General features: G+C 43.4%; 8 protein-coding genes, 5 long non-coding RNA genes and 2 pseudogenes across 35 annotated transcripts in view; 10 read left to right on the top strand and 5 right to left on the bottom strand.

The window, feature by feature from the left end:
* Positions 1-71829: 71829 nt before the first annotated feature.
* On the bottom strand, positions 71830-82902 carry LOC116580278. The gene is made up of 3 exons (XR_004281580.1): positions 82482-82902; positions 72222-72308; positions 71830-72056 (listed from the first exon to the last, which is right to left on the bottom strand). It is a non-coding gene; the product is annotated as an uncharacterized LOC116580278 (long non-coding RNA).
* Positions 82903-141275: 58373 nt separating this feature from the next.
* On the bottom strand, positions 141276-143559 carry LOC116578856 (translation initiation factor IF-2-like). The gene is made up of 3 exons (XM_032323444.1): positions 143494-143559; positions 142551-142905; positions 141276-142089 (listed from the first exon to the last, which is right to left on the bottom strand). Exons 1-3 carry the CDS (start codon positions 143557-143559, stop codon positions 141605-141607), a joined length of 906 nt encoding a protein of 301 aa, XP_032179335.1. The 3' UTR covers positions 141276-141604.
* LOC116579725 (collagen alpha chain CG42342-like) lies at positions 142600-145627 on the top strand. Its single transcript, XM_032325395.1, has 2 exons — positions 142600-143936; positions 145008-145627. The coding sequence occupies exons 1-2, from the start codon at positions 143923-143925 to the stop codon at positions 145510-145512; spliced, it is 519 nt and encodes a 172-aa protein (XP_032181286.1). The 5' UTR covers positions 142600-143922; the 3' UTR covers positions 145513-145627.
* On the top strand, positions 145626-148956 carry IRX3 (iroquois homeobox 3). Its single transcript, XM_032325394.1, has 4 exons — positions 145626-146482; positions 146660-147779; positions 147964-148030; positions 148523-148956. The coding sequence occupies exons 1-4, from the start codon at positions 146216-146218 to the stop codon at positions 148575-148577; spliced, it is 1509 nt and encodes a 502-aa protein (XP_032181285.1). The 5' UTR covers positions 145626-146215; the 3' UTR covers positions 148578-148956.
* Positions 148957-228463: 79507 nt separating this feature from the next.
* Positions 228464-228552, top strand: LOC116580387 (annotated as a pseudogene).
* Positions 228553-281306: 52754 nt separating this feature from the next.
* Positions 281307-659276, bottom strand: FTO (FTO alpha-ketoglutarate dependent dioxygenase). 3 transcript variants are annotated; one of them, XM_032324553.1, is made up of 9 exons: positions 659082-659276; positions 552042-552119; positions 530883-531510; positions 517308-517451; positions 493492-493571; positions 487958-488101; positions 481913-482032; positions 439895-440019; positions 281307-283169 (listed from the first exon to the last, which is right to left on the bottom strand). In XM_032324553.1, the coding sequence occupies exons 1-9, from the start codon at positions 659259-659261 to the stop codon at positions 283016-283018; spliced, it is 1653 nt and encodes a 550-aa protein (XP_032180444.1). In that variant the 5' UTR covers positions 659262-659276; the 3' UTR covers positions 281307-283015. The 3 variants fall into 3 exon arrangements, with proteins under 3 accessions (XP_032180444.1, XP_032180443.1, XP_032180445.1); XM_032324552.1 differs by lacking the exon at positions 281307-283169 and adding an exon at positions 354608-356295; XM_032324554.1 differs by lacking the exon at positions 281307-283169 and adding an exon at positions 367771-369309.
* LOC116579329 lies at positions 592338-597595 on the top strand. The gene is made up of 3 exons (XR_004281228.1): positions 592338-592784; positions 593219-593383; positions 597247-597595. It is a non-coding gene; the product is annotated as an uncharacterized LOC116579329 (long non-coding RNA).
* Positions 659277-659400: 124 nt separating the features above from the next.
* RPGRIP1L (RPGRIP1 like) lies at positions 659401-786379 on the top strand. The gene is made up of 32 exons (XM_032324551.1): positions 659401-659489; positions 661314-661423; positions 662492-662583; positions 664181-664325; positions 667809-668107; positions 671159-671261; positions 672755-672898; positions 683333-683438; positions 685677-685823; positions 687263-687336; positions 693126-693265; positions 698431-698537; positions 698836-698886; positions 699569-699748; positions 700288-700405; positions 704756-705208; positions 708367-708518; positions 711371-711749; positions 714984-715174; positions 715309-715392; positions 719723-719824; positions 720475-720628; positions 721635-721708; positions 737303-737486; positions 744532-744616; positions 750529-750662; positions 752865-752993; positions 757238-757282; positions 762110-762220; positions 781382-781446; positions 784084-784234; positions 784993-786379. The coding sequence occupies exons 1-29, from the start codon at positions 659403-659405 to the stop codon at positions 762151-762153; spliced, it is 4113 nt and encodes a 1370-aa protein (XP_032180442.1). The 5' UTR covers positions 659401-659402; the 3' UTR covers positions 762154-762220; positions 781382-781446; positions 784084-784234; positions 784993-786379.
* A 41252-nt stretch (positions 786380-827631) lies between these two features.
* On the top strand, positions 827632-838499 carry AKTIP (AKT interacting protein). Of its 5 annotated transcripts, none has more exons than XM_032323274.1 (10): positions 827632-827786; positions 831450-831561; positions 833108-833313; positions 835247-835311; positions 835396-835496; positions 835962-836050; positions 836127-836225; positions 836318-836425; positions 837478-837538; positions 837697-838499. In XM_032323274.1, exons 2-10 carry the CDS (start codon positions 831520-831522, stop codon positions 837805-837807), a joined length of 882 nt encoding a protein of 293 aa, XP_032179165.1. In that variant the 5' UTR covers positions 827632-827786; positions 831450-831519; the 3' UTR covers positions 837808-838499. The 5 variants fall into 5 exon arrangements, with proteins under 5 accessions (XP_032179165.1, XP_032179166.1, XP_032179163.1 ...); XM_032323275.1 differs by lacking the exon at positions 827632-827786 and adding an exon at positions 828709-828815; XM_032323272.1 differs by lacking the exon at positions 827632-827786 and adding an exon at positions 828871-829010.
* A 60-nt stretch (positions 838500-838559) lies between these two features.
* On the bottom strand, positions 838560-892779 carry RBL2 (RB transcriptional corepressor like 2). Of its 3 annotated transcripts, none has more exons than XM_032323268.1 (22): positions 892406-892779; positions 889313-889443; positions 886898-887098; positions 882823-882887; positions 878556-878684; positions 874836-874996; positions 874680-874744; positions 873885-874071; positions 869354-869520; positions 865092-865198; positions 864068-864171; positions 861518-861655; positions 860219-860383; positions 859584-859695; positions 855959-856228; positions 855492-855772; positions 855224-855400; positions 850980-851051; positions 849990-850095; positions 849214-849419; positions 848437-848601; positions 838560-840033 (listed from the first exon to the last, which is right to left on the bottom strand). In XM_032323268.1, the coding sequence occupies exons 1-22, from the start codon at positions 892643-892645 to the stop codon at positions 839863-839865; spliced, it is 3420 nt and encodes a 1139-aa protein (XP_032179159.1). In that variant the 5' UTR covers positions 892646-892779; the 3' UTR covers positions 838560-839862. The 3 variants fall into 3 exon arrangements, with proteins under 3 accessions (XP_032179159.1, XP_032179160.1, XP_032179162.1); XM_032323269.1 differs by lacking the exon at positions 892406-892779 and adding an exon at positions 891452-891567; XM_032323271.1 differs by lacking the exons at positions 882823-882887; positions 886898-887098; positions 889313-889443; positions 892406-892779 and adding an exon at positions 879837-880039.
* LOC116578787 lies at positions 876232-877167 on the top strand (annotated as a pseudogene).
* LOC116578788 lies at positions 891617-892365 on the top strand. 2 transcript variants are annotated; one of them, XR_004281053.1, is made up of 2 exons: positions 891617-891710; positions 891844-892365. It is a non-coding gene; the product is annotated as an uncharacterized LOC116578788 (long non-coding RNA). The 2 variants fall into 2 exon arrangements; XR_004281052.1 differs by having other exon boundaries at positions 891638-891724.
* A 25823-nt stretch (positions 892780-918602) lies between the features above and the next one.
* On the bottom strand, positions 918603-1141350 carry CHD9 (chromodomain helicase DNA binding protein 9). 14 transcript variants are annotated; one of them, XM_032325863.1, is made up of 40 exons: positions 1086921-1086976; positions 1071474-1071540; positions 1063862-1065484; positions 1018771-1019102; positions 1007233-1007344; positions 1003316-1003462; positions 1002347-1002415; positions 1002208-1002263; positions 1001213-1001330; positions 998017-998103; positions 997672-997809; positions 994238-994359; positions 990631-990874; positions 986589-986765; positions 985193-985336; positions 984819-985074; positions 983101-983311; positions 980866-981061; positions 978215-978382; positions 977331-977510; positions 970524-970634; positions 965931-966127; positions 965131-965330; positions 961022-961181; positions 960493-960582; positions 954251-954354; positions 953638-953755; positions 952785-952842; positions 949647-949689; positions 948244-948463; positions 945054-945256; positions 941378-942286; positions 940202-940365; positions 939225-939497; positions 938312-938480; positions 931742-931881; positions 931216-931437; positions 927304-927432; positions 924707-924811; positions 918603-921487 (listed from the first exon to the last, which is right to left on the bottom strand). In XM_032325863.1, exons 3-40 carry the CDS (start codon positions 1065317-1065319, stop codon positions 920609-920611), a joined length of 8709 nt encoding a protein of 2902 aa, XP_032181754.1. In that variant the 5' UTR covers positions 1065320-1065484; positions 1071474-1071540; positions 1086921-1086976; the 3' UTR covers positions 918603-920608. The 14 variants fall into 14 exon arrangements, with proteins under 14 accessions (XP_032181754.1, XP_032181755.1, XP_032181756.1 ...); XM_032325864.1 differs by lacking the exons at positions 1071474-1071540; positions 1086921-1086976 and adding an exon at positions 1141278-1141350; XM_032325865.1 differs by lacking the exons at positions 1071474-1071540; positions 1086921-1086976 and adding an exon at positions 1087579-1087670.
* Positions 1088349-1108249, top strand: LOC116579914. Its single transcript, XR_004281455.1, has 4 exons — positions 1088349-1088461; positions 1101017-1101257; positions 1102180-1102309; positions 1106136-1108249. It is a non-coding gene; the product is annotated as an uncharacterized LOC116579914 (long non-coding RNA).
* Positions 1141351-1149657: 8307 nt separating the features above from the next.
* LOC116579887 overlaps positions 1149658-1153433 on the top strand; it is a 3941-nt gene continuing 165 nt past the window's right edge. Inside the window, exons 1-3 of the long non-coding RNA XR_004281444.1 lie at positions 1149658-1150593; positions 1151655-1151735; positions 1152066-1153433. The exon at positions 1152066-1153433 is cut by the window's right edge and continues 165 nt beyond it. This is a non-coding gene — a long non-coding RNA (uncharacterized LOC116579887). The remainder of the gene's footprint in view (positions 1150594-1151654; positions 1151736-1152065) is intronic.

Genomic DNA, 1153433 nt, shown 5'->3' with positions numbered 1-1153433 from the left:
TCCCAGCCAAGACAGGGAAGAAAATAAGAATATGAAAATCAATGAGCCCTACTCAATCCAAATTCTGCCAGATCTAAGAAGGCAGAGGGAATGGATTCTGGTGGCCTGGGCTGCTTCAGTCTCCAACCCAGTCAGCTGAACTGAAACAGCTCAGGGCATGGGATGACTGGGCCCACCTACTGGTCTGCATCCAAACCAGCATGACAGCTCCACGTACATCCACACATACCTCCATTTCTCTCTGCCCATGCTTATTAATGTTCTCACGAGCCAGCCTTTGACTGATGGAGATAGTGCTCTCTGAGCCCCATGAGGGTGCAAATGTTCTGCATAGGGCATCACTTTCCAAGCAGGATCCTTGGTTGTCATACGCAGTAGGACACCACAGTGGTCGAGAACATGGAATCTGGAACCAGGAAGTCTTAGGCCCGAATCCCTGCCCTGGTACCTGTATGGGAGGAGACTTCCCTGAAGGAAGTCAGCTTTGCTCACTGGCTGTGTTCTCATCTGTACAATGGGAACATGGCCACCTAACCACTGGGAGACAAAAAGGACATCATTTTGTTAAACACTAAGCAGAGCGCCTGGTGTGTATTAAGTGCTAATTAATTATATACACAGTCGCATATATAGGTTTACCTGCAGACACATTCACCCCTTCTACTCGTTCATTAATTCCCCCAAACGTGTATTGAGCATGTGCAATGTGTCAGGCTTTATGTCAGATGCTCTGTGACAAGGGAGATCACAGAGGATGGAGAGATGCTTGATAAAAAGAATCCTTGCTAGAAGCGCAATTGTATGTTTGTTCATTCATTTGAATTACACACACGCACACACAGTAGATATTTAGGATAGAGCCAACCATTCCCATTTTACAGGTGGGAAGACAGATCTAGTGAGGATAGGAGACTTAGCCAAATGGCCAAGCTGAAGAGAGCCAGCAAAAGACAATCAGTGACAAGCTTTTCCTCATCCTCTCCTTGAGTTAGATTTTCCAGAAAACACGATCCCAAGTCTAGTTCACATAGAAGAGAGTAACACAAAACCGCGTGCACACGCCCCCCGTGGGCCCGGGACATACCCCATCCCGTGGTGAGTGTGTGCTTAGTAGGAAACCATATCCCACGCTCGGTGGGAGCCAGGCTCTGCTGTCTTTATGATAAGAAGGAGGTCAGGAAAGAGAAGAGACCGGGAACTTGACGCTTATTAAAAGCACTTGCTTGCAAGCTGTGTTGGAGCCCACATGGTGCCCAAGCCCGGGAACCCGGCCCCAGCAGGGGTCAGTGCCCCGTCCTGACAGGCGTGAGCTGGGGAGTCTGGGCTGAAGATGGATGGAGGCGCCAGACACGCCCGTGACAGCGGTAATCCACACGCCCCAGGAAGGCAGGCTGGTATTTTGGCCACTTCCCCACGATTTTATGGGCCCGAAGGTGGGGGGAGGGAAGTTTCATCATTTTGGACATAAATAACTCCATGAACAGTATGGCGATCAGATACTTCCAAATTAGCCATTCCGCGCAGCGCAAAGCCTTCGGCTGGGCTGGATTTACTTCTCAGTTGTGGAACAGCCTAAAGTCAGCCAAGCCTCCAAGGGGTGTTAAAACGGGCCTGGCGCTTCTATCATAGCTTTCTGGAGAAGTCTCTGCCCTGCTCAGATTGGCCCGTTTCATGTTTTCTCCTGGCTGATCCATTTCCCATCACACCCCTCACACCCCGACCCTGAGCTGATGACCCGGCCTCATTCTTGATGGGGGAAACGGAAGCCATCCGTTTTCTCGGTTTCCACCACCCGACCCACAAACTTGACCCCCACTCTCCTCCACGCGTCCAGATATAGCGGGAGTCAGGCCCCTCTTCCCGCCAGAGGCCACCTTCTACTTGCGTTCTGCATCCTCTCCCCTTCCTAGAGTTTGCCCGTCCAGCTACACACACTCACACACGTCGACAATCTCCTGAATCGTTCTCAGCTGAATCCCAGGGGCTCCATACCTCTCATTTCAAAAAACCAAACCAAATCTCTTCCCTCGATCCTTCCCCTTGACCCAGCTCCATCCTGGTTTTCTAATTCCCATCTTGGCCAAACATCCTGCTTGTGTTGCCTCCAAGCCCCGTCCGTCTTTTGTTTCTTCAACCAGGTCCTTGACAGCATCTTGACAGCATCACCACTCAACAGTAATTGATCTCGAGCTTGCCAAAGACTCCATGTTGTCAAATGCAAACAGTAGGTTTCTTCTTCCCTTCTTTTCTTCCTTGACTTCTCAGTCCGTCCTGAGACACTAGCTTCTCTTGGCAGCTTCTGCTTCCCGCTGTTCTGCTCTCCGTGGCTGCTCTTCCTCATCTTTTCTTGGCCTCCTTCTGCACCCAACCTCTAGGTATAGGCGTGCCCCTCCGGGGCTCAGTCCTCTGCCTTCTCTCTGTTTTATTCATTCCTCTTCAGGAGATCACGCTCATTTCCAGGTATTTAAACACGATCTATGTACCACTGACTTTCAAAGGTCAGCGACTTTCTAACCCCAGTGCAGAAGGTTTCCTGAGCTCTGACTTATATATCTGGATGCCTTCTTGACATCTCCACCTGGACATCTTATAGGCACCTCATCTTGACATTTCCATGACTAGGTAGTTTACAAAACAAGAAACACAACAGGCTTTTTAGACGTGTCAAAGATGTTCAAAGTCATTGAGATTTAATAAAATGTAAATGAGGGGCATCCGGGTGGCTCAGTGGGTTAGGCCTCTGCCTTCAGCTCAGGTCATGATCTCAGGGTCCTGGAATCGAGCCCCGCATCGGGCTCTCTGTTCAGCAGGGAGCCTGCTTCCCTCTCTCTCTCTGCTTGCCTCTCTGCCTCCTTGTGATCTCTGTCAAATAAATAAATAAAATCTTTTTTTAAAATGCCAATTGATATATTCCATATATACATTTTGTATAGTATATTCGGTAAGTGTATTTATTTCCATTCATATTTATCCAATGGGTTAGAGTCCCAACATCTGCAAATGGGTTTTGAAAGTACTCAGGAAACCGTCTAACACCAGCAATAAGAGACTGTCTCCATTAGTGAAAGAAATTCACCATAGAATACTGCACAGCTGTCACAGAACGAAAGAAAACTTCATGAGTGAATGCAGAAAAATCTACAAGTTATGATGTAAAATGAAAACAATTAAGAGGCTGAATGTTGGGTACAATATGCTATTTTTGGTATCTTTAAAGATTTCTTTATTTATTTGAGAGAGAGAGAGAGAGCCGGCATGTGAGTGTGGGCAGTGGCCTGAAGAGGGAGAAGCAGGCTCCCCACTGAGTGTGGAGCCTGACGTGGGGCTCGATCCCATGACCCTGAGATCATGATGTGAGCTGAAACCAAGAGTTCGATGCCCAACCGACTAAGCTGACCAGGCGCCCCTATCGTTGATACTTTTTAAAAAGTGATAAAAAGGTGATAGAGATGGATATACTCACACATTCATTCTTACATAAACACAAAATCTTACTAGAAGGAGACACTCGTGAAACTGGTGATGCGAATTGCCTTTGGGAAAATGAAAGGAGGAGACTAGTGTCGAAGGGATGGGGATACATGCCGTGTTTTGGGGATACATGCCGTGTTTTGGGGATACATGCCGTGTTTTGGGGATACATGCCGTGTTTTTGTACTGTTCGCACTCTTTTTCTTTTTCTTCTTTTCTCTCTCTCTCTCTTTTTTTTTTCCCCAGTGTTCGGTTATTTTATTTCCAATATTAAAATACAGTTACTTTTCCTATCTTGACCCCTTCTGTTCTCTGCTGAAGTGCCACCTGTTCAGCAAGGCCTTCCTGGACCACCCTGTCCATGTGAGTCCCCCCTATTTTGTCTCTCGCCCACCAGAGCAGCTCCACATTTAACTACTTTAAATCCTGGGGTTCCAAGGAAGATTTAATTCAAAAAAGACCCCCCCTGCTTACCTTACCAGAAAAGGCTTCACCAGGGCACCCCATTTGAATAATGCCCTGGTCACTGTCATTCCTTAATCCTTGTCCTGCTTCTTTTTAAATGCAATTATCACCACCTGGCATATCATGTATTTTTTTATTTGCTTATAATTGGCTTTTCCGCATTAGAATGTCAGGTCCGGAAGAGCAGGAATCCTCCCGGTTTTGTTCACAGCTGTATCCCTTGTGGCTAGAACAATGCTTGGCCTCGCAGATATTTGATAAATATTTGTTTAATGAATGGTTCTGCTGCTAAGGGGAAACAAATAAATAAAAAGATGTTTAAAGGCCACCGACTGGCGGGGGTGGGGGGGATATCAAAAACCACAAGCTTAGTACTGGGTCTACAATCCAGTCAGGCCAAACCCATGCCCCCGTCCAGTTTGTGCTGATGTTGGTTTGCTAAGCAAATGGCCTGGGGCAGCACTGCCCAGCACCCAGTGGTGGGGAGAAAGCGAGGCAGACAGCAGGAAAAGCCCAGAAAGTGTGGCCCCATGGAAGAAACAACCCCAAAGAACACACTGGTAAGAGAGTCTTTAGCAAACCCCGAGAGGAAGCAACATCCTATCTAGGACCCCCACTTTCAAGGAGGGTCGAAACTAGAGGGAGAAGAGGAACAAGGAAAATCAAAACAAATCCTTGGGCCTTTGTATCAGCCCTGATGGCACTGAGTTGCAGCTTCCGAAGGACAACGAACAAGGTGTCAGAGCCGACACTGCCAAGGGAAGGCGTGAATGAATCATGACCTTACTTAAACCCTCAGTGACCTGGCTCAAGGCAGGAAAGCCATGAGTCAGCAGGCCACTCACTGGCAATTAGTTAGTGAGTAAGGGATGGGGTCCGGGCAGCAGCTGCCAGAAGAGGAGCCTGGGGAGTGTTCTGGGAGGAGGGAGAGCCCAGACCCTGCAGCTCTCTGCAGGGGGTGGGTTTGGGGTGACATGATGGCCTGGCCAAGGATTCTCACTGACTGCGGAAAGAACGGTGCTCTTGGCTCCAAGCTTTAGCACCTGCCGTGGATCCTGCCGGGGCCTCCCCATACCTCAGGAAACCTCATGTTCTCTAAATTGTACTTTTATGCCCAGCAAGCCCTCAGGCTACCTGGTTAAAAGTTTACATTAAAAAATCCTTCCTAATTGGTGTGTTTGAACGGTGCCCTCTGCAGAGTCATCAAGGCAGGCCGCGTTCATTAGCAGCCCTGCCGGTAAAATCCAGGCGGTGAAATGTCAATCACCCCCGGGGCTTCCGGGAAAAATCCCTCTCCGGGCTTCCTCAAGCCCCACGAACATCAGCACGAGTACATCCGGGGCTCCCGAACTTGCCGAGGCGTCTTCTAAGCCCTTCTAAGTCTCCACCTCCACGCGGCGGCCCTTTAGGGCCAGATTAGTCCTTGTTGTGGAGAAAAGGGGATGTCATGGGATGTTCAGAGACATCCCTGGCCTCTGCCCCACCAGACACGTGTAACGCCCCCGACTTGGTGACACCAATAATATGCCCAGGCATTGCCAAATGTCCCCTGGCGGTGGTGCTCGGGTAAGGTGGGGCACAAAGTCGCCCCAGGTCAGAAACCACTTTCTAAGCTTGTATCCACTTGGACAGTCAGAATTGGGAAGGGAAATTCACCAGTTCAGAAACAAACAAACCATTTCTCAAGGGTCCCTTCTCTGGGAGGGGCTTTGCTCGCATTGGATATGGTCAAAAATCAGGGGTGTGCTTGGCCCCAAGTATCTCTCTGGAAAGAACCAGGGACCAAACCCTCTGTTCCTGCTCCATGACATGGTTTCAAGGGCTAGGTTTTCCATCAGGAGGCAAGGCCAGGGTGAGATCAGGCTGTTTCATGAGAAGAGAAGGGGTGGGTGAGTCCTTGAGAAACTTCCCAAGGAAGGCCTGAGAAATACTTGTTTTTAGGTCCTCATGTAAATAGATGTCACTGGCCTTGAAAAGAGCACAATGGGTGTACAGCGGTGAATCATCTAAGTTAATTACAGAGATCACTGTGGGGCCGTGCAAAGCCCAGCAGAGCTTAGCTTACAACACAAGCTAGCAGAACAGCCACCGATGATGATGTTCACGTTAATAATTGGCACTGATAGAGCCACACGGCGCTCCCTGCTTCGGGCCTATGCCAGGAAAAATAAAGACGCAGTCAAGAATAACACAGTAACATTGATCACACCTTCCCGAGAAAGGCAGCCACCATTTTCCCTCACTGTGGTCTTGAAGACGGACAGGTGGGCCCCGTGCCCTGGAGCTGAGACCAGCAGACAGAGCTGGGGAGGGGGATGAGGGGAGGGGGAAGTCCACACCCAGGAGGAAGGCGGGTGTCAGGCTGAGATGACAGACAGAGGCTCAGGCATGGGTCCTTCCATTGCATGGAGGGTTCACGTGATGACAAAATGGCCCCAAGAACTAGGTTCTGATGGAAGGCCAGGTCCCGTAGACATGGAAACAGTACCACGTAGAGGCCATGGGTCAGCAGGGCTCTCCCTGCTTTTTGAGGGAGCCCTCAAAGTCTGCCAGTGTACAATGGGGCAGGAGAACTAGGGAACACCCCACACTCTTCACCAAGGTTGCTTGGGAGTAATGTCAAGCAGAGAGGCCTAGGAGGTGACTGGTGTGTCCCCGGTGGAGAGCTAAGAACGGGCAAGTCATTTAGGGGCACAGTTCCCAAAGCACGGCATAGATATCCCAGGTGGTACCAAGTCAGTTCGGGGTAGCTTGGGGACACGGCTTTCCCTGGCACTGAATCACACAGAGAGAAATGGCTCCCTCTGCTCGTCTTTTAGTCCTTCTGATCAGGGCAGGGCAAAGTCTTGGCTTGGTGCTAGGACCTTTCACATGGCTTCAACCTGGGGTATCTCTCTCTCTCCATCTCCCTCTTTCTTTTCTTTTTTTTTTTTTTATTTTAAATAAAGAAGGCTTTATTTTTATTTTTTAAAAACAATTTTATTTATTTATTTGAGAGAGAGAGAGACAGAGATAGCAAGAGAGAACATGAGCTGGAGGGAGAGGGAAGAGAGGGTGGAGCTTGCTCCGCTGAGCAAGGAGCCTGATGCGGGGCTCGATCCCAGGACCCTTGGGATCGTGAGCTGAACTGAAGGCAGACACTTAACTAACTGAGAGGCCCAGGAGCCCTTATCTCACTCTCCTTTTGGTAAAGGAAGAACAGATCTTGGGCTCAAGCCTTGGGCAAGCAAGGATATCTGGCCAGAATTCAATGATGCTGGCTTTTATTTTCCCTTATAAAGTCAAGTTTATCAAGGCAAAATTTACCTGCAGTAAAATTCTCCTTCCTTGGTGTACAGTTCTGTGAGTTTTGACAAACACATACAGCTGTATAACCACCAACGCAATCAAGAGATAGAAGAGTTCCATAACCTAAAAAGCTACCCCATGCCCCTTGAGGTCAAGCCTCCAAACTCCATCCCTAGCCTCTGATCTGAAATTAATGATCTGGTTTCTGTTCCTATAGTTTTGGCATCTCTGGAAAGTCACAGAAATGGAATTATACAGTACGTAGCCTTTGGGGGGTTGCTTTTGCTGTTTTTACCTTTAGTGTGGATTTATAAGGTGCATACTGGCTTTCCATTTAAGGCAGTTTTATAAAGTGTTCTTTTTCAACAAATCAACTTTTTTTTTTGAGATTTTATTTATTGATTCGAGAGAGAGAGAGAGATTGAGCATAAGCAGAAGGAAGGGCAATGGGAGAGGGAGAAGCAGACTCCCCGCTGAGCAGGGAGCCAGACGCAGGACTCCATCCCAGGACCTCGGGATCATGACCTGAGCTGAAGGCAGGTGCTTAACCCACTGAGCCACCCAGATGCCCCTAAATCAACTTTTTATAAGAGATACTTGGTTTACAAACAAATATGAAGTAAGTAATTCTGTACATGTTGTGCAGTTAGGGCACTAATCAGGAAGACTGGCCCGGAAAGGTCTAAGATGTTATCCTTGCACGTTACCTTAGGTTGCTGGACTCAGAGCGAAGATGCATGGCCTGGATCAGAGCAGAAGAAACAACGGTTTCTTTCATTCCCAATCACACAGGGCCCATGCTAGATGGTTACCTGTGCATGTAGGGTGTTGCACTGCAGGGGAGAAACCCCAAGATTTGGGAACTGGAATCTTTTCTCATGAACAGTAAGCATGTCTGTCCCCTGTTCTGGGGCCAGACACTATCTCCCTCTTCCAAAGCTATTTGCTGTACAAACATCCTGGCAAAGAGAACCAAGGCCCTCTCAGCACATGGAGAAATGCAGGATATCCCCAATGATCTCCCAATAGAAGGATTGGCTCAAGGGACTGGAAAAGAAAACCTAGGAAGTCACAGGCTAGGGGTTCCAGAAGGAACGGAATGGCCTGGCAGACTGGACCACTGAAAGACCTCCGGTTAGCTGAGACACAATTCTAAACCCTTTCTTCCCACTGTATACTTTCCAAAGCAACCTTCCCATTAGGAGATGATCTTCATGAGTCCTCATCTGGGGGTGGGGGGTGCTTTGCCCATGTGACCACTCCATACTCTCAGACAGCTCTATTTCTGATTGTCCTTGACATTCAGCTTTATACATCAGACTCTGTGCTGGTTAATGTGAGTCTGTTTTACCCTCATCCATAAACCTGAGCTCCTAATCCTGAAAGGCTGAGAAGTTCTCCAAATTTAACATAGTAAGTCGAATAATAACAAGAAGAGCCCAGCACTTATTATCTGATCTAAGCTCTTTATGTTCATAATCGAATTTAATCCTCTGACCAGACACATACTTGCTAGGTACATCTGTGAGTCCCATTTTATGAATGAGGAAAATAAAGCACGAAGAGAGAAAATAACTTGGTATGTGCATATATATGGATGGTAGAGCTGGAATCTGAACTTGGTCTGGCTGAGGCCGATGTCAATCATGTAACCACCACTCATCACGGCCTCACCAGGGAAGTCCTGCTTCATGAAGCTCAGGTGGAGGCCAGCCAGTCCTTCCCCTTTGAATATAAGCCTAGGGAGTCTTTAAAACTGGATATGAAGTTCTCTCCTGTTCCTGAAGCCCTTTTCTCTTATCCACACTCATTAAAAACCTTCCAGAAAGTTCCCATGAAGCTTAAGGTCCTGTTTCAGTTATTATTGTTACTTAATGCGTTACCCCAAGACCCAGCAGCTTAAAACAGCCATTTTCTTCTGCTCACAACTTGGGGGGCCCAGGACTGGGAAGGGGCTCAATTAGAGTATTCTCACTTGGGGTCTTTCATGAATTTGCAATCAATTCTGAGTTGGCATTGGGAACACCTAGGGACTGGAGTGTGCGGGACATTCAAAGGGCTCACCCATGTGGCTGATAGCTCAACTTGGCTGTCAGTCCCACCCATCTGGCGTCTACACACACCTATCCAACATGGCGGTCTCAGGAGAGCTAAACTTTATATGTGACTGGCTTTCTGCAGGGCAGAAGTCCCAAGAACCAACAGGATGCTGCGAGGTCTTCTCTGACCTAGCCTCAAGGTCACATGGTCATATTCCATCAGAGGACAGGTGTGACTAGATTCAAAGGAACTCATCTGGGTCCATGCTTTGAAACGGGCATGAGTCCCAACCAGATTTCCTCTTCCTGGTCCAAATCAGTAACACGGGCCTTCTTTTGAACTTTTAGACAAGAGAGCCCAAGGTGACACAGAATTGGGGGATATCCTAGGAGGTTGTTGAGGATGAGAAGTACAATCCGTCTCTAATAATTGTGAGATGAAAGACAAGGCGGGATGAAGGAGAACGTGACCTTGGACTTCATGAAGGAGTGACCCACTTTGGCATTCAGCAACGTCTGCTACGCCAAAATGAGTTTCCAGCGTAGACAGTGGAAGGTGGCAGGAGGGAGCGCAGAGTCATCCATTGTTCATTAACATGTCCGTATTCTCCAGTGATGAGCCAATAGTCAGGGCCCTCCAGAGGGCTATGTGTGCTCACATTACACCCTCCCCCTTGCTGCAGAGATCCAAACATAAACCACACAGCTCTCCTACTCTTCTTACTTTTGGGGAGGCTCCAGCTTCAACAGGAAGGTTTCAAGCCTGCCCCCTCAAGCACCAGATTCTTCGCCCCAGAGCCACCATGAAGTGGTCGTGTTCATGGCTCAAGAATGGAAAGCAGCCAATGAGATTGCCACTTAGGGCCACTGTCGTCTTCGAGATACTGTTTTTCTGGTAATCTACACCTCCAAGAAGGCTTCTGTTCTCCCGGGATTTCTCTTGGGACACCTATTACTAGCTTTATTAAGTAGGGAACCAAATTCTTGACCAACAAAAGAACGCCGCTTATGTGTGGAGTTTCTGGCATATAAACCAGGTGATTATCTATCCCCTGTGACACGTGACATACCTGGGATCTACAGAGAGAGCAAACACACGCCCTTCTGCACACAGTGGGTGCGCCCTCCGCACCCGCTGTGCGCCAGCCCACAGCCCACAGCACACGGCTGAGCCTGGGCGTTGAGACCAGAAGGTTCTCATGGAGTTCCGCTCCGTGCTAGCTGCATGGCCTTCCTGAACCACGTCCTGGCTCGATGTCTTCGTGTGGAGGATGGAAGTCTCCCCTTCCAGAGAGTCACTGTGGACATTACATAAAGTAGCACACGGAAAGTGCCTGGTGTATGGTAAGCACTCCATTTAATGATGCTTTCTGCATTTAAAATGGTCGTCTCCAAAATGGAACATCAACCATTAAATCAACTATCCTTTAATTGAGACTGTTAAGGAACATGACGCAACCCCAACATTATGGTTTCCAAGATTTATTTATTTATTTATTTAGCAACTATTAAGTCTGCCGATGGCCTCTTAAAACTGTCACTTGGAGGCAGCACTTTGAGTGTTCAGTTAGGGTCCCATATGCCCTGTGGGGCATTCCCAAGTCTTGGTCACCCCCACAGGAAAGCCACAGGTTCACATACGCAAATTCTTCAGTGTGAGCTGAGCCAAAATAATTTCATTTTAAAACTTCTGGCATTTTGTAAAAGTCATATTTGTCATTCATACTGTTTATATAGTATACATCCCTGGACACATTTTCATCTGTACTCATGGCTTACCACCTGGGGTTACTGAAAAGGCTTTGCAACGGTCATTGCCAATGCAGACAATGTTTGCCTTTGTGCTGGCTTTCAGAACCTAACTCACACTTTAGATGGAATCCACTGTCTCATTTTATCTTTCCAGCAGCCCTAGTGTGTGGCCATCACTGTCAAGGTTTACACTAGAGACTGTTCAGTCTCAGGGAGATCAACTCTCTGGTCCAACCTAGCACATACGACGGAAGTAGGATTTCAGGTTCTCCCTCCTCAGAGCATGCACTGCTCCCTGCCTCTCAGTGGCGCCTTACTGCTCTCTGGCCCCCTTTCAGCTCATGTGCATCAAGACTTTGGAAGCACCTAATAGTCCTGGTTACAGGTATTGACTCCTTTGTAAAAATAGAAAATCAAGACTGGTGAAAGTTAAGCAACTTATCCACAGTCAGAGCTGCCCCCTGAACATCTTGATATTCTTTTTCCTGAGGCATCCAGGGCTGTGACTAGCCCACCTCTTAGGGCCACGTGTTTCGGTCTCCTCTGCTGTCTAGCCCCTTCATGTGCTGATCCCTCCATGTGGCGACACAGAGAGCTGCTGATACAAATGTCCCCCGACACTAGGCAGGGACAGAAATGCACCGAGTGGACTGGGGGTGAGGCATTAGGGAACTGTGGAAATGGGCCAACCTAGAGAAGGGGCAGCTGCTAACAGAACCTTCAACCCAGGGAGGGCAGGCAGTGTTCCAACATGACAGATCGTCTTTTTATGAGAATCCCGATAGCCACCAATTTGTGGTTTATGTTCTTATTTCCTGGGATTGTTGACTTCTAGCTCCCCATCTTTATCCTTGGTGTGCTGAGGACCTACACAGGAACATCCCACCAAATTCCTTCAACGTCACAGTAGTCTTCCAAATGAATAACTCTCCCCCATGCCCCTACTTCTGCCACCATCCTCCTAGGAGGACCCATGGATTCAAACCCTACACCCCACTGTGCAAACTACATTGGAATTGTCTGGGGGTTGTCTTAGAAACAGAGATGGTCATACCCCATTTCCGATCTACAGAAAAAGACTTTTTAAGCCATCCATGATCTATCGTTTACCATCCCACAGGCCAGACTCACATCACCCCTCGGAGGTTGTATTTAAAATACCCCATTCCTTAAGTCAACCGCCACTGGCCCTTTGTTGTCCAATCCAGCCCTCACATCACCATGGCTGAAACACAGCCTTACATGCTCTATGCCAGCTCTAAAACCATCAGTGGCTCCCCATGGCCCATAGGAAAACATATAAAACCTCTAGCCTAGTTCTCAACCCACAACTTCCTCCCAAACTTTTCTTTTGCCTGCTATGCATATTCCTAACCCCTCTAAGAACCTTGGATTGTCCACACCTCCCCTTTGGGGACCACCTAATGCTGCCCTGAATTGATAGGCACACTACTGGGATGAGCCCTGCCTTCTCTTGGTACGAGCCACTCCCTCACACATCACGCAGTCTACCGAGCATCCCTGTTGAGCTTAGCAACCCACCGCTGCAGTACAAGCTCCTTGAAGTGGAAAGCTACGTGTTCACAGGAACATAGTACCCTCCCAGACCCGAGAGCTCTAGGTACAGAGTCAAATGTTATCTAACAATGACATGTAGAGAGGGGAGGGGAAATGGTTTGCCACAGAGAGAAAAAAGCCTGGGCAAAGAAGAGAAAGTAGGATGGGTCAGAGGCAAATCCTAGGACTGAGTGCAGAAACGCTGGCCAGAGAAGGGCAAGGAAAGGTAGCTGAGGTCATACTGGGGGTCATACTGTGGGATACCCTCTCTGTAGTGAGGGCTAGGTTTGAACTGGGACTTTAGGTTGAAAGAAACTTAAAACTCAACTCAGGCTCGCTTAGGTAAAAGAGAATGTATGTGTTTATGTAAATAGGAAGTCTTCAGGTATGGCTAGATCCAGAAGCTTAAGGACGCCAACAGCCCTCGCTCAACCTTCCCCTTCTTAGCCCTGTTCTCCTCTGTCCCAGCCATCTCAAGCAGGATTTTCCCTCAGGGTGTCAAGCTGATCCCAGGCACCAAGCTGCCATTCTCCTCTCCAGTAACCTTCCTGAAAAGAATGCACCTCCTTCCTAGTTTTCCTACAGAAGGTTCTGGGATTGAATCTCCTAGGATAACCACTGACTCATGTGTCCATCCCTAAAGAGTTACGGTGGCCAAAGAATTAAACAATCTGATTTGCCAGGCTTGGTTCACAGGGCTACCCTTTAACTGATGACTGGAACTCCTGAACCAATCATTATAGGCAGCAGTCTTGAACATTCTGATCGGCTACTCCTGGGTCATGTGCCCAGACCTGGAAGTAGGAAGTATGGGGGCAGCCTCTTTAACCCATATGGATGGTACGTGTGTATGTGTGCATGCACACACACACACGAGGGGGAAGGGAAGCAGATCTCTCCAGAATGAAACCCATAAACCCTTCCACAATGAGCACCACGGAAAAAAAGATTCTGCAGCAGGCACTAAGGTGCAGGAGACAGCATTTCTGGAAGTCTCCTTGGTCAGCCAGTCCAGCGCTTATGGGTTCTCTAAAGAGAGGAAGCCCCATCTACCCCACCTGGAGCAGACCAAGCTGCTGCCAGGTTCAGCCCACTTCCCGGGCCCAAGCCAAGTGTCCTCCATGCTCCTCTGACCCCTGTGGGAGGTCTGCTCAAGCCACTCCATCCGAGGCCCAGACACCCTTGGAATAACGTCTGCCCAGGATCCAAGAGCACCCACATGCCCACTCCAGCCCAGGGTCCTGCCCGGGCGGCTGACCACAGAGCTCCCACTGACCCCCGCCCCCCTCTTCCCTGCGGCCCCACGGCCTCTCGAGCACAGCCTAATCTCTGGAACAGGTGGGAGGCCTGGACCCGGCTCTCAGCTTTCACGGGCAGGAGCACAGCAAGGGGAAACTCATTACATGGGTTTAACAGGGTTTAAAAGGCGTTAAAGAGTCCTGTGGGCCAAATTAAGGGGCCTCGACTTACAAGCTGAGTTATGAAGAGATCTAAGGCATGTTTAGGCTGAGAGTAGGAGCCCAAAACTCGGTCTCGCACAGTTGCAGTGAGAAGAATGCACACTCCGGGGAGTTACCAAACAGAGAGGAAGTAACAGGTGCTGGAGGCCGGGAGGCTGGCCCGGGGTCTGGGGGACCGGGAAGGCCGAGGGGCGGGGCTTTCCCTGGCTTCACCGTGTATGGTGGGAAAAGCCATATCCCAGCCACTATCCCTCCAAAGGCCGCTAGTGAAATGAATTAAGATACCATTAAGGTCTGTTTTCAGGCTGGGATACTACACAAGTGTCAAAAAGAATGTGATGTGTCTGTAAGAACGGTCGCAAAAGGGTTTCCAAAGAATATTCTTGGATTAAGAAATAAAAATTAATCAAATGTAGAGCAATGTGTCTCCTAGTCTCTCAACTGTAGATAGATACCACTTAGGCTGAACCACGCCACACTTCTGTTTTTGTAAATCAAAACGTTTATGCATACGTGTCATGCGTATTCACATATAATTTTCATGCTGGTATATATGGAGAATGTCCTTGTTTATACAAGGCACTGATTAACTGTGGTTTCCTCTGCAGATGCCCCATGGGGCCAGTGCTCCTGAGTGGGAGAAAGGATTACTTTTCAGTGCACCAACTTTTATATTGATAGGATCTTTTTTTTTTTTTTTTTTTAAGATTTTCTTTATGTATTTGAGAGAGAGCAAGAGAGCACACAAGCCAGGGGAGGCTCAGGCAGAGGGAGAAGGAGAAGCAGACTCCCCACTGACTAGGAAGCCTGATGTGGGGATCCATCCCAGGACCCCGTGACGCTAAACAGACTGAGCCACCCAGATGTTTCATAGACAGCTAGGAGATGTTAAGTCCTATGCCTACTTTAGATTTGGGGGAAAAAATGTTTTCGGAAATATACTGAGCACTTCCACTGTGAAAAGTGTTTATAAGCACATTGTTACCCTAATCAGTCCTCACAACAGTCCTACAAGGTAAGGGCCAACAACAGTCCCATGTTACAGATAAGAGAACCAAGGAGGAAAGGGTTAGAGACTTTCCAAAATGCCTGAGTGGGAGGCTTCGTTATGTGTGACAGGCTCCAAAGGCCAAGTCTTTGACCCTGGCGAATGCCGCCTTTTCTTCCACGTGGGTGATTAACTCAGACCAGAATCTTCTGGGTTCTGCCTCAATTCCCCTCCTCAAAGAGCCTCTGCAAGCCTAAGGTAGAGCAAAGGATTCCTCTCTCTTCTCAGTGGTCATGTTGTCTTGGGAAAGAGGGCTCGATCAAGGGCCAAGACCTTTTTCTGATGGAGGCTTATCCAAGGACAGAGCATCAGGGGCCTACCCAGAGGGCCGAGGGGGTGTTGGCTTCCAGTCCCCAGAGATGGCAAAGGCTCCAGGTGACCATTCTACTTAAGGGCCATTTTCCAAACATGTCTACAGACCACTGCCACCTGCCCCTTCCATGTGGACCATTGAAAAAAAGTGCTGTGGACCCCAGAGGTGGGCTACGCTGAGCCCACCAGCTCCCAGTATAAGTAGAGGAAGCAGGAAACTGTGTGCACAGTCCATGTGTCTCACAAATATGATCCTATTTCAACCTCACAATGGACCTACGCATGGATACTATACAATCCCAGTTCATACATATGAGAACAGGCACAGAGAAGCTTAGTGACTTGCTCGTGGAAGCAGAGCCACATTTCAACCCTGGTGAGGCCCCCATTCTCTCCCACCACATGGTCCTCTCTGCCAAGGCCATTCCTTTGATCCAGGGCCAACATCCACGTTTAGGGGAAATGCAAATTGAAATTACAATGGGATACCCCCTCCCACCTGTCAGAATGACGAAAATCGACAACACAAGAAATAATAGGTGTTGGCGAAGATGCGGAGAAAGGGGAACCCTCCCACAGTGTTGGAGGGGATGCAAACTGGTGTAGCCACTCTGGAAAATGGTTTGGACCTTCCCCGAAAAGTTAAAAATAGAACTTCCCTAGGATCCACACTAATCGCATTACTGGGCATTTACCCAAAAAATTACAAGAACACTGTTTCAAAAAGGGACGCATGTACCCCTATACTTAACAGTAGCATTATTTATAAGAGCTAAATCATGGAAGCCGCCCAAGCGCCCCTTGTAGATGAATGGAGAAAGAAGGTGCGGTATATACAATGGAATATTACTCAGCCCTAAACAAGAATGAGATCTTGTCATTTGCAACAGCATGGCTGGAGCTAGAGAGTATAATACTAAGCGAAATAAGTCAGAGAAAGACAAGTACCATCTGCTTTTGCTCATGTGGGGCATTTAAGAAACAAAACAAAGGAGTGAGGGAGGAAAAAAGGCAAGCCAAGAAACAGATTCATAACCCTAGAGAACAAACTGGTAGTTATCAGATGGGAGGTGGGGCAGGGGATGACAGACGAGACGGGGATTCAGGCGTATACGTGTTATCACGAGCCCCGGGTGATGTATGGAAAAGTCGAATCACTATGTCATACACCCGAATCGAATATAACACTGTCTGTGAACACCCTGGAATTAAAATAAAATAATTTTTTTTAAAAGATACAGTTTCAGGAATCCGTCTTCAGCAATCATCTGTAAAATGGGAACATGACGGTGGAGAAGGCAGACCCAGGAGTCAAACCCTGATCTTCCATGACCCTTTCCAATACCCCAAGCTCCTCTCAAGGAAGGGAGGGAGGGTGGACAAAGAGCCTTGGGTGCTTGCCTGCCTGTGTCTCCTGTTGGGTTTCAAGGAAGTAGGAGAACATTGCCAAAGGTTTGACACTGAAAGGCAGGTCCTGGGGATTCGATATATTCTCTGCTCTTAACACAAGGATCCATATCCTTTGCTACTGGAACCCACAGAAGGGCAGGAGCAGCTGCCCGAAGCTCTGGAGAAAACGATAATGTCCTTGAACTTCCATTTGCTCTTCTCAAGCCCCTTGGATGGAGCAGGTGTCCGTGTCCCAGCCTGTTGGACGGTTTCTTTTTAGAAAGAGAGTCTGTGGGGTCACCTCGGAGGCCAAATACACATGTACTCAGGGTACCAGTAAAGCAAGGCACCATCCACATCCTACCTCCTAAATATAAAGGCTTTGCTATTTGAATGTTTGTTTTCTTCTTCTAATGAAAGTTGCAATCATGTAGAAAGACAGAAGTTTGTTGGGCATGTTCAATACTAATTTTACATATGGCAGGAGACACTAAATCTTGTGGCCTCAGTGTCAGTCAGGGAAATACCAGGTGCTGTAACAAACCTCCTAAACGCATGAAGTTTCAAACACAATAGAAAAAATTTTTTTCGCCGGTAAAGTCTGAAATGTGTGCTCCCAGTCAAGTGTGTGACCATGCTCCAAGTGGCGATTCAGGGCCCCAGGTTTTTGAATGGTGCATGTTCTGCTATATTCAACATCAGCCCCCAATGTTACCATGCTCACTGACATCAAGCTGCGGAAGGAAAAGCATGGAGGGCTGCATGTATGAGGTGTTCATGGGTTGGGCTGAAAGTGGTACCCACCTGTTCAGGTTCCATTGGCTAGAAATTAATCACATGACACACCTCATTGCGAGTGTGGAATGGGAAATAAAGTCCAGGGAAGGGACATTGGCTTGCTAAGCAGCTGGCTCATTTCTGGAACAACCTCCAAAGGTCTTAATCTGAGCCTGATTGAGGAGCTGGTTTATCCCCACCTCTAGGCACATGGAGGAAGAGGCCATGTCTCCACCCCCCTGCACAGCATCCAAAAAAGGCACCTCTTCAATAAAAAAGGAACAATAAATATGACTTTACATGTAATACACAGACCTAAGAAAAGAACACACTGTCAAAATATAAACTTATTTTAGATGAAGGGATTTTTCATTTCAAAATCTTTTCCTTCATAAATATCTGTGTGGACATTCACCTAGCCTCCAGGAATATAATGTTAAACTCTCATGGAGCTCACGGCTTCATGAGGGAGACAGACATTAGTCAAATAATTGCACAGACGTATCATCACCTGTCTTGGTTTGGGTTCCCCCAGGAGCAGCCCTAGAGACAAGCGTTCAAGAGGCAGTGATGTCAGGATGGTGAACCTGGGAAACACCAGGAGGGGAGTGAGGATGTACATCAAGAGGGAAGGAAACCACTAAGCATGCATCTTCCAACCGGTGCCTCAGTGGCGCCTGGAGCTCATTTCCACCACCAGGGAACTCTGGGCAACTGGAAACACGGACCTCCGAGTGTTCCCACCAGAGGCGCAAGGGAACTGGGGCATTAATACAACGACTGTCAGCCCTCTTGGGGCTGCTGATTTCCTAGCACTTCTGGCCTACGGCACCAATGAACAGAGAAGATGCCCGTGGCCAGAGAAAGCCAGGCCCAACTGACCACCAGCTGATACTGACATGACATGGACTGAGGTCTCTGGGCTGGGCTTCTGCCACATGCATGGCCCAGGTGCCAGGAATGAGAAACACAGGGGAGATGAAAAATAAGAATGAGATGATCAAGGATAGCCTGATCAGGGGTGGCGGGCTCTGGAGCCAGACGTCATGGCTTGACATCCTGGCTCTTGAACATGGCAACGGTGCGACCTCGGACAAGTCAACAGCTCTGTCTGCCTCAGTTTCCTTATCTGGAAAGGGGGCAAACAACAGCACCTGCTTGACGGGGAGGCTGGGAAGTTGAAATGGGACAATTCTTGAGAGGGGCTTAGACTAGCCCCTGATCCCTCCCCTGCACCCACACTCCCCAGAACCAGCTCGCCCTGGCATTTGAGCTCTCCCGTCTGCCTCCCCCAAGCAGGTGGCTCCTTCTCGAGGTCCTCCGTCACACCACCACGAATCAGGTGGCACTCTCTGCCTGCTCTGGAAACCAAACTTCCCATGACCCGGGGACTGGCAGAATCCCCAGCCTGGCCGCCCTCTGTGCTCGATTGATCCCGCCGGACACACGATAGACCATTTGTGCGTGCTGGCGTTACTTCTCTGCTTGCTGGATTCCAGTTTCAGGCCAGTTCTAAGCACCCGGCCACAGGGAGAACAATACCCCCTCTGTTCCCCCCCAGCCATTCATGTCGACTTTTGTTTCAGCCTAAAATAACACCGTGCTGGAGGGTATTTTCTTAACACCACCAAGCCCTGTTGAAAATGTGGCGGGTCGCGGCTGCTTGGGCCCACTGATAACGATGTCATGATGTGTAGGTGAGCTCTGGCTCCTCCAGGGCCCGGGTGACCCTGGGATTAGGGCCGTTCTTATCTCCCAAGACATCTAGCTGTGTCTGGGATTCCATTTCCCCACGGAGGCCCTGGGGGCCGGAGTTATGTTCTGTGCTTACGAGCAAAGTGGACAATTCCTGGTCAGGGCTGGAGTGGATTACGGCTGATCACTCGGCCTAAACCAGGGACATCTGAGAATGTTGAAAAAGGGAAAGAGATTCCTCCAACCTAAATAAGCATGGACTTCAAGCAAAAGCTTGGGAGCTAAACATTGTCAAAAGCCTGCCTGGGTGAATGCGGGTCCCGTGAAGAGTGGGCTCCCAGAGTTGAAAACCTCTTCAGAATCCCTGGCCAACTGGTTGGGAATGACTCTCGGCCCCGCAGCTTCATAAATCACATGCGGGCAGCTTTATGCCAAAAGGTGCTATTAAAAAAAAAAAAAAAAATTAAAAATTGACTTGTCCAAAGGGCCTTAAAAAAAAAAGTCCCAAACCCACCACTTTCTTTATTAAAGTTCACAGAAAATAAATATCAAATTTCTTTCAGCCTGAATTTTCTCTCCAACTATAATCACAGAAACTAGAGATGGGGGGGGGGAAGAGGTTGGGGGGAACCCTACTGGGTCACTTTTTCCATAATTTGTGCAGTAAAATTTGTTGCTGCAATCTTGGCAAATTCACCTTCCCATCGGCTCTCGAGAAATCAAACAGAACCCCACGACTTGATTGTTGAGAGCAATCCCAATTCCAGAAATTTCTGAAAGCGCAATGCAGAACCACAGCAAGAAATTTTTAAAAAAGAAAAAAAAAACTTCCCTTTAATTACGGACGAGCCTTCTATTTCGTTCAGCCCAGTCATGAAATGGAATTGAACTTCCTTTCTGATTCATTCTTGAAAACCTCAATGTGGATTTTATCAGAAACAGATCTGACGCCCTCGTGGTGCTCCCTGGGTCAGACCCCATTCTGGACCTGCGTCTTCATTAAGGCTCATCTGTTTGGTTTGCTTAGGGAGAAATCATAACAGATCGGGTTCGATGGCTTTGCTGTTCGTGAAAAAATGTACTGACCTTTCCTTTGCCTTATTAGGATAAGTAGAGGCGACAAGAGTCACAGAGCAGAGTATTTTCCTAAGAGGGCTCCAAACTACCCGTGGAAACTCACAGCCCTGAGAGTGGCTGGGGCCCCCCACCCCCCCACCCCAACCCCCACTCCTCATTTTCTGGATTGTAGAGGCCTGACCACCGAGGCGTATGGGAGAATGGCCAGCCACTACCAAAGTGTGCTCCTTGCCTTTGGAAGGATACTCAGGTGACTGCAGATGTCCCTGAAACCTGAAACAATTTAAGTCCCTTCCCCCACCCCGTGGACCTTGGCATTGATGCCTCCTTTTCTCACTAACCTTAACTAAGCCACTTAAAAAGAAAGTGGAGGGGGGCATGGGGGAAATCTTTATAAATGGCCATCAAAACCTGACCACAAATGGTTCCAATTTGCCGCAGTGATTAAATCTATGTGAGTTTAAGGGTTTTCATTCAGGTCATTTGCTACTTTGGAATTTCGCTGCATGCCTTGCTAAGAAAACGAACTTATGAGTCACCAGCGAGCTTGAAGAAGGAGCGAGGTTTACTAAACAAACTCCAAGCGGAGCTTAAGTGGATATAGAAAATAAAGACTCCGAATTCTAAATATGGATCTGAAATGAGTGTACAAGGGATTAGAGTCGCCTTTGTGCCTGGTGGGGCAGCCCTGAAGCCGGCAGCCCGGGATCAAAGTAACAGCCACCGGTTTGTCAACATGCTAAGCTGGGTGTTTACACGGAAGTGTCAGCACGCACTTTCCGCCACAAAGAGGCTCATACATTCGAAGATTAATTACTTCCAAAACAGAGATTGTGGGTAAATACTGGCTTCTCCACAGCCTAGCCTCCTCGGGGGTATTTGCTCAGTCCCAAGATGAGATGCCCGGCTGACGGCACAGAGTTGGGGGCCAGCTTTGAGACGCTGACCGAGGCCCATCTTGATGCTACTACTTCTTTCTCAACACTGTGTGGTTTCACGGTATCTCACCTTCCCTGGAACACAGATGCTGGACCTCAGGTGGTCCAAAGCCCCACTGTGTGATACCTCTCCTTTCTCCATCACTGCCCCCAGCTCCTTGTCCCCCATGCTGACTCTGTCTCTTTCACTTCCATTGCAGCATCAATTTCCTGAGTCACTCCCTTCTCCCCCTTCCTCCCTCTGCCACCGGCAGGTCATTAGTTGGGCTCCCTTAAGTCAGATAGGAAATTGAGGGGCTGCAAAGTCCTTGTGGGACTATCCCAACCAAGCCATCAATTTCATGCTCAGTGTCCTCTGTAAAATGAGGACCAGAAACATACCTGCCCCAGCTACAAACACGGCTCAGTTAGAAGATTTAAAGGAAAAAAAGGCCATCATAATAGAAAGCGATCTACACCAGCATTCAAGTACCCCTCTTACCAGAGGTGCAAGGATGGCCTTGCGGGAGGGAGTGTCCCTCATTTTTGCAGTGATCTATTTTGAAGAGTGTTTTGAAGAGTGTTCGAACATGTGTGATGGCACCAGTTCATATGAGTTCACTGAGTAGGTAAATGTAACACTAGGCACATAAGAAAGAACAGGAGTTGGTTTTAAAATTACCTAGGTTATTAGATCGGGGTGGGGAGGAGGCGGACAAGAAGGTGGTAAAGATCATAATAAGGGTCTGCAGATATCTGAATCTAAAAACTTCACTCTGGAGGTGAGAAGAGTCTCTATTTCTCAAAGCTCCCAGGTTCAGAGCACCAACTTGCTGCCAAATTCCATCAGGAGGTGGTTTCCTGTTCATTAGTTCATTTTTAAAAAGGGAAACTGATTCAGCCAGGAGTGGGAGGAGGGTTGGCATGGGATTCTGTGGTGTGGCGGATACCCTGGGCCCAAGGGAGCTGCTCCCAGCACTGTGGGAGCTCCTGGCCCCAAGGAGAACTTGCATGGGAAGTATTGTCCAAAGACGGGTGGAGCAGGTGCAGGAGGAATCTTTTCCAAAACCCTCACGAGGACCCCCACCGCTCTGCTCTTGCGGTCAGGGATGCCAGTGTGGATGCTGGCTCTAAAGCCTCCCTGGGGAAGCCCAGAGTCTAGAACGAAAACCTGCAGGGAGAAAAGATTGAGGAAAGAAAAAGTATGTTCTTCTCAGTCCCCCTCTGGGCTCTCAAACAAAATTCTGTCCCTCACTCATTCGTCTGTTCATTCATTCACGATGCAACAAATACGGACTGAGGACCCACTAGGTGCTAGGCATTGTTCCAGGTCCACAGGATTGTAGAAGAAACAAACTGGCGAGGTCCCTGCCTTCAGAAAGCCCATAGGGGTCAGGGTGACACAATAACCCAGCAGACACATATTAACCAAGTAATGGGAGATTACAGGTCGACCAGGAAGGACAGAGGAAGGCGTGCAGGAGAGAGGACCCGGAGCGGCCGTCAGAAGAGGCCCTTCGGAGCAGTGACAGGGCAAGTCTCCCAGGCAGAGGGAGCAAGAAAGGCAAAGGCCTTGGAGGTGGGAAGTGTCAGGCTCCAAGTATGGCTGGAGAGCAGTGAGGGATGGAATCTCGGAGGGAGAGGGCGAGGGTATCTCCCGCGCATGAGAAGTCACTGGAGGGCTCCAGCTGGGGAAGCGTGAGCTGGTGGCAGTGACACTCAGCCCCAGCCATGGTGCCCTCCTTGCTTTCTCCCAAATGCCCCAAACATGTTCCTGCCTCTAAGGCTTTGCGCTCACTTTCCTCCTCTAGGAAAGCTCTGGTCCCAAAGAACCCCGTGGCTTATCCACCCTTCCTTCGGTTCTGGCCTCCCGCATCTCTCCGTATCCAAGAGGCCATCCCTGACCGCACAATCTATAAAAGTACATCCTGTCCCCAGAGCTTCCTGTCCCCATCCTACTGTATTTGTCTCCATAGCACTTAGCTCTCACACAGCTTACATACGTTGACGCTTGTCTCCTCCAGTCAAATGTAAACACGCCTGGTACATAATAAGTACTCGATAAATATTTGTGGAATGCCCCGCGCCGCTGAGCACACTCGCTGGTCCATTAACCCCTGGGAATCATGTTTGTCTCAGTGTCAAACAGGCTTCGCGGTACCCACTGTCAAGACTGGTTCGTGTCCGCCTCTTGGTTTCCTTATTCATAGTTCACGTCTTGCCTCATTTTTGAAGAAATGTTTCTTGAGCATCTGCTATGTGCCAGGCACTGTGCTGAAACCGAATGAGCTGATGTAGCCAAGTAACTCGTGTCCTTGACGATTTCCTGACACCGAAGAGATAATGGGGTAAAAGAAGCACACGAGCACCTGCCGTGTGCTGCGAATATCCCGGACAGGTGCTCCACGGGAAGAGCTCAGCCAACAGTATCCCGTGTGTATCAAAGTGGGCTTTGGTTTCAGGGCTGGGTGGGATCATCATTCTCCAACACCGTGCTATGATCTGTCCTCTCCCCTCCACTGGCACCTGCCCTGCTCCCACATCCATTTGCCTTCTCTGCCCTGCCCTGTGCCCCCATGAGGCTGACCTAGGAACTCAGGGCTCCATGCCCTCTGGCTCCCACCCGCCAGTGAGAGGCCCCAATGAAAGACTGGGGAGAAAAAAGGACAGGATATCGATTCCCTCCTCTCTACTTGCTTTGGACCGTGATTGCCGACCCCCGTTCCTCTAAGGTTATAGCTTCTGGTGGGCAGCACCATTCCTGGGGCCTTGGTCTAGCAGAGCTGTGATGTCTGCTTTCCTCCCCTGCTCTTAGGGGCCTCACTTCAGTCATAGCATCCTGGTACCCTGCCAGGCTCTGGGGCGCTTGTCATTCCCTGATCATGCCCTTCATGTCTCTGAGATCACATCCTTTTTTAGAGACCCTTAAGCCATCTAAATTGGAATCAATTTCCTGCTGGGACTCTGACCAGGAAAGCAACCCCATCAGTTCACAGTGGAGAAAATGATCGTTGTCTTCATCCGTATAGACTGCTAGAACAAAACTACTATGCCTGGGGGGCTTATGAGCAGCAAAAACTCCTTCCTCACAGACCTAGAGACAGAAAGGCTGGTGCCAGCATGGTTGGGTCACAGTCTTCTCATAGTATCCCCATGGGGCAGAGGGGCTAGGGAGCTCTCTGGACACTAATTGGAAGAACGCCAATCCCATGCACAAGAGCTCCGCCCTCGTGCTTAGAGCGCCTCCCAAAGGCCCCAGCTCCTAATGCCCTCACATCCGGGATTAAGATTTCCACGAATGAATTTGGGGGTGGGGGGGATGTGACATTTGGAACACAGCAGTCATGTATATATACATTTTTTAACTCTGTGGGTATGGCTAGAAAGAGACATATGTATATTACCTGTTGTTTTGGATCTCTGCCCCACCCCACCCTCCTAGTATTTGGAATTACCACACTGGCTGAACTTTTGACATAAACCCTAAAGAGTTCCTCCCCAGGCCCATGGCCCTCCATATAGCTGCTGCAGAACGGCATGAAAGACACCCCATGCCCCGCGCCCTACAGAACTTTCTGGAGGCATCTATAGCTCCCAGAGCCCATTACCCCTTGTCCTCCACCCACAGCAACAGCTGTACCTGCACCTTGGAAACTGGTCAGTTTTCTTCCAGCATCTAGATTGCAACGTGTCCTTAGGCCTGGGGAGGAGGCTCCTCTGGGGAGGATAAAAAGTAGGCTTGCAAAACGAACTCTCAGCCCCTGGGGGCAGGAGTGGGGGGTGGGGGGATGCCAGGTCCACTCCTTCTTCATCCGTTCATTCATTCGGCATCCATCACAGCTCAGAATGGGCTGGACGCCATGCCAGGCTGGGGACCCAACGGTGAACGGGCCAGACAAGGACAGAGGCTCCGAGAAGCTCCATCAGGAGAAGCAGGGTGGGTGAGCGCAGACAACCTGGTTTGCTGAGCCCACGTTTCCTGGCAGGAGGGAGGACTGCTTGCAGAGGAACTGCCAGGCTCCCTGCACTTCAGCATGGGCAGGAGACCCAAGAGAACTTCTGCAGAAGAAGCAGGAAGGCCTCTGGAGTAGCCTCTGAGACTATCGTCAACCAGCCAGGAGATCCTTGTCACCTGGTTGCCTGCTAATTGTAGGGCATCTGTTACTCTGGGGCCGAGGGAAGCACCGAGCCACACCACTCCCCACCGAGGAGACCGATATTAGCATGGTTGATTACCGCAGCCGGGGCAAGGGGCTAACGAGAAACAACGTGTTGCAAACAGCGCAAATGGGTCGTCTGGCCTTCCCGGTGTCCTTACTGGGGAGCCGGTTCAAGGTTGCCCCACACCTCCCCCTCTCCTTATCTCCCCTTTCCATCATGTCCACGATTGCAAAACAGAGGAGGTGTTATCACTCTCATCTGCCCGTGGCATCTGATCATAGATAGAACTGAACAAATCAGTTTGCTGACTGCAGCGCAGTGCCTAGAAGCTCACTTCTGGGTACAGTGTGCTTAGTGGCAGGGCGTCACCGGGAAGACTCACCCGGGGAAGCGATCGGGAGAGCAGATAAGAGGGTTGGTTCCTATAGTCTCAGGCTGTTCAGAAACTCCCCGGATGGTCACGGGTTTAGAGAAGATCCCCACCCTCCCACCTCCACTGGGGCAATGCAAAGAAAATGTGAGGGGCTTGGTAGGAGCTCGCCTTAACCCGAAAGCCCCGAAGGCTTAAGGATGTCGCCAAGTGCCTGGCCTGCGGGCTGCGGTGTGAGGCCGAGGCCGGGCCAGAGGTCCAAAGGACAGCTCCTGCTAGGTCTTCCCGGCCCCCGTCATTTATTTCCTGGAGCAGGTGAAATTTACAAGGCCACCCTGCCGATAAAGACACACACACAGTGGGGTGGGTTTCGCAAAGCTGCTGGCTTTTGGAGCCAAGGGACGGAAAGAAAGGAGGAAAAATGATATTGACTCAGCAACTGGAGGTTAAAAGTAAATACTGTCAGTGTAAATAATTAGGCTTTTAAAAAGAGCATTTCACACGGTTCCGTGGGCCCCCATGGGAGCCTGGAAGGGGAAAAGAGAATGAGCAAAATGGCTGAGGGCACCTTTCTCTTTTGCAATTCATCTCTAGGGACTGCTAAGAGACACTAAGGAGAGTGGGAAGAGTGGCTGCGGTGACAGGGCGGGGGGGGGGGGTGGCCAAGAACTCCCTGACTTATCTGTAAATTTGGTGAACCCTGTGCACGGGGACGTTGGTCTGACTTCTGCAGGAGTTGATGACCTCCTTCCCAAAGTGTAGAAAGCCTCGTCTCTAGGAGGTGAGGAAGTGAACTACCCAGAGCCAGGGGAGAGAGGCATTTCAATCTACAAGGGCTGGGATGTTGCCTGTTTCGGTGGCCATCACCAAATTCCATGGACCACAGCTGGCCCCGAGGAGGCAGTCTGCAAAGGCTGGGGAGAGGCAAAGCCATAGTGGCCCGCCTGTCCCACGGCCCTACCCACCATCCTTGGGCGGCGTCTGGGGATCAGGCCATCTCCACCCTTGAACTCATTCCATCCTCCCAGTAACAGAGCCGACTAGGAGCTGCTCCCCCATTTTACAGGTGAGGAAACTCGGCCCCTAACAAGGTAGAACCCCTCGCCCCGTCCACCCGCCTGGGGAGGAACAGCCTCAGGATTTGGACCAGAGCCATCTGTTCAAAAGGTTACCAGGCATGCCCAGCTGAGGGAGAGGGGAGTCCTGGGTGCCCTATCACAGGGGCCCCGGGAGTCCTTTGGGAACATGGTGCTTAGCCTGTCAGACAAGCAGGTGGCCACAGGCCAAGGCCTAGAGAAACAGCTCATTCTTTCCCCACTTGACCTGAGGCCTCCAGGAGAAGACAGAACCATTTCTCAAACTCCTTCCACCATGGGCTAAAGACACCTGGGACACAGCTAAGGGGATCAGAGCCTGCCCTGGGGCTGCCCCGAAGATGACCCAAGGTGAGAGTGATAGGACAAGTGATGCCATCACTTCCCGTGAAAACCACACAACAGGCCATAAATCCTGATGCCTGGGGCTGGGGGCCACACAGCTCTGAAGCCTGACCTTGAACTTCCTCCTTGCCGACTTCACCGGGAACCCCTCAGGCCAGGTGCTTGATTTAGAACCAGACCACAGGACAGTGACCGTGAAGAATTGGGGGATCGGGCCAACTAAACACGTGGGCGTGGAGAATTCTCTGTGGCGGTTGGGCCCCAGAAGGTCGGCCCTTTGTGTGCTCCCTCCCTCCCGCCAACCCAAAGCACTCACACTGAATCCCAGCGGTGGCTTCGGAGGAGGAGCCAAAACACATCTGGAGTGGAGGGGAGGGTCAGCGTGGCCAAAGTCTGTCAGAGGACGGTGGTCCTGCTGGTCTCCTTGTCCTGGGGAAGGAGGTCATCCCAGCCCCTGCATTGACGGGGGGCCATGCACCATCCCTCCCTGGTAGTGCCATGCCTAAGTGGGGGCCCGGAAAGGCAGGCTTGCAGAGAGAACAAGGTGGCACACAGGTGAACAGTTTGTACTTGATGTGTGTGTATATTTGTGATTTATTCATGTGACTCAGGGGGAAAAAACATCCAGCCTAGCCCATGTTTGACAGACAGCCTGTTTCAGACCCTAGAGCCAGGCAGCCTGGGTTTGAAACAGAGTCACCTTAGGCATGGGACTTTACCTCTCTGTGCCTCCTTTCCTTATTTTTTTTTAAGATTTTATTTATTCATTCATCAGAGATTGAGAGAGAAAGAGCAAGCACAAGCAAGGGGAGCATCAGGCAGAGGGAGAAGCAGGCTCCCCGCTGAGCAAGGAGCCCCATGTGGGACTTGATCCCAGGACCCTGGGATCATGACCTGAGCTGAATGCAGGCCCTTAACTGACTGAGCCACTCGGGCATCCCTCCTTTCCTCATTAAAAAAAAAAAAAAAAAAAAAAAAAAAGATTTATTTTAGAGAGCAAGAGAGAGAACACGAGCAGGAGAGGCAGAGGGAGACAGAGAATCTCAGGCAGACCCCCCCTCAGAGCAGGGAGCCGACTCGGGGTTGAACTCTGGACCTTGAGATTATGTCTTGAGCTGAAACTGAGAATTGAACCCTTAACCGACTGAACCCCCCAGGCACCCCTCCTCATATGTTAAAAGTGGGAGGAAGGGAGTGCGGGGGAATGTTCCACAGTGGAACTGACCTCAAGGAGTGGATATTGACTAGGTTAATCTATTTAAAATGCTTACGACAGCATCGGCCTATCGAAAGTGTTCTCTTACTGAGTGATACTAGTCAGTACGAGATCAGATTCCTGCCTATAAGAATGCTAAGTACACCTATGCTAGGAAAGAGGTTTCAATGTATATGTATAGGTATGCATGTGAGACACGCACGCGTGTGTGTGTGTGTACACATGTGCACACGTGTAATCTGTAAAGACCAACGCAGGGCGTGGGGGGTATGGGAAGGTGGTATGTGAAGACTGCAGTTTGGGGAACACCGAGCTTCTGGCCCATTCTGCCAGACTGCCTTCCTGCCAGCTCCCAGCAGAGCTGGCCTGTTGTGCACACGGTCCCGGCAAGCTCCTCCCAGGCCCACATGTCCTCAAAGGGCCTTTCCCAAATGCAGTCAGCTCTCCAGGTGGCCTCCCTGGTGCAGGGGTGGGGGAAGAAGATGCCCATTGTTCCCTGACAAGCTCTGCCAGCTTATCTCTGCTCTACTTTGGCCCAACTTCTCTCCCCTGCCTCCTACCAGCAACCTAGAGGCAGCTCGTTGGCCTATGTGACCTGACTCATCTGATGGGAGATGGCAAGAGACTGATGGAAGCGCCAGTCCTTCCCACTCTCTGCCCACACCCCTAGCCCTGAGAAAGCCATCTGAAGCACCCCGATTCTGTGGGATACTAGGCCAAGGGCTTAACACAGCCTTGCAGACCGTCATGGAACGTCAGCAACCCCACACACCTGCCAGCCAGCCCTGCCCCTGTGGGCCCAGGCTCGGCTCCTCCAACGTCTTGTCACAACCCAGGAGAGGTGGCCCCAGACATGTCACTGTGCTTCCTTCACAGAAATTGAGGGAAGCCTAGGGACTGCCTCCGGGGTCCCATCTGAAATGAACTTCGGAAGGACTCTGCTTTGCATGTTGGTACCGAATGTCCTTGGAGGAGAACCAAGATTAACTTGCCTTATCTTGAAGTTTACCTGACAATCACAGTTGGGTCACAACAAAGCTTCATGGCTGGCAGAGAAATCCAAACCATTCATAAGCACCTGAGCTCCACACCAGCTCCTTCTGAGGCAAGGGCCGCAGACTGACCTCCCAGGCCTGAAGCAGGTGGGTGGGCTCAGGACAGTCAGGGTCTGTGCAATGCCACCAGCGTGCCCTGGGCTTCCTTCCCCACATCCGCACTGAGGACCACCACCCCCCCACACACACACTAGGTTCCCTTGAGGAATGAGAGGAGCTGGGAGAGGGTTAGGGAAACCCTGGGGGTGTCCCGAGTCCTTTGGAGGAGCTAAAAGGCTAATTAGAAGGAACAAAACCAGACCAAGGCCAAGTCAGGATGGTAAGAACTCAGGAATACACTAACAGATCAAAGAAACAAAAGAGAGGGCCCTCGATGGGATGCGTTGACATCGGGAACACAGAGGAGGGTAAGGGTGTCTATCGTTTGATTGTGAAAAATCCTGTCTCCTCCATAACCAAGCTGGGGTGATTTGGTTCACCATTTGTTGGAAGTATGGAAATCAAGTCGGGACCTCCACCAGATGCACACGAAATAAATTCCAGATGGATTCAAAACCAAACGGGTTTAAAGAGGATACGAACATGTGTGCAAAGTGCAATCATTCAGTCACAAAAGGACAAATCGTGTAGGATTCCACTTGCACGAGAGGTGCCCGGCCAGAGACCGAGAGGACGATGGTGGCTGCCGGGGGCCCAGAGGAGGGAACGGAGAGTTTTGGTTTCCCGGGGACAGAGTTTCAGTTTTGGAAGACGAGAAGGTTCTGGAGATGAACGGTGGTGAGGGTCACACAACTGTGTAAACTCACTGAAGGCCTCTGACGTGTGTGCTTACAAATGGTTAAGATGGTCAATGTCCCGGGTATACCTGGTCGAGAATCCGACCCTTGGTTTCAGCTCAGGTGGCGATCTCAGGGTTGTGAGATCGAGCCCCACGTCGGGCCGCACGCTCAGCCCTCTGTCTGCCTGCCATGCTCTCTCTCCCTCTCCCTCTGCCCCTACCCACTCCCCTCTCTAAAATAAATAAATAAATCTTTAAAAAAAAGAAAGATGGTAAATGTCCTGCTGGGTGCTCTTCACCACAAGTAAGACAAATAATTTTTTAGAAGGCTTATTTTTAAAAATTACATGAGCACAGAGGACAATATGAGATAGTAGTTTTCATAATCGTAGGGTAGGGAAGACCTTTCTGATGTCTCAAGCGGGATGAAATCTCGCATCCATAAGAGAAAAGGTTGACAGAGTTAAGGTGACGATTTCATGAAGTTGACAAAGGTGGTGGGACGCCTGTGTCACTCAGTCGGTGAAGCGTCTGACTCTTGATTTCGGCGCGGGTCATGATCTCAGGATCCTGGGATGGAGCCCCACATCTGGCTCCCAACTCAGCAAGGAGGTGGTTTCTCCCTCTCCCTCTGCTCCTCCTCCCTGCCCCCAGTCAATTAAATAAATAAATAATTTTTTAAAAGATTTTATTTATTCATTTGACAGACAGAGATCACAAGTAGGCAGAGAGGCAGGCAGAGTGAGAGATGGGGAAGTAGGATCTCCCCCCTGAGCAGAGAGCCCGACTCGGGGCTCGATCCCAGGACCCCGGGACCACGACCTAAGCCGAAGGCAGAGGTTTTAACCCACTGAGCCGCCCAGGTTCCCCAAATAAATAAATTCTTTAAAAAAAAAAAAAAATTGCCAAAATTGGTTAAGGAATGTTTTTAGAGACAGTGGGATGAAAAGTTTCTATCTTCAGCCACCTTCACACATTTGGCCTTTCCATACCATTCTTGTTTTATTATTTGTCTATTTTCCCTTTAAACTCTTCTTTTAATCAACTTAAGTGAGATATACTTTCCATAGAATAAAACGACACCCTCCTTAATGTCCATTTCCATGACTTTGACAAACTTGCATAGCCATGTAAACACCTTGACAATCAAAACATAATCTTTTCCATTATCCTCCAAAACCACCTTAGGGTGCCTTCCCGTCCACCTTCTCCCCTATCCTGGGACTCGGGCAGCCCATTTACCATTGTTGCATTTTGCCTTTTCTTAGAAAGCCATGTCAGTGGGATCACAGAGCTCCCAGTCTCCTGTTTCGGATTTCTCTCACTTAACTCCACGCCTTTGAAGCTTATCCATGTCATTGGAAGCCTTGCTATTTTGTTCTTTCGTTACTGCGTATTATGTATGGAGAGCCACAATTTCTTTATCTATTCATCTGGTGATAGACATTTGGGTTGTTTCCAATTGGGGCTATTATAAGTAATACGTGCTATGAACGTTCGCCTGTAAATTTTACATGGACAGAAGTTTTCACTTCTCTCAGCTGCATACCTAGGACTGGAATTGATGGGTCGTTAGGATATATGTGTATTGTAAACGAATTTTTAACTTAAATTCATGTTGAAAAAAAAACCCAATAACTTGATATCGCTACTAGAATTCAAAGGCAATATCGCTTGCCACAAATCAAAATTTACCATAATAATAAAAAGCTCCAGCTTTCAAAATATATAGTCGTAGGGGGTTTTGCTTGTGAATGAGTGAGGATGAAACATTATAAAAAGCAATGTTCTTACATGCCTGAGAGATACTGTTGCCTGCCAAAGGCTTTGAGCATTAGGTTAGTCCCAGAGAATTCTCTCTGCTAAAGGGGGAGATTAGCAGGTGCTGAAAGGTGTTAAAGATGGGGGCCAGGTTGTCTTTGAGGGAGGGAATGAATCTGGGATTCAGTGTTACTTCATGTCCGGCAGGCATGCCACCCAGATAGCACAGGGACCTCGCTTTTGGTCACCTCTTATTTTTGTTCGCCTCCATGGTCAAGGAGAGAGCGCTTCCGGCTATATATTCTACTTATTGAACAAAAAATTACAAAGCCCTTATTATGGGCCGGAACTGTTCTAAGCACTTTACAGCAGTTAGCTCATTATAATAATAGATAGAGGTGAAACTCTTTCTATGATAGATGGGGATTGCGCAAAGTACATTTGGTGATTCCTGATGAAAATAATAAGTTGTTTTTGTTTGGGTTTGGGGTTTTTTTGGTGAAAGCTTTTTTTAAAAAATTTTTTTAAAAGATTTTATTTATTTATTTGACACAGAGAGAGAGAGAGAGCGAGAGATCACAAGTAGGCAGAGAGGCAGGCAGAGAGAGAGGAGGAAGCAGGCTCCCTGCTGAGCAGAGAGCCCGATGTGGGTGGGACTCAATCCCAGGACCCTGAGATCATGACCTGAGCCGAAGGCAGAGACTTTAACCCACTGAACCACGCAGGCGCCCCGAAAATAAGGTTTTTGATGTAGCGAAGGGACGTTCGAAATAATGGCACACCAGATAGCAGAGCCCCTCCTCAAATCAGAAGCCATGGGTCAGACATGAAATTGGTCACAATGCTGTTGACCTTGCGAATGCTGGCCACCATGACACAGCTATAAGCCTAGCATCATTGCCCACAGGCATGGCTCTGGAATCAGATCTAGATAACCAGATGTGCAATCGTAGGCAAGTAACTTGGTCCCTTAGTGCCTCAGTTTCCTTGCCTGTGAAATGGGAATACAAATAGCACCAGCTCTTGAGCTCTATAGGTTAATTGGAGGGCCTGCATGAGATAACAAATGAAAAGCATTTAGCATGGTCCCTGGCAACCAACCCTCAATGAATGTCAGGTGTTGTTGTTGTTATAACAATAATCTAAAATGCTGGTACGGGGGTGCTCTGTAGATAAAGGAGGTTATGAGTCAGCACATCAACAATCGCCTATTGTCAAATAGCTACCATGTGCCTGGCACTGTCTTGGGCTCTGGATCCCTAGTGATGGTAAAAGAAAAACAGGCCTGGTTCTTCCCCTCATGAAGCTTTTACCCAGTGGGAGACAGAAAAAAAGCATGAAAACAATAAAGCAGTAAGATAATCTGCGGTTCTGATGAGAACCATGAAGATTATATGGTAGAATAATTTGATATGAAGAAACTGGGTGTTCTTTGGGTTGATGAGCAAGGAACTCTCTAACTATCTATCAAGTTAAGAAAGACTTATATGACAATGATGAGGCAGAAGAGGACTTGAAAAGATGGGAGCAGGAAACAGAATGACAGTGAGCTTTCCAAGATGCAACATTAGCATGTGCAAAGGCCCTGGGGTTACTGGGCTTAAGGGCAAAATTGGCCCGAGGTAAGAGTTAGGTGAAGACCTGATTATCTAGAACCTAGAAAGCCATTCAGGAAATTCCATATTCATTCAGGTTGGAACAGAAATATTTTCCTTGAAGTATTTTAAGCCAGGGAAAGTTGTGACATGTTTGGACTTAAGATTCAGTTGATCACTCTGCTGTGCATAGGATGAACCACGGGGGCAAGAGCAGAAGCAGGAAGTCCAATCTGGAGGCTGTTGCCGGAATTCAGGGGAGATATCGGTGGATTCGATTTGGCTCGTCACTCGTAGCAGTGGGTGAGAAGTGGTCCCGTGCAGAATGCAATTTGTAGTTGAAGACAACAGATGTGTTGATACATTTGATAAAGGGCACAAGAGGAAGAGAGGAGTCAAGAAGGTCCTCGGTTTTCGACCCCCGCAACTGATCAACAGCATCGCCGCTTCCTATGATGGATATAAAGATGGGAGGAGAGCAAGTGCATTTGGAACACTTGAAGTTGGAGTTATCTATTTGACAATTGTAGATAAAGGGAGACTGGTGTCTAGAGCCCAGAGGAAAGACCCAGGCTAGAAACCAAATTTTCAGATAAAAATATTCTGAAGCTATGGGATCAGATGACATCACGCAAAGGGAAAGAATAGTTAGAGAAGCAGAGTCAAGCTCTTCAACACTTAGTGGCCCGGTGGGGAAAAAGGCTTGGGAAATGCTGCACACTACATTCCCCTGGTGGGGATTCCCAATGCACAGAGGCCCCTTAAATGCTCTGACAAGTCCTACATTTAGCCACGACGTCTGACTACGTTCCTTTGACTTAGGATTCTCCCAAGGGATTTGATCATGGAAACCTTTTTCCACACAAAACGATTAACATGCATGGAGGAGCGCCAAGCAGATTTAGAACTCCAGGCGGGTCTTCAAGGATGAGTGGAAATCAGAATGGTTTATGTCTAGGAGAGCATCAAGTACAAGGGTTGGCAAACTTCTTCCGGAAAGGGCCAGATCGTGCAGATTTTAGGCTTTGGGGGCCATATGGTCTCTGTTGCAACCATTCAGCTTTGCCACACTTGCAGACAATATGTAATATGTAAATGAGTGGGCATGGCTGTGTTCCAGGGAAACTGTATTTCCAAAGCCAGGCAGCAGGCCAGATGTGGCCCAAGGGCCACGGTTTGTTGACGTCATCGCCTGATCGAAGATAAGGAGATCAAAAATAGGCAAAAGGCAGAGAAAGGTGTGATCCATAGAAGAGAAAAGGGCGGGTGGGGGCAGAGGCGGGGGAGGTAAGTAGGGAAATGGGCAGCAGGTGTCTGGGGGACATTAAGGAGCTGCTCTGACTGGAGATGGGCACTTCCCTCTGCACCTGGGGAGGGAGGTGGGGCGGGGGAGGTAGGTCCTGGTATCCTGTTCTGCGGACCGGGAAGCAGAGGCTCAGAGGTTAGGTGACCTACCGCACTGGGACCCCAGCCCGTGTCACCTGACTCGTAATCCGGCCACAGGGACTCTCCCACCAAGATAACCTGCCCGGGGGACTGAGAAGACAGTGTGGCCAGACTCCACCCCACCCCCTCGGCGGAGGGAACTTCATCTCCAGGCCGCCTTCGCTGCCCTGTATCCCTCGCCCAGACTCAGCAGGCACTGGGTTTAAATGGCTGTCCTCGCTGGGCTGCCAGCCTCCAGCCTTCCTCCCCCTGCTCCACCAGAGGGGAGATGAAAGGGGAAAGGGCCTCACCAAGCAGAGAGGAGCTGTACCTTAACAAATACCAGTACCTCCCGTGCCCATGATAGCAAAAAGAGATCCAAGAAAACCCTGATATTTATTTATCTGGTGTTTTCTTTCAGATCTAGCAATGTGACAATAACACGTGTCACTGTCAGCCCCGGCCCTGCTGGAAACACCTTGAAAACTATGCGCAGGTTCAGAAAATAAACAGCAGTCGCTCTGATTCCGGTGATAAAATACCAGTGTAAGGAGAGCCTCCTGGGACCCATAATCTGGAATTGTCAGGGGATAAGAATTGTCTGTCTTTTTGATAAAAGATGTCAGCTACCCTTCTGGGTTTTAAACAGAAAGAAACACTTCTGATTAGGACACTGCGTGTATATCCTGAAGTCGGTTGAAAGAACCCGTGTGTGCAATGAATGGGCTTCGCTTGCCCATCAATGTCCTTAAAATTTCCTTATCAGAAGAAAACTCAGCCAAATCAGAGTTACAGAAAGTTCACAACTCTGGAGCGCCTTGTTTTTCTCTGAGCACTTGCTTGGTGAAGGCTGAAGTTTCCTGATTACCATTCTGTTCAAAAAGCCTTCAAAGACTGTTCCAGAATTAGCAGGGTTTTTTTTGTTTTTTTTTGTTTTTTTTTTTAAGGCTCAGGACTAATTAGCCTCATGAAAGATTGTTTTGTTGTTTGTGGTCTGTGGTTGTTGTATGGCTTATTTTGCCTTGAAAAATGCTACAATTGCTTTTTTCTTCCTCCACTGAAATTCAACAGGGGAAAAAAAATAGCCCAATTAGGAATCATCAGTGGACTGCCTCACACAAAATAAAGCCCCGAATAAATAAATATTTATTGAATGAGTGAATGAGCAAATGAATATTAAACAGACTCACATCCTGGGACAGGCGAAGGATCCAAACTAGGAACTCAAAGAGCCACCAGTACTTGTTGATCAAGGCAAGCTAGGAAGCTAGCCGGTCTTATTAATACCAGTGAAACTCAAGTTGACGTTCAGAACCCTGTGAAAGGTCATGCATTCATTCAACAAATCTTCAAGGGCTATCCATTCTGTTGCGGGCTTTCTGCTGGACGCTGGGGGTACAGCAGGCAGTAGGGTGCACAGTCCCTGACCGTCCAGGGTTCGTATACTAAAGAGAGGAAGACACACAGAACACAAGCACAGAAACTAAGACTTTTAGGTTTAACTGAGGGCCATGACCAAGGTTAACAAGAGGTTCACCTGCTCTAGTTAGGGGGTACGGGAGGCCACTTTGAGGAGGTGTCTTTTGGTCTGAAGTATGAGAACGCACCAAGTATATGAAATGGTGGGGGTTTGTGGAATATGAAGGTAAGGTTTCTCAGAATTCATTAGCTTCCTGAGGCTGTCAGAGCAAATTACCACCAACTCAGCAGCTCAACGTGACCGAAATTTATTCTCTCACGTTTTTGTTTGTTTGTTTTTTAAGATATTATTTATTTATTTGAGTGAGAGTGAAAGCGCGAGAGAGATCACAGTGGGGGAGGAAGAAGCAGATTCCTCGCTGAGCAGGGAGCCCGATGTGGGGCTCCATCCCAGGACCCTGGGATCATGACCTGAGCCAAAAGCAGACGCTTAATGACTGAGCCACCTAGGCACCCCTATTCTTTCAAGTTTTGGAGGCCAGAAGTCTAAAATTGAGCAGAGGGCGCCTGGGTGGCTCAGTGGGTTAAGCCGCTGCCTTCGGCTCAGGTCATGATCTCGGGGTCCTGGGATCGAGTCCCGCATCGGGCTCTATGCTCAGCAGGGAGTCTGCTTCCCTCTCTCTCTCTGCCTGCCTCTCCGTCTACTTGTGATTTCTCTCTGTCAAATAAATAAATAAAATCTTTAAAAAAATAAAATAAAATAAAATAAAATAAAATAAAATAAAATAAAATTGAGCAGAGATTAAGGTGTCCACAGACCTCACTCCCTGTGCAGAGGCTCTGGGGGGGAGAAGCTGTCTCTGTTTCTCCAGCTCTGGAGGCCACCAGCATTCTTGCCTCGAGGCCATATCCCTCCCTCTAGCCTCCACCTCTGTCTCCACGTTGACTTCTGTGTGTTGCTCCCCTCTGAACCCTCACCAGAAGCAACTCGAATGTCCATAACTCTGCCAACTGTCTAATTAAGACAAGGCAGGTTTTCTTTCTCTCTGTGCCTGAAAGTTCTTCCAGCTTTTTACCCATTATTTAATTCTAAAGCCACTTTCTCATTCTGAGGTCTTTGTGATAGGAGGACTCCACTCCCTGGTTGTCAGCTAAAAATCTCTTGAGTTAATCAAGGTGTTTGTAGCACAATCTGGCCAGTTCAGCGGCATGTCGTGATGGAACATTCTAGAGGCCCTGTGATATATCCCTCTAGCCCCAATTTCTTATTTATATAAACCATTTTGTTTGAGACTCTTGGTTTCAGCTCAGGTCATGATTTCAGGATTGTGGGATCAAGCCCGGGATCCGGCTCTGCGCTCAGCAAGGAGTCTGTTTAAGACTCTCTCTCCCTCTGCCCCTACCCTCTGCTCACTTTCTCTCTTTCTCTAAAATAAATACATAAATCTTAAGAAAAAAATCTTTAAAAATCTTAAAAATATTTAAAAATTAAATTAAATTAAAATTAATTAAATTTAAATAAAATAAAATCATTGAATTAAAATTAATTAAATGTTAGATTAAATTTAATTTAAGAATTTTTTAAATCTTAAAAAAGAAAAAGGATATTTCAGACCTTACGGGGCTCAGGGATCCCTTTGAGGAGCCCCGGGGGGTCCCTGAGGCCCAGAGGCAGGCAGCAAGGCGGGCTGTGAACACAACAGACTCTGCGGACCAGCCTCACCCAGGTTCAAGTTCCAGCACTGCCATTCGCTACAGCTTCCCTGCACTCTCCCATGGACTTTCTCTTTGTGCCCATTTGGAAAATGGGAATAATACTAGCCTGTTTGTCAGCAAGCCGTTGCGATCATTGACTTAAGAGTAGGAAACCTGTGTCCCAATACAACGCAAGTCCCCGATAAATGTTTGTTTTTGTCTGTTGCGATCTGACACAGCTCAGCGCTGGGAGGCATCTCCTGTGGTGGCTGAAAGCGTAGGCGATGTAGATTGATCTACAGGGTTTTTCAACCCCAACCCCATGCCCTCTGGCTTTTGTGCTGGTCATCTTGCTCGTAAAAACCAAGAACCCGGAGAACACTGCGTGATGGGAGTCAGCTCGCCATCTGGGTTCTGGTCGAGGGGAGTCGCTGGTGCTGGAGTCAGTGTGGCTAGGAGATTTGGACAGAACAGCAGCCCGGCTTGGCCCCTGTCTCCAGGATGTGTCGTTTTGTATGGAGTGGGGGGGATGGTGTCCTCTCATCTCCTGTACTCACATCGAATTCTAGCCAGAGCATATACCAGCTGCCTGCCCCGGACTGGTCCAGCGGCCATCGATCTTGATGAGAAGCAATTTCATAAATTCAAATGGGGCACGTTTCCTATGCCATTTATTTAGCTTAACAAGTTAATCAGAGTGCACGAGCCCAATTTGTCACTGTGCTGTTTTCTTTCGCTTGCCGCTCTAATTGTATAAATATGCCCAGAGGTTTGATGAAACTTCTAACACATCAAACAACAAATGGCCCACTTACAGAGTGCACTGTGGCTATTTCAAGGCAGGGCATCCCCCTCCTGAAGCTGGCCGTTCCTGCCCATCACACAGCCTGGCACCGTGAGGCTCCTTTGGATTCAGCCTGGGATCCCAGAGCCCAGGGCGCGCGCGGCAGGCAGGGAGGGGCAAGGCGTGGGGATGCTACAGGAGGCGGCGCTCCTGTCCCAAATCTGATCTTCTCTCTCCCATCCTCTCTCTCTCCTTGGGATTATGCAGAAGGGCCAACGGCCTGCCTCAGGGGCTAGAAAGGGCCATCCCGCCAGGGTCCAGGCATCTTCTGTCAGCTTGTCATCTGAACCACTTTCAGCGCCTGATTTATTAAGAGGCGGGTGGAGAGGCTGTTCTCCCAGTCCCTGGAAACTGATAATAAATCTGAGACGGGTACCACAGGTGGCGGAGCTCTTGGGGCTCGATGGCCAAGGAAAGGGAGCGGGCGGGGCAGGGGGGAGTAAAGCCCAACGAATGCGTCCGCATTTAACTCTGGAATTGTGACTTTGCAAGATTGCCTTTTAATTCCTGCCTTTTGGATTTCAGCCTTCTGTCTCCTCTGTCGCGTTCGTGTTTCGACCTATAAATTTAAGTTTAATAAAGGAGGTGTCTAGCAAGGAGATAAAACGTTCTGCAAGACAGAACGCTCCTATCCCCCCCCCCCGCCCCCCCCATCTTTCACACATTTTTGTCTCAAGCCACAGATGTTTCCTCTGCCTTATCGGTGTGCTAAAAAGAAATCCAATATGCTGGGCTTTCAAATTTTCCGCCACAGAGACAAAGACAACGGGAGGGGGAGAGAGGCTGGGCTTTGCCCGGAGCCTGGGTAGGCTAGGAGGGAAATTCAAAGGGTGGGCGCCCTTGGAGAGTAAAGGCAGCAGATCGCGGCTACCCCAGCTTCACCCCCAGCCCCAGCTGAACCACATTTGAGTAAGACGCGCCCCACCCACCTGTTGGGCATGGCCGCCCAGGCCACCTGGATGTCACATTCCTAATGACCTTCCAGGGGCTCCAGTTACGGGCCAGCCTGGGACGGTGCACATGGCCCAGTGGAGAGGCGCCCAGACCCTCTGTCCCACCACCTCACTCCCTGGGGATTCCCATCTCCCTGGAAGCCCCCAAGGACTTACCGGGCATCACCATGGTTAGCGTCATGAAACCCTGTGTCTGTACAAGACTGGGATTTCAGGTCGCAGTTACTTGGAGCTTTGATAGGCATGTGTCTTATGATGCATACAGCATGAGATCATGGAGAAGATACAGGGGCATTTGCTTCTCTCCACACCCCGAGATTTCGGAGACTTTAAAAATTAATACTCAGTTGGCAGGGAGCTTGGTCTCTCTTTAATTTCTTACCATCTCCAGGGTTATAACTGATTGTCCTTGGAGGTGAACACAAGATGTGCGTTTGGCCCCCATATCCCCTTTTCTGTGTCTGTTCCCCTCACTCCTCTCTCCTTTTCCAAGCTCCCCATCTTCCTCCCAACACCCAACCGGAGAGTGGTAGGAATGAGTAATGGGATTCCAAACCTGGTCCAAGGTGGATTTTAGACCTGTGGATCCTCGCCAGGAGTTCCGTGTAGCAAGTCCCCCCTCTCATCCTGTTCAATAGTCTAGAAACCATCCACAGAACCTCTTCTATATGCCAGAGCTTAGCCCAGAGCCCTGAGGAAGGAGCAGCGTGGGCCCCTGTAAAGGAGTGTCTCATTGACGACTGGGCTGAGTGTGGGGTAAAGAAGCCTTTTTTTCCCTCCTTTAGAAATACCACCACCCCAAGATACTCTCCTCTCCAGTCCTGAGGAAGAGCGTGAGCCGCATTTCCCACATTCACTTGCATAGGTCAAGAGCTAGAAACACCAGGAATGAGTCCTCAAAAGGTAGGTCTCCATTTTGGTAGATCCTACTCCCTTTCAATGAAACAATCCATTCATTTATTCATTCATTCATTCATTCAGGGAGTCAGACCCTCAGTCAACAGCCCTACGACCCAAAGACGTCCAAGTCAGCCAGGTCCACCCTGGGGGCAGAGCTGGGCACATCAAACAGATCTTTTAGAAGGAGCAATATTTTTGTGAGGTCATCATTTTTATCATGCCAAACTTATTGTTTAATTCTTAAATTTTTATTATGGAGAATTTGGACAAATACAAAGGGTGACAGAATATAACTCTCCACATAGCCTTCACCCAACCCCATCAATATATTTATTGTTAATTATAGAAAGAGTCGAAACGAATATATTCATTTATAAAAATGGTTTTCAAAACCTTGATATAAAACTTGAGATCTCCTCCCCCAATCCTATATCCCTGGTCAGAGGTGACTATTGTCATTAACGTGCTGGTTCTGTCTCTTGACCTTTTTCTATAGATACCTCTAGAAGTACGGTATTGCTTCGACTTTCTTCTGTAAGTCTGTTTGTTTTTGTTTTGTAAGTGTTGCCTTTATATAGTTCACTTTGCAACTGTTTGGATCTTTCTGTTCCCCGTTTTGTTTTGTTTTCACCGACAGCAAGTCTTAGAGAGTTTTCCAAGTCTGTACACAGTTCTACCCTTTGGTCATCACTGAGAGTTCATGCTGATCAGAGGAGACTGGAACATGAATTAAATCCTGGGGAGGTGACAGCTGCCTCCATACATCATTTAAGCATTGCCCTGGGATGGACATTTAGGTTGTTTCCAGCTGCTGCCTAAACAACGCTGCAATGGACATCTTTGTGCAAAGTATTCTGAGTTCTTGTGCAATCACTTTCCTAAGGTCGATAGAGAGCTAGAGGTAGAATTGCTAGGTCAAGGGGCATGCCTAGGCAGTTTTAATGTTAGCTAATCCTGCCAAGTTTTCTCAACGAAATTATACTGCCACTAGAACTAAAAAACAGTCTTTCCCCCACATTACGCAATACTGAAATGTTACGCTTGAAAATTTTTTTCAGTCTGATAGGCGAACAGATATATATGATTTAAATTTTAATTTGCATTTCATTGATAACTGGTAGATCTGTGTTAACTGCTCTTTCTTTGGGTTGTTTTTAATCTCCTTACATTACTTAATGAAAATAAGGGTATTTGAGGCAAAGACTCATGGCCTGTGGTGGCCACCACCAGGATTTATTTCATGTCTCCTGTCCCCTCTGGTTACTAGAAATCCTCAGTAATGCTGAGTGGTCCCACTGGTTGAACATTGTGAGCTCTGTGGTTAGGGGTTCTAATAGAAACACCGGACATGGGTCCTGACATCCAGGATTGGAGGAGATTCCAGAAAAAACAAGAGACTTCTTTGACATCTTTAACCAGGGGAGGCATTTTGGAGGAGAAGCTAGATAGGCTGTGTCAAGGGTCAGAGATGCTGGAGGGAGAGCAAGCCGAGAGGCCCAGTCCTGACATCTCTCCACAGCTTCTAGGTCCCATCATGAATGATCAAAGTCATGGACAGCCTACCCCATTAGGGCCCGGCCCAACTGGGACCTAGTCATCCCCTGAGAACTGGCATCAGCCCCAGGAGAGGGCACAGCTGCAGAAGAAGCTAATGTTACAGGTAATTTTGGCAATTAAGGCTCATGTTCAATTAAATGGATTTATATCATGTTACTTGGGAGGCCTAGCAATTCTAGGGTAGGTCCCAAGTGGAATTAAGCACGGAGAACTCCAAGTTCTTAGCCTAACCGCTCCCCAGTCTTCCTGTCCAAGAATACCTCTCCAGCTCCCTGTCCAAAAGCTTACAGCAGGAGAGGCGCCTGCCAGAGGCACTCCCTGTCCTACTTCCCCTGATTTTCACACAGACCCTGGCAACACATTTACCGTGTGACAACACTTTGCATCTTTACAACCACCCTGTGGGGACCCTCCCCATTTTTCAGATGGGGAAACTGAGTCTGGGAGAACCGAAGTTTCTTCTTTAAGGACAGTCGTAAGATGACTCAAACTCAGAGATTATGACCGGAATCTAGAGGTGTCTCTTCCTCAGAGCAGGATTTAAAGTTTTTGTCTTGTTTTATTTTGGTTTTTGCTTTATCTGTAGGTCAGCTGTCCCGTGACTGACTTCATATTTTTCTCGAAGTCAACTCCCCTGTGAAAACTTATCTACCTTCCACTAGGAGGAATACTCAGGAAATAATGGTTTTGGTGGATGAACTCCATGTCCTTGCTTATATGCCCATGAAACTATGGAATAAACAAAAAAAGCTCATTTTATATGATACCCAAAGTCTCCTGGGGATGGCCAAGACTCCACATTCATGCCTCCCTTGGAAACACTGCCTCAGAGCATACTGCTTCTTTGGGGGATTGTAACCCCTCCACCCAGAAGCCAGCCCTCTGGTTGGGGACAGGGGTACAAGGGTGTATAAACTCTGGTGTCGGGCAGACCAAATCCTATCCCCACTACTTATTATCTTTCTGAACTTACCTAAACCTCTTAGTCTCTCTGAGTCTCAGTTTCTGTGTCTGTAAAATGGAGCTGATTGTAGTACCCTCCTTTGGGGCTGCTGGGATCCTTCAGTTAAACAATGCGGGGGATGCCTGTGACACTTGGCGGCTCTCATTATGTTCTGAAGGAAAGGAAGGAAGGCATTAGCCTGGTTCCTTCCTGTAAGAGATCAGGATAGGGGTGCCTGGGTGGCTCAGTCAGTTAAGTGTCTGCCTTCGGCTCAGGTCATGATCCCAGGGTCCTGGGACCGAGACCCATATCGGAATCCTAGCTCAGTGAGAAGCCTGCTTCTCCCTCTCCTGCTCCCCTCTGCTTGTGCTCTCTTTGTTAAATAAATAAATAAAATATTAAAAAAGAGAGAGATCGAACGGGTAGTGTTCAAGTGCATGATGGTCTGCAAGGGCCAATGTCTGCACCTCTGGGCAGAAGGCAGAGTCTTCCAAGCTTCTGCTTGGAACTCAGGCCTCCATTTGGCTATACTTTGAGCCTAATCCAGACAGGAAAAATAAGGACCCAAGAGCAGCAGGTGGCCCCCTGCCCCCATCTGGACAGGACAGGCAAGGCTGGGACATGGGAGTCGGAGCAGCAGACACTTGGGGTCGCTGCCCTCTGCACTGACCTTACTAAACAATTCATGGCACATCTCTCTGCTTTGATGGTGGGTTCCACCTGGGGTTCCCAGGAAGCTGGAACCCCCACTTATGCTGAGGACTGGGAGTGTGGACAGAACCACCGGGCGACATTGTCTGTGGGCTTTGGGCATTTTTAGTCTTATGCGCCCCTTCCTTCATTTGAAAAAAAAAAAAAAAAGTTACAATTAAACAGTTTACAACCATGTTGGTATAAAAACAAATCGAATCTGGGCTGGTTTTGTTATATATTTATTGCTATCACATTTGTCTTCTTCTTCTTCTGATTTTAAAAGAAATTCACAAAAAAAAAAAACAAAAAAAAAAAATAAAAAAAATAAAAGAAATTCACATGAAGACCTTCTCGTGCATCCCAGAAGTATTGTGGGCCTAGCCACTGTGCTACCTGGAGGACAGGATGTCTCCGGGTGTCAGGGGTCCCCGGATGTAGACGTATCGCCTAGCGCTGAGCCCGAAAGGTAAATGCCCATGGAGGAGTAGCTCTCAGATTGACATTCAGGACTGCAGGTTAAGCCTGAGCTTTCCAAACAGTCTGCAAGGGGCTGTCCTCACCTACACAGTGCAACCAGAGTGTGACCGGACAGTGTGACCGGAGGTGAGAACAAACGGCGCAGGCTAGGTTCTGGGGTTCGGACACCAGATTCCAGCGCCTCCCCAAATGTCAAAAGTGGAAAGAGAAACCCAACCAAGGAGAGGAACTTGATGGGTGCTCCAGGCCTAGGAAAAAATGTCCGCCGCCCGCAAGGTCAGTGTGACCCCCAACAGACTCCCACCCGACATGTTCCCGTTGCCCACCCCCCACACCGTATCCCAGATATGAATTCATGAAAGCAGGACCAGCCCTCAGCCTGGCCAGCTGTGTAGAATACTTTCCTGATTGTTGGAGGCACGGCTCTTGGTTGAGAATGGCAAAGCAACCCAAGTGGCTTCCCCAAAGTAGGGGCAGGAGGTTGTCACAAGGCTTTGGGATATCTCAGGGAAGCTAAGGGCAGGAGAGCACTGCTCCTTTTGGGGACACTGAAACCAGAAGCTAGAGAACCATCGAGGGGAGGACTCTCCCCTTTTGCCTCTGTGTCTGCACACTACATGCTTTTTCCTCTGTCACCAGGTCCACTGGCAAAATACGGCAGTCCCTTGCCCCCAGGGGACTGTGAGTTCCCATTCAGGACACCCTCAGACGTGGCAGTACTGTCCATTCGTCTTGCGTTCCTGATCCCCAGGGAAGAGGAGCTGATTGGCTCAGCTTGGATCAGGGGTCCTTCCAGAAAGGTACTCCTGGATGCTTGTGTCCTGGGGAATCAAAAGCAATTTCTGTAGAGAGTTGGGAGGACCTGGGAGGCCAGCTGGGAAGCCCCCTTAGCTTGGGCCATCCAGCTAAACCACAGACCACCAGAAGCAGAAGGAACGAAAGTCGAGTTGGGTAGCCAAAATGTATCCGGTCTGCTGGATGAGGCCGCCATAGGAGGGTGGCCGGCCGAGCCCATCCGGGCCCAGCTGTCCTCACTGACACTGCTTACAAGCCTTCAACCAGAGTGTGATATTTACCCAACAGCCCCCACTGGGGTCTTGGTCACAAACACACCACCCAGACCAGGCCGCACACAGCACTAGGGCCAACGGGGGACTCCCATGTGTGTGGCCGCAACCCTCGTTCCAAGCGCAGGATGGTTGCCTGACCGTCACCCCTTCGCCATGGGCTCCCCGACGTGAGGCTCAGCGAGAGGAAAGCAGATCGGAGCCGGGTGGGCCTCGGAGGCCGGCGGGAGATGGCGACCCCCCCGTCCAACAGTTCATCTCTGGGCAGTGGCTGAGCCTTCAAGCCAAGAAGGTTAGAGCCAACATACCAGCATCCCAGACGCCGGGCAGATGACACGGCTCTTTCTGCCATCTCTCCCGGGGAGCCTGCCAAGTCCCCAGGCCCAGCCAGCGCTGACATTTAAAGCAAAGTGTGTGTCAACCATATTCAACAATATCCCGAGCTGTGGGTTATTAAGTGCAGGGCGAACTGACCACAGCAATTAAACTGAGATTAGGGAGTGATAAAGTCAGGCTCCCGGGCCGCCGTGGGAAAAGCCACGTCGGAAACTCGGTGGCGGGGCCTTCAAAGAAAATTCGCCCAATTCCCCGCCACCACCACCCCCCATTAGGTCCAGCTCCTCACCTTGACTTGACTTTTCTACCTGTGGCCATCTGACGTGCTCCGGAAGACAGCACTCACGCCCGGCATCCGGGGTGACGGGGGCCAGGTAGGGCCGGGGGAACCTGTCCTCCCAGCGGAGTCTGCGCTGTCTGGAGGCCCTCTGCCTCCTCCCAGCGCCTCCTCAGTCCGGATGAGGCACGACGTGGGGTCCCCCTGGAACTCCAGAGGCAGGGAGAAGGGACCGGCCAGGAAAGTCCCAGGGAAGGCCACCCTTTTATGCCATGAACGGGGCAGAATGTAAAGGGGAGGGGAAGACATCCTGGCGCTGGACACACCGCACACCTTGAAGCAAACACGAGCTGCCCTTTGAGTCCCCAGTGTCAGCCTTCTCTGGCCAACGGGGTCGTGGTCTCACTAACAGCCCATTGGCCTGTTCTCTAGGCCCCTGGCTGGCCCCGGGGCCTTTAGATGCTACCCGATGTGTGGGTCGGGGAAGGAGGGTCCAGAGGAAGCTCTTCTTCAGGGTCCGGGGCTGAGCCCTGAGCCCTCGGAGAGCTGCCTCTTCCTCTCAGGGAGTCCCTCTGGGCAGACAGAGAGACAGGTGTGGTTCCAGAGTCTCGTCGCGGGAGCCTCAGTGGGGCAAGGCTCTGTGGTTGAGAGCAAAGGATCCCGAGTCAGCCAGATGGCCCCTCAAGTTCTGGTGCTGCCTCTGGGCTCACGACATGACCTTGAGCAAGTAAGCTGCCGCCTGTTCTCTAATGTAAAAAAGGCCCAATTAGGGGATCTCCGGGTAAATACGTGTATACATATATGTGGATGTATGTATAACCTATTCTGGGTTGGGGTTCCCAACATATTCTGGGTTGGGGAAAAATTAAACACTTGGAATGCCTTCTATCTACATCAGTGGTGGTCATTGTTTATTAGATTTTTCTAGGAGAAATCGTCGCTGAGTTCTGGCATTACCCCTGATGATCACTGTGAGTTTATACCCTGGGTCATCCTAGCAAATCTTGCCAAGGGGGTACCTTCCAAGGCCAGTGACCTGCTTTGCCAACATATCTATGCTTTGCACTTCCTGTTCTGCTCCCCAGGAGGGCTTGAGGGGGCTGCCGAGTCAGCAGGGGGTCTGTGGATCTCAGACTCTTGAAGAACTCAGCTCTAAGAACATAGCTGAGAGGACGCCCTGGTGGAGGCGTCGAGGGCAGGGAAAGCGAAAAGCCAGAGTACTTCGCCCCGTCCTGTGCCATCTCTCTCTCTGCCTTAGGTGGTTCTCAGAAGGTGCACGTCCATGAGGCACAGGTTCCTTCCAGACAGGAAGCTACAGGCTGTAGCCTCCGCGGGGTGACTCTGGTCCCTGTGTTTGGGAAACAGAGCCTCTGCCCTTTATCGCTGTGGTGTGGAGAGACTGGGCCAGTGGCTGCTTCCAGCTGCTCCGAGTCTCCAGGTTCACCCACAGCACCCCCGACCCCCTGCTCAGAACCTTGACTCTTCTCTAGCTGTAATCTGCTTTCACTCCCCTTTGTTGAAAACACTTGAGTTTTAGGCAGAATTTAAAAAACAAAACAGAGGGGGGCGCCTGGGTGGCTCAGTGGGTTAAACCCTCTGCCTTTGGCTTGGGTCATGATCCCAGGGTCCTGGGATCAAGTCCTGGCTCAGGTCATGATCCCAGGGTCCTGGGATGGAGTCCGGAGTTGAGCTCTCTGCTCAGCAGGGAGCCTGCTTCCCCCTCTCTCTCTGCCTGCCTCTCTGCCTACTTGTGATCTCTATGTGTCAAATAAATAAAATCTTTAAAAAAAGAAAAGAAAAAACAAAACAGAGGCACCTAGGAGAAGGGAGGGAAAAATAAAATATTAAGAAACCAGAGAGGGAGGCAAACCATAAAACTCTTGTAACCATAGAAAACAAAATGAGGGTTGCTGGGATTGGGGGGGTGGGGTCACTGGGTGAAGGAGAGCATGGGATGTGATGAGCATTGGGTGTTACCTACAACCTAGGAATCACCAAACTCTACCTAGGAAACTAATAATATGCTGTATGTTAATTAGTTGAATTTAAATAATAAAAAAAGGAAACAGTTGAGTCTGGCCAGATCCTAATGCCTCCACACCCCTCTCCTACTTGTCTCTGTTGCACTCAGAGAGGGCAAGGTCCTGGAGAATTTCTCAGGATTTGACTTTTAATGGATAATGTGCTGAAGCCTACACTCCCATGGTAAGCTGGGATGCGGGGTGGGGGCTGGGGGTGGGGGGAGGGGTTTGGTTAACCACTGCATTCCCACAGCCCAGAAAAGGGTAGCATAGCAGACATACCCATGAGTGGATGAACTAGTGATGGGAAGGAAGGGGCCGCTGGCGGGCAGCCCCTGTTTGGGGGAGAGGGCTCCATGATCATGGTTGAGTTCACTACGGAAACAGTTACAGTTCTGCCCCAGCTGGTTGTTTATTACTAGAAATAATGATGATGGTGTTCAGAGAGTTAAAGAAGTGGATTCCATCCCAGCTTCCAGAAAGACCAAAATTGGACCAAGTCAGATATAGCCTGGTTATTAATGGAGAGCACTCTGTAACCTCAGTCCTAACTGAGCATGCGGCCCTACCCGCGTTTTCTTCCTTGCTTTGCTCCTTAAGTGGGGGGCGGGCAGTCAGGGGGGCTGGAGACCATCTTGTTTTATTTAACGTATCCTTATAAATTGCCCAAAGTCCTTTCCGGTTGGAGACAGATCTGAACAAATGAATACAGAAATAATGTAACCCAGAAATAGTGTGGGTTGGGGAAATGGTTGAACCCGGTGCCCTGGGCCCCGTTGCAAATGAGCCCCTGAGGTTAAGATGCCACTGGCCAAGCGTTTTGAGCATTTTTGGGTTCTGAGTGGTCAGGAAGGATGAGGAATCTCTGCCCAAAACTGAGTAGGTTCAAGACTGTAAAAGCTTTGGGCCAACCATAAAGACATATACATTTGGTGTTCCTGGGAAGCAGGGAAAGGGGGTCCTCAGGCCATCATCTGGCTTCTCAGCAGCCCTGCCCCCCCCCACAACCACACTAAAGCTGATTTAGAAGGACTCCAGGCTCAGCCTCTACCCTGAATCACAATTGATCTGCCCTGGAACTACCCAATTACCCAACTTCCACTGCTCTCACACTGGAAATCTAACACCTGCAAGTCAACTAACTGACTTGTAGTGTGACCGGTCCCATGCGGGCTCGATGGGTTTGCATGTGAATATGAATGTTGCCTTCAAATCCAAGCCCTTTGGGAAGGATGCTAGATACTGTCTGTGGAGCTGTAATCTGGGAGATTTCTAGAAGGGGGGGGGGGTCTTCCCACTGATAATCTATTGATTTACCCTCCAAATCACCCTTCCTGGTTACAGTTCAGCCCCAGCAGGACCTTTTGAACAAGCTACATCCTCTTCCTGAGCCCTGGTTTTCCGTCTGTTACTTGAGTGGATTGAACAAAGTGTCCTCGTAGAGCCTTTTAATTCAAAAGTTGATTCTTTGAATCCACATTTCTTAGCTAGACATTTAAATCTTCCCATGATGCGACTCTAAACTCCACTTTGTTATCCATGACTTCCCGTACAGAAACCAGACCGACCGTATTAACCATGTTATTAATAATCATATGAAATCAACGGGGTTTTGGTGTTTCTTGAGTACTTACTGTGGGCCAGGCATTACTTCAAGCACTTTTTCTATTTGATCCTCAGACAATATCCCTAAGATATTCCCATTTTACAGATGAGAAACAAGGGCTTAGGGTCATGTGTCTGCCCAGCAAGTAAAAGCTGGGGCTAAGGGTCAGGCCAGGCAGCCTTCACCCTAAGACATGACTTATTTCCTAGACAAGATGCAGGCACCCCTCTCTCTGCACAGATGTGAAAATGAGGCTCAGAGAGGTTAAGTTACTTGGTCAAGGTCATGCAAGCAGTAAGTGACCTCTGAAGCATTTCCCTTGGGCTCCACCCTATTCCCACCGGATCCCAAGACCTTCGGGCTACCCTCTGGTTTCTCAGCAGCCCCTCCTCCATCACCCTGGAACTGCCCGAGTCCCTTGGTCCCTCCCTCCCTTTTTCCCTCTCTGCCTCCACTTCTGCACCCCCCACACTACCCCCCTCCCCACTTCTAACTGCCTGAACTGCCTCCCCATCCCTTGGCTGGAAAAGCAGCAGAAAACCTGGATCAGAGGGGGACAGAGGGTCTGGGAGACTCAGCAAAGGCCAATCTTTTCCATGAAAATAAAGATCCAGAAAGCCAAAGTCTTTTAATCTGACCCAGAAAATAAACTTCCTTTCTTCTGGGCTGGGGTGGTAGATGCCAAGAACCACCTCAGGCCTTTAAAAAACAAAACCAAAGCAAACACTCCTAAGCCTTAAACCCCTCTATGATTCCGTTTATAATAAAAACATTGACTTCCCCTCTCCCCTGGTGGGGCGAATTGCTGCGGTTAAAGAATCTGTTTTCCTAGTCAGCTAATTACCCCCTTAAAGGATGGCTGATGATCTAACTTCCCGCCCTCAGCTTGGCCTCAGAGCTCCCCAGCTTGGCTCCAGAGGGCTCCATGGATGAGAACCAGGCCCGAGGGGAGTGGGAAAGGACAGGACAGAAGCCCTCAGGACCCCCACCCCCCAGAGCATGGAACGAGTGCCCTGGAAGCAGAAAGGCAGGTTTCCCAACCTGCCTCTGCCACCTCCTGTCTGCACAAGCCATGCTACTGCCTTCCTGAGGCTCAGTCTTCTCATCTGTAGAATGGGGATGGCAAAGGTGCCGTGAGAAGTAGAAAAGCCAGGGTCTGGTGCAGAGCAAGTGCTCAGTAAACACTAGCTTCTTCTCTTTCTCCATTCCTACTTTTCCTTCCCTTCCTGGGCTACCCAACACGGAGGAGCCTAGCTAAGCAGTTGCTTCTCAACATGCTTTTGCTCAACCATAACAATCATAATAACTATAATAAACATTTAATGAATACCACCAGCCAGAAAGTGTATTAAGTGGTTTAGAGCTGTTAACTTTTTTAATTCCAGGGATGATCTTATGAGACACATACAACTATTGGGCCTATTTTACAGAAGAAACAATTGAGGCTCAGAAAGGCTAATTTACCCACCTAGTAAGTGCTGCTATAAATTAAAAGTCAGCCCTTTGATTCAAACGCCCATCAGTCCCATACCGGGACCTCCATAGAAGTCAGAAGACTTGAACTCCTCTTCCCTCCCTGGGAGACAGATGAGAGGAGCCAAGGCCCTGGGCTGACTATGGATATCAGACCCGAGGCAGACGCTCTGTTCTCTTCCTATGTGTAGGTTGGGGTGGAGAGAGGTGGCGCCGGGGCCCAGCTCAGATATCATTTGACCCTAGCCTACAGGGGAGGTCCTCAGTTCTCCACGATGCCTGTTCAGAAGAGAAAAGAGGGGACAGTGGAAAATACCCAACCAGTATTCCTTAGGATGGGAGCTAGGAAGGAAATGTGGCAAGAGGCAGTGCCACAGAAGAAGATGGTGGTCAGGGAGCCTCCCTCGGGGAAGGTCTCTCTGAGGAGGTAACACTGCAGGTGACTCCTCTAGGCAGAACGAGAATTAACTGGGGGAAATGAGGGGCCTGGGATTCCAGAAGAGGGAATGGCACAGGCAAAGCCACCAGCTCCCAAGAACTCCATGTTTGTGCCTCCACTGGGCTTCCCCAACCCCATCAGCCTCTCTGTACAGATTTCCAGTCTCAAACATATTCTTCTTCTTTTTTGTTTTTCCTTGACCATCTCCCTTCTAGAGCCCTTTGAATGTAAGCCAGGCCCGGCACTCTCCAGACCTGGGCAAAGCTCTGTTCTTGTGGCTTCTCATTTGCCTCTCCCTCTGGTTTCCTGGATTCCTTATCTTCTTCTCATGTGGTTTACACCCTTGTTATAGACTGAACTTGGTGTCCCCACCAAACTCATAACTGGAAGCCCTAAAACCCTATGTGACTAGATGGGGGAGAGGGTCCGTGAGAAACTGACAGAGGATAAATGAGTTCATAAGGGTGGAATGCTAATCTGATAGGGCAGGTGCCCTCATAAGAAGAGAAAGAGACAGCAAACCTCTCCCTCTTTCTCTCTCCACCCCCCCCCACCCCGGCCCCTGCCTTTTCTCTGTGTGGTGCGAGGACACAGTGAGACAGTGGCCATCTGCACACCAGGAAGAGGAATCTTACCTGAATCCCTGGATCTGGGACTTCCAGCTTCCGGAACTGTGAGGGGGGAAAAATGTCTATGGTCTTTTGGTATTGGTCTATGGTATTTTGTATAGCAACCCAAAAACCCTCCTTTTGATAAATTAAATCTTTCAGTAGCCATAAAAGCTGGGAGTTTCAAGGTGGGGGTGTTGTTTCGTTTTGTTTTGTTTTTGCTTTGCATCTCTGAAAACGTTTTGGACAAAGAATTTGCTGGGTATAGAATTTTAGGAAGAGAAGACTCCTTTCCCGGGATTTGAGGGTAATCCTTCATTGTCTTCTAACTTCCACTGCTGCTGTGGAAAAGTCTTGGGATCTTCTTACCCCCAGTTCATGAAGTGTGATTTTTTTTTTCCCCTCCCTAAAACCTTTTAAGATCCCCTCTTTATCTTTGTTCTTCTGAATGGCCCCCACAACAGAACTTAGCGTCAATCATTTCTCATTCATGGCCCTGGAAAGCCAATGGGTCGCTGAATCGGAACACTTCTAGGCAGTTTTCTTGCATTTGTTTTTCCTTTGAAAATCTCTTTGTCTCTACTCACTGTGTAAATCCTTCCTGGGCTTCCTGACCATAGAATAGAGATACATGAATTTGGCCTTTTTTTAATAAATCTTTTCTCCTAATAGCTATCTTTTGTTTTGTTTTCCCTAATTTGATCTTCTGAAAGATTTTCTCAAGATTATCTTCCATCTCTTCTATTACACGTTTGTATTTTTGCCATGATAATTTTCAGTTTCCAAGAACTTCTTGTTCTACATCTGTTGATTTTCATAGATATAATATATTCTCTTATCACTCTGGAGAGGTTGGAGTTGTTTGTTTTTTAATATTCTTCTTTTTCCTGCATTGTCTTTCTTTTTTCTTTTTTTGAGCGGGATCTGGGTTTTTTCACACTGAGGACTCTTCCCAAAGGTCTAAAAACCCTTAGTTGTCTGCTTATATTTAATAGGAAGGCTCTAGAAAGCAAGTGGGAATCTGTGAGTGTTTTGATGACTGGTCAAAGGCCATATTTTGCTTTTGGAAACCCCCAAATATCAATATTTATAGTGCTTTTTCCTTGAGGGCCATTCATAATCTCCAGAAGAGGATCACTTATTCTCCTGGGGGATGGCAGTAAGGGAAAGGGAGGGAGAGTCAGAAGACAAGAAACTGGAATTCAAGGAGCAGAAGACAGGATAAACCACTCAACATTCCAAATGGGGTGTGTTACTGGGATTCTCGGCAAAGACACTGGGAACAAGAAGGGGGAAATGGCTTAGGTGAGTTGATCTATGTTATTGGCATCTTGGTTAAAACTCAATCTTGTCTGAAAACTCTGACACTTTAACTTGAGCATCCTGTGTGATGACTTCTATCTCAGATGGCATCTACAAGACTGTTTGATTTCTGTCCTATTTTCCCCTTGAAACTTATTAATAAGTAATATATACTCTAATATATTAACATGATAATTAATGTAATTAATATTATAAATAATATTATGTAATTAATATAATACATTATACATGATATACAATAAATAAATATAATATATAATAAATAAATATAACTCAGTGTCAGTTTTTCCTTTATATGTCCCTCTTTATAAAGGGATAGGCTTGGTATTTAAACTTCATAGTTTATTGCTTTCTGTTTTAGTGTTAAAGCCTTTCTATCACACAAATAGGAGGCATTTGTTGTAGATTATCTAGACCAGGAATCAGCAAACTCTGTAAAGAGCCAGCTAGCAAATATTCTAGGTTTTCTGGGCTGGGTTTTGTTATTCCTACTCAACCCTGATATTGTATCACAAAAGTGACCACAGACAATACATAAATAAATAGACCTGGCTATGTTCCCATAAAGCTTCCTTCTAAAAACAGACGGTGATCCTGACTTGGCTTGCAAGCCATGGTTAGCTGACCTCCCTCCACACCTGCAGACTACAGACTAACAAAATCAAGAGAACAAAATTACCAGGATTCTTACCATTAAAAGATAACTGATGTGAGAATTTTGATGTGTATCTTCCCAATTATATATAGATACATATTTCATTTTCAAAACAGGACTAACCTGTTTTGTTATAACCTTTTTTTCTCATATAATATTTCAAGAATATTTATGCCACAGAAGAGTCTTCAATAACATTACTTTTAATAGCTGGGAAGTGGATGCCTGGGTGGCTCAGTCGGTTAAGCATCTGCCTTTGGCCCAGGTCATGATCTCAGGGTCCTGGGATGGAGCCCTGCACCAGGCTTCTTGCTCGGTGGGAAGCCTGCTTCTCCCTCTCACTCTCTCTGCTTGTTCTCCCTCTCTCTCTGACAAATAAATAAAATCTTAAAGGAAAAAAAAAAATAGCTGAGAAGTAGTCCATTACAGAGACCTATTACAATTTATGTAGCTATTTCCCCATTGCAAGATTTTGTTTTCTTTTGCATCTTTCCTACAAAGTGTCAGGGCTACTATTTAGGAGCTGGGTGTTAGTCCAGGGACACAAATGCTGTGTAGGAGCCATCGGATCTGATGAGTTTGCGTCCTTGCCATGCCAGTCATTAAATATTTTCTTAATATCTAGCCTATAGACAATATGGGAGTAAAGAACATCAGAACGAAGTTTTTTTTAAAGATTTTATTTATTCATTGGAGAGTGTGTGTGTTTGAGAGAGAGAATGAGCAGGGACAGTGGCCGAGGGAGAAAAAGAAACAGACTCCCCATTGAGCAGGGAGCCCAATGCAGGGCTCCATCCCAGGACCCTGACATCATGACCTAAGCCGAAGGCAGACGCTTGACTGGCTGAGCCACCCAGGTACCTCCAGAACTGTGTCTTAGCACAATTTAATAATTACGTTAGGATAAATTCCTAGAGAAGGGCTAGCTGCTTACTGAGTACTCACATTTTTGACATTTTTTACCAACATCGTGAAATCAACTGCCAGAAAGGCTATGCCAATTTTTAATTCTACCAGCAGAATAGTAGAGTATCTTTTTTTTTTTCTACAAAGGATCTTTTTAGTAAGTAAATTTCACATGTTATCATAAAGTCTTAAACTCATATGTAATGTCCAGGATGAAAATAATCCATTCTCCCTCTTGAAAACACTGCCTAAACTCTCTTAACACAATCCAGGCATACAACTTTTAACTTCGTCTTTCCCCGACAGCTGCTCCCCGGACACCCATTGCAAGAGGTATGCTTAGAAAAGGGGATCCTGTGCTCACAGAAATTCAGGAGATGCTAAGGACTGTCATTCTGTTCTTGGAGAGTCACAGAGCTCACTAGCCCATTCAAAGCACTGAGCAGAACTGTATTCCCTTTAGAACCATCCTCAACCTAGAGTTTCCCAAACAAAACGCTCTCCTCAAGTAATAGTGATACGGACTCAGATGACTAGTTCTTCAGAACAAGTTTGGGGAATCCAGTCTTGTGTGTGGGCAAAAAACAGAATCTTATCATTGTATAATATTATGATGTTCCCACCCAAAAATCCTGCTGCTACAGAGGGTGGTCAACACCACATAGCACAGTAAGGAATGAAGATTATTGGAAAGTTCTAGAAAAATGTTTATGTGAGCATGACATAAAATAATAATAATAATAAAAGACTTCTAATTTTGGAAAGAGGGATGATGAGAGGGACATAAATGAGCTGGGAGGGTGCTTGCTAGTTCCTTAAATATGAAGTAGGCAGCCCATAGAGCATGAGGGACATGATTGTACCTTCACAAGGGATAACAAAGTTGAGGAACTCATTACCCCATCAAGTTCAAAGAACATTTAGGCAAATGAGTGGATGTCAGATTCATGATGGATTATTTGAGGAAAGCTAAGGATTCAGGGAAAGACAGTATCTCTGACCTTTTGGAAGCTGACATCTTAGGAGGAAATTAACTGTGCTCTTTCTTGGAGTCTGCCAGTCATCACTGAGTCCTTTTCTCAAAGGTCCCTAAAGAGAGAGTTCCTTGCATCCCTGAATACCGCATCAACACTATTCCATCATTAATTGTCAGGACCCATCAATACGCTCCATCTCCTTTCTGGCCAAGAGCTGAAAAAGACCATTTTGGACATCTTTACTTCTTTTATTCATCAATATAAAGGGAGGAAAGAAGAGTTAAAATGCAGGGAGGGCCCTGCAAACTCACTCTTCCTATTGATTGTCAGTACTCTTTCCAGGGTAAATTTGGATTTGGGGATTTCTAGCAAACTGGGTTTAGCATGCACACATAAATAAGGAATAGCTCCCCTCTCCATGATTCCTGAGTCCTGTAAGTTCTAGAAAGATATGTTCATTCAAGCTTATATGTCCTCTCTCCAGGGGCCTCTTTCATAACAGGACAACTCTCAAGATCGCTAGCACCCAAAGCCTGAAGTTTCCAGGCACTGCGGCCACACAATAGATAATTCAGGAGACTCCCCTGTAGGTCAGCATTTCAAGGTCCTCTAGTGAACTTGTTAACTTTCTCAACCTTGGCAAAGAAGACAGAACATCAAGGACGGGCCATCATTCTATTAGGCCGAAGACATCATCTTACATCCTATCTAATCCATTTCGTTTTGTATATGCAGTACCTATGCAAATGAACCCCTGATAAGAAGGAATTTGCCCAAAGCTATGATTATTGAGAAGTATGGCTTGGGTTATATAACCCTGGTCTCCTTCTTTTGCAGAGAGCTCTATCCATTTCCTTCGGTTCTTCTTTACACGGAACACTTTTTTGCCGACCCTATAGGGAGCAGTTGATGGGTCAGAAGGGCCTAGAAAGATTCCTTTATGAAGATAAAACTCCTGAATTTCTAGGCCTTAGAAACAATAAAAATCCCATTTTGGGTTTTGAAGCCTTTGTCTTAGGTATGTTAAGAGTTAAACCTTTGGCTGGATGTGAAGTGTTCCAGAACACTCTTCCCAACTGGCTAGCCAGACCCTTCCAAATGCCCTCCTTAATTATGCAGAAAGCATCTTCCTTACTAGGTTGCCAAATTATATTGCAGGAATTAGAGCAAAGCTGGGACTTGTTTTCCTCTCTCCTCTTGACTGTACATCCTTAGTTTGGTTTTAAATTTCTCCATTCTCCATGGCTATTGGCAACACAGGATTAGTAATGCTAAAAAATTTATCTTTACAACCTATTGTCTTAGGTAAGATTGTATCAACAGCTCCAGATGGACCAATCTCTAAGAATAATTTCACTTCCCCTTATCATTGACAGGAATCACATTTACATATTCTACTGGTGGGCGAGATAATGCAGAGATGATTAATGTCCCCCGATGTACAGATACCTGTAGACTGTTTGATCAATGTCTCCCCAAGAAAGTGTCTTTCATTCTGGATGCTCAAAGTCCAAAAACGTGCTGTGATTAATGTAACTAAATGTTTGGGGTCGGCAGAAGCTGCAGGCTCTGTTCCCTGCGTCCCCATCACACTAAAGAGAGGTCACAGGAGACTGGATTAGTCATGTGGAGAAAAAGTCTGTGGGGCGCATGTGTGCGTGGGATTTCAAATATCCCCTGAAAGAAAGAAGCAGCATCTTCCCTAGCATCGCTCCTCGAGGGACTCCGAGGTCTGGTTCTGTGTGTTGTATTAAAGTTAGGATACGTTCTGATTTATTTCACACATTTGTTAACCAGAAATATCTGGCTTCTCCAAGTGATCCCTTAGAGAGGCATTAGAACCAGCTAGAATCATGGAACAAAAGGCATGGAGAGGAGGTAGATATTGTGCATTGTTTTCTTAATCCTTTAGATTTACTTAATCATTTCCTCGGAGATGCCTTTAAAGATTCGTCCAAGTCCACGTGCCAGTGCCCGGAGTCAGGGTGGCAGAGAGTTGAAGCAGGGAGTCTGGGGGCAGCCTCAATTGCATTAGATCCCAGCTCTTCCTAAAGGTGGGGCACTTTGGGGCATGCTCCAAAATGCTCTCTTGCCTCAGTTTACTTATCTGTAACCTAGGGATAATAACTGTTAAGTGCTCTTAAGATCATTGGCAAGCTTCAATTAGAAAACATTTTGAAGTGCTTGGTTCAATGCTTGGCACTTAGCAAGAATTCAGTAACATCTAGCTATTGTTGTTGTCATTATTAATTCTAAAAAAAGCTGTTGAAATGTCTCATACTCATGTACGTCTCATGCACACTTCTTGCAAACAATGAGGCTTTCTTCAGGTACTGCCTGGCTAGGCTCCCCTTGCAAGGAGATCTATTTTCCATTGGAAAATATTTTTAAGAAAATTATATTCAATTGAAGGACATTTACATAATAATATGCATATCTAAAACCTGAGTAAGCCAGGCTGCCCCTAGCTGTGGGAGCTGAAGAGGCCATATTTAGGAATACAAATTACTCCTGGAAAAGGTTTCTGTGCCCTGGACTGCTCCCAAGGAACACACGTGGGTCATGATTAAATGGCAAAACTGGAAGATGTTAGAGGAATTAGGAAAGAAAATCCAGAACCACATAAGGTGGTGAAATCCAGAAAATGGGGAGTATGGGGAAGTTGAGCTACAGGGGAGAGTGGTGGGAATTTCTCAAGGTGAATGTAGGTGCTGGGAAATACATGAGGACCTTTCATTCATTCACACATTCATTAATTCAACAAACATCTATTAAATGCCAGGTACAGTTCTGGGGTTTGGGATGATGTAGTCAACTGCTCAAACCAAGCTCCTGTCCTTGCCAGGTTGGCTGCCCAGCAGAGAGAACAGACAAGACAAGCGGACAAGAAATAAGGTCATGTCAGCCAAACATTGGGCTGTAAGGAAAATGGAGCCCATTTTGTTTCTCCCTCTCAACACAACAAAGATGTGCTACACAGAGAAGCAGCGCCTGTGAAACTTGGGGGAAAACCATGCCCTCCCTGGAGCCTTCTTCTTTTGGGAATGGGAGAATCATAAATCCAAGTCCCCGATGTGAATCCTTGGAAAGATGGCTGCCAGCGGTGACACAATCTAGCCCAGGTTGAACACCACCCAGTGTGTCCACTGCTGAGTCCCATCCCGAGCCACACCCACAATCCACCATGACTCATCCTTAGACACAGTCTGCCTTGGTCAGAGTGGACGCTATTGGGCCTCTACACAAGATGAGACGATGAAAGTCTAAGAAGATGCCATCTTTCCTTGCTCACGGACACAACCAGAAGATGCATTTACCAAACTACACAAGAAAGAGGGAGACCACTGAACGATGATGTGCGTCCTATACAAGCTTGTCCCTACTGGAGCCACTTTTGAACCCTTCCATGGACACCTTTACCCACCGAGCTCCCTGGAGCCCTCGGGGGCCCACAAGGCCAGACACCATGGCCTGTCCCCTTCCTCAATGTCACGCAAACACCGTTCCACGATCATCCACCTCCAAGGCAGCCCTGGATGGGCTCAGAGTTAGACCAACAATGCTGAAATCCTGACTCCACCCCACGCCAGCTAAGTGACCTTAATCTTGCTAAACCTTAGTGTCATTACATGGAAAATGGGGGAAATTCAACTAACAGGGTGAGCGTTTAGTGAGTTAAAACTTTCACAGCCTTGCAGATTGTTAGCTCTCAAAATTTTTTGTTTATCCGTTAACAGGAAGGAAGCAAGGGGAGGGGAGGGGAGGGTGGAGGGGTGAAAGGGAGAAAGGGAGAAGGAAGGAGAAAAAGCAAGCTAGCTACGAGAGTGTTTCACTGGGACGAAAATGCTTATTGCCTGTTAAATAATGCAGAGTGTTTGCCCTTTCTCACTGTGAAGGTTTAGAAGAAGGTTTATGTGATTTTGCATTTTTCTCCAGCTGGGAGAGAGAGAGCCAGGAGAGAGGACAGCAGCAGGGGGATGGGTGTCTAGCTAAATAAATAAATAAATAAATAGAAATACACATTCAATAAATGGGAAAATTATTTAAATAAGCAATCCTGAGGAAAAAAATATGGAAGCCAATTTTATTCATAAAACAACTGATTTACAGCATTCTAGCTGAGAGCAGCTTTTAACGCAAGCCTCTGAGATCCGATTTATTATTCAGCAAAATATTCAAGATTAATAAAGGTATCTTTAATACTAATATAGCAGCAAGAGCTAATATATGTAAAATAATTATTATGAAAAGTATTATCAATATTTGGGGGAATAATGTACATGCATAATGAATGAATTTTGCCCCTGGGTTTAGGCTTACATCTTGGCCTGATTTTGCATGGAGAAATTCTGCATTATAATGAAAGGCAAAATGATCACACATTATAACTGTGAGTTTTTTATCACTGCTTAGAAGCATCCTAAAACTGTCACCTAAACAGGAAAAAATATATATATATTCCATATAAGCATGCAGATGGTGAGATTTATCATTCTTTGAGTGGTGGAAAACACCCAAAACCCAATTGCTTTCAAAATGACTACAATCAGCCCTGAAGAAGTCAATAAGAATTTTTTCAACAGCCAAATATCACAAAAATCTACCAAATTTTAGGCAAGGGAAGTGTTTGCTTGAGTTTATTATTTTATTTTTAGAAACCCTCAAGTATCACTCGAATGGCATTTACAAACCAAATCAGATAAAGAATTATTTTTATTCTCATGAGCCACTGAGGACCTTATAAAATTTAACAGAAGCTATTTCCCCACCTCTACCCTCGCACTACACTTCTGGAATAAAAAACCGAATTCTCTTCAACCAACACCTGGTCGTGCCTCCTTACACCAAACCCTGTTGGGGTGTGGGGGGTGGCCAAGGGGAAAGAAATAAAGAAAAATCAGGAAGCATCCCTTTCCTTCTAGAGTGTAGACTCATAAAATAGAATCAAACAGACATCTCCACCCTGAGCTCTCTAGTCTCGTCCCTTATTTCGCAGTCAAGGAAACTGAGGCCCAGCAAGCGTGAACACATGCAAAGCTACATTTCCTTACTTCCAAAGCAGAAGCAGAAAAGCTTGAACCACCCCTCCCCCACCCCATCCGCCAAGTTCACCAGCTCCCCCCCACCCCAGGAAGCTTCAGTGTCTGCTGATTTCAGACCGAAGTTACCCTTCACCACACTCAGCGGGGACCCCAAGTTTAACAAGAAAGCAACTCACCATCACTCAGTACCTATTGTACATGAAGAATGATGTTGGCTCCACTCAGAGCTGCTATTTTCTCTACTGAAATTCCTGCGGTGAAGGCTTCTTACCTTAAAGGATCCCTCACACGGGGCAGGCACGTTCAGCATCACCTAAAGAAAACAAAAGTTTCCAAGCCTTTGCTAGCTCTGGAATTTATGTGTAAGAACTCATGTTTGAGAGGTTTTATTTTTTTTTTATGTTAAATGACTACACTATAAATCTCACGAAGAGCATAAATCAGACCTGACTCCAGCCCCATGAGGGAGACTGGGACCGATTTATGGCAAGGCGCGAGAGAGGAACAGTGTGTTTTATTTGTTTTACCACCTGGCATGGACACGGAGAGGGGCCTTGGGGGAGCTGGCCTGTGAGGCCCAGGGAACAATCCACAAGGCTACGATAAATCCACCTACGTTTAGCAACCCACCTTGGGTTGAGAACTTGAAGTAACAGCAAAGATAGGCTCTCTTGTGGAAGATTCTTAGTCCCAAGCAGGGACGGTGTTGGGTTGGAAGTCCAGTGTGACAACGGTCATGTCTTGCCGGGCTTCAAACACTGCCACTTATTATTATTAACAGAGAGAGTCCTTTATGGACTTTGTTAATGGGAAATTCAAGATCAATGCTTCAATAACGAAACATTTTAAAGGACATGTTATGAATCCTGAAAATATGATAATTTGCCTCAAAGAGTCCTGAATCATTAAAGTCCTCTCAGTGAACCCCATTTCTGGTATAATGTCATTTATTAAACAAATATTTAATGAACATGTACTATGTGGTGGGTACATCCTCTAGTGGAGTTTACTTTCTCATGGGGGAGATGGAAAATATGAGAGTGGTCGGTCAAATGAGAATAATTGTGGTAGAAAAAAATAAAGTCGGTGATGGAGTGACTTATTAGACAGGATGATCTGGGAATGTCTCCTCAATAAATGGCCATTTAATTAGAGGCCTAAAGGAAGTCAGGGAAAGAACCACACAGATAGTAGAGGCAAGGATAGAAGCCCAGAGACCGGTTAGCATACTATTGCACCAGTCTAACCAGAGGTCATTGCGGTCTGCGACAAATTCCCTTTAGCCATTAAATGCATCTTAAGAAAGACAAAATCACAGTTAATCTTAGAGTCTGAGAGCTCTGGATAATTCAAGGGGGGGAAAAAGAACAGTTTCTGAAAACCAAGTTTTAAGTCCAGAGGACCTAAGCAAGGAGACACAGCAAGGAGACTGTAGTTCCATCTTTTGTCAGACCCCACTAGGATCAAGATGCATCCAAGGATGGTAGCATCCCTTCTGATGATTTCCCTACAACCAATTTCTTGTGCAGTTGTTTCAGCTTCTCCAGAAAGTCCGCTCTACACCTGTTGACCAGCGCGTCTAGGAAACTGTACTAGAGACCTCATCGGACTTAATGAAAGCTCAACTTGACTTCATAGAAAGGAGGGAGAGAAAGCACACCAAGAAGAGAGAGGCGGGGGCCCCTCGGCCATATCCTCTCCCAGCAAATTGGTTTCCAGTCATGTGAGTGGATTGAGAAGAACACTTACGAGTGATTACTAACGCAGGAAGGGTGTGGGGGGTGCGCTGAAAAGACAGTGAAGAATGGGGCCAAATGGGAGGGAATGGACAAATTAATGATTAAGGAAGATTTTTTTTCTTCTAGGAGTCGTGTCCAGCCTGGCCTCCCAGATTTGAGCAATCTTTCACTGTCAAGAGAGGCTGGGAGATTGATTCAATTAAGATTAGCAGAGTCGGAAAAATGGCACCTGGGTTCGTTTTGGTCCGTGATGTCTTCTCTCTCTCCTCTCTTGGTGGTGGTGGCCTGCACACATGCAGAGCTGAGCTCTGTCGGGCGCCAGGGAAGGCGAGGCAGGCTTCAGGAAGTGGGGTTCGTGGACTAGATGCCGGGCTGCAGATCTGGCATTTTCCAGTTCTTTCCTTCTGAGGTCCCCTCCACGTGTCCTCCTCGGGGTGGATTTTCTTATAATTAGCCACTTGTTCTAAAGGAACACGAAGGAGGTGGGGGAAACTTGGCAACATGTGGGGGTAGGGGGTCATGGCCGGGTACGGTTCTGCGAAGCAAATGAATGTAATTGGAGGTCTCATTAATTCTGAGACGGTGCCCGGGTGCCCTTGCTGGTGCTTCCAAAGGGCGGGAGAAATTTCCCAGAGACGAGAGCGTGTTTGCAACAAAGAGGGGCTGGCAGCGCCCACATCTGCTCGTGAGGCACCTCACAGGGCTTGAGGTCCAGGGGTGAGGAGATGGGGGGGCAGGGAGGACATCACTCTCACCGCCTCCCACGGCCACCCCGGGAAACCCCACCGCACGGGCACTCTTGATTTCTGCTGCGTGGATCTGTGCATGCAAGTGCAGTCAGCAAATGCTTCAGACGACTGTGCCTTGCCATTTCCTGCCACCGCCTCGAAATTCGTATTCAGACCCTGTTGCTGGATAAGTTTAATGAAAGTGGTACTTTCCACGAGGTCCCTGGTGGCATTAGTTCACATTACAAAATCATTATACATAATTCGACACTATTGTGCACCGTTAGCTTAGAAAAAGAGCTTGTTTTACAGCTCTGGGGACAGAGGTCCCTCCAGATAAGGTTGGGCTTAAGAGAGAAGAGAGAAGTGCCTCCCTCTGGTTAGTAATGAGGACTTTGATGTTCGATGCAGTACTCCCTTTATGCCTATCAAGACGGGTATTTAGTCCACGGGAAAAATAAATAAACAAATAACCAAGTTGCTCTCTTAAAAGGCAGCTGTGGGCCAGGCGCTGAGCTCCACGGTTCTTAAAAGCAAATATTTGATCGTCATTTTGAAAGCCTCTCCCGATGCCACAGACCCTTACTTGATTTTTGTTGTTGTCATCGTTGTCATTGTTCTGAAAGGTCCTGCTGCTGGTGACTTGGCACAACTTGTCACACACTACCGTGTTCCACGAGCCACTCGAGGCTGGTTGTCCTTCTGGGCTGTGCAGGTGTACCCCATCAGTCATTAGAGACAAAAGTCCTTCCAGCCCAGCAGGTAAATGGCCCAAGTTCCTGAGTCCCTATGTCCTCTGTCTGGATACCCTAACCCTTCCCCTAGGCCCCCCAGATGTCCTCATGACCAGCAGCTAAAGGGTTTCTGTCTGTCACCCCAGGGGCACATGTAGGCTGAAAGGGGTTGATTTATGTCCCTCCCCAAACTCCTATGTTGATGTCCTCATTTCTAATGCCACTACATTTGGGATGGGGCCATGCAGGGAGGTAATTAAGGTTAGATGAGATCCTAAGGGTGGGGCTCTAATCCCATAGGGCTGGTGTCCTTATAAGAAGAGGAAGAGGGGTGCCTGGTTGGGTCAGTCAGTTAAGCACCTGCCTTTGGCTCAGGTCATGATCTCAGGGTCTTGGGATCAAGCCCTGCATGTTCAGTGGGGAACTGAACTGCTTCTCCCTCTCCCTCTGCCCTTCCCCTCTGCAGTCTCTCAAATAAATAAATAAAATCTTGAAGAAGAAGAAGGGGAAGAGGAGGAGGGAGGAGGAGGAAGTAGAGATACATGAGAATGCTCTCATGGACACACACAGAGGAATGGCCAAGTGGAGGACACAGTGAGAAGCAAGGAAAGAGGTCTCACCAGAAATCAGTCCTGCCAGCACCTTGATCTTGGACTCCCAGGCTCCAGAACAGGGTGAGAAGACACGATTCTATGGAAACCACTGCACCTGTGGTATGTCGTCATGATAGCCCAAGCTGACTGATACACAGTGTCCTCATGCATTGGTTCCCATGCCTCATACCCTTTGATAAATCATTTTATTTTTACCCACTAGCCTCCTTTCCCATCAAAAGAAATCACCCGCCTCCCTCTAGCTAATTTCCAAAGGCACCTGGTTCAGAATCAGAATTCACTCACACCCATCCACCACTGTGGCCTTGTGGTGCGAGTGGCCATCTTGAGCCCACTCTCTTCCTTGAACGGTTGGCCAATCGGTCGGTCCCCCAGGGCCCCTGGAGCCTGCCCACTCGGGATATCTAGACACCTGATAGAATCTGACAATGCAGGCAGGCCCTGAAGCGGGGAGCTTCAGCCTTCCACCCGGTGTGTGTGCTCTTCCTTCTGCCTAAAACCGTTCTGCCAAGCCCTTCCCCCAGGGTCAGCTCATATACGGCTTCCCAGGGAGGGACCTGCTGCACAAGCCTGCTGGGCTGTCCTTCTGGTGGTCTTGAACCTGTCTGATGACGGATCCCCAATCGTCCCCCCTCACAAGCTCTCCCCACTGACCTCCTTCCTCCTCCCACCTCTTCCTTGTCCCCCACAACCTTTCCAGCCTTAGCTCCATGTTAGTGGAAATGACGTTCCCCATTATTCGTGGCTGAATTTCCAGTGCCCACAATGCCTGCCATGTAGTACCTGCCAAGGAAACACGTGTTGGATGCATGAAGGAATATTTGAAATGAGCGCTAGGGCTAGGGGAGGCCTTAGTCCTCCCTTCGCAGGCGAACAAGCCAGGGCTCAGCCAAGGGAAGGGTATGGCCTGAGGTCACAGGGCGAGAGGGTGGCCAAGCCTGGCTAGAATCTGTAGGAACACACAGCCAACCTCAGTCCATTTGCAGATGATCTGAGTAGAGAGTCCCTGGTCCCTTTTCCCAAAGACATCATTGGGATCACGCACCCGTAAGCAAACTCCCGTACCTCATCCCACTACCGTCTATTCTTGAGAAGACGACTTGAGATTGATGAGATTTTAAATGGTGTCGCTTTCTGGGCATTCACAACTTGGACTGGAGTGCAGGAAATCCTGTTTGTCCCCCGGAGGGAGACAAATGTGCTCTGGAAAATTCCCGGAGGGAAGGAGGGCATCATGGGGAATCTCCAGCCCACTGGCAAGTCTGGCCTACCTCAGACCAGAGAAAGGGGGTGCAGGGTGATCCCTTCACATTCTAGAAGTTTCCCCGGACATGTCATTGTTGGGGAATGGGCATTTCAGTTGGAGATCAAGAGAGGAAGAAGCAGCCAGAATGGTAGTAGGGACTTCAGGTCATCAGAGAATGACTTCATCCCCAAATGTCTCTCCCCTCCTCTCCTGGGAGGACCCACGCCTCCAACAAGGGAGAGGAAAGGCTGCTTTCAGGAGCTCCAAGTAAATCTTCCACTCCCCAACCAAGAGCAAGGGAAGGAAGGAGAGTCTCGGAGATTCTGAGGGGGGAAGCTACATTCCAAGAGCGATAGACAGACAAAGAATCTAAATAACTCAAAGCAAAGGGACAGACAGTGAGACAGCCTCTCAGTAGCTTCAAACATGCAAATAAAGAAGGAAAAATTTATTCCCCAAGAGAACCGTGAAAAGGGAAAGACCTAAAAATACACATTATTTCTCTCTGTTTCTCTCTCTCTCTCTTCCCCTCTTTCACTTTCCCTTTCTTCTCTTGTCTCTTTCTTCTTTCTGAGGTCAGCCGGCAGAGTTCATAGGGACCCCAGGTAAGTGGTTCACCTGCTTGCAGGAATGGTCTTAGTCACACAGTAATGATAATACTAATGATGCCTGGTCTTTACGGACAGTTTACAACACACACTCCCGTTCCGGGTGCCTTGCATTGATTATTTCCTCCTTGAATCCTCCCCACCCTGGGCCCTGGGTGCTGGGGTGAGAAGCATCTGTCTAGAGTCTCTAACCAGTCCTATATGGGGCTGGGATCTACCAGGATGTCCTTCCTCCTGTGCCCATGGCTCCTCTTCCTAGCCCTGACTGGATCTTCAGACTACAGCCTTGGGAATCCCTAGTCATCTCAATGTGGGTTCACCCTCCACCCTGTTCACACCAACTTTTGAGCTTAAGGGACAGTCCTCCATCCTCAAACTTGGTTGCTTCCTCATCATGAGGCCTGAGAGCCCCATTTTGCCACCTATTGCCAACTGGGTTACCTCAAATGAGCTTCAAGCTGTCCACATGCTTGGTGATCCAGGGGATCCCACACTTGTCTTCTAAGCTCCCCTAGAGGCAGAGGAGAGGAAGCCAGCAGCCCCAACAGAAGTTGGGGGGTAGAAGTGGGGAGAGTGGACACAGTCCAAATGCCTGGGTACAAGCTCCAAACTTCTATAAAACCTCCTTTTTAACCTAAAAAGTCCATGGCAGGGGGAGGGGGTTGCCTTCTACTGCAGAATACATCTATTTCTGGGGGGGGGGGGGGGGGGGAAATACTCATGTTTTTAATTACTTGCCTTGGAATAAAACAGATGATCTCAAAAGATGGCCCACATGTATCTCCCAGCTTTATCCCCAGGTGGAGAAGGGCTGAGTTTGAGAAGCTCAGAGCTAGTCCGGGTCTCACCTCACTCCAGCCATGTTTCAGCGGAGGCCCAGAGAGGTGACACGATTTGCCCAAGGCTGCATAGCAGGGCAGAGTATGGGCCCCATATCTGTAGTGGCCTAACCCAGAGTTTCCGCACCCCCTCTGACACAGCGGTTGAGGGCAGAGGCAGAGGGAGCTGGCAAGGCCAGGGGAGAGTCCTCTTGGGGCTCTGGAGCTGCACACCAATGGGGTAGCCATCCAGCCGGAAGTGATAACCCCATCCACTTGGCACCCTTCTTTGCACTTCCATTTCCAGATCATTAATTCTTATAAAACGGGAATGGTCATAGTATCAACTCCACGGTTTTGACAGAAGAACTCAGTGAGATGCCACCCACGCCTGGCCCATAATAGGGGCCTTAAAAAATGTTACTCTGAAGGCTGCCATCATCTTGAGAAGAAGGACTCTCCTTCTTTTTTCCTGGTTCCTTTCCAAGACCCCCCATGCTGGGGAACCTTCCCAAGGAAGCCTTCATAGCTTTCATGGTGTTAACCTGCCTCTAGAGGTTGGTGTGGGGCTTAGCTAAGTGAACACATGTAGATGCCTAGCACAGACCCTGGTATAAGAGACTGGTAAGTACGAGCTGCCTCTTTTGGGACCCCCGGGTGGCTCAGTTGGTTAAGCATCCGCCTTTGGCTCAGGTCATGATCCCACGGTCCTGGGATTGAGTCCCACGTCCAATAAATAAATAAAATCTTAAAAAAAAAGAAGAAGAAGAAGAGAGCTGCCTATTTCATTATAGAGAGCCTTTGCCTATGCATCAATGTATACTGACTATTTTCTATGGTATAGGCTTCCGAGGCACAGCTTTATAATTGGACGTGCTCACCCATTACAGTACAAACGCACGTGTCTAGCCACCACCTGTGAGCATACAGGCATCCCTCTTTACCCGATGATCCTTTAATTCGATAAACATTTAGATGTTTATGAGTAACTTCTACCACCTTCTAGAAAATCCCTCCGGGCTTCTTTGCACAAAGTGTTATTTGGATCACAGCTCCAGAGGCATCTCCTGTGAGAACGAAGGAATGGGCATTCTGGGAAGGTGACGTCAGGAGATCAGTGTTTTCTGGTGTCACAGGGGAGAAACTTCTTAATCCATCCAGCGATGACTCTTCCCCTCCCAGATCAGCTCGAACCCCTTGTCCTTGGAGGCACTCCACTGGCAGGCTCCCAGAGCCCTCTGGCTCCATTCAAAATCCCCTTTTCAGAGCTTTGGCAGGTTTATGGCCTTTAATGACCCCCTATTGTACCCTGATTGCCAATCAGGACACACGTAATGACTGAGCGGCATCACTTAGCCCTTATTCCGATGACAATGGCCAGAGTGGCCAGCTCGCTGTTTAGACATGAGCGGGGTCACAGGGAAAGTTTTCGGGCTGGTGATTTAAGGAGGCGGGACCAGCCAGCACCCTGGACTCCTCCGTTGCTGGGACTTGGACAAAAGAATGAACTCTGAACTTTTCCTTTGACGGATGGAGGTCATTAAAACCGTGGTGGGGGCCCCTTCAAAGGCAGGTGTAGACCAGGCTGTCCCTCAAAGCGCCTAATAAAGAGAGAACAGGCAATTGTGTGGGACTCGGAGAAGGGGAACTTCTGAGAGATTCACTCAAGTGCTTCAAAGAAATCAATGAGCCACTCTGGCCGATTGACAGGGGCCAGAAGCAACGCGACATTCCCTCTACCACCCATTGAATGGGTGGCTGCCTCAATTGTTCCCAAACAGGGACCACGACAATAAATGCTCCGGGTCCTTTCATGGGTACCCCGGGCTCCTGGGTCTTACACTAGCAAGAGAATCCACAGAAAGGGACACCACTGACACCCACTTTAAATTCCATCCATTTTAATAACATGCCTAGAGATCTCCAAGCAGCTTAAAATATTAAAGGTTTCTTTTAAACATCTGGAAGATAACATCTAATTACTTGAGAGCGCTCCAGGTTATTCATATGTAATCGGAGCTAATCCCACCAACCCAAACAAACAGCAAACAAAAGCACTTCTCCTCCAAGTATCATCTTCTCCGAGCACAGAGAGCCCCTCCAACGCAGCTTCTAGACAACACCAGCCCCCCTAACCCCCCTACCCACCCCCCAAGCCTTGTTCCCAGCACGGCACAACCAGCTGGGACCACATGCTGCCCCCTGGAAGGGCAAATCCAGAAATGCTGACCTCCTGGCAGTCGGCAGGACAAGTCAGCTAAATAGATTGACTGCAAATAACTTGAGTCATCCAAGTTCAAGCATGAAGGGAAATGAAAGCTCAGGAAATTTCACCTCCCTCCTCAGGGTGCTTTTTTTTTTTTTTTTTTTAAAAAAAGGTGTTTTTGCTTTTCACATCAGGGTCAGGAATTTTGATCCCAAAGGTCTGAGCGGAAATACAAATGGGTTTGAGCAAACTGGAAGCTGGGGTCTTGGGGGAGCGCTGTGCCAAATGTATCCTTGGGATCATTTCCCCAGCACATTACACACACACACACACACACACACACACACATGCTCTCAGGATACCAAATTCGGCACCCCTCTCCTGGCGGGGCGATGCTTATTAAGGGTAACGCGATCGGATGAGAAGGGGACGCACGGGGCAGCCGCAAAGCCCAGAGGAAGCAGCTGTGGAGACAAATAATGTAGGTCCCGCCTCCCTAAAATGCACCCACAAGGCAGAGCCACATCCTTTCTGCATTGTCCAAGGACAAATCATCGTGGGTTCTCGAGCTGTTGGCGGTGTCAGCAAGACTGGAGGGAAAACCCTGACTCGTGGGTCCCTGGCAGGGGCCCCGGAAGCACCTAGCTGATGGAGGTCCTCTCTGAACCCTCCTCCCCTCCCTCCCCAACAATGAAATGGACACAGAGGAGCAGGGTTAGCCTCACTGAGTCATAGAAAGAAAAAGACAAAAGAGGTCATGAGGAATCATAAGGACTTTTCCTCTCTCTGGATCCCCAAGAGACAGGGTCTGACGCATGCCAGCGGGTCAAGCAATGCACCGCTTTTCGGCACCCACAGGCAACATCCTGAGTGTTGGGGTTGAGGGTGAACAGCACGGACACAGAGCCCGTATTCATTGCAAGATGGAAATTAAGCAGATAATTTCTCAAATAATGAACTTATGGGACAGATGAGAGATGCTGTGAAGGAGAAACACCCATGGGACGGATGAGGGTACGAGTAGGGGCCCTTCAGGTGATAGGGGCTAGTGGACATGCATTGCTTTACGGCAGAGCCAAGTTAAGGAAGAAGGAAGGTAGGGGCGGAGGATGGGGAGGAGGAGGGAGAAGGCGGGGAGGAGGAACAGTAGGAGGGGGTGAGGAGGGGGAAGAGAAGGCCTAGAGAAGCAAATAGGGCTGTTTGGCTGGTTCGTTCCTCACAGAGGTTGGGGTGGAAATTTCTGGAACTCTCTGGAAGGTGGGGATCTATCTAATTCCTGGGCCTGTTAAATCTGCCCTGAGGCAAAAGACCCGCCACAGGCTTCTGGCTCGAGTTCATTCCATCCGGCCCTCTGTGGACTGCGGAGCAAAGGACGGCCATCACCCTACTCAGCTCAGGGGTAACCTCTCATTCTTTCTTCTAACCCTCTGCTGTTAAACAAACGTATCTGCTCAAAGGTGAACAGAAAGTGTACTAACTTGACTGCTGACCGTCCCCATGTTCTCACCCTTTACTACGGGGTAAACACAGGGCCACAAACTGCAACCTGATTCCACCCTCGAGAAACACAACCTGGTGTCCTATTAGCATGCCTATTTTACAGATGGGCAAACTGAGGCTCAAAGAAGCCCCGTGCCCGCAGTCACACAGCATATAAAAACGCATCTGGAACTTATGCCCCTGTAGCCAGCCTCCAGAATCCATCCCCTTACCCTTCCTCCCAGCAGCTGTCCGGCCCAAGATGCAGAAACACGGCTTACCGGGAGACACCGCAAACTCGGGGCCTGCCTCTGAGCCCCACGGGGCCGGCAGCTTCCAGGTCAGAGGACGGAGGCCCACCCTGGGCACCCCCCCACACACACCCTGCTGCTCGGGGTAGTGCTGCCTCTTTTTTTTTTTTTTTTTTTTTACAGGAAACATCTCAGTTAAATATGCAAGCGTGTTTAATTGCAGGGGCTCAGGCAACTTGTTTATCTTCCTTAAACACTGCCAGGGTGGCTCTCGTTTGTTATCTGGAGTGTGAAATGGAGGCTGACAACAATTAATACGTCCTCCAAGGCAGCTCGGCGGCTCTCTGACGGGAAGCTGTGTACTTCCGAGCAGGCCTGCGAGGAGGTGGCGGGCCCAGCCGTCACTCAGGATCCGGGGGTTGGGGGGTGGGGGGGGCGAGTGACAGCGGCAGCTGACGGCCCCTCCCGCCGCCTCCTGAGAGGCCCCCGTGATAAAGCGGCCCGCTTTGTGGTGTAATCAACTTGCTATACATGCATTACCTCCTAATGAGCGCCGTGTTTAAACAAGTGTATAGAACACATCTGTCCGGGCCTTGAGACTCGAGGCTGTGTGACCAATTTCAGCATCTGAAAGTTAAATTAATGGTAAAGGGTTTAATTGTGAGTAAACAATACCGCATTAAGGAGCAGTAAACACAGCAGTGGGGACCCACCGGCCGACTCTGGCATCACAGATGCGTCCGCCTCGGTGTGACTGCTAATAGTCTCCCCCACCCGAACTCTCTGACAGTGTCCTGAAGCCCATTTGTCATCTAAATGGTCCGTCCCCTTCTCGAACATCATTCTGGCCCACGGTCCGTTCCCGGAGCCTGTGGGGTCTGTGTTCGCTGGAAGGTGGGCAGACGAACCCCGAGGCTGGTGGGGAGGGCCTGGAGAAGTTCCATCTTCTCCACCGAAGCACAGCCCGGAGGGGACAGACACCCCCCAACTCCGATACCCAGTCGACCCAGCGTCTGTCCGGAGCAGCGGGTCCGCCTTGGACTCTGGGCTTCAATGACAATGCTTCCAAACCTGTTTTTTTAAAACACCCTAGGGTGTCTCCCAGGAACAAAGGATGCCTCAAAAGCAAATTAAGTTCCCTTTAATTAAAGATCATAACATACGCCACAGAACATTCCGTCACGGTAGGGGGAAGGAAGAGACTGTCACATGAAATGAATAGGGCTCCACAACTCTACAAAATTAAGAATTACACCGCGAGGACTCCACACCTTCCCCATGCGTTCTCGGCGATTGGCAACACCACCTTGGAAACTGAACTTGGCCATCAAGATACGAGACGGAAGAAGAGCGCGGCGGGCGTCTCCCCCACCTGAATGTGCACAGAGTGAAGCCCTTGGCCTTGGGAAGAAGAAGAATACAGGTCAGGCGCTCTCTGCCTTTCTCTTGCTCACCTCTGTCAGGCTGGAGACGGTTCAGGGGCCAGGTCCTGGAAAGGTTCTGAGGCTCATGCTCATAAGAGGGCAGGGCGGTGCTCTCCAGGGGTGGGGGGTGGGGGCTCATGGTGTCTCTCTCTGCACCTTAAACCCTCCCCACCTGGGAAGGCTTGCAGCTGGTAACTGAGGCTCTGAGAACTTTCCTCTCGTTTGCCCTCCCTGTATCCTGAGCAGAGGAGTGTGCCCTGCAGCTCAGTCCCCATTGGCAGAACGCTGAATTGGGGGGCTGCTGGGGGGGGGACCTCAGCTCTGAATAGAGGAGCCCTGCCCCTGCTCTCAAGGTATGTGTGTTCCTCAAGGACTTCATAGAAAAGGGGGCTGGTGGCGGCCAAGATTGAACATTGAAGGCTCCAGGTTTCTGTTTCTCTCCCTTCAAATGGACAGGTGTGTGCTTTCCAAGACAATAGTCTCCCAGCGTCACATCCAGACTCCCAAGTCAGGAACAAATCCAGGCTCTGCCACTTACACCTCTTTGAGTCTCAAAGTCCCTCATCTGTGAAATGGGTTAATAACTGGGCTGTTGAGGGGATTGGCTCCAAGGGTCTTCAAGTCCATTAGTAAGGTGTTGTGAACAGCGTGTGGCCCAGAGAAAGTGCTCAGGAAATACTGGGCGCTATTCTGACCGGTGAGATGGTGGCCCCTTTGCACACTAATCAAGCTGACAGGTAGGAAGAGTTCAAGGAGACCCAGGGCCACTATCATGTCTGGCCCACCTGGATCACCAGGCTGCTGGGCTCGCCAGCCCATGGGTGTGCGCTGAGCCTTCTTCTCTGCCTGATGGGTCTACTTGTCTCCCCAGCCAAGTGCACACACTCCACACCCACTGGGCGCCAGCTGTGTGACGTGAAGATCAACACAGCTCTGTCCCCATCTTGGCCAGGCACACCTTCCACACTTTTCCGAAAGGCCAGGGCACCGTCCCCACAAGTAGTGTAAGTAAATCCTTGCCTCGTAAAACCAGCTCCTGGTCAAAAGTAGCCCTCGAGCTGCCAGTCAAGTTTGCTGAGCTGCACTTCTTAGAAAGTCTTCCCAACACATTGGCTCATTTTGTTTGTTCTAAATACAGATAACCTCACATCTCTACTTCTGAAACCTCTCGCCCATGATTCTTTTTTTTTTTTAACACTAAATGGTTTTCTATGTTTGTGTTGGGCAAATCTGTGTGCCCCTCAGAGACCCCAGGATTTCTAACTAGGCACTGGAAGGGGCCTTTAGGGAACTTGCCTGAAATGGCTTCAGGACCAACACTTGGCTGGGGGTGAGGTAGAGAGGCTGGACCCCTCCCTCCTTCCTCCACAGGCTACCCTTTCGGTGCCAACCTACAAAAGTCTGGCTCCTTCAAAGGATGCCCAGGAAATTATTACCTCACTTTGCCACGGAGATTGGGTAATGAAGTTTCATGCCCACTAAGGCGGTGTTGCCTTGTCTCTGCTGTTGTCCCTTGGTTTAAAATTATTCCTGGTCTGGCAAGTGTCTCCTCCTATTCCATGTTTGACCACCAAGCCCATGACACACAGAGATGAAGAGTGACCTGGTTGAGATATCTCATTTGTGACAAAGGAGTCCTTCCGTGTTTCCAGGAATAGCCAGAACCAGAGCCCATCGCCCACCTAGGCCATCCACCAATGCCACTATTTGCTGGTCCTACCCTGGTCTCCAGAAGAAGGTGGACTGAGTCCAAGCTGGATTCTCAGTGATAACTTGTAGGCACTCAACAGATGCTTCTAGTCTCTCAGAAATGGAAAGAAATTCAGAAACCCTCTCTTTCACTAATTTTTGCCAAACTTTTGCCTCTGCTCTGAAATTCTAACTTCCCATGAAATCTTTTGCAGAGCCGCTATCAAGACAAAAGGAACAGAGCCCTAAATGTCCTGACCTCAATGTCCCCCCTAATACCCCTTCACTCACAACCCAGCTCACATCAGCTGTGGTCTCTCATCAGAGAACAGGCTAAAAAAATCATTGCACCTTATCTAATTTGTTTTCTGGCTGGTAAGACATGGCCCAGAGAAGTACATTGACTGGTAGAAAGTAACACAGCAATTAGCAGACAGACATCTTAAAACAAACCTGCAGTTGCCCTGGGATAAAATACAGACACATCCCAACACCATCGTCCCCACGTACTCTGTGATCCCATCAAATAATGGGTCCCCCACCGCCAAGGTCTTGTCCAATGGACACTCTGTATATTTAAATTTTTTTTTTTTTTTTGAAAGAGAGAATCAGAGCCCTGGTGGGGGCAGTGCGGGGGACTAGGCAGAAGGAGAGGGAGAGAGAGAACGTCAAACAGACTGCACTGAGCACAGAGCCTGATGCGGGACTGGATCTCTGGACCCTGAGAGCATGACCTGAGCCGAAAGCAAGAGTCAGATGCTTAACCGACTGAGCCACCCAGATACCCACTGACATCCTGTATATTTTAAAGGGGAATGAACCAATTTTCTGCCCCCATCTCCTTTAAAAACAAACAAACAAACAAACAAAACGAAATCAAAAACCATAGGCTGGAAATCCAGCCACCCACATAGGAAGGGAAAAGGTAACCCACTGAGGCAACAGATTCTCTTTTCCTCCCTCCTCTGTGACTTTAGTTTGCCTTGAAAGCCCATTTTCACCACTTATTGATTTTAGTTTTCTCCTGGTTTATGAATGACAGCTTGAATTAAGACAACGCAGGGTGAGAAGCCACCAAGCAGTGCTCGTGATATCCTGTGCTTCCTGACGGAATGCGTCACAGCCGTGGGGCCTCCTGCCCACCCCCTTCTCTGGAGGAGCAGCAGGCAGACAGACACCCCTCTACCCCACCCCGGCCTGGCCATCTGGCACGGGAGTGAGAACGCAGTTCTGAGATGAGGCGAGAGCCGAGAATCACCTCCCAGCTGCCCGTCCCGCAACCTCTTTCTGGACAGAGATGTCCTGTTCACCGAAGTGGCTGTATGTCTGTCCATCAGCAGTTCCAGAAGAGACAAAAGATTCAGCCCTGCCTCTCCCTGCACCGGGTAGCAAACCTGAGCCTGATCGTGCCTGGTGCTTCCAGACTCGCACTTGCAGAGAGCAAACCCACCAAGGCAGCTTTAATTTGCTGAGTTTTCCTCCCCTCGAGGCTTCTCACCTTGGACAACCTTTTGACAGAAACGCCAGTTAGCGCCCCCTCAGAAATCACATTGGTGATGTAGCCTATGCCTTAATCTGTACTGTTAACTCAAACAAAACAGTGTAACACAAACCGTTTAGCCCAGGAATTCTGCTTTTCCCAATCCATGAAGAACATCACTGGGTAAGTAGATCGGTTTATATAAGGACCTCTAGTGCAGCCCTGTTTATAAACTGACCAAAGTGGAAACACGGGAAATATCTAACAAGAGCAGATTGGGTAATATGCTTTGAAAAATCGATTCGATTAAATCCTAGGCAGTCATTTAAACTAAGGAGGATGGACCGTATTTACATGGAAAGATGTTTATAATATAATTGTTAAGTAAATAAGAAAATTAACAAATTAACCACTTAAATATATATAGTCCCATTCTTGGAGGAAAAAAACAACAACAACAACACAACTTCCTGGAGATGTTCCTATTGTTATTTGCATGGCAGGGAAGGAGAAATGAGGCCAGCCAAAATGTTAAGATTTGAGGAGGTTTCAATTCCCTTCTGAGCGATTTCAGGATGGATTCATTTATAATCAGGGAAAAAATGATAAAGCTATTTTCGTGGGGAGTAGGTAGGGCGGCGTGGGCCAAAGAGATGGCCAGGAATAGTGCTCCAAGCTGTCTAATGTCACCCGAAGAGAGTTCCTGTCATGTCATATTTGGAGCAACACAACCAATGCAGGGCGTGTCCTATTCTCTGGTATCTTCCAGTAGCCAGTGGGAGGCCCTGCACAAGTTAGACTAATTTAGAAAGCCTATTCCCATAGTCACTTTGGACAGCAGGAGGTTGATGAGAGTTTTTTCTTTGGACCAAATAGGCAGAGAAGACAGAGGCCCAGAGAGAGAGTCTGACCCAACACCATGGTATATCAAGAGCGGTGTCCATCTCTATGGCCTCACCATCTTCCTAAAGCCAGAGATCCAATCCTGAGTGACGGTCGGACTGAGAGAAGACCTCCCCAACTAGGAAGCTCCCAAGAAGATATTTTTAACCCATTTTGGGGTCAGGGATAAATTTGGTAATCTCATGGAAGCTATAAACCTCTCTAAGAAAATACACGTAAACACAATTGTGCTCACAGTGCAGAGAGCTTATGGGTCATCATGGACCTTCTGTGAGTGACCCAGGGAGTCCGGGGAAGGCTCTGCTCAGGGGTGACTGGTCTCCATTTTAGGTCTCCATTTTAGTCTCCAATTCTGACAATAAGTGCTTGCCTGCACACTTTCCACATCTTCACGTCCAGCACCAAGTTCCAGACTCCCACAGGACAGGACCTGTCCTGTCTCTGGGCCTCCCTGGAGCAGGCCATGTAAGGGCCAACAGGGAGGGGGAGATGATGGAGAGGCAGTGAGCAGCAGTGGAGGTGGCCAACCCCCACCCCCGAAACACCTTCTGTTCTAATAGGAAGGCCGCCATCTTGTCACTCCACAGCTGCCTGACGGGACTTCCTCGGGAGCAAGAGCATCTTACAGGGTTTTGCAAGGATGTTAAAGAGGGCAATTAAAAGGAAGCACAAGTCAGACCTCACACACGATCCTTCCAGATCGGAGGCCCTGCCTTTCTGATCCTCTCAGCTGGTACAGAATTGAGGCCAGCAACAAAAGGTGTTAATAGCCTGATGAGGAACCCATGCTGATAGATGACCCATTATGGTGATCGCTCTTGTGCGAATGGCAAATAGGTTTGATCAATTAGATTTTAATGTAAAGTGGGGCCTGGGGGAGAAAACCAGCAACCAGGAGAGGGAAGACCCTTTGTTACTAATGTGTCTGGAAAAAGCACTTAATTGAGGTCATAATAATATTAGCAGTTCTCATCATCAATAATTCAGCCTTATTTATTACTACCCGATAAAGTCCTGTCAGGTGGGGAATGTAGGGGGCTTTTGTTAGAGACGGGATGCATGGGGGTAGTGCCTTTCTCTCTCTCTCTCTCTCTCTCCCTCTCTCTCACCCGCTGCAGCTGCTGGGACTCAGAACATCCAGGCTTCTCTCGTTCTCAAAATACTTTTTAGCCACACTCTCCCTATAGGTCGAAATGGGAGACAGAAGACAAATTCACCACCGGCACAATGTACCCATCTGCGTCCTCCCTGATTCAAAACAAAACAACAAAAAAAATTTTTTTTTAATTTTTCTTCAAAAAGGTAACTAATTCTGCTTCAGAAACCTGTCAGGAGAAAAACAATTTCTAGTCCCGCATGATTTAGTACCCTAAAGAATAACATAAATTCTGCCTTTTCACATACTTTCAGTCACCTGTGGTTTGTTATCTTTTAAAGCAAAAGAGAGAGCGCGCGTGCATGTGCTAAACGCATGTATAATTGTACAATTAAAGATGCTAGCTCCAGTGTTAAAATTTAAAATGTATTAGTCTCATAAAACCGCCTCATTAGTCTCCGTGTCTTAAAGGACATACTTGTCCATAATGAGGCGAACGCAGGAAATGGTGCAGGGGTGAGGACAAGGGGAAGGAGGAGACATTTGAGCCGGCTGCCATTTCATTTTTCAGAAAGGGGGAGGAAAAACACTTAATAAAGATAATTGGGCTGGTAGTGCCTGTTCCCATCTGGAATCTTAACACAGACAGACCCCAGGGCAGACGATCGGTCATTAACCAGGAAAATAACCTATTTGGAAGGGATCCGTTTGTTTTATAAATGATGCCCCACTTTAGAACAGCTTAACCGCGCTCATAATAAAAGTTCCTCGAAACCCCAGCCAGGGGATGTTGCACACGTATCGATCCGGCTTCTGCTGGTAATGGCTGGATGTGGCTTCCGCTCCGCTCGCGGGAGAGAGCTTTTGAAGTTTGGCTTCTTCTTTTTTTCTATTTTTTTTTTTTTTAAGTCTAAATAGAATTTAAACTGCCCTTCGGTGATCAGTGGCTATTAGCGGCGTGAGTTAGGAAACAGGGAGTCGTGGGGTCAGGAGAGTTGGCCCAGGTGGAGGATGGAGTGGGAGAGGCGAGACCCCCCCCCCACCACCAGCGCCAGGGAGAAGAGAGGTCAGCTCGGAGCTCAGCTGCCTTACAGGGTGGAGGGGAAACGGATTGCCGCAACGGGGCAGAGAGAGTCAAGGCCTTAGAAGAACTCACCCCGCCCCCCCCCCCCCAGCCTGGTCCCTGTGCTCCCCCGATACACAGACACACATGCACACCCATGCATGTGTGTGTGTGTGTGTGTGCGCACACACACACACAGAGCCATGCACACATGCACAAACACACACACACACACACACAGGGCAGAAGCAGTCGAAAAAGTCATTCATCAAAGCTGAACTAGGATTGTACAGATCAAGGCAGTGAGGAGAAGCCCCCGCGCCTGCTCCGACTGCCCCAATGGTAAAGACAATGGGGAGCGATTATTATAATTAGAAATAAGGTTTCAGTGGCAAAGCTCCTCTGATGCACCATTTCCAGGGAAGGTTGCGTAGCTGCTTAGGAGGGTGTGTGAAAGCGGGGTCTTCCGAGACAAAGGGAAACGGGGAGGAGGGGACCGAACCTACGTGCAACCTGCCTTTTAAGGGAAAGGAGGAATCCGAGCTCTGAAGGGGCCAAGTCTCCACAGGGTTCCCCACTGGGGGCAATTCTGCGCGCTCCCACCCCCCCTGCCCCCCACCAAGGGACATTTGGCTTCCCCTTCAGTTTCACCGGAGAACGTGTTCCAGAAAAACCTCCTCCTTCAAAGTTGCTCAAGAACCATTTCCAAGCATCACTTCCTTAAGGCACTGGTCTCTGCCTGGCAGCTGAAGGGAAAGAGGATGAAGGACGCGGGTGTCCCTGACGGCTCCCCTGGGCCACATCTCCATGGCACCTCCTACAAAGGGGTCGGATACGTGTTCTGCCTCCTAGGGTAATCAGGAGGAAACGGGGGAAACGTTTAGTTCAGGACGAGGCATGGATTAGGCACTCAGAAAGGAATCTGAGGAGACAGAAATAGAAAAAGAGGTGAGGAGACCAAACACAGAGACGGAGATGGAGACAGAAGTGGTTGGGCCGGTGGGAGATGGATTCCAGCAGGGGCGGGCACCACGCTAGCAAAGATGGCTGCCACCCCCAACGCCCATGGGTGTCCATCACCCATCAAGGGATGGCTGCCATTTTCTAAGCATGAAGAATAAAGCTCATGCACAGAGCTCTTTAGAATTATCATCCCCATCACCTACAAAGCTAAACTGTGTGTCTGAGCAAAGCCCCCCTCCACCTTTCCCCTCCCTTCTCTACCTTGATTCTGGAGAGAAGGGGGAGGGTGGGGCACGGCCTTACCGAATTTCTCCCTGCATGCTCCACTGTTTCCTCCTGACAGCGTTTGACTATGCTTTATTATTTCCAGCAAAGCCCTTATCATTTTCAATGTGAATTTCAAATCACACTGATCCAGCCCTTCTTAGCTAAAGTCAGCTTTATCAACCACAAGAGATGTGGGATTTGAGAGAGATCTAAGTAAATTCACATTGTTTGGATAAACTCATTCAGGGAGCTCAACAAATCAAAGCCGAAATGGATATGTATTCCAAAGAGACTCAGACAGCCGGGGGGGAAAAAAAAGGAAAAAAAGTTACCATTAACATTTTTATTTCTTAAAAAGAAAAAAAAGAAAAAACAACACACATCGCAGCCCCTCTTTAATGAGTGTGTTCACAACCTCTTTTTGAACCATTACCAGGGCTCCTTAGGACAGCAGGTAAAGCGACAGGAGCCGTGTGGTTGATGACAGCAGAAGCGAGATGCTGGAGAAAACCACATTGCCCACCCCCCCACTGCCGCCTCCCAACTTTGGTCAGCGAGACCGCTATCAAATATGGTAATGGGTGAATTTATGCATTATCCCATAATTTAAGGAACTGTGTGTATCATGTATATTTAAAACTATTTCTCTATAGTTTTAATTATCTCAGTCTGCAGGGGCAGAAAGAAAAAAAAAGCAGGCAGCTCCCTTGCCTGAGACCGAAATGAAAGCATTTGCCTGCTGACAGCTAAGATGTCTGTCCTAGCTGGTTGAGATTTCCTATGAAATTTGCATTGGAAAGGCAGCTTTAAGTATACTTAAAATAAAAAGGGGGCATTTGCATCTAATTTGCTACACTTGCAGTATTAGAGTTTTATCTGAATAAAGACACGTCAACTGGATTTATATAGTCAAGCAGATAGCTGGGAAAGTCAACACCGAAAACATCGGCTAAATTCAACCAAGTTGGAGAGCAGCTAATAGTATTTACAAGTTTGGGGTTTGTGTTGCTGTTTGGTTGTTGATTTTTTCCCCCATTCTACGGATGACTTTAAACCTGTAGCAAATTATCTTCTTTTTATACACATCGGGTAATGATAAGGTTTTAATGAAAGGCATCATTAGAGATAGACTCCTGCTCTCTCCCCCAACACCACCGCAACGTGTGCTTATACAATGGAGTGCTTATAAAATGTGATGTCATGGTGAATCCTGGCGGTTGGGGACTCAGGCAGTTTTGAATCCTGACTTGGACACTTACTGGCCACGTGACCTTGGGCAAACACCTGCTTAGTCTTAGTTTCTTCATCTGTAAAATGGGGATCCTGAGAGTTGTCATTCATCCCGGGTCACCAGGGCTATGCAGTCTTGGGAGCTGCATTAAGATGCCCCAGCAAGGGCACCTTCTGCTGGAAATCCAGCCCCTATCTGCTTGGTGAGCCGGGGATGTCTGTACCCACCCAGGAGGGAGCAGCCTTTTCTAATCCACACACCGGTGCTACATGGCCAGCAGCTCCACCGACCTTGCAGGGAGGTGATGAGCTTTAAAATGAAATGAAAGAGGGCACCTGGTTGGCCCTGTCCATGGGGCCTCCAACTCCTGGTTTCGGCTCAGGTCGTGATATCGGGATCCTGGGATCGAGTCAGCTTCTCTGCCTCTCTCCCTCTCCCTCTGGCCCTCCTTCTGTTTACTTGCATGCTCTCTTTCTCTCTCTCTCTCTCTCTCTCTCTCAAATAAATAAATAAATCTTTTTAAAAGATTAAATGGCATATAGGCTAAGCACTTGAGTAGCATCAAGCACATAGGAAATGTCCAAAGAATGCCAGCTTGATGACAATGGTGATAGTGAGGCTCAACAATGAAATGGAATCCAGCTGATACACTGGAGGGAGAGTTTTGGCATAGTCTTCACTCACCTTGAAGATGCCGCTGTACAGACCTGTCCCATGGAGATCGGGCTCTGGTGTGATCTGTCCCAGGTGATTCTCTCCGGCTCTGCAGACCAACCTCGTGATGCCGGCAGGGGTGGCCCTGATGCCTTTTTGATTTGGAATGCATTTCCCCTCAACACCCTTTCCCCAGCTGGCTGGGGTGGGTGGCGGGGGAGGGCAGTAAATCCCAGGCTTTTGGCACAGCCTCAGGCAGCTGGGACCAGATTCCTGCATGCTGGGAGGCCCCCTCGGTGGCCACCTTTCCTTCTCTCTCAGCATCGAAGGAAACACCCTCTCAGGGAGGGAGCACTGTACCCCCTGCATTGGCCTTCCCGCCTCACCATTCCCTGAGAAGCCCACCCAGCCTCGAAAACTTCCCAGCGACATCTCCAAGGAACTGGACCCCTAGGGCTTTCCACCAGGAAGCAAGGTGCTTAGGCCAGTCTCGTGGGATCTCCACCCCTGAGGCTCCCTCCTCCACCCCTTCCCTTGCCTCAGAGCAATCCTGGCTTCCAACCAAGGCTTTCTACTCACTCCCCCGGGGGTACTGGGGCAAGTCTCATTCCCACTCTGAACCTCGGTTTCTTCATCTGTAACATGGGAGTAGAAAGGCTACCTGATTCTCAAGTCTCTTGTGGTACCCAGTAGCTGGGGGCAAATCACAGAGAAAGGGACGAGGCCATCATATGCCGACCCCCACTGGGCAGAACAGGGTCCCGCTGCCCAGCCACAGACCAATGGCCAAAAGTCCTGATGCAGCCTACAGAGCCGGGAGCCCCTCTATCCATTTCAGGGACAGGTCAGAGAGCCACTGGCCAATGCAGATGTCTGAATGGATGGGAAGCAGGAGACCACCCACCTACGTATGACTGCCAAAGCCTGCATCTGGGCGCACTGGCACACGGGCTGCAGGTTTTAATGTTTTAGCAGGAAAAACAATATTAAAAGTGTTTCCAGTGTCAATGAGCAAGCTCCCCGGGGCCAAGGAGGCAGTGTCCCCCAGCTGGTGGCTTCCTCATGGCCTTCATTTCCACAGTCTTACACTCAGGAGAGTGTCATCCCCAAGCAACAGAATGACATTTCCGAACAGATCTCCGAGGCGGTGTGTGAGGGGGAGTGAACCCCCCAGGGCAAGGATAAGCATACCTGTTTATCTGGAAAGGGAGCTCAGGAAGCACTGTGAGGGGGTGGGGAGGAGAGACGGGAAGGGAGGAAAGTCTGTCCGAGCGAGCGGCTTCGGGAGCAGGACCCCAGTGGGTAACTGGGGGCTCGAGCGTGCTGGGCAGCTCCTGAGAGGCTGCAGAAAGACACCACAAAATGGGGGTACTTACCCAGCAACTCCCATGCCTCACGGGTTGAGGGCATTCCCTGGGGCTTGACTTCTCAGGACTGTTCCCCCTGGGGCCATGAGGACACTCAGGCAGAGACACTCAGCCATTGGCGAGCATGAGAAGTGACCACGAACGACCTCTCAGATGTCTGCCGCACGCACTCCACCTGGCATTCTGCGGAAACAACCAGGATTACCCCATTTTGCAGATGGAGAACCTGCATCAGGTTCAGGCTCAGGTTCACAGGCATGCATGCAGAGAAGTGAGAGAGCTAGAACTCGAGCCCCATCATGGCCAAGTCCAGAGCCTCCGCCCTGCCTGACCTCCCCCATCCCCACCCAGGGGGTACAGGTCCAGCCCCTGTGAGCTGGAGACAGTGCAATGAAAAATAATGTAAGATACAAGGGAACATGAATGGGAGTCAAAAAGCAGAAAAAAAAATCAAAATCAAAATAACTTCTGCTCATTCCTGCAAAACAAGCGCTTGGCACAGAGAGAATGCCCAACAGGGGTTAGTGTCTATGTTTCTAACTTTGCTGACAAATACACAAATAATCTCCCTTTGGAGAAACAAAGGCAGAAGCTCAGAGGACTTGGAGACTGGCACGCTCCTTCCCAGCAACCAGAACAGCTACAGAAGAGATGAAGAGATGCCCAGATATTGGTACAACCCCATCCACCCAGCACTGGATCCCCCCAAGGGAGTGCAGAGCCAAGACCAGGAGAAGCTGGAGGGGGCTGCTCCCTGGGGCCCACAGGCTAGATTGGGCAGTTGGGTGGGGAGAGATAAGAAAAGGGACAGAGGACACTCGGAGGAGGAGGGGACCCTCCATGGGAATATTCCCTGGGTGACTCTAGAAGCCTACTTATGAGCTACCCTCAAAAAGCCTCCCTTTGTAATAGCTTAATGGCCTGGAATGTTCCATCAGCCAAGTTTTCTTCCCCTGGCATGTTTTCCCAAGTCTGAACTGGCCCATTTATAATATCTGAAGATGCCTGATTCAGCAAATGGCACTTTTCTGGGTGGCCATCGCCACTTCGCAGAGAAGCTGACGAGCCTGTCTGATTCTGTGTCCAGCCTGGATGCGGAGCCAAAGCGCTAGAGTCTCCGGGGCACTGTAAACATCACCCTCGGCAACCGAGACGTTCCTCTCGTGTGCTTGCTCCAGAGGCCCAAGGACCCAGCATGAACCCGAAGACATCCGGGATGCTGACTTCAGCAAGTCCACCCCATTACGGACATGGGCACTAGAGCCCCACAGACCTGGGCTTGAATCCTGCCTCTGCCATGTGCTGGCTGGGCAGCACCAGCTGTGTTGCTGACCCTCTCTGCGTCTCTAATTCCTCATCTGTAAATTGAGGGTATTTGGTTACTAGGGAGTGTTTCTAGGACTAAGTGAGAGGCTGCATATTAAGAGCTCATTTGCCTGGTCCAGTATAATGACAGAATAGATGTTTTAGGAAAAAATTTCCTGCTACATAACACACATTCACACACAAAAAAAAAAAAAAAAGCTGCATAAAATATTTTGTAAGAAGGCACTTTTGGGTCTAATGCATAAATGAGATGGCAAGAAAAGCAAATGAAATCCTTGGAAACCAGAAACAACCAGAATGTTCCAAAGCAGACAGAAAGTAAGCATGGACTAGTGTTGGCCCAAGGAACAACTGCTAACACCTGGTAGATGTAAGCTTTCACTAGAAAGGGGTTCTGGTGTGTGGAGCAGCAAAGACAAGGCTTGGGGCCCGAGCAAGGTAGCTGTTTAGACTGGTGACCCCTGAAAGGTGGCCTACTCAGTAAGTGAATTAGGACAAAAAATATCACCCCATATCACAATAAAGCTGTTACCGAAAACAACTCACCATCCCACAGAGGAGAGACCGTGGAGGTTTTCTTACCAGTCTCCTCCAAGAACTTAGTCATGAGCCTAACTTGGGTGTCAAGTAGGAATCCATTCACCAAAGTTATATATATGGTGCAAAAAGCCCTCTGCCAACTTTTTTTTTTTTTTTTTTTAAGTGGTCCCATGTTGGTCATTAATCAGGAAGACTGGCAGAAGCAAATGCAAGTTTTCCCTAGAGTACTGCCCCACATACTCGGCCTCAAACCATTCCTATAGACAAAGAGCCAAGACAACATGACTTCATAAGAAAAACTCACAAAATCACAAGGAAACAAACCACCATGAGGAGAAGGCCTGCAAATCTGTACATACATGAACAAAGAGAAACAGAACATAAAACCAACCATGTCTAGGACATTTTTAGAACTAAATGAGATTTTAGAAGTAAATTATACACACAACACCATTGATGGATCTTAAAAACATATGACTGAGTAAAAGAAGTCAGATGCAAATGGGTTCATATTGAGTTGTTCCATTTAGGGAAAGTTGAAAACAGGTCAAAAAGTGGTTTCTGTGGAGAAGAAGGTGGGTGAGATAGGAAGGGAGTTAGGAGCTTCGCAGGTGCTGGTCAGCCTCTGATTACTCACATGGTATGGTTGTGTATTATAGTCACTCCGTGAAAATTTATCACTCCATAAATCTATGATTTCTGCACTTCTCTCTATATAATTTATATTTCTATTTAAGCAAGGAAATGGGTAACTTAAATAAATTAGACACAACATAAAGGGAAATTAGTGAACTGGACAACAGGTCTGAAGAAATTACTCAGACTATAGCAAAGTGAGAACAGAGGTGGAAAAATTAGAAGAGAAGAGTTAAAAACCTGGGAGAGAAGAGGGAAGGGTCTAGTATACATCTAATCTGAGTTTCAGGAAGAGGGGATAAGATACCACAGGGGACATAATATTCAATTAGGAACAGTTGAGAATTTTCTGTATTTAATAGCAGTCACCCATCTTCTCATCTTGGTCTTTTGGGGCTGTTGTAACAAAACATCATAGACTGAGTGCCTTATAAACCAACATGCATGGCTCACAGTTCTGGAGGCTGGAAGTCCAAGGTCAAATTGCTGGCAGATTCTGTGTCTGGTAAGAGCTCATTTCCTGGTTCATAAACCATTGCCTTCTCACTGAGGCCTCACATGGTGGAAGTACTGAGGTGGGGCCTCTTTTGTATGAGTACTAATTCTGTCTGTGAGGGCTCCACTCTCTTGATCTGATTACCTTCTAAAAACCCCACCTCTTATACCATCGCATTGGGCATTAGGTTTCAACATGCAAGTTCTGTGGAAATGAAAACAGTTATTCACCTGTTTAACACCTCATATTCAGGAATCCCAAGCCAAAAAAGTAAATAAGCATCCATGTCTAAACATATCTTAGGGAAAGAACATCAAAGACAAAGAGAAGTTCAAGAGCATCTTGAAATAAAAGGAATGTTACCTACAAAGGACCAGCAACTAAAATAATAACTGACTTACCAGTAACAATATAGTTACAGCACAGAGCAAGCATTTAATAAATGGAAGCTATCATTGTTAGTGCTGGTAAAAACGACAATAGTGGAAAAGTATTCAAATCTCAGCTCTGCCATGGTCTTACTTGTGTAATCTGGAGGAAGTCATCTAACTTTTTAAGAACCTTGGTTTCCTTGTCTTAAAAATAGGGTTTTGGGATGGGGTGGCTCAGTCAGTTGAGCGGGTGACTCTTGATCTCAGCTCAGGTCTTGAGCTCAGGGTCATGAGTTCAAGTCCCACATTGGGCTCCATACTGGGTATGGAATTTACCTAACTCAACAATAACAACAACAATAGGGCTTTGGCAAAGCTGAAATGAGGTAATACAAGTCAAATATTTGGCACGTAGTCAATGTGAAAATTATGTTGGTTACAAGATCAACACCCTGTTGTCCAAAGTAGGAGAGTCAAGTTCATCTCAAATTATTCCCAGAGGCTACTACCCCAGGATTCTCACTTGAAAAGTCCATTTCTTCTCTAACAATAGAAAATTTACCTGAAGAATGGCAGCTAAGGGCAGACCTATGCAGAATCTTCAAGAAAGAAAAGGTAATGGAGACCCATTCCTCACACCAGTCCCAGCCTACTTCCATTTCTGGAGACAACCCTCCCTACACACCCACACCCTCAATTTGTCCATCAGATGAAGGAACATGAACCTAATAATTGTCCTTACAAGTGTATTCTGCTTGTCACTCCAAAGTGACAACATGTAATCACAGTGAGATGTCACAGAGACTTTGCAAAGTTAGCAGAGCAGGACGAGAATCAGAGACTCAGAAGGATGAATGGTTTGCCCTGGCAAATAGCACACATACATGGCGGGCAAAGCTTGAATCCAGCTTGACTCTGGCTCACCCCACTGTCTCCCATCTGGGGTCTGGCCACGGACTTCAAAGCTCTCCCCCACATCTTGAAATAAATGGCTCTCTCTCATCATTCATGTCTCAGCTCCCAAGTCCCCTTCTCAAAGGGATCTTCCCAATTCATTCTCTACTGCTGCCCTCTTCGCACTTCCAAGATGGGACTCTCCATCATTCCTAGTTACCTACTATATTGGTTGTCCACTTTGTTGACTGCCTTTATTCACCAGAGCATTGCCCAGTGCCTACCAGAGGACATGGCATGTGGGAGCCAGCCCATAAACGTTTGTGAAGTGAATAAATTTAAGTCAACTCTTAAAATTGAGTGAGCTCATTTATGCTGTTACCTCTAATTGGGTAAACAACTATGCCATCACTGAACAGGGGTAAAAATACTTATATACATACATACCTACATATTTTTCCTTGTAACCCTTGGCCACCCATGCAGAGAAGCACTCACAGGACAGAAAGCCCCGGATGAATAAAAAAGAGAACAGTTCTTGAATATGCCATGTGTCTCTCCTACGTGTTGCCCTTTCTCACTCTAAGCCATTCCTGGAAAAGAAGAACCTAGACCATGAGGAATTAGAATTAATCCATCCCTAGGAGTCATCTCTCACCTCCACGTCCTCATTCATTACATTAAGACAATGAACAGGGGTGCGTTCCCACCTGGTGATCGCCTTTTAGAAAGCTTCCTCCTGCTTATCTACCTTTGTTTCCTGGCTGCAGGACTTTGCTGAGTCCCATCGTCTCTGGATGGTACACAGGAGGGTAGAGAAGGGAGGCGACTGAGGAAGGAGGTGGAAATACATTGAAACAAAAAAAAAAGAGAGAGAGAGAGCGGGAAAGAATGAAACAGTGTAAGGTTGGTCACACATTTGTCATTAAGGCAAAGCCGAATCCCAGTGTTTGTGTGAGGTAGAATTATCTCATTCTTTTAGCCTGTGAGTCTCTGTGATCCACCAGTCAAGTATGTGATTGGATTTCGGCTCAACAAAACCTTAAATTACACACCTATTGTGCTTGAGCTAAGCCTAGTTTCACAGTGGTGGAGAAGGCTTCTCCCAGCTTCCTTGGCAGTGTTCGATCCCGCGCCTGCTCTAGGTGGCTGGCTGATGAATGAGTAATAGGATTAGAGTCTCATCTCCAGCCACATGGTAATTGTCATGTTGGGTGCAGGGACAAAGGCGGTGTGATGGATAGGGCCCGCAGAGTGCAGGTGGGCCTGTTCCCACATATGGGCCCACTGACATCATATGGACAGGCCGAGGACTTCAGGGAAGACCGGGCCATGTCCTGGGAAGAGGCCGGCTAGCTTTTACCAAAGGTGTCCTAGGGTCGGTAACCGTGTTGGGCACCTTTAGTAAAAGCCAGCCGGCCTGAACATATCTATGTTACTGAATGTGCAGAACTGCTTCCTGAGGTGTGGGAGGGGCCATCTTTGTGGTTTTTTCCTGCCTAACATCTATTCCCCACTTCTGGATACAGGACCCTCGTTTTCATGGGAAACCAAGCCATCCCCACTTTCAGAGGAAGCTTCTGGTGGAACTAACTCTACCTCCAGCTCCTGGGGAGGTCATGAGACCAAGCTCATCAGAGACACTGGCATCCATTGTAGAACTGTGGTCAGGACTCCCCGGCAACAGGCATGTTTGTTCCATGGGGGCAGCAAAAAGGCAGAACCTGAATCTGGGGGGGGGGGGCAGAGGGAAAAGCAGCCACCAGGGGACATAAAGGAAGGCAGTGGAATTTGGGAAGATGGGGCCATGGCTTCTCTTTCTACCAACACCTCTACCTCTAAGACTAGGGTCAAGTCCACCCATTGAATTTCTCAGCAAATAAAAGCTAGTGAACACCCCCTTGGGCTCAAGAAAACTTGACCTGGATTCTCCATCCAAGTGAAGTCTCTCATACATTTTACAAATGAGGAATCAAAGGTCACAGCCGTCGGGCCAGCAACTCAAAGGTCACACAGCTCCTAAGTGGCAGAGCTGGGATCTGACACCCAGCCCTTTTGTGCCAAGCCCTGCTGGCTTTCCCACATACTGCCCATCTCTGCCAGAGAGCTGTGGAGGGCCCAAAGACTCTGATGCCATGAGGGAAGCCAAAACTAGGAGCCTGGGAGACCCAGGGCACATTATGAGGTGAAGAAGACCAGGACCCGGTTTCCCTTCCTGTCTGGCCATGGCCCACATTCTTTCTCCCTCTGGGCTAGAGTCCACAGAGGTTTCCAGTGATGAAATTAACAAAAGCTTTGGAGACAGACAGACCTAAGTTCAAATTCTGACTCACCAGTTTCTTCCAGTTAAGTGACTTTGCACAAGTCTCTTCTCCTCTCCAACATAATTCATCAGGCCTTTCTGGAACTGCTGACCCCGGGGTTGTTTTAAGCCACAATCCGCAGCCTGCTGCTTCTGCAACACAAGCTTTGGCCCCTCCCACCCACTCCTCACCAGCCTCTTTGCTCTGTTTACAGGAAAGAGCACAGCTGATCCTGCTGTCCCCATCTATGACATAGAAATAAGAATACCTCCCCCTTATGGTGACTCTGAGGATTAATCAGGTAAAATGTAAGTGTCTGTTATGCTTTCTGGCTGCAAAGAACAGAAAAACCCATTTACTGTGATTTAAATAAAAGGAGGTATAATTTTCTTGCATCACAAGACATCAGGAGTAGATAGTTACCTGATTAGCTCAGTAGCTCTATAATCCACTAGGCTTTCTTTTGCCTTATGGTCACAAGGTGGCTGCAGCAGCCCAATGGCAGAACTCTCAGGACAGAAGTCTTCCATTCCCACATCTTATTACAGTGAACACCCAGCACACTTCCCCTTAGGCCTCATTGGCCAGCACTGGATCACATTATCCTTTGTTGCCTGGCCCACTTTCCTTTATACCTCATTGGCCTGCACTGGATCACATGATCCTTTGTTGCCCGGCCCACTTCCCCTTACACTTCCCTGGTCAGACTGGGTACCCCTAGCTGCAAGGGATGCTGGGAAGACAAACCTGTGGGAAAAGAGAATGAGGTGCTTCCTGAGTGGCTTTGCCAATCTTTCTTTATCCTCCGGTCCTCTAGTAACAGGAACAAGGAGGAAAGTGACCTCCAAGGAGACAGTCCCTAGGAGTCACCAGATTATATAAAGTGCTCTGGGCAGATTCTGGCGTATATAAAATATTCCGTAACTAGAAGTATTATTATTATTGTTATTATTGTCACACTCAATGTTCTGCTGATCTCCCAGAAAAGGGCCTCCTCGCCACCCTCACCCGTCCTCAGTGCCAAGCTTCAAGAAGCACAGCGCCTCTGGGCTTCCAGCTCTGCCTGCCCTCCCGCACCTGTCAGGCCACCAGGAACAGACAGCTAGCTCATGCTGGAAGGAGGCTCATCTGTTTCGTAGCTGCTCTGTTCCTCGCCACAGAAAGCAACAGTCACAGCAACCTCTGCAGAGAGAGACCCGAAGCTGACCGATCCCACGGAAAGCAGATTTGGGAAGTCAGCCTCCACAGGAGAAGGGCTCAGGGGGTGCAACAGCCTTTCTGGGAAGGTTGTCCTCAGGGTTGTTCACAGCCGGCTGCTTCTCAGTGTGAGCCCCGGCCCCTCCCACCCATTCCTCACCAGCTTCTTTGTCTTGTTTACCAGAAAGGCTACAACTCATCATCGCCCATCTATGAAAAGCCTGAGGGTATGACACCAAGTCAGTTTCTTCCTGGAACATACAGAATAGTGGCTCAGCTCCCAGTCCCTCCACGCTCCCTGGGTCCGCAGGGATCGGCACTTTCAGTCATCAGTTCTGTAATTCACTCAATTTCATTCATTCAGGCAATCCTATATTCAACAGAAAGTTCGGAGTGCCTTCTGTGGCTCAGTGCTGGGGTTACAAGCCACTAAGTAAACCGTCACATGCTGCTTTCAATCAGCTTGCCTAACCCCTGTCTGGGGAATGGCCCCCAGACCTCCTAAGGATGTACCAGGGACACTCCCAACACACCCATTCTTCCTCCCGCAGCTCAGGCTCCTGCAGGGCTCCCTAATCACAAGCCATCGCCTTGTCCATATCCGCAGACTTCCACTTCACCTCCACTAGGATAACTGTACTAAAAAAGACAGACAATAACAAGTGCTGACAAAAGCAGGGGGACGTTGGAACCCCCATGCGTTGCTGGTGGGAATGGAAGATGATGCAGTCACTTTGGAAGTCATCTGGAAATTACTCAAAGATTAAACACAGAGTCATCCTGTGACCCAGAAATTTCACTCCTAGGTATATACTCAGGAGAACTGAAAACATGTCTCCCAAATACGTTTACACAAATGTTATTGGCAACATTATTCATAAGGGCTGGAAAGTGGAAACCCTCCAGCTGTCCGTCAGCTGAATAATATCATTCAACCATAGAAAGGCGTAGAACACTGATTCATGCTTAAACACAGACAAACCTTGAAAACACTGTGCTAGGTGAAGGAAGCCAGACATAAAAGGTCACATATTGTAGGATTCTAGTTATGTGAAAGATTCAGAGTAGACAAATCCACTGAGACAGAAAGTAGATTAGTGGCAGACGTGGGCTGAGACGGGGAGGAACTAGAAAGCGACAGCTAAGGGGCTGGGGGGTTCTTTGCGGGATGATGAAAATTCTTTGGGGGATTATGGAATTCGTGGTGATATTTGAACCACCTTCTAAAAATGTGCAAAAGAGTAAATGTTATGACGATATGTGAGTTTTATCTAAGCAAACAAACAAACACACCTCCCTCCCTGACCGGCCTAAGAAAATGATGACTGAGCTGGAGAAGCGGTGGCTGACCCATTGGCTTCCTGTCATCACTGGCATCGGCCCAGACTAGAAGTTTCCTTCAGAGGATGGGCCCTGCATGCTAAAGCTCTCCCAGCCTTCTACAGATCCTGCTGCCAAGGGCTTGCTGCCAGCAAACAGTGCCCCTCCTTCTGCTCTACTCTACCCTGAGTTCACTACCTGACAAGGCCACCGTGGTGAACACTGGGCACGTCCTTGGGAAGGACATCGGAGCGAAGCCCTCAGCAGTGTCCTGTCACCCACCAGCCTTGCCTGACTGTGTGATTCCAGGAAGAAGAAGAGCGCAAAGCAGCCACCAATGCCATGGGAGGTGACTTTTGTCACAACCCTTGCCCCCATCAGAGCCAGCACACCTGCTTGGAAGAGTCACCTAGGGGGTTTGGGATCCATTCCTTTTCTTTTTGCAATTATTCTAGCAAATCATGCTGTAGTTAAAGAAGCAACCAGGGGGAATGTTCTTTCAAACACAAAAACTGGGACAGAAATGCCAGAAAGCCCTCAGCCTGGTCAACTCTTTGGGAAGCCAGTTAAGAAGCCCGTCCTCCTTGGAAGACCCTAATGCCTTCCTGTTAGGTGCATCAGCTTTACCTTTTATTCCCCAGCTGTCTTGAGAGCTGGGCGGGGCCGGGAGCCCAATTCCCAATTCCCAAGGTTAAGGGATCTGCGTTTCCCAACCAACCCAGCCCATTCTCCTCTCAAAGACTCCACAGCCCCTCACCGCTCAGCTTGCAGGGTTATGTGAGTTCTCCTATCCTCTGAAGGCTACAAAGATCTGGTATTGTAGGGAGGGCTGGGATCGAGAGGACAATTCTAATAACTACCCACTCTCCTTGAGTACAACAGAACTGTAGAGTCTAATGAGGCTGAGGCCCAACATGGGTGGGTGCTATCTTGGCATGGGTTGTTTCTGGTCACCACAGTGACCAAGATGGACCAACAGGGATCCATGGAGGCCACAAGCCCAAAGCTGCTGTTCCCCAATGGGGGGGTCAGCCAAATGGGAGAATGCAGGCATGTGGGCAAAAGAGCCCCAGCCCCAAGAAAGGAAGGGCTGCTTCCCTTGACCAGACCGTTCTTTCCAGGCCACCACTGAGCATCCATAAGAGAAATGTTACTCTGGCCAGCACCTACTGACATCTCCAGCACCCAGGCACAGGGTCTGGCCAGAGGAGGGGTATCCCTGAGCCCTCGTGGAGTCTGTTAGTTTCTGCAATATGCCAGCCTTGGAAATGAGTCTCTAGCCATCACCAAGCCTCAGTTCTAAGGCAGGCACTTTTTTTTACACCTGATTTACCCATCTCCCAGGGCAGGTGTGAGGATGGAGAAAGATCACAAATGAGAAACGGGTTAATATTCCCTGATGCCATGAAAATCTAAAGGAGACATGTCAAGTGAGAAAAACACGTTGGTCAAAAAAAGCTTTTCAAAGATGGAGAAAACCCTTCATGTTAATTCAGTCCCTTCTGGGAGGGAATGTGCCCCTTCAATGTACAGTATTTTCTGGGTGTTCCAGAACAAGATAGAGTCTACAGAAATGCAGACATTCAGCTGCATTATTACAATTTGAAGACTTATTCTTCCCTTGAACATGTATCCACAGTCTGCTGCATATTGGGCTCGGAAGTAGGTGCTGGGTTACAGACATGAGGCACACACAATCCCTCACCCCCTTCAGCAGGACAGATGGACATTAAAAAAAAAAAAAAACGTTACACAGTGGTGGAGGCTTGGGAATGACGTTCAGGGTTTATCAAGGGCACAGCTCTGAGCTCAGAGACACGAGCGTGGAAAAGCTTCAGACAGAAGCACGAGCCTATTGTCAAGAGACTGAATTCGGGGGCCACACAAACCTAGGTTTTAATAACATCTTATATGACTGGGTGATCTGGGGCCAATGACTTAAACTTCCCCAGCCTGGGTTTCCCCATCTGTAATCTAGAAAAGACGACAGAGACTACTTCTCAGAGCTACTGGAAGAATTCAATAAGTAATGCATGGAAACAGTTTATGATGGTGCCTGATCCACAGTCAGTGCTCAGTGAGTGGGGCCTGGGGCATGATGCTGCGCTGATTTTTTGAAAAAAGGATTAAATATTCACCATGGAGCTTGCAGGGTTGGGGAACGGGTGTGTAAGGGAAGGGTATGTGCTCAAGAAAGACCCAGAAGCCTAGTGTCATTAGAGAATTGTGAATTGGGGACGGGGCTGTCCCTTCTGCAGCCCACCTCATCACCCTTGACCAACCCTGTCCCTTTGTTCAGCCCGTACCCACAGAAACTGACAAGATGTCGCCCGTCATACTGACCTCCACCTAAGGAAGGTTCTCCCAGGCCATGGGTGTTGGTGGCCCGGCTTGATGGTAAGCCCCTTATGAGCAGGGACTCTCCCCTTGACTCCATTGGCCTTGCTTGCTCAGAAAACTGGGCCACACATCTCCTCAAACAACTGCATTGAAGTCCAAACCGGTTCTGCCCCAGCTAATTGGCTGTGTGTCCCAATCAAGTCTCCACCCCACAGCCTCTCCGGGCTGCTTGGAGAGCAGGTAGCCTGGAAAATATGTCATGTTGTCGAGCAAGTGATGTCCGAAGAATGTGACCAGATCGGTAAGGGGAGCCTTCAGGGACGGCAAGAGGCAGGGCTCCCGACACGCCGAGAAAATTCTCCTTCCTCGCAACATTCATGGAATGAGAGACTGTTTCATTGGTGAATAACTTCCCTGAAGAAATTCTTCTGGGGCATTTCACCATCCCCAGCTGGTGTTTCTTGGCAACTGAAGCAAGATAATAACCATGTTGAAATGGCACCCACGGCCTTGTAGGAACAGGGCACAACTTGCTACGTCCACAGGCCCACACAGCCTCTGTTGCCGCCTCACCCGTGTCTTCCCCGGGCAGCCCCGGGGCAACTCTGGGGTCAGCTCCTCAGGCTTTACATCAGAGAAAGGGGTTGTGGAACAGGGGGACTCTGGGCCAGCGCCAAGACAAACACCATCGGCTGCCCCCCAGCTCCCCCAGACAGCACCCCCCACCCCCTCTTCCAGAAACCCCTCCCGCTTTCACTTCCACCCAGGTGTACTTGGATGCATTTGAAAAATCTGCTTAATAAATTACCACCTCTACATGACCTGACAATAGCCACAGATAATCCAGGGCTATTAGAAGGCTTGTTTACAACTCCTATAATTCTAGGTTGTGCAAAGCCCAGCAGGTTGGGAAAGGTGTCAACCTTCCCTGGGTTAATAGCACAACCTGTGTTCACAAATTATATGTAATTGATCCAAAGATGTTACAGACATTTGAAAAACAAAAGCCATGTCTCCTCCCAACTTCCCTTCTGGGAATTTACCCTCAAGGAAATGACTGTGAGTGTGGGCAAAATAATAATAAATAAATAAATAAATAAATAAATAAATAAATAAAATAATGTGCACAAAACTGTTGTTTAGAAAGAACATACAGTGCACAACAATGGAGGATTAAACAAACCTTGGAACATCACACAATGAGACTCTAAGTAGCCATTTAAAATAACATTGCAGAAGACAGCATCTCGACATGGGGAAATTGTTAATTACCTATTGTTAAATGAGGGAGCAAAAGCAGGTTACAAAGCAGGAGCTGCGGCTAATTCCATGAAAATATCTTACGTAAATATATTTCTTTGAGTAGTGTTTGGGAGGTGGGTGTGCTCCCCAGGCAGCCAGACAGGTTTGGAGGTGGGAAGCTTCCAAGCTATGTGACCTTGGGCGAATTATGCATTACCTCTCTCTCTATGCTTTGGCCTCTCCATCTGTAAAATGCAGAAAATACCTTCTTCATTGGGCTGTTGGGAAGGGCAATAAAATTATCCACGTAAAGTGTTTAGCACCATGTCTGATACAAGATAAATGTTTAATAAAGGGTGATTCTTGCTGTCATGTTTGCAATGTGAAAATGGTTAACGCCAGGAGGTAGAATCACAGGTATTTGGGGTTGCTTGTCCTTTGTCCGTTTCCTAGAAGGTACTACTATTACGGCGACCAAAAAGAATTTTAAGCTACTAAAGGTGGGGTAGAAGTTGTTGCCTTTTTTTTTTTTTTTTTTTTGGGTTAAGATTTTATTTATTTATTTGACAGGCAGAGAACACAAGTAGGCAGAGAGGCAGGCAGAGAGAGGAGGAAGAGGGAGGAGGAAGCAGGCTCCCTGGCGAGCAGAGACCCTGATGCGGGGCTCGATCCCAGGACCCTGGGATCATGACCTGAGCCAAAAACAGGCACTGAGCGACCCAGGCACCCCAGGAGTTGTTGCTTTTTTTTTTTTTTTTTTAAAGATTTTTATTTATTTGTCAGAGACGGAGAGAGAGTGAGCGAGGACAGGCAGACAGAGAGGCAGACAGAGGCAGAGGGAGAAGCAGGCTCCTGCCGAGCAAGGAGCCCAATGTGGGACTCGATCCCAGGACCCTGGGATCATGACCTGAGCCAAAGGCAGCTGCTTAACCAACTGAGCCACCCAGGCGTCCCAGGAGTTGTGGCTTTTAAAGAGGGAAACTGGGACTAATGAGAAGTGACCTGTGTCCGTGACCTCAGCAAGTGGGATTGAGGGTCTCCCTGGAACAGAGCAGGGAGCAGCAGGCTCCTGTGGACCCGCATCTGAAGCAGGGGTCTAGAGGAAGCAAGGGACAGAGGGTCCCAAACACTTGCAAGCAAGGGACACTGTGCCTGGTGCCTGTTCCCCTTCCCATCTCGCCTCCCCCAGGGATTTAGGTGACTGAGGGGCTTGAGCCTGGATGGAGGGGAGAGAGGCAGGGGAGGGGATGGAGAGAGTTATGGATAAAATAGGAGGAGGGGTGCTGAAATGGACCCCCCGTGGTCACACCCAGGCAGGTCCTGATAAAACGGGTGTGTGGGCGGCTCAGAGCTCATGTAGGTCAGTGTGTTTTGAAAAGTCCAGATTTGCCTCATCTTGGGGACCCAGAAGGTAAAAACAGTCTCAAGCCTGTGGAGGTCTGGGCGGCTTACTGAGAGTACACCAACCCTCGTGCATAGGCCACCATCTCCCAACTCACCTCGCCTAGAGGCCAGGCAGGTGGCCAGGTCATAGCCCAGGTCTTCCAGGTCATGGAAGGTGTTGCAGCAAGGGCTCGAGATGGGGGAGGGCTGGTGGCCACAAAATCCAAAGTCAGTCTCCCCCCAGAGCAGAGCGGAGCCCAGTGATAGCACCAGAGGTTGCTCCTTTACACAATAGAGAAGCAGCCCACAGACCAAAAGCCAGGATCAGACCAAGCCCCAGGTCGATGGTGGTGGGGCTGGGCTTAGTTCTCAGGCAGAGAAACCCAGGACACAGGAAAAGCCCTGAGTAGGGTGCAGCCACCTCCCTGGTGCTCCGGAGAAGGCCTAGACCCAGAGGTCCCCAATGGCCTCAGATTTCCCAGTTCTGCTAGGATGAAGGAAGAGTGGAGTTGGGAAGACACACCCCTGCCTTCTAGAATCCCTGTGGGGAGAACTTGTAGACCCTACCCAAGGACAGGCAGCACTGTGGCTGAGCAGCAGGAATGCGGACCACTCAGACCCCCAAACCATCTTCCTTTATGCCACTTGGGAAAAAAAGAATCCAAAGATAGCACTCCATACCCACCAGGATGGCTACAATCCAGAAGTGGGAAATAACACAGGTCGGGTGAGAAGTTAGAAGGCTCAGAGACTGCTGGCGGGAACATGAAATAGTACTACCCCGAAACAGTTCAGTCGCCCTCCCGACAAGTTACCGTATGACCCAGAAGTTCCGCTCTCAGGTGGATATCCCAAAGAATTGAAAACAGGACCTCAAAAAAGTGCACGCACACACATGTTCACAACAGCGTTATTCACAACAGCCCAATGGCTAAAACAACCCAAGTGTCCGCCAGCGGACCAATAGATTTTCTGGAATGCGGCATATTCCATAAAATGGAGTGCTGCTCCGCCGTGAAAAGGAATGACATATTGATACATACCACAGCACCGATGAATCTCAAAAAAGGATGCTAAGTGGAAGAAGCCAGATAGAAAAGGTCACGCCGGGTGTGAGTCTACTTACGTGAAACATCCAGAATCAGCCAATCCGCAGAGACAGAAAGGGAATCAGTAGTTTCCAGGGACTGGAGTAGGGCGGCAGCCAAGGGCTGATTGCTTAATGGATATGGGGTTTCCTTCTGGGGTGATGCAAATGTTTGTGTTTGGAGCTACCTAGAGGATAAGGCACTGGATTTTGCAGAATTTTAAGTATAAACCGGCTCATTTTTTTATGTAAATGTCACCTCCATAAAAATCAGTGAAATGTAGCCATGAAGTTTCTTCCTGCTGGGCCATGTGTTCCACCCCCCGTGATCTCATTTCATCCTCAGAACAGGCCCACGCAGAGATTTATTATCCCATTGGACTGATAAGAAAACTGAGGCCAAGAAAGGTGATATAATTTGCCCAAGGCCTCCTAGCTCATGCTCTGTCCAGCTGTCTCAGATGGTATTTCAAAACTGTCCAGAAATTCCCCAGAGTTGAGCAAGGTAGCTCAGCAGGGTATGGGGAACAGGCATCGTGTCGAGGGGACAGACCACCTTGATGGTGGTCTTGTGCAGCTCCTCGGTGCCAGGATTCTGAGAACAACGGCAGGAAACTGCAGAGAAGAGGGAGGCCTAAGGTTGAGCCTGGGCCTATGGGAGAGCTGTGTGGGTGTGGGGCTAGGGCAGAGGCTGGGGTGGAGGCTGGGGAGGCCGAGGCCCTGTCCACAAGAATCCAAACATCTGGGGTGACCAGATGTCCTTGATCCTTCAAACCAACACCGACCACCCTCTCCAGTCATGGTCATGGAAACCTGACTCAGAACAGAGGCCTCCTAAGGAAGGAAAAGGAGTCCTGGCTTTCAGGTCAGAGCCACGGAGTTCTCTGAGTCTAGGAGAGGTGTATCTTCTCCTTCCTTGCCTCCTCCTCATATTTTCATTTCATAGCAAAGATTCATTGAGCACTTACTGTGTATCACGCCCAAACACTTGAATATGGGTCTCTCCAACAACACTTTGATATAGGATAGGAGTCGTAGTGGTTGGCTTGACACCATCAAAACCCACCTCCCACCCCTCTGAGCATCTTCTCCCCCAACCCTCCACCTCTACTCCGCCCCTACCAATCTCCCTGTTCCCCTGCCCTGGTTGTGTTGAATCTAAAGCAGTCTTGGCCATCCCAACTCCCTCGCTCTCTACTGCGTCATGAATAAGCACAAGACCTGATTTCAGCCGACGAGACATGGAGGGTCTTCCAAGATACGTTTCCTTGCTCCAGGAAGAGATGATCCGGCCCCCCTCCCCTGGACATTGTCCCATCTGGGTGGGTTGCTGGAAGCTGCTTCCACCATGCCCCCCTGGCTTCAGAATGAAATTACCATGAGCTGGGAACGCAGAGACAGAAGGACATCACCGAGCCACCGACGGTGCCAGGCTGAGCCCTGTCGCCATGTGAGAGAGTAAATTTCCGGATAGTGTAGCCGAGGTTTGCTTTTACTTGCAGCCAAAAGGATCCTAACTGACAGACGGATAATGGCCATGAGAAATCTTGGGCATAAAAGAGTTAAGTAATGGGTCTAAGATCCCGCAGCTGGTGGGACCGGAATCTGAGCCCAGAGCTTCTGGCCCCAAAGCTCTACCCTTCCCCATTGTAAGACGCTGCCTCCCCCCCTTTGGACCCTTGCCGCTGCAAAGAAAGCGGCTGGCACAGGTGGGGATAAAAATATCTACTGCAGGGGGAGGGATAAAAATACAGGGGTAAAAATACCCCGCAGGAGACACAAAGGGCCCAGCACAGGGCCTAGAGCAGAGGGCGGACTCCACGGACATGAAATCCACACTCTGAGCGTTTTTCAGCCCTGAGTTGGTGTCCGCTTATTCCCCATGGCTCAAAGGTCAGACTGCCTCGCTTCTGCCAACTTCTGTCCCTCCAAGAAGAGCACAGGTTTCCAAAGTCCAGCCCCTGCCGTCCTATTCCAGGTAGCCTCCCAAGAAGTACCCTGAGTAGCCCCAACTCACCCCCCTCACACACCAGCCAGCTCATCTTCTCTCCCACACACGCTTCAGCAATTTTGAAATAATCTATTGCTGCTATCGACACAACAGCCAGAGGGATCTTACAAAAATCAGATCAAGATCACATCCTCTGGGGCTCCTGGGTGGCTCAGTGGGTTAAAGCCTCTGTCTTCAGCTCAGGTCATGACCTCAGGGTCCTGGGATCGAGCCCCACATGGGGCTGCTCAGCGGGGAACCTGCTTCCTCCTCTCTCTCTGCCTGCCTCTCTTCCTACTTGTGATCTCTGTCTGTCAAATAAATAAATAAATAAATTCTTAAAAAAAAAAAAATCACATCCTCTGTTTGCCTAAAACCCTCACTTGTTTCCACTGCACTTGGGATAAAATCCAAACTCACAACTGTGACCCAGCGGGCTCCACAGGGCTGGATCTTGCCTTATTGTCCAGTTTCCCCTTGTACTCTGCTCCCACTCCCCTACCCCAGGGGAGCCTCCCTGGCCTGTTAGTTCCTCCAACCTGGAAAGCTCCTTCCTAGCCCAGGGCCTTTGTCCTCACAGTTCCTTGAGCAAGAACAGCACTCTTACCCCCAAGGTCTTGGCATAGTCAGTTTATCTCAACACTCGGCGCTCTGGAGAGGCCCTCCTGCTCTCCATCCTGGGCCCATTCTGTCTCTGTCTCTATGGGCTCACACAATCTTATTTCTCAACCGTTCACACATGTTTCTCTGACATAGTGTCTTGTTTGTATAACTTTGTTTCATTATTTTTCCATCATCCCCCTAGAACATACACTCTGAAAAATGGACACAGGTCCATTTGATTCATTCCCAAATCCCCAGCACCCAGAACAGTGCCTGGGACACAGCAGGTGCTCAATCGAACACCCACAGAGGGAACACAACTCTGTCTCCCCCAGAAGCATTGCTGTTTTCACTGCTTCTATGAGAAACGACGCTCTTTGCATAGAGTGGTTATTACACATGCTCTTATCTTGACTTTCCAAGAACCTTCTAGCGGTTAGAATGTGCTTTCCTCAGACTCACTGTGAAAAGCACAGCCTTTCAGTTCTCTCCTCAGCCCTGCCAGTTTGTCACGATGTGACCACGAGCAAGTCACTTAACTTCTCTCCATGTGCCTCAGTTGCCCTAACTGTTGCGAAAGGTCACGCTCGCTTTCAGGCTGTTCTTGTGAAGCAATGCACTGTCGTTCAGCAATGGTCGGTGTCTGGTACGCAGAGAGCACTGGGCATAAAGGGGCCACCTTTGTTCATGACTTAGATGAGGGTGTAAGAGAAAGAAAGGGGGAGGGAGAGGGAGAAAGGAGGATAGGAGGGGAAGGAAGGAGGGAGGAGTGGGGAGGAGCGGGAGAGGTAGAAGGAAGGGGCAGGTGGGGGGTAGGAAATGCTGCACGTGAATTTTATTGACAGGTTCTGTGTCAGCCTGCGTATGGGTCACTTGGAGCAGCATCTCACGATGGTCCCGCCCTGGGGAAGGAGGATACGGGAGGTCTGGGTAGACACCGTGCAAGGAACCTTTCTCAACTCCAGGGGGTTCCCTGATAGGATCACACAGTGCCATTGCCCAGAATGCAGCCCTTCCCCCATACTCAGACTGGGGGAGTGAGCTTTGGGGCACCAAGGGGCCACGGAGGAAATTCACCCCAAGTCCTCAGAGTTCTTAGCTGTGGCAGCTGCTGCTAGAGAAAAGTTTCATGCCAGGATGAGTTGGGTCTTAATAGCTGCTAATTGGTCATAAGGCAAATGGGGGAAGATATTAACGAGCAATCCATTTGGCTCCAAGTGAATGGACTATAACCCAGAAGGATTTTATTGGTCTGGGTCTGCTTTTTAAGAATTGTCATTTCAGGAGTGGCTTGGTCCTAAAATGGTGCACTGTGACCAAGGCTGTGTGACCAGGAGGGAGAGAGCGGAGGATGACAGGATTCTGGCATCGGCACGACACGCCTCCGCCATCTTCCTGTTCTCCCGGTGAGCTGGGGGTCACTCCAAGACCTCAGAGGACCCCACCCACCCATAGCATCTCACTCCCTTCTTCTTCCCGACCACACTGACCCTTCTGAAAGGAATCAGTCCTGCTCTAACGGAGGAATCCACCTGCATTTCTAGGCAGGGCCTACCCAGAATGGTGAAAGAATGGGTTCTCTAACTGAGGATGATCACACCTACCATGCCTGGATTACGAATTCTCTTTCCTTCTTCTTCTTTTTAATGGTTCTGAGGACACTATGTGCTAATTGAAAATTCAACAGAAATATATAGAGTAGAAAATGAAATATACTCTCTTCCACGATCTTGTTTCTCAGAAGTAACCACCATTAACACTTTGATCTAGAGCCTTCCAGATAGATGAATGAATAAATCTTACCTTTGATATTAAGAGTTTCAGAGATTAATGTAATGAGTATCCAAGAGTTCACCATCCATCTTAAGAAATAAAACATTACAGAGAAAATTGAAAGTCCCTGTCTCTTCTCCTTGTCTCATTTCCTCTTTCTCCAAAGGTAACCTTTGTCCAGAAATGATCTTTTCTATGCCCCTCTTCTACTTCTACCCTGTGTGCTTAGGTCCATAAATAATATGTGATGTCATTTTATTTCACGTTACTCTTTTTTTTTTTTTTTTTTTTTTTTTTATTAAAAGATTTTATTTATTTATTTGACAGAGAGAGAAATCACAAGTAGGCGGAGAGTCAGGCAGAGAGAGAGAGAGAAGCAGGCTCCCGCTGAGCAAAGAGCCCGATGCGGGGCTCGATCCCAGGACACTGAGATCATGACCTGAGCCGAAGGCAGCGGCTTAATCCACTGAGCCACCCAGGCGCCCCTCACGTTACTCTTAATAGAAATAGAATCATGGTTGGTACATGTAGCCTTCTGCAGCTGGCAGCTTCCCCTCTAAATTGCTTTCAGATTCTCCATATAGCTACATTGTCACATTATTCCATTCATTTTAACCTTGTATCCTATATCATTGTGTCATGATAACCCAATTTATTTACCCATTCTTCTGTTGAAAAATATTGGGTTGTTTCCAATTTTTCCCTTTATAAACGCTGCAGTCCACATTTTTATACCCATCACCTTGTGTACATGTGAATATGTTTCTCCAGCATATAGAGCTAAAGATGGGATATCTGTGGCGTGATATACGAGTATCTTTCCCTTTGTTGAATGTTACCAAATTGCTCACCAAAATGTGCAAATTATGGTACTAATTTGTATTCCCACCATCAAATATAACTTAGTGGAACCACTTTGGAGAGCGATTTGGCAATATTCATCAGTGAACAAAAGTCCCTATTGCCCCATATCCTCACCAACAAGGCATCGTTAACATTCCAATTTTTACCCATCTGTGGGGTGTCAACTGATATCTCATGGATGTTTCAATTGCATCTCCATGATTGCTAATGAGATTGATTATCTTTCATACGTTTACTGACCTTCCAGTAGTCTCTTCAGTGAATTGAATGTTCATACTCTTTTCCCAGTTTCAGTAGATAGAAAGATGCTGACATTAGGTAGATAGATAGATAGATAGATAGATAGATAGATAGATATAGATGGGGGGTGTTAAAACAATTTTCCAAATTAGCACACCACAAAACACTTCCTAATATATAAGAAACATTTATAGTCCCTATTCTATATAATATTCTACAACGTGCTTGTTATACTCTAAGTATAACTTGTACACCTTACCAGGCTAGTACTTTTTTGTGTATTCTACCCTTGCATAATGTGGATATAGCACAATTTATTAATCATTCCTCTATAGAGGGACATTTAGAATATTTTCTTTTCTCCATTATAAACAGTGACTATTTTCGCAGCAACATATTTGGGTATAATCACAGCTGTTCCTAAAGAAGATGGTCAATTCTCATGAATTGTAAGTAGTAATCTATAACAGAGAGGAAATTAGACTTCAGTAAAAAGTACAATGCAATAAATTCAGCATTAAATCTCTTCCAGACTTAATTCCTCCACTATAAGAAAATTTTTAAACCAAAAGGTAATCTGCAAATAACCACTTTGGAATTCTGTTTGGCAAGATCTGGTAACCCTAAACATGCACCTGCCTATGACTCAGCAGTTCTACTCCTGGATACATCGCCAACAAAAATAAGGGTGTATATATCCATGAAATAACATGTACCAGAAGTTCACAGTAGCTTTATTCATAAGTAACTTAAAATTGGGCACGAATCTGAGTGTACACCAGTGGATCTGTACAGTAACATGGACAGATCTGAGAATGTGGTGTTGAACTGAAGATATCAGACGTTAAAGAAGATACCCTCTATCATCCCATTTATATGAAGCTCCAGATCGGGCAAAACTAATCTATGATATTAGAAGTCAAGATAATAGTTGCCTCTAAGAGGGGAACATATGGATGGCGAAGGGGCTCAACGAAGCCTTTAGACTGTTGAAAATGTTCTCTGTCCTCATTTGGGTCGTGGGTTTGTTTGTAAAAATTCACTGAGCTTTACCTTTAAGGGATGTATACTTTGTATTAATTATACTACAGTAACATTTTTTTTTTAAAGAAACAACCTTGTTATTTTAACTTATTTTTTGTAGCCTGCCTAAGTGAAAGAAAGGAAACCAATTTTATTAGGAACGTAAGTGCTAAATGGTACACTAAGTCTTTTTATACATATTTAGGTCTCAGTTTTAATTTTTAATTATGATTTTTAATTAAAAGCTTGATAAGTGTCCCAAGATACAAGCATGACTATCCCTTTGTTTACAGATGAGGAAACTGAATGAAAAATCGATGTAATGTGTCCAAGGTCACGCACGGAGCCACTGGAGCTCTATTAATGACCATGTGAATTATAACTGTAATAGTTGGTATTTGGTCAGCACGCCATGTGCATGGCCTCATTCTACGTGCTTTGCATGTGCTATCTCACAGGTATTATCTCGTGTTATCCACATTAGGACCTTATGTACCAGGCATCATCATTAAGCCCCATTGTGGCATAGTCACATCACGTCCCCACTGGGACACAGCCAATACATGGAAGCTCCAGGATCTTCTCCTTTCTGTAGGACACCAGTCCCAGGTCTGAGTTCTCCATCTCCAAGGCCTCATACTAGATAACCCTGGGGATGATCGCCCCGCTGCAATGCTGGAAGCTGTTTGCTTGGCTCCCGCGTCTGCTGGTGGAAGCCCGTGTTTACTTGTTGACTTGTTTCTCACACCTGCTCCTCTGTTTAGAAAGTCGGAAAACAGATCCATTAAGCATGGAAGCCCAAACATTCCAAGATAAATTAGCAGGCATGTCTCCCCAAGGGGAGGGAGGGGGAAAGGGAGACGGAAGATTCGCCCCTTCAGACCCCAGGGACCCCAGTGCAGATAATAAACTAGCAACAAAAGGCTTGTGGCTACGTGTTTTTTGTAGAATTGGATCTCACCTCAGGACCACAATTTAATGGGAAATACAGCTTGAAGGAGGTCAGTGTCGAGGGTTTGTGAAGAAATGGTGATCTAACTCAACAGGCCCTACTGGTCACCCCAAGATCAGGAAGGGTAGGAAAGGAGGGAGGGCACCTGGCCCACCCCCAGTCTAGTGTCCAGCAGAGACCTAGGCAGTGCCGACAAGCGAGCCCATTACACAGGCACTCTCCTGGGTGTCCCTATTCCTCTAGCCACAGGGCTTTCATTTTGGACCACAGTCAGCCTGCTGTGAGCTGATAAATCATTTCCAGAGAGGGAGGAAGAAATCCCCATCAACGTACATCCCCAGCCTTCAGCCCATCATGCTGCGTCCCTTTCCCCATCTCAATGGAGTAGATAGCTTCCCGTAGGGCCCTTGCCTAGAAGCCATCAGGCTGGGAGAAGGACATAGGGCCCCAGGGCAGCCTCAGGGACCCCAGACTCACAGACAATAACAATATTGATAAGCTCTGCCACCACCTACTGAGAGCCCACTGTGTACCAGAACCTTTCGCCTCTAATCCCTTGATGATTCTACAAGGGTTATATATTAGCCCATTTTGTGGAGAGGAAAACCGAGGCTTAAAGGAGAGTAAGCCGCCATTTGCCCCAGATGCTGGCCCGGCTCCAGATTCCCTTACCACCTCTGCAGAGGAAGAAGGAAGAAAAGAAAGAGCAGGTAAGGGAAGCAAGGACATTGGCATAATGCTTCGTATGTAGTAAGCGCTCATTGAGTTCTGGCTTTTTCCCACCATGAGAGTTAACATGGTGATATAGGCCAGTTAGAATTCACACTGCTCCTGATCCCTTCCTATGAAGCGGGGCCTGTGGTGGTCTGGGTCTCTCCTAGCTGCACCAGGGATGTTTCCAGAAGAAACAGTTGCTCCCCAGGGACACAGGCTTGCTCTGCCTTCCCTGAGAACGGCACAGTGAGGGAGAGGTCAGAGCCCCATAGAGGTCACTGCCAAAATTCTGTGGGGCTGGAATGCTTGGGTTTGGGTCCAGGTTGAGGCTAAGAATGCTGGAACATGGAGGAAGTGAGGTCTGTAGAGGGGTGAGCTCCATGTGAGAAGGGGAGAAGTTTCCCATTACTGGGGAGGGATTAACACTCCTGGAAGGCTGCTGGGTGTCAGGGGTGGGCCCTGGGGACCCAGGTGCTGCTGATTTAAGAAAAAGCAGACTCACTGTTGGCCCCCATTTAGGCTCACCCATTCAAGGCGCCTTCTGTAGTACACATGGAGGGGGGGGGGCTATTTGGTGATTGTTCTCGAAGAGTCCAGCACAACTTCAGCGTCCCTCCTGAACAAGAACAGGCCTCAAATGGTGGCAGCAGGCGTCCTAGAAAAAAGGCTTTGCTCCAGTCCCCAGAGGCCAGTACCTGGAGAAAACAATACCAGATTGTTCCCTGGAGGTGAAAACAGTCTGTTCAATTCCTACAGTGTGAAGAAGGAAGGCCCTTGGGGGACATTATCAACCTGGAAAGTACTTTTAGAATGCAAAAAGAAAGCCAGGCTTCCCTGAACAGAGCTGTTAGGGAAGCTGAATTCTGAATGCAGAATTGTTCCTATCCACCTTTCCAAGTGATTCCAGCCAGCAAAGTCATTTACAGACACACTATCACACCTGCCCTGTCACCAGGGTTAACTCTCAGTTCTGGGTAGCTGGAGTCTGGACCCTGATTGAATGAGCAGTGCCACCTTGAATGACCTCTGGTCTCCCTACTCCCCGGCTTCCTCATCTTCTCCCACAACCTATGCTCTCTGCTTCACCCGCTCAGTGACTCAGCTGCCTGAGCCGACATTCCGGAAGTTATGAAAATTTCACTGCCCGTGCTTGACGGATGACCCTAACTGCACTGATTTCTCACTTTCCCTGTAACCATGCCCTTGGTCCATCCCTTAAACCTGCAGCCCTGGGACTTGCTTTGGCTGACAAGATACGGCAAAGTGATGGTGATCCGTTCTTTTAGTGTTCCTACTTGCTCCTGTGCCCCTCTGTGCATGCACGGGCTAGCCTGGAGACTGCACTCAGGGAACAGCGCTGAGTTCTCCCAACGCCTCAGACTTGCAGGAGACGCCAGCCCATCACAGTCACCTGCTGGTTCGCAGCTAACCACTGGGCCGTGGGTGAGCCATGCTGACGAGCTCAGAGCAGCGGAAGCAGCCAACCCAAAGGCTCATGAGCACAAATGAAGGTTCTTGGCATGTGTCGCTGGGGTGCTGGTTATTGTTATGCAGCGTCGTTGTGATCATAGCTAACTGATACACTCCCATGTCCCCTGTTGCTCAGCAAATAAAAGCACAGTTGTTAAGAAGATGACCTTGGAACCAGTCCTTTCGGTTTTGTATCCCACTTCCAACCCCTCTCTAGGTATGTGAGGTTGGGCAAGTTACTTAACCTCTTGGTCCCTCCGTTTGCTCATCTAAAACCACACTGGACCATAGAAGAACCCCCCATCCTGGAGCTGTAATGATGAAACGCTTCAAGAGTGTTCCGGGACTAGAACAGCACTTGGCACGTAGAGAATGCCGGGTTAGTATCTGCTACGAATACTGTCCGGCCCACTAAGTGTATTATCAATCCCCTGTCTCTAACCTCTACTGCTGTCACCTTAATCCAGGACATTTTCTAGATGGTTTTCCAGCTCCATCTTCCACTATTAATCCACTCTCTATAATGAAGCCAAAGGAATCTTTCCAAAAAGTGCAGAACTGATAGTGTCACACTTTGATTAAAACCTTTCAGCGGTGCCCCTTTGTCCGTGGGACAGCTTAAACTCCCCAAATGATTCCATGAACCCGCCTCTGTCTAATTCTCTGGCCTCATCTCCCCACACTTGTCATCAGTAATAGTAAGAGTGATCAGACTTGTATGGAGACCATACTCAGTGCTGAGCCCCGTGCAGACCACATTGCTGACATTCTGTCCTCGAATCCTAGGACAGGTTGTATAACCACCTTGCAGGAGAGATACAGTAACCCCTATTTTACAGATTAGGAAACCGAGGTTTCATTCGCCCAGTGTTACCCAGCTAGCGGTACAGGAAGGATGTCAAGCCCATTCTGCTTGCCTGCGCCTATGTACCAGGCTGCTGGGCAGGGTTGGGGGACACCCCCAAGAGTGTGAGAAACTCTTGAGGCAAACCTTTAGCCCCAGGCCCAGGCCCTACTTAGGCCTCACTCCAGAAGGCATGTGAGGGTAAGCAAACATCCCGCTCATGGTCATGGGTTTTCATTCCAGAAAGTGCAAGGACGTTGGCAGATAGTAGGGAATCCCAGGGAGAAATGGCGGCGTCGCCGGAATGGCAATGTGCTCCTGACCCCAATCCCCCAGCCAAGTGCCAAGCCGGCCCGTGACGTATTTTCCCAGGCGCCTCGGTTCGTAATTGGCGTTCAGCACCAGAGGGAACGTAATTAACTGACACAATGCTTATAGAGAGCTCATTGCATGCCAAGAGACTATCTTAAGCATATGACACGGAGTGACAATGTCATACTGACAGTGAGCCTGGGACAGGTGTCCTGTCACTGTCCCTACTCTCCAGACCAGAAACTGACCATCAGCTAGAGTAGAACATTTGTGCTGGCCAGATTCAAGCCCACGAAGCCTGCTTCTAGAATCTGTGCTCTTAATCACCTCACCACCGAAGAGAATTCCAGACAAGTTTCTCAGAGAGGGCTCCTTGGAAAGACATCTAGAGGGGATTCCAAGCAGCAAAAAAGGCCCTGGACTTGGAGACAAGCCCCACAGAAAGGACAGGAAGGCCGGGAGTCTTCAGTGGAACAGGAGACTCTACTGCTGCCCCTGAGATCTGGTTCTCTTCTGCTTCTGGACACAGGAAGGATGGTGAGTCCTTGTCTCTGGGACTGGTCGTCACGGCCAGTGAGATGTGAGTGGGTTCAACTCTTCCCCACATCTTCCCCTTTGTGCAGAGAGGCCAGTGGCCAAGAGGCTCACCCTCCCCGGGCCTGAGTCCCCGAAAGACAAATCACAGGGAGTAGGGCTTCCACTCCTCCCCGGCCCAGGCTTCCGCACCCCACCATGCTGGACTGGAAGCGTGAGTGTGTCATCAACTTTTGCCTGACGTGACATTGGGGCTATTCATTTCTGCACTAGATCCTTACTTCCCCTGACTGGTGTAAGGGGGCCAGTCACGTAAGGCAGGAGGTGATCTCAGGTCTCTAACAGTCTGGCAATCTTTAGAGGTTACCCGTGGCAGGGAGTGTGGAAAAGGGAGAGAGTTCTCAGAAATGGCAGAGTCCCGTTACTTAGATTTCAGTGGGAATAGCATGTACTTTCTGCAGACGAGCAGACAGACCTTCCCCCATCTGACTGGAACATAATCCAAATGTTAAAATTAGAGACAAAAGTGAGCTGCAGAGGAAAACATCAAAACAGGATCCTTCGTTAGACCAGGTTGAAGTAGAAATGCCCCCACCACTGCTGTGGTAACTCATGGGGGAGGGGGTATACCAGTGGTGGGAGGTTCTAGTCAGACTAGTGCAGACCTCTACCTCCTGCTCCAAACCCCACCCCCCACATCCCCAGTCTATGGCAGGCAAAACCACCATCTGACCACAATCTGGTCCCCTTTGCCTGCCAAATCTGCCCCACCGATACACTTCAAGTGATGTCTTTCAACACTTAACAAATACTCAGAGATCTAATATCAGACAGCTTGGAGATAGCTTTTTTGTTTTTTAATATTTTTGTTTTTTAAGATTTTATTTATTTATTTGACAGACAGAGATCACAAGCAGACAGAGAGGCAGGCAGAGGGAGAGGAGGAAGCAGGGTCCCTTCTGAGCAGAGAGCCCGATGCGGGGCTCCATCCCAGGACCCTGAGATCACGACCTGAGCCGAAGGCAGCGGCTTAACCCACTGAGCCACCCAGGCGCCCCAAGGAGATAACTTTTTTAAAAAATAGATTTTATTTATTTATTTGAGAGAAAGAGAGAGAGCACAAGTGGGAGGAGGGGCAGAGGGAGAGGGAGAAAGTAGCAAGGATTCCGATGTGGGGCATGATCCCAGGACTCCGGGATCATAACCTGAACCAAAGGCAGATGCTTAATGGACTGAGCCATCCAGGCAGCCCTGGAAATAAATTTTCTGATGCTTCTTTCAAACTTCTTAGTAGGAACGGCAGTCATAAGTCTTTGCTCCCCACAACCTGAAGTCTCAAGGTTCCCTGTTCATTCTACCGTCAGCCAGGTTAGACACCCCCCACCCCACGCATGGTTTTCCACCACAGTCAGGGGCCCTGACAGCTCACACCAAACAGAGAGGCCACATGGCAGAACCTCTCATACATGACAAGTAAGACCTGGAGGACTGTGGAAGGTAAGGGGGGACGGGTGGCTGCATTCTGGTTGGATTAAGTTTGATATGAAATACTGACCAGTGCTGGACCCCTTGCTAATTTGGTCCCCATCAGCTGAATATCCTGCTTCTGAAGACTGCAAATGGACCTGCTTCTGAAGACTGCAAATCCCAGAGCAGGACCGAGGCAGAGATTCTGTAAAGAGTGTCATCTGTGGAACGCCAATGCCCAGACAGAGACATAGGATGTCTCACCATTTGCTCCCTTCTCTATTCCACACCCTTCTCTGGTTCTGGGGTCGGGAACAGGAATCTGGGTCTTTCTCCTCATTCGCTTTTTGACCAGATAAGTAGCTCAGCTCTACCTGGGATGGAAAGAAAGGAGGCTTGTGTCATCTGAAGACAATAGTGCCACTGCCCCCCCGCCCCCAAGGGCATAGGACTCCCATATCACAGGCACCGAGCTGCCTGCTTTTCCTTTTGGTGCCAGAGAAAGTCTAAGCATCAAGAAACCACAGGCAGTGTGATTGGCCTGTGGGTTCCCAACAGTGTTCTGCACACAGTAGACTCAGAACATTCAAGAATCCATATACATCACTGGTCACAGTGCAGCTCTGTGCCTGTCCCTTGGATGGTGTGGAGGGAGCAGCCCCAGGCATCCCCTTGGCCCTCATATGGGAATCTTTGATTAACATCAGGCTCCCCCACTTGCCTTGATTTAACCACTATTACCTTAGCTCGCAAGCTCGGCCTGGACAAGAAAATGGAGGCTCCGTGCATTCCATCCTGAGCGTAAAATGACCCTGGAAGAGAGGCTGCAGGGAGAGGCAGGACGGGAACCAAAAGTAACTGATGGTAGAGACCCAGGCTCTTTGTGGGATGGCGGGGGGGTGGGGTGGGGTGGGGGTGTCCTGCCCCCAGCTGCCCTGCTTTTCAGAGGCAAAGCTGTGTACAAGGATAACGCCATTCCTAAATCTTCATTTATTCGATATTTATTGAGCACTTGCTATATTCCCAGTGCTGTGTTGAGTCCCCACCTTGGCCCGCTGGGGTGGCTGGAGTTGATCTAAGAACCACACTGGGAGATACGTACATCATTAAACACTAAAGGGAGTACCATGAAAAAGCAAAGAATGTGCTGTAATTAAACATGAAAAATGAGACGGGGCTTCAGGTTGGGGAGGCGAGGGTATCAAGGGAGGGTGACAAGTGTTACCATCCAGGTAACTCAGCCTGGAAGATCTTGGAGGCCTTCTTGGAGGAGGCAACATGTCAGCTGAGTCTTAAAACGCATTTTGGAATCTGTCGAGAGGAAGAAGGAGCCATTCCAGACAGAGTACAAAGCATTTAGAAGCAACAACATTTTCGTTCTAATCTGTCGTTCCCAACCTGTCACACATTAGAATTGCCTGGGAAGCTTTAAAACACTGGGATATCCCAGCTTTACCCCATTAGGGATCCTGATTCTGGCCTGGAGGTGAGCCCCGGATGACTCTAAAATGCAGCCAGGTTTGAAAACTCCTCCTCCAGTTAGTCCTTAGTCACAATCAGAACCTTGGAGGACATTGCCCATTTGTCACCCAAGAAGCCGGTCATTTTGCTCCCAGGATGCTTGGGATCTGCCCCCAGAGCCCGGAGCAGCCATGGGGTGACCTCAGGACAAAGTAACTGTCCCGAAGGTCTTGGGCTGGGCAAGACAGAAGTCTACTCCACCATCTCTCAGTCCCGGCGAAGAATTCCCAGCCCACGCAGTAGACAGGGAAGCTATCCAGGCAAGGAATCAGGGGAAGCAGGAGGGAGGCAGGAGGGGGTACAGAGGAGCCCTCGTTAACACTGTGTCGCTGGGCCCCAGGGCTGACCTCCAGGCTTCAGACACCTGAGTCCGGTTCCAGCTTCATGCTCTTGCCCTTCCCATGAACTTCCCTTACCTATGGCTTCTCCTGGCTTAGTAAACAAATCTGTGAATTTCAAAAGGAAGCTTTATACCAAGGGGTATATTTGGAAATGGGACGCTGGTGTTCCTGGTCCTCAATAAAAACCAACCTTAAGAGTCAAACTGGCTTTTTAAAATAACACTATCAGAGTCTGTTTAGATCCAACTTGCCTCCCAAAACCTCTGTGCCTGAAGCCTGCTCGGCCGGTGGTTTTCCTTTGGCTTTGCCTTTTACTGTGGCAAAATATGTAAGATATGACCACTTTGACCATTTTTTTTTAGGTGCACAGCTCAGTGGCATTATGAACCCTCATTTTGTACAACTAGGACCATCAGGCATCTCTAGACCTTCTTTCGTTTTCCCAGACTGAAACCCCATACCCACTAAACAACTTCCCTTTCCTCCCCTTCCCCCAGCCCCTGGCACGTTCTGTTCTGTCTCTGTGACCCTTCTTCATTTTAAAGGGAAATTAACAAGTGCCCGAAGGATGTTAAGGACATATTGGCACCAACCTAGATTCTCTTCTTGACTTAGGTGCCATTGAGAGAGGGTTGAAAAGGCAACACTGTTCATTCTACCCAACTGCACATCACAATGGTAGCCAGCACACGACCACCCCTGCCCGCACTGCCTAAGCCATCTCTCGGTTTCTCTTCTAGATCCATGGTCTTCCGGCAAGCTCACAATAAAACCTGAATCGGACACTCGAAAAGAGAGCAGAGTGGAGGGGACTGTCACCCGGATTGTCTTTAATAATCCAACGAGATTGGGGGCGCCTGGGTGGCTCAGTGGGTTAAAGCCTCTGCCTTCAGCTCAGGTCATGATCCCAGGGTCCTGGGATGGAGCCCCGCATCGGGCTCTCTGCTCAGCAGGGAGACTGCTTCCCCTTCTCTCTCTGCCTGCCTCTCTGCCTACTTGTGATCTCTCTCTCTCTCTCTGTCTGTCAAATAAGTAAATAAAATCTTTAAACAAAAAAAAAAATAATAATAATCCAACGAGATTAAGAAAAAGAATCCCTATTTCCCCAAAGAGGAAACTATAGCTCATCGAGACAGTACCTTACCCAAAGCGACACAATTAGCCCACATCAGGGTCTTTGGATCCAACTCTATGCCTCTGCCCTTCTCATCCCCCATCCCGATCTCCATGGGTAAGCTGTAGGCGTAGCCAAGCCAGAGAATGTGAAGGACAGGGACCATCAGCGTCGAGGCTCCTTCCCCTGAGCTCTGAGCTCCTGTGAGCACGGTCCACACTCAGTCAGCGGACTCCTAACAAGTTAATCAAAATCAATCAGAACAGCGCATGCCTGGGTGACACTCTTCCTGGTGCTTACGGAGGGCTGTCACTCTCTGGCTGTGGGGCCACCAAGCTGGGCCTCTAATGAATGCAGGTCTGCACACCCCAGGGGAGCCCACCCTGCTCCTCCCCCGGCTTTGCTGGGCAAATGGCTGTGCATACTCCCTCTGCATTTGGGCATTCCTGCCCCTGCAGGATTCTGATGCAAATGAATTTGACACAGCGACAAAGCGACTCCCTCCCAGCTGAGCTCCCCTGTTTGCGGATGGTTTTCCAGCCTCCTCCCTGGACTCCTTAGCTCCATCTTTTGTGTTTGTTTAAATAACAGCCAGGTAGAGACCTGGGTTAAATATCTTCCAAGATGCCAAGATTGGAAACATCTCCCCACACTCCTCCCCACCCTCGACAGCAGTGTGTGTGTTCGCAGATCTTTGGCTGGTCTCCGCTTATTTGCGAAGCTGGGATGGATCTATATGAATAAACCTTGCCCATTAGTAGGAGTCTCGTGCATTTCCAGGCAGAGCGATGCAGCGAGGTACCGGCCTGACCCGTCAGCTCCCTTCATTCGCTTTATTACGGACACCCTCCTCGCATGAGATGGGTTATAGACACTGGCCTCGGGTACATCACGAACACAAACCCCTCAAAGAGCTTGAGAACTTTCTTTAAAAAATATATATATATATAAAATATATATACTTATATAATTGTATATATTATTATTATAACTTATTTAAAATAATTTATAATTATTAATGAAAATTATAAATTTATTTTAATATAAACTATAAATTTATTCATATAAATCATTTAATTATTATATAATAATATAATATCATATATATTATAGGCATCCTAAAAAATATATATATATATATATTTTATCCATCCTTTTTTGGGGAGGAGGGAGAATTTTCTTACTATCATGAAACTGAGTTTTTAAAAATAAGTCTAAGATCTATGTTTCCCCCAAATGAGCCCACCACCGGGTATCGTTGAGAGCGAACTGTTCTCTTCCAAGTGCTCAGGAAATGATGGAGAGGATGGATGTGACCTTCAGGGGGAAGAACCAGAAGTCAGGCTCGAGTCTGAAAGACCTAAGGTGTCTGGCACAGAGGCAACAGGAGGCTATCTGTCCCCCACCCCCAAGCCAGCTAAGGATTGAGGAGAACCTCCTTCACCCCCTAGGGGCATCAGTGCCCACAGAACTATGGCCTGGAGGGCACCTGGGTGGCTCCGTTGTTAAGTGACTGCCTTCTGCTCAGGTCATGACCCCAGGATCCTGAGACGGATGGAGTCCGGGGTCGGGCTCTCTGCTCAGCAGGGAGCCTGCTTCCTTCTGTCTCTCTGTCTGCCACTCTGCCTACTTGTGATCTCTGTCTGTCAAATAAAATCTTAAAAAAAAAAAATCTTTAAAAAAAAAGAAAACAGCAACAAAACAAGGTCATCGCCAGCCTGGACAGTGACAAGAATCATAGGATCATATGGTGAGTGGAGGTGAGCAGGGGTTCTCGTGGGAAGCTGGCCTCCTGCCCACCACCAGCGGCCCCGGCTGCCACTGGCCCGATGACCTCGGGCAAGCCACTTACCCCTCCATCCACATATGCCCTTCTTTCATTAGCTGTAAACACGGGGATCATGATACCTACTTTACAAAGTTGTTGACAAGGCCCTTCCTCGGACGGAGAGGCCCCTTGGAAAACCAGCCCGCCAGTACTCCGCTGGCCCCCCTGGGTTCATGAGGCCTCCTCCATCTAGCATCTGCCAACTTCCTGGGCTTCATCCCTGGACACTCGCTCACACCCCTCCGAAACCCAGCGACACTGGATTTCCTTCCACGGCTGGGACATGGCACGCGCTCTCTCTCCTCTGTGTCTTCGATGGTTTCCCGGTGCCTGGAACACATACATGTTCCCTGCCCCCGCCTGGCTGCTCCCTGCTCCCCTTTGTGCTCAGCTTAAAAGTCGCTCCCTCTTGGAAGCTTTCCTTGACTCTGCTCGTGTATACACACACACACACACACACACACACACACGTGTGCACACACACATGCACACACACACAACCTTTTCAAGGTGCTCTGCTCTGTAGCCCCATTTCCTTTTCCACAGCCTCCTTCCCCACCAGCTGGCGAGTTCAGAGCCAAGATCAGCTCCTTCAGGCTCACCTTTGTACCTCCGGCTTCCAGCACAGGCTGGACGCACAGTCGACACTTCATGAATACGGACTGATTAAGGACACACATGCTCACGTGAAGCAGCAAGTGTGGACCTGAGCACAGCCAGGCACGCAATAAATTCACACCCGCGAGGAGACGGCTAGCGCAGCGCCAGACGCCCCTCCTGTGCCATCATCCCCCCGGGGCACCGGCATCCCAGCTGTGCCACTGTTGATCTGTGTGACCTGGGCATGTCCCTTAACCTCTCTGAGGCTTCCCCGAGCATACATGCCACCGAGCCTTGTTGTGCGAGCTTGCTAAGTTGATAAAAAGAAAGGACCAGCCCGTGGATAAGTGTTCACTGGGATTATGTTGACCATCATCAAAACCATTATTCTGCCAGAGCCATCCAGGTGGGGGCGGGAGCAGACCAGCACCCTTCCAACACACACACCCCCAGGGACCCTGGCGCAGGTGTTCTCCGTCCCCCTGACTCGGCTGCCCACCCCCCTTTTCCCCGACAGAAATGCCACCCACCGGAGGCTTGCCCTCCGCCCACCCTCCAGCCTTCCTGCCCGTCCAGCAGCGGTCACAGACGCACACGTCTGATTGATAAAGTCCCTCTCTGGTCATTTACGATCTGGCCGCTGAAGAGGCAGCTCCTGCCAGCTCGAAAAGCAATTAATCTGCAAACAAGCTGGGCAACAGCAGGCCTGGGCCTTGCAGTCTCGGCCGAGGCCGCTCCGGAGAGCCGATAAGGCTGCAGTCGGCTATTTATTGTACATTTTAATTAAGTGCTTGTTAACGACAAGTTATTTTAACAGTCATAAAATTACTGTTGTAATGCATTTTGTTGGAGGGAGAATGGAGAGGCCGCAGGACTTTATGAAAGCAACCACAGATTGCCTTCACTTTAAATCAAAGAATAAATTCTGAAGAGGAGGGACGGTCCTGCGGTCCAGGCCGAGACGCTAATGGTTATTTAATGCGCTCATCAGTGTTTGTAAGTCCCGAGCATACGGCGCGGACGCAACAGCCTCCAAACCCTCTTTAACACTTATTTGAGATGACAGGAAAAATGAAACCGTTTGTGCTTTCAATGGAAAAGCAATCATTGGTACATTATATTTGCTTTGCCCTATCATGCTAATGCATGGTAAAAATGTCACCAAATGTATTTAAGGGCCTGATGGACTGTTACCGTTGGATCCCTAGTACTGGACTGATTAATAAAAATCTTCAATTTGTATGTAAATGCAGCGAGGCCTCATATCATCCGCATACCTGCACCCCGAGAAAATAATAAAGTGAAGTTTAATGCGGGAATTATCAGCATTTATGGTGCTCTTGGAGCAGTGGCGGCCCTTGGAAGCGGGTGTGGGGGCAGGCGCTGGCGACAGATGAAGAGGCCCGAGGGCTGGCCACACCCCGGTACCTGGCTTTCATCTGAGCGGGAAGCCGCATGGTGTGGCTCTGGAGTGCCCAGGGATGAAGCCCAGGAAGCCGGCAGATGCTAAATGGAGGAGGGCCTCCTGTTGAGGGCAGCTGTCAAGGTCACGTTCCCTAGAGGGGTCTCCTCTAGGGCTGACACCCCCATCCTGGGACACGCGCCTGTGTCTCTCCCGGCTCTGATCTAGGGGAACCCCACCGAGTGGTCAGACCACCTGCTAGGCCAGGCCATGTGTCGGGACAGGGAGAGGCACTGCGTGCTTGTAGGGACTGGACACCTTGGTATAAAGGGCTGCGGTGACAAGCACAGCCACCAGCGGCATCGCTGTGAGCCTGGGCTCAGAGTGACATACTTGGTGCGGTCTCTTAATCCTCCTAATGTCTGTGCTGGGGACTGGCTCCCTGTTCACCAGACCCACTTGCTTTTCCTCCTGGACATGCAGCTGAACTACATTTCCCAGGCTCCCCTGCAATTATGGGTAGTCACATGCTTTTGTTCGGATTGGCTGAGAAGTGAACACCGAAGATGGGATTAGACCTGGAAGGGTTTTATGGGTGGGAAAGGGAGGAGCCGAAAAGGCTAGGAGACCCCTCGGGCCACATGAGGGTAGGGCCTCCGTGGGAATAAAGTGGGGAGTTGAAAAAGTCTCAGACTGTGGCATCCTTCCCAGGAGGTTGCTACCAGGCCAATGGAACGTCTTTGTGCTAGAGTTGCCCATTGGAAGAGGCCTGGTCTTGTCAGAGAGGGCCTGGCTGAGGACTTCCACCAGGCTTGTCATCAGCTGGGAGCCGCCCAGGAGAAGCACCACCTGTCTCCACATGAAGGTGATGGCAAACCCAGGACAGCATTTGGGACTCCCAGTCACTTCTGCTCCCCATAGTGGGATGCCCGAGGATGGGAACCCAGGAGCTGTGTGCCAAAGAACCACAGAGGGAAGAAACTTGACCCCCGCTCGAAGAAGAGCCCCTCACCCCTCAGAAACACCTATTTAGGACATCACTGGAGTGGGAAATAAACTCCTATTGTATTAAGGCTTGAGATTGGGAAATTTCCTCTTACAGCAATTACTGGTTAAGTATTAACCATGCTAAGATCACAGCTGTGGAGAGCAAGTATCCTGGCCCTCGTTTTTCAGGTTGAAAAAAACAAAACAAAACAAAACAAAAAAACGGTCCAGAAAGGTGACTCTCAAAGTTATACACTCCAGGTGTGGCACACCGGGGATTCACGTCTGACTGTCTCCCTCCTGGTTGGCCAGAGACACACAGACCAGGATCCCAGAAGTATTTCTAGCACCCCTGCGCCTGGCAGACATACAAGCCTCCATTCCTCACTCTCTGGGGTCCCCCTGAAAAAGAAAAGAGGGTGAGCTTCTAATGGAGCTTTGGAAGGGTTGGAGTCTGGGCGGTTTATAGTAAGGGAGAGGGTGGCAAGTGGATATTTGGGGTGACCAACCCTGTCTCCCCAGTTTGCGCCTCTGCCTGGCTCCAGGAAGCCCTAACAGCACAGCAGCCTTCCTGCCAGTGATGGCAAACCTCATGAGCGCAAGTCGGTATAAGGATCTTGGAGCATAATTTGGCAATACCTATTGGTATCTTAAATGTCAGTTCTCCTGCAGCTCGCAATTCCATTTCTTTTCTTTTCTTTTCTTTTTTTTTTTTTTAAGATTTTTATTTATTTATTTGAGAGAGAGAGAAAGCACATGCAGGGGGAGTGGTAGAAGGAGAAGCAGTCTTTCTGCCAAGCAGGGACTCCCCACCCACACAAAGGATTCGATCCCAGGACCCCGAGATCATGGCCTGAGCCGAAGGCAGATGCTTAACTGACTGAGCCACCCAGGCGCCCCTACCAATTCCATTATTAAGAACTTATCCCATAAGAATGTCAACATCAGGGTGCAAAGACTGTTTGTAAACAGACTAACTGCCCATTGTTTATGTAGCAAAATACTAGTTATACTAGTTATAACCCAGTAGTTCAACCAGTAAGGTCTCAGTTCTATAAAGTATCATACATTCTTCTACTGATACATGCATGGAACTGCTCCTAAAAGGAATGGGGTAGATCTAGAGGGACTACTCTGGGAATATATACACTTAATGGGAGAACGTTATAGAACATTATTAAAATAGGATTCCGTTTCTTTATATAATAAAAATTACCTTTGTCAACAAAATGAAAAGGGGTATGCGGACATGTTCACCACAGTGGTAAGAGTAATGACAACGAGGCAGGGGTCTGATTTCCAAAAGAATCATCTTTTCCTAGGCTGTGTACTTACGTGGTGTCGGACCTGTTGGCCGTGAGCAGGAATTACCTCTGTAATCAGAATGGAATTTACGAACTACGCTTGAAGTACCCTGGATAGATGCTACGACCCCAGGACGCCCAGTGGAGTGAGAATTAAGACAGTGAGGAAAGCTCAAGAAAGATGGACAATGGCTGGATGGTTGCAGTGAACATCTGGGGCTCCGTCGCCCCCAGAACCTTCTGAGGGAGTATGCACAGCACATCCCAGAGCCGTCCCCCCCAGGGAGTGAGGAAGCTGGGCTCTTTCTCCCCACCTCTCACCTCTCCCTGCTTGCTGCCTCTCCTGATGCTGTTTACAGCCTCCTAGCCTGCCCACCCCCCCCCCACAAGCTTAAGCACGTTCCTTCTGTCTGACAGAAAGAGGCAGGCGCTCGAGGTAGGAAGCCCCTGTCCACAGAACCATCCTCGGAGGCTTCAGGTGACCTCTGGGGTAGACAGCGGGGACATAGGTGGATACCAGCAGCCCCCATTCCACTGCTCCCCACAAGAGCCGAGCCAACGCAAGGGACCCAAGAACATGCAGGGAGTCCAATTAAATATATTTATTAAATATCTAATAATAACAAGATTATTCATATGTAGACATTTCAATTAGCCTGGGAACGCCTCACCTCCCAAATAAGAAAGGTTTGCAGGTTTGTTGTTGTTGTTGTTGTTACTCTTTTCCTCAATTCTCAGTAATATCCAGGGCTCCAACATAAGGACAATAATAAGATAAGGGGGAAAAAATCGAAGATCATGTTTGAGTAACAATGATTCTGTGCCAGGCAACTTACAGTCGTGGTCTAATCGGATCCTCAGAGCACACCTGTGAGGGGCACACCATCAGCAGCGGCCGTGGGCTTGGCTGGGGTCTGGCCTATTGGGCGTACCCAACGGGGAGATGGAGCTTGTGTCTAGGGCACGGGCAGAGTGGGAGCATCCACAACTAGACAGCAGGACTGAGGCATTCAACAGCGGCGGCTGCAGAAATCATAGGAACTGGTGTTTGAACCCTTGTTGAATTCCCGTATGCTCCGAGTACCAGCCGCACGTTGAATGACATTCTTGTGAGTTCCTCTGTGCTTTGGGTGTCTAGAGGTCTGTATGGGACCTGCCTTGGCCTCCCTCTTCCTCCAGCCACGTCTGTGGACATCGGTGCCGCATGGCCGTGGGTCACCTCCTTGCAGTTCTAAGCCCCTTGCAAGGTCGAGACTCTGCCATATTCTTCTTGCTTCCTGTCCTGAAGCTCCTCTGACACTGGGGGGGCTTCTCAGACCCGGAGGGACCCACTCAGCATTCATCAGGCAGGTGCACCCCGACAACACTAGAGGCCATCCTGGACCAACAGGGGTGGAAAACGATGGGAATAAACTTCTCCTTTTGTTGCCGGGGTGGATAGCCCCGATAACTCCTTTCATGGTACATCCCAGCACTGTGTTTCCCACGCTCCTTGTTTGACCTTCACCCCGCCCCCGGCACCCCCACTCCCTCCTGGGCTCCTGCTCCCTGGGATTCTCCCATAGAAACTACCTGAGCATCAGCCTTTGCCTTAGGGTCTGCTCCTGGGGGAGTCCAGGCTAAGACAAGGTTTTAATCAGAAATAATCAGAGTTCCCAAAGGACCAGAGGTTGAAACGGGGTTTTTAAGTAGAAGACAGAAAATTGCTTGGCAGAGAGAAATGAGACAGAGGACACTGGAAAGACAGGGAGAAAAATTAAGCCAAAGGAGAAAGAGAGGGAGGGAAGAAAATAAAACCTCGATTTGCTGGTTAGTCCACAGCTTACCTCTCTTTCTAAGTTCCAAATTGCCTTCATTTTTTCAAAATTCCAATCCAGGCGATTCCAGAGGAAGCAATTTCTACCAGTGCGTGCTCCCCTCACCTCCTGACCCAGGAGAAGATCTCGAAACTTTAGCTCAAAGAATCCCAGCAGACATTAGCAAATCAACTGGAAAAAGAAAAAAAAGAGAAAATCTATCCACAAGTCACTGCCAGGTGTGTTCCAACTGACACCAAGGGTCCACTCACCATCGGGACCCTAATGAGAATGTGGCAGGACCCTGGGGGGGGGGGGCTTATGACAAAGGAGTAGATAGATAGTCAGGTCTCACCAGAATCCACGTTCATTCACACAGACCATCGGGGCAGCCACACAAACACACAAGACTTCTCCTCCCAAAGACCCCCAGACAATAATAAAATAAGACTTTCCCCCCAGATCTTGAAATTAACCCATTCTAAAGACCCCCTGACAGAGCGGGCCTCTGGCCGGCTGCCTCCCATGGCTGGCCCCCCTCCCTGTAGAAAGTCCAAGGCTCACCGCTGTCCTTCATCAGCCGTGTCACCACAACACGAGGTCAGGGCATAATCAAGAAATGGAGTCACTGGTAGGGTACGCACGGTCCCCAGGTGTGCCACAAAGGTACCCAAAGCAAACAGAGTCCTGTCGCCTCTTTTCTAGGGTGGGGTGTGGGGAGGAGCAACTTTCTTTTCTTTCTTTTTTTTTTTTATTGTGGTAAAATACACACACTGTAAACATTACCGTAAACTGTCATAACCATTTAACAGTACAGCTCAGCAGCTTTCGGCCGTTCACAACTGTCACCACCATCCATCCTTTTTTATCTTGGAAAAATGAAACTGTCCCCCCTTTTTTCTTTTTCTTTTTTGAGACAGAGAGTGTGGGAGAGTCAGCACAAGCAGGAGAGAGGGAGAGAGAATATTAAGCAGGCTCCATGCCCAGCGTAGAGTCCAAGTCAGGGCTTGAACTCATGACCCTGAGATCATGACCTGAGCCCAAATCAGGAGCTGGAAGCTCAGCCTAACCGATAAAGCCACCCAGGCTTCCCAAAACTCTGTCCCCGTGAAACGCTAAGTCCCTACTCCTCCTCCCCCCATTCCAGCAATCTCTATTCTACTTTCTGTCCCTAGGAATTTGACCTCCTCTAAGTGGGGTCATACACTAGTTGTCTCTTTGGGATGGGCTCATTTCACTCAGCACAATGTCCTCAAGGTTCACCCATGTTGCGCAGCTGTCCATCTTTCTAAGGTTGAATAAGATGCCATTGTATGCATATCCCACATCTAGCTTCTCCACTGATTTGTCTATGGACAGGGGCATTCCGCTCACCTTGAGCTATCGTGAATGTGTTTTGAATATGAGAGCACGAATATCTCTTCGAGACTCTGCTTCCAGTATCTTGGGGCATAGAGGGAGGGAACATTCTTTTAACCACAACTGGCCCCAAGGCAAGCCTAAAGGAAGGAGGCAGGACAGTTGTCATGAACCTGGCGTTCGCTGTCAGAATGGACTCCGAATCCTGATTCGACATTTACCCTCTACCCATGACAAAGTAACATTTGTCAAGAAAATAGTCCTCTGAGCTCTTCTGTATATAGGATTAGCTATAATTCTCATAGCAATTCTGTAAGGTAGGTTTCATTATTAAACTTTGTTCCTAGAGCAAGAAGGTGCAGAGAAGTTAAACAGTTTCTCTGGTTTCAAATAAGTGGTAGAACCAAGATCGCAACCAGATAGTCTGGTTCCCGAGCCCAATAATGATAATGATAACGAGAAGAAGGAGGAGGAAGAGGGAGGAGAAAAGGAGGGGAAGGAGGAAGTTTTAAGGGAAACTGAGTCCTCTCTCCTGGAGCGGAAGAGGGACAACACTTTTTTGGGTGTTGATGAAAGAAAAAATCTCAAGATGGAGATGGCGACGATTTAGCCAACATTCTTCTGTGCGAACTCCGTGTTGGGCACAGAGATAGCATCGAAATGAACTAACTCATTTGATCCTAAACGCTTTCTGGGGTGAGTATATTATTCCCTTGTTTTGCTCATCAAGAAAGTGAACGTCGGAATGGTTTCATAATGTGTACAAAGTCACGCGGTGAACCAGAAGAGGAGCGAGGATCCAAGCCCAGATCCTTGTGCTCACCAAGTCTTCCCTTGTCTGTTCATTCACTCACTGATGTCTGCCTGAATCCCCCTATGCAGACTGAGGAAGAACTTGGAACCAAGAGCTCATGTGTTCTCCTACCCTTCTGGCATGTTCTCTGGCCCGAGCAGAAATTCCAGGGACATCTGGCAAGAGGCAATAAAGTGTGACATGTGGAAAGGAGGAAGAGGAAATGCCGTGTAGGCTGAAGATGTGGAACAGATTTGGGGGAAGCTTTTGGAGAATGAGCACCTTCGAGGCAGCTGCAGGATCCGTGAGGTCGAGAGCAGAGAAAAGGGAATTTTAGGAAGCGTCGCGCTGGGTGACAAAGTGAATCCGTATGGAAGAATTTTAAGAGTCACAAGTACAGGTAAATACAGATGAAGAACTTTTTAAAATTAGGTGTTATGGTTTGTTTGGCTGTTTTCAGACTCTGTTCCTCTAAAATACAGCAAGGAAGACTGGGCCACCTAGGGCCTCAGCTTATATTTGGGTTAAATCAGGTAAATAACAATATTTTTTGGACACTTGGTCGGTGCCAGGCACTGGGTTTAGGGCAAAACTGAGACAGAGGTGTCCCTCCACTCAGAGCTCTCTCTTCACAGACCAAACCCATCAGAGGTGATGGCTTACATCAGGGAATAGGGCTGGTGAGAGATTCCGGGGGGCCGAGATTAATACAGCTTCTGTTTCTCCTTTAACGATGAAGGGAATATCCAAGGGAGTCCAAGCCCACCTTTGGTGTGGGTGCCTGACCTGGCCTCTCCTCCATTCTGGTGGCTGGGCCCTCTCGGACTCCTTACAATCCCACTCTCCATGTTCCCACGCTGCTTCTGCTGTCCTGCTCCAATCCTAGCAGCAAATGTAGCATCAGCCCCTTCTCCCTCATTCAGGTGCTCCGGATGGAACTTCCTAACACCAACCCTGGCATCATGGCTCACGCAAGACCTTGGAGCTCCCGAGTTGCTCCCAAAGAAGACTGGTGTTTCTCCCCAAGCCTTGCCCGGTCCCCCCAGAATGACTCCTGGTAGCCTCTAAATTCCAATCCCTCTGTTCCTCTCTTTCCTCTACCCAGCATCCTTCAGTCTTTCAGAAACAACCTTTTCATTTTCTAAGCACGTATTGGCTTTCTCTCCATTCAAAAGGTTTACATATTCATTGTAAAAAAAAAAAAAATTGGAAAATGAGAAAAGGTCAAAGAAAATTAACATCATTCAATCCCTCTGCCTAGGGATTATACCCATCATTAGCTACCATGGTGGGGGGAGGGGGTAGGAAATTCAACCGTCCTATTTTACAGACGAGGAAACTGAGGCACAGGGAGGCTAAGTGACTTCTCGCATGTCGCCCAGGTAGGAAGGGACAGAGCAAGGATCTAGGTCTGTCCAGCCCCAAAACCCTTGCTCTGAATCTCTCCACTCCCCCCATCCTCTGGCCACTGGGGGCCGCGTGCCTTCTCTGGCCCGGATGGATCAGGTGCCGCTAGTCTGGGAGGGCTGTTTAACCGGACAACAATTAGACATATGCCCTCTGCCCGAGGTAACAAACACCCACTTGGGGTGGCCAGTCATCAGAGAGCTATGAGATGGCCTCCCTCATCCTTATGCCAAGAAAGAAACTCCAATGCCTGATAGTTCAGCACATTCAGCTTCTACCTGCTTGAGCCCCCTTGGGAGGCAGAAAACAACCATAGGGAGGAAACACTGGAAATACGGAGGCAGGTTACTGTCTGAGCTGCTCACTGAGGTTCTGTTCTTACCCTTTCACATCATGAGCAAATGGCTTTGAAGGCGTCAGGAGCACATCCTTCCGCAGAAGCACTCCGATGGCTGGTGGGCTCTGAATATTGCCAGAGAACCCCCCAACATGCCTTTCATGCTTCTCCCAGGAGCAGCCCCCCTCCTGGAGTGATCCTCACCTTCCTCCAGCAATTTACACCCACAAACTCATTCACAAGAAACTTGAGGGGACAGAACATATGTGCGTGCGCGAACACACACACGCACACACACACACACACACAACCCACATCTATACCTCTATGTTACTACTGTGATGACTTGCTTAACTTCTGTTTTCTCCACTCAACTGTGAGCTCCATGGGGGTCCAAAGGGTACCTGAACTACCCATTGCCTAGGCTCAGCCTCTAGCACTGACGACCCAGAGTAATGTGGGAGTGAACACGCAATCAACATGCCTTCTCTCCATGTGCTTTCTTCCTTTCTTCCAACTCTCCCATCCTTTGGTCCGGGCTCACTACATCCAACCTCCCACATAACCACCGGACAACATGGGTCTCAAAACCTACAGACCCGGGGCTCCTGGGTGGCTCAGTGGGTTAAGCCTCTGCCTTTGGCTCAGGTGATGATCTCAAGGTCCTGGGATCGAGCCCTGCATCGGGCTCTCTACCCAGCAGGGAGTCTGCTCCCCCCGCACCGCCTGCCTCTCTGCCTACTTGTGATCTCTGTCTGTCAAATAAATAAATAAAATCTTAAAAAAAAAAAAAAAGAAAAAAAAACCACCTACGGACCACAGAACATCTAGCCTGATTCCTGCCGTTGGGAAACTTACTATCTGCTTGGAAAGGTAGAACTAAAAAAGATATCTAATATTGTTAACCATCTAACACTTAGTAGATATATTTTGGGGGCCTCTTGGTTACAACTAACAAAAACCCAACTCAAACTGACTTAAGCAAATAAGGCGACTGTATGGATTTCAAGCCTGGCTGGATCTAGGACTTCCAGCAGAATATAGTCAATGTCATCAGGCTCGTTCTGTCCCTCTCCTTCCCCAGTCTCTCCAGCACGACTCAGTTCTGCCTTTCTCCGTGTTCCTTTCATCATCTAATTGAATCTTCCCTTTGGAGTGGCAAGGCGACCATCCTCATCGCTCTATCCATATCCTACAAGTTTGGCTTCCCCTAAAAGAAGCAGCCTCTTTTTCTCAAAAGTCCCAGGGTAGAGTAAAAACAGTGCAGGGTGAAAAGCAGCAGCAACAGAATTGAGTATCATAGACCTAACTTGAGTCTTACGCTCCATCTTGAATGCATCACTGTGTCTCGTGGCAATAAATATACTTATTGCAAAGTCTAGGGTCACACACTTATCCCTGAAGCCAGTAGGATCAGAGCCAGCCCCCCCCCCAAAGACTTGAGATTGAGAGAGATGTTATTTCTCAAGAAAGTGGGGGTGAGAAGTGGAGAGGGGTCTCGAGGCTGTGTATATCCCCTAGACCAGGGATCAGCCACGCCACCTTTATACACAGCCCTCATCTTTATTCCTCTAGGTGTTATGGACTTTGGCATTTACAACCATATTGAAAAAGTGAGGGAGAAAAAAGTGGAGATGTGGGTGTTATTATTGTAATGTTATTTCACTTCCTGGGTGAAAATCTAGACCCCCGACAGGGAGTGATTGGCCCAAGGTTGCAGGACAAGTTGCTTTCAACTTGGGAAGGGTGGGTCTGGGCCTGGTGCTGTAGATCCAAGCTCCTAAAGGCAGTATCTTAATTTGAGTTCCCAAAAGCAGATGCTGAGCAAAGGCTTTGGGTACAGGGACTCTATTAGAGGGGTGATCCCAGGAAGCTCTCGGAGGCAGGGAAGGAAGAACTAGGGAATGAGTCAAAAGACGGGTTCCCACTGGGACTCCGTCCTGTGAGGCCCTCAGAAGAACTGAGTGGAACCGGCCTCAGAATCACCCCGTGAAGGGATGAGAAACCCGGATGATTTGTTCTCACCCTCTTGTCTCTCATCAGTTAGCTAATTATAATCCTAAATATAAATATGAACGGGAATATAAAAATCCCGGCTAACAGAATTACATTGCTGGAGATTCCGTGTGTGTGTGAAACGCATTCATTCGTTGGTGGCCAATGTTGAAAAGAACCACAGTCTTTTGGAAGCTTATTTTGATGTTTCTTAACTCTAAAATGATTGAGGAGCTCGTAATAACAGAAGTGGGGTTCCTCCCAGACGCCGAGGGGCCCTGTCCACTATTGTCCTGGGCCCTACTGGTGTGACCAGGACAGTGGATTTTCTGGGATGCTGGGAACATTCTGGTGAACTAGCCCAGTTGGGATTTTGCCTGAGTCTCAAAGGCTTTAACAGTGGCTCACTGGGCCACAGCCGGACTCAGTGCCGTGGCTGGATCATCGAAACAAAACACAAATGACCGAGGGTCATACCCCGACTACCTGACCCAGGTCACCAGCCCATCCAACTTCCCAAAGCTACCCCAGCAGGCCCTCTGCCCATGGGTTAAACTTCCCTCCCAGGGACCTTGAAGTCCAAGGGCCCAGCGCTTGCTTGGACACCCTTTCTTTCCAAAGGGCTCTTCCTTTCTTCCTACCTCCTTGCATAATGGGGAAAGCCCCGTGATCATTAATCACCAGAGCCTCCAGGGAATTGCAGGATCACTAAGCCATGAAAAGCCCATATGAAAAGCAAATGCTCCATTTGGATCCTGATTGCTCTACCGAAGCTTCGGGGCCAGGTTCCAAGCTTCTCAGATGTGGAGCAGGAAGGGTGAAGGGGAAGAAGCGAGCAGAAACGGAGGACATCCTCGAGGTTTGGCAGTGCAGGGTGTTTTACACAACAGGGACCTCAACAACCCCACAGGACCAATCACGTGATTCACAGAGCCCAGAGCACAATGAAAATGTGGGCCCCATGTTGGAAAATTATTAAGACTTTATTGAGAGAAAGAGAGATTGTGAGCGCTCTCAAGCAGGGGGAGGGGCAGAGCAAGATGGAGAAACAGATGCCCCACTGAGCAGGGAGCCTGAGGCGGGACTCGATCTCAGGACCCTGAGATCATGACCTGAATAAAGGCAGATGCTTAATGACTGAGCCACCCAGGCATCCCCTGTCCTGTTTTATTCTCTTCAGTTTTTTTTTTTTTTTTTTTTTTAAATCAGGCTCTGAAATGACTTGTTTAAAGTTGTTCACATAAGTCCATGTTTCTGTCTTAGTCCTCCAGGAGAACATAAGCTCAACAGGGCAGAAATCCAGCCAGCTTTGTACGCCACCGCGATCCTGGTACCCAGCACGTGGCGGGTCACACGGGAGCACACAATCAGTGCGTGGTGAGGAGTGAGCCTGCCGGATCGCATGTGGTGCATTCAAAAGGCCACAGGGGCTCAGTGCCAGGCTCATGCCCTCCCTGGATATAGCCTCCGCGTCTGTCCCACGGCCATTCCCCGACTTCTTTGCTTTTCCCCTCCCAGCGACATCGTGAAACTTACATGGTTTGCCCTTTCAGCCCACTTTACAGGAAGAGGATATCCTGCAGAAATTAAAGAAAGGTGGGATGTTTAACAAAACCCCATAAATAAGCCCCTGGCAGGCCTTGGTGACTCCTCCTGCCACTAGGTCCAAATGTCATGTTTTATTTCCAGTCGATGGTCAGAAAGGGAAATCGCTTACGGAATGCCCAACCCCCAGCTGCATTCCCCAACGCCACTGCACAGTGTCCTGAAAATGATTCGGCCAACCAGCAATATCTACCAAAGCCAAACATATGCACATCCCATGTCCCACCCATAGGGATGCACCCAGCAAAAATGAAGCTATATGTCCATCAAAAGGCATGTACCAGAATGTTCCTAGCAGTGCTGTTCATGAAAATGACATCAGCAGTAAAGCAGATAAACTGTAAGTGAAACACCATTCCATAATGAGAACAAACCTTCTTTAAACCCAAGACACAATGTAACATTGAGCCAAAGATTCCAGAAACAGGGTACACCCTGCATGATTCTGTTTGCATCAAACATAAAACTAGGCGAAACTAGCCTCTGCAGTTGGGAGTCTGGCTAGGGGGCACCCTTGGAGGTGTTGGGGTGACTAGGAGACCCAGGGGTTCGTAAGGGGCGGTCACCTTCTGTTTCTGGGTCTGGGTGCTGGTTACCTGGGTGTTTTCACTTTGTGAAAGTCAATGCACTCCACACTTAGGTTACTTGCATTTCATGGATGTAGATTACTCTTAGATAAGAAAAGTTTTTATTGAAACAGGGGGAAACTCTGGGATGCCCCTAGGGGACTCATTCGGTTGAGCATCCGACTCTCAGTTTCCATTTGGGTCATGAGCTCAGGGTCGCGAGATCAAACCCCGGAGCTGGGTTCCATGCTCAGCGAGAGTGTGCTTGACTCTGACTGTCCCCCACTCACATGCATGTGCACTCTCTCTTGCAAATAAATAAATGTTTAAAAAAAAAAAAAAGGAAAGAAAGAAAGAGAAAGGGAAATCCCTAAATGGCCAACAAAGCAGGAGTTTTATATATTAGCTGTTCACAGTGGTTAAGAGTTGGGGCTCACTCTGGGGCTGGAGGCTTGAGTGTGAATCATGATTGTGTGTTTACCACCTGTGCTATCTCAGGCAAGTTATTTGACCTCTCTATGCCTCACTTCTCTTCCTCTGTAAAATGGGAGAAACAGCGGTCCCGAGCTCATCATATTGTTTTGAGGTTTAAATGGGGTGGGGTCGGATTTGTGAAGGCCATAGGCAGTGTTCCATGTGCATTACCGTTTACGGTTGGGAGTATGATGGCAGGGGTCATAGAGTATCCACACATCATAATACAGGGGAAAGATAGCTTTAAAAATATGTTGCATGCATAATTATGCACTTAAGTGCTTCCTTATGCTTTCTGAGCACTTTGCATGGATGAAGTCATTCATTTGTCCTCACAGCATTTTACAGATGGGTAAACTGAGGCACAGAGTGGCCCAAGTCCCTTTCCCAAGATTCCCTAGAAAGGAAGAGGTCGAGCTACGATGTGAGCCCATACTTTGTCCCAGCAAGCCAGGGGACCCCGGAACCTGGATTATACTCCACGCTTCTGTCTCGACCACACGTGGAAGACCCATTTAAGATGGAAACAATGGGTTGCCACTGGTGCCCAAGGAGCCAATAAACAATCCTCCCAGCCAGCTTACTGAGGACAAGGACGCAGAAGCTCTCAGAATTGTGTGTGGGTAAGAAGCAGGTGAGTCTGTGGATCTGGGAAGAAGAAAGGAATAGTTACCCAATTAAGAGTTCACGTTCAGGAGTAAACCCCCAAATGCAGATGGCACAGGATGGTAGGAACGCCTCACGAGCCTGGGTTGATTTTTTTTTTCTCCTTCCTTCTTCCTCAAAGCTGTGAGGAGCTGGAGAGAAGGAGGGAGCTGAGAGCCCACACATTTCCCAGCATGCCAGCCTGTGCCCTGCCGAGCAACCTGACTTGTCTCCTGCTTCGAAACAGCTGGAAAAATGTCAAACTGTCATCAGTGATTAAAGTGGGATTTTCCAAAGGTTTCAAAAATATTTCAGAATTCCAGACCTTCTTCCTCTCGCCGAAGATAAATCCAAGCAGCATTCCCTTAACAGATGCATCATGGAACCTGTTTTCCCAGCTGGTTCTCTTCTCCGGGTTCCCATGGTGGCGGAGGGAAGGCTTAGCCTTTTCTGTACAGTTTCAAGTAGGTCTTCTTGGCTGCTTCAACCAACCATGATGCGCGAGAGCACATGCACGGGCTCCAAGCTCCCCCAGAATACATGCAACTCTGAAATGTAATGATGGTGGACCCATCCACCTCCCTTGCACACCTTCAAGGCACCTGAGGAACGGACCTGTGCCTTATCCTCCTCTGTGTGCAAGAGAGATTATACCATGTTCAGGGCTCAGTGCCTGTTCGAAAGTTACTTAAGAACGTCAAGACTGCAGGGGTGTCCACGGTGGCTCAGTCGATTAGGCATCCAACTCTTGGTTTGGGTTCAGGTTGTGATCTCAAGGTCATGAGATCGAGCCCCGAGTCAGGCACCATGCTGAGCATGGAGTCTGGTTGTTCCGCTCCCCCTGCTCCAACTTTCTCTCTCTCTCCCTCACTCTTTCTCTCACGTAAATAAACAAATAAAATCTTTTTTAAAAATTTCAAGATTTCAACAGCAGAGCTTAGAGTACCTCTAAGCACAGGGCACCACACAGAGGTCACGTGCCTGTGAGACCAGTGCTATCCACACAGGAGCCTAGTCTGTTTGCAAAAAACAGTTACTGGATGTCCGTCCGTCTTGCCATTGTCATGATGCCCTCTGAGCTTACTCCTTTGGCCCTGGGGATTTAATCATTTCTTTTTTAAACATTTGCTGAGTGCTCACTAGGTACAAGGCATCGTTCTCAGCACTTCCCACGTGTTAGCTTATCCCCATGAAAATGCCATGAGGTCGGAAGTCTTCCCATGGAGGAAGAAGAGAGGCACAGAGAACCGAGTCACTAGCCCCAGGTCAGACGTGGGGCCAGAAGTCCACCCAGAGGTTCCTGCTTTAGGCCCTCCTGCCAAGTTAGAATTTGATTGTTAGAATTTGATTGTCCTCTGAAAGCAAAGACCCACATCTTACTCCCCTTGGCCTCCCCTCCCTGGTCCATCCTGGAAAGGGGCAAACATTCAATGGATGCCTGCAGATTTCATCACGGACAGCACTGCTGGTCATCTCTTCCAGCCCAGGCCTGAGGTCTGGCCCTGGAGAGGAGCAATAATTTGCTTTCCTCTTCCATGCTCCAAGACCAAGGTGGAGGAAAGGCTGGTGGGAATAGGTCCGGGGTTTGTCCTAGAGTAACATGGGAACTGGCCAATCAGAGTGGCCCCCAGGAGCTGGGGTGGTCCTTGCTGTGCCATGCCTTAAGTTCTTCCGTCACTGGGTCATTGGACCAGGGAGAAGACTGGAGAGCTGGGGCAGCAGGAGAGTTCTAGCAACTTAAGAGTAAGGCAATAGAAATGTTGCCATATTTTGACCACCAACAAACCATGCATATACCGACCAGCTGGATACCTGCCTGCTTTCTGCTCACTTCCCCCATGACAACAGCCTTCCATGGTGGTTCAGAGAGTGCACTGCTAAGTCTAATCTCTAAAAGCCAATTTAAATCCACAAACAGGGGTGCCTGGGTGGCTCAGTGGATTAAGCCGCTGCCTTCGGCTCAGGTCATGATCTCAGTGTCCTGGGATCGAGCCCCGCATCGGGCTCTTTGCTCAGCAGGAGCCTGCTTCTCTCTCTCTCTCTGCCTGACTCTCCGCCTACTTGTGATCTCTCTCTCTCTGTCAAATAAATAAATAAAATCTTAAAAAAAAAAATAATAAATCCACAAACATTTGGCACAACTACAGGGTGCCAGAGACAGAGGGAGTGTCTGAAGGGACAGTAGACAAAGGACTGAAAATAGCATTCTGGAGTATGATTGACACTGGGCCTGGCACACAGTAGATGCTCAGTTAATACCTCATAAAATGAGCTACACTGAAATCAGAAGCCCTACCCCCAAGACATCCAAACCTGTTTAGAACCCACTGCTCTATATCTGCAAGGCTTTGTAGTAGTTACCTGTGTCTCCTATGTCTAAGTAACAATTATCCTAAAACACAGCAGTTTAAAACAGGGATCAGCAAACTTTTCCTTAAAGGGCCAGAGAGTAGATACCTTAGACTCGTGGGCCATATGACCTCCATTGCCACTAGTGAACAGCTCCTGCTGATGGAGCAGGAAAGTAGCCAGAGACAATATGTACACTAATGGTCATTTCTCTGTTCCAATAAAACTTTATTTACAAAAACAGTTGGCTGGCCCACAGGCTCTGGTCTGCCCACTCCCAGCTTCAAACAACAAACATTTATTATTTCAGTTGTTGTGAGTCAGGAATCCAGGTGCAGCTTAGCTCATGCTGGTGGCCCAGCGGTTCTCGTGAGGTTGCAGATGAGTGATCAGCCAGGACCAGAAAATCTGCTTCCGTGCTCACCCACAAGGCTGCTGTTAGACCTCAGTTCCTTGCCATATGGGCCTCCCACAACGTGGGAGCTATTTCTGTGTGAGAGAGAGTCACAAAGTGCCCGAGACAGAAGCCACAGTCCTTTTATAACCTGCTGTAATCTCAGAAGTGGCATCTCATCACTTATGCTGTATTTTATTTGGTAAAAGTAAACCAGTAAGTGTAGCCCACACTCAAAGGGAGGTGTCTCCATGGGGACAGGAGCTGGGGATCGCTGGGGGTCAAGTTGGAGGCTGGAGGCTACAATCATTCAAGTTGTCATTCATACAGTAAATGTGCTTTGCCTGTCTACACCTGCTGTACACTGTGCTCGGGGCAAGCACTGGGAATACAGTGGAGACAAGACACACACAGGCCCCCACTCTTCCCAGCACTGCCAGTGTATATTTTTCTTAGAACTGACCCTGTTATAATAAAAGAGAAAGAGAAACGTAACAAGAAAAGAAAAAGCAAAAATAACAACAACGACAATAATAATAATTGAGAAAGATCACTGTATAATAAAAAAGATTTCCAAGAACTCATAAATCTAACTCAACTAACAGTCCCTATAATAGAGCTCAAAAACCCAAATGGCTGCTGGAGCCTGACAGACCTCATGAAAACATGAAGACTCCCCCATTTGGAGAGCAAATGTGCCCAACAGAGAACCTGGGTCCCATCTCAAGGGACCTACTACCCCATTCAAGCCCAACCTATTAGGATCTGCTGGAAATTGGGCCCTGTGCTGTCACAGGTGATTTTTTGAGAAAGTCGTGGCATTGGGATTTTATGGTGCATCTCCTAGCTTGTTAAATATGAGCAATGGTGAGAGACGGTGTCTCCCTTTGTCTATTCTCCATCTCAGCTAGGTTTCTCTCGGTGTCAGGTCCTAAGGCAAAACCATCCATGCAGTGAGTTTATAGGGCAAGTGAGTCCAGAAAGCAAGAACAGGGAGTGAAGGGGGAAGAAGGAAAGCCACCCAAAGACGTCCTCTGGGGTTGACCGTTGCTACCAGAGCTAGATGCTTCTAGAACCTTCTGAGGCACCTACGCTGTGCCTCTTAGAGCTGCCTCCTCCAGAACGGAAGAGGAAACATTTAGCAGCCCACTCCCTCCCCCTTGGTCAAGAGAGGCCCCGTAGGTATTCATTCCTCTGTGCTCCTGGGGGCACATGTGTGGGTGCCCGCCAGTTGCTGCTAGCATCCCAGGCCAATACATCAGAGAAGCAAGAGGTACGTTGTGGAGGCTGCCATGTGAACCTGCTCGTGCTTGTCCAAGCAGTGGCCACTATAGGGTATGGCTGAACATGTCTGAAGTGGACACAAGACCCTGTACCATAAAGTGTTCTGCCCTACAGGGGGTGTGTGCAGCCTCTTGGGGTTGAAGTCAAGCTTGGCCACGTGATTGCTCCGGCCAATGAAATGTGAGCAGAAGTAGCACCGCTCTGTTCCAAGCATTTGCTTCCAGAACCAGTATGTGATTCCTTGCACTCTCTTATCTCCAATATGGCGTGCGGTAACACCCCAGATGGGAACTGCTCTGTCACCCTGGTCCTGGAGTAAAGACTGAAGACATCACAGTCAGGGCCATAGCCAAGAGCAAGGAGCCTGGATGGTTATCCACCAGTAAAGTTTGGGGATTGTTTGTTGGCTACTGCAGCAGAGCCCTGCCTAACCTGACTGATGCAACAACCAAGGCTAAAAGGAATTTGAAAAAAATGCAAGAGGATCAAAGCATGCAGGCTTTCTGCCCAGGACATCATGTTGCAACTTCTGTCTTAGGAGAAAAAAACTAGAGCTTCGTAAGTGAACTGATGGGTTCCTCGAAGTCCACTTTGCAAGCTGTGGGTTCAGGGAATGGAGGTCCCTGCTGTATACCAGGACACCATCAGCTGATAAGAAGGCTTATGGAGTTGGCCTTGCTCCAAGTTCTTCATGCTAACAAGCACACAGAGATGATGAGATGGACATGCCAAGCAGAAATGATGGGAAGAGTTTGGGCCTAAGGGAGTACGTGGGGTTGGAAAGTAGAAAGGAGGCATCAAGCTGAAGGGCTGAATTTTATGGTCTCTCCCTCCACTGAGGAGAGAAAGGGGCAGAGACTCCCATATTCACTTGCTGTAAGTTTGGCAGGGCTTCGCAGATCAGAGTCTTGGGTTCTACAACATTATCAAATAAATGTCAGCCTGCAGACTGAGTATGAAACAACTGAACACAGACAGGGAGCTCTTTCCTTGCCACAGGGCCTTTGCACATGCTGTTCCTTCTATTGAGAACACCATGCAATGGAAATATAATATGAGCCACACAGGCAATCTTAAATTTTCTAGTACCCACTTTTAGAAAAGATAAGCAGGTGAAACTAATTCTAATCCCATCTTTACTTAACAATATATCAAAAATCTCATTTCAACATGCCATCAATGCTGAAAACTGAAGGAGACATTTTACATCCTTTCTTTTCATACTAAATCCTTGAAACCTGGTGGACGTTTTACACTTTCTGTATATCTGAGGTTGGACCAGCTGCATTTCAAGTGTTCTTTAGTCACATGCGGCTAGTAGCTACTGTATTGGACAAAGCATCTTGAAAATACACTCCCCCCACCCCGGTTTTTCTCAAATAGTTTCATCTCAGCTAAAACACTACCTCCTCAAAGATCTGCGATTGTGCTGTCTATAGGATAAGCTCTCCTATCCCTATCACATCACTGTCTATGTTCATTTCCCTGTTTAACAGGCGAGATGGCTTTAAACAACAGAAATTTCTTCCCCCGTGGTTCTGAAGCCTGGATGTCTGAAATGTGACTGGGCTATGCATACTCTCACTGAAGGTTCTCGAGGATAATTCTTTCTTGCCTCTTTCTAGCATTCGGTGACTATTGGCAATCTTCGGCATCCCCTGGCCTGTAGATGCGTGGCTCCAATCTTTGACTTGGTCTTCACGTGGCTTCTCTCTCTGTCTCTTTGTCTGTGTCTTTTCTCCTCTTCTTATAAGATCACTAGTCTTACTGGACTAAGAACCCACTCCACTCCACTCCTCTAGGAGATAAAAATCCAGCATACAGTTGCATTTTAACGAATTATATTTGCAATGGTCTTATTTCCAAATAAAGTCACATTCTGAGGTTCTGGGAACAACATGAACTTGGAGAAGACACTAGACGACAGGGTACAGCTTGTATTATTGTGTTGCTTTATAATACTTGATGCTCTCCTAATTTTTCCTGCTTGCTTTCCTGTGTAGCCGTCAATGCCCACTAAAATGGAAGCTTCATGCGAACAGCTAGCTCATCAATCTGTTGCGTGCACTTAGCATCATTTCTAGACCACAGGAAACACTCAATAAACATTTGCTGCAAAGAGAAATGGAGAGACGGAAAAAAGGAGAGAAGAAATGGACTTTCTGGTTTGATTTTTTGTAAGAGGGGAGGGGCACAGGGAGAGGGAGAGAATCTTCAAGGAGACTCTGTGCCCAGCATGGAGCCCCATGCAGGACTGGATCTCACCATCCCTGAGATCAGGACCTGAGCTGAAATCAAGGGCCAGGTGCTTAATTGCCCGAGCCACCCTGATTTGATATTTTTAAGACAGTGCATGGGAATCTAGAAAGGGCTGTTGCAAAGGGGGTCTCCTGCAAATGGTTGTTTGGGGACAAGCCTTTCTGTTCTCTTCCCAGAAGACTTAGAACAGACCCGGCTCCTGCTCTTAGACAACCTCTCAGAGCTATTCATTGCCATGTCTCCTAGGAACCTGCCCTCAACCTCCCCACACTGTGGAAAATCAGCTGCCCCGCTAACCAGGAGAGTGGGAAAGAGCAAAGGAGAAAAGGAACCCTTGAGACTCCTGCCCAGGTCATGTCTCATGCCACTTTTTTTCTCTTTGGAGGAGCAGTGTCTGCCTGCCAAAGAGTGTCCAGTTGTCACAACTGAGGATGAAGACCATGCCAGCAACCCACGGCCTAGAGGTCATTGCCAGGAGTGGGCTAGGTGGGGATGGGAGCACACCGGAGCGTGTCCAAGTAGACGGACGGGCAGCAGTCATGAACTCTTAGTGACTGTGCTCACAAAGGAGAAGCTTGTGTTTCTCAGCCCTCCAGTTTTTCAAACAGAGATCTAGATATTTTTAATAAAATTACCTAATTAGCAAGTGTTGGCAAGCAATTCAAGTTTTGAAAAACTCAATGGAGGCCAACCTCACCGCTCCCTCCCCTTCCCCCCAAAAATGCCTTTGGCCAGAGGTCACCCTTGATTCCCAACTTCTGGGGAATGCAGGCCCTCCTGTCTTTAGGAGTTGGAAATTTCCAAACAATGTGGACCCGAGCAAGATGGAACTCTGGTCTATAGACTCATACACAGAAAATTTGCCCAAAAGAGGGAAGGAACAGGTTCAAATACCTAGGCAAACCAGAACACCTTCTCCCCTTTGCCAAGCAGAGATAATGCATCCTTGATCCAGGTCCCTTCCAAATATTTGCATGAAGTATAAGGATTAAGGTCAAGGGAAAGCCCAATAGCCTGGCTGCCCTTTTTCTTCCCTGCCCTTTTCCAGAGACTACTCTTTGTATATCTCCCATCCAAACTCCCAGCACCACCCCCTCAAGTCCCCAGAAGAACCTGATCTTCCTCCCAGAGGGATCATAGTCAAAAAATATCAGATGCGTGTCCAGTCTGGTCTTGCCAAGCTCTCTGAGCCTCAGTTTCCCCAACACTAAGATAAGGGCTATGTCATACCGCAGCTTTGTGCAAATTGGAGAAAGGCACTTTTCTTCTAGTGCTGCCCTAAACCAAGGCACCAACTCATTGAGTGCAAGACTGGACTTCAGGACCCTCTTAGCCCCTCAGCTGGGTGTTTTGGTTCAGTGAACAGCCTGCACAACCATACATGGCCACCATGGATAGTCTCTCCTTTATAGATCTTATATGTGATACTGTTTAACACACATTATTTGTGATAATGCTTTACACAATTATTTGGTAACTAATAATAACTCGACTTTTTTATCCTAATTTTTTAAATATACTTTTCAACAAAGAGTATGTGTCTACGTTAGTAAACCCTAAACCAGTGCAGCTTTTAGAGTCCTCATTATGATTTCAGGTATCTTGGAGACAGAGAGTTAACATTGTTGAATAATAAGAAGCATTGCCTTTTCAAATCTCTCATTTCTTCTGGAAAAGATGCAGTGTTTAATACTTCCAACCCCTGCTAATGATTACACACACACAGGTCCTCGAGAAGCCATTCCCAAGCTAGCAACATGGTTCAAATGTTTTAGATTGCTTGGTTTTAGTTGTTTTTTATCTTTTCCCATTTCCCTTTATGGTGAGTTAGAGCTATTTTCAATGTACAGTAGCAGTATCAGGTTTTCTTTCCAAAAACATGTATGTAAGTATTTAAAATGAGTCAACCTAAGGAAAAATGTTAAACAAATAATAGAGGTGGTAGTGGAGGGTTTGAAGTTTGGGAAACCCGACACCACCCAATTCCAGACAAGACCAGATCTTGATGTTTTCTCAGCTTTCCCGGGTTTGAAGTTGGGAGGAGAATGGGGGATTAGTGCAAATGTCTAACACCCAGAGGTCCCCAACTCCCGCTGCGCCTGGAGCTGGGGATCTCTGCCCTTCTGGGTTTCCAGCAGTGGCTTCCCTCCGAGCTCAATTCTTCAAGAGTTTGACCCCTGGAAGCTGCAGGCTTTCATAACCTTTCCCTTCTCTGAGTGGCATGCCTGGGTCTTGTCTCTTGAGCTCCCGGGACCTTCTCAGGGAGTGACATGCCCCTCTAGAATGACTGGGTCCTCCAGGTCGGCCCCAGGGAGGCTGCGCCCAGGCTGAGTCTCCTGCGGACAACCCAGGGGCCTGAGCGCAACCTGCCCCAGCCCTAAGCGAGGGCCGCTGCGCCCTCCCAGATGAAGGAGTGAGCGGAGCCTTACACAATGCGGCTGTGTTTGATCCCGCGACGTGTCACTCAGAATTCGCAAACAATTTATGGCCATTAGACGTCGTTGTCAGGCACTAATTTCCTGGTGGCGCTCCATCACAGGCCTCGAAATATCAGGGGAGGGGGCTCAGAGGCCCATGGGCTGGGGGCGCCAGGGAACCGTAGTGAGCCAGGCGGGGGTTCCCATAACGAGGCTTTAATGAGGGGAGCGCGGCCGGCCTTTGTGGAGAAGCCCAAGGAGGCGGCGGCCTAGCCTCGCGCTCCGAGAGGTCACTTCCTCCCCGGGGCCCGAGCACCCGCCATCCCGTTGAGGTCCAGCTGTGGCCACAAGGCCCGGTGCCCATTGCGGGCTCTCTGGGGCCCTCGCCACACTTGCCGGCTCGGAATTGAGGCCGGAAACGCAGTCTTTTCCATGCAACAATGCAAACGCGCTCATTACCATCTCCTCAATATGCATGAAGAAATTGCGCGAGGCTGTCCGAGCCCCATCACCCGGCTCTGGCCTCAGCATCCAATAAGGCGACATATTCATCTCCCAAGATGGATGAGGAGGGGGCACCGCGGGGAAGGCAGATCAACGGGGTGGGGGTGGGGGTGGGGGGGGGGGTGGGGGTGGGGGTGGGGGTGGGGGTGGGGGTGGGGTGGGGGTGGGGGGGCGAGGGGACACGTCCTGGAGAGAAAGAGAAGAGAAAAAATACACGCAGAGGAGAACCTGAGAGACAGATCAAGAAACCGGAGAAGCACATAGACTGGGATGAAAGAGAGAAGGAAAGACAGAAGGAGAATTGGGGGGTGAAGGAGAGGGTCCGTCGCCGAGGTAGAGAGATAAAAAGAGGCAAAATCAGGGCAGAGGGAAGGAGCCACTGCAGAATGGTCCAGAGGAACAAATAAAACAACGAACGAGGGGAGCGGAGGAAAGAGAAGGAAAATGAATGACTTAGAAATCGAATACCTAGAAAGTGGGAGAGACAGACAGACGGAGAGTGAAAAACAAAGGAGAGGGAGGCAGTGAAACTGCTCAAGTCAGGTGGAAAAAGGATGATCGTGGAGAGGTAAAGAAAAATCAGATCACTTGCGCTGAGGGCCAGGTTTTCGATCCCCGCCATCCTGGGCGCGGCGAGTCGTGGGCCCCTCGGAGCCCCGGGGGCGCGGGCCAGGCGGACTGGGGACGCGCGAGGGCGCAGCGGGGAGCCAGGGGCAGTCGGCCGGCCTCGCGCCCCTCCTGGGGCCACCGGGCCGGCTCCAGGGCGCCCGGGACTGACTCCCGGCCCACTGCACGCGTCGCGGCCCGCAGCTGCGGCAGCCGGCCAGGCGGCCTCTCCCCCGCCGAGAGCAAAGTTGGCAAAGTTTCTCCCAAAGTTTCCCCGACGCTTCTCGGGACCCAGGGACCGATCTCAAGGCCCTGGCGACCGGTGGGGAGCCGCAACCCCTTTCCCGGGCGCCTCTGCAGGCCGCCTGCCCGTGCCTCCTGGGATCTCCGGGGTCCGAATTCCGGCTTGATGCAAATCCCTCCCCGTGCGGACGCCAGGCCACGCACTCCGGCGTCCGCAGGGCTGCTAATAGCGGAGAGAGAGAATGCGGAAGAGGGAGAGAGAGAGGGAGAGAGAGAGAAGAAAAAAATATTCTCAGCTCAATTTAAGTCTCATGGAAAGGGCTTACAACTGTAATTAAATCATTAAATTCTTGTCTACGCTTCACAGAGCGGAGAGAAATTAACTTCCCACCAACCTCATTTTCTATTTGAACATGAAATAATGATTTTCTGCCCGTCTAATTACAAAGCCAACATCTGATCAAGCCAGCATCCAGAGGGGATTATCGCATGCACGAGTATTAGACCTCATTACCAGCTTGAGTGCAAAATTATTACATCTTGTAATTGGATGGTGAGATTTATATACAGATCGGCCCGGTTTCTGTAAGATTGTAATTACAAGCTTCGTTGGTTAGCTACTTATCAGAACTTTGCAGGAAAACAAAACAAATGACTGAGGAAAACGAGCATTTCATTAACCTGTAACCCGAGCGCGGGGGGGAGGGAGCGGTGGGAGCGAGCGCCGCAGCGTCTGCAGGAAGCGGAGGGATCGGCGGCCGCACTGCAGCCCGGGGACTTCGGTTCTGGGAGGGAAGGACAGAAGACCGGCCTCGGCGGGGAGACCTAGGGCTGCAGCGGCGCCCCCCGACGGGGACGCTAGCGCACCGTGAGCCTGGGCGAGGAGAGGGCAGAAAGGGGGCCTGGTGGCTAGCGGCTCGCGTGCAGTGCTTGGCGCTGCCCCTGAACCTGGCGGGCCGCCGGCTCTGGGCAGACGTCGGGCCGAGCGGCACCAGGTGCGAGTCCAGCGAGCGCTGCTGTGTGCACCAAACGTGTGCTATGGTCACCCTCTCCGTACACTGCCACACTCGGGGCCGCGTAGAGAGAGCGTCTACAGCAAGCCTCCGAAGCGTTGTGTGTGCGCTGGGGACGTTGGAAGAAGGAGAAAAGACGGAGAAGCTTTTGTGTGCGGCGCGTTTTTGCGCGCATGACTTTTCCAAATCAACTTCCCGTGCACCTGCTTCTCCTCCCTGTGTGAGTGTCAAACTTTGACGTCCTTCCTTGGATTAGAAATCTCTGGAAATGGTTCGGCTGTCCTCGAACTCGAGAGTGCAGTCCGGGGCCGGGTTCTACTGGCCCGGTCGAGTTGCGGAGCTAGTGCCACGTCGGGGCTCGGCCGCCTAGGACGCTGAGTCCCGAAGTAAAGCGCGGACCTCCCGGGCCAGGGGTGATCTCTGCGGGACGCTAGGGTAGCGGAAAGGCCGCTTCTGCGCGGGACCTGGGACGCCGGGAGGGACCTGATTAATCGAGGTTCTTGGGTACGCGAATGGGTTTGGGGGTTCTCCTTTTGGGTCATGGGAGCCCTCGGACCTGCGTGGTTGGTTCACAGAGAACCACCTCGCCCCTTCCTTGGCCTCTCTCCCACCTCCCGCAGCTCGACGCAGCCAGGTCGATAGCTGGTTAATGCGGAGGAAGCATCTCCCCGGCTCATGGTTTTGTCTTTTCCTTCAGGAAGAGCTGAGTCTTAAAAAGTGAGCGTTTCATCCGGGCATTTACAGCGCACCCCACAGTCTCCCCACCTCGGGATCTGGCTCTTGGCTCTCTCCGTTCCGGTGCCCCCATTTGGTGCAAACTCTGGGGTACAGGGCCGTCGAGGCTCGAGGTCGAACACCTAGGAAGCACTCTGGGAAATACCCTCAATTTTGTAACCCCTGGATTTTCCGTGAGAAGGGGACCCCATGATTCCCGAAACCACTTGGCTGAGAGGTTTAACTGGAAACGAAATCAGGCGCCGGGGAAACATTTCAAAGCCACAGCTTCCCCTGATATCATCTCCTCTGGGGAGACTCCAGCTATGGCCAACGCCAGGTATCAGGCAGAGAAGCAGGTGGGGAAGGGATATGGGTAAGACCTCGCCCGAATGTGAGAAGGCCGCACGTCAGTTTCCCCAATCGAACACCAAACTGGTGGCCCCCAAACTTTCTCTTGTCTCCACCCCGCACACACACACACACACACACCGCAATTTTTCTCTGGAGCCGCTGCCCTGTGCGAAGACCGGTGAAAGGAGACGGGGAGTGAGGGGTGGGGTCAGAACTGGCAGTTCATTCCTGAACTGGACCTGCCCAGAGCTGCTTAGACTGGAGAGACACGCGGCCCGAGGCTCTCCGATCCCTCCGCTCTGGTGGAATTCGGATTCAATTCCTCTATCAATCAGCGCGCGGCGGCCAGTTTCCGCCTCACAGCCGGGGCTGGCCACTCCATGACCGAGTTACCGCCCCCCGTGCTGTCCCTGGGGCGCTACCGCTGCAGGCCTGGCCTGTGTGTCGGTCGCCGCCGCGGCCTAAAGCTTTTAGCCCGGAGTCGCTGCGATTCCGGGAATTTCAATCCCGCGGTCGGCTGCACGCCCTCATCCGTGAGGGTGGGCGTTGGGATCCTGGGATTTCAGGTTTGATTGAGGAAATATCCCACAGATAACCAAAAGTCTTGCCTGCCATCCCCACCCGAGACGGTGATAGGATCTCTACAGAAAGAAAACAGTTTGGCACGGTGACCAGGGAGCAGAGGAAGGGGTAGGGAAACGAAGGGTGTCTCCGGACTAAAAATTCCAATATACAAACTTCTCGAAGCGCTCTCGCAAAGTTCCTGGAGCTTCCTCCACCTGGCTCTCTGCTCCTCCCCCCACGCCTACCCACTTAGGACGCCGCTAGGCTCCACATCCCAGCGTAGGGTCTCCAGGGGGTCCACACTGCAGCCCCTGCCGAGGCAGAGCCCGCCATTTCTAATAAGAGGTTCGCACCCGGACACAGGCGCCGTTAAAGTAGCTGATTTCAGGGTTTGGTGCTCTGGGTAGGGGGCTGCTCGCTCCCCTGGGGAATGAGATGGCCTTTGAAGGCTCCACTAGAACGCACCCCCTCGTCCCTCGTACCACTCCTCTAGCTTCTTCCCTACTCCGCTGAGAGTGGCCTGGCATCTAGAGGTGCAAGCCGAAAAGGGGGCCCGGGCCGAGGAAAGCCCCAGCGCCTACGCTGGACCGAGATCCGGTCCCGACCCAGGCCCGGCGCTGGGGCGGGGAGAGAGGTACCGAGGGCCGGGCAGCGGGGAGGGGCGAGTTGACCCAGTACTAACCCGCGTCCCAGCGCCTCCCGCTGCCCCTCCCGGCGCAGGCCGGAGGGGGCGGGCAGGGACTCCGAGCGCCCGGGCTCGCGTCCCCGCCCCGCCCCGCCCAGCGCGCAGTATCCTCCGGGGTGGGCGGCCTCGCCTAGAAGGCGCCCCGGCGATTGGCGACTCGGGAAGGAGACGCGAGGAAAAGTCGAATAAGAGGGCGAGACGTCAGACCCGAGATTTGGGGAAGGGCAGGGGAGGAGGTGAGGGCGGGGACGGACACACAGACACAGCCTCAGACACCGATCCACGGATCCACACCCCCCTCACGGCACCTTAAGTGTCCCCAACTTTAGGCCGCCTGAGCCCAGGGCGCCGCCGAGGCCAGGGGTGGGGGTGGGGGTGGTGGGGGAGTTATGGGAGTAGGCAGAGAGATAAAAAGAGGGGAGAAGAAAGAGTGAACGGAGCAGAAAGGGGAGAAGAGAGAAGGAATAGAGAGAACGGAAAAGCAGGAGAGGGAAGAGAGTTTCCGAGAGTCCAGGAGAGTGAAAGAGCCCGAAGGAGCGGAAGCGATCCTAGGGGCAAGAGGAGCGCAGAGAGGGAGGGAAGAGGAAGGGCGAGGAGGGGGAGTGAAAACTAGAGGAGGGCGAAGGAAGCGAGGCGCGACACTGCTCGGGGAGAGGAGGGCAGTGAGGAGCGAGGCGCGGGCAGAGGCTGCTCCGGCTGGCAAGAGGAGGGAGCGCGGCGCAGAGAGGAGGGGCTTGCGGGCCCGTAGAAATGTCAATCAGAGCCCGGAGCCCCGGGAATCTCCGCCAATCTGTTCGGACCTGACCTGGCTCCTCGCCGCCGCCACCGCCGCCGCCGCCGCCGCCGCCGCCGCCGCGGAGCAGATCAATAGGCGAACGCGGAGCGCAGCTCAGCGCGGGAGGCAGCGCGGCCCCAGCCCGGCCCAGCCCCCGATGCGCGCCGGAGCCCGCGGGCGGCGCTGAGCAGGGCGGCCCCGGGGGCCGGGCCCCCTCTCCGTCCGTGCCCCGCGGGCCATCATGTCCTTCCCCCAGCTCGGATACCAGTATATCCGCCCGCTCTACCCACCCGAGCGCCCGGGGGCCGCCAGCGGCGGCGGCAACGCTGGGGCCCGGGGCGGCCCAGGAGCCGGAGCCTCGGAGCTGGCCGCCTCGGGGTCCCTGTCCAACGTGCTCTCCTCTGTGTACGGGGCGCCCTATGCCGCGGCGGCAGCGGCTGCCGCAGCCGCCCAAGGCTACGGTGCCTTTCTGCCCTACGCCGCCGAGCTGCCCATCTTCCCGCAGCTGGTAAGCACCCAGGGAGCCGGGGTGGGGTGGGGGAGGGCTGGAGAGCTGGGGCGCGGGAAGAGGTGAGCGCGCGGGAGTAGATGAGCGCGGCCCAGGCCGGGAGGGTGGAGGCGGCGACGGCTAGGGCTCACCCGCGCTCCCTCCGCGCGTGTCCCTTCCCTCTCCATGTGCGTACAGGGCGCGCAGTACGAGCTGAAAGACAGCCCGGGGGTGCAGCATCCGGCCGCGGCCGCCGCGTTTCCGCACCCGCACCCGGCCTTCTACCCGTATGGCCAGTACCAGTTCGGGGACCCGTCCCGTCCCAAGAACGCCACCCGGGAAAGCACTAGCACGCTCAAGGCCTGGCTCAACGAGCACCGCAAGAACCCCTACCCCACCAAGGGCGAGAAGATCATGCTGGCCATCATCACCAAGATGACCCTCACCCAGGTGTCCACCTGGTTCGCCAACGCGCGCCGGCGCCTCAAGAAAGAGAACAAGATGACTTGGGCGCCCCGCAGCCGCACCGACGAGGAGGGCAACGCCTACGGGAGCGAGCGCGAGGAGGAAGACGAGGAGGAGGACGAAGAAGACAGCAAACGCGAGCTGGAGCTGGAGGAGGAGGAGCTCGTGGGGGAGGAGGAGGACACGGGGGGCGAGGGCCTGGCGGACGACGACGAGGACGAGGAGATCGATTTGGAGAACTTAGACGGCGCGGCCACGGGGCCTGAGCTCGCCTTGGCTGGGACGGCGCACAGGGACGGCGACCTCGGCCTGAGACCCATTTCAGACTCCAAGAATAGCGACTCGGACGACAGCTCGGAGGGCCTGGAGGAGCGTCCACTGCCGATGTTGAGTCTGGCCCCAGCGCCACCGCCGGTGGCCGCGGTTCCGCCTTCTCCGCCTTCTCCGCCTGCGGGCCTGGACCCCTGCGCTCCGGCGCCAGCGCCCGCCTCAGCCCTGCAGAAGCCCAAGATCTGGTCCCTGGCCGAGACGGCCACAAGCCCGGACAACCCGCGCCCCTCGCCTCCGGGCGCCGGGGGTTCTCCCCCTGGAGCCGCCGTCGCGCCCCCAGCCCTGCAGCTCTCTCCAGCCGCCGCGGCCGCCGCGGCCCACAGACTCGTCTCGGCGCCTCTGAGCAAGTTCCCCGCTTGGACCAACCGGCCGTTCCCAGGCCCGCCGCCGGGGCCCCGCCCGCACCCGCTCTCCCTGCTCGGCTCGGCCCCTCCACACCTGCTGGGACTTCCCGGAGCCGCGGGCCACCCGGCCGCCGCCGCCGCCGCCTTCGCTCGACCGGCAGAGCCCGAGGGCGGAACAGGTGACTACTGAGCGCTGGGTGCGGAGGGAGGGGGGTGGGTTCTGGGGGTCGCCAGGGGGCAGACGGAGATGGGCAGGACCCCGGGGACGCAGGACGCTTACCACCCCGCGCCTGCCTCGAGCGGCCCTGAGTGCTGGAATGGAGCGCTCTAAAGGCCTTCCTTTTTCTTCCCCGCTTCCCTTAGATCGCTGTAGTGCCTTGGAAGTGGAGAAAAAGTTACTCAAGACAGCTTTCCAGCCCGTGCCCAGGCGGTAAGAGACCCCGCGGTAGGGGCAATGGTGGGACAGGCAAGTGGGGGAGGAACGAACGCTGAGGCCCACTCGGCTTTCGGCCCCGGGGGAGCGCCGCCGGGACGCGCTTTAACAAGTGTACGAACCCCGCAGCCCTCCGTGCCCCACCCCCCCGGGCCCACAGCCGGCTTGGCCATCCCAGTCCTGGCACCCGGGCGCGGCCCAGGGTATGGCGCCGTGGGCGCCGGAGCCCGGCTGGGCCAGCAGGCCCCTGGAGCGGGCGGCGGCTCTGGGACGCCCCTTCAGGGGTCTTCCAGCCGAGACCTCGGGTCTGATGCCTTCCTGCCCTTCTGATAGTTAAACCGGAAGCCCAACATCTACAGCTGGAACGCAGCTGACACTGAGACACCTCCCAGACCTCCCTGTGGCCTCAGCCCCCGGGTTGGGTCTCCTGGTCCTAGGCAGCACCGGTGCCTCGCTACTCTTACTACTACCATTGCTTCTCTCTTCCAGGCCCCAGAACCACCTGGATGCCGCGCTGGTCCTCTCGGCTCTCTCCTCGTCTTAGTACTTATTTTTAAAAAATTTTAAATCGTTGTAATAATTGTAAAAAAAAATTGCTCTGTATAGTTATGACTTGTAAGCATGTCCGTGTATGAATACCTTAAAAAAAACCTAAACAAAAAAAGAAAAAAAAAAAGAAATAAAGCAAGTCCCCCTGAGTCCTCCCCAAGTGGCTTCTGTACCCCACATTAGCTGAGTTTGTGAGGGTTTTTTTTTTTTTTTTTTTTTGGTTTGGTTGATTTTGGGGGGTGGAGTTTCCGTGAGAATAAGCGTGTCTGACTTTTTTTGTATATACAGCAAAATGTACATATGTGTGAACCAAATTGTACAAGAAAGTATCTATTTTTGGCTAAATAAATGAGCTGTTGCCACTTTGACTATAAGCCGCCTGTCTGACCCCCCCCCCCCAACGATGGATCTATTTGGTTTCTGTTTTATTTTATCCACTCCCCACACCCCCCATGTTTGAAGGGTCGCTGGGATCAGCGGAAAGGGAGAATAAGACCATTTTTTCTGAAGAGAGCAGTGACGGAGGAGACAGAGAAGTGGTGGGCCTGGGCTCGTCCTTGGAGGTGAGGCAGATACAGACGTCCGGGGGCGCCCATGGGAAAGGGCAGAGAAGACAGCGGGGAAACTGACACGATGCCCTCCAAGGAGCCTGGGTGATTGGACCCACCCAGCAGGGCCACGGTAGAGCCTACTCTGATAACAAAGCAGAAAGACTCAGAGAAGGGTCTGGAAGCTGAAGGACTAGGGTGGGAAGTTCTCATCACTCCAGCAACCCCATTCTTAGATAGGCACAACTGAGGTTTGCTCAGTCCAAACTCCTTCCAACCTCATTGCGCCCCTAGACTCTTCCTTCTAGATTCAAGGGTGTGGGGTGGCGGTGAGTAGGGCGAGGGTATGGAGGAGCCGGCAGCCTAGGGATGCCCATCGTCTCTTCTGGGTGACTGTGCCCAGCCCGAATGGAGAGTTGGGGACCCAGGTCCTGGTAGTATCTGTGCGTCTTGGCACCCCAGCGGTTTTTTCCCAAGTGCCCTGGAAGGACAGCTTTCTGGGGTCCCGTGGAGGGGAACAGGGGTGTTCCTGGCTGTACCTATGGATCCTGGATTGAGACTCCCCACCCGTCAGGGGGTGGGCTGGCTGGGGGAGGGAAGCAGGAAATTTGGGGCTGGAGCTCCCTCTACAGGACGAAAGCGCCACTAGGCACCTACCTCAGGCGGCCTCTCCAGCCAGGGCAGGCCAGGCCTCGGGCCCCTTCCTCGCTCCGTCATCGACCCCTTGTCTTCTCTTTCAGTCCGCCAGCCTGGCCCAACTCTGACTTGAACAAGTTGTAGGGAGCACGGGAAGAGTGCCGCCGAAGTGGAGGGACCTTGTTTATACCTCAGTCCCCAGGTTTAGTTGGTAAACTTACAGGGTGGCTGGATATCAGGTGTTTGTCCCCACCCCACCCCCTGGTGGGGGGGCCTGTGGCAGTCCCGCGGGTCCCCTGGGAGGTTTGGAAAGAACTTGCGGACCCAAAGCCATAGAACAAGGCACAGCATGTTCAATTTAGTGTACACTTCTAGGGCCGGCCAGAACAGGGTAGGCCCTGGAAGGCCCCATCCATGACTCAGGCAGCTCCCCGCATGGCCCCCAGGGAACCCCACAGAACCTGGGTAAACAGGGTGTGGTGACTCCTAGGGGCAAGGGGGAAAGAGGGTCTGTTGGTGGCCAGTATGAGTTGGTGGCCTTTCCCAGAGCGCTGGTGAAACAGGTTGGTCTCTGAGCAAAGACCTTCCAAGGGAGGCTGCGACTCCCCTCTTGCCCGCCCGCCCCCCCAAGAGGTGGGAGGTGTCTCTCAGGCTCCCTCCCCTTCCAGCTCTTTCAGTGGGGTTCAGACTCCTTCCCAGGTCCCAGAAGCGGGCTGTGGTCCAGCTCAGGCACTGGGCGGCCTGCCACATGGAACGGGCTTCAACTCTCTGGGTCTTAAATGTCAGAGGCCAGGGTTTCAGGGCCAGGCAGAGGCCTCTGCTGTTGGCCTGAATATCTTCAGGTGGGCGGTCAGCTAGCGCCTTTAGCCTTCATTGTGGCGCAGACCCAGCTCTCTAGTCTCCAGCCTGTGAAACTCTGGGCAGATAACTTCTCTGTGCTCTATTTCCTCATCTGTGAAATGGGAATCATGGTGCCTACCTCGCAGGAGAGGCCGATGAGAGAAAGCAGGTCTGCTGCTGACATGCCCAGGGAAGGTAAATAGCCCTAATCTTAGTAATACACTAATCCAGACTCCCAGACCCCTCTCTTCGCCCACCCACTCCCCTAGACCATGACAATGAGGTGTGTGGCTTCCAAGCACCTCAGGACCCAGGTCAACCCAGGGAGAAAGGTAAGTCCCCAGACCAGGGCGATCGGGCGAGGGGGCACAGCAGCAGGCAGACAGCCTTTCCACGTGGAAGGACCACCAACCACCAAGGGAGGACGGAAGACATCTGTTCACAGGGAGGTGGGTGTGGAGAGGCCAAGCCAAGCTCAGGGAAAGGTCTGACCCGCCCCCTGTCCTTGGTGACTCTCTAGTGTAAACGCTGCAGCCGGCTCACCTCTTCAGACCAGCTCATTCCAGGGATAATGGTCCCCAGATGAGACCAGTTTTGCCCCTACTGGAAGGGTGGGGTGTGGGGGGTGCCAGAGGAAACCTGGGGGACCTGGGAGTAGCTTCTGTGTCCCACAGAACACATGGGCCCTTCACATGGCCCTATAATGACCCCCATAAGAGAATGCGATCAAAACGAAAAAGATCCCACGGGCTTTCTAGCCAAAATAGGGCCGAGGAAGCAGCTTTCCTCCCCCATTTCACCAGGAACAAGTTCTCTGTCCTCCTCCTCGAGCCACCCCCGCCCCTCCCTCCTTTCAGGGATCCCAGGAAGGGCCCCTGACCACACTTTATTGTGCGGATCTAAAATTTTTAAAAGAAAAAGGAAGCTGGAGGGGTAGGGTTCACAGAGAGAGAGAGAGAGAGAGAATGAGAGAGACTGAAGGAAGCCAGAGAAGAACAAGGAGTAAGAGAGAGAGAATATCTGGGAATCCTATCCTGGGTCCTGATTAAGCTTCAATTAGAAATAAAATATGTCAATCACTCCGCCTGGAAGGGGTTCCTGCTGTCGGGGCTGGTTATGCAAAGCACGCCAAGGTGTGTGGGGATAATCAATTAGGTCAGAGGAAGGAGTGTATGTCACTGCTTCCCTCATTAGCTGCATGGAGCTGGAGGGTGGGGGGGCATCACCGGGCCAGAGAGCCGGAGGAGAATAAAATTATCTCCCTAAGTGATGGCCCACCTCTGGGATTGGGAGAGTCACCATTTCCAATTGAATTTATTTTCATGGGAATACAGGGAGGAGGAAGCAGGGTCCGGTCAGAGGGCAACATGGGAAGGCTAGTGCGGCAGAGGCTTCCCCCGGAGAGGAGAAGAAAGGGTGCTCCGTCCACCTACCTGTCCCAGGTGAGGAGAGAGGACACCTGCTGAGCAGGTGGTCTCCAGGCCCTCTGGAGGGACTACCCACTGTCTCAGGCCTGAGCTTTGGAAGGTAAGCAATAGGGATTGAATGCTTGGGTAAGAATTAGATGTCACACATCTTCACTGATTTGTTGGGACTTTCCATCAGGAAGTCTGGCTGTAGGCCTTATTATTCGTGTCTTTCTAGAACGTTCTCTGTATCCTGTAACTCCTGGCTGCTTGTACCCTCTGCCTCTACCAAATGAAAAAGGGCAATCGAGGGTATAGACAGATTGCATCTGTGGCTAGAGCTACCTCCAACTTGAGTAGAGGCAAGTGTCATCCCGACTCGAGGCTCCGCGTTCACCAGCTGCGTGATGGTAAGGACTGGATTAGATGAATTTGTTCCAAGCCAAGGTTGTCTCATATTGGACATTAGTGGAGGGGTGCCCGTAACCTCTCCGGATGTTGCCTCCTGATCCTGATCAGCCTTGTCATCGGATCCAGCCAACCAACATGACCCCATTGAAAATGTCTCCCGGTGATTGTATCAGGGTCAACCTGGCTTACGTGGACCTCCTGCTTCCCTCCCAACAGAGGCTCCAGCCCCTCTAAAGATCATCCCGATTGTTTGCGTGGAAAACCCCACAAGGCGTCTTTTCCCGAGAGTGGGAGGGGTGAGTAGCCAGGGCAAGCTTTGGAAGAGGTCCTGAGGTAGAGCGGTGGGTCCCTGCTGGGGGAGCCCCCACTCCCAGGACACACGACAGTATCTGAGGACACTTTCCACTGCCATGACTGGGATGCTGCGGCATGTCATGGTTGGAAACCAGAGATGTGGCTGACACCAGGGATGCTGTCCCACAGACACAGGCCAGCCCTGTCGGCAGAGAATCATGGGGTCCAAATTGTACGTCATGCCTCCGTTGAGAAATCAAGAAGGGGAGGGAGGGGGGAGGTGGCTGAGGCGATTAGAGCAGCATGTTTTATCCCAGAAACACACAGCTTGCGGTGGGAAACCTTAAAGAAGGATGCTAAGTGCGGGGGGTTGGGGGCTTTTGCTCTTTAAGACTTATGACCCTGGAAGGGGGCCAAAGGGGTGAGAGGACATGAGCAGGAAACTTGGCCAGCCTGGAAACCGGTATAATAGGTTTCAGCTCCCTGAACCGCTGGACGTGGGATCATCTCAGGAGGGAGAGACAGAGTCATCTCCAAAGAGGATGTGTGTCTGGAAATTTGGGGCCTTTCTCCCTGGATATTTATATCAGGAGCAGGTTACGGGAATGTTCTCACAGATGAAAGCCTGACTCCTGTGGTTTGGTTCCTAATTGCCACCTCTGAACCGCTGCCAGCCCTTCCTGCGCATAAATGTGCCCATTCATTTACCTGCTTATTTTACCCCAGAGCAGGTGTGTGTGAGTGTGCGCGGTTGTGTGGGTGCTGTGGTGTGTGTGTGAGAGTGTCCGTGGGTGCGTGTGGGTGTGTGAGTGTGCACAGGGGTGTGGGGGAGCATGTAGGTGTGTGGGTATGAATGTGTGTGTGCATGTGCGTGGGTGTGTGTGAGAAAGCGTGCACGTGTGCGTGTGGGTGAGTGTGTGGATGCATGTGGGAATGCGTGTGTATGTGCGGATGTGTAAGCGTGGGGGGGTGCGGGTGTGCATGTGGGGTGTGTGTGTGTGTGTGAGTGTGTGTGCGGGCGTGGGTGTGAATGTGTGGGTGCGCATGGGGGTGCGTGGGTCTGTGTGTCCCGTGTCAGGAAGCAGGAAGGAGACAAAGGCCGGGTAAGGTCTTACTCGGGCCCGGCCGTCTAGGGCGAGCAGGCTGTGATTTCATGGTTTTTGTGCAGGCGGCGAGCCCCACATTCTCCCACTGCTCTAGGCCGCTAACAAGTGGGCCCGCAGCCCTCCGGGGCCTTTGGAGTGCACTCATCTGAGAGATTGTGCTTTTCTCAGCCGCTCAGATTTATTTTGCTAAAGTTACAGGGCAATTATGGAAATGCGCCCTTTGAAGCTGGGCTGATTTCTCTTTATTTTCTTCTCCCTGACAAAGCAGAGCTTCCCTGCCTCTTGTGGGCCTTTTTTTTTTTTTTTTTTTTTTTAAACCCTGCTCTCTTTCTCTCTTTCCTCTCTCTTCTTTTTCCTGGTAATTATTAGATAGCGGGAGTTTCCAGGGGTAATTTGAAAAAAATCTTTGGAACACTGATAAAAATGTGTGTAGATTAAAATGACGTTACTATTATTTTAACATTATGGGTTTTGGTTTGTGTTTTTTTTTTTTTTTTTTTTCAAATGGGATTTTGATGGCCAGGAGGGGAGAAATGAATTAATGATAACAAGAGTCAGGCACCTCATGCCCAGATTGTGGGCCTAGAACATTCTTGCCAGCCTAGGGCCCAGTGTTGGGAGGCCCAAGTCTGCCTGGCAGGCCACCTGGCCTCCTGGGGCTCCCCCTGGGCTCCCAGAATGCTTAGCTCCACAAACTCAACAGGATGAATGCCCTGCTCCCCTTTCCTCACATGTCGGGACCAAGAGGCCCAGACTCAACAGAGCTGTGTTTTCTGGGCTTTGTACATTATTTCTCACTGTTGCACGGAATCTGGAAGCTCTGTGTGAACCAACCCAACTTATTTCCCTCTTTCCAGCCTGTTTTGCTTGACTTGACACTGGGGTGTTGAGGAAAAGTGTCTGTAGCCAGATGGTGTCAGCCTCAGTGCTGGTGAGGCCTTCGATGGGGAAAGTGGCCTGCTTAGTGGGGGGGAGGGGGGTTCCCTCAGTTTCTATTTTTTAGAGTAGCTTTGAAGTTTTCTTTGTCCATATTTTTCTTTGTTCCTTCCTTCCTCCTTTCTTGTCTTCGGAGGGGAATGGCTCATTATCTATATACAAACACTAACAGAAAGTCTCCTTGCCCTCAGGAGCTTGGTGTTGGCCTCAGTGGCTGGAGTGGAGGCCATGTCATGTCCTAGTTCCTTTACTCTATTTCATAAAATAAAATGAAGTGGAGTTAAGTGCATATTATTTAATAGGTCTAACTGTTAACCATGCTAACCCCTTCCCGTGAATTTTAGTTCCCTATCACAACCTCCATCTTGGGGAGGGGAGGGACCCGATGAAGAAATTAAGGCTTAAAGACAACGCCAGTTTAAGAGACTCTTCTGGTACCAGGCAGAACATTCCATAGGCTATGCTGCTGTCTGGATTAAAAGGGTAATATGCATTTGTTTGTACAAAGAGCTGGTGTAGTTGCCTCAGGGAAAGGACCCAAGCAGCTGGGGGGGTCAAGGACAGGAGGGATATTTTCTCAGTCTCTCTCCATTTGCTCCTTTTGAACCACTGGAATGTGTTAGCTCTTCAGAAAGGTTTTTTTGTTTGTAAATAACTAAAATGCAAGAGAGGGAGAGAGGGAGAGGCCAGACAGATGGACAGGCAGAAAGCAACTTCTCTGGATCTCACAGCATTCATTGATTCACTGACACCCACAGATATCCTCCCTCACCTGTAGGGGCGGGGCCGTGTGCCTTGGCTTCAAATGTCTTGGTTCCAATCCCAGCTCCAATGCTCCCTGTGTGACCTTGAGCTATGTGACTGACTGCGCCTCTCTGGGCTTTGCTCCCTCATAAAACAGAAAGAACCATTATCACTTTCCCTTCCTCATACACCATTGAGAGGATGAAAGGAATTCATTCACACTTAGAACAGTGCGCCAAGACTAAGGATTTGCCTCATGCATAATGATTACCTGATAAATCACAAATATTATTTGTATTAATGATGACAACAAGCACCCTAGACGATGGGTATGATTGCCCCATTTTATAGGTAGGTAAACCCAAACTCAGCCACTTGCTCAATGAGACCAATAGGCATGGAGTCAGCATTCAGACCCAGTCTGCCACTTGCTCAAGCAACAGGATTTGGGGTGGAGTGCTCATCGGCTGTGACACGGCTTTGCTCTTGCTCCACCTGCTTCCCCGATCCAATCGGGCCTGACCTTGTCTTGGGAGGGACCAAGAGCCTACACAGCCCCAGTCCACAGCCTCCTCCCGCAGCCCTGCCATTTCCACCACAAAGTCAGCCAAGTTCAACGGCATGTAAGTGGCTGTGTCACAGGCACCAACTTGAACTGTTGCCTTTAAATTAAATTTTCAAAGTAAGTCCAGGACAGGTTGAAGATCTCTGTCCACTCGTTTGGTTCCTTATCCCTTTCCGTCCTGGCGGAAAGGGGCTCTCGGTACAGTTACACACCGGTGTCTTGCTGGAAGCGGCCATCCGTATTAGTGAAATAAAGGCAAGTCCTTCTTCCAGAGCTCGTTTTCACCATGTGCTCCCTGCAGCAGCAGCAATCTGGGAGCTTGTTAGAAATGCAGATGCTCAGGCCCCTCCCAGCTCCACTGACGCAGAATCTGCATCTTCCTAGCATTCTCCGGGGGAATATGTGTGCATATTCAAGTGTGAGAAGCGCTGGTCCTTATGCTCTCCAGTAAGACCTCTGGCCCTTCCAGAATGGAAACAGCAACAGTCTCTGGGACCTGGACCTCCATGGGATAAGCAGGATGGAGGATGCCGGGGGGTGGGGGTGGGGTGAGGGTGGAGCAAAGGGGAGGAAAGGAAGGTATGAGAGAGGTCAAGGGAGAAGGTGTCAGGCATCAGCCTGAGGCTGAATTTAGTAGGACGTAAGACCTATTGTGCTCCTTCATCCGCCCTGAAGCATGTTCAAGGTTGGCTGTAACACTGGGCTCATTGTGGCCACAGCCTCTGCCCACAAGCCCTTCCAGATATTTCATGGAATGGGGATGTATGTAATTTAAAAATGTGGGACTTTATTAACAGTAGCTGATTTCTCACAGCATGACTCATAGCCGATCCCCACTAAACTCGGGGGCATCTCACGGAGAGAGGGGCGAATCAACAGGACAGCTCTGTATTCGTTGTCTATTGTTACATAACAAATCGTCCCAAAACATAGAGGTGTGAGACAACAAGCAGTCATGCTCTCCCACGTTCCAAGCTTCAGGATTTCAAGAGCAGCTTAGCTGGGTAGTTCTGGCTTGAGGTTTCTCATGGGGTTACCGTCAAGATGTCAGGGCTGGCTGGAGTTGTCTGGAAGCTTGGCTGGGTCTGAGCATCCAATTCCAAGACGGTTTACTCACACGGCTGCGGCCGGCAGTGCTCAGGTCCTTGCCACGAGACTCTATCCACAAAGCTGCTTGAGTGTCCACAACATGGCAGCTGTCTGCCCCCAGAGCAAGCGACCCCAGAGGGAGCGAGACAGACGGCACAGTCCTTTTTGACCTAGCTTGAGAAGTCACACTGCATCATTTTCTGCAATATCCTGTGGAAGTTACATCAGTCAGCCCTCTTCAGCATGAGAGGGAGCTACTAAAAGGCATGAATACCCAGGTGCAGCGATCATGGGCACCATCTTAGAGCCTGGCTACTACAGTCACCGATGTATCTGTGTGACTTAATTTAGCACCTGCTTTCCTTTCTGCGAAAAGATGTTTCTGAGATCCTGCGTGCCTGAGTGCCTGGGTGTCAAAGGCAAAAGCCCAGTGCAATAATCTTCTAAAAACGTTTTTATTGGTTCTTGTAACTGGGGAAGCCAAGATCAGAAGAAATAATGATAATAGCTAGTACTTACTGATCAGATGCCATGAGCTAAGAACCTGCCATAACTCACTTAGTCTTCATAAAGACCAAGGACTGGAAAGCATCAAGTTCTCTCTCTCTCTTTCTTTCTTTCTTTCTCTTTCTTTCTTTCTTCCTTTTTTTAATTTTGGGGCTTCAGTGTTGACCTTCTCAGACTTCCCCAGGTGGCAGGTGCACAGTGACTCTGCCCATGGCCTTAAAGCTGGTGATCCAAAGGGAAAGAAATGGTTTCTATTGGTTAGTTTCAATTACAAAATCCCAAGGAAGAACTCTGATTGGCCGAACTTGGTCATGTGGTCGCTTCTGGGCCAATCACAATGGCCATGGGTGTGGCAGGAAGAGGAAGTTACTTGAAGAAAGTAAGGGTGTTACCATCATAGAAAGGGCGGGTGGGAAGGGTGCTGGAGGGGAGAAGGAAGATCTGTGAAGAGGTTTGGGATACAGGTAAGAAGGGGAAACAGCCAGTTCACCAAAGGCCAGGCTTGCAGGCTGGCGACTGCACAAACACCAAAATCAAAGACAGACCATGTCAGTCCTTCCCAGCCCAGCAGCTTCCATCTGCCCACGTCCTGGGGCTCCTCCACCTGAGTATCATCCCTAGGAGAAGAGCTGAATGACAGTACACCCAAAGAACCCGAGGTCGGACCCAAAGTGGAGCGCCAGAATGCGCCTTCTCTTGGGATCATTTTCAAAATCTTATTTAGGAGCTTGTATCTTACTCCATGAGAGTCTGCTGTTTGTCTGACTATAAAAGTAGTTTTTCTTCAAAAGACCCCCCATGGGTCCTATGGCTTTGCTACCTCCTGGGACGTCTCTGGGTACCCTGGAGGTCTGATGATGTGACCCAAGAAACTTGGGGACATGGGATCAACAAGAGCTGGATCCCCAAGTCTTGGGTGTGTGACAAAAGACAGAAGAATAGGGGGTTGGGCTGGGGGAGCTCCTGGGGATCCGTGATTGGCTTCAGGTCAGTAGAACTTTAAGGCATGGCATCCCCCCTTCTCTTCATCGTCCCTTTCCCTCGCTTCCCGTCTTACCCTTGAACCTGAGATGAAGGGTGCATCTTGAGCCTAGGGATTCTCTTGGGGCTGGGTGCATCCCAGGGCCTCCTATTACCACTTACTCTGTAAATAGTCCCTGAGTGCCTTGCTGCTTTGGAATTCCGTGATTAAATTAGGCTTTTCCTAGCTTCCTTTCGGATCATTAGGCAAGCATAAAATTTGCAAGTAGTTTATGAAATAAAAATGATTAAAAACTCCACCATAAATATCATTTTGTAAAAATATTTTTAATAATTATCAGATATAGGTTTAAATACAATTATAAAGTATAATCCTTATATTGGAATATATGTGCTACGGAAGCAAGCAGTAAGCATCATCATTATAAAAGCGTTACTGGGGCACTAGAGTTACCCTTCGTTCAGCTTTGCCCTGTGACAGGGACTTGGCCTCGTGCTTTTCTAGGCAAAGTCAGCTGGAGAATATGGTTTGAAGGCAAGAGTCATTTCCATTTATAGTTGTCCTATGTCTTATTCCCACCATTCCTAAGCGCCCCCAAATAGACACCAGCCCGTCCCGAGCATCCAAATATTAAGCTGCCATTGGGACTGTTTTTGAGATCAGTCAGTAAGGTCGGGGCTGGGGGGAAGTCCCTGTCACCTGCTGTCACTGGTTTTCCAAGATGCTTCTTTATTGTCCACATAATAGGCCAGGAGGTCTCCACACCAGGGTCTGTCCTCCCGACAAGGCTCCTGACCTTTTGGGTCCTGGAATACAGCAAAAGAACAGGATGGCACAGCCCTGCTGGAAACAAGACTTGGGAAAGGGCCATAGGCTCGGTTGCTTGCTCCACAGCACACAGAAGGGCCATTGCCAAAAAATATAATTATCCAGAAATGTGGGACAGAGACGCTGCAGGAGAGAGGGGCTGAGCAGAAGGGCAGTAGAAGACTGGGACTGGAGGGCGGGCAGAGGCAATGCTGAACCGATGGGTGGGCAGCGTCCTTCTCCATCAGCAGCGAGCTGGGACCGGGGAGTAGGAGACATTAGGGTAGACTCATCTGTCAACTAGGAGCTTCTAAGGAAGCTGTCTCAACTCTTCGAACCTTTCAAGAAAGAAGCCCCTTCCATCCTACAAAATCATGGATGGTCAAAATCACTCTGCGAAAGGAGAATCAGGCAGTCCCTCCCAAAGGAACCTACCCAGGGGAATCTCCCTCGTCCTCAGATGGGACACTGGTCATGGGAGCCAAAGATGGGCTACCAGGCTGCCCATGGAGAAACCACAGTAGAATATGTTTATCTTCTGCCTCTGGGATCTGTGGCTCATCGACTTCCAAGCAGTCGCTGAGACTATTCCGAATGTTCTGGTGTGACAGTTCCAGAACGTTGGTGTTCCTCTTTGCTCCAGCATCACCCCTTTGAGGTACAATACAGGAGTATTAAGGGCAGGTTATAGGGCATCTCTGAACAGATACAAGGATCTCCAACCCTGAGAACGTGTTCTAACACACACAGCACATAGGTGTGACATTCAAAATATTTAACAGCTGGGATGTCCCTGGCATCAGAGCTGGCAAGGTCCTGATGCCGCCTGCTCTATGCCAGGCCAACTGACCTCTGGACAGGTCAGTTTATGAGTCATGGGAATGTCTGGGAGGTCCCTGGGGAGAGCTAGAATGAAAGAGGGGACACTTGGGGATCTCAGGGCAGCCCTCTTTACCAACTGCCATGGAATAATTTCTATATTTTCAAAACAGAAATAACTGGATATTTACTTACAAAAGAATACTGTTGGATCCCTTTCTTATTTCATACACAAAAATTAACTCAAAATGTACCAGGGACTTAATTATAAAGCTAAAACTATACAATTCTTAGAAGATAATATAAACATAAATCTTCATGACTTGGGGTATGGTGAAGTCTTCTTAGATATGACTCCAAAAACACAAGCAACAGACAAAAATAATTTTTTTTAAAAATTTGAGTCCCTCTAAAGGTAAGGCTTTGTGACTATAAGGACACCATCAAGAGAGTAAATAGAGAACCCATAGCATAGGGGGATAATATTTGCAAATTATATATCTGATAAGGGAATTGTATCTAGAATATATATATTTTTAGAAACTATTACAACTCAATAATGAAAGAAAAAGAATCCAATTTAAAAATGGGCAAAGGATCTGAAGAGACATTTCTCCAACGGTGATACTCAAGTGGCTGATGAGCCCGTGAAAAGACGCTCAACACAACTGGTCGTCCGAGAGCTGCAAACCAAGTCCACGACAAGATATCACTTCACACCTGTGAGGACAGCTGTCATCAAAGAGTCAAAGAACAGCAAGTGTTGGGGTAACAGGATGTGCAGATACTGTAGCCTTCATACAGTGTTGGTGGGAAGGGTGCAACCCCTTTGAAAAACAGACAGTTGTTCAAAAAATTAAACATTGCTTTTATCTGACCTAGAATTCCATTACTAGATAGATACTCGTGAGGAAAGCACACATCCACACAGCAGCTCCTACATGAATCTTCACAAGCAGCATTATCAGCCTAAAAGGGGAAACGATCCAAATGTCCATCACCTGACGCCATACGTCGGAATACTACTTAGCCACGAAAAGGACGGAAGTATTGCTATGTGCTGCGTTGCGGATGCACCTTGAAAATGTGCTAAGGGATAGAAGGCCGGCGTAAGAAGATTACACACTGTAGGATCCCCCTTATGCAAAATATTCAGAATAGGTAAACCGATAGAAAGAAATTGGTTTCCTAGGATTGTTTCTGTTGGGAAGAGATACAGGGTGACTGCTAAAGGGGACAGGGTTCCTTTTTTGGAGCAATGAGAGTGTTCTAAAATTGACTGGGGTGTTGATTGCACAGCTCTGTGTCCACTGAACACTGTACATTTTGTTTTATTTTTTAAGTTTGTTTGTTTATTTATTTATTTATTTACTTGTTTTATTTATATGTCAGAGAAACAGAAAGGAGGAGTGGCAGAGGGAAAGGGAGAAGCAGGCTCCCAGCTGGGCAGGGATCCCGATGTGGGGCCTGATTCCAGGACCCTGGGATCATGGCCTGAGCCAAAGGCAGATGCTTAACTGGCTGAGCCACCCAGGGCAACCAACACTGTACATTTTAAATAGATGAATGACAATTCATGTGAAGTATAGCTCAAGAAAGTCATTGGGTACGCTGCACTGGCCAATGCATAAACATGCTACTTAAGGACACTTCCCAAAATGTTCAGACACCACATGTACACACACACACACACACACAGCAAACACAGGAGAAGAGATAAAACTAGTTTGACACAATAGCTGTGAATATTTTCCTCTAAGGCAGAGAGTGAATTTTTGTTGCAAAGTTTTGGCGTAAGCGATCCCGCTGAAAGTACATAAAATTTTACCCACCCCCTAAAAGAATAAAAAATTTTTGTCACCTCAAATAATTATGTTCTGGAACTTTCTTACATGGCAAGCCCCCCTGAGCTGTCCCCATAGCCTTAGCAGAGTAACAGGATTCCATAGGACAGTATTTGCAGGGAGACCTGCATGGGGCTTGTAAAAGCTTCGTGCAGTTTCCCCCTCAAAAAGCAGATGACTTGCGCTCCACACTAGCAAACCACTGCCCCCTCACACTAACCAAAGAGAGCTGATGGGCGAAGACGCTTCCCAGAACATTACAGTGCAACAACACAACTCTGCATGCAGGGAAGATGGAGGCTTCAGGGACTCACAGTGGGGCCGGGGCAGGGAGACCCCAGTCACACGCCACGTGGGAGAGTTAGGGAAGGCTGGTCGCCAGGTGGATGAAACCTATGTCTTCAGCAGGAGGGTCCCCGAAGCTATCAGATACGCTCACAGGGTTAACTACCATTCCAGGCAAGATGGGTCCGGGTTGGGGAAGACAATGTGGCCTTCTCAATGACTCATCCTTTGTATTGATGCCCGAAATGACGCCCATACGCTCTGCTGTGATGACAGCTAGTATCTAACATTTCTTGAGCCCTCCAATAAGCATCTCCGTGCTTATCTTGTTCTATCCTCAAAGCCACTCGCTAAGGTCAAAGCTATCCTCGTGCCCCCTCAGCAGGCGGAGAACCGAGGTATAATGGGGTCAGAGTGAAGTTCGGAACCCACTTCTCTGCCTAGCACTGTTGCCAAAGTCCTCATCACTTACGCTTCAAAGGCAAGTGCACTGACACATACTTACAAACGAGTAATTAGGGAAGGATGGTAGAGGAGGGAAGAAGCTCGTTCTTTTCTTTCCCTGGCCTTTGTGAATTGCTGTTGAATTCAGCGGGCATGATTGAATATGCTGTTGAAACTCCCGAGAAGCAACATTGTGGAGTGTAAGAAGGGTGCGAGGAGAAATCGTCCCCTCCAAGATACAGGGAGAGAATAAATGGGTTGAGGGATATACTACACTGACGAAGTCTTCTTGCACGGGTCTGAGGAACACTGGGTTAAGTGAGGAAGATGGGAGAACAAAGATGCCCTGTCCTTGACCACATCTTGACCTTGACCTTGACCTTCTCATCTAGGCTCCAGCAGGTATCTTTTTTCCTTCCCTTTTCCTTCTCCCGGCAACCCCATCAGAGACCCATCCCGCAGATGAATGCAAAAGGTTTAGGAAACCTATTTGCCCTGCATTGACCTTAACCCGAGTTCCTCCATCGATCCACACTAAATGGTAAGAAGGCTACGGGGCAAGAACACCAGCTGGGGCCAGACGGACTGGGTTCCAGACTCACAATCAACCCTAACAAGCCGTCCACTTTGGTTTCTTTCTTTTAATGTTTTTATTTTGACATACTTCTAAATTTACAAAAAAATTGCAAGGACTGTACCAAGAATTCCCATAAACCCTTCACCCAGATGCCGCAAATGTAAACACTTTACCACAGTTCTCTCCTTCTCATCAACAGATGGATAGATCTAGACATGCAATATTTAAGTATTTATCTTATCCTTATATAGATATGAGTATATCCACATTTATATTTATCTCTATTTATGCAAGTAATATCTATGTAAATATAAATATCTACATATAAAAATATTTGTGTATACAGTATATATATACACAAGCATCTATCTACCAAATACACATGTATATATAAATATGTTCTGGTATATATGTAATTTACATTGTGTGTATATATAAATTGATACTCCCAATTCCAACCCAGCAGGGCAGAGCTCATCAGATCCTTCCACTCCCCATACATGTGACTCCCTTCTCTGCCAGCAAGAAACCTGGCGCGCACAATGTACGCACAATGTATTTCCTTATTTGCTCAATCTCAGGATACACAATATTTCCAGAATTGCTAATCTGTACAAGGGCAAAAAAGGAGGCAATTCTCAATGGCTGAAGACTCACACTGAGCTCTTTTGTCTTTCATCCGCGCGCCGTGTTCCCAAATCACTGGACTCTGCTCTCCCCAACCTTCCTTTCCAATGCCATTGACTGTTTCATTTGAGATATAGTTCAGTTCATTTGTTTTACTCGTATCTCATATTAAGATTTTTCCGCCAACCTTGATGATTTCCCTCCTTTTTTTTTTTTTTTGAGTGCATAAAATGATTGTTATGGTTCTCAAAGTCAGAACGGAACCAAAAATGTATCAGAGAGGCTTTCCTTCCTCCCATTCTTTCTTTTTTCAACTTCATTCCCACCTACTTCCTGGAATTAACCAGTCTCATTAGTTTCTGTTTTATTCTTCTCACAGTTGTTTTGGGGGCTTTGTACAAATATTTTCTTTTTCCCCTCCTCTGCTACACAAAAGGTAAGCATCCTGCTTCAGCTGCAAGTCCTGGAAATCAGCCCCACGTAAGTCTCTAGATCTCCCCCTCATTCTTTTTTATGGCTGCATAGAACTCCACTGGGAGCCCAGGACAATTATTCAGCCAATCTCATAGCATTTTGATTGGTTCCAATACTTTGCAATTATAAACCATGCAGCAATGAATAACTTTCTGGGTACCTATTTTCACATTACTGGAATGCCATCCACTTTTAAGTGTTAGGTATTAGTAAGGATTGGCTACAACTGCATGTAATAGAAAACCCCAGTAACAGAAATATACACTGGGTTATTCCTATATGCATGACATAAATCCAGAGGGAAGCAGTCCAAGGTTGGCACAGTAGCTCCGTGGTCATCAGGGACCCAGGCTCCCTCCATCATCATATTCTGGCGTGTTGTCACCTCATCCCCATGGTCACCTCATGACCTAAAAGGGATTTGATGCTCCTGCCATCACATCTGTGTCCTAAGAAGAAGGAAGTAAGGGTAAAAAAAAAAAAAAAAATGATCCTCAGGGATCATTCTTTAAAGACGACATTCTGGAAGAATCCCTCCACAACTTCTACTTGCATCTCACTGGCCAGCATTCAGTCACGTATATACAAGGGACATTGAGGAAAATAGTCCTATAGCTGGTCACAGTCCTGGCCTCAGGGATGAGGGCTCTTTTGGTGAGGAAGCAGGAGAGAATGGGTATTGGCCAGGCAACTAGCAATCTCTAGCCCATGTTACTACAATTAACTTTCCAGCCCTTCCATTCTGCTCTACAACCTGCACAACTTTTGTTAACAAAAGCGAACAGAAAAAGTCACCTCTCTCCCTACAGTACTTTGAGACAATTTTAGGAGCCTTTTGATAGCACTGAGCCAGTGCAAGGCCCTTCCCCTTTGGGGACCAGAAGCACCCTGGGGAAAGCAAGCCATTGGGGACCACCTGTTATCTAAGCCACTGGGAGGGTCAGATGTTTTCACGAGAAGAGGAAATACAATGATCCTTCAGCAAGCCTCGGAGATAAGTCCAGAAGCCCAGATGCTACTGTCTTTCACCAGAGGGGAAAGGAACAATGTCCTCAGTGTTACCCGGAGAACCAAATGTATCAAGAGACATTCAAAAAGTCCCCCGGTTTATCCCAAGGGGGTGGGAACTGTCACAGGAAGCAGCATGAGGTGTAAAAGCTGAATAATGTCAGAGGTGCCAGAAGAGACAGTGTTTCTGGGTGGGTTTGAGAGCAGGGGCGAGAAGGGAGGAGCTTCGGCTGGGAGGAGCCAGGGACACAGATCTGTCAGACTCAGAGGCAGAGACCAGGAAAGGCCGGACTTTCACGGTGGCAATGCAAAAAGCACCAGGGTTGGGAACTGAGTTCGGAAACTGTCTTGATGTGTGACAACCGTAAAGACACTTCTCCACTCTGGGACCTCAGCTGGGTCACCCACAAACTGCTCTCTAGTTTGGAGCGCATGGGAAGAATTCAGTGATGGCTTAAAGACCCAGCAAGGAGCTCGTTGTCCTTAAGAGCTACTAGACTACCACGTAGCATGCAGGCTGTCCGTCGGTCCTCCCCCCGGGTGTCCATATGTGGTCACCAGACCCTAATCCCCCAGATTGCGGGGCAGGAGTGCACACCTCTTCCCAAGGGAGGTCAGAGCCCCTCGTCTCCCTGAGACACAGTGAAAGGACTCCCTACTTTTCTCACAGTTGAGTCTCCTCACCACCCGCTATATAAGGCCAGAGCAAGATGGCCTCAGGGGCCAACAGAGGCCAGTCCACCTCAAGATGTGGGATATTTTAGGTTTCCCGTTTCCTGCTTCAACATGCTGGTTCTAAAGGAATTTTGTCCCCAAAGCACTGTTCATTAAGAAATCACTTTCCTCATACTCAGGACTCCAGGGATGTCAACCTGTAATTTAGTATTGTCCCAGGGTCTGCTGGATGCGCAGCCCTGGACATGTCCCAGCCTCTGGAAAGGCCCCTCCCTACGCCCTGAGGGCTTCTTGAGAACCCAACAAGAGCCCTGCTCTCAAGGGTTAAGTTTCAGAAAGCACTCACGCCCTTAAAAGAAACGTGTGTGGAAAAGAAACCACATTTATTCTTACTCATTAGACTCCTGAATAAGCAAAAAATGAAAACTACCAGGTATCGAGCACCCATAGGCCCCAGACCCGGTAAATGGCAGAGCTGGGATCCAAACCTTGGGTTCCATCAGCCCAACCTTGACTCTGAAAAAGCAAGGCCTTTTGGCAAAGGGCCTTTCGGAGGCTCCAAAGCGGGTCTTAGAAGCAAGGGTACAGGACAAGTATCCTGACAGTGGTGTGGGTGTCCCCAGGAGACATCATTCTCCCCAGCAGGGGCGACCACTGCTTGAAACCCAGACTCCTCCTCCCTTGGCTCCTCGGCCACAGTCAAACCCAAGTTTATTTTCGTTCCCTCCGTCCGCATGTTAAAGGGAAGCAGAGCACGGGCTCCACATTCCATTCTAAATAAGGGATCGGAGGGCTGTTCAATCTAATTAAGATGATTTGACTGTTTTGAAAGCAGTAGTTCACAAACACACACATCTGCACGTGCACACACACACCCTCTAGGCAGACCCAGCAGATCGTCCCCCAGCTACGTGCTCTGACGCCAACCTGGGGTCATAGTGGCTTTTGTTCACCCGCTGCTCCTCTGCGGGGTCGGGGGACAGTCACCTGGGCACTTCTCCTTCCTACTGACTGCCTTTTTGGGCTTTCACTGTTTCCCTAGCCCCTTCCATGCTCCAGACAGGAAGGCAATTGTAACTTGTGAGAAACCAGGGTTCGGTCTGTAAAGATGGGATCAGTCGGGGGTCAGGGTGGGTAGAGGAGACCCCTAATAATGGCAGTGATAAGCTGTAACTCCCCACTCTGGTCGGAATCCTTACGGTGTCCTCCATGGCCATTGGCCAATCGAGGAAGGAGGTCCTCCCAGCACATGGTCTGTGGACCAACATTGTTGGAATCACCCGGGAGCTTGCTAGACATGCAAACTAACACATGCAGCAAAGTTGGTAAAACTCTGTTCTAAGAGGATAACCTGGAGGCCTCTGCCGCCCACCAACTCAGGTCTAGATACCTTAGCATTCAGGGCCGAGCACCTGGCCAGATAAATAAACAGCTGTGCAGGAAGGTAAATTGGAGACATATTACATTTCACGTTCCTCTCCAGAGTAGACAAAACCTATCAACACAGAAGAGGCACTGATAAGTCCCGCATAAAGAAACATTTATTTATTTTTGTTTGTTTGTTTAACTGAATGCCTCCTAAATTTAACCACAAAATATTCTTTTCATAGAACAGGCAAAGGTGAAATATATTTGAGGAAATAGAATCCTTACTTGTAAGGGCAAGCACAATTCCTTGTATTATCTCTAGGAAAAAGCAGCTATGGTATCCTTGTGACCATGTATCTTAACCACCAGTTGTAAGACCTCTGGATGTCCAAATCAGGAACCTATTTCAGAGGTGACAGGAATGCTTACATCACTTACTTTTAACTAGGGCCACACCCAAATCTCTCCAGAATTCCACCTGGATTTCCAGGCTTCCTCAAATTCAACATGTCCAACCCAACTGCATTCCAGAACACTTCTCTGTCCCAGCTGTAATCTTCTCCCAGGCTCCAGAACCCTCCCCCACCTCCTTGTTATTCCTCACTCCTCCTCCACCCCCATTGCCTTGGCCCTTGTGTCTAACCAAAGGCCAAGTTCACTTTATTTTCTGTTGTGTTTGTCATCTCTTCCCATCCTGCTCCTTTTCCTTATGACGAAGCAGGCCTCTTGTCCCTTAAGCACCTCGCTGTCCCGATTCCTCCATAATTTATCCTGCCCACTGTGATAAGGGGCATTTCTCAATGCACAGATGTGTTTCTGTCCTTCACCCGCTCAAACAATGTCATCACCGACACCCCGGTTGCGGATGACGTCTCTGAAGCGCTTGCTTTGTCCTGACCCTCTGCCCATTTTGAGGATGGGGGTGTTGAGGCACAGAGAGAATAAGTCACTTGCCTAAAGCCTCCCAAGCAGTAAGTGGCCGTGAGAGGATTTGAGGCGTGGGTGCTTTGACACCAAAAGTTTAGTGTCTCCCCCTTGCGTGGGTGCCACATCCTTTCCCAGTCCCTGGTGTGACGGCCACCTTGGCCTTCCACCAGCCCTGTTTGTACCTCCTGTCCCATCCAGGCCAACCCCCACCCCCCAACTGTGGTGGAGTATTGGCACCACTATTTATCACTACCCATCACTATCCCCAGGAAACCTTTGCTCAATCACATTTCCTCTGCTCCCAGCCAACGAAGGAAATTTTCTAACACACATCAAAAGGAAGTAAGATTTCATTTCAGCAAGTTATTTGCTGAGCACCTCCAACCTCTGGACCCTGATGAGAAAAACTTAGAGCCTGGAAAGACAGGCTGTTCTCTTTGTTAAAATCCATAATATCCTGGGAGGTAGTTAAACCATGATCACTCACTTTTTCCGGTGAGGCTGACTCAGAGAGGCAGAGACACTTTGCCAAGGTCACACAGCAAGTAAATGATGGAGGACAAAGTCCATCCTGAGTCAATTTTTTCACTGGATTTTTTTCAATGTGTTCTTTAAAAAAAAAAAAAAAATTATTTATTTATTTGAAAGAGAGAGAGAGTGAGTAAGAGAGAAAGCACAAAAGGGGGGTGGGCAGAGGAGAAGGAGGAAAAGACCAACTGAGCAGGGAGCGGGGCTCTGGCTTGATCCCAGGTCCCTGGGGTCATGACCCGAGCTGAAGGCAGACACCTAACCAATGGAGACACCCAGAGGTCCCTAATGTGTTATTTTTAATCACAAGAGGAATATAAATGTATAAAAAACTCAAACAATACTAAGCGGTCCACTTGGGCGGGGTAGGCGGGCTTCCCCCGTTGTGCATGGGGGCAGGGCGGCTTCTCTTGGGGCTGCAGTGGACACCAAGCCACTGTTGTGCAGGCAGCTGCCCACATCTGGGACTGGAGCAGCCCATGGCCTTTCCTCACTGGAGAAACAGCAGGAGAAGCCGGCGAGGCCCTTCAGGCAGCTCACATCTCTAATTATATTTTGGCGCAAAAACACTCAGCTCTAAAGCATGACCCAGAAGTTTCTCATGAGTCCTGGGGCATGGGCTGAGTCCCAAGGGGGCCCCTGCGACTGGGGGCAGGGGCTGGATTCTGGGTTCTGAGGGAGGGCAGGGTGAGAAGGCAGGGGTGAGGACAGGGCGTGTGACGATAGGAAACGGCCCCTTTCCTCCCTTACCCTCCACGGGAAAACACCCTCATTTCTGCTGTCCTCAAAAGCGTGAGGACTTCGGAGGAGGGAGACTGGAATGCCCAGGTTTTAGGAAAGCGGGCTTTTTCTCAATTATTTGTGTCCAGACTGCCCTTTCTGTGGATCATCTGTGGAAAATTGTTAATCCCTTAATGGGCTCCAGAGCCACCCAGCCGGCTCTGCTGCTAACCCCCATTGGGCACTCCGGGCGGCCTCCCGGAGCGCTTGTCTGGCCTCGCCTTCGAGATGGGGAGACTCAGCTGGGAGAAGCATGTCAGGGCCATGGTTGAAGCACCTGGATTCACAGCTCAGCCTCACTCGAATCTCTTCACCCCCCCCCCCAGGCCTTCCCTCTGACCACTTGAGTCCCTCACAGCCCTCCCCAGGCTGGCCTCCAGCAAGAGGCTCCAGAGGAGGCCTGCCTCGCCCACCACCATGACCTCACTGCCCCGCAGCTAGGAGGTGCTGGGTCACTAGAAGTCACTAGAAGAAATGAGTTTTACCAATGGGGACTCCGCCAAGTCCCCCCGGCCAGCACTTCGCACCTCGGTCACCTGTGACCTCAGGCCTCTTACAGGCATGTGCGGCCAACTAAGTTTTTCCAGTAACTCCCCAACAACCGTTTCTTCTTTATTGTAGAAAACACACAGAACATAAAACTGACCTTTTTCCCCAGTCTAAAGTACACAATTCGGTGACTGGAATATTCACAGTGTTAATACAGTTATCGCCACAACCTAGGTTCTGGGACATTTTCATCACTGTCCCCCCATCCCCTCCCCCAAAAATCCTTACAGTCGTGAAGCCCTCTCCCCCTAATCCCAGGCAACTACGAATCCACTTTCTGTCCGTATGGAGTTGACTAGGCTGGACATTTCCTATAAAGGGAATCCTACATGATGTGGCTTTTAGCATTGGGCTTCTCCTTTCAAGGGTCGCCTTTGTCATACTGTGTGTCAGCCCTTTGCTCCTTTTTATGGCCAAATAATATTCCACGGCATGGATATACCACAAGGCACTCATCTCATCCGTCCACTGGGGGACGCTCGAGTTGTTTCTACCTTGTAGCTATGGTGAATGCTGCCGTGGGCTTTCGCATACAAGTTTTTGTTTGAATATTTATTTCCAGCTCTTTCGCGTAGATACCCGGGAGTGGAATTGCAGGGCCATATGGAAATTCTGTGCATAATTTACTGGGGGAACTGCCAAACTCGATTGCCACTTTTTCCCAAAATGCGTGCATGTTTATCATAAGACATTCAGAAAACGTCGGCAAAGTAAAAGTTAAAATCACCCAGAGTCCTGGCAGTTGTCAACTTCTCTGAATGTTTCCCACCGGGATTCTTTAGACTGGTTTAGATATGGGGCCCCTGGGTGGCTCATTCGGTTAAGTGCCTGCCTTCGGCTCAGGTCATGATCCCAGGGTCCTCGGATTGAGCCCCGTGTCGGGCCCCCTGCTCCGAGGGAAGCCTGCTTCTCCCTCTCCCCCTGCACCTCCCTCTCCCCCTACACCCTTCCCATGCACACGTGCCTTCCCTCACTCTCTCAAATAAATAAATAAAATCTTTAAAAATATACATATTAGTACATCGTCCATTGACAAGTTTTCACAAAGGTCGATACGCCACCTAATGCCACTTCCTTGGTGACAAGCCTTTTTAAAAGTGCGACGTGACCCTCCGCTCCTCTTTCCTTCCTTGGTTCCGCTCCCTAGCCCCTGTCTTCCTTTTCCTTATCTCCGTAGCGCTTACCGTACACCCTGTGAATGTTGTGGTTGCCGACTGTTTTGCTCATTGTCCTGAACACAGTAGGGATGCAGTACCTATCTGTCAGAGAAACTCATCGTCGTGAATAAAGGAAAACGCGGTGGCCAGTTTAAGAGTGAAGCGGTAATTTAAATGCATTGGCCAAAGCGTGCCAGACATGGTCATGTGTCGCTCCCTGTTGGTGACCAGTCACCCTGGAAACCTCTCTTCCTGCTATAGGTCCATCCTCCTTCTTAGGAAGAATAAGGACGACAGGCCTTCCCCCTCCCTGGGGACTGGATGCCGTCCCTGGGTCCCAAGGACCAAGTCCTTGCTCACCCTTGAACATTCTGAGCTCCCTTTTGCCAGGAGGCCCTGCTCCTTTCCACCCCACACTCCTGGAGAGGCCTGGAAAAGATGGTCCTGAAAAACCCCCTCACAGCCCAGAGCCCATTTGGTCCTAATTTCAGGACGGGTTTCTTCCGAACTCCAACCAAAGTCAAGGGTCCCCCAGGGACATCATGTCTCTGCCTCCACCTTCCTGTCCAGGTCAGAGCTGTTCTGCTGGCCACCTTGTCACAAGCCCGCTGTGCTGCTGCTATTAGTTACAGATGATGGCAATTAGAGGCCGAATCTCCCTGGCTCCTGGTAGAATATTGAGACAGGGCTACGGCTATTTTAAGATTTTAAGCAGATTTATACTTAGTGCTTCAAAGACGGCCAGCCAGCAAGGAAAATATGGTAACTGTTGCTTTAAATTATAGCTATCATTACTTCAAAAGGAGATTCAATCAGAAACCACTGAAGACTAAAACTATTTACATCTCTGACACTTAAAAGCAAGCGAGCCATTTTAGCCTGTCAGCCTTGGACATGTTGGCTACAAAGAGAGAGGTACCTCACTGGCCCGTAAAGGAAAACATTTTCAAGGGAGCAGGAATTGAGAAGGGATCCTGGGTTCCCCCCACTTGCCTCCATCTCTCTCCCACGCTCTGGGAGGAATTCAGGGTCTGGGGCATGCAGCTCTGTAGCCAGCAGTCTCCAAACCTCTGGAAAACCTGGCTTTCCCCGAGGCAGGGGGACTGCCCTTTTCTGTCTGGCCTCTGGCCTTCGGTCCCTGCCCTGGGGAAATCCTGTCTCATCCCATTAATACAAGTCCCAGGACAGGACGGTCCCCAGCTTCTTCCGGGCTGAGCTGCGAGGACAGGACGGGAGGGCTGGGTTTTGTATCAGTCAGAATCAGAGCCGCAGACAGAGCTCAGAAGCACGGGCATTGGAGAGAAACTTCTCTGGGGTGAGACTCTGGGTTATTTCCATTTACTTGGACAAGCCACTTAACCTCTCTGAGACTCAGCTCCCTCCTCTGGAAAACTGGGGTGTCCTACAGGATTTCTGAGACGCTCAAAGGAGAAGGGGTACATGGAGCATCTTCTTAGTGAGGATAGCGCTGGATTGATAGCAAAGAACCCCTATCCTTCCGGCGTCGCGACACAGCGAGATTTCTCTCTCACTCGTACGGCGACTCCAGGCAGGTGCTTCTAGTCTAGAGGCAGTTTTTCTCCCTGCGATGACCTGGGGATTCAGGATCCCTCCACCCTGTGGCTCGACCCTCCCCTAGGATTTCAGAGCCGTCCGCTTCTGGTCTTAGGAAGGGTGAAGAAGCACTGTGCCCGGTGCAGAAAATGGGTCTTAGAAGATAGGCTAAAGATAGCTGTTGCCTTGCATTTTTGTGTCATTCCCTCTGAGAAGCCCCCCTTTCCCTCCCAGTCCCAACCAGAGGTCCTCCTACACGCTTCCCTAACACTTGCCTTTCTCCGGATCAGCCACATCCATTGGAAGGTAATTTCACAGGCAGAGCCTCTGTGCTCACCGTCAGATTCTGGAGGCCCTCAGCATCTTGTACCCAAGAGGGGTACAAGAATTGGCTGGAAGAATTTATGAGTAAAATCCCGAATCTTGCCGCATTCCTGCGCACGGCAGATGCAGATTAGCGAATGGCACTTAGCAGGTGATTAGTAAATGTTCCTAGCTGGGAAGTTTAGACAAAGGCTATATGGGCATTCCCTCTACTAGAGGCATTCCCTACACTCTGGCCCATGGGCCAGATCAACCCACCACCTGTTTTTTGAAAATAAAATTTTATTGGAACATGGATTCTCCTCCACTCAAACCCCTAGACATGAGGAGGGCTTGAAAATTTAGTCCCTGGGTGGGCTGCTGTCTCCCAGGGGGGCTTCCATGCAGGAAGCGCTCAAGTGTTGGGCGGACCAGTGGCTGTCACCTGCCACAAACACTTAGGATACTGTTTTTCATTAACATTAATAGTATTTTACTTACTGGTGTTTAATGCAAACTTGCAGTTGCACAAATGAGATCCAGGGAGACGTGGGACTTGCACAAGGTTACAGCTGGAAAGAGGCAGAACGGGGATTAGAACAAAAGTCTCCTGGCCTCTGCCCCACTCTGGGAGCTAGGAGAAAGAATAAGAAGTTTCTACTGTGGGGTTTTTTGCTTTAGACAGGCAGGGACCCTGGAAGTTTCACTCCCTAGATGACCTTTGGCCATTTTACAGGATGGAGGAAGGTTAGCTTTACTTTTTCCCTGGGCTCTGGAACCTCCAGTCCAGCAGCACCTGCCCCCCACCACCTCCATGCTCCAGATCCTTCTTTGAGCAAGAGAGAGCCATGGCAGGTAGCATGGCTGGGCTGAGGCAGGTGTTCTCCAGGTGAGACAGAGTGCCCATCCCTGATGAGAACGTGTTAGAAAAAGGCACATTCTCCCTGCCCTGACCCAGGGCTCACTCTGCCTCCATCCTGTTCTGGTGTCAACCTAGCCCCTCCCTTGCCGGCCAGGCCTCCGGTGGCCTAGGTGGGCACACGCAGGCTGCCGGACCTGAAGGACAGCGAGGGCGGGGCCCATGGAGGCACAGGAGTGAGTGAGATGCCCTGTTACCTGGGCAACTTGCCTCCCTCTCTGGGCTGCTGCTTCCCTTTGTCAAGCATGGCGACAGTGTCACCCGTCCTAGTCCCTTTGTGGGGGGGGGCACAGGGTAGATGGGAAGGACAATGTCTTGTCTGGTGGATTTTTATTGATTTTCCAACCTCCCAGAATCCCTTCCATCTTCTGTTAATAACACAATGGGTTTTCCTTTGTGTGCATTACGTGCCCCTCCCCACCATGGCACGTAGTGCTGGTGGGACGGTCTATCGGGAGGCCCCGCCCTCCCCTGCCCAGCCGTTGTCCCTATGGCCCCAGCTCGCCCAACCAGACTCTGCCCTGAGACCGTGGATCTTGACAGGGCGTCCCAGCTGGGAGGAAAAAGGGGAGAGCTGGAGCAGTGGGGGCAGCCTGCCCCACCGCCTCCACACCCGAATCCTACAGCACCTGCAACTCCTCCTTGCCTTATCTCCTCACCTAGACTTTCAGCTCCTCCAGAGCAAAAATAATATCTTAGGCTTCTGGATGTTTCTCTCTTCCAGCAGCTTTCGGGGCAAGAAGACGTGTTGCCTTGAGCAAGGGCCTCCAGCTCCCCCGGCTTCTCTCTTCATCTCTAACTGATCCATGGAGCTGTTTTGAGGATCAAATGGGAAAACATAAATAAATGATAATAATGCATTAAAAGGGTCTAACGCTGTTTTCAGAATTATTATTGACACGAAGGCCTGAAGGCAAACACACGAACATCCATTTTAGTTTAAAATGGATTCTGTGCTTTTTCAAAGGATGGTTGTATCCAGGAAGGTTTTAGTAAGAACCCAAAACTCAGAGAACCATGGCCCCTGACAAATTCTCAGCACCTTCCTCGTGCCGGGGACCTTCCTGGGGGCTTCCAAATAAGCTTTCTGGAAGCCAGAAGATTCAAGCAACAAATGAGTCCCTTTCAGTTCCAGATTTTTTCAAGAAAGAGGAGTGTGGCAGAGAGACCCTACTTTCTAATTGGGTGGGTGGGTGACCTAGTTTTCTGATGGGACTCCTTCGTTCTCATGGGGACACACCCTCAGGCTATGAGGTGGGCCTTTAAACTCAAGGAAGCCTCACCTTCTGGCTGTTTTCTGACGGAGGAGCATCACTGTGGCATCCTCGGATGTCCGTGATAAGCAACCGTTGATCCCCAGAAGGAGTCAAGCCAAGGATGAGACCCAGGTTGACCAATGTACTGATTCTTACCCACACAGCTCAGAGCCCTCAGGGACAAAGGTGGACACGGCGCCATGGCAGGCAGGGAAGATGGTTTCCCAAACAACAGGGCTGAGGGCAGAACCTGATAGTGCTGGGCATCGAGTGCCCTGTTCCCTCAAAGCTGCACCCCACTCTCCTTTCTCTGTTCTGTGGCCCAGAAGGTTGATTTAAATAGTCAGGATCAAAAAGGTCCCATATCCTCCCTGCTCATTTCTCCCTCGAACCTCCAGCTTACAGGAGACTTGGGGCAACAGGGAGCCCAGCAAGGGACTAGAGGGAGGGAGGCACAGAAGAAAGGAGAAGGAGTTGTGGCATTTATTCTCCAGCTCTACTCCCTCTGGGGCACCTGAGACAAGCTGGGGGCCTCAGCAGGTGGCTCTAGAAGGCCCTTTCCATACAATTCTCTCATCTGGATTCTGATAACGGCTCCCTCTCCTTGTCCCTCTGGGGGGAAAGGTGCCACAGCTCTGCTGTCATGCCTTGCATTTCTTTGTATCCTGCCCCCACCTCTTTGCACAAAGTGCCTTTTGAAGGCCTCCTCAAAGGATCCTGACTGTGGGTTGCTGCGGGACTGACCTGGTAGCCAACACGGCCAGCCCTCGCCAGACCCCGTTTTCCATCGGCCTCCATGACTGGCACAGCCCTCACAACCTCATCAGAGAGATGGCTGTGACATGGCCCCCCCTCATGAAGAGCTCAGGGAGACCCGAGGAATCTCTCCCTTGCCAGACAGGCAGGAACCCCAGGCATTGAAGGAAAACCCAGTCTACAAGTGGCTGACCAAGGATCTTTCTAGGCAACATGCTGGGAGTCGTTCTGCCACAGTGAATCCTGGAGTGGGGCGGGCTGAGAAGGGCTGAAGAAGACAGCGAGCCCTTACCTCATCTTCTTACTACCCCAGGGAATTCCGTTTCCAAGCGATCATAAAACACCCTCCTAATTTAGAAGGAAATGGCGACAAAAGGTGTTGCGCCACTGTGAGCACTTTGCACAAGACAGTCCTCGTGATAAGTCGTGGAGGATTTTAAAAGGTTGCTGACATTTTCCGTTATGTATCTTTTCATTAGAGGTAACTATCACTTTAAGCAAATTGTTTCAGGGCCCGGAATGTAGCAATAAGTGATCTAATTAGTGTAGGTTGTAATTTAGGAAGGTTCATTATGTCACAGACATTATGACTCCTGGGTATTACTAAAGGACTCATTTGTAGCCCTTGAAATGATTTTCTCATGAACACACATAATGTCACCCATTGAACTAGCTTGGAGCCTTCAGATGACTGACCGGACGGATCTGAAAGTCCAGCCTTTGGAGGAACTAGGTTCCAAAAGAAGGGACTAAACAAGGGAAGAGATAGTAAAAGGAAAACCCAGTTTTGACAAGAGCGGCATGGAACCCTTCAACGCTGCCAGCCAATGTCAAATACATCCTTTCGGACAAATGAGACCTTCGCTGAGAACAAAGAAGCCTCTTCCATCTAAATATTTTAGCTCTCATGGAGCCAGAAAGTCTGACAAATGGTTGGCTTTGAGTTTTTGTCATTTTCTTTTGTATTCTCAGTCTCCCCCTCCAAAAAAAAAAAAAAAAAGAAAGCACACTTGCGCTATCCACATTCACAAAAATAAAACATGTTGTCCACTGAGCCACCAACCTAGAACTGTGTTCGTGGGGCGAGGTGGAGTCTAGCCGGCCGCTGTCTTTCTACCTTTTCCAGCTTTCCTCCTGGACACCCAGGTAGACTACATTTCCCAGTCTCCCTTGCAGTTAGGTCGGCCATGTGAGTGAGTTCTGGCCAATGGGAAGTGGGCAGAATTGATGCCCAGTTGAGGGCATCAAACCTTAGCACTTTGCTTCACACTTTCTCTTGCCTCTGCTTGCTGCCAGAATGTAAATAACAGGAGAGAAGGATTCAGCAGGTGCAGTGGATGAGAGAACCACCAGAAGGAAAGAAGCTGGACTCTGAATGACTTGGGGGAGAGAGTGCCCTCCTACCCACAGTCAGCAGGACAAGTCATAGATGAAACTCATGCATGCTGCTGGGGGGGGGGGTCCCCATTAAATCCGTATTCCTTTGGCCCCTCCAGCTAAGATCTTGAGCAGGTCTTCATGTTATAAAAGCAAAGACATTCTTTTCTTGGCTTCTAAATATGTTTTAAAGAGTTCCAGAAATGTAACAACTTCCAAAGCTTTCAACTTATCAACATTCGCAGGAACAAAGCCGGGGGAGCAGAGTAAAACACAGCCAGACCTGCTTCGTGGAAACAATAGTTCTTTACGTGGCACCAGGAAGTTGAGTTGCTTGGCTTCTCATTGGATGGGAACCAATGGCTGCAGCTAGAGAGACTCACTCTTCTGATGGTCCAGGCCTGGGTCCCATGACAGGTAAAAACTAGAACGATCAATTACACACACATCCAGATGAGAAAACCAGGGAGAAACTTCCAGGGGCTTCACCAAGATCCATCAGTAGGAAGGACAATAGAAGGAACCCTGCTCTCCTATTTCTGCTTTCTCCCCATCAACCATGTGGCAGCACAGGACAGGGTGTCCACAGGGCGGCTATTTTTGGTGGGATGACCCTCAAACGGTCAGCAACTGTGGCTAATTATAACCACAGAGAAACCACGTTCCCTAATGCATGGACCATAAACCCATCAGTTGTCTGGAGGCCACAGAGGGATTTATAAAAGGCCATTCATCTCATTAATAATTGGTCTGCTGCCAACTTAAGTGGTTTGGTGCTGTTAACTGTAAGTATATGTAAGGAACCTACTCCCATTAGCTGTCTTCCCTTTTGAAAATATGGCCCAGTGAGAGGTTGAGTTCCACACTCTGGATCACCTGGCCTTCCCTGGCCTCTTAAGAGTTTACCTCTTCGGCTAAGTTTATTTCCAACACTGGGCTCCAAAGAACCAAGCCCATCCTCCATGGAGTAGAAGTTGAGGGAAAAAGTCCTGTCAACAGTGGGCTTGTCCTTTAGTACTTTTTTGGGTTCCAGGCCTGTCTGTGTCAATGTTCCCCAGCCCACAGCATGTGGAGCTGTGTGTAGAACACAACAGTGTGACCTACACAGATGATGAGGCTGTTTTCTGCCTTTGTGCTTCTTAAGGTGCAAACATTTCTAACTGACATCATTGGGGGAGGCATGTGTTTCTTGGTTTGTTCAATGGTTTTTTTTTTTTAATATTTTACTTATTTATTTAACAGAGAGAGAGAGCAAGAGAGGGAATACAAGCAGGGGGAGTGGGAGAGGGAGAAGTAGGCTTCCCACTGAGCAGGGAGCCTGATGTGGGACTCGATCCCAGGAACCCAGGATCATGATCTAAGCTGAAGGCAGATTCTTAACAACTGAGCCACCCAGGTGCCCTGGTTTGTTCAATGTTTTAAGGGTCTCCAAGGCAGCATGGTACTATGGAACAAGTCCCACCACCCCCACTCCCCCAACTCCTATGTTGAAGTCCCAACTCTCAATGTGATAATATTTGGAGAAGGGGTCTTGGGGGAGGTCATCAGGTCACCCAGGGTGGAATTCTCATGATGGGATTGGTGGCCTTATGAGGAGAGACACATTGAGAAAGAGCTATCCTTCTCTGCTCTACAAGAAGACCATCTTGAGCCAGGAATGGAATCAGCTGGCCTCTCAATGAGGAACTTGCCAGCCTCTAAGAAGCCGTAAGAAACTTCTCTTGCTCAAGTGCCCCAGTCTATGGCATTTTGTCACTGCAGCCCGAGCTGACCGAGACCCTGGGTTAGGCCCCTTTTTTTCTGCAAGTTGCCTCCTGAGTGCCCTGCAGTTTGGACCAAAACAAATCCTTCTTTCCTTAAGGAACAATGGCAGTAATTGGCTCTTGGTTGATACTTCCAAAATAGACTCAAGAATGTTCTCCTGAGCCAGCTACAAATCAAAATTCCTCCAGCTGATCATGATTTAACAAATATGAGTTATTGAAATGTTTCATTGGGTCCAAAACTTGCATCAGCTGCTTCATCTGATAGATTTGAAACCAAATAGAATTTTGTTTTTTAGAATCCTCTTAGGACTTTCCCAGACTTTCTCTGCTTTTGCCAGGCTGTGATCTAATCCTAGAAACCTCTTCAGGACTGTTTGGGCCTAGTTAGAGTTATTTAAGGCAGGTCGGTTACATACTTTGCGAGGGGCACTCAGCGCCCATCCCTAATCAGATGCCTGGGCCCTAGGTGCTTTTATTTAAACATGGCCACCCTCCGTGACCTCTCGCTTGTTTAAATCTGCCCCATAAACATTTGGAAGTTTCGGGAAAGCCTTTGCGGAGGCAGAAGAGAGCGGGTTTGCGGGAGAACCGACTAGAACAAATCCCCTCTCTGAATGTGAACCAGCTTTATGAAGACGTTAAGCACATTGGACATTTTCCCTCCAACATCCAGCTGTTTCTTCTAACTGCTTCCAGAAAACCCAGACAGAACCAGAAATGCTCCAAGGGGGAAAGAGCCCAGTATCACAGAAGAAAAACAAAAATCACCCCCTCCTCCAGTCCCCGCTGGGGGGGCCTCTTGGCTTCTGGAGACTTCTCGGCACCACGAGCCGCCCCATCACACCTGCATGGGTGCGCTGTCAGCGGGGGGGCTCCCAGCCTCCTCCCGCAGCTGCTGGCCCGCCACCCCATTCCGTCCGCTCCTGCCTGTCTGCCGTCAGCCCCAGATGTAAAACAGATTACTGGTTCCGTGTTGTGTAAGACAGAAAACAAAAACATGGGCCTCCGCAGCATTCCCTGCAGCGAAGCCACACCCGTTAAAGGGAACCCATGGGAGAGTGTCACCCGAAGCCTCGGTGCCCCGCAGCTTGCTTTAGACGACGACGGCTCTGCAGGGCTGGAAACATCTGGAGTGTGGAGGACAGGCTCATCTCTCCTTGAGCTGGGAAAACATGCACAGCCTGAGCCGGCGGCCAGGAACTGAAAGGAAGGCCCTAGACTTCCCAGCTCACCCGAGCCTCTCAAGGTTAACATTCCAAAGGCAAGGACCATGTGTAAACAGCGTGTTCTATCATGAGACTTCACTTTGCTGAATAAGTCACTTGAGATGCTTTTTAAGCAAATTTGAGCCTGCAAACAGAGGGTAGTACCCTCAAAGCAATGATCCTGTTCATTGGTGCCATTATGCACTTGGACAAGTGCCTTCAAGCCCGTTCTCGTCCATGATCCTTTTGATGATGCTGCCCATGGAGACAGGACGGTGACTGGCATTCCCATTTTATGGATGAGAAAACTGACGTATATGTTTAAGTTGCCATGGGAAAGACCTTCAGGAAAATCTCCTGCCTTGGGCCTAAGATTCTAGCAATATCTCGATGCTCTTGGGGTCAAGCCAAGCCACCAAAATCATTCTTGTCTGCTCTGCCATTGAATAGCTCTAGGATCCTAGCTAAATGCCTTCCTGTCACAGAATTCCATGACAGAGATAATTAATCATACTTGGATAGATAAAATATAGGTAAAATATAGAATTATACAAAACTCTTGGAATAGTACCTGGCACGTCGTAAGTATGTAATGAATGTTAGCAACAATGGGGATGGCGATGACGATTTCGAAATATATGCTTAGAGCGCAGTTTCTAGAAAAACTCAGGATAAACTTGTCATCAGAATTCCAGATAGGGGCACCTGGGTGGCTCAGTGGGTTAAAGCCTCTGCCTTTGGCTCAGGTCATGATCTCAGGGTCTTGGGATCCAGTCCATATCGGGCTCTCTGCTCTGCAGGGAAACTGCTTCCCTTCCTCTCTCTGCCTGCCTCTCTGCCTACTTGTGATCTCTGTCAAATAAATTAATAAAATCTTAAAAAAAAAAATAGTTCCAGATAAAAGAGTTTATAATTGGATGATCCTATGGGATTTTCATTTTTCCCAATATCAAATATCAAATATTTGAAGAGGTCAGACCCAGACCTTCTCACCTTCATTTTGGCACAGGGTTCCGGTGTGGCCACAGGACGGAGTTCTGGCAGCTAGAATATGAGCAGAAGTGAGAAAACCACTCCCAGGCCTCACGTAAGTAAAGTTAATCTCTCTCTTTCCTCAGGTACCAGCCCAATGAAAAGGGCCCCATAGACTACAGGAGGGTTGAGTTTCAAGATGGAAGGAACATGGGTCCCTGAGTCACTACATGGAGGACAGCCGTCCATCAAGAAGAACATCTATTTTGGATCATGAATAAGAACCCAGCTCATGTTGGTATGCCTGTGTGGCACAGTTGGTTGGGTGTCCAATTCATGGTTTTGACTCAGGTTGTGATCTCAGTGTTGTGGGATCAAGACCTGCATTGGGCTCCATGCCCAGCATAGAGTCTGAGATTCTCTCTCTCCTTCTACCTCTCCCACTCATTCTCTCTCTCATTCTTTCTCTCTCTCTCTCTCACAAATAAATAAATAAGCAACTCATATTAACCACTGAAATTTGGAAGTCAGTCTGCTCCTAACTAGTGTAGCTCCCAATTGTGGCAAAGTCTAAAACAGTAACTTAGCCAAGTTCACAGAGCTAGTTAGGGATTTAAGCTTCAACTTGAAGTCCAAGGATATCACTATTAAAAGCCCATTAAAATATGTCATCCGGGGGCGCCTGGGTGGCTCAGTGGTTTGGGCTGCTGCCTTCGGCTCGGGTCATGATCTCAGGGTCCTGGGATCGAGCCCCGCATCGGGCTCTCTGCTCCGCAGGGAGCCTGCTTCCCTCTCTCTCTCTCTCTCTCTCTCTCTCTCTGCCTGCCTCTCTGCCTACTTGTGATCTCTGTCTGTCAAATAAATAAATAAAATCTTTAAAAAAAAAATATGTCATCCGTTAGTGCCTGACACATAACAGGGTCTCCAAAGTTGATAGATGAGTGGATGGACGGATGGGGGGTACAGGTTAGTGGATGGGTGGGTGGATGGATTGGGGGGGTAGGTGGATGGATGGATGGATGAACAGAGAGACAGTTGGTTGGCTGGACATGTTGGTAGGCAATAACCCTATGGGCATGTATCCGTTAAATTATCTTCAGCTCACAGGGGAAGGACCAGAACATGTCGGTTTTTCTTTGGGGTGGATTGGAGCTTCATGATCAGCTCAGAGCTCTCAGAGACACTGGCAGTCCTATTCAGGGTTATAAGGGCTGACCAAGGGCAGGCAGATGCACATTGGAACGAGTGTGGAAATTAACCATTCAGACTCCCAGGGGTCCCAATTGAGCCTTCCGCACAGTGGACCACACTGCCGTGCCCGAGAATACTGAGCAGACACAAGTCCCGAGGACTGAGGCAGGACTTCTGTCCTTCTGCAGTGAGCTAGAGGAGGGCTGGCCAAACGTGAATATGGTGTTTATCAAGAAATAGAGGGCATATCAGCCAGCTGGGCCAGCCCCACCTCACTTGCCACCTGCTTATCTCTGCCCCCCCCACCCCCCGAGTACCAGTGCTCTGTGTTGAGGTGCAGAATGCTTACACCTCCGCTCTGCCCAGGACCCTCTCTCCCTGCAGGGTTGCGGGGGCTGAGCTCCCTGTCCTCAGCTCTCTGCGGGGACGGCTGCGCTCCCCTCCTCCCGGGGACGTGCCAGCCTCTCTGCCTCTGGCAAGCAGGCCCTTTCAGCCTCTCTTTATGTCCTTATCAGTGCTCCGCGGCAGGCCCAGGTGCCAGGCCTCATTCACTCAATTACCGTCTTCACGGGACACAATGCTCGCTGCTGAAAGCCTACACTGGGAGCAGAGAGAGACACTTTCATGGCAAGGATTCAGAGCTAAATCCTCTTTTGATACTGTCAGAAACTCCCTGCCAAGCTGACACTGTACGTTAGAGGCAAAAGAGCTCACCAGCGCAGAAAGCCAAAATTAAATTAAACAGGATATTAATACCTAGTAGTTAAGGAAATGATATTTCCTTTTTTTGATTCCTCTCTCTCTCTCAACGCTGAAGCCAAAAATGCATCCCAGCTTGGCCGAGCCAGCCAGGCCTCCGGGTTTTCGAAAGCACAAGAAAAGCACCAACCACGAATGACTCATCTCAAAGCCAGTCTTCCCTGGGGTCCCTTGCCCACCTGCCCCTCCCCCAGCTGGCCCCCCAAAATCCTCCCAGGTCCCCTCCATTCGAATGAACGGCATCCATTGCCTCCCTCTGAAGCAGAAGGAAATGGAAAATCGGTGAAAGGGGTTGGGTTACGGGTGGGAAATTTTTTCTCCCCGTAGCCTACATTAAAAAAATAATAATAATAACAGCCACATTACTTTTTAGAATAAAAACTGTGTCTCTATTTTAAAAAGAGAACTTGCTTTGCCCTCTCTTCGAGTTCATGGTCCTGTGCTATTTCTCTCTCCCGTGCTTGGCGACAGATCATCACCGATAATAACAGCTCAATTGTCATTGAATCTGTATTGAACGGTGTCCATTTGGCACCTTGTGCGTCCCAGGCCCTGTGCCGAGCACCCGTGTGAATTGGTTCATTGAATGCGCATGACATTGGCGTTAGGTAAGTAACAGTTACCATCCCTACTTTAAAGGTAATGTGCACACCCATGTTCACAGTAGTGTTATTTACAGCTGCCAAAAGATGGAAACAACCCAAATGTCCATCGAGGGACGAACGGATCAACCAACTATAGTAAAGACACACAATGGGAAAGGAGCCATCCTTAAAAAAGGAAGGAAATCCTGACACTTGCTACAGCATGGAGGAACCTTGAAGACATGATGCTGAGTGAAAGAAGCCAGACACAAAAAGATAAATACTGTCTGATTTCACTTATGTGAGTAGTCAAGTTCACAGTGATGGAAGATATAGAATGGTGCTTGCCAGGGGCTAGGGGAGAAGGAGTAGGAAGGTTGTGTTTCATGGGTGCAGAGTTTTAATTTGGGATGATGGAAAGTTCGAGAAGGGGACGGTGGCAATGGCCACACAAGTGGGATATACTTGATGCCATTGAACTGTACACTTAGTAATGGTTCACGGGAGGGGTACCTGGGTGGCTCAGTCATTTAGTTAAGCATCTGCCTTCAGCTCAGGTCATGGTCCCAGAGTCCTGGGATCGAACCCTGCATTGGGCTCCCTGCTTAGTAGGAGGTCTGCTTCTCCCTTTCCCTCTGTTGCTCCCCCTGCTTGTGCTCTCTCTCTATCTCAAATAAATAAATACATTTTTTTAAAATGGTTCTACTGAGGGTATGTGCTATGGTGAGTGCTGTGAAGTGTGTAAACCTGGTGATTCACAGACCTGTACCCCTGGGGATAAAAATATATTGTATGTTTATAAAAAATAAAAAATTTTAAAAAATTAATAAAAAAATAACATGCATGCAAAAAAAAGTGGTTCTAATGCTAAACTTAGTGTTAATGTATATCTTTTTTTAAATTTTATTTTATTTTTTCAGTGTTCCAAGATTCATTGTATGTACCACACCCGGTGCTCCAGGCAACACGTGCCCTCCTTAATACCCACCGCCAGGCTCCTCTCTAAAACCCTCAGGGGAGATGCAAAAGAATTTCAATGTTTAAAAGCAATGAGGGAGGGGAACTGATAGATCGGACCTCACAAAATATGTAGGCTCTCACTAGATCTCATAAATACATCTAAACACAATATAAGGATTAAGTGGAAAACAGCCATATCTTACCACAATAGAAAGATTAATTAGGAAACAAATAAGAAAATGAACACTCAGAAAGGTGAAATGACTTGTCTAAGGGCAACCCTATAAGTGGCAGAAGCTGACTCAGTCAGGCCACAGCCATGGGCTCACCCTCCTAGGAATCACACTCCCCTGGGATAAAGCACAGGGACTGTCATGATGTGTCCCTCTTAGGCTCCAGACCTCCCCACAGACCCCTGTCACGGCTTCCAATGCAATCCAAGCTAGAATACTATTCAGCCACCAATAGGAATGAACTACAGACACAAGCTACAACATAGACAGATCCCGAAAACATGCTCAGTGAAAGAAGCCAGACAGAAGGGACCACCTCTAACATGGTCCCACCTATGTGGAATCATCCAGAAAAAGGCAAAGCTAGAAAGACAGATGACCTGGGGGAAGGACAAATGATTAAGGAGGAGAAATGATTAATGTGCATAAGGGAACCACACTGGGTGTTGAAAATGCTCGAAAATGGATTTAGAGATGATTGTACAACTTAGCAAATGTAATTTAAAAAGCGTTGAGTTGCATACTCAAAAAGTGTGAACTATGGGATACCCAAAATATGTCTCAATAAAGTTTTTTTTTTTAACATAATCCATGTTGTTGTGTAGCCTACAAGACCCCTACACATGCTTCTCTGGTCATTTTCTTTTACTTCTCTCCTACTTGCTCACTCAAGTCCCACTGGCCTCTCCCTGTCCCTTGAACCACAAGTGCACTTGTGCCTCAGGACCTTTGTACTTACTGTTTGCTGTCCCTGGACTAACACTGCCTCAGACATGGACGTGGCTTTCTCACTCCATCCAGATCTCTGCTTACATGTCACCAAATCAGAAGGACCTTCCCTGATCTCCTGGGCTCTTTCCCACCTGGAAAACTCTAGGCTGCCCCTTGACTTACTACCTGTACAGGAGACTGAGGACCCAGCAAAGCAGTTTCTTGCCCCTGGGTCAGCCTCATGGATCACACCCAGGTGGAGACAGACTTTAGAGAAGACCTGAGTCCAGCACTTTTCAGAATCGCTTATCCACAATGTCTTGCCAATGACGGGCTCTGAGGGTGGACAGATCCCAGAAATGCTGAATACATAAGGGCTCTGAGAAGTCCTATGCTGTGCTGGGTTTGACGGCTTATAACTTTTCCTAAGTGAATTTGACCCCAGAACCTTTCCTCCCTCTTCCTTGACCTTGCTGAGCTAAAAAACATGCAAGACTCTTAGGGTCCCAGAGCAAACCTCCAGAAATGCTGTTTCCAGGCAAACCTTCATTTCACAGGTGAGAAATCCGTGTCTCAGAATGGGAAGAGGACCCGCCCAGGGTTGGGGACGACAAACCAGGCTTCCCCAGCCTTCCATCCCATCCTTTCCTTATACCCTTTGTTTTTTGAGCTTCACAGATATGAGACATTGGCTGGATGCAGAAAAGAAGAAACGTACCCTGCTTCCCAGAGTTCACCTCAGAGGATGGTAGAAATAGGGAAAGAGAAACGTGTGATTCTCCCTGGAACACTGTGTGACCTTCCTGGTTCCACCAGCATTTATTGAGCACTTACTGTATGCGAGGCACTGTGTCCACAACTTCATGGCTTCACACATAACAACTCTCCTACACTGACCCAGTGAAGAAGTCACTTTTACAGATGAGGAAACTGAGACTTGGCGAGGTTCACTGACCTGTCCAGGACCACACAGCTAGAAAGTCTGAGAGCCTGGATTCACACTCCAGCGGTCTGACCTCAGAGCCCACTTTCTCAGCCTCTTCTAGTAGCCTCCACTAACTGCCTCCTGGGACCAGCTGCCTCTCCCCCGTCCCCACTGGAGCCTCCCTGCGTCTGCCAAGGTTAAGAGCTTTGCAAATCGCCCGGAAGGTAAATTCTTCCAGGGTCTGCTAAGGAACAGAGCAGGGAAAGGACAACTCCTCCACCTGACATCCTGTTCTGTGTTCCAGACAAGAGGGGGTGTAGGGATGAGTCCAGTGACCTGGGCAAGAAAGAGTCCAGGCTTGTCCTGGGGATCTCTGCTCACATGTGGCGGGTGTCACCGTTAAACCGTAGAGGGTAGAAGAAGTGGGGGAAAGAACACTGCTCTCGGGCCTCCACATCTGCGAGTGCCCTTCTCCCTGCTTGTTTTCTCTCTTCGAGGAAAATGAGCTTCTCTGACAACCCTCTGGCACGGAACCCTGCGGAACGGAGACCGGCAGAAAGATTGATCCCCCCATAAATCAGTACAGTTCAGTCTAACAAGCAATTATGTGATTGCAACAAGCGCTGTCAGAGGGGGCAGACCGCGGCCCAACGTGGGGCCGCGGCGTCACGTGATCTGCCCTCGCTGGTGCTGGACTTTTTCTTTTCTCTATTCCAAACAAAAAGAAATTCTCCAAATTCAGGAAAAATAAAATAAAAGAAAGCCCCAACTGGAAGTAACCGTTGGAAAAGGAGGCACAGCGATGACTAGGGGCTCAAGAGGAAATGAGGGGAGGCTGCCCTCCCCGGCCCCCCGACCCCACTGCCGCTTTCCCACTGCACCCCTGTCTGACTCACTGCCTTCCTCTCCAACCCCTGCTCTGTTGGGTCCCCTCTTTTCTAAAGCTTTGCTATTTTGTTCATCATGGATTTTTTGCATTAATTTTTTATTTTTTTTAATCTCCTTAAAATATGATTTATCTTGATCAGTAGGTTTTTTGGCTCCGATGTAAATTGTGCCTCAGCTATTCCACATTTGACTCGGCCCTGACCAAATGAACACATTGGGCGGGAGATGACCAGTGTGCTGGGCGGCTGTGCCAAGGGCTCTGAGTAAGTGCACGTGACCGGGACAGGAGGAAACAGGAGGAGAGGCGGATCTGGTCAGCTTCAGCTGGATCTTCTTTCCTCCCTAAACCCCATGAGTCTAGACAACCCCCAGGAAAATGAGCCCCTGTAAGGACTAATTCTCCCTTGGGCAGCAGAGCGGCAGGTGAGACTAAATACTAGAACAACTAACACTTAGGAGGCTCTTGCCATGTGCTTTGCATGTTTCTAGGTTCTATACGTGTTCCTGTTCGTTCATTTCACCACCACTGGTGGGTCTGTACTATTAAGAGGAACCATATGAAATTGCCACTGATTGACTGTTTCTGAACCCCCCTCTTGGCAATTTCATGTGTTGACTGTTTCTGAACGCCCCTCTTGGCAATTTCATGTGGTGTCGCCTCATGGCATTATCCCCGTGCCACTGATGAGCAAACTGAGGCACAGAGGGGGAAGCTAACTTGCTCATAGTCCCAAAGTGGTGGAGCCAGGATTCCCACCTGGGCAGTCTGGTATGAGGCCCAGCTTGGGATCACTCTCCTCTCCTGCTCCCCCTGCAGACCCTTGGACTGTCGTACTAGAAGCCGCCCCTGGTCATGACTGGTGGCTTCATTTTGTAAGGGAGGGGTGGTACATGGTCTGATGGATCAAAGAAGAGCCGCCCAGGAGCGGGGCAAGAAAAGGGGTGCCCTGATGTCTCCTCCAGACAGCCCAAAGGATTTCTGGCCTCGGCTGGCTTCTTGGCTGCGGGAATGCATATGGAGAAGCTTCAGGCCCCCAGAGCTGGGAGGTGAAGGAGAAAATGGACACACTGTCATCTCATTATTTGTGGGGGCTGGCTCAGGGCAGGGGACCACCTTTGCTCCTATAGGACAGTGGTCCTCTGCAAAGGCAGTCCTAGCATTTATGGATCAAGTATTCCAAAACGGCATTCCTGACTTGAAACTTCCACGGAGTCCAAATTCACCAGCCACTTTCCTACCATCCCAGAGGTTTCTAGATGGCGGGCAACTCCGGGCCAAGCCAAGGCCTGGCACCCAAACCACAGCTTTGGGGCCCCTGGGGACCCACAGAGCCCAGATCCAAAGAGGCACTGGGACAAGTCCACGGGTTACTTTCAAATGCTAACCCAAGCATGGAGTGGTGGCCCCAGAGGCCCAAGGCCAGAGTTCAAGCCTTGGTGCAAAGTCCTGAGGGCTGGGCGTGTTTTTTGGTTCTTATTACTTCCAACCCTACCAGCCTCATAGTGACCATCAGTAATCAGTCCTGAACTCATCCCCCGAGGGGACGAGAGACCTCAGCAGCTGCCTTCCCATCTGGGAGCAAGCTGGTGAGCGCCCACTGTTCAAACATTCCTTCCCTCCTCCCCAAGAGACATCTGGGCCCTAGGATTCCTATCCGACGCCCATGCCCCGTAGACTCCCACGTACGCTCACCGTAGCTACCATTTCTGATTTCATAGTTCACACCAGACCTCTGCACGTAGCCCCAGCGGCCGAGTCCAAGTGCAGCAAAACGGCAGATCTGCGATTGCTTGTCTCTCTTCATTGTCTCCCCAATTTTGGCAGCCAGACGATAGAAGCAGGATGCAGGGAGTTCATATCTCAAGCTCTTTTCCCTAGTAGCACCAGCTCCCCGCATCTCTGTCTTTTGTGTGAGTTTAATAAAATAAATTTTGAATATCAATAAAGTACGTCCTATTTTTCTTGGCGTGTCCCGGCCCTGCTCTATCCTTCTATTGCAAAAGTCATGCTACAGACAGATCACTTTTCCACAGATCATTGATGTGGTGCCGAGAGGGCTGCAGATGATTTGCTAAAATGCTCCAAAGGTATTCAAATTTCTTTAAAGAAGAAATTCAATTTATGTGCATTTATATTACAATGTCTGTCAGGAAGAAAGGTTATAATCACCAGCATATTTTAGATTTACATTTTCTTCTGTACATGAGGTAATGGTATTAGAGGGAAACTTTGAAGCTCAGGGTTGAATTGAACGCATGGTCCTATTTTCATTGCTGCTAAAAGCAGGTTTTTGAAGTTCTTGAGGAAAGCATATGTTAGCATATGTTAGGGAAATATCAAGAACAGGAGGCTGGGTGGCTGAGAGTTTAAAACATTTGTCTTTCCTTCTGGCCCCTCCATGTGGGGCACAGATAGGCTATTTCTCTACGCCTCAACCCCTCCGGGAGCCATTTGGGGTGTCAGCGCCTGACACAGCCTGACACAAAGTCCGGGCTAAATGAATGTGTCCCAAGGCCACTGCCCTTCCACGCCCTGGGAAGGCCCAGAGCTCTAACTCAAGGCCCCAGCGAGGACAGGAAGGGGTGAACCCCTGACTCACCCAGGAAGTAATCCTTCGTCCTGGATATTTTTAAATTACTTCCAGGGCTTTCTTCTGGGAAAACACATCAATCATAGGTGCCTAGGAAACGTCTGTCTTCAATTCTTTCACTGACGGATGGACCAGCACAAGCAAGATGGCGGCTGATCCTACATCCCGGAAACCAAAGGCTGGTATCTGGGGTTCCTGTCCGAGGTCCAGAGCTGGTAACAGGCACAACCAGGATTCCAATGCAGGAACTTGGTTCTGTGGGACACCGTGTTAATCCAGCTGCCTGGGGCCATTCAGATGGAGACTACGTTTAGATTTCTTAAGATACACTCCCCATGCAAGGATCTGTGGGAAGCCAAGTGGACAGATGTCCCTCAGTGATCCTGACCATGTCCTCAACATCGCCCGCTTCTGCTCCAAAGCAGAGTCTTGGACGCTTAGCTTTGCTTCTTCCAAATTGTGTATTTAAAAAATGGGGCCAGGGAAGAATGATGTTCTCTCAACTTCTCGTCCTTGGTTAAAACTACCTATTTTGTTGAATGGGTATTTCTAACTGAATGTCACTGCCTCTTTTATTGTGTTTCCTCCTAATGTGAGAACAATAACCATTATTATTTCATTCTATATTCAATTATGGAATTATGGAGGGGGAAAGAAAATTAAAATCAATCTTAACTCCATCTCCCAGAAGCAACCATTGTAAACATCTTGGTGAATATCCTCCCATATATTTTATGCACACACATATATTACAGGTAGTTCATGTCTTATATAAATACATTTTCCATAAAAGTGAGATCCTACTAAATTGTTCTATTGAGATACTGGCTCACAACAGATTATGAGCATCTTTTTATACCACTGACTAGTCTTCTACGATGTACTACCAGTATTCTACTCTGCATAATTTTAACAGTTGCATAGGATTCCCCTGTATGTTGTACCTTAAAGTATTTAACCAATCCCTTTTTGTTGGACATCTAGGTTATTTCCAGTTTTTTATTAATATAATTGATACCATGAGGACTTCCATGCAGCTAAGTCTCAGCTCAGAGTCATAATTATTTACCTAGGGCAAATCCATAAAAGTGGAATGTGGTGGTTGGGGGGCACAGGATATGTATATTTTTAGTTGCTTTGTTCAAGATTGTCACATTGTCTCTGGAAAGGTCATTCCACTTACCTTCTCCATCAGCAGTGTGTGAGTCCATGTGTCATTGACCTTGACTCAAACTTAATTGGTTAAGAAACTTAATTGCTAAATTATTGTTCAGCCTGGAGAAAGGTAAATGGTGGATATCCTGGGAGTTTGGCCTTCTCTGGGCACCTCCAGGTGCCCCCAAAGAGGAAAAATTGCCTTTAGTTAATGAAGAATTTGGGGAGGGTTCACCAGGAAGAGAGCCCACAGCTTGTAGATAGGTGTTCATGCGACACCCAAGAGCCTTTAGGGTGATGGGAGACCTAAGGTTCTTATTTTACTTTCTGACTCTCCAGCAATCACTAAAACTTGGTACGATGGAAATTCCTGGCTACGATGTTGACAATGAAATGGAAGGCCATGTTCTATGTTTGTTTTTTGTTTGTTTGTTTTTTGGTTTTTTTTAAAGATTTTATTTATTTATTTGACAGAGAGATCACAAGTAGAAAGAGAGGCAGGCAGAGAGAGGGAGGAAGCAGGCTCCCCGCTGAGCAGAGAGCCCGATTTGGGACTCGATCCCAGGACCCTGAGATCATGACCTGAGCCGAAGGCAGCGGCTTAACCCACTGAGCCACCCAGGTGCCCCTGTTCTATGTTTTAAAAGAAAAAAAAAGTCAGATGGGAGCTGGATGGAGTAATACAGTATGTGTCCTCTCCAAAGCTAAGAACAGAGAAATGGAGAAGAGATTTTTGGAACTAAAAGAAAAGACGCATGGACTGGCTTAAAGGGACAACGTTCTTTCTCCTGGTTCTGTGGGTTGGCCGGGCAGGTCTTCCTCAGGTTCGGCCTGGACTCAGTCACGCAACACCAGTCAGCTAGAAGGTCCCTGGGGCTGAAAGGTCCCAGCTGACCTCAGTCGCCCTGGCTGCCGGCTGGGCCCCTCAGGCCTCTCCAACGGCCCCTCACCCTCTGGAAGACTGGACCGTCTTCCTTGCTTGGTGGTCTTGGGGTGGTGTTTCAAGAGAGCCAAGGTGAAAACTGTAAGGCGCCTTGAGGCCTAAGGCTCCAAACCCACCCAGCCTCACTTTCTCAAAAATTTATTTTTATTGTGATAAAATTCATGCAATGCAAAGGTTATTACTTTAATCATTTTTAAGTCTGTAATTCAGTGACATCAAATACATTCGTGTTGTTGTGCCAACATCACCACATCCATCTCCAGAACTTTCCATCTTCCCAAACAGAAAGTACACCCCAGAAACATGAACTCCCCATTCCCTGTTTCCCCCCTAGCTCCCACAGCCACCACACTAACCCCCACCACCAAGAATTAGACTACTCTTGGGATCTCATAGAAGTGGAATCAGACAGTGGCTGTCCTTTGAGGACTGGCTTATTTCATTTCGTATAGGGCCTTGAAGATTCATCCATGTTGTGGCAAGGGTGAGAATTTCTTTCCTTTTCAAGGCCGAATAATATCCCATTGTATGGATACAACACATTTTGTTCATCCATGGGTTGTTTCCACCTTTGTGCTAAGCAAGCCCTAAACCAGCCCAGAAATAGACCCCCAGCAACTGCCGGGAGGGGCAGCAACATCATTGAGAGGCCCATGGGGGCAGGGAGATCTGGTTCATCTGGGCCATTCCTCAATCCCCATCTCCTACAGAAGACAACGATGGCATCGCCATCTGGAAAGATCTTGCCAGAAGCACAGCAAAATGTAAGAGGTCACGAGCACCAATTACAGAATGCTGATGCAAAGAAGAGCTTGCACACACAGGAAGGGGAAAGCAGGCGTGTTCGGGGCACATAGCTTTTGAGCAAGAGAACTACCAGTACCTTGCAGAGCAGAGACGTCCTGAGCTTAGGGCTCACTCACGAGTTTAATCTGTGCAACGATTGTCAGGGTCCGTGCAGCAGCTAAGATGGAATTCGTAGGGAAAGAGGCAGGGATGGGGGGCAGAGGCCATGGGTCCTAGCCTCCCAGACCCCCAACCAAGACGCCGCTGTGCTACCTACCAGAAGTTCATTCCATACCTTCTCCGTGCTTACACGTTCTCAATGGTAGCATAAAAATCACCACCTCTATCTATCTAAGTCATTTTAAAAAAAAAGAAAAGAAAAAAAGACAAAGGCTACTACGGGCTGCTTCCTCCTCTTTCCCTGGGTGATGTCTTCCAAGTAGCCTCGTGCTCTTCCCGGGCGCCCAACTCTGCGTTCCTTCCCCTCTGGGGTCTGACAGTGGCCTTGTCTGAGCTTCAGCCACATTCTCTCTGAAGTACAGCCAGGTGCCCCCCAAAGACTAAAGAGCTAAGTTCACTGGGATGCTTCACAAGCTGTGGCGATTTCAAAGTGGGCTGCGCGTTCTAAATTCATGTTAAACAGTAACAGCAGCCTCAGCCCAGCCACCTGGCAGCCGCTGCTTCTTTACTGCTCACTCTCTCTTCTTGTTCCCCTGCGAGGGCAGGAGGCCCACAGAGGACAGTCCGTGAAGGCCGCTGCCTTGTCACCACCCCTCAGTGATAAGATAGGAGGATACATAGTCTCTCGGAGCCTTGGTCTCTTCATCTGCCAAATGGGGTGATGCAGAGCCAGGCTTAGGGTGAGGCCAATTCACACTTAAAATCTTGATCGTTTGGTCACCACGGATTTTGCTTTTTTGCACTCACTTTTTCGAAATCACATTAAAATCGTTTCTGGATTCCTAAGTTCTTTGGCACCCACGTCAATCCTTATCTGCAGCGAGGGTCTCCCTCGCCTCACCCTGGTCTCAGCTCAGATACCAGTGCTGGCCTCACAGGCACGTTGAGGTGAGGGGACACATAGGAATTCGGGACGGGCTCCTAGGCAGCCCCTGACACGGTGAGCTGTGGTTATAATCACGGTGATTCTTTCCTCCTGCCCCACGCCCAGACCAGGAGACTATGGCGGTCACACAGCCTTCCCAGGACCATGCAGCGGTTAAACACAGGTCTTTGTGACTGCAGAGAAATCCTTCCCATGGGCTCTCCCCTGTGTCACGGAGGACATGGAGTCATGACGAGAGGACGTGGACTGAGAGGGCGGGAAAGAACGCATCCTTTTTCCAGCCTAGAGAGTGTATTTCATTTCGGGTTGCTGTTCCCAGAAATGGGTTCTGTCTGGAAAGAAACCAGGGTGTCCCTCCCTCTGGTCCCCTGAACCCAGGTCTGGCATGACCATCCACCGTGCCCTCCCATCGTGCCAGGTTCAGGTCACTGCAGATGTCATCCTCTGTCTCCTGCACCAGGCTGGGATCGGGGAGCTCCTCCCATGGAGGCATCTTGCTCATTGCTCCGTCCCTGCAGCTCAGCGCAGAGCCTGGCACACAGCAGACCCTGCGAGAGCGCTAGCAGGAGGGGGACACTCGAGCGCAGGCACGAGACAACAAAGACAGCCTGCACGCAAGCCCAGCAGTCTGTCTCAGTACCAGGCGTCTCTCCTGCAAACCAGGGGCAGTCACCATGCCTGCATCATGGTCTCTGTAGGGATGAAACAAGTAAGGTGCCCAACCCAACATCTGGCACATAGAAAACGCACGGTGCCTAGTAACTTGATTTTTTTTTTCCTCTTCCATCCTAGAACCACGGAGAAACAGCTCAGGGCTTCTCAAAAAGCAGTACTCTTGACATTTTGGCCCGGATTGTCCTTTGTCATGGGGGTGCCTAGTGCATTATGGGGTATTCAGGGTCCCTGGCCTCTACCCACTGGATGCCAAGAGCAGGTCCCCAAGTGTGACAACCAAAACCAAATAAAAACAAAAAACCAAAAATCCTCTCCAGACCTTATCATGTGCCCCATGAGGGGTAGAACTGCCCCCGGGTTGAGATTACTGATGTGGCCCCTTGACACAGATTTTTATTTTTTTAAGATTTCATTTGTTTATTTTGAGAGACAGAGAGAGAGAGCTCCCGCACGTGCAGAGGGAGGGAAAGAGGGAGAAAGAGAATCCTAAGCGGACTCCATGCTGAGCGGAACCCGATGCGGGGCTTGATCTCACGACCCCAAGATCATGACCTGAGCCAAAATCAAGAGTCAGACACTTAACTGACTGAGCCACCCAGGCACCCTGACACAGGTTTTATAAAATAGAAACATGGATGGTTCTTGTGATGTTTTTATTTTCTTAGTATTCTGCAACATAAATGAGTTCAAGTTAGGTGGATAAATATTAAAATAAAAAGAAAAATGAGAGTGACAATTGTGATCGCAGATGGTAACTGAGGGCCTGCGGGGGTTCTGGAGTGTGTGGCTGTTTCCCAGGCATCACCTCTAGTCCCATCGGCAGCCCTGCAGGGCAGCTGTTATCAGTACACATTCCAGAAGAGGAAACTGGGGTTGCAAAAGCACCAGATGACTTGCCCAGGGCCTCACATCCATGAGTGGCAGGTCTGGAAATGCCAAGCAGGTGGGCTCAGCTCCAAAAACTACGTCTTTCCGCAACTCTGTTTTTGTGTCTTTCCAGAATCTTTCCAGCTGCATTCCAATTTCTACTCGAATAATCTCCGTCAGGCTGTGTATCTCTCCACCTCTCAGCAGCCCCCCTTCCCCCACCAAATGTCCAGGAATGAAAATATCTGAGAAAATAAGCTGAATTTCTAAAAACTTACGTCCAAATGTCTGGAAGGCTCTTGCATGGGTGATCAAATTAAGAGAAAGTATGCTTAAACACAAAGTGCCCCTGCCAAATTGAATTCTTGTTCCCCGCGTTGTTTTGGACGAAGAACAGGACCCTCTGAGTATGGTTAGAGCCAAGATGACTCTGCCCCCAACTGCCCAAGAGCAACACACAGGCTCTCTGGGGACCCAGGCCACAGGACCCTTCTTCTGCTTTGCCTTGCTGAAGCTCCCTTGGGAAAATATCTCCACTAGTGCCAGCCAGAGCTATCTGGCCCTTCCTTCTGCAGGTTCCAGAACGCAGCAGCCGAGACGAAGAGAGACTGAGGGGCACCAAGAGTCTTATCCCTGCTACGTAGAGTATGGTCTCTGGAACAGCAGCAGCAGCAACTGGGAGCTTGCTAGAAATGCTGATTCCCAGGCCACGCCCCAGCCCTGCTGACTCAGAAACTTGACAGGTGGGGCCTAGAAATCTGTGTGGTCACCAGTCCTCCAGGAGGCTCTGATGCCACCGGCCTTCAGCCCTTTCCTTCGATGGGCTTCCCTGGAAGGAAAGAGCACCTCTCTGATTTGGGCCAACATAAAGAATGTGGGATCTGAGAAGGGAAAGGAGCTCTCTGGAGATCTCCCCAGAGCTGCTGGGGAGATCTAAGTCACAACTCAATGACGTCACTTCCGTCTGAGGCTTCTGGTTGATCTCAAGCTAAGGTATGAAATTCCCTGGTGCATGCGCTCTAACCTGGGCCTGCTACGTCCCGGCCCTGGCCTGGACCCTCGCCGGGCACTGAGAGCTCCAACAATATCAACAGTCACTTCCCACGCTCGGCCCTTGCCGCTCTTGGTCCCCAGACCCAGCCTGCCTTTCCTTCCGTCTGGGCTTCTTCGTCTACAGGTGTGTCTCGTAGATAATTGCACCTGAGAAGTCAACCCCAGAAGTCCGTGGCAGTGGGGACCCCAACCCCCCCACCCAACTCAGGCACAAAAGATGTCCATCTGCCTTCAACTCTTCCTGACCTCGATGTCAAAGATATACGTTTTGACACCAAGCTGTTCAGTGATGGCCCCCAGGAACTCTTCAGAAAACAGCTGGCACCGTGTGATACACTCAGCTGAGTGAAGTTTGAAGGTCTGATGCCTTGTACTGGAAGAAAAATTATTATCCTGCATCTCACCATTCCAAACCCTTCTGGCCCATCAATGGGGCAAACCTCTTTTTACATTCCAGACTCCTTTGTTATTTCTGGGCTGACTTCCCTGATTGCCACTTATGTTGTGCCTCAGAGTAGCACTGACCTGGATGTTAAGAAGCCACAACGCATTTTCTAGAAGGAAAAATCAGGGTTTTTCCTTCAGCCCTTCCTCCTGAACAAAAATATTTGGTAATCATCACCTCTCTCACTATACTATTTAGCCAGCATCTGGATCACGGAGCACTCCTTTCTCACGGACCATTCTTTACAGTGGTTCTCCACAATCGAACACGTCCTAGAGATCTTTTTCCAACTTTCCAAAACACAGTGGACACGTGGTTTTCAAGGTCTACTCACAGTAGCCCAGAGTAGCAAGCGTTGAGATCCTGGGGAACACCCAAGGTTAGAAGTGCCTATCACGCACAGCAGACACTCAGCAATGGGGAAGATTCTTGAGAAATGCCTTATGGTGCGGAAGAAGGAGGGGCGGTCACAGGGAGGACAATATCAAGAGAAGGCCAAGAGCAGAGCCAAAACAGTTAAGTGGTAAGGGGGAGGCTGGGTTCTGTGCCAGCTTATGGAGAAGTGACACATGTTTCTGCTTTAAGTGATCAGTTTTTACTTTTAACATCGAAGATTAAAATTAAGTGCATTACCATAGATCAGTTTACAGGGATTTGGTACATCTGTTTTGGAAATGTAAAACAAAACTGAGTAACATCATTATGTGTATTACCAGAATTGGAGAAATGTATCTGTGACAGCACAGGCTGCCTCCCCCTAGCTCCCCATTTTCGCATTTCTCACATTTGGTGGGGAAGAAGACATCGGTCCAGGGGTGGAAGAAGAGCCCATGCTCCAAAAAATGCAATGAGTCAAGGAGACTCTGTCTGGATCCTCCGGGGGCTGGGTATCAGAGACCAGCCAGCACCCTCCCGGGAAGAGACCCTTTCCCCCCCCGCCCCACGCCTAGCCTGACCCCCTTCGGCAGCCTGTTGGCCCAGAGCCTCACACCGGGCTCTGGGGTCCAGCCAGAAGGAAGAAGACTGGAGAGTTCGACTCTCGCTGCAGTGACGAGCGCATGGTTTCTGGTTTGCTATTTACACTGCTCTCTGGGAGAGAAAACAAGTCTTCCAACCGAACTACTCCAATTTCTACTATTTATCCAAGATTACACATATAATCCCATAATAAAACACCGTTCCTGCCCAGAAAGCAGAGTGATTGCCTACAGATGTGCCCAAACCAAAACATCTGCACATCCAAAATGGCCACCGGCGGGATATTCTACCTCCACTGGATGGATGACCCAAAGGCCTAACTGGCTTCTGGAGCTTTCCAAGTGGAACTCCCACCACGGGAAGGAAAGAGCGAGCCGGTACTGGGCGTGGAGACCCCCAGCCCCCGGATGGGCCGTCTGAGGCGTGCGTGACTCCGAGGAACACCTTGTGGGCGGAGGAAGTTTGGCCCCAACGGCGCGCCGTCGCCGACCCCGGAAAACAGAATGCTTTCCTAATGGCGCCTGGCGCAGCGTCAGGAAAATACCTCATCTGAATTTTTATTCAACTGACAAATGATGTGCGTCCCTGCCTTGATCTGGCTGCTTATATTAAATATCCGCGTGCAGCAAAGATTTCTTAATTTGCTCGTTTCTCTTGGTACCATGGTGGGGGGCTCAGACTGAAAACGGATCAGTAGGCAGGAGGGAGGTCTACCTGCTTCTAGAAACCCCTGGCGATGGCCGGGCCCTCTTGGATCGTTATCACCTAATCATCTCAGCTCCACCTTGATTTGTCTCTCAGTATACTGTTTAAAAATGTAGCCCAATCACCGAGCTCAACAAGCAGTCTGTTTATTATTACTTTTGATAGAAAGGTTCATAACGTCCTGTAATGCGCACACATTTTTTATTCCGTTTGGCTACCAGACACTAAAACCATTTGGGACATTTATTAAAATGCACTCAGCCGCTCTTTAGGATGAGGTTAATGTGGGATTTATGCCTCTGTGGTGCACGGTGCGCAAAGCAGTAATAATGCTTGTTTAGTACTTGGTTCACGTACAAAATGATCGGCTATAAAAATTGAAGGAATACAAAGATAGCTTTAAAAAAAATAAGCACAGAATGAACAGTGATTTCTTCAAGTAGGGGGTTTAGATAAGACATCAGACAAGGAGGAGAAATTTATTTTAATGGAAAATCTTATTCTATGGTTGCATGAGACAGGCTGGGGGGCAGGGGCAGGGGGCTCCCAGAAGTCTGGTCTGATAGACCCAGGCTGTCACTTGGCAGGGGACTTCTGGGCCACCTCGTGTGGATGGGAGACACTTCCTGCATAGCCACACTTCCTCCTCATGTTTCCCAGATTCCTTTTAACCCCAAAGGCCTATGGCCTTCAGATAGACCCAAGCCTTTGAGAGGGCGGGTCAGACGTCAGGGCTCAGGCCCCTCTGGTGTCCAAACCAGATGGACCCAGCAAGATGGGATAGGAGTTCCAAGCAACTTCCTAACAGTTGGCCAGGTGTCCAAGCAGCAGGCAGAGCACGCATGTTTCCTACACATGTTGGTGAGATGCTTGCTTCCAAGGGCAGAAGTGATCCAGAAAACCCTGGAAACAGCCCAGCACCAGCCCCAGGAAAAACCTGTCCCTTCAGGGAGCCGCTTTCCAGACAGGGCAGCTGACGGCCAGTGTCCTCCATCCCTTTGGGAAATGGTGGGGGGCCTTCGGGGACCTATGAACGGGGCGGGGGGCGGGTGTCTTCTCTCCAGCTGTATCTCAGCTCACCAACCTGAGGCAGGGGGACACACAGCGGGGAGGACCAACCCCATTCTCCAGCCTGTGCAGCTGGGTTCTGGGGGGATTAGACTGGAGGCTTTGCCCTCTGCTTCCATCCTGAGGGAGGGCATGCAGGTTAAAAGCAAAGTCAACAGGGCCAACTGAGCGGCCAGCACCCACCCTCTAAAATAGCAGAAGCTCCCTCTCTGTTTCCCCCTTCTGCTTTCACCCCTGCATTCCATTGTTCCCCAGAGATCATCTGAAAATAAAAATCAGACCATGTCACCCTGTCACCTGTTGTAGTCCCCCCCAAAACCCCGGCTTTCCCACCACACTCAGGAGAACATCAAAATCCTCCCTGGGGTCCATGAGGCGAAGTGGTTCCTGCCTCTTTCTGCCATTTCTCTCCCTCCACTCTCTGCCTAGTCCCTTCTGTGGCAGCCACCCCACCCTCCTTTCTGTGCCTCTCCCTCTCCACACTCCAAACTTCGGGCCATTGCACATGCTGCCTCCCCTGCCCAGAATGCTGTTGCGCCAGAAATAGGCATGGCTGCCTCTTCATCATACAGATTTCAGTTTAAACCATCCCCATAAGGACCTTATCTTGCCCCCTCCCCATGGAAAAGGGACCCCTATCTTGTTCACAACATCCTTTTTTTTTTTTTTTTTAAGATTTTATTTATTTCAGAGAGAGTGTGTGCTCAAGCATGAGTTGGGGGAGGGCCGGGGTAGGGGGACAAGCAAACTCCCTGCTGAGCAGGGAGCCTGATGCAAGGCTCCATTCCATTCCCTGAGATCAGGACCTGAGCCGAAGGCAGACACTTAACCAACTGAGCCACCCAGCTGTCCCAGTCAGCACCCTATTTTAATTATCAGCAAAGCATTTAATGCCACTTTGCTCCCCTTGTTTACTTATTGCTGTTTATGCAGCCTTTCTCCGCTAGGATATAAGTTCTTTGAGATCAGGGACATCACCTGCCTTATTCACCCCTGGGTGGCTGCTCCTTGAGTTGGGACCAGGCACAAAGTCAGGCTTAATAACTGAAGAGTGGTTGGATGGATGAAGGGCAGCCGGTCCCACGCAGCAGGCAGTGTAAGTACTCCCCAAACTCGAGCTCATGTTCAGTCCTATAGCAACCCTGTGCTCAGGCTAATAATATATCCATTTTACAGATGAAAAAGCAAACTCAGAGAGGTGAAGCACTCACCCAAGGTCACACAGCCTAGCAAAAGGTGACGGGGAGGACTCATGCCTGGGGCTGTTTCTGATCCCTAAGCTGGCATTCTTGACCACCAAGCTACACATCCCCCATCTCCAGATGACCCACAAGGAGGATACCGTGTGTCCCCAGATAACCTGAATAAAAGCCATGTCAGGCCGTTTTATAAGCGCTTCTGGGCCACTGGAACCACTTCCTTGCTTTCCCCACCCTGAGACTAGTCTGGATTCCCGGCCTTAGCAGGGCCATGTATAAATTTAGCTTATGTTCAGTCCAACAAGACTAATGCAAGAAAGCACGTTCCCTTCCCTGCCCCTCCTCTCTGTGTACCCCAAACCAGCTTTCTAGACCTACCCAGGGCCCCCTCTCTGTGCCTTCCACCCTCATGCACACACCCTGAGACTCTTGCCCCAACTTCTTGGGGGTCCCACCGTCCCCTCCCTGAAGTCAATGACTCTTAAAAAAAAAAAAAAAAATTCACACAGCACAAACCACAGCAGGTCCTGAGAAAGCGCTAGAAAGACAACAAGCTTGACTGTCCATCAAAAAATTTTTAATGGGTCCTCTGGCTTCCGACAGCTTTCACTACGTGCCTGGGGCTCGTTTGAGGAATTATTCTCGGGTCCCATTTGCTCTCCTGGCACCGCCTCTCCAGCACGTGTATTAGACATGTCCCAGGGCGGGGTGTTTTGCTTAGTTACACTGGATGACGAATGTTTCCACAGCTGCAAACAAGACGCTTTTGCTAAGAAGTTGGGGCTGTCAGAGAGGCATGAGGACCTTATTATCGGTGTTTGAGTGAATAAAGAGAAGGAAGGCAGCAGGGAGCCCCCTAGAAAGGAAGGCACCAGGGCAAATGACAAATCTAAGGAAAGACAAATCGGGTCAGCCTCTGCGGTGTCCTAACGGGCAAGGTGTTTACTGGGAAACGTACCGAGTCATCAAATGAAAATTGGCAGAGACACACCATGTACCCCAGTCCGCGTGCCAGCCTGAGAACCAGCATGTACTGAGGGCTTTGCTACATGCCAAGCACGGAGAGTACTTCTGCTTTTCGCGACAACGCAGTTAAAGATGAGGACACTGAGTCACAGGAAGACAAAGTAATTTGCCAGGGCCAGGAATGGAAAACAGAGAGCCAAGTGACGCCCGTCAGCCTCTTAGCTGCCCTGCTAAATGAGTCTACCCTCCCCTCTTCACATTTAGGTTAAGAAAAGTGTTTCTCAACTCAACTGTGCAGAATCACTTGGGGCGCTCTTCTCAAAAAAACATCAAGGCCCAGACCCCAGCTTGGACCCATTAATTAGAACCAATGGCGGTGCCTCCCCCTGCCCACACACACATTAGTATTTTTTTTTAAGATTCTATTTATTTATTTGACAGAGAGAGAGAGAGAGGGAGATCACAAGTAGGCAGAGAGGCAGGCAGGGTGGGGGCGTACACACGAGTACTTTTGGAAAGCTTTCAAAAAGGCAGTTTTGAATGTGCAGCCGGACTTGACATTCACGGTGCTCAACTAGAGCAGTGTTTCTCAAAGTGGGGTTCCCTGGACCAGTAGCAGCAGCACCGGAGCACTCGTTAGGAATGCAAACCCCAGAGCCCTACCCGAGACCCGCTGAATCAGAAACTCTGGCAGGGGTCAGAGGCCAGCAACTGATATTTTAATGAGTACTCCAGGTAATTCTGAAACATGCTAAAGCTCAGGACATGGTGTGCTAATATCTCTTTGAGATTCTGATTTCCATTTTTTTTTTTTTTATCTCTTCCCAGATGTGGGATTACTGGATCCTATGGTAATTCTGCTTTTGAAGGGGAACCACTATCTTGTTTTCCACAGTGGCCGCACCATTTTGCAGTGCTACCAACAGTGCTCACATGTTTCAATTTCTCTAAGTCCTCACCAATGCTGGTCTTTTGGTTTTTGTTTTTTTGTTTTTTGGCAAAGCCATCCTGATCTTTTGTGTATCCCATTTCCTTGATAATGCATGACAACATTTTTTTTATATAATGTTGGCCACTTGTATACTCCCATGTTCACTGAAGCACTGTTCACAACAGGTAAGATGTAGAAATAACTTAAAAGCCTGTAGACAGATGAATGGATAAAGAAAATGTGGCATAAACACATAAAGGAATACTATACAGCCTTAGAAAAGAAGGACAATCCGCGAGGTACAACATGGATAGACATTTGAGGACATCAGGTCAAAACAGAAAGATGAGTGCTACATGATCCCACTTAAATGAAGTATTTAAAATAGACCAAATCAGGGGCACCTGGTGGCTCAGTTGGCTAAGTGTCTGACCCTTGATTTTAGCTCCGGTCATGATCTCAGGGTATGAGATCGAGACCCTCATCAGACTCCCTGCTCCAAAGAGTGTCTGCTTAAGATTTCTCTCTCTCTCTATCAAACGCGTGCACGTGTGTGAGTGCTCTGCCCCTTCCACCACTAAAAAATATATAAATAAAATAAAATTGCCAAAATCATAAAATCAAAGACTAGAATGATGGTGACCAGGCACTAGAGAGAGGAAGAAATGAGGAATTATTAATCAACATGACTGAAGTTTCAGTTAAGTAAAATGAACACACTGTAGTGAACAGCATTGTACCGATAGCCAGCAATGACACATTGCACATTTAAACACTGTTGAGAAAATAGGGCTCATGTTATGTTCTCATCACAATAATATTTTTTAAAAGATTTATTTATTTTAGAGAGAGAGAGAGCATGAGTGTGGGGAAGGGCAGGAGGAGAGGGAGAGAGAGAATCTCAAGCAGACTCCATGTTCAGCATGGAGCCCAATGTGGGGCTTGATCTCACGACCCTGAGATGATGACCTGAGCCAAAATCATGACTCAGATGCTTAACGGACTAAGCCACCTGGGTGTCCCCATAATTATAACATATTTTTTAAACCCACTATTCTTTCTAGAATATAAACCCCAAAAGACAAGTTTTGTTCACCCCTATATTTCTCGCACTTAGTGCCAAAATACTTACAGCATGAACCGATGGTTGGACTCACAGACGGCTTATAATATGTGGATGCTGTTTCCCTCACATTAAGAAAATCTGCACTGGTAAGGACTTAGATCCTACTCTGCAAAGCTAGTTAAGGATTCATTTAACTGGATTCATTTAACTATCTATATTGGTGAGATGAAAATCTTCACGGTCCAAAAGAGTTTAGCTAGTGTGGTTTTTTTTTTTTTGCAAGAGACGCTACAGAGAGAATGAAATTAACACCAACCACGGTTGGTAATTGCTGGCCTGGCCCTGCTGTGATTAGTCCTGGTTAAGCAGGCAGGTAGCTAATCTGCAAGGCCGCTTTATTTTCTGCCATCACACCCTGGCTCCCCCAAGAGCTGCTCATTATCAACAGAGATGGGCAAATTTTCCTAGCAGTTGAAAGAGTCAATCCTGCATTCTTCTGCCCAGCCCAACGCTCAGAAAGAGCTGTGGCTTCATCAGAGAGAATTAACCAGCCTTCCTGCTCTCTTCATTAAAGGATGGAAATGCTTTGTGTCTTGCTGCAGCAGCCTGCTTCCTCCAGAATTCCCTTCCCACTGCCCGACCGCAGTTTTACCGTGTGTGAAAAATGGCTGGGAATCACAACAGTACTGCAAGGGAGCAATGATTAAATTTGTCCCCACAATTAATGTGTCTGTGATTGGCAGAGGGGAGGGGAGGGAGGGCTGGAGAAGGGGCTGTTATAGAGCAATCAACAATCAATGGCGGGAAGGTGACCTGACACCACAATCCTCTGCAATTGTAATCAATATCACTCTGGCTCCGGGAGCCTCTCTCAATCTACCCTGCTTCATCTCGATAGAGTTTATTTTTGTATAAATACCTTAAATAAATAGCACGAGGACAACACCCAGGGACACTTGAAATTACATCCATATCGTGCAAAGGCAAAAGCGGGTTCCACTGGGGAGCCTCTGTCTCGCACAACCAAACAAGCTTCTCCTTTAAAAAACCTCGTAATTGGTTATTTACACACACCACAACTTCGAATAGAGGCTGCAGCTCCATTATCATAAGCATTTCCAACAGACAGAACCCAACCACAGTGAATACGCAAGCTCTTCTAATTTCTGACACGACTAACTGGTGGGAGCTGGTGAGAAGCAGTGATTTATCTGTTTGGGATTTGAATGGGATACTGCCTGTCTCCAAGCCAGGGTTGTTTTTCTGGGAACATGTGTTGTCTTGAAACCCTGGCTGACACTCTTTAAGAATCCTAAGGATTCTAGGGGCCAAGATTTTTGTTTTCCTTACTGGTTGCTCCCCACACCCACCCATCATCACCACCCCCATCCCTTCCTCTGGTAAGGGGAAGCGAGGAGATTTTGCTGAGATTTTGTGGTGGAAAACAATGCGGCCCCATGCATACGGGTCAGCTCTGCAGGTTGGCAAGAAGCAACGTCAATTACATGCAGATCAATTTAATCACAAACACCAGAGCAGATTGAAAACAAAGGCACTCCTGGAGCCTGCGCTGGGCCCGGGGATGCTAGGGAGGCAGTTACCCCTGAGACCCTCTTAGAAATTCTCCTATTGATGAGAGCCTCCTAGTGGGGAAAGATCTTGGAAATCCCAGTGGCTAAAACCGCTCGAGTACATCCTGAATATGCCCACTTCTCTCCTTGCCCACCGCTGTCCCCGAGCCTCCGAGCCTCAAGCCGGGGCTGCTGAGAGTCCTTTGAGAGCCCCCAGTCTCCACTCTGCCACCCTGAGCCATGCGCCACAGGACAACCTAAGCCGCCCTAGAAAAATGATACATCAAGTCCTGATACACCTGTGTTTCCCACCTGCCCGCGTCTTCCCCTTGTATTTGAAATGACAAGGCTCTGGGGTAGTGGCCCCAGCGTCCCTCTCCAAATCCTCACAGATGTCTCTCCTGCTCAATCACTCTGCTCCAGAGTCTGTGCCCTTCTTTCTCTTCCTTGAACGTGCCAAGTTTATTCCTACCCCAGGGCCTTTGCTATGGCTGTGGCCTCCACCTGGAATGCTCTTTTGTGCCTCCCCTGTATCTTCACATGGCAGGACATAATATAATATGTAATATATGATATGATATAATACACTGGGTATATATTTATATATATAAAGATCTTAGGTCTCCTCAGCTCAAATGTCTTCCCTGACTTCCCACCTAATGTCACCTCCCAGGGGCCTTTGTCCAAACTCACAATAGCCATTCTCTAGCATATCCCACAGTATATTTTCTTCATGGCAAGATCTCATTTGTGTAGCCCCCGTGTCCTTTTCCCACCAGAATGTTGTCTCCGCGGAAGCAGAGGCTCGTTTCTCCTGCTCGATGTTCTATCCACAGCCTCGCAAGCAACGCTTGGCACACAGTAGGTGCTCAGGAAATATTCGGGGGGGGGGGAAGAATGAGTGAATGAGCTCTAAAAAGGAAGCTCAGTGACTAGAGACCCCTCTGCCCTAAGTGCTGGTTCCAATGGACTGCCGGTTTCTCCTGCAAAATTATGAGCTCCTCCCCCAGGAAACTCCCTGACCAGAGATGCTGGCCATGTTGAGGACCCGACTGCCAGCCCTTTCCTTCTGCTGTTTCTGGGCCCTGCTTTCTTCTAGCTCCTTCTGCTGGCTCAACCCCTATGCTCTTTGGAGGCCCCACTGTAGACCCAGAAGGCCTCCCTAGCACTTCTACCACCAAGGCATCCTGTCCATTTAGGAAGGCTCAGCCCACAAGCTTCTGAAGCCCTATACAGAGTAGTCCACGGGCCCGTACACTGTCCTCATCCCATTCTGGCTACTTCTGTCCCCTCTGATCCATTTGCACCAGCCTGGGAGCCCCCCAGCATCCCTCAGGGTCTCTGGAGGGAACTATCCGACAGAGTCAGCATCTCTGGTCCTCAGTTACACAACCACCAAAAACGGCCACCAGGGAGAAGAGCCATTTCCCCAGCTTTATTTATTCCAGATTTGATGTCTAGATTGCACAACAGCCCAGAGCACAGACTCTGGGCCAGAGAGCAAGCAGAATTCCAGTCATGGTCCCATCACTTACTAGTCTGTGTGACCTGGGGCAAACAGCGTGAGCCTCCCCAAAGCAGAGATGATCATACTTAAATGATGTTATCGTCGATGATGTCATTAAAATGCCTGACCTAGTATATTGCCAGTAAAAAGGAAAACACGCATGCATGTGTGTGCACATACACACACTAGAAGTCTGTGACTCTCTTCTGTTAGCACTGGTTTCTCATTTCTGGTGTCCCATCTAAATGAACTTGTTCCCCATTTCTCTACACCTACGCATTCATAATTTTTTTTTTTTAGCATTATAGTTTTTTTCTTGGAAATTGACTTTTTTTTTTAAAAAAAAAAAAAGGTCTTTTTTTAGAGCAGATTTGGGTTCACAGCAACTTGGAGAGGAAAGACAGGAGATTTCCCACATGCCCCCTGCACCCACGTAGGCACAGCCTCCCCTACGGTCATCATCCTCCCCCAGGGTGGGACATGTGTCACTACTGATGAACCCACGATGACACAGCATTATCACCAGAGCCCATAGCTGACATTAGGGCTCATTCATGGTGTTGGTTATTTTATGGGTTTGGATAAGTGCATGAGACATGTATCCATCATTCTAGACCCTTCCCACAGTTTGAAAAATCCTCTGTGTTCTGCCAACTCATCCTTCCGCCCTAGCCCCTGAGAACCACTGATCTTTTTACGGTCTCCATAGTTCTGTCCTTTCCAGAATGCCATGCAGCTGGAATTACACAGTATGGAGTCTTTTCAGATTGGCTCCTTTCATGGAGCAATATGTGTTTTTGATTTCTCTGTGTCTTTTAAGGATTGCTCATTTCATTTTGGGGCTGAATAGTATTCCATTGTGTGGACGGACCACAGTTTACTTATCCGTTTGCCTCCTGAAGTATATCTTGGCTGCCCTGAAGCTGTGAGCTTTCCATGTCAACCAACAACCTTGTGATCCAACGGTACAGTACTTTGTGTCTTTGGGGTTTTAATTTTTATTATGCCTTCTATCAAAGCTACCTCTGCATGAGAGGAAATTGAGACTTCATATTGTTTTTAGGCATTGTAATATTTCTTCAAATAAATGTCTCCTGTAAACCACAAAGATAAGTTATTTATAAAGGTGCTATAAACATCCATGTGCAGATTTTTTGGGTGAATATAGATTTTCAACTCATTTGGGAAAAACACCAAGGAAAGTGATTGTTGGATCTGATGTTAGCAAAACAGCGATTTTTAAAAAGATTTTATTTATTTTAGAAAGAGAGAGAGAGAGCGCGCGTTCACGTGAGCAGGGAAGGAGCAGAGGGAGAGGGAGAGCGAGAATCTCAAGTTGAGAGCAGAGCCTGATGTGGGGCTCGATCCCAGGACCCTGAGATGGTGACCTGAGCCAAAACCAAGAGTCGGTTGCTTAACCAACTGAGCCACCTGGTGTCCCAGCATAATAGCATTTTAATCTTTGAATTGGTCTTTGTGGTCTCAACCACTCAACCATTTATTCAATAATGACCTCCTGAGGGTCTGTCTCTCTCTGGGGGCTCCGTGCTAGCTACTAGGGATAGGAATGGGTATGCAACAGATTTGCTTTCTGCCCTTGGGGAGCATATAGGCCAGAGGAGGAAACCAATAGAAGACAAGGAAACGGGTCAACATGTTATTGATGATGGGATGTGCATCATGAAGGGATTGTGTGGGGTACAGAGACAAAGCAAAGTGAGGATATAGATTTGGAGGGGGGAGGGATGTACTGAGCCAGAGCTATCAGGAAGATCCCTGTGAGGGAGTGACATCCAAGTCAGGACAAGAAGGGAGTGAAGGAAGGAGTCTCAGCCATGAGAAGGGCCCAGGGACAGTGATCCTGATGGAGGGAACTGGTGTGAGAAGACCCCGAGGGCAAAAGAGCGGGGGCACCCGAGGAACCAAGAGGAGCTCCCCATGGGGTGGGGAACGGGACTCAGGGTCATAAGAGCGCCTCTGGAGAGCCCCCACGACCCAGCGGGCTGGAAGGAGAAGGAAGCAATTACATATTCCCCAGCCCCACCTTCCCGAGCACCACCTTGGAAATCCCGGCGTGCACAGCCCTCCTCACTGTACACGGCTGACACTTCCCGGCCCAGGAGACGACGTGTGGCTGATGGCACCAATCACAGAGGGAGCCCAAGTAGCCTCAGCGAGCTCAGGAAAGAGGGGCCAACTCCGTGGCCACTGCGTACTGAAGAGGAGGCCTCAAAAATAAAAACGAAAGACTCAAAGCCAGACCAGGGGCCCTTCCATGCAAGAGGTATGCTCCACAGCCCGCATGCATCGCGTGATGCCCGGCCTCCAGTGGGGCCGTACAACCTCAAAGGCGCCCCCTGTGCCAGTGCTCTGAGCCCCTGGCTTGTCCACAGCTGGAATGTCACCCAGGAACTCTGCGCTGGGCCATTTCCCTTCTCTGCCACCCACAGATTCTGGACCCCCACCCCACCCCCCCCGGTGCCCAGAGTGAACACCCAACTCTGGCTGGTTTCTTCTCTTCTCCGGGCGGTCCATCCCCCACCTCTCCTGGGAGGCTACCCTGGCGGAATCTGAGGACACTATCTGTCCCTGTACCTGGGAACTCTCCCTACTAAAGAAAAGGGAAGTACAAGTTTAATCCCTAGCAGGGCACTTCCTCTAAAGACCTTGAGGGCAGTGCAAGACTATGGTAATGAGGGCTTGCCTTCTGAGTTGCAGAGGAATTTGCACCTCTCAAGTAAGCACACCATCATCATTGTGCCCCAAAGACCACTTCCGCTTTCCCTATATTTCACCATTAGGGATGCATTCCTTTGTGTTGACCAGAGGCAGTTTTAAGATACAGATTAGTGGGGAGATTGGGGAGGTCCATAAGTCATGCATTCACCCATGTAAAGGGGAGGAGGCCATGGATCAGTAGTTTTCGACCCTGGTATATATTAGAATTATCTGGGCCACACTCCTGAATAATTGAAACTAAGTCTCCAGAGACAGGGCCAAGGCATCTGTAGTTAGCAAGAGCTGCCCAGGTCCTTCTGATGCTGTGTGAGTACCGGGAACTCCTTCCCTAGGCAACTCGTCGCGAAATGTACTGGAGGATGCCCCACTGATGGCCTGTGCTTTGCAGATTACCCAAAGGAGAAGCCAGCCACTGGTCAGACTGGGGGCCGCCCTGGTTCCTCCTGGCTGAGCTCTCTTTCTGCTGGCAGTGGCCATTGGCCAGGTGTGAGATGGATCTCCAAGCCTACTGGGACCTTCTCAATATTCTGGGCATACAGAGCTGAAGCAAAGGACTCTGGGTTACATGGGGGAAAGGGAAGAACTACCTGGTAAGTGAGCGTGGACGTGCAGCCAGAACCCTGAGCGGCAAGCCCCTTGGGTGGGGCTGGGAGTGGGTGCGGTGGAGAGCAGGACATTCTAACCCAGGAATCAGGAGCAAGCACCCGGTGCGTTTCTGTGTAACACACACTGTGGTCCCACTGCCTCCGCAGGCCCGCCTTGAGGGATCCAGGGGAAATGAAAATTAATGGGGTGGGGAAGGTAATCAGCGGTGAGTCCCACTTTTGTTAATAACCACCCTCCATCACGGGTAGAATGAGACAGAGCGTCCAGTTGAGCCGGGGTCACCTTGGGAAAGGAGGATAGGAGTCTGGGAGGGGTCCCTCTCTCTCTCCGGCCTGGGGCCTCCCCAGGTCAGGGCAGAGGGTCTCAGAAATGGACTGTCCCTTTGGAGCCTCTGGGCCATGAGTGCTTTGAATATTGGCTCTGTGGACTCTGCTTTTGTCCCCGATGTCACTAACCCCACCACTTCTATCCCCTGCTGCCTCATCGCCACCGACAGAATCACCCTAAAAATGGAGACACTTTGGGGTCAAAGCTCCCACAAGCAGATAGGGCTGACAGCAGCCTCTGAGCCCCCTAAAACTGCCCAATGATAACTTCCCCTGCCAGCTACCCTGCCCCGCCAGATACCCAAAAATCACAGGTCCCTCTCCCAAGTTGGCTCTTTTTTTCTAAAGCCATTTTCATTTCCAATTTGCTTACTCAGCCTCCCCACCCAGTACTGTGTTGCTTGGCGATGGGTGAAAACGGGAGCTTCCCCCAGCTGGGCTTTGATGTGTGCTGCTGGGAGCTGGGGCGGCCGCAGGGCCGCCTGCTGCCCCAGTGGCCAAGCCTGCCATGGGAGCCCTCCAATGTGGCTGAGCTCGTTCACTGTGGGCATGGGCCCCGATGGCCTACCCCGCCCAGGAGGTCACAGGTCAGCAGGGGAACGGAGGGATTTCAGTCTTTTCCCATATGCCGTATGCTGGGCACCAGAACAAGCCACATTCTGCCCACCAAGCCTGTCAAGTCGGTACAGCTGAGCGCTTAAAGCTTGGCTGTCTGGTTTCAGATCCCTGCCCCACCAATTAACTGGCTGTGTGACCTTGGGCAAGTGACTGATCTCTCTAGGCCTTGAATGCTTGCAACGGATCTGTAAAACACCAATAGTGGTTACATCGTAGAGATGTCCCAAAATTCCAATAAGGTCCTATACATAAAGAGTATTTGAAACAAGGGCAAGGGTGGCTGGAGAGCCTGGGGTGGGGGTGTCCCTGGGTGACCAGCATTAAGGAGGGCGCCTGATGGAATGAGCACTGGGTGTTACACGCAACTGATGAATCACTGAACTCTACCGCAGAAACTAATTAACCGAATTTAAATAAAATTAATTAGTTTGTTAATTGAATTTAAATTTAATTAATTGAATTTAAATAAATAAAAATTTTAAAAGAAAAAAAGACAGAGGTTCTAAGGCTAAATAAATAAACATTAAAAAAAAAAAAAACAGAGTATTAGTCTAGTCCGGCTCCCACGATAATTCAAACACAGACCCCTTGTAACCCGGAGGCTAGAAGTCCAAAATCAAGGTGCTGGCTGATTTGGTTCCCGGGGAAGCCTTTCTTCGTGGCTTGCAGACAACCACCTCTCCGTGTGTACTTCCCTGCTGTGCTCATAGGCAAAAAGAGCTTCAGCATCTCTTCCACTTCTTCTAAGAGACCAGCACCATTGAATTTGGGGCCCTGCTTTGTGACCTCATCAAATTTGTGTCACCTTGTCACAGGCCCTATCTGGAAACATGGTCATACTAGGGGTTAGAGTTTCAGCTTCTACGTTGGGGGTAGGGGCGCACAATTCAGTCCATAGCAACGGACATGTAACATGGTCTTTAAGTGTTGCCTGTTGTTACTATGATCACCACACTCATTTCACAGGGGAATACTGAGTGAGGCTCAGAGAAGGTATAACATTTGCCCATGGAAGTGGCAGAGCAAGGTCTGAACCCTAGACTGGTCTGAAATCAAAGCCTATGGCTGTAACCAGATGCTAAATGCTTGACTCTTCCCACCAGATCTCAGGGGCTCTCAACCCCCCCGCACGAAACACCCCCAGCGTGCTCTTTGACCAGTGGTCACTGCCATGGACTCTAGGGAAAGTGTCACACCTCTTGGCCAGGAAGCCGAAATTGTCATGTTGTGCCACCAGCTGAGTGCCTAGCCCTGGGGACCTCTTGCTCAGGGAGCTGGAGAAGGTCTCCCCCTTTTTTGTGCCCCCCCAATCCTACATCTCCATCCGGGTTCCTTTCCAGGCCCTGTATTAACTGCTTTCAAGGTTTGGTCAGGCGGGAAAGGGAAAAGAACAGACACAGCCACTGGTCCCAGTCACTGGGGCTCTTTCTAACCCCTCCAGAGCCAAATGAGGTTGATTGAATGAGGTTCTTGCTCTAATTGTATCTGAAAGAACCAGGAGCCTCCTTTGCCCCATAGCTGCGCTTTGGGGGTGAGGCATGGAGCAAACAGCTCCCTGCTCAGCACCCATCCCATTCTTCTGGAAAACACATCTGGTCTTGCTTTCAGGAGCCCTCTATCACAGATTCTGTCCATGGGGCTAACTCTAATCAGTCATGTGACTCCAGGCTGACCAGTCTGAGCATCCCATCTTTCTAGACACTATATAGTTGGTTCAGGGATGGGCACATGTCCCAATGTAGGCAAACCAGAGGGAAAAGAGTCAATTCCAGGATTATCCTTAGCATAATCAGGGAAGAGACATTCTTTTCACTGAACTTATTTCTGAGGGTACAGAGGTCAGCCACCATCCTGCTGCCATGAGAATGAAGCCAAAGAAAGGGGAGCAGAGCTGAGAGAGAATGAGAGAGACAGAGTCCTGACATTGTTTAATCTCCTGGATACAGCTGTGCCTGAAGCTAGATTTCAAGATATAATGGTTACCTAAGTCAAAATATTTCCTTCCTTGCTAGATTGACTTGGGTTTCATGACTTGTTTAAAAAAAAAAAAATCCTTTAAAACAGTGGGAAGGGGGATGCCTGGGTGGTTCAGTCAGTTAAGTGTCTGACTCCTGAGTTCAGCTCAGGTCATGATCTCAGGGATGTGAGACTGAGCCCCATGTTGGGGTCCACACTAGACATGAGGCCTGCTGAAGATACTCTCTTTCCCTCTCCCTCTGCTCCTTGCACCACTTTCTTGCTCTCAAAAATAAATAAACAAACAAACAAATAAAGCAAGCAAGCAAGCAGGCACACAGAGGGAAGAAACAGAAATCAGAAATTCTAAAGAGGTTAGAGGTGTTGAAGAGCCAGCTTGTCCCACATGCTGGAGACGAGAGTCATACCTTCTCCTTCTCTGTCATGGGGAGCCTTAGCATTAGCCAGAGCTGTATTCCAGAAATGGCAGAGTGCTCCCGAAAGACATGGGGAGAAATACCACTGGCTGGGCCTGGCCAGAAGATACAAACGGGATTTTCAGCATCTCAGTGTGGAGGCACTGGGCACTTCGTGGCGCAGAAATCCATGCACTTGAGAAGAACATGGCATTGACTGGGGGCGAGGCAGGTCTGCCTGATCTCATGGCTGTGCGCCCACCAAAGCCTGCTGGTCAGGAACGTTTGTGTCCCAGCGGCTAATGAGTCAGAGGTCAGCAGGCAATCAGAATGGAGACAGGCCCCTCTCAGCCCCTAAGCTTCACTCTGGGCTAGGGGCAAGACTAGAGCAGATGACCCAGGGCAGTCCTGGACCCTGCGAGGATCTGGAGCCTTCACCCACCCAAGGGAAGAGGGTTTAAGGCTGAGCCCCTGTGGAGACTAGGAGGGGGAAGGGGTTCCCCCCCAACCCAAACACACTCATCACATCCCCCCAAGGGTTTGTCCGGGAGGAGAATCAGATGAGTCTCCGTGGCCATGACAGCCCCTGTCCCCCTGCCCCAAATCAGGGATAGCTCCTGCAAGGAGGGCCTGGTGGCTAAATTCGTCGCATCTTGAGAAATCCCTACTGGGACAGAAGAGAGGGCGGGAGTGCAAGCAAAGGCAGGAGGACAGCTGAGACGGATTTGAGCACCAGAGTTTGAATAATGGATTGGGCCTCAGAGAATGAGGAGATTCATTAAGAGGGCAAAGCCAAGGACCCCTCTTAGAAGAGTGTCCCCAGGGTCAGGGAAGTCAGGCTGACGTTGCTCATACAGTGTTTCCTGACCCCTGTGCATGCTGGATCGGCCGGGCTCTGCAGGGTGGAGGAGACCGGGGTTAGGGGCCTGTCCTCCCTCCTTCATGGATAACTAGAAGATGTTTGCCTTTGGCTCCTCTTGGCTCCTTTAATACCCGACAGAGACAGCCTGGACCCATCAAGGTTCTTGGGTGACAAACAACACAGACCAACCCTGGCTGGTGTCAGCATAGAGAACTGTCTGGAAGGGTATGGGGTAGCTCTCAGAATCAAAAAAGACAAAGTACTAGGCTCAAAAGGGCAAGGGACAGGGACCTTGGTGGGGCAGGAGCCGGTACAAATTCTCCTCAGATCGGAATCCAGCTCCAGCCATTTTTCATCAAGAGAGAGCCAATGTGAATGGCTAAGCTCTGGCCACGTGCCCACCCATTGGCCAGGAGGGAGGGTGGGCGGGGCCGTGTCAAACAACAGGAGAATCTCATTGGCTGCACTTGAGTCACTGCCGCACCCATTGGCCAAGCACCTTGATGGACAGTTCTGCCGAGAGCACGCTCAAGCAGTGGGGGAGAGGTCAGTCCCCGGAAGTAAAACTAGAGGTCTAACAGGAAATGGAGAGAGGCGGGAGGAGGAATAGATGTGAGAGACGACAAAGAAAACGCCAAATAGCCATTGCAAAGGTCAGCAATGCTCAAGCTCGGGAAGGGTTGTTTCCCTGAGACTTCCAATTTCCTCCGAATCTACTGAAGCTTTATTAGGTGGTTAGAGAGCGTCCCTCCAGTTGCCGAGCCAGTAAGGAAGAGGGTCAGTAGGAACAGCCATTGCTGGAGCTACACTCATGGTGTCCTCTACCTTGGACCAAGCAGTGGGCTAAGTGTTTTCCATCCGTGATTGCTTCTTCCTCATCACGGCCATGCAAGGCGATGGGCTTCGTAGATGAGGAAACTGAGGCTCACCCAAGCCACTTGCCCACACACATGGCTCCCAGAGCCAGACTCAGCAGAGAGCTGTCAGCACCTAAGCCCATGCGAGTGACCACGATGCCCAACAGAATCCCAGGGGCAGAGTGGTGGGGGGGGAAATCGGGGGAAAAAATGATAAGGAGGAAGAAGAAAGGCAAGAGGAGATGGTGTGTGGGACAATGCAAGGAACCACCGGGCTGAAGAAGGAAACGGGATCTTGGCACCCCCCACGGCAGGCTGGTCTCACAGTTAGGGAGGGAACCTCAAACACTCAGCATCACTGGGGGCCATCACGTCACCGATGGCGGTCTCTGATGAGCTCGAGAAAGAAGAGGGTGGCCAATTCACAGCTGTGTATGTCCCAGATAGCATCATGGAATTTTCTGACTGCCTTGACTCTTCTACCCTCCACCAGGTACCTTAAATCACAAGAGCCCAAAGCAGGGAACACAATGGATTTCCCGCATACTGAACACCTACAAAAAGGCCAGGTGCTTTTCCTGCATCATCCCTAAGTCTCAGGATAACCTTGCAAGAAGGACATGCTGTCTCCATTTTACAGTTAAGAAGGCTGAGGCTTTGGAAAAATGAGCTGTGATTCTGGCTGGGAGGCACATGGGTAGAGAAGCAAAGGCAGCTGCCAGGCAACCCCCTTTTCCCTCCTGCCCTGGCCCCCCAGGGACCAGTGGCACTGGGTAGCCCTGCTTTGTCTGTCGGGCACAGGATCCATGCCATCTGGAAACCTGCCCTCACGAAGTTGTGGCCTCACTTAACCGAAGTTTGTCAAAGGGCACCCTGAGAGAAGAAACAGACTTATCTCACCAGAGCCCTGCTAAAATCCCAATAAGCCCGTTGCGCGCTCGAGATTGAAGTGCGATTTTGGCATCTCTCCTCTGGTGTGGAAAGAGCTTACACTGAGTCATATTTCAAAAAGGCGCAACTGACACAGTATAATCTCTGGTCTTAACTGCCCCTGACCTTGAGAGAGCAGCAATAACGCGCAGGGGCTGGGAGGCTGGGAGGCAGGCCAGCTGCCAGGAGAATCTCATCAGGGGCCCAGGGCCATGTCCCTGCTGTGGAGGTGTGGGGGGCGGTTTCTCCTGCCGTGCCCAGACCATGACAAAGCTCCCAGCCACCAGGGGCAGCCGCACCTTCCTGGGGGCCCCAGCGCCGCCCCTGCCCCAGCATCTCACTGATTCAAGCCCCCTTGGCCCCCACCATCTCCTCTTAGCTTCCTCCGTGTCGGCCCCCTCCCCACCCCTTTCCCTTCTCCAGTGACAATAATGAAGCTGAAAATGTCGCCAGAAAAGGCATCGATCTGTTTATCTATCACTCGCTAATCAAAAGTTTCCTGCCTCCTGTTAAAATACCAATGATTTCCTTTGCGGAATCAAACAGGTCTGTTCTCAGAGACAGAGCGCGTCAGTGGAGACAGTTTAATTACCGCCTGTGATGCCTCTTCCCTGAATACCAATCTTGCCTGAGTTACATGACGAACACACATTAGGGGAAGAATTAAATCAAAAAGCAGGAGCGGACTAATTGTGGGGCATCACACGTGGAATTGGGCTTCCAGATTAGGCACCCCTAGCCTTGCCCCAGGGGCCCGGGCCATCTAAAGCACCTAACCCTAGGGAATTCTAGCATTGTGCAGGGGACCTGCTGTTTACACCCCGAGTCCCCTGGACACATAATAAGCACGAGACTTGGGATTGGGGGCTTGAGAGCCAAAGGCGGGTGCTACGTTCCAGGCCCAGTTCTGGTCACTTACTTTCTAGGAGCCTCAGTTTTCCTGAATGGAAAATGGGAACAGTAAATAGCCACATCAAAGGCTGCTGTGAAGATTAAATCAAACCCAACGAGCCAAGCCTTGATCCTAGGTCAATTAATGAGAGTGGTTATTAGCAGTTAATTATACCATTAATTAGAACATGACATGTAACAGTAAGCAGATGTTTTTAGTATTTGGATAAAATGTTATCACATTTGGATAAAATATACGACTACAATTTTCTATTAAGTAGGAGCATGTTTCACATTTCTGGTCAGCTCCCTGTTTTTCTGCACTCCTACTTTTCTATTGTCATATGTTACTTTCACAATTAAAAAATTATTTTAAAAACAGCTACACACGGGGCACCTGGGTGGCTCAGTGGGTTAAGCCGCTGCCTTTGGCTCAGGTCATGATCTCAGGGTCCTGGGATCGAGTCCCGCATCGGGCTCTCTGCTCAGCAGGGAGCTTGCTTCCTCCTCTCTCTCTCTGCCTGCCTCTCTGCCTACTTTGTAATCTCTCTCTGTCAAATAAATAAATCAAAAATCTTTAAAAAAAAAAACAGCTACACACTTGCACGTTTTTATCATGTTAGAATGTTATTATAAAATGTAATACAGAGTCTGTCTCCTCTATCTCCGTTATCCTTCTTGAGTTATAACAGGCACAGGGAATGGCTCACGGTAGCACAAATAAACTCTGTTCCTTTCCTGTCTTCTGATGAGAAGAAGAAACACGCTCACTTTCACAGTGCTCAAACCTCCCTCACCCCTCTCTCTGTCACCTGGGCTAGCCTCACGGGGCCTTTTGCCCCCATGTGGTCCTGCCACAAGGTGAGCATGTGCACGCCACCAAAGGGCCCGCTTCCTGGGCATGCCCAGAGCGCTGGCAAGAACCCCTCGCTCCTGCCCCTAAATTCATTTCAACAGGAACAAATGACCACAGCGGGACACCATTTATGGAACAGATTATGCATAAAAATAGCTTTTGGATTTTACATTCTCAAAGAAAAAAAAATGATAACATTATTTATAAAAATAAAAATAACTCCCCTCTTCTGTCTGGAAAAATGCCATTTCTCTTCAAACACGGAGGCGTGTGCACACACGTGCACCTGCACGAACACACACACACACACACACACGCACACACACGGCTCTCTTCCTGTGCTGGTAATCTCCCACCTTCTCGTGTGGATGGAAACTGGGTTTCCCCTGCCGTTCATCACACCCCCACTGGTGCTGCACTGGACTCCCTGGTCAGGGGACCAGCGGCAAGCTACATCCCCAGATCGCTGACTCTAACCTTTCCTTGTCAGTGACCTCAGGAAGCATCCAAGTGTTTGGAAACAAAGCCCTCCAAGCCCAGGGGCGTTGTGGGAGGGACAGGTCCAGCCCAAGGTAGGGGGAGGGGTTGCTTTCTGTGCTGACTCCACCAAGAGTCTTATCCCTGGGCAGCTTTCCGTCCTTCCATCCTGTCCAGTGTTGGGAGTGATGCTAGGAGGAGAAAAGGAAGGGGGATCTTCTGGCTCTCCCAGCTCTCCCTGGCACTTGCTGCCAGCACCCTGAGACACAGGGGGTTTCTTCTGGGGATGCTCTTCCCATCAGAATTCAACGAGTGGGAAACTGAGGCTCAGCTGGCTCATCCCCTCCCTCCACTGAGCCCCCAAGAGATCCCAAAGTCTCCACGTGCAAGAGTATGGAAGGCCTTTTTCTGGGGACTCTATTAGAAGAGACTAAATTGTGCCACACAATTCAGCAGATATGTCCCGGGGGGCTGGCCCACACTGGTGCATACAGACGAGACTCTGTCTACACGGGCATTGGTGACCAGGGCAGCTGTCCTACCCCAGGGAGCACACAGCCCCCGCGGGGGCAACGCAGCAGGCAATCACGCGAAGTCCCAGCGGAGCAGGCCGGGGGGTGTCTGGACAGAGAGGGTGTTTTTTAGGAATCACGTGAGGCTTGTGGGGAGAGGTGGGCCTTGCCAGGGGAAAGGGCCTGCAAGGGCTGACGGTAGGCAGGTCACGTGGCCCAGGGCCTGAGGGGGCCATGAGGAAGAGCTACTCCCACAGTCAACAGTGGGGAGCCGTCCGGCAGCTGGGAACCCAGAAGTGATGTGATCACAGTCGCACTTCACTGTGGCCATACGTGGTATTTAAGAAATGCCTCCAGGAAGATGACGGTTTGGTCCTGCGAGTGGGAGAGGCTGGCATTCCCGCCCTCGGCCAGCAGTGCACTCACAGCGTGGCTGGAGGCTGTGTGCGGGCTTACTCTGGGCCTCCCCGTCTGGCCTCCATCCCCGCCTCCCTCTCTGTGCGTCCTCCCTCCCTCCATCCCCCGCATTTTCTGCTCTCCTGCCCCCCTCAACACTCTCCACTTCTGCCCCTCCTCTTTTCTCAGCCCCTCTGGACCCCTCCCCCTGCCACCTTCTGAGCAACCCCCTCCAACCACCACCAACACAGAGAGCGGGATGTCATTTATTTTTGTGAGTTGTTTTTTTTTTTTTTCACTGTTGGCACACACACAATTCCCACCCAGCTCATAATGTAAATATGACCTTTCTGATATTCATTATCAATTAAAGGAACAAATCCCCTTCTCTGAGCCGCACAGGAGACCTTTCCAGGCGAAGAGCACAAAAGGGCCTCTCGGGCGAGCTGCCAGCTCGTCCATCTCCCGTGGCTGGGGGCTGCGGGGTGGGTGGGTGGGGAGGGGCAGGCAGGACAGACAAACAGAAACAACCCTGGGCTAGGAGCCCCTGGAAGTCATTGCTGCAGATGCCTAGGGCCCCACAATAGTTCCAGAAACCCCAAGGCAAGGGGGCTCCCCCTAGCTTTCTTCTCCTTTTTCCCCTGGTGGGTCCCTCTGCACACAGGCCAGGCTTCCCACCAACCCCTGAGCTGTGGCCACAGGGCTCCAGCTTCTCAGAATCTCTTCCCTCCACCACGCGGGCCTAAGGAGCCACTTTCAGCCAAAGATGGATCTGAGCCCACGGGAAGAGCAGCTTCGGGGCCCAAACCTTGGCACCTTGCAAAAAAAAAAAAAAAGAAAAAAAAAAAAATTCACACTACATATATATACACATATACATATATATTTCATATATATATTACATATATATTATATATATTACATTTATATTATATATTACATATATATTATATATATTACATTCCATACATATATTACAGAAGGTCATCTTGCATGGAAATCTACTTCTGTCACCTGGCGCACATTGCCTGAGCTCCCCACCCCCCGCTCTTTCCTTTTGTTATCCATCCCTCCTCCTCCTCTCCTGTTCTCCCCCCTCCTTGTCACTCTGTTCTGGAAACACCCTCACAGCTCCCCACGCCCAACACCGATTGCCTCAGGAGCCCAACGAAAGCCTCAGAAGGAGCTCAGAGGCAGTGCAGAGGCGAGGGATAGGCTCTTTTCGCCTCCTATGTCCCAGAGAGGACTCCCTGCTCCCTGCTCTGGGGTCCGTGCCCATCTCACCTGCAGGTCTGCAGGAGGGAGTGGGTCCCTTGGGCAGATGTAAGAGACCCAAGCCAGGAGCAGGATGGCCTGCCTAGGGTGGTTTCAGGAAGGTGGCCTCAGAGAAACAGCCGTTCCGCATGCCTCAGCCCTTTCCCATGGTTGCACGCCCAGCGCCTCATGCCAGATTCCCTGTGAGCCCCAGGCCCACACACCGCCCAGAAAGAAAACCCCAACCCACCCGCGACCCACCGGTCCCATGTTGCCTGTCACAGCCCGGGCTTAATTGCTGGTTAAGGAGGAGCTGCAATCCCCTGACGTGCCCGTGTGGCTGGCTGGGCTAACCACACCCGTCTGGGGCGCCTGGGGACCATGCTGTGTGCATTAGAGGCTCCCTGTTGTGCAAACGGCATTGGGCACGGTGGTTGCCCAAGTCTGGTTCCCATTCCTAGAGCAACGTGCCCACCAGCAGCCCGAATCAGACAGGGAGGTGGAGAGCAGTCTGCGGGGGGTTGAAGCCACATTTGGAAAGCCACAGTGACACAGATGGGTGGGGGGAGGGAGAGGAAAAGAGAAAATGCAGCACCCCCAAAAGTTAGGCAGTGGCCCCAGTGTCGGAAATGTTGTGACCTGCAGCCCGTTTTGTCTCCCACATTGGCCCCTGACCAGTGGATTCTCCAAGTTCCATCCAATGGAGAAGAGCCAACAGCCCATGACCTTGAGCCCAAATTTCTTCCTGTACCTTCTGAGGTCACAGGGTGCTCATCCCACATCCCTTTTGGGGTGATAGGAAAGCCGGGCCACCCAGGCCTGCGCTAACTGCCCATCAGTTGCCCACCTCCAGCCCCCTGAAGGCCAACTTGCCTGACCCTTCCTCAGCATCCTCGGCCGGCCTTCCAGCCAGTGAGGGGGAGGTGCCCTCTGGTGACACCACCAGGCAGTTAGGGGCACTGCAGAGAGAAAGCCAGGAACCAGAGGAGAAGGTGTGCTCAAAACACACACAGCACCTAAAGGACACATACCTGTGTGCATATGTGTATACACAGGCGTGCCCATGTGCACACACAACACACACACAACAGCAAGAGCGTGTGACCAACACACTCGCCAAAGTAGCATGGATCCCTCTGGCCACATCCCCCTTTAAGCCTTTGTTTACTTAAAATGTGACCCAGTCTGGGGAGCTGGCAATAGGAAAGGGACTCCAGAAAGCTGCTCCTACATCATTCTGCCTCAGGCCATGATTGTTCTTCTCTAACTAAGGTATCTACCTGCTCACCCTCCCTTTACAATTCCTGGGTCTCCTGCCATAGGGATATGTCCCAGACTTAGAAAACCAAGAACTGGAGCATCCAATGCACCTACCCGCTATCAGGAAGTTAACCCAGGGGCACAGCAGGCATTTTACAGGTTATCTCCATTGCACCATTACTTACAGCAGCAAAATAACTGGGAACAACCTTATCGCCCATCACCAGGGTGTGGCTGAGTGCAAGGTAATGTATCCAAGACATGACAACTCAGCATAGACTAAGGCAATAGGACAGAGACTTGGCCCTTACCACCACCTCCCTCCACGGAGCTCCTAGGCCACTGCTAACACCTTCATGTGGTCCCTGGTGTTTCCCCTCACCTAGAGGGCACAGCCACTCCATGGGGGTATGGGGAAGCAAGCAGCCGAGTAGGAGCAACTGTGGGAAGGTCTCCTGGGTGAAGAAGAATACGGTATTGGCATCAGCATGTAAGAATTATTCTGCCAGCTTCCTCTCTGCCTTGCTGGAATGAAACATTCCTTAAGCTAGAAGTTCAGCTACCATTACATGCTTCCCTGCTGAAGGGAACATTATTGCCTAGACAGGGGCCAGAGAAGAAGTCACTTTGGCAATTACATTTGCTATTTACTGTATATATATGATTAACCTTGAGCCAATTTTTAAACCCCTAATGTCGTGGCTTAAATACACAAGAAACATGTATTATCTCGTGCTGTTTCTCTAGGTCAGGGATCTGAGAGCAAGGATTGAGAGCGGACTGGTGCAGGGGTTCCTCATCTGCTTGCAGTCAGGATGCCAGCAGGGAATTGTGGTCATCAGAAGGCTTGACTGGGCTTAGAAGGTCCATTTCCGAGTTGGCGCATGGATGGCACTGCAGACGGGAGGCCAGTTCCTTCCCCACCAAGCTGCTTGAGCTTCCTCACAAGATGGCAGCCACTATCTCCACAGCAGGTGACCCCAGTGAAAGTCACAGTGTTTTGAATGCTCTGACCTTGGAGGTGGCTCACTATCATTTCCATGGTATCCTGTTGGTGATGTGACTCGTTTCTATTCTGTATGCAAGGGAACCACTCAAGGGCGTTATTGCCAGAAGGCAGAGGTCACTGGAGGCCATCTTGGAGGTTGACTAGCATGATAATTAATATTCATATTCGACGACCCTGAGCACCACCATCCCTGACCTGTCCCACCCCACCACTGGCCTCCGGTCCCCTCATCTGCCCCATGAAGATTCCCATTTGCTACCATCTCTCAAATTCCTTTAAAAAAAGAGAGATAGATTGTAAATTGATTTGTTCAATTATTGAAACAGTGCCCATACTATCGCTCTGTATTGAAGGTCCTGATACCCTCTCCTAGCTCACGTCTACCACTTCCCTTTCACCACCCTACATTCCTGCTAACTCCTAGGACCTAAAGATCCCAAAATGTGGATGGTCACACCCGCTCCCTGCAGGCTGGGTGACCTCTGACAGGTTTCTTAACCTCTCTAGGCTTCTCTTTTCTCATCTGTTAAGTGGGGTTACTAAAAGTACCTGCCTCTCTGAGGATAAAATGAAATAACACAGGTTAAGTACTTAGAACAGGACCCGACATGCAGAAAGTGCTATTGATATTCTCATTACTGTTACCCTGTTAACCCTGTATTTTCCTCCAGGAATCCCCTCTCCAATTCCCCTTATTAGCCTCCCACTGCTCTTTTCCATAAAGCTCCCCCAGAGCTCTTCATCATCCCATCCAGAAATGAGTCCCCACCTCCCTGCATCTCTGGAGCCCATTCCCACCTTCCACAGCCTGATGACACTCAGCTTTGTGACACACTGGTAGTACCCAAGTCTTCACCACTCCCCCGTCCTGCCCCACTCCCCATGACCACACACGGCTAAAATACAGCTCCCTGAGACTCTCCCAAGCCTCCAGCACAAAGTGGGGGTGAGGGTGATTTACCCCCCACCAGATGATCAGTAAGTGGGTGTTGAAGAAGTCAATACAGAAGAGAATGAGCAGAGACAAGGGGGGTACACCTGCATCTTTGCAAGGTAAAACTTTTAGCCTGCTTCCCTTTTTCCAGAGCCTGCTCCCCAGGTACAAAAAACAAATAAATATTTTTTTTATTCATGGTAAAATAGACATAACCTAAAATTTACCATTTTAACCTCTTTTGAGTGCACAATTCAACAGCACCAAGTGTATTCACATCATACAACCATCACCACACTCCTTCTCCATAAACCTTTCATCTTGCCAAGCAGAAACTCTGTCCCTGTCAGATAATAAATCCCCACTCCCTGCCCTCCCACCCAGTGACACCCATTCTACTTTCTTTCTTATGAAGTTGACTTAGAATTCTGAGTGCCTCATATAAGTGGAATGGTATAATATTTGTCCTTGGTATCTAGTTTATTTTACTTGGCATACTGCTTTCAAGGTTGTAGCACATATCCGAACTCCCTGCCTTTTTCAGGGCTGAATACTATTCCTCTGCATGTATGTATCACATTGCATTGGTCCACTCATTCATTGATGGATATTTGAGTTGCTTCTGTCTTTTGGCTCTTGTGAATAATGCTGTTAGAACACGGAATATATGAAGATCTGTTCTAGTCCCTGCTTTCAATTATTTGGGAGGTACAACCAGGATGGAATTACTGGATCATATGGTAACTCTATGTTTAATTTTTTTGAGGCATGCCACACTCTTTTCCACAGCAGCTGCATCATTTTCTATTCCCACCAGCAATGCACAAGAGCTCCACTCTCTCCACATCCTTGCTGGCACTGGGGGTTTTCTGTTTCATCTCTTGCCATTATTGGCCAAGGAAATACTTACCGGTGCCTGGAACATTGTAGTCACTCCACAAATCCTGGTAACTTCCATTATGTAAAGCTCTTGCTCACATGACAGCCACTGGAAGGGAAGCACACTGAAGGCCGGTCATAGGCACAAGAGGCAAAGACTCTACTTTGTGCCCAAAGGCAGATTCCAAAGTGCTAACCAGCACCAGCTCCAACATCTGTCCCTTCACCTCTTTGCTAGGTAACTCACATACCACACACCTGTCTCTATTTGTGCCCTTGGTCTCTTCTCTCCTCCGTAGGTCCCTTGAGGAGAAGTAAGGGACCACACCAAATGTAGAGATGGGAGTGATCTCGGGATCAAGGGTTCCCTGACTAGACCTCTCCACGAAAAGTTGCCGCATCAGCTTGGGGATCAACTTTCTACAAGGATGCAAATGTTCTCTCCCAAGACCAGTTTATGAAGCACAGTTTCAGTGGTGGGCAAGACCAGGTCATGGTCGCTCTGCTTGCCTTGGTGTGCTCAACTGTGTCAGAGAGCCACGAAAGCTCTCTCCCTTTGCATTCTTCTGTCCAGTTGAGCTGACCCTACAGAGCACACTCACTGTCTCCTGGAGGCTTCCAAACAAGGAGCCAAGCGGTGCCGTGGTGATGTAAGCCTAGGTTCTCAACTCAGTTCCGTCCCTTGCAAGCTGTGCCAACGGATGAACCCCTTCACCTTCTCTGAGTCTATGTGAAGGGGGGAAGGGCGAGGACATTCCATGTCCCACCTGCCCGTCCCACCTTTGGCCACCACAAGGATAAACATCTGGCCTGAAGTGTTATCACAGCTATAGCTTCATTTGGAGAGAAAATTCTCATGGACACATTGAGATTTTCTTCATAGAATTTTTCCCTGCCAAGATCCCAAGACCTGTTTATAGAAGGTGCTACACAAGGCAGAGTCCTCCTTTTATTATTACTTATTTATTTATTAGAGAGAGAGAATGAATGTAAGAAAGCAAGTGAGTACAAGCTGGGGGTGTGGGCAGAGGTAGAAACAGAGTCTCTGCTGACCAGGACCCTGGGATCATGACCGGGGCTGAAGGCAGGCGCTTAAGCGACTGAGCCACTCAGGCACCCCAGGTTCCTCCTTTTTTATGGATGGCATGAAACCACTTTCTTCATCTGGTGCACCTGAAAGCATTGCTTTCCAGCCAAATTCAGCTCCAACCAGCAGTGACGTTCCCTACCGCAGCCTCCGTGGGGTGTCTTCAGATGTACCAAAATGATTGGGACTCAGATGTTTCTAGTCATTGTCAACAGTGGGATCAAAATACTCAGCAGAGTTGGGACCCCGAGGACGTAAGTCAGACAGAGGAGGACCTGCTCCACTTGAGAGGGGAATTTGAGGGGTCACCGTAGGAGAGGGTGGTGATGGAGCGAGGGGAGAAATGTGTAGCTAGAAATGGCAATGTGGTTTTGGTTCCACTTCTTTTTTAAAGTAATCTCTACACCCAACATAAGGCTTGAACTCACAACTTCGAGATCAAGAGTCATACACTCCACCAACAGAGTCAGCCAAGCGCCCCTTTAAAGCACTTCTTTAACGGGTATTTCTTATGTATGGCAAATGATACTGCTTTTCCATTTGTGGAATTCGTATAGTTTCTTTTGAAATAATCTATTTAAATAAAAGAGTGATCCTTTGGATGGAAAGTACTAAGTAAATAATTATTTAGCATAATATATAATAATATATATTATATATATAATAATATAAAATAATAGGGGCGTCTGGGTGGCTCAGTGGGTTGGGGCATTGCCTTCGGCTTGGGTCGTGATCCCAGGGTCCTGGGATAGAGCCCCACGTCGGGTTCTCTGCTCAGCGGGGAGCCTGCTTCCCCCTCTCCCTGCCTCCTTCTCTGCCTGCTTGTGATCTCTGTCAAATAAATAAATAAAATCTTTAAAAAAATACAAAATAATAATTATATAGTATTCAAAAGTGTCGAGGTGGCCATCAAGACAGGGATATTTGCAGAAGGATCAAACAGGTCAGGTAGGATTACAAAAACCATCTTTACTACAACACATTTGTTTCCATCAAGTAAATGGTACCAGCAACTGTGTAGAGTGGTTCAAGACACATTGGGGCTATGCTGTTGCTGTGGGCTGCCAATCTCCTTCCTAGGATTCCTGTGCAGCTGGGACTACATTTCCCAGAACCCCCTTCCCAGTTCAGGGGTTAGAACCTGTAAGAAGCCCGGATGTGGGATCTGCAAAGTAGAAGAGAAGTCATCTTACTCTAGAGGCCATCTGTAGCCAAGAGCCTAAGATGATGCAAGGTTTACAGCAGCTTTCCAGAGAACTTCAAGAATGACTCAACTTTGGCACTGTAGCCCAAAGGGGTGAAGAGGAGATTCCTAGACTTGCTTAAGAATTGTGGGACCTTCCCAGCAAACTTGAATAATCACTCCTGTATATGCTAAAATGATGTGATAGGAGTTCTGGAAATCAGTCAAAGATCTACAGCAACCAAGCAAAGGCCCAACCAAGAAAAAGTCACACTCCACTGGTGGGAAATAGGGTTTGGTTTTATTTTACTGCCCCTCCTTTTCCCCCCCATGGCACAGTTTGGGGGAAGAAGGACTGCAAGTCCCAGTTCTCTTCCTGAAATCAGAGAGAGCAGGATGGAACTAATTCGTGATGTTCTAACCTGGCGGGGGGTGGGGGGGTGCTGCCTGAGGGACCAGCCTCTGTGGCATCTGACCTGGAGCTCAAACAGGAAGCAGTGGATGTGATTCAAGAACATTCAAGGGAACTACACCCCTGCAGAATCCTGAGGCAAGTGATTACTGATTGGGGAGCATAAGAAAGCAGGGAAGGCCCAAGAAGAAACAGAGGTTAGACTCGGGAAAATGAAGACATTTAAAAGTGGTCACAGGTAGGGCACAATATACAGGCCCAGGAAAGACTTATGTCCAGAAAAGACCTGAGAAGACCTCAAACTTTCATAAGAGGCTGATCCCAAGGCTCAGAACTTGCCTTGCTAATTGGTGAAGGTCTTGCCCGCCAGTCTGCAAAGACAGGGAGAGGTGGCTGATTTTTTAAATACCCAATTTTAAACAACAGATCACAAGGCATACAAAGAAAAAGGAAAACGTGGCCCACACAAATGAACAAAATAAATCTCCAGACACAGTCCCTGAAAACACACAGGCATCATACTTACTTGGCAAAATCTTTAAAAGAACTGTCTTAACATCCTTTTGTAGTTCATAAGCATGGTGACTGAGTGTGCACGCCTTGTCTGCCTTGAACCTTATGACCTTGGCACATCACCCATCTGATATAAAAAAAACAACAACAAACAAACAACCAAAAAAAAAAAAAAAACCTATCTTAAATGGACTCTAACAGCTAAAAGAAAACACAAAGAACTAAAAGAAATCAGGAAAATAACATGTGAACAAAATAAGCACTTGAACAAAGAGATTGAAACTATTTTAAAAGAACCAAGAGGGGGGATGCCAGGTGGTTCAGTTGGGTAAGCATCTGCCTTCAGCTAAGATTATGATCCCAGGGTCCTGGGATTGAGCCCCAAATCTGGCCTCTTGTTCAGCGGGGAGCCTGCTTCTCCCACTGCCTGCCACTCCCATTCTTGTGTGCGTGCTCTCTCTCGCTCTCTGATAAATAAATAAATAAATAGATAGATAAATAAATAAAATCTTAAAAAAAAAAAAAAAGAAAAGAACCAAAAGGAAACTCTGAGGTTGAAAAATATAATAACTGACTCAGAACATTCACAAGAGTAGTTCAGAGCAGATACGAATAAGCAGAGCAAACAATAGCAAACTTGAAGAGGAGTCATTTGAAATTATGAGTCTGGGGAGCAAAAAGAATGAAGAAAACAAGATTCAAAGGGACTTATGAGGTACCATTAAACAAGATAAGGTATGCATCAAGGTGGTCTCAGAAGAAGAGGGTAAGAAAGGAGCAGAGAGATTTGAAGAAATAATGGCCCAAAAGTCCTAAATTTTAGAAAACATATGGATCTACCTAACCACAAATCTCAACAAACTTCAAGGTTATTCAAGGAAAAACATGCATGTCCTTTTGTCCAAAAATCTGACTTTTGAGGAGTTTTTCTGTAAGGAAATACAGTCATCTTGAACCTGGGTGGACAGTTAGCTACAAGTATTTGTCACAGCCATTCTGTAGTTGTGAATAGTTGGACCAACCTATACATTCAACGATAGAAGTTTGGGTAAATAAAGCATATCTGTAAGATGAGACATTGTGCTGCCATTACAAAATGCTGACAATGTCCAGAACTGAACATAAAGAGAAAAGAAGGACTTATAAGATGCCATGTGTTATCTTATTTTTGTTACTCAAGTGTGTATATCTATTTGTGAGAGAGAATTTGGAAAGATGGCCATGAAAGAATGAAGAATGCATGAGATTAAGGATGTGCTTTTGTTTTCTTCTTTCTGCTTCTATTAAAAAAAAAATTTAAAAACTGAGAATAGCTAGTACCAAAAAGACAAGAAATAACAAGCATTGGCAGGAATGTGAAGGAAAGGGAACCCTTGTACACCATTGGTGGGAATGTAAATTGGTGCAGCCATAGTGGAAAACAGTACGGAGATTGCTCCAAAAATTAAAAACAGAACTACCATATGATGCAGTAATTCCACTGCTATATATTAACCCAAAGGAAAACACTAATTCAAAAAGACATGTGCATGCCTGTGTTATTGTAGCATTATTTACAATAGCCAAGGCATGGAAGCCACCGAAGTGTCCACCAGTAGATGAATGGATAAAGAAGGTGTGGTTTATGTGTACAAAGGAATATTACTCAGCCATCAAAAAGAATGAGAGCTTGTCATTTGTGATAACATGAATGGACCTAGAGGGTGTTATGCTAAGTGAAATAAGTCAGACAGAGAAAAACTAATACCACACAATTTCCCTTATATGTACAATCTGAAAACTGAAACAAATGAACAAACAGAAAAACGCAAATAGGCTTGTCAATACAGAGAACAAACTGGTGGCTTCTGGAGGGGAGGTAGAAGGAAGGAGGTGAAACAAGGGGATTCAGAGGTACCAGCTCCCAGTTATAAAATAAATAAGGCAGGGATGCTTGGGTGTCTCCGTTGGTTAAGCATCTGCCTTCAGCTCAGGTCATGATTCTGGGGTCCGGGGATCGAGCCCCACATTCGGCTCAGTGGGGAGCCTGCCTCTCCCTCTCCTTCTGCCTGACACTCCCTCTGATTGTGCTCTCTCTCTCGCTCTCTCTCTCTGACAAATAAATAAATAAATCTTTAAAAAATAACTAAAATAGTCATGGAGTTGAAAAGTACAACATAGAGAATCTAGCCAATAATACTGTAATACGGTGACAGACAGTGACTACGCTTATCACAGTGAACTTTAAAATATATATATATTGGATTTATAATAAGAGAGAAAATGGCTTGTTGAGGTTTTTTTTTGTTTGTTTTTGTTTTTGTCTTTGTTTTTTTTAAGATTCTATTGATTTGACAAAGATCCAAGTGGGCAGTGAGGCAGGCAGAGAGAGAGGAGGAAGTAGGCTCCCCGCTGAGCAGACAGCCCGATGTGGGACTCGATCCCAGAACCCTGGGATCATGACCTGAGCCTGAGCCGAAGGCAGAGGCTTTAACCCACTGAGCCACCCAGGCGCCCCTTGTTGTTTTTTTTTAATATTTTATTTTTATGACAGACAGAGATCACAAGTGCCTGTTTTAAAATTAGTCACATACCTAGGAAGTGCCAGAAGTGGGATTTGAACTGTTACTTCCCGGTAGGCCACGCCGCCTTTTGTCCCAGCACCAAATGCCCCGGCTATTAAGATTCCCTTCACTTGGAAGGGTCTCTTTCCCAGGGGATGCCCCCACCCCCACCCCCACCCCCACGATGCCCCACTGAGGGCTCCCTTCATAATTGTACGCACTCTAACAGGCCTAGAGAGGATTTATTGGCTATGAAGACCTGAAGTTTCATCATTCAGTGGGCTTTCTAGTCTCAGCTGCTAAGAGAAAACTTAGCTTTTTTTTTTTTTTTTGCTTCTGGATGCTGAACCTCCAAACACCATTTCACCTGCAAACAAGAAAGCCACTCACCTGGAAAGCCACATGGGCTCCATGCCCTCTTCAGACCTTCTTCACTAATCATGAGTGCAAGAGCCAAGAATCGGGATGACCAAGCAGTGAAAGCTAGATGTTCTCATTTTTTAGTTTATCAAGGTGTCTTTGCAAATTTCCTCTTTAATTTGCATCATTTTCCCCTAGCATAGCCTTCCCTCCCCCGGGGGGCTTTGGATATCAAACATAAACAGGAAATACGAGTTGGTCCCCTCACCTTTGCCAAAGCCTAAATGAAATCAAATAAAAAAAAGTAATAAAATAAAATGAATGATGGTCATTACCTTGCCATGGCCATTTCAGAGTAACAAGGTCTGACAAGTATTAATTCACCATGCAGCCATATACATGCCCAGATTCTATGATGCTACACTCACTTCCCAGGACTGCGGACTGAGATGTTTTCATCCAAAAGAATCTTTAGAATTCAAGTACATGAACTCTGAACTGTACGGTGTCTGCAGGAATAAAATTCCACCAGGAAAGGGATTCAGACAGAAGTCAACTGATGGATGGCTCCACTCGGAAATCTGCAGCTTTTAAAAATAAAATCAATCTCATCACAAATTCAGGAGTACTTTGCCACCAAGAGTATCAGGCAGAACTCATGGAAAACTCATGCCCTCATAAAAGATGCTAAAGCCCTGAAATCACTGACTCAGGGGGATAGCAAAGAAGTCTATTTTACAGGTGGGGACAGATGTTTTTCTAGCACGAGCTTTCAAGGTTCAAGAGAGCCCTGATGCCTACGGCAGTAGTGTTCCTGGTTAGAAAACTCAGCTTGGGTTCAACAGGCCAGGAAGGACCATCTTCCCTGGACCTGGGGTTTCCTAGGAAAGAGCTCATCTTCGGCTACTAAGGCAAAAACCACAGAGGTGTATAGTCAAGTTCCCGAAAAGAAGGAAGAATCAAGAAATGAAGGGAGCCCGGGTTTCCAGGAAGAGATTGAGGAATATAGCTGACTCTCTCTAGGACTAGTTAGGAGGTACAGGATGGAAGGAGCCAGAATCAAAACCCCAAGAGTGTAAGTTCCACTGACAAGAACGACTTTTTTATTCCTAGCAAACTAAGTCCTCACGCTGAAACTTCTAAAAGGGAAAATGTAGACATCAAAGCCATATCAAAGGAAAGCAAGGAAAAAAAAAAAAAGAAAAGAAAGAAATGGCGGGAAGGTTCATCAGACACCTAGGAGCCACCAGCCTTTCCTTTTCAGAGGTTATTAAAATGTTTGAGATACATATATATTATATTATTAGATACATAATACAATATATATATTCATATTTCAAAATATGAGAAAACCATAAAATTAAAATTAATAGAAGTTTCATTAAAATGCCTGAAAAACTTAATATTATAGCAACTTCATTAATGGCTAAGTTTAGTAGTCATAAAAATTCCATTATATTGCAAAGCAGTTTGAAGGGTAGATATTTCTCCCCTTGCACGAATTCCTAGGTGTACACGATGGCCAAGAATGCTCGACCATCATCAACAAAACGAGGTACTCAGAGCCAAGTCATTCCAAGGGCAAAACGACGTTTAAAGGTCTTTCTCACGGTCCTAGTGAATAGCGGAGGTGTAATGCGTGTGGTGGGAGGCGGGACGGGGGTCTCAGCGGGTAAGGGGGCCTCCCCCCATGTCAAAGCAGCCCCTGCACGTGGGCCACCGCAGATCCAGGGAGCCAGCAGCCAGGGGGAACGGGGTGGGGGGGGCTCGGCATCATCCCCCTCAGCGCCCCCCACCCGCCAGTCCCCACCCCGGCCTGATGGCCCAAGCCCTACCCAGCTCCCTGGCTAAGCTCCCACCTCACTCTTAAGCTTCTATCCTAACAACAGCCCCAGGGCCAGACCCCTAATTGTCAGCTTCTTCTAAGTGCTCTCCAGTCCTCCTTCCCCTCCCCAACACAAGCCCAGGGGGTCAGTCAGGTTCAAAAGGTGAAATAAATGAATCTTTACACATTATAAGGACCCAAGCAACATTCTCTGTGGCATTAGTGCCTGAAATGGCAGCTAGTAAAAGCAGGTGTGCCGGGCGCCCTGTCAGCTAATGACACTGATAAGCTTTGCCATGCCCGGTTCTGCTTCATTTCAAACAGACTGTTGGAAAAAAAAAAAAAAAAAGAGGGGAAAGCCAGAGCAGAAATAATTACGGGAGCTTCCAGTGAGAGCTCAGAGAGCCTGCAGGCAGAGACCAACGGGCCTGATTTCATCCTCTCCCTTTTATTTCTAGAACCTTAAACGTTCTGCTATTATAAAAGTCATCATGTCAGCCTTCTCCCCAGCCTCTCCGCTGCCCATTTTCAAATTGTATCAATTGGTAAAGCTTTGGGGCCGAAGGATTTTCATCTTGATTTATGGTGTCTGTGCTTTAAAGACGAAGCCAGCCCCACCGACCTGATTCCAGCACGGAGCCGCCCGTCCTGGGAACGTGTTTATCATCGGATCCTCCCTGGAAGCCCCGGGAAACGGGGAAGGCTTGGCCGGTCTCTTCTTTTCCTCCAGTCTTCCTTCTCCCTCCCTCCTTCTCTCTCTCTTCTTCCCTTCCCTCCTCCCTGCCTTCCATACTATTATTACTAAAGCAAACGGCAGGACAACGGCTCCGTCATCCATCTCCAGCTCGAGTGGGTGAAGGGGAGTCTTGGATCCTGAGCAGGGATTTGGGGCTGGGGCAGCCGGCTTCCGGCTTTCGGTTCTTGGGGAGACTGGTGACCTGGCTGGAACTGGTCACCAGTTCCAGTGACGCTGGCTTTGGAACTGGGGACCTGAGAAGAAAGGCAGAGCGGGGACCCCACAGAGGGGCTCTTTTAAACTACCACTTTCTAAACAAAGAAGCAACAGGGTTGGAGAACAAGGGCTGTGCTGGCCGTTTTAACCAGAGGATTGCATAAACAGTTTAAAAAACAAAAAAGTAAATAAAGAAGTGCATGCCTAAATGCCCGTTTCTGCAAGTCCTCCTGCATGGGGGGAGCACTCCCAGATGGTTTTTCTAAATTGGTGAGGTGGGAGCCCCAGAGAGTGGGTTATTTAAATGTTCAGCTGGATCGTGGGAGGGCTGCCCAAGCAACATCCACACTCCTCTCCTACATGCACCAGCCACCGGGGACTCTGGAATAAATGACCTGCTGGCTTTGTCATGCAAGAAGAGGGGCCCAGTCCCCCCCCCTCCCGTCACCTGCCACCCCCATGGGGGTAGCCAGCAAAAAACCAGAAGGGAGACAGGAGGCAGAGAAGGGGTCCCATGGGCACAGAAGTGGAGATGGAGCCCCCTCGGACTCCCCCCTAGGCTCTGTGGAGTGGCTTTGCAGCTGGGTGGGCTCAGGGCAGCGTGGGAAAGGCCTGAGGAAGACCCTGGTAGGAATCCCAGGGTCCGGTTCAGGGGCGGGATGGCACAGACGCAGCCTAACACGTAGATAAATTAATCAAGACACCTGTGCTGAATTTATCACCGGGGCTCCCAGGATGAACATGGCAAAGACGTATGAGGCCCTATCTCCAAATTTCCCCAGGAATGATGATGAAGGTTCCCCATGGTCTTTTTCCCTGATTCTCTCCAATTAATCTAAGTGTGCAGCTTATAGGCCTGATGACTTCCAGCTTTGCTTTTCAGGGTCTCATCAAAAATATAGATAGATAGATAGAGATGATATCGATCGATCTATCTATCTATCTATCTCACATCTTCCTGAGCAAGCCCCTTGCAAAGGCACCAACAGGACAGGTAAAACCACGTCCCCGGTCAAACTGGCGAGAAATAAATCTGTGTTGAGAGAGAGAAGGAGAAACAGAGAGAGAGAGAGAGAGACCGAGAGAGAGGAAAAATGGTAATTGTACCACAGACGCTGACAGACTTGACAGAAAGTGTCTTCATTGAGAAATTGCGATCTGAAGTTCTCCCTTGTTCCTTCAGAAACAGGAGGAGAGAGGCATGGGGGAACCTGACAGGAAGTGAGGATTCGAGACTTCAAATACAAACATTATGAAAAACAAGCAACATCTGCAAACAGTAAGTACTTATTTATATTTTATGGAGTGTGTGCTTGGGATTCTGACAGGTTTTTAAACAGAGACCATATTAGGCCCATTCAGAGCGGAGAATGTCCCTTTTAAAAATGCATGACCCCCGCCGCTCGGGCAGGTCGGGCCGGGCTCGGGCTGGCCTCAGGTGAGCCTTGACCCCTCCCGACCTGGTCTAACCAAACACACGTGCGGGTTGGCCATGGGACCGTTTAGGGCTCCCCTCTCAAGGTCAGCGCAGGCGGGCGCTGGAGGGTTAGTATTCAGCAGGCTTCTCCCTCAGCTGACGGAGCCGCTTTGAACTTTTCCCTTTTGAACAAATAGGACGGGAAAGAATTGCAAAGAAACAAGCGCTGAGAATCATAGAAGGGCGCTCGCCGCAAATAAATAAATAAATGGCCAGCCGTGTCCCCGGAAAATGAAAGGCACCACTCCCGGATTGCCAGTGTCTCCACGCATTTGGGGCAGATGAGAAACTTTAAAATAAAAACAATAGAATAAACCGGCCCTCTTTTTCTTCCCCCGCTCCGAAGGATGAACCCTTTATTTTTGACAACAAATAAGAGGCAGTTGGCAGGTATGGTGTGCTGTGCGCCATGAAATATTTAGCAAGGCAGTAAGGACTCCCCGGACAGCTTAAGAAAACCACGATTATATTCAGCGCGAAAGCCATGAACAAACAGAGGGAGGGAAGACAAAGAAAGATAAAGGAAGGCCTTTCATCAGGACTTCCTGTCCAATAATGCAGCCAGGCTTGATCCATATGTTTTGAGAAAAATCAAAGTGTCACAACAATCCAAAATGTCAATAGCTCCGGTAAGGAATATTGTCTAACACTTTCTATTACACTGTTCAAGAATTTGCCTCCCAGCACAATTTGGAAGAAAACACTCTTTTATTTCGAAAACGCTCAAAGAAAAGAAAGGCGAGGGGTGGGGGAGAAGGAAGCAGAGCAAGGCGCATTTCACCGCCGTGTGTAATACAATAACGCTCTGGGCTCCCGAACCGGCCTGAAAGCCGATCCTCTGATGAAAGTGAGTTCTGCACACCTCTCCTGTGTTCCGTCCTTTCTTTGCGCCCACTCTTGCAAAGGCACTTCCTGGATGGTTGGATGTCACCGAGCCGAGCCGTCTCCACGCCGCGGGAAACTGGAGAAGGTGGGCTTTCAGCTGCCTTCATATTTGGATAATCCTGCATAACAATTTCAAGGCTGCGTCTGGAAAGTTCCACGGGCCCCTCTCTGCGCTCGGCGCCTGGCCCCGCTGGGGGACCCGTGTCAGGGAGGGGTGAGAGGTAAACAAACAAACAAACAAACAAAACCCACCAGACCCTGGTGTGTAAACAAATAATTTATGGCTGCCTCTGCAAAATGGAGACAAAATGCATGCACCTTGCCCTCGGCGGGGGCAGCCCTGCTGGATCCAGTTTGACAGAACTTGGGGCCGGGCACCTCCTGGAGTTGCCTCCTCAACATCCTGGACGTTCTAGAAGGAAAAAAAATCAAGCACAAGTGGCCGCTGTTGGTGCCTCGTGGCGTCTTAACTAGAATGAGACAGGCCTCCGACAATCAATATTAGTGACAAATTAATCTCTGCGTATGAAGTGTTGTTAGCTTGGAGGCTGTCCCGGTGCCCGACATAATTGTCTCAATGAAGTTGAGGCCTTCATGCCCATTTGTGGGTAGTTTTCCTGGGCAGCTGCCTGTGGTTTAGCACTCTGGTTGGCCAGAGGGCTTCGATCACATCAGAGGAAATCATAGGGCGTCCCTGTCCTTGTTCCTTTCATTCCCTCTCTGCTAGGCCTTTGCTTCCAAACAAACCCTTGCCAAGAGTTGAGAAGCCACCCTTCACTTGTCTCAAGGGAGGGAGAAGTCCAGGCGGGGGTGCAGGCGGCGGTAGTCGACGTTTCTGCCCAAACTCAGAATTTACTAGAAACTCTTTGTAAGCACGAGGCGAACCAGACACTCCATGTCAGGGGTTCCAAATTCTCCTTTATTTATTTATGTTTTCTTTACAAAATGGAGAGGGCACACAATGCCTCTGTGACCCCAAGATTTCTAAACGTGTCTGTGCTGGTGGTGGTGTGGGGGGTGGGGCGGGGAGGGCAGGATGTTCATATCCAGAGCTAAAATTCACCCAGTCTGCATTGGTGTTAAATATTGGGATATTTTATACCAGTTGCTGAACAGCCATTCCCTGCCAGTCCCCCTGGTGCTTGTTGTCCTGGCTTTTGCCCAGAACTCTCCTCACTTCCTTTAATTCGGCACCTAAAGGGTTAATATCTGGTACCACAAGAGGACCCACAGGACATCCCTGCCTGGTGCCCATGAGCAAGGGCCACTGCCCACCACCATGGGGTATTTTGCTATAACCCTACCTTAGTTCCACCACATTCATTGCCAAGCCTGAGGTCATGCAGCCTTGCCCTTGGTGGAGTTCTTGGAGAACGCCTTCGGGAGAGCAAGGCTTTCCTGAGCGCTCCCCTCCTTGGGACCCAGTTTCCGACTGACTTCAGTCTCCCACATGAGACATGGAGGGACCCTAGGGAACAGCACAGCAAACAGGCGAGACTCAAACGCCTCTTGCCCCAGTCACAAAGAGTAAACAGAAGCAGAAATCAACACTCACCAGGGTATAATTGTCATTAGTATGTAAATTTTAAAAGCTCAGTCAAAAATATCAATACCTCCCACTTAATTTATTACTATATAAAGATGGATGGTCGTGGAGCGTAGCATCGATTTTTAGAGCCCTTAAAAAAAAAGAAAAGGCGGGGAAGAAAATCGTCAAAGACAACTTAACACAAAATGCTGTGTCTCAAAATTAATCACCGTGTCTTTTTAAACACGCACACACACTTACAAAAACACTGTACCAACAGCCCATGCGGGTCCATCTTCTTTGATTGGCTTTTGTGAAAATGAAGAAATGAAAGAGGCCATTTCTGCAAAGAGCCCTCTCAGAATGGATTAGATGTAAAGACGGGTTAGCATTTTTACTGTATCGACAGCCGACCATTAGGCGAGCGCACTCCAGCCCCTCCACTGAGAGGAAATCGAACAGAGCAGTCCCCTGGCCGGGCTGGGCAGGACAGCCTATCAGCTCCCGGGCCCTGGCCCACGGGGCTGTCACTGCCCCTCCGCTCTCTCTCCCCGCCTGCTGTCATTATGCCATCACCTCCCTATTTACTAAAGTGTTCTAGGAATGGTCATGACCACTAAATAAATAAGTAAATTCATCATCAGGTTTAAAACTGTGTCGGAGAGCCTGTAACCCTGGGGATTGTGTTTGTGTCTGCAATGACGCAGAAATCAGAGCGTGATTGTCCCCTGTGCCGTGAAAGGATGGGACACTTCTCTGCTTCTGACGTTTTGAGATGCTTGCCTGTGTGCAGAGGGAGAAGAGGGGTGGAGACAAATGATGGAGAGGGACGGGGGGTGTGGAAAAAGGGAAGGAAAACAATGAAGATGTCGAGGCGGGAGCATTTTGAAAGTGTGTCGCACGCCGCTCATTTTGTTTTGTTTTTCAGGCACTGTGGCTCTGGATCGTGGAACGTTTCCCTGATTACAGCATCTAAAGCTTTCTTGTAGCCCGGAGAGGGGTTGTGTCTCTACATCTCCCGGTGAGCCAAGATTTCCAAAAGAACAGGCATGCCCACATTTTAGTGAGATAATAAGATAAAGATATTATTCGTCTCTGTTGCACGAATTCTAGGACTCTGTCTCTCATGTTCCTCAGCAAACCCCATGAACTACAGATTATTATCTTGGGCTTTATTACGGCAGCTGGGAAAACTTACTTATTTTTTATAGAGTTGTTCTACTCATAATCAGGCTACGAGCCAAGAACAGTACCCTCACAATCCTCAGACTCGAAATACCCATCTTTTTCGAGAAACATTTTGTCGAGCGAACCCCAGTCCCCAATATGGGCTGTTTATCAGGGTCCGGGCTACCCAGCTGGTAGTTCTAATTTACCGGATGCTTCAAAGGTATTCAGCAGGAATACGGGTCTCCTCCGCACTTTGCTTATGAAGTGGAACTGTGGTTTGAAAGGAACATCAAGTTGCTAGCTGTCTTCTTGCTGTAATTGGATTTAATTCATTATCTTTCATTTCAATAAAATCACAGGAAAACACAGGGATGTAAATGTGTAGGCTAATTGCTTATGGAAATTCCAGTGCTGTCCTTGGTATAAATTTACCTCTCGCATGAGGAAGATACAGTTGTGTCATTATCATGGAATTTTACAACAATATGTAATTATAGAGAGAAGCAGGTGTAATTAGCAAGTCTTTGCACAAAGCAGGTAGCACTCTTGGTTAAATATTTACAGCTGCGCCGACAGCCAGTAATAAGGAAAGTTTTCTCAGCCCCACGTTACAGAGCATCTAACAAATATTATGAAAAGTGGTCATTATCAGGGCGGCAGGCACTGCTTTGCCTTCTCGCTTGCCAGAAATGCTTCTGGATGGTTTACTGGATGGGAATCCGGGCTAGGTCGGCTGCTCAGTTTCAACGGTGATGAAGACGAGTCACTAACGTCTCCTCCCTTGTTGCTCTAGAGAGGAGCAATTAAAGCTGCATATCTAGAGATGCCATCAGCCAGGAGTCCCGCACAGAGAGAGGACACCTTGCTCTCCTTCTGTCCTTTCTTTCCTCCTTCCCTTTTCCGTCCAAAGCAAACCCACGGCAGACGGCAACGATGCCGGGAGTCTGCAGACGTGCACGCACCAGACGGCTGGCCAGGGGTCCGCCTGACCTGCCACGATGGCACAAGATAAAACCAACGCCACCCACCCTACGAGAACACCCTCTGTGGCTGTTTATTACCAAGTGATATGAACTTTGACCCGACCCAAACAAAATTTAATATTTTCTCCCAAATATTTAAAAAAAAAATTCATTCTGGGGCTCGAGAGGAGTCAGGGTGTCTGTGAGCCATAATTTGACATCTGAATTATTCTGAGGCTAATACAGAAAGCTATTCACAAGCTTATTTGGAGACATGTCAATCAAGATACCGCTTGTGCAGAGAAGATGGGCCCGGGCTTAGGACCGCAGATAGCTTTCAGGGAACCACAAAATAAAAGGCAGCCAAGCTCTGATGACTATGTTACGTCTTCATTCTTGACGATGACATGGTTGTGTGCGTGTGTGTGTGTGTGTGTGTGTGTGTTCTTGGTAGAGAGTATAAATGGAGGAGAGCGGTGTCCCTGGGATGTGACTTTTTCCACACCTGTAAAAACATTTAAACGTTTATTAAAATTGATAGCCATAAACAACAAACATGGTGTTGAAACTCGCCTCTGTTAATTTCAACACGCTGATTAAGATTTTAAGCAACGCTTCTAAATTAGACTGTCAGGCTGCTGTCTTCGACGCAGGGTTGAGGTTCTGATCTCACGCAGACTTGTTTGAGCAAGCAGCCGTCCTGAGTGGACTGTGAGCCGGGCTAGCCACCTTCAGTGTTCTTTCATTCATTTTCCTAGAGATGGGGGTGATTCAATTAGCCCTGATTGTCCATGAGATGTGGCCCAAAATAAAACGGCTGGGCTCTGATATCCTCCTCCCGAGCTATTTCCCAGCTGACAAGGAACAATGTTAATTACCCATTGTTAGGATCTGAAAGACACCAGAATTTTAATTATGTAAATTTGAAGCCATTTGGTTCATAAGAGCAAAAAAAAAAAAAAAAAAAAAAAAGCAGAGGGTGTTTTTCTTAGTGGGACCTGTAATCCCTGTTTGGAATCACTGCAAACTTAGCGACAGTGTGTGTGACGTGTCACAGAATAGTCAACGCCATCCATGCCTGAGCAACCCGGGGATGGCTTCTTTCTCAAGAGAGGAAGAACAGGACATTGTCTTTGACATTCTGTTTCTCCTGGCATCATTCTTGGGAGGCTCTGACAGCCAGTTTGCGTGGCCATGTCTGCTGACATAGAACCTGTCTCCAATGGCTTTGCAAAGCACAAAAAGTGCTTCCCATCTCAATTACCTACGAGGCCCAGACCATAGCCCAAAGGATGATACCAAACCCCTTCAATAGGTCCCTCCAGGTAAGATGGAAACATTTTTTGCTAACCACCGAGACTCCAGATAGAAAAATTCTACAAGCTGGAAAAAAAGAACCCTAGTCTCTTTGGAGCCACGGAGAATTCAGGAACCTTCCCATTTCTCAGGAGAGCACTCTATTCCAGAATTATGCACCCATGGCTGTTGTCTTCATCTGCTCATCATACCCTGCATCATTGGGAATCTATCAAATGTCCAGGAGATAAATTGTACCCAAGGAGAGCGTGTTGGGTGTTTATGGTAGTGGATGGAGTTGGACCTATCCCAGGCTGAGACATTCCAGTCCTCTGGGATTATACGATGGTATATCTCAGAGCCTTGGGAAAACTAATGGGGTAGAGAGAGATCATGTAACTCATCTAGAAAAGAATATAAAATTTTATTATTGTATTAAAATGAACAGTGATAAATTATGGACTAGAATTTTAAATTTATTGATTTTCAAAGATGAAACAGGAGATATTTGAACACGTGAAAGAAAATGTTTCCCTGGAGTCGATTGCCTGACTCATGTCCCCATCATACCTTGAACCCCGAGAGGCCGAGCGAAGGGTGGTCCAAATCTCTCCTCCTTTTCTCGGTAATATCAAGGAGAGAGTTTGAAAGGTCTGGTTAGCCTTGGTCCTCAAAGAGATTCTAATCTGGTGCCTTTTTTCAGGCTTCCTGGTCTGGTTAAAAAATGAGCCTAGGAGTGTCCCAGGACTCTCTGCCCACGAAAAAATCTTTCATAGAAAGGACCAGAATGAGTTGGGAAAGCAGGGAAAGGAAGGGATAGTAGGAGGAAATGTGCTTCACAAAAAAAGTGATTTTTCACAGCAAGAGCCTGGACTTCAACTCTCTGGACTTCATCTGCAAGGAAAGGAAGCAGCCCGAGAACTCTCCCCCAAACCCATCCCGCTTTCCGTAGGGCTTGGGCACTGCCTAAAAATCCCAAGAACAGCTCATCAGCAAACCGGCCACAAGATGATAAATGAGAGGAAGTAAAGTAACCTCCCCTAATCGAGCACTCACCATGTGCCAATTTATGGTCTCCTCCGCCGATTGCTGTCACACACCCATTTTCCAGAGGAAGAAACCAAAGCTAGGGGGTGGGGGTCACAGAGCCTCTGGCCTAAATGGACACACCCAGCAAGTAGTGGAGCCTGCAATCTCCTTCAGCCACACAACCTGCCCGGGGTGCATCTGTATTCCGGGCGCTGGAAATGTGGGGTGCCCAGAGATCGGGCTTGGAGAAGAAGAATCAAAACAGAAATCATCTCAACTAGAAAGATACAATGGCACCTGTTCCCAGCGACTCGCTTCACAGCCTCCTCACTGGGCCCCCTGTTTCCTGCCTGCTGTCTTTTCCTTTCTCGTCTGCTTTTCTCCCGCCTCGCAGATTCCTCCTTCAAGCCCCTTCCCAGGGCCCACAAGGTCCTTCCAGACCTGGATCCTGATGGGTACTAGCCTGAAGTCTTTGCACATGCTGTTCCTTCTGCCCGGGTCTACCCTTCCATGCCCTCTCTGTCCAGCTCTCTCTAACTTCTTTTTAAGTTCTTCTCCAGAAAGTCATCCTGAATCTCATGGGATGATATAGCGAGCCCCACTGTAATTAGAAGTCATTCGTGCCTTCATCCTTAATGCTTACTGCGTTAGCTCCTGGGGAAATCAGAGACGCCGTGTATCCTCAAGGAGCCTTCAGACCTGCTCTCTCCTCAGAGTCCGGCTTCCTGACAAGGACCACATCTCTCATCTCTGAAGCCCCATCCCCAGCACAGGGCATGGTGGACAATGCATGCCCTCTACGGCTGCTCTAGCTAACAAAATACCGCATACCCCACTGTCACGGGTCTCACACTCAAGCCTTCACCATCAGGAGTGCTCTCGTTCGAACCTCAGACTGGGGGAGTGGGCCTCACCTTCTCCTTGCCTGACTCTCCCCGGGGGGATGGGCTGGCTCAGCCACGGAGTTACCAGTTAGGCCGGGCATTTGCTCAGGAATTACTGGGCCCCTTCCAGAAGAGGATTACCTTGTGTCCAAACTCATCGGGCGTGGGAACAGCCTTCCAAATATTTGCTGAGAGTTTCTGACCTTTACCTTCTGTCCCACAGCCCCCCAGGGCTGGGAGGTGAGCGGTTGCCACTGCAGGGTGACTGACGGCTCGGAGCGCCTCCCCTCTCCCTTCTCCCCACCAGTTTCCCCGGGGAGCCTCCAGCATTCAGCCCCGGCCTGGCTGGAAGGGCAGTCCCTGTGCTTAGTCACTCTTCATATTACACAGGGAATGCACGATGCTCCCCATGTTGACTCTGCTAAGACCATTAATGCCCTTGGTGGCATCACTTTAATTTGTGCTCTTGAAGGCACACTGCCGTCCTTGGAGCCTGGAAGGATATTGCTCATATTAAAGATGAAGACGGAGGGGAGCGGAGGTGGGGGGGGGGGGCAGCTCTGATCTACAGGAGAGGATGGGAGGATGTTGAACTGCGCTTCTGGAAATTCAAATCCCGCCACCCCTGCCCCCAGATGAGCCACTGTGCTTGTCCAAAAGACACGGCGGGAGGTTCTCGGCCATGTTGGGGGTTCCCCCTGCAGGCGAAGCCCAGGGGACCAGGCAACAAGGTCACCGTTGACCGAGAGGCAGGAACAGAAGAAGAACAGGCTGGCCGAGTCTCAAGCAGCTGCAAATGAAGGGACAGCAGGAGGAGGAGAGAGGCTGCCTTGGTGAGGAGGGACTTTCACAAAGACGGAGCCACGGTGTGCTGGGAACGGTGTGACCACAAACGAGAGGATGCCCCGTTAAATTTGGATTTCAGAGAAATAACCTTGTTTCTTTAACAACTTTATCGCAACGTCTTTGATATAGAAAAATTGTATATATTTAAGATGCACAACTTGATGTTTTCCTATACGTATGTACTGAGAAAAGATCATCAAAACCAAGCCTTTAGGAGCACCTGGGTGGCTCAGTGGGTTGAGCCTCGGCCTTTGGCTCAGGTCATGATCTCAGGGTCCTGGGATCCAGCCCCGCATCGGGCTCTTTGCTCGGCGGGGAGTCTGCTTCCCCGCCCCCTGCCTGCCTTTCTGTGTGCTTGTGATCTCTCTCTCTGTCAAATAAATAAATAAAGTCTTAAAAAAAAAGAAAAAGAAAAAAATCAAGCCTCCACAATGTTACCATTTGTGTGCCTGTGTGTGTGTGTGTGTGTTGAGATTTAAATCAAAATCCACCCTTTTAGTAAATTGCAAGTATGCAAAATAGTATCTGACCCTCACTCCCATGATGGACATCAGACCCTTAGAACTCATTCTTGTGTATTTGGAACCCTGTGCCCTTTGGCCAAAAGAAAATGTGGTATATATTTATAATGGAATATTACTTGGCCTTTAAAAAGGAAAAAAATCCTGCCCTTTGCACCAACACGGATGAACATGGAAGACATTCGGCTAGAGGGAAATAAGACTATGCAGAAAGACAAATACTGCACCATCTCACATATATGTGGAATTTAAAATAGCAAGACTCATAGAGTTGTGGTTGCCAGGAATGGGGGGGGGAGGGAATGCGAAGGGAAAATGAGGAGGTATTAATCCAAGGACACATACCTTTTTTTTTTATTATGGTAACATACAGGAAACAAAAAATTTACGCTTTTATCCATGTTTGAGTACATAGATGATCCAGGGGCATTACCTTGTAGTTTCAGAACTTTATTCTTTTGCCAAATGGTAACCCATGAAACACTCACTCCCGGTGGCCCCAGCCCCTGATTCAGCCATTCTGGGCCTTCTGTATGAAGGGAATCATACAGGAGCGCCTCGGTGGCTTAGTAGGTTAAGCCTCTGCCTTTGGCTCAGGTCACAGTCTCAGGGTTCTGGGATCGAGACCCACATGGGGCTCTCTGCTCAGCGGGGAGCCTGCTCCCCCCTCTCTCTCTGCCTGCCTTTCTGCCTACTTGTGATCTCTCTCTGTCAAATAAATAAATAAAATCTTAAAAAAAAAAAAAGGAGAATCATGCGGTCTTTTGAGTCTGGCTTCTTATTAACCGGCATGATATTTTCGAATCTCCTCCAGGCTGTAGCAGGAGCCAGACCTTCATTCATTGTACAGATCGACCACGTTCTCCTTATCCATCATTCACCGATGGACGCGTGAATTGTTTCCACCTTGCGGCTCCCGTGAATGGAGCTGCGAGGAGCGTCTGCGGCGAGTTTTTGATGGAGCACCTGCTTCTGACAGTTCGGCGTATGTGCCTCCGAATGGAATCGCTGCATCTGACAGGAGCGGCATGTGTAGTGTGTTGGGGACCTGCCAGGAGTTACTACAGGGAGCTTGTTGCTCAACATCCCCACCAGCCACGTCTCAGGGCACCAACGCCACTGTGGGGTACAGCTGGGGGAACAGGGGGCTAAGGGGACAAATACAGGGGCACCTGGGTGGCTCCGTCGGTTAAGCGTCTGCCTTCAACTTAGGCGGAAGGCTGTCAACCATGACTTTAGTTTGGGACACGTTCATCTTTTCAGAGTGCTCTCTCTCTCTGTTCCAAACACCGTTTCCCAAGGCTTGCCTCCATGATTGTATTCAATCCTCGCCTAACCTGCCAATGGAAGCTCAGAGAGGGTTTGTAACTCACCAAGGTCACACAGCTGGAGAAGTGGAGTGGCCAGGATTTGAGAAAGGGTGTCTTGGACACGAGGGCCGTGAGGTCACGCTGTTCTCTCAGCAACCTTGCTGTGCAGGAAACTCTGATTTGTCTCCACCCCAGATGGGTGTTCTGGGCGATTCTTACTGTCTATCCTAAGACAATATTTTTGTTTTTCTTGTTGATACACTCCTGAATTATCTCAAGATTTATCAAAACACAAAAGTGTTTTATTTTTATAATTAAAAAAATAAGGATGAACCATTAAAAAAAAAAAAAAAAAAGTCCCGCTGAAAAGGTGAAGAAGAAGGAAAGGCCCAGAGGCCAAGAGGCTTCTGTCAAAGGGAAGACCCCAAAGTAGGTGTCATGGGAACAGAGGATGTAACATCCAAAACCACGTGTCTGGGGTGAATCCCAAGAACCCCAGCTTCCCAGGACTACAGGAGAGGCTCCCCCTGAGGCAGGGAAGAGGCTATGTGGGGGCAAATACAAGCAGGCATTACCCACATAAGAGCGTGCTGGGCAGTTTTGCCACATTCCTCCCCAAAACCATGTGTCTCTGCTACACGGTAAAGGGAGAGACTGTAAATGGAGCCATGGTTCTGAGGAGAACTCCAGAAAGGCACCTGAAGTACAAGATGCCTTCCCCACTCAGCAGGCAGGTGGGGCCTCTGCTGACGGATGGGGCCCAGACTCTGGCAGTGACCCCAGAGCACTGTGAGGAAGTGAGGAAGGCTTTCACAGACCTCCCCCATCTCAGGAGCCCCCACATTCGCTGGCTTGTGCAGCTGACATTTCCTCAGGCTGGCCTAAAGTGCTGGCTGACTCAGCTTCGCCTCCCCTCCCCTCACTCTCGACCCCAAGCTGGCTTCCCTGAGCCCTCCTATGGAGAGACAGACGCTGCCTCACCCAGAAAAGAGTATGCCGAGGGCAAAGCAACAGGTCTCACACAGGAGAGCACACCAAACTCAGTTCTCTGAGGAGAGCCGTGGTGCATGAGGAAAGATTAGTCCAAAGGAGGATACTTCACAGATTTCCTCTGTAAAGTCAGGCTCAGAGGAGCCACCTCGCCCTTGACAAACACTCCGGGTTATTGGAGATCACGTGGCATTGGGGCCTGAGAGTAGGGGATCCTTTACTTCAAACAAGTTCAAGGAACAAGGATGTCATCGTACCCCCAAGCCTAGCATTTGAAACAGCAAACATTGGTTATCCCAGGCCGGGAATCCTGGCTCGGCCTAGCTAGGTCCTCTGGTTGGGCGTCGCTCACGTGGAGGAGGCCGCACTCAGGTGTTGGCTGAGACTGTGGTCCCATCTCAGGGCTCAAGGGGAGGGGCCACCTCCAGGATCTTGGGTCCTCATGAGCTGTGGGTCCTGGCCACATAGTTCTTTACAAAGGCAGCTCACAACAAGGAAGCTGGTTTCCCTCAGAGCGAGGCAAGCTTTCTTAGACATTTTTGTGGTGATGTCTGGTGGGCTATTGGACATATGGGTCTGGAGTCTAGGAGACAGGTTTGGGCAGAAGATACCCGTTGGTGAGTCACCAGCATGTAGATGGTATTGAAAGCCATGGGAAAGAGTTGGTTCACTCGGGGAGAAAAGGGGGCTAGAGATTTTTGTGCGTTGTCATGGCCTCTGCGATGGGATTCTCCCTGAGCCCTGGCAGGGCAGGTGGCAGATGGCCCTGAGCTGTTAACCCTCCTGAGGAATGGCTTCTGTTGAAGACAGGTGCCTTGCCCAAGGCCCCACAGCCTCACCAGAATGGCTAGTATCTGAGGGGATATAAGAGCCCAGCACCGTCATACTGAAGCAGAACTAGTCTGAGAGGCCATCCCAGCCTCATGGCTCTGGGGCAGAGGAACGGGGGGCAGGCGGTGGATGAGGCCTTCATTGACCCTGTGCCACAGCCCAGCCTCTCCCGCTGCCCAGTGCTGCCCTGCCCTGGCCTGCCTTCCTTTCTCCCCTTACCCTGCCCTGTCCTCCCATCCCCTCCTTCCCCCGCCCTGCCCTTCCACAGATAGTAAACCCGGGTGCCCCGCCTGTCTCAGGCCTGCTGTCAGAGAATGCCACCTCCTCCTGAGGGCAGGCCTCTCTCCCTCCACACCTCCCACCACATGTGACCTCCCTGTTCCCTCTCAGCTCAACCATTGCTTCCTCAGGAAGGTCCCGTGGAACTGTCTCTCCCTGTCACCAGCAGTCAGGGTCTTGCCATGCTTGGCTTCCATAGCACCCTGGTGTCCCCTCTACTGGACATACCTGCGTTTATGATTACACATGGGTGACTATGTTTATTTAGCTCTTGTCCAAGTCATCTATTAGCCCACAGGCCCCACAGAGTCAGGAACAGTGTTTCTTGGTCACCCGCACATGCTCAGTGTCACCATGGGCCTAGCACCTGGGAGGTCATTGGGATACACGTGTTTAATGAACCAGGTCCCTGGTAGTGACAAGGGTCAGGGCTCCAATCTGGGTGACATGTCTGGCCTGAGGAAGGCCCAACCTACCCTACTCCACTGAAGCCAAATTCCTTCTCCTGTGATGACCTTCCTTCAAGGGTGGGATTTTTTTGTTCTCACTGAAGAGCAGTGGGCTCTTGTACCAATACACCTCCCCAGCCCCCCACAAAGGAGGGAAGGAATCACCCTTTTCCTCAGGCCAGGAAGCGTGTCTCTCCCCAGGTGCATCAACCCCGTCTGGTCACCACATCCCTACAAGGCCTTGCCCTGGCTTGGCCGCAGTGCGGAGCCTTGTTTTTCTTCCTTTGTACACAGGTTGTGGGGAGCGCTGGCAAGCTGGAGGCCCCACCAGGGCTGAGGGTTCAGCTCCTCTCATAATGGGAGGTCAAACGAAATGAAAACCCACCTCCCTTGCCCCATCATCTGAATCCCTACATTGGCTATGACATGGCTAAGGGGAAAATATTGGATTTATTTTTATGAGTTAGTCATCACCCTAAGGCCCTTAAGAGGAACCGGGCGAAGTGAATCCATTCAGAAGGTCGGGAGGTCATAGCTAACTTGTAAAAATAAATCCAATATTTTTTACTCTGTCTTATTAGATTTATATGATGCAGACATCCAAGGGAGGTTTGTTTAAAAAAAAAAAAAAATGGCCATTTCCCAGCGCTGTGTCGAGTATTTCTTCTTCGCTTCTACCAAACACCCATTCCATCTCTAGGCTCTCTGCTGATCATCTGGCTGGGTGGCAATTACTTGATTTTTTTTTTTTTTTTTTGAAATAGAGATGGTTTTGAAAGGAAGACTCGAGAGTCTCGGTCTCCCCTCCATCATTTCATCCCCACAGAAACCAGCACCGGTATTTCTGAGCCTGAAGTAGCCAAGCACGAAAGTTGGAAAGAACCAAATCTATCTGCTGGGTTGGCCACGGGCAGGTCCAAATATTCACTGTCTGAAAACATGAGGCACTAAATAATGCGGGATCAAGTGGACCCTTTGCCCTCGCTCAGGAAACAGACGGCATCACCCACATGCTCTCTCTCGCCTCACGGCCTGGTTCTCCCTCAGTGGGTGTCTCTCAAGTGACCATAGGGAGCATGGGCCGCTCAGAGGTCTGTGGGGACAGATATGAGCGTCCATCCCCACTCCTGGATATTTGCTCAAGCGCCTTCCCCATCTTCTCTCTCCTTCCTCACTCTCTGGACATTGACATTCTCTGCAACAGTTTGGCAAGTTCAAGATCAAGGTGTGGGCCAGCATGGTTTCTTCAGAGGCCTCTCCCCTTGGCTTCCAGATGGCTGCCTTCTTGCTTGCTGGGTCCTCACCTGGTCTTTTTCCACACGTGTGCACCTGTCTGGTCTCTGAATGCTTGTCCTCTTCAGAAGAATGCCAGTCAGATCGGATTCAATCTAAAGACCTCATTTTAATTCAATTTCCCTTTCAAAGATCCTACCTCCAAAGGCAGTGATGTTCTGAGGTACAGTGAAGAGTTAGGGCCTCAACATACGAATTTGGGGAGATAAAAATTCAGCCCCTCGTGCCCTCCCAGGCTAGACACCGAGCTCTCTACTGATGAGGAGGGTCTGTCTTCAAACAGCATTGGAACTCGGGGCAGAAGGGGCCCTGCAGAAACTAGAGGCGTCTTTCCTCTACAGGAAGGAGAACAATGATGTGGGAATGATCTTTTCTTGATGAGACTGTCTGGTGACCCTCCTTCCTGTTCTCTCAGGGCCGTATTTCCTGTTGTATTTGTGCACAGGCCCGTGGACACAAGCTTCTCCTAGACTACCCCTCTCTAACTCCAGATCCACTTTGCACAGAAGAAGTCACGGGATTAAGTGTCCAATCTGCCAATTCTGAATGGTGGGAACACCTAGAGAGCCCTAGGTGTGTTGTATCTCTGCCTCTTTCTCGAAGCTGAAGTTTCAAATTATCTTGTGTTTTTGGGAGAAAAGCCATCAGTTTCTGCTCCGAATTTCCGAGGCCACTTTTCAGCTTGTGATGAACACCCAAAACGAGCCAGATTGATCCTGCTGGGCTCCTCTGGAGAGAACGTGACCAGTAATGTCACTGCACGACTGTCTGGCCCGCCTGCCCTAGCTCTGGTCCCCCCAGCCCCCTAATCCTTGTGAAGGATTCAACGGAGAGACCTGGGTGCACTGTTGAGGCCAAGAGGCCCACAGGAAGGTGAGGCCTGGCCTTCCACACTCCCCATCAGCCAGGACCTGAAACTCTGAGCCCCGTCCACTCGCAGGGATGTTCTCTACACAAGCCAACTAATGTGCTTTCTGAATGCTACGATTTTAAGGGCAGTGAAAGAGCCTCCTGCGCCTTGAAATGCCACCATGAAAGCCAGTCCTTTGCTGTAAGGAAATATTTTTCAAGATGCATTCCATGAAACGCCGAGTTCACAAAAATCAGTACCTGGGAGAGGGTAGGAAGAGTTCTTTAGGGAAAGTTCAGGACACCCCAGATCCTGGCCCAAGGTCTGCCCCATAGCAAATATAATAAATCTACGTAGGATGATTGTTAAATGGTCAAATAAGCTTGGGAGAAGCACCAGGCAAAAGCCCAGATGAATGGAGTCCTCCCTTCGGGCCTTTTTGAAGCTTTGGTCAAGCTTAGGAGATGCCAAGAGGGAACTTCTCAGCCAACATTTATTTGTGTTTAATAATTCCCAAGTGCAGGGGCACATGAGTGGCTTAGTCAGCTGAGCACCCGACTCTTGATTTCGGCTCAGGTCATGGTCCTGAGGGTGTGAGATTGGGTCCCACGTCGGGCTCCACACTCAGCTGGGAGTCTGCTTGAGATTCTCTCCCTCCTTCTGCCCCCCCCCCCCATGTGTGGGTGCTCTACATTAATTAATTAACTAGAATAAAAATTTCTCTAAAAGATTAATAATAACATCTAAGAACAGTTAACCATCTGAGTGAGCTACTCTTGTCCTATGGCAAAGGAGCTTCCCGGGCTAAGGACACCAATGGGAGTGTGAAACAGATAAAAATGGCCTTTGGGGTGACTGGTGAAGCCGTTGTGTAGACAGGAAACCTGAAGGTCCTCAAAGCCCATTCGAGGGAAAGCCCCATCGAAGGCGCTGTCTCCAGAAGGGACCCGATTCAAGGTTAACATCAGGGCTGGGCGAGAACAGTAGAGTGTTTTGGAGGAAACCAGTTTGCTCAGGTTTGCCACTGGCTCCCCAGCAAGGAGCACATGTCTAGAGCAGGTAGGCCTGCATGGGGACGGGGGAGTGAGCAGGGAAAGCAGAAGGACGAGGAAGGAGAAGAGCCAGGAGAGCTGAGGACTGGGGCCTGGCAGAGCCATCAAAAGAGGTGGGGGTACGGAGCTGGGACCCCAAAGAACGCCAAAGATGAACGTCATCCAGCTCAGTTACACCCCAGCTCAGTTACACTCCAGCCTGACCATGCTCCCTGATGCCATCGAGCAAAACACCACCTCCTCATCTAGAAGCTAAGGTCATTCTTCTCATTCTAGAAAAGACACAGAGACATAGAGACCCAGAGACAGAGAGACCAAACAGTTCCCAACTCTCAGACCTTCAATTTAGCGCTCTGTCCCCCCCACCGCCCCCACCACCACCTTTGATGAGTTGCTGTTATGATGTGCACAAAAAAGAATGCAATTTAAAACTCAGGAAGCTCGGTTTTCAATAATTCCCTGCTAGGCTTCCATCTGCGAAAAGTAAATAACACCACCACTACAAACCCTGGGAGCAAAACCGCCAATAACAGCGCCATGCTTATAAACTTTCCCAATTTTCTGCAAATCTCCACCGCTTCTCTCCTGACTTGGGTCTGTATCAGATTTTTTTTTCTTTATTGAACATCTGCCTTGGGAGCCACTGTCACAAAAAGTAATAAACACATCAATCCAAAAGAAAAGGAGAGGATGGTGCAGTCCGAACTAGTTAGCCAATCAAATTGGCTGCTGGCGGCAGGCACGGGCGGGGCGGGAGCTAAGAGACCCTCTTCCTGGAGGATTTTCCTGGGGATGCTACCCACCCTCGAGGCCAGAGGCACGCTCGACCTGTGCACACCTTCCCGATATGTTAATTGCAGTTTCTGCCGCTAATTGCAGATTTCAACCTTTGTTGAGATTTCAAGCCCAGGGATTAATTTGTGAGTCTCCTGTTCAGCCAAAATTTGACAACTCTTGCTTCGCCTGTGCCTCTGCCCAAATATTAAGGGAACAAGGGAACGATGTGGCTTGGAATAAAGAATTCCTTAAGAAAATAACTCCAAATAACAAGTGATTGCCTCTCCCATCACTACCGGTAGATTCTGCAAGCATGTCCTGGAGACAATTGTGGTGTTTGCGGTCCCCAGAGCCCCCCTCCCTGATCCCCACCCCCGCCCAAAGAACAACAACAAAAAATTATGCCTGAAAGGGAAACAAAAGCAATTTATGTTTTCCAGTTACCGTCCCAGAAATAGCCAATGATTACTTGCATACCGAACAGGCGAAATCAAATCTTTCGCCGCTGCTTAAAAAAAAAAAAAAAAATCCTATTACAAATTACATTTAACTCAGGTGTGTATAGTTTGCCAGTTCTTATCCAATTGTAAATTAGACCAGGGTTGCCTGTTGGGAGCGAAAAGTGGCTTTTGAAACATGTCTTATTGACTGGGTATAAATTACCTGCAGCAGATTTGTGAAGCAAATTTGAAGCAGGAGATGCCTCCAGGCAACACTGTATTGATTGTAGATTGATATTCAGCTGATTTTAAGGTGAAAAATAAATATTGTTTTAGCAGCAATTTAATTAACAAATCATTGCACAAAAGGTAAGAATATTGCGTTGTCTAATACAGGGATTTGGGCTTTTTTTTTTTTTCAATTATGTGATAAATGCTTCGTTTCCCATGTAGATAAATTGTGTAGTTATCACTCTCTGTCTCTGTGAATCCACATAAAGCAAAATCATGATCCTGGACACCTTGCTCATTTTTCTCTAGACTCTAGAAGTGAGGGTTTGTTTTTTGTTTTTTTTTTTCTCCTGCTCCTAAACAAAATGAACACTCCTCTCTTCAGCACTGGGAAAAACTTAGTGGTGCTGTTTTTAGCAGAGCCCTTTGGGGACAGCCGGAACCTGGGTGGGGCGGGGTGGGCGTTCAGGAAAGCCGCCCCATTCTCCCAGGCTGCCAAGCCAGCTCTGTTCTCAAGCTGTCATGCGATCTTGGGCACATCCCTCTCCTTCTCCCAGCCCCATTTCCTTGGTGGGTTAGATCTTCCCTAAAGTAATGGTGATAAACAGCTATCTCTTGGAGGCAGAAAGCCTGTCTTGTAGACTGCCCATTCCCGTGGTGTAATTTCTTCCCCTCCAGCTGATTGGAAGCAACTATGAAGTACATGCATGGTGGGAAGAGATGCTGCTCCCCTCCCCCACCCAGCTCCAGGATTATAATGATGAATAGCAACATGATTTCTCATGAAAACCATGTCCAGACTATCCAGCACTTTTCCCTTCATTCTTTAGGGGGGGGAAAAGCAAGAGAATGACAAAATCATCGAATGCAGAGATAAGGTCTCTAAGCATTCCCAGAAATCCTCCAGTGAACCAATTTTTTAAAAAAATATCTTTTCTCCTTTGGTACAAAAAAGGACTCCGTGTGCATCGGAAAGAATGCAGGGAGGCGCCTGGGTGGCTTAGTTGGTTAAGCGTCTGCATTTCGCTTGGGTCACGGTCCCAGGGTCCTGGGATCAAGTCTTGTATTGGACTCCTTGCTCAGCCAGGATTCCGTATCTCCCTCTACCCTTCCCCCCTGCCCCCTGCTCGGGATCTCTCTCTCTCTCTCTCTCTCTCTCAAATAAATAAATAAAATCTTTTTAAAAAGAAGAAAAAAAAGAAAAGAAAAGAATGCAGGGAAATTCAGGAAAGCCAAAGGAATAAAAATGTGTAGATGTCTGTAATTATGTCACCCAGGAATTAATATATTGGGGGTATTACTGGTTCAGTAATTCCTCTCTGCTCTCTCTCTCTTTCTCCCTTACACACACACACACACACACACACACAAACACACACACACTACTTTTACAAACATAAGATCAAACAAGCTTGTGTGAATCTTTGCTTGTTAACCAGTGAAAATGTTACCATGTCATCAAATATTCCTGTATTATTTTAAGGCCTGCATCTCCAAGCTTTAATCAATCAGTCCTTTATTTCTGACTTCTAGGCTGTTCCCAGTTGTCTGTTGATGTGGGACAACCATCATGGACTGCATCTTTGTCCACAGCCATAATTACGGCTAATGAATCAATTGCAAGATCAGGAGCTCTGCTGTATCTACTAATATTTTTGTTTTTGTTTTTGTTTTTAAAGATCAGACGTCACTGAGTCATTACCATCTCTGGATACGATCAGAGAAACCCACAGTCTAGGGACAGGTCCAACGTTCACTGAGTGATGTTATATGGTTTCTTTTGTTTGTATTTTTTATTTTGTTGCTTCTGTTTTATTTTTGTAATGAAGAGCCAGTTACGGGTTGGCTGGTGTTATCTTGTCCGTGAAATACCACTGTTCTTCATAAGGGTAAACCCCGAACCCAGAAGAAGGGGCCCAGGAGGCCTGTTCCCCATCCCTCTGCCCATTTTAGAGCAGCCCAGCTGTGACGGAAGGGGAGGAAGCCCTCGAGTGGAGGGGAGATGGCGGGAAGTATGGGCAGGGACGGCTTCACGCGTAGGAAGAAATAGACTGCTTTAGGACATTTCTGATTTGCCTTTTCAACAATATTCAAGAGGACATTGAAGCCAGAAATGAGAGCAAACAGGATGGGAGAGAAACAATCTGAGATAAGGGGAGAGTGAATGGAGAGAAAACACAATTGATTAATTAAAAACCATCATCTGAACAGCAGGTTGGATGCTGCAGAAAATCAATTTAATGAGGTAAGAGACAAATTCAAGACATCTTCCATTATACACAGGGGGGCGTTTGATAGATACCGATTTACGGTGACAGAGAAAAATGACCAAAGACGCTTTTGAAAAACTTAAAGGTTGCCACTAACAGAACAAAAAGGGAGTACGTCCTTCTAGATTATTTGTTTAATAAGAGGAAGAAAGTAAATGTAATCTGTAATAAAAAAAAAAAAAGAAGAAGAAGAAGAGACGGAGTGGAAATCAAGCCAAAAAAATAATAATAATAAAACCAACATGGCTATCGTGCTTTATAATCAGATGATCTATTATATATAAAACCATATAAATGAGTTAACACTATAAATTTAGAGATTTTCAGATAGAGTAAAAAAAAGTTGTTATTTTGTGAGATTATCCTAAAAGAGAAGGACTCAAAAGCATTAGATAAGGATATAAAAAATTTGAATAATAAGGCTGATTTAAGAGATACATATCAATTATGTTCCCTACCAAGGAGACCAAATTCTTTTCAGTTTTCCAGAGATTCTTTGCAAAATTATCTTTAGCTTCCAAGGATGACCCTAATGAATTCAAAAAGAATGGTATTGCCCCTGACAGGAGAATCAAGCCCAACCATTCTCTTCCCTTCATTTCCCAAATCCCATAGAAATGTTTGAAGAAATCTAACACCACAAAACAAACTGTAGCTATCCCAGAAAACTGACAGGAATGCAACTAAGGGACCCAAAGTTTCTAGTACTTCTAAAAGCTGCAGAAAGAGGAGTGAAAAATCATCCAATAAGTGACAGAGAGCCTGCATTTTGTGGCAGTCCTGAGGGAACCCTGAGAGCCCCTGAGAAGAATCTGGACACTCCAGGAGCCCAAGAGAGTCCCTCCTATCAGAAGGGCTGGTCTCCAGGGGTGCCTGGGTGGCTCAGTCGTTTAAGCGTTTGCCTTCAGTTCACGTCATGATCCCAAGGTCCTGGGATCGAGCCCCCAACGGGCTCCCTGCTCAGTGGGGAGTCTGCTTCTCTCCCTCTACCCTTCCCCCTGCTCATGCTCTCTTTGTCTCTCTCAGATAAATAAATAAAATCTAGAAGAAGAAGAAGAAGAAGAAGAAAGGCAGGACTCAGGTTGAGGATGGTCCAGGGACAGTCAACCAGGTGCTCAAGCAGAGTCCGTAGGTGTTCTGAGGCCAATGCCACCATGACCAATGACAGGAACCATTACCTGGAAGCTGACAGATGTGCCCTTCCCAGTCTGTGGGGCTCCCTATGGCCCCTGGGCTCTGGCCCCTTGCCCTCAAAGCAAATTTAAAGTATGGGGTGGTAAAGACCCACAGAAAGGTCGTCATCATGAGATACTACTCTCTTCCAAAGCACAAATTTGTCATAATGTCCCTATGAAAAATAAAGCATCTCCATTCTCTGATTCTAAAACGCTGAGCTGAATGAGAAAAAAATGTTTGAGGTGGAGGATGGGAGCGGGAGCTGAGCCATAGCTACACATGGAAGGCGAGGCCCAGCTACTTTTCTCATTCCCCACAGCCTTTTGTTTGTTTTTTCCAGGGAAAATAAAATATCTAGGCATACTTTTTGAGTTGTGCTCCAAATTCGAATTGAAGAAAAATAATCCGTTCTGATGTTTTTCCATGTGCTTTGAGACCTACAACATTTCTTCAGCTCCTCAGATGAACCCTTGTAATTAGGTAGCCCCGGTGTCATCATGCCCATTTGACAGATGATGGATGAGAACACTGAGGCCCAGAGATCACAGGTTTGCCCAGAGTCACAGAGGGGTGGAGCTGACTCCCGTCTTGGGAGCTTCTGACTCTAAGCCCCGTGGTCTTGTTCCTTTACCAACAACCATAAAACCTTGACCTGACTGACAAATAAATGAGAGCCTTGGCCACACTCATGGGAGCCGAGATGGTCCTAAGAGAGCAAACAGAAGGAACGGGAGCAGCTATTACACAGGGACTTTCCTGCCCAGAGCTCACCCCGCTCTTTAACTCATCCTTCTCGCTCATGAGATGGGAAAGTGGTCGGAGCTTCCCCAGGCCCTGTCTTGTCACTTCGCAGTGAGCCCACCTGCTTCTCCGCTGATGGGCAACGAGGCAGGCACAGCAGGGCAGCGGGTCCCTCGGGCAGGGGCAACCCGAGTGGCATCCCAGTAGAGGCACCAGGAGCCAGGCAAGCAGGGGCCCCGGAGAGGCGCTGATGCAGATGAGGTCCCTGTGCCTCTCCCGGGTGGCTTGCCTGCGGCTGAGGACAAGGCTCCCTGAACTATGGAACTGGTTGGCTTTTTAGCTGGAGGCTTGGCACAAAGATTTATGTGCCTAGTGTGACCACACTCACCATCCATCACGATTAGTTACAATAAAATCTCTCTTCGTGTTTTTAAAAGCCCTTCGAGTTACATTCCATTATGCAGTTAACATGTCGCAGATGGTCGGGCCATAGCTCAACCAGAGAACCATTTTTTGATCTCTGAAAAGGAGGGCAGGGAACCAGTGCTTGACCTCCCCCAGAGCCTCCCCACCCCACCCCCCGCCCTGGGGACCCTGAGCCAGGGGTAGAGGAGAGAGAACAAAGAAGGGGGGCCCTAGCTCAGGCCCGAGAACTCGGTGGCCAGACTGAAGCAAGTGGCCGAACAGAGCCAAAGGGTTTGGGTTCCTGCCTTTCTCTCGAGGGAAGTTTAACCCAGATACCCACCCACACTGGTCCCTAGAACATCCCCTCTGCGACCCTCTCGAGGCTGGCCTGCGTCCCCTTCCTTCATGTCACGTTGGCTCAAAGCCTCTGTTGGAAATGCAGATGTTGAGAGGTGAAGGGGACGATGATTGATGGTGTCCCCCCAAAACTTGCTGCCCTCACCTAGGTCTTGCAGCAAATAGCGCGTGCTCTCAGATTGTCACACACACCCCCACCCCGCACCACGGGAGGATTCTGCTGTCCTGCTCAACTGCCTGAACCCTGCCATGGGTCCCGTGGTGGGGGCTCCAGGAGCCCTGCCCTTGACATTAGGCTGGGTCATGTGGCTTGCCTTAGCCAGTGGCATGGGAGAGGGTGTGAAGCAGGCAGAAGCTTGAAGAACCATCATGTTCCTGCCAACTCCCTTCCTCATTTGCAATCCATCTGGAAGAGAGGCTGCTCCTTTGGGACGGAAGCTTCCGTAAGCAGATTCCACCAGCAACCAAGAGGGACCTGCAGCCGACAGAGGACCTCACTCTCTCCTAGCAGCTGCTGAGATTCTGGGGCTGTGAGGGTACCTCGGCATAGCTCAGGACAATCGGGAGGACTTCGGCCCCACACTCAGGGGCTACCCCTGAGCTCCTTGTTGCCCTCAGCCTTCACCCAGTCAGGCCAGCTCTGCCCTCACACCGTCTCAAATCCACCCTTTTCTCTCCATGTCGGCGGCCCCCGCTCCATCCACCTGCTCCTGATCCCCCCCTCCCCCGGCTGCTCTTCCCATCGCGCAGTGGAAATCAGTGAGGCCACCCCCGCGTTTAAACCACCTTCCCACACTTCTCGTAGGTTTTTACACCAGAAGTTAAACTCCTTGCCCGCCTGATGCTTGACGCTCAGTGTGACCAAGCTCTTCCCAGCTTTCCACACAGCAGCTCACCCCTCCCTCGGCCTTGCCTGCGCGCATCTCCTGGGTGTCTCTTCTCTTCCTCTCTCTGCCTGGGCCATTCTCCCCACACCCGGCTACCTCTCCAGGACTCAGTGCCCACGGAGCCTCCTCAAAGAGGTCTTCCCCGTCCCACGCGCCCCTTCCCAGCTCAGTTCCAGTGCATTTATCATTGCTTTGTTTGTTGGCTTATCTGCTTTCTGTCTGCATCTACATCTCACAGCAGAATATAATCTCCATGAGAGAAGGGACCATCTTCTCCTCCTCTGATGCATCCCCAAGGCCTGGCACAAGGGTGCTGGAGAGAATTTGTTGACGAAGTAACTACTAACACACACTGAATGCTTGCAGGGACTAACATTTCGAAACCTCGCATGTATCCACTCTCAGAAACCTACGAGGCAGGGGCGCTTACCGTCTTCGTTTTATCAGTAGAGACTGACTCCGAAGCACAGGGCTGTTGTCTCACTTGGCCAAGGTCACACAGCTACCGAGTGGCAGGCCTGGGATGTGAGCCCAGGTAACAGGCCTCTAGAACCTGGGCACTCAACTATGTTCTCTCAACCAGGTCCATGGCTTCGTGGGACTTTGCCAAGTAACACCCAACCAGAAATGACACCGTCAGTTGGCATATGGACACTCTGTCTAAAGGCAACCACACTTCTTCCTTCCTGTCTCAGGGCTCTCGTGATATTATGGGAGGAATGTCAACTTTGAAGGCAGACAGGCCTGGGGTCACCCCTCAGTGGTCATTCACCATGGATTAACCAGTGCCAGTCCCAGGGCCAAGGACTTAGCGTGTGTTATGTCATCGGACAGGTATGGACACTGAGGCTTAGGAGGGGTGAGTACATTACCTGTGCTTGCAAGCTAAGAGAATATTCCAGCTCAGACAGTGTGACCGTAGGACTGTGGTCAGGATACTTAATCCCCCTGCATCTTGACTGAGTCAAATCCACCGTGATACAAATGGGTAACACAAACTCAGAAACCCCTAGCACCGAGCGGCACCTAGTAGGCAGTCAGACGGCAGCGACAAATGGCGAGGAGACACCCCCACCGTTGGGCACCATTGCTCATTAGAAGTAACTGCCTGGGCTCAACTATCAAGCAGTCGGGGATTTCAGAGACTCCCGAGAAAAGTATTGATCCACTAACGACCCGCCTAAATCACTAGAAAGCCATCTGCAAACAAAACGCCCTTGAGAAATCATCAGCTGTCACCAGCTCCTTAACCTTCATGGCCAGTGGGGTCAGACGGTGAACTTCATTCCCTAATGCTCTGGTGCCGCCCACCCCCCCGCAACCCCCTCGCCTTTCCTGAGCCTCCGAGTTGGCTGGCTAACAGCTTCGGGGACAAAACACTAACCTTTCCAGATCCTCCCGCTTCCCAACAAAAAAGGAATCCAGCCCAGTGCCGACCCCGGAGAGCTCCAAATCAGATTCGTTTTCTCTACATCCTAATAAATGAGAAGAAGGCAGGGGCTTCCATCTTCTGCTTATCAACTGCATGATCCATCGTGGGGATGTGGCCATGAGGCTGGGAGCATGACAGATCCCTCTCCTTAGGGGGCAGATTCATCACACCTTCCATTTCCATTCTAAGTGCCTTCTTGGCCAACCCCGCCCGGCCTCCCCGTTCCGACGATCTACTTGGCGGCGCTAGGGCTGGCCCAGCCACAAGGCAAGGCACCGAAAGGTTTCATTTGAAACACACCAGGGGTCTTAGTTCATTTATATCTACTACAGGTCCGGAACTCTGACTGTGCCCAGGCTGCTGGCTGAAAACTGACAGGGAACTGACATGGGGCAAGTGGGAGAGAATGAAGGTGGAGAGGAAGGAAAGCAACGGTCTGACGTCAGACGCCACACATCAGGCTCAGGGATCTTTGTCAAATGAGGAGAGAAAACTGACCTCCCCTCCCACCCCCACCCCGAGTAGACCATAGGCATTTCCCCAGTTCCACACTGCCGTGACTGTCCAGGCTCCCGCTGGTCTCTCCTGCTCTGGGACAGAGTAGGTTCCCAAGTAGCTCTATGAGCGAATTCCATCAGAGCCCAGACTCATCTAAAGCCCTTCAGAGGGCAAAAACCATAACTGGTCATTCAAAGAGGTGTGGTTAGGGTTCAGACCATCTGCCTTGCAGAGAGCAGGACATGGAGGTGCCTCCAAGCCATCCACAGCAGCATAGTCAGGGCACCCACCTGGCTCAGTGAGTAGAGCACGTGACTCTTGATCTTGGGTTTGTGAGATCAAACCCCACAATGGGGATAGTGTTTACTTTAAAAAAAAAAATAAAAAAAGCAAAAAGCCAAATGAGTAGTGGAGTGTACCACAGAACAGGAGGGCTCTCTGCCATGCAAAGTCTGCTTCATCGTGGGGAATATGGTCACTTGGTCAAACCTTAAGTCAAGAGGCCAGTGGAGGATTTGAAATATTGCAGAGGAGAGCTTAATCTCTGTCTCTATCTTTTAAGGAGTTTTAAGGCAAATGTGAACTACTTGCTCCTCTCAAATGAGGTATAAGAGATTTATAATTGGATATCACCCTGGCCCACAATTTAGTCCTCAAGCATCTTCCCACCCTACCCCTAGGAAATAATTTCCTAGCTGCACCCACAGTGTTACCCCTCCCCCTTCTCCCTCAAGAAGACTTTGAGTACCCCTGGGGATAAAAATACATTATATGTTTATTTTTTTAAAAAATTTTTTTAATTAAAAAAAATAAAAGAAGACTTTGAGAGCCCTGGTCAGCTCAAACGGGAAAGACCACTTTTTAACAGGTGCAGTTACCATGTGAATATTGCTCAGTGGACAAGAAATTAAAAAGGGCTCTTAAAACCTTTGGACAGACAAGACACCAAAACTACAGGCAACAACTTTTGTGCTTCAAAATACACCATCAAGAATGTAAAATGGCAACTCGAAGAATGGGAAACTGTTTGAGAGTCAATATCTGATGATGGACTAGTATCCAGAATATATAAAGAGCTCTTACAACTCAACAGTAAAGAAGAGAAATAATTCGAGTAAAAGATGAGCAAAGGATTTCAACAAATATTTTTCAAAGACAGTCTACAAATTGTGAATAGATACAGGAAATCATGCTCAACCCCATCAGTCATTAGGGAGAAGCAAATCCAAACCACCAGAAGATACGCTTCACATCCATTAGGACGGCTGTCATCAAAAAGATGGAAAGTGTAAGTGTTGGAGGAAGACACTGCTTGTTAGCTGCTGATGGGAATGCAAGATGGTGCAGTTGCTTTGGGAAACAGTTTGGCAGATCCTCACAAAGTGAAACATACAGTGACCATATGACACAGCAATTCCACCTCTAGGTGGAGAGAACCCAGGAGAACGTGAAGCACATCCGCATAAAAACTTGCACACAGATGTTCGTGGCATCGTTATTCCTAAGAGCCAAACAGTGGCAACAACCCAAATACCCATGAATTAATGAATAGACGAAATGTCGTCTAGCCATTCAATGGAATAGGATTCAGCCTTTAGCAGGAACAGAGCGTGTTACACACTGTGACATGGATGGACCTTGGAAGCAGTTTGCTAAGTGAAAGACACCAGGCGCAGATGTCACAGATTGTAGGGTTTGTCCCCAGTAGGTGAATCCATAGAGACAGAAAATAGACTAGTGGTGGCCAGGGGCTGGGGAGAGGGAAGATTGGGAGCAGCTTCTAATGGGTATGGGGTTTCTTTCTGGAGTGATGAAAACGTTTTACAGCTAGAGAGTGGTTGTGGTTGCATAACTGAGAATATACTAAAAATCACTGACTCTATGTTTTAAAAGGGTGAATTTTGTGGTATGTAAATTATATCTCAATTTAGAGAAATGAACTCTTTTGGCAGTGATTACAGGGATCAAAGGAAGACTTCACCTTGAGAAGGGTGCACCCACTAACTTCAGCAAATCAGAGAAGGCAAAGGGAGTCACCATCAGTCTGAGCAGGCATGGCACTGACCCAGCCGGTGAGGAAGAGGCTGGTGAATTCAGCTGGAGGGAAGGCAGCTAGGATGCTGCCCGCCTCTGGATCAAGTTTCAGCCATAAGTGAGTCAGGCCTGTGTCTTGAAAGGTGAAGAAATCTGCTCCACTTCCAACTCACATGAGCTCCAGTGAGCTCAAGGAAGATGAACTAATGCTTCAGTGTCCTTTAAAGGCTCGGGCACTGAGGGTTCCCTGAGAGCATCAGTTTGCTCCATGACTCACGCTAAGTTCTGGAAGTCAGGAATCCTGGGTGATGGCCCCAGTTTTGACTTGACTCGCTGTCATATAACACAAGTCCTATAACTGCTTTGGATCTCAGCTTCCTTCCTCAAAAGTAAAGAAATTAGAACAACTGGTTTCCAAGATCCATCTAGCACCAGAGTCTCCAGTATTCTCTAACAAAATGCCCAGAGCAAGTGACAATTTTCCTGTTGGAATCAGGCTTTGATCATGAATCATATCATGTTATTTCCATCATATTCTTCTTTCCTCCTCCAACTGGGCTGGAGGTTTGTCTAGCCAGATTCTTGACTCCCCACAGGACCTATAAGGTGGTAGGTGTTTAATGAATCTTTATGGGATGATGGCTTGTAAAATGTTCTTTGAGATCCAAGTTAATGATCTGGTCTATGTCTCTGTGTGGTTATGGACAGACAGGCCACATGGTAGGTTGAGAACTAGGAAGTATTTTTGGTCTGAGACCTGGCCCCAATATTTTTGAATCCTTGGTAGCCCCAGAGGTGGGCACCAGAGTTGTTCTTTGGGAACGTTTATCACACAGAGATTAGGTAAGACCCTTCTTGCTGTGCTGGGGGAATGGGGTCACCCGGCAATACCTGCTTTAGACAAAGTGTTAAGATGTCAGCATCTTCGTGTCAAAGGCCAGCATTGTGGAGCACACAATGGAGCCTCCGCAGGAAATTATGAGATTAACTGATTTTCAAAACCTACTTCTCTTAAAAGGGGTGAGGCAGAAGGCCTTGGGACCAGATGTGGGGAAAGAAGGAAACTTAGGATGGAGCTTCTTGCCTGCTAAGGAGCCCAGTGGCCACTCTGGTTATCACTCTGGAGCACTTCCAGAACCTAAAGGATGTCACATTTGAAGATGGAGTCCGAAGGCCTGGCTGCCCAGACACCCCCCAGCCTGGGTCTCCATGATGGAGCCTTACCATGCCCATGTATGTTCCAGAGATTCCACCCAGACCCATCTCTTGGCAGAGCCTTAAGAACATCCCAGAATGTGAGGGCTCCATTTCAGTCCTATGAAAGGTTTAGTTTCAACAAGGAAGCTGAGTTTTCTAAGTTACACTGTGTTCTTGGGGAAACTTCTGGATAAAGTCATATAATCATGCTGTCACCTAAAGACCACGTCCAAGAGAAGCTAATTCCAAACACAGTAAACAAAAGAGAAGTATGGTGACTGGATGTGGCCACGATTCAGGATGTGGCTTGTGGGCCTGGGGCATCCTTTCCGGGAGGCACCCTCGTCCTGTGTGATTTGATTTCAGGGGTGTCCCACCCCCAAAACATTCTCCTCCCCCAAATTTTGAACTGGTGCCATCAGCAACCTATTTCTCTGGGTGAAACCCTCTCTTTGTTTAAACAGGAAATGCTCCTGGGAGGTCTCACTCTCTTGCTAGCGGAAATGCATGTGTTGGTGCAGGCGGAGGAAGGGTAGAAGAGCTGTAAGTAGGGGCATTTACAAAGGGGCCTGAGATACAGGAAGAATCTGTAGAAAAGACTGAATTCATCCATGTCATACTTTTGCTAAGGGCTGCTTTCCTACCTAGAACCAAATGGAATGCATTTCTCTGATCTATAGGGACAATGCCAACCATGGTTTCACTCCCACTAGGCAAAGAATGGGTCAAGAAGAAATTTGGACCACAAGGAGACACTACTTCATGCCCATTCAAATCAGATGCAGACTCATCATGCAGACTCAGATTCTGTCTCATGAGGGGAAAGGGCACCCCTTGTGCATCGTTGGTGAGAAAGTAAAATGGCGCAGCTGCTTCGGAAAACAGTATGGCGGTTCCACAAAAAAAGTTAAAAATAAAAATGTCATATGACATACCCAGCTATTCCACTTTGGGGGGTATGCCCAAAGGAATTGGAGGTAGGAGCTTGAACAGAAACGTGTATACCCATGTTCCCCACAGCAGGAGTCATATGGCCCAAAAGGCAAAAATAACACAAATGTCTGCTGATGCACAAAGGGATAAACAAAATGTGGTGTACACATACGATGGGATATTATTCAGCTTAAAAAGAAGGAAATCCTGACCCCTACTACAACATGGATGGACCTTTAAAGAGATGATGCTAAGTGAGATAAGCCAGACATAAAAGGACAACTACTGGATGGTTCCACTCACATGAGATGCTGGAAGAGTTGAATGCATAGAGAGTGAAAGAATAGGGGTTATAAGGAAGGGGTGGGGGGATAGGAACTCATAGCTTGATGGATAGAAAATTTCAGTAGGAGAAGACAGAAAGTTCTGGAACTGGATGGCAGTGCTGGTTGGCCAACAAATTGAATGTTTTGAATGTCACTGAACTGCACACTTAAAATGGTTAAAATGGTAAAACTGACATTATCTATGTTTTATTATACACCACATATACACACACACATCTTTTAAAGGAAAGAAGAAGTTCAGTAGCTGAAAAATAGACCTCCCTTCTCTTTCATCTAGAAATACAGTTATAACCGGGGTTTGGATCAGAGCGGAAGGTATGTCAGTTAGGATAGGATAGGTTATTGCTAGGTAACAAGCATGCCCCCAAATTTCTCACCCAAACTATGCAGTCATCCTGGGTTGTTAGGGAGTCCTGCCCCTTCTGCTTATCCTGGCACAGCAGCACATGCCAGAAGGGAAAGGATGTCCAAAGGGTCTTGCACAACTAAGTGAAGGTTTTGGCTTGAACATTACACATGACACTTCCACTCAAAGGTATTGTGCCAGAACTCATCGCACAATTCTATCTAAGGCTGGGAAGTCCTATGACCATGTTCTTTGCACATGGAGAGTCTGAAGTCTTAAACAAATGCTACTAATGATTTCTTTAAAAGTATGTACACTAGGAGTGCCTGGATGGCTCAGTTGGTTAAGCATCTGCCTTCAGCTCGGGTCATGATCTCATGATCCTGGGATCCAGTCCCATGTCAGGCTCCCTGCTCAGTGAGGAGCCTGCTTCTCCCTTTCCCTCTGCTCTTCCCCCTGACTTGTTCTCTCTCTAATAAATAAATAAGTAAAATCTTTATTTAAATCTTTAATTTATCTTTAATTTAAAAATTATAAATAAATAAATATAAGTATATAGATGAGTCCAGGAGAAATAATCCCCCCCACCATTGCCCTTGAAATTGAGAATGTCCTTCTGATATGCAAGTGTTCACCCAGCCACATCATTTGTCTGGTCTCTTGTCCACTCCACAAACCTCTTCTGAGAGTCTGCTCTATGGGCAGGACCTTCTTCGTGGGCCTGGTCATTTCTTGCCATCACAGGTGGTTTCTGGTTCCACCAAGGAAAGGCTCAGTCTCCAAGTCATCAAGGCCTAATTCTTCTGGGCCTTTGGTGGTCGATCCTTTCCCCTCGGCCACCTGGGCAAGGTCATCTTTAGGGCTCTAGTCACTTCTTGCCACCTAAGATACTCTCCAGCTACTCCCTACGATGACTGAGGCAGCCAGGTTCTGAGGGTCCCCTGGTTATCCAGGGAGGATGGAAGCTCTCCCTGCCAGCCCTGGAGTGTTTGCCTCACTGGGAAAAGTATGAGAATCTCCTCTAGCATCCTTCTGTTTGGACTCTTGGGCAAACACTGAGCTGGGCCAATACATTTCTAGTTCCCCAGGACAGTGGCAGCATCTGGGATCATGTCTTGCATCTGCCTGGTACACTGAGGCCAGCAGGTCCCAGCATCCCGTTCATCCTCATCTTCCCATCTCTTCTCTCACCTCTTGCTTTTCCTTCTCTCAGCTCATTCTCCTGTATCTTCTGGGGGGGTCTTCTTTCCACTGCCAATGAGTCCCCCCCAACCTTCATTCATTTATCTCATAAGTGCTTACTGACCCTCTCCTTTGTGCCAGGCACTGTGTTAGGTGCCAGAGACAAAGTAGTGAACACAACAGACAGACGTCGTCGCCTCTGGGGAATGACTGCCGTGATCCACAAAGGAAGATGGCGGCCTGCCATGAGGAGGAGTACCCAGATCATGGACATATTCGACAAACTCCACCATTCTTCTGGGTGCTGCTCCACCTTCCCTTAATCAAAACCTTCTCCCTCAGGAATCACTGCCTGCTAACGTCCCATTCTATTACTGCGGCTCTCAGCAAATGGCTGCCTACTCCTTCACAGAGAAAATGGAGGCCTAAAGAGGCAAACACTCCCAGCTCCTGCTGGGTCACCTTCCCGCCACTCGTGTGGATCCTCCAGTCTCCACTCAAGATGAACCTCTGCTGTGGACCCAAGTTCCCTCCCTTTCAGAAACAAGACTTTTTCTGGCATCTCTGAGTTTTCCTGAATTCTTCAGTCTCATCCTTTACGCCGTAGTCTCCCTCTATCTCTTTAAACAGGCTAGGGATGATTCTCCTTTAAAAATTAGACTTTAGGGGTGCCTGGGTGGCTCAGTGGGTTAAGCCGCTCCTTCAACTCAGGTCATGATCTCAGGGTCCTGGGATCAAGCCCTGCATCCGGCTCTCTGCTCAGCAGGGAGCCTGCTTCCTCCTCTCTCTCTCTGCCTGCCTCTCTGCCTACTTGTGATCTCTCTCTGTCAAATAAATAAATAAAATCTTTAAAAAAAAATTAGACTTTAGGGCGCCTGGGCAGGGGACTCAGTTGGTTAGGTGACTGCCTTCAGCTCAGGTCATGATCCTGGAGCCCTGGGATCGAGCCTCACATCGGGCTCCCTGCTCAGCGGGGAGCCTGCTTCTCCCTCTCTCTGCTCCTGCCCTCTCCCTCTCTGTCTCTCTCTCTCTCCAATGAATAAATAAAACCTTTAAAAATAAATAAATAAAAATTGGAATTTAGAATATTAAAAAGAGGAGCTTCCAAATCAGTTTGGGAAGCACGGTCTGTCGATCGCCTGGTGACAAGGCAGGTGGACACACCGTGGGGGGAGGAGGGAGAGTCCGACACTTCTCTGGCCGTCTGCGACAATAAAGGAAAGTCAAGATGCCTGAAAGGGCCATTTGGGAAGCTAGGTGACCAAAAAAATAAATCCAAATGAGCTCTCTGATGCCTCATAAAACAAGTGTTTAACTATTTTACAGGATCCCGCTTCCCCCAGACAGGAGCTCGATATGCCCGGAGTCTTCCGCGTGTTCCCACCCTCCACCCCCCCGCAGGAAGCGGTTGATCCGTCTTCTGTCTTTCCCACAGCCTGAATCCACCTCCTTGTGGATTTCATTTCAGATGATAGAGGGGCTGGCACCCCCCCATCTCCCCTTCACTGCACGGACTTCTCCCTCCACCCCCTTAGCAGCGGGGAGCCCTCCTAAAAGAACAACAGATTTATAATAGGAGCAAAACAACGGAGTCAGGACTGAACGGTTCCTGGAAATAAGTAGGTCAATGCACGATCAATTTCCCAAATTTCACATTATGTCTGAAAAATGCACCTTTAATCCAGGAATCTGCTTCGGCCCCGTGGCGTAAGGCATGGAAAGTTTAAGTCCCTGCCAGGCTGCTTTGTCAGGTAGCCTGAAGTTTACCCTGGAGGTGAAGCAATAAAATGGAAACAAAAAATAATGTAATGGTTTTGCAGTTAAGTTTAACCTCGCACCCGTTCCTTCCCTGGCTTTCACCTTCCTAGAGCTTGCTGAGCTCATAAAGCTACAAGATGCATTTCAAAGCTATGAATTTGCTAAATAGAACTTCATTTCCTCTTCTTATTAGAGGTAATTAAATTTATTAGACGCCAGTAAAAGCCTTGTAAACAGAAAATATGAATGCTTATAAAAGTCTGCCCTCTTTTCAGCCTTGATAATTAAGATGTAACCAGAAAGCAGCTAATAACAGCTCATAATTTATGAGGTGCCGTTCAACCCCAAATCCGAGACATATTGCGGAGGTATTAAACACCAAGATGAAAATAATACCCCACTGAAACACATTATTTATTAAATACATAACCACTCAGAGAAATAAACACATCACACACAGAACTTGATCTTTCTGATGGAAACAGGATATATATACCGTCCCCTGCCTTGGATATATTACCCATCAAGCCAAATTCTTAAATCAAAGTCACAACTTGCTTAAATGCAAACTGCCCATGGCAGCCCCAAATTTCCTCTAGACATTCACCTTGATGTCAGTTTTCAAAGCCCGAGTCACCGGGAGGGTTTCGCATTATTGTTATTTTTAACATTCGTGTGGGGCGGGGGTGGGGGAGAAACCCTCACCCGCACCCCCCACCAAGCATGAGAGAAAGAGAAACCAAGTGAAGACAAGGAAAAGATTCTAAAGAGAATAGCAGGAATCATAAATAAATGAAAACATTTCCCTCCCTCTGGCACAGATGCACTTAGAACCAACAGCAGACGTGATGCCCCCAACCCGACATCAACTGACCCCAAATGGAATCCTTTTATCACAGGTTAAGAACGTACATTATTATTTTTATCAATAGTCTACCTGAAACCTGTACTTGAGAATAAATGACAGGTGGGAATTTTAAACACCATATTTTGTCAGTTCAAAGATACCTTTGATGATAAGGTGCAATATTATTTTATGTATCATTAAGAAAAATGAAAACCTTGCAGCTTCACCAACTATGACATGTCATCCCTTCATCCTGATGTCAGAGACATTAAATAGAAGGTGGTCAAGAAAGGCTTCACTTGAAAGTGACAGGTGACGGAAAAACCTAAGAAGGTGAGGGAGCTATGTGGATATCTGGGGGAAGAGAGTGCTGCCAAAGCAAAGAGCCAGTGCAAAGGCCCTGTGGTGGATGAGGTCTTGGTGCAGGGAAGCCAGAGTGAATGGTGCAGAGAGACATGGCAGGGGTGGAGAGTGGGGGTCAACAGGGTCATAGGAGATGAGATCAGAGCAGCGAGAATAAATGCAAAAGTTTCCTCCAGTTTTCCATGAAGTCGAACACAAATTTTAAAATATTCTTTAAAATATTTGGGGGGGTGTTATCTATCAGTTTTATTCTGAAACCCTACCAGGGTAGCTTCTAGTATAGCTTAAGAATCAATGTGCCTTAGCATCCCTGCCATCTCCTCCAAGATCCCCCTTCCTGTGTAGATGTCATCCTTGAAAGCTGTTCACTCGTCCAGTTCATTCAGAGCCGACATGTTCATGGGACCGTCTCCAAGCTAAGAAGGTCACAGACTGCTTTCAAACTGGGGGATTCATGAGATAGCACTTTTGTTTTTCATCAGAGATCAGAAATTGCTCTTTAACGCAATAGTGGTGATGAAGAAATGGCCCCTGCACCCAAATTACCACCCGGCAACAAAGAGCAAAGTTTCTCATTGGAAAAGCTAGGTTTCTCTTTTTTGAGCAATTGAAGGGACTCTTGCCCTATACTCAGAGCTTTGTGTCCTTTTTCTCTTGTCTCTTTTTTAATCCTCAAACAATGCTATGTTGTAGGTGCTCTTAGGAGCCCCAATTAGAAGAAGGGAAATGGGGGCAGAGAGAGGTTAAGCAACTTGCACATGGTTATGCTGGGGTGTGTGTGTGTGTGTGTGTGTGTGTGTGCGCGCGCGCGCGCGCACAAGTGTGTGCACATGCACGCGCAGAGGGGACATCAGCTGGGACCGGAATCTGGGTCACATTTCCCCCCAGGCTCAGGTCTCTAACCACTCTGCTAGAGTGAGCGCACTGCTCTCAGGTTGCGGTGGCTGGGGGGAACTCTGCCTCCTGTCTTTACTAGACCTGGTGTCTTTCATGTCTGGTGGAACCAAGAACCTGGGAGGAACTGAAAATGGTGCTACGTTCAGGCTGGGAGAGACAGAGGGTACATGCTCCCCAGCTCTGGAGCCGGACTGCCTGGGTTCGAATCCCATCCCTGGCGTCTCCTAGCTGGGTCACCTTGGGCTAGTTATTTGCCTGTCTCTGCCTAAGTGTCGTCACCTGGAAAATGGAGTGTACCACGTGGGGTTGGCGTGCAAACGTCATGAGTCAGTGTAGCTGGACACAACGTTGTGCCCGGTATGGATGGTTACCCATTCCAGCCACAGGATTTCCAGGACACTTAGGAGCACAGCCTCGGCCCGTGTATCCCACAGCCCATTTCAGACGACCAAAGGTCAAAGTCCTTGACAATGAATGGGCGAGATGGGTCTCCTTCTGGCAGGATTCATAAGGATATGGCAGCAATGCCCAGAGGAAGTTGGTTCCCGCTGTCCTGAGCTACAAGCATGAGCAAGCTTGGTGCTTCGGGTGTGCAGTCCCGTCTAACAAGGGATCCACACATGAAATCATGTACAATTACCCCTAAGAGTCCCCTATACGGGCGCCATGTTGGAAACTGGCACATTATCTTTTTTTTTTGTCTTTTTATTATTATTATTATTATTATTATTATTTTAAGTAAGCTCTAGGCCCATGGTGGGGAATCAAACTCACAACCCCGAGGACCAAAGTTGCATCCTCTACCAGTGGAGCAAGTCAGGTGCCCCTGTTTAACTTTGTTTACCTTTTTTATTTTGGAATAATTATAGACTCATGGGGGAGTTGCAAAAAAAAAAACAAAAACAAAAACACATGGAGTCCCAGCCAGTTTCCCCAGATTGTAACATCCTATATAGCTGATACACGACATGATACACGACATCAAAACCAAGAAAAGCACAGAGCTGTAATCCGGACAGGTGATTCTAATTTCACAGTGTGTGTATGTGCTGATGTCGTCTGTGGAGCTCCCTGTGACCGCCACGAGCAAGACACGGAGCTGTTCCAGCACCACGAGCCTCCCTGTGCTGCTCCCCAGAAGCCCTTCCTTCTCATCCCTCACCTCTAGCGACCACCAATCCATTCTCCGGCTCTATACTTTTGTTAGCTTGCGAATGTTATGTAATAAATGGAGTCATTTATTTATACACATTTCCAGCACGGAACAGATTGGATTATTTATTTATTTATTTACTTACTTAATTTTTTGCTGCAGCCTACATCCCCTGAGCTCCATCCAAGTTGTCTGTACTGATAGTCGGTTGCTTTTTTATTGCTTAGTAGTATTCCACGGCATGGATGCACTGCCATTCATTCACTCCCTGAAGGTTGTTTACATTTGGGGTCTGTTTTCTGAATGATGGCACCTATGATCATGTGCATATAGGTTTTGTGTGAATATACATTTCCCTTCTGGGGGACAAATGGTCAAGAGTGCCATCACCAGGTCACATGCTAATGGCATACTTAGTTTTATAAGAAACTGCCTGGCTATTTTTCAGAGCAGCTGTCGCTTTTCTTACGTTCCCACCAGCAATGAAAAAGTGATCCAGGTTCTCCACACTCTTGCCAGCAGGAGGTGTTACCACCTCTTTTAAAATGGCAGCCATAGGGGAGTCTGGGTGGCTCATTTGGTTAAACATCTGACTCTTGATTTCAGCTCAGGTCATGATCTCAGGGTTGTGAGATCGAGACCCACATCAGGCTCAGCGCTCAGCAGGGAGTCTGCTTGAGATTCTGTTTGCCTTCTGTCCCTCTCCCTGCTCATGCCTGCAGCCTCTCCCTCTCTCTCAAATAGATAATAAATAAATAAATAAAATCTTAAGAAGAAAATAAAATGGCAGCCATTGTCATAGAGGTGTACGGGTACCTCTTGTGGTCTTATTTGCATTTCGCTAATGGCAAATGCTATTGGCCAACTTGTCACGGGCTTCTTCTCCACCAGCATGTCCTCTCTTTGTGGTTTTACAGTGAGGCAGCAGGTGTAGCAGCTGGCTTGTGATTTCAGCCACGTGGTAACTTCCAGAATGAGGGAACAGAGAGACTGGTCTCTTCTCCTTCCACCGCGGGCTGTGTACCCACGGAGGGTAATTTGGGGATGGAATCATCAAGCCATTTTGCTCTTACGTTTGTGTGTGTTTGCCAAGCACACATCCTTGGGTTAAATGTCTATGATTTATCTGAAGCGACTTGCTAGCCTCACGACCCCAGGCCAGTAGGATCTGAAATTGTCAGCTAGAGCCCATGGCTCCAAGTCCATGTCCACTGAGGTCTTCCAGCCTTCCTTCAACCTCCAAGGGCCAAGGCGTTTTGAGGTTTGTGATTTTACTCTCTAACGCTGTGCTGGGCCTGGATCCCTGCAGAGGGCCCTCTGCTTGGAGGAGGCCTTGCCTTCCTCCTTCCTTGGGCTCCTGTGGACCCCTGCTGCTGCGTCCAACCATCAGCTCCCATGCCTTGGCCATTCTCCCAGTGCCTCCTTGATCAAATGCCTCTTTGGGATATGAACGTTGCTGGCCAAATTCTCCCTGGTCCTACCCATGCTCAGTTTTGTTCTCTGGCCTGCCGATGAGGTCCCCTGGGCTCATGGCCAGCCTACCTAAGACATGGCACCAGAGCCACGGAGAGATTCAGGACGTTGCACCACATCAGGTGTGGCGGGAACAAAGGTGAGAGGCAAGTTTGGGGAGGTGAGGCTGGAGGGAGAGGTGAGGGGTAGGTTGCAAGCTGTGGCCAGAAGGTTCTAGTAGTGATGCTACCCCAGGGTGAGTGATGGCCAGATTCATTTCACTCTAACAGCCGGCCGACGAGTGTTCACGGAGTCCTTCCTACATGTCAGATAAAAAGATCGCTGTTGTCATTGGTAGCCAATAAATGTGAACTGATCCAGGGGTAGGAGTGTTATTCTGAGTTTGATGGAATGCACTAAAATGGAAGATTTGATGCTGCGAGCTCTGCCCTCTCGTATTTGATCGTCCACTACAGAAGCTAAATCGGCCAAATAAAAATCATAGTCCTAAACTCTCTGGTGATGGAACAAGCAAAAATGACCCACATGGAGTGACTTACAAGTGAGTCAGGAATCCAGGAGGCAAGAGAAGGAAGGACCCAGGGCACTCTCAACAACTCTGGACAGCAGAGGCTCTGCACGGAGGCTTTCCGGAGGCAGAAGGACCGGAACATCCAGGGATGGAGAATACATCAATGGCCACTCAGCAACTCGGTCTCAACTCTCACATTGGAACGTAAATGAGCAATTTGGAATTCCTTCACGGAAACACTAAGAGCCAGAGGCTCCTGGGTAGGAAGTCAACCGCAGGAGAAGAACAGCCGGATTCTCCTGACCCTTTAGAGTGACACATTAGTCAGCCCCGTACGTTGGAGAGCAGAGACCAGCCCCCTCCTGCCCCCCAGCCTGGAAGTAGAAAAAGATCATAGACCAGATCACCACATCTCCTAATGAGGCATAAGAATAATTCCCAGCCCCTTGTAGGAGCAGAGGGCTTGGGAGCACTCAGACAAGATCCTTTGCCTGTCTGGTCAGCAGTTCTACTTGGATGATCAGGCCGTGGTCATTCCTCGGCAGGCCTGTGCTCTGTGGAGACGAGATGCCCGAACCTGAAAGCCGAGGGGCCACTGTCCACGCCCTCGGGATGGCCTCCCCCTGCCTGCATCCCACAGGTGTCTTTAATTCAGGAAGAGCCTTGATTTTGGCCCCTGATTCTGTTTTGCCCCTTGAGAGAGCTGTCCTCGAATGCTTCTTTTCCCACACAACTTCACTTTATAAAAACAAGGGATGGGCCAGATTTGCCCGTAAGGCTGCAGTTTGCTGACTTCTGCTCTAGATTTTACTATTGTGACTTTGGCTTGACCTGTGTGTTTGGGGTGACCCATCTTGGCCTCTTTGATTTTAATATCCTGCACCATGAATTCCAGGGGTCTGTTTGGGGAGTTAAAAATCACCAAACTTTTGTGGACCTTTGGGGGTCCCAGGGAAAAAGGAATAATGGCAAACACACTATTTTCTAGACTTAACAACGTTTCTTCCTTTCTGGGCTAGAATTGGAGGGGTAGGCTGCTCTTGTTTCTGTGAGCCTTCTGGAACTTTCTTCTTCTTCAGTGTATTTGGGTTTATTTGGGAGGTGGGTCCAAGAATGTTCATTTTTTTTCCCCCAAATCTTGGTACACACCAGGAACTTGAAATCCAGTTTCTAGAACTCACCTTAAATAATTTAATTTCTCCCATCCGGGCTTCAAGTGGTCCATCTGTAAAATGGGTGCGATGTGTAAACACTTCTCTTTTGGGAGACAGGCCTTTGCGATTGGGGTAAGTATGGCTTCTTTATTGGCCAAACTCCTTAGTCTCAGGCTCTGTATTAAAATGAGCAAGGAGCTGAGATAGGAAATGGGGGTTAAGAACAGGGCAAGGACCTTGTGCCCCGACCTAGCACAGAGTCTGGTATTTGGGAAGGGGTCAGGTGTTCGAAAGATCCGGTTTGGCTAAGGCAGACAAAACAGGTCAACACAAGTGTTGGCAATATGGCAGCCGGAGGCAGGCCTGGGGCCTCGGCGCTCGCTTTCCCACCTGCCCCTTCCACCTTGAGCTCGACAAGCTGTGTCCCCGGGAGGAGGCCCCTGACACGGCCACACTTCAGCTGCTCGGCGTGGGCAGAGTTCTGCTGGGCCCAAGGCTGTCAAATGCACTTCAGTGTTGGCCTCAGCTGGGGCTTCATGCTTTCAGAAAAATTTCCCCCACTGCCTTTCACTCGAGGTCCTTGGCAGGGATTGCCTCTCCCATTCTGCACGCACAACTCACTTAACGGGCACAAAGAAATGGGAGAAAGCTCGGGGAAAAAAAAAATAAAATAAAAAATAAAAATAACAACCGGCCCCAGTCTAAACCTTGGGAAATCTAACAGCGTCTGCATCTCTTTAAAAACTATACACAGACATTTCTGGTCGAAGTGAAACCATGCTTCTCACAGAGGGCTGGAGACAGCCAACGAAGCCTTAGTCATACACAGTTAGTTTCAAACTTATGTTCCTGCTCACAGGGAGAAATCAATGTACAGTATATTAAAAACAATCACTGTGGCCCTTCAATGATCCAATAGTTTAGCTTTGAATGCATTCAAGCTAATGGGGGCTCTAATGGCTTCTGACAGATCATTCCATTGATCAAGAGGCATGTATGAAATACGCTGCCTACTAAACTCTGTTTTGATTTCGAGAAAAGAAAACCAAACGTCCATGGTAAACAGCGCTTGATTGTTTAAATGTTCACGGAGGGGCCGCTCTGCCTGACCCTGGTCGGGAGCCACGGAGGGGAGGACAATGGGAATCTTATTCACCTGGCCTGCTTTTTCCGCTGGCTCTAATCAAGGCGTAATCAACTGGAAATCTCTGTCTGAAGTGTTGGGGGGCAGGGGGCAGGAGGGTGACCAGAGGTCCACTTTTCCACGTTGGATGAGGTCCGAGGGATAGCTTGAGCTGCTCTGAGAAACTGAGTCAGCCCTTTGGGGGCTCTGGGGTTGCGAGGTTAACTGTGCGTGCTCTGAAGTGAAGAACGGGATCCCCTACTGGGAAGGATGAGCCGGGTTTTCAATGGGGGAATGGCCGTTTTACAAAGAAGCTAAAGAAAGCATGCTCCCTCCATCTGGGTGCCCCAGGGCTGAACGTACCTATCTGCAAGGATGGGCATTTTTGCAGGGTGCATGGGGTCTGAAAACAGATTTTTCTTTTTCTTTTTCTTTTTTTTTAAAAGATTATTTATTTATTTATTTATTTGACAGAGAGAAATCACAAGAATCACAAGTAGACAGAGAGCCAGGCAGAGAGAGAGAGAGGGAAGCAGGCTCCCTGCTGAGCAGAGACCCCCCAATGTGGGACTCGATCCCAGGACCCTGAGATCATGACCTGAGCCAAAGGCAGCGGCTTAACCCACTGAGCCACCCAGGTGCCCCCAGATTTTTCTTTTTTAAGTAGACTCCATGCTGGGCGTGGAGCCCAACTCAGGGCTTGAACTCACGACCCTGAGATCAAGACCTGAGCTGAGGTCAAGAGCCAGATGCTTAACTGCTGAACTGACAGAGCCACCCAGGCACCCTGGGGTCTGAAACAATTTCAAAAAGTGGCCTTGACACTGTTCTTCAAGACTATTGTCATGTGGAAGCCGTTCACATTCCCTCGCGTCCTTGTGGGGGGGTCTCCACTATGACCCGTGGGCCGCTGCTGCATTACGCTGGCCTGGCCAGAGGAGAGCTGATGAAAATGTACGCCCGTCCTTCCGTTGCCCACCCAAAGCCAACCAATCTCACAAACTAATCATCATCTTGCTTCCTTGCACATGCACCGGGCTTCAGCATTCCCAAGTCCCTCCAAGGCCGTCTCCATGGGGGTGAGCCACGCAGTACGGAGAAGCTTCTCCCGTGGGGTTTGATTCTCCTTGATGACCCTCTCCTTGTCCCAGAGGCTGGGAAGGGCAAGCAGGATGCCCTTGAAAACGGGCACCTCTAAAGGGCATGCTGATGCCTGGTGTGTCCTTCATCTTTAACACCGAGCAAGGCTGCGGAGGGGCTGAGTGAGATTGGTCATTAACTAAGCGGGTCTGAATGGCTCTGAGTGCACGTGGTCTAACCATCACCAGACTTCTCCTAAACTTCCTGCAGCGCGGCCTTGACCTTCCTGTCCCCACGTGTGTGGAGCAGGGTTGGCTTCAGCCAGTGCTCCCCATCGATCGGCAGGAAGCTACCGCACTTACCAGATTAAAAGCAACAGGAACCCCCGGTGCTGGAAGCCGCTTCATTTGTATTTGGTGCCATGTTTAGTCAGTGGCTTTTGTAAAATTGATGAATTTTGTCTAAAGGCAAGTGCAGACAGGCAAACAGATCTGTATCTGCTGTTATCCATTTAGCCTGACACACATGTGTGGAGGAACTATTTTACCTCGATTCTTTCAGGACTGATGAAAAGTAAATGCAAGCAGAGTCATGAACTGCATCATTGGAAAAGAATCACTGAGTCTCAGGCTGGAAGTTAATTAATGCTTCCCTCCCCTTGAAATAGACTGACCCTGGTGCTCAGACATTCAGAGTCAATAAACAATTGTTGTACACAGATCATCCATTAGAAGGTGATGGCAAGAATTTTTTAAGCAAATATCAAATTGCAGCGGGTGACCTAATCCCGCTGGAGTAATGGCAGGACTGGAAAATCATTTTTCATAGGATCTCATTTATAAAAAGTTCCATGCCATCTGCCTAGGGAAAATCAGAAGTCAGAGAGGCAAATGGAGAAAATACAGGCGGTCACATGTCATTCTGGCAGGAAGGACGAGACACGATGTGAATCACGTAACGTGCGTGATCTTGGTGACAGCGCGATCCCGTGAGCTAGGCGTCACTATCATGCCTGTTACATACACGAAGACCAGGGCACAGAGAGGTCAAGGGATTTGCCCAAGTCCCAAAGGTACCATGGTTATCAGAGGAACCTGTGATAATAAACATTATAGCTCATGCCTCACTGCAGATCTATTATTCCAGGCACTTAATATGCATAGTATTTTTTTTTTAAGATTTTATTCATTGATCTGGGATAGAGGGAGATGGAGAAACAGACTCCCCACTGAGCAGAGAGCCCGATGTGGGGCTCGATCCCAGGACCCTGGGATCGTGACCTGAGCCGAAGGCAGATGCTTCACCAACTGAGCCACCCAGGCGCCCATATGCACAGTATCAAGTCTGCACAACCACCTCAGGTGGTACATACATTACTAGGATCCCCATTTTGAAGACAAGAAAACAAAGGTTTGAAAGGATGGTAGCCTTAGGGTCACACACAGACCAAGATTCAAAGTGGGGAAGCCGGCAGCCAGGAGCATCGATTGCCCTCCAGGAATCAGAAGGAAAGCTGATCGATGCTAACAGGATAAACAGAATAAGGGTGCAGAGCACACAAGTTTTCAACCTGTGTGAACGGGCCAGGGGCAGAGAATGAAGGGCTGCGGGCGTCTTTGCTGGGGAGACAAGGCAGGGCGCAGGGGACAGGCTCTCTCCTTCCTGGTAAGAGACAGCCAGGGAATCAGACCCTGCACACACTTTCCCAGAGGCCCCAGCTGGCCCAGGAGTGTATCGGGGTCTCTCCAGTGAGCACCAGGGATCCTGGTGTATCCTTCTCCTGACAGCCGGGAAGCCGGCCTCCGGGTCCCAGCAGCCGCAGGTGTCCCTGTCCTGCAGGAAGTCATTACCTGCGCCTCTCCAGCCCCTCCCCTTCACCACCCCAGCCTCGACATCGCAGCGGCCCGCCTTCTGCGCAGCCGCTCCCGACAGCACTCCTGGGCCTTTCCTCCCCCTTTATGGTTGTCAAATTGATTTCACCACCGTGGTACCTATGGCTCTCAATGAGACTTAATTAAAAATACCATTTAATCACAAAGTAACAAAGGCAAACCGGATAAATGGCATTCCCACATCAGCACCTCCTGGCCTGCTCTCTCCTCTCCTGCTCAATCTGTTTGGAGGAGAATTGCCTTTTCAAATAAGAATCCCCCTGTCTTCCACACACTTGCCTCTGACAGAGCTCCAGAATAAACAGTATTTAGCATGGCATGGATCCAAATGTATGCAATTTGCCCAGTGGTAAAATCAGCCTTAACTAGAACAGGGGGAAAAAAAAAACCCACAAAAAACAAAAACCAGTTGCATTTGAAAATACCCTGCCCCTGAAACACGCAAAAACCCTTCTCCTGAAGGTTGGGTGTCCATTAAACAGGGCCTATGGACTCTCATTCCCAGCTTCCCTCAATTCAGCTGGTGATGGATTTAGAAGCTGATTACTAAAATTGTGTCACAAGCGATGCCATGACCCTGCTCTTTTCTGTCTAGGCAGCTCCCCGGGCAGGGAGGCTGCGGCCACAGGAGCTGCTTGGGTGAGGCAGTAGGGCGGGGTGCCCCCTCACGCACCCGGAGGGGCCCCCAGCACATCCTCCCCATCCCAAGATCTTGGCCAGGGCGTGAAAGTCCCAGTGAGAACACTGTGCCTTTGGATGGACCATCTGCTCTTTGAGCAACTCCCGAGAATCCAGAGAAGACGGCACCACCACCCCACGCAGAACCCATGGATGTTTCTCAGAGGTCTGGAACCAGACCTACGCCCTGCCCACCCTGCCCCCTCGGATGTGTCCCTCGCACTCCCAGTTTCGCTGCTTCCACTATGGCCGCTGGAATTGAGGGGGCGCCTGTCTGCTGCACTTTCCTGTCTCAGGACCTTCCTGCCCGCTGTTCCCTCTCCTGGAAAGCTCTTCCCCATCACCTCTGCTTTCCCTGACCTGATCTGAGTCAGTCCCCAGCGACACTCACCCAGTGGGCTCCCTTCTGGCACTTACAACTGTCTGAAACCATCTTGTTATTGAGTTGCTGGTCTGCTGTCTGTCCCAAGCCCACTGAGTGGGGCCAGGTGGTCAAACAAGGTTTGTGCGAGGGCAGAAGGGAGGGGGAGTCAGGAGCATCTTGGTGCACAGGGAGCTCCCCAGATCGCTGGGACCAGGGGGCCAGGAAGCCGGGCAGGAAGCAGGGGCGGGGTCTACTGACTCGGGGTGGTCCCCGGACCAGGCTGCCCACTCCCTCAACCCCACACATGGCCCGTGTTCCCAGGGAAGTCCTCCCCTAGCTCTCAGGGGCAATAGGCCTTCCTGTGGCTCTTCAGAAACTGAGTTGACGGCCACTGGCCCCCTGCAACCCCCTTCACGATGGTTTCCCGCAGAGCACACATCATCCCCACACACGCCGCTGAAAGGCGTCATTTCTTCAGCGGAAATGAGATCTCACCTTTCGGATTCACTAGGTAGTGGTTTCTCCCACCGTGGTGGTGCACCACCTGGGCCCATCTGGAGGTCTTCGAGAACCATTTCCAACGAGCCCCCGCTGAGCCAAGGGAGCAGGCCCACCCACCAGCGTGTGAGCAGAGACAAGCAGGACCCTCTTTCAATTTCTAGTCTTAGCCTTTTAATAATTTTATTGTGTATGAATGTTTTATGATGTACAAGACACATTACTACAAGTAGGCCACAAACAGAGCTCAAGAGTAACACACACACATCGGGGAAAGCACTAAACATGATTATCTATTCTAACGTAGGGGTGCAAGCAAGCAGGTGCGGGGTGCTGTCCGCCGGGGGTCGGGTGCTGATAAATGACAAGAGGGAGCACCAGGGGCCATGGAGGTCTCCCGACCCACCCGAGCGCGAGGAGACGCTACCTAGCTCGTCACCATGCCAGGACGGAGGCCGAGGGCTGCCAGATGTTCTGAATTCTAGGGAGAACACACACGTTCTCTAGGGAGAACACACACGGGCACCAAATACAACAGCAGAGGCGATGCCGCCACACGCTCCTTAGGTCCCGGAGCTCATGTCATCTCTACAACAGCCCAGTGGGCCGCACTTCTCTCTCTCTTCCCGATGAGGCCTAAGGACATCGGGGAATTTATCTGTGGTCTGAGAGAACCGAGTCTCCAGACCATGAAACCCTGGCTGCTCTGCGTAAGGTGGCGCTTCGGCGGTTAGCTCCATGGACGTGAACGCCACCTTGAACCCGGAGAGTCTCAGGGCAGGAGAGAGTCTCTCAGGAAGCACAAGAGCTCTTCAGCTCCCAAACTATGGTAAACCACTACAAGAGAAGGTCCCAGATTGGGGCGAGGGGCGAACTACTCCCATGATTTCTGGGGTCACCACAGGGCAGGAGCTAAGCTAGAAAGGGAGGGATGAGATCATGGCATCACGAGACAAAATTGTCATGAGGACAGAGGAAGGAGGGGACAACATCTACACCAGGTCAGCTTACAGAAACAGAAAAATACTAATATTTACTTGGTATCTAACTACTTGTCAGGAGTTGTTCTACACCTGTAGCTAGGTTAGTCCCTTTACTCTTCACCTTGTGAGTTGGTGTGTTTAGTATCCCCATCATATGGAACAGGAGACTGAGGCAAAGTGACACGCCAAAAGTCACAGAGCCAGTGCGCTCTAAAGCCAGAGCCCAGGTTTTAACCTCTATAATACATCGCCTCTCTAATGCACAGATGTCATCAGGATGGGGCACTGGGGCTCCTCGGGCCTCGAGCCCACCTGTCATTACATATGGATGGGAGAATTCCAGAAAAATGCACATGCGGGCTAAATCCATGAAGCAACGCCAACAGGGCTACGTCTCTTTCATTAGCTCAGGGATCCTTCCCAATGACAGATGTCAAGTGTATTTTAATTTCCAACACCTCCTCATTCCCAGGGGACATAGTACAGAACTCATAACTCAGGCTTTTACAGAAGAGACAGTGGCTTCTCTTCAGTGACACGCTTCTTTTCATTCCTTTCGTGTATGGGGATGGTGGCTACAGACAAGTGGAGAAGAGAATTTCCTGCTCTCAAACTTTTTATAGAAGTGTTATCCAACAGGACTTTCCACGATGAGGAAAATGTTCTGCATCTGTTTTGCCCAATATACTAGTCACCAGACACGTGTGGCTATTAAGCAGCTGAGGAACGGAATTTTTATTATGATGGAAAATGGATTTAAGAAGCCACACCCAGCTAGGGGCTACCATATTGGACAGCACAGCCTCTAGAGGGCGTGGTAAGAAATGGGGGTGGCAGTATCTAGGTTCTGTCTTCCTTCGAATGACTTTGCAGCCTTCTACTCTGGAGTTTCTGAAAAGGCTGGGGAAGGTGGAAAGTGGGTTGGGCTCAGCCAAAGACTGGGCTCACCCCTGCCGCCTGGGCCCTTGGGAGCTGAAATGGCTCCCGTGAAAAATCCAAGTGGGGAATAGTATTCGGGGGGTAGGTTCTTGTTTCGTACCAAATCAGATTATATCACTGTGCCATTTTTAAACATTTTAACATTCATGGGCTTCATTCCCTACTCCTTCTAAAGGGACCCAGGTTCTAAAATCTAAAATCAACACTACCCATACTGCCCTTGCCCAAGCCCATGGCAAGGCTGGAGGAAGGAAGCCAAAAATATCTTTTCCTCCTCCACCTAAGACTTGTGCTCCTTCTAGGGTTTTCCTTCCAGAAGCAGACCTCTGAGTTCTGAAACGATGTCTGTGAGATCGAATGGCAGAGGCATCGAAGGGTCATCCTTTTCCCAGTACGGCCGACATTCTGGCTTCTGATCCACAGGTAAGGTTCGGGCAATCTGGGACTGGCACCTGGAAGAGTAGGAAGAGGCAATTAACCCATGCGAAGAAATTCTGGAAAGACTCCAATTCACGGGCATTTTGGAACGACACCGCCAAGCACTGCAAAGACAGTGCTTCGCGGCAGTGGTAAGGATGAAATGAAAGAAGGTGCTCACCAGGCACAAAGCAGGTGTTTAGAAGACAGAAGAGCTGTTCCTCATAGCGTTGGAACTTCTTTTTCTTTTTTCGATTCCCAGCTTTGTATTATCTCTAGTGGCTTCCCAGAAGCCAATCACCAGGGAAATTCAGTTACTCTGCCTTTAAAACGGTGAATTATTTTTTCATTATCTCAACTGTTATTTAAAGTGTGTGATTAAGCCATTATCAGATTTAAATGTTTGTGGGATTTCGATGTATTACTAGATTACTGGGAAAGATTAAATTGAATTTACTGCATTAAAACGTCCAAGAATAGATTAAACAATATTACGGGCCGGGATTGACTTTGGAGATTCTAGAGATTTACAAGTGTCCCAGCTTGCTGTGCTCAGAAAAAGGCACTCCAAGGAGAGACGGATTTATAAGGATATATGCAAATAGAGGTTAATAATCATTTCCACTGATGAATAGGTGGGGAAAACTTCCACAAAATTAAATTAAAAGGCTAGCAAGAGTTACTCCCTAAGGAAAACACTTAAATCACAGTTTTTATTAAATGGATTATTCATCAATAGTAGAGAAATTAATTATCATATGCAACTAAATTATAGCCTTGTAGGAAAAAAGTTGGGGACGGCATCATCCCCAGCTTGGCTGGCATCGACCTCTCAGAGAGACCAGCTTATTTAAAATTGGTCAGGGAAAGCTCAGTGGCTTTAGCTTTATTTGTCTGAAAAAATGAGGATCAGAGAGAATGAAACACAAATGGCGATAAGAAATGAAGAGTTTCCCTACTCCCTTGGAGGGCGCGGCGGTGGAAGCCTGTGTACCCGGAAGAAATGGTAGGAGTACACCAGAAAGAGATGCACGGGTTCTTCCCCACGCCCAGCCTCTCCGCATTGTTCTCGAAATCATTTAAAAAGTGGCCATCGCCACGATCCATCTCCTGTGGAGGACGAACTCCGAAGACATCAACGGACAGACTATCCCGGTCCTATGTCGGAGCCTGATGGTAGCGGAAGGTTCCTAATGAAAAGACATCTTCTTCTCTGGGGAATTATTAATGGTGAGGGGATCCCCACGGGAAAACATACTTCAACTTTATACCTATTTTCTCGTGTGGTTAATTGCTCTACCGGCATCCTCTGCACTCAATCCGTCGTACATTACACATAACATTCCAATATATCTTCAGCTCTCCGCGTCAGACCCTGATAATAGCGTCTGTTAACATGCACTAAGTACTATTATGTACCACATCACTTCATAAATAATAAGATTAGCTGACCTCAGGGCCCCAAGAAGAGTAATGTGTTTAAATGTTCTCATTATTTATTTAAAACAAGAATTAAAGCAACAGAAGCTGCTTTTGACAATCCTCTTAGCATAAATATTAAACTGTTTGCACTGATAAGCCCCACACAGAGCTGAAGAACGGAGGGTGTGTTCTGCAGACGACCTGGTGATAGGTGTTGGGGACGGTGCCTCTTGCTGCCCTGGTGTTGAGGCTGCGTCTCTGTGGTTCTAGAGACAGTCTCTAAATCACAGGAAGGGGAGGGAGGGAAATTAACATTCAGGGGGAGCTGCGACTAATTACAAAGGAACTCGGCAAAGCTTTTCAAATTGTGCTCTCTCTCTGCTTCGAAATCACAGGGTAATGCTCAATTTACTAGGTAGGGAAAGTTATTCCAAATTGAGCAGCTCAACCTCTCAGCAGATAAATTATCTGCGCACACATTATCCCGGCTGGCAGATTAAAGGCCTATGATAAGTGTCGATCCACCTAGAATATCATCAGGTTTGTAAAAAGTCAATAGAGATGCTTTCTCACCTGTCAGATGGGTTTGCCCCATCGCTTTGAGAAAGTATTAAAAATAGGAAAGCCTGCCAGAGAGGTTTGCTTATGCCCTGTTGTATACGCCTTCCCCCCCAACCCCGAGCTTTTCCTCTGGGTCCAGCTGCTCTGTGATTTCCTGCCCCCCAAAGAAAGGCCAGGCTGGTGTGGGAATGACTTCTTTCCATGCAGGACCTGAGAGGCTAAGGGCTGGCTACCGTCACTGGCTTCCGTCTGGGCTGGAGGGAGAACCCTCTGTGGGGGTCTCTTCCTGCTCTGAATTCACAGCTTTCAAGGTCACTTTCAAACTTCTTTTAATGCCCCATGCTCCTTGCCGATTTCCGAAAGGTAGTGACGGGGCCCCAGCTGAGGACTCATTATTTCAGGTGATGCCTTACCTACGGGGGCAGATGGCCACCCCCTGCTTCAAATCCTAGTGTTTGGTTCCATATCACGCCAGACTGCAGAACCGAAAGAGAAGGGATTGAGGATGGCTTGAAGGCGTAGCCCCTTTTCAGTTTCTTTCTTTCCTTTTTTTTTTTTTTTTTAAAAGATTTTATTTATTTATTTGAGAGAAACAGCCAGAGAAAGCACAAGCATGGGAGGGGCGGAGGGAGAGGCAGAAACAGGCTACCCGCTGAGTGGAGAGGGAGCCTGACATGGGTATCGATCCTGGGACCCTGGGATCATTACCTAAGTCAAAGTCAGAGCCTTAACCGACTGAGACACCCAGGGTCCCGCCCCTTTTCAGTTTCAATTCCTCTTGCTCAAATCACTCTTTCTGCCTCCTTTTGGCTCATCTCCTAGGATGCGGCAGGAGGGAGGTTGAAGCATCGTGGAGAACTTGGCACCTGCTGCTGTGTGGGGGAAAGGACATCCCAGGCTGGTTTCTCACCCTTGCTGAGCGGAGCCTCAACTCCCTGTCCGGTGGGAGTGAGGATGATGATGAGGAGGAGGATGTTGGGTATTCACGGGGTGTTGGGAAGGATAAATGAATACATACATGCAGGGTGCTTAGAACAGCGCCTGGCACAGAGTAAGCACTCAACAGATATTAAATATTATCATCGCCACCGTTATTTCTACCACGAGGACTAGTGACGGACAGGTGATAATGCCAAGACCAGAGCTGCCTGTCATCCCTGTAGAGATAAGGAAACCGCTCTTTCTGGCTCGAATCACACTGAGCCTGAGTCTGAGTCCCACACCACATGATAGGCCTGGACGCTGAGGCTTAGGTAGTCAAGCTCCTACAGCCTCCCAGAGACAGACTCAAATGCTCCGACCCAGAAAGTCTCAACCGTTGCTCCCGAAGACCTAGAATTAGTAAAAGGTGCTATCGTCAGACTTTCGAACAGGTGGCTCTTCCAGACTGATGTGACATTTACAGGGAAGAAAGTAGGACTGATTCTTAGCACATAGACTCTAGAGTTCCTTGCAAAATAAAGGGGCCCTAAGTTCTCTTAAGTCATGTTTTAGGAACGCTGACCGCGGCACACATTTGCAGGCTGTGTCTATCCCTACTGTCCCCACCAAGAGGGCTGTTATTTTCTTGTAGGGAAATCCATCCCCTCTCTGTGCCTGGCCACGTGGTTTGGGTGGGATTGGCTCTCCTGCTATAGCCAGCTTAGCCTAATGAGTACATCCACTCTCCCAGCCACAGGAAGAGGTTTTGAGGGAGGCATATGACCCGATCTGGGGCAAGAGGGAGGGTGAAACCAGAGGACTGATGTGGGAGCCGTGGGAAAAGCCTTTCTTATCTCCTGTGAGTTATCAGGATGCACTGTCTGGGAGAGCCACAGTCATTTTTGCTTGGTGCAGCAAGGGGCTGGGTCCTAGGCAATATTGTTTGTAGCTGGATCAATCCTCACCTGAAGTCAGGCATGCTTAGAATTTTTTAGTTCCTTGGGGCACCTGGGTGGTTCAGTGGGTTAAAGCCTCTGCCTTCAGCTCAGATCATGATCTCAGGGTCCTGGGATCGAGCCCCGCATCGGGCTCTTTGCTCAGCAGGGAGCCTGCTTCCCCCTCTCTCTCTGCCTGCCTGTGATCTCTGACTGTTAAATAAATATATATATTTTTAAAAATCTGTAAAAAAAAAAAAAGAATTTTTTAGTTCCATAGCCATGATTGAGTTAGGTTTTCCTGTCACTTGCAACCAAAGAGGCCTGGCTGACATGCTGGCCATGCTCCCCACCTGTCAGTTACTTCCCCCCTTTTTACTACAACATCCGTTGCCACGGGCTTGCCTGCCAAGGATATGTGGATTGTCCTGCCTCCAAACTGAGATGCCGCTGCTGACACAGTATAATGTGTGCAGGGATCATCTGGGTATGAAAGCAGGAAAATACTGGCTTTTGGTTTTGGTTCCAATTGTATTTCTATTTGGGACAAATTCTTATCCAGAAAACAAGGGTGTGCTGGTGTTTTCCAAATAGGTCTCTGAATGCAAACAAGCCAGTTTCAATGACCACAGCTGGATGACTTTTCCCAAGAAAGTTACAAAAAAAAATTCTCCTAAACTCAGTATTCCCTAGGACAGCAGATCATTCCGGACCCACCTAACAGTAAGAAAGTTCTCTTTTTACCTTTCAATCTTGTCCTCTGTATTCCCATCCTAAAGCAAATCCTATTTTCCATGCTTCTTTGGCTAGCAAATAAACTTGGATCTACCCAGAAAGCACTGCCCCTTTCACGAAGCATTACAGAGGGAGAAAAGGAAAATAATATACATGTCATCTCTCTCCCTCCCAAATTCACATTATTCCAAGATTCCAAGGACTGTATGAACAAAACTCTGTATCCCCAAAACTCTGGCTACGTAGGAATGGTTCTCCCTAAATGACCTGGTGTCCTAATGGGAAGCAACTGACAGGTGTCCCATTGGCTGGCCCCGTAGCGGGCTGCCCACAGGTCCCTCTTCTCTCCCCACAGGTGTGACTCACATGGTGCCTCTGTGCCCAGGATTTCCCTAAGGGCCACACGTGCATCTGGGCGATCAGGATGGCGGCCACATTAGTGAACACTGGTCGCCATGCTAAAATTAACCACTTTAGCTAAAGTGTGTGTTAATTATGGGTATGCAAGCAGTCAATAAAAGGTTAATGCAAAAGTCAAAGGATAAATTTCTTCCCTTATTGCACCACTTCACAGACTAAATGACTAGCATTATACTTCGTGTTTTTAATCAATAGGTTTTACAGTAATGTGCTGGCCATTGATTTTAAGAAAACATATACGGTCTTCCTCCTTGTCCTTAAATTTTGCAACAAATAAAGGAGGACAGGTAACATTTCCATAACTCCTGGTGACGTGATAAAGATTTCAAGCGAGAGGATGCCTACTAAGAGAATCATCAAGATAAGTAAGCTTAATAAACAAAAAAAAAAACAACAAAATACCGAGAACTTCATGGGGACATATTACCAGGCACACCCTGTTGAGGAGACAAGGAAAAAACTCCTGAGAGGGAGTTCTTTAATGGGAAACAGGAGAGCAAAGAGTAACTCCTGCTTAAAACAATTATATTTTGTAGCTGTTTAAACAAAAGATGCTGAATATACAGCACTGCCTTAACTTGATTTTTCACAATCTGAGAGAGACGGACAAGGTGGGTATTTGATCCCCATTTCGAGTGAGGGCTGCCTTACCCATGGTTGATCAGGGCGGGTGTAGGGGAGCAAGGGCTGGGCCCGGCCTGGGCATCCAGCTGGCTTCCCTTTCTAGCACATTCCATCAATCTCATGTGCTTCTTTTTGGACTAAAACGGGCCCCGTTCCCCGACTATTTAGCTGTTCTTGACACATTTAGATATCCAGGAGATTCCAAACCATTTTAGGGAGAAGGAAGAGCAGAACTTTTTTTTTTTTCCTTCAAGTTCTAGAAGAACTGTTATCACAGCAAATGACTGACAAAGCTTCCTTTGCGCTCTGACGACTTGGCATTTCTTACGGCATAAGCATCTACGGTCTGGAGAAATGAAAGACACATGTTCATCTTTTAGGGGCATAAACTGTCTCTAATTATATTCCCGGGGTGACCTTGAGAAAAATTGCTCAACCTCTTCCTTTCCTCCGCTGTTACATGAAGCCAATGGTTCTCTGCTTCACCGGGTTATGCGAAGATAAAACCAAATATGTCCATAAAAGCCCTTTAAAATAGGTAAAATACCGCACAAATGTATAATTATGTCTCAATACCCCTTTCCCCTCTGTACAGACACAGGTCCTGTTTTTAAACCCTGCTGATTATGCAATGCTGGCCACAGGCTCTCGTAACGCTTAGAAGTAAAAATGAAAGAGCTCGTGCTTCTAAAGACTGGAGTGATTTAAACTCACAACTTCACCAGAAAATACCCAGTGAACTATAAAAAAGTGCACTTCTCTTCAAGTCAGAGTCTTCTCCAGAATTGTAATTTGCAATGAGGAGCTGACGGTCACTCCAGCTGGTGAGCAGGAGTCTGTCTTAGGCTATCAGCCCCAGCAGAACGCATTCCCTCTAACCATACAAGCCAGCATGGAAGGCCTCGGAGGCCTTGCTCACGCAGCCCACACTGCTATGGCCTCACGTTAAATCCACATTTAGCTGCAAAACCCAGTTGGTGGGATCAGCATGGAAACAGCGAGAAATAATGAGATAATGGGGGCAACCAGCGCTGCTATGAGTTTTTAGGCCTTGGAGGGAGCAGGAGACCAACAGAGGGGACGGAGTTTCTCTGTTCTTCCCATTCTCTCTGGGACCATGAGAGTCACAGCATCTTTTCCCACAGGGGGATTCTCGTGTTCAAACCCATGTATTTTTCATATACCATCCCATCTAAATCCCTGATGGGTACTTTATGTACAAATTTGGGGATTTGCACACGTCATTCAGACTCTCCTTGAGGTCTACCTTGAACGTGACATTTTAGATGGGACCTTGAGTGAGTGGTCACTCCTCACTGGGCTGTTTCTCATGGTCTCACTACGCTTTGCTCCAAATAATCTGTCTTCGTCAGTGGTAAGAAGAGTACGTGGTCCAGTTTCTAACAACCTCCACTTGACATGCCAAGTCCTTTCAAGAGAAGTGAGCTAACCCATTTATAATTCGTCTTCTCCGACCTTCCATTGTGGCCATCACAGCACCATGGGCCCCTCTGAAAACAAACAGCAGCCCTGTTGTATCTACCATAACACTCTACCTTGACAAAGCTGGCTTTAGAAAATTGGTTTCTTAAACTGCTAGAACTCAGTTTACCCACTGCAGAACTACTAAGCAAACCCAATGGCTAAATGAGTTTCAACAAAGGACGTGTTCACTTTCTCTCTGAAAGGCTTTTAACCTCTTGCCTCTGTACCACATGTTAATGTTTCCAGATCAGTAAAGTCAACACACATCAGAGTGAGGAAAAGCCAAACTTTGGCCCACGGGTCAGCTTTTTTTTTCTTTCCTTTTTTTTTTTCAGGTCAATGTACGTTTTTAGTCGGTAGTATTTTCCTTTTCTTTTCTTTTCTTTTTTTTTTTTTTTTTCAAGATTTATTTATTTGACAGAGAGATCACAAGTAGGCAGAGAGAAAGGAAAAAGCAGGCTCCCTGCTGAGCAGAGAGCCTGATGCGGGGCTTGATCCCAGGACCCTGAGATCATGACCTGAGCTGAAGGCAGAGGCTTAACCCACTGAGCCACCCAGGCGCCCCATCGGTAGTATTTTTCAACCATGACCACTTGACAGAGAAGGCTTGGCTTAACTTCTAGTTGTGTAAGAATCTATCTGGAGTTTACACTTCAGGAAAGATGTGAAGAGCCTAAGAGCATAGTCTGCTGAGGTGTGTTAAGAATCAAGTATCTCCAACAGACTTGTGAATGCCAGGCCATCAAGCCACATGGCCATCTAGCCATTTTTCCAGAAATCGTTGTGCCATTCAGCATGGATAAGCCTGCTGTCCAAGTCTTAGTCAGTAAGTCAGCATATTCATGGAACACCAAGCGGGGGTCCATACCGTCTACACACTGGGAAGAGAAGGAAACAGCACAGGACACAGCCCAGCTCCTGGAAATGACTTCTGTTCTCCACCTTCATTTGGAACTCAAAAAGGCATTTTCCATATAAACCGTGGTTTTTGTGATTCCCAATTCTTCTACTACCTCTGATTTCTCTGTAAGAGCACAGTAATATACTATATAGCCCAATAACCACGATTATCAGGGGTTGGGGTTTTATTCTGTTGATTCGGTTATATTTGAAAAACAAACCACACAAAACATTTAGAGTTCTAACTTGGGATTCCATGGAGAAATTTCCTTTGATAAGGGTTTCCCATCTTTCTGGCTCATCGAACCAAGGCTTCTTTCCACTCTAATCACTGCTAAGAGCTCCTCTGGCCAATGGCAAAGCCTCACCAAAGAGGAGAAGACTCAGGGGTAAGGATAAAGGTGCCCAGTTAGTACCTGCAGGAGGTTAGGAGATGAAGAGACATGGGACACAAGAGCCTCTTGCTGGTATAAAAATCAGAGATACATTCTGGTGATGGAACGGCTCAAGGCCATCGTCACGCTTTCTTTCAGGCCTGGGAGTGCCATGTCCTTTCCCCTTCTAGTGCGAATATCTGCTGTCTCCTCCAATCCATGCGGTGACACTGTGTAAGCCTCACACCTCCTTACCCTCTCCGAAACCGCTTGTCTAAAAACTTCAGATCGTGTTTGCTGTTGTTGGAGAGAACGATAGAAGAAATTCTATCTTGTGCCAATGCTCCTCCAGTGTCATTTCTTCTCAGATCGGAGGGATAGTAGCAATGCTAACAAAAACATTACAAAGAGCCAGTAACAAATACCAAGTACCATGTACTTTATACAGCTATTTAAATTAACACTGGTCCTCCAAATGGAAACTGAGGCCCCGAAGATTAACTAATTCATCCAAGATTTCATAGCCAAACAAAGGACAGAGTCAAGATTTGGCAAAATTGCCTGACTACACACTTTAAGATCTTTGCACTTTTCCAAAATACCAACATCAAAAGGATCACTCTGGGCCCTTGTTAAAAATACACTTTTCCAAAGCTGCCTAGACCCAGGTCAGACCCTTCAGAGAGGAGGGTCTGTCAGGTCAGTATGAATTTTCACGAGTGACTCTTCGGATCAGGCCAGTTTGCGAGAACACTGCACCACATTAATATGCCACAAAAGACCACAAAGATGCTGAAGTGGGGCACGGAGGGGCGACACGTGGGCCCATAAAGAACTCACGTTATATCCATATCCATTTCAGAGGACGCCAGACTCAGAGCTGGCTCTTGCAGACACGAGATCTGGCCCCCTAAGCAAGCAACAGGTGACTTCCTGGAGTCGGGCACATAGGACAGGTCTCTTGGAGTCCTTCCCTTCCTCCAGGGACTCTGCCAGGCCTGGGGAACCACTTAATATGTGAGACTGCCTGGCCCACTGCTGGGGTATAAACCCAGGGGGTGGAGGGTTGAGAACAATTTCATCCCCAGGTCCATTTGTCGGCTTGTCAGTGCCGTAATGACAGTGATGAATGGGCTACCTTGACAGCTCAACATTTAGGAGCTGCTGACCTGTGACCTCTGGTCACATGATAGGGTCACCTGAAACCTGCATGACTTCTACCTGGTCAAGGGTAACAATATAAGGGTCAACTATGCTGGACGATTATATGTATCCAGTCTGAGGCCGCTTGGTCAGGAGCTTTAAGAGAGGCCGGGTTGGGTTCCCCGGCTCACAAAGCTATGGAACCATCGCAGAAATACGCCTGACAAAAGATATACAATTTCAAAGCAGTCTAGAGTAACTTTCCTTGCGAGGGAATAGAATGAACTCATTATTTTTAAAGGGCAACAATGAAAACAAACACTTTGGAGAAAAATATATTCTGCCAGTGACTCCGCCATTGGGAGGGAAGCTTGGAGGCACAGGCCCTAATGAGTGGTATTAATGCTCTCCCTGCAGCTGGGCAGAAGGTTCAATTCGATGCCGGTACTGGAACGAAATCTCCATCGGCCAGTCTTGAGCCCTCCTTTTGGCCCGAGAATATGGCTTCTCTGCCTGTCCGGTCAGCACAGGACCCCACAAAAGGACCATGATGAATGAAACAGAACCCTTCCCAATTTAAGGACATCCCCATTGCTTGAAACTTGTTTGCATGGGGCAGTCTCCAACTTCACGAAGATTCCAGAATGACTTATGAGCAGAAATGCAAGGCCACTGTCATTCTTAGAGGCACTGTCACATTAAAAAAATTATATATTTCTTCTTACAGAAGTGAAGCTTTTGCTTTTTGGCTATCTGGTTAAATTCCATTTATTCCTGATCAGATAGTAACAGTCACGTAGGTCAAGAATACAGTGTCATAAACGGAATCCAAAGGGTCAATGTCATTGATTTGCAGGATCTAGAAACTTCATAACCCATGCAAGAAGCAGGCACTGCAGAAAAATCTGATTTACATCAGAAGCCTGGTTCCTACAAAGGATTTCCCACCCCCGCCCCCCCACAAAGTCAAAGACCGACAGACAGACAGCCCCTGGAGCATAATCCACTTGTACTCCTGAGAGATGAGCAAAAGCAAAGGACAATGGCTTACAGAATAAAAGGCCAGCTGTTCTGACTTTGGAATGCTCATTTGAGTTGTAAGCTGTGAAATAAATTTGAGTTGATGGTTCCCCCATCTGCTCACCTGTCAGTCTAGCTCCACTGTACTGCTGTTTTTAGAAATACTTCCGTGTAACCCGCTTAATTGGTTCTGGGATGCCGAGAAACATCTCCCAAGTTTATTTTCACCTTATTCCAAACATGAGGCTACTGGGCCTTTGTTTCTCCTCTCTTCTTTAAAGAGCATTCACTCACGGGTCAAGAGCACGCACAGTAGAAAACTCAGTGTAGCCCAACACCGGCAGCATGGGGCGGTGGAATTCAGACCTAGAAAACGGGGGGCCGAAATGAAATGCCAATCTGTCAAGGACATACCAGCCTGCTGATGAGCTTATGCTCCCCACTGGTTTAAAAGCTGAGGCAGAGTCAAAATTCTTGCAATGGCGCGCAAGGCCCCTTGTGATCTCTACCCTTTCTGCACCGGGTTCCCTGACCCTCCCTCCTTCTGCTTGTTCCCTTGCTCCCTTTGCACCGCTCTGTACCGGCTCATCTGCTCTTCCCTGAAGAGGCAAAGAACATTCTCAGGGCATTAGTATCTGCTGTTTCTTCTACCTTGAAAATTCTTCCCCCTAAGGGCTCCATGCGGCTTGCTCCCCCACTGCTCAAACAGAATCCAATCAGTGCGGCCTATCTTGAGTGACCTTCCCAAGACAGCAACATCCCCCTTTTCCTCCAACCCCTAGCCCAGCACTCCCCATCTTCTTTCCCTGCACTGTTTTTCTACACAACACCTGATACCATTTGGGCTATGTCTGTGCGCGCGTGTGCACGCGCGTGTGTGTAAAATGAGCTCCCCGGAGACGGGGATTTCTGCCTGGTTTCCTCACTGCTGTCTCCTACAAGCCTCGCGCAGAGCTGGGCACATCCCAGCCACATTTAATACAGCGGAGTGCACAGAAATGATTGAGAACTTACATCTGAACCCTACTTCTTAAAAACAGAACTGATTTCCCTGCTACACAACCAATGGTTTAGTAATGATAGTAAAAGTACGAGACACCATCAAAGAAGGAATAGTAATACCATACCACAACTAGCCACTGAGAAGGAGGATTAGGGATGGCAGAAAGAATGTTGGGGGGGGTCAAGGGTCAAGCTCCAGCCCTGCCACTCCCTTACCCTGTGAAGTGGGGCAATGCTGTGGCTTTCTGGTCACCAGGGCTCAGGTCTGTAAAATGAAGGGTTGAATCAGACCATCCTTTAAGGTTTCTCCCATCTCTAGAAAACTGGGATTTTACCAATATGCAGTTAACTTCCATATACCTTATCTCTTGTGACCTTCACTATGGTTGGGAGGAGGGGTGTTACCTGGTTTGGGACAAGGAAGCAGAGGTCATTGCTAGCCCAGCATTTTTCTGTTTAGCTGCATTTCCTTCAGTGGTGGAACTGCAAAGTATTCCCAGTCCTGTTACTCTGATTCATAAACTATTTTTGCAAGCAAGTCCTAAGCCCCTCAGAGGTAACACCCACGTATATCGCAGGTTCCACGGGGAAGAACCCAAGGATTCTCCAAGCCGCCACCTCATTCCAAGGTTGGAGGTAAGAAACTGCTCCACTTGTCCACGGACGTTCCATGGCAGAAACAGAAGTCTGTAGAAGGGCAAGACGTCTGCACAACTGTGGCAACAAGAGCGCTATGCTAACAAAGCCCTTGGATTCCAAAGCTGTCGGAGATATCCCGGTCTTAAATCCCAAGCAGATTCCCCTTTTATACCTCTAGGAACTGCAGGACCCTCTTCCTGCAGCTAATATTTAGAAATTAAAAATAATTTTACTGGGCACCTGGGTGGCTCAGTGGGTTAAAGCCTCTGCCGTAGGCTCGGGTCATGATCCCAGGGTCCTGGGATGGAGCATATCCGGCTTTCTGCTCAGCAGGGAGCTTGCTTACTCCTCTCTCTCTCTGCCTGCTTCTCTGCCTCCTTGTGATCTCTGTCAAATAAATAAACTAAAAAAAAAAATTTACCTACATGAATATCTATGTTACTGGGTTCAGGGGTCAAGACAGATGACAACTCGGTGTAGCTTACAGAGCCTGCTGGCGGGTAAAGCCCAGATTTGGGCAGAAAGTGTATTACTGCTGCTCTGTTTTCATTCATTCATCCATCCATCCATCCATCCATCCATCCATCCATCCATCCATTTATTCATTCAACAGATATTTATGAGGTACAGGATCTAGAAATACCATAGTGAACTAGGACAAAATCCCAAGTTTTGCAGAGGTTATGGTATCAGTTATAAACTTAGCATGGAGCTGCCAGCAAGAGGGCCTGGAAACAACAGTGGCTACAGATGACGGAAGTTTAGTTTTCTTTCACATTAAACGAGTCCGAGGAGGTCACGGGACAGCTGTCCAGAGACACCTAGGACCCAGGCCGTCCCATCTACTTTTTGGCTCTGCTGTTCTTAGCTGATACCGGCCATCCTCGAGCTCACCTCATGGACCTGGCTTACTCCAGCCACAGCAGCTGGAGCCCCAGGGAGCCCCAGGGAGTAGGGGAGAGGAGGGAGGGGTTAAATGCGCGCTTATCTCCTCTTTTTGGGGAGGTCAGGCAACCGCCTGCAGCCTCTATTTCACTGATGAGAACTCAGTCTCTGGGCTGCCAGAGAGGCTGGTGATTGTAGGTTTTTAAGGAGATGGGCTAACAATCTTTTCTCTGTCGAAACCAAGATTCTACACTAAGGAAGGGGGAGAGAATGAGGGCAGGAAGACAGCTAGTCTCCGCCACAGAATGGAAGCAAATAGATACGAAGATGGTTTCTGCTGGAGAGCAATGCTTTGGAGAGATGCGGGAAGGGTGCTGGCCACAGGGGCTGTGGGAGCCATCTGTCTGGGGTAAGAGTACTTTAGGGGACCCATTAGGCAAGTTCTAAGGGACAGTGAGGAGGCCACTGTGGCTGAAGGAGGGTGACGAAGGGAAGGAGGAGATGGGATCCGAGGAGTCCAGGGAGGCCACGGTAAAGACCGATCTTACTCTAAGTAAGATGGGAAAGTAGTTTGGCAGGTCACTGATAGCATCTGTGGCCCAGTACTCGGCAGAGAGCTTCTAGACTCCTTTAAAACTGGGTCTTCTCATGAGAGTAAGCTTCTCTGCTTGACCCATCCACAGTGTTGGGTTGATTGCAAAATATCCTCCTTAAGACTCCTTCCTGGCTAATAGGCCACTCCCCACAGCGGGGGCTGCGAGGGAGGAGGGCTCTGAACCTGATCGGCCCAATGCCTTTGATGCTTTGTTCCTGCTTTGCCATGGAATAGAAAAGAAGAAATAACCCTAACCCTCCCTGGATTCCTGAGGTCACCTGATGTGTATCTTCAGAAATCAACTCACATCCAATTTATGTTGCTCTTTTTCTTCTTGGAGCTGTGGATTCGGGCCGAGGAACCAGGGTAATCCTATATGCTGAGAGCCACGGAAGACCGAACAGGCCTCTGAGTCAGCGCTAGATATGCTTCTAAAGTGACTTGGTTTGAAAAAAGTTTTTAAAAAATTGCACTCAGTAGGAGGCAGGCCACACCCCGAAGTTCCCCAACCAGAGCTTCGGCCATGCTGGGGGTCTGGAAGGAAGGCCGAGTTGCCGAGAGACTGCTTCCGGGTGACAGAGCGACCTCCGAACCCAGTGGTGAAGGGGGTGGGCTTATTCATTAGTCATCACAACCACAACTCTCCCCACTGGGCATCTCTGAGGACGGAGCAAGCCGAGGGATGAGTCGCTCTCTATCCATTACTGATGGTCTCAGCATCCCACCACCTGAAGGGGCCATGGCCCAGGCTCACACTCTCCAGGGCTCTGAGAGCTGGGGCTGCAGCTCCTTCCTCCACTGTCTGGGGTGAGCTCATTCTCCCAGCCCCGGTGTCTGCTTGTGGGCTGACCTTGGGAAGGGCGCTCAGGCAGCATTTTCTCATCTGTCAAGCTGAGATAGCCCCAGAACCCCAGAATCCCATCTGGGAAATATTCAAGCAGGGACCAGGACTGGCCATCTCATCTCACAGCCCCCTGGCTCTGGGAAGAAGGCTTTTACCAGGGGCGGGGAGGGGCGGGGAGAGATGAGCAAGGTCACGTCCTTGCCACCTGCCAGCTAGGAATGGGGGTGAGGCGAAAGACGAGAGCTCGGCTCAGCTCTGTGCAGGAAATGACACCCTTAGGCCCTCACTGCGGATCCCGGGCGCTTTCTTATTTGCCAAAATTCAGAAGGTCATCAGGAATCAAAGGACGACATCTGCTTGTGCGGAATGTCATTATAGAGGAGTGTGGGAACAAGAGGCCTGTTACAAGTCACCTCTCCAGCTCCTGCAAACAGGCCGATTAATGGAGAAGTACAGCTCTTCACTGAGCGTTACAGGAGTGGGGTCAGCTGGGACCGGGCCAGGGCTCGGCGGTGAGTGGGGACAGCACAGCGAGGACTTGATGAGCTGCCGTAACCTCCTGCCCCGTGCCCGGCCTGCCAGGGAGCCCAGCTTCTCAGCAGACTGCTAAGTTAGAATTTCCACTTTTTTGGAAGAACAGTTCTATAGCCACGACCCCCTGGGAGGGAGCCCGGAATACCTTTCCAGGGGCCCATTATGCTTTCTCTACGGCGCCTGTGGATAGGTCAGCTCAAGTGAGTCCACGGGCCCTGGGAAGCCTATTGTTCCAGATTTAAATTGCACTTTCTAGTTGGAGATTGACTCATGAAGGTTCCAGTGCCCAAAGGTGGCCACCAGTAAGTTAAGAGGCCAGGGCTGTGTGTAGGGGAGAGCGTGGGCGGGTGGCCAGCCCAGGGGGTGTGAACGGAACAGCACTGGGACACTCTGGCTCCCAACCGATGCCAGAAGTGCCCCAGGAATCTGTTTCTCGCAAGCGTGTGGGGACAAAGGAGGGGAAGGCATGTCGCGGCGCAACTTATTTCTAAGGAGGAGAATATTTTAAGTCATAGCTCAAATCACGCTGCTTCGTGGTGCGACGGAGAAGCACATGAGCTCTGCGTTCTTTGAGAGGAGAGGGAGAGGTGGGGGTCTCCAAAGCCCATTTTTACCTTTTGACTGTTTCACCCAGGCTTGACCACGTGACCAGCCCACTGGGAGAGATCCGTGCGGGAGGCCAGCAAATGCAGACGAGAAGCAATTTAATTGGTTCCAAGTTAATGTCCTTTTCCAGTCGGTCTTGTGTAAGCACCTGGGAGTTACGGCCAACTAACTTAAAATGATTTATAAAGTTCTTTCCCAGGAGAAAGGTCTCTGGACAGGCAGCGAGTGAGTTCCTGAGTTATTTCTCCATGGTGGGTACAGCCAGAAGATGAGGGAACAGGTTCAACAGTAAAGAACCTGAAGCTCTCTCCAAAAAGGGAGGGAGGCTCTTCCTTTCCCAGCAAGGTCATTTTTGACCACCACGGCTAGCCCTCATGGACGTCAAGTTTGACAGACCTCTGCCTTTAGGAACTCATCATTAACTCATACCTTCTCAGTTTCAAGGCGAGGTGAACAGACTCGCTCAAGACACTGGTGACAGAGTCCTAAAACTACAATCCAGGTCCCAGGAGGCTTCGTTCACCGAAGGCTTACTGGCTTTTGCTTTTTTAATGTTCTAACAGTTAAGTGCAAACCTTTTTTGAAGCATCTCCTTTGTGCCAGATCGAGTTCTCAGTGTCTTTCCATGTAACGCTGATAACCCTACGAGGTTGGTACAATTATTATCCCCACCTTACAGATGGGAACACGGAGGCACCGGGTGGTTTTGTAACTTGCCCAAGGTCAGAGACTGTGAGTGATGTGGCTGAGATATGAACCCAGGCACTCTGGCCCCAGAGCCATGTTCTCAAGTCACTACCCTATGATGTTAATGAAACAATATACATTCCCAGTCTGACATCTAATGATACGAGGCCAAGGGATGCATTTTATAATGTAAAAGCAAGACTCTCCCATCTAGGGGCCTGGCTGGCTCAGGAAGAAGAACATGCAACTCTTGATCTCGAGGTCATAAGTTCAAGCCCATGCTGGGTGTAGAGATTACTTAAAAAAAAAAAAAAAGAAGAGTCTCCTACCCTTGGACCTGTTTCTAATGGTGGCTCCCTTCTATATCTCTAATTAAGATGCACACACTGCTATTTCTTGACTTATCAACTCTAGATATTATCTATTGGCTTCCTGTAACGGTACATGGAGACCTGCCTTGCCCTCACTCTGTGCATGTGTGCGTGGGGTTGGTGGGAACTTGTCTCCAGCCATGGCCCCAGTGGACCGGGCCTTCAGTAGTCACTCCCACGCTGGGTCAGCTGGCCTGTCACCTGCTTTACACACACTGCAGCACAGGGGGTGTTCTAACACTTCTTCAGAAAAGTCTGAGAGCTTCCACCTTTGTGCTTTTGGGCGTCACAAAAGTCTAGCTTAGACACGAGAAGGCTGAATCTTGGCTGCAAAGACCCCATTGGAGAGAGAGATTGAGGCCCTGCTACCCAGACTCCCGTTGAGGCCAGAAGAAGAACCTTCCACCGCTGAGCCCCAGGCAACACACAGAAAGCCAGTCATCTGTGATGAGAAATAATGACGATGGCTGTTTAGTTCTGGGGTGATTTGTTATGCAACGAATAACCAAAAATAGTGTTTTCTATATTTTTAGGTCCTTAACTGGGTACCTCTGTAACTATAGATACTATGCTTACATTCTATATCTGGTTCCGTTAACTTTCCTTATTGTGCTAAAATATATATAAATATATTTACTGTAAAACGGCCATCTCAACTGTTTTTAAGTATACAATTCAGTGGTATTAATCGCACTGTGTAAACATTACCACTGTCTATTTCTGAACTTTTCCATCGCCTCAAACAGAGGATCCATACCCACTGAGCAATTATTTCACACTCCCCACTTCTCTGGCAGCTAGTGACCTCTTACCTACTTTCTGTCTCCATGAATGTGCCTCTTCTAGATAGTTCTATAAGTGGGATCATCACCCAACATGTGTCCTTTTGTTTCTGGTCTAGTTCACCTGGTGTACTATTTTCAAGGTTCATCCATGTTGTAGTGTGTATTAGAATTTGATTTCTTTTTATGGCTGAATAATTCACTGTACACATAGAGTACTATCTATCTATCTATCTATCTATCTATCATCTATCTATCTATCTATCTATCTACCCATCTATCTATCTATCTGTCTGTTGATGGACCCCTGTGTTGTTTCCACCTTTTGGGTATTGTGAATAATGCTACAAAGGGCACTGGTATACACGTATCTGTTTTGAGCTCCTGCTTTCTTTTAGGTGTATATACCTAGGAGTGGAATTGCTGGGCCATATGGTAATTCTACATTTTATTTTTTCAGAACTGCCAGAGTGTTTTCCAACGGTACTGTGTGATTTTACATTTCCACCAGCAGTATAGGAGGGTACCAACTTCTCCATATCCTTCTCAACACTACTTTTTTAAAAGTACAGCCCTCCTAGTAGGTGTGAAGTAGTCTTTCAATGTGGTTTGGATTTATTTTCCCTGATAACTAATGATGCTAAGCATCTTCTCATGTACCTATCTGCCAGTTGTATATCTTCTTTGGATAAATATCTAATCAAGTCTTTGCCTGTATTTAAATTAGTCTGCCTATTTGTTGTTGAGTTTTAGGAGCTCTTTATATATCCTAGACATTAAACCTTTATCAGATACATGATTTGCAATATTTTGTTCTTATTCAGCAGGTTGTCTTTACTTTATTGATACTGTTCTTTGATGTACAAATGTTTCTAATTTTGGAGAATCCAACTTATTTGTTTTCTTAGGTTTTTATTAATTTTCGGCAGAATTACTCAACTTCCCCTTTTATAACATAAGGGTAAGAGTGTCTAACATAGGATGAAAGACTGAGCCACTTAACAGCATGAAATAAAGCTGAAGGAGTATGAGATACCCCATGTTTCACGTACTCTGGAGGGATAATTTCCATATACGTGGCATTCTCAAGTCAGTTGCTGGTTTTCACCAAAGCCAATGTCTCCTTGACAACACTGTTAACCCAACTTTGAGTTATTCCCTAACTCCAACAGTGCCTAGTGGGAACTACTTAAAAACTGGTCCAGAATCCTTAATTTACACTTACTCAGAGTGAAAGTTCTCATTCTGTACTTCTACAAATGCATCTGACTGTATAGATGCCTTATGTCTTCCACCAACCTGGAGGGAACTGGTGGGCATCTTACCAACTACCAGTTTCAGTACAGAGGAATGGCAGTATCTGAGATCCCTAGTAAAACTTTTCATGACACCCCTCAGACCTTCTGGCAAATGATCTGATCTGTTAAAAGAATTTCCTGATACCTTCTGTGGCATTTGTAAGAGACTAAAGAATGGTTATTAAGACAACACATGCAGGGGCGCTTGGGTGGCTCAGTCTATTAAGTGTCTACCTTTAGCTCAGGTCATGATCTCAGGGTCCTGGGATCGCACCCCACGTCAGGCTCCCTGCTCAGAGGGGAGCCTGCTTCTCTCTTTCTGTCTGCACACCTCCCACCCATGTTCTCTCTCTCTCTCTCAAATGGATAAAATCTTAAAAAAAAAAAAAAAAAAGACCATGTATGTATGCATATCCTACTCGGCAAACCACCCTTTACATAATCAGTGACACCTCTTTATGACATGATAATTTGCCAATAAAGCAGATGAAGAACACAATACCAGGCAGGAGAATCCTATCATAGTAAGAGCTTTCCTCCCATATGCAGGGCAGCTCAGGGGACACAGTCTGACCTCCTGTACCTCTGAAACTGGGTAACAGAAACCCTACCATAATGATGCTTTCCTTGTACAACAAGCTTCACTTGGGCCCTTCTGACAGCCGATTATCACTTTTCTCCCCCATCAAAAACATTTAATTCACCGCGGTTTGGAATGTCTATTTATTTGTGGGGTACTTAGGACTCCTAATACCTCATAACTGTTTTGGTCCTTACCATCAGAAAGGAAATGTGGCCTGGTAGAGAAAATTAAAAAGTGTTTTGAGCTCTCAGGTCAATATCAGCCTTCTCAAAACTGTATTTGCAAAAGCCAGCATGCTGTTGAAATAACTGCACGAACTCTATCGGTTCCAAAGAGATAATGATGTTTTGCAGAATTGCTTATAAAATTAAAACTGGAAACAACCTAAATGTCCACCATTGAGGGAATGATACTAAACCATGGTATATCCATACTATGGACCTCTCTGCAACAATTAAGTAGAACAGAACTGATTTATATTATATGTTCTCACATGGAAAGGCCTCCAAACATAAGATGTACTGAGTAACACAACCAAGTTAGGTATTGACTTGTACCAGTATAATAGCCATTTATGGAAATGAAAAAAGAAAACAGGCATTGGTCCCCAGCACATCTATCTATCTGTAAGTGCACAGGAAATTACCTAGAAGCGCAGGAAGGTCAGAGATTGGGACTAGGGGATCCAAAAGCACTTTATGAAGTTTTCATTTTTGAATGGGGTGACTGTGTTTGTGTAGCACCTGTGTCATTCAACACAGATAAAGATGCTAATGCATGGCGAAGAACACAAAATACTTCAGAGCTGGGGATGGGGATGTGAACCTGTCATTAAAGCATACAGTATGTGCCTTCCGTTCTAATTTCCTTTCTACCAGTCAGAATTCTGGGAACCCAGTGAGAAGGAAATTCTTGGCTTGGTCAATATGGGGCTTTGAAGTCTAACAGGTAAAACGGTTGCTTTGCATCTTTCCTTTTTTTGAGCGAGAGAGAGCGTGAGCCCGTGAAGGGGGAGGGGGTGGAGGTGGGCGGGGGACAGTGAGGGATGGGTAGAGGGAGAGAGAGCATCTAAAGTAGGGGACACGGGGCTCCACCTCACAACCCTGAGATCAAAACCGGAGTGGAAATCAAGAGTCAGATGCTTGACCAACGGAGCCTCCCGGCTGGCCCAGTTCCTTTGCATCTTAAGGGAGAATTTGCCTACAACCCTCTGAGCTGCTTTAGTAAAGGCAGGGGCATCTGAGGACTGGCGCCAACAAAGGGAGTCCTTCTGGCTTTCTCTCTTCCCTTCCCCAAACTTCTGCCCTCCCACTGAAACGGAAGCCTAGCGAGGGGGAGAGTAAAAAGAAAGGGCCCATGACTATGCTCACTTTAAACACCTAAGCTTTATGAAACTTCTTTCAACTACATGCCTCTTAAGGAAAAACTGTCAAAGCAACAAAGATGCAAAGTGGAAAAAGATGTTTTTCCTACCAAAAGGGCTCTGAGGAATGGCTTCAGAGAGTCATGTTTGTTTTCTGAGTAACTGTACCAACTGACTTTCTTGTCCGCCATGACAGCCCCTGGCCTGTTTCTTGGACCCCTGCGGGTTCACTTGCTCAGAGTCCAACCATGGCAGCGGAGGTCGACAGCAAGCCCTGAAGACAGAGGAAGGCCTGGGGGCTCTCAGTCTCAGCTCAGCTTAGAGCCATTGGCCCCTTCCTGCCCCCCACCCAACACCCCCCAAAACAGACCTGAGAGCCACTCTTAGGAAGGCAAGAGAGGGCAAGGGCATTTTATTCTCTGACTGATTTCATTTTTCCCTTCTGGGGAAGGGCAGCGCGCTCGAACATCTTTGAGATGGGAAGGGTCTTGGGAACACAAGCTCCCCCCTCCCCCTTTCAGTTCATGACCCCCTCCCCTAAGGCTTTGCTTTTAGGCACCTTCGTTGCTAAAGGCATTTAACTTTAATTCCATTTGACTTCAATTGTGTCCAAATTACTGTAAAAAGGAAGAAGACAACAAGCTGTAAATATGAAGAGAGACAGAAAATCATTGAGAATCCTGCCTTTATGAATATTTGATGAAGAAAGGTTAGATCCATAGCTGGTAAATTATAAGAAATTATGTCCATCATGTGACTCTGTCAGCAAAGGTTAATACAAATGGGTTGGGACTTAGTTGGGATGACAACGCAGATTAAAAAAGATTTGTCCTGTCCTCACTGCAATTAGTTTTTCTCCTATTATTAGTGTAATAGAGTTGATCATTAGGATTATGGCAACAGAACAAATGTTCAGCGAAATCATTTTGTGTTACAGACTCGCATTGCATTTTTACAATAAATTTTTCATCTCTGCTAATCTTGCCCTTAATTGTGTGGTTGCTGTGGGCAGGATCCAATTATTAACTCTTTTGATCCTATGATGCCCTTGCCATCAAGCATGCTGATTACATGCAGACCGAACGAGGGATCCTCTGTTTTTCTGCAGCTGGAGACACGGATCTTGTGGTTCGTTTAGTGCATGCAGAAAAATGGTTAGCTTTGCTCAAATAACAGCTCCAGTCACGCGTGAAATTGTTTATAATTGTGTTATAGGATTTTGCCCAGGTTAAAGGGCTTCTTGGGGCTTCCATTATGAACCTCATTTCTCAGGTATTTATGATTCATTTTCCACTCTTAAAAACTCTGAATTAGGCTTAACATTCTCTGCTTAGAGGCCATACTGTTGTTGCTGTTATTATTATTATTTTGCAAAGGGGATTAAGGGAGTCATCCCACATTCTCTGTACCAAGGCGGGGAGTGTAATTGATGTCAAGCCCAGTAAGTCCGGATGTAGAACAAATGGCTAGAGGCATGATTTCTCCAAGTGGCAGTCAGGATTTCCCAGGGTACCTTCGTGCCCCTTTGACAAAGCTGAAGAGCTTGAAGACGGAAGCCAGACGGAGGGTAGGATGAATGACCGGCCACTAAAGGGAGACATACCAGACGGCATTTAAGTCTCTAGCCATCCCAGACCAGGCTCTAAATAATTAGAAACAAACTTGGACAATGTGGTGCCAGCTTTCTTGGCTTTGCTAGGCTCCTTCTAGAAAACTCCACCGCCTTCACCCGAGGTCAACCTTTCTTTGGATGCTTTGAATTTCGTATCTTTCATGGAGCTGCTATGTGTTTTTCAAATGAGGGACAGGGCTGATGGAATGTGTGAAGATCCGCAGAGGACAGAGAGAAAGGCAGCTAGAACTTGGGCCGTGGAGGGCATGCCATGGAGGGCATGCCATGGAGGGGAAGACGCAGAGGACGGAGCATGCCCACAACAGAAAAAGGAAATGAAGAAATAAACATCTAAACGCATCAATGCGGTATCTGCTAATAAATCAAGAGACCCTAGAGGGCCCGTGCAGGAGATAAAAATTTTCTTCTCCCCACCCCCCCAAATCTAAAGTAAGGCTAGACAATATGGAGAACGAGGGAAAAACTGTCTTGGGAAGGGTTAAACGTGACAGCCAAAAGAATAATTGGAATTGTCATGCCTGGAGCAATTTCAGCGTGGAAGGAGTGTCTAAGGAAGGTCCGCTGAGAGCCCCCTGAACTGAAGCAAACACGCTCCCCACACTTACAGCCATCCCGAAGTAGGAAATTTAACACATCAGGGAGCCTGCTGGATTATCAGATCAACTAATCAATAGCATTGACAATATTTCTGCCTAAAAGCATGGGGGAGCAGTACAGCAAGGCACCAGAGAGGACCAGATCTCTGCCAATACATTACTTGGGACCTTTGACTCTTGCCATGGGCCCAGGAGGGATGTGACTTTTCTTCCCAAGACCTGGGATTTTCTGCCTAAGTAACTTTGACCTGCTTGGGTTGAGTCAATTGCATCCTTCATTAGGAACTGGTACAGGTGACGTATGCAAATGGCACAGGCCCAGTCTCCTAGGCATCTGAAGCGGCATGTCGGGTCACGCCATTCCCCGCTTCCGGCGGCCCTCCCCGTCAGACTGCGTAAATCTCAGCCGTGTGTGCAACGGCGCCAGACTCAGTGGGATACAAATAGCTTCTCCGTGTATCTGGATGGCTCTGGAGACTGGAGCTACCTGAAGGGTTGTGTCCCCTCTGTGTGACCCGTACCTGGCGACTCTGAAAAGACATTTGGGCCCCTCTCAATTCACTGAATTTAATGCTCCAGAAAGCAGCGAGATGTCATCAGTGAAGGTGATGCTAATTCAGAGAGACAAAGAGAACGCACTCTTCGTGTCCCCAAGTCTATGAAAGAGCATTTGGGGGCAATGCAGAACCTGCCGATCGAACCCACGCCACACATGCCCTGTGCAGCCTGGCCTTCTCCCCAAATGGCTCCTTTTGGTGTAGCAATCTGGAGGCCAGGCTCCAAACACCAGAATTAAGCCTCAATATGGAAACATCTGTAGCTGGCAGAGACAAGAACAAGGCTGTCAAAGGAAGGGGGCTCACATTAGCTCGGTACCTGGTATGGACCAGGTAATTTATTCAATTTTCTTACCTCTACATAATATCCCAAGTTTACTGATAAGAAAACTGGGGGTTTAGAAAGAGAGGTTATATAACTTGCCCAGAGAAAGACTGGGATTCAAATTCAGGTCTGCCAGGCTCCAAACCACTATCCCAAACTTTGTAGCACCCATTGCTGCCTTGTTCCCAGCAGAGGAACGAAAGACAGCTTACCCAATGTAGTAAAGGCAAACAGTCAAAATGTCAACACCACCAAACCTCCGAAATGCCAGAGAAGATGGCTGGACGGTGGCGTGCTTTGGAAGGAACACTAGCGTTGGTATTAGATCTCTTCTCAGATACGATATATAATGGGGAGTGCAAACAGGAGAGTTAAAGAGGTAAAATGCAGAACTTACGTGGACACGGATGCCTCACAGTCCACATCTGTACCAGGCACTGGGCTCTCCAACCATGACAAAGCCAAGGTTTTCTAGAACTGGCATATTATTGTAGTCCGTCTGGCTGTGCTATAACTATTTCAAGGACTATTAAATTAAACCCTGGAGACAGTTTCCCTTAAGATAAAGGGCATGCTTTTTATTGTGCCATCAAAGGAGACCAGAAAACCTGAATCTTTCAGCTTTAAAGACAACATAATGAGATCAGAGATTTTGCTTGCAAAGAAATTAACTTTCGGTTAATTAATGAAAGTAACCTTAAACAGCGGGCGTGTTGCCAACAACCAGGACACTATAATAAAAAGGGGGGGTGTGGAGATAATGGGCTGCTTTCAAGGGGCCAGGCTCAGCAGCCCAGAAAAGAAATTTGATGAGGATGCTGCTTGTAAATTTGATCTCAAATTCTTAAGATGGACAAATAATAGTCTTATCTGTAATAAAGTCTCCTACAAATGCTTTCTTTTCGCCCATAATTTTCTGTTCAATTTAGATAGAAGATTTAATTAGATGTTGGTGAAACACCAGTTATTTAATAAAGCCTTTAATAAAAATCTAATCTATGGTACATAGAAACCACTGTAATATAATCACAATTAAAAAAATACATTCAGAGTATTTATTTCTTACAATTAAGAAAAATATATATATATGTGACGTGTTCTGTTTTTCACTCAAGGGCTAAGAAGGCAGACCCAATAAAAAACGAACCAACCAACCCCAAAATGCAACCCTTTCTCCTTTCTCATAAAGTTTGTATTTACAGGTTTTCTTTTTGTCCATTGTAACCAAAAGCACTCCTCAAACCTGAATGAGGGCAAGAAGAATGATCCCTCTCACCTCATAAAGATTTTTAAAGTACAATTTGCTTATCATGAGAAACTGACTTCTAAGGATTCCTAAAATTGTATGAGAATCAAGATGATCCCCTACCTCTGTTAAATCCAATCATAATTTTTCTGTTCCAGAATCTCAGCAAACTCTGGAGTGATGATAAGGCTCTCTCTCCTGCCTAAGTCCAAGAGTATAATAAATTAAGAAAGCGTGAGGGACCCATAGCCCATCTGAAGGTGATTTAAAGACATTCTGAGCATATATTCTGAATCTCTAATGCCTTGACTAAAAGCAGAATTCTAGACTGGATGTCCTCAGCTCCAGGTTTCACTCAATATGGCAAATCTTAGAGGTCACGTTTCCTACGCACAGAACTTGGGGGATTGGTGGGAATGCTGGTTTCCCAACAGGCAGAATTGCTGCTAAGTTCCCAGTGAGGCACAAGAATTAAGAACCGAGCTGTGGAGAGAACTGAGATGTGAGAGAATTTGGAACAGAGACCCAAACTGCATGATGCATCGGGCGGTCTGCTTTTTTTACAGGTTTACTGAAAGGAGGTGAGCAGCATGGAGGAGGAACACCACCCTTGGCTCAGTGGTTCAGACCCTAGTACCTATTGGCCATGTCCCTTTCCTCAATAATCCAGAGTTCTAATGCTCTTCCATGACTCCTGAGGTAGAAGATTCTGACTGAAGTAATTTCTGAGATAAACAAAGGGATGGGGTGGGGTTTAGCGGAGGCAGAAGAGCTAACATCCCTGGTCTGCAGGGAAGCGGTCTGTTTCTCTGTGGTGCCTCTACCCACCCTGCACCAAAACTGAAATGTCTATTGAATGAACTCTGTGTCCTTGGCCAGGGCCATGTGGCATCTCTGCTCACATCTGACTTGAGAAGGACACTGTTTAATGCATCTGGATGTTGTGATCATCCAGATTTAATCATCAGGATGGGGTTCCAGTGGCTTCCACTGTATATAAATTTAAATAATGGCCCCTCCTCTCAGAAGGAAGGAAATCCACAGAGTTTGCCCATCTGTTCCGAGAGGCTGTTCATTCTGAGTTTCTGATTAGATGCCTTCTACTATCCTATGCATGCCACAATCTCCAAACAATGCCATGGTGTTTGGGGGACATTTAAGGATTGATATCGCTTGTTATTTTCGGTTCCAATTGAATTCCTCTTTGGTCATGGACGCAAGGGCTTGGCATGGACTGAAAATGCTTGCTGAGATCTACTGTCCCGGTAACCAGTGGGAGACTATCGGTCACTGGAGAATGTGTCCCGATTGGGTTTCATTTCTGTATCTGCCACGCCAACACTTGCATGGCCGGCTTCGCCACTCACATAAGTCCAACCCCAGATTGGGCTGGAGGATAAGAGAAACTGGGGACCTGCCACAGTGTTCCTGGAAAATGGAACAAGGACATAGTAAGAAAACTATCTGAAACAGCATCTAATTCGCCCCCTGCTTCGAGTAGTTGGGGGGAAGTGGGGGTGGGGTCACACACAAGCCCTCGTTGTGTCTCTTCCCAATGTATACTAACTTGTCGGTCACCTCCTCCTCTCCCCTCTACAAGCTGGCTTCACCTGCTCAGGAGCCTCGCCATTCCCAGAGACAAGAGACACATTCTTCTGTTATACACACACACACACACACACACTGATGTGCTTCTAGGTCCAAAAAACCAAAAGCGGAAAGAGAAAATCCCAATCCCTTTTTTGGTAGAAAGCACAGAGGCAGTCTCGGAAGCTTTTTAAAATATTAACCTTATAATGAGGAGACATGAGGTTTTTGCTCCACTTGCAGGTTTCACACAACATCCTGCCTCAACAGGATCTTCTGGAGCCCGGGGCGCCTCCGAGCACGAGCTGTTCTTCCAGCGGGATGTTGACTTTTGTGGTCTATTAAGCAAGCAACGCATGAGGCAAAGTATACTCTTCCAGGAGAACGCAGGCACAAGTGCTTTAGGCCAAACTGTACATAAGTCAGTCCCTCTCCCCCTGGGTTTGCTCAAGAGAATGCTCCCAAACAGGACCAGGATGATGGCAAATGTCGGTGTTAAAACAGCAATGAGCCAGCGTATCCCCTAAACCACCTAAGCAGTCTATTTGCTGGTCTGTGTCGCTGGAGCAGTCACCAAGGCTCTTAGGCCACGGTTAGGCCCTGCAGACTGATAGTCAAGGCAAGCCAGCTCTGGCTTCTTGGTGTGGCTAACAAGCCCTCGCCGCCGGCAGCTGAGCCTCAGAAGCTGAGATCCTGAGCTTTGAAACCTCACAGAGGCTTGGGGCTGGCATCCTGACTGTGTGATTGACGTTGGGAAATGTACAAAACCATGCTAAGTTTCCTTATCTCTACGTGGGGCTACACATATCTATTTCAGAGATGCCAGGAGGCCCCCGTGGGATCCCAGATGTACGTGGCGTGGCACAAACCCCGACACAGAAACTAGCTCTATCAATGGCAGCCTCTCTTATGAGCGTAATATCTTCCCCGGCACTTGGCGACTACGAGCTGTGACTGTTTTGTGCCAGTCATTCCATCACTGTCTTCAACAGTCAGGGACGCTTCCACTATGCTTATGAGCATGATGATGAGCTCTCGATAGTGCCTCAAAGCACAAACACCATGCAACGGCTGGGAGTGACAACCAGCTCCAACAGCGTAAGGTGCTGGCCCAGAAGACTCAGAATGGCGGCTGAGGCCACCCTTGGCTCACATTTATTTTGGCCCAAATGGTACGGCTCCTGCAACCTCTTTAAAATGTGAATTTAAAATTTTAAAATTTTAAAGTTATTTAATGGAAAAGAAAGACAAGGCAAGGAAGGCAAGGCCAAGATGATTTTGGTCAAAAATGCACAGTTCTGTCCTGGCTTGAAAAATGGGAAGACCTGCCTATCTGGCCCAATATTGCCCCACAAGGATCACTGGCCAGAAGGGAGTAATGACTGCACTCTTCAGACAGGATGCCCATGCCCCAGTCTGAAATGCATCGCACCTCCCCGTGCTTGGCCTGCTCCGTCCTCTGTATTACCAGGTCCTGCTCTGGTCCAAGGAGCTATAGGAGAGACTTCCGTCATGGTCAGCCGTCTGCTGGTGGGCCATCTGGCTCCTTCTACAATTCTGCCATTTTGCTTTCTGAAGTTTTAGTTCAGAAGGGCCTTGAAGTTGCTTTTGTACTGTCTCATGAGTCACCCCCCTCCACAGCAGTTACTTGGGGGACATCTACATGCTCCCCACAGGCTGTCCATCAACAACTAGTCTGTCCGTCATTTGTTGGCGCTCCTGACTCTCAGCACACTCACTTACATATTTCCTTCTGTGGGGTCAGCCCTGGCTTCACTTTGAGGCCAGTGCAGACCCAGAGAACGTGGGGAGATGTCAGATCATAGACCTTGGAATCAAGTTTCATTCTTGGTTTGGCCCATTTTGTGCCCAGATTTCCTTCTAATAGTGGATTGTGTTAGCAACACTGAATTCACTGGTGCACAATCCCCCGTCTCCAGGGACATCCTCAGCATACCTGACAGCAGAAGAACATCATTTATTACGCCCCTCTCCTCTATATAACAAAGTTATTCTTAGTAATGATCATATACAATACTCGGTAATAATTATGGTCTTGATTTATTCTTTAGTTTCAAAGGAATGATTAACAATGAAAGAATAAATTTTAACTGAAAAATATTACTCAAATTCAAAGAGTCTGTGCAGAGAATTAAATTTTCATTGACCAAGGCAACATGGTTACCAGAGTCGTCTGTGAACTGGTTCACTGTTTTAAAGAAAAACACAAACGTCAGTGGTCACGTGGTATGACAGAGTTGAAGGATCTCCAACTGTGGTTTCTTTGTCTTAATCACTGCCCAAGATCGTTCATTTTCAATCTACTGTTGGGATGCAGAAATATGTGGCATCATAGTGACTGAAGAGAAACTACACATGAGGCGAGTGCAAACAATTCCAAATGGCTATGAACTTAGTCTGAAATGGACAGGCATAGCCAAGTCTTGTCCATCAGTGGCTGACGCTCTAAATAAGAGTCCTCTGAGTTAATGTCTCCATAGAATACTGTGTTTACTAAAATGTATGTTACTACAATGTGCTAATTTGGGGCACTTGGGGGGCTCAGTTGGTTAAGCGCCTGACTCTTAGGTTTTGTGATGGGCTCGGGGCTCAATGGGAAGTCTGCTTGAGATTCTTTCTCTCCCTCTCCCCCACCCCCCTACTCACACACTCTCTCTAAAATAAATAAATCACTTTTTTAAAATGTGCTAATTTAAAGCCTACATATATATATATATATATATATATATATATATATATATAGGCTACATATATATGTAGCCAACATACACATGTGCGCACGCGCGCGCGCACACACACACACAGTATATATTAGAAAACTTCATGAGTAATTCAGAAATTGTGTAGAAATGAGATCAACAAAAGAGTTTTGTAGAGAGAAAACCTCCATCACCGGTGTTGTTTAGAACTGACAGAAAATGGTGATAATGAAAAGCAGACTGGCTCTTGTCAGTTTTATTATTGTTTTTAGATCTTCTACAGACAATGCAGCCTTGATTGCCTGCATGGAGGGGGGAGACGGAGTGCTGGGTGGACCAATCCCACTGCCCACCCTTGGTATATCACTGCCCATCTCTTAATTTGATTTCTGCTTTTTATTGTTAAGACATTTTGGTCTGGTTTCCTGACCCCTCTTGGCCCAGAACTTTGGTCTGAGTCTTTGATCTCCTCCTCCCAAATCCAAGAGTCTGGACTCTCGATCCAACCGACTGCCTTTCTGGCTTCCAGACCTTGCTTGCCTCTTCCTGTGGACTTCGCTCGCCACACCACACCCCTGACCTACCTGTGCCCTTGCTATCTGCTTGTTTTAGATACCATCCTCTCTGCCTTTGATGATTTCTCTGAACATGAACACTGGCCTGCCTGACTGAAGGGGACTCCGTAAGCTTTTTTCCTGGCTAGCTGGCCTCCTGGCATAAAGTCCACATTGTTCTATGGTTGCCTAAATTTCAAAGTGGCAATCCTAGGACAAGCATCATCTTGATGTTAGCGGCTTGGTGGGCAAGGTGGCTAGGGATGCATTCTTGGTTGTACGTGGTGCTAGAGGAAAACTGCTCAAGAGAACGGACCATTTACCGATGGCAGTCAAGCTGACCAACATCAAGACAGCTCTGTAGGTGTTGGGCTTAGTCTGGGGTTTGATGCTTTATCTGACTCCATGCTGTGTCTACCGGGCCGCCAACTGCAGCTTCAGCTTGTGTGATGTCCATTTCTCAGGACAGTATGTTACCTGACAGCAGAACTTATGGCCCTTAGTTCTGAGATGATCAATGAAATCACCGGCCACGCGAGGGCCTTCCCCACTACAGTCCAATACAGAATGCTTATCTTATTCAGGCACAACATCAGCTTTTAATATCCTACTGAATCTGCAAATCAATCCCTGATTTTTAAGATTTCTTTGAGATCAGTCTTAGGCAGTCTGGAGTCCCTTTATAATAACGATGATGATGCTCTTATCAGTTAATCACATATGCCAATAACCACAGACGCCAATAACCACACGGGCCGATTACCTGAAATTGTTTTCCTCTGCTTTGGCTTAAAATTTTGACTGACTGTTATAAGAAACAAGGACTTTTCAAGAAGGGTAGTGGTTGTGACTCATCATTCTGGAAAATCAAGACAGAGTTTCAATATTTAATTCTAAATCCTAAGCATCCATTACTAATACAGATGCCTTTGCTTATTTGCAGCAAGGAATAATAACTGTAGCCTTTCATCCTGTTTCAAATGAAATAATACCAAGGAGGCATTTTAAGGTATAGCTCTGATAGGCTAAATAATGATTATACCCTATTTATTTAGCCCTTAAAAATCTGACAAGGTATCAGCATCTAACCAGGCAGTCTACTTAACTCCATATGATAATTTATATGTACATAATCTATACACTGCCTATATGATATATGTATACACATGTGTATACATGGACAAACAAACAGATATGTATCTATAAAATACACAGGACATGGACAATTTCAAGGTTTGTGTCATAGGCTATCAACAGTTACATCAGTGTGTTTGAAAAGGGTATTCAAATGATGTTCTAATAGTCTAATATTCTTTTCCATACATGTTTGCTTTGTGCAAATGTTCCTCATTGCTGTGATTGTATGTTTCTAGGATGCTGCTTTGAAAAATCTGGGCCACTTACAAAGATTTTATAAAGTGACTGCTTTCTTCTCAGGAAGAGGAGGAAGGCGGGTTAATCATCTATTGACTCCACAGCCTTATTACTGGCATAAAGCCCTGGCTTTGCTAAATTTCCGCTTTTTAGTTACCTAACAAACATGCAGCAGCAGGAGGTGCAGATAGAGATCGAAAGATTAAGCTTTGTCACTCAAATGATAATTAAAAAGAGTATTTTAAACACACTGTAAATATACACAAGCCATCATAAAATCATCAAAACCCTGCCAGAGCTCACCACCTCCAGAGTATATAGATTACCAGGGAGAGGGATATTGATGTTAAGTCCTGCTTGTCTTGGAAGATTGTCATTAACTGTCCCAAGCCTGCACTCAGCCAGCCACCTGAGCTGGGAGAAGACGGGGGAACCTGGCTTCACACATTCTCGTGGCAGATTAGTGGGATTTGGAATGAGCAGTTTAATATGCATTTAATTTGTGATCCCTTTCTATTCAACTCCAAGATTCTTTAAAATATATTACTCCAAGCACTTCAATAAAAACAACAGAAATCGAGATTCTGTTGTCCTGCTTTAAAAAAAAATTTGTTTCACAGACAGGAAAGATTTAGTAAAGCAGATTAATTTCTCCTAAAAATTTCATTTATAACGTGTCATAAAAAGACACATGAGCCCATGTATAGTAGAAGCATGCAGCAACATCACCTTTCATAAAAAGAAAAGCTTGTCATCACAATCTTATTAGGATGTCATGCATTGTTAAACTGGTAAAATATTTCTGTATATTCCAATTAGTGCAACCATTTACTGGCACAGACATTATAGAGAAAACTAAAAAAGTCCTTTCCACTGGGAACTAATCCTTTGTTTGACAATTCAGAGAACGTTATTTACGGATTTTAATTGCTCAGTTGATCTGTGGCTGGATCTCAATAATCAACACAATAAAATTGTTGGTTTCTTTTCTTTCCTTTCCTTTTTTTTTTTTTTTTGACAACTGTAATAAAATGCTGGTAATGTCCTGGGATAGTTAACTCAAGCTGGATTGACGCTGTCAGATTCTTTTTCATATGTCTTTTTTTATCAGTGCAAAAGTAGCTATTTCTTAAAAAGTAAAAAGTGCATTAATGACATTGCCATTAGCAACAGATATTCCAAATATTGCTTAACGTCCACTTGAAAAATTCAACCTGACTACAACAACCTAATCTGATTATCTATTCAAAGGGCCTATAGTTCTTAATCAAAAAGAAAAAAATTATTCAAATCACTCAGAAGAAGCCAAACATTACAATAAAAATGGGCAAGGTCACGGATAAATATTTCACAAGAGAAGAAACAGAAACAGCTATTTAAATATGAGAAAAAGCCTCTACCTCATTAGTAATCAAAACGATGTAAATGAAGTCAAGGAGACACTAGGAAAACTCCTAATCCATGAAACTGACGCAGTTCGCGCGCGTGTGTGCACATGTACATGCACACGGTTTCCAGTGCCGGGAAAGGTGCAGGAAAACATGCATGCTCACAGGCTGCTGGGGGAGACTATATAATTGGTTCAACCTTTTGGAAGAACATTTTGGTAATATGTGTTAGGAGCCTTAAAAAAATGTGTGCATCCTTTGACCCAGCAATCCAATTTCTAGGAATTTCTCTTAAGGTGATAAATATTCACACAAAATGTTCAGACAAGCATATTCATCCCAGCATCTCATATGATAAGGGAGAAAGAGGAAAACAACCCAAACGTCCAACGGTAGGAGAAAAATTAAATAAAGACGGCATATTTATACAAGTTTCTATTAACAATCATGTTCCCAGGGAATGTTTAAGGAGATGAAAAACTGCCTGTGATGGAGTAAGTGAAAAGAGACTGGCTATAAAATACTATGGCCCGAATTTTGCTTTAAAAAATATATAAAATACATACGTACATACAAATGCACTGAAAAAAGGTTGGAAGACAGCACACTAAAACATTCTTAGTGGTTATCTCAAGCCAGTGGGACCATAGGAGGCTTTTCTTTTCTGTCTTATACTTGCCTGGATTTTCAAAAAATGATTTTAATTAGCACAGGTAAAATATCTTAATTTAAGACATGCTCATCAAAAAAGCAAACTCAGAAGTAGAGCCTTTAAAAATTCTGAGATCTGGGCACCTGGGTGGCTCAGTTGGTTAAGCAACTGCCTTCGGCTCAGGTAATGATCCTTGGGTCCCAGGATCTAGTACCACATCGGGCTCCCTGCTCAGCAGGGAGTCTGCTTCTCCTTCTGACCTCTCCCCTCTCATGCTCTCTCCTCTATCTCTCAAATAAATAGATAAAATCTAAAAAAAAAAAAAAAAGAAAAAAAAAAGAAAGAAAGAAAAAATGCTGATGTTACTTTCTAAAGAATTTAGCTTATGAAAAGCCCATATACATCTAAGTAACTTTCTTCTTTTTTTTGGAGAAGAGTCTGGAGTATCTACACAATGACAAATTTTTACAGAAATGTGGAAATGGGATATTAGAAAAGTTTACCAGGGTAGAACTGGCAGTTGGGATGGTCAAGTCCCCGGCTTGAGCAAAGAGTTCACTCATACAACGTTAACCCAAAACATGACACTGGGTGCCAAGTGAAACTGAGCATTTGGTTTGGCACAAAAAACTGCTATTGGGGTGCCTGGGTGGCTCAGTGGGTTAAAGCCTCTGCCTTAGGCTCAGGTCATAATTCCAGGGTCCTGGAATGGAGCCCCACATCTGCTCAGCAGGGAGCCTGCTTCCCTTCCTCTCTCTGCCTGCCTCTCTGTCTACTTGTGATCTCTGTCTGTCAAATAAACAAATAAAATCTTAAAAACAAAAACAAAAACAACTGCTATTAATAACAGCCAATAGGAGAAACACCAATCGGCCACGAATTTGCACTCAATTTTTATTTTAAAAATTCTATAAAGGTGGAAATTCTTATTTGAAGTACTATTAAAAAAAAAAAAAAAAAAAGGGTTCTCCTGGCAGCCACCTGCTTTCTCATTCCCACCTTCTCAACCCCCCACCACACCCCGGGGCGGGGCGCTTTCTGCTTCCTTTCTCAGGGACAAAGCAGACATTGGCATGAGCTCAGGGACCACAAGCATTACTGAAAAGCCAGGCCAAGCTGGACCATGAAGAGGAAGACCATTGTGACCTTGCTGAAGTGAGATGCTTCGAAGTCTTAGGACCGCTCCCTCCGAAGGTAAAAACTAATTCACCCGCTTTACTAAGGAGAGCAGAGCCAAGAGCCGTCCTTTACTCTCTTAACTTAATCTGTCTCCTGTCCAGCAGGTCTGTTTCTACATTGTTTCTTCTCCACTGGATTCCATGTGGGTAAAGAGGCATCCTGACTCTTGAGAAAGCCGTTTGTTCTGGTCTGTTTCCAGGATGGAGGCATGGCGGATGCAGCAGGACATGTATGAGAGGGACAAAAAGGAATTGCTGGCAGCTCAGCAATCACTGATGTACTGAGTAAGCCCTACTATGTGCTGAGTGCTTTCTGTTCTTTTTTGGGGGTGTGTGATCTCATGTGATTTTACATGTCCCACAATACCAAAGTCCACCTGTCCTCAAACCTCAGCCAGGATCATTCTTTGTAACTGTCAATATTAAGGAATATTTCAAAACACAAAGTTTAAAAGAACATAGTTCAGCCACAGGTTCCTTAATTTTTAAGACCAGGGGATGATTTAGATCCAAGGCCAACGGCAGAAGGTACAAAAGCGGCCAGCTCTTCCTTCTGAAGCAGGCAGAGGGGAGCTCCTCTAAAACAGGAAGCCCGTTGTGGCACCTGTAGCCAGTCTGGGGAGCTGGCTGATTAACTTAAGGGCAGAAGCAAAGAGAGAGCCCGGGCCAAGGAAGATGAACAGCCTGTCTCGGAACCAAGCCTGGCATCTCGATTTCTGAGTTTGCTTTTGTTTCAAAGATCGAGATTGCCAAATTCAGATGCAGAGCAGAATCCTCTGTCCCCATCCCCCACGCAAGCCTGCCAGGGCCCCCCACCCCATCCCCGCACTCGGCTCGCTAAGCGGCAGCAGTATAAATAACTGGAAGGAATGCTTTATGCTTCGCCACCCCTCCAGCAGGAGACAACCGGCTTTCTCGGTGGTGTTCAGCGAGCCCCACCGAGCCACCGCCGCCACCTCATTAGAACGCAAGGCACTCCTGCCAGCCCTGGGCGCTGGACGCTAGCTGCCTGTGGTCTGCATCTATAGTCATGACAGACGGCCGAGACTGTTGCCTTCCGCTGAAGACCAAGTACATGATCCACTGCAGTTAATCAATAGGATAATGGAACGAATCAATAGGAAAGATTTTTAGAAGGTCTTAATTAAAGAAACACTTGCAGATACAAATGATGTCTTCAATGTATTGATGGTGCCAAGGTGAAGGGTTAAACACAAACAAAACCATCAACTTTATTTTGCCAGCATGCCTTCCACAAGAGAACAACCTAGCAGCCTCCTGGCCCCAGGGTCGGCCCATTAATCAGTCCCTTGTCAATTCCATGGCCACACTGTATGGGAAAATTAGGCTATGATCAAAAATTTTTAATTACTAAACAGCAGCTCGAACAACAATGAAAAATAGATGTGCGCCCCCTGTCTGGCCTTCCTTGGCCCCTAAAGTGGGAGCAGCATTCCCCATAAAAACCAGTTCCTGCAGACAAACTCCCTGCCTGACGCGGTGCGCAGAAATTAGAATAATTAAAGAAAGCCTAAATTGATGGATCCCATTTAGGCAGGGGAATTCTCCAGTGAGCCTTCTGCTCAAACATGTTACATCAATATTTTTGATTCCCTCGATGGTCCTGCGCTAGGTACTGGTTTAAAGAGACATCAATCTGTGATGTCAGCATTTATCTAATGAACCTTCAAAAATCAATGTCCAGGATGGCCTGTTACATGCAGGCACCCAATTTGTCCACTCTCCCAGCCTTACTGGCTAAACCCGGAGCCCTAACAACAGCGGACGGGGGCTGGAGTGGTAGGTGGCATGGTCAGACCAGAAGGGGCTATTAGAGAGTCAGTTTCAATCTGGCGGGGGTGGGGGGACTCACGCCATGCGCTAACAGAGGGAGGAAGTCAAGATCCCCTTCAGAACTTTCCAGAGCCTCCAGGCTCCAGATGTGCCCTTCCTAAAACGATCTGAGTCTTCCCATCACCCCCTCACCCCCACCCCGACGTACCTTTGCCTCCCGTAGTTCCCACTGCCTTCACTGTTGCTTGACAGGATTCTGGTCCCCTTCCTGACAGCTTGGGTAATTTCCTGCTTTTTGGGTTACTCGACCGGGATTCCCATTTCGCTGCACTCAACGGGAGGCCCGTGCCTCTTTCTCTCCTCATTCGTGTTTATGCTCAACTCACCCTCGCCCTTCTGGTGAGAGGACTCCTTGACACTGATATCTTGACACCCTAACAGGCAGAGGAGAGGGCCCAAGTTTGTTTCCCTCCTTCTGGCCTCTTTAAAATAAATTGGCCTGGACCGGCTGCCACGAGGCTGAGTTATTTCCAGTGCATAACGCCAGGACTAGGTCTGCCTTCTCATCTCGGCTTTTATGCACAGCCGTTCTCTCTCTTGACCGCCAGAGTCGGGCCTGAGCGCGGTGTGGAGCTTGGACAGTTGTAAGATGTGTTGTGTGGGCTGAATTAGTTGTTGTACAATTCCTGTCTATCTCAGTGAATACAGCTTTCAGCGGCCCCTCGCGCCAAGTTTGAGTCCAATTAAACTACAATGAAAGGTACCATGATTTCATTTGCTTGGATTGTCACATTTCAGAAGTTCAGTAGCCTGCAAAATGTTCGCTGTCTCTCATTAAGCCAGTCCCAGCAGCTGTGTAAAGGCTCTAATTTAGCTGCTTTTCATGCTCTGCTTTCAGCCCTGAAGATGGCTGCCTGCAGGGAAGGATCCGACGCCACCCGAGGTATCGGGAAGGGTTTCCGACCACACAAATGGAAAACACTCGAGAGGAGCACAACTGGCCCTGCAACAAAAATAAGGTAATATTTCCAAAGGCTCCTGTTACGTTTTCTAGTGTTGCTCTGGAAGAATCCTTGCTGGAGAAATGGGGGGTGGGGGGGGGCATCTATGCACGTCTGTGCACATGTCTGTGTTTGGGGAGGGGGGTATGTTCTACACCAAAGAACTATCCACACGGTGATCTTACTGTTCAGACCCTTAATTAAAGACCCGCAACTCCTTTTCCTGACTGTTTACATTTATTTCTCTAAAAATCCTCCCAAAAATATTCAGCCAAAATTTTGTTTAGATAACACTTATAAATGAATTGCCTCTAATCGAAGAGTGCTATACGAAATCAGGTTTGTCCTGGAAATCTGACATGTATTAGACACTGGATAGATCTTAATTGAGTCCCAGTTGGACTTATAGAGGGGGAAAAAAAAATCACCATTCTGTGGACTGCGACTATTCTAATTCCCATTATGGCTCTGCTTTGATGAGGGAATTGCCATACAGATGCCAGCAATGCAAATTACCATTGACTGACTGCTTACTAGACTCTAGGCAGTACGTCATGAGCTTATATATACTGTGGCATTGAAGCCTCTCGATAACCCATTTTCCAGATGAGCAGAGTGAGGTACAGAGAACGTTAAGCCACTTACTCGACATCATGGCTGGTGAAAGAAAAGGACCAAGAACCAAACCCAGGCCTGTCTGACTCCAAAGCCCTCCTTCCTCACTGGTTTGAGTTTCTGCCACAGTGACGAAGCCTAGCACAACCCCTACCGGCTTCACCACATAAGAACTCACAGGTGCACTGTGACAGGAGCGACGTCTGTCCTGCTTCTCCCAGAGTCAAGATTAGCACGGCGGTGAGGCCATCTCCACCTCGGCTAATGCATTCACTCTGGTGGTCGGGGAGCTTCTGGAGAGTTCCGATCCTTCTACTGACTCCTCCATTTTCAAAAATAACACTTCTGAGTGGGTTGGGTCTTTTTTTTTTTTTTCTAACTACAAAAGAAAATTTAGAAAATGTAGAAATGTCCTTAGAAGACAAAAATCAATAACCTGCAGACTCATCACCCAGATATAATCACTCTTGGTGCAGATTCTCTATTGCCTTTTTGGGTTTTTTTTTTGCCTATAAAACTTAGGATTCCAGTATTATTTGCTCTGTGCTCAGTGTTTTTCTCAATGAGTATGCAAATCTAACCAGACTATGTGTCATGTCCTTCCTATGGATAAACGTGATTATAATCACCAGATTAGGCTGGCTGCTCCCTGAACATTAAACCTCGGGTTCTTTTTAAATGTGCTGCCATCTCAACGGACTCCACGGAGGCAAAGCACGGAACTTTTTTTTTTTTTTTTTTTCAGGCCCAGGTGGTGAGAACGGCCCCAGCTGGCTGAGAACTGCAGGTCAAAAAGGCCTAGGGTCTGGCTGAATGTGCCAAACTCTGAATCCCAGAAGCTTAAAATGTAATCAGAGTTCCTCCTACCAGCTCAGGGAACCACGGGTCTCCTAGTATTCCTTAAGGGGAAAAAAAAAAAAAATGTACAGAAAAAGCCCAACATAAAACTGAAGAGATCGGTTTAATGATGTATGCGTAAAAAATAATCAAGATCAAAACACGCTTTCATTTTCCTGGGTAATTTTTTTTTTTTTTTTTAAACCTAGATGGTTGATATTCTTGCTTGGAAGATGGAAATGATACTTCAGCCTGCAGCAGTGAAGGGTTTACAGAACTGGGGCTGCTGCTCTTCGCCTGGCCCCGGGAAGGGTGTGATGAACACAATCTGAAATCAATATCAGGGAACAGTTACTGCATCTCAATATTATTTGCCGAGATGGGCCACTGGAAGAGGAGTGGGGGAAGAGAGATGTATGTCAATAGCTTTCATGAAGCACTCCACAGCCATGCACAAAGGGAGGTCAAATAACTATCAGCCGACCAATCCCCATTGTAAGTAGTAAAAATGATAAAATCAATATTATTAAATAAAAAGTTAGCACTGCTATTGAACTCTCTCACGATCTTGGCAGCGCCAGGCTGAAAATGAAGGAGGCTATTTTCCAATCTCTTTAGGGGCAAATGTTTAGGATCATAAACATTTGCAAAATGTAGGGGTAGACAGATCTTTCTCACACATAAACGGAACCATGGGGGCCTGGGAACAATAGGGACAGGTAACTGTCACCTTCACTAGGGAACAATGATCCTTCCCGCCCAGGTGAACAGATATTCTGAGGGCTGCTAAAGGCTACATCATTTAGAGCTGGACTTGGCTCCTCTGTCCTTCAGGGTGACAGAGGTCGGGCTGGCTTGGGGCTTTCCAGGAAAAGAGAAAGATCCTCTTTGCTGTCCTTTCAAATCTTGAGATTTGGAAATGCACCAGGAAAAAAAAAAAAAAAAAATCATGGGAGAGAAAAGGGAAAAAAAAAAAAAAAAAAGAAGGAAGAAAACAAGGGCATTTCAATAGCAGAGAATTGACCTATTCTTGTCAGCCCAGAGGGCTGTGAGGAAGCTTCTCCAAGCCAAGAATGTGTTCTTTGCTGCTGGCGTTGGGTGGTTAATTGTGCAAGCCGAAGGTAGCATATAGCAGGTATTGAAAAAGATAAATTTAGACTAAAGATAGTCCAGCCAAAAATTCCTATGAAAGCAGCAAGCTCCAGTTATATCTGGAGGAGGAAGGGGGGAGAAAAAGAAAGAAGGATGTGTAAGGCTGAGTGACAGCCCACGGGCAAGGCTGCGTCTGCTGCTCTGACCTGCATTTAAACACGGAGCTGCTTAGCCTTTTGAACACCTAAAGTTGGCTCCCTTGTTTGCATTTCATAGAAACTACTATAGAAAGTAAACAGGAACCTTTGGTGAATTATTTAGCATACAAATAAACCAGCAAAGAAGGCTAAGTAGGCCTATATGAACTGACTGGATAGAAATATTCATCTGTAAATAACCCTCCAATCTGGTGCTTTCACGTACAAATACTACATGGAACATTAGACACAACTAGCTTCTAGGGATATTTAGGCTCACTAGAGAGCAATTTTTATGTCTACTGGCATCTGTGGGTAGTGATATGGACTGACTGTTAATATAACCAACATAAAATTTATGTGAACACTCACTAAAATCGCAACCCACTGTCAGACAGCTGGTGGCTGATGCGGAGCACATGCGGATTTTATATGCGCTGCGTAAACTAACCTTTGCAATAAAGATTTAGCAGGTTTATTAGTTTAGGAAATCGCTATAATTAAGGATAATTCATAATGGCCGCTTATCCACTCTCCTGCAATAGCTGGCTTAATTTAGGCTCCATTTCTTGGAGCCATAAATAAGTGAGCTGCTATCTTCTGCACAGATGTGGCATTCAACCTGTTCATGTTGGCTGGTTTTTGCTTGTGTTTTAATCAAAAGCATTAGTAGATAAGACTATAAAAAGCAGAGGGTTTGAAATAAATTAGCAAGAAATGCAGAGGCAAAGTTGTTTCTTTCTTTCTTTTTTTTTTTAACTACTCAAAAAAAAAAAAAAAAAGAAGAAGAAGAAGGAAGAAAGTAACCTCTTCCTCTAAAGGTAAAACAATTAAAAATAAATAATCCTTTCAAATGTATTAAAGGAACTTTCATTTACAAACCCAAGGAGAGAGAAAGTGACAGAGCAATAACATTAATGAAGGCAGAAGAAATATGAGTGTGACCTCTCTACAGTATCTCCATTTAACTGTGCATGTAATTAAAGACTGACCTTTGCAAATGCGGCCCGGTCTGATGGGTGGCAGCTTCCCTGCCATCCGAGCACACACTTCAGGGATGGGAGGTTTCCACGGCGCAGGCTCCTGCCTTCAGCGTCTGCTCTCTGTCCCTACTGACAGGGACACCTTGCCTGTTGGTCCCTAGCAACGCCTGACACTCTTGTGCCATACATCTGCTCCATCCTTGGGTCACAGCCCGTGCACTCTGCAATCACTCTGGGCATGAGTCAGCAGAAAGGCGAGCAGTGCCCAGATGTGGGTCTAGACCGTCAGCAACTCCGCGGGGCCAGCTGGGTGGGTGAGCATGCCCTAGTCGTGGGGCCCTTGGCTACGTCCTCCCTGGCCCAGTCCTGAAGAGCCAGGTGAGGGAGGCCTTCCCTTCTGGAGCTTTCCCCGGGGGCACAAGCTTGGCTGTCGTAGAAATTTGGAATCCTCTAAAGGGTGAGGCTCTACGGAGACTTAAAAGCAGCTTTGTTCTTGAGATTTTTCTGGACTGCAGAGTTAATCCTTGTGTAATGGAAGCAGTGTGGGTCTAAGAGGCGAAGGGTCTGCGGTTCGTTTCCCGACTGTGTCACTCATTATCTGCTGTGTCCCCAAGAGGACCGTTCAGCCTCCCTAAATGTCAGCCTCCCCACTTACAAAGTAGGACATCATCGCCTGTCCCACCTAGTTAGCACACAGGGACTGCTGTGAGGAGTCCAGGAAACAATACCCAGTGTTCCCCGGGACCCCAACAGTGCCATGCGAGTGGCAGCGCAGCCACTTGGCAGTGAGGTCTCTCCGCCTCTGAGGTGCCCCACTGTGAAACCAGGCCGCTGCTGTCTGCCATATTCTCTTCGCCACATTAAGAGGGTCAAGAGAAAGACATGTGCAAAAGTGGTTGATCAGCAATAAAGGGCATGGCTGGGTAAGTCCTTTGAGCCGGGTCGCCTCCTGATCATTTCTGAAGGCACTTACTGCTGGCCCACGGGTTCCCAACACACGAAAGGTCCTCAGGACCTCTCGGACCAGGGGCAGATGGTGGGCAGGACTTCAAGGAGGCGGACATGATGCCACGTGATGATGGGCCAGATGTGAAATAGGCTGGACACATCCATCTTTTAAAACTGTATCTTATTTCCAAAACAAGTTTTTCCCTCCTGGGAAAGTATGAAAGAAAAGAAAGTAAGAAAGAGAAGTGGCTCAGTTTTCTTTGAAGAGTTCAACCCAGGGAGCAAAGGGAGAGCCAATAACCAGGTAAGTCAAACCCTACAGGAGAAATTTCTCTCCCAAAACGCTCTCGTGGAGATGGTGGGTTTCGAGCTAGAACTGAGGGAGGGTATTAGCCTCACGGGACACTTTTTTAAATTGACAAATGCTAGTATTCAGGGTCTTGACCAGAGTTGGCCTACACACTGAAGAGCAGCAAAAGCAGCCAAGGACAAGAGAAGAGAGTAACTGTGACAAGTGTTAGCACAAAGCTCTTGCTGGATGGCGCGCCCTCCCCACCCCCACCTCATGGCCATCCCATAAGACAGGTGGACGGGAGCTGGACAACTTTGGGATAGTCTGTGCAAATAAAAGTGAGGAGATGTGCTGCCGGGGCAATTGCATTTCATCGCAAAGGCCCTGGGAAGGCAGGTGACCTTAGCTCCCAAGTTACTAACAACAGCCATAGAGCTCCTGTCAGCCTACCCAGTGCCGGCTCTCTGGCATGGTTACCGGCCCTCCCGTGATGGCGAGTGGCTCACTCTCTTTCTTATTCACGTGCAAGCCTATGTAATCAGGTGTGTGCTTGGGAGATTTATATCCCAGGATGAAAGTGATCTTGGCAAAATAAAAATCTAATGCCCGGGGTTGTAAAATCATGCTGGATCCCAGAATGAGGCAGCAAGTGGGGTCAGGCAATGGGTTGGCCCTTCCCTGTTCCAGCATTCAGGCTGAAAGTATTAGCCCAAAATGAGGAACATATTTATCAGGAAAATCTTTTATTCTTTTGAAATAGAGTTTCCTTTAGGAGTCAAAGTTCACAGGAACATTTACCATTCTGGTGCACAAATTGACATATTTAATAAGGCTTCTGGAAATTCAGAATTTAAATCAAGCTTAGAATGATAGGGTCAAAACATGTCACACTAAGAACCTAGGGTCAAAACAAAAAATGTCTTCATTACAGTGAGTTGCCCTAAAACAGTCCTAGCCTCCAAAAAAATATAAGCTAAAACAAAGTATCTTAAAGCCAACAAGCAGGTCCCAGGATTTTCTAAAGAAATGCAAAGTAGCAAGGGCCCACCTAGACAGGAGAGTAAACACTTAAGTACACAGCCCTCAAACAGAAGTAGTAATAGTAATGGTAGTTGTAACAGTTGGAGCTACACAAAACCATTCTGGAGGAAACAGAGCTTTGGAGACACAGTACCCTACTGTTAAGTTCCCAGAAGTCAAGTTAGCAGGCTAAGTACATTGAGCTAGATCAAGTACATTTCCACCATGACCAAGGCAGGTGGCCAAAGATGACAGCACAGGAATAGGGCAAGAGAACTCATGGGGGGCGGGGGGAGATGAAGCTGGGTACTGTAAGTCCTTTTTTTTTTTTTTTTAATTATTACACTAAAAACAGACAGAACAAGGACTTGATAGATGATTCTCCGTACCTCTCATGCAGCCAGCTTACGAATGCTAACAATCCTGGTCACTGTTATAGAAAACAGATGCTTGGATACTGGTTTGGTTCCATTCCTACCTCCTGCTAAAATGCACGTAGGACACAGGACCCATCCTGTCTGAAACCTTTGGGTCCTCAACACAGGTATGCTCATCCCTGGGGCCAAAATATTCTTGGTTAAAGAAAGAAAAGAGTCTCTTTTTAATGGCTGTGGTACATCTCAGGGTTTCTGTCCCAACCCCTGACAGTGACCTGGGGAGCTTTCACTCCTACCATTTATGCTTATTTTCACCTCAAATCTATTCCATTAATTTCCCAGGAATCTCACAGGGCACAGCCAGGCATTCAGGACTTCGAGAATAATGAAAACAAAGCGTTTTCTGCTTTGTATCAACAGTGGGATTCGCAACTGTGGGACGCAGCGCCGTCTGGATCGCAAGCCCAAGTGGGAGACAGCAGATCCAGCACGCGGCTCGTTTTTTTCCAACGATGTCCCTCAGAGTTTCTTTCATTGAAGAAAAGCAGATTCGCAACCAGAAATAACAAACCTTTCCAACATAAAAGATAAATACGCGGCCCCCTGCTTCCGCTTGCCCTTTGCCTGATGCCTCTGACACCAGCAGCTTAACAGTAATATTTTGCTAACTATCAAAACTTGGATTCATTTCATTTGCAGATGGGGACCCCTATTGGTATGAAAAAAATCCCAGGGAAAATGGAAACGAAGTACAGCCTTCTTAACCAAATATGCCTGAACCTACCAATAAAAAGATGCAACACCCACAATTGCAGTTCACCAAGAAAAACAGAGTTGAAATCCTTTCCTCCCACCTGCACCAGCACCAACCCCCCCAAACCCCCCCAACCCCCACCCCAGTAAAGCCTGATCACAACCCACCCCCAAGCCAGGCCCTGAAGTTCACCCCCTCGCACTCCCTGCAGGGGCACGCACGTGCACACGCACGCTCTCCTCCAGCTGCCTGTGTCGCCGGGGCTGCAGTCCATCTCTTTGCTGACAGATCTCCGTGTTGGGCAGGATTTCCAATCCTTCATGACTATCTATTTGTCACTGCAGGTGAGTGGTGGCACTCAGCCTGATCCCCAGCCACTTTCACAGTTACTTATCTGTCTTTATGGATTCATCCTGTGTGTCAAGCCAGCGCATAACAGCATTACTGTCAGGGTGACAAAACTGTCCCCAGAGTGCCACAAATGATTCTCTCTCCTTCTGGCTGCTAGCAGGGGAAACAGCGACACGGCCTCGCCTCCCTCGTCCTTCTCCGGCTCCAGCCTGGTTCAGCACCTCCTTCTGCATGGAGGGCTTGGCTCATGGGGGGTGTGGGGAAGAGGAGCCTGCAGGGGCTCGAAAAATGATAAAAGACAAAGCAGGCAGGGTGAGCCCGAACCGTAATGTTTCCCGCAAGGTGCCCAAGCTCTTGTCGCCTCCTGCTCCCAGGTGAGGCACCCGAGTGTTTAACACCTACCATTGAGGAAGCCAGAGAGTGGGTCCTCCCTCCTCTTCAACTCCTAAGGGCTGTCACCGCGCACCCCACCCCCCCACCACCAACCAAAGCACACATTGGGTCCCCAGGGAAGGGACCCAGAGGCTGCTAAGTGCCAGGCCTGGAAATTCAACCTGCAATGGGGGAGCTTTTCACACTGTCGTTTTTCAAGCAGAAATATTCACTGGAACTAATAATCAATGACGATCGCCAAGAGTACACTGGGTGCGCCAAATGATTTGTAATCATGGTCACGAGCTGACGGCTTCAAAAACCAACAGCTCATTTATTTCTCTTCTGTTTTTAAACGGAGCCCCCGGTTCCATTTTCCTCCACAGGCTTCCTTCCAAATGTAATTCTGACAGCAACGTGGTGCCCGTGGCCATGTCGCCGGGGAGGAGGGTTTCTGCGTTTCCTTGACCGGAATCCCACAGGAGCAGGGCCGAAGTAACGCATCAGAAGAAACAGTGTTTTTCTGGCCACCTGAAACTCGCTCAAGGATCCCACACGACGACATGCTAGTCCTCAACCAGGTCCACAATCATTTCACAGGCCTGCCCGGAGCGACCTTCTAATGCCACTCCACGGTTTCACAGATCCCTCCAAAGTCAAGGTCGGCGGCGCACAGCCCTGCTCACGAGGGCGGCCACCCCGACTTTGGGGGGCTTCAGTAAGTGTTAGAAAAACAGATCGTCAACAAGACACTCTACTCACCGGGGTGGGGTCGGGGATGAAGTCTGGTTGGAAGGCTTTGCTTTCCCTTTGAAAGGTCAACCGAAATACAAGTGCATGTGCATGGGTGTGCGTGCACACACACACGTGCACACACACACACACACACAGGCCCGCGCTCGCGTGCACACAAACGCTTCAGTTCAGGCGTGCCTCCGACTTCGCTTTGTTCTTACCCTGATGAGCGCTTGCCGTCTGAGTTTTTTTAAATAGGTTCAATCTGATTTCTGACACTGGAAAAACAAACCTAAAAGCAATTTAGAAAACACCTGCCCGTGAAGTCAGATGGCAAAATATCTAAAGCTTCTCTCGAAATCTGTGACCTCAGAGGCTGACATGGTTTGATGGGAAATTTAATGTAATAGGCTGCGAAAGCCAAGAGGCCTGTTGTCAGCAATGAAGTCTGAAAGTTAGCAGAATTAATAACACTGTACAATGGAAGAGCCCTCAAGGGACAAGGCTGCCGAACCAGGGCAGTGGGGAAAAATGACTTTTGAAGTCATTTCACTATGACATTCTGTCATCACTGCTAAACGGAAATAAAAAATCATCCGAATCGCCACATGTTTCTTTGTGTGTCCTTCCCTTATCTAATATAAAGTAATAACACCCCACCCAGGCTGGGAACGGACCCTCGAGGGATTCCGAGAGCTCCATTTTGAATCGCTAAATACAATAAGAATAAATGCAAGTGGGAGTCTCTTTAGCAGAGAGTGATGCCTGGTCTGTTGCCCATCGAAAGCCAATAAATCTCAATGCTTCAACAAGAGATGAAAATGGTTATCTCATCATTGCAGTGCCAGGGCGAAATTTTCTCGGAGCCAGAGTATTTTTATGGATGATTTATGTCCGTGAAGGATAGTTATTTAGCAAAATGGCAGATAATGATGAATAGAAAGTACATATGAATAGCAGCAAGGGAGTGGTGGTTTGCTGCCACAACAGACCAAACAAAATCCCTCCATAAAGTACATGCCACAGATAATTGCCACGACACTGAGGCTAGCGTCCCTCCACTGGCTGGGAGGGAAATACAAATGAGCCCATCTGATTTAGTAAGTGATTGCTCTTTGTTGTTCTAGAATACACGCCCCAGGGGTCTGCTAATTTTTCCTGAAAGCATTCCCCGTGTCTACAGACTCGTAGTTCCCAGCACGGGCTCTGAGCTGCCTGGGTGGGTTCGAATCCCAACCCAGCTGCTTAGTTGTTAGGCCCTGGGTAAGTTCCTTCCCCGTCCTAAGCCTCAGTTTCCCCATCTGTACCATGAAGATGGCAGTATGGGCCTCTCAGGTGAGGACTGAGCGAGGGGCGCTGGTAGAAAGATCGAACACGTTTCTCTGCTAGGGGTGAACCCTACATAAGTACTCGCTGCTCGTACTCGCCGTCACTGTTAGTCAGGGACCGCCACCCAGGGAACTACTCATTATGCTCTGAATATTCTCCATGCTTCTTCATTCACGGACTCTTTCGGGAGAGCCCAGCGTTAAGATTTGAAAAAGAGAGAGCGGTCTAAGTGGAGACTTTGCAGCCTGCTTGCGTGGAGGTCAGCATTCACCCAGCGCATTTTTTTCATTATTCCCACCATCACTACCTTAATTCTCAAGGCACACGGAACAGTCACATTATCAAGCTGGAAGAGAAGTGAGGAACAAAAGAAATTATTCATGGAGTTACCATGCAAAGAGGTCTATTTTAAAAATAAACAGAACTGAATTTTTGGAGCCTCTGAATAAAAGATAAGTTGACTGCACACAGAATGTCAAAACCGAGTGGAAGGAAAGTATTTCTGCTCCCCCCATACCCCCCTCCCCCGCCACCGAACACTTTTTTCTGTACTGAAGCTCTACACAAAGAAAAAAAAAACTAATTATAGTTTTAAATGTCCAAAACGCCATGTCCACCAAAAGCCCGATGCTCATTAGTACTAGTAATTAACTTTACAACTGTCAACACAAACAGCACACAGGCTGACAGATAGAGAGTAGCTCCGAGGGTGCTAATAAATCCGGAAATAACAACTTGACACACAGATGCACAAAAGGATGCAGGTGATAAAGAAATGTTGACATCAAATCTAATTATCTTCGAAACGGCCAACTACAGCACGAGCCGCAGTCACGCACGGTTATTGCCGGTGACGAGCCCCACCGGAACAGCGCTTACCCGCCGCCTCCAACCCCGCGTTTACAGCCCTTGTCAGGGCTGCTGAGGACAATAACAAACAGGAAATTATAAGTGCCATGACCCCTCCAAGTCAAAAATCCGGTGATGAATATGGGCTCAGCAAGGCATGGCAGATTACCCCCTCACGACTTCTAAAGCTGGGATGATGTATGACATTTTTATCAGGCACTTTCTCAGGAATGTCACCAAGAGGGAAAATAAAGGCCCAGCGTCGAGGCGCCTAGGTGAATTATGCGACTGTAATTGCCGATCATAACCTGATATGAGTTGAAATTGCTCTGTTTTCATATTGAGATAGCATAAAATTGTCGGGAAATGCAATGGCTCCTTAATGTGGGCTAGATGAGTCTAATATTCTGATCATTTTTCACTCGGCTGCAAGGTAAATCGAGCTTCCTTAACACAGCCACTGTGGCCCAGGGCAATCGAGGGGCCCAATTTTACACTTGAATTGAGCAAATATGTGTAAACTACGATTTTTCATATTTTCTGCATGCATAAGAAGATGAAACATCTTTATCATCTGTATTGTCTGGCTGAGCTTATACAAAATATTAGTTTATCTGTCCTACTTTGGTTCATTCCATAAGCGAGACACATAGATCTGAAGGACAGGCAATATCCCCCATATATAAGACAAGGCCATCTTTTATGCAGTCTCATTTCACAAGTTCTCCTATTTAAAACCACCACCACCACCACAAAAATCGACGCAGTGGCAGCATACAAAGGGAGAATTTTTTTTTTTTTCCCCAATGGGAAGACGAGGGGAAGGAAGGCACTAAACGCGACCAACTGTTCCGTCCTTCTCCTGTTGGTGCACCAGAGGTGGGGAGAAGCCGAAGGATTTCCAGTGTGTCTGCTGGATTGTCTCCCTTTTCCCACTTAAATCAGTTATACCGGCAAGCGGATGGGATCAGCATTTTATTGCTTTCCCACTGCGGCCTGCGGCTGACAAAAAAAGAATCTGTCGGTTTTCTTCCTCCTCGGAGTTGGCTCTAAACCTGGGAGCATCTTGACAGTAATGACTGAGGCTCTCCGGTGCCTGGTCCTGTTCCTTCTTGGTCCTGAGCCCCATTCCCCTAAAGGGCAGAGGACCCAGGCTCCCGGGGAGCTGCTTCTTTGTTACAGAGTGAATTTCCCCTTCTGTGACTTCTGCTTCTCCTCGCCCGGGCCCAGGCAGCCACAGGAGGCCATCCGTGTACACGGCAAGCTCTGCGTAGCCTACAGGATGAGGTCCTGGGAATGGGTCTCTTAATGAATCAGCCATTACACAAGGGCCATTAGAGCAGGGTCCCCCGAAGATGTGTTCCTCCCGCTGTGATTTGTCACTGACCATCAGTGTATTAGCGCTTTATTGGCTGCTGTCTTTATCTTCTCAGCATCCCTGGAAGGATTCCATTGCTAGGCCTAAGCCGTGACTCTTCTTCTTGCTGCGTTCAGCCTCAAGCCATGGTGAAACGTGCATTAACGTGGCCAGCAAATGTACAGGGCATTAACACAATCTCGTGGGGCTTCTCTTCTTTTAGAGATCATCAAACAGTTTGTTTTTAATCAACAGACCCCTCATTAACAGGGTGGTGAGTGACAGAGAGGCCAGGGAGAAATAAGGTGCAGTGACAGACTAGGACCAGCCGTTCCAACAGGGCCAAATTCAGCGTAGGATGCCCCGAGCCCCGGGGCGGAGAACTTAGGATAACCTGCCTTCTTTTTCTCGAATGGCATACCAGTTCCATCAGGAACCAATGCTATACGAAGCAGTGCCCAAGTTTGTTGGAACTGTTTCGTTTCAACATCAATGAAGGTAAGGTATAGTCAGGAAGAAGTGTTTGTTGTGGGGTATGTGTGCTGGGATGCCGGCGGGCTACACAGGAGACGACGCTGTCCATTTTATGGTTCTGCCTGTTCCGACTCCCTCCGCTGTACGCCCACCGTGCTGGTGCCTCAGGACGGGAAGTTCCTCCGAGGCCTTATTTGCCTTGGCATCCCCTGCATCTAGCACGATCCCTGGAAGGGCTGGCATTCAGCAAACACCTCCAGTAACCAGCCATTGTCTCCATTATTTACTGCTGTGTAATAAATTACCCCCTGAATTAAGGACTTACAATAACGAGCATTATTATCTCGTAGTTTCTGGGGGTCAGGAATTTAGGAGTTGGGTGGCTTGGGGCTCTCATGAGGACACAATGAACCTATCAGCTGGTACTGTGGTCATCGGAGGCTTGATTTGGGCTGGAAGATACACTTCCAAGGTCACGGGTGTGGCTGTTGGCTGGAGGCTTCGGTGGCTGACATGGCAGTGGGCTTCCCCCAGAGCGAGTGGTCCAGAAAGAAAGAGATTGCAAGTAGCCAAATTGCCTTTTATGAACTAATTGTCGCCCTTATTCTCTCCATCAGAAGCAAGTCACCAAGTCTAGCCCCTACTGAAAAGGGAGGGGATTCCGAAAGGCCCTGACTATCGGGATGAGGGGCCATCCCGGTGGCTGGTGACCGCTACTAGAGGCTAAGGTAACAAATTCAACCAACACTGGCTGAGTTCCCTCTGGGTAGCTGACCCCGCCCTGGGTGCCAGGGATACGAGGGTCAGTGCAAAGCAAGGTACAAGGCCCCTGTACTCCCAGACTTTACAATCCCACATGGAAGCTGGACTCAACAACCAGTGCATGAGAATGGGGGACAGTGGCGGGGTGGGGTGGGGACGACCCAGAAGCACAAAGTTTTTGGAGCTTAAGGTACTTAAATGGGAATCACAGGCCGTTAGACAGAATGCGTTAGGCATGCGTGAGCCATCATTTTTGCCTTTTCCCCAAATAAGTATACATTGTCCTGAAAATACAGTGCTCTACTGTTGACGGTGAGCCCTTTAGAGGTACTAGGCACGAATTAGAGGTGGTCACCAGCTTCCTTTCCCCAACGAGGAACTTCAGGCCAGGAGGGCAAAGACCTTCTTGCTTGCCACCACTGATCTTCAGAGAGAAAACGACTCAGGGGGAGACAGAAAATCTGCTTTCTGAGCCCTGGAGATACCCTTCCAGTCACACTTCCAGATAATAGGAGATTGAATTCTGCCCACAGGTGACCTAAACCAAACGAAACCAAAACACAACCTTCCTGTGTAGTTTACTGGCTATTCTGTATTCTCTGAATTTTTTTGTTTTTAAAGCAATACAAGATAGGAGTATAAGCTTTTTCTGTTTCTGTTTTTCTCGTTTTGTTCTTTTTTTTTTTTTTAATCCTGAGAATCGACCCCTTTCTTCCTAGGGGATCTTTATCGAATTGCAACACACTCGATATTATTAAGAATTCTGATCAGAGGTAAACATGCAAAACACTCAGCCAAGGGGATCAGGACTCTTTGCTGGTGCTTACGTTATCTGTTTTTAATTCCTATATATCCTTTCTTTATCTCAGTGTTTCAACACTAATTGCAAAACAGCCCTCACTAACAGTAATGAGTCCCTGGACCTTTGCAGACCTCCAGACAGAGCTCGGCGTGTAGATAAGGCCTCCCCTTAACAAGGCTCAGTATCTGGATCAAGGTCTTTTACTGCTTTTCCACTTTCTTTTGCTCATCTGGCCTTCCAGAGGCTAACCCAGCTCACTAAATCACGGAGTTCAGGGTGATAACTTAGTCAGCTGAGAGTCTAAACTCGGCTTAATCTACTGAAATGGATATGCTTGCTCCTTCAAGATACTTCCTTACTTCAAATGGAGCAAGACGGAGTGTCTGTAGACAAGAGCGCCAAGTCCGCAGGCTCCGCAAGCAGGGCTTCATCCAAATCGGGCCCCGCCTCCCCCGCCGCCCACCCCAGTGAATCCTAGTTCGCTGGTGTGAACCGATGAACGCTAAGTTAAGCTCGTTCTATATCATTTCAAGAATCTGAATGTTCATGCTGCATCTGGGGTAGCGTTCTCTGAGTTCTGCATGGGACTCTCCGTCCAGGGTCAAAGAAAGAGAATGAGCTCTTCCATCAGCGGGGCTCGTGCAATGGCCACTTCTCCCGATTTTACTTAGCAAGAGAGAAGCTACATTCTGTCTTCTCTTTCCTTTATCCTCCGCTTCCCATCCAGCCACATCTGTGATCACAAATACCTTTGACGGTTTTTGCGCTGCCGACTCACCTCCCCATTGAAATGGTACCTAGTTCATCTTTCTGTCTTGTCTCTTCCTGTAGTCCCTTTCCAGAGACTTAATTCAGAGACTGTTGCTAAGCAACGATACATCAGAGCAGCCACTCACCAACCACTAATTGTCCTCAGCACTTTAGCCTTACAAATCTGGACAGCCTGCAACAATGGCAAGGAGTTGCTGTGGCCAAAAACCCACCCAGGGGTTTCTTAGCTTGGCGAGGACAGAGGCCTTGATGAGCAAGGTGCTACCATCACGGCAGTACAAAGACCTTCTGGCTCCACGCCTGCCGAATCGCACAGTTATAAGCTCATTGGCTTGGCTCACAGCTCTCTGGTCCCGCCCGGGAAATAAACCGGAGGGACGGCTGCAAATTTCTGAACACACGCACTGATGAAAATGTACACACCGGCCTTTCGCATGCATTTACCTTCCTTCCCACTGGCCACACCGTTTCTTTAGTTTCTAGTGGAATTGAGGATCTATTAGTAATCAAATTTCGGCCTCGATTTTACGGTGAGTGTAATGGAGTTAATTTCTCTAATGCTAGCAGTTCATGGAAAAGGTCTCTGGTGGCAGCGCGGGCCTGGGATCCGCAGCAGCTGTCAGAGATGCCGCTAAGGAATTCCTTATTAGCTAAGATGCAACCAGGCAGAAAACTCATTACACAGTGCTAAATATACTTAATCACATCTATTAGAGAAAAATGAACTTGATAATTACAACAAATAACTAAACTGCAGAAAGTGTTCAAGGGGAAAAAAAAAAAAAAAGCCCAACCCACACCAGGATCTAAGTACACAGGGAATGTGAGCTGCACCAGAGTTAAGGCGAACCAGGACTGTGTGGAGCTTTGTGGGGGAGGACAGCCCAGTCTCAAGGTAGGTGGAGCTGATTTAAGTTGCCTCCGAAAAATGACAGATTTACATTTCAAAAATGTCCTTGTTTATTTAGTATATGTAAAATTTTAATTAGTCAGGAATCCTCGAGAGTAAATGCTTTGTTTGTAGATTGGTTTTCTGGTGCGGTGTGGGGGGGTGGCTGGGGGGCGCTGTAAGGGAGCCCACAGTGAACACTCAGTTTGACAAACAGAGATCTAGAATAGCTCCGTTAACACACACAGCTTCCCTGGAGCCTCACGAATGCTGAGAGTCAAATTTGTCTTTTTCTCTATCCCAGAACTGAAGTCCCTGAGTTGGTGAGGGGCTTACCATCACTGTCTCAGGGATGTACACAAGAAGCCCCACAGTGAATGTCGCCTATCCAGTCTTCCGGTGGCTGACCTCGCTCAGGAGAAGTCACCACTGACAGAGTCGGTTCGGGGCAGTTCCATTTCTGGTAGTGAGGCCGCAGCACCAAGTTAACTCTGAGCTGAGACCCAGCAGGAGGTGATCTTGGGAAATCAGAAGGGGCAACCTGATCACAGTTAGCTGTGACGAGAGCTATCAGACTTCTGGGAGAGAGAAAGAGAGGGTAGAGAGAGATAAGAAACGTCAGAAGGAAGGCTGAAAGACAGGAGATGCCATCATGTCGTAGAGTTAAGGGGAGCCCCAAGAAGGTGTGACAAGCAAGGGCCAAAGCAGGCCAAGCCTGGAGGGGTTCTGAGTCGCTGGCAACTTGCTCTCGGCAGAGAAGAAAGATGGGCATCGTTTTTAAGCACAAAAGCATCAGGATGGTTTCATCTCCCTCAAGACTGCTGAAGAAAAATATGCTGCCGTTACCTGTGACCATTGATGATGGCAGCAAGAGGCACCCACCCCCGGCTCCAAACACTGGCCAAAGCCAAAGTCCAGGCTGTACATCCACACAAATGATTGAGAAACGCTTTCCTTCTATTTTTCATATTTTAAAGGGGATGAAAACAGAAGTAGTAAATGTAACTCAAGTTTCCTGGTCAAAGAGGTCACTTTCCTGTGTGTCTTGGTGGAATGGTCTTTGGCACAGGTGATGGACGTTCTTGTTTTCTCACCAGCTCAAGCTGTAACCTTGTCCTAGTTTCCCAGGCAGGAAACCTTCCCAGACTAAGCCCAGAAGCTTCTAGTGCAGTCCCCTCTAGCCCTGGCAGTACCCTACTCCCCAAACTACCATCGAACAAAGGAGCCCCTTTGCTGGGAATACTGGGACAGGGCCCTTGCTTCTCCCCATGGGATGTGAACCCAGAAGCAACTTGAGAGTTGCTGACAGCCATCCTGTAACCCAGAGAGGAGAGTCTGATGCGGGGACTGACACGAAGGAGGCAGAAGCAAGATACAGAGCAAAAGGGATACAGGTCACAGTCACCTCATTTGAACCCAAGATCGAACTGTACTAACGCCAGATATTCTCATCCTTTTCCAACACATGAGCCAATAAATCATCTTCCCCACTACTTCCCCCCACCTTCCAGCCAGGCTCTTTCCCCCACCTTCGCTGAAAGAACCCTAATAATGGAGCATCAAGCATCCCCTATCGACCACACTGTTAAGCCAAGGGACTGCTAGTGGTGTTTAGCGCTGGCACCCTTCAGTCCGGACGTCCTGGGAATGGGCATTTCAGAACCCAGGTCACGGCACAGCGGCTCACGGGGCACTGGCTCTGAGAGCTGCTGGGTCCAGAGATCAGAGGACGCGGGCATATCAGCCCAAACCAGCCATCCAGCTGCACTGTGTTTCATCACATATCAATTTTTACTGAAAAGAAAACCATACAAATTTAATCAGCTCTTCATATGGAAATATTTAACTTTTTTCCCCCGGAGTTGTTTGATATTATTGTTTTAAGAGTGGGGATTAAAAAAAAAAAAAGCCAAGATGTGTGATAGTGGTGGACACAGAAAAGCATCCATTTCTGGCAAGAATGCAAGTCTCATTTCCAGTAGACTCAAGTCTTAAATGCACTGGCGTCTCCGTCAATTGCCTGGCTCAATGAAGAACATATTACATGCCCATAACCATGAAGCAGAAGACAAGAATGATTCATCCCGCACGGCCCTCGCCCGCCGTCAAGGCAGAACGCTATTATCGGTGAGAATAATATGATCTCAGAAAAGCTCCTGTGGTCCACAGGTTTCGGGAGTGTTCTGTTTTGGCATCCAAATCTCCGAGGCTTCCATTTTGCTCCTCTGCCCTTCAAAGATGTTATCAAACAGCCGTGTTCCAGAGCTTTTAATCTCTGCAAACCTGTAACATGCAACTCTCTTACATATACACCTATTAAAGAACTATGTTCTCTCTCAGTAGTCATAAAGTATAAAACACCTCTTAAAAGAGACTTCCTTTGTTTCTCAGCCAAGGGCACATGAGACGAAAGAGGCTGCCTTTTAAATATAATTTTAAAACACTGTGTTAAATAAAATGAAGTATTGATATACAAAATGATTTAAAAATGAGGGCTGCTTTTGAGATCATGGGCGTTTTTAAGTGCAAAAGTGATGTAAGCTGTCGGCCCAAGCCAAGAATTTTCCGTCTCAGAAATGGGTCATCAGAAACTTGGAGTGGGGAGGGGGCATGAGGTGGTGAGGAAAACATAGTGCCCTGTCACCAAAATGCACTGGGAAGGCACGTGAAGCATGAAGACTACTCATGGCTGGTGCCATTCGTGAGGAGGGTAGGTCCAAGGCAAAGCCTGGCCCAACCCCCTCCAGGACAAGTGTCTCAACTGTCCAACCGCAGTCTCAAATTCTTACAGACTTCCAACCTGAGTTACTAGTAAAGCAATCGTGTGTGTTGGCTGTGCCGCCATTAGACACAGTCTGTAACCAGATGAATGTTCTTGGCGCTACTTAGCTTTATGGTGGGGCAACGCGTCTATTTACTCAATGCCGCGGGATCTGCCAGGTGGCCGGGGTTGATCGGGCAGGCTCCCGAAGACCTCTCCCGGCCTTCACCATGTTAGCAACGCTTCCCTTTCCCCTTGAAGGGGGAGACATGCTGGAAACTGTGAGCGATTCAGAAAATGTTCAGCCTGTTCCCGAGAGGAGGGCTTTCTGGAACCCAAAGCACAGACAACTTTATGTTGACGTTATGGATAATGCTTTTTTGGAGAGGAAAAAGAAATCCCATTTCTATTATGCAATCAGGAAATTGAAGATGTCTATCTCCAGATAACCAACGGGTTGCGGTACGATTTCAGTTGGAAACTTGCAGAGAGAATGTTTTCCTACTGTCGGTGCTGGTGTTTCTGTCACTTCACATTGACTTTTTTTTTGCTCTCTGGAGCAAATAAATCAGAAAGTTAATAGTTCTGTTGATTTGTTGGAGCTTTTTTTTTTTCCTTCCCCCTTCTAAAAAAAATAAAGAAAAGAAAAGAATAGCTTTAAAGGGGGGAAAAACTGATCCCAGCGTGTTAACAACTCCATCGCGGTTTCAGGCTGTGGTCATGCCAACTGTCTAGTAAAAAGCGAAATTCCACTGTAGCAGAAGTAATAAAATCTTCTTTTAAAGCACAAATACCATGCGGGGAGGAAACGTAAACCCTTGCTTTGGGACCAGGAAGGTGGGGGTGGTGCGAAGTAAAATATGGACTGGAACACAGGGGATTTGCGGTGACCACACCGCTCTGGATAAGCTTTCACCAAAGGCAGCTGTTTCCATGACCCAGGACCTTCTCTTTCTCTTCATCCATCACGTAGAGAATTTTGGAAAGACATAGGCTATTATCTGAGGCTCTCTTCATTGTTATTCATAAGGCAAACGATTTATCGCCCACTGTTTTTCTCTAAGATGGACCCTCTGAAGACTGCCATCAGCAAAGGAACATGCTCCTTGAGTGTGGAGTGGGGTGTGGCTACCCCGGGGAGGAAGGCAGGTAGACGTGGAGAGCAAACTTCTGTTGGTCTTCATCTTCACCAATACACTGTGATCCGTCCCCAACCGGAGAGCTGAGCTTCTAACATCGGAGTCCTCTATCTGAATTTCTAGGTCTCATAATTGACAAATAATTGACTTTCCTTAAAATCAGGGTCAGAGCTCCCCAAATTACCACCCTTGGTGATGAACACACTGGGCCAACTGTTCCCCAGGCAGCCGGGAGGAATCCTGTCTGCCCCACCAGCCCCCACTCGGTGGCTCCAACAAAAGGCAGCAGTTGAATGTGGAGAAAAAGTCAAGTGAAAAGAGCGAGGATCCTGTGACATGAGGCATTCACCAGCCAGATTGTTTTCACACAATCACTCAATATCTCTGATGATGGCCAGACTTGGAAGGGGGATCCGTTTGCCAGGTATCGCTTCGATGCGGAGAGCCAGCAAGCTGGAGGCAGAAGGCAAAGCCAAATTCCTGTTTCCTATTTCAGGCTGTCCGTTAAAACACCCACATCCTTGATGCACAGCAGAACCCTGGGAAAAAGCGCGGGCAGAAGGGGGGGGGGGAGCAGGGCCCCATCTCCAGGCTATCTGGCAGCCTCTAGGGCCTCAGTGGCCCTCCCTCTTCCCTCTTCCTCAGATTCTGCCTGAGGGGAAGGAGGGGTGGCTCCTGGGGAGGTAAAATGCAGTAGCAGCAGCCACCCCCTCCCCCTTAACACTTTAATGAATTAAACGAAAAGACACAAAGAATTGTATTTCACTCCGTCTGGCTTTACCTCCTGTCCTCCCACCACCACAGGGGCTGTACAGAAACACTACAATCCACACCCCCCCCCCACACACACACACTTTGGATTTAATTGTATTCCTAATTGAAAATGAAAATTAATTTGCTTTTGATCAATTCCAGGTGGTAGATCCGCTTGAAATGGGAGCAGCGCCTTTTTTATTTCCTTTCCCTTTCTCTCTGAGTGACCGCACGCACGTGCCCATAAACACCAGCAGGCGTGACGGGTGTCAACAGGCCCCAGTGTCCCTCTTCCCCTTGCTGATTGGCACCGTTCAATTTTTTTTAATACAAGATTGACCGAAGTGACGATGCCGGTGGAAACAGGCCGCTGACAGACTGGCGGGGATCTGCGCATCCTGAAGGTTCTGGGGCTACAGATGTCGAACAATGGGGGCTCACATCGCGAAGGACGCGGGGATCGCCAATTTCCCGGCATCTGGTTTCTTTATCTAAGTACCTTTCTTACGGTTTGGATCTTAATTTTTTACAGTTGACAGCAGTGTTATTTGAGCCAGTCAGTGGCATCTGGCTGCTGGAGGGGGAAAAAAAAAAAAAAGAAAGAAAAAAAAGAAAAGAAAGAAAGAAAGAAAGAGGGGGGAAATCTCCATGCACTTTAATTAATTGTGGAGAAATTACATGGTTCTCCAACCGTGTAGTTTGTCATCAGTGCACATTACAGATTTATATTAGATGTTTCTCCACAGTGTCAGGAATAATTAAAAGGGGGTAGGAAATGATGCCAACCAGCAATGCTTTACATCAGTGCTGAAAGTTTTATATTTATTACAGCCAAACAATTTTAGAAGAAGATGTCAACTCCGAGGCTTGACTGTGCACAGAATATATATCAGTCCGGGGGGCAAAGCCAGGGCTGCCGGAGTAATGAGAGAGGGCTGATGTTTAATCTACCAGGCCGGCTGGAATTGGGGTGGCGTGCCAGTTATCCACGATGCAGCATACCCTTTTCTCAGAAACATAGTCACCCAAAACAATAAGTAACATATGCCTTTTTCTTTTTCCTGAAATGATCTTCCTCCAGGGTGTTCTTTCTGAGCCTAATAAGAACACAGGTGCCAAGTGTATGCAAGCTACTGGTTTTGCCCCCATTAATTTGTGTCCCACTTCTATGGCTTGGGCAACATGGGTGGAATCATTTAGTCAAGAAGTTTCCAAAGGACTTCTGCTTTCAGTGAGCCCACGATGACCGCAGCCCTGCCAGGCCCCCTTCATGGAGACTGCCGGGCCCAGATGGCAGCCATCCTGTGCCCACATCAGCTGAGAAACTCCACTCTTAGTCATCCCTGGTACCGCTGAGCAAACCTGGAACTTACTCCTTTATCTCTGCCGAGGTCAGAGCCAAGAACTACATTTAGAAACCAAAGGTCACCAAGAACGCAGATAAACGTCAAAGGGAACGGTCATCCAGGGGACATCCATCTTCTGATGCCCTTTCTTGCAAGAAACCAGATTTCCCTTTGTATCACCAGCACGTCGGGCAGCACATTTCAGGGGGATTAGGAGACGCCCTCCACCTTCATCGTGCGTCCTGCAGGAGAGTCAGTGCAAGCAATAATCCCCTAATATGCCATGCCTGTCACTTTCCATTTATTGGTTTCAGGCCCTGGATATTTTCATAATTTCCGTTTAGCTGGTGTGGCCCCAGAAGTGGAGACATCCTGGGAGTCACAGTCTCAGGACAGCCTTACCTTTGACCCCGTGGACTCACAGGGGAGACCAGGGCGCCAAAAAGTGAATTCTCTCCTGAGGGTCTTTGGTCTACACAGCGGGAATCCTTCACCCTTCGGCCTTCACAAGAGACAGAAAAAGGTAACGGAAGCTTTTCATAGCAACACAGGTCTCGGGGAATTGCTGGGCAGGGTGCGGTTCCCAATAAGGGGAGAATTCGCTTCAAGTTTAGCAGGATTTTTCTACAATAAAGTAATAAGACCCTCGATTATGTTAAAAACACCTTAATGAGGAAAATATCCTTAAATTATGGTGCTTTAAATTTTTTAAAATGCTTTTGTAAATAGTGCTTCATTTTACTAATATTTGTGTAACTCAATGTAGAGGTATATTAAGGGGAGTAATCACAGCACTTTCTTTCTTTGGAACTAAATAAAACACCCACCTCAGGCACATTCTCCCTTTGTGGATGGCTCAGAACAGTGTTCAGCTTTCTAAAGTATTCTCCGTTGTTCAAATACAATCTAGACATCTTCCTAGGGCCTTCCTTCTGCCTGTTCCTAGTCCTCTACTCCCCCCTGGAATGCTGCTCCCACGTACTTCCTATTCCTCTATGGGGTCAAGCCCCTTCCCACCTCAGGGACTTTGCACTTGCTGTTCCCACTGTCAGAGCACTGACTCTGTGTCTTCACAGGACTGTCTCCCTCTTGAATTTCGGATCTCAGCTTCAGTGTCACTTCTCGGAGATACCTTCTTTCAAATCTCTAACCACTACTCAGGCTTCTACCTCATCATTCACTTCCTGAAACGATCTTCTTTTGACTTCATTTAGCAGGGGTCCCCCGCACTGGAACATTAAGCTCCAAGAGAACTTGGAAATACTACAAATTTAGGGTAGATTTCTCTGTGTTCCTAAAAACATCTACAATTGGTTTCAAATAATCGATGTGTCACATTTTTCTTTAATTCAGTAGAAAATCTTTAATCTGGTTAGCGTAACTGAGATTTTTACCACACAAATGACTTTTCTTGGTCCCGTTCGAATTTCAAAGCCATTGACGGGACCTCTCCTTTGGAGCGAGTCTAAAGAAATTAACCACATTTGACTGGTGTTGACTCACAGCTGTTATTATTGGAAAGAAAAGAATATTAATAAAAGGTCAAGCCACCGCATCTCATGTCCCTCACGGGATTATTTTAAAGTCAATTATTTCACTGTTAGTATTAAAGCAGTTCACTCGCTAGGTGTGAACTCTGCGTTGAACTGAGGTTTCCCCAAGTTCCACCAAATCCCCGTTTTATGCAGCTGCAGAGAGGACAGTCATTGTACAACCGTGGCCAAGGTAGGCATCGTGGGCTCCCATCACTCCGGCACTGACCAGCCAGCGCCCATGGCTATCCTGCACACCGGGGACCAGCCTGGGGCCAGAAGAAAGGAAGTTTAAATGAGAACAGGCAGACTGGAATTCAGTACGGCAAACAAAGTCCTCCAGGCAGTGAGAGGCCTACTAGGTGACTAAAGACATGACAGGAATGTCTGCAGAGCTTACAACTGGGATAAACCGTGGCTAATCCTGTAGAGGGCAAAAAGAACCGCTACCTGCCTACCCATCTTCATCCCCGGGTTTCTGGCCCCATCTCAGCCTAGTTTTCTTGCCTCTCCCCTACCCCTGTCGACTGAGAAGCAGAGTCCTGCGTTTGGGGAAGCAAAGGCACCTCAGAGATTGCTCCTGACAACTTGTCCTCTTTTCAACAAACTCACTAACCGTTGTCTTCTTGAAGCCCCAGCAGAAGAAGCAGTGCGACCAGAAGGGCCCCCTTCTTCCGGTAGGCTCCCCGGCTTTCACAGCCCTGCTGGCTAACTCCTGTCCCTGACTGCTGAGAGGGCAGATTAGAAACCCGACAGCATTGAAGAGACTGCATTTTCTCCTCTGGTTCTGCGGTCTGAGGTAGATAGTGAAATTTGGGGCTGGAGAAGCGGGGGGCTGGTTCCTCGGAGAGACGCAGTCCAGGTTGAGCGCCATCTTGGTGCTTCTGGTATGGCCGTGGAGAGAACTTTGCTGAGAGTCGTCTACTTTGTTTTAACCAAGTTGTGCCTCTACAGACCTGAACTGTTCTAGGTTTCCGCCACCCGTTCTGAAGCCCATGGGCGTCAAGTTACATGATGTGACTTTCTTCCCAACTCCTAGATCCTGCTTCTGTTTGTGCTTGAGGACATCTTATCTTCTGACTGTCTCTGTGGGTCATTTCTCTGAGGCCAAGCCTCTGCTCAGCCCCTACTGGAATGCGGCTGTAGCCATAGCTACGAGGATTTCATTCTCAGTGTGTTCACTGCTGGAATAAAAGTTCCAGGTGTGTCCCAAATATATGTGCCTTACCTTGGCGAGAGTTCACTTCCATGAGCAAAAACATGGGGCATACATGTTCAAGTAGCTCTAAGATGAGAAGTAGAGCCAGACGTAGTCTTATCAAATGTGCTCCCTAAAACTCTAAAACTAATTTGATGGCAGTATTAAGGAATATTTAAAGTTATACGTAACCCCACCGGTCTAACAAACCCAGTTAACATCCACATGCCGACCTAATTTTTACCTATTTTTGTATCTCAGGGCTACCTAACCACAATTTTGCTGTTCTCATGTGATGGTACGTCAGAAGCACTTCCCCACATATTTCTAGGTTGTCTTCATAAACATCACCTGCATTTTTCTAGAGCAGAGGAATCTATACAACCGAAAACCAGCTATTTAAGTGAGGGATTATAAATATACATTCCTTGTTATTCCAAAAACTTCTACACAATTGCAGAAAAAAATAACATCGGAAAGCTCGGATACGGCAAAAGCAAGGTGACGGAGCAATGCATTAGAAGCTCTGACCTAAAAGCACGAGCACGGGACACGGTTAACTCGCTTTCGAACCTCTGGAAAATTCATCACTTTCCCTTTGCATGAGCTTCCTTAATGGGACACAGAGGGTAGAGCTGGGCGAACTTTAAAATCCTTTCCTGCTCTAAAATTTTATGTTCGTTCCGTAAAGCAGCTTTATTGTGAGGAATACGAAGAATCACAGGTACTTTGCCTTACTCCCTGAAGGAGTAGTACGGTAGAAAAATCCAGGCTTGTGTCCCTGGCTCCCCCTTTCTGGGAACTGGCCTCTCCAACACGCATGGCTTCATTGGCAACTTCCTGGCAGCCATGTTTGTTCGTCGGGGCCCCACCCCCTAGCCAGAGGTGATGGCCCCAGAAGCGGGAGCCATTTTTCAGCCGTGCGGACCAAAGATACAGCAGTTGGTGTGCTGCAAGAGGAAAGCAAGCAGACGTGCAGGGGGATGCAGAAATCAAAGACAGGCGACCTCCCAATCTATTCCTCAGATCAAGGTTAAGATATCCTGTATCCATAACAGAGTCCTACCAAAACAATCATGTCCCTTATTTCGCTGACAGAATATCTCACGTAACAAAGAGGCCCCATAGTTAACAGCCTTCATCAAGTGTCCTCTGCATTACTACACATCTAGAACTCTTGGTAATTTTAAAAGAAAGAAACAAAGCAGGAGTATTAGCTCTATGTATAGAACAGGAACTGGGGCAATGAGCTCGTAAAAACCCAAACCAAAGAGAAATCCCCACACTCTGGCGCAAAGACGCTGTTAACTATTTCTGATCCTACAGCTGCACTTTGCTGTAGAGTGTGGGAAACCATGAGAAGGAGCTAGAGATCCCCAAACTTCAGTGTTTTCAGAAATGAGCTCAATTCTGAATGAATTTGGATTTCTGGGCCAAAAAAAAGGAGGGGCTCAAGGTTTTGAATTTTGAGCCCCTGATCTCAATTAATTGCGTTCTCAATGCTATGGCCTTGTAGTCCCAAGCTGCAAGAAATGTGGACTGGTCTTTCGGTGTTTCTCTCTCAATCCGGACCTAATCAATGCCCTCTTATGCATGCAGATGTTAACAGAGATAGGCAACACAGAGGCTAGGAACTGAGTCCAGCCAAAATGTTTAAAACATTAAAGAACTACATATTAGATTAGGACTAATCTGGTAAATTCGGAATACTGAGGGGCAATAGGAACTTTAAAATAGGAGAGATGACTGAAAACATGAGCCTTTCCTTGTGCTTGCCTTAATCCACTCACCTATCTGAAGGTCTAATCTACCAGGTTTTTAACTATATACCAGAGATATTTCCTTCACTCCTTGGGGGGAAAGAGTCAAGAAGGAATTGGTTCCATATGAAACAATGTGATTTTGCTTATATTTCTAAATTAAGGCTTTTGCAGTCCCTGGATGTGATAATTGTGTTTGTTCATTACACCATCTTTACCACCACTGCCAAGAAAAACCCAACCTCAAAATCAAAAAATTAGAAAGGGAAAGAAATGTATTCAACATAGAGTTAGCACCCAGGAATCCATGTACAACTTGCAGGAAGGAAGTGGTGGGAACATTTAAAAATTCCTGTTAGCTCCAATCATTTTAACTGAAAAAGCATAAACCTAAAGAATGTCCTTGGGTTTGCGTGCCTCAAAACTTTCCCAAGGTTTCCCATCAGTGGTAGTGAGCTGCTTTGTCAAAGAGCTCAAAGAGGTCTTGCCAAAAAAAAAAAGGCCTTGCAACACACTGGGATACTACAATTAAGTGTCCTCCAGTGGGCCTCAGCAGGACAGGCCATAATGGCTCCAACAGAAGCCCTTAAAACCTACCATGTCAATGAGCTCCCCCAAGCACGGGAATTTAGAGCTATGGATTAGACCTCTTAACCCTTCTCCTCCCCTCAAAATATCTTAAAGACCTTTTTCTCCCAGGGGAAGAGTCATTCTAGCCAGTTTCCAGTTAAGAGGACTTTGTAAAGTCGCATTTAGACATAGTTACAGGACGTCTCATGAAGATTCTACATTCAGCTGAGACCTCCCCTCATGTTGCCGTAAGCCCGACTGAAGGGCCAGAGCCACAGTGACCCCGCCGAAATGAGGCAGCAGCCTTGGCGGGGTCTCATTTCATCTCTGGAAGTGAATGGCTACGTGGTCTTGGAAAGGACATGTGGGTTTTTTTATGCTTTAATTTTTATACTAGTGTGGCTCCTTACCTTCCAAGTTTGTCTAAGGAATACCTTGGAATAAAAGTTGAGGTTTTCACCAAAGAGTGTGTCTTGTTTTAGAGCAAAAAAAAAAAGAAAAGAAATTGACAAAATCAGATCCTGTTCCGTTAATAAGGCACTTCCCACTGAAGAGCGGTCACTTTGAGACGTGTGTACGCTCTTACAAACTACGAGGAAGGAACGTGCAGTCAGCTCTGCGTCTTCTCAACTCAGTGGTCACAGTAATAGAAAAAAGGATACTGAAGTCGATGATCCCAAGCTAGATACACTCAGCATGGTGACCATATACTACAAGCTTGGAAGGGATTTACTGATTTTGTGTTTCTGGTGCCTCGAGGTGTTTCATTCCCAAATCACACTCTGCTGATGCGGGCTGAGACCCTAACACACACAGCATAGATACTGGCTGATTATTAAAAATTCGTTCAAGCTCATTCAGGAGCAAACGGGAACCGGGACTATGAGATGATAAAGGATAGCACCAGAAGAATTAAAGAAACTTTCCTGGCTTGGAGGCCTTTCCAAGGTCCCACGACTACTAGAACAACTCTTTTTGCCTGCTCCTATGTTCACACCACCCTTACTGGTTTCAAAAGCTCAGTACATCTCCCACCTGGGGTGGAGGTTCCAGGGCACAAAGCTGTCCACAACCTTGGGGAGAAGTTTTTGGATAAGGCTGTTACAGAACTGGAAAGGATTATTTCCTAATAAAAGCTTCCTCCTTCCACTGTATTCAGACAAACAGGGTATGCTGAGATGGCAACGTAAAGTACCTTTTTTTGGCAAAAAATTTCTATCACTTTTTTTTTTTAATAGTAAGGGAATTCTTTTCATTCTAGAATCATAAAAAGCTCTTAAACTTGGGTTTTAAGATGGAAAAGCAACTAGATCTTTTTTTTTTTTTAGGAAAGTACTGTTGAGAGCAGCTTTATTTCCTTGTTAGGCAAACATCTGCTTTCCCAGAGAGAGGGAAGTCCATGTTTATCGTAAAACCTATTTAAAAAGGTGAATAAATGCAAGCTTTCACATACAGTCCATTTAGTAATAGGGGAAATGATTAGTGTCTTTAATTTTTTATTTTCAGATTCATAACTGGTTTAGAAATTTGGCAAGCACAGCTATGCCCTCACAAAGGGGCGGTGGGTCCTGGCTGCACCCCTTTAATCCCTTCCTGGCTCAGAAGTGATGCCGAGGTAGTGATGTGTGCGAGGCGATACCATATTGCACAAATCCCAAGTCACACGTTCCAAGAGCTGTGAGGACTTAAAAGGAGATTCACCTGGGGGTGCTTGGGTGGTACAGTCGGTTGAGCATCCCACTTTTGGTTTTGGCTCAGGTCACGGTCTCAGGCTTTTGAGATTGAGCCCCACTATGGGCTCCACGCTCAGTGTGGAGTCTGCCTGGGTTTCTCTCTACCTTTGCACCACCCCCGCTCCAAATAAAAAATTAATCTTTAAAGGCAATTCGTCTATTAAAAAGTCACATCGCTTGGGGCTCACAGGACTTAGTCATGTCCGACCACACGGGACTTTCCCAATTCTCTGGAATGGAATGAAAGTGCGTAGTTTATAAAGACAGTTTTATGGCTAGGACAGCTGCATGCGCTCAGCTCAACCTCTGCCCATATCTAGATTTCGAGATCTGGGCAATGGGCTTGGCTTCAGTTTCCCTCATACTTCAGACTTGAAGGTGTTTGCCCTGAGATTTCCCAGTTCCAAGGCCTCGACTTCATTTCTCCGTGAGACATAATGTGGCCATTTCTTCAAAGATTACCTAGGCTTAGTCACATCACTGAAGAAAAGCACGAGTTCTCCAAAGACAATAGCATCTCTGTGAGCAGGTGGAAAAAAGTCAGTCCACCCATGACAGGCCACTGGCACTTTGTCAGTTTCTGAAAACCAAGGTGATTTAAAAAATCTTTTAACCGAAACAGAATGAAGGGGGAATCTGGCTGTCAACTACTGAGGGCACAAACAAGCCCTTAACTACAAGCCCCGTAAGAAGAAAGTCAAGGTGATTACTAACCCACAATACAAGAGCAGAATCCCTAAAATATTTGGAAATCTTTTCACTTTCAATAGCTGGCTTTGTGCTTCAGCTGTGATTATACTGGAGGCCACTGAGTTGACACAAAGAGCTAATAATCTTTCCCAAGGTAACTCTGTAATTTTCACAGCTAGGAGGATGTCAAGGCTGTGTTTCTTTCCTTGCATTTCCGGTCTTGCCCATTGCAACTTACGGGGCTATATCCGTAGCACTCTGCCCTGTGCTCCCGGAAGTGGGGGAGAACACAATCCCCTCTTAGCAAATGTCCATTTACTTTGAGATCATGTACCACCCTTGACTCCTTCCTCTTCCTCATCCCCCTGACCCACTGGTTATGAAGTTCTCACATTAGAGGTCCTTCGAAATTCCTATTTGTCTTCTGTTATCACTGCGCTGCCAGAACCCAGGCCCACAATACCTCCCTTTAGGAACCAGGCTTGTCTCTAAATAGGACCCTTTAAATAAGAACCACCCAAATCCATGCCCATCCTTGCCTCCAACTAATCTTCCCTAAAATATCTCTGGCATGATGTCACTTCTCCATTTTGGAAACCACTGAAGGCCTCCCAGAACTCGGGCATCTCTTAGTACTTCCCGCACATTTGGTCTAATATTCTTGAAGATTCTGTCTCCGCCAGACACACGGGGAACCTGGTTTTATACTCTCATTCTGCCCCTCATAATAAAGTCTACCTACTTGAAAGGTTCTTTTCCCATACAACGGTCTATACCCTGCCCCACCTGAAATGTATCTTTTCCCTGAAATCTTACCTGTGTAGGTTGAAATGAACCTACCATTTGAATTTGGAACTGACTCATGAAATGACCACCTACCCTAGGTCTCTGATGAGCTCTGGCATTTTCTCAGAAGTCTTTGAGATTCATGGGAACTTTTCAATTTTATGCCTTTATTTCAATTTTAATCTAACATAATTTTTTTACCAATTACCTAGACCAGGTATTTTCTTTGGCGCTGCCATTTCAAAATTGAAAAGCATTTTTACAGACTAATACTTCAGTTCAGAATTCACAACTGGGGTCTATGAGACCCTACTGTCAGAAGGGTCGAAGAATGTTTGTCTTCTCCAAGAAATCTGTAAATGCATCTGACAATCGTGTATAGTCATGTGACCTTCCTTCCCTAGCAATGTCTCAAACTATTATTTCCAGCTTTACTTTTTAGGTTTTTTAATGTTTTATCTTCCCAGACAGACAGTAAGTTCTCCGGGGACAGGAATCCTGCCTGAGACTACTATGGGTTCCTGAGGCACCAGACATAATCTTGCAAAGAGCAAGGGATTGGTCAAAATTGGTCGCTCTGGTTTTGACTATACGGGCTTGATCTGATCCACACCGGATGGCGAGATGGGGGGGGCGCGGGAGCGAAGACAGAGTTTCACTATATATCAAACTGAAAATCACAGGAAGGCAGCCCCGAAATTGTTGCAATGTCCCTTATCCTCACTAGGGTGGCACCACTCAAAGGCCTTTCCCACATGGTCATGGAGCTCCGAAACAACGCTTTTCATACAGCAAAGGTTTTTATTATTCTTTTTTTTCCAGTTAGACAATAAAAACTGAGCCTGTTTATTACTGCCAGTACTAAAATTGAAATACTTCTTTCTCATAACTGGTAAAGAGGTACTAGAGTAAAAAAGGGCTTGAATCCGATCTAAATGTTTCTGGCAATTCCTTGATTTGTGTTAATATCATGCTAATGTAGGTAGAATTTTAGAAGAATTCTAGAACATTCCTCTCCACTATGAACGGAATAGTCCTGTGTGTTGTCCTAGACTTCATTAGTAGCAGAATGAAGGCAGAGGGAGATGTCAAGGAGGCAGGCTTAGAAGGAGCAGAGAACCTCAGAATGGGATTTCCCCACTTGAGAACAGGGAGAGGACCAGAAAATCATTTGGCCTCTATCCACACCCAGCGCTTGTTTGATGACCTCAAGTCTCTCCTCGTGTAAGCATGCAGAGTTGATTTATATGAATTTGCAAAGTTTACTTTAATGCACTCGTTAAGAACTCGGGCAGCAGTTGACAGCAGAAGCCAGCACAAAGGAAGCCATGGATTAATTTGCTAGAAGAAAGAAACTTCTTTAACTGGTGCCCTTCCTCTTGCTGTTCCTTAAGAGACAGGAACGGATGGGAGCAACCGAGGAGGGCTATGGCCCAAGCCTGTGCCGGATGGGAGCTCATCCTATATGGTTGGTTCAGTGAACGTCATTCCTCTCTTCATCCAAAGAGAGATCTTTGGAGCTTCGTGGAAAGCCAAAAAGTCATGGCTGGGAAATCCTATGGATTTTACAAGCTGGGGACAGATAAATACGTAAGCAAATACAGACACATTTTGCTATGTAAAAGTTCATCCCAGAGAATGTGCTGGAATTATGGAGGAGAGTCTGAGGGGAGTTACAGGGGCAGATGAAGAAGACTCTGCAAAATACCTTGCCCTTATGCCTCATGTGTCAACACCAACAAAAAAAGAGAAGGGACAGGGAAGGAAGATCTAGAAGGACTAAGACTAAAGCTACGGCAAAGGCAAAAGCTTCTCCTCAGCCGTCAACCATTCTTTGTTCAGGTGCTACTGCATGTTCAGCATGAAAGTTAATTAATACACAGCCCACTGCTGCCTGGACCGCCTTACATAATTACACCTAGAGTCTAATTAGGTGACTCTCTGATGTCCCCTGTCTGAATCACCCAAGCTACAAATCTCTCGAAGTGTGGCTAGCATTTAGTAAGGACTGTGACATGCCTGTCAAATGGGGAAAGTTGTCACTTCCAACACGGCAGACACATTAACAGCCTAAGCGAGTTTCCCCATACGCTTTGCTCACAGAGGCTAAAATTTGAGAGAAGTAGCATCTTCCTGGATTCTTCTGGATTTTCTTGTGGCGTGGTCCACAGAGTCCACAACAGCATGCTGGGGAGAGTTCTATTTTGTGGATGATAGTATCAGACACTTGCCCACTGAGGTCTTTGTGGTGTCACATACTTAGTTTTAATAGGGTGAAATATTCTTAATATTGACTTGCTGTGAGTTGATGGAATTATAGGAAATCTAGATATTTTTCCCTCTTGGAATTTTCCAAGCTTCCTATAATGAGAACCTATCTTTGTGTTAATATAAACCTAGGGGAGAAGAAGGAACAGATGGGTTAAAGCATCCTCCATAAAATAATCCCATTCTTCAGTTTCTCACAGTAACTCATGAGCGACGACCATGCCATCTACGCAGTGTAACTTGGTATTTCGGAATTTTATCCCAGAACTTGAAACATTATGTACAATAAGATATTAATCTACAACTAGAGCTTCCATTTATATAATCAAATTGAATAAATGAGCAAACTATGCTGCAAATTGCCCCCAGGAACATGCAACTCTGTCAAATAGAGTTTAGAGGTGGGCAACACAGAGCTGTAATCAATAACGTTGAATAATCTGCTAAGTTTCTTTTTTCTCTCTGACCACTATTTGCAAGGGACGCAATGAATCACCCTTGAGGTTCATCACTTGGCTTGGCACACCTTTGTTTACAGGTGAAAATGACAAAGGGAACACCGAGTCCCCAGTCTGTTGATCACCTGGGCGGGAGGGTCACAAGAGAACTCCACCCAGTGTCTTCTGAAAACCGGTGGGAGAGAGGACTGGCGGTGGGGGGTGGGGGTGGGGGGAAAGAGTGAGAAACAGGTCTTAATTGGTTGCGAGGCCTGGGTCCACAGCTACCATCAGCGATGCTACCCAACCGGTGGGCCCAGCCAAAGGGATAAGAAACAGGTCTACCATTGCCAAGTTCACACTCTGCCTGCAGCGACTGTCAAATAATGACAGATTAGACAAATCTGATTGCTCTATCAAAACATTCATCTCAAATCTTGATTAGTAAGCCTATTGAATTATGATTAATTCACAAGGGTGCTGCTGACAGATAAGATACTATATCTGACAATGTGTACTAGTTGCTTTGCCTGAAGCCAAAAAAAAAGGAGGGCGGAAAACAAAGCAAAACACCAACTCCTGAAGTTGCTTGTAAAATAAACAGTATCAAGTACAACACACTGAGAAGGATAATGAGACGGCATGCACTTTCTAATTTGATAAAGGGCTCATTTGTGCAAACCCAGCCTTGATACAAAAGACAAGAGGGATTTAGGGAAATACACCGGGGACAATATACTGCGAACAAGTGAACCCTGGGGCACTCTGTCGCGTTTTCCACGAAGAGTGTGGAAGAGAAGGCAGCTCAGGACTGCTTCCGGAGGCGTCACCCTTAATTTGGGCGACATCCCAGCCTCGGGAGCCAGAGGCAGAGCAGAACGCGCCTGTCTTTCTCAACGTTACCATCCGATCCGTCTCCTTGTCTCTGGGATGAAGACGTCCGGGCATAGGAAGGGTCAGTGGCAGACCTAAACTCTCGGGGATTGGCAGAAGGTGGATTGTTCTGGTCATCCGTTAGGGGCTGAAGTGAGGAGGAGGAGAGAAGGGAGTGGCATGTTTGTGTTTTGTTTCTTACAAAACAGAGTAAAAAAGGAGAGTTTTTAAAGTTTTTTTTTTTAATTTTTTTGACAGAGATCACAAGTAGGCAGAGAGAAGAGAGAGAGGAGGAGAAAGCAAGCTCCCTGCTGAGCAGAGAGCCCGATGTGGGGCTCGATCCCAGGACCCTGGGATTATGACCCGAGCTGAAGGCAGAGGCTTTAACCCACTGAGCCACCCAGGCGCCCCTAAAGTACTTTTCTTGAAAAAAATTTCAAGACCCAATAAATATATTAAATATATATATATATTTTCCTTTTTCTTTTACCTTTGAAGCCAAGAAACGTTCAATCTGAGACACATTACAGTTTAGTACTTCATGACTACATGACTCAGGACAAACTAAAACAGCATCACTCATTCCCTTATCAGGCCGGCTTATCGGCCCTGAACGCAAACATATCAATCAGTCCCCGTGTATTCTCAGCTTGGTCGATCCCCCAAATTCAGCTGTGGTTGTTGCTGGGGCATGGGGGTGCACAGTGAGAGGATGCTAAGTACTCAAAATCTCATGCAATTTCAGATAGTATCATTATCTTTTGCCGACCTTATGATTTTACCGAAAGCCTAATGTCCTATAATCATGTTTCTCTTTAGCTAGTATTAACCTTTCGGTGACTTCTCTCTTCCCTCTCTCTGTCTCTCTCTCTCTCTCTCTCATAACTATCCTCTGTTAATCAATTGTGCACTGCAGATGGGGTCAAGGAAACCTACTTCCTTCTTTGATAGCCTCCAATGTTTCTACTCTTGGGGATAAAAGTGCTTTAAATGGAGTTATATTCTAGGAAAATCAATATATGATTACTGCAAAGATTTGTATTGATTGTCCTGTTGCATTGCAAAAAGGCTAAAGAAAAATGGCACGGCACATTTCCCTTCAATTCCTGTTCCGCAGAGTTTGTGGTGAATGTTTTGGGCAAGAAGAAAATGTTGGAACTTTATTTAATGACCTAAAGTTTCCATCATTCAATCCGCTCACTTCTCTCCCTACCCTAGGAAATGCTTCATTTTCGCTCTCCTGGCTGCTTATTGGTCATGCGGGGACTGGCAGGACAGTTCATGGACCTGAAGACCGTCCACTTCAGCAAAGGGGGCTGCGCTGGAAACTCCTGGCTTCCTTCCTGATATCCGCTCTCCTCTTCTCCCTCCCTTATGGAACCCTGATTTTGCTGGGAGTAGCAAGGTACCCGACTGAAAAATATTCCTGTTGCCTTTATCAATGGGGGTGACCAAGTGACTGTATTGTAGCTAATGGAATCTAGGCAGAGACTGTTGGGTAGGGCTTCTGGGGAAGTTCCTTACCAGGGGGACAGAGGTGACTCAAGGACCAGGCACATCTGCCTTCCCTTCCTTTCCTCCTTCTTACCAGTCACGTACATGACCTGTTAGGAGCTGCCGTGGTTCCCTTGTGATCATGAAGGATGTCTGAAGAGAGAAGCCATGCCAAGAGGAGGACAGAGCAGAAAGACTCAGGGAGCCGTGAACACTGGTGATGGGGGGGATCCGTAATGGCCCTACTCTTTGTGGATTTCTTTCCCATGGAAGAAAAAGAAATCCCTCTGAGGTCAAAGCCACTGCTTTTCAGGTCTATGATATCTGCAGCCAACTGTGAGACATTCCTCTTACAAAATGCCTTCTTATGTGGGCCCTCTGTGTCATCCTAATTAAAAAGTAGTTACTGCCAAGGCTAATGTCCTAGGCAATGGTCCCTGAGTGGTCCAAATACTTCCTGGTGCCTGTGAGCCATTTAGTTGTTTTTCTAATCATTACTGCAGAGGAATTACTATAGCAATCCAGTCTTTTAAGAAATTCACTGTACCTTTGTTAACTTCAGCGCCCCCACGTGCTTTTCCCCTTCTTCCAGGATGAGGATTCCAATCTTGTTTGGGGCAATGTCTTCCACCAGGACTGTGCAGTCTTAGTGGGACTGTCATGAAGGTGCTATGGTGACTCCTAGATGAGAAGAGGGGCCCTCTTCAGTGGAGTAGGGCTCACTCGTTCCCATTCCAGCACGCTGTGAGTGTCTTGTGTTTTCCCCCTGTTTGGATCCTTGGAGCTGCACTGCTCCCTCTCCTGCTGAGTTACTCTTCTCTGTGGCTATTGTGAACAACACTGTATCCCTCCCAGAGGAGAACCTCCTGCTCTCCTGCCTTTCCCCAACACCCCTAAGCATTGTTTTCTGTTGCTCGCAACCGAAGAGTTCTAACACAGAGCTTATCATCAGAAGGAAACATAAGGGATCCACATTCCTTTTGTTTAAAAGGTTTCAAGGAAGTAATCTCTAGCCTCTACCTTGGGTAGTTACTGCCCAGCTGGGGGCAGTCTGACCAGGGGCTCCATGGTCACCCGGGGCACGCCGCTCCAACTCCCTGCTTTGGACGGTGCCGTTCTCAACTCTGCCTGATGGACCAGATGCATCTCATCAAAACCATCTCATGAAATAATACCATTAGTTACAGTGTTTCTTTGAAAATGTATAAACTTGAAGTCAATTTTCCAGAATGAAGGAATCCAGGAAACGAGTTCTTTGTCTTCCTTAAAGACCAACAAATAGGGACGCCTGGGTGGCTCAGTTGGTTAAGCAGCTGCCTTCAGCTCAGGTCATGATCCCAGCGTCCTGGGATCGAGTCCCACATCGGGCTCCTTGCTCCGCAGGGAGCCTGCTTCTCCCTCTGACTCTGCCTTCCACTCTGTCTGCCTGTGCTTGCTCTCGCTCGCTCTCTCTCTGACAAATAAATAAATAAAATCTTTAAAAAAAAAAAAAAAAGACCAACAAATAGCTGCCATTATTTCTTGCAGAGGCCCGTTCCTGTAAGTGGGGGGGCGAGGGGCTTGGATTCTCACGGAGCACAAGAATCACAGGATCAGTACCCCAGAAGCCTAAGGCTTCAAGGCTATTTAGATTGTTCTGGGATTAGAGACATTAATAATTCTTTTTTAATTTTTATTTATTTATTAGAGAGAGAGGGAGAGGAGGAGGGAGGAGCACAGGGGGAGAGGAAGGGTGGGGAAAAGCATATGAAGCCATCTGGGTACAGAGTCCAACCTGGGGCTTGATCCATGACTATGAGATCATGACCTGAGCTGAAACCAAGCCAGACACGTAACTGCCTGAGCCAGCCTCTACTCTACAGCTAGAATGCTCATTTTTGCCAAGTTCTTCCTAATGGCTCATTGTGCCCAAGCAATGTAAAGTTCTCACTCGGTGAGGGTAGAAGTTGCTTGTGGAGCCTACAGACTGCTCAGCTTCCGTGGATGACTACCACATTTCCTTTAAAGACTGCATCTTAAGGGGCGCCTGGGTGGCTCAGTGGGTTAAAGCCTCTGCCTTCGGCTCAGGTCATGATCCCAGGGTCCTGGGATCGAGCCCCACATCGGGCTCTCTGCTCAGCAGGGACCCTGCTTCCCTTCCTCTCTCTCTCTCTCACTCTGCCTGCCCTTCTGCCTACTTGTGATCTCTGTCTCTCTGTCAAATAAATAAATAAAATCTTAAAAAAAAAAAAAGACTGCATCTTAAGTAGAAAGTGATATTAAATTTGGAGAAAAATGAACCTGGGGTAAGAATAATAATAGCTAATCTTTACGGAGTGCTTCCTATGTGATAGGCAGTCTTCCCCAGATTATACATATATGAAGAAATATAATACTCATAACGATCCATGAGCTAACCCCCATTACTAGCCCCTTTCTTCAGCTGGGGAGTAACGAGGTTCCGGTGAGGCAGAGGGGTTAAGGAACTTGCCCAATATCGTTTAGTTTAGAAATGGAAGAGCCAGGATAAATCTCAATGTTACCATGATAAAATTATATATTCCTCCAACCCTGCTGTGGGCAATTATCAACTACTATAAACTAGTCCAGGAACCCGTTTTAGTAATGTGGGGCAAGAGCCATGCAATGTTTACATGTCTTGCTTAACAGTTATGCTTCTAATAATGTTTTCCAAAGAAACGCTCTAAACGAAAAAGAAAAAAAAATCTAAAGACATTTTTATTGCAGTAATATTTGTAATGGTGAAACTGAGTGGAAGTAACTCAACTTTTTAATAATGGGGAATGATTAGAAAAAAAACGGCATACAAACTTAATGAATTATTGTCATTAAAATGCATAGTTATTAAATTATGAAGCAACATGGGAAACACTTTGGTATTAAATTTAAAAGCAGGATATAAAATTATACGTATACGCCCTCAACAATTAAACCTAAATCCAGCAACGGATTCCTATAGCCCGTGGCTGGAAATTGACTTTCAAAATGAAAATAATCTGCGTTAGGAGAGTGGGGCTCCAGCGAGGAAGAGGAATGGCCTGAAGTTTTCACTGTCCCTGGATGCTTCTGGATCTTGACGGGGAAAGCCTATCATCTTCCCTTCACTGTAGATTAACCAGAAAGCTACGAAGGAGGGGAAGCTTAGCAACGCGAGGCTCTTTATCCAGTCAAGGTAAATGAAGTTCGGCTGGTCAGGAGGGTAAATAAGATTAGTTATGGGCTCCAGGTCACCCACTCATGGAGGTCAGCGAGTGTGAGATTATTATCCTTGGTAGAAGAGCAGCAAAATAGCATTAAGGAATAAATTAATGAAAAAGGTAGAAGATTATTTGAACTAAAGCCCTAATCAGTTTAGAGATTTCACTCAACTGCTCTGCTGGCCATCAGTCAGGCTCACAAAACAAATATGCTTGTTCTCTTAAGTAATTCCAGGAGATCTCCCTTTCTTGCTTCAAAGACATCCAATTTAAGGAAAGTCATGAATAAAGTTACTCCAGTTTGCTGTTACACCGCGTACAAAACCTACTGAAGCATTAAGGGGCATGCTACCAAAATAGTAAAGCAGACTGCTTATACCAGATGCGTAATTGCTAGTCCTGTCTGGCCTCTGATTCCAAATGGAAGATCATTCCATATCCACTCAGAAACACTGACTTCACCAACAGGCAAACTGCATATTTTATTAAATAAACACAAAGTAGGAGATAATGACATACATTTGTTTTCATTACAAGGAGTAATGCAATATTTCTCCAAGGCTTACTGCATTAGCATTTCTTGCCACGTTTCAAATGCCTTTGAACTTTCTGAAAAGCTACATCTGTTAGCTCCCGTGTATACAGCAGAAAGTTACCAAGTGAATTAAGTTTTAATATAAATTGCTTTGTTCGCTATTAAGATTGATGTCGGACACACTGTACTGTAAGTTGCAAACTGCAATTACAATTCGTTGCAATTATCTTCGGTTGTTAATAGCACAAGATAGCATGTCACTTTCTACCAAGTGTATAATTTATCATTTGTGGGTTGTTGTTTTTTTTTCCGTGAACTCTTGTGGTATTCCAAACGTATAATCTTGTTGTATTTATTTCCCAGCGGCCCAACAAAATGCACAGCAAGTGCTGACTAGAACAAACTAAAAAGCACTATTATTGACAAGCCGTCACTTGAGCGGTAATGAACATTCTGCCTCCACTTTCACCTCAACAAACCGGCAGCTTTAATTTATGATAAAGCAAAGGAGAGGCAACCTCCAGGTTTATTATACCCTCAGTGCTGTTTCAAATAAAGTAATTAGAAGGTCAAGAGACAGGTCTGCAAAGCCAAATATAAATGCAACCCTTCTGTACCGACATTTAAAAAAAAAAAAAAAAAGGCTCATGTGTTCAAAGAGCATTTTATCCATCTTTCTTCTCCAAAGCGGGGCAAGTCAATTTTTTTTTTTTAAATACTACCGTAACCAATCATAAACAGTGGCAGCTCCGCTCCTTCTCTCTCTAATTTGCTCCATATGGGCGATGAACAGCACACCTCAGCGATGCTGTCCTTAGAATATGACTAGCTAGTCCAAAAAAACAAAAGACAACAACAACAACAAAACTGCTCTGAACTGTAAACTCAGGACAGGTGATTAGGAATTTTATTATTATTGTTATTTTTTAAAATCAAGAACGAGTGAACATGTGAAGCGGTGAAAAGGTTTTGGAGAAGTCCTTAGCAATGTTACGGTAGTCCACAAATAAGTTTTAAAATTCTTACATTTTACTTAAAAAAAAAAAGTCCTTAAAAAAGACACCTGAGGGAAAGGAGCTGACTTGAAGAAAAATTACCCTTTCAATATACTTTGTTTTCAGTGATGAAAAAAACAATTATTCTAAGGAACTGTCTGTAGCATCATGTACTTCATGTTCAAGGTTTCTAGTTTTGCTTACACTGTAGTCTGTGTTTATGTTCCTCTCTCTACTCTGTGTCTCTCACAGAACAACAACACCACGCTACAACCCCTCCTAAAGGCCGTGAAACCCCATGGACCTTGACTTTCTACATGGTCCGCCCTCTGAGGAGTGAGTTAGACAATTTTAAGGATAACATGAACTCTTCTAAGCCAGTGCTTTCAAACATTTGGATCCAAGGATTACTTGAGTGGGAATTATGTCCCAGGAATCCAGTCCGTTTGGCCCCATTAGCCTACTGTTTCAAGCCCTTCTCCAGGCCCTTACATAAAAGGCAGGGGTGGGGAGGTTGGAAGGTAAGAAAGGGAGGGAAGAAGAGCCAGAGAAGGAGGAAGAGAAGGTGAGGGAAAGGAGACAAACTCAGAACTCAACTACCTTCTGCACAGGTAACGAAGGTACACATCATGGGTGCTATGTTTGAAAACCAGTTTTAAAGATTTTTTTTTTAAATTATTTATTTGACAGACAGAGATCACAAGTAGGCAGAGAGGCAGGCAGAGAGAGTAAAGCAGGCTCCCCGCCGAGCAGAGAGCCCGACGCCAGGCTCGATCCCAGGACCCTAGTATTATGACCTGAGCTGAAGGCAGAGGTCCCAACCCACTGATCCACCCAGGTGCCCCCTCCCCTTTTAAAAAGATTTTATTTACTCATCAGAGAGAGAGAAAGAGCAAAAGCAGGCACAGTGGCGGGCAGAGGCAGAGAGAGAAGCAGGCTCCCTGCCGAGCAAGGAGCCCGATATGGGACTCGATCCCAGGATCCTAGGATCACAACCTGAGCCGAAGGCAGTGGCCTAAATGACTGAGCAACCCAGGTGTCCCTGGGTGCCCCCTTTTTTTTTAAGATTAAAAAAAAATTTTTTTTTAATTATTTGAAAAACAGTTTTAAAAAGATGAACCTTCCAGAATGACAGGAGTGATTCTTGCTGTCATAACAGTAGCTACTGGAGGCTACTGTGTTCACCTTCATCCACCTCTTCTGGGATCTGTGACATACAGGGTCCAAAAGCCTTTCTGAAATGGCATTCTGATGTCTAATTTTTGCTTCGAGTAATCCTTTATCACTGTCTTTTCAAGTAGTCGGTATAATTACACTTGATTACATAAGTGGTAGAAATGTATGTAATCTCATAATTAGAACATGTAATTGTCTTGTAAAAAACCTCACAAACCGTAAAACAAAAAGTATACAGGTACAGTAGGTGGGGTGTTTTGTTGCATTTTGTGTCTTCACCCAGAATTACGACTAAAGCGATGATTTCATCATGGCCTTCTCAGAAATGGGGGTATTTTGGACTTTCATCTACTTGGCTAAAGGAATGGGCAGGTTTGATCCAAGATCACCTTGATGTCTCGGGTGCCAAAAAAATATTTGCAAGTCAGGCATTAATAAAACGACAGGATCTGTACCTTATGATTCAACTATGTACATGAAATGCAAAAGAGTGCTGAATTTCTCAAGTATGCAGTAGCTCGGCTGGTTTCTTCAACCCGGGGCGTGTTTTCTACATCGCTGCTCTTTTTTTTTTTTTTTTTTTAAAACTAAAATGTAATGCTGATAATTTGTACAATTAGGGGGAGAATGCGTGGTGAAATAAAGTAGATTATTTAAAAAAAAAAGATTTTTATTTATCTTATAGACAGATCACAAGTAGGCAGAGAGGCAGGCAGAGAGAGAGAGAGAGAGAGAGAGAGAGAGAGGAGGAAGCAGGCTCCTCACTGAGCAGAGAGCCCGATTCCGGGCTTGATCCCAGGACCCTGGGATCATGACCTGAGCCGAAGACAGAGGTTTTAACCCACTGAGCCACCCAGGTGCCCCGTAGACTATTTTCAAAGCACTCTTTGAGGCAGTAATTCTAGCCCCTTCTCCAATGAGATAAAACAAGAAGTATTTGACTGATATGAATTCCTCAATCCTCACCCTTCCTTTCCCTGGTCTTTCATTGGAGGTGCTCATGAGCAGTGAAATGTTCAAAATGCTGGGCTATGTCGTGGAATAACATGCATGGAGCCTAGTAATTCAGTGAGAATTTTCTGTAAGCCTTCGGTCTCAGCAGAAACCCTGCGACGGCTGGCTAGTTGGCCAGTCCTGACCAAACAGGAATTCTCTAGCAGAAAGCCAGCTCTACTTCTTTCCCATATGAGACCTATACACCAAAGGTTTCTAAAAATGGAAGAGATCCTGGTTTTTATCTTTGGGGCATAGCACCGAGGCAGGTTTTTAGGAAAATGTAAGGGATGTAAGCACAGTCACAGTACATGAGGGCCTTAGGCAGAGGCCAAAGCCGAGGACTTGCATGTATCTTGCAAACATCCATGAAATGCATATGCTATTACTACAGAATTCTAAATGGTTCTAAGAGTGAACCAGAGACTAAAGAAAAAACTCAGGGTGTCTTGGTAGACATCTACGGGTTACTTCCCCAACAACCACTCATGTCTTCAACTCAGAGAAAATAGATGCCTCTGCCAGCTCATGAGTAAATCTTGGGTAATAAAGCCAAATATGGTGATTCCATTTCCCTTGGTAGATTTTGGTCTAGCACTGCACTCCTGACCCAGATATGGGCAATGAGACTGACTGGAAAGAAGGTGAACGGGGAATTTCTAGGGAGGATTTCCTCACTCTTGAGAGGGAGGCAATGGAAGAATTGATCTCTTTCCATCTTTGTTGTTTCAACATCTGGATGTGATGCCTGGAGCAGCTGCAGCGATTTGAAACACGAAGGAAGCCAGCATGAGGGTAAAGGTTATGATGGTGAGCTTAAAAAAGAGGAATCCAGGTCTTGAGTGACATCACTGGGCTTATGATCATATCACACCTACAGCTGTCCTACCTCTGACCTTTCTGTAACATGAGAGAATAATTGCCCGGTTTAAGCCAGTCTGAGTCAGAGCACAATTTGATACTGTACCCATTTGTCCATTATGGAGGGGTAAGATTAATATTTTTAGCTAAATTATGGAAGGGTACCATTTATATTTTTAGCTCAGATACAAGAATGCCCACACATCTGAATTTAAATCTCATTCACTAAAATTAAGCTGGTATCCATATATTAATGGTGGGTTTTTTTTTTTTAAATTGGTCTAATTCTTTGGGGACACAGTATGTCAATTTCTATCAAGAGTTATAAAGAAACTAATCAATTTTGATCTAGTATTTCACTTTTTACCTCCGGGCAATAATCCAAAACATGGAGAAGTAGATACCTTATATTTAATGGAGTACTAGTCACATGTGAAAAATGATTACTGAAATTGTGGGTAAAGTGAAAAAATTTTGACAAGTTAAAAAAAAAAAAAAAAGAAAGAATACCATAGAGTTGACTCTTTGGGGGGAAAGGGAGGGAGAAAGAATCTTAAGTGGGCCCAGCCCAGAGTCTGATCCCACAACCCAGAGATCCTCACCTGAGCCCAAATCCAGATGTTAAACCGACTGAGCCACCCAGGCACCCCATTATAAAGCTGACTCTGGAAAAACATGGGTTTGAACTGTGAAGGTCCACGTCTGTGTGGTTTATTTTTTGGTAAATGCAACACTGTTCTCTAAGTCTGTTCCTTATGATTTCTTAGTGTTTTGTTTTTGTTTTTTTTCCTAGAGCTTACTTTATGGTTAGAATACAGTATTTAATAAATGTAACAAACAGAATATGTGTTCATTGACTGTTTATGGTATTGGTAATACTGGCAGACTCCATTCAATGGGAGTCTACGTTAAGTTTTTGGAGAGTCCAACATTCTACAGGGATTTGTGACTGTGCCGAGGATCAGCACTCCTGACCCCTGCATTGCTCAAGGATCGTATGTAATAATAACACAAAAACAACAACAACGACAGCAACCACAAAACTCAACGTATGTGTATGTTTAAGAGTTTGGAATAAAATATACCAAAAAACAGTTACAGAGATTGGCATCATGGTTGGGGGGTGAGGGGTGAGTTCTTTCCTTCCTAGTCTGACTCTTCCAAACTTTCTAAATCGAAAAAATATAGATATATTCGCAATTTCCACACTACATTATTCAGCTGCTTAGTACAATTTATGGGCAATGCCGGTTGAAAATGTCTAGAGACGGAGAGTGGGATAGCCTGGGGAAAAGACGTGAGGCAGATGTGGAAAGCTCATTAGTACCAGGATTTCTTCACAATGAGTTGGATTTTCTTTTAACTTCTGACTCTCTTCTTTCTTTAGTTTGGTCTCTCTTTCTTCTCTAGCTCTCTTTCTCTGTCTCTCTCTCTCTTCCTTTCTCCCCCGCCCCACTCCTCTTTTTTTTCTTTCTTTCTCTCTTTTCAAGCAGATGATTATTCCATGATTTGGGTAAGGTGAATGAGAACAGTAACTAGTATGGGATGGTAGATAACGCACCATCCCTGAAAGCAGCCCACTGGGGAAAATTCCTATTTCCAAATAAAAAAAAAAAAAAAGAAGAAGAAGCCAACTGCTTTGATTTGAGTGCTCTGCTTCAGAATAAATTTGCCTGGAAGCACAGAAGGGTACATGGTGGGGGCTGGGAGGTAATAGTGCATTCTTTTACATAAAAGCAGGGACACGATGCTCCTTCTGATCTAAGCCAACAATGGCACTATTGACAGAGTCCCAAAGACGCTCACGGTGTTCCACGTAATTAAGAGGGATTGTTGGCATCAGAGGAACCAGAAATATTCCATAGATGAACTGCTTCCTTCATTGCTAATGACTGCCCAATTTCTTTAGACTAATTGGTGCAATCTACATTTTTGCAGCAAAGATGAAGTATCAACTTGATTTGGTGTCGATAAAAAATTGATGGATGCTTCTGACTGCTACTTCCCAACAATACACGGATTATTACTACTATAATTATCATAAATGACAAAACATGGGCAAGTGGTGATTACAGTCTAATTCTATCCCGAGGTTTTAATGGCATAAACCACTCAGGCTTTACACTCGTGATTTACTGCATCATCAAAATCCCTGGAAGGATTACCCTGGGGTGAATGCCATCATTATCTTACCAATAATACACTGGTTTGGCCCAACACGGAACAAATCATCAAGACTGAGTTCTTAGAAATGCCCCGTTCAATATGTAAGTCTCTGGTTTGTGAAGGATGCAGGCACCTGCCAGCTCCTTCATTTCTGGGTGTTAGAGTCGTATTCCGCTCTGACTCAGATGGAGGCTGGGGGGTCCCTGGGTCACACGACAGTCTACCAAACTATACGCCAGCTTGGTTATGGCCAACCAAATACCACCAGAATGCTACCAAGCAGGTGGAGAGAGGAGAGGGTATAAATATCAAAGGATCCCCAACACATGGTTGGGCGCAAACGCTAGAGCCCCACAGTCCCCTTCTCTGGGGGAAGGGGACAGAGCGAGAGTCTGCTGTTATTCTGGGGGGATGCTATTAGCACCGAACAGCATACACAATGAAACACACTCAACAGGCCCCTGTGGAGGCAGCTCCAGTCCCATGAAGACCCCAGACCCCAACTGCAAACTAACAGGCCCCCAAAGTCCAAGTGAGTCACCGGGAGTAAAGCAGTGAAAGGGACAGGTGGCGGGGGGAGATACCGCTCTCATCAAGAGCGCTACCCACGGCTGCCAAGCGACTTTTGCCTGGTGGAAGGGAATCAGTACCGCCCGATCTCCTGTCTCGTCTGGTTTTCCCAGAGAAGTCGGACATCTTTGCGTGTAATGTGAAATAACTCGGTTTTCCAATGTTGGCAGATGACTGCAGTTCTTAGCGTGATGGTTAAGAGAGTGGCTTCTGGGACCAGACTGCCTGGAGTTGGATGGCAGTCCCGCTACCTTCTGGGACACACGACTTCATCGGAATGTCAGTTTTCCTCATCCGTAAAACGGGGATGCCAACCACCACTGATGCCGTGGAGTTGTTTTGAGGATGAAATAACAGAGTAAGTGTGCATACAATAATTCTGACACGTAAGAAGGGCTCAGCAGTGGCTACTGTTATCTGAGGCAGGATCTGGCCTGCTGGCTTTCGGTCTGTGACCTCTGCTGTAGGAAGAGATGATGTATGAGGCCAGAAAAATGGCCAAGAGCAACTGCTCAAAGGCTGACCGTGTGAGTTAGAATTCTGTTTCCCCTACTTGCTGGAGGCCGGATGACCTTGTAAGCCATTTTGGGAAGCCTCAGCTTTCTCGTCTAACAGATAGGGATAATAAAACACCTGCTGCATCGAGAGTCGTGAGGGTGAAATTTAAAAACCGACACATGGCACGAGGCACAGCGTTTGGCAGAAGGTAAACCTTCAACAAATACTAATAGTCGTTATTCACGTTATTTTTTAAGCTCAATTTCCCCAAAGTCTTAGAATTTTTAAATCGTTTTTTTTAAAGCTAGTCCAGATTTCCTGCTCCTGTCCCGTCCCTTTCCCTATCAGCATTTTTGCTATAGGCATAGCTTTATTATTCTATTATGAGTTATGAACCATGAGGAATTTTCCCTTTTGGAAATTCATCTATGTGGCTTTTTAAGGTGGTGCTTCAACTATTACAGTTGTTACCAAGGGCAAAGAACTCTTGCAGCAGACAACTCTGTGTGTAAACAGTATAGGCAACATATGTTCTTAGGAGTGAAAGCTGCTACTGTACTTTGCACGAAACATAATTGCTTTTATAATATGTAAGTATCTGCTAAGATTTGGCTTAAGGGAATCTGCACCTGAAGTGTCCAGTACATTTAAAAGTGCCTAAAGGGTCTGGGTGGTTCCATTGTCAAGCATCTGCCTTCAGCTCAGGCCACGATCCCAGGGTCCTGGGATTTAGTCCCACATCGGGCTCCCTGCTTCTCGGGGAGCCTGATTCTCCCTCTTCCTCTGCCCGCCGCTCCCCCTTCCTGTGCTCTCTCTGTGTCAAACAAATGCATAAAATCTTTAAAAAAAAAAAAAAGTACCTGAGAAGTCACATATGTTTCAATGCACAGCCTTTAGGCAAGCTAGGTTTGTGAGAATGGCTGAGAAGGGCATTTGCAACAAAGCTGAGCCCCAACGCAGACTGCCTGGTACAGTCCACCAAAATTCTCTCACACACCAGACTAAAGGAGGTTCACGGTTTGCATCCTGGTGCAGCTCGCTTTGGAAAGCTCCTGGCAATTTCCTCTCAAAAACAGACGGGCACCATTTCAACAGAATCACTGCAGCCTCCCGAAAACGGAAATGTGTATGTATCACGAGCAAAGAGAAATGCATTTCTTCACGAGCAAAGAGAAATGCATTTCCCTTAAAAAAAAAAAACTTGTAAGCTAGGTCCAGATTATCCCAGGGGTGTCAACAGGCACACTCTGTTGAAGGTGGACACGTTCAAGTCACCAGAGGTCCTCTGCCACTTCCTTGCGACTTTCAAACACCCTTTTTAGTGCATGGAGAATCTTGTATGTCACAGCTATTTGGGCAAATAAATTAACGGATATGATCTGGTATCCTGAGAACCAGCAGACTGCCAGGTATAGGCTCCCGCTTCCAAGCATTAAGTTTTACTCTCTGACTCACCAGGTAAATCTCTGAGCCTCTCCAAAGCTCAGATCACTGAAAAGTAAATTGATGACTATGGAAAGGCTACGCTTTGTGAATCAAAGTCATCGGGAAGTTTCCAAAAGGAACTTCTCTTCTAGGGAAGAATCTCTGTAGCTTCTTGTTGTTTTATTCTCTAGTCATGGTGGGCGTTTCAACCACTGGATATAAACTGACTTCATTTTCTGGGAGATCACTTAAATATTAAAGAGTTCTGCTCCTAAGGCCATCCTCCCTGACTTCAGCGTCCTCTCCTTGCGAACGTGGACACCATCGGATGTGCAAGAGTCGGAGTGGGTGAGATGAAAGCATGGCTCCCTCTTCTAACGTAGCCTCACCTTCCTCTACTCCGCTCCCCACCCCCAAAAGACTCACGGTTGAAAAATGCCCAAATCCAATAAGAGATATCGCTTACTGTCGGGGATGCACATACCAGAGGAAGTGCTGGGGATAAAGGAAATCTGTGAATCAGAGAAAGATGTTGGTATGCAAGACTGAAGGTACACCAGCTGGCCCACTGCTTCAGCTGGCTTCCAGGGGCCAGGAAGAAATTAGTCTCACAGTTCAGTTGAAAGAACACCTGGCCATTCACCCAGAGGCACAAATTCACTGCTGAACAGGGTTATCTTTGTTTTCATGCCAAACACACCTAGGAGTTAAGTTATGTCAAATCCTGTGACTCTCACTGTCCTACAGTGCTCACCTTCATAAAAATCAGGAGGTGGGTGTGGGGGCCCAGGGACAGGTCGTAAAAATACTCGTATCCACGGGAGCGATCTTAAAGGCTAGGATGGTCTTCCTCTCGCTATTGTAACTGGGTTGAAGCGTGTCCTATTGATTTCCCACATACATTTTCCTGAAGATTTACAAATGTCAAGAGCTGTGAGGAAAGGAATTGTATTAAAGCCAAAGCATTAGCGCTCTGCCCACAACCAAGAAGACACAAGAGAGCTCCCGAGGCTTACAAGGATGGTTCATCTGCCCCATGCTCCCCGCTTGTTCGGGGAGCTGCCTGCACCAGCAGCCTACAATCAGCGCAGCCTTCTCCTCGGTATGCAGGTCTGTGAGTGTGGGAAACGTCATTTTACCGCCGAACCCTCAAATCTGAGGCTAATTCCTCTTCCTCTAAAGAAGAGTCAGGCTGAGCCTTGCCGTGAGGTGCTGAGCAGTGTGGCTGGGTGTGGCGAGTCCTGGAGGAAGTGACATGATGGCAGCTGAGATGACCAACCTGGATGCGAAGCAGAAAGGCCAGATGGGCCACCCACATGGGAGGCAGGGGGCGGCAGGGGAGCTGGGGCGGGGGAGGCTGATCATAGAGGAGTCAACAGTTTGGGGGCTTGGGGGCGGCAAAAGTACTGGCCACAGGACTCAGTGGGAGACCCGGGCAGACCCAATCTGGAATGCAGCCTGGGAACGGGGCCCCTGGATGACACCGTCTTAGCCCCAGGATCAGACACTGATCTTTGCAATAACCCAAACCTGCTGATTCTATTGCACACCTGTTCGTCTTCATTCCCTTTTCTTGACCTGCTCAGGGGCATCCTCCAATTTTTTCTTCTTGCTCTTATCTCTCAGGCTTGCCAAGCCTTCCGATACTTTTTTTTTTTTTTTTTAAAGGGAGGTATAATTGACACCTTTTAGGAATACAGTCTCATAGATGAAAAAGAATTTTAGATTCGGAACTCATTTTAAACTAGCAGAGAACTTACAGGAATAGTACCGAAAAAACCACCCATCTATTCTTTATCCGAATTCATCAACTGTTAACATCTCCTGGAGTATTTTTGCTGCGGGCAGTCACTGGTCAGTTCGTGTACATGTGCCCCACGCCCACAGCAGAGTGACCCTGTGCTTGGGGCCACACAGACAGCACAAGCAACAGTCTCTTCCCTCGAAGATTTCTCATTCAGTTGTTAGGCACCAACAAGACGGCCACCGCCGCAATCCATTTGCTAGATTCCTTGAACGTAAAGACTGAGCTCCTGGAGATACCTTTACCCATATATACTGAGGCAGAGAAGAAACTGAAAGAAACTATTGTTCCTAATAGGAACTGTAATTTGGCAATCCAGCATTTCCGTGAATGGGCCAAACAATGATCATTAACTTGGCATATTAAGGTGCAGGGAGTGAGGAAAGGAGGGGATGGTAGGCCTTGGTTCCACACATTTGGGAAACATTTATTCAGACAAGGTTTATCAAGTAGCTTTGTAAACGGCCGTTTTTCCTTGGAGCCTTTAATGGGCTTCGCTGACGGGCTTTGCGAATCTCCATGAAAGGGAGGGGATGTATAATATTCCCTATTTCCCAAATGACACTGAATTAGCTCATAGGATTCATGTGCCATTGAATGCCCTTGGAAGTGTGAAGGAAGTTCACTCTCTCAAAGACAAAATGAGAAAAAAGGTGTGAAGCAACAGGCAAACAATGGAAAAATATCAGAGCCCAAGTCCGTAAGTAACGTAGTGATAGTGAATGAAAGAGGATGATTAATCAGAGAAAAAGCAGGAAACTAAGAGGAACAGAACCCCAGTAGAGTATTTCTTCAATATTGTTGGCAGATTTATTAGTGTTATACTGCATCGCACTATTATTATTCAAAAACCCAAGTCCACTTTCAAGCACTCATTGGATAGGATCTAAACCTAACAGAGGTAACGGAAGGATCTGGAAACCAACACGGAATCTCGATTAGGGGCTAGCTGTTGCTTTCTCTTCAAAATTCTTTTATAGTGTGTGAGTTCCTTGGACGGTCTTGTCTTGGTCTCTCCTGTATCTTCGGCACCAGCGCAGGGTCTGACATGTAGTAAGAACTCCATGAATATTTCCAGAATCGAAACAAATCTCTGACTTACAGTAAGATAAGAAATTCATCAGAGGGGCTTCCTTAAGTTACATTCACATGTTTCATTCTTAGACTGCAGATGTCATGAGTTGGTGGCCCACAGCCTGCAAACAGGGTTTTATTTGGCTTGTAGAGGACTTTAAGATAAATCAACAAGATTTAACAGTTGGGAGATTTTCAGCAAAATCCAGATTTCCAGTGTTTTCTGAAATATACCAGAAGCCATGGCAGCAGCCGTGGACCAGTGTTCTCGTAAGGCCACAGCCAGGGCGGAGTGGTGGGCACAGCTGGGGAGCAGAGCCACTGTCCTGACCACTCACATCTCCACACCAATGGTCTCTGCTGCCAGTGATCAGTGACTGGTGCTCCTGGGTCCTGGAGGCATCTGAGCTTCTGACTTCTGAGCTATGGTAACGATCACCAACATCTGTAACGCCTACGACAGGCCAGGTACCATGCTGAACATTACAGCCATTAATTCATAACAACCCTATGTTATGGGTTCTTTCTCTTTTTCTTCTATCTCCAGAAAACCAGAACAATCTCCTTCGCCATCCTCCTGAGCCCCTCTTTGGTAGATGAAACGATAAGAAATTGGCAGTTTTTTATAGTGTCAAAGATACTCGAGTATTGGTTCAACTTAATGAAGACATTTCTACCCCGGGCTTCAAAACACAGAGGAGTGACCTTCTCATAGCCCTTGTGACCTACTTCTCTTGGTCACGGATCTTACATATGGCTCAAATGACATCTGCGTGATCGTGAGGTGGGTGTTCTTGTACCTCCACTTAAGGGACAAAGATCCAAGCACAGGAGGGCTACAAAACTTGTCCCACAATCATACCTAGTAAGTGGCAGAGTGGGTTTTGAACTCGGACCAGCTGGCTCCAGAGTCGTGCCCTTCACCTCAGGGCTCTGCTGCTTCTGTCACCTGGACATACTTTGTTGTTCCCAACTGTTTTCTCATTTGTCATGTGTGTTTATCTTGTGTATCTCCACCCAAAGGACACTGGCCTCAACAACGCAAAAGGCATCCTATTTTCTTTGTGTTTTACTCCAGCAGATTTTTTTTTTCTCTCTCAAATGCCTTTTGATGTCACCTAATCAGGACGATGTGCACAAGGAAAGAAAGTAAAGACATTTCACAGCTCCCCTGACCTCCATCAGGAAACTAGCCGAAGTCTGGCCCCCGCAAGAGCAAACCCATTATTGACTAAAGCTGCCGCAAACTGGCAGCCCGTGCTGCTGAGAAAGGAGGTCTGCCTTCACACGTCTCACAGGGACAAACACCACAAGCTGGCGTTCCACACACTCTAGGCTGATGACTGGAAGGCACACATATTAAGTTTCTTCCGTCTCCCATTTGGTTCAATGTGGGTTTACCCCAACAGCTGGCCTAGAGCCTATCCTTTTACTTAAATTAGTTCTAGTGCTCCGCAGTTTTGATTTCCTGACAAAGCACTCTCTTTATCTACTAGCAGCATAAGAGTTTTGTCTAGGCAGAAACTGTGGTTGGTACAACTGGGCCAGGGAGGGCACTTAGCATTTCCATGTGGGGCACTGACTAGAGAAAGGTATTTTAATTCCCAATTAGTCCATATCAGCAAAGGAAATGTATTTTCCATTATTTCTTTACTCTGGATTCTGATTCACAAAATATCTTAAGGAAAACGCATTCTACGTTACTGAGTCTTTGATTTCCCAGGGAAACTAATAAATAATCAACAAAAATATGATTAAAGGCTGCTTGAACTACCATCCAAAAAGGGACTCTAGCCAGCAAGGAATCTTTCTGATCCAAATCTTTTTATTCCTAGAAACAGAATTCTTACTTAGCCTTTCAAAAGCCCGATGAAGGCTTCAGCTAAGTTTTGACATAAGATTTTCATATTCAAAATATCTGTTGAAATAAGGGGAGAAGGGATATGGATCTTGAAACTGCATTAGTCTGAAATCGAGCTTAGTAAGCTAGAAAGGGAAATTACTTCTCTATAATTGGAATTCTCTCCTAAAAAATCCCTTTGAAATCACGTTCAGCTACTTTCCCATTATGTGTCCCAGAGAAGCTAACTTTAACCCTTTCTGGAATTACCCACCATAAAAATTATTTGATATTTATAAATTGCTCTGGGAAGAGATTCCTATGCAGGGGTCGGTGTCATCAAAGAACTTAATAATGAACGAGGAGCTCCCAAGAGTCATAGACATAGTTGAGAAAATGTTTTCTAGGCTATCTCCTCCCACTTGTACGCTGATGCTTGTTTTTATATGTCACATTTATCTTGGCCCCACAGTCTTAAGGCAGATGCCAGCAAACTCCCCAATTTGAGTTCCTTTGCCTTTGAAACGACAACTAAGTTCTGCTCCAACACAGTCCTTTAAGCTCTCTGAAGGCAACGATTGGGTTTGATCCTCCTTTGCACCTTCAACCCTAATAACAGATAGTACTTGCTTGATAAACACGTCATGAATCATGAGTGAATGAATGCGAGCTAGGTAAGCAGGGCACATGACTTGACTTCTTCTTCTTCTTCTTCTTTTTTTTTTTTAAAGATTTTATTTACTTATTTGACAGACAGAGATCACAGGTAGGCAGAGAGGCAGGCAGAGAGAGAGGAGGAAGCAGGCTCCCCACTGAGCAGAGAGCCCGATGTGGGGCTCAATCCCAGGACCCTGGGATCATGACCTGAGCCGAAGGCAGAGGCTTTAACCCACTGAGCCACCCAGGTGCCCCTATCACCTTTATTCTTTAAATCTCATTTTATTTTTTCAAAGTCCCAAGATTCAGTGTTTATGCGCCACACCCCGTGCTCCATGCTTAATTATCATTTCTAAACATTACGACACGATAACGATTATAACTTTGAAATCAGAAGTAACATCAGTTTTGGTACGTGTTTTGTGTTTCAATAAAAAATATGAAGTGTTATGCAAATAGAAGGTAGTCGGTAAGTCATGTAGGATGGACCTTATTTTATCCTATCAAGAATTAAAGTACAGAGGCTACTGTTCTGTTTCAGAGTAATATAGCTTAATGTTCTCAGAGAAATTATATTCTTTCTTAGGAGGTAATAACATTAACCACGGCACCCACTAAAGAGATGTCAGAATATAAAATGACTTCAGATAATTTTTTTACAGCAAGTCTATCAAACACAGGACAGAGATGTATGTGTGTGCATGCGCATGTGTAGAGAGAGAGAAGAAGACGCAGAGACCTCTTTTTAAAAATTTAAACTATTTCTATCATATTTCCCAGGATCGTAACTCCATAGAGAATTCTGCACGGACACGTAAGGCCAGGGAAGGAAATGTTACATGGAGACGCAACACCAAGAAAATCAACATAAAGCTCATTTCTCTACTGTACGCTTAAGGGTAATTGAATATAAGTGGGCGAAAATAGATGGCAAGTGATATTAATGAATTAACTTATTTTTGTTGATGCCCAGTAACAGATGTTGGCTAGACCCCATCTTCCCACACATCCATGTCTAGGATCATACGATCCTATTTGGAGCCCCAAATAGGGCTCCAAATAGGAGGCATCAGTGGTTGGCCAGAAGCCCTTCAGGTTGGCCAGTCCCAAGCCAGTCTCAGAGCCTCCCTCCAGACCTGATAAAAGGCAGGAAAGGGCGCTGTTGTCTCTTTCGTTCTCCATAGCATTCCGTAAGGAGTTGCCACTGGAAAGCCTGGACCAATATATACCATAGTACTTCTTGTTTTCCCCAGGACCCAGCACCAGGCTGCGTGTAAATGGCAGGACAGCTGGCTCGCCACATTGAGAGCCACCCAAGGGAGAGCGCACCAAAGTGAGCCCACCTGCTTCCCATGGAAAGTCAACCCAAGCCTGTGTTTCTTTACTCTGCCAGCAAACCAGGTGCTGTGTGGGTAACCTTCAAACACTCCAAACATCTTAAAGAATAACTTAAAGGGGAATGACTCTATAACGTAAAATAAGCATGAGAAAAAAGTGTCCGGTTCCCAGAATGAAACTCTTCTAAAATTTAATCTGACATCCTGATGTCGGAGTTATCTGAATTTACAAATGACAGTCAAGATACACTGTGTGCCTAAGAGACACATGACGTATGTGTATTGAGAACACGAAGTAAGGAATAATCACATTTCCTGTCTTCGAAGAGCTTCCAATATGATGTTATAGACCAAAAAAGAAAAAAATTAAGTCGACATAAATACAATGTAAAATTACAGAAGTGTTAAGAAGAGGAAGAGTATTTCGGAGACTGAATGGATGGAAGTGGGTAGATTGAATTATGAACAGTATTTTGCAAACCCTCAATTAGATCACAATTTCAAGGTCCATTAGTTTTTTTCCCATGCCTCTGGGTCCCCTCTGGCATTTTAGCCTTCCCTCTATCAGGATGTAACAGAGAAAGGCAGTAAAGGTGCCCAGGTAACCGGCTTTGATCAATTCATACTGCAAGGGGCCACGGTAACTAAAGGGGGCTATCCACTCTCAGCTGACAGCAAGGCGCGCTCTAAGGTTCATTCATTCATCCCTCATGTATTCATTGAGTGCACATATGTCAGGCACTGAGCTAGGCCCTGGAGATCTATCTGTCCCTGCTCTCAGGAGAGAGGGTTTCATTTAGTGTGAGATACACTGGCTAAATCATCAAACAAATCAGAATTTCTCAGATACAGCTGGGTGCTTTGAAGAGAACAGGACAGGATGATGCAACCACCTGGAGAGGTAATTTTACCGCAGAAGGGGTCAGGGAGACCTCTCCAAGGTGACATCTGAATGACAAAAATTCGGAGATCAGAAGGGCAGAGCACATCAGGCCAAGGGAGGAGCAAATGCAAAGGCCTGGAGACAAAAATACGGTTTATGAGTGGGAACAGAACAGAGCAGAACAGTACAGAGGCCACTGTGGTAAGACTCGGTGTGGGGGGGTGGGGGCAGTGCACAGAGGGGCAGGCAGGAACCAGGTGCTGGTAAGGAGACTGAGTTTGTTCTAGATGTGACAGAGAAGCAAGGAAATGACATGAGCTCCTGTAAGCTATTGTTTTTTAATTTAAAAAACTTTTGGCAACAGCTTTATTGAAATATAATTTGAATGTCATAGGATTTATCCATGTAAAGAGTACACTGGCATGACTTCTACTATGTTCCTTTCCGCCCACTCTGGCCTGATGACTGTGAAGGCACTTTCCATCTTGATTGATCTGCTTGTTCGGAACATTCTGCATAAAGGGAATTGTAATATGTGGTGCTTTGTGACTGGCTTCTTTACTTACCATGTTCTCAAGATCCACCCATACTGTAGCACATATCAATACCTCGGTTTTTTTTTTTTAATTGCCCAATTATATTCTATTGTATAGATATACCACATTTTGATCATTCATTCAACTTGATGGATATCTGGGTTGGCTCCATTTTCGGCTTTTAGGAATAATGCTGCTGTGAACGTCTGTGTGTCAGTGTTACACAGATACATGCTCTCATTTCTCCCGGAGAACTAGGAGTGGCACTGCTGAATCGTGGAGTAATCCTATGTTTAACCTTCTAGACTGTTTTCCAAAGAGCCTACAGCATTTTCTATCCCTGCCAACAATGTATGAAGGCTCTAATTTTTCCCTATCAACAGCAGCACTTGGTATATTTGTCTTTATGACTGATATGTTTTTGAAAGATCCAAAAAACATTTAAGGATCACTGCTTTTAAAAATAATTTTAAAAGTCACCGCTTATTAAGAGTTTTGAAGATCCGCAACGCTTCTGGAATTCTATAGGGTAATGTGATATGCAGGAGGGGCAGAGGTCTCCTTCCATGAAACTGCCACCAACTGGAAAATAAGGACGGAGAGGCTAAATGTGGAACATAGACGCTTGCTTAGAATCTGTTCAAAATGCATCTAGCTTCCTAACCAGATGAAGGGACTACTGCACTCCTGTCAGTACCTTCTAGTTTTATCCCACCTGTTTGTTTGTAGGTGGCAAAAGGCAAGCATTCAAGTAGAAATTTGTTGACTCCCCCCCCCCCCCCCGGAAGTGTCTGGAACACAATGTTACCAATCACGTGGCCCAAAGGAAGCCCCTTCTGAGGCCAAAGCCTCCTGGGGTTGGAGTGCGGAGCGTGAGCTGGTGGCTTCCATGCTTCTTGAGAGCACAGCCCCGTGATCATACGGTGAAGGGCTCGTTCCCAGGGGTGCTGGGAAGGACTGAGTCCTGGGCAAGTCGAGCAGTGGTCTTAAAAGCCAGAAAGCACCCAAGGTGGATTGACATGCTCTCCAAATTCACCATCAACATTGCACAGGCCCAGCAGAAGCAGAGAATGAGCAGGAGATCTAATGGACTGCCTACCTGAGTCCTGGCTTATGCTTAGGGAGCAAGGGGAGAAAAACCTGAAGTATCAGAGTAAGCAAAAACTATAAAGAGTCAAAAATTACACTCAAAAATCCCTTGAGTTGAACACAAATATTTACCTGCCACTTGTAGTTCAATAGACCACTTTTCAGTAAGCACAACAAGCTAGGTCCTCCTCCATCTCGGGGACAGAAATACTTTTGAAGTGAAGCACCAAATGATCAGTTAGGCAGCAACATAATTGCCTTCTGTTTAGGGGCCGTTTGGTGAAAACAAAGAACAAAACCACAAAACACCATACCTTCGAGGTATAGACTCATACTCAGAAGAGGAAGGAATTCACCCTCAGAGCAGTGGGCATGGATTCCTGCCTCTGTCCCACATTTACTCCAGGGCAAATACTTAAGGAATGGAAGCACACGGAGAGAACTATCTACATTGGGTTGCTATTTCTCTGTCATTAAACATAAGCTAGTTAAAGATATGTATGATGTAATTCACTGAAATCAGTTTCAGAAATCCAAAGTTCGGACAAAAGTCATCTTTGTCATAGATCATAAAGGCAGAGACTCAGTTGCCAAAGGGATGTGAGATCACAAGTTTCAGTAATGAAATTCCAGAGACTAGAAAACACCTTGCCGTGAGGGGCCAACCCGAAAAGTGGAAGGCTATGTAGGTCTTATCTAGCCTACACCCCTTGTTTGAGCTCCAAAGCTACTCCGGGACTTATCTAAGGTCACAAGACAGAAGTGGCAGAGCCTGGGCCCCGGGGTACAGACTGCCTGACCTCTATTTTACAAATTCTGATGAATCAAAGAAATAGTTCAAAGGTAAAAGTATACCTAGTGGTTCCAACCTCACTATTCATCACACATTACACCAATTAAAATGCAATATAGGGGTGATTATTGCTGGGCTTTAATCATATTGTGTTGTCTACAACATGCTGATGGACATGTGTTTTGGAAAATCAAATAAAACCACAGAGCTGGTTGTTACTGGCTCTGGGTTGTTTTTTTTTTTTTTTTTTTTTTTTTTTTTTAAATTTACATAGTCTCAGCTTGCCTTTAGGGAGTTTGTAGACGAAAGCAAACCTGTCCCCTGGAGACACTGTGGAAAGAGTTCTTAAAGCAGAGTTATTCTCTTTGTTGTTGTAGTCACTTATAATCAGAGAAATCAGAACGTTAGCATGATTCCATAGAATTACACGGCAACTACCGTAGGACCAGAATCCCCCTTAGCAGTCCTAGGAATCACCAGTAGCTGAGAATAATACCCACAGTTCAAGATCTGACTTGGGCCCAAAAAGCTAGGAGGATTCCCCCCCTTATAAATATATTTGTTCTCCATCCTCTACCCCAAGCCTCCTCCTTTTCTTTGAAATTTGAGTAGGACTCCTCTGCTCGGTGACCTGTTGGAATATACTTGCTTGTTTGCTTTCTCCTGTGTTTTTCTTAATGCAATAACTTGAAATGTCAACATGAGGTGACAAGTAAATCCTCAGTCAAAATAAGTTTGCAACCAGACAGGAGGAAGAAAAGAATAAGCATGCAGAGAGCTGGCCATGGAGGCTGCTGAATGGCCACCAAATCCACGGCCAAAGCACTAATAGAGGCCAGCATTTATTATCACCACACAGGATCACGCCCGTCCTCTTACTCGGCAGGCTGTATTCTCGATCTTTTCCTCTGGGGCTCTCCATTGGCTCTGGCTCTGTAGCTACTGCAACAAGCAGGTACAGAAAGATCGAGGCGCACGGTCTGGATACAGACTCTGGCTGCGTTACTCAAAGCTGGAGGTACTTCAGGAAGAAAATGTGCCAATACAGATGGGGGGTGGGGAATGCGTGTTGTTTTTTAAATTTCCCACTGAGGCAGACACTTAGCGAGTTAATGATACTGTCTGTGATGCAGACGGGAGAGAATCCAGAGATTCCCATCCTATCTCGTAACAGAGTTTGGGAGAATCCATTTTTGGCCTCGCCCACATGAAAGGGAAGATGAAGGTCAGTGCAGCTGTAAATCAGAGAGAGGGGACAATACCGACCGACCAGCCAACAACTGGCTGCTTGCATGGGGTCTCTGGCACCAGCTCGAGGACCCTCACAGCAAAAATGCGCCACATGGTGAACATGCTACCATTTTAAGCAGTTTCTTTAATTCCATCATAGATTCTCCCCCTCTCTTGCTGGCTTCGGGTGTGTTGGCCCTGTGGCAGCTTGCCTCCACAGGACCGAAGCTGAGAGGGATGAGTTACAAACCCAAATCCCAGTGTTTGCTAAGGGGATTTATGCATTAGGTTCTCTGAAACTTTACCCAGAAAGTCTTCCTCATTCCTCTGCTGGGTTTCCGGAAGAGAGAAATCCCCTCTGCTGATCTCCCTTTGACTCAGTGCTGGATACGGGCACATATAAATCCTGCTAATGACTTCTGCCTATGGCTGACAGGTTCTGGTCTTCGGTGAAAGCTGAGTTCTCAGAAACTGCTTCTTGTTTATTTCTGAAGACGATTTATGGCAGGACTTCTTCAGTAAGCATCGGCATTCCCCGTGACGGCTGGCTGTCAGCACCCTTCATTTACTGGGCTGTTCCAAATGGGGGGATCTAATTCATGCTGTCGGATCTGGGACCCTAAACATTCTAACATTCAGAATTTTGAAATCGTCTTGCATGAAACCTAAGGGCCCTGTGTTGGGAGTTTCCTTTTTTGGAGGTGGGAAGACATCACCTTCTTAACACATTTCATTCTTGAGATACAGAATTCTTGGTTTTCCTTTGGGAAATTCCACCGCTTGGAGGTGGGGGTGGGGGTGGCGGGTGAGGATGCTTGGGGACTGACCGATTTCAGATAATCAGAATATGCCTTATCTCCCTATGGTTATGGGGCTTGCTTCGGGAATGGACACATAATTCATTCAGACTAAGAAGGCATGGTAAGAATCTGGGGCTTCTGAGAAAGAGAAGTATTTCTTCTTTGATGCGATTCGTGATGTGACAGTAGCTATGAGGTCTGGACCTGCAACCATCCTGAATCCAGAAGAGGGTAAAGCTGCCAACCCTCCCCCCAAAGCCTCAGTTCTGCAGAAGGTTATATTAAAAAAAGAGTATACCATCAAGGATATTTTGGGAAATGCTCTAGGCAGTGGCCTCCTTTTGGACAGTAACAATTAATATGAGAGTGTTAAAGGCTCTGGAAGTTCTTACAGAGATGAAAACTATTCAATTTTACTTAACCCGGTGTTTCCAAACTTACCTGACCATGGAAAGCACCCCCTCTTTAATTCTGCTTATAGTCACTTAATATCTCAAGGATCTAGACTTCTGCAGAACATGCGTTGGGAAATGATAGTTCTATGAAATGTCTCCAACTCTCGCGTCTCATTTATTCACTACAGAGAATTATAAAACTTTTTAAATACCAAAAATATACAGCATAACATAACACACTTGTAGCTATCACCAGCTCTGCCAAATCTTCATGAAAAAGAAAAACATCTAAATTGAATCTGCCGAAAGATTTGATTTCCAAGTGTTCTATTTCTCTCATGCCTCTTTATCTTAACACACATTGCCTTTGTCTTGAATATCCCATCCCCGCTTTCTGCACCGTTCTTTGCCTAGCTATATCCTCCTCCTATTCAAGACTCAGCTCAGCCATTACCTCCTCAATAAAACCTTTCCCGTTCCCTCCTGTTCCCCAGCCCATCAGGCTTCTGAATTCCCAGAGTTCCCTGAATGTACCTCTATCCAAAGATAGCAATTATCACATTCTTAGTTAATTGCTTATTTGGTGGTCTCCTTTAGTAGATGAAAAGTTCCTTAAGGACAAGAAACAGTCTTTTCTTTCTGTGTCCTTAATATCCTGGGCAGTGCAGGGACTATCAGAGAGATACTAATTCAATGTTTCGTGACTGATGAACACTGCAGGGTTTTCCCAGGCGGAGGGGGGTGGGGCGGAGCGGTCTTCCCCTCCAGGGACATCAGTGTACAAGTCAGCCACCAGATTTCTTGACTGCGGGGTTGTCCTGACTTCTGTACATTTGACCTGGTCACTATCTTCCTCTTAGGATGCTGTCTCCGCTTTGATTTTTCCATCTCAAAGCAAGTGAATCAGCTAGAATGTCCTCCGCTTTGAGTAGCAGGACACTAACTCTCAAAAGCTTAAGCCATCAGGATACTTATCTAAAAAGTCTGGGGGTGAAAGGCTTTGAGGTCAGTCATCGTGGATCCAAGCTTTCCTTCCATTTGTTCTATGAGCGTCAGTGTACTAGTTTCTCGATCTTCCAACGTGTCACCTCGTTGGCTGCAGGCCAGCTGCCACGGCTCCGGAATCCTGTCTGCCCACTGTGTGCCAAGGCCAGAAGCTTGCACAAGGCTCTGCCTTTTTACCAGGGAGAAAATCTCTCTTCAGAGCCCTTGGCCCACTTTTCCACGTAGCTCCCAGGTCAGAACTTGTGCCATGTGGCCCCCCAGCTTGCTGGGCAGGCGGGGAAAGTTGAGCATCTGGTGCAGAGGAACAGAAAACACCATGACTGGCTTCACCTGACTGGGATTTACCAGTCAGGTGAAGTCAGGTTGGCAGAGGGGCCAACCTCCCTGAGATCAAGGGGCCTCTATCCACCAGCTGAACAAAACTAGGCTTCTCTTAGTGGGGATGAAATAGGCAGGGGACAGCTGAGGGACGAGCTGCCGGGTGAGTGACACATTGTGCCTGCCACAGTAACCCCAGTACGGTTGTCAGGGTACCGGGCTGTGCAACCAGAAGCTTTGCATTTCGAGGCTACCACTTCTCCCTCACCAGCCACAGGCCAGCGGCCAGCTCCCCATGACCTCTGCGTGCAGTGTTCATTCGCTCTAACGGGCGGTGTCCTTGTTGTATCATGTGAGCTGACTAATGACGTTTAAAACAGGAGAGAGGCTTCCATTCATCCAACTTCTTAAGTTAGGCATCTCGTGACATTTCTTAAGGCAGGAAAACATGTGTTCAGGCATTCACCCGACAGTTCCTCTGCATCTGCCCTGGGGCAGTTTTGGGTCACAGAGATAGTCAAGACAACCTCTGCCCTCAAGAGGCTCACTGTCTGGTGAACAAGACAAACATTTACACGAAGAGCTAAGCTGAACATGACAAGGGCCATAATTAAGATCTGTAGACAGTGCCACAGACCAGAGAGGAGGTCAGTGTGCCGGGGGTCGGGGGGACGGATGTGAACGGGGCCTCTGCAGACAGCCGCGGGAGCTGCGTTCGGCCCATCCTGCAGAGGAGGACGGGGGAGACCTGGCCACTGACGCCCAAAGCCCTCTCGAGGGAGGAAACATTCACTGGGAGGCAAAGGAAGGCGGCCAGGAGGACGAGGTAAAGAAGGAGTCCGTGGCGAGGGGGAAGAAAAGAAGAAAAAGTGCAGTCGATGGAAAGTTCGGGATACGGTGAATGCTCTGGAGCAGACCTGCCATTGAGGGAAAGGGGTTGGGGTGGGGGAGCGTCCCAGAGAGGAGGCCAAGAGGCAAGTAAGGCATTTTACAAACCTGCACCTTATCCTTGAGTCGGCAGTAGAAAGTCAAGGAAAGTTTCAAAACATTAAAAATAACTCATTCCTTCAAAGGTTAGGGAGGCCAATCCCATTTGCAAATTAAATAACTCCTAAATTGTAGGAGTCCTAGAGCACTCCCGACTCTGTTTAATAAACAAAGAAGTGATTATAATGTTCGAGAAAGAGCTGTCAAGTGCGCTTCTAAGTTTTTTAGGGGCTCGCATGAAATGAATACCTGTGTTTTGTCCTTCCATAAAACCGAACAGGTTAGGGATACATCCCATAAATCCTACAATTATTTCAAGCACAAAGCGTAACTTTACTACATTATCGCTTTTAAATAACACATCACCAGGTTCTGGTTCCCAAAACCACTTTGGGGAAAAATGCTTTCCGAAGTGACATCACCCCCCTTTCCATATAAAATGAGAAAATAAAGGATCATATTCAGAAATAGCAGACTCTAGGAGGACTGGTACACCTTAAGAGCCCACTATGGAGCCCCCTACCGCCCTGAGAGAAACAAAGAAATAAATTAAAAATATAAAAACCCCCAAATACACAGAGTTGAGCTTAAAAGAGGTGGGCTGGTTTTCCCCAAATCCATTAATAAAATAAATCACCGTATTTCATATTCACAGTCATCTCTGAAAGTTCTCCTCTTAATTGCTCTGTGGCATCATGTTTTATTTTAGTAAAGTTCAGATTTTATTGCCGGGGACTAATGGGCATGGAGCCCCTGAAGAACTTGTTTTAAAACACTGACCAGTCAACCATAAAAGGGATATTAAAACAGCTACACGGGCTAAATAAGAATTAAAAAGTATAGCCACTTATTTTTAAATTAGAATCCTCTTTCGCATTTAGGAATATAATAAAATGTGTCATAAACTTTCTACTTTCATTCCAAAGTACTGCTGTAAGGATCAGCCGTAATGCAGATACAAACCTTCTACGGTTAAGCAGGACTCATTAAAATCAAGAGCTGTTTTTAAGCATTATTAGAGGCGTTTTAAAATTATAAGTTATTACGATGCTGTAAAAACCTTCCAAGGAGAGACACAGAAAAGGAGAAACGGGGGAGGATCTAATGAAGAAGACTGTTAACAAACTCGTGCCATCGGGAGGTCAAAATTCACAAGGCAAGGAGGGTCAAGTCCTAGGACACAGCTGGGGAGAACTCGCAGCTGTAAGATGTGTTCAGATGAGATCTTCCTGCATCACTGTTGCATCATGCGGTGTCATCCCATCCAGTCTTGGAAGCTTTTCCAGAACCATGTAGCCATCTCTTGTTTTACTGATACACCAGCTTCTTTACCAAGGTTCGGTATCAATGATTAGGGAGTAGCCCCGTTTCGTTAAGTGGGAACCTGGCCAGAAGAAAATCAATCTCCCATCCCTGCCTCGAATTCAACCTGACTAGGGCACTCAATCAGAGATCCGCAATATTCTGATAACGGTTACAGTCCTTTCCTTCTTCTGGTGGCCCAGAAGGGGGCAGGGATCGTTGACCCAGGAGGGGACGTCCACTCCGATGAGCCGCACGGGGCCCGGTCACACGCGGAACGTGGAAATGGCTTTTCAGGCTTCCTTCTGAAATAGGGCACGAGGCGTGGGGAGAAAGTGGATGGCTTTTCCCAGCAGAAGCACTCTCTGGCCAAATAGGACAGACACAGGATGTCCAACCGAAAGGAACAATCTTTTAGTAAACACGATCTCTGAAAGGACTGGAAAATAGAGACCTCAGCAGAGATCCCGTTGGTGCCAGAAAGGGGGCAGGGGACCAGGCAGGCGGAGCAGCAGGATGGCAAAGGGGCCCAGAAGCCACTTCATTTCTAATTCGGCGGCACCTTCCTTTCCTCTCAACAGTTTTAAATAAAGGCATCTTGAACTGGTTTAGATTAGCCCCCACCAGGCACATTTGTAAAGATAAAAAGAACATGGTTGTTTTCCTTCCTCCGAGAGAGGGGGCTGGGAAGAGAGCAGGAATGTTCAGCCAGGCCTTCGTGGAGGAGAGAAAACAAGAGTCAAGTATGTTCTTATGCCCGCGCCGCTTTGAAACTTCGAACTCTCAAACGTCTTGTCTTCCTGGGTCACAGAGACAGAGAGGAGAGGAGCCAGACCAGGGTAGTGTGTGTGTGTGTGTGTGTGTGTGGGGGGGGGGGGGGTTTAGGGGGGAAAGGGGCAGAGAGAAGTGTGTTTTTCTTCCTCACCCTGCAGTTCGTGGCAGCAACTAGCTTGTGTAAACATTCGGTAGCCCATCTGAACCCTATCTTAGAACAAAACAATTTCAGTTTTAAAGTGTTTGAATTACTTTAGCTAAATCTGAGGATTTGCCTATTGAATCTGGAGCTGTTCCCTTTCAACTCTGAATGAAGGAAGAATTATGAGGCTGGAATTATTCAATGAGAGCTATCTGTCCTGGCACTCAATCAAAGGGATTAGGATTTGGAGAGAAAAGCCTACAGGTGATCCTCCAGGAAGCATACCAAGCAGTTATCAAAAACATACAAGTTCAAAGCAGCTCAATTTTCATATGTTAAATGTACTTGGATGCAGCCCCAGGCTCCTTTCTAGGTAAAAAATTGTGTTAAAGCTGTTTGTACTTGCATACTTAGCAGACAAGGGAATAAAAAAAGCCTGTGGAACAGCGATGCCGGGTCCACCTCACCCGCATGTAACACGATAAATCAATCTTGTTCTCTCGGCGAAACACGATCTGATAGGGGTCCGGGCTTCCCGGACCCATCCCTGACTCCTAACATCACGGCAGATACTAGTTTACCTCCTCAATGCAAAAGAGCTGTCACAACACAAACGTTGTGAGGTCAGGCACCTGGCAGCTTCACAAGGAACAGTGTGTTATTCACGAGGCTTGGGTGCTGTTTTCTCAAAACACCATGATCTGGGCTTAATGGTGTATTACCTACTTAATAGCTTAACTTGGGTGCACTGAGGAGGAGGATAAAAGGACTCACACTGAGATGTGGGTTCGTTTGAGGAGGCCTTCCTGTTACTAGTGGGGCATCGAGACAGACACTTTACGTGGCCGTGGAAATTCTGCAGGGCGCACACAGAAGGTTACAAATCCCTCTGGTGTGCCCAAACGGGCTCTGAGAAAATGAATGTGTAATATATAGAAATAAAGTAAAGGGAGAATGCGGAAATCTATGTTCGGTCTTCAGAAACGTGTGTAAGATGTGTCATAGCCTCCCGGACACATAATCCACGCTCGGCAGGTGGCCATAAAGGTAGGGGCAGAAACAGTGTCTGCTTCGGTTTCGTCCACCTTCTGCGGAAGGAAGGTCAACGTCACACCGCTCCAAGACTCGGCCTGTGGCTCCCTGGCAGGGAGGGAGGCAAAGGGCCTAGAACTTTGCAGGACAGAGCACGGCACCAAGAGGCGAGCACGGGGATCTCCGGCTCCAGAAATTCTGAAGGGGAGCCGACCTACCCAAATGGCAGTAGCCTCATCCATAAAATGAGTATAAAAGCCTACTCACCCGAAGAGGCTGCTGCTATTTACTCACTGTAGGCCAGGAGGCACTGTGCTAAGCATTCTACAGACATTAACTTTCCTCCAATTGCATTATGGAATAAATATTAACAGTTTCCATCTTAGAGATAAAGAAACAGAATGAACTCAGCACCTTGCTCAAAGTCACCGTACCAGTAAGTGGCAGAGCACAGATTCAGACCCAGGACTTGGAACATAGGGTCCATGTTCTTTACCTTCGACCCGATTCTGCCTCCCTATAACCCGAGTCTCTTGCATTTGAGCTGCCTTCTATAATTAACATTATTACCAGCCTATTGGGCTGGGGCGCCCGGGACCCTCCTCAAATCCTTCCTCTCCCTCCCTACTGCTAATCGATTGCCCAGTCCCATTGCCTTATCTCCGCAATATCATTCTCCCTCCTGGGTGCTGCTCTTTCTGCCGGGGCCCAGGTGAGGTCCTGCCACCTTTGGGCTTAAACACTTGCACAGGCCAGCCTGCCTTTTCTTTTCTCCAAGTCTTTGCCCACTCTCTTCCTGAAGCTTGAAATACTGCCTGCCTCATTTGCTTAGCACAGTCCTACATGTTCTTCCATGCCCAGGCCAGAAGCTTCCGTCGACCTTGGTTACTCTCTCGCCGGTGCTCCCAGACCACATGGGCTGAGTCCTCCGTATGCACTTTATCCTCCTCGGCATTTCCTTTAGCTGGACTCCCTGACCCACATCCCTCTATAAGAACCACGCTACGTAAGTACCGCATGTACTGTGTCGTATTTGTTTGTTTTTGTGGCATCTAGGTCTTCCAGATAGGTTTTTCCAAACCGGGGAAAACAGAGGGTGGGGAGGAAGACTATCTGAAGATTCATTCCAGGTCACAGATGCTTGATTCATATGATGCAAGCAATAAAAACAAAGATATAACAACAGCAAGGAGAAAAACCCTAGTATTACATGAGGCATAAGAAAGCATTGTGGATAAAAAAAAAAAAAAAAAATCTAGGCATGTGTGCCAGACTGCCAAGGTTAAAACCCTCCTTCTACCGCATGCTAGCTATATAACCTTGGGAAAGATTCTTAACTTCTCCGGCTCCAATTTCTTTCCCTAAAGGACTAAAGAATGCACGGAGCCTTTAGACTAGCACTAGGCACATGGTAAGTGGTCAGTAAATGGTAGATAGGACAGGACATGGGAGACAGTATTTCCTCTCCTTGCCATCTAAAATACTAACCTCTTAAAACAGGCACGAAAGGGAAGTAAGCATTACAGTCTGTGCTTTCTCTTTCAGAATCAGAAATGAAAAAACTCTAAGAAGCTGGATATTGCAAAGTCTGCTAGACTTTTTTTCCCCCTTCCCTATAACTCAGCTTAAGGCCCCAACATAAAAGAGCAACACCATGAACCTGGCTCCTCCTGGCTTCTTATTGTCTTGGCACTGAACGATCAATTTGAAAGTACATTAAGTTATTTAACAGGTCACCAAGTAGCAGAAAGCTAAAAGTTGAACCGTATTTACAAGGAAGAATTATATGAAAATATTTTTATTGATACCATAAAAACCACCATTAAAAATGACTGCACTGAAATGCTGAACGTGTATGGAACAAATGGCCAACTCTTAAAAATACTACCTGGTTCCAGACAGTCCAAATTTTGTGTCTCATTAGCAAATAAGATAAGTGACTTTGTCTGAAATGATGTTTTATAAATCCTATTAATGGGCTGTAAGGGAGGCAGCGGTTCCCCAAACAGAAGAACTCATTTTTGAGTTCAATCCCCATCGTACACACAAAAATGCAGGGGGAACGGAGGGAAGGAGCTGTTTTTAGACCCACGGACTGCTAAAAGTCTCTAACAATTCCGTTTTATACTTTTCAAAATACCTGTACCCTCATTCTCTTTTCTGCTCCTCGCGACAAGCCCGAGAGGCAGGCTGGGCAAATATGAACACCCCTGGGGGTTTTTAACTGTACCAAGAAATGTAAATTGGTTTCATCGGAGTCAGTTTAAAGCAGGGCTAAGTCAGGCTCCTGTTGGCTCCATGGCCTCTTCCATGGCGCGTGGTGTTTTAAGAGCCGGTGTGCGTGGTGTAGAGATGGATATGTCTGTGCACACCCACAGAGTACTGTCCTGTTAAACTCTGTATCCAGACACATGATAAGGCACTTGTTTGTTGTTCTGCTTTTCGAAAAACAGAAGTGATATACTTTCACCACCGCAAAAATAATAGCACAGCGCTTTGTATATACTAGTCTTTTTTTTTTTTTTTTTTTAAAGAGTAGGACGTCCTCCAGTGATTGGTACAATCTTGTTTTTGCCTTTTCTTGCCAAAAAAGAAAATATGGCTTTAATAGAAGTTTACATCTGCGTGGCATTACATGCATGTAAAACAGATGTAACCTAATTACATTTTCATTTAAATTGCTAAATAGCTACCTAAGTAAAAAGCTAAAATAACATACAAACAACAGTTACTGTAATAACAAGTGTACTTAGAATTGAATGAAAAGGATCAAAGCTGCAGCATATAGAATTTGAGTTGGTCTTTCGAAAAGAGAGCAACGTCACAACGCTTCCCCCCACCCCCCCAACCCCGGCCATGCCCCAGTCATTCAGAAGTCTCTCCCACGCGGCCTAGAGATGCGGCTCGGCTCAGTCTAGACACATGGAAGGAAATCCATAGCGTTTACATAAAGACTTTGGGTTTCGTGAAGATTAGACACACTCTACTAGAGATTATATAGCAAAACCCTAAATTGGAAATGAGAATTCTGGGGCAATACAATCAGCTTGATTACAGTTTTAAGCAGATCTGTCTCGGCTGAAATCAGGAATCAGCCCCCAACCCTGAGATCAGAGCACCCTTTTTGGGATTGTCGCAGAAGACAACATCACACGTCAGTCATGGCATACTCGTGACCCGCCCCTTCCTGCCAGGAGAAGGCTCGTTGGAAGGATCCAGAGCATCTGGGATGATGGGGAACTTTGCAGAAGGGAACACTGGTTGGTCTTCACAAAGGAGCAGAGGCAACACCACACCAGGTGGTAAGTGACAGTGATTGCTATCTCAAGTAGGCTGAGAAGCAAACTATACGTTTAGAGCGTTCGAGCAGTGTAAAATTATTTCAAAATTAGAACAGTCCATCACTAAAAGCAAAGGATCTAGCCTTGGAATGCCTGCTGAAAATCCTCTCCCATTCGCTTTCTTTTCTAAACTAGACTGGCCAGTTTTTCTGCATTTTGCAAAGGAGTGCAGAAAAATAAAAGCCTTGGATCCAGGGCACCTGGGTGGCTCAGTGGGTTGAGCCTCTGCCTTTGGCTCAGGTTATGATCTCAGGGTCCTGGGATCAAGCCCCACATCGGGCTCTCTGTTAAGTGGGGAGTCTGCTTCTCCCTCTCCCTACCTCTCTACTTACTTGTGGTCTCTCTCTCTCTAATAATTTAAAAAAATGTTAATTATTCAAAAAAATAAAGAATAAAAACTTGGATCCAGCCAGCCCTATTTGATCACAGGTCTGAAATGTTTCAGAGGAATTAAACAACAACAAAATGAAATGGAACATCTCTCCTAAAATTAAGGGTTTCAAGCCAAGGACATCCTTATCAGAGACATGGACAAACTTGAAAAATGAGCTTTAAATGATACCCCAACACACCTACTCTGAGAGTTAGCTTTGGGCTCCCCTTTTCATTCAACTGAGCAAATGTCCTCTCTCTAGAGGTCAGAAAGAATGGAAAGTCAAAGGATTGGAGGTGAGGCACTAAAAGATGTGAAAACAGAAAAATCACCCAGGGGCCAGCACAAGGTGTCAAAGTTGGCACTTCCTCCTCAATGCTGTCTCAACACGGTGTCTTAATAGTATTTTAATGGGCACCCCCTGCCTCTCACTTACTACCCTACAAACAGCCTATACTTGAATCTCAAACAAAGACCAAAAAGGGCTCCCACGCATAGGGTGGGGAAAACTTGCTTTTTTGTATCTAGGCATCCTACACCAAAACTCTGGTGATTCCCTGCCTGGATCTGGTAACAAGGAGGTTTTGGGAAGAGAACGGGAAGCCTAACTTGGAGAATCTTTTCATCCCACAGCTGCTCCCCAAGCCGGACACTTTGGCTTCCTCTCTTCAGAAGGTTTGCTGTCTGCTTTCTGTAAAGGGTGTTTGTAAAGTTTCACAATGTGTTGAGAACAAGTTTGCGAAAGACAAGTGAAGGCTTGTTGTGATTTTGTAAGCAATTATTTCATTTGTGTTTAATAAATCGGTCATAAATGTCATAGACGAATGGCTGCCCTTTCTCCTCCCGCCCCATACACCCCCTGAAACAAAGAGGCAACCCTGTACCTCTCTTGCCAGGGGCCAAGAATTAATGGCAGGTCTTACACTAAACTTCACCTATTTGGAAGGACACCAATGGCCGCTGAGGACACACTGTGATTTCTCTGCTCAACACCACACCTCTCTGCCCCCAAAACAAACAGATTTCCATCATCCCACTCTCCACCCAAGAAAGTCAGATGCCAGGAGAAAAGGTAACAGACGGCCCAAAAGAAACAAAATTAAAATAATCATATGACAGTATCACTGACTTATTCACGGTCTTTTCTTATCTGATCATTGCTAAACCAGTAGTTACTCAAAAGCACACATTAAGTGATGATTTATCTGTTTGACTGTGGTACAAACATTGTCTTCTGCTGATGCTTAGTAGCTCTGGGAAAGGAAATGTGAATAAAGCTCTAACTCGGAATGAACTTTAAAAAATAACCGCATTCCAAAGGCTGAGGCCAGAGGCAGTGGAGGAGGAGAGAAGTAATTACTTTGAGAATGGGTTAAAAGTCAGCCAGAAAGGAAAGCTAAGGGCGGCTCTGTCCTATAAACTTTTCTGGAACTCTACTCCCTTAAGTCAGCCTTGACAAAGGATTTATGTCACTAAGAAGAAAAAAAGAAAAAAAAAAAAACAGAAAAAGAGGTAAATGTGACAAGCTGCTCTCATTTTCAGAGTAAGTGCCTTCTTCACAATGGTGTTTGAAGCCGCAAAACAGTAACTACCCAGCTATAAACACCTCCCCTGGAGAAAGAGAAGGGGCTACCCCAAACCACCTAGATCTTCCTTTCTTCAATCTGTGGAAAATGAAATCGCATACATGGCTTGTAGGCCAAATGCAGTGCTCACCTATATTTTTCAACTTTAGGAATATTAGTTGTCCAAGTTTTTATGTAAGTATGTTTCTTTTAAAAAAACAGCAAATAAACAAGCAGCAAAAACAAACAAACAAAAAACAAAAAACAAAAACAAAACAGGACTCCTGGCTTCTTTTGTGGGAAAAAAGACATCTGGTGAGTCCACCACAATGGTTCTACTGGCTAGAATGGAGGACTGGCTGTGTCATCTTTAGGCTAAGGGGTGCTTTCTGGTTCTACATTGTCCCCTCAAGTCCCCGTCACGTCATACCTAGTCCGCGTCACTCACTGACATTACCTGAGGGCCCCTATATGGATTTGAGCTGATCATTTCTGGTGTTTGGTGTAACTACTAATTAAATGCCCAGCAAATAATCCTTTTCCCTATTTGAAGGCAGAGAAAAAAGGATCTCAGAAGCCCCCTAGTCCTGCTGAACAATTCCAACGGTGACCAAAATTTCGCTGCACTGAGTTGGTGTTGGAATTTCAGAATGATGTATGCCACACATCCTTGGGCTTGCCCAAAGTCATCCTGGTCCCAGTCCACTCAGACTGGCTGGCCATGAGGTCAGCCGCTCCTCCAGGTACCTGAATCCCTAGGGGGTCTGTCACATGTTCTGTGGGCAACCCAGGAAAATGAACCACACTGTTGTCCTCAGAAGGAAAAAAAAAACACATTCTATTTTTATTTACTCTTCTTATTACTCCCAAATTAAGTCTGTTCAAAGTTGACCTATCAGACACACATTTTCAGCCTGACTTTTTTACAGTTACGATACAGAAAAACCATCCTTCTTCATGATATTTTTTTATAATGAGGACCACACCAAAAAAAAAAAAAAAAAAAAAAAAAATGCAGAGAGCAATCTGTGGATCTTTGGAAACAGAAATGAATGTACATATTTTGCGCTAGCTAGCAGTAATTACTTTACCATGTGAGGCTCAGGGTAGGTAGTAATGTGCAATACCTTTAAACTTGGAGCCATCCCAAAAAACAAACAGCAAAAAACCTGACCTCTGACCCTGTTTTGAAGCATCACCACCCGCTCGGGTAGTGTTTGCATGCTGAAATATTTATTTCCTTCATAAAAAAATCTATCTGAATATCCAATCTCTCGGCAGAAAAGAGTCTTATTTCCATGTTAGCAGAAGCCCTTAAGTAATTTGGGGCTATGATCTGAACACTACAAGCTTTACCCGCTTAAAACTTTGCCGGCTTCAAGATGCATATTTTTCTCACCAGCTCCTCATTTGCAAAACATATTAGAGATTCAGGTGAAAGGTGACGAAGTTTCCAGAGCTGGAAAGCCCAGTTAGAAAACTCTATGTTTCTTGGGCATAGCTTCCAACAGGGCTGTATTTCTGGGCATTCTGTCACTTGAAGACAGGGTTTGTGCCGGTGGGGAGGGACAAGTTCAAACAGGCAGCTATCGGAATGGTAACTTTCTGGATGCGGTGTAGGAGAGACTGAAGTTGCTCAGGCAAGCTATTTCATCGAAACACCTCTGACTGTGGCATTACAGCGCAAGGATATCACCCCGAGAAGTTTTCCTTCATCTGCTCACTGATTATGGTATTTAAATAAAAGGCCTAATGAAAGTCACTTAGACTTTAATTTCTGCCATGAAAAGGACACTCTAAATCTCACCTAAGATGCTTGACTGTGTCATATCTGCAAGTTCGGGCAGATGAGAGGAAAGAGGTACAGCTGTGGTGTCCGTGCCCTCCACCCCGGGCGCACCCCTCAACCTTCACCAACAGCAAGAGTGACAGGAACACTCGTTCCTCCTCCATGATGCTTTCTCATGAGACAGTGTGCTGGGTTGAGCCTTTGGTTGTTTCTTCTCTGAAGCCCAGGGTCAAGACACTAAAATTAAACTCAGAAAGGCTCTTAAAAGCAGAAGGCCTTGGGGTTTTCTGTCGTGTCTACCTACATTACTTAGCAGGGACACAGCTGGGCTTTTCTGGGGCAATGATTTGGGGAACACAAAGGAGTATGGGCCTTTACTTCAGATACCACTAGAACTTTACCTCCAAAAAAAAAAAAAAAAAAAGTGGTTTTTTTTTTTTTTTTTAAATTGAAGTACAGCGGACACAACTCTACCTCCAAATTTAATAACAGCTTGTGAGGCCTGAAATGCTTTTTAGAACCCATGTTATCTGTGAGGAAAACTGGCCACACTCTGTTTAGACTTGTGTCCAACGCCAATCTGTGGGAATTTAGAATTCTGTAATTCTGCAGCGTATCAGAAAGTGGTTTCTGCATCTAATCCTGGGCCAGTTATGGTTACTTTAGGGGGGCAAAAACCCCAACTGTGTTGCAACAAGAAAGAAAATGGTTGTATACTGAGCTATTTAAGTACAGTCATTTCTCTACTGAAGAACTTTCCATTTAAACTTCTGATAAAAACAGAGTACAAGAGCAAAAGTGCGTCCCCCCTCAACAGACTACACTGTTGGTAGGTGCTCAGTGCAACTTTGGGTTTGCCAACAAGAGATTTAACACGCAGCTTTGAGGATCCTAACCTGCTTGGAAGGAGAGGCGCTTTTTAGGTCATGCAAGTTGCTGATCAGGGCCTCCGCAAGCCTTTCCAGCATCTTTGGGCAAATGGGAAAAAGGCGCCCCCTGTAGGCAAGCAAAGTCTCCCAGCTTGGAGAAGGGAGTGTGGGCTGGGCTTCAGCCCCTCTCCTTCATGCCAGCCCCCTCAGGCAGGAGCCCGGATGCAGGGCGTAACCCGTGTGAGGAGTACAGAATGTGACCAATGCATAAGCAGGCCTCTCTGTTCAGCCACTCTAGTTTCCAGGTAGCAGAAGTCTTGTTAAGTAACCTCACCAGCACACAGAGGTCAGGGACTAATTTCACAACCGTTTGATAAAATGACCTCGATAACAACAGGTTAGAAGGATGAGAAATAAATCAAGGGATTCTAGTCAGAAATAATTAGGAATCACAACAGAAAAGGGCAAAGTCGTGGGGTTTCACTTCATGATTAAACCAGTTCTTCTAGACGTAAGGGTGGGCCTGGTTCATTGTCTTCATATTCTGACCCGAGAAGGGCGCGCACAGAGCTGAGGACAGCAGGTCTGGTTCTTTCACAGGCAGGAAGAACCATGAGTGGCCTTCTGCTAGTGAGCGTCAGAAGCCTGGAAGCCAGGTTTTCAAGTATGGAGACAAGTACTGAGCCAGCACACTTTCTTATCAGGTTCGCTGTGGGAACAAATGGCTCCAAGGAGAGTGCAAACTGAAGGTCAATGGGAAGGGGGCAAGCACCAAAAAATGCTCCAGAAATTACCAAAAGAGCTGGCTAGGAGGCTAGTACTTCTCAACCTGCGACGGAACCTAGGAAAGCAGAGTTAGTGACAGCAAAGTCACATCAGATGTACAGACTTCTTAACCTCCATATTGGGATTTTTGTCCCCAACATTAGTTATAATTGTAAATTAGGCACCAACACCTTGAGGATGAGTTAAGAGCTTTATATCTATTAGCAACATGGATGCCTCCAAAGAAGGCAGGGAAATAGGCAGAAGACCCAGGAAATTCACACATGTACACACAGCCAGGAAACATGAAAAATGTCCAGCCATAGTAGTGACAAATGAGATGTAAATTTTTAACCACCGGGGAGCTGGGAGCCCAATGTGGGGCTCAATCCCAGGATCCTGGAACCATGACACAAGCTGAAGGCAGATGCTTAACTGAATGAGCCACCCAGGCACCCCAAGAGTTTTTTTCTGATGGTAATATTCCACACTCCCAAACATGAGAAGGGAGAGACATTCTCAAAAGCTGTTGATGAAAATGTAAATTGGAACATCTTTCTGAAAATCAGATTAGTAATGTTTTATACAAATATTCACTGCACACACATTTATTGAGTACTATGATTTGTTACAAATTTTAAAATGTATACTTTCTTTCACCTCGTAATTCCATAGAAATGTATTCAATAAAGGCTCAAAGATTAGGTATCTATTATAACATATAAAAGTGAAAAAAGAGGGGTGCCTGATATCAGTCAGTTAAGCATCTGACCCTTGATTCCAGCTCAGGTCATGATCTCGGGGTCTTGAGATCAAGCCCCAAGTGGGGCTCCATGCTGGGCCTGGAGCCCACTTAAGAGTCTCCCTCGCCTGCTGCCCCTTCCTTACTATAAAAAAAAGTGAAAAAAGAGATCTGGTTAAATATATTATTGTATATTTTGAGGTAATTTTTTTTAAAGGTTTTATTTATTTATTTGACAGAGAAAGATCACAGCAGGCAGAGAGAGAGCAGGACCCTGGGATCACAACCCGAGCCAAAGGCAGAGGCTTAACCCACTGAGCCACCCAGACGCCCCGAGGTAAATTATTCTTGAATGAAATGCAATTAATGAGAAAATGATCACAAAATAATAATCTGTGAAAAACCTGAAATCTTTGTAGTCATGCACCAGATGTTAACAACTCGGGGTGGTGGGGTTGCAGGTAATTTTTATCTTTTTCTTGTACAATTATATCATTTTTTAATTTTCTACCATGAGCATTTATTAATTTTAAAAGCAGGAGTAAGTATTAAACAACAAAAACAGAATTAGCTGAAGAGCAGATGGGTTTAGAATCTCAAAAGCGCATAACTGAACAAGGAAACAGAAAAATGGTGGCATCACAATTCCAAAAGTGCCTTTCGGCAGAGATTTACAAATCCTGAAAATATATAAATTTGGAGATCTGAAACAGTGTGGAAGGAGCGTGTGTAAAATGAATCAGAAAAGGTTCAAAGCGGAAGATCCACAGAGATCACCCAGCTTAATCACTTTACTGGATAGTTCTGGAAATGAGGATGAAGTATTGCAATGACCCAGGACTCCTCCTGGCTTCGGCGCTATGCCTATCCCGGGACACCAGGGACAGCAAGGGGTTTCATCTACATTCCAAGCATCCATCGACTGGTGGTAGGTGTTCAACAGGCTGGGCTGAAAAGACTCTAGGGAGTTGAGGAGGAAAAAAGATGCATTAAGATTAGTGACATCTGCCAGAAGCAGGAGAAGGGGGGGTACTGGCAGGCGTGCCACGCACTTTACATTCTTAAAAAAAAAAAAAATTTAAAAAAAGACATAATATTGTTTTCTCCAGGCCAGGTGTTTGTCACTATAAAATACTGAGTGTCTATTTCTAGGGCAACATTTGGCACAAATTAGGACTAAAGAAACCTACAGCTTCAATGGGCAAAAAATGAAGCGGGGAATTTATACTTGCCAAATGAAAAGGGGGCAATTACAGATTTTAGAAAGGTACGGCATCATGCTTCACTGAAATAGTCATACTGTCTCCCCACGAAGAAGCTTGGGAGCAAGAGCACAAAAGTTGAAAGAGCAAACTCATTGCCTTTTCTCTGGAAAGACCGAAACAGAAATAAAGTTCAATGCTGTGAGGGACACCACATACAAGTCTTGATGCTGAAATAGCCAAAAGCCAATCAAGCCTTGGAGAAACTTCAAAAGGGTCAACTTCACAGAAAAGGTAAGGATGGGACGAAATCTCCTGAGACCTGCTAACCGTGGTCTCTACAGGGAAGAGACCTCGGTCAGGAACTCTCACCTGTGAAAACAGATGTAAAAGCAGCAAATAAAATACCAGTGGATCAAGTCTGTCTGCGTATTACATCACAATCAAGTAAGGGCTGCTCCAGAACCGCAAGGACGGTCCAACAGTATGGAATCTCATTATACAATATACCACACTGACAAGTTAGAGGGGAAAGGAGCCAAACTGTCCCCTTAGTAGGCAACCTCCCCGTTCAAAAATGAGGATCTGATTGAATGCAATACACATTAATGAGAATAAAAATTTCTTCCCTAGATGAAAAGTATTTACCAAAATCTCAGCAAATCTCAAACTGACTTGTGAAACATCAGAACTGTCTTCAGTAACAACTGAAAAAATGTAAAGATGCCTACTAACGCTACTACTATGCAACACTGTGTTGAAAATCTCAGTTAAGACCAGAAGGAAGATAAAAAAAAAAAAGGAAGATAAATACAAAACTGTCTGTATTGGAATGAAAAGGGCAACATTGTCATTGTTTTATGTTCTATCATTCCTTCCCTAGAAATTCCAAGGAAATCAACTGAAAAACTACTAGAACTATGAAAAGAGTTTAATAAGGTAGTGAAATAAATATAAAAACTCAGCCGCTTGGGGCGCCTGTGTGGCTCAGTCGTTAAGCTCCTGCCTTTGGCTCAGATCATGATCCCAGGGTCCTGGGATCAAGCCCCACATCTCAGGAAGCATGCTTCTCCCTCTAACACTCCTCCTGCTTGTGTTCCCTCTCTAATCTTAAAAAAAACAAAAACAAAAACAAAAAAACCTCAGCAGCTTTCCTACATATATATAATTCCATTACAATAGCAACAAACCCTCTAAAATCCCTAGAAATAAATGTAAAAGGATGTGAAGAAGATTTTTTAAAACTCTGCCTAAAGACACAAAAGATGACATAAGCAAATAAAGAGATACATCACTTCAATGGATGAGAAAACAAGTTTCTTAAAGTTCTCTAACATAAAAATCTATAAATTCAATTCACTTATCATAAACATGCCAACAGGATTTCTTAAATGGTATCTGACTGCCTGATTCTAAAATTCATTTGGAAGAAAAAGGCATGAGAACAGCAACAAAATTATAGAAAAAGAACGAAGGAGAGCAAGCCCTATATTTCAAAATATAAAATTTTGCTAATTAGTGAAAACATAAATCAAAGAGCAGAATTCATATACAGAACATATAAAGACCTGCAAATCAAAAAGAGAAAGATAAACAACAGTAAAAGGCTGTGAACAGACAATACGAGAAGAAAAAGTAAAATGTTCAATAATAATGTGAAAAGATGCTCACCAGTAATCAGGACAATATAAATTAGAACCATGAGACAAATTTTTTTCTTTCATAGTGGCAAAAATAAAATAAAATAATCAAGAGTGATAAATTGATATCAGTTCTTCATACACAGTCGATGGGACTGTAAATTGGCGTAGCTCTTCTGGAGAGCTACTTACAGTTACTAAAATCCTAAATGTGCCCACATTTAACCTATTCATACCATTTCTGGGGATCTAGGCTAAGGAAATAGTCTGTACATACACCAAGAGGCATGAAAAAGGACATTCACTACAATACGGTTTGTGATAGCCAAAAAAAAAAAAAAACAACAACAAACCACCTCATCAAGAGGTAGGTACTTAAATGAAGTGGGAGAATATGACATTTGCATTATGAAACACTGTAGGACAGTCAGAAGGAATTAATCAGATTCCTACGTACAAACATGAGTAGCTTTCTACGTCAGTTTATGGTAAATAAACACGAGTTGAACTGTAGGGATCAGACCATTTTATAAAAAACAAAAAGAGAAATAAAGAGGGAAAGAAGTAATGGATGAGAAAGGGAGGAAAGGGAAATAAGACACTGCATAAGAAAGAAAAAGAGAAAGAAAAGAGCAAAATAATACCATATATTTTTATGGGTAATAGATAAATGTGTGGAAATACGTAAGAGACAGATCTAGCAGGATACACGCCAAGCTGCTGACGTTATTTTTTCGCAAGCAGAGCCACGCATTTGTTGGGACACTCGAAGGAGGTCTGCTTTTCTGGAAAGGCAATATGCAGTAATGGTTACGTGCAGACTCTGGACGGAGGCTGCTGGTTCTAACTGTTATTTAAATCAGTCTGCGCCTCAGCTTTTTCATCTGTGAGGTGGGGTAATAATAGTGCCTATTCATAGGATTACTGTTATCCATGAATAAATTAATATCCATCAAGCCCATGTCTGGCTTACAGTAAACTACAGCACAACAGAAGTATTTGCTGTTAGGAAGAGCCATACAAACTTGCTGATATGTGACTGTTCTGATCTCTAAAAACAGTAATTTCATATGGCTTAACTTAATGTTATATATACTGTTTCGATTTTTTAAAATATACATTACATGCCTTTTTTTTTTTTTAAAGGACTGTGGGGAAGAAACGGTGGGGGTAAGATTAGTAGAGAGGGGCTGAAAGCAGTCACTGTGTACAGAGATATTAAATAATCTCAGTATCTGCATCCAGAAAGAGCTTGTCTTTCGCAAGGAAAGCCCAGTATTTAGAATAACGTTGCCAAGTAAAACTTGAGACATGCTTTCAATATCTATTTTGTGCATATTTCCATATGAACCCACTGGACCAAAGCTTTATACAAATGACTATATTCTGTGTAACAGTAATAATGTTATTAAACCTGGAATTTCTAAGAAATACTAAACACGCACTAACATATACTTTAGCATGAAATAATCAATAAAACTTCTTTGCCAAAGTATTACCTACTGCTTTACCCTAAATCAACAGCATGTTTTATATGTGTTACAATTACTAACACCCATATAATGTTTAGGGCACAGGTGTAATACACGCACCCACCTCCACACACACACAGTTACAATATTTAAAACCAAATGAAGCACATCTCTGTATTTAAAAAGGGTTAGACTGGCCTTAGTTTTAGTTTTTGAATGCTAATATCCATCTTTAAAGGTCCTTTCTATTAAAAAAAAAATAGGAGGGAAACATCTTCAGCTGAAGTGGATTTAGAAACAGACAAATTTGTACAAATACAAAAACAAACCTCTAGTATTAAAGACACAAACAACTCCAGGAGCGTCGGGATTCCTAGGCAACGGAGCTATAAATAGTCTGACATTATTACACCATCTTCTCTGCATATCTCGTAATAGAGACTGCTACGGGTGATTGAAGAAAATAAACGACTCTGACATTTCTGGATGTAACATGAGGAGATTATTTCATCATAAAGGATTGGTACAGAATATACTAACCAACAACTCAATATCAAAACTCTCCTTTGCAACTCTAAAACAGTGCAGAATGACATTTAAGATAATCCATTTATCACCACCCAATACAGGCTGCTTGTTCACAAAATGTCAGTGACAAGGCTGGAGCATTCCATCCCCAGGCAGTGAGTGCGTGTGACAAGGAATCTTTAATATAGCATCAGCTTCATTTCCTTATATGCTACTGCCATACCTTGGACTTCGGCTCCCGGAGTTTTTTGCAATTTATATGAGCGGCTGTACAAATGAACCGCCTTCTCTTTTTGTCACACACCACGGAGAGACATCCCCCTCCGAGGATAACGACAAGTCTGCAGGTTCATTTTCAGGACCGCGATTTACTCCTGGTGAATTGTTGATGTTTTTATCAGCCATCCTTGAAAAGCTTAGTAATTCTAAAAATGTAAATAGTTCTGTAAAATAGAAGGTAATAGGGACGTGTGTTTATATGCCATTTATTTATATTTTATATTTCCGAGTGGTTTTGTACATGGTACGTCATGCGCTTCACCAAATCCCTGTAAGGTTAGTCATGAACGATCGACTTTTTATAGGTGAAAAAAGGGAGAGGTAAGGCCTGTTGTTGTCGTTCAAGGCCTCATCGCAAGCCGGAATGATTTCATGCTGGCGCTGAAATGATCCTCAGGGGAGAACTGAGAAGCCCCCAGTAGAGAGATTACAATCTGGTGTTCTGTTTGACCAAAGAGGGCCCACAAATTTACATATCTTGAAATTCTACAAAAAAAAAAAAATTTCCGAATTTCTGGCTTTTCTCGAAACTGTAACCACACTGGGCCCACATCCTGCAGAGAATTGTCTAGACTCATCAGTTAAATAAAGTAAGTGCTCCCCCATTCACTACCCAGTGCATTTTACTCCTCAAACACTTGTTTTGCATACGGTGAAACTCACAGAGCTTCAGTGTAAGTTCAATGAATTCTGAAAAACGTATATATGCCTACACCCAATCACACCCAATCTAGAGACACATCCCCACCGCCGTCCTCAAAGTTCTCTCATGCTCCTTTCCAATTCCTACCCCTCTTCCCTTCTCTTTCCTTCTTACTCATCTTTGAGGCCTGCTTTTGAATTTGAAATGCCTCTTCAGGTTATAGACAGGGAAGCTGAACCCTAGGGAGAGGCAGAGCCAGAAGTATAAAGCAAGGGTTCCAAACTTCTGGTCTCTAAGACCAGCCTTAAAACTGAGTCTTTGCAGACCTGTTACTCAAGGGCTAACCTAAAAGAAAATGCCAGAACAGCATCATCCTCATCATCACAGGCATTCAAGAGACACCAGGAGGGGTGAACAATTAAGTCTGTTCTTTCCGTCTAAGGGAATCAGATCTGGAAGTAGCAATGGAGTAGCAAACTGGAAGAAGTTTAGACAGAGACTTTGTTGGGAGTGTGACTGTGACCTAGATTTGATCAAATTTACTCCCCGCAGTGGAGGTGGGACTGCTCCATCCCAACCAGAGGGAGAGCATCTGGGGTCAGCCTCCTGCTGCGCCGCCTTGCCACTATTAAACTCCGAAATGGCAGGAGCCCAGCGGCAAAAAATAACCTCTGCTCTCTGTGCCAGGCCACCTGCTTCTCGTCTAGGGCTGATGATCTTTGTTTAGGAGGCTAAGTGCCATATGGGATCCTGGATCCTTATTTGAAAAAAAAAAAGATATGTATGAAATTAAGCCTGAATGCATTTCTGTGTGGAACTGCCTCCATGCCTTACTTTTTCTATTAACCACCTTGGTTAATTAAGTTCCCACCCAACAGTAAGGTATGAGGAGAAAATGAAATAAGGTCTACTCCCGCATTTATATTTATGAGATCACAAGATCCTCCGGAGCCAAAGCAAGCAGGTTCCTGTGGCCTTAAAGTGGCCGGTGCACACTGGTATCTCAGCTACCCCGCGACGGGAATCACCCTGCACGTTCTGTGCACACCAAGGAGTAAAACTCCTACTTTCTGAGAGTTTGCACCTCCTTCCCAGGGGAAAAACAAAAACAAAACAAAACACCACACACACACACACAAAAAACCCAAAACAAAAAAACAGTACAGCTCAGAGGGTCAGAGGCACCCAGAAGGCAGAGCTGATTTCCCAAGCAGGAGGCACACTCCAACCACCGCCCCACCCCCCGCCCCAACCCAGGGACCATGGGCTTTTTTTCCCCACCAAGATCGGAGTCTGTGGCCCATGAGGAAATGTGAGAGCTGGAAGTAACCAATGAAAATACTCTAGTGCAGCACCTACGTTTTTATGAGCAGAGAAGCAGAGGGCCAGATAGGCCAGCGCTCGTTAATAACTACAATTTATGACATGTCCTGGATTCTGATACTCAGTGCAACTCAAGGTGCCTATGACACCGTTTTTAGTTCCATGCCAGCCCCCGGAAGTAAAGCGAAGAAGCTCTGTTTTGCCGCTGCAGAGGCGGAGAGCAACAAAAAACTAGCTTTAGTTCAGAAGACTGAAGTATTCTCCGTCTTACTTGAGTTGCGGCTTCCTCCGCACTCTGGGTTTCACTGCCTGTCTGGGAAAAGCATTCCAAAGATTCAATAATGTATCAAGAACGCTAAGAAGTGTTCCAGCTCTCATTAAGTTCTTGTTGCATTATCGTTAAACAAAGGGCAGGACCAGTAACAGAACCCCTGTGTCTGTATTAGTGGCTCATGCCCTTTCCATTAGACCATGCTACAAGGAACACCGATTATAGATCATCTGCACTGCGGTGAGAACACGCACCAGGCAGAGAAGAAGGAGACACCGGGCAGGGAAGGGGGGCTGGAGGCAGCAGACAAAAACCACCTAAGACACGGAGATTAGCTGTTATAAAGAAATGGCATCAGGTAATCATCATCCAAATTGGTGACTGCATTTCACAGAACAGTGCGGATGGGGTTTTATTAGCAGGCTCTGCCAAAAACATATTGGCAGATACAGCCCTGAGCTTGTGGTTCACCAGACACACAAGAGCCCTTCTTCAGGAAGGGGATCCTGCGTGGGCCCTGGCCCGGCTCCAAGTTAATGCACAGTTAAAAGTAGCAGCTGCAGCAATGCTGAGACAGGGGGTCCCCTGGAGGAGGGCCTTGCCAAGGAGGCTCTTCCCGAATTACTTATCAATTGTTAACAGAGGGAACTTGAAAAAAAAAAAATAGACACATTAAAAAGCAAACAAAACCTTGACAAAATTTGGCCTCAGTGAATACAGATGTTCTATGAATACATACAATTAGTCAACAGATTTATGGGAAAATCTCAAATATATGTGAATTCAAAAAAAGTGATTGAAATCCCATTTTCACCCACCATTTGGCGGCAGGGGGGAGGGGGTTCTGCATGAGACAATAATGCTGGCAAGGTTATGCTGAAAGCTTGTATACTCATATTTTGCTGATTGTAGCATAAACTGGTACAACACTCTTGGAAAGCTATCTGGCAATATATACTGAAAGCCATAAAAACACACTTAGCTTCTGACTTAGCCATCCTTCAGATTCCGAGGAAATAATCCAAAATAAGGAAAAAGTGGCATGAGTGAATTACTTACCAAGTTGTCAAGTCAAAAGCCACTTAAATGTCCAACAATTAGGGGAATGATATGTCCAACAATTAGGGGAATGTGATATATTTCCTTGGTGGACTATGTTGGGGCCATTATAAATTCTATAAGGAAACTGCCTAAAATGGGAAGTAAAAAACACAGGCTCCTAGGGTTACAACTGTTTTTAAAGCACGCATATAAAATGCAGTAGACAAAGACTCAAAAGACAAGTACCCCAAATATTAACCATTGTTTGAGGCTGTCTCCTTCTATTTTTTTCACAAAAATCTCCATATTGGCAGCTCATTATTCAGGATATCCCCCGCTTTGATACTGTCCCTGTACTGTGTGTGTTCATGTGTGCCAACGAGCAGCCCACAAAGCACACCTTTACTAGCGATGAGCCTTCCCTGGCCTGTGCTGCTTGAAAACAGCTAAGTACCTGCCAGCACCGAAAATGCCAGAAGTTTCACATCCCCAGCTTCTACCGGAGAATCCCAGGACCTCTCCCAGCCCTGCAAAGCAGTGACTGGCTGCAGGTGAAAAGCGACGTCCCTTACAGACAGTTGGAGGTGCTGGCCTGGGTATCGCAGCCGCCACCACAGCCGCAGGCTTTCCACCCGAGCCCACTCTGCTCTCTCCTGCCGCCTGCTCGGGGCCTCGTCTGCATGGTTACGACAGGGGTAAAAATGGATGATGGAGAGTTACACCTAATGTGATTCCTCTTTGAAAGGTGAATCGCTGCATATTAAACTTGACCTTTGGTCTGGACTCTTCTATCATCAGCATATCACGGGCCAATTCACTACTCTCCTCACTCTGGCACAGCTGGTTCCGGGCCTTTTCCCCCAACAAAAGGATAGTTCAGTCCCCCTCGCCTCCTCTGCCCGGGAAGCGGCCCTCTGTCAACAGTCTCTGCTGGTGCGATCTTTCCTCGAAGCAAGGTCCTGACAAGGCCCTGGCCGCCCTCCTAATTCAGAGCCACGTTACCCTGGCTGCTTTTCCATATCACACATCTAAGCCATTTTCTGGGCTTCTTGAGACAGAGATCCAGGAGGTTAAGGGTAGTGGTTTCTCTCCCCTGTATGTCTTCTCTGATCTGACAGAACTCTGGCTCGGTTTGCAGTGGGCAGATGTTTGCGTTATTATTTTCCCTGGGGCCAAGGGCACAGGGAAGAGAGACTCTGTAGCTGCAAAGTGGAGAGGTGGCACTGGAGGACGGGAGGGCCATCGTGTCTGCCCCAGAAAGACCCAGTGGATGAGACTGGGAACTTGCTATCTGTAAATCTGCACCAAAAAGTTACAAGTTGCTGTCAACCCCGTACGTTCCGTTCACTCCCATACACCTCTAAAAGGCGACGATCTCGGGAGATGGGTGAACTAGAAAGCCAGCAAAACACCGAACCACTTTCCTACTCCACTCATCTGATCTCTAGTGAAGGGTGAATGAATGACACTGGACCGCAGACCCTCAGCGAACACCAGAACTCCAGGCTGAGTGTCCTTAACTGTTTCCGAAAGCCGGCAAAACTGTTCTTCAGGCAAGAGAGAAGATTTATTTCACATAAAGGACAAATGCTGTCCTTTAATTAACAACATCTATCTCTGGGACAAGCACATCAGGTATACAATACAGAAGATTCTTTTAATATAAAGGACAGATGGCAACTCCACTCCTGGGACTCTCAAGGCTGCCCCAGAAAAACACACAATTTTAAAAGGCTTTGAGAATCCTCTAAGGAGAGCCCGTCAAGAGACAAGAATGCTTCGCTGCCCCATTTACAAAGTAAACCAGAAAGTGTCTCCGAACCATTGAGAAACACTTGAAGAAGAGCTGGGGGAAGCCGAGGGAGGGAAGTCATAATGCGTGCCTGGCGGTCACGTTGTGTCGCGGAAGTTTCCTTTCCCCGCAGCCCAAATGGCACTGGATGAAAAGGAGTTTTAATGTGAAGTCTTGACTAACACATGGGGCTCCTCGATCACATAACAACGGGCAAAACAAAACTCTCAAACATCCTCTTTATGCTAATACCGGAAAAAAATGTCCAACCAGGGTATTTCCACCCAGCTGGGCACCAGGTTTGCTTGGTGAGGGGAAGATGGGACGAAGGCCCCAGCTTGAGCAGAATGTCGCTCCTTTTATGGTTCTCATTAATCTGACTCAACACACACGTGTGTTGGTACAAGATTCCTACAGCATGTGTTATACCAGCCTAACTGGGTGCTAACATTATAAACCACACATCAACACTTCTTGCCCGAGTGTTAATGTCTATTAATGTCCTGCTGGGGGAAAAGGCTCCTAGAGCCAACGCAGAGCCACAATCAAGACTGCCTGCCTCAAGTTCTAGTCTTGGTGTGCTGCTTCTAAGTAGCCTATTTAATTAAGAGAATTTCTAAGTGGGGGGAGTGGGGGGGGTTGGGAGGGTATCGCGGTGTCATACTTGGTTTCTCGATCTCACATTGCAGAGATGATCTTCACACAAGAAGCTCAAACAGCCACATAAACCTGGAGGAATTTAGGGCTGAGGACTCAGCCATGTGGAATTTGGCTACTGATACCCCAGATACCAAATTAGGCAGTTCCCACTGGTGTGCTGTGAGGTTTTGTAACACAGTGATAGGCGGATGGAAAGGGCTTGCCAGTGTCATAGTGAGTTCGCTTGTCTGCGCATTTTCTAGATGGCCTATGAAGTGGGGATCATTTTCCTGCAACGGTAGGCATTAAGTCACCAAGAGCACATATAACGTGCTGGGGTACGCGATATACAGGTCACTAACACAACCTAATAAAGTACCTGCTGTGGGTTTCTTTTGCACGAAACAAGAAGAATGCTTACTACCATGTGAATGGACACACATACACAAGCATGCCTTGTAAAACAACGAGAGGACCGTTTTATACATTTTGTGGCATTCCCTCCAGCTTTGCTAGGCATCATGGAGAGTGTGTATCTAAGCCACACAACTCCATCCCTGCAAATAAAAAAAAAAAATTAAAAAAAAGAAGACGAAGAAGAAACAGAAGTCGTACACACACAAGCACAACCGTCAAAACTGGATTTGCCCTTCTCTAAATTAATCCAATTATTCAAATGTCAGTTATATCTGTCACAGCCTGGCTCCTTGGGCCGAACCAAACTGTTAAAAATTAAAACTGTTTTACTTCGTTTAGTCTTTCTGCCTTTTTAGTGTAAAATCCACAGTCTCGACAAAAAGTTGTGGGATTTGACACCCAGCGCAACACAACCCTATTGCTGTCGTCCATGCATAATTCACTTTGGAAATAGGCGCTTGCTTTAAAATATCACTAAAATATACATGTAACATATGCTAATTTCACTGCGTTGGCTTGTAAGCTCTAGCCACTAGGTTGTATGTAAACTTCGCCAAGTGCATACACTGTACATAAAGGGATTATAAATGAAAGGAAATATCTCTGTCCCTAGCTCTCTGTCTCCAGCCTTGGCCAAACTGACAGCCCCAAACCCCAGCACCATCTAACATGCCCTTCCCGTGGAGAAGACAGCCTGTTCTCAGAGTCTTAATTACATCCCAGCTGACCGCCCAGCATTGCCAAAATCAGGCAACAAACGCTGGCCCTTCACTCACAATATGGTCTGCTAAACAGACTCCTGGTCACACAGAAAGAAACTTTCACAACGTGGAGAAATAAAGGGACAAGCAGGAGATCAAGGGAGAGCATAAACAGCAACCTAGGGGATGGAAGAGAGAGAAACAATTCATCCCCACCACGCAAAAAAAGAAAAAACAAAGTGGGGGGAGGGTGTGGGGGAGAAAAACCTTCTCTTCCCAGAATCCTCAGGCACCACCGAGCAGCAGAATTTTAACAAAGCTATCCTTATTACAATAAAATCAAAGCCCCACTCATCCAGCCGAGTACTGCTGCTCAAGATGGACTGCTGATACTAAGATTCAGTAGATTAATGACTACTAAGCCAGACTCACCCCACCCCACACGGATCAGGCCATTATAATTACAGAAGAACAGCGTGCAACATTCTACCATTGCAAATGGTATCATATGTTTTCCTGCCTGGCTTTTTGGGAAGGATTTCACTCATTTGACATGAGTAGAAGGTATCAGAGCCCTACATCCATACCCACCTGTCCCTCATAGCTGCATACATAAAATTAAGCTTCTTTCTGTTCGTGACCACATCACATGTAAACATCAGCAAGCAAAGACGGTTACCAAACTTAGAGGCTACTCTTGGCTTGTACCCATTCTAAATACAGGCTTATGGCATATCGACATTTACTTTAGGGAGCTTCTGGAAGGCGACCGTTCTCCAGAGCAACGGAAACCAAGATCAACAAAAGATCTTGAAGGAGTGCTACCAGAGAAAGATCTGCCCTATGTACGAAAATGTAAACTGGGAAAACAAACAGTAGCTTCAAATATGAGCTCCATATCAAAGGTGGCAAAGGCCGGGGCTGGGAATCTAACGCGTTGATTTCAGTCCTGACATTGTGTTTCTAGGGGTAACATTTATTCACCACAATGGGAACGGCGCCCACTGGCATTCTGTCATCTAGCAACCCCGGCTGATTTGCAATTAAGCTGCCGCTCACATGGGCAGCTCCACGCGTTATGCTCTGAAATGAACAGGGCTATGGATTTGGTGATTTTGATGACGGCCAGATAGCTAGTTAAACAGTAAAAATAACTCAGACGCGATCCGCATAATTTACAAAGCACTTACACATATATCGCCGTTAAGTTTTATAATTACTCTCTAATGTAAGGTTGGTATCATTCTGATCTTACGCAAAAGGAAACCGAAAGGTCAGAGAAGCTTGGTGGCTCACTGAAGAGAGCAGGGCTTTGGACTAGAGGAGTCCAACTTTTCCCACGGCCCTTGCCGTTGCTCTAGAAAACACAGAGGTGAGACATAAGGAAGGTAGCTCGAGATTTCACATGGAGAGTGCTGATCGGAGAACACAAGTATACCTTACTTTACAGTAAGACAAGGGGTCAGCCGGCGCACCATCGAGCACATGGCAAACAAAGGTGACGTGTTACGGGTGCCATTCAGATGACACGATTCCTCCTCTCCAACATGGCTGCCCGCGGGTGAGGTCGGTGAGTTTTAAGGAGAAAAACTAGGGCACCGTTAAATACTACAACTGTTATCACTAGTACCACTCCTTCTCTTTAAGAGAAGCTGAGGCCCTAATCCCTAGAATACCGTGGCACAGGATGGGATGACTGATCAAAGGGGGGTCATTACACAGAAGTGGCCTAACAACAAGGAAACTACGACAGTTGCCGCCATCGATAATTCTGAGACTCAAACTGCTCTTTGGCTTTTCGTTTGTTGGTTGGTAGTTTTAACCTGTTATGAAATCCTCAGTGAAGAAAAAAAAAAGTTCCATTATCATATAATCTGAGTTCAGCATGACTTAGCTAGAAATCATAATCTAATACCTCGTATGGAGCCCTAAAATTAAGTCTTTATACTCCTTCATTCTCTGAACTGATATGAAGCTGTAAGACAAGATAACAAAGGATGCAGGATACCTGAGCAGTGCTGAGTAGTAGCTGTTTCAGTGATTCATTATTTTCTGTGGAACTTAAATAATGAAGATTTGGAATCCTTTTTCCATTATAGAAACAGACTACATTCAAATTGCATCTAGAGAATTGATACCAAACATCCTTTGGGGATAAATTCACTGCAATTTGAAGTCTGGGAAGGCAACCAAGACGTATAATGGAAAGAACATGGACACATTTAACATGTGCTTAAAGAAGAGATTAAAAAAAAAAACAAACCCAACTTTAAAATCTAAGCCAATGAAAAGGGTTTCAAATTATGCTGAGAAGACATCTTTCTTACCAGCAATCTGCATAAACAACTAATAAATAAAAAGAAAACATTTGTTGTGTTCTGGTTCCCTTCAACATAATTCTTCCTCAAGGTGTGGACCGGGGGTTGCCAAACTTTGGCACATGAGCCAAATCCTGCCACCTGCTTTAGTAAATAAAGTTTTAATGGAACATGGCCACACTTAATCATTTACATATCGTCTATGGTGGCTTTCTCGCTGTAAGAGCAGAGCAGTTGTGACAGAGACTGTGGCTCACAGGGCCTAAAATATTGTCTGGCCCTTTTCAGAAAGAGCTTGCCAGCCCCTGGTCTTGATGAAGACCTACAATGTCCCATGTACCAGGGAACTCAACCAATTCCAAGTATTTCACCCTTATGAAAACTGGTTTAAAGTTTAAATTGTTAAGAAATATACTTTGTTTTATAAACTGGCAGGGTTTAGTTTCAACAGCAGTGATCAAAAGCCTAGCAGTGAGTTGGCAGGATTATCAGGAACAACCGAGGAATTTTAGCAATCCGCTTGAAGTTCCTTGCTAAAAGTTCTACTTCCAAGTTAAGAGCCAGTGATCTCACAGAGACGCAAATCCAAAACGGGTAGCGTGGCTCTGGAAGCAACAGTCCCAGGTTCAAGTCCCACCTCTAAAATGACTTACCAAAATAGTCAGTGGCAGCCATGACTTTAACTGCGGGAGGCCCAGTCTCTTCCCTGGGAAGGTGAGGATATATCCCACCTCCATGAATTACGGAGGAGGAGATGGAAGGTTACAGTGGACAGGGGCACATAATACAAGGTCTGAGGCTCCAAATGGGAGCATACAAAAGGCATTATTTCTGGATTTGCAGGCTAAACTTTTAAGAGTTCTTCCATTTTATGCATTACCTTCACCTCGTCCAAATATCTGTCATCCTAAGAAACTTTTTACTATACTGACCTGGCTCTCGGTGTATGAATTCTGAGTGCCACCGAGAAGGGTCTTTGTTTTCCTCTGATATTGCCTTTTGAGAACCCAAATCTCAGTCATCCTCTCTGCTGCCCCCATCCCAGGGACCTTCCAAATTTAGACTCTTCTTTTATATCTCCTCTTATCATAACCGGCTGCCAAACGAGCTATCACACAGGCTCACTTGCTGAGGTCACCACCATGTTCGCCATGCGATACACAGAGAATGAGGCAACCTATCTAAGACCCAACAGCAACTCAAAATATATAAAACATTAAGTCCAAGAAAGGTCTGGAGAGAAGCACTTACTGCCCATGCTGGAGAGATACAGAGGCAGAAACATGGAGCACGAGTTCTAGATCTGAAATGCACACGTGCAGTGATTATGTAACAAGTTCTACCTGTGGCCCTGTGGTATCATTAGGACCTTCAAATACCCATGACAAGAATGAATGTGCATTTGAAGTGCCTTTGGGAGCAAGTCAGTGTAGACCTGTGAATATATACTGCTTAAAGATACCTAAAACTGTCATGCATTGTGTTATTTTAAAAAATGCAACACAGGGGTGCCTGGGTGGCTAAGTCGGTTAAGCATCAACCTTCAGCTCAGGTCATGACCTCAGGGTCCTGGGACTGAGTTCCGAGTAGTGTTCCCTGCTCAACGGAGAGTCTGCTTGTCCCTTTCCTTCTGACCCTCCTCTTGGGTCATGCTCTCTCTCTTGCTCCAATAAATAAATAAAATCTTTTTTTAAAAAATGCAACACAGATTAGTCTTGGTTTAGTTCTGAAGGAAAGGCCAGTTTTTTCTACTGGATTTGGGTATAAGAAAATAAATCTCTCAGGACTTAAAACATATTCTATACTTGATACTCTATACATATTCTGTGCATTTCATATATAAATTAAAGACTACTACTTCTTTCATTTTCTCAGTGGGTAGAGAAAACACATACTTCTCATTTTGAACTTTGGCATAAATTAAAGTAATTCAATTTCAGTTTTCAAATTCAATTTTCAAAGTAGCTTAAACAAAGCTTAAGAATATTGAAAATAATGTGGACCACCATACATGCAGTATGTTTGAGATCTCACAAACTCTATAGGCTTCACCTTGCAATGTAAATCGTCTACCATAGTCTGATACTAGTTCTTGGCATTCAAAGGACAGATGTCCACGTTGGCAAAGAAAATACCTGAGTTGGACTTTCAGATGATTCTTTATAGGCTTCCAGGTATCCTCATATCAGGGGACCGTGAACCGGTCTGTAGACTCTCCAGGTATGGGTGTCAGTCGAATGATGAAGCAAGCACAGCACACAGTCCTACCTCCATCTTCCTTTACTTGGAGGATCGAGCTTCTCACCTTTGCTTCTAATCAAAACAAGGAGTAGCACCTGTCAACTGTTTCCTAATGGGGACAGGGACGAAGCCTCTGGATCCTAAAGATGTGAGTATGCCCCTGAAACTGAAAGAGCTCTGCTATGTCTGCCAGCTCTGGTCTTCAGACAGAAGTGAAAGTAACAAGATCATGGGGCAACTTCCCCCTAGAGCATGAACTTGAAGTCAAGCATAGTGCTTCCACCACTAGCAAGATCTGACTTTTCATTCTGGATCTCACCGAGAGTCCTCGCCATCAGCGCTGACCGTGAGCTAAATAAACAAGAGAATGCCATAAAAGACATGGTTTCCTGTGCTCTATCTCCTGCAAGAAAGAAGTCCCTGAGAGCGTGCCCAACCAATAGCCCATGGTTCATGTGTTATCATGGAAAGTCTACAGGTGATTTCCCTAAACTCTGGGATGAGACCAGGTCAAAGTTAACAGAAATGCGGACTCAGTGAACAGTAACAGGCAGCGAGAACCAGTAATAGCACCGAGAGGCTCCAAACCTATGACTCCCTTCTTCAGTGGGCTCTCACAGAAACGGGACAACTTGAGGTGTTTGAGAACTATCACATGGAGCAGTGGATTCCCAAGGGGCTCTGTGCAAAGTCCTCTTTCATACAGCCCGTTTCCCTAAGCCTATACAATGTAAGAGACTCAATGATTCTACCAAGGAGGTATCACAGATCAACCAGACTAATCACTGTCAGCACTGGTCATCATCATGGAATTCCCCAGGGCCAGTCCCAACATATGCTGCCTGAATTAGCACCAAAAGTAGATTTCAAAGCAGACTTCAGGTAAAGCTGATAAATGCCTGACCAGACCTAAAACTGGAATGTCTCTGATAATAATGAAATACAAGCCTGTGCATCTGGCTAGCAAAATCCGTCTTCCCGGCCTCGAACAGAAGTCGGAATCTGCCTTGGAAGAAGGCACAATAGAACTCCCGTGAATTAGCTCCAAGAATTTAATACCTGTTGTAATTTTCTCCAATTTAGTCTATGAAATAATAACACAGACAGCAATTACCATAAAGAAAAACTTTCAGGTGCAACAGCCTTAGTTCAACAGCTGGGATCAAGTGTCAGCCCAGAATAACAAATTTCATTCATTTTATCTCCAGCTCTGGAGACATGCTGCTACTAGCTTTTAATAGTCAGGAATGTCTGTTGGCTAAATGACTCTGCAGAGCTAGTCAAGTGAGGGCGGCCCGCGACAGTTTAATTGGGCTGCTTGCTAGAACTCTATCTGGGGGCTATAAGCAGTGGACTATAAACAAGCAGAGAGCCGCACTGAGCAGAGCAGCCTGCAGGAGGAAAGAAAAAAAGGAGAGCTTTGGATGGCAGGATCTCTCCCTGACACTGGCGTCAGGTTGACTACAGGTGAACGGGGAGCCTTGTGGCTCCTGCTTGCAAAAGAAAGGCGGGGGCGGGGACGGGGGTGGGGGCAAGAGAGCAATCAATGATCTTGTATTGATTTCTGGACACTGTGTCCTAGATCCACTCTAAGATAGAATGACGGGTTTTGGTTTTGTGCTTGCAAGAGACAAAAATGACTAGCACCAGCCTGACTGGTTTCTGATCACATTTCCTTTAGAAACACGCCACCCATAGATTCCAACCCCCCCCCCCCCGCCCCCAGACAGGGAAATCCAAACAAGTTTATCACTGCAGAAGGAGGGTTAGGGGCTGGTTAATCAGCCATTTGTCTTCACTGTTCTGGATCTGGGAGTCAAGGGGTCGAAAGCGAGCACAATTGGGCCCTTTGGTTTTATCTCAGGTAACCCCCCGTCTCTGGTAATTGAACCCATTCCTCGCGGTCAGAGTTCCTGTCACTCATATTCAATGTCTGTCATTACCGAGAAATGCTTCATGTCATATTACACTGACAGAACCACTACAGCAAGGCTAGCAAGACTCCCCCAGCACCAGAGGTAAGACAATGGGAGCCTCTTTCAGACCAGTGATGTTTAACATTTTATGTGCTGACACTGTGTCTGTAAGCACAATATAATGAAAGTCTGGTAAATGGGAGATAAAAATTCATACTCTCCCTCCTTCGGGGGCTGCCAGGCAATATCAGAAATAAAACAAGTTGGCAGCTCTGACGATACCATCGCCCTGGTGCCACGGAAGGCATTTTCTGAGGCCGGGATGTGGATTTACACACGGACACGCTCACCCACGAGCACGCATGTCCCTCATTTGTTTCTGACGTGGCCTGGGGACAAAACTCACTTGTCCCTTGGAAGGGCATGAGTCACGGTCACAGGGTCGCTAGCCTCAGAAATCAAACTCTCCTCTGAACGGACTCTGACGCTCTCAAACTAGGCAATGAGAGACAAGAAGGCCTGGTAGCGCCTTTAACGAAGAACGACGCCATCTTGAAGAGTCTGGAAGTCTCACGGTGAGTTCTGGGCAAGAGGATGCCCCTGACAGGTGCTCAAAGGCACAAAGCCCACAATGGGCACCATGGAGTCCTCACTCCCAAGGCCTTCGACCTACTTTTCCGGCTGCGCCACCCCTCATTTCTTCCCACACAGCTTACCTGGACGTCTCCATGCTCTTCACCCAGTCACCCTTGGCCTTTCATGCCCCCGGCCCTCGCATGTTTCCCTTCCCTTCGGCAGCTTTCCCTCAGCTCCTTCCTCCTTCAGAGCCAGCCCATACGCTGCCAGCTCTGTGGACATGGCTCCAAAGCCCCCGAGCGGTCTGCCGCTCTCCTGGCTGTTGAGAGTGTAGGCTCTGGAATGACGCTGGGGGTAGACGAAATCCTCACTCTGGCCAGTTTGTGAACTGCGCCTCCGTTTCCTCAGCCTTAAAATGGGGTGAACAGTAGTGTCTACCTCACAGGGCTGTTGTAAAGATGAAATGGGATAACCCGTGGTTCAGTTACAACAGTTCCCTGGTTATAAAACAAGAGTAAGCACTTCATAAATGTCTGCTATGACGACAATAATAAAATAATGACTATTACGGCCATTGGTATTCTCCTAGCAGTCTGTTTCTATTAATAATATGACATCTCATTTTTTGCTTTCGGGTGACTGTTTCCCACTGCTCGCTTCTGCTGGTCAGGGGGGAATCAGAAGCCCCCAGAGCGAGCATCTGTCAGGACTGTCCGGCCCCGCTCGAGAAAGACCTGCAATCTGGGTTTCACACACCCACAAGGTGATCCTAACCTGGGTCTCGAGGACAGGGTGCGGGGCGGAAGGCTCGGCCTTGGGGACCTGACTTCCTGGAGTCCCAGCTCCTCTGCCTCCTGGCCCCTCTGTCCTTGCGAAAGTTCCTTAACATCTTTTTGCTTTGGTTTTCTGTTGCAATTAGGGGTAATTAACAAAAAAACCCTGTAATAGTCGAGTTAGTTTACATTAAGCATCGAAAAAGTACGTGGCGCGGAGCAGCTCTCACTAAGGACTAGCGAGTTCTGTAATCATTCAGGATTAACTGAGTAAATAATACATGAAAAGCACCTCAGTGCTTATTAAAAGTTCAATTAGGAGTTATTATTCACAGTAGGACTCATCTGATTTTAAGCCTCCTGAGAGCAGAGGCCCTGCCTTACTGATCTCCGTCATCCTTGAGAGTCTGCTGGAGGCTGCGCAGGAAGCAGCCCTCTGAAGAAAGGCCTGCCACCTGGACCTCCGCGGTGACTCCAGAGGCCTCCGAGACAGGCTGGGCATTTATTTGGGGTTAGTGCTTTGTCGGCCGGAAGGTTTCCTGAGGCCACCAGCCTGTGGGCCACCTGTCTTTTGCTCGGATCCCTCCTCCCCAGTTCCAAGGCTATAGGCGCTAAAGGTCACACCCCTGAAGCCTGATAACTTCGGATTTAAAAATCATCTTGACTTGATATTTTAGAGGGAATATGGCAGCCTTAGTGAGTCTAATCTCTCTCTCTCTTTTAACACACTGGGGGTGGGACACCTTTTAACCTATCTGACAAAACTTTAAACAAACCTCTGCCTCCACACAGATCTCGGCCTGAAGCAGAAGCAGAATGGGAAGAGCTCGGCCCCGAGCTTTCCATGCTGGAGGGGACCAACCCCACAAAGACTCAGAACCTCCGGGTGCTCCTTTGGCATCAGCCACCAAGCATTCACAAACTCCTTCTCTGCCCTTCCCTGGAGAAAACCAAAATGAGCTGAGGGAAAAGAAACAGCCATCCTGCCAGTAGCTGGCCTTCTTTGACTGGTCTGCTTCGCTGAAATCTTCCAGCGGCTGTGGATACACTAGACCAAGAATATTCAGAAGTTGGTCTTGCAAAGGAATGAACCTGCTTGGGAGAAGCTCCCATTTCAGACGAGTGCCAGGACAATGCTCACAAGTCGACGTTAGCTATATGAGGAAAAAGCGGGCTACCACAGTGGTACAGCTCGCCCCACAGTCAGACTCTCAATGTTATGCCTAGGAAGATCTACTATTATCCAACAGAAGATCGGAGTCCCTCAAACACAGAATCATAAGCTAGCCACCACTGGCAGTGAGCAGGACATAGTCTCTAACTGTCAAAACAGGCATTCCTAACGATCCTGACAGCAAAGAGAACATAGTGTGTGTTTTTTAACTGCATTTAAAGCTAACGAACAAATGAACAAATACCATGACCTTGATGACTGCTTCTCCTGCGGTTCCTTGTAACAAGAGGTTACCAGTGATCTGACTTGTCTTCCCCTACTTCTAATTGTAGGAATTTGGGGGGCCAAGAGAATGGATGGAGTAAGCCATTTTTTGATCGGTCCATGGCAGCAACCGTAGGCAAACCCAGGTGATAGGGAGAGAAGCTGAAATTACAGTGGCATAAAAATAATTTAGGTTTCTCTCCAGGGCATTATCACTATCAAATTGGACATAACAATATGTCAGATACAATCCCTGCACTTGGGCACAGACCCATTCCCATTCCTGCTCCAGAGCAGACCATGGAAAGGGTCTGAGACACCAACTAGATCCCCCATACTCTCTACTGGTAACCGTTTTCTGAGCCCTACAGTGAACCAGGAGTTGAGGCAGGATAGTTTCAGATCTCAAAGCACCACATTCTCAAGAATAAAAATGAATTATCTTCACCAAACCAAGGGGGGAAAGTGTGCTGCAAAGAAATTTCTAATGCCGAAACACTGCATTGCCAAATGTTCCTGTCAAGTTGTGGTTTAATTACCTTGGCCCCCATGCCTCTTATAATCACCTGTCATTAGCAACAACGCGTGCATCTGTTTACACGTCTGTCAGAAATGCCAGGCCGGCTGAAGCCAGGGGAGAAGAAAACTTTTAGTGGGAGATGGCCTCAGTTGAAAAGAAGGCGCCAGAAAGTTGACCTGTCTCCCCCCAGAACCGTGCCCCAAAAGATACCCTAAGGATAGGACCTCTGAGGCAAGTATCTGAATGGCACAGAAGCAACTTTTCAACAGGGTCGGTTAGAGATCCCATAACCAAAGAGGACAATGCTGGATGTTTCATGGCTCTGGTCTGCCTCCTTTAGTGGCATTTCCACTCGCCTCCTGGAAGTAACACCAGTGATGGTGTGTTCTACCTCCACTATCTTTGGGTCTTTCTGCCCTGGTGTCCTCCTCAACCCTGCAAGGTCATACCCGGCCCCTACTTCCTCTGTTAATTCTCCTCTTCTTCCCCAGGGATTAGGTCTGCTTTCCTTGCCACTTAGGTGCCACTGCCTCCTCTCACTGAGCCGATTTTTTCCCAAAGACCAGCTTCGCAACAGACCACAGGCTCCCTAGAGCCCTCTTGTTGCTCCAGATCTCTAAAAACAAACACAGATCCTATTGTTTCGACATTTTGTTACATCCACGGGCAGGGGTGGGGGCAGGGACCTATATCATAGTGCTATTTATCCAATAGAAGATGGGATTCGTTTCTGTTAGTGGCTCATGCCTGCTAGGGTTTGTTCCTCTTCTAACATACTAAGCTGGTTCGAGTTAAAGTTTTCTCAATAGCTGTCTTCATTTAGTTTTCTCTGCCTTCAGTTTCATCATCCACAGAATGGACAGAATAGCATCTCACCTTTGGAGGATTACTGTTAGGAACAAAGGTGAAAAAAATACACAGAAAGCATCAACACACCGTAGGTGCTCAATCTCAGTACCCCCTGACTCCATTTTGAGTCCCTCTTTCCCCAAAAACCTTCCCAACTGCTAAAGGAGCTCACGCTTTGCTGAGGGCTGACACCACGTACTTTGTGGCACAAGAGCGTCTTTTTTTCTGACATAATTACGATTGGAAGGCCTACCACAGCACTGGCACACGAGGAAACCTTTAAAATTTTGTAAATGGAATCTGGGTTCCTTTTTATTCTGAGTCAGCAGACCCCATCACGGAATGAAATGTGTCCCCCCACCCTGGGGTCTCACCCCTCTGGCCTCTCCAACCCCTCTCACCTCCTTCTCCCTCAGACACCATGTTCTGGGCTGGCTGGCTGCTTCCATCTCCCCAGCTCTGCCCTGTGAGGCTCCCTCGGCGGTCCCTAAGAAGCTCTGTGCCCCTCCCCAACTGCTCCCCTGTTTCCTTTTCTCCACAGTCCTCCTCGTCTGACATCGTCTTCTTTGTTTGCTCACCTATGTTCAATCTCTCTTCCACTCGACCCTATGTTCCACCAGCGCAGGAGGCCGGCAGTGTCTTTTGTTCCTCCTTGTGGCTCCCGTGCCAGGTACATAGTAAGTGCTCACTAAATATCTTCTGAGTGAATGAACGGCACGTTGCCTTCTTCTTAACCCCCCTACCCATCTGCATGCCACTGGGGAGTAAGACACAAATTAAGGATCCTCAAGACTAATGCCTTAAGACTCGTCTCACTAAGGCTCCAAGAGGTGCTGTGCCGTGGCCAAGTGCCAACAGAAACGCAAGAAACATTCTTACTAACCCTGCCAGAGAAGGTGATGACCAGGGGAAATCAGGCTTGTGCCCCCAAACAAGGCCCACCTAGGACTCGGGAATGAATCGGGTCTTTACAAAATTATCTCTTTTCTATCCTTCCTTGTGCTTCGCACCCTCACTCCTGCCCAATCAGGTTCCCTCAACACCTTGAACGCGAGCCTCCATCTTGTTCTTGGCCCATGAACACTGCGAGCCTTTCATTAACCAACAGCCCCACTGGGCTGCTTCTAGCTCAGCTCCACTGTGAAGGCTCTGGGGAGGCCAAGTTGCACCTGCTACCCCAGCTAGAAGGGTGGTGCTTCTTTCCTCTACTTTCTGAAACTTAGAGAACTGCAGCCTTTCCTCTAACCGGGAGCCACACCAGAGCCCGTCCTGAATGCTGCCCCCTCAGGAGTTCCACGCTTCCTTTTTGGAGCACAGCCTACCTCCCTCTGACCGCCTCTTCTCTTCCACTGACTGGTATATTCAATGATAGTCACCTCACAGAGCACATTTTGGGGCTGGCCAAGGGGCATCATCTCACCTTCAATGACAAGGGAACGTCATTGTGTTCCAGGAAAATCTTCAAAACCTCATCCGCGCTCTGGGGTAGGTTTTGGGGTGGCGGGGGGAGGACCACGTTTCTTTCGAATCAAAGACCCATGTGCAGGTCACCAGGTTGGTGATACATACTTTAAAAGAAGATGACTTCTTTAGCCCCACAGAAAAATCAGAGAACACGGCACTGCTCCTGGGGGTGATTCCAATGAGTGTAGTTGCTAACTCCTCTTTCTTAAGATGTGGTCAAGCAGGCCTATTCTCCCCCAAGAAAAATCTCGTCTCTTTTGTATTTCGAAATGGGTGGGAGAGAAAACTGCAAGCCTTCTCCATGTATGTCAGCGATCCGTGCACACGTCTCCCTGGGCAGGAATGAGAGCCAGCCCCTGGGCACCTCACTCCATGCCGGACCCCAGCCTCCAATCTCAAGTTTAAAGCTAGGGACGAAGAAAACAAAACTGCACTTACTTTCCAGACGTGCGCTGGGGGCAGCTACTCGGGGGTATTTTCCTAGTTCAAGATGGTAAAAGAAATCAGCCATAGCGGGCACCACCACACATTGTTTCAGAAAAATGTGCTGTGGAGAACTGACACAGTACCTATAATTTTAAAAGATTTGCTCATTTAAACCAACCGGCAGTATTTTCTGCCCCATAATGGAGAAATTCACAGGATGCTGGACCCCCTCATGGCTTCTGTGGCTATAAAAGCCCCTTCATGCTGGATTTTTTATATTTGGTAAATTAATAGTTTACTGTTCCAAGATTCCTATGTGTTTATATTATTGCTTTTCTAACATAAAAGTTTGCAGTTGTTATGGAAACATATGGTAACATTTGCTGCTAAATTTTAAATGCATTTTCTACCCCTGTTACACACCTGAAATGAAGCCAAAAACTCTCTTTGCTTTACATTAGGGTGAAATTCAAACTGGTCTGGGTGACTATAAATGGTTACTGTTTGTCTTGGCTCCTACCTGTATCAGATTTAGACTGAGGAATCTTAGGGAAGAAATTACACGGGATAAAATGGATATTTCAAAATTACAAGGCCTGCAATTCCAGTGGCTCCAAATATCAGCTTTCTGTTTCATCTCAGCCTGCCAGAGAGAAAACGGTGGGGTGGAGAAGTCAAAGACTGACGACGTTTACTCTCTAGAGCCAAATGCTTCTTGTTTTGATTATACTGGTGGAGAAGGCTGCAGATCCTGAGCGGTTAAGTCTTGTTCGCAAATTAAATGGTTGTAGATTACGATGGGGCGAGACACGAGTTTCAGCCACAGCTTCAACTGGAAATGACAAAAGTATAAATTCCTTCCACCCATTTCGTTCTGCAATTTTCTTCCTTGAGCACCTCACAATTCACTAGTACTTGTTTGTGTGGCCCTTTGGCCCACAGGGAGGCTAGCTGGGAAACATGCACTGGGCAGGTGTCCTAAATGGCCCAGTTGTGCATTTCTCCATACCTTAACCCAAGTCAATCAAGTCTCCTTGTGCAACGTGACTCGTCAGAAACACCACTGATGAAAACGGGGCAATCTGGCTTAGGAAAACATCAGATGAGAAAAACAGATGCAAATTCTTGCCCGCTTGAGCATTTTTCTGGGACTTTCAATCCAGATAAAGCAAGGGTCATGGAAGAGCTTCAGATGTGTACCTCTGGTCTTGCTCTGGGCCCTGGGAGACCTAACTCCCACCTACATCTGAGTCCTGTAGGCTATGTTCTTTTATTCATTTCGGTGCATTCGTTCAGAGTTGAGATTAATTTTCATAGGTTAACCCCCTGGCTTTTCTTTCTGGGCATATAACCCTGCTATTTGCTGAGGAGTTTCACTTTACATTTCAGACAAGATTAGGTAATGTTTCTATATATTTGAAGCGAACAGGGAAAAGAATTAGGATGCTTTTCTAAGTACAGAAAGAGAGAAGTTGCCAAAGACTTTATGCTCCAGAGGCCCTTAGACGGTAAGAAATAAATGTGAATTCTCCCCGTGCAGTACTTATTTGGAGGGCTCTCTGGCAGAAACTGAAAGAGTAAGGTGATACTCCCCCTGCCTTTGTGCCTTTTTTCATCAATTTGAATAAAGAATTTCAAGTTCTAAGGCATCTGTTCTAGTGTACACCCAGGATGCTGTCTAAGGAAGCCAGGAACTCAGAATATAGTCGTGACACAGCCTCAGCAGCCCCTCGGGTGAGCCCTCACAACACCTGGAGGGTTACTGCATTGTTTTATTGTACAGGAGTAAATATATAATATCTACAAGTAATAGAAACACCAATACTATATTATTTATATAATATAAGTAACAGATACACAGTTATGTGCGGTGCTGTGGGTTTTTTTTTTTTTAAGATTTTATTTATTTATTTGATAGGCAGAGATCTCAAGTAGACAGAGAGAGAGAGAGAGAGAGAGAGAGAGGAGGAAGCAGGTTCCCCGCTGAGCAGAGAGCCCGATGCGGGGTTCGATCCCAGGACCCCAAGATCATGACCTGAGCCGAAGGCAGAGGCTTTAACCCACTGAGCCACCCAGGCGCCCTGTGTGTTTTCACATTTCTCCGCCTTTCTTCTTTAGAGGACAGACAGAAGGCAGTATTTCTCAATCCATCAAGATGCAGGAAAATGCCATGATTAAAAAGAGGACACCAGACCCCCACTGCCTGGGCTCGAGTCCTGATTTGGTCACTTACAACCTATGGTATTTTTGGCAAATTCCCTAGCCTTTCTGGGTCTAGGGCACCTTAACTGTTCAGTGGAAATAAAAGTAGCACTTCCTTCACTGGGTTGGCCTGAGAGAAAAGGACATATGGGTAAAAGACTCAGAAGAGTACCTGGTATAGAACAAAGAGTCACTGAAGTTAGCTATTTCATTAATTATGCTGACGGTCATCACCACCTTCTTTATCATCAACAGCATCGTTATGACCAAGAACCATGTTTCTTGACCCCTGTGGTGCGTGAGGCCAGTGTTTCCTAAGCTTTGATGATATGATTCCTTGTCATGATTTTTAGCAATATCCATGAACCACCACCCTCTGTTGTATTCCTAGTGTTTTTCTTTACATTAACTTAAAAATATTTTTTTAGGCCCAAAACTTCAAGACTGACTTTACTCTTGTCCTCACCGGTATCATTTGAGAACCATGGATCCAAACGTAAATTATGCTTGTCTAATCTAAAACAAACCATATTACTCTTAAAATTAAAAAGTGTTCATGGAGGTAGGATGAAAACACTGCGTGCGCCCCCTGGGCGTGTATCTGATACTTTAGGGGTATCTGCGCTGGGCCCTGGCCCATCTCAGGAGGGCCAACCTACGCAGGAACCAGGAGGCATTTTGGATTTGCCAGAAACCCGCCACCCACAACTATCAGCCTGGGCAACATGCAGCCTTGTCAAGGGACTGAGAGAGGATGACTGTCACTCGGCTGATTTCACTTAGCACTTACTCGGGTCCGAGTCCTGTCTCAGTGCTCAAGGACTGAAAATGATTCCCTTTCATCAGCCCAAGTTCCTAAGTAACGTGAGCATCGTGCTGGTAGGTGGACTGCAGACAGGGTGAGGCCCTTGTGAGAAAGAAAAAATGCCACTCTATCCAGAGGTCTCGCCCAATCTCTGCAGACCAGATTAAATGTATTCTGACCCTGGCGCTAACCCGTTTTCATGTGATACATTTGGTCCAAGAAAAGATTAATTACTTATGAAAAACAAGCTAACATCTCCCCGGCAAATATATGATTGCCAGAGAGAACGGGACATAGGTTTGCGCCTGCATCATTAGCTCCGCTATAATAAATGAGACGCTCTATGTGATGTATAATATGGTAAAGAAAACACAGCTGTTTGCTTCTGTAGGCGAGAGCATAGGTACAGTGCACCTGAGTCTGCAAACACTTAATAACCCTTCAACAACAAAGCTGCATCACTCAGAACGGCGATGGCTGAAAACCATTATCCATGGGTAATTAACTATGTCAGGCCACTGAGGTCCTAACATGAGGTCCTCATAATTCCCCACTAAGGGAAAGACAGTAAGACATTATTATATTACTAATATTTAATAAGAAGACTGTTCTATTTGTGTGTTATTAATGTAAGCTGTAAGTTACAGCAGCATTTGAATTATTATTAGTTCTTTGGAGGACTCGATCACTTGAAGGGCAAAGTTGCCCTCTGAGCTTAAGAACCGTAAAGAAATACTTCCATTTGGGATTAAATTTTTTTTTAATGTTATTTGCAATTTGTTCTGTTTATTTTCCCTCTGATCATGTGAACATGTCCACGGTGCATATGTATCAGCGGAAAAGCTATCGCTAAAACGACCAATATTAAGGAAGCTCAAAGCCACACACTTAAGAAACATCTCTCGTGAACTCATTTGATCTTTACAAGAAGCCCAGCATTTTGCTTTCTCCAAGTATCCCGGTCATTTTGAGACTCTCCCCTGTAACACAAGGTATTTAAATTTCTCAGTAACAAGGCTTTTTGACACTTGAAGACAAAAGCCCCTCTCCACTTATTAAGATGACTTCCAACTGTGTGGGGCTGTTCTTTACCTCATAATTAAAATTGCACCTGAACAGGACCATCTGTGAACGTGGATTAAGATTTTACAAAATGTGAATATCCTTTCATTTCTTTTCTGCCAAATGCCTCCAAACCTCACGCATTATTTTGTGTGACATACCTACAACCACAAGAAATAGGGCACACTTAACTAAACTTTTACTACACACACACACACACACACACACAAGCAAGAAGGAAAATGAAAGGAGGGTGGACATTTTGCTCTTCACGGCAACCTTCCATGCCTCAATTAAATCAATAAATTAACGCGCGGCTCTGTAATTTGCTCTAAGAATGAATGAACTGTCAGTCTTCGCTTGCTGTTCCTAGGTTTCTGTCAATTGACGGCAACCCAGAGACACGGTGTGCCACTTAATTTCCCGCTTCCTTTTTCAAATACACACGTTTTGGAAAAGACATTATTTATACAAAAGCCTGCCAAGACATTGGGTTAGGAAGGATTTGGATATACAGACTATTTCACGAGCTGGTCTTATTCAACCAAAATAAAGTCTCTTTGGGAGTTTTTTGCACAAACTGCAAATCCATAAATGCGGAGATTATAAACATTGATACAGACATTTCTTCCAGAGGGTTTTCTGACCTGATGTTAACTTTACATTAGAAATTCATGTTTCTTTAGAAATGTTGGCTTATTTTAGTGAAATGGTTCCTTTGGTGCAGTTGGGGCTGTGATGTCAACCTGGCTGCATTCTAACAGCCCTTATGAAATATTTACGATGAAATTCAGCTGCGCATGCGTAACAGTGGACTTTAGTGGCGGCCAGGGCTTAGGCTTACTCTTTGCTCTTTATTAAAGGAAAGAAATTGTTTTTATATTTTCCCCTTCTCCAGAAGATCAAACCCACATGTACGGAACAATGTCCCAGACCACACCTCCATGTGGGCCCCAGTCTGGATCAGCGAGCCTAAGAGATTATTCTGACCACATGACATCTCTGAGCTGCAAAAGAACAGCTGGGTTCCCCCACGGTGGAGCTCGGGAGAAGGCACAAACTCGAGGGTGCCACAGGAGAAATGGTGATCACCAGCAGCGGAGTCCCTACGCTTTCCCCCCAAGGATCAAAGTTGGCCTCAGATTCACAATTGCCAACATCATTACAGATACCCCTTCTGTGGTGACGATGAACACCACACACACCTCATTCACTTCTAGAAACTCTCATATGTTTTCTCTGTGAAAGGAAAGACAAGAGACTGCCAAGTCAGAGGCAAAATAAATAAATAAATAAACACACATACAAATATTTCCTCCAAGCAAGAACCCATGCAGAGTACAAGCATGTCACAAGACCACAGTAGGCAGTACCCAGAAGGCATTCTGGTCTCCTGGTCGGGGTCATTGTCTCTATTCTTGAGAAGTGTGAGAAAACTTTGGGCAAAGAGTTTTCGTTCAGAGCAGGCAGGACTTCCATTCTGTATCAGAATCCGATCCACACCACCCAGTCTCCGGACAGGTACTCATTAATTCGCCTGAATGTTAAGGTACAAACGAGAGAATTTCTGCTAACATGGGTACCTGGGTGGCTCAGTCGGCTGAGCAGCTGCCTCTTGGCTTTGGCTCACATGGTGACCTTGGGGTGGGGATATGGAGCCCCACCACAGGCTCTGTGCTCAGCATGGTGCTTAGCGTGGAGCCTACTTGAGGTTCTCTCCCTCTTCTATCCCTCCCCTGGTTCACACACAGGCATGCATTCTCTCTCAAAAAATATATGAAACATATTTTTATATATATTAAAAAATATATGAAAAATATATGAAATATATGAAAAATATCTTTAAAAATATATGAAAAAAAAGAAATTCCGCTAAATAATTAGATGACTAATTAGATGACCATTTAAATAATTAGATGACTTCATGAGTACATAAACAGTCTCCATTTTCTACTTCTCTTGAAAACCTAGAGGACCTAGGAACACAGATCCAGCCCACCTCACCCCCCCCAACCTTAGCTTCATTCATCTGGGGTAACTGCCAGTCCCTGGGGACCTTTGAGTTTGCAACCTCTTGCTTGACTTCACTAGAAAACTCACAATATCCAGGTATCATGCTGCTATCAGGAAGAGCGCAGGAGGACACTTCCTTGGGAGAGCCCAGGGCCACCTGGGACACAATCTCAGCATGGCACGTGGCCTCTGAATACCCTCCGCAGGAGTCTCATTCTCTTGGTTACACAAGCCCAGGCCTGATGGTCTCGTGAGCCTTTGGGTGGAGAACACGCTCTGAAATACCCGGGGAGAAAGCAGCAGCTCCAGGGCAAGGCAGAGCTCTGGCGTGCCCTCCCTGAGGCTCTGCTGCTACCAGAACGGAGATGTCCGCCTGCAGCCTGACTTCTTAACACTCCCTCTCCGATCTCCCTGCCGCAGCCTGTTCGAGGAGCTGCTCGAAGATTCTCAGAGGCCACTCAAAGCTCTCGCTCCAAGTGAGCCTACCACACGGAATTTCAAACGAACAACCCACAGCAGAAAGATCATTTACAGTCACTCTGCAAACAAGCTAAATGAAAGACCTGTGTTCAGTCATTAAAAATAATAATGCCAGTGCCCCGAGGGCGGCCATGGAAAGCTCAGACTTCGTGTGAGGAAAACAGGAAAAAGAGTGTGTTTATTATCCCAATAAGATAACCTGCTAATTTATTTAGTAGGCAATTTTAGACTACACGTGTTCACAGCGAAATCTCACTTTATCAGATTATGCGAACAATAACCACCACCCCTAACAGGCTCGTCGAAGCCCCGGGCCCTTCCAGGAATGGGCATGGGGGTGCAGGCCGGGGGGGGGGGGTGCGGGGGGTGGGCTGCTGGGAGGTTGTGCAGACGCCCGCCCCTCTGGCCTGCCGTCCCCGGGACCAAGGCCGGAGTTCATAGTTATAGAGTTATCTCTCTCCCACTTTGCAGATGATGCCTAACATCATGACAACAGAGAAGAGGAAAGGTCTCCAGACCTGCCTCCCTACAACAAGTTTCTGTAAAGTAATGAATACAGACAGCTTGGGGACCATCCACCTGCGCGGCCTGCCTCTTCCTGCCTACGAAGTGAAACCACCAGGGATTGGCAGAAGGTACTCGCCTGACAGGGCCGGGACAGCCTTCCTCCTCGGTGACAGCCTGGGCCTACCCTCTTCAACTTGACCCGCCATAATTCCTTCACGAGGCGGCGGCCGGGCAGCTGACAGTAGCAGCTGCAGCGCCTAAGCGAGATGGATGGAATTTTCCTAACTAGTTCCCCAAGTTACCTTTTACCTTCACGATAATTTATGAGCTGCTCTGGAGCCTTGAAGAGACAATATGCTTGCCATAAAATTAACTGTAACAGTCTTGTAGGTTATAATTAACACTGGGAGGGTAGCAGAGACTGGATGAAACACATGGCGTAATTGATGGTGAAACTGGAAATGAAGCAAGCTAACAAAATCGTTACGGCGCTCGCGGCCTTAGCAGCACCTCGGCTTTCCGAGGGTTAACTACGATCGCCTTCCAGGGCCCTGTCTTCCAGTAGGGAAGGGGCCAGAGCTGGCCAGGGGGAGGTGGGTGGGTGGAGGTTTTGCTGGCGAGGCCACAGGGCACCTGGACGGATATGGAGGCTGTCTGCAGTCTGGAAAGAGAGGCAGGCCAAACCGAGAGCCGGGCTGAGCGTCGGGCAGCGAGCTTCCTGGCGTTCACAGCGAGCCCTACAAGCATGCCTCATAGACATGACTTCATTTTCTTGGTAAACAGCATCTTTTTTCCCCCTTTCTTCAGCAAAGAAAAAAAGATACGGATAAAAAGAAGAGACTCAGAACTTCCAAAATGCCCTTCAAAAGGCTGACGGTATTTATTTAGAATACAACAGAACTCGAGCATTTCAACTTGACGTGGGCATGTCTTAGTGAAAAATGAAGATAAGTCCACTAAACCTAACGGTTTATTGAACTAAAAAGTACCCTGTCCAGAGGACAGTATGGAGAGAAAGCTAATCAGAAAAGTGTCAATCACTCCTACCCTGGACAGAAACGCTAAACTATTCCTTTCGTGCACAGATATGGAAAAGCCTGATCGATACCCTGAAAGCAGTGCCAGTTCTAAACACACGGGAGTCACTCCGATAATTTCAATAAGTAATGTGAAGGTGATTGACCCATTTTTGGTTTTTGATTTGTTTGTTTTGTTTTCTGTCCTGAGACAAGAGGCTGGGACTCATTCTGATGTGTGATACAACAGTGTCCCCTACAGGCCGGCAGAACTGCTCCCCACCCACTCTCCCCCATCACTGCCTCTGCTCAATGCAGAGTCCAACTTCTATCTGTAACCCGGGATATACGTTACAGCATAAATTGGTAAAATGCACTGGGGACATCGAAAGAGGGAGGAAGATGGTGACTCTCCGTGCGCAGTACGTGGCTTTCTAGACATGAACACACTGTACAGAAGGGGACGGACCCATCACAGACTAGATACAACCTCCTCGTTCACCTTCAGGGGACCCCCTCAGATCAGCCTTGACTAACCAACCGGGACTCAAAATTTCTCCACTTAAAAGATTTACAGATTCTGGGAGGCTACACTTTGACGTTCTCATCGACGGCCCTACTCCCACTTTCTAAAAGATTGTACAACATAAAAGAGGGACATAGCTGAAAAGGTAATAACAATCCTTGAAGAGACTTCTGGCTGGGAGCTTCATAAAGCATGGGCTGGAAATTACTTCTTCAGAGAGAGCAGGGCACCCACCACTTAAAAAGTGCCCATGGGTACATACATGACCTTCTCCACATGGGGTAGGATCCTGCCTGGGCTCTGAGTCCTATGTTGTAAAGCCTTGTTGCTGTTCCTGCAGTGGCTTTCCAGCCTGGGTCTGAGCTGGGCAGGGCTGGCTTCAATTCTACTCCCAACATTAGCTGTGTTGCCTCAGGCAAGTTACTCTGTGTCTCTCTGCTTCTGTTTTCTCACCTCCTGAACCACTTAAACCCTGCCACCTGAAGTCCCCAGTGCATGGGAGCTGCTATTCTTACCCCAGGGAGCACAACTGCAGACCTCAAGGAGGGAAAAGGGTGAAGCCATCAGGAGGTAAAACCTACTCCCCCTCCAGCTGCTCCCTGGGCTCTGACTCAAAGAGCCACACCTTGTCCAGCGGGAAGGTGCCTTCCAGGTCACCGGGATCGAGCTGCTTCTCTTTGAGATGAAGTTGCTGAGACCCTGAGTGTCTGTGACAGGCCCTGAGCTAACAGCCAGCTGGAGACAGGATTCAAGCTGGAGTTCAGGCCTCTCTGTCTGTCAATTCCATGTAACGGTGCTTAGCGCAGGGCCTAAGCGCAAGGCAAAATCTGTCATCCCCACACCAATTCAGTGAGGCGGAGCCCCTACCATGGGGCTGGGGTTTCACACGGAGGCATGCTCTCCAAGGAAGAATATGGCCGGGTTTATTCTCGACCTTTCTATTTTTATCTAAAGCGGGGTGGGCAATTTTTTCTGAGCTCCTAGGTACTTGCTCTAGGGTGTTTTACATGGGATTTCTTCATCAGCCCTATGAAATACTATTTAGCCCCTGCGCAAGTTACAAATGAGAAAACTGAGCTCAAGAGGGGTTAAGTAACTTGCCTGTAATTACCTAGAGTTATAGACACGTATTATGCAATACAGTAGGATAAATGCTGTTCCAGAGTTTATGCTGCGATTCTGTGCAAAGAAAGTAGGAAGAGAGGGAAGAACGCAGGCAATTTCTGCAGAATCTGTGCTCCCAGCCCCCATGCCATGTTAAAGAAATCTGCTCCGGAAGAAAGCACCCCCCCCCCCACTATTTATCATTAAGAAAGAAAGCAACCCTTCTCCCCCCACCCCACCCCGCATTTCCCTCTGGAAAGAAACAGCCCAGATTTTATCCTGTGACCCATAATCGCATATAGATTTCTCCGCCCATTTCTCACCCCTTCCGGGGACAAATCCCTCCCGTCCCACTGGCAGCCAGCACAATTTCACAAAGGAGCAGGCTCCCCCACAATAGCCAGGCAAATAATGACAGTCACACAAGAACACTCCAGGAGAGCAGGCCACTTTCTTTCCTTTCTTCCCACTTTCTTTGCACCGAGTCCCGACTGAAACGCTTTCACGGCGTTAATTATACGCTATTGCATAATACATTTTCCTCAGTCAAGTGTTACTCATCTCTATAACCTCCAGGCCTGTGATAGTGTCTGCTACCAGCTAGGCACTCGATAAATATTTGCTGAGTCAATGCATGACTGACAGCTCACTCCCCGTAACCATAACCACCACTTACGAACCGCCGGCGCGCATTCACACGCGCAATTCCCCACCACCTCACAGGTAGGCCCAGCCTTTCTCTTCAGAGACATTTGTGTGGGACGCCTGGGTGGCTCAGTAGGTTAAGCGTCTGCCTTTGGCTCAGGTCATGATCCCAGCGACCTGGGATCGAGTCCCACATTGGGCTCCTTGCTCAGCAGGAAGCCTGCTTCTCCCTCTGCCTCTGCCTGGCATTCTGTCTGCCTGTGCTCTCTCTCTCTCTCTCTCTGACAAATAAATAAATAAAATCTTAAAAAAAGAGAGAGAGATTTGTGAGTATGACCTGGCCTGAATTTGAGCCTTCCCAAAGCGAAGACCTCCAAGGGGACACCTTTTCTGAAAAGTCGCTGGGAGCCAGAATGCAGACTATCTAGGGAGAATTGAATGCTCTGCCCCTGCCCCGCCGCCCCAGCATGGCATTCCTTAGACACTGGTATTCCGCAAATAGCTCAGTCATTCCTATGACTCACCAGAACGGGCACAGCAAGTTTTACAACAATTGATCATTTTATGATGCCAATCGGGAAAGAATATGTTACATCTGGGCGCCTGGGTGGCTCAGTGGGTTAAAGCCTCTGCCTTCAGCTCAGGTCATGATCTCAGGATCCTAGAATCGAGCCCTGCATCGGGCTCTCTGCTCAGTGGGGAGCCTGCTCCCCGCTCTCTTCTCTCTGCCTGCCTCTCTGCCTACTTGTGATTTCTCTCTCTGTGTGTCAAATAAATGAATAAATAAAATCTTTAAAAAAAAAAAAAGAAAGAAAGCAAGAAAATGTTACATCTTTCCACTGCAGGATCCTATTTGGGTCCTACTGAGTGTTGCTGAAGAGGCGGGGCAGGGCAACGTCCGTACGTTTTTCACTTTCCAGAGTTGCGCTTAGGAGCCAAGTTCTTGGCTGTCCTCCCACTAGAACATAAGCTCCATGAGAGAAGCCCTTTCATCCATGTGGCTCCCGGCTATGTTGCCAGCACCCGGAACAGTGCTTGACAAACAGCAAGCCCTTGGGAAGTATTTGTGGAATAAATGAATGGATTCATCAATGTTTTCTCAAAAAGTTGAAGCAGCGCTGCTGGTGAGAAATAACCCGCCACCGATCACCATCAGAATCTGCCGGGAGCGGAGCTCACGCTGAAGGCTATGCGCTGATTTTACAAAAAGATGCGCAGAAGTCAATTGGCTTTTGTCTCCCATAAAACTGTTCAAATAATGACAGTAACAATGGTAATAACATTAACAACACTGGCCTCCTTAAGATAAGTTGCTGTAGCTTGGGGGAAAAAAAAAAAGGTAACCCTATCTCTAGACTCATTTAATCCTCGTTCTAAATTTATACAATGTTTCAATTCCTACACATTTATGAGGAGGTTTTATGGAGTTACTGGGTTTTATGGAGTAATCTGGTTCAGATACACAAAGGACATTCTTCTGCTAAGGGCAGCAGAAAGCGGAGACGGCAATTATTAAAGGAGATCGGACAGATGCGTTAGAAAGGGGAGGCAGGGATGGCAAGCAGGCTGGTGGCTTCCTGTCCCTCCCTGGAAGCTCCTTCACTTACCCCTCCCCCAGGCCCGCCAACAAACTCAGCGGGCTGCAGCGGACAGCTACAGCTACCTGACCTGGAGAAAGCCGCAGCTTCTGCCTCCCAACTCACTCGGCCTGAAGGAGCAGCAGCCCCTCTCTCTAACGAGTGACAGCAGTTGACATGGGCAGATGACTCCGTCACATGCTGTCTCAGAAGCCCCTAACATCAGCCTCGTCATCCCCTAGCCCGTCCTTGAGGCCAGTGGTTCCATTTCTTGTGACCACCGTTCCTGGGGGTGGCAAACAAATCCGGGCCCACGTGCCAGGTCACCAAGGCTCGATCACTGCACTGATACCATTAAAGGCACACGAGGATATTAGCAGGTAACCAGGAGAAAGCAGCAGCCTGGAGCAGGTAAAATTAAACTGGAAGCCACGTTTAAAAAATGTATTTATTTATGTATTTATTTCAGAGAGACAGCAAGAGGGTGCGGGGAGGAGCAGAGGGAGCGGGAGAGAGAGACTCAAGCAGACTCCACGCTGAGTGAAGAGCCCGATGCGGGGCTTGATCTCATGACCTATGAGATCATGACCTGAGCTGAAACCGAGAGTAGGATGTTTAACCAACTGAGCCACCCAGGTGCCCCTGAAGTCATATTTACACTCGGCATTGCCCCTCCTGGGTTAAAGGCATCCTCTTATACATAGAAATGGCTCTAGGGAGGCCTTTCCCATGTCCCACCCCCCCAGTTCTAGTTCCTTTCCAGGAATGGCAAGGGACCAGGAATCAGAGCCTCAGGGGTGAGACCCTGTCTTTTGGTCCTGGTCCTGGCTCAGTTCCGTGGTGTCCACTTCTGGGCTCTTCCTCAAGCACCCAAGTCAGCCTGTGCACACAGCGTCCCTCCTCGCTCATGCTGCAAACAGGGCTCAGGGTGCAGTCTTGAGACTGGGACACCGAAGAACTACAGACCAGAGATCTCTCCTCACATCTAATCTCAGGGTTTCCACCTCTGGCAAGAGGAGATGAATATGTATCCAAAAAAGCAAAGGCTGGCACCTCCAATGGTCATTCCTCTTCAAAATGAAAAAGGACCTCAAAGTACTTATGAACAGAGGAATGGGCTGCGAGGAAAGCTACTCTGTTCAGCCAGACACTGAATTACTCTTGAGTTCCAGGCACTGTTCTAGATGCAGGGGGCTGTGGTCAACAGACACCAGGGTTCCTGCCCACCCAGGGTGTGGCTCTAACAGAGGTATGATCTGGGCTGTGAGTTTTGCAGTCGGTGAACAGGCAAATCCCCTGCATTCACCAAGTTTACATTCCAGGAGAAGCGACAAAATGTCAGCACGGAATCAAGTACATATCCAATACATGTCAGGTGATTCCTGTTTGTAAGCTCCTACCGAATTGTAAGCTTCCCTGGAGCAGACTCCAGGGCTAAGTCACCTTCCAGGTTCCTGCAGAAGAATGAAAATCTACAGGCTAGCCACCGTGCTCCCATTAACCCGCCCTGATCTCCCCGGTGTTCCACGACGCGTTATTTCAAAACTGACACTATACCACGCTCATCTTAATATTTCCCAGAGCATTTAGCACACTTATTTGTATAGAACAAGCACTCCATAAACAATCGTTCATTGCTAAGCTGGACTGGATCGACTTGTTAGTTTTATATATCATTCGGGCCTGCTGGGAGGCAAAAGGAGAGGCCACAAATCCACAGAGAAAACCTTAGTGGATCCGCTGAAGTAACTTCCACAAACGGCTTTCCTTGCTGCATCCAGATCACAGCTCTGAAGCTGACTGGCTTTAGAAAAGGTTTTAACAGCTAGATTTTGGAGCCCTGACAAAGATGGATCTGTCCTAGAGGTAAATGAGACGGCAAAGGTTATGGTGACTATGGTCAGTGATAAGACGGTCAATGAGAAGATGGTTCTCTCGTCCAGAAAAGGGCTAACTTGGCAGGTTTTTGAGCTGACAAAGCCCAACGTGGGGAAGACAGGTATACAAAGCCATCTAGATCTGGCGAGTTCGTTTTAACTGGATCAAGTAGTTCTGAAAGCTTTTCTAAGAAACGGCCATAAACATTTTTTAAACTGTCCTCGGCACCATTTAAAGGCTCCTTGGGCCCAAACAAAGCTGTCTGCCACGGGACCATCGAAAATCCTATTTGAGCCTAGAAGCAGAGGAGCTGTAAGTAGACAGAGTTTCCATTTAATCAGGGACATTCCTATCCAGTGGGCAATGCTGAGAGATGCTGTAACGGGGGAGACGTAGGAGAAGGGAACAAGGAATGGGGAGGGGGGGTCTCCGAAAACAAATAAGAAAGGCCACCTGCAAATAAATAAAGGGCTGGGCCTACCCAGGGGAGATGGGAAATGCGCCCAGCTGTACTTCATTTGGAGCTCCCTTCCCTCAATGTGCTACATACCCCTAACAGGCTCGTGAGCTCCTTCCCACTTAAAGGGGTAAGTGCTTACGTCGGCTATGTTTTTAAATCCCCTAATAAGAATGTAATGGCCTTGGACTGCCTGGGTGGCTCAGTTGGCTAAGCAACTGCCTTTGCCTCAGGTCATGATCCCAGAGTCCCAGAATCGAGTCCCGCATCGAGTCCCGCATCGGGCTCCCAGCTCCATGGGGAGTCTGCTTCTCCCTCTGACCTTCTCTCCTCTCATTCTCTCTCAAATTAAAAAAAAAAAAAAAAAAAAAAGAACCTAATGGTCTTATATAGGCACATAAAAGACGTTCAAGACATCATGTGTCATCAGGGAAATGCAAATCAAAACCACAGTAACAAGCCTAGGATATCTATAATCAAAAATACAAAGGAAAGTAAGTGTCGGTGAGGTTGTGGTGAATCTGCAAGCCTTGTGTGCGACTGCTAGAGCATAAAAGAAGGCAGGGGATGTGGAAAAGAGTCCACCAAGTCCTCAAGTGACCATATGACTCAGCAATTCCACTCCCGGGTTTACACTCAGGAGACCAGAAGACTCAAAAACTTGTACACAAATGCACACAACAGTGTGATTCAGAACAGCTGAACAGGGCAAACAACCCAAATGTCCAATGGCTGGTGAATGGATAAACAGAACGTGGTCTTGTCATGCCGCGGACTATTACTTGGCAATAAAAAGGAATGGAATACTTATATAGGCTACAACACAGGTCAACCCTGAAAGCATTGTGTTAAATGAATGAGGCTTGACACAAAAAAGTCACAGAGTGTAGGATTCCATTTACATGGAATGTTCAGGCAAAGCCATAGAGACAGAAAGTAGCTTAGTGCTTGCAAGGGACTGTGGGGAGAAGGGGGGATCGAGAGTGGCTGTTAACAGGTCTGGGGTTTCATTCTGGGGTAATGGAAATGTTCCGGAATTGGATAACGGTGATGGCTGCATCATCTTGTGAATATACTAAAAAATCATCCTCATCACCATCGCTTAATTATAATACTTTAAAATTATTTATTTTATGGTACATGAATTTTTGTATTTAATGAATTATATCTTGATGGGGGGGAAACCCTAATGGCCTGGATTTCATCTTTTTTTTTTTTTTTTGTATTTGCTTCTTACTTAGAAAAACTTTAAAAGAGCTGTTTCCAAGTTAAAAAGCCCCGTTAGTTCTACAAGTGTTCCTCGACTCCCCGTGTTAGCCCCGCTAGCTCTCGGCTCACTCCAACTCCCCAAGGGCAGTCAAGTCAAAACCTAGGATGAAACATACACGGACTTTGGATAATGTTTAGAAGATTTTTGTTTCTATTTTAAATATAACTACCGTCTGGGCGACACCTGCATATGTAGACAGACAGTGTAGTTCAATGTAAGAGGATTTTCGGTGGTACAACAATTCCGGTCTGCAGAGATGTCTACAGTGATCTACTTCCCCTGAGAGGCTTGGAGCCACTTGCCGCTCAGCTATGGTTAATGATGGTTCCCCGACCTTCCTTTCCACTGCCTTCCATAGCCCCTTTCTGGGAACTGGCTGGAATCCCACCCCCAGAAGCCTTCTTCAACTGGCTGCCGGACACACTTTCTCATGCCCAGCCTCTCACGTGGTGTTCTGTGTATGGCATGTATATGAAACATACAAAAATGCTAATGAAATCAACCCACTCCTGTTTCAGAGCACAGAGTCACAGGCTGGACCCGCTGTCTCAGAGGGAGAGTACAGAGAGCTTTGTGAAGCCCGACGTCACTGGTCAGAAGCCAGGATGCTGTGTTCACGGGGAGCAGGGAGAGAGCTTTAAGTAGATTACTCTTATCCATTAACAGTAAGCAAACACGCAGCAGCTTATGACCCGCCCACTGGCGGCAATAATTAACATCGCTATGAAGGTTCTTTTTAAAAGGGATAAAGAAAGGAACAAACCTATCTACTCAATTAACATTATGTGCTTTTGTCTTCCTCGTGCAGACAAGAAATGGCGAAGTTGTGGTAAGAACAAAACAGCGTCTGGGAGTGACATGGATATTCAGCATCCAAACGCGTGATGTTGGGTGGCCAGGGGATGCGGTGGATCACAGTTTTTTTGTGGGGCATTTTCTCGAACACTTGATTTACCTACATTGGCTCAACCGAGCGAGCCAGCTGAAAAATAAAATATCTGATTCTCATTCCGATACGTTCAAGGCAAAGGAAGCCCATTCCTTTCCTTCGGCTGACGACGGATAATTATTCCACAGCAGACATGCCCTCAAACTTCTCCGCAATCAAGGAAAAGGCACTAGGGATTTGCGGAAAATAAACCAAGGCGCCGATGTTTGCTGTGTTTTATTTAGGAAAACAACTCGGGCACGGACACGGAGCTGTACCTTTTCTTCAGTGCACTTTTCAAATGATAATTTCTTCCACTGTCACCATTAAATCTTAATCCATTCCAGCTCCTTGCATGGGTCATTGAGTCTATATGTACTGCTGTTATTTTAAAATGTTTCCCCTTGGTAGGGAGAGAGGGGGAGACAAGACGTTGAGAGCCAGATGGGCCTTCTTCACAGTTCATTTATCAGACCTAATATGCGGGACTCCGCCCTCTTCTCTCTCCCTATTGCGGTTAAACCTCCATATAATTTGGTAATCATTTTCATTATCAGAGAGTGACCCTCGCGCCGCCTAGCCCGGGACGCCCAGTCCCAGCAGCTGCTCTTTCTCTGCCTTTTCCTACAGTAGACCCTAAGAACCTCAGGGTTTATTAGCTGCAGACTGACCTTTGGGCTGCGGAGGTCAAGAAGGGGTCAGAGCAGAGGGCTTGCCCAGTTCTTTAAAAGCTATAACAAGCTGTCCATCAGGCAGAGTGGACTGTATAAACAAAGCCAAATCTTCAGAAATTCTGTACCACTTCTGTTAACACTTACCCTGCATTCACACAGCTTCTCCTGATGTACTTTGGATCATTCAGCTCAGGGGGAAGTGAATAGACAGCCCTAATAAGCCTATTTGGAGAGGCTTGTTTATGGGATTACCGAGCTAGGGGAAGGAAACCCACAGCATTCAGATGTGCCTCTGGAATCGCGGGGTTGTGTGACACTGTGACAAACTTGGTTACCCCGAGTCATGCAGAAGTGACACTTTCCTCAAAAAGCTAAATTACAGGGAACATATGCTTTCAGTTTAAGAGAATTCAGGGAGTCCCAAACAATGGCAAGGCTCCTGGACTGAGAGACAGAAAGACAAATATTTTAAAACCCAGTTACAAGTTCTGCTTTAAAATATTCTCCCTAACATCATTACTACAGAGGAACCGGCCGGAGAGGGGGGAAGGGGGTGTTGGGCGGGGGGGGGGGGGGACCTTTATGACGACGGCCTTCTATGAAAGTCATTGCCAGCCGCGGAGTCTCCGCTGACCTACATTACTTCAAGTTGTACTATTCATAACGCATTCTCCAACGTGCAATCGAAGGTAATTAGAGTCATCTGTATTTAACTTTCGGAGGAAAAAATTTCTATTATCTAATCTAACTGATCCCCTGATAGCTTTGATGAAAGTAAAATACTATAACCTATTGCTCGGCCTTTGGCGAGCGCTAATTATTTTCTGTCAAAGCACATTTTTCCTCGTGTAATTCCAAAGTCCACAATGGGCCGGTCGCGAAAACGCAGGCGGCTCGGCGAGTGTGGCGGTGGATGTTTTATAACTTTCACCACTGCCCTCCTGATGGCCACTCGGGCCAGTGCCCGGTCCCAGACGGCCGGAGGACGCTTTGATGAGGCAACGAGAGGTGTATGGTAACAGTCTGTTTATACAGATCATGTGGGTGAGTCTTTTAGATAGGTCACTGGGATGGGAAACATCAAATGGGGGTGAAGAAGGGGTTGGGGGGGAGGAGGATGGTTATTTAATACTCTGAAGACACTTTTCCTTCTGAGCTCTCAAGACATGACCCTCTTGAAATTTGCTTTCAGGTGTTTAGTTTTAAGGGGGTCTGCAGACTGTCAGCTGCTAAAGCTCTTTCTTTTCTCCTCCCCTGCCACAAAGGACTTGAGAATTTGTGTTTCAGATGCTAGACTCCATCAACTTCAACACTGGCTCCAGCTCCTGATTAAATTGTTAGCAGTAAAGGGCCAGAAATGCTGAAACCAGACTCCTTTTAAACAGGCCATTTTGGGCATGTTGTCTGATGATTTGGGATACTAGGGAATTATTGTTAACAAACCAAATGCACTCAACAGAAGACATCCATCCTCAACATTTGGTCTCTGAGCTGTCTTTGGAGGGATGGCGGGGGTGGGGGCTCGAAGAGAGATTACAGGGAAATTCTTGCTTTCTTTCTCTCTTTCCTATTTAATAAGAATCACCAGGAGAAACGATATAAAAGGTTAAACACAGAGAGAAACACATCTTAGATGTCCCCACATGGATATTTCAGTATTTAATAAAATATACATACTTTAATGAATATATATGCTGAAGTTAGAATACAAGAAAAGTTAAATTGGAGATTATTTAATTACTGTAGCTGAAACTGTCATTTACTCTGATTTGACTACACTACAAAAAAGAGGGGAAGGGGCGAGTATTGAGGTGAATTTTTAAATTATTCTTTCAATGCAAGTCTGAACTTAGAGATAAAACACATACTTGAGAAGCCACTTTTCAACACTCAGTTGGAACGCACCATTTGTACTCTTACCTGTCTCCTTTCTTGGAAATGCTCACCTTCAGCTTTGTTTGGACAAACTGATTTTCATGATAATTGTTACTAGCAAAGCCACCAATTACAAATTCTGTTGCATGGACCCACTTGAAGAAATATTAACATTCTCGACTCCCAGGCACACAGGATTTTTAAGCATCAAAAAAGACTCCAAGACAAAATTCAGCACGATCTGCCTGATTCCTCTCCCTCTTGCTGGGAGACGGATGATAATTCAACAATTTTTACCTACCGTTTGAGGGGAAGTGGTTCTGGCCTTGCACCCATCAATTGTTTTTCAAATAAGAGCAGGATAACAGAATCTAGAGTACCCAAGCCTCAATTCTGTAAAAACCGATGATTTGTGGCAACTTTCTATCAGTAAGAGCTCTCTAACCACAGGTAAGTCCATGGGCAAAGAAACTAGGTTGAAGCCAAAATAATTCCTACTTAGCCAATTCTAAAGCTGGGGTTCATCATTCGACCACTTTCAAGCAACCTGCCTCTCACTGAGTGGTGTAAGAGCACGGTGTGAATTTCCCAGACATCTGCCCGAACTAGGCAGCAACGTTCGTCTTTAAAGTGTTGATTAAAAGCCTCCTTTAGCATCGGGTACTTCTATACTACATGCTCAGGATGCAAAACTGATGCAAAAGGTTACACTCGGGGATAAATCATATACACCTACCGATGACATCATGGTTCATTACAGTGAATGGAAGGGCCATGCACAGGAGAGCTAACGCTGGCTGATACCATCTGTAACTTGCTGACTTTCATGGCCCCTCCAATGAGAGGAGTGAGACCCATCGTGAGGAAGGGCTCAGCTGAGTACAGCTCTTGTTTCTTTTGGGGATGACAAATCCCATGTCATCAGAGAACTAACCTGGCGTGCCACTCTCTCCTCAGGTTCTGACGTGTAGTGAGCGAGGCAAGGATGGCGGTCAAGATTTCATTCCTTTGTTCCACGGGGACCCCCTCTCTTCTAACTTCACGAAGCACAGCATTCGTCTAGAAGGAATGGTCCAAAAAAAGAACGGGAAAAATTAATAATAATAATAATAATAAAAAAAGCCCATAAGCAAATAAGGACAGTAAATCAATGGCTTTTTTATTACAGTTCCCCTGCTAACAGATCAATACAGTAAATGATGGTCAAAAATGGCCAGCATATATTTTGTATTTAATCAATGTACAAGGCACATAAGGTAAACTCTAAACCTCCATTGCCTTAAGTAACACATCGAGATGCTGTGTGTTCTCACTCTAATTTCCTCAGTGCACCGACGGTCTTTTTCCGGGGAACTGCCTCCCATGAGCTATTATTAGAAATGATTTTCACGTACACCTCACTGTGAGTTGTTTGTTTTGCCTTTTAAAAAAGAGCAGTCTCTGACTTTCGCTCACTCTGTTTTCTGCCACCCAGCTGAGGATTTCTGTACTGCCTCTCCTATTGGAATCATTAATTTCTATTTCCAGCCATGCCAGCAATTTTTTTTTTTTTTTTGCTCACTCATTTTCCTTGCTTGTTGCAAATCAAGAGCTTGCAAAGAAAGAAACAATAAGAGCACAAAAATCAAATTCAGTCTCAAGGAGTCCTTCCAGCTTTAGAAATCCACGACATATTTCAAAGGATATGTACAGGGATTCTTGTGCACAGCAGACTTCCGATTTGAGAAAGAATCACTTACTCAACAGTCACGGCCATGGTCCTTAAGAGAAATTAGGCTCACCGGTGAGTATAAAAACACTCCAGCTTCTACCTACCATTGGAAAACGTCAGATGGTGCTTCTAGATATAATGGAAGCCCTCCACAGCACACGCTGCTCACTCTAACAAGACGCGTTACATCCAAACTCAAATTTGAAAGTGTCATTTCAATTTTATCTACGACTCACTCCTGTATGCTCGTTTTGCACGCGTGTGTTTTAAACATGCAAATTCGTGTAACATAAGAAACAATTAAGAAAACAACACAGGGTATTCTATTGGCAGTTGAAATGTGAGTGAGCAAATGCCTTTTGAGTTTTAATGATAGAACTTGTCACACATATTTATCTTCATACAACTGGGACAGAAATCTCGAGAATTTAGACATGTTTCTCATTTAAAGTTGGTGTGGCTTCTTTGGAGATGTTGTACCCAAAGCAAATGCTAAAAGGAATGAACCTGTTACTTTCTTTGTACTGGTCCTTCTCTGACTGACGCCAATGGCTTCATTCACTTAAGAGCACACTCACAATTTGGTCCTCATGTAACTTAAAATACCACTTCCTTACTCCCCTGTGGCATTTTGCAGTGTATACTGAATGCCTTCGGGGACAGCCTTCAGGAGAGGTTAGTGAAGATCTGTTGTCTGGCTGCCTCCTACCCAGACCCCATCCCTCTTTCCTGTAACAACATCAAACCTTTTCTTCGGGAAGTCTTTTATCGTATGCCGTCTTAGATAGCCTGCCAACTAAGTAAAGTGTTCTGCTCTCTCCCATGAAGGATGAGGGCCAGGCCCACCTGATTTACTTTTCCAAGCCTTGAGACACTTAAGAAGAATGACAAAGAAAGGGGGAAAAATTGGAGGCCACGGATAAGTTTCCTTACTTCCTACCAACCATGGTCCTCGAAGTATTCCTGGTTTCCTGAAATTTCTGAGCAGAGATCATTCTTCTTCTTTTGATACCACTGAGTTATCCAACATCCTTTGAATCAAATTCCATTTTGTTCGAATTCACCAGAATTCTGTTTCTGCTGCTTACAATCAAAAAACCCGAACTGCGACAGAAAGATAGGAAATACTATTTCCTTTGTTAAAGGATCCAAGATAATGTGACTAGCACTAGCCCAGAAGAGGACCCTGATCTCTGCCTCCTGGGTCCAGAATTACATCGACCAGACCAGGCGATGTACCCAGTGGGACATTCTAAGCTTCGAAGGCAAGGACATTTTTAGGCCTCCAGGACAGAGAGGAATATTCATTTTTCTCTAGGTGCTTCTCCAGCATGAAGCCTGGGCTCCAAGTGGCTCAAGCAGGAGCTGCAAAAACAAGGACCCACCAGAGCCAGAAAGGTAACATGAATGAGTTTAGGCAAGATGACCCGATGAGAGCACGTGCTCTGTGAAAAAGGCAGTTACTGTTCTGGTATCAGAGGTCAGATTCGTGCATTTTCAAAATAAACGAGAAATCTGTTTTGATTTTTTTTTTATGTGAGATCTCCTGACTTTTACATGGTGGAAACTCATTTTGTTAAACTTTGAAAATACCACATGGCCAAACAAGAAACACCAGTGACTGAACAAAACTCAGACAGCTGCTCACGGGTGACCTCTAACATAAAAGATGTCTAATTTCAGAAAGGTCCTAGCATCAATGGGTATTCTGAAAACAGCATTGCTCCTTGTCTGAGATACTTGACCTCAGGTACTTAAAGTTGGAAGGAACCTCAAGAAGTCTTGTCATTTATCACTATGTCTGTAGGAACTTACTATTTTGCCAAAATAATAAGCAAAATATTTCACATAGAAGACAAAGTACACATCTACATTGACTCAAAGGACATCAAAAAAATAAACTCAATTCTCCTTCTGACTGTATTAAAATAACTTTTTAAAAAAGTCATTTCTCTCTTCTTTACCTTTTGCATCATTTAAATTTTATCCAGAGGCCCTTGTTTTCCCTGGTCAGCCTCTTAGTGGGGAAGGAGAAAGGATTTAAGAAAGCAAGTTTTACAATGTCGGGGATCCTGTCTGTTTACTTCATTACTGCACCCCCATGCTTGCCTAATGATTTTTAATAAATATTTGTCAAATCAGTAAATAAGGAAGGAACTTGAAAAACAAGTACTGCAAAAACTAAGAGCAAGAGGAGACTGTCTTTTGAGACTTTATTATTAGGTAAACTTATAAACTCATCAGCTAGGCGACAGTTACCTGCTTTAGCAAGGAGCTCTCTCCACTTGACAAAAGAATCCACTTCTAGGTCTGTTTAAATAATTCCTGCAGTGTAGACTCTCCCGAACCTCAGTCATTCTAGCACAGTCTCAAAATTCTTGCCCCGTTTGTGTATGAGGTATACAATCTGATATTTTTATTTCAAATGATCCGCCTTTTAAAGTATAAAATAAATTCACTTCAATAGAAAATAGGAAAACCAGGGGTACCTGTTATAAATTAAAAGATAACTGCAAAAATATCATTAAAAACAAAGCTGTATGTTGATTTCATTCTAGATAGATGTTGCTTGCTGAAGGTTCTGGAACAGAAGCCTACTGAATTGTTGTAAATGAGGCCATCAACAAGTCTTGGTGAAAGTTAAAGACATGAAGACCTCCTTGACACAAAGAGGTGGACTAAAAAGGAGCTGCAAAGCGGGGGGGGGGGGGGGGGGGGTCCACTTGCTCACAGTGTGGTCCCCACACTCTGCAGAGTCCTGGAGTGCCACCTAGCGTTTGCCTGGCTAACACCCATGATCCACACCCTGAGCTCTGGATGCACCACCTTACTTACAATGATTTTCTGACACCTTACAGACAAATCTCTTTTTTCCCCCAAATGTATTCTTGTGGGGAACTCAAGATATAAAACAAAACAAAACTGGAGCGGTTCTCTTTAAAGAAGCTTCAATGGAGAACGCTCCCTTCGTCATGGAGCATCTCTTCAAAATCCCAAGGAACAGTGAAACACAAGTTGCCAACCTCAACCCAAGAGCATTTAAAAGAGTATTCAATTTCTTTGAAGTTTATACATCGCTGGTGGGAATGCAAAACACTGCCACTGTGGTAGGCACTTTGGCAGTTTCTTACAAAGTTACACATACACACTTAACATATGATTCACCAATCCCATTTCTGGGGATTTAGCTGAAGAAATGGAAGCTCATGTGCACACGGAAACCAATGCAAAAGTGTTCACAGCAGCTTTACTCAAAAGTGCCCCAAACTGGAAACAATATCAATGCCCTACAATGGATAAATGGATAAACTCCTTGTGGTATATCCATACAAAGGAATACTACTCAGCAGTAAAAAAGGACAGGCAACTGATAGAACGCAGCCACTTATTTGAATCTGAAAGTCATTATGCTGGATAAAAGAGCCTGGTCTCCAAAAATTAAACACTGCATGATTCCACTTACTGAACATTCTGGAAAAGGCAAATTACAGAGACAGAGAATAAATTAGTGGCTGCCAGGGGTCAAGATGGGTGAGGGTTTGTTATAAAGAGGCAACATAAAGGACTTTCTGGAATGATGAAACTGTTCTTTACCCCCACTGTGGCAGTGGTTACGTGAGTTTATACATATACATTAAAACTCTTAGGACTGTATATCCCAAAAATTCGAGTTTGATCATATAAAAATCTTACCAAATTTAATTGTTAAAACTCCTTTTCATCACATTTTTTAGGATAAGAAAGAATGCAGAAAGCAAACGTCCATCTAGATACATCTAAATAAGTAGTTAGTAAAGATAGAACTATATCGAGATTATGAAACAAAATGTTACAAAAAGAATCTTTTTAAGATATCAGAAAAGGATGGGTGAATTTAGATTGAGCATTCAGACTATACTAATATATAGTATTTCATAAAGTATAGAGCAAAAAGAAGTCACTGCACAAAAGTTAATTTCAGAGGGTCAAAGAGCATTCTTTTGATAAGACTCAACGGTGATTTTTTTCTCCTCATATTAGTGTTGGCTCCTAAAGGGTTGACTTTATGCAGGAAATGTTAGTAGCCCATTTTCCCATCAGTAGTAACATAGAACTGTCTTCAAACAAGTACCAATTTTTTTTAAAGATTATATTTATTTGACAGAGAGAGACATGGCAAGAGAGGAAATACAAGCTGTGGGAGTGGGAGAAGGAGAAGCAGGCTTCCCACCAAGCCAGGAGCCCAACTCAGGGCTCAATCCCAGGACTGGGATCATGACCTGAGCTGAAGGCAAATGCTTAACAACTGAGCCACCCAGGCGCCCCGAATGCACAAATTTTTAATAGTCTCCTGTTACCAAAAACACATTCTCCTCTCCTCCCCTCAAAATAGAGGCCAAGTAAACCAGGGCTTTAGAAATCATGCTCTGGGGGTTAGATTTCATTTCACTAGTAACTCTTTTTCAACAGAAATTGATGAAAGTGCCGGCCAATCAGGAAAAGACAAAGAATATTTCTTTTTTTTTCTCTGAAAGATTTTATTTATGTATTTGGCAGAGAGAGAGAGAGAAAGATCACAAGTAGGCAGAGAGGCAGGTGGAGGGGTGAGGGTGGGGAAGCAGGCTCCCTGCTTAGCAGAGAGCCTGATGCGGGGCTCGATCCCAGGACCCTGAGATCATGACATGAGCTGAAGGCAGAGGCTTAACCCTGAGCCACCCAGGCGCCCCAAGACTAAGAATATTCTTAAGGCTGCTAGCTGTTCAGAGCCCAGCTGTCACCTCCTAGCGGTGGGCCTTCATCCCAACTGCAGAATGGCGATGACACCAGAGCCTCTCCATGGGTTCTTGTGAGAAGGAGGTGCCCAGACATATGCCACTATGATCAGTATTATTTAGAACGCACGAATCGGTCTCATGCTAGGTTGTACTGTTTTAATAAAAACACTCTGGCAAGCGTCTGTGACATCACATGAAACATTTGAAAAGGCAATCAAGCAACCATTGAACAATTATGAGCAGAAAAAGCCTCTTCCAGGAGCCAGAGGCATATCCTTTTGCATCCCCCTCGTGGTAGGAAATCTTTACTCCCTGCCAGTGGGGTTTAGTTTTAGAGTCCGTACTGGTCTTCCTTGATGCCTCTCTCTCTAACGCTACCACCCAACACATGTCCCGACCTTCTTCATCTCCTCTGGGGGTGGGGTTCCTTAACTGTTGTTGGCCCAGGGCAGGAGCCCTGGTTCTCAGCGGAAGGCTTCTGTTTGTTCTCTCTGGGGGTGCTCCAGTGGCTTTAAGGTTCTCCTATAGCTTGATGACTTTAAGCACGACGGAACTCTAGCCCCACGGAGCCCAGGACTGCCGATCCCTCCTTAAATATACACTTCGAGCGTGAAGCCTGGACCTCAGCCTGTCCACATCGGCACTACTGTTGCCCTCTCATCACTTCCCTCCTCGTCCACCTGCTCCTTCTCCTGTATTTCCCTAGAAGGGCAAATGGCACCACGGTCAACCCCATTGCCCAATCCAGACGGCGAGGGCTCATCCTATCGGCCTCCCTTTCCTTTCCCTGCACTCCCAGTATCTAAACTTTAAATCCTGTCATTCCTCCATGTTCAGTAGGACTCAAACTTATTTTTTCCTCACCGCCGCAGGCCGCGTTCAGGCCCATCTCTCATCGGCACCACGCAGCGGCGTCCAAACTCGCCTCTCCGCATCCATCTCACCACTTCACGAATGTTCCTCCCCCAAGAGGGCACTCTCAAGGTCAAAGGAAACAAGAAGCTTCAACCTCCAAAACCTCATCTAAACCAGAGCAGCTCTGTTCATCCGCTCCTATATGCCTCACTTACTGTCATTTGAGACCAAACCAAACTCAACCTAACAAAAAACCACCTTAATGTTTTAAGAGGCCAGAATTCTTCGCCTGACCAAAATAACCACAGCAAAACAACGCTCCTGGTCACTGTTCCAATTTGATCTCTTGCCATCTTCCAATCCATTTAGCCCAATGTCAGTCCCTGAAAATACATGACTGTTCTACACGATACATTGACTGGCTGTAGAAATGGCTAGTCATGACTCATTTTTCAAGAAACACCTCGGATAACACCTCTTCTATGAAGTTCTCCGTGAACCAAATCCTTGCACCAAAATACAGAGAGCGGGTCGCCCCCTCCTAACGTGGCACTGCCGAACATCTCACGAACCATGCCACGCTCTGTTGTTCTTTACTCACTGGATGCTTCCTCCTCCAGAGCGGGGGCTCTGTTAGAGCAAAGAAGCCCCCGCCCCTCTCCTCCTGTCATCCTCCAAGGTGCCTACTTGGGCACCGTGTCATGAAAACAGACTCCTGAGAGGTGCTTGTGGAATAAATGAAAGCAAATGACACGCCAGAGCATGTCTGCTGAATAAGATGAACAGTCAAGCCACAGAATACTACTTGAGATCAAAACCAGCACGTGAGACAAGCTCCAGTTGGATGCAAACTGTACCTGATGAGAATTCTAAGAAAAACATTGTGGAAACTGTTTTTCAACAGTGGGTTCAAGAAAACTAAGACTATACAATCCCTGGGTGACCACATAGAAGGGCGATATGTATCTGGAAAGGTGTATCTCAAAGTACATCTAGAAATTTTACTCCCACTGGGATTCCCATGTAATCTTCCCAGACCCTCTTAAAGCCAAGAAGTCTCCTTTTCTCCATCTCAAAAAACATAAACAGAACTACTTTGGACTCTGGCAACCCATAGCACCCTAAGAACCTCTATGAACTCCCTAGTGTTTTCAGCTTCTCCTGGCTCAAAACTTTATGCACAAAACCAAAGTAAAAAATCCACAACCAGAGAGGACAAGGAAGGGGAGGGGAGGGAGGGAAAGAGCAAAGTTGATCGGGAATGAAAAGAAGAAACGCCTAAACTCCAAGGTTCTAAGAAGCCTCGGATTTGGGGCGCCTCGGTGGGTCAGTCAGTTGGGCGGCCGACTCTTGGTTGAGGCTGAGGTTGTGAACTCAGGGTCATGGATCCAGGCCTGTGTCAGGCTCTGCATTCTGTGGGAGTCTGCTTGAGATTCTCTCTCTCTCAGCCCCTCCCACGCATGTGCGAGCACTTTCCCTCTCTCTAAAGTAAATAAATAAATCTTAAACAAACAAACAAAAAAAGGCGTCTCAAACTTCGGGTAAAGTTTGTCATTTGAGACCAAACCAATTCTGAATTTACTCAATTAAAACTGAGCAAGTCACCTAATTCTTGGTGGATGTATTTGTAAAGTCAGCAATTGCCAGTATGTCCTATTTCTGGGGCACCCTAAGGAAAGCACGTACAGACACACCTACAATATACAGCATTTGTAGTATACAAGGTTTTTGGACAGGAATCACACTGAGCTTTAAGAAGAAAATTACAGCATTTACTGCTGACTAATAATTCAACAGAAGTCTTTCATTCTTTTGGTTCCTTTCTGATATGGGGTAACAGCTTCTGAAATTCTGGTTTAATCCATCCTTCTTACAAATCAGAGAACTCTGCCTAAGGAAATGCATGGGAACAGGAGCATTCCACAAACGTGGCTGGTAATCCCTCTGCCTTAATTCATTTAACAACAACAACAACAACAACGAATCTGCTGCTGTTTTTCCAATTTCAAAAGCCACAGAAACACCAGGATGCCAGAACTGCCTGCCTTGCCCACTTCCCCATCGCCCCATCCTCACCAGCGCCAAAAAAGCAGAACCGTCATTACGGGGAAAATGCCCCTGCTGAACACTTTTTATGCACAGAGCGGCCTCAGGTTCGGGCTGTATTTCCCCTCTGCACACACAAATTACAAAGATATGCTCGGACTGATAAAGAGGGCTAAAGGTTCAACTTGTGAAGAAACTTGGTTTAAGATGTTATCAGCTGGGAAAGCTATTTCCTCACATCAACACTGCCACGGGCTGTCAAAAACCCAACCAGGGCTCCCCTCTTCAAAAGTCCAGGAACACTTTTTTTCCCCCCCTCTTTCTTTCTTTTTTTTTTTTTTTTTTAAAGAAAAGAAAAAAAGAAGAAGAAGAAAGGCCCAGAACCCACTGAGATAGCCTTGGTCCCATCAAAGAAAGGTCGATCTCAGGTCTTCCCTCATTTACTGATTGTCAGTTTAAGAAGGCTCTTTTGTGAGGCCTCTGGAGCTCAGTGCTGAGTGAGGCCTTCACATTTGCTAAACCAGACTGGGTACCACCGAAGAGCTCCAGCATGCTGGGACCCACAGCCCAGCAGAACAAATAAACACGCCTCGCAGCCTTTTTGCCGCCTTTATCTCCCTCTCCGGGAGCAGGAGGGTTTTGGGGGTGCTAATGTTTACACTATGTTAAAACTTTCTTTCCCCTGTTTCCTGAATTTGAGAAGACACATCCTGGATGACCTCGGCTGGGAGATAACACCGAGTCACCGCGGGCTGCCGCGTCTACCAGCCTACTTGAGGCTGCTGTCTCAGGCCTGCTCCTCCCCGCCTCCCCGCTTCATGGCGGGCTCAGCAAGGAGAGCCGCAGAGGGGCTGGACTGTCTTGAACGGAAGGCACAAAGGCAGAAGTCTCCAAGAGGCTGCCCGCAAAGCAGCCTTTTACTTTAGTCCCACCGACGGACCCACTTGGTTCAGTTCATCCCAAAGACCCACGTGATTTGAATGAATATTTCAGCGGAGTTTTTACCAAAGGAGCCTCAAAAATATACTAGGAAGTATCATGTGCTGTTGAACTGGGGGCACTCCTGGGGAGTAATCAAGGATGATGCTGGGGGGCAAAGAATGACAGGAAAATGCTCCCTCGCTCAGCTCCCTCATCTGTGAAGGGGGTGTGTGCAACAGCACCGACTACCCTTACGATGATTACGTGAGAGCATCCACTCTGAATGCGCTTTGCACGATGCCTGGCATGCACAAAATGCTCAGTGAATGTTTGAGATCTGTCATCAGCAGCATGACGTGCAAAACAATTCGGGAAAAAAAAAAAGATCCCCTAAGATACAGATACCATTAAAATAAATACATATCCGAAAATACCACAGCCATGAATCTGAATATCTACTGGAGCTTTTTTCCCCAGAGCACTTTCCTAGAACCTCCCATTTTTCTTCTGCTACCAATGCAGAAATCAGTCTGGATCGTGTGTTCCACAAAAGACGCTGGAACCACAGCAGCAGGGCCTGGGTCTGTGTGACCGCGCGGGACGGTCGTGGTGGTGGCTGTGGGAATGGGCAGGCTGCTGGAGGGAAGGCTAGGCTGCCACGCACATTCAGCGTGGGCTGCTGGGACAGTGCACGGAAGCCGGGCCGTGGAGCTCCGGTCAGCGCTGTCAAGGATGCGGATGATGGCGAAAAACCATCCGTGTGTGTGTCAAGGGAGGAAAAAAATATAAGAAAGGGAGAGAGGGAAAGAGAGGGGAGGGAGAAAAGAGGAAGGAGAAAAGAAAGGAGAAGGAGAGAAGGAAGGAGAGAGAGAGAAAGGTGAAGAGGGGAAAAAAAGTGTTGTTTATAGAAGCCAGCTGCTCGGGCGCCGGCGCCAGCAGCCCCCCCCCCCCGTCCTGCAATGTTTCCCTTGCAACCCCACTGCCCCCACTGGCACAGGTACAACTAAATGTTGACTTCAATGCTTCAGAGAGCACTCGACTGATTTGGTCCATGATTAATTGCCAAAGACATGGCTGGCCATATGGAACAGAGAAAGCATCAAGTAATTCATACTTCTGTATGTGATCGCTTGGCCCCTGTTGTTTTAATGTACAGGAAAGAGCTAGTATAGCACAGCCCTGGTGTCTTGCCCCTGACAGCCCATTAAGAAATCTCAAAGCACCTAGTCGAAGTTATGCTGTTGGCTTTTCAATAGCAGCCTAATAAAACAGAAGCAAAGCTTTCCAACTAGTCTTAAATCTTTCACATACAGTACATTAACTACTGTGGCTGAAACAACGGGCTTCTTATGATAGGAAATGGGATTTGATTTCTAGTCTCCGCATACTTACTGAAAGCCTTTTTTTTTTTTTTTTTTTTTGACCTTTATGGAGTTTACAAAATCATTGTTCTCCACGCCCCCCACGCCCGCCCCCGCTCTGTTTTCCAAGTAGCCTAATAGATTTGTTTGCTTCTGAAGAGTCTGCTCTTAGTCACTACTGCACGCGGTCTGGATCATAAAGCTGATTCACACACGGGTGGAAGAAACGGCATAATTATCTCACCAAGAGAGCCCAGGAATCGTTCTGGCTTCGGAAGCACTAGCTTTCTTACAAAACCAGAAGACAGTGAAAGCTATACAGTGGCAGGGGCCGGGGGGGGGGGGGAGGGTGCCTCACAAGCATACTCTTATCACCCTCCCTGCCCCTCTCCCTTGCCCATCATTCTGAGAAATGAATCCACTCGTACTGGGGAAAAAAATCCACTTATTTTCCAGATGCTCTACTGTTGGCCCTGGGTGACACTCCATGCCAGACGAAAAGGGGAAGGTGACAACCTCAGGTGCAATTCTGCCCCTACCTGCAGTCTATTAGCTCCGTCCGTTACAAAAATCTTTGCAGATTATTTAATCTATGCAGAGCTGTTATTTTTAGGTCGAGGGGAATGCACAGACATTTCCGCGATGTTTTCTTTCCAGGATTTTCAAAGGACAGCACTAAAAACGGTAATATCGTCACCGGTAGTTTCCTTTGTCAGGTCGGAGGTGTGTTGGCAGGGGATGACTTTGTTGGTACTTTTCATGAGAAAATATTTATACACTGCTTTATGTCTGAGGATTTTTAGGTGCTTAAATTATCCTACCACCGGAAGGCACCATATACGGGAAATTCCACCTGACTGCCTATTTATTAGCCGGAGCATAATTGCCTCTATTGCTGAAGAGAACTAACAGCCCATTTAGAGCTCTAAGCCCATGGTAACTTCTCTGCCTCTCCGCCGCCTCTCCTTCCTCGCAGCATGCTGGTACTTTCCAGGATGAGCAACCAGTTCAGCAAACAATATCACGAAACAGAGAGTATGAGCAAGAGGCTCAAAAGGAAAATAAAAGAGACAAAGGCGCTGAAACTGACTCAGTAATGGAGCGAGGAAGACACACCGCAAGATTCCTACAAAAACAAGAAAGCGACCTCGCCCACCATTATGTGACATATTTCCTGTTTTATTTATGAGATGCTCCAAGGGGGATGAGGGTAATGTAATTCCTATTTTACAGATGGGAAAACTGAGTTTGGGGAGCTGAAATGCCCAAGAGTAATAAACTTCAGGGCCAGAGGCACCAGCCTGTGAAATCTACCTGCATGTGAAATCTACGTACCTAGCTGACTCCTCCCTGCAATGAAGGTTCTAACAGATGTCATGTAACAGTATCATATGTAATATACACATAGAGTGAAAAGAAACATATATGAAAGTACCTCCCTGAAATCTCATCCAGGGACACAAACCCCTACCTTAGCCGCCTCGCTTCAGTAAAGAAATTTAAGAGCTTTAGACTGCAGGCACAGCACACAGCAATCCTCCCTGGACCCAGAAGTTAAGTGTGGACATCTGCATACATCTCACATAATGAACACGAGAAGGACAGTCGGCTTCAATCTGACAGTGCCTGGACTTATCTGTGACTTTTCATCAGAAACTATTCACTCCACAAATAAAAAAGCAACAAATCTCCCAACCCCACCACAACATACACATGGCCCCCCAACTCCCAGCCACCGCTTCTCAGATTCTCCCTGTGCTAATCTAGTTCTTGGCCTAACTGTTCGTTGGAGGTGAAGGACAGCTAGCCACGCCGAGTACTCCTAACTCATCCACTGGGCATGTTTGGCCTCAAAGTGGCTTAGTGGCTTCCCATCCTTGGGCAAAGTGAAAAGTCACCCAAGACCTCCATCAGATCAGCTCTCCCCTTCCCCCAAACAGCAGTAGCACAAAGGCTGAAGGGCTCTGTCATGCACACTGGATTATATGAAGTGTAAAACATTGGGGGAGAGGGGAAGGGGAGGGGAGGCCTTTGAAAGGGAACTGGGGAAAAAGAAATCACACTTGCAAGAGGACCCAGCTGACAGCCCAGTCCCTAACAAGTGAGACAAGTGAATATGTTTGGAAACATTGTGAATGCAAGAAGAGTGCGGGCCTTTTGTCTGCGGCCCTACAGTGTGTCTTAACCCAACTGCTGCCTGCCTCACTGAACATATGTTTTCTACACGAGAACTGAAGCAGAAAAGGCCCTTTGTTATAACTTACTCCTTTGTCTCTATCTGTCCCCCCCTCCTTCTGCCCACCCCCTCTTTCAGTAACATCCAAACCAAAGCCCTGGTGGAAACTTTAACTGCCCGCGAGAGGGAGGCCAGAATGCCCAGCCGGGACCCTTCTCCTGCCCCCAGGCCTAGAGAACTGCTCTCCTCACAGCGGCCAGGAGCAGCAAGAGGGTACATTTATTTATTTAGTGCCTACTGTGTGCTCGGCGTCGCAACAAGCATTTTATCCACATCATCTCATTTAATCCAAAAGTCACCATAGGTGAGGTGCCTTTATTTTAAAGATGAGGAGACAGCGGCTCACAGAGAGTAAGTAACCCCCCAAAGCCATGAGGGGAAGGTTCAGTTTTAGATGTGTGGTGCTGGCAATGCTTTGGGGACATTTATCAAACAGGGGTACAGAGCTGGAGAGAAATGTAGATGTAGGATTTGAGGATGTGGGAAAATTTAGACACACACACACACACACACACACAACCATTCTGCCCTTTAAACTAAACGTCACTGCGTCTGAGCTGGGAACGAGGCGGCAGAGAACTCAGAGGCAAGTAAAGCTGATGAGGCTTCCTAAATCCAGCCTGCGAAGAAGAGAAGGTTGTAGGTCTCTCTTGTCCTTGTGTGTTTTACCACGGGGAGGACAAACACAGGCTCCGGAGTCCCAGTCCCTCAGGGGCTTAGAGCTGGCTATGAGCAAGTGACTTACCCTCTCTCTACACCTTAGTATTCTCATCTGTAAAATAAGGGTGCTTCTAGCATCTACTTCAGAGGGCACACAGGGGTCAATTTTTAACTCCAGGTCCTCTGAACAGTGCCTGAGACATGGTAAGGCCCTAGTAAGTGTTAGCAACATTAGAGTTCCACTTAAGCCACAGTAAAGGCACTAACAGTGATCGCTTGTTTTTATACTAACCTAGGTCTTTCTTTCTCCATTTCCCCACTGTTCATGTTAACCGCGCATCTATACCAGATAAGCTAGTATCTTGTAGCCTGGACCCCTTTGGCTGCTGCCGGTGGTGATGACGGGTGACAGGAGCTACCATTAACCAGCCGTTACCACATGCTAGGCGCTGCTCCCACGCACTGGATCATTGAATCCTAAAACGAAGCCTATGAGAGAAAGAGATTATCATTTCCACTTTGCAGATGAAAAGCCAGAGAAGCAGAAAGATTAAAGAACTTGCCAAGTTTTCCACTGTGAGTCAGCAACGGAGCCAACCCTGGCCCCAAGCATCCGACTCTGATGACCGAAGAGAACATATGGGTAAACCAATGGATGTCACAGAAAGTCCATTCGTGCATCTTCTCTCATTTAATGTCATAGGAAGCCCTTTCGTGCATATTATCTCATTTAATCGTCACAAAACCTACGTGAATTAGGTAGAACAAATATTATTAACCACATTATCGCACACGAGTAACCTGAGGCTCAGCTAAACTCAAGGACTCTTTCGGTATCACAGGGTAGGAGCTGAGCCAGGACTAGCAACCTGGCATCCTAACTCCAGGACCAGCGCCTCTGCGCTCAACGCACAGGGCGGAATTACCACAGGCAAATTCCCACAGGGTAAGTCAACCAATCTGAGTCTTTGCTATCCAGCAGACATCCCTAATGTCATGGTACCTGGCCATTAGGTGCTTATAGTCGAAGCAGGAAAATAAAACACATACACAGAGTGGGGGCGAGCAAGGGGAGCTACAGGGAACAACTGTTGAATTCACCACAGCTCTGAGACTTGGTCTCGATCTACTCGACCGTCCTGTTCACGATCTATCATAACCTTAACCTTCCCATTTAACACTCATCTGGCTAAGTGGTCTTATCCTGTTCATTCGAAGGAAATGAAAACTAAAACGAGGACCTGCAAGGCCAAAGACAGAACTAATAAATTTCACCACATCCATCTGCCCGCTCTTAGAAAAAGTCTCGCTGTTCTTAAGATTCCTGAGGTCAGAAATAAGTCTCACTATAATGAATGCTATTGACGATGTGACTATGAAAACTCTCAATGAAGCAACAATCTGGTAGGGAAAGATAATTCAGGGAAAATCACATGAGCAGAGTCACTGCACTTGTCCTCTGATAATATCTATTTAAGACAAATGCAGTCCCTGCTGAGGACGCTCTCTGTAAACACAATGGTCTACAAAGTCTTCAATGCTAGCGTGACTTGCTACCTGGCACGTATCTACTCAGAGGAGACGAACACACACACACACACACACATACACACACACACACACACACAGAGGCACACACACAACTGTGATATAGAGTTCTCAAATAAGAATTCAGGACCTACCTCAGTGTCTATTAAATCAGCAGCGTAAGTACATATTACTAGTGCATCAATATTAACGACAAAAAAGGAAAACACTTCCCAGTGGCTAGAAAAATATAATCAGAAAGGTATTAATAACAGTAACAATTTAAAAAAGACTACTACTTACTGAACATCTATCACGTGCCAAGCCCTGCTGCTCCCTTTCTACGTATTCCTCACTGTATCTTCATAATAATTTACCGAAACGGGCTTCACTATTATCTCAACGTATAGATAAGAAGATCAAGGCACAGAGATAGGACGAAACTTGCCTGAAATCACACAGCTGGTAAGTGGTGGAGCCAGGATTCAAACCGGGGCAGTCTGACAGAGGTCACTCTCACCCGCTGAACTCCAGAATGACAGATCACATACAGAGCACTTTCTGTGAGCCGGGGACACAGCAGCTCACTGAATCCTTCCGGCAAGCCGACAAGGCTGGCTGGTACCATCGGCAGACTTACACTGCCAGTGCTTAATGACTGGCCCAGGATCTCCCTGCCCGTGGACAGCAGAGGAAGCGCGCTTGGCAGAGCAGGAGCAAATGATGCTAAGTTCTTGACCATGACTGCAGTAACAGACCAGGGTTCAGAGACAGTCTCTACCTGTGGAGGAAACAGTGGCTCACTCCCTCATTGTCTGGAGTCTGTCCCCCGTGGACGCATGGACAGAAGAGCTGAGGTCCTAGGGAACGGCATCGTTTCTGGAATCCGTGAGACAACAACCGAATGGTTGTTGATCTTCAGATCTACCAAACTGTCTTTCTACCTAGATCTGCTCCAGGCGCCTCAGATTTTTCCTACCACTCGCAAGCAGTCACCATTAGACATAGAAGTGCGGCTTCAGCAGCAGGCTAGCTCTCCCTCGTCCGGAACAGAGCCAATGTTCATATGAGCTATTCGTGTAAGAACACAATCAAAGGAGCATCCCCACATTTATCAGAATCTGTGTCGGGAGTGTCTGGAAACAAGATACTCAGCTCCAGACTTCCCGGGAATTCATAAAACCAAACTTTCACGCCACTGCGTTCATTTGCTTAAATTATTCCAAATGTGATTTGGATGAAAACAAGCAAGCGGGACAGCTCAACGAGAACACAGAGGGACGTGGCATGTGAATGGGCACCTGGTGCCCTGCAGCGGGAGCGGTGGAGGGAATCTGCCCAGGCTCTTTGTCCTTTAATGTGTCCTGCATAGGGTGCTCTGAGTTCTAGAGTTCTAACTATATTTCATTCATTTGTTTTTTGTTTTTTTTTTTTTAAGGGCAAAAAAGCGTGTAGTCAAGCTTCCCCCGTGCAACACCTTGGGGGTACAGACTGCGCAGCGTTTAACCTCGGCTTTAAACAGGTTAGCGCGGTCACCGCAAAGTTGCTTCGGGGGCCCCAAGGGCAACAAAAGCCACATTTCTGCTTTGAGTACTACAGTTTAAGACCCGCAACAATACTAGGGCTACTGGCACGAAATCCCGATGAACTCAAACTTGCTGCAGTCAGAACTGTTTTATGCCTTGATAAGCAGATATTACTGGCTCATCTTCTAGAGATAATTGCCTCTCCTGCCTTGTTTAGACGCTGAGATTAAACCGTTGTAGAAAAACTGGTGATGGGCACGGGCATTTCCTGCTGGAACGGTCTCCGTGAGACCAAGCAGGGGACACTTTAACTTTGGGGTTTAGACAATAGGTATCCTGAAAGGGTTAGAAAAATGGGCAACAACTGAGCCTCCTCCTCCCTCCTGAGTTCAAGTCAACCACCTGCTGGGGTATTTTTGTTTCAGTAACAAAGAAGCCTTCATGTTGGAGGCTCATATTTAATGTTTTGCTGCACCGACCCCTTTAGTTTTCGTTAACTCTTCAGGAGCAGAGAAAGAAATATTTCTTGCCTGGCGCACAGATAAAGACACCCACATACCTTCGGGACCAGCCCCCACAAATAAGCGGACGTGGCTCTCTACGACCATGTGCACACCGGCACTCGCGGCCCCCTCACCTCCGTACCCCACCCCAGAGTCGGGAGATCCTCTATTTCTATTTAAGAAAGTATTATCGGCCGCTGGGAGCCGCATAACATTTGTGATTTCATGGTTCACTACAGTAACAGGTGCTGGGGTAAACAGGAATGTAAAGTGTTAAAAAGAAAAGCGGGGGGCGCACTTCAGACACATTAAGCAGCTTTAAACACGGACAGCAGAAAGGGGAAAATTTTTAAGCAATTTGGTCGGGTCAGTAAAAAGTAACACAGGTCAAAGGAACAAAATGGTACCCAAAAATTCTGCCTGTTGATAAATGGGCCATACTGTCTTGCGGCCGGGCGCAGCGCAGCCAAAGAAAGGCCGAGCAACTGTTGCGTGGAAACCAAAATATGCTCTCTTTGTGGTACCCTGACAATAAGTTACTTCAGCTCGGTGAACGCGTGAGGCCCCCATTCTCCCCGTATGGGCGGCTGGGGTATACATTCGTGAAAACAAAAGGGTCCGTTTTCATTGTAACCATGCGGAAGGGTTAAGCATTTGACCTTCAAGTATGGTGCGCTTGTGCTCGGTGGAAAGGTTCTTGACAATATATACAAGAATGACTGCTGTTAGAGAAAGGGGACACAATTAAAAACAATCTCAGATGCTTGTCGTACAGCTGTTCGAGTTTCAGCTCTGCCTGACCTCTAAGGATGCTCCATGTTTAACGGAGACAATTTAAGATATTTTAGTGAGTCCCTTAACCATTCAGCATCGCCATCCTTTCCCTGGGGAAGACCTACCCTTAAACACAAAGCGCGTTTCCAGCAATGAGATTTTCCGTGGTGCGGTTTACCCTTAAAGCCATTTGCCTCCTCAATCTGCCCTCCTCTCGTTCTCTGACCACCCTGAGGAGCAGTGAAGGGCCAGATCTTGCAGGCCCTTGGCAGGAGGCAAGAATGTCTGACTTTGGAGGGCGCCGTTAGCACAATGCCTTTAAAACAGTTGTTCCTCATTTTTTTTTTAAAAAAAAAGCAAAATCTTACTGCACCTTACTTTCTAAAAAAAGATGTTACTGAGGAAGAGTTTTTACTCTGCTCAACGATCATCTAATTTATCTATTTATCTGAAAAGGAATTCTCAATATTTGAACGAAAATACGGTCGCTTATTTTCATTCCGCAAAGGGGAAAGCCCAGAGTCACCCGAAACAGAGGAACAGGTTAAAAAGAAGAAAGAAAGAAACAAAAGCAAACCCGAGCATGTCTCCCAAGCCAGCCAGAGAACATGGTCTCAAAAGAAAGAGAAATTCTAAGGTAGAAGACTAACTCCTTTTCTGAGCTGAGGGAAGTCACTGCCTTCCTGTTGTGGGATCTGCTCACGGCCAGCAGAAAGCTCAGAAATTCCTCCCTAAGTAAGAGGGTCCCTGGGAAGTGACCGTGAGAAGGTGCTGCCCACTGCTGGGGCTGGAAGATGCTAGAAGGTGGAGGGGCTGCCGGCTGTCCAGGAGGAAACCATGGCAGCCTGCTCCCGATTTGAGGAGCGGAGGCTTCCCACTCGTTGGGAAGAAAGGAAGTCATACCGAGGTGAGACAAAGGGAAGAGACAGGCCAAATCTCGTAGAGTGGGGCACGGGAAAGTTTTGCTTGTCAAACACACTTTAATCTCTAAAGTCACTGGGCTTTGATGTTGCCCCCAAACAGAAAACCTACACGGTTTGCAAGATTTACAGCATTTCTAGTGGGAACAGTTTTCATGCTCTAGGGTTTTCCCTTCAGAGATTAAGGTTTATTTTATCCCTGATTTTCAATGTGCTTTAACTGCAACAGCCTCATCAGAGACAAGGACATTTTCCTGCCCTCTGACTCATCAAATACACCGAACTTTTATTCGTCAAATCAAGTTCGTTTTTCAAGGAACAAAGCTGCTGGAGAGGATCCAAACTGTGGGGTAATCACTGTCAGTCTGACAAGACAGAAGCGTTTCTTTTGCAAAGAGTCAGCTCCTAAGAGAGATCACAGAAAAAGGCACTTAAAAAATGGCCACACTAATCTTTGTATTATAAAAAGACCACACAACTCAGTTCGTGAGTTGAAATGAGGAGAAGCAAAATAGATAGGAAAGAAAGATGAATCACCACCTTTGCCTACACATCTGAACCCACCACAAACCCTAAGACTCAACTAATTGTAAGTCGCAGAGAACAGAAGTAGTTTAAAAGGGGGCCACTGGAGGTATATACAGTTCACTGGAAGGAGCTCTTAGCATTTCACCTGTACTCCTGTTTTTAAGCTGGATGTGATTCTTCTGGATCCAAGTGAGACTTGCCCTGTAAAGCTAGAGCTTTGTAAGGCACCGGGCTGAGAAAGGGGCAGCAAAGAATCCGGGAACATACTTCAGTAATTCCAGCTCGATTTAGGAAAAGGGCAGGTAGGAACACAGAATAAATCACTGTTTGGTTGCTGAGATACCTGCTTTTCAGCACGGTACTTCTGCTAACTAGAACGACCCTGTCCTCTAGTCGTTCCTGGTCCTGCACACCCCTACCTCTAGAAGGTTCTCCCCTCAACATTCTACACGGCCGTAGCAGTCTGGGGAGGGTAATTCTTTTGACATGACAAGGCATCAGTCACTTCTGCCAAAATGAAAGGCGGGACACGAGAAAGGGATTCCCTCCCCCCACACACTCTTCTCTACACGCAGGCTCAATAAAAAAAGAAGTCTATTCCTACTTCTAGGAATGGAAAATGTAAACAAACCCCTTAGGTGTCTTATTCGTCATGATGCTGATGGGAGACGCTCCTTTTCCCCTGGAGGGTGCCGACACACCTCTCGGCACTACCACGCAAGACCACAGACCCCACGAGGGAGGGGAGAGACCTCACACCAGCGCATGATGGGCAGAGGCTACAGTATCCCCCAGGCTTCCTGGCTACCCACCACACAGCCCTTCTGGAGGTTATGGCTTGAGGTTGCCTGAGGACACACTTAACCGCAAGTGGGGTTTTACTCAAAACTGCAACGATTTGCTCCTTCTCCCCGTGCCCCCGGTGACCCCTATAAAAAAAATGCCCAGCCATTTTCCTCGGCATTTCCCACAATAGACGCACACTTGTGTGGTTAATGAAGGGATGGCTGTCCCTTTGGGGGCCGGCCTCTTCCATGCAACTGGCAACAAAACACACCTTGAATTTGAAGAGAGCCATCCTGTCCTGACGATATTGATTTCTCATTTCGCTGCACAAATACTACCGCAACTTTAGGCCTGATATACAGCATTAACGGTTTCCCAGGCCTTAGAGGCCAAATTCATCACAAAATCAACAATCTGTTTTTATGCCACCAGGGTTCAATTTTCGTTTTCAACATAAATTGCGAAACCACAGCCAGCGCCCAGTGCAATTTGGGAGATGCATTGCTAAATTGCCTCCCGTTTGTGATTTAATACAACAATGGTTTTGCAAATTAAAATGTTTACAGCTTCAGGTCAGCCTTTCCGGAGTCAGCTACTGGGCAAGGGACTCGTCTGTCTGCGGGGCCGATATCTGGAGGAAGGCACGAGAAAGCTAATGGCGACACCCCCCCGCTGGCTAAAATGTGTTTCTTCTCAGGCACCCCGGGATGACCCAGACATACCTCTGGCTGGCAAAACTGCTCTGAAAACTTCCTCTCAGCTCAGACCACAGAGAGGCACAGAAGGGTTCGCCTAGCTTCTCCCACCTTGCCCTTCTGACCTTTCCACTCAACTGAGATTCTCGCCACACTGAATGCACCAGAAGGGTTGTTCTTGACTCTGCCAACTTCTCTGCAGGGCTTGACACCAGTAATCGCCCTTGATCCCACCATCGACTCCCAGTTTTCTTCCCATCTCTCCAACTGACATCTCGGGTTGCTTCCCTGGCTCTCCTGTACTTGGCTGAGGTCACGCTCTTTACTCTCGAACCTACGTTCTTTCTCACACACTCGGATTGCTTCGAATACTGTCTCTCTCTGTAGGTAACGGCCACATTTAAGTGCTTCCAGCACAAATCCCTACAGGGGACAATGCTGCCCGGCACGTGGTCAGCCCAGAAGGAATGTCTCCCGAGACCTGAATCCAACTGCCAAGTCTACACTTCGGTTCTGACATCTCTACCAAGCTCCACACCACTATTTCCAGATCTTCTTGGATGCTCTCCGCGCCCCTCAAAGTCAATATGCCCTCCGACGCCCTCCCCTTCTGTTCCTGAGCTTGGTAAATGGTATCATGACCCACCAGTAACCAAGACCAGATTCACTTGTGAAGCTGCCCGTGAACCCTCCCTCACCTCTCAGCTGGAACTTCCAAATGATGGTGAAGCTGTACGTCCTCTTTAAAAACAAAACTCGGGATGCCTGGGTGGCTCAGTTGGTTGGACGACTGCCTTCAGCTCAGGTCATGATCCTGGAGTCCCAGGATCGAGTCCCGCATCAGGCTCCCAGCTCCATGGGGAGTCTGCTTCTCCCTCTGACCTTCTCCTCGCTCATGCTCTCTCTCACTGTCTCTCTCTCAAATGAATACATAAATAATTTTAAAAAAATTAAACAATAAAAATAAAAACAAAACTCAGGAAGTCAGCTCTCCCTTTTCTTCCCTTCATTACTGTCCTGGCTCAGCGCCTCATTATTTCTCCTCAGAATATGTGTAACAGGCCTTTGTGACCCCGGCCTCTCCTCTCTACCACCTACGTGCCTCCAGCGACCATTCTGGAAATGGGGCTGGCTGCCCCCACCGCCCTCTGCAAAGTCTTTGAATCCAACTCCCGCCATGATCTCCAGATTATAGGCCGAATTTCTGAGCCTATCAGCCCAGACCCTTCTTTCCACTTACTCTCTGGTTCCTAGGTACCTGTCCTCCTGCTTTCATTTCACCCCAAACAGGTACCCGAAGCACAGCAGGTTACAAGGTATGACATCATTTCTGCCAATGTGCCCTAGTGCTCTCCGGAACGTGTCCTTGTGCCTAATGTCTGCCCTGCTTAAAATGGGCCCCGTCCCTCTTCTTCACCTATGAGAACTCTGCTTTCTGAAAGTTAGTTCGCTCTTCCAGGCACCTCGACAACAACAACAACAACAACAACAACAACAAAAGGCACCTCCACTTCCATGAAGGCGTCTCCACTTTTTCTCAATCTGACTTATAGTCTCTGGGGCACCCTTGCAACATTTTATTTCTACCTCTCATTCCCCATCTCACATCATGCCCTTCATATGTGTGTGCCTATCTCCTCATGGGCATGTTAAACTTCACCAGTACCTCAACTCTTGGTTTTCGTCAATCCTTGACACATGAAATCTTAAATAAAATAAAATAAAATAAAATTTCAATAACTGTTTGTTAGACTGGACTGAGCCTTGCCTGGACGTTAAGTCCCTCCACTAGACGCCGGCTGCTTCTGAAACACACTTTGTCAAAAGACTTCATGAACCCCACTACAGAAGAGGATGGAACAACCATGAAATGGCAATCTGGGCACTACCCCAGGCCGGCTGGTAAGAACAAGTGGGCTAAGAGATTCTTAGAGGAGGAAGCAAAGCTATCTTAACTCCGGCCAACAGAGAAAACCAATGGATGCACTCTCGGGGCCTTGGAGGTTATCACATTTCTCCCTCATGCCCGACACATGTTTATAAACACAGAAGGCTATAATAAAACTCACATGAGAAACAAAACTCAACTTCGCCAAGTGTTTACATTCTAATCAGGACAACAAATCACTTCTCACCAGGAGACTGCAGCTCACTCAGCAGGAGGGTTCTTGTGTGTGTGCCAAAGGGACCCTGGGCCAGAAATCTTCCCTGGTCCCTCCGAGCTGGACGGAGATTCTGGGCATCAACGCAAGAAGGGTGAGAGAGAATGGCATCTAAATGACTCTTCCGAAACCACTGTCTAGATTCCGCAGGGCTCCCACGTGAACTTGTGAGTTCCTGATCTGTCACATGACTCCAGGCCTAGACAAGCATGTGGCAGTAACAAGGACAAGGACGATGGCTCCTGACCTTTCTGACTGGAAGAGGCTGGTGGCCAAGGTTCTCAGGGTTGCCTCTATCTGGCAAGGGATAGAAAAATATGACCACCCCAGGCACCCTGGCCTTTCTTGAAGTTGAAGGTGACTGATGTTTGGAGACACTGCAATGAGGAAAGCAGCATGGAGAGGGTGTAATGGGGCTCTTCCTGAGGCAGCTAATCCTCACCAATTCACTTGCCTCCTCATAACCTGAGAAGAGCTGGGCGCTGGCTGCTTCATAAGGCTTCCATGGGGTGGTTATACATTTTAGACTTGCCTCCCACAAGGAAAATCTGATGAGGGCTGTCTCACCGCAGGTAATGGTACTCAAATTAATACTGTGGGACTGGCTTGTCCAATGACTGGGAGGAATTTAGACAAAGAAACAGCACGGCTATTCGCATTCTGTTTTACAACATGATCAACCATTCCCCATTCTTTGTCAAGGGACGGTTAATGAGATTCATAAATTAACTACCCAAAATCACTTCAGCTATTTTAATGTCTCTAGCAACACTGGCTCTCCAGGAGACAGATAAAGTGCTCCCAAGTTCTATCTGCCATAAATACTCATCACCTCCAGCCAGTGAGCTGGACATGGCTTTCAAGAGGGTAATAGGGAAATATGGCAGAAGGACCTGATGCCTAGTCAGACAGGGCAAGGGAGGCTTTTCTGAGGAAGGGGTAAGTTTGGGTGAGATCTGAAAAATCTGTAGAAATAACCTATGTATCTATTTATGCGTTGGTGGAAGAAGACATTCGAAAAAGAGGAACCGTGTGCAAAGTCCTTGAGGAAGGGAGCAACTGTGCTGGCTTCATCAAGAAAATGCCAGTCTGGCAAGGAATATGGACAGTGACATGACCGGAGGGGACGTGAGGCAGGAGAGGTGGCTGAAGATGAAATATTACAGTCTTTATCCTAACAGCAACTGGAACCCATGAATGGGTTTACACAGGGAGGGGGCACGATTAGATCTGTATTTGAAAACATTGGCCGGGCTGCTGTGTGAAGAACACAGAAATCCAGACAGCCAGCTACTGCAACAGCCCAGGGTTGTGAAGGTGGTGTTTGGGACTCATAGCAGTGGACATGAACAGAAGTGGACAGACTCAAGAGATATTTCAGGGATAAAAGTTCTCAGACTCAATTATGTGGGGGTGGGAAGAGGGGAGTTTCAAGGAGGATTCCTTGACTTCTGGCATGAAGAGCTAGGTGGGTGGTGGTACCTCTTCCTGAGATGGAGACCTCTAGAAGGAGCCTAGCTTTGGGGGACTGCCAGCCCCACTATAGGGGCTTTGAAGACAGCCTGCATATCTCTATCCTCTACGCTACACATACTGCTCCCTCCGCAGGAATCTCTTCCCATCCCCATCTTCACCTGTCAAAATTTTCCCCATTCTCTAAGACTCAAACCGGAAGTCCCTGCCAACCACAGAGCCTTCCGGGATGCCATCCATCTAGATGTCTACCACTGCCTTCCAAACTTTCATAGCTCTGTTTGTGTCTTCCATCAACATCATCTTCCACCTTACATACGAATTACCAACGCGGCTATTCCCTTCTTGAGGCCTCCACTGAATTTAGGGAACATAGCAGGCACGTTTGTGCTGGTTAAAGACAGCCTTCCCGCTGATTTGCTAATATGATATGTTCACGTATTCATCCCCGCAATCAAGCTAATATGGTAAGAGGTCAGATACTTGTTGAACAAGAGTCCTCAATCCCGAACACACGTCAGACTCACTTGGGGGAGGCTTTTTAAACACACGGCAGCTTGGCAATACCTTGGAATCAACTGGAAGCCACAGCTTAGAACAATGAAATCATTATCACTGGAGGTGGAGGGCACAGGATATATTTACATATATGTAAATATATGTAAATAATATATATATATTTACATTTACAAAATGAACCCTGGATGATTCAAATGTGTAGCCAAGACTGAGCTACAGCTACTGAACCCAAATCCCTGGAACCGCACTCCTCTCTTTAAAAAATCACATGAGGGTCTCTTACGTACATCCTGATGCTGAATGCCTCCAATGCAGACAAATTATATTCCAGAGAATGATGAAAAGATAAGGTTTCCGGAGTCGGTAATGGATAATTACTGAACATTTTTAAACAAGGCAGTTTGCAAAATGGATTAAACCAAGAAAGGACAGTAGGCCACCAACAAATAGCATGGACAGAGCACCCGTGGCGTAAAACGAGGCACCTCAGAGGAACCCAGACCTGTTTGGGTCTCCACCTGCCCAGTGAATACGTGTTGGGTTCTGACTCTGAGCACGCAGAACCAGCAGTTAGACGAGACAAAGTCCTGGTCTGCAAGATGCTGACGCTCTAGCACAGGAAACAGAGAAACGCGTATGTGAGACATAAATTCAGATATTAATAAGCGCTCTGAGGGAAAACAAGAGAGAAAGAGCCACTCTGAGATGACTTTTGAATAGCAGCGTGAATGGGAAGCCCAGGTTACGAGCAAACTCTGAGACGGGGGTCTCAGAGAACTACAGGAACGCGCTGTGTGAGAGGGTAGGGGACAGGGAATTAGTAGACAGCAGGAGGAATAAACAGAGGATAGATTCAAAGCAGTGATGCTAAAATATGCCAGGCATGGACGCCTGGGTGGCTCAGTAGGTTAAGTGACTGCCTTCGGCTCAGGTCATGAACCTGGAGTCCCAGGATCGAGTCCCACATTGGGCTCCCTGCTCCGCAGGGAGTCTGCTTCTAAAGCTGACCTTTCTCCTCTCATGCTCTCTCTCTTTCCTTCTCTCTCTCTCTCAAATAAATAAATAAAATCTTTTAAATAAAATAAAATAAAAAATAAAATATGCCAGGCAGTGTGCAAAATGCTGTGCGTATCACCTCGGGCAAATCTCACAATGATCCCCTAAGGGAGGCATTTCCATTAACCCCATTTTAGAGATGGGGGATACCTGAGATTCCCCAAGTGACCACCCAGTAGCATACATAGCTAAGTGACAGAGTGAGGACTTGAACCCTACCCTGACTCACTTGAGAACTCAAGCTCTTAACCCAAAAATACCCAAGCTTGTGGAGTTCAAAGGGAATGAGGGCTCAAACCGAAATGACCTGGTGACACAGACAGCGACAGAAGCTGAGTCCACAACACAGCAAGCGGTGAGTCCCAGGAGGGGCCCAGAGTGGTAGGGGGGGACCCCAACCAGTTCCTGAGAATCAAAGTCTACAAACGAGCTTCATGGAGGGGGTCAGAGGAAAGTTCTCCACCCCTCCTGAGACCTCTTTTTGTCCTCGCCTTTACCTGAAAATAGAATTCCCACCACTCCCCAAATAATCTCAGTCCTCTCCAAAGACTTCTGGAAATACACTCTTACCTAGGAACTACATACAGGGGCTGGCTACAGGCTTCGACCCACATTCCTGGAACCAAGCAGAGAAAGGCCCTGAGTAGACAATGGGCACTGCTGACATGACCTGCTGAAGACTGACAGGCGGAGGAAGAACGAAAGTGAGCCGGAGAGGCCAAGGCGGCTCAGGGTACCGCCAACAGCACCACAGAAACTCAGTCCTGAATAGAATCCATGAAGAACCTAACTTCACACAGTAAATCAGGCACCGTGCCATGTTCCCAGGAGTAAGGAGCCCCTCCTTCGCCTCCCACTGACAAAAACAGAGCACAGAGCCCAAGGACTCGGAAAGGTCAGGGGCCACGAACTCCCCATCCGGAACACAGTTCCGCCACATGATGACGTCACTGGATGTCAGGGCAACGGCTCGGATCACCTGGCCTGACTCAGCTGACCCGGCACACAACCCCCCGGTTAAAGAGAACCACCGGCCCACGTGAACCGGCCAAGGAAATCCGAGCGCCGCTTGCTAGAGAACCTCTACTTCTACCAGGAGTCTTTGGTTGCAAGGAACAGAACGGAGTTTTCGCTTAGATTCTGGTGAAGAGGAGAGCAGATGACCTCTGCTAACTGCACACCCCAGCTCGGTCGGTCACTGCTTCTGTGACCTTGGCCGAGTCACCTCCTCTCTCTGAGCCTCAGTCTCCTCGGCTGCAAAGCAGGAAGGAGAGAAATGCTAATGAAAAACTGTGAGACACCAGTCTTCACCAGTCACAGTTGCAAAAAGTCTGTTAATATACTGCACCGGTGAGGATGTGGGAAAAACAAGCTCTATGCCACATAAACCCTACATGTATATACATATACATGAACACACACACACACACGCACAAACACTGCTCCAAACTCTAAGGAAGGCAATTTGTCCCTCTCCAAACTAAAAATACACATATCCTCTGCCCAGCAATTCCGCTCTCAGATACTACCGTAGACGGTATATGGGAAAATCCTACATGTTACAATATTCATTTCAACATTATTTGTGAAAGCTTAAGACAGGAGGGGACTGGTTGAATTATGAAGCCACACAATGAAAAACCAGGCAGGCATTTGAAAGAACATACAACTATGGAAAGATCTCTGAGACAGAGCGTTATTCATTTGAGAAACAACACATAAAGGTTTGTACATACATAGAACGTTTCTGGAAAGGTACAGAAAACATAGTGAAGGGTGCTGGGCCCCAGGGAAGGGAAAAGGGTGGCAGGGCGAATGTACAGGAGAAAAAGACTGGCTTGTGCACTCTTCACAGGCTTTTTGTGCTTGCTGAATTCAGCCCCAGGTGCAGGTGTCAGCAAACAGGTCGGAACCAGCCCACCACGAGCTGAGGCAGCCAGACGAAGTCGACGCCCCTCTACCTGGAGCCGCTGAAGAGAGCAGGTCCTTGATGCAGTACCCAGATGCGGTCAGAGAAGGAAGACAGATGCTGGACAGGTGAAAACAGTACACCTACCTCGATATGAAAGAGCTGAATTTTGATCTGCCGGGCCCAAACACAGGGCAGAGAGAAGGGTCCGGGGCAACATTGCTATCATCCTATTTTGCTACTTGCATCAGCTGAAAGTTAGTAGAAATCTAGAGAAGAGAAGGCATGGCCCCTGGGAGGCTCGGGAATGGCAGCAAGCGCTCAATTGGGAGTTGGGAAATCTGGGCGCAGAGTCCGCTAGCATTTGGCTCCATTGCCCCCAGACGGGCCTCTATACGTTCTGAGCCCTTCCTTTTCCAAAAGGAAGAGAAAGAGATGCTCCGCTCTCGGCTCCTTTCTCATGCTGACACTGGAAGATTCCACAGCAGCTGGGTTTCCAAAGCATGTCCAAGCCTCGTGGCGTGAGCACCGCCAGTAGAGTTGGTACAGAAAGCATGAGGCCAAGGTTCCAGGCCTTGGAAGAAATGAAGCAAAGACAAATGTGAACGCATCGCTGCTGCCGGTTTCTCCTCGCATTGTGAGGAAGAAAGAGACTCCAAGAGATAGCAAGGAGATAGCATTTTTTTTTTTAAGACTTTATTTATTTATTTGACAGAGAAAGCAAGCACCAGTAGGGGGAGCAGCAGGCAGAGCGAGAGGGGAAATAGACTCCCCGCTGAGCAGGGCGGGTGCCAGATGCGAGGCTTGATCCCAGGACCCTGGGATCACGATGTGAGCCAAAGGCAGACGCTTAAGGACTGAGCCACCCAGGCGCCCCAAGGAGATAACAGCATTCTAAAAAGCCTGAAGCCAGGGCCGCCTGGGTGGCTCAGTTGGTTAAGCAACTGCCTCAGTTCAGGTCACGATCCCACGGTCCTGGGATGGAGTCCCGCATTGGGCTCCCAGCTCCATGAAGAGTCTGCTTCACCCTCTGACCTTCTCCTCTCTCTCCCTCTCTCTCTCTCTTTCTTTCTCTCTCTCTCAAATAAATTTTAAAAAAGCACAAAGCCCATTCGGTTCTCTAGGGAAGCCTCCCACTTGGGTGCGACTCTCAGACGGCTCTCTAGTCAAATGAAACGGTAGCCCCATCATATGGCTTCTTTATCTCACCAATACGTAAGGAGAGATGGTGGCCTCTAAATTCGCTTCAGACCTTGGCTTCCTGAGCAGAATCAAAGCTAAGACAATCCTGCAGAAGCCCAGTGTCTGAAGAACCAAGTCACGGAGTTATCAGTCACTCAAGAATTAATGCCTCGTGCCTTAAAAAGTAGTAAAGCTAAATAAAAATAAAATAAAATAAAAACAAAAAGTCACTGGGAAATTTTTCCATGGAGGAAAAAGAAGGCGTATTGGGCAGAAATCAATCCATTAAGGTGGGAGAGAGCCCAGAGTGAACTGCCACTATTTACACTGTGAACAGTGACTAAGTCTTCCAAGCAGTGTGACAGACAAGGCAAAATGGGACGGCAAACATGGGGCAGCATGGGGTGGCCAAGCACGAACGTGGAGCCATTCGCCAAAGAATGGGGAGGTATGTGCGGGAAAGAAACCACTCGATTTCAGCAGCGGAAATGATAGGCTACCACACCCGCTATCCCGAACCAAATCAAACAAGTCATGAATGACACTTTGGCTGTAATTTCAAAATACTTTATGCAAGTACATAAGTCCTCAGAACTGTCCCCTCTCCAAGAAGCATGGGAGACATCACTTAATTCGGACCTCAATTCCCATATCAAAAAAGAGAGAGAGAGAGAAAGAGAGACCTAAACAAGAAAGAGAATCGGAAATGGTTCACACATGGAAAGACATGCCTCTGACCGAAATCCAAAATTATTAGGTTGGTATTCAGTTTGTGAGGGGGGAAAAAAAAAAGACCTTGGTAGGAAAATGTATCAAGTCATTTGCAGTTCTCCTTCTGCAAATGGACAGTGTTGCTTATTTGCCGTATTAAGGATGCAGATCTGTCTTCAAATTAGGGCGATTAACAGAATTTTGACTTGTCTCCCCTTTGCCAATGCAAGATGGTAAGAAAGATTTCATTTTCTTTTTACTTGTGCACGATTAGCGCTTGGCTTTCCATGACTCTGAGAGCCCAGCAGTCATTAAAGGGTAAAAGCACTGTACCTTGCAAAGAAATGCATTAGAAAAGGGTCCTTGCTAATCTTCCTAATCTTATCTCTCACTACTGGACTCACACAAACCACACTCCATCCAGTCTAATCAAGTTTGCGAGCAGATTTTGTGTTTTTCCACTACAATGTCTCGGCTTCTAGCATCTCTGAATATCCTCCACCCATCTCCATCTATCAAAATCCGTTGTATTCCCAAAGGCCTATGTCAGAATCCACTCTCCCCTTTGATTTTTCTTCCTCTGAATTACTTACTGCCTTGTGCCTTATCAACCTGGGAGACAGAAGTCCTGGCTTTTTGCAGAACTTCACACTTATCTGCACAAAGTAGAGCAGATGAATGAGGAAATGATTAGAATGAAGAATGTATATTTCTTTTCTGATGTCACTCTATTAAAATAGGTTGCAAATATCATTACGGTCCCAATTTTTTTTTTTTAGGTATATTCCATAAAAAGATCTCAGTGTGTAATTAAAAAAAAATGTGAAAGGGGTAGATGTTAATGTTTCAGATTTAGAAGACAGAAACGAAGTGTCTTAACACAATAGTCTTTTTTATGAGACTATTCTATTCAATTTCCAGGTTTTGCAGACCACTCAATAAAGAGGTCAGTTTCTTTCAGAGCTCGTATTTGGTGCCCTCCCCAGCAAAATGTAATCAAGGCTATTCTGATCTAGACAGAAAACAACCGTGCCTAGCTAACTAAACTAATTAAGTCAGAATCCTTTTCCCACCAAAGGAAAACAGAAAAAAAACAAACAAACAAAACATTTTAGAGACAGATCCTGAGAACCCCAGCAGGCCACCTTGTGTTCCTTATATATAAGGACACCATGTATATTTGCTCTGTCTCAAGACAAAAAAGAGAGATGGAACATTCCAGAACAACCAGTCAGAAGACCTTGGGGTCAGTAGCGAACATTACCGTTTCTCTCCTTCTTCCTTAACAAAGGTAGGGGAAAGGAGTGGGGGAATCTTCAGCCTCCTGTGGTCTGTACACCAAAACCTTTGTAAGGTCTCGTTCCCCCCATTTCACTCAAGGAGCCAGGGCGCCTCATGGACTCAGCAAGAGCAGTTCTGCGGCTCATAAAATTACAACCAAACTTTTCCCTTTGTTCTAGCAAAAGACTTCCTGTGAGAAAGCAGTAATCCTTTAAAGCTTTCCAGCCCAGAGGTCTCTCCTGGTTTGTATTCCCCCAGCCCCATCCCCCAGAGGAAAAGCTCAATCACATCACAAGGCATTTCTTGGTTCCAAGCTGTACTGGGGCTCAAGGACTCCTGGTGAGGAAAGAAAACTGGTCATCTGAACATCCTTTCCTGGGATCTGTCTGAAGTGTAGACAAGCAGCAAAGATGAATATTAATATGCCTTCCATCATCAAAAGCTATTGCATACCCAAAGGATGATAAATATTTTAATCAGTTTTCAGCTTGTCTAGCGGAAGTCAGTTTACTCCTCAGAGATTTCCCCTCGTTCTGTGCCCAAAACCTGTCCAGTCTACACTGCTTTCCCTATATAACTTCCGGAAATTAGGAATAAAAAGTTCAACCAAGCTTTGTTGGGGAACTCATTAATTTTTTGACAATTTTACTCTATGAAGTTTTCCAAGAACAGGAGAATCTAAAATCTGAAGAATGCCAACAGATGAGACAGAACACCACGGTTCTAAGTTTCAGCAGCACTGCTGCTAATAAGCTGCTTCCGGCTCACATTTAAAAAAAAATTTTTTTTCCTATTTGCATAAGTTGCTTGCCTGTGACTGTTCCATCTTCTCAGTGTAAACGCCAGAGGCATAAAACAGGACCTTCTCAGGCATCCTCTGTGCTCTCTCGGTATTATTATTTTTTAAATGTTAAAGGAGTTTGGGGAAACTGTTGGGTGGGTTATATTTGTTTAAAAAATAAAACTAACCCTACAGTACTACTGTTAAGCAGGACCTGACATTTTTGGGAAATGGAGAGTTAAAAAGAATTTATTAAAGGCCATGCTGCCCTAACAAGGGTGGGTCCAGGATGCTGACCTCACCTCAATTCGTTTCTTCAACAAGGACGCATCAAGTATCTACTACATTCCAGACACTGTTCGAGAAGCTGGGAAATGACAGGGAATGAGACAAAGTCCGGCTCTCACCGGGACTATACTCAGTAGAGGCAGACAGTGAATGTGGCGGACAGCGGAGAGCAACAGGAAGCAAAGGAGAACAGGGCAAGGCACTCGCTGTCATAAGAAACTCTCTCCAAGGACTGACACGAGCAGTGGGACCTCATGAAGTGATGCAAGGAGTCATGCAAATTAACAGAGGGAAGAATATTCTAGAAGGAGGTGACGACAAATGCCAAGTCTATGATGCAGGAGGAAGCTGAGAGTGTTCTAAAGACAGTAGAAGGGTGAGTGGGGGACTGGGAGGGAGGAGAAATAACGTTCAGGGGCGGGGGGGATGCACAGACCCTGTAGTGCTCTAGGCTCGTTGCAAGAAGTGGGATGATGACAAGTTTGGGCTGGGGCATGAAATACCAGACTTGTATTTTTTCCCCAATATTTTATTTATTTATTTGCAGAGAGAGAGAGATCACAAGTAGGCAGAGAGGCAGGCAGAGAGAGAGGGGGAAGCAGGCTTCCTGCTGAGCAGAGAGCCCGATGTGGGGCTTGATCCCAGGACCCTGAGATCCTGACCTGAGTGGAAGGCAGATGCTTAACTGACTGAGCCACCCAGGCGCCCCAGACTTGTATTTTTTTAAAAAAAGACTCTCTGGGGACACCTGGGTGGCTCAGTCAGTTAAGCATCAGCCTTCCACTCAGGTCAGGATCCCAGGGTCCTGGGATCGAGTCCCGCATCAGGCTCCCTGCTCAACGGGGAGCCTGCTTCTCCTTCTCCCACCGCTCCCTGTGCTTGTGCCCATGCTCGCTCGCTCTCTCTCTGACAAATGAATAAAATCTTTTAAAAAATAAAGGAACACTCTCATAGGGATGGACACAGGGTGGGAGGAGGAGGGAGGCTATTTAGACAAATGATGGTGGTTCTTACCAAGGTGATAACACGGGGGTGGGGGGTGAGGGGGTGGGGGGGTGAAGGGTGGCTAGACCATGAATATTTTGAAAACAGAGTTAACAGGATTCACTGATAAATCAAGGGATAAATCAAGAGAACTCCAAGATTATAGGCTGAGTAACTGGACAGCGCAGATTACTGAACTCTGTGATCCTGGGAGAAAAACTCGGAGATGATGGGAATCAAGAGTTTGGTTTGAGATATGTTAAATTTGAGATATTATGACTAAATAGCTAAACATGGCTTACCTTGCCCAACCACTATTCAGGTCTCCAAGACATCAGACCCCAGTACCCAGACGATATTAATAGGTAATATTAATTTATTACAGGCACTGGAATATCCCACAACTTCCATCCGTTAAAAAATTCACTGTTAACTACATGAAAAGTTTATGACGTTAAATAAAATACAAGCCCTCTTGATCCCCCAACATCTGTTAAAGATCTGATGCATTATTCTGGGTATTTCATTATTGCTCATTTAAATAATAATATTTAAGTAAAGTGATATATATATTATATTATCAATTTGCCACCTGTTCCACGTTTTCATAACCAAAGCAGATATGTCTGAAACAGTAGAAATTAATTTTGAGTACTGCCATAGAACTCCAGACTTATTTAAAGGCTAATTTTGTCAATCAATCAAAAACAAGTTGGAGGTTATCTGAGATTTTTAGACACATCAAGGAAAAATTTACAAATGAGATCGTCACAGGTGGTTCCAGATGGGCTGAGGTCATGCAGAGGAAATACAAAAAAAGTCAATCATAATTTACGTGTTAGGGGAAAAGATGGTGTTAAAAACATCATCTACAAATGATCACAGAGATACTTTCAGGAATACTGAAAAGGCAACATATCAAGTTTCCCTTAGTTTAAAAAAAGATCATTCTTCTGCAGATGTCAATGAAAAGGGAGCAGGATCATGGTTATGTTACCCTTAATGCACGGAAGAGCCGACTTAATGTGTTCCCAGCGCTCTCTGGTAAGTCAGATTTTGGCACTGGGAGCACATTTCTCCAGAGACATTTTTGCAAAATATGGAAAGATTCCCAGCCCAGCTTCCCAAAATATTTAGCCCACAGTGGGGCAGAAACATTACCAGAGTAGCACTGGGCTCCAATTCATTGAGTCCCTCTAGCTCCAGGACTGATCCCAGTTCTGGAGGAAGGGAAATGAAAAATGGGGAGGGATGATGTCACTAAGGGGGATTCAGTCAAATGACCTCTAAGTAAGGGCTCCTAACAGAGGACTGTCTACATTCCTTTTAAAATCACTAGTGGTGGGGCCCCTGGATGGCTCAGTCAGTTAAACATCCGCCTTCAGCTCAGGTCATGATCTTAGGATCCTGGGATCGAACCCCATGTTGGGCTCCATGCTCAGTGGGGAGTCTGTTTCTCCCTCTCCCTCTGCCCCTCCCCCAGCTCGTGCTCTAATAAATAAATAAGATCCTTAAAAAAAATAAAATCAGTGATGCTGATGCCTTGTGTGTGTACAGTATTTTACGTTATGTCCTTTTCATTCGATCATTTTAACAATTTTCTTCAGAAGGTAACAGTCTTAGGGACCATTCATTAACCAACTAGGGGAAAAAAGATCCTATAATCTTTTTTTTTTAATTAATTTATTTTTTTCAGCGTAACAGTATTTATTGTTTTTGCACCACACCCAGTGCTCCCATGCAATCTGTGCCCTCTCTAATATCCACCACCTGGCTCCCCCAACCTCCCACCCCCCACCCCAAAAAGATCCTATAATCTTGATAACATTCCCAACAACTGGCACATATCCTTTGGAAATCTTGATTTCCTTTCAAAACTGTAGGCTTGCCGATTTTTTTTTTTAAACATTTCATTTATTTATTTGACAGAGAGAGATCACAAGTAGGCAGAGAGAGAGAGGAGGAAGCAGGCTCTCCACGGAGCAGAGACCCCCATGTGGGGCTTGATCCCAGGACCCTGGGATCATGACCTGAGCTGAAGGCAGAGGCTTTAACCCACTGAGCCACCCAGGCGCCCCTGATTTTCTTTTAATATAACTTCATTCTTCTAGACGGAGACTCTTCTAGAATAACTCAAAGGTCTTTCTCATAAGATAAATGACAGACTGGAGTTGAATTTACTGCCCCACTCCCTACCTCAGCCACCCTAAGTACTAGAGGAAATAAGGTATATAATTGTTTAAGGCTGTAACTTTTCCAGGAAAAAAAAAAAAGGAAATTACTGACACCCCAATCTGGCACCCGAGGTTCTGATGCACATCTGAAATGCTATGATGGTCGGCTAGTCAAAGAAATCTAAAAGAAATGCCAGCAGCCGAGGCTATAAGAGCACCCCTGGGGGAGAGTAGCAGAATCTTCACACCTCTGCATCAATCTGAAATCTGGTATGGTTAAAATTATTTAAAACAACCAAATCTGTCTCTTTGAAAAGAAAATAGAACATGTGTGAAATGCACACGTGTGCCCCTGTGTGTGTGTGTGTGTGTGCATGTGGTGTGTGTGTATCTATCTAACAAAGGCTAGCAAAATGTACCTAAAGCCTAAGGAATCAAGGATGAAAGAGAAATGTGGCTGTTTTTTTGAGGTTAAGAGTTAAGAGAGATGGCAAGGTTTGTCCTTGGCACTTCCCAGCTCCCATCACTCTGCCTCGCTGTTTTTGGCTTCTTTAGCCTTGTTCCTCGTGTGTGCGGAGCAGAGGCACCTGAACGATCCCTCTTAACATTCCTGGGATGTAACAGGCACATTCTAGTACTGGGTACCAATAAACCTCAACTTTCCTACAGCTCACGCAAGGGTTAAAAACGGAAAGTCCTACCCACTGGTTTGCTCTGATGTTCCTGGAGATATTGTCACTGGATGTATCCTCAGTAGAATTCTATTCAACACCTCTGTCTTTAAGTACAAAGCTGTAGGCTGTAGCAGCTTTAAGAAACATAAGTATCCCTTTTTTCTGCTGCACAGTATCTGTGTGTGAAATTCTCTAAAGGGGTTTAAGTATTTACCCTGAACACTATCAGACGGTTTCTAAAATTTTCCTTATCCAGTTGCAAAAACACTTCAAAGAGAATCATAAACATAGTCCTTTGTGCTTTCGATGCACATTCTGTTTCTCAAGCTTAAGCCCGAATTCTCTTGGAATTGTAAGTTTTTTTTTCCCAAAAAGACAGGATACACAATGCTTTCTTTTTTTTTTTTTTTAATTCATTACTAAGTCTGCAGCGACTAAGGGAAAAAAAACCTGGAAAACTCTGAGAGAAATCCAGAAGGCAATCAAAGAAGGAATCAAAACTTGTTAGAAATTCATTGCTAAATTACATGTATAATTTCCCCTCAGATATTTTACTCTTACTAGAACAATGCGGCTATGGGGAACGGCGGTGGGGGGCTGAGGAGGGAGAAGACTGGAAAGCACTAACCTTCAGTGAACACGTTTAAGATAACAAAAACGTGAGCCAGGGATTTTCAGCCACTGTAGCTGAAAAGTGACTTTTTTCCTCCACCCCCGCAAATTTCCAAAGCTAAATATAGAGGTCCCCAAACTCAGCGTCTGTGTACATAATATGAATTATTGGGTGTTTGTAACTGTTTACCTGCCTCCAATCTGTGCTTATCCTGAGCCACTCAGCACTGCAGCCATCAAAAGAAGGAGCAGGGAACTTAACCACCAGACATCTCACAACAAATCCTAAATTACTATAATGTATTCTGCTCCTGTATCAGTGATGCTAATACTGAAAAATGGAAGAGGGGATTACATGTTTGCAAATATAATTCAGTATCATACGTGAACACTAAAGGGGACGTATTTATATACACACACATATTTATACACACGTATGTAAATATAAGTTGGTGACTTCACAATTAACTTAAGCAGAAAATTAATATTTATATCCTTTTCTTCCTCATACCCCCCCCAAAGCTTTAATCCTGTAAGAAAGCTTAAAATGAACTTAGCTAACTGAACTGTAAAAGAATAGCCAATGCGGAGATCCTAAGTATATATTTCAGTGTATGAAAAAGCAGCCTTGTTCCTCTATTCAGTTACAAAGAATTTAATCTAAAGCATTGAGATCAGAGCTTCGTTAATCTCTCCGAAAACAAACAAACCGCCCCTCCGCCCTATCCCGGCCTCCATCCTTGCCTTGGACTGGGTCACCTGCCAGAGGAGAGGCTCCAGAAGACAGCAGTGGGCAGGCCCCTGGCATGAGCTCTCCCAGATGATTTACACAGGCCAAAATGACAAGGGAAAATGCAGGAACGCATCTCGAAATTAAACTATTAGGACCAACTTGTAAAGGACAACCTTGACATTCCTAAGTACATTTCTCTCTTAAAACTTTGAACAATGAGAAACTGGTCACAGAATGAAATAAAACACCTACTCGTTTTTCCAGGTCTCTATGCTCTCCTGTGCCAAACTGTAAAGTAAATGGATAGAATTCAATGCAACCTAGAGCTTACCTAAGGTAATTATATGTTGTGTTTTAACGTTGTTTCAAAACGGATACATTAAAATGATCCAGTCTTGGCTCCTTCCCACTAAAGTCAATAAAGGTTAGGAAGGCCAACGGCTACATAGATGCACTGTTACCCCAGCATGAAGAACTCTTACGACAGGAAATGCAATTCAAAACATTCAAAATGATCAGGATTCTACTCTTCTCTTCTAAAAGAAACAGGCACTTAAAAAAAAAGCCGGGGGGCATGAAGAAATTTCTCTCCAGTATATCAATCATCCGTACTGCTGAAAATGTTTACTCTGGAAACTATTTTAGAATATTTCCACCAGATTATACTAAATTGACCTTTTGTTTTTTAAGGTCAAAGGGAAATGAATAAATGTCATCAATTTGGAGGCTATCACACGCAGTATTCTTTTCCGTATCACTGTGAATTTGATGGTGTTAAAACATTTTTATAGGTAAAATAAATGTCACTTTTGCAAAGTGCGATACCAGACCCTAAGAGACAAATGGCCTATCCGTTGAATCTCTGGCTACAGCAAGACTTCCTCACCTCACAGGAGACTTCGGCTTTTCATACTTCTCTTTACCCAGAAAGCAAAGCTTGTACAGTGTCTTTCAAATGGTAACTCTCTCTTATCCTGAAGAGTCGCCTCATAATACACTCATCTTGGCTGTGAGGTGGTGGGTTGGTTTAAGAAACTAAAATAAAATACAAATATCTGAATAGCGTTTCAGGGTTATACCACCATCCCGAACAGAGAGCAAAGATGACAGGAAAAGGCAAGGCTACATTCTTGGGTTATGTGAAAGGGCTGTGCAGCTTTGGGCTTCGTGGCTCACAAATTCATGAGGTAATATTCAGGGAAAATGTGATATTTTATCAGAATGTCATTCAAATATAAGGTTTAACATTTACATCACAAGAGCAAGCGGGGAGTAAAACTGTCCTGGGGTGGGCAGGATGGGGAGGGGAGAGAAGTGTCGAGAAAAAACAGTGTGATAAGGACAGTGCTTGCTGGAACAGAGAATGGGAAGTAATGGCTAGAGGAGTTTTAGAAGCAGTGGACTGAACTTTCTGAAATATGTAACTGGTTATGACATGTGAAGAAGCAATTACCATTAAGGGAAGAAATGTGATTTCAAAGCTCATTTTCCATTCTTCTGTATCCAACCTGAGACTACACCTTCCAACCGCAAAGTAGAAAAAAAAAACACCGAGATGGACAGAAATCATACCACCAGTCTCTTCCCTGATACCAGGGCCAGTCACAGGTTGCTGTACTCAAAAGCAAAAGGTGAAAAGTAATGTACATATCGCCCGAGATTTGTTTTGTTTTGTTTTGTTTTCACCAACAAGTGATCAACCATACAGTGCAAAACACAAAATACGTTAATTAGAGAAGTCTTTCCACAACACGCACATGGTTTTTACAATTTGGGGGGGGGGAAGCACAGAGATAAAGAAGAATCATTTGTCCAAAAGGATAATAATTTTGAGTAATATATTCCCCGGAAGCAAAGCGAGTACGTTCAGAAATGCTGTTCAGATTAGTCTAATTCTATAGAATCCAAATGTGCACCAAACACTGCACTTTTTATGTTAAATTGCTGTTGAATTTGTTAACCCACAACTGATTTCCTGTGTTATGGAATCTTGGAGATTACAGCTAACTTGAAGCAATGGGGATAATTCTTGACAGTTAATGGTACATTTATATGCATTTTCCTGAAAGGCCAGCATCTTGAGGCCTCCCACTGGTGGCTCAACATTGCCCCCTACTGCTTGCAACTGCAAACATGCGAGGTGGGCTGGTACGCAGGAGGAAATCAAGGCAGCGGGTGCCAGCTCCCCCAACACACCCTCCCCCCAGCACACAGATACCAGATGGCCGCACACTAACAGAGCCACAGAACCATAGACTTTCCCAGTGATTATTATCTTCTGTCTCTTCCAATAGCAGAAATAAATTATTATGAATTTGTTAAAAGTCATTCAGAGAGGCTTGAAGCCGTGCTTAAATTTAATTTAGAAGTATCATCCCTTTTATCTTGGCCCAAACCTTCACTCCGCTGATAACGATCACCCTGAGGCTGGCTGAGGAGAGACACTGGGGCCATTGATTTCACTCAGAACATTCAGTAATGCCACTCCAACGGCAAGGAAACTCGCTCTGGAGTGTTCCCAAGTCTGCTCTTCTTCTTGGTATTTTTTACACAAGCGTCATGAAGGAACCAGGAAATATTCCACCTAACTAATGTGCCCTGGCCTGATTTAAAAAAAAGAAATTATAACTAAAGCTTTTAAATGAATTCATAACGAATAGAATCAGGAAGTTCACAATACCGAAGACTACGCTTTAGAAGAAGGAAAAAAAACAAAACCTTGAGCAGAAGTGACACAAAGTTTCTTTTCACTTGTTTTTTTTTGTTTGTTTATTTGTTTTTACAAAAATCAATGAGTTCGTTTCTTATTTATTTGCCAATTTGAATTTTCTAAACTGTGGAACTGTCAAATTACAATCCCAAAGTCAACCTGATGTCTTTCTTAGAATCCATGTCTGGCAAATAAAGAGGTCCTTCTAACGCTTATGTGAATGGACAAAACCAGAATAGCATAGTAAAAAATTCCCTGAAACTGAAGCCGCCTTCATATATACATCCCATAAAAATGAAGCATACTCCACACAGGCGAATTTTAGGAACAGAACTAACTAAGGAGATTAAGGCATGGACTTTTCATTACCTCCAACTCGGTTTTACAATGCTCAGTTCTCTACTGGGACTCCGGTCTTTGGAGAAATCCATTTTTGTGATACTGTTAGTACAAGAAAAGGAGGATGATAACATTCCTTCCTCAGACATATATCCGTGAAAAGGCATGATTTAAAGATCTGAGGAGAGGTCTGGAAAGCAAGGACTTCGGATTCTGACCTAGACTTTCAAACGAAGACTCCTTCTGGGCTATGACTTGATATTTTCATTATTCTAAAATAGAGGTGAGCACCAGCTACGCATTTCTGCACACCAGCTCACTGTTCCCAGCACACTTCCCAGTCTGTGCAGGGGTACCATGTCTCAAGTTTGGCAGGTTTTTATCACTTCTCTTCTATGTTCCAAAGTCAATGGTTTGGAGGCAGGATGGTGACGTAGCGGAGGGCATGACCCTCGAGCCAGCCTTCCTGAGTTCAAATCCCAGTTCCCTCACTTCAAGGGCTGTATGATCTTGAGGAAATTATGTAAACCTTTTGGGGTTCAGTCTCCCAGTTTATGAAATAGAGAACCATCAGACTTACTTTATGGGGTTGTCATAAAAGTTAAATAAGTTATACGTAAAACATTCGGAACAGTGCCTGGTACTTCATAAGTATCACATAAGAGTCGGCTATTATTACTATTATTTAAATTAAGACTTAATTCAAAACTTGCAAGTGGCCTCAACCCGCCTTCCGGCTACATTTCCAACTACATCCCCTGACTCCTTGCTCTGGGTGGGCTGTCTGTCCTTCCTCACATGCAATCTTATTTAGTGTACTTCCTGGAGCCCAATGTTCCTCTCCCAATGTCCTATCTGACCCTACTCCTCCCCATCCAAAGTTCCCAAAAAGCTACATCTGCTGTTTCACAACAGTCCAGGTCTAGTGCTCTGAATTTAATACTCCCTCCTCTGGTCTGTGATTTTTTTTTTTCTTTTAATCTCCATTACAGGCTTTCATTTTAGCTAATATAACACCTGGCTACATTCATGTCTCTCTCCTTGTTAAATGAATGTAGCGGTTAAGAGCACAAGCCACAGAACCAGACTGCCTGGGTCTCCATCTTACTCAGTCACTTTACTCTGTGACCTTGGGCGAGGCACTTAATACCTCAATGTCTCAGTTTTCACATCTATAAATTAAGACTCATAAGGGTTTCTACACTTTGTAGGGCTGTTATATGAATTTCAGAAGTTAGTACGGGAAAACCCTTAGAACGGTGCCTGGTGAGTCTGAAAATGCAAATGAACTTTAGATCTTCTATCTGCAGTGTTGTTCCCTCCATGGCACGTCCTAGCACATGTTCCAACATGGCACCTTGTATGTTGGAAATACCCGATAAAACACTCACTGAACTAAAATGACCTTATACGGACAAAACTGGGCCTGTTCCTTACCAAGAGTTACCTGACTCAGTAGTTTAGAATAATGAATTATGTATTTGCCTATGCAAATTAGGTAGCTAAAGAGTTACACAGTAGAACATCCCAGAAAATATGGCCCCGGACCTCATGTACTTACCACACCTTCCATCTTCTTCCACAATTCTTCCAGTTGAGCCATAGGTTGACACCACCAATCAGTGCATTTTCTGTATCGATTTCCTTGAAACCAATACTGTCTCAGCCACTCGAACTCGACCTGGGGACCATAAGGAGAAGGCTGTTGTTATAATGCCCTCGTGAGAGACAATCAAGGACAATAATGTCATCACTCGATTCTCCTCTGGTCACTTAATTGCCACAGGGTGAGAAAAGGTGAGAAAAGCTCAGCCTAGACAGCTTCCAGTAAAACCTGGAGTCTCCAGAGCATTTCTGCAAAGCCAAGAAAAGAGTCTCAAAACTGAGGTCCTCTTAGCAAGACAACACTGCTGGGGTTTGGGGAGGGGTTTTCCATCGCATTTGTTAGTCAGACGTGAGGAGACTACATGTTCATCAACAAACCCTGAAAAAAAATTAATTAAAATGAATTTTACCAAAAAAAGCAAAACAAAACACAAATACTGAGATCCTAAAATATACAGCAGCCTGTACTGTGTATGACTGGGAAGACATAATCAAGATCGTTTTTTATTAACCATCTTTATTAAAGACTAGTATTTTAGAGCAAAACACAGACACATATTAAAAGGTATCAATTTCAAGTTTCTTAGATTTAAAATCAATAAAGAATTTACCATGGGCCAGGAGGAGCTGGTGAGAATTCCAGCTCTTATAATGAAATAATAGAGAGTTAATTGTGGGGGTGTGTATTAAAACTACAGCCATTCAAACTGGTACTTTTCAACTCAGGGCACATGACAACAGGTAGAAAGAACAACAAAGACATTAATAATTGCTTTTCCTTCCTATGAGCCTACTATGGTTATTATTATGATTATTACTTGCTGCCTTAGCATTCCTCCTTCTATTCTAGCAAAACCCCACTCTTCATTTGGTAACTGACCCCCTTCCCCAGTCCCAGTCCATGTGGTCTGGGGAGAGCTCTGGCCCCAATACCAAGGGTGGAGTGTGCCACCCCAATGTCAGCCAATCAGCCTACCACATTTCTCTAGTCACAGAATCAGGTCTGGGGGTAATGACCATATGTTCAATCACAGTAAGTCTGAAGACTGAGAAGATTCAGGAAGAGAATTCTACAACCATTTCACCACCAAACAGGGGAAAATGGAGACAACAAAGTAGGAAGTAAAACAAAATAAAAAGGAAAAAAAACAAAACCAGGTACTGGTGATGTCACCTGGCTCTTGATCAAGCTGTTCCTGAAGCCTTTTTCTACTTAAGCCAAGTCAGGCTGAGTTTTCTCTGTTGCAACTGAAATAATCGCTATGCATGTAGATGAGAGGCTGAGTAAAGTTCTGGAAGGGTCAGAAACTATTTTCTATCCATTTTCCATATCTTCGAAAGCTCATCTTCAACTTGAAAAAAATCAAATTTTACTGTCAAACTACAACTCTATTTATTCTCCCCAAACTCTTTTTACCTCTGCTGTCTAAAGAAGTGGAGAGCTTTCACAGCTTAATGTTGGGTTGTCTGGCTTTGCTAAGGTAATCATGTTCCCTATATAGACAAACTATTATAATCTTTACCTGTTACCACAAAGAATTTTTGTGTTTATCCATATTGAACTTTCATGAGGCAAACAAAAGCAACTTGTGAAGATTTAACAATGGTGAAAATGACTCAAATAACTAACCCGAGAACACCCAGTCATATGAAAGGGTTTCAGTTTACATTAACTCAATGTTTGTTTGATATGTAGAACTGATTTCAGTTAAAGCTGTTTAAACAAAAAAAAAAAAAAAAGGAATGTAGACAATATTAAGACAATAGTTGCTGAACCTTATCTGTGGTATTAAGAGACAGCTGTTAACAGAAGTAAACTTGAGTGCTTTGAAGGGAAAGCGAATACAAGTGTAGTTCAACTTTTCTGAAGATACAGGTTTGACAACATTATTAAGAGACGAGTTATTTTTAAGAGACTTTGCATGAAGTGTGTTCACACTACAGGAACAGCCCATGAGCATGTCATCACACCCTATATCAGAGAGAGGTGAAAAGATTTTAAAAGGTCTTCCTATTTTGGGGCTGGCTATTTATTTTGATAGAGACAAAACATGTAAGGCTCGGCTACCATGGGGTCCCAGGAAAGAAAATCGATTATCCTACGTAACTAGTTACATTCAACCTATCAGCGTATACCCAAGTCTAGATTTTGGTAAATTAAAACTCAGAAGGAGGAGAGGGCATACCTAGAGAGTCTGCTATCAGCCAAGAAAGGAAAGACCCTGTCCATTTTAATAAATCTTGATTTCGTCTTCCTCCTCAGATGCCCAGCTGTTGTTTGAAGCAGACGGTGCCATGAGGAAGAATAAGGGCTCCGTTACCAAGGGGGGGAGGGGTCATCGCCTGTAAGTAAGGATCATTACGTAGCAACCACAAAGAGTTTTGGGGTGAGGATCAGTGAGCTAATAGTGAACAGCCTACTATATGCCAGCACTTGCTAGATGCTAGGAAAGCAAACTGAGCGAGGCCATGAGGCCTAGAACTTGTCCCCAAGGATGTCACAATCTGATAAGATTTTCTTAGCAGGAAAAGTTTTAACATCCATGTCAATTCTTGCCCACCCCCCTCCCACCGAGGCCAGTCGGCAAAGTTCAACACTGAGGACTTGCTCCCAGCAGAGGTTTATTCATGAGCTGAAGTACTGCCCAGGAGATGACAATCTTTCTGGGCAGCATATCCACTGGCATGCATTTTATTTAACTCTAGAACCTGACTTTTTTGTCTCAGTGTCGTGGGCAAAAAACACAGCAGGATTTGAAGCAAATATCACCCTCAACCATGTCCCCCACTGCCAAAAGAAGCCGTTGGCTGCTTTCATAAAAGTAATAAGGAAGCAAAAAAGATTTCCAGCCCCTTGATTTGGAGTTTGAGTTACAAAATAATAATTAATAATAATAATAATAACAACCACCACCAAGCCAAAGAAGTTATTTTTTTTCCCTAAACTGTGGGGCTCAGAAAGGAAAAGATAAAGTTCTACGCATGACAGGAGTAGGGTCTCCATCCCTTCTCCAGGGTCCGGCGCCCCCGGGAAGCTCATAACTATCAGATCAGAAATAAGAGACAGCCATCAGGAGGGCTGTGGCTGACTTGAGACCAAGGACATGCCACGGGGGATGCAGACCCCCAAAGATGCGAACCTCGGGGAGACAACACACAGGAACCCTCTCGAGATTCTCTCGGAGTTCATGATGCTCACGAACCAAACTCCCAGATTTTGGACACGCTGTTAAAGGAAATTCACTGCGATTCAATCTTTTGGGTCAATGCAACACAAAGGTAAGCAATGCCCCCAGGTATTTATTTACCCAAAGCCTATCAACAGTCTGGAGGCCTTGCAGGTTCCTGAAGGGCTGTCTGAATCATCAGAGAAATATGAACATAGGTCCACAGTGTCAGCTTCATAACCAACTCGGAAAACCATTTCTTAAAACCCTCGTAACTAACCTGTACCTGGAACAGTCTAAAAGATCAGTCAAGAAACATTTTTCTGGGCACCTAGGTGGCTCAGTGGGTTAAGCCTCTGCCTTCGGCTCAGGTCATGATCTCAGGGTCCTGGGATCGAGCCCCACATTAGGCTCTCTGCTCAGAAGGAAGCCTGCTTCCGTCTCTCTCTCTCTGCCTGCCTCTCTGCCAACTTGTGATCTGTCTCTCTGTCAAATAATTAAATAAAATATTTTAAAAAACAAAGAAAAGAAAAGAAACATTTTTTTTCTCCTAAAAGATGATTAAGAAGAGTCTGAAGGGGAAGAAACCTGCCTACCCGAAACCTTGGGCATTCAGCAATAAAGTTCAGAATCATATTTCTGAGTTCCCAGATCACCACATATGGTAAATCATCTCCATTCTCTTACACGGAAGCAACTGTCACCTCCTTTTCTTCTGCCACGTTAGGGTGGGCTTCTCGTGTGGCCCCAGCTCAGCTCACGCAGTTCCCTCATGAGAGGTGTGAACAGGTCCACTGGGGTTCTTGTCTCACTGTCATCATAAGTTATCTCATTGAGAAAGACGCGAGACCAGGGAGAGATGCTACTGTCCAGTGTACAAAGAGCCACACTTCAAAGGCCCTTTCAAAGTGACTTTAAAAAGACGCAGGTCTGACCAGACCGAATTATTTTTAAGGAGGAAAAAATATGAATATTTAAAAACATGCAGGAAGATCCTGCTTCCAACTGGACAAAAGAATCTTTGCTAAGCATCTTAAATGAGGAAAAAATAACTGAGGGTATTCAGTTCTATTCCTCCAAATTCCCAAATTGCTTGGTTAGAAACCATCTAAGGAAATACAAGCCACGTCTACACCCAGATAGCCTGAAAGCCAGCAGCACATAAAACCAAGGGCTTCGTCCTGTAAGTGGTGCATCGAAGGCACATGGCTTTTAAGAAAGAAGAAAGCAAACAATAAAGAACCCGAGGGAACTATTACAGACAAGTGTGCTATTGCTTTAGCCACGGGACATGGTGGAAAGTCGGCATGCCAGTGCTCCATCCCAGGCCAGGGTGTATGGCCAAAGACTAGTATCTTAATGATATGCCTTGACATATGGAATTCATTCTTGATGGCCTTGAAGAATCAAAGATCAGGGGGATTGGATAGGATGAGCATGCACGCTATTTAGATCCAAAATCTCTCTTTCCCTTCAACCCCAGACCAGTCTCAAGGGGCTAAGGTTTCTGATCTATCTCTATCCCACTTCGCTAACGTATACAATATCAAAAGCAGCCAGTCACTTTCTGAAGCTAATGGGTTCAGATGACAATATTCTGCTGGTAGATAAACAAGGTGATTGTTACAGACCACCCCCACCGGTTGATGTTAACAAAACAGTCAGTCACAGAAGACCAGAAGCACAGGGGCCAGAAGAGCCCACGTGAGTGTTAGAGAGAAACCCCATTCTGCGAGCCTGAATCCTAACATCACCAGGTTTGTAGAGCAGGAAAAGACTTGCATTTTAAGATCAGGATTTCTTTACTATAAATATGGAGAAAGATATAACTTTGCTCCCAAGTCTCATTCAGGGAGGTCAGCAGGCCCATAAACGCTTATCTTTCTTGAACTTCTAGCTATCAGCAATGTCTCTAGCAAGGACAGAGAGGAGAGAAAACGGGACACTCATCAGGCACAATGAAGGGAAGAAAGTCAGTCCTGAGTGCAGCAAGTAAGGCAGAATTCCTTTGACTTTGCTTCTGGAGATAATGCCAATGTTTCACAAAGTGTGGAGCAGTTCATAGGTTCCTAAATATCTCTTTAAAGACATTACATGATATTGTGGAAGCATACATCGTTTCTCCTCTGTTCCAAAGTCCTCAATAGCTCCCATTTCCCTCTGAGTAAACAGGAGAGTGGCTGTCCTGATAGGGATCTCCAAGGACTGATAGGATCTGCTGCTTTCCTGGTGGGATCCTGCCGGTCTGACAGGGCTGCAGAACTGCCCCTTATTCTGTAAACAGCAAGCAAGACACCAACACTTGCTCTTAGGCTCCACCCACGATTCCCATTGGGCTTTGGGGGAAGACCTCTTCATGAGTCTTGGGTTTCGGCCTGGCTTATGAGCAAGGCACTGAATTTCCTCCAGCTCAGCCTCCCATCTCAAGAAGGTCTGGCATAGTGAACACCTTTGGAAGATAGAGTTTCTCCTCCAGAACAAAGGGCAGGGATTGGAACAGCCTTGGAGGATAAAGACACTATCTTGCTTGAAGCAAAGGTCAGGCATGCTTCGTACCTATTATAAAAGATTCAGCTTCCCTTGTCTCAGGTTCCTCTCCTATAACACAAGCCCTACATGCACCCACGTTATGGGCCCACTTTGCATTGTCCTGCGGAGAGAGAGGCTTACAGAACTGGCACAAAAATGCAGAAGCTCGGGCTACTGCTGCCCTTATGAGTAATTACACGGCTCTTTGTCTCTCACGGAGGCATTTCCAGGCTCACACCCGTATAAAATTATGGCAGATCTACTCGTTAGCTCGCAAGCAGCTTCCTAGTTCTTGAAAGTCTCACCTCGTTGTGGATTTCTTCTCCTTGTTTCAGAACTGCAGGCTCAAAGGATTTCAAAGAAACATCACCACTGTCTGCCTCGATGCGGACATTCTGCAGAGCAAGCTGGCAGCGCTGTAAGATATAATCCAAGGTTCCGGCAGAGCACTGCGGAGACAGAACCAGCCATCAGGATCGTATACCAAATCCAAGTTTACGGTACAACACTTCTGGGAGGTGTTCACATTCGTCCTTTCCCCATACATTCACCTATGGCCCCCACAGCTCAGCCCACTTAAGAACTGCTTTAGCGGCCTGCGCCCTGGGCTCTGTGTGGCCAGCTTGGCCTCACTTGGGCCATGCTCCTTGCTGATTTTCTTTTAAATGTGGGCCTTATATCACCAGACCTTAGGATCACTGAGGCTAAAGCCATATACACACGTATAGGTAAATATACACACACACACACACGTATACACATACCCACACACCATTTTATTACGTATTTTTTCCTACAGATACAGCGGCATCTAGAACCAAGTCCTAAATGTAAAAAAAAAAAAAAAAAAAAAAAAAAACTTCATAAGTAGTTTTTGGATGAGTAACTAATGAACCAAGAAGTCAAAGACACTGACTTTGTTATAAGTGCCCTGAACCTAACAATGGGAAAGGAAGGTGATCAGTTCAACAGTCCACAAAATGGCACAGTAACAGCGGGGGGGAAAAAAAAAAATTGAAGTTATAAACACAGGGCAAAGGACTCATTTTCCTCTTCTGCAAAAATCCAAGCAGCTGCAGTCCTTGGTGGAGCAGGTTCTTCAAATAATGGAGAATATGGGGCTCATGCCCTCAAGGCCTGTTCAAAGGCATAACTTAGTACCTTGGTATTGGCAAGGGCACAGATAACTAGTTCATCCCTCTCTTTGTCTGTGGGAGCAAAACAGAGGTCGAACAGACAACTCCTCCTTTGAATGATATATGTCAGAAAAGAAAAGGCTGCAGACGGGGTGTGCACCTGTTGGTTTTGATGACAACATGATTTCCTAGAATGATAAAAAGCAAGCTGTAAATATCCTTTCGACCCAGGGAGGAAAATGTATCCCTAAAGTACTTCTATTTCGACATATATAATTTACACAGATTCCCTTAGAAATAACCTTGAAGGCTAATGCCCTGGTACAAAAATTCTTTCTATGGTCACCGCCATTTGATGCAACGTGTCATGGCTAAGCCTGGGAAAAACAAAGTTACGGGGCCGAATCCAGAAGCCTGACTGATACGTATTTTAATACGAAGATCTCCGAGTGCCGAGAGCACAGCAGGCAGCTCCAATTTGCTATGAAGAAGAGACAAAGAGTGGAGCTGAAACACCACTCACTCTCGTCCCAGAGCCGCTCCGGCAACCTCTTTTAAAATGATGTTCCATCTGAAACCATGCTCTACTCGTACCTTTACTCGCCCAAGTACTGGATGACCTACGTAAGAGGTTACTAATCACAATGCCATTTATTACAGAAGACTGGAAACAACCTAAATTTCCCACCGATAGGGGACTCATTAAATAAACTACAGCAGAACCATACTTGCAGCCACCTCCCCCCCACCCACCCCCAAAAAAAAAACAAACGGTGGGGGTGTGGAGGAGAGGGGTACTTTCTTTTCTGGGTGTTCAGAGTTCTATTTGTTGCACAGAACCCATAATAAGGCCTTTATTGAGACATAATTCACTTGTCATAAAATTCACATGATGAAAACATACACTTCATTGTTTATAGAATAGACACAGAGTTACGCAACCATCGCTACAGTTAATTTTAGAACATTTTGGTCACCTCCCTAAAACAAACGATATCCCTTAGCAGTCCCCTGCTGCCCCCTTTCTGTCAACCTTCCCAGCTTCAGACAACCACCGATCTATTTCCTGCGACCACAGGTCTGGCTATGCAGGACCCTTCTTAAAAATGAAATCATATGGGGCGCCTGGGTGGCTCAGTGGATTAAAGCCTCTGCCTTCAGCTCAGGTCATGATCCTGGGGTCCTGGGATCGAGCCCCACATTGGGCTCTCTGCTCGGTGGCGAGCCTGCTTCCCTTCCTTCCTCTCTCTCTGCCTGCCTCTCTGCCTACTTGTGATCTCTGTCTGTCAAATAAATAAATAAAATCTTAAAAAAAAAAACAAAAGAAATCATATAATTCTTTTGCGACTGGCTTCTTGCAGTGAGCCTGATAGTTCATGGTTCATCCATGGTGAAGCATGTATCAGTAATTCTCTCCCTTTTACTGCCAGATATTTGATTGTATGGATATACCACTTTCGCTTTTCCATTCATTATTATCCCATTTTCTGCCCTACTAGGAGTCAAGCTGCTGAGAACGTTTGTGTACGAGTTTTCATCTCTCAGGTACGGAATTGCTGGGTCATGAGGTAACTGTGTTTAAAATTCTGAGGAAAGGTCACAGTGTTTCCCAAAGGGGCTGAACCATTTTTATATTCCCTCTAGCAGTGCAGAAGGGTTCCAATTTCTGAAGCTTCTTCACCAATACTTGTTACTGAGATTCTCGCTAGAGCCCCTCTAGTGGGTGTGAAGTGGTAACTTCCTGTGGTTTTGCTTTGTGTTAACCTGATGACTAATGATGTTCAACATCTTTCTGTGTGTTTATTGGCCATTTGTGGATCTTCCTCGCAGATGACTATTCGGATCCTTTGCCATTTAAAACTACTGGATTATTTACCTTTTTAATTATTGGGTTGTAAGACTTATTTATGTACTCTAGACACAAGTATCTTGTGACGTAAGTGACGGGCAAATACTTTCTCACATTCTCCAAGTTCTCTTTTCACTTTCTTGATGGAACCTTTTGAAGCATAATAGATTTGTTTGTTTGTTTTTTAAGATTTATTACTTTTTTTCAAAGACTGATTTATTTGAGAGGGAAAAAGACAGAGAACAGTGGAGAGGGGCAGAGAGAGTCTTAAGCAGACTCAGTGCTGAGCTTGGAGCCCAAGGTGGAGCTTGATCTTACCACCCTGAGATCACCCTGAGCTGAAACCAAAATTCAGATGCTTAACCGAATGCCACCCAGGCGCCCTTATTTACCGTAGAGAAAGAAGGTGGGGGGAAAGGGAAAGAGAGAGACAATCTCCAGCAGACTCCATGCTGAGTGTAGAGCCTGGCTTAGGGCTCAGTCTCATGAGCCTGAGGTCATGACTTGGGCCAAAACCAAGAGCTGGACATCCAACCCAATACACCACCCAGGCGCCCCTGAAGCTAACAATTTTTGCCTCTGGTGTTTGGTGAAGTCCAGTTTACCTACTTGTCTTTAGTTGTCTGTGCTTTTGGTGTCGTATCTAAAAAAAAAAAAACCAAAAACACTGCCTCCTCCAAGGTCTGAATTACATGCCAATAAGGAGTTATCAGTAAGACTTACTAAAACAAAAGTGCAGAATGGTAAGTAGAGTAGGCTACCATTTGTATAAACAACGTTTTAGGGGCGCCTGGGTGGCTTACTTGGTTAAGCCTCTGCCTTCACCTCAGGTCCTGGTCTCAGGGCCCTGGAATCAAACCCTCTCTCTCTGCTTGCCTCTCCACCTACTTGTGATCTCTCTCTGTCAAATAAATAAATAAAATCTTTTAAAATAAAAAACCCATTTTTTAATTAAACACATATTTGCTTATATAGGTATCACATTATCTTGGAAAGGATAAGAAGAAGGTGATGATAATACTGGTTCCCTTTGGGGAGGAGGAACTCATCAGCTTTACGAGAAAGAGACTTCCAACTATTTATTCTTGGGTACTTTGTGAATTTTGAATCATTTGAGTAATTACCTGTTCAAAATATAATGGTATATAAAATTCACAAAATTTAAATTTTAAAAAGATAGGAGGAACAAAAGATTTCTTCTGTTCCAACCAGAAGGAAAAAAAAAATCCAATAAAAGTTGAGAGCTGTCAAATATAATCTAGTCACATGTAACCAAAAAACTAAATAGATTTCTTTTCTGATTAACTAAAATGAAATTCAGAACCTCACTTCCCTAAGACAATGTTTCTGACACATTTTGAGTGGACAGAAAATCACAAGTCATTGTGTGTGGCACAGGTAAGACATACCCCGTTAGTCCTGTACGAAGGAAAGGACATTTACAAAATAAGTGAGGGCTACAACACTGCATGGTTTTTTCATCTCTTCTCTTAAAGGAAATAATAATGTAACTTTCATGTTAGAAAAAATGTGTGTGTGTATATATATATATATATATATACACACACACAAATTTCTGAATATATATATATATACATATTTTCCCTCTTTTATTACTGACAACAATAATACATGAAATAAAAAATTTTAAGATAAAATCATAATCCTGTCACCTTACCTTATTTTAATTATTTTTATTGCACATGATTCTTTGTCCACACAGCTGTGATCAGAATGAACCCATCAGTGTCTATTCTGTTTTTCTCTGTACTTAAGTATTCAAGGTAAGTATTTTCGATGGCTGCTCACTGAGATGACACTCAGATAATTAACTAGTCATGCCCTAAAGAGGCACTAATGTTCTGACCAGCTCTTCACTATTCTTAGTCACTCCAGATAAGCATTTTCATATGTGTGCATGCATGTTTCCTTTGAATTGTTTCCTAGGTGTTAAATATAATAGTGTTATGAGATCAAAGATATTTTTATAGTACTTTCTGCACATCCCCACATAGCTTTCCGAACCATATACCAATTAGAAGACCTTCCAGAAATACATGAATGTATCTGCATCACTTCTGTCCAACTTCCCACCCGGGTCCCCCTGTGGCACAACGGAAAGTCAATCTACAAAGCAAAGCACAAATAACAAGCTTGGATACGAGGTCAACTTGTAGGCCTTCTCGTGACTATTCCCCTGCTCTCTAGAGCCACCCTTAATCGATCACACAGTACCCCAGGGTGACTACTAAGAGTTTTTCCCACCTCCCAGGTTTCCATTCTGAACTGGTCTAATCAGCTGACTATCCAGCCATTCCAAGTGGTGGCAGAATTTAGCAATAAAGTCTGGGTTATGAACCCAACTGGAGAGCTCAGAAATTCCTGGGCACTGCTCTTAACTCTCTCCTTAATTTACATTCACATGCCCAGAAGCCTGACCCAAAAGTTAAGGGAAATGTAAATTCTCAACCATTGGAGCCTGGTCACAGCTAACCCATGCACAAGCACACAAACCCTCCCCTTTCCTTCTGGCCATCTTCTGTCCTTGACCTTGACAGACACAAACCCCTTAGAAAATCTCTAACTAGCAACACCTGCCAATAGCATTTTACCTTCTCCAAGAAACAGAACCACAAAGAAGCAAAATATACTAATCCCACGCTGTGAACACACTTTTTAAAACTGTATCCCACACAACTCCTTGCTAAAAAAGCAAGTAAATAAAGGCTAACATCAAGTTTGATGGAAGCAATTTTCCTATCAAATACTCTTCCAAAACTCCATGCAAAATTGCTCATTCAACCACTGCTGTCACATTCAATTAAGTTTGAATCACATTTTTATTTACACTTACCTCTGCCACTCGGTGGGTGGAACTAAACCGAGGTGGTAAACCAGCCAAAACACAGTGTTGGTGGGTGGCATTGAGATCATCTGTAGGAAAAATACAAAAATTTAAAAAATAAAATAAAATAAGCCACACACACATTTATTAGTCACTATACACTATTCAACAAAAATACAGACTAAACAGTAAGTCCATCCATCAAGGACAATAATAATCAGGGAATTAACACCTACATTGTACTCTTTAAACCACTCTCTATAACTAGGATAACTCTGTATGTATATAAATATAAATACATAAATGCAAATATGTTATATAAATATAAATATATACATATACATACATATATACGTGTGTGTGTGTGTGTGTGTGTGTATATATATATATATATATATATATATATATATATACCATGACACTTCCAAGAGTAAAAGGTAATTTTAATTATTTCAAGACAACAGGTGTAAACCAGGACTGTCTCTAGCAAACAGGATAGATACATGGTTTCCCTACTTATGTGTGGTCTTATGATGCCCACTCACCACTAAGTTTACTGTTTATGAACTTCTCTTTCTCATGATACATCAAATTCTACCCATGCGTTTAGATAATAAGCCAAAAATTTTTTATACTATTTGGGGTGGAACAGCTTTCATCTGAAAATCTGTCTCTTTCTCTCCCCAATCAAAGTATCAATTTTGCCCTAACAACTTTTCCAGGCAAAAAACCAACCAACTCAGCAGTTGCAAAATTTTGGCTCTCAAGACAGAATTCAAGCCTGTGGATTCACAGCCCAAGAATGGAGTAGGTGGTGAATTCATCAGCTGAAGAATAAGCCTAAAACCACACGCAGTGGAAGAAAAACCGATGGCCAAGTTGTTGCGTATTCTAAGAAATGATGCCACATGTCAGGCAAAATCCCTACCACCTCTGCCTAGGACATTGCTTTCTCTGCTACAAAGAAGAGAATAGAACGGTACTATTCCCCAGCACTGGGTGATTTCCTACGTAGGCAACAGAGACTTCTTACCAAGATACCAACATTCGTAATGATTTCAACTAAAAGGCCAAACCACCACACCCCTTACAGGGCAGCAAAATGAACTTCTGAACAAAATAATGGAAATGCAAAACATCAACGGAAGGTCTCCTGCTTCTGGACATTCCAAGTACCAGTGACAAGCTTTGCCCTTCTACCTTAAACAACTCTAAACACGGACCAAAAAATACAAAACAAATGTTTCTGACACTGGAAAAGAGAGCAAGAGAAAATCCCAAAGATGGAGAAACAAAATAGGTGAGGCTAAAATTGCCCTAGCTTACTCCCTGCAACAGTTGCAAAGCCAGAGTGGTGGTGGGGGGAGGGAGAGTCAAAGAGAACCTAGAATTTTCAGTTTTCCATCTCGTTGAATTGTGAAGACAGAGACGGGAGTTTAGGAAAACCAGACAACAAGGATCTGTAAAACAGAATACTGGAATAAGAGAACCTGTACAGACAGAAAATAAGCAGACATGTGCAGAAGGGTTCCTTCCAAGACTTTGGCTGAGCACTGACTTCTGCAGGTGTGAATGGAAACTTCCCAAGGGCAGGAAAAGAAGCGCCAGCAAATCACAGGCTGAACAAATCTCTGAGTGCACACAGGGCTGGGGATATTTTGTGTTCTCAGCGGTGAGAATGGCTCCTACCACATAAGCTAATGGATAGAGTCCTTGGAAAAGCATCATCTTAGCAGTAGAACTAAATTAGTTCTACATCAAAGGCTGCCCTAGATCCACTTAATAGCTTAAAAGCAAGCCTCCAAAGTATCCGAGTTATTCCAGATAATTTAACTAGTCATTAGAGCAAAGCCCAACATTATTTAAAAGAATTTAACAAAATCAGATACCCAAAAAATAAATTCACAATATCCAGCAGCCACTTGAGAAGTAAGCGAGAAGAGGGGTGCCTGGCTGGCTCAGTTGGTAGAGCTTAGGATTCCTGATCTCAGGGTTGTAAGTTTGAGCTCCATGCTGGGTACAGAGATTACTTAAAAAATAAAATCTTGTGGTAGTACCTGGGTGGTTCAGTTGGTTAAGCATCCAACTCTTAGTTTTGGCTAGGTCATGATCATAGGATCAAACCCCACATCGAGCTCCATACTCAGTGGGGAGTCTGCTTCTCTCCCTCCCCTTCTGAACCTCCCCATCTCGTGCTTTCTTTCTCCCTCCTACTTTCTGAAAGATAAATCTTAAAAAAAAAAAAAAAAATCTGGAGCACCTGGGTGGCTTAGTCACTTAATCAAGTGCTTCAGCTCAGGCCATGATCCCAGGGTCCTGGGATCGAGTCCCAGGTCCAACTCCCTGCTTGGTGGGGAGACTGCTTCTCCCTCTCCTCCCTACTTGTGCTCTCTATTGCTCTCTCTCTCAAATAAAGAAATATAATCTTTAAAAAAAATGAAAAATAAATTAAAAACTAAAATCTTATTAAAAAAGAAATGGAGAAATGAAAGATATATATGACACATATGATAAATGACACATATGTATATATAAGATGTATATATATCTTTCTGTTCTTTCACATATACATATCTTCCGTACATATAAATAAATAAAATGAAGATTCTAAAGATGAAAAATGTATCTGAAATTTAAAAATCCCACTGAATGAGATTAATAGCACTTTAGACATTGCAGGAAAAAAAAAATCAGTGAACTAGAATACACAGAAAAAGAAACTACCCAAAAATGAAGCACACAGAAAAAAAAAAAGACTACTAATAAATTAAACAGCACCAATGACCTGTAAGATACTACTGATTAGTGTAACATAAATATAATTTGGTTCTCAGAAGAGGAAGAATGGCACATAAGAGGGAATCTAGATGACTTTGGGCATGGTGACGACTCCTTGGTTACAACACCCAGGAAAGAAATAACTGGTAAACCGTACTTCAGAAAAATTAAAAACTGTTCTGTAGAAGACACTGTCATGAGAATAAGAAGACAAGCTGCAAGCTGGGATAAAATATTTGCAAAAGACATGTTCAATAAGGGACTGTAATTCAAAATACAAAGAACTCTTAAAAACTCAACAACAGGGGCCCCTGGGTGGCTCAGTGGGTTAAGCCTCTGCCTTCGGACTAAGGTCTCAGGGTCCTGGGATCCAGCCCCGCATAGCATCAGGCTCTCTGCTCAGCAGCGAGCATGCTTCCCCCTCCCCCTCTCTGCCTGCCTCTCTGCCTACTTGTGATCTCTCATAATTAATTAATTAACTAATTAATTAATTAAAAAAAAAACTTTACGGAAGAAATGGCCAGAAGATCTGAACAGACACCTCACCAATGTACAGACTGCAAATAAGAATATGAAAAGACACTCATTATCATTTGCCACGGAACTGCGAATTAAAACAAGATACTACTACCCACCAATTAGAATGACCAAAATCCACTGATAACTGATAAAACCAAAAGCTGACAACAATAATGGAACAAGAGAACATGCATTTGTTTGCTGGTAGGAATGCAAAATGATACAGCTGTTTTGGAAAGCCACTTGGTCTGGTGATTTCTCATAAAACTAAACATACCCTCAGGGTAAGAGTGAGCAATCGGCCTCTTTGATATTCACCCCAGTGAACTGAAAACTACATCCACTCAAACACCTGTGAACAAATTTTATAGCAGCTTTATGAACAACTACCAAAACTTGAAAGGAACCAAAATGTCTGTCAGTAGGTAGATAAGTCAACTGTGGCCCACTCAGACAACAGGATAATATTCAGCACTAAAAAGAAATGAGCTATCAAGTCATGAAGAGAAATGAGGAAACTTAAATACATATTAATAAGTGAAAGAAGCCAGTCAGAAAAGCCTATATGTTCTAAGATTTCAATCATAGGATATTCTGGAAATGACTAAACTACAGAGAAAGTAAAAAGTTGCCAGGAGTTGGGTGTGGGGGAGGGCACGAACAGGAGGATTACAGAGGATTTTTAGGGCAGTAAAACTATCCTGTAGGATACTATAATGGCAGATATAGGTCATAATACATTTTTTAAATCCATAAAACATATCCATAAAATATATAACACCAAGAGTGGACTCTAATGTAAAATATGGATTCGGGTGATAACGACGTGTCAATGCAGATTAATCAATTGTAACAAATGTACCACACTCGTGCAGGATGTCAGTAGTGGGAAAGGCTGTGTATGCACGGGGACAGAGGTATAGGGCAACTCTCTCTGCTTTCTGCTCAACTTTGCTAGGAGCTGTTTTAAACTGCTCTAAAAAATAAACTCTCTATATTTTTTAATTATCAACTGAAAAGTCTTTGGAAGACTCCACAGCTCTTGGGACGCATGGGTGGCTCAGTCAGTTAAGCAGCCCCCTTCAGCTCAGATCATGATCCCAGGTCCCGGGATCGAGTCCCAAATCAGGCTCCTTGCTCCACAGGGAAATCTGCTTCCCCCTCTGCCTGCCACTTCCCCTGCTTGTGCGCTCGCTCTCTTTCTCTCTCTGACAAATAAATAAAAATCTTAAAAAAAAAAAAAAAGAATCCAGGGCACCTGGGTGGCTCAGTGCATTAAAGCCTCTGCCTTTGGCTCAGGTCATGATCCCAGGGTCCTGGGATCGAGCCCCACATCAGTCTCTCTGCTCACCAGGGAGCCTGCTTTCTCCTCTCTCTCTCTGCCTGCCTCTCTGCCTCCTTGTGATCTCTGTCTGTCAAATAAATAAATAAAATCTTAAAAAAAAAAAAAAGACTCCATAGCTCACACTCTTGAGACCAATATACAAGTACGTAACTTCACAGTTCCTCTCCCAGGGGGTTCTCATAGCAGAAGAAAACACTTATTTGCATCATGTAATTTAAAATCTGGATGAGCAACTACTCCGTGTCAAGCACTATTCTGGGCACAGAGAACAAAACGAAGTCTCTGCTCTCACGGAGGTGACATTATGATGGAGAAGATACAGAATCAGTAAATAAACAAGAAATTCAGATGTGAGTTGCTACGGAGAAAACCAAGAATAGTTTCAGAAGCGTAAGAGTTAGAGGTGGGGGGGGTAGGGGGGGAAGGGAGTAACGCGTATAGGGAACCGTCGCTGGGGAGAGTTAAGCTGGCTGAGATCTAAACAATGCGGATCCTGGCAATATCAGTGTCTGGTATGACAGGACTAGAAGCCGAGGAAGAGTTGGGGCCGAGGCACCGTAGTGGGAATGAGCTTGTCGTACTTAAGACTGCGGCATGGTGCTCGCGGTGGAGAGGGGAAGTGGAACAGATGGAGGAGGCCTCCGTTGGTCATGGTCAGAATTGGGGGCTTAAGTCTAGATACAATGGGAAACCATCAGAAAATGTTAAGCAGGGGGAAAGAAACGTGATCCAGGTGTGAGTAAGACCTCCCTGGCACTTTTCTGCCAGATCCAGAATGTTTTAGACAAAAACAATAAGACCTGCTAATGGACTGGGTAAGTGGAGCAGGGGACAGAACGAAATTAAGAGGAACTGGGGGGGGGGGGGTTGGTTTCGCAGAGAAACTGGATTGAGGATGATTACATCACAAAACATTAGGTTGTTGTATAAAGGGTACCACGAAATACAGTGAAAGGTGAGGATGGCGACATCAGGGACAAACGTGGAATTTTATTTTTTTTTAAGACTTTTTTTTTTTTTTTAAGATTATTTATTTATTTATTTGACAGAGAGAGATGACAAGTAGGCAGAGAGGCAGGCAGAGAGAGAGGGAGGGAAGCAGGCTCCCTGCTGAGGAGAGAGCCCGATGCGGGACTCGATCCCAGGACCCTGAGATCATGACCTGAGCCGAAGGCAGCGGCTTAACCCACTGAGCCAGCCAGGCGCCCCAAACGTGGAATTTTAAATGCGAAGGAAAAGACAAGAAAGGAATGGAGCATCGAAGGTGGTCCAGTTTGGGCGGACGGGCTCAGAAGCGTGGCTTCAAATCTGACGAAGAAGGCTGAATGACCAGTTTCCCCTTCACAGGTTGCCCCATTCTGAGGCCTCTGGTTAAGGACACACCTGAGAATTTCTGATTAACCTGGACTGTTTTACCTGAAGGGAGTTTCAGAATAAAAAGAACAAAACACAACAAAAAGCAGAGGTTGGAGAAGGTTCCCTTGGCCAGATTCCCATAAAGGGTCGAAATCAATTTCTAAGAAGTACATAAATGCCCTTCTCACCTACCCAAATAGAAGTCTGACTGCTCCCACGCTATTAATACCAGGATCCAAGGACATCAGAAAGAAAAAACATTTTTTTAAAGATTTTATTAATTTGAGAGAAAGAGAGCACAAGAAGGGGGAAAGAGCAAGGAGAGAGGGAGAAGCAGACTCTGGGGGAGCAGGGAGTCCGACATGGGGCTTGATCCCAGGACCCTGGGAGCATGACCTGAGCCAAAGGCAAAAGCTTAACGGACTGAGCCACCCAGGTGCCCCAGAGAAAACCTCTTAATGAACACTGCTTAAGTGCTTTCGTTCCACTGAGGGCCAACTAGCCTCGTGCAGGCCAGGTGGCAAACTCAACATCTGAAGTGAGACACTGAGGCCTGTACCTTTACTTAAATCCCTGGCAACCTTCAAATCAAATAAATTTTTGAAACTGCTCCCAACTGTCCCTAATCCTTTATGGCTTCTAGAAAGAACCTTGTAATTTTCACCCACGAGCTTGTAATTTATCTAAAACTCTGCAGATAAATGCTGTACAAGTGGTCCCGACTTCACGGACTGTACATCGGAAGCAATAATGCTGAAGACATTCCCAGCTTCACAAAAGACGCCACCTCATCATTTTTTGGAGGAAAACGTGAAAGCATGTCTATCTGCCAGAGCTATTTCAGAATATAGCTAACTGAGTGATTCTACATTCAAGGGGAATCCGAGTTTGTAGAATTTGTTCAAGAAAACACATATAGGGGCGCCTGGGTGGCTCAGTTAAAGCCTCTGCCTTCGGCTCAGGTCATAATCCCAGGGTCCTAGGATCAAGCCCCGCATCGCACTCTTTGCTTAGCAGGGAGCCTGCTTCCTGCCCCCCCCCCACCTACTTGTGATCTCTGTCTGTCAAATAGATAAATAAAATCTTTTAAAAAGAAAAAGGAAAAAATATAAAAAAGAAAACAAATACCTAAGAAGCTCTCACTCTTTGCTTGCTAAATGCCGTGTGCTCTGCTGGTGGATGAAGGGAGCTGTGGACATCCGCTGTAGCATGAAATCTCATCTCATATATAAAAGACCACAGATGCAAAGGCATAATTTCTGCTAGGGTGACGGATTCATGCCCACGATTCTCCTGCAATCCCACCTGCTGAGACCCCCTCCCGCACAGACCAACAGAGCTGGCCATCCCACATTTCACCCAGCCCCTTACTTCCTTGGTTTTGTTGTCCGGTGTGTTACCAGACCTATTTCATCCCAAATTTCTTAAAGTAACAATCAGGAGCTTCACTAAAGGCCCACTTCTGAGCTAAATAGGCCCAATACTGAAATCCAATCTTCCTGGCTTCACGCAGTCACTGAAGCTTTTCATTCTTACTCACCTGTCCATTCTCATCGCTCAATCTTAATATTTATGACCTTATTTTTCCTAGACATGGGGACACCCATGACTGAGAACATATTCAGAATTTAATAGCCAACGAGATGGGGGAGGGGAAGCTTCCTGGCAAGATGTCGGTACAGACTCAGGCCTCCCGATCTGCCCCCTTCCCTAAAGACACGGTCAGGGGGCTATTCGATTAGGTCAAAGCTATTGTCAGCACTGAATATTAGAGAAAGGTGCTTAATATGCTAGAAATTGCAAGGGGTTGTTCTGGATACAGTTAGGTGTGACGAGATTAAAGAAGGGGCTAAGAGGGCTGCCTCATGTCTACTCTGAAAAAGTAGCTTTCTGGTAAACACAGTGAGCTGATCCTGGGAACAGCGCTCTCCCCTGAACTGAAAAGAAGAATGGGCCTCTTGCCTCTGCGGGGTGACCTTAAATTCAGGCAAGCTATGGTACTGAGAGACGCCAGGACGTGTTGCTGGTACAAGCACCACTTTGAGAAGACAGCCTGGCCTTGCTGAGGTGAGAAACCGGAGCAAGCAGGTATGCCGAGGATGGTCAAAGCGGCCATGTTTTGCCCACACAGCAAGCACCTACACCACACAGGACACGCCCGCTCATGAACTCTATTTAATCTGGCCATGGAAGAATAGATATATTTTTGTCCTTTCTCCTTTCGACTGAAGGTTTTGGCCAGCAATGTATGCCAAGTTTTCAAAAGAAACCATCTCAACACCAGTTTGCCTATAAATGAGTACTAGTCCTCCTTCTGTAAGGGGAAACAGAGAGGGACAAATCACCAGACTCATGGGAAAACACGGCAGTTCACAGGAAAGGAAGCACTTTGAAACTATCTCTGCTCAAAAGGTTTTACTCAAACTGACAGGACAAATTTTTTATAAAATTCTCAATAAGAGAAGTTATTGAGAATTTATTGAGAATAAAGTTCTCAATATTTTAAGAAGACACTTGCTTCAGGAAGTTACTGCCTCTGGAAACGGAGAAAGTAGACACGAAGATGGAACAGTCTGCAATCAGGAAAGATCGCCTGGAGTGGATTGTTTTTTTAATAGTGTCGCTTCATTTAAAATGATGGAAGATGGAGTGGACAGCAGAACACAGCCTACAAAAAACTCATATTACTGAAATGGATGAGGAAACTCAAAACATTCACCTAGAACTTGCAGGGAAAAATGAAAATTAGTGACAGCAGAGATAAGAAATGAGGGACAGATTTTGGAAGCCGAAATTTATATACAGGCAGAATCTTAGAAAGCCAACAGAAAAAGGACAGATGAAAGAACCACAAAGAACTAACACAAGAGTATTTCCCAATGTTGTGAAAGGACTCTGGACTACAAAATGGTGGTTGAAGTACATAAACATATTCTGCTCAAATATTGAACACAAAATATGACAAATGTTCAGAGAAAGAAACAATTTACTGTGGTAGAATAAAAATGAAGATGACCTCAGACATCTCTCTAATACCAAACATCAGAACTCAAGGGGGCAATATCTAGAGTTTCCAGGTAGGAAGTCTGTCATGCAAGAATCCCATAGCTATTTAAGGAGGAAGCAGCCTGTGAAGGTACAGAAAGTCACTTTCAGATAATATAAAAACTCAGAGACTATAAGCTACCGCCATTCTCTTGCCATTAGCCTTCATGAAAAACTTGTTAGAGGCTACACTTTATTTAAATCATTAAAACCATGGTGTAAGAAGAAAACAGAGCAGTGAGCTCCCTGACATAGGTCTTAGCAATGACTTTTTTTTTTTTTTAAGATTTTTTCTTTATTTATCTGACAGAGATCACAAGTAGGCAGAGAGGCAAGCAGAGAGAGAGGAGGAAGTAGGCTCCCTGCAGAGCAGAGAGCCTGATGTGGGGCTCGATTCCAGGACCCTGGGATCATGACCTGAGCCGAAGGCAGAGGCCTAACCCACTGAGCCACCCAGGTGCTCCAGCAATGACTTTTTAAATACAACACCAAAAGTAAAAGCAATGACAGCAGAAATAAACAAGTGGGACCACATCAAACTTTTTAAAAAGCTCTGCACAAGGGCACCTGGGTGGCTCAGTTGGTTAAGCATCAGACTCTTGACTTCGGCTCAGGTCATGATCTCAGAGTTGGGAGACTGAGCCCCATGTTGGGCTCCATGCTCAGTGCAGAGTCTGCTTGAGACTCTCTCTCTCTCTCTGCCACTCCCTCTTTCAAATACATACATATATACATACATACATAGCATTGCACCACAAAGGAAACCATCATCAAAATGAAAAGGCAACCTATGGGATAGTGAAAACATTTGCAAATCATATATCTGGTAAGAGGTTAATATCCAAAATACATTAAAAACCCATACAACTTAGAGGCAAAAAACAAGCAATCCAATTCAAGATAGGCAGAAGATTTGAATAGACATTTCTCTAAGAAAGGTACATGAAAAGATGCTCAAAATCACTAATCATCAGGGAAATGCTAATTAAAACCACAATGAGATATCACCTCACACCCATCAGAATGGCGATCATCAAAGAAATAACACTGGCAAGGTTGTGGAGAAAAACTTTTGCACTGTTCGTGGTAATGTGTAAATTAGTACAGCCACTATGGAAAACAGTGTGGAGGTTCCTCAAAAAATTAAAAATAGATTTACTCTATGATCCAGCAATTCCACTTCTTGGTACTTACCCAAAGAAAATGAAAACACTTACTCAAAAAGACATACACATCTCCATATTCCCTGCAGCATCATTTACAACAGCCAAGATATGGAAACAATCTAACTGTCCATTGATAGATGAATGGATAAAGAAATTATGGTATACAGATACAATGGAACACTATCTAGCCATTAAAAAAAAGTATGAAATGTTGCCGTTTACATCAACATGCATGGACCTTGAGGGCATTATGCTAAAGTGAAATATGTTAGCAGAAAATACAAATACCATATGATCTCATTTATATGTGGAATCTAAAACAAAAACACAAACAAACAAAAAAAATAAGCTCAAAGATACAAAGAACAGACTGATGATTGCTGAGATGGGGTATGAGGAGTGGGAGAAATGAGTAAAGGGAGTCAAGAGGTACAGTTATAAAATAACTGGTCATAAAATAAGTCACAGGGATGTAATGTAATGAAAAAATGCTAAGAAAGTAGATCTTAAAATTTCTTATCACAAAAAAAAAAAAAAATACTTCTTGTAACTACTGTTGACCCTGAAAATAAAACAGTTTAACTGGCAAAATGGGTTTATACAACAATGGCAGGGGACACATGAACTATGCCAAACCCACAGGCAGTTTCAGAGAACAAAGAAAAGGAACACTATTTTATAGAGGAAAAGGGGGAGATGGGAGGGGTCGCTTGAACAAAAGTTCATTGGAAGAAAGTGAGAGTTCAGGGTGGTGGTGATTTCTCATTGGCTGAGTTGTGGCAGTTTCTCATTGGCTGGGCTGTTTGTTGCTGGGCCAGGGAAAAGTCTCCCTCCCTGTTGCTGGAGCACTAAAGTAGCATCTTCCTACTGGCCTCTAACTTGATGATGAGTTGGTAGGGCATGACTGCTCCCCTTTCCGCCCCCCCCAAACTCTATTATACATGAGGCTTTCTTTATTCAGTTTCACATTATATAAGGTGAAGGATGTTATCTAGACTTTCTGCGGAGATCATTTCACAATGTATACAAACATCAAATAATTATGTTGTACACCTGAAACTAATATGTTACGTATCAACTATACCTCAATTTAAAAAATAAATCTTTAAAAGACAGAAAAACTCCACATTATATAAATTACCAGTGAGCACAAAAGTAATTCAATAATTTCAAATATGGTTATTTAATGCAAGTATAAAAAATCATCATCATTGGAACACCTGGGTGGTTCAGTTGGTTAAGCGTCTGCCTTTGGCTCAGGTCATGATCCCAGGGTCCTGGGATCAAGACCCGAGTCAGGCTCCCTGCTCAGCAGGAAGCCCACTTCTCCCTCTCCCTCTGCTCCTTCCCCTGCTTGTGCTCTCTCAATCACTCTCTCTCTAATAAATAAATAAATAAAATCTTTTTAAAAAAATCATCATCAAGTAATGATGCTTCAACTAAAAAAAAAAATAACGTTAAATATCTAAGTCAAAATCCAAAAGAATATATTAAAAAATACTTGGGAAGTGGGCTGAAGGGTTTGAATAAAGTAAAAGTGAAGAAAAACAAACACACCTTAATAGAAAAATGGGCCAATAATGATCAGATGATGAACAGTAATAGAAAGAAGTATATAAATGGCCAAAAACATGGAAAAAGTTCTACCATATCAAAATTTAAAAATGCAGTTTAAGGGGGCGCCTGGGTGGCTCAGTGGGTTAAGCCTCTGCCTTTGTCTCAGGTCATGATTCCAGGGTGCTGGGATCAAGCCCCACATCAGGCTCTCTGCTCAGCAGGGAACCTGCTTCCCTTCCTCTCTCTGCCTGCCTCTCTGCCTACTTGTGATCCCTGTCTGTCAAATTAATAAATAAAATCTTAAAAAAAAAAAGCAATTTAAGAGATGCCAGGTGGCTCAATTAAGGTTAAGCTCTGTCTTCAGCTCAGGTCATGATCCCAGGGATCAAGTCTCAAACTGGGCTCCTTGCTCATCAGAGAGCCTCCTTCTCCCTCGGCCTGCCACTCGCCCTGCTTGTGCTGTCTCTCTCTCCCTCTCCGACAAATAAATAAATAAAATCTATAAATAAATAAATAAATAGAGATTTAAAACAGCAGCATGTTATGTTTATTCACTGAAGTGGCAAAATACTTTGAAATTGTAATGCCAAGTATTATCTAAGGTGAGGAAACAGAGGTTAGTGATAGTAACTGATAACCTGCATGTCATACACCATGGTGGGAATGTGCACTGAAAACAACCTTACGACAGTATGACAATATAATATGTATAGTTTTAAAATAGCTATACCCTCCTCTCACCTAAGCATTCCACTTCTAGTAATTTTTCCTAAAGAAATAATCCAGTTGTAAAGATATATATATGTATAAAGATGTTCACCAGGGCGCCTGGGTGGCTCAGTGGGTTAAGCCGTTGCCTTCACCTCAGGTCATGATCTCAGGGTCCTGGTCGAGTCCTGCATCAGGCTCTCTGCTCAGCAAGGAGCATACTTCCCTTCCTCTCTCTCTGCCTGCCTCTCTGTCTACTTGTGATCTCTCTCTGTCAAATAAATAAATAAAATCTTAAAAAAAAAACAAAAAAAAAAAGATGTTCACCAGAGCAGTATACCTGATCTCAAAATACCGGAAATGCATTAAAGCACCGAAAGCAGAGGAGTAACATTTAAGCCATTTTTAAAAACCACATCTCAAGGAATATTTAATAAAGGAAAATGCTCAAGATATGAAAGTATTAAAAAAATGGTATTAAACATTGTATCTAATACGGTATTTTCTAAAAAGAAAAAAAAACCCATGTATTTCCAAGCATAGAGAGACTAGATGGAATTAAACCACATGGTTATGAAGAATATTATCTCTGCAAGGTGATAATATGATTATTTGTATTTATACTTTCCTATTGTCTGTAAATTCTTTAAAGTGAACATGTACCATATTTCATCAATTACAAGGGACATATTTCTTCTTCCTATTTAGTATCTCTGAAATTAGACTACATCTTCAGATTGATGGCATCTTTGACTGGATGGCATATATTACTACTTTTGTATGGAGCAATAAAAAAAAATAAAACAGTAAGTATCATTATTTTAGATGGATCCAAAGGATAATGTTCAATGAGGAGATCCTCAGAAAAGAAGCATTCGTTCCCCAAATGAAAATGATGGCACCTAAGCATCAGTGAAGGTAGTATGAGCTCTGGATGGTTCTGTAAACCTTCCCCCAAAACAGGACTCCACAGGAGGGAAAACTCTCCTACAAAACCAAGTACAGAGGTGAAGATGGCCTCAGGATACACGACTTTCCCCCTCTTGTTTCTAAATTAACTTTTACGGAATGCTTAGTTTGTTGTTGGGTTGTAAAGAGACTAGATTCTTGAGGTTAATCATTCTCTTTCCTTTTCCAAATATGCAAAATGAACTTTAATCCCACTTTGGCAAGGGTTGCCTTTAATCTTCCAGACTGTAACTCCTTTCAAGAAACAGGAGGGCAGAGAAGTTTGGGGAAACAGGAAGATGAGAAGGGACAGAGCTTGCTTGAATGAGTAAACCTAAATGAGCAGTCTTCTTCCCTCTCCCCCCTGGAAGACACAGGACCATCATTTCTGCCCACTGCTTCAGTGGGGACCGGAAGTGCCCTAATAAAGCGAATGAACAAAACACAAGCAGCCACTTAAACCTCTTGGTTCTGGTCCTCCCTATGCCTTTTGGCCTTCCCTCTTAATTTACTCCTATCTCACATCTAATTTTCCATTGGTACTTGAGGCTGATGGCTGTGGTTTCTGACTAATGCCTGAGGAGGAAAAAAGGATGTTCCTTCCAAATACGTGCTAAGCTCCTGTTATGTACAAGGCATTAAGTGCTGTGTATAGTGCAAGAACTTACAGAATACAGTAGTGGCTCTCAAAAAAAATGTAATTCTAATAGATAAGACCTCTGTACCAGTCACTGCAGTCCAGAGGGAAAAAAGAACTATTGCAGCCACAATGACTGGTTGGCGACCCTGCCACTGTGGCTATTTAATTTTTTAATGTCGTCTCAAAAAAATATACTGAGATGGAAAAAAAGAAAATAGCTGAAAAGGTGGAAGGAACAGTGTAAACAAAAGAGAAGGAAAATGATTGGGTTGTAATTTAGGTCTTTTTAAAAATTTTTCAATGCTTATAGGGCCTAGAAGAATTATTCCACAGGAATGATTTGAGGAATCTTCCATCATGGGTTATAATGCCTGGCCTTGAAATGAGCTGCAGGGACTGTGTCAAGAAGGCACAACTCATTCCTACTCTCATCCTGAACTGACACCTGCAACAAGATCAATTAAAACAAAACAAAACAAAACAAACTTCCTTTGTGGCCATTCTTCCTATCTTTGCAGAAGTGGCAAAAAACACACAGGATATGCAATCAAATTAAAAGTCTGAAAAACTTCTTTTCCACAGTTCATGCTTTTAGGAGTTATGTTATATAGATTACGAGCCAAAGAAGGCATATTAATTAAGACTGCCAGCCAAAGGGAGAACTTCCACCCAATCAACCCAGACGCAGATTTATCCTAATACAGCATGACTATGACTAGAGAAAATATGAGAGAATAAAAGGATCTCAAAATTCATAGTAACTCATGCATTCTCAGCTTAAAAGAAACCAACACATTTTTGTTACCTTTAGTAGTTTTTTTAATAAATGATTTGAAAGAGAATGAATGTACAGATTGATTTAGACACTGTATTGATTAGGAAATTCTGTGATGTCGCATGGTCATTTGGACTAGATATTAGCAAGCAAAGCATGGGTCACTGAAGGAATGGATTGCCATGGAAAATTATTAAAGCTGTCTCTGGAGATCCCCGAGTATTAAATGAATGCCCCCCTGTTTGAGGGGGGACTTCATAAACTTTTCCAGCTAGGAGCTTTCAAGGACAGAATAAATATTTCTTTTGACTATATGTTTATTTATATTCTTTTAAATATTTTATTTATTTACTTGACAGAGAGAGAAAGAGAGATCACAAGTAAGCAGAGAGGCAAGCTAAGAGAGGGAAGCAGGCTCCCCGCTGAGCAGAGAGCCAGATGTGGGGCTCAATTCCAGGAGCCTGAGATCATGACCTGAGCCAAAGGCAGAGAACCACCAAGCCACCCAGGTGCCCCTTCCGTATACGTTTATTGCCATGATTTGGGGAGGGGCAGTGTACCAATCTTTGGTTTAGTCATCCACTCATTAATTCAAAAATTATTATTAAAGTACCAGCCATGTTCAAAGAACTGTGTTAGGTGCTATAGAGGTTACACATCTTTAGAAACCTAAAATAGGGTAGATAGAAAACCTTTTTAGAAAATTCCAAGAAAGAGAAAGAAGGACATGACATCCAGATAAAAAACAGAATAGTCAAGGACCACAAGGGGAAGAAATCTTACTATGATAACTGTAACTAGTGGGTTTGAAGAAGTAGTAAGACAAAACATCATGAACATCATGTGACAAAGGGACAGAACTATGGCATTATTTTTTCACTAAGAATAAAGAAAGGCAATTGCACTTCCAGGGGGAGAGGGAGAGCCACACAGGAAAGTCTTGGTTCAAATACAAAGCAAGCTAAAATGGGGCATGATTCTGGGCCTCTGATTTGGTATAAAATCTTGACCTGACATTTGTAACAGTCCCTTTCCATGGGATAAGGTTAATGGTTATTGTGGACTCCTGTCTTCTATATATGGACCCAATCACTTCATTTAGTTCCTCAATAAAGGACATGTTAGGTACTGGATTTCAAATTTCAGATTCCATGTACAAAGAAAGCACGGCAGTCTTGTCAAAATTATACATCCGTGTGTAGTAGACATTATAATCCGCAATGATGTAAAAGTAATGATATGGCTGAAGGGAACTTTCATCCTCCATGTTACATCCTAAAAGTCAAGGAAGAGTCTATCTAAATATCGGTTGTAAGAAAATCAACTACAATAAAACTAAACTAAACTAAAAAAACGAAAAATAAATGTTAACTAATAAAACTTAGCAAGAGTGAGGGGCGACTGGGGGGCTCAGTGGGTTAAGCATCTAAGTTCAACTCAGGTCAGGATCTCAGGGTCCTGCAATACAGCGCAGAACTGGGTTCATCACTCAGCTCGGAGTCTGCTCGTCCCCCTGCCCTTCCCCCTATTCCTGCTTGCTCTCACTCTCTCTCTTTTTCTCTCTCTCAAATAAATAACTAAAATCTTAAAAAAAAAAAAAATAGTAAGAGTGAGAGAGTATAAGAGCCATATCCCCATTTTTCACTTTTCTTCATATTTTTCTTCATGGAGGAACAGAGAACGCTTCAAGCTGTCGGACGGAGAGAGCAGTATTAAGCATATGTTTATGAGTTAAGGAGGTAATCACTTAAAGAATAAAAGGCAAATGCACCAGAAAGTAGTTATTTCTGAGAAATGGAACTTGGGAACAGGTAGCAGGGAGTTCTTCGCTTTCCGTTTTAGATCATCCTCAATGTTTGACTTTTTATTTCCTAGTCCATGTGTTGTTTTTATAAGAACGATACCAATATGAATGAGATACTGACAGGGAATGATCTCCAGAACCTATCATCAGGGTGGAGGGGGAAGCAAGTAGTAGATTAATAGATAGAATATATATAAGGTCCCATTTGTGTGCTATTTTGTAAAGTAGCAGCAATATATATGTAAATCATATTGGCATAACTATATTTCTGCTAATGTTCACAAAAGGACAAGATAGGAAAATAAAGGAGAACTTCCAAATTTTATTCTATATAATTCCATACTATCCAAATGCTTTCCAATGAGAATATATGTGTATGATGTATTACTTGTTCAGCTATTTATTTATTTAATTTATTACTTCTTCAGCTATTTTTAATATTTTTCAGCTCTTTTTTCCACACTTTGAAAGAAGAAAGATCCCATGACTATGCAATTAGTAGAGCTGCACAATTTGATGGAAAAAAGAACAGTTCTGGTTTCAGAAAAACTTGCATTCTAACTCAAGCTTCACTAGGTCCATCACCCTGAACTACTTGATTTACCTCTCTAAGCCTCCTTTTCTTTTCTTTTCTTTTCTTTTTTAAGATTTTATTTATTTATTTGACAGAGATCACAAGTAGGCAGAGAGGCAGGCAGAGAGACAGGAGGAAGCAGGCTCCCTGTGGAGCAGAGAGCCTGATGGGGGGCTCGAGCCCTGGAATCAGGACCTGAGTCAAAGGCAGAGGCTTTAACCCACTGAGCCACCCAGGCGCCCCTTAAGCCTCCTTTTCGTTTTGTGAAAGTTTTTTTGAGATAGAATTCACATACCAATCAATTCACTCATTGAAAATGTACGATTCTGCGTATTTGAGCATGTTCACAGGATTGTGGGACCATCACTACAAATGAATTATAGAGCATTTTTAGAACTCTGAAAAAAAAAAATCCACACACCCATTAGCAGGCAACCCCCATCAATTTTCTTTTCTGGCAAAAATACAGGGATCCTAGAGAGAGGACAGGTTACTTGCCTGATGGACTTACTAAAAGAAAGAACATATATCAGAGCCTCCATCACAGTGGCCCTCAGCAGGCACTTGTGCTCCTCAAGTAAAATTCAAGACGTCAATGACAGAGAAATACGCACAAAGACTGGATACGCAAGGAAAGTCTAGGAGATAGGGAAACCCCTCCAATACCTGGGAATCCTCTCCTCTGAGCAATTTCCACGAGAAATGTCGTCTCCCCAATGCTAGTGAATACTAAAGAACCAGGTGTCGAGACAATAAGCACAAGTCTGAAACCATCAGCATTTGGGGGCCTATTTTCAGAGTAAAAGGTTCAGGAGGACAGATACATCCTCAACCCTGCAAAAACACAAGAAGTGAGAAGCAAACACTGTAGTTGCTGAGAAGGTAAGAAGAGCGTCACGAGGTCGTATTGGACGAGCAGTTGAAACCATGCTGTCACGTTTCTGCTTTTCAAAGTGAAAATAAACATGACAGGTGCTCATTTGGCTGTTCGAGCACTTTCCACCGAAATGGCAATTCCTCGAGCCTACCGACTGCAGCCTGAAGTTATAATTTATTGCTGTTTCTCTATTATTCCCTTGCCTCGGCAGAAAGCAGAACCTAGCACCTACGTTTCAAGACCCATGAGAGGTAATAAAGTATAATTATTGAGAATTTATGATTAAGCCATAAATTATAGGTACTTTTTACTTCAGCTGGTCAGTCAGGACTTGGGGGAGGAAGGGAACGGGGTCAGAGGAAGAAATAACAAAAGCCTTTTCCTTCGAATAAAATGTCTGAACTGGGGCAGGATTGAGGGACACCTGGACGATTTACAAAGATACAAAGATACAAAGATACCACAGTCTCCAAGTGAAGTCCCAGAGGAGCCCCCGTTAAGAGACTTTAAACTCCTAGAAGCCTCTGTTCTTCCTGCTCACAGGGCAACAGACTCCGACCAGAGTGCTCGTGTTGATGCCAAAAATAGAAGCAGGACGTATTTTCAGGTTCTACCACATCAAACGCTCACCGTGCGCCCGGTCTGGCTGCTCAGAGCCACAGGTATTTCAAAGAAGGTGAAACTAATCCGTAAAACGCGGCTGACCAGGCTCTGCTGGTAAACTCAGCCCTTGGCCAAGGTCAGAGCATGGTTACCCTAGAGCTCTGATTTGACGCTTCTACCCCTCAAGAAGCAGTTGGTGAGATGGCCCTTTCTTGGGGTGCATTTATGTGGTCATGGAAATAGAGGTATGGCACAGGGACGTGTCAACCTGGCAGAACTGGGGGCCCGAAGCAGGATAAGAATACAATACTCGGGGGACGCCTGGGTGGCTCAGTTGGTTGGGCAGCTGCCTTCGGCTCGGGTCATGATCCCGGCGTCCTGGGATCGAATCCCGCATCGGGTTCCTTGCTCGGCGGGGAGCCTGCTTCTCCCTCTGCCTCTGCCTGCCTGTGCTTCCTTTCTCACTCTCCCTCTGACAAATAAATAAATAAAATCTTTTAAAAAAAAAAAAAAAAAAAAAGAACACAATACTCGGGGCACCTGGGTGGCTCAGTGGGTTAAGCCGCTGCCTTCAGCTCAGGTCATGATCTCAGGGTCCTGGGATCGAGTCCCACATCGGGCTCTCTGCTCAGCAGGGAGCCTGCTTCCTCCTCTCTCTCTGCCTGCCTCTCTGCCTGCTTGTGATCTCTCTCTGTCAAAAAAATAAATAAAATCTTTAAAAAAAAAAAAAAAGAACACAATACTCAGTGCCCTTTTGTCACCCACTCGCCTCACCTAGGTCTCCCATAGTGCCATGGCCCAGCTCCCCATGTTCATGGCCACCCCCTCCCCATGCAAAGCACTTTCTTGTTTGGCCTCCCAGTAACCCTGTGAAGGGAGTGTCAGGCAGAACAGCAGTTGTCCGGGGGAGGCAGAGACTGGGGAGAGAGATGAACAGCGCATGGCCAATAGACAAGGCCATGAGTCTGGAACCTGGTCACCTGATAGGAAATGGCCTTTCAGCATTTGGCCCCAGACTGTGGGTGAAGGAAAGCAAAACCAAAAAAGCAGCAGCATGCATTTCAATTTACACTGCCTTTTTTTTCTTTTTTTTTTTTTTTTTTGGCTATGGACATTTTACTTGGCAACTGAAGCTTTGAGATAACTATTTGAAAATGAGATTTAATTTGGATTGAGGGAAACAAAAATAGAGAGGCCAGAGAGAAAAGAGTCATGAAAAGTGACAAGGAAAAAGTAATAAATGAAGCGGGGGGGAGCAGATAAAAAGGAGGTTTGCCCCAAATGTTTGCCTAGCCCTCACCTTTGTCCTGACACAGCCCATCTCCACACCCGGCTCCCGGTTAATGAACATAATTTGGTTGATGTCCCCTGAACTGTATAATCTGTTCCACAAAAAACAAACCCACAGTTTGTCTCCAAGCCACTTTTTAAGTCCCTAACTCCCTGGCTACATTCAGTCTATGGAAAACATCTGTGGCAAAGTAAATCATCCTACTCGGAGAAAGACCAGGGTGTATTTTTTTTCCCCCCTCTAAGTGTGTTTTGAAGTCCTGGTTGGAAAATTAGTGAAAATTGTAAATCTGTTTGCAAATCCGGTCATGTCTAACTCTGAGATTAGGGCAAAGATTCCAATTTAAAAGTAAAACCGTGACAACCCCAGTTAAGCGTGTCCTCGGGCAGTGCCAGCAGGGCCTTCACTCACGTCCACAGGCAGCGGATTTATTATAAGCACCCGACACGTTCCCCATCAGACACCCCTGGAGTATTTACTTGAGACAGCAGGGTTCAGCCTGCACTTCCTCTGCAGACCAATATATTATTATAAATTGAGCTAAACTGTTTCCTTTTCATAAGTGCTATGAAGTTCAGATTTCAGATATCAGCACACGGCCGAGGTCCCTCCACAGGGCTCCTTGTAGTATTTGGATTCGAGAAAGTAAAGAGGAAAAGGCAGCAAGACACTATGGTTGCTATTATTTTTGTCTGAGTTTGTTTAAGAGGAGATGGAAAAAAGTTCCTTTCAGAAACTGACTGTGACAACTTTAGCAAGAAAAGAGTTATTTTCTTTAATTATAATAAAGAATAAAGAAAATATATTCTAAATGGAGATATTCTAAAAGCACACTTTGGGTACACTGTGCTGTGCCTGGCCCCGATCAGGAAGGTACCAGCCATTTCCCCGATATCTGAATGCAGGAGTTGGGAAATCAGGAATGGATATTAGGTCCTGGACATCAGCTCCCAGAAAGTAACAGCACTTACTTTGGTTTAGCACCTACAGTAGCTAAAAGGACAAATGTATATTTAAAAATGCATATTCGTTATAACATATGGTAAAAAGGACAAGGTAATTATTTAATATTTTCATTACTAATCTATTTCTGAGGCAAAGGAAACATAACTTTAAAAACAAAGGGCAGGGCGCCTGGGTGGCTCAGTGGGTTAAGCCTTCGGCTCAGGTCATGATCTCAGGGTCCTGGGATCGAGTCCCACATCGGGCTCTCTGCTCAGCAGGGAGCCTGCTTCCTCCTCTCCCTCTCTCTGCCTGCCTCTCTGCCTACTTGTGATCTCTCTCTGTCAAAAAAAAAAAAAATAAATAAATAAAAATAAAATAAAATAAAATAAAAACAAAGGGCAAAGAAAAAAGCACACAGAACACTCTTGTCATGCTCTTCTCTTTCCTTCCTGAACAATCTGGTCCCGAAGCCTTTAGGTGAAGCAGAGGCATCATGGTGAGGGAGAGAGGAGGGCCCCGGAGCCCAGGGCGGGGGTTAGCACCCAAGTAGGAGGAGGAAGGGGTGGTTCGACCTGGGTGTCAGAGCCCAGATGGGATTAAAGAACAAGTTCCAATCCACGCACCCTACTAACTGTGTAACCGTGGCTGTGTCACTACATCAATTTAACCTGAACTGATTCTTGTGCAATGTAACTATCGTCTACTTCTTAGGGTTATGGAGATGATTAAAAGAATGCTTGGTTGTTGTTAGTCCCCAGTCAATGTGGTTGTTATTCACATACTACTATTATTCCGGATACATATATGCACAGAAAAAAAGACCAAAACAGGTCTGAACCTGATTTTCATATTCTTCTTTCGTTTCATACTTTTCAGCGTTTTCTTTTCTGTACAATGAACATGTATTTTACTTTCATAATTAGAAAAGAACGTACAAAATATTCTTAAATAAACAGATGGCAGGTGAACTTCTACAATGTATAGTTACTACTTCTGCATGCAGAAAATTAATATGGCTATTTAGAATGGCACCAAATGACTCTCACTTCTTTCAAAGTTACAAACTGCTAATAGAAAGTCCTGAACAAAGTAACTGACAAGGAGAAAGTCTCCAACTGGTAACATTATACAGTTAACACCTCTCTAACAGTGACACGTGTCTCTTTTAACAAAGACAGAACAGGACTCAGGATCTTCAGCAAACCAAGGTAGCAGGTCCTTAATACTGTTTCATAATCCAAGTGATACTGGTCTTCTGTTTAAGATAGTGTTATAAAATCTCCTTCTAAAGTAAATCCACTGGTCCCTGGGTGGCTCAGTTGGTTGAGCGACTGCCTTCGGCTCAGGTCATGATCCCGGACTTCCAGGATCGAGTCCTGCATTGGGCTCCCAGCTCCTTGGGGAGTCTGCTTCTCCCTCTGACCTTCTTCTGTGTCATGCTCTCTCACTCATTCTCTCTCAAATAAATAAATAAAATCTTAAAAAAAAAATTAAAGTAAATCCACTTCAGTGATTTTATTTAGAGCGAATTTATTTAGAGAAAAATATAAAGTGAATTTTATTCACTTTATTTTTATTTTATTATTTTATTATTTATTATTTTATTCACTTTATTTTTAATTTTAATCATTTATTCATTTTATTTTATTTATATTTATTCACAAAAATATAAAGTGAATTTATTTAGAGAAAAATAATACATAAATTAACAGCATAGGTAGCACAGGGATATGGCAAAAACCTTGAGGCTGACGAGTAAATGACTGAAATTTGGAAAATGCTTAATGCAGTAATGACCTAAAGAGCTAATCCACACTGTGATTTTCTAGAAGGCAAGGACCTAGTTTTATCCATCCTCCAGAACCTTACACAGCATGGAGGACACAGCGGGCCCTCTATATATATTCAATTAATTGAGAAATAACTCTTCTCATAAATATCCACTTTGAGCCTTGGCGCTCCCCAGTTCTAAAGCCAATAGTGATTTAGGTGAAGCAGAGGCATCATGGTGAGGGAGAGAGGAGGGCCCCGGAGCCCAGGGCGGTAAGTGTGTGATAAACACCGGATAATCAGGAGTTAAAGCCAATGACAGAATAAACCCAGAGAGGCTTTGTGAGTAAGAAAGGATACCGCCTCTGTGCTGCGCACTGGAAAACAGGCAGAAAGTGCAAAACCCAAACAAAACGCTTAGAGCGAAGCGCCAATAGCAAAAGCTGCACGAACACCACAGCTTCGGTCAGCCCAAGCACAGCGGAAATCCTGCTCTCCAGAGAACTCCGCGACGAGTGGAAAGGAAGGCCCTGCAGACAGGTCAGCTGCACCTGAGAAGAAACTCAATTCCAAACGGAAAAAACTTTCACTAAGAACTGACATAGACGGGGAAATCATCCGAATACTTCACACTGATAAGCTCATCCGGATGACTGAGTAACTGACGAGAAGTCCTGAAAACTCTTTAGCACATGTGGGGAACTCCGTGTGGGGGAGAAAATAAAAGCAACTTTTACAAATGAATAATACGTAGAAAAATGAGGGATTTAAAACAAACAAAAAAACTGGTTCCAGGCAGAAGATTCATAATCACTGTAAAATACCTAAAGAGCTTGTTTCAAAAGACACATTCGAAGGGCACCTCAGTGGCTCAGTCGGTTAAGGCTCAGGTTATGATCTTCTGGGTCGTGATATCAGAGCCCCACAGTGGGCTCCCCGCTTGGTGGGGAGTCAGCTTGGAGAGTCTCTCTGCCTCTCCCAACTCACTTCCACACACACTCTCTCTAAAATAAATAAATAAATCTTTAAAAAAAAAAAAAAAAAAAGACACATTCCAAATACGTAGCCAGTAATCTAAAACTTAGACACGAGAGCACTGAAGCAGCTTTGACCCTCCTAATTACCAAGCATGAAGTAGCAGTCTCCTTGGTGAAGGGGTATTGCCAAGCCAGGAGTCTCGATGTCCCACGAGATCTTAAAACCGACATGCCAAATATCCGGATCTCTGCCTTCGAGCTGAGGGTCTTCCTCATTTTCCTCTTCTGGGCCTGTCAGAAACAGAAGAGCCAGATCAGAAAGGAAATGTCTCATCTCAGGTTCTGGGTCTTAAAATCATTAGCTCAGAAAATATTAAGTTTTAATAAAAAATGGACAGGAAATAAACTATATCCTTTTCTATCATATTTTGTGAAAAAACACATTCTTTCAATTATTTTTAACACATCCTTTATTCTTTAATCAAACAAATATTTAAATGATGAGGAAATAACCACAGAGATACCAAGAAAAATAAAAGATGATTTATTCAATTCCACACAAATAAGTAATATGGATTAAATGAACAGTTTTGTTTTTGTTTTTGTTTTTGTTTAATATTTTATTTACTTATTTGACAGAGAGAGATCACAAGTAGTCAGAGAGGCAGGCAGAGAGAGAGAAGGAAGCAGGCTCCCCGCTGAGCAGAAAGCCCGACGCGGGACTCGATCCCAGGACCCTGAGATCACGACCCAAGCCGAAGGCAGCGGCTTAACCCACTGAGCCACCCAGGCGCCCCTAAATGAACAGTTTTTAAGGAACTTTTTAACTACCAAAATCATCCCCAGAAGGGAGAAAAGCTAGAGAAACCATAAAAGGTAAAGAGGAAGTTGTCAAAGAACTCTCTCAGGATAACAAAGGTGTCAAGAGTTTCAAAGAAGAATTCTACCAAACAATTAACGAGTGGGTTATTTCCATATACTTTAAATTGTTTAAGAGCATAGAAAAAGAAAAGTTTCCAAATTCTTTTCCTGAAGATAGAATAATATGTATCAAAATCCAAACACAAACACACACACACACACACACACACACACGCACACCCCTCGTATCTGAGAATCAAAGCAAAATTCTTAAATATAGGGAAAGAGAACCCAAATCTAACAGCATATTAAAAGAATAACATTCCATGACCAAGTAGGACTTATCACAGGAATACAAAGATAGTTCAATATGCAAAGGCTTATACACATATACTTACACACACACAAAAAATCACATTCTTAGATGAAAACAAAGAGTCACCAGAGATATACAACAAATTCAATAAAATACATCCTTCTATAATCAAAACATCAATAAAATCAGGTGGCCAGGTTCCTTAACACAATAAAATACAGAGCTCTCTCAACCACAAAGCCAGCATCATATTTTAACAGGGAAACATTAGAAATCTTCCCAAAGTCAAGAATTAGGAAACAGTATCCTTTATCATCACAATGACTCATCATTACTCTGGAAGGAATGACCAACACAAGTGTGCTCTCTGGAGAGGCATAAGAAATGTGCCCTAATGAGGCAAAAGAAAAAGGTTTTTTGCAAACAATATTATTATTTACTGCCAATCAACCAGGACAAATATATCCCAAGCAACAGAGTATTGTCTGTAAGAAAAAAACTTTAAAATTTATTGAAGGACACAAAATAAAATTTAAATGAATGAAAAGACAATATTATGCTCTTGGGATGTAAAACTCAACACCATGGGAACGTCAGTTCTTCCTAAATTTGTCTATAAATTTGTCCATAGTCAGAGAAATACTTTTTAATATATAAAGAGCTACTACAGCACATCAATAAGATAAAGATCAATACTCAAACAGAATAATGGGCAAAAGTTACGAAGACAGAACACATAAAAGGAAAAAAGAAAAATATGCAAACATTTAAAAGATGTTCAAACTTAGTCATATAAGAGAAATTCAAATTAAAGCCACAATGGATATTTCTAACTTACCATATCAGAAAAGAACAAACATTTTGATAAACACAGTGTCAGTAAGAATACAGCACAACAGCATACTCACATTCTCTGTAAAGGACAATATGATGATACTTACCAAAATTATAAATGCACAAACAGTATGAACTTAAAGGAATTCCACATTTCCACTTTTAGCAATGTATTCTTAAATTCTTATTTGCAGAGGTTGCAAAATGACTTTTGAGCAAGGCTGTTTAGTGTACCACTGTTTATGAAAGTAAAAGATCAGAAATGACCTAAATAGGGGCACCTGGGTGGCTCAGTCAGTTAAGCATCTGACTCTTGATTCTGGGTCAGATCCTGACCTCAGGGTCATGGGATCAAGCCCCAAGCCAGCCAGTCTCTATGCTGAGCATGCAGCCTGCTTGGGATTCTCTCTCTCACTCCCTTTCCCTTTGCCCCACTACCCCCGCTACCCCCGCTACCCCCGCTGACGTGCATGCATCCATGCCCACACACTCTCTCTCTTAAAAGAGAGAAAGAAAGATAGGGAGGGAGAAAGAGGAAAGGAAGGGGAGGAGGAAGGGGGGAAGGAAGGAAGGAAGCAATCTAAATATCCATCAATAAGCTTCTGGTTAAATAAATTATGAAATGTCTAGGCAATAAAATACTATGTAGCCACTAAAAGTAATACGCACTGATACAGAACTACCTGAAACATTTTTAAGAGAAAGAAACTGACAGGCTATAATCTGTGTAAAAAATACAAACATATACACACAGGTGTTTATATATGTACAGGTAATATTTTAGAAGGATATTCTACTCTAGAAGGATACTCGCAACTGACCTTTCTGGGAGGACAATGTGTCTGGGGTACAGGAGGGCAGAGACACATGAACAAATTGGAAAGTGTGCTCTGCCTACATGAGCAGTCCTACAGGGATTGCCCTATATAAAAACTTGTAAAAGTTCATTTACGAAATATTTATTAAGTACTTACTACATATGAGGACTGACCTGGGCACTTGGGCTCCATCAATGAATGAATCAAAGAGCTTTGCCCCTGGGAAGCTTTCTTTCTAGTGAAGTTATAAATGTTCATCTCTGATGACTAGAAAAAGGAGAGTTTACATTCAATTAGAAGCTAGACCCGGTCTTTAAGGGGTGGGTCCGTTTTTCCATTTCATCCCCATTTAGGGCCCTGTTCACTGGCACACAGAAGGCATCCAGTTGTACTTAACTGCTTACTTAAAAACAAAATGCTCTGTTGACGCCCATTCACAGTCCTTTCTGAGATAGATGGCAGGAAAAGAAAACTGTTAATTGAAGGGGAATTTAAAAAAAAAAAAACAACCCTGCAAATTAAATCAAATAACATAATAAAGCATGACACTGTTCATTTAGCATAGGTTTTTACAGTAAAGAAGTTTAGGGAGCCTGGGTGGCTCAGTTGGTTAAGCAACTGCCTTCGGCTCAGGTCATGATCCTGGAGGCCCCGGATCAGGTCCCGCATCAGGCTCCCTACTCAGCAGGGAGTCTGCTTCTCCCACTGACCTCTCTCCTCTCATTCTCTCTCTTTCTCTCTCTCTCTCTCTCTCAAATAAATAATAAAAAAAAAGTCTTAAAAAAAGAAGTAAAGAAGTTTAGAGGAGAGACATGTTTAGTGAAGTTCCAAATGGGTCGAACAGAATTCTTTGAGAAGATCAAATTTGAAAGCCAAGTACGGTCTAGATTCCCAAAGGGTAGAGTAAGGAATGCTGAAGGAAGCCAAGAAGATGTAAAGCTCCCTGTAACACATGGGCAAGGAAGCATGTTTCACCCAGGGTGTATAATATTCAGGTCATCCACATAAACCAAAAGTACAAGCACCCCAGATGGTCCATCTCCATATATGGAATTCCTAAATCAGAACATGTCACTCTACAATAACTATGCATAAGGGTCAAAGGCAATAAAAGAAGTGGGGAGAGGAAGAAAGCCCCTTTATAATTATTAATTCACATTACTTTGCACAGGTATGGTAGAAAAAAGAAAAACACAACAGACCAGTGTTCTGGGAAATTCAGGGAAGGAACACTACTAAATGACCTTTAAGGACACATCCAACTTTGGATATTCTTCAGTTCCTTAAGATAGAATCTGAAATCTGATATTGCCACAGGGCGCCTGGGTGGCACAATGAGTTAAGCGTCCAACTCCCAGTTTCGGCTCAGGTCATGATCTCCAGACCTGCATCCCTGCATCGGGCTCCACACTCAGAAGGGAGTCTGCCTGAGTTTCTCTCTCCCTCTCACTTTGCCCCTACCACTCTCAACTCTGCTTTCTCTCTCTCTAAAATAATATATAACCTTTAAAATCTGATACTGCCATTTTAAAAGAATCTTACCCTTTTTTTTCCTGTTCGTTATTTCTGATCCGTTTTCTCAAGCATTCTTTAGTTAGGAACAACTTCTTTAAGAATAAAGTCCTACAGTAAAAAGTCTAAAGCCACTTTTCTCCACTAATCCCAAAAACATTTAAAGGAGAACCCTCTAGAACAGGAATGATAAATACCTTACATATCAGAGGACACAACTAACTCACTGGTCATGGCTTTTGTGAGCCCTGGTACAGAATTATCCGGAATTCTCTAAGCTCAAAAGAGAGAGTGGTATAATCAATTACTGATATCTGCCATTGGCTCTAGAAGGGGGAGTTAGGCACCAGCAAAACTAAATATTTGCCATTCGCATCTGATGACATTCTCTAGGCATGTCTTACTTATAATACACTTATGCCTGAAAATTCTGGAATTTGCAAAACTAGATCTTAACGACCAGAAAAGAGCCGGCAAAAGGTATACAACTTGACCTGCTCTACGTTTTCTTAACAAAACTAAGTTAGCTGTCAACCGAGAGAAGCTCTTTGCATAAAAATACAAAGGTCAAGCTACTCTTGAATTACAAGATCTGGTATCGCTGAGCCAGTGCAGAGCTAATAAACAGCTGTCCCTTGTAGATGAGGCAAGTGCTCTCTGAGAGCGTCTGTCCCCGACGGCCATTTCTCCGCATTGGCCGTACCTCCTGGCCCCTACAGGCATTTACATCTATGAACTTTGTTCCAGCCCACAGGGAAACTGGGCCTCTTCACCTGCTTACACAAAGTACCTGGAAGACAGTCAGGCCCATTCATTTACACACTGTCCAAGGCCGAGCAGCTAAGACACAGATCATAGAGCCCACAAGGTCGAAAATATTCATCATCTGGCCAGCCCCTTACTCAGAAAACCTTTGCCCAGCCCTGCTCTAGAATCCCGATATTGTCATTTGATAGAAATGTCTACTGCACGTATCAGCAAGGAAGCCAGGCTGAATAAAATAATGATGTCAGGTGACTAATACTAGCATACAACATAATAAAGTCATTAATGCTAAGTTATTTGATAAGCAGATCAACTTAGCAAAAGAATACAGCTCTGCCAAATCGTGTGTTTATATTTGTGATACCCTAGGGCTTTCGGTGGGTTCCTTCTGGAGATTCCTACTGACAATGGAGGTAGCAATAGCACCAGGAAGAAGAACAGAATTTTTTTTTTTTTTAAAGATTCCATTCACCCACTTGACAGAGATCACAAGTAGGCAGAGAGAGAGGAAGGGAAGCAGGCCCCCCGCCGAGCAGAGAGCCCAACGCGGGACTAAATCCCAGGACCCTGAGATCATAACCCGAGCCAAAGGCAGCAGCCAAACCCACTGAACCACCCAGGCGCCCCAAGAATAGAAATATTTTAAGACGGTTTTTCATATGTCTCTCTCTCTCTCTGGTGAAACCAACTATGAACTTTAAAAACAGTTTCTAAATGACAGTGACGAGGAAGCTGTTGTGGTTTCCAGCGAGCGTGGCTGGTGGGCTGGTTGACAACTTTCCCCTCTATCTCCCACCAAAGCCCTCAGCCCAATTTGGCACCAGTAAAGTCTGGAACGACAGAGACGGTAATTGCAATCAGTGTTTCCTGATGCCGCCCATAAATCCAGCACCTTTGAAATGTGCTCATTAAAATAAGGTTTTCTTGAGGGTTTGTTTCCCTCTTGGGCTGGGTACGCAGAGGGGAGGGAAGCTGTTCATCTGATAAATTTTTTATTGCATAAGTAGAGTGTTGCTCACTTTCTCAATAAAATCAACTTGTAATTATCTAGAGCAACTGCAGTTGATTACTCTTGCCTCGTGTTATTCTGGAAACAAGCAGAGGCAAGAGGCCCCTACTTGCCTTTAAACCTCAGTAACACTGAAAGGACTGTGAGTGTCTCAGGTGTGCCTGATGCATTTCTAGTTCCCACTAACTAAACTGCTAAAGAAGTGAAAGATGTGACAAAATACAAAAGAATGCTGAATTTAAATGCCCAGTTTAAAACACCAACTCCCCCACCCCGATTTCTTTATGTTAGTTTTTGAAGAACAATTAATTCCCATTTGGGAAAAGATAAATGCTATCCAGATTTTGTTTGTATTTTTTAAGCTGTATGCAACCACTGTCATATAGGAAACAAAGACAGAAACCTGAGCATGAAGGAAGAGATGACAGTTCCAGTCAAATAAAATATAGTGCTTAAAATTTTGTCCCCTGTTTAATAACATATCCCATTAATACTGTATGTCAATAATTCCCCTGATGTGTAAATATATGTTCATCGTCACTACACATTAATAGCCCAGTTTCCTATTCCCTATTCCCTTGGCCAAATGCTAAGATTTCTAAGACTCTGGCCTCAGCAATTCTATTCTGTTTCCTGAACCCCATACCCAGAAGGGCTTCAGCAGCAGGTCCCTTCCTATCTACATCCCAGATCTTGAGGCAGGAGAAACCCAGAAGTTGCAGCTAGTCAAATGGTATACAAAACCTCATGATGCTTTCTCTGGGTCCTGTGCTAGTCTGTGATAGTCCAGGATCTAGGACAGAGAATCTGTTTTGAAAAAAGGTAAAGAGTCAGAAGGGAAAAGGAGAAGGTGTGAGGTTGGTAAGATACCTTCGGTGGTGGTGGTGGGGGGGGTGGCCTAATGGGTGTACAAGAACATAATTAATTCTTTAGAGTTGCAAGTGTATCATGTGAATGACATACTATGTCATACATGACATACATGTCATGCAAAAGAAGAGGCTGGCGGGATGGGGAGGCAGAAGCCAGGACACTTTGTGAACCACAGTCAGGAATTTAGACTGAGGGCAATGACAGACGTGAAAGACGTTTTCATAGATCAGATCCTATGATCCAGTTTTTCAGAGTGATCCCTCTGGAAGGCAGACACTTCTGTGTGCAGACCTTGCATAATTTTTCTGGACAGTTTTCCAAAGTAATGGCGAATGGCGTAAGCCAGAGAACATTTAGGAAAGACTCCTGAAGGGCATGTCCCTAAGAAAAGAAGGGTTCGCCAAGGAGAAGCTGTCCTGGGAGATTTCTACAACTTCACCACGCTTTCCTTGATGGGTTGGGAAGAACAAGTAGTCAAGGCCTGCTGCAGACCTAGAGCAAATTCCCTCCCAGTCATTGAGGTATGAATGAATGGTCTCAAGAAATGAATTCAGAAACGTTTGAAGTTGGGGGGGGCTACCTAATCAGTCGCAGTTCATAGTCTATAAGAAGCAGCTGGATGCTGCTCTCAGATGTCTCGAAACAAGCAATTCAGGTCAAACATAGTCCCTTGACACAGAGAGATTATAAAATTAATCATAAATGTTCTGTGATTTCAAGAGAAATGTTGCAAACTCTTTCCCAAAAAGTCTAAAGCCTTTCAACACGATGTCTGGCTCTTTCAGCTTTCAGATTAAGCATTAGGAAAAAAAAAAAAAAAGATATATTCACATACATAGGAGAACCTTATTATATCACGTTTCATGGACTTGGGAGGAAAAAGCAAAAGTGATAAAAGGAGAGAAAAATTGTTCTGGGGGCTCTTGGCTAAAGCTTCAAAACCATTACATTATCTGAAGTAAAACATGAAATGAAAAAAAGGAGCAAAGATACTTGTCAAACAATACATTCTCCAAACCAGATCTTCTAACAATAGAGCTTGTAACTCTTTGGGCAGCCTCAGGAAAGGACAGGGTGGTAGAGATTTACAAGAAAACATCACATTGTAAATAACGTAAAAGGGTAGGACCAAACTAGATTAATCAAAAAAGGATAATTATTTGTTCATCTAGCTTCAGGCAAAGCTTTACCCAGAGTTCAAGGCACCTGTCCAACACCCAGCTTTTGTCCTTCTCAAAGGTCATAAAAAAGAAAAGGTGTGGCCACAACAGCTGGGGGTAGGCATTTAGGGGCCGCGAGAAATTTGCTTGCCCCAAGGGAGGAAAGCACTAGCTCAAGAAGGGCTATGAAGGGAAAGAAACTTGAAACTGACCACACTATTAACTGTTGAAATGAGGTCCACTTTCGGAAGAGACAAGGGCGCCTAGGTAGTGCAGTTGGTTCAGTGTCTGACTCTTGGTTTCCGCTCAGGTTGTGATCGTGGGATCGAGCCCCATCGGGCTCCACGCTCAGCAAAGAGTCTGCTTGGGACTCTCTCTCCCTCCACCCTCCTCCCCCAAAAATGAATAAATAAATAAATAAATACATACATCTTTAAAAATAAAGAAACAAACAAAACTTGAAGAGACATTTCTCCGAAGAAGATACATGAATGGCCAATGAGCACATGAAACAAAGCTCAACATCATTAATCGTTAGGGATCAACCAAGGGGCAGGATGAAACTACAGGGGATAATTGATATACATTCACTGTCTTGATCGCGGTCATGGTTTCACAGGTGTGTTAAAACTCAGGAAACTAAACTTTAAATATGTACCGTTTGCTGTATGTAAGTTATACCACAATAAAACTACTGAGGGAGCGGGGAGGAAATCAGCCATCCCCTTGTTGGCTGGCCTTCCCTTGACAACTGGGAGATGGCACTGGAAGTCTTCTTTTCTCTTCCTCATCACCTCTGCCTCTTCTAATCTGGCCCCCCTTCTCTGGATTACGGCAATCGCCTCTTTCTCCTACTGCCAGCGCTGCCTCCCTCCTTCCACTCAAAACCACAATGGCTCCTATTTCATGCCATGCCACAGACAAGCCCAGTACTTGTGTTACAGTACTACTTCTGTAATAGCTTCCGCCCACTCTGCACCCTTAGTCATTCCTCTCCGTCTTCACTGCTGTTACTCCCCCTCTTCTCACTCAATTCTATCCCTGCTTGCTGCTTCTGAAATAGCTCAACATCCCGTTCCATCTCTGGGCCTTCCATATTCCCTCTACCCAGGCTGGTCTCCTCCCGCTCACTCTCTCCTTCCAGGCTTAGCTCAAACGTGACCTTCATAAGGAAGCCTACTCTCCTACTTAAAACTGTACACCCGTGCCTCCCCCTTGTTTGCAACCTTCTTGTTCATTCTCTCTCCTTGCTAAAACATAAGCTCTGTGAGGGCAGGGATTTTTGCTGGTGGCTATAAGCTCAGCATCTAGAAGAGTGCTTGCCAAATAGCAGATGCTTACTCTTCGGTGCATAAATACTTCCACAGGGATTAAATGTGACTTAGACCACCAAACGAGTTTTACTGAACAATGTAAGTGACTTCACAAATAACGAACAGGGACGCCTGGGTGGCTCAGTCGGTTGGGCATCCAACTGCTGATTTCAGTTCAGGTCATGATCTCGGGGTTCTGAGGCCCGAGTCAGTCGGGCTCCACACTGTAGTGGAAAGTCTGGCTTGTGATTTTCTCTCTCCATCCCTCTCCCTCGGCCCCTCCCGACTTTGCTTTCTAAAATAAATAAATAAATCTTAAAAAAACAAAAACAAAACAGCACATGGCATGATACAATGAAGCAAAGTCAAACGAGCTTTGAGACCTCAGACAAGGATGCCGGGAATCATGGGAAAACATTAAATATCACAGCATTTTTTTTTTTTTTTTTTAAATTACGAATGCTCCCAAACTCCTAGCTGCAGTTACCGTCTAACCTTCCGGGCGGTCAAAGATGAGCTAAGGAAGATGAAGCTACTCGTTTCAACGTAAAGTATGGTAACGAGTTTCTTGCCTTAAATGAATTCGACTTTTCCTGAGTCAAAGACATGAAATGGGAGTCCTAGAATCCAAGAAAATTATCACGAAGCCCCTGCTTTCAGCAGGGTCAGAGAACCGCGGACTCACAACCGCGGCCCGGCCGCTCCCCCTCTTCCTCCTTCCACCCTCCCCGGGGAATCTGGGAAACGATACGAAGAATCTGCAATACGTGGCCCTAGTGAAAATTCTTAAGAATTGCTTTTCCTAGAAAGACAATGTTGCAGAAAGCGTTTCCTTCCACATGTACAAAAAACAGTAACCAGTAATTATTTACCTGGTCCTTCTGAAGGTATTCAAGTCAGAGAATAAGGTGTAGGACTACATTAAACAAGGAGTTGTTCATGTCTTCTCTGATAGAATTTGTGCACGTGTGTGTGTATACGTTTGGGGTTTTTTGGTTTTTAAGATCTGAGAGTAACAAGCATTGCCAGCAAAGCCAGCACTGGAAAATCAAATACTCTGCCAATTTACACACGATTCCCTGAAGCCATTCCTGATTAAATGTTGTACCATTTCAATCTTCTTAGTGGGGTATCTATTAACTAGCTTTGCTTGTGAAGCCAATGAATTTAGTATATAATTACACGTATCCTATACAAATTACTTCTCAATGACCTCTACTCACAGAAATAAACCAAAGAGGGATGACTGGCTCATTATAAATCTACAGAAAGATTTCATGGGAAAAGGTATTGAGAGCAAAGTCCTGAAGGATCTTAAGCTTCACCTGAATTTAATTTCAGCAGGAAGTAATCTCGTCTGTTCTGAACTCCCAATGCATTTTACGTGAACTCCTGTGGCATGTCACACTTCCTTGTCCCTAGGGAACTCCGTGACCTTGGACACGTCACTGCCCTTCTCCCTGCCAGAGTGTCTTCATCTATAAAATGAGATGCTTGAACAAGGTGATTTCCAAAAAGTCTCTTTCCAGGTCTCACATTTCCTGATGGCTCAATTACAATCACAGGAGCACACTTTACCTGTCCTTTCAAGGCAAGAAGGGCATTCGGTTTACCTCTGGAGCCTCCCTACTGTCTAGAACAGCCAACTGAACTTCCCTCAGCAATTGCTTGGCAAACATGTTCAGAGACTCAGAAAACAGTACCATAGTCTGAAATTCCCATTCTCTTTGCCAGCTTTAAGCCGTTTCTAAGCCCGACCATAATTTTTAACCCATATGGCTCTCTTCGAGGCTACCTTTACCATACCTCTGGCAGGATTACAAGGAGGCTAGAGAGGTAAACCTATCACTTGTCAAAAAGTTTCAAGGCACTTGCTTTGGAAATCATCTGACTCAATGTCACACACACAACTGGAGACCCAGAAAGAGGTTCCATTTCACAGAATAAGCTTATCTAATGCATTCCAACCCCGAGAGCATGTGTAGGAAGCTACAAGCAGATGTTGCAGGGGGAGAGAAGAGAGGTGGCAGGCAGAGGGCAGAGAATACTCGACCTGCCATAGCGAGAACAAGGAGAACATTCCCCTCAACTTTCCAGAAGTGGGTATTTTAAAAACCCAAATGCCAGAGGGAGCCATACTGCAAGAATAGGAAAATCTGCTCATAAGGCAGTTAGCCTTAACTGTTAGAACTCTGAAGCCAGAATGTCTGGGTTCGAATCCCACCTCTGCTGATTACTAGCTACATACCCATGGAAAAGTTAATCATCCCTTTGTGCCTCAGTGTTCTCATCTGTAAAATTAGGAAATAGCAGTAGTGATGGACAGGGCTGTTATAAAAAGAAAGCAGGTTAATACGTGTGAATGCTTATATCAACACCCCGCACAGAGTAAGTGCTCAATAAATGAGACCCCCCCAAGCGCTGCACTTACTATTATTAGATAGAGTTCTGGGATTCTCTGGGATTTGTTCTAAGAGAACAAAGGAATCCCGCTGCTCTTATGGATTCTAATTCCTCAGTTCCTCCTCCAGATGACAGTTGCAAGGATAAACTTTTATGTGTTTATGTATACTTGTATACTTTATCAGTCCTAACTACTCCCGACCACAGAAAGCATTCATTCAAAATTTAAATTCCTTTCTGAACGATATTCTAGGTTTCAAAAAAGACTCGATCACCCACGCTCTGGGAGTACAAAAGGACTATTAAACTGTAGGGCTGAGAGGAGGTGGGAGCACAAAGACATCTTTGTCATGGTTTGAGCTATCACATACCACGGCCTCAACGGCCTTGGCTTCAGAGAGCTGCCTCCTTCAGAAGGAAACTAACAAACGGGATCCATTGTTCCTTCCCACCAGAGTTCTTGGATGTGATCGTTCTTAAATCCCTGGCAACGCCTTAGTAAAGATCAGAGGATCTCAGTTCTTTCCATTAGGACAGCATCAAATCCCCTTCAAGCAATTTTCTCAGGTCAGCATCATTATTTGAGGTGCCAGGGAAACTGGCGAAATCTCCAACTGCTAAACTAGTTCCTTGTTCCGGGCTGAAGACGTGAGGTAAAGCTAGAAGATATTTTAGCTGTCCTGAGGAAATGTCGGAGGTGGGGAAATGGGAAGAAATGTAAAGAGAATCATGAAAACTTCTTTTTAAAACTCCTTTCATAAAGCAGTCATTTTCATAAACAAAAAGCATACAAAGCGATAATGACCTCCAATTAAAAAACCGTTTTCGGAAGGCACAGACCCTCCAAAGCTCCAGTTCGTTCCCTGATGGGATGTCTAGAACTCTGGTTTTCCAAACATCTTTCAATAAACAGGTAGAAGAGATAAAGAGACAACAAAGCTAATACTGGTGTCTTGTATTTCTTTGTCAAATGATCAGGCAAACAAAGTCAGCAATGGTCATGCGCGCCCTGGATTGGCTCAACTGTCTCTTTATACCCCGGGGCTGAAAAACAATGGAGACCCTAAACACACAGAAATGGAACAAAAGACAGAGAAAAGTTCCAGGACGCCACAAAAAAGGTAGCCTCTGATCTCTGTTCCAAGGCGGCCAAATTTCAGAAACTTCAAGAACAAGTTCACCCACAGCACCGCTTTTAGGTCTAAAACTGCAGAGCTGATTTGGGGGGGAGTGGGGGGAGGGGGAAGGCTGGAGTGTTTCCTAAAAACAGGCGACTGTCTGCTTACAGAACCCACTTCGACTGTTTCTGGCAAGGAAGGACAGTAGTCAAATCTCTGTGAAGCCAAGAACAAGTCCGTATTTGACAAATCACTCCCATCAAGACAGTGATGTCAACCACAATAGAGTATTTTGGCAAGGCTGGAAATGTGCACCTGTGGGAACCTGGAAAGATTTGACAGATTTTTTGTTTTCCCAGCCCTTTATCAGCAAGTTAATTATAGCAACTGTACAGTGTACGCCGAGCTGTACGGAGAGGCAGTTGGCTGTGTGAAACCAAGACGTGGCTCTCCCGGGCAATGAGAAAGATGAAGTGACAGCAGTGCTTACGCTCAGAAATATTCGATGGGAGCCCAGTGTGGCAATGAGCGAGATAAGAGCGCTAGATGAGAAAGACGTGCACTCTGCAGATACTTGGGGGTGGCAAACTGAGAAAGGACACACAACACTCTTGCACGTGTACACACTCTCACACACGCACACACACGTGCACATACACACATGCACTCACACACACACACACACACACACACACGCCTCTGGAGCCTCCAGGGCTGCGTGTCCCCGGAGCGCACTGTACCTTCTTCGCAGCTGTAGCTGTACACGGCCACCGCCGAGCGTTCCACCAGATTCTCGTCGTGGTGCCAGCTCACGGCCATCTTCCCCATGCCGAAGTAAGGCTCCTCCTTCAGGTAGGGCATTTTCTGGGGATCCATGAAATTCAACAAAGTGACGTTGTAGGCGGCTCTGTTCTTCATGTCCAGCTCGTCCTGCCCGTCAAAGGACCCCATCCCGACCCTGGGGAAGTCTGGACCTATGCACACGGGCACGGCATCGATGTTGGCTTTCTCTTTGCACGCGAGTTCTTCCAAAGCCTGGACCGTCTCTGTCTGCAGGTAGTCGTTGAGCTTGAGGAAGGTCTGACAGGCGGCCCCGATGCCCGGCTCGTCGTACTTGGGGCTTGTGCCCTTCACCGGCCAGGGCACCGTGAACAGCCTGGTGTTGAGGTACTTGTAGGTGTAGCCAGGGTTGCCGATGAGGATGCGCGACACGGGCGTGAGCAGGTCTTTGCCCTGGATCCTTACCAGGTCCCGAAAGAAGCAGCCGTGCTTGTGCAGCGTGAGGAAGGCTTCCTGCACCTCCTTGTGAAGCTCCTCGGGGACGCTGCCCGCCTCGCGGAGAATCAGTTTCGGGTACTTCAGCTGCCACTGAAACAAAACCGAAGCAAGAAGAGGGGTTCAGGGGTGCCTGGGTGGCTGAGTGGGTGAAAGCCTCTGCCTTCGGCTCAGGTCATGCCCGTATCGGGCTCTATGCTTGGGGGGAGCCTGCTTCCCCCTCTCTCTCTCTGCCTGCCTCTCTGCCTAACTATGATCTCTGTCGGTCAAATAAATAAATAAAATCTTAAGAAAAAAAAAAAAAGAGGGGCTCATGGAGCGCTGGGAGTTTATCATTTCCAGAACTGTGATGCTCTGTCAGCATTTCGGAGGAGAGAAAAACAAACAAACAAACAAACAACCGGCAGGTAACATTTCTGAACAGGACCCGTATCTCTCCAGCCTCACATGTTAGGTCATGTGACACAAAGGCCATTGACCATGCGGTCAAGATTTTCAAGTGCCAGCTCAAGGGATTCATCTTTACTATAAACAAAATAATAATCATTTGTGCTCTGATCTGCCCGGCTCCGTCTACAGCCACTTCTCCCTGCCATCAGTCTTCCAAACGCTGGCCCTCCAGACACCCCAATTTTACTAATTAATGGCTTACTGCCTATTTATTAAGTGCTTACTAAGGGCCGGGTGTTATTCTAACTGATTTAGACACATGGACTCATTTGCCGCTCACAGCCTTGTGCGGTGGTACTGTTACTGTCTCCGGTTGCTACAGGAGAATCTGGAAGCACGGAGACATTGTAAACACTTGCCCGAAGTCTAGTGTTGGTACCCAGTGGAACTGGGCTTTGAAGCCTCTGGGCTTGAGTCTGGTTCCAGGGCGGGAGTTCTGAACCACAAGATCGCCCTGCCTCCCAATCAACAACGAAATTCTATCTCCTCTGATACTTTCCCTGAAGGAGAAGTCACTTCTCATTGGGAATTAGTTACCAAGTCCCATGAACACTAGAGCGTGGAGAATTTTGCTTACAACAATAATACGAGTGCCCAGAATGTATTCAGTAAATGTTGAATGAATGAGTGCATAAAGGAGGTGGTCCACTGCGATTGAGAAAGCTGTGATCATTCTATTGGTGTCACTGGAGGAGAATACTGTCAGATGATCCCTCCTCTAATAGGGAAACACAGATTTCTTGCCAAAGTGGCAATAAATTCTTCATTACCTGTTCAGCCACCACTTCTGGCTCCTAGGACTTATGAACGGGTGACAAGCCAGAGTTTCCTGATTCTGCACAATGAAATGGACTTTTTTTTTTTTTTAACCAAAGCACAGGATTTTACCTTTTACCCTTGTAAAGTTTAATCTGATCGGTACCTCCACAGTCCTGTACAGCCCACCATTTTTAAGACTCGTTCCTTCTATATCTTCATTCAATGATTACCGTTTATATGATAAACAAGGCAAGACTATTTATTCCTCCATACATTTTTTTTCCATTCAATGTATGTCTCCAGAGCACCCACCAAACATGAGACAGAGATAAGGTTCCTGCTCTCACAGAGCCTTCTACCAGATCAGGTAATAAATAAGGAAAAGCGATCTCAAATTGCATTAAGTACTAGGACAGAAACAAACCAGCGGGAAATATGTCACAGATGAGAGAAGACTCTCTAAGGACTTGGCATTTAAGCTGGGATCTTCAGGAAAAGGAGGTGCCAGCCATGTGACAAGCTGGGGAGAAAGTTTCCCGGGGAAGAGACCAAAAACCACAAAGGTGCTGAGGAGGGAGACCAGACTGTTCTAGAAAAATAAAGAAGGCCTGTTTTACTAGAGCAAAAGAGCCAAAGGCAGAGTGACACGTAGTGAGGTTGAAGGCAAGGCAGAGGCTGGACCACACAGAGCCTGGCAGGTCAAAGCAGGGAATCAGGATTTGACTCGAAGTGTGCTACAGGAACCAAGGGGAGAAGAGTAATTCGATTTACATTTTATAAAAATCACTCTTAAGTTACAATACCGGGCACAGACTGGAAAGAGCCAAATGTGAAAGCAGAAATCCTGTCAGGTGCTATTAGAATCTCTGAGAAGAAAAGCGACAATGGTCCATATCTGAGACAGAGATAAATGGAAAGGTGAAATACGTATTTTATAGGCAGAGCACAGGCAGTGCTTAACCGCTTAACTTGAGTGCTTCACTCAATGTGAAGGCAAAGAAAAGAAAGCAGTTCTGGATGACTCTCAGGTTTCTGGATTTAATAACTGAATAAACAGCTTACCATTTTTTTTTTTTTTTGAGATTTATCTATCTATTGGAGAGAGAGAGAGAGAATGTGTGGATGCACAAGGAGGAGGGGCAGAGAGTGAGGGTCTCAAGCAAACTCCATGCTAAGTGCAGAGCCCGAGATCATAACCCGAGCTGAAACCAAGAGCTGGACACTTAACCAACTGCGCCACCCAAGCACTACTCCATTTTTTTTTAAATAAGAAAGACTAGGATAAAACAGGACTGCTAGTGGAAGAATTGGAAGGAATGAGGAGCTCCATTTTGGAGCTGTAACCATTAAAATACCTACGAAATCCTCAGGTGGAAGCGGAGGGGGAGGTGGAGGGGGCACTGCACAGACACACCTGGAAATCCAGGTGGCAGCTGTCAGCACACCTGTGGGTTTGTTTGTTTTTGTTTTTGTTTTTGTTTTGAAAGATTTTATTTATTCATTTGATGGAGAGAGAGATGACAAGCAGGCAGAGAGGCAGGCAGAGGGGGGAGCCCAAAGAGGGGGGGCAAAGAGGCTCCCTGCTGAACAGAGAGCCCGACGTGAGGCTCAATCCCAGGACCCTGAGATCATGACCTGAGCCGGAGGCAGAGGCTTAACACACTGAGCCACCCAGGTGCCCCACACAGCTGTGGTTTTTAAAGGCCTAAAAATGAATGGGCCCTCCCAGGGAAATCGTGTGAACCCAGAAGGGGGCCCACGGCCATTTCCTGAGTCACAGAGGAAAGGAGCAAAGAGATCTCTGAGGGAGAAAACTAGGAGAGTACTAATGCAGGAGTCAAAAGACAGGGGCACTTCAAGAAGGATGGAGTAGGCGACCGCCCCTGGGAGGCCACGTGAGATGAGGACAGACACGCTCCCCGAGATGTGGCAGCGTGGACATCACTGATGACCATGACAAGAGCGATTTCTGCAGAGTGGAGGCGATGAGAGTCTCAGGTGAGAGTCAGCTGCGGACAGCATGACAGAGCAGCAGCAGAGGCGCCGTGTTCTGAATGTCTGTCTTGGGCGTCACGCTCCAAAGGGGAACAGAAAAACGCAGCTGTCGATGAAGGCCGATACCGGATTGGGGGACCATCTTCAGCGCTGGAAGATGGGGGGGGGGCACACCAGAGCCTGCCAGGATATTCTTGGAAAGAGGAGGATGCTGTAGGACACGGGGTCATGAACTACAGGAGCAAAATCCTTGAGCAGCCAGAACAGGAGTCTCCCAAGGCAAGTATGTGAATGAATCATGTGGGGTTCGTGTGGCCACCCGCCTTAGGTGGTGGGGAGAAGATAGCAGAACTGTTTTGTTTTTAACCTAAAGAAAAAAAAAATCAAGCTTTACTAAAATATGTGTACATATATGTGCGATATATACACACACATACACACATTTAATATATACAGACACATACACATGTCTATTATAAGACAGACACAAGGATACAGATAATACATCTATCTTATGGAGAACTATCGGTAGAGTGCCGGAGTCACTTCATATCCCCTTGGGAAACCGGTTGTGTACATTTCTTCCCAACTACATTCAGTGACGTGAAGATGGTAGCCTGAAATCGGCCATGGAGAAGTATTTACATCACAGACATCAGGAAACACTCAAAATCGAGGCTGGTTTATTTCTTCCCCAACAGCCCATTCTTAAACACTTAGTAGGACACCACTGTATACGCTTCACATTTGTTACTGACAGGACTATATGACCAAAAACCATTTGGATCAGAAGAAAGATATTTCCTATATTGGAATAAACTGGAAGGAGAGGGGTGGTTCAGTGGGTTAAGCCTCTGCGTTCGGCTCAGGTCATGATCTCAATCCTAGGATCGAGCCCCGCATCGGGCTCTCTGCTCAGCAGGGAGCCTGCTTCCCCCTCTCTCTCTGCCAGCCTCTCTGTCTACCTGTGATCTCTCTCTGTAAAATAAATAAATAAAAATCTTTTTTAAAAAATAAATAAATATAAATAAATAAATAAATAAATAAATAAATAAATAAAAACTGGAAGGAGAAACATCTAAATTCACAGAGGACTGTAAACTTGGTAATAGGCAAACAGGTAAAAGTTTCAGGGAGTTTTTAGAGGGACAGAGAGAGGAGCACTCCAATTTTTCGCAGTGAAAATGCAAAACAAATCACTAGCTAAGAATGTGTGCTGGTCACGTGAACTGCTTGCCAGACAGTTCTGGACTCCTCTGCCATCACTCAGCTTTTTGGACGCAATGTGGGGAATTACGCTTCCTAGCCCCCTCATGTTGGATGAAACATGTGACTGTTTGTGTCCAGAAAAATGATGGCTATCGCTTCGTTGCCAGTACCACACCCTCCGAAAACGCTCTTCTTGGCTAGTCACCAGCTGGTAGCTACATAGATCTCCAAGTTACTACTTTCATGGATGGCGATTCTCTGCCAACCCACAAATGATATGTAGAATGAGGAAAAAATAGCGCAGGGGGAAGGTTTGAGGGATGTCTGTTACTACAGCATTATCTAGCCCATTCTGCCTGCTCCAGAATGCAGGAAGTAGAAAGGACGCGGGACGTCTATGCACGCGGAAGAAAAATGAAGTCATCAAGGCTGCATATGGAAAAATGATCTTACTAGGAAAGCGCAGTAGGATTGCCTTGCTTCTCAGAGTGACTATCTGAGATGTGTGATCATAAATTTAAAGTGACAGAGAGGAGAGTTATGCGGCACACCACTATGAATGGCCATTGGGACTGTCAGGGAAGCATTTAGGATTTATAGCTTCTATACTCGTTTATCCCATTTGAAAAATAAAAAGAGAAATATCCTACTTCCTGTTTATGCCGCTCATGAAGAGAGCAATGTCATCTATTTAGCAGCAATGGAATATTCTGGAGCCATGAGCAGTAACTCTAATTCTATCACTAAACTGGTTATTCTCTGAGCAAGTCCCTGAGGCCTCAGCACACCTAAAGCACGTCTAACCGATGGCAGTGGTTAAGAAGAAAATGTCTCCATACTTCCTTAACGATTCTGGGGTTCTTTAAATAATCCTCAGTATAAAATATTAATGAAAAGTAAGATAATTCCCAAGAACTTTATTTGGGAACGCACTCCCTCTGGGACTGAGAGGAGGAAGACTGGAGATAATACAGACAGACACACACACGCACACACACACACACACACACACACCCCTACACACAGCTTACAGCCATCATTCACTATACAGAGGGGCAGGAGACTGTGGAAGATGGATTTAACACAGGGGAATAACAACTCTAAGGACCTGGGAAATTCACATAGCCGTATGAGCATCACATGTAAATACCTTGACATTAAAAAGAACATTCTAAAAATAAAACAATAATAATGACATGGGAAAGTATCCCCGCCCTCCCCGTTTTTTTTAACTGATCTTTCAAGTGCCTTCCCCTCTGACCACAAGGGCCTCTTTTCCCACAGGCCTCAAGAGGCCAGCATTCAGCACCTCTCCTTTCAGGACAGGCTCTTCCTCCCAAATCTACACCTGCCAGGCCCTTCTCATCCTCCGGGCCGCTTTCTCAAAGAATCCTTCCCTGCACTGCCCTCCTCAAATATATATCCCCCATTATCATGCATCACACACGTCTCATTTCTCTTTCACAGCACTTCTCAATCTGTAAGTACATATTTCTTTGAACTATTATTTGTTTAATCATCTGTCCCACAAGACTGAATCTCCCAGAAGGAGGACATGGTAGCAATTTTATTCTTCACTATATCCCCAAGCCCTTGGCTGGCCCAAATATAAATGCTCAGACTTGTTTCTAAGAGTAAGAGAATAAAAAAGTATCTAAGATTGATAGAAAACAGATTAGTGAGGGTCTGGGCTGGGAATGGGAAAGAAGGCCAACAAATGCAAAAGAGGCAGGAGGGATCTTTTGGGGGTTTGGAAATATTCTAAAACTACTGTGGTGGCGGTTGCACAACTCTACAATTTTACCAAAAACTACTGAACTGTATAATCTTAAAAGGTGAATTTTATGGTATGTAAACTGTACATAAAGACAGCTTACCACTAAACTGTTTTTAAAATATTGATACATTTGAATGTACAAAATTTTAATAAAATAAGAAGGCAAACACTAACTGGAAAAAACTATTTGCAATTTAGATGGCAAAAATGGTCTTAATATTCTTAATAAAGAACCTCTCCAAATTTAAATATATATATAAATAAATATATGTATGTATACACACACACACACATAATACATATCAATAGAGAAATTCACATAAATTAACGGAGAAGACTCCTAAATATAGAAAAATTGTACTGCACTGAAGTCAGGAAAAATATGTAAATTAACATAATTGGTATTAAATTGCATTTAATTTAGTCTGCCTATAAAATTTGCAAAAAATAAAATTTTATCATAGTAATACACATTGCTGGTGAGGCAAAATCAAATATTCTGATAGTCTACAATTAGGAATGCAAATTATTGCAACCTGGCTTACGGCTAGTTGGACAAAATTCACCAGAACCTAAGTATGCGCATATCTTTCAACCCAGTTATCCTGCTTCTAAGAATTTATCACAGGGAAATAGAGAAATGTACCAAGATTACAAGGACATTCGTCATACTTTTTTTTATAATAATTAAGAGCTAAAAACCACAGAAATGTCCAACAGGGGATTAGAGGTAAAATGGTACATTCATGGGATGGAATACTAAAGTAACAAACTTTAGAAAAATTTATGCACTGTTCTGTGAAAAATGTAAATAACGAAGTACTACTAAACAAAAAATTAGTAACCAGATATTGAGACAATAGGATCTCAGCTTGAAGTGAAAACAAATTGCAGATAAATACAGAAAAGAAAACTGGGGGGAAAAATATGGTCACGAGTTTATAGTGGTTATCTCTGGGTGGCAAACTTGGGCATAATTTTAATTTTCTTTTTTAGATATCTATGTATTTTTCAAATGTGCTGAAGTAAATATAAAAAGCTTTTTAAATTAGAAAATCAGGGGGAAAAAAGAAAGAAAGTCAGGGAAAAGATGTTGCATTCAAAACTTCTTAATTTCCATTACATTTCTTACATTTGCCAGGAGATTCTTTTCGATGACCCTGAATTTTCAAAATGTTTCAATATTAACTTCTGGTTCTAATTTAAATCTCATTTGTAATGCTGCTGAATGCTCTAGGAAATTATGATTTTAACACAAGAAATACAAATAATAAGAACTGGTGAATTTGGTCACTATCTCAAAAAAAAAAAAAGAAAAGAAAATCCTCCATCCTAAATGCCCACTCTAATTATTTAGCAAGTAATTAGACTAATGCCTGATCCCTAAAAGTACCATGTAGTACTTCTTTAAAGAGAACTACAAGTAACTCTGGAAAAGAGCTGAACGTTAAATAATTGAATATTAATTCATTCTGGCAAACAAGTAAGTTCCCTTTCCATTTTAGACAGGTACATTTAAAACAGCAGATATCATACAAGAAATTGGAATGGCTGCTGGCAGATTTTCTAATATGTCAGAATTTTTTTGTTGTTGAATTCCATTCAAGTTTTGCCAAGTATAGAGTCACGCAATTGTATTAATAGTTGTCTGGTCACCTAATATATCTTTTGAGATCTACAAAAGGTTTCATGATCTAAATGAAGATTTTTAATAAGCAGTTGGAAAGGTATTTTAGATACAAACCACCAACACGCCAGGCCTTTCTCGATGGCCAAAACATGTGGAATGCTAGGTTTTCTGGAGAATAAGCTTTATTTTCCACCTATGTTAAGCCATTATATAAAAATTCTACTGCTTCTGCTCTCATATCAAGGGATGGTTCTGAAAGAATTTCACCATACAGAGAGGATAGACATGTTGCTAAATGGATAAGAGACCAGTTATACAGGACTCATCTAAATGAGACCAGTGGAACTCAACTCTCAGTAGAGTGAAATTAAATTTAAAATCTTCAACTGACTTGGGAAATGTACTTCATTTAAAAAGTGTTGTGAATGCTGTGAAGCCTGATGATTCATGGACCTGTACCTCTGAGGCAAATAATACATTATATGTTAATGTAAGTAAACAAAAAACAAACAAAGTGTTGTGATATCAAGGGACTCTATTTCTAGTCTGGCTGTTAATAGATTTCGCTGGTAAATGTATACATTAACAGTCATAACATTTTCTATACAATTTTCATTGTAATATGCTTATGTCTTGGTAGCCATCCCAAGACAAGTGGGCTGGATACATCTGGCCTAACCAGCCAACCTTTTGCTGCCTGATGCCAAGCTGTCTCCAAAGCAGGCTCTCCAGTCTGAGGTCACTCTACCCACCCTGCTACAGCTACCACAGCTGAGTCTTGGGATAACATGTAGCTTGCTACAAAGTGACCCACAGATGTCTGCTCGTTCATTCACTCATTCAGCAGTTTTGTTTTGTTTTGTTTTTTCAAAGTAGGCTTGATCCCCAGCATGGAGCCCAATGTGGGGGGGTTGAACTCATGACCCTGAGATCTAGACCGAAGCTGAAATCAAGAGTCCGGACACTTAACCGACTGAGCCCCGCAGGTGCCCCAATCCAGTGGTTCATTTTTTTGTTTATTTAAAATGTACTGAATATCTGTTCTCTACGAGATACTGCATTAAGTGCCATAAATACAATGTTTAAAAACAAGGTAGCTCCTGTTTCAAGGCATCTCATAATTTAACGTACAAATAAAATTTAAAACCAGTAGCTAAAGAAAGACTTATCACAAGGGAAGTATGAAAACACTATTGTGGGAGTAGGGAATAAAGGAGCAGGAAGGGAATCTGGAAAATTCTCATGTATTCAATATGTATTTATTGAGCATATACTATTTGCAAAGCATGAGGCGCTGCAAACACAGAAGAGAACGAAACTCTGATATGCTCTCCAGGAGTTCATATTCATGTATATGGTATAAAAATATATAGGATATATGGGGCTCATCAAATCCATAGTATTTTATAAATTTATTATCGACTTATTTATTTAGTAAAATAGTCTTTAGATTATGATAAGGGTTATGGAATATAAGAAATCCCAGATAGGTAGGATAAGAATGCCAGCGGTGATGTTCCCGCTTCACACGGGCTAGTCGGAGAGGGCCTTTGATAAGATGACTTCCAAGCAGAGAAATTCAAGAAATGAAGATACAAAAGCCCCGCGGATACCTTGGGCAGGGGAGAGTCCCAGGCAAAGGGAACATTCAGTGCAAAGGACCGGGGTGGGGGCGGGAAGGGGTGGGGGGGCAGCAGTGTGCTTGCCTGCTGCTCAGGGTGGTGAGAGGAGGTGCAACAAAGGCAGGGAGCGAGCTGGGAGAAGCAGTGGGGAACCAGCTCTTCCTGTGCTTTGTGGGTAAATGGAAGTCCTCGGCTTTTACTCTGAACACGATGGGAAGCCCTTTTGAGCAATAAAGAAGAATAAGCTGATGAAGGTTTCAGAAAGAGCACTGCAACAGACACTGTGGGGAAACAGACAGAAGGCTTTGCAAACATCTCACGAAGAGACATGGGAGCTCTGGCCACGGGGTAGATGCCAGAGGTGCAGGGAGGTGGCTGCATTTTGAATATATTCTGAAAATAAAACAGGTGGCATTTGCCAGTATCTTCACCAAAGTGGTCATGTATCAGCAATGTCTTCAAGGGTGAGTAGATGCTGGCCAGACAGAAGAGGGGACGAGGGTGCTCCACGCCCAGGCAATAACATGCACAAAGGCATGGAAGGATGAAAGATAGGAGCAGACCCAGGATGTAGCAAGAGACTCCGCAGGATAGTCGATGGTCGCTCTCCATGTTAGGCAATGGGTAGAGATGAGACAGAGAGGTAGTCTAGGGTCACACGGTCAGTGGCCTTAGAGGTCACATTGAGGAGGGTGAACTCTACCTTACAGGCAAGAGGGACTGAGCAAAATTTATAAAGTAAGGAGTAGCAAGTCAAACAAATTAAGAGGAACACAATATTGATGGTAATGGAGAGGGCACAAGGACCACCAGGTAGAACAGGAAAACTGTGCTGGTCTAAGATGATAAATGAGGGCCTGAATGAAAAGAAGAAACACTCTCAGGGCTTATGAAAAGGCAGACCTGCCAGGGTCCGGCACCTGAATGAGGGATGAAGCAATGGAAGGGGAAGACAGCAGGATTTCTTGTTCAGTAAACAGCACAAGGAAGGTTGCCCCTGGAGAAGAGAATGAACAGCAGGAGATCCTAGAAAATGGATCCTCACTAAAATGTGACTCAACACTTGTCACACGTGTGCTCCAAACCGTCTCACAGCTTCTCATGTCATTCAGAGTCACAGCCGACATACTACGCAAAGACAGCAAGTTCCCATTATCATCGGACCACGGCTCTCTGACCTCATCCCTTCTGTTCTCAACTCTCTCGCTTTGCTCCAGGCGTGTTGGCTTTGGGGGCTCCTCCTCAGATACCTCTGGGGCTCTGCTCTTCCCTACGTCTAGAACATTCTTCTTACAAGCACCTACAAAAGCGAGCAGTGCCAGAACAACACAGTGCGTGGAAAGTACACAGTAATCGAAAGCAAGGGGGCATACTGAGGAGAGAGGCGTTTTCTCTGGATGCGAGAGGTAGCACTTATAGATCTGGAAGCCCGGGTTTGTGTTGGATGTGTAGTTCCTCATTTCTTTGTGCTCTGTGGTGAACCTACAGAAGTTCTCTCTACTTTCTATTTCGGGTTTGTTGTTGTTTCATTTTTTTCTCCATGGTCTTCTCAGATGAAACCAAAAAATACCTCTGAAGGTGTTCTGAATTTGAGCACGGTATTCTGGGAGGCACACAACAGAGCAGAAACAGTAGGGGCCTTCGGAGTCTGATAAATGTGGGCTTGGACCACCTCTGCTGCTCAGATACGGAGCTTTGTGTGGATTTAAAGAGAAATTTCTAGAAAAGGAAGATCATACCTACCTCGAACACTGAAAGCCTAAAGAAGAGCAGTGACCGAATGAACACTTGTGGCATAAATGCACAAGCGAGTTGCGAGGACTGAACTCCACACTGTAAGGGTCAACGCACACACCCAACAAGGAAGCTGCGAAAAAGTCTTGCTTTTGTGCCTGGCAGCTGGATGGGCATTCCTGTGGCCAGGGCCTGTTTAAGGGACCCCAAGTCAATCCAAACTTTCTATTTATTCATGTCATTAAAAAAGTATTTTCATTTTGTCTTTCAAGAGAATAGATTTCCTTTACTAAAGGTCTCTTTAACACTAAAGGTCTCTTAAAACACCAACCCTTATTACAAGGTGCACTAAGGGGATTAGATACTGGTATCAGACTTGTTGTGGGTCTTGGAAAGGTAAAAGAACAGCCTTGATAGTTGTTGTCTGCCTTTGAGTTTGCTTCTATCCCCCGGTGTAGGACTGGCTCTGCGCACCGTGGCTGATAACCTCTGTGTTTAATTCTTCATGTACTACCACTACTTGCACCCTACCAAAGCCAAAAGGCTCAGAAGCTGCTTTACAACAGTGTGTGCAACCATGTACCAGATGGCTTCTATCTATAAAAACAGTAATAAGGATTTAAGAACTGATCATATTTTGTGGGCTTATTTAAGGGTCCTTTGTTTTGTTTTTCTGACTACCAAGAATACATGTTCATTTAAGACAATTTGGAAAAACAGAAAAGCTCAAAAGAGAAAACCCTACCATGCTGGCATACGACATTTCTGTATATACCCTGCAAACCTTGCCCAATGCCACCTCCCTGGGGAAGAGGGATGTGTGTATAAAAACAAAATTAAAAGCATACAAAGCATTATTACATAACTTGGTTTTTATTTTTATTTTTATTTTTTTTTACTCATACATATATTTTTTTTTATTTTTTTTTTATTTTATTTTTTTTTATTTCCAGCATAACAGTATTCATTATTTTTGCACCACACCCTGTGCTCCATGCAATCCGTGCCCTCTATAATACCCACCACCTGGTACCCCAACCTCCCACCCCCCGTCCCTTCAAAACCCTCAGATTGTTTTTCAGAGTCCATAGTCTCTCATGGTTCACCTCCCCTTCCAATTTCCCCCAACTCCCTTCTCCACTCTAAGTCCCCATGTCCTCCATGCTATTTGTTATGCTCCACAAATAAGTGAAACCATATGATAATTGACTCTCTCTGCTTGACTTACTTCACTCAGCATAATCTCTTCCAGTCCCGTCCATGTTGCTACAAAAGTTGGGTATTCATCCTTTCTGATGGAGGCATAATACTCTATCCCCAGGGGTACAGGTCTGTGAATCACCAGGTTTACACACTTCACAGCACTCACCAAAGCACATACCCTCCCCAATGTCCATAATCCCACCCCCTTCTCCCAAACCCCCTCCCCCCAGCAACCCTCAGTTTGTTTTGTGAGATTAAAAGTCACTTATGGTTTGTCTCCCTCCCAATCCCATCTTGTTTCATTTATTCTTCTCCTACCCACTTAAGCCCCCATGTTGCATCACCACTTCCTCATATCAAGGAGATCATATGATAGTTGTCTTTCTCTGCTTGACTTATTTCGCTAAGCATGATACGCTCTAGTTCCATCCATGTTGTCGCAAATGGCAAGATTTCATTTCTTTTGATGGCTGCATAGTATTCCATTGTGTATATATACCACATCTTCTTGATCCATTCATCTGTTGATGGACATCTAGGTTCTTTCCATAGTTTGGCTATTGTGGACATTGCTGCTATAAACATTCGGGTGCATGTGCCCCTTTGGATCACTACGTTTGTATCCTTAGGATAAATACCCAATAGTGCAATTGCTGGGTCATAGGGCAGTTCTATTTTCAACATTTTGAGGAACCTCCATGCTGTTTTCCAGAGTGGCTGCACCAGCTTGCATTCCCACCAACAGTGTAGGAGGGTTCCCCTTTCTCCGCATCCTCGCCAGCATCTGTCATTTCCTGACTTGTTTATTTTAGCCATTCTGACTGGTGTGAGGTGATATCTCATTGTGGTTTTGATTTGTATTTCCCTGATGCCGAGTGATATGGAGCACTTTTTCATGTGTCTGTTGGCCATCTGGATGTCTTCTTTGCAGAAATGTCTGTTCATGTCCTCTGCCCATTTCTTGATTGGATTATTTGTTCTTTGGGTGTTGAGTTTGCTAAGTTCTTTATAGATTCTGGACACTAGTCCTTTATCTGATATGTCATTTGCAAATATCTTCTCCCATTCTGTCAGTTGTCTTTTACTTTTGTTAACTGTTTCCTTTGCTGTGCAAAAGCTTTTGATCTTGATGAAATCCCAATAGTTCATTTTTGCCCTTGCTTCCCTTGCCTTTTGCGTTGTTCCTAGGAAGATGTTGCTGCGGTTGAGGTCAAAGAGGTTGCTGCCTGTGTTCTCCTCAAGGATTTTGATCGATTCCTTTCGCACATTGAGGTCCTTCATCCATTTTGAGTCTATTTTTGTGTGTGGTGTAAGGAAATGGTCCAATTTCATTTTTCTGCATGTGGCTGTCCAATTTTCCCAGCACCATTTATTGAAGAGGCTGTCTTTTTTCCATTGGACATTCTTTCCTGCTTTGTCGAAGATTAGTTGACCATAGAGTTGAGGGTCTATTTCTGGGCTCTCTATTCTGTTCCATTGATCTATGTGTCTGTTTTTGTGCCAGTACCATGCTGTCTTGATGACGACAGCTTTGTAATAGAGCTTGAAGTCCGGAATTGTGATGCCACCAACGTTGGCTTTCTTTTTCAATATCCCTTTGGCTATTCGAGGTCTTTTCTGGTTCCATATAAATTTTAGCATTATTTGTTCCATTTCTTTGAAAAAGATGGATGGTACTTTGATAGGAATTGCATTAAATGTGTAGATTGCTTTAGGTAGCATAGACATTTTCACAATATTTATTCTTCCAATCCAGGAGCATGGAACATTTTTCCATTTCTTTGTGTCTTCCTCAATTTCTTTCATGAGTACTTTATAGTTTTCTGAGTATAGATTCTGTGTCTCTTTGGTTAGGTTTATTCCTAGGTATCTTATGGTTTTGGGTGCAATTGTAAATGGGATTGACTCCTTAATTTCTCTTTCTTCTGTCTTGCTGTTGGTGTAGAGAAATGCAACTGATTTCTGTGCATTGATTTTATATCCTGACACTTTACTGAATTCCTGTATAAGTTCTAGCAGTTTTGGAGTGGAGTCTTTTGGGTTTTCCACATATAGCATCATATCATCTGCGAAGAGTGATAATTTGACTTCTTCTTTGCCGATTTGGATGCCTTTAATTTCCTTTTGTTGTCTGATTGCTGAGGCTAGGACCTCTAGTACTATGTTGAATAGCAGTGGTGATAATGGACATCCCTGCCGTGTTCCTGACCTTAGCGGAAAAGCTTTCAGTTTTTCTCCATTGAGAATGATATTTGCGGTGGGTTTTTCATAGATGGCTTTGATGATATTGAGGTATGTGCCCTCTATCCCTACACTTTGAAGAGTTTTGATCAGGAAGGGATGCTGTACTTTGTCAAATGCTTTTTCAGCATCTATTGAGAGTATCATATGGTTCTTGTTCTTTCTTTTATTGATGTGTTGTATCACATTGACTGATTTGCGGATGTTGAACCAACCTTGCAGCCCTGGAATAAATCCCACTTGGTCGTGGTGAATAATCTTTTTAATGTACTCTTGAATCCTATTGGCTAGTATTTTGTTGAGTATTTTCGCATCTGTGTTCATCAAGGATATCGGTCTATAGCTCTCTTTTTTGGTGGGATCCTTGTCTGGTTTTAGGATCAAGGTGATGCTGGCCTCATAAAATGAGTTTGGAAGTTTTCCTTCCATTTCTATTTTTTGGAACAGTTTCAGGAGAATAGGAATTAGTTCTTCTTTAAATGTTTGGTAGAATTCCCCCGGGAAGCCGTCTGGCCCTGGGCTTTTGTTTGTTTGGAGATTTTTAATGACTGTTTCAATCTCCTTACTGGTTATGGGTCTGTTCAGGCTTTCTATTTCTTCCTGGTTGAGTTGTGGTAGTTTATATGTTTCTAGGAATGCATCCATTTCTTCCAGATTGTCAAATTTATTGGCGTAGAGTTGCTCATAGTATGTTCTTATAATAGTTTGTATTTCTTTGGTGTTAGTTGTGATCTCTCCTCTTTCATTCATGATTTTATTTATTTGGGTCCTTTCTCTTTTCTTTTTGATAAGTTGGGCCAGGGGTTTATCAATTTTATTAATTCTTTCAAAGAACCAGCTCCTAGTTTCGTTGATTTGTTCTATTGTTTTTTTGGTTTCTATTTCATTGATTTCTGCTCTGATCTTTATGATTTCTCTTCTCCTGCTGGGCTTAGGGCTTCTTTCTTGTTCTTTCTCCAGCTCCTTTAGGTGTAGGGTTAGGTTGTGTACCTGAGACCTTTCTTGTTTCTTGAGAAAGGCTTGTACCGCTATATATTTTCCTCTCAGGACTGCCTTTGTTGTGTCCCACAGATTTTGAACCGTTGTATTTTCATTATCATTTGTTTCCATGATTTTTTTCAATTCTTCTTTAATTTCCCGGTTGACCCATTCATTCTTTAGAAGGATGCTGTTTAGTCTCCATGTATTTGGGTTCTTTCCAAACTTCCTTTTGTGGTTGAGTTCTAGCTTTAGAGCATTGTGGTCTGAAAATATGCAGGGAATGATCCCAATCTTTTGATACCGGTTGAGTCCTGATTTAGGACCGAGGATGTGATCTATTCTGGAGAATGTTCCATGTGCACTAGAGAAGAATGTGTATTCTGTTGCTTTGGGATGAAATATTCTGAATATATCTGTGATGTCCATCTGGTCCAGTGTGTCGTTTAAGGCCTTTATTTCCTTGCTGATCTTTTGCTTGGATGATCTGTCCATTTCAGTGAGGGGAGTGTTAAAGTCCCCTACTATTATTGTATTATTGTTGATGTGTTTCTTTGATTTTGTTATTAATTGGTTTATATAGTTGGCTGCTCCCACGTTGGGGGCATAGATATTTAAAATTGTTAAATCTTCTTGTTGGACAGACCCTTTGAGTATGATATAGTGTCCTTCCTCATCTCTTATTATAGTCTTTGGCTTAAAATCTAATTGATCTGATATAAGGATTGCCACTCCTGCTTTCTTCTGATGTCCATTAGCATGGTAAATTCTTTTCCACCCCCTCACTTTAAATCTGGAGGTGTCTTCGGGCTTAAAATGAGTTTCTTGGAGGAAACATATAGATGGGTTTTGTTTTTTTATCCATTCTGATACCCTGTGTCTTTTGACAGGGGCATTTAGCCCATTAACATTCAGGGTAACTATTGAGAGATATGAATTTAGTGCCATTGTATTGCCTGTAAGTTGACTGTTACTGTATATGGTCTCTGTTCCTTTCTGATCTACCACTTGTAGGCTCTCTCTTTGCTTAGAGGACCCCTTTCAATATTTCCTGTAGAGCTGGTTTGGTATTTGCAAATTCTTTCAGTTTTTTGTTTGTCCTGGAAGCTTTTAATCTCTCCTTCTATTTTCAATGATAGCCTAGCTGGATATAGTATTCTTGGCTGCATGTTTTTCTCGTTTAGTGCTCTGAAAATATCATGCCAGCTCTTTCTGGCCTGCCAGGTCTCTGTGGATAAGTCAGCTGCCAATCTAATATTTTTACCATTGTATGTTACAGACTTCTTTTCCCGGGCTGCTTTCAGGATTTTCTCTTTGTCACTGAGACTTGTAAATTTTACTATTAGGTGACGGGGTGTGGGCCTATTCCTATTGATTTTGAGGGGCGTTCTCTGAACCTCCTGAATTTTGATGCTCGTTCCCTTTGCCATATTGGGGAAATTCTCCCCAATAATTCTCTCCAGTATACCTTCTGCTCCCCTCTCTCTTTCTTCTTCTTCTGGAATCCCAATTATTCTAATGTTGTTTCGTCTTATGGTGTCACTTATCTCTCGAATTCTCCCCTCGTGGTCCAGTAGCTGTTTGTCCCTCTTTTGCTCAGCTTCTTTATTCTCTGTCATTTGGTCTTCTATATCACTAATTCTTTCTTCTGCCTCATTTATCCTAGCAGTGAGAGCCTCCATTTTTGATTGCACTTCATTAATAGCTTTTTTAATTTCAACTTGGTTAGATTTTAGTTCTTTTATTTCTCCAGAAAGGGCTTTTATATCTCTCAAGAGGGTTTCTCTAATATCTTCCATGCCTTTTTCGAGCCCGGCTAGAACCTTGAGAATTGTCATTCTGAACTCTAGATCTGACATATTACCAATGTCTGTGTTGATTAGGTCCCTAGCCTTCGGTACTGCCTCTTGTTCTTTTTTTTGTGTTGAATTTTTCCGTCTTGTCATTTTGTCCAGATAAGAGTATATGAAGGGGCAAGTAAAATACTAAAAGGGTGGCAACAACCCCAGGAAAAAATGATTTAACCAAATTAGAAGAGATCCAAAATCATGAGGGGGGAGAAAGGGGATAAAAAGAGGTTCAAAAAGGAAGAAAGAAAAAAAAAGAAAAAAGAAAAAAATAAAAATAAAAAAGAAAAGAAAAGAATTAAAAAAAAAAAAGGAAAACACCTAAGAAAAATGTAAAAAAGAAAAAATATATATATTAGATAAACTAGTAAAAAATCGTTAAAAAAGAAAAAGGTAACAGTTAAAAAAAAAAAAATTTTACCCGAAGGCGAGGAAAAAAAAAAAAAAAATGAAAAAGAAAAAAATTAAATTAACTGCAAGACTAAAAAAAAATCACAGGGAAAAAGCCATGAGTTCCGTGCTTGGCTTTCTCCTCCTCTGGAATTCTGCTGCTCTCCTTGGTATTGAAACCGCACTCCTTGGTAGGTGAACTTGGTCTCGGCTGGATTTCTTGTTGATCTTCTGGGGGAGGGGCCTGTTGTAGTGATTCTCAAGTGTCTTTGCCCCAGGCGGACTTACACCGCCCTTACCCGGGGCCGGGGTGAGTAATCCGCTTGGGTTTGCTTTCAGGAGCTTTTGTTCCCTGAGCGCTTTCCGTAGAGTTCCGGAGGACGGGAATACAAATGGCGGCCTCCTGGTCTCCGGCCCGGAGGAGCCGAGAGCCCAGGGCCGCACTCCTCAGTGCGCCCTCAGAGAACAGCACCCAGTTACTCCCGTCTGCCTGACCTCCGGCCGCGCTCCGAGCTCTCCGAGCCTGCGACCAGTTCAAGGTAACACCGAGCTGTGAGCTTACTGTCGGCTCTGTCTCTGTAGCCGGCTTTCCCGTTCCAATACCCGCAAGGTCTGCGACACTCAGACACCCCTGATCCTTCTGTGACCCTGCGGGACCTGAGGCCACGCTGAACCCGCGTGGGCTTTGCCCCGGTTTAGCCTCTGGAGCGATGTCCCTCAGGGGAACAGACTTTTAAAAGTCCTGATTTTGTGCACCGTTGCTCCGCCGCTTGCCGGGAGCCGGCCCCTCCCCCCGGGGTCTATCTTCCCGTCGCTTTGGATTCACTTCTCCGCCGGTCCTACCTTTCAGAAAGTGGTTGTTTTTCTGTTTCCAGAATTGCTGTTCTTCTTCTCTTCGATCTGCCGATGGATTTTCAGGTGTTTGCAATCTTTAGATAAGCTATCTAGCTGATCTCCGGCTAGCTGAAGCAGTCTCAGCCTGCTACTTCTCCGCCATCTTGACTCCTCCCATAACTTGGTTTTTAAATTAACAAATGTATGCATTAATTCACGCACCCATCCAAGGAAATTAATGCAACACCCACCAGCCACCTACCTGCCAGGCACTAAACAAAGCACAGAGCATGGGGGAGACAAGCGTAAAAATAAAATCACAGAGATAATAAAGGCGCATGTAAAGTGCTACGGATGCACACAAGAGGGAGCAGAGACAAGTCTCCACACTGCGGAGGTGTCAGGGACATCCTACAAGAGGTGACACATTGCTCACGGGTAACAACAGTTCACCAAGGGAGGGAGGAGGCGAGGCAGCAGAGGATATAGCATGAAGGCCCAAAACAGGAGACTGCCTGGCTAGTCTGAGCTCCTGACAAAGACCAGTGCAGGTAACAAGATGAAAGAGTTGGTGACATAAGACTAGAAAGGCAAGAGCCAGGCAAGGAGCAGCCACTGCCGGTTTTGAAGCAGGGGGGTGACATGGTCAGATTTATGTCTTGGTTGGAAAATGAGCTATAGCTCTAAGGATTAAGAAAGAGGGACAAAAAGGAGAAACCAGAGCAATCCAGAAAAGGACTGATCCAGTGAAAGACACGTCCTGGAACTGAGAGTAAACTGGAGGTCCAGGGACCTGAATGCTAGATGGATGAACTTCTTCATTCCTGTCTCCCTCCCACGGTTACCGAGAATCATCATATACAAGTGCCTGCTAGGTGCTGGAGAAACAAAGATGAGGGGCGCAATTCTTATCCCCAAGAGCTTACATTCTGGTAGGAAAGAATAGATGAATGTGGACTATTAGTGCGCACCCAACATGCCTTCCCCTCCGTCCTTGGACTCCAATTTCCCTGTGGGGAACCATCCATATCCAACTCACAGTCCATACAGTTTGAGTGGACATGGTCCTACCTGAACTTAGTTCCACAAGGGGGTGCATGAACGAGACTGGGCAAATGGGAGTCTATCTCACACTCCTGAACGCAATGACTGGTTCAGGAATAGGCACAGGATTCTAACCAAAGATCACTCCCAGGAAAATCAGATAGAACCAGAAAAAAAGAAATGGCTACCTTCTTCTAAGATCCCATGTGCTTAAGACCACATACCCCTTGGGCTGTCAGACTCCTCCTAGGTACGCTAGCAGGTCAGAGCCTAGCCAGCATGGAGTCACACAGGGGAGAGCCAAACCACAACACAGAGAAAAGCAGGGATCCAGATGACATCCTTTGAGAAGTTGGACTCAGCCCCGTACTCCTAGATATCTAAGTTAAAGGAAGTCAATAAATTCCCCTTTTGCTACAATCAGTTTGTTGAGGTTTTTACCACTACTTCAGGGAAAGAGACTTCGAACGCCATAACTGCAATACAATGTGATAGTCATGACAGAGGTATTTACAAGGTCCAAGTAGCACAGAAGAGAGTGCGGCCGATTCTACTTTAGGTAAAGTAAGTCAAGGAAACTTTCACAAAGAAGGTAATGTGTAAGTGAAGCCTTAGCCATCTATCTGGCAATGAGGGAAGGGGCAAAAGGATATTCTGTGCAAAAGAAACAGAACGGAGTGGGGGTAAGGAAGTAGAAGCAAGCATGGAAAGTTTGGGGACAAAGAAGGTAGTCTGCTGTGCCAAAGCCCTAAGTTTACAGCAGAAAACAGATCGGAAGAAACTGGGATGTGAGGAGTGAACTGGAAGCCCAAATCAGACCATTTCATTCTCATTTAACCTCTCCAGACCACAGCTGCTTCACAGATCAGAACAAATCAATACGAATTGATACAAATATGAAAAGATCTTACCTGCTGATAGAATTCATCATCCTTGGGGGTCAGATAAGGAAGCCACGTATCTTCAAGCTCTTCCAGGAGCCTCAGTTTCTGTTTAGAAATAATTATGAATATAGGTGACTGAATATAAAGTCATCAGAATGTAAGACAACCCCTAATTTTTCCAGTAAGACAGTATCAAGACAAACTTAGCCAACCTGAAGGTAGAAACTTTTAGAGATAGAAATTAGCCAAATGCCTATTATAAAATGTATTAATTTAATTATATACATTTAAATTACACATTGTATAAAGCATTAATTCAGAAATAATGGTTTTATTCACTCTCATATTCCATGAACAATTTGATTCACCAATCTTGACATGTTTCTTTGACACCAGGGTCTTTTTCATCACTAGAATTACTCTTTGAGAAACCTTATACAGTTTTTCAGAGCAACCTTCCTGTCTGTATGGTCTGCTTGAGACACAGCAGTTTCTGAATGCTTCTATCACACAAACACTGGAGATAGCAAATCAAACCACAGTATCCATTTACACAATGTCAGGATATTTGGAAGATTTATTCATCCTATAAATGTTTATTTGATACAGTATCCACTTACATGTTACTTTTTTAACGTGATCTTTCATTTCTAGAATAAGTGCTAAATCCGTGTTAAGCATCTTCGCTTCTTTTCCAATTTTATGAAGAAACATTTTCAAACATCCACCGCTAGCACTGTCTGAGGCCATTTCCAAGTCTTCCAGAACAGTACCATGCTGTTCAAACAAAGTGACTAAGAGAGGACCCCATATTATGAAGTTATTTCATAAAGAATCGAATATATATAAGGTGATGTCCTCCTTCGGAGGGATTTTTTTTCAAAGAATACCTAACGCATGTGGGGTGTGTGTGTGTGTGTGTTTGTGTGTACTCACGACAGAGAGAGAGTGAAAGAGTCCACCTGGCATATAAATGGCTTTATGTGTGTGTATGTGTATAAAGACACAAACTCGTAGAGAAATTATCTATATACCACAGAAAATTTCTCAAAGGGGGAAAAGACAGAAAAGGTGGAAACAACTGATTTTCAAATAAAACAAATAAAAAGACACATATTCCGGCTGTTATCAACACCTTTGTAAGAATTACAAAATGGTGTGCCTTGCTGTGGTTCATTGTAGCCCTGTTCCATGGGGCATGGCTTGAGGAACACAAACTGGAATTTAGCCCCCATATGCTCCAATGGACACTGTCTTTATATGCAGTCAGCAACCTGCTCAACCAGATACAGGGAACCTATCACTCTCTCCTACCCCAATAAAGCAGCCTTCTTTCACAGACCTATCACAGAGTAGTCCAGAGAAAATATCCTTTGGGCCAAACTTAAATCTTTCTGTATCTTTTTGCAAATTATCCCAAGTAAATAAAGCAAAAAGGAATAGAAATATAGCAACCAGTTGATCTAAGAGAGGCAAAACACTCAAGTTTACTCATACAAAAGTCTGATCTATTTATCTAATGAAAGCTTTCTGCTTGGACTCAAGGTATTTTCTCATCTACAATGGTAAGACTGGCTTAAAAGTTAAACTACTAATAGTTTTCCTTTATGAAGAGCCTAGAATACGAACAGAAACCATTAGTTTAGATAAATTCATTGGTTAAGTGGCCTGTTTTCAACATCAGCTATTATTTGGGGCATAGAAAGAACTAATGATATTTTCATGCATATACTTATGTATTTATACACTTCATCATAAATTTAATCAAAACTATATCGCAATTGTCACTGCGACCTCAGGAAAGCCTGTATTTTCCTATGAATCTTTTACCAGTCCTTTTTATAGGCAGAATACTTAAATGCCCCCTCACAGAATTTAACCCATTATTAAAATCTCTGAATAATTCAAATGTACATGAAAACTCAAAACTTGAAATGGCTACGCCTTATAAATACCACCTTAAAATAAATAAATAAATAAATACCCCCTGAAGATCTCTTCAGGCAAGTCTATAAGGCTAATCTGCGTATAAAAAGGAGCACAAAAGGCAACACCTCTAAGGAATTAAAGACTTTACCTTAATGAGAATAAAGAGCAAGAGACCTATTCCATAGATCAAAAGGAACCATTGGAGGCTGAAATTCTATTTATAATTAATACTTAAGCTATATCATTACAAAAACAACCTACTTCCCAGCTCAGTTGAAGTCCAGTGTATCAGACAGGCAATAAAACATTAGAACTTGGAAGGCTGTATCAAAAGGATAAAATTTTACAGGAATGTCCCTACTATAGGACAAGGAGAATATAAATGGTCTCTTTCCACTGGAAATTTTAATTCTGATACTGTGAGGATCATTATATCTACATGGCAGGCAATAATGTGGATCCAGAAGTCACTCCACTTAAGACCACACATCTGTAATCTATTCTGTGTATCAACATTCACAGCCTACAATTTTACCAATTAACTAATGAGATCAATTATAAACAATAATACTTATGGACTTAACAAGAACTTTTGGGTCATCTCCACCTTGGTGAACTCAATCAGGAATTAAGATTAGATTAAACTGGTAGTTCATGAACTCCACATAGTTCTTAAGAATTAAAATTGCTTTATAAAAAGGCAAAGTCACTCCGAGCATGGCTATGGAGAAAAAGTCCTCTCAGACTCTAGACTGCAAATTAGTACAATACCAACGGACAGCAACCGACAATTCCTATCCAAATATAAATGTGTTTGCCCATTGGCTCAGAAATCCCACCTCTGAGGATTTTTTTCTTTGGATATACTTGTACGATGTTAAGAAGAATGTATGTGCAAGTTTTACCCACTGGATCACTATTTGTAGGAATAAAGCTTGGAAACATACTAGAAACACTTAACTGTACACTTTAAAAGAATGAGTATTTTGGTATGTAAATGTAATCTCAACTCAACAAAAAGATTAGAGACAATCCCATCCACAGAGAATAGCAAAATAAACCATGGTACATCCAATGTACAAACAATGAGATACCCTGCAACGGTTAACAAGAATAAAAAAGCTTCCCTTAGCGAAAGGAAGAGCTCTCCAGAATATCTCAGGAAGTAGAAGACAAGAGACAGGCTATCTGCTTCCATGTGCATACAGAAACATAAAAGATATGTGACCACCATGGTTGCCTATGAAGTAGAGGTGGGAAATGACTGGAAAGGGGTATGGGTCAAACAAGGCTATTCAAAATATTCCCGGTGTACTATTTTCATTTTTATACAAGGTCAACAGATTGCCTATTCAACACATTACCTATTATTTTTTTTTAAGATTTTATTTATTTGTTAGAGAGAGAGAGAGAGACAGAGACAGAGCGTAAGCACAGGCATACAGAGTGTCAGGCTAGAGGCAGAGGGAGAAGCAGGCTCCCTGCCAAGCAAGAAGCCTGATGTGGGACTCGATCCCAGGACGCTGGGATCATGACCTGAGCCAAAGGCAGCTGCTTAACCAACTGAGCCACCCAAGCGTCCCAACACATTACCTATTATTAACTCAAACATATTACTTACTAATTCTTAATGTAAAATTCAGTATAAAAATGCGGACGCCATGATTCATTACTTTGTTTTAGAAAATGGGTATCTTTGGGATATGCAGTGTGTATTGGGGGAAACTCTCAAAGACCAGCGCACTAAAGAGTGAAGAGGGGAAAAATAAAAAACAACCCAGCTCTGACAACTTGTTTTGTGTCAAATGCCAACTAGTCAATAAACACACAGAACATTAAAATGCTCTCTGGAGTGGAGGTAGAAGGTGCTCAGTGTTTGACTGTCAGGTCTGGCTAACTGCTGCTCCTTGGCCTGACGTACGGGTAAATCCACACAGCTGGGCCCTACCACACACTGCTCAGCTCACACACTTCTTTGCTGTCGCACTGGTGTCAAATACATCAGGCAGCTCACAAATGCCCCCACAGAAGCCAGAGAGTGCAAAACCCAAGCCTCCCCACCTAGTAGGAGGAGCACATAAGGGCTACGCCACTTTCCAGAGCTCCAGCAACGAAAGAACACACACGCACAAGACCTTAAGAAAAACACACTGCCGGGACGCCTGGGTGGCTCAGTGGGTTAAGCAGCTGCCTTCCGCTCAGGTCATGATCCCAGCATCCTGGGATCGAGTCCCACATCGGGCTCCTTGCTCCGCAAGGAGCCTGCTTCTCCCCTGACTCTACCTGCCACTCTGACTGTGCTCGCTCTTGCTCTCTCTCTCTCTCTGACAAATAAATAAATAAAATCTTAAAAAAAAAAAAAAAAAAAAAAAAAACACTGCCATTCAAAACCATAAAGGATTCAAGTTGGAGACTGAACGTGAACCCTAAGCCTCTGACTTGCTGTGAGAAGTTAAGCTCTATCTGAGCTTGCCCATCTTGTCAAAGAGAGACGCGGTTTGAGAATCGTACAGTTATTATATTAAAAAGATTAGCCAGATTATGACTCTTCATAGGAGGGGGAAATCTCACCTACAAATAAAATATATTTTCTTCAGTTTCTTCAGATTATGCTGCTAACTCCTCTTATTCTTTATCCTTTGTTCATTTTCCACATGATTTTTAACCTATGAATCATATTTTGTTGGGTTCGATAAAAATTTAATTTTGTTCTCTGATTCTTTTCAAAATAAATCACAAATAAAGGCTTATGAATGTTTAGTGTAAAAACAATCACCTGATCTTCTGAGGGTTTCGAATAATAAGTGGGAAAACTGACCTAGTCCCTAAGCAGGGCATTGAGTGTAAGTAAAAAACCCCTGAGAAAGACACATCCAAACTAATGCCACAAAGATGAGTAAAAACGAAGAGCTAAGCCAAAATAAGTATAAATAAATATCTTATATACATGTATGCCACATTTGCTTTAAATGAAAGGGGAAAAAATAAAGTGCTTTGACCACTTCAAGAAACTCGGAATTCACTTTCCTATGCTTGCTGAAAATAATGGCATGGAGCAAATAAACAGAATTTGGAGGAAAAGAGAAGAATTTCAGTCCAGACTCATCACTTCCCACATATGTTATACAGTTTACTCATCTGTAAAACACTGTTTCAAAGAGTGCTACGAAGATTAAATAAAATCAGTTATGTATATTAGTACATTTCACAAATGATAACCTATGCAGATATTAACGAAATGGCTTTCAACTAGGGGGTGGGCTTGCATAACAAAGCAAGAGTTAAGAAGACAAAAGTTAGTTCTTTTTTTTTTTTTTTTTTTAAAGATTTTATTTATTTATTTGACAGAGAGAAATCACAAGTAGATGGAGAGGTAGGCAGAGAGAGAGAGAGGGAAGCAGGCTCCCTGCTGAGCAGAGAGCCCGATGCGGGCCTCGATCCCAGGACCCTGAGATCATGACCTGAGCCGAAGGCAGCGGCTTAACCCACTGAGCCACCCAGGCGCCCGACAAAAGTTAGTTCTAATATCAGTTCTACCCGTCTAGATAATACAATTTGGAACTAGTCTCTCATCTCCACGTGAGGTATAAATGAACACATACAGAGATCTAAGAACAGGGCTTGGCCCATAAAAAAAAAAACCCTCAATACACTCTGGCAACCACTTACTGTTATTTATTCTCTTATTCTGGATAATGAGTTTTATTTAGTATTACGAATTGTCTATAAAAGAATCTATGTGTAACCCAACAAATTACACTTTCTGCCATAAATTCATGCTACATGAGAAATTCAGATATTAATTTACCTGGGTGAGCTACAGCAAAAACATGTAAAAGCTCTCCATAAAATTTTATATATATAAAATGCCTCAATTAGCTATGCTGGTGATAAAAATAAAAATTGTCATAAAATTTTAGAACAGGTGAAGAAACAAAAGCCCATCCAGAGATATAAGGTGACTGGAAAGAGATTATGTGGCTGGTCATAAGAAAATCACAACTCATACTCTCATTTTCCAAGTAGAGGTCATTCCCACTATACTCGAACCACACCAACTCAGAGGCAACAGAAATTTTATCTTTGAACAGCTGTTCAATTTTTAACTTAAAAAGAACATATAAATACAAAAATCTTGAATGATTTTAATTAAAAGCAATCCTACTTTTAAAATTTAAAACAAATGCTTACAGCACTAATTTTGGACACCCAAGTATTGGCTGCTTTGATAACTCTACAATGCTTTCAGGAAATTCTTTTAAGAAATTTACTTAGCATTTCTTGTTGTTTCCAATAATGGGAGCCTACGCTATTACAGACCAAAAATTCAAGCAGACTAAATAATCTCATAATCCACAAAATATCAGAAAAAAAATCTTGGGAGGATTTTGCCTCAGTAGTAACAAAAAAGTGACCCTACACTGCGGCTCTGCTCTTTACTAAAAATTCTTAAATCAAGACTAAAAAAATCCGGGACTCCTGGATGGCTCAGTCGGTTAACCATCTGCCTTCACTCTGGTCATGATCCCAGAGTCCTTGGATCAAGCTCCGTATCCTGCTCCCTGCTGAGCCTGCCCCTCTCCCTGCTCATGCTCTCTCTCTCTCTCAAATAAATAAATAAAATCTTAAAAAAAAAAAAAAAGACTAAAAGGATCAAGCTATTTCTAACCAAAACCACAAACATGGAAAGCAAGTTAAGACTATAAGGCAAAGTAATGGAAAGAAAAATCAATCAACTGAAACTGGTTTTAAAACGGTACCAATGACAGAATTAGAAGTACATTTTAAAAACTAGGGGTGCCTGGGTGATTCAGTCAGTTAAGTATCCAATTCTTGATTTCAGCTCAGGTCATGATATCTAGCCCCAGTCAGGCTCCACACTCAGTGCAGAGTCTGCTTGAAGATTCTTTCCCTCTTCTTCTGCCCCTACCCTCAACTCAAATAAACAAAATAAAATCTTTTAAAAATAATAATGTAATCAATAAAATAAAAAAGTTATATAACTCTGGTTCATAAGCTCAAAAAGACTGAACATCCTAAGTAGAGAAACAGAAGAATAAAGAAAATTAATTCATGTTTCTAGACATGTCTGAGATGAAATACAAACAAGACAGGATTCAAAGCAGATTAGATGTCATAGAAGAAAAGAACAGTGAACATGAAAACACATCAGTGGAAATTATCCAAAACACAGCACAGGTTAAAAAAAATTTAACGGGGTACTAGTGAGCTGTGAGAGGACATTAAGCAGTAAAATACATGTAATTAGAGTCACCAAAGAATAAGAAAGAGAATGGGAAAAAGAAAAAGAAATGGCCAAAAATTTTCCCAGTTTTATGAAAACTATAAATCCACAGATTCAAGATAAATATTCACAGAACCCTAGGCACAAAAAAAAATAAGGAAACAACACTATACCACAATATAATCAGATTACTTAAAATCAGTGAAAAGAGAAAATCTTAAAAACAGAGAAAAAGAAAGTCTGTACAGAGAAACAAATCATTACATGGACTATCTCACTGGAACAATGTTCGCCAGAAGACAGAGAAAAAATATTTTCAAATAACTGAGAGAAAAATACTTGTCAATTAGGTTTCTATAGCAAGCCAAAATGCCTTACAAAAACAAAGGCAAAATAAACATGTTTGCAGATAAAGAAAAATAAAAATAACTTAGTATCAGCAAAACTTCACTGTAAGAGATGATAAAGAAAGAAATCCAAGAAGAAAAAAATGACACTAGATAGAAATCTGAGTTTACACAAAGGAATAACGAAAATCAAAAACAGAAACTACACTGAAAATATAAAAGACCTTATCCTCTTTATTAAAATCTGTATGAAAGATTAACTATTTAAGGCAAAAATAATAGTACATAGTGGGGTTTATAATATATGAAGTAGTGAAACATGTAACAATACCTCAATGGTCGAAGAGAAACAGAAGTATATTGTTATAAGATTCTTAAACTATATTTAAACTAAAACAGTACTACTTAAAGAAATATTCTATTAAGATAAAGATGAATGCTAGAAACCCTAAACCAAGTTATGGATAATAAGAGTTACAGGTAATAAGCCAACAAGAGAGGTAAAATGGAATCATGAAAAATCAATCCAAAAAGGGAGAAATAGAGAAAAAAGGAGAACAAAGGTTAGACAGTAAAATGCTAGAATTAAACCCAACCATATAAACAATCACATTACATATAAATAGTTTAAACAACTTAACTGAAAGAGATAGCCAGATTACATTTTTAAAAAATCAATATCCAGCTCTCTGATGCCTATAACAAATCAACTTCAAAGTTAAAAGGAGAAGAATGGATATAATAATATGACCATAGTTAATGCTACAAAACTATACACTGGAAAATGGTTAAAATAGTAAAATTTAATGTTACATATATTTTGTGACCTCCCCACCCCCAAAAGAATGACTTAAGAAAGTAAAGAATGGAAAAAATATTTACACCAGTAGTACTCATCAAAAAAAAATTGAAGTAGTTATATTGATACCAGATAAAATGAGTTTCAGAGCAAAGAATATTATAAGAAGTAAAGACTGTCATTTCATAATGATAAAGGAGTTAATTCATCTTAAATTAAGATATTTAATCTTTTTTTTTTAAAGATTTTATTTATTTATTTGACTGACAGAGATCACAAGTAGGCAGAAAGGCAGGCAGAGAGAGAGGGGGAAGCAGGCTCCCCGCAGAGCAGAGAGCCCGATGCGGGGCTCGATCCCAGGACCCTGGGATCATGACCTGAGCCGAAGGCAGAGGCTTTAACCCACTGAGCCACCCAGGCGCCCCAAGATATTTAATCTTAAATATCGATGCAACTAACAACAGATCTACAAAATACATGCAGTGAAAACTAACAGAACAGCAAACAGAAATAGATGATTTCACAATTACAGGCAAAGATTTAAATATCCCCCTCTCAATAAGCAGACAGAACACTCAGTAAGAATACAGAAGACGAACAATATTATAAACCAACATAAACTGACAATTATACAATATTTAACCAAACAACAGCAAAATACACATTTGTCTCAAATACACACAGAAGGTTTGGCAAGACAGACCATATCTAGTATCAATATATTTCTAAAAATTCAGATCATTAAAAAATACATTCTCTGGGGGAGAATGACGTCAGGAACACAACTGAGTAAGACATCGCTCAGCTGTATGCCCCCCTCAGCAAAAACAAACTGGCATGCATAGACATAAGCTGTAGGATCCAGCACCATACACTAAGGGACTGTAAAGGTGTCTCACCCACCTGAATAGCAAGTATTAGATGTACAAACCTAGATCCACTACTGACTCCAGCCTGTCTAAGCCAAGGTCCAGGAAATCCTGGAGAACACTGACTTAGACAACTATCAACAGACAAGAGGGCCCATGTGGAAGTGTCAGAATCCAGTGGAGAAGTTCCAGCACACCATATAAGCAAGAAAAATCCATGACTAGACATGTTGGGAGGATAAGAGGAATGACTTGACTTTATCCATGTTACTTCTCCTATGGGGGGGGCACATGTTAGTGTGCAGAGTACCCAGTACCCTTCTTAACCCATGTTTCTCCCATGGTTAAAAGTGAAATTTTGTGAGTAAGCACCTGGCCTCCCAATCTGTATGGGATGCTGCCGAAGAGGACCATTTCTCTCTCATCCCACCGAGAGTACCAAGTCATAAGCTTCACAACTGGGAGGGTGGGTAGTGACTGGCAGGAGAACAACTGGCAAGGCTTAAAACATACATGTTAAAAGGACAAATATCCTATTAACCATACCATGGGCTCCATTAGAAAGCCAACCAACAAGATGCTGACATCACCCCACCCAGTGATCTGATCCCTACAACTGGCCCAAGAGTACCCACCCAGTGCTCCACAGTTCTCACCCACAAACCCCCATTCTGTAGCAAGCAGGAAGCTGACAAGAGCACGCTTTTCCAGACAGCTATTGAGCATGCACAGACAGCCATTCTGAATCTGAGGAGATCAAACAGAGATTATAAACCTGAGCATTTAACACGGCCTGCAAAAGGCAAGCTGTCAGTACTCTATCTGGTGCTTTGCAAAACTGAGAGAAGACATACAAGCTTAAGAATTCTGCCACAAGAGGGAGCAAGAAGTGTGGAACACGGATATTCACAGGTTTGAGAAAGCCTCAGAATCCCTAGTAGGGCTGACAGAAGATATTTCTCTCTGGACGTCAGTCAGTGAAGACTGAAGGAGCCAGCAATGAAAGACTTCAAGGAATATGAAAAAATTAGGGAAATATGATACTATCAAGGAATTGCTATAATTTTCTGGTAACCAATTATAAAGACATGGAGAGCTGTGATTTATCCAAAAAAGAATTCAAAATAGCTATTTTAAAGAACTTCAATAAGTTATGAGAATACACAGAAAAATAATTCAATGAAATCAGGAAAACAATGCATGAACAAAATTAGAAGTTAAAGAGACAGAAATGATATAGAACCAAACAAATTATGAAGCTGAAGAACAAAATGAATGAAATAAAAAACACAATAGACAGTATGGACAGCAGAATGGATCAGGGAGAAGAAAGAATCTGTGATGGAGAAAATAGGACCTCTGAAATTACCCAGATAAAGGAGAACAAGGAAAAATAAATAAATAAAAGAGGAAGGAAAGCCTATGTGAACTATGAGATACCATAAAGAGAAGCAGAATAGGAACTACTGGAGTCTAAGGAGGGGGACAAAAAATAGAAGAAAAAGAAACACACAGAAAACATATTCCAAAAAATAATATCTGGGAATTTCCCAAATCTGGGGGAGGATCTGGCCATCCAAATTCACAATGCTTTTAGAACTCCCAGATTTAACTCAAAAAGTCTAACTCAAGACACATTATAATAAAACTGTCAAAAATTAAAGACAAGGAGAGAATCTTAAAAGCAGCAAGAGAAGTTTGTCACCTATAAGGGAACTCATACAAGGCTCTGAGTGAATTTCTCAGTAGAAACCTCAGAGACCAAGAAAAAGTGGAATGAAATATTCAAGGTGCTGAAAAAAAAAATGCCAACCAAAACTACCAAAAATAGTTTACCTAGCAAAGTTGTCCTCCAAAAAAATGAAGGAAAAATAAAGACCTTACCAAACTCTGAGTAAGTTCATCCATACTAGATATGCCTTGCAGAAATGCTAAGTAGAGAATTCTTCAAGCTGAAATGAAAGGATGCTATTTAATTCAAAGGATGAAAATATACAACATAGAGGTAACGTACATGGTAAAATTCGTACATGGTGTAGTGCCTGGCTGGAGTTATAATGTAATATTGTGATGTGCTAATTACTTATCTCTAGTAAAAAGGTTAAAGGACAAAAGCATTAAAACAACTATAGTTACAATAATTTGTTAATGATACACAACATAGAGATAAATTGTGACATCAGAAACTTTTAAGAATAAAAGGGGAGAATTTTAGAGCACCTGGCTAGCTCAGTTGGTGGAGCATGCAACTCTTGATGTCAGGGTTTTGAGTTTGAGCCCCATAAAGGGTATAAATATTACTTAAAAATAAAAATCTTTAAAAAATAAATAAAAACAAACAGTGGAGTTTCTGTATGCAGGTGGAGTTAAGTTGTTATTAGCATAAAACAGTCTCTTACATGTAAAAAATCTTTTATGGAAGCCTCACGGAAACCAAAAATCCAAACCTTATAGTAGATACACAAACACAAAGAGAAGAAAATCAAAACATACCACTATAAAATATCATCAATGCACAAAGGAAGACACCAAGAGAGGAAGAAAGGAATAAGGGAACTCCAAGATAGCCAAAACACAATTGATAAGATGGCATTAGTAAGTCGTTTCCTATTCATAATTTCTCCAAATGTTAATGGATTAAATTCTCCAACCAAAAGATATAGAGTGGCTGAGTAGATTTTTTTTTTCTTTTTTTTAAGACCCAACTACACAATGTCTATAAAAGACTCACTTAAAATCTAAAGACACACTTAGGCTCAAAGTAAAGGAATGAAGATAGTCCATGCAAGGTGGAAACCAAAAAAGGAAAGGAGTAGCTCTACATATATGAAATAGAATTTAATTCAACTTTAACAAGAGACAAAAAGGTCATTATATAATGATAGAGGGCTCAACTCATTAAGGGAATATAACAATAAGCATATAAGCACCCAACACTGGAGCACCTAAATACATTAAACAAATATTAACATATCTGAAAAGAAAAACAGACAAAAGTATATTAGTAGGGGAATTCACTACCCCATCTGAACAGTGGATAAATCATCCTGAAAGAAAATCAACATGGAAACATTAAACTTGAACTATACTTTAGACCAATTTTTCTTTTTAAAAATAAGCAAAACTGACAAACCTTTAACTCACAGACCAGGAAAAAAAAAGAAGACTCAACTAAATTAAAAAAAAAAAAAAAGGAAGAAAGAAAGAAAACAAAAAGGAGACATTAAAACTGATGCCACAGAAACAGAAAGGATTAGAAGAGACTACCAGGAACATTTAGATACCAATAAATGGAATAATCTAGAAGAAATTGATAAATCCCTTGAAATGGTCACCTACTAAGACTGAATAATGAAGAAACAGAAAATCTAAACACACCAGTAACAAATAAAAAGATTCAATGAGTAATCAAAAACCTCCCAACAAAGAAAAGTCCAAAACCAGATGGTTTCACTGGTTAATCTATTAAAGATTTAAAGAAAAATTACTGCAAATCCTGTTCAAAATTTTCCAAAACATTAAAGAGAAAGGAACACTCCCAAACTCATTTTACAAGGCTAGCATAGCCGGGAGACCAGAGCCCAGTATAGGTACTACAAGAAAAAAACAGAACAACAACAACAAAACTACAGGCCAATATTCCTGATGAATACAGATGTAAAAAAATTCTCAAAAAAATATTAGGAAACCAAATTCAATAGCATATTAAAAGGATCATACACCATAATCAAGTGGTATTTACACATGGTATGCAAGGATGCTCAGTATACATTAATCAGTAACTGTAATAGTCCACATTGATAAAATATAACATAAAAATCATATGATCATCTCAATAAATGTTTAAAAAAAAGCATCTGACAAAATACAATGACTCTGGCATGATTTAAAAAAAAAAAAAAAAAAAAAGCTCTTTTAAAAAACGTGTTGTAGAAAAAAATAGTACCTCAACTTAATAAAGGTCATATAGGACAAGCCCACGGCCAACATCATACTCAATGAAGAAAGGTCCAAGCTTTCCTTCTAAAATCAAGACAAAGGTATCTATCTATTCACACAACTCCTATTCAATGTATTACAACAAGTCCTAGCCAGAACAATTAGACAAGAAAAACAAATAAAAGATACCCAAATCAGAAAGGAAGAAGCAGGGTGCCTGGCTGGTGTAGTCAGTTAAGCATGTGACTCTTGGTTTCAGCTCAGGTTGTGATCTCAGGCTCATGAGATCAAGCTCTACATCAGGCTCTGTGCTCAGTGCAGAGTATGCTTGAGACTTTCTCTCCCTCTCCCTCTGCCCTTGCCCCCGACTCTCCTCTCTCTTTCATAAATAAATAAATCTTTAAAAAAGGGGGGGCACTTGGGTGGCTCAGTGGATTGAGGCCTCTGCCTTTGGCTCAGGTCATGACCCCAGGGTGCTGGGATCTAGCCCCGTATTGGGCTTTCTGCTCAGCACAGGGAGCCTGCTCCCCTTCCTCTCTCACTCCTTGCCTCTCTGCTTGCTTGTGAACTCTGTCAGATGAATTTAAAAAAAAAAAATCTCTTGTAATCTCTGTCTGTCAAATAAATAAATAAAATCTTTTAAAAAAAATTAAATTAAAAAAATCTTTAAAAAAAAAAAAAAGGAAGAAGCAAAGCTGTCTCTGGCTGTAGATGGTATATATTATCTACAGAATGATCTTAAAAAGGTTCCACCAAAAAACTATTAGAAAAAACAAATTCAGCACAGTTGCAGGACATAAAAACAACACATGAAAACCTGTTGTTTCTCTACACTAACAACAAAATATCTATAAAAAAATAAACAGCTCTATTTGTAATAATCTCATAAACAAATACTTTAATCAAAGAGATGGAAGATTTGTATACCTTATAAGACTTTGCTAAAATAAAATGAAGGCAGAAATGAATGGGAAGGTATCCCATGTTCATGGATTGAATAAGTACTGCTAAATTGTGCATAACTACCCACCAAAACCATTTATACTTTCTATGCAATCTCTATCAAAATTCCAATGGCTTTTTTCACAATAATTTAAAAAATATCCTAAACTTATAGGAATCACAAAAGATCCCAAAACAGCCAAAGCAATTCTGAGATAGAACAGAACTGGGGGCTTCACATTTTCCTGATTTCAAACTAAACTACAAAGGTATAGTAATAAAAACACTATGTAAATGGCATAAAAACAGACATGGAGAGCACTGGAACAGAATCAACAGTCCATGGGGTGCCTGGGTGTCTCAGTTGGTTAAAGCCTCTGCCTTCGGCTTGGGTCATGATCCTAGGGTCCTCTGCTCAGCAGGGAACCTGCTTCCTCCTCTCTCTCTCTCTCTACCTGCCTCTCTGCCTACTTGTGATTTCTGTCTGTCAAATTAATAAATAAAAAATCTTAAAAAAAAAAAAAAAGAATCAACAGCCAAAAAATAAACTCTCTATACGTGGTCAATTACTATTTGACAAAATAGCCAAAAATACTCAAAGGGGAAAGAATAGTAACTTCAATTAACGGTGCTGGGAAAACTGGATAATCACATGCAGAGAATGGAATTGGACCCCTACCTTACACAAGTCACAAAAATTAACTCAACATGAATTAAAGACTTAAACATAAGACCTGAACTCATAAAACTCCTAGAAAAAAATTTAGGAAAAAGCTCCTTGACATTGGTCTTCACAATTATTTGGGGGGGGGGGGGTATGATAAGAAAAGCACAAACAACAAAAGCAAAAATACATGAGTGGGACTACATCAAACTAAAAAGCTTCCGCACAGCAAAAGAAACAATGAACAAAATAAAAAGTCAACTTACGGAATGGGAGAAAATATTTGCAAACCACCTCTGAAAAGGAGTTATTATCCAAAAGATATCAAGTACTCATATAACTCAACAGCAAAATTTTTTTAAAAATCTGATTTTAAAAAGGGCAAAGAACGTGAATAAGTATTTTTCCAAGGAAGACAAACAAATGGCCAAGAGGAACATAAAAAGGTGCTCAACGTCACTAGTCATCAGGAAAATGCAAATCAAATCCACAACGAGGTACTACCTCACACCTGTTAGAATGGCTATTATCAAAAAGAGAAGGGGCACCTGGATGGTTCAATTGTTGAGCTGCCTTCAGCTCAGGTCATGATCCCAAGGTCCTAGGGCTGAGACCCGCATCTGGCTCCCTGCTCAGAGGGAAGCCTGCTTCTCCCTTTCCCACTCCCCCTGCTTGTGTTCCCTCTCTCACTGTGTCTCTCTCTGTCAAATAAATAAATAAAATCTTTTTAAAAAAAGAGAGAGAGAAGAGATAAATCTTGGTGATAAAAGGGAATCCAAACTCTTATGCACTGTTGGCAGGAATATACAGACTCTGTGGAATGCAATATGGAGGTTCCTCAAAAAATTAAAAATAGAACTATCATACGGTACAGCAATCCCACTTCTAGGTATATGTCCAAAAACAAAAACCAAAAAAATAAAATGAGGATTTCAAAGAGGTATCCACACTTGCCTGTTCACTGCAGTATTATTCATAATAACCAAGATACAGAAACACCCTAAGTGTCCATCTACGGATGAATGGATAAAGATGATATATCTATATAATGGAATGTTTTCCAGCCATGAGAAAGAAGGAAATCCTGCCACTTGGGAAAATATGGATAAACCTTGAGGGCATTACGCGAAGTCAGAAAGATAAAAGACAAATACTGGATGATCTCACTTCTGTGTGGAATCTAAAAAAGACAAACTATAAAACAGAAGGCAGAACAGGGCTGGGGGCGGGGGGCGGGGGGTGGGCGGCGAGGAAAAATGAGATATTGGTCAAAGGGTACAGATTTCTAGTTATAGGATGAGGAAGTTCTAGGGATCTAATTGACAATAGCTAACAAACAATACTGGAAGTTGCTAAGGGAGCAGATCTTAAAAGATCTTACCAAGAAAAAAAAAAAAGGAATTACATGAGATGACAGAGGTTTTAATTAACCCTATTGTGGTAATCATTTTGCAATATTTACATATATCAAATCATCACATTTTACAACTTAAACTACACAATGTTATATGTCAATTATACCTCAGTAAACCTCGGGGATGGGGATGGTGCTATAATGAAAAGAAATTAAGTATCAATAGCAGAAATAGATCTAGAAAAATCTCTAAATAGCTGGAAACTAAATAACCCAGTTCTAAATAACCCATGGGTCAAAAAAGCCAAACAAGAAATTAAAAACTAGGTCAAACTGAATGAAAATGAAAAAAAAAATTCAAAATTTCTAGGATGTAGCTGTAGTTACAAGCCTACATTAAAAAAAAAAGAAAGAAAAACAGTTTCAAATCAATTACCTCAGCTTCCACCTGGGCGGGGGGGGGGGGGGGGGGGGGGGGGGGTAAGAAAAAGAGAACCAAAAGAAACCAAAGTAAGGAGAGGAAAGAAAATTATAAAAAACCAGAGTAGAAATCAATGACATAGAAAACAGAGAAGTAAAGAAAATCAAAGAAATCAGAAGTTAGTTCTTTGAGAAAAAAAAATTTTAAATCTCTAGCTATACTGATTAGGAGGGAAAAAAAAAACCACTGCAGTCTCAATATGCCAATTAAAAGGTAAATAAGGAGGTATTATGAACTTAAGAGAATAAACTCCAGAACTTGGACAAAATGAAAAACATTCCCTGAAGACACATATTACTGAGTTTCACTCAAGAAGATAACCTGAATAGGGCGCCTGGGTGGCTCAGTGGGTTGAGCCTCTGCCTCAGGCTCAGGTCATGATCTAAGGGTCTTGGGATCGAGCCTCACACTGGGCTCTGTGCTTGACGGGGAGCCTGCTTCCCCCCTCCCGCTCTCTGCCTGCCTCTCTGCCTGCTTGTGATATCTCTCTCTCTATATATGTATCTTTCAAATAAATAAATAAATCTTTTTTTAAAAAAAGAAGATAACCTGAATAGCCCTATATCTAATAATGACATTGAATTTGTATTTTTAAAACTTCCCACAAAGAAATCGCTAACCTGAGAAACTTCACTGTCCAATTCTATTAAACATTTCATAAAGAAGTATCAATTCCATACAAACTCATCCAAAAAACTAATGAAATTCCCAAAACCAAGAAGAATTATTACAATAAAATTATAGATCACTATCCCTCGGTAATATGAATATGCAAATTATTAACAAAACAGCAAACTGAATGTGACAACACATAAAAGAATAATATGTCACCAAGTATTATTCCACAAATGAGGAATTGTATAATTCCATTCTAAAACTGACATAATTCATATTATGAATCATCAGCTTTACTGATGACTAAGAAAGAAAAACCATATGGTGATATGAATTGATACAATAAGAACAAAGGATAATACCCAACATCAATCCTACTTAACACACTCAGTAAACTAGGAAACTTCTTCAACCTGAGAAAGGAATCTGTGAAAACCATATAGCTAACATCATACCTAGCGATGAAAAGACTAAATGATTTCACTGTATGATCTGGAAAAGGCAAGGATGTCTGTTGTCATTCCTCTACTCAAGATAGTACTGAAGGTTCTAGCCAGTACAATACAGCCAGAAAAAGAAATGAAAGGCATCCAGACTAGGAAGAAATAAAGAAAAGATAAAACTGTCTTTATTTGTGTATAACACAAGCACCCATACAGAAAACCATATAGGTTCGACCAAAAAAGCAACTAGAACTACTAAATTCGATAGGTTGTAGGACACAACCTACAGGACAAGGTTAGAAAATCAATATACAAAAATCAGTTCTGCAATACCAGCAATCAACTAAATGTAACTAATTTTTTTTTAATATCACTTACAGTAACATCAAAAATTAAAAACTACTTAGGAATAAATCTGGCAAAACGTGTTCCAAACTCACACAAGAAAAAACAAGAAGAAGAAGACAGTGTTAAGAGAAATTAAAGAATTTCTAAATAAATGCAAAGATATGCTATGTTCATGATCAGGAGACTCCATAAAATGTCAAACTGTCCCCAAAATGATGCAATCCCAATCCAAGATCCCTGCAGTTTTTTTTCCGTAAAAATTAACACAATTAAAATTTATATGGAAATGCAAAGATCTAAAGTGGCAAACAACTTTGCAAAAGAAGAATGAAGTTGAAGGACATCACTCTACCTCCCAAGACTTAATATAAAACTACAGAAATCAAGGCAGTGTGGTACTGGCATAAAAGTAGACAAACAGATAAATGGAACAAAACAGAATCCCAAAGTAGACACACCTATTTGTGGCCAATGGATTCTGAGAAAGATTCAAAGTAAACTCAATGGCAGAAGAAAAAAAAAAATCCTCCAATCAATAATTCTTGAAGAAGTAGGTATCTATATAAAAATAAATAAATAAGAACTTTAATCCACATCTTGTATCATATATAAAATTATCTCTAACTGAACATATCATTGTAAAACCCAACTATATAAATAAACATAAAACTTAAACTATAACACTAGTAGAAGAAAACATAAATTCTTTAAGTCTTTAGGTTAGGCAAGGCAGTTTTCTTAAACATGAAACCAAAAGCACAACCCATAAAAGAAAAAAAAATTATAAACTTCATCGAGAACTTCTACTCTCAAAACCCTCAAACTAGAACTCTAATATATTGCACTCATGAAAATAAAATGGTACAACCAGTCTGGAAGACAATCTGCCAATTTCTGAAAAAAAATAGATATAGACCTACAATATGGTGGCACATGTCCATACAAAAACGCGTACCTAAATGTTCAAAACAGCTTTATCTGTAATTGCCCGTAATTGGAAGTAATCCAAATGTCCATCAACAAGTGAACAAATAAGTAAACTAGAGTCTACTGAAAAAAGAAAAAGAAATTGTGGTGTATCAATACAAAAATCACTACTCGGCAATAAAAAAGAATGAATTACGGATACACACAACAGCATGGATGAATTTCAAAACCACTACGCTGAGTGAAAGAAGCCAGGCTGAAATGAGTACCATACTGAAGGAGTCCATTCATGTAAAATTCTAGAAAATGAAAATTAATCCATAGTGACAAAGAGCAGACAAGTGGTTGACTGGGGCCAGGGCAGGAGGGAAGAGGAGGGGAGCATCGCTAAGAGGCACCAAGAAACTACGGGGGTAATGAGTAATATTCAACAAGTCTAGACATGTGTCAAAACTTATCAAGTCATGTAATTTAAATATGTGCCCTTTTTTTGTAGGTCGGTTATACCTCAATAAACTGGTTTTGAAAAAAGAGAGGAGGGAAAGTGAGGATTACTGAAATAGGGCATCTCTTGCCTACAAAACTGGGCCTGTCGTCATTTAGAGCATAGACTTTTGGTTACTATTCAGTTTCTTTCATCACTTTAGTCCAACTTCCTACTACTTCTTGAGGCAATTTAAGTAAATGCATATTTTTCAAGATACGTGTCCATTTCATGTAAGTTAGCTCTCAAATGTATCATATTTATTTATCTTTCTTAGAAATCAGGAATCCCAGTTGTGTACCCTCTTTTGAGTCCTTAATACCAGATCACACAGGATTTGCTTTTCCACATGCTCATTATGGTTCTTCAGAGTGTTCATTTTGTATTATTTTAAAACAGAAAAGTAGTATGTTAAACAAATAATTACGTGAACTTTCCATCCATTTCTACGGTGACCCTTGTTTCCTGTATTAAAAACTTTCCCTCTGGATTCACTTTGGTTCTCACTAAATTGTAACAGTTCCAGTAACAATCCATGGATGATAACTCTCCTCTTCATCCTTTTTTATGATTGAAAATATCTGTATTTTTTTCATCAGTTTTTAAACCTGAAATTAATTATAATCTTCCCTTAGCACTTTGAGGATTTTACTCTCCCATCTCCCAGCATCTGTTGCTAATGAGACTGTTTTGTAAATAATCTGCATTTGGGGAGAGGGGCAAATCTCAAGGATTTTTTTTTGTATTCTACAGATTCAAAATGATGGTCCTGCCCAAAGTATTTGAAGACTCGTATCTTTCATTATATAAGGAAAATTCTCAACTCCTAGGTCTTCACATTTTGCTTCTCCATCATGCCTTTCATTATCTTTTTCTCATATTCCTAACAAACATATGTTGGAACCTCTCAATATATCCTGCAAGTCTGCTACATGCATGTTCTCATTCTCTCGTTCTCCCTCTCTCTCATTCTCTCTTTTCCTCTCTTAATCTTTTGTCTCTTCATGCTGCCTTTTGGGTGAATTCCTTAGTGCTCTCCTCCAATTCACCAATTCTTGCTTTTATTCTATCTAAAGTTCACCCCATCTATTGAGTTTATTGTTTCATGACATTACTATTTCTAAAATTTCCTAAATTTCCAAAATTTAGATCTGGCTATTTTTCAGATACAGCTGTTCCTATTCCATCTGTGCATATCTGGGGGGCTTTTTAAATTTTCACTTTTATTGTGATGCATCTATTTATCCCTTTGAATTTCCTAGACATCTTAGCATGCTTATTTTAGTTTGACTTTTTTTACTCTTTTTCTTCTTTCTTTCTTTTTTTTTTTTTTTTTTTTAAAGTGAGCTCTAAGCCCAGTGTGGGGCTTGAACTCATGACGCCATGATCAAAAGTCACATAGTATACTGACTGACCCAGCCAGGCACCCCAGTCTTTGACTTTTCTATAAAATTAATCTCAGGGGTGCCTGGGTGGCTCAGTGGGTTAAAGCCTCTGCCTTTGGATCAGGTCATGATCTCAGGGTCCTGTGATTGAGCCCTGCATTGGGCTCTCTGCTTAGCAAGAAGCCTGCTTCCCTTCCTCTCTCTCTGCCTGCCTCTCTGCCTACTTGTGAGCTCTGCCTGTCAAATAAATAAATAAATAAATAAATCTTTAAATTAATCTCACCTGGAATAATTCTTCATTCTCATTGTTGAGTTTGTTAACTATTTTTTTCATATTTTTATTTAAAATCTAATTAGTTAACATATGGTGTAATACTGTTTTCAGGAATAGAATTCAGTGATCCATCACTTATATTACATTTAACATTCACAACATGCATTTGTTTTCTTTAAGTTTGTTTTTTTGTTTGGTTTGGTTTGTTTTTTGTTTGTTTGGTTGGTTTTTTTTGATATTTTGTTTTGAAGGCTAATTCTAAGTGGATGGCTCTTTTGTCCTTGGCTTTTGAGTTTTGTTGTCGTTGTTGTTTTGCTTTTTGTTTTGTTTTGCTTTGTTTTTTCCCCCTTCCTCTCTCTCTCCCTCTGTGCTCACCTTTCCCTCCATAGTAATTCTATAGTTGCCTTCCTATACCACCAGTCCAAGGCCAAATCTCTTATGGGGATTTGAAGCACCAGATTCTCTCCCCCATTACTCCATGACCAATCAAACTGATTGAGTTTCTGTACTTGAAGGTTTATCTTTCTTCTCCTGCTCCTCAAAACCCATCACTCCATATAAACTATTCCCCCAACTTCTTGGTCTTTTTTGAGTTCCCCTTTATGAGAAATACAACTTCACCACCACTTCTGGCTTAATGCAGTGAACCTGGTTCTGTCCATCTCAAGGAGTACACTTTGAGTTCCCATAATCCCATAGCACCTAAATTCACAACTGCTACTTTTTATTTCCACACCCAAAGCCCTTGCAGGATCATGCCCTCAATCCAGCTTATCCTTTTACATTTAGTTCTCTTTCTGGTCCACAGCAATATCTTGCCTGTAAGCCTACCTATGACTCTTTTTTATCTTTCATTCTTTTAATGTGTTAGCAATCATTGACATGTATTTGGAGCAGAAGACATACATAAGCTATAAGCTTATTCCACCATTTGACAAGAAGGCACAGATGATTTCTTTTAAGATAAAAATTCTTAGCAGGAGACTCACTAGGTCAAAAGGTATACTCTTTTTAGACTCTTGATTCATATTGTGAAATTGCCCTCCAGGAAAACGATACCCATTCCACAGCCATTAACAGACAATACCCATTTCTTCATTTACTCACACATACATCAATTATTATCAAACTTTTCAATCTCTTGCAAGTTGATAAACGAAAAAACAAGTTCAGTCTAATTTACATGTCTTTGATTATTAATCAGGCTGAGTAACTTTTCAGATGTTAAGTGCCACCTGCAGTAGCTCTTTTGTGAAATGCCTGTTCATGACTTCTGTCCATTTTTTGCTGGGCTATTTATCTTTGCCTGTTCCAGATCTAACAATCTATACTTTGTGTCCATGTAAAGACAATAAATTTGGGCATTATGTGAGTTCATTAGTTAGAATTCTCATTTCTCTTTCCTTCTTTCAGTATGAGCACCTTTCTAATAAATTACTCAGTTCCTAATAGAGTTCATCTCTTGCATCAAGCTGTAACACTATACTTCTCAGCACTTTTAAAATATCCTCCCTAAGACAACACCTTTCACTGTAATTCATACTTTCCCAAGTATTCCACAAAGTTAGCAATAGCATTCCTTGTTCTTGTAAATTACTCTGACAAGAAATATTTTTACAAGAATGTTTTTCGTAAGTGAAAACACACATAAAAAAATATATACTTTAGCTCTTCAGACAATAATTTGAGTATCAAAATCTATTTGTCTCACCAACCTGATCTTAAGTTCCAACCACCTACAATCATCAATTTTAAGAATGTAGTCCAAGTTTCAAAAGGAAAAAAAAGTTTCATGAAGAAAAAAATTCCTATGATGAAAATCAGCTAAACAAGATCTAAAAAGAAGTAAAGGTTGGGGTATGATTGTGGAAAGGACTGGAACTTTGGGAGAAAGGTACTTTACATATCTGAAGAATATATTATTACAATCAAAGCAAAAAGTATCTCTAACAAAATAAAATGCTGGATTCTTTACTCAAGGATAATGGCTTAGAAGGAACAATTCTAACTTCTTTTGACTTCATCTGAGCAAACTACCTTGTAAACTACAGTTTCCCTGAGCCATCTCCAACTACCTCCAACAGAGACAATCACTTACCCAAGATTCTTCACAATCAAAATGCTGCCCACAATTTTGCAGACAAATACAAGAACAAGGACAATACAATTCCAAACCACAAAAGAGAGAAACAGATTAATTAAAAGTCCTTCACTGCTATTGTACCTATATTCTAGCTTCAAGGACCTAAATAATTCACCTCTTACATTTCCAAGAGGAGAACAACTCTCCTCTTGGCCACACCTGTTTAGATGAAAAAGTCACATTCCCTCAATCATATTTCAATCTCCAGGGAATTTCCACCTTGAGATTTCATACCTTACTAGTCTACTCAAAGGGTCAGAGGACAGAACTCCATGAGATTTCACCTTGTGTCTTGCCCAGTTTAGCATTAGTATGATCAAACTAAGCACTCTCTTGCTAGCCGTCCAATTGTAAATAATAACACTTGAGACCAGTGGGATTTCTGACTTCTTTGTTATTTTACAAAGCTTTAACTATTAAACCATGATCAAACAACCTGCCATGGGAAAGCAGATATATATGATGTTGCAGTAAAGACATCAGTAAGTGACCTCAGTGACTGTCCATTAAATGATCCTTAGCTCTCTACTGTCCCTTTCTGGCTCCCTGCTCTTTACACAGCAAGTGCCGCATAATCAGACATTAAATACTTTCCCTTGTGTAGCCACAAGTGAATTATACAAGACATGATATAATACTTTAACAACAATGACAACAAAAATCCCTTAGCTGCTGACAGAGCCATATCAACTATTAGTTCTGCCTCACAGTTATAAAAAGTTAAAGAAAAATACCTGAAAGAATGAGTTATTTAATAACTATTTTAGTTGTATAATACAAAGTAGTTATTTCTTTTTGTTTTCATTTATCCATTCTCAGGATTCCAGAAAGCCAACCCACACTCTTTATTACCGAAGTTTCGTGACTGAAGCACTGCATGAAACTCTCTAACTCCCTCAGCATGCATTTAATCCCATTTCGATATGTGCATTTACAAGTTTCCTTTTCCAATTATATCACTCTTGAAATATTACCATTGCTGGCTTTTCTGATAGCCAGTGAATAACAGGAGCTCCTGGGTGGCTCAGTTGGTTGAGCCCCAGCCTCTTGATTTGGCCTCAGGTCATGATCTCAGGGTCATGAGATCGAGCCCCACAATAGGCTCTGGTTCAGCAGGAGTCTGCTGGTCCCTCTCCCTCCCCTAATATGCAAGTGCACTCTCTCTCGAAAATAAAATATTTTTTAAAAAGTGGATAATAATCCTAAACTTATGCTTCTACAAATATGCTAAGGCTTGCAACCTAATCTAACCATCACGTGTATAATTTCATTATACTATAAAATACACAACTCCACTGAGAGATATAATAACCAGAAGACCAGGCTTTCTACTTAGTTATTCAGATTTTATCTGCAGATGAACTAGGTATTTCTTTAAGTAGCCTCTGAACACCAAGAAAAAAGGCAGGAGGGCATAGCTTAAAATAACGGTTGAGAGCTCAGGCTCTAAAATTAGACCTTACTGGTTCAAATCCTACCTCTGCCAATTACTAGCTGTGTGGGCTTAAGTTACTTAACCACCCTGTGCCTCCATATCCCCATCTACAGAAGAGACACAGAAATCATACCTACCTCACAAGGCTGTTAAGAAGATTAAATCAAATGGGTTATTATTTGTAATGAAATAAATGTGTGTGCAATTACAAAACAAACACTACCCAGGTGTTTAACACATTTTATTTAATTATACTTAATGAAAGTTTAGAAATAGACTAAAAAGATAAATAATTTTGCCTGTCCTCATGGGCCCATTCCTTCCTGCCAACCTTCAGGTTATCTGTCAGTTACCACAGTTCTATATGACATCATCAAGCAACCCCCTTTCACTTCCTGGGTCCCTCTTCTTCAGCCTTTGTGCTTACTTAGTTAACTCAAACTTAAAAAGTTAGCTCAAACTTAAAAAAAAAAAAAAATCCTGCTACCTTAAAAAATTAATTCACTAATTGGTTAATTAAACTCTCCTTGGTTGGCTTTTCCCATTTACCACTCCAGCTAACATCCCATTGCCTCTTTCCTTTCCCCATCAAACTTCCCGAAGAACCATGAAAGATGGATGCCCGGAAGTCCTACTGCCTCTTTTGCCTTGACCCCCCACTATGAAGTGGCATCTACCACTGCCAATTCTACCAAAACAATTCTTCTAAGGGCAATGACCAACTCTACCTACTAAAAAACAGCATCATCCTCTTGGTCATTTGGGAAGCACTGGACATAGCTACCTGCATTTCTTTCTCAAAATCCCCATCCCCTTTGGTTTCAATAACATTCCCCCTCTCCCTCATATTCCTCTAGCCTAAGCTCCCTCCTTCTCCTGTATCTGGTCTTTCTTCCTCTACCCTTCATAGTAGACATTCTCTATCCTTCTTCCTCTTCAAAGCAGTCTTTCCTTAGGCAATCTCATCTTTAAAATAATGCTCAAATCCTCATCCCCAGCCCAAACCTGTATTTAAAACGGTCTCTAGGATATTACAACACACAAGTCCCCCCCCCAGTACCTGCAATTCAATAACCCCAAATCAAAGTCAACATTCTCCTTTCCTACCTTCCTGAAGTCTGTTCCTCCTGTTTTTAGTCTTCAATCCATGTCATTGCCCACGAAACTGACAATGTTGAAAGTTCTGTTCCTATTTCTTCTCACTCATCTCATTCATGCTAATTGGCAGTAACCAAGTCTTCAGTCTACACTAACTCTGTTCATTATTAGGAAAATCTTATGAGGATGGGGCAGATATCATGATCCCCCTATCAAAGAACTGAAACCTAAGACTCGGACAGATAAAAACCTGGTTCAAAATCCAGAAGCTAGTAGTTCTCACACCTGGAATTTGACATTACCTGTTTTATCTACAAGGCCTAGGCTGCACAGTACACTGGGAATGCTTATTTAAACCTAAAGGTATACATTCCAAGCACCACCTATACTGAGAGGCAGTTCCCAACGAGATAACAGTGATCATGACAGATATTTCAAGACAGATATATTCTTGCTCTCATGGGACTCAGAGCTTGAGAGAAGCATCAGACAATTAAACAAGCAAGCTACAATCTAATGCAGAAAGTTCCACGATAGAGGAAGCAAAGAGTGGTACTGTGGCAAGTAACGTGAAAGATACGATAGGGAGCTCTTGGGGAAGGCTTTCCATAAGAAGTGGCATCTGAGAATTGAAACATCAGTGGGTATGAGCCAAGCAGAGAGAAACAGTGGTCAAAAGGGTCCCAGAAATACTATCTCACAACAGTTAGGGGGACTATTACCACCAACAACAACCAAAAGTATAGGCACGGATGTAGAGAACTGGAACCCTTGGGCACTCTTGGTGAGAATGTAAGATGGTGCAGTCAGTGTGAAAAACAGTCTGGACATTTCTCCAAAAATTAAGCAATTCCATTTCTGAGTACATATCCCCCAAAACTGGAAGTTAGGTCTCAAAAAGATACTTGTACACCCATGTCCATGGCAGCATTCTTCACAAAGCCCAAAAAGTGGAAGCAACCCAAGTAACCATCAATGATGAGTACATAAAAAAAGTGGCATATTCATACAATAGACCATTATTCATCCTTTAAAAGGCAGGGAATTCTGACACGCACTGTAACATGAACAAACCTTGAGGAACACTGTGCTAAGTGAACTAAGCCAGTCACATAAGGACAAATACTGCATGATTCCAATTCACAGGTTCATGGAACAATCCAATTCATAGAGACAGAGAGTAGAATGGTGGTATCTGGGGCCTGGGAAGAGAGGGAAATGGGAAGTCAGTGTTTTATGGGGACAGTGTGTCCATACTGGAATGATGAAAAAGTTCTGGAGACCAACAGTGGTGATGGCTACATGACTATCAGAATGTACTTAATGCCACTGACTTATATACTTAAAAACAGGTGAAATGGTAAATTTTACGTTATGTGTATTTTACCATAATTTTTTTTAAAAAACTGTTCCAAACCTTTGGCATAGCACTGTGGAAGTCAGAAAGCAAAATAAGAACATGGAGAATCTGAAGAAATTAAAACGTTCAGAAAGGCTGCAGAGAAAAGACCAAAACACACATGCAGTTAAGTCCATGATCTTAAGGGTCCAAGGCCAAATACTGTTCTCAGATAAAGTAACCATGCAGGATTTTTTTGACATCATGGAATTAGACCAGAAAAAAAAATGTTGACAATTGTCTCATGAGAAATGAGAGCCTTCTCTAGCTTCAAAGTTAGGAAACTTCCATTGAATTCCAAGAGCACTATAGCTTTTCTAGGCTGAGGGCGAAGGGGAGACTTACTCACATTGAGTCTAAACCACAGAGTCTTAAGGCTCCATGATAGCTCTCTGAAAAGACAAGTAGCCCTTGTGGCTTTGGGAATACAATCTAGCTAATAAGCAGGAAAAACACTGTGACCATGTTCTATGAGGATATTGTAGATCTTGAGCTCATGTCGCAAGCCATTAGAACTCTGAGTGGTAGGGAGAGTACGCATGACTTTATGCCAATGGTTCCATTTTCAGGGCATCTCTCTCACCCACAAAATTCAATTCAGGCTAAACTCTGGCACACAAAGCCCTTGCTCAGACAGTATCTTTATATTTGCATGTATGCAAACGAGCACATACATACTCATATACTTATTTGTGTGTATACATGTGGGCATGCCACACAAAATACAGGTCGCAATAATTTTTAAGGCACACATCTATGACAGACTTGAAGATGCTTTCATCACTGATACAGTACAGCTTTTACGAAGGTACTCCAGTCTTACACTGAAGTATCCCATTTCCAAAATGAAATTTGGCATGTGATTAATTTATTCAAGTACCTGGTTCTTACTACTTATACAATATGTTGGGAGGGGAAAATACAAGAGCTACTTGCACACTTACTGACAGAGGACCATGTATATATAAGTAAGAGGCACATACCCAAGGCCTCCCCACTCCCCAGGAGAGGTAAGCACCCCTGTGAGACCAAGGCAGCATCTGGTACCAGGTATTCTCCCAAAAGAAAGAAAAAAATGGAAATGGAGGTTGAGTACACGTAAGGTCAATTCTGTATCATAAGCAGAAGAGCACATAGCAAGAGAGGTAAACAGAACAGGAGGTCAAGGACAATGAAAGAGGAAAGAGAAGGAATTTACAAACTTCAGTGAAGGCTTAACTCTGAAAAAGCCTCCTCAGATTATAATTTCCTAAACTCAGGAATCTATACAGTTTACCCCCAATCCGGGGCACATATTCTGTAAATCCTGACAGAACGTCATTTCCTGGGAAAGAAACATGGCCCCGTTGGCTTCTTGTTGCTCTTGCCAGCGACCTTGCCACTCTGAACAAAAGCATGACCCACAATTCATGGTTACGTGAAGGAAGGGGACTCACGTGGGACAGGAAGCAAAGGGACCAGCCCTGGAATTAACCAGTCACACAAAATCAGGGAAACAGATCTCTGGGTGTGCTCTGTCATAAACCAGCAACAGTAAATCATTCCGGGTCTTTGACTGCTCTGATCCTTCTCCACTGCTCACTATGGAGTCTAGGCTCCTTTGCCTTCCCTCTGATAGTCTGTTGTTTGGCTTGATTTACCTATAATTTCACTTGACTCACCTAGTCTGCCAGGGACACACTCTGCAGTCTAAGATGAAAGCTGTTTATGGGATTAGTGAAATACACCAGACTTGCAGATGAGATAAAATGGTGGTGGTGGGGGGGCAGGGAACTCAAAAGCTCGGAAAAAAATTTCACCTGCCAACATAGCATTAATCTCATCCATTCTCACCTATGTCATTCCCCTCTCTGCTCAACAGTAGGTCTCAAATTTAATCCGCTCCAACCATATGAGTCAGTCTAAAATGAACAAGCAGGTCTCTTCTACGAACAATTCCTCTGAAACCTAACACAAAAGAAAGTTAATTTTTTTTTTTTTTCCAAATTCCAGTTGCCTGACTTTCCTTGGGCCAACAGGTACCTAGTGTTTCATGTCAGGCAAACCCTTAGTTTCCTTATCTGTAAAATGTGTGGTACCAGATGGCCTCTGGCTAGGGCCACTTCTGGGGTGAGTTTATGACTACCCAAATCAAAATAAGCCAGCAAAGATCGGGTTGTAATTTTCATGAAAAGGAACCCCTTGTCCTGCTTTGCCTCTTCCAACCTTAGAGCTGACTTTTCCCTCTGATCTGGAAGGTCGTGGTGGCGTGGACAGCAAGCTCCTCATAGAAACACACAGGTTACAAAGCAAATGCCGCGTTTGGCAGCTGCAGGTCTACGCTGTGGAGGAGGAGGAGGTTTCGAAAGAACGGAGGTTCGTTCTCACTCGGCCCGTCTGCCACCTTCTGTTCCAGCGTGAGGTCGGGAACAACCGGCTTCAGGTTAATGGTTTCAGAGTCCCAGCTATTAGCCTTTGTTTGCTTTTCTGTGCTCTCCGCTTCTGTTACCTATTAAAACTTCACCGTAACAGAGACTATCCAAGTGGATCACTGCGTTCACAGTAGTCAGAAAGAATCCAGAATAATACATCAGACATTCTAAGGCATCACTGATGCCCGTGTTTATAAGGAAGCACATTATCTCATTAAACTTGAGATGATCTCTTCTGACTCCTATTTCACTCAGGAGGCAGAGCTGAATTTTCCGATTTTATTTTCACTCTGCTCCGATGTGCCAAAAGATACACACTGGGTTTTGCCGCTCGGCCCAGAGTCCACACTGGCAAAAGATGCCTGGAACCACACAACCTCACCAGGGCCGCACCTTGAGCGTCCCCACACGGCACTTTCTCCTCTCCTGGTACTCCCCATGCTTCCAGATGGGGAGGTTTCTCATTTATGGCCCATAATCTCATAACCTGATAAATACTTTCTAAAGAAGGTTCATCATGGAAAGAGAGGGTGTGTGTGTGTCGCCTTTTCTGAGACTTCTCTGAAAAAGCTACACAGCTTTTTCCTCTTCCAAATACATTCCTGATCCCTCCACTGCTGTCCACCCCCAATGCTACCCCCCTGGGGCAAGCCACCATCATCTCTTGCCTACTAGGCTCTGAGAGCTTCCTCCTGGTCTTCCCCTAGTCCCCTGCCTAAGGTAGATTCTCCACCGCCATCAGAAGCCCCTCTTTAAAAAAGGACATCAGCTCATGCTATTCTATAGCTGAAAACATTCTACCTTCTTAATGGGCTCCTAATGCACAGAGGATAAATCCCAAACTCTTCAGTTTGACCTGGCCCCTGTCCACCTCCACCAGTTCCAGCAAGCCACCACCCCCTTGGGCCCAGTTCACCCTTCTCCAGCCATGCAGGTCTCCTTTCTGTTCCTTAAATGGTACTCCTCCCCACACCCCAGCTTTGCAAGACTGTCTCTCTCCAATCTATTTCCAAACCAACTCAATCCTGACTATCCTATCAAAACCAGCGCCCTCAGCCCAGTCACTCCCATTCATATATTGTTTATTTATCTGTACGTACTGTTTGTCTGTCTCTCCACTAGAGGATAAGTGCCAGGAAAGCAGAGCTCAAGTAGATCTTCCTTTTTTCTTTCATTCAGTAATTACTGTGTGTCTGCTTTGTGTGAGGCATCGGTCTAGTTACTAGGATTAAGTTGTGAAACAAGGAGGCAAAAAATCCTTTTTCTCTGCCCTGATGTCCTGCCTGTTCATCAGGGAATCCCCAGTATGAAGCAGACACTCAACAGGGGTTTGCTGAATGAATGAAACACCGCAGCAATGTCATCCTCAACTTTGACTGTTATGCTTCAATATGCCTTTTAAAAATATTTTCAGAACCCCAACCAAGTGACTAATACATGAAATCTACTGAGACTGGTCACATCCACAAAAGTAAAACAGAGTCAAAAGTAGCCACAAGATTCTCACTTCTAACATAGGTACTTAGAGCTGAGTGTTGTGCAAAGGTTGTCTAACATACGGTACTTCTATAAGAAAAAAATTCTGCTTACCAACCCGAACCTCTTTCACGGTTTCTCATACATCACAACCCCAGCTCCCTTCTCCCTGTTCTGCAGCCCCCAACCTTGACAAAAGTAACTGAACTTAATTAACTGGCAGAGTTTTGAAACAGTTTTCATATGTGAACATATCTGTAATATCTGAATTCTAACTCCAAATACAATCTACCTTCTTCTTTCATTTGGTTTGGTTTTTTAACATAAGGAACATCAATGATCTATGTCAAGGGCTTGTCATTGGCTGGTAACGAAACCTACTTGGCAATGACCTGTTCGATTTGTCACACCCAATTTAGCACTCGGAGCAATTATGATAAGTAAAGCCCCAATGTGAAATCATTTAAGCTCCCTCTCCTTTTTGCTGGTAGGCTGCCCTGAGTCCCACCCAGAGGAGCCCATCACTGCCAACACCTTGACAGCTCACCTATTTTCAGGTCTGCTGAGATCTGCCTGGCTATCTTTCTGCCAAGTCTAGGGACAGGAGTCCCGGAAAAAACACAAATCCGACTCCCTTGTTCCACCAAAAAAAAACCACTCTTGAAAGTCACCAAGTAACCAACCCATACTCAATTTGTATGTTGAAAGTAGTCAAAGAACTAACACACACACACACACACACACACACACACACAGAAGAAGAGCCAAACAAGGCTATTACCAATTCAGATACTATTTGTGTCATGTTTCACCCTCATTTACCTACATGATCTCGGGAGTTTTCCATGTATGTATACAAAGAGCAAACACCCAGCTGGACTTTGCAGGGCCCCCGGAACAGAAGCATGGAGGGAAAAGAACATAAAAGATTTCTGAGGAAGAGAAAGATGCCAATACAAAATATCAGGCCCAGTTTCTAAGGCCAAGGAAGGACTCAGGCTCGATACTCACCTACAGAGCAGGGGTGTCCGGCTGGACCTGACAGCCCATGACAGCGGCTTAAGGAGTTCCTGATTTTCAGTACAGCTAGCAATGCCTCACCCCAGCCCGACTGATTCAGAATCTCCAAGAGTAGGGTCTGGACGCCTGTGTGTGCACGTCATTTCTAAAGCCCCTGAGGTGAAGGGATGATCAACCATCCACAGAAAGCACTGACTGACAGAACCTAAAATCCATACTCAAACACCACTGGAAACTAGGCACGTAAAGTGAGCAGAGCAGGTAGGTTCAAGATAAAGGGACCAATGAAGCATGCATTCAAATTAAATTAGTAAATAGACTGTAAGCCAAATTTGACTTATTTATTCATCTGAACTGTAACTTCCTGAAGTTAGGCACCAAACCTTGTTCGTTCCTGTGTCTCGTACACTGTCTGATATAAGCAGGTTCAATTGCTGTTTGCTAAATTGCTGAAAAAAATGAGGGGAACTCCCAACTCTTTGAACACTATTAAGGAAACTGCCAGGGACTACCCCTCACTTATTCATTCAGGCAGAATTTATTACACAACTTATAAGAATCTAAGGATACTACACTGAGTAAGACAGAGAAGATTCCTGTCCATGTGGGGTTTACATCTGGGAAGGATACAGAAGAGACTGGGCATGAACATTTACAAACAAGCCAATTTCAGACAGTAATGTTATTCAGCACTAAAATGGCTACATTTAGTATCAAAGGTTGTTAAACCACACAAACTGGCTATCCTATCAAAACCAGTGCCCTCACCCCAGCCACTCCCATTCATATATTCTCTGTGGTCACTTAAGCATCTGACTCTGGGTTTCGGCTCAAACGGTGATCGCAGCGTGGTGAGCCCGAGCCCCACATCAGGCTCCATGCTTGGCGTGGAGTCCACTTGAGATTCTCTCTCCTCTCTCTCTGCCCCTCCCGCTCATGCTCTCCCTTTCTCTGTCTCTCAAATAAACAAAATCTTCAAAAAAAAAAAAAAAAAATGCCACACAGAAATCAGTGGAAGTTACTGGCTTCAGAGGCATTGAAGAACACTCATTTGATGAAGGATAGAAGAGGGTGTGTAAGGTTGAACCTTCCCTGTCCTGAGCTCTGCCACCATACTAGCTGAATGACCTTGGACTAATCACTTCATCCATCTGGCAAAACGAGAGTAACGGTCTCTAAGACTTTCTAGCCCTAAGGCTTTCTATTCTATTCATAAAGAAGCATTAGCAAAATTTCACATGTTGTGATGGTGTCCAAACACTTTGAGGTACCATCCCTCCACGGCTGGCTCTTGACATTTACACATTATTGTAAACTGGAAACATTTTCCAAGCGTTTCATGAGTCCACCTCTACAGCTGACCTAAGGCTAAAACTACAGGCTCAGATATTTATTGCCACAGTGCAATGGCTACTGGCATGCCCAGACTAAGTTATGAAGCTGGCACTGGCACAAGCCCTACAGCAAAGGAAACCAAATATCAAGTTCAAGGTGATTAAGGAATCCAGAAATTAGTTAAATTCCCTCATTCAACAAACATTAATAACGGACAGCAGGAAGCCAAGCACTAGTCTAATTCCTAAGTAAAGAAAACAAGGGCTTTTCCCATAAAAAGAAAAGGTGTGGGGATTCTCTTAATTTTTTTTCAAGATTTACTTATTTCTTTGAGAGAGAGCACACGCACAAGCACGTGAGTCGGGGTCAGGGGCAGGGGGAAAAATTCTCAAGCAGACTCCCCACTGTCCCAGGAGTCAGACGCAGGGCTCTTGATCCCACAACCCATGAGATCATGACCTGAGCCAAAACCAAGAGTCAGACGCCCAACCAAGTTGGTCACTCAGGTGCCCCACGGTGTGGGGATTCTTAACCTGAGTTTCGGAGGCTCTGTGAACCTCACAAAATGAAATGCCAGATTTGGGGTGTATGAGCACATTTCTGGGGAGAGAATCCATATCTTTTATTAAATTCTCTAAAGGGTCAATGATCCAAATAGGAGACCCTACACAAGACACTTTAGGCAAAGTCTCTCCCTTACTTCTCATTCAAATCCCCACTGTATAAATAAGAAAACTGAGGTTTAGGAAAGTAATAGGCCAAAGACAAAGACAAAAGTGGCACAGCAAAAATCTGAACCCCAACCTGCCAATCCCCAGAATCTGTGCTTTCCCCTGTACCATGTATTCTCACACTGTTTCCATCTCACCCCCCCCACCAAAAATATCTGTTTAAAAGAATAAGTCAGGGAAGCCCCCAGAGACCAAGGACCATTATCATGCATTGCCAATGACCAAGGCAGATTCAAGCCTCCTATTTCCTAGAAGCTGCAGGAGCTAAGACTTCAATTTCTCAACTTCTGCCTCTATCCTACTAGAGTAAGATGACAGAAGTACAAGAACCCATACTAGAGGTTTATGACTTCAGGGATCCTTTCTATTCAGAAGTCAAAATATATGAAACTCCTTGAGCAGCCCAACCCCAAGGTCACTAACTGGAACACTCTCATGGCAGGAATTGGGGGAAATTGTATTTCACCTCCTTTATTTGGTGGGTTGGTGTACATCTCACTTTCTGAACTTCCCTCTGGATCTAACTCTTGGCCTTGACCCCTCATAGTCATATGAATAGCTGTTTCCATTTCATGAGTCACATCAGGATTTATATAAAAAAGGCAGCCTGGAAATCATGTGCCAAACATGACAGAATTTGAACTAAAGAAATATCCACTTATATATGGTGGTGTAATGGAAAGGACATGGTCTTTGGAATCAGGATTCAGTCTAAATCCCAAGACTGTTATTAGCAGCCATGTAACCTTAGGTGTGATTTTATCATCCTGAACCTTGACTCCTCAACTTCTAAAATAAGGGATAATGATGTTTCAGATTTTAATACTCAACAAATTTTTAGTGAGTGCCCAAGCACTGTTCTAGGCTCTGGAGTACATTTGGGAATGTAACCAATAAGGCTCCTTCCATCATAAACCTATATTTAGGTGGAAGACAAAAAGCCCAATAAATAAGAAAATGTAAAATAATTTTAACAATCCTAATCACCTTAAAATAATAATATGGTTCTTGAACATATACAGTGTGTCCAAAACTATTATAAGAAATAAGTATTAACTTCTTTAATTCTCATTAGAAAGGGAGATACTACTATTACATCCATTTTACAAAGGAAAAAACTAAAGCCCTCGAATGTTAAGTCACTCGCCCAAAGTCACACACCACAAGTTAAGTGGAAGGGCAAAGACGGAAACCCAGACAATCTGAGAGCAGAACCTCGCTCTACGCGGCACTGAGTGATCTAATGAAAATAAAACAAAGGACACACAAAGAGAGGCTGCCGTGGCTTGGCTGGTCAGTGAAGCTCCACTGAGACACAAATCACAACACGCAACCAGGCCCAGAGGAAGGATCTAGGGAGAGCGATCCACGTCGGAAGAAGAGTAGGCACAAAGGCCCTGAGAAAGAACGAGGCTGGTGGCCTCCAGGGATAGAAGAAAGGCCGAAGAGGTTAGAGCCCAGGGGAAGAGCTTGAGGAGTGTGGCAGATGAGTTCTCAGACACGGGCTGAGGCCAGACCAAGCGGGGTCTTTATTGGGCAGAGTCCAAGGATTTCATTTTGTGTGTGACGCAGCGTCACTGAAGGGCCTTATGGAGGGAAGTGACAGAGTCTGAATTGTATTTTTTTTTAAAGATTTTATTTATTTATTTGACAGACAGAGATCACAAGTAGGCAGAGAGGCAGGCAGAGAGAGAGGGGGAAGCAGGCTTCCTGCTGAGCAGGGAGCCCAATGCGGGGCTCGATCCCAGGACCCTGGGATCATGACCTGAGCCGAAGGCAGAGGCTTTAACCCACTGAGCCACCCAGGCGACCCCTGATTTGTATTTTTAAAGATACGATCCTAACTGACATGGAGAATAGTTTACGAGGAGGAAGGGGCCGTGTAAAGTTGAAGCAGGGAGACCAAGGTGGGTGTGGAAGTCCAGTCAAGAGTAATGGTGACTTGGCCGATGGCAGCATGGCGGACAGAGAGGGAGAAAAGCATGCAGGTCCAACACGCACCCGAGTCACCTTGAGGATTAGATGAGGATGGACAAAAGCCCTAGTAGAGTGTCCGACACACAGCCGGCGCTTACAGATGTTGATTACCTTCCCTGTCTAACATTAATTAATAAGAGGCTTGGGATAAAACTATAAATCATACCCGAAAGGACTAAGCCTCTCTGACACCCCCCCGCCCCCATTCCTCCAGAGCAGCCCATAGTTTCAAGACTAAACTGGGAATGCACCAAATTCAAAACACAATAGAGAATTGATCTATTAAAGGAGCTGGACTGTTAAATTAAAACCGTTTCTGCGTGCCAAGCTGAAACACAAAGGGATCAGTCTTCTTTAACAATAAAGACCAGTTAAGAGGAGGCTTTGGTTACACAATCTCCTCCTCTTCACCGTGAGGCACTTAGATGGAATTTTTTTTTTTTTAATAGAAAAGACAAACTCTTGAGTAAATGTAATAATTGTTTCAATAATGTGCCCCAACCACCCAAGAAGTTACAAAAAGAAAAAAAAGAAACTGGAAAATTGGGATTCTTCAATTACATGATCAGTTAATTGCTGCCTCAAGTCCAGGCCATGCTCATGCCAGGGAAGGGATGATGCTGTTCGGGACATCTGAGAGCCTAACAGTGATTAAAGAAGCAGAAAGAAGATCTGCCCTCTAAATATAAAAAAAAAAAAAAAAAAAAAAATACGCAAACAGACTAATAAAATGATCCAAAGCTTGTCAGTAAGGCCAAGGGACTGAAATAATTTTCACGCGTGGCCCAAAGAAGGTTCTTTAGAAAGCACTGCCTCATGGACGTCCCAAACAGGTGGTCCCTATGGTGATCTCAATCACTATAACAGTACACCTCATCTTTTTTCTAACAGCAGCAACGACAACAAAACAAAAACACAACTGAATGATCTGTTAACCATTAATGATCACCAAAAGCTGGTAGAGTGTTTCCCTGTGCTCCCTCACTAAAAAACCCCAAGCCCCAGGAATAAGACCTTTGGCTGAGAACAAGCCCAAAATAGGAGAGAAACTCCCTCCTCTGGCTGGATTGCCTCAAGGAAAGCAGAGCTCCAGCATGGAGGGGAAATTGGCCTTGAGGATACAACCTTACTCCATTCTTTGAATGTTTAACGATTCAAAGGCTCCTAATTGCTCTAGGGCCCCGGTTCAGCAAAGGGTCTGAAAGAGCAACACCATTTTCATCATAATCCTATTATTTGCTTTCTTCATTGTGTTGACATTAGCACTCCTGGTTTGAAAGAAGGGCGGGTAAAACTGGAGGTGATCTGGCACAACTGGGGCCAGTAGCACCGAAGCGTACTAGGCACTGGGTTCTTCACCACCACATGTTCCAGGAGAGAGAGAGAAAAGGAAAAAAGTTAGTTTCACTTAACCATGTCCCTGATGAAGCAGTGAACATTATTAATCTTATTAAATCTCAATGTTAAGTAGCTGTCTTTTTACTACTCTGTGCAACAAAATGGGAAGTAGAAAGCACTTCTGATAAATATCCAAGTACAGTGGCTGTCTCAAAAGAGAGCACTTGTGCAGTTATTTGAGTTGTAGACTGAACTAGCCACGTCTTTCATGGAACACTATATATGGTTAATCAGACTTCGGTATACGACAGACATTTTCTCAAAAATTAATGAAATGAGCCTCTTGTTTCAACTTATCATATTTGCTGCCACTGGGGAAAAAAATGAGTTTTCGATCAAAAACTAAACATTTGAAAAATCTGTATTTGACATCTTGCACTTGACAGTTACCTAATACTTAAAGACTCTTCTGATAAGATCAACGATGATATTAATGAATGTGATTTTTGACAACGTGTAATAAATGTCAACATTTGGAAGATCTGCATAATTCAATGAACCCATAATTATCCAAATAACTAAAGCATGTAGCAGGAGATCCACGCAAAGTGCAAACTAGATAAATAGATAATAACAGAGTAGGAAATGATAAGTGACATAGTTGAAGATTCTACATTGCAACTAACCCTAAAGAAAGTATGACTTGTTGAATTTTGGTGTAATATCAAAGAAGAACATCCGCATTTAATAGCTAAGGGAGCAATTAAAATACTCGCCTTTTCCATTAGCGTCTGTGTTAGGCTGGATTTAGTTCATATACTTAAAACAACACAGTGCAATAACTGAATGCAAAAGGAGGTATGAGAAGCCAACTTCTATTAAGCTAGGCATGAAAGAGATTTGCAAAAAAGTAAAAATAATGCTACTCTTCTGGCTAATTTTTTTGTATTGGAGAGTTATATTTCATTAAAAAAGTAAGTGTAGTGGACTTTGTTTGCTATTTTTAAATGAATTAATAATTTTTTTAAATTCCTCATTTTAGTTCCTAATACGGTAAATAGTAATAGATACAGCCTATAAAAACAAAAGCTCCTTGGGGTCTGCAATGATTTTTAGCAATGTAAGTATAAAAGAATCCCAAAGCCAAAAAGTTGAGAATTTTGGCTTAAAGCATATCTATAATAGCTGCCTTTCTCACACACACCCTGCACAAACCAAAAGCAGAAAGAAGACAAACTGAATTTCTTTGGACTCCATTGTGTAATTTACTTTAAGGCCCATGGGCCTTGCTAATTTGCATGTCTGATTTACTCAGAATCCTTTCTTCCTCCTCCTCTCTGGCAAGAAACCACAGACAAATTCCTTTGCTATTTCACAACCCGCTCTTAAGCAAACTGCAATGCCGTGGTATAGACAAGGAGCTCATCCAGCCTGGCAAACAGGGATAAGAAGCTCAACTCCAAGGTTTTCCAGCCAAGGGCCCTTTTCAAACACTAAAATCCACAAAACATAGCATTAGCTTGCTCAAAGCAAATAGTTAATTTGTCCTTTCACTAGGAATCAAAAGGACAAAATCACACAGCTAGAGTGTTGCTGAATTCAACCCCCACCCTGACCCTCCAACATCCCCTTTTTCCCAAGCAAGTAAATGTCTAAACCATGAAGAATCAACAAGTCAGTCAATCCATAACAAATATTTATACTGTCTACATGAAAAAAAATGAGGATATATAATCATAAAAGGAAAACGAACAATACAAGGAATAAAAAAAAATTCTGGGGTAAACAGTGCTGTCGGAGTGTGAAGAAAGCTGAGAAGAAGCGTGCACCAACGTGACCAAGAGCATAAAGAAATGGGAAGAAGAGAGTCGAAAATTAAACACAGGCAGTGAGGGCAGCAGAGCTGAAAAAACTGGTAAAGGACAAGACAATCCAGACATCTGCAATGAGACCTTTTGGCTAAAAATCGGTCTCCAAGGAGGGAAAAAAAAAGATAACACTAAGGTCCCAAAAGTCGAGCTAAGGAGTCTGGGTTCTATCCTGAATGTAACGAGGACCGACAAAAGGCTTTTGAGAAGGATGGGAACATAACAGGGGTACGTTATTTGTCTTTTAAACACTGATCTATTAATAATAGGGCTGCGTGAAAAGAAACCAAGACTAGAGTCCAAGGGACCACATACGGAGACTACTGGAAAGCCCGAGCAGACTTGAGATGGTCTTGAATAACGACATGGCAATGGAAATGAAATTAATCAAGAACTACCCCAGAAGTTAGATCTGGAATTTAATACGGTACCAAAACTGCTGGAGGAGAAAAAAAAAAAAAAAAAAAAGTGGAATCATAAAGAGAAGTAAAGAAGTCAAGGGCAGTAATGACACATCTACTTAGGGCTTACTAACCTGATCGCCGTGCCTTGGCTATAAATGAAATACGGATCTGGGGATAGATATGTGATTTTAAACAGACTGAGGGAAAGGGGTGGATATGATAGACAGGAACTCGCATCTTTCCATCCGCTATTACTGTGCCTCCTTACGTGGCAGAAGATGGAAAGTTAAAAACTATATTTCCCGGACTCCTTTGCAGTTAGGGTTCTGGGTGAGAAATAGGTTCTGACAATTAAACGGCCACATGTGAGATTTAGAAGGCAGGAAGAAAATGGAGACCACCTTCTTGCTATTTAAACGTTTTCTGTAGGCAACAGAGTCGTGGAAACACTGAAGATTCCGCAATGACTTCCCAACGACCTGGCTATCAGCTCTGGGCTTATCAAATACAGGTTGTAATGGCAGGACCTTCCTATTCCCCCGATTACAGGGCCGCATACTTAAAAATCAACACTTCTAGTAAAGGCTTCCTGATTCCAGCCTTGCTCGGTGCGACTGTACCAGCCCACTTGGCCCTAAAGGGCTCAATCGCGAGCCCATTTCTCCCAACGATTTTATAAGAATCTGTTTCCCTATCTTACTAGTCTCCGTCTCCTACAACTAAATCCAGACATGTAAGTAGATTTAAATAAAGGCAGGCCAACCAAGTGAAACTACTTGTACACAGGTAGAAGAAAGGAACTGAAACTTGGAAACAAAGCCAGGACGTGTCAGTTGGGGAGACCCTAAGACTGTGTCAATCCATTCTCTAAAAATTTCCACAACTCAGTTTGGAATCGACAACGAAAAATTCTTTTGACTTTCTTAAGTAATTCTAACAACATCTGACATTTATCTGGAGCTCTGTATATGAACAAAGATATTCTGAAGACTTCTCCCTTCATTTTACCTGGCACTGCGTACAGTGGATTTTAAGAAAGGAGAGAACCAAAGCCCCGAGGAGGTAAACAATTTGCCTAAGGTCACAAAGGGTAAGTCAGTGGTCCAACTAAAGTATTTCCTGCTTTAAACCTATTTTCTCCTGTTTGGTCTTCTGTCAGATCATTCTAACCATGTTCTAAAGTAAATGTTAAAATTGTTGGTATAGAAATATTAGGAGCTTAAGAGGGCTTGTAAAACCACAAAGAATTAAATGGGGCCTAACTTACAACCATGGAAAAAATTAAAATTCCGTGTGTAATTTTCTTCTCCAATTTTAACCTAAAATGTGGTGCTTGTGGCGGGCCCACTGTTCCTAGGACACGTTTCCAACACACACAGTCCGAGGAGCAAGTGTCCTCCGATGATTTGGACAGCTATTTGTTTGTTTTTGTATCATTTTAAGAGTTGGAAAATTAACAGTGTTGTGTTTACAAACCTTCAGCCGGCCATTACATAAAAGCTCAAATATGTTTACCCTCCTCAGCTCTGCTCTGAAGAAGCTCAAAAAGCAAGTTAATATAAACCTATTCGGAACAAATGTGCAGAAAGGAGCCCTGTCGGACAGAGGTCGAGCTGTGACCTTCCCAACTTTTTCCACAGAATGTACAATCCATCACGTACAAGAGCACAGTGAAGATGTGAGGGGTTGGTAAGTACCCCTGTTAGTGAGAAATTCTGCTAATTATTACACCAAATAAGCATAGTTAACAGGCCATGGCCACAAGAGGGGCATGTTTCAGGGCATTAAATAGCTGCCTAGGGTGGAGATGAATATATTACACTATGCCCTTTACCAATAAAACAACTTCCCTGACACCTAGAGATCCAGTCAGCGAGAGGAAGATTCCGGAAGCCTCCGTGGACTCCACCGTGATGCGCCAGCGCCACCTAGTGACTCACACATTTTCACACTCAGACTCAGGGCAACCAAAAGGATCTTTAAGCTAAACTCTGTCCTTATGAAAAGGAGACAGGTAAAAGACATGAGATTTTGAGGGCTCCTGTAACTAAATACCTGCTCTTTAAAGTACATATATATATGAGCATAGATAGATAGATATTAAATTTTATTTTCTTCCCAGCTCTGTATCCCTAAGGAAGAATAGGTATGTCTCAAAACAAGCTCACATCAAAGGCCAAACTAATCAGTTGCTTTCCAGAATAGTATTTTGTTGCGCAAAACTTGTTCCAAATTAAACCTTCAGAGCATCCAAGGTAGGAAAAGATAGCAGAGGGGTGGTAAATTGAGACTAGATAGAACTAGGGGTGTGTGGCTGGCATAGTCAGAAAAGCAAGTGACTCTTAATCTTGGTGATGTGAGTTTAAAGCCCACGTTGGGCAGAGAGATTGCCTGAATAAATTAAATGGTTTTTTGTTTTCTGTTTTTTTTTAAAGATTTTATTTATTTATTTGACAGACAGAGATCACCAGTAGGCAGAGAGGCAGGCAGAGAGAGGGGGAAGCAGGCTCCCCACCGAGCAGAGAGCCCGACGCGGGACTCGATCCCGGGAGGCTGGGATCATGACCTTAGTGGAAGGCAGAAAAGCCTTAACCCACTGAGCCACCCAGGTGCCCCAAATGTTTTTTTTTTTTTAAGACTAAATAAAACTAAACGCTTTAAATCCACAAGGCAGATATAAAAATTAGCATGCTTTACATAATATATTAGCATAATGCAAATGGTGACAAAAATAGGAAAATTTCTCAGTCTGTAGCAAGAGTCACCTGAGAGTAACTTTCAGAAGTTCCATTCCACCCTTAGAACCAGAATTACCTTTCCCATAGTGACTATTTCTGGGCTGTTGACTGCAAATGCTGCATCAGACAGATATACTGAACATCCACACGAATACAGAATATTCCCCAAACAGCACCACTGCCACAGAAATCCATCTTTCTCATGCTAATGGTTTGATGAAAAGAGATCTGGCCTACATTGCTGCAGATACAGTAATGAACAAAAGCAAAGTCCCTTCCTGGAGTTTTTATTCTAACAGAGGAAGACAGACAAAAAACAAACAAGAAAATCTATAAGATATCAGATGATGGTAAGTGACATAGAGAAAAATAACAAAGGGCAAAGGAATAGAAGACACCCACAGGCAATGAGACAGCGCTATTTTGGGGTAATCAGAGAAACCCTCCTGAGAATCCAGTGTTTCCATAGACCTAAAGGAGGTGAGGGAACCAGCCATGCTCGTATCTGGGGTGCAGGGGAAGGTCCTTAGAAGGGAGAACAGCAAGTACAAAGGCTCAGAGGCAGGAAGGACTTGCCTTGTTTGAGGAACAGAACGGAGGCCAGTTTGGGTGGGTGAGAAAGGAGGAACATGACAGGAGATGGAGTCAGAGAAGGCGTCAGGGGACAGATCAGATAGAAAGCCAGAAGGGTGCTGCTTTGTTTTTGTTGTGTTTTTTGTCTTTTTTTTTTTTTAATAGCAGCTTCACTGAAATACAATTCATGTAACATACAATTTGCCATTTTTAAAGTACATGATTCAGAATGTGTATTCAGAGTTATACAATTGTGCCCACAACTCAATTTCAGAACATTTTCATTATGCCAAAAAGAAACCCTGTCCCCATTAGCAGTCACTCCATACCCCTCTCTCCCCAGTTCTTGGCAACCACTTATCTACATTCTGTCTCAAATATGCAATTATACAATACCGAGCCTTTTATCACTAGCCTCTTCACTTAGCACAGTGATTGCAAAATTCATCCACGTTGCAGCATGGATCACTACTTCATCCTTTTTATTGCTGAGTAATAGTCCACTGAATGGGTATATCAAAATTCGACTATCCACTCAACATCAGATGAACATCTGGCTTGTTTCAACTTTGGGAATATTATGAACAATGCTGTTATAAACACTGATGTAAAGGGGGTCTGCGGGCTTATGTTTTCATTTGTCTCGGGTAAGTAGGAGCAGAATTGCTGGATTATAGGATAACGACGTTTTAAGGAGTCATAAGAATATCTGAACGGAGGAGTGACATAATCTGAATTTCTTTTCTTAAAGACTGACTTTGGTTGCTGCCTGTAGAAAGAGGCAGGAAAGGAACAGAGAGGCTAGTTGGGTGGAAACTGCAGTGATGCAGGTCAGCGACGCTGGCAGTCTGAAGAAGAACAGTACAAGCAGGGGCTATGAGAAGTGGTTAGAAGATAGAGGGGACAGAATTTTCTAGCAAATGAGATGTGGAATAGGAAAGGAAAAGTGAAGAATGTGTCTACAGTTTTTGGCCTGAGCAACCAGAGGGATGCAGTTGTCACGTACTGGAGTGGAGAGGACCACTCTGGGGGTTCCCTGCTCTCCACTTTGAAGGACCCCTCAATGCTAGATCAGAAGCCACTGTCCTCTTTCTTATTTTGCCCATCCTTTTCAAGAAAGGCTCTACCACAGCCCCAGTCTACATCAGAGTCCCTTCAGAGCTATCATGGATATTTTGCTTTAGTAAGCAAATTCCAGTTGGCAGGACTAACCAAAAAACAGAAGAACCAAAAGCTATTATAATTAAATAGCCCCCGACAAGATCCATCATAAAAAGAGGCTTTTGAAACTACATTTCCCAAATGTCCGTTCAGAAGTGCCTCACTTTAAAAGAATAAGAGAATTCAGGAAGAGGAAACCATGGTCCAAGAGGCCAGGGGTGACTCAAAAGGAAGATCAATCAAACCCTAGCCTTCCAAGATGACAGGTGAAAAGGGAGGGCATGTTTCCTCTCCGGCATCTCCAAGACCAAGAACCTGGCTTATTAAATGCAGGGTAATTTACGTTCTTAGCAGCGAATATCCATAAGAAACTAAGAGCAGAGAAGGGGGAAAGAGGATCCTGGCACGGGGTATGGGTGCGTGGACACCTGAGCTCAAAATGCAAAATGTGTTTAGTCACTCCCACCACACATCTTTTCAAAGCAACCAAAATGTGCCTGCATAGACTAAGACTCAATAACTGAACTGTTTAAAGACTTTCATAAGCCAGGATCCTCGCTACTCCTGAAGGCCCCACTCAACATCAAAATAAACATTAAATTGAACCCACATTTTACATTAAAAAGTTTCTTTGCAATAGAAAAATATGAGTGGATTTGTATAATTTTGCCCCAGAATTTATTTAGCTTTGAGAAACTCATTTATGATGGACTGTAATTTCTCAGTAATCACTGGGTATACTTGGAAATTCTTGAGAAGTTGGAAAACCTAACATACAAATTAATCTCAAATGCAAGAACAATACTAAATATAACTTACAAAGCTAATATAAGACTACATTTCATAAACACTTAAAATTCACCAGTGATTCACTTCAATTCTGCAAATTTTTTTTTTGTTCAGATTTGAAGTCAAGACAGTTTTTTCAGGGCTCATACATTTGTAGAGCCCCCTGAAAACCGGTGGCCAAGACCGGCAGCTGCTGAGTTTTGGCCATTGGAATGTGAGCTGGAGTGATGAGTGCCACTTCCAGGCCTGGCCCTAGAGAACTCCTAAACACATCTCTTCCCCTTGTGGCAGGCCGGAATGGAGATAACCTGAGGTGACCTTACAGGCAATGTACTGAAGACGACCGAAACTCCTTCCATCTGCAACTCTACGTGAACGCACAGAGGAAGCCATCCCACCAACCTGCTTACGTATTACTGCTGCTGTTAAGAAACAAGTGTTTACTATGTTCAAGCCATTATACAGTATTCTGATATGTTTTGGGGGGTTTTTGCTTTTGTTTTTGCAGTAACCTAGCCTACCCAATAAAAACCCACAGGGCTAGACACAATGCCTAAAGTATCTCCCTGATAAATGGCCCTAACTGATGGCTTACACCTTCACCTTTTGAGTGGTGCAATGACTAACAGGCAATTAAAAAAACAACAGCTAACACTGTATAGCAGTTACTAGTTGTTTAGTTACTAGTTAGTTGTTTACTATATCAGCTCTAAATGCTTTCCATAAATTCATTCGTCTTCCTAACTCTCAGCGGTAGTTACTATAACTGTCTTCGCTTGAGAGAAAATGAAACTGAGGCCCAGAGAAAGTAAGTAACCTGCGCCAGGTTGCACAGCCAGTCACTGGCGGAGCCAGGACTCAAGCCCAGGCAATGCAGATGCGGCCTCCGTGCTGTTTAGTCAGTAGGCTACACACACGAGGAAAGAGCTATTAACCTGAATTCCAAAAGAGCTTGATCTCTCTCGTTCACAAGGAGGCGAGATAAACGGACCAAAGCAAATACCTGCCCATGTTTGTCACATTCATGTTCATTATTAACCTTAAAGAGGACTTCAGATAACTCGGGACAGTTATGATTTAATGTTCTCCCTAATCCCGACTAAAAAGGCATCCGCCGCCCATGTGGGTAGATGGGTCCAAAAGTCGGTGGAATTATAGGCTCCCTTTCATGAAAATGCAAATGTCTGTGAAAGCGGCTAATAAGGATATCTGTACTTTTCCAAAGAAGTAAGGATTAACTTCATTGTGGGTTAAATTAGCTGAACATCAGAAAAGGACATCCAAAATAAACAGTCCTGTACCGGTGGTAGCCAGGGGTGATGTGGGCAAATGCGCAGCGGAGGAGGAATTCCAAATGTGGTCATGACCATTTTCCTGGTTCAAAGTAAACAGAGAAACAAGGCAAGTTTTGACATGGACAAGACATTCGAGATCATAAAAAAGCAGCAGCCTCACCAGCAGGCCGCAAGTCTAGATTAAATGCATATTTTGGATGACTCATAAACCACTCCCAAAATGACTCTGCTCATGAGCCAAACAGAGGCCATTTCTCCATTTCCAAAGCTGCCCACCCATTCCACCAAGGTTCCACGACACAGAATTGCCCCTTTGTGCAACAATCAGAGCATTTTAAAAAGAAAGCGTTAAGATTCCCCTGGTATCAAGATATTTGCTAACTTAGGGTGCCTGGAAGGCTCAGTGGGTTAAGCCTCTGCCTTCAGCTCAGGTCATGATCTCGGGATCCTGGGATCGAGTCCTGCATCGGGCTCTCTGCTCAGCAGGGAGCCTGCTTCCTCCTCCTCTCCCTGCCTCTCTGCCTACTTGTGATCTCTCTCTGTCAAATAAATAAATTTTTTAAAAAAATTATTACTTAAAAAAAAAAGATTATTTGCTAACTTAGCAAATAACCATTTCACCTTCTACCTCAAAGGGAGCCACAACCCCACTTTCCAGCACTGTCTCCCTAAAGGCAGACACGCCTGGCAGTGACAACGCTGAGTCAAACGGCATTTACCTATTCTGCACCTGATACCGTACTAGGAATGTTAACATTTATTACCTCTTCTAACAGCAAAGAAATTAAAACCGGAGCTCTATCTGGAGGCTAACAAAGAAGACAGGCAGATTCGGAAATGGTCAAAATTCATTCTGTCCCTTCTGAGCATTACCGTGTGCGGGATCAGAAGATAACACCTACTTAGACCATTTGAGAAAAAACATAAGACTGTGATATTGCCAGTGTGGAAGGAGTTCCCAAATGCTGGAAACATCTATCAGTTGCTGAGAACATATCTAACTAAAGATGCTAGGTTCCTCAGCCTGTGCTGGGTACTGTGGCCCACAGAAAAGGAGTTCCCATCATCAAACAGCGCAAATACACCCGAAGCTCAGCTGAGCATTCAGTATACCATACTAAGGGCCTTAACCTGCTTTATCTCATTTAAACCTCAAACCTACCCAGTGAACAATCTGGCCAGAATTTCGACACGGGGGGGATATATTTGAGTCTTACTACAGTAGAAAGTCAAAACTTTTTCTATGAAACGGTTATTTTTGGTATCTGGGGATTCTTTATATACTTTAGGCCAGTAAACAATTTACCCCTTGACTGTTATTAAATTGTTCAAAATATCCTCAGAACCTGATCTGTAAACGTTAGAAAGCCTAACCTATAAATGGAGTACGCTGAATGCTTCATACCACAATAACCACAAGGAAATTACTTTCTTGATGCAACATTAAAATTGAGGAGTCCCTAATAATGGCACCTTTAAAAGAGGTACCATCCCATTTAAAAAAAAAAAAAAAATGTATAAAGTGAGCCTTGTCCAAAGTAACAACTGAAGAAAAAAGAAAAAAAAAAGGAGGAAAGTCAGATTATAGCCTTTTAATTGAAGTGTCACAGCAAAAAGATTCAACACGAAATCTACTGCTACTGATGAAGAAAATAACTCTAAATCATGTCAAAAGCAGTCTTCATATTTCCTAAGAACAAAAGAGTTCCCATCTTTAAGGTCAGATTAAAGTAATAGGCTGGATTGAGCCATCTATCTGGTAAAATAAATGCTTCTGGACAGTGCCTAGACTAAAAAGGCCAAGAATTCCTAAGCAAAACACCACTTATAACAGAGCGGGTCAGCGCAGAGGCCTGACCCAGTGGGGGGATGCCCTGTAGCTGTACGTCTAGAAGGCTACCCCGCAAATTCTCGACAGACGCTTAATCAATATCATGCCTTAGGACCTGAACTGCTACTATAAAATCAATATTACCTTTATTTTAAGTAGCAGGAGGAACAATGAGATTATCTTGTTCCTTACAAGTCTGTCATGGAAAATCTGGCTCATGGTGTGTGTCATCTTCTGTTTTTGCCTGGAAGGAACGCGTTTGTTGGACTTGGAGACAGTCTGGCACGGCAATCCAGAAATAGGAAAGGTGAAGGAATAACACTTTGGCTCTGGAAAGCTGGGGCCTAAATATACGTTATAATCTACAGGACAGCAAGGAATCCTCAAGAAAGCTCGGAGGTTTAAACCCACCGGCTCCAGGCTGATGACTGTGCAAAGTTAGACCTCCAGCCCTGAGCTCCAGATTCTCCGGCTCCTTGGAGGCCAAACAGGCACTGTTTGAGTGACTGTCCATAGGAGAACATCTGATCTCACACCAGCACCTGCTTCCCCCCTCAGCCTTCTGGTCTAAGTACGAGGTCACAATCCAGGGGATCATGCTAAAAAACCAGGAAATTATCCCTGATTCCTCTGTTCTTTCAAAACTCTCTCAAACCCTGTCAGCTTCACCTCTAAAATACAGCTAAAATCCCTCTCCTTCTCCACCTCCATCAACACCACATGGGCCAAGCCTTGAGTGCCTCTCTCTTCCTGATGTTTCCCCCTCATTGTGCTCTGGCCCTCCAAGATTCCCCACACAGCAGCCAGCGGGAGCTCTGGAAAATGTAAACCGGATGCAGGCACTCCACAAACACAGCCTCCATCTTAAGACCCTCCCATGGGTTCCCATCATGCTTAGAATAAATCCCAAATCTTGACCACAGCCTGAGGTTCTACCATGACCTGGCCTCATTCTTTCTCCCTTTGGCGTCTTTCTCCTTTAAGTTTCGGCCACTGTGCTGCTCTGTTCCTCCTGCAGGCAAAGCTTATCAGCACCTCAGAGCCTTGTCCCTGTGGCTGGAATGAATAGCCTTGATACCCTTGGGATCCCACACGGAAAGCCATCTCAGCCCCCTCCATCCACAGCAGCCCCTCCCCTCACTCATTATCATACCATACTGTTCATCGCTGTTAGATGGGGTCTTACGTATGTATCTTCCTTAGTACTGTTTACTCATTTCCTACCTTTGACAGAATGCTAACCTCCACGAGAGGAGGGACTTTGGTCTGTCATCAGAGAAGTCGCCTAGTCTAGAACAACACTGAGCACAAAATGGGCCTCGGCTAGTATCTGCTGAATGTATACCCAGGCAGCACCTGGAAATCTGTTCTGGATCCCAGCTTGGCTACAAGTATCAGCGATGTGTTCTCACTCCAAGTATTATGATCACACAGTAGTTAGGAACAGAGAATCCTCTGAACTGCCCCACATGGGATCAAACATCTCTAACATTTTCCATTGGAAAACAGTGCGCTGTTCAAGACGATAGGAAGAAATGAATTCTCAGCTTTGCTCATTCTCTCTACTCCAATCCTGAGCAGCAAAGCTCAGAGGATGTCTCCAATTACAAACATCACATCATCCTTCCTTTCCCTGTGCATCACCACACACGCGCGCGTGCACACACACACACACACACACACTTTTCTCAACAATCTCACATGGTTGTCCATGGGCCTCTGGTTCACTGACTCCCTCACTCCATCCATCAAGAACTTCTAAGTTTCACTTCCTCGATAAAGTGGCCTAAGTGAAGAGGAAGGGGGAGAGCTAATAATATTTATCAAGTATCTCCCACATGCTGAATATTGTGCTGATGGTCAAAAGCTTCTTTTTTTTTTTTTAACTAAGTAAATTATAGTTAGCCCCATTTTTAGAGATGAGAAAATGTGGCCCGTGACTTGCCAGAAGTCAAGCAATTAAGTGGCAGAGGCAAGGTTTAAATCCACATCATTTGAACTCTAAAATTCCAACTCTTTCCAAGTCTTTGCTTTAGCAACAAAAACAAGAAACATACCAATATTATCTTTCTTCTACGGTTTCAATTTGGGAATTAACACATCCTTTCACAAATAGATCCACATCACCTTTCTGATACTGCGTCCTTAGACTAGAAACTTCTTCGCAGGCAGTGGGTTCCTACATTACAGAGAGTAAACTCCCTTAAAAGTTCCCTTATAATCCTTATAAACAGGATTCTTATAAACAAAAATCCTTATATCCCTTATAATCCTTATAATCCCTTATAAACAGACAAAATATTACAGATGCAAAGGAGTGTCTCACCAAAGTTTCCCTTCCAACTTGATTGTCCTGACTTTACGAGTGACACAAAATTGTCACTGTGGATCAGGGGAACAAATAACCCAGTTCAGCACAGCACATACCAAACATCCAGGGAGTTGATGACAGATACCAAAGCCCACAAAGCCAAATGATCCCCTTGAAAGGCCAACGTCTATGGTCAATCTGAGCTTCCTTATTAATACATGATTCTATTCTACTACCACTAAAAAGCAAAAGCAAAAACACAACATTAAAATACCTCCTAAACACAATCTGTGGGGTTTTTACATAAATCATGGGTAAAATTAAATTTAATAAATCAAATTATTTCTTGTCAAACTTTATTCATCATAACAATAAATAATTTCAATAAGACTACATAAAACCAGGAAATCTAAAAAGGTTTATTTCTAAAAGAAAAATTTACATACAAAATTCCATGTAGAAGGGCAAAACAAATTGGTCTGACATGTTCATTTTAGCCCTTTCTTTCCTGGAAGATATTAGAAATTCTCTAAATGTATCCACTCACATAAATATCTTCCAGATCTTTCCTGAGGAATCCAGACACTTCTTCCATTACATTAATTTTCTCTGTGGATCATTATTAAATAAATTCTCTACAAGCCAATTTAAAATGGCACAGCATGAAAAAATAAATAAATGGCATATTGTGTTTGAAAGTAAGAACACATTAGGCTACTTGGTGCTTTTGCTATTTAAGCCTCTGTTTTTAGATAATAAAATGAGGGCTTTTAAGGCATGTTAAATCATGAGATATCGATTAAATTAAAACTCCAAACTTGCAGTGGCAAGAAACCAGGACTTTTTAGTCTCTTTTAAGGACTGATTAAAAACTTGGCTCTTAGTAAGGCTGCTGTCTACAAAAGGAGCCTTACTTTTATGAAAAGCTCCAACGCACAACAAAATAACACCAAATCAATACTCTTCTTCTTGATTTCCCTTCTCCTTTCTTCCTTCCTCTCGCTTTCTCTTTTTCTTTCTGTTTTGCTTTTAACATCACAGAATGGTGAGTGGTGTGGCATCAGGCTCAACCCAAAACGATAAAAACCCACACTCTCTGCTCCCCACCCTCGCACGCTCTACGGCTGTAAATATTTCATGGTATTACCATCCTTCACTCGGTGCTTATATTGTCTGATCAAGCCTCTATTTCTGTCTGTTAGATACTCTGGAGGATAGCGTTTTTTCATGTCTGCTGCTCAGTCACATAAAGCCCTTGCTTCTCAAAGGTTCTTCAAAGTTCAATAATTTATTAAACACTGCTGGGGTCGGTAAGCACTCACAGAAATGCCTAACTACAGAGTATGTGGAACTATTAAAGAGTTTCTTTAATAAAGAAGGTGACTTTAGAGAAAATGACAGCATTGTTGCTCAAACTAGAGAGGCATACCCTGAATGACTGAAGCTATCCTGTGTTAAGAAGCAAGAATTTAAAAATAAACTCAAGCACCTGGTTACAGGGGACAGTCATTAAGCCAGCACACTGTGAGACAGGCCCTCTACAGAAGTCCAAAATCAGAAATCAAGTCCCCAGAGCACCTCTCCCTCGGTGTGACCAGTCAGGTCTCCGTGTCTCCTCTTCCTAAATACAGCTGAGAGTTTACACGTCCAGTAAAATACTTTTGAATCTGTACACCAATGACATTTTTTACTTACCAACATTACTCCCAAAGTCTACTCATCTCTTTATTCCTTCCTACTGATCTCTGAGCACTAAACTCAGAGGACACCAAAACAGAAATACGTATAACACATACAAAAGCAAAGTAATACAAAAATGTGAGTAGCATACTTGAACGAGCTAGTATTTACTGAATTCAGATTTATCAGTGGCCACAGGGAATATAAACAGACTAACACACTTCTCTACGTTCAGAGGCTACAAAATCTAGCTGGGTAACAAATTACACACTGAATGCTTACAGTAAGACCCAAAACGGTATAGTATTTTTCTTAATTTTTTTTATTAACATACAAGATATTATTAGCCCCAGGGGTACAGGTCTGTGAATCACCAGGTTTACACACTTCACAGCACTCACCATAGCACATACCTTCCCCAATGTCCATAATCCCACCACCCTTTCCCTACCCCCCTCCCTTCGGCAACCCTCAGTTTGTTTTGTGAGATTAGGAGTCTCTTATGGTTTAAAACGGTATAGTATAGACAGTATAAACTGAGTGAGAGGTTTTGAGGGCCACCGTACCTCAGAGAAGGTAGAAGAAGCCTATTTGAGTGACAGTAGTCAAGGAAGATGTTAAGGAAGAAATTACTTTTGTGTATTTAATTTTGCTTTCTTATTTTGATTTCCAAATAAGTCTTAGGAAAAGAGACCCTAATACCCAAATGAATGATTAACACAACAAACTCAATTCCATTGAAACATGGCAGGTCACACACTGAGCTCCCTCCCGAAACCAAGAGAATGAGAGAAAAGGTATCAGCAGATTAAAAAATGGCAACCCCACATTTTGGAAGATAGAAAAGGAAGGCTAAGTAGTGTAACAGAAGAGGCAAAGTCGAAGCCTGCTGACAGGGCAGGGATTGGGGGAGAAAAGGGAAGACCAGTTAAGTTGTGAGCAGATGCATGCCACCATCTCCAGGAAGGCTCAGGAACTACAGGAACTGGGTACCTCTGATGGCAAGCACATTTCAGAAGTGGAGATGAAAACAGGAACCCTGGCCAGAAGTCTCTGGATAGAAGCTCGACCCCACATCCTTTCTCTTATCTCCCAATAGCCCAACAACCAACACAACCCTGATCGAGCAACGGATAGTTTTCTGTCTGAAAGTAGTTGACCCAGAGAGGTCTGGACCCTAGGGTGCCTAAGAACAGAAGTGAGGGCTGCATGGCTTTGAGGGCCTTCTTTTTCTCTCTGGGGTTCCATAAACTCATGATGGACTTGGAGGCATCCTTTTTCATCCCACTTACCAGGCACTCAAACGGACGCTTCTGATTCCAAAAGTCACTCCTATCTTTTAGACCAAGGAAATTAGCTTATTTTATTTCTGTGATCATTTCTTTTCTTCTGACATCTTGGATCTCATTCTACAACTCCTAGAGTTAGATACTGCCCCACTGGGACTGACCCTCTATTTTTATATCTTGCTTTTTTTTGTTCTACTTTCTGAGTTCCACTTTGTTTTCTAATCCTATTGGAGTTTTGATTTTTACTATCGTAGTTTTAAATTTCTGAGACTTCTTCCTTGCTCTCTAAATGTTCCTTTAAAAAAAATATTTTGCAATGGAAAATTTTAAACAAATAAAAGTAGAGAGAACTGTATAATAAAGCCCTCATGTATTCACTCCACAACTTCAACAACTGTCAACATTTTACTCATCTTAACTATTCTCCAACCCTACATTTTTTTTCCCTGAATTACTTCAAAGCAAACCTTAGACATTCTCATCTTTCAACTGTAATTCTTTGGTATGTACCTCTACTACAGAAAAACAACTTTCCTGGGCGCCTGGGTGGCTCAGTGGGTTAAGCCATTGCCTTCGGCTCAGGTCATGATCTCAGGGTCCTGGGATCGAGTCCCACATCGGGCTCTCTGCTCAGCAGGGAGCCTGCTTCCCTCTCTCTCTCTCTCTGCCTGCCTCTCTGCCTACTTGTGATCTCTCTCTGTCAAATAAATAAATAAAATCTTTAAAAAAAAAAAAAAGAAAAGAAAAACAACTTTCCTTTAAAAATATCATGATACATTATCACAACTAGCAGAATTAATAATATGAATGTTCCTTTTGATTAACATCTTGTTCTTATTTCATATAATATCTTTCCTCATCTAAGAATATTAATTAGAATTTGTTTTGAAGTTTTGTCTTTGACTGTCCATCTTGTACTACCTCTCTGTATTCCCTCCCCTCTGATTCCTTCTCTTTTTTTCCGCTTTGTATTGTCATATTTGGGGGGGGGGATCCCTCCACACTTGATGATGCTTACCTATCGGGTGTAAGTTCAAGTGAGGTCATATAAATGGAATTGGAAGCTGTGTGTACAGAAACTGAGGTTGTCAGTTGGTAGGCCTTGCTGTGGGGTGGTCTAATGGAAACCTGGCCTTTTCTTTAGGTATCACCAAATGTCAACCTATAAATTCTTCTTTGGGCTGGTCAGCTTCCTGGAAGAGGAATCCTCAAATCTCTTCTGGCTGCGTTAGTTATATACCACTCTAAATAAGAGAGATCACAAAGGATCTCTAGTTTGTTTCCAGCCTGAGGAAGTAAGTGTGGCTTATTTGGGCCATATAAATTCAATTCATAAAATCCAATTCACAGAGAGCACTTTACAATAAAGAGCTTTCAGGTAAAAATCCACATTTTGAGCTTCTTTCTAAAACAATCAGGATCTGCAAACATGGGGCCTACATTCACACACTCAAGGTCAGTTACAGTTGGCCCCTCTGGATAGTGCATGTACCCCGAGTTTCAGCAGCACCGGCCCCTGCTGTCTCTCCTAAATTGAGACCGAGTTGCCGCTTTCATTAACCATCTTCCCCTGTACGGTCCCTGTAGGTGGGCAAAGTTGAAGATTCCTGCTACAGTGAGATGAATGCATAAAAGGAAAAGATACTTGTAAAATACAGCTGGATTTATTTTATTTTGAGGTATCCTGGAAAAAGGATGAATAATCCAAAGGAAGAGAAAGATAAGGCAAAATATATCCCAGCACTAGGCGACCACAAGAGGAACCCTGTATATTTCACGTCTCAAAAATAAACAGTCCTCCAATACCTGAGTACCCTCACCACAACCAAAATCAGCTCTTCTCAAAGGGTCATATGCCGAAGACCCAGATCTTTAGCTGGTGGGGGCAGCAGGGGGTTGGCAGGGGTGTGCAGAAACAGAGATTTAGCCTTTGCATTCCGAGAGGGAAAGGAAATTCTCAAAAATGTTTTTCCTCCAAAAAGGGCAGGCAAATTATAATGCTTTATAGGCACGAAGATAGATCAAGTTCTGAATTCATAGACTTTTTAAAGCCCTGAAGGCTCTTTTCTTAAATAATACACTTGGCATTATATAAAATAAATATGTATATAGAAATACACATACACACACACACACACATACACATATGCATACATATCTGTATATATACATACACACACACACACACACACGAGCCAAGCTTAGCAAATACATCAGGTAAATTCCTAGAAGTTTCTAAGGACACTTTAGACATATTAAAGAGACTTTTTAAAACTCAAAATGATCAGCCATTAAAATATCCAGTGACATTTCTTTTTACTGTCTGGAACCGATTTCACCAGTTTCAAACTCAAAAGTCATCCCCATGACTCTTGGCTATATACCTATTAGCTAAAAATAACAATGCTACAAAACCTGCTTTGGGATTAACAGCCCTGTCATTTATCCTTTAAATGTTTATCTCCTTTGGTCACAATTTTATTGTAGTTAAACAGCAACTAGTGTGTGACCAAAAGAATTCAAAGGCTCTGAGTACAAAAAGAGCACACTGTTCTGTTTTCCAGCTGAATGGACTTTTCCATGTGCGAACAAAAGACAAGGTCCTGCTATTCTCCAAATTAAAAGGCAAGAAACAGCAAGGAAAAACACTGCACTGAAAACCTCTCTCTTGGTTCACTTTACAAATGCTAATGAAACAGTGAACCAAAGAGCTGCTTTTCTCTTTCCAAAGTTTTCAAAGTCATGAAAAATAATTACACGTCCCAGCCTTGCTTTTAAATGGGTTGTGTTAATAATAATTTGCAACGTGCTGTATCTAGTACAGTACATTTTATCTAAGATGGATAATATGAGAGAAAGGATGGCCATATGCAAACACTGTGGCTTAAAACCAATGAGTCAGGCAAAAGAGAAACAGTGCTATCAGACAAGCAGACTGAAATCACTCAATAGATGTGACATTTGAAACCTGAAATTTTCAAAAGCTCCCCGGGGCCTTAGGAAAGCAGATGAGGCTGAATCCCCAAGGCGCTCTGCTAAGCTGAGAAAAGAAGCTGTTGCTGCTGCCTGACACTGGGGAGTGGTGAGGGCTCCCTGACCTAAGTCTTAAGGAGGGCCACTAAGACCAGTCCCAGTAATCATTTCCCTAAATGAGTTATCTCCTGGTCCAGCCCTCTGGCTAATTCAGCTCTCATGTATCTTTCATATTCTCACTTGTGTCTTTAGTTCTTAAATAAATGAATGCATTATCTTTTTTGGAGGTTGCTTTAATTTGTAGGACTGAAAGAAGGAAGGGCGAGGAAACGCTTTCGATTTTGACATTGTTATTTAGAAAGAGAGTAGGAGTCCAGGGGCTTGGGATTTATGTTCTTTTAGGGCAATGAGTACAAACCATGGGTTATCTAGGATCAAGTCTGGTTTGCAAGTGACAGAAAATCCGAAAGGACAGTGGCTCCACCAGACTTGGTGTGGTGATTCTCCTACTGTCTGGAGAGACTCAAGTCCCCTGCCAGCTGACTCACTCTGCTACCCTGAGGGCTGGCCCTTGTTCTCAAGATCCCAAAGGTGTCCTGAACATTCTGGGCAGCAGGATAAAAGAAAGGGCCTAAAAAGAAAAAGGCAAAGGGCATTATGCCACCTTTCTCTTAAGGAAACATCCCAGAAACTACCACAGGATACAGGCTCTTGTTAGTCACGTGGTTAGAACAAAGCCGCAGAGGATGCTGGGAAATACAGCCTGTATTCTGGGTAGCTAACCACGCTGGAAAATCCATGATAGGAGAAGGCAACAGGGGTTTGGGAGTTTATTCAAAGTCTCTACCACATGGAGATTTCCAAGTTTTATGAAAGTGGAAATAGTTGATGATTCCAGCCCAAAAAAAAAAAAAAAAAAAAATCCTCTTCAGAATAGAAAATTCACAAATGCTGCAAAGAGAAAAGCAGTGAAATCTACAGACTTGACAATGGAGCGGAGGCCTTGAACAATTTCCAATAATCCCTCAAGTATACGTCAATGATCCGAATCAGACAGCTGAATATTCTCATGTTCTTCCTCCCTTGGGAGTGAGTGTCCTGTTCCCGTGACTCCCACAGACCTGGAGGAACTCTCCTCTGGGTCGTGTCAACTGTCCAAGTTCCTCAGCCCTGCAGCCCAGTCACCTCCCATCATTAAGAAAGAGGAGCCTCTCACATCCAAGGGGCAAATCTCACATAAATGACATTTGGCTGATGCCCAAAGGTGACAGGGATGAGAGCAGGATAAATAAAGAATAATGTAGAAGCCAGTTGGGGCAGTCTTTCATTACAGCTCTTTCAAGAGCTATTAATCTTGGTCATAGTCAGTCGGCTAAAAATAATTACTTCTCCTAACACATGTTGTACACGCCAACTAGCCATGGTAACAGGTCAGCCCCTTTGCCTAGGAAAGACGTGGCCTCTGGTTTGCCCACAGCCATCGGAACGGGTCTGCCCGGCTGTTCGAGCACAAGCTCCTGGTCAGTCTAACCGAACAATACTGTCAAGAGGAAGATCACCATCAGCAGTATAGTCAGAAGTACCTGGAAGACCGTTTAAAGACAATCAGAAATATTTTACAAGATGTTAACTTCCTTTTGATTATAATGAAGGGAGATAAAATTTCAAATACCTAAGCATTATTTTCTTCCCCCCGAAGTAGTTCGCTGTTGAGGTATTTTAATGGAGTGCCGTGTGTCCTGACTCACCAGAAATTTCTCGACACCCCCTGAAGTTCAAAGTATCTTTGAGCCCGCAAGTCAGGTTAGTTTATGGAAAATGCTCTGGGCCTGAAATTCTAACTTGCAGATTCAGTGCTAAATTAAACAGCTGAGTAATCCTGAAGAAGCGAACAAATTCGCTGGGTTTCACCATGGTTCAGCTGTACTACAGGCAAGCTTGACTCAAAAAAGTGGTATGGCTCCTTACGGGCTAGACAGTACAAAAGGGGGCGCCTGAGTGGCTCAGACGGTTAAGGGTCTGCCTTCGGTTCAGGTCATGACCCAGGGCCCTGGGATCAAGCCCGGCATCGAGCTCCCTACCTTTTCCCCCACCTCTATCCTAACCCCCACCTCACCCCCACTGCACACACACTGGCTCTCTAATAAATAAAATCTTTAAAAAAATAAATAAATAAACGCTACAAAAAGCCCAAAGTAAGTGATACATCCCTCCTTCTTCATCGTCATCACCATCACCATCAACGTCTATCTCAACTTCTAAAATTCCCACGTAGGACGGACCTGAGAAAGGGATTGGAAGAGGATTCACAGCAGGGCTTCTTTACGTCATAGACATTTCCAAACCCACTTCATGAACAAGGCACAGAAGATATAAAAATGAAAGACGAAATTGCACCAAGCAAGGTGCCCTGTCACGCAGATGGTGAAAGGACAGCAGGAGCCGCCGCTGGCTGGGGTCACGAGGTAGCAAGCAGCAGGGACAGAACAAAAGGGGAGACTCTATTAAATGACAACACAGCAGCCACATCTCCAGCAGCTGGGAAGACAGCCTGGAGGGCCCACCTTCCTGGGATAGCAGAAAGCTGCAGTACAGGGAGAAGGGGAGGTGCTGCTTTTTTTTTTTTTTTTAAAGGTTTTATTTATTTATTTATTTATTTGACAGAAAGAGATCACAAGTAGGCAGAAAGGCAGGCAGAGAGAGAGGAGGAAGGGAAGCAGGCTCCCGGCTGAGCAGAGCCCGACGTGGGGCTCGATCCCAGGACCCTGAGATCATGACCTGAGCCGAAGGCAGAGGCTTTAACCCACTGAGCCACCCAGGCGCCCCAGGGGAGCTGCTTCTATCATCCCACACTTCCCTGCTCAGAAAACGGGGAAGACTTAGCCCAATGAGCTCTTTTTCAAAGAGACATCTAAATTACCGCAGTGGGGACTGCATCAGACAGGAGCTCTCCCCTCTCAAGGTGGAGGTCTTACCCAGTAACTGTGGGCGTCGGCTGGAGGATTTACAGTAATCAGCAAAGACTCAAACCCAAGTGGCCCCAAATAATAAGAAGCAGGAGTTCTAGCCAAATCACAGAACCTCCTAGGACCATGAAAAATCCCAGCAGATATTTTGCAAATTACATGAAGTTAATGTTACAAAGCATGCACACAGACACAAACCTTGGAGGAATTTTTTCAATTATACCAACAACAGAAACTGTAAGTTCCTAGAGGGGCAGCTATAAATCTAGTAACATTTTCATACAACCATAAATCCTATAACATTTTCATACTTCACATCCTTATAGGACTTCATGAGTAAGTGCCCTCATTGAAAACCTACCCCTCGATTTTTTTAAGCCCTCAAAGAAGGAGTCTTTTAAAAGGGGGCGGGGGGCGGCAACACATTTGACTATGGGAATTTTACTTGCAAACCCTTTATACCTTGAGGGAAATGGGTTTACTTTTATTATAACTATAAACTTCATTTATCATTTCACAGGAGACATTAAAATAATTGTGGGCAACGTGATACTGTCCCTTGCAAGCCACATTCCTGCCCTGCAGAGAGACTGCTGCCACACAGCTGGGTTAGAAGATGGTGTTAAAATTACTGTGGAACCACATAATTGCTCCATCATTAGTGGTTGGGGCTGGGTGGGGGGGGCGGGACTTGAGAGGGGGATAAGTCTTCAAATTATTCCATGTGGATTAAAAAGGAGGATGCACAAACATATGCAAGATTGGTTGCTAAGCTATAGCACAGAAATCCCTTTGTTTTTAAAAAATTGTTTTTAGATTTTATTTTAGGAGGAGTAAGGGCAGAGGGACAGAATCTTCAAGCAGACTCCCTGTTGAACGTGGGGCCCAACACGGGGCTGGATCTGAGATCATGACCTGAGCCCAAACCCTGGGATCATGACCTGAGCCAAAACTGTGGCTGTCCATTGAGCCACCCAGGGGCCTCTAAAAAAATTTTTAATACTCAAATACTACCTTCTTTTTATTTTTTTTTTTTAAGATTTTATTTATTTATTTGACAGAGAGAGATCACAAGTAGGCAGAGAGGCAGGCAGAGAGAGAGGGGAGGAAGCAGGCTCCCTGCTGAGCAGAGAGCCCGATATGGGGCTCTATCCCAGGACCCTGAGATCATGACCTGAGCCGAAGGCAGCGGCTTAACCCACTGAGCCACCCAGGTGCCCACAAATACTACCTTCTTGCGTTAAAAATTAAACTGACTTCTATTCAGATCCCCCTTGACTCAGCTGTTCTACTTCCACACGTATACAGAGAGACCATACTCTGTACCCACTCATCAGTTGATGAACATTTGCACTGTTTCCACATTTTGACTATTATGAATAACGCTGCTGTGAAAAGTATATTTAAAAAGTCTAACCCTGGGCGCATGGGTGGCTCAGTGGGTTAAAGCCTCTGCCTTTGGCTCAGGTCATGATCCCAGGGTCCTGGGATCGAGCCCCACATCGGGCTCTCTGCTCGGCAGGGAGCCTGCTTCCTCCTCTCTCCGACTGTCTCTCTACCAACTTGTGATCTCCGTCTGTCCAATAAATAAATAAAATCTTTTAAAAAATAAATAAATAAATAAAATAAAAAGTCTAACCCTGCAAAAGCCTATGGCTGTCGTATTCCTTGACCTATCCAAACTTTGCCTCCTAAAAAGGTAGCAGCTTTGACTCTCTCCAGAGATACTCTACCTTTATGCAAGTATTGAATTTTAGAAAAATTTAGAAAAAGTACTCTGCATCTTGCTTCAAGTGTCTTGAAGACTGTTTCATATTGATACATATGGAACTGTCTCTTCTTACTGAGACTAGAGCAGAGCAGTTCACCAGCTACACCTTCCTTAATATTTTAACATATCCCTTGTGATGGATGTTTAAATTTTCTTATGTTTTGCCACTACAAATAATGTCACAGTGAATATTCCTGTGAGTATGTCTTTGTGCACATGTCCCAGCATGGAAGGTAGAATAAATTCATGTAAAATAGCTGGGTCAAAGGGGATTTGAAAATAAATCATTTTTTTGTTTCCAGAAAACTCTAATTCAGCATGGGACAATAGAAGAGATTCAGGTCCTAACTGCTTCTTCAATAAGAGAGTGTATAATCAGCAGCATAACCAAAAAATGAACAATCCACTGAATAATTATCTTTAATATCTTTATTGAGATATAATTCACATAACATAAAATTCATCCATTTAGAGCATACACTTCAACGATTTTTAGTATAGTCACGGAGTTTGGCAACAATCACCACAATCTAAGTTTAGAACTTCACCCTGACCCTAAAAGAGAACCCCTGCCCCCACCAACAGTCACTCCCCGTTCCCCTGCCTCACCCCTTTCCCAGTCCCAGGAAATCACTAACCTGCTTTCTGTAGCTATGGATTTGCCTATTACAGACCCTTTACATAAATGGAATCACACAATATATAGGCTTTTGTATCTGGCTTTCACTTAGTATAATGTTTTCAAGGTTTATCGATGCTGTAGCATGTATCAGTACTTCATGCCTTTTTATTACAGAATAATATATCATAGGGGATATATGACATTTTGTTTATCCATTCATCAGTTGATGGACATTTGGGGTTGTTTCTCTTTTGGGCTATAATGAATAATGCTGCTACAACTATTTGTGTAAAAGCTTTTGCATGGACATGCCTTCATTTCCCATGGGTATGGGTCTATGCGTGAGCAAAAGAATCAATGAGTAAGTGAACCTATAGAAACTTGCATGAAAGTTATCACAAAAAAAGAGAGAGAGAGAGGAAGAGAGGGAGGGAGAGGCGAAAGCGAGAAGGGGGGGGAGTGAAAGAGAGAAGGAAAGAGAAGAGGGAAGGAAGGAAAGAAGGGAGGGAGAGAGAGAATTAGGTGTTGGGGGGCCGTGTAGAGAAAGACAGAAAACCATCAACAATGAGTAGATTTACAAGACTAACAAAACTGTGACACCAGAGTATAAGTCAATACCTTTAAAACCTTTCAAGATAGGACATTTGTTTGAAAATGAGTATAAAGTGAAATAAATGTCCATACACATTACGTTTAAAAAGAAAAATCCAAAACTGTCACAAGCCAAGAGAACAGGGAGGAAAACTTCTATTTCTTCAAACCCATAGCTTTCCGTAACCGCTTACCAGCTCACCCTCTGAAAGTCTTATCTCTTGTGTTCTGTGTGCAACTTAATCAACCAACTTGTTCTGCGATTACGCACTGTTGCCCTACACCGTGCTAGGCAGAAAGACACACAGACTAATGAAACCCCTGCCTTCTGGTTCTTGAGGAGCTCACATTTTAGGGACTGTAATACTTTTTAATAACAGTGTGTAGAGATTTTAAACCAGGGGTCAGCGAATGTTTCCTGTAAAAAAAAAAAAAAAAAAAAAAAAAAACAACTTTGTGGCCCTGCTGAATATCCTCCTTCTTCTTGTGTCTATGATCTATTAAAAACGTAAAAAATCTTTCTTAGCTTGAAGGCCACCCTCTGGTATAAATTATAAGCAAAGAGAAAAATTACAGGTTTATAATCTTACTAATTAAACATGCTAGACACAATTTAAAATTCATTAATTTTGAATTACATGAATTACAATAGCTGCAACTCTGGTTTTTCTTACTAATTATTCTCCTATTTCCATGACTCTGTTTATACCAAAGTTTTTTGCCGAAATTATGTCTACCTTTCAATTCCCAACTGAAACTACATTCCACAAAGCTGGCTAAAATCTTGCGGAATACCAGGCCCTGGATAGCACACATAAACACGTACACGTACACGTACATGTACACACATCTCTCCCTGTCCCAATCCCTCTGAATTAGTTAAAAAACAAAAACAAGCAGTCTAGGCTATACTGTGAATAAACTCTCACTGTGAATAAAATCTCACGGGCTTGATGCAACCAAGGTTCATACTGCTCAAGTTCTATGTCCCATCTAGGCCAGTAGAGGGGAGGGGAGGCTGGGCCCTACTCCACAGGGCCATTCATGGACCCAGCCTAATGTAGACCCCACGACCTAGAACACATAGCTCCCAAGGTCATGGTGGCAGAGAAAATGAATGTCTGCAAGTGTCACACCAGCTCGTAAATGTCTTGACCAGAAAATGACACCTGCCACTTCCTCTTACCTTTCATTGGTCTTTAGGAATGGCAGGATCCCACCTAACTATAAGAAAGCCAGTAGTTATGATCTTCCGGTGTGCTCAGAAAGAGGGGGAAACCAGGAGCTGAAGAGAAAAAGCTAAAGCAGACCCAGGAAGCCAGGGACAATCTCACTAGGGCTAGCTGTGCCTCACTGATCTCACAGTTATACATTATGCAGTCTGATTGCAAAGGTACGGTCTATAGACCACTCAGGCATAAATAAATCCACATTCACCACCCTTAGACTCTCCAGGCTAGTAACACCGGGTCATACAACATTCCTGATTCCAGGGCAGCAGAAATGAGTAAGACGCACCCAGCTGTCTCTGGGATCATGCTATAGGACTTCTCCTCTAAGCAGTCCCAAGATTAATCAATTTTTAGGCTTATCCAAAGCAACCTAAGCCTCCTACGACACCATCAACAGCAAATACGCATTGACGGTAACTGATCATTTTGACAAAAAGACCCTGAGCCTCTTCCTCCAGGGCCCCAAGCCTCTCCAACAACGCCCCATGTTCTCTTTAAGGACTTATCACATAAAATCTCTCTTTACCTTGGGACATACACAACCCCATGCTGAGGAGTCTGTACCTTATAAGGTGCTCAATAAACACTTCTTTATTTGAATGAAACAATGTAGGAAGTGACTCAATGAAATTATAGTGGAGCTGAATCCTGTTAGAGCATCCCCTCTCTCGAAGCAACATTTGAGGGCTAAAAGGCTGAGACAGAAAGAGCGGCATGTTTCCCAGAAGAATCAGAGAGGGGATGTGGAGTGGCTAGCCAAGTTGGACTTTGGCTCACAATGCCCCAAGGACACTGACAAATAGCCCCATAATAACCCATCTGAGTCTCAGAAGTCACTCCTTAGAGCTGCTCTATGAAAGCCAAAGGGAATTATTCATTAGCAAGTGTGAATAACACTGGGTACCACCAGCAGATTGTGGTATTTACTGAATTATTCATTAGCATTTGTGAGAAATGTACAATCCAAAGGGTGTTAAACCAATCCAGATTGTTCAGCAATGTTTGTTTTCCTTTAAAAAGATTAAAAAGAAAAAAAAAATCACCTCCAAGCTACAGTTCTTAAATTTTAGACCAGTTATAAATCTGGCTACACAAGTAGGTGAAGAGTAGAAAGTCAGGTAAGAAAGGGGGATCAGCGATCTTATTTAATATTCATCATTATAATGACAGGCAGTAGACTGAACCAATGTTTGTTTACCTGTCCACATCTTGCCGTTTTAGATGTTGTATGGTCAAAGCCGGTAGGAGCTCTACAATGAGATTCATATGTGGAGGGGGAAGAAACTCCTTTGAGTCCTGTCACAGAGCAGATGCAAATTTAATTACTGCGCGTTAAGCCTTCCATCTTGTCTAGGTGTCCTTGGAAAGCAACTGTAAACAAGAAGCACTCGGCAATCAGGTGTCAGGGGCTCATTTGATCTGCTACGAAATATGTCACAAATCCCTGGCAGAAAGCGAGTCGGGAAGGGGAACAAAGAGAGAGAAGTGACAGTGTTGGAGGCAAATCTTGGGGGTGTGCCTGTTAGCGCTGGGGACCGCTCCCACTCCCGGCTCCGACTTCCCAGAGAAAATGCTACCTGCCTGACAACGTTCTCTCATCTCACATTTGTTATACATTTTCCTGTGGTCTGCAGAAATCACCACCACAAACTGGGGAGTCAACCAGAGCGATACTAAGCACAATTAAATTATTCGAGACTAAAGAAAACCGAGCATGAGCTGATTTTCTTTTTTTTTTTTTAAGACAATTGGAGAAATCTGGAAATTAACGCAGAATCGAAATTCAGGTAAAAGAGAACACGCCAGCCAGCCAGGAGTCTCAGAAAACCCTAGGCCCGCCTGCATTTCCATCTTTTTAGTGTGCCCTAATTGAATGAGAAGAATGTTCCGTTCTATGAAGCACGGGGTCTGAACCAGAGCTGTCAAGTGCCCCGCTGTGTCTATGATAATGGGTGCTGCGTTTGTAGGCAAGTGAAAGGAAGTGATCCCTGAGTGTGCACGATTTGTAATTCTGCAAAGAGCCTGTAGCCTTCCTGAAGGGAGCCCCTATTCAGGGTACACTGGTCACTTCTACAGGGCAACTTGCAGGAAAATGGAGTTGTGCACTCACAACCAAACCATGGTTCCGAAAGTGCTTTTGGCTGAATGATTTCTTGGGAACTTTCAAATTTTATTGGCTTAAATTGGACTATCTCCACTACTAAAATACAATGAACACCTTCCAAATGGTGGGGACAAAAATCTGAAAGCAAACAAGCTCTATGAAACTTGAAGCCAAATTAATAACCCAGCTCTAAGCCTCGATTTCTTCAGCTCTAAAATCAGGGGAAGAATGGAAAAAATGGCAAAGATATAGGGCCCCTGTGAGAAATACAGAAGATAACATACGTAGGTAACAGTCAGGATTACTCTATTAAAGAACAGGGAAAATTATATTAATAATACAATCATTATTTGCCTACTAGGCACACATATTCCCATGAGAATAAATTACTCTTAAAATTGTCCCTAAAATACACAGCAAACACGTTAATTATTTTACTACTTAGCATGTCTAGCTCTAGAGCACAGACGTTCCTTCTGCCCACTTCACAATGCTTTCAGAAACGAGTAGGAGGTATCAAAGACTCCTCTAAGTTTCCAGACAATTGATCTATGACTTCAATATCAGCCCATGAGCAAGGAGGACAGAAGCAGAATGTAAAAGACAAAACAGACAGCTGAAAACATCAGTCCGGGCCCCATTCACGTTTTAATCTTGTGTTAACTAACCTTCTTTATATCCCTTTTACGTTCCTCCTAAGAGTGTGACACAGAAGAAAGAACAGAACCAAAAGGAGACATCTAGTGGCCAAGTCAGTTTCCATTCAGACAACAGTGAAACAGCAAATAACTCTAACTTAAATAACTCTATAATCTTGGACTTTAATCTCTTTTTAAACCCCCTTCAAGCATCTGATACACACACACACACACATATACATATATATACGATATATACATATTAAAAATAAGGCAGAAAGAAATATAAGAGAGAGAGAAACAGAAGTATCAGAAGAGAATACAATACTTCATGCATTCAATGAAGCTGGATTTTTAACTCCTAATTAAGCCTAATTAAGATTCACTACTTCCATAGATAGGGAAAGATTCTCTCCAGTCATGGAAGGAAGGAAGGAAGGCTTCCGGACCTATACACACCTGGGTTCAAATTCCAGCTCTGGTCCCTCCTTGCTGAAAGAGCAATACTCTCGGGCCTGTTCCACCTCATGAAGCATGTAGAACACTGTATTTGCAAGGCACCATGGAGTAACTAGAAGAGGCTGCTGGGGCTACAGCTGACAGGGCCCGGAGGATCCAGCTGTCCCAATCCCCATCTGCTCACTCCAGGAGCTAGGAGCTGAACTGCACAGCATGACAGTCTGGAACCCAAGCACACCGGTGGGATGTGCTCCTTCAATGATCTACTCAACCTTATGAGGCCTTCATTTCCTCATCTGTAAAATGGAGCAAATAACCCTACTTCACAGGTGTATTATGAGGATAAAATCAGCGAGCCTATTAATACAATGCCTGGTACATACCAGGTACTCGATAAATGTCTATTTTCTTCTTTCGGTGCTACTTCCTTCAGTATCCATGCAAGAAAACCTGTTACAGCAACAAGGTTACTTCCAAAGCTACTTTATAGAGCTTCCCAGTAATAACAGCACAGCTACTGTTTAATTGAGTGTGAATTATAAACCACACAAGCATGGGTTGTTACCACACTGAACCCTTCCAACACCTTAGATGGTGGGCATAGTAGATACCCTCTTCTGCCCGCTCAGCATCTATCCTGACAACTGTTCCTGTCAACAAAATCTTGATTATGACCTGGGCCACCATGGGCTCCCCCCCCAAAAAAAATTTGTTTTCCCGGGGTTCCTTGCAGCTGGGGTAGTCATGTAGCATAATTCTATCTGACGAAATACAAATCCAAATCTACTGTTGTTTTCCTTTTTAAAAAAAAAAAAAAAAAACCTTTCTACCTTCTCCCTTCCTGAAGGGACCTCCGACCAATGCCGGAGGGTCTATCTACCACCTCTTTTTTTCTTAAGTATTTTATTTATTTGACAGAGAAAGAGAGAGCACAAGCAGGGGGAGGGGCAGAGGGAGAAGCAGATACCCCATGGAGCAGGAACCGTCCCCCCTGCCCTCCCCGCAACACTGGGATCATGACCTGAGCCAAAGGCAGATGCTTAACCAACTGAGCTACCCAGGCGCCCCTATCCACCACCTTTAAATTTAACTTGACACTGACTCATGTAAGCAGCCCCTAAGATAGCCCCCAATAATCCCTACTTCCTGGTATTCGACCCCTGATGTAACTCTTCCTCTTGAGCACAGGCTGGGCCTAGACACTCACTGCTAACAGAGAGAAGACTACAGAAGTTATGGAATATTACTTCTAAGGTTAGCTTACAAAAAGACTAACTTCCTTTCTGCTTTTCTCTCATGCAGAAACAATATGGCGGAAGCTAACTGTCACTCCGGAAACTGCCCTATGGAGAGGCCCATGTGGCAGGGAACTGATGTCGCCTCCAGCCAACAGCCAGGAGAATGAGCCTGAAAACACATCTCCTCCTACTCTACTTGAGTCTTAAAATAACTGCAGCCCCAGCCAACAGCTTGAGTATAGGCTTATGAGAAACCCTGGCAGAGCCCAAGGTTCCCAGCTAATAAGCTCTATCTGGACAGATGACCCACAGAAGATATAAGATAATAAATATTTGTTGTTTCAAGTCCTGAAGTTCTGTGGTAATTTGTCATACAGTTAATGACAGTCCATTCACCATCCTTCAGTGACGTCATCTACTGAGAATGGCAAACCAGGATGCTAGCAAGATCCTGGCTCCTCATGACCTTCCTGGGCAGCTTCACCACCTCGGAGCTCACAAGTCAGGCGGGCGGGAAAAAATCTTTCTTCATTAATCAATTAAAATCAATTCTAAGTGATACAGTCAATCACTGTTATTAGCACTCTTCCCAGGTAACATCTAAGGGGTTTACTTAATATAGACATCAAAAGAAAAGCTGTGGTTCTCAGATTTCTATTCAGTAGAAAAAACAAACAAAAAGAATTTTTAAAAAAGATTTTATTTTTTTTAGATAGAGAGACAATAAGAAAGAGTGTGTATGTGTGTGTGTGAGAGAAAGAGAGAGAGAGAGCCTGAGTAGGAGGAGGGAGAGAGGGAAAAGTAGACTCCCCCTGAGCAGGGACGCTGCCACCCCCCACCAACCCACCTCAACGTGGGGCTCGATCCCAGGACCCTACGATCATGACCTGAGCCAAAGGCAGACATTTAACCAACTGAGACACCCAGTGCCCCCAAACAAGAAGAACTTAACAGAAGTTACTGCTAAACACGATACTCCATTAAGAAGGGTGGATTACAAAAGCACATGGGACGACTCCATTGTTTAAAAACCACACATACAACATCTTCACATAAATGCACAGGGAAAAAATCTTTAAGATTATAGACCAGATATCAGCAATTTTTTTTTTTCCTGTAAAGGGCCAGAGAGTAACTACCTTGGGCTTTGGAGGCCATTGGTTTGGCACAGCTCCTCATCTCCTGCGTCTCATCACGAAAGCGGGCATGTACAATATGGAGGTGAGTGAGTAGGGACAACCGTGTCCAATAATACTTCCATTATGAAAACTCAAGTTTAGATTTCATATTATTTTTACACGGCACAAAACATTACTCTCCTTTAGAGTCTGTTTCAACTGTTCAAAAATGCAAATACTACTCTTAGCTCACGGGCCATATGAAAACAGGGGGCAGGCCTGATTTGGCCCACAGGCCATAGTTGACTAAGCCGTGTCAGAGGCCAAAATCTTTACAGTAGTTCTGTTTGTCTGCGAAGTAAGATTAAGGATGACTTTTACTTTCATCTGGAAACCTTTCAGCACTGCAAGGATGAATGTATGTTTTAATTATTTTATAATTAGAATATACAGGGCAATTTTGTTCAGGCTGACACAGGCAGGGGAAGGAGGAAAAGAATCTTGGGACACACAGGGACTCTAAAACGCACTGAAGAAGTGACAGAACTGGTAACCACCAGATTAGCAATAAAAACTGTCAGCTGAGCCACAGATAACATTTTCAGTGACCCTCAGGATGCTCCGAAGTGGACAGAAAACATGTCTCTATTTGAAAACAAGCAGTAAGAGATAGAGAATTGAAACAGAATAAGAAAAAAAGAAAAAACAAACAAACAAACAAAAAAAAAACTCTGAAGTGAAATGTGCATGTTTCTTCACCAAAAAAAACAAACAAAAACCTGCACTACAATGAGTAGAAAGAAGCACAACAAAACCTGAAATAGTGTGTAAAGCACTGCTCCTACCTGTGTGTACATGAGAAGTTTCATATTTTCAGAATATATTCCATTCGCTTCACAGAAACATAACATGGGAAACAGAATTTATTGTAAAATCCTTATTTGCAATTTTTGTCAAAGGATATGTAAAATTCTTCAGGATTACAAAACAGATGTAACTGATGACATCCAGTCAGTACGTCCAGCTCTTAGAAAAATACACTCTCCCCCTACCCAGGTAGCTACACATGTAACATTCGCTTTTGTAGGCACAATGTCATAAAGCCATTTTAGCTGTCACCATTCCTGTAGAAAAACAATAAGACAGGAAAAACACAAGTTCTAGTGTTTCTTGTTAACATTTACCGTGTGATCCTAAGGTTAGAGATGACACTGCTAAATATTCATGTCAGACTACAAGGCAGGCAGATCTTTCTAATTTTGAAAAGACTCTATCTCCAGGATGGGAGAAAGGCAACCCAATTATCTTAATTACTTCAAAACAAGTGACTTTTGGTTTGCCTTCTGGTCCTCATATTCTTGTTCATTCTGTGTATCTACAATAGCTCTCTTGAGAACCCAATCTTTATTTCCCCCTCCTTTTTTATAAACAATAAAAAAAAATTAAACATAGGCAAATATTTTTAAAGATTTTAAAGATGAAATATTTCTATATTTAACTATTACAAATACCCACGAGTAAGAGCTATCATCTCATAAAATAGTTAATTTCAATGCTATATGAATTAGACTTCAATTTAAAAAAAAAAATGCAAGCAAAGAAACCACAATCACACTGATTTTAACAAAAAGGTGGGGAGGGAGATACAATCCCTGACATAGCTCTAAATCTCTGGTTGAAAAACCTTTTAATTATTTCTGGGTGATCTATTGTTTTGAACTACTCGTGTCTCTTCTCTCTACTCACACACATACTAGGCATCTCATCCCTCTGTCAACTTGAAGTTTTCATCCATAAAATAAGAGAATATTTTTCTTTGGCTAGTTCATAGAACAAGGAGAATTAAATGAGAGCAGTAAAAAGATGGACAAGAACAAATGCTGGCAAGAATGTGAAAAAACTGGAACCCTTTTCACATGACTAGTGGGGATGTAATTCAGTATGGTTGCCCTGGAAAACAGTCTAGTGGTTCCTCAAAAACTTAAACATACAAGAGCACCTGGGTGGCCTGGTTGGTTGAGCATCTGACCCTTGGTTTCGGCTCAGGTCATGATCTCAAGGTCATGAAATCAAGCCCCACATCTGACTCCATGCTCAGCAGGGAATCAGCTTGGAATGCTCTCTCTCCTTCGTCCCCCACCACACTCTCAAAAATAAATAAACAAACACACATACATGCAGTTACCACATAACTCAGCAATTCCACTCCTATGCATATGGCTAAGAGAAATGAAAACATGTCTCTATAAAGAGATTCGTTCACAAATGTTTACAGCACCATCACCCCAAGTAGCCAAAGAGTAGAACAACCACAAGTTCATCAAGGGATGAATGGATAAACTGTGGTATATCTATGCCATGGAATATTACTCAGCCATAAAAAGTATGTATACAGTCTACAACATGGATGAACCCTGAAAACATATAGACCAGGCTAAGTGAAAGAAGCCAGATACAAGGGGCCACTTATTAAATGGTTCCATTTTTTTTTAAGATTTTATTTATTTATTTGACAGAGAGAGAGATCACAAGTAAGCAGAGGGGCAGGCAGAAAGAGAGGGGGACACAGGCTCCCTGCTAAGCAGAGAGTCCAATGTGGGGCTCGATCCCAGGACCCTGAGATCACGACCTAATTCGAAGGCAGTGGCTTAACCCACTGATCCACCCAGGCGCTCCTGATTCCATTTATATAAAATGTCTCTAATAGGCAAATCAATAAACAAAGAAAGTAGATTCGCAGTCGCTTAGGGCTGGCAGTGTTGGTTGGGAGAAGTGAGTAGGGAGTTATAGCTGATGAGCAGAAGGGAGTTTTTTTAGAGATGAAAATGTTCTAAAATTAGATTTCAGTGGTGATGGCCCCCCAACCTGGTGAATAACTTTTCAAAAAAAAAAAAAAAGAATTGTATACTTTACAAAAGAAAGACTGGTTTTCTCGAAGTGGGGAAGCTGCGGAGGAATAAAGGTGAGAGTTGTTATTTCCCATCCTAATCCCTCTGTAAAATGTGATTTCTAGCACGTTATTAATGTGATGAAAAAATCATCAGAAAAAGTACATGCAAAACTGCACAGACATCACTGAATACACATTCTATCCTCATAACGTCAGTCTGGCAGTACCAATATGTTTCCCTAGAGGGGACCACGCAGGCAAAACAAAGGAAGGCTCCAAAGGTGGGATAACAACAAGCACCCAACATACACACACATCGGCGTAAGTGGGGCTGTGCGTGCACACGCCCGCATATGAATCTCCCACACGCAGAAAGCAGTAAGATGTGTCCATCATGAAAAATTAAAGATATGTATCACAATAGCCCTTCCAATACCGCACTGTGCTCTGCAGAAACACTCCAGGGACTCGCCACCAAAGGGACAAACTAAGTATACCAAGACGGTAAAGCATAAAGAGAACAATGTTAGAAAGGATTTGCAGAGGTGGAAACTTCAGAGCTAGATCTCAAGGAGGAGCTGGACTTGCCCCCAGATGAACTGGGGGGCACAGAGGAGGACAGAGGGTTAGAGGGACCAAGTGAAGTTGAAGTTGAAGTTGAAGGGGGTTTCTCTGACAAAATAAATAGTACACAGAGGAGCCTGGAAGGGGGAGGAAAAGTGGGGCAGAGCTGGGAGGGGAAGGGCGAGTTAGATGGTGGCCTGGGAATAAAAGGGACACCTGTGCAACTGCGGCACTTGGACTAGAGACTATGGACAATGGGGATATATTTAACCAAGACCCACAATGAATTAAGACCAGTCCAGTAATGAGAAAAACCATTTTGTTAGCTGGGCAGAAGCTGGATCGGCAAACAGAGCGGAGGCTGGGGGAGAAGGGAAGAAGAGGCGAGAAAACCAGTGCAATTTTGCTGGGAGGATGTGTTCTGAGATGATCTGTGGAGGCGGTAGGAAGGAGGAGGGGTGAGATGCTAGGGCTGCTCATGGGCTGAGACCTGGCTAACAACAGACGGGAACAGAGCGGATGATCCCAAGGTTTCCAGAAAGGAATCCATATTGACTTGGGCACAGGCAGAAATTTTACATGGACGGCAGAGTGTTTCAAGGACACTAAATCTGACTGGGTTTAGCCCACTACAGTGGGGTACACAGGAGTCCAACTGACTTTTTCTCCCGTACAGCAGATTCCAGAGCCAGATGGCCCGGGTTCAAACCCAGCTTCCCCTGCTTCCAGCTGCAGACCTCCGAGTGCAGTATTTAACCTTCTTGTCCCCGCCTTCTTCACCTAAAATGGAGGTAATGCTAAAATTCGTTTCCCAGGAGCAACAGGTACGGTGAGAGAAAGTGCACTTGCCACCTCCAACGCTGGCTACCTCTAACATGGTGTGGGCACGGAGAGGTATCATTTCCCTCCATTTTATGAAATCAGAGTCTGAGGCTTGGGAAAAGCCTGTTTCCTACACTGCCAGTTAGAGGCAGAAACTTCTGTCTGGCTGGCTTCGGAGACAATGCTGTTTACACTGTGCTGTGCCGTGTTCTGAGCTGTTTCTTCAATTACACTCCAGAAGGTCCATGGAACTCCCAAACTGCAAGCTTCCCCATGCCTTGGTTTTGCCTTGATTTTTTTTCGAGAATATCTGCACAAAAAGAGGGTGGTCAGTACAGGAATGGAGTCCTGCTTCAGGACATGGGAGAAGACAGGACCTCCTCCAGGAGGCCTTCCCTGACTGCCCCCCCATCAGTGTTAGCTGACGTCCACTCCCCACATAGCAAGCGGTGTTACCCCCACTCTAAGCATTTATGCCACTGTTTTGCAAGCATCTCCTTCCTAATCTCTCTGTCCAACTTGTCTATAAGCCCTGTGAGATCAGGGGCTGTCCGTCTAATTCAGTGCCACGTCCCCAGCTTCAAGCAACAACCTGGAACACTGGAAGTGTTAATTAAATGTGTTGCATGAATGAGTCCAAGTTCTAATCCTGGTTTTATAAGTATTTGTGTCAAAAGGTTGTATTATATGGTTAACAAAGGCCACATTCCTTGGCCATTCTGGAACGAAAGATAAAAGTCCCCTTTTTCCAGTCATACGTTAATTGAATGTGGCAGAAACCACTGGCGGCCACTGCTCACCACCTCTTTCTTCTCCGTCCCTATGAGCAGGGAGGCAATGGGCATAATTCCAAGGAATGGGTCATAAGCCCTCAAAGCCAGGTAAGGCTTCTTAGCTCGGATGTCATAAAAACACACCACAGCCTGGATGGTGTCACAGAACTTATTTCTCAAAGTTGTGGAAGCGGGGAAGTCCATCAGCGCTGACCAGGTAAGTTTTATTCTGAGGCAGCCCATTTCACTGCATGCTCCCAAGACCGCCACGGGCTGGGGAGGGAGGGCAAGGATGGAGAGAGGGAATGAGAGAGAAAGACCACATGAGCATTGTGACATCTCTTAAGGGCACTAATCCCACCTTGAGAGCCCCATCCTCAGGACACCAGCTAAACCCTAATTACCTCCCCCAAACCCGACCACCAAATACCATCACACTGGGGGTTAGGACTCAACACACAAATGTGAAGGGACACAAACATTCAGCCCATGACACACAGAAATCGCATTCCCTTTTGCCAGATTCTAGATTCCTAGGCTTTCATGAAACCAGGAATGACTAGGTAATCCAGACCTGGCCAACAGGACATAATAAGAAGTCCACTAGGAGGCCTGTGGGAAAGAGTCTCCTAATATAAAACTCTCTCTTATCTCCTATTTTGGTTCTGATACCGGTTCCAGTGGCAGGAGGGAATCCTACAGAGCACCGAGGAATTTTCTGGATGCCAACAGGGTGCCTGAGAATTCATCTCAATTCTGACACTGCCCACCTACAAAGCACTTCAGATCCCACAGGTTAAGGGTCCAATCCTCCAAGACCGCCTGCCCCCCACTTCAGATGCCAATCACAAGCCCAAGCTATTATTGCTTGTGTGTATGTCTCTGACCAACCTACTACAGAATGGAGGTTCCCATACCCACCCTGGGCTTCAGGCACCAGTCACAAGCCCAGGCTGTTACCTGTGCTTCTGACCAACTGGCTATAAATCAGAGGTCCCCATGATCTCCACCTCAGGTTCAATTAATTTGCTAGCGTGGCTTAGAGAACCCAGAAACAGTTTACCTACTAGATTAGAGGCTTATTATAAAAGGATATAACTCAGGAACAGCCTGATGGGAGAGACCCAGAGGGCAAAGTAGAAGGAAAGAGCCTTGGAGCTTTCACACTCCCTCCAGGTGCGCCACTTGCCCCAAATCCTCTTGTGTTCCCCAACCCGAAGCTCTCTCAATTGGGGGCGGGGGGAGAACAGGTCATGGGGGCTTCTTTACTCAGGCATCGACGATCAACAATTGGCCATTACTAACCAAACTCCATTTCTAACATGCCTCTGCGCCCCCTCCCCAGGCTACTACTGGACAATGGGACTGAAAGTTCCAACCCTCTTAACCTTAAGCTCAGGCCCACCTTAGGTGCTTTCCAAAGGTCACCTCATTAACATTCCAAAAAAAAAAAACCTTGATCAGGCTCACCACTTAGGAAATCCCAAGGATGTGGGGAGCTGTGAGCAGAGAATATGGGATGAAGACCAAACATATTTCTCTTATCAATCCTGATATTGCATCTTCCCACCCTCTTCTTCCTGCCATGAACACAGCTACATGAGGACACCATGTCCGGCGCTATTACAACCACCTCGTGATCACTAGCCAATGGCCAAAAAGTCTGCATGGTAAGGATGGCAGAGTAGCAAACCAGAAAGTGCCCGTGTCCAGTGATTATAATGATTAAGCCACGGCTCCAAAAGAACTTCCTTCTTCCAGGCAGCATATCAAGTGAGCAAAGTCATGGTTAACACCTCCTCACCCCCCCCCCAACCCCGTTAAATGGGAATTGTTGGGAGCACCTGGGTGGCTTGGTCAGTTAAGAGTCTGCCTTGGGCTCAGGTCATGATCCCAGGGTCCTGGGATGGAGCCCTGCATCGGGCTCCCTGCTCAGCGGGGAGTCGGCTCCCTTTGCCTGCTGCTCCCCCTGCTTGAGCTCTCTCTGACAAATAAAATCTTTAAATAAATAAATGGGAATTGTTACATGTAGTAGGGTTTTTCAAATTCATACTGAGCAAATGCATGAAATAGGTTAATGTACATCCACTCTAATGTGATAATGGCCATCCAACTTGAACTGGAGACATTTGGGATTTGCAGTCAAGTGAACATTATGCCCTTCTATTCTGGGAGAAGAGAACTGTCATTTTGGAAATATTAAAGAGTCCCTACATTACCACAGAATGTCTATTTCTCTCGAATTTTGCACCAAGGGTTCATAACATTGCAGAACAGAATGGACAGTGTTAAGAATACAGATTACCTCCTTTAAAAAAATAAGAGACTGATTCTCTTACTCATAAGAAACCTAAATAATAGACCAGAAATCCAGAAACCGACGTTACGTCTCATCCACCCTTTTTACCACTTGCAAATTATGTTAACAAGTGCAAAACTTCACATCTTAAGGAGGAGGAGACAGAGGTCTGGCAAGGAATTTCCCTGTTAGATTTGACCTGGTAATACCACTACAAGAAGAAATGCTTCTTAAATGTCTTTTCCCATTCTGTACACTTTTTGAAAAATGGTTTGACATGAGTTGATTCAAACGACAGAGTTAAACAAATTCCAAAAACAATAGCTTCAATTTGTAGAATCCGTGTGTTTTATATGATGTGGCTTAAGTATTGCTTTTGTTGTTTCATTTCCACTATTGTTAGGGGTTTTCTACCCATGTGTCCACCAGTCTTCCATTAAAATAAAACACTTTTATTCCAGCTACAGGAAGTTACATTTTACGATTTAAAATTGTAGAGGAGGGGCACCTGGGTGACTCAGTGGGTTAAGCCTCTGCCTTTGGTTCAGGTGGTGATCCCAGGGTCCTAGGATCGAGCCCCCCCGCATCAGGCTCTCTACTTGGCAGGGAGCCTGCTTCCCCATCTCTCTCTGCCTGCCTCTCTGCCTACTTGTGATCTCAGTCTATCAAATAAATAAATAAGACATTAAAAAATAATAATAAAAATAAAATAAAATAACATTGTAGAGGAGGGGCACCTGGGTGGCTCAGTCAGTTAGGTGGCTGCCTTCAGCACAGGTCATGATCTCAGGGTCCTGAGATGGAGCCCTGCATTGGGCTCCAAGCTCAGCAGGGAGTCTGCTGCTCCCTCTCCCTCTGCCTGCCATCCCCCTACAAGTTCCTAATCTGTCAAATAAATAAAATCTTCAAAAAAAATTTTTTTTAATTATAGAGGAAATCCTTATATAACATACTTTATAATGACTCAAAGAGTGCTGCCATGACAGACATGAGACAAACTGAAACCTTTTTCTGAGGCACCAGAAGTGTCACATATAACTTTCTTTTCATGTAATCTCTATATAATTTATATTTCAAGATGACAGGTGAAACCACACAATTATTGTCTAAAAAAAGGCTTAAATTACACCAAGTATCTCAAAATAGCTATGACTTTTTCTAAGAGTTCTCAGACTCTGCCTCAAAAGCATGTAAGTAAATATATTTAACTGAGAAGAAAATCCTGCTTCACTGGGGAGTAGGTAATTATCTTTCTGATTTTTCCACACTGGCATATTCTCAGAGACTATAAACTCTACAGGTAGCCCTATATTTAGTTCACCTCCAGAGAAGTCAGCCAAGCCATGTTTGAGATCTTGACTCTAAATCAATGTAGGTTAGAATAAAACCAGACTGAAAAAGGAGCTCCCTCTAGAGTTTCAGGTCTTAAGGCTCTGCCAACAGACTGTTGCAGGGTCACGATTTAAGTCCCTCAGTGCCTGCAAATCTCTGTTAAGAAGCTAGACTCCTTTTTCTCCTTACTCATTCATTCCTTCCTCTGGACCCAGCATATTTCATGAGCCAAAAATGTCAAAGATTTCCATGGATAAACAGCAATCCACTGGCTTGTGTTCTTGTGCGTGCGTGTGTGTGCGCGTGCACGCACGTGTGTGTGTGTTAACCTGCTGTTATTATGAGAAGGGACAATGTAATCTGCCTCGGGCACCTCTCTCTCCATCCATGCCAGGCAGGTCATTTTCTTTTTATCAGAAAGGAGAGCAGGTCATCACATTGTAGAACATGTTGACACCAATACTAATAAAAGCAAGATAAGAAGTGGCTGCCCTTAAGGTGCCCGAACCTCTGCCTAGCCTAAAACAGATACTTCACAGTTCCTACAGTGGAGCTGGAACTGGAAAGTGATTTGACACCACACTGCCTTAACCACACAGACCCCAAGCAGGTAACGGGAGAGCTGTAAGGTGCAGCAGGGATAACAGAGATGCCTAGCTCAAGAGGTCACTCCTCCCTCCTTTGGGCTAGCAGCACTGTGCCTTTAAGAAGGCAACAATGAGATGGCTCAGTGGGTTAGGCGGTTTATAGACTCGGTTTGGGCACAGGTCATGATCTCAGGGTCTGCTTGTGGGTTCTCTCTTGCCCTCTCCTTCTGCCCCTCTTCTGCTGTGCTTGCACTCTCTCTCTCAAATAAATAAACAATTTTTTTTTTAAAGGCAACAAGAAATGAGAACACTAACTTCTCAAGAAAACAGGAGAGGCAGAAACAAGGTCCATTCTGAATCACAAGCCTGAAAACAGTACTAGTGAACTAAGAGATCTGCTAATCAGTAGCTTTCAAACTTTTCAAGATTTTTGTTTTTTGTTTTTTGTTTTTTGTTTTTCAAAGATTTTATTTATTTGACAGCAATCACAAGTAGGTAGAGAGGCAGGCAGAGAGAGAGAGGAAGGGAAGCAGGCTCCCCGCTGAGCAGAGAGCCCGATGCGGGGCTCGAGCCCAGGACCCCGAGATCATGACCTGAGCTGAAGGCAGAGGCTTTAACCCACTGAGCCACCAAGGCACCCCCAAACTTTTCAAGTTTTAAACATTAATTTGAAAGAAATCTTAGGGGCGCCTGGGTGGCTCAGTGGGTTAAGTCTCTGCCTTTGGCTCAGGTCATTATCCCAGGGTCCTGGGATCGAGACCCATATCAGGCTCTCTGCTCAGTGGGGAGCCTGCTTCCCTCCCTCTCTCTGCCTGCCTCTCTGCCTTCTTGTGATCTCTGTCTGTCAAATAAATAAATAAAATCTAAAAAAAAAAAAAGAAAGAAAGAAAGAAAGAAAGAAATCTTACCCAAAGATAAAACGTATAAATGTAAAAAAAGGGCCATGCCCTTTTCAGCCCCCCGCACCCTCCTGCTGCAGAGTCCGAGAAGTGCCCAGGTCCCAAGTGTACCTGCAAGCCTCCATAGCACTGCCATTTCAGGGCAACACTTGAGATTTTATTCTTCATTATCTTCCTTCGCCCCTGGTAGCCATTAGTTCCTGGAGATCACCTCTTACATTTAAAATCTTCAGTGTCAGGGTGCCAGGATGGCTCAGTCGGTTAAGCATCTGATTTTGGCTCAGGTCATGATCACAAGGTCATGAGATGGAGCCCAGCGTCAGGCTCTGTGCTCAACAAGGAGTCTGCTTCTCTTCCATTCCCTCTGCTTCTCCCTCTGCTTGTATGAACACTCTCCCTCTAACTCTCTCTCTCTCTCTCTCTCTCAAATAAATACACCTTAAAAATAAAATTAAAAATTAATAAAATATAATCCCCAGCGTCATGATCTCAGGGTGGTAAGATCAAGCCCTGTCTCGGCTTAAGATTTTCTCTCTCTCTTCTCCCTCTGCACCTCCTGCCTCTAAAAAAAATAGCCATAATAAATAAAATCCCCAGTGAGATCCCAAATTCCCTTGCAGGTAATCGAAGAAACACACTATAAAACCAGATACTTTTTACAACCTATCTTGACAAAGATTTATATACCTTTTCCAAAAGGTAATAAGGCAATATGCACCATATGGCCTTAAAAAATACTCCTATCTTTTGACCTTACTGTTCTCTTTCTAGGAATTTATTCATAAAAAAATACATTAAAAACACACTCAGGATGGCTGAACAAACTGTTACACACGGCATGATTTGTGCTAATAAAAACAAATGAAATCAGCTAAATGGTCAACAGCAGGGAACTGTTAAGTAAGTTACCACACCCAGACGATGGTGTCCCTGTGCTCTGGTGCAACAATGCTTCTAATCTAACAAAAATTGTTTAAAAATTATGGTAACTCCATATAGTATTATCTAGAAAATACGAATATGAATGGATTGATAGACAAACTAAAATTTACTTACAGCATTGGAAGACTAAATCCAGTATTATCTTCCTTGGCAGAAGACATATCAACCTAAGCCTATCCAAGACTAACTTGCTAGAAGACATTATATCCTGGCATTATTGTTCATTACTAAGAGGTTGATACGCTGTTTCTATCTTCTAATGTGTTCCCATTCCACCCTCCTTTTCCTTTATCGACTATGTTGGTTACTTAAGGTGGGCCTAAGGGAAGAAGTCCCACGAAGGGGCACCTGCATAGCTCAGTCCGCTAAGCTTCCGATTCTTGATTTTGGCTCACGTCCTGAGCTCAGAGTTGTGAGATCGAGCCCCCCTGTCGGGCTCCACACTCGGCACGGAGTCTGCTTAACATTCTCCCTCTCCCTCTGCCCGTTCCTCTGCTTGCACTCTGTCAAATAAATAAATAAATTCTTTTAAAATATTTCTTTAAATCAATAAACGAAAATAATGGCATACTTTGACAGACAAGCTCTTCCAAAGGCCTATGCCTGATCTCATTACAGTTAAATTCCATGATAAATGTGTCTCTAAATATCTCTGCAGAATATTCCACAGGAGGTGACAGTTTACTGAGCGTCCCTTTTTTTTTTTTCCGGACACCAGGCCAGGTACTAAAACTACAACAGACCCATGGAAACCCAGTGCTTGTCTTCAAGGCGCTCACCAACTAGTCAAGCAAACAGATAAACCGGTGTAGTGAGGTAAAAGCTAACAAGTGCATAAAACACTGAGGGCTGGGGAATCAGAGACGTCTCAGAGGAGGTGGCACTGGAAGAAATGCTTGCAGTTTCTCCTTTCCTCAGTGCCAGTGAGATAGGAAAAGGGGTGGGGGAGAGAAAGGCGTCTGTAAAGGCACAAAGGCTGGCGTCTCCAGGGAGGCAGCACTGTCTCAGAGCGGGATCACGTGTGAGGTGGCGGAGGTAAGAGGGCCGGGGCAGGGGTCGGCGCCACAGATCATAAATGAGACAGAAACAGGAGGAACCTCATCTGGCAAGCCCAGGGGTCTGCATTTTAACATGCAGCCAGGAGCAAATCTCTGAGAAATTCTAAACAGTGCAGTGACATGGCTGCTTCATACCTTTCAAGAAGGCAAGAAAGAACTCGATGGAACCAGCAGGCTAAGTGAGGGCCTAAGGACTGAACACAGGGCTGGCGTGAAGATGAAGAGAGGAAAGATGGAAAGACATTAGGACAGAGGCCAGGACTTAGTGACCAACTGGATGAGGAGCAGGAGAGAGAAGCCGCCTTCCTTCTTCTGGAAGCCCCTCCCCACATCTTCCCAGCACTCTCTCGCTCCTTCCCTCAGTCGGTTCTGTCTGCTGGAAAGAATCCTGGGCTGAGAGCTCCTCCCTGACAACCCAAAGGACTCTTACCCTCATACTCTGCTTTATCTTTCTTCATGGCATTTGGAACCACCAAAAGTAGATATTTCTTTCCTTATTTGTTTTCTGTCTCTCCCTACAGCATCTGAGCTCCATTTAGACAGGTGCTGCCGACCCCGTTCATGGCTAGATTTCACAACATAGGACAGGGCCTGGCACATAATAAGGGCTCAAAAAATACGTGTTGAGTGAGTGAATGAATGAGTGACTAGGAGAGAAGGAAGGAGGGAGGGAGGAGGCAGGCGGGCCACTCAGATTTGTGATTTGAGTGCTTGACTAAAACGGGATATTATTGCACTAAAATCAGGATAATGGTTGGGGCAGAGGATGATGGAGTAGAAATGCAAAGATCAACTGCTATGAGTTCCAGAATATTTTATATAAGGGTTTTTTTTTTTTAAGATTTTATTTATTTATTTGAGAGAGAGAGAGTGAGAGAGAGCATGAGCGAGGAGAAGGTCAGAGGGGGAAGCAGACTCCCCGTGGAGCTGGGAGCCCGATGCGGGACTCGATCCCAGGACTCCAGGATCATGACCTGAGCTGAAGGCAGTCGTCCAACCAACTGAGCCACCCACGTGTCCCCAGAATATTTTATATGGTCAAGGATTTTATCTGGTCTGCCCTCTGATAAATCTCTAGTATGTCTTTCCTGCTAAGAAAGAGACAAAAAAGAGATCAAGAAGTGCCTGGAGAGGTCCTCGAGGACCTTTCAAGCAGGATCTCCTTTCTTCCTCAGCCCAATGTTAGTTAGCATTCCTAGTACTAACGTCATCTGAGGACGCGGAGACTGAGGAGTTCACGGACTTACCCAAGGTGACACGGCTGGAAAATGGCAGAAACAAAACTAAAATTCACGCCTCTAGACTCCCGCCCCCACCTACGACACGACACTAGAAGCAAACCAAATTTAGTCGCCAGAACTTTTCACATACATTAAGAATGCTGTCGGGCTTTCCCTCATTCTTCTCCACTTTGGGAGGATTTTTAATTCAGAGTTTCCAATTTATAGGAAGAGACGGCTTTCACAGCCATAATTTTCTATACCCAAGAACTATACTGCCTGAGACTGACTGTTGAAGTCTCTCAGACTTAGTCCCTGCCACTGAAACTCCCTGTGTTTGAACTTCTTTACCCGGAGAAGAAAAACAGCAAGTCTTAAGTGGGATAATCGTCACCCACCACCGATATCCCCGCCCTGGGTTCTTTATTTGAAATTTCAATTCGTGCTTCACAAATCACATAAACGGACCTCTCCATCCCTTTGCAACATCACACAAAGCCCAGAGTAAACATCTCATCCTGTCAGCTAACCCCAGGTACCACTGGGCTGGTGTCTCGTCCCTTAAACCAATGGCCGAAAGCTGACAGAATGTGCTAGACAGCGCTGAGTTTAACTGGCAGAGCAGCTATCGGAAACTCAGACCACAGGAGACAACAGTTCACTTTTTTCACCGTGGCAACGGATTCAACCTCTTGGCCCCGTGGAAAGCCATCTGAATATATTTAACCAAAAGGAAAACAGAAAGAGAGAGAGAGAGAGGAAAGAAAGAAAAGAAAAGAAGAGGGAAAACTTCCCATCTCCTGATTGAAGAGATATTCAGCACTTGGATTTTTTTTATGCACATTTGATCGTGCTGTTGACAGCCTTGGAAGTTAAGTAATATGGACTGGTGCACAGAGGCTTGGAGCCTTGATGGAAACCAATGGCAGGCTCCTTTTGACAGCCCAATAATGACAAGCACATTGCAGGCCAATGCCCGTCATTCACCAACATCTCCAACCTGCTCCATCCGCTGCACAGCGACTAAGTGGAGGGTCAGAGGTTAAGCTCCAAGAAGCCAGCGATGAAGGGCAACTGTCATGCACCACTGCCTGTAGTGAAGCAGCGAGGAGTGGCTGTCTCCTCCAGAACATGCAAAACGTTCTCATTCTGTCCAGGCAGAGACACATCTGAAGGTCTTAAATGAGACCATTGCCAATTCATGAAGCTTCAACTGACAGCATGCCATTCAAGCTGTCTCCGAGTTGACTTTTTTTCCTATTGCAAATCACAAACGCATGCAAAGTATACAGTTAAGCATAACTCTTCAGTCTCGGCTTTAAGCATGCTATGCTTTTAGACGCATACGTAGCCTCGGATACATACACATTCTCAGATCCTAAAAAAAAGAACAGGAACGCAAAATTAATGTACTCTCCTTTAGGGAGTTTCTAATAAAGTAAATAATTCAACATGGCTCAGAAGAACTCTGCTGTCGGTTTTCTAGAGAAAGTTCACAAATGTGTACAAAAAAAAAAATAATCTGAAAAAGGACTCATTTCATCTTAATATTAACATATCACTATGAGAGCATAAGAATATAACTATGTATGTAGAATTCTATTGAATGAATGCAATATAATTGTAAGTACTCCGTAAATTATTAATACATTTCAGAATTTTTTTACAAGAATATCATTCACAGATTATTCAGAGTTTACATCCGACACAAATATATCCTTCTATAATTCTAAATCTGAAATCTTATTTTTTATGTAATGGAATTGCAGGATTCCCACTCAGGTGTGTCTATTAATATATATTAACAGAGATTTCGTCTTCACTAAGTAAAAAGAAATGTCTCGTCTTATTTAGAAGCCATGTGATTGTCACTAACAGGGCCTGGCTAGGATTAAGAATTAAGTTGGACAGGTCTTCTTATACCCTTTTCTCCAACAATAGGATTTCTATCCACAAATAGAGCCGTAAGTGGCCCTCATCAGAGACAACCTTTAGTGGAATGAACTTGAAAATGAACCTTATATAAACGTGTGGGGTCTACACCAACGACAGCACTAACGTCACTCTTTAAGCCCTGATCGCTATCGCCCACCCTGCCTTAAATAAGCCTGGGGAGAGAAGATAACCTACCAACGACAAGGAACAAAGCCAAAACACCCATCATGAAAGCCTGTACAGACTGAGGTCAACCAATTGCCCTATGCTGTAAGCAACGAGAACACAGCTAGTTTCTAACACAGAGATTCAGAAAACCAAACACAAGTTATTTTAAGTAATGTATGAGTGCATATCAACCTCTATTCTCGAGCAAAAGCAGAAATTATGGTGTATAAGCCCAGATTACTTACAGAGCTCTGACCAAGAGAAGTACTGCACACCGCAAATACTTATTTACATACTATTGGGAAAACTACTTGAGTAACACTGTTCAAAATAAAGTGAGCATTCCTGCAGCATAAGAGACTTGATGAGAATGTGAATATGAGATGACTTATCTTTCCTGAGGGATAATTTCAGGAGGAAAATTCTTTACTTCATATTCAGGTATATTTGGGGCATACAATCAAGAAAACTGAATTCAAACAGAGGAACTTCTTCCCCAAATCCATTTATGTTAGACCTGAGTTGCAAACCTCAAAGCTTAATGTAAACTGATACAGGGCGAATAAAAGAGAGCCTCCTTCAGACACCCCTAGAGTCCACCGATGGCACTCATATTCCTACAGGATAATACAGAGCAAAAATTGAAATGCCTTCGAAAACAGGTTAACTAATCAATTAGTCACAGTTGCATAAGGAGTAACAGAAGTAAACCAAAAATTTAGGAGAGGCAGATCCCAAGAAAAACTTCACATGGTTAAGTCCAATGGTCAAATTATTAAAATATCGGTATGATCTATACTGTAGGAAAAAGAGGGTGTGGGGCCTAAATCTGTTTCTTGTCAACCTCAGATTCCAAGAGCTAGGTTGAATCCCCTCCTCGGGCCTTCCTGCTCTAGGACTTTGCATGAAGGGGTCCCCACTTCATCCTTTCAAGCAGATGACAAAGAGGAGGAGAGGTTGGTTGGCTATCAGCCTATGGTCATAAAACCCATCCTTCATTTCCCCTCTTCAAAATATCTTGGAGCTGGGGTGGTCTGGGGGTGAGGGGAGGGGTAGAGAATGGCAGTGGGTAGGAATAAGACAAGGGAGGTAGGCACATTCACTCTGAGTTAGACTAAGCTGAGCAGGACCATTTTTCATTAACACTCAAAAGGAAGAGCTAGCCTCCATATCCAATCTCTCCAACCCGGGACATGGTAGATACTCAATAAATGCCTGAGGAATGCCCTGATCCATGAATTCCGCTGTACTCCTTATCAAACTTTCTCCTGGGTTGATGCACAACGGGAATGCACCAGAAAGGCGTTTTCTTGGAGAGAAATACATGTGACTCATATCCTCAAGAGATCAACTTTCTCCCATTCACTCACTATCACCCCCCCACCTTTCCATATAACCAAAATTTCCCTACCTAAAAGATTCACCCACAAATATATTCAGCAAGAATTTTAAAAAAAAATTGCTAAATTCAGTCCAAATTTTATTTCAGTCAAATCAGTCACTCTTGCTATTTCAATGGTTCTACCGCTCAGTGGAGATAAGAATTTCTACGGTAGGAGTTGGGACTGAGAATGTGGCCTCAACAGCTATATATCCTGGTAGCTGTTCCAGATAGTCCCATTAGACCGAGACAAAGGTTCTCTCTCTCCTAACATTAGACTTTTTTTTTTTAAGATTTTACTTACTTATTTATTTGAGCATGAGAGAGACAGAGAGATAGTGACAGAGAACACAAGCAGGGCAGAGAGGGAGAAGCAGGCTGCCTGCTCCATCCCAAGACCCTGGGATCATGACCTGAGCCAAAGGCAGACGCTTAACCGACTGAGCCACCCAGGCATCCCTACATTAGACTTTTTAATCTGACCCTCAGCGATATGACAACACAGTATCTAATTTCATCTTTCTTTTGTAAATGAAATCCAAAAGCTATATGCTTACTGTTCAAATAATTTTAGGAACATTGCTACATGCTCATGGTGGTGGAGGGCGGAGAACAGCTCCATGGAGGGACTCCTCTTCTCTACGTCTGATTCCATAAGACGAGATGCCTCACTGAAGTGCTTAGAGATCATCAGCTTAGAAGTATGAGCTAACCCCAGGAAGTGCCCTGCTTTCCTTCTCGCGGCTGAACAAAAGCCAGACACACTCATTTTACCACATTCATTGTACACTGAGCTGCTCAGTGCAAGGAGTACCAGTTGCCTCCAGGTCATGAAATACTACTAAAAACTTTATAATCATTCATTGATTTAGTTTTCAGCATACTGTATCATTTGAATCCAATGGGAGCATAAAGAGCTATTTGTGAGGTCAACCACAGTACAGACAGATGCTGACATGCTATTGATGGCAAGGTGGAAAGAAATTGCTAAATACAGCAGATCAATACCTCGTTTCACTGTTACAGCCTTCTGCAGACATAAAATATATATCTTTACAGCTACAAAAATAATAATAATGAAAGTGGGAGATAAATGCTTCCCTCAAGGTAAACTATTTGATTAGCTAAGGGCAAAGGTGACAGCAGCAGTTACACTAAAGTAACTTTATAGTCTTAAATAAAAACAGGAGGAAGAGCAGTAGATGAAGGGGCAAAATGAATCGGGACACATGGGTGATTCAGACACAACACTTTTAAAAAGCACAATGATAGGCAAAGGGCCACCAAAATCTAAGAGTTTCCTATGGTCTACAAACACAGTTTCCTGAGATCGATTTATCACAAGGTTATGCAAAATGTCTCTATACAAAATATTTTCGGTTGCTGATGGAAAACAAATAGAGTGTTGGAGGGACAAATAAATGCTCTATAAAGTGTGGGAGAAAAAGAAAAAAAAACCCTTCCAATCTATACACACTTCCATTTCACAAGACATGCTGAGAGCCAACCATATCTTCAGCACCTTGCAAGATATAGAAGATAAATTTATCACACGGTTCTCAGCCAGAGGGAGCTTATCATCTTTCTAGGGAAAAGAGAATTACAGAAAATGCTAACAGATATAGCAATAATAAGATGCCATATTTAAAATGAGCAAACGTCGAGAGGTAGGGTGCCATGTACCAGTAAGTATACCGTATGCACAACTGACTGTTGTCACCATACATTGTGACATAGGAAATACGGTCAGCAAGGAAAGAGATGAAAGAAATAATCCTCAAAAGCTTCATGAAAGAGGGGGAACCTAGCAATTCCTCAGGGATTGGTGGATCTAATAGGGTATCATCAAATTAGTTTTCACTTCTCTGAGATTAAACTTGTTTTATAAATCCCTGTAGTTTGGCCTTAGAAACAATTCAACGGAATTTACCACCAATTATCTGAGATACGAAGTCTCGCAGGAATCTTTAAAAAACAGCCTAAAGGGAATCTTTATTTTCAAAAAGTTACGCCCACTTCTTCCAGCTGCAATGAACTGCCAAAATGTGGGGGAGGAGGCCACGGGAGGGGTACCACATGCTCTACCAGAAACCAAACACTGGAATGTCAGGGGTTATGTGAAGTCCTTCGATGAATGTTATTCTAAAAGAAAACGTTTCATAACCACACAAAAATCTACTATCGATCATTCTGCATTGGTATAGCATTTGGCAATTTAAAATCAACCTGTTAATCTAGGACTGACTTACCAGATGGCATTCATTTCCCCCAAAAACCTGGGCAGTTGTAAGTAAGAGACAATGACACACTATCACCCTCTGTAGCAATAAACAAAGTAAGTTAAAAATAAAAATAAATCTCAGTGCAAGAGAAGCAGTGAAATTGCAATGTAAGTGTAACTGAAAGGGAAGAGATTAATCATGTATTTATTTTTCTTCCAAATAAGAACTTAGAAGGAAAAAAAAAACTGCTCTAAGACTTAACAAAAATAGAAAAGAATTTCTATCAACTTTATAATTTGCTATCAATTTATATAAATTACACTAGCTTTCCAGTGTTCATTTGGAGAAAAGAATACATTTCCAGCATTCCTCTGCAGAGAAAATGCAATTGAACCAAAAGGTTCACATCCTCAAGCAATGAACATCCATTTTACCATGTGGTGATGTAGCTGTCTAGGGCACCCCAAGTAAACGAGATGCTTTTTTTTAAAACATTCAATCAATAAATATTTACTGTATTATCTGTCAACAATGTCCTGTCCTAAATATTTCAGAGAATGTGTGTGTGTGTGTGTGTGTGTGTGTGTGTGTTTAATAGTTTCTCCTCCAAAAAACTTGATACTTTATTGGGAAGTAGAGTCAGTAAAGTAGTGGATAAGATAAGAATTCTAAAAGTTTTCTATTTTAAATCATATTTATATCTACATAGCATTTTTAGGGTTGTGCTCAAGACTCTGCATGCACCAGAGTAAAAAGATAAAATATAATCTGTAGAACTAAGGAAGGGGGAGAAATACTGAGTGGTAAGTGCTATAAAAACATGCACATATTGCTACAGGAACACAGAAAAAAAAATATTTTTAGGATTTTGAAATGCTTCCCATATTTTAAAAAAAAGTTAATAAATTAACTAAGTATTTATCTCAAGCATTTAGTAAAATAAAAATTAGCTTAAGCAAAGCAGAAGGAAAAAATATTGAGGCAAAAATTAATAAATTAGCATAACAAATTCAAGAGACTGTTTTCAACTAAATGACCACAAATATAATCAAATTCTGAAGAGAATACATGAATACAGAAAGTTAAAATTTTAAAGGAGATATAAAAAATGAATATGGAATTTTTTAATTATAAAACTGCACAATTCTACCTTATAAGCCAGAAAATGTTATGCTCAGTGCCATTCCAGAACGTATGAAACTTCAATATCTGAGAAAACCTAATGACCAAAATTTACCCAAAAGGGGAAAAAAAAAGAAAACTGTATATAAGACCAATAACTAGAAAATATATTGGAACAGTTATCCAAAAATTACCTTCCCCAACATCACATGAAAATTTTTACAAGTAATTTAATTCAAATGTCCAAGGGAAAAATAATTCTGATGCTTTCTAAAGGCTCCAGAGCACAGAAAGAGGAAAACGGCACAATTCATTTTATGACACAGGCTTATCTAGGATACCAAACCTTGCCAAAGAAAGCACAAAAAGAAAAGTTTCCCAACATTGTAACAGGGCAATATCTTCCCTCTACCATTAGCTTATCCTCATCACTCAGAAGAGCTTTATTAAATTTTATGAATTGTGACAATAACATGTATATTAAATATGCTTCACTTAAGAATCTGCTATATTCCCTGAGGGTACTACCATACAGCATCCTTGATAATCACTGTTACAGAGCCATCTTGCTTTCCTAATTGAAATACTAAAAGGCTGAATTCAATAGTACGTTAAAAAGCCAATATAAGGTGATCAAGTAGAATCTATGCCAAGGAACCAGTACTAGAAACTATATTAATAGGCTATATTCTATCAGTAAAAGTAAACACATTTACCATCTAAATAAACATCAAAAACATATTCAACAAGAATTCAACCTCAGCCCCTAGTAAAAACATAAACTAAAAATCAAAGATTATTGCCAACAACTATCATTACACTTACTATAAGAATCCTAAAACATAACTAGTAAAGGTATGACTATCTTCTATTGCCTCTGTTTAGAAGTCTTAGACAATGCAATAACACAAGAAAAGAAAAAGAGACAGAGTATAACTACTTAAGGGGGAAAGACCAAATTATATTTGCAGATTGTTAAATTATCTACCTAGGATAGACCTGGAAAACCCAAGAAAATTGAACCAAAAAATATCATTCTAACTTGTAGCCTATTACAATAACAGCACACAAAATAAGCTTTCTCATATGCCACTTTAAAAATATAATTTAAAAATAACCCATTTGCAATAGTAGCCAAAAACAATAATCGAAAATGTAAAATATCCAGTAATTAACCCAAAAGGCAATAAAAAGTGCTTAATTGAACAAAATTGCATAACATTTTGGGAACATAAAAGAGAGCTTAAATAAATGAAAAGACAAATAATGCTGCCGAATGAGAAAAAATTCTTACCATATTTCGGTTCTTCCCAAATTAAGTTATAAATTTAATTCAGTAACAATTAAAATACCAAAGAGTTGATGTACCCAGGAGACCTTGAATAAGTGATTTCTTAAGTTTAACTGGGAAAACTGTTGTTTTCCTTACAAAAGAAGGGCCAAGAACTTCCGAAACAAAGAACTGTCATGGGGGTCTTGTATGCCTGAAATTGGAAGGTACCATAAAACTCTGGTTCTTAAAATGGTGTATCAAGAACAAGAGTCAAAACAAAAGAAATAATAAAACAAAATAAAAACAAACAAAAAGGGGCGCCTGGATGGTTCAGTGGGTTAAGCCTCTGCCTTCAGCTCAGGTCATGATCTCAGGGTCCTGCGATCGAGCCCTTCTTTGGGCTCTCTGCTCAGTGGGGAGCCTGCTTCTTTCTCTCTCTCTCTCCCTGCCTCTCCGCCTACTTGTGATCTCTCTCTGTCAAATGAATATATAAAATCTTTAAATAAATAAATAAATAACAAAGCAGAATTGAGTACTCTGGCATTCAAACTAGTCAATTAATGCAGGGGGTAAACGGGGTAACCATATGGGAGGGAAAAGTTAGACATCCATTCCATTTCATATACCAGCTAAATTCTCAATGCATTGCAAGAATGATATGAAAATTTTAAAACACAATATAACTAGGACATACAAGTGACTAATCTGATAGTTAGGTGGGAAAAGGTTTCCCTAAAGGATGAAAAACTTGTGAATAACAAAAATTTAAAAATAAAAGGCAAGGATGTAATAAATACATATTCTTAGGCATTGCTTATTATAGTAGAAACTGGCATTTCCTCGCTGGGTGGTAATTTGACAATGCAAACCAAAACTCTTTATAAATGTTAACCTGACAATTTATCCTGTGGAAAATACTAGAGGTTCACACAAAGATTTGTGTCACTGAAAGATAATTTATAATAGCAGGGGAAAAAAGCCATAAGATTAAATACTAGATAATAAAAATCCATATGATGAAATACTGTACAGCTCTGTTTAAAATACCTTATATAAATACATATCATTAATATATTTCAGATAAAACCGGGCTCATAGAATATTTTATACACATAATAGTCACAATAATAATACAGTACTTTAACAATATACCAACATACAAATACAGTGGTTATCTCTGAAAAATTACAGGTTTTCCCCCCCTTCTTGGTATTTTTCTGTATTTTCAAATCTTTCTAATATAACAAACAATCACTTTTCAGGAAAAAATATTTTAAATAATAAATGCTCAATTATCTTATACGCCATACATATTGTGGTCATACATTTTCAAAGCTATCTTTCATTAGCTGCATGTTAAAAATATTTTCATTACCTACAATCACACGTCTGGTACTAGTAACAGCTACTGCTTATAAAACACTTATATATGCCCAACTCTATTTTAAATACATATGTTAAATCATTTAATCCTGACAATTATTATTATCCCCATTTTACAGATGAAGTTGAGGCTGAAAGAGATGAGGTGACTTGCCCAAGACCGCTCTGCTGGTAAGTACAGAAGCTAAGGGGTAACAGGGCCGACTGGGTCCAAAATTCCATACTCTTAACCACAACAGGCTACTGATAAACTATACTCTAAAGCAACAAGACTGATTTCTAATATAGATGTCGGAACATAAACAATCGAATGAGCCTTTTAAAGCAGTCTCCACGGGAAAGCACACATATCCCCTTTTAAAGCAGTCTCCAGGGAAAGTACACATATCCAAAAATGTGGTCACTGATCAAACCAGTTTTGGAAATCCTTCCTTTGACTGTCTCCAGGGGGCAGTAAACAAGGCTCCAGGGAGAAAAGAAGAGATTTCTTCCCAACAGCTAGGAATCATTCAGATGCAAGTCTTAAATTAAAGTGTGGTGAAGCTGCAAAGTTCTGCTTTGGGTAACACCTCAAAAAAAAAAAAAAAAAAAATCGATGAGGCTGATTTTACTATTACACCCATAACTGGTATCCACTCCCAGGAACTACAGTCACAAGTGAATTCTACCATTTGTTATTCATACGCCTATGGACCTACTGAGCAGAGGTCCTCAAAGACAAAAATTGTATCTTATTCATCCTTGAATCTCCAGCCTCTAATGCAATTCCTGTCACACAAGGAGTACTAATTAAGTATCTTTGGAGAATGCCTTACAAATAAATGCTCTGAGCAGTGACAATATGGGAGAATATATACAACTATCGCCTAGAAGGGATCTGAGTATGTATACAGATAGACACAGAAAGTAGGCAGCAGCTATACTGGCAAAAGATGGGAATTGTAGGGAGTAATTCCTATAATCCCAACCGTTAAGGAAGGCAGAACTCCGTTTTGAACAGGTCTTCTTCTAACAGTTCCTAGCTGCAGTCATTTCACAAAACACAAGGAGGAGGAGGAGATCTGCCTCATTGTCTAAAAAGCAATCTCCTGAACCAAGGATGCAGAAATAACCATAAACTTTCTCAGACAACGATGCAAAAACACATCTGCTACACAGAAGACACCAGGATGCATCTTGCCTATGGGTTCAATCGACAAAGCACAACGTGGGGCCTGAAATATAAATCAAAGAACCTTCCATCCCTGGTACTTATTGACATTTGCTACCTGCAAATTTCTAATATGTGCAAGATGGGCCTATTTTTATTTACAGCACAAACCGCAGACCGAATGTAAAACAAGATGCTTAATAAATCCAGAGGAACATAAAACACCAGCATAACTCAGACAGCAAGACAGACACTCACTCCTTAATTAAGTGGGTGATGTTCTGTTTAAAACAAAAAGACAACCCTGGGCTATAGCTAAGATTAAGCACTCAGTGTTGCGAGGGAAACGCCAACCATTTCCAGGGCAAGGGCTTTAAATCATGAAAAATAAACCATCTAATAGTCTGTATTCAATAGTAAGTAGACAGTCAGGACACAGACTGATTTGGATTAACACATTTTCAGTTATAACAAGTAATTTTACAGAGGATTAGTATCTTGATGGTCTGATCAATACGAGGCACTGCTGCTATTACAGATGAAGAGAAAATTGCCCCTCTGGTAATAAAGTGTGCGTGTCTTCGTTCTCCTTCATTTGCTGAGTCCATTACTGTAATGGTTCCAGCATTAACAGCTGGGGCAATTTAAGCAGCAGGGGTCTGATGAATTTAAAAGCTGGGCACACCGGCCACTCATCCTTTCCTCCCTCGCCGTCTGCATATGCAACCGCCCCTGCCTGGCTGCTTCCACGGCCAGGATGAGGTTTTAGGAGAACAATGACTCCGATTTCCCAATTATTGTCTCATTAATAGTGTTAGCAGTCAATAATGTGACTAGAGCAAAAAGGGCTTGGCAGCACCTTGGCTGCTGAGTCTGCAAAAACAAACCACCAAAAAAAATTTTTTTTTTAATTTTTAATTTAAAAAAAAATAAATTGCACACTATTTACCTAAATAACAAAATTGACAGGACAACAGGCTAGGGGCCCCGTAAACTGGAATGTTTGCATTCATTTGTCCGGTACTATTCTCAAGCAAAAACAAAACAAAACAGGACCAGAATGTTCGTGCTGATGGTGAGGGGTGGGGGGGGGGGGGGGTTAATCCACAAAATGTTCCATTTTCTGTCTTCCAAAAAAAATGGCCAACTGGAAAACACTGAGATAATGGACTGCTGTGCATAGAAACAGAAAATCCATATTTATACAGCTTTGAGACTTTAATCACGTCCAATTCAGCAGCGTGAGTTAAGGTGGCCACATCAGCCCATTTTATATGATTATTAGAGAAATGATGGCCCTTGAGGCTCAGCCTTGAATGCTCCAGTCACTAAATGAAGGTGCCAAAGGGCACTCAGGACTCGTGCAGAAATCAGAGCGCAGAATTTTCTGAACACCAACGATTATGAAAACACCCATGCCCTGACAACACACCACCTCAGACCAGATGTAACAGAATGTGGTCCTTCAGACTGAGTTTTCTACTTGGTTCCTACCACCCGTAAAGGTCTCGACTGTCACTTAGCCATATGGCCGTTCTTTAATAGCAAGGCAGGCATGGTTACTTTGCAAGCGTGCCCTTTCCAAAACTACAGAGCAAATAAATGATGTGCGTGACAACAGGACAGATGCTCGTAGCATAAATAGAAATGCAAGCCTATAGCACCTAGTCAAGGGTCAGCTTTCAAACAAGCACTGGCTTTGCAGACAAACACAATGCCAAGGACAAAGGTTTGGAAACAAGCTCCTACCAATGCAAGTCTTCATCTCCTGAACATTTCCTGATCCAACTCAACAGCCCCCAAGATTCCTCCAGGCTTGCACTGGAAAAATCCACTGGTGAGACAGATTTGTAAAATAATACAAGACCAGTGCATAACAGAAGGTCAAGTGAATGTGGTTAGCAGAACTTTAAATCCACCTCTGAACTGTAACTTTCTTTAAGGTTCCAAAAGTACCATCTCAACTATAAAGTTCTTGTCTCCTAGAGGTTAGAAAGTCACACTTTAAATATAACTTTATCAAGAAATCTACCCTAATATACTAACAACTTGAAAACATACTAACCCTTGAGGGTAAACTAGCATCTTAAATGTGAAAGCGAGCACTAGAAAACCATTGGGGGCAGTTGCTAAGCATGTGCTGAAAATAATCCTGTTTCTCAAAATTAATACCTGTACCTACACTTATGCCAAGTAATTTAAAATTCATAAAGTATTTAACCCTTTTCCATTATTTCTTTCAGGTTCTGTTTCAGGTCTCACTGATGAAAAGCCTAATGACCAACAACAGGTGATGCTTTGGGGAATTCATTCATTCATTCGATGAATATGTATGGAATACTTACTATGTTAAGTGCCAGGGATAGAATGGGGAAATAACAAAACTAACCAGACAGGGTCTCTAGTTTCCTGAGGCATCAGTGTAAACACCAAAAACCACACTGCCAAACTTAGCCCCAGTGAAATCCAATTGGCAGCCAGAGAGCCAAAATGATCATTGTTAAGGGTCGCACATAACCTGGATCAGACACTGGAGGCTCTCAACCATTCAATCTTTCTTTAACAGATACCTACGAATGTCTCCTGTGTGTAAGACCCTCTGCTAGGGTATACAGAAGAGACAGAAGGATGAATCACACACCAGTGCTGTCTTCAAAGAAGCTAATGGTTGTTTAAAGTGTCTAAGACTTTTCTCAAATGGCAAATTTAGTCTTCAAAACCAACGCTGATATGGTTAAGAAACAGACCTGGAAATAATACAAAGTAATATGAATTCACAGTGACTCAATGGTTTAGCTAGTTGACTTTCCAAGGAAGGTATACAAAGTGGTTCGGAAGCCATGCACAAATAAGCGAACCCTTCTATCCAGAGAAGGCAATCAAAACTACAAAACGGTGATTGAAAGTTGACCCACACACTGGAAGAGAGATCAAGCAAAAAAATAAAGACTTTTGTAGAAAAAAAAAAATCACAGAGTAGAATCTGCCAGGAGAAGTTTTAATTTTTTAAGTCCCCTGGTCGTTGGCCTCTACCAAAAATGTTCTACATTTGGTTTCTTAAGTTAGCAACTCATAGACTGGCAAAATAAACCAACGCTGAACTGGAAAATAAATAAATAAATAAATAAATAAATAAATCTAAGTAAAAAGACCTAATAAGTACATACATAAACAACAAACTTTCTTTTATTCAGTTATTATATTTACATCTCCTTAGACCATATAACTTAAGGTATATCTTATTAAATGATATTAAGACAACTGCCACCCAAAACAGACTTTTTTAATGATATTTATTTGAAACAACAAGTTTATCCTGGATATATTCCTTCACTGATACAAATGTACATTACTTAAAATTATTATGTTCCTATTAAATGCATATAATCGTCTCAGTAACAAATCTAAACTGTTCCATTTTCAGTATTTTTTTAAAAAGATGAACTTACCCAAGACAACATAAGAACCCTTGAAACTAGCTTGGATTTCAACATCTACACCTTTTCGCTCCCTGACTAAAGAATGGCTCTAACACCCTACCGAAATAACAACAGCATTTTTCACAGAACTAGAACAAAGAATCCTAAAATTTTTATGGAAACAAATGGAAAAAAAACAAAAAAAAACCTCCAAATAGCCAAAGCAATTTTTTTCTAAGATTTATTCATTTATTTGGGGGAAAGGGAAGGGCAGAGGGAGGGAGAATCCCAAGGAGACTGTGCACTGAGCACGGAGCCCAATATGGGGCTTGATCTCGGAAGCCTGAGACCCCAACCAGAGCCAAAACCAAGAACTGGACACTCCACCAACTCTGCCACTCGGGTGCCCCTCAGGTGCCCCTCAAAGCACTTTTGAAAAAGAAAAAGCTGGACTTATCACAATTCCAGATTTCAAGTCATACTGCAAAGCTGTACTTACCAAAAACACTATGGCACTGGCACAAAAACAGACATATAGATCAATGGAACAGAATAGAAAGCCCAGAAATAAACCCACGATTATAAGGTGAATTAATCTTTGACGAAGGAGGCAAGATAATGCAATGGGAAAAAAGACAGTCTCTTCAACAAATGGTGTTGGGAAAACTGGACGGCAACATGCAAAAGAATGAACTGGACCACTTTCTTACACCAAACACAAAATTAAATTCAAAAGGGATTAAAGACCTAAATGTGAGACCTGAAACCATAATAATCCTAGAAGAGAGCATAGGCAGTAATCTCTCTGACAGGGTCATAACAACTTCCTTTTAGATGTGTCTCCTGAGGCAAGGGAAACAAAAGCAAACATAAACTATTGGGACGACATCAAGATAAAAAGCTTCTGCACAGCAATGGAAACAATCGAAAGAACTAAAAGACAGCCAGGACATCAGGGTGGCTCAGTGTGCTAAGCATCTGACTCTGCTCAGGTCATGACCCCAGGGTCCTGGGATCAAGTCCTGCATTGGGCTCCTTGCTCAGCGGGGAGCCTGCTTCTCCCTCTGCCTGCTGCTCTCCCTGGTTGTCCTTTCACACTCTCTCGCTCTCTCTGGCAAATTTAATAAGTAAATAAAACCTTTGGAGAAAAAAAAACCTAAAAACTAAAAGACAACCTACTGAATGGAAGAAGATGTCTGCAAATAACATAACCACTAAAGGGTTAGTACCCAATATACATAAAAAACTTTTAAAACTCGACACCCAAAAAACAAATAATCCAATTAAAAAATGGGTGGAAGATATGACAGACGTTTCTCCAAAGAAGACATCCAGATGGCCAACAGACACATGAAAAGATGTTCGACATCACTAATCATCAGGAAAACGCAAAGCAAAAATACAATGAGATATTACCTCACACCTGCCAGAATGGCTAAAATCAACAACACAAGAAACAAGTGTTGACGAGAATGTGGGAAAAAAAAGAACCCTCTTGCACTGCTGGTGGGAATACAAGCTGGTACAGCCACTATGGAAAGCAATATGGAGATTCCTCAAAAAATTAAAATTAGAACTATCCTATGAGCCAGTAATCGCACTACTGGACAGTTACCCAAAAAATACAAAAACACTAATTCAAAGGGATATATGAACCATGTATGTACATGTTTACATGTAAATACATGTTTACACGGTATTTACAGCACCATCAATAGCCAAATTATGGAAACAGCCCAAGTGCCCACAGATAAACGGATAAAGAAGATGTGGTAGAGGAGCACTTGGCTGGCTCAGTCAGAATAGCATGAAATTCTTAATCTCCAGATCACAAGTTCAAGCCCCACACTGGGCATGGAGGTTACTCCCAAAAAAAAAAAAAAAGATCTGGTGTAGCTATACAATGGAATATTATTCAGCCAGTAAAAAGATCAAAATCTTGCCATTTGCAACAACATGGATGAGCTAGAGAGTGTAATGCTAAGCAAAACACAAGTCAGTCGGAAAAGAAAAAAATACTGTATGATTTCACTCATGTGTGCAATTTAACAAAACAAAAGAAAAAAGGAAAAAACCAGACAAACCATAAAACAGACTCTGAAGTACTGAGAACAAACAGATGGTTACCAGAGGGGAAGTTGGGGGTGGGGGGGTGAAACAGGTAAAGGGGATTAAGAGCACATTTACCATAATATACAGAATTACTGAATTACAGGGCACCTGGGTAGCTCAGTGGGTTAAAGCCTCTGCCTTCGGCTCAGGTCATGATCCCAGAGTCCTGAAATCAAGCCCCGCATCGGGCTCTCGGCTCAGAGGGAGCCTGCTTCCTCCTTCTCTCTCTGCCTGCTTCTCTGCCTATAAATAAATAAAATCTTTAAAAAAAAAAAAATTACTGAATTACTACACTGCACACCTGAAACTAATATAACACTGTGTTAACCAAGCTGGAATTAGGGAAAAGAACAGGTCTAATATTTCTGAACAACTTCTAAAGGAGTCTCAGGTCTCTCATAAGGATACATCCTTAGACAGATCTTAGGAATTCCATGACCCCAAGATGAGGTTAAACAATCTTGGAAGGAATTCCAATGACGTCCATATGACCGTCACGCTCCTTGCTCCATGATAAAACTTACCACTCTACTGTTTCCTTTCATGGAAAGGCAGTCAGTTCCAAGGAACCAAATCTGCCATATTTTCCCGCCTGCCCCTAGTCCCCTGTATGCTACCTGGCACTTAACCAGATTTCTGATCTGAACCACAGAACACAGAAAATAGGCATTCAAACCACTGAACCACTGAATGAATAGTCATTCAAAATGGTTTGAATGACTATTTTCTCAATTCTCCCAAGAGCAGTACATAGTTTATACCATTTGGGATGCACAGAAGTCAGTAGAACCCCCAGTTGAGAAAATCTGTCCAGTTGGACAGCTGATGTCCATGTACCAAAGGAATATCCTGAACATAGCCTAAAATATCTACAGGGATCAGATAGGTGGTAACTTTGGTGCCAATGACATGATGGTGGTAACAACTACTTTTATTTTTAATATGGGCCACGAATGTTCTAGATGCTTTCCATATATCTCACTTAATCCTCACAATGACCATAAATATCACAATTTTATAGGTGAAGAACTTAAGGTTCAGGGCAATGAAGCCGCTTGCCCCAAACACTGATGGAGCAGGACTTGAATGCAAGACACTAGCTCACAAGCCCCATACTCTGACCTGCTAAGGCGCAAAGCTGGAGAGTGGCAAATGGAAAGTCCATTTCCCCCTCTAAAGGGGCAGCCACTCTTCGGCTCCAGTGAGTGCAGGACAAGCCCAGTGTTGCCAGAGTCTCATTTTACCAGAAAGCTAGACAGATTTTTATCTCCACTCTGTATCAGAAAATAATTCAGAAAACTCTCAAACATAGTTTGGGCCAAGGAAAACACATCTACAGGCAGGACGAATATGTGAGTTGTAAATGTGTGATCTCTAATCTAGCCCCGTGTTTCTGCAAAAATATACATGCCAGAAATGCATAATGTGATTCTTCTCATCAGGAAGTATCAAGACAAATAAGAATACTGGGAGAGCATACAAAACAAACAGCCTATACTCATCCCAAATGTCAACAATGCCTTATTCATCCCAAATGTCAATGTCATGAAAGAAAGCATAAGGAACCAAATTAAGTAGACCAGATTAAAGGAGGTTAAAAGAAACCAAACACATGACAATTACAGGTGATGTGTGGTCCTAGAATAGAACCTGGGCTAAGGGGGGGAAAAAAAGCTATAAAAGATATCCTTAGGACAATTAGCAAAATTTACATATGGACTTTGGAATAAGAGTATTTTATCAATGTTAATTTTTTTGAACATGAAAACTGACTGTGTTTCTATACAACAAAGTGTCCTTGTTCTTAGGAAATAAATACTGAAGTATTCAGGAGTAAAAGAACATTAAGGTGTCTGCAACTTCCTCTGTAATGGTTCATTGAAAAAATAATAGGGGTGCCTGGGTGGCTCAGTGAGTTTAGCCTCTGCCTTCAGCTCAGGTCATGACCCCAGGGTCCTGGGATCGAGCCTGGCATCGGGGGCTCTTTGCTCTGTGGGGAGCTTGTTTCTCCCTCTCCCTCTGCCACTTCCTGGTTCATGCTCACTCGCTCTCTAATAAATAAATAAAATCTCTAAAAACAATAGTAATAATAATAATGGTTCATGTGTGTATATATAGGAAGAGAGAAAGCAAAAAAACAAATGTGGCAATGTGTTAACAAGTTGTGCACCTGCACGGTAGGCCTGTGAGGGCTCTCTGTGCTATTCTTGCTGCTCTTCTATGAATTTTAAATTATTTTCAAACAACAAAGAGGTCATCTGTGAAAAGCAAAAACATGGGGGCAGCCCTGTATCAGTAAGAGGGCCCTTCGGACAACAGCACTCATTCCAAGCTGTAAATACTGTGTCCCTGGCAGGGGCCAAACCTCATCATGCTGGACCCTCACAGGAATACACATTAGAAGCCTTGCTTGACGCCATTTTCTGGCTGGAGAAACTGAAGCATGGGCTGCCAACCGTCCATCCCAACGGCAAGGAAATTTTAAAGGCCATGGTTCCCATTGGGGCCACCAAATACTGATCGGGACCATGCCACTGTATGTCTTACAAGAAAAACTCATTTTAAAAATGCATGAATATGCTTTGGTGCATTCCTAGGCTTTAACACAGATTAAATAAACGTGATCTGGAAAAGCTAGATAATATTTAGTCCAGCCTTTGCATTCACCCACCGGACTTGGACGCTGTATAAAAATCTACAGCCTAAGCAATCACAAGAAAAAAAAAACACAATCTAAGTTATTTCAAAGAGAAAAGAAAAACCAAAAGTAATATTTACCCATTATGGGGATGATCGAGTTTAATTTAAAAAGCAAACAAGAAATCTTTGTGACCTTGGGATAGGTAACGATTTCACAGATAGAACACAAAAAGCATTAATCATAAAAAGCAATATCAATAAATTAGACCTTTATCAAAATTAAGTACTTTTGCTCTTCAAAAAACCATTTAGCAAACTAAAAGACTGGAAAACTATGTTCACAGTACATACCATCGACAAAGAACTGACACTTAGAAAATACAAACAACTCATAACACTTACTATTAAGAAGAAAACCAGCTCAAAAGATGGGCAGAAGATTTGTACAGACATCTCACAAAAACAAATAGATACATGGTCAATAAACACAAGACAAACTCAGCATCATTACACGGTAGGGAAATAAAAATCAAAGCCACAAGGAGCGCTCCCTGGGTTGGTTAAGCACCTGCCTTCTGCTCTGGTCATGATCCCAGGGTCCTGAGATGGAGCTCAGTGTCTGGCTCTCTGCTCAGCAGGGAGCCTACTTCTCCCTCTCCCTCAGCCCTCCCACTCTCTCCCCGCTCATGCTCTCTCTCACATACTCACTTTATCCCAAATAAATAAAATCTTTAAAAAAAATTTTTTTAGGGCGCCTGGGTGGCTCAGTGGGTTAAGCCGCTGCCTTCAGCTCAGGTCATGATCTCAGGGTCCTGGGATCGAGTCCCGCGTTGGGCTCTCTGCTCAGCGGGGAGCCTGCTTCCTTCTCTCTCTCTCTCTCTGCCTGCCTCTCAGTGTACTTGTGATTTCTCTCTGTCAGATAAATAAATGGAATCTTTAAAAATAAATAAATAAATAAATAAAATTTTTTAAAAGCCACTATGAGATATACTTCACACCGTTGAAGATGGCTAAAATCTAAAAGATAGTAACAGGAGGACACGTATGTGAAGAAATTGAAACCCTGGGGCGCCTGCGTGGCTCAGTGGGTTAAGCCTCTGCCTTCGGCTCAGGTCATGATCTCAGGATCCTGGGATCCAGCCCCACATCAGGCTCTCTGCTCAGCAAGGAGCCTGCTTCCCACCACCCCACCGCTCCCCGGCCTGCCTTTCTGTCTACTTGTGATCTCTGTCTCTGTGTCAAATAAATAAATAAAATCTTTAAAAAAAAAAAAGAAAGAAAGAAATTGGAACCCTCAAGCATTGCTGGTGGAAACAAAATGGCGCACCCACACTGGAAAACAATGTCTTAGTCCATTCGGGATACTCTAACAAAATACCACAGACTACGTGGCTTATAAACAGCAGAAATGTGTTGCTCATAGTTCTGGAGGCTGGAAGTCCAAGAAATTGGTACCAGCATGGTAGGGTTCTAGGGAGGATTCTCTTCCACGCTGAAGACTCCAAACTTCTGTGTCCTCGCATAAGAGATGCAGAAGAGATGAGGAGCTCTCTCAGGCCTTTTTCATAAAGGCCCTAATCCCATTCCTAATCACCTAATCACTTCCAAAAGGCCCTACCTCCCAATACCATGACCTTGGGGATTAGGGTTTCAACAGAAAAATCTGGGAAGGACTCAAACCTTGAGACCAAAGAAACAGTACAGCAGTCTCTTAAAATGTTAAATACAGGGGCGCCTGGGTGGCCTAGTGGGTTAGGCCTCTGCCTTCGGTTAAGGTCATGACCTCAGGGTCCTGGGATTGAGCCAAGCATCGAGCCCCACATCGGGCTCTCTGCTCAGCGGGGAGCCTGCATCCCCCTCTCTCTCTGCCTGCCTCTCTGCTTACTTGTGATCTCTGTCTGTCAAATAAATAAATAAAATCTTAAAAAAAAAAAAGTTAAATACAGATTTACCACATGACCAGCAATTCCACTCCTAGGCCTCTACCCAAGAGAAAGGAAAATACGTGTCCATACGAAAAGGAGAATATGAATGTTCACAGCAGCATTTTTAATAATAGCCAAAAAGTATAAAAAACCCATATATCCATCAATTGGTGAATGGATTAAATAAAAGATGGTATATTCATACATTGGAATACGATACTATTTAATAATAAACACAAAAGATCAACATATTGTCTGACTCCATTTACATGAAATCTCCAGAAAGGGCAACTTTGGAGAACAGAGAATGATCAGTGGCTGCCTAGGGACAAGAGGTGGAATGGAGAATAACCTACAAATGAATATATATCTTCTTTGGGAGATGATGGAAATGTTCCAAAATGAAATTATGGTGATTATTGCACAACTCTGTGAATATTTCAGAAATCACTGAATTGTACCCTTAAAAGAGGTGTGTTTTATAGTGCATAAGTTATATGTCCAAAGCTTTTTAAAAAAAATACTCAGCTTCATTAGTCGTCACTGAGATGCAAATTAAAGCCACGAGGAGATGCCACTACATAGCCACTAGAATGGCTAAAATTTTAAAGACTGACAATACTAAATATCAGTGGGGACATGGAACAACTAGAATTCTCACACACAGCTGCGGAAGATATAAAATGGTGTACTGGGTATGAATAACATCCCCCGAGATGATATGTCCAATCTTAACCCACGGTTGTTGTAAATGTGATCTTATTTGGAAAAAGGGTCTTTGTAGATGTAATTACACTGAGCATCCTGAGATTAAGATCATCCTGGATTTAGGGTAAGCCCTAAATATAACGACCAGTGTCTTTACTAGAGAAAGGAGAAGGAAATTTGACACATACACACAAAACACTGAGAAGGTGGCCGTGGGAACACAGAAGCCAATTGGTTTGCTGCCCAAACCAAGAAGTCACCAGAAGCTAAAAGAAGCAAGGAAGGATTCTCCCCCTAGAGCCTGCAGAGAGACCATGACCTGTGAAACCCTTGCATCCAGACTTACCTTTAGAACTAAGAGAGAATAAATGTCTGTTGTTTTAAGACACCAAGTTCATGGGAACTTGCTCAGGCAGCCCTAGGAAACTAATGCAAGTGGCAGAATCACTTTGGCAGTTTCTTACATAGAACTGAGCAATTGGATTCCTGAGTGCTTATCCGAAAGAAACAAAGACAAAGACTTATACGTGAATGGTCATAGCAGCTTTTTTACATAATCAGCCCCAAACCAGAAACAATCCAAATGTACTTCAGCAACAGGTGAATGAATTAACAATATGTGGTAAAACCATACAGTAAATCATCACTCAGCAATAAAAAGTAAAGAACTACTGATACACAGAACAACATGAATGAATCTCAAAAATCTCAAAAATGCTGAGTGGAAGTAGACAGACTCAACAGTACACACAGTTTGTTTCCATTTATATGAAATCCTAGAAAATACAGACTCGTCTACAGTAACAGAAAACATTATTGATGGCTGCTTGGGAGCCAAGGTGGGGGAGACACTGACCGCAAATCAAGATGAAATTTCTAGAAGGGATTGAGAGGTTCTCTATGTCAACTATGATGGGGGTGTCACAAGTGTATACACCTGTTACAACTCGTCAAACTGTACACTATAAATGTGTGCAAATTATTGTACATAAATTATTCCTCAATAAAGTCAATTAGAAAATAAGAAAGTTCATGAATAACTGACCATTTTCTGTTTAACCTTTAAAACTTAATTGCCTATACTTTGTTCTAACCAGTAACATGTTCATATGCAAATTTAAATAAGTATCAAAGGAATTCTTTAAAGTAAAGAGGAAGATAACTTGCTCTACCAATTCAATGTGTTTCACATGTTGAAAGTGGAAAAAAGCTTTAAGTCAGAAGACCTAGTTCTGAGTCCTAGTTCCACACAGCAACTAAGTGGCCTTGGGCAAGTCATGATTTCCTCAAGCCTTGGTTTCCACTCCATAAAAGTGATGACATGAGTCATTATCTCACAGGCAAAGGGTAAGGTTGCAGTAGAGTAAAAGCTCCTTTGCACAGGGATTCTATCTTAGTTTAAGTCATAATTCCAGTGTCAGCAAATAATAGATGCTCAATAAATCAACAGAATGAGTAACATAAACATAAAGCTAAAACATACACAATGCCATTGGCTGACATTCATCTCTTTCTCAGCACTGTTGTAGACTAATTCAGAAGGATCCTCTCCTCTCTGAATCCGTCTTTAATATACTGTCCATATCACAGGCAGACTCTAGCATGAAAATTTCAGGTCCCTGGTGAAACCTCGTTATAACTCGGGTCATTATAGGACAGATTTTGTATATGTATTTTTTTAAGATTTCATGTATTTATTTGAGAGAGAGTGAGAGCAAGCAAGATCACAGAAGGAGAGGGAGAAGCAGACTCACAACTGAACAGAGCCTGATGCAGGGATCGATCCCAGGACCCCAACACCATGACCCGAGCTAAAGGCAGATGCTTAACCAACTGTGCCCACCCACAGACACCCCCAGATTTTATATTTTAAATCCACAGAAGTACTGCCCGAAGACAAACTCACTTGCACGATTCTAAATTCTACAAGCGCAAGAACTGTGTCTGTTTTAGTTCCCATTGGTCCGTACTTCTAATATTTGCCTAATATAGAGTAGACAATACAGCAGCACGGGTAAAGGCTATGTAACCAGATAAAGCAGGAAAGAGGGCCTTTTAAGAAGGACAAAGTGGCTGACGGGTAGAGAGCAGGGAAAGTGTCATGTCTCATGAGGCTGTAGGAACACGCAGGGTCCAAACCATGCAAGACATTGCAGGCCATGTGAAGTCTTCTCTTTCTCCGAAGAGCAACAGAACATCATGGGAGATTTTTAAACAGGTGGTTGGCGGGGGGGGGGGGGGCATAATTAGATTTGCACTTTGAAAAGACCACTCTCCACAGTGTGCAAGGGACTGGTTGTGTGGAAGAAAGAGGACAAGGGAGTTGTTAGGGTGAAGAATAAGAGTGGACCAACACAGAGACTATTGCAACATCCATTAAAGAGATAATGGAAACTTGGTCCAAGGTGGTGGAGACAGAAAAAATGGACATGTCACAGACATGTGTAAACAAACCAAAAGAACTTGATTTGGGAAGTGAGAGAAAGGAAAACACTCAATTCTTCTGAACCTTAAGTCTTCAGCTGTAAAACAGGACTGTTATTACCCCATCTGCATAATATCTATCTGCTATGGTAACAACATGAAATACTATAAATTTTACCAACTTAATGTAGATCCTGAGATGTAATAAATGCTTTAAAAAAAAAAAAAGGAAGTCACCGTAGATCTTATTATTGCCACCTATGCAACAGCAACTATCAGAAGCGAAACTCCAAAGGTGGAAAACAGGATTGTAGTTAGATTGATCTCCTCTGTGCTGAAGACACAGATCACAACAGGCAGCCACTGAGACAACTGTTCCCAATAAACACATCTGACCGCACAGATACTTCATCTGAACCAATCTCAGTCCTAGGAAACCATTACTAAGAGAAAGAACATCTGTGATGATCACAGTCCGGTAAACTGAGGCATCAGGGTAGCTACAAAGACCAAGAAAAGCAGGGAAAGGAAATGGGTGTCGTGACTCTCACCGGTGAGCAGATCCAACACGACTAGGCCCGCATCCTGACCAGCATGAATGTGTGTATCCCCCAATGTCTCTGGTTCCTTTACTGACAAGGCCCTGTCATCCCGTGGCTTAAGACTGTGCGTCCGCTGGCCATGCAACCAAACCCTTCCAGCTCCCGGCCCCTAGCTACAAGTACACGAAGGATCCCAGACCGCGGAGAGGCCGACATACCTTAGCTTCGCGCTCTCGTTCCTCGGCGGTCGGGGTCCGCTTCATGCTGCCGCTACAGCCGTCTTCGCCACTGCTAGCCGCGTAGATCCCTCTCCCTGGACCCCGCCTCCTGCTTGTAGTTCTCTCGGCATCCTGCTCCCGTCCAGCGCCGTTCTCCGTCAGATCCACGAGAACTACCATTCCCAAGATGCAAGGCGGCGAAGCTCGAGAGCGCCTCGGGGTTTGGGGCAAGAGAATTTCCCAGGGCCGAAATCTACGCAGCGAGCGGGCGGGTGAGAGCAGGAGAAAAACTACATTTCCCAGGAGGCAACGGAGCCTGCCATGTTTTTCCCGTGCTCCTCTCCGCCAGGCGCCCAACACGCCGTCGGCGCTATAGCAACGGTAGCTAGCCGCGGGGAGAGAGTGGCGGTGAGTACTCCCGGGGAGTCAAGGGGCGCAGAGGTGGCCCACCCTCTACGTGCAGCACGGGTCGGGGTCCTGGGGTCTGCCCTGTGTCCGAGAGAAGGCCTTAGAGTTCTGCTCGCGTGAAAAGCAGCCCGACACGAGACACCACATACCCAGGCCTGAATCACAGCCCGCCCATTATCCCCACGCCCAGCACCGGTTTGAAATTTTACATCCTACCCTGAAACCCTAGGTGATGAGAGTTGATGATCATTGCCGTGCCTATCCAAGTACCTCAAGTAGAAGGGCACATAAACCCAGTTCTTTCATTAGCCCTGGTTTAAGAGTTGATTGGTGGACCCTTAAGCCTCCCGAATGGCCTATTGTTTGCTTAATTATTTACAATTATTTGTTTATCGTCTGGTTACCCCCATAGGCTATTAACCACATAAAGACGGAGTTCCTGTTTACCGTGTTAGTCTCAATGCCAGGTATTCATTTAATCATGAAGTAAATATTAATCTCTGTGCCCGCCTTGCCCCAGACACTGTTTCCTACCGCTGTGAATAGGACTGATACCCGTCCCGAGATGCTTATACCTTATTAGTGGAGACGAAGTAGAAATGAGCTAGTGAACAGATAAGAAATTTTAGGTAATGATGATTGCTACGACGGTAAGAAACAGTGATGAATTTGGGAGGAAGAGTACTCTGACAGCGGGTGATCAGGGAAAGCATCTCTGAGGAAGGGACATTTGAGCCGAACCCCAGAGGATGCGGAGCCAGCTGATGCGAAGGCTTTGAGCAAGGCGAGGGTTCCATGGCTTTGAGGAACCTAAAGGAGTGTTGAGTGAGCATGGTGAGCAAGGAGGGATAACATTAGTTGATGACGAAGATCTGTGACAGCACTGCACAGGGTTTGTTCATCTCAGCGCTCTTAACATTTGGAGCCACATAATTCTTTGTTGAGGTTCCTGTGCACTGCAGGATATTTAAATTCGTCTCTGGCCTCTAGATGCCAGTAACACTGCCTTCCACCTTCCCAGTCAAGACAATCAAAAATATGACCAGACAACTCCTACTTAAATGTGTGACCTTGGACAAGTTACCAAAGCTGCCTCTTGGGTTTTTTTGTTTTTGTTTTTCTTTTTTTCATTTGTAAAGTAAGAATCATTTGAGTAACAACCTCATAGGGATATTGTGAGATACTTGATTAATGCACGTTAACGGAGCACTTAGAAGAGCCCCGGCACATTTTAGTAAGCATTCAGTAAATGTTAATCCCACTACCATTATCATAAAAGCTACTGTAACTCTATCATGGCGGAGTTACCATTTTCACAAGTGTCTTGTGTTTAAACTGCTTGATGATTTGGTTCCTAAAACTGATCGTTCCTGTAGCAGTGTTGCCAAAAGAAGTAAAAAGTGATCCCTCAAGTATATGTCTGTTCGTTGTTTAATGCCACAGCTGAATGCAGTGATTCTCCACCTTTGACGAGTTATAATAAAGGTTAGGAGCCCTTTCTCTAAAGATATTGCATATACACATAGATGCATACAAGATCTTAAAAACCATCTCTTGGGTCTACAGACCCTCAAGCTCCATGGATTCCATTCATTCAGCAACTATTTAGCGAATGCCTGCTATGTGCCAAGCTCTGTGTTGGCCTCTGAGAATACCATACAGAGGTGCACAAGACAAACTGGGTATTCTCTTGGACTTTACATTCTAGGCCCAACATTCTAAAGATTGAGAAACTCTGCCTTAGGGCACCTTCACTTTGTTTGCATTTGGCTCTTGGGGTGGTTTGAAATAAAATATAAACTCTTTTTTTTTTCCATATCCTAGACATGCACAGACCATTTATATCCGCGTACAAAACTGAGTTATTGTGGTGCATCTCTGAAGAATAGAAACTGTAAAGATGCCAGAATTAACTGGACAGCTTGTATGTTGAGGTAGGAAGCCCTGGGACTAGGCCTCATGGCAACAAAGAAAGGACAGAACAAAAACAAATTCAGCTGGTCAGTTTATGAAACATCTTTCACAAAACTGAGACCTACCCACTCATTTGTACACCAAGTTAAAAATTAATATTCAAGTAATACTGACATCCCAGGCAAATATGCTAACTGCTTTTGATTTACCATCTCACTCTTAGAATAACTCTATAAGATACCTCTTCTCCATTTTTAAAGTTAAGGAAATGTGGCAACTGGCTGGCTAAGTTTTCAGTAGAGCACGTGACTTTTGATCTTGGGTCCAAAAGTTTGTGTTGGGGATAGAGTTTACTTTAAAAAAAATATATATATAGGGGAGCCTGGGTGGCTCAGTGGGTTAAGCCTCTGCCCTTCAGCTCATGATCTTGGGGTCCTGGGATCGAGCCCCGCAACAGCTCCCTGCTCAGTGGGGAGCCTGCTTCCCCCTCTCTCTGCCTGGCTCTCTGCCTACTTGTGATCTCTGTCTGTCAAATAAATAAAATCTTTAAAAGTAAAAAATAATGTGTGTGTGTGTGTGTGTGTGTGTATGAAAAGTAAAATGACTTTTTCAAAAAAAAAATTAAGGAACTGAAACTCAGCCAGATTACATGACTTGACTAGCTAGTAAACAATAGAACAAGCATTTGAATCAGGTTTTTCGACTAGGTTTTTTCCAAGATACCTGCTTGCTTTGGGGGATAGAAGGGAGTAGGGGATGGAGAAGAAGTATTTCTTAAATTTGGGGTAATTGTTTTTGTTCAGATCAAGAAATTAAAAAAGAAGGAAGAATGATAATCTTACCTCATTTCTTAAGCAAACTATAGGAAACTATATACTTAAACTATAGGAAATTTATTGTTGAAAGGAACACTGATTGAATGTAGTATTACTTTTAAAAGAGAAGCTTTCCCCTTCTTCAAGCAGCACATGTGGGCAATAGATGTCTGTTAGAATCATAATGCTTTATTCATTTTATTTGGTTCTTTCCATTGCATAGTTAACATTATATGTTGGAAGGATTTTATTTGAATTTTCTTTTCTCCACAGACAGGCCATGTCTCGTCCCACTGATGAGACGGCAGGAGACCTGCCTGTGAAAGATATAGGTCTAAACCTCTCTGGAATGGGAGGGTTACAAGGTATGGCCAGCTGTTATTTATTATCGTTACGAACTTTGATCAGTAACTTCTTTTCTTTTAATTTAAAGTATTTCTGATATCCTTACAAACGAAGCCATTTAAGTAACTATATAGCTCTTGATTGGACTAAACAGGAACATGGAGAATTTAGAACAACATATGGTATTTTACTGCATGCATCAATTATCAACAGCTCATAGAAAATGTAAAATCCCCCTCTGTTCTGATAAAGAATTGTTATAAATCATCTTTTTAAAATTCCACACATGAGTAGAAACTACACAGAGAGTATCAAGCCTCCAAACTGAATTGCCTGGTTTAAATCACATTCACCATTAAAATTTTTCTTTATGTTTAAATTTTATAGGGGAGGAAATGCCGTATTTAAAAATTTTTGCCTTTCAAGTAGAGTATCTCAAAATGGTTTGTTTATCCAAGTGATACTGACTTTGTTTTATCAAATTAATATACATTAAAGGTTTCCTTTATCCTTTTATCACTTAGTGGTTACCCTAGAGCTAAAATATCACTTTCAAATTGAGAATGAGAAGCACTGCTTTGAGGAACAATTCAGAGTGTAGAGCTGTGTTTTTGTTTGTGTATACAACGTGTCAGCTCTGCTGTCATGCTACTGCATTTGTCATTAAGACGGCTGTTTTATAAAATATATTCCACTAAGGTGTCTTATTACCACCGTTAATTAGAACAATTCAACTGGCAACCTTGAACTACTACAGAAAGGTGGTCAATGCATTGTTCATTGAAAATGATAAATTTGACTATACAGGTTTTATTTTTGAACGTAAAAAGTATGTGTTAGCTTTGCTTTAGATCTTTGGTGGAGTACCAGGTATTCACATACAAATAAATGTTAATTGTATAAAGCTGTTTATTCGAATTCGCTACCTTAAGTTAAATTCTTGCCCTCAGTAACCCATCATAGGGGCTTTAACCTTTGTCCATTTGTTGATTCTTTTGGATGATGATTGCAAATTAGTGACATGGAAAATACTAAATTTAAGCATATGTAAAAAATCATATACATAGGCTAAAAGGTATGAAAGTCCTTTAAAAATATATAAGAAAGGTTATAAATGATTTTTGAAGGTTTGTTGTTTGTACTTGCAAATTTTACAGTTTATTTTCTAGAACCCAGAACCCATACATAGCTCTGAAAAATATTTTATGTTCACCAAATTATTGTTAAAACTCTTACCTCTGTTTAAAAAAAAAAACAACTTTTAGATAATCTGACTTTTAATTTGTTTTTTTCAACATTGAACATGTAAGTTGAAAGGTCTTATTGAATCAGAGTTCCATCTTACATTCTTAAAGAATGGTTATTTAAATACCATTTTGAATGGATACTGTTATTACTCAAATCCTTAGTATTGCATGTAAACTTTTAATAGAAAAAATTATTGTTCTCTCTGATTGGTGATATAAACAATGCTATAACATTTTCTAAAACAATCTTACTTGTGGGTCACAAAGTAAAAGAGATGAGTGCATCGGAGATTATATTAATATCAACAGTTACAATTTTTAGAGACTATTTTAAGTAATCCCACTACTAATTACCTTGGCATTTTTACAGAAACTTCAACAACACGGACAATGAGGTCTCGCCAGGCAGTGTCACGTATCAGTCGTGAGGAACTGGAAGACAGATTTTTGCGTCTGCATGATGAGAACATTTTGCTTAAACAGCATGCCCGCAAGCAAGAGGATAAAATTAAAAGGTTATGATAAAAAGCTTTTAGCTTTTTCTCCTGACACTGTAAAGTTTGGAGGATATGCTTTTTTGCAAACTTAATTGAAAACTCCACCTGGAATCTTTTTTGGAACAAGGCAGGTTGTAAATAAATACAATTTTTAAAAATGGAAAATCTTACAAACTAGAATAATAAACCAAAAAGATGATGAGTGTTTATTATGTCTGAAGTTGCTATTTGAAAGAAAGATCTAATAGCGAAGAGTGCCATGAGTATAGCATGTCTATAAATAATTTCTGGTTTAATATTTATAGTGTAATAAGCAAATGGCCAAAGCATCTGTTTTTTAAATGCCTTAGTTTAAAATGAAATTTTGATAAAGTAATTAGCTAGTCTAACTTGTTAGAATGCATGTTCCATTAAGTTTTGGAGTTTACTAATGAAAACATCACTTCAATATCTGGAACATATTTAACTTAGCTTGGATGGGTCTAGAATCTCTATTTCAGAGTCCCTACTGTTTCTGAAGAAACATTGTCCCTTGATTTGTGTGCATAAAATTTTTGCTGGGATAACTTCTTAAGAGTAGATAGTCTTTCATTCCTTCTTGTTCAGAAACACTTGACTATCTTCTGAATGTGTGGCATTAAAAACAAAAACGTACCTTCCCATTTGTAAGCTTCAACAAGCCTGGATTCATATTCATGTTCTAGGTTAAATGAAAAGCTGAGATAGCTATGGAAGAAAGAAGATAGGGGGTCAGGCGGGAGTGGGGGCTTAGAATGCATCCTAAAGGGGTGATTCTAGTTCAGTTTCCACTCAGTGGACTTTGTTTTAATGACCCACTGACCTGCTGTGTTTTGGGGCTTTTACTTTGAGTTCATTTTTGAGTCATGATAGTGTCTTTTTTCAAAACCTATGACTCACTTGCCTGATTCCTTTTCTGACCAGTAACACACACGTGTCCTATCAGAATGAGGAATGTATGCTATGACCACTAAACAATTTTTTTTCCTGTGTAAGCCTAATTGGTCAGTAAAATAATTGAATTCACAACCTTGACCTCATTAGTAATTTGTCCTAGCCAGAAAATATAAAACAACCTAATAATGAGCCATGTAGTTTAATGAAAAAAGGACTCGGCTAGGAGTCAAGCTGTATGCATGTGTTCTATTATTTCTCTGCCACCGGCCTATGGTATTACGTTCAAGCCATTTAACCTCCTGGGATGTTATTTTACTTAGCCCTGAGAGTAATAATCTCATGACTACTGTGACCCAAAGCTCTAAAATCTTGAATTTCACACCACAGACACTACCTAGAGGAACGTGTAGAACTGCTCTTTTTGGTTTTTTTTTTTTAATATTTTATTTTTTTATTTGACAGAGAGAGGTCGCAAGTAGGCAGAGCAGCAGGTAGAGAAAGGGGGAAGCAGGCTCCCTGCTGAGCAGAGAGCCCGATGTGGGGCTCAATCCCAGGATCCTGAGATCATGACCTGAGCTGAAGGCAGAGGCTTTAATTTAACCCACTGAGCCACCCAGGCGCCCCCCCCCTTTTTTTAAAGTAATCTCTGCACCCAACATGTGGCTCGAACTTAACAACCCCAAGATCAAGAGTTGCATCTCTACCGACTGAGCCAGCCAGGTGCCTCAGAACTGCTTTGAAATTTAGCCTTAAGGTGTAATTAGTATCACATTCGTATAAATGTAGATCTGATAAACCACCTTTTTAAATTAGTACTCAAACTTTACCAGATCACATATAATGCATTAATACTACAAAATAACCACATCAAACAATTGAAAATTATTGCTTTTACTGGACAAACAGAATCTTGTTTCTTGACAAAAAGTTTCCTGGAACATCCTTGAATTTAAAACCACTCTACTGATGTACTTTCCTTTCCTTAAAAATTTGGGTCATTTATGATTCTCCACATATTGACTGCTTTTTTATATTAAACCTGTGTCTTTTGAATGTGATCTCTATCACCGTGAAAGTCTCTCTATAACAAAAGATTCAGATGTTTAGGTTGACATCTCATTTAGATGGCAACCATATTTCTATGGCAAAACCGTTGGGGGGTGGGGTAAGGATCCTTAACTCATTAAAGAGCTAGATAGAGTGTGTGGCTCTGCTGGGCTTATGATACCTGCCCAAATTTCCCCATGATATATCATTCTGTGGATTAGGTGGAAAAGGAACTAATCCATTGATTATTTTACTAGGGTGTTTGTGGTCCTCTTGGATCTTGGTTTTTATTATCCTATATCCCTTATAAAGCATGTTTAATGGATTTGCCTCAAGGGAAAGAGAAAACAATCTTAACTGATTATGTTATGCATATTTCTCCCTGATGCCACATGCTGTAGACCGAGTAGCCAGAAGTGTAGATAGACGTGTATTACTACCGCTTTTACAGAGGACTACGCTTAGGGCAAAAAAGGGTTGTTCTATGACATCCCAAAGCCATTAAGGATTTTTTTATTTCACTTTTGTTCTCTTAAGTAAAAGCTTCTGTCCATAACCATGCTAAAATAAAGCAAACCCCGTTTAAAGAAAAATGAAGTGAGTTTTTATTTTCAATCTCCGTCTGGCTCTTTATAAAAATAGATTCACTGTAAACTAGAATCAGCTATTGAAGATGTGCGACCAATTTTGTAAAGTCTTGAACTTGTGTCTCTCATCAAAGCCACCTTTTCTTTCTTGTCCTGCCAAGATTTTTCCATTCACTGTCAGACATGTTTTCCGTACGTGTATATTACATCACCCCCATGTGCCCTTTCTGTCTTTTGTTCTGTCTAACCAGTTTTTATCAAACTTAAAAGACTGAAAGGTATAAACTCTTAAGATATCAAAAGCACAACTTGTGTCTAAATTTAAAGGTAGCATTAAAATAATACTTTCTGCATCTGAGTGTTTTCTACCATTAAACATGAACATTTCTCAGGCACTAAGCGGCACATTTCAGTTTCTCTGAATTTTTCACTGGGCTCTTTATCTGTGTGTACCTATGCATCCTAACATTTTTGTACTTGTAATATGTCTTAATCTTAGAGAACCTGAAAACAGTTCACCTAAAACATATCATCTAAATGCTGCAGCCTTAACACACTTTTCAAAAGTTGTAGCTTACTGTGGCTCGCATCTCTAACCCAACACATCCACAATCTGTAGCTACATTTAAGTGCATACAGCATTCCTACATAAGGTCATGCGTTAAAAATTGCATTTGAGGAACATATGGAGTAAATATGTGTCCTCTCTTTACTAACCTTAAATGATAAGCCTTAGGAAACTGTTATTTGTCAGTGCTATAAAGCAGATTGTTGCCCAGTGGTTTCAATTATCATCAAAGGATTCTTCACAGGCAGTAATAGTTACATCAAAACCTGAAATTTATTATTCAGGTTCTGCACTGAAGTCCTCACAGTGATTATGTTCCTTTCAACAGAATGCATTTTATGCTGACTTCTCACATTCCTTTTCATCTTTTTATTATTTCCCTAGAATGGCCACCAAGTTAATACGGCTAGTTAATGACAAGAAAAGATATGAGCGGGTTGGTGGCGGCCCCAAGCGGCTGGGACGAGATGTGGAAATGGAAGAAATGATGGAGCAGCTGCAGGAGAAGGTTCATGAGCTTGAAAGACAGAACGAAGTCCTCAAGAACAGACTCATTTCAGCCAAACAGCAACTTCAAATCCAGGGTCACAGGCAAACGCCGTATAATTATGTGCAATCTCGTGTTAACACTGGGCGTCGAAAAGCGCATGAAAATGCAGGCTTACAGGCATGCCCCAGGAAAGGTAAAATAAGCTTATATTAAATCCTGAATGTCAGTCTTTTAGTAGGCTGTTTTACACACACGCACACACAGTATTTCTGTATTTCGCATGTTTTTAAGTACCTTTAGAAATAGAAAAATAGTTTTTTGACTTGCATTTTGATAAAATGTTAATATTAACATGAGAACTATTTGTGGAGTAAAACAGTGAATGTAATTATCTATCCTGATATGAGAGACATGTGTGAAACTATATAAAATAGTATAATTTGAGTTGGTTTTCTGTATTGCAGACAGAAATTACATTGACTCAGGCAAATAGGGAAACCAGCTAGTTTGCTTTTTACAATCATACTTTCTGTTTTGAATGATCACACTTAATTTCTTTGTCAAAAGACCCCTTATAAAATTAGCAGAACTGCTTAAATTTCTCATTGTGTGTAAGCAGCGTGACAGTGCAATGCGCACATAACTAAGGGTTTAAAAAATTGTGTTCTTGCTCCTCTACATACTCCCTGGTGACTTCGGACCAGTCATCTAATGATTCTGAACTTGCTTCTTCCATGCGAAATAAAAGGATTTAAGCAACTGACCCTGAAGATCTCCTCCATCTCCAAAAATGATCATAGATCAATCACTTTCCCCATTTTGAGAGTGAATCACCTAAAACCTACCCACACAAAGCAGTTCAGTTGCATAGATGAAACTTAATATAGAAAGAACATGAATCTTTCTAATAAAAATTCCCAATTCTCCCCACCCATGGACAAACTTTATTTATAATGAGGTGAAAAATCAACCAATAGTTTCAGTAACTTTTTTAAAATTTCAATTACTAGGGAAGGAAATAAAATTGTAGCTGCGATTGATGTTCATTTGGAACATGCTTCACATAAAGACCCAACATTTTGAGGGACACAAAAAGTCATGTAAAACTTTCAATTCATCAAGGAGGACAAAAAAATGCCGTATAGACCGAAAAGGAGAAAATTTTCTTGTATTTTTTTTCTCCAAGCCAAAATATTGACCCTATCTCTTCCTTAGGCAGAGTTCCCTTGAAGTCAGTAAGGCCTCCACAGAGGCAAGAGGCAGCTGCAAGATGAAAGCGTTCAGCTATGCCTAGCTTGTGAGATTGGCAATAGACTTTGATATAACCAAAGCAATCACAATGCATTATAAATTAGAAAACACCCTGCTGCTAATTAACTTTCTCCTTGGAAGAGAGCACTTGACCTCTCAGAGCCTCGTTTTTCCCATCTGTAAAATGGAGTGATAACACCAGATGAGAAAAAAAAGTCAAAAGATGGCAACTCCACGGTAGTATATTTTATCTTTCAGAAGTTGCTTACCCTCTCTCAGCCTTTGTTGGGTCATCTGTGACTGAAGCAGGGCAAGACGATTGGTATGGCTTGTAAGATCTTTTATACTAAACAAAGAAGCAATGCCCAAATGGTAGGTTAACCTGACAAACTAATATACTGCTATGAATAGCCGTTTGAATGGATGAGTCTGGTGGAAGTTTCCTCCTATAGGGAAAAAGAAAAAAAGAGCCACAGAGCAGCACAGTCTTTCAAATGTGACTACAAAGTTTAAATTTCTCCTGGTGTTTATATACTCTTAGTAATTCAGACCTTTCTCAGGGCTTGGTACAGAGTCCAAGGCGTAGAGCTTTACAGAGCACTACATAGTGACGAATACTTTGTCAGCCGTTACCTTTCTGAGTAAACTTGAGGCACCATCATCGGGGTTGATGCCTTAGTAATCTTAACAGTCTCTTCAAGACCGTCACCTTTGGATCCGGAAGTTATGCCATGCTTGTCAGAAGTATCACAGCGTAGGGTGGCTAGGTGAGAACACTAGACTCGCCCTGGCTACAGGCACTCTTGCCCCTAAGCTGCTGAACACATGCTCCCATTTTCTATATGTGCCTGGTCAAGAGAAAGAATGGGAAGTACTGGTTTGAGATGTGATCGTTACAACGTGGAAACAATCCTTATAGTGAGGAACCAGTAGAACAAAGATTCTTACAACTGTGTATGGTACACAGTAAGTTTTAAGATTACTTTAAGGATAAGTAGATTCTTTTTTTAAACTTCGCTAGTGATGTTTAGTTTTTCCATAATTTATGTACGAAAAGCTTAAGAATTAGCATTACTGCCAAAATTGGCAAATTTTAACACAGTAAACTATTTTAATGGTTTTAGGCAGAGCCTTTTCTGGTCTTTAAAATGGGCTATAATAGATAGAGAAAATTTTGGAAACAGCAAACAATAGTTCTATTCTAATTAAAAATAAACTTTCTTAAAAGAATGTACTTTATCTATATCTTATATCTGAGACGATGCTCCATTAGAAATCTGAATTATTTGTCATACTTTATCTACCTTAAGCTCTATGTAAACAAGTAATTAAAATTATGTCTCATTTTTAACAATGGGAGTAGACTTGTAAAAAATGCACCTATTTTTATAAGAAAAATATTTTAAGGGCAGCAGCAAAATGTTTTATTTAAAGGAATCTCATTGGTGATCCCTTTTTTAATTGCCTTTGTTTAAATAGGGATTTTATTATTGAGATGGAAGAAACCTAAGTATCGGAAACATTTTGACTTACACTTACAGTATCTGTGATTCATGCAAATGAAGACAAGGTTCAATATGTAAGGTCAAGGAATGTGAATGACTAAAAAAAATCTTTTTAAAACTATATCAAAAATACTAAAAAAAAACAAGATTTTAAAATATTTTTCTTTCATACTTTAGCTTATATTATAAAACCCTGAATTTAGTTTTTTCAGAAATAAGTTTAGATGCTCTACATCTAAGTTGAACCAAATTATTTCTAGGTCATTTGGTTTCCATAGTAGAAGTTGTTTAATGGGCAATACCTGCTGCTCTGTACATTTAATGCCAGCGGTAATTCCTTTGGCAATGGATTTCTGATTCTCTATACTATAGAACACGTATCTCTCAGTACTTAAGAAATTTTCGTCTATTGTACATTTCTTCATGATAGCAAATCAAGAGTCCTGCTTTCCCAATTCACTTTTATAATCTTACTGATTGACTTTTAGGTATTAGATTCCAAGATGTCGATGTAGCAGAAACTCTACAACCCATGCTTACAAAATATGGCAATAATTTACTTGAAGAAGCCAAAGGAGAAATAAGAAATTTGTATGTATTCTTTTTGTGGTCATTTTAGAGCTTTGTTTATTGATCATGTCTTTTTTGATCCCTCCCTTTTTCTTTATTTTAAACACGATTTGTTTATGTACAAATAATTTGCTCCACTAAATATATCTAGATCTGGGGGTAAGAACAGATATTATATAACATGTTTCCAATAAAATGAGGAAAATGAACAACTTAACCAACTACATCAGTGGAGAGGTTCATAGAATAGTCTTCTATATTATAATTTTCTCCCCAAACAAATGGCATAAAGCCTAGTCATTTATAATAGTGTAAGCTTTAGGGGCAACATTTCCATTCTCAGAAAAATTACAGGTAAATTTTTTTTTTTAGATCCTGAATTAATTAGCCTTTTTGTGGTTAAAAATAAAAGAGAGAGAGAATTAGAGGGAGTGGCTTAAAAGTTTGGAGTTATCAAATACATATGGATTTCAGATTTTGTTACTGATACTACATTCTTCATCATACTATGGTTTCAAAAGTTACTTCTGCCACATTTAGCTTACTTTCCCAGTTAATCAAAGCCTCATGGTTTGAGTGTCTGTGAATCACACAAATGAAGATAAGGTTCCATCTTACCTACAGGCTTTCACCTGGATCATCAAAAAGTAACAATTCTGAATGAGGAAAGAAAACATGAAATCACATCATGGTTTAGACAGTTGCTTAAGAATAGTAAAGACTTCAAATTACTTCTTTTGAATATTTTATTTTTATTTGTATTTTATTTAGTTACTTGACAGAGAGAAAGCACAAGCTGGCTGAGTAGCAGGCAGAGGGAGAGGGAGAAGCAAGCTCCCTGCTGAGTAAGGAGCCTGACATGGGGTTTGATCCCAGGATCCTGGGATCAGGACCTGAGACTGTGAAGGCAGTTCCTTAAGCAACTGAGCCACCCTGGAGCCTCTGAATATTTTAAATACCAGTTACAGCAATAACTAGCCTGCAAAGGAATAAAACCAAAAGACTAAACCCAATCTTGTTCCCTGCTAATCAGCTGAAAAAACAGGGTTTATAGGAGTTTTCTGAAGCTCATTATACTGGGATGCTGCCAGACATGGTAGAGATAAATAAATACAAGCAAAAAAACATGTTACGTTTTACAAATCCTTGCTCTCTCTAAAGTGTTAAATTGCGTAGTCTAGGCAGATGTACACAGGAAAAACCAAAAGTGTATAAATTATCTGAAGATGGGCAAATTGTGGAGTACATAGTAGGTAACCAATAAATACTGAATTGAATTGAAGTCCAGGTTATCATCTAAGACATTATTGTATAAAAAAGCAGTATTTTGAATAATTCCATATGCACTTCTAAATCGTCCCATTTAATCTGCTATTCACTATATGCAGAGGCACTTAAGCTAAAAATGTTTAACTTCTACTTGCTCTTTATTATGAAGAACTTTCTTTATACTAAACTGAATATTGCCGGGTTTTCCTCAACCTACAAATTCTTGTAAAGGTTCTTTATTTCAGAGAAAATGTTATTCAGTCACAGAGAGGCCAGATAGAAGAGTTAGAGCACTTGGCTGAGATCCTGAAAACTCAGTTGAGAAGAAAAGAAAATGAAATTGAGTTATCTCTTCTTCAGCTTCGAGAACAGCAGGCTACAGATCAAAGGTATGTTAAAACAGAAATATCACTTTGATAAGGTCAAAATTAGTTTAAAATACTTTATCATGTGCCATAGAAGGGTAAGTCTTGTCTATTTTAAAAAATCATGTTTTCACTTAACATTCCTCATATAAGCCTCCTCTAGACCTACTAACTGCTCTCAACAGCCCAGGGGGAAGGGCATTTTCCCCATCCTACTCTGCCTCCTCTTGTTTCCCCCACTCATCTGTCCATTTGTTTCACTTACCATAACTGTAGGAAGTTCTGATGTCATTTGGTTGCACCTACCAAAGGAAATATACATGGCAAGGATTGTGCTGTTGACACATCTTGCCATATAATCCATCCAGCCTCATATAATTTTTTTTTTCAAATTTAAACAAATTCCATAACATATTACCAGTTTTTTTAGTCCCAAAAAGATGTTTGTTATCTCTCCTAATATTCAAAATTTGCCTCAAATTCTGTTGATTATTGTGGGTGCCGAGGGGGCCCTTCAGCAGTCTCCTTGCTGCCTCTTCATTTTTGAGGTACTGGATTTTCTTTCCCATCCTCCTCGTGTCGTTTTTTTGCTTCCTAATACTTTTGGTTCCTAATACATCTCCCCTGTTTTCTACTTCCACACTGTGTTTCTAACAGGACTTTATCTTCTTTTTTTTTTTTTTTATTAAAGATTTTTTTTTTTTTTAATTTATTTATCAGAGAGAGAGAGGGGGAGAGAGCGAGCACAGGCAGACAGAATGGCAGGCAGAGGCAGAGGGAGAAGCAGTCTCCCTGCCGAGCAAGGAGCCCGATATGGGACTCGATCCCAGGACACGTCCGGGACCATGACCCGAGCCGAAGGCAGCTGCCCAACCAACTGAGCCACCCAGGCGTCCCAAGACTTTATCTTCTTATCATATTCTTCCTCAAATCATTCTCCCATTCCTTCCTTTTTTTCTTTCCCTTTGTTTCCCTTCTATTTGTTTTCTTGGACCAAGGATACCCAGAAGTAGAGGGAGTGGCACATTAAATGGCCAGGTATCTGGCACTTTGCTTAAACAATCATTAACATGTGCCGAATCTTGTTTCACTTCCCTTCACCTTTATTTTCTTCAATTAATTAGCCCCAAGCAGATAAGATGTCATCTCTCCCAGGAATACTCCCGTATATATCTCTGATAGGCAATTTTTTTTTAACGTAACACCATGCCACTATCGCACCTAACAAAATTAACGGTAGTTCCTTGATACCCTCTAATAACCAGTCTATATTCAGAATTCCCTGAACGTGTCTTCTCCTGTTTGTTTAAAATGGAATTCAAATGAGGTCTACACATTGCATTTGACATCTCTTATGTCTCTTATTTCTCTCTTAATGTTTTTTAAACCAGACCTAGATCCTCTATTTATTTTTCCTCTCTCCAGTTTATATGATATGATGCTCATGTGGCTAAGTTCTCATGTAGAAAAACCAGTATGATTTTCTAGTTTCTCATTTCGGATTCAGAGTTTAATCCTCCTTTAACAAACTAACCTGCCGTGGTAATGTTTGAAAAAACTAGGAAAAGATGCATCACATGAGACTTGTTTTAAGAACAATAAAATGAGGAGTGCCTGGGTGGCTCAGTGGTTAAGGCCTCTGCCTTCGACTCAAGTCATGATCTTGGGGTCCTGGGATCAAGCTCCACATCGGGCTCTCAGCTCGATGGGGAGCCTGCTTCCCCCCTCTCTCCGCCTACCTTTCTGCCTGCTTGTGATCTCTCTGTCAAATAAATATATAAAAAATCTTAAAAAATAAAAAAAATTTTAAAAAGAACAATAAAATGGGCTGAAAATACATAAGAAGCTTTATATTTCAAAGATTCAAAAGATTAGTATTCTCTCTGATTATATATAAAATTAAATTATATAATGAAATCCTGTATATTTAGTGATATTTATATATCGTTCTAAGAGCAAGGCAAAAGAAACGTGAATATTTTTGAGAATTCTATTAGGCAATACAATTTGAAGCCTGGCTTTGAACCAGCTTGAATACCTAAGAGTCTCTGTTCCCGTAGGAAGAAGAACTGATTAGACTTGGTCTTGGAAAACCAAGACATGATTCCTTCTGAGGAACAATGCAACAGAACCAGACCCCAAAACTCAATATGACCTTAATAAATTGCTAACAGGGATGCCTGGGTGGCTCAGTTGGTTAAGCGGCTGCCTTTGGCTCAGGTCATGATCCCGGCGTCCTGGGATCGAGTCCCACATCGGGCTCCTTGCTTGGCGGGGAGCCTGCTTCTCCCTCTGCCTCTGCCTGCCACTCTGTCTGCCTGTACTTGCTCTCGCTTCTCTCTCTATGACAAATGAATAAATAAAATCTTTAAAAAAAATAAAATAAAATAAAATAAAAATAAATAAATTGCTAACAGCCATATTTAAGATATTACCTAGATATAAAAACTCTGTACTTAAACCAAGCCCAAGCTTAGAGCCTACCCCATCACCTTTACTCCATGGCTGAGGACAAGGTTATCAGAGATTACTTTCTCTGTTATATTTCTTGAATTCCCAAAGAGTAAGATGGACACTGTGTTGGCCATTGCCTCCTCCATAGGAATATGATCATCTAGGAACTGGAATATTCAGTGTTCATTAAAAGATAGATCCAAAAGTCCTTAAATCCAGGACTAGAACAGCAGAAGAAATGGAGCGACAGATAGGTATGTGTGGTTTCTCCTATAAATACTGCCAGCAAGCGACACCAACATATACACTTCAACAAGTTTACCTTAAAAACTAAACTAAACCCTCCTTAGGAAACTGGATTATTCACTCGATAGCAATCTCTTTTGTCAGGAATTAGAAGTAAGAGAAAGTGAGTATTATAGGTAAAGGAACTTCTGTTGCAGAGGCCAAAGAAATAAGCCAATTTGTATCCTACCTCACTGATTTTATAATATTGAAAATCGCATGTTACTTGCTTAGAAAGGAAAGGTACCTTTAGTAAATAGCATATTGTTCCTTGAAATACAGTTGTAGAAAACTGAAGAAATGACTTCCAATAAAGGTCTTTAAGTCTTTTTTTTTCTTGTATGTTTACACATAGCTCAAAATTTTATATGTAACAGCAAATTTTTGAGACTAATGGAAAACTGTTGAAAAAAAGCTGGGGAGAATATAAAACTTGGTATAATTTACTGTAAGGAAAAATCACAAAATGGAAAACATATTTAACTTCTCTTTCACGGATGCATTATTTCAAATTTGAAATTCTAGAAGTCTGATCAGGATGTTGGGCTCCTTGTTCTCAAACATGAACCTAACGTAGTCGTAATCTTCAGAGTGCGGTGCTCGATATTTATGGCAAAGAGCCTTTTCATAGAATATTACAGAAACTCTTCAGAGTATGTGTTTAATAGACCAGTTTGGTTTGGCATCAACTTGACATAAACTTTTGGTTATCCAAAGCCCTTAATTGCTTTGAAGTAAAAGCCCAGTGCTGTTCTTTTTTATTAAAATCATGTTTTTTCCTGTTATTGTGGTCTATTTTGGAAGACTGAGTTGTGATTTTTGCATATGTTCTACATAATGCCTCATTAGCAAAAAATCTTGTATCATTTACAAGTAGCCTGAATGTCTGTGTTGTTTTGAACAAAAATCCATATTAAAATTTAAACAATATAAAAATGCACATTTTCTGCTTATTAAAAAGGCCGTCTTAAATTAAATGCAAAGCAGTAACCAGTGAACACATGTACATGAACATTAAAATCAGAATGATTTTACCTTTTATTGGCTTTTTCAACTCCAAAAATATTTATACTCTTACCAAATGTGTAACTAGTTTGTACTAAGTGGTTTTTTTAGTAAATGTTAGGGTGTTTACCTTCTTAATTAAAAATCATGTAAGTTCCATAATATCCCAGTGGAGGAAATTTAACCTATAAATGTTCCAGATACTCTGACTTGCCCTCTTCCCTTTGGTTGACAGCAGACTGTCAAATCTTAAAACAGAGAATCCTTTTGCAGCCATGCAGTCAGTGTAAGAAACATCTGGACTCTGGGGACCCCATCTTTCCCTTCTAGGCACACAACAGGGTTACTTCCTGGCACTCTTAAGTTCTTCCCCAGTGTTTTATTTTGAAAAATTGCATACCTACAGAAAAGTTGTAGGAATAGTCACATGAACACTCACATACCTGTCACCTCTTTGCGTATTTGTGAATGACACAAGCCTGTTCTGCATTCTGCATGCACATGCATGAGCACTTTTCCTCCTTTCCATCCTTTCCCCCTCCCTTCCCCCCATGCCCCCATCTGAGAGTTAGAAACATGTATCCTTTTGCTCTCTGTACACTTCTAACTACCTTCTAAGAACAGAGACATCTTCCTGCATAACCACTCTATGGCTGTCATACTCAAGACACTTAACAATAAAGTAGCATCATCTAACACAGAGTCCATATTCAGATGCCCCACTTGTATCCCTTATAGCAGGGGTGTTTTGTTTTGTTTTGTTTTGTTTTCCAATAGCTGGTTTTAGTTTGTTTTGCTTGGTCTTCATCTAGTATCCAATTAGGGGTCATGTATTGTGTTTAATTGTCATGTCTTTTAGGTTTCCTTTATTCCAGAGTGGTTCCCCATTTCCAGCCCATTGATAGTTGTTTGCAGAACGCCCCTCAATTTGTATTTGTCTGATTATCCAGCCCCCTAATTTAGAGGGCACATCTGGTCCTTGGATGGAAGGGTAAATGGGGCCATGGATAACCATGTACACATTATGATTACACAGGCAGGTGATTTGTCATTTTTTAAAAACATATCCACCAAGCTTTTGATGCTGTTTTTAAAACTTTAGAATTTGCCCAGTGGAAAGTATCATAGTCAAAGACCATTTTTTTTCTCCCTGTGTTTTTTTATTATTATTATTATTATTATTATTATTATTATTGTATCATACTCAAATACATTTCTTTTCTCCCTGTGTTTATTATTATTACCATCATCATCATCTAAGATTTTTCTGGGATAGCAGCTTGTTGTATTTTCTTAGCACTTAATATGAAAACAGAAATTGTCACAATTTATAGTAACTAGTGTATTAGTGCATACTTGAGAGTGGAAAGACAGCTAGAATTAGGAATATCTCCAAGGAGGCAGACAGCCTAGAAGATCGGGAAGAAGTGATCTCTTTGGATTGGATTTGACTGGCGGTTCCCTCAACTAAGGACTCTGGTCAAATTCTTTACTTCACTAAGCCTTAGTTAGCTACCTCAGCTATAAAATAAAGAGATTGAAATGAGTAAGTGGTTCCCTACCTTTGAAACAACATACTTTCGTCCCCAGGGACCTTGTGTTTCTGAAAGATCTTTATCTACTAAGTAAGCAGTGTTTATTAATTTAATCAACCTATTGTGTTTTTTTCTTGTATTCATCAAAGACCTATATTATGCCAAACATTGCTTCTGATAATTGTGAAATCACCTGTGTCATTGAACTGACTTGGTAGAATTTTATCAAAAAATAAAGACAAAACAAAACTTTCACTTTGGCAACTTAATTGCTAGTAAACCTACAGTTCCCATTGGACTTTTTGATATATTGAATGTAATTCTCAGATTCCCACTATTAGTTGGAATCCATTAAACTTGATCTTTAAAATGATCCTTTTTAGAAAATCAGCCAGGATTTCAGTTCTTCTGTCTCCAAGTAGTCCTTGGGAGTGTACCTTCCATTTTCATAAGAGAGTGATTATATGCATATAGAGTGCTTGACAAAACTGTATCTTTCTATTCCTTGTGGGTGTTGAGATTAAGAAAATATTGAGCTCTGATTCTGTTTTGACCCACCACCACAAGCAAGGTATGATCCACAGGCAAATAAACGTACAGAGATAAATTTTTTTCTTTATGCGATCTCAAGTCGGGCAGCATCATTTTCACCTATGAACTCAGGTAGCAATTTTGAGCAAAAATCATTATCTTTCAAATAAATTTGTCTCAGCTCTCTTAGTGAGACTTATTCCATTTAATTTACTAGCAACCTTCTGTAATATTCAGTAGTATTACCTTGCTAGTGACTATTATCTGTGTACCCCTGGTCAGAGCTATGAATGATCTACATTTCTTTTAACAGCACACAGAATGTCTGCCACTGTTTAAAAAATATATATATATACTGTAGGGTTGGTTTGTTTGTTTGTTTTGACATCTTAATTCTATTGTATTTTTTCAGTGTTCCGAGATTTATTGTTTACGTGCCACACCCCGTGTTCCATGCAATTTGTGCCCTCCTTAACACCCACCACCAGGCTCACCTATCCCCCCTCAGTTTGTTTCTCAGAGCCCACAGTCTCTCATCTTTCGTCTCCCCCTCCAGTTTATCCCAATTCACTTTTTCTTTCCTTCTCCTAATGTCCTCCCTGTTATTCCTTATGCTCCACAAGTAAGTGAAACCATACAATAGTTGGTATTCTCTGCTTGACTTATTTCACTCAGCATAATCTCCTCTAGTCCCGTCCATGCTGATACAAAATTTGGGTATTTATCCTTTCTGATGGTTGTGTAATATTCCATTGTATATATGGACTACATCTTCTTTATCCATTCATCTGTTGAAGGGCATCTTGGCTCTTTCCACAGATTGGTGATTGTGGACATTACTGCTATGAACGTTGGGCTACATATGGTGCTGCTTTTCACTACATCTATATCTTTGGGGTAAATGCCCAGTAGTGCCATTGCAGAGTCATAGAGTAGCTCGATTTTTAATTTTTTTAAGAGCCTCCACACTGTTATCCAAAGTGGCTGCACCAACTTGCATTCCCACCAGCAGTGTAAGAGAGCTCCTCTTTTGTAGAAGTGTTTTAAACCTAAGGTTGTTTTCAACCTTATCCCCCAAATTTAGTCAGCCTAAAACTGTGATTCAAAGAGAGCCTCTCCATTCTGTCATAAGTATTTTACTCAACTATTTTCCAGAATCTCATAGCCTAGCCCCTGTATTCTATAGTCTTCTCTTCTAAATGGTGTTAAATAGTACATTATAACATTTTTGTCTCATAAAATCAAGAGGTTTTCTTTAGCTTTCATAATCTCTACTGGAACAAAGAGTAAAATGGTGATGGGGGCTGGGAGGGATAGTGTGAGAGAGTTGTATGCCTGGGGAATGAAGTCTAAGAAACTTTTACTGGAGGAAAGATTTTTGCTTCTCAAGATTTCATATGAGACTATACATTACATAGCTCCACTGAAAGTTTTTCCTTCTCCAGTGTATCTGAGGTTTTAAGTTTCTGGATTTATTATGGCACCCAGTAGCAAAGCCGGAGTCAAGTGTTTTCAAGGCTTCCATTAGAAATTCCTTTTTCAGAGTTTATTGCTTGACTGTTTCCAATTATATGAGGGAAACTTGGCACATAGGTTGTTGAACTGGATTACTTTTTTCAACATAAAATCTAATTTATTTCAGTTTGTTTTTAATCTAGAGATGAGCCAACAACTCTTCAAATAGTTTTAGAAGATTTGATCATAATTCTAAATAATATGTCTATTAAAAAAAACAAGAAAAAGAAAAGAAAACCACATTTTCCAACTTAATTGTCCAAGGTTTTTTGCAAAATCCTTGTTGAAAAATTTGAGAAATTTATTTTTACAAAGCACATAATTAGCCTTCTTGATATCTGTTTGCAGATCATTTCACCATGTGTAATGCAGCGTGTACGAATTGTTGCATGACTGTCAGAGTTCATCTGAATGTTTTACCATGGATCGTTCTTTCTGTTAGAACGTCATCATTCTGAAGACTTGATGGTTCCCATCACTGTGCATGAAACAGAGCAAGAAAGCATGATGTGGTGGTCACTTAAAACACTCCTTATAAAATTATCCCCATCTCTATTCTTCAAAGGAGACAAACCTGAGGCCCTCCCCCTACCTTTGCACAGAGGTCTAGGACAAGCCTCTAGGCACTGACTCTAGCCCCTTTTGGCCTCCATCATCCTCACATTCCTTGTCAGCTTTTTGTGACACTGCTTTCCCTCTTTTCCCTCTCAGCCAACCCTTTTTTTTTTTTTTTTATCATATTTCATCTAGAAGAATGTTGAATCGATTGTCTGGTTTAAGACAATTTTCCATTGTACACCTTCCTGAAGGCCAGACCACATTTATCACATTGTTGATTTTGATCTTTTACGTCTTAGCACTTTCAACTGGATGGCTAACCATCCTTTCCTTCCCACCGTTAGCCTCAAAAGTATCTACCATGGGGGCACCTGGATGGAACAGTCAGTTAAGCATCCAACTCTTGGTTTCAGCTCAGGTCGTGATCTCAGGATTGTGAGATCCAGCCCTGCAGCGGGCTCCATGCTCAGCCTAGAGTCTGCTTCAGATTTTCTCTCCCTCTGTCCCCCTCCACTTGTATGCTCTTTCTCTCTCTCTCTCTCAAATAAATAAATCTTTTGAAAAAAAATCTAATCATAATAATGACTCTTACAGATAAAGCCCCTAAAACTGACACTTGAAAGTAATCATTGAAGACTTACGTGTGTTGCATTAGCCCAGATTAGGTGTACTCTCAAGCAAACTGACTTTTAACTTAAAGGACCACATTAGTATTGTTGTTCCCTAACTACTACTGCAGTTGTATTTGTACCTACCTGGTGGACAATATTGGCATAAAATACTAAGTCACTTTTCTTGGCAATATTTTGAAAAGTTTAATCATCAAGGAGTTTAGGAAAATATTCAAGAAAACATCCGCCAAGTAAACCACACTGAAAAGTTTTTGAAAGATGCTTACCAACCTTCGCCTTACAAAAAAAATTCAAAATTAAAACCTGTTATTTCTATGAACCTGTGTGGCTGAGTGGATTAATAATGGGCCTTAATTCTTTGTTAATATCACTAAGTAATTCTTACCCAAATGTGTGTGTATCTTCTTGAAAATATTAAAATATTTAAAAACAAGAATAAAATATCAGAGATGATTGCAAATATAAGAAAAGATTTGAAATTACTTGGCTAGCCTTCTGTCCTTCCGTATCAATAACTGTCACTCACCATTGAGTGGTCAAGCCAAGTCGTTCTGGGAAAAGCAGAATAAGTTATATTTTGAACTTCTGATCATGAAAAAATAAATATCTTCTTTATTAGACTTGTATAAAATGTATTTTCCCTTCATACTATTAAGTGTGTGTGTGTGTGTGTATATATATATATATATATATTTGTGTGTGTGTGTGTGTGTGTGAGTAAAGAGCATGCTATGGGGAAGAATAGTGAGTGTACTACTGAATGTGCACTCAGAACTACTAGATAACGTGTTTTAGACACATAATTATTTTAACATTGTGTTAAGACTCTATCCTGGGTAAGATCCAGGTTCTTGGACTTGTTTATCTTCTGTGTGAGGACAACTAACTGTCCGATGCCAAAATACAATGAACTTTCAAATATCAAAGAGGAAAATTAAGTATTCCAAGTCCTCAGCTGGTTTACAGATGTGTGAGCTTTGTAGTCCATTTTCTGGTTCCAGTAGGGCATTGTGACAATTTTTCCAATATGTGTACACTAGATAAGTTTTGGAAGTAAAATTACTTACTTTAAATCCTGAAGTAAGTTTCTGAATGTAAAATTTTTATGCTTTTTTTTTTTAAAGAAATGAAGTCTAAAACTGAGCTTCACAAGCATTAAAATACTTTTGAATGTAAAACGTATGAGATTAAGGAGACTACCTCTGTTGGGAAAGTAAATGTCTCTTGAAACGAGTATTCATTTAGCTCTATGATTAACCTTTAACAAGATCTTCCTGTTAAATTCTGCATTTGCTTTAATCTCAGTAGGAAAAATACAAACTAGTATTGCAGCATATAGAGTTTCTTATATACCCTGTGGACGTCAAATGATCTCTTACAGCTAAAGGCACATCTGCAACATATTTAAATGCCAGCTTTGGGCATTATTAGTATAAAATGCTAAGTCACTTTTTTGGGAAATATTTTGAAAAGTTGAAGCTCCAGGAGGAAACTCCAGTAAATGGTAATCTTATGATACCATTTGTTTTAAGGGAGTGGTAGGAAGAGGAGTGGCTGTCTTGCATATTTTTCTCTTAGGGAAAAGTAGTATGATCGTCCTCCTTAAAGTAAGTATGGGCTGGAACGATTGCTGTGCTATGGACTGATGTCCTTTTGCACCATCTTTCAGGACACCGTAAAAGGGTTTTACGTGCATATTAACAGTTGTTGTGGAGGTGACACAGGTCCTCAAATGTGAGTCTCCCCTCAAACTCTGAGAGTCTGACTTAATGAAAGTTAAAGAACAATGATTGGTTGGTTTTAAATAATAAATCTATCCTAAGTGTATAATAAACTAAAAACTTAAGTAACATTTCAATGAAAAATTATGATTCCACCCCAGATTTTTTTCTATTGCCTTGCATTTTTTTACTCTGTCTCTCTTTTCTTAAACATTGTTGAAGGTCAAACATTCGGGACAACGTAGAAATGATTAAGCTTCATAAACAACTAGTGGAAAAAAGCAATGCTCTTTCAGTAATGGAAGGAAAATTTATTCAGCTTCAAGAGGTACTGTGATCATTTTTTTTATTATGGTGATACATAGTTACAAAGTTACCTATGTGTTACATAGGGTATACATAGATAGACTATCAAAGATAGTGTTTAAGTTATATTTTTTAATAGAATGGTCATAACACTAAGAAGTTATTTTTAAAGATGCTCTTTTTTCTTAAATGTGTATGATTTCACTTCGTATATTATGTGTAATTTATAACCTAATGACTAAAGAAATAACTGCTTGGACTTTTTGTAAATATCTGTGTCATCTCAGAGTAGTAAATATATTTATCATAAATTATTTTGCCAAGAAAATGTTTTTTTAAGTCCTTTTATCTGAATTCTTATGGACACATAGCACTGAAGGGTTAGATGTATTTGCATCTATCTTCAGTTACAAGCATTTATGAGATATCCAAGATAGATCAAGTTAAAAATACGAGTAATCAGGTTTTGTCCAGTGTTTCTTTGATGCAGTGTTTTGTTTTGTCACTATCCACCATTCTCACAAAATATTTGAGTATCCATCATGTCAACTATCAGTGTACTTATTTTAAATCTTGACCATTCAGGTTGGCAATACTTGGGACTCTTCATCCCGGCTGCCTTAGGACTGTAGCCCTACAGGAATGTGCCATCAGAAGATGCCTATTTATTGGAACTGCATAATTAACATAGGTTCTGGAATTAGTGAACTCTAAAACACTCCAGACGAGCAGAATTCATATTAAGCAGCACTTTCTTTCAAGTACAAAGATAAGGAAAGCAGTAAATTGATGGAAAGCATAGTCATCTGAAGCCTAAATTTACTACTGAATTAGACAACTGTTTTTAAAATGTATTCTGGTTGGTGTTTTCCCTCCTGCAGGAACCTCCTTTAAAGTGAAGTAATAACTGCCTTCCATATAAATATGAGGGTTTATGAAAGAGAGAAGACCAGTTGGAGAGTGGAGACAATAGCACTCTCTGCCCACAGGTAGAAAGGGAGGTTAAGCAAACACAGAGCTGAGGGCCATTTCTAACATGGGAAATTAGGGAAGGAAATAAAAAAGTAAGCTTACATTCTTTCGTCACTTTGACCATTTTGGCTTCCATTTAACAGTACTGCCAGGTATTTGTTCAAAGACCAACAAGGACAAGTGTCTGCAAGGGCACAGGCTCCTCTTAGGGGGATTGATAGCGGGTAAAGAAAGATTTAAGAGGTTCAGACCAACAGCTTCAATGAATGAGGGAGGAAGCCCAGGAAAAGCTGGTTATGCTATGATAAGACCAAGAAAAAGTTGGACTGAAGTTACTCAAGGGCCATGTTTCCTTTAAATGATTGGAGAACTTTAGTAGAACATAAGTGATACTAATTAGCAGATGAGCCATTGGGCGTTACATGTTATGGTTGTATGGTCTCTATGAGAAAACATTAGTATGATCATCTTTTTACTTGTTAAAAAAAAAAAAAATAAAGGTACATTTCTTAAATGCACAAAGTGCCACATATTATTTTTGGTTTTGTTGCTTCCCAGTGTCTGGGTTTCTTTACATAAATAAAAAGAGCCATGGGATACTAACCATTAAAGAAAAAAAAGCATGTGACATTAAAAATATAAATTGGAATTTAAAACATATTCATAAATGCCAGTTTAAAAATTAAGAAATTGGGATGCCTGGCTGTTTCGGTCTAAGTGGTGAGTTCAGGCCCCACTTTGGGCGTAGAGATTACTTAAAAATAAATAAATATAAAAATCTGTTTTAAAAAATTAAGACTTTAATAACTGTTTTACTGAATTGAAAATTTCAACCTAATTGTATTAAAACAACCTTCTGTTCAGCTATTTATGTGCTGTGCTGACAAATACTTTCAAGTCTGATTATCTATGGTCAGCATTTATTTTGATCCATGTGGCAGCATTTTTAGACAGCACGTCCAACCACTGTAACCACAGCAGAAAGAAAAAAAATTGCTGAAACTAATTTACTCACTGGTCACCAATCAGTCAAAAACTAAGGGGAAATATAATAAAGGACAAAATTTTGCATTATGTGATTCTGTGCTAAGATAATCCTGTACTTTTTCTCCCTAATTATACACTTAAGTGTATCCATGGACAGGTAGCCCATATGCATTGTTTGTGAGTTGAAGAATAAACTGTATAATGTGAGCTTTAGGAGTAAATTCACTTATAAAATTGTAATCACTTATTTAACGCAGAATCCAAAAATTAACTTTGAAAAAATTTTCTTTTTGTTTTTTAGAAGCAAAGAAGTCTCCGGATCAGCCATGATGCCTTGATGGCAAATGGAGATGAGCTCAATAGGCAGCTCAAGGAGCAGCGTTTAAAATGCTGCAGTCTTGAGAAACAATTACATTCCATGACATTTTCTGAAAAAAGAGTAGAAGAGGTAAGCCTCCAAAAGTTTATTAACCATTCCTTGCATTAAAACTTCTCTGTCACTGTTTTGAAAAAGTAAAATAGACACATTCCAAATAGTACCTTTATTTAAAGATCCTGAACTATGTACATGGCGCTTTGGGCACAGCAAAATATAGTCAGTTTGTTAGGTACATGCCAACTCAGTGCCTCCAAATACTTGCAAATGTGTTGATAACCACTGTTTGCCTAAGAATCATACCCTAAGGATCAATTCATAAGGAAAAGGAACATGTAACATTTTGCGACTTACCTGTGGAACTTAACTTTCTCAGCCTTAACATCTGATTAGCCATTTGAGGTACCCAGACCTCATTAGACAAATACACATCTGTTTTTGAAGGGGAAGATATTCTGTTCTTTTTTTTTTTAATTTATTTTTTATTTATTTTCAGCATAACAGTATTCATTGTTTTTGTACCACACCCAGGGCTCCATGCAATCCGTGCCTTCTCTAATACCCAAGATATTCTGTTCTGCAGCATCAGCAGTTCTGTGAAATTATTTTCTTTTTTACTAGGAAGTTGTTTGAAAACTTGTCTTTCTATTATTGTTGCTAATTATGTCTCCCAGCTAGTACAGTCTCTTTCTGTCATCTTTTAAACTTGTTCTTAAAGAGAGTGGCAATGAGATAAGATGCCTACATTCTGTTCTGATCTTTAGAGAATCCTTACTGTGTTTCAGACTAGCATCAAAAGGGAATTATGAACATGGAAATGAATTTTAAGAGTACTGACCCCTGGGAAAAAGTTGTAACTACAAAATATACCAGTGAATAAAACTTACACATGAATGCTAGGAATAAATACAGAAAACTATATTTTAGTCATAAAGCTATGGTGGTTATCCCGAGTTTATTTCTAAAATTATTCAATAAAACAAGGTATACGATTTTATTTATTCATTCATTTATTTAAAATATGTGCTACTGGCTCATTGTAAATTCCAGATAACATAAGAAATTGTGTCTTCAGAGTGAATTGTGATTGACACAATTTGTTTGAATCATGAACCAAAAGAAAAGTTAATCCTTTCATTTTTTATGGGCCAATTGGAAATTAATACAAAATGAATAAAATGATGGAATTCATCAGGAGGGAAAATAAAAAATATTATGTTTCCCAGACTTCATAGCAAACTTTTAACACATTCTTTATTGAGTTTTGGCACATGTCACCATAAAGCAATGCATACGTTTCTACTAAATTAAAACAGAAATATTAATTTCATGTTTACTTAACAACTTGGAAAAAATCAATGCTAAATTAAATACAGACAATAAAAGTTGACTAGTTAGCAGCTGCAATTTAGAAGTCAAGACTAAAACATCTTAGCTTCCTCTCATGTTATTTTACTCCTGTGTGGCTTTATTTTATATTCACCTAATGTATCTTTTTTTTTTCATTTTAGCTGCAGGATAGAATTAATGATTTAGAAAAGGAACGGGAACTTTTAAAGGAAAACTATGATAAACTTTATAACAGGTAAATCATTATTACATGTGTTCTCTCATTCTCTTGTTTGAGATCTTTTGTATCAAAGCAGTGGGTATCAGATTATCTAATATTGATTAAAGAATTAGCAATGGATGATTGCAAGAAATATATATGTGTTCTAAAAAAAAAAAATAAGCTTTTTTTTAGACACTCGTAGAAAGTCTTGAAGCTGAGCAGTAGTCTTACTAGAAAACCGTATCATTTTGTTGCCAGTAACAACTGCTATTACCATTTATTGAATATAAACTGTAAGCAAGCAGGCACTGTACTAAATATTTCTCTTTCATGTATTATTATAAATTTCTCACAACAACCTGGGAATGTTGGTTCATTTTGCAGGCAATGAAAATAAAACAGAAATAGGTAACTTACCTACACTCTAAAAGCTTGGAAGTGACAAAGCTTGTATTTGTACTTCTTTTGGTCTCTCCAAGCCCTAGTCTCTTCCACTGGGCTCTCCAACCTATTAACCAAGAGTGATTCTCTTGGTGGAAAACAAAGGCGTGCACTTACACTTGTCTCTGCTCCTTATAAAAAGAAACTCAATTATCTTTATCTCAAGATAAATTTGTTTATTTAAATATAAGTAATCTCTACACCCAACATGGGGCTCAAACTCATGACCCCAAGACGAAGAGTCACATGCACTTCCAACTAAGGCAGCCAGACACCCCTCAAGATGAATTTTAAAGAGCAATTTCAGTTTTGTTTTTTAATCTACTTCACAGTGATAGTATTTTAAAGAATTAGTCCTTACACATAATGTTAAAAACAAAATTCCACACCACAGCCAAGCTTAGTTAAGCAGTACAGATATCTGTGTGTGTGTCTATGTATATATATATGTGTATTTTCAAGTGTGTGTGTCTGTGTGTATATATATATATATATGTGTATTTTCATGTGTGTATATATATGTGTGTGTGTCTGTGTATATATATATATATGTATTTTCAAGTCTTTATAATAACTGATAAAGGATAAATAAAAGTTTATATGAAAGCAGATTTAATATATATATTAGAAGATATATGTTAGAGCTGATATTCAACAGTTGCTTCTATTATCTTGTGAAACATCAGAAAGTAGCCATCTGATGATGTACAGACACACCTCTTTTTAACTGTATGTTTTGGATGTTTTGTAAACTGAATTTACATTTTATAAATTAATCAAATCATACCTAAAGAGTGTAGGATTAGGCTTTTATTTATTTTTACTTTGAAAAGATTCATAGAGTATTGTTAGACATCATTCCAGTTCATAGATCATCTGTGTTGTTTACCGACTAGTGTTGATTATCTTTGCACAGTGGCTTGTTATATGAAGAGTTATTGATAACAGATTCAGACATCAGTTAAAATAATATCTGGGGCTCTCCAGCAAGGAAGCCTGGCTAAAAATCTTTATGTGGAATCTATCTTGGACCCCATCCAGATCACTTGGCCCAATTTGCTTTGTTCTGGTGTCTTTCTCGTCAGCCCCATTAATTTTACCTAAAGCATTTATTATGCTTCCTGTTTTGTATTTTCATTTCTATAGAAAAATACAAGGTTTATATTTGATATTTATCTAAATATCTAGTAGTTATGCTTGAAAATTCCGAATTTCGATATATAGATCATACAACCACTGCATTGTAGGGCAAAGAAGATAATGTTATCCTCATATTTTAGAAATGAGGGATCTGAGACTCAAGAAAAATTAAGAAACATGTACAGAGTCACACAGCATTGCTGAGACACCAGTATTGGACCCAAACCCAATTCTTTTGACTCTAAAACTTGAATTTTTTTCACTGTGCTTCACTATCTCTTGGATTTTAATTGCGTTGGGAAACTGATTCTGTGGAAGGAAAATGTTCATGGAATAACAGAACTACCATACATTCAGAAATTTTTATTGGTTTATATTTATCTTCAACATCTTATAATTTCAAATAATTTAACATGGTCTTAATACAAGAAAATAACTGCCATTAGCCATTACTTATACATTTTCTTCTTCCCAATTTGAGGATTTACTGAACATACCTTCTGGGAATAAAAAACATTAAACTTAGCTGGGAATAATGCATAAATGGAATTTTGAGGGAGACATGTTTTTCTCATGTTTACTTTATCACTATGAAACTTTATCTCTCCATATTAGAAGATGATCTGAGAGTGTAAATCTGACTTTGAAGGGTTTTTTTAATGTTTTATGCTTGAGCTACAGTTTTTTCCTGTCACATTAAAAACAGACTTCATTATGCTGCTTACACTTGAATTTTGTGTGAAATGTATGGAAGTAAATGTATGTAGTGAGTGTCAAAACATTTTGTGTCCAAAAAAATATTAATGTCACTTAAACACAAAACCCAGCAAGCACACATGATAGCAAATAGAACTATAACATTCTCTAATACAAATTTTTAATATATAATTTGTTTTCAGAAGCAGAGTTGGAGAAACTTCTACAAAAATCATCGTTGTCCTTACGATTCTTTACAGCTTTTGTGTTTCATGGCACTGTTAGTCATCATTGCCAACAACTAGTGCTCATCAAAAACTAAATAAATTTTACTCCCTGTTTGGTTAGTCATAGTGATAGCGTGTTTTTTCAAGGAGAGCATTTGTTTGTTATTCAAAATTGGCTAGTTTTCAGGGGAAAAATATGATTTGCAGATTACATTCTCATCTTCCTTTTCCAAATGAAATTTTGAATGTGTTTATTACTTGACATATGACATATTAGAGAATCATCTGGTTAGATAAAACCCTCATGTTAGAATTTGGTATGAGCTTGTTTTAATATGCAAGAACATTTTTGATACAATGCCATGAAGTAAGTATGACTTTAAGAAATATTCCATTTAGAGATTCAGAGTAAATTTTTCGCAGTTAAATCTGTGTGGTCAGAGAGAAACTTGATACTACAATATTGTAAAGCCATGTCCCATTTAAGTTAATATAGTTTTAGGTTGGTATAACTGATGAATCCAATAGTCCTTCCACTAGAGTATATATGAATAACCCAGAAAACAGCAAAATGTAGGTTAACCACCCCTTTGGAACCTCCCTCCCCTGCCTACAACCACCATGCAATTCAGATTTAGTTGATTTGAGATAGGATCCAGAGAATCTGTTAGAGGTGATTTTAAAAGGTATTGACTTCCTGGGAGACACTAATCTAATACCTACTTTAAAAAAAATAGCCAGTCTAGTTTTTGAAGATGGTATTAACCACTTCAAGAATTGGTTTTTACTGTGTAATTAGTAGTCCTCCATTATCCAGAATTTAATGGAACACTGCTCACCACCCATAGACTCTCTGGGCTCCATTTCTATAAAGTGAACACCCGTCCCCTGCAATCTTCTAGGAACCATGAGAGCGCATGTGATCAAGTAGGAGCACGTGGTGCTTCCCAGAAATCAAACTGAGTACATTTGGAGCATCATTTTCCTTCAGTAAGTGAGATGGCCCTATGTAAATACATATTTAATTTCCATTAGGTCCTAACTAAAGGACCTATGGATCTCTTTGTGGATGACTTAGACCTTATTCTTCCCTCTGTCTCCCGTTAGGGTGCCCTTAAACATTGGAATACATGGAATTTCTTCTGTAAGAAAAAGGACCTTAGGGTGCGGACGAATTCTTCAGCTCTTATTTCTGTCTGATCATGTTGTTCAGTGGTGCGTGTGCTCACCCGTGACTGCCGGTGGACATGCCGGCGACCACAGGCACCAATGGGCATTCGAGGGCAGAGCGACATTTTCTCACTTATGCAACAGAATGTAGCAATGAAATGTGCACACGGACCAACTGTGATCCCCCCTCAGTTGTCACTGTAGGCAATATACAAAAAAATTTTCATGAATAAAAGGTTCTCAAAGACTGTTCTCATATGCAGATTTAATCATGTACACAGCCTTTACAAAGAAAATGGAGCCAGATGTGGTTCACCATTTATAGTTACACAGATGGCTCCAAGCATAGAGGAATACAGTAAACTCAAAAAGAATTCCTCATGAAACTCCATTGGAATGTAATCCTAAATTTAGAGGAAGATAGCAGTGGACTAAATTCAGATTGACTTATGCTGATTTACACTAGTATTTTGTGGGTTTGGAAAAACCAGGCTGCTAAATTGTTCTTAATTTAAACACATACAGCTTCTGATGTTTCTGCCAGATTAACTGTTGGTGATCTTTTTGCTGGTACTAATGCTATTGGAACACTACTGTTTCTAATTTTTGGCGTCTGATATAATGTATAATTGTGCCTATTTCATCATGCTAATTTTTTTTTCCGGGTAGTACATGTTTTTAATAATACAAGACACACACACACACACACACACGTTTTGGTTTACATAATTTGACCAGAACAAAAAGTATATTTGTTCTTTATTTTAAAAAGTGAAAATGTAAAGAAATATTCTTTAATATTTAAAGTACATACTTTCATATAACTCTAGGTAATTGTACTTCTGATAAAATTGACTTGAAATATTGGTATATAGGTCCATGCATTTCTTAAGATTCCATTTGTGAAATGAGATGTCATATTTAGAGAAACTTCTAGAATTCCATTTATTTTAAGTTCATATTATTTTAAATGCAATAAAAACATTCAAAATGTAAAATCGACACACAATTCTTTTCCTTTGAAAGCTATGCCTCCTAGAAAAGTATCTCTTTTGGAATAAAACCTCGAGACTTGCTGGGAGCAACATTAAGGGCAATTTTTAATAACAAGTTTTTCTTCCATTTACTGCATCATCAGTACAAAACAAGATTTTGTAAAGTTTTTGTTTCATTTGCCGGGTTTAAAATAAGGAGAAGGGTCAAAGCTGCTGGTAATTATTCAGTCATATCAGGCCTCACAGATAATAGTTTTCTGCTGAAATATAGATCAAGATCACTTTTTCCAAAACCTGGCTATCACCTGGGGAAGCTTTGTAAAACTGAATTCCTGGGCCCCAGGACCTTCATTTTTAAATCTCCCTGATTTCAGTGCAGCTGGCGTAGCGCAAGTGTTCAGTTCATCAGCATTCAGCAGCCACTAGCGTAAATGAAAGCTGGGATTTCATCATCTGTAGACTGGAACGCGAGTTTAAACGGCTCCGCTTTTACTGGGGAATGACATTTCTGTCTTCGTCCTTCTTCCCAGGGTATTCTCACTGGGGTTCCACACCAGCCGTGTTACAAGTAAAACTTTGTTCTTAGCCTGTTACTGCTGTTGGTGTTTTAGGACAAAAACTACAGTCAGTGCTTCTTCACAACAGAATTACTGTCTTGTCATTCACTGTGCTATTCATTTCATGGCCAGAATTTTGTGAATGTGTTATTAGCACACTCAGTAAAAGTTTCAGATTCTAGAGGTGGAGATCAGGTGGCGAGCCCCTTTTCCCTGTATTAAGAGGGTTTGTATGTGGGAGAGAAGAGTTTTATCCGAAGCCGCTGGCTGAGGCTTGGAATTGCGGATTCCTCTGGAGTATGTACAGTATCTGAATTCCTTTACTAGTCCCACAAAAGCTGCACACTGCCAACTTTTCTGACTGTAGAGCTCTAAATTAAGGCCAGTTCCTTTGCTCATCCCACAAACCCTTTCATGTTTCCTAACCGCAGCCTGCGAAAGGCGCCTTGGTTTCAACAGCAGCAGACCAGCATATGTTTACTTAATTCCTAAGACATGATGACAGTGGTCTCTGTGCCACTAAAAGCTTTTCTCTCTCGTATTTTCGGTCGAAGCCGATTTCCAGGCTCTCCTTGCATGTCACGTGTGTTTTGCAGTGCCTTCAGTGCTGCCCACGAAGAGCAATGGAAGTTAAAGGAACAGCAGCTGAAAGTTCAGATCGCTCAACTCGAGACTGCCTTAAAATCTGACCTAACAGACAAAACTGAAATCCTTGACAGATTCAAAACCGAAAGAGGTACCTACAAAACGACTACTGACTTATTCATTTCAGACATCTGTCTTATTCCTTGTTATTCACTGACTTAGTCAGCACTGATGAGGCGCCTACTGTTTTGCCAGGCACCTTGCTCCATATGGGGAACACAGCTCATATTAACGGCCATCTACTTGCATGAATGAGCTTACCGGTCGCTCCAGATTTTCATTTACTCGGCCTAGCATATGTGCCAAAGGACTTTTTTCTTCATCAGAGATACTTTCATTCAGATTACCTTTCATTTTGCTGTCCTCGTTGTTACTTTCCTAAATGTCAGTCAAGCCTTTCTGTATACAGCAGTCAACAAGCATTTATTGAGCCTCCAGAATGTGCTAGACACTGTTCGAAGTTCTGGGGGATACATTAATGACTGAAACAAAGGCCTTGCCCTCATGCAACATAAATTCAATAGGGAGAAACTGACAATAATTAAATAAATATGCAACGTGTCAGGTGGCAACAAGCGCAGTGGAAATAAAAACAAAGCAGAGTACGATGACAGAGGAGTAGAAGTAGTTGCTGGTTTTGATAGGCCGAACAGGGAAGAGCTCTGCAATAATGAGAACGTCTAAATCTACTCTGTGACAGTGAACTTAAATACCAGGAAGACTTGTCAAGATGTCCCTGCTAAAATAATAATCATTAATAAGTTTCATATACAAGTCACAGATCTCACCCTTCTCATCTCATGGAAATAAAATAATTATAATTAAAGTAGATGTCTGATTTGCTAGATTATACACACAAGTGCACAACAGGGGAATTGATTCTTTTGTTTCAAACATTGTATCTGTTGCTTATCCACTACATAAACCAAGGGATGTTATAATATTGCTTCTCTTGAACATTTGCAATTCTGTTTCACAGGAGCATTTCAAAGTTTAATGCAGGCTCAGTTAAAAAATCACATATTTAGTAAGTATTCTATATATTCATTTAGATCACAATGCCCTATTTTATTAAGGATAAGAGAGATTTTTTCCCCCATTTTGACATCTCTGAAATTAGGAGGCATCTTACAAATGATAACATTTTAAAATTATGGTCTGGCCTTTTTTTAAGAAGTCTGAAATCAGAACACCTCGTAATTGATGTAGTCTTAAATTCAGTGAAACACACATGTGCGGTATTTACTTACCAAGTGATTGAATTTTGGTGAAATAGTATTTATGAATTTTTCTTGGGAATATTGTGAGTAGAATGAGATAGTGACATGATTTGTAACTGGGTGGGTATTTGATGTCAAGGATATATAGTTCCTGACTTTCATGTGATACTTAACAGAGTGCTTTTGTTTACCAGCTGCTCAGTAAATCCTTGTTGACTGAAGGAAGCAGAAGCACTCTATATTCTCTCTCTTTTCCAAAGAAGTGTAAACTGCTCATTCTTAAAGAAAGAGAAATGGAAAAAAAAAAAAAAAGAAAGAAAAGAAAACTGTCATATTTCTGTGCTTTCTCTCTTTCCCTAAATATTAAAAGTTCTAAAACTCTTTATACATCTGAATTGGTCTCTGGAAAGAAACTCTTTTTTTTTTTAATTTTATTTATTTTTTTGACAGACAGAGATCACAAGTAGGCAGAGAGCAAGCAGAGGGAGAGGGAGAAGCAGGCTCCCCACTGAGCAGAGAGCCTGATGCGGGGCTCGATCCCAGGACTCTGGGATCACGACCTGAGCTGAAGGCAGAGTTTCCACCCCACTGAGCCACCCAGGCGCCCCTGGAAGGAAACTCTTAAGGGGATAGAATCTTGGTGGTCTTTTTTTTTTTTTTTAACTGATCTATTATTGTTGAATTAACTCCAAAGTTTCTTTTAATGATTAAAACAACAGTTGCTAAGTTATTTTAATCCACCATTAACCCATTCCTCATCTTTTTTTTTTTACTAGTTTTTATGTCTTCTTGGTATTTTTTTGAATGATTAAAAATAATTCATGTATAACCATTAAAAAGGTATGGTAAAAAAAAAATCTAAAAGTCCCTCAATCACACAACCACAAGATAATCACTATTACTGTTTTTATGTGTGTCCTTCCAGAGTTGTTTCTATATGGATAGATAGTTTTATAATGTGCTTTTTAATTTACTCTATCATGAAATCATTCCTTGAGTATAAATGTAAATCCACATCATCATCATTTATAATGGCTGTCATAATGTTCCATGTGAGGATGTACCAAAGATTGTTTAACAATCTTCTGTGGATGAATTTTTAAATAGCTTCCACTTTTTAAAGTATCATAAACATCTTTCTACACAAGTCTTTACACATTTATTCATTTGTCTTCATAAGAAAAATTGCTAGAACTGAATCTTTTTAGTTATTTTGCTTGACTACCTGAAATTTATAGACCTAATGATTTAGGTGCAGAGGTTTTTTTTGAAAATGTTACAATAGATTATGAGAAAAATATTACAGGCTTGAGCCATTGTTTTCCAGGGAAATAATAAATAAAAAACAATTAGAATTATCTATATAAGGAAGTCTTTTAATATTTAGGAATTCCTTTTTGTATTGCAGATTTTGAAATTGTTTCATTTTACTTTGAAGTCTCTTCACACATTTACCTTTTCATGTATCAAGTGTTCTTTGCCAGAAGATGTTTCCCTGGGTTCTTAGAGTCATTCATCTAACTGGCAAATTATTTTTAGAGAATACTCACCTCTTTATTCAAGGTACAAATTAGTTTCAGATTGTGTGAATATGTGGGGGAAGGATATGTAAATGCAGTTTGCATTTGCTTAATGCTTAAATTAACTGCATGTGTTTAAAGGCCCTGCTTTTGAAAGTTCCTTTCTATCTTTAGCTGAAATGCATAATTCAGCATAATGCATATGGTTATATTGATCACAGCTGAAGATATTAGCACAAAGGAGCTCTGAAAATTGTTTAGTTGAATTGTTCTCTGCACTCTGCTTATTAATGGTGTGCTTGAAGAACATAATTTTAAAAGAGTAAAATGTTATCTCATTTGAATAAAATGCTGTTTAGCTTAACCTGCTTTTTGTCAAATCATAAGGTAAGGAGGTTATTTTTCATCTTGTACAGGATGCTTTGATTTTTCATATTATAATTCAGCAAGTCTATCTCTTCTTTGAACTACATCGTCTCCGTGCTTTTAAAAGATTCAGGAGTTCTGCCCTCAGTAAACAGTTTGAGAAAGGAAAAATATTGCGGATAATTCTACATAAAATTTAGCAGAGAGAAAGGTACTGGCATTCAGTAATGTCTTCTTCCACTAAGAAGTTATTTTCCCACTAATAACACCCTAGTTTCAAAAAGATCAGTGAAACGGGGACATGGTTGTGGAAACAGAAACCAGCAAAGGAAGAAACATTTGAATAAGTTTATTTATACCTACTAGCATATCATCCTTAGGACCCTGCTCTGAAATATTGAAAGAACAGAAAAACTAGAGCACAAAATTAGAAATCAAAATACACTCTGTCTGGATGAAGGTGGGGGAAGTCATGCCCTTTACCCTTTACCTCATTCTCACGACCCGTAACACTTCTTGCAGGCCTGAGAAGGAAATTATATCATTCCCAAGACCTCTGATTTTACATTTTTCTTACTGTATTTACCTTATTTCTGGTACCTAGCCATTTCCTATCTAGATTTTTTAACCTAATCAACATAAAATAAAGCATTTCACCTTCTTATTCCACTCTGTAACCAAAAGAGTTTTTTATTTCCTCTATGAATTCATATTTATTATTAATCCTAATTTTTAATTTGAAGACAGGTATTTGACCTTACCTTCCAAAATTTCCAAATACTGTTCACATTTGGAAACTCTCTCATTTAGGTCACTGAGTATTAGCAATTCATATTCTATACGTTTTAATCTTTCATCAATAAGATAAAAAACGTTTATATATTTGATAGTAACATGTCTCTGCATACCTTAGAGTCACTTTCTTTTTTCCTTTTCAGTTTGCCAGGAAATATGTGACACTAAAAATATCCAGATTTAGTCCCTTGCTTCTTAATTGTGTAATTTACAATTTTCACTTATATGTAGCATTTATAGCTTGGGAACACAAAGTATTGTAAAAGTCAGAAATGTATTTTTGTATAAAAGGCATTCAGTGTGCAAATGTATTCATGTAAGGAATTCTTGGCAAATGCGTTGGCTTGCTTTTTTTAAGAAATGGAAACAAGAACGTACAACTTGAATTGGGAACTTTTGATAAACACAAGTCTTTGAAAATAGGATGAGATTAGTGGATACACTTTGGATGACATGGTTTAGAGTTAGGCTACAGGGAGCCAAAAAGAATACTTGACCCCCTCAATGAACTCTGTTGAAGAGTACACTTAAGAACATGAGACTAAAGAATAGATTTGTTAGCTAGTTTTTTTTTCCTTTTAAGTTAAGCATATGTTTAATGCAGGGAGGAAAAAATTAGTCTCTTTATAGATTTACTGTCTTCTGTAGCTCTACCCTATGCTCCTGCTTGTGGGTTCAGGTGAATGAGTGCCTTGGCGAACATAACCTATCTCTGCTCCTTAACGAGAGCTCTGAGTCCATGTCCTACCAATTAATAGCACAAAATCAATGAATAAAGAGCACACATGAATTATTACTGATGCTACCATGCACTGGCTGAGAATCCATTTCTCCTATCTTAACAGATTTGTTCAAAGTGTGGGTGATTTAAATTATCGGTGTAGCTATTACCAGAGAAATTATGTTGTTTTAATAAAAAGACTTTATGCTAAATTTGGAAAAGAAAACTTGAAGTCAATTAAAACACTAAAAGGCAAAAAAAAATTCTTTTTGCATGCTTTTCAGGACCCTTAATAAGTAAGTAAAAATCATAGATTTAGAAACATATTTTCTTAGGTATTTAGATAGATACAATGTTCCTTTGAAGTCTTAGAGGCCACAATTTCCTTATATTAATACTGTGAACTTAAGTCTTCAGTTTTTGATAAGCAACTGGATCATATGGTAGACACATGATAGTGTTTGCTTGTTCCTCATTCCCTCACTGCCTTTGTCTAGGTGCTAGCACAATTTCCTCTCTGACCAGAGCGATGCTAGTTCGAGCTTGGTGTGTAACAGGAATTAAATTAATTTTAAACGTGTTCTTATGCCTCAGGCTCTCTTCCCTTCCTAATTGTGTCAACTTTATTTTTAAGACCAAAATGAGAAACTCAGTCAAGAAAACAGAGAACTACAGTTACAGTATCTGGAACAAAAACAACAACTTGATGACCTTAAACACCGTCTGAAGTTTTACAACCAGGTGAACTGTTTTCTTATTTAGGAAATAAACATCAAATTTTTATCTCAATATTTTATGCTCGGAGGAAACTATACTACAAAGCAAAAGAGTACAAGTGTATTAGTTTCTTAATTCATGGTTGTTAGCTTACATTTCAGAGGGAAGATTCTGAAGAGTTGGAATGTCTCTTATACTTAGTTTCTTAGTTCGTGGTATCAGGCAACTTGTGCTCCGTGAGGATAATCTGCATAGTTGGAATGTCTCTTGTACTTTCCATTAATATCTCATTGTGAACTTTTACTTACTCTATCTTTTGCAGGAGAGTGATATTAATGCTGAGGAACTGAGTGAAGCTCTCCTGCTTATAAAGGTAACTTTCTGAAATTCACCATGAATTTCATGTCTACATATAACTGTTTCAGCATAATGATGACCCTTGTCTGTAACCCTTATACTTGGAGTATGAATTATTCAGGAAAGTGGTCAGGTGACATTTAGTTACAGCATATACATATTTCATAATGACATCAAAATTACATTAAAATAGACCTCAAAAACTCTTATTTAAAGCACTTTCTCCAACTGTAACAAACATTTCACTTTTACACGCCTCGCTATAAAACTAATCAATAATTTTCTGTCCTAAGAGGCCTTGGTACACCCTATTTTCTTAAATAAAATATTGAATTATAAATGTTACCAGAAGATATTTTTCAGTTCTAAGATAATCTGTTATTTATAAGACAACACAAGAAAATACATTTCTTTCCCTTTAGATCAACAGTGTAGCTTTTAATCAGTTGAAGAAATGGAAATAAATGTACATGATTCTTCTTTATGTCATGAAGTAATAAACTGTTTTAAGAATTCTCTGTAATTGTTCCAGATGTCTATCTAAACACATTTTCTGTATCAGGATAGTTTTATTCCTGATGGAAAACGGAAATATATCTGTTTTCAATTAATGATTGTTCCTTGCTCTATCTGTATTAATTCACATGATTACATTTTAGAAACTCTTATTTCAGTAATAAAATATGTTTTTATTTTAGGCTCAAAAATCACAAAAAAACGGAGACCTTTCCTTTTTAGAGAAAGTTGACAATAAAATTAACAAAGATCTAGAACGCTCCATGAGAGAGCTACAAGCAACTCATGCAGAAACAGTGCAAGAACTTGAAAAGACACGAAACATGCTAATTATGCAACATAAAATTAATAAAGATTATCAGGTAATGTGCTGCACAAGATGGGAGAATAGGCTTCCTATGATATTCTACTGATGATTACTTTTCAGAGCAGTATTATGTATTATCATCTGTTATCATCTCTTATCATATATTACCACATGTCTGGAATTTGGCCTTGTAACTAGGTGCTTAGAGTAAATAGTTTAAAAACAAATTTTTTTTTAAAGCCCCTGGTTTTTAGAGCAGAAACAGCAGCCACGAATTCGCCTGTGCTGCTATTAGCACATTCTACAAATGTATTGTAGCTCTCCTACCACAACCACATGTTATCTTAGCTTTTAACATACAGGAAAGTCACCTATGTGAGAAGGAATCTGGGGTCTTGTTAATTTTGTTTCTGATTTATGAACATTGCCAAGCGTAATTTTCTAAACTGTAAGCTATTTGAGGTCAGAAAACCACGGTTTACATCTCCTGATAATCACCCCCAAGATCTAGGAAATGCTTGACTCAGAGTTGCTTTAAAAAATGAAAATGGAACTAATCCTAAGTATTGAAACTTGTTATCTCTTATTTTTTAGATGGAAGTTGAAGCAGTGACCCAGAAGATGGAAAATTTGCAGCAAGATTATGAACTCAAAGTGGAACAATATGTTCATCTTCTTGATAGCAGAGCTGCACGCATTCAGAAACTAGAAGGTACAATTCCTTGTCCACGGTACCTAGATGAATGGATTTTACAATAGTTGAAAATGTCATCTAAATCCACACTCACAATTTCCTTTCGCTCTGTTTTTTTCTAATTCATAGCTATAATGAGAATTTACCAGAAAGGTTGTTTTTACCTGATTCTTTTTTACTTAAGAATTTTTAGTAATTTTCTATTGCTTTCCAGATTCAGTGCTGCAGGCAAAATTTCAGAGTACTTTATGGAGTCCTGCAGAACTAACTTCACCACCCCATTCCTCATTTCTCTTCTAAGCAAGCTATGTATCTCATCCAAACAAATCTGCTTGCTCGTTTGCAGATTCGCCTTTCTCGGTCCTGCCTCTGTACCTTTGCTCCACCTTTATATCCAACATATGCCCTTTATACCCTGCTTTGAGTTCTAACCAAATGCAATGCACACCTCTGCCAGGAAGCTGGCTCCAATCACTCCTAGCCCTTCCTCTACTTGAAATGTCCTTGCAATGTGGTTTCCAGACTTGAATAAGTATGAAAATCACATGAGGAATTTGTTTCAAATGTAGCTTCCTGGGCCCTACCCCTAGAGATCAGGGGATCCGTGGTTCTATAGATTTAGAAATAACTCCCAAGTGATTCAGATGCAGTTGCAAGACTATACTTTGTAAAACACTACCTCAGTACTTCCCATTTTTCCTCTTATGTACTCAAAAATTATGTGTGGGGATTATATTATATAAGTGTTCTTCACTGTTCGAGTTTTGCATATTCCCTGTGACTGCGATATAAATTCTATGAGGCTCAGTACTTAGTCTCTCTTTCATGTCCTCTGGCATACAATGTTTAATTCAAATGATTGATGCCAGCAGTAATTTTACACTCTTGAAAATTGCTGAGGATCCCAAAGGCCTCTTGCTTATATGGGTTCTACTTATCATATTAAGAATTGAAAGAGAAATTTTGAAAATATTTATTTTATGTCATGCTAAAATAATAATAAACCCATTACATGTTAACATAATTACAGTATTTATTTTTTTAAAGCTGTATTTTCCATACAGAAAAATAGTGAGAAGAGTGACATTGTTTTAAACTGTTTAACATTTTTTTAATTGTTTGACATTTTTGCAAACTTTTTGGTGTGCCCCTTAATAGAAAACAGCTGGGTTTTTAAACCTGCTTTCTGCATTCAATCTGTTATGATATCACACATTATGTAGTCTGGGGAACTCCATTAAACACTTGTGAGAGAATAAGAATGAAAAAGACAAGTGACATGTCAGGATTATTTTAAAAATAGTTTTGACCTCACAAACGTTCAGAGCAGTTTCAGGGACCCTCAGGGTTCCCAAAGCACACTTTAAGAACCACTGCTCTAAGTAGAAGGGTTCAGTAAATATTTTTATCTGCCTGAACAGGGTTTTCCAAAAGTCAAAGAGCAGTATATACCTTTTATTTCAAGTAGTACTCAATAAAAATTTGCTTACTAGAATTTTCCTGAATAACAAGGAGGTCACATAGTTTAGGGTTTTCTTTCCTTTTAGTCTTACTAAATCTTCACCAATAAATTTCATCTGTCCCCTAAATTTATTGATTTATTCCTTAGACATACTCAGGCTCTTAATGCATCCGAAGCAATGTGCTAGGGAGGGAGAATCCAAATAGGAAAAAAAAAAAAAAAAAGCTCAGGTACCACCCTCAAGGAATTCATAAGATGGAGCACATAGGATAAGGGCACCTGGGTGGCTCAGTTAGTTAAGCGTCTGACTTTGGCTTGGGCCGTGATCTCATTGGGTCCTGGAATCTCCCTGCTCTGACGAATCGCCCTGCATTGTTGCATCCGTCACCCTGGCCCAGGCTCCACACATAGTGGGGATTCTGCTTCTCCTCCCTCTCGCTCATGCTCTCACTGTCTCTCTCTCTCAAATAAGTAAATAAAGTATTTTTTTTTAAACAAAGAGAGAGCACATAAATAGTCATACTTGACCATGAAGAATGTGAAGCTAGGAAAATGCAGGTGATAACAAGGAAACATGGAGGCGAGAATACCTATTTAAACCTGAAGATTCAGGGAAGACTCTGCTAAGTAAGTTTGGAATCTTAAAAGATGACAGAATTCACCACTAAGTAAAAACAATGAAAGGCATTCCAGACAGTAGAGGATTCATGTTAAATGCCTAACTGTGAAGCACTGCCTTTCATTTGCCAAACTGCACGCAGATACGTCTAATTGGAAGGCAGCTATGCTCACCACTATACCACCAATGATGATCTGTCTAATTGGAACTCGTAGTTAGTAAAGGGGGAGACTCTCTCCAGTTAAGGCTGGGAAGAGCCAGTTCATGAAGGCTCTGTTTGCCACCTTGAAGAGTTTGAGTTTGACACTTGATAACCTAGAAGACCACTAAGCAGTTTTTAAGGTAGGCAATAATTTACCCAGAACTGCATTTTGGAGATTATCCTATCATTATTAGAAAGAATAAGATATGAAGGAAGGAAGTACTTTGGGTTCCATGATAATCTGGGTAATAAACACTGGGAATGTAGGTAAAGTAGCATTAGTGGACAGAGAATGGACAGGGACAAACTTAGAAAGACTTAGGAGACAGTGTTGAATTGTAGTGACCCTGTGGATGTGGGAATAATTAAGAGAAAGAGAAACTAGACCAATTCTGTGGCAACAGTTGTAAGCAACTGGATGAATGCTAACACCAGCACTTGAGATGTCGAGTACAGAAATACCTGGAAGAGAATACTCTACATTGGCTCTATGCTCTTTTGGATATGTTGAGTTTGATGTGGCTAGGAGATAACTAGATAGAGGGCCCAGCAAGCCATGAGATATATGGATTTGGAGTTCAGGAAATAAATCTGAAATAAAAATAGAAAAAAGAGAGGGGCGCCTGGGTGGCTCAGTGGGTTAAAGCCTCCACCTTCAGCTCAGGTCATGATCCCAGGGTCCTGGGATCGAGCCCTGCATCGGGCTTTCTGCTCAGCAGGGAGCCTGCTTCCTCCTCTCTCTGCCTGCCTCTCTGCCTACTTGTGATCTCTGTCATAAAAAGAAAATTAAAAAAAAAAAAAATTAAAAATAAATAAATAAATAAGATCTTAAAAAAACAGAAAAAAGGAAGAAAAAGAAAAAGGAGAGTCTTTGTATATTGATAGCAGAAATCATAAAAGATGGAGGTTGCCTATAAGAATATATAGACTAACAAGAGGATAAAAATAGAACCCCCAGCAAACTATGAGAAAAAGAGAAAACCCTTAAAAAAATAGAAAAAAGAAAAAACAAGAGAGGTAGAAGATAAAAAAGTAGGATAGCAGTTCATAAAAGGGAAAGTGACCATCAAGGAAGCATTGCATTCCGTCAAGGAAGCAAAGAAATCAATGATACAAAAACCAAAGTCTATTCCATCTAGTAATTGATTTGTTATCTATCGGTAACCTTTTCTGGAGCAGTTTCATGAGGAAAGTAAGGCAGATATTCTTTGCAGGAGGTTGGAGAATGTCTGTTGATGATGAACTGTACACACAAGCATATGTTACTTTTTCCGGAAATTTGGATGTAACATGGGGATGAAATGTGTATCTAAAAAGACATACCGGGGCACCTGGATGGCTCAGTGGGTTAAAGCCTTTGCCTTCAGCTCAGGTCATGATCCCAGGGTCCTGGGATCGAGTCCCACATTAGGTTCTCTGCTCAGTGGATAGCCTGCTTCCCCCTGGTTTTCTGCCTATTTGTGATCTCTCTGTCAAATAAATAAAATAAAATCTTAAAAAAATAAAAATAAAAAATAAAAAAAAGACATACCTTTTTAAAACACAGATTTATAGAAGTACAATTAGCATACTTTAAACTGCACATGTTTGAGGCATACAACTGGGTGAATTTGGGCCCATGGCTACACTGTGAAACAATCATCACAATCAAGGCAATAAACATACCCATCACCCCAAAAGTAGAAAAGGAGAAGCTTTAGGAATCTGAAGAGAAAGAGCCAGTGGGAAAAGAAACTGACTTTAAAGGAGTGAATATAATAAAGCAGAAACAGCAGAATAGGGAGAATCCAAATATTTACTTCAGCTCTTCGTTCAAAAACCTTTCTTTCTTTTTTCTTTTTCCTTTCTCCTGGTACAGACTGTATTATAACTTGAGTTGTAAGTTTCTTGTTAATAACTGGTGTCAAAACAAAGGATGAATTTTTGTAGACTACAATATTACCCACAGAAAAACCATGTAGTCATAGAATTTAAGATTGAGACTCTTCACCAAAGCAGTTAGACTTCATACCACTTCAAAAGCCAGTTTGTATCTTCATATGTCAATATTTAAAAAATATCTAAACTGTGTGTCTTCTCTTGCAGCCCAATTAAAGGATATTGCCTATGGCACCAAGCAGTATAAATTTAAACCAGAAATCACACCAGATGACTCCATTGATGAATTTGATGAAACTCTTCACTTAGAACGAGGCGAAAACCTATTTGAAATCCATATCAACAAAGTAACCTTTTCTTCTGAAGTTTTACAGGCATCTGGAGATAAAGAACCTGTCACTTTCTGTACCTATGCTTTCTATGATTTTGAGCTACAGACAACTCCCATTGTGCAAGGCCTTCACCCAGAGTACAACTTCACTTCTCAATATCTCATTCATGTTAACGACTTATTTTTACAATATATTCAGAAGAATACTATCACTCTTGAGGTCCACCAAGCTTACAGCACAGATTATGAAACAATTGCGGCAGGTCAGTTGAGATTCCATGAAATCCTAGAAAAAAGTGGTCGAATATTTTGCACAGCAAGTTTGGTTGGTAAGTACAATCTTATAAGCTTCGGACATTTGAATCGCTAATCTGGTTTATATATTAATATGGTGTTCGACATTACTGCCTTCTCTAGGGATTCAAGATGCCCTGAGGGTAGGACAGTGTCCTCTTATTGATCTGCCCACAGTTGGTTAGACTATCCTAAATGTCATGGGTGATGTCAGTGCAATGGCTATTAATTTTTTAGAAATTTATAAGTGCAAATATTTATTTACCATATTAACACCCTTTTTTTGATTAAGCGTTAACTGTAGTACGTTCATCAAAATTTTTTTTAAGATTTTATTTATTTGTCAGAGGGAGAGAGCACAAGAAGGCAGGGTGGCAGGCAGAGACAGAGAGAGAAGCAGGCTCCCTGCTGGACAAGGAGCCCAATGTGGGACTCGATCCCATGACGCTGGGATCATGACCTGAGCTGAAGGCAGCAGCTTAACCCGCTGAGCCACCCAGGTGTCCCATCAAATATTTTTTAAGAGCTGATGGTATCACTGTTAGTAGGCATTGGAAATACAGTGCTAAGTAAGCCAGACAGAGCCCCTGCCATCATGTAGCTTACCTTCTAGAGAGGAAGACAGTCCATAAAACAAATATATATCTCATCAAATGAAGAAAAATAAATAGACTAATGAGAAATATGGAAGGTTGCTAATTCAGATAAGAACTTCTCTGGTGGTTGACATTGATAAAGACCTGAGTAAAGATCCATGACGGGATCCAGGGGAAGAATGTTTCATGCAGAGGTAACAGCAAGTACCAAGTGGAGGGACAAACATGACATGTTGGAAGTACAGCAAGAAGGCCAGTGGCTAAAGCAGAAAAGTGATTAAAGCAATAGAAGAACGACTAAGCAAAGTCAGTCAGTTAGAAAGGCAAATACTGTATGATTTCACTCGTATGTGGAATTTAAGAAACAAAACAAACGAGCAAAGGGAGAAAAGGGGGGCGATGGCAAACCAAGAAACAGACTCCTAACTCTAGAGAACAAACTGCTGGTTCCCATAAGGGAGGTGGGTGAGGGATGGGGAAATAGGTGACAGGGATTAAGGAGGCCACGTGTCTGTCGTGATGAGCCCTGGGTGATGTATGGAAGTGTTGAATCACTAAATTGTTCCTGAAACTACTATTGCACTGTTACGTTAGTTAACTGGAATTTAAGTGAAAACTTTTAAAGAAAAGAAAGTACACTTTAAACAACAACAACAACAAAACAAAACAAAAAGAGTGGAAAGACTGGATCATGCTCTAGATACTTGTAGGTCATGGTGAGGCAAATGGATTTTTTTTCTCTGAGTGATGAAAGTCATTGGAGTTTTGAGGAGGGAAGTGATGTGATCACACGTAGGTCTTAGAAAAACCACTCTGGGTGCTGGGGGAAGAATAGTCTGTTGAGGCCAAGAGGGAAAATAAGGATCATTATCAGGCTATTACATTAATCTAGAAAGATGATGATGGTGGCTTGGAATAAGATGGTAGTGAGAAGAGTGATAAGAAGTGGTTATTTTCAGTTTATGTTTGATTAACTTTAAGACTTGCTTATCAATTGAATGGAGAGTGAAGGAAATGGAGGAGACAAGAATTTCTGGCATGCACAACAAGGAGAATCGTGAACCCATTTATTGAAATAGGCCTGGGAAAGGAACAAATCTGGGGAAGAAAATCAAGAATTTTATTTGAACAAGTTAAGCCTGGCTGCCTGTTGGATAGCCAAATGGAGATGGCACGTGGTCAGTGAATACACTAGCCCTAACCCCAAGGTTAGGGATAAACACATGAAAGGGGGAGTTGTTACCATATGGAATATATTTTAAGCCTTTGGCCTAGATAATATCACATAGAGAGTGAATGTACACAAAGCAGAGAAAGTGGCCAAGGACTGAGCCTTGGAAAACCTCACAACTTAGAGTTCACGATGAAGAAGAGACACCAGCAAAGGAAACTAAAGTGATTGGAAAGGCAAGCCAAGAGCATATAGAATCCTAGAGGACAAATAAAGAAACCATTTCAAGAAGAAAAGAGGGTGACTTAGCTTCTCGGGAGGGATTTTATTTTATTGATTGATTGATGATGGGGGGGTAACATATTTACATGACTCATAAATCAAAATGTATAAAAGTTTATACTTTAAAATCTCTCTCTCCCATTCCTCCCCCAGCTACCCTAGAACCTCTCACCAAAGGCTGAAAATTCTTCCAAAGAAATTTTAAGCATATACAAGAAAATATCTATATGTATATGTATATGTATTAATATTCTTGTTCCAGGACTTTTTTTAAAAAAATTATATCAGATTTGAATCATGTTTGCATGTTGATGAGAATGATCCATCAGTGAGAAAGAAATTGATGAACTAGAAGAGAATGGGGAAATAGTTTTAATAATATATGTTCAGGAAAGCTTACATATAGAATATCTTCTATTCAACAAATATTGAGTACCCATTGTATACTAGTCCCTCGGGTAGGAATCTATCAATGGAAACCACAGTTCTTGCCCTCAAGAAATTCATAGTGTGGGTGGAGAAATACACTGGTGAACAGAGAGTTATGAGAGAACGTTTTCCTCCCCTCTTTGAAGGGAACAGAGAGCCCTTAAGTCCCCCAAGAGCTATAGAGGAAATCTTCACAGAGGAAGAGAGATGAAGAGCTGCCCAACTTGGAAAGAAGAGTGAGGGTATATAGGGCAAACCTCATGCAAGCGTGAATTACATCCGGCATATTTGTCCCTGTACTTGTGGCCCAGTGGAGAAGTGGGAAGGTGCCAAAGACGTCTTGAAAGTTGAATCATAATGTGGAATTTCATGTTTATAATTTTGAGATTTCATATTGTATCTGTCAGTCTACATTGAGTACAACTTGTTAAAAACAAGCTACTATAGCATCAAAAAGAATCTGTGCAGTATTTAATACAGTGTTTAGTTTTTTTCTTTATATTTTAGAAGGCTTGCAATAGCATAAGTTGGAATATCTCAAACATAATCTGACATAGCTCTTTAATAATACTTAACATATAATGAAACTCATACTTGCAGAAGTAACTTGATTTTCTTCAGCTCTGTTCTTTGCCAATCACACATCATTTGTGCAAGTCATATATTATTTTACTCAGTATAAAACTTTAACAGTGAGTTATGCATTGGTTTGTAGGAACTAAAGGAGACATCCCAAATTTTGGCACAGTGGAATACTGGTTCAGATTAAGGATTCCCATGGATCAAGCAATTCGACTTTATCGAGAACGAGCAAAGGCTTTGGGATATATAACATCAAATTATAAGGGGCCAGAGCAAATGCAATGGGTGAGCTGGTTGGACTTTAAGACATATTTATGATACAGAAATTTTATAATATGTCTTTTTATGTTATGCTTTAAACCAAAATTATTTTCTTTCACAGCCATCAAGTGACTCTTTTTAACTTTTTATTTTGAAAGAATTATAGATTTATAGGAAGTACAAGAACTGTACAGAGAAGATCTATGTACCCTTCACCCAGCTTCTCCCAATACCTTTAACTAGATTACAGACCTTATTTGTATTTTATCAGTTTTTACATGCACTCGTGTGTGTGTGTGTGTGTGTGTGTGTGTGTCCTATGCAATTTTACCACCTGTATATATTCATGTAACTGCCACCACAAGGAAGACCCAGAGTTGTTCCATCACCACAAAGGAACTCCTTGAGCTACCCAGGGCACTTTTGAAAATTGCAGTATCCTGAGCTGCAAGTTTAAACATAATTCCTCAGAGCAGCATTGCCCAAGCTGTGTTTCATGTAGTCTTAATGGCCATACTTCCAAAAGAATTCCATGATCCAGTGAATGCAGAAAGCACTAAAGTGAACCAAGTGAAATAGGGTCCTTGACTCGTCATGTATAACAAGAATCCCAAGAGGAAAGCTTAAAGTATGCACTTGAATTGAGTAACAAAGGGATAAAATATAGTTGAAACATATTGGAATGTCTGCTCAAGTCATAATTATCTTTTTTCGTTTGGACCCCTGTCGCTCCCAGTTCATGGGGCTGGCCCCGCCAGAGGCCAGATTTATGCCCAGTGGTCCTGTCCACTGCCACTCTCTACTCAGTTATGGCTTCTGATTCGGGAGTGTCCACCTGACCCCAGTTAAGCAAATCGGATTCTTTTTTCAAGGGAAAGCAAGATTTTCCCTGCTTGGAACATGTGAAATTGGGAGCTGTAGGGCAGCCATCTTCTACCATGTTAACCCACAAAGGAAAGAAAATGGGTCTGGAGAGAAAGAACAATGAGCAAGCATCCAGAGAAAAATGGGCACTAGATCGAGTGTAAATACTGGCAGTTTTCCAGTCCTCTTACTTTCCTAAGGCCCACCCACATTTCTGCTATACAATTCTATGAACTAACCACATGGACTAACGTTAAAGTCTCTTTTTGTTGTGTTTGCTAGGTGGAATTAGTTTCCATAATTTTCAATTAAAGAACCAGGACTAATATAACATTAATTCCCCAACTTACGAAAGAATGACACCTGTTTCCCCCAGATCATCTTTCTGGACTAGTATTCTTCAGAACATACATTGGGAAATGCTGTAATGGAAAAGAGAATTAAAAATAGACCAGGTTAGGGTGCCTGGGTGGATCAGTTGGTTAAGTGATTACCTTCAGCTCAGGTTATGATCCTGGAGTCCCAGGATCAAGTCCCACATTGGGCTCCCAGCTCTGTGGGGAGTCTCCTTCTCCCTCTGACTTTCTCCCCTCTCATGCTCTCTCTCTCAAATAAATAAAATCTTTAAAAAAAAATTGGACCAGTTTATTTATTTAGTTTTGTAGTTTCATTGTTTTTAGACTCCCATTTTCTGGCTTGGGTGAGTCAATTATCGAATTCCAGCTTTTGTGGGTAGATTTGAAGTGAGAAACAGAGGAGGTACTTCTTAAATCATTGCACTCAGAGTTCTGTAGCTGAATACAAACCATCCCTGGGATAGCAGTACTGGGATCCCCTTCTCCGGTTTCTCCTCACCACACCACCAGATGTCTCTGCTGAGGCCATGATGAGTTTGGTTCTATTTTGCCTTCTCCAGTAAACTTGCTGGAGTCAGAGGTTCCAGATTCAGAAAGGCAGTTGAAGAGGAGCCCCGCTTTGTGGAAAGTAGAGAATGGTCCAATGCTAAACTAAACAAGGCCCTCGAACACTAACATTTCTTTGTCCAGGTCATCAGCTATGGTGGGCTTCACAATTAGTACAGTTGTTTGTTAAAATACTTACGCACTGGCTACCTGAACAATAGTTTCATAAGGGGCCATGGAGTATCATCCAGCTCTGCCTAATCATTCCTTTCGCGCATCTTTCTTCTGAAATGTCCTCTCAATCCTAACTTTTTATGCCCTCTGGTGTTTATCTCTGACCGTGGTCTCCTCTTCTCATAGTAGTTGAACTTCAGTATGCTGGCTAATCTCGACTCAAATATCTGCTTTCCCAAACACCATTGGTTGAAGAGGAGGACCAGCCCAAATATAATGAAATAATTTCTCTGGGTGGACTCCATCAAATTCACTGGATTCTTTTTTTTTTTTTTAAGACTTTATTTATTTATTTGACAGAGATTACAAGTAGACAGAGAGGCAGGCAGAGAAAAAGAGAGAGAGGGAAGCAGGCTCCCCGCTGAGCAGAGAGCCTGATGTGGGACTCGATCCCAGGACCCTGAGATCATGACCTGAGCCGAAGGTAGCAGCTTAACCCACTGAGCCACCCAGGTGCCCCAAATTCACTGGATTCTTACGTAAGAGTGAGATAGGATCACAATAGCTGGAGTGCTTAAGGAATCAGCTCTTAATAAAATTGTGACCTAGAGGACATTTGTCTTTGGATCCATCTGTTCACATTACTCATTAGTTATTAAATAGAATTAGACAATAACAATTCTTGGTTTTAACAACAGTCTCTACATGTAAGCTCAATCATCTATATTTATCACTAATAGCTTAAGATTACCTGTTCATACATTTCTAGGGAATACTAGTTTTGACTAAGAATCTGGTTTTTTACTGAGAAATTCACTATGAAGTGTAAATATCCAGCTTTTTGTTCACACCAGATTATTTTGTTTGGGGTTTGGCAGCTGCTATTTATCTTTTCAATGTGTTATTACTATAATATAACTATGTATTTTTTTCCAGTCAAGTCAGCCAGCACCCAAAACTTCTCAGCCCAGTTCTACTGATTCCACAGATGGCAACTTAAATGAACTTCATATTACAGTCAGATGTTGCAGCCACTTGAAGTCCCGAGCAAACCACCTTCAGCCACACCCATATGTTGTGTACAAGTTTTTTGATTTTGCAGACCACGATACAGCCATCATTCCCAGTAGCAATGATCCACAGTTTGATGATCATATGTGTTTCCCAGTGCCGATGAATATGGATTTGGATCGGTACCTTAAGTCAGAGTCTCTGAGTTTTTATGTGTTTGATGATAGTGATACTCAAGAGAATATATATATAGGAAAAGTCAATGTGCCTCTGATTTCATTGGCACATGACAGATGTATCTCAGGTAAGCATATTTCTTGAATCTATGAAGTTGTAAAAACAAACCTAAGTTATACTTCAATTGTGGATATGACTAACCTTTCTAATATTCTCAGATAATCTTAAACGTTGGGCCTACAGTTTTTTTCCTGGTTATTTTCTTAGTAGTTCAACAGATTACGGTATGTGTCTTACCACTCTAAAATTATTGCTAACAACTCCATCAAAATATAGAAAGTCTGCCCCAATATAATTCCATTTCCACCCATCTCCTTTGGTCTATTATTATCATATAGCTATATAAAAAATGCCTATATATGTTATAAACCCAATAATACAGTGTAATAATTATTGCAATCTATAACTTTTTATTTTTTAAAGAAGTCAGGAGAAAGGAGAATATCTATAATTATAGGAGAATTTCACATTAACTTATGTGTTTACCATTTCTCGTTTTCCTTCCCCCTCCCTTCATCCCCCCCTTCATTTCTGGTATTCTTTATTTCTTCCTATGGATTTGAGTTACTGTCTGGTGTTATTTCCATACTCCAATATAACTCCATTGCCCCTCTCTCCTTTGTGCTATTATTATCATAAATATTTTATCCTTATGTAAGTTCAACAATATCATTTTACTAGTATTGTTTTATGCGGTTGTCTTTTAAATGAGGTAAGAAATTTGACTAAATTTCCTTACAACTAAATTTCCTTACAACTATTTGACTAAATTTCCTTACAACCTGAAGAACTTCCTTTAATATGTCTTATAACTCAGGTCTGCTGGTAGTGAATTCTCCCAATTATTATCTAAGAATGTCTATTTTGCTTTTATTTTTTAAAGGATAGTCTTGCTGGGTATAATATTCTTAGTCATCAGTTATTTTTTTCATTTGTACTCTGGGTGTATCAGATGACTAATTTCTGGCTGGCATTATTTCTAATGAGAAATCAGATGTTAATATTATTATGGTTCCCCTGTACTTGGTAGTACCTTAAAGATTTTCTTTTTAGTATGTGTATGTATGTATGTATGGCTTTAAAATGACTATGATGTGTATGATGTGGATCCCACTGTGCTTATCCTGCTTAGAATTTGTTGAGCTTCTTTATGCACAGGGTGCTGTTATTTGGAGCGTTTTCTGCTGTTATTTCTTAAATTTTTTTTCTGCCCTTTCTTCCCTCTTAGACTCCCAATTACTTGTACATTTGTGTTTAATGGTATCCCACAGTTATCTGAGGTGCTATTCATTTTTCTTTATTTTTTTTTCTCTGCATATTGGATAATCTCTATTGGTCAGTATTCAAGATCACTGATTTTTTTCCTGCCATCTCAAATCTCGTATTGAGAACCTCTACTGATTTTTTTCATTTTAGTAATTATAATTTCAACTCCAGAAATTTTTTTAGTTCTTTTTTTTTAAATTTCTCTTTATTATATTCTTTTTTATAAATCATTGTCATCACATTTTCCTTTAATTCTTTAAATATCATTTTAATTTTTGAACATATTTATAATAGCTGTTCTTGACCAGAAGCTGGGCCACCTTGACACTGAGGAGGGCACCACCTGGGGCACAAGTGTTCTGAGGTTTTTGTCTGCTAAGTGTAACATTGAGGCACCCCCACAAGGTGTCAATTGACGACCTTTTTCCTATGTATACGGCATACATTCCTGCTTTTCCACAAGCACCATGATTTTTTGTTGTTTAAAACTGGACATTTTAGGATACTTTATTATAGCAGCTCTAAATTTCAACTGTCCCCTACTCCTCAGGGTGGTTCTCTTACTGTTTTTGTTTGGCGACTTGCCTGAACTAATTCTGTATCTTCCTCTCACTGTTCCCACTGATGTCTCTGCTAAGTTTTTATTTATTTAATTTTAAGCCTGAGTCAGCATTGTTTAGTGGTCATTGATTGGTCAAAGATTGTACTTAAATACCTTGAGCTGATAGGCTTCCCCACTTTGTCTGTGGATTAGTGTATGTGTTGGGTAAAGAGTTTTCAAAGTTCAGACAGTCTACAGTTCTCCTGTTCAGCCAGGGAAGTAGCTTATTAGAGTCTGTTCTGACTCTTACTATTGTTACTGAGTTTCTGTAGATTCTTATCAATAAATGTTCTCAATTCATTGTACACCTTTGTTCAATTTCCAGAACACTTAAGTAATAGGGGTTTTTTTAAATCATTTTGTCCAGTTTTATCAAGTTCTTCTTTTTGTAGAAAGGATTTACTGAGCTCTTCACTCAGCCATTCTAGAAGTCCCACCTGTGCCTGTAATAGAAGTTTATCACCTTCTATGCCATCTATATTCTTTTGTTCTAAAGTCTAGAGTTGTTAATTTCTTTCCCAGCCGGCCATTAAAAAATGTATCAAACACTTGAGGACCAAGTAAAGGATACTACTCCTAAACAAGAGTTATACTTAATACAGGTTTGTTTTTTCTAGTCTGGAATTTTTCATACTGAAAAATTCAGTGCAGGGCCACCTGGGTGGCTCAGTTGGTTAAGCATCTGCTTTCAACTCAGGTCGTGATCCCAGAGTCCTAGGATCAAGCCCTGCATCGGGCTTCCTCACCCCACTCATGCTTGCTGTCTCCTCTGTCTCTCTGTCTCTCTCTCTCTTTCTCAAATAAATAAATAAAATCTTTTTTAAAAATTTAGTGCAATGACTAAAATCTGTGACTCTTTATTACAGTTACAGCTAGGTGATACTTTTTATTACCGTTTTGGACAGTTTATTTTCTGGACATTTTTTTGTTGTGCTAGTGTTAATTTGGAGTAACTTAACAAATCCCAGTAAAATATATTTAAAATCTTGATTAAATTACGTGGTAATTCCTTACATATATAAATTATTTGAAATTGTGAACTTTTAATATATTTTTCTAAAGAGACAAGTCTTTTCTGAGAATATTTAAGGCAAAAGGAGGTTGATACTTAGCTCTAACCCAGATAATGTCTTAGAGGAAGGTTAAGAATTCTGAATAATCTCTGAATTTAATTTCAGTGAATTAAAATATTTATAAGTTAATTTTCTCACCTTGGAATCAGCATTGTCATCACTGAGGACTTAATTTCTGAAAGCAGTCTGCTTCAGAGATGAACCTATCATAGATGATTTTGTCTTTATTCTCTAAGCCATTTGAGGTGTGAGTAAAAGGTAAAGTTATTTTTAAAGCTGTGGTAGTTCTCTTTGTTCTTTCATCCTTATGGTAATAAAACTTCACTCTAGCATTAATTAAAATTATTTTGTAACTTGACAGGAATATTTGAGTTAACAGATCCTAAAAAGCATCCTGCAGGAACCATCCATGTTATATTGAAATGGAAATTTGCTTACCTTCCACCAAGTGGATCTATAACAACTAAAGACTTAGGAAATTTTATACGCAAAGAAGAGTCAGAAGTTGATCAAAGAGTACCTTCAACATCCTCTGTTAGCCCATTAGTTGTTGTGAGTAACACTGATTTTGAATTTCCTATAGAACTTAAGAAATAGTATTTAGAAAAGAAAGAAAGAAAAAATAGCTGAAGTCTTATCTAAGTATATGTTCATCATACTCAGTTTGACATATTGATTTATCTTAGGCACCAACACCTAAACCAAGACAGCGTTTAACACCTGTAGATAAGAAAGTGTCTTTTGTGGATATCACACCACAGCAGAGTTCTGTAAGTAGTAAACACTAAAAATACTGATTTTTTTCCTCTCATACCAAGTATTTTGAATAAACGATGTAGGCGTAGTATACTCTACCTGATTTCAAAGGAAACAAGTGAATAAAATACTTTTTCCTTTAAATGTTAGCTTTGCAATTTGGCACTGGGTATAAATGTTAACTCTTCTTACTCTTTGATCTAAACCCTCCTTTGACTCCATTTATAACTCCAGCTACAGCCCTAATCCTCTGCTTCTATGTTTTTGGGGTGGTAGGTGGCCGGCAGTGCAGGGAGAAACCTCTTCAGAAAGTCTTAATTCTGTTGCCCTTTCTTCACACTGTTTCTTGAACTCAGTCTAATCAAAATTCATCCTCATTAAAACCATTCTTGCTAAGGTCGCAATGACTTTGACTTTGCCATGTCAGTAGTCAATCCTCAGTTCCCATCTTTATCTCCCAGTAACATTCGACACAGTGGAATACTTGCTCCCTCTTCACTGGGCGTCTGGGACACCATGCCTTTCCAGTTTCTCTCCAGCTTTACCAGTGATTCTTCTCCCTGTCCTAGACCAAATCTCTCAATGTAGAGGTGCCTCAGCAGTTTCACTGCAGACCTACACCTCATCTCACTCTATATTTCCATTCAGAGGTCTTCGCCAATCTCATAGTTTTAAACAACTAGAGGTGGTGACTCTCATATTTATAATCTTCGGTCTTGATCTCACTGTCAAATTCCAGATTTATTTTCTCCCTGCTTATTTCATATGTACTATATGTGTAATAGGGATCTAAACTTAACATGTCAAAAACCAAATGTGACTTCTCAGCCCTCTTCCAAAATGTTTCTTCCATTGTTTCCCATTCTCCATAAATGACTAACCATTCATCCAGCTGCAAAATCAGTGCATTGTAAAGGCTTACCTTTGTCATTCTCTTTTTCACACCCTGCTTCCAGTTTATCCACAAAACCTGTCAGCTATACTTTCAAAATATATCCTGTATTCACATCATCTCCACTGTCACCACTCAAGTCACCATCATCTCTTTTGGAATTAAAAAAAAAAAAATAAAAACATTTTATTTGTAATTGAGGTGTAACTCCTAAATAGTTAAAGGACACAGAACTCAAGTACCCAGCTCAATGAATTTTTAACTATGTACACACCTGTGTAAACACCACCCAGATCAAAATATTTTTTCTTAGGTGCCTAGGTGGCTTAGTCCATTAAGTATCTGTCTTCAGCTCAGGTCATGATCTCATTTCTAGGACTGAGCCCCACACGTAGGGCTCCCAGCTCAGTGGGGAGGCTGTTTCCCCTCTTCCACTGCCCCTCCACCCCACATCTAATCTCTCCCTCCCTCCCTCTATCTCTGCCATGCTCTTTCTCTCAAATAAAATCTTTAAAAAATAAAAACATTTTTTCGTCTCAGAGCTGAAGATAATACCTGGCATATACAGTGCAGTTAGCATATATGTACTAAATACATGAATTCAATAATTATTATTCAGGCCCTGTTTAATAACAAACATTTATTGTGTGCTCATTAATGTCAGACACTGAACCAGATGCTTTGTGTCCACAAACCGATTTAATCCTAAGAACAATCTTATAATCATACTAGAATTGTTCCCATTTAAAGATCAGGAAAGTAAGCGGTGTCTGGGTGGCTCACTCTTGTAAGCATCCAACTCACGATTTTTGCCTCCAGTTATGGTCTCATGGGTTGTGAGATGGAGCCCGCTGTGAGGTGTGCACTAAGGGCAGAGTCTGCTTGAGATTCTCTCCTTCTCTTTCTACCCCTCCCCTACTTGCTCTCTCTCTCTCTCTCTCTCAAATAAAAATCTTTTAAAAAAAGAAATAGGTCAGGAAAGTAATATGTGCAGAGCTTAAGTAACTTGCTCAAGGGCAAAATATTAGATCTGGAATTTGAACATAAGTAACTGGATTCTTACATAAATGATCATAAATACAGAAAAGACATACATGGAGATGTTTATTGCAATGTTAGTCATCACAGTAACTGAAAATGGTGAATTAGTTAAATGTCCAACACCAGGAAAATGGTTCATTAAATTATGATACATGCATTCATTTTAATATTATATTGTATTAAAAATGATGTTTACCCAAAAGTTTATATCAGGAGAAAATTTTATGACATAATACTAAGGTTTTTTAAATGTAACAAGATACATTGTATTTATAATATAATTACCACTATGTAACCAAGAAAGTTTTTTATTTGCATTAAAAATGAATCCTAAAGGGGCACCTGGGTGGCTCAGGCGGTTGAATATCTTGACTCATGATTTCAACTCAGGTTATGATCTCAAGGGATCGCACTTACCAGGGAGTCCGTTTGGGATTCTCTCCCTCCCTCTCCCTCTGTCCCTCCCATCACTCACTGTCTCTCTCTCTCCCTCTCAAATAAATAAATAAATTTTTAAAATCAACTTGAAAGAAAGAATTCTTTTAAAAAATTAATTATAGGGGCACCTGGGTGGCTCAGTGGGCTAAAGCCTCTGCCTTCAGCTTGGGTCATGATCCCAGGGTCCTGGGATCGAGCCCTGCATCGGGTCCTCTGCTCATCAGAGAGCCTGCTTCCTCCTCTCTCTCTGCCTGCCTCTCTGCCTACTTGTGATCTCTGTCCGTCAAGTAAATAAATAAATCATTTTTTTTAATTAATTATAGGGGTGCCTGGGTGGCTCAGTGGGTTAAGCCTCTGCCTTCATCTCAGGTTATGATCTCAGGGTCCTGGAATCAAGCCCCGCATTGGGCTCTCTGCTCTGCAGGGAATAATAAATAAACAAAATATTTTTTAAAATAAGAAATAAATAAATAATAATTAATTATAAAGAAAAAGGTGAAAAATTGTAAAGAAATCTGTTACTAATGGATATTATCATTGGGTAATGAAAATATGGATTTGTATTAATTTCTTCTGGTTTTGGTTTGTCATTCCCATTTCTCTATTGGACATATTTACTTTTAAAGTAGCAAAAGTGGGGGTGCCTGGGTGACTCGGTGGGTTAAAGCCTCTGCCTTCAGCTTGGGTCATGGTCTCAGGATCCTGGGATCGAGCCCCGCGTTGGGCTCTCTGCTCAGCGGGGAGCCTGCTTCCTCCTCTCTCTCTCTCTGCCTGCCTCTCTGTCTACTTGATCTCTGTCTATGAAATAAATAAATAAATAAAAATCTTTAAAGTAGCAAAAATGGGAGCACCTGGGTGGCTCAGTTGGTTAAGCAACTGCCTTTGGCTAAGGTAATGATCCTGGAGTCCTGGGATCAAGCTGCACATTGGGCTCCCTGCTCGGTAGGGTGTCTGCTTCTCCTTCTGACTTCTCCCTTCTCATGCTCTCTCTCTCATTTTCTCTCTCTCAAATAAATAAATAAATAAAATCTTCAATAAATAAATAAAGTAGCAAAAATGATAATCTAATATTTTAAAAATAAACATGAGTTTATGAATCCTGGAAAATAGTTGACTATAAATTGATATTTGATAGAGTTAAAAAATAATGTTGATCATAGAAAGTATATATCCTCGCATATGTAATTTTTTAATTACATGAGTAATGTATAATCATCATAGAAATACTAGAAAATACAAATAAGCAAAAAAGAAATTAAAAATGAAATTAGGGTCCTGGGTGGCTCAGCAGATTAAGCCTCTGCCTTCAGCTCAAGTCATGATCTCAGGGTCCTGGAATCGAGCGCCCCATTGGGCTCTCTGCTTGGCAGGGAGCCTGCTTCCTCCTCTCTCTCTCTCTCTCTGCCTACTTGTGATCTCTCTCTGTCAAATAAATAAATAAAATCTTTTTAAAAAAATGAAATTAAATTTCCCCAAATCTATATATCAGCAATGGAATTTTAGTGAATTTCCTTCCATACTTACTCCCAATGGGAACATACATGTTGTTTGCTTGCATGTTTGTTAACAAAACAGTATACAACTATATGTATTTTTCTGTAACTAGCATTTTTTACTCAATAGTATATTGGATATTCTCTTCAGTGTGCGGAAGTACAGATCTACGTTATCATTTTTTTCATGGTTGCAAAGAACTCAAGTATTTGGATATACCATATTTCATTTAATCCTATTCTGTTGGATATTTGCATTGTTCTCACTTTTTTTGCAATTATAAACAATGCTTCAATGAATGATGTTTGTAATTCTTTAATTACATATATAAATACCCTGATGACTATCAGCCATTTTACTGAAATACACTAACTAAATTTAGGGTCATATGGGTAACTACTGTATTTACTCCCTTATATATATGGAATTTAATAGTAAATACAAAATAACATATATTCATGTTTTTACATCAATAAAAGGAGATAACTACTCCTCCTGAAGATGTGAAGGAAGTTTCATCAGAAGTTGAGCATATGCCAGAAATAGAAACTGACATGCCAACTCTTTCACATGGTCCTGAGGTATGTATTTGTATTAAAATTATTTTGAAAGGTTTGATTTCATTCTTAAAAGACTTTGTACTAAAATGGATCAAAAGGGCACCTGGGTGGCTCAGTGGTAGCCTCTGCCTTCAGCTCAGGTCATGATCTCAGGGTCCTGGGATCCAGCCCCATGTCAGGCTCTCTCCTCAGCAGGCAGCCTGCTTCCCCCTCTCTCTCTCTCTGCCTGCCTCTCTGCCTACTTGTGATCTCTGTCTGTCAAATAAATAAATAAAATCTTTTAATAAATAAATAAATAAAATGGATCAAGAACTCATAAAATCGATCCTATTTTTATGTAGAACTTCCTGGGAACAGAAAGATCAAAACTATGACCAGTGTTGCAATTATGCTGATATTAGCAACTAATAAATAGATATGTGAATTAGGGTAATAATGTAAAATTCATTTTTATATTAATGTATTTTTCATTCTTGGCTTATAATAATATTTTCATTTATCTGCCTAATATCATTTGTCTGTGCAATGTTAGTGACGGTTTTTCTAATGAATCACTTACATATTCGTATATTTAAGTCTCGGGCTTACAGGCTTTCTGAGTCAGGTGCTTCAGCAAGTGCAACACATGTGATCAAAGCGCCAGTGTTATCAGTATGCTTGCATTTCTTCAGGTTTCTCAAGAAAGCGGTGGAGCTAAGGTAAAAGAGAAAATACAGCAAGGAAAAGATGATGATGTTTCTTTCCTGTCTGAGGGTCAGCTAGCAGATCAAAGCTGGACTTCTTCTGAAGATGAAACAGAAATAACTGAGGAATTGGAACCAGAAGGTGATTTTTTTTTCCTTTCTTGTTACCATTATTTACTTAATTCTGTGTTTTCTTTAATCTGTTAGAGCATGCCTCCTAGGACATCTTCACATAGTAGGGGATCTACTTTGTGATACCTGTTTCTTGACCGAAATGACGGGACACGGTTCAGTGTAGTCAGCTACGGGCTGGCAGAATTGTCGCACACCTTCTTATCTCAACCTGCCATGCCACAGTGGAATTCAAGTCTTGCTGCTGACCAAGGTCCCAGTTTATGTATTCAGTGGCTTTATGTTCTCTTTGGGTTTTATACTATCATCTGGATTATTCTAGAAAAATTAACTTTTAAAAAATTAAAACTAAGAACTCAGACAAGACAACTCTTGACAAGATTTAATTTATATAATATCTAAAAGAGGTGACTACAGTGACAAAGCATTTAGGTGGTGCCTAGGGGAAGGTAAATGGGAACAGGAAGATACAGAGAAAGAGTAGATTACAGGGGGCATAAGGAAACTTGTGGGGTGACAACGGATGGGTTCACAATCTTAATTGTGGTGATGATTTCACAGAATTATACTTATGTCAAAATATCAAATTTTGCTCTTTAAATATGTGCAGTTTATTATATGGCAATTTTGCCACAATAAAACTACAAAATTTTTTAAATGTTTCTAAATAGTAAGAATAACTTGATTTGCACAATATAATTTATTAGGCTGTTAGAAAATACCCTTTACTCTGTCCTCTTTAAAAGACTATTTTTGAATTTCAGAGCAAGCTATATTTTTATTATCTTTGTTTCTACTAAAACTAAACTTGGAATTTTCAGTCATTTTTTATCTTTTCTAAATTATAATGTAAAAACAAATATCTTTGCTGCTGAGAAACGTCTAGACATGATTATCATATTGTCCTTTTAAGGTTATCCTTATAACAAATGCTTGTAACAAATTGCTCCATTTCTCAAGGTATAAATATAATTGGTTTAAGAGACTTGAGCCACTAAAATCTTATTTCTTAACAGATGAGGAAGAGAGATCAGCATCTGACAGCGACGAGTGTATTATTCCAGGTCCTATCTCCAAGAATATCAAACAGGTCAGTAGCTTGATGCCAGCTAGAAATGTTGCAAAATAAAGCTGCTGTTCATTCATAGTGTATCCATCTTCATATATGAAAATCTGAAGGCAAAAATATTTCTGGGAAAACTTTATGTATCCTCACAATCTTACCCATGTAATCATCTAGTACAAAAAGAAAATTTATATGTAGTTTCATTATGTAATGGGTCATAACTTGTATTATTTTTGCTTACATGTTAAGAATACCTATCAACAGCAGCAATAACAGTTACTTGCTAAAACCAGTTGACTTCCCTGACTCCTTTTCAGAATGATTGTACAAAGATGTGTTAAATCCAGTCTGAGGGGTGCCTAGGTGGTTTAGTAGGTTAAGCATCTGACTTTTGCTCAGGTCACAGTCTTAGGGTCCTGGAAGCTAGCCCCTCGTTGGACTTCCCACTCAGCAGGGAGTCTGCTTGTCCCTCTCCCTCTGCTCCTACCCCTGCTCATGCTCTTTCTCCCTCTCAAATAAATAAATTAAATCTTTTTAAGAAAGAATGCAATCTGAGCTTTAAGAATTCAAAATGGGATATTGCATTTAAAACATTAATACTTTCAAGTGTGAATTCATTCATATGCTAAAATATGTCCACTGATAAACTATTAAAGTTATTTCATTTCCACCAAAACAGTAAACCTTCATAGAAGGTAATTAATCTTGTATAGGTATACTTGTTTTGTAGCACGTTGTTGAAAAGCAGTATGCAAATGGAAGTTTTGAAAACAAAATTATAGGGGCGCCCGGGTGGCTCAGTGGGTTAAGCCTCTGCCTTTGGCTCAGGTCATGATCTCAGGGTCCTGGGATCAAGCCCCGCATCGGGCTCTCTGCTCAGCAGGGAGCCTGCTTCCTCCTCTCTCTCTCTGCCTGCCTCTCTGCCTACTTGTGATCGGTCTGTCAAATAAATAAATAAATAATCTTTAAAAAAAAAAAGAAAACAAAATTATACTTTATATGAGAAGTATACTACTTACCAGAGCTTTTTTTTTTTAGGAGGGGGGTAGTTATTCTAAAGTAAATGTAAGTGAAGTAAAAAGGCTGTAGCTTTTTCTATTCATCTACATTAATTTTCCTGAAATGATTAATTGTATTCCTTTTTCAGAATTTCTGTTTTATGGGTAAAAATTGGAATAATTTTTTCAACTCTTAAAATTATTAGCTTAACCTCTCTGCAGAACAAACCGAAATACAAACAAAAAAATGATAAGTACAAGCAAAATAGTTCATCTGTCCAAAGTTTTATTATCATTATTAATTATAATATCACCTGACCCATGGCATCCTGATATATGAATCAAAGTTTTATTATCATTATTAATTATAATATCACCTGACCCATGGCATCCTGATTTATGAATCAGTAAATCAAAGAAAGAATCTTGAATATGGTTGCCTGAAGACTTCTAATTATAGCATTTAGTTCAGTTTAGCTTTTTTGCTTCATCAAACCTGAAATTGTTAAATTATTTATCAAACTAATGAATAGTAATTCTCTGGTCTCTATTAGAAACTTTTGATAATGGGACTCAAAGGGAAAATGAGTCCCTTGTGTGGGATTTAGCTCCTTAGCCATTTGTATTCGGGTTTTTCAGGAAAACAGAACAAATAGGATATATACGTACAAATATGTACATATAAAAAGATTTATTATAAGGAATTGAGTCACGTGGTTATAGAGACTGGGAAGTCCCAGGAACTGTATTCAGCAAGTTGGAGACCCAGGAAAGTCAATGGTGTAGTTCCAATCTGAGTCTGAAGACCTTAAAATTAGGAGTACCAATGGCATAAGTTCCAGCTAGAAAGCAGGCAGACTGGAGACCTAAGAAGAGCCAGTGTTTCAGTTCAAGTTCAGAGTCAGGAAAAGACCAGTGTTGCTTCTGAATGCCATCAGGTGGAGGATTTCTCACCACTTTTGTTCTAGTCAGTCTTCCAACTGATTGGAGGATGACCCATCCACCTTGGGGAGGGCAGTCTGCTTCCCTCAGTCTACCACTTCAAATGTTAATCTTATCCAGAAACAGCCAGATGGACACACCTGGAGTAATGTTTGATCAACGGTCTGAAAATCTGGTGGTCCAGTCAAGTTGACAGGTAAAATTAACTATCAAGGGTTCCCTGGGTAGCTCAGTCGATTGAACATCCAACTCTTGGATTCAGCTCAGATTATGATCTCAGGGTTGTAAGATCAAATCAAGCTCCACGTTGGGCTCCATGCTCAGACGGAAGTCTGCTTCCCCTTTCCCTCTCTGTCTGCCCCTCCCCCTGCTCACACGCAGCACTCTCTCTCTCTCTCTCTCTCTCTGTGTCTTTCAGATCAGTCAATCAATCTTTAAAAAATTTAACTATCACGTTATTTTATTAAGAGCTCTCCGTTCATTACATCAAGAGTAGTAAGACTACATGTTTGAATCAGACATTTCTTTCTCACTTATCAATAGTTCTTATGAAACACTTTGCCTACTTCATCAGGATTTTTGGATACCTATATGATTTAGCCTTTTGAACATTAGAATGAGAATGAGATACTGAATCAGGCCTGGGGTTTAAGAAGGCAGGCAGTAAGGGATGTATTTATCTAGTCAAAGTACAAACAGCACTCATGCCTCTTGTCATAACACAGTGATTCCCAGGGATTCAGTGTCTGCAGTTTGTCAACACTTCTCCTAAGGAAGTACATATAGTATTCTGGTCCTGCCCTCTGAGGACATCTACATTAATTGGGAAGATGTGTTCATGAAAAGTCAAGTAGTTATTTGGCTATTAAATTACAATATAAAACAATGTCAGGTGACAGTACCAATAATTAATGTAATAGATATTTGAGGTAAAGAATACTCAGCTGTTTTCTTGCCTGCTTTCTCATCTTTCAAATGAATAAACTGAGGTCTTGAGCGAGAAAGTGACTTACTGGTAATCTTCCCACTAAGTAAGGAAGTTCAGAGGAAGGAGAAATTTGAAGTAACTCTTTAGTAGACTTTATGGAAGGTATGCCCAGAGCTGGCCCACCTGCCCTCTTGTGGGCTTCCTGTCTATTTTTTCCTAAGTTTAAGCTGACTTGCCCTGCTTTCTTTTTTTTATTACCAAAGATAACGATGCAAACATGCCCACCCCGGAGGAGAAAAATCTAATTAACCATGCCTAGCCTCTAGGTTGGATCCATCTTTATCCGTTGTATACACTTGACCTATTTGGCTATGGCCAGTCACACAGTAAGAAGGAGTGTTCTGCTTTAACTGTGACATCTCAAAGATTTGGATATATGGCAGCAGAGAGAAAATCATGTGCAGGGATGCATATGTGTTTCAGAAGTCAAGAATACGCTAACTAGAGCAGCCTTTTTTTTTTTTTTTTAAGATTTTATTTATTTATTTGACAGAGATCACAAATAGACAGAGAGGCAGGCAGAGAGAGAGAGGAGGAAGCAGTTTCCCTACTGAGCAGAGAGCCCATTGTGGGGCTTGATCCCAGGACCTTGGGATCATGACCCGAGCCGAAGGCAGAGGCTTTAACCCACTGAGCCATCCAGGTGCCCCAAGCAGCTTTTTTTATATAAGAGGATAGAAGAGTTTAGATATAATGCTGAAAGCCAAACATTTTGGATTTTATCTAATAGATACTAGGGAGAAATTGTAATAGTTCATTTTCTTTTCTTTTTTTTTTTTTTTTAAAGATTTTATTTATTTATTTGAGAGAGAGACAGTGAGAGAGAACATGAGCGAGGAGAAGGTCAGAGGGAGAAGCAGACTCCCCATGGAGCTGGGAGCCCGATGTGGGACTCGATCCCGGGACTCCAGGATCATGACCTGAGCCGAAGGCAGTCGTCCAACCAACTGAGCCACCCAGGCGCCCCTCATTTTATTTTCTAAACATTGTATTCATCATTCAAAAGTAACTTTCAAAGTGTGGGAAAATGTTACCTAAATTATAGCACCTTAGACCAAACAATTTTTAACTGGGGGGAGGGGTATTTTATCCCCCAGGGGACATTTGGCAGAATCTGAAGGCATTCTGGATTGTCACACTGGGCGGGACTGCTATTAGCATGTAATAGGTAGGGGTTAAGGTTAAGGTTGCTGCTCAACACGCTACAATGCACAGGACTCGCAGCAAAGAACTATCTGGCCCAAAATGTCAATAGTGCTGAGGCTGAGAAATCCGTCATTCAGGGGAACCGTGTGTATTGGCAGCATTGCTAGCATCTCAGCGGAATTGTTCAACGCCCTTGACTAAGACAGAATAAGGAACTTCGATTTAACAAGGAAGTTTAGTGAAAGAAAGAACTACTCCTCTAAAATATCCAACTAATTCTAATGTACACATCTATTTTTTCCTTAGAATAAACTGGCTTTTTTTTCTTATTATTCCTGGGAAAGTAATTTGTGTTACTTCGCTACAGCCTGCTACAGTCTTGACTACCATTCCAAATGTGATTTATTATAATGGTTTAAGATGCTTTCTCCAATGTGTGAATACCATTTAAAGGAGGCAACTGCTGTATGCAATGCTTTATGCCTCAGTAACCCTTGTTTTTAAAAATTCTACTTTTAGTAGAAAGTACTAACCAGTATTTTATATTAATAGGTGATATTTAATTGTGTTCAATTATTTACCAAATAGAGGGGCACCTGGGTGGCTCAATGGGTTAAGCCAATGCCTTCAGCTCAGGTCATGATCTCAGAGTCCTGGGATAGAGTTCCGCATCAGGCTCTCTGCTCAGCAGGGAGCCTACTTAACTCTCTCTCTCTCTCTCTCTCTGCCTGTCTCTCTGTCTACTTTTGATCTCTATCAAATAAATAAATAAAATCTTTTAAAAAAAATTTTTTTAAATTATTTACAAAATAGAATAAAATAGTTTAATCTGTAAACATAGGAACAAACCTCAAGAGGTCATCATACTCATGAAATAAAGTATTTTCTAGTGATTATACCAGTTTTTCTATGTGCTACTTTAATAGTCATTCAGTATGAGTCACAGAACATTTTTCTTTAAAAATCCCAAAAGTAGTACAAGGAACTCCTAAATATACTTCACCCACATCCATCAACTGTTAACATTTTGCTACATTGTTTATCATTTCTCTTGTCTCTCCTATATTTGTATATGTGCACCTACATACGTATATATACACATTCTTGCATACGTAATTATAATGAATCATTTCAGTGTTGCAGAAGTCAGGTTCGTTTACTCTTAAATACTTCAGAATAATAATATAATACCATTATTTAATCTACAGTTCCCATTAAAATTTTGCCAAATGTTCCAGTAGTATAATTTATAGCCTTTGATTAATCTGGTCCAGGATCCAATCCAGATTGCACGCTGTGTTTAACTTTCCTGTCTCATTAGCCTCTGTAATCCATAATGATGGTTGCAATCTTTCTTTATGTTGGTTCTTTCAGATTAACATTTTTTCAGAATCCAGGCCATTTATATTGTAGACTATCCTTCAGTTTGGATTAATGTGATGTTTCCTCATATTAGATTCAGCTATGTGTTTTGGTGGGAATACGACAAAGGCAGGGCTATGTCCTTTCCAGGGCATTATGTCAGGAGGAACAGGATGTCATCATTGTCTGTTGAGGATGTTAACTTTCGTCAGGGTGTTGTTAGCGTAAAACCTTTTTTAAGCTTAAAAATCCTTCTGGCTCACTAGTTTCTTTCTTTACCTCTTTCTCAAGAACTGCTTCAGGTTGAAATCTTAGGACAGTGATACATGGCTTTTATCAGAAGGAAAGTAATACTAAATGGCTCTCATGTGCTAAATTAGCACATCCTATAGAATATGTCCTTTAATTTTCACAGTCCTGCGTTCATTAGCATCTGCTGTGTGTCATAAAAGAAGCAGTCCCTGGCTTCAGAGAGGTCACAGTCTACAGAGGAAACACAATCAGTGCACAGTGGTTAGCACGAGGAGAATGGAAGGCACAGGGTGCTATGGGAACTTTCAAGCAGGTACCTAACAACGTGAGGGACCCTCATCAAGAAAGACTTCCTAAAGTCAGTGAAGTTTGAGCCAAGTGTTTAAGGTGATTAGGAATTAGTAAGCGTCATGGTGGGATCATTACAGGTCAAAGGAACAATTTAAGAATTAGGGAGAATGTGGATCATGGCTCTTTCTGGAAATCAGTGGTTTTCAGATGGTTTCAGTGGTTTTCTACGTTATAGCACACCTGTGGAGGCTCAGGAGAAGATGCTGAAAAGATGGGCACGTCCTGACCATTAAGGCCTCTGTGTATCATCTGAGAAGGTTAAAGTCTATCCTGAAGTTCTATGGGCAGCCAATGAGGGCTTTTAAGGGAGGGTGAAGATCACTCACTAATTAAACCAATACTTAGCATTTGCTGTGTTCCAAGCTTCTAGGCAGTGAAGAAGGGAAATAATCCTCTTGCTCTTAGGGAGTTTACACTCTTGAATCGCATTTTAAAAGAGCATGCTATCAATAATGTAAAGAATAGATTAGAGGCACAGAGACTAATTAAAAAGTAATTAGAGAACGCTACTCTGTGGTTATCCCCACTTGATAGATTTTTTTTAATTGCCTCTACCCTATAATGTCACAAAAGTGAGACTAGAAGTAGTGTCCTAGATAAGTATCATTTATGCCAGTTACACTGTGAATCTGAATTACCTGCTAACTGCGTAAGCAATTTAAGATCACACAGTTTCTTTTTTTCATGATTCAGAATCTCACAGCTCCTAGTTATCTCTTAGAAACGTTGATCCTTAGAAGGAATCTAACAGATTACCCAGGACTTAGACATATTACTTGGTTCTTCCTCTTTTCTTCATGTCTGTGATGTATAATTAATCATAGATTACTTCATTTTGTTTCATTTCATTTACAACATTTATGAGCTTCGCTTTGTCAGAGTGAAATGCTTGTCCCCTCCTTTTCTTTCCAAAGTGGCATAATTAGTGTTAGCATCTTTTTTAACAGGCTACATAAAGTTTAGTGGCTGGATTAAATCAAGTCATTAACATAATGTGCTACCCAATTTGCCCCTATCTCTCTTCGTTTCCAGGACATCAAAGTGCCACAGAGCACCAGTGTAATTGGGCCTTGCTGGCCTGTCAGATTCCGTCAGCCTGATGACTGCTGCTTTTACTGAAAAGCTTCTAGGCATGATAATTAAGGGGGGGAGGGGAGGAGCCTGAGAAATGTAAAACTTTGGACATTTTTCTATGAATATTTTATTAATTTGAATAATCAGAAGTTAACAGTATCAATTTGATGTATAATACATTGATTAAAAGCCTTGTTTTAGGTCCTTAAAATAGACATCAAAACCAAAAATTTGCATCTGCCATGGCATTAAAAAAAAGAATTAACAATCCTTCTTGCAGAGTATTTCTAGTTTTATCACTTAAACCATGGAGCCTTCCATTTTCACAATGAAATGTACAACCATCAGCTTACAGATTTCTTCAGGTGTGTGCACAGGTGAGAATGGGAGCTCACGCTGGAAGAGCAGTGGACTCTTCTGTGCATGACATATTTACATCTCTCTGCTTCTACACTAATAGCAGTTTGTAAAAATGTCATATTCAATTGGGCTAAATTACAATTCCACCTAGAAAGCAAGTCCTCTTGAACTATATGAGCTGGCATTCCCAGGCGATTGCAATAATGATCTTCAGCAACATATGTATTAAAGATTTGAAGGGCAAAATGGCGTAAAGCAACTCATTACTTTTAGAAGTCACGTATTAAAAATTACTAAATCACTTCAGAATCAAATATGATATCCTATCGGTGGGTAAAGTAATTCCCTCCCAATAGTTTACATATGGAAGCTTAAGCTAATAGAATAAGTTTCAAAATATATTTTAGGTTAAAACAAGAAATGTTGAATTACTTCCTGGTAGTAATTACTTCCAAAACTCTTTTTCATGTTTTGCAACTTAATTATCTCTTCCTAATATACTAGGGACATCTTTCCAATAGCAATATACTCCATTTCTTTTAACACATCCATAATATTCCTACCCCACAGCTCTACCATATTGACTTAAACCCCTTTTGGTGGACCTTTAGTTTTCTACCAGTGTTTTCTAATACAAACATTTCTGGTTAAAGCAACAATAGATATTAATTTCTGCTTCCCCACATCACACCTTTGCCAAACTGATGGTTAAGAAATTATAACTCACTGATAATTCCATTACAAAGAAGCAAAAGAGGGAAAATATTTGTATCTATGTACATATGTACTTTTACATGAGCATACAGATACAACATTTAGGTTTATGTAAGCAAAGAAAATGTCTAAAAGTATATAATCCAAACACCATTAGCAGTATCTCTGAGACATGGCTCAGGGTGGGGGTCAGAAAACTATAGCCCATGTCAAACACATCCCTCTACCTGTTTTTGTAAATAAAGTTTTATTGGAACAGAGCCACACCCATCACATGTAAATACATATTGTCTATGTTTTGTACTCATTTTACAAGAGCTAAATATTTGTAACAGAGACCATATGGCCTGCAATGCAAAAAATATTGGCGGTCTGAGCCTTTACAGCAAAAAACTGCCAACCCCTGAGTTGGGAGGAAACAAGGAACTTTTCTACTTTACTTTTTAGGATTTATATTGTTGGATTATTTTTAACGATGAGTATAGATCGCTTCTAGAAGGTAAATAATGTGTAGGCTAATTCTATACTAAAATGTTAAATAATGATTTAAACGATACTAAAATCGTTAAAGAACGATTTAATATGAATATTTTAGAAGTTTTTTTAAAAGATTTTATTTATTTATTTACTTGTTTGTTGATTTATTTGATAGAGGGCACGAGCAGGGGGAGGAGCAGAGAGAGATGCAGACTCCCCACTGAGCAGGGAGCCAGAGGGGCTCCATCCCAGGACCCCGGGATCATGACCTGAGCCAAAGGCAGACACTTAACTAACTGAACCACCCAGGCATCCCTTTAGAAGCCTTTTAATAAATATTTTAGAAAGGGTCAACAAATGTAGGTTGAATCTTTTTTGGTTTAGTGCAGTGATTCTCAAAATTTGGTCCCCAGACCAGCAACATCAGCATCACCTGAGAACTTGTGAGGATGCAGATTCTTGGACCCCACCCCAGACCTCATGAATCAGAAACTCAAGAGACTGGGTCCCAGCAATCTGTGTGTTTGTAATCAAACCTTTCAGGTTATTCTGGCTTGTGCTAGAGTTTGCCAACAACTTGAGGGAAAAGCAGTACTTCTCACTGTGACTGAACACTAGGATCACCTAGAGAGCATTTTTAAATGCCAGGGCCCAGCTCCATTAGGATCAGCTAAATCCAAATTTCGTTTAAAGCTCCCCCGGTGATACTAATGTTCAGCCAAAATTGAGAACCACTGTACTATAACATCTGTTTTCAATGATGGTGGAAAAGGGATGGCATATCAAAATCACCTGAAATTGAGGGTAATTTTTAAAATTCTCTCCTTCCTTCACATGAACTGCCATAGTAAGCCACAGTTAATGATGGAAATGTGTCATATCCCTCAGGTGTATTAGGACAGGAAAAAATATTCCAACCATTGCTTTAGAACATGTGGTAACAAGCTTCTATAATTTGCTGACCCTTATAGATGCAGCAATTTACATGGTGTATGAGGGAGACCATGACAGTATTCTAAAAATAAGCTCTCTAAACCCTAGCACCATTTTTTTTCTCCACCTCTGAAGTTTTCAATATTTATAGTAATTGTTCAATATAGGTCTTTCACAGAACCAATGAGAAAAGATAGGTCACTGCTGGGGTTTTTGATTTTGTTTATTAAAAACATTGTTATCTCAACAGTGGGAGTTTCTCTTTACTCTTATTTCTCCCAAAGAGCTGGTATAGATCATCACCTTCTACTTCCATTTTGTATCTGTCATTTCACTATAAAGTACCAAGTTCTACCTATGGTGGCTCCTAAGAGGTAGGCTTTGTTTCTATTTATTTACACACATACACCCCCTACACACACACACACCCCACACACATTTTTATGGTGATAAATATAATACTCATGTAAATTCATGTAACCATTTGAGGAGTAATTTGAATTTCTCATATCTCTCACTTAGCAATTCTCCTAAGAGAATCACTCACATACGCAGGAAAACAAAGGGATGGACAATGCGACATTGTCTGTTCATAACAAAAAATTGTGAACAACTCAGTTGTTTATCAGTAGAGAAAAAACTGGACTATAGATTGTGTATGCAATATGAATGGAATTCTGTATAAAGTATGATTGAATTCGATTTTAATTATAAACACAAATTTCTAAATATAGTATTGAGTAAAAAAACAGAAGTTGCAGAATGATTAATAGAGGAGGCTATCACTAATATGAAATGTAAAAACAGAAAGCAGTACTATCTGTTAATGGACATATACATATGTTGCAGGAAACATACCAGCATGATTGGGAGTGATACACATCACTTTCAGGATGCTGGTTTCCTCTGGAGGAAGGAGAGAAAGGAAATAGGTGGGGGCTTTAGCTGCATCTGAAATGTTTTATTTCTTCATTAACAACAAAAAAGTTTGAGTCAGATACAGCAAAATGGTAACCTCTGTTTAAGATGTTGAGTCCCTGAATATACCAAATTACTTTCTATACTTTATAATTTTACAGAAATGCTTATTCTGTAGAGATTTAGAAAGAAATAAAACTCACGTGTAATCTCAACCGAGTTAGAGTTAAATCTAACTGACTGATACAAGTTGCAAAACCTTTCTCATAGGCCATTCTCAATTAAGGAATACTATGTTTAAGGGCTGTCAAGTATAATTAATTTTTAGGAGGCTAATAGTTCAGCTCCAGTGTAGCTGCTCTGATGTTGGAAGAATTCGGCATGATCCTCTAAGTAAAACAAAAAATTTAAACATACCAATAAAAGCTTAAGTAAATACTATAGAAAAATATGGCCTAAAAATGAATTAACATCAATCAGGAAGCAATAGTGGAATTGAGCCAAAATCATGAGAGCTGTAACTTTTTTTCTCTGGGAGTAATACTAGCTGTCATCACATTTCTAGATCATTCAATCATATAATATGTAGTGTCCATCTATACAGACAACTAAAAATAAGTTGCTTACAATTCATTTTTGAGTGACTTCTATTACTTCTGTCACCACAGTCAGAATTTTTAAATGCTCTTTTTATATGCCGACATCAACATCTTTTCTAACTAGGGAAGTTAATAGGGCAGTTGGTGAAGGAGACAAAAAAAGTAACATCATACTTAGTAACAAACGCTCATACATACAGAAAACAGGAGGGATGCCTGGGTGGCTCAGTCCGTTAAGTGTCGGATTCTTCATTTCAGCTCAGGTCATGATCTCAGGGTCATGGAATGGAGGCCTGAGGTGGCCTCCACACTCAGTGTGGAGTGTGAAGAGATTTTCTTTCCCCCCACGGGGGCCCCATACCCTGCATGCGAGCTCTCTCTACAAAAAAAAAAAGGAAACAGGAAAAGCCTAAAGCCTAGACTGTATGGCAAACTTCCTATATGTGAAGGCTATTAATGTCCTGCTCAAGAGCCTCTGTCATGTTCTAGTGATACTGAAGAGACATTACTGTGCGTCTATCTGCAGAGGCTTCGCTTCAGTCATCCAAATATCGTTATCCCTTCCCAGGCTCCTAAAGGAACTTTTTTCATTGCTTTATTATGAAAAATTTCAAACATACAAAAAAGCTGAAATAATAGTAACCTGCCATCTCAGTTCTACAATACTGACCTGTCTTTGAAATACTCTTATTTAACTTAAATCTAGAACAGCAAGATTTCTGAATGTTTTTCAATAGTTATTCATCACCAGCTTACCAAAACTGGGAAGACACAGTAAATATTTGTTAAAAGAGAAAATACTAATAATTGCCGCTTCACCTATTTCTGGCAACATACAAAAGATAATCTGAATATATAAAAGATGTTCAATCTCCCTTGACTCTGTATCTTTTACTGACTATTGAGGGCCTACTATGTGCCAGATAGAATGTCGAACAGCAGAAGAGTAATAAAGATACAGCTCTGGCCTCCAAGAGCTCACAGTCTCCAGAAGAGGCAGGTGGGTAAAGAAATCCAGGCAGTATAATGTGACTGAAAAGTGCAGTGAGGGTCCAGTGGGGGAACCAGCTTGCTCTGGAAGATTTGTGATGCCATCGTAAAAGGACAGCATGTGTGGCCCAGGGCCTAAAATAAGCAGAATTTTGTCGGATAGAGAAGATTTTTGACAGGAAACCTGAGCTCTATAAACAGCACACCCCTGGTCCAGGAAAATGGCTGGAGTGAAGGTTCATCCGTTTTCAAGCAGAAAGGTGATACCTGATTTGTTTTTAGAGGGAGAATTTAGCCACAAGAAGAGTAGTTGTCGCTGCAGACAAGGGATTAGGGCAAGAGTGCCTCACCTCTTTTCCAGTCCTGAAATTAGATCCACTTTGCAGAAAGAAACCACATGCGGTTTTGTCTTTATCTCCCCAGTAGCTGATACAGTGTTGAAATATCATAAGCTTTCAATAATTTGACGAATCGTTGAGGTATTTAAGAAGTAAAATGAAGGGACGCCTGGGTGGCTCAGTTGGTTAAGCAGCTGCCTTCGGCTCAGGTCATGATCCCAGCGTCCTGGGATCGAGTCCCACATCGGGCTCCTTGCTCAGCAGGGAGTCTGCTTCTCCCTCTGCCTCTGCCTGCCATTCTGTCTGCCTGTGTTCACGCGTGCTCTCTCTCTGACAAATAAATAAATAAATAAAATCTTTAAAAAAAAAAAAAAAAAGAAGAAGTAAAATGAACAGGAATGGGTCATCTGTAGGATGTGGTGGGTATGAAAACTGGGGATGGCAGAAGTGGCCCCACAGTCTCCTGGTTGTCTGTGACCAGGTGGATGGCTGTGTCACCTGAGATAGGAAGCTGCAGAGGATGAATGGAGTTTGGGGGAAAGGAGAGAATTTGAGTTCATTTCTGTCACTAAGTTGGAGTTGTCAGTTATACGGTTGGAAGTGCTTCCTAATCTTCAAAATTTTAATATATAATCTAGTTGAACTTGCGATGCACAGAGGCGAGAACACACCAGAATTGTTCCAATGTTGAAAAATAAATTGACTTGCCCGGTAGCCAAAATATATCATGTTTGGAAAATTCTTTATTCAGAGCATGCTTCCCTAAATACATACAGTTTGGATAATTTGGAACTTATCCCTTTTTTGATGTATTTTAAGTTGGTTTATGCAGCGTAAAAAGAACAAAAAAATGATAACTTCTGTTTGGAATATTAGAGAATGTAGAAGGACATAGGATAGAGGTAAGGAGGTTGGGGTAGGATAGGGGTGGGGTGGAAAACAGTAACAAAAGACTGGACCAGAAGAAAGGAGGGGATGTCATGTGAGGAATTTTAAAGCTCTTTTCTTTATTTGTATAATACAGTAGGTTTTCTTTTGGTTTGTTTGGTATTGAAGTTTTGGTTTGTTTCTTTGGCTGTAATCTACTTTCATTTAGAATTAGATTTTTATATATAGTCTTATTTAACAACCTAAATACAATCTTAGAAAAATGCAAGTTTTCATATGGGAATGATATACTTAATATATTATTAATAAAATAACCAGTTAAATCAATTCGATTCCTCTGCTGTTTAAAAGTTCATTCGCCTCTTCATTGAGTTCCACGATAAACAACTTTAAATTCTTCTTTTCACAATGTAGAAATAAACATGTATATGCCTCTTTTGCCTTTTTATGGCTAATTTCCTTTAATTCTTTTGGGCAGAAATGAAAAGAATGTTTTATAAGAAGTTATTGTTATAACAATTCTGAGTTTTTTCAAATTACAAGCCATGTAAAAGGCTTAATTATGCATCGTGCTGCATTTGAAGCCGAAATGTAAAATGGGTGTTCATGTGTGGTATTTTGACAACAACCATACATTTTAAGGAAAAAATAATATCACTTAAAATATTTTCTTTACCACGTTAGTCTTCGGCAAGCAGAAAAGGGCTTTTCTGAAGTGAGGTTAGACAATGGAGCCAACTTCATTTTTTATGCACGTGAACGGAGAGGGCTTGAGGTTATTAGTTGAAACCGAGTAACCTTTCCAGGCTTTCATCTCTTTCTTTTCAAATTTGAATATGAAAAGCATATTCAAGTCAAAGACCATCACTTTAATGACATTTGGCAGTCATTTGATTTATTAGGTTTTAGAAAAAATTTTCCTTTAAATATTTCATCATACTATGCTAATCCTAGTAATATTGCCAGCTGCAGCCTTGTACCTGTATTAGTGGAGACAGAATGGTGTGGAATTTTCTCTGTCATCCTAGTAAAATTTCCATGAATCTACTGAATAATAAAATAACCTTATTGAAATATTCAGATTTGGGTTTTTAGTTAAAGTGTCTTAGAATACATAATAAAAGAAAATGTCTTTTGAAAGAATGGGGTAAAATTACTTCATCAAATATTGAGGGGGTTTGACAGTAATAGAAATTGTTCTTTATGGGGATATTGTTACAATAGGATAGTTATGCTTTTCAGTTTGATTAATTACATTATATGCTTTGAAACATCTAAGTAATCACTGTGATGAATTTGCACACTGATTTATGTTTGACAGTGAGTTCCTAAAAGTTGGTCATATAGGCAGGTCTCAGTTTCAGGATTTTCTAATTATTATTTGAAGTTATGTAATCTACAGTAGCATGCTTCTGAATTTAGTAAAGAGGGATTTAGTAAAAGGGAATGAAGCACAAATTTAAAATTGTAAGAAACAAACATTTAAGTGAGGGGTTATCTTGGTGTGATCTAATTTTTAAGTCCTGGTCTATAGTTTGTTTTAAATCGTTACTGAAGGGAACATGTATGGCTCATTTAGTAATGTCTGTGACACCGAAAATCTATTAAGGATTTAAGTGAAAAAACTACACAGTAAAACGAATATATTTTTAGCTGTTAATTCTGTAATTACAAGGAAATACGTTGTAAATTAGATAACAATTTTGTTTCTTTTGTTTGAAAACATTTCTTACTGAATGAAATATGTTGTGGCAGAATATATAAGAGGATGAACTATAGTTTCTGCTCTCCTTAATATGGATTCATATAGCGACATTTATTAGCATAATAGCTATGAAGTATTCAACAGGCTTTGATCTCTGCATAACCGAAACTTCTCAGGTACTGTAGATTAAATAAAAGCAGTGATAAACATGTACTTCATTACATAGTTTGAAATAAGGCCAACTGATACTTGTCATTCTGAGAGCAATCGGAGATGAAGATCTCATAATCTTCCCCCCTGATAGACTACTAGTGGGGTATTTATAGCCTCAAATGTAAATCAGGAGACTATTGCCATGACACTGTTAACTTCAAACCCTGGGGCATTAGAATCTCATTCTCTCTCTCTCTGTCGTGAATAATCTATCATGTGTAACTATACAGTAGTGTACAGTGCGTTCCAAAAAAGAAACCCATTGGCCTTCATGTTTTATTTAAAATTGATAGTGAAAAAGAGTAAAGGGGCTTGTGCTCATTTGTTTTATGTTTCTTTGTTGGTTTTCCTGTTTTTGCTCTTTAAACAGCCATCAGAAAAAATTCAGATTGAGATCATAGCTCTAAGCCTTAATGATTCTCGAGTAACTGCAGATGACACTATCCAACGGCTGTTCGTGGAATGCAGATTCTACAGTCTTCCTGCTGAAGAGACACCTGTGTCACTTCCAAAACCCAAGAGTGGGCAGTGGGTCTACTATAATTATAGCAATGGTATGTATGGTTCCTTTATAATTCAGACTTCCGTTTTTGTCTTATCGGTGAAGGTAGCTGCAGGAACAAGGAGAAAGTGTAATTCTCTAATGTTCGCATAAAGTCATGAAAGTCTCAGCAGAATGGATTAATAAGTAAAATAAAGTCAGACCTGTAGCATAAGGATTAAATTTCAAATTTGAATTGAAATTAACTCTTCAAATTAACTTTGAAGTAATACTAAAGAGAAAACAAAAACAGTGTCTGTAGACATCCTGCTATTTTATAGTATCAATAGAAAAATGTCACCTGCGTCTACAACTGAACTGAATCAAAAAGTGTAATATTTCACAGGGGAAAAAAGTACTACTAGCTTTTTAATCATATGATTCAAACCATTCAGTGACCTAATATTTTCTACCTTCCTGGTCAATGTCATCTCATGGATGTTTTTACAGTATACACATATCTCTCTCCTAGTGTCTATATGTTCAGTATTTTAGTTGAGTGATATACATTCTTAGAATACCTTTTCATGATTTAGCCCACACATGCACTGATAGCTCCAGGCAGGTTTTCTCTTTGAGGGCTTTATCTATCGGCTAGTTGACATCTAAGTCAGACCCAACTGGTACCCTGTAAATTCTTCAATCAGCCAACTTTAAGATGTTTTAAATAATAGTATATATCAGTGTATAATCAAAGAGGAGTAAAAATCATCATATCAAGCTGACATGACCCTATGTTAAAAGCCTTAGGGCTTACTAAGTTCTAAAGCCATATATTAAAACAAACCATAAAGATGGAGTATTGCATTATCTTTTTAGCAAAACAGGCCATTTTATGCTAGTTGAACACTAATATTTTTTTCTCACCAGTTTTATAATTGTATTTTAATCAATATATGTAATCATGCTATTGACTGTATATATATCATGCTACTGATTGATCATGCTTAAAATTACAAATGCTCATGGTTACTTGTGCGTGTGCATGTGTGTGTGTGCACATGTGCACACACCTGCTATTTTTCGAAGTGTGGTCATAGCTTGAGACAATAATTATGAGTATCTAGAAATCTGTTCTAGTCTTCCCTGTATCCACAGTTCTTATTAGTTATATGAACTTGGGCAAGATGTTTAAATTTCATGGTATCCTGTTTTCTTACCTATTGAATAAGGGGCTCTCTTAGATCCCCTGCAGCTCAAATTCTATAATTCTATAATGACAGATAGGTTGAGAAATCACAGGGGAAATAAATAGTGTGGTCAGGACAAGAATCTGATTCCTTCTTCCACTGACCTGATATAACAGAAACATTTCCAAAAATATTTTTTCAAGCTTCCTAGAGATCTTTTACCTGCAAAGTTTCAGAAAAGTAAACCATGTCAAAATACTATAAGTAATGGAAGAACTGATTAGACAACTAATTGTAATGAAGATACCCAAGCAAAGAGACAACCTTTTCTGGCTTTTGTATTATTCTTTTTAAAGGTCAGCAGTAGAATGCTTGGTTAGACTGACAACAAAAGAGCTTTTTAGAAATCCTACATTGAGAAATTTGGCCCGCTGCACAACAGATTGTTTTTATTTGCATAAGCGATGCAAATCATTCTGGGGTTACAACCTGTTAACCCGTCCTCAAGTGTCCTGCATTTTGTAACGTTCGTTCTCAGGCTTTGGGGGGGCTTTTTATTAGTTGGTTGGCATTGACTCAGGTATATTTTTTCCTTTTACTGCAAGATACCTTCCTATCTAATTGGCATTTTAAGAGCTACTTATGTTTCTAATGAATAGTCATCTGAATGCAACAAGAAAACTAATAATTTATTAGAAGTGAATTCCATAGAAATGTTTACTATACCTTTTCTCAGCTTCTCTTCCTACCTACTGAGATTTGACTATGAGAATTTTAAAGGCTAATTGAAAAGAATTGTAAGTATATTTAAATGCCCTCCTGGTGGGAAGGGAGAGAAATATATATTATGCTTCCAAGCAAAATAATGCTGTTTTTATCTATTATATCTAAAAAATGTAGTCTTAGGTCCTCAGCAAATTTGAGAAGTAAGATTAATCTTGTAGGAGGCTTTATTTTATTTTTCACTTAATTATAACATAGTAAAAATGTTTATTTTTAAATTATTGGATTTACATCACCTTCAGTGCAGGAGAATCTCCTTGAATCTTTGGTTAATAAGTAACTATCTCATCTAATTATTGTAATAATTTGCCATTCACTTGTGACTTGATGTAAAAGGTCAATATAATGTAGACTTACATCTTCCAAATCTTATTAAATGTTAATGAAAGTAATTTTATTTCCAAACTGACTTTTTAATTCAGATGGAAAATCTAAAGGACAATTAGTACATGCTATCTTCTGTTTGAACACCATACCAGTTGAGAGGTTGATGGAACCTCACAATGATTTTTACCCCGCATTATGGCTTGAATCCTTTCAAAAGGGATTTGTATCCTGAGGCCTAAATTAGGTACATAAAAAGAGAGGTTTAGTCTAGTGATTCCCACAATTATTTATAGCCTGATTCAGTCTTTATTAAGAGATGTTAATACCAGTTTCACTTACACAAAAGATATATCTTCTTAAGGCTGGAAATGGTGGGGCGGGGGAAGGTTGAATTCACTTGCAAGACATTTGTAGCATGAACAAAACGTTTGTATTTTATTGGGCCTGAAAATTTTGCTTAGAGCATGCTGAGAAAGCAAGAAAATAGTTTGGAAAAAATAAGATTAATGGTAGGTTTGAAGAATGTTGTCTGGGCTGAATAAAGCCTTCTAGGGAATTGACAGTGGGAAGGAAAAGATTAATGAAATCGTCCAAAGTTTTTATGAGATTTATACAGTTCTGGGTCCTTAGTCTCTGAGCACTGAACAGTCTATGTTTTGGAACAAAGTTCAATTTGGAAGATGAAAACAATGCAGAATTTACCTTTTGTCACTAATAGGAAGAGAAATTTGGCAAAGATAAGGATTAGGGGAATGATGACACTCCAACACAAAAAGTTTTCTGAGATTGAAGTTTATCAACCCTTTGTAATTAAGCCATCTCCATTTCTTCTGCCAAATGACACTGACAAAGAATGTAAGGATTTTTCCAAACTGCAGAAGTGATAGGTTTTTAATGGTACACAATTCAACATCAGCTTGTGTTTTTGGACTACTACTTTGTACCTTTTTTGAGTTATCTGTTTTCAGTAAGTTTTGTCTAAATCCAACAAGTCCTAAACAATTGTCCTTTCTAATGAGAATAAAAGATGAATAGCTTAATTTTTAGAGAGTTTTGATACTTTTCAAATCACCAGAATTGTCTTTTAAAAGATCTATTTGAAATTTTTGAAACTGTAGGTTTTGTTTCTGTCTAGTTCCAGAACATCAAATGGATGTCCTTAGGACTGTGATCTAGAGGTAGCCCCAGTGTCCCGATTCTCACATGTTCAACACAAAAGTGTTCACTGGTTGCTGATCCTACTCAAAAATTATGCAAAGGGATGTTGAGCTACACAGTGGTTCTCAGTGTGTGACATCCTGATCAGGAGGAGCAGGAGCTGCTGTGAAGTGAAAAATGCACATTCTCAGGCCCTAACCCAGACCTGCTGAATTGGAAACTCAGGGTGAGCTCGTTAATGTGCATTCTAACCAGCCCTCCCAGGGATGCAGGCGCACATTAAGATGCCTGTATTCTAGGCATTTCTTATGCAAGCAGGAGAGCTGGACTTCACATTTGGTATATGTTTGGAGAAGTAAGCTGATGGGTAAGGAGCTTGAGTTTTTTCAGAAAGCAATTTTTAAAAAGTGTTCAGCCCAAGAGAGTTGTTGAAGGCACCTGGACCAGCTGTACCCAAGCAAGATCCCTTTGTGAAAGAGTGAAAGGAGGATCAGGTGGCTTCCCTTGATAAGGGTATAGAGCGCTCTCTCTCACTCCCACCTGTGCTGACAATATGGTTGCAGCTTAAACATCAGGAAAAGTTTTGGCTTCATATAGAAGAAGGAGAAGTTCTAGCAAGGAGGTTAGGAAGGTAGGCTCTGGAGGTAGGTTTTGATGGATTCAGAGTCTGGTTCTGCCCTTTTCTCAATAGGTGAGTTTGGGCAAATTATTTACCTTCTTTGGGTCTATTTAATCATCTGTCAAATGTGGGACAGTATGGTTCTTAACACATGTGATTGCCATAAGAAAAGTATTGAGTGTAGTACTTAGTACTACTTAGTGTACTTAGTGTAGTACTTAGCACATAAATATCACTCACTAAACGATGGCTGTCACTGTTTGTATCATTGTTAAGAGAACAGGAAATACGGTGTGCTGGCCAGCTGCAAGAAGCAGAAGCAGAAGGTGGCCCAACTAGACCATTTTGTTTTTACCAGTTTCAGTGAAAAAGATGTTTTTTTTTTTAATTTTAAACAAAGAATTGCCATATGGTACAGCAGTTCTACTTCTGTATACTTACCCAAATGAGTTGAAAGCAAGCATTCTGACAGATGCTTGAATACCCATGTTCATAGCAGCATTATTTACATCATTTACAATAGCCAAAAGGTGTTCACAACCTAAACAACCCAAATGTTCATCAGCAGATGAATGGATAAACACAATCTGTATATCCAAGCGGAACATTATCCAGTCTTAAAAAGGAGTGAAATTCAGACACATGCCAAGGATGAGCCTGGAAAAACATTATGCTAAGTGAAATAAGCCAGTCACAAAGGGACAGATATCGTATGGTTCTGCTTAATAAGAGGTACCTAGAAGAGTCCGGTTCGTAGAGACCAACAGTGGAATAGAGGTTACCAGGGCCTGGGGGATCCTGAAAAAGAGTTTAGTTTGGGGCGAAGGAAAAGCTCTGGAGCCGGATGGTAGTCATGGTTGTACAACAGTATGAATGTAATGTCACTGAACGTATGCTTAAAAGTGGTTAAAATTATAAATTTTATGGCCACATTTAAAAAATTAAATTAATATGACCAAATTTTTAAAAAATGAAAAAAAATTTTTTCAAGCTATTGAGATTTGTCAGAACTGGCCTAATTTATTTGGAAAACTATCTGCATGCTGGACTTTGAATTCAGTCTTTTTTGTTTTTAATCACTGAGATAACTCATGTCTTCAAATAATGTGGAACACTATAGTTAACAAGAGACTCTACTGTGTATTTGAGAGTTGCTAAGAGTGGATCTTTAAAAAGTTCTTACCAGAAGAAGAACTTATTTTGGTAATCATTTTGTAATATGTACATATTACATATCATATACATATCACATCATTATGTTATACACCTAAAATTAATACAATGTTTTAAGTCAATTTTATCGCAGTAAAACTAGGGGGGAAATTATCCAAAAAATTATCACACACACAAAAAATAATAATGTAGACCATGATGACCATTAAGCTTTAAAACTCGAAGTCAAAAAGATATGCTCAACTGCACTTCGAATTGGTGATTAACAACAAAACCAAAAAAAAATTTCCATTTGGCTTGGTGTACTGGTGGCCAGAATGAGTCCAGTCTCCCAGCATTAGTGGAACTCATCTCTTAGAAAACCTTTTTAGCACTGATAAGCAAAGCACTATACTTACAAAATACTCTGAACCCTTTGTCTTTTCTGACTCCTATAAATCTCAGTAACCTGTATAATTAGTCACATTTACTGTTACTGCATCGTGGGAACAGCAACAAGCTAAGAGCTGCTGTGTGACCTTGGTTCTCACTTCTCTTAAGCCCACGCCTAGACAGACGCCGATATGTCTCCCACCCTGCGTGCCTAACTCCGTGCCCAGCATGTCAGCTGAGCCAAATGATTAAGTGAACTATATCATCATTTGAGATTGGACTAAAATTGTCCAGGGAAACATTCTCAGGATGAAATATGTTCATTCCCAGTGGAGTCTGGCTTTGGAATTGTCACGGTATCTTTCACCCTTCGTGTATTTTTTATCAGGGATAGTCTCTAAATTGAGGTCTGGTCACAGGGGACACTTTACCTCCAAAATGGCATCTGAAAAAGAAATGTCTTCAGAAGCTAAGGCATGCTGAATGGCTGCCGAGCTGAGAAAAAATAATCAGGTTGAAAATTGGTGTTTGCTCCCTGAGATGCCATTTTCCCAAAGGGCAGGCACTTATTTACAGTTTTGAATGTTCATCGCCTTCTTCCTGGCGGGACTTTAGATCAGCTATCTCATCTCTTATTTCGGCCTAGTAAAGTCTGGCCACATTCCTTCATGCCAACGTGTACCTTTTTTTTTTTTTTTTTAAGATTTATTTATTTAGAGAGAGAATGCATGCAAGTATGAGCAGAGTTGGGGCAGAGGGAGAGAGAGAGAATCCCCAAGCAGACTCCCCACTGAGTGCAGAGCCTGAGGCAGGGCTCCATCCCATGACCCTGAGATCATAACCTGAGCCCAAACCAAAGGTCAGATGATTAACCAACTGAGCCACCCCAGCGCCCTCCCACCCCCAATACACACCATTAAAAAACAAAGATGAACTTCTTGCCCTGAAAACCCTCTCCCTCTTCCCTGCATTTCCCTCCCCCCCTCACCCCAACACCAGCACACGTCAGCCTATGGATTTCCTCAACCCAATACACCAGATGCTTCTTTTATTGCATGTTGTGGCAGGAAAGAAGGATTAAATTACCGAGGCTGTCAGGAAGGACAAGCTCTCTGCCATACATTATCATTATCATGCGCATCCTGGGTGAGAGAAAATGCAGTAAATCCCTCAAATACAAAGCAATAAAGACCGCTGGCTTTTACCGTCTTGACTGCCAGTGTCATTAACAGGCAGTGACAGCAATGTGGCACTCTTAGATGTTGCTCGTATCCTTTCTGACAGCATGCACATAAACCCGCCCGTGACATGACTTTAGATCACATGACTGCTCAGATTTGATTCTGGTTTCCAGAGCTGCTTTTCTTTTCCCAGGCATACAAGTGAGGTGGCATGGCTTGTGTCTCTAAAAACAGGTATTCATACAAATACAGAATGGTACTAAAGTAGCATATTCCTGAGTGACTTCTTTCTGGGGATTTTTTTTTTTTGTACAGTGATCTACGTGGATAAAGAGAACAACCAAGCAAAGAGAGACATCTTAAAAGCAATACTACTGAAACAAGAGCTGCCATACAGAAGGTACATTTAAGCACTCTACGTTATTGGATGGTTCCTGTGAAGTAGGTCTCCGTAGCGTGGTGTGGTGAAAGAAAGCTCAAGAAGCGGAATCAGAACCCCTGACTTCTCTGATTCACCCTGTGTCCTGGGATGAGTGTGTTTCCTCTCGGTTTCTTTCTTCCTAGAAACAGAGTAGCCCTGCGTACCGTGCAGAGCAACTGTAAAGATCTGACAGTGCTTTGCAAACCAAAACACCATACAGTGTATATCTAGTATCCCATTAGAGTTCAAGTTCAAGTTTAACTGTAAAGAGCGTGACACAGTTGCAAGGAGGGTGCCCTCTGGAGCCACGTGGCTTGAGCACAGATTCTTGTTTCATCACTTATAAGCTGACCTGGGACAAGCACCCTCCGCCTCATGTTCTTCATCCGGAAAATGGAGATGATACCAGATAGGGTGGTCGAGAGGCTTCAGGGAGATGATAGAGGTGGGATGGCTAGAATAGGACATGGCACAAGAGTATGGCACAAGATGACATCATGGTCATTGATGTAAGTAGTAGCAGCAATGTCAATATTACTACATGTACTAGCTCATCAGCCTTCCAGACTCATTTACTATCATTGTTTAATTATTCATCATTTCATGTTATTTTTAAATCTTTTTTTTTAATTTATTTATTTGAGAGAGAGACAGTGAGAGAGAGCATGAGCGAGGAGAAGGTCAGAGGGAGAAGCAGACTCCCCATGGAGCTGGGAGTCCGATGCGGGACTCGATCCCGGGATTCCAGGATCATGACCTGAGCCGAAGGCAGTCGTCCAACCAACTGAGCCACCCAGGCGTCCTTCATGTTATTTTTAATGCCTTTTTTTTTTTTCCAAATCTGAACAGAAGATTTTGGATTCTAGTTCGGTAGAGTAATAATACCCCTGTAAGAAGGAAAATCCCTGGTTTTAGTAACTTCCTGCTTTCGTGCGAGCTCCCAAGTGTACAGTTTTGAGGAGTTTTGTAAGGCGCTACCCATCAGCCCGTTTGCTGGCTCTCCTCCCATGGCCAGGGCGGGCCCTTTAGCTCTCTGTCGTCGTCTTCCCCTTGCCTTTGTGGCCCACAGATGACTCCTAGTGCCTCCGAAATAGAGCTCACCCCCGTTCTTCGTAGAAAGAGGCTTAAGTTCTCCCCTTTCTTAGTGGGCATGAAGGGAAAGTTAAAGACATTCTATTTTTCTCTTTTTTTTTTTTTTTTTAAGTTTTTATTTTTGAGTAACCTCTCTACCCAGCATGGGGCTCAGACTCACAACCCCGAGACCAAGAGGCACATGCTCCACTGACCGAGCCAGCCAGGTGCCCCAAGACATTCTGTTTTTCTCTTTTCTTTTTTTCTTTTTCTTTTTTTTTTTTTTTTTGGACATTCTGGTTTTCAAAAGAGCTTGCAAACTAGCATTTGATCTTCCCTTTCAAGAAAGGAGACTGGAATTCTTAGCTCTTGGGATCTGAGAGTAGTTTTTTTCATTAACTCCTTAAAATACATATATCAATTCTTTGGATCTGAGTTCTGAAGAAAGTATGCTAAAAACCTTGTTAATGAGACTGAAGTTCTGTCTTGCCCAGCATGGTAGGTAATCATTCAGGTTTTACTTATTTACTTTGTATTGTTGAGCTTCTTTGCAGACCTCCTCATTGCCATCAGAGTTCCAGGGCTGTCCCAGGTCACCAGTGCTTACACTGCACTGACCATGTCATCTGCCTCTCTGCGGCCAACAGGCTGGGTCCTTACTGTCCGGGACTGAGCTCTGTTTCCATGGGCAAGCGCTGGGCTGGACTTCCCAGTCTTCGCAGTCTGATTGTCCACCTGTGTGTTCACTTTGTTTCTGGAAGGTTAGAACATATTGTAAGTAGCACTCCTCATCAGGGAAGAGCAATTTTGTTTCCTCAGAAGTGGGTATTTTTAAAAAGACAGATTCCGCTTTAAACATAGACCTGCCTTTCCTCAGTAGACCTACTTCCTTGTAGCAAAATTGTTTTAAAATTTCTTTAAAAGTCCACAGTAAATGTAATGACTTCCACTAACCCATCCTTGTTTCTCTAAAAATCTCTAAATGACCCCCAGAGACACAAATGTTCATGTCATTTTGAGAAAGACCAAAAGAGGCAGCGGAGGCACAGAGTGATGACAAGGGATGGGAGCTGAGTACATGCCCAGAGCGCTGCGGTGCCTGCCACTGCCCACACCACTGCCCACTGTGGCAGGAATGGGGCCATCACAGGGCAGAATGGACACGCCTGCTTTTCTCCCTGACAGTATCATTTTCTTCAGGAGAAAGGGGGTGTTTATTTACATGTTCCCACAGCCAAAAGACAGTCGTTACTCCCATGGGTGTTCTCACCTTTTGCAAAAACTTACAGGTCCTGCTACTTCACATGGTTTAAAGTACCTGCTAGTTTATAAGAACTCATGTTCTCAGGCAGCAGCCCTCTTGAATACTGGAGACAGCTTACAAGGCACAGTTAGAGAAGTTGGCCAACTTTCCTGACGTGCATACATTTATGTACAACGTATAACAAATTACCTACAGTACCTTTGCGCCTGGCCCTGCCTATATTTGTGAGTATGCAAGTGTCACCTTCAAAGGAACATAACTCCTTGAAGCAGGACTTAAAAATTATTTGAAGTCATCATGTTGACACTGACTTAAGGTTCTTTTTTGGTTTCCTTTCTTTAACCTGTGCTGTTGAGCAGATCCACCATAACCATCAGCATTCCAGTAGGTAAAACTCAGAGGTAACCCTTAGGGTTGTTTTCTATCCTGTTTTATATGAAAAGAAATTATTTCAGAGAATCAAAAATGCTAAACAATATAGGGAGTTTTCGTGCTTTCTGACTTCCTAAATAGCAGCAGGTGACATTTGAGGTCTGGATCTTGATGCCCAGCCCAGGGCCTGCCTCCTCCAGCAGACCTACTCCAAATGAGCCAGGCTTCAACAAGAAGCATTCGTGTAGAGGTTCAACAATCTTTATGATCCCCTACATAAGCATCGGGAGCGAAATGCTTGACAAGGCGGTGCCCCTGCACTTCCAGGCGTTTCCAGCCCGCTGAGGATGACAGACAGCAACAAGTAAACAAATAAACCAATTACATTTTACAGTAAGTGCTAAGAGAAAGATTAAACAAGTTGCTCACATAGCAAGTAACAGTGACAGCGAGTCTAAGGAGAGGACAGTAACCTGGATAGTGAGGGGACTAGAGGACCCAGTCTGATCATGAACTGCACAAAGAAGATCTTCGCTGGCAGAAGGAACCAAGGGCCTGCAGGAAGACATAGAGGTCTCTGTCTAGGACCCGGCAAGGGAGGTCAGCAAGGAGAGAGTTCTGCAGGAGGGAGAAGGGGAGGCAAGAGCATCTCCTGAGGTCCTTCCAGTCCCACCTCCCTGCGGGTATATGACATCTACACCGGCTGTCTGCCCCGATCCTCCAAGTAGCCTGGAAGCCTCTTCAGGACACAGAACAAGCAAGATATCCGCCTCTTTGTTTGGCAGGCGTACAGGTGAAACACAACATCTTATGTGCTGTTGAGCCAAAGCCAAATTGTAGCTTTCAGATTATTTGAGCGTACATTCTTCCCTTTTTAGCTTAACTTCATACTTTCTTAATTTCATATTTGACATCTCATTTTGCTCTCCATAGAATTTGAAGCTAGGAGTACCGAATATTGGTTTCTAACCCTTTCCTTGGCATTTAGAAGGGCTTCCCCCCGCCGCTTTTTGTCTCAGAATTCTCATATATTCAGTGGAGGTAATGGAATGCGTTTGTAAAGTGATAGAGATGTGATCCTTAAATGTGACACGTTATAGGAGGAGAACACTTAACAATATTAGTACGATCTGCCTAGCCTCTATCTTTTCTGTAAGTCTTGTGGATGTAAAATGTGCATCAGATATCACTTGTAATTCCTACTCTTCCAAGCATATTCATTTTAGGACAATTACTTTCATCGCCATTCTTCTTGTTTAACTGACTGATACAGTCATTGTATAATTTGGCAATCACAGTTTTCAATTGAAACAAGTCTTCCCCGTGTCTTCTTTTTCTTTTCTGTTAGAAATGTAGACGCTTAAGCAGCTCTACCTAGATTAAAAATCATAGTAATAAAAGAGCAAACATTTCCTCGATGTTTCCATGTCCCAGGCACTGTTTATATGTATCATCTCATTTGATCCCCAAAAGAGCCCTTCGTGTTCTACAGATAAGAACAGAGAGGTTTAGGGGCTGAGCCTGGGTGGCTCAGTCAGTTAAGCAACTGCCTTCGGCTCAGGTCATGATCCCAGAGTCCTGAAATCGAGTCCCACATTGGGCTCCCTGCTCGGCAGGGAGCCTGCTTCTTCCTCTGGCCTCTCCCCTCATATGCTCTCTCTTTCCCATTCTCACGTTCTCTCTCAAATAAATAAATAAAATCTTAAAAAAGAAAAAAAAAAAACAGAGAAGCTTAGTAATGTGTCTAACATTATACAGCTAGTAGTGGGATAACTAAATTTGAACTCACAATGGATGCCCTTTAACCATTCCATCTTAATCCCTTTGTTTAATGCATCATGTAATATAGTCATCCACTTACAAATCAGGATCTGTATTCTTCACGATTATTGTGTGAGTAAGTGTTGCCTGTGGTTTCAGGGGAAGGGATTTCTATTTTCTGTTTGTTTTTTTTTTTTAAGATTTTATTTCATTTTTTCATCAGAGAGAGCACAAGCAGGGGGAGTGGCAGACAGAAAGAGAAGCAGGCTCTCCGCTGAGCAGGGAGCCCGATGCGGGGCTTGGTCCCAGAACCCTGGGATCATGACCTGAGCCAAAAGCAGACACTTAATTAACCAGCTGAGCCACCCAGGCATCCTGGGATTTCTATTTTCTAATCAAAGTTTATTGCTGGCTGAAAACAGGGTCTCAGTAAAGGAATGAAATGTCAAATGCTTACTTTCAGCAAATTAGTTAAAAATACCTTCATGTTTACCTGTAAGTATTTGGAAAGGATTTTATTTGCACGTATTTCTCAAGGCATGATTTCTCTGAGACTTAGATTTTCATCTCAAAATGTGATCTAAGAAACAAGTTTCTTGTTTGGTTTCTGATTTGGGATAGCTACATTTTGAAAATGGTTAAAATGGTAGTTTACAAGTATCCATGGTTTAAGCTCCCTTGCCAAGACATATCAAAAGAGTACTTAACTGTAAATTCCTGTCATTTGGTCAATCCAAGTGTGTTTGGCCTCAGCACAAGCCACTAATTCAGATCAGTTCCATCGGAACCCTACAATTATGTCTAAAAGTAAAATAAAATTTGGATGCTAGGATTGTAAGTTAAAAGATTGCTGAAGTAGTACAAACATTCCATGTAGCTGTTGGGCAGAGCGACAGTATTTATCTAATTTGACTCAGAATGTTACTGGGGAGCATGGTCCCTGCATTCCAGAGAATGCAGAGAGTTAATAAATTGCTTGGTAGCCACTCTGAAGTTGTACATTTCTACACTCTGAAGTAGAAAATGTTGCATTTCTTTTGAAAATGGTGCCCTGATCTCCACAGTCTTTATTCACTTGATCCTTTTAGCCTTAAAAGTCGATGTGTCACAATACAATCAGATAGTGTGTATTAGAACATCTGGTTCTTCTCTTTGCCTAGTAATTTTCTCAGATTCTAGAGTTAAATGTTAATCGGCGCTCAGAAAAGTGGATTTATGTTCATTTGAAGGCTCGGCGTGCTATAATAATTCTAGTAGTTCATGCAATAACTTATCTAACCTCATGTAATTTGCTTTTTATTGGAATAATTGGAAACTTCGAGATTTCATACTTAGTGATAAAACCCCATTTGGGAGTTGTGTTTCATGATGATTTTTTCCTCACTTTGTGGGGATTTTCTGGGTTTTTTTCTTCCCTTCTCAGTGTCCGCTTCACCGTGGTCAGTGACCCTCCAGAGGATGAACAGGATCTGGAGTGCGAGGACATTGGCATTGCTAACATTGACCTCGCTGACATGTTTCAGGAAGGGAGAGACATCATCGAGCAAAATATCGATGGTATGAGTGAAAGTATTGCTCAATTTGTACAACAAATGCTGAAATCCAAATTCTTTATTAAAACCTTCTTTTTTGCTGGCTACAGGGACGTTGAGTCCCACATTGGTTGACTCCTTTGTAACTCCAGCTTTTTTTTTTTTTTTTTTTGAAGCCGGAAGCTTTTCACTCCCTCCCTCCCTTGCCCTCTCCCTCTGCCTTCCTTTCAATCAACAGAAATTTTAAAATAATTAATTGCACTTCACAAGGAATTGTTCATTTTGTTAGTATTGGGGATGAGTGTGTGACAAAAATGTGGCCATTGGATTTTTTTTTTTTTAATGCTGTTTATGGAAGCTTCATGCTGTCAAGCCTTATTTCAGCCAAGGCATGTTATTCTGAGTCATCATTATGGTGTCTTTTGTAAGGCTTCTCTTTAATTCAGTGTTACAATCCAGTGATACAGCCACTGCAAATGACTCCGAGTCATAATGGTCACTTACTTCCTAGCAGGATGCTGAGGGGAGAAAAGGATTCCCGACAAAATGTACTCTCCTGGATTGTTGCCTCAAAGGCATGAGTCCCATCAGGGCTTAGTTTCTACCCTCCAGATTCTCATCAAATATACTTGGAACATGCTCAAGGAATTGTGCTTTATGAATCAGCCGTTTAACAGTCATAATGAGGGGGCACCTGGGTGGCTCAGTGGGTTAAAGCCTCTGCCTTCGGCTCAGGTCATGATCCCAGGGTCCTGGGATCAAGCCCACATCAGGCTCTCTGCTAGTGGGGAGCCTGCTTCCTCCTCTCTCTCTGCCTGTCTCTCTGCCTACTTGTGATCTCTGTCTGTTAAGTAAATAAATAAAATCTTTAAAAAAAAAAAAAAAAAACAGCAGTCCTAATGAGGATAGCCAGGGCTATACATAGTAAATGGACAAATGAGGCTGAGTCTTAGTCACATTTGCCAAGTGAGCAGAGCATCTCCCGTAGACTGTACACGGCTGATTTCCTCAGCTGTTCATGCATCCAGTGAACACTTATGTGAGCATGTGAGCACCTCTTAAGTGCCAGACGCTGTTCCCCCACAGTTCAGCTGCGGTTCCCGTGTCAAGCTCTCTGTCCTGTATATGTGCCACCTACTCACAGGTCAGCATCAAGCCAGATGATTAACCAAACTGGAAACCTATCCTGGGAAATCTTTCTAAACTACCCATATCTAGCTACGTGACAGTTTGTCACAACTTGGGCACAGAAAAAGATGAGAGGATTAAAATATTAACCTAAACCCTCCGAAAGACAACCAGAACCAAGAAAACCTGAGAAAAGCAATGAAAATGATCTAGGCTTTATGTTCTTCAGCTTTTCTCCTGTTCGTTCTGGTTAGCAGCCCATCTTCCCATTCTGAGAATTCACGTGTGGCCACACTAATCTGTCCCAGACAGCTCCTGTGGCTGTGTTTTGAAGGAGAGTCAAAAAAATTAAACACTTGGGTGTCAGGTCAGGATTTTAATGCTGTGTTTGGTGCCAGACAGAGCAGTGAAGAGTCCCAAAGAAGAGGTGTAAGGAAACTCGGGATCAAGCTGGGGAACCCCTGGTGCCCAATGACCTCCCTGCCTGCTCAGGTCTCTACCCAAGTCTTTGTATACCCAGTTATGTTTCAAGATTTCCTTAAAAAAAAAATTGGGGAGTTGTTGTATCTTATCCCTTCTAGACTTTATTTCTTCTAACTTAGAAATTCTAAGCCTGTGTGGGACTCGTCATCCTACAGCCTTGCCACGAGGTCAGCTTTAGGAGCGAGCAGGAGTCTTAACTCCACAAGCAATAAGTATGTACACACGTGATAGACCTGAAATGTGTATCTTCCTACATGTAGGACAGGCTTTAATTTACAGATTTCTTTTTTTTTTTTAAGATTTTGTTTATTTATTTGACAGAGATCACAAGTAGGCAGAGAGACAGGAAGTGAGTGGAGGGAAGCAGGCTCCCACTGAGCAGAGAGCCCAATGCGGGGCTCCATCCCAGGACCCCGAGACCATGACCTGAGCTGCAGGCAGAGGCTTTAACCCACTGAGCCACCCAGGTGCCCCTAATTTACAGATTTCTGAGGTGCCAGTGAACTTTGGACTTTTAAAGAGCCGTCTTCGTGTTTGCAATTCCCATTTCAGGTAGTCTATCTAAAGAAAAATCTGTTGAATGACAGTAACACTTTTTGGCCATTTTTCTCCCTAGTCTTCGATGCACGGGGAGGTGGTGGACCTATCGGCAAGCTCAGGGTAACCATCAAAGCACTCCATGCCCTCCGATCCGTCTACGAGCAGCACAGAGACGACTTGGAGGCTGAAAAAAGCCGTTGCAGAGGCGTGTCCTGCTCCTGAGTAAACGCTCACGTGAAAGCTCTGAGAGGAGGTTTCTCTAACTACTCCGGTGTATATCATCTAGAATTCATGCGACACAGGCAGGGGGAGCCCTGGGTTTGTGGGGGTCAAGTTTTATATCCTTTTCCATCTGTTTATTTTTCTATTCCCTCCTTCCCACGACTGCCACCCCTCAGGACTTCAGTTCTCCACCATGGGCAGTACCTCCTCAATAATTTATACCTACATGATAGCATGAGAAAGCCTATTTGCATTTTCAACACTTTCGTATGAAAAACCGACATGCTAGTCCCATTTTTATTTTTAATAAGCAAAAAGGGTAAATCTTAGAAAACCTATGAAAAGAAATACTTTTATGTTATCCCTAATCGTCCCACTAAATGGAATGCCTGTGATTAGCCTCATTAAGAGTTTTATACTGTGAAGATTTTATTAGAAGCAATATATGAAAATTACTTGGATTAATGTGTTAATCTTCCTCTTTAAAATGCTAATATCCATTTTATGCACATTAAAGCTCAGTATGCATTTTCTTTGATGCATGCAGTTTCTATCAATTAAATATAAAGAATGAAACTTGGCACCAACTTATTAAATAACTGCAAGTTCTTGGTTTTCTTTCCTAAAAATCACACTTCTTCCCATTTGTATGGTTTTTATGGATCTGTAATGCTGATATGGGATCCAGGGATGTGTGTGTATAAAGAGGGGGGATAGACAGGTGCATGTATGTATATACATGAAATTCATGTTTTGAAAACTTAGCTTATGATACAGAAAGAAATTATTAAAAGTATGACTCAAATTCTGATATGCTTAGTTAGACCTGAAAGGAATATCTTTTTTTATCGTTTTTAAAATTTACATCAAGCTTGTACAATGGTGGGGTGTATCTGGATAACCAGATCCTCGAAAAGCAGCTCAGAAAGTTAATTTTCTAGCTTTTACCCAATCTCACTGAAGGATTTAATTGATATTTTTAATGGAGCTGTGAATCAATGCTGCAAAGGAATTGTCTCTGGAGGTCTAGGATATAATGCATTTCATTTTTTAATTTACTTTTTTATTTGTCATTTTCTTCAAAGGATTTTTATAGGCTGTGGGTTTTCACTGTTTGCAAACAGGCTATGTTCCTTCTTAAGCATATGTAAAGTATTCAGGGAGATAAGTAATTTATTAAAATCTACCTAATTTGCCGTGATATATTAAATCTCTGCTTCAGTGATCACAGACCATTTCATTTAGAGAATTAGGCATTCCCTCTTTGTGTGATTAAAGCTCTGGAAAATGAGTTCTTTGCTCCTATTTGTGAACATTCAAAGCCTGCTAATGGCAAGAAGATGGAATAGATTATGAGACAATTCATTACAGTTCAACAGAAAAAAAAAAAGCAGCTATAATGCAAAAATGCAAGTATGAATATCTGCATATAGTTTGAACCATCTGTGCTCTAATGGCTTCAATAATGACTCTCGTCTTTAGGAGGCTTTGAAATGACATCCGTACAATATTAATTTGTTGATGTACATTGTGGGACCAGTAGAGTACGATCTGACCACAGAAATCTATAAATTCTGTCTCTACCATTGGGCCTCCCTGTCTGGGGCCTGCCATCTCCAAGAAGAATCTTGCTCTCATCAAACTCTGCAAATCTTCATAATAACTCATTCCTCTGGAACCTTCTAGAGACCACAAACATCTGCAGACTAAACCTCTCCAATCCTAGTAAACAGCCACATGTTTGTTGTCACTTCAGCTGGCTCTGAGCTCATCTTTTTGGCCTCGCTTTCTAGCTTTCTTTGGCTTCATGCAGTTACGGTGTCATTAAGGACCATAATATTCCCTGCAGTAATTTAAAACAGCCGAATTATACCCTGGGGTTAACTGAGTGGTTTTTGAGACATTTATTGTGGTATTCTCCCAGGAGGTTTGTATTATTGTTTTAAAACGTTACATCCCAAACTAAATACTCTTTCTGCAGGGAAAAGAACCGGATTGCACTGACTTCTTATGATCTTTAAGTAGAGAGGGGGAGTTTTTATTAGGGAACTTCTGAGACCTCGTCAGCTGGGTGGAATGTATACCTCAGATATGATTAGAGAACTAGCCATGTTTCTGTCACATTCATGTTTGCCGTAGAGATTATTAAAGATTCCTTTTCTCGTTTTAAAATAATGCACCTTCCAACTATGTAAATTCTTACAAAGCTCATCTTCTTAAGTAATCGGATAGCTGCTGCCATATTTTTTGAAGTGGGGTAAATGGTATTGAAAGCCATCGTATGGATGCTTCAAGTGGGTTTCATAATCTGTTCGAGAAGAGTTTTTTATGCTGTCTTGTGTTGACCCGAGTTCATTGAAAAAAGCTCACCACCTTTTTGGATTACAGAGCAATGGTTTTCTCTCAGTGCGCCAAGCCTGAACCATTAAGCATGGCAAGCAGGAGAGGGGGCACCCACGGTGGCCTTAGCACACTAATACCCCAGTTGAAGGCAAGATTTTTATGGACTTACAGCTCTTGGTGTAAATGTACACAGTACACTCAGCACTTTTGGGGTCTGTAATGCTTTTAGTTTGGAAATATAAATAGAGATGTGATGTGGTGTGTGGGAGAGTGTATTTTACATGGTTTTTTGCCTACTGTAGTAGAAATGTCAAATTCCCAGCCACTGTCACGAGAAGCAGTTGACAAAAATAAGTTTTATGGTTTACAGTGCGGTTTACATAGAGAACATTTCTCTTCACTCTCGATTTCAACATGTTTTCTAAATTATCATGGTTTATTGCCATTTAAGTTAAATTAGTTTTTTTAAGAATAAATAGAGAATATATTTAATCAAATAAAGAACAGCCACATTGAAATTCTGCTGTTCCTGCCGTTCATTCGTTACCACAAAACACAAATACTTTTTAATGTGTTATGAAGAAGTGTGGGCTCAGAGGTGGTCATGTGACTGGGGGGGGGTTCTGCGTGCACCCATGTTCCCACAACAAAACATAAATTATTTAAGTAATCTGACATCAAGAGCTGTGACAATGAAAACCACTTCTTACACATGTTCTAACAAGAATCTGATTAACATTTTTGTGGATATGGAAAATAACTTTTTTTAGTCAAGCTGCCACCATTGCTGAATTTGGAATGATTTCCTTATTCACTAGATGGCAAAATGTGAATCATGCGTGTGACCAAATATGAAAATAAAATGCCATCTTTGTGTAGTACAGAACAACCAAGGGAGAGCTCTAGGGATATCACATTATCTAGTGATTGACAATATCAGGATGATAATTTATCCCCAACTATGAGAGTACATTTCAATAAGTCACTCATGCCTGAAGGCCTCTGACTACCTTGACAAAGAAAATCTAAGCCCATGATTTATTATAGATTGGACAACATGCCTAATTAGATCCATGAATGGAAGCAAACAGCTTTACGTCCCCTTTGTTCAGAACAAAAACAACCTCTAGGTCAACCAGAAAGCTAAAAAATATCAAAGATATAGAAACAAGTGTTTTAAAAACTAAAAATACAGAATTAGAAATATCTCTCATCCTAATCTCTTTTATCTTGCAAGATAGATTTTTTGTTGTTGTTGTTCCTTTTCGAAGAGCCACCACTGGACTGAACCTGACAGTCTAACCTCCTGGAAAAGTGAGCCCATGTTCCTGGTATTGTTACACCTTCTGTTCTTACCCTCTCATTTTCCACCTAACAGACTTATATCTTTAAACCATGTTTCTCCTTCAGTTTTTCTGAAGTAAAAATCTGGTTCTCTCAGATTGTGGCCTCTTTTCTGTGGTGGACACCCGAAGGCTTCTCTTCTGCCTTTTGCCCCTTCTCACTCTCTGTCGAGATTGACCTCTCTCATCCCTGTAACAGCATCACCCCTCTTGAGTGAACACCACTGGTTTTCTTTGTAAGTCAAATTCGCCATCTTGATCTTCCTCTTTCTGTCATCTGTTCTGTTTATACCTATATTCTCCCATCTGTTTGTCCCCCTACTAATTTTTATGTCAATCAAGGCACATGTTTTTCCTTTCTCTTATCTTGGGCTACAACCACTTCTTTAGATACCAGCATTGGTGAGAGCTCCAGTGACATTCCCAAAATGTGCCTTTGTGTGAAGACTTTTCTTAATTTAACATGACAAGAGCACTTTTAGTCAGCCATTATGAAACTGAGCGAACAGCAAGCTAATTTTTGTGTCTTTGCTTTTTGTAGTGAAGCAAAAGAGACTGGAACTCAGAAAGCTCTCAGGAATCACTGGTAAGGAACTGAAGCATAAGGACTTGTTTTTTTAAGGAAATGTGTCATTAAAAGCAAACTTTATTTGGCATTAATGTGTTTTGTCCGAATTACACGTGCTATCATTAACAGTAGGAGAAATTGGATAATTTGAAGAAGAAAACAGACTACACATAGCCCAAGATGAGGGAGCCAAGAGAGCCAAGACAACCTATAAAACGAGATAGATATCTTCTGTTGACATTGAAGCAAGGTAACAGGCAAAATAGAATGCAAGGTGGAAAACAAAGGACAAAGAAGGACAATTTATACCAGTAAAAGGAACAACAGGTCAAAGATCTAATGAACTTGAACATATGTACACTTAACAGTATAGCCTTGAAGTACGTGATGCAACAAGTTGATAGAACTATGGACAAAATATTATGGCCACATCAGTTTTACTAGATTGTAATTGTGATAAAAAAAAATTAAGTCTAGAAGATGTGCTTAATATATTTACTAAACTCAAGCAAATATAGAACACACGTGGAACATTTATAAAAAAAAAAACAAAACACAACCATGTATTCAGCCACAAAGGAAGTCTCAATTTCCAAAGAATTGAAATCCTTTAAACTGTTTCACTAAGCAAAATGCAATACAATTAGAAAATAACAAAAAGATAACTAAAAAAAATAACACTATCTAAAAGTTAAAAATATGTGTTACTGTTCTGGGTTCTAACAGAACAAGAAATTATCCACTCCTACTATATAACTAGGAGAAGAAAATTCTACAAACTTCATTTTACACTAAATGGGGGAAGTAAACATCAGCCCAGAAGCCCACACCCAGAGGGGGAGTAAGGTAAGGGTTAGACATAAGAGAGTGTGACAGGATTCTAGTGGCACTAGAACACAGATAACATGAACTCAAGTTCCCTTAGTACGACAAAGGCCATGTTCAGTAGGGAAATGCTGAGAACAGTTCTGAGGTCTAGTGGGTCAGAGTTATTCGCTACTCGAGAAGTGAAAAGGGCTCGGAAAGTGAATAGAACCAGAATTAGTAGCCTTGGGAAGACACCTGGAAGAGAATGACACACTTTGAAAGGGGGAGGTATCCTTGGGAGATGTGGCAGTGAAAGAAAGAACCAGCTAACACTATGGGCCCCAGTGGAACAAGAGAGTATCATTCGGTGGTATCATTCTCATTAAAAGGAGGCCATTTGTTAAAGCAACTTCACTGCAGCAACAGAAGAGGATACTCTTGAGCTGAGAAAACCTGTAAGCTACCCAAACCTCTTCCCCACCTATATGATTATCCTTCCCGGCCTGTCTAGGAGAATTGAAAACAAGTAAATTTTACTCTAACTATCCCGTATCCATATTACATAAGAAAATAAGGAAACTTTTTGGCAGGATAGAGTTCTACCCTAGTAATGATGAGTTGGATAGTTTGGACCAGCATACCTGTTGAGAATAACTAGAAAATCTGACTTGATACACACACACATTATATATGAAGCATTTGAAAACTCAAAATACCACCAGTGACCTGGTCTATAAGGAATCACCGGAGCAAGATCTGGGAACAAAATGAAGCCCAGAGGTTAACCCAGAGGTTAAAGCTGATTTGCTTCTAGAGGCAGCTGCCAATTTAAAAGCATGGGTGTAAAGCGGGACAGAGTTTTCAACAGACTCATTGGGATTTGAAAAACAAAATTTAGAAATTTAGAGTCCACCAAAGATGAGATTTTAAAGCCCCCAGTAAATCCTTCAGGCTCAAATTATCCCTGCATTTTTTATGCACAATGTTTGATACACATTAAAAAATAACTAGGTACATGAGAAGACAAGACCATGTGACTGAAGACTTAGACAACAGACAAGTGAAACTCCTACAAGTAATTCAGAAAATGAAGTCATCATCTGTGAACCTCTAAACAATGTTTAACATGTTCATAGAGTTAGGGGCATCTGGGTGGCTCTGTGTGTTAAGTGTCTGCCTTTGGCTCAGGTCCTGATCCCAGAGTCCTGAAATCAAGCCTCACATGGGGCTCTTTGCTCAATGGTGACTCTGATTCTCCCTCTCACTCTGTCCCTCCCCCAACTTGTGCTCACTCCCTCTCAAATAGATAAAATCTTTTTTAAAATGTTAATAGAGTTAGAGACAATCTTGACAAATTTGACATAGAATTGGACATTATTGAAAGATAACTGTAAATATTATAAATGAATGTTGACTATAATTACAATAAATGAAATCAAGAATTCACCAGGTGGATCTAACAGCAAATCAGACATAATTGAAAAGTGGCTTACTAGACTGTAAAAAAATATATTAAAAAAAAAATACCCATTCTGGGGCACCTGAGTGGCTCAGTTGACTGTCTGACTCTTGATTTCAGCTCTGATCATGATCTCTAGGTTGTCAGATCAAGTCCCACATTGGGCTTCCCACTCAGTATGAAGTCAGCTTGAGATCTTTCTCTTCCTCTGCCTTTGTCCCTCCCCCTCTAAATTCTTGTGCGCTCTCCCTTGCTCTCTGTCTCTCCCCCCCCCAAAAAATAAACCTTTTGAAAAATGTATCCATTCTGAGGCATGAAAGGTAACAAAAAAGGGAGGGTTGTATTAAAAGACAGGGGATTGTGTGGAAAGTTATACTACACAATTATACTTCATAACTGAAGACCCAGGAGAAGAAGAAAGGCATTAGAATCAATATTCCAAAAGATGATGATTAAGACTTTTTCAGAATACATATAAGGCACAATTACAAGAACAATCTCATTCTGTATGCCCAGGCGGGGTAAGCACAAAGAAAACCACTTAAGCCACATTCTAGAAAATCTGCTGAAAATAAAAGAAAAAAAAAGTCTTGAAAGCAGTCAGAGACATAAGACAACACTAAGACTGAGAGCTGACTTAAATGAAATAAGAAATTTAGAGTCTATTTAGGAAATAGTGTGAACCCCTTCTTGGGCCCTACCTTACATCCTCCTTCTTCAGCTTTTATTTACAAACAAGGAAGTCAACACCCCAGGAGACTCGACCAATGGGAGAAGGAATTAATGCATAAATAGTCCCCCATCCATCCTTCCAGTGAACAGTCCAGAGGTGCATTCTGTAGGATTTAAGCAGGATCAAGCCCCATCACTCATAGAGGTGATCAGCTTGATAATACAATTTTTCACTGGCTTTTCCATTTTCTATCTCCTAGTCTATCCTCCTTCTTCGGGGATCATTTCCCAAATACAGTTCCCACTTGCAACTCCTTGCTTCAGACCCTGCTCTTGAGGATCCTGGGATGAGAGTATGTATTAGGAGTGACCCTAGAAAGAAGAACATTTGGATAGGACTCTGAAACTTGGTCACTCACTAATCAGATGGCAAGAAGGATGACATTATTTATGGAAAGTGATGCAGTAACTCCTGGCATGTGATAGACGCTTAACAATGGTGGATTAAGGCAAGTGAAGGGGGAACGTGAAATATGAGGTTATCAGCTACCTACATTTCTGAACTTACATTATACTTCCATCTTTTTAAAGTTGAAGAAAAACTTCAGATGAAAAACCCCAGAAGGAATCAAGAAAACCAGCCCTAATGCAAAAGAAAATATAATACTTGATTCCAACATAAACTACTTGTAATTAAACAAACATTTACAGATGGGGGGAGAAAACATGGATCAAGAATTTAAAAACTCAAAATAGAAACTGACAAACTGGAACTAATGGGAACTGACATTAGGAAAGAAAAGAAAAATTAACCTTGAGATGGCTAAATTATAAGGTACTTAAGAAAAAATAAATATGAGTGAAAACCAACAATAGAACATAATGGGTAGAAATGAAAGGACCCAAGAATATGAAATGAAAGAGGCAAAAAGAACCTGTGAGAAAATGATAAATATAATAGACGAATATATGTATAGTTAGTGATCCTGAAGAGAAAACAGTGAAATAGGACAAACTTACTATATTGCAATTCATAGGAAACTCAGCAGTGGTCAAATAGTTTCACCAAGAACTCAAAGTGTCAACCAAGGAATTTTTTTTATCCAACTCAGACATTCTTTCAAATATGAAGGCTATTGAAAAACAATTTTTACTATGGTAAAATTCACATAATGTGAAACTATTTTAAAGGGAACAATTGAGTGACATTTAGTACATTCACAATATTTCTCTATCTAGTTCTAAAACACTTCATCACTCCAAAAGAAAACCCAGTATACATACAGCATTTACACCCTGTCACTCCTCTCTCCAGCCCTTGGCAACCACCCATCTTCTTTCCGTTCCAAAGGATTTGCCTGTTTGGTATATGTCATATAAATGGAATCATACAATATGTGACCTGTGTCTGCCTTCTTTCATATAGCATACTGTTTCCCCAGATTCATCCACACTGTAGCATCCAGTGCTTCATTCCCATTTATGGCTGAATAATACTCCATTGAATGGATAGCCAACATTTGTTTATCCACTCACCCACTGATGGACGTTTGGGTTGTTTTCTACCTTCGGACTACTTTGAGTAGTGCTGCTCTGAATCTTTTGATACAAGGATTTGTCTGAATACCTGTTTCAACTCTTTTGGATATATATCTAGAAGTGGGTCATTGGATAATTCTATGTTTAACTTCTTGAGGATCTACCAAATTGTTTTCTATAAGAACCGAGCGATCTTACATTCGTACTAGTGATGTCCAATGGTTCCAATTTCCTCACTTCCCAGCAACATGTGTTGTTTTCCTTGTTCCATTTTAATAGCCATTGTGAGTGTGAAGCAGTATCTCATTATGGTTTTGATTTGTGTTTCCCTAATGATGTTGATCATCTTTTCATGTGCTTGTTTATAGAGGAAGAAATTAAGACAAGCAAGAATTTGGGGAGCTCTTCATGAGGAATCTACTCAAAGACCACCTTCATCCAATTAAGAAGTGAATGAAAAAACTGTTAGAAGGACTGTGGTAAGCACTGATTATATTTAACTACAGATCTTAGAACAGCCAGAGATGGAGAAAAGGTGGAAGAATAGTATGTAGGTGTTATGTGCTCTGATAACATAATTTCTTAATGATAGGAAAAGGGGAAAAATGGGAAAGTAGAATAAATTCATTGATTTCAGATAGATTATAGGTAAGGACCAAAGACACCATTTCATACAGACAAACCAAATAGTAGAAGCCTAAATAAAGAGAACATGGGCATTATGTAAATATATTATTGGAAAGATAGCTACTAAAACAAAAGCACAAATCGTTTTAATCACCAACATGTTTTTTTATTAAAAAGCAAAGAAAACAGACCAGAGAATGGAAAGCACATGGTAAAAATGCAGAGTAAATAAAACATTAAATAATCACACAGGATTAAGACCAAGTGTTTAAGTTGTAACAATAAACATGAATGGCTTTAACAAACTTAGGAAAAGAAAACTGCTTTCAGATTATCTTGCGAGGCAAAGTCCAACTCCCCACTGTAAGAGATACTTCCAAAACAAAGTGCAATAAAATGAAAAGGATGGGCAAAACTTTACCAGACAAATGCATGTAAAGAAAGCAGGGATTATGAACTTGGCTTCTGACAAGATGAAATTCGTGGAGGAGGGAAAAGAGCTTAATGAGACAAAAGGACACTTTTGTAATACTGAAGGCCATACTTCACAGTGAAGATATAAATGTATCCACAAGTGCATCAAATAACACAGCAGCAACCTTTGTAAAGCATAAATACAGGAGAGAAGGAGAGAAATACATGAAAATTAATTAGAAAAGACCACAGATATACTCTCGGTTCAACACAGGGGCAAATTGGAAAAGAAAAGAAATTATGTAAATATACACACACATACGTATATATAACCTAAACAACATAATCCCAAGATAGATGTTATGAATACATATTGAACCCTTCACCCTTATGAAAGAGAATACTTCTTCTTTTCAAATACATGTGGAACATTCATAAAAATTGAACAAACTTCAATAAATTCTTTCAAATAAAAATAATGTAAACCAACAACATTGTCTTATCACAATGTAATAAAATGGAAAAATAAAATCAAAAGGCACAAGTTCATTTCCATCTGGAAATAAAATGTTATTGATTCCTTAGTCAATGGAGAAATATAAATTAAAATTGAACAGTTTCTTTAAAAAAGATATGAAAACCCTATATTATCAGAATCTTTGAGATACAGGCAAAGCAAAGAAAATGCATAGATTAAATATAAGAATGAAAATAAAAGCATAACAATAAGTGAATTAAATATCTATCTTAAGAGTTAAAGAAGAAACAAAAAGCAAATCTAATAAAAGTAGAGAGAAGGAAATAATAAAAATAAAAGCCTAAGGAACTGAGTTAAAAGCCAAATAGTAGAATTAACAAATAAAATACTTCTGTGAAAGAATCAACAAAATGGACCTAATCATTGTAAAAGAGAGAAAACACAAGTACAAATGAAATAGGACAATGGGAGATCGACTACTGAATCAAAAGTTATTTTAAAATATCATGAGTCTTAATTGTGTAATTCTTTGAAAATACATTGGAAACCTAAATGAAATGGATAATTTTCTGAAAAATATAGCTTACCAAAATTGACCCTGGTAAAGAAAGAAAGCTTAAAATATCAATTTCCACAGAAGAAATAAAATGTTAAAAGTGCTAATTCCAGGGGCATCTGGGTGGCCCAGTTGGTTAAGCTTCAGACTCTTGGTTTCAGCTCAGGTCGTGATCTCAGAGACGATGGAGTCCCACCTTGGGCTCCATGCTTTGTGTGCAGTCTGCTTGGGATACGCTCTCTTTCTCCCTCTGCTCCTCCCACTCGTGTTCTCTCTCCCTCTCTCTCAAATAGATAAATAAATCTTTTTTTAAAGTGCTAATTCCAGGGGCGCCTGGGTGGCTCAGTGGGTTAAGCCTCTGCCTTCGGCTCAGGTCTTGATCTCGGAGTCCCGGATCGAGCCCTGCATCAGGCTCTCTGCTCAGCGGGGAGTCTGCTTCCCTCTCTCTCTGCCTGCCTACTTGTGATCTCTGTCTGTCAAATAAATAAATAAATAAAATCTTTAAAAATTAAAAAAAAATAATAAAGTGCTAATTCCAAAAAGCATCAGGCTCAGAAGGTTTTACAAGGGAGCTCTAATAACCTTCAAAGACTGAATAATTTTAATGGCTTCACAGTGTTTCAGAGATATAAAAAGAAGAAAAACTTCTGAAATCTTTTAAGGAACTGGATATATTATTGATCTGTAGACCAAATAAACACTACACACACACACACACGCAAAAATCCTGAGTAAAACTTAACAAATAGACTAGAACACCAAATTACAAATATAACAAGTCATGATCAAGAGGGGCTTATTACTGGAATGCTATACGACTCACAAGTTCTAAAAAAAACAGACAACACTGAGAAGAATTTGACACCTCAAAGGTGGCATACCAAGTTAGCAGAGGGAAGTAGACTACTTGACAATGGAGTCAGAATCACTAAAAATGCACCTAAAAAAATTAATTGGATCCCTACTCATTCCTTAAAGCAAAATAAATTCTATAAATATTTACATGTAAAGAAATGAAACCATAAATGCACTAGAAATAAATATTTTTACCACTTCACAAAACCCAGAAGCTATAAAAGAATATAGTACATAAATGTGTATACTTTATATATAAATTTATAAAATATTTGTATATCTATATATTTATTTTATATTTATATAATTTAATAATAATTTTATTATTTATATATTTTATATTTATATATCTATCTGTAAATATATAAATTTGACTAGATCCAAACGTAAAATTTTCTTCATAGAAAAAAAACCCCAACCATAATATCAAAGGAGCAATGAAAAACTTGGGAAAATATTTGCTAAAAATGAGCCAAACAGTTAATTCCCTTACTAGAGCTCCTAAAGAAAACAATAAGAAAGAGACCAAAGCCCATAGAAAAGCTGGTAAAGGATATGAACAATTTACAGAAAGTTCAAATGACTTCATGAATGAATGTAACATGAACTTTATTGCATGTGTTGTTATTCGATGTGGAAAAGATGCTTAGTGTGCTCACAATAACAAAAATGTGCATTACAACCACAATGCAATTTAATTTTTCAACTACCAGATTGACAAGATCAAAAATGTAACACATGGTGCTATTGGGGCTCTGGGAAACAGACACACTCACCTATTGTTAGTGGGAGGATAACTTCCCACCAACACTGTGGAGATCAGTTTGGCAATTCCATCAAAATAAAAAGAACATCTATCCTTTAATCCAAGAATTCCACCTCTAGGATTTTATCCCATTTTATCCCAAATATGTACTCACAAATATGGGGAATGATGTACAGACAAGATTATTTATTTCATCATTGTTTGGAAAGGTGAAAATTAGAAATAAATCGAAAAATTGGAAATAAATTGGAAAATTGGAATTAAATTGGAAAAAAATTGGAAAGAAACCACCTACCCATTAACATTCATTCTCCATTCCCTACTGCCCCACACCTAGCCCCAAGTAACCACTAATCTACTCTCTGTCTCTATGGGTTCATCTATTCTACACATTTCACATAAACATGATCATGCAATATTATATTTTTTGAAACTGGCTTCTTTTCATTTAGCATCAATGTTTCAAAGTTTATCTACCTTGTAGCATGTATCAGGATTCCTTTTATTTTATTTTTGCTGAGTAATATTCCAATTGTATGACTGTACCACATTTTGTTCATTCATCAGTGAAAGGCATTTAGGTTGTTGTTGGGTTTTTTTCCACTCTGGGGCTAAATAATCCTGCTGTGAACATTTACATACAGGTTGTTTGCGCGGATATGTGCTTTCATTACTCTTGGGTATATACCTAGGAGTGAAATTTCTAGCATATAGTAACTCTGTTTAACTTTTTGAGGAATTTCTAGTGTTTCTAGTGTTTGAAAGTGACCACATATTTTGAATTTTGAACCAGTGCTCACTTTGGCAGTACATACACTAAAATTGAACTTTGAACCATGTACCAGTATTACCTATCCATGACAATTAATAAGATTTTTTTTTAAGATTTTATTTATTTATTTGACAGAGATCACAAGTAGGCAGAGAGGCAGGCAGAGAGAGAGAGAAGAGGAAGCAGGCTCCCTGTGGAGCAGACAGCCCAATGTGGGGCTCAATCCCAGGACCCCAGGACCATGACCCGAGCCGAAAGCAGAGGCTTCAACCCACTGAGCCACCCAGGTGCCCCTAAGATATTTTTTAAATAGTAAATTAGAACTATACCCACTGAGTTGAAGAAATTTCTGCTATGTATTATGAAGGATATAAAGCAAGAATCCATAAACTAAGAGAAGTATCTATGATTGCACTTTTGTAAATTGAAGACCAAAAAATGTGGGTGTGTTTGCATATGGAACTTGTATCAGTTATAAATGCTTTTGAATGTCAGATAACAATCAACCAGATTAGCAGTGGTTTAAACAAAGGAGTTTGTTTTTCTTCCATGAGATGTAGTGTGAATATAGACAGTTTCTGGCTTGTTTCAGCAGTTCCACAGGGCTCTGGAAGACCAGACCCTTCTTATATTTCTATCCCACCATCTTTTTCACTGCATGGCCAGAAGACGCCTATGGCACCTACAGGCATCATATGTGCATTCGAGGCAGGCAGAGGGCAAGGGGCAAAGACTCTTCTGAATGAATCATCCAAAGTTTTCCTGGAAGCCCCACCCATAGCTAATATCTCCTTGGCCAGAGCTGGGTCATGTGGCCACCTCTAGCTGCAGGGTAGGTTGGCAAATATGGAGAAAGGATTATCATTATTGGCTTGGACCAATCATGACATATTGCCAGGATTAAGCACACTGCATTGTAAATAAAGTCAAGCTTCCACTAGCAAAAAAGAATGGGACCCTGTAGGACACTCTGTACATACAAATGAAAGACGACTATATGAGCGAGGAGATGAATGTAGAAGGATGCCCATGGGAGTGCTGACAATGCTTTGGAAGGGGTTGCAGGAGAAGACAAAGCAGAGGGGATGGGTGGGAATAAAATATGATGCATTAATCCAAACAAGCAAGGACTCAGAAACTAAGCCCAGACTCCAAGATACATTCTAACCTACATTGGGTAGAACAAGGCCAATGAAGAACACTGGTTTGGAGTTATTATCAGTTTCTTAAAAAGGAGGAACTAGAGACTTGGAGACTGATGTCAGGAACCCACTGAATGTCTTTGGGTTTATACTGATATGATGATCCAGAGTAAATGGAACAGAGTTTTCAAATTAAAAAAAATTCAGTTAGGAATTAAAAGAGGACACTTTGGAACTCCAAAACCATCTTGCAGGAATACAGAGGAGAAAACTCTTAGCATATACACAGAAAGAAAAGCCTTAAAAGGAGGGAGCCACAAACAATGAAATAAATCTTGGAATGAAGTATTTTAACACAGGGAACATATAACAGCATCACATGTTTTCTCAATGGCTCGATATCCTCCAACGTCTCTTGCTCAGTATTCCCAAGTCTAATCATTGTGTTTTCTCCCCAAACTGACAGTGACAGAACCAGAGACTCTAAATCAATTGGAGATAATAGAACCAAAGCAGATGAGGTACATTTTGGAGGCCTGTGGGTCCCTTCTCCTGTCCTCTCTGCCGCATCTCAAATTCCAGCTGTGGCTTCCGTGGCCAGTTCTATGACAGCGTCAACTGTCTTCACTCTAACAGCGTCTTACCCCAGGGACGTAATGTGTTTTTTGTCCCCTGATCTGCAACTTCTCCAGAAAGAAGGAAGAGTTTACTTAGCCTGTAGACATGCTACAGCAATTTTTTGCATAATAGTATGGTACATTTGGAATCAGGCCCAAGAGTCCTGTCCAGACAGCATTAATGCCCCAAAATAGGGGGCTCTTGGGTGGCTCAGTACATTAATTGTACTGAGAACACCATTAATGCCCCAAAATAGGGGGCTCTTGGGTGGCTCAGTACATTAAGCATTTGCCTTAGGCTTGGTCATGATCCTGGGGTCCTGAGATCGAGTCCCAAGTCGGGCTCCCATCCCATATCCTCTCCCTGTCCTCCTAGCTTGTGCTTTTGCTCGCTATCTCTGTCTCTCTCTCTCTCTCTCTCTCAAATAAATAAATAAAATCTTTAAAAAAAAAAAAAAAGACCCCAAAATAGATGGTTTAAACGTCATCACTTGACTGGGTTACACCAGCGCCTCTTCCTAAACTCACACATATGGTCTCATGGGACAGGTCAGGTGTCCACTGCAACTGGAGATCAGAGGAAGTAGAAAAGTCTCTAGATTGCTTTATGGATTAACAGGCCCAATTTGCTGATGTGAGCGGAAAACAGATTTTGCTGCCTCTCTACAATCTCACTTAGAGATGGCCAACAAGGATGGGAATGGAGGTTATGCATGGGCCCAATATGATGGACTCCCTCTCATCAAGACTGGTTCTAACCACTGCACTGTTGAATTCTCAGCTTGCCAGCAGCACAGACTAACACCAAGCCCTCAGAACAGTACCACCCCTCAAGGAGACCAGCGAGCCATTGATGGCAACTTGATACATTGGACTCTTGCTTTGGAGGAGGCAGTAATTTGTTCTTACTGCAGTTGATACCTTCTTTGGATATGTTTGCCCTCCATGTCCACAATGCCCCTACCAATATTTCCATCAGAAAGAGAACAAAGTTTGAGCTACCAAATGACATCCCACACAACATTGCCTCCGATCAAGGGACCCCTCTTATGGAAGAGAAGATAGGACTGCTTCAACCAAATATTGCTCTGCCCAGAGGCAGCTATCCTAATAGAATAATGGAATGTCCTCTTATGGGCGCAGCTGAAGAGCCTGCTCAGAAGCAGCTGAGCAACTTGAAATGCTATCTTCCAGGATGCAATTTACATACGGAGTCTACAGCTGATAAGACGCCTTGTGCCCAGTAGGGAAACTATGTGGATTCAGAAACCAAAAGGTAGAAGTAGGAATGCCCCTTCACCTCCACTCCTGCTAATTTGTGGAATATGTGCTTCCCATCCCTGCCATTTTAGATTCAGTGGGGTCCTGGGTCCTAATATGGGAACCATTTCACCTAAGACAACATAGTAAGAGTCCCACAGAAGCCACAGTTAGTGCATCATCATTTTGGGCTCCTCACACCCATGGACTAATAGGCAAGGAAAAAATAGTCATTATAATAGGTGGTGGGTTAATGATGGCTCAAAACTGCCCCCATCAAGAGCTGGGATCCATTTTTTCTCCTCCTTGGATCTGGGCTATGCCTGTAACTACATTGATCAAAAGAATTATAGTGGAAAAGATTCTGCGTCAGTCCCCATTATCCTCTTTAAGAAGTCCCTTGTTGCCTTTGAGCTCTTCTTCAGTTATCTATCCATTTGAGATCATTGGCTGATAAACACCCAGTCTATCTCTTAGACCAGGAATGCCAATATCTTTCCCCCGAGCTCTCCCTGATACATATTTCACTGGAGTCCAGCTCCTTGCAGTGTGATTGTCTTGTTACTATCATTGCCATTTCTTGCCATAGTATAGCAACTCTCTTATACCATGATTAACAAATTCTGATATTTAACATGAATGTGGAGTTATAGTCATTAGCATCTGTGGTTTCTGCTACTGGAAACAGAGAAGGAAGGCATTCTTCCATGGAGCACCATTACCAGCTTCCCAGGGAATGAAAAAAAACACCTGTGTTGATAATACTTGGCTTTGAGTTCATGCAAGATGTCAGGAACAGCAGCTTGGGAAGTGGCTGCTGCCTGCTAATCTCAGATCAGGATTGACATACGCAGCCTGGTCTATTTCTACTGAAGATATTTCATTTGATATAGCTACATTGATAAAGTAATTGTGAATGTGTATTTTTTCATATTACATGTGGGAATGATTTGCATGGACGAATCCTTAAATGGCAAATAAAACATCATCATCAAGCTCTAGTCAATACCATATAATTGCTTTTATGGCAATTAACATCCCACCTTGGGTTAGGCTTGTTATTGTCACTGTTTTTGTTATTAAAATCAGTGACCCCCAAATCAAAGGCATAATCCATGAAAGAAATAATTGAGAAGCTGGACTTTATTAAAATTGAAACTTCTGCTCTGCAAAAGGCATGTCAAGAGAATAAGAAGACTGGGAGAAGATATTTGGAAAAGAAATGTCTGAAAAAGGACTGTTGTGCAAAATATAAAAGAACTCAAAACTCAACCATAAGGAAACAAACAACCTAATTTTAAAAATGGGCCAAGGATCAGGACACCTCATCAAAGAAATATACATATGGAAGATAAGCAAATGAAAAGATGCTCAACATATGTCATTAGAGAATTAAATATTAAAACAACAATGACATGCCACTACATACCTTCTAGAATGGCCAAAATCTGGAAAATTTGTAAGAATTGACAAGATTGACAAGAATGTAGCACAATAGTCACTCTCAAACATTCCCAGTAGAAAAGCAAAATGGTATGGCCACTTTGTTTTTGTTTTTGTTTTAAGATTTTTATTTATCTATTTGACAGAGAGAGCACAAGCAGGGGGAGTGAGAGAGGGAGAAACAAGCTCTCCACTAAGCAGGGAGCCTGATGCAGGGTTTGATCCCAGGACCCGAAGATCATGACCTGTGCCGAAGGCCAATGCTTAACTGACTGAGCCACCCAGGTGCCCCAATATGGTCACTTTGCAGGACAGTTTGGCAGTTTCTTACAAAGTTAAACATATTCTTATGGAACAATCTGGCAACCATCCTCCTTGATATTCACCCTAATGAGTTGGAAACTTATGTCTACACAAAAACCTGCATACAGACATTTATAGCAGCTTTATTTATAAATGCCAACACCTGGAACAACAAAGATATCCTTCAATATGTGGATGGGTAGATAAAGTGTGGTACATTCAGACAACAGGATATTATTATTCAGCATGAAAGCCATGGGAAGACACAAAAGAAACTTCGATGCATATTACTAGGTAACAGAAGCCAATCTGAAAAGACTATGTGCTGTGTGAGTCCAGTTATATGACATTCTACAAAGAAAAAAACTAGAGAGTATGAAAAAGCTCAGCGGTTGCCAGGGTTAGGAGGAGGGAGGGAGGAATAGGTATAACATAAAGGATAGTTAAGGCAGTGAAAGTATTCCGTATGGTGCTATAATGGTGGATACGTGTTATTAACATTTGTCTAAACCTATAGAATGTCCAACATCAAGAGTGAACCCTAATATAAGCTATGGACTTTGAATGATAGTAATATGTTAATTTAAGTTTACCAGTTGTAGCCAACATCCCAGTACAGGATGTAGATTGTGGGGAATAGTGTGCATATAAGGGAGTGGGTGTTGGGGGAAGGCAAGAGATTTATGTACTCTCTGTCCTTTCCACCCAATTTTGTTATGAACCTCAAACTGCTCTAAAAAAATTACAGTCTTTTTTTAAAAAACTGCAGAAGAGACTTACATTTTCACATTTCTGCTTTTTTTTGAAGCCCTGGAGCTGTTTAGATATAAGTTCTTTCATATAAGATTCTTTGGTGACAGTAGAAAAATATAGCCTCAAATTATATGAAAAGAGAGACAGCTAAGTCTGCTGAACAAGGTTGATTGGTTCTGCTAGTAACCGACAGCATGTCCATAATTAAACCAACTTCCTTGGATCTTTTACCTTAACCTGATGTGAGCATATTGAATTAGATAGTTCTAAAATCACCTGCATCTTGAAATTGTGATTCTTTTATTTCCATTTTCTATTTTTTTATTTCCACATACAGATAGTGTGGTTTCAGGACCACTGTCACGCTGGACTCAATTATTTTAGAGAGAACTTAACTTTGGAAGTCAAGCAGTTACTTGTATTGAGTAAATAAGAGGAAAGATGTTGCAGGATTAGAGACTTGCATTAAAACACACACACACACACACACACACACACACACACAAACACACACTGACCCAGGAGATAGGACCCAGCAGACTTGGCAGTACTCCATCCTTCACAGAGGAAAGATCCAGAGCTGATGGGACATCCATTGTGATTCACACAGAGAGGTTCTCCCCAGTATGGGAAGAATTGAATGATTCAGTATGGATATTCTGAAGGGACATGGCTGTAACAGAAGACACGTGGAGAAGATACTTATGAAATGGAATGAAAAAGATCTGTGAACACTTAACAGATTTTATAGTCTTTTTTTTTAGATTTTATAGTCTTAAAAGGTAAACAGAGGATTATACTTTGAAAAGATTTAAATACTTGATAAACTTTAACCCAGATTCATCAAGAACAAAAGAGAGATGCCTCAAATAAATAAAATTAGAAATGAAGGAGGAGAAATAACAGTGAAAACCACAAAAATACAAAGATTATAAGAGAATACCATGAGAAATTACATGTCAAAAATTGGACAACCTGGAAGAAATGGATAAATTCCTAAAAACATATAACCTTCCAAAACTGAATCAAGAAGAAAAGAAAATTTGAACAGACTGATTACTAGAATTGAAATTGAATCATTAATTAACCCCCCCCCATAAAAACTCCCAACAAATAAAAGTCCAGGACCAGGTGGCTTCATAAGTGAGTTGTACCAAACATTTAAAGGAGTCAATACCTATTCTTCTCAAAAATATTCCCCCCACAAAAAAAAAAGAAGAAGAAGAAGAGGAAAGAAAGTTTCCAAATTTGTTCTATAATTCGTTCATTCTACATCTATTACCATAATACCAAAACCAGATGAAGATACTACAAAAAGAAAGAAAGAAAGAAAAAAAGAAAGAAAGAAAAAAGAGAGAGAGAAAAGAAAGGAAAACTAAAGGCCAGCATCTCTGATGAACATAGATACCAAAATGCTCAACAAAGTATTAGCAAACTGAACCCAACAATACGTTATAAAATCATTCACTGTAATCAAATGGACTTATTTCAGGAATGCAAGAGTAGTTCAGTGGTCACAAATCAATCAATGTGATCTATCACATTAATAAGGAAAAGCATAAAAACCATATATGATCATCCCACTAAATGCAGAAAAAGTACTTGACAAAGTACAATATTCATTCATGTTAAAAAACTCTCAACAAAATAGATACAGATGGAACATACATGAACATAATACAGGCCACGTATGAAAAACCCACAGCTAACATCATACTTAGTGATGAAAAACTGAGAGCTTTTTCTCTAAGATCAGGAACAAGACAAGATGTCCACTCTAACCATTCTATTCAGCATACTACTGGAATTCCTAGCCACAGCAACCAGACAGTGTAAAGAAATAAACACCCAAATTGGTAAGGAAGAAATAAAACTTCCACTTTCATATTTGCAGATGACATGATACTATATAAGGAAAACCCTAAAGACTGTACCAAAAAATTGCTAGAACTTATAAACAAATTCCATGAAGTTGCGGGATACAAAATTAGTATATAGAAATCTATTGAATTTCTATACAGTAATAATAAATTAGCAGAAAAAGAAATTAAACAATCCCATTTACAATAGTACCAAAAATAACAAAATACTTAGGAATAAAGTTAGCCAAGGAGGTGAAAGACTTATACTCTGAAAACTGTAAAACATTAATGAAAGAAATTGAAGATGACACAAACAAATGGAAAGATATTCCATGCTAATGGATTGGAAAATACTGTTAAAATGTCCATACTACTCAAAACAATCTACAGATTTATAATGCAATCTCTGTCAAAATACCAGCAACATTTTTCACAGAGCTAAAACAAATAATACTAAAATTTGTATGGAACCACAAAAGACCCCAAATAGCCAAAGCTATCTTCAGAAAGAAGAACAAAGATGGAGGTATCACAATCCCAGATTACAAGATATACTACAAAGCTGTAGTCATCAAGATGCTATGGTATTGGGACAAAAATAGATGCACAGATCAATAGAAGAGAATAGAGAGTCCAGAAACAAACCCAGGCTTATCAATTAATTTATAACAAAGGAGGGAAGAATATACAATGGGGAAAAGAGGGGCACTTGGGTGTCTCAGTTGTGAAGTGTCTGCCTTCAGCTCAGGTCATCGTCCTGGGAGCAAGTTCTGCATCACATCGGGCTCCCTACTCAGCAGGAAGCCTGCTTCTTCCTCTCCCACTCCCCGCCGCTTGTGTTCCCTCTCTCTGTGTCTCTTTGTCAAATAAATAAAATAAAATAAAAAAGAATTTCTTCAACAAATGGTGCAGGGAAAACTGGATAGTTATAAGCAAAAGAATGAAATTGGACGACTTTCTTACACCATATACAAAAATAAACTCAAAATGGATTAAAGGTCTAAATATGAGACCTGAAACCACAAAACTCCTAGAAAAAAATCATAGGCAGTAATTTCTTTGACATTGGCTACAGAAACATTTTTCTAGAAATGTCTCCTCAGGCAAAGGAAACAAAAGCAAATTAAATTATTGGGAATATTCCAAAAAGCTTTGCATAGCAATGGAAACCATCAACAAAACTAAAAGACAACCTACTAAATGGGGAAAAATTGCAAATTTTATATATAATAAGAAGGTAAAATCCAAAATATATAAAGAACTTATACAACTCAACACCCAAAAAATCCAATTAAAAAGTGGGCAGACAACATGAATAGACATTTTTCCAAAGAAGACATATGGATAGCCAATGGGCACATGAAAAGATGCTTAACATCACTCACCATCAGAGAAATGCAAATCAAAACCACAATGAGATGTCATCTTAGACCTGTCAGAATGGCTAGAATCAAATAGACAAGAAATAACAAGTGTTCATGAGGATGTGAAGAAAAAGAAACCCATGTGCAGTGATGGTGGGAATGCAAGTTAGTACACCCACTGTGGAAAACAGTTCCTCAAAAAATTAAAAATATACTTACCATATGATCCAGTAATTTTACTACTAGATAATTACCCAAGGAAAATGAAAACACTCATTTGAAAAAATATGTGCATCCCTATGTTTATTGCAACATTATTTACAATAGCCAAGAGATGAAAGCAACCAAGTTTCCTTCCATAGCTGAATGGGTAAAGAAGATAAGATTCATATACACAATGGAATGTCACTCAGGTATTCTAATTTTCAGCCATAAAAAAGAATGATATCTTGCCATTTGTAACAGTATGAATGGACTTACAGGGTATAATGCATAGTGAAAGAAGTCAATCAGAAAAAGACAAATACCATACGATTTCACTCGTACATGTTATTTAAGAAACAAAACAGACGAAGGAAAAGAGATAAAAACAAAAACAGATTCTTTTTTTTTTTAATGTATGTATTTATTTGACAGACAGAGTTAGCAAGAAAAGTAACACAAGCGGGGGGGAATGGGAAGGAAGAAGGAGGCTCCCCACTGAGCAAAGAGCCCCACGTGGGGCTCGATCCCAGGACCCTAGGATCATGACCTGAGCCAAAGGCAGATGCTCAACCAACTGAGCCACCCAGGTGGCCCCAAAATAGAACAAATGGGTGGTTCCTAGAGGAGAGGTGGGTGGAGAAGGGGTAAAATAGATAAAAGTGATCAAGAGTACATTTATCTTCATGAGCACTAAGTAATGTATAGAATTATTTAATCATTATATTGTACATCTGAAACCAGGATAACACTCTATGTTAATTCTCTTCATTTTTTTTTAAGAGGATTGCACTGTAGTAATGGCAGAATAATAACTAAAACCTCTGGATAAAATATAAAAATACAAATATCTGAATGTGCTGGAGGAAGTCCCAAAGCAGGCATAAACCAAATAAATGTTCTCTTTCTCTCATTCTTATTCTCTTTCTGTCTCTCCTTTTCTCTCTTTCTTTCTCTCTCTCTCTCTATGTCTCTCTCTCTCTCTCTCTCTTTCACAGACACACACACACACACACACACACACACACACACACACTCACACCTGAACTCATTTGCCTGAGGGCAGGCCTTAGTCAGCCACTACAAGTGGCCAAAACTCAGAGACCTTCAGTTTAGGAGTCATGAATATTAAGAGAAGTTTAGGATGACCACAGCAGTTGCAAAACAGTGTGGGGAGGATTGTGAAAAGAAGAGATCCACAGAGGGAGAGCCTAAACTCAGTATATAAACCCTGCTTCTATCTCTAGCTGCCCCTGACCTACACATTCATGGAGCAGATTTCGATCAGTCCAATGAAGATTACAATAACTCAACTGAGATTTCAGTTGCTGCCCACCACAGAAGAGAGAGAATTTGGAGTTTGAAGTAACTGCTAATTAAGAGGAACAAAAAAAAATCAAGAATCTTTGGAGGAAAATAACCCAGGGACTTTACAAGATATCATTCATAAAATGCAAGATATTAACCAAAATTACTAGACATAGAAAGGCACAGGAAAATGTAATCCACACTCAAGACAGAAGGTAGCAAATGAAGACATTAACCCTAAGAAGACCCAGATATTGGGATGAGCAAACAGAATTTTAAAGGAGCTAGTATAACTATGTTCAATAATGTAAAGATATGCTTATAATAAATTAACAGATAGGAAATCTGAGCAGTGAAATAGGAACAGTTGAAAAGGACAAAGAGGAAATTCTAGAACCAAAAATTAAAATCTGAAGTAAAAAATGCAGAGCTGACCATACATAACAAAAGAGTCAGTGGGTTTAAAATGTATCAATAATAACAGAACATATTTTTTTTTTTAAAAAGGGTATCAATAAGGGGTGCCTGGGTGGCTCAGTGGGTTGAAGCCTCTGCCTTCACTCGGGTCATGATCCCAGGGTCCTCGGATCGAGCCCCGCATCGGGCTGTCTGCTCAGCAGGGAACCTGCTTCCCTTCCTCTCTCTGCCTGCCTCTCTGCCTACCTGTGATCTCTGTCTGTCAAATAAATAAATAAAATCTTAAAAAAAAAAAAGGTATCAATAAGAACTAAGGAGCACCAAGGATAAAAGATTTTTAAAGTGAACAGAGGTCACTGGTCTGTGGGGAAATAAAGAGTAGAGAGAGAAAATGGGAAAAATATTGGATACACCAAAGCAGGATACATAGAAAGTAAAGCACACCTAAGCATATCATACTCAAACTGATGGAAACAAAAATGCAGAGAAAATATTAAGTAGTCAAAGAGAAGGCAATATTACATATAAAGGGGCAAGGCCACAGATAACTTCTGGCTCATCACTAGAAAAAGATGGAGGCCAGCAGACAGTATAACCAAACTTTAAAATACTGAGGGGGGGAAAAAAATTGTCAACCCATCATTCTATATCCAACAAAAATATCCTTCAAGAATGAGGCAAAATGGGGTGCTTAGGTGGAACAGTCATTAAGCCTCTGCCTTCGGCTCAGGTCACGATCCCAGGTCCTGGGATCGAGCCCTGCATTGGGCTCCCTGCTCCACAGGAAGCCTACTTCTCCATCTCCCACTCCCCCTCTCTTGCTGTGTCTCTCTCTGTCAAATCAATAAAATCCTTAAAAAATAATGAGGCAAAATGTAAACCTTTTCTATAAATAAAAGATAAGAAAATGTCACCTGCAGACCTGCTCTACAAGGAATCCTATAGGAAATTCTTCAGGCTGAAGGGAAAAATACTGGCTAGAAACTCTCCATTAAACCTGCCATTGGGCACCTGGGTGGCTCAGTGGGTTAAAGCCTCTGCCTTCAACCCAGGTCATGATCCCAGCATCCTGGGATCGAGTCCTGCATCAGGCTTTCTGCTCAGCAGGGAGCCTGCTTCCCCCTCTCTCTGCCTGCCTCTCTGCCTACTTGTAATCTCTATCAAATAAATTAAATAAAATTTTTTAAAAATTAAAAAAAAACCTGCCATTAATAATATAGGGGAGCTATGACCAAATATTACCATGAACCCATTCCACTCCCAACAAAGGTAACAGAACATTAGGTAATCATTGCCGTTTATAAAATATTTCTTATTTTCCTCATTTTAGACATATAGATAGAATTACCGGTCTACTTTTTGGGGTTGGATGTGGCCGTATGACCTCCTTTAGTCAATGAAATGTGGCAGAAACTTTTTCAGAGTGTAGATTTTGCCTCCTTTTCTTTTTCTGACCTTAACAATCATGCAAATACAGAGATGGCCTAGACTGTAGACAACCTTCAATAGATGTAGAGTATGAGGGAGATTATTGGGGTTGTTTATTACCACAGCATAACCTAGCCTCTCCTGACTGTTACAGAAATTAGTACCTAGGAAATGATGACACCATCGCAAAGGAAAATACATGGCACTGGCTTAGAGGTCAAACATTCAACTGTAGAACAACTGTTTTATTGGTGCCTGGAAGGTGTGCGGTTCAGGATTGCAAAGGCAAAACATGGTAAACTATGACCTGTGATAACTTCAAAGGTAGAGAATTTGTCCAATAAAAACTCTTTTCTTTCTGACACGTAATCCAGCAGGCAATGTTCAAAATAGTGGATATGCTATGAGTCTATGTTCCAAAGTGAGGATGTGTGGAACAAGGTGGACATGAGAAATAAACCTGTTTTTTTTCTTAAGACACTGAAATTTGGAGGTTGGTTTTTGTAGCAGAATTCAACCCATCCTAACTGAGAACAGAAAGTGGCACCACCCAGTCCCCTTGAATCACCCGGTCATGCTCATGGAGTACGGCTGAGGTTGGTGGGCCAACTGCTGTTTTCACAGGCAGGTGGGGGACCCAGGACCGTGGGAACATTTACGGCTCTTTACAAACTGAAAATACTCCCACTTCTAGCAAAAGGCCAAAAGCAAAGCTTAGGATCCTCCTTGATAGAGAACAAAGGGCAGAAGAATATGCACTTGATGGGTCCCCAGCTCTGATACCCTGAAAATTCTGTGTTTATTGAAAGGAATTCAAATGAGAGCCTAGCCCAGAGAGAAGAGTCATTGCCAATATCGGCATGTTCTCAAACAATGAAAGACCAGGGAATACAACAGTATATACTGTGTGACCCCATCTTTGCTATGGAGAAGAGCTACTTTGGTGTGTACGTACTCATACAAAAAGTCTAGAAATGTGTATTCCCAAGTGTCAGCGGTTGGCTACCTCTAGAATTATAGGCCATCTCTATTTCTCCTTTTTTCTTTATTTGCATTTTCTCATTCTTCTAAAACAGATACAGTATTTGTGAGATAAAGGCTTTAAAAACAAAGTAATAAACAAACACAACCACCACAAAACGAATGTTTGGCAGAGAACATGTCGGAAAAGTCAGATAAATGACTGTGTTGTAGAAGGAAGGCCCAGGGCCAGTATCACACCAGGTCCGCTGGTGGACATGGAAGTTCCCCCTCAGAGAGTGAACGCAGAGAGAATTCTGTCGAGTGTGCAGGTAGGGGCTGTTCCTTGTCTGGCCCGAATTCACCAAGAGAAGAGTAGGTGTTGTTACAAGCTGGTTAGCTTCCAATGTTCAGAGTTTCACAAGGTTCGTGACAAATGTTTCTGGAGCTCTTTCAGGCCCGTGTCTACACATGGAAAGCTCTTCCGACTTTAACTCACCCTTTGGCAGCATGAAGCGTGTTAACACCCCATTTGATCACCTTTAACAAAAAAATTAGAGTTCTTCTGAAGTTCCTTCCAGCCCTCTGTATGAAGTCCAAGTGTTTGCAGACACCGTGTGACGCCAGCCTGAGAGAGGCAGTCTTGCGAGGGATAGAAAACCATGAATGCTCTGAGGTATTTTAGTCACCTCAGAGTTGTAGTTGAAACCACCACCCATACCGTTCTCAGTGTCTGTCAGAGACACTGCTCTCTCATGCAGTGTGTTAAGGGAAAAAAATGAGAGAAAGAAACCAGGTCTAGAATCCTAGGTCTTGAGTCCCCTTGCAGAACGTTGCTTGCAAAATGATCTATTTCCACCTCCAACCCACTGTGGGATCCTTTCTCTGATGGACTCCTTTCCCGCACAGTACTATGGGGAGAGTGTAGGGGTGGCCGAGGTGCGGACTGTAATGTCCAGCATTGGAGAACCTGAGTCTATTTCATGGCTTGTTGGCTGAAGAGGAGTCTCCAAAAGCTGCGATGAACGATGGACTCCCAAAACACGCTTTCATCATGAAAAAGTGGGGCAGAGCTGGTGTTGACCAAGATGCAAAACAAAACCCATTTATGAAAGAAATAGGCCCCATTCAAAGACATAAATCATCCTTCCTGCTAATACATTTCCTGTAGTACTTTCCCTCCGAGCTTTGTTGTTCATTTTTCTCACCATCAATAAATAAAGATTGTTTGTTACATATGTAACAACTTAGTGTTTTTCTTCTAAACCACTGGGCTCTGTGTGTTAAGGGCACATATTCTTTCCACCTGTTCTGATCGTCACTGGTGTTATTAAAGAAAAGAAAAACCCTTTCCACTTGGGTTTATTCAGAGAGAGTTAACATCTGATTTTACATGGAACTATTTAAAAGTAAAAGAACAACATGGCCTGAAGCCGTTCTAGCATAGGGTGTGGAAGTATTTGATGTCCTGGTGCTTGTTCATAAAAGAATGTTGTTTTGAAATGTGCAGTGAAGTCAGGGAAAGAGATCCAAAGAAAGTTCCCGTTGAGACAAAATGAAATCAACCCGCTTCTACCCCCCCTCCCCCACCAAACACTTCCCTCATGGATTGGGGGGGGGGGTCCCTTGGCTCAGTGCCCACCATCTGTGCCCGGGGAGGCCTCAGCTTTGCTGCCTGCAGTGATGTGTGAACATGGGTTTGTCGCAGTCCGGGCACTGATAAAGGTCATTTGTGGATCGGGACCCACAGAACAGAGGCCACCCCAGTGGCCTGGCCCACGTCACAGATCTACACCTAAGTCAGGGGCGCTTAGGGGAAATGCCTTCCTGCCAAGGAAATGGAGCATCACCAATCACAGTCCTCCGACTCAACTCGGGCTAACTTACCTTCCCATGGGAAAGTGGGTCACCCTAGGCAAGGTGGGCCCACCTTGCCCTGCTTCTGCCTTGTCTCCCCGACCTCTCCATAAAGCTCGCATTGTCCCAAAGCCCCCAGGAAGAGGACTCTACTGCACGTGAGACACTGTGCACCGCCCCCCATGAATGGACTGTCGGCTCTCGGATAAAGGACATCTGAGTCATTGCTAAATTGTTTTATTTTTGTCATTTGTCAGCACTAACAGGCTGGAGGCGAGACATGTGTCAGAGCTGACCCAGTCTCTGAAGGGATTCTGCAAGAGTGAGTATCACCCAGGTGGTGGCCCTTCCCCATGAACCCCCAGGCTCATGGGTTACCCTTGAAATAAAGCCAAATAAAATGTCTGGAGCTGCCAGGCAATGCCAGGAGACACTCGCCCGGGCACAACATTTCATGGGGTGCCAAAAGCTCAGCCATCAAAGGAAATCATATTTTAATGCAGTATTTTAAAAATCAAAATTAATGCAGAAAAAATCCAGGATGAATAAATTACCAGCATGATAAATAAAGAAGGCTCCAGAACAACGCATTGCTCAGCTATACCAGAGCCGGAGGCAAAAGGAAAAATTAGTCGTATACTGATATCCTGTCTGTATTTAAAATTGCGGGAGTCTGTTCATCATAGATTTTTGTACTTGGGTTTTTTAAACATTGCATGAAAATAGGATTTCTCTTGACAGCTGGGTCTTGGAGTGCAGACTCTCGAAGGTGCTGGGGCAAGTGGCTCTCACCTACCTGACCCCATCCCAAACCCGATCCTTGCGTTGGAAAGTAACAGGATCCAGCCTCTATCTTCCCGCCCACCCTTTCCAGATTCACCTTCCAGGATGGTGGAGGAAAACAGGATTTCTTAAGAATCAGGGTCAGGGGCCCTGCAGCCTGTCCCTCTGTGGTCATTCCTCTCCTGATGGTTCCCTGGCCCACCTCCGGCCTCTGCCACAGGTCACTGGCTGGGAGGGCACTACCAGTGCCTGTGCACTACTGTGGGGGACCCACTCTTACTTTGGGTCTTGGGGAGAGAGGATCAGGGGAGCAGCAGATGACTAGAACCAGTAATTACTGTGCCAGCAGAAACCAACTTTAAATTGGAAGTTTCTAGGGGCACCTGGGTGGCTCAGTCAGTTAAGCATCTGCCTTTGGCTCAAGCTAAAATCTTGGGGTTCCGGGATCGAGCCCTGAGTCAGGTTTCCTGCTCGGTGGGGTGTCTGCTTCTCCCTCTCCCTCTGCCCCTCCCCCGGCTCATTCTCCCTCTCTCTCTCTCAAATAAATAAATAAATAAATAAATAAATTGGAAGTTTCCAGTCCTCCCATTGTCAAGAGCTCATTAGCCAGTCAGTGCCTGCCTCAGACCCTCACAGGGAATGGCCAACTGAAGACAGCACTGGGGGCCCTTCAAATCCCTTTCCAGGACCCGAAAGTCCTTCTCAAGGTCCCACAGAAAACCCCAAAGTCCTGCTCTTTTCCATGAGGCCTGGTTGGACTCTCTTCTCTGTCCAAACCTCCTCCTCGAGGGCATGCCCAAGGGGCAGACACCTTTCTCAGTCCGCATTGAAGAGGGATCTCCAAATACCAGAAGGGTTTTCCCTCTGTGTGCAACTCTGCCAACATGCCGGTGGGCTACAGTGGCCCCCACCTTCCCACCAGCCTTTTCGCCTCCCCACATCACGCATGGGATTCGGCACCTGTGCGCAGGTCTGGGTCACCTGTACTAAGGGCCATGTGCTTTCACCTCTGTTCTCAACTCTGAGTGCTGGGCCTGGTGTGGAGCCAATGCTGGGGAAAGATGCTCCAAGCTGCCACATCCCTCCCTTCTGGGGTGGGCAGGGAGCAGGGAGTGTGAGCACGGTTGGAAGCAAGGATGGGCACACAGTGGTAATGCTGCTCATTCAGGGTTTCCGGTTCCAGAGCCCCAGGGGCTTCTGGGAAGCATCTGATTCCGGCCCCTCCTCCCTAAGTATTGCTGGTCCCCTCACCAAGACCCCTTCCCCAGAGGGGGCTCAGCAACCGATGCCACAGCACGAACCCAAAGCCCCTGAGCGTGTAAGGGCGGGGAGAGAAGCATTTGGATCCCAGTCCCCTCTGCTCCCTGGCGACACGACCCAGTGCGTGTGTCATGGTCTCTCCAGGCCGATTTCGCCCTCTGCAGAGTGAGCATCATAAACAGCGCTCGTTCTGGGTGGCTCAGGGGGTTAGGCATCTGCCTTTGGCTCAGCCCGTGATCCCAGGATCCCAGGACTGAGTCCCCTGTGTGGCTCTGTGCTCAGCAGGGAATCTGCTTCTCCCTTTCCCTCTGCCCCTCCCTCTGCTCATGCTCTCTCTCTTAAATAAATAAATAAAATCTTTTAAAATAAATAAATAGTACTACCTCCAGGAGGCATTACTGAGGGGCCAATGAGTCTTCCACGCGGAGCACTTAGAAGAGTGCCCAGCACTCACTAAGCCCTCCGTGGCCATCAGCCACTCTTACCACCTCCTAGCCTGTGGTGAGTTTATTTTTTTGGCATGGAGTAGGCGGACAGGGCCCCTGGTCATCTCATTGTGCCTGAGGCACGGGGCTGAGGACGTTCTTGGACTGACTCTGAGGGGCACTGGATGCTTCCATTCTCAGGAGCACTGGAGGGATTGGAAAGTCCCCGGGAAAAGATCCCTTTGCTCCAAAGAGGGAGCAACTTTGGGTTTTTAAGTGTAAATGACCTTGAAGACCGGAACAGTGGGAGTCAAGTGGGCACACATGTCCCTTGGCTCAGATCTCCTGGCTTCAGAGGAAAACCTCCAAACTTCCCCTGACCCAGACTGGACCTGGGATGGAGCATGTCTCGTGATAATAATGCAGGAAGACGGCCTTCTTCAGTGTTTGCATAAAAATTGAGCTTTAGCGCATTTATTTTTTGTTTCCAGAGAAGAAGTCTTTGTGCAGGTAGTGGGTCAAGAATGCCTTTTCAAAGCTTGTCTCACACCTCGTGTGGAAGAGGCCCCCAGGGAGGGCAAGGTTCCTGCAGAATGCTTCGCAGTAGGAGGGAGGCAGGAGCCCTCCCCTTCTGTCCTCTAGGTCAGTAAGAATTCTTTCCTTCCAGGGAGGATGACTTGCTTGAGGCCTGGAGACCAGCTCTGGCTGTCAGACCCACCCCAAGTTCCATCCCCAGCCCCATCTGCCTGTCCCCCATCCTTTCCTGGCTCGAAAGACCCTGTCGGTGTCCAGAGCCTCCACGTGGGCCCCCAAAGGACCCGCTGGGACTCCGCCAGCCGGCACCATCACCTCCCAGGCAGCAAACAAGACCCCAAGACACAGGCTGACATAAGCTTTACAAAATTCTCCGGAGCCAGCTGGCCTCACCTACCCCAGAACCAAATGCCAGGAAACTCCAGCTGGCCCGCCAAGTCCCCCAGCCTGAGGGATGTAGGACTTGCTGACATGTGCCTTTGTCCTTCATGGTCAACTCCCCCTCCTCCCTGCCTGCATGGGGCACCCCAGCCCAGCACGGAGGTCTGAGTCCGTGCAGCTCCCTGCACGAAGCAGGGAAAGCTGCTCCCCCAGCTGCTCGGTGGGGGGTTTCCTGCAGGGCCCATTTTCCACACACTGCTGGGGGGGACGACTGACGGTCCCGGATCCCTGGGCCGGGGCGTGGGAGGGGGGCCGAACCGGCGGCAACCAGGCCATGAGCCACTCCTGGTCCTCCAACCACAGGCCATAGCTCATTTTTTAGGGGAAACCTGTCTCCCAGGTTTCTGCACTTTGCCTTTCTTCCCTCTTCCTGAAGGGTGTAACGTCCCGACAGCTCTAACCCAAATCTATTTGCATTTGCTCAGGGCCCGCCATCCATCAACATCACGACTCTTCAGTGTCCCATGCAACAACCAAGAGCGACCTGGAAGCAAGTACCTGCTTCATCAGGGGCTCTGGGGAAGGCTCAGAGAGCGTCCAGAATATCCAAAGCAAAATGTCTCCTCCCCATTGTCTCCCAGCGCCCCACCCACCCACCCACCAGGGCAGCCTTACACCTCCTCTTTGTCTTCTGAGCACACTCTATAGACCTCTCCCTTGCCAGAGACCTGCTGCCACGGAGCCAGTCTCTCCTTCCTCCTAGAGAACCCGTCCTTTAAAAACCCCCTACCGCAGGTTGCTTTGGCTGTTACGCTCATCCGCAGATCAAGAGGCTCGCAAGCCTGGTGCACAGGCACCGAGTTTTCCAGCTCCCACCCCATGACTCCCATCCTCGGTAGATGATCTTGTCTGTCTTTACTTCTGTCACCCCTTAACTTGTCGTGTGCAAGCCTGCGTTTTCAAATGATGCAAAATAGACCCAACACCTCAATTCTGGAAGCTTACGGAAGTTCAGTCAGACGTTGACTCAGCCATTGAAACTCCCTGTGTTGGAGTAATTTACATACGTATCTGCGAGGAAAACGGAAGAGCCTGGTAGACAGCATTTTATGGCCTTTCTCCATTAACTCGAGTAGACAAAAAGGAAGCACCACGGCCAAACAGAACTATTCCCTCTGGTCTTTCTCCCTCTCCCAAAGAAAACAAAGAACAGAAACACCTGTGCTACCCCCTCCCCAACCTCACTTCACAGAGTCTGGGGAGCCCCGGCCGGCATCAGTGAGGAGGGGGTCACCCCTGGACTGAAAATCTCAATGGCCCGGATCATCAAAGTCCCTCATTTCTGTGAGTTTTGACTTGAGCTGAGGTCAGTGCAGGACAGGGGTGGGAAATGTGACTGCCTGGAAGGGCTTTTTCATTCTGGAGTGTCAGCTGTGGGTCAGACAGTCTCAGGGAATAAGCTGTAAGTGGAGGTGAGTCTTTCCATATGTCTTGCATGAAAATTGAAAATGATCATCTAATGTAGTCCAGAATCCCTCCAAAACAGTTTTATTGTTTTGAAAAAGAAAAGGAAAAATGTGAGCCAGGTCGAACGTCATGGGGTCTCTAATCCAAATGAACAAAGCAGGAGAACAGTTCACCCCTGAAATGGAGTCAAAGAGGGATCCCAGCGGGTAACAGGTGGGGCTGTGTGTCCAAGTGGACATTTCATAAGGCACAATTTGATGAGGATGATGGCATGGGATAGTCACAGGAATTCCAGACTTCCCATTTGCTGATGAGAGGAAAGAGGCTGCTGAACTCCTGAGAGATCTTTAAAATAATTTTTCAGTACTTACTGAGGGATTTGATGTATAAGTTACAAAAAAAAAAAGAAGCTGGGGAAGGTAATAGACAGCTATTTACCCTACAGGACTGACAATCGACAGTAGAGTAGCTGACAATATTCTCCCATTCCTTGCCTCAAAATAGAGCCTCTCTCGCAGATATGTGAAATTCCACTGTTAGAGATTCTTTCCTTTGTATTAAACATCCTCAAGAATCATGAAGGGCAGCCTTCATGATTCATTTGGTTTCATCCCAATCCCTCGAAGACTGAGTTACGTATCATTTTCAGCCTATTCTGCTCGATAGGAGTGTATGGGGGTATTTAGTTTCAGGATGAGTCAAGTAATTCTTTTTATTTCTAATTAGAAATGTGAAATGCTTTACTGAACCAAATGAGGTCGTGTCTTGGATTTGCTTTAAAATAAAAATAGGTGGGGGGGTAGGTAGAGATACGGAAAAAAGACTGGCTAGGCTGATTATTGTGGTAGCTGAGTGATGGGTATGTACGAGTTCATGTCTCGTACTCTGGGCTGTTATATATGTTTGCAGTTTTCCATAATAGGACGTATTTATTTCAGAGAGGAAAACAATAAAATCTTGCTAAAAAAAATGAAAATGTTTTGTTGCATAATATGTAAAAGCTATAAAAACCACTGGAGTAGACAATTAGTCTTCTGCACTCCTCTCCCTTCCACCAGAGACTACAGCTGTAAACAACGAGTGTCTGTTCTTCCAGACTTTTTCTTTTTAAATCCTAGGATTCTAAAGCCAGAAAGAACCACAGACACTATCTAAGGGGGTCTGGTGTCTTCTCTTGTGAGGAAGAGGAGGGCCAGGGCATTGTGGGCAGGGATGGGGGGCAAGAGTGCAAGGTAGAGTCCAAACTGGGGTCCAGGTCCCACTGCCCCAGGGTCAGTCTCCAGTGAACCCCTCAGGGGACGTGGTTTTCCAAACGCACACTTGTTGGCTTCTCTAGCTTACAGTCTTTCTATGGTGACCAGTGAGAGACGTGAGACTCAAGGCCAAAGTACTGGAGGGCTTTTTACCCACGACAAGAAGTAGATCCCACAGAGCTCGGTGACTAAGGCAGGAAACCACCTCCCACTTCCTCCATTCTGGGGGCTGGACGATGCTACTTACCCTCTGCGGGGACCAGCGTGGGACCTCCTGTCCCTACCACAACCCCGGACATAATTGAACAGCTCCACTGCACAGCTGTCGCTACCATTAGCTTATGAATCTAATCGAAGCAGAGAAGTTTGAGAAGGAAAAGCAGTATTCCAGTCCTAGATTCCACGGACCTGTTGCTTGGGTGAGGAGGAGCCCAGGAGCACAAGGAAACCTGAAACTAACCCCTCAGTATGTCTTCATCCCACTGGACTGAACGATGAACTGGATGGGGCATGGTCGGTCATGCTCATGGGCCATTTCTCCAACCACACAACCAGATGTGCTGGCACAATCCTGGGCGATCCCTGCCGAAAGCCACAGGGAAGTGAGCAAAGTCAGCAAAGAGTGCTCAAGCTCTGTGATGCGAAGTCCTCCCCAGAGGTCACCTCCTGTCCCACCTCATCGCGGCATCCTACTAAAGCCACCTAAAGCCATGCTGGATATGAAGCCACGTCTGGGTGCTTAGGGCTTGAAGGAGCTTCCAACTTTCTTCATCAGCAAGCCATCCTGATAGGGAGCCCTCCTCTTCTGACCCCTGTGCCCCGTAGGACAGACAGAAGCCCGCAGGGCGTTTCTAGAGAGATTGCATTTCATGATATCAAAGTTGCCATAAGGAGTGGCCCTCCCTGGCCATAACAACCTACTGATCAGCTTCCTGTTGCTGTTGTAACGAATTACTTCACAATCAGTGGCTTAGAACAACCCAAATTCATGGCCTCGTAGTCCTAGTCACAATTCCAGGTGGGTTTCACTGGTGTCTCGGCTCAGGGTCTCTCAAGGCCAAAACCAAGGTGTCGGCTGGCCTGGCTTCTTAATCTGCCTCCAAGCTCCTCCTCGTCGCTGGCAGAATTCAGTTCTGGGGGCTGTGGTCCCTGTGCTCCGTGCTGGCCTTAGCTGGGGACCTCTCTCTGCAACTGAAGGCCTTTGTTGCCAGGGGGACTGAATCGGGCTCAACGCGCCTCCCTTGTGGACGCTCCTGGTGCATGGGAGGCTACAGGCTGAGCACAGCCCATGCCCTGCCCTCCAGCAGCAAGAACAGAGAGGAAGGCCACTGAAGAGGGACACCAGCGGGGGAGGCAGCCGCAAACTCACCTTGTGATTTCCCTCCTTGGACAAATCACTAATTAAAAGCACACACACCCCCATCCGCTTTCTCCCTTGTTACCCTGAGTTTCTTGAGGGAGGGTGGGGCTTAGGAGACAGGCCCTGGGAGGAGGGCATGTCGGGTCACTGTGGCCTCATTAGAGCACGGGATCTTTGGACGTGGTCCCCAAAGCCAGCGGGCAGGTGGCAGTGAGGCAGGGCCAGAGCGGGTACCCGTGACCCAGCGGGCTACCGGAGCTCAGTCTCCCTGGAAACCACATACAGTGACTCCCTGGGAGGGGAGGAGACCTGGGGTACTGATCCCCCAGCTCTGTCCGTCCTGAGGTGAGGACTGCCTGGAATCAGATCCCCAGCACTCTGGCCTGGCCTGTGGGAGGGCGGAGCTACTGCGGAAACCCCGAGGCCAGAGACAGGCAGGTGCTGTCCGCTGGCGGTACCGCCCAAGGGCCTGTGGCGGGGGGGGGGGGGGGGGGGGGGGGGGGTGGGGGGGGGGGGTGGGGGGGGGGGGTGGTGGGGAGGTGGGGGGGTGGCCACAACCGCTTCTCAAGGACCCAGAGGCATCTGTGCCCCCATCTTCTTCAACTCTCCCTCTGCCTTCCCCGCCCTGGGCCTAAGGACTTGCCGCCTCACCTCAGGGAAGTGAGGATGTCCTCTAGACCCAGCACCTGCCTGAAGCTGTCATTTTTGCCAGAGACCTTCCCATCCCCCAACGGATAGGAAGTCACTCTGGCAGCTCATGGTCCCTGATATACACCCTTCCTTCTCTTGCTACAGGAAGCCTAGGAAGAGTGTCCTGAGGGAATGGGAAAGGCCCCTGTGTACGAGGAAACACAAGAAATCCTTCACATGATTCTTATATACAGACGTGCACCCAAGTGGCCAGAAGCCAGGATGAATACGGTATGTGCGCCTTTGTGAAGTCCTTCCCCAGGAGAGAGAGAGGAATTCCCATTGGAGGCAAGCATGGAAGCCTGCAGGAAAGAGGGGGCATGTGAACTGGGCCTGGAGGAGCATCAGGGCAGGCCCGGTGGGCCTCAGCTCCCTTGGCCTGCGCTAGGGTCCTCGGGCCTGGGAGGGGTGATCTGTACCCCGGCCATGCCAGACAAGGCGGGCGAGACAAGACAAAGGAGAACGAAGGGCGCACCCCGTCTGGGAGGCTTCTAAAGCCAGATCATTTCAGGATCCTCCGAGGGCCAAGTGTAGGCCTCTCCGTGGGAACAGGAGGGGCGCCCTCCCCCCAGCTCGCCGAGGCCACCCGACCTGAGCTTCACTGGGGCCAGGTCACCAGGTGGGTCTGGCGGGGCTCCCCTGAGAGGGAGGGCTGAACTTCTGCGTGAATTCCTGCCTTTCTTGTCACAGGACAAGACCTGGGACGACAGCCCGGGATGCCCTGGAGCAGAGTGTCAGAGAAGGAGGTGAGAGCCCGTGAAAATGACCGGGACAGGGAGAGTGCAACCTACCCAGCCAGTATCTTGGCTTCTAGGAGCCCGGTCGGCTTCAGAGAAAATAAGAAACTCTGAGTTTCCTGGTTATTCACACTCAGAAACTAAAGCCAAAGAACTTCCAAACATCTGGCTTTGACCGCACGAAACCCCCACCGTGCCTGCTGGGGCCCCATTCAGTGATGTTATGGCTCCATCTACAGCCGGAGGAAGGAGCTCGTTGCTGGAGTCTTCTGTGAGCCACCGCCAGGCCTTTTGGAGTTTCACAGGCTCCTTGCAATTAATGCTAATAAGGCCCTCTCCCTCCCTAGCTGCGCACTTTATTCAACACGGCTTTGGAACTACGCTGGAAGTTATTTATTTCAGGCTGTGTCTACAACAGCAGCTGTTCAGAATATACTAGAAACGCTTTTAGCCAAAATTGGTTTGGAGTTTCTATTTTAAACCACTGTTTGTAATGAACAGAATTAAACGGGGTTTTTTTTTTTCCTCCTCCACTTTTTTTTTTTTCTTTTTTAACAACAGAACAAATAAAAGCCCTTAAGATAGCAAGATTGCATTCTCTTTCATTCACTGAATAAACATGTAATTAGCCACCTTCCCTGCGTCGGCCTCTGTGATGGGCGCAGTGCCCCGTCAGGCCAAATACGTCCCATAATTGACTCATCAGAGAACGCCTGCTACTTCCTCTGGTTGCCTGGAACCCCCACATGGGTCAGAAAAAAGGCAAGGAGAAAGCCCAGGGACACTAGCGGAGATGGAGCTTAGGAGGCCTCCGAAACCTTGTGACGCGCAATCCTTTGATTGCACATGACAGAATGGAAGCTGGGCGTTGGTTCCATACGGGTGAGATTTTTGTCCTTTTCCATTTTTTTCCTCAGAAGTGTAATTAGCTTTTTCCTGTTAAAAGAAAGGGACCACAACAATTACTGTTTGTGCGGAAAACTTGGAAAACAAGACAAAAGGAATAGTAAATCTAAGGCGTTAATCACCCCATCCGCCAAGGATGACCAGTTGGTGGTTGACCAAGCTCAACATGGCCCGGAACGAACTTTGTCTTTCTGCCAGTGGTTCTCCAGTCTCTCTGACCCACAGGACCTGAACATTCTTCACGTCACTGCATATTCTTCTGCATAATTTTGAATGGCTTCAGAGAATCCTTTTATATAAATGTACCATCATTTAGCCCAGGCCAGAGTCCTCATATCTCACAACTGAAAGCTTCGTACAGACGATATTCCTTCAATCGAACCGCGCTGGCTGTGGGAGTGCTTGGCCAGAGGGCACTTCCCATGGAGGCCTCCGACACAATACATCAAATCGCCATCCAGGGTTGATCTCCTAGAACTTCCGTCATATCACCACCAGCATCTAGGTGAAGAAGCGCCAAGTGTTGGCCATTCAGAAGGCGGTAAGCGTGATGGCGATGGCTGTGTGAAGGGGACCTTGGCTGAGCCTCAAGGACCCAGAGGGAGGGAACGAGAGCCATTCGGAATGGGGTTTTTTTTTTTTTTTTTTTTCTTTGGTACATTCTGTACCTCGTAGGTGATTCAGACTGGAATGCCTCTGGAAGACAGGCGGCCGGACATGCTTGGAACTGCTAAGGATTTAGCCAGCAGAGCATTACCACAAGCTGGGCAGATGAAGGGACAGAGAGTCATGCTAGCTCATCACCCATAACTCACTGCTGGCCAGGATTCAAATCGCCGCTCGTTCATTTCTCCTTCCACATCCTACCCACCATTTGTGTTCACAGGTGCTTCGCCTTGCCCTGCATGGTTTGCAAGGTTGAGCTGGGCTCCTCTGGAGGCAATTACATTCATTAGGTCTTTGAAAAAAAAAAAAAAAAATCCTGGCGCCTCTCAAGTGTGAGGTGTGATCTACGGAATCCATACGTGGCTTAGGGAAGACGCGCAGATCATTTTCTGTGGATCTGAGACGTTCTTCCGTATGCATCCCCCCAGTTGTTGGGTTCATACGGGGAGGAAACGACTCGAGGGATAGTGAGAAGCAGATCTTACCCAGGGACTGCGCAGCTAAAGTCATTTGGGGTGAGTTTTGGAAAGAGAAGAGGTGGAAATAACCAGCTTCAGCTGAAAAGGAGAAACTAAATTATGTGTCTTTGATTTTAGGGGGTACCTAATAGACTCTCTCCCCTTAGTCACAAAAAGAGGGAAAAGAAAGTAGCAGAGAGCCCCCAGAATGTTAGGGCCTGATGTCAGCTCTAGGTGGAAGGGGATACAGTGACAAGGGTCGCCCAACCAAGGTCATAGGCTTTGGGGTGGGGATGGGCTGGAGCCCTGCCATCCGTGTAGCAGAACAGGTGTTTAGTCCTTAGGGAGCAAGAAGACCCCCCCCCCCCCGCCGCCCATAAAGGGCAGATGGCAAGGGGAGTTAGGAGCAGGAGAAAGTAGACCTTGCTCTTTTCTGTCTGATTCACACTTCTCTTAGGAGAACGAGATGTATGGTTCCACCCCAGGTGCCTGGCCCGCACGCGCAGCTGCACAGAGCAGGGCCGTGTGGGCGGATGCCCGGGGCCTCTCTGTTTTTATGGAATATTCTCATCACCTTGGCATCCTGGCAGTTTCCCTTTGTTGCACATGCGTCATGCTGAGAGCATGGGTGAGGCTCAGACTCTGGGTCACGCGGAGATGGTGTTGTCCTAGCTACCCCGGAGTGTGGGCCAGCATCTCATGGCACCCCAGGAGCACCCCAGGGGACCACCTGCCAGGCACCCTCCCTCCACCCTCATACTGAGGGCATGCCCCTGTTGGATGGAACTGCCCCCAGGCTTCAATTCATCTGTTTGGGCTCCCACCAGGAAAGCTCGAGGCAGCAAGGATCTCCTTATTACTGATAGACCGGAGGCAGAAGTAATGGATACGCCACACAGCTCAGAGTGGGACCCTTGAGCGTGCCAGACGAAACGGCCAAGATCTAATTACACCGACAGAAATAACTTACGCGGTCACCTACCTTCTGCCTGTCCATCTCCAAACCAGATAGCCTTTCGCTTCAAGCAACAATGCAAGTATTTTGAGGTTGACATTTCAGTAGGTCCAAGGTCCTGAATGCAACTGAGCAACTCCCCATACTTTTTCTGGGCCACGATTTTCCCAGCACCAGAAGAGGGTCCATTGTACATTCCAATCTCTAAACGTCTCCCCAGCCTCTGGCTCTTCCTCATTCTGACAAAACAAACAAAATCTCCCGCCACTGAGCCAGGCAAAGAAAGAGCTTTTAAAGATAAAATGGGAAGGTTTTAACTCTGTATTACACAACTGAGTGTTTCGCTTGTTGGTATCCAATGAGACCTTGCAGCAGTACAGAACTTTCCAAATTACCATGGAGTGATGTGCTGATAAACCCATCCCAAAGGGGCCCTGGGTGGCTCAGTCAGTTAAGCATCTGCCTTCATTCAGCTCAGGTCATGATCCCAGGGTCTTGGGATCAAGCCCTGAATCGGGCTCCCTGCACAGCAGGAAGCCTGCTTCTCCTTCTCCCACTCCCCCTGCTTATGTTCCCTCTCTTGCTGTCTCTCTCTGTGTCAAATACATAAAATCATAAAAACAAAGCAAAACAAAAAAACATTCTAAGATGAAGATGTCTGTAATATACCTCACCTACACAACGTTGTCGCTCAGCCTAGCCTACTTGGAAACGCTCAGAATACCTACCCTAGCCTACAGTTGGCCAAAATCATCTCCCACGGAGCCCATTTTATAATAACGTGTTGGAAATCTCATGTGAGTTACTGAAGGTCGCCCTGCAGGTGACAATCAGAATGGATGCTGGTGTATTGGTCGGTTGTTGACCCTCATGATGGTGGGGCTGCCCAGCCTTGCAAGAGAGGATCCTAACCACATATCGCTAGGCCGGGGGAAAGACCCAAATTCAAAATTCCAAGTACAGTTTCTGCTGAATGCATACCACTTTGGCAAAATCTAAGAGTCCAAAAAATCATAAGTCTATCCATCATAAGCCGGGGAACGTCTTGTCTAAGCGTTGATGCCATTCACTTGCCAATGTATTTGTCAACTTCAAAATCATTCAAGTAATTGTGAACTATCCACATTTTTTTCCTCTGGCAAAGCATCCCAGGCCACTCAGCCTGGTGGTGTGGACAGCATGCCTCTGTCAGATGACGCCGGGCACCAAGCTGAAAGTTCTTCCCAGACCCGGATCGATATGTACCCACCTCACGGTTGGAAAGGTTTACAAGTTTGCCAATTTGGAAATCCCACTGTCAATTATAAAACAGACCTCCTCCGCACTGAGAGGAGGGTAAAATGCAGAGATGGATATGAAAATCCGAAGGGCTGTATGGTCTAAGAATAAAATGTTTTCCAAATCAAATTAAGCGACACAGTGGAAATTGAGGAGAAAGTCCTTAAGGTGACTTTTGAATGAAAATGAAATGTCTGTTAGTAAGTTACAGAGGTGCACTGATACCAAGTGGCAGCCTTGTATCTCATTAATTTCAAACATAGATTTTTATGTGAGGCTATTTGATTATAATTTGATTATCTGACCCTGTAATTAAAGTTTATTGCCAATTTGGAAGCTTACATGTAAAATGAACTGGTTTTCTTCAAAGCAATATACAATCCTTTGGACTCATTGACTCCTGGTTTTGCATTTAAATGGAAAAGTCAGTTATAACGTGACAAACAGGTTGGGGTTTTGATCATTAATCCTGCTAAAGCAATATTCATAAATTCAATTCTGAATCAGTTGGAATACTTTTCTTTTATTAGTTTCTGTGTTATTAAATGAGATTGTTTCTGACTAATATATTTCTGGACTCAAACTGTAGCTCCGAGCTGTTATTCAAATCAAATAACATGCCCCTTACTTGTGCCTCGCACTAATAAATGCCAGCTTGTGATACATTTGCGAGAGACTGTCAGCAATATTAAAGAAGGCAATAATGCCATGGAGGTCTCGAAGTGAGCTGATTTTTCTAAGGGCTGATATCCGTCATTTTTCTTCAAAACAAAACAGAACAGATATTCAAACCTTAAAGCCAAAAGCATACTTTGATTCCTATAAACACAATTCGCGAACACCGTCAATAGCCAAGACACTGGCATTAGAAGACTCGTACTTTGGGGTCCTGACTCCGAGAAGCAGGAAGCTGACTTCAGAGCAAAATCAAAGTTCTATTGGGAAGGAAAGAGGGCTGCTTTAGCTTGGGAAATGCGTGAGTTTCTCTTTCCAGTGTGTAGGTGGGAAGGAGAGGCTACACTGTTTTTGAAATCAGGAAAACTGTTCGCAAATCACTGCTGGATTCCCAGAGCAAAAGCGGGTTCTCAGGACCCTCTTCTCTCTTCCCTCGCCCCATTTTACAGATGAGGAAATAGGCCCAGAGAAAAGTCAGCTGGCCGGCATCACACAGCGAGCTGAAGGTAAGTCCCAAACAGAATCGCTCCCTGTCATTTTTTTCTGACAGCTTTCCCACCAGCTAGCCCACAAAAGACTTGCGAATTTGTGTGGAAATTTCCCTGGGCTGGCACCAGAGGCCCAGGGCTATCATTCTGGCTGACCGACCTTCAGCCGTTCACTTAAATACCATGAGCCGCCAGCCCCCTCAGATGGAGCTCATTCTCGCCCTTTCTCCTTGCTTCCAGAAGTAAATGAGACCTGGTAAGTCATCTCTAAGGGTCCGGTGACGTATCATAGCTCAGCTTTTTAAGGACAAACGTTTTATTCAGGTACTAAAAACATATTAGAGGTTTCTCCTAAATAATCCTAACACTGAACTTTTCATTATTTCGGATGATTTCCCCCTGGATTGCTGTATGCGGGCCTCAGAGACCATCATCCTCCGGCCTAAAACGTCGGTGGTTCTCTCTCCCTCCTTCTTTCCTGAGACCCCGCACATGCGCTTTGCCCCCCCATCAACTGGTGATGGATTCGGGTGGGTACTCCTAGGAGTCCGCCTTCTCACGTGGTCATCAAGGACCAGAACTGGCTCACGGCCCCAGATGGAAATGGTTTCAGCTGATGCTAACACGCCAGTGTCTCCGAGCTTCCTCCAAGGGATCTTAGAACCTGCCCTTTGCTGCCAGCTCCTCTCTTGCCACCCGCTCCACAAAGCCTTGATTCCGCACCCTCCCTCCAGATGGGCCACGCTCTCGGGTCCCAGGCTGGTCCCCAGGTGAGAACTCCTTGCTGGTGCCTCGTGGAGCAGTGGCTAAGTGCAGGGACTGACCAAGCCGGCACCGACCCGGAGAGCGCTGCCGAGGCAGGTGTTGGCCATGATTGTTACCATAGAAGCAGGTGCCACTCTGAGCATCTGCTTGGCGCTTTTGGCCTCTCTCCTAGTGATTTGCATTATCCCGCTTCCTCTTGCCGACAGTTTAAAAGCTGGCGTCGTTAGCTCCCGGGTCAGCCGGGAAGGAATGGAGGCTGGTTGGGGTGGTGAGTGGCCCACAGTCTTCCTCCCGCCCTCTGGCCCTGCAGGAGAGAGCTTCAGGGAAAGGCAGTATGAACGTTGCAGGCGGTAAGTGTGACCCTGGAAAGGGGTAGGGGGACTGTAGATTCGGGGGTGTCCACGAACCTGAGTCTGTTTCGGCCCAAGCCCAGTTCCCCAGGGCACTTGCCTGGGTTGTGCCTCTCGTAGGTGCAGATTTCTCCCTTCCCACCCAATATGGCACTAAAGAGCCAGATGGTCCTGGCCCCAAGGCTTTGGTGCTGGTTGCTCCAGGCAGGAAATGGTGGGTCCCCATCCCTGGCTTTGTCCTTAGAAGGACTCCTGCCCTGCATGGGGTCTGCTAGGGGAGAAGGTGTCACTGCCTTGTTGGTACTAAGTGTTCTTATCTCCTCTTTGGGGGGAGGCTCCCCACTCCCATGACCACACACCCAGCCCAACTGTGGCAGGGACTGGCAGGTCCCCACCCCCTGCCGCCAACCCTGGGCAGCTAAAGAGGCATGACGTCATCTGTGGTGGACTTGGACTCCAAGCAGGTTGTCACAGGGGTCCAGAGATGATAGGACCGCTCATGGACCCACGCTGGGGCCCCTCATTAACCTAAAAAAGCAGGTGATTGAAGTCCCCCGGGGCCCAGCCCCCGCTGGTCACTGATTCCATGGCATGGGGGCTCTTACAAGATGGCAGCTCTCAGACCTTTCTCTGCCCCGGTGGTCATGACTTTGCCACTCCGCAAGTGTGTGTACCCCCCCCCCACCCCCGCCCACACAGCTGCGTGTCTGCGTGTGGGCAGTCACAAGCCTCTACAAACTGCCCTTTTGAGCATCTCTGTATAATTTCCATATATTTTCCAGTGTGAATTTAGTAGTCCTATATGCACAAGGTTGTGCCGCCACCACCACCACTGATTCTAGAACATTTTCATGACCCCCAAAACGCACCCTGCCTTTTGAGTGGAGATGGGTCAGAGTAGATGCACCTGTGGGTATGGGTAAGGATGGTGTCCCCGCCTGTCGAGCACTTGCTGTATACCAGTGGCTGTGCATTATGTTTTCCGTGTTTCATTTGGTCGGCATCCCACCCAGAGACGGGCGGACCCAGCTCCCCTCCTTTTGTTTACAAGGGACCCGAGGTGCAGATGGCGAGAGTGAGTGGCCCATCATTGTGGGATCTTCCCCTCCATGGCTTCTGATGAGTCTGTTCCCTGTGAAGTCTGGAAAGTTCTCTCTGTGCCTGCCACTGTGGCTTGCTTTTGTTGTTCAGTTCTTAATTTTTTAAAATGTGGTAAAACATCTACAACACCAAACTGATCACTTCTGCCATCTTTACGCGTACAATTCAGCGGCGATCCTGTGCGACCATCCCACCACCCGTCGGCGGGACCTTTTCATCGTCCCACACAGAAACTCGGTACTCTCTCAGAAATAACTCTCCCCTCGCTCCTTCCCCAGCCCTTGGTAACCTCGTCCACCCTGTCTCCAGGAAGTTGCTTCTAGGGATCTCCTAGACGTGGAATCCTACAGTATTTCTCCTTCCGTGTCTGCCTTTTCACTTGGCATAGTGGCCTCAGGGTTCATCCTTGTCATAGCTGGGGTCCGAATGTTGCTGCTTTTAAGGCTGAATGACATTCCGCTGTGTGGGGACACTGCATCCTTGTCTATACATTCATCGCTGCTAGGCACTGGGTTGTTGCTACCTCTTGGGAGCTGCGATGAACACCTACAGATGTACTGGCTTGAAGCCCTGTTTTCAGTTCTTTGGACATGTACTTAGCAGTGGAACTGTGGGTCCTAGAGTAGTTCTAGATTTCTCTGAGGAGCTGCCATGCTGTTTTCCAGACCAGCTGTGCCATTTTACATTTCTAACAACAGGGGACGTACAAGGACACCAACTGTTCTGTATCTTCACCAACACTTCTTTTTCCTTTTCGGGTCATACCCAGGCTGATAGGGGTGGCCTGGGTGTGAAGTGGTATCTCGTTGTGGTTTTGCTCTGTGTTTTCCTCAGGATGTTGAGCTTGTGGCTTCTCGTGCCGCTGGCTTATCTGTGAAGGACACAAAATGGAGAAGAGGGGTGGGTTTTGCGGGATACAAAGTTATCCGGGCAAAAGGGGGCCAATCTGGTGATGAGCAAAGGCCTACGTGTGGGCCAAGTCTACCTCTTTATTTCTGAATTTTCTGAACCACCTCCTCAGACTTGACTGCCTCTGAGAATCGCCTGGGGAGATGTTTAAACCTTGAAGGCCAGTCACACCCCCAGAGCTTCTGCCCCGAGCGGTCCAGGGGGTGGCTGACAATAGAGGTTTCTGGAGCCCCACAGGTGATTCTCATGGGCAGCCACTGCTCCAGGAAAACTTAGCCAGCGGTCATCCCCCATCGCCCTCCCAGCTGGCTTATAAAACTTCATGCCTCCGTGCTGCGTGTGTGTGTGTGTGTGTGTGTGTGAGAGAGAGAGAGAGAGAGAGAGAGAGGTTTATTGCGATATCACTCCTATACCACATCTATTCTAGAACCTTCTCATCACCTCAGAAGAAAAGCCCATGCTCTTTAGACATCCCCTCCCCCATCCAATCCTCCTCCCAGCCGCTGGCTACCGCTAATCTGCTTTCTGTCTCCTCAAATCTGTTGTTGCTGTTGCGGATGTCCCATATGAATAGAATCAGAATATGCGGCCTTTTGTGTCTGGTTTTCTTCACTCAGCACAGGGTCTTCTGCATCTGTGCTTTATTGCTCTGTGTGGCTGAAGCGTTCTCTCCAGTTTGACGAGGCCACCTTTTTATCTAGCTAGTCGTGAGTCGGTGGTCATTCGTGTTTCCACTTTTTGGCTACAATGAACATGGTTGTCTGAGTTTGTGGACCTCCAGCCTTTGAAGGCCTCTCTTTACTCAGTTTTGTCCCCTTACAAGGGAGCCTCAGCTCTAATTTTTCTTTAAAAAAAAAAAAAAAGTGGACACCCCAAATTCCATGTCTTTAAATAAATAAAAAAAAACCTCTTCTCCAAAATTTTCACTGCTTTCACATGTTCCATGTAACTACTGTTCGGCAGATTTAAAAAAAAAAATTTTTTTTTAATTTATTTTAGAGATTGAGAGTGTGCATGGGTAGGAGGAGTGATAAAGGGAGAGGGAGAGGGACAACCAGACTCCCCACTGAGTGCCAACCACAATGTGGGACTCATCTCATTCATGGCTGTGAGATCATGATCTGAGCTGAAATCAAGAGTTGGATGCCAGGGCACCTGGGTGGCTCAGTGGGTTAAGCCTTTGCCTTTGGCTCAGGTCATGATCTCAAGGTCATGTGATCGAGTCCCGCATCAGGATCTCTGCTCAGCAGGGGGCCTGCTTCCTCCTCTCTCTCTCTGCCTGCCTCTCTGCCTACTTGTGATCTTTGTCTGTCAAATAAATAAATAAAATCTTGGGGCGGGGGTGAAGCCCTGGATCAGCAAAGGACAAAGTTGTTCCATTTTCAGTGATCTTTGAAGACTTCAGATAAAACAAGGAGAATGGCTCAGTTGGGTGCTCGTAGATCTGTAATGTCTTTCTTTTTTTTAAAAAAAAAGGTAGATCCAAGTCTCCAACCCTAATGGTATTGAACCCAAAATTGGAAACATTGCGTTCACTGTATTTATTTTATAGTTGGCTTCAAATGGACGAGTCTCCCTGATATGCCCCTGCCCTTGATGGAAAATTCTGGACATTTTCTTTAGGTCCACCATGGTGACATAAAGTTTACTTTTAAAATAAACATACTTAAGTTTAAGTTTATAAAAAGGGCTTTCGTTTGAAGGAAGGGAGTAAACAGTCAAGCAGGTGGCTGGCAGATGTGGCAGACATCAGGAAGCTGGCACACCGGTGGCCCTGGGAGGTAGGCAGGGATGTGCTCAAAGGGTTGAGGGAGGCCCCAGCTCTGCCTGGGAGTGAGCAGCAGCATGTCCTTAAATCACAGGACAATGGCTAATAACTTGTAGATGGAAGAGGCCTGAGAGGTCGGGTCCCAGCCCCAACTTCTGTAGGGGAGAGACACTGAGGCTGCGAAGCTTGGAGGGTCTAGGGTCACCGAGGTGTCCGTGGGGAGTCAGCATGGGACTCTGTGGTCATGGACCCGCTGCCACAGATCATATCAGGCATGTGCCAGCTCATGCATATCATGGCTAGGTCATGTCACAGGGCATTCTCTGTTCCCAGCCGACCAGATAAAATAGTACATTTTGCTTCCAGTAACGTGACTAATGAGGACTACGAGTTTTATGGTTCTCTCTTCACCCCTTTGCCAATCGCCATGGAATGAGGCTCCTTTGCAGAGAATAATAGAATGTTCTCTTGCTTTCTACAAGTAAGACAACAACATGGTCATAACTTCTCCAATTAGTTGTTCGGCCTCTTCAATATCTCCAGTGTTCCGTGCAAACACAGCGTTAGCCTATATGTCCTCGCCCTGGCTGGGTGTGGGCATAATTTGTGACCCAGACTGGATAACAGGTATGAGGTCTGGCTCCCACTGTGGGATAATGCATCAGCAATGTCCCTACCTGTTGGTTCCTTTTCATTGCTGAGCAGCACAGCATTAAATGGTTGTGCCATAGATCATGTATCCCTTAGCCGTGGAGGATTTGAATTTTTCCCTATTTGTTGACAGTTATGAATAAAGCTACCAGGTAGTATGGTCTTGTCTTCAAATGGCTCTTAGCATAAAATGGGTTTCTCCCCAGGATCCTCAAGGCCTGGTGTGTTTTGGCTCATTGGGCACTTCTCCCTCTTAGGGCTCCCAGGACTCCAGTCTTATCTGTCCGTAGCCCAGGGGCTTCCCCGACAAGCTGGCTTTGATCTGGCGCTTCCCACGGCAGGCTCTCCCTGCTGCCTCAAGGGCCTTCCTTGACCTCTCTCGCTAGCCTCACCCTCTGTCCCCAGCAGGTGTCCTCCAACACCTCCTCTGCGTCTTCATAGCCCAGACAGCAAACCTGTAACCCTCTGCGTGTTGACTTCTTCATCTCCTACTGGAACCTACATTCCAGTAGGAGGCCCTGAGAGAGGCCGTGGTTGTCTTTCCAAGGTCTGAGCCCATATTCTGTTGTTTAATAGTTATTTTCTGATGGAATGATGGGATAAATGAAGAATAAAATTAGAAACATAGTATAGGTTTGGCCTCCCTAAGCCTTGAGTGCCCAGTTATGAAGTTTGCTCTCCGTGCAGGCGATGGAAAAGCAGGGTTCAAAATGGTAACTTGAGAAAATTTTCTTCATTGGAAATAGTTTGGGTTACAGTAGGCTATAAAGAAAGCAGGGATTAGTATACATACATCTTATAGACATTGAATAGCCTGCAATTGTGGTTTCCAATTCTGTTAACTGCCATTTCCCTGTGTTCTTACGTTAACATTTAAGATATATCTGACTGATTTTTATCCCTTGAAATTTCTTAGAATTTAAAGACCTATTATTCCAAAAATATATAGCCTTATTTTTCCCTCTGACCAGTATTCAAAATTAAATAGGGAATGATATTGTTGTGTGTATTCTGGAACAGAAGGGCATAAAATACATTGATGGGTGTGTATCTCACATGTACTAGCGAGAAAGGTATGTGTGTAAAGACACAGCATGCAATTCTCTGATGTAGCACCATGTAAACCATACATGGCTCTTACAATGGACTCTTCCAGAACAGCAATCAAAACTGTTTTATTCCAAGATTCATTCATCCCAGGTGTCTGCCTATTAGCAAATCCATAGGAAGACAAACAAGAGGTGTTTTTAACTTATTATAATACAGTGATGTGATGTATTTGGAGTACCTCATTTAACAGTGTACCCTGAAACCCATTAACTGTGTGTGTATATATATATACACACACACATATATAGATGATTTATATAAATGAACATAATTTATATGAACATAAAATTTATATGAATGAACATATAATTTATATAAATGAATATATATAGATAAATACATATACAGAGTGAGGGAAAAAAAGGGGAGATAAGGTGGGAAGGGGAGAGAGAGAATCTTAAGCAGACTCCATACCCAGCACAGCTTGACAACATGGGGACAATTCCATGACCCTGAGGTCATGACCTGAGTCGAAATCCAGAGCTGGATGCATAACCAACTGAGCTACCTGTTGCAAAAATATTCTAAAATATGGAAGGCCCTTCAATTTAAAGAATTATGAAGGCCCTTCAATTGGGCCATCTCCCACTAAGTCCATACTAATCCCACACAATCTTAGAGAGGGCCTACCCCATGTCCCAGAGACTCTGCTAGGACTGCGTGCATGCTATGACTAGAGCAGATGTATTCTCCGCCCTCCTAAAGCTTACAGTTGAGTCCTCACCAGGACTGTGCCAACCTCATCCCGGTGGAAGGGACTCCAAGTCACTTGGCTCTTTCATGATCTCATGTAGACTTGCTCATGGAAGCCAAGCAGGGCTCATGTAGGCCTCAGCAACTGGGGTGCATGACGGAGGCTTCTCTGAGGCACATCGGTTTAGTTCTGTGTAACTCTTGAGACCATGTGTGGCTCAGGCCCCGTGGCTGCCTGTGGGCGGCTGCCTAAGTGAGTAGAAGGTTCAGTGAGGGTGACAAGAGAGGCTTGGCAAGTCACCCTCTTAGACAATCAGCATGCCATAGGAGAAGCAGCTTTAGCAATAAGAATCACCTTTTCAAAAAAAAAAAAAAAAAAAAAGAATCACCTTTTCTCTTTGGCCTTTCTGAATGGAATGCTCTGGAGAAGGTGGCAGGAGTCCTCAGTCTTACTTGGAGCAGAAGGAGAGGTCACAATGGTTTACAGAAAAGGTGCAAGAGAAGAAGAGTCCTGACTCTCAATTTGTTTTGCATGGCAAGCCAGACTTATGCTGCGGAGATTTTCTGGCTTATCTCCTTGGTTAGCAGATCAAGAGCTGAGCTTGGAAGCAGCCATGTCTGGGGGGCCTCCCAGGACGGAGGTTATACCCCGGACACCCTTGACCTGTGTAGCCTGTTGCTCTGGGACAAGAGAAGAGGATGCAGGACCATGACTTGCAAACGTGTTTTCTATGATGCACAGTAAAATTTATTTCACATTTTTAACCAGAACACATACACACACACAATCAAAACACATTTCACAGAACAGTTCTTAGCCTTTTTTGATGTGGTATTTTCTCACTTTTAAAATTGTCTTTGTCCAAAAAAAAAAAAAAAATTGTCTTTGTCTTTTTAATTAATGTTGGTCAGGAAGTACTGACTTTATTTCATCCCCAACCACTGGTCATAGGTCACAGTTTGAAAAACACTAAGGTGGATAAATTGAACCGGCCTTGGCAGATTGTGGAGGAGGAACGTGGGAAGGTCAGATAGATGAAGCAGTCTGTGTGTCTCTAATTAACCTGCTCCATATTCTGGCCTCAAGAGGGAAAGATGAGGCCAAAAGGAGTGGGGGAGGTATTTCTCCACCAGCTCTCCCGAGGACCTTGAAAGCAGATCCCCCGTCTCTGCATGGATCTGGATTAGGCCACAGCACAGTGAAGTGGGTGGTATATGGTCCAGCAAAGGAGCCCAGTTTTCCACAGTAGCCTTCCATGCACTTCTGTCATGGTGTAGGTGCAGCCAGGAGCCTCCCCCATCCAGGAAGGACAAGGAGACTCCATGACAGAAGACAACTGGCCTGCCTAAGCCAAAAGGTTGTGGGTGGGAGGGGCATCTACCCACCAAAGAGGAGGCTGACCAGACCAGAGGGGCCCAGATCGCTAATTCCAACACCAGAATGTCACCAAGGGCAGTAGTCGCCAGGGGTCAAGGGACACCATCAGACAAAGAGGCCAGCCCTCAAGACACCTGCCATCACCCACCCCGTTCACTTGGGTGCTGCCTCAGAAGAGAGGTGGGAGTCTAAGAAATCTGAGCCCCAATTCTTTTCCCAAAAAAAGAAAATGGCCTAGAGAAGTTGTTAGAATTATTGTATTAGGTGGGACTTAATTTAGCCTTTCCCCACCCCCTTCCTCTTGCTTTGCACCAAACGCCCATTGTGAAGACTGGATATTTACCAGATAAACTGTGGTCCGTGTCCAAATAAGGTTATGCCGGTAAACACAGCAACAACCCAGATGCTTGTGGAAAGTAGACTCTCCCCTACCCATACCTTGCTGGGAGTCTGCTGGTGAAATGCTGCTAAAACGTCTAAAAACTGGTTGGTGGAGAAGGAGCTCTGATGTAAAGTGTTTGCCAATTTCCGCGGTGTAAATCCTCCCCGCATGGTTAATTTCATGCAAAGAGCGAGGTCTCCGATGCAGTTAGGAAGCTTGCAAGCGTGACCCGGCTTCCTCCGGCCCATCAGGCTCTCCGTCCACCTTGAGTTAGGAGACCAGACTTGCGGACCTGCCCAGAACACTGAGAAAAACCCCCTTCTCTGGACGCCGGGTCAACTTGGACAGCCCCTCCATTCCTCAGGTCTCTCAATGCCCGGTTTGCTCCTCCAAGCTTCTCTTCTAGAACTTCAGAGCCTACCCGCGCGCCCACCCACCAGTCAGCCAGGAGTCTTTGGTTCCATCCAGCCCGACTGACAGAATCAGAGCAAACCACCCCCTGGAGGGAGCTCCAGAGGTCATCGCGGCCGGCCCCCTGCCTCCAGGCGGGTCTCCCCTTAAATCGTCCTAGACAGGGCCCGCCTGGCGCGGGTGCGCTTGCTCGGAGCGCCCCGAGCAGCCGCGGAAAGTTTTGTGCTGACTCGGTGGAGCGGCGTCGGGGCGCGGCGCCGCCCGTTCATAAGGGAGTCATTAGTGCAATGCAGCCGCGCGGAGGGCCCGAGGCCTGTGGCAATTAATCACCTCTCCTCCCCGGCAGCACCAGCTGTCTCAGATGCAGCCATCCTCCAGGTAGCCCTGTAATTGTCCCCGGAGAAGGCAGGTGGGTGAGGGGCCACCTGAGCTAACGTTAGCCGCCAAGCCTCCCAAATAAAAAAAAAAAAGAAAAAAAAATACATTTTTTTGAGTATTCAAATATTTCTTACTTACTTTCCAGAGTCTGTTATTGGTATAAAGGTTGAAGCTCAGGCAGCTTAACCATTCTGTGGAATGACCTTTAGTTTTAATATTAATATATTATCGTAAAGTCTGTGCGAATCACCGATGCAATTTTGGTATTCATATAAAATGCCATACGCTGAACCCATTGCAACTTTTTTTTTTCCGCGCCCCCCCACCTCCCGCCCCTCCAGGAGGCTGCCAACGAGGAGAATTAATATGCGTTCTCTTCCTCTCCCCTTTATTTACTTAGAGAGGGTGGCCGGGCAACTTTATCAAGAGTAACATTATCAAGAGCTTTTCTGCAAGCTTCTTTATCATATTCACATCCGCGTCTGCTCGACACTTGTCAGTGTCAATCAAATCGCAATAATACGCAGATGATTTGCTCATTTGGTTTAATAAAATCTTTCTGCTTATTTGCGCTAGCTCCATTACACTGCGTAATTGCCGTGCCGCGGAGGTTCCAGGCAGCTAGTTGCCTGGGGGATAAGAGGAGACCGTCGCTATATGAAGGATTTGTTTCTTTGCCTCTGTCTGTCCCCAGTCACTCATATTCCTAAAATTAATATTGTATTTGAATCCAGCCCTGCTATTCTTATGCAGGCTAACATTGTTATTACTTATTATTTGGATGTGAAGTCATTTATTTTTAGTTTTATGTCCAAGCTGTCAAGCTAAATTTCATTGTGAACTGCCACATACAATTTTTAACTGCCATTTAAAACGAGATTCAAACTCTAAATTATGGAGTGAGCCCGTTCAAAGGGCCGGCCTGACAGGGAAGTGCAGCCAGGAGCCCCGATTTCGCTGCAAATCAAAAGGGCTCCCGGTGATTATCTCTGTGGGAAGGGCTGCGGGTGCGGCCTTAGTCCTTGACGATCACCTGGACGGTGGCCGGACCCCCAGGTGGGTGCGTAGCCCCGTCTCGGCCTGCCCAGGAAGGTCTGCCTAAGCTTGGGGAGAAGCAGGTGGGGCCTGCGCGCCCAGCGTGAGGCTGGGGAGGAACTGCTGTTAATTTGAAAGTTGGCTGTGCCTTCGCTTTGGTGTTCCCACAAAGGATGGCTTGTGTGTGTGTGCGCGCGTGTGTGTGAGCACAAACATTCGTTAGTTTTATCTCTCCACTCCGAGGCTTTAATCTTGCTGGCTCAGCTCAAGCCTGGTCATGTGGGCAGCGACAGACCCGGGGACCACGTCCCCCACTACCCATGCTCACAGCCAGTATAAGGGGAACAAATGTGCTTTACGTGAATCTGCTCATTAAACAGCCGTGAAGACACCATCTGGGGTCAGTCTCATGCCTGTCCTGCTGATGACAAATGAAGATGCTGAGCTGTAGGCCGTGACAGTGAGGGCTCTGGGAGCTCTAGCTCTGGCCCAGGGGGCCAAAGGGAAGGGGCTTTGCCAGGAGAGGACCTGAGAGCAAGCCAGGGCTGGGAGAAAGAGGCAGCTGCCCCCAGCAGCCCTGGGACCGCCATCGTGTCTCCACGTGCCACCAAGGAGCTGGGCTTTCTTTGCGAGGAGCCCAGTTGCAGCCAGGGCCCGGGGACAGCTCCCATCTCTGCCCTCCTCCGTACCTATGCGGTTTGGAGCCAAGCCAGGGACTCCAGCAAAATTTCTGGGCCCTTTGTTACAAAGTGTCAGTGCTTGGTGGGGTGCCTGGGTGGCTCAGTGGTTAAGCTTCTGCCTTTGGCTCAGGTCATGATCTCAGGGTCCTGGGATCAAGGCCCACATTGGGCTCTCGGCTTGGCAGGGAGCCTGCTTCCCCTCTCTCTCTGCCTACTTGTGATCTCTCTGTCTCTCTCTGTCAAATAAATAAATAAAACTCTTTAAAAAAAAAAAGGGGGGGGTGGCCTTAATTCTAAGTGTGCACACTTTGTCTTGTGTGCTGGCTTGAGTTTATGAAATAAACTTGTTCTCGGAGGACAGAGCCACTGTGGTCACTGGAAGGCAGAGGGTGTTGTCCCGGCAGGAAAGGGTGCTGGTAATGTCCCTTTCCTCATTCCTTTCTTATTCAGGCGCCTCAAAGAGGCTGGTGTTCTTCTCAGAGGTCCTGTTTCTTGAGCTGTTGGTGGCTACTTTGAGGTGCTTCTAGTCCTGGGCCTGCCCAGTCCAGGCCCATCATCCATCTTCTCCTCCTGCCTGAGCGTGCGTCTGGCTCTAGGTTTTTGGTGCGTGAGTCTTGGTACCTGGAGGATCCTGAATCTTCCAAGGGTGTGGCACAAGCTTTTTCATTTTTAAATCACTTTGGTAAGATGTAATTCACATAACCCTACCATCCTCCCATTCAAAGCGTACAATCCAACGGATTTTGATCTGTTCAAAGTTGTGCAACCATTGCCTGTTCTAGAACATCCTCATCATCCCCAAAATGAACCTCGTCCCCTTTAGCTATCAGCCCCGTAGTCACCCCACCCCCAGCCCCCACTCAGTCCTAAGCAACTGCTAATTGGTTTCTACAGATTTGCCTGTCCTGGTGATTTTAGAGAAATGGCATCCCGTAACACGTGGTCTGTGGCTGGCTTCTTTTGCTTGGCATCATGTCTTCCAGGCTCATCCGTGTCATAGCAGGTGTCAGTCAGCACCACGTCCCTTTCTATGGCTGAGTGATGTGCCATGTTTGTTTTATCTGTTCATTCGTTCGTGGGCATTAGCTGTTTCCACCTTTGGATTTTGTGAGGACTGCTGCTATGAACACTTGTGTACAAGCTCTTGCCAGAACATCTGTTTTCAATTCTTTTGTGCATATATGCATCTATACCTATGAGTGGAATCCCTGGGTCTTTGCCCCCAACTTTGGATCGATATTTAAAACTAATTTTGGCCACAGAGACTCATGTCCATTGACTCCTTTCCTCCTGCAGACTCCTCCCTCTAGAGATGACATCCACTGGCACAAATACATTGGGTAAAGATTTTGTATTCAGACCAAGGAAGGGATCCATGAGGAATGCCCCCAAGTTCCTGGTGAATAAAATTCCTCATTTGGCCTGCTCATTTTGTCGGCCCCTCCAGCCTTTCCTCCCCCTCCCTTCCCACCTCTGTCTCCTCATTTTGTTCCTTTCTGATGCACTCACGTGGGATGTCCCCTCCTCCAGCTTGCATGCCCACATAAACTTGTGTTTATCCTCTTTAAGCAAAGCAAAGGCCACTGAAGGCCATACAAGAGGAGAATAAAGCTGAAGTCAGTAAAGCAGACCCTTCAGTTGCTGGAATTCCCCCTCCTTAGGGAACAGTGGAGAGGAAACACAGTTTTTCCCAGAGCATTACAAACACACGTAAAGCCCGTCCCAAGGACCTCCTCTCTTCAGCTTTCTGCAAGGTCCAGGGTCCATGCAGAGGTCTCCAACCAGTGACCCTTAGGATGGGTTTGATTAAACCTCAGTGTCTGAGCAATTTCTAGGAGGTGTCCCATTTGAAAAATGAGATTTCTGGTTTCCCCAGAAAGAGCAAAAGACCCAACTGTGGTGAGCCACATCATTACCTGGCTGGCTGGAGAGAGCCTGCCCCTTTGGCTGAGCCTGGCCCTTACCCCAACCCAGGCCTGACCCATATCCCTCATTTCCATGTCCCATCAAGCATCTGTGGGCATTTGGATTTCTGGCACATGCTCTGTGGTAACCCCAGTGCAGCACCAAAGAGCGAGCTTCCGGGATTAGGGATACGCATATCTTGGCCACTGAGTATGGTCAGGGTGATAGATGGTGTAGAAGGTGCCCTACAGATGAGATGCATGAGCCACAGAGGTGCACTTAAGCCCATCAGAAACATTGCTGGGCAATCTGTTGCTGGGCCGAATACGTGGATGATTCATTTGTCCCACAAACACTTACTGAGCATCTACTATGGGCTAGGCATTATTGTAAGTTCTGGGGATTCCTGCCCTAGTGGCGCAGACATTCAAGAGGGAGAAACCGATAATATACAAGATGGATAAGTAAAACCCAGGGCTTCTTGGTGAGCAGGGAGATGGTAAAGCAAGGGGGGGAGAAAAGGGGGAGAGTTAGGGGAGGTAGAAGGAGGAGGGTTGTAAATGTAGGTAGAGTGACCAAGGTAGACCTCACTCAGGAGGTGCTGTTTGAGTAAAGACCTGAAGGAAGTGAGGTGAGCCACATCATTGTCTGGAAGAAGAAATTTCCAGGCAGAAGGAATGGCAAGTGCAAAGGCCCTGTGGTTGGCATATGTGAGGACGAGCAAAGAGGTTGGTGTAAATGGAACAGCACAAACAAGGGGGATGCTGGTAGGAGATGAAGCCAGAGTGTAGGGCAAGGACAAGGGATTACAGAGGGTCTCAGGGGACACTGCAAGGACTTTGGGTTTTATCCTGAGATGGGAAATCATTGGGAGTTTGGAGCAGAGGAGTGTTATGTTCTGAGTTGGGTTTTCACAGACTCCAGCTGACTGTGTTTTTGGGGCTGTCGGGGACAGACCAGGCAGGAGGCTTTGACAGCAGTTCAGGCCAGGGTGGAAGCCAACCAGGGGGTTACACTTGGGTGGATTGGGGCTATGGTTGGAGTTGGGGTGACCCAGGTTTGTTGATGGGTTAAATATGGGGGGAGAAAGGAGGGAGAGGAGGAAATACCTTAAGATTATGACTCAGGAGACTGGTAGAGGGTCACATGCTTGGGCCGATGCTGTGGCATTGGAGATGACCATGTCTGAGCACGGACGTGGGATAAGCAGCTGACGCCACAAGTCTGAAGCTCAGTGGGGAGGTGCAGGCTGGAGACAGACTGGGAGGCTTTAGTGCATAGACTGGATGAGGCCCCTGCTTGTGCGAATGTAGGCAGAGCAGAGGGGGTCTGCGGCCTGAGGTGAGGGACTCATGCACATACCAAAGAAGGCAGCAGGTCCATTATGCCCCAGAGTTAGAAGTCCCTCCCCATCTAGTTCATCTTTCCATCAAGGAAAGTTGGGTGCCATCAACAGGACCGAGATACAGAATTTTCTCTCTACTGGTCTGGTGCCAAATCTGTAGCTTACATTTATTACGTTTTTGGCAGGAGAGATGGCATTTCTCAATTCACTGAAATTTACACCACCATAAAAATTCTTCTTACTCTTGTTTCTCGGCCTCCTTACCCAGGGTCAGCCAGGTCCGCACTGCCTTGCACATCCTTCCAGAACTGATCTTAGCACAGGTGTGTTGTGCATACCCCTGTCTCACTTTGCCCATTTTTACGCGAACGGCAGCATCTACCTGGGGCTCATTTAATACATCTTGAAGAACATTCCACAGCGGCACATGCAAACTTCCTCATTCTTTTTCTATGGTATTTCATTTCCTGGACATGCTGTAATTGGCTTAACTGGCCCCTCACCAAGGGGCCCCTACGTTGTTGCTAATCTTTAACACAATTACTAAACTTGTGAACTTGAAATTTTGTACCTGTGGGAACACAGATCTGTTGGATAAATTTTTAGATGTGGAATTGTTAGGTCAAAGGGCATGTGTATTTGGATTTTTAATGGTGTCAAAGGAGGTAACCGTTGAAGGTCCCAAGAGCCCCAGATGAGAGCGCATGTGTATTGGTACATTTTCCAACATAGTGTTACCAAATCGTCTGACCTTTTCAATTGGAGAAGTTTTTTGTTTTTTGTTTTTTGTTTTTTTAAATGGAGTCATAGTCAGCAGGCAGGATTACCCACAGGTCTCTAGCCAGCTCCTAGAATTGCCACAGGACAGACTTAGATGAGCAAAGTCTGTACTTGGTGGCTTTTTCTCTGCCTCTTCTGCTAGCCTAGGCTCTTCTGGCCTCCTATGCCTGGAGGAAAGAGAAACTTACTCCCTTAAGGGTTTTTACCATTGGAAGTAGGATTGTCTCTGAAGTTATTTACTTCCAGAACAGAAATGGAGAAGTAATAGCAACCAAAAAAAGGTAACTAGTCTATGGTGGTATTTGAGGCTGTCTACCATTCACTCATTCAATAATTCATTTCTACTCATTCATTCATTCATTGAGTTCAACAGCCTGGGTTGGTTCAGGCCCTGGGCTGGACTCTGAGGAAATGCGTGAGTTCAGGTGGCCACAACTGAATTAAGTCAGGAGGCCAGATCAGGCAAGCAGTGCAAGGACTCCAGGCTGTAGGGAGTCCCGCGAAGAAAATTCAGTGGGTCATTGTGACATTGACCTAAGAGGATGAGGTATCAGAAGCCCCCGGGGAGGTGACATCTCCGCTGAGGCCTGAAACAGGGAAAGATGGTCACACAAAGATCTAGAAAAGAAGCATTCGAGCCGAAGGAACAGGGCGTCCCAGGGAACATCCAAGGAGCCCACGTCAGGCTTGGGAGACAGTGCAGAGCGGGCAGCAGGCAGAGCCGGGGATGCCGCGGGCTGGAGGGAACGAGTCCGCCGCCTGTGAGGGCTGCACTCAGGAAGCCCACGGAAGGCTGTGGGCCGTGACGTGCTGGTACAAGTTCAACCACAAGCTGGGGAGCTGGGCCAGCACGGCAGACCAGCACCCATTTCAATGGTGGGAACTCCCCATCTCAAGGAAGCAACTACAGTGAGGTCACTGAACTGGGAACTGGAAAGAGATGCCCACAGGTGATGCATGGTGCCAAGGGTAGCTCGTTGCTCCTCAGGACTCGTTTTAATGAAAGCCTTCTGCTTTCTACCCATTAAAGGGCATTTTCTAGGGGCGCCTGGGTGACACAGTGGGTTAAAGCCTCTGCCTTCGGCTCAGGTCATGATCCCAGGGTCCTGGGATCGAGCCCCGTATCGGGCTCTCTGCTCAGTGGGGAACCTGCTTCCCTTCCTCTCTCTCTGCCTGCCTCTCTCTCTCTGTGTCAAATAAAATTTTTAAAAAATAAAAAATAAAGGACATTTTCTAGAACAACAATTGACAAGCTAGTAAGAGGCAGCTCCCATATCCCAGTGGCTCGAGCTGGAGTGGGGTCCCCCTTGGTCCCCATTAGGAAGATCCTTCTGGGTGCCATGCAGGCCTTTTTGAGCCCCACAAAGCACAGGTGCCCCTGCACGGCCCGCCCTCCAGGCCACCTGGGCCGCCGCCCCCCCAGACCCGCCTGCCTTTTCGGCGCAGGTGCACGCCTCCGCCTCAGGTCTTAGCTTCAGTTGCAACAGGCACTTCCTCCCTCTTGACACTGACTCATTCCAGCACCAAAAGCTGCTGCTTTAACTTGCCCTTCTCTGGTGAGGAGCAAGTCCGGGGCAGAAAAGCTCAGCTCCTCTGACGTTCCTTGGTGTTTTGATTTTGCCGGCCGCAGATGCTGGTTGTCTGGAGCTGGGCGTGGGGTCCTGCCTGGCCTTCCTTCCCCTGCTCCCGCAGCCCCCAGCCGCCCCAGGCCCCTGCTCGCGCTCAGGGTCAGCCGCTGGCCTCTGTGCTCAGAATATCCTGTGTGGGAATGGAGAGGCCCGTTTCTTTCTCATTTCCATGCAGCCTCCACACCTAATTTAAGGAGGGGGTAAAAAATGTAAACAATTTTACGATGTCTCGCCATCCTTAAAATTCTGAAATTACTTTGGTCTTTGTTGGTCAGCAAATAAATTAATTTTCACTTGAAGAAACATCATTTTTAATGCCTCTCATTCTGGCCTGGCCTCATCCCATGGTCCAATTACCGAGGTAACTATCACCGGCAAGACTACCGCGGGGGCCGTAGATCAGAAAATGTTTACCAGACTTGCGGGCATCGATTTATTCAAGCTCTCTGACACAGCTGATCATATTTTATTTTCCCAAATCTTCTCTCTCAAATTGATTTTTTCAGAAGGTTTTTTAATACAGGTTTATTCACCTGGCTAATCCATTTATCTTCGGTTCCACCTGTAAAGTCGAGCAAATCTCTGGGGTGATCTGGGTGAAGGAAGGCGACCTCCTCTCTGGACCTCGCTCGCCACCTCCCGTGCTGTCTGACCCTTGCCGCGCAGACCAAGCACGCCCCACACTCGTGTGTCACACACTCGGACCCACACGCACACTCAGGCCCACGTACACACCCACACCACACACATGCCGCTGGAGCCCTGGGAACCTCCCGACCGTTCCCCCCACCCCCGGCTTCTGTTTCCTCTGCAACATTGGAGGATGGCACTATTTTCCCTTCCAAGTCCTTTCTGACTTGAGATCTTGAGAACGAAACGGTTGAGAGCTGGAAGGCATGAGAAACTCGAGGCCAGTCTCCTTCCACGGTTTGGAAAGTGGTGGCTCTCTTGACCGGGCTTGAGGTCCGCAGCATGCTAACGGTGGGTGGTGGCAATCCTGGCAGGACAGGGATTGAGTTGGGTTTCTGGACCCCATCCCCATGCCCCCAAGGCCTCCCTGTTTTCAAGTACAGAAAGGCTTTTAGTTGTAGAAACCAAGACCCTCCTCCAGGGGCACCTGGGCAAGTGGCCTGTGGCAGGTGTCCTTCTGTTGCTGCTGGAGCGATTGGGGCGGGGGTGGCGGCGGAGAAGCAGGTGGAAGCAGCAGGTCTGGGAAAAGGACACCAGCGGCGTGAGGATGCGGAAAGGCTGTGCGCTCACGAAGACATCATCCGCGAATTTTGGGACGCGTAGCCCTGCCTGTTCCAGGCTCCCTGAAGCTCAGGGGCCCCGGGAGACAGGCACACTGTGGTGAAAATGGGCATGGGGGAGCTTCCTTGTGAGATCAGCCCATGGGTTTGCCTACGTGCACGGGTCCAGGGTGAGCCCCCCTCGGGGAGGAACCCCCGGTGGCGGCAGAACTAACAACCTGTAGACGCAGCCCAGCCAAAGGAGCAAGCAGGGCTGAATTATGCAGAAATGGCCTGACAGTTCGGAGGCAGAGCCTGTTTGATCCATCCCCATCCTGTCTCAGCTGGGGCTGTCCCCTGGACACCCATCTGAGCCTGGCTCTTTTGTTCCGGGGGGACTTGTGACACGTGTCGTTTGAGAAACAAGATGGGGCAGGGGGTTGTAGGGTGAGCGGTCGGTCACCAGAGGATCTTCACGTGGTCCCCATGGCTGTCCAACCAGATGTGATGTCATGGAGGGGACTTTATCGCCCACCATTTGGGGCTGAACTCCATCTCTTTGATGCTTTGTGTTAGCAGAGGGAGGAGCAGTGAGCCCCCGACCAGAAACACAGGCTGTAAGAGGCCTCCCCCAGGCTTACTTGTCACCAAGGCACCCCTGTTCTCCCCTTAGCTTCTTGAAAGCACTGGCCCTGTGAGCATTAATTGTTCATAGAGCTTCTCTCCCAAATCAGGTAGAGGGGGCAGGGCTGCAGACAGAGCGTAAGTGCACAGAAGGCCTCGGCTGAGGTCCAGGCCCTCCTCTTCCTGTTCTTGTTCTCTCGTGTGTGTGACTTGTGGGAAAATACCGGGGGTGGTGGCCCTCCGCCCGTGAGTTTGCAGAGGGCTCAGTGGGAAGAAAACAGAACCCTTCTCTGGAATAAAGAGAGAGATCGTGGATGCTGGATCCTGGAGGGAGCCGCTCAGCCCGGCAGACAGGACTACGGGAGGTGGTTTTTATTGTGTGTGTGATGGAAGGATGTCGCTCTATCCTGTCCCCAGGATAGAGCCTGTCCTGTCCCGCTATCCTGTCTCATACTTGCTTAGCCGTATGAGAGGCCCAGGGCCCCTTAGTAACGTGGTCCCTGTGGCCATCTGCCTCTGAGACCTCTCATGCCTCTGCTGGAGCCCAGCGGGGGCTCATCCAAGGAAGGGACGATGCGCTGACCCCTCTCTTGCAGGTGTCAGATAAATCTAGAAGACGAGTGAAGTAAACGCAGAGTAGCAACCTTCCCATAATTGATAAGACACTCTCTTTGACTAGATTGTTTGCTTTTTAGAGTCAAAGGCTTTATCTATGCCTTATTCATCCGTCACATAAGAGAGGACATATTTCTGGGGCAGCTGGGTGGCTCAGTTGGTTAAGCGTCTGTGTTTGACTCAGGGTATGATCTCAGGGTCCTGGGATGGAGTCCCGCCTCAGGCTCCCTGCTCAGAGGAAAGCCTGCTTCTCCCTCTCCCTGCTGCTCCCCCTGCTTGTGCACTGTCTGACAAATCTCAAAAAAAAAAAAAAAAAAAAGTGGGGGGAAAGACATATTTCCTAGGCCTTTGTTTCCTTGGTGCCCTCTCCCACCCCCAATACATAGAGACTGATGGCCGATTGATTGCCCAGAACTCCTCCTAGGAATGTGTATCCAGCCTAAAGGGGCTCTATTTAGCTGCTCTGCAGGGGTTGCAAACTGGCAGCCTAGGGCCATTTTTGATCAGTTGTTCTTTGGCCCACCTTGTTTTAGAAGCAAGGACGCAAGCCTTGCATGGCTAGGCTCCCACACCCACATTATCTGTGGGGCCACAGCAGAGAGGATTCTGCGAACACATTGTTGGCAAAGACAGATCAAACAATCAAGGCAGACAGAAACTGGGGCCCAGCTGTTGGGGCCCATTTTTACCCATGGAAAGGTTGTGACCATCAAGAGATTGGACCTTCATTTTATCATTTCCTGTTTTCTTGGCATCCGTGATTGATGTTAAAGGGGGCTTGGTGTGATGTGCAGTGAATACCCACCTTAATACGGGAAGGAGAAAAACAATGAAACCAACCCCCAGCTGTGACAAAAGCAACCATTTCAGGCCCATGGAAGGCATGCATTGGGTCAGCAAATATTTACACGCTGTGTTAACTTGCTCTGGCTCCTGTAACAAAGTAACACAGTCTGGCTGCCAGCCATAGCAGAAACTTATTTTCTCACAGCTCTGGAGGCTGGAAGTCTAAGATCAAGATGCTGGTAGGGTTGGTTTCCTGTAAGGCCCCTCTCTCTGGCTGGCAGACCGCTTCCTACCTGGCGTAAAAACCTACAGAGCTGTGGAACAGAATCGAGAGCCTGGAAATCAAGGGACGTGTATACAGTCAGCTGATCTTTGATAAGGGCGCCAAGAAAACCCAGTGGGGAAGGGATAGTTCCCCTCAATAAATGCCATTAGGAAAACTGGATATCTATGAGCAAAATAAGGAAATTAGACTTTTATCTCCCACCATACACAAAAACCAATTCAAAATAGGTTAAAGACTGAAATGTAGGTCCTGAAACCCTAAAGTTCCTAGAAGAAAATGGGAGGGAACAAAAAACGCCTTGACATTGATCTGAGCAATGATTTTTTGAATATAACACGAAAAGCACAGACACCAAAAGCAAAAAATAAACAAGTGTGACTACATCAAACTAAAATGCTTCTGCAGGGCAAAGGAAGGGACCAGCAACCTGGAGAAGCAACCAAAGGAGCGGGAGGGAATATGTGTGAGCCACATAGATGCTCAAGGCTGGTGTCTGAAACCTAAGAACTCCTACAATTCAACAGCAAATACACAAATAACCTGATTTTTAAAATGCACGAAGGACCTGAATAGACCTTCCTCCAAAGGAGACCTACAACAGACAGCCAACAGGTATATGAGAAAGCGCTCCACGTCACTATTAGGAAAATCCAACTGAAAGCCATCATGAGCTAGAACTTCACACCTTGAAGGTGGCAATTCGAAAAATAAGCATCAGTGGGGATGTGGAAAAAAGGGACCCCTTGCGCACTGTTGGTGGGAAGGTAAATTGGTGCAGTCACTGTGGGAGTCCGGATGGAGGTTCCCCAAAGGATTAAAAATAGAACTACCCTATGATCCAGCACTCCCGTTTCTGAGTATTTATCCAAAGGGATTAAAATCAGGATTTTTTTAAAGATTTTATTTTTTAAAAATATTTATTTATTTGACAGAGATCACAAGTAGGCAGAGAGGCAGGAAGAGAGAGAGGAGGAAGCAGGCTCCCCGCTGAGCAGAAAGCCCGATGTGGGGCTTGTTCCCAGGACCCTGAGATCATGACCCGAGCCGAAGGCAGAGGCTTTAACCCACTGAGCCACCCAGGCGCCCCTAAGATTTTATTTTTGATGAGAGAGCATAATCAGAGGAGCAGAGAAGGAACAAGCAGACTCCAGCCTGAGCAGGGAGCCCAACTCGGGGCTCGATCCCACCACCCTGAGATGATGACCTGAGCCAAAATCAAGAGCTGGATGTTTTAACCGACTGTGCCCATGTAGCCGCCCTTAAACTCCGGATCTTGAAGAGCTGTCTGCACTCCAGTACTCATTGCAGTATTACTCACAATAGACCCAAAACGGACCTAAACACCAACTGGTAGAAAAAAGGATGAAGAAAACGTAGTATTTACCTACAATGGGGTATTATTTGGCCATAAAACAGAATCTTGCCATTTGAGACAATATGGATAAATCTAGAAGACCAGTGAAATGAGCCCGACATCAAAGAACACCTAATGCCACACCTACTGCCATACTGCATTGTGTTAGAAATCTGAACTAGTCAAAATCCCGGAAGCAGAGAGTAGAGTGGTGGTTAGTGGGGGCTAGGGGAGGGCGAAACAGAGAGGTGTGGTCAAAGGCTACAAAGAATCCGTTATGCAAGATGATTAAATCCTGGAGAGATGCTGAAGAGCAGCCTGCCCCTACCTGACAATCCATTTTATTTTATTTTATTTTATTTTATTTTTTAAAAGATTTTATTTATTTATTTGACAGAGAGAGAGATCACAAGTAGGCAGTAGGCATAGAGGCAGGCAGAGAGAGAGAGGAGGAAGCAGGCTTCCAGCTGAGCAGAGAGCCCGATGCAGGGCTCGATCCCAGGACCCTGGGATCATGACCTGAGCTGAAGGAGAGGCTTAACCCACTGAGCCACCCAGGCGCCCCTATTTTATTTTTTTGACAGAGAGATCACAAGCAGGCAGAGAGGGGGGAAGCCGCCTCCCTGCTGAGCAGAGAGCCAGATGTGGGGCTCGATTCCAGGGCCCTGAGATTGTGACCTGAGCCGAAGGCAGAGGCTTAACCCACTGAGCCACCCAGGCGCCCCTCCAGTTTACTTTTAAGTATAAAATTTCTATACTTAAAACTTTGCTAAGAGGGTAGATGTCAAATTTTCTTGTTAAAAAAAAAAAAGTGGGTGGAAACTTCTGGAGGTGAGGATCGGTTTATAGCTTAGGTCCTGGTGATGGTTTCATAGGTGAATACTTAACTTCGGACTCAAGTTGAATGCATGAAAATAGCTTTTTGTGTATCAGTCACACCTCTGTAAAGTAGGTTTTTAAAAAGGAAACTATATAATGTTAAAAAAAATCAGAACTACCCTTCTATATGGGTTTGTGGAACTTTTACTTGTGCTATGCAAATTTCTAGTTCCCGAATACAAGGAACTGAAAAAAATCGTTACTCACAATTATGTCTTAACGAGACATTTTGCCATTTTAATCTGAAATACTGTATTATAAAAATAATTGTGTTTTAGCAATTGTTTTGGTAACTGTGGTATTTGATATCAGCAGAGATGGGGAGATTTCAGCACAGCTCTTGATACCATTTAAGAACAAAATAGCCAGTCATATCACTTTTCCTGTATCAACACTGATAACAGCCCACAATGTAATAAGTGCCATGTTCATGACTGGGGGGAAAAAACTGAAGTAGTAAGAGAGTAAACCGCATGGATATCTGGGGACAGAGAAGTCCAAATATAGAGAATAGTGAGTGCAAAGGCCCTGGGGCTGGCACCTGCCTGGCCTATTCCAGGAAGAGTGGAGTCCATTGAGGCTGGAATGGAGTAAGAAGGGGAATCATTTTAGGGGATGAAGTCAGAGAGGCAGCAGGGGCCAGATGAGTGGGTGGCAGGGGCTAGATTACCTGGGATCTCCTAGGCTGGGAGATGGGAAGCCAGTGGAAGGTTTGAGTAGAGTGACACAGCCTGACCTGAGGCTTAATGAACTCTCTCTACCCACCCTGTTGAGAACAGACTGAGAGGAAGCAGAGGAAGCCAGAGCCCAGTGAAGAGCCTGATATTGTCATCCTGGTGAGAGGTCAGAGGTCATGGTGGCTCGGACCAGGGTCCTAGCAGTAGAGGCATACGGATGAATTAGGGATTGTCTGTTGTGCAGAATAGTCCCTTGCTCTCCTTCCTCCCCGTGAATGTGACCTTGCAGTTTACTGCGGAGATTTCTGACCAGGATCCAATAGCAACACACCCTCTAATCAGCTACATTTATACAGAGCTGTACTGGGTGCAAAGGGCTGTGTTAAGTACCTGTAGCTCTTCCAGAAGGGAGGAGAAAGAGGTGGACCCCCAGGTCGTGGCAGATGGGGTCCCTGCACCCTTTGCTGTGTGGTTTCAGGTAGAAAGATCACAGTCAACAGGGATACTGAGATACTGGTTTTGCAGATACGGATGGATGGTGGTTGGGGGTTGCAGGTCTTCTCCCAAACTTCTCGGTCATTAGGATTTCCCCCTAACCCCAGAGGGCTCATCCCCTGGGGCTAATCCGCCTTCTGGAAGGAGCCTGTGGATTCCACCAGCCTGGGGCGACTAGCACAGCTTTGACTGGAGGAATGGTTAAAGTAAATATTTGTCCTGCGAAGCTGGATCCCATGACCCCCCGGGTACCGGCCTGACTCTTACAGAACTTGGATCACTAGGAGTGTGCTCGCTCCTCCCTGGGGCCACTGACCTAAACACATACCCAGTCGGTGACGCCATTCCCCCCAGGTGACCCAGCCTGGCCTTTCGTCCCATGGGTATGTTCAGGGCTGGTCTTCTACTGGGCAGTGGCTCCAGGGGAGTGGCCCTGGGGAGGGAATTGCAGTGACCCTCTTCTCACTCCCAGCCCTCAAACCTTCCTAATCCCATCTCGGTCCCCTCATTTCCCAGCCTGTCCCTGGAGGACAGACGTCATCCCTGGGCTCCGGCGGCCCATGCCGGAAGTTACTGTTAGTGATTCAACCCTTTGAGGCTTTGAGGCTTTGAGCCCTAAGCAGGGGCGGGAGGGTTGAGTCGTGGCTAGTCGTTTCTGTTTTAGGGAATGAGGATTCCACGTTCTGGTTTTGATGGCTGGAGGAACGTTCGGGGGCAGAGGGATAAAGCCAGTGACAGGGGTGCCAAAGGAGAGGCTCTGTGAGCTAGTGGCATGAATTTTCTTAAGCAGGACAGCCCTGAAGAATGGTTTCTGAGATGATACCTACAGGATATTTAAGGTATCTTAGAGGAAAGGGTCAGGAATCCGTTTTGAATCTATTCCTGTTCTCTGTGTGCTTGAGGCTCCAAAGAAAACATTCCCCGGCTTGACTAGTAAGTACCTGGTCTAAAGGAAATAGAAAACTGTTTTAGGCAAGATATTTTTTTTTTTTTAGGAATTCAAACATAGATGCAGGATTTTTTTTTTTTTTTTTTTAAGAAATATGTGTGTTTTTGAATGTACTAGTCATCATTCCAGAAACAGGCCAATTAATTCGGCTTTGCTGCATGCATTCTTCCCGCTGCCCACCAGAGGGCGCGCGACCATCCACTAGGAGGAGGGCAGGCCCTTCCCCACGGGTTATTTAAACTCACCCAGCGCCTTCCCAGGCTTAGAGCCAAGTTAGAGCAGAGAATGGCTTGCTCTTTAGCGTCCGTTGGAAGGGAAGGCCCGTGTAAACGGTGTCAGGAGAAACTGCCGCCTGTTACTGGGGAAAGTAAAAACGCATTGCTGGGAGCCGATGGGGGTCCTCAGTGCCCGGCTCTGCTGTCCCATCCGCGTCCCGCACACAGAGCGGTGTACCGGGCTTTCCCGTTCCTGGGCAGCCTCTGTTTTCATTCTCACACGGTAAGGGATGAGAGAGAGCAGCGTACAGTGTACCAGGTAGCAGGGACCGGAGGCCCCAGTCGGGCTCCAAGGAGGACGCAGCAAATGGTGAAGGGGGAAATCCATCATCAACATCCCTCCTCGGGCGTCCCCTGCTTGCCCTCCCTTAACCTTCGCTAGCCGGGGCGCCTGGCTGGCTCAGGTCGTGATCCCAGGGTGCTGGGGTCGAGCCCCACATCTGGCTCTTGGCTCAGCAGAGCGCCTGCTTCTCCCTCTCCCACTCTGCCTGCTGCTCTTCCCGCTTCTACTCTCCCTCTCTGTTAAATGAATAAATAAAACCTTAAAACAGGGGCGCCTGGGTGGCTCAGTGGTTAAGCCTCTGCCTTGGGCTCAGGTCATGATCTCAGGGTCCAGGGATCGAACCCTGCATCGGAGGCAAGGGATTTAGAAAATTTTCTCAAGGGTGACTGTGGTACTGTGGTTCCGTAGGGAAATGTCTGCCCTTAGGGACAGACATGCTGAAGTATTTAGGAGTGAAGGTCAAGATGACTTCTTATTTATTTATTTAAAGATTTTATTTATTTATTTGACAGAGAGAGATCACAAGTAGACCGAGAGGTAGGCAGAGAGAGAGAGAGAGAGAGAGAGAGAGAGAAGCAGACTCCCTGCTGAGCAGAGAGCCCGATGTGGGACTCGATCCGAGGACCCTGAGATCACGACCTGAGCCGAAGGCACCAGCTCAACCCACTGAGCCACCCAGGTGCCCCGATGACTTATTTATAAATGATTTGAGAAGGAAAAAAATTAGGAAAAAGAAATACAGCACAACCATTAACCACTGCTGAATCGAAGTAGTGAATAGAAGGATAATAAACAAGAAAAATAAATTATTTTTCATAATAAAAAGTTGGAAGAGACGATGGGTGACCATGTCATTTCCTTTGCGTGACAGACACTGAGATCCCTAAGGTGTCCTTCGTGACTCACCATTCAACAACTGTAAGAAAGGAAGGTGTCCAAAAAAAATTAAAATTTAAAAAATTTAAAATTAATAAAGGAAGGGGTCTTGGGGCGCCTGGGTGGCTCAGTGGGTTAAACCTGGGCTCAGGTCATGATCTCAGGGTCCTGGGATCAAGCCCCGCATCGGGCTCTCTGCTCAGCAGGGAGCCTGCTTCCTCCTCTCTCTCTGCCTACTTGTGATCTGTCTGTCAAATAAATAACATCTTAAAAAAAAAAAAAAAAAAAAAGGAAGGGGTCTTATTTGGAACAGTGCCCTCCCCTCAGCAGACCCTGAATTATTGAGCAGTGGATGAATATCGCTTTCTCTCTCTCTCTCTCTCTTTTTGGTGGAATCTGCCACTCCAGCTGAAGTTAAGACTTGATCATCTTTCCAAATGCTTTGCAACCACAGAGTGAGGTGTTTTTGCAAAGATAACGCCAATCAAAGAGAAGAGTGTTCTTGTGGCTGGCGGTGGACTTGGCAGTGAGCGTGGAGAGGAGTGGGTGGTTGTCTACAGTGTTCTGTGTGTTCAGATCGCTGCTAGATCATAAAAGGAAATCTCTTCTGCAGCCCGCTGTGAGCACGCTGCCCTAGGTTGCTTGCCTTTCCTTAAAGCATCAATATTCACAGTGGTCCGTCAGCCAGTCTGATTTTTGATTTTAGTATTTGTAGTCTGTCTGTAAAACTCATCTCTTCATCTACCTAGCCACCATCCCCCCATCTGTCCATGTAGCCACTCAGCAGCTAACGGGGAAGAAAGTTCTGGGGACTAGGGCGGGGGAACAAAATATGGTCCAACCCCAAACCATGAATTGTGATGTGATGGCCAGAATTGTGACGATCCGTGAAGGTGCAGAAAGGACAAAAGCCACGTCATCCCTCCACAGCAGTGTTTCTCAGACTTCAGTCATTGTCAAAAATTCATGATTTCTGTCATCTCTAAGGATCATTGTTGATTATAGGATTATTGAGAGCCTCCCTTGAACCCACTCACTTAAAAAAAAAAAAAAAAGACTACAGCCTCGTACTAAATGTTACGATCCATAAAATCACAGTTTTGCTGTGTTAATGATTTTTTTTCTGACCTATGAAAGTTTATAGCTATGGAATCATCTCCTATATCTTAAGATTTTTTTAAATTTATTTGACAGGCAGAGATCACAAGAAGGCAGAGAGGCAGAGGGAGAGAGAGAGGAGGAAGCCGACTCGCCGCTGAGCAGAGAGCCCAATGTGCTCAATCCCAGGACCCTGGGATCATGACCTGAGCCCAAGGCAGAGGCTTTAACCCATTGAGCCACCCAGGCACCCCACGTCTCCAGTGTCCTAAATAACAATTGCAGTGACTCATCTACCACATGTAATAGGAACCCACCTTTCTGAGGAGTCAAGGGCAAGTGGGTTGAACTAATGATCTTGGGTCGTGCATGCATGTGTATATTTCAACTAAATATCATTTTAGGTCTTCCTTCTGTTAAGGCCCTCCTTTAGTCGTAAATCAGTGACCTAAAAGCTTTGTGCAAGTAACTTCTGAGGGACCAAAGGAAGAAGGGATTCAGTGAATATTTTGCTGATTAGAACATGAGCAGGAGACCCGAGTGCCCGTAGAGCCCACATACTCAGTAAGTTCAACAGCAATGGGGGCGCCTGGGTGGCTCAGTTGGTTAAGCTTCTGCCTTTGGCTCAGGTCATGATCCCAGGGTCCTGGGATCAAGCCCCATGTCAGGCTCCCTGCAGGGAACCAGCTTCTCCCTCTCTCTCCCTCCCCCTGCTTGTGCGTGCACTCTTTCTCAAATGAATAAAATCATTTTTTAAAAGTCTGACATCAAGGGCGCCGGCATGACTCAGTTGGTTAAGCAATTGCCTTCAGCTCAGGTCCTGATCCTGGAGTCCCAGGATTGAGTCCTGCATCGGGCTCCCTGCTGAGCAGGGAGTCTGCTTCTCCCACTGATTGCTCTCTCTCATTCTCTCTCTCTCTTTCTCAAATAAATAAAATCTAAAAATAAAAAGGTCTGACATCAAGAAAAATTTATTTTTTGATACCAATACCAGATATGTTCTAAAAATTTAGAATAATGAAATAATTGAAAATGTTCTATAGGTAAGGTTTAGACTCAGGTGGGGTTTTTCTCAGCACTTTATATACTTTAATTTTTTGTTGTTTTTTTAAATATTTTTAGTTATTTCACAGAGACACAGCCAGAGAGGGAACACAGGCATTGGGAGTGGGAGAGGGAGAAGCAGGCTTCCTGCTGACACAGGGCTCGATTCCAGGACAATGACCTGAGCCTAAAGCAGACGCTTAATGACTGAGCCGCCCAGGCGCCCCTCAGTACCTTATATATTTTAATTTTCTGTTTTGTTTTTATGTTTCCTTGGTTTACACGTAAATAAAAAGGCACTAGACCAAAGCTTTATAACACAAATAAGAAAACACATTAAGTATTATTCTAAAGTGCTAATAGATGTAGCTACTAAGATTTTCACTTTATTTTTTTTTATTATGATAAGTGCACTCTTTATTCCCCATCCCCTATTCCACCCAGACCCCGCCCCCCACCACGTACCCTTCTCCACTCTGGTAACCATCAGTTTCCTCCCTCCAGTTAAGAGTCTGTTTGTCTCTTTATTTTCACTTTAGCTTATTTCGGAAATTCCTCCTATATGAATGAGATCATATGGTATTTGTCTTTCTCTATTCCACTTAGCGTTACACTCTCTAGCTTCATTCTTGTTGTTGCAAATGGCAAGATTTCATTCTTTTTGATGGCTGAGTAGTATTCCAATAAATAAATAAACAAGCAAACACACACACGCCCGCCACACACACACATATTCTTCATTCATTCATTTGCTGATGGACACTTGGGCTGCTTCCATATCTTGGCTATTGTAAATAATGCTGCTATAAAGACAGGGGTGCTTGTATCTTTTTGAATCAGTGTTTTTCTCTTTGGGGGGAAATACCCAGTAGTGTGATTACTGGGATCTTAGAGTAGGTCTATTCTTAATTTTTTGAGGAAATCTCTATACTGTTTTCCATTGTGGCTTTAACAGTTCACATTCCCATCGACAGCGCGAGCATGTTCTGTTTTCCCCACATCCTTGCCAACACTTGTGGCTTCTTGTGTTCTTGATGTTAGCTGTTCTGACCAATGTGAGGTGGTAGCTCCTTGTGGCTGATTGGCATTTCCCTGATGACAAGTGATGTTGGGTATCTTTTCAAGTGTCTGCTGGCCGTCTGGATATCTTCTTTGAAGAAATGTCTGTTCATGTTGTCTGCCCATTTTTAAATTGGATTATCTGCTTTTGGGTGTTGAGTTTTAGAGGTTCATCATTGGCTGTGTCATTTGCAGATATCTTCTCCCATTCCACAGGTTGCCTTTCAGTTTTATTGACTGTTTTCTTGGCCGTGCAGAAGCTTTTCATTTTAATGTTATCCCAATAGCTTATTTTTGCTTTTGTTTCCTTTGCCTTGGGAGAGGTATCTGGAAAAATGTTGCTACAGCTGATGTCAGAAAAATAACTGCCTGCTCTCTCTCTCTAGAACTTTTATAGTTTCGGGTCTTGCATTTAGATCTTTAATCCATTTTGAGTTTATTTTTCTATATGGTGTGAGAAAGTGGTCCTGTTTCATTCTTTTGCTTGTTGCCGTCCAGTGTTCCCAACACCATGTTGAAGAGTATCTATTTCACTCTTAAGAAAATGGTGCCTTGGGGCACCTGGGTGGCTCAGTAGGTTAAAGCTTCCAGCTTCGGCTCAGGTCATGATCTCGGGGTCCTGGGATCAAGCACCGCATCGGGCTCTCTGCTCAGCCGGGAGCCTGCTTCCTCCTTTCTCTCTCCCTGCTTCTCTGTGATCTCTGTCTGTCAAATAAATAAATACAATCTTAAGAAAGAAAGAAAAGAAAAGAAAATGGTGCCTTGAGGCTGCTTCATTTCTCTTGGAGTCCCATCATCCTTGTTTTCATAATGACCTACTCTTCTTGATGCAAAGCTGGGGGCACGCAGGTTTTAAATTTACTTTAGTTGCTTCTGCCCCTCACTTGTCAAATATTCTTGCATACCTACTACATCCAGCCATTGGATTGGCTGTCGGGGAGACCATGAAGGGAGAAGCACACGGTCCCGACCTCGTGGAGCTTCCTGTGTAGTGAGGGAGACAGACACTAGTAGGTCCTCTCCCCAGAATGGAAAATCTCCCTGAGGAAGTGGTGTTTCAGCTGAGATCTGTGTAGGGGAGAAAAAAAGAAGGTTCCAGGCAAAGGAGACAACCAGTTCAAAGGCCCCACCTTTGCAGTGGGGTGTGGTGGGAGAGTATCACACCTTAGAAATTAAAAGAATGCAAGTGACTACAGTCTAGGGCAGATGGGGCTGGACAGGTGCTGTCCCAGTCGTGCCACTAGTCTTGTCCTAAGAGCTATGGGAAACCACTAAAGGGTTGGACTCCTCAATAAGCATTGAGGACCTGTCAGCAATGAAGAAGAGGGATGTGGATATCAGGTACACAAGTAACAGTACTCATAGAAACACCCCTGACATTACCCATCGCATTTCCCACCCTCCCATAAACAGCATGGCTTACGGTCACTCATCGTGGTGAATGTTCTCACCATCCACCCCGTAGCTCAGGCCAAAAATCTAGGTGTCCTCCATGATACCCTCTGTCTTCGTATCCCTATCCCCCGTGTCTTATCTCTGGCCCAGGCTTGTCCACTCCACCTCTTAAATCTCTCTCCAATGCATCCCCTTCTCCTTCTCTACTATTATCTTTGTGCAGCTGTCCCTTGCTCAGCAACTGCAATGGCTTCCCAAATGGTGTCCTCCTCTGGTGGCCTTCTCAAAATGCAAATGTGATTATGTCCCCACCTTCCCTAAAGAGCAAGTACACCTTGACTAGCTCTGGCCCATCATGGCAGTCTCATTCCACTTGCTCTTGACTGGTTTAGTTGTGGATGGAGACCCAGGGACTCCTCTCTGGTCACTGGAACGCGGGCATTCTTCTGGACCCCTTCCGGGTAAGGTATTCTTGCTCTTTGGAAAAGGTTGGAAGAAAAGGATCCTTTCACGTTGCTAGGCATTGCCACATTTGGGTATGCCTCTGTCTGAAGCCCAGGGCACCGGCCCCCAGAGCCCGCCCTACCTTGTGAGATAAATCCCCCTTGCTATGGAAGCCAGTGTGAGCTGGGTTTTCTGGCAGGTGCCACCCCAAGGATTCTAACCGATGCTTGCCTGAGGCATCTAGGGCGGTTGTGGGCAATTGGTTGTGAACGATGGAAGCTCAGTGGAGAGCTCTGGGCTGCAGTAACATACATGAGTCCTGGGGGAAGGAAGGAGCTGGCGAGGCAGAGAGTGGAGGGTAACATCAGTCTGGGAGAGGATAATGAGCCTGCAAACAAGGTCGGGAGGGATTGGGCCATGTAGGTGCCAGGGAGACCACCTGTGGCCAGAGGAAAGGATTTCCTGCTTGCCTCCCTCCCTCTTCATACGGACTGACTCTAATACTAAGGGCAGGACAACACTCCCAAGTGTATTCAGCCTGGACAAAAGTGTTTTTCAGCTACGGGAGGAAGTCGGGTTTCAGAACCAGCCCTGGGGATTAACAAGAGGAGAGTCTGGCTTCCTGCCATTCGAGGTCATTTCTACCAGGATCTCAAAAGCAACCCCAAACGGATCAACCTGGTCAGAGAAGCCTTCTCTTCTGAGCACTGTAAGACACGGAGTCAGGTGCAGATGGGAAGGGCGCCCCGAGAAAAGGCACCATCCTAAGAAAAGGGCAGCCGTCACGGAATGGGGCTGGCGACGGTCGTGGGAAGTGAGAGGGGACCGTGAGGAGGAGGCCGGCGCCGGCTGTGCCTGGGAAGGCCGGCTGAGTCGAGATCTTGTTTGCAGCCGGGAGTGGCTTCCGAGGCAAACTGTTGAGCAGTAAACGGTGAGACGGGGTGCAAGCGTTCTGGATCAGAGTGAGGGTTTGTGGGGTCAAAAGACTTAGGAGTCAGGGACCAGGAGCTCTGTTGCCATGGAAGAGGTCCCCGGACTTCGGCACGCACCAGAGCCACCCGAGGAACTTGTGGCAGATGTGACTCCCGTCGCTCAGCGCCCCCCTGGGTTCGGGTTCTGTAGCTTCAGTCTGACGGGTACATTCTTAACAAGCTCCTCTGGCAGCACTACCGCCAAGCGCGGACAGGGCTGAGCTCCCACCGCGCGCTCCTCCATTCTGTGACCGGTAACACTGCGTTTCTCAACGTTACATAAAACCTTCCAGTAGGTTCCCCCGTCCTGTCAGCCACCCTGGTGCCCCCTCCCACCACTCCGGGGAGCTGAGGGGTCTCAGGGCTCGTAGCGCCCCCCGCCCCCAGAGTAGGGAGCTCCCACCGCCGGCCGAGCCCTCCCTCAGGTCTCTCTCTCGGGGAAGCTAGCCCCGCCCTCGCCCTGCCACCGCGGGGACTCAGAAAACCCGCAGTCACTGCCTCTCTAAATGGCTGCAGCGGCCACGCACAAACCTGTGGGCGGGCCTCTATGATGACTGACGGATGTCATCGCCAATTACGCTCAGGTGCTTGTTTGTTTCCTCCCCGTCCCTCCCCCGGGGCTGAGATTTCCGTGACTGACAGTTCACTCTGGGCGCTGTTACGTAAGGGGAGGGTCAAGTGCTGCCCCACCCGAGCGGAGCTGACTTGATTGGCAGAGTGGAGTGCAGTCGCCCCAACGCCCCCGGAAGAACGTGCTTGACGGACTGGTATGGCAGCCACTTGGCGCCGGGAGGCTGGGCGGAAGCGTCCTGGCCCAGGGGCGTGGGGCAGAGGGCGGGGCCCAACACCGAGAGCAGGGCGGGGCGGGGAGCAGGCAGGGGCCGGGCTGGCGCTGCGGCCAGAGATGCTGTGGGGCTGCGACGGCGCTCAGCTGCCGGGAGCACTGCGTTGAAGACGCCGAGGTGAGGTGCACTGCTGGGAGGGACGGGAGGCCCGTGGAATCCTTAAACCTGAACCGCTAGCGTCCTCGGCCCGGCATTTGTCCGCCCTACCCGGAGCTCTCGACTCCGTAGCGACGGCGGCCGCGCTGGGACACGGGGGCGGGGCCGGGCACCTGTCCGGGTTTGCAGGCACCTGCTGCACCGCGGTCCGCGGGCCGGCGCTGGGGCTGTCCGGGTGCTGGGCCCGGCTGCCTGAGGAAGGGAGGCGGGCCCGACTGGCTCGCCGAGTCCCGCGGCCCGCCCTCCCCGCCTCCGTCCTGCGCCCTCGTTGTGGTGGGGGGGCGTCCTCGAGCCCTGGAGGCCCTCAGCTCCCCACCGGAGGGGCTTGCGGGCCCGGGCCAGCCTCGAACTAGCTGCGAAGCTGGGACACGGCCCGCGCCTTGCATCACCCCGAGACAGGTTTGTCCGGATTCCGTGTGTGTGTGGAGATGGATTTCCGCCCTGGGCGAGGGTGCCGGTCCGGGCTGTCCGCAGCGATCCCGGCCAGGGCCAAGGTTTTTGGTCCTTTCTCGGTGCCGTACTCTTGCCTCCTCTTAACGCGGAATTTAAGGCTTTTAAGTTAGTGCCTATTTAGGGATTGTGGCACGTAGGAAAGCAGCACCCTTCTGAGTTTGGGCTCAAGCCATGTTCAGATCATTCGTGCAGGTCCAAGACACTGATTTCTCAGCTGTATGACGTAAAGGAAGACCGTCCTGTTTGGTTTGTATGGCCAAAACAGGAGAAATTCTCCAATTGTTCCCTAGGGCTTCCTTCCGTCTATGTCACTCCTATTGGAAAATGCTGAACCCTGTCTGGGTAGACTAGACTTGTAATAAACCGAGTAGTTAATCTTCAGGTGATTATGGTGCTACTAGAAACACAGGCAAGCAGTAGAAACTACCTTTTGCTTAAAGGTAACAGGAGCTGGGGGGGCAGGTTTGGATTCTTAAAGGCAGAGTCATGGAATCTTTAGGTGTTAGATTTGGAAGGGACCATACAGGTGAATGAATCACTTCAGGAAATTTACATGGTGGTGAGCACTGCATCCCAAGGGGAGGGATCCTCTGTTAAGTCAGATGTATCCTAGATGACAGCAAGGTGCCGTACATTACTCTGGATCTGAAAAACCATCAATTTCATTTGGGCCAAACGGGAAGATGCCAGCACACAGTTTTGAGGTCCCAGTCATTCTCCTCTGTGCCCTAGTCACCTTTAAAGGCAGGTTTGTGGAGAGCTCTCTACAAAAAGTTGCTCTATAGTAGGTGTAAGTCAACAGGTTAGTGGAAGAACCAGGAGCCTCATTCCTTTGATTTAATTACTGGGTGGCATTATGCCGTGGCAAGGAAAACAGCAGTAATTGGCACCGCTGAGGTATGGACACTTGGTACCCACCTGCGGATATCATAGGCTTGTCATAAAAATTTTTGCTGTCGGGATTTGGTACAGGTTTTTCTCATGATATGCTTCTTACGAGTTTAGCAGAATGTTGCTAAGTTTTGACCCTTTTAACCTTCAGCCTTTTCATTTGGTGCAAGTAGGAATTCAGAGAAGGAGCTGTGCTTTCCACATAACCGAGCTTGGAGAAAATCATCAGAGCGGGGAAGTTTTTCTTACAGCTTGACTTGCTGCTTTTCCTCTGCCTCTTTCTCTGTATTTTTAGCAAATGACCCACTGACTCTGTGACCTTTGAGGCATACTTTCTTGTCCAGTACTTGAAGCTTTTCTGGGAGATTTATTTGTGAAATGTCTCTGCACTCCTCTCTCGCATTTGTATGTACCGCTTGGCCATTCCTTCAGCATCTCATCCTGTAGTTTCCACACATTAAGCACAGAAAAAGACCATTTCTCAGGGATGATCCTGCCAGGACCCAGTTATCCTCGCTCTCTTACCTGCTCTACCTTCTCTCTGTTATGTCTCTGGCTACTGGTTTTGCGGGGAATAATAATTTTATACTTAAAACAACTGTTGTAAGACATAAATAAACCCCTTGGCTCTTTAATTACCATAACTCTGAAAAGTGATAGACCTTTTGTGTATGTGGGTTCAGTGTTCCCTGCCCGTGCCTGTCCCTATAATCGAATGCCTATGTATGCTAGTAGCAACTGTTGTAGTCCATCCGTATCCTCTGGTTCTGGCACCGAAGCTGAACTGTGTCACTGAATATTCTGAATCCTGGCCGAGGACTCATTACAAAGATTCTCATAGGCATTTAAAGGTGGGAAAGAAACTGGATTCAGAAGAAGGAGGGGTTTGCTGAAGGAAACTTTCTGAAGACTTTTTTCCCCTCATTTTTATAACTATATATTCTAGAATGTTATGTTGAATTTTTATTTAAGAGTGTCAAATTTAGTATTTAACTGTTTTGGAAATCTTAACTGTTGCTGTTGGTATGTTTCTGTGTTTTCCCATCTCATTTTTAGGTAAAGTGACTTCTGAGGACAGAAGTTTGATGACACAGACCACTGAATTTCTTTGTTTGGAGTCCACGTTATGAACCCTTTCTGGAGTATGTCTGCAAGCTCTGTCCGCAAAGTAGGTATAGTTAATAAATTTAACAAGGAGGGGCGCCTGGGTGGCTCAGTGGGTTAAGCCGCTGCCTTCGGCTCAGGTCATGATCTCAGGGTCCTGGGATCGAGTCCCGCATCGGGCTCTCTGCTCAGCAGGGAGCCTGCTTCCCTCTCTCTCTCTCTGCCTGCCTCTCCATCTACTTGTGATTTCTCTCTGTCAAATAAATAAATAAAATCTTTAAAAAAAAAATAAAAATAAAAATAAATAAATTTAATGAGGAAACCCATTTGAGTCAAAGTAGAGGTCAAGAATAATTCATACTAAAGTTGCCTATAATCTTAATGAAATTACCTGGCTTTGCTTATTTTGTTTTGTTTTAATTTTATTTATTTATTTATTTATTTTTGTAATTTCTGTACCCAATATGGGGCCTGAATTAACAACCCTGAGATCAAGAGTCATATGCTTTTCCAACAGAGCCAGCCAGGGACCCCTAGTTTTTACTTTTGAGAAATAATTTATTTTGCTGATTAAAGTTAGCTTCTGAGAGTTGGATGGCATCAAATTGAAAATCATCCTGGTAATCACAATTCTAAGATTATTTTTTCAGGTATATTTACACAGGATGAAATTTGTGACACATTATTATAGTAGTTTTTCTACTAATTTGCAAGATTCCACAGTCCAAGAAGCTTTGAGAAAGACCAGTCCAATGTAGTCAGCTCAGACTTGAGGGTATGGATTATTTTCTCCAAACAAAAGGTCTTATTTTTAAATCGCAAAACCAATACATTTTAAGAAAACTTTAAAAATGCAGACAGAATGAATATAACCTGTAACTCCACCTCTAAGAGACCACCTCCAGGAATCCTCTTTTTTCCTATGTACGTGATACCCATTTTTAATGCAGGTAATTTAAACAGCCTTTGGCTCTACTTGAGCCAAGGAAGTGCCCATGAGATGGTGGTTTCATTTCTGACTCATGTAGACCTTTGTCTTTGACTTAGGCTGACTGACTGTGCTGGGCAGAGTCCAGATGGAGATCATCTCCATCAGGGACAAGATCAGAATCAGAGCAGCGCAAGGCAGAGCATAGCTCCTTCCGCTGTTTCTAAGCTCTCGAGGTGCTCACACCACGTGGTGTGACTACAGTTTCAGTCACCTCTACTGTTTGCTTTGAGCTGCTTCTGCAGGACCTAAGAGCCAAGGGACTCTTCTCTTATGGTTGTCTAGTTGCTAAGTAACCCCTTGCCCTCTTTTTGGGGTCACCAGAAGAAACCATTTCTTTGTCTGTTTCGTATACATCCTGTAAATACTGGCGTTTTCTCAGATGTAGCTTTAAATTTTTTTTTTCCTGTTGCTTTAGTCTTCCTTCAGCTTTGCTCTCTTTCTAACCAGCTGCCTACTCAGAGGACTTCCAAGTCGTCTTGATTGTGATGCTAGAACTTCCTTGTGAAAGAGTCATTCCAGCTTTCAGGTCAAGGATAAGAGTACCTGTACCTGTGATACAGGTACTCTTGTGATTTAAGACTCATGCTAACAGATGTTCTCACCACTTCATCTCGAACAGCGATCTGACGGTGAGGAGAAGGCATTAACAGGGGACGTGATAACCAGCCCTCCACGTGCTGCTCCAAAGAAACAGCTGCCTTGTATTCCCAAAAACGCTTTACCCATAACTAAGCCTACATCCCCCGCCCCAGCCGCACAGTCAACAAACGGCACACATGCTTCTTACGGACCCTTCTACTTGGAATACTCTCTTCTTGCAGAATTGTAAGTGCTGAAGCTGTCTGGTTAGATTCTGACTGACCTTTGAAGGTGAAAAGGGAAGGTTATTCCGGTGCACTCCGTAAACGCCTGCGTCATTCAGTCTTAAAGCTCAGGTGCATCCCCCTCCGATATCCGATAAATAAGATTGAAAGGCAAACATGGGTTTGCATTTTCACGTCTGTTTTGGAAAGCAAGGGGAAGACCCTGAGACTGAGCACTTAAAGTAGGTCAAGAACTGAGTAACTTAATTTTGGTGTGCCTTGGCAGGAGGTGAGGAAGTCCCCTCCTGAGGAGCCGGTTGTGGGGAACGGGACAGTGGGACGCAGGAATCTGTTCTTGGGTCAGACCCAGCTGGAGCTTGGGCTCCACTGTGGTGACCACCTCGTAAGAGGCATCCTGACAGACTGAGGAGAGGCTCCCAGTAGGCAGAGGTCAGGAAGCCAGACCTTAGGAGCCAGCAATGGAAGGAACTGGAACTGCCAACTCGGTGAAGAGACCACGTAGGAAGTACTTATCAGAGCTGCCTTCGTGTATTTGAGGGCCTGTCATTTCACAGGGGACTGGACTCCTGCAGAAGCAGCAGTAGGCAGTGACAGGGAAGTCCCAAAGGTTCAGGCTCTGCAGGTGAGAATCACACTAGTCCCAGAAGCTGAAGGTTGGACTGAAGTCGCAGCATCCATAGCGGGAGGCGAGGCGCGCCGCCCAGAGTGCTGGTCACACCGACCTCGGGGGGCTGGCGGGCTTGTGTTCCCGGGGCCGAAGTGTGGAGGAGGAATTCTTCAGTTGTGTCATGGTACAGCATCCTCAAGCGTTCCCTGACTCTACTCGTGTCGTGCCGGTTAGAGGGTCTGAAGCCCCAGCGCTGCTGGCAGAGTGTGGTTTGGTGACAGTGGTCCCTTTGGCTTTATAATGGAGGCCTTGTGTTTGAGGCTGGGCCGTGGGCCGGACAGGCGTCTATTTTGGCCCAGATCTGCTGTCTGTATTAGAACACCAAACGGCCTCCCCGTAGTAGCTACATCTGCCAGCTGCGCATGCTGACGTGCCGAGCTTTAGGGAAAGGATCGCAAATAAATGTGATGGTAAACAGGTAATACAGACAGACAACTAAGGTTCAACACGTTGTTTCTTAATAAAATCCAGACTTGGCAGTTTAAACGTATTTTAAAGCCCGAAGTCAGCACTGTTCCAGGTCTGATCTCAGCCTTGTGCCTTTAGGTGCACGGTGACAAGGTCCCAGAGAGCCCGTACCACCTCTGTCAGGGCCCTTGTCCTCCCTTGCTGTGGGGCCCACAGAGTACAGGCACCTGGGTTGGGGGGTCGCTTGAGGGGGAGAGCAGAGTGGGGAGCGCCTCACGCACATGCCCGCCTTCGCCAAGAACGCTACAAGTCTGAACGCAGCCCTCTGCCACATGGACTGGTGTTCACAGCTGAGATGACACCTAAGTGAGGGCAGTTGTGGGGAATTTTTATGCTTATTACCTAAAATCGTGCTTCAGGAGGCTTTTGAACGTGTGTGGGTGAAATCTATTGTCCATAGTCACAAAAGCAAAAATTGTACATCTTTTTCCTAAAATTTAACGTCCAGAATTTAAATCAGTTTGCATTGTTCAGAATTACCTACTGGTTGGTTTCCAAGGTGATGTTTTGGGAAAGTTGATTTCTGGGAAGAAAACTTGATTCTTTGTGTACCCCTGCTTGGCTTGACTTTCTTCGTCTGGGGCCGGCTCTGGCTCCTGTTTTCTCTGTGTGAGCTTGATCTGGAAAGCTGGGACACGGGTACGAGCCTGGGCCGGGTGAGATGGTGAGGACTTGGCTTGTGTGGTAGCTGCTGGCTGCCCGTCAGGGGACTAGTGCTTGTCTCGAAAAGTGAATGCAGGGTGATTTGATCTCTATGTGTCATTTCTAGCCATACAATTTTACTATTCTTCTGTTTTAGTACCTTGGTCGTGAAGCAGAAGCTGCCGGGTGTCTATGTGCAGCCGTCTTACCGCTCTGCATTAAGTAAGGAGGATTTGTTCTAAATTTATAGCATATTTGGTTCCTCTGACACAAACTTGGGTCTTAACCGTTTATTTTCCCCCACAGTGTGGTTTGGAGTAATATTCATACGGCATGGACTGTATCAAGACGGTGTGTTTAAGTTTACAGTTTACATCCCTGATAACTACCCAGATGGTGACTGCCCCGTAAGTAAGGTGTCCAGTCTGCCTTCCTTTGCTGGGTCCGAGGAGGACTTAAAGAGCTTGAAAGATTCCTTGGTTCTTTTCCTGAGCTCATTTTACGATTTCAGTTTCCCAAAATGTTTTGTCTATGCAGTCGTTTTTGGAGGGGATTTTTGTGCTTTGTTGCATCTTTTGCCACGCCAACCTCTGCCCTTAGTGTCCCTTGTTTCTCTGCTCAGGGTGTGTGAGGGAGGCTGGCTGTGCACACGGCAGTGTTGTGCTACAGCAGAGCAAAGGGTGCCTGCCCTCTGGTTGCAAAATTGAGTTTTACAGGAAAATGGTGGAAGTTGTTACGTATCCCTCTTGAGGCAGCTCTTTGACTTAAAATACCATGAGTGCCTTGTCCTGAAGCTCCCCTTACACCTCTCTGAATGGGTCCAGTAAGCTCCCTGCTTCCACTGAAGGACACGTCTCTCTCTTTAAATACAGCGCTTGGTGTTCGATATTCCGGTCTTTCACCCGCTAGTCGACCCCACCTCAGGGGAACTGGATGTCAAGAGAGCATTTGCAAAATGGAGGTTAGTAAATGAGATTTACTTTGGTGACCTACGTCAGCAGGACGATACTTTAGTGATCCTACGTGTTTCTCTTTAGGCGGAACCATAATCACATTTGGCAAGTTTTAATGTACGCAAGGAGAGTTTTCTACAAGATTGATACATCAAGCCCCCTAAACCCAGAGGCTGCAGTTCTGTATGTTCCTTTGCTTTGTCCTTTTAGATACATTTGACAGTGCAGCTAAGTAGATTACGTTGGTAACTTTTTGAATTAAACTTTTAATGCAGGTATGAAAAAGATGTTCAGCTTTTTAAAAGCAAAGTGGTGGACAGTGTTAAGATGTGCACGGCTCGTTTGTTTGACCAACCTAAGATAGAAGACCCCTACGCAATTAGGTAAGTGGCTCACGATCTAGATAAACTGCACTTTTGCCATCCTGTAGTTCCATGTTTCAGCTGGTCTTAGAATGGGGATTTAAAAGAGTGTATCATCTGTTAGCCTACAACCTTTATAATTTGTTGGCAGCTCGCTTTCTGATACCTCTTAGGTATCCCTGAAACAGAAAGCTTTACGTCGGGGCACCTGGGTGGCTCAGTTGTTAAGCGTCTGCCTTTGGCTCAGGTCCCAGGGCCTTGGGATCAAGTCCCGTTTCGATCCCGCTTCCCTGCTGGCGGGTAGCCTGCTTCTCCCTCTCCCACACCCCCTGCGTGCATTCCCTCTCTTGCTGTCTCTCTCTGTCAAATAAATAAATAAAATCTTTAAAAAAGAAAAGAAAGAAAAAAAGAAAGAAAGCTTTACATTGACTGGCATATTGTGCCAATAGCAAGCTATTTAGTGACTTTGATTTCCTAAGGATCCTTGTTATGTGCACGTTCAAATGTCCAGACTTTTCTTTTCAGCTGACAGTTTTAGCTGGAACCTCTCTTAAACTGCCACATCACCCACTAATGCTCAGATTTGGGGAAAGGGGGGGAAACCGAATAGTGTGAATAGCGCGTTCCTTTATCACTATGATATTTAATCTTGGAAGCGTCTGAAGGATTACTGAGACCTGAGGAATTGGTGATTTAGCTCTCTGGCAACACGTACTGCTGGAAGGCTGGTGGTCCAGTGGGTGAGAGGCCTGGCCTCTGCGGACAGACTGGCTGGACTTTGCGCTTACTGACTTGGGTGACTCAGAGCAGTGACTTACTTTGACTGCCACGCTTTCGTCATCTGTAAATAATAATACTTCAGGGATGGTTGTGAAGCTGAAATGAGCTGACGTGACACGTGTAAGTGCTTCCTAAGGGAGAGTTACCCTATAAGAATCATCTAGAGTCACATCTAAAACTTACATGTTGACAACTGGTTATTGCTCCTTGTTAAGTTTTGTTAAGGGAATAAATGGATATTCTACAAATTTAGTAAGCCAAAGCAGTTTTTAAATATTTCTCTCTTCCTTAAGCTTTTCTCCATGGAATCCTTCTGTACATGATGAAGCCAGAGAAAAGATGCTGACTCAGAAGGTGAGTACTTAACCATTTTTGAAATCATTAATGGTTTCCTTTCTGAAATGTCTTCGCTGGAGATTACTCATTATATACAAGTAACTTTTTGGGAAATGAGTTTGTACAGGACCGACTCCATCAGTCTTATGTTAATGTCTGTTTTTGATTATGCCTAGAAGAAGCCTGAAGAACAGCACAATAAAAGTGTTCACGTTGCCGGCCTGTCATGGGTAAAGCCTGGTTCAGTACAACCTTTCAGTAAAGAAGAGAAAACAGTAGCAACTTAAGCGCTGGTGAATCTGGTGCACCGTGCACTTTCCTGCCGGACTCGGGCCTAGTTAGAGCTGACCGATGGCAAAGGACTGCCGGAAGAGTAAAACTGTGCGAACGAGGACTGGTATCAGTGTGTCCGTGTGTGCGTGGGTTCTAACAGCAAGTTTTGGAAACCTCTCTCTAAGTAATGCATTACTTCTGTCAGAAGTGTCTTTAGGGTGGTTATCTAGTTGAGTACTCCAAATTATTGGGGACCTCGAGGCTTAAGTATTTTTCTGAATATAACGCTAAAGGTAAGTTACGTTCATTTAAACTAATAGAGTAGCAGAGTTCGGCACTCTCGTGACTCTGACATGCGTGGTTTCAGTTGTATATAATGTCAGGACGAGAAGGAGGTAGAGAGAACAGGTTCCGTAGCTGATGAGCACTTGGAAATGGAAGATCATCCGAACCTCAGTCCTCAGTCTGCTGTCTTACTACTTTACAGACTCCTGTCAATCACTGAGGTACACATTAGGTGAGTGAGAGGAAACCAGAACACTTGTTCATAGCTGAGGTTTTTTTTCTTTTTTTTTAAAAGGAAATTACTTACTGTATTTTTATGGCAGGAGGGAGAAAGTGTTAAAACGGTTTCTAATGAAGTCAGATATTTAAATGATGAATGACTAATGTGTTTTGTAGAAACAAAAATAAACCAATAAATGATTGTTCTTTGTCATTTATGCAGGAAACTAAATAGCCCTTTCTCAATATAACTAAACAAAGATTAACTTATAAATGCTTTATTGAAAAATACACTTATTTTCATATAAAATTACAGTAGCAGTAAGTATCTTAAAGGTTTTATAAATATTTTTGCACCACTATTCTAACTGAACAGTGTAAGTTCCATATTTCTTTCAGAGCAATATGAAGTTACCCAGTAACTTGGTTTATACTGATTCAATTTACAATTGAATTTTCTCCCTAATAAGATTATTCGTTCAACTTTAAAACTGCTGGAACAATAGTGATTAATAAAGGTATATATAGATAATTCAATAGCTTGTTAAATAACATTTCTAATTTTTATAAATGGTACTAGGTACTAATAAAAACCGAAATTCTCCAATCTATTTTTTAAACTGCCAGGAACACACCCAAAGATATCTTAAATTTGTCACCTTAATAGACACATGTCTTTCAGATAACTACCTCCTAAATAAGAGGTCATAATTTTCCATATTGCCTTAATTCAACTTGATTTAAAATCTTTACTTAGCTAGCTGATCCCTATTAACAACAAAAAACTGGAGAATTTAAAACACATGCCCAAAGGTGGCTACTGGGGCTTGAACAGTTTAAAAAAAGTACAAAAGCATCAAAGATGATATTGCATGTTTAGCCTGGAAGTTTTGTACTCCATGAAGTTCACATTGTAGAAAGTGCCATCGCAAATATACAGCAAAATCTGGGTTACAAAATCATGCTTTTTACAGCCCTAAAGTGCCACTTCTTATACAAATTCACTCACACATTGCACACCAAACAATCCAGCACTTACCACACTGTACCACACCTAACGGGGAGAGGGAAGAATTACATAAGGGGAACGGGAGATTTGGGATAATCTAGGAGCTCCAAATCTGGGCTCTCTCCCTTGTTCTGTTTCAGGAACCAAAATCCTCCTAACTCCTACCAAACGTTTTGGGACAAACACCTCTTAAGTTTTTGTTTTTGCTTTTCATGAGGGCCAGAAGCTGACCACAAAACAGGTAGGAATGAACTGACAGCCAGTCCCTCTGCCAGAGCACGTCAACAGAGACCTCTTACACATATATTTGAGCACGCTCTGTTCCCTGTAATACTTGCAAAAGCATTGTTGAAGAGTTAAAAAAAAAAAAAAAATCCTGTCTGGATTCTAAGCAGCCTTGATGGCAAGCACTGAGTGATAGGAAAAAGGCAGTTGGGATGAGTAGAGATATCCTAAGGATACTGGAAGATTAGGAAACGAGCCCCATAATCTAGCATGCATTACCGGTGCTGCCCAACAGTTTGTGAAAAGACCGTTTCAGTACAACCGACTAACCTCAGTGAGAACCTCGGTCATTAGCTACATCTTGGAGACGACGTAATAAGGCAGAATGATTTTCTGGGCAAATTCTTTTTGCAGGTGATTCACTTCCATCTTCCAAAAGAATCCCTCTCTTTTTGGTTGGAGTTTCTCCTGTTCGTATCATACTGTTAATTTCTCTCAGTCTCTAGAGTGGGGGGAAAAACATACAAAACTTTAAAATGCTCATACGTCAAGTTCAGTGATATGTCAGAGAACCTCAAATGAGTTTCAAGAGTTCGAACATCTTGGGGAGCCTGGGTGGCTCAGTGGGTTAAAGAGTTTGAACATCTTTATAAAGAAACTAACTACTGAATTATACCTTTACAATTTTACTTCTCAGCTGGCTGACACTGATGACTGACTGGGTTGGAGGGCAGAGTGTTTCTCTTTTTTTAACAAGCTCCAGGGGTGATTCTGATGTAAACTTTTCCAAAAATAAGAATTCACGAATTTGTGATTTTGTTGTTTTACAATAGTTATGGAGCATCACCTTGCTGTGCCTTAGTCAATTCCGTATGTCTCCATTTTTCTTTTTTAAAAAATAGTGTGCTTTTACACAGTATTATGCCCCTTTCAGTCTAGTGTTACTCATTTTTTAGCAGTGGTTCCAAACTGGAATTTCACAGGACAAGTAAACCTTAATTCCCTAAAGTATCCATTATAAGTAATTTATTAGTATGATCTAGAAGGTACTAGTTATTTTCTCATCCATCGGAGAGTTGAGAAAAATTTGACAAATTTGTCTTCTGTGGTTAATGTGAGGAACCCTGATTGAGGAAAAACTGCCAGGATGCCAGCAAGATTGGACGTATATATAAAGCCTTCAGCACTAAGTTTCTCCAAAGCCCCAAAAATCAGTGGCCACGTTATTTTCTGGCAGTTTGTTGGCCACATTTTTTTTTTTTCACACGCTGCTTCACTCTGTCTATGTTTCCTTAGGGAAAATATACTCACCACATTCACCCGCACTTATTACATGAACTCTCAAACAGGAAAGCAGAGAGAGGGGGGTAATGAACTCTGCCCTAGTGATCACCACACTGGGCCAGTTTTGGTCCGTCATGCTTGATCTATACCCTCATTCATTTCCCATTCACCAGACTATCTTAAGGCTAATCCTAGGCCTATTTTATTCATATTTTATTCTTTATTTTAAAATAATTTTTCTGAGGTTTTAAATAAAATCAGTATTCTTTATTACTAGCATATGCACCCTCCCAAACCTCAACCACTCTCAGGAAGCTTTCCTTTGACTTTCTCTTCTACCCTCTTGCATTCCTAAACTCTAGTCTCGTATTCACTTGACTATTCCTTAAATTGTTAGGTGCATATAATGTATACATATCTTGTGAAATATATAGTATATAACTATATAACAATATACACAGCACATTTATGCCATATATAATGTATGTAATGTGTTAAATACAATTTATATACAATTCATAGTATCTTACACAATTTGCACAGGTACATATTTAAAATACAAATTCTTACTCCCCCCAAAAGCTCATACAGAATATGCTGAGACTTCTTATCCTCACCAAATTCCTGGGACACCCACTGTTACTTTTCATTCACTGGACTGATCAGGCTACTGTAGAGCCTCTGCTTTCTATCTACAAATGCACTCACTAGAAATGTAATACTGTCTACTAAGTGGGGTTTAAAAAAAATTTGAAATGGCAGGGGCACCTGGATAGCTCAGTTGGTTAAGCATCCGACTCTCGATCTCAGTTCAGGTCTTCATCTTGGGGTCATGAGTTCAAGTGCCACGTCTGGCTCCTTGCTGGATGTGGAGCCAACTTAAAAAAAACTGAAATGGCGTATTTTGTGTGTTGTTTGGAACAGTTGCTCAGTCAACACTGCATCTTAGATCTTTCCGTATCAGTACAGATGCACATCTCTTTAGCTGCTGTGTGCTGTCCTCGTTTAATCCCGTTCATGTATGATTTCCTCCCACTTGTTTAAGACAAGCAATGTTCTAATACTTGACAAGACTGTACCAATATGCCGAACTGCCCTGATAAATGTTACTAATGGTCCCCAATCATGTTAATTACCTTGTGTGGTATTTTAGAATTCTCTTCTTATGGTGGTGTAATTGGTTCTAGACCCGAGGTACTTCTGAGCTCAGCTATCATCTACTCAGTCATGATGACAGATGTTTCTTCAGCAGTCTCATTTTGTTATTTATTGGAGAAACTCCCAATTCTCTGCAAAAATTTTTCTGAAACCTTTCCAGGTGGTGATAGGTAAGATTGAAAGCCACTGATTTAGATGGTTAGTCTGACTTTTTTTGCCCAAAATGTCATTTTTTAAAGGTTTACTTACAGTAAAACTCACTCTTAAAAATATATAGTGGTACATATTTTGACAAACACAGCCCTGTAAGTACCACAATAAATAAGTTTCTTCGTTCCCCCCAAATTCCCACATTGCTAGTTAAGGGACACAGCTCGGGGGCCCCCTGCCAGCAAGCCCTGATAATGTGTTCCTTGTCCCTATAGTTTGCCTTTTCCAGACTCTCTCAGAAATGAAACCCTATAGTAAGTGGCCTACCGAATCCAGGGGGTTTCACTTAAGCACCAACGCATCTGAGGCTCATCCGTGTTGCCGGGTGTATCAGTAGTTAGTTCCCTTTTACGGCAAAGTAGTTGGCCATCACTCAGGCATACCACAGGTCTGCTTATCCACTGGCCAGCTGGAGGACATGTGGGTGGTTTCCCACTTTTTGGCAATTAGGAATAGTTTTAAATGTCCATGTATGTGTTTTGTATGAACCTTGGGTGAACATCTAGAAGTGAAATTATTGGTTATATTGTAAGGGCATGTTTGTAAGAAAATGCCAAACTGTTTTCCAGGTATTAGAGCTATGCTGGATCATTTTGAATTCCCACCAGGAATACATAAAAGTTCCCAGTGCTCCGTTATCATCGCCAGAATTTGTTACTAACGTTTTCTGGTTTTAGCCATCCTAACAGGCATGTAATGGATGAAGCATGTTTGGATCTTTTGCGTAGTTTTAAATCTGGTTGGTTGGTTTTCCTTTTGCATTTTGATAATCCTTTATATGTTACAGAATTAAATCCTTCATCAGGTAAGAGGTTTGTGAACTTTTCTCCCAGTTTGCAGCTTGTTTTTTAAAGAGCAGGAATTCTTAATTTTGATGGAAGTCTGATTTATCAGTCTTTTATGGATTGTGCTTTTGATTCTGCTACCTAAGAAGTCTTTGTGTAAACCATGTTCACAAACATTTTGTTCCCCTATGGTTTCTCCTAGAAGTTTTGTAAGTTTTACACTTAGGTCCACGGTCCATTTTGATTCATTTTTTATGTGGTGCAGAGTATGGGTACAAGTTTACTATTTGTATATGGTTATCAAGTTGTTCAGCACCATCTGGTGAACAACTAAATTACTTTTGTACCTTGGCTGACGATCCGTTGACCATGGATAGGTAGTCTATTTCTGGATTTTATTCTAGTCTATCAATCTGTATGTCCTTTCACCAATAACACAGTGTCTTGATTACCACAGCTTCATAGTTAAGTCTTGAAATCAGTGTGGGTCTTCCACCTTTTTCAGAATTGTTTAATCTAGTTCCTTTGGATTTTCATATAAATTTTGGAACCAGTTTAACTTGCACAAATAATTCTGCTAGGATTTTGTCAGGAATTGGATTGAATTTATAGACCAAGTGGAAGAAAACGGACATCGTGAAAATGTCATCCAATTCATGAACATGGAATTTCTCCACTTTCAGTCGTTCCTTCACCAGTGTTCTACAAATCTCAGGATGTAAGAGTCTTGTACACCTTTTGTCAAAACTTATCCCTAAGTTGTGGTCGTGTTTTTTGTTTGTCCAGTTTGAGGCTTGAGCTCAAAACCCTGAGATCAAGATCTGAGCTGAGATCAAGAGCTAGGTGCTTACTGACAGAGCCAGTCAGGCACCTCCCAAGTATTTAGTGTTATGGTGCTTTAGAAAATTTTTACTTCTCATTACTTGTTGCTAGTATATAGAAATAAAGTTAATTTTTATATATTAGTCATATAATTTTGCTAATTGCTAATCTTATTCCACTAGCATTTTTTAGATTTTCATCTTTCTGTATAGAAAATCATTGTGAATGGAGATAATTTTATTTCTTCCTTTTCGGTCTGTATGCCTTCTTTATCTTGCCTTATTACATATGCGAGGGCCTACAGTTACGTTCAATAGGAGTGGTGAGAGCAGATATCCTTGCCTTGTTCCTGATCTTCACAGTGGAAGACTGGATGCCTTCTCTCTTAGTGTGATGGTAGCTGCAGATGTTTTTGGTATGCAGTCTTGATCAGATTGAGCAAGTCTCCTGAGAGGTTTATCATGAATTTTGCATTCTGTCAAATGTCTTTTTCTTCAACTAGTGAGATGATTTATCACCTTCACTTTTTAGAAGAGTTTGGATGGAACTGGCGTTACAGCTGACTGTTGAACAACATGGGTTTGACTTGAATGGGTCTACTTATACTTGATTTTTTTTGATGATTTCAGTATTTTCATTTACTTTATAGTATGTACTATATATACAAAGTATGTGTTAGTTAGCGGTTTTTGTTTTCAGTAAGGTTTCTAGTCAACAGTAGGCAATTAATAGTTAAGTTTTGGGGAAGTCCGAAGTTATACACAGATGTTCGACTGCATGGGGTATGGTGTCCTAACCCCCGTGCTGTTCAAGGGTCAACTGTATCTTCCTTAAGTATTTGGTAGAATTTACCACTGAAGCCACCTGGGCCTACAGTTTTCTTTGAGAGGATGTTTTTAAATTATAAATTCAGTTCGCTTGATACAGGGTCACTGAGACTGCTTGTTCAGTATGTTTTAGAAGTGTATGTCTTTCAAGGAATTGATCCATTTCATCTGCATTATTACTTGTATTGGCAAAAAGTTGTTTAACCTTCATTATATATTCTTAGTATCTGTAGGACCTGTACTGATAACTCTAATTTCTGATCTTGTTGATTCATTTATTAATCCTGATTAGTCTGTGCAGAGATGTATCAATTTTTTAAAACCTTCTAAAAAAAACCCTGGTTTTTCATGGCGTTAATTTTCTGTATCTTAAGCTGTTTTACAGATTCCTGCTTTTTTCTAGTTGTTTAGGGTGAAATCTTAGGTCACTAATTTGGGACCTTTCTTCTGTTCTCGTGTTAAGTATTTTAGTGCTATAAATTTCCCTCTCTTAACATTGCTTTTGCTGCATCCAGCAAATTTTGGTATGTCAAGTTTTCATTTAGTTCAAAATACTTTCTAATTTCTTTTCTTTTTTGAATTAATAGAAGTATGCAATTTAGTTTGCATAAATTTGGGGGTTTTCCAGGTATCTCTGTTACTGATATCTGATTTGATTCTGTTGTAGTAAAAGAAAATACATTATTTGAATCCTTTAAAATTTACCGAGACTTGTTTTATGGTCCTCAGTGTGGTCTGTGTTGGTAAATGTTCCAACTGATGCTGTTGGAGTGTTCTATAAATGTTAGTTAGCCAATTTGGTTGTTCACATCTTGAATATTCTTATTGATTTTTTCTGCTTACTTGTTCTATCAATTATGTTGAAATGTCTTGATTATAAAGGATTTTATGCCCTATGACTGGGAAATGACCTTCTTTATCAGTGGTAATATTCTTATTAATGACATGAAAGCTGGAGTAGCTATAGTAATTACTGTTAGCAGAGTATATATAACGTTTTCCATTCTTTTGCTTTTTTAAAAAAACTACCTTATTGGGATATAGTTTACATACCATACAATTCAACCATTTGGAGCTCACAAAACCATGGTTTTTGGTATATTCTTAAGAGTTGTGCAATCACTGCTACATTAAATTGTGCAATGCATTACCACATGTGCCCAGTAACAGAAACCTTCCATTCCTTCCAGGCCTAAGCTATCACTAATCCATTTTGTGCTTCTATAAATTGGCCCATTCTGGACATTTCATACAAATGGCATCATATAATATTTATCCTTTTTTTTTTTTTTTAAAGATTTTATTTATTTATTTGACAGAGATCACAAGCAGGCAGAGAGGCAGGCAGAGAGAGAGAGAAGCAGGTTCCCCGCTGAGCAGAGAGCCCAATGCGAGGCTCAATCCCAGGACCCTGAGATCATGACCTGAGCCGAAGGCAGAGGCTTTAACCCACTGAGCCACCCAGGCACCCCAATATTTATCCTTTTGTGGCTACTTTAACTTAGCTTGTTTTCAAGGTCCACCCATGTTGCAGAATGTGTCTGTACTTTTTATTGAAGTAATACTCCACTGTGTGGACACTTACTGAGTTATCGTCCTTTTGGTTTAAACTGTCTGTGTCTTGATATTTAAAGTGGGTTACTTATAAGTGGTAAATAGCTGGGTCTTGCCTTTGTGTCCAGACTTCCAATTTCTGGCTTTCAATACGTATATTTAGACCACTTACATTAATTGCTATTTGTGTACTATTTTCCCATGTGTTTTTTCCTTTTTCCTCCCTTTTTGTCCTTCTTTTAAATTGAGTATTCTGGCTTATATTACTGAGTATTCATTTTTTCCACTTAACTTTTATTTAATCCAGATGGAATTTATTTGGTTATAGGGTGAATATCTAACACAGGCATACATAATGTGATTTTTTTTTTTTTTTTTTTTTTTTTTTTTTTGGTGGCTCCTACATCAAACAAGTGCATCACTGACACTTTCCAGGGGGGTTTGCTTTGTGTCTTTGTATGAAATTTTAGTAATTCTCTCAAGATTTTGAAGTTTTTCATAATATCTGTAAAGGTGATCTTTGGTGATTAAGAGTCACTGAAAGCTCAGAGAAATGGTTAGCATATTTTTTTAATTAAGGTATGAACAGGTTTTTTTAGATGTAATGCACAGTAACAGACAACAGTATAGTATAAACATAACTTTTATATGCACTGGGAAATAAAAAATTTCATTTAACTGCCTTCACCGTAGTGGTCTGGACCTGCACCTGCAGTATCTCTGAGCTATGTCATCTGTTCCAGTTGCTTTTTGGGGCTATTGATGATTTATGTTTCCAGCTTTCACGATCCCACTGGCAATATCACTGGAATCAGATCAAACCTATGCAGTGTCTGGAGAAAACTATGTCTTCACATATTTGGTTTTCCTATTCAGAAACATCAGTATGTCTTCATTATTCAGGTTAACTGAGGTTTCTGCAGGGGATAAGTTTACTCAAAGGTATGTAGCACCTTCATTACTACCGTAACAGAAAAATGGAAGAGATTTTCCATTTTCTGAGAGTTTTGCTGCTTTGTTTTCCCCCAACTTTTTATTTTAAAAGTTTGTTCTTAAAGAAAAGAACACCCAGTTATCAGTCAGTAGCATTTTACCACATGTGTTCTCTATGTAATTTTCTTTTTAGTTGAACCATTTGAAAGTCAGTTATTCACACTGGGACATTGTACCTCTGAATACTTTAAACATACTCTCCTACATAATCCAGTACTATCATAAATACCAAAGGAATTAAACATAAATTTAACGATAAAATTTAACACTGAAGTCCCCATTACATTTTCCCCACTCGTCCCAAAAATGTCCTTGAAAGCTTTTCTGTGTAGGATGCAGTGCAAGATCATGCACTGCATTTATTTGGGTGTCCTCTCTCTCTAGTTCCCTCCCCAGCTAACCTCTCCTTCATGGTACTGCTGACACTGCTTTGTTTGTTTTTGAAGAGTCTCTCTGTATTTATTTTTTCCATTTAACTCTTATTTAATCCAGAATTTAGTTGGTTGTAGGGTGAGTATCTAACACAGGCATATTCTCCTTTTTTGTGCTTCACAGATAATGTGACTTTCAGTTGTTCTATGTTTTTCTAAGCAATCTTTATGCATACAAGCATCCCATAAGGGGCTTTAGGATCAAGTTGTGCTCCTAAATGCAGCACCTGATTCCCAGTGATCTAGCCTTACTGCCTCAAGGATATTTTCTTCTTTACTTTTCTGGTGCCTCCTGGATATCCCCCTTCCTTCCACACCTCCGCATCTTGCTAACTTTTCTTCTGTTACGACCTGATGCAGAATTCCCTCCCCACCACAGACTGGTTTGGCAGCGTCTGCCTCACCAATCTCTCCTAAATAGGACTGTCCCACTGACCGGTACAAACTGCTGTTTCTCTCCTTAGACAAAGAATCCAAAAGGACAGAGACACTACCTGTCCCAGAAACAGACAATCCATAATCAGTTTAGAAATCCAAATTTTGTTAGGAAAATTTGCATTTTAAATGGTGTAAAAACCATAAAACTCCAGATTTACAGCAGAGTGAACTATATATGCACAAACAGGAAAAGGAATAAAAATAAATCTAAATCCTTTACTCTATTTCCAGCCTTAAAGTTCTCCCACCGACCCCTGTATTTTGTTCCACTGGAACTTACTAGTCACTTTCCCCTGGTAGTTCCCATCATTGAGGTGGAGTACTGAGCATTTCCCATTAACCCCAATTCCAGCGTCCTAGGCATTCTGGGGTTAATAAAGGCCAAGATTTATATTGGGCTCACCTTTGAAGGACTGTTGCTGAAGTAGTAGAAAATCTTTTCTCGAGGAGAAAGCACTGTTTCATTTTTATGTGGAGAAATGTAGACCGGATGATTCTGAGACAGCTGTATCCGGCGAGGAGAACCTGTCCTTACAAATGGATAGGGAGAGAGTGGAGGAGCATCCATCTGTTTAAAAAAAATAATAATAAAACAAATGTAAAAATCCATATGCCTAAGAAAGGTAACAAAATTTCTAGCCAGCTATTTTTTTTATGGAAATAGTTATTTTTATTGACAGAGTGGTGAGGTATAATAAACCCGTAGCTTTTTGAAGAGTAATGCATTAGCAGCCACAATTACACTTGAAGAACAAGTGACGCTTAAGTGCTTATTTTATGCCAGTCACTGTTTAAGCATTTTTAATCCATTCTGGCGTTTAATCTCCACAGCAACCCTATAAGCTAGAGTCGACTCCTATTCCCCTTTGATATACGAAGAGACAAGAGGCAGAGAGAAAGTTAAGTAACTTGGAAGGTTACTGTAGCTGGTAAGTTTGGGACAATGTTGATGCATGCTCTCTAGCGCGCGCGTTACAGTAATTTGTAGGGAATCCAAAAACCATCTCTTTAAATGCTTCACGATAAAAAGAAATTCTGTTGGTTAGGCATATTATGTCTCTTAGAGATTCCCTCAGTTTTATTTAACAAAAGAATGATAGTTCTAAGACTAGCTCAACCTAAGTTACTTCCCTTCCCTCAGAGGTGAAAAAGAGTATGACATAATCCCTGTCAAACTTACTACGTTTGCCTGTGAGTACTTCATGGCAAATGTTTTAATCTGCTTTATGTAGATATTGTTGTAGAACTGAATGAGGTCTCCCCTCTCCTCCTCTTCCATGTCACTGTTGGCGCCGGTGAGGCGAGTTGGGGTAGGAGGGGCGCTGCTAGGCTGTGGAACCGGCAACGTGCTGTTGGACCTCATGATGGGACTGGAGTCTCTGCTGGCTGCAGCAGGTAGAACAGAGGGTGTTAAGCAGAAAGCCCGCTAGTGCAGATTGTTTTTTAAAGGAAAGTTCAGTGAGAGAAAGGCGAACAGCTACCTGCTGTACGTGGGCACTCTCTTCTTAACCCCAGGGAGCAAAGCACAGACACTAGTAAGTATTAACTTTACCCCCTGCCATGCAAAGGCTTACTGAGTAGTTCTAATAAATTATACCACATTTTCTAGGACCTGTGCCCCGCATTAAGTGATGCAAATCAACCATTAGTGGTGGTATTTCCACAGCACAGCTTCAGTTGGCATACCAGACTTTTCTGGAACTCAGGCCAACAAATTCCTGCCTGAAACCTTCTCTAATTTCCCTGGAGAAAAATGCTATGCACAGTGTGCCTTGAAGCTATGGGAGGAAGGACAAACAACTTTGCCACCAAACTTAGGATTTTGTTTATTGTTCCAACAAATTTTTTGCCACTATTTTAATATAGCTGTAATTTCATTTAGTAATCCTTAGGCCTAAAAAGTGAGAAGCTCCTAATTTTGTTTTCTTAGTGTTCATAAAGACCCTAAACACTTACTTCTGTCTTTGTTTAGTTCTGTTGGAGAGTTCTGATGGCTTCTGCTATCACTGCTGCCAGAATTTCTTCTTTTCCTTTTTCCTTTTATCAGAACACTTCTATACACCTTTAGAGAGACCATGAGAAAGGGACAGATCTGTTGAGCACATCTTGGACTAAATGACCTTGACATGTAATTAAATTCTCACAGTGGCTCCATGTAGTAACAGTTATTGTCCTCAGGGAAGTTAATAGATGCAGCCAAGGTCATTTATCTGTTAAATAACAGAGCCAGGATTTACACTGGGGCCTGTCGGGCTTCAAATTCCAAATATGGCCTATAATACTGTAATATAAAGGGCAATACTAGCACCCAACCATAAAATCAAGCTATTCTCAAGCAAAGATTTTACATACCTACCCCTTGAGATAAATGAATAGTATTAAAGATAAAATGAGTTTTAAATTTTCCTTTAATGTTGTCTTGGTTAAATGTACAGTATTGTTTTCTAAAGGTGACACAGAAACCAAATAACTTGATAAATTCTCCCTTATGATTATCTAAATTAAGAAAGAATCAAAAATTTCACCTCCACTTCCTCCCCTTTTAGAGAAAAGAGGACTTAAACTAATCAAGATGTAAAGTTGGGCGCCTGGGTGGCTCAGTGGTTAAGCCGCTGCCTTTGGCTCAGGTCATGATCTCAGGGTCCTGGGATCGAGTCCCGCATCGGGCTCTCTGCTCAGCAGGGAGCCTGCTTCCTCCTCTCTCTCTCTCTGCCTGCCTCTCTGCCTACTTGTGATTTCTCTCTGTCAGATAAATAAATAAAATCTTTAAAAAAAAAAAAAAAAAAAAAAAAGATGTAAAGTTGTCAGATTAAAGAAAAGACTTCCTTAAAGTAGAATCTTAGCTTTTATCTTGGAGAAAAGGCCACAGAATTAACTGTGGTTAATTTTTTATATTTATCAAAGACGTTAAGCTTTATTTTCAGCCCTGAGAGGAAATGTAATTACCTGGCTGCGGGCCTGTGGCTGAGTCCTATAACAACGCATAATATTCTGGAAGGACTTGTCTTCTTTTGTGACCTGGCAAAGAATAAGAGTATTCTGAGAGAGAAATGGACTTCAAAATATTTTAAAGAGCTCTGTGAACCTACTCCCCAGTGAAACTGGTGACAATTATAAAAACAGTCATTTCAAGTCTCTAGAAATGGTCCTAAGGACATATACAAAATGAACAATCTATTCAAGAAAACATACTAAAATTCAGCAACAAGAGGGAGTGGGTGGTATCTGAACACAGATCTGTAATAAAGTAGTACAGTTACCAAATGAAAAATTCACCAAAAGGACAAAACAGATCTAAAATGGCAAAGAAAAAATGAATTAGCCAACTTGGAATAGACTGTGAAACCTGAAGAACACAGAGAAAGAAAGGAAGAAAAATTAACAGAGCTTCAGGGGATCTGTGAACATCATTCAGCACAGAGAGAAGCAGAAAAAAAAAATGATAAAGGCTGAAAACTTCCCAGGTTTATTTAAAAAACAGTAACCCACACATCCAGAATTCCAAGTCTAAAATAAACGCAAAGAGATCATACCCAGGCATAGTAAAAATGTTGAGAGCCAAAGAAAGGGAGAAAATCTTGACAACATCCACAGAAGCCCAGTAAAGTAAGAGGCAACTTCTCATCAGAAACGACTGAACCGAAGAGGCGGTGGAACACCATATTCAAAGTGCTCAAAGTAAAAAACTAAGAATTTGGTGTCCAACAAAGTTATCTTTCAAAAAGGGAAATAAATACAAATAAAAACAATTTGCTGCTAAAAGACCAATCTTACAAGAAATACCAGAAGTTCAAATTAAAAACAAGTGACCCCAGCAATTCAAATACACATTAAAAAAAAAAGAGCCCTGGTAAAGACAATTATGTAACTGTAAAGACAGCATAAAATGTGTATTTCTCCTTCACTGATTTAAAAAGCCATTATATAAAACTATATATATATATATATATATGTTATTGGGCCTGAAACATACAGAAATGTGATATATTTGCCAAAAACAGCACAGGAAGAGGAGGAATGCTGTACTGGGCTAAGAAAATGACTCCAGATGACAACTCAAAACCACAGGAACCAATGAAGAGAATCAGAAATGATAAAATTAATAAAGGCTATACATTATATTTCTTCTCTCAGCTCCTTTGGAAGTCATAGAATTACAAATAACAATGCAGTTGTTGGATTTATAACACTTATGGATGTAATACGTATCACAATACATCTCAAAAGATTAAAAGGAAACAGCTACATAGGACACTTCCTTTTCCTCACTGGAATTAAGTATAAATCTGAAGCTGATTTTAATACATTAAGATGCTGGGGGGTGGGAAAACTGGGGCGATGCTGGTCAAAGAGTACAAACTTCCAGTTATGAGTAAGTTCTAGGGATTGAGTATCTAGCATGGGGACTACAGTTAACAATATTACATACCGGGAAGTTGCTAAGAGAGTTGATCCTTAAATATTCTCACTACCTAATAAAAACAACTGGATAGCCTCCTGTGAAAGAATGAAGTTGGACTCCTACCTCCATGAATAAAAATTCCTCAGAATGGATCACAGACCTAAATGTTAAAACCTAAAACTATAAAACTTTTAGAAGAAAACAAATATTCATGACCTTGGATTTGGCAATGTATTCTTTTTTTTTTTTTTAATTTTTTTTTAAAGATTTTATTTATTTATTTGATAGACAGAGATCGCAAGTGGGCAGAGAGACAGGCAGAGACAGAGGAGGAAGCATGCTCACGCTGAGCAGAGAGCCCGATGCGGGGCTTGATCCCAGGACCCTGGGATCATGACCTGAGCTGAAGGCAGAGGCTCTAACCCACTGAGCCACCCAGGCGCCCCTTGGCAATGTATTCTTAAGATACGAGAGCAAAAGTACAAACAACAAAAGAATAAACGGACTTAATCAAAATTAAAAATTACTATGCTTCAAATAACACAATAACATCCAGAAGTGCAAAAACAGAGAAAATATTTGCAAATACCTGGCAAGAGAGCTGCACCCAGAACATATAAAGAACTATGGCTCAATCACAAAAAAGCACGAACCATCCAAATTAGAAACGGGCAAAGAATTTAAACGAGTATTTCACCAAAGAAGATATACAATGACTGGTATACAAATAACTGGGATGGCTAGAAGCAAAAACTCAAAAAAACAGCCAATAAGCACAATAAAAGACACTCAACATCATTAGTCATTCGGGAAATATATGTCAAAACCACCAGAATGTATCAATACTCACTGGGACGGCTATAATAAAAGAGAGAAAAGAAGCTGGCAAGGATGTAGAGGATTTAGAACTCTCATGCACTGCTGGTGGGAATGTAAAATGGTGTAGCTGCTCTGAAAAATATGGCAAATTTCTCCAGCAATTAAGCACAGAATTACCGTATGACCCAGCAATTCCACTTTTGAGTATAGAAACAAAAGAATGAAACTAAAAACTTGAGAGATATTCATACACTCGTGTTCACAGTACATTATTCACAATAGCTAAAAAGTGCCAGCCACCCAAGTGGACATCATTGGATGAATGGATAAGCAAAATGTGGCATTTAATCAGCCTTGCAAAGGAACAAAATTACAACTCATGCTACAACACGGATAAATCTTGAGGACATTATACTAACTGAAATAAACCAATCATAAAAAGACAAAAACTGGGCGCCTGGGTGGCTCAGTGGGTTAAGCCGCTGCCTTCGGCTCAGGTCATGATCTCAGGGTTCTGGGATCGAGTCCCGCATTGGGCTCTCTGCTCAGCAGAGAGCCTGCTTCCTCCTCTCTCTCTTTGCCTGCCTCTCTGCCTACTTGTGATCTCTCTCTGTCAAATAAATAAATAAAATCTTTAAAAAAAAAAAAACAAAAACTATATGACTCCTAGAGGCACCTGGTACAGTCAAATTCATAGAGACAGAAAGCAGAATGGTGGGTGCCAGGAGCCAGTGGGAGGAGGAAAAATAACCTACTTAATAAGTAGTTTTACTCTGCAGGGATGGAAATGTTTTGGAACAACATAAAGATTAGGTGTATAATACTGGGAATGTACCAAACACCACTAATTGTTCATTTAAAAATGGCTCATTTATGTTATGTGAATTTCACCTCAGTAAGTTATTTTAGAAAACAATGTCTAATAATAAAAAGTGCTGAAGAGAGGGGCTCCTGGGTGGCTCAGTCAATTAAGTATCTGCCTTTGGTTCAGGCCATGATCCCAGGGTCCTGGGATCAAGCCCCCCACCAGGTTCCCTGCTTAGGGGGGGCAGCCTGCTTCTCCCTCTCCCTGCCACTGCCCCTGCTTGTGCTGTCTGTTGAATGAATAAATAAAATATTTAAAGAAAAAGTGCTGATGAAAAGGTAGAAAAATGAAAACCTTCATATACTAATGGTTGAAATACAAAATGGTGCAGGGACTTTGCAAAAGCAGTCTGGCTGTTCCTCCAATGGTTAAACACAGTATATGACCTAGCTAGCAATCCACTCTTAGGTACATATCAAAGAGAAATGAAAACATGTCCACACAAAAACTTGTACACAAATGTTCACGAAAGCATTATTCATAATAGCCGAAAAGTTAAAATACCCAGATGACCATCAACTGATGGATAAACAAAATATCATATACTCATACAATGGAGTATTATGTTCTAAAATTTACTGTGGAGATGGCTGCACGTTATCTGTAAATGTACTAAAATACAAGGAGGTGTACATTTTAAGTGAGTGAGTTAAGGGGTGGTTGGGTGGCTCAGTTGGTTAAGTGTCCCAACTCTTGATCTCAGCTCAGGTTTTGGATCTCAGAGTTGTGAGTTCAAGCTCCACGCTGGGCTCCATGCTGGGTGTGGGGCCTACTTAAAAGTGAGGGGAGTTAGAGAGAAGGGAGTTGAGGGCAATTGGAAGGGAAGGTGAACCATGAGAGACTATGGACTCTGAAAAACAATCTGAGGGTTTTGAAGGGGTGGAGGGTGGGAGGTTGGGGGAACCAGGTGGTGGGTATTATGGAGGGCACGGATTGCATGGAGCACTGGGTGTGGTGAAAAAACAATGAATACTGTTACACTGAAAATAAATTTAAAAAAATTTTTTAAAAAGTGAATGAAGTGATTGTACCTCAGTAAAACTGTTAAAAGTGTTCTGAGCTAGTATCTTTACTTTTTCCTTTTATATTCCAAATGGTGCTTACCTTTGCCATCACATAAATGGCACACATCAACAACTGGTCCAGATGTCGGTCCATCATAAGTTCAGGACACTGAATTATGGAGAATTCAAAACAGGTCCAGATTTTTTTCCTCAGTTCATCGGAAATATCCAGTTTAGCACAAAGATCCCGAAGGCGGACTCCTGCCAAGTGGTAAACCTGGTAGAGAAACAAAAACATTTCCAATTTTGTTTACCTAATACTTGTATTTCCCAAGCTTCTGCTCTGGCAAGGGTACATGAAAAATTACCTTTCTAAAGAAAAGCGATAAAGAGCTGGTCTTCCTCGGTCTAATACTGCTGCCAGTTGAAGGTGGGCCTTGTTTCTGCTGGTGTCCACCTGGGGAAATCTGTTGAATGGCCACCTGACCAGGGACTTGCAACGTTGTTCCTGTCACCTGTTGAGAGCTCAAGCTTCCAGCCAGGGCCTGAGCACTCAGGGGCTGGATGGAGCCAGTCACAGCCTGTGCCTGCCCTCCAACATTGACCTGGACCGGGAAGAACGTTATCCCTCCATTTTCATTCGCAATACCTACAGTTTGTTAGGGAGAAAAGGAGGATGATGAAAGGCTCTCCAGGCATGGGTGTGCAATTTCTCCCCTCCCAGCCTCCTTCCCCTGCTCCACTCTTATCTGACGTTGTCATTCCAGCCAAATCTCAGGTGACTTTCCATAAAGGCCACCAAGAAAGAACTCAATATCCAACCTGCCTTTCTTACCTTGTACGGGAATGGTCACTGTTTGTCCATTGTTGGCCGTGACAGTGGCTGTTGCCATGGTGACCAAAGTCTGTCCAGGAACTGGTGTGACAGAAACCGCATCCCCAGATACATTCTGCACAGGGACAGCATTGACTAGGGGTTGGGGGGGAATGCGCCCAGGTGTCCCTCCATCAGAGGGGCTATCGTTCTCAACAAATAGACGCCTTCTGGTAGAGCTGGCTGCTGGGGAGCTGTATCTGTCATATAGTGTGGCTGGAGATGTTATGCCTATAGTTAAAAACAAAAACAAAAACCCATCAAACCAACGGTTTAACTCAAGACAACTCAGATCTAACTTCTGAATCCAAGCTCTTATGTTCAAAACTAGTGTCTGAAATACTTCATAAACAAAAATTACAGGGGTCATATTACAGCAATAGTCAACTAATGAAAATTCAACCAGACATCATTAAGAGCAAAATTTAAACACAGGAAAATTTCTCTATTTGTTGCACAATGCTCCCTACATTATTCCAGCTTCTGCTAAATCAAACCAAACTCCACATTCTGTTGCTACAGAACCTTGATGACTTAGGGGCAATTTAAAGAATTATTCTATTTTCCTATGATATTTCTGACGATATTCACTCACGTATGATGTGATTTTACCGTAAAGCCACTACTCAAGGGGACTTGATATTACTGTGACATCATCCGGGAGCATTTTACCCCAGTTTTATTAGTTTTCATCTTTATCTTTTTTCCACACACAGAAAATTACTAAAGCTCAGTAATGTTCTTCAGCAACATTGGATATTATGTGTTTTAGACTCAATTAAGCTTAGTTTATTATATTTCTTAAACAACTTTATTGAGATATAATTCACATACATTTTAATCATTTAAATTGTACTATTCAATGGCTTGGGGTGTATTACGTTATTAGTTTCTTTAATATAAATATATATAACATGCAATTTGCCATTTTAACCATTTTTGTGTGTACTATTCAGTGGCATTAATTCCACTCACAATTTTGTGCAATCATCACCACTATTTCCAAAACTTCATCATCCTAAATAGAAGCAAATTCTATAACCATCATGGCATGGTCTGTTGTTAAACATTCACATCAAGGAGACTGAAGTTTCAAGCAGCATATCCAACAGCACATCAGTAGGTTATTTAAGTTTTAAAATGTATGTAGGAAGGTCATAAGGGGATTGATAGGAATAGTTCTGACAGCCTATAGCTTAACATTTCAATTTCTCAATGGTACAAAAGCCAATAAACTCACTAGCTTTGTATTTGGAACAAAGCTGCAGTCAGAAAGAATGCATTATGACTGATGATTATCTTGTAAGGCATTAAGAGACCTTGAAATTGGAAAAGTGGAGTACAAAGAAAATAAAGCTTAAAGTCAGGTCCCAAATCCATAGACTAGGGAAGGAAAAAAACTACAGAAACAGGACTGAGGAAGACCAACTGTCAGATCTATGGGTCTGAAGCAGGTAAAAGCAGAAAAATAGTTAAGCCAATATACCTCTTCCAAAAAATGAGGACATTTTCATATAGTTCATCCATACTTATTGAGTATGCACGGACATAAAGTGATTACTGATTTTAAAACTGACCTTTCGTCTATAGCCAGTACTTATCTATTATATCAAAAGGTTGATCTAGAAACAACAATATCCTTCTAATGGCATCCATGGATTTAGAACTCTGAATTTACAGAATCACTTTTTTAAAAAGCAGTTTTGTCTCAGCTGTATAAACTTAAACCTTGCACCTGGAAGACATTACAGAGAGCTAGCTGCCTGAAGGGGCTCCTGGCTGGCTCAGCCCATACAGCATGCGACTCTTGATCTTGGGGTTCTGAGTTCAAGCCCTATATTGGGCACAGAAGTTACTTTTTTTTTTTTTTTGAAGATTTTATTTATTTATCAGAGAGAGAGAGGGGGAGAGAGCGAGCACAGGCAGACAGAATGGCAGGCAGAGGAAGAAGCAGGCTCCCTGCTGAGCAAGGAGCCCGATGTGGGATTCAATCCCAGGATGCTGGGATCATGACCTAAGCCAAAGGCAGTTGCTTAACCAACTGAGCCACCTAGGCGTCCCAGAAGTTACTTTTTTTAAAAAGCCACCTAAATCTAATCAGATGAATAGCAAAACTTCTCTTTTCTCTATTTCTTGGGCCAGCACTACTAACCAGTATAGCACAGCTTGACTGCCAGGAGTCAAAGCTGAACTCGCTCTGGCCATTCACCACTTTTAACTCACTTGTCTATACCTAACTGCATCATACAGCTCTACAGCCCAGTCATGGGTATTAAGGAGGGCACAGATTGCATGGAGGAATGGGTGTTACATGCAAATAATGAATCATGGAACACTACATCAAAAACTAATGGAAAGGGCGCCTGGGTGGCTCAGTGGGTTAAGCCGCTGCCTTCGGCTCAGGTCATGATCTCAGGGTCCTGGGATCGAGTCCCGCATCGGGTTCTCTGCTCCGCGGGGAGCCTTCTTCCTCCTCTCTCTCTCTCTGCCTGCCTCTCTGCCTACTTGTGATCTCTCTGTGTCAAATGAATAAATAAAATCTTTAAAAAAAAAAAAAACTAATGGAAGGACTGTATGGGGACTAACGTAACCAAAAAAACGCTGTTCTGATTTTTTTTTAAAGATTTTATTTATTTGACAGACAAATCACAAGTAGGCAAAGAGAAGGAAGAAAGAGAGGAGGAAGCAGGCTCCCCGCTGAACAAAGAGCCTGATGTGGGGCTTAATCCCAGGACTCCAGGATCATGATCTGAGCTAAAGGCAGAGGCTTAACCCACTGAGCCACCCAGACACCCCCTGAGTTTTTTTATTTTTTTTAAGATTTATTTATTTGAGAGAGCAGGGGGAGGGGCAGAGGGGGAGAAACTCAAGCAGACTCTGTGCCAAGCATGAAGCCAAACTTAGAGCTCAATCCCACAACGCCAACATCATGACCTGAGGTGAAATCAAGAGTTGGACGTTCAACTAACTGAGCCACCTAGGTGTCCCTCTTCTGATTTTAGAAGAAATACATATTCATCTTAAAAATTTTACAGAAAGCAGGGGCCCCTGGGTGGCTCAGTCATTAAGCCTCTGCCTTCTGCTCAGGTCATGATCTCAGGGTCCTGGATCAAGCCCCACGTAGGGCCCCCTGCTCCGTGGCAAGCCCGCTTCTCCCTCTCCCACTCCCCCTGCCTCTGTTCCCTCTCTCGCTGTGTCTCTCTCTGCCAAATAAATAAATAAAATCTTAAAAAAAAAAAAATTTTACCGAAAGCACCAGGAATTCTATCATCCAATAATAATTGTTTTAACAGTTCCGTTTTCCCATTTCAGCTCTTCTATATGCTTATATATAAACACACACTTCAAATGTAAGAATCACATTAATACACAGCATTCTCTTTTTATAGTCACCTGTTACTACATGCCTCTTCCTATGTTCTTAAATATTCTTCAAAAGCATTACTTTTAAGTGATCCATGTACTACTATAAAGCACAAAACATTTCTTCTATATAAACTCCATTAACTTCACTTGTAGTTTTAGATAGAATTTCAATTCCCAGATATTAGGCTCCCAAATATTCCCTCTGCTACTTTAAACTTACTTCTTCCAAGTCCTCCAGTATCAGCACGAACTTCACTCACCCTTCTGGGAGTCAAAGGAGAGCCAGCAATACAAATATCATCGGCTCTTTCCAGATTCTGAGGTGGCATAACCTATAAAGAATGATATACACAGAGTGTCATTATTCGAAAAGGCAGTTTCATTAGAAATACAGTCACAATCTAAGGCAAAACAAAACATGCTCACCAGTTACTCGACCTAAATAAAATCAGCTGTCTTCTCCAGTTTCATACTGAAGTTGAAAAAAAAGTCTGGCAGGCTTAAAAAATTCAAAGCTAATAGCTGAATACTAAATATGAATCAGTCTTCATTACTGATTTAGAGAATCCGAATACCAACCATTCTAAGGTACAGAAACTGTACTAAAAATTAAGAGAGAACACTGAATTCTTACTCTGGCACTGAGCTTTACAGCCATCAAGCATTATTTCTGACTCCTAGACTTAGAGGATTTTTCTCAGATATAGAGGTGACTATACTATATTAAACCCAACTGCCACCCTCCCACTTCCCATAACGAAGACACCAAGTTTAACTGCTCTCAGTGAACAATATAAACTGACTAGTTACTGATGTACTTTTGTTATAGAGAGATGTTAAGGTATTTTCACAAACCTCTTCACAAGTAGGAACTCTGTTTTCATTGTCTCTAATTCTGTCCCAGAGTGGAGACTCTGGTTTCCATGCCAAATGATCCAAGATCTGTTCTTCAATCTGATTAAGGTGTTTTACCACCTCTCTACAAAGACCATCTTCTGCTCTAATGAATACTTCTATCACCTGAAATTAAAAAATGCCCTGCTTCAATAATTATTTTTGTCACCAAAAACTTAGTAAATGTGAAGCAAAATGGGTACATTTTGGTTTTTTACATATTTATAGATAAAACAGGTAATTAATCAGAAATTACAAATCTAAGTAACAATACTATTTTGAAACAGTTGGTCTTCCCTTCACTGTCTTTATAAATAATTATTTAAAATTCATGTAGGAATTATAGAAAATCTTCTAATGGCATATTTTAAACATTTTTCAAAGAATAAAGATGCCTTTTCTATTAAGCTGAAAAATATTACTCTTAAAATTTCACATTTAAAAACTCTAGGGGCACCTGGCTCCTCAGTTGGTAAAGTATCTGAATCTTACTTTTGGGACTGTTAAGTTCAAGCCCCATGTTGGGTGTAGAGATTACTTAAAAAAATAATAAATACATCAATAAGTAAATAAATAAATAAAACAAAAATTCTAAACATTCAATCCATGCCACTTAAAAACACTGATTTTGACTACTATATTATAATTAAGACAAACCCATACACTAAATCCATATCAAGACAGAAATAATTACCAAATCAATGCCATCACTCTGCACTTCTATATAACAGGGAAAGAGAACTTTTTTCTTCTCAAAGACTTTCAATGTTATTTCCATAAAGTAAAAAAAAGGTTGGGACACCTGAGCGGTTCAGTCAGGTCTCTTGATTTTAAGCTCAGGTCTTGATCTCAGGGTCATGATTTCAAGTCTGGAGTTGGGCTCTGCACTGGGAGTGGAGCCTACTTAATTAATTAAAATAAAATATGTTAAAAGGTTGCTATATAGGATTAACTACTGGTTTGCTACTTTTTTTGAAAGGTTTCCTAGACAATAAAATCAAAGTATCCTAAAGGTCTATAGCAGATAAAAGGAAGAATCAAATAAAGCTTTTACCGTAAATTGGCCTTTATACTGTTTGAGAAGAATTTAAATAGTTCTTAGGACTCTTCTATTTCTTCTCCCCAGATAGAGTAAAAACTATTAAATATATAATTAAAAAGAGAAGAGACGTACTTAGGTAGCAAAATGAATTAGCCAGCTAACAATAGGAAGATGGTCGCATCTACAATTTCCTCATCAGTAACAGATTTTTAAAATACCTTATAAAAATGATAAAGTGGCACATCAAATATTTCAGTAATAAATGGAAAATTCCCAGGAGGCTTGTAAGAAAAAGTAACGACCTCAAGGCAGCAGGCCAAAAGCGATCTATGGAATGCATCTTGCTCCAGAATGCCCTATAAAACAAAGTTATTAACATTCAGAAACATTAGCCTACTCTAACAAAGACATTTCCTACCCAGTAAAGTTAAATAAAAATATGAAAGGAAGTCTTATTTTCTGAGGTAGTGAGAAGTATGTGCTTACTTTCTTTTTTTTAAAATTTTTTATTTTTTATAAACATGTTATTTTTATCCCCAGGGGTACAGGGCTGTGAATCACCAGGTTTACACACTTCACAACACTCACCATAGCACATACCCTCCCCAGTGTCCATAACCCCACCCTCCGTGTGCTTACTTTCTTATAGAACTTTTCTTAGCTTGATAAATAAGCCCATGTTTTAGCAAAACAAATATTAAAAAAATGTGTAAGAACTTTCAAAAACCTTACATTATTATGAAATACAGCTGATAAAATATTATATCCCTAACAAAAATATACAAACACCCTGCTGCTTAGGGAAATAATAATGTGGAAAGAGGTTACAAAATGGTATTTACAGTTGGAGGCCACTGTCAGAGAAAGACAGCTGGAAAGCAGGTGACTAGCTGCATGATCACGGGCCACAAGTGCACATACTTCTCTCAGGAGACATAATTACATTCCCCCCCTTTTTTTATTGGTTATTAATTTTCCAAATCTGTACATAAACATTTGCTTTTTTTTTTTTTTTAAGATTTTATTTATTTGACAGACAGAGATCACAAGTAGGCAGAGAGGCAGGCAGAGAGAGAGAGAGGAGGAAGCAGGCTCCCTGCTGAGCAGAGAGCCCAATGCGGGGCTCGATCCCAGGACCCTGAGATCATGTCCTGAGCCGAAGGCAGCGGCTTAACCCACTGAGCCACCCAGGCGCCCCAACATTTGGTATTTTTGAATTAAAAAGTTACTTAGACACCAAAAACACAGGAAACAGGAGAAAAAAAATAAATTGGGCTTCATCAAAATTAAAACCTTTTGTCTATCAAAGGACACTATCAATGAAATAAAGACACAACCCACAGAATGGGAGAAAATGTTTGTAAATCATATATAAGGGATTAATATCCAGAATACGTAAACAACTCCTACAACTTAACCAAAAAAAGGCAAACAATTATATACTGTTGATTATGAATAATATTCTGAATACTGTTCAGCCTTGAAAAGGAAATTCTGACATGCTAAAACATGGATGAACCTTGAACACGTCATGCCAAGTGAAATACACGAGACACAAAAGAATACTGTATTATACCTAGAAGAGGTTAATCTGTAGAGACAGAAAGTAGAGATTACCAGAACTCAAGAGAGGTGAGATGGGGAGTCATTGCTTAATGGACACAGACTTTCAGTTGGGGATGATGAAAAAGTTCTGAAGATCGCTGGTGGTGAGGGTTGCGCATCACTGTGAATGTACTTAATGCCACTGAACTGTACACTCAATAATGCTTAAAATGCCAAATTTTATGTTATGTATATTTTACTACAATAAAAAATTGTTTTGTAAGTTTTTGAGGTGGGTATAAAGGTATCTTCTTCTTATCAGCCCCTAAACTGCAGCTGTTTTATACACCCTTCTGTATGTGTCTCAAAATTTAAAAATTTGTCTTAAGAGCTTTTTTTTTTTTTTTTAAAGATTTTATTTATTTATTTGACAGAGAGAGATCACAAGTAGGCAGAGAGGCAGGCAGAGAGAGAGGAGGAAGCAGGCTCCCCGCAGAGGCAAAGAGCCCGATGCGGGACTCGATCCCAGGACCCTGAGATCATGACCTGAGCCGAAGGCAGGGGCTTAACCCACTGAGCCACCCAGGCACCCCCTGTCTTAACAGCTTTTTAAATTCCTACAGCCATAATTTCATGTACAAAAATAAAAGTAAATAGAAGAAATTAGAATAATTATTGGTCAGCTTTATAATTTTCTCTAAAATGTTATTTTAAAAAATAGTTTTAAAAAATCATTTTTATTGATGTCATTAAAAGTAAATACTACTTATTTCAAAACCAATTTATATTTCTTAACTAGTAAAATCTGGAAAAAATCATTTTCTTAGTCAAAGAGCAATGGCTGAATATTTATGTTAAAGTCCTATCTAGTCAATGCTCAACTTACTCTTGCTATGCAAGGTTTGTTTGGGGAGCGTGCCGATTAACAAGTTCATGCACCCTGAAAACTCAATTTACCTTAAGTCTGAATGATTCAGTCTTTGACTATGGAATCTTAACTGCCCACAGAAGCCATGAGTTCTACTACACAGCCTGCCACACTGAGAACAGTAAGTGGGGGACCGGAAGCAAAGACACTCAAGACACGAGTTTCCTCAGCTGCCAATCTTACTCCCTCAAAGCTACGGTTTTATCTTTGTTTAGTTTAGTCTAGGTTTTATATGAGTAGGGCTGAAAGGAAACTACATTTTTATTATGCACCAATGCATTGGTGATTTACTCACAGATAAATCCATGTCTCCCAGTCTTTTCTGTTCCTGTTCAATAACAGATTCTAGTACTTTATAGTAAAGCATCTCCGCAAAACGAAAATGTTTGCTGGCAATTTCTGCATAAATAAAAGATAAAAGTCACATGCAAAGAACACACTGTAGAAAGTGAGAGTCTACTCCATTTGCTGCCCACAAAATAAAATTTAAAAACCAACCAATAACTTCATATATATATGCACTTTGTACAGCTGCTGTTCCAATCATTCCTATGACTTCTTAATTTTCTTCATGGTAACCACAGTAACACTAACATTTTTCTAAAACTGTGAAATGAATTTAAAAAAAGATTTTATTTATTTATTTGACAGTGAGAGAGAGAGAGGGAGAGAGCACAAGCAAGGGGAGCAGCAGAGAGCGAGCGAAAGAGGAGAAGCAGCAGATGCTGAGCAGGGAGCCTGATGCAGGACTCAGTCCCAGAACCCTGGGTCCATGACCTGGGCCAAAGGCACTTAACCAACTGAGCCACCAGGTGTCCCTGTGAAATGAAATTTCCACTTAAAAAACTGTAATAGCATTCCATTAAGAGTCATACTTTTTTTTTTTTTTTTTTGGTAAGTTTGAACTAAGCAGCTCTATGCTAAAAGGTATATATAACTTGTTTACTATTCCACTCATACCTGTTTCTACTTCATGACATCAGACAACTTCTAGGGCAGGTCTGGGCATCGAACAGCTCTATCTTCTGAACTTATTCTTCACATTTTGAAGAATCACTACACTTCTGAATCTAATAATACCCAGTCTACAAATGGAACTAAAGATTTTGCCAACAAAGTACCACATATCAGTCTACATTTTATCGTATGGAGAAGGGGCCAGAAACCACCTGGTTAACAGAAAAGTTGGACATTCATATTGTAGCCATCCATCTAAAGCCCTAAATCTATTCTTCGTATTTCTGATTCACTTACGAAGGACAGACTCCATGTAGTTAAACTTCAAAGATGAGAACAAGATGGACAGTATGAAGCCTTACCTTTGGAACTACTGAAATCCTCATCTGGCTGGCAATGCTGAGAATATATTTCACACATTTCTTTCAATCTGTTGGCAATGGCCTGTGTTGGATCTCTGGAACATGTCCTAAAAAAAAAAAAAAAAGAGTAAGAAATTATTCAACTTAAAGGTCTAGCCCAGTCACAAAGTAATAAACCATTTACAACTCTGTAATTTAATTAACCTGTAAATATAAAATACTTTGAACAAAAACTAGGTGCTTGGGTGGCTCAGTGGGTTAAAGCCTCTGCCTTCGGCTCAGGTCATGATCTCAGGGTCCTGGGATCGAGTCCCACATCCGGCTCTCTGCTCAGCAGGGAGCCTGCTTCCCCTCTCTGTCTCAGCCTGCCTCTCTGCCTACTTGTGATCTCTGTCAAATAAATAAATATAATTTTTTAGAAGTCTTAAAAAAAACTACACACTTCCCAAATTATTCTAGGAAATTCCATACCTCCTTATCAGAAGTATTGGTATAACCATTTTGAGTGAAAAAAATATTTCTTCCACGGAACTGTACCTTCACTGCAATTAAGCTTATTAGCCTTCTTGACTGGCCCTCATCTACCCTCCACATCTGCAATCACTGGTAACAAACAAAACTGCCTTCTATCCTTTTCCCAGAGGGCAACACAACTCCCATTAGCAACTCCTGGAAGAAAACAGAATGAGGAGGTATATAAACTATACTACAGACTCATACAAACCATTACTGCCACTCTACATATTTTCCTCCAAAACGAGGTTTATTTCCTTTTTTTTTTTTTAAAGCTAGAAAGGCAATATATATTCAATGCAAAAGCATTATCTGCATCGTGCCCTAATCCATCATGTGGGCCTGTGGAATAACATTTTCATCTTTTTTTTTTTTAAGGGATTAACACACCCTTTTAACTTATTTTTAAGTATTTTTAAGGTTTATAATTCCTAGTACGAATTCCTGGTAGGAAAACATGATGTGAATGGATACCCACTGGCAAACCACTACAAAATGTCTGGGTTGCACATGGGGCTGAGGGGTAGGGACTCTTCCCAGCACCCCAACATTCCCTCCATGAGGTCAGAGGCACCCTGTATTACTATGACATCCATCACGTGATCTAAGTTGTTTTTCCTTCAGCAAGGGTTTTATCTGAAGGGCATTATGCTTGACCTCCAAATCTGACAATTTACTGACGAGATTCATAACCTTTGGGTTGCTCTGATATTTGCCACATTTACCGGGTTCTAGGCCACATCCCAGAAGGCCACCATAACTTCTGGATCCTGAGTGGCTGCAAGGACCTTTGTGTCACTAAGAATTTCACTGAGCCCAGGCATCCCTTCCATTCCTGGCTTGCCCCACCATTTCACACATTTCCACGGGAATGACACCTAGAAAAGAGTTAGTCTGGTCATCTGGCTTCTTCCTCCCTCTGAGGTTCCTCATATTCTTCCCAAACCTTCTTAACCCTTTTCTATTATTTGATCTTTCATGCTCACTTTCTCACTCATACCTTCTCTCTGTTTGGCAATTTTCTGGCCCTCGGCTGAACTTCTTCCAGCATATGTCAGGCACCTTCATCATAACCCAGTTCACCAGCAAGGGCAAGATCATGTGCTGCTTCTTCCCATTGGCCCAGAAGTCTGTGTGCTTTCCTTCGCCCCTTGTAAGGCTGAGCTGAATCAGGATTTATTTCTTTATTTATTTCTATAGCTCTGTCACAGTCTGAGATGGCAGCATTTGGGTTCTGTAATTTGATGACCACACCAGCTCTCTTGGCATACAAAATGGCCAAGCGAGGATTCAGCTTGATGACCTCAGTAAACAAGCCAATGGCTTTCTGTAGCTCACCATCATTTAGGGCATCAATGGCAGCCACTTCTTTATCACTTGCCTGATCTATCATTTCCCCAGTCACCCCTACACTGTCATCTCCCATTTCTTTCTTTCTTTTTTTTTTTTTTTAAAGATTTTATTTATTTATTTATTTGACAGACAGAGATCACAAGTAAGCAGAGAGGCAGGCAGAAGAGAGGCGGGGGGAAGCAGGCTCCTTGACCAGAGAGCCGGATACAATGCTGAGCTTGATCCCAGGACTCTGGGATCATGACCTGAGCCAAAGGCAGAGGCTTTAACCCACTAGCATCCCAGGTGCCCCCTAGCTCCCATTTCTTCAGGGGTGTCAGTTTCTGGTTCAATCACACCTTCACTATCAATTTCTAGACCACTTTCCTCACTTGATGGTTGTTCTGTCTTTAAGCTTTCCTCCACCTTCTGTTTTTTCTTTCTGGGTATTTTCTTCTGATTTAGTTTTATGAGTACCAAGTAGTATTTTACTCTCCATGCTCTCCACTCACTCCTTCAGGAAGCACATTTCCTGTGTGTGCAGAATGCTTGGATTCTGCTACACATTTTCACAAAGACCTGAAGCTCACTCATTTTGTGGGGGTCCATGGTCCAGAGGTATGGGAAGAGGAGGGCACAGCAAGGATTGCAGCCCTATCCAATTCCAGGGGCCGATGCTAGCTCAGCATGACTGTGCTGAAGGAACTATGTTTTTTTTTTAATCATGATCATAGACATACATACTCATTGTAAAGGCTTAGCAAGTTTAGAAAATTACAAAGAAAACAAAAATCAGCTATAATCCTCCAAAAGTTAGCTACTGAATATCATATACAAGCAAAATTTTATTTATGAACACACACAGGTACCTTTCAGAAAACAGGACTCTTTGGTTTTACCTAGTATTTACTGGTAATATTTAACCCCACTAATGGTGTTTAAGATTAAAGAAGCTGCTACACCTGGTTAGGGATGCCAAAGTGATCTGTAAGATATAAAGACTAAGTCAATCTTCTAAAATGTATTTATAAAATGCTTCTCTATTCTAAGTATACAAGGTCTGAGAAACACGACTTAGAAAGAGGCCATACAACATGGCCTACTGGGTATTAATCACAATCAAGTTTATAAATAAAGCAGACTTCATGGTTTAGTAAGTCCAGCTGTGAAAAAGAAATTACTCAAGTGTGTATACTGGACCTTCTTACACTTTACCACCAGAAACAAAATGGGCTCCTACAGGGTCTATGTCAACAAATCCTATACTTTTTAGAACTAGGAAGGGCCTTGAAGGTAGTTTTTTCAAATAAATTTGCAAAAAGTATGCACAGGTCATGAGATCAGTCTATTATGCTTTTCACCAAAGCTCAGTGATATTCCCACCAGTCTTAGGCAGATCAAGGACTAAAGGCAGTTAACGTCGTTTTCAGGGGAAGGGTATTCTATGGAGCTTACAGAAGTTACAGTGGTATGACATTAGTTATAAATATTAAGGGTTTATCTTTTCAAATCTGACCCAACCCCTCAGGAATTTGTTCAGGTTCAATCCTCTGCATGGAGTCCTTTGACAACTCCCAACTTTACTGATTCCCCCCACCTTTTTTAAAGACGTTATTTATTTATTTGACAGACAGAGATCACAAGTAGGCAGAAAGGCAGGCAGAGAGAGAGGAAGGGAAGCAGACTCCTGGCTGAGCAGAGAGCCTGACTCGGGGCTCGACCCCAGGACCCCGGGATCATGACCTGAGCCTAAGGCAGAGGCTTTAACCCACTGAGCCACCCAGGTGCCCCTATTGATCCCTCTTTCCCTGAAATCTTAAGATAGAACTTGGTAGTAGTCTGGTGCTTTAATCTACAGTGCATAGTGCTGTTAGTTACCATCTCCCAAAATACGTAAGAGAAATCTGAATGCCATGGACTGAATTTTTGTGTTCCCCCTCCAAATTCTTGAAACCTAATGTTGAAACCTAATCCCCAATGTGATGGTATTTGGCAGGGGGCCTTTGGGAGGTGATTAGGTCATGACAGTGGAGCCCACATCACTGGGACTAGTGTCCCTGTAGAAGAGGCCCTAGAGAGCTCCCCTGCCTCCTCACAGCATGTGTGGACAGCAGACAGACAGACCAGGAAGCAGTTCTCACCAAACACTGCACCTTGGCACCTTGATACTATTGCTTTTAAGTCACCCAGTCTACGGTGTTCTGTGGTAACAGCTGGACACATTAAGATACTGAGGAAAAATGATCACCTTCCATTCATACATCCCATATTACTAGGTCCTCCACAGACTAACAGGGTCTGAGCATGCAACTGGTATATGATTAATAATGAGTGAATTAAGGCACTAAAAGTTAAAAAACTGAAATAGAAAATGGTCAACGATCAAATCTTAGAAGGAAAGAAGGGCTCAAACTAACCTTAGAATCTGTTCCAGTTTCTCACTTGGTGCATTCCTGAGGCCTGTCAGCATGGTGTGAAGACGGCTCAAGCTGTGTGTGGCCGTAGACACTGGGGTCACACAAGGGCTGTTATCCTTCACGTACCTCACCCCGGTAAGTGGTGTGGAGATTCTAAGTGCTTTAGACTAAGTTGGGGGAGGAGAAGAACATCACTTTGCGTCAGAAGGACTTTCAATGAGAATTTAAACCAATCAGACTTTATCAATACATTTTAATGAATCAAATATCACCATTTTTGGAATCTAAACATAACAATGCCACAAGGAGCTACCGCCCTCGCCCTCCGTGTGAAGCTGTGTGAAAGGACAATTTGTATTTTAGCCCACAAGGACGTTCATCTCTTAAAAGTTAAACCTTTAAGGGATGCCTGGGTGGCTCAGTAAGTTAAACGGCTGCTTTGGCTTCAAGTCACGATCTCAAGCTCCTGGGATCAAGCTCCACATGGGGCTTCCTGCTCAGCGGGGAGGGGGAGTCTGCTTCTCCCTCTTTCCTCCTCCCCCTCCCCCCTCCCCCCCTGCTGGTGCTCGCTCTCTCTCACTCACTAATAAATAACAAAACCTTTAAAAGAAAAAAAAGTTAAACCTTTAAGATAAGGCATAGTTCCCTAGTATCCCTACTTCAAACCTAAGCCGAAAGGCACAAATAAGCAATATAACTTTTTTTTTTTTTAAAGATTTTAATTATTTATTTGACAGAGATCACAAGTAGGCAGAGAAGCAGGCAGAGAGGAGGAAGCAGGCTCCCTGCTGAGCAGAGAGCTGGATGCAGGGCTTGATCCCAGGACCCTGAGATCATGACCTGAGCCAAAGGCAGAGAGGCTTTAAGCCACTGAGCCACCCAGGCGCACGAATAACTAATTTTTTTTTCTTTTTATTTGACAAATTGAGAGAGACCGACTGGCAGGCAGAGGGAGAGGAAGCAGCTTGCTCTCTGCTGAGCAGGGAGCACAATGTGGCATTCGATCCCACAACCTTGGTATTATGACCTAAACTGAAGGCAGCCGCTTGCCCAACTGAGCCATCCAGGAGCCCCAGCAATAACCTATTAAGAATATCCCTGAGAGGGGCGCCTGGGTGGCTCTGCCTTCAGCTCAGGTCATGATCTCAGGGTCCTGGGATCGAGCCCTCTGCTCAGCCGGAAGCCTGCTTCCTCCTCTCTCTCTGCCTGCCTCTCTGCCTACTTGTAATCTCTGTCTGTCAAATAAATAAATAAAATCTGAATATCCCTGAGAAACAGAACTTCACAGCTCCCATCTACTACTTTTTTCTGACTACTCAGAAAAAGAAAAAGAAAAAAAAAAGCTATGAATTAAACCTGGCCCAGATGAATTCCATGATTTAACAAAAGCCCATCTAAGTCATCAAATTTGCTTTGGAGAGGTGGAACAAAACAACACTCTTGGACGAGAAAACAGCCTGACCCAGAACAAGCAGCTTTCTTCAGCCTTCCTGCCCCTCCTCTACCTTTAGTTACAGGAATCTGTCTTTTTCCCTGTAAAGGAGACAGACCTTCAGGGAAATACTTTTAAGTCAACATTCTTGAATATAAACATGAAAAATATATGACTTAATGTCTGAGAATTGAAGCATGAGTACATATGCCAGTGAAACATCTTTTCTATTTTTTCTAATAAATTCTGAAAGGTTAAGATAGCTTAAGAGCGTTTTTTCAATATTCAAGATAAACTATGTTTCCTATGTAGTAAGTATATTTATTCTAGAAATACTTGTAAAAACACCTAGCAAAACTTTCACCCGGCAAAACAAACTACTCAAGTTTAGTGCAGTATAGACAAGCACAGAAAATCGCCATAGACATCTATATGCTTCCTCTGTGATTTAAACAGGATAGAGCCAAGACTTCCACTTGGTTTCAAAGAAATTAATTCTGTAATTTTTTTTAGATCAATAAAATGATCTGTGTAGGTTAACTACATTCAGAAGACTACCCCTGGAGCCAGCTCCCTCCCTGTAAACAAACCAGTGCTGTGCTGGAAGGGGTATACACCTTGCACCTGTACGGGAAAGCAACAGCAGCCAGCAGCATTTCACATCGCCCACAGGGAGCTGTGCCTCTGCAAAGGGAACCAGGCAGGACTCCCACATGGTCCTCAGGGTCAGCGTGCGGCTTCTCGGCAGCACTGTTCAGTTCTTGGCTTCAGGCAACCTGTGCATTCTGACCAATAGGAGTCTTTCTTTGACTCAGGTATAAATACAGGTATTTTTAAATAGTAGGACAGTCCCTCTCCAAGTAAAGACTTCTAAATTTTGGAGTGCCTCAGAACTCTGGCCTTAGACCTCTTATTCTCCATCAGCTTATACTGCCAGGTGACTTCTCTTCATTCCATGGCTTTAAAAGCCACCTATATCCTGATGTCTCCTGACTGCATACACACAGCCCTGACCTCTTTGTGAACTCCAGTCTTGTATACATAAACTGCCTACTCAGCATCTCTGCTAGGACACCTAAAAAGGCATCTCAAACTAACATACCATCATAATACGGACTCTGGGTTTTTTCCCTCAGACTCACTCTTCCCCCTGAGTAAATGTCAACGTAAATATTCACGGACTGCCTACTACCTGCCAGGCACCAAAGACTCCTCACGCCCTCAGGAAGCTTATATTCTAATGCAGGGAGATGCATAACAAACGATTCTCTTTTTTTCCTATCTTTGTGTCTATCTAGTTACTGTCAAACAATTCTTTCAACCCACCCACTTATCTTAAGACAGAGGAACACTAATTGCAGAGTAAGCGGAGAAGGAAGTGCTGAAGGGAGAGGTGGTTATTTTTCTGTCTAGCGGTAGGTGGGTCTATCAGAGATCTGAATGAAGTGAGGAAGTAAACCACAGGAGTATCTCAAAGAAACATGCTCTAGGCAGAGGAAACAGCAAGAGCGCAGGCTTGGAGCTGGGCTATGCTTGGCACACCTGAGGAAGGAGGACAGAGGTTTATGTGGCATGAGCGCAGCGGGTGAGGAGAAGAGTGGTAGGAGATGAATTCCGAGAGGTAACAGGGCTGGATCACTGAAGACGTTAGAGGCCGTCATAAGGACTTCAGCTTTCACACCATGTATGCACCTGGAGTCATCACTGTCGTCCTTCTCTCACACCCTGGATCCGAGCCATCAGGCAATCCTGAGGCTGCCATCTGCACAATACAGCCCAACACAACCACTGCTCTGGCCAAACCACCATGAGCTATCACCACAACTACCGCAGCAGCCTCTTAATTCCCTACTTCCACGGGGCCCCCAAAACACCTCCTCAGGAGACCTTTACAAATGTCAGACTGATTCAGTCACTGTTTCCATAACACGTTCCTAATGGCTTTACTCCCAGTCAGAGCAAAGACAAAAAACCTCACTACAGCATCCAAAGCCCTCCTGTCCCTTGTGTCCACTTGCCCCTCACTTTTTAATCACTCCCACGCACTCATTCATTTACTTTATACCTACCACACACCATTCTCAGTTTCTCCAAAAAGCCAACCGTGCTGCCACTAAAGGCTTGGCACTTGCTGTTCTCCGGGCTTCCAAAACGTCCCCAAACTTCCCAGCTCCTCACAGGACTTGCTTCTATACTTACCTTACACCCCTGCTGACGTTACCTCCTCAGAGAGGTCTTTCCCCTCTGGCCTAGCTCTAGCAGCCCAAGGCCCACCCGTTCTCCCTTCTCCCCAATACGCTGTACTACTACTCTATTTTACTTTTCTTCATGTATCATTATCTGATGTCCTATATATTTACTTGTTTGGTTATCGATCTCTCCACATTAGAATATAAAACAAGGTATTCATGGCTGTTTTGTTCACTGAAGTATCCTCAGTGCCAGGACTGTATCTGGCATGTAGAATACCTTCAGAATACTTGTTGAATGATTAGCAAACCAGCTTAAATCTGATCTTACAGGTGGGTTACCCTTAGGAGTTACCCACAACGCCTCTGCAGGCACTTGTCAGAAGCCATACATTTCCTGTGAACACCATAGAACTGAAGGAAAACTCTGAAGTCCCCATCACCCTAAGTGGATGCAAGAAATAACACCATGATCCTGAAACTCAGTTTAACAGAATTTTCCTAAAGACAACAGATTCTCAGTTTCTCTACCATCTAGATGAAGACAGCACTCAGGTCAATTGACATTTTCTATTTCTACTGTGTTCAGTAAGTAATGACTGCATATTTCTGGTCCATTTTTTCAAAACCCACAGCTATCAGCATGATACTGTGATATCATGAATCACATGTGATACTGTGATACTGTGAATCAGTATGATTCATTTAAGTTTGTATCTAATGCTTTCTCTCAGATCCAATCAGTAAACACAGAGACAACTTTTTCATGTAAGTATGACAAACATTTTTTTTTCCATACTGGAAGAGGTATGATGCGTGTGCACACACGCACACATGACTACCCACGTAAAACAGATCATCTGGCATGTTTGCTCCTGCACTTCCGCTCTCCTGGTCCCGGCCAGCTCACCTTGTCGAAGTGCTGCTGCAAGATGTTTTTCATCTGCACCCTTTCAGCAGTCTCTGTTCCTGAACCAGAATTCAGACACCTGGAGAGAGTCCCAATTTCCTCTTCAGCATCCTCTCCAAGAAATATCCTTTCATCTAAATTCCCAACAGATAAAACATACTCTTCATAGGCCTTATTGATGGCTTTACTACAGGGGGAAAAACAAAACAAAACAGACAACATATACACTCACAGAACTGCCATTTCAGTTCATGTTTTAGGCCATTTAATTTTTACACTTTTTTTATTTACTAAGAAGTTCTACTAATTTTGTGAAAACTAAACTTCAGTTCACTGCTAATTATAAAACCCTATGATACACAAGCTTGCTACACCACGTCAGTCCTCTGTACAGCAGGTGCATTCTGTGGACAGTGTTTCAGGGTGGGTGCCCCGTGCCAGTCGGACTGGGAGGTGCAGTTTCTGGATATGCTAAGTTATCCTTCCTAGCTGCTGTAGGCTCTGTGAAGACCTCACTACTTTCATGTCATGGTTTTTAACCTATGTAGTTCTGAAATAATTTCTCTCAAAAATTATGATCCAAAAGCTTAACTATTAAAGCTTTAAAGAACAGCCACACAATTTTCAATAGATTTAAAACCATGTGCTTAGAGTAACAGTTGATGTAATTTGCTATGATCTCCTACAAAACATATTCTAAATTTCCAGGGTACAAACAATAAAAACAGTAAACGCTGAGGTTTTCTAAGTACGCAATTTAAAATATTAAAACAGTGTGATTACAGAAGTACTCACAAACTCTCTCCAAAATTCCCAGGTTCTAAAAACCCCGTAAGATTTTCTTCTTTTCCCTTAAGGAGCTATGATGAAAGAAAAGATCCTTAAGTCATCATATTAAAACAAATCTTCCCCAGAAATTATCTTCAAATTATTTCTTTACTACTTACAAACCTTTTTTTCATAAAGTTTCCTAATGTAGGGTTTCCAGAAGTGTTCTTTTATTCCCTTTGCTTCCAAAACTAGGCCATCATGTAAGGAACAGAGTTTCTCAATGACACAAGGTGGATCAGAGGAAGGTTTAGAATCCTTAGCATGAAAATCTTCAGACAGGCCTACAATGAATAAAATCGCAGAACAGAGGATCAGGTAGCATTCAAAACATCAAATCATAATAAACAAAAATACATAGTCTAATCAGCATGTGACTCAGCATGTAAGTATACAGCAAACAGTGTATAAGGGCCTAATTTGACTCTATATATACCTCAAAAGTAGCAAACAGACAAAAGAAAACATAGGCAGTAATCTCTTCTGACACCATCCTTAGCAATGTATCTATGGATATGTCCCCTTATGTAAGGGAAACAAAAAAACAAAAATCAACGATCAAGATAACACCAAAATGAAAAGCTTTTGCACAACAAAGGAAACATCAACAAAACAAAAAGCCAATGGAGCTAATGGGAGAAGAAATCTGCAAATGATTTATCCAATAAGAGGTTAATACCCAAAATATATAAAGTCCTACAACTCAACACCTAAAAACCAAATCATCCGTTTAAAAAATGGGCAGGGGACCACGATAAACATTTTTCCAAAGAGATCCAGACAGCTAACAGACACATGAAAAGATGCTCAATACCACTCATCATCAAGGAAATGCAAACCAAAACCACTGTGAGAAATGACCTCACACCAGTCAGAATGGCTGGTATCAAAAAGGCGAGAAGAACAAGCATTGGTGAGGATATGCTGAAAAGGCATTTCTCCTGACCTTTCTGGTGGGATTATAAATTGGTACAGACACTGGGGAAAGCAGTATGAATTTCCTCCAAAATTTTAAAATAGAAACACCTAAGATCCAGAAATTCCACTGGTATTTACCCAAAGAAAATGAAAACACTAATTTGGAAAGGTATGGACTCCCATGTTTACTGCAGCATTATTTACAAGAGCCAAGTATGAAAGCTATTCAAGTGTCCATTGATAGATGAATCTCATTCTCTCTCTCTCTCTCTCTCACACACACACACACAGAGGATATTACTCTGCAATCTTGCCATTTATAACAACACGACTGGACTTAGACGGTTAGTACGCTGAATGCAGTAAGTCAGTGACAGACAAGATACCACGTGATTTCACTTATGTGTGCAATCTATAAAGCAAAACAAAGAAACAAAAAACAGACTCTCAAGTACAGAAAACAAACTGCAGAGGAGAGGTGGGGGGGATGGACAAAACAGATAAAAGAGATTTAGAGGTACAAACTTCCAGAGATAAATAAGTCATCCCCCCCATGGAGTACTGCTGGGCCTGCTGGTCTGTGGTGAGCTGGAGACGCCAGTCTCTGTTCTGTAGGATGATGTTTATTAAAGTTGTCAAGAATAAGGCTTGCATCAAGAGATACCAAGTGAAATTTAGAAGGTGAGAGGGTAAAACAGGTAACTGTGCTCAGAAATGCTTGGTAATTCAGGATAAAAATAAGTATAACACATAAATACAGAATGATGGTCCATGTAACCAACAGAGAGATCATTTATCACACTGCTCATGCTCAGACAGAAGGAAATATGATAGCTTGTGCAGCTCTCATGCTCATGAACTCCCAAAATATGGTGACGGCTGGCCTGACAAGTAAGCTGCTGCACTGTAGGCTTCTCAACAGGTTTGGCAGAGACAAGATCTATGAAGGCCAAGTGCAAGTGATTAAAGACAAATGCAACGTGGAAAGCATGGATGATCAACCTGTGCCTTCACTTGCTATCTGGATACAGGGCTGGCCAGAACTACTACTGGAAATAAAGTTTTGCAGACCCTCAAGGGAGCTGTGGATGAAAGCTTGTCTGTTGCTCACAGTACCAAATGATTCTTTGGTTATGATATGAAAAGCAAGGATTTCAACGCAGAAGTACAAGGGAAACATGTCATGGGTCAGAACACTGCAGATTAGATGTGTTACCCAACGGAAGAAGGTGAAGATGCTTACAAGGAACAATTCTGTTAATACATAAAGAACAAAGAACCTCTAGATAATGCTGAGATGTATAAGAAAGCTCTCGCTGCTACATGACAGAATCCAGTCTATGAGAAGAAGCCTAAGAAAGAAGTTAGACGGAAGAGGTAGAACCATCCCGAACAGTCTTTTGCCCAGAAGAAAGACCAGGTAGATCAGAAGAAGGCAAGCTTCCTTAGAGCTCAGGAGCAGGCTGCTGAGTGCTAATAAACCAAACCACAATTTCTATGAAAATTTTTCGGATAAAGACAATAATGAACTTATTCATCAAGCAGCTTAAATAAATATAGTCATAGAGATGAAAAGTGCAACATAAAGAATACAGTCAGTAATATTTGTAATAACACTGTATGGTGACTGATGGTGACTACACTTACTGTGGTGAGTGCTGCGTCATGTACAGAATTGGCGAATCACTATGTTGTACACTTGAAACTGACGTGACATTGTATGTTAATTATACTTAAATAAGAATAAATAAATAGGAATAGAAGTAAAGTGTATCAGTACTCAAAAGATTTCAGTTATTCAGTTATTTATCTAGAGACACTTGAAGAAAAAAAAAACTAAAGAAACAATTTTAGTATACTGCTGTGAGATCTAAAAAACATAAAAATAAAATATAACTTTGCAAGTAAGTCAGACATTCAAATAAAAAAATACAACTTTGGAAAACAGTACTAATCAAAGTATATATAGTTTATATGCTTTCATTCCATTACACTGGGATGTATTTAAAATACTGATTTACAACTTATTCTTGCCCTAGACTCAGTATAAGAAAAGCTAAGTAAGAAGGGGAAAAATGAAAAGCAGCCACTATGTAGAAACATAAAAGGGACTCAGGAAGGAAATGAGAGAAAAAAACATTAAATGAAAAATATTACATGTACCAAAGCAGGAGCAACTAGGTAACTAACTCCATTAACTTTAAAATCTACCTTGCAAGTCGGACAACCTAAAATTCTAATTATAACCACCCCAAAATTGAAAATCACTCAGAATCCTACCATGGTATTATTCAAAGAGCATAGCATTACATACTAGCTCTATAAATACTGTTTAATATTTATAATATTAACTGTAAGTTATGATTTGGTCTCTTACGGTAACTCATTCGTAGAAAATATGTCTTAAAACCTGTTAAATCCATTGCCAAAATAATCATTTCTATTCACCTTTCAGTTTAAGAGTTAAAAATTTATTTTACTTATTTACAACCATTACTACTTCTCCTCTGTAGGAAAAAATTTGAAATGAAGAGTATTTCAAATTTGAAATGAAGAGCTCCTACTGTGTATCAGGCATAAAGCCTGACAATGTAGAAAAACAACATCAGTTTTAATGTAACTTTGCTACCCTGGGTTTTTAAATTCCTTCCTCCTGTTGAGTATATTCTGCAGAAACTTCTCAGGTTGTCATGTGAGACTTTACACTTTATAATATTTGCAGTTGCTTTTTCCATAGATATTTTTACAGAGAGCTCAACTCCTAGTGACAAGTAGTTGTAAGTGCTCTGGAGAACCATGATGATGGAGTTTTTCAAAGCACTTCTGTTCTCGGACGCTGGAAACCTGTGGTATGTGTACAACTCCCAAGAGTAAACACAACGTAAAAATGTGAGTTGTCCAATAATCTCTGATTTATAATCTTACCTTTAAAATTAGGGTTTACCAGCTCTTTACGATTGGAACACTGAAGGGCATTTCCATAGACCAAGTCCAAAGCACACAGCAGAAGATGGTAAGAATTGACCAAATCATCACTAATCATGGGGAAATTACCTACAGGAATATAAACAGTTATCGAGTATATCTGCATCAACTTTATAATATTTTAAAAGTAATTTATTCCTTTATTTAAAATGACATTATACAACACTGTACCAAAGTTGACTCATGAGCTACATGAAATGTTCTGGCAAATTTACATTTTGAAATATTACTCTTAAAGTCTAATAAATTTCTAAAAGTTTACTAAAAACAACATTCATTCACTCAAAATTCATTAAATAAGCATTAAATTCCTAGTAGCTGATCCAAATTTTATCATTTTCTTTCTTGAAAATTCTAAACAACTTCATAAATTATCTCAAACTGTAGGAAATTCTTTGTGTGAAAATACTCCTCTGCCCAGAAAATTAGTAGATATCATACACCTAATTAACACTGTATGTTAACTATACTGGAAGTAAAATTTAAAACTTAACTAATTAAAAACAAAAAAGTAAAAAAAAATAAAAATACATGAAGACAAACAATGGTCCAACATTTCTGGGATGCAAAAAAATAGTTCTAATAGGAAAACTCATTAAAAAAAAAAGATTAATAGAAAAACTTAAGATAGGAAAAGCTGAAAAATGACTTTTTCATGTATATACTTTAAAAAGACCAGAACCTATAATGAGAGTCCTAGTAGTAATATTTTAGATACTTTCTACACAATACAAACTCATGCAACCAGATCACAATGGAAGTCTAGAGCTAATATCCCAGGAGTGATATAGATACATGGTAACAAAGAAAAAAGAAACCAAAACTCAAACCTATAGAAACATGTCACTTCTGTAATGCTAGCTTAAGTCTAACACTGAAATCGGTTTTTACAGTCAGGTAAACAGTTTTATTCCTAGAAATTAAGAAATATTTCCAGACTTCTTTTATAACTTTGAGCATATCCCTTTTCTCATTCAACACTGCATACACATGCTTCCTAGTGATTATACATTCTTATAACATCACATAAATTCAAGTTTAATAGCTAACATACATCTGAGGGATTATTTCTAAACCTCAACATTTTCACATGTAATGCCTGCCCAAATACATGCAAACATGTATGTATGTACACACACACACACATACACACACACACACACTGCTTTGTTTCAGGCTTTTTTTTCCCTTTCCTTTCCTCCAAAGAAAATTGCCACTTACCTCTACATATCAGGATAGCTCTCTTTTTATAAAGATGAAAACATTCAACAAATCAACTTAAATGAATTAAAGAGAAATTTTTTTTCTGTTGTCATGAAGACAAATAATAATTAATAGGTTAAGTTTTGCATTGATACAACCAAACTAACTTGCTTGGTTCCACTATAAAGATGTTTCATAGTAAAGGGTACTCAGTTTCTCAAATGTAAAAGAGGAAGTGGAAACTACTGGTTTCAAGCTACAAAACCCATCACATCGACAAGCCTAAACTTGTTACTGGTTTGTACTTGCCATAAAGGGAAAAAAAAAAAAAAAAAAACCCACAAACCAGCAGCACTGTAACTTCTAACACAAAAACAGGCCCCTGAAGATCAAAATCTTGAATTCCCAAGACTGTCCCACATGACGTACAAATCCTGACCTTAGAAACAGATCTCACTTGGTTAAGATAAGTTATCTTTCAAATAAAGATAACTTGTTTAAACTCCAAAGTTGGCTTTGGAGGAATGAGGAGATTGGAGAGTGTAAAACAGGAAGTGGCACCCCGAGTGGTCTTCAGGCCACAAAGCTCTTCATGGTAACAAGCCCAGACTTGTCACTGGTGTATACTTGCCACAGGAAGTCAACAAAGGTAAGAGGCAGAAAGTTGGCTTCCATATCAGGAATGAGATCATCTGGGATTGCCCATATGCTACAGGGAAGTCAGAGGAAGGTGGCTACAGAAGAGTACAACTCTCTTCAAACAACTAAATCAAGAACTGAATAAAACAAATTCAACAACTCTATGAGAAAAGTTCCTGGTGAATCATAAAAGATCATAGTGTCAGAGAGTGAGGAGATAAAGACTCTTCAGATTAAGTAATTACAGATGGAACAAATAATAAAACACAAACACTGAATTAACTGCAGAGACAAAAACACATGCCACCCCAGGTAATCAAGTGAGACCAAAATGTAAATAAGGACAATAAAATTGTTTGTAAATAGTTTATAAAGTACCAAACACATTCACTCCCAGGTACACATGCACCATAAAAGACATAAAAAAAACAGATAAAAATCCCAGAAGTCAACATATACCTGCCCACAATCGAATGACAACATTAATACCGTATAGAATACCAGCCACGGCAAACTAAAAGTGACAGCAAGGGTGACTGCCACTATTAGAACAGTTTATATGCTCCTACGCCTTTATTTTGTACCACTTACCCTATCACCTTTATCACTACTAAAGAAACATGCCAGTGTGAGGGAAAGCAAAATAACTAGCAGCTTATTTTTGGCAAAAGAAAGATTTTTCCTTTTTTTTTTTTTATTTATTTGAGAGAGAGACAGTGAGAGAGAGCATGAGCAATGAGAAGGTCAGAGGGAGAAACAGACTCCCCATGGAGCTGGGAGTCCAATGCGGGACTCCGGGATCATGACCTGAGCCGAAGGCAGTCGTCCAACCAACTGAGCCACCCAGGCGTCCCGATTTTTCTTTTATTTAAATTCAATTAGCCAACATACAGTAACATCATTCGTTTCGGATGTGGTGGTCAATAATTCATCAATTGCATATAAGCCCCAATGCTCATCACATCACTTGCCTTCCCCAGTGCCCATCACCCAGGTGCCCCATCCTCCCTACCTATCCCCCCACAACCCTCTGTTTGTTTCCCAGAGTCAAGAATCTCTCATGGTTTTTCTCCCTCTCTGACCTCCTCCCATTCAGTTTTCCCTCCCTTCCCTTATGATCCTCTGCACTATCTCCTAGATTCCACATATGAGTGAAACCATATGATAACTGTCTATCTGACTGACATTTCACTTAGCGTAATACCTTCAATCAACCATAAAGCTCAAGAAGGAAGGCTGAGCTCTCATTTAACTAGCTAGTTAAAACTCATTTAATCAGTTATAATCAGACACATCAAACCCAAGACCAATGGAGTGATGCATCCCTGCTTGAGAGCCTTTGCCTCTGGCAAGAAACCGAGAGCTAGATCTGGGTTCAAATCCTAGCTCTGTTCCTAGCAGCTAGTTTTTGGGCCTCAGTTACCTAACCCTAAAAGTAAATTATTTGGGCTACTTGATCTAATAATGAGAATCTCTTACATTTACAAAATTCCAGCTCTGATTCTTTGGTTACAACTCTGTATTTTATTGGGTTTTCTTAATAGCAAAGGCATTCTACATAGTCTATATAATTAATGTAACTTGTTTTCTTCTTGAGATTACTAAGAATCATTTCTACATAGAAATATGGAGAGGACCTCCCCCCCCAAAAAACACCATCTTTCACTGAATATAGACCTTGGGTAAGTTAAGGGAGATGAGAAGGGGGAGGAAATAAATTGTATCCAAAGGCATTAGAGCAAGTGTCTTTATCTGAACAAGATGCAAAAAGTAGGGCGCCTGGGTGGCTCAGTGGGTTAAGCCGCTGCCTTCGGCTCAGGTCATGATCTCAGGGTCCTGGGATAGAGTCCCGCATCGGGCTCTCTGCTCAGCAGGGAGCCTGCTTCCTCCTCTCTCTCTCTGCCTGCCTCTCTGCCTACTTGTGATCTCTCTCTGTCAAATAAATAAATAAAATCTTAAAAAAAATAAAAAAGATGCAAAAAGTAATCCAAACTACACATACTGAGATGAGCAGACACACTCAAAGAAATAAGACATGGCTCATGAAAAATACAGCTGAAGATACCAGTACAGACCACTAATGTGTTTTCAGTCCGTAACTCAGAAGAAGAATAGCTTTGAGCAGAAAAAATGTTACATAAGAACAAAATTAAGGGATTTTCCACTTTTAATAAAAGAAGTTCTGGACATTATAAAGAAATTTAAATCTTTTATGAAAAGGCAATACTCAAAAATGAATCTGAGACTAAAACCCTTAAGAAATTTTTCAGTGCACATCTTTCCCTGATACACATTACAGGTTGACAAAAGTACTATGTGAACATTTAAATAAGCTAACATCTAGGTAAATATTGCTCTGTCTTACCTTTTGCGTATATAAAGAGCACCCAGCAAAAATGGAAAACCTCTGACACGGTACAGGGCTGTCGCCTTTGGGGGAGAAAAAAAAAGTCAGGAGATAAGAGAAGCATGCAAGAAAGACACCACAAGTGACTATAAAGTAGGTGAGACACCAAACCCACAGTTAAAGGGAATAAGAGCAGATTTACTTCACACAGAAAACGTGCAAGTTCTGCTCCAACCAAATCCTGGTAAGGACAAAGCCAAGGAGAGCTCATTGCAGAAAAAAGAAAATTCTGAAGAACTCTAAAAGGTTTTCAAGGTTTCAAGGTTAAGATAGGTAAGGCAGAAAATGAGTGACAACAGTTCTTCTAATGACATCTGCAAGGCTGATGCTGCTTTCCGACCTTTGTATGCTGATTATTTCCCCATTTTTTTTCCTTTATCACAGCTGATAAACTGTAAACCCATCCCTCCCTCCCTAAAGACATTGCAGATTATGTCAAGTCACAAAAGGACTATTTGATGTAACTTCTGGGCTTCCTATAATTTTTTATTCTTTATCGCTAAGACGATCCATTCTATTTTGTCAATGCTGTCTGTTGAAGGGAGTTTCAGACCTGTTTTAAGCTCTTGTCTTTTCTACCAGAATCCCCTGCAATGTTTAGATAAAACATCTATGGTCTCCACATCACAACAAGGAGCTCTAAGAAGAGCAATCAGGACACTGGGGTTTAGTTCTCCCACTGTCCTTCACAAGGCAAATTTGCTGTCCATACGCCTCGTCTCTTCATCTGCTGAACGATCATTCTACTTGGGCAGAGTTCTGTACTTAAGTCACCAGTCCATGGCGACATTAAATGTCAGTGCCCTGCTTTTTAAAAGTGGCCTCTGGGGCACCTGGGTGGCTCAATTGCTTAAGCCTCTGACTCTTGATTTCTGCTCAGGTCATGACCTCAGGGTCATGAGACTGAATCCCTTGTTGGGCTCCACACTCAGCACAGAGTCTGCTTGAGATTCTCTCGCTCTGCTCCTCCCCACTTTCGTGCATGTTCTAAGATAAGCAAAATCTTCTAAAAAATTAATACAAAATAAAAGCAGCCTCTGTGCCACAGGCACATGAGAACTATTCAGTTTTAATGTCTACCAAGATAAAAGCCAAACTTTTTTTTAGCTTAACATTCAAGCCACTCTAAAAACTGAATCTTTAACTTGAGAACCCTAGAGTTTAACCTACTAGACCAAACTGCCTCTTATTTTGCCACTTCGGTATATCCCTTCTTCATCCTATGCTATGAAGGCTCTATCTACATCTCCAAATTCACCCATCGAAATCCAACCCATCATTCCTTACTTCATGGATCCTTAGCTGACTGGCTCATGTACAGTGGTTTAATTTTGGCTCAGAAGTTGTACGTTTCTATTGTCTTTCACATTTCTACATGCCTCCTCTCCACAACTATAAACTCTCAAAAGACAGTGGCTGTGGGGTTTTGGTATTTTTTTTTTTTTAAAGACTTGTGTCCTGGGGTACCTGGGTGGCTTAGTTGGTTAGGAACTCAACTCTTGATTTTGGCTCAGGTCATGATCTCAGAGTCGTTGGACTGAGCCCCGTACTGGGTTCTGCGCTAAGCATGAAACCTGCTTAAGATTCTCTCTCTCTCTCTTACTCTCGCTCTCTCAAAAATAAATAAATAAATACTTGTGTCCTATATAATACCTAACAACATACTTCACACTAAGTTCTCAACAAATACCCAGTGACAAATTCTCAAAGTATGTGTGAGTACAGAGTTGTGATGAAGCACATGGGTTCTACAAGCAGACCGCTAATTTCAGTAACAGCTCCACACTTACTGTGTGACCCCGACCAAATTACTTAACCTCTCAACAGCTTATGTTTCTCCACCTATAACAACATCAACCTCATATGGCTGTCATATAGATTCACTGAATACAGATTTATTTTTTTTTTATTTTTTAGTATTTTATTTGAGAGAGAGACAGTGAGGGAGACCATGAGAGAGGAGCAGCAGACTTCCCATGGAGCTGGGAGCTCGATGTGGGACTCGATCCTGGCACTCTGGGATCATGACCTGAGCCGAAGGCAGTCGCTTAACCAACTGAGTCACCCAGGCACCCCCTGAATACAGATTTAAATCTCAGAACAGTCCCCATAACAAATGTTCAATAAATGGTGTATGTTACTACTATTAGCCAAAAGTACTAATTAATGCATACAGAGTGATCTAAATGTAAAACTTTTAGAATAAAGTTATCTTACAATTTTCTTAACTATAATTAGGTAGTACAGATACCCTACTAAATATCAAAGCAAGTACAATCTAAAATCATTTTCTACAACACTACAAAGACAGAAGATATTATCTCTCTTTCTGTAAATGATACAATCAACCTCACTCAGATTTGGAACAAAGCATCTATCCAAACTTTGGAAATAGTTCTCCAAAACTACAAGCAAACTACATCGGCTGCTTCCTTAGCAGTGGGGTCATCTAAGAAAGTACAGAGATTCTTTTATTTTTAAAAGCTATTCACTTGGGGCACCTGGGTGGCTCATCAGTTAAGCATCTGCCTTCAGCTCAGGTCATGATCTCAGGGTCCAGGAATCGAGCCCCATGTCAGGCTCCCCGCTCAGCAAGGAATCTGCTTCTCCCTCACGCTCTGCCTCTGCCCCTGCTCCATTTCTCTCCCTCTTATTTCCTCTCTCTCTCAAATAAATAAATAAAATTAAAAAAAAAAAAGCTACTCACTTACTTATGTAAACACCTTTCATAATTTGAGAAAAAAAATTTATATTGAAAGAGAAGCAAAAATAAAAAGAGAGAGAGAGAGCGAGCAAAAGAGGCAAACATTATTCATTCAAGTATAACAACTCCTTTTCCCTGACTTGTCAACATTCTTCTAGTTTAGTTTAAAAACAATTTCCAGGGGCGCCTGGGAGGCTCAGTCGGTTAACAGCTGCCTTCAGCTCAGGTCATGATGCCAGGGTCCTGGGATCGAGTCCCACATCGGGCTCTCGGCTCAGGGGAGAGCCTGCTTCTCCCTCTCCCTCTGACTGCTGCTCGGCCTGCTTGTTCTCACTATTTCTCTCTCTCAAATAAATAAATAAACAATCTTAAAAAATTTTTCCGATTCTACTTTATGAAAAAGTGTTCATGATAAAGGTAGAGAATTTACTTCCCAAGATTGCCTTTATTGGGAAAGATGCAAAACACTGAGCCAGAGGAAGTTTACAGATTTTGCAGACATGATCAGAAAGCACAAATTCAAAAAAGATTTTTTAAATTTCCAAAAAAAAAAAAAAAAAGAAAAGACAAGAAAGCACAAATTCATGATCATTTTAGGTCCCCTACTCTTCCCCATCTAATTTCTCTACTCTTCATTGACTGTAAACTTCAAAATGACACATAGAAGCCAGTTCAGGAGGATTATATGTCACTAAGCTGGACATAAAAGTCAAATAATACAAACAGTCAACATAGTCAATAAGAGAAAATCGAGGAGTCAAATTCTATATCCAAGGCGGCCAACTGGCAAAAATATCTAAGATCTGACTTTTGCATTTTGGGGTGCTTAAATGAAAAGGTTAAGTTTACAGAAATAATAATTCCATGCATTTCACAATATGAAGGAAGCCCAATTTTTCATAGCTAACATGAATCAAGAAGCAAGAAATTATTATTTAAAGAGAACTATTGGAAAGAAAGATTATTTATGAAATCACATTTTTTTTTTGTTTTTTGTTTTTTGTTAGCAAAATAGGGGCGTCTGGGTGGCTCAGTTGGTTAAGCGACCAAATCTTGATTTCTGCTTAGCTCATGGTCTCATGGCCTGTGAGCCCCATGATGGCCTCCTCCCTGGGCCTGGAGCCTGCTGAAGATCCTCTCTGCCCCTCCCCCCACACCCAGTGCAAGCATTCGGTCTCTCTCTCGCTCTAAAAAACACAAAAACAAAACAAAACAAAAACCTAACAAAATAAACTGAGGGACACCAACTGAGGGATCAGAACTGAAGCACAGATCAAAAAAAAAAAAAAAAAAAAAGTGTATTCCTGACTAACAAATATAAAAACATACCGCTGTTTTCTTCCTCTCTGTTGACGAGGCTGCTCCTCTTGAGGATATTTAAAAATGTCCTGAAAAATGGGTTCATATTTCTTAAAAATTACCGCTGAAACAGTGAAGTTTCTTTCTAATCTCTCAGTACGTTCTCTGAAATGTGGGGGTAGATTTGCCATGTCTTCCCACTTCTTCATCTTGTTAAAAAATTCAATTAAGCTGATATTAAAAATAAAAAATGAGATATTTTCAAAATTAACACAAAGGTGGGGTACACAAATATAATTAAATAAAAAATTTAACTAATTATATTACTTTAAAATGGTGATAAAATCACACCTCATGCCTCTGACTAGCTTAATCTCTTAGATTGGTTTATTTCTCTGATTTTCCTAATCTGTTTTTCTGAAATTATCAGAAAGCTTTATTTTTTTATTATGAAATAAATAAAAATAGTAAATAATTAGAGTAATGTAACCAATATTTAAGTATTCAACTGCCAAATTTAACAAACATTAACATATTGAAGAAATTTTGCCATGTTTGCATCAGATCTACGAAAACAGCCAAATTCCCGTTTGTACTCTTCCCCAAACCCATGCCCCTCACTGCCTGCTCAAAGATAACCACCATTCTAAAGTTAGTCTGAATCCTTCCCATCCCTGTGGCTATACTTACAACTTAGTATAGGTACTATATGGATCTAAATGTATCCATAAATAGTCAGTAGTATCTTTTGCATGTGTGGCTTTAAGATTTTAGATAAATAGTATCATATTGTAAGTAGAATTCTGCAACTTGCTTTTTCATTCAATGTTTCTGAGATTAACACTGTTAGATGTAGATCTCATTGATTTTAACTGTTAAAAATATTCCTTCATATGAACTACGATGACTTTCTGCATTCATTCCCCAATCAATGGAAACTAAGTTTACATGATGACCCCAAAATGCTGTAATCGACACATTCTTGTACATGTATGTAAGAGCTTCTTTTGGGACACCAGTAAGTAGAACTGCTCAGTCGGAGACTGTGCATCTTCAACTTCACTAGATTTGGTCAAATTTCCCATTCAAGGGGCCATGCCAATTTATACTCTCACCAAAATACAACAGCAATACAGAGTTCCCATTTTCCTACATAATGACCAAAGTTGGTTTTATCAGACTTCAAATTTCCCCAATCTGATGAGAGTAACGGATACCTTGTTTTTAATTTGAATTTCCTTGGTTACTAGTGAAATTGAACATCTTTACATACATCGATTAGCTATGTGAGTTTTGACCTTTAGGAAACCACATTCTTTACCCCTCGTTTAGTGGCTGTTTGTCAAACGTGCAACCATTTGTTAGTAGATCTTTATATAAATCTGGATGCTGATCTTCTGTCAGTTATACACATTGGAAATACCCTTCCTGACATATTCTTTGTTTTTAACCCATTTTAGTCCATTATGTCAAAAAAGTAAAAAATCTGAACTCAAAGGTAAAAATTTAAAGATAGAAACTGAGTTTCTGAAATGGAACTACACCTGAAGCATAGGACTGTATTACTTGCACTAAAATGTTGGATAAGTCGATTTACTACGATTTATGATGATGATTCCATAATCTGACCTTTGCTTCTAAGGTTCTAAGTCCACTTTATGCAGGTATACAGTTCAGGGGTTCAACTCTTTATGCACTGCCTCTTGTTCTTAGGCCGAAATATAATTTGGGATGGAGTTCAAGGTTAATAGACTACAGCTTAAATATTACATTTCTTCTTATTTTAATAGTAAGTGATTTTTTAAGCCATTAGGTACATAAATTTTGCCTGTGGCATTCTCCCCCCACAAAGTGCCAAATAATCTTTTTCCACCAATCTTTAGTAAGTCATAAAAGAAAATTCACCCAAATGGCACAAATGATAAATGTAATCAATTCAATTATACAGCAGATAGAAAAAGCAATTTCTGCCTCTTCTTTAAATCATTATTTGGCCCTTTCAGTAACTGATTGTAAGAGTGTTGCTTATCCCCCAATACAGGAAACAGAGAAGTCTTTACACACTCCATATATTAAAATACAAATCCTGTACATGTAGTTTTAAGTTTAATACCATATTTAATTACCTCTACAATTTAGAGTATATCCTAAAGTTTCTCAATATCCTTATTTAGAATTCTCCCAATACCGCACAATAAGTCATAACCTTCAATAGGAAATTCTTCATATAAATGCCTAATACATTAAAATTTCAATACTTTTCACTAAAGAGTAAAAATATAATAGATACTTATATGTAGTAAAGGAAAACCATGACCTAACTTCTAAATTCAGCACTCTATAGGTACAAACGCCTGGGAAATAATGAGAGGATTCTTAATATCACTATGATTTTTGAGCTTTCATATTTGTCACATTCTACCTTTCAAACTCTGACATAGTTACCTCTGCTCTGAACATCGCAGGATTCTAGTTAAAGATACATAGTTTCCTTCAACTGTCCCTTTGCTTACAGTTGGCACAGATTTTCTGCAAGCCACATATAAGGCACATGCTAACCAGTGAAGATCATTTCCCTGTAAAAATAAAAGAAAACTGAGTTTTAGCTAATGAGCTATATAAACATTTCAATATAATAACCTTTCTAGATTAAATGGAAGGCACTGTTTTTATGTTTGCAGGAAACTGTATTTTCAATGATAGCTCTATCTATCCCATGTGCTCCTTATACTGGGACATTAACATTTTCACGCTGGGAGATAGGAATCTGTGTTCCATTCCCTCATTTTCAACTGTCTCAACTAATAGCACAGGTGAAAATGTTGCTATGTACCTTGCAAGATCAGAAAGGGCAATAATGATTCTACCTGGCTCACTCTCTCAGCATACATGCCCTGGGTGTCCCACTCTGGGACAAATTAACAGTCACAGAGACTCAATTTTCTTATCCGAGGGCTGTGAGACTGAAATGAGTTACAAGTATAAAGCCCAGAATATACAAGAAATCAAAAGATAAAATTCTATAGCCAATACTCTGTATTCAATATCATATTGAGGGGAGTCTGGGTGGCTCAGTCAGTTAAGTGTCTGCTTCCACTCAGGTCATGATCTCAGGATCCTGGGATTGAGCCCTGCATCAAGCCCTGCATCGAGCTCACTGCTCAGTGGGGAGACTGCTTCTCCCCCTCCTCCATGCTCTTTCTCTCTCTCCCTATCTGTTACTGTCTCTGTCTCTCTCTCTCTCTCTCAAATAAAATATTTTTTTAAAAATATCATGAGTCTTGGGGCGCCTGGGTGGCTCAGTGGGTTAAAGCCCCTGCCTTCGGCTTGGGTCATGATCCCAGGGTCCTGGGATCGAGCCCCACATCGGGCTCTCTGCTCAGCAGGGAGCCTGCTTCCTCCTCTCTCTGACTGCCTCTCTGCTTACCTGCAATCTCTGTCAAATAAATAAATAAAACCTTTAAAAAAAAAAAAATAAAAATAAAAAAATAAAAATATCATGAGTCTTATTTTCCATTGTACACTTCCATGAGACTGACAACCCACGTTATCTTAGAGCATACCTGACTACAAGCTCCACAACGGTGGAGATTTTTAAGTTTTGTATGCTGCTCTGTCCCCACCATGTACAACAGTATCTGGCAAAGAAGAGGTGATAGCGGCACCTGGGTGGCTCAGTTGGTCAAGCCTCTGCCTTCGCCTAAGGTCATCATCCCTATCCATGCATCAGGCTCCCTGCTCAACGGGAAGTCTGCTTCTCCCTCTCCCTCCGCCTGGCATTCCACCTGCTTGCGTTGTATGTGTCAAATAAATAAAAATCTTAAAAAAAAAAAAAAAGAAGAAGGGGTGATAAATATTTGACAAATGACTATTCGTTCATTCACTGGGTAAACTGAGCTAAGAATCTGAAGTCCGAGTCTCTAAAAAATTGAGTAATCACACATGTGTTTTCAGAAATAATTTACTAACCATCAATTGTTTGTCACTTGCTCATGTAACACGGGGCTTCATACAACTTAACCCCTCTGAGTTGAAATACCTCAGCTGTATGGTGATAATTACTTGTTCTATGCAATTTAAGAGAAGATCGTGAGGATAAAATAAGAGCTTTTTTAAAAGCACTACGCCCATCACCAAAGAACCACTGGAACCACTGACCACAGAACCACTGAGAAATAAATATGACCTATTCAGCCACAGCCACATCACCTAAGCAGAGGAAGGAGCTCTGTAACTCTCAAGCAGAAGCAGGGTCCATGACCACCTTTTGTGCCAGCAACTACACATGATCTTATTAAACCTTCAGAACAACTCTGATGGAGGCACAAATTATCCCAGATTTACATATCACAAAATTGAGTTTTGGAGTGGTGAAGCAAACTGTCCAAAGTGACCTAGGCCTGTCGAGTTCTGAAGCTACTATATTACTAGCCTTCCCCCCTCCCTCCACCTGTAGATGTAACTACGGGGAGAAGGAATTGAAATAAGATTCTATTAATGCAAGAATAAACAGAAAGTAACCTTAGTGAGTCACACATAGGCAAAAAAAAAAAAAAAAATCCTATTATTATAATTAAACAATACCTTGCTTAGGCCTCCTCATTCTACTGGCCCCGCTCTTTCCCCAAATTGTAAAACAACTTCAGAAAATCTCTCGGCCTCCTGTTTAATGCCACACACAGGCAAACAGCTGGTAAACAATCCAGACTTCCGTGTCACTTCCCATTGGTCCATAAAGGGGAGGTGCCTACAGAGTTGAGCCTCACTGGCTAGAAGGGCCAGTTTTCTCATCCCCCAAGCCCCGATCCGAAGAAAGGGACATGACAGGCCGACATCACAGAGGGTATAGAGTCCCGGGTAACGTCTTGGGTGACCAAAAGGTCCTCGAGGGCGTCCCAGGCCGGACTTCCCAGGGACAAATGGGGCGCGTGCATCTATGTGCAGATAAGCAGGAAGCCCGTTTCGTTTGCCCGCAGGAAGGTTCGCCTCGGTGTACCCACAAACCCAGCCCGAAACTTAACGACGCGCTTACTCCACGGATGCAACGCCGGGACAAAGGCAATTTGGTACAGCAGGAAAAGAACTGAAGGAGCAGCCTAGCAACCGAGGCGCTAAAATCGGGCTGATCTCCGTGGGAGCACAGCCAAGTCCCCTCCCCTTCTCCTTACGGCCTCCACGACTGCACCTGTTCATTCCGCCAGCAAGGTGGTTGTATTTTTGCAATCATGACCCCAGCACGACCTCGGCCTCGCGCTGCCACTTTAGGGCAAGAGGTGTTCCCCACTCGGAACTCGAAAGAGAACAGCTGCGAGACGAGGGTCAGTCGCAGGGCCGCTAAAAGCTTCCCGAAAGCCAGGTCTCCAGGACCGAGATGCCCAGGGAGGAGTCCCACGGCTCTGCAGGCTGGGGACCGGAGACCCGGGGCCTGCCAGAGGGTCCCTGCAGGGCGCCCGACCCGGGGAGGGGAGGGGCCCCATTCCCGCGGTGGGGCGCGACGACTAGGCCCGGAAAGCCCCACCTCTCTTCCCCCGGGCGCACCTCCAAAGTGTAGCTCTCGCTCATGTTGCGGTAGCTGTCCCAGGCCTCGGCCCGCGCCGCCTCGTCCATGTTTAGGCGGCTGCACAGCTCCTCGAACCGCTGCTGGGTCTGAGGCGCCGGCGACCGGGCCGGCTGCGCGGCGTCCTCCGCCTCCCCATCGTCTTCCTCCTCCTCATCCGAGGCTGCGGCCGCCGGAGGAGGAGGCGGGGGCGGCGGCGACTGGTCGCCTCCCGACGGCATAGCGCACCCCTGGGCAGCGGGTCCTCAGGTGAGCTGAGGGCCGGAGCCCGCAGCCATTCAAACCGCGAAGCGCCCGCCTGTCCGCCGTACGCACGGCGACTGCGCCGCCACCACAGTAGCGAAACCTTTTGTAGGCACCCGTAGTTCCGAGCGTGGCCTGCTGGGAAATGTAGTCCGAGCCGGAAGCCCACGGGGGTCAAAAAGCATATTAAAAAAAAGAAAAAGAAATCAAATTTCTTGAGCTAAAATAAAAGCGGCTTTGTTAGTTTTTAAGTACGTCCCGTAGTGGACCCATTGGCAGAGCTGTATTGAAGAGAACACAACCAAAAAAACATTTTGTGATGGTTTCGTATCCAATGTATCTCCAAAATTAATACTCATTATCTGGGTGTCCTTATCTCTAAAATAGGAACAATAGCAAACAAGGGCCTGTCTGCCTAAGTTGTAATTTCAACATCGCTCCTAATTTCTCTTTCTTTCCTATGTTTTAACTTTATGTGAGCCTTTCAATTAAACACTGGCTTTTTTAAAAAGCAGTAATTCTTTTATTTCCCAAAGGGCAAATATACCTTCACTCTAAGTGATACGTTTGTACTATCCTCAGCTGTCTTAACTTTATTCCTTTATTTTTACCTTGCTTTTTCTTTTTCTTTTTTTTTTTTTAAAGATTTTATTTGACAGAGAGAGATCACAAGTAGGCAGAGAGGCAGGCAGAGAGAGAGAGGAGGAAGCAGGCTCCCTGCTGAGCAGAGAGCCCGATGCGGGACTCGATCCCAGCACCCCAAGATCATGACCTGAGCTGAAGGCAGCGGCTTAACCCACTGAGCCACCCAGGCGCCACTACCTTGCTTTTTCTTTCAGACTTGAATCACTTCAATAACAATGCTCTTTGATTTATAAGTGGGTATAGTATTGGGCATTTTTGCACTTGAGGAACCAGTAACGTATTGCTGATTGCCATGGGGTCACTTCCTTCTCTCTTCAGTGTCCCTTTGAGCCCAGCCATCATACTGTGAGGAAACCCAGGTTACTTGGAGCAGCATCTTATCAGTGGTAGACAAAACTGAGCGTTAGTTAAAGGGGTGAAATCAGATTTTACTCAGACACTATTGACCGACCATAAGGGAGAGAGCTGAGCTCCATTCCAATCTGTGTAGAGGTGGTGGCGTGTCTTAAAGGGAGAATGAAGAACTAGGGATGGGAGAGAGTGGGGCACCTGGGTGGCTTAGTCGATCATGCATCTGACTCTTGATTTCGGCTCAGGTCTTGATTTCAGGGTCGTGAGTTTGAGCCCCAAGTTGGGCTGTGGATGGAGCCTACATAAAAAAAAGAAAGAAAGAAAAAGAAAAAAACCACCTATGGCTAAGACATGTTACCTACCAACTGATTTTATAGGAGCCTCAATTTTGCATGTGTAAAATTCTTACCCTTGTTGTGATATGATAGCCCAAAGGAATGTCGAAGCCCCTAAATGGCAGTTATCTAGGAGAAAACCTTATTTTTCCTCAGTATATATGACCTTAAAATACATGGCTTAACTGTGAATATTCACATAAACTTTTATAAGACAAAACAAGACAAACAAAAATGCAGTGGTCTTGAAACTTTTTGGTCATGTCCCCCTAAAAGAACTACCTTCTAGCATATTTTAAATTTGACATCTAAATTTTTCATTAAAAGTTTAATCAGGTGTAATATCCAACATGCAACTATAAACCTTTGAAAACAAAACTGTTATTAACCTATATCCAATGGATTCATAACAGTTTGATACTCGCTATCATCTATTTCAAAAATCCATGAACAAAACTTTGCTTTAGCAATTAGAAGTTTATATCCTACCTTTCTCTCCTTTACCTCATATTCCCATTCTACTCCAGCATAATTTTATCCTGGTAAGTTCTGTGTTCAAAAGTTCTTGAGGGATTCTCTTCCCATTTTCTTTCAGCAAAAACATACACAGAAATGAATTTTTTCAAGTATCTTCTGTTTATTCTTTTACATCAGATTCATTGAGGTATAATTTGTATGTGGTAAAATTTACTCTTGTTCAGTATACAGTTCTACGAATTTTGACAACTACACAAAGCTATGTTCACCACAATCATACTAGAGAACATTTCCATCGCCTGAAAAGCTTCCTAGTGCCCCTTGTTAGTAAATCCTTGGCAACCACGGACCAATTTTCTGTTCCCATAGTTTTTCCTCTTTTCCAAAATGTCACATGAAAGCCATCATACAATATATAGCCTTTGAGGGGCACCTGGGTGGCTCAGTGGGTTAAAGCCTCTGCCTTCGGCTCAGGTCATGATCCCGGGGTCCTGGGATTAAGCCCCATATCGGGCTCCCTGTTCAGCGGGAAGCCTGCTTCCCCCGCCCCTCTCTGCTTGCCTCTCTGCCTACTTGTAATCTCTGTCAAATAAATAATAAATAAAATCTTTTTTAAAAATATGTAGTCTTTGAGTCTGTTTTTTTTCAACTTAGCATAATGCCTTTCAGATTCATCCATGTGCCTGTAGTTTGTTCCATTTTATTGATAATATTCTACCATATGAATGTCCCAACGTTTATTTATCCATTCAACAGTTGAAGACAGCTTGGTTGTTGCCAGTTTGGGGCGATTGTGAGTAAAGCTACCACCACATTTAGGTAAATGTTTTTGCAGAGCATACGTTTTTTATTACTCTTGGGTCAACACCTAGGAGTGTGTCATGGACTAAATGTTTGGGTCCTTCCCAAATTCATATGTGGAAGCCCTAACCCCCAATGTGATTGTATCTGCAGATAGGGCTTTTAGTAGGTATGTAAGGTTAAATGAGGTCATAAATGTGTGGCCTCATAAGAAAGTCACATGTACAGATGGAGGAAAGGCTTATATGGGCACACAGGGAGAAGTCTAGCAGATGAAGACAGAGCAGTATTACTCGGTTATATGGCAAATGTTAAACTTTATTTGTAACTGTCAATTTTTTTTTCTAAAGTGGCTCTATCATTTCCCACCCACAATGAAATTTACATTTGGGGACTAAGTGGTATAAACTTCCAATTAAAAAATAAATAAGTTATAGGTATGTAATGTACCACACAGGGAACAGAATCTATAATAATCTAATAATTTTTTACAGTGACAGGTGGTAACCAGAATTATCGTGAGGGCCATTTCATAATGTATAAAAATAACAAGTCACAGCAATATACACCAGAAACTGATAGTCATTATTCTTAAATTTAAAAAAAAACACACATTTAAATTTATTTTCTATGATCATGAAGCTATAAGTGTTGTATTCCTTTCAGATGAATGATCAGATGTCTTTTACAGCTGCTATGGCTTCGATTTGTGTTTGGAATTTGTTTACATGTCTCCCACAATTATTCAAAGAAAGAGGTGTTGGTACCACCAAAAGCCAGTTGAAGGCGCCATTGACTCAGGCAAAGCTGAGACCAATGTACTTTTCACCTATTATGTGAGGAGCCTCCGGTTGAGACCTGAGTTAACTAGCACTTTACCTGTGATTAATTTTAGTCAGGCACCTGTGTCCCTTATGGGCCCATACTATAAGCCCTTCAAACCAGCTTTACCTGCTGCTAAAAATTCAATTCACAGTATAAACTACAAAAAATAGCTAGACTGAGGGGCACCTTGGTGGCTCAGTCAGCTAAGTGGCCCACTGGATTTCAGTTCAGGTCATGATCTCCGGTCCTGGGACTGAGCCCCCCACATCAGGCTCTGCACTCGGCGGCGACCCTACTTTCGGATTCTCTCTCTCTCTCTCCCTTTGGCCCTCCCCCAGCTTGTGCTCCCTTTCCTTCTCTCTCTCTCAGGTAAATAAATTAATCTTAAGCAACAAACAAACTACCTAGATTGAATATACAGGGAAGCCTTGGCAGTCTGGAATGAATGCAACCTGTCTCTTCAGTCCTCTATAAACAATTATAAACCATCATTGTCTTCTGATGCCTCCCAGGTCTGTTGGAGTAGGTATTGGGTTACATACATTCAACTGCTTTGTACTGTTGAGTTTTAAGACACTCTGTCTAATTTGTGAATAACATGTTTTTTCTCTCATTTGTAACACTCCATCAGTAATTTAATTACAAGATTTTTTTAAAAGATTTTATTTATTTATTTGACAGACAGAGATCACAGTAGACAGAGAGACAGGCAGAGAGAGAGAGAGGGAAGCAGGCTCCCCGCTGAGCAGAGAGCCCGACGCGGGACTCGATCCCAGGACCCTGAGATCATGACCTGAGCCGAAGGCAGCGGCCCAATCCACTGAGCCACCAGGCGCCCTAATTACAAGATTTTAAAATAAAAAATAAATACTTTGTTTATCTTTATCTTCCTTTCTGAATTCAGGCAATAAGATGTTTCTTTTCACTGAAGTCACCGTATTACCTGCTGATAACCCAGGAGGAGGGCTTGCTAACAGAGTAGCCCACCCGGAGGTGGCTGGGAATGTGTCTGTCAAGTAAATGACCAACAGGGCATGAGTGAGGGAGGGCCTTGCTTTGAGTGGAGAGCACAGACACTAATGACTGAGTTTAAGAAATCAATCTAGACCACAAAAGACGCCCTGGAAGCCAAAACAACCTTGACAAAGTAGAACAAATTATACCACAAAGCTATAGTAATCAAATCAGTATGATATTGGCCACAAAAGGATAAATATTGGGATGCCTGGGTGGCTCAGTGGGTTAAGCCTCTGCCTTCGGCTCAGGTCATGATCTCAGGGTCCTGGGATCGAGCCCTGAGTCAGGCTCTCTGCTTACTCTCTCTGCCTGCCTCTCTGCCTACCTCTCTGCCTACTTGTGATCTCTGTCAAATTAATAAATAAAATCTTTTAATTAAAAAAAAAGAAAAGAAAAGGGAAACTACAGAATGGGAGAAAATATTTGCAAATCATGTATCTGATAAGGGATTAATAGCCAAAACATACAAAAAACCCACACAATTCAATAGAAACAAACAAAAAGTTCCAGTAAAAAAATGGAGGATCTGAATAGAATTATTCCAAAGAGGACATACAAATGGCCAACAGATGTATGAAAAGGTGCTTGACATCATTAATCATCAAGGAAATGCAAATCAAAATTGCAAGATAACACTTCACGCCTATTGGAACAGCCATTTTTTTTTTAAAGATGTTATGTATTTATTTGACAGAGAGATGGAACACAAGCAGGGAAAATTGGAGAGGGAGAAGCAGACTGCCCACTGAGCAGGTGGCCTGACGCAGAGCTCAAACCCAGTACGCTGGGATCATAACCTGAACTGAAGGCAGACACTTAATAACTGAGCCACCCAGGTGCCCCTGGAATGGCTATTCTTGAAAAGAAAAAGCATGAGGATGTGGAGAAAAGGAAACCCTTGTGAACTTTGGTGGGAATGCAAAATGGTGCAGCTGCTTTGGTAGACAGTATGGAAGTTCATTAAAAAAAATTGAAAATACAATTACGAAGGGCTCCTGGGTGGCTCAGTCATTTGGGTACCTGGCTCTTGATCTCTGTTCAGGTCTTGATCTTGGGGGCCTGAGTTCAAGTCCCGCGTTGGGCTCCATGCTGGGTGTGGAGCCTACATTAAAAAACAAAACAAAACACACACACACAACAAAAAAACAAATGACTCAACAATCCCACTTTTAGGTATTTACCCAAAGGAATTGAAATCAGGATCTTGGGGCGCCTGGGAGGCTGAGTGGGTTAAGGCCTCTGCCTTTGGCTCAGGTCATGATCCCAGCATCCTGGGATCGAGCCCCGAGTCGGGGTCTCTGCTCTGCGGGGCTCTCTGCTCTGCTTCCTCCCTCAGCCAGCCTCTCTGCCTACTTGTGATCTCTGTCTGTCAAATAAATAAATAAAATCTTAAAAAAAGAAGAAGAAGAAGAAGAAGAAGAAGAAGAAGAAGAAGAAAGAAAGAAATCAGGATCTTTTTTTTTTTTTTCAGCATAACAGTATTCATTATTTTTGCACCACACCCAGTGCTCCATGCAATCCGTGCCCTCTCTAATACCCACCACCTGGTTCCTCCAACCTCCCACCCCCCGCCACTTCAAACCCCTCAGACTGTTTTTCAGAGTCCAGAGTCTCTCATGGTTCACCTCCCCTTCCAATTTCCCCCAACTCCCTTCTCCTCTCTAACTCCCCATGTCCTCCATGCTATTTGTTATGCTCCACAAATAAGTGAAGCCATATGATAATTGACTCTCTCTGCTTGACTTATTTCACTCAGCATAATCTCTTCCAGTCCCGCCCATGTTGCTACAAAAGTTGGGTATCCATCCTTTCTGATGGAGGCATCATACATAGCGTATATAGACCTTGATGAGATATCTGTACCCCCGCGTTCACTGCTGCACTAAGCACAACAGCCAAGACATGGAAACAACCTAAACTTTCATCAATGGATGAACAGGTAAAGATAATGTGTGTGTGCATATAAAATGGACCATTATTCAGCTATAAGAAGAAGGAATTGAATTCCTGCTCCTTGCAACAACATGGACGGACCTCAAGGGCAGTATGCTAAGTAAAATAAGTCAGACAGAGAAAGACACATACTGTATGATCTCATTTATATGTGAAATCTAAAAAACAAACAAACTCATAAATACAAAAAAAAAAAAAAAAGGGTGGTTGCCAGAAGCAAGGGGTAGGGAGTGGGCAAAATGCGTGAAAGTGGTCGAAAGATACAAACTTCCAGTTATCAAATGGATGAGTGCTTGGGATATAATGGAGAGTATCGCGACTCTACTTCATGGTGCTCTATTGCATGTTTGAAAGTTGCTAAGGGAGTAAATCTTAAAAGTTCACATCACGAGAAAAAAGTGTGTGACTCTGTGGTTGTGGGTATTAACTAAAGTTACTGTAATAATCATTTTACAACATGCACAGACACCGAATAATTTTGTCATACACCTAACATAATACAATGTTATATGTCAGTTATATCTCAATTGAAAAAAAAAAAAAAAAAGAGGGGCGCCTGGGTGGCTCAGATGTTAAGCCTCTGCCTTCAGCCCAGGTCATGATCTCAGGGTCCTGGGATCGAGCCCCGCATCGGGCTCTCTTCTCAGCAGGGATCCTACTTCCCCTTTTCTCTCTGCCTGCCTCTCTGCCTACTTATGAGCTCTGTCGTCAAATAAATAAATAAAATCTTAAAAAAAAAAAAAAGAGAGAGAGTAACTAAATGTGGTTATGGATGTTACTAAAATTACGGTGTTAACCATTTCATAATAGATACATATATCAAATCATAGCTAGAGGACAGGAAGGAGGTTTGGTTTCCAGGGGAGAAAAGAGCTTATGCAAAGACCTTGCATCAGGAAAAGACACGGGTCATTCAGGGAATCGCAGGAACGAGAATGTGGTTTAAGAGTGAAAATGGAGAAGAAAAGGCATGAGGGGGATGCCTGGGTGGCTCAGTAGGTTAAGCAGCTGCCTTCGGCTCAGGTCATGATCCCAGGGTCCTGGGATCGAGTCCCACGAAGGGCTCCTTGCTCAGCAGGGAGCCTGCTTCTCCCTCTGCCTCTGCTGCCATTCTGTCTGCCTGTGCTCGCTCTCTCCCCCCTCTCTCTCTGATAAATAAATAAAATATTTTAAAAAAAAAAAGGCATGAGGTGTGGATAGAGATGAAGTCAAAGACCTGGGAAAGATTTGGGACTTGATTCTAAAGCTGAAGCCACTTAACCTTTTTAGGTTAAGGAGGGCAGTGACACACCTCTATCCCTGAAACCTAGAAGCGTGTTGAGCCCTTAGTAGGTGTTCAACAAATATTAATGAACTAAACACCTAGCTTGATTTCCTGCCCAGCGTTCCCCAAATAAAATTGATTGTGCTGATTAGATTGATTTCTTCTGTCATCATTAAGAATGGGACGCCTGGGTGGCTCAGTCGGTTAAGTGGCTGCCTTCAGCTCAGGTCATGATCTCAGGGTCCTGGGATCGAGCCCTGGATTGGTCTCCTTGCTCAGCAGGGAGTCAGCTTCTCCCTCTGCCTGCTGCTCCCTCTGCTTGTGCTCTCTTGCTCTCTCTCTGTCTCTCAAATAAATAAAACATGAAAAAAAAAAAAAAAAAAAAGAATGTAAGGCACCTTGGGGTGTCTGGGTGGCTCAGTTGGCTGAATGGCCGACTCTTGGTTTTTGCTCAGGTCATGATCTCAGGGCCATGAGACTGAGTCATGTATCAGGCTCTGAGCTCAGGATGGAGTCGGCTCACGTGTCCCTCTCCCTCTGCTCCTCCCTTCACTTTTGCACTCTCTCTCTAAAAATAAATAAATACAGCTGTACTTTTTCAGATTCTATTCATTCATTTGACAGAGAGAGTGAGCACAAGCGGGGGGGTGGCATCAGAGAGAGGGAGAGGGAGAAGCAGGCTTCCCGCCCAGCAGGGAGCCCAATGGGGGCTTGATCCCAGACCCCAGGAGCATGACTGGAGCCGAAGGCAGATACCTAAGGACTGAGCCACGCAGGTGCCCCATAAATAAATAAATCTTAAAAAAAAAAAAAAGAAGAAAGAGAGAAAGGAAGGAAGGAGGAAGGAAGGAAAGAAAGAAAGAAAACAAAAGAAAAGAAGAATGTAAACCTTTCTAGTTATCTCACTCTGTGTGGCTTCAGCCAGGATGAAATCTCCCTCTCCTTTACTGTCACCTGTCCTTTTGCTGTGCCCTCTGGAGCCCTCAGCATTTCCTTATATCCCACAGGCTTCAAGGCCCAGAGGAGGGACAGTGTCTTGTCCACTGCCCACTGGGCCCACCAGAACCTCACTCTCCATGTCATCAAAGCTCATGCCCTTGAGGCACCTGGGTGACTCAGTGGATTAAGCCGCTGCCTTCAGCTCAGGTCATGATCCCAGGATCCTGGGATCGAGCCCCGCATCGGGCTCTCTGCTCTGCGGGGAGCCTGCTTCCTCCTCTCTCTCTGCCTGCCTCTCGCTGACTTGTGATCTCTGTCTGTCAAATAAATAAATAAAATAAATCTTTAAAAAAAAAAAAAAAAAAAAAAAGCTCATGCCCTGAGCCCATCATTTCCATTTTTTCCTATCAGAATATGATTTCGACATTGTTCCCGTGGATCAGGCCAAAAGACTTTGGTATCATCCTTGATTCCTCTTTCTCTCACCTCCTGCATTCAACGCACCTGCTATGTCTGTCAGTTCAGTCTTCAATTATTCAGGACCTAACCAGTTCTGATATCTTTCATTGCCAATCCTCCGGCACAAGCTTCCAGCATCTCTTACCAGCATTATAGCAATTTCCTCCCAACTAGTCTCACCGTATCCTTCCTCCTACAGCAATTTCTTCTCAATAGAGAAGCTGTGGTGGTAATTTTATGTGTCAACCTGGCTGGGCCAGAGTGCCTAGATATTTGGTCAAACGTTATTCAGTGACCTGTGGGGATAATTATGGATGAGATTTACATTGAAGTCAGTGTACTTTGGGTAAAGCAAATGGCCTTTCATAATGTGGTGGGCCGCACCTAATCAATTGAAGGCGTGATTAGACCAAAAAGACTGACCTCCCCCACGTAAAAGAGAATTCTGGTAGAGACAGCCTTTGAACTTTAACCCATTGGCTCTTCCCTAGGTCCTCAGCTTGCTGGTGCACCTGCAAATTTTGGACTTTCCAGGCTGCCTAATCGTGTGAACCAATTCCTTAAAATTGATCAATCTCTCTCTTTCTCCTTCCACACCCCCATCTCTCTCTCTCTCTCTCTCTCTGACTGTTTCTGCTTCTCTGGAGAACCCTAATAGAGCACCTAAGATAACTTCTTTTGAAAAGTGAGTCATATCCTGTCTCTCCTCTGTTCAAATTACCTCAATGCTTCCCATCTGACTCAGAGTAGAAGGCAACCTTGAGAAAATGGCCTTGTAAGGTCCTTCTGGATCTGCCTCATCTACCTACCTCCTCAAGCACACCTCCTGCTACCGTTCCTCTCTCTATTTCTGCTACGGCAGCCTACATAAATAAAGACGCAAAATGCAGAAATGTGTGATGTGTCAGGCAGAGTTGGTGTTTGTAAAGCCATGAGATTGGGGTGGGATCACCAAGAGCATGAGTGGGGAACAGAGGAGGATGAAGGACCTCTGAGCCTCCAGTGCTCAGAGGTCTGAGAGAAGAGGAGGAAGAGAGGAGGGAAAAGGGGTGAGTGCCCCTGTCTAGCGACACCGATGGTGCAAGAAGATACACAAACGGTCGCTGCGTAGGTGACGACGTGGTCCCGTGGGCCAAGAGCAGTTATGGAGACCACGGACCCATAACTAGATCGAGGCAAGTGGATGAGGGTTTGGGAGGAGAGAAATCAGAACGCAGGGAATTCTTGAGTTTTGCTGCCAAAGGGAGAAGAAAAAATAGTACAGAAGTGGGGAGGGACGGCAGGTGAGCAGAGTTTTGTTTTGTTCATTCATTTGCTGTGGCATTAGGACAAAAGAAACAAGGGGACACCTGGGGGGCCCCGTTCCTTAAGCTTCTGACTCTTGGTCTTCTGTTCAGGTCGTGATCTCAGGGTTGGGAGATGGAGAGAGGCACCGGGCTCTGCCCTTAGCGCCGCGTCTTCTAGGCATTCTCTCCCTCTGCCTCTCGCCCCACCTGCACGCGCTCTGGAGCTCTCTCAAATTAATTAATTAATTAAATCTTAAAAGAAAGAAAAGGAGAGCATGTTTGGTGTTGGTATAAATGACTGGGCACCAGCACGCCCTGGTCCTCCTGATTCCTGGTTCCTGGAGAGAAGGGACTTCTCTCCAGGAAGAACCAACTCACTGCCTGTACCCAGGTCGCACCCCCCCAACCCCTCACCCCTGTCCAGAACCCCCTGCCGTTGATGACCCCTCCCTCACCACGCTCCCATCATAAAAACCCGCCCCCGCGGGTGTCCCAGACTCCCGGGGGGAACCCACCGTGGCCAGCCACCCAGGGGACTAGCCGCGAAGGAAATCGGTTGCTGGACCAAAGTCTCCCCTCCCTGCTTCCCCTTAACGCTGATCTGACCTCTCCCTGCCGCTGTCACTTTCTTACCTCCCACTCTGGGACTTCCATTTCCAAGTTCCTCCCCTCTGTCCGCCAGCAGCGTGGGCAGGAACCACTGTCTCTCCCCCAGAAGCTCTTCCCGCACTTTCTCCCTGGCCTCTAGGAAACCCACCGTCCCGGCTTCCCTCCTACCTGTCAGATTTCTCCGCGGCTGTCCCCTTTGGGCCTTTCTCAGGCCTCCGTCCCCAGACTTCTCTTGCCACTCAGCCTTCCCTTCCCAGGCAAGCTCACCCATTCCCTCGGCTTTGATCTCCAGCGCGCAGCCACTGCCAAGTGCCTCTCTGGGGTGCACCTGTCTTCTGAGCGCCTCTACCTGCGGGGCTTGGGAACGCCGCGAGATCAACACGGACAGAATACACTCAGGGTCTTCCTCCGCAAACCCGCTTCACCCCCAGCCTCATTACGTCTCCTTACTGGAACCTCCACCGCTCACCCACTCGCTCCAGCCAGAAACCTGCAGCCCTCCTTCGAGTCCCTCATTGTCACCAAGCCCTGTTGAGTTCACTGTCCAGATAAGCAGAGGATTGGGTTCGGTTTTCCTAACAATGGCAGGAGACATGCTGTTCTAGATAGGATGGTCAGAGCAGGCCAGTGACCTTGGCTGAAGTCAGTGACCCAGCGAGGCAGAGATCCCGAGGGAGAGCACTGCAGGACAAGAACTAGTGAAGGCAAAGGGCTTGAGGTGGGAGGGTGAGTCGAGTGTCGGAGCAATGGCAAGGATGTTAGCGTATCTGGAGCTGCACGACAAAGGCAAGAGTGGTAGGAATCCATGTCAGAGGGGGATGGGGAGGTTGGTGTAGGGTTTGGCTGTCACTTTGATGACGGTGGGTGCCAGAGGAGGGTTTTGAGCAGAGAGCTGACGTGGTCTGGCTTACGATTTTATTTTATTTTATTTTATTTTACTTTAAAGATTTCATTTATTCATTTGAGAGAGAGTGCACACAAGCAGGGGGAGCAGGAGACAGAGGGAGAAGCAGGCTCCCCACTGAGCAGGGAGCCCAACACGGGACTCAATCCCAGGACCCTGAGATCATGACCTGAGCCGAAGGCAGACACTTAACCGAATGAGCCACCCAGGCACCCCACAATTTTAAAAGCTCACCTTGTTTGCTGTATGTAAAATAGACTGAATTAATGGAGATAGTAGATAGAGGTAGTGAGCGCCCAGATTCCGGAGATACACACACACACACATTTTACTATGAAATAATTTATACACACAGGTGTGTATAAAACAAGGTATATATACACAAAGAAGTTGAAAGAACAATAAAAAAAACCCCATACTCAGGTGCCCACCACCCACGCTGAGAGCTATAAATACTTGAGCAGGGCCCCACAGGCCATCTACAATAGTATTCTCTATTCTTTAAGACGTAACCACTAACTTAATTGTTATGCTAATAACCCCCTTGCTTTTCTTTGCAGTTTCACTGCTTATATATCTCTCTCTCTAAACAATAGGGTGCTGTGTTTCGAGAGACTGGGAGGCAAACACAAGCGTAACAGTGTCAAGGAAAGGGGAGTCCTGCCTCTCCTTCCTCGATGCAGGCTCCCAGGAGCAGGGAAATGGCCTCAGGGACTTGGTCTTGACTTGACTGTCTGGAGGCTTTCTAAGGCCTCCTGCTGGGAAGTCAGTGAGCAAGGTCAGGAGAGCTGGAGGGTCTGGTAGGGTAGGGATGAGTCAGGGGCTGATGTCCAGGAACAGTCCGAGGAAGTGGGCTTCTCTGTAGGTTCAGTTGTAAGCTTCTGACTTGTGTCCTCCACTGACTGAGGTCAGCAGGGCATAGCCTGGGGCTCATCCGCCACAGGGAGAGGAGGACATCATCAGCCCACGGTGAAGACAAGCCAAGTGCAGAGAAGAATCTGGGTAATTTATCAGTGCATCCTGTCCCAGAATCACGAAGGGAGTATCACAGCAGCAGGGATCTTTGTGATGACAAGGCAGTTTCTTGAGTCCTGCTGCTCCAGTGGGACGGGTGGCTCTGTCCTACCTCCATGCGATCCCCATGTCTGAAAGTATTACACTCATGTTTGGAAATTGTTTGATGATCCGTTCTGGTGTGGGTTCATTTTTATTCGTCGTGCTGGACATTCAGAAGTAACTCATGCCCTCCAATCTTGGGAAATCTTCTTGAATTATTAAGTTCACAGATATTTTCTTTTGTTCTCTGTATTGTCCCTCTTGAATATTGGACCTTCTAAATTGCTCTTTGAATTTTTTTTTTAACCTTCCGTCTCTTTGCCTGCTTCCTGAGACATTTTCTTATTATTCCTATTGAACGGTTCTGTTGAATTTTCGTTTCTGCTATCCTGTTTTTACTGACTTTTTGTTCTCTTAATTCTATATAAATATATTCTATTGCTAATATATATTATACATATGCTAATATACATTTTTTTCCCTCTTCTTTTTTCTCTCATGAATGCAATTCTCATCTCTTTGAAAGCTTTTGGAAAGATTTCCTCTCTGTACTTTCTGTTCCTTGCTCTTTGTTTAGATTTCTATCTTCTGTGTTAAAAGTTTTCCTCTGGGGACACCTGGGTGGCTCAGTTGGTTAAGCAGCTGCCTTCGGCTCCGGTCATGATCCCAGCGTCCTGGGATCGAGTCCCACGTCAGGCTCCAGGCTCAGCAGGGAGCCTGCTTCTCCCTCTGCCTCTGCCTGCCTGTGCTCACTCTCTCTGACAAATAAATAAATAAAATCTTAAAAAAAAAAAAAGTTTTCCTCTGATATCTCGTAGATCTTGGCAATCGGCTCATAATTAGAAATTAGAGAATAAAAATCTTTTGGGTGCAAATGGACATGAAGTTTCTTTTTAGGGTGATACAAATGTTCTAAAATTAGATTGTGGTGCTGGGGTGCCTGGGTAACCCAGGAAACCTAGAGTCTTGGGATCGAGTCCTGGTTAGGCTGCTTGCTGGGATGGGCCGGGCGGGGGTGGGGGTGTGGAACCTGCTTCTCTCTCTGCTTCTGCCTCTCCCTGCTCGTGTGCTTGCTCGCTCACTCTCTCCCACACAAATACATAAATAAAAACTTTTAAAAAAATAAAAATAAAGTATTTTCTCAGTCTCCAGTGAATTGTCTTTTAATCTCCTGCTGTGAAATGTAAGTCTGGATGCCAGAATTCTGGGAGCCAACTAGGGGGAGATGGCTCAGGATATTAAGTTGCGGTGTCAGTCACTTAAGCCTTTGGTTTCCATGTGGTGCTGACTTCCTTGCCCGAGCCAGGGGCCCCCCAGTACAGAAACAGCTTTCCACGTAACAGACCTCCAGACCTCTGCAGAGACAGGGCTATGAGTGGGGAAGTAGTTCTAAGACTTGTACTTTTTCTGTTAATAGTCGCTCTTTTATCCTTAGTTGTAGATGAATTTAGTTTGCTAATTCTTAAACTTTTTCAGGATAAAGAAAGGTAACTTGGGGGGCGCCTGGGTGGCTCAGTGGTTAAGCCTCTGCCTTCGGCTCAGGTCATGATCCCAGGGTCCTGGGATCGAGCCCCGAATGGGGCTCTCTGCATGGCAGGGAGCCTGCTTCCTCCTCTCTCTTCTCTGCCTGCCTCTCTGCCTACTTGTGATCTCTCTCTGTCTGTTAAATAAATAAAATCTTTAAAAAAAAAAAAAAGAAAGGTAACTTGGATTCGTTTTCAGCTTTCCTTTCTCTTTCCTCTTTTCCCTTTTCTTCCCTTCCTTCATCCCTCTTTCTCTCTCTTTCTCTTTTTCTTTCTCTTTCCTGAAGATCAGATGAGTTTTCCTAAGCAATGCATCAATCTGGCAGCATCCCATTTAGCAAAGAGAAAGGAACTCCCAGTTTTCAGCGTCTCCTACTCCCAGTTCGGGATTTAGCTTTTTTGCAGACTTGTGTTCATTTTCAGTGGTCTGCTTCAGTTTCCGAAATTTTGCAACTGTCTGCCCCCTCCCTGCCTCCATTCTCCCTGTACTATGGGTTTGTCATTTAAAAGAATTTCCTTAGAGCTCCTGGGTGACTCAGTCAGGTAAGCATCGGCCTTGGGCTCCGGTCATGATCTCAGGATCCTGGATCAAGTGTAGGCAGGCTCCCTGCACCTCTCTCTCCGCCTCCCCTCGGTTCCCTCCGGCTCATCCTTGAGCTCTCACTCTCTTCTTACTCTCTTGTGTTCTCACTGAAATAAGTAAAATCTTTTTAAAAAATTTTAAAAATCGGGGCGCCTGGGTGGCTCAGTGGACTAAGCCACTGCCTTCGGCTCAGGTCATGATCTCAGGGTCCTGGGATCGAGTCCTGCATCAGGCTCTCTGCTCTGCAGGGAGCCTGCTTCCTCCTCTCCCTCTCTCTGCCTGCCTGTCTGCCTGCTTGTGATCTCTGTCTGTCAAATAAATAAATAAAATCTTTAAAAAAAATTAAAAAATTTAAAAAATCAATAAAAGAATTCCCTTTCCTGCAACTTAGTGGATTTTGTGGGAATGCAAAATTATAGGCATATGTTGAATTCATTCCCTGCACCTAAAAAAATGGAAATACAGAACGGGATTTGTTGATGGATTGGATACGGAGGGGTGGGGAGGGGGCAGTGGTCAGGGATGACACATTTTAGGTCTGAGCAGCTCAAAGTGTGGAGAGGAAGAATCAGGAGTCTGGGTTTGCCTGTGTTAAATTTGAGATACCATTTGGACAAGCACATGGAGGTGTCACGTAGTAAATCCGATATTCTAGGCTGGAGTTCAAGTGGAGGGCAGGGAAGAGATATAAGATTCCTGGTCTCACCTTGGAAGTAAACGCACAGGAGAGCAAAAGAGGTTCCAGAACTCTTGCTTTTCTTCTTGGCCCCCAGGGCCTGCTCTTAAGTAGCGGAACTGCTAGGCAGTCTGAGCCTCAAGGATCAGCAAAAGTTGTAGGTGGAGGGAGCAGTGGCTTCCGTAGTCTCAGGAGCTCCGAGGAGGCCCGTTGGTGTGAGATACCTAGGGAGAAATGATTGAGCTTATTGAGGCTAAAATTTAAAAGATTTTACACTGAGTTTGTAAATTTCACCTTCTGTGGATTTGTTTTTTGTTTTTTGTTGTTGTTTTTTTTTAAAGATTATTTATTTATTTATTTGACAGAGATCACAAGTAGGCAGAGAGGCAGGCAGAGAGACAGAGGAGGAAGCAGGCTCCCCGCTGAGCAGAGTACCCATGTGGGGCTCAATCCCAGGACCCTGGGATCATGTCCTGAGCCGAAGGCAGAGGCTTAACCCACTGAGCCACCCAGGTGCCCTCACCTTCTGTGTTTTAAAACAACTTTATTGAGACACAATGCACATACCATACAATGCACCCCTTTAAAGGATACAATTCAGTAGGGTTTTGTTTTTTTCTTTTTAAGATTTTTTTGTTTATTTGATGGAGAGAGATACAGCGAGAGAGGGAACACAAGCTGGGGGAGTGGGAGAGGGAGAAGTAGGCTTCCTGCCAAGCAGGGAGTCTGACGTGGGGCTGATCTCAGGACCCTGGCAGACGCTTAACCACGGAGCCACCCAGGTCCCCCAAGTCAGTAGTTTTTAGTATACTCATAATTAAGCAACAACCTAAAATCTGTTCTTGGAACATTTGCCACATTTTATTAAAAAAAACAAAAACAAAAACAAGGGGTGCCTGGGTGGCTCAGTGAGTTAAGCATCTGCCTTCGGCTCAGGTCATGATCTCAGGGTCCTGGGATCGAGCCCTGCATCGGGCTCTCTGCTCGGCAGGGAGGCTGCTTCCTCCTCTCTCTCTGCCTGCCTCTCTGCCTACTTGTCAAATAAATAAATAAAATCTTAAAAAAAGCAAAAAACCATACCCAGTAGCAGTCCAACACACTCAGCCCTGGGCAACCATGAATCTACTTTTTATCTATACAGAAAATTTGCCTATTCAGGGCACTTCATATAAATAGAATCATACAACATGTGGTCTTTTCTGACTGGCTTCTTTCACTTAGCATAATTTTTTTTTTAATTTATTTTTTTAAACTTTTTTTTTTAAAGGTTTTATTTATTTATTTGTCATAGAGAGAGAGATCACAAGTAGGCAGAGAGGCAGGCAGAGCGGGTGGGGTGGGGAAGCAGGTGCCCCGCTGAGCAAAGAGCCCGATGCAGGGCTCAGTCCCAGGACTCTGAGATCATGACCTGAGCCGAAGGCAGAGGCTTAACCCACTGCACCACCCAGGCAGGTGCCCACTAAGCATAATATTTTAAAGATTATCCGTGTTGGAGCATGTATTATATTTCATGCCTTTTATTATTTAAAAAAATTTTTTTTAAAGATTTTATTTATTTGACAGAGAGAGCACAAGCAGGGGGAGACGCAGGCAGAGGGAGAGGGAGAAGCAGGCTTCCTGCAGAGCAGGAAGCCTGATGCGGGACTTAGTCCTAGTACCCTGGAGTCATGACCCGAACCAAAGGCAGATGCTTGACCAACTGAGACTCCCAGGTGTCCCTACTTCATACCTTTTAATTGGTGAATAATATTCTATTATATGGATATATCACATTTTATTTATCCATTTATCAGCTGATGGACCTTTGGGTTCTTTATATTTTGGGGCTATTATGAATAACACTAATGTGAATATTTGTTTGCAAGTATTTGCATGGGCATATGTTTTCATTACTTTGGATCTATAATTAAGAATAGAATTGCTAAGGGGCCCCTGGGTGGCTCAGTGGGTTAAAGCCTCTGCCTTCGGCTCAGGTCATGATCTCGGGGTCTTGGGATCGAGCCCCGCATCGGGCTCTCTGCTCAGCGGGGAGCCTGCTTCCCTCTCTCTCTCTGCCTGCCTCTCTGCCTACTTGTGATCTCTGTCTGTTAAATAAATAAATAAAATCTAAAAAAAAAAAAAAAAAAGAATAGAATCGCTGAGTCATACAGCAATACCACCAGGGATTGCAAAAACGTGTTCCCAAACTGTCGCACCATTGCACATTCTCTCCAGCACCATATGAGGGTTCTCACTTCTCCACATCTTTGCTGATACTTACCGCCTGTCTTTTTGATTCTGCCCATCCTGAGGGCCATGAAGTTCTAGCTCTTTTTAATTCTGATGGGCATTTATCTGATAGATAATGATACTGAACATCTCAGGTGCTTATTAGCCATATGCATGTCTTCCTTAGAGAAACGTCTGTTCAAATCTTTTGCCCATTTCACAACTAGGTTTTTGTCTCCGTTGCTGGGTTGTAAGAGTTCTTCCTATTTTCTGATACAAGGTCTTTATCAGCGACGTGATTTGCAATATTTCCCCCAGTTCCGTGGGTTGTCTTTTCACTTTCTTGAAGGTACACTCTGAAGAACTACATTTTCATTTGGATAAAGTCCAGTGTGTTTATTTTCTCTTCGAGTTTTGGCCTAACCTAAGATCACAAGGATTTGTCCCCGAGTTTTCTTCTAAGAGTTTTACCTTTTGCATTTAGGTCTGTATCTATTCTGAGTTACTTTCTGGGTGTGGGATTGGGAAAGGGTGCAACATTATTCTTTCGTATGCAGAGATATAGTTGTTCTGAATGTCCTGTCTCCCACTGAATTGTCTTCGCATCCTTTTGAAAGATGAGGTGACCTTAAGTGGAAGGGTTTATTTCTAAATTCTCATTTCTGTTCCATTGATCCTTATTCCTATCCCAACTTCTATGCCACACCACCTTGAGGTTTTGAAATTAGGAAATATGAGTCCTCCAACTTTGTACTTTAAAAAAGAATCATTTGGGGGGCTCCTAGGTGACTCAACTGGTTAAACGTCTGCTTTCCGTTCAAGTCATGATCCCAGAATCAAGCCCTGAGTTAGGCTCCCTGTTCAGTGGGCGTCCGCTTGTCCCTCTCCCTCTGCCCTCCCTACTGCTTGTGCTCTCTCTCTGTCTCAAAAAAATAAATTTTTAAAAATATGTTTTTTAAAGATTTTATTTATTTATTTGACAGGTAGAGATCACAAGTAGGCAGAGAGGCAGGCAGAGTGAGAGAGAGAGGGAAGCAGGCCCCTCCACTGAGCAGAGAGCCCGATGTGGGGCTCGATCCCAGGACCCCAAGATCATGACCTGAGCCGAAGGTAGCGGCCTAACCCACTGAGCCACCCAGGCGCCCCCAATTGATTTTTCTATATTGAACTTGTATCCTGCAGCCTTGCTGAAATTGTTTATTAGTTTCTAATGACTGCTTGTTTTTTAGTGAATTTCTTAGGATTTTCTATTTACAAGACCATGTCATCCGCAAATAGAGAGTTTTCCTTCTGGCTTCCAGCCTGGATGCCTTTTTCTCCTTTTCTTGACTTACTGCCCTGATTAGAACCTCCAGAACAAGGTTCGATGAAAGTGCCAGGAGTGGACACACTGGTCTGGTCTTGACTTAGAAGATACTCAGTTGTTAGGGCGCCTGGGTGGCTCAGCAGGTTAAGCGACTGACTCTTGATTTGTGGCTCAGGTCTTGATCTCAGGGTCCTGAGATCAAGCCCTACATGGGGCTCTGCAAGTGGAACCCGCTGGAGATTTCTCTCTCTCCCTCTTCTTGTGCCCCTTCCCCTCATTTACTCTCTCTCTTAAAAAAAAAAAAAAAAAACAAACAATTCAGGGGCGCCTGGGTGACTCAGTGGGTTAAAGCCTCTGCCTTCGGCTCAGGTCATGATCCCAGGGTGCTGGGATCGAGCCCCGCATCAGGCTCTCTGCTCAGCAGGGAGACTGCTTCCTCCTCCTCTCTGTCTCTCTCTGTGTGCCTCTCTGCCTACTTGTGATCTCTGTCAAATAAATAAATAAAATCTTAAAAAAAAATTCAGTCTTTATTAAATATGATGTTAGTTATGGGTATTTTATAGATGCCCTTTATCAGCTTGAGGAATTTCTCTCCTGTTCCTACCCTTTCTGTTTTTAAATCACGAAACAGTGCTGAATCTATGAAATGTTTTTTTTTTTTAATCAATAACTTTTCTTTTTAGGTTTTATTTACATTCCTGTGTTAACATAGAGTGTATTATTAGTTCCAGAGGTTGAATTTGGTGAATCATCACTTGCATACAACACCCAGTGCCCCTTACAAGTGCCCTCCTTAAAGCCCAACCCCCACTGACCCCATGGCCCTGCCCGCTTCCCTTTGAAATGGTTTTTTTCTGCTTCTATTGCGATAATTATGTGGTTCCCACCCCCCTTTCTCTGTTAATAGTACATCGGTTGCTTCTTGTCTGTTGAAGCAATTTTGCAATCCTGGGATAAACCAACTTGATCAGGGAGTATAATACTTTTCGTATGTTGCCGGATTCAGTTTGCTAGCAATTTGTTAAAAATTCTTGCATTTTATAGTCGTAAGGGCTGTCCACCGGCAGTTTCCTTGTAGTGTCTTTGGCTTTGGTCTCAGGATAATACTGGCCTCATAAAACTAATGAGGGAAAGGTGCTCTTTTTTCTTCTCCCCTCAGTGAAGCCTCCTCATCCAAGGATTTTATCATGGTTTTTTTTTTTTTTTTTTTTTGCTGTTAGTAATTTAATCTCAGTACTTTATTATACTCTTTGTTATAGTCTCCACTTTTTTCTTGATTCGGTGTCACTAATTTGTGCCTCAGAATTTTCCATTTCATCTAGTTTTATCTAACTTACTGGCATATAATTATTCACAAGGTTCCAAATGATCCTTTTTATTTCTCTAAGGATGGTAGGAATGTCCCCTTTCATTTTTGAATCTAGTAATTTGAAGCTTTTTTTTTTTTTTAAACTGATCAGTCTAGCTGAAGGGTTTTCAGTTTTGTTGGTTTTTTTTTGAAGACCTACCTTTTGGTTTTATTTATTTATTTATTTGTAATTTCTTCTTTTTTTTTTTTTTAACAAGTGGTAACTTTTTTTTTTTTTTTTAAAGATTTTATTTTATTTATTTGTCATAGAGAGAGAAGCGAGAGCAAGCACAGGCAGACAGAGTGGCACAGGCAGAGGCAGAGGGAGAAGCAGGCTCCCTGCCAAGCAAGGAGCCCAATGTGGGACTCGATCCCAGGTCGCTGGGATCATGACCTGAGCCAAAGGCAGCCGCTTAACCAACTGAGCCACCCAGGCGTCCCTACCTTTTGGTTTTATAAATTGTCTCTACTTTCCATTTCATTCCTCTGGCTCAAGTCTTTATTTCCTAACTCCTTGCTTTGGGTTTAATTCTATCTTTTCCTAGTTTCTTAAGGAAGAAATTTACATCGATTTGAAAAAAAATTTTTTTTTTTTTAAAGATTTTACTTATTTATATGACAGAGAGAGACACAGTGAGAGAGGGAACACAAGCAGGGGGAGTGGGAGAGGGAGAAGCAGGCTTCCCGCTGAGCAGGGATCCCGTTTGGGGGCTCCATCCCAGGACTCTGGGGTCATGACCTGAGCAGATGGCAGACCCTTAATTGACTGAGCCACCCAGGCTCCCCTCAAATTTTTTTTTCTTGATGTAGATGTTTACACTTACACATTTCCTTTCACGCACCATCTTGGCTACGTCTCTATGTTTTGGTATGTTGTGTATTTGTTTTCATTCATCTCAAATTATTATTATTATTTTTAAAGATTTTATTTATTTGACAGAGAGAGAGAAATCACAAGTAGGCAGAGAGGCAGGCAGAGAGAGAGGGGAGGAAGCAGGCTCCCTGCGGAGCAGAGAGCCCGACATGGGGTTCGATCCCAGGACCCTGGGATCGTGACCTGAGCCGAAGGCAGAGGCTTTAACCCACTGAGCCACCCAGGCGCCCCTCAAATTATTTTCTAACTTCGAGATTGAGATTGCTAGGACCAGGTTATTTATGAGTGTGTTGTTTCATTTCCATGTGCTTGTGAATATCCATGCTTTGTAACTGATTTCAAATTTCATTCCATTGTGGCTGGAGAATATACTTAGTATGGATAAATCTTTTAATATTGGACACTTGTTTCATCTATTCTGGAGAAAGGTCTCGTGTGCCCTAGAATAATTTTTTTTTTTTTTTTTTTGGCTATTATTTGGTGGTGTGTTCAACAAATGCTTCTTAGGGCCAGTTGGTTTATAGTGTTGCTTGGGCTTCTGTTTTCTTGTTGGCCGTTTGCCTACTTGTTCTATCCATTATTGAAAGTGAGATTTTGAAGTCTCCAAGCATTGTCATTGAGTTTCAGTTTTGTTAGTTTTTGCTGCTTGTGTTTTGTCGATCTGTTGTAGGTGTCTATATGTAAGTGTTATATTTTCCTGATAGAATGACCTTTATAACCATATAAAATGTTCTCATTTAATTTCTAGCAACGTTTGTTTGTTTTTAAGGTAATCTTTTATTAGTATAGCCTCTCCGGTTTTATGTTTACTGTTTACATGATATATCATAGATACATCATGCATATTTATATGACTTAAATCATTCATATATATCTAAATAATTCACATATACCTACATGAATTATTCAATTATGATCAATGAAGGCATGTCAAATCAGTGGAGACATTATATATTAAATAATGCTGGGATACTGCACAATTATTAATAAGTTCAAATTAGGATTCTTATCTTATACCATATGTATATTACTAAAATAAATTCTAAGTCAAAAAAGGTACTAGATATTAAAAAAAAAAAAGGCAAACATGTATAGAATTTGGGGGTAAAAGGATTTTTCTGTGGAAAAACATCAGGAACTTAAATGTGGAAAAAATGGAGTATCAAAATGACCACATAAAAATGTAAAACTTGCACATTAAAAAATAAAGCAAAATTCATAGGCAAATTGGGAAAAATATTTACCTCTTATATAACAGATATTGCACAGAGAACATGAACAATTAATACACAGCATACAAATGGCCTTATGAAGAGATACGGAAGACTTTATATTACTAATAATCAAAGAAATGTAAACTAAAACAAGAATCTATTTTTTTGTCTATCAAATTGACAAAGATTAATAAATATTCTAATGCCCAAGGGTGCTAAAGAGACACAGGGAAAGAAGTAGTTTTATGCTCTGCTGTTGGGGTAGAAAACAGTACAATCCAATTGGCCTTAAATTCAAACTATTTCATGCCTAGGTATTTTTTTTTTAATGAAAAAATGTATGAAGAAACTTAAGTGTATGAAGAACTTAATTACATACATATCATTGTTTAGCCCCAAACTGAATTCTAAGTGCTCAATAATTGGGCATTATACAGATTATGTTGCATGTATATAGTGGAATGAGAAAGTCCTTAAAAATGCTGTGGAAGATTCTTTAATGACATGGGGATATTATCATGATATAATAAATGAGAAGTTACAAAATGTATGTACAGTATAACTCCATTCTTATCAAAATAATATATAATATGTATATGCAAAGAAAAATGACCCAAAGGTTAACAGTTATCTCTGAGCATTCAACATCATGAGGGTTTTGGTTGACTTTGTGCTTCTCCAACTCCTCCTCAACCCCCACCTCCGCCGCCTCCCTGTTTTCTAGAATATGTAGGTCTTATTTTTTAGTAAGAAAAAAGAATAATTTAAGAATTCATCAAGATGGTACTTTTTGCCTATTAATTTGGCAAAGATTACTTCAAAAGACAATACACAGTATTGGTAAGATTTTGGGGTGAGCTTACACAAAACGTATGCTGATGGGGTAGTATAAACGGCTACACATCGCATCGTTGTAAACTTGGCGGCACAAATTAAAATCCTGAAAAACAGAGGAAGTTGTTTCACTTCTAGGGATTAAGGAAGTCCTCAGGATGGACACAAAAGATTCATATTTAAACCCCAATGTCCATTTTTAAGTACATGGTTAAATAAATTACTTATGTAGGTGACAATAGTATGTATTAAACATCACAACACAGGATGCTATTGACATGGGTCAGTATGTTAAGGTCAGAACAGTAAATATTATGTCCCATATAATACTGCTTTAATAAGGAAATGTGTAAGTTTCCTAGGGCTACCATAACAAAGCATCACAAACAGGGTGGCTTAAAATAACAGAAATTTATTCTCCCACAATTCAGGCCTGAAGTCCAAAATCCGGGTGTTGGCTGGGTTGCTTCCTTCTACAGGCTCTGAAGGAGCATCTGTTCCACGCTGCTGTCCTAGCTTCTGGTGGTTGCTGACAATCCTTGGTGTTCCTCAGCTACATCTGTATCACTCCAATCTCTGCTTGTTGGCTCATGTCCTTTTTCCCTTGGACTGGGTGTCCTCTCTTCTTATTGGGAACCAGCCACCGGATCTAGGGCCCACCCTCACCTAGTGTAACTGCATCTTAACTAATTACAGCTGCCAAGACCCTATTTCCAATTGAGGTCACATTCTGAGATTCTGGGTTGACACAGATTTTTGGATGACGCGACTCAACCCACTACTTGAATATAACATCCATATAAAAACATCGGGTATCTCTCTGAACAGTATTGATCTCAGGGTGGGTTTATGATGATTTAACTAGTTTTTCTTTGTGCTTTTCTGCATTTTAAAATAAAAAGCTTATGTACTGAGTTGTATTTACATAGAGACTAAGTTCTAAATTTGTTGTACAGGATGAACATTACTTGTAGTCGAAAATGACTCTCCCTCCCTATAGCTCACAAAACACAGAATCCATCATTTTGTACTTAATATACGTTCTTTCAGAAACATCTAATATAGCTGAATCTTCTTCTAGCACTGGAACAGATTACTGTTCCTCTGGGTGAGCACTAGACTAAGTAATTGATTTGTGTTTATATGCTACATTGTACAAAAAAGGGGAAAAAAAGGTTTTCTAAGCACAGAAGTAAAGGGAAATGGGTTCCAAGTTAAATGAGTGTATGACGAGACTCTACTGTTCTCCTTTTCTAATCAGGGGAAAACTAAATTTCTTTCATGTTTACAAAAACGCTAAAAACAATAGTGATGAATTAGGAAAGACACTTAAGACCAAGGGGAAAAATAATTACTGATATCCAAAATGTACTCCTTTATGAGTTTTGGTACATCTCTTGAGTCTTTCTGGACATTTTTAAAGGTCAGGGGAAGAAAACTTAAGGAAATAATGATACAGTGGATATAACTATAGCTAGCTTCTGTCTTTTAAAAATTTTTCCAAGGTGGGGCGCCTGGGTGGCTCAGTGGGTTAAGCCTCTGCCTTCGACTCGGGTCATGATCCCAGAATCCTGGGATCGAGCCCCACATTGGGCTCTCTGCTTGGCGGGAAGCCTGCTTCCCTCTCTCTCTCTGCCTGCCTCTCTGCCTCCTTGTGATTTCTGTCAAATAAATAAATAAAATCTTAAAAAAAAAAATTTTTTTTCCCCCAAGGTATAACTTTCCTTTTGGAGATTTAGGACTAGGGTTTCTTTCACAACTGGATTAAGATAAATTATAGATAAAAGTCAATTAAAAAAAGGAGTATTGTCATGTACAGAGGCTGACATCATGGGTAGTCAAAGAATATGTTTAATAAAAAATAATTAAACTTCCATTTGCTCTATAGAACATCATAGAAAGTAATTTAATAAATTACAAATGACTTTTTTAAGACGTTTGCTCAACTACAGAAAGCAAATTCAGACTACACAAAACACAACTGGTAAATATTGCAAATGTCCAAAAGAAGAATTGGACTAAGACTTGAATCATGAAACCTGAAACAAGGGCTATAAATACAAGGCAATAACAGCTATAATTCTTTTAGTAACTACCAACACATACTTGGATATCCTTTTAACTGCAACTTTAGTATTATGTAATTCTACTGATTTTTTTCCTTATAACCCTTATCTTTACACAACCATATTTGCATTTTTTTTAAGCTGACAGGTGGAAAACTTTTCCCCAATCAATACTAAATAGAAGTGTCTTGAAACCCGAGAGAAACTTTAAAGTTAGTATTAGCCTTAATGCTTTGAAAACTGTAATTGCCTTATTACGTAGAAAGAGAATCACTAATATGTTAACCAAATTCGTCTGATCATAATTAGGAAAATACTTTATCTCATAAATTTGATATAAATTAGCTTTTTAGTGACAAGATCTAGGGCTTTTTTTTTTCCCTTTTTTTTTTTTTTAATTGGGGAAAGAAAGGAATGAAGATTATGTGGACAGAACTAGAGGGAAAGAGGGAAGTATGGATGGTGTTGAAATACCCCACCAGCAAACTAAGTTAACTGTGTTTGAAAAACTTTGGCTATCTCATAGGTGTGTTCTAGTTAAACAAAAGTGCAATACTGCAAAGGGAAGATACTAAATATGTAATATATCATTTTCATGATGAAGAATTACTACCCACTTCTCCTGGATGACTATTGCTAAGACATTGCATAAAGAACTATCAATTCAAAGTACTATTTTGGGAAAAATACAAAAATGAATACAATCTCAATGGAACTTAAATGACTTTGTAAATACATGTAACACTGTCTCTCTAGTGAGGGATTAGTTATCTTACATACAGAAACATAATTTACTGGTAAAGATCTGGGAAAATCCAATATAATTGTTGGATTTATGACGAAACAACAAAGTTCTATCAAAAAGTACTGAGTTATTTTTTTCTGTGGGAGAGAAGTGGGGTACTTTCCCCCTAAATTTAGCCCCTCGCAAACTTTATCACTGACTTATCCAAGTATCAGAAAAATGCTAACATCTTTCTCTCCTTAGGATGTAAATGGTATTTTATGTCCAATTCAGTTCTAATTGTTTTTAATGTACATGAAGGTGATCCTGGACCTCTCTATCTTGTCGGAATTAATAGCAGCTTTAGCAGGAGAAACTGTATCACAAATCAAATATCAAACAAATTTTACATGATAAAGGGTTCTAAGAAATTGATCAGAAGCCTTGGGCTTCATTTTTGTGGTTGACAGGTATAACTTGTATAAATTTTTTTGAGATCATTCAAAGTGCATATTCAAAATGGGCCAACTCAGTATATTTAATATAAACTGATAACCCAACACTGATTCTGGGCAACATTTAGTCTGCTTATACCTAGCAACTTAAAAAAAAAATGAATTTAGACTATTCTGCATATTACTTTATCACTAAGACCTGCTCATGTTGGAACAGTTCCATGACATAAAACACAAAGAGAAATCTACACGAATAAAGCAAACCAACGGTTTCTTTTACATGAAGTATGCTGTGTGGAAAGATCTTCTCAGTGGTATTTCATGAGTTTGCCTTTTCTGAACCCTGGAAACAGACATTACTCATCAGAGACAGAATGATTTCTTTAGAGGAGGCCAAACTTTGAAAAAGTAAAACTAAGTATGTCTAGAGGGCGCCAAAGTCCCATGACACAGGACTCTTGTAGGACTTAATTTTACTGATATCAGAGTTAAGCTCAGCCGAAAGCAAGTCAGATTTCTTGCCAGATCAACATGATATAGAGGATGCGTTTAAAAAACCCCTGAAAACAAGTAGAGAATTAGAAACGAATGTAAACTTCCTAAACTAACTCAGCTGAGGTAACAGGTAGCCAGTTCAATTGGCTGATTGGGAAACTTATTTCTTCTTTAAAACACACTTGTACCTGAATTGGAAACGTCAGCAGTGCATCACGACACGAGAGCGTTTTCATGGAATTAAAGCAGTGGATGGTGATGTAGACTCTACAGCTTTCATGACATTCATTAGCTGCCCAAATTATTGCTGAGTTTTGATCTGTAAATTATAGGTGTCAAGGAGGCTGTAAAACTATATTCAAATTAAATCAGTAAATATGCATCAAGTATGCTGTGTTCTCTGCAAATATATTAAATATACAACTCTCATGGAGCATAATTTTCATAAAATTAACCCCCAACAAAATTATAATGCCTTTTTGTTGTAATTTTACACCTTTATGTATTTGATAGTACATACGAGTTCAGAAACTTATACGGATCTTAAGAAATAGTACATGCAAAACGTCTCTGAAAGCAGTTTGCACTTCTAAACAAATAACTGAAATGTTCGGTCAGTAAGTTATTGATGCACTCAACACTGGGGTATTTACAATTCATAATTAAAGAAAAAAAAATCCAAAATCAGTTCATAATTTAAGTGCAGTCTGGGAGTCAGTCTTCGTTACTCGAATCTGAATCCTCGGATGATGACGACGTACTGTCGGATCCAGACGAAGCATCAGCTTTCTCTGAACCCTCATCTGTGCTGTTCTCGTTGAGAGGACTTGCTTCAGTTCCCCCTTTGTCCTCCTGGTCTCTACCTCTGGACTCTTCCTCCTTTACTTCCTGGGACTTAGACGAGCCCAAGTCACTGTTTCTGTTTTTCTGTACGTCGAAAGTATTGGACTGGGACGAAGTTGGCATGTGGAGATTAAGGCCTGGAGTGAGCAGCATCCCTGGGTAGAGTATATTAGACAGCAGTAGTGGGTTAAGAGCTAGCGGGTTGGCGGCTGCAGCTGTACTTAATGCAGCGGTAGAGGACGTGGAAGGAGAACCCGACACGGAGTTTTCTCCCCCGTTCTCTGAATTTTGACTCTCTGTCCTTTCTTTTTTTCCTTCTAGCTCCTTCGAGTCATTTCCCTTTTTCTCTTCGGTTCCAGATTCAGTAGGCTTGGTCAGGAGGCCCCCCATGCCCAGCAGATTTGGTAAGCCAGTCATTCCTGACAGCAGCATGGGGAACATGGCGGCCACGTTTTTAGCTTCTCCTCCAGAAGAAAGACCGGCAGGCATTCCCATCAGCCCCGCGGTTACTTGCAGAGACTGCAAGTTTTGTAGGTTTTGTTGTAAGGCCTGAAGGGTTGTGAGATCCACACCTGGAAGTAATCCGTTGGCTAACAAAGGATTGCCTGACACGCTGGTGGCAGTTGCTGCCGCCGCCGCCGCCGTGGCCTTGGCAATTCCACTTTTAGGCCGTCGCCCACGCCTGCTGACTTCTTCTCTCACAACAGGACCGGTGAGAATGCGCTCAAACATACTCTCTGGAAGAAATCCCTGGGGAAAAAAAATCAGTAACAATAGCTACATAAATAAAATAAAATCAGTAGCGATCACATTAAAATTGGTAATTATTCATAGACCGAGTCTGTACTGAAAGAACGTAATCAATTATGAAAGAGACAGCCTCTTTCAGATAGTGAGGAGGGGTGTGAGACAGTTCCTCCGCTTCTCATTTTCTCACAGGGTAAGAAAGCAGGAAGAGGCTTCTAGCTTTCTTCCACGTGGTGAGGCATACGTGTGTAGAAGAGTTCTAGGGAACAGAAGGTCCAAAGACATTTTCTCATGAGGTTACTTCCGCACCCTCACAGTTTCGCATCATCAGTTACTCCTGAAGACTACAGAAGTGCCCCTCGTCCAAGTTAGGAGAACGATAAGGAAAGAACAGAGGAAGTAAGTGAAAGGTTAAGATTACAGTGAGATGCTCCATGTGAATCTTTGTCACTTTGGGAGTAAGGGAGGGAGCTAGCACCATGCTGATAAAGATAGTTGAGTGATTCTCCCATGACTTTCTGGGCCCAGAACTCCTAAAAGTGGTAGGAGTTGTAGAACTTCTAGGCTAGCAGGCTCCAGCAGAACTATAACGTAAGCCACATATGTAACTTTAAATTTTCTAGCAACCGTATTAAAAAAGGTAAAATAGAAACAGGTGATATTAATTTTAGTAATATAGCCTAACATAATTATTATTATTATTTTTTAAAAGATTTTATTTATTTATTTGACAGACAGAGATCAGAAGTACGCAGAGAGAGAGAGAGGAGGAAGCAGGCTCTCCGTGGAGCGGACAGCCCGATGCAGGGCTCGATCCCAGGACCCTGGGATCATGACCTGAGCCGAAGGCAGAGGCTTTAACCCATTGAGCCACCCAGGTGCCCCATAGCCTAACATAATTAAACCAAAATACTACCATCTCAATATGTAACCTATGAAAATAAAGATATTTTCTATTTTTTCCAAACTTAATCTTCAAAATCCCAAACCAGGGTGGGGAGATGGGCACAATGGGTGAAGGGGAATGGAAGACATAGACTCCGGTTATGGAATGAAAAAATTAGGGGATAATTTTTTTTTTTTAAAGATTTTTAATTTATTTATTTGACAGAGAACACGAGTAGGCAGAGAGGCAGGCAGAGAGAGAGAGAGAAGCAGGCTCTGCATTGAGCAGAGAGCCCGATGCGGGGCTTGATCCCAGGACCCTGGGATCATGACCTGGGCCGAAGGCAGAGGCTTTAACCCGCTGAGCCACCCAGGCGCCCCTAGGGGATAATTTTTAAAATTAATTAATTAATTAAGGGGGGCGGAACAGAGGGAGAGGGAGAATCCTAAGCAGGCTCCACACCCAGCGCAGAGCCTGAAGCGGGGCTTGATCCTGTGACCCTGGAATCATGACCTGAGCCAAAAATCAAGACTTGGCCGCTTAACTGATGGAGCCACCCAGGCGCCCCGAGTCACAGGAATAAAAAGCACAGGGAATAAAATCAGTGAAGTTGTGACAGTGTTGTGTGGTGACAGACGGCAGCTGCACTTGTGGAGAGCACAGTATAGACCTGTCCAATCACTGCGCTGTACACCTGAAACTAATGTAACATTGTGTGTCAAAAATACTCACCCCCCCCAAATCCCAAACCAGTGTTTTATACTTCTTAAACAACCTAATTCAGGCAGCTACATCTCAAATGCTCAACAGCTGCATGTGTTTAGTGACTATCATTTGTGACCCCTCTGCAGAGCAGTTTCAATACCTCTCTCTCTCTCTCTTTTTTTTTTTTTAAAGTAGGCTCCACACCCAACATGGGGCTGAACTCACGACCCTGAGGTTAAGAGTCACATCGTCTACCGACTGAGCCAGCCAGGTGCCCCTAGATGGCAGTTTCAAAGACTCTCATGGTACTATTTTAAAATTTTGTTTTGAATTCATCAACTTAATTGTTTTCTTCACAAAAGCATTAGGGTTCACTGCAGAAAACAACAACAACAACAACAACAACAAATATACAAGGGAAAAAAATCATCTGTAATTTCACCAGAGAAAACCATTGCTAATATTTTAGGGTGTGTATTTCATTTCTCCCTTGTTCATATAGACAGATTCTACAATTCTCCCCACTCCGTTTCTAAAATAAATAGAATCATAATGAACATAGTTTTATAGCCTGTCCTTTTCATTTGGACACTTGTGGAAATAGTAGCTATTCTTTATTCAGCATTTACCACATGGTCAGGCTTGGCTTTTCCGAGGGCTTAATTACTACTCCATTTAACACACCGTGACCTTTCCCTCCCTTGTCATTGGATGTTCTTCTAAAATATAATTTTTGCCAGTTGTATAGTTTTCCTATATATGGATGGACCATTAATATATTCCCAATTTGTTACTATTATATATAATATCCTTATATGTCTCTTTCTGCACATCTTTGCTTAATCTTTGTGGCCTTGCTCAAAGAGTTATCTTAGACGTTAAAATAAAAACAGATTAATGATCAGTATATATTGATTCTGCATTCTAACTCAACAAACATCTGAGAAATTTGTAATGTGTACTGCAAAATAAAAACTGTGAAAACACTGGCACGTTTACACAATATTGCTAATTCTTTCTTTTCTTTTTTTTTTTAGATTTATTTATTTATTTATTTGATAGAGATCACAAGTAGGCAGAGAGGCAGGCAGAGAGAGAGGAAGGGAAGCAGGCTCCCTGCTGAGCAGAGAGCCCAGTGCAGGGCTCGATCCCAGGACCCTGGGATCATGACTGGAGCTTCGGGAAGGCAGAGGCTTTAACCCACTGAGCCACCCAAGTGCCCCACACTGTTGCTAATTCTTAATTTAAAACTTCATCTCTGATATCATTAAATGGCAGGTAATTTTCTTTTTTGAGTATAGGTGACACCCAATGTTACATTAGTTTCAGGTGTACAACTTAGTGATTCGACAGGTTTACACAGGCTGCCGTGACTTATTCATCCCATAACTGGAAGCCTGTACCCTCTTTCCCCTTCATCCATTCGGCCCATCTCCCTACCCACCTCCCCTCTGGCAACCATCAGTTTATTCTCTGTATTTATAGATCAGAGTCTGCTTTTTGTTTGTTTTGTTTTCGGTTCTAGATTCCACTTATGAGTGGAATCATATGGTACCTATCTTTCTCAATCTGACTAAATGGTGTCTAATTGTTAAGATGATGTGTGAGTTAGTATTTATGAAATTACTCACAGACTGCTTAACAACATCTCCCCATTCAGGAGCTACTCCGTATTCCGAATTTTCTTTTAGGAATCTACATAAGTCTTTCAAAGGGGGAGCAAATGCACCTCCAACCTGTAAATGAAAAAGACTGTTAGACACTTAAAAATTAAATTAATTTTTATTATATATATATTATATATATTAAATATGAAGACCTTCTTGCTTTTATTCTGTGCTATACAGAGTTTATTTAAGACATATGTGTTTCTTGAATTACCTTTGACGTTCTCTACTATATTTAAAAGGACTACCACATGCCAAAGGTACTGCTAATATACCGTACAGACATGTGGTATGTAAATTTTAAATGCTTTAAGTAACTAAAATAGTAAAATGAATAACCACGGTTTCCTGTGCACTTGCTATGCTGGATAGGTCATACAGCCTCGTTAAGAGCATGTGCCCTCCGGAGTCAGACTTACCAGCTACTGGAACTGGGCAAATCAGTAAATCTCTCTGAGCCTCCATTTTCTGATCTATAAAAAGGGGATTACGACAACACTTTCCTCACAGGGTTTTTCTAAGGATAAAAATGAAACCAGTTCAAGTGCCTTAGCACAGCATCTGGTGCAAACAAACACCAAGTTCTCCTTCTTCTTCTTACATGCCAAGCATCATGCTAAGGACTTTCAGTATATAAATTTACTTTAGTTCTCACTATATCCTTTGAGAGAGTATTATTTCTGTTTTTCAAATGAAGGAATTAAGCCTCAGAGAAGTTAGGTAAGTCACCTAAAGCCAGCTAGTAAGCATTAGGGCCAGCTTTTAAACTCAGGTTCCGCAAAGTCATGCTCTTACCTATTACGTAACCTGAAGTATAAAATTAAACACATCTTTTGCATGTGAACAGTGATATAGCCAACTAATCACAATATGAAAAAATTTAAAAACTACATATGATAATTAGTAGGACATTAAAACAAAATATTTTGAAACTTCAATGATTTGGATCTACCAACTTAATGTTCCTTTGGTGTCTAAAGGTAATTCCTCTTTCCATACCTCTCTGAACATATACTATCTCTTGGTAGAATACAGACAGGACTTTAATGTCGCTACACCACCTAGAAGTTACAGGTATCTATAGTTATAATACCTTAAGCACTCTTTTCTAATATTTTCTGTAGTTTTTACTTAGTTTCTGTTGCCTTCTCCTTTTCGTTACCCCCTTTACTAAGCTCCAGTGTAAGCGGAGGCCCTTTGGGTGGTGTATAGGGATTCGGCAGGTAGATTCTTTTCAATCCTTTAGCCTGTGTACTACAGACTCAGAACAATAAATAATATAAATTACGGGAGATGAACAGACCCCTTGTCAGGTTATAACAATTAGATAAAATTAGGAGTGTTTAATATCTAATAAGTAAAACCACAAAATTGTTCCAGTTCCTTAAAACTGGCTAAGACTAATTTATTCCTATCCAGTAATGCTAACTTTTGTTAGAAGATGAAGTGCTAAGATTTGTAACACCATCTATATAATCACAAAATTAAGTAAAATGCTACTAAAATGTCATCTTGTCTTTTCCCTAATCCCCCTATGACATCATTTTAAAGTACAAAGAAATGCTGAATAAGCTCTATAAACTTGGGGAAAATCAGTATTAATTTTAATGAGCTAGTGCACATAACAATATTAAAACAACTGTTAAGGTAATCTGATTGTGACTGAAGGAACTCAATGAGAAATTTGCTGTTCTTACTCCGAGGCCATCTTTTTCTCTTTTTAATTTTATTTTGTTGCATGCTTATCTGAGTAAAAAACAGAATAAAAATATCAGAGCTATAGGCCTACAGAAGGGTGCCGTAAGTGTTGTATCATTTACTTTTGAGGTGAAGGAGACATCTACCAATCCATAAACGAAAACAATTTGGGGAAACAAATGTTGAGCCACATTTGGTTAAGAAACAGAATTTAGAAAAACTGGACTCTTACCATTCATCAGTCAAAAAAGCAGTAAGATAAACACAGCAGTGCCTTTTTTCTATAAGGTACCTTTGTTTAAGACATTTTACTTTCATCTGTCAGAAAATTATGTACTAGGCTCATTTAAAGGAACAAGATACTTTATGGCCATCTGATGGGAAATTTCAGTGATAAAAATGTAATCTCTGACGGCCTAATGAGAATGGTGGCTCTCTCATCAGCTTCTCACCCTCAGCAGTGTGGCCTTTCTGGGTGGGTGCTATGAGGGACTGTCTCATGTGCGGTAGGAAGTTCAGCAGCATCCTGGCCTCTACCTGCTGGATGCCAGTAGCGTCCTTTCCCTGCCTGCCACCTCCTCACCTCCCAAGCTGGGACATCCAGACATTACCAAATGTCCCTGCAAGACAAAACTGCCCTGTGCTGAGAACCGCTGCTTTGAATGTCAGGCCCTTGGGCAATGTCACATGGCTTACACACAGATGTGTCAAGTGACTTATTTTTATCCCACGGCTTAGCCAAAGATGTGGGAATTGAAATTAGATTGCATAAAATTATAGTCCATGTCTTTCCCCACAAATCTGCTAGTTTTAACCCATCTCCAGGTCTGTTTATAAACAATTAACAATAAATATACACATACCTTCCTGGCATTTCTTCTGTTGATCAGCTGAACACGTTCGTCTCCAGTAAGACTATTAACATCGAGTTTATTAGGGTTTCTGCAACGATGCCTTTTTTGTTTAGGCCTCCCTTCATGGAGCTGCACTCTCTAAAACATATAAGTAAAGAAACAGCTTTAAAATCTTTACTTGTGCAAACAGTACAAAAAAGCTGATCCAACTAATTTAATTCTATAATACTGAAGATACATATAATATATATTTTACACTGAAGAATATATATTTAATATATATTATACACTGAAGATAATATATATTATACACATATTTTACCTTTAGTATATAATATATACATACATATATATTAAAGAATTTACCCATTACACTTTAAAAATACTTAAACTTTAAATATTTTTATATTTAACACAGTTGACCTTAAACAATATGGGGGTTAAGGCTACTGCCCCTGCATAGTCGAAAATCCACATATAACTCTTGACTCCCCCAAACTTAACCGATAATAGCCTACTGCAGATCAAAGCCTTTCTGATACTATAAATGGTTGATTAACACATATTTAGCATGTTATATTTATATTATATCCTGTATTCTTACAACAAAGTAGAAGTTGTTGAACCTACTGGTACAAAGTAGGCTGAAGAAAAGAGAATGTTCTTAAGAAAATCGTATTGAAGAGAAAATACATTCTCAGTACCATACTGTAAAAAATCCACGTAAAAGTGGACCCACACAATTCAAGCCCAAGTGTTGTTCAAGGGTCAACTGTCTAATAAAAATATTAAATATGACTTTAAGAAATATAATATAAATCTTTTCTTCAAATTACATATTTGAAAACATATTCAAGGCCATCATATGATTGAAACACTATCATTCAGCGTGCGTTCTCGCTCCTGAAACGAGGTCTTTCCTGAAACGCTCTCACAGATCACTGTGTTCCTAGCATTGTCTGAAGGAGTTACCAGTAACACTGGAGCAGCCTCCTCAAAATCGTACAGTTCTTCACTTTTTCTCCTGATAAATTTCATCTGAAACATCAGATGTTTTTGCGCTGGTACAATCCATGTTTGTGCCAGCTGTGGCTTTCCTCTTCTCTTCGTCTCACTACTAGTCTTTCTTATTTCCCCTCAAGTAACCATCACGATATTAAAAGATATTCTTATATTTTACGAATGGGAACCAAAGCTTGGAGAGGTTACCTTCCTCGAGGTCATACAACCAACAAGTGGTAGTATCTGGTAATGAAACTCTTTCCAGCAAACCATGCGGCTCACTTCTATCATTTAACAAAGCAGGGCTTGGTGTGTGTTTCCGACCAATGAGAACAATGCAGGAGAGGAATGCTCAGACTCCTCAGCGTGGCAGACCCATCCCTTCACAGCCTGGACCTCAATTTACCTTTTCTATCCTGTTACTATTACCCCACAGATTTTCTCACATACCCCGCAATACCAGACTGGCCGCTCTTTTATGAATATGCCTTAGAGTCCTATCCTTTTTAACTCTTCCTACTCATTTTACAATGCTTAGAATATCCTTCTCTTGTGTTAACCTGGTCAAATGCCTACTTATTCTTTATCATCCACCAGTCACAGACGTCATCTCTATCTTCTTTCCACATTTCCCCAGATACTCTGCCTAGGAAGAATCACTCATTACTCTTTTTTATGTCTCCACAGTACTCTATACATAACCTCGCTATTATATATCTATATGTTATAATTATTTAGCTATAGGGATACAACAGAATGTGAGAGCTAAGAAATCATTAATGTGAGATATCCTTCAGAAACCAAAACTAATCATCTTGTATTATCACAACAAATGCTGTTTTAAAATCTTAATATTCTATAATGTTACCTAAAAAATTATGATAATTTTATTAGCAGTGAAAATGATGAATGGCTTTTAAGTTTAAAAAATTAATAAAGATTCCTTTGCAGTGATGAGAGAAAGACAGAGAAACCCTACAGACTACAGTGGAAGTACCACAAGGGCAAGAACTTTATACTGTTCGCGGTTTTATCCTCCATCCCTTAAAAGAAGAACTAGCACTGAGTAGTTAATGCAAATCTACTGACTGAATAAAATGTTATTTTCTAACATGTTAAGTTACAGGGTTAAACTAATGATTCTTATTACTGTTAGAATTGCAGTATTCATTCTATGCTTACCCATCATATTTAGTGAAAACTCCTCCCCTCATAATTATAAAAACTTTGTTTTTTTAAAAAATCAAAAGTATTTAAAGTTTGAGAATTAGTGGCATCCTTAGAGAAGACCAGGGAGGGCGCCTGGGTGGCTCAGTGGGTTAAGCCGCTGCCTTCGGCTCGGGTCATGATCTCAGGGTCCTGGGATCGAGTCCCACATCGGGCTCTCTGCTCAGCAGGGAGCCTGCTTCCTCCTCTCTCTCTCTGCCTACATGTGATCTCTCTCTCTGTTGAATAAATAAATAAAATCTTTAAAAAAAAAAAAGAAGACCAGGGATATGAAAGGCATCTGAACGCCAAGCCTGAGGCAGTCTGATGGAGACGACCAGGTTATTTCCTGATGTCAATAATAGCGATGTAAAATTCTAGACAAAGTACACATTACAGACACAAAGACCACTGTAGGGACTGAAGTGTGGAGCTTCTGTGGTTCCTTAATGTAAAAAAGTAACAAGGTAATTTTTTTCTGTTAATAAAATAACAACTTTGGGCGCCTGGGTGGCTCAGTGGGTTAAGCCGCTGCCTTCGGCTCAGGTCATGATCTCAGGGTCCTGGGATCGAGTCCCGCATCGGGTTCTCTGCTCCGCGGGGAGCCTGCTTCCTCCTCTCTCTCTCTCTGCCTGCCTCTCTGCTTACTTATGATCTCTCTGTGTCAAATGAATAAATAAAATCTTTAAAAATAAATAAATAAATAAATAAATAAAATAACAACTTTACCTTTATAGAGTAGTTTTTTGTCTTCAAAGGACTTTCAGTTTTTACTCATTGGCTCAGTAAATGTTTATAGGAAGCTAGATACTATTCTATGGATCAGGAATTATGTACTAAGTCCTGGGGATACAAAGGTGAATAGGATATTGTCCTTCAGAAGCTCACAGAGTACTAGACAGCTGCGCTAGGTTCTCCATTCTAATGAAGGCAGATACAACAGGCCTCCTACCTTTGCTCTTTGGGGGATCTGATGCGAATTCGGTTTATCAGCACCTGATAGTAAAGTACTGCAAAATGCAGTGACAGATTTCTGTGAGTAAGAAAGTCATATGCCTATGAGACAGGGAGCACAGAGTATCTCAGGAGACAAAAAATGCAAATGAACTAAAACAATTCTCGCTCTGATGAGAGTAAACTCAGTGTGCACCTGCAGAGACACAACAGCAGTACTGCGGCAGCTTGAAGAAGAGCTTACGAGTAGTAGTTTGGACACTGGAGTTAAGACTGTGCCCTGGACTACTTACTTCCAATTTCAGTGTTTTAATTTATCCAGAAAATAGTTACATTTATGCCATTCTGATAAAGGTGTTAGGAGTGTTAAATGAGATAATGTATGTTAATAAAATGCCTGGCACACGGTTAAGTCTCAATAAATGTTTAATATGATCACTGGTATCACTGGTATTTTAAAGTAAACTCCCTAAGGAAAAGGACTGGAAATTTTATACCTTTACAACCTACACTGGGTCTAACATAGTACTCTGTATATTGGAGATAATTTTCATTATTAAATGCAGAATGGAAAAATAGAAATGGCACTGTGTTCTATCGGGGGGGAAAAACGGTCATTATTTATTTTTTTCTGCTTATTTTCCTTACCCTTGGGCAGAACACATATTTACATAAGTGGGTAAAAACATATGCTTCATCATTATGGATTTGATAAACCACAGAAATAAAATATACCAAGATCTGTAAGGCATCACCTACAGGAATAAAAGCTCCTAAATCTTCCACATAACCTGGGTGCTCCTTAAGCCATTTTTCCAAATCCTTTCTCTTTGGCGCATCATCGCCTGCAAGTCTTGTCCCGTCTTTGAGGTTAATGACTGGGACTGGACTTTCTGTATCAGGAATTCCTTGAGGTTGAGTGTAGGACAGTGCTGGAGTCATCCCTGTAGAAATCTGTGAGGTGGTTAAGCCCAAAGTAACCTGGAGAGAAAAAACCAAGTGAAAATTTTATTTCTATGCTTTATCATTCGATTTTTTTGTCCAGTAAAGAAAATCTTTTTGAAGAGGAAAAAAATAAGCTGTTTAAAATTCTGACAAATTTTTCAAGTTTAAGATTTTCACGAGTCTTGGTCAGTGCTAGATTCCTCTGAGATATAATCTAGAAGTACACTCTAATTTCCTAATTAATATTTTTACTCTCTAAGACATTCGCAAAACAGCAATATATATATTTACATACTTTGGACTCAAATTTTGAACTCAAAGATCAGTACTTTTTACTTACATGGTTAGGTGGTTTATTTCTGTTAAAAAAGAGGATGTCAACACCTTCTACATTCTTCCTTCTTCCCCGCCTTTTTTTGACGATAGGCTGGTTGTCTAATCTAACGCCATTGGCACCAAGGGTTGACTGAATGGAAGTACCTAATCAAATAAAAACATGTAAAATAGTGATCAAAATTTAGATCTTAAGTAAATTAAAAGTACTTACTTTCTAAATATATGAAAGTGTTATTTCTTATTTTACAGGTCCTAAGTCCAGCAATTTTTGGGCTAAAAACACCCCCATTCCTCATTTAAAACGATAAGTAACTTTTTGACTGTCTCTTCAAATTTTTTACCCGGATATTCACACATCTTATCTTTCCCTTTTAGAGGAAGAAGCAAGTCTTTCTCATATAAAAAGACAAATCCTTCCTTTTTCTTTGAATCCATTAATTCCTACATTTTCTGAAAGCTTGTTTTTTTAGCTATCTTTACTTTCTTGTGCCTTTTTTTTTAAATTAATTTATTTATTTGACACAGACAGAGAGATCACAAGTAGGCAGAGAGGAAGGCAGAGAGAGAGAGAGAGAGAGAGTGAGAGAGAAGCAGGCTCCCTGCTGAGCTGAGAGCCCAAGGCGGGGCTCCATCCCAGAGGCTTTAACCCACTGAGCCACCCAGGTGCCCCGTGTGCCAAGATATTTTATTCTAGAGTCTTCTCCTCAAATTAAAAACATGGCCTAACTCAAACAAAAAATAAACCTCTTTCAGCCTTTTTATAACTTTCAAAACTTTCGAAAGGTTGGTCTTTGTTGTGCTCCTTTTCTTCATGACCAGTGCATTTTTCAATGTCCCATAGTCCATTCCCGTGCCAGCCAACTTAAGGTATTTTAAGATCACCACTAACTTTTTAGTTGCCAAGTCAAATTGACCTTTATCATTCCTCATTTCCGTAGATTCAATGAAAATGCATCTAAGAAGTATGAATGATACTCTGATGGTTCAAAGATGGGTTAAACGCAGTTCCTGTCCTCAAGAAGTACGTAATCTACAACTCTCTTATTAAAAGAAAATATTGGGGTGCCTGGCTGGCACAGCTGGTTATGCTCCGACTCTTGGTTTTGGCTTGGGCTGTGATCTCAGGGTCGTGAGATTGGGTCCCCCAAGTAAGACTGCTTAGCATGGAGTCTGCTTAAGACAATCTCTCCCTCTCCCCCTCTTGTGTTCCCTCTCTCGCTGTTTTTCTCTGTCAAATAAATAAATAAATAAATAAATAAATAAAATCTTTAAAATAAACAAACAAACAAATCTTGGGGCGCCTGGGTAGCTCAGTGGGTTAGAGCCTCTGCCTTCGACTTGGGTTATGATCCCAGGGTCCTGAGATCGGGCCCCACATTGGGCTCTCTGCTCAGTGGGGAGCCTGCTTCCTCCTCTCTCTCTGCCTGCCTCTCTGCCTACTTGTGGTCTCTGTCTGTCAAATAAATAAATAAAATCTTTAGAAAAAATAAAATAAAATAAATCTTAAGAAAAAAGAAATTATTAAGGATGAAATTTTTTTTTCTTTAAAACATGTCACAGCTTATAGTGAGAAATACATTTTGAATCATTCAAGAATTTTTATTTTTTAATTTTTTAGACAAATTTGATTGTCACTCCCTTTATTTTATATTATTTTATTAAAGATTCTATTTACTTACTTGACAGAGACAGAGACACTGAGAGCAGAAACACAAGTAGGGGAAGTAGGGGAGGGAGAAGCAGGCCTCCTTCAGAGCAGGGAGCCTGATGCGTGGCTCGAGCCCAGGACCCTGGGTTCATGAGCTGAGCCAAAGGCAGATGTTTAATGCTGAGCCAACCAGGCACCACAAAGGAGAATTTTTAGAGCAAGTCCAGTGTATCCCTGAATAAGAAGTAGCCTTTTGGCTGGTCATGTAACCTTATGGAGGCCACTTATATTCGCCACATCTCAGTTTCAAAATGGTACCTTAATTCATATGGTAAGGAATAGCTAGTTACAATAATTAAAAACCATGTTTGCATATAAAAACACAACAGGAATGTCACATAACTTTTTAATTTTAGTAAAAAAATTTTCACTTTTTAAAAAAATTATTATTTTTTTTAAAAATTTATTTATTTATTTGACAGATAGAGAGTACAAGTAGGCAGAGCAGTAGGCAGAGGGAGAAGCAGACTCCCTGATGAGCAGGGAGTCCCATGTGGGGCTCGATCCCAGGACCCTGGGATCATGACCCAAGCCAAAGGCAGTCGCTTAACAGACTGAGCCACCCAGGCGCCCCTAAAAAAATTATTAACATATAATGTATTATTTGTTTCAGGGGTACAGGTCTGTGATGCATCAGTCTTACACAATCCACAGCACATCCCCCTCCCTGGTGTCCATCACCAAGCCACCCTAACCTCTCAGCCCCCTCCCCTCCAGCAACCCTCAGTTTGCTTCCTGAGATTAAGAGTCTCTTATGGTTTGTCTCCCTCTCTGGTTTTATCTTGTTTCATTTTTTCCCCTCTCTTCCCCTATGATCCTCTGCCTAGGAATGTGACATGACTTCATTAAAAAAAAAAAAAAAAAAAAGGAAAGTTTTCATTATCTACAAAGTGAATTTCATTATAACCAGATTTTATAAACATGATTTAAAAATACTTTCACTGTAGTACCTTTTAGCTATAATAATAAACCAACTTTCCCAAAGTATCATTTTTAAAAGTATCATTATATTTTATAAGACGTTCTCATGGTTTCTTATTCTAATATGAATGAGATGGCTTTCATCAGCCCCTTTCCTGCATGACCCCCCCACCCCTAATTCTTGTCCCAGCTCAGTTTTCATGTTGTCTATAATGTGGATTCACCTTTTCTAAGCAGGCTCTGCTTTCATACAAAAATCTCTCTCAGTAGGAATTTACACACTAGCTAGGTCAGTCTTATCCCAAAGCCACACTATTAAGCTTGGGCCCTTCTCCCCCTTCTCCCATGAACGTCACTTTCCACGATCTGACCTTCCTCTTACAGATCCTGTTCGCTTCTACCTCTTCCAGAGGACTTCGCCTAAGTTCCTACACAGCAGTGACTTCCCTCTTCTCTAGTACTTTTTTTTTTTTAAAGATTTATTTATTTATTTGACAGACAGAGAGATCACAAGTAGGCAGAGAGGCAGGCAGATAGAGAGGGGGGAAGCAGGCTCCCTGCCCAGGACCCTGGGATCGTGACCTGAGCTGAAGGCAGAGGCTTTAACCCACTGAGCCACCCAGGCGCCCCTTCTCTAGTACTTTTTAACTGTAATGTGCTGTGTAGCAAAACATATTATCTTATTTTTTTAAATATCTTGGCTAATATTTTAACATTTAGGTCTTGGTCTACCAAGTAACTGAAAGGTAGACCATGTCTTACTTACTTTCTACTTTCCCTTTATTGCTATTCCAGTGTTATATAAATAAGTACTTACTATAATTCTCTCTGGAAAGAACAATTGTATACATACCACAGTGTACATTTATAAACGTACTCTATTTGGCCAGTTAGGTACTATCGTAATGTCTTTTATTTTCTTTCTTAAAAAAAAATCCAGCTACTGGGACACCTGGGTGGCTTAGTCTGTTAAGCATCTGACTCTTGGTTTTGACTCAGGTCATAATCCCAGGGTCCTGGGGATGGAGCCCTCTGCTGGGCTCCCTGCTCAGCCGGGAACTTCCTTCTCTCTCTCCCCACCTCTCATGCTCTTTCTCGCTCTCTCTCTCAAATAAATTCTTAAAACAACAACAACAACAATAACAACAACAACAAAACAAAAAACAAACAACCCAGCTACCTTGACTTATTTCTAAAAGTGATTTTTAGAAACATTATTTGTTTATTTTAAGCTAGAATCCAAAATGGAAAATTTAACCTATCTATTCTATAAAGCTTGTATTGTACTTATCTTAAATGTAATTATAACAATACTAAAAATAGCTTCTTTTCGCTGAATGCCTACTAGGTGCCGTACACTGAACTAGGTTTAACAAATGTTTTCTTAAATCTTCAAAAACAAAACAAAAACATAGAGTATTATTAAGCCTATTTTATAAATGAGATCAGAAACATTAAGTTTTACTAGCCCTATGTCACAGCTGGTAAATGACAGAATTCAGCCCCAGGCTGTGTGGCGGCTCTACCATCTTCTTCTGTTCACTTTTCTAGGTAGTTTCTGGAAAGGGTTCTTTAGTTTTGTCCTACTGTAATTTAATGCTATTTTACTCTTCCCTTCATTATATGAAAACTTGTATCTTTACTTGAAACTTACAGATACAATTTAGAGGGTACCCACCTAAACGGAAAAAGGGTTTTGGCTTTGGGACATTAGTAACTATAATAGTAGCATTTATTCAGTATCTAATTCTAAAACCTGTGAGGTTTTGGATTTTAACATCGGTTAAATTTTAACATCGGTTTAGCATCTAATTAAGTGCCAGGCTCCGTAGTAGCCACTCTCTATATATTATTTAACCCACCCAACAAGGCTACCTCTCTTCTACCCCAATGCCTCATTTCATAGACAAGAAAAGGAAGGCAAAATATTATTAACAGATTTCCTAAGAGCTGTGTTGGAAGACAAATCTAGATTTCACATCTGCAATTATTAAGATGGATGAGCTGTAATGCTTAGATAATAACTCTATCTGGTTTTAATGTTTAAGGCTTTTAAATATTTTGATTTGCTGCAGACTGTGTTACAATAACTGCTAATACTATTAACGATGATGTTATTTACCCAAAGGTTACTTGAAGGTGAAGGCTGTACAACCTTCAGCTGCAATAGCAGTAAAATATTCAGATGACAGAAGTGTCAATCCCATTTATAATGGTGGTATCAGAGTACAAGCAGTGGTATTTCTTATTTTTTTAGAATTTTATTTATATTCAACTAATTAACATACAGTATATTAGTTTCAGAGGCAGAGTTCAGTGATTCATCAATTGCATCTAATATCCAATGCTCATTACCTCCTTAATGCCTATCACCCATTTACCCCATCCTCCTACACTCTCCTCTCTTATTTGATTTTAAGAATTTATTTATTTGAGTGGGAGAAAGAGAGAGAGAGAGAATGTGCTCAAGCATACAAGCAGCGGGAGAGGCAAAGGGAGAAGCAGGGAGCCTGATGTGGGGCTGGACCCCAGAGATCATGACCTGAGCCAAAGGCAGATGCTTAACCGATTGAGCTACCCAGGCACTTACCCCGCCCTTTTCTAAAAAAATCAGAGCTCCCCTAAATACAATACCGTCAAGGAAAACCACAGTTTGGGGAAGTTACGTTTCAGTGACAGAAGCAGGGCTGGGTCATATTTGAACTGCAAGCTACGCATCTTTCAAAGTCTAGTAACTGGAGAATTACAACGAATGGTTAATGAATCTGTAAGAGACCAAAGTAATGATGATGATACTAATTTATAATTTAATTATAATTTATAATTAAAAAGTCACGGTAGCAGCAATTGGGAATAGCTATCAATTTAACACTTATAATAAAGCATTATGTTCCCCAGTCCTAGGAATTCCACACACCGTGCACATACACAACAGGAGTTCTGAAATGTTTCCAAGTACTGCATGGCAACCGGATTTAGCAGAATACTGAAACAAACTATTGAGCTTTATGTATATGGAAGGTATAATGGAAATTCAAGTCATTAATGGACTTTAATCAACACCTTCCACTTTTTAAAGATTCAGCTGATCATGAGTAAAATTCTCAATTTTTTGATACCACATTTTATAAAAGGGACACAGACAAATTAAAGCACATTATACCAAGATCAACAAAACAAGCTTCTTATTGATTCCTTAATGCCTACAGAGCACACAACTCATGGCTCCAATTTGGTATTTAATAAAAACTGTTGATTCAAAGTGTCAAAATGTTGGAAGAGAGACAGTCCCAATTTGGGAGGAGGAGATACAATCATTGCTTTCAAAATGTGAAGACTATCATGGAGACATGGGAATAGGCTGATTCTGCAATGCGTTTATAAAGACCGAATTTCGGTCATTAAGAAAAACCAACTGCAGGCAGAATTTGCTTCCAAGTAAGAAGGAATTTTGTGATGATCCGAGCTGCCCAGTAATAAAAAGGGCTGTTTTAGGTCAGCACAATCTTCCTGCAAATATTCCACGAGAATGAAGTATTATCTTTCAGGGATTAGTTGTAACAATTCCTGTATCCTGTAGATGACTGAACTACACTATCACTAAAGTCTTTCTAGAACTTCTCATTCTAACTTCCTCTACTAATCATCACTAATTTGTGATTTAGGTGTTTGCCTTTTACACTGACTATCTGCTTTCATGTTGAAATGCTGTCTGAACTTGTATCGATATAAAATGACTTGACAGTGTATTTCCAGCCAAGTATTTAGGACCCCAAAACAAAGTTGCACCCTGCTTTAAAATACTATATTAAAAGCCTCAACAGGTATTTATTAAGATCTAAAGATCTAAAATTAGATTATATACAGAAACAAATAAATAAAAGAGCATCTGGAAATGACAGCAGGAGTATTTCATGCCTAGACAGTTATTGTCGTCACACTCACCTGATACTGGTGTGGATTTGGGGAAATTGGCGAGGCTGGTCTCCGACGCGCTCTGCAGTTCCCGGAGCCGAGTCAGATACTGCTGCTGTCCCAGAGCACCGTCTTCACTGTCCAGTGGTCTCTTCTGAGCAAGCCCTTGCTTCTGAAATGTCAACTTCAAACCACCTTCCTGTTAACAAACACCATTATTGAGAAAGAAACAATTAAAAAACTCATTTTAGTTATTAAGAGAATTTTTTTTTACTTAGAAAAAGTGAAATAAAAACACTGAAACATTATTTAACTTCTCTCCTTATTCAGAAACCAACTTAAAAAAAAAAAAAACAACTCCTTTCTATAATGAGTATTAAGTTTTCTACCTTAAAAGAAAAAAATCCAGGTACTATACACATTTGTCTGAGCAAAACAAAGCTGTTCATGTGACTAGTACCTTATAACACGATCAGCTTCGGACATACATCTCTAAGTAACATTATTCAAATGACATTTCAGAGGATGTTACCCACGTATCAGACACGGAGTAATCCATTTAGCTTCAAAAATCATACTGAAAAATGAAATGTTACTGATAACAGGGCATGCTAAATGTTTAAAAGAGGAAATGCACTGACATACCATTTAAACATTATATAAAAGAACCAAAACAATTAGAATTTGTCAGACTGTTTAAGAAAAGCATTCTTGATCGGCAGAAGGACTATGTTCAGAAGTATAGGTAGAGAAACATATTAAATGACGATCCTTCTAGTAGAATATTCAAGTTTAATAACCTGGATATCAAAAAGAAAACAATCCAAATACCAGAAAACAAGTATGTGAAGGAAGTAAGAGTGAGAGCAGGCAGCCACTTGCAGAAAAAGCATGCTGCACACGTAATCGCAATCGGGTCCTAGGGCAATAAAAATAAACATACGTCTTTGATTTTCACTGTAAACTCCTTTTCTCGTACATGCTTCTTCACCTTTGACATCTGTGTTGACTGATCGTGTTCTTCTTTAACACCGGCACCTGGCGGAGTGGGTACACTGGGTTCACTGTATTCTGTAGCTGCGCCAGGACTGTCCAGCAGTTTTGTGGTATAGAAAGAAGCCACTGTGTTGGCATCATAACTTCTTCTAGCTGAAGGCCACTTCCCTTTCAGCACTGTTTGACAAATACTGTCCAGCCGGTTGATCATCACGCGGTCCTGGAAGAGCATGTCACGTCAGAGTGTGATTTTAACAATCAGGCCAGACCCTTGGAGACAAAATGGCTCAGGGCCTTGATGGATTTAACCCTGGTACAACATATGTGCATTCGGTATGTATATATAGTTGCACACCCATATCATAATTCTGTAAGAATTCAAGTACAAATTTCTACCGGAGTTCAAAAATGTTTATGATATAGTCTTCTGTTATTTTTATAACTATACAATACAGGTTCCTTGTAAAAATTCAAACGACTCAGAACTAGATGAGAGTAGTTCTCCTAAAGGTAAGTACTCTTGTTCTAGCTAGTCACATACTAAAAGAATTGTATGAATCCAGCCTGAACTTCTACCACTGAAAGCCTACATACCTAAGTGAACTTTTTTCCCAAGTCACCAATGACTATGATAAATTTCTCCGAGGAGACTCAGCTCAAAGCACCTATTTCATAACTTGTACATGAACCTAAGTGTTCATTATCTCGTATTCTAAACATTCTAAGGTTAGGTTGAGAAACATACACATTCAAGTACACCTATTTACTTGATGACAGCAGTTGATACTTTTGATGCTAACACCAAAATGTGGCCCTCTGTTTTATGGCAACCTATCTTTCCATATGAGAAGAGTTATCTCCCATTAAAGCAACAAGAAAAATACTCAACAAACAACCTCTTCCAGCAGGACAGTATTCATTTACCTTCGGCCAATATGAAGCTGCTAGCATGTATCCCCCTTGTAAGATGTAAGCGGATTCTGGTGTCCCATTGTTCATCTGGAAACTATCCTGGGTCTCGTCCTGGGTAGTGCTCAGTGACGCGACACTCTCCTCATCATAGGCTTTCACGTGAGGGGTACCTTCTGCTAAGAACAATTATAACTGTTTCAAAAAGACTGCATAAAACAAATTTATATATACTTTTCAAAACTTATATAAATATTCAGATATATTTAAAAAGGAAAAAGAAGTCAAAACAAATGGTTGGAAAAAAAGGGAAAAAATTAACCTAAAATACAATTAAGTATTCATTGTTTAAATCACCTAAAATACAATTAAGTATTCATTGTTTAAAAAATTAGCACACAAGCAAAATAAGGGCATTAAGGAGCTTGACGGGAAAAGGTTAACAAAACATCCCTTTCTGCAGGACAATGTGACCTTCAGTAAACTCTATAGGTCTGCTTGCTGGACAGACACACACTCCTGACTGATCAATTGCATTTGGACTGGGGACCATTTAAATACCTGATGGGTGTACTAACGTTCTCTAAGGAGGGGATTCCTACGATGGGGCATATCCTTGTGGCCACCCTGAGACTTACGTCTCTAGAGTTGTCACAAGGGACTCCGGCTCCTGCACTCCCTAGTGTCAACTCTTCTCTGCACATGAACTGTGGGCTGTGGCACCCACACTCAGGAGAGGGCCACCTGACACAACCCTGGGGGCGAGCTGTAGTTCTATGCCATATTGCTCTGAATAGAGAGCTGCCAAACGGCGCCTAGCATACTCTTGCTGGTCTGACTGCTTAACTTAAAAGTCCTGGTGGCCGTTAGAGAACATAATCCCGATTCGTTCACTGATCAACTTGTTCAGAAAAAAATATAACGCTAAATTCAAGGTAATGACAAAGAACTAAGATTAGTGTGTAAAATGCCTAATTTCTGTTTGACTAACCCATTTTGCAATGTCTTGAATACTGAAGAGGGAGTGTGTACCAGTCATGCTAGTTTCCTTCTCACTCGTGCTTCTCTAGGCAAAGCCGGACATGTAACATTGCGGTCAACAGTTTTAAACAAGCTTAAGTTATCTGAACCAAATGCTTTTCATTTTCACTTGAAATGTCTTAAAACAGCAAAAGCACTTTATGCATATACCTCGCTTTTGGACTTCTTCTTCTTCACTGTCACTTTCTTCTGATGAAGATGAGGAGGAGGATGATGAGGAAGAGGATGAGGATGAGGATGAAGACGATGCTGAAGAACAAGAGGAGGATGAGGAAGAACTAGAGCCTGATCGAGAGTGGGAGCAAGAGGAGGAGGAAGACGAGGAAGAAGATGATCTGGAAGAACAGGATGATCTCTCAGAATCAGAGTCAGACTCAGAACTAGATTCGGATCCTCTTTTGTGGACTCGCTGTTTCTTAGAAGCTGGGTTTGGAGTGAGGGGTTCTGTTCTGGCTGCAACCATGCGTCTGTCTGTTTCACCTTTTCCACCAGATTTCTGGTCTCCAGTGGCCTGCGGTAAAACACCGTTCTTTGGACTTACAGGCTCAGACTTTATTAGTGTCCTGGTTTCCTCAGAAGACATAGATTCTTCTTCAGAAGACTGAGGCTCCTCTTTAAGATTTTCACTTTTAACTTTCATATCCTCTAGAATAATACCTTTAGCATCTAGGAGCCTAGGTAGAGAGGTAAGAGGAGAAGCAGAAAGTGCTACTTGATATTGCTGTAAAAGTGGGGTAGAAGTCCTTGAATGAGCCATCTTACTTTGACTGTAGTTCCTTTGAGCTGCCATAAAGGAGAGTTCAGGATCACGAAGAATGTGATAGTCTGTTCGGCTCACCCCGTGTTTAGCAGCTCCGATGAGCAAGTCCCTATCGTGAGGGCCACATTCCCACCAGACTGGTAAGTCTGGATTTGGATGGCAAAGCTTCAAGCGTTCAAACAGTTGCGGGTGCCGGAGGGCCTGTTCCCGTACTTTCCTTAGAAGTTCAATACGGTACAAAGTCCTAGAAGCACGTTCTTCTGTGATTGGCTGGATAAAAATATTTGGATCCACCAATTCTATGTTAAAATGAGAACAAAAGCATTAACCTCAAAAACACTTTGCTGGGGAGTTAGAACAAATAATGCAACTTCTAAAATGTACCTCTACTCAGTATCATTGTGTAGTTTCCAGAATTTCTTTTTAATATTTTTATATGAGGAAAAGTAGAAATTTTAAAAAGAAGTGCCAAAATCCATACATATGATATGTAACACTGGATCTTCTGAAAGTAGGTAAAACATAATATTTTTTAGAAGTATGTGAATATAAGAATTTAAGAAATCCCCTAGGAGCTGTCTTTATTACTCTGTGTCTTGATCAAAGAGAAAAACACTTACCTGAACTCATTTATAAATACAAATGACAACTGTTAAATCCTACCCCACAAACAAACCGAAGTCCACGTATCCCTAGCTGCCCCAAGAAACTCAGTGCATTAGAACTCACAGGAACACCAAAGGCTTTCTTAAAATTTGAGGGAAATGCAGGAACATCGTCAAATGCTATGTGAAGTAATGGCTTGAGCTGGTTCAGTTTCAACATTAGATCTTGTGCTCTTCCTTCTGATGGGGTTATATCTTTGTGGGTGGAGATACTGGCAGTTTAGAAATATTCAAGAAAAGATAAGGGTTTGTTGAAATAATGCAGGGGTCACTGAAAGGAGCTCATACAATTTGAGCATCAAAATAATGAGAGTACTGGGTTATAATCTGTAGGACAAAATAAATATCTGAGTCCATTCTGATATGAGTAAGTAATTGAACAGCAGATGAAACGGAAGCAACAGTCCTTGCCTGCAGCAGAATTCCACAGTAAAAACTGTTATTATACACAAGGACCTACTCATGGATACTTAAGTCAATGGGTGAAAAATCTGAGGAGAAACAGGATTTGTGTGGTCTCAAAGTATCTCAAGATATCTTTTAACTGCGGGGGAAAAGGTAGTGATTTTACACCGGAGAAACGGCAAAAACTATTGTAACCAAGTGATCGAGGGCAACACCATCATTCTGAACCCATGGTACTTTCTGAGAAGGACACACCACTTCTGTGTTGCAACCACATGAAAACATAAGACAAATCCAAACTGGGGGATTTGTGGCAAAATAACTGATCAGTATTTTTCTAAGGTATCAGAGCCATGAAAGACAAGAAAAATTGAGGATCTCTTTTAGGCTACAGGAGGCTAAGGAAGAAGACCAACCAAATAGAATGTGGGATCCTGGAACAAAAAAGGACATCAGTGGACAAACTGTAAGATCTGACCAGTTTTACAGTTTAGGTAATGCCATTGTACTAATGTTAATTTCCTGGTCTGATAATGATACTATAATTAGTCACACGAGAGGCAAGGTTAGAGATACAAGGAAACTTCTTAAGGTTTTTGCAACTTTTCTGAAAATCTAAAAGTAGTTCAAAATAAAATTAAAAAAAAAAAAAAGAAGTAATGGAACAGGAAACAAGAGTGGGAGTATCCATTCTATCTCCAAGGTTTGAGAGATGTATGGTGCCTGTAGATGTACACATCTCATTGGTAAGTAAGTGTGGTTATTTAAGAAAGTAGTATTTTTTTCTTCAATTTATATTATGTTTTCAAACAATCACTAGACTGTTGGACATAAATACTTATTAAGTTGTTTGGATCTAATTATTCATTAAACAGAACTTCTGGCCTTAGGTGTTGCAAAAAATTAGACAGTGAGGGCTCTGTGACCTGAGGAAGTTTGGAAAACTGATCTAAGTAAAACTTCACTCCCATTTCCAACAGGAAAATACTATGTTTTCAATCATTATTTAGTAATTAACTCTTCCTTTTTGTTTTAAAACTGGAGTCCAAAGTGGTTAATTTTTTCACTGCATTTTGCAGTGTTGATGGGAATTAAAAAAATAAAAAAAGAAATGAGGGCCTCTTGGCAACCATAAATAATAGAAGACACAATACTTTGCTTTATCTGTCTTTTTAAACCCATTGCTAGTCTTACAAAGACATTTCAGTAGACGAAAACCTACTCTGAATCATCTGGTATTTGGGTAATCAAGTAATGGGCTACTCTATTCAGCCAACTGACAGCAGATCTGTTAGGATGTAAAACTAAAACAGGCAAACAAACTCACATGAAATTTGTGTCCTTTTATTAGCCATTTATATGTTCACTATGAAACAGGGAGTAGGAAGCCACTGGGTTTAGCAGTCAGAAATCATATTCAACAAAGAATGGAGAGAGTGGCTTATAGCAGCAGCATCAAGAGGAGCTGCTGACGGGATGAGTTATGTTTATGGGCTTCGAAGACAATGAAATTCACCCCAGAACAGGGCCTTGGTTGAGTATCAGCCCAACTGATTAGGTTTTTTTTTTTTTTTTTTTTTTTTAAGGGTCTGGGTGATTTTTTTCCTCCTCCTACTAAAACTCTTTAAAATGTTCTTTAAGCGAAGGACTCATTCCTTACAAGATTATTCATGTAAATAAGCCCTCCAACACAGTTCCTAGCAGATGGACTAAAAACTACCGTATCATAACTACCTCCCCCGATCATCAGTCTAATACTGAATAAGCACTGGCTATTCCTCAAAACTAAGGGTATTAACTTTATTCTTTTTAGATCTCATTTTAATAGCTGGATTTACAAATAGGGAGATCTCTGAACATAGTTTATTTACAATTCTGAAAAATTACTGATGTGCTGAATTAGACAGTGCAGAAATAAACAAGTTGGAGATTTCTGGATTTTAGTACTTTTTGCTTCTTTGACCCAAACCAGGAAAGACAGAAATTTTATACCTACCTTCTTTGGAAGGAAGACGACAAACCCTCCGACACATAGACATGAATGCGTACAAATACTTCTCCAAGCTATCATCGGTTTTCTTATGCAGCCTAGCCATAGCTCTAAATTTTGTCCAATCAAATTGGCCTCTATCAGGGTCAAATACCACTCCAAATGTAGACACTACTCTATAAAAGTCAGCTTCTTCTCTTCTTGTCCATCTATTTTGAGTCAGATTAAAGAAAAAGTCACAATGGTTACTAAAATATTTATTAATGCTGACTATAATGACTATAATAAAATTAAAAACATTTCAAGTATCTAATACTTTAAAGGATTAAGTGCAGGATACTGTCTTGCATATACATTTAAAAATGCTAGTTGAGGGGTACCTGGGTGGCTTGGTCGGTTAAGCGTGCGACTCTTAGATTAGGCTCAGGTCCTGATCCCATGGCTCATGGGATTGAGCCCCGTGTTGGGCTCTTCGCTCCGCAGAAGTCTCCTTGGGTAGTCTCTCCCTCTGCTCCTTCCCCTACTCGTGCGTTCACACACTCTCTCTCTCAAATAAATAAAGTGTTTAAAAAAAATGCTAGCTGACTCATCTATGCAACCCTACTTCTTTTCCTTCAGGTAATAATAGTTTTTTGCACACCTACTCTGTAAGAAAATATGCAGGGGATACAAGATTATGTAAGACACAATGACCTTACCTTTAGGGAAAAGATAAAACATTTCAAAGACATTTCTAGCATAAGGTAGTAGGTTATAGTTGTATGCGTTATAGAAACCAAGAATTTTAGGAGAGCACAGAAGACAGGAGGACCACTTCAGACTAGAGTGATGAAGAAAGCATCACAGAAATAAGTGGCTTATGAGATGGAACAAGGCAAAGATCAGCTTGGGAATTCTAGGAAGAGGTCACGGTATAAGCAAAGTAGGAAGTAATCTGCATTTTGGGCGTATGATGAGCATTCCAGATTGACAAGGATATGGCTCATATTGGGGACAGAAGGAGATAAAGTTGGGGTCAGAGTATGAAACATTCCATATACTTGGCTAAAAACAGTCTCTGTTCAGCTTTAAGAGGGCAATATTATCCTCACACACCAAAGATCTCCAAACCCAGTCTAATTTATGGACACTTTTTCCCGGTTAAGTTATGGAATTGTGTGAATGAGAAAGAATGTATGACACCTTTGAAAAACACCAACAGGTCGTTTTCATCATAGTGCTACCTTAAGAAGATTAATGTAATACTGATGTAAAAAGAGCCTAAGAAACCAGTCAAATCGTAAGAAACTTGCATCTGGGGGACAAAAGTAGGAACAGAATACAAAAGATGGATTAAAAGATCACATAGGACACATAGAAATGTGACACAGTATCCACCATCAAAGAGTTTATAACTTAGAAAGACAAGACATAGAAAGGCAAAGATCAATGTCCTTAACAACATTTCATATTAGTGTGACAATGTGTAGTTTACTTGGATAAGTGCTATCTGAGTGCAGTAAACAAGAACACTGTGAGCTGGACTGGTTGAGGAAAAAATTATTAGAAGAGATAGGAGAGATGTTGAACTCTGAAGGAGAGGTTAGGTTTGGAGTAAGGAGTAGGAAAAAGAGTGTCCCAGGTGATAGGAACAACATCAGCTGTATTGAGTCAAGAATACATAGGACATTATGGCCGAGGGAACAGTACTGTATAGAATTAGAAATGCATGGTGACGCTGAAACTGAAGAGACTCTTGAACCGAAGCTTAAAAACAAACTTCATACCTGTAGTAAATAAGGAACCTGGACTATCACGACAAAGCTAGATTTTAGGAAGATTAATCCAGAACCCACCAGCCAAGGGAAAATGCACGTGGGAGGTTAAAGATGGCCATGAATTCCCTGCCACTCTTCCCACGCAATCTATTTCCCTCTCCCTTTAATCTTGGTTGGCCCTGTGTCTTTTTTTGACCCACAGAATGTGGCACAAGTAACACTTTGTAACCCTGAGGCTAGGCCTTAAGAAATCCCAGTGTCTTCTGCCTTTGCCACTGGGAATGCTCCCTTATTCAAGCTCCCAGTGCCAACTGCCAGCCATGTGGGTGAGGCCACTTTCTCCGTCTGGCCCTCTCAGCACTCCCACCAACACCATGGGGAGCAGAAGAACCACCTGGTCAACCCACAGAATCGTGAGAAATAAAAAACTGATGTTTAAGTCACCATATTTTGGGGTGGCGGCTATTATGCAATTATAGATAACTGAAATAGTGTATTTGTTGAGGTGGTAGTATTTGAAGAAGATTATGCTTAGGACATTTAAAAATCTTAAGTTTCAGACTAACTAAATTCTGGTTACAATGAATGCATTGCAAATAATACAAAAGAAAAATGATGTATTTTCCAGAGAATATCCAAGGACCCAGGCTTAACACATGGAGGCCAGGTTATTACAGAATGTTGTTATTTTTTTCAACATTCTCTAACCTTTTTGAGAAGTTAAAGCTTTTGGGAGGAAGAAGTGTGCCTGTCTTCTTAACAAGTTCTCTTGCAAAAAGGTCTACATTTGTTCCCCTTTGATATCTGTAGTTCCAAGGCTTCAGCCTCTGTATAAAGCATAAATGGACTTGTCTTTCATACATTCTTCTATTTCATAAATGTCATAATGTAAAAATAAGGTAGAATGAACTTTATTTCATGTAATTTAAATGTATGCTTTATTAATAATTTAATTCTTGAGTTTGCTTTGCAACTTCATTAAAAAAAAAAAATTTATTTATTTATTTATTTATTTGACAGATACAGAGAGAGCAGCAAGTAGAGGGAGAGGGAGAAGCAGGCTTTCTGCAGAGCTGGGAGCCTGATGTGGGGCTTGATCCCAGGACCCTGAGATCATGACCTGAGCCGAAGGCAGCCGCTTAACTGACTGAGCCACCCAGGCGCCCTGCAACTTCATTTTTTTAATAACTCCCTGTTCGTAAGCATGACAAAATAATGACTGAATATGAATCACGGCCAGGAGCTATAAAATGCAATAATCTTTGACCATATTTGTTGTGCACATGCGTGTGCATGCATAAAACACTTCGCTTTGGCCAACTTCTCTCCCTATATGTGTTTTTCACAAAATGAGATAATCACACTCTAACAGCCTTCTGAATGAGTAACTATATTTGTAAAATTATACTAATATTAAAAATTTAGTGCTATTGTCTTACCTCTGCTGTCTTTCTATCTTGGCTGCCATTTTAGGATTGAGAGTGGCTTCTTCGTAAAGAGGCTGCATTACACTGGCAGGCACTGAGAAAGTAGGCTGTATCTGCTGGATTTGTCTGTTTTTATTAGTACGCTGATATGCAGTGATGAGACGCCTCAAACGAGTAGTTAAAGCTGACTGAGTCGGCCAATAAATTTTATCACCTTCCATCAGCTGACCATCTATATTTAAAGAAACTCATGTCAATAATAATTTAAAAAAACCCAGCTGAAAACCAAAAACAACCCCGCCCCCGAAGACTAAATAGATACTGAAATGAAACTCATAAAAACAGCAAAATTCCCTCACTCAAAATCTTTTTCTTTCCACCTGAGTATGTGGGGAAAAACCCACACAAGCCAAACCTCTCATTATAAAAAAGTTTTCTTTTAACTACAGCTCTAAAAACATTACAACAAACTTAAAGAACAGCTCAAAGTCAGTCAGAGGGCACTAAAGAACCATATAGTATCTACTGAACATCCCTTGCACAGGAAACACAACTCCTGCATTTCCAGGTCTAATACATTTTACTGGCTGGCAAATATTCAAATGCCTTACATTTAGACGAATTAAAAGTCAAATGAAATCCCTGAGAAGTTGAAAACTGTAAACTCTTAATTAAAGCCGCTTTCTATATTAAATTTATCTCCATTTATGTGAGAATCAAAACAATTTTAAAGGTCATTAGTGAGGAACATATATTATAAAAAATGCCCTATGACAATGCTATCAGTTTTAAGCTTTTATTCACCTAATAAAGTAGAGGATCTAGCTCTCTATTTCTAGGGTATAATCTTATAATTACATATACCATAATTAAGCGGTAATCATTCATGCTGAGCAAATACTACTCCTTCCTTCCTAGTCAAACTATGAAAGGATGAGGCCCTATTCCACTTGGGTGTTAGCCGGGAGTGGGTGAGTGTACTCTGTTGACAGCCTGTTTCTAGCTTGATAATCAGAAGGAAGTAGAAGCAAGACCCTGTAAAGAAAGCTGTGCAAGAGGGGTGTAAGAAAAGTTGGTTCCTAATATGGTTCCTAATATGGCACTAATAAGCTGTTGAATGGATTACTGAATCAACATGTTAATGATGAAATCTGATACATAAGTTTAATAATCACGCCATAAAATCATCAAAGCTTTGATTCTGTAAAAGCTCAGTGAGTCATGGCATAAAGATCTGCAACTAAAAATACTGCTAAATTCCCAGTCAACTAGTGTGTCCCATAAAGATTACGATGGTCTTCAATAAAAATTTCATACACATCTAAAACATCATAGAAGCGTAACAGTTTATTGATTTAATGGTATCCTGAGACTGCGAGTTTCCACTAAGTAAAAAAGAGAGAAATGCAATTTACCTCCATCTGCTATAACAAGATCTCCTGGTGAAGACACGTCATCCTTTTAAAAGAAAACAGAAATTTGTCATAGGGTGATTGGGTCACAATACATTAAAGAAGCAAAGGGAATCAAGCTTCTTAATAGTAACAGAAAACTTTTTGCAACAGAATTTTTAATGATGTATTTATCAAAAAAAAATTAATATATTGTTCTCAATCTCCACCCTTTTACACTTCTCTATTGCCTTGTACACTTCAGTCCACTTATTTTCCACTAGAACTTTCCCCTTCCATGATCACGCTTAGGCCAGGTGCTTTTCCTCCAACCTTCCTCTAATTGCAAATACACCCTAGGTTTTATTGATAACAGGTTTTTTTGTTTTTGTTTTTGTTCTATATACCAACTCTCATAGCTTATTCATTCTTATATTTGATTATCAGACAACCTGCAAATCTTTTCTCTTTCAGCCTTGAACAGTTTGCTTGTACTATACATCTTGTTTTTATCTGTCAAGAGAGCATCTCCAATCAGGTATTCCAACATTACTGTAAACACAGTCACTACTTGGAATAGTAGTTTTATTCCAATGACTACTATTTTCTGTCGTTTTAGAAAAGCCTGAAGTTAGAATTCTCATCATTCCTTTGTAAGTGGGACTTTTTTTTCTGGTTGCTTTTAACATCTGCTCTTTGTTTGGAATTCTGTAATTTCACCAGGATGATTTTTGGAGTGGATTTAATTTTGTTAACCCTGTCAAGATTCACTTTATTTCTTGAATCTCAAGATTCGTGTCTTTAAGCCTGAAAAGGTCTCAGCCGTTACCTCTCAGAGCAGGTCTTCTCCCTTAATCTCTCTGGTCGCTCCCTCTGGGCTACCTATTAGACATGTGCCAGGAATTATTATGCCATCCTCTTTGTCTCTAAAGAGTTTTTCATACTGATTTACTGCCTCCCATACCTTTTACTGGCTCTAAGAAAATGGATCTGGGCTCTTTAAATATTTTTTGCCAGCCAGTATGATGTTAAGCTTTCTCAGTTGTGGCAGCCAGAGAGGCACGGCAGGAAGAAAAGGGTTTTACTTCTCTGGTTTGGGTGAACTCCTCCCTGGTTTAGCTCCCACAGCAGAGAAGCCTCCCCAGCACCCATCTCTCAGCTTCTTTACATGCCTACTGGCCAGCAGCTTTCCCTAGCAGCCTTGGCCTCAGTGGAGTTCCTTCCGTGAGACATTTCCCCAGGAAAAGCTCCCTTAGCAACCCTGGAGGGTGGATTTCCAGCAAGTTGTGCCGGCAGGGCATCCCAGTAACTGTTCTGCCATCCAACGAGGTGTAGCCATGCCCTCTCAAAACCAAACCAAACCAAACCAAACCAAACCAAACCAAACCAAACCAAACCAAAACAGCATCTCAGCCCTGCCAGGGACAGGGCTCTTCCTTGGCTGCTCTGACAGCCCTAAGTGCAGTGGCTAGTCCTCACTTCAGTCCCCCTACTAGAGTCAATAATTCTTTACATTGAACTTTCCCTATTTAATGGACTAGGTGGTTTCTCTCTCCTAACTGGGCTAAACTAAGCCGTCATGCTACCTTATAGATCCTTTCCTCAAATCTGCTTTCTAAATCATTTCTTCTCTCAAGATCTATGTCTAATCTGCTTCCCCAGCTCAATGTTTAATCTATTTGTTGAGTTTTAATTTTCAATGACTGTATTTTCCATTTCTAATGTTACACAAAATCGTTTTTTCATATATCCCTCAACTTTTAAAGTCATATATCTTTCTTTCTTTTGTTCTTGTATCTTTAATGTCTTTAACCATTTAAAAATTTGCTTATTTTCTACTTCAATAGCTCGCCATCAGAGGTTCTTAGAGGTCCAATCTTGTTTTTTGTTTGCTAACATTCACTCACGGTAGATTTTTCTCTCATATTTAAATTTTTGGATTTTGACCTCATTTCATGGACAGCTTTTACCTTTAGGACTCAAGTATGGTCTACGCTGATGCTGTTTCTTCCACAATTCTTTTTCTTTTTGTTTGTTTCTTTTTTTTTTTTTTTAAAGATTTTATTTATTTGTCAGAGAGAGAGAGGGAGAGAGAGCGCGAGCACAGGCAGACAGAGTGGCAGCAGAGGCAGAGGGAGAAGCAGGCTCCCTGCCGAGCAAGGAGCCTGATATGGGACTCGATCCCAGGATGCTGGGATCATGACCTGAGCCGAAGGCAGCTGCTTAACCAACTGAGCCACCCAGGCGTCCCTTCTTTTCATTTCTACTAGATACCTCAGGGTTATTACTAGCCTGGGACCTTTTCTATAATTATATTTTTGGTTCGAGAGTGCCTGGTCCACGCAAATGATGTAAAAGAATCAAACTGTAAGCTCAAGAGAAAGCACGCCTATAGCTATGATATCTCAGAGGAAACAATTTTTTCCCTAGCCATTGCAGATGAAGTTCCTTGCTGTTGCCCTAGGCTGTTTGTCAGAGAGTACCGCTCTCTGAGGGTTCTCACTGTACGCAGGATCTCCATCCTCACTGCCACACACTGGCCCGAGCCCTCTCTAGTCCTCATACAGGGATCGATAGTGAAGCCCTTTGGCCACCAAGACCAGCACACCCTACCTGATCGCTACGGCACCGTCGCGTCCTTTCCTATGCCTTCGTATTACAGAATCCCTCATCCCTTTTCACATCCTTGCCCCACGCCACAGAGTATTTTCACCCAACTCTGTCTCTTCCTTTTGACATTCTATAAGCAGAACACTCAGAACTATGCTTTAGCAGCTCAGAATTTCTATAGGCTCTACCCTCTTTTTTTAACCCTTTATGTAGGTCTAGTTTTCATCTGTTTCTGGGTACTTTCAGTGTCTACTTCTCCCTTGGCTTCTGGGTTCTGTCCCCGACACTGTGTACCTAGCTCCTAGTGGTGCAGCATGGGGGCAAGCTCCATTTCATCCACATGTCCACCTGGCCTCCCGTGTGTCTAGCAGGGAGATCAGGCATACTCTGAAGGACTGTTTGTGATGACCGTCAGCCTAAGTGGATCACTGATTTAGCTAACCTTCTGAAGGACAGAATTATGTATAAGGAAAAACATATGAAGGAAAAGCACACAAAAGAAACCATGGAATCACCAGAAATGAGGACTTTAAAGCTGGATCCAAAGCATACCTCTATATCATCTTTAAAGAGAGCTGGGGCAGGTTTGTATTCTGGATCTTCCACATCCCTGTAGAAATACCAACAGATGCTACGATTATTGTGCTGGACTTAAAATTTCTCCTGAAAGGACAAATGTGGAGTCTTGTTGAAAGGACTTTTTAGCATGTTTTCAGGCTGAAATTTCTGTTCGTTAACCTAAGGACCCCGAGTCACAGCATGAAGACGTTATATGGCAAGTCAGAAGAAACCTGCTTCTAACTGACTCTTACTACCAAGCTCGCTTTTAAATATGGTAATATTAACTTCAACCCAGTCCCCTCCTTTTCCCTTTTGGTGAGAAAACAAAGATAATAAAGACCTTATAACATTTACAATGAACAAACATCCCATTTCTCTTCAATTGTAATATTCTTTGTCTTCTTCCCTCTAATGCCCTTAGAACTTAATGGCTTTCATGGCCATGACTGTTAAGAATAGAAAAATGAAGGACTCACCACAAGGATGGGTATGAGGCAGGTGGAGTCTTTTTCTTGATCACACCATTAGATAAACACTAACTTATCAGAGTTTCATTAAGTCTTAGACTGTAAATTCCAATTCCCTTACTACTACTTTTTCTTTCTTTTTAGATTTTGTTTATTCATTTGACAGAGAAAGACATGGCGAGAGAGGGAACACAAGCAGGGGAGTGGGAGAGGAAGAAGCAGGCCCCCAGGATCATGACCTGAGCCGAAGGCGGACACCGAACGACTGAGCCACCCAGGCGCCCCACTACTACATTATTTAAAGATACACATAAGCAACAGAACATACTGCTGCTGACAGAGATACACGGAGAAATCAAGCCCCCGAAGTCACATACCCATCCATATAATCATTTGCCCTCTGTTCCGCAGCGACTGCTTTCTCATCAGGTTTTCCCACTCTCTCCAAGAAGCATAATGCTGGGTCTGCTCGGATGGTGTTATATTTTTCATAACCTGGAGGGATCACCAATTATGAAAGTAAAAAGGATAAGAAAAAAGATAGCTGAATGTAAGAATTACTCATATTTACAGTAGGTGATGCTCCTGGACAAAAGGGACCGTATATTAAAACAGTACAGGGTAAGGCAGGTTTTCTAGAAATTATCACCGAAATATTACGTGGTCTGGCATAGGTATATTTCAAAGTTTAGACTGAATTTATAGTTAAAATGAAAAAGAGGAAAACTGATCATATATAATACACTTACATAAGAACTCTTCCTGAGAGGAAGTTAGTGAGACTTCTGTCCAGGAGGGGCAGGTCATGTAGGCCACCCCCTTCTGTGAAGAAGTGTGAGGACTGACAGACAAAATTTGGTTGTTTGTGCTTTACATGGTATGTATAATAACATCAGTGCTACTGGAATGATGCTATATGTGGAAATCGTGAAACTGAGAGAATTACATTATACACAGAAGACAACTCTACCTACCTTCCTTCTCACTTACCATGTTTAAAGACTCCAATAAGAAGTGACTTATCAGCATCAAAATCCCACCATTCAGCAGGAACTTCTGAGTGGTCTGGTTCTGGGACCCAAACATCAATGTCACTTAAAAAAAAAAAATCACAGTACATGGCACTATGAATTATTACAAACAAGTCAAAGAGGAGGCAAACTTTACCTAGCCTGTAAAAAGCATTATGGCTTTTAAGAAAAAGACAGAATGATTTTTTTTTTTTTAAAGATTTTATTTATTTATTTGACAGAGAGAGATCACAAGTAGGCAGAGAGGCAGGCAGAGAGAGAGGAGGAAGCAGGCTCCCCGCCGAGCAGAGAGCCCGATGCGGGACTCGATCCCAGGACCCCGAGACCATGACCCGAGCCGAAGGCAGTGGCCTAACCCACTGAGCCACCCAGGCGCCCCATAATGATTTTATTTCATTGATTTTTTTCCTTATTTTCCACAATTACCATCAGTTAAAATTACAAAGTTGTACAAGATCAACACAGTTACTAAAAAAATGAATTAATATCCTTAACCTCAACAAAAGACATTTTTCAACAGGTTTACTTTAACTCTTAAGGAATCACACTCTTTCCACTGATTTCCTTTATACATAAAAGAAGTATTTTATGGGAGAGTACAGTCTTATGTCAGCAAACAGCTTGACAAAAATCAGCTGGTTCAAATATTTCATTTTGTGTATGAGGAGACTGGGGCCCTAGATGGGCAAACTAATTGCTTTAGGCTGCAAAACAAGTCCTATGTTTTCTAGACTGCTACTAGTAAGAAAATTCCACTGACAAATTAAGCATTGCTTACAAGCGGAGGAAAATGGCAAGTTTTGGATTCATAATTTGACTAAAACACTCAAAGTGCTATTTTTATGCTGTATATAAATATCATGCCTAAAAATGACAATATGATAAAGCACTAGAATGAACTATAATAAATCCATAATACTTTGGTAATTTGGCTGTTTTCATGAGTATTAAACAACCACTAAAGTGCACTTACAATTCTGCAAACATAACTTCCTTTGCTTATCATTTAAAATTATTATTTTCCCAGGAAGCTTTTATAATAACACATACATCACCACTAAAAATGAAAATATGCCATGCAGAGGACTGAAATGTTTACTTTTGTACATAGTGATTCACGTTATTGTCTCCCTTAGCCTACCTAGCATATATAGCTAACATCTGACAATAATTAATTAGCAAATGGGTATCATTTTTACACACACACACACACACACACCATTCTTATATTTTATTCAACAAAGAAGGCAGAGGGGTACCTAGGTGGGTCAGTCAGTTAAGCATCTGACTCTTGATTTTGGCTCTGGTTATGATCTCACGGTTGTGGGATCAAGTCCCACACGGGGCTCTGTGCTCAATGGGGAGTCTACTTTTTCTCGTTTTCCCTCTGCCCCTTGCCCCCTCAAATAAATAAATACATCTTCTTAAAAATTTTTTTATCTATTTGAGAGAGACAGAAAGAACAAGCAGGGGGAGGGGCAGAAGGAGAGAGATAAAGGAGGGGCTAGTTCCCAGGACCCTGAGATCATGACCCGAGCAGATGGCAGATGCTTAACTGATCCACCTAGTTGCTCCAGTAACTAAATCTTAAAAAAAAAAAAAAAGCCAGGTAGAGATTGGATGGGATAAATTATCTCGGGAAATCAAATTTTCTTTTTTTTTCTTCTTTTTTTTTTTGGGAAATCAAATTTTCCAGTTGGGAATTTAGCTATATGATATATGTGAATTATCAATTTTCAAAGAATGAAGATAGAACATAAAAAAATTAAGTAGAATTTCATCTCCTAGTCTTAGCACCAAAATTTCATGTTAATAAACAGGCCTATAGTTCTGAAAAAATGGGAAGTTTCCTACTTAAAATTAAGTTGTGTAGCAAAAATTCATTTGTAAGTTCACAAATTATATTTGGGAACTCAAAATAAATTTTCATATAGAAATAAATTGATAAATGGTCAATATGTTCCTGAGCAAGCCCACAAGAACCCGATATTTAGCTACTAATACAGCAGAAATAAAAGAGAGTGGCAATGAAAACAGAAGACTTACAAGTCCTGTAAGTAAATAAAACACGAAGTACAGATAGGAAATTACTTTTTGTTTTTCATAAGTGTTTACCAGCAGAAAAAAGTTTTTAGTCCAAGGAATATGGAGAAAAGGATGGAGACATTTTTCTAGGTTCTTAAAGAAAATTTCTGCACTTAAATGAACATCTACCTTTAATTTTTCTTAAAAAACAAAAGGGTTACCATCACAGTATTTTCTAGCTTACTGTAGGAAAATAGAGAAAGAGTGATTTTCCTGGGATACAACAAAAGCTTAAAAGGTGATAATGAAAAATACAGTTAAAGAAAGTATTTATTTTTGATTGATTCCCGGACCAGAACTAAAGAAAGCATAAAAACCCAAAGATGAAGGCAAGAGGAAACAAAATGGGTCACATAGTTACCCTCACCGACCATCAGGTGGCACTCTAAGCCCAACACACTGGGACGATCCTCAGCGGTGGAAAGATTTCCAGCTCATAAAGAGCATATACCCACCCAGCGTTCCAGTTTAAGTGCCAAGTGCATGCAAGTGTTGGTTAACTGCTAGGGAAAGGAACACAAGGTGCATGTGCTCCTGTGGTTGATTTCTGTTTTTATTTTTATTTTATTATTATTATTTTTTTTAAAGATTTTATTTATTTATTTGTCAGAGAGAGAGACAGGAAGCACAGGCAGACAGAGTGGCAGGCAGAGTCAGAGGGAGAAGCAGGCTCCCTGCGGAGCAAGGAGCCCGATGTGGGACTCGATCCCAGGACGCTGGGATCATGACCTGAGCCGAAGGCAGCCGCTTAACCAACTGAGCCACCCAGCCGTCCCTGATTTCTGTTTTTAAAGATTCAGTTCATGTTCTGTCTCTTGCAAAAAGCCGTCTTTAACTTCCCCAGACTAGATCATTGATGCAAAATATATTTGAGCAGCACTCATTATGTGCCAATAATAGAAATAATTGGGCAGACACTCCCTGCTCCTGTGAAGAGGTACCCGCAATACTGCATGGTGAGTGCTGTGACAGTCGACCTTGGATATGTGCCTGACCCGGCCTTAAGAGGCCAGGAAAGGGGCGCCTGGGTGGCTCAGTGGGTTAAGCCGCTGCCTTCGGCTCAGGTCATGATCTCAGAGTCCTGGGATCGAGTCCCGCATCGGGCTCTCTGCTGAGCAGAGAGCCTGCTTCCCTCTCTCTCTCTCTCTGGCTGCCTCTCCGTCTGCTTGTGATTTCTCTCTGTCAAAGTAATAAATAAAATCTTTAAAAAAAAAAAAAAAAAAAAAGAGGCCAGGAAAGGCTGAGCTGATGCCAGATAAGCATTGGGGTGGGGTGGGGGGACTATGGAGGCAAGGGGGGAAAGAAAATATTCCAGCAAGACTGCAAACGCCTGGGGTATAGTACAGAAATAAACTGACACCGCAGAAAAGATGACAGCATCCAAAAAAAGGAGGTGACAAGAAGAGGGCACCTATGAGAAGACATTTAAGAGACAGGTTGAAGAGGAACTGCAAAGCAGCAAGCAGAAAGCTAGAAAGAACCTCTCTCTACAGGTGAATGCTATTACAGAAGCATTTTTAAGAAGAGGGAAGTGGTCAAGAAGGGTAAAGTAGGACAGGGGCACCTGGGTGGCTCAGTAGGTTGTGCGTCTGACTGTTGGTTTCGGCTTGGGTTGTGGGATAGAGCCCCATGTCAGGCTCCATGCTCAGTGGGGAGTGTGCTTGAGAAGTCTCTCTCTCTGCCCTTCACCACCACTCTCAAATAAATAAATAAATCTTAAATAAAAAGAAAAGGGGGAGTAAGAAAAACACTATAATATATCCATGGGTTCAGCTGTAAGAATATTGGTGACTCAGACGTTAAGCCTCTGCCTTCGGTTCAGGTCATGGTCTCAGGGTCCTGGGATTGAGCCCTGCATCAGGCTCTCTGCTCAGCAGGGAGTCTGCATCCCCCTTCTCTCTGCCTACTCGTGATCTCTCTCTCTCTGTCAAATAAATAAATAAAATCTTAAAAAAAAAAAAGAATATTGGTGAGGAACTTCTTGGAGTAGGTGGTGAAGTGAGGGGCAGAGGCTAAAGTGTGGTGGGGAGCACGTCGTAAATGGGAGAGGAGAAAAAGCAGACACAGATACAGAAGTCTGGCTGTGAAATCAAGGAGAGTAATCGTGTGGCAGTGTGAGGAGATACTGGATCCCAAAGTGGGGTGTGTGTGTGTGTGTGTGTGTGTGTCTATGCTGAGGGAGATGTCAACATGTGAAAATCCAAACGAGAAGCCAGGTGGGGGAGATTAACAAAAGGGGAAAATGTAGGGATAATTCACAGAATGTAGTTTCTAGGAAATCACAAGTGGATAGGATCCCATCAGGCCAAGGGAAAAAAGGAGTCATTTAGTCAACAAATATTTACTGGGTGTTATATGTCCCAGATTCTAGGGGCTGTGAAAACAAAGATCAGTAAGATGAAAGATAGCGTATTTAACCTTCAAGAGGCTTCAACCATAATGGGAGGAGAAAAGACACACAAATAAATATAACTTTAATAGGCACCATGAATGAGATGAAGTAAGGTCAAGCAGTAGTGAGTGACTAGAAGTGGGAGGCCAGGGAGGGCCTCTGGGAGGGGGTAAAACGTGAACTGAGGCCTGGCCAGAGACAGGTCTGTAGAAGACGAGTGTGAGAGCATACCAGGAGGCAGAGCCCAGAATGAGCCTGACACACAGGGGAGACAGAAACACCAGCGTGGCTGCAGCATCGTGGAAGAGGGACCGAATGAAGGAGGTGGTCACAGGTTATGTAGGGCCACAGGGAGCACGGATTTTATTCTAAGAGAAATGAGAAGAATCTGGAAGGAGAGGAGTGCCATGACCTGATTTTCGCTTCAGAAAGATCACTCTGGCTGCTGTGTGAAGGTCAGCCTGTAGAGAGGAGGCAGAGAGACCCAATTAGGAGGCCGCTGCAAAAGTCTAAACGGGGCATAGTGGTGGCTGGCACTAGAGGTTTAGCAGAGGATGTGGTGAAAAGTGCTCAGATTTGGGCGTACACTGTACTTTGCAGAGCTCACAGGTCCTCTTGAGGGATTTAAGGGGAGGGGAGGCATCAAGAATGGCATCCAAGCATCTGGGTGGTCCGTTTAGCAGTTTGAAGAAGGCCTGTGTGTGGGAAGGTGGGAGGAAAAGGGCTGGGGGTGATCTGGCGAGCCAGGGAAACTCTGGGATGGCAATCTGACCGTCAAGTGGGAATATCAGGAGGCAGCTCTCAGATTAGAGCGCTAGGATGAACACCTAAGTTTGAGAGTCATCTGTTTCTTGACCAGATTTGGTCTGATGAGACTGCAGGAGTTTACTGAAGGAGAGTATAGCCGAGAAGGAGAGCTGAGGGCAGAGCTCCTGGACAATCCAATGTGAGAACCAGGAGAATGAAGAGGAAAGACCAGTGAAGAAAAAGGACACCTCGTGGGTAAAGCTGCATGGATGCCTACAGAAGACGGTGTTTCAAAAAAGAAAAGAAGGGGCGCCTGGGTGGCTCAGTGGGTTAAAGCCTCTGCTTTCGGCTCAGGTCATGATCCCAGGGTCCTGGGATCGAGCCCCGCATCGGGCTCTCTGCTCAGCAGGGAGCCTGCTTTCTCCTCTCTCTGAATGCTTCTCTGCCTACTTGTAATCTCTGTCTGTCAAATAAATAAATAAAAAATCTTAAAAAAAAAAGAAAAGAAGTTTAAAAAAAAAAAAAAAGAACACAGCATTGTAAGAAGGGAGACACAGAGTAAGGAGCTTAGAGACCAGGGCGTCGGACAGATCATATGTGGACATAAAAGTCAGTTGCCATAAAACCTCTTCCCACTGGATTAAGAAGGCAGAGAAAGAATGAGCACAGAAAGGTTAAGTTACAGATTTGGCGGCAGGAAGCTTACTCCTACTGCTGCTGCTGCTGCTGTTTTTGTTGTTGTTGTTGTTATTATTATTATTATTATTATTATTATTATAGCTTTTAGTGTGACAGAGCCTAAGACTGAGACTAATGGAGGAAAGGCTGTAAATTGGCAAAGGTGAATTCTCTACATTTGGTGGAATTTTCTTCTTGGGAACTTCACTGAATAAAAAGCCACTTAATGTACAATTTTCTGGTCCTATAATTTTTGCCTCATCATGTTACTGAAAATACCAGCAGGTTATTTAATTTACCTTGCATCGACTCCATCAAATACTTTCTGACACTCGTTTCCAATGACTTCTTGCTTTAGATAATACAGCATTCTTACACGAAGCAAAACCCTAAAAGTGAGGGAAAAGAAATCAAAAGACACAAAGATATTAATCATTAAAGAAAATTCATCCATGAGGTTAAAATTGGAAAAGAATTTTTATACAGAATTTTTATAATTAAATAATAATTATTTCTGATTAAATAAATCTCATTACTACCATATATAGTAAAATAGGTTTCTCCAAAATCTTCACAATCATCATAATTTAATATCCAAGTAAGATATAATGAGATCATTTGGAGGCCAGTTTTATTTCTCTCTCTGTTGATGAAAACAGTGACACAAGAGGTACCATGATTTGCTGAAGGATACCCTGTAAGATTAAGATTAGGATTGGTCCTAGACCACACTGTCTCTGTACTCAAAATCAGCATGCTTTAAGATTTTTAATAAATTCAAAAATATAAACTTTTAATGAGTCATGTTAAAAACACCCTACTACCTACTTATTACAGTGGTGTTTTATATGTTTTTTGTATCCTTCGTCTTGAAGTAGCTGCTCAGGATTGTATTTTCGAAGCCATTCTGCTTTCTGTATATCAAATGAGCTTGTCTGAGTCTTCACTTTCTTCCCTTTTCGACCCCTGGGTACAGGGGCTGATAGGCCTGTTAAAATGAGAAGGACACATGAAATCAGGGATAACTTGTATAAAGGTTTGTTAATTTGAAACACAAGAAATTTTTTTTCAACACAAGAAATTTCTGGAGACTTTCCAGAGGTCTGTGCAGGCTCTACAGAGATCTTAACATATTAAGTAACAATGCTGACCCAATCGCAAGGTTAAGTCAATGTGATAACAGTAGACACATATTAACAGTTTCCCCCTGCAAGAACCCAACAATTCTGTATCTGAAATTAATCATTCTAACTTACTTTTTGTTCCAAAACACATCATTTTTTTTCCAGATGTAAAAACCAAAAAGCTCAGCCTGTCCCTCTGCTTTACTTTTAGCTTCCCTAGTTATAAAATAGTAAGTTTTGGCCTCCTGATTTTCAAAACCGGATTAGGTTTAATCATTGTGGGTTCTTGTTTAAGAGAGCTAATTCATTTTATTTCTTTGAACCCTTTGTGAAATATTTCTTTGTGTGTGTGTGTGTGTGTGTGTATGGGTGTAAGATTTTAAGCAATCTCTATACCCAACTGGGGCTTGAACTTAGAACCCCAAGATCAAGAGTCACATGTTCGGGTGCCTGGGTGGCTCAGTGGGTTAAGCCACTGCCGACGGCTCAGGTCATGATCTCAGGGTCCTGAGATCGAGTCCCGCATTGGGCTCTCTGCTCAGCAGGGAGCCTGCTTCCCTCTCTCTCTGCCTACTTGTGATTTCTGTCTGTCAAATAAATAAAAATCTTAAAAAAAAAAAAAAGAGTCACATGTTCTACTGACTGAGCCAGCTGGGCACCTGTAACATTCATTTTTTTGAAGATTTATTTATTTGAGAGAGAGAGAGAGAGAGAGAGAACAAACAGAAGTGGGAAGAATAAGCACAGGGAGCGAACCCTCAAGCAGACTTCCTGCTGAGCACGGACCCCCACCCCCCGCAAGGTGGGTCATAAGATCATGACCTGAACCGACACCAAGAGTTGGACAGTTAACCGACTCAGTCACCTACGTGCCCCTGAAATAGTTCAGAAATACAAAGTATTCTTACTCTTAATCATAACGGATTCCATATCTGGTCCGTTTTTCATTAAAGGAAGTAAGTACACAGTGAAGCCCAACTCACTCTTTCCTTCCTAACTCACTATCCTGAGTTTGTCTAGTCATTCCATGTCCGTACGTGTGAGTTGGAGGAATATTTACGTTTTCAGACATTATATAACACAAGCAATTCGGCAACTTGTTGATTATGTTGGTATCTTTTTGATATTTATACTTGCTGACTCATGAGGCTATAATTTATCTATTTTCCTGCCATGTAAAAATGTACCGCATGACTGTCACTGCATGTATACCACTGCTTACCTATGAATCTTCAACGACACTAGAGCTATTTCACTTATAATTTTTAACAATTACTAAAAAATACACTTTTGATTCCTTTCAGTTCGTATCTCCTATATCTTTTCCTTGCTATACTCCACCAGCTAGGAGTTTCCCAACGGTAAATAGAAGCTTGATGTGGACTTGTCCATTTCTTCCTAAAATTCTGGCAATTTTGTATTTATATTTTGAGACTATTTTCTTTAGTGTATGAAGTTTGTATTTGTTATTTCTTCTTCTTTTTTAGGGGGGAGGGACAGCCAGGCACACCCTGTTATATGTTCTTTTATGGATCTCTTTTTCAACCTAATTAATGCCTTTCACCTTAAATTGTACTTCATACTCTGTTACTACAAATACTGTTCTATAGTCCAGTCCTCTTCTGCTGACATGAGATTTAGTTCTCTCTGGTTGGCTGAGTTAGTAGCCACTCATCTATTTTCTTCCAAAATTGTGTTGCTATTTCCTCTCCCCCTCTCGCTCTTCTTTTGAGGGTTTATGCCTATTTATTTTTTAATCATGGAATTAAGCATATTCAAATACAGACAGAATAATATGACAGATCACTATGTCCCATCATCCAACTTTAATAATTACCAGCTGATGGCAAGTTTGTTTCATCCATATACCCTGTTCACTCCCCAACCTTCCACATTATTTTGAAGTAAATCTAAGACATCACTCATTTTGATAATAAACATCTGAGTATCTCTTAGTGATAGTACATGGCCTCCTTTTAAAAAAACACCATGACTGGCCCTAAGAAATGCAATAATACTTCCCTAATACTTGATATTCACATTTACTATTATCTAATAAATAATAACAAAAATTTAAAAACAACTCTGGGTTGTTGGTCTTAGTCAGGATCCAGATCAGGCCCCCACACTGCAACTGGCTAAGGACTCGCAAATATTTTAGGTGATAGCAGGGTTGTCAGTCTCAGTACTATTGGTATTTTGAGCTGCATCATTCTTCATCATAGGAGGGTCTTTGCCCTCTTGGCCTCTACCTACTAAATGCTAGTAACATGCTCAAAGCAGTGACAACGCTGAATGGTGGCAGGACTGGGTGCAAAATCATGTCTGGTTGAGAACCACTGGTTTATAGATAGCCTCTCTATCCAACCCTTTTGTCTGTTGAGGAAACTAGGACTTTTGCCTGTAGAATAGATCAAGCGTAATGCCTTAATTTTTTTCTCATTATTGACATGTAAGTGGAGTTTCAAGAAAGAGTGATACACTTGGGTCAATCCTCCGTCTTTATCAGAAGTCCACTCTTCACATTACTAATTTCACTGCCCCCTATTAAGACAGCCTCCAGGGACCACCCTAATTCAAAACAGGTGCTTTCTGTTCTTCTCCATCTCAGCACTTACTTATTTCACAATGCTTAGCACATTCTGAAATTATTTATCTACTTTCTTATTATGTCTGTCTACCTGGCTGGAATGGAAAGTTCCTGAGCTCAGGGGTCTTGCTTCTTCTTCTCTTCTCAATACCTTGCACAAGAAGCATATAGGAGGCACTGTAGCAGGTATGTGTTGATTAAACAGAACAAAACTGTAACACAAATTTCAGGGCGTAGTAATCTTTTTTTATCTTTACAGAAAATTCAATTACTTTATGCTCTGAAAGAATTACTTCAAGCAGAAAAGAACATTCTATTAGAAACGATGTAGAGAAAAAATGCTTATATATGTATCTCTGACACAACTGTAAATTGGTACAGCCATATCTGGTGGCAAATTAAAGTACTGATGAAAACTTAAAATGTATATCAATGTTTCCCAAATTTAATATACATACTAATTGCGAAGAAACTTGTTAAAATGTAAGTTCTTTTTTTTTTTTTGAAGATTTTATTTATTTATTTGACAGAGAGTAGACGGAGAGGCAGGCAGAGAGAGGGAGAGAGAGGGAAGCAGGCTCCCCGCTGAGCAGAGAGCCTGATGCAGGACTCAATCCCAGGACCCTGAGATGATGACCTGAGCCGAAGGCAGCGGCTTAACCCACTGAGCCACCCAGGCGCCCTAAAATGTAAGTTCTGATTCAGTAAGTGTGCTGCCTAAGATTCTGTATTTTGAAGAAGCTCCCAGGAGATGCTGATACTATCAATCCCCAGACTACATTTTCGGTGTTAGGGATGTATAAATGCTGTACCTCAACAATTCCATTTCTTGGTAGGTATCTCAGTGGAAAATTTGTTCGCCATGCAGAAGGAAAACTGTCCAACAACTGGGGATGTCCTAAGTGCCCGTCATTAAAGCAGATGCTAAATAATTAGCTACAGGATGTCGGCACTACGAACTACTAAAAAGGAGTTTTAAAAATGAGGTGGATCTACATGATGACAGACGGGAAGACCGTGTGATGAAGAGCTGCAGGTAAAGCTGCATGGAAAACCCAACCAAACTGAGAAGTTGGCATTTTCTAAGTTGGAACTTGCATGGAGAGGGAAGTGTAAGGGTTCTGTAATGTTATCTATAGTGCTTCCATATTTTACAGGGTACTATGGTAAGTGCTACCTATATAACCAAAAGTAAATTTGCAAAGAAGCAAGAATCTTCTTACCTAGGTGATTCTGTAGCTCTCGTGTCTGCCCATCTTCCGTTGGAGTAATGAGATCCCATATGAAGCCTTTAATTTTCTCATCTCCTCGGTAGTGAACAAGGCAATATGCTAAAAGGGCTCGGCAAATTATTTCTACATCGTGCTCGTTCAGCTGTCTTTTAAAACGACCGTGAGACAGAATCTCTCTCCATCGGCCCCATCTGGTTAAAAAAGTATATTTACATTAATATTGAGTCAAGTTCTACAGAAAAACAGAACTCATGGCAAAGAAAACTGCCCACATGTTGGCATGAAAACCCCACATATTGTCATTAATAGGATTTATCTAATAAAGCCTTCCTCCCACCTCTGTGAGTAAAATGCAGAGTCATGGGAGAGTGATTTCAAGTGTATCTTATTCAGTAATGGATAACAAGATTATCCATTTAATATTACTAAATATGCAAGTCTCAGAAGAAGGAATTTGACTTCAGTGATACATTTATAATTTACAACTTAAGGATAGTCCATCATTCTGCTAATAAATATATGTTAAACATAACATATTTAGGGTACTTTAAACAGATTTTATTGATTCTAACAAGATAAAAAAATACAGTAGAATATAGTATATGTTTTCTGTAACTTCATATAGCATACTACTAACAAGAAACATTAAAAATAGTATTTTAATTGGGGAGGGTATGTGCTTTGGTGAGTGCTGTGAAGTGTGTAAACCTGGTGATTCACAGACCTGTACCCCTGGGGATAAAAATATATGTTTATAAAAAATAAAAAATTTTAAAAAAATAGTATTTTACCCATAAACTAGAAGATTTTTCTCTACTCTAAAGCATTCAGTTCTTCCATAGCCATTGGAACGGTCACAGGGTCTCCGGAGTTTGGGCTTTTCATCTCCTTCACTTTCGGCTTCAGATAATTCAGCCAATTCATCTTTTGTGGCACTAAAGGGTCTTGTTTGCTTCCTAATTCTTGGAGTGTCAATAACCAAGCTGTTCTGTAAAATTTAATAGGTATTACTTGACGGTCATTTTACTATTTTGCTTACAATGGTGTTTTTACAGTTTCACCTTTCCAATGGTACAGAGAATAATTATAGAAAGCCAGAAAACAGAAATTACTAACAATTTCATCAAGCTACCAAATCAACTTAAAAATTTTTATATTCCTTTATAATCCTTATTATCATATGCATAAAATATTGTGACTTTACAGTCACAGGATGGAAAGAATTTGGTATCTGGCTTTATTATTAAAATGAGTTATTGGGTTATGCTTCTATAATAACTATAAAATATATTATTAAACTACATTTATGCATCTTAATTTTCTTTATTTAATTTGCGGTTTAGATTGTTTTCAATTTTTTTAAAATAAATAATGCTCAAATAAATCTTTGTTAACCTTACTTTATCCCAGAGATAAATCCCAGAAAGGGGAAATATCCAGGACTGAAATATTGATCAAAGGATATAAATATTTTATAGATCCAGAAACATGTTTTAGTCATTTCCAAAAGTTAAATTAATATACAAAAAGCAAGGTAAATAAGTATATAAACCTCATCATGTTCATTCCATTTAATTCATTCAAAACAACTTTTAAGTTGATATGCTTTTTACCTTTAATGAAAAGTTTCTAAGTTAGAAAGATATACTTTGAGAATATATAAAAGGTCTGCTTCTCCTTCAGTCTCATCCATTAATTTTAGAATTCATCAATGGCCCGTCCACTACTGTTATGGCTGTGGTAGGCCAACGGCAGGATTGTTTTCTTATTCCTTCTGTATCTTATTCTGTTAACTGACCTTCTTCAGTAAGAAAAAGTTGTCCCTTTGCCCTGCCCCAGCTTCTTTAAAAATAAAAAAAAAGACCAAACAAAACAAAACCCTAACTGTATTTTTTGAGTAAAATTTCAAACATCTTTTGCCCACAATCATTTGAGATTTTTTTGATATGTTTCCTTTTTAAAGATTTATTTATTTGAGAGAAAGTGGGAAAACACGAAGAGGGACAGAGGGGGAGAGAGAATCTCAAGCAGACTCCCTGCTGAGTGCAGAGCCCAATGCTGGACTTGATCCCAGGGCCCCGAGATCATGACTTGAGCTGAAATCAAGAGCTAGACGCTCAACCGACTGAGCCATCCTGGTTCCCTTGATTTTGCTATGATTCTGATCACCTTATACTGGCTTTCATATAATAAAGATATTAACTTTCATGTACACTTCTGCTATAAATAAGTCTCACTAGTCTGACTGCCTTTCTGTTGTCCATTATATACTTCTTAGTCTTATATATGAATATGCCAATCATTTCCTTTGTGATTTTTTTAATAGATTTTATTTATTTATTTGATGGAGAGAGACACAGCAAGAGAGGGAACACAAGCAAGGAGAGTGGGAGAGGGAGAAGTAGGCTTCCCGCCGAGCAGGGAGCCCAATGCAGGGCTCAATCCCAGGACCCCAGGATCGGGGCTGAAGGAAGAAGCTTAACAACTGAGCCACCCAGGTGCCCCGTGATATTTTTTTAATTTAGAATGTTTTCTCACCAAGTATTTGATAAAACAGAAATCTAGTTTTTCTATTCAAAAATTTTTATTTTATTTGTTGTTGTTAAGATTTTATTTATTTAAGAGAGAAAAACAGAGAGAGAGAGCTAGCCAGCGCACAAGCAGGGGGAGCAACAGAGGGAGAAAGAGGAAGCAGACTCTTTGCTGAGCAGGGAGCCTGATGCGGGGCTTGATCCCAAGACTCTGGAATCATGATTTGAACCGAAGGCAGATGCTTCACTGACTGAGCCACCCAGGTGCCCTACTTTCAAAAAAATTTTTAAAAAATTCATCACAAACTGGAGTTTACTTGGCATGGAGTACATCACTATAATGTCCCCCCAGTGTTAAGTCAAAGTCCTAATCATGATTATTAAATAATTCCTTTTTCTCTAATTCCATTTCTTTACTAAAACATATAATTTGATCTTTTTCTGTTCTTTGTACTTTTTCTCAATATCATGCTGTTTTAATTATGTTTCCTTTATAATATTTTAATAATGGTTTAACATGTAGTAAACAACACTAGTCTGTCTTCTCTGTACTTAATTTTCAGAAAAACTTTAAATTTTTTGGTGAAATACAAATAAGAAAATGTAATTATACAAGTATTAAGTAAATACATGCATACATAAGTTTAGTTATAAAGTGCTTAAATCTTCAGGGTAATCTTCAAGACCCTATGCTATGACCCATACCTATGGTCTCTGACCTTGCCTATCACCTCCTCACTAACTGCCTACATTCCACCACAATGTCACTTCTATTTCTACACGGAGCTTATTTCCACCAGTGGCTCAATGCCATCCCCTGCACCTTGAAAGATTTTCCTTGAGTCTTTACATTGTTGGCTCTTTCTGGTCATTCAATCTTAGCACAACTGTCCCCTCAGTGACCTCCCCTGACCACCTGATTTCATGCTGTCACACCTCCCAGCATTCCCAACCATCTGACTATTCTATTTTCTTCCTTCTCTGATATCATCTTATGTATGTGTCTATTTCTGTCTCACCCACCAGAATCCGTAAGCTCTATCAAAGTAGTCATTGATCTGTCTTGTGCACATGAGCCCTACTGTGAGAATGGTCCTTGACTCACAGTATGCTCTAGCTGCACTACTGCATAAATACATAGGAATGTCTGTGGGTTCCCAATATCTCCTTTTGAAAAATCATAAATAAATATGCTATAAGCATCATTCCACATCTCCCTCTCTTTTAAAATTTAACTGTTTTGGAGGTCTTTCTGGGCCAGTAGTACATAGGGATATACATAATTATTTCTACTTATTGCATTAAATAGTAAAAGATGTATTAATCCTCTATCATAAGAAATTTAATTAGTTTACACATTTTTTCTAAAACAAAGAATGTGGCAATGAGCATCACTGTACTGTATCATCACTGAACATGTACGATTTTTGCTGAAAGACAGGTTCCTAAAAGTCTATTTAATATTTTTGACAATTCATTTTTCCAGGGGAAGTTTAGATATCATTTGGTTATATGAAACAACTGTTAGCTTTTAATTTGGGTTGCATTTCTATGCTTATAAATTCTAAAAATGTTTAAAATATGTAGTTTTCAATTTCCAATGGAGGAATCTTGCAATTAAATTTGATAATTCACTTTACTAAAATCATACACATCTGTCAGTAGGTATACCCCTAAATGTTTTGTAACTTTTTTTCTACAGTGAATATATGTTTTCTTCCATTGTATTTTTCTACTTCTATTAGTATTGATATTTAAGAAGACTAAATGGCGTATTTATTTTTCATCCAGTTAATTCATTAAATTCATTTATTAATTTTGATAATGGCTTTAAGATTTCCCTGCCTTTTTAGGCATATAAACATGCCATACCCAATGATGTTTTATAAATATCTTTTCAAATTTACTTATTTGTTCCATATAGAATTACTTCTATTTCTGAAATATATTAAGTAATAATGATGATGTATGGTAGTGGTGTTATTTCTCACTGTAAAGTTTTACATTTTAAAAGGCTGTTAAAATAGATCCCAATAATCAATGCTTAATATAAAATTCTTTTTTATATTCTTTTTTATATTATCTTGATAATGCGTAAGCTGCAAACACTGATTCCTACACAATAATTAGATGTCTTATGAAGTAAACAGTTATGTTATTATCAGTTCTACAAACTGTTCTTTAGCTTTTTGGTCCTTTCTTAATTCTAAGGGAAGTTACAAAAGAAACAGTTTAAAAATGTTTCTTTCTTGAGTGCATTTTTTTCTCCTTTTATATCTGACTGATCATCATTAATGGGAGCAGACTCCAAGAAAACAAAGTTAAAGAGCAAAATCAAAGTAACTGATGATTTAAAGACATTTTAAAAATCGAAAACATTGTACTTTTAAGAATATAAATATCCGGGGGCGCCTGGGTAGCTCAGTGGGTTAAAGCCTCTGCCTTCGCCTCAGGTCATGATCCCAGGGTCCTGGGATCAAGCCCCACATCGGGCTTTCTGCTTGGCCGGGAGCCTGCTTCCCTTCCTCTCTCTCTGTCTGTCTCTCTGCTACTTGTGATCTCTGTCTGACAAATAAATAAATAAAATTAAAAAAAAAAAAAAAAAAGAAAAAAGAATATACATATCCAAACTTAAACTTCCCCTGCATTACCACCAATCACGGCAGATATCGGAGGTATTAAACTGAAGTGGTGTCTGGCTCAACAGGTGCTCATTTTAATACCCCACATCAATTTAGTTATTCAGATAAATTTATTTCAGTAAGTACACAGTTGAATACCTTAAAATATTACAATAATATTACCGAAGTATCCCAATAGGTATTTTTTTTTTAAAGGGAAAGAAATACTTACTCTGCCACTGATGGCATCTATATCTATTTCTGCCTTTTTAGCCCATTTTTGCCAGAAGTTGGGATCATCTAAGGAAATATCTGTCCGATTCCCAGATGCCACAAAGCTTGCCTGAAACACATAATGGCAGTTTCTTAAAATGTTATGACGCTTAGAGGAAAATCTACCACAGTATATTCACAACATCATCTCTTCACATTTACTGGGGATAGAATATGAATTCATCATACACACATACATTTAAAAGATGTGCCAAATGGGATGGCCTGAAACGTAGCACAGCAAATGCTAAGGCAAAAGCCTCACTGCCAACACAGGCTGTGGACTTAGGAAAAGATTAAGTAAGTTATTACTCTTGTTAGCTCAAGCTTTTGGTAAGTAAGGATCAAATCCTTTTGGTGAAGAAACTACACAGGACAGAGATATGCTTTCTAGAAACACTATATGAGTATTAAGAAATTAGGTTAGCACAAGAAATTTCAAACCTGCTTGCCCCATACAGTTCATTTTCTGGTATACTACTTTATTTCTATCATATTTTTAGATAGATATGCCTCCTAAAGAAAATGTAATACAGGATATGAGGAAAAAAGTCACCATCTGTCTTTACATTAAAAATACTTTTCCTTACAACAAAAATACTGCATAGCCATTGTAAAAGTTTAAGAGATTACAGAGGAACAAAAGAAAAAAATAACTGATTTACTTTCTTAAATATTGTATAAATTATACAGTCTTTTAGTTGGAAGAAACTAGATATTTACAGCTCAACACTGGAACTTAAAAACTAATAACCATTATTTGCAACTTAAGTTCCTGAAAACAGATATGCTACTTCAAGGAAAGTCATTAAAGTGCTTTATAAAGTGCTTTATAAAGAAGTAGTGAAGATACATGGTGCTTTAAAAAAGAAAGAGCCTGGAAAACGCATGGTAACACTTACAAGAATTAAAGGGAAGAATACAGTCACATAATTTTCAAAGGAGAATATAATTCGTAAATGGCTTTAAGATAATGACTAATTATCTGGGATATAATCAAATGATAAAAATCTTCATTAAAAAACCCATTTTGATGGAATTTTAAAATGCAGAAAATTACACATTAAAGAGATAATAAAACAGCTATAAACAAGCAAGCTATTTATGACATTCAAAAGAAGTCTGGAACTCTGAAAATTTGAACACTGGAAAACCGATGATACGAAGGAATTACTGATCGAGATTATGACCTGAGCTGAATGAAATAAAGAGATGCTCAGCTGACTGCACCACTTAGGGGCCGTGATAATTTTATCTTTATTATTTCATTGAACTTAAAAGATCTTATTTATTTATTTAAAAAGATTTTATTTATTTATTTGCCAGAGAGAGAGAGAGAGAGAGAGAGAGTGAGCACAGGCAGGCAGAGTAGCAGCAGAGGCAGAGGGAGAAGCAGGCTCCCCGCCGAACAAGGAGCCCGATGTGGGACTCGATCCCAGGACGCTGGGATCAAGACCTGAGCCAAAGGCAGCCGCTTAACCACCGGAGCCACCCAGGCATCCCAAAAGATTTTATTTATTTATTTATTTATTGGAGAGAGAGACAGAGAGAGCAGGAGGCTGAGGGAGAAGAAGGCTCCCCGCTGAGCAGGAAGCCTGATGCAGGACTCGATCCCAGGACCCTGGGACCATGACCTGAGCTGAAGGCAGACGTTTAACTGAGCCATGCAGGAGACCCTATTTTTAAACATAATAATAAGTACTGTGGCTGTGTTAAAGAAATTTTCATAGATCTTATATATATGTTTGTATATATAATGTCTGGGATTTCCTTTAAAATAATATGAAAGATGGAGACAGTAATGACGAAGCAAGCTTGGCATGAGTTGATAACTGCTGATAAATGAAGCTAGGTGACAAGGGCATAGGTTTCATTATACCACTGTCTATATTTGTAGTTTGAATTTTAATATTGCATCTAACGAGTAGGAACAAAATTAAAATCCTAAGTGCTTCTTGCTGAACTTTAGGATTCTGTTCATGACACTGCTTACCAAGTAGTAAGTACGTTCCTTCCATCAAACATGCTTTTGAGGCTAGGTTATTAAGATGCTTGTGTACAGCAAGTGGTGAAATATTATAAATGTTAAATATGTGCATTTTGCTGGCATTTTTATGAAACATAAGTGATGGAAATAAATGTTTTAACGAAATGATTTTTTTTTTTTTTTTGCTTGTTCTAAACTATAGCTTTAATATTGGGAAACTACTAAAACTAGGAATTTTTTAAAATAGTAATTTTTAATTTGTTGACATGATGAGTGTGATAGGGTGAGTAATAGCTCCCAAAGATATTTAGGTCCTAATTCCTGAATCCTTGTGAATGTTTATGGCAAAAGAGACTTGGCAGATGTGATAAAGTTAATAATTTTTGAAATGGGGAGATTAGCCTGTATTATACAGGTGAGCCCTAAATATAATCACAACTGTCCTTATAAGAGGGAAAGAGGAAAAGACTATGTGACAACAAAAGCAGAGACTGGAATAATATGGTCACAAGCCACAAAATGCAGGCACTTGTAAAAGGTGGAAGAGATAACAAACAGATTCCCCCCTAGAGCATCGGAAGAAACCAGCCCTATTGACACCTTGAGTTTTAGCCCTACAAGACTCATTTTAGACTTCTGACATCCACAAGTATAAGAGAATAATTTGTGTTCTGGTTATTTGTTACAGGGGCAACAGGAAATAATACAATGAGATACCTCTTAATGATAAACCACTCATTATACAAACTCATATCCAACTGAAAAAGAACACAGGCTAACTAGCCTAATGAAATGAAAAGTAGTAGCCCTCATCATCTGCATGACAATCAAAGTGTTATGACTGAATATAAGGAACAGACATTTAACTTTACTCAAGTAATTCCTAAACCATGAGGGGATGTCTACTTATTAATTCAGAAATGAATTTTTCTTAAGTGAGGACATAGGACATCCATACTTTCAAATCTTCATTACTATAAACTCTTCAATTTCCAGAAACACTGAAAAGTTCACTGAAGTTCATAGGGTTTTATTTTATATTATAGTTTCATTGACACTTGCTTCTTGAGATTTAACAGATCTGGCAAATGAGCATCTGCTTTACATGGGCACTGAATACGAAAAGCTGTTAAAAGAGAAACAATTAGATTTTTGAAATCAAGCTTATGGTTGCTAACCTTAAAAAAATTTTATGTTGCAGTAGATAATTGCTTTTATTCTGCTACCACATAACTACTGATAATTAAAATAATTTACCTGGAAGAAACTATACATCACAATTCAGTAGCTTCTGTTATATTCATTGTAAGAAAAATGATATATTTATTTTTCAAATAAAATTAAAAAAAAAACTTCTAAAGAATTCTAGACACTATTGTTAAATGACATATAACTTATTTTGAAGATGACTTCCAAAATTCTCAAGGACTGTAATGAATGCCTACAGAAATAAAATTCCTATTGTAGATGTCATCGTACAGGTATACTGATTACTTCCAAATGTTAAATCTTAATATCCTAATTCCTCTAAAAATATTTTTCTTTAAATGTTTTCCCTCAATCATTAAATCCTTTTATTATTTACAAGGGAAGACTTTTTATTTTTATTATTATTTTTAATTCTGCTATGTTAGTCACCGTATATCATTTTTTTCTTTTTTTTTAAGATTTTTTCTTATTTATTTGACAGAGAGAGAGAACACAAGTAGGCAGAGCAGCAGACAGAGGGAGAGGGAGAAGCAGACTCTTTGCTGAGCAGGGAGCCTGACGTGGGCTTGATCCCCGAGATCATGACCTGAGCTGAAGGCAGAGGCTTAACTCATTGAGCCACCCAGGCACCCGCATCATTAGTTTTTGATGTAGTGTTCCATGATTCATTGTTTGCGTAGGGAAGACTTTTTAAATGCAGAAATCCATCTTCCTACATCAGAAGGTAGCAGAAGGACAGTGGGCGCCACAGAAGGGCCCTTACAAATAAGCAATTCACTGAAGCTTGATACATAGACTGCTTTGTTTTTGTGAATTAAGCAATTCAAAGTCTTGTTCTCTACCAGAAAATACAGAAATCAAATGAGAAAAATTTTCTCTATTTCTTGGGTCCACCTGATTGCCCTTACAAAACTATCTCAAAACAAGGTTTAGGTGATAGAACCACTTACAAACGAAGCTACCAATACTGAGTTTCATTTGCTGGATAGGTACTAAGTCTAAATAAAGAGTCTTACTATGTACTCTGCATATATAGAGCTTTTCATAAAAAAAAAACTTTGATAATGCAAAGAAAGACTGAAATTACTTCATGTATCCAAACCACTTTAAAACAATTAAACATAGAGGAAATCTTTGGAAATTCCAGAGAAAGTATAAAATACTATCAACTTTGCACCTTCGGTACCCCTGTACAGAGGTGCCGTATTCTAATATGCCAAATGTCCACCATACAGTGGCATTCGCTCACAACAGTGGAAATGAACAAATTCCAAGACAACTACAGGCAAACTCTCTGGACTTCCTCAACCACTGAAGTGCCTCTTCAGTCAGCCTTCTTTTCAAATGCAAATTACTCCATGGTCTGAGGGTTTTTCAAATAGAAATTTAAATGTTTAAGTATTTCACATTCTTACAGCACAGCTGGTTATGATTAGAGTATACTTGAATAAAATAATACTCATACAGCACTTTACTATAAAGTGGAAAAGGCCAAGCAAGATTATGACGCTCTCCTCTTTAAAGACAAGAAAGTCTCTTAAAGGTTAATTGTCCACAGTCACTCGGCTTATGAGTCAGAAATCAAACTCTAGTGTACTGGTTTTCCATAATGATTTTCACTAACACTGTACATGAGGAAACTTGGAATCACCTGTGGTCATTAAACACTTTACTCATGTCTACATTAATTAAAATAGAAAAAAAAACCTTTAAGGAGAGTATCTCTAGGCGCAGTGTAACCAACAAAGGTGATTTCTGTACTATCTGCACAGTATGTTGACAACTTGGGTATAGCCAAGGAATCCCAAGTAAACAAGATTTCTCATGAAAGAAGTTAGAGTCCAGTGGTGACCAGCTGTAGTTCTCAGCCTTATTCTTCTGCAGTATTCTTTTTGTTTCCACAATACTACTTTTTTCTGATTTCTTCTCTGTGAACTCTCAAATCTGTCTGTTTCCTAGGCAACTCTCCTGGACACCTCCACCTGAATCCCCTATAAGTGCCACAAATACAACAGCCTCCGGTATTTTGTTTTCTCCACATAAACTTCCTTCTCGTGAATTCTCTAGCTTACTTAATGATTCCATGACCTTCCATACTATTTAAGCCAGAAATCTTCAAGTCCCTTTGACTCCCCACTTCCATACATTTCTAACGGGTCATCAATTCCCGTTGATTCAAGTGGTGCTCCACTACCCTACTCACCCATCACCATATCCGATATAAGCCTCTTACCTGGTATCCTTGCCTCCAGTTCTTCTCCTTTCAAACTCATTCTCCACACTGTTGCTAGAGTTAAACTCCTCAACTGCATTCATTATGTCCATTTTCTGCTTGAAGGGATTTAAAAGCTTTTTAACTGCCTCAGGATCAAGTTCAAATTCCTCAAAATGGAATTTTTTTGAGCCCTTCACAATTTGGGTCTGACCTCCCTAATCCCTTCATTTTTATCTCCATTTAATTCACCCCGTGCATCTATAATGCCTGTACCATATTCCTTCAAATCTTACTTGTACTTTAGGAACACACAACTCATTTCTGTGACTCTCCCTTAACACAGTGAAACTCACGCTTCCTTCAAGACTTAGCTCAGATGTGATTTTCTCTGCAAAGGCTTTCCTGAGTCTCTGGCTCTTCTATTTTACGCAAAATTAATCATCTCCTTCTTTGCTTTTTTTCAGCAACTAGAATCCTTTCATTCTAGTATTCCCAGGATGTAGCAAGGTACCTGACACATGATTTCATTAGTTTGCTGACTGAATGCAAGAGAAAAGTTTTCACTGGAAGACTGATACTACTTTGGGTGCAGTATCTACAGTACTTGCTCTAAAACAGAATTCTCCTAAGGATAAAGAGACTCTTCTGGAGTGAAAGTGGAGAGGAGGCTACAGAAAGGAAAGGAAGGGAAAAGAGAAAACCTGTATGAACCACTGCAGGCGACAGAATACTGCAATAAGAAACTCTTCACATAAATACAAGATAGAGGTTTACCCCATATCTCTTTGTTAAAAAAAAAAAAGGGCGGGGGTGAATATAAAGGCAGTTAGTAAACTTTTGAAATGTTTTCCCAAAATAAGGTAGACTGTTATGAATACTTCCTTTCAAGACACAAATTTCGTTTTACCCTCCCCAAATTAGATTTAAGTATTTAAGATGAAATTAGAAATCCTTTCTCTTCTTTAAATACTTTAAATTATAGTCAGTTAATTTAAGATGAGTTAACCTCCTACACTATTACCCACATTTTGCTCTGGCTTCAGCATATATGTTCTTTAATTTCTAAATCTGGTTTTAAATGTTCTATTCTGATTAATGCATAGAACGATTTTTGGTTATTATACTTACGCCATTTCACTAGGATCAGAAGAGTGCATGTGAAATTTGGTATCAGAGGTCAGAAAAAAAAAATGAAGGAAAAGAATATATAACCTTCTGCTTCTAAGCTAATTTACTTTATTTAAATATTAAGTATGTTTAATATATACTCTGCAAATAATTAATAGACTAAAAGAGGGAAATTTTTTTAATTGTCAACATTACTAGTATATTTATAAAATATCACTCACTGTTACCTTGGCAAATGTTGACCCACGTCCTTCTGACTCAATTGTTATAGTTTTTGTCCGACGTAGTAAAATCTGATCGATATCCTCCTCACAGAATTTAGAGCCTTCATCTTCTTCCTCCATAATGGCACCGTAAGCACCTCTTCGAAGCAGATCTTCTATTTCCTTTTTGGAAAGCTGTTGAATCTAAAGAGAAAATAATTTTGGTAACAGTATTATTATGCAGTTCCTAAAATGAGAAAATCATCCCCCAAAATTTCCAAAATGTACACAGAGTCAAGTTTAAACTGCCTCTGGGGTTTATCATATATACAAGAGAGAATTCTCTGAAAGAACACATTGAAGCTGCTGACTTCTTTCTTATTATCTTTAAAGTAGTATTTGCCATGTGCCTCTAATAGCTTCAGTTATGACAAAGCCTATGGGGCAGATAACCTCTGAAGGTTCTTTTTAGTACTAGGATTCTATAGCTGTTACAAGCACTAGATATAGGGTAACAATCTTGAGGGGAAAACATGCTCCCCAAAATCATATAAAACAAAACAAAGCCAATGCCAGTAGTCTGACACAAAAATTTGAAAAAGCTGTTTATAGAAATAATGCAGAAAAATTCACAAATTCTGTTTTGCTATGCCATGATACAAACATCCTAAAAGCAGAGCAAAGAAGTTCAGCCTTGAAAACATTCTTAGAATTCATGAGCACTGGAGCAATACAGACAGGACAGAATTCATAAGCATTAACTAAATACAGGTCTATTCTGAAATGCCTCTTTACATGAAAGTATTTCGCATTCAGTATGGATCAAAATTAAATGATATACTACCTGAAGTTAAAATTAAATGCAAGTTAGAACACAAACACTACAAGTGAAAAGAAAATATACATACACCACCAACATTACTTTCTCTTCCACTCATGCTCTGTAACACAGCCTTATCTAGACCCAGTTTCAGACTGGCTCGGTCAAACATCTCTCTCTCATATGAGTTACGAGTTACTAGTCGGTAGACTTTAACTGCTTTATTCTGACCAATTCTGTGGCAACGAGCTTGGGCCTATAAAAAATGAAGTTACAGATTCAGTTTACTTTACAAAGTAGCACAAAGGGGATTACAACAAAAGGCATTTAACAATAAACTATCTCAATGGAATATAAAAGTATGGAAGAATTTTTAGAAACTCTTGCTATAGAATTAGCTATAACCTTTTTCTAGAAATTAAGGCAGTGCTTACTAAAATGAGAAATGATTCCATAATCAGCAGTAAGTTAAAATTTAAGCTTGTTATTTCAGAGAATATAAATAAATCCATGAAGAATTAATGTTTTTAAAGAGGGTATCATCAAAATACCTTTAGACAGGAATGTAAACTGCTACGAACAGATTATTTTTAGCTGCTGACAACTCAACCTTTATTTAAACTTAAAACATAACTCTGAATTTCTCGAGTTTTTTCTACTACATTATCAATAAACTTTTCAATACATTTTAGTTATGCTGGGTAATTTGGAGGGGGATAAAAACTTAAGGTGAGTATCTCCAGAGACATAATTTTACTTAAACAAGAAAAGAACTAATTAGTTAATATGCATATGCATTGGAAGTAGAGACCTCGGAGATTATATAAGAACTTTATTTTTTTCAGAGATGGGGGAGAAAGTGAGGGAGAGAGAAAGGGGGGCAGGGGCAGGAGAGGGAGAGAAAGTCTTATGGAGGCTCCACATCAGCCTGGAGGCTGAGGCTCGACAACCCTGAGGTCATGATCTGAGCTGAAATCAAGAGTTGGACGCTTACCCATCTGAACCACCAAGTGCCCCAAGAACTTCTTATTTTATCTTGGGGTTCCACAAAACTTAAAACTTATGTTTTAAATTTAGACTCTAAAGGTTTCAAGGAATCAGTGGCTTTCTCACAAATTGCTAATCACCTTCCCATTATCTTCAGAAGACTAAATTATAATTTGTGGCTTTAAACTTACAGGTGGCATTGATGCTATACTCTGCCGACATCTTTATTCTATCATATACTCTCTGTGCTTTTTACAACTCAGAATTGTGGGTGAACAACCTTGCTCCAGGTGTAGGGAAAGTATAAGAGGCCAAATTTTTCACTGGTCTATGAAGGCTAGATTTACATTAGCAGTAAGTAGGAAAAAACCAAGTGAGAGGAAGAAATTGGGGAGTCTGATATAGTTTTTCCAGTTGCTCCTCAGGTTCTATCATGTGATTTTATTTTAGATTAACTTCTAGAACATCAAATGTGCTGTAGGCTGTGTAAGTATAAACATGCATCCAAAAGGCAAAAAATTATAATTTGGGTTTCTCTTAGAGATTGGTAAACTACACCCTGTGGACCAAAACTGGCCTGCCAACTAAGAATGGCTTCTATGCTTTTAAGGGACCATAAACACAAATGACAAAGCACGTGTGGCAGACTCCTTATGTAATCCACAAAAGCCTCAAATACTTGCTACCTGGTCTTCTACAGGAAGAGTCTGTCGATGGTCTATTAATTTTGGATCTTTGATATTTTGAACTAGATTACATATAGTTACACAAATGAGAGGTTAAAACCTTATTTTTTATTGAGCTAGGTATATTCTCAGTAAAAATTTACCGTATTTGGTATTATAACAGCTTAAAGTAATAATATTAATTACAATACAACAAAGTCTACCATGAAAAATAAAAGAATTTCTTAATCTTTGTTCTCATATCTATCCCAGATGCTTATCTTCTACAAACTTTGATACTATTTCATCACCCTACTAATATTAATACTCCTGTTTCAATGAGGTCCAAGTACTATCTTAACTTAGACGTGTATCTTAAATTTTTACAGTATTTCATAAAAAGGCACAGTCTATTAGGTCTTAATTCTATGCAGATGATACTATATTGATAATTGAGAAGATGAAAGTAAGATAAGTGCTTATTTTTCAGAAAGTAAGATTCTGAAGTTTTTATTTATTATAAAGAACTTTAAAAAAAGGACTTACTTATTTATTTAAGAGAGAGGGAGGGAGAAAGGGAGGGAGAGAGGGAGGGAAGGGGAGAGAGAGAGAACGAGTGAGCGAGAGCACACACTTGTGCATGTGGGGCAAGGGAGGGGCAGAGGGAGAGAGAGACTCAAGTGGGTTCCACGTTGAGTGTAGAGCCCAAGGTAGGCCTCAATCGTTACCACCCTAAGATCAGCACCTGAGCTGAAACCAAGCAGACACTTAACCAAATGAGCCACCCAGGTGCCCCACAAAGAAGTCACTCTTAAAGCTTAGGCCTCTCTCAAATTTACATAATATACTTCAAACAAACATTGTACTCAAGTAGATAAACCTACTTAGAAGACACATAATCTAGATAAGTATATTTTCTTGTCATTAAATTAAAATTAAGATAATTTAATCTATTTGATTTGGCAGAGATATTCCTGAGGGAAACATACATGTTTGTTTGTTCAGAAAAAAACAAGAGGTTGAGGATCAAAAACAGTTCTAGGAATGAAAAAAGAAATTTAATTCTTTTGCCAAGCAATGTATTTACCTGCAGGTCATTCTGAGGATTCCAATCAGAATCAAAAATTATACACGTATCAGCAGCAGTTAGGTTGATGCCCAACCCACCAGCTCGGGTACACAGAAGGAAAACAAATCGATCTGAATCAGGTTTACTAAATCGATCTATAGCAGCTTGTCGAAGATTCCCTCTAACCCTTCCATCGATTCGCTCATATAAGTATCTATCAAATGAAATGTCATAAATTTAGTTAGATGAATATAATGAAAATAAAGACACACTTTATCAAATGTAAAGTCAGTTTCCTTGCAACATTATGTTTACTATAAAATTAAGAGGCAATATCACCCCAACTAGTTTCTACGGTTTTATAATTCTCAGTGCTGGTGGTAGGGAGGAAACACAAGTAATATAAAGATACAAAATCTTTGCATTCCTCTTGTATAGGTAAAATGCCATCACAATGAATATCATTTTCAGAAGCTGGAATTAAACACGCAAAAAATACCTTGCTGACCTCATTATGATATAGTATATAATGACTTTTTTTTTTTTAATAAAAAGCAAAGACTTTCATAGAAGTTTAAGAAGCCTACCAATGTTTCTCTGTCTCAATCATGTTAATCTCTCAAGATATACTTTATTTATTTTTTTTTTAAGATTTTATTTATTTGAAAGATCAAGAGAGAGCAAGAAAAAGTGCAAGCAGAGGGAGGGAGAAGCAGACTCCCAGTGAGCAGGAAGCAGAACCATGGGACTAATCCCAGGACCCTGGGATCATGATGTGAGTTGAAGGCAGAGGTTTAACCCACTAAGCCACCCAGGCACCCATCTCAAGATATACTTGATTGTAAACTGTATCTACCAAGGGTGAACTGAAATACTAATATTTTTTTCAACTTCTTAAATAAGTACTTATTGAAAGGATTTGAAAATAGTAATAAGGCTTTTTGCCTCATTTAACAGATTTTCAAGATATTAACAATATTTGAAACATTAAGAATTTAGGTAAAAAACCCTGTTGTCTAGAACATTCTAAAACTTGCTGTAGAATGCCATTTCTTTAGAGTGAATTACTGTTAAGCAGTTAATTTTTAACTTCTTTTATCTTTCCTCATTTACATAAAATTCAGAAATGGACAGCCATTAATAAAATTAAAATATATAAAAATTTAGAAACTAGAAGAAGAATACACAGGATATTTGCCACACCTCTTCTGGTTCAAGACACTTCTTTACAAAAAGAATTTATTAGAATCTCAGGAGGAGCTCACTGTTGTCTCCAGTACCTGTGAGATGGGGTGTGACTTCTAATAATGTGACATTAAAGATATTTGGGGTTTTCCATGAAGTTCATCTTTATTTTATGAAGTTCTTTGTATCAGGAAATCAAGAAAAAGTAAGAATAGGTATTTTTAGGAATACTGAAATTTTATCTTCCTTCTTACTTATGTGATATGAAGTTGGGAATAAAATACATTTTGGAATTAGACCAAAGAGTAAAACACTGACACTAAAAACATAACTAGAAATAAATGAAAAATAAAAATGAACTGCACAACTTCTGATAATCTAAATTACTACAGACCTTTACTTATATATATAAGGGTCAAAACCAAAATCTACAGTCACATCTTTAGATTCTCTAAATCTTGTCATGTTGGTATCTGACTGGAGCACTAACGTTATGAGAAAATAACCCACGATGAATATCCTGTTCATCTAGATGCTAGTTAGACAGTATTGAAGACTATCTTACCGTCGCGCACCAAAACAAAATCAAACCCCACATGAAACAAATGAGAAAAGACTAAAAGCATGAACAAGGGTCAAATGGTATACAGTGAGAGTCAAAGTGTAGCAAGTTCAGGTTCTCATTACAACAATGAAAGATGTGAAAAGGTACTGAACCTTTTTTAATTTTTGAAGACGGTTCATTTAAAGTGTCATTACTGTAAGATTTACAAATCAAGTAAGATGGACACTAATAAACCCATTCTTAAGTCAACAAATACTTGTCAATTTACAAAGGTTTCTTCATCAATCTCCTTAGCCCCGCCTACTATTTGCAACATATGTAGGTTAGAGGAACACCTGACTCGTAATCCTAAACTACCTTTACTCAGATTTAAATGGGTTCTTACCTAGATAAAGAGCAATAGATGCATAAAGACAGATTACAGTACAATGATGCAAAATCCTGAATAGCATATCCTTCGTGTAATTCACAGTATAATTCAGTAGATGAATCCTATGCCTTACCTTTTATGAATGAGATAGTCCTCCAGGATGTCCAGGCAGCGTACCATCTGAGAGAAGATGAGCACTTTATGACCTCCGGCTTTCATTTTGGGAAGCAATTTATCAATAAGGACCAATTTACCAGCAGACTGGATCATTGCTTGAAGATGAAAATCAGAAGCAGCTGGATTATATGTATCTCTAAATTCTCCAAGTATTTTCTCCTCAGCACCTGCCAAAGAAACGTAAGAAGATAGCAACAGTGCACAGATACAGACAACCCCTGGTTGCTTTCTTTTTTAAAAAATGGTATTAGTGCTCCTCTGGGCTTCTGTAATACATTAAAACTTTCTGATGACAAGTATACTGTTTTTTTTTTTTTTTTTATTAATTTGACAGAGAGAAATCACAAGTAGACAGAGAGGCAGCCAGAGAGAGAGAGAGAGGGAAGCAGGCTCTCTGCTCAGCAGAGAGCCTGATGCGGGACTCGATCCCAGGACTCTGAGATCATGACCTGAGCCGAAGGCAGCGGCTTAACCCACTGAGCCACCCAGGCGCCCAAGTATACTGTTTTCATTAGAATTATTTATGTTTGTGGCTAAACACCCATCAACACTAGACTATAATTCCACTGAGGATGTGGACAATGTCTTAGAGCAACTTTTGATCTCTCCAGACCTCTGGCTTAATGCCCTATATAAATTTACGTTTGCTAAAAGTTTAATGAATGCTATTAGGGAAAGAATTAATGAAAATGTGGTTCTAACCTACATGAGTAAACATGTATTTTTAAACAAACACCTCCTGTTTAAACACCAATAAAACAGTCATCCTCACGAAAGGGTGATCACAATCAATCTGGATGTGTCTATGGGTATCCTGCTGGCCATCAAAACAAGGAAACAAGTACAATTAAAAGGGAAGTCAAGTTATAGGTCTTTGTGATGCATTCTTCCTCAGACAGTCCAATCAGCACTAAAGGCTCTCTACCTTCCCTCCACCCATCTGGTCATTAAGTAATAGGATTGCAAGAGAGTGAGCTCCAGGGCTAAGAAACCACTGGTCCTGGATAAAGATGGAAATATATTCTCAGGAATGAGTGAAAAGATACACAGAGAGAACACTAGCAAAGAACCTAATAAGACCTTAAAAAGTAACATTACTATAGTCCAAAAGCTGAGACACTAACTGGAGACCTGGACTGGCTGGAAAGAGACCGGGGGGTGTGGGGGGAGGAGGAATCCAGAGGCCCAAAGGTAGACTCTGCTGTCTTTGCCCAGGAGGAGGATTCAACTGGAGAAGGAAATCCAGTCCAGGTTAGACTGAATGCGAGTCCAGTTCCAGTAGGCTGGCATGCAACTGATCATGGGGTGCCCTCATTCTGAAAGACCTGTACCCCCTCAGAGCACCAGAGTGGGGAGCTGGAGCATTGCTGCCTTTCCTTGTAACAGCCATTGCAGCATAGTAAGTTTTTTTTTTAATTTTTAAAGATTTTATTTATTTACCTGACAGACAGAGATCACAAGTAGGCAGAGAGGCAGGCAGAGAGAGGAGGAAGCAGGCTCCCCGCTGAGCAGAGAGCCCGACGTGGGGCTCGATCCCAGGACGCTGGGATCATGACCTGAACTGAAGGTAGAGGCTTTAACCCACTGAGCCACCCAGGTGCCTCCCGTAGTGGGTTTTTAAATTTTTTTTAAATTCATGAGTATTTGTTCAAGGAAATAATCCTTTTTAGCTACCTTTAATAAGATACGGATGATTACAGCACTTCCTGAGCTCCATCATGGTATTGACCAAGTTAGGGACATTAGTCTGCCCTGCTCCTTTGGATAAAAATGAGAAGTTCTTCTCCAAAATAGCCCGGTAGTATTTCTTCTGAATGTTAGTAAGTTCCACTTCAATGATGGTTTCTTCCTTTGGTGCCAGCTTCTTTTCCACATCTTCTTTCAATCTTCTCAACATCATTGGCTTTAGAATAGCCTGAAGTTTCTGCACCTGCATAAGAAAAGGATGAAAAGATGTAACACATATGCACATGAAGTTACAAACTCACATACACAATCACAGTGATAAGAGGGTTGATGGTCTTATTTACAAAGACCAATGAGGATACCTGCTCCTCTGTTTTCAGATCCCCAAATTCTTGCATAAATGTTGATTCAGAAGGAAACCTTAAAGGTTCCAGAAAGTGAAGAAGACTGAACAGTTCTTCTACTGTATTTTGGAGAGGTGTGCCAGTCAGAAGCACCTTGTGTTCCTACATAAATCAAGAATAATTCATGTCAAACACCACAGGACTAAAGTTATATGAAAACTGATATAGGTTATTAAATATTCAGTGTTTCAAAAGCAAGTATTTTTCTAACCACAATTTTTAAGAGTCAATTCAAAATACATCTCTACTTAAGAATCTTCATTAATTTACTTTCTTAATCACCTTTTAAAAACTCTGTATCATTCTTGTAATACTTGACTTAGCATGCTATTTCTACCTATTCAAGAATGCTTTTAAGAGAAAGGTTCTAAATAATTAAGCATATTTTAGATTTCTCAAAGAAACAGGCCTGAAAAAGAACAAAGAAGGTATTTGTTTCTTTTGTACTCAACAATTCTTGATATGGCAATTTGTATACAAAATGGTTCTCATTCTTTATAATTTGGTTAATCATCACTTGACTTTTCACACAAGGACAATTCTCAAATCATTAAGGCTATAATGTAACACTATGAAGAGCTGATTGGAATATGCTTTTACACTAGACTTGTATTATACCTTACATATAATAGTAAAAGAAATAAATATTTTTGATGATAGTATAAACTATCATTTAAAATTTAATAATATCTCTAAATATTTCTAAATATCTATCTATATATCTAAATATTCTAAATATCTCTAAATATTTAATATAAATATCTCTAAATATTTATTCTAAATATCTCTAAATATTTAACAATATCTCTAAATATTAAAAAGTAAATTAATAAAATCTCTAAATTTCTATATGTATGTGTTTATATGCATATGTATGTATATACTGGCAAAAGTTTAGCTTAGAAAGATACACATCAGTCTGTAAATCCTGGAGTGGGGAGTGAACTGGGGATGGGCATCAATAGAAAGGAAGTAAAAAAGGGTGCTTCCATGTTCTATGGAATGTAGTTCAGCATACTGGAGTTATTTGTGCAAGTGTTCATTACTAATTCTGTCATTGTAATTAAATGAAACTATTAAAAATGCAAAAGACTAATTTGGAATAAACAAACACACTAGTAAGAAGACTTTCAAAAATCTCATTTATTAATTATAACCAACATATGCAGAGCATATGGAATTTTTTTCCTTAGTAATTAAAACAAAAGAAAACGCAACAAAACTCAAAGATAAAATTCAGATAGATATATACTTTAAAAAGGAGTGAGTTTAATATTAGCTCTCTGTCTCTATCTGACCTTTCACTATGTAGTTAAGAAACTGCACTAAGTAATAATAATGGTAAGTTACTTACCAGATTCATGAGTTTCAGACCTTCTAGAAGTTTACAATTTTTATTTTTTAACCTATGTGCTTCATCAATAATCACACATCGCCATTCAATTGCATTAAGTTCTCCACAGCCACCAAGAATCATTTCAAAAGTGGTGATGATGGCTTGGAATCTGTAAGCTCCTCGAATGATACGCCCCTAGAAATTTATTATCAAATACAATAATTTGCTAGAATGTCTTCATCACAATTTTTAATTCCTGTCAAATAGCATAAAAATACATCTAATGACATCTGCTATAAAACATTTTCCACTTGAATTTTTATATATGCACACATGCCCTTTAAATGAAGGATTTTAATGTTAAAACTGTATGAAATTGTAGTGTTTTCAAGAATGTAAAAAATTGTGCCAACACAATTATTTAATTTATAATTATATTCAAATAAGTATTCTCTGATAAAGTGTTATAAATATTAGGTATTATAGTAACAATTTCAGATCAAGAAAGAAATGACCATTACAAAATTTGGACAATGAAATTTCAGTTTTAATGTTTATTACTTATATCCGTGAGTTTACACATACAATAGCAAATCAATAGTTACTATCAAAATTAGCCACCTGAGTAGTTTATTTAGCAAATATTTATTGAGTGTCTATGTGCCAGAACCTGTTCTAGATGCTGGAGATAATAGTAAACAAAACAGACAAAAATAATTATCCAAGGAGAACTTATAGTCCAATGATTCAAATGTAGGACATAGTCGATAAGAAAAAAAAGCAAACTAAAAAAAAAAGTCAGAAAGTGATAGAGCTGCGGAATAAAATAAAACAGGGATGAAGAATAAGTATGGGGTCAAAGGTGATCACTGAAATTTTACGGATTGGGTGGGAAGCCATGACTGAGAGGTGACTTTGGAACAAAGTCCTGAAGATGAGAGAGATCCTGAAGATCCAGGTGATACCTAGAGATCTAAGGCAGAGAATATTCTTGGAAGAAGTATCAAGTGTGAAGGCCCTAAAGTGGAAGTATCTGTGGCAATCTTCGCATGATAAGAATGCTAGAGAGGTTGAAACCCATGGAGTGTGGAGGGATGAAGCTGTACTGGGACTTGAAAGTGTGCCAAGGATTGGCTCCTTCTCTGTGCAAGAAGCTACTGGGGCGTTGTGAGACAAGAAGTGCTATGATTTGACATGTATTTTAATAGTCCCTTGCATTGCTGTAGTAAAAATTGTCGTGAAGAGGCCAAGGACAGATCATAGAGGCCAGTTAAGGGACTGTCATAGTAATCCAAGCAAGAGATCATCATTGGAAGCCATGAGAAGTATTCAGTTCTGAATGCATTTTAAAGGCAGAGACAATAGGATTTGCTAACGGATAGGTGTAGAGTGAGATAAAAAGAGGATTCAAGCTTAACTGTAAAATTTTTTCATCTTGAACAATTAAGGTGGTGTTGCTACTTACTTACAATGAGAAAATTCAGGATTCTGGACATGTTGTGTTTGAGTCAGTTAGTGGACATCCAAGTGGAACAGCTGAATAGGCATTTGGAGAGGACTTTGGAATTCAGGAAAGAAGTCAGAGTTGGTGGTAAGACTTGGGAAGTTTCTAGCAGTATAGCTGGTACTCAAATTATGTGACTGAATGAAACCTCTGATGGAATGAGTATGGATATAAGAGAGTCTGAAGATTGAGCCCTGGGGTCACCCCCAAGTTTAGATAGGGAAGATAAGAAGGAACCAGTAAAGGGAGCTTCAGAAGGAATAAGTGGTGATATAGGACAGTATGAAGTCCTAGAATCCAAGCCAAGAGAATATTTAAATGGGACTGAAAACTGTAAATTATCATGGACTACGAGAAATGAAGGGTTAAGAAAGATCATGTATTCTGATTTAGAGTTTAATTCCTACTAACTTAATTAGATTAATTCATATTGATTATATACAATGGCCATTACATTGAATAATAGATCCAGCAGAATACTATTAAAAAACGCATAAAGTGTATGTCTAGGCCATTTATACAGTTCTAACAACTGGGGACAGGATGCATTCAGTTAAAGTGATATCACAGTGTTTAAGAACAAAGGTTTTTGATTCTAAGTAATCCCAGTTTCGCCAGGATTTTGGAGGAAACCACGTAACTTTTTACCTCAGTTTCCTCATTTGTAAATGGGGCTAATGTTATTACCTATTTACAAGGTATGCATTACAAAGACTAAAGGAAATACATATCTAAAATATCTGGCATATTGCCTGGCACATGGTAAATACTCAATAAATGTGATTATTAGTGTTATTATCTTTACTTTTTTCAGGACAATTCAGAAAAATCTTAGCGTAATTTTACTACTGCTATGATATCAGGCTATTTAATAACTTGAAAAAGCAGAAGTTAAATATTCAATTAATTAATTTATATTAAAATTACATGAAAGAGTTAACTCCAAGTTAAATATGTATCCAAAGCACAGATCTATTTAGAGGAGACATTTTTTACCTTTTTAAATTTTAAACCTGTCAGATAGTATTCTTCTAGAGTATATAACATTTACCACAAAATATAATATTTAATATATACTATTCAGTTTTTAACCCATTAAGAATCTTTTAGCTTTTTGACTATTGTGTTTATACCAAAGTCATATGAGACATATATTAAAACTATAACCCTTTTAAACACTCAAAATCCCAATATTTTAATCATACCTTCTGTAAAAAATGAGATTGAACTAAGTCGATCATAATCATTTTTATGATCACCACACAGCTCTTAAATTCTACAGATGTATGACTGAGAAGAATAAAACACTATGGAAGGATATCAAACTATAATCTGAGACGTCAGAGGCTTGAAAGGTACAAAGGTGATAGTTAAAATAAAACTGAGGAATAACTAAAGGGTTATATAGATGCTTAATTTCATAGGAATGTAGTTGTTTCAACCATAAAGTAAGAGGGACTAAATCAATTAATTCATCCATTTTCCATTCTGAATAGGTAGAAAATCAATTACAACTGGGAAGAAAAGCAGTACAAGGCTAGGCACATTAACTTACTTCAACCTGCATCATATCACATGATGCTATCACATCAGATGTTATAATGACCCTTATAAAACAAAAGAATTAGTGAAAGAAAAATAAAGTATTAAGGTGCCACTGAAGCCAAATGTTAGGCAATAAACCTATTCCAATTAAAGAGTATAACTTTGTGTGAACTGTGTTTTTATTAATCTTGTTCATTATTTCTTAATAAAATTCTTAATTTAAGAGTCCTATTTAACTGCTCAAAACTGCAACTGGCACTTAATGCTTTCTAGATTTTAACTTTCTGCTAGAAAATTTTTTATTATAATGATATCCCTTAATTTTATGATGTGTGTATTTAGCTGAAAAATAAGAAATCTTCTACTAAGCTTCCTACTGAAGAGGCCAAAGTAAAATGGAAAATGTGCCTTCCGGATACAGAGGAGAAGAAAACCACCCTATCACCAGAGCACTGGAGTAATCAATCCGAAGGGGAAAACAACAGAGAGGTATGCTTGTATCTGCATACAAAACAAACAAACCAAACTTTAAGATGTGTCTAAAATCAAAATCCTTTGAACATGAAAGAGAACCTACGGTTTCATCTCAAGAGGCATTTAAACCCATGGTGTTCACTGAAGATTTGAATTTTAAAAATGGAGGGAGAAAATTGGAGTCTGATTAAAGAGACAGGTAGTATTCTAAAAAATAAATTTAATGTGTGTTTTTTTTAAAAGCAGTTAGTAAAACAATTATTCTAGCTGAAAAATTAGGGATACAATCAAATTAGTACATTTGTATAAATGAGCATACTAGATAGTGAACCAGAACGTGATCCTAATTCCTTGTCCCTGTTCTCTTGAGCTACTCAAGTTTATTGTAAAATAAAGATGATGAATAAAGAGACTGAACTAAGATATACATAGGCAAATAAAATTCATTCCAAATTTGAAAATAATGAATGCGTAATAATTGGCTTTGAATTTCAAACTTGGCCTTTCAAACAACAAACAAAATCACCAGTAACACACCTGTGAGTCCCTGAAGTACATCTCATATTGCTGTATCATCTGTCTGCTAATCAGGCTCCCATGATAAACCACAACATTAATATCAGTCCACGTACGAAATTCTCTCTCCCAGTTTGCAATAGTAGAAAGCGGAGCAATAATCAGGAAAGGTCCTCTTATACCAGTCAGAAGGATTTCGTAGAGGAATGTAATTGATTGAATGGTTTTGCCAAGACCCATTTCATCTGCTAAAATGCAGTTTCGTCTGAAATAAACAAATATATTATCCATGTATACAGTGGGTTTTTCTGTACACTATAACATTTTTAATGATAAATATATAAAAATAATCAAAGATCAAGTTAAATACTTGCATTTATAAAAACATAAAAATTGCTGAAGTGTAGACGAGGCAAATCCTTTTGTAAATATATGAAACTGTAATCTCATTATAATCCCGCAAAGGGAAAACTAGATTTCTGTAGCTCCAAAACAAAGATAACACCTGTTAGAGGTATGATTTTGTTAAAGAATGGCAGGAGTAAGACAAACTAAATATATTATTTATTCAGGAAGCATTGATTAAATACCTTCTCTATCTCAGGGACAGTATGAGAAGATGGGATACAAAAGAAACAGAACATGTTCTCTGCCTTCCAGGGGCTTGTATCTATTAGAGAAGCAGACATGCACATAGTGAATAAAAATCATACAGTGTCCTATCATGGAAGCACAAACAAAGCACTGGTTTTCAACTCTGGCTGTGCATTAGAAGAGCCTAAAAGCCTGAAGGAAACACAGATAACCAGGGCTCTCCCCTACACATTATGGAGTAGGACAAAGCAGCTATAATTTTTTTTTTTAAAGTTCCACAAGTGATTATAATATAGGCCCAGTTGAGGACCCTCAGGGTTAAGTTTATTAAAGAAGCACAGAGGAGTTAAGTGTCCAACTCTGGCAAAAAGAGATGGTAGGAAAGGCGATCTCTTTCAGGGAAGAGGTCAGTCATAGGTAGGATTTTGCCAGAGAGCACAGCAAAGGAGCAGAGGTGTAAAGAACACAATCAACTGGGAGACCACAAACGTGGTTTTGAGACGAGGGTAAAGGAAGGGGGCATCACTATGATACGAAGAGGTCACAATAAAGAACGCTGGACATCATTCTGTTATGCAATGGGAGTCACTTAAATTTTTAAAGAAACCCGACGCAATCACGTTTGTACTCTGAGGTTCACTCTGGCTCTACTGTGGATATTAGAAGGTGAAGTGAGTAGAAGCTGAACACTGAGTGGGAAAGTTAACTGCAGTAACACAGGGAACAATGGTGGGCACTTGGACTAAGAGAGAGGGGACCAGGAGGAGAGAATGGATTCCAAAGTTAACTATGACTGAGAATGATTTGGACTTAGTGACCAACCAGATATATGGGGTATTGGATGACAGCCAGATTTCAGTCTTGTTGACTAAATGAATCATGTTATTTACTTATTATTATTATTATTATTTTTTTGGTAGGCTCCATGCCAATGTGGCGCTTGAACTCATGACCCTAAGATCAAGAGTTGCATGCTCTACTGACCGAGTCAGTCAGGGGCCCCTTTATTGTGTTATTCTTAATTGAAATACAAAATATGTTGGAAGAACAAGTTTGGTACAGAGGAAGGGGGAAACGATAAGGTTAATTTTGAATTTTGTGTTGATAAAAGAACAGTGAGATAGACTGTAAAGTAGCAAGAGGCAAACAGAAATATGGGCTTGGAGTTCAAGTTAGAGATAAAGATACGAGACCATTAGGATGTTACTGATAAATGAAGGCACAGGCTGTGTAGAGTATGGCTTAGGATGAACAAAACTGTACTACAAGGAAAGAGCAAAAGAGCACTGTTAGGAGGAAAACGCAACACTGAAAGGGCAAGCAGAGGAAGGGAAACCAGCAGATCTCCAGGTCACAGGGTCTGGAGAAAGTCCCGCGGTGGAAGCTGCTGGGGGTGAGAACAGGGGAAGGCTTGCAGGAGCTACCACAACCCAAAGCAGCAGGGACAAAGCAAACTTGGGGTGAAAACTACCCCTTGGATTGGGAAGTTACACGTTTCAAAGACAAATTATCACATCGAAGCAAAAGGTTTAAAGCGAGCTGGCGATGAGGAAGCGGGAAGAGCTCCTGTTGGCTTTCTTCCACGAAACTGCTGACGGCTCAAGGGCGCTAGAAGGAAAAACAGAACCAACAAGAGAAGGCTTATCCTTTTCCTTCTTGCATTTTTATGAAAGGTTAGACCCAGATTTGTTTGCAGACTGAAGGGACAGCACTAGTCTTGGGAAGGCTTGAAGGTGTAAGAGTGCAGGAGGACAGCTGATGGAGTGAGGCTCTGAGAAAACTGGCTGTGTGGCATGTCAGAACAGAGGTGTGGATGAGTCTTGGTTGTGGAGGCACCTTTTAACTTCTAGCACATGAGGACAGCTAAGAAAAGCTACGAATGGAGATACGTTTGTTGGCCTGGCTGTGAGGGCAGCAAGAACTTGAACAAGCTCACCTACGGGCCCTGGGCTTCTCTATGGACCAGTCGCGATGGGGTGAAAAGAGTAGGGTTGTGATAGATGGCCTGAGGAAAGTGCTGGAAGTTTAAAACAAGCAATGTGGGCAATGAGGAAGGGCAGCAACGAGGGGATTCAAGCAAAACATATTTTGCCTGGAAGGATCTCTTAGGAAAAATGATGGTTAACATTTAGAAAATATAAACATTTAGAAAATGATGGTTAACATTTAGAAAATATAAACATTTAGAAAATATTAACATTTAGAAAATATAAACATTTAGAAAATACGAGCTCTAGAGGAAAGAGCTCAGTGTGGAGTTAACAGGTCCCCCAACTCCACATGAGTGAGTCTCAGGACTCACAATTACTGAGTGCAACGACTCAGAAGAATCATGCGAGAAGTAAAAACAAGGAAGAATGATTTTGAATAAAAAGTGTCATCAAACTGTCCTGTTATTACTCATCACAATGCCTTTGCTTGCTCTCTTGTATATGCCATTATACTTTCCAAATCATGGGTCCATTTTTCACTTCTTTTGCAATTATCTTTTCATTGTAAAAAAGTGAGCTAATGTTCCACCCAGCATTTTGAACAACTTGGAAAATAAACAATTAATAGAAAGCATAAATTCATTACTAGGTTCTTATATTTTGATTTCTATTCCTCATCAACTGCTGATAATCTGCTTCTCTAAAGACTTAAATAACAGACCTACTTAATTCTTACTGATATAATTGCTCACACTTTACTAACTAGATTCAATTACTGGCAGACAGCAGTATAAGCTGATAAGTTGAAAAATACCCCATAACATAACAAATGTTTTATGATGGTGAGAAAGGCATTTCAAATTTTACTATTAATCATCTTATCAACTTTCTTCTATTCTGACTGGCATACATTTAAATGAAGCAATTGAAGTCAAAATCCTAAATTATAATTTACACATCTTCCTGAGATAACCTCACTTTCAATAATAAAGACTCCATGACAGTAATAATATAGCAACACCAGTAACTATTTTACTTAACATATTTTGACACATACTAAAAAAACAACACATTAACTTTTTTCCTGTTGGTACACTACATACCTATTGTACCAATTGAACAAGAGCCAGTTGAGTCCTTCCAGTTGATATTCCCTGAGTTGATTGCCATTTTTATAGTCCCTGGATTGATCAATTTTTTTCCAAATATTAGCAGGAGGACGATCCTTTGTGGGAAAACAAAGAACAGTGTATTCCAGATTTTCTAATCTTGCACAAACCTCATACACAGTAAAAACACTGCTTTTAAAATAATTATAGAAGCATAACATTATACAGTGTTATGGTGAAATATTACAAATGTCTAAAGACCACATTAGTTCTCCACAAACTCTTCCAGAAAATTGAAGAAGATAGCATGTTCCAACTCATTCCATGAAGCCCAGGCACTAAAATAAAAGATATTACCAAAACAACAAAACAAAACAAAACAAAACAAAAAACCCACTATACACCAATATCCTTGGTATCATGACCAAGTAGATTTTCCCCAGGAATGGAAGGTGGTTTTATCCACAATATGATACTAGAACAATTGGATACCCATAAGCAAAAAATGAACTTTGATTCATATATGTACTATATGCAAAAATTAACTCAAAATTCATTATAGACCTAAACGTTACCTAAAACTAAAAAAACTTCTGGCAAAGATTTCTTAGCTATAGCACCAAAAGTATGATCCATAAGGAAAAGACAGATAAACCGGACTTCATCAAAATTAGAAACTTTTGTTCTTTCACACTGTTAATATAGTGAAACTACATGTCACAGACTTGGAGAAAACATTTGCAAATCATATATCTGATAAAGGACTTGCATCTAGAACATACAAATAATTCTTAGAGCTCAATAATAAGAAAGCAAACAAGCCAATAAAAAATAGGTAAAATATATGAACTGGCACCTTATTAAAGAAGATATACTAACGGCAAATAAGCACATGAAAAGATTCTCAACATCATTAATCAGTAGGTAATGTAAATGAAAATCACAATGTCATACCAATATCACAATGTCATACCATTATATATATACTAGAATTGCTAAGATTAAAAACACTGTTCCAGGGGTGCCTGGGTGGCTCAGTGGGTTAAAGCCTCTGCCTTCGGCTCAGGTCATGATCCAGGGTTCTGGGATCGAGCCCCACGTTGGGCTCTCTGCTCCGCAGGGAACCTGCTTTCTCCCCTCTCTCTCTCTGCCTGCCTCTCTGCCTACTTGTGATTTCTCTCTCTCTGTCAAATAAATAAAATATTTAAAAAAAACAACAACAACACTGTTCCAAGTGCTGACAAGGATGTGAAGCAATTAGCACTCTTACACAAGGCTGTTGGGAACGTAATATGGTATGACCAATTGGAAAAAGCTCAGTAGTTTCTTAAAAAATAAAACATATACCTAACATATAATCCAGCCATTTAACTCATAGCTATTTACCGAAAAGAAATGAAAGCACATGACTAGACAAAGACTTGTACACTAATGTTCATAATAACTTTGTTTATCCATTCACCTGTTGATGAATACTTATACTGGCTATCAGAAAAAGTTATTATGGGGGAGCCTGGGTGGCTCAGTTGGTTAAATGTCTGGCTTTGGCTCAGGTCATGATTCTAGGATCTTGGATCAAGTCCTGCATTGGGCTCCACACTCAGTGGAGAGCCTGCTTCTCCTTCTCCTTTTGCTGGTTTCCCTGCTTGTGCACTCTCTGTCAAATAAATAAAATCTTTTTTTAAAAAGCCCCCCCAAGGGCGCCTGGGTGGCTCAGTGGGTTAAGCCACTGCCTTCGGCTCAGGTCATGATCTCAGAGTCCTGGGATCGAGTCCCACATCGGGCTCTCTGCTCAGCAGGGAGCCTGCTTCCTCCTCTCTCTCTGCCTGCCTCTCTGCCTGCTTGTGATCTCTCTCTGTCAAATAAATAAATAAAATCTTTAAAAAAAAATAAAAAAAAAAAAATAAAAAGCCCCCCCAAAACCAAAATATGACTTATTTCATGAACAATTCTAATTCATTCCTTCTCTTCTGTTGCACCTCCACATTTTTCATGGCAGTTTTTCCTTACTCTGATGCTAATGGAAAAGTGCTCCTGCCTTTTCATGTATAAATTCCCTCTTTAGTGAAATAAGAAATTTCTATGACCAAATTACATTTGAAAAAGGACGGGACAAAATATTCAATAAAATCATAATAGGTCTCCTCATGGTAAATTTCTTTGGTTGGCTCCCCAAAACTGAATTCATATGACAATAATCCTATGTTTTAGGATTGAAAGTAAATAATTTTAGGAACTGAAAATAAAACATTAATTATCAACAACAGCACAACTTGCCATAGCCTTCTAAAATTCTATAGTTTCTGTACTAGAAAAGTTAATAATCTACTTTTTATTTTTTAAAAAATATTTTTAAGGATTTATTTATTTATTATTTGTCAGAGAGAGAGAGAGAGAGAGAGGTGGGGAAGAGAGGGCATAAACAGGGGGAGAGGCGGGCAGAGGGAGAAGTAGGCTCCCCACTGAGCAAAGAGCCTGATGTGGGACTTGATCCAAGGACCCTGGGATCATGACCTGAGCCAAAGGCAGATGCTTAACTGACCAAGCTACTCAGGTGTCGCATACTTTTTATTTTTTGACCAGGGAAAAGATATGCATGTAGTCAATAATTAAAAAAATAAAAATCAACATACTGAATTTATGTAGGCTTTCAACAATATTCCATATAAAAGGTTCTTTTAAAATAAAGCTACTATGGGGGCGCCTGGATGGGTCAGTGGGTTAAGCCTCTGCCTTCGGCTCAGGTCATGATCTCAGGGTCCTGGGATGGTGCCCCGCATCGCGCTCTCTGCTCACAGGGGAGCCTGCTTCCCCCTCCCTCTCTGCATGCCTCTCTGCCTACTTGTGATCTCTCTTTGTCAAAAAAATTAAAATAAAATAAAGGTACTATGGAAGGAGATGAACTGTAACTATTTAGTTATGGAGAATTAACTGGTTTTTAGAAAAGAAGGAAAAGGTAAGTATAATAAGGATTTTTCCTTATTATAGAGATAAGAGAATTAATTAACTCCAACTTGAGCTGAAACTGGTATTTTTGATATTTTTATACATGACCTGGGAAACTCTTAAATTCAGAGATGAGACAGAAGCATTTGGAACTTGCCGAGGGAAATTTGAAGGAAATACTCATCAAAATCATAAATGCACATATGCTCTGACTAAGTGATTACACTTCTGATTTGTCTTACAGAGGCTTGTACACATGGGTTCAATGTTCAGTGCAGGATTGTTTATGAGAGCAAAAAACTGGAACACAAGCTAATGGAGGAATAGTCAAATTAACATACATAAGATACTATGCGGCAATTTTTAAAGTAAGGTATTCATTGTACAGCAAAATCACAATTAAAAATGCAAAGATTACATTAAACCTGCTGAATACGAGAAGTGCTAAGATTTTATGAAGTTGTCTAAGACATGATTCTTACCAAATGTCTTGTGTCAGGCCTTGAAGCTTGTAACTGTTCAAACTCTTCTATTTTTGCAAGATCTACGTCTTCTTTTAGTTCCCATGTACTATCTTCGTATGGTAATGAGCACCACTTTACTAAGTAGTAAATAACAGGCTGTAAAAAAAATTTATTTTTTCGTTTTACTATTTTGAAAAAGAGTACTTAAAAACAGTTTAAATATACTTAACCTACATCAATAAAAACCAATGAAACATTTTTCAGTGTTTTTGAGGTCATTAATTTTTAAAAAGGAGTAAGTTTTAATATTTGGAAAGTCTGAGGTTCTTCCTAATTAATAAAATTTTTCCCCTAAATATTTACCTCACCAGTATCTTTATCTTCACAAAAAGAGACTTCTAATACTCTGTCTACTTCAACGTAGTCTGGGTTAAATGGTTCCTCTTCCATCTAAAATTAAAAAGTTAACTTAAGTGATAATTGACAAAGAAGTAGAAAGATAGAAGTGAAATAAACAAATTTACTAGCTATTTTCTAGAACAAGCAGAAGTTTGATTTCGATTAGGTTTTCAATAAGTGACTCACTTCCCTTTTAATTTCCAAGATATCTAGGATACTTTGTCTATATGATGAATCATCACGTTATGTGTAATAAAACCAACTGAATAACACTATGAAATAAGATACCTCAGACAAGTGACTTCCTCTCAAAGATACATTCTTTAAAATTGTCCTAGAAGAGCCTCTGCACCTTTCTTGTGCCACTTTCTTCAGGTCTATGCGTTGAAGACCAATCACCCCACCTCATCTCTCAGCTGCATCATTATTTTTTTTTTTAATTGTACTTATTTATTTGAGAGGGAGAGAAAGCACGAACAGGGTGAGGGGCAGAAGGAAGGGGAAAAGCAGATTCCCTGCTGAGCAGGGAGCCCAATGTGGGAATCAATCCTGGAGTTCCAGGATCACGACCTGGCCGAAGGCAGATATTCAACCGACTGAGCCATCCAGGAGTCCCTCTATCAAACACTATCAACTGATGACTCTTGGGCTCAGGACCCAGTTACTCCAGTGGATGCCAACTCTATCTGAGCTACCTCAAACTGCACTCATTTACTCTTCAACCTTTGCTTCTTTCCTATAGTTTCCTACTAGGTTAATGGTAACACGGCACCCCTTCCACAGTTTACTCCCAGTTACACAAGTCAGAAATGCAGAAGTCAGCTCAGAGTCCTTCTCTCTCTCTCTCTTTTTTAATCTTCCACATCCAGTAAGTCATCAATTCTTACAGATTCTGTCTTCAACTACAACTCAAAGTGGTTCCTCCTTCCTCTTTCTCACTGCTTCATCACTTCTTACTTGGATCTTAACAACCGCCTAATTTTCAACTACTTTCCTGCCTCCCTTTAGTCCATTCTCATAATGACCCTAGGGTGATGTTTCTCAAATATAAATCTTATCTATTCCGCTGCTTCAAATCCTTCACTGACCCTCCCTTGTTTGGGGATCAGGCCCACACTGGTTTTGAGGATCCTACCTTGTCCTCCAGCCTCATCTCCTATCATTGGCACTGGTACGCCCCAGATTTCATGCTTCCAAAGTACAAAAAACATGCTTTTCAAACTCCATGTTATGACACACCTCCATGTTTTTATACTCCTCCTTCTCTCTTCTGAACAGACTGCTGTTCCTTCTCTTGTCTCCCTGGCTGCTTATTATTCCTTCCTGAACGCCTCACTTTGAATAGCCAGCCTTCTTGGCTATCTCTGCTGCCTCTCCTCCTCTGCTTAACCTCTAAATACTGTAGAGCTTCACGGTTCTGTCTTTAGTTCTCTTCACTGTCTCAAATCCTTCCTGAACGACAGTATCATCTAAGGATCTCTTGATAACTGCCCAACATCAGAATGGTAACCAGGTACTTTAAGACAATCTGCATACCTCCAATTTACGTTGTACCGGAGTCAAGTAAAAGCTTAGTCTTTAAATTTTTGGCCTCCGAACACCCATAAACTGAGTAGGTCATCAAATTTTTCAAGGAGATTTTATAACTACAAAGGAAGTAACCATAACTTCATGGTGAAAAAATCTGCCAGAAACCACCATAATCGAGTGAGTAAAGTTACCACCACAGGTAATGGGGCAAACAGATTACACTCTCCTCCTCCTTCAGTGAGAAGGGTACAGGCATCATTTCTGTGGTGGTCTTTTATTTTTAAAATATTTTAATTCCAGTGTAGTTATCATTCAGTGTTATATTAGTTTGGGGTGTACAATAGAGTGATGGTCTTTTAAAAAAATGCATGACTTGAATCCTGAGGCAACATTAGACAAGCCCAAATTGAGGGACATTCTACAAAATAAACCACTTATACTCTCTATAAAAAAATGTCCAAGTAATGAAAAACAAAGAAGACTGACAAACAGAGACATGACAACTAAATTCAACATACGATGCTGGATTGGATTCTGGACCACCATAAACAGAAAAAAACTTTTTTTTGCTATAAAAAGTAGAACAATTAGTGAAATATGAGTAAGGTTGGTCTACAGATGAGCTAATACTATCTCAGTGTTAATTATACCATTATTATGTGACAGAATTTTTTAAAAAATTAAATACTGAAGTATTTGCAATTTACATTCAAATGGTTTAGAAAAGAAATGTATGCATGGGACAGGGAGAGAGAGAGAGAGGAGGACAGAGGCAGAGGGAGAACAAAGCCGACATGGTAAAATATTAACATTAAGGGAATCTTATCAAAATATATGTAGAAAAATAAAACATACAGCATAGGGAATATAGTCAGTGGTATTGTAATAGTGTTATATGGTGACAGATGGCAGTTAGACTTGTGCTGAGCATAGTATAATACACAGACTAGGAGAATCACTAGGTTGTATACCTGAAACTAATTTAACACTGTGTGTCAAGGATAGTGAAATACGCACCCCCCCCCACAACAAATGGGAATTCATTGTACTATTTTTGCAATTTAGATTTTTCAAAATAAAAACTCAAAAAGCTCTTCAAATTAAAACATCAAAAATTTTAGATGAATCTAAAATTGCTCTAAAACAAGCCTATTAAAAGAAAAAAGAGAAAAATTTAGAGCGGGAAAGTACATCAAAGTAATTGGTGAGGCCTTTAAAATGAATTATGCCTATGATGATTTGTTCATACATGCACAAACCTGGCACAGAAAATATGTAATGTATCTCTTAAAAATCTCAAGTTTCCATTCATTTGCTATATTACCATTTCCATTATTTGGGTAACTTTGCTGATACAATTCTTGAGATATTAACCCACACATATTCAACTCTAAGTACTGAAATACATGCTAATTTAAAAATACAAGAGTTATCTACCACTCCGAATTATCACTGTGCCTGTTTCAGCTAGTTTCCAAGCTAAATTTGGGGAGTGAAGTAGATAGCATTTGTATTCAAATATCAAACTTGGAAGCCTAAGAATTAAAATGAATAATACTTAAATTTTTGATAAATACTGCATGTGTTCAAAGTTCAACACATAATAGTTTCATTTATTTCTTTTTCTTACATCAGCAAAAAAATGTGCTCTTTGTGCTTGTCTCAATTTGAATCGTTTGATTTTCTGCTGGATCCTTTTATCTTTCAAAAGCTGCTGCTCGGTGGCCCACTCACAGTGAAGATAGGAGCTAAAATTTGTATAAAAGCAATATATTAGAATGACATAGAATAACACTTTGGTTTTTTATTTTTTTTTATTTATTTTTATTTTTTTATTTTTTTTATTTTTTATTTTTTTAAAGATTTTATTTATTTATTTGACAGAGAGAAATCACAAGTAGACGGAGAGGCAGGCAGAGAGAGAGAGGGAAGCAGGCTCCCTGCCGAGCAGAGAGCCGGATACGGGACTCGATCTCAGGACCCCGAGATCACGACCTGAGCTGAAGGCAGCGGATTAACCCACTGAGCCACCCAGGCGCCCCACTTTGGTTTTTTAAAATTTATTTTTAATCACAGCACTTAATACAGAGTATTCAACTTTATGAACAGGTAGCTCATCATTTCATTTAATGTTAACAGACTCCATTCAATTTATAAAGCCATGGTGATCACTGTATCTGAAGGATGTAGTATAAAGATGTACAATTTGCCACAGAGAAACAGAATGATAAACCAAATCACAAAGGTAACAAGATGTGATTTATCATTTATTTCCTCACTGTAGCAGTTTTGTAATGATCAGAAAGTTAACTTGTTTTGAAATCAGTGTTAATTCTTTTAAAAAGTTTTTCACCTAAGTATAGGAATAATGTGAATAAAATCTGAAAAATTCAACAATATAAATATAATAATGTCTATCATTTGTAAAAGAACATTTTATAAAGATTCCTGCATTTTGATGTTAATAATTAATACTACCTGAAAAAAATTCACTTAAATTTTACCACAAAAGATTTTGAACTAATAAAGCATTTTAAAATTCAGGTAAAATAAAAGAAATAATTTAACTTAATATGTTTAAGTGTATTTATATATAAATCTGCATTTTCTAACTCAGATACTTACTAATTCTTGTATTTTACAAAAAATTCTTCTGTATCAATCATTACTCCAGGTGATACCTAAGAAAATAAAATCAGTACTTATGATTTTAGGAATAAGGCCATGGAATATAAAGGGTAAAATGTAATGTGCGATTACTTACTTCCTTTTTTACAATTCTAGAAGATAGTATTTTGTCTACAATTGCAGCATCTTCTTCACTTGGATTCTCCTATGGGAAGGAGGAAAGAAGATACAATGTCACATTCCAAAAATTCCCTTAGCTGCCACTTTGTATGTTTATGAACACACTGAAACTCAGTTTAGTTAGCACATGTGTCAGGCACTGTGTCAAATGTTAGGAATAAAAAATGGAAAATGAAATCACTGCTGTTACTGTCCTCATCATCATGTGCGTCATCATCATCACGGTAAACACACTGCTGCTTAACTGGCTCAGCGTTATTATCAGCACTTGGCACACAATAACTAATTTAATCCTTGCAACTACACTGTGCCACTGTCATCTCTCTGCTGTACAGATTAGGAAGCTCAGGCATAGAGGACTAAGTACTCGCCCAAGGTGGCAAATCACTCAGTTGGCAGATGAGTGGTTAGTTCACAATCCAGATAAGGAAGATTAAGAGAGGAAATTGCAATATGCAAAGACAGAGAGTGCACCTATGTTCATAAGGTCCGAGGATTCAGTGCTTGTAAAGAAGTTGGACAGAAGGCCAAAAAAATCCATACAAAGGGCTTTATGTGATGTGCTAAGAAGGCATCATTATTTTTTCTAAGACTTGGGAAGCTCTAAGAGAAGCTTTAAGTAGGCAGTACAATGATCAGTCCTGTAACTTAGAAATATTCTACAGAAAAGATAGAATTTGGAGGAGTTTCAGAAATACATATTTAGGGGGTGAAAAATGTGGTGATAAACCGGATGACAAGGCAAAGGAAGAAAAATGAGAGGATGAATTCCTAGGTTTCTGATCTGAATAATTACTGGTTCTATGAACTAAAACGCGAAACCAGGAGGAAAAGTTAGAGTAGGTTTTAGGAGGAAAGATACTGAAAGTATCTTAAACTATGTTGATTTCAAATGATTTGTAGTCATAATCCAAATATGTCTTACCACAAATAACTGTAAAGGCTGTTCGCCAGGTAAAGGAGCTGAATTCTTTTTTATTTTCATAGAACCTTTAACCTCTTCTTCAGATTGCTTCCCTTCTGCATCTTCTGCATATTTTTTTCTTTTAATTTGACGATTTGATCTTCTTTTCTGCAATGAACCATAAGGAACATACTTATATGACCGATTTTCAAGGCGAGATTTTTAAAATAATTACTTTTAGTGTGGTAATTTTGTACATTAAATTTCTGAAATTGTGTTCAACCATCATCTTTTCTCATTTTTCCTTTCAATTAAAGGAAGATTATAACTTGCCCTTTGCCACAGGCTTAGAATCTTGTTTTACTTCCTAAAGTTTCAAATAACAAAGATTAGTAATACCTCGATTACTTTTCTTTAGAAATTGTTAGGAATAAAAAGATTTACTTTATTTAACTATTTCATAGCTTGGACAAAACCGAGTTTATTAGTAATAAGTTTATTGCTTAATTACCTCCCTTTAGAAACTATCATTATGAAGAGTAAAAACATGTTTTATTTAGCTATTTCACACTTTAGGCACCACGTACTTTAAACTGTTAATAATGTCACAGTTTCTGCCCCAAACCTTAAAAGCGCATCAGATGAATACTGGCTAAATAATTAATCGGGGACATAAAATTAGAAGAGTAAATCAAGTATTTGCCACAAAATCCCTGAACTGGTGTTTAAAACAAAAGAATATAAAATGTTTTAGAAGAGATACACAAAATAATCAAGTAAATCTACCAAATAATTAAATGTGTATGAAAGAGGAACCAGTGTTTTACTAACTTTACTAGCTTCCCTTAAAAATAAAGAACATCACTATCAAAACCAGAAGTAAGCCTTTTGAAAAGTATTACATGTAGTACCATAATTTTAAAATAAACTAAGTGATTTTAAATCATGTATCAAATATACATGGCTTTACTTACCTCCCTAAAGATCTAATATTTGATGTTCCTCACTACAAAATCAAAATCTCACGTTGGCCTGACAACTTCAAAAGACTTAGGTTTGTTTTTTTTCACCTCTTTAAAATTTCATGGGTGGAGGCATCTCAGCCAACTTTTCTATTGCTCAATATTTGGTAAATCTACCCCTTCTTCCTTTTTCTTTTACATTTTTTTTCTTTTTTTTTTCTTTTTCTTTTACATGTTTAGTAACTCCCATGACATTTCCCCACAATGTAACCTGCAAAATAACCCACGTATTTTCTTTTTGGTTTCTGCCAAATCCTCAATTTGGCAGGCCTTTCCTATTTCCACAGCCATGACAAAGATGGCTCAGTCAGTACAGAAGGCTGGGGAGAAACTGTTATCTGCATCCAAAAAACTGACAGTGGCTTTTAACCTTACTTTGCTTCTTTCTCTTAAGTTGTGGACTATGGTGAGAAAGAAAGGCACTAATATGGTAAGTTAGCTTAGCCAAATAGAGCAGATAACTTCATGGCTCATTTAGGATGGGTCTCACCATCTCTTGGCCATGAAGACATTTACATTTTCAAAACTCAAAGTTACACTTCTGTTAATATGGGAGCCACGGAAGGTGGCTATAAAAGTTATAATAAAAGGACTTCTAGAAACCCAAATTTTCCCACATCTTATTTTGAAAACAAAAACAAAAACAAAACAAAACACTAATTTTTATTATTACTTGAGAGAAAAAGTCTATGGATATCTAGTCTAATACAAGGCTACAGGAATATTTAGAGTTCTACAACAGTTATCATATGGCTCTGAATATTGAAGAATAGTTTAAATTAATAAACCCACAGTGGCATTTATTGTTCTAACAATAACATGTATTACCAATGTTATGTCTCACTGGGCATAAATCTTCTAAATAATGAAGTTTAAGAATAATTCAGTATACTTTTAGAAGATTCTGTCTCATGTTTTCAGCATTTAAGTTTCCTTTCTGGTCATTTAGGCATCTATTAGTTCTCTGAGATGCCTCACTTAGGTCTTCAGTAAATTGTAAATTAGTGGCCTGAAAGAATCCTTTGAACTCTCAAAAGTGCAAATTTAATTGATTCTTCACAAGATAAAACGAGAGCAATAAATTTGTAAACTGCACCCTCATGAAGACTTTATCAGTCTAAAAGATTAATTAAAAAGTCTGAGTTATATGATTATAGCTGGAATATTATAAGGTTATTATAGATATTATAAGATTACAGCTGGAATCATTACAATGGAATAAATTATATTCTCCTAAAGTACCCAGTTACACATCAGGCAGAGCCAAACGAGGCATCATTTTCATCAAATTACTTTCTCTGTCACGTAGTATCGCTACTACTTCAAAAATATAAAAACTTATTTGGTGTATACATTTTAGCTGATGTGCTTTTTTCTGGCTTTCTTTCTCTTACTGTTTTCAAAGTACAATTTAAAATAGTGACAAATTCTTTCTTCGAATGCCTTTTTTCCAGCTTTTTTTCTTCTGTCTTAGAGGCTTCAATGGATCAGTCCACAACACTTCATGTAAGTGGTCAGAAATACACTCGTATATGCCTAATACTTTGTTATGGTAACACATTGTTTCCTATAATAATCCTAATATAATGTGCTGCAGGTTTTTTTTTTTTTTAAAATGAAGTCTGCAAATACAGTCAGACTACTGAAGTACTGTGTATTAAGATTAAAGATAAAAAATTAATTATCACATTCAGATTTTTAGATTTCCACCGGACTCCAAGCCTGAAACTTAAATTACTTTTCAGCTTTCAAATCTTGATGGTCCCTGGTGGTTGAAAACGACACGGACCTCTCCATCATTCATATTATACATTTAAATATATCAATAATACAGATTTGCAATCATTTTCTATAAAATATTTCTTTTCTTCTCCACTTAAATTTCTGGGTTAAAGCAACATGCCTGTCAAACAACTAACACTGCAATGAAAGGTATGGAAGAAATGTGCACATTAACCTATTCTACCATTTCATTGTTTGGTAATTACATAATGGAAAAATGGCCAGCCTTATGCTAGTTAAAAATTAAACTGAATTTTCTCATGGTGAATAAGGTAACTGTAAGTCTGCCTGAGTGAAGGATAACATGTGACAAAAAAGCCAGGCCACATAATATTAGGAGCTCAGTTACTGCCCTTACCTCAACTCTTGCAGCAGCCCAGGAGCCTTGAGCCACTACTCTCCCATTGGATAAGAAGCTGCATAAGGAAGAAGAAAGGCCATTCAGGGGCTTTCTGGCCCCATAATTCAACAACTGCCACCACCCATACGGCCTAGAGTTGTACTTAAATTATTAGAGAGCAGAGGGTGGCCTGAATTATTATGACCTTCCCTATATAAATATATATAAATAAACATTTTTTTTTTTAACTTCACAAGGTTAGTTTGAATAACCACCTATTAAAAAAAAAAAGGCAAAATGCACAGTATGCTTGTCTACATTAGGGGATTTTTAATGGAACTGGTTATCTTTTCTTTGACAGAAGCAGACCAAAGGAATTATCTCTAGGAATGATTCGAGCCATTTGCTCTATCACTGTATGTGATTCTAAAACTAAGGATCTCCATCCTTAAGTTCATTCAAAAGCACTCTATAAGTACAGAATAATATCACTAGATATTTCTCCATGCTAAAAGCCATCAGGGACTTTGGACTATTACTTAACCTCTCCGGGACTTGGTTTTACTGTGTGAAAAATAAGGGTTTAGAGAGGGTACGTAAGTTTCCTCCCAGGTTGGACATTCTACAGTAATACTACTAGGAGCATATTATCATAATGCTGTCTTCGAGTTCTACCATCTAATAAAATGTAGTTTTCCTACTAAACTATAGTATAAATAACCATAAAGCAGTTTTAGGCTGTCTAGATAATTCTATCCGTGCTTCATTTCTCAGAAAACAAATGCAGTACTCACTTGAGAGTCTTCCTCTTTGCACGTATGCTGTGGCATCTGCTCTGTATCAGACATCTCATCTGAAGACTCATTCTTTCTTTTCTGTTTCTTACCCAATGTAATAATGAGTTTGCTGTTTCAAGAGGAAAAGAGTAAACAGTATGAACTCTCTGCCTTTTTCCATTTGTTGTCATATTAAGATTGCAATGATAAACTTTTTTCCATTTCATATCACATGAATGTTCAACCACAGAGGGTAATTATCATGAAATCCATAATGGCGTTTTCAAGACAAGAACTGCATTCTAATGGAACAAACACAAACCAATGTTACAGTTAACATACTTATAAGCACAGAAGGGCACTCAAGTTCTATCCCTTATTTCTCAAGCTCAAAATTATTTTTCATGGGAGAAGAAAGGTCAAGTGCTACAACCGTATTTAGTAATTAAAATAATTCGCTTATTGTCTTATAGATTTGGAAAGGGGTTTTCTCCCCTTCTACCCCTTACGAAATTCAAATTCCACTTAATGTCCTTATATCCCACTTATTCCCTAGAAGCCTTGACTATTTTTTCCCTAATTTCTCCCTTACTTACAACACTTTAAAAATGAATTGTCCTTTAATTATTTCATTTATGCTATGGCTTATCCTAGCTGTACTATATGTTCTTAGAGTTAAAAACTCTTTTTTCATTTTAAAAAATATTTCCACAGTTTGCCTGTCTCTCTCATATATATATGTATGTGTGTATATATATATATGCATATGTGTGTATACATATTAGTATGTATACACAGACACACGAAATACTAATGTTTAAAAAGAAAATGTGCTTTTAGTTTTTTTTCCTTATCAAGGTAGAAAGTACAGAGCTCTGACATTTCCTTATTCTGGTAAAATAGATGAGAGGGTATATTTTGAAGCACCATACTAATCATAAACCACGCTAATTGCTAATCAGGGAAATTCTATTTTAGATATTTATATTCCAAACAGAGGAAATTTCCCCAAATATTTTCAAGTATGATGCATCAGAAACATAGAAGAATTTTCTTCAACAATTACTTATTGATGTGGGAGACCTTGAAGGTTAAGAGCACACACTTTGAAATCATAGCATCAAAGATTTTTTTTTTTTAAAGATTTTACTTATGTCTTTGACAAAGATATAGTGAGAGAGGGAACACAAGCAGGGGGTGTGGGAGAGGGAGAAACAGGCTTCCCGCTGAACAGGGAGCCCGATGCAGAGCTCGATCCCAGGGTCCCAGAACCCAGGGATCATGACCTGAGCTGAAGGTAGACGCTTAACAACTTAGCCACACAGGTGCACCAGCATCAAAGATTTTAAATGTGATTCTACCATTTGCTTATCTGTAAGACACCTGGCAAATCGTTTGATCTCTTTTAGCCTTAGTTTCCCTTCCAGGAACATAGGGATCCTATAATAGCTACCTCTACTGTTGTTGAGAAGTAAGTGGGAAAATGCAAATGAGTTCTTAGCAAAGTCCTGACACGGTACTTTCTGAATGAACCTCTAATTATTATATGCCAGACACTTCCAGGTTCTAGGATTTGAAGATCAAGCAGACACAGTCCCTAATGTTAAAGTATCATTGTTAAAATATGAACACGGTTCAAACGCAGAACTGGAAGTTAGCACTGGATGGAATGTGAACACAAAAGAAGTGCTTCTGTCTGCTGTAAAGGAGTACCTTTACAGAAAAGGTAAAGTTGGAGACAGGAAATGAATGATAAAAGGGAGTTCAACTGGTAGTGAAAGAAGACAAAGGGTGCATTCCAGGCAGGGGGGTATTAGAGAAGAATGAGAGAAATACACAGGGACCAGAGCATGTCAGAGACCCACAAAGCACTGCAGGAGGAGGAAGCAGAGAGAGAGATGGTCATCTAGACAGGCGGACGATCACAGAAGATCCTGTATGACATGTAAGGAGTTAACATTTTAGCTTAAGGCCAGCTTTTAAGCTCCGCAGGGCAGGAACTGAAACAGAATGTCTTGTTCGCCACTGACAACAAACGGCTTGGAGACATTCTGAATACATGAAAAAAAGTAATAAAGCATTTGGAAGCTATGAGACTTTTACACAAATAGGTTCTACGGATTTAACATACAGCACGGTGATCACAGTTAACAATACTGCACTGTGTATTTGAAAGTTGCTAGGAGAGTGAATCTTCAAAGTTCTCGTCATGAGAGAAATATTTGTAACTAGTGAGGTGATGGCGACAGCTCTGCGATAGGAACATATGTCAAATTATTGGATTGTACACCTTAAATGAATACACAATGTTATACGTCAATTATACCTCAATAAAATTGGTGGGGGGAAGAATTTCAAACAAGAGAGCAATGCAACCAGAAGAAGAGAAACGCAAGGCAGGGAAACCAGCAGTCAGGCAGATGACAACTCGAGTGAGGTATAAAGAGTGCAACACAGGGCCACGCTGTGTGGATGGGAGGGGAAGAAGAAAAGCATAACTTTATTATGGAGGCACAATCCACAGACATGCTCACTGACTGGATGACTGGATACGAGGCAAGAAACCTCTGGAAAGAGTCACACCTACATGCTTCTTGTATGGCATGATTACCACCTTCAACAGGAGAAGGATGATTTTTACTGGGTATCTCACTTGCACTCTTTGGACTACGTGAAGAAAGCAAGTAAGAGCACAAACACAGCTCCTGTTGGAACTAGGAACTCAGAGGGAGTACGAAAAGATCTCCTGAAACAACATGAAGGAACCAACCATGCTTGTATTTCATTCCCTCTCACCACTTTCACTGGTCACTTCTTCCCTCTTCTGGTCTCTTTTCCTTACTCGGGTTTCCCTGCTCACATAAAACTCTCCCTTGAGGTCCTATCTACTGTTACGTATCACAGGATCTTGTTCTTCCTCCTCCTCGTCTGCCTATATGGACTATTTCATTTTCAGTCCTCAACCCACGGTTATCTGACCCCTTGGAACTCCTTTACATCTTCAAAGCTTCCATTTAGCCATTGTTTATGGAGGCGGTCTCTGTTGACTTTCACATGCATTCTCTCATTTCATGTTCATACCATTCCAAGAAGTGACTACAAGCATTTTATAAGAGGAGGAAATGGAGGCTGAGGAAAGTTAAATGCCTTGCTCAAAGTCACACGGAAAGTAAGACTAGAGATAAAAATTACGTATGCCTCACTCCAGAGCTTGAACCGAAGCTCTCAAAATGTTCCCAAAGGCAACCCCTCACTTTTCCTAAACCTGTCTTCGAATATGAAAGTATTATGTAAGTTCAGAAAAGTGCACACATCAAAAGAGAACAGCTTTGTGTATTTTCTGAAATGAACATAAATGTGTAACCAGTTTCTAGATCAAGAAACAATACTGGAAGTCTCCTCCTTGATGGGTAAGCTTGATGCTCCTTGTGATTACACAATAAAGCCCAAGGCACCTGCCCAGGTGGTATTCAGTGGCAAGATCAGGGATAACTCTTAAGTAAAATTAGGTAGTAGAAATATATATGGGATGCATTCTGCCATCTGCGCAAATATTTTTATAGATAAATATTACCTAAATCTCTAGAAAAGAAGTGCCGTGCCCCCCCTATGAACCTCAGATACCTACCCTTTTTTGCAGAGGAGGGTAGGTCCTAGTAAAAACATTGCCCATAATACCTTAGGATAAACCTTCATTATACTAATTACTTGAAAATGTTCTTCAAAACAAAAAAGGACCTTTTAAATTATGTTTTCCATATATTCTGTATTTTCTTCCAAGCTGTTCTACAGGCCTGGAAGAACATCTTATTTCATAAACTCATCAACCATTCTTAACCTATGCAAAAATCTTTTAAAAATCCTAACTTTGTAAGAGATATTTCAGATATAGTAGTTTCCTATTAAACCTTACAGAGTTCAAAATATTTACACATGTCCTTTCTGTTAAAAAATGGTACATTTCCATGGTAGGAAAAAGGCGATTCTAAAACATTAAGTCATGCTTGACTGATCTATTTCTGAGTAAAATACAGACATATTTTAAGATTTAAAAACTAGGGTTGCTAACACGGAACACTGACTCTTGAAAACAATGAAGTCATACTGGCTTATTGTACAGTTCTAAAATGGCATATAGGGGACACTACAAAGGGGAACAAAGATTAGACTGATATTGATGAGTAATTCCTAAATGTGTGAGAGCTAGGCTTCATTAGAAGGCGGTTAAAAATAAGGATTCCTAATCAGAAATTATCAGACAAACCCAAACAGAGAGGCATTCTACACAAACAAACACACACATACACACACACAAAATTTATAAAACACAGAGACTGAGGAATCATCCCAAATTGGAGGAGTGTAAGGAGGGATGACAACACTGTGAAATGTAGGATCTTGGCCAAAACAATGGAACAACTAACAAAATGTGCGTGAGGTATCAAAGTTAATAGAATTGCACAAGTGTTTTTTTCTGGGTTTTTGATAATCGTGCTTTGGTTATATAAGATGTTAACATTTGAGGAAGCTGGGTGAAGGGCCTAAAGGAACTCTGACCTATTTCTGCAATTCTGAGATTAGTTCAAAGTAAAAAGTGGGGAAAAAAGAGAAAGAAAAATACAGATTTGCTGGTCCCAACCTCAGGTTTCTGATCTAGTTAAGTGGGATTCCAATCAGATTTCTAAAAAATTCCCTAAAAGATTCTGATGTTCCACCAGGTTTGGGAACCACTGGTTCAGGGTTACTATCATAGAAAACTCTAAAAACAAATATTCAGGATAATATAGTGATTTTATATTTATAGAGCACTTAAAACACACCAAAGTGCTTTTGCCTACAGTATCTTGGTTGATCCTGAGAAAAGCGCTGAGATAGATAAGGTGCTAGTCCCAATATACTAATATGGAAGGTTTAGCTCCAAAAGGTGAAATAAAATGCCCAAGTCTCAAGTTTAGTAAAGGACAACAAAGGTCTCTTTATTCCTAGTCTACTATCTCCAATATCTTACTGATTTTATAATAAAATAACACTGTATTTCAACCAGTCAGCAGATACTTACAGTCAATAAATATACATAGCTTAAGGGGTACCAACAAATATGAAACTATTATTATCTCTTAGTAAACTATTAAGGTTAAAGTTTATCTGATTTTCAAACAACCAGAAACCTCTACTGCCTGTATTAGGACAAATGTTTGCCATAAATATTATGTGAGAGAAATCAGATAATCCAAAAGTAGAAAAATAAAATGAAATCAGCTAAATAAAATACCCAATTACCAAAGAGCATTCCATTCTTCCAACAAGGATCACAAAGAGTCTACTATACAAATTATAAAATATCATTATAAATGAAACTAAAAGTTCATTATAGATACATTCTTCAAATAAACTGACAGTTTGCTATTCTTAGAAATATCACCTAAGTAAAGTGCCAAATACAGAATATGTGAATAATAAAGGCTTTTTGCAAGTTTTGTTTTTTTAAAGCATTAAAGGGCTCTGTTATCAATGTCAGCAAATTGCAGCAACAGATACTCCGGCAAGTAAAAGAACTAAATATCAAAACATAGCTTGTTTCAGACAGCAAAGGGCAATTTCAAACTAAGTATAAATTTGAAATGTTAATTCATTTGCACTAGAAAATCTCCGTGTTTATACTTGACATCTATATTTGATTTTCAGATGTAATTTATGCACTCATCTGAATCCTGCCCACATGTTTATTAGTAGAGGCTGGGTAACAAGCTGCATTCTACAGTGTCAATCTGTAATTGCCCCCTGTTGATTCTCTCATTGCAATAATTGGACAAACAATGAATCTTCCCCAATTAGTCCATTTGTTGCAATTAATGCATCCAATTCATTATAAGTGAAGGGAACAAGCAAAAATACTATTTCACATTATAATTTTTTTTTTTTTTTGCAAGCCAAGTGAAAGACACTGTGGCTATTTTTAAAGTCATAAAATATAAACTTTTAAAAAAAGAAACACTTTAAATCTGGTGAAATTTCTCCATTTTAAGGGTCAACTCAAGACTCCAGCTTAAACTCCTCTGGGAAAAGCAAGTTTTAAAAGGGTCCTTTATTTTAGTTAATCCTTCAGTTTGTGAAAGTAACATTGTCTTGTATGCTCTTGGTAACTTGGACTATAAATTACTTCCTGTTTAAGGGCAGATAGGATTTTTTAAAAAGTTGAATTCACTGAGTTGTTTCATACAGTTACTAGGGATACAAGTATTAGCTAAGTATTAATAATCATGGTCAATATATTAACACAGTTTCTTATTCTTAAAAATTACTTCTTTTTTAAAAAGAGAAGGGTGTTTATGTTGAAAAATATGGACAGAGTAGGAGCATTAAATCAAAAACTTTACATGGTTCTAAGATACATATTTTCCCCACATATTAACATCTATGAAATCAAGATTCATTTAATACTCAAACATGAGCCATAGTTTTAACTGGCAATATTTTTTTTCTTTCTTACTGACACATAAAATAATGGCATGCCTTGGGGCGCCTGGGTGGCTTGGTGGGTTAAGCCTCTGCCTTTGGCTCGGGTCATGCATGATCCCAGGGTCCTGGGATCGAGCCCCACATTTGGGCTCTCTGCTCCACGGGGTGCCAGCTTCTCCCCCTCTCTCTCTCTCTGCCTACCTCTCTACTTGTGACCTCTGTCTGTCAAATAAATAAATAAAATCTTTAAAAAAAAAATAACGGCATGCCTTATAATCAATGACATCTTAGATTCAATGAAATATATACAACACATTGTTTGCTAACAACAGGCCTTACTAATACATTTTATGTAAAGATATAGTTCTTAAAAATGGAACTGCAAATCTTCATTGAATTCATAACAAATATTATAGGCTGTATCAATTCTTTCTACAGATGAATGTGTTTCAGATTTTCACTGAGTTTAAGCTTAGATCTAAGGAAGGAAGTCAATAGAACATTTTACCTGCTTGACATTTAAAAATTACAGAACCTCTAAAGACTATTAATTGTATATGATTAATAATCTTAAAAAATGTAATAAATTTATACCATATATTTTTCAAGGTTTTTTTGGTCAGATGCCAAGAAACAATTAGTTAATATATTTGTATTTTATCCAGATATTAAATTCTTATTTTGAATACATGCAATCAGGGTCTCATTTGTTACTTTATTAACAACATGGACTACGAAGTGAAAATTCCCAATTTCTGATGACCCATTATATTTTCCCTCAGAGTTTGTTAATTCATTTTCCCTTATATATTTTATTTAGATGTAAATGTATCTCTACAGACATACATATGGACAAACTGACATGTTAGTTTTATTTTAAAAACACACATACATATATATGTATATATACAATGCAAGGTAATTAATAAATGTTATTTTCCTTCTTTCTTTTTGGGGACTCAAAGAACAGCAAAAAAGGGCACAATATAATTTCAGAATTATGTTTTATTGTTTTTCCTTATAATATGATGTCCTTAATTTCCTTCTTCCCCCCTTTTTTTTTTCAAGATTTTATTCATGTATTTACCAGAGAGAGAGAGAGAGAAAGCACGTGCACAAGCAGGGGGAACAGCAAGCAGAGGGAGAAGCAGGCTTCTGGCTGAACGAAGAGCCCAATGCAGGACTTGATTGCAGGCCCTTGGAATGATAACCTGATAGAAGGCAGAGGCCCAACCAAATGAGCCACCCATGAGTCCCAACATCCTTAATTTCTGCATGAATTTGATAAATACTTCCTAACTCAGAGTTTTCTGCTTTCACTCAAGAGAAAAGCTACTTCTAGCCACCTGATGCCTAGCATACAGAAAGAATAATTATGAATACAAAAAAGAAAATAAGTCTAATCATGAAGGGCTGATTAAATTTATAGAGCCACAAAACACTTTAAGTATCAAAATCATTCTACCTATGCCAATCCAACAATCTGTAACACATAGAAGTAAGTTCTAATTGACAACATGGAAACATTAATTTAAATGTTAAAGTTATAAACCATAAATTTAAAAATGCTCTTATTAAATCATGTGATATACTACTATATAATCTCAAATAGAACCATAAGAAAATTCTAAAGTCTTAGAATGAATTTATTTTTGACTCTAATGCTCTACTATTACTTAAACCATTAGCTATGTCCCTGTGGTTTCAGTGAAGGATTAGCTTGCCATTTCTATTTTTGATTTAACAAATCAAATTCAGCCATTTGGTAACATTTAATATTTAATCTCTTACTCATTCATTCATTCATTCATTCCATAAAATTCATGCCATTCCATTCATGGAGCATCTTAATACTAAAGAAATATCTGCTACTCTAGTTGAAAGGCTGCTTGTTAGAACCTGACTGCCAAGATCATGACCAACATTAAAGTAGAAAAAGGCTGTTTCCCTACATCACTTCGTTATTTTACGCTTGCCATTTCAACTCACTCTCTTCCACATAATTGCAAATTGCAAATTGCAAATAAAACTTACCTCTCCTAAATGCTACCCTAGCTACCTGATAAATAGAAGCATGCTCGCATGCTTAAAAAGACATTAAAAAAGTTAAACTATTACCCCTCTTAACAATTAGCAACTGTTTTAGTTTTTCTGCTTGATTTTTTTTTTGTTTAAGTAGACGTGCTACCGAAGTGAACACTGTCTGCCTAACTTTTTAACTGGTCCTATCTTGGAAAAGAGCCTTAATGGAAAGAGAACTTAGGCAGACCGGTGAAACTTTAGGCTTGAAGAAAGGGGCGTGGCTCCTGGCCGCAGCCTTCTCCCTAAATAGCTGCATGCTATTTATGTTTTCAGAAAATAACGACTAACATTTATTAAATTCCGGGTACAGCTCCATATGCTTTAAATGCTGTTAAATCATTTCATCCCTAAAATAACACCATGAGGCAAGTACTATCATTATCCCCTTTTTACACAGGAAGAAATTAAAGGTTGGAGAGGTTAAGTATTTGTCCAGGGTCACACGCTTGTAGGTGACAAAACTGGGATTTGGACAAATGCTCCTGGCTCCAAAGCCAACGATCTTAATCCAATTAGCACACTGTGTGCCAATGTAACTCACAGAGGTGTAAAGATGAAAGGAGACTGTACTCAAGGGCTCTAAAAAGGGCCCTTTTCTCCTTGTATTCTTTTAAAAATTAATCTACAAGAGTAGCAGAAATGATAGAAAGGTTTCAAACACACCAGTAAGCAGAAGCAGTACTAGTTTTCCTCTTTCTAGACCATATCAAACTACAAGTGTGGGTGAAATGAACACCAGCTCTGACTATACATCAACCATAGCTTAGTGTTTACAAATTTAGCTACTCTCAGAATTTCTGTTTCACTGCTGGCGGTTAAGCTCCAGCATACATTCCCTTCAACTTTATCTGGTATTTGTCTTTTGATAGTGGCAATAGCCCAATTCTTCTCAAACGAACAAAAATAAAATTTTCACACACAAATATGTTTAATATATCATAAAATGATGTTAATTAAAATTACACAACCTAAGCTTAACTATTTAAATGACTTCACAGAAATTTAAAAATTGTCAAATTCAAAATTTAAATATACCAGCTTATTGGAAAGTACAGTAACATTTCAATTGACTAGGATAGGAACTCTAGGTTTTAATGAATTTCATTTCCAACTATGTTCCTCCAACATGATAATCTTTATCTGATAAAGATGACCAAGAAGTCATTGTTTTACTGCAACAGCTTATAAACAATATATAAGGCAAACCTCCATTCTACTTCCATTTTACTTTATGGGGCTGCAACTTATAAATTCCTTTATCAAAAGGATGCTCCTACACTCTCAATAAGTTTTTTTCTGGCAACTGTTCAGTGTCTTGCCATGTATTTATCCTTCCAATACAATTTTCACCTATTTTCTCACAAACACTCTAAACACAACTACTAAATTGATCAATGCTGTGCAATATTAAAATGTTCTTAATAATCTACCTATTTCTAACAAAAATATAAAGATCACAGAATAAGTCAGACATTCTACTGCAATATATTACTACTCCCTATCATATTCACACGTTTCAAAAATCCAGTTTCTCTCTGTTATGATTGTTTCTAAGTTCCCCTTATGTACATTGTTTTCTTGAAACACATTCACTTCTGGTATCTTTTGCCTCCACCTATTCCCTCCCAAATTTAAACTTATTGTAACTTTTGAAGTTTCCCTACCAGTTTCTCTTGGTTTGTGCACTATTTTTTTTAATGCCCGTCCAAATAGTGTATACAAGCACTTTGCCTATGTCTCCATATAAGTTGAAACTAGAAAACTTAAATTATACTAGTTCTTAATACATTAAAGGATTAAATATGGGATTTCCTAATTAAAACTAGACATAATATTGGAAAAATAAGATACTTTCATGCCAAAACCTTTAAATATAACAGGAGCACAAATTTAACTTTCAAATTTCATTTTTGCTGTCTGCAAATAAAATATGAAAATCACAAACATTACTCACTGCTCTATTATGACAAGAGAGCCCATGTTATTTAATGGTTTGGACTGAAAGGCCTCAGGATATGACAATATAATTCAGTTTGGTGGCTACATTTAAAATGCTGAGAATTAATTTTTTTTACAAATTTGTATTAGTTCTAAATATCTATATAATGTATCAGTTATTTCTTAAGCAAATGAAGATTTTCATAATAAAGAAATTCTTTACTATGTACTTTGTGTGGAAAAAAACCAGATTAAACACTTTATCTAAAATTTCACATAATGCCTTCAAAAATGACAAAATATTCTTGCAAAAATAATTCTAAACTGTTGAACGTTGGGCTATTTTTACCCTTGCATGCAAAAATTTAAATACAACACAAATATTAACATTTATTATATTTTATTTTTTGAAAATGTATCAGATGAGTAGTCAAATAAAAACACCAAAGATTAATGTAGCCTTCTAGAGCAATTCCTTGGCCTTATAATTGTCTTGGAGCATTAATCCTCACCTGGCCTTTTTATTACATAAAGTAAATCAGAAAGACAGTGAGGGAGTAGACCAGGAAGAGCTGAGACCTACTCAGAGTTGATTTAAATGGTCTTAGTTTTCTTGTCATTCCATTTAGTCCAAAGTTGTGGGTTTATGAGAAAAGATTGGATCTCACATTTCCAAACTATAAGCTGCCCAATGAAGTACAACTAAGAGGTAAAGAAATCTTATCCAAGATTTCAATGCACTTTCTGTCAAGAAAGTGAATTTGGAATGGGCACAACAATGGGCTTGGTTTTGTTTTCCTTTTTCCATTTTATGTATGAAATATTTTCCTACTTTAAATGCCTTTTACTAAGATTAACGTACAATAAGCTACGATAGCAGAATTGTAAAATTCAGTAAATCTTGGAATATTCCCCAATTCATTCAAAAAAGGAAATAAGGTACACACAAAATCTAACAACTTAAAACTTCAAAGAGGGAGTTAATACATTACACACAAATCAAAAGTAAAAGATGGAACAGACTGCACTTTGACAAAAAAATTCAAAGGAATTAAGTTTAATTCTCAACCAACTTACCCAATTTTTGTCTTCTCTTTTAACTTAGAACAAGTTTTTGTTTTTTTGCTCTCTTTGTCCTTTGGCTTCGATTTCATCCGTCTCCCTTTCTTTTCTTCTTTTCCTTCAACTGAAGCACTAGGAAAGTTTTCAGGACTCATTACTCGAGGAATATTGCGTTCCCCACGTTCCTTTGCTTTTGCTATGGCCTCTGATATTATCCGATTAGCCTTTTCTTGCTTGCTTTCTGATTCCACTTTTTTTCTCTGCTTCTTCTCGGACATGATCCTCACCTGGGTATTCTGCAACTTAGTATATGTCCCAGAACCATCACTCTTCTTGGAAGATGGAGGCTAGAGAAATCAAAATACTTTTTATACAGTGTATCAAAGTACACCAAAACAATTAACAATTAACATAAATAAACATTTAAAATTATGCTTCAAGTAAAATATGTGAGCCAGTATGTGAGTGCTACAAACAAATTTAAAATTAAAACAGTTTGCTGATCTGGACATTAGTGTAGGTATAAAATAAAAAGCTCAACTACTGCTTTTAAAAATGAAGGTTAAAGAAAGATAATGTAGATTCACTGATATTTTCACAGCGTTCTTGATTAGTTGATTCAAATTCTGTCCTGTAAACACTCTTGTGCATTTGAATTAAGTCTTTTCTTTCCTCCTCAGGACTCCAGAACTCTGAAAATTATTAATAAATTTAAAATAGCAATTTTAATTTAGAGTGACTACTCCTTGGTTTATTGTAATTTTTAGAAATCTAAAGCTTCTCTGTTTCACATGAAATTGGAACTAGAACCTGAAATCACTTAAATCATTTTTTAAATGTGCAATCTATGCAGAAACATAGCTAGTTAGTAAACAGACATTCCCATACTTAAAATTAGAGAAAGTTTTAGGTTTTCCGTGAAGGAGTTAGATGTGATTTTTTTTTCTCTCTTTCTATATCATAATTATTTGGCTCAAGCAATTCTGGAAAAAAACCCCAAGTTTTACAGTTTGACGTTAAAATTATTAATATTTTAGCAATATCACAGGAAGCAGATCAACAGCATTTTTAAAAAGAATCTCTTCTTCAAACACGCATTCACCCACAGAGACTTAGATCACAGTTTTGTTATGTTCTTACCCGTAAACATGCCTCTGACTATAGCAAAGGAAAAAACCACCAGGAATCTCCACACACATTTTCATGCTGGTTCCAGTGTGCTTCACTGGATATCTTTTCTATACCTGCCTCATCAAAGGTTTCATAGCAGTGCTGCAGCACTGGGAAAGGAAGGAGGGTTTAGAACGCTGACTAAAATGCCACCTTAAGGCCTACAGGCTATAACAAATAACCAAGACTCGAGAAAACAGCAACAAGCTCAAGATGGCGATGCAGTACGACTCCCGCAGCAGCAGCCAGTAATAAGGAAGGTTATTCAATCCCATTAGCCTTTTAGCCCAAAGAACCCCTCCTCCTCCCACTCATTCAGGCTTTCACTTACCCTTCCTCTTGGCCTCTTCACTGAAGACATTTTTGGCGTCAGACAAAGGCTTGCCCTCTGCTTTTTCACCACCCCAGGCAGTGCTCAAGAAAAAAGCATTGAAAGAAGATTCCTAAATGGCCTATTTAGCAAGCTGCAACCAAGAGATGCACAACCCTCCACAAACACACATTGTGATTTATCAACACATTTCTGCCTTGGCAAGTTTATATCCACTGTTCATCCTATTTAGGTATGAAAAAGGCCGTACACCCCTCCTGAAGAGCTGAGTTTCCTCAATAGCTGTAAGCAGATAGCCAGATTCCAACAAAGCACAGAAAGAAATGAATGCACAAAGCATCAAAATGCATCAGCATGAATATTAGAGATGTCGTTAAAAATACTGACTCCTTCTGCGGAAGTAGGCCAGCAGATGGTGCTACCAGTTATTATTCCATTAGACTCTGCAATTTAACCCCCGATGGACTGTTCTTCCCTCCGTGTAACACATTAACTCTTACTCTGCCACTTCTGCAGTCAAGTTTTTTTAAAAAACACCTAAAACCTGATTTTACGAGCTCACCTGAAAACTAAAACTGTGGTGAAACGGCTTTATATAGCTATCAATATTAACAAACAAAATCCGGTGCAATTTTTACTGGAGAAAATTACTTTTCTCCAGGATACCATAAAATACTGGAAGTAGGAAAATAGCTGACGAGGAGTGAAGGGTTAAGGAGCAGGTCATGCAAATGAACACAGAACAAGTGACTTCTCTTTAAGAAATTAGATAAGTTCTCTTCTGATTCTTCTAACAAAAAGCTAACAGACAGACGAAGCTATTTTCATTTAAATTCTAAAGAGAAGTTTAAGATTTCGATAAAAACACAGGAGAGCTGTCAGTACGCCCACAGAGAATAAACAACACTTAAATTTTTTCCTTATTTAAACCTGGAGAAATACAGTAGTTTATTTTCCTAACATAAAAAGACTGATAAAACCTTCCTGACCTTTACCCTTCATGATCTATTTTAACTGAACAGTGGAGTTTTTCAGATAAAATTCTAGTTTCAGTTGCTGGCTAAAAATAAATAACAAGTCCTCCTGAATTTGAGGAACTTCTCTTCCTGTAAAAAGTTGAGACTGTTTTAATAAGTAATGCCCTAACATACCTAAAACAAAATTTTCACTGCTTCAAAATTCAAGTTTACTTCTTTATTAATACCATGTTTTTCAGTTGGTCCTGGAAAGTTATATGATATTTCTATCAAAGAACATTTTTTTTTGTTTCTTTCCCTTTAAGCACCAAAGGTCTCAGAATGGAGCAACATTATATGACCAATGTCCAGGAAAGACCAATCTGGTCAGCAGGGGAAGAAATTAAAGTTTAGAGAACCACTAATGGCAAGGAAAGGACCTGACTGTCCTGAGGTCGTTCACAACAACCACTGAGTAAGGGCTTAACACTTAGTGCATACTAAGTGCCAGGTACTACTCTAAGTATTTTTCACATAATAACTCACTTAATCTGGAACAGTAACAGGGAAATGGAAATAATGGAGAGAAGAGGAGTAGCAAATGGTAGATGTACTCTTACAGCGGTATTACAAAATGCTGGAACAACCTGAGCACAAGCAAAAAAAGTCATAATGATAACAAGAGTAGTAAGAGCTAGCACATATTTAATCCTTTCTGTATTCTAGGCACTATTCTTCATTATATATGTGTGTGTGTGTGTGTGTGTGTGTGTGTATTCAATCTTTAAAACAACATATATATATATATATATATATATATATATATATATATATATATATATACACTCAATCTTTAAAACAACCCTGTGAGGTATATATATACTTATAGCTGAGGATACTGATACATGAAGAAATAACTCACCCCAGATCACCTGGTGAAGCAGGGATTAAAAGGCAAAGAGCCTCATGATGAGCACCAGCCTCCTAATCATATGTGGTTCAAACAGCATAATGTACACAGACTGATCTGAATACAAAAGAAGCCAAACGGCTTTCTCAAAATTGCAGAAACACTAGCAATAAAGCTAGGATGAAATGAATTTTTTTCCTGTGCCCTTTCCAAGATGTAGAAATCAATTAGATACAGGCAGGTGAAGAGCAGGGAGCGTAAATGCTTAGTTTCTAGACCAAGTGCTGGTTTAGCAGAAGGTAAAAGAAATAGGATATCTAGTCAAGAAAGGATGCATATATGTGTGCAGTAAGTTTAAAAGCTCTAGTAACTGAAAATTTGAAGACCAGATCCTCAGGGAGGTCAGGGCTGGAATGGAAGATGTCAGTTCTCTTTTGTTTTCTTTCAATATCCTTAACTCACTGATACTATCCTCAGAACCTAGGATGATTTCCAAAATATCTCATTTCTCCCATTAAAGCTTTTCCATTCTATTACTTGACTCAAAATCCCAATTATTTAACAATAAATCTTAATAGTAAACAACAATAACGAAATCCATGGTCAAATATTTCTTCTGCTATTAGAAGACAGTATTCTTTTTTAAGATTTTATTTATTTATTTGACAGAGAGAGAGAGATCACAAGTAGGCAGAGGCTGGCAGAGAGAGAGAGAGGGGGAAGCAGGCCTCCCGCTGAGCAGGGAGCTGGATTCGGGTCTTGATCCCAGGACCCTAAGATCATGACCTGGGCTGAAGGCAGATGCTTAACCATCTGAGCCACCCAGGTGCCCCGAGAAGACAGTATTTTAAAATTATATTCCCACAGAACATCCATACTGAGGTGTTAAGTAAAACATTTTTAATGTAGGTCATTTCCCAATCCACACATATATCACAAACATGCAAAAGGGTAGCTGATACGCTTTTTTCAGTGCCACAGTCTTTCTCTTTTCCCTTATGAGTGTTCACTCATTAAAATGTCAGCTCTACTTAATTGTATTTTGTTCTATCTTTCTCCCCATTCCACAGCTCCTGCTGTATCAACTTTCCACTTATTATGGTTATGCTGTAGTTATACAGAAAAATATCTTCCTTATCTGTAGGAAATACATATTAAAGTCTTCAGTGGTGATGTAATATCAGGTCTGCAATCTACTTTCCAATTCTTTACAAAGTGGAAGAATTTCTTTGTACTTCACCTGTGACTTTTCTGTAAGATTGTCATAGTTTCAAAATACTTTTTTTAAACAGAAGTTGTTTAGAAATCAAATATAAAGGCAGAGGTCATACTCCCCCCAAACCTATATGATAAATGACAAAAAAAAAAACACCCAAACATAACATATGATTTTAATATCATATCTAAATTTTATAAGACAAAGAAGTCAAAGTGAAACATAATGATGATCTCATATGTGATATATTAATTATGTTGATAGCAACTGAAAGGAATATATGGAAGATCTGATATATCATATTTTGTTATGGGGTAAACTCAAGGATTTATGGTATGAGTGTTTTTAAACCACAGCCACAGATCATGACCTAATAGCAACTCATGATATAAATTTAGTGGGTCCAGACCAGCACTAAAAAACATGAAATAGAACAGAATGAAAAAGTATGATCGCTAGCCTTTATGAATGCCACATATTAGAAAATTAAAAAGCTTTCATGCCACCTGTTATATCTTTTTTCCTTTATGACAGAAAGACGCAAAGAGATTTGTTCCAGAAATTAGATGTGCTAAAATCTGAGGGTGAAGTCAGATCTCTCCTTTCTTGATGGAATGATTATCCCACATACTCACCCAACCCACACTGGGAATCTATCCATTTCAAATATTTTAGTTGCATACAAATAATTTATTATTGGCAGGAATGGAAATTATAAATTTCCAAGAAGAAGGGGAGAATAATCACATGGCTAACTCACAAGTACTATAGGTGACAGTCTCCTCTGTTGGGCGAATGTTCTAGTTCACATATTTTTATTTATTTACTTACTTACACACTTATTTATATTATTTATTAGAGAGAGAGAACAAGCAAGTGAGCACAAGCAGGGGAGGGGCAGAGATAAGGAGAGAACCAGACTCGACTTGGGGCTTGATCCCAGGACCCTGAGACCATGACTTGAGCTGAAGGCAGAGGCTTAACCCACTGAGCCACCCAGGAGCCCCCATTTCACATATTTTTAAAGTAATATGAAAGACTACAAGGTCTCAAATATTAAAACAGAAGCAATTTCTTAGTAAGAATAAAACAAAGAAAAAGGAATTTTCAACAACACAGATAAAACTGTGTGATATCTAAAAATCTTCCAACCTTTCTCAGGAGAGAGGGCTGCTAAGCTTCAGGCCCAGGGGTGAGAGTGGACAGAGAGGCTCCAATGGAAGACAATTTAAATAGAACAGAGATAGCAAGCCATGAGTGAAAATGAGTGTTACTGCCTGCAGAGACAATGCGGACAAGAGAGCCAACAGGGAAACCCCAAAATACCAAGTTCAAGAAATTGCAGAAGAGGAGCTAATGAAGGAAAACAAACAGCAACCATAAGAATGGTAAGGTCAGTCTCAGCAAAAGGGTGGTGTCATGGAAGCCAAGAGGAGAGCATTAAAAATTCTGCAATCAAAAGGAAAGCAAATATAGTAATATGATATTAAAACTTACAAAGCATTTTAGTTCTCTTAAATTGTTTGTGATAAGCCAGTGTGCTAGTTTCAAACCTTTTTAAGAAGAGTTATATTATTGGGCTCCTGGGTGGCTCAGTGGGTTAAGCCGTTGCCTTCGGCTCAGGTCATGATCTCAGGGTCCTGGGATCGAGTCCCGCATCAGGCTCTCTGCTCAGCAGGGAGCCTGCTTCCCTCTCTCTCTTTCTCTGCCTCTCTGCCTACTTGTGATCTCTGTCTGTCAAATAAATAAATAAAATCTTTAAAAAAAAGAAAAGAGTTATATTATTTACTTAAATATTCATATAAAACCAACCTTCTAAAAACAATAAATTTGTAGTTTATCTTAATAGTATGTGCCAAACATTACTGTGGTGACTTCTTCTGGATTTTATTTATTGCATAGAACATGTTTTTTCCACAAACTACCAATAAAGACCTGCTTTAAATGAGAAAAGAAAGGGAAAAACTGGCCCAAGAGCAAATTATAATCTGTCAAAGACTATTTCTGAGTTTTACCCTTAGATCTATTTTCAGAGTTTTTGATGGAAGCAAAGCAGTTATTTTACTTGCTTTCTTCACATCTGTGAAGTGCCATGTTCACAAACTAAAAAGGCCTACTCTCATCTCATGACCTGTACTAGTACCCAGGTCTCCAGTTCTAGCTTACCATGACATTCCTTTCTTTTTTTAGTGTCATCTAATCTTGAACTTTACATCGATAAGGTAATACTATTAAAAGTATTGCCTTTATTGTAATCATCCACACAGCAATTCAGGCAAATAGTACATATTCACAAAAGTTATATTTTTCTTAATACTAATTTGTTTTATGACTTACAGCAAATACGGAGAGAGAGGGAACATGTTAGAGGACATCATTCGGTGTAATCAGCAAAATCCAGAATGTGGGAAACTCTACATATAAATGACTCAGTCTCTTCAGCAAAGGAACAAAACAAAGAGATTTAAGACTAAATGATAAAAGAGAAAAAAAAGAGAGACACTTAAAATACGTATCAACCAAATGTAATGAGTAGCCCCTGTTTTGATAGGTACCTGAAAAGATCAACTGTAAAAATACATTTATTAAACTATTAGGGAATTTTAACTTAGACCAGATACTTAATTATGAAGGAATTATAATTATTTTTTAGGTATAAAACTGATTTTACAGTGGTGTTTTAAAGACAAAAAGTGTTTGACTTCTAGCTATTTAAGTTGAAATATTTATAGATGAAGTGATATGACTGAGATGTGCTTCAAAATAATGGAGGGGGCACCTGGGTGGCTCAGTGGGTAAAGCCTCTGCCTTCAGCTCAGGTCATGGTCTCAGGGTCCTGGGATTGAGCCCTGAATTGGGCTCTCTGGTCAGCAGGGAGCCTGCTTCCCCCTCTTTCTGCCTGCCTCTCTGCCTACTTGTGATCTCTCTCTCTGTCATATAAATAAAAAATAAAATCTTTAAAAAAGAAAAAAGAAATGTTATATAATAAAGAAACTTAAAAAGTTATATTCTGGGAATAACAAGTAGCTTGACATAACAAGAAAAGGTACATGTAGAAAATGATAAGCAACAGGGACTAAAACGTAATAGTTTAGGTTATCAAAAGTGTTATATGTTATGTTAAAATATCTGGACTTTATGCAGAAGGAATGAGGGAATAGATAAATGATTAAATATAGAGAAGGGTATCCAATTTTTAGATTTAGCGTTGCTAGGCAGTTTTAGTAATAATACCTGAATACTTGATGAAAAATTTTATTCATTTACTTATTTTTGAAAACTTTTATTAAAAGGCCATACATGGGGACGCCTGGGTGGCTCAGTTGGTTAAGCAGCTGCCTTCGGCTCAGGTCATGATCCCAGCATCCTGGGATCGAGTCCCACATCGGGCTCCTTGCTCCGCAGGGAGCCTGCTTCTCCCTCTGACTCTGCCTTCCACTCTGTCTGCCTGTGCTTGCTCTCGCTCTCTCTCTGACAAATAAATAAATAAAATCTTTATTAAAAAAAAAAAAAAGGCCATACATGATATGAAGACAAGTAATATTTAACCTTTTATGTTAGTGTGTGTTGTTTTTTCAATGCTGTATTCTTTAGAAGTTCATCTTCTGCTTCCATCAAACCATGAAACCTCACAAAATTTACTACTTACTTGACAATATTAAATATACTGCATTCATCAGTCCATAAATTAGCTACGACACTACAAGTTATGCTCAGCATAATGTTGTTATTTAGAGAACAGGCTCTGGAGTCAGCCAGCCCCAGGTTCTAGTCCTAGTTTCATCATTTACTTGGGCCTCAGCTTCCTCATCTGTAAAATGGAGATAAAACAGCACCTACCTTGTGATACTAGGGCTGTAGTGAGGCCCAGCCGAAAATGTGCTTACTGTGGTGTCTGGCAAACAAACAATCAGAGATTAGTATTACTGTTGTTGCTGTGATGTGACACTGTGCCCGTCTCAGGGATCATCTATATCAGGGGGTGTATGATGTTAGTATACCTTATTATTCACTAGGAATGTTGACTTTGATTGCTTGGTTAAAGTGGTGTCTACCATGATCTCTACTATAAATCTTTCCTTTTATTAATAAGTATCTAATGAGAGTAAACAAATATCTTGTTTCTCATATACATTTGCCCAGTAATTTTAGCATGCATTGACAGTTGTTGCCTATAACAATTATTTTGGTATGCAAATTTTCTATTCCTATCATTTCCCCCACATTTTTAATTGAAATTCTACTGTAAATAAAGCTGTCTCTTCTCTCCATTCATTCATTCAATTATTTATATATGGCATATTATTATAAATTAATATATAATACCACATATTAATAATAATTACAACATATTAATAACATACATACTATAATTATACTATTATTATATTTATATAGCATATACTACACTATATAGACTCATGGATATTTATTTTATTCTATGGGTTACAATCTGGTACTATGATTATTTACTTGTTCAAATTGCCCCAGTTTTTGGCCATGTAGAATATGCATGACCATTGCCAGATAACAATTTAAAATATCACCCCAATTAAAAAATAAAAATATTACAGATAAGTATCACTTTGGTAAATCATATTAACTTCCTATAGCAACTTTCCTAAAATTCTTCTTAGGGGAAAAAAATTTAAAAAAAAAAAGAAAAGCTAATTTAAGTAGTTTCTGTAACCAACGTGGGGCTTTAACTCAGAGCCCTGAGATCAAGAGCCACATACTCTCCCGACTGAGCCAGATGGGTGTCCTGAAAAGAAATTTTCTAAAAACTTGTTGAATATGTTAATTTACAAACCATTTTACAGCCCAAATGTTTCCACAATTTCTGGTGAATTTTCTTATCTCATTTCATGATATTCCTATGTGCTTAAAAATAAAATCAAATCTTACTTCTAACTGCACATCAAAGAGGTCAGGCACAAATGCGATAAGTACACATCTATCACACTGGTACAAGAGTAGAGTTCAACTCTTTAAAAAAAAAAAGCACCATTTTATTAAGTATTGCCTACCATTCCCACATAGGTGACAACTGATCCAAAGTTCATGAAGCATTAAAATTTATGATAATCTGTTAGGAATCAGTAATCTTTCCAATTTCCAAAGCAGTTTATAAAGTCGCTGTCATTGGTTTTTTCCCTAGCGCAAGAGGCTGGGGGTTGGTGGTGGCATTCTGACAGAACCCAAGGTGAAGGACACTCTTACAGCCTGGATGGGTCCTGGTAAAGAGGAAAGGCAACAGCGTAAGGAAATTAACCACGCAGTTACAGAGTTGGCTTGGTAACACTAACCACCACAATCTCATTCTTCTAGAAACGTCTCTGAATGTATTAATAAAATAAATACCAAGGAAAACATCTCTTTCACGTCTTTTAAAGGGGAAATTGAGCATCAGTTATGTTGAAAGACACTTAGTTTTTGTATACACTACATTGAAAAACCAATGTTGATTTTCAGAATCCTAAGATAATTTCTAAAAAACTATTAGAATACTCAAATGATTGTTAACAAACATAAGTGATGTGAAGGGGAGGCTGATATAAATACGTCTGCAATAAGGACAAAATAAGGTATTTAAACCTCATCTACAGTCATAGGCAAAAGAAATAGAATTTTATTTGATGTCAAAGAGTAGCTATATACAAAGAGCCAAAAGCATTATAGATATCACAAAGTATATGTAATTTTGCCATATTAAAATTTCACCTTGCAGAATGCAAAGTAAGTAACGTGACGAATTGTGTCTCTAGATGCAATTCTAATCACAAGAGAAAAAATTACTCGTGGAAGCAGAAGTGATGAGAACTGAATGAGAATGATAAACAGGCCCTCCTGGGGTCTATAACCATCTAGGCATAGCAGTTGTGTGTCTCTGACTTTATAAAGGTAGAACTTTTAAAGTTAAAGAAGAAAAAAAGGTGTCATCATATGACCTGAAACTATAAAATGATGGGCAGATCAGTAAGGTAGGAACCTCAAGTCAGGACTCAAAAACTAAGTTCCAATACTATAAGCAGAAGTGATTTTAAGCTGAGAAAAAGCGTCTAAAAATATTGGTTGTAGCCATTCAGATTTCAAGGAGCATAGCACAGAAACAGAATTAGTAACTACATGAGAGGCACTGACTTGTAATACTGTTGATAAGTCCACAATGCCTTAAGGTTTGACAAATGACTAAGGGCAATTAAATGTTCCCCTCGTTGTTTTGAACCAGAACAGCTAGGATCTTGCAGGCATCGTGTGGGATGGCAGGGTGCATGGGAAAGGAAGGGTAGGGAAGGAGGGGAAAGAGGACAGAGAACATAATTCAGATAGGAAAGGGTGTCATCCTGATGTTGAATCCCAACATGGCAGAGTCATGCTACATTTCTTTTAAGAATAGGAAAAAGCAAACCTAATCTTGTCAAGTGAGCCCCTCCAAAATTTATCCAACTGATTCTACTTCCTCAGTTTGCACTAAACCCCTTCAAATGAGTACTTTCAGTTTAAATTTGTGAACTGGTGCCATCTGGTCAGTCTCCTGGGTTCCTACCCGCCTTTCATTTTAGCCTAATCTCTCCTCAGCCACCCTACCATTAGTTCTTGATTAGCCTTCCTCTTAGTGCATACCCAAAAATGCTGATTTAAAAAACGTCTTATGAGGCTGAATCTATATACGGGCATGCTTGCACACATACACAAAACAACTACTTAAGTAAAAAAATAAATGGGTGCATGCCTTAACAGCAGCTCATGTGAAAAATACCAGGGAATTTCAGCTCACTGTAAATGAAATGAGTGTATGGTATAATGAGCTTGCCAAAAAAGCGAATTCAATCTTAGACTGCACAAACAGAAATGTGGTATAATGAACAAGATAATTACAGTATACTCTACTTTCACCAAGAGAAATGTGTTGTTTTGGGTTTAAGAGGAACATGAGCTAGAGCACTCATACAGGACGTATTATTTGAGTACATACTACATGCCAGACATTGTTACATGTGCTGGGAATAAAAGAGTAAAACAAGATGATGGAAGTTGCTCCTCTAATGGAGCTCAGATTTTAGAGAGGGAGTGGAGAGAATAGGAAAAACATTAGGTAAAGGATATGAGAGAATGAAAACAGGATGATGTGATTAGAAGTGGTAGGGTGATCATTTTAGAGTGGATTTGGGGAAGGTCTAACTGAGGGAGGCCATTTTATATGGAAATCTGAATGAAAGGAAAGACTAGCCAAGCAGTCTCTGGAGGAAAGATGAAGCAGAAATCATCTTAAGCAAGTATGAGAAAGCAGCTACAAAGCAGAAAGAACAACATACTGGTTTTATGTCTTCCTAAGTTTCCCTACTGAATAATATTACTACTAGCCATACTATACTTCCCAGGCTGTTCATCTAGAGACTACCCCAGGGAAATGGGTACTTTTGCACCTCAATTCCTCCTAGTAAGCTGATTCCTTCTAGTAATAGGCCATCAGTATTCTCAATGATCTCACTGTTTAAGACAATGTTGGGGTTTTTAAAAAGATATTTATTTATTTATTTAACAGACAGACAGAGAGAGACAGACACAACAAGAGGGGGAACACAAGCAGGGGAAGTGAGAGCGGGAGAAGCAGGCTTCCTGCTGAGCAGGCAGCCCAATGTGGGGCTCGATCCCAGGACCCTGGAATCATAGCCTGAGCCACCCAGGCGCCCCAAGACGATGTTTCTGAACTGTGAGTTGAAATCTCCTTTTGAATCATTAATTCAGTGAATAGTCATTAACATTCTTTATAAGTGAAGCAGACCAGTGTTTTGTAAAATGTTGGTTATATCTTAATAGACACACATCCCTACAAATACATATTCCACAAACATTTTATAAAGACACTTCTATACTGGGTCCTAGTCAAAAAAAGTTTGAAAAACATTGTTATAATAGGTTAACAAATGTTTCAATTTCATTTCATAGGAAAGTTCAAACTAGACTATTGTTTTGGTCTATGGTGTTTTGGAGGTGTTGGCTAACAGAATCAGAGGAACAAAATCCTACACTTACACTAGGAAGCAAGCTCTACAGAGCAGGGATGATGTCTGTGTGTACCCAGAGCAACAACCTATATATCACACAGAATAAAAAAACATTTAATGAATGAATGAATGAGTAAAGCCTGAATAAACCTTGAGAAAACTTGTTTTTCTAACAGTAAACATAGTAAAGAATTTGGCCTTGCCCAAGGAGAGATGTGGTCTCTTCCCTTAGCTTCTGAGAGGTAACACAGGTCATACTTGATAGGAATGTCTTTAAGGTCAGGAGTTAGACATTTTATATCATATGGTGGGGCTGGTCACACCAGAAAGACCAATCACATGACTTGGGGGGAGGGGTTTTGAATCATCTATTATTAGTCAACCTGGAGGCTGACATCAACCATGTGGGCAATCAGTCATGACTATTCGAGGGACCTCCAATAAAAGCTCTTGACACCGAAGTTCAGGTGAGCTGCTGTGGTAACCAATACTCTATGTCTAATATCACACATCAATGCTGGGACCTGACTCCATGGGGAAAGCTTTGTGGAAGCACAGAGCTTCCAAGACTGCTCTATGGGCTTTTTTTGTGTGTGGCTAATTTTAACCTGTAGCGTACCCCATAATAAGCCATAACCACAAGTATAATAGCTTTCAGTGAGTTCTGTGAGTACTGCTAACATATTATTAAGACTAAAGGTGGCTTTGGGAACCCCCTGAGTTTTTAGTTGGTATCAGAAGTGTGGACAGGTTCGGATTTGTGTTAATTTTGCAGTGTGACTAACCATTGAGTAATACTATTCACTGAAAAAAGAAAATTTGATGAGAAAGAGATCTTTTTTTTTTTTAAAGATTTTATTTATTTATTTGACATAGAGAAATCACAGTAGACAGAGAGGCAGGCAGAGAGAGAGAGAGGGAAGCAGGCTACCCGCTGAGCAGAGAGCCCGATGCGGAACTCGATCCCAGGACCCTGAGATCATGACCTGAGCCGAAAGCAGCGGCTTAATCCACTGAGCCACCCAGGCGCCCGAGAAAAAGATCTTGATCTGAAAAGTATCTTCAAATGTTAGCTCCAATTAAAAAATTTTTCAAAAATTTTTTAAGACTCATGTAAGAATAAAAATTTTGATTGGTAATGATTCCATTTTACCAGAGGCTCATCCATTGGAAATCTGAACTGAGAAAACTACTTCCCTAAATATTCCTATGTAACAGTCTAAAAAAAAATCTGTATACAGCAAAACATCCATGTAACAAGAAACTGGGTGAAGGATCCACTGGATCTCTCTGTATTATTTTTTACATCTGCAAGCAGAAGTTCATTTGTCTTAAAATTAAAAGTTTAATTTATAAAAAACTAGAGGGCTTAGGCCTTTCCTGAGCTCAGAGACACTCTCCTGCTGGTCTTGAAGCAACAAGCTCCCATGAGTTCTACAGCTGCAAGGAAATGACTTCTGCCACAACCCTGTAAGCCTAGAAGAGGACCATGGATCTTAGGAGATTGCAGCCCCAATGCACATGTTGGGTACAGTCTTGTGAGACCCTGGGCAGAGAACCCAGATAAGCTGTTCCCAGCCACCTCACCCACGAAACTATGAGATAATAAATGCGTACCATTTTAAGCCCTTAAATGTGTGGCTAATTTGTTAGCAGACAGCATAACTAATACATTCATATACCTACAACTGAACAACTTCACTCCCAGATACATACTCAACACAAATGCATATAAAGTTTAATAACCAACAAAAAGAATCTATGAGTTCTAAGTCACAATGATGATTACCCTTAGGGCGAGGGCAAGTAGTGACTAGAAGGAGGCCTGGGGAGGCTTCTACGATTGTGATAATGTTCTATTTCCTGATTTGGGTATTGGCTATGTAGAGGAAGTTCACACTCTGGAAATCTATCAAGCTGTTCACATATAATTTGTGTACTCTTCTGTAGGTATATCTCAATAAAATTTACATTAAAAGATTATAACTCAAAATTAAGACTATTACTAATCTAAGTATTGTTTATGAGCAAACAATTCGTTACATGCAGATATTTAAGGAAAAAACTATTCTAATACAGTGATATATTGAACAAAAAAACAAGTAATTTTTCTTTCTTTTATCAGCATGATATTTCAAAATCTTTTTTTTTTTTTTTTTAGAGATTTCATTTGTTTATTTGACAGACAGAGATCACAAGTAGGCAGAGAGGCAGGCAGAGAGAGAGGAGGAAGCAGGCTCCATGCTGAGCAGAGAGCCCAATGTGGGGCTCGATCCCCAACCTGAGCCAAAGGCAGAGGCTTTAACCCACTGAGCCACCCAGGCACCCCAGCATGATATTTCAGATGGTTTTCATTCAGAAAAAAAAAAAGTAAAGAGAAATTTAATACTACATATTTCTTCTAATAGTAGGAGCAATCCATAAAATGAAGCAAGAGGTTTGAGAGTTACTTAGATCAACGTTATTAGTGATGAGAAGCGTGGAGCTGAAGCAAAGGAAGCTCCTTGAAACCCAGTCAAAACATGAGGGACAGAAAACAGAAAGAGAACACTGAAGCTTGTACTCAGTTATGAGGCTAGGCTTCTGGATAACACGATCATGTCTCTCTCTCTCTAGTTACATGTCCAATTTTCAAACACTTATTTTACTTTATATATTTATATACTTTATATAATATACTTTATATTTACTTTATATTTTACTTTATATTCCAACTGAACTACTTTCAGTTAAAAAACAAAAAAAACAAAAAACCAAAAAACCCCAAAAACCTCTTAAGGTTGTCTGGTGTGCTCTTTCCCCAAAAGGTAGCCTAGCAAACGTCTACTCAAAACTCGGTTCAGATATCACTTCTTTTTTCAAGGAAGTGATAAAATTATTTTGCTGCTCCATTTACCAAAGTATATTGTAGTCACTTATAAGTCAAGGTCATATTCAATGTGTATTTCTAAAACCTGGCCAGTGTTTGATATAGTTGCATCATCTGTATGAGGATAATCATAGTATCTAACTTAACCACTGTGAATTTAAATGAGAAAACTCAAGTTAGGGATCTTAGAACAGTATTTGACATAAAAAAGCATTCAGTAGGGCGCCTGGGTGGCTCAGTGGGTTAAGCCGCTGCCTTCGGCTCAGGTCATGATCTCAGGGTCCTGGGATCGAGTCCCGCATCGGGCTCTCTGCTCAGCAGGGAGCCTGCTTCCTCCTCTCTCTCTCTGCCTGCCTCTCTGCCTACTTGTAATCTCTCTCTGTCAAATAAATAAATAAAATCTTAAAAAAAAAAGCATTCAGTAAATATTAGTGTTAATCATTATGATCAAGATTAATGGTCCTTATATAAAGAAGTCTCCAGGGCGCTGGATGGCTCAGTGGGTTAAGCCTCTGCCTTCAGCTCAGGTCATGATCTCAAGATCCTGGGGTCGAGTTCCGCATCGGACTCTCCGCTTAGTGAGGAGCTTGCTTCCTCCTCTCTCTCTCTCTGCCTGCTTCTCTGCCTACTTGTGATCTCTCTCTGTCAAATAAATAAATAAAATCTAAAAAAAAAAAAAAAAAAAAAGAAGAGAGAAGTTTCCAAACTCCACAATATGAAAACAATTATTTCTTTAAATGGGCCAAAGCCTAAAGCACTTTAATGAAGATGACAAACAGATGGCAAGTAAACACAAGAAAAGATGCACATTATTAGACATTAGGGAAATGCAAATGCAAATCACAATGAGATACAACTACACACCTATTCCCATGGGTAAAAAATGAATTAAAGGGGACACCTGGGTGGCTCAGTTGGTTAAGCAGCTGCCTTCGGCTCAGGTCATGATCACAGCATCCTGGGATCGAGTCCCGCATCGGGCTCCTTGCTCGGCAGGGAGCCTGCTTCTCCCTCTGCCTCTGTCTGCCTGTGCTCGCTCTCTCTCTCTGATAAATAAATAAAATCTTTAAAAAAAAAAAAAAACTATCTTAAAAAAAAAAAAAATTCACGGGCACCTGGGTGCGCAGTGGGTTAAAGCCTCTGCCTTCAGCTCAGGTCATGGTCCCAGGGTCCTGGGATCGAGCCCCACATCGGGTCCCCTGCTCAGCGGGGAGCCTGCTTCCTCCTCCCTCTCTCTCTCTGCCTGCCTCTCTGCCTATTTGTGATCTGTCAAACAAATAAATAAAATTAAAAAAAAAATTCACAATACTAAGTGGTGTCATCTTACACACTGCTGGTGGGAATGCAAGATGGCACTGCCATTGGGAAAACTGTTTGACTGCTTTTTATAAAGGTAAGTGTAAGATCATTTAATATATGATCTCAGCAATCCCACTCTGATATGTTTGCCCAAGAGAAATGAAAACATTTAGTAACACAAAAACCTGTACACAAATGTTTATATAGACTTTTTCTTCGTAATTGCCCAAATCTGGAAACAACCCAGATGTCCTTAACCGGTGACTGCATTTATGATCTTTGGCATATTCCTATGAGGAAGTTACTCAGCCACCTGAAAGAACACACTACTGATATGTGCAACAAAGAACACATTATGCTCAGTGGAAGAAGCCAGACTAGAGAGGCAACATGTCACATGATTCCATTTGTACAACCTTCTCAAGAAAGCAAAATTACAAAGAAAGAAAATTAATTATTAGTTGCCAGGGCCTGGGTTTGGGGGAAAGACTAACTATAAAGAAGCATGAGAGAATATTTTGGGGGCTTATGAAATTCTCAACCTTGATTGTGGTGTTGTTACATGATGTGCTCATTTGTCAAAACTGAGAACTGTACATTAATAAAGATGAATTTTCCTGGATGTCAACTGTATCTCAATAAACCTGCAAAAAAAAAGAAGATTTATGTTCTTTAGACCTCTATTCCCATATTAAGAAGGTAATACTGCTAGTATTCATGCAAAAGAAATGAAAACATGTACACATAAAGGGTGAAGTTCAATGTTCACAGAAGCTTTATTCATTATAACCAAAAACTAGAAATAATCCCCGTGTTTATGAATAGGTAAATGGCCAAACCGTAGTATAACCATAAAGTGGAATGCTAGTCAGCCGTAAAAAGGACCAAACTACTAACTCACACAACAATGTAACTGAACCACAAATGGATTATACTGAGTAAAAGAAAGCTAGACTCAAAGGCTACATAATTTCATTTATGTGACATTCTCAAAATAGCAAAAATATAAGGGAAAACCTCAGGGGTTGTCAGCAGCTGGTGATTGGAGGAGGGTTGCTATGAAAATGGACAAAGGAATTTGGGAAGACTAGGGAATTATTCTGTAGCTTGATTAGTGGTGGTGGTTACTCACCTAAACATATTTGCCAGAACTATGTGCTGAAAAGAATGACTTTTTTCTATATTTAAATTACATCTCCAAAAAACCCCAACGATACATGGAAGAACACGGATAAATCTCAAAAATATTATGCAGAGTGAAAAAAGGAAGACACAAAAGGGTACACATCAATATGATTCCATTTATATACAATCTAAAACAGGCAAAACGAATCTATAGTGACAGAAAGTAGATCAGTGATTGCCTGGAGCCAGGGATGAAAGGATGACTACATGCAAAGGAGAAAAAAGAAACTTTTGGGGGTTATGGAAATGTTCTATATACTGATTGTGTCATGACTATATAGGGGTATACACTTGTCAAAATACATCAGATTACAACTTAAAATGAGTATGTTTTATTGCATGTAAATTATACCTTAATAAAATTAATTTTTAAAATGTACTTATCAAATGAACATAAGTGGAACAGGATTAATTTTACCCTCATTTATCTATTTAATAACTCTTCTTCCTTAATTAGTTTTAATTACTTCACTACAAACTAAAATTAGATTATATTATCCTAATTTCTATAATTTATGTTAGTCTACTGGCTAGTGGTAGATAACCAAGTTAGAAAATAGGTGGTACATACAGGCATTATGTTCAACAACAGACTCTCTGGGGGACAGAAAGAATTATGAGATTGAATGCTATCCACAAAAAAGTTCATGCTCTTACTGTATAAATTATATATTGATCATACTTCATATATAAGAAAAGGAAGCAAAACAATAATCAGATGTTTGGGGGAACAGCTAAATCAATATGAATCATAGAGGAAAAGGACATTTGGGTCTGTGTTATCTAGGAATAAGTTAATTTTTATAATGAAGAGATAATGAGAAGATGGTCCAGGGAGGGAGTAAGCATGAAAAAGGCATAACAACCGAAATAAGATTTGTGTAGAACATTATTTCACAAGCTGTATTCCAAGAAATGTGAAATGTGAAAATATTCATATTCAAGGAAGATTCTACAATGCTGCCCTGTATTTTCCCCCTCTTGGAGCATTATAATAAAGTTTAATTTATTAAAAGCTTACTCTGAGAAAGCCAAAGAAAACTAATAGTAATTAACCTTGAATAAATTGAGTGGGCAAAATTATGAAAATTTGTTTCTCAGTGTAAACAACAATGACCCTGTTATATCTTCTAAAAGCTATTTAAAAAAAAAAAAAAAAAGGTTTTATTTATTCATTTACCAGAGAGAAAGTACAAGCAGGGGGAGCAGCAGGCAGAGGGAGGAGCAAGCTCTCTGCTAAGCGAAGAGCCTGATGTAGGACTTGATCCCAGGACCATCCGAAGATGACCGGAGCTGAAGGCAGATGCTTAACCAACTGAGCCACCCAGGCAGCCCTAAAAGCTATTTTTTTTACAGTACAAAATGTTTTTAAAAGTTGAGAAAGAAATTAGGTTTGTCCCCACTCATCTCTACCCCCCCAATAGAAAGCTGTATTATGAACTGCTACTATCTTTAGTAGCAATAAAGGGATCAGTACTTTATCCTTCCGCATTGGAAGAAAGCCTGAAGAATGAGTTGGGGACCAATGTGTACCAGAAGTTTGTTGGTTCGAATCTAATTGTGTGTGTGTGTGTATGGACGGAGGGAGGAGGAAGTATAAACCACAGTTAAACAGGGCACTTTGAGAACAGGCCAGAGTATTTTTAAATAAGAGGATGAGAGAATGAAAAAAAATTTTTTTAAAGATTTTATTTTTATTTATTTGAGAGAGAGACAGTGAGAGACAGCATGAGTGAGGAGAAGGTCAGAGGGAGAAGCAGACTCCCCATGGAGCTGGGAGCCCGATACGGGACTCGATCCCGGGACTCTGGGATCATGACCTGAGCTGAAGGCAGTCGTCCAACCAACTGAGCCACCCAGGCGTCCTGAGAGAATGAAAAATTTAATATTAAAGTATACCCCTGTAATACAAATACAAAAATAACTAGGGGCACCTGGGTGGCTCAGGTGATTAAGTGTCAGACTCTTGGTTTCGGCTCGGGTCATGATCTCAGAGTCCTGGGATAGAGCCCCATGTTGGACTCTGTGCTCAGTGCAGAGTCTGCTTGGGATTCTCTCTCCTTCCTCTGCCCCTGCTCCCACTTCCACTCTCTCTCTCCTTCTCTAAATAAATAAAATAAAATCTTTAAAAAAATAACTAAATATAGGTCACAAAATATCCCAACATTTATTTTTAATCTACTTTGTTGATTCTAAATATTTAAAGAAAAATGAATTTATCTTTATACCTCTTCTATTCATCATCCCATAAGACATGAAAAAAACTGCACCATCTACAACTGCATTATATTCTGACAAAGGCTATAAAATACATTTTGCCCTGCTTCCTCCTCTCTCTCTCTGCCTGCCTCTCTGCCTACTTGTGATCTCTGTCAAATAAGTAAATAAAATACTAAAAAAAAAGTCGGGGGGGAAATGCCTGGGTGGCTCAGTGGGTTAAAGCCTCTGCCTTTGGCTCAGGTCATGATCCCAGGGTCTTCGGATCGAGTTCCACATCAGGCTCTCTGCTCAGCGGGGAGTCTGCTTCCTCCTCTCTCTCCGCCTGCCTCTCTGCCTACTTGTGATCTCTGTCTGTCAAATAAATAAATAAAATATTTAAAAATACATTTTGCTAATTATTCTGTTTAATGCAATCTTCCAGGAGTACCTATTAAAACCAAAAACAAACAAAAAATCCAAACACTGGTATAAATAATGGATTCAAACTATAGACCATTATCTCTTATTAATATAGAGACAAACACCCTTAACAAAATAATAGCAAATATATATAAGTATATATTTCATGAGCAAGTGGGATTCATCCAGGAATGCAAAGTACTTGAAAATCAAGTATCACAACACAATACATCAATGGCATAAAGAATAAAAACACAAAATCATCTTAAATAGTGTAGGAGAAGGATTTGATGTTGAAGACCAACATCTCATGATAAAAATACTCAACAAACTAGGATTAGAAGGAAACATCCGTACCTGCTAATAGACAGCTACAAAAAACTCACGGCCATTATCATACCTAATGGTAAAAGACTGAATACTTTCCCTAAGATCAGGAACAAAACAAAGATGTCTGCTCTTGCCACTTGTATTCAACACCGTACTGAATACTCTAGCTGCGCAATTGGGAAAGAAAAAGAAATAAGAAGCATACAGATTGGAAAGCAAAAGGCAACTCTATATGCAGAAGACATCTTTTATATTTTAAAAAACCTAAGTAAATATTTGCTAATCATGTCTGATAAGACATATCTACATTAACATAAAGAATTCCTATAACTCAATAATAAAATGATCCATAACCCAAATAAAAATGTGCAAAAGATCTAAATAGGCATTTCTCCAAAAGAAGAAATATAAATAACCAAAAAGCCCATGAAAAGATAGTCCTCATTAACCATCAGGGAAATATAAATCAAAGCCAGAATGAAGTGCCACTTCACAACCACTAGGGTTGTGCTGTACCAAAAAGACAGTAAGTGTTGTTAAGTATGGAGAAATTGGACCCCTCATACACTGCTGGTGGGAAATACAAAATGGCGTAGTTGCATTGGGAAATAGTCTAAACATTATTCAGAAGGTTAAACACAGAATTATATGATCCGGTAATTCTATTCCTAGACATATACCCAAGGGAAATAGAAACTTGTATGAATGTTTGTAGCAGCATTATTTATAACAGCCAGAGTGGAAACAACCCAAATATCCATCACTAAGGAATGGTTAAACAGAATGTGGTATAGCTACACAACTGAATATTTGGCAACTACAGAAGTACCAACACATACCACAACATAGATGAACTTTAAAAAACATTATGTTAAATAAAAGAAGCCTATTAGAAAGGGCCATATGTTATATAGTCCCATTTAGTTCAAATGTCCAGAATAGGCAAATCCACAGACATAAAGTAAAATTTGTAGTTGTATAGGGCTTGGAGCAGTGAGAGAACTAGAGAATGAATGTTAACAGATATGGGCTTTTTTAACTGGTGCTACAGAAAATGTTCTAAAATCAATCATGGTAATTCACAATTCTGTGAATATACTAAAAATTATTGATTCTTATACCTTAAGTGGGTAGACTGGACAATACATGAACTACATCTCAATTTTTGAAATAATTTTTTCAAAAATTATTTTTGAATTTTTAAAATTTTTTAAAATAATGAATTTTAAAATTTTTTAAAATAATGAATTTTTAATTCATTAAAAATGAATTAAAATTCATTTTTAATTTTTTTAAATTAAAAAACTAATTTTTAAAAATAATTTTTTAAAATAATGAATTCTATAGAAGCAAAATAACTTTATTATCATTGCTTTGTTGAGGATTACAAAGTTACACTGAATTTATGTTGTTACTCCCATAAAATATTGTTATGGTTGTTTACATAACCACGTTTGGGACACCTGGGTATCTCAGTTGGTTAAGCGGCTAACTTTGGCTCTGGTCATGACCCTGGGATAGAGTCCTGAATTGGGCTCCTTGCTCAGCGGGGAGCCGCTTTTCTCTCTGCCTCTGCCTGCCACTCTGCCTGCTTATGCTCCCCCCCACCGACAAATAAATAAATAAAATCTTTAATAAATAAATTAATTAATTAAATAACCATGTTCCTCTTTTTCTAATGTATTCTTTTAGTCACCTAAATCCTAACCGAGTTCACCGGCAATTAAAAGAAACTGTTCATTTACAGAGCCTTTCTACATAACCTTTATCTCAAATTAGAAGTTGCAACTTAAGTATATGGTAAAACGAAGTAAGACTGCAACTTACTCAAGTATATGGTAAAACGAAGTAAGACTGCACAAAACACCAAGATCAATTTCTTCTGCAAAAACACAGCATTATGCATTCTCTCAGTTTCCCAAAACAGTAATCAGAAGCTTGCTTGCTTACTTGCTTTTTTTTATGATTATTTACTTATTTGACAGAGAGAGACAGCAAGAAAGGGAACACAAGCAGGGGAGTGGGAGAGGGAGAAGCAGGATTCCTGTTGAGCATGGAGCCCAATATGGGCCTCCATCCCAGGACCCTGGGATCATGACCTGAGCTGAAGGCAGACACTTAATAGCTGAGGCACCCAGGCACCCCACAAGCTCTCAATACTAACTCTGTACATTATACATCATATTCCTGGAAGTTTAGAATACATATATTAACATTTAAAATACTCTACTTTCCTCATCTTTCAACCTTCAAGAATACTCCCTTTTTCCTTTCATACTGGATACCTCGTGAGTAGTCTACAGATGACATCCTGACTTTCTTACCACTTATAAATTCCTTCTGATTTGGTTCCTGTTCCTCCATTCTTTTTCTACAAAAAGTCCTTTCTTCAAGGTCATCAATTACTTCTCATAGCCCCTCAATAATCTTTTATCTGTTTTTATCCTCTTCATAATCTTAATTTTTGACACTGTTGCTCATCACTTTTTCTATGGCTTCAGAAATACCACAAGGTCTTATATCTAATTATTCTTTCTCTAATTCTTTGTTTCTTTTTATCTCCTGCCCCACAAGTACAGATTCCCCAAGATTCTGGCCAAAATTCTATGTCTTCTCACTTGATACTTTCTACTTCAGTGGCCTTATGATGTTGCATACCTTCAAACTATTACCTTGTAGCATATATTTGCAAGTAAGTATCTTCTGAAATCTAGTGTTACATTTTTCAATGCAATGTAGACTTCTTCACCTAAAGTAGTTTTACTGCCTCTGCTCTGTTTCACTCCAACAGTAGGTTAATCTGGTATAGGTTTTTCCCTACCCAAAGTCTTCACTTAGCCTTGTATTCAAGGCCTTACTCATGGCACCCAACTAACTTCTCAAATCATCTCTCATTACTCTAAGTATCACTCATTCATTAAAATAAAGGTATTTCCCTTCCTTTAAAAATAACAATCTAGGGGCTCTTGAGTGGCTCAGTCATTAAGCGTCTGCCTTTGCCTCAGATCATGATCCCGGGGTCCTGGGATTGAGTGCTACATCAGGCTGCCTGCTTCTCCCTCTCCCACTCCCCCTGCTTGTGTTCCCTCTCTCTCTGTCTCTCTCTGTCAAATAAATAAATAAATAAAATCTTAACAAAAAATAAATGAAAAATTTAAAAGAATATCAGTCTAAGCAGAAATCACTACAGATATGCAGATGCATATCCTTTTAGTTCTATACATGTTCTAGTGATTGAAAAATATTAAGATTAAATAGAATAATTTATAGAATTCAGAAAATAGGCATACAAAAAATATTAACTAAGTATCACACTAAGCACTACATAGACTAGCTTATTTTAATACTGAAAACAACCTGACATAGTTGGTACCAATATAATCCACCTTTTACGATGAGGATAATTAAATCTGGAAAGATGAACAAACTTGCCCAAGGTTACATGGCAAAAACAAGGTTTTTTTTGTTGTTGTTGTCGTTTGTTCTTTAAGACTTTATTTATTTACTTGACACAGAGAGAGAGAGAGAGAGAGCACAAGCAGGGGGAGTAGCAGAGCAAGAGGGAAAAACAGGCTCTCCACTGAGTGGGAAGCCTGATGAAGGGCTCGATCCCAAGACCCTGGGATCATGACCTGAGCCGAAGCCAGGTGCTTAAACTGACTGAGCCACTCAGATGCCCCAGAAACAAGTTTTAAACTCAAAGCTGACTAATTCCAAAGTCACTATTTTACTTTATTGTTAATGTTGAAATATACAATATTTCTAATGTAGGGAAAATAAGCTATTACCATGAAATTAAATAGATATTAATATCTGCCTTAGTTTAAATCTCTTTTATTTTTTTAATTTTTAAGGAATATTCCTTTTTTGTTGTCTTTAAGATTTTATTTATTCAAGACAGAGAGATACAGAGAGAGAGAGAGCATGAGCAGGGGAGAGACAGAGGGAGAGGGAGCAGACTCCCCACTGAGCAGGAAGCCGGACATGGGGCTTGATCCCAGGACCTGGAGATCATGACCTGAGCTGAAGGCAGATGCTTAACCATCTGAACCACCCAGGTTCCCTAATCTCTATCTTTTAAATAAAGTCATATAACTATCCCTTTTCTGCCCATTTCCTTCCTTCCCCAGATGTTTATAGATATATACCTTTGCAATAAAGTTACAGAAACACATATTGAAAAGATACATGGTAAATTGAGAATAGTAGTTTGCTCTGGAAGAAAGAGGAATGGGACTGGGGATCTCAGCAGTTATTCACTGTGTCTTATTCTAAAAAAAAACAAACATGTTTCAAACAAATACCGTATTTGTTAAACCTAGATGGTGGGTTTATGGGTGTCTGTATAATAGTTATATACTTTAATATTTTTGCACAGCGCAGTACCAAAATATAGGTTAATGCTGATTCACGACTTAGTCTAGAAATAGATATCTTTAAATGGCACATAATTTTGATCCCAATAGCTTAAAAAAAAAAAGTATGTAGTAGGTGGGCAATTGTTGAATATAACTGTTGAAAGGACTTGTGTTCATAAATCAAACAAAACCAAAGTTAGCTGATAAACACATTCTCAAATATATACTATATTAATTTAAAATATTTAATCTTACTGGGGACTTATAATTCCACAAATAAATTTTAATGAAAAATAGGTCTTTTAATATATTTAATGCTTTATTAACAGAATTAAGGACATGAATGTATGAAATCTCCTTTTAAATAATTATAAAAAATAAACTCATTTTTTTCCATCTAATTAGGCCAGATTTCTTCTTTGTGGCTCAAATTTCTATGTACATTTAAGTAAATATTGAAGACTGATTAATGAAGTTCTTTTCTAAACAAGAGAAATGTAAAAAACATTTGGCTCACCTAGAATATAAGGAACTTTAACTAAAATATACTATGGAAATGATAACACAAATTGCATAAACCCAAATATACGGTCCTTATTGATACTCTTCCAAAACAACAACAGTTTCTATGAAAACGTCTCCAAAATATTATCCTCTGAAGACTAACCAACTACAAATAAAATCAACAATTAAAAACAAAGTAAATCAGGGACGCCTGGGTGGCTCAGTTGGTTAAGCAGCTGCCTTCGGCTCAGGTCATGATCCCGGCGTCCTGGGATCGAGTCCCACATCGGGCTCCTTGCCCTCCGCAGGGAGCCTGCTTCTCCCTCTGACTCTGCCTTCCACTCTGTCTGCCTATGCTCCCTCTCGCTCACTCTCTCTCTGACAAATAAATAAATAAAATCTTTAAAAATATATATATTAAAAAAAAAAAACAAAGTAAATCCATCAAATTTTTCACAATAGAGAATACCCTGATATAATTAAAGTAACAAATTATAATGAGTGTACATGGTAAGTTAATTATGCATAGTAAAATATTTGTTTTACTATTTTTAATTAGAGATAACATTTCTCAACAACTTTTGCAGGATTATTACCATCAACTATAGGAATTAAATAGTGCTTTAGATGTTAACACATCCAATATCATGCTGCGACATTGAGCTTGTTTCACACAGAGAAAAATTTTTATTTGATTATCTTTTTAAAATATTTTTATTTCTTAGAGAGAGGGAGAGAAAGCAAGCACGTGCATGTGCAAGCATGCCCCTGAAGGGGTGGGAGGAACAGAGGCAGAGGGACAAGCAGTCTCTGTGGTGAGAGCAGAACCTAATGTGGGGCTTGAACTCAGGACCCTGAGATCATGACCCGAGCCAAAATCAAGAGTCTGATGCATAACCGACTGAGCCACCCAGGTGTCCCAGGAAAATAATTTTAAACAAGTATTTCATCTTGCTTCCTCCATTAAGCCAATTTAATACTCAGAAGTGTATCTGGGCTAATGTAAAAAAAATTAGTTTACAAAGCAACTGAGAAAAAGATATATATTCTTTTAGTTGTAATCTTTTCTAATGTTTGTATTGCTCTGCTTTTCCTATAACTGTCATATAAGCATTCCAACTTTTGCTTAAGTATATGAGTTATTACATGATAGTAATTACTGTTCTTAAAAAAATTTACATGACAAGTATAATTTATTTATCTCTGGCTTCAGCCAAAAATTAAAATTCTAAAACAAGAAACTCAAGAAATCAGGGCTTTCATACTCATTAAAGATGCCCATTTCACAACCATATCATTATTAATAAATATTGGGAATGATACTGTTGCGCACTTCAGAAATCCATAGTGCTGAAAACCAAATGTATCCCTTGTGTAAATTTTAACAAGTCTAGATGCTTTCTCCCCACCAAAGGTACTGTCATCTTTACTTCCCCTTGATATATCACTAAAACAGTTTTCAGATATATATCTCTCTCATTCTTCTCTACCCTCAAGGTAAAATAAATCTAGGAGATCGCTGGCAACTCACTTGTCTTCCTCAAATTACGCAAATCCCTTTAATTTATCCCAGTCTTAGCCAACATTTTCTCTGAAAGAAAAAGTAAATTTAGAAAGTACATTAAACCAAAGGTAAGGAACATATTTCAAGAATGTCAGAGAGGAACTCAGTCATTTACAGACTATTGCTCCTCAAAGGACACCCTGGCAAGGAGAAAATACACAAAAATCTGAATGCCAGCATACTTAGTAATTTTTTTAAATGACAAAATAGTAAGACTGGACAGATTTTTAATTCCCATATTATGATCAAAACTAGAAGGTTAAAGCATTTCATTGGAGTATTTTAAATGAAAATGATAAAAAATTAAGAAGCTTGTCCTAATAAGTGGGGAAATGGATATGAATCAGATTTCAGAGGATATGTAAAATTATTAATTAACAGGTATGATACTGGTTGCATAGAAGAATTTCTTCATTCTCAGGAGATGGATAATGAAGTATTCAGAAGTAAAGTCTCATGACTACAATTTACTTTCAAATCATAGAGCCAGAACCAACAAAACTAGGTACTCATCTATAAACAAAAATAAAAGAAACATGGCAAAATATTAAGAATTACTGAAGTGAAAGGAATTTATTTACTCTTCTTTATTAACTTTTCTGGATACTGAATATTCTTTTTTCTTTTTGATATTGAATAATTTTCATTAAAAAAAAGAAACAGAGAAAATAGCTTTCCTGATTTACTGCCTAGGTACCAACAACTCATAGACAGGAAATACGCATTTTCACAAGACAATTTCACTTTGAAGTCTGGAATCCCAAGAACACAGACAGCTTTGTTTTTAGGAAAATTTTAAAACTGTACCATCACCCATAAACTCTTAGAAGTATTTCATAAATCAACAATATTTTAACTGATACAGAGCCCAATATACAGATAATAATTTCCACAGGGAGAAAATAATTCTCCTGGTTATAGCAAACTACCCACATCTCTCACCAATTTACTAGCTCTCACCAACTAACTTATCAAATCCATGCCACGCTCATGAAGAAAAATATTTCCCTTTAGTTCCTCCGGCAGCATGATTTGGAGGGTCTGGTTCCTTTGCCACACCCCATTTCATGGCCAAAAAGATATATTATCCCTCCTCTCCCCCAAAACATGCTCTAGGAATGCAGGAATTCTCTACCTAAAACAGTCTCACACCTCCTTGCAAAGTCTGTCTGGGTCTATTCCCTACACTGTTCTCTCAAGGAATTCCTTGTAGGGCAAGGAATATATATTGCCAGTATGTGTCTGCTTAGGACAAAGAGATGTAGAGAGGGATGTGGAGCTTGTAGATGGAGGCTGAGAAGTCTACATTTGTACATGAGGCTCCTTGACATGTAGGATGAAACCAGAGCTGGAAAGGGAAGTAGAACAGTCCACTTTTGCTATATTCTGGATGTCCAACTCCAGAGAATTCAAGAATTCTAAATTCAAACCAATGCTTTTTTTTGTCAAGGAAGAAGGACAGAACATACTTAATTGGCTTTGTTTACAACTTTTAAATATTCTGACATGCAAAAATGAAAGCTTCCATTTGTACTCTTTCTCTGGGACCCATAAATATTAGGGACAAGGCTGCATACAAAATAAACAGCTATATAAGGGGAAAAAAAACAATAAAAAGGAAATAGGATCAGGGAATCTTTTTTAGACTATGCCACTAGAAAGCTATGTAAACTTTACATCTGGTTCTCAGTTTCTGCAAATATAAACTTTAAAAAAAATGATTCATAAAGGGGCGCCTGGGTGGCTCAGTGGGTTAAGCCGCTGCCTTCCGCTCGGGTCATGATCTCAGGGTCCTGGGATCGAGTCCCGCATCGGGCTCTCTGCTCAGCAGGGAGCCTGCTTCCACCTCTTTCTCTCTCTCTCTGCCTGCCTCTCCGTCTGCTTGTGATCTCTCTCTATCAAATAAATAAATAAAATCTTCAAAAAAAATGATTCATATGAAAACTACTTCTAGTTCTAAAGCTAAAAAGAATCCTTAAAGCAAGGAATCATTAAACAAGCTGATTTAATAATTTATAAAAGCATTTTCAAATTCATTTCAAGTTTATTAATCAGAAATTCCAACAATATGTATTCATATTATTACAGATGAGAAAGCTGCAGGGAGGGTAACTTGCCTAAGACTCCTATAACAGTATGACAGTGTCTTGAACCCAGCCCTCCAGATGCTAAATGCACTGCCTTTTCTACTTTATCAAAGAAACTTACACCCAAAGACCCACCTCTAGAAGATCTGCTGTCCTATACCGGAACTAAGAAACAAGTGACGGATGCCAAGAATAAAGAAAAAATCTTATTCTTCTCCTTCATAAATAGCTCATTTATCTGATGACAAAAATTCAGGGTTTCAACTTTCTAGTATTGGGCCTCAGTTCAGTAAAATACAACCACATGAATAACATTAAGAAAGTGCTAAACGCACATGATATAAAGCAACAGAATCAACGACAGCCTTTTTACAAAATAAAACACGGCTACACTTTGGAAATCAGATTATCTGGGGAAAAAAATAGTACCAAGTCGTGTAGTACTACAGTACCTAATGATTTAACTTGAAATTGTGTAAAATTATTTTGTAGTCAATAGTAATGTAAATTATTAAAATAAGTAAAATTAGCAGATTATACATTATAAAATTATAACTTCTTTATCTTTTCTCAATATCTACTTTTCTTGAATCTGCGTTCAAATCTTAGGTCTGTGATTTATAAACTATGGTAACCTAAGTCTGGTTGCTCATTTATAAATTAAGATGCCACTATTAACATCATGACATCATTGTGAAGATAAAATGGGATAACATATAAAAAGTGCCTACTGCAATGCCTGGTACAGGACAGGGACCTACTAAGTAATTATTGAATGAACAATTTTTTTTTTTCAAAAACTGCTGAATTTATTTAAATCAGTTAAATATGCATTAGGAAATCTAAAACTGTAAGTTTTGGATAGCCAACTCTAAATCATTGAAGTCTAGATCACTAGATAATTCCTAGAATGAGGAGCAGAGAGGAAACACAGAAGGATAAGATCCTCAAACAGGGAAGCTTCATAAAGTGAGGCCCTTGTTGATTCATTCCTTAAAGGAAAATCTTCTAATTGGCCTCATTCGTTGTGGAAGGCAGAATAATGACCCCAAAGATATCGACCTCCTAATCCCCAAATCTGCGAACATGTTCAGTTATATTGCAAAAGGGAATTCAGACTGCAGATGAAATTAACATTGATCTTAACACAGAGAGATTATCCTAGATTGTCCAAGGATCTACTGTAATCAAAAGGGTCCTTGTAAGTGGAAGACAGAGGCAGAAGACAGTCATACAATTAAAGAATGACTTGACCAGCCAACGCTGGAAGGGGGCCGCAAGCCACAGAATGTGGGTAGCCTCCATACACTGGCAAAGGCAAGAAAATGGATTCTCCTGTACAGTTTCTAGGAAGGAATGCAACCCTGCCAACACCTTGATTTCAGCCCAGTGAGATCCATTTTAGACCCGTGACTTCCAGGACTATAAGATAATAAATTTATGTTGTCTGAAGACAGCAGATTTGTGACTATTTGTTACAGTAACAATGAAAAACTGCTACATGACTATAGGTCACTTCCAGCGTCAATATTTCCAAACCTTAAGGCAACAGAGGATAGTGTGGGCTCCAGAGTCCTACTTGAAACCTTGCATCGCCATATTCTACTGCATGACCCTGAGCAAACTATTTAACCATTCCATCCTTCAAGCCCCTATCTGTAGGAGTAAACGGTAAGATCTACCTCACAGAGTTGTTTCAATTAAATGAGAAAATATACGTAAAGCCATGAATGTCAGTATAAATGCTTAGTACTTACTGGCTATTTGTATGTTTATTATTATTCATAATTACACAAGTCTTCAAAGGAAAGCCTATATATATATACCTTGATTTTATAGGAATCTGTCTAACCATGGATATATACAACAACTTATCTACAAAGATGTTTATTATACTATCCAAGAATAATAAACAAGTTAAATAAATTATAGGACTTCTGCATTATAAATTATTGTAAAGTCATTAAAGTGGAAGTATAAGTCTTCCAATTAAGGCCAAGATGGAGTAATAAGAACTGGATTTACCTTCATGCTTGAAACAACTGAAAAACCAGGCAAAATGTATAACACAAGTTTTTAGACACTGGACAACATGTAACCCAGACAGTGACCCCTGAGAGAAGGAAAACACATGAGCTAAGACTGCCTCCTATCCCAGCTTACTTCAGGGAGAGGGTTTCCAGACTTTGGAACAGGGAAAGTAGGAAGCCACGTGCAATCTTATGGCCTCCTGTGGTTGAGGAGACAGAGCTGGAAGTTCAAGAAAGCCAAGGAAACCTGTTTGCAGGGGAAAGTTCTCAAGATGAGAGAGTTCACAGGGAAACACCACCAGAGATCTTCAGCAAGTCCCCTCTCAAAGCTTTAGGTAAGTACTGGTCGGTGCTACTAGTTTGTAGACAACCTACCCAAAGCCCAGAACAAAGTACTTGAAAGCAGCTGACATCTCACTAGGGCTAAGAATAGCTCATCTTCCCATGAGCCCAAGTGGAAAAGCTTGTATTTCATAAGGTATTGGACAGAGAACTCACAAGGCTATAGTGTCAGTAGTGGGGAAAAATTAACGCTAGACTAAAGATTACTCTAGTCCAGCCTAACAAAGCCTAAAAACAGATCTTATACAGATAAACCAATTTCCAAGTAACTGTATCCCAGAACAAAACTCAAGAATACTTACAGGAATGTAAAAGTTTCCATCACTTAACAAGGTCAAATTCAAAATGTCTGGCATCCATTCAAAAATTATCAGGCATGCAAAGCAGCAGCAAACACAAACCACCGTGAGGAGAAAAATCAATCATCAAACACAGACTCAGAAATGACATTAATGATGGATGCAGTAGACAAGGATAGTAGTACAACTATTATAATTATCCTCCAAATGTTCAGTAAGTTAGAGGAAAGATTGAGCATGTTAAGTGGAGACGTGTACGACATAAAATGAAAGAAAACAAGATTTAAGAAACACGCTGGATGGGGATTACACAACAGAAGAAAAGGGTGGTGAATACATTCGAATAAAAACTATCCAAAAACAGAACAAAAAAAAACCAAAATGAAAGGCAGAGTTTTGGCTCAATTAGACATAGATTTTTTTTATTATTATAAGTCACACCTTTGTGCATACATACAAAGGAAAATGTAAGTGAAATAAATCAGTGAAGGTATTCCTAAAACTGCTTCCAAATTCTGAGTCCTAATTCTTCATCACTTTTCCACTTAGAGTCAATATCCAAGTTCTGCCACATAAAATTATCCTCTGTGCCATAAGAAGAGCTAGTGATGAAGTATTTCCTAAAATAACCTGTAATATCACAAAAAGCCTCTGCTGAGAGTCTCCTGAACGTGGTTCTGTAATTATGCAGAGCTAATTTTTTTTGATTCTGGCTCTAGAAATATTGCCAGCACTTGAAACAACAATTGGTTTCCAGCAGTTAAAGGAGTGCTCTCCGCTCCTGTCTCCAGGATTTCCTTCCATGCCACTGACACCCTGACACTTTGAATGCATGTACAGGTGACTCCTACCACTTCGCAACTTTGGCTTCCCTAAGACAGATTCTAAAATGCCATCGACTGAAAGACACATTCCAGTGTCAGAGGTCTTAAAATAGGAAAGATGTGAATCTTTCAGCAGATGAAATAAAATACTCCTAGTCCTGAAAAAACAAAAGTGTATGCCCTCACAAAGATGATACACAAATGTTCATAGCATTGCTATTCATAATAATCCCAAACTAGAAACACATCTTCCAACCAGCAAAGGGGTAAACAAATTATGGTATATCCATATAACGGAATACTATTCAGCAACAAAAGGGAATGAATGACCATAGCTGCAACAACTAGATGAATCTCAAAACAACTATGCTGAGTAAAAGAAACCAGATAAAAAAGAATATATATTACATTATTTCATGTGTATAAATTTCTAAAAATGCAGACTGTCTATAGTGACAGAAATCAGATCAGTGGTTACCTGTGGTGGAGGAGGTAGGAAATGAAGAAAGGAGCAACAGGAAACCTTTCAGGGTGATGAGTATGATCATGATCTTTTTTCGTTTTTTTAAAGATTTTATTTACTCATTTGAGAGAGAAAGTGTGAGAGTGAGAGTGCACATGAGAGAGAGAATGAGCAGTGGGAGAGGCAGACTCTCTGTTGAGTAGGGAGCCCGATGTGGGGCTTGATCCCAGGACCTGGAGATCATGACCTGAGCCTACGGCAGACACTTAACAGACTGAGCCACTCAGGTGGCCCAAGTATGTTCATTATCCTGACTGTGATGATGGTATGACTGGTGTATACACGTCAAAATTTAGCAAACTGTATACTTGAAATATGTTCAGTTCATTATACATCAATTCTATCTAAATAAAGCTGAAAATCTGATACAGAAAACAAACAGGTAAACAGAGCGTATAAGATTAAAAACATAAACTGTGTGTCAGTGTGTCAACTTCAATACACACACACAAAAAAGACTGAAAGCATAGAAGCCCCCAAATAAAAAAAGGGATTATTTCTAGTTGGTGTGATGAAACATGATTCCTCTTGCTTGTGCTCTCTAAATTTTTTCTAAATATTGCAATGAACATGTTTTACTTCTGTAGTTGTCAAATGTCTGTATCTCTTCACATATTAGGCAGTCAGGAGATGCCAGAAATCACTTTCATTAACAGATTTGAACTATTACAAATTCCCAAAGAGGAAACACATGAAATATCTTACAAAGCTACATAAACTAATATTTTAGTATCTGCTACCATTTTAGATTATTTATTTATCGATCTAGGCATACACTGCTGACAATATATTATTTGGGAGGTTCATGCTTATTTGTTATAAGGGTCTTATCTCCCCTGTAAGTTACCAAAAAAAGCAGAATGCCTACCATACTGCCTTAAATATGTCAGGTATTAAAAATACATTTGTTGAATTCATCAACAAATGAGTATCTTATAGATAAAACTGTCCTAAAATTACAACTTCCGCAGTGCTTACTTAGCATATAGCATGTTCTCAAAAATCTGTATCTATCCTTTTAAAAAACTTAAATTCCTCTGTTCAATATAAGTATATTGTACCTAAATCAAATGCCAAGAAAGGACCACTTCTAACTTCACACACAGCATAGCACCATGCAAAAATCATAGAGGTTGACAAAGTAGTTAGGAAACTGAATCAAAAATTTCCAGAATTTGTTCATATGATCACAAGTTTCCAACACAAAACACAGCTAAGAAATTACATAATAATACTCGGAGATGTCACGGCATTACATAGGATAAACAAAGCAAATGAGCTCCTTAACGCAACGGCTGATTCCAGGTCTGGAGCAGGGAAATTAGAAACATTTTCTTGCACCAGAAAGTAGAGAAGTAATTAGAGACTGATGAGGACATGTTAAAAAGGCATGGAGTTGGGGCGCCTGGGTGGCTCAGTGGGTTGAGCCTTGCCTTACGCTCAGGTCATGATCTCAGGGGTGATCTCAAGGTCCTGGGATCGAGCCCCACATCTGGCTCTCTGTACAGTGGGGAGCCTGCTTCCCCCTCTCCCCCTGCCTGCCTCTCTGCCTACCTGTGATCTCTCTGGCAAATAAATAAATAAAATCTTAAAAAAAAAAAAAAAAGGCATGGAGTTGGTCTAAAAGGATTCCCAGTGGCCAAATATTCAAAAAGAATACGCACAGCAATGGCTTATAACATAGTTAATGTTCTTCCAAATCTATGGGGCCAATCCTCGATAGAAAAATTCCACTTATTAACTATAAAGGGGAAAAGGTACTTTTACTAAGTGATAAAACTTGGCATAACCAATAATGGGACAAACTAACATCGTACTTCATAATGTAAGTCAATAGAGATATACAACATCATCTACACAACATTGTTATAAAAAAATGTTTAAGTTATGTTATGAAGAACAATTAGACAAATACAGGCAACTGGCCTGGACTTTAAAAAATGTCAATGTCAGGAAAGAATAACAAAAAGGCCCAGAAAATCTGTGTGAGGTTAAACACTTAAGGGGACAGAAGAGCTAAATGCATTGCCTGGCTCTTGACTGGATCCTGGATTTTAAAATAAACGTCTCTAAAGAATATTATGGAATAATTTTAAAAATTTGGATTTGGATTGTTTATATTTGTATAGGATTGTATGGGATTATACAGCATTGTATTTATTATTACTATCTGTTAACTTCTTTTTTTTCTTAATATTTTTTATGTTTTCTTTTTTTTAGATTTTATTTATTTATTTGACACACAGAGAGAGACCACAAGTAGGCAGAGAGGCAGGCAGAGAGAGAGGAGGAAGCAAGCTCCCCACTGAGCAGAGAGCCCGATGCAGGGCTTGATCCCAGGACCCTGAGATCATGACCTGAGCCAAAGGCAGAGGCTTAACCCACTGAGCAGGCGCCCCTGCTAATTTCTTGATTATGATAAAAGGATTGTATACTTGTAGGAGAATATACCTGTTCTGAGGAGAGCCATGTTGATGTATTTGGGGGTAAAGTGTCACGATATCTAGTTACTGGTGATGCTAAGTTTTATCACTTAGTAAAAGTACCTTTTATTAGAAAAAAAAGTAACTTTTATTATAAAAAGAAAACTGTAAAGCAAATATGCCAAAAATTAACAATTAGTGAGTCTGTATGAATGGAAATATGGATGTTTACTGTATTATTCTTTCACCTTTTCTGTAAGTTTAAATTACTTTTCCAAAATAAAAAGTTAGAAAAAATAAATGATACTTTCAAAATAAACAATCTGAAGAAATTCATACCATTGACATTTCTAATATCACTGAAGCTGATTTGGACCCAATTTTTTTTTTTCCTTGTAAAATAACAAAAGTACAGGACTAGCCTCAGAAGTCTCTATTTGTACTTTTAGTACTTAGCACAGCACCTGATACACAAATAGCAGGTGCTCGAGCAACATGTGCTGTTTCTGCTAAGCAGTTAGTAGTGGTCTAATTTTAGACAGGTTGTTCTCCCTCTCAAGACTTCAAATACTTCATCTGCAGATTCTGGCAAATATTACTAACTTGCATATACCCCACATTATTACTAAAGACTCAAATAATGTTAAAAGAACCATTTTTCAAAATACTATACAAATGTTATTACTATTTCTATCTGTAACCATACTCTTTTTTTAAAATTGATGTTGGATCTTTTTTTTAAATTAAATTTTATTTTTTTTCAGTGCTCCAAAACTCATTGTAATCATACTCTTAATGTTTACCATAGTAGTTTTTAAAAAATTACTTCTAAGTCTAACTTTCACCTGAGGTATTTAGGGAAAAAAAAAGCCATAGGATATTTATCCAGTAATATCATCTTGTAAGTATAATATATCTCTTGGTAACTAGTTATGTCTTTTTTAAAAACAAACAAAAAAACAAAAAACAGGGCTCCAAGTTGAAAACACAACACAGTTTTGTAAGACTTCAGCAATAGTTTGTAATAAATTTAAGTAGATTAGAAGCTCAAAAGAAAAGGGCCTGCTTTCTTGGCTTTGCCATTCACAAAAGCAATTAGACTCAGACAGTTGTATATTATACACACATATATTATTATATGTATATGAAGAATCAAATAATGATAGATTGCTAAAATGTCATGGGACAAGGAGCTAACCTAGAAACTACAGCACTTCCTTTAACCAGGATAGGTCAAAGAAATTAATTTTTTGTTTGTAAATCACTCATTCCAAGTCACTTAGCTGGAGGGCTAAGGGAAAGTGCTGGAAACCACTATCCAAAAAAACTGAATCAGAAATGAAAAGAGAACAGCTCTGAAATTATAATATAGATCAATGGGAAAGTATGATGCAATTTTCAATGGGAGCTCTTCAAAGGCAAAGGACATATTCATTTTCACAACCTCATGGCCTGCATAATCTCATACACCTGGGAGACGTACAGTAAAGTCTGAACAAATAAAAGCACTAAAAATGTAACATTTCCAAAACACAGATGTTACATAAAATTCAGTATATATAATTTACACCTACATCTGACAAATAATAGTAAGGGTGCATTTTTTAGACCTAACTATAAAGATATAGTTAAAAAGTTATGACACACTAAAAGCTACCTACACAAAACAAACAAAAAAACCCCTAAACCTTACCGTATTTCTCAACTTGGAGACAACTAAGCTTTATAATACAACACAGTAAATGTAAAATTAATGTCTGACCATAGCGTGGTACGACTCTCATTTCAGATCACTCTTAAAACACTGTAGAGTTTAAACTACAAAAGGAATCTGCTAACTAGTTAGCAAGCACGTTATGACTTCTCTAATACTGTTATTGCCTTTCTGTGTATTTGAGAATAGAGTAAAATCTTGTCCAGCTCCCAAATCCTATGATTTCATGAAATGGTCCATGTAAACTGCACTGTTTTCAGGTACACAAACCTGAAAAGAAAACCTGTAGGAAAAACATTGCTTTAAAGATTGCTCTTCTTTTGTAATTCACAAGGTATTCTTGCATAATAAACGTGCAAGGTAGTATTTGCATAGTCAAGCACAGCGAATTACCAGATCTTACTTAACTCCAACTGCAGTCCAAGCTTCCCAGCTACGCACTTACTAACTCTTCATATATTACCACAACACATTGTATTAAAATATTTCCTTAATTTAAAATCGTCTCAGTCCAAATACCCAAATGAAGAAACCTGATCACCCATACTGAAGTATCCTAGACAACTGTGTATTTATGTTATCATAATAGGTATAAAATTTAATGGCTCAGGAGCCCTAATGCATTGTTCTCCATTTCAGACATTAATAAGAAGTAAATGATCGAGTAGTCCTAAGATAGTTGGGAGTGCACCTCATCAATAAAATTAAATACAACAAAATTTCATTAGACCTACTTTGAAGTTTGGCTTGGATCTCATGCTCTTCACATACTGCACTAATCCACAAATTTCTCACCAACTGCTGCCTGCCTCTTCCCCACCCCTGGAATTCACTTCCTGTTCACCTCTCACCCTTAAGTATGCATGTGAGAGGTCAACAGCCTTAAAGCTACTGCTAAGAACTGGAGTTTCTGTTACTCTGATTCTTGACAGGCGGTGCAGAGCTCCCTTTTCTACAATTTATAGTATCTGGTTTAATATTTAAGATTGTATTCTAGAGCTAGCTAATATTATACAAATTTCCCCCATTCAAACAGAATATTTTAATCCTGAGGACATGACAGAAATGTTAAAACCAAAACTAGCCCACTTTAACTGAGGGGTGGGGGGAAGCGCAACTACATGGGAAATTCCTGTTCCGAATTTCTCTTTTGTGTTTCTGGCATATACAACTAAGAACTGTGAAGCTTCTTATAGGCAATACCAGGCCAAATGCATAAAGATTTAAGTAAACTCAGATAAATTGAGGGATGTATTTTATAAGATTTTTAATTAGTTCAAGGAGACAGCCTAAGAATTCCTTAGTTTTTTTTTCTCTTTTTGTCTAGAGCACAAGTGGAGTGACAAGTTTTTTAATTGTTCATACATCAGTTGCTTTTTTGGCTTCAAAAAAGTTACCACTGGGAGAAAAAAAACAACCTAGTAAAGAGCTTGAGATCCTCTGAGTTCAATGAATATGAGCAACGTACAGCGAATCCCTTGCTTTAATTTTACATAGTTTAGTTTTACATAGATTTTCCTCTCTTTATAAAGATTCCATTTATTTATTTATCTTAGGGAGAGAGAGCAAGCATGCAAATTGGGGAAGGGGCAGAGGGAGAGGGAATCTTAAGCAGACTCAGCGCTGACCCCAAGAGGGGTTTGATCCTGTGACCCAGATATCATGACCTGCCTGAGCCAAAATCAAGAGTCTCATGCTTAACCAAACTAAGCCACCTAAGTGCCCCTTCTCTCTCTCTCTTTATTTTATTTTTATTTATTTGAGAGAGAAAGAGAGAGAGAGAGAGAGAGATCACAGGTAAGCAGAGAGGCAGACAGAGAGAGAGGGGGAAGCAGGCTCCCTGCCGAGCAGAGAGCCGGACGCGGGGCTCGATCCCAGGACCCTGAGACCATGACCTGAGCGAAGGCAGAGGCTTAACCCACTGAACCACCCAGGCGCCTCCCTTCTCTCTTTTTTAAAAACAACTTTACTTATACACAAAATCAGCTGTATCTACTTAAGATAATTTTCACATATCTAATGTGTTCCAATAAATTTTTAAGTAAGTGGGGATTCTTACCATTATACCATTACATACTCTTACCATTACACAAGACTTCCCTATAAAACTGTTTCTCTTCATCTTTCCCAGTCAAGCATTCTACCACCATCACCATAGCCCTCTGTGGGCCAGAGGGGGAGCTGTATAATTAAAGAATTTCACGCTTTAAAGAATACAATTGAACTATCTGGAAACTTTACTCATCTGTAATAAATCCCTGACATTGCTGGATAGCAGATAACTTGTCATATTTCTTTACCTTTCTTCATTATTTGTAACACCACTCAGGAACTAAATAGGCAACAGGAATGATACATCCTGCAATGAAACCCAAAATTGCAACCAGTGTTAAGAGTTGTGAAGAACCTACTAATTTAATGCATCTTACACTCACTATAGGACTTCTTTCTGTAACCGATCTGGACCATTCTATTTAAGCTTTCATGGAAAGACATTTATTTCAAACTTCTTCCTTAGTATCCCATGACAATCTGCTTTTCTGTGACTCACTTAGTAGGCCTATTTCTGACCTGTAAGGTTCTTCAAACACTTAAAGATAATGATCAGGTTTACCTTCAGGACATTTGTTGTTATCATCTTATACACAATTTTATAAAAAATATCTCAACACTTTTGGAAGCAACAGCTATTCTGCTTTACTTCTCTTTGCTTCGGGGTTGTTTTTACCTCTGTAATGGTCAAACGATTGCTGATACAGCCAGAAACCATGAGATGTATGCTCTTTTCCACTTAGAGATTTTAAAGCAAGTTTTTGCCTCATCAGTAGGATACATTTTTGAAAGAAGGAGAGAGTTGGGAAAAATCATTTAGTATATTATTACTCTATATTACAATGTATTAACACACTTTGAAGGAAAGTGAAAGTGGTTACAACCACATATAATGTAATCAAACTTGGTCTGAATCTTGTCTTGGCCACCGGCTATCCCCACTTTGGCTGTGTGATTTGAAGTATACTACTTAAGTCTTCTGCACCTCAGTCTCCTCCTATGGAAATTCAAGGAAATAACTATAACCAAATAAAAGGACTGTTGTGAGGGATCAATGTGTTATTATTAAGAATTTAGAATAGTCCTGGCACAAGGTAAGTGCCCTATGTGTTAGTCATTATAATTTTTGCTATTGCTGTGCACCTCCTTTAAACTAGATTATTATGGTAATACATGCAAGAAAAATAAAAAGATACTTTAATTAAACTTGATTCAGATTTTTCCAGGTTTCAAAAACAACCTTCTTGTTTACATGGTACTTTAGCAACCTTACAAGGGTAAACTATTCAGGTATTCGAAATCATTTTCAGAAAAATAGGTAATGACATGAAAGATGTCTGCAACATATTAACTGGAAGGTTAAAAAAGCCATTTGCCAAAAAGCATGAACTATAATGATTCCAACTTTATTTCTTAAAAACGCAGAAATACGTCGGTGGAGGACAGGGATGAGAGAGACAACAGATCTCACTAGGAACTCCTACAGAAAATATCAACAGTGCTAGTGCTATTACAACTTATTTTTGTTTGTTTTGGTTTGTTTTCTATACGGTCCAATTTTTTAATAAACACATATTAAACTTTTTTAAAGGTTTTATTTATTTATTTGACAGAGAGATCACAAGCATGCAGAGAGGCAGGCAGAGGGAGAGGAAGGGAAGCAGGCTCCCCCCTGAGCAGAGAGCCCGATGCGGGGCTTGATCCCAGGACCCTGAGATCATGACCCGAGCCGAAGGCAGAGGCTTTAACCCACTGAGCCACCCAGGCGTCCCCACATACTAAATTTTTTATCAGACAACGATCCATTGTTTTAAAATGAGTCTTACACAGGTTATTCAAACCTGTCTTTCTCTACTTTCTTTAAAATCTTGTAAGTAATACAAATTCCCTATGTTCAGGAAGAAAATGAAATAAAAATTCAAGATACTAAGGAAAGTGATGAATTCATCACAGTACAAAGCCAACAAGGAATTATGTGTCATTATGTCTATCCTAAAATTCTATTTTCTGTTTTGATTGCTATCTCAGCTATCCCACATATTTTTCTCTGCTATCAAAATTTTATAGTAAGTTGAATTTATAAACATTGAGAGATCACATAATCCTCTCTATGTGATTTCTACTTCACAAATAAGACAAAAATGCAAGATTTTGTGTTATAAAATAGAAGAAAGTGTTTGTCACAAGGGAGCAACGAAAAGTTTATGGTATTTTTTTTCTCAAAATTCCTTTGCTCTAAAAATTACACATGAAAATAAGGCTAGTATTTTCTGTACTATGTTTAGTGAGCACTTACATTTAGGAACACTTGCTAGCTTCATACCTTTTTCCTTCCTTTTTTTTTTTTTTTTAAGATTTTATTTATTTATTTGACAGAGATCACAAGTAGGCAGAGAGGCAGGCCGAGAGAGAGGCCAGGGGAAGCAGGCTCACCGCTGAGCAGAGAGCCCGATGCAGGGCTCAATCTCAGGACCCTGGGATCATGACCTGGGCCAAAGGCAGAGGCTTTAACCCACTAAACCACCCAGGCACCCTCTTTCCTCTTAGTTAGTGGTAAAATTCTAGAGTTAATTATACAAGAAATATTCTCAGCAATATTCACTGTTTTTAAGGACTGACACAGAGTACTTACTTAAAGACATCTGAAATTATAACCAAAACCACCCCATCTCAGTTGGGAAATAAGTAAAAGCAAGGCTTAGAAGTATTCTTTACATATTCAACATTCTCACTGAAGCTTTCCGGAATTCTGAATAGAGTGCCATCGTGAATTTTCACACATTGGGTTAAAGAATATCTTGTTTCGGCTATATAAAATGTATCTCATTTTTAAATTTTGATATACCAAAAATTATGCCACTTTATTACTTTTTAATCTCTTAACATCTATACATATTTAATGATGCTAATTTAGTCTGAAATGAAATTACTGCAATTAAGACAGACAGTTAAAAAAAAATCTTTTAAAAATTTTATTTTCACAGAATCTGGGGAAAGACCATAACAAAACTCCTTATTAATATGACATTTTTGCTATGTAATAAACATAACCATCCAGAATATGCCAAAAATTACACAGGCAAAATAAAGTTGTAAAGCTCTGTCAAAATTTATGACACATTACACATACCAAATCATTTGAATTTCACATATGTAGGATATGTGACCTATAATTCAGTACATATAAAACCTACATACAATCCATAAAACTAAATCATAATAATCCTTTACCTTCTTTACCAAATCCATCCCTCCTTTTCATCCCCACAATCAACAACTCCCAAGTATCATTCTTAACACTAAGAAATTCCAGAAACTTAAGAATAGTTTTTCAATAAGTCAAAAAATTATCCCAAACCAACTGCCCTTGATCTGTTTTTCAACATAAAGAACAAGAAGTTAGCAAAACAAAACAAACTCTGAAACAAAAAGGTAAGTACGTTTAAATAAAGCCTTATGAATTTATCAGTAGAGTAAGATGATATATGAAAGGTTGCTTAGGATGGTTCTGAAAAAAATTCCTCTCAGATTATACCATCTACATGCTAGCATTGGGAACTACTTTAGTTATTTAAAATTACTCTTTATTCACTCCAAATCTATAACTTCTTTCAAAGCCAGTAGAACATGTTTAGGAAAACATAAATTAAAGAAAAACTACAATGATGACAAGGACCTAGCAAAACAAAAGTATAAAATAAATAAATTTCGGGCTTCACACCTTCAAGTATATACTACACAAAATGACTAGTCCCAACTAGTCAGAAAACTTCATATTAAGAGGATAGATGACTTAAGGTTCAAGAAGTAGAGGTTTTTCCCAGGGTCCTTCTAAAGAAGATGCTTGATCCTCTTCCAGTAGAGGGAGCAAAATCATAATATTCTATTCAGGCCACAAAAGAGGAGGAAAGGTTTAAGAGTGTCTTTTAACTATCTTAAAATCTACCAGACATTTCAAAAAATGTACTGAAAATAACATTGGAAGCAGAAATAAAATCAAACTAAGGGAAAAGATAAAGAGTTTATCTTCTTCAAACGTTTCAAGGCTTTGAGATGAATAAATGGTCCCTAAACGTTTAATTTCAAGTACTGTGATATATTACACTGTCCACCAGATCTCACAGGTAACCAAGGTATTGAAGCATTTTAGGAATCCTTAATTCGACAAGATTTCAGGTAAGTGATAAAATATTACATTAAATATATTTTTATTATAGAAACAGCAGAGTAACATGACTGTAACTATAGAAAACAAAGGAAAGTATAACTGTACTACCCTAAAACAATCTATCTCCTTTCAATATTTTTTTCCATGTGTATTTTCATACTGCTATGAAAAAAATTATAAAAACATTAAGTGCTTACTATATGCTAGGCACAGTTCTCAGTATTTTCACATATTACAACCCTTTTAATTTTTATCAAAGACCTATTAAGTAGATCCTGTTAGTACTCCGCACTTAGAAGATAAGACAAATGAGAAAGAATAAAATTCTCTTAACTAGCTAAAAGTCACACAGATAGTAAGTAACAGTAGCCAAGATTCTAATCCAGGTAGTTTGGTACCTGAGCTTATACTCTTAACCGCTTTACTGTGATCTTAATTTTGAATTATGGTTTTTCCCCATCACTAACATATTGTCAGTGTTAGTCTTCAAACTTTTTAATGCCTGTAATAGTCCATCTAATACTCTATGATAATAAACTATGATGCTTCCACTTGTCCTGTATAGATAGTGTAACAAAAATATCCTTGGGTATATTACTTTTCCTGTGTTTGGGTTATTGTGATAAAGTATTTTTATATTCAAATTTACTATCAAACTGTTTCCCAAAATATTTGTGTCAATTAACAAAGCTATATAAGTCCCAATGTCACCATAAATGTGTCAGCATTAACCAAAATTTTTTTTCTAATACATAAAAATAAAACCAGGCTGCAAATTGAATTATTAAAGTTGCATATTATTCTGAGTGTTCTGTTTACTAATTCAACTTACCCTTTTGTGAATTCCAGCTCCTCTGCTTTATTTAGTTATCAAGTGAAGTTCTAAAAGTTTGCTTATCAATTTATATGAGCTTTTTAAACCACTGAGCCACCCAGGCGCCCCTATATGAGCTTTTTATAGGAATATTAGCACTATGTTCATTACATTTGTGACAAAATGTTCCCAGTCTATTGTACCTTTTAATTATGGTTAAGTTTTCATTTTTGAAAATAAATCATTCTGTTGAAGGCAATTATAATTCAAAGTTACAAAAAAGGTCCTAAAACCTTACCATTTTCTAAATATAGAAGTTAATGTATTGCTTTGAACACATCAAGAAATCACTTTCAAATATAAGACTGTTAAAGCAATAGAAACTATGTCAAAATATGCCTAAGTTTGAAAAATCCTGGATATGTCTCACATAAAATTAACTTTAAAAAAAGAGGAAAAAAAAAAAAAGCCCATCCTATCCCAACTCACCAAAATAAAAGAGCCACATACCTGTCGCTGTAAATATAGGCGATTTCTGTCATGTAAATGTTGATGATTGGAAAGCGAAGAGTGCCAACTCCGAGCCTGGCCATGCAGCTGTGTTTGAGTCATATCCGAAGGCCGAGTTACAAGATGTGAAGTAAACTGCCGTTCAAGGTCATGATCTAAAACATGACTTGAATGATCTTGTCCAAATGCGGCCTCATCAAACTGGGGAAGGAGACCCTCATGGAGGAGGTCTTCTGGGTCAAGTCCTGTAAACGGCTCAGTTTGAGACTCCACTTGATGAAGTAAATTCTCTTCTAAAGATGAAAAGCCATTAGTTTCTACGTGATCATTGAAATGGCCCATTTGAGTTCCTGAGTCAACAGGATCTGGGAAGTTCATGTGCACAGGAGATAATTTTGAATTGCTATAATTACCCTGAGGATGTGATGAATGCAACATTTGGAAATTATTTGAATTCAACGATGTATTGGGATTTAGCATATGCTGAGTGGATTCTTGCTTGATTCCCCTATGAGGTGAAAAGGAGTTACTTCCGGTAAAATCGGATAAAGTCTGATTTGTGTGATTAGGTGCAAGCACTGCAGAGGCCTGCAGAAGACTGTTTGGTGAGACATGATTACTGGAAAAGGAATAATGTGAAGAAAACTGCTGTGAATTACTGACAGAACAAGAAGTCATATTTGGAGAAGGTCCATTGAAATTCCCTTCTTGATGATTGCTACACTTGAGGAAGTGAACTGAAGGATTTGACGTTTGGGAAAACTGCTGCATCGAAAGAGACTGTTGCGACGTAGATGCATTAGGGATTTGCGAAGGGTGGTTAACACTGACTCTGTGCGGACCAGAAACATTAACATCCATAAAATTTTTAGACTGGCTGAGAGAATTCTGCCCTGGGTTAAGATTATTTCTATTTTGCTGTGAGCGTAGTGAAGTGCACTGTGTTTGTTGTTCACTGGCCTGAAATAAGGCAAAGTCATGGTGTACCACAAAGCTTTTATTTTGATGCATAGAGTGAGAATGTCCTTGTTGGTGAAAAGGAGACCCATTTTGATTGGAAATGCTGGTAGCTGTCTGATGGCCCCACATTGGACTGCCATCTGCTACATCTGGAAACAAACCATTGGGCTGGTTTTGGGGGTGGATCGGAGAACAATTAAACTGAGAGTGTGGAGATAACACATGTTCAGCTGGGCTACCAAAAGGCTGATTGACTTGGTGAAATTTCATTGAATCAAACTGATTTAACTGCTCATAATCAGTTATCTTCTGATGTGTTGGAGTACCTTGAACATGGTTCAGTGAGTCTATGTGCAAAGGCTCAAATTCTGCACCTAAGTTCAATTCATCAACTAGTGAAACAGGTCCTGGTTGTACAAATGCATCATCTGACAAACCTTCTAAGGTCTCACCAAAAAGATTGGCATCATCAAAAAAGTCCATCATTGGATCTGTCATCTTGAAAAATCCAGTGACAATCCGGGCTATTCACTCCAAATGAAGTATATTCGGCTTCTGTGTAGTGGATATTATTAGATCATTGCCAAAGGTCATCAACTAATCCGAAACAGGTCAATGTTCATTATTGCTCTAGATAATGACATGTCATGAAGTGTCAGAATCCTAGGAAAATAAGAAAAACAATTCAAGTTTAGTGATGAGAATTAATTAAAGTTCTACGAAGTTTATATATGGTGTAAAAAACATACAATCTTGGTATACAGTATTTTTTGGTAGAATGATTAAAAATTGCAAAAAGCTCATTGATATTCCATACAAGGAAAAAAATGCGGGTGCATGGGACATGACTGTATGTATTTGAAACTAATAATGCATAGTACTTCAATTTCAAGTTCATATATATATGTTTACACACATACATACATATGTACACATATTTTTAAAAGTAGGCTCCATACTTAGCATGGAGCCCAACGTGGGGCTCGAACTCAACTGTGAGATCAAGACCTAAGCTGAGATCAAGAGTTGGATGCTCAACTGACTGAGCTACCCAAGTGCTGCTGAAGTTCATATATTTTGATGAAAGAATGTAAACCTAAGAATGGTATGTCAGACTCTCTCCTCTACCATGAAATGACAATCACTCCCCAGCAGCTATGGCATGTTTAAAATATATACGTATTAACACTTCAAAGTAACAGCTTGTTAGGATAGCTGATACCAGATTTTCTCAGATTAGTGTGTTGTGATATTTTGCTCTAGACCTCTTGAGCAGATGCATCTTCTTGTTTCATACAGTATATGCAGAAATACATGAAGAAGAACAATTGTATGGGGTGCCTGGGTGGCTCAGTTGGTTGGGGAACCGACTCTTGGTTTCAGCTCAGGTCACAATCTCGCAGTCGTTGGATTGAGCCCAGTGTGGGAGTCTGCGCTCAGTGTGCAGTCTGCTTCAGATTTTCTCTCTCTCCCCCCCTCTTAAATAAATAAATAAAATTTTTTTTTTTTTTTTTTTTTTAAAGAACAACAACAATTGCAAGAGATCATGTTAAACTGGGCCAAATGAGATGAGTTAAGCATCTGGTCAGTTGACAGACAATGAAGACAGGGGATGGTTGGGATGTTCCCACATACTGCTACCATGGTTCACGGCTCATCTACGTGGAAGATCAGCCTTCCTAACAGCCAATTGATTTACATATTCATGTAGCAAAAGCAAGAATATTTCTGTTAATGGTTATATTCATTACTCTGTCCCTAAGTCTCTCTCCTGCCCTCATTAAGTCATTTGGAATATAAATACTGCTTATTTACTAAACTGTGTAAATAAATGTGTGGTGACAATCAAGCTGAGGCAAATATAAACAGTAGCTTGAGCTAAGCAATGAATTAGTTTTATGACAGTCTGAAGAGCAAAAATGACTACATTTACATGAATATATGTACATATACACACACATACATGCTATTTATGTGTGGAAAGGATCTAATAGGTTACTCATTAATATGAAATGGCCAGCTAATTTTGTTCCAGATTTGTAGCTTTCCAAATATTTTTAACAAAGGTAATTTATGGCTGTGCTCTACCGTCTTGCCGAGAGAACCACAAATGAAGGTTCCTGCTGCTCTACATATTAGTTTAATTAAATATTAGCAAAGTCCTAAGAAACTTTTCCAGAACTTCTATTTTGGGAGGTCCATATTAGAAAACAGAAATTTCTTAAAGAAAATGCTCACTATTTTAATGTACAAATACTTTTGAAAAATTCTATGTTAATTTTTTAAAAAAGACTTTATTTGTCAGAGACAGAGAGAGCACAAAAGCAGGCAGAGTAGCAGGCAGAGACAGAGAGAAGCAGGCTTCCCACTAAGCAAGGAATCAGATGTGGGACTTGATCCCAGGACCCTGGGATCATGACCTGAGCTGAAGGTAGCGGCTTAGTCAACTGAGCCACCCAGGGGTCCCAATTCTATGTTAACTTTAATTGGAAACTGCCTTATTATTAATCACAATGGTATGTACCTAAGTCCTTTAACAAATATATGATTTTGGAAGAAGAAAATTATGGAAAAAGTTATTTTTCCAGATTTTATAATTGTGAGACAGAGCAGATGAAAGGCTATGTGGTCTGAACTGAAGAAGGCCATTGGCAAAATAGAAGGTAGGTTACATCACTTCTCTGGAACGTATCTTACTAGTTTCTGCTTCAGACTCCAGACTGGGGAACATCTATAAGTTATTAATCAGGAAATCAATGTCTTATGATTTTATACGGTTATATGATTATTTATCAAGAGGAACACAAAAAAAGAAATACAATGAAAGTTACCAAGTCCAGTATATCATCAAGTATGAGGTACATCATTAGTTGATATAATGTTAAAAAAGAAAAGTAAAGAAAATGCTGCCAGTTACACTAAGGCACTATACCATTTCAAAGGATTTTAGACTTAGTCTTATTCAAAAGGATCTGATAATTTCTTCTGCCTTAAGATAGTCTGCTTGGTCCATAAAATACTTGATTATTGCTCTGTAAGTAAATATGAACTGCTCTCATTCCTTCGACAACAAATATTTGCTTCACTAATATTAAATTTATGCTCTGCTACTCTGTTCCTGTGCCTCTCTGCATAATCAACAACATTTTGGTTAAATACGGGAAAATAGTATATTTTTAAAAGACATTTTAGGGGCACCAGGGTGGCTCAGTTGGTTTGGTGCTCTACTCTTTATCTCATGGTTGTGAGTTCAAACTCTCTGTTGGGCTCTGCACTGGGCGTGGAGCCTACTTACAAAAAAAAAAAGACATTTTATTTTTATTTTTTTCAAAAGATTTTATTTATTTATTTGACAGACAGAGATCACAAGCAGGCAAAGAGGCAGGCGGAGAGAGAGGAAGGGAAGCAGGCTCCCTGCTGAGCAGAGAACCCAATGCAGGGCTTGATCCCAGGACCTTGGGATCATGACCAGAGCCGAAGGCAGAGGCTTCAACCCACTGAGCCACCCAGGCACCGCCCCCCAAAAAAGACATTTTAAATAACGCACATGTAGTACTAATGTACATAGCCCAACTGGTCATGGCAATATAAACAACTATGACTAAGTGTGTGTACATACAGGTAAGTACTCCATGACCCCCACCTGGCACATGGGTACTGAGACACATCCCAATTTCAGAGATTTTCTTTTAAGATTTATTTATTTATTTCAGAAGGAAAGAGAGTGAGTGGAAGGAGAGGTGAGAGAGAGGGAGAGAATCTCAAGCAGACTCCACACTGAGTGCAGAACCCAACATGGGGCTCAATCTCATAACCCTGAGATCACAATCTGAGCTGAAACCAAGAGTCAGACGTTTACCTGACTTAGCCACCTAGGCACCACCCCAAGATTTTAGAGATGTTAAAAGTGGAAAATATAAGCATCTTAGAATGATTAAAGTAATTTTTTGAATAATTAGAATGTATTACTTCAAGAGTTCAGAACCCACAACTATAAAAATCTACAGCCCAACTGAATGCTGAAAATAAATTACTGGAAGGATATCACATTATTGTATATATTTCTACCTTCTGCTATTAACAGTGAACTTAAACAAAAATACAAAACATTCTGAATTTATACAGATTTACTACATGCTTATACATTTATTTATTTTTTAAAAAGATTTTATTTATTTGACAGGGAGAGAGAGACACAGCGAGAGAGGGAACACAAGCAGGGTGAGTGGTAGAGCTAGAAGCAGGCTTCCCACAGAGCAGGGAGCCTGATGTGGGGCTTGATCCCAGGACCCTGAGATCACGATCTGAGCCAAAGGTAGATGCTTAACGACTGACCACCCAGGCACCTCTTATACATTAATTCTCAAAACACATTCAACAATTCTTAGGAGTCTGCTTTGGAAATAAATAAATGATATATCAGAGCAGTAATAGTCCATATAGGAAAGAACTGGTATAGTCCTTGAATTTTTGTACATGACGGTAGATTGTGCTAAAGCAGAATGTTTTCTACATTTATGCAACCTGAGGCTTATTTAAAATAGGGGAGAAGTAAAAATTTTAATTAAGAAAATAATTTTGCTATTTTATCATCCAATAAACATTAATTGATAAAGAACTTCAGGCACTTGAAAGATGAGTAATAACTGATCTCTGAAGGGGAATTTTGACATGTAAATAGAAGATTATCAATACATATTACTTGTGCTTTGCTAAAAGTCAGTACATAAGAGGAACATCTAATGATTAAGAAAATGAATATAGATACCAACACTATATTATGAAAATACACATTCCATATGTGAAAAGATATTTGTAAATAGTTGACTTTAGTTATAAAAATAGAGACTGGGCGCCTGAGTGGCTCACTCAGTTAAGCCCCTGCCCTGGGCTCAGGTCATGGTGCCGGGATCTTAGGATGGAGTCCCATATCGGGCTGTCCACCCAGCGGAGAGTCTGCTTCTTCCTCTCACTCTGTGTTCTCTCTCCCTCTCTCTCAAATAAATAAATAAAATCTTAAAAAAAAAAAAAAAGTAAAAATAGAGACTAAAGGCAAATTACAAAAAAAAGTTTATAAAATCTCATAAGCCATGTTTTCTATTCGAACAGTTCATTCTACAAATGACACAATGCTCATGTAAGTTCCACTTGAAGATCTATTGCTGTAATTCATTCTGTAAAGGTAGCATTTTCTAACTTGATGAAAATATCATGTCAATCTAATTTTAACTTGCTATTTCATTAAGCAAATACTTATGGACTATCCATTATATCCAAAGCAACGCTGCAGAAACTGAAGTTTCTGCCCTCAGGAAGTTCAGAATCTAAACGCAGAAGGCAGGGGGTAATGCACAAGAAAAGCACATCATATATTGAATAAAATATGGTAACTGTCTAAGAGAGGTACAAGCTCATCTATAAGATAATTTATAAAGAGAAGAGAGCATACTTAGCAAGTTAAGATAATTTATAAAGAGAAGAGAGCATACTTAGCAAGTTATTCAGGAAAAGCTTCGGAATAAAGAAACGGCAGCAAGGGAGGAAGTACGTATTCAGGGAAAGGGATGAGTACTGCCATGGGCATGCAAACGGAGAAGAGTAAAAAGTAAAGGCAGAAATGTAAGCTAGAGCACTGCTGTAGGGACCTTCTCAATCCAGTACAGTAAAATAAAATATATGGAGGACAGAATTCTTTTAAGGTTGAGACAAGTATTTAGAATCAAAGTAAAACTACTTCTCGATCTTCATTTCTACATTTATTGATGCCAATGACACGAGGACTGTACACCAATGGGACAGAACTCTAGCCTTCCCAAAGTTCATAATGCAGAGGGGAAGAAAACACGTAAACGAGCAGAGATGCATGCCTTGGCGGAGATGCATACACGGCACAATGTTATATTAGGTGGCAATTAATTATTTCTGGAAAAGATGGGTAAAGGCATAGAGATGAGGCAACATTTGAACTGGGCCTTCAGAGAAAAAATAACATCATTGACTGTGTTCCCAAACAGGATTTATATATATATATTATATGTGTATATAATACACATATAAACTTACTTCAGAGGTAAACTGACTTCCTGAATGTCTAATAGTTGCTTTTTTTTTCAAGACATCTCTATATTTTCCAAATAAATCCCTCAGTATATTTCTACTAAATGAATTAGGCTTCCCAGTAAGCTCAACACATTCAAGAGTTTCATCCCATTTAATATGAGCAGCACTGAGTCCTACCAAATTATTCAGCTTTCTATTAGTCATCCCTTCAGGATTTCTGCACAGTATTAAATTTGTGTTACATTACTTTTTACTTTGTTTATGAATTACCCATAGCTATTTCAAATTTATACTTGGGGAAAATTCAGTTTGGGATTTACCTCCTATAGAAGGCTTCTTCTGACTCAACTGTCTGTCTTATAACCTGTCCATACTACAAATAACACTCCATTATAGTAAGAATTATATTTTTCTTTTCTCTCCACTAGGCTGTATGGCCTGGGGGAAAAAAGGAACACCGTTGTCCTCTTTGTTTCCTTAGTATGTTGTCTGGCATAGCAGGCACACAATAAATTTTTGCTAAATCAGTGAATGTCTGCACAGGAATTAGAAAGAACAGGATACTTAAATAAAAACAAAACAAAACATAGACCTGAGTCCTGGCTCTTCTACCTTCTAGCTGTAGGACTTTGAGAAGATCACATATGATTTGTTTTCATCTGGGAAAAAAAAAACAACGCAAACTATTAACTACAGTCCTGTCTGCCTCAAAGGGGGATTAGAAAGCACTAAATAAAGGAAGCGGTAATCCCTATTAGGATAGGAAACAAGTCTTTTATAATCCCATCACTCTCTCGAATTATCCCTAAAACTGGTAAGAGCACAGTGAGAACACTACAAGACATGCCCAGAGGTGAGGGAGGACATAGCATTTCAGGAACTACTCAATAGACTGGTGTGGCTAGAGCATACTACTAGCCAGAGATGCCAAGGCAGGCAGAGGTCAGATATCCAAGGCTTTAAATTAGCCATGTTAAGAAATCTGGACTTTATCCTAGAGGCAAAAGGGAGCTATTTCACGGTTTAAAATTTCTTCTCTGGCTTGACTAACATTTTTACTGTGGTAAAATCTTATCACTGGTGGTTATAAACATTTAGTTATTTTAAGATAGCAAATAGAAACTCTCTCATTGACAGTGACCAAAACACCTAAGTTGTACCCAGAAACATTTTTTATGACTAAAATGGTAACAATAGGAGATATATGTCATTTAAAAGAATATCCTTATTTGGCAAAATAAAAAGCTGGCAAACTTGAATTCACCATTTCTTCATTTAAAAAAAAATAAAGAAAAAAGGTATCTGAATTTCTAGAACAACCCCTGTTAAGGTATATTTAATACCTGTTAAAAAGTTTTTTTAAAAATTCACTTTTCTTCCTGCCTTCCTAGACATCTAATTCGTGACTGTTTAAATAAACCTAATTATGACAACCTTCAAATTCTTGAAGAATTAGGTCTCCCCTACAGTTTCTCTTTTCAAACCTACAAACAAAATATTTCCAGCTTAATGAAATGTGAAAAATCCTATCTAAAAAATAAAGAGATACTACAAAATTCCCTCAGATGAATAAAACTGAAAATACAACATAGCAAAACTTACGAGATAAAGCAAAAACAATGCTCTAAGAGAAACTCATGCTTGTAAACAATTACATTACAAAAAAATCTAATTGCTAACCTAACTGTACACCTTAAGGAAATGAGCAAACTAGGTCCAAAGGAAGGAGAAGAAAAGAAGTAATGAAGATTAGAGTGTAGAGAAATGAAATAAAGAAAAAGACAATAGAGCAAAATCAATGAAATCTAACATTAGTTCTCTGAGAAGATCAATAAAATTCAGAAATCTTTAACTAGACTGTCTAGAAGATCCAAATTATTAAAAACAGGATCAAAAGAGGATATTAATATATACTTTTACTGGGGCGCCTGGGTGACTCAGTGGGTTAAAGCCTCTGCCTTCGGCTCAGGTCATGGCCCCAGGGTCCTGGGATCGAGCCCCGCTTCGGGCTCTGCTCAGTAGGGAGCCTGCTTCCTCCTCTATCTCTGCCTGCCTCTCTGCCTACTAGTGATCTCTGTCTGTCAAATAAATAAAATTTAAAAATCTTTAAAAAAAATATATATATATATACTTTTACTTTACAATATAGACTTTACAAGTCTATATAAGGACCTTATAAGCTCTTTTTATATAAGCATAGTAAGTCCTTTTTTTTTTTTTTAAAAGATTTTCTTTATTTATTTGACAGACAGAGATCACAAGTAGGCAGACAGGCAGGCAGAGAGAGAGAGAGAGTGAGAGAGAGAGGGAGAGAAAAGCAGGCTCCCTGCTGAGCAGAGAGCCTGATGCGGAAACTCAATCCCAGGACCCCGAGATCATGACCTGAGCCGAAGGCAGTGGTTTAACCCACTGAGCACCCAGGTACCCACAGTAAGTCCTTTTGATAGAAGAATACTATTGTAAGAACAATATGAACTGCACCAACAAATTGGATAAACCTAGATGAAACTGAAAAACTGTATGTCACATAAGCTACCAAAATTGATAAGAAAATAAGTAGAAAATATAAATAGACCTAAAACAAGTAAGATTGAATCGGTCATCAAAAACCACCCAACAGGGGCGCTTGGGTGGCTCAGTAGGTTGGGCCGCTGCCTCCAGCTCAGGTCATGATTTCAGGGTCCTGGGATCGAGCCCCGCATGGGGCTCTTTGCTCGGCAGGGAGCTGGCTTCCTCCTCTCTCTCTCTGCCTGCCTCTCTGCCTGCTTGTGATCTCTCTCTGTCAAATAAATAAATAAAATCTTTAAAAAAAAAAAAAAAAACACCCAACAAAGAAAAGCCCAGGACCAGATAGTTTTCATGATGAAGTCTACCAAATATTTAAAGAATTGACACCAATGACTCTCAAATTCTTCCACAAAAGTGAAAGATCAGAAGTACTCTATAACTCATGTTGTGAAGCTAACATTACCCTGATAATGAAGCCAAAGACATTACAAGGGAAAAAACCCCAAACCAAAAACACAAGACACTAAAGACTAATATCTCTTATGAATACAGATGCAGAAATTGTCAAGAAAATACTAGCAGACCAAATCCAGCAGCATATTATACATATACATATATGTACACATAGAGTATATTATATGAACAAGTGGAAATTATCCCAGGACCCCGAGATCATGACCTGAGCCGAAGGCAGTGGTTTAACCCACTGAGCACCCAGCACCCATGTAAAGGTAATTAACATACAAAAGCCAATCAATGTAATATACTATATTAATAAAGGTAAAAGCACATCATATCAGGTGATGCAAAAAAAGCATTTGACAAAATCTAACGCCCTTCCAAACCCTTTTATGATTAGAATACTGCCTAAAGGGGCGCCTGGGTGGCTCAGTGGGTTATGCCTCTGCCTTCAGCTCAGGTCATTATCCCAGGGTAGAGGGATCGAGCCCTGCATCAGGCTCTCTGCTCAGCAAGGAGCCTGCTTCCTCCCTCTCTCTCTCTCAGCCTCTCTGCCTACTTGTGATCTCTGTCAAATAAATAAATAAAATCTTTAAAAAAAAAAAAAAGAATACTGACTAAAACAGGAAAAGAAAGGCCATGTATGAACAACTTAGAGCTAACATCAAACTCAATGGTAAGAGAATGAAAGCTTTTGTCCCAAGATCAGGAACAAGTCAAGGATTCCCACCCTCACCGCTTCTATCCAATATAGTACTGAAAAATCCAGCCAGAGAAAATAGGCAAGAAAGGAAAAATAAAGGACATCTAGGTTAGAAAGGAAGAAGTACAATTATCTTGTTCACAGATAACATGATCTTATATGCAGAATACTGTAAAAACACACACGCACATGCATGTAAACTGCTAAAGCTAATAAACAAATTCAACAAAATTCTAGGATAATTTAAGAAAAATCAGTTGCACTTCTTTAAGACAGCAAATCAACATTCCGGAAAGGAAATTTTAAAAAACAATTCCATTTACAATAGTATTATAAAAAAATAAAAATTGGGCACCTGGGTGGCTCTATTGGTTAAGCGACTATCTTTGACTCAGGTCATGATCCTGGAATCCCAGGATCAAGTCCCGCATCCGGCTCCCAGCTCCACGGGGAGTCTGCTTCTCCCTCTGACCTTCCCCCCTCTCATGCTCTCTCTCACTCACTCTCTCTCAAATAAATAAATAAATAAAATCTTGAAAATAAATAATAGGAATAAATTTAATGAATCACATGTAAGATGTATACACTGAAAACTAGATCATTTTGAAGACAAAACAGTGCTGAGGGGTGCCTGGGTAGCTCAGTGGGTTAAGCCTCTGTCTTCAGCTAGGTCATGATCTCAGGGTCCTGGGATCAAGCCCTGCATCTGGCTCTCAGCTCAGCAGGGAGCCTGCTTCTCCTCCCCCGCCCCCCACTTGCGATCTCTCTCTGTCAAATAAATAAATAAAATCTTTTTTTTTTTTTAAACAGTACTGAAAGGGACTAAAGTAGATCTAAATCAATGGAAAGACATCCTGTGTACATGCATCGAAAGACTTAATATTGTTAAGACAACAATACTGCTCGAAGCAATCTACACATTCAATGCAATTCCTATAAAAATCCCAATGATTTTTTGTGTATATAGAAAAACTCATCTTTAAATATATAGAATTGCAAGGGATCATGAATAGCCAAAACAATCTTGAAAAAGAACAAAGTTGGAATACCCACACTTCCCACTTTCAAAACTTACTACAAAACTACAGTAATCAAAACAAAGTGTTATTGGCCTAAGGAGACGAACGGAACAGAAAGCCCAGAAAGAAACCCTCATGTAGTCAATTAATTTTTGACAAGGGCGCCAAGAACATTCAGTAGGGAAAAAAAACAGTCTGTTCTACAGCTGATGTTGGGAAAACTAGATAGCCACCTGCAAAAGAATAAAGCTGAGCTCTTACCTTATACCATTAAAAAAAAAAATCAACAGAAATATATCAAAGATCTAAATTTAAGAGCTAAAACTGTAACACTATTAGAAGAAAACATACGGGCAAATCTTCATGATTTTGGATTGGCAGTGGTTTCTTAAATACATAAAAAACACAGGTAACAAAAGAAAGAAAAACATAAATTGGGCTTCAAAAAAATTAAAAACTTGTGCACAAAAGAATACTATCAAGAGAGTAAAAAGATAACCCACAGAATGGGTCAAAATAATATGCAAATAATATATCTGATAAAAGTTTAATATCTAGAATTAATAAAGAACTCCTATAAACTCACTACTATAAACAACCCAGCTTAATTAAAAATGGACAAAGCGGGGCGCCTGGGTGGCTCAGTGGGTTAAAGCCTCTGCCTTTGGCTCGAGTCATGGTCCCAGGGTCCTGGGATCAAGCCGTGCCTCGCCTGCTTCCTCCTTTCTCTCTGCCTGCCTCTCTGCTTGCTTGTGATCTGTCAAATAAATAAATAAAAATCTTAAAAAAAAAAAAAATGGACAAAGGACTTCACTACACACTTATCCAAAGAAGATACAGGAATGGCCAATAAACAGAGATACTCAATGGCAATCATTAGGACAATGCAAATCAAAATCACAATGAGATATCACTTCTCAACTACTAAGAATATTATTTTTAAAATGAAAAATTACAAGTGTTTGAAAGGATGTGGAAAGATTGGAAATCCCATACATTGCTATTAGTAATGTAAAATGGCACAGCCTCTACTCAAGGGATCCCTGGGTGGTTTGTTAAGTGTCTGCCTTTGGCTCAGGTCATGATCCCAGTGTCCTGGGATCGAACCCTACATTGGGCTCTCTGCTGGGTGGGAAGCCTGCTTCTCCCTCTCCCACTCCCCCTGCTTGTGTTCCCTCTCTTGCTGTGTCTCTCTCTGTCAAATAAATAAGTCTTTTAAAAAAGAGAGAGAGAGAGAAAATCCTACTCAAAATCTAAATCTGTAAGATCTATAAAAGCTGAATATTCAGGGAGAAATCTTTTATTGGTGAGGAAATGGGTGAAGGTGAGGCCTAAAGCCCTCTCTTCCTTCCAGTGGCTAAAGATTACCCAGTGCTCCAAAGAGCCCAGATTGAAAACCATTTACACAGTGCTTTATGTGGATTATTTCACAGTAGGATTTTCAAAAAACAAAGGATTCAGGGGTGCCTGGCTGACTCAGTTGGTAGAGCACTCAAGTCTTGATCTCAGGGTTGTTAAGTATGAGCCCCACGTGGGGTGTAGAGATTACTTAAAATAAAATCTTAAAAAAAAAAAAAAAAAGACTCCTTGCTTTAAAAGACCTGAAAACCAAATAGCACTCATTTAATGTTTATATTAACATCTCCCTTTGCAGATAGTGATTTCCTAAATTCAATTATTTACTTTGTTGGCATTCACATTTAATTTAGTCTTGCTTTGCATCTCACAGAAAGGGAAATCTTTAAAACATAATCTCATCTCTACTCTTGGTAAAAGACGACTGAGGGTAACTAATTTTGGGCTGATGCTGAAAACAGATTTTAAGTTTCCCAGTTGCTAATGAGTCAGGTCAAGCTGTCTATCTGAAGCAGTCCTGAACATCAATCATACCCCTAACTAAATGAAGTATAAATATATATCATATAACCAAATAAATTTCAATTAATGTTAAAAACAGGAAATTGATTTAAATGCACAATTTTCCAAAGTTTGAAATACATTAAAAATTGAGACCCAGGCGGATTACCACCACCTAACTCGCAGGGTTTTTGAATGGTTTAGAAATATCTACAGTTTAGAAATACATTCAAAGTTCCTAAAACATAGAAAGCACTTAATAAATGCAGCTTTTCCTCTCACACCTGTCATCTCATTTCTGATTTCCCAAGAGTCATTCAAACTCTCCCATGACTATTAAGCTTCCCCAGACCTCCTCCGATTCTTTTGCTAATAATCTCTATTGCTTCAATATCCTTGTGACCATTTTCAATTCACTCAACCTACCATATTCTATTAACAATACCAATGTAATGTGACCTCCAGACCTCAGCCCAATTCAATTAATATTTCTGCATATTTATAATATTTGTTATATGGCTGGCACAGTATTAAAACAAGAATGGTATTAAAACAAGGTGGTCCTTGTTTTTGCTTAGAAAGTGTTTAAATTCATTTCCCTATGCTTTTAGGCTATCTCCTCAAGCCTTCAATCCTAACTACCCCCAACTCACCCCAGGAAAATCCTGCCTCTTACTTACTCTTCCAAGATTTTCCAGTTGAAACTCGCCAGTCACCTTTTCGGAAGCATGTTTCTCTCTTTGCTTCTATCCTTTTTCTTCTAGCTGTTCTCAGAAGAGGAAGCATGACTTTTTTCCAAAGATAAACCTTTCGCCTCTTAATACCATTCCATCTAGCTTTTAAGCAACTTACACCCACATACATTCCAACTCTGTCTAGGATCTTTAATCATCCCTTTGCAATTACCTGCTTCCCTTCTAACTTTAGGCAGTAGGTCTCTCCTACCTTAACAAAAACGCACACACAAAATCACCTTATGTCTATCCTTCCATACAGTGACAAATATTGAGAATAAGTGATCAACTGTCTTCATTTATCAAATACCCACTTGCTTGTTAACCTCTTGCACTTCACTTTCTGCCCTGATAAAATTACTGAAACTATACTTCCAAAGGTGACTAAAGCTCCTAGGCAAATCCAAATGTTCTCTCAACCTGCATCTGACCACTAAGAAACTTGCCATCACTAACAAAAGTGACAGAAGCTGAACTAACAATTGCCATCTTCTATATGAAGCCTCCAATCATCCATGCATCTCCCATCTATGATACAGATACCATTTAGGCACTGAATGCTTAAACAACAAGGCCCATGACTTATTCATCTGCAGTACCAGTTACCAGTCTGCTTGGCCTATCACAAAAGCTGTAGAAATGTTTCCTGAATTCAGTTCAAGTAACCCTCTGCCTTCTGAAAATTCTCTCAGCTTCTATGACACTACACTATCTTGGGATTTTCTTTCTTATAGCTTTCCTTGCCTTTCTGATTCATTTAAAGTAGTTTAATAGACATAAGGTTTTATGCAGTGACTTCATTTCTATCAAATCCATTTACTTAGCATTTCGAATTCAGTCAAATGTTGACACATCTTCCTCAATACATCTTCTAAGATGCGATTTCACATTCAAATCCTTGAGAAACTCAATTCCACTTTTTCTGGAATACTATAAATTATTTAAAACATTTTTTCTTTCTACTAGAATATAATAAAGATATAAAACTCAATTTCTCACTACCTTAATGAGACCGTATAGCATTTCATTGCCTTCCTTGAGGTCTCTGACCAAGAATATACCAGGAAAGCAATTCATTGGGTCCCTATATACATAATGATATATAACCCTGTTAGTAGCCCTGCGAGCTTTGGCCATTTCTGATATAACACTATTCATCTCAGGAATGATATACATCTTTATAATACTTTTCCTCCTCCTTCCCCAGGGCCTTATTTCTAAGTACCATGTACATGTCACCAAATAGTTACCATATTCATTTTGCTGATTTTTTTTCATGTCTCCTTTAAGATTTTTTAAGTTAGATATGTTATTTTTTTCATTCTTTCCAAACCATATCCCCTAAAATGCTGTACTAGTCACTGTGTTGCAAAACCAAACATTTTTAAGGATAGAGAAAAGATCTCTTATTTGAAAACTCTGAAAACAAAAAACTATGTTTTGTTTGAATATGCCATAATCCAACAGGCATAATAGAGGTACTCATTTATGTTTTACTAGGTAGAAATACCTACCCATCAATTCATATTTGGGGGTTTTTAAAAAAGAACACAAGATTTTTCAAATACTATAGAGTGGTATTTTAATCAAACCACATAACTGAATATAAAGCAACTGGCATTCTCACACACTGCTAAAACAAGTATAAATTGGAACAACAAATCTGGAAAATGATATAGCTTTACCGGTAAAATTGAATATATGCATATCCTTGACCAATTTTTCTACTTCTAGAAATATATATGCCACAGAAATGTGTGCACACCAAAAGTCATGTACAGAAATGTTAGAAATGTTCGTTTATCAGTCAGTATTACAACAGTTCCAAACTGAAAATGTTTTCATCCTACATTAGAATCAACAGCAATGAGAATGACTGAACTACTTCTACATGGAAAAACACAAATTGGGCACCTGGGTGACTCAGTGGGTTAAGTATCTACCTTTGGCTCAGGTCATGACACCAGGGTCCTGGGATCGAGTCCTGTATTGGGCTCCCTGCTCCACAGGGAGTTTGGTTCTCCCTCTGACCCTTCTCCCATCTCCCACTTGTTCCCTCAATCTCTCTCTCAAATAAATAAATAAATAAAATCTTTAAAAATTAACAAAACAAAACAAAACCAGATTAGTCTCATAATGTTATTAATATTCGGGGCACCTGGGTGGCTCAGTGGGTTAAGCCTCTGCCTTTGGCTGAGGTCATGATCTCAGGGTCCTGGAATCGAGCCCCGCATCAGGCTCTCTGCTCAGCAGGGAGCCTGCTTACCCACACCCTCTCTCTGCCTACTTGTGATCTCTGTCTGTCAAATAAATAAATAAAATCTTTAAAAAAATTACTAATATTATAAAATATAATATTAAGCAAAAGAACACATACTATATAATTTCACTTATATAAAGTTCAAAAACAGCCAAAACTACTCTATGATTTTAGAAGTCAGCATGGTGGTCATCTCTGGGAGGGTGAAAGGAAGTGATGATTCGAAGGGAGTATGAGAGAAGCTTGGGGGTTGCCGATAACATTCTATTCCTTGACCTAGGTTGTGGTTACAGAGATGTTTACTTTATAATAAATCATAGAGCTATAAACTTATGACATATACTTTTCTGAAACTTATCAAAAAATTAAAAACCTAACTGAAACAAGATGAGTCATAAGTAAATATTTTTTTTTTAAAGATTTTTTAAATTTATTTATTGGACAGAGAGAGAGATCACAAGTAGGCAGAGAGGCAGGCAGAGAGAGAGGAGGAAGCAGGCTCCCTGCTGAGCAGAGAGCCCGATGCGGGGCTCGATCCCAGGACCCTGAGATCATGACCCGAGCCGAAGGCAGCGGCTTAACCCACTGAGCCACCCAGGCGCCCCTTTTTTTTTTTTTTTTTAAAGATTTTTTTTTTTTCATAAGTAAATATTTTTAAGTCACCATTTAGAGTACATGTCATTCAAATTAATATTGGTAAGTAAATATAGGATGGTTTCTGAAATGATTTATGTAAACTTTACTACTGATCTGAACACACATTCACCAAATCAGAACTAAGTGTATTCTTGTATTTCGATATGTAGTGAATTCACTAATTTATGCAACCTGATATAAAATATTCCCTAATACTAGAAAGCTGAGGCAACTCAGTTTCTCTGTAGCTCAGTTTCTTCATCTATAAAATGGACTAAATAAGTGCACTAAATGTAGAATCTTGAATCCCTAGATTTATTTTAGGAAAAGCTTTCCAGTTCCTTGATTGAAGAAAAATTTTTAATGAATAAATATTTAATTGCCGTTTTAAAGATAAACACTGTAAAAGATAACATAACTGGAAAAAAATACTGAATTCCAGCTAATTCCATGAAAAAAAGAGTAACTTTGAATTTACTTAGTAATGTGTAATAAAGCACAAAATTTTAAGATGAAACAAACTTTATGTAAAATAACCATTATCCTAGCCATTTTTTCCTTTTTTTTTTTTTTTTAAAGATTTTATTTATTTGACCTACAGAGATCCCAAGTAGGCAGAGAGGCAGGCAGAGAGAGAGGGGGGCGAAGCAGGCTCCCTGCTAAGCAGAGGGCCCCATGCAGGGCTCAATACCAGGATCTTGGGATCATGACCTGAGCTGAAGGCAAAGGATTAACCCACTGAGCCACCCAGCACCCCTTTTTTCCTCTTTCTTATAAAAGAATAAGATACATTAGCAGTTATCATTCAGAAGCATAGCCATTGATTTCCAATAGTATAAAATTTAATACACTTTATACTGTAGCTGCTTAAGTCAAGTAAACCAAACTGAAATGACCACTAAATAAGAAAAATAATCTTTCTTTTTTTTTCTCTTCAGATTTCAACTGTGTCCCTTTGTAGCAATAACAATATTTAAAATTACTGGTTAAAAAATGTTTTAAAAGTACAGTAAAAAAAAAAGATATTTGCTAAGTTAATGACAAATTATAACAGAAACATCAGTATCTATAGTTATTTGATAAATAATAGCTCCTAATGGCCTGCACTTATAATTTTTACCCATAAACACCAGAAGCCTCATTAAAAATGATAAATATAATATCAGGCTGCCTACAAGCTAATAACTTTAAAGAGTGCCAACTTTCTTGAGAACATCAAGATTGTAAGACTTCTGAATTCTGCACCATCACCCAAATAATACCAAAACCCATCTAATACTACAGGTTTTTTCTCAAAACTTATCTAATAAAAGCTGTATTAAGAAAATCTTCACAAATAGACTTTCAAAAGCTGCATTGTTAAAAAGATCATTTCAGTTACCAATTTTTCTAACACAAATATGAAGCCTGCTCGTCTCAAAACACACCTTATAAGTACGTTGTAATATGGTGCCATATACATAATTACACCTATTCCAACGAAGACCACTATCATTCAGATAAAGATAGCCCCCCACCCCCAGCCTTCTACCTTCCCAAGGTCTTGCCTGGGAACGGTGTTCAAAACTTAATTTCTTGCCAAACCTTTTCTTCTCCCCATGTTCATCTCAGTAAATCTCACCATCATCTTTCTAGGTCCTCAAGCCGGGAACCTGGAGGTCACTTTGACATCTTCCCTTTAATATCTAATCCGTCATGAAGTTGTCAATGCCCCTGCCATTCCCATCTCCTCTCTGTCTCTATCAAATCAGATGATATTGCTACCCTAGTGCCAGCTGTCATCATCTTACCTCAACAACTGTGGTAGTAGTCTTTGCTTTCATCCTTGCCTTTCTCTAATCCATTCTTAACCAAAGTGTCATTCTTGAAATCTAAAGCACAGTACTCCCCTACTTCAAAATCTTCAATGATTGATTGCAACATCCTTAGTAAAATCCAGGTCTTCAAAATGCCCTGTAAGGTCCTGTATGATCTGCTCTCTGCCTATCTCTCACCTTGCATGGTTTTCCTCTGTTATTATACTCCTGCCACCCTAAACTTCCTTCATTTCTTCCAACCTATTAAGCTTTCTTGCCTTCATACATTATTTTCTTTTCCAAGAAACTCTTTCCCTATCTAGCTTATTTTTTGTCTCCACTTAAATACCACCACCTGAGAGAGACGTTTCTGACCACACAATCTACGATCATCCCCATTTTTTTCCACAGCAGTCTAGTCTCTTCCTTTATTGACTTCTCTACAAGTTGTAATTTTACATTTGTTATTTACTTGCCCTGTTTCCCTGCTAATTACTTTCCCTGTTATTTACTTATCTGTTTCCACTATTAGACTATAAATTCTACAAGGTAGGAATCACTTAATAAATTGTTATATAATAAATTGATTAATAAAGGAATCAATAATTAATCTGTTTAATGAACGAATGGATGTGAGTGACCTGGAGTTCAGAGAATGAATTACAGCTCAAAGTGGATTTCCCTTCTCTGAGTTTTCCCTTATCACTTAATCAGCTTTCCAACTGTTTCTAAAAGGGAGGAGCAAAAGGTGTTCCCACAAAATTAAAAGAAATACAGTGGAGATAAGGTCAGGAAGTTTTACGTGATGTCAAGTAAGTGAGACAAATAGTAATGCTATGGTCTCATGGGAAGGAGAAATCCCTAAGGGCTACAATGACAAGAAATGATCTTATTCCCAAGGTGGAATTTGACCTGAGTATTCACAGACTGGTAAAACTCAGGGGTAGAACCGATGTGACGGAAGCCCAAACAAGTAAAAGGAAACAGTGTCAGAAGACAGTTATAAAACTGGAATGTGGCAACTTATATTCACAAAGTAAGTTAAGTGTAAAAAATCTAAGTCTTCTATCATGTAAGTAATCTGAATAGTTAAGACGGGTTAATCACCCTAAGACCACAATAGCTACAAGACATTTAAAAGGTTACAACAAAATCATTCTGTCTCCTCAGTGTCCATAAATCTCTTCTGATTCCAATTTTTTGGCTTTCAAAGTTTTTCAAACATTTATGACAATAATAGTTTCATGATTAATTTTCACTCTAACCAAATGCCTTAAGTTTCCATATTGTTACCAATGTTCTGTATTCACTATACTGATATATAATGGAATTTTCCCAGTAGATCTATTATTTCAGTTTTCCTTTATCCTTTAACCTAAGATTTCATTTTTGTCTTCTCTAACTATTTCACTGACTTTTTCTTCCACTACATTTATATGAGTGATTAACACATATAACCCTTCAGGGTATCTAAAATCTTCACATGTACCAAAATTTTTATTTTACTACTGAAACTACAATGAATTTTACCTCTAAGTCTGTAATGCTTCTCCAGTTCCTACACCCTAAATTTATACAGTAAGCCCTTCCTTTAGTTCTACCTGGTTTCCATAGGTAAACTGCCAGTCTAGTTTAATGTCTTATAGAAGGTATTCAGTTACATTAGAAATGGGATTTGGAGTTAACAAGTCTCTAAAGATACTTCCAAGTTCAAAATTTTAGGATTTTATTAATCTAATCTTGTCATGAGTTTTTTTTTTTTTCTTTAATACTGCTTTCTTTATTCATACCTGCCCACTTGAGCTTATTCTTTTAAAAAGGTTCTTTTAGGGTAAGGCCAGCTTACCACTGTTTGTTTCAAAACCTCTGCCTTTTTTTATACCTAAAACCAGATATAACTTATATTTCAAAGGACCGATCTAATGGGATATTCAGATTCAAGAAAACTTGGGTTCACAGAAGTTAAGAAATCTGACTATAGCTATACACTGAGTAAAGTGACAAAGTTCTGACTCTCTCCAATCAGAACTTCTTCCAGAAGGTTTTACCAGTTACACAGCACATTTTCCCTAATGCTATTTCTTATGTCCTTAGGACATCATCTTCTCCTAGTTAGTCAATCACAAGGTTTTTGTTTTTTAACTTTACAACACCCACTCTCCTGAAACTGTCGAGAATGACAAAGATGTATCAATCAAATCTGAGAGGCAACTACTTCCCCCCCCCCCCCCCGCAAGCATATCATGTCTATATTATGTTACCTATAGTTTACAGGAAACTCACCAAGCTGCTAAAGGTTGTAGAACACTATACTTAATGTGAAGTGTCTAAGCAATAAAGCAGACACAGTCTTGGAAGATACAGAATTCATGTTTAACTTGCTTAGAGCAAATATTTATCCAATATCTATCGTATGGAAGGCTCCCTGCTATTAGCACAAAGTCCCACTTAATTTCAAGTTCTGTAAATCTAACAGAAATGAAGAAACACTATGTTCATCCTTTTGCACTGAAACCCCCTGCCCCCAAAACTAAAACACACACTCGTGCACACACACACACGTGCGTGCGCACACACACACCCTCCCTCCCTCTGCAATGTGGAATCCCCACCCCCACGGGATAAGTACCTGCTGTACATTTAAGTGTTTGCAGACCTAGCCCTTCTTTTAAAAAAGTACCTGTACAATTATGCACAGTTTAGGTAGAGTAACATTACACGAGGTAAGCCCTTTTTTCTGTTCAAGATCCTAGTCGGTTAAGTAGAACTGGAGTTTGAAATCAGAGAAAAGGAAAAGGTGAAAAGTAGCATGCAAAACTGAGAAACTAAATTGTGATAGTGATTTTATTAATGAAAATAAACTTTATTTAGTACGGGGCAATCCTTAGGTAGTTATTTCACATAATGGAGAAAAGTCACAGTAGTGTCAAATCCCAGACTCCCAGGAAAGTAGCTATGTAACACTGTTAATATCACAATTTAAGAAACTTTTTGTCTACTTTGTTCCGAAAAGTTTTATTTTTCTTAAAAAAAAAAAAAAAAAAGAAAAAAGAAAAGAAAAAAATAAAGGCAAAACAGAACCAAAAAAGGAACAAACAGAAAGCACTCTGAGCTGGCGACTGCGACGACAGGCCAGTAAGACACCCAGGCTTTCCGGGTCGTGCTTGGCTTGGGGATGGATGTCCGCGAAGACAGCCTTGGAACCACCCATCACGTCCCACACCCAGAGCCCAAGAAAGCGGCAGCAGCCGCGGGGTCCCGGCCCCGCTGCAGACGTGGAGAGACCCTCGGGGCTGCCCCTCTGGGCGAAGGATCACAGGGAAGGCAGAGCGCTCGTAACCCGGCAGGCAAGGCCCGGGAAAGCGCCGGGGGCGTCCCGGGCTCGGGGACACCCAGCGCTCGCGCGGGACGCCCTGTCATGAGTCACGGAGGCGAGAAAGCAGGCGGGCGGGGGAAGAGGCTGCAGGATGGAGGGAAGCCCGACCCTCGGGAGGGAAGCGGGCGGACCGGGAGGCCCCGACCTCGCGCGGGGCGGGGAAGCGGGGCCCTGCCCACCCTGCCCTCACCTCCGCCCGACGCAACAGGCGCGGCGGCCAGGTCCCGACCCCAGGGTCTGCGGGCCGGGGGGGCGGGGGCAGCAGCCCGCAGCCATGACAGGCGCGGGGCGGGCCGCGGGCGGGCTGGGCCGCACGTGCGGGCAGCGCCCCCTCCCCAGCCTCCCCGCCGTCCCCGGGCGCGGGCCCCTCACCTCCGCCGCCGGCGGCGGCGCGGCCCGGCCTGCCCCGACCCCCCGGGCCGAGCGGCGGCGGCGGCGGCACGTACTCACCGCCGCTCGCTGGCTCTCGGGCTTCGCCATGACTGAGGCGCCCCCGCCGCCCCCCGCCTCGACCGAGACTGACACGCGCGGCTGGCCGGGCGGGGGCGGCCTCAGGCGACCACCCGGCTGACAGAACCCGCCCCCGCCTCTCCCCACCAGTTGAGCAGCGGCCGCTGCCCCGCGGTGCCCCCGGGCTTCCTCCCAACGCCTGGGGCGGCGGGTGGCAACGGCGGGCGGCGGCGGCACTTACCGGCGGCGCGGCCAGGCCCCCCTGTCAGCGCGGGGCCGGGAGGGAGAGGAGGGAGGAGTGAAGGGGCACCGCCTCCCCCGCGCCGCCACGCACCCGCCTGATTGGCCCAGTTCACTCCCCCAGCGCGACCCCACCAGCCCCTGCGAGCGGCACTCCGGCAGCACCGGCGCGCCATTTGCATATTTGTGCCCGCGCCGCTGATTGGCCGGGACTCAGAGGGGCGGCTGTGACTGCGGCCGCTCCCGCCGCCGCTCCTGCCGCGTCGGGCGACCCGGGAGGGAGGATCCCTCTCCCCGCTCCCCTTGCCTCGCGGCCCGGCCCGACCCGGGACGGAGGGCGGCGGGAGGCGGGGTCGTCGCCCCGCTCCAACATGGCCCCGCCGCGCCGCCGACCCAATCGCCGGTGCGGTTACTGCTGGAGCCCCGGGCGGCCTCGGGGCGGGGAAGTGTTGGGGCCGGGCGCCCTCTGGCCGGAGCGCGGGGCAGTGCAGTGGCCCGGGCTCCCCTCGCCGCCCCGCCGCCCCGCCGCGGCCGCCACGTCAGGCCGCGCCCTCGCGACGGCCTCTCCCCTCCCCGCGGCCCCGCCGCCACGTCAGGCCCGGCAGGCACGCCCCGGCCGCGAGCTGACCAGTGGCGGGGTCGGCGCCGAGGTCACTCACGCGCTGGGCATCTCTTCGCCAGCCCGGAGCCAGCCGGGAACCGAGACGGTGTCCTGAGCCTCCCTTTTCAAAGGCGTGGATTCGGACCCGCGTCCTCCTTACGCTCTGACACCGCCGTGACACACGCCTGTGCTGTAAAATCCGGAGCAAGGAGAGTGGCGCCGCGATGATGCAGCGATTCAGCCCAGGTGCTAAGCACCTGCCATGGAGAAGGCGCCAGGCTTAGGAGAGACCCAGCCCCAAGTCCTGATGCAGAGAGCGAGCGAGCGCGCACCTCAAGTGGTGGAGAGCTGGGGCTGACACCTAGTCTTTCCGATGTTCAGGCCCACGTTCTGATTTGCACAGCTATGAAGGGAAAGAAAGAACAAACGGGGGGGGGGGGAGGGAGGAAAGGAGGGGGGACACTGGTCTAGGAGCAGGTGGCCTACTAGAAAACCACTGTCCAACGAAGGTGTGGGGACACCTGGGTTCCCACTCGCTCTGTCTCTAATTAACTGTGTGACCTACATTAAATCATAACATGTCCCAGGGCCTCGGTTTTTCCTTCTGTAAAACGAAGAGGCTGGACAAATTTCCTAAAAGCCTTCCAGCTCTAAAATTCTACGGATGCCTTTCAGACTCTGGTCTGGCTTTAATACCTGATTAAAGCGAGAATGAGAGATAGACAAAATAATGGGATGCTAGGACTTCAGTCTGTCTACCTTATGTTTGTTGGAAACTTTACAGTTTCAAATCCATTGTGGGTGACATTTAGCATTCATCTTACAGTGGACAGAAAACTTGAATTTCAGACTCCACAAAGAAGCATAGAGCAATGTCACTGTGCTTGTTTATGCCTGACCAGAGGGTAATGGCTGCGGTATACAGAGTGCTAGTTTACCAGGTAATTTCTTTCTTTATATGCCCCCATGCAGGCCCTCCAGGATGGATCAACACAAGTCTATTTAGCTCAGATATGGAAAGGGCTGGGAGGGAACCCTGCTGAGAAAGAAGTTACAATTACAGCTTTGATTCCTCTCAAGGATACTTAATAATAACCACATACTAGGATAAGAATGCACAGAAACAGTTCACCCCGGAGCTCCCTACACTACTTCTTATTTGAATACTGCTTCTGTTTGCAAATTCAACCTGTTGAATCAAATTTAAGGCCAGTAACAGCTCATTTAGAGATGTTAGAGAATAAGACATTCCATATTTTGTCTAAAACTTTAGCTACTTTTTCAGAACGTTTCTCCCCAAGAAAATTCACCTTTTCTTGAGTCTTTGAACATTACTTATACTTGGTGCTTAAAGAGCATCATTATGGGCATTATTGTATTCTATTATGATCAAGAATGCCCTCAGAAGTATGTAGACCTGTTTGCCCTAATGAAAAATGGTCTCTAGAAAGCTGTTATTATTTTAAACTTCCATCCATCTTTTTCTATGTCTTATTCCTCATTACTGGATTGGCATTTCTCTATTTTTCCACCTAATAGTCTCCTTCCTTCCTTCCTTTTTCTTTTCTTTCTTTCTTTCTGCTTCTATTCTACTATGAATACACACTGATAAACTTTTATTAGTTTAGACTCGGGGTTGTCTTTTTTTTTTTTTTAAGATTTTATTTATTTGACAGAGAGATCACAAGTAGGCAGAGAAGCAGGCAGAGAGAGAGGAAGGGAAGTAGGTTCCCCACTGAGCAGAGAGACCGATGCGGGGCTTAATCCCAGGACCCTGAGATCATGACCTGAGCTGAAGGCAGAGGCTTAACCCACTGAGCCACCCAGGCCCCCGTGACTCTCAGGTTTTGAGTAAAAATTTTCTGTAGGATTCTCTTATGGCTGAAGTGCATGACTTTTTGTGATGTCTATTTTGACTGGTCAACTTATTTCTTTAAATCTCAATGGTATTCTCAGTCACTGAGGTTTCTGCATATATGGACTCTGAAGAAGTTATTGCAAAGGATGGCTCTAAATCCCAGAATTAAGAGGCTGGATCAGCAAATACTACCCTCTGCAATTTATTTTAATTATTTTTTTTAAAGTTTTATTTAAGTAATCTCTACACCCCATGTGGGGCTTGAACTGATGACCCTGATGTCAAGACCTCCATGCTCTTCTGACTGAACCAACCAGGTGGCCCCTACCCTCTGCAGTTTAAATGAACAAAAGTCAATTATCATCAACAACAAAATCTAGCAACACTGGCCTACCATTTCCTTCAGGCAATGGAATATCCAGAGGCAGGTAGGTGGTGGCAATGCTCTCCAGGTCCCTCTATCCCACTCTAGAGTAAAACTGGCTCCAGCAGTTCTATCCATTGCCTTTCAAACCAAAAAGGTCCTGTATTTGCAGACACAATGATTCAAGGCACCACAAAGCCTGTGCTAAGACAAAGAGTGGTTCTCCACACTCTGAAGGAAACATTCCACAAGCCCAACAGCTACCATCAGTCCTTGGTGGTGTGTTAAGGGTTTACATTTATTATTTCACTTTACTTCACAACCATTCTATAAGGAAGGGCTGATTTTTCCCACTGTACAGATGAATAGGGTCCAAAATCTTGCTCCACAGGTTACACAATCACTGAGTGGCAGAGGTAGGATTCAAACTTAGAGCTGGCTGATCCTAAAGCCTGAAACTCTTAACCATTACATTACATTCCTCCTTTAAGCAGTAGTTTTGAATTCCATATTTAGCAAGCAACCTCCTGGTTAGGAATTTGGCATCTTAGAAGGGGGAACTGTGGGCACCTGGGTGGCTCAGTTGGTTAAGCAACTGCCTTTGGCTCAGGTCATGATCCTGGAGTCCCGGGATTGAGTCCCACATTGGGCCCCCAGCTCTGTGGGGTGTCTGCTTCTCCCTCTGAACTTCTCCCCTCTCATGCTCTCTCTACTCTCTCTCAAATAAATAAATAATAATTAAAAAAAAAAAAAAGAAGGGGGAACTGCCCCACGGGCATTTTGGGTAAGGACACCAAAAAAGGAATATCCCAAAACGCATACATTGAATGACATTTTCTAGCAAGTGAGGAATAGGAACCAGTGCTCTGTTCACTTTTGTGGGAAACTGATATACTCAAGATCCTAAAATTCACCTCAGACCTGTTAGAATGGCTATTATCAGACAAGAAGTAAGTGTTGAGAGTAACAGAGAAAAGGGAACCCTTGTGCACTGTCAATGGAAATGTAAATTGGTGCAGCCACTATAGAAAACAGTATGGAGGTTCCTCAAAAATTCAAAATAGAACTACCAAATGAGCCAGCAATTCCTCTTCTGGGTTTTTAATCTGAAGAAAACAAAACCTTTAGCTTGAAAAGATATCTGCACCCTGCCCCCAACCACCGTTCACTGTAGCATTATTTACAATAGCCAAGACATGGACACAACCCAAGTGTAACTTTTTTTTTTTAAGTTTATTTACTTACTTACGAAATCTCTATACCCAGTGTGGGGCTTGAACTCGTGACCTTGAGGTCAAGAGTCAAATGGACACTCTTCTGACTGAGCCAGCCAGGTACCCCTACCTAAGTGTCTATTAATGGAGAAACAGATAAAGGCAATGTGGTATGTATATACAATGGGATATTATTCATCCATAAAAAGGAATGAAATCTTGCCATTGCAACAATACATGGACCTTGAGGGTATTAGGCTAAGTGAAGTCGGACAGAGAAAGACAAATACCACATGATCTCACTTATATGTGAAATCTTAAAAAAAAAAAAAAAAAAAGCCCCGCTAAGCTCATATATACAGAAAACCGACTACCAGAGGAGGGGGAAGTGGGTGGGGAAAATGGGTGAAGAGGGTCAAAAGACACAAACTTCCAGGGCGCCTGGGTAGTGCAGTGTGTTGAGCAGCCATCTCTTGGTTTCAGCTCAGATTGTGATCTCAGGGTTGTGAAATCAAGCCCTATGTCAGGCTCGGCCTTCAGCACGGAGTCGGCTTGGGGTTCTCTCTCCCTCTCCTTCTCCCCCTCCCATTAGTATTCTCTCTCTCTCTCAAATAAATAAATCTTTAAAAAAAAGGCAAAGGATATAAACTTCCAGTTACAGAATAAGCCATGGGATGTAATGTACAGCATGGTGATTCTAGTTAATAATACTGCATTGCATATTTGAAAATTGCTAAGAGAATAAATCTTAAAAGTTCTCATCCCAAGAGGAAAAGTGTTTGTAATTATGTATGGTGATGGATGTTAATTAGACTTTCTGTGATCATTTCCCAATATATACAAATACTGAATCATTATGTTGTATACCTAAAACCAATATGTTAATTGCACCTCAATAATTTTTTCAAAGGCCTAGAACTGCAAAACTAAGCAGTAGACCCTATCTCAGTGAGACCTCCTAAAGTGACACTCATGGAATAGTCAAAATATCCTTGAAAAAAAAAAAAAAAAGACCAAAATGAACACAACACTGTGTGTTAACTACACTGGATTAAAAAAAAAAAAAATCCTTTGGAGCACCTGGCTGGCTCAGTCCATAGAGCATGTGACTCTTGATCTCAGGGTTGTGAGGTTGAGCCCTCCATTGGGGACGGAGGTTACTTAAAAAACAAAGAACAACAAAAGAAATAATTTTTTTAATACTTCATAAAAAAGAAAGAAAGTTGAAGGACTCATGCTTCCTGATTCAAAACTTACTACAATGCTATAGTAATCCAGACACTGTGAACTGGCATAAGGATAGACCTATAGATCAATGGAATAGAACTGAGAGTCCAGAAGTAAACTTTTATATTCATGGTCAATTTATTTTCTCTTTCTTTCTTTCTTTCTTTCTTTTTTTTTTTTTTTTGGTCAAATCATTTTCAAAAGAGTGCTAAGATGTAAATCAAGGAGACTACTAGAGATACAAATGCTAGAGAATGAAGCTGGATCCCTAACTTATACCATTCAGAAAAAAAATAAATCAAAAGGGATCATGGACCTAAATGTTAAGAGGTAAAACCATAAAGCTCTAAGAAGAAAACATAGGAGTAAATCTTCAGGACTTTGGGTTAGGCAGTGGTTCTATGTATAGTACATGATACCATGGCATAAAGAACAAAAAGAAATATAAATTGATGGGGTGCCTGGGTGGCTCAGTGGGTTAAGCCGCTGCCTTCGGCTCAGGTCATGATCTCAGGGTCCTGGGATCGAGTCCCCCATCGGGCTCTCTGCTTGGCGGGGAGTCTGCTTCCGCCTCTCTCTCTCTCTGCCTGCCTCTCTGCCTACTTGTGATCTCTATCTGTCAAATAAATAAATAAAATCTTAAAAAAAAAAAAGAAATATAAATTGAGCTTTGTTAAAAATAAAGAAACCAAAGAAAATATTGATATATTGAACATCAACATAGAAAAACTTCTGTGACTCAAAGGATACTGTTAAGAAAATGCAAAGATACCGACAGAATGAGAAAATATTTGCAAATCACACATCTGATAAGGGTCCAGGATCAAGAACGTACAAAGACTTCTTACAACTCAATAATAAAAAGACAAATAACCCAATGTAAAAATAGGCAAAGTATTTTTGAATACTCCAAATGACATTTCTCCAGTGAAGATGGACAAACAGCCAATATGCACAAGATGCACAACAGCATTAGTTCTTAGAGAAACACAACTCAAAACCACCCTGAGATACCACTTCACATCCATTAGGATAGCTCTCATAAAGAAGGCAGGCAATAACAAGTGTTGGGGAGCACGTGGAGAAGTCAGAACCCTCTTAGATTGCTAGTAGACATGTGAAATGGTGTAGTCATTTCAGAAAACAGTTCTTCAAAAAATTACACAGTTATTTGATGACCCAGCAGCCCCCCAAATGAAAACAGGTTCACATAAAAACTTGGACACAAATGTTCATGGCAACCATTATTCATCACGGCCCCCAAATGGAAATAAACCAAATGTCCGTCAACTGATGGATAACCAAAAATGGTTTCTCCACACACTGGACTATTATTCAGCCATAAAGGAAGATTAGGGGGTGCCTCGGTGGCTCAGTGGGTTAAGCCTCTGCCTTTGGCTCAGGTCATGATCTCAGGGTCCTAGGATTGAGCCCAGCATCTGGCTCTCTGCTCAGCAGGAAGCCTGCTTCCTCACCCCACCCTGCCCAGCCTGCTGGTCTGCCTACTTGTGATTTTTCTCTCCCTCTCTCTCTCCAATAGATCAATAAAATCTTTATTTTAAAAAAGACCGTTAAAAAAAATGTTAAAAAAAAAAAAAAGATTAGGTCCTGATACATGCTACAATATGGCTAAACCTTGAAAACATGCAGGGAGATCAAAGCCAAATAAAAAAGACGACGTGTTGTAGGATTCCATTTATGTAAGAAGTCCAGAATAAGCAAGTCTACAAAGACAGAAAGTAGATTAGTGGTTGCCAAGGTCTGGGTTGGAGGAAAGGGGATGAAGAATGGAAAGTGATTGCTAATAGTACTTTTGGGGGGTGATGAAAATGTTCTAAAATTAGTTTGTGGTGATGGCTGCACATCAGCAATGAAGTGTGAATTCTACGGTAAGTGAATACTACCTCAATAAAGCTATTTTAAAAAGTGATGCCTAGCCAGCAACTTCCAACTTTGTTATATAAGTATTATATACATTAAATCCATATATATGGACTGTGTGTATATATATTCACTTAACCATATGTATGAACACATGTTGAGACAAAAGGAACAGATATATATATATATATATTTAATATTTTACTTATTTATTTGACAGAGAGAGCATGAGCAGGGGGAGCAGTAGAGGGAGAAGCAGACTCCCTGCTGAGCAGGGAGCCTGATACGGGGCTTGATCCTGGGACTCCAGGATCATAACCTGTGCCCAAGATAGACGCTTAACGGACTGAGCCCCCCAGGCATGCCAGGAACAGATACATTTTACTTACTTTTATCAAATTAGTTAAGCAGCGAATAATTTTTTAAGTCTGAAGATTGCTGACAGTGGCACTGTTATTTCTCATATTGTGCTTGTCAGTATTGTGACTTTAGTATAATTTACTTAATTTACATGCATTTAAATACCTACACTATATATCTGTACGAGGCTGGGTGCAGTGTCAATTACAAGAGATGTTTATATATCCCTATATAAGTAATAAATTATTAATAATAAATGTGTCATATAATAAATATGAAAAATATGTGTATAAAATATCTTCTCGCTCATCTTTAGCAACATTCACTTACAGGCTGAGGCACTAAAGAAAATGTTCTTTCACAGACCGATGATAAGTACTTCTAAATGCTATGGTATGCTTTTTTAACTTTTCACTCATTTTATGTTGATTTAAATTTTTATTTAAATATTTTATGCCCCCTGATATTATAGACTATAACATAATGTCCACCTTTCTGCAATAATGAGTAGTAGCTTGAAGGGGTCAGACACTTTTCCAGTCCAGGAAAAGAATCTGAGAGGAACTTTAGTTGGTTCAGCAGTGAGCAAAAACTAACTTCACATTATCCTCTGGGAGTTGTGAAATCTCCTTAACTCAGTGAAGAACAGAGGTTCTTTTTAGGGCAGGAGTGAAGGACATCACTAGAAAGCTCTTTAACCTTCTTTTCAGGCTCTTGTTCAAGCAAATAGAAAAGAAGGGTAGGTAAGCTTTCAGCCGTAGCTTAAAGCACCTCAAAGCTCATTTGAAAGCGAGTTTCGCACTGTTTTCAAATCTGGAGGCTGCTGCTAATAACAATATCCAAAGGATATGTTCAGCCAGGCAGCCAATTTTCACACTCCTGCTCTTGAGGCCTATCTGTTTAATCTGGGACAGATCGTAGGGCCTGTAAATTTGATCTAGTTTATTCCCGTGTTTAGCCAGGAATATATTTCAAAGCACGATCTCGCCTGACAGTTCAGATCTTCCACTGGTCTGCTTTCACAAACAGTTGCTTGTCCTAATCTTAAAAGGTCTTCAGGAGAAAAGAGGTTTCGCTGTTTTCCTTGCTCTTCCTTGAGCATCTCCTTCCCTTCCTTTGTGAGTCTGCTTCTCTTTGGGGAAGGTAAGCACTCCTGGAGGAATTACTTCTAAATCAAGTCTGGAGAGATCAAATGCGTGCAATGCAGCTGCTACTTGAAAAATGAGTTCATTCAACAAATATTCCAAGAGTGTCTATGAAGTGTCAGGCCCAGGGCTGGGTGCTGGGAAGACAATGAACGAGACAGAGATGGTCCTCCGGCCTCATGGCCATCACATTCTGTGATGTAAATACCCACTAATTATTTTTATTAACTTTGGTAATACTTAACCTTCATTTACAGGTATCATAATTGTTGTGCTTAAAAAAAAAAACCATGTGTGATCTGTACCATATAACCGAAGGATTGGTGGAAACCAGAGACTTTAAGATGTCTAATCAACTAGTTTGCTTTATAGGCATTAGGGACATCTTATTTCAAGAAAAAACCATCCTGATGCAATTTAAATCCATCTTGTCTTGTTTAAGCTCCAAAAAAGAGAAACTTGTACCAGGTTCCCTCTGAATTTTTCTTGACTTGTTTTGCTCCATCCGTACTAGCCACGACTATGATGTCACCATCTTTCCATGATCCCACTAGCCGAGTTTCATGGTCCTACTTATGCCATGGGAAGAGCTTATAAAACTCACATTGTTAGAAATAAAAGAAATCCTTTAACAATTGCCATAATCTTTTTTTTTCTTTAAATAACTGGGTAAGCTTTCCCTTGCCTCATAAGAATTTAAGAAGGGCTATCATTCCCATTAAGATCATCTTTTAAAGTACTTCTATTTTATCAAGGCGTCATTATGATCTCTTATGCAAAAGCATTTGGAAATTATTGGAATTCTTGGACGTTTGGGTTGAGGATATATATTAATTATAGTTATTTTCTTTGCATTGAACCCCATGGTTTGTTTTATGGAGGCTGAGTAACGACATGTCAACCCTGAAAATTAATTCCAGGTTATATGATTGAAAAGACAATTTAAATTTAATAGCAGAGAGACCTCAAAAAGTTTTGCTAAAAATCAGTGTTGGGGTGCTTGGCTGGCTCAGTCTGTGAAACATGGGACTCTTGATCTCGGGGTCACGAGTTTGGGTCCCATGGTGGGTGTAGAGATTACTAAAATAAATAAATAAATAAATAAATAAATAAATAAATAAGCAAGCGAGCGAGCAAGTGAGCAAGCAGGCAAACTTTAAAAATAAACTAGTGCAGCTCTTTTCTCTGCTTGCCATTAGGTGTTAAGAAGTTAGTTAGCTTGCACAATTTACGTAGAAGTCTTGTGTGAAAACGAGGATGGGAGCCGGTCTGTGTTTCTTTTTTTTTTTTTTTTAAGTTTTTTTTTTTTTTTAAAGATTTTATTTATTTATTTGACAGAGAGAGATCACAAGTAGGTAGAGAGGCAGGCAGAGAGAGAGAGAGGGAAGCAGGCTCCCTGCTGAGCAGAGAGCCCGATGTGGGACTCGATCCCAGGACCCTGAGATCATGACCCGAGCCGAAGGCAGCGGCTTAACCCACTGAGCCACCCAGGTGCCCCCAGGTCTGTGTTTCTTAACACAAGAAAGTCATAGGAATAGTTAGGTCTCCTATGGGCACACAGTTGATGTCTCCAGCCTTCCACATATCAGACAAACATTCTGTCTTCCAGAAAGTTCAGTTAGGTAGAGACCCCAAAAATACTGTTGTCAGAGAACCGGATGTGTTCTGAAACGAGGCGAGTTCTGCCACGCCGACAGGGCGCACTCAGGTGATGGTTAGCAACAAGACACAAGAGTGAAGAATGAGGCCAGATCCTCTGGATATCAAATGTACAATTGAAATTTTTTCCTTTTCATAGCTTATCTCAGCGGCATGTAGGACTGCGGAATTTTTTTCTCATACTCAGCAATTTTTGGCTAATACCGTGGAGCCCTCTCTGTCCAACACACAGTACCCTGGCTCCTGGAGGATACTTCTCTTTGTGTTTCCTTGGCAGAATGTGTCCTATTTGGCAAGAACATACTGAGTGGGGGGCACCTGGGTGGCTCAGTGGGTTAAAGCCTTTGCCTTTAACCTAAAGCTCAGGTCATGATCTCAGGGTCCTGGGATAGAGCCCCGCATCGGGCTCTCTGCTCAGCGGGGAGCCTGCTTCCCCCGCTCTCTCTGCCTGCCTGCCTACTTGTGTCTGTCAAATAAATAAATAAAATCTTTAAAAAAAACCCAAAAAACCAAAAACAGCATACTGAGTGATCTGTGTGAACTCTCTGAAATGTTGGGCTGGCTCACTGACTGCCCCTCCTCTTTCTAGATAAAAGAAAGTGACTGCAGTCTTTTCTCTTCCTCAAACACACCACCCTCCTTGTCTCGGGACCTTTTCACCTTCTATTCCCTCTGCCTTATCCCTGGTTCCCCTTAGGTCCTGCAGAAATGGCTTCTCAGAGAGGCCTTCCTTGACCCCCTAGTCACAGTCTGCTTCCTTCTTAACACGTATCACTGTCCTGTTTGCGTGTTTATTTAATTTGTCTCCACCCAGTAGAAAGCAAGCATCTGTTGGCAGAGACAGGCTGTCTTGCTGCTCCTGGAAGAATTCTCAGCACCTAGAACACAGGTGCTCAGTAAGTAGGTATTTTATTACGGAACGAACTGTTGACCCAACATACCTATAATGTGCTAACAGAATAAATTGCTGTCACTGGGGATTATCCCATCTGGTTTTGAACAAGACACTGGAAGCCTCTATCACAGATTCTCAAATCTTTCTGTGTATTAGAATCACCTGGGAGGAGCACCTGGGTGGCTCAGTCAGTTAAGTATCTGCCTCCGGCTCAGGTCATGATCTCAAGGTCCTGGGATCGAGCCCTCAGGGAACCAGCTTCTCCCTCTTCCTCTGCTCCTCCCTGCTGCTTGTGCTCTCTTTCTCTCTCTCAAATAAATAAATACAATCTTTAAAAAAAAAAAAATCACCTGGGAAACTTAAAAATGACCTTTGCTTAGATCTTGCCCTGAATGATGGGTGATGAGTCTCCGGTATTAGCATGTTTGAAAAGCTCTTTGTATAACTACTTGTGTCACCAAGGCAGCAAAGAAGGGCTGTAAGTGACATGGAACTGAATGGTTACCTGACTACCAAGGTCTCATCCTCTAGGTGACAGGGTCACCTCTGTCTAGGGCAACCCAAAGTGTTCTTCAGACGACACTGTATCTTTTAAATACAGGGCTCATTATCACAGAGGGGCAGAATTAGGCACAAACCATTTGAAAAATGAACCTGTAAGGAAAGAGAAAAGGCATCCAAGTAATCGAGGTGCATCTCTTAGGATCTGCTCTGAAAACCTCCTAGCAGAGGGAGCAAGTTCCAGCGCACACCTTTTTTCCTTCAAAAAAGAAAGCTACACACACAAACCCCTTCACTTAGCTCTAGAAGTCGCTGGCAATCAAGCAATCAAGTATCAGAGCAAACAAAAAACAATGCTCCCAGAAGAGGGAACTATCCAAATTTCATTCTCTTCTCTGGAGGAATCAGAGGCCAGGTAGTAGTAGGTTCAGAAACAGTTGCCCATATTTTTTTTAAGGTTTTATTTATTTGACAGAGAGAGAGGGATCACAAGTAGGCAGAGAGGCAGATGGTGGGGGGGTGGGGCGGGAAGAAGCAGGCTCCCCGCTGAGTAGAGAGTCCAATTCGGGGTTCCATCCCAGGAGGACCCTGAGATCATGACCTGAGCCTTAAGTGGCTTAACCCACTGGGCCACCCAGGCGCCCCAGTTGCCCATAGTTTTCGTAATGGCAAACTCTAAACTTTTAAGACCTTATTTATGATTGGGACCTCCACTTTTTTTTTTTAATGGAAAAACGGTTTTTTGCATCAAGCCATTCAATTAAGAAAGAGTCTTTTTTCCTTTATTTTTCAAAAATCACCATCAGAAATGTTAACATAAACGAGGTCAATGCTGAAAGTCCATCGGTTTCCCCTCCAGTAAGAAAAGCCAAATGACTCTAATAAAATGGAGAGGACACATGATTAGAAGTAGAAATATTTGAGTTATAGTCCAGGCTCTGCCACTGGGCCAAGAGAATAAATGATCAGCAATTTTTTTCCTGCCCATAAGATGAGAATCAAGAATCATAACACCTCTGGTGTCTGTTTCCATTGTTGTTTTTTCATAAACATTCCCTGGAAATGTTACAGTGTGCAAAGGAAAATTACTGGTCTTCTGTCTTGCAGGTGAGCTTTTAAGAAAAAAAAAAATTCCAGTGGTTACAGTAATTAGAAACACTAATCTAGGTTATACTATGTGCCCAGCAAAGTGCTTAACAAAAACATAACAAAACAAAAACTGTATACAATCAATGCTTGCCTTGTGCCACACTCTTGGCACACACCCGCTACTAGGGAAACTGAATCCATTAGACCAGAACGGTAGGTAGATCAACAAACAGGGAAAGCCATTTCCTTTGCAGCAGGGGAAACTCGGCTCAGCCAAACACAGAAATAACTCTGAAAAACCCACTTATTCATCCCCAAAAGTCTATTTCCACCCCCAGATCTAAATTTTTTTCATTTCCCAATGGTGATGTTGAGACCGTGGAAGAGACTATTCAAATTCAGAGACTCTCCTGTCAGTCAAGATTAGGACAGCAAACTTGAGTAATTGTGAGTTCAACAAGCTTCCACTCAAGGTTTTCAGTAGATGAGAGGCTCTGGGAAGTTGGAAAATTGACAGCAGTTTTGCAGTTGATCCTAGGACAGCTTAAAACACCCAGAACCCCTGCCTCCTAATTTCTCAAGGCTAGAAACAACCTTCGGTAGATTATCTGGCTGAGAATTTGCTGGGACAGGTATGGGTTGAAAACCTGTGTGATCCAGGTAAATCTTGAACCTTATCTCCCCTTAGCTTCCTGATTCATCAGTAAAACAGAAACAAAAATATCTCCTTTGCAGGGTTAATAATCTGAAGCTTAGTGGTGATATCCACAAAGTTAGTACCTATTAGGTTATCAGTAAATTATGGCTCATTTTTGAAAGTCAGCTGAGTGATTTTCAAACTTGTGAAAGGTTGATGTATTTGCCAAATCGTGTGAAGCAGGGAAAGTTTTTCAGTAGCAAATACGACTGTATTGTACACGATCAAGATAATATCACAAAAAGCACACATCTGTTCACCAAAACCAAGAAAGAAAAACCCCCCCAAGCAAGCTATTGAGTTGGGTAATGTGTCAGACTCTCCCCTCTAATATTTGTTGGCTACCTGTTGATTTGATTTATGCCCAAGGTTGGAGCCAGCAGCGGCAACTGTAACCAGACAAGCAGTGGTAGGCAAAGGGAGGAAAGAACTATCCTGGTGAGAGCAGCAGCCCTCCATAGTGCAAACCTCTACTGATAACGCTTTATACTAGAGCTGATAAACTAATTCGGCGATTTTGAAGCTTTTTTGAAGCTTTTTTGAAGCTTTTTCGAAAGCAGGAAAACTCTTTCTTCAAGAAGTTTAATTTTTTTTTATTTTTGGCAGAATCTCAAGATGTAAAACACAGAAAAAGCAGAAGCCCCAAAGAGAAAACAGAACAAAGGCTGAACTGTCTTTCTGCAAGCCCTGGGATCCTTCCAACCTTCCCCACCCCTCACAGGCACAGGCATTTCTGAAGTCTTCCTGGGCTTGGAGGGACATACTTTGAAAACCCTTAAATCCAGCCCCTCATTCTGCAGATGAAGAGATGAAACCCTGAGAGGCTGAGACCTACCAAGTTTGCACAGTGAGTTTGTGCGAGAACCAACATTTGGACCAAAGCCTGTGGCTTCTCAGCTTAGCATTTTCTCCCTGCACTAGGACTACTCAGATGGAATTAGTTTTTCCAGAATAACCCATTGGGTTAAATAGATGAAGGTGAACCTTGATAAAGGGGTCCACTTGGCAGAAGTCAACTCCCTGAAAAATGTACCTTCTCAAACTGTCAGGTTGATCAGATGTCCCACCTTTGCCCACCTTTCCTATCATGTTCCACAAGGCACCAAAATTATCTGTTTTGTAGTAGAGATTAAGAAATTAGCCTACATATTCCCCCTCTCTCTCTGCCTGCCTCTCTGCTTGTGATCTCTCTCTCTCTAATAAATAAATAAAATCTTTTTTTAAAAAAAAGGGGAGTGGGGCGCCTGGGTGGCTCAGTGGGTTAAGCCTCTGCCTTCAGCTCAGGTCATGATCTTAGGGTCCTGGGATCAAGCCCTGCATCCAGCTCTCTGCTTAGCAGGGAGCCTGCTTCCCCCTCTCTCTCTGCCTGCCTCTCTGCCTGCTTGTGATCCCTGTCAAATAAATGAATAAAATCTTAAAAAAGAAAAAAGAAAAAAGAAAAAAAATTGGCCTGCACAGTGTATCCCACTATCTTGAATTAGTTGCCAACATTTATTTTTTGTTTTTTATTTTATTTATTTATTTGGCAGACAGAGATCACAAGCAGGCGGAGAGGCAGGCAGAGAGTTGCCAACATTTAAAAATCAGAAGGTCCTGTCTAAAAATCTGGATTTCCACCTTCTATTGAGACTGAGAAATTCTAGCAACACTGAGCTCTCCAACTCAGTTGATCACATCCCCAGGAGCTGAAGGGAGGCATGTGCTCTCCCATTTGTTGTAGTCCCCACTGGTCCCCACTACTTGTGCCCACTGCTGTCTGTTCCCTCTAGGTGTTGGAGTTTGTGACCCACGGTCTTCTATAGCTTACGGCTACAGAAGCAGTTTTGAGGACTGAGCTTATGGCAACCATGGTAAACTTAGGACACAGCGATAGGGGACAATCTCATTTCAAAAGATGAGGTGGGTGTCATCATAAATGATGCTGCTTTCCTGCACTGACTAAAGAGGAAACGTTCACAGTTTCCTGACTCATTTATTTTCCGCGGGCTGTTAAATTAACCATAGACTAATAGAGTTACAAGTCCCAGAGCCGCTTTCCCATGTGTCCCTAGTTACAGCACAACGCCAAATGCTCCAAGCCCCTCAGAAGCTGCATTATTAAACCCCACATCAGTCTGTTCCTGAATCCCAGGCCACCTCACTCACCACCACGGTGAGAAGGAGCAGGAGGAGGGCCCCAGGACCATTCCCGGGATGGGGGGCCATGTGATCGCGGAAGGAGACAGGAAAGGGATCCAGTCCTGCTCTCCTGGCAGTGACAATCCACGTTCTCCCAGCAGGTTCTTACTTCCTCTCCACACTTCCCCAAATCTGTTACCTCCACACACACCTCCTCTGGTCCAATCACCTTGCCCTCCTCTCTCTTTAGTATTTACAAAAGTATCAGGTAAATTCACACAATGCTTTCTGAAGTTGGTAACTGTCTATTTTTACTTTAGCCTTTTAACGTAGAAGTGTGTATGATCATTAACAGAATTTTAGGGATCGTGATTAGTAAGTGAAAAGGACATCTGGAGATTTAAAAGGGCTTCCTCTCAAATTAGTGCCATAGGGCTTATTTACTTGACCCAAAGGGCCACCTCTGTATCATTCCCTCCTCCAGGACTTTGTTCAGACAGTACTTTCTCAGTGAGGCTGTCCCTAACCACCTTAAAATTGTGACCCTCCCCCCTCCATCCCACATTCCCTAGTGCCTTCCCTGCTTCATTCTTCTCCTTTATCACTTATGTGAGACGATACACTTATCATATTCTACTAACTTTTCTCCTCTACCCTCACTAGCACATAAGCTCCATGGGGTAAGGCTTTCTGTCTGCCTTATGTCTTCAGCGCCATGGTGGTGCCTGGTCTGTGTTAAATGCTCACTGAAGATTTGTTAAATAAATGAACTGGTCAGGCCCAAGCCTCAGGGTGACAATTAACTTCAACAATCAACAGACACAAAGTAGGGATGCCTGAGTGGCTCAGTTGGTTGAGTGTCTGCCTTCGGCTAGGGTCATGATCCCAGGGTCCTGGGACTGCAACCAGCATTGGGCTCCCTGCTCAGCAGGGAACCTGCTTCTCCATCTGCCTGCCACTCCCCCTGCTTACGCAACCGTGCTTTCTCCTTCTCTCTCTGATAAATAAAATCTTTAATAAACACACACACACACACACACACACACACACACACAAAGTAGCACTTCTTGATGACAAGAGTGGCTGAATACTTAAAAGCTGGAAGGGACCTCAAAAGTTTGGACACTGTCTTTCCTTTATGTACACACATTTTGGAATGAACATATATACATTTCCTTTCTTAAATACTCTCAGAGATGAAACATAGTCTTCTTTTTAAAAAGAAAATCTAGAATAGATGTAGGGTAGCCCATCTGGGAAGCAGGACACTAAGCAAGATGACTTTTCTTCCCCCCCAAATGCAACAGTATACCCACACCATGGGTAAGGTGTGGGGTGTGATGGTGGTGAGTGTGCATGGGCGTGTGTGTGTGTGTGTGTGTAGTGTGGCATTGTACCTTTAACTAGATCATGAACCTTTCTTCTTTTCCTCTGAGCTAACAGTGATGGAGCCCAGTTCTTCATCTGAACTGTGTCCTAGTAAATGCACGTAGTAAAACCTAATTTGAAAATGAAGCAGTGGGTGTTCCCTGCTACTTAAGCCCGCAGCACTACATGTTCCAGCCGTCCTTGGGGAAAGAGCTATTTATTGTGGGGTGGGTTTTTTTTGCTGGTATTTATACCTTTTCACTCTGCTTCTTTGAATTCTTTGACCAGCACACTTGGGAAACTTCGTTTTATTTCCCAAATACAAACATTATGAAACCTGAACTTCTGGTTCAAGTGTTCTAACTGGGCACCAAGATCAGCGTGTAAATTGCCTGGTGGATCCCAGACCAGCTCAGATTCAGGCCGGCCAAGTGTATGCGCTCTGGGTGCTGATCTAACAGGCCAACATGCTGAGCGGAAGTGGGGTCAGCACTGAGAAACAGGCCATTTCAGCAATCGAAGCTTGGATTTTGGAAAAATTCTCTTGGTAGACTCCTGGAAGGAGGGGCAGCCCCTTGAGGACTTCTATCTAACAAGGAAGGTATTTCCTCTGTGTGGGCTTAGCAAGAATGGACGTACCATGAACTGGTATATGATAGGAGGGACGCTTCCGTGAGAAGGGAGGAACACAGAGTAGGTTAAGAATCAACAGATTTGGGGGCACCTGGGTGGCTCAGTCTGTTGAACACTGCCTTCAGCCCATGTCATGATTCTAGGGTCCTGGGATTGAGCCCCACGTCATCGGGCTCCCTGCTTTGTGGGGAGCCTGCTTCTCCCTCTCTGCTTTCTCTAATAAATTAAATCTTTAAAAAAAAAAAAAAAAAAAAAGAGTCAACAGATTTGTGTTTCTTTTCTGACTCTACCTCAACACTTAACATAGGACCTTAATTTTTTTTTAAGATTTTATTTATTTATTAGAGAGAGAGAGTGGACACACAGAGAGGAGAGGGAGAGGGAGAAGCAGACTCCCTGCAGAGCAGGGAGCCCAGCATGGGGCTCGATCCCAGGACCCTGAGATCATGGCCTGAGTCAAAGGCAGACTGGGCCATCCAGGCACCCCCATCATATGACCTTAATTTTTGAAGTCTGAGTAGCTTCATTTATCAAATGGAATCATGATCACTGCCTTACCTACTTTTCTGGGCAGTAGGGAGGACCAAAAGACAAAGTAGATACAAAGTATTTTTGAAACTATAAGGCACTAGAGAGTAGTATGAGGTTAATAAACATGAGACAAAATATCTTTTGCTGCTGCTGCTGCTGATGTCAGAAGGGCAAATGTGTTCTTGAGGGTCAGACATATCAGAATGTTTTAGACTTAGCCCTTCATCTGCTGTGTGATGTAGGGCAAGCCCTGGGGCCTCTCTGAGCCTTAGCTTTTTCATTGCAAGATAGGATGAATGCTCCCTACTTAATGAGGCTGCTCTGAGAATTAGATGGGGCAATCTGTCTGAAATCCTGTGCACGCAGAGACCTCACAAGCATGAGCTCCATTCCCACGTACCCTAGGTAATGAATCACGATCTCAATCAAGGGACTCTCCATTTGCTGTTTTACTTCATTCATCCAACTCTCTGTGTGATCTGCTCAATTCTTCTGTAAGTCTAAAACTGTTCTAAAAAGCAAAGTCTATTGATTTTGTTATTTATTGAGCATATGGGGCATAGTGATTGGGAAAGGGGGACTCTGGAGCCAGACTGCTTGATTCTGAATCACAGCTCTGCCACTTTCTAGCTGGATAATCTGGGGGAAATGCTTCTAACAGCTCTGCACTTCAGTTCGTCCATCTGCAAGCACTATGTAAATTTGTGCTCTTAACATAAAACCATAATTACTAGACATTGTACTCAGGGGAATACAGTGGTGGACGAGGCAGTGTTTCAGCGAGTTGCTGTGCAATCACCTGCCATTATCTTCCATGGTCGGCCCAGAGAGGTTAAGTAACTCCAAGGCCACGGCAGCTGGTTAGTGAAGAAGACTCCGGAAAGAGTAGTCAGGACTACTGAGAGAATTCCAGATTGCAAGCCATTATCCTCTACTCCAAGCCGTGCAATCAGATTCAAGCCAGGAAACGGAAGAGTCCTGGGTCTACCAGAGGGGGATTCTGGAAGCTGGAACTGGTCCTGTAATTCTGCACATTGCTGACCTCTACCCTCTTTCTACATCCCATTCCTTACAGTGCTGTTCTTGCCCAGGAAGATATGGATCTTCCTGCAAATTGCAGGCCCGGAGTTTATGGTGGAGATGACCTGAAGATACCACAGCCCCTACACCACTTGCATTTCTTTTGCGCTTATGAATCCTGAGCATGAACAAGGATTAGGTCTCTTGGAGACCTACCGAAAAGGGGGCAGATCCAGGTTTGGAGGTAGGGGGGCGGGCGGTGGGGGGGCTCTCAATACTGGGGGCTCTCCTTAGGAAAGGAATACATGAATTCAAAATGAGAGGCCAGGACTTGGAAGGGATACATGTAAGTGAAACGTCCTGAAGTTCGAGCATAATGAGCTTCCTGGTAATTCCAGCTCTACTCCTATAGTCACTGAACTTCCTTCGTTTCTCCCTCCACTCCATCCCTCTTCGACCCTTTGTCCTTCTATCCAGCTCACAAGCCCCAACTCTGACGACTAGTCTCTGCTGTGCACCAGGCAGCAACTTCATACGTTTACATTCTGATTTAAAAACAGGACTTGGCTCCGCTCTGCAGGTTTTTATCCAAGTCATGATACATGCATAGCTTTTCTTGATCTAAAAGAAGAAAACGATGTACAAGTAATCTGTGGGTGATGGGCAAACACACTACATGGGCTGTTAGACTTGGTAGACCCTACTTGAGCTGGGGCTATGGTTTTCTATCTATGTTTGTAAACAGGGGCAGGCTCTTCTATGCCTGGGACATCCAACAAGTAAAACCATCCTCTCAGATGGGGAGTGGGGAGGGGCTTAACAACCTAGAGAATGTCACATAGCTACGCATCATTCTGTATAATTGATAGAATATTTTTACACATGGCACCTGATCTAATGTGGTTTTATTTATACACCCATTAAGACAGATTGGGGACTGAGGCTTAGAGTGACTTGCCGAGGTCACAGAGCTACTCGCTGGTAAAGTCAGGCTTTGAAGAATGACTCCAAGTTCAGTGCCCTTTCTAATTCGACAGGAACTGCAATTTTCACTTAATACCGCTTTGTACAGGCTTGATGCCCAAGGATGAGGCTTAACGTTTGATTCTGAACAGTTCCCTTTTAATGCTTTCCTACAGCTCCCCCCCACCCCCCGCTGTTACCCCCACACCCAGAGGACACAAAGACTGCCCAGGCAACCACGGCACAAAGAACCCATAGACAAAGTCAGTAGAGGCCATTTTGTGGATAATCTGGGGACAAGAATGTGTTCCCCATTGGGAGGAACATTTTCTCAAAGGGGGTGATCTGGATGAGTCATCAAAGTTCATGCTACCATTTGCACTGTTTCCCACCTCTCCCCTTCCTTGTGGGCAGTGACGTCACTCAGCCCTGGAGAGAGACTATGTCTGTCCCCCACCTCTGGTCCCCAGCAGTCTGCTCAGTCAGGGCCTGGCCCGGAGCCACAGAGCCCAGCGCAGGAGGGGAAGAAGCGTGTCTCCCAGTGGCTGTCAGCTTTCCCAGCTAAGTCTCGCCACCCCTTTTTGCCTCTGCCCTGCACACACAGCCTCCAGCCGCCTGCCCGACTTTCCATTTTCAGGCCTGTCTGGTGCTGTTCTGGTTCTTGGAGTGGGACGACCCCCCTCCCCCTGCCCGGGTGCCTTGTCTGCAGCCTGGGGCTGCCCCCAGCGACACTCGGGCTCTGTGCCCACTGGCCTGGCAGGCCCTCTCTCAGGACAATGAGAATCTGCTGTAATGGAGAGTTTGCAATATAGGTCAAGGTGCTCTCTGAAGGGCCCAGGGGAGGATCACCTGACTGGGAGGGGGGTGACTCAGCGGGAAGGGGGAGGGATGGGAACCGGAATCTCCTGGCCCGCAGGGCCTGCAGGAGGAGGTCAAGTTGTCTCTGGCTGGCTGTCTGTCAGGTCTGGCTGCCTGTCAGGGGAGGAAGGAGAAGCTGCTGGAGACAGGAGGAGGGGCAAATGACCTCCGGTGACCCACCTAGGGTGGCATCAAAATCCCTCCCCCAGTGGCCTGTTACCCTCCCTGTAGCTGACGCCACTCCCAGGTCAGTCTGCCTCTGTGGCTTGTAAAGACCTAATTAGCCGCCTCTCTTGCCAAAGAGGGAAAGCAAATGAGCAGAGAGCTCATCACTCCAGACTCCATCAACCCAACCCCGCCCCGCCCCCCCCCACCAATCCCCGGCAAAGTAACCAAAGCCACCGGCATCTCATACAAAGGCAGCCTTCCTTCCAGTGGCGATTCGGGGTTTCCCCCACCCCCCCCAATTAATTCTGAATATGAGAATCACTAGCCCATTTTATTTGACGTCCCCACATGGCCGGGGGGCCCCCTTGCACGGGGGCAGCCCTGGCCGTGCCTTTGCTGGAACAGCAGCTGCTCTGAACCTCACTTCCTCCGGCTCCAGCTGCAGGTTCTTCCAGGCCAAGCGGGGAGTTTCCTCCTTCTCGGGGCTTTCAGCTTGGCTCGCCTGGCCACCCTCACCTCCCACCCCCCAGCTGCTCACCGCCCTCTGCGGGTAGCGCTTCTGGGACTCCCTGGTTCCGTGAGTCAGAGCCAGACTGGAGACAGAAAGCAGGCTTCCTTTCCTAAATCAGCCTCCTGCCCCGCACGCCGCAGAGGGAAGCTATAATTACCCGCTTGGCTCGGCTCTGGGAACTGAGCCACAGACGCTGGATGAGGAGGGATGGCTCCTGAGCCATGCCCTTATCTGCCGCACCCCAGTCTGGAAAGAGGAGTAAGAGCCAGGGGTTCGGGCCTGTCGCACATCTGTCAGACACTCCGTGCGCCCGTAATGAGGTGCGCTGGACCTGGACGCCCATGTACACGGCTGGAAAAATCGCTACAGTCAAGCTGCCAGGAATTTCTCGTTTTGTTTTGTTTTGATGAGCCTCCTGCCTCGTTGCCAAACAGCCTCATTTGAGGCAGGCGGCTCGTGGTGGATGTTGGTGTTTTAAGAGATAAAGGAGAAGGCAATGAAACATTGTTTTGGACCTTTAGGAATGTTTTATCCTGCAGGTGTTTGGGCATGAAATCTCAGGCCTCCCAGGCTCAGAGAAAAGTTTGAAACCCGAAAACTGAAAAAATAATTGACTCCAAAATGAAAAATAAAATGACAAAATAGCATGGGTTTGTTCACTCATTCACTCATTCACACACAAATCATTCATTCATTCACTCATTCATTCATTCACTCATTCGCTCACTCATTCATTCATTCCCAGGAGCACACCCTGATTCCATTCACTCAACAAATATTTGCTGAGCTGCTGCTTTGTGCCAGGCTCAACCTAAGGCACTAGGGATACGTAAGTACTAAACCCATTAAAGATACAGACAGAACTAAGTGGACAAATTCTCCTGCCCTGCACATCAATAGTACGATACAATATTTAGTAAATGATAAGGTCTGTTAGAGATAATAAGTGCGATTGACAAGAAAAAAAATAGAACAACGATTTTGGGGGACTTGTCGGTAAAGGAGGACATTTCATGACATTTGAGAACAGTGAGAGTTCTCTGCCTGTGTGGAATGACTGCCAAGAATTTTAGCCAATCATAAATTCAATGAGTTATAGTTGACTAGAGTAAAATTATAAAAATACTTAAGTTTTGTTTATAGGCAAAGTGTGTGTACATTTTAAATATACTTGATAGGAGAGAAAACAGGCTACAGCAGCTGACCCTGCTTCTGGTTATGGAAAGGTAAAGGCACCGTTCAAGAAGAACTGATCTGACACCTCTGATAGAATAGGTAAGGGCTCGGGTGTCAGATACCAAGGTTCGGATCCTGGCTCCATCCTATACTACTTGTGTGATTCTGGGAAAGATACTTAATATCAGTCTCTTGTCTTTCATAGGGGAGTAATATAGAATCTACCTTGTAGGGTTTCTGGAACAATAAAAATGAGCTAATGAAAGTAAAGAAAGGTGTTTCTTAGCATAACACCTGGCACTTAGTAGGCACTCAGTAAATTTTTTAAAAAAGATTTTATTTATTTATTTGACAGACATAGATCACGAGTAGGCAGAGAGAGGAGGAAGCAGGCTCCCTGCTGAGCAGAGAGCCCTATTCGGGGCTCGATCCCAAGACCCTGGGATCATGACCTGAGCAGAAGGCAGAGGCTTTAACCCACTGAGCCACCCACGCGCCCTGGCACTCGGTAAATGTTATCTCTTATTTTTGTTGTTGTTTTGATGGTGATAACAATGATAATGATGAGGTACCAGGCCCTGTGTAGGCTACTGGGGACCCAGAGGTGACCAAGACAATGACATGATCCTAATCAGGAGAGGCTTTGCAAGCATACTGTGCTTTAAGAAATCCTTAAAGTTGGGGCGCCAGGGTGGCTCAGTGGGGATAAGCTTCTGCCTTCGGCTCGGGTTGTGATCTCAGGGTCCTGGGATGGAGCCCCACATCGGGCTCTCTGCTCAGCAGAGAGCCTGCTTTCCCCCCACCCCCACCTGCCTCTCTGCCTACTTGTGATCTGTCAAATAAATAAAAAAAAAAAATCTTAAAAGAAAGAAAAGAAATCCTGAAAGCTCCCTTGTGGTATAATCCCCACCTCAGCCCTGATCATTCTAAACCATACTTGGATAGCCAGTAAAAATAAACAGACCGCAGTGAAATACCACTTAATAACATTTTGGTTGGAAACAGTTACAAAGTCTGATCATGCCAAGTGTTGGAGAGGATATGGATCAATAGGATCTTCATATATTTGTTGGTGTTGGGATTGTAAATTGCTACATTCACATGGTTTTCCAGGAGACATGTGCAAGAACGTTCAAAGTAGCGGAAAGCTGGTAACAACTCACATGTCCAGTAACAGAATAAATAAATACATATGGAATGTAATAGAGATGATTATAATAGGTATTATATTATATTATATAAGACAAATGGACCATAGCTCTACGATACAGTATGGATGAATTTTAGCAATATAATGAGAAAAAAATATTATGGTCTTCTGGAAGATTACCTACAGCAGAACGTTCTCTTAAGTAAGGTAAAAATATGAAATCTATTATTTAGATTTTTATTATAGTCTTTAAGAAAACTATAATAAAGAAGATGGTTTATTAGAAAAGCAAAGGAATGGTAAACTCAAGATTCAGGACGGAGGGCAGGTAGGCACCGGGGTGGCTCAGTAGTTAAGCATCTGACTCTCCATTTTGGCTCAGGTTTTGATCTCAGGGTCCTGGGATGGAGACCAGGGATGGAGACTTGCGTCCAGCTCCACGCTCAGCACAGGATCTGCTTGGGATTCTCCCTCTCCCGGTCCCTCTGCCCCTCCCCCTGCTCTCTCTCTCAATAAATAAATAAATAAATCTTTAAAAAAAAAAAAGATTCAAGATAGGGTGAGGGAAGCAAAGTGATGGAAAAGTCAGGAACACACAAAGAATTTGGTGGTGGGTACACAGGTCTTTACCACATTATAATCAAATAAGTAAACAGATAAGTAATAAATAACCTTGTTCAAGATAAGTAATAAGTAACTAAAGATGAAAGAATGTCATTTATCAAAGATCATGAATAATCCTGTGTGCTTAGATTCAATAAGAAAGAAAACAGGGGAGGTCGGGGTGGCTCAGTCGGTTAAGTATCTGCCTTAGGCTCAGGTCCGGATCCCAACTCTTGGGATCAAGCCTCGCCCACATCAGGCTCCCTGCTGGTGGGTGGGGCTGGGCTGCATCTCCCTCTGCCTGCCACTTTCCCTGCTTGCCTGTGCTCTCTCTCTCTGTCAAATAAATAAATAAAATCTTTAAAAAAAACCAGGGGCGCCTGGGTGGCTCAGTGGGTTAAAGCCTCTGCCTTCGGCTCAGGTCATGATCCCAGGGTCCTGGGGTCGAGCCCCGCATCAGGCTCTCTGCTCACCAGGGAGCCTGCTTCCTCCTCTCTCTGCCTGCCTCTCTGCTTACTTGTGATTTCTCTCTGTCAAATAAATAAATACAATCTTTATAAAAAAACAAATTTACTCTTGGGATAGGTACAGAGATACCTCTGGAGGGTGTGGGCAGGTCAAGAGAGAGTGCAGGTAAAGGACTCTCAAGAAGTATTTCCATGAGGATTAGGCAGCGGTGGCCTTGGAGGTGGGGACCCCTTCCTTAGTCACATGTTGCTGTGCGGGTTCAGTACTAGACCCCATGATCAGAGGGTAGGCATGAGCTGTCACTGGGATGGGGTCAGGGAAAGGCCCTGGCTGAGCCCTACTGAGGTCATGGGTCTCTCCACACAATGGCTGGCCCTCACTGCCCTCTCCCTGGGATCTTTCCCAGGCCTACCCCTACCACTTTCCCCAAGAGAGACTTCCCGTTCCTATGCGTGATGTTCTCAGACAACCCAACCAGGGTGGGCGTGGGGGGATGCTGGGTATGTTACAACCAGGGGTTCCAAGTGCTACCCCAAGAAGATGCAATTTGCTCACTGAGCCCACAGTCCTGGCCATCCTCTCCTGCCGGTGAGGACCCCACGGGGAAGTGCTCTCAGACCTCTGAGCTGCTGCTGTTATGGCCAGGCCCCACAGAATACAGCCTGGAGCAAGTGCTTTTCCTTTCCTTTTTTTTTTTTTCTTCAGATTTTATTTGTTTATTCATCCATTTAGAGAGAGAGAGAGAGTGGGGGGAGGGGCAGAAAGAGAGGGAGAGACTCTCAAGCGGGTCCCCACAGAGCCCGACTTGGGCTCAATCCCACAGCCCCGAGATCATAACCTGAGTGGAAACCAGGAGCAGGACGCTTAAGCGACTGAGCCACCCAGGCACCCCAGCAAGTGCTTCTTCACTGAACAAACCTCCTCCAGGCCTCTGAAACTGGCACCAGGCAGAGGAATATTTGGTTAGGCCCAGTTGATTCAGTTCATGGACAGAACTAACTGAGATTCTCAAAGGCACACAAAGGGTAGTCCCACCTCTTTTCTGTGCTCCTGCTGGTAGGGTCAGGCTTTCTGAGCTCTGGGAACTGCTTACATGCCCTCCTCCTCCTGCAGCCCAGAATAACCATCAGTGCCCACTGGGAGAGAGCACATAAACTGGAGTCAGAACCTGGAGATCAGGTCATATGTAGCTGGCCAGTTTCTACTTGTCCCATTACTCTGAATCGTGGCTTTCTATTTGCACAATAGGGACACTCATATTGCCTTTGCATGGCTTGAAGACATGAGTGAGGACCATGGGACATAATAGGAGATGAAGTCCTTACCAAACACAAGGGTACAATACATTTGTGCTAGAATATTAGCCCACTGAGGGCAGGAAGTGTGTCTGACTCATTCACTGCTTTCCTCCCCGGATCTAAAACAGTGCCTGGCACACAGAAGGTCCTCCATACAAATACTCCTTGAATGAATGGAGTATTACAGACCAGAATAAAAATCATGATGACCATGACAATTACTAACATTACTTGCATCTCTGATCATGTGCCAGGTGAAAGGCTGATGCATGGCTTTACGGAGCTAATTCCACTGAAACTTCATAACCCCATGAGGGCAGCATGAGAGTTGATTCCGACTCTGCATGTGGGTTATTGTGATTCAGGGAAGTTTGTAGGATAGGTCATTACTCAAGTGAAATGAATTAGTGGGTTCAGAGAGCCTCACCACCCAAAAAGTAGAGCTCAGGAGGCCCTTAGTGCCCGAGAGAGGCCAAATGAAGATCACTGCATTTTGACACCATTTGCACTCTTCAGGACTCTGACAGTCAAGTGCAGATGTCTCTGGAAAGCAGTTAAACCTGAATTACTTTTTTTTTTTTTTAAAACGTTTTATTTATTTGACAGAGAGCAGGAGAGCGCAAGCAGGGGGAGCAGCAGAGGGAGAGGGAGAAGCAGGCTCCTGGTTGAGCATGGAGCCTGGTCTGGTGCTCAATCCCAGGACCCTGGGCCAAAGGTAGACGATGCTTAACTGACTGAGCCACCCAGGAGCCCCGAGACCTGAATTTCTCATCTAGGAATCATCTGGTCTGGCTTCCTTACTGCATATGGTAGGGCTCTCTTGCATGGATGGGATTTGGTGGGGTGCCTGGAGGTGGCATGACAGACAAGGGACTTGCCAGGAAGGGGGCTGAGAAGGTGTCCAAGATGCACGTTGACAGCTTTGTAGAGAACTGGCCTGGGACCTCAGGAGGGCAAAAGGGTGTCTGAGCTCCCCCAGATCGCCTTCAAGGGGCAGCCAAAACCCTGGAAGGCGAAGTGCTCTGGATGACCAGAAGGTCATCTGGGAGAGGGGGAGTGGTACGGGGGAGTTGTTAAAGGGGCTTGCTTTTATGTTTGAATGTTTTGTGATAAAAAATATACTCACGTTCCTTGGATCGTTAAGAGATATATTTAAATAAAGACTCAAGCAGCAGGAGTGGGGGAAGGTTGAGCAAAGGTCACAAGGGTTGGACTCTCCAAAGCAACACAGCTTCCAAGACTGCCAGGCTGGAGCTCTCCAGGACTTGGCTGATTTACTGGGATGAACGGCAGCCCCCAGCCTTCCCAGGGCACGACGGGCCAATGAGCCTGACCCACAGCAGGGGGGGTGGGTGGCGTTCGCTTTGCAGTTGGCAGCATCTCCCTGCCTCTTGCCTCTGAGCCTTCCTCCTCGGGAGAGACTCATTATGCAGTTTGGTCACATGCCCTATGCATTTTAATGAATGAGTCAGGGGACAGACTCAATTTGAAAGAGGAATCGCGGCTCTCGGCTGGGTGAAAGGCTCTCAAGGGATGCTCTCACAGCCTGGATATTACAAGGGAAGGAAAGAAGGAAGCTATTTCCTTCCGAGAAAAAAAGAAAGGAAGGTCTGAAGAGGAAGGTCAGAGGAGGGAGGGGAGGCGGGGGGGAAAAGGGAGGCCAAAGGGGCAGAAAGAACAGCCTGGAGTTCAGAAACCAGTGCTGGAACCGAGGCCGCCTGCCAGTCTCTTGCCCTGTTCCTTGCACTTGTTTACTGCAAACATTTAGTGCTTTTTAAGTTCCAGGCACCACACCAGGCGTGGGAGTGACCGGACAAATGAGACATTCTGCATTAGAGCAAATCTGTTTGGTCCCATGGGGCTTAACTGTGGGAAGGGTCTAATGTGGGAGGTGGGGTGGATCCAAGGAGATAGCGCTCTCTCCCACTCCAGGAACACCTTCCTCCCCCAGCCAGGAAGCCAGGGGATACCCTGCTGATGGTCAAGGGCGACCCCGCCTCAAGCCCTTCCCTCTGGCCATACCTGGGGCCACACAGTTAGCATCTCGATGAATCCTGGCCCTAATCCCGTGAGATAGATCCTGTTACTATCACATTTTTTATGGATGAGGAAACTGAAGCAGAAAGCAGCTTGCCCAAGGTCACCCAGGGATTTGAACTCAGGTCTGTCTGACTCCACAGCTCTTGGCAGCTCCCGACTCTGCTGTCAGCCAGCCACGGCAGGGGGAATGCTGGGGAAGGCCTTTCCCTTCCCAGGCTTCCTTCCAAGAACACTCTGAACCCCCAGGAGGAAAAGGTTGGTGTGAATCCAGATGCAGTCAGCGCCAACCAGCCTGGGAGCGGATCTGAAACCTCATTGAGCGGGGCTGTGTGTGTGTGTGTGTGTGTGTGTGTGTGTGTGTGAGAGAGAGAGAGAGAGAGAGAGAGAGGGGGAGAGAGAGAGAGAGAGGCAGAGAGAGGCAGAGAGAGACCGACCGAGCCCAAGGGCAGCAGGGGGAGGAAGGAAGCCCAGCCTCCACGCGGTCAGCTGGGGCGGCGTGCCTGTTCCCAGCCTCCACACCACAAAACACAGGGCAGCAGATGCTTAGCAGATGGGTGTGTGGGAGTGAGACTTACCCTCCGATGGCGGGTGGGCAGGCAGTGTCACCGAATTACTCAACAAAGCCACCTTGGCTTTGAACTTGGAGCCAGGACCTGCTGGAACAGGGCATGGGGAGGTGGCAGCCGCGCTCACCACGGTGAAAAGGATGTCTCTGCCATCTCCCTGCTGCCCCCTTCACGGCCCCCCCACCCCTGACCAAAGGGGAGAACACAGCCTGGGAAGAGGCCAGGAACCAAAAAGCCCCTGCACACCGACATCCGCATGAATTTTTACAGCGAGAGAGAGATACGCAGGCACAGCAGGACCCAGGGGCCCTGGGCTTCGTGCTGGAGAAAAAAAGCAGCAGGGCCACCCGCCATGAACCCTGACGGCACAGACACAGCCCCTGTTCACCGAGTGGTTACTGCATGCCCGGGCTGTCCTACGTAGTTAACCCTTCGAACTCCCAGTGCCTCCTTGTGAGGCACATACTGTGATCATGCCCGTTTGACCCAAGAAGAGAAGACTGCCAAGAGAGGAATAACTCGCCAAGGTCACATGTCTTCTTAGCTTCTGGTTTCCATGAGGAGGGATTTTCCCTAAAACTCATTTTTTCGTCTTTACTCTCACTACCCACAGCGATGGAACAATCTGTCTGATTGGAATACCCGGGAAGGCCATCTATGATGATCTGCTCTGGCCCAGTTCCTTCTAGGCTCCCTTAGGAAGTCAATTTTGTCCTCCCACTGAGCCACGTCCTCCATGCTAGCTTTAGTGACAAGGAAGGGGGCACTCTGGCTCTTTGCCACTCCTTTGTCTTCTTTCTTATTAAATGTGTTCAAAACCTGGATGCAGAGGAGGGGAGCTGTTTATTTGGACAGCTCTTCAGAGATCCCAAAGACACTCGGGAGGATCCTGAGAACTCTGGCTAAACCACTCCCATCTGACCAGGGGCTTCTGCTGTCCCTCTATGTCTTGGCAAAGGACACTCTTGGCTCCAGGACCAATTTCCCTTAGGAGTCAGCCCTGCGACTAGCACGGCCTCTCCCACTCCACACTTCTTTCTGGACTGGTGTTTGTGCATGTGTGTGTGTGTGTGTGTGTGTGTTTTCCGGGACAAGGAAAACCAAGTCTTGTACACAGTTCCCTGGGGTAAAAGGAAATCAGTCACGAGAGGGTTTCCCTGGGGAGGAGCGTCTCAGCCTATGTAACATCTCCTTCCCTTGCCACCTGGGAGGGCATATCAACAGGTACTTGACCCCCAGCCTGCTACCAGTCTATCTGACTAACCTGGGGACAAACCCAGGCAGCTGATATCAATAAAGTCCATGTTTATATGGTAAGGCTCATAGATCCCAGTTTCCAGTTCCAGTGGATCTGCCCGGCAATTCCAAGCCCTTTATGTCTCCGTGGGACTCCAGGGCAGGTCCATACTACATTGCTTTCTGACTGTGGGCAAAGTCTTTTTTTTAATTTTTTTTTTTTTAAAGATTTTTATTTATTTATTTGACAGACAGAGATTACAAGTAGGCAGAGAGGCAGGCAGAGAGGAGGAAGCAGGCTCCCAGCCGAGCAGAGAGCCCGATGCGGGGCTCGATCCCAGGACCCTGAGATCATGACCTGAGCTGAAGGCAGAGGCTCCAACCCACTGAGCCACCCACGAGCCCCTTTTTTTTTTAATTTTTAAATTTTTAAACAGTTTATTTGAAAGAAAGAGAGCAGAGCAAGAGGGAGGACACTTGGGGGTAGGGCAGAGGGAAGGCAGGCTCCCGCTGAGCAGGGAGACTGACTCAGGGCTAAATCTCTGGACCTCCCCCCCATCATGACGTGCCAACTGAGCCACCCAGCACCCCCATGGGCAAAGATTTTACCTGCTCTGTGCTTTGATTTCCTCATCTTTAATATGGGAAGATACTCCTTGCACTCCTGTCTGTCTCAGGGACTGTTATGAGATCAAATATGTACAACTTATTTGAAAAGGAATAAAAAAGTCTCCATGAGCTAGAAGGGAATTAACATTTGATGAGCTTCCATAATGTACTCAGAGACTTGCTAAGCATGAAGACTGAGCATCTTCTGTTCGTCACCGGTACTGATCCAGCCCCATTTTGGTAACCATGCCCTCCAAGGGACCACGCCTCCTGCCACCCTCCCAGTCCCAGTAGGTCTAATCACAGGGCCTGAGCAAGTGAGCCCCTCTCACTCTGCTGGACACAGGGATTGCTTTCAGGGATGGTCATGTGACCCAATCAGGGTCCTTGAGACTTTTGTTAGGACTTTTGGAAAAGAGATTCTCAGAGCACCTGGGTGGCTCCATCTGCCTTCAGCTCAGGCCATGATCCCAGGGTGCTGGGATCGAGCCCCCATCGGGCTCCCTGCTTGGCAGGAAGCCTGCTTCTCCCTCTTCCATTCACCCTGCTTGTGTTCCCTCTCTTGCTGTCTGTCAAATAAATAAGTCTTTAAAAAAAAAAAAAGTTCTCTATGGAGACCCTCAAAGGATCCAGGGGTAAAAACCGATGCTGCTGCTTGCTGCCTTGTTATCACATTAACCCCAAATGAAAGTTGAAACAAATCTGGAGCCAAGAGGTAGAGTGAAACCCAGTCCTGATTTTAACAGTTGAACCCCAAATACCAGTCATGTCCACCTGTGATGCTGTGATTCATAATAGTAAGTAGAGATTTGGTATTTCATCACCATAGTGTCTGGATAACAACTCCTAAAACCTGCAGAATTTCCTGAGATGGGGGGCGGGGCAACGTATCTTTTGTTATGTTAATGAGCTATTTTTGGAAAGCACCTAAGAAAAGGGGTTAGTTGTCAGAGGAGCTGATCATACCATTAGAGGGTATGAACTTTCAGTCCTTACCCCCTGACTTCCAGGGACGTTGAGGGGTGTCTGGGGGTGATGGTTGACTCAATCACCAATGGACAACGATTTAATCAATTGTGCCTATGTAATGAAACCTTCATAAAAACCCAAAAGGGCTGAGTTTGGAAAGCCTCCAGAAGGGTGAACACGTGGAAATCTGGTGTGCTGGGAGACAGCATGAAAGCTCTGCACTTTCCCCTACATCTTGCTCTATGGGTCACTTCTATCTGGCTGTTCCTGAGTTACATCCTTTTATAACAAAACCTATAATCTACCAAGTAAACAGTTTCTCTGCGTTTTGAGAGCTGCTCTAACAAATTGGTCAAACCCAAGGAAGGAGTTGTGGGGACCTCCAGTTCAGAGCTCATCCATCAGAGGCACAGCTGACAGCATGAACTAGGGACTGGCCTCTGGAGTTGGGGGGTGCGCAGTCTTCTAAGACAGCACTTAACTAACTGTGGGATTGGACACTACCTCCACGTAGACAGTGTCAGAACGGAGTTGCACTGGAGGATGCTTAGCCGATGTCCCGGAGACTTCCTTGGTGGTGTGGGGAAACCAGAACCCCACCCCAACATGTGTTAGAAGGTGGGTGCAGATCCCTGGTACCACCCCCGGACTTTTTGATTCAAGGTAAGCCCCCAATTCCTTTTTTTTTTTTTTTTCCTCCAAAGGCATCTTGGGTTGGATTTTCCATCCCTTGTGACCAAGAGAATCCTAGTAGATAGAGCATTAGCTCATTTCGTCTTGAATTTGGTCTCTGGAGCGGGCATTCTATCCCCTCCACCAGGCTTTGAGAAGAAATGAGTCTCCTAGCTGCATCACAAGCTTCAGTCAGCATTAGGGCTTCTGCTGGGAGAGGAGAGCCCCCTCTCCTGCAGCCAGAGGCCGAAGGGAGGACATAATTCACCGGTGTTCTCCACCCCAGGTGCCCCTTCCCTGGAAGAAAGGCACCAATAAGACCAGGTGTTCAGCCAGTTCCTATAGGGCTTAAGCTTGATGTCAAAGGCTGGGAGGGCTCAAAATGGCCCAATACCTGCCTCTCCTTCCAGGGAACTGATGCTTCAACGTCCCCCTTCTAGAGCTCCGCTATCTCTTCTTAAGAAAACACTGGAGTCTGGTAAAATGCAAAGACACCCCAGGCCTCCTGGGGCTTTACAACCCGAGCTGCTATCAGTCATGATTCTTGGAGGAAGAATGACATTGAGAGGAATTTGGTGCCCGGCGGGGAGGGCAGATGTGGCCCTCTGGAAGAGGGGAAAAGGTACAAAAAGGGACATCTCGGGGGAGGGTAAGTTTCAACTGGTTGGGGGAGCAAGTCGGCCATTACATGTTTGGTAATGAGATAATAAAATATCTCCCAGATACCTCCCATATTTGCTTCAGCACAACAGAGGGCTGGCGAACGTGGAGGACAGAGATGAACTAAGACCGGCCGTGAACTTATCATTATGGAAGCTAGGTTACGGGTGTATGAGGCTTTCTTCTGTATTCTGTCTACTTGCCCAGATGTTTGAAATTTTCCATAGTGATTTTTTTTTTAAAGTGTAATGAACAACCAAAAAAAAAAAAAAAATAGAAAAAGAAAAAGAAAAACAACAACGACAAAAAAAAAAAAAAACAAAGAAAAACCAAAACCAAAAAACCCCATGTTTTGGGCTTTATTCTTCCCAGAGCCCTTTACATGTATCTTGCTATGCACCTCACTAATGATGGTTCGTTCTCCCCTCCCATTTTATGTATTTATTTTTAAAAATATGTTATTTATTTATTTGACAGTAGGCAGAGAGAGAGAAAGAAAGGAGGAAGCAGGCTTCCTGCCAAGCAGAGAGCCCAATGCAGGGCTTGATCCCAGGACCCTGGGATCATGACCCAAGCTGCAGGCAGAGGCTTTAACCCACTGAGCCACCCTGGCACCCCCCCCCCCATTTTAAAGATGGTAAAACTGAGGCTGGAGAGGCTAAGTCACTTATGCAGGTGGAATTTGCCAGCCGGACCTAGGTCACTCTGGGGCACAGGTCAACGGAGGCAGGTTGGGCCAGCCCTAGGCTTGATGGGGGCAGACAGGCAGGGATCCGTGCGAGGTGAACTGCGGCTGTCCACTTCCAAATCTAGAGGTAGCCCCGTCTGTATCTGCCTGGCGTGGTGCAGACCTCGCAGGGCCTCGGGGAGTCATGGGGGACACAGAGGAAAGCTCCCTGCCACCGAAGTCACGTGCTCCTTGGCAGTTAAGAAAACACTCAGTCTAGCACCATAGGCTCTGGACCCTTTCATGGGCATCCTGGGGGCCGTTGCCTGAACATCTGGGGCTGATAAAGGGAGACCCACGTGGGCTTCCCTGCCCCCTTTCCCATAACGATTTCCGCACTTCCCCTTGAAGCTCTGTGTGCGTGTGGCTGTTCTTTTCTTCTCTTTCCTCCCAACATATGGATTCCCAGCTTCTATTTCAAACTCCAATGCTTCTCTCCTATAAACTCCCCAAAGCTCTCAATTTCCTTTTTCCATTGCTCATTCTTTCCTAAAGTGTATGAAAAAGCCTCTCTTAGCTCTGTTCCAATTTCCTTGTTTATAAAAGAAGGACAAGGAGAACAGTGATTGCGGTGATCAAGGTTAAGCATGGCCTGATTCCTTCCTTAGGAGAAGCCACCTCCACAGCCTGAGAGATCAAAGCTTACCAGGTACAAGAACTAATCACAGGAAAGCCCCCATTCCCCCACCCCCACCCCAAAGTCAGCCTGCAGGAGGCCTGATACAGTGCCATCTGCTCCCTTTAGCTGGCTGAAATGTCCTTTTTGAAAGTCACTAATAGAATAGAAAAAAGGAAAAGTCACGAGCGGGCACGATTCCCAGAAGGTTGCTGCCGAAGTGGGAGTGTGTTATCTGGGAAGGGAGGAACCGGTCCTGGCCTGCTCTGTAGCCCGTGGCCTTGCACTTTCTCACAATAATGGCACCTTACCCCTTAAAGGCAGAAAAAGCTCAACCCTCAGCACTGCAACTGTACACATCAGCACCACCCCGGGGCCAGGGAGGATGGCTGGGTCTGTGCATCAGCAGGGGCCTAGGGGACAGGAGGTCCTCACCCAGGCAGAGGTCACAGACCGTTCAGTGCCTTTGGCTGCACAGCAGGTAACAATGATGGCCGTGGGGCAAGGTGATAAAAGGCTGCTGACCCTGTTTTCTGCCCAGGGGGGACCAATGGCTGGTGGCAGTGGGGACTGAGGCTAGCAAGTCCTCTCTGGAAGGAGCTGCAGCTTCCCACCTCCGCCTGGTTACAGTTGTTCAAGAAGGTGAGCTCCGTGTTGCCAGATCTTCTGTTTTTCCAAGGAAGTGGAGACCGGGACTTGACATGAAGTCTCCTAACCTGAGAACAGGTTTAAGTGACAGATATCGCAAAGGCTGATGGTAGTGGCCACATAAAACCTCTCTAGGGGTCTGAGTTCACCTTAAGACCCCGCTTGCCGCCCTGACCTAGGAAGCAGGTCCTCTACACCTGCCACGTGGCAGGCCGTGCTGGGAGGAGGCCAGAGGAGGTCAGATGAAGCCACATGGCCAAGGGCCTTGGCCAGCATGCTTAGGAGGTAGGGCCGCTTGCTGTTCCCGGGGCTCATGAAACATTTTCAGACTTCTGTCATTTTATCACGCTGCATCTGCGGCCAGCTGGGTCCTTCCCAGCAACCCTCCCACCAGCTTCAGAAATTCTCCTCTCCACGGCCAGTTCCTTAACGCTCTCTTTTGGTAGGGCAGGCCACGGCTTCCACATCTGACCAAATCTGAGTCAACTTTCCAAACAACTTAAAATTCACCTGCCCACTGAAGAACCAAACAACACCGTCAATTCACGTGCCCGTGACAAAATCGTGACTGGTGACTCTGGGTACTTAAGGAGCTTTCCCCGCCCCACCCCCAGGAAACATATTGTGCTCGAGGGATAGCTTCTGTTCCTCGTCTCCATGGGAGAGAGAAGAGGGAAACCAAGGCACGGAGCTGAAAACTCTTTGCCTAAAGATACATTTACTTGGCAGGGCTCCAAAGAGCCGGGGGAAACAGTTTGCTGAGCTTTTTATTTTTATTTTATTTTTTTTTTAAGTTGAGTGTCTTCTTGAATTGTATAGAAGAGAAATAAGTAGAATTGCCTTCCAGTGAGATGTAATCTGTGATGCTGAGACAGAGAGAGAGAGATGAGGAAAGATTATAGGCCAAGGTATGATAATCAAATCTCTTTCCCTGGCTACCTTTACTCTGCCACTTACCCACTTAGAGTCTGATTCGTGCATTTTCCTATGCATGGGGAGTGAAGAAGATGGGTCAGAGGGGATGGCGGAGAGACCTTTCAGAGCAAGGCGGGGTGCTCTGCGCAAGTGACTGCTGGCAACGGAGTGTGTGCACACATCTCTAGGTGTGGACGGATTCACACGCTTAGTTTGCATGCAAGCCATTTTGGTAGCAGAAGTGTTTCTAGGCTTTGGGGAGTACCCTTCTAGGAGAACCTGCCTGATTCTGGTCTCGGTCTCCCCCCTCCCCCAACACACTGTGGCTATTCGTTTCATCAGTATACATGTACAGGGCACCGCCCTGGGGTCCGGCAGTGAGCTTACAACAGTGAACAAGAAAGACCCAGTCTTTGTCCTCAGGGTGTCCACCATTTCATTTAAGAGCAAGGCAGACAGGTGAATGGGTGACCGTACCTCAGTTGGCGAGCAGCTGGACAGGGGAGGTGAACCCAGAGAGGGCAGGTAGGTGGAGGCTCAGCTTGAAGGACAGAGGGGGAGGAATGGGGGAATGTATTCTGGAAGAAATGAGGTCTAAGTGGAGATCTGGAAGTCAAGATGGTATTGGACCAGTTGGGAAAGGGAAGGCGGGTGTTGCAGGCAGAGGAGCCAGCACGGGCGAAGATCTAGGGGCAGATTCCCAGCACCCCCCACCCCCCACCCCTGCCAGTTCTTCATGAAAATCTCCTTTGAGCTCAGGCCATTCCTCGGGAGGGTCTCACGGGAGTTCTGGGACCAAGTACGGGACTGATGTGGCGATGGCCCTGTCGAGGCTGAGGATGTTAAAAGGCATTGTTGTCAGATTTAAACTGCTTTGTTTTTTTGTTGTTGTTGTTGTTTGGGTTTTTTTGTTTTAAATATTTTATTTATTTTATTTGACAGACAGAGATTACAAGTAGGCAGAGAGGCAGGCAGAGAGAGAGAGAGGAGGAAGCAGGCTCCCTGCTGAGCAGAGAGCCCAATGGGAGACTCGATCCCAGGACCCTGAGATCATGACCTGAGCCGAAGGCAGCGGCCTAACCCACTGAGCCACCCAGGCGCCCCTAAACTGCTTTGTTAAAAGCACCCAAAATAGCCTCCTGTCCTTAAGATACTCAGATGATAGGATGGAGAAGTGTTCGGGGGACACTGTGGAGTACAGCCCTTCCTCCTGATAAAGGACATAAACACTAAAGGTGAGCCATGGAACCAGAGACCAAACTGACTCCAAAATTCCAATTTACAAAGGATAAAAAATGCTCATACGTCTGCTCTCTCGCTCTCTCCTTCCCCCACCCCAACAATCTCACTCTCCTCCCCCCCACCCCCTCTCACTCTCCCCTGGCAGGCTAGGCAGAGTAAGTGTCAGATTTTTCACATTATTTTTCAGAGAGAAGGAAACTGAAGCTCACAATGGAAAAGGATCCAAGGTGACTGGCTCATTCATTCACTCACCGACTCCACAAACAGCAACAGAGCGCCTGCAGTTGGCAGGCTTGTCCTAGGTGCTGCGGATGGAGAGGTGACTAACAGCTACTCCCTAATGAGAGAAGCCAGGGTTCAAGCCCATTGCTCTGATTCCCAGTGCCCTTTTCAACAGACTGAACTGCAGGCTGGATATATGGTCTCAGGACAGCACTCCAGAGGGTGGGTGTTTACAGCCCCATAGTCGTTGTCAGCACCCCTCTTCCCGCCCCTACCCACCACCTGCAAACACACCATCAAAAAACACAGCATAGTTGCTATGCAAGTCTATCTCCTAGGCTAGGTGCAGCTCAGATTTTCTCTGCAAGTCCCTCCCATACAGAAGCCATCCCCACCAATGGTTGTCCTGGTTGTGGTTGTCTTTGAGTCACTGAAAATTTTCCTATTCTACCTCCACCCTCTGACTAGCCTCAAGAGAGGGCTTTTAAACCCTCACCTTTTGCAAGTGCTCTCTCTAAACACCGGTTCACAGAAGAAGGGACGGTATAAAGGTTCGGGGTGCCTGGGTGGCTCGGTGGGTTAAGCCTCTGCCTTCAGCTCAGATCATGATCTCAGGGTCCTGGAATGGAGCCCCACATCGGGTTCTCTGCTCAGCGGGGAGCCTGCTTCCCACCCCACCCCCCCACCCCCCAACGGCCTGCCTCTCTGCCTGCTTGTGATCTCTCTGTCAAATAAATAAAATCTTAAAAAAAAAAGGGTCTTTCAAAAGGAAAGGGGGTGTGTGTGGTGGGGGACCTGGGACAGGTAGGATAAAGCCCAGCAAGTGGAGACACCAGACCCACTGCCTCCTGGACGGTTCAGCCCTGAGCCGCATCCGGCCAAGGTCGGAAATGACCGGCAACACCCAGCCAGACAGACGTCTCTCAGAGATGCTTGGGAGAGGCTGGGGTATCTCCCCAGAGCCTGGGCAGTGTTATTTCCTGGGGCAAAGCAAGTCACAAAGGATGAAAGCGGATGACTGAATGTCTGGGGCAGGGTGGGCGGCCTTGCCAGGAGGTGGGGGTGGAGCAGGGGAAAGGGAGGAGGGGCCGAGAGCTGGCGGGTTTCACACAGACAAATCTCTTCATTTTTCCAGACTGGAAAAATCTGTTTGGGCTGTGCACATTTGCAGAGAGTCACGGTATTTACTACGCTTCCTGGTTCCACAGATTTCTTTTTGTCATTCCGTCAAACGCAGCTTGTATTTTTCAGAGCCGGAGCTGAACGGCCCATGGGGGCTCTTCCCCCACGCTGTGTTCCAAAACACATCGCCAGCGACTCGAAAAGCCCAGCACACATGGGCAGCGGGAGTGGGGTGGTGGTGAGGGGGCATGTTTTAGAGATAAAGACCCGTATTTAGACAAACAGCGTCTCCCCCTTGGAGGTGTTTAATGACACTCCTCATTTTCCAGGCACACACTGTTTCCTCAGCAGCCGTCAGAACAAACCGCTCTTCTGGAAACTGGTAACCGCACTTTGCCTGTGACTCTCAGTTATCCAATCCATACGGACGGTGGGGGAGGGGAGGATGGGGGAGAGGAGAGTGGTCAATTAAAAAAATAAATAATTCCCTTCTTGCCGAAATGTGCCCAGAAGTGCTTGGGGCCAAATGTCAGATTAGAAAAGTTGTGTGTTGAAGCATTCTATGCTAAAACATGAATTCAATCCAAGGAACATTTACTCAGCACTTACTACCAGGAGACTCTGAGGTACAGCACTAGGCGTGGGAGTATCCAAGCGGACCACAACTTGACATGCACTTGGCATTTTTAATAGGAAACAGAGTGTGAGCCCAATGGCACGTGTGGCCAGTGGTGGAATTTTAGGCATCAGAAACGGAGGCGGTCAATAAGGGAAGTCTTTCTGGGGGTAGGAGAGGGGAGAGACCCCTTCACATCATACTCGTAGGTTCCTGTATGTGTCATGCCAGCCAAGCTGACGAGGGAACAGAAGGCTAGCTGAGGACAAAGCACAAGCAGAGAACCCACACCCCCACTCCTGGGTGGAACGTGTGTGACATTCTTCCAGGAATCCCCCTTCTTATATTAATACCTCGCTAGAGGGAAAAACAACCTTGACAACTCCCTTTTTCCTTACCTCCCCTAACCCCGTAGTCTATAACCCGTCACCCCTCACAACCCCCGCGGAAGCAGCTCTTTCTGCCCATGGGTCCTGTCCCTGTGCTTTAATAAGCCACCAGTTGGCACCAAAGACCTTTCAAGAATTTTTTCTTAGTCACGGGGCTCCAGACTCCACCCCACTGAACCTCACCTATATTCTGGGAGTACGAGCATCAAATCTTGCTCAAACAACCTGGAGACAACTGCCTGAGAGTCGGTGAGTAGGAACCTCATCTTTACAGACGACATGACATGTTCAGGCACTCTTGGAGCCTTTCCAGCCCAGGAGGGCAGACAAACAGGCATCCGTGGTGAAGTGGGTCAGAATCACCTGACGCAGTAGAATACAGCCTCTAACCTCCCCTTCTTGGGTTGCCAAGGCACAAAGTCATCTTGCATTAATTTCCAGAGAGAAAGAGCCCACACAGACTTCTCCTTGGACTTGCTTTTGAGTCAGGAGCCCCGGGGAGTCAGAGGGGTGGAGGCTGATGTCGGGAAGTAAGGGAGGGTCTTTAGGGGACCAGAGAGTTGGAGGGGGGAGCAAGGAATTCTGAATAGTCCAAGTTGACGATGCCAGATGTAGCTCAATTTTTTTTTTTTCTTTTAAAGGACTATTACGGGTTTCCTTTCCAAAGTGGAACTGCAGGGATGGAAAAATGAGTTTCAGTTGCTATGGAAATTGGAGTTGGCTGGAGCCTGCAGGAACAGCAGCTGGAGTAGAACAAGTGGCCAGGAGACTGGCCCTGTGACAGAGGGGCTTCCGGCTGGGGGTAAGACAACAACAGGCTTCAGGAGGGGAGAGAGGAGACAGGGACCATGTCTCCAGATCCTGAAGCCTAGGAGTTCTGCAGACATGTGGAGTGACGTGTGTGTGTGTGTGTGTGTGTGTGTGTGTGTGTGTGTGTGTGTTGCATGTGCATCCCCACAGGCCAAAAATGACCAAGAAGCAAAATAAATCACTGCCTGAGAAAGAACAGAGTTTCACCAGGAGACTCTGAGGTCAAGAAAGCCGGAAAACAGTTGAATGACAAAAGAGAAGAGGCCTGCTATTTCAAAGACTTCCAGGGGGTGAGGAAATGCCTGAGCAGGGACTGGCCCTCTAACTCTGTGCTCCCTCACCTTTTGTCCTCACACAACTCCTCAAACTGAAACTGATGTGGGCCAGCAAAATCCCCGTGGGGTTGGTTAAGGCTATGGGGGTGGGCAAGCTGGCTGTTCTGTTTCATCTGCATTTCTGGGGGACTGTTTCTGTTCCAGGTAGAAAGTCCGCATGACCTCGGGGAAGCTTCGAAGGGGTCTCAGTGCTCTCAGCATCACATGCTGGACAGATGCTTTGATTTGGCTTATGGTGACTTCAGGCCTTTGTGGGATCCCTCAGCAGGGTCCAGCTGGGGGACTATTATGCTATTCCCACTCTTAGCCCAGTAAGAGGACCTGCCCAGCCACTTTCCTCCCATCATGGTGGGGGTGAGTGGACGGGGGACCTCACACTGATGAAGGGACTCGAAATTAGGCCCTTGACACTATATAATTCTATCACTGTCTACGTATGTTGCCCCTGAGAAACACTGAGAGGACCATACAGTTTAAGGTGACCACCAGTCTGGTACCTTGTTTTGTATTTCTTCATTTTTCAATATATCAAGATCCTCAAAAAGTGGAAAGATGCATCAAAGAAGAATACTTGGGAATAAATGCAACCAAGGAGGCAAAAGACTGATACACAGAAAATTGTAAAATGTTGCTGAAAGAAATGAAAGAAGATACAAATAAAAGGAAAGACATCCTGTGTTCATAGAGAGGGAAGCTCAACATTAAGATGTCAATACTACACAAAGCGATCTATAGATTCAATGCAATTTCTACCAAAATGCCAAGGATGCTTTTTTCAGAAATAGAAAAATCCATACGGAAATTCATACGGAATCTCAAGAAACCCCAAATAGCCAAAAAACAATCTTGAAAAAGAAGAGCAAAGCAGGAGGACACAAACTTTCTGATTTCAAAGCTTACAACAAAACAAAGTAATCAGAACATTGTACTACTGGTATACAAGCAGACATTTAGACCGACATAATAGAATAGAGAGCCTAGAAGTCAACCCTCCCATGTATGGCCGAATTATTTTCAATAGGGGACCAAAAATATTCAATGAGGAAAGGCTAGTCTTTTTAACAAATGGTGTTGGGAGAACTGGATAGCTACTTTACATCGTATACAAAAATTATCTAAGATGGATGAAAGACTTAAACATAAAATCTAAAACTATAAACCCCTATGAGAACAGATTGAACAAAAGCCTCATGATATTGGATTTGATGATTTCTTGGAGATGATGCCAAAAGTATAGACAACAAAAGAAAAAATAAACAAACAGCTTCATCAAAATTAAAAACTTCTGTGTATCAAAGGACACTAACAACGTAGTGAAATGATGGGATGTGAGAAAATACTTACAAATCATATATCTGACAAGGGATAAATACCAGAATATATAGAGAACTTCTACAACTCAATGGCAAAAAAGCACAAAAAACAAAAACATAAAACTCAACCTGATTTAAAAATGAGCAAAGAACTTAACAGACATTTCTCCAAAGAAGTTAGACAAATGGGAGCACCTCGGTGGCTCAGTGGGTTAAATGTCTGCCTTTGGCTCAGGTCACGATCCCAGGGTCCTGTGATTAAGTCCCACGTCCAGTTCTCTGCTCAGCCGAGAGCTTGCTTTTCCCTCTCTCTCTGCCTGCCACTCTGCCTAGTTGTGTGTGCTCTCTCTCTGTCAAATAAATAAATAAAATCTTTTTAAAAAGGGTGCCTGGATGGTTCAGTCAGTTAAGCATCTGCCTTCAGCTCAGGTCATGATCCCGGGGTCCTGGGATGGAGCCCCATATGGGGCTCCCTGCTCAGTGGGGAGCCTGCTTCTCCCTCTCCCTCTGCTGCTCCCCCTGTTTGTTCTCTCTCCTGCTCTCTGTCAAATAAATAAATAAACCTTTTTAAAAAAAAATCTTAGGGGTGCCTGGGTGGCTCAATGGGTTCAAGTCTCTGCCTTCGGCTCAGGTTGTGATCCTGGGGTCCTGGAATCGAGCCCCGCGTCGGGCTCTCTGCTCGGCAGGGAGCCTGCTTCCTCCTCTCCCTCTGCCTGCTTCTCTGCCTACTTGTGATCTCTGTCTGTCAAATAAATAAAATCTTTAAAAAAAGAAATCTTAAAAAGAAAGAAGATACACAAATGGTCAATAAGCACATGAAAATATGCTCATGATCTCAGTCATCAGGAAAACGGAAATGAAAACCACATTGAGATCCTATTAGAATGCCTATTATCAACAAAACAAAACAAAAGCAGAAGTAACAAATTTGACAAGGATGTGGAGAAATAGAAACCTTTGTGCATTGCTGGTGGGAACGTAAAGTGGCACAAACACTGTGGAAATGCTATGGCAATTTCCCCCCAAATAAAATAATTAGCTTATGATCCAGCAATTTCACTCTAGATATATTCCCAAAAGAACTGAAGGCAGGAATATTTGTTTCCTCATCACAGTATTATTCACCATGGCCAAAACGTGGGAGCAACCCAAGTGTCCACGGACAGAGAAATGTATAAACCAGATGCCACATAAGCATACAATAGGAGACTGTTCTGTCTTTACAAAGGAGGACATTCTGACACCTGCTACAAACATGGATGAACCTTAGAGACATCATACCCAGCGAAGGAAGCCTGTCACAGGAGAAAAAATACCACACAATACCGTGGGTACAGGGTACCTAGGGCGCCGTCAAAATCGTAGAGACGGGAAGGAGAGAGATGGGTGTCCGAGGCTGACGGAAGGAGGGATCGGGGAGGAAATGAAAACTAAGGCAACAGTTAAACTCATTGTTTCATGAGTTTCGGAAGATGAAAAAGCTCTAGAGATGGGTGGTGGCGCTGGTTGGTTCTATGGAGGTATAAAGGTACTTGATGTCACCGAAGTGTACATTTTAAAATGGTTAAAATGGGGGCACCTGGGTGGCTCAGTGGGTTAAGCCGCTGCCTTTGGCTCAGGTCATGATCTTAGGGTCTGGGATCGAGCCCCACATCGGGCTTTCTGCTCAGCAGGGAGCCTGCTTCCTCCTCTCTCTCTCTCTGCCTGCCTCTCTGCCTACTTGTGATCTCTCTCTGTCAAATAAATAAATAAAATCTTAAAAAAAAAATGGTTAAAATGGCCAAGTTTGTGTCATATATATTTTTGCATAATTAATATATATATTAACCCCCTTCCCTGCTGTGATATGATGAGTGTACACACACACACACACACACACACACACGACCCCGGGTCAGCCTCTCGACCTCTGAGAAGTTCTGCCCTCACAGGCTGTCTGTCCAGTTCAGCCCAGTCAGCACCCAGGGTATGTCCTTCCCCCTACGCCCTTTGTCTTGTCGGAACTTACAGAGGTGCAAGTAAGACCACAAGCTGGCGTGGGGAGCCCCTCGTGGGCAGGCGGGACAGAAAGACGGACGGAGATGAGGACTGCTCAGGGAGGACAGTCCCCTGGCTCCCAAGCACGGTCTAAAGGGATAAGGGCTATGAGGCAAGACTGGGTACAGGGGGCCCTCCGTCAGCTGACAGGAAGAGAGGGGACTTCGTGCCTGGCTGTCGGGTGGTGTCACAGAGGAAGTGGTGCTTTAGGGGGCTTGAAAGGAATGAGGATGTGTGTCTGTGTGAACTGGCAGAGGGCACGTCAGATGGGTCGTCTGTCTGTCTGGTGTGTGCTGTGACTGAGAGACAGAAGGTGGGAGACGATGCTGGTTCACCAGGAAGAGGAGGTAACAGGGGGAGATGGGGGACCAGGTACTGGAATCTGGGTCACACAGCGCCATGGTCTTGGAAGGTGAGCATTGGGAAGGCATATTTAGCCTCGGTGTGTAACCTCCGGGGGCCGATCCAGAAGGAATGTGAATGCCAAGCTAACATGAACAACAAGGTCTGCGCACAGAGGACTTACTAGGCACCTCTTACTCAATAACCTCACGTGCTAGGTAACAGCATTAGCTCCAGTCTCTGCTGAGAGCGCGGAGGCCCCACCGGCTCAGGGCCTTGCCAAGAGCACGCCCAGGGCCAGTCAGCGGGAGAACTGGGGCCAGGAACCCAGATCTACGTGGGACTTGAACTCTCATACGTACAAGAAATGGCCGCAGGAGCTGGTTGCAAAACACAAATTGCAAGAGTGCCTGGGTGGCTCAGTTGGCTAAGCATTCCTCCGCCTTAAGCTCAGGTTAAGATCTCCTGGTGTGGGGGTGGGGGAGCAGGGGTGGCGTTGGGCATGGGCGTCCCTGATCAGCAGGGAGTCTGCTTCTCCCACTTGCATGCTCCCCCCATCAATAAATAAATAAAATCTTAAAAAAATCCAAACTCACAAATTCCATTCCCAGGGGCCAGAGATAGAATGATCTGAGCAACAAAATAAGGCAGTATTGGATTATAACCCGGAGTACAAAGTGAAACCCATGGGTCCCTGCTATTATTTAAAACAAAACAAAACAAACAAACAAAAAACAAAAAAAGAGAAATGAATAAATGGGAGAAAAGAGTCAAATTACCCGTGCAGAAAAGTTCCAAAAAAGGGCTGTAGATACACTGCCCAAAGAAGGGAGAACAGAATTCCTCAGTCCCTCAAGCGTGCGCTGTGTGTAAGGACTGCCTTCCAAGAGAACAATATGGAACAGGATGGAACGGGGGAACAGTCACATGACAGTGAAGACCCCTGACACACACTATCTCAGTTGGATGACTGAGCTTAGGGTCAACAGCAGTAGGTTGTGGTGACATCGGGGGTGCCCGCCATGATGTGACGAAAATGGCTCTTTACCTCTTGAGGCTTTCTTCTCCAAACCCCATGAACTCCAGTTCGATTCTGAGAAAACCATCAGGCAGATTCCACCAGAGTGGTGTTCTACCACATACCTGCCCAGTCCTCCTCAAAACTGGGAAGGTCATCAGAAACAAGGAAAATCCGCTCCATCGTCACAGCCAGCAAATACATAAGATGTTGTGACAAGGAAACAGGATACCAGATTCTGGCAGAGGTCTTGACAAGGAGAAAGGACAGGAGGTAAACACCGAGAAAATCTGAATAAACTATGGACTTCAGTTACTAAGAACGTATTAATATTGGTTTGTTCACTGTAACAAACGTACCATAGCACATGTGTTCATCTCAGTAATGGGGGTACTGGGCGTGGGGTATATGGGAACTCTCTGGGATATCAGCTCGGTTTTTCTGTCAGTCTAAACTGGTCTGAAAAGGTCTATTAAGAAATGGGCGTGCCTGGGTGGCTTAGTCGGTTAAGCATCTGCCTTAAGCTCAGGTCACGATCCCAGGGTCCTGGGATCGAGTCTCCCGTAGGGCTCCCTGCTCAGCAGGGAGCCTGCTTCTCCCTCTCCTCCTTGTTCCTGTGCTTTCTCTCACTATTTCTGTCTCTCTCTCAAAATAATAAAATAAAATAAAACAAAATAAAATCCAATCCCCAGGCTGACGCTCAGAAGCCGTGGCCCTCTGATGTGGCTTTGCACAAGTCTATCAGAGCTGTGAATGAAGCGGGCCCCCTTCCCTGCCTGTTGACCAACCCGAGAGAAGCCGCAGATAGAGTGATATCTTCAGGGTTGGCGAAATCGTTCACACCAAGGACACTGTATGCCTCTCCTCCATCGGACTCCCTGAGGCTAGGGATGGCTCTTCTCTCATCAGACTGGCAGCCTTCCTAGTGTAAGAACTAGATCTCCACTCTCAGACTGGGCAGCGCGGCTGCCCCTGAGGGTAGGGCCCAGTTTTCCTCTGGAGGATCTGAAGAAGGCCTCCCGCAGTGGCCCCGGGTGCCACGAATTCTCTGTATGCATTTTGTCTCCCTTTTAGGGAAGTCAAGATTCTTCAGCCGGGAGGGAGGAAAGGCCCTGGACAAAAACGTACTTTTTTTTTTTAAGATTTTATTTATTTGTCAAAGAGGTAGAGTGTGCGAGTGAGAGAGCACACAAGCAGAGAGAGAGAGGGAAAAGCTGACTCGCCGCCGAGCAGGGAGCCCCATGTGGGGCTTGATCCCAGGATCCCGGGTCCATGACCCGAACTGAAGGCAGATGCCTAACAGACTGAGCCACACCAGGTGTCCCAAAATGTACATTTCTAAAAGCCGGCAAAAATAGGTCTCCCAACACTCAGAGGAGCATAACCAAAGCTCGTAACAGCAAACTCAATGATCTCTTGGGTTTGGTGCTCTAGCTGCCTTTCCAGGACCCATCGAGCCTCAGGCATGGACAAGTGATAAAAGTACCAACAGTGTAACATGATGATCCTGCCAATTCTAGAACAGAGCTCCCAGAGAGCCGCTTCTCCACTGCAAGAGGTTATTACTGGCAGGTACACAGCAAGTCACCGCCAAATGTGGGGAGTGCGTATCAGTGGAATCCACACACAGTATCTGTAATTACTGATCTGCGAAAGTTCTTAAGACAGGACAGGATGCGCCTCTGGACAAAGCAGGAAGAGCAAGGTCTGGAAATCAAATCAAGACTTGACAATGAGAAGGAAAAAAAAAAAGGCGAATTGTATTAACATAAGCCGAGGAAATATTAGGTAGACAGAGATGGTCAAGCGTGAGGAGCTCAGCAAAAATGATACAAAAGAGAAGTCTTTAGAGTCTATCTTATCTCCCATTGTTCAGAGCATCGGGATTTCTGGAAACTCTTGAGCATTACAGACAGCTCAGAGGGCCAGAGCCGCCTGGAATCCCCTCTTGATAAGGATCATTTAAAAAAATATTTTATTTGAGAAAGACGGTGAGAGGGAGAGAGATCATGGACACGGGGGAAGGGTAGAGGGAGAAGCAGGCTCTCCACTGAGGAAGAAGCCCAATGCAGGACTCGATCCCAGGACCCTGGGATCATGACCCCAGCCGAAGGCAGACACTTAAACCGACTGAGCCACCCAGGCGCCTTCCTGATAAGGATCTTAAGGTTGGTCCCAGGAGCAGTAGGAAGGCAAAGATTTGGTCACTGATTTCAGTCACGTCCACCATGAGCACAAGGATGAGGGGACTAAGGTCAGCACGGCTGCCACCATGGACCTATCATTCAGCGGATACGAGTCCCTTGGACTGTCCTGGCTATTAAACTCATTCCTCTTGCTTACCTCGTCTTGGGCCTGTGAATACCAACCTTCTCACTAGAATTTGGCTTCCTATGCGGGCTTCCCTACTGATGAAAGAATGTGCTGACAGGCTGACATAAAGTTTTCGGGCTGCCTCGCAGCGCTTGTCCTATTGTGATTTAATATATTTGTGGTCTGGCTTCCCTACCAGGCTCCTGTGAATTTGGTTAGTGTGTCCCTTTTGGCCTGATTAGCTCCATCTCTGGCCTGCAAAGAAAGAGCCTGACCAGCCTCCCACTTCCGCCCCCCACCCCATGATGCTGGCCCTGGGGGGGCTTTCTCTGAGTGACAGTCTCCCTCTGGACAACACTATCTAGCTTCTCTCTGCCTCACCCATCACCCCAATCACAGCCATCCACTCTAAGCCCAGAATGAACTGTAGGGGCCCTTAAAAAAAAAAGGTAGAACAACAAAAACAACTTTGGAAGTTCTGGGACACACAAGAAAAAGGAAGAAAGGGGCCCTCTGCTTGTGGGGAGATGCCGAGAACACACGAGGGTAGAAGCAGAAGGAACTGGCAATATTTAACCCAGAACAGGGAAGATCTGGGAGGGCAGGTTCTCTGTCATCAGCTGAAGGCCTGCAGGGACAAAAAGGGGACAGATTTGTTCTCTGAGGCTCCAGAAGAAAGTATGACAATCAAGGGACGGTCGACTCAGGGAGACAGATTTCAGCTGGGTGAGAAGGAGGAACCTCTTACGGGAGGCTTCCTCTCCCATCGGTAAGCCAAAATAATAATTTCACTTTTTTTTTTCTTTTTTTCCTCTGTCACATTTGTGAGAAGCAGTGTCATCCTGCCATTAAGAACACAAATTGTGGGTGGTCTGGGAAGCTCAGTCGGTTGGTTAAGCATTTGCTTTATGGCTCAGGTTGGGACCCTGGGATGGAGCCCCGCATCCTTGGGGCTCCCGGCTCAGCAGGGAGCCTGCTGTTCCCTCTCCCTCTGCCTCTCCCCCCAGCTCATGCTTGAGTGTGCTCGTGCCCTCTCAAATAAATATCTTTAAAAAAAAAAAAAGTGGAGCAGGACAATTGGGGTTTACTTTCCAGTTCTGTCACTTACTGGCTATGTAACTTTGGGCAAGTTACTGAACTTCCCTATGCCTGTTTTCTCAGCTAATAATAGTACCTGCGTCAAGTAAGACTGAACCCATGCAACTGTGGTGAGAAGTAATTAAATTATGCATGCCCGGGGGCTTCAAATCACATCAAGTGCCTAGTAAGTGCTCAGTAAACGGCCACTATCATTTTTATCATATTTTTCTTTAAGTAGATGCATTATGCAAATGTATTTTATCATTTTTAAAAAAGATTTTTATTTATTTTATTTGACAGATAGAGATCACAAGCAGGCAGAGAGGCAGGCAGAGAGAGAGGGAGGAGGAAGCAGGCTACCTGCTGAGCAGAGAGCCCGATGCGGGGCTCGATCCCCAGACCCTAGGATCATGACCGGAGCCGAAGGCAGAGGCCTTAACCCACTGAGCCACCTAGGCACCCCTATTTTATCATTTTTTAAAGATTTTATTTATGTATTTGAGAAAGACAGCACGAGAGGGGGAGGGGCAGAGGGAGAGAGAGAAGCAGACTCTCCACTGAGCAGGGAGCCCCAAGGATGTGGTGCTCGATCCCAGGACCCCCAGAACATGACCTGAGCCGACGGCAGATGCTTAACCGACTGAGTCACCTGGGCACCCTTGTATATGTATTTTAAAGAAAATACCTTATATTACTACTGTGAATGTGGAGCCAGAAACACTTGCCCTGTATAGGTGGAAACTGTATGAATAAACAAAACAGTGTTCTTAAATTTTAGCTGACCGTTCTTGTCTGTTCAGTGCCCAGAATTTGAGGACTTCTGTCTTTTCCATAAGAGAGACAAGCCAGTCTGGTCCTTCACTAGACCTCTTTTGTTGACGGTAGTCAGAAGAGAGTCTGGCAAGTTCCAGGAAGTACCAGGCCAGTGTGGCTGGGGCTCCTGGGCTGGGGAGAGACAGCAGCAGGGCACGAGCACAGAGACAGTTTACAAAGCGAACACTTTTCCTAGTCTGAGACTTCATGTCCTTTAGCTCCGTGACTTCATGCCATGCCAGATCATCTCAAGAGGTCCCCAGGGGTATGCGGTGCATGCTTAAAAAACCCAAATCAGAAAACACTTTGTAGGGCACCTGTGCTCATCAGCGCTCCTCAGAGGCCACCTGCAGAGAGTTTCCAGTTGCACCCTTTCCCTCTGAAGGCATTTTCTGGTGGAGAGGGGGGTGGGTGGGAGGGTGGGAGGTGCGGTGGACTGCAGACAGAGTGCAGAAGTGGGGAGGCCTTGAGTAGGCAGGGAAATACCCCCAGCTCCCTAGCCTCTTCAGGGGACACACAACCTCTCCAAGGGTTTCCTGGCGAGACTGAGCCACTGTGCTGGTGCTAAGTCATTTACCAACACATCCTTCATTGGTTTTCCTCCTTTCCCAGGGGCCACAGCACTCTCTCCGGGCTCTCTGGGATCACTTCCCCGGTGAAGTCCTGAGACTCAGATTTTTTTTTTTTTTTTTAGACTTTTCAAATTTATTTATTTGACAGAGAGAGAGAGATCACAAGTAGGCCTAGAGAATTGGGAAGCCGGCTCCACGATGAGCAGAGAGCCCGATGCGGGGCTCTATCTCAGGACCCTGAGATCATGACCTGAGCCCAAAGCAAAGGCCTAACCCACTGAGCCACCCAGGTGCCCCCTGACACCCAAATTCTTGTCTCATGATCTGGGTTTGGGGAAGTCCCAACTAGGTATAGATCAAACTTCTAGCAATGGAATGAGTTACCCAGTGAGTGATTTCCATTTTATTGGGGGAACTCAAGAAACAGCTGAGAACAGCGGATGGGGATTCATGGGTCAAGTAAAGATTGAGCTAGATAGACATTTAGTATTCTTATGGCCCTCAGGTCTCATGATTCTAGATAAACAGTCAGCAAACTATAGCCCATGGACCACAGCCCACCCACCCACAGCCTGTTTTTGTGCAACTATGAGCTGAGAATCGTCTTTATATTTTTAAATTTTTTTTAAAAGATTTTATTTATTTAAGAAAGATCGAGAGTGTACAAGCAGGGGAAGGGGCAGAGGGAGATGGAGAAGCAGACTCCTCACTGAGCAAGGAGCCCTATGCGTGGCTTGATCCCAGGACTCCGGGATCTTGATCTGAGTTGTAAAGCAGACCCCTAACCAGGTGCCCTACATTTTTAAACATTTTTTAAAAAATCAAAAGAATAATATATTGTGACCCATTAAAGTCATATGAAATCCAAATTTCAGTGTCCATAAATAAAGGTTTACATAAAGTTTTATTGGAACACACTCATTTCCATGCCTTCTAAGGCTGCTGTTCTTCTACAGCCACAGAGGTGAGAAGATGCCACCTGAAACCATATGGTCCACAAAGATCAAAATATTTCCTATCTGGCCCTTTATAGGAAAAGGTTTGCTGAGCCTTGCTTAAGATCGTTGTCCTTCAGGGACAAGAGGCAGACTGAGACTGGCTGCCCCATGGATGGGGAGACCCGTGCCAGACCTAGCATTCTCGGGCTCATTTGGGTCAGACCTTCACACTTCCTTTTTCTACACTTTTGTGCCCACCCTCACTACTCATTCTGCCCCTGCAGGCAACTGGACTCTGTCATTGAGGCATTAATGGTTTTAGATCAGGACTATTTTTATTTTTAAAGGGCATGAGGACTTTTCTTCTCCACACTCCGTGCACTGTCCCAAGTAGTTTTACCCAAGCTTTATGGCTTCTGCAGCACTTATTATGACTCCTCCTCAGGTCAAACCAAATCTCTAGCCCAGGACTATGTTCTAAGGTCTCGGATCAATACTCAAATGTCTGTTCAGCATTACATTAAGAGGGAGATACTAGAGGTCAGATTTGCTGCTTACCAGCTGTGTAACTTTGGATAAGGTATTTAACCACACAGGGCATCAATTTCACCTGTGAGAGGGGGAAACCATCCAGCCCAGCCTGCCAGGACTACTGTGTTAATCGGATGAAATGAGAGCTGCCCACAAAAAACACAGTGCCACCTAGCCCCAGCCTCTGTCTCCAGCATATTATTATTATTATTATTATTATTATTATTGTTGTTGTTGTTGCTGCAATTCTGTTCTCTTTGCCCACTACACTCCCTGCACACTGGCTCTCCTTGAGTTTCCCCACCTTGCCAAGCCATTGGTGACCTCTAGGCCTTTGCACATGCTACTTTCGCTGCCTGAAACACTTTTTCCTCATCCACCCACTCCATCCCTGGCCGCTTCCAACCTTTCTGACACCCAATCTAAGGCAGGCCCTTTCTGTACACCTCTGCACCTTGATTCTTTCATTGCACATGGGGTGAAGTCTAACTGCAGTCAGTTCTCACTCTTCATAGCAGCTATGTTCTATAAAGTTGCCATGGATATGAAATTAGCAAATACGGAACCATTGCTCCCAGGGAAAAACCTAAAGTTAGGTTTCTGGGAGCCTCTGGTCATATTTTCATCAACAGATCAATACCTAACCTTGTGTTATGTGTGTTTCTATTTAAAGACACCTAATTTAATATACACTGTTGATTTAATCATATTGAACTCACAGCCAAAATCATGACGACTCATGCCTGAACACAGTTTATCAAATACATGTTTTCTCAGTAAGGTATATCACAACCTTCTTAGGCTTAGAAGCACTAGTCAGCACTTGTACGCAATGCTTGGGGGCAATTTCAAACAGAGAAATCACCAAAAGAAAAGAAGCGCACAAAAATGCATAAAACATGGCACAAAATAGACCCCAAAAGGGACACTTGCTTACAGTATGAGAGCTAACACCCGAAGGCAGAGCTTTGCCTTGGGTTAACCTCAGCTCCAGTTTCTGGCCACTCTGCTCATGTCCACGCATGACCACAGAAGCGCTGTGGATATCGATTTGAGGGTTATACGCACATTCTAGCGAGCAGGAGAATTCACATCTACTGAATCTGCGAAAGGTGAGGATCTACTGTACTTTTTCTCAGTTCTCTCATTCATGGGAGTGTGAATTCGCTGAGAGCCCGTTGACCTCTGTCTTACTCACCATTTTAGGTCTAGCATCTGGGAAGCTGCCTGGCACATAGTAGGCTCTTAATAACGAATAGATCGTGAACAAATGAGTCAATTCAGTGAAAGTGCTTTGTTGTGACAAAGGCAGTGACAGCCATGGTTAATGGAAAATGCACCACGAGCTGCCCTGTGCTAAGTGTTTTCTCTACATTCTCTCAATGAGGGAAACAGATTACTACTGCACATGGGCCCTAGAGTCAGACTGCCCAGAATCTGCGTAATTATATAACCCTGAGCATGTTCCTTGACCTTTCTGACACCCAGCTTCTTCTACCCATATAGGGGTAATTACAGGACTCTCCCGTGGGCCACGATGGGAAGTCAAAATTGAAAATGCACAGAAAGCACTTAACGCAGCACCTGGACAGGTATACCCTCAGGAAACGTGACCTTTCATTGTTAATAATCCCCACAACAACTCTAAGAGGTTTATACCATCACACCCATTTTGCAGATGGGGAAACTGAAGCCAGGCATGGTTCCATGAATTCCTGAGCTAGCTCCGGGGACTCCCAGCCCATGCTGGTAACCACTTTGCCTGTTATGCAAATACATTATCATTTTTATTACCTACAGGGGGGCTTACTCTGACTCCTCAGCTGCATTTACTAAAATGAGGGGGGGGTAGCTGAAGAGTTTTCTCTCACATTCCATATCAGTGTATTTCTGTTCCTGGCCCACTTCTGAGTTTAACCCTTTCAGAACCAGCCCGGTTGGTTTGTTATCTTGGCTTTGACAGCTCAAAGGCAGAGGTATTTCCTGCTTCAAAAGCAGGAAGGAGGAGGAGGAGAGGCGGGGGTGGGGTGGGGTGGGGAGGTATGAGAAGAAGAATCAGCATTCGGGCTCTGTAACAAACGTCCTCGGGTTTTCTCCAACCTTACATCAAGGGTCCTCAAACTTAATTGCTAATTGCAATCTCCTGGGAAGCTTTTAAATATCCAAATGCCCAGGCCCCAACCCAGACCACTTACATTTGAGTCTGGGGGAGGAGAGAGGGGGGCGCTGGTGGTGATGGAACTGGAGGCACCAGCATTTTTTTAGCGCTCCCTAAGGGATCCCAACGTGCCGCCAAGTTTGAGAAGGGTGTCTGGCTCCCATCCGCACCGGGCTGCAAAGCTGGAGTCGCTCTGGGCCTCAGCAACTCTTTTTCTCCTTTTCAGACTTGCCGTTCGGGGAATTCGGGCAGGCTTTCCCGAGGCAGAGGCTAAGCGGAGGACGTCTGCGTGCCGGCGACCTGCTGTTCCGCTCTGCCCCTAGGCCCAGCTTGGAGACCGCGGGGCTCCGGGTCCCCTTTAGGCAACGACACGTGTGGCCGCTCCGACTTCTCCGGTTCTGGGCGCGGACCGCGCGCGGGGCTCGGCAGCCGCCGCGCTGCCCACCCCGACCGCAGAGGCTCGAGGGAAACGCCCGAGGCTCAGGAATCCTACCTTGGCTGCCGCCGCTGCCCTCCAGTCCCCGGAATCCTGGGGCTCGGGTTCGCTCCGCCGCCCGGCTCCGCCGTGGCTTTCGCCCGCGCCCGAGCCCGAGCGGCGCCCACTAGAGCGCAGGCGCCACCTAGCGGGCGCGCGGAGGCGGCGCGGGGGCCGCGGCCCGGGGAGGTGGGAGCGAGCGCGGCCCGGGCGGAAATGCAGCCGGCCTGCCCACGTGGGCGGCGGTCCGGCTGGCCTGGGAGCCTCGCGCGCGCGCGCGCGGTGCCCCTCCGCCCCCGACCACCTTCCCTCCCCAGAGGGCGTTGTGACCCGAACTTGCTCAACTTCCTCGGGGGAGCACCGGCGGGCCAGCCAGGCCCTGGCTCCTGGTCTGGAAGCCATCCTGGGATTTTTCCTGGCTGCACCCAGGGGGATCTTTCTGTTCAGCCGGCAGCTTTCAGATTACCCCAGTTTGGAGCAGCCTCTTTCTGAAATAATGTGGAAGCATCCGAAGATGCAAGGGACTGGGTGTCTCTCGAGCCCTGGGAGGCCTTTTCCCTCCCACCAATCTTTTCTTCTTCTTGCCACCCCCCCCCCCCCCACCACCTCTTTGCCCTCCTTCCTACCTTGTTCCCTCCAGTCTCTTTGGCTGAAGTTGATTGGACTCCCCTAGTCGGTGTCAGACCCTATGCGGAGCTGGGAGACACAATCAGGTCCCTTAGGAGCTGGCAAACCAGGTCATCTTTCTCGGCCAGCTGCCGATGGCTTTTTTTTTTTTTTTTTTTTTTTTGGTTGGGGCTTTCCTGGGGCTTTCGCAGGATTTCTAACCTCCCATGACTCCCTGACACTAAATGCCAGTACCATCCCCAACCCCGGGCTGGGGGGGGGGGTGGACGTGGGGCGGCGGGGAGTGGGAGAGTGGAACTGCCTAAGGCTAAGAACCTGTTAGCTGATAATTAAACAATATCCAGAGCAGTCCCACTATCAGGCTTTTTGAGAGCGGTGGGGACCCTAAGCCACCTCCCTTTCCTGAGGCTTCCCGTATTTATTATTATTTTAATCAAAACATGCCAAAACAGGGTTACAAAGATGATGGACTATTAAAAGTGTTTACATTTCATTTTTTTATTCCCTCAGCAAACGTCAACTGAGCACCTACTAGGAGTCAAACAGTTTTCTACAATGGAGGGATACAACAAAGGGCAAAACACGCCAAAATCTCTGTCCTCAATCTCTGTCCTCATTGAATTCACATTGAACGTAACAAATGATCACTTTCAGCCCACACAAATATGCAGTGGAGCTCCTCACAGGGTAAGTACAGGATTTACCATACCAAAAAAGTCAGTGTCTGGGGTACCCACGGCAGAGCGGCCTGGTGATGGATACAAGTGTTACAAGTTTGTATGGGAAATGCCTTCTTATCCTGGCTATTTCTCTGCACTGTAACATTTGGAGATAGCATCACCAGTGGAAAGATTAGAGATACTTTGTGAAAGAAAGGTCCGTGCCAACCCTCCCTCCCCGGACCTGTGTTAGGGGTCTACTTTATTTTTGACCTCTCTGTACTGGTAGGATGTGGTCCAAGTGACCTTCAAGGGCAGAGGAACAGAGGAGGGGTATCACCTGTCAGTACTGCCTGGAAGGGCAAGGGGCAGGGTTAGTGTGTGCGTGTGTGTGCGCGCGCATGTGCACACACGTGTGTGACTGATAAGGCCAGGCCCCAGCTTACACATGACAGGCTGGTGCTCTGGTGAAGGTGAATGGGTCAGAGAAGCGCTGACAGAGACATTTCCCACTCTTTCACTTTAAAGTGTCTCTGAGTCATTTCCAGATTGTTCTTGCCCCAGTCCTTGCAAGAGCTCCCTCCTCCTCACCCCACTATGCCCCAGAGCATGCCTGGGCAAAGTCCTAGATCACCACCTCTGGGATTCTGACGTCAGGTATCACCGGATGAGGTTAAAGGTTTTCCTAAGGACTTTCCCTCTGAGTCTTCCTGCTGGATTTTTTGTTTGTTTGTTTGTTTGTTTTGATTTCACTAATCACAGTGTTTCAGAAACTGCAATTATCAACAGGTCCATTTTCTCCGTGGGTTCTCCGTCAGGGGTCTCCTTGAGGGACAACACAGTGTTTGACAGTAATCAGAAGTATTATTATTACTGGTGATGGCTTAGGCATTAAGAATTTCAGACTGATTAGGGACGACTGGGTGGCTCAGTTGGTTGAGCAGCTGCCTTCAGCTCGGGTCATGATCCCAGCGTCCTGGGATCGAGTCCCACATCTGGCTCCTTGCTCGGCAGGGAGTCTGCTTCTCCCTCTGCGTCTGCCTGTGTTCACTCTCTCTCCCTCTCTCTCTCTGACAAATAAATAAAATCTTTAAAAAAAAAAGAATTTCAGACTGATTATTGATTTGAAACCTCACATAATCCTCACATGATTTGAAACTTACTGATTTATTGACTTGATACCTCACATTCTCCTGTGAAGTAGGCACTATTAGGTTTCCCATTTTACAGATGAAGAAACTGAGATTCATGATGTAATTTGCCCTTGGTGGAAGAGAGCCCATGGTGTGGCTGGAATTTCGGTTTGGCTTGCCCCACTGCACAATATTTACCTTAGGAGTACTTTGCTACTGTTTATTAAGCACCTACTTGGACACTGTTTTAGATATGGGACAGGAGGGACAAAGGAGTCTCATTTTTAACCTCTTGTTCTCTTGTTCTGTCCATGCTTCCCTTCAAAGAGAGAATTTTGTATTTTTTTGTTTTTTTAAAATAATTTCATAGTTATAAGCTATAAGCTATTTTTATTAGGAATGGGCATATGTGCCTTCCAGAGTAATGTTCCATTAAAGAGAGTGAGAATCCAAAATGGAAGGACCCACACATTGCGGGGAGTGGAGCCATGGGCAGAGGGGCATCAAGACTCTGGCAAAGGAAGAGTAGAGAAGGAAGGAGGTAGGAATGCTAAAGAGACCAAGGCCTGGCCCCGTGGACTGAATGGCAATTTGACTTTGGGAGTGGGTCTATGATCAGCAGGAGTAAGTCTGGTCACTTTGTGGTTATGAATTGTACCTGCAAACCCTGCCAGATGTTATGAGGTACAATGGCAGAAAAAATATATATGTCATTTCATTGATTTCCCAAAGTCCAGGAAACTACGAGTCAGAGATGGTAAGGAACTAGCTGAAGGTCACACAGCATGTATACTGTAGAGTTAGTATTCAATCCCAGGTTCCTTTCATACTGAAACTGGTGCTTCTAACCATGGCCATTGGCTGCCTTTCCATAACTGAGTGTGAATTACTGAACTTCTCGGGAGGGATTTGCATTTCTTCATCTTGGCCGTGATGTCCTTGCCCTCCTCTGGCGGCTCATATTCTGTTCATCCTTCTAGGTCTAGCTCAAGGAAGCCCTTCCCTATTCTCTCTTTCCAGTGTACACTTTTCCCTGTATTAAAGTGCTTACCTCATAGTTTAATTCCCTGCAAAGATATTGTCTCCCCTTACAGATTCAGGGCCCCTAGAGAGCAATGGCCATGTGGGTCGTGCTAGAGTGCGTGTTTGCCTTTCCAAATCCACTTTCTGTTGTTGTCCATCCTGCTCTTAGTTCTGGGAAGCTGAACTAGATGGGCAGGACCAAATGCTTCTATGCCCACTGGCTTCAAATTGCGTTTGGCCAATGAGAGCCCTGAGAGAGACCACAGGGAGGGAGGAGAATGGGTTAGGGCCTTATGTCCCCAGCTCCCTTTCTGTAGGATGCCTTGGGCTGGCCACTCTCCTGACCTATAGTCATAGCCGTAAGGTGATACTCTGCATTCAGCCCTCTCCGCCTCCATGTCCAGGCCTCCTTAAGTGCCATTTACTAAGGTTCTAGAAGCTACACAACACCCAAAATGGAACTTCGTAGCATATATCTTGGTAAACAGCTGTTGAGCTCAATTAGGGACAGGTGTATTTATTTGTTTGCTTGAGGGAGTGAGTGAGTGAGTGAGTGAGTGAGTGAGAAGCCCCAGAAAAAGGATTTAAATGATCTTGGGAACTAGGGCCAGATGGCAAAAAAAAAAAAAAAAGCCTCTAGATTCCTGGCAAACAGTTTTTATTTTTTATTTTTTTTGTTCGAATGGTCTTTAAAAAAAATTGAAAAATAATCTTCCTTAGTATACAGTCAATTTGACTTCCTAAAAGGTTGGTCTATGAATCTATGAAGTTTAACACATGTACAGATTTGGGTAACTCCCACCACAATTAGAATACGGAACACTTCCAGGGCCCTGAGTGGCTCACTCAGCTGGGCGTCTGATTCTTGAACTCAGCTCAGGTCTTGATTTCGGTCAGGAGATCTTGGTCTTGAACTCCGGTGGTAAGTTCAAGCCCCATGATGGGTTCCATGCATGCAGAAAAGAGAGAGAATACAGAACCACTCTACCACTCTCAAAACTCCCCCAAACCATCATTTTGTAGTGAGACCACTGCTGTTTTCCATCCCTACATTTTTGTCTTTTTGAGAATATCATATAAAGGGAATCAAACAATAGGCGACCTTTTTTTTTTTTTTAAAGATTATTTATTTATTTATTTGACAAAGAGGGAGAGAGATCATAAGTAGGCAGAGAGGCACGGGAGAGAGAGCCGAGAGCCTGATGCGGGGCTCGATCCCAGGACCCTGAGACCATGACCTGAGCTGAAGGCAGAGGCTTAACCTGCTGAGCCACCCAGGTGCCCCAGTAGGTGACCTTTTAACACTGGCTTCTTCCCCTCCACATAATGTCTTTGAAATTCATTTAAACTATTATATGCAGAAATAGTTCATTCCTGTTTATGACCGAGTAGTATCCCATTTTATGAATGTTTGAATCTATTTATCCGTTCATATTTGGGTTGTTTCCAGTTTGTGCTTATTAACAGAGCTGCTCTCAATATCCATGTGTGTAGTTTTTCGCGTGAACGCTGTCCTTTCCCTTGGACACTGTTATAGACTGTGTGTCCCCCATCTCTCAATTCATATATTGATGCCCCAATCCCCAATGTGACTGCTTTGGAGATAGTGCTTTTATGGAAGTAATAAAGGTGAAATGAGGTCGTAAGTGTGGGGCCCAAATCTTAATGAATGTGTCCTTATAAGAAGAGAAAGGGATGCTAGGACATTCTCTCTTTGTGAGCGCAGAGGATGCAGCAAGGTGTGGGGGATGGGGAGGGGGGGATGGGCGGTGTCCTCTGAAAGCCAGGAAGAGATCTCTCAACAGAAGCCAAATTTGCCAGCATCTTGATCGTGGAACTGTGAGAAAATGCCTATTGTTTAAGCTACCCTGTTTGTGGTCTTTTATTATGGCAGCTTGAGCAGATTAATACAACTAAATATTCTAAATATGGTAAGTGTACGTTTAATTTTGTAAGATACGGCCGAACTGATTTCCCGAGTGCCTGAACCATTTTGCACCCCCACCCCACCCCTTCCTGTCTCACATGAAGGTTCCAGTCGCTCTGTAATCTTGTCGACATAAGGTACTGTCGGGAGTTGTCATTTGTGTTGATACTTTTTTATGTGTTAGGTTTTATAGGTAGCAGTAGCCAAGGAAGCTGTTTGAAGCTGAAAGTATCTTGGAAGTATCTTTCCGAGGTCCTGTCCATCTTTGGGGTCATCCATACCCCATTTCTCTTTTCTTGTCTTTCTTTTGGCCTCATTCTATCCCAAGAGCAACGTCCCCTTCAGAGCCCTTAGTGATGTGGTATATTACAGTCTTCAGTAGAGGTGAACCCACATCTGAGAATGTTCCAGAAGAGGGTGGGTGTGTGCAGGGCCCTCTCAGGAGCCCTGTGCCTCATTCAAAGTTCTGTTGTCACCATCTTGAAAAAAATTTTTTTTTTTAAGATTCTATTTTTATTTATTTGTCAGAGAGAGAGAGAGAGAGAAAGACCAAGCACAGGCAGGGGGAGCAGAAAGCTCCCTGCTGAGCAGGAACCCAATGTGGGGCTCCATCCCAGGATCATGACCTGAGCGGAAGGCAGACGCTTGATCAACTGAGCCACCCGCTATATTGAAATTCTTAATAATTTTTGAATACAGGTTTCACATTTTAATTTTGCACTGGACCTCCACAACTTATGTAGCCTGTCCTGGGTGTAGGAGGTCACAGGCAGGGCAAAGCCCCTTACCGGATCGTTTAGCAAAAGGTCATCCTCTTCTCCTACTGACCACATCTTTAACCTAAGCCAAGCATGACCTGAGGGTTACACCTGGCCCCTGGGTCCTCCTGCTGAGCTGGGTTAAGCATGATTAATTCGGATGCTTCACAAGAGGATTGTTGCCCTAGGATCCCAGTATCCCAATGAGGATACTCATTGGATTTGCCTTAATTAGGGCCTCTTAACTGGAAGGCACATGGAAGCTCCTTCTTCCATCCTGACTTCCCCCAAAGTACTTTTGTGCTTCGGGCTTTTATTTGGAGAGATAAATCAGCAACATTATAATAATGTCTTCTAATTGTCTCTCTGCCAGCCCACTTGGCAAGAAGCTCATTCAAAGGAAGGTGATTTATGGGGAGTTTTACTACATTTAAGCAGATCACTGAATGCCCAGGTCCAGGAGGATGAATAGTTTCAACCAGAGGCACTAGGGGCCAAAGGGTGGGAGGGAGCAGGGAGTGGGGAGGTCACAGGCTTTGGACGGAACAACAAGAGGTGACAGCCAAGCAAGAGCGTGACCTCAGGCAACTGACTTAACTGCTCTGGCCTCAAGCATTTCAACTCTGAAGTGGAATTGATAATGCTTCCCCATAGGACCCTTTGGAGCGTAAGGAGTCAACAAGAAGGCGTTGACTTGTCATCCTCCCGCTGTAAGTGCACTGGGATGGATGTCCCTTTTGATGGCTCTGCGCATGCCTGGGAAAGAATGAATTTTGTGCTTCTCTGAAAGGCCTCTCCACAGACCTGCTTGATCCTCTTTCCAGCTTCCTGGGAGCTGGGTGAGAATTATCAGGCTCCTTTTATTTTACTTTAGATTTATTTATTTATTTGAGAGAGAGGAGAGCAAGTACATGTGTGAGTGAGGAGAGAGGCAGAGGGAGAGGGAGAGAAAGAAGCTCAAGCAAGTTCCCACTGAGCATGGAGCCTGACGTGGGGCTCGATCTCTCGACCCTGAGATCAAGACCTGAGCTGAAATCAAGACTCAGACGCTTTTCTGACTGAGCCACCCAGGTGCCCCTAATCAAGCTTCTTTTAGATTTAGGAAAAGGAAAGCCCGGTGATCAGAAAATAAACCAGAAGTAATAGAGAGCCCTGGGGTGGCTAACTTCAGTTCCGTACCCTGTGGGCTTCACTCAAGAAGCATTTACATCTGAAATCATTCACTCACAGCTTCAGAAACCTTTACCTGTGTGGTCCAGATTAAAAGAGCCATGACAGGAGCTCCTGGGTGGCTCAGTCGGTTAAGCATCTGCCGTCAGCTCAGGTCATGATCCTGGAGTCCCAGGATGGAGTTCCAGGACTGAGGACTGCATCAGGCTCCCTGTTAAGCAGGGAGTCTGCTTCTCCTTCTGACCCTCCAACCTCTCATCCTTGTTCTCTCTCAAATAAATACATAAAATATATTTTTTTAAGGTTTTATTTATTTATTTGACAGAGATCACAAGTAGGCAGAGAGGCAGGCAGAGAGAGAGGAGGAAGCAGGCTCCCTGCTGAGCAGAGAGCCTGATGCGGGGCTCGATCTCAAGACCCTGAGATCATGACCTGAGTCGAAGGCAGAGGCTTTAACCCACTGAGCCACCCAGGCGCCCCAATACATAAAATCTTAAAAAAGAAAAAAAAAGAGCAATGACAGGTTTACCAAATAGATGACCTCTAGGACGGTGTGTGAAGATGGCCTGATGGAGTCTTTCAAATAGATATGATTAGCACAGTGATGGAGGGACTGGAATCCAGACAAAATGGGTTCGAATCCCAGCTCTGGCTGTTAGTAACTGCCTTAAATAGATTACTTGCTATCTCCGTGTCTCAGTGGCTCCATCCCTTAAATGATGTTTAAGTAATATAATCTGCCTCGTCAGGTTGTTGTGGGGACTCAACAAGATAATAACTGTACGCTTTGCTTGGCGCGGGGTAGCACGCTAGGCTAGCTGGTTCTTTTCATGGCATGTTTGGGTAACCCCTGGAGTCCACGGTCTTCGGACTCCCTATTCTTCAACTCTGGGTGGAGTTGGCATTCTAAGGTAGGGGATGGTCTCCAAGTGGGGGGTCTGTGAGTCCTGGAACTGAGCATGACCCTGGGACAGGGAAGGAGGCCACAGCTCTGTTGCGTAGTGACAGGGCCTTCTTTGTGTGGGGAGAGACAGGCTGCTGTTTACAGGTAACTAGGTGGGGGGTTATAATCTGTAAAGAAGTTAAAGTTTAAAGGAAGGGAATTCTTCCGGGGAGGTGAATGGGACCCGGTGCTCTGAACCAGCTGGGTTGTCAAGAGGTCAAGAGGGACAGCCTCCTGGGCCCTGCCCGCCTCCCAGATGGGGGTCTGGGGTTTATTATGCAGATTGGACTAGGCCTCTCCCCGTGACCATAGAAACCCAACCAGTTCTCTTGCAACAAAGCTCTGAGGAAGGGTTACTTAAGTCTGGAGCGGCGGGACCGGCCGCAGAACGCACCCTCCTCAGAACAGCCCAGAGCCCTGGGCCCTCTGCTCCCCAGGGACATGGGATGCCACACGAGCAAGAGCACCAAGGTGGTGGGGGAGTCCCAGAAGCCCGGAGAACAGCCCGAGGGAGAAGAGCCAAATCCGGAGGCAGGCGCTGAGGCGGCAGATGGCAAAGACATCTCACTGAAGGATGGGGGCCCTGCGCCCAAGAGCTGAGCTGCTTTCCTCTGGAGTCAGTCCGGACCCTCTCTGCATTCCGGGAACCGCCTTTGGCCAAGGACGCCCGAGACAAGCCCAGTCCTGAGAACCTCCAAGCAGAAGGAGGGAGAAATCTCTGCTTCCAGCACGTACCCTCCTCAGGCTTTGCTCTTTGGAGCCGTGAGGAATCCTATTTCCCTGGGCTTCCGTGGAGAGGACAGAAGGAGCCTTCACCCGACGTCGTGGGACTTGCGCGCAGCTTCTGGAGAAGGGCGAGCCCCGTGGTGGGCTCTTCTGGCTCCGGGGGAGAACCGGGTGCTGCTGAGCTGTGACTGTCCAGGGACACCCCCCTCCCCTCCCCCAGCCGCCTGCCTCACCTTCTGACCTCCCCTAACGCCCACTGGGCCGTGCGGGTGTCGGTTTGTTCTCTTCCTCTCCTTTTTCCCAAGAGCTCGCCGAAGAGCCAACATCCCTAGCAGGGACGTTTTCCTTTGGCTCGCTCCACACTGTCGGTATGAATAATTTAATATTTCACTGGGAGAAATGTTAATGAATTATGGGAACAATCAGGATCAGGCTGTGATGGGAGCAAATGGAAGGCAAATGGGCCTGGTCATCCCGGAAGGGGAGCCTTGGGTGCTAGTCGGAAGGAAGGCAGAGGGTGCCTGTTCTGGTTTTCTAGTCCCCGCCCCCCCCCCAAAATGCCCCCTCTGCCGTTATCCCTGAGTCTCCTCATATCAAAAGTCTGTCAATTTGGACCCTCTGGCGTCTGAGCTATCTGAATCCAGCCCTCAAAAATATTTCGCTGTTTACTAACATGCCTGTCAGCCTTTCTTCCTCACCCACCCTCCCCGCCACACCAACCCCGCGTGTGAATTAAAATCTTGTTTTTAATTCGAAAGCATTTAAATTTGAAATCAAATGGACATGTTTGCAAATACGTGATGACAGACACATCTGAAAGACAGGCCTGGGGATGTACGAAGAGAGGGCCAGCCGGAAGGGGTGGGTGTCAGTCTGTGGGGAGAAGGGAGAAGAGAAGCTCCAGAGTCTTCTCTTTGTGCCAGGCACCACGCTGACTGACGAGTTTACAGGGGGTGGTTTATGGTAACCGGCGCGACCGCTCCCATTTTACAGATGAGGCCACTGAGGGACCTAGAGGTTAAGGCACTTGCTTGAACTTGGCTCTTCAGGACCGAGCAGAATCCAGAGCTGAAGCCAGGCTTCGTGGCTCCTGAATTCATGCTGTTCATTTCTGCCGAGTCCTGTTTAAAGGGGAGGGTCTTTTCCTGGGAATGCACAGAAATCCAAGCCTGTGCTTAATGGGGACCCTTTCTCTTTCCTCATTCGGATGTAACCGTCTATGAAGAGGCCGGCAACGGGTCCACTAGGCGTCCATGCCCTGCATATTCTGGGCGCCTTGAAGGATTTCTCTTTTCTTCGCTTTGGTGGTGGGGGAAGGGGTGGGTGGGGAGGATGAGGGGGCCGGAAGGGTGAGGGGGGAACCAGGGGCAGAGACAGAGCTGGAGCGTGAGCTCAGTCTCTTGGAAATGACCCTGCTTTTTGGCCACAGAAATGTCAGAAACGGAATGGGACTCTTTTGAGAAGACAAGACAACCAGGCTGAGGAGAGGGAAAAGAAGGAAGGACAAGAGGTAAAGCAATTCAGCCTGAAAATGGACTTCAGCCTGAAAAAGGTTCCTTTTGCTTCAGCAGCGGCTGTCATCTTCCAAAGACAGCGCGAGAGAAACGGGGCCTCGTCGGCTGGCCCAGGGCCCTGCTCCGTCCCTGGGGGTGGTAAACTTCGAGTGGGCCAGGAAACAGGCCCGGGCTTGCAGCTGGGGATCAGGAAGTTTGGGGCCTCTTTCTACAGCTTACTGGGGATAGGCCAAACTCGGGGAACTGCTTTCAGTTTTTTAATTTTTTTTAGACAATTCTGTTTTTCGCCCTCCTCCCTCCTAATGGAAATTCACCCTTCAAAACAGGGCTTTGTGTGGGAAGAAGCTGCTCAGAGGGCACCCTCAGGACTCCTGGAAAAAGTTCTCAGTGGCTGGTGAGGCTTTGGGGCTGGGTGGTGCCCGTCTCACTGGTGACCGAGAGGCGGGACTCAAACTCTGCTTCTCACCAGATCAAACAAAGGAGGGAGGCTTCAGGTCCTTTGACCGTCAGACAGTGGTTTGTTCTGATTCCTCCTGGGATGGGGCAAAATGCTTGTTTCATTAAATTCAAGATCTCTGAGGGCTTTTAAAAACAAGATGCATTATCCGCCTTCGGCTGGACGGGCTTGCTGCGTTTTGCCAGGAAGTTCATCCTTAAAGGAAAAAAAAAAAAGGATCCAGTTTCTTTTTAAAGACATTTCAGTGATTCCATGGGGGCCCAGTACCACTCATCTGTGTCTCCCTCTGAGGCTCGAGTGCCTGCGGAAAGTGGTTAGAATTATGTGCTCTCAAACATAACTTGAACCTTTTCAAAGACAGGTCTGCACAGACTCTGCCCGTCACTTGAACGCCAGGGCTCTGGGCCACTTCCCAAACAGCTGGAAGGGGAGGGGTTTGTTTTCTAGCCAACTCACCTATCTACATAGGCTTCCGCCTATCCTTTCTTCCTTCCAGCCATCCAGGCATCTATCTATTTCTTTCTATCCATCCATCCATCCATCCATCCATCCATCCATCCAAACATCCGTCCATCCATCTCTCCCTTGGATTTTTCATCTCTCCGAGGCAATAATTTTCCAATTCAATCCAAATTCACTTATTAAACACTTAATTGAGTTTCTACTCTTCTCTATCACTTCTTTCTTTCTTTTTCACTCACTCGCTCACTCCGCAGTGACGGGGAGGCTGTTCTATGGCAAACTCCTCCGTGTTAATAAAAGGTTGAAGTGTGTCTTTCTGGAAGCACAGCCGGGAACAAGGGTGGTCCAGAGAAATCCTTCCAGCCCAGGGGAGGCCTGAGTTGAAGCTTCAGGACTAAGTAGGCATCAGCTAGGGAAAGAGGATGGGTGTTTCAGGAGAAGGGGAAGGTGTGACCGAGCTGCATGGGGTGTGTTGTGCAGTGTTACGGGAGCCTGACCAGCATGGCACGTAGTTAGGAAGGTGATGCTTGGAAAGTAAAAAGGATCAGCTCATGGAGGGCCTTGTCTTTTATACCAAGAGGCTAAGAGTTCATCCGAATACTGCTGAGTATGCTGATTTTCACTGAAGGACTTCAGGCAGAGGAACGAAGCTAGAACATCAATTGTTCATGACTGCTTGGTATCCTGCCTTCTGGTAACAAAGCCTATCTTTTCCCCTGGCAGGACCCTTTTCTTTCCATTCTCAGTATACATGATCCCATTCTCAGGCTCCATG

This window comes from Mustela erminea, chromosome 19 (assembly GCF_009829155.1).
Source record: "Mustela erminea isolate mMusErm1 chromosome 19, mMusErm1.Pri, whole genome shotgun sequence".
In the NCBI taxonomy this organism is placed as follows: domain Eukaryota; kingdom Metazoa; phylum Chordata; class Mammalia; order Carnivora; family Mustelidae; genus Mustela; species Mustela erminea.
The sequence above is the reverse complement of the archived record's forward strand: the minus strand, read 5'-3'. Positions and strand labels throughout refer to the sequence as shown.

Bases quoted from the DNA above. Each gene is read 5' to 3' on its own strand.
- LOC116578856 (XM_032323444.1), bottom strand. From the start codon at position 143,559: ATGAGCCGGGGAGATGCTTCCTCCGCATTAACCAGCTATCGACCTGGC. The intron at 142,906-143,493 runs GTGGGAGAGAGG...GGGTGACCATAG, and splicing joins GCTGCGTCGAGCTGCGGGAG to CACACGTTTGGTGCACACAG. The intron at 142,090-142,550 runs GTTAATGAAATG...CGCTATTAGCAG, and splicing joins CCCCCGCGCTCGGGTTACAG to CCCTGCGGACGCCGGAGTGC.
- IRX3 (XM_032325394.1), top strand. From the start codon at position 146,216: ATGTCCTTCCCCCAGCTCGGATACCAGTATATCCGCCCGCTCTACCCA. The intron at 146,483-146,659 runs GTAAGCACCCAG...ATGTGCGTACAG, and splicing joins TGCCCATCTTCCCGCAGCTG to GGCGCGCAGTACGAGCTGAA. The intron at 147,780-147,963 runs GTGACTACTGAG...CGCTTCCCTTAG, and splicing joins AGAGCCCGAGGGCGGAACAG to ATCGCTGTAGTGCCTTGGAA.
- FTO (XM_032324552.1), bottom strand. From the start codon at position 659,261: ATGGTAGTTCTCGTGGATCTGACGGAGAACGGCGCTGGACGGGAGCAG. The intron at 517,452-530,882 runs GTACAGTGCGCT...TGTTTCTGACAG, and splicing joins CAGCTACAGCTGCGAAGAAG to GCCCAGAAGAGGAAAATGAG. The intron at 440,020-481,912 runs GTAAGTACATGA...CATTCCTTCTAG, and splicing joins GGAAGAAGATGGAAGGTGTG to ACGAATGCTGTGCTTCGTGA.
- RPGRIP1L (XM_032324551.1), top strand. From the start codon at position 659,403: ATGTTTTTCCCGTGCTCCTCTCCGCCAGGCGCCCAACACGCCGTCGGC. The intron at 683,439-685,676 runs GTACTGTGATCA...TTTGTTTTTTAG, and splicing joins AATTTATTCAGCTTCAAGAG to AAGCAAAGAAGTCTCCGGAT. The intron at 685,824-687,262 runs GTAAGCCTCCAA...TTTTCATTTTAG, and splicing joins CTGAAAAAAGAGTAGAAGAG to CTGCAGGATAGAATTAATGA.
- AKTIP (XM_032323274.1), top strand. From the start codon at position 831,520: ATGAACCCTTTCTGGAGTATGTCTGCAAGCTCTGTCCGCAAA. The intron at 833,314-835,246 runs GTAAGTGCTGAA...CTTCTGTTTTAG, and splicing joins TACTCTCTTCTTGCAGAATT to TACCTTGGTCGTGAAGCAGA. The intron at 836,426-837,477 runs GTAAGTGGCTCA...CTCTTCCTTAAG, and splicing joins GAAGACCCCTACGCAATTAG to CTTTTCTCCATGGAATCCTT.
- RBL2 (XM_032323268.1), bottom strand. From the start codon at position 892,645: ATGCCGTCGGGAGGCGACCAGTCGCCGCCGCCCCCGCCTCCTCCTCCG. The intron at 887,099-889,312 runs GTAACTATGTCA...TTTTAATATCAG, and splicing joins CTGCGATGTTCAGAGCAGAG to CTTAATTGAATTTTTTAACA. The intron at 850,096-850,979 runs GTAATTACATTT...GTCTCTCTAAAG, and splicing joins AGCCACAGGCCCGCAGCCAG to GTGTATAGAAGTGTTCTGAT.
- CHD9 (XM_032325864.1), bottom strand. From the start codon at position 1,065,319: ATGACAGATCCAATGATGGACTTTTTTGATGATGCCAATCTTTTTGGT. The intron at 985,337-986,588 runs GTAAGTAACTTA...TGATTTATGTAG, and splicing joins GTCTGAAACTCATGAATCTG to GAACACAAGGTGCTTCTGAC. The intron at 977,511-978,214 runs GTATGTATATTT...TTTTCTCTTTAG, and splicing joins GAGAAAGTAATGTTGGTGGT to ATTCAACAGCTTTCCAAAAA.